Genomic DNA, 1,153,433 nt, shown 5'->3' with positions numbered 1-1,153,433 from the left:
GGGGGTGGAAGGGGTGGGTGTTTGGGGGGGGGGGTGGAAGGGGTGGGTGTTTGGGGGGGGGGGTGGAAGGGGTGGGTGTGTGGGGGGGGGGGGGGGTGGAAGGGGTGGGTGTTTGGGGGGGGGGGGGTGGAAGGGGTGGGTGTTTGGGGGGGGGGTGGAAGGGGTGGGTGTTTGGGGGGGGGGGGGTGGAAGGGGTGGGTGTGTGGGGGGGGGGGTGGAAGGGGTGGGTGTTTGGGGGGGGGGGGTGGAAGGGGTGGGTGTGTGGGGGGGGGGGTGGAAGGGGTGGGTGTTTGGGGGGGGGGGTGGAAGGGGTGGGTGTGTGGGGGGGGGGGGTGTGGAAGGGGTGGGTGTGTGGGGGGGGGGGTGGAAGGGGTGGGTGTTTGGGGGGGGGGGTGGAAGGGGTGGATGTTTGGGGGGGGGGGGTGGAAGGGGTGGGTGTTTGGGGGGGGGGTGGAAGGGGTGGGTGTGTGGGGGGGGGGGGTGGAAGGGGTGGGTGTTTGGGGGGGGGGGGTGGAAGGGGTGGGTGTTTGGGGGGGGGGGGTGGAAGGGGTGGGTGTTTGGGGGGGGGGGGGGGTGGAAGGGGTGGGTGTTTGGGGGGGGGGGGGTGGAAGGGGTGGGTGTTTGGGGGGGGGGGGTGGAAGGGGTGGGTGTTTGGGGGGGGGTGGAAGGGGTGGGTGTTTGGGGGGGGGGGGGTGGAAGGGGTGGGTGTTTGGGGGGGGGGTGGAAGGGGTGGGTGTTTGGGGGGGGGGGGGTGGAAGGGGTGGGTGTTTGGGGGGGGGGGGTGGAAGGGGTGGGTGTTTCTGCATGAAACACAGAAAGCTAGTGCACAGGGGCAACGGGTAATCAAGAAGGTTCATGGAACGTTGGCCCTTATTTCGATGGGGTTGGAATGTAAGAGCAGGGAAGTCTTAATGCTGTACAAGAACAAGGTGCTGCTGAGACCCTATCTGGTGTGCCATGAGCAGTTTTGGTTCCCTTATTTTAAAAAAAGTATATCATTTGATTGGAGACATATCTGAGAAGGTTCACTAGGATGACACCTCAAATGGAGGGATTGTCTTATGAGCAAAGGCTAAACATGTTGGCACCTTACTAACTGGAGTTTACAAGAACGAGAGGTGATCTTATTATCAGATTCTTAAGGGGCTTGACAGGGTAAATGCCGAGAGAATGTTTCCTCTCATAGGAGAATCTAGGACGAGAGGGTATAGTGTCAGAATAAAGGGGAACCAAGTTAAGATGGAGATGAGGAGAAATTTCTTCTTTCAAAGGGTTGTGAGTCTTTGGAACTCTTTGCCACAGAGAGCTGTAGGGGCAGAGCCCTTGTCTATACTTAAGACTGAGATAGAGAGATTCTTGATCAGCGGTGGAAGCATGGGTTATGGGGACTGGACAGGAAAGTGAATGTGGGGAATTTTAAATCAGCCATTATCCTATTGAATGGTGGAGCAGGCTCTAAGGGTGGAAAGGTCTCTCCCTGTTCCTATTTCTGATGGTCTTATTGTCATAGTTTGTACCCCTTGCTTAGGGATAGATAAACCTGCTTTGGAGGCAGTTCAGAGAAGGTTCACAAGGTTGGTTCTTGGATTGACAAGGTTGTACTAAGAGGAAAGTTTGACCAGTTTGAGGCTATGTTCATTGAACTTAATAAGAATGAAGGGTAAACTTATGAAAAATAAATGTAACATAATGAAAGGATCCATCATGCATGAAAGAAAACAACACTGGGGTCACAGTATCAGAGGAAAAAACATCTCTGATTTTGGATAAAGATGGACCAATCTCTTCACTTGGAGGGATGTTCATTATTGCAGTCTTCTATCCCAGTGAATAATGAAGTATGGATCAGTGAATATATTTAAGACTGAATTCAATAGATTTTTGATCAATAAGGGTTGAGATGGAAAGTGAACTTGGGGTCATGATCAGGTCAGCAATGGTCATTGGAGGATTGGAACAGTCTTCTCCTGGTCTTAATTGTTTTTATGTTTTTATGTTCAACCCACTGATATCTCTCGCAGAGATGTAAGGCAGATTTGGTGCTTTACAAGACAAAAATACACTGATTAACATAAATACAGCAGAAGATAATTTATGCTGGAGTGCTTCTTAATTTTTGTTTATACAAATTAAGCTCATTCCTGGCCTTTCAGAATGTGTCAATTCACAAAGTCTCAACTTTGAAAAGAAGTATAATTATTTATCAACAAAAACATATCCTGCTGTTCTTGGCTTATTTCAAGAATAATTTTCGAAAGTATAAAGTTTTTCTTTAAGGCAAAGGCTCTTATCTCGCTTTCACAATTCTGATCACTATATTGACCAAAAACTGTGGGCATTATGTTAAGTTTGAGTCAATTTCTTCAGAGAACAGCTGTTTTGTAAATTGCAAAGAAAGCACAAGCAAACTTTACGTGAGAATTGTAATGATATTGTTTATGTTGTGATGGTAGTAATCATATTCCTATTGGGATTCTGCCCTATTAGAGAGAGAAGGATACGACTGATGATGGTTCTAACCTGAGGTCACTGTGCCTCAGGCAAGGAGTGAGATTGAGAACACAAGGCTTTCATGAATACTGTAGCTGGAGTGGGAATTGAATCTGCACTGTTTGCATCATGGACCAGCTGTCCATTCATCTGAGCTAACCAAATTCAGAATAGCTACAAGTATAGATTAACATTATTCATGTTCTATCATCTGATTGCCAAACTTGAATCATTTGAAGCGCTGAAACTGGTTTTAAAAATTACAGTCTGACCTAAAATGGCTGCTGTCATCACTTGACTACAGATGAAAGCAAGGTAAAAACAATGACTGCAGATGCTGGAAACCAGATTCTGGCTTAGTGGTGCTGGAAGAGCACAGCAGTTCAGGCAGCATCCGAGGAGCAGCAAAAATCGACGTTTTGGGTAAAAGCCATCCTGATGAAGCTATCCAGAATACAGATGAAAGCAAGTCCAGGGAGTACGTGTGTTCCAATCAAAACTAGCAGCCTTGAGATTCCTATGTTATTTTAAAACTGAAATCAGCCAACCAATCAATCTGCACCTCCTATTTAATACAGCCTTGCGTGGTCAATTTGCATGTTGGGTGGTGGAACTTTCTGGAAGGAACATGCAGCAAACTGAGAAATGTACAAATAGACCTGCATCAACAGTTACTCTGAGCAGCAAAGCAGAGATAAAAGCAGGTATGAACTTACAACAACCAAGTCACTGCATGTCTCTCTCACCTCCTATCTCTTTTAACCTCAAAGACAGTGCCCTACGAAAAAGCAACTTGAGGTAACAGCTATTCACTGAGAAGTCCTGGTCTATACATTTCACCAATTCTGCAGAATACAAAACAACAATAAACAACTTGTCTCAAGTTTAAAATTGAAGACCTCAAAGACTCTAACAATTACTTATTTAAAAATTGCATAATCTATTCTTCCTGTCTGTAATACTTGTGCTTGAATGAGCCTGAAGCTGTGTTTTTACTACTTTGCTTGGGGTCAATAGGCGACAAAATTCCTCTTACTTTCACTCAAGAAAATAATTGACGCAATCAGTTTTGAGCAAATTACATTTTAAATGAAGTATGATAGCTATGTGTTATTAAAAGAAATGAAAACATTTGTTGTGAGAGGTTAGAGAGAAGCGAGGTAATTCCCTCTCTTCACCCGGTCGAAACAATAACAAAAGAACAATTGGATGCTTGTTCAAAATTAACGTCCTTGAGGTACACAATGGTTAACAGAAAAAATGTTTGTACCCTCATGAGAAAGACACAGCTTTAAATGAAAGAAAATAAAATGTATGTGAGCAATTTTATAGCTAGAAGGGCTTTGCCTTTGTTGAATTTGAAAAGCTATTGAATAAATTTCCAAGGGCTTGGAAGAGACTGTGCTGCTTTCAGGTAGAATAAAGTGAGGAATTTCATTAGAAGCTCTTAAATATAAAGTTTACTTTCGGATATCAATTATTAACGAGACTAAAAAGATTTTTTTTGTTAAATGTTGTTTGTACATTTCCCAAGAACACACAGAGCAGTATGTTGAGATGTTAAGGATCATATGAAAAAGTACTAAATATTTGGAATAAATCCTCATCTTCATCTTCAATGCTGCTGTAGAGGATCTCTGTATGCCACACAATGAACCAGGGATTTCATTCACTCTGCATTCAAACAAATGGAACTAAAATTAACATTATTCATTATTATAAGAGGTGCGTTTAGTCCTGTCTTTTGTTTATGAAGAAAGTTTGACACAAAGATACTGAGGATTCCTGCTTAAAACAAATCAAGTAAATGGCTTGTGAGGCCTTGGGTTTTGTTTTCAAAGTTGGAACAATAGACGCAGCCTGAATGGTTGGGGTCAAGCTCCCACTGAACCAGGATTTTTTGTTTTAGCTTTCAGGCAGTTTCAGGCAGCAAGATGTGGAAGCTCTTATTCCTCTCCCTGTAACAGCTAAAAGCTGGAGTTCCCTTCCTGCTGCCAGAATTACTTGTGAGACAATCTATTTTATCAAATTTACCTTTGCCAAGGCTGGGATATATATATATGTTATTTTGTTAAGCATTTCAGTAGAGTTACAGCCAATTCTTTTCTTGTTTTCTTTTGTTTTGTCTATATTTAAACTATGCTGTAAAAACAAAGTGTGTTTTGCTTGAAGTCGAGTAGTTTGACCAATGAAATTGCATCTGAAACACAATCTTTAAAATAGGAGAACATTAGGATCTAGGCGATCTTCTTAATTTATTTTGAGGGGGGCTTGGTTTGCTCCATCACATCAAGGTGTTGGAGATGGTTCAGTGGATAGCACTCCTGAGCTTGTTAAAGAAGGTGATGTTTTTATGTACTACCTGTGGATACCAACCCTGACTGGTATTCCTGGCACCGAAGGCGTTCTGCAATCTTGGATGTACAGCCTTTCAGATGAGACAGTAACCCAACGCTATGCCTGCCATCTCTGATGACACTACTTCAAATCCGAACAGGGGACTCTAGCTGTGGTCTCCTGATCAGTGGGGGTCAGTTGGCTAGCTGGCCAGAGGGTGGTACCAACAGTATAAAGTCCACCCCAGTCCCTGCTGTGACAGTCTGTGGTGACCAGTCTCCTTGTCTTTCCCATTGCTTGATGTGTCATGATTTCCCTCACTGCCCCCCCTCCCCCCACCACCCCACTCCCCAATCATGGAAGCAAGGGAAGGTGCCTCCTGTCCTTCACAAACTGTGGTTAATTATTTTAAAAATTCTGTCCTGGATCCGCTGTGGTACAGTTGTAGTTTCCCTTCCTCTGAACCAAGGGGCCTGGTTCAAGTCCCACCTGCCTCAAAGGTGTGCAATAACATGTCTGAACTGGTTGATTAGAAAATATCAAGGAAAGTTTTTGTCCCTACCTCTCCCTCACCTTTCACAGTCTGCATTGTCTTTAACGAGCTTTGCATGTAAGTTAATCAATTAGAAAACGCAGGTGATTTCCTGGTATCAGTTAAGAGGTGGAAAATACCAGGGTGGTTTTGGTGATGGTGAAAAGCCATTCGGTTGTAGATGTTAGCATGTCCAGATAGAAAAGTGAGCTCTAACCAATTGGTTCTTGTGATGCAATGGTAGTATCCCTACATCTGAGCAAGGAGGCAAGTTCAGTTTCCCCCAGACCTGAACAAGTTGATTAAAAATAGCCATTGGGTTTTGGCATTTAATCTGCATCCTCTCTCCCTACCTCTCCTTTACATCGTGTGTCGTTGCAAAGTTCTCATGGAGTCTGCAGGGGTATTGATAATTAACCAGAAACATGGACAAGTTACTAGTGATACAGAATAAGATGAAACGTTACACAAAACATTTGGTGATGGGGGGGAGAAACAACAGCTTTGCATGAAAGATCTGCTGGATATATAAACAAATTTTGACCTATATGCTCTTGGCCTTTGTGGTAGTGTCCAACATCTGAGCTAGATTGTCTGAATTCAAGTCCGGCCTGAACTGGAGGTGTCAAAACATGTTTGATCAGGTTGATTAAATAGAACTATGAACTTACACTATACTTGAATAAGTCAAAATTTTCCCATCCACATCCATTTTAGTTTATGATGTGGAGGTGCCGGTGTTGGACTGTGGTGGGCAAAGTTAGAAGTGACATGACACCAGGTTATAGTCCAACAAGTTTATTTGAAATCATAAGCTTTCGGAGTGTTGACCCTTCATTACCCAAAGGAGCAGTTCTTCAAACGCTTGTGATTTCAAATAAATTTGTTGGACTATAATCTGGTGTCATGTGACTTCCCATTTTAATTTACCCTCCCCTCTCACCCTTCCTTATGTCTATTGTCACTGCCATACCCCTGTGGGCAACACTGGTGCATCTTTCATTTGATTAGAAACCCAGGGAATTTGGTGGTGACAGAGAAAAGGGATCTCTGGATAGAAAAGGGATTTCAACAAAAAAATGATATTTTCACCGTGGTGCGGTGGCCTCTGAACCAGGAGGCCTGGGTTCATAATGTCACCTGCTCCTGAGGTGGGTAATAACATCTCTGAACAGGTTGACTCCAAGATATAAAGGCAGCCTTGACCTGAACCTTGTCCCCCATGGTAAACAGATCACCTGGGCTTGTTTCCAGGCAGAATTCAGAGGAACATAGAACATGGAACATAGAAAAGTACAGCACAGAACAGGCCCTTTGGCCCACGATGTTGTGCCGAGATTTAATCCTAATGTAAAATATAGTAACTTAACCTAAGCACCCCTCAATTCACTGCTTTCCATGTGCATGTCCAGCAGTTGCTTAAATGTCCCTGCTGCAGGTCACAGATCTCTCTCAAACATATTCCAATTTCACTTGAATAAAACAGAAGAGTTTGCAATGTAACCATCTTGACAAGGCCCATATGTGTACAGACAAAATTCAACATTTCAGAAATATTTAATTGACTATAAGGCACTTTGGGGGTATCAGAGGTTGCAAAAGGCACTACATCAATGTAATCCCCTTTCCTTTTTCCCTTTCTGATCAGAAAAACTCTGCTCACTGACAGCAAAAAATGAGGGCCCACCCTGTGATTAAACAGACTTCAGTAATGGCACTGACACAACGGGTCGTCCAGTGAAGTGGAAGAAATATTCCAAGCAATCAGTTTTGAGCTGTAATTAAGAGCATTGGATCGAGCTGAATTAGCTGCAGGGAGGCCAGGGCAAATGCTAACTGAGTAATATTGTTAAAAACAATGTAAGAGAAGTCTGACAGAACTGAGCACAAACCTTGGCCCACTTCCCTGCAGGAGTCAGAGAGAACAGTGTGGGAAGGGGGAGCTGCATGGGTCAATGGTCTAGTATTAAAAATCCTTACAGAGTGGCAGTGTCCAAATCTGTAGCTGTACATGTGAGGCTGAGCCTCATCTACTCCAAACCTGTCAACTCTCAATCAGAGATTGGCAAGAGAAACAGAAATTGCTGGAAAAGCTCAGCATGTCTGGCAGCATCTGTGGAGAGAAATCTGAGTTAACTTTTCAGGTCGTCACCGTTCCTCAGAAATATTCATCCTCAGAAACCCGTTCAGTTTAGGATGAGACCAATCAGCCGATCAAGTCAGCTGCATGATTCAATTAGATCATAGCTGATTATCTCCCTCAATAATATTTCCCTGCTCTATATCCACATCCCTTGATAGAGGTCGTTCTACTATAATGTATGCTTCATCAACACGATTGACGAATTGAGGACACTGTTTCTAAAGCGCAAACTTTTCAAACGTCTCTTGGCTATAACATGATTACATCACTAACACTTTAAGCGTTGTTTTGAAAGTGTGATCTTTCGATAACATGGGGTTGCACAAGAATGCAGCCATCCTGTTATAGAAGAACTGATTGTATCTGCAGGACTGTGGAGATCAGGAGGGTTTGGGTGGGGGTGGTGGTTGTTAGCAATACGGTCATATGGAGAATATGGATGTGAGGATGGAGGGATACTTGTCCATGCCAGACCCTGCCTGCTAGAGTGCTGTGGACCCAGGAGAAACCCTCTTGCTGTGACTAACTCTAGGTTATGCTGGAAAAGTGCTTTACCTTGTCCTGCGAAACAATATTGTCACGGCTGCAGTGGACTAGACAAAAAAGCAATTCTGCCAAACTGAGATGCAAAAGGAAATTTGAGTATTTTTATGACGCACCTCACAATGTCAATGTGTTCTGACAAACGTGAAGTGCAAGAGCAGCTGAAGAACTGAGACACAAATGGGCAGTGCTGGAAGATGATAGCATCAAGGAAATTGAGGAGCAGGGTTGACATCCAATGAGACTTTCTGGGAACAGTTTACCCATCCTTTGACACCGAGGCGGCCCAGGAGCAAGTGGGGTAGGTGCTGATCACCAAAGCTCTCACTCTTGGGGGCCTGGGCTCATGGGTCAAGTGCTCTGTCAGTTTACACCTTCAGTATTCAGCAGACAAGTCCATTTGTCAGGCCAATGGCAGCGTTCTGACCTATAAGGTGGATTGGTTACATTCTGCAGGTGGTCCCGTTTGTTTTATCTTGTGTAGGGATTCGGGACTGTTCTGTCAGACCTGAATGCAGCTTGCAGCTGGGTAAGATGCAGTAAAACAAAAGTACCCAGCGTCTCACCTCTACCCTGGAAGGTCCTTGTTGGATTCAGTGGTATGTATGGCCCACCTCTGGGCCATTCTGATCTAACATTTCAATCTCCAAGCTTATCTGGTGCTACCTTACTCCCCCTGCTCCATCTTGATGGTGATATTAGTCGACTAATTATTCATTTCACTTCCGTGGGCTCTGCTTCTCAACACGAGCAAACATATGCAAACAAATGGAAAAGGAACAAGTGTACGCCATTCAGTCCCGAAGCCTGCTACATCGTTCAACTATTTTTCTAATTAATCTGTTCAGAGATTTTATTACACATCTCTGGAGCAGGTGGGACTGAAACCAGGGTCTCCTGGCCCAGGGATAGAGTTCATGGCTGATCTGATTTTAACCTAAGCTTGATATTCCTGCATATTATCTGATAATCTTCCACCTCCCCACCCTGGTTATCAGAAATCTATCTAACTCTGTCTTTTGAAGAAGGGAATTCCAAAGGCTCACAACCTTCTGAGAGAGAAAAAAATGTTTCCTCATCTCCATTTTAAAAGGGTGACCATAATTTTTAAACTATGATGTCTCGTTCTAGATTTTCCCACAAGGGAAAGTGTATTTTCCACATCCACCAGATCAAGTCCTCTCACAATCTTCCATATTTTAATTAAGTCACCTCTGACTCTCCTAAACTCCAGAGGATCGGCCCAAACACAACACTTCCTCCAGCTCTGACATTCATCCTTTGATGGTGTTTTAAAGCAGATAGCTCCTTCATCATCCCACTCCTGCAATTCTCCTCCCCCATAATAATCTGACCTCTCAATGATATCACATTACAGCAATGACACTCATTTCCCTTGTACACCACTAGGCCTCAATTCCTAACTCGACATCTCCTCTTCCTCTCCTCTCAATAATGCCTAAGATGAAGATCAGGTTAAGGCTACTTGGCAAAAATCTGAGTCAAATGAAATGGTCTCCCTGCTAATAGTATAATCCTTTCAGACATTAACATGAACAGGGTTGAAGATTAATCTCAATTTACTCCATCTGTCCTAAACCCAGAGCAATCAAACCTTTGTTTAATTGGAGACTTCATCCAAACTGATCTCTTTGAAGAGACATTGTTTTGCAGGCTATGTACCTGAGTGTTAGACTGCTTTGTGTTATGGGTCATCACTGATTTAGCTGCTCTTAATGTCTCTCCTGCTGAGCCAGTAAAATGGCCTTTATTTAATGACAATTGACATGAATTAGAGCTGCCCTACAGCTATTTAATCCATTGACTTCTTCTAAATAGGCTTCTATAGGCCATATCAGAATTGGGAGGGTGGAGCTTGGTGAAGCTGAGACTTTCTTCTTTGCTCAAACCCTTTACGTCCATCTTTATGTCAGATTACATTGTCCACCTGAGTGGATGCAGCCGCGGGCAATGTCAGACCCAGTTTCATATTATTGAATGTAACGCTGGAACTTAATTCTATTTAGGCAGTGGGGTCAGCTTTAACATTTGGTCAGAAACCTAAAAGTGTATAAAATAGAAACAGGACTTTCCATTCAGACCTTTGAGGCAGCTCTAACATTTGTTTAACACAATAATTATTCCACTGCCTAATGTCATTGGGGTTTACAGACTCAGAAAAAGGGTCTTCACCTCATCAAGTCCATTTTGGTCAAAAGTAGCCTGCAAACTATTCTAAGCCAATTTTCCAGCACTTCACCCATGGTCTTGACATTGCAAATGCACATCTCACTCCTTTTTAAAATGTTATGGAGATTTTCTTTCATCCACCACCCTTACAGGCAGTGAGTTCCTAATTCCCACCACACTCTGGGTGAAAACATGTTTCCTCACATCTGTTCGAAACCTCCTCCCCTTACCTTAAATCTTTTTCCCCAGTCATTGGTCCCAAAGATCCTTCTTTTGTATCCCATCTTAGTCTCATTGCTTTTATACATCTCAATCATCTCCCCTCTCAATCTTCTTTGTTCTAAGGAGAAAACACTCAGACTGTCCAATCCCACTTCATAACTGAAACTCTCCAGCCCAGTCAACCTCCTGGTAAATCTCCTCTGCACTCTCTCCAGTATTAACACAACCCTCCTATAATGTGGATTTGAGAATTGCACACAACTCAATTCCATTTTCCCTTCCTATCTCGACAATCCTTGATCCTCCTAGTGTCCACATGACTATTCACCCTAGTTCTGAATGACTGAACATCCATAGCATAATGAGATAATTCCCAAAATTGCAATTGAGTGAGTGAAGAAAATATTCCTTGTCTAATGACTGCTCCATCCTACAGCCAGTGAACTAAGTCTAGCAAACCCTGAAAAACCTTTGCACAATTTTATATGATTCAATGAATCACTCCCCTCTGTTCTACACTCCTGTCAATATCAGCCTCTCATTGAAACGTCTACTCACTTTCTCTTCGAGACAGTTGCTCATCCCAGAATTTAGTCAAACAAACTATTGTTACACAACCTTGTGTGCCCTTCCTTAGGGGCAGAGATAATAACTGAAACAACAGCCTGTCCGAGAGAGTTATCAACAAAACTCAGAATGATTTCAAAGGGCTGGAATTTGTTATCACTTCAGTTGACAACTTGCCAACTTCAAATGGAAAAGAGCAGCAAAAACCAGAAGGTCAAAGGTCAATGCCAAAAATGATCAGTGGGAGTGTTCATTGGAATAAGCTTCATGTGTCAATGTGGGATTCATGAAAGGAAATTATAAGTGGAGGGGAATGGGAGACGACATAAAAATCCAAGTCTCCTATTAGGACCAAGGGATATCCTAAACCTTCAATTCTGAGGAAGAGCCATTGGATCCAAAATGCTAGCTTTACTTTCTTTCTCTATGAATGCTGCCAGACCTGCTGAGTTTCTTCAGCAATTTTTGTTTTGGGTTCAGATTTTCAGCATCCACAGCTCTTTGTTTATTATTCCTAACATTTCTGCCGCAGTCAGAATCCTTCAAAAAACAAAATAAGTCAAGAATCTTCCAACCCTAGGGCATGGAGAGACAGCCATTATAATTAGTGAAGGACCCCACGAGCTGTAGGCAATTCTAAATTGGAATTAGTTTGAGAAAGTGCAATTGTTCCATTTGTCATGTGTTTTTAACTGACCACCATGCACAGTTTTCATCATCTTGTTATCCTAAGTTTTCCATTTATTTTGACCCAATTATATCCCTGGATATTGATTTTCCATCCAGGCTGCCCCTATATTATGTTTCTTCTGAAGATAACCAGAATTATTCAGCCACATTAAATAGCTGTTCCCAAAATGTTTCCTTGAAAAAAGACAAGGGGGCTCTGATTTTCTCCTTTTGAAATCTAAGCAGCTGCAATTCCTACTGAAGCTAGTCTTTGTGTTGCTGCAGGTCATCCTTTGTGTGAGAAGCATATATCGGTAAATACTTAGAGTGTCCATTTTAATATCAACCCCAGATTATACCAGAATGAATAGACCATGGGTTTCATAGCCATGCTGCTCTCTGTCGCCCTCATTCAATTAGTTAGAACCTCATGACCCTCTCCCAATTTGTTAAATATCTAAATTGCCAATCCAACTCTGGAGAACCATTTCATCTATCACTTTCCTCATTTCAATCAATACAGAAATCCACACATTCAAGATAATTTGGGGCTGAATTTAAAAAAGAGATCTATCCTGATCCATTTGTCAAGGACAATGGGCAAAATCTGCCCAAGAAATGGCTTTGTTTCTGTTTCAGGAGGTTTCATGGAGGGTATCTCACTGCGAGCTCCAGTGAATTCCCTTACCAATTCTCCGCTGCTTTCTGCATTATGTATGTACCAACAACCCCATTCCCACACTATTATGTGCTTATCAGTGGCTAAAATAATCAAATCTTCTGGGACTACGTTTAAATCCCATCTCTGCAGCAGGATGATGATGAGAATGGGATGACTGTAAATGGATCTTTGAGTGAAGGACCTTACTCTGATGTAGACAGCACAAAGAATGACTATGTACACATCCTGTTGGAGATTGTAAGGTGCATTGAAAGCATGACCACCACCCTGCCTGATCACCCAATAACAGCAAGTACTTACAGTTCAAGCTTTAGGGTAATCAGCTCTGCACTGGGGAGGCAATGGGACCTTGGATTGCCTTTCTGAATGGTGACCTATAGGTAACATTTTTAAGGTCCCCTGTAATTAGTTTTGCTTCACATCGGCAATGACCAATGACATGTTCAAACTTACGTGTGGCCAGGATTTGTATTCAGCGTAGTTGTTGACTGTGTGCATTTCCCATGCAGAATTCAGGTGATTACAATAGTCTTAAACCTGTTAAGACCCTGATGAATTCAATGGCCCCTTTCATACCCTCCCATCTCTCACAAATCAACCCCATATTCTCAAATAGATAAAATGACCTATCTTTCCTGCTCTGGGTGTGGTCATGTTTTTGAACACTCTTGTGGTACAGGTGAGAGTGGAAGATAACAAAGGGCCACATTGTACAGTGAGCCACAGGCTCAGCTTAGTAATATCAGTGAGTCCCCAACCCACTCTCTTCCTTACACTTCCTAACAATAAGTTAATTCTGAAATTCCCACATTCCCATCCCACTTTTGTTTCAGGTTTCATCTCCCTATGTTATGCTCTAAACCCCAGGACCTATAGCTCAGTGATGCTAACCATCATACTGCAGCACCCCTCATCAAAGTCAGATTGGCAGTGAGCATGATGACCACACTGTCCTGTCATAACCCATGCCCTCCAACACTCCACCATGGGTTTGATCCTAACGAGCAATTGCACCAACATCAACAACAGTTCATACCATAACAGCAAGATGTACAAAACCAGTGAATATGAAGCAAATACGAAGACAAGTAGATGGCAGTGCCTGGGATTTGATTACAAGGGGGCTCCAGGGGTTAGAATTTATGGAGCAATTATTTAAGAGATTGCGTAAAAGATTCAGTGTAGGTTGCACTTTATTTAAGCATCTATTATTACCAGAATTAGTGAGAGAGAGTCCATGAGGAAGGATGTCTTCTGTCTTCAATAACTACACAAGTTAAACTTCCATAGAGAAACAAGATTAGTTCACACTTTGAGTACTGCGGTACTTCAGGTTTCAAGATTACAAAAAGATATGAGTGCGCCGGAAGAGGTACAAGCCAAATGTCTAACATTGTAAGATGTACAAAAACCATATGAACATTAGGTTATATTATTAAAAGATTGAACAGGGTGGCGTGCTTTTCTCGAGACAAAAGAGGACTATCTCCCACCGTTATATGCTCAGTTGCTCCTTGTTTACATCACAGTATGCTACCTCCGTTCCCCACAGATGATTTCCACAACTTGTCCACCAAAGCAGCGGCCTGTGATATCCCCCTGGACGTTCATTGTGTTGACACGCAGAACTGACTATGATCCAGACCCTTTACTGACTCAAATAGATGGTCCTGATCAATGAGTGACCAGACACCTGACTGAAATGTTTGCAGCTCCCTGACTGACTTCCTGTTAACTCCCAGGCTGGTGGTATTGGCCCTGCAGAACATGGTACAATCACTGGACTGTAATGGTGTTGGACAACCCTGATCCTGACTTGGCCCATACAGAAGCCCGACAATGTCCAAGGTCCAGGCTGAGATCAGACAATGTCCTTAACTGATTGTGGTGGAGGACCCCTCACTGGTAATAGTTCCCCCTGACTGCTCCCCTTCGACTTTGAAGCATGAGCATTTGGTTGAAGACATGGGGTAGGTGTGATGTTTACAGAGCATGGCCCCAAACCGGAACATCTCCACTTTCTCAACTGATCATTGCTGGAAAACATGATTAGGGCAGCATGGTGGTACAGTAGTTAGCACTGCTGCCTCGCATCACCTCAGGCAACTGTCTGTGTGGAGTTTGCACATGCTCCCTGTGTCTGCGTGGGTTTCCTCCGGGTGCCCTGGTTTCCTCCCACAATCCAAAAATGTGCAGGTTAGGCCATGCTAAATTGCCCGTAGTGTTAGGTGAAGGGGTAAATGTAGGGGAATGGGTCTGGGTGAGTTGTTCTTCGGAGGGTCGGTGTGGACTAGTTGGGCCAAAGGGAATGTTTCCACACTGTAAGTAATCTAATCTAATCTGCTTGGCTTTGTGTCTATATCATAAGGCAAAGTCAGACAGAAGTACAGTAAGGTTGTAAGGTTATAACAATGCAGCAAAGTGCAAATAGGCAGGACAGAGACGTGTTGAACATCCATGTAAGCATAAAGTGAAGATGCACTAAGAAAGTAGAAATAGAATGTTTTCAAGAGGAGGCTAGATATAGCACTTGGGGTGAATGGAATCAAAGGTTATGGGGAAAAAGCAGGATTAGGTTATTGAGTTGGACAATCAGCCATGATAGTGATGAATGGTGGAGCAGCTTCAAAGGGCTACTGCTCTCCTCCTGCTCCTACCTTCTGTGTTTCTGTATTAATGAGGATCCCTGAGATGTATCACATATGCTATATGAGATGGGGCATGTCTCTGTTTAAGGTGAGCTCTCAAGTACAGGATTGAAATGGCAAACTTTATTAAGGTAGTTTCAGGTGGAGGCCATGATGATATGATGAGGTTGGTCCATGTCCAATACCAAACTCTGTGGATGAAAGTTCAGGTGGTCACTGCCCATGAAGAGGACCCTGAGATGGTGGAGACTCTGGGTCAAGCGGGAGGCATGGAGGAGCAAGCAGTGGATAGGAGCTCTCAACGGACCCGCACTTACCTTCATTTCTTTATATTCACTCATTGCATTTTCAGCTGGACTAGCATTTATTGCCCATCCCTAGTTGACCTTGAGAAGGTGGTAGTGAGCTGCCATCTTGAACTGCTGCAGTCCTTGTGCTGCAGACCGAGCTATAATGCCCTCAGAGAGTGAATTCCAGGATTTTGACAAAACGACAGTGAAGGAACGGCAATAGATTTCCATGTCAGGATGGTGGGTTGGAGGGGAATGTACAGGCAGTGGTGTTCCCACACATCTGCTGCCCTAGTCCTTCGAGATGGAAGTGGTCATGGATTTGAAAGGTGCTGTCTGAAAGGTACTGTCTGAAAGGTGCTATCTTAACGTTACTGTCTGAAAGGTGCTGTCTGAAAGATACTGTCTAAAAGATACTGTCTGAAAGGTGCTGTCTGAAAGGTGCTGCCTGAAAGGTACTGTCTGAAAAATGCTGTCTGAAAGGTACTGTCTGAAAGATACTGACTGAAAGGTACTGCCTAAAACATACTGCCTGAAAGGGGCTGTCTGAAAGGTACTGTTTGAAAGTTAATGTATGAACGGTACTGCCTGAAAGGTACTATCTGAAAGGTACTTCTTGAAAGGTGCTGCCTGAAAGGTACTAACTGAAAGTTACTGTCAGAAAGACGCTGTCTGAAAGGTACTGTCTGAAAGATACTGACTGAAAGGTACTGCCTAAAACGTAGTGCCTGAAAGGGGCTGTCTGAAAGGTATTATCTGAAAGAGGTTGTCTGAAAGGTAATGTGTGAACGGTACTGTCTGAAAGGTACTGTCTGAAAGGTGCTGTGTGAAAGGTGCTGTGTGAAAGGTGTTCTCTGTAAGGTACTGTCAGAAACGTGCTACCTGAAAGGTACTGTCAGAAAAGTGCTGTCAGACAGGTACTGTCTGAAAGGTACTGACTGAAAGGTGCTATCTGAAAGGTAATGTATGAAAGGTACGGTCAGAAAGGTGCTATCTGAAAAGTACTGCTCAACTTTCCTGCCTGAAATGTGCTGTCTGAAAGGTACTGTCTGAAAGGTACTGTCCAAAAGGTGCTGTCAGAAAGGTGCTGTCTGAAAGGTGCTGTCTGAAAGGTACTGTCCAAAAGGTGCTGTCAGAAAGGTACTGTCTGAAAGTTACCGTCTGAAAGTTACCATCTGAAAGGTACTGCCTAAAATGTACTGTCTGAAATGTACCATCTGAAAGGTGCTGCCTGAAAGGTACTGTCTGCAAGGTTCTGTCTGAAAGGTGCTGCCTGAAAGTTACTGCCTCAAAGTTACTGCCTGAAAGGTGCTGTCTGAAAGGTACTGTCTGAAAGTTACTGCCTCAAAGTTACTGCCTGAAAGGTGCTGTCTGAAAGGTACTGTCTGAAAGGTGCTGTCTGAAAGGTACTGTCTGAAAGGTGCTGTCAGAAAGGTGCTGCCTGAAAGGTACTGTCTGAAAGGTACTGTCTGAAAGGTACTGTCTGAAAGGTGCTGTCAGAAAGGTGCTGCCTGAAAGGTGCTGTCTGAAAGGTACTGTCTGAAAGGTGCTGTGTGAAAGGTGCTGTGTGAAAGGTACTGTCTGAAAAGTACTGTCTGAAAGATGCTGCTGAAAGGTACTACCTGAAAGGTACTGCCTGAAAGGTGCTGACTGAAAGGTACTGTCTGAAAGGTACTGTCTGAAAGGTACTGTCTGAAAGGTGCTGTCTGAAAGGTACTGCCTGAAAGGTACTGTCTGAAAGGTACTGCCTGAAAGGTGCTGTCTGAAAGGTACTGTCTGCAAGGTTCTGTCTGAAAGGTGCTGCCTGAAAGGTGCTGTCTGAAAGGTACTGTCTGAAAGTTACTGCCTCAAAGTTACTGCCTGAAAGGTGCTGTCTGAAAGGTACTGTCTGAAAGGTGCTGTTAGAAAGGTGCTGCCTGAAAGTTACTGCCTGAGAGGTGCTGTCAGAAAGGTGCTGCCTGAAAGTACTGTCTGAAAGATGCTGTCTGAAAGTTACTGCCTCAAAGTTACTGCCTGAAAGGTACTGCCTGAAAGGTACTGTCTGAAAGGTGCTGCTAGAAAGGTACTGTCTGAAAGGTACTGTCTGAAAAGTACTGTCTGAAAGATGCTGCTGAAAGGTACTGTCTGAAAGGTATTGCCTGAAAGGTGCTGTCTGAAAGGTGCTGCCTGAAAGTTACTGCCTCAAAGTTACTGCCTGAAAGGTGCTGTCTGAAAGTTACTGCCTGAAAGGTGCTGTTTGAAAGGTGCTGCCTGAAAGGTACTGTCTGAAAGGTGCTGCTAGAAAGGTACTGCCTCAAAGTTACTGCCTGAAAGGTACTGCCTGAAAGGTACTGTCTGAAAGGTGCTGCTAGAAAGGTACTGTCTGAAAGGTACTGTCTGAAAAGTACTGTCTGAAAGATGCTGCTGAAAGGTACTGTCTGAAAGGTATTGCCTGAAAGGTGCTGTCTGAAAGGTGCTGCCTGAAAGTTACTGCCTCAAAGTTACTGCCTGAAAGGTGCTGTCTGAAAGTTACTGCCTGAAAGGTGCTGTTTGAAAGGTGCTGCCTGAAAGGTACTGTCTGAAAGGTGCTGCTAGAAAGGTATTGCCTGAAAGGTGCTGTCTGAAAGGTGCTGCCTGAAAGTTACTGCCTCAAAGTTACTGCCTGAAAGGTGCTGTCTGAAAGTTACTGCCTGAAAGGTGCTGTTTGAAAGGTGCTGCCTGAAAGGTACTGTCTGAAAGATGCTGTCTGAAAGTTACTGCCTCAAAGTTACTGCCTGAAAGGTACTGCCTGAAAGGTACTGTCTGAAAGGTGCTGCTAGAAAGGTACTGTCTGAAAGGTACTGTCTGAAAAGTACTGTCTGAAAGATGCTGCTGAAAGGTACTGTCTGAAAGGTATTGCCTGAAAGGTGCTGTCTGAAAGGTGCTGCCTGAAAGTTACTGCCTCAAAGTTACTGCCTGAAAGGTGCTGTCTGAAAGTTACTGCCTGAAAGGTGCTGTTTGAAAGGTGCTGCCTGAAAGGTACTGTCTGAAAGGTGCTGCTAGAAAGGTACTGTCTGAAAGGTACTGTCTGAAAAGTACTGTCTGAAAAGTACTGTCTGAAAAGTACTGTCTGAAAGGTACTGTCTGAAAGGTACTGTCTGCAAGGCACTGTCTGAAAGGTACTGTCTGAAAGGTGCTGTCTGAATGGTACTGTCTGAAAGGTGCTGTCTGAAAGGTGCTGCCTGAAAGGTACTGTCTGAAAGGTGCTGCTAGAAAGGTACTGTCTGAAAGGTGCTGCTAGAAAGGTACTGTCTGAAAGGTACTGTCTGAAAAGTACTGTCTGAAAGGTACTGTCTGAAAGGTACTGTCTGCAAGGCACTGTCTGAAAGGTACTGTCTGAAAGGTGCTGTCTGAAAGGTGCTGTCTGAAAGGTACTGTCTGAAAGGTACTGTCTGAAAGGTACTGTCTGCAAGGCACTGTCTGAAAGGTGCTGCCTGAAAGGTGCTGCCTGAAAGGTACTGTCTGAAAGGTACTGTCTGAAAGGTACTGTCTGAAAGGTGCTGCCTGCAATATTTCAATGCAAGGGGCCTAACAGGGAAGGCAGATGAACTCAGGGTATGGTTAGGAACATGGGACTGGGATATCATTGCAATTACAGAGACATGGCTCAGGGATGGGCAGGACCAGCAGCTTAATGTTCCAGGATACAAATGCTACAGGAAGGATAGAAAGGGAGGCAGGAGAGGAGGGGGAGTGGCATTTTCGATAAGGGATAGCATTACAGCTGTACTTAGGGAGGATATTCCCAGAAATACATCTAGGGAAGTTATTTGCATGGAACTGAGAAATAAGAAAGGGATGATCACCTTATTGGGATTGTATTATAGACCCCCGAATAGTCAGCGGGAAATTGTTATCAGTTATCAGTCAGAATAATAAGATGGTTATGGTAGGGGTTTTTAACTTTCCAAACATAGACTGGGACTGCCATAGTATTAAGGGTTTAGATGGAGAGAAATTTGTTAAGTGATTCAGTATGTGGATGTACCTACTGGAGAAGGTGCAAAACTTAATCTACTCTTGGGAGATAAGGCAGCGCAGGTGACTGAGGTGTCAGTGGGGAAGCATTTTAGCGCCAGCGACCGTAATTTTATTAGTTGTAAAATAGTGATGGAAAAGGATAGACCCGATCTAAAAATTGAAGTTCTAAATCGGAGAAAGGCCAATTTTGATGGTATTAGGCAAGAACTTTCAAAAGCTGATTAGGGGCAGATGTTCGCAGGTAAAGGGACGGCTAGAAAATAGGAAGCCTTCAGAAATGAGATAACGAGAATCCAGAGAAAGTATATTCCTGTTAGGGTGAAAGAAAAGGCTTGTAGGTATGGGGAAGGCTGGATGACTAGAGAAATTGAGGGTTTGGTTAAGAAAAATAAGGAAGCATATGTCAGGTATAGATCGAGTGAATCCTTAGAAGAGTATAATGGCAGGATGAGTATACTTAAGAGGGAAATCAGGAGGGCAAAAAGGGAATATGAGATAGCTTTGGCAAATAGAGTTAAAGAGAATTGAAAGGGTTTTTACAAATACATTAAGGACAAAAGGGTAACTAGGGAGAGAATAGGGCCCCTCAAAGGTCAGCAAGGCGGCCTTTGTGTGGAGCCTCATGGATGAGTTGGACTCAAGGGTCTGTTTTCGTGCCGTACATCTCTATGACTATGACTCTATGAGGCTTGGATGAGAATGTAAGGATGTTAAATGGTCACTCAGGTTCAAAGAGTTCCATCCCTGCTCCTATTTCTTATGTTCTTCTGTACACTCAGAACAAAACACATCACCATAGCAACCGCCAGAACCTTGCTCCAGATTGGAGAATTTTTTTTAAATTGGCAGTAACAAATGCACTGAAATGAAAGAAATAGAGTGCCGATCCATGAGCATTGAAAAGGTCTATTCTTCAGTGATTGTCCCAGAGGAGTGCTTCAATTTTAAGATGACTACAAATTAGTGACCACGTAAAAGCTGCTTGCTTCTTCTCTGCAATATCTGAAAGTGCTTCTGTCATTCATTGATGCATACAGTTTTTGTGAATAGAAAGATAAGTCCACTAAATGGTTTTACAGTGGGAGAGGGTCAACCACAAGTGAGTCTTAGCAAGAAGAGGCTTTGTATTGCCGAAATGTAGTTTAAATCTTTACACATGTCTGGTAGATTTTGCCATTTTTTTTTCCTTTATTCATTGAATGAGGGCATCACTTGCCAGGAACAATTATCACCCAAGATGCTGCTAAGAGCCAACCACATTGCTGTGGGTATGGAGTCACATTTATGCCAGGCCAGGTAAGCATAACAGTCTTTCCATCTATTGACATTGGATTCATGATTATCACGAGACCCATAATTGCAGTATTTTTTAAATAATTAAATTCAAATTCCATCATCTGCCATGGGGGGATTTGAACCTGAGTCCAGTGATAACACCACTAAGCCATCATCTTCCCCTGTGAGTGAAGGAGAACCCTAAATGTAAGTCTGCATTGCACTATGAGCTCTTCATAGACTCTGGCTTATCCCTACCAAAACCAATATGACATAATCAAATTGGGAGGAGCTTAACACAGCCTACAACAGTAACTCTTACAGAAACATTGTATTGTACGACAACATCCAAAGAAAAATCGCTGCTGGCATGAAAGTTTGTATTCAAGGGATTGCAAGGACTCTGACAGGGATGAGCCAGCTCATATAAACTTGTGTTAAAATATCAGCTTTGCATCTAGCATTGGGGGAAGAGATGAGTACTTGTTCCTAGTTCTTTGAACAAATCTAAACCGTGCATGAGCTCAAGATGCTGTTTAAATTCAATATCAGTTTTCTAACACCTACTAAATGATTGTTTCTTCACAAATGCACAGCTTATATTTTGAGTTCATCTGGGCAAGATATCTGGTAAATATGGTAAGTTATGTGTGAATTGAAGGATGTTTCACCCAATTAGAGAAACCACATCACATTGTGACATTAGACCCTACTCTGTATTGAACAGTGATAAACCATATGACTGCCTCTGCTCAGCAGGAGCTGGTGAAATTCACTGCTTTTCTTCTAATTAAGAAATCTGAAGTTAGACTGACAATGGTCTGAAAATCAATATATTTTGCTTAATGTACTTAGAAGGAGAAATTTGATATAAAGTGAAATTTTATGATCAATCAATTAATCTCATTACTAAAACTGGCTCTTTGTAAGTTTTCTCCCAGAGCAGTGATGAACAAATCAGAACAGACTAATGTCTTAGGACATGTTGCAATTAAAATGATCACTCACACAAAGACAAAGGCCATTTGGTCCATTGCAGTATTTCCAGCATTAGGAAAAGTCCTTCTAATTTGACCCAATTTTATGTGCATTCACTGCAGCCTTGGAAATACTTATATTTTGAAGACTTATTTGATTTCCTAATTGATTCTTCTTCCACTGTCCTTTCAGTTGATTACATCTGAGATCATAAGATCCCACTGACTGTAAGAAATTCTGCTCATCTTGACTCAGGATTCCTTTGTCAATTATCAAAAGTGTCTCCTTTGGTTACTGACCACCCCTGCCAGAATATTTTATCCCTTTTAATTGTTGTTAAATCCATTGATATTTTGAAACTCTCTGTGAAACCTCCCCGTAGCCACCTCCAGGTCTGAAGAAATAAATCTAGTTTTTTTAATCTCTCCATTTAAAGACATTTTGTGGCTGTGTAGCCATTCCAGTAAATCTTCTTTGCAATCCCATCAAGGCATTGATATCCTTCTTGAAGTGTTTTGGCCAGAACTGGACATCAGATACCAGCTAAACCTCGGATACATAAAGATTTAGCGCAACATCCCTGTCTTATGAGGAGAGAATTAACTGTTCCGGCCTTTACTGACTAGAGGTTTAGGACAACGAGAAGTGATCTAATATTGAGCAATATAAGATGCTAAAGGGGACTGACAAAGTAAATGTAGAGAGGATGATTCCCCTTGTGGGACAGCCGACATCACAGTTTTCAAGTAAGCGGTGACAGGGATGAGGAGAAATTACATCTCTCAAAGTGTTGTGAATTTGTGGAATTCACTCACTCAGAGGACAGTGGATGCCAGGACATTGAAGACATGCAAGGAAAAGATAGGCAGATGTTTAATTAATAATGGGGTCGAAGGATTATGGAGAGTGAGCAGGAAAGTAGAATTGAGACTGAAGTGAGATCAGCCATGATCGTATCCAATAACAGAGCAGGCTCAATGGGCTGAATGGCCTAGTTCTGATGGTCTGATGTTTTGCCTTACTTGTACATGATAGATCTATTTAGAAAGCCAGGGATTCAATATGCCTTTAGACCAGATTTTTTATCTTGTCCTGTTAACTTCAATGTGTTCAATACACTTTGTTTAACCAGTAGCTTTGTGTGCATCATTTTTCATGTTTATAGTTTATTTATACAGAGCACTCAGCTGTAGAAATGAAGTTCAAATCTTTCCAATAAACTGATCTGATGAGCTTTAAAACTATCATCATATCAGTGACATTTGACTTCAGCAGATGTGAATGTCCGATAAAATTTGAATCAACTTTAATAAGACTAACTCACACTTAACAAATTACAAAATGAATTTCAGTCTTCGACTAGCGTTCATGGTTGACAAACCAATGCACATAGATAAGCATGTAGCCAGGCTCCATGACTATAATGTCAACAAGATCAGTGAATAATGTTCAATTTGTTTTTATCAAATTTGCTAATCATTTGTAAATCAGAACTGAATGGTGCGAGTTTGCCACACTATTAAGGACAAATGCCAAACTCAAATCAAATTGCAAGGTAACTCTAATACTGGAGGCTCTGTCAACAGAGTTTAGATTAGATTAGATTACCTACAGTATGGAAACAGGCCCTTCGACCCAACAGGTCCACACTGACCCTCCAAGGAGTAACCCATCCAGACCCATTCCCCTACATTTACCCATGACTATGGGCAATTTAGCATGGCCAAATCACCTAACCTGCACACCTTTGGACTGTGGGAGGAAACTGGAGCACCCAGAGGAAACCCACACAGACACAGGGAGAATGTACAAACACCACACGGACAGTCACCTGAGCTTGTGTTCAAACTTCTGCCTTTTCACTTTATGATGTGATTATTATGTCAAGACATGGTCTGAATAAAAATTAAGCCAAAAAAAAGTAAAATCCATACAGAACATCATTTTTCCACTGTGAAATATCAAAGAAAACTTCACATCAAGCATTTGTTGATAAAATGCAATTGACAAATTTTGGTGCCCTTTCTGTCTGAAGGTAGTTTCCATGCATTAACTGGAAGCTGACAATGCTGTTTGATATCACATATATTTTATTGGTATTTCCATTTCTCCCTCCACTTATCAGCCTCATCTTGAACTTTGAACCATTTTGCTTGTGCAGGAAAGATGTTTGGAACAAACAGAGGGAATGCTGGAGAAACTCAACCGGTCTGGCAGTATCTGTGGAAACAGAAACAGAGTGAATGTTTTGAGTATTGTATGACTCTTCTTCAGAACTGGTAATTGTGAGTTCTAGCCCATTGCTATCTCTATGAAATATTTTTTCTGTGCTTTCCATCGACAATGGACATTGAATTGTGTCAGTCCTTGAAGTGTCCAATGATAACTAACTCCAACTCTGCCTCATGTGGATGGAAAATCATTTGCTGTAGCAAGCCTGGATATCTTGATAAAGTTCCTATCACCCTGTTTCTTGTAACAGTCTCAATCAGAATGTAGCTATCACATGCCCCAGCACATCTTGTCTAAATGCTAAACTGGAAGTAACAAAGAACTATTTTCTCATCTACAATGTCAAATGCAATGGTTTAAAACAACCCACTGATAATTTTGGGGAAGTGATTGGATTCAGTTTTGTCATTTATTGGCTGAGAAATGAGCAGTGATGGCATGGATTTTAAGCACAGTGACCCACACCCTAATTTCCTCTCAAACTATGCTAACAACCAAACTAGCAGACAGGTCCTCTTCAAAACTACCAAAAATCTAAGTTGGGTGTGGAGTGTAGGTGATTACAAAAATGAAATATTGTTCCTTCTCTTTCCTTTATTGTCCACTCTCATGCTATATCCCCACACCTGTCTGCCAACTCTGCCCAGCAATCCTGCCCTTCAACATACATACCCTCACTCCAATCCAAAAAATGGCCATGTGATTGGCTGGGAACAACATGAAATCCAATATCAAAAAGAGAAATGTGCTCTGGAAAATTCCTCTCAGTCACACTGGTGAAGTACTATGTGTAAAACTACTTAACTTCTAGCTGAAGTGATTGATACCACAGTCAAGAACCAGTCCAGTTCCCTTTTGAAGTTATGAGTCAGCACCAGCCAGCCATAATTTCTTTCAATGTATATTCAGAGAATGATAATTCTTTGAGAAATTGAAAGTTATCTCACACCCAGTCTCTTCCTTGTCTTCCCTAGTTGAAACTCAGGTCTCCAGTCGTCTCTTGTCTGTTAAATTATAACAGTGCATGAACAGGGGCATCTTTCAATTCTCTAATGATTTTATACACTTCTGGAAAACATGGCTTTGGAATCTGCACTGCTGGAAATTAAACAGACCATAACCTTTGTACAAATAGAAGTAATTCTAGTGCGTTAAGCTAGGAGCCATTCTTCAAGCGTTTCTGTCAACCTTTTTGATGGCCATAGTATTACCCTCTTCATTACAGTGTACCAGGTACTGCCTGACTGGCAGCCTGTACAGTGAGAAATGGAGCCTTTTTAAATATTGAATCATTCATTCTATTCGTAAAACTACAACAAACATCAGTAATCTGTGTAGAAGACATTAATATCTCTTTTCTCTCTTCACCTCATTTGTTCTTGTTCCAGCTGTACATGCTCCAGCGATCTAGCCTATTGTCTTGACAGGCACTTCTGTGCCTGAGTGAGGGACAGCTGCACTGCCAGAGGTGCCAACTTTTGAATGAAGCATTAAGCAGATGTACTGCCTGATCCCCTATCTGATCAGGGGTGTGTCAAAGTCCCATGGCACAACTGAAATAAAAACACAAGGATTCTTTATGCACCAGAATCACTCATCAAAATAATTAAAACTGTTTAATTGAAAATTTCTGTGAGCAACCTTGCTGTTTGCAATAATTAATTGTCACTCTTCAGGTTGTGAAAGGGAGTTAGCACTGTGGATCAACCTTGTGATGAAGTCACAGAGCAGCTCCTCATTAGACACAAACAGGACATTGTGGGTGGAGTTAATTAAATTGATGGAGGTGTATCTGAGATTGATAGAGAGAAGGACATGTAGAAAATAGTCTTTCAATAATGTCACGGTAAAGTTAGTATTTCTGATTATCATGTATATTAATAATTAGTATTAATATACAATATTAAATTCCAATGCAAAGTTCTAAAGAAGCCTAAGATGATAAGGTGGTTCTTTACCTTCAGCCAGTCTGCCTGGAACTCAAACTCTTAGATACAGTACAATCCTGACTGCACTTGTAAACAAGTTTCATTAGCTGTGAGCTGTCTTCAAATGACCTAACACAACAAAAAACACAACATTAAATGCAAGGTTTTTCTGTTGCAGCGGTTATTTAAAGAGGTGCAGCTGGAATTTAAACATAAGTTCACAGAAACTGCATTGACAGGTAGCACTGGTTCAAACTGAATGTCAAGGGATGACTTCACATTACTTTTGCAATAAACTCAGGAATTATGCTTCACCTACACATTCTGTACCAACAGAAGGAGGCCAGAATTGCATGCAATATTCCAAAAGTGGCCTAACCAATGTCCTGTACAGCCGCAACATGACCTCCCAACTCCTGTACTCAACACTGTGACCACTTGTTGGGTGTTTTATTGCATTTCCCAGTTGGCTGCTCGCTTTGCTATGTGCTTTCAGTCAAGCTTGTGGGTGTGGTTAGAGGAACTGAAAGCAAGCTTGAAATCATGATTCGACAAAAGTTTTAAACATATTATAAGATGCTCCTGCCCACATACAGGACTGGCAGACTTATCTCTGACTTTGTCCAAGATATAAATCTGAATACCTGGCTCACTCATAGCAGTATTAATTGGGATGTAGAGCAAGACATTTGTCTGGGTGCTACTGGATAGCACACTTGTGTTGTACTCATTCAGGTGCATTTTCAAAACAAAATAGTTAACCTATTTATAATAAACAGATTAATTGGTGCATTAAAAAAAAGCAAAGGAATTTCAACCCTTGGGCAGCAGAAGTGACTTGATAAGTTCAATAATGGCTTATGTTTAACCACAATAACCTACATTAACTGGAACAGTCACTGTTGTTATGTCAAACAAACCACAGACAATGCTGCAAAAACTCAGCAGGTCTGACAGTGTTGGTGGAGAGATATAATGGCTTCAAAACCATTTTCTGTTGCTCCTGGCCCTCATTATCAACTATTTAGGCCGACACGGTCGCTCAGTGGGTGGCACGGTGGCTCAGTGGGTGGCACGGTGGCTCAGTGGGTGGCACGGTGGCTCAGTGGGTGGCACAGTAGCACAGTGGGTGGATCATGGGCGACACGGTGGCTCAGTGGGCAGCACAATGGCTCAGTGGGTGGCACAATGGCTCAGTGGGCCGCAAGGTGACTCAGTGGGTGGCACAGTGGCTCAGTGGGCCGCAAGGTGACTCAGTGGGCCGCACGGTGACTCAGTGGGTGGCACAATGGCTCAGTGGGCAGCACGGTGACTCAGTGGGTGGCACAGTGGCTCAGTGGGCCGCAAGGTGACTCAGTGGGCAGCACGGTGACTCAGTGGGCCGCACGGTGACTCAGTGGGTGGCACAGGAGCTCAGTGGGCAGCACGGTGACTCAGTGGGTGGCACAATGGCTCAGTGGGCAGCACGGTGACTCAGTGGGTGGCACAGTGGCTCAGTGGGTGGCACAGGAGCTCAGTGGGCAGCACGGTCGCTCAGTGGGCAGCACGGTCGCTCAGTGGGCAGCACGGTCGCTCAGTGGGTGGCACAGGAGCTCAGTGGGCCGCACGGTGACTCAGTGGCTCAGTGAGGCAGCACGGTGACTCAGTGGGCAGCACGGTGACTCAGTGGGCAGCACGGTCGCTCAGTGGTTAGCACAGTGGCTCGGTGGGCTGCACGGTCGCTCAGTAGTTAACACTGCTGCCTCACAGCACCAAGGACCTGCATTTAATTCCAGCCTTGGGTAACTATCTTTGTGGAGTTCACACATTCTCCCCATATCTGCATGGGTTTCCTCTGAGTGTTCTGGTTTCCTCTGACAGTCCAAAGATGTGCACATTAGGTGGATTAGCCATGGGGAATGTGGAATTATTGGGAGAGAGTGACAGGGCTGGGTCTAATGCAGAAACTATTTGAAGGGTTGGTGCAGTCTCAATGGGATGAATGGTCTCCCTCTAAATTGTAGGAATCTTATCAAACTTCTTTTCTTCCCTTGTTTATGAACAACAATCCTTTTGTCTACCCAGTGTTTTTGTTCTTCCTGGGCCCCATCTCCACCTATCCACTCACTCCTTCCCCAACCCAATGCACCAATCCCTATCATCAGCAGAAATACCACCTTTCCCTACCTTCTCTCAATTCTGAGGAAGAGTCACTGAACTCAAAACGTTAACTCTGTCTTTCTCTACACGGATGCTGCCAGATCTGCTGAGTTTCTCCAGCAATTTCTGTTTGTTTTAGATCTCCGATAACAGCAGCTCTTTTATTTAATGACGGGAATAGAGTTCGAATTTTGAGTCTGGCATGACTCTTCTCCAGACCTTGGTAGATTTTTTTTAATTCTTGAGAATTATCCCTGCACTTTTTAAAAATGTATTTGTTCATGTGATGAGAGATTTGACCATCCTTAATGCTCTCCCTGGCTGCCCAGGAGAGGGTGTTGCTAAGCAGCATCTTGGTGCCCTGGTAGTATTATTGCTAAGCGTTAATCCAGAGACCCCAGGTTACGTCCTGGGGAGCTGGGTCTGAATCCCACCATGGGGGCAGATGGCAGAGTTTGAATTCAGTGAAAATGTAGAACTAATCTGTGAATTATTATTTATTAATTCCATTGTCAGAGAAAAACCCGTTTGGTTCACTCAGGCAGTTTAGGGAAGGAAACTGTCATTCAGACCTGGCCTACACGTGCCTCAGCACCACAGCAATGTAACCAACTCTGAATAGCCCTTTGAGCAACGAATGCTGCCCTGGCCAGTGATGCCTCCATCCCAATGAATGAATTTGTTGATAAATCAATGCAGTGCTTGTGTGTAGGCACACCCCCCACGCTGTTAATGCTCCGCTATTGACATTGCAGACATCATCTGAGCCGCGAACGTTGACACTTTGTTCCTGTGGGGACAGTGTCCTTTGAATACAATATGTAGGTGAAGCATAATTCCTGAGTTTATTGCAAAAGTAATGTGAAGTCATTCCTTGACATTCAATTTGAACCAGTGCTACCTTTCAATGCAGTTTCTGTATACTTATGTTTAAATTCCAGCTGCACCTCTTTAAATAACCGCTGCAACTGAAAAACCTTGCATTTAATGTTGTGTTAGAAGACAGCTCACAGCTAATGAAACTTGTTTACGAGTGCAGTCAGGATTGTACTGTATCTAAGAGTTTTAGTTCCAGGCAGACTGGCTGAAGGTAAAGAACCACCTTATCATCTTAGGCTTCTTTAGAACTTTGCATTGGAATTTAATATTGTACATTAATACTAATTATTAATATACATGATAAACTGAAGTGCTAACTTTACCGTGACATTATTGAAAGACTATTTTCTACATTTCCTTCTCTCTGTCAATGTTCTTGTCTCCTTCCTGTCGGAAAGATGTTGTGAAACCTGAAAGGGTTCAGAAAAGATTTACAAGGATGTTGCCAGGATTGGAGGATTTGAGCTATAGGGAGAGGCTGAACAGGCTGGGGCTGTTTTCCCTGGAGCGTCAGAAACTGAGGGGTGACCTTATAGAGGTTTATAAAATCATGAGGGGCATGGATTGAGTAAATAGACAAAGTCTTTTCCCTGGCGTGGGAGAGTCCAGAACTAGAGGGCATAGGTTTAGGGTGAGAGGGGAAAGATGTAAAAGAGACCTAAGGGGCAACGTTTTCATGCAGAGGGTGGTACGTGTATGGAATGAGCTGCCAGAGGAAGTGGTGGAGACTGGTACAATTGCAACATTTGAAAGGTATCTGGATGGTTTTATGAATAGGAAGAGTTTGGAGGGATATGGGCTGGATGCTGGCAAGTGGGACTAGATTGGGTTGGGATATCTGGTTAGCATGGACAGGTTGGACCGAAGGGCCTGTTTATGTGCTGTACATCTCTTTGACTCTCAGGCTCTAAGTGCGCACAGTCCTGCGGAAAAATAAAATTCTTCACGGAAGATCATTGGGTTTCTGTCCTTCGCTGACCCTTTCACTGAAAATCTGCAACTCTGTATTTAATCTCATTTCCTTCTCTATTTTCATTCCGCAGCATTCGCTTTTCTGTCAAATTCAAATTCATACCTCGCTTTCTGCTGCTGTTCTTGACTTATCCAGCGTGTGTAAGAGTGTTTCATTGCTGTTAATTATTTCTTCCACCTTCTGTGCCTTCCCCTGAAGCCAGCAGGATGCTCTTCATGGCTCATTCATCAAGTAAACGATGGTTGGTTGTTTCATTTTCTCTGCTCTGATTCATTTTTTTTTACTTAGGTTTCTTAGGAAATGGAACACTGAGCAGAAATGACCAACATGGAAATAGGAACAAGGGTAATTTAAGATCTTGGAAAATGAAAAGGAGATTTTCTCCCAGCTTTATGAAATCTGTTTGTGATTGATGGGTGTTGGTCAGTGGAAATTGGGTATTAAGCTCACCCTGCATTGTTATTTGCCTGATTTTCAAGGTTTGGAGAAAGGCTGAGAGAATTCCTGAAGGCTAAGAGATGTTCACACTTGTAATTGTTTGATGTGTATTACTGCATCCTAGTTCTATAACTGCCAAAGTAAAAGGTAAAATCACCGTACTCCTATTGGACTACACTCTTGATAAAGAGAGGTGATTCCTGGAGGTTTAACCCGAGGGTCACCACACCTCAGGCAAGGAGAGAGGTTGAGGAGAGTCCTGCATAGTAATCTCAGTCAGTGTAGGAATCACCATCACTCTGCAGTACAAACAGGTGCCCATCCATCTGAGCTAATTAAACCCAATTTTTGAGAGTAATATATCCTTAAAACAAATAAACATTGTTTAATGAACAATGTAGTTTCTAAGTGAAAGAGATATTGGGAGTGAAGTTGTATCTTTGGGAGAATACCAGGAAAAGACAGGATTGATAAAGGTAAACTATTTTCACCAGTTGGGAATTCTTGAACTAGTGACATAGTCTGAGAATTAGGGCCAGACTGTTCAGGATGACTGTTAGGAAGCACTTCTACACAATGGGTGCGAGGTGTTTGGAACTGTCTTCAGCAGATGCTGGATCAGTTTTTTTTAATTTTTGAATCGAGATCGCTGAATATTTGTTAAACAAAGGTTTATGGGCCAAATGCAGGCATATGGATTTAGGCCATGATCTCATTGAACAGCAGAACAGGCATGAGGGACTGAATGGCCTACTCCTGTTCCTATAAATTATTTAAGAATACAATCTGAGGAGAAGGGAGAACAGAGAAAGTAAACAGAATTGCAATTGCTTAGATAGGAAATAAAAGGACATCTCCTTCAGAACATAATTCTCCTCTATTCACAGCTTATAGGTCATAGAAAATATACCTGCACTTGTCTGACAAATGATGTGAAAGGAAAGTTCATTTCTCCAGGGAGGGAATGATGGAATTATCTCACATTCTTGATGAGGACCTGCAGCCAAATTCCAATAGCTCAGGATAACCAAGGACAATACAGCCTTGAATTTCCTTGCTTTCTGCTTCTGTCAGGCTATGGGCCAGCATCATTAACCAATCAGCTATTTGATTGGACTAATCAAGTGACAGAGTGTTGGTTTGTAAAGTAAATAGATTAATCTCTATTCCTCCTTGACCATTCACAGCAAAGTGTTCCTCACTGTTATCATGCAATTGCTATTGTCATTATTATTATATCACTCTCTGAACACTATCTTGGCAGTAATCATTATTTTAACATATTGCATCAGGAAAATCTTCCTCCAAGCTTTGACCTTGCATAGGAACCTAAGTGCTGGCTACTGGGAGATAGGGTACATATTTTCTATGACACTGGCAAGAAACTCCATGCTCTCCAGGAAAACACTTCTCCACTTGGATTCATGATGCAAGGAGAGCCCTCAATGAGGAGGCAATTGCAGAGCAGTCATAATGTCTCAGATACCTGGCTTTTTGTTCATTCATGGGATGAGGGTGTCGTTGATGAGACCAATATTTGCTTTCCATCCCTAATTGCCCAGAGGGTGGTTAAGAGTTCACCACATTACTGTGGAGTCTGGAGTCACACGCAGGCCAGACCAGGTAAGAATGATAGTTTCCTTCCCGAAAGGACATTTGTGGACCAGGTGAATTCTTTTTCTAACAAACAACAATGCAATCATGATCATCAGTAGACTCTTAATTCCAGACATTTATTGAATTCAATTTCGACCCTCTGCCCTTGGTCGAACCCTGGTCCTTAGAACATTAGCTGGGTCTCTGAATTACCAATCCAGTGATAATACCATTGGGCCATCTTTCACTATGGACCCAGAGGGTGGCTTTAATGATTTATCAAGGCTGGGCTGAAGGAGTCCGAAACCTTCCTTGTGAAGCCTTGAGGCAGGCAGCCCCACATCTGCTCACCTACCAGGAATGGTGTAAAAGTTGCAGAAAACAGTCAGCTCTCGCTGCGCTATGTGACCTCTAAAACTTAACTGTACCTGAGTTTGGATCACTTTGTTCATAGAATTTATTGCTTCTGCTTAACTACGTTTTCTTTTCAGGACATTGCCCCAAGTGGAAAACAAGTGGGCAGAGTCTGCTTCATCAGAGTTGGCCTGAGCATTTGCTGTGAGAAAGCCAAGGCGGTGATGACTGGATGGCAACAGAGTCCTCCATTACATTAAGCACATTGCCCAGTTCCCCATTAGCAACACAGCATTGTCATCCATCAACTATACATGGTCACAGCATCTCACACCATCACCATAACAATGAAGCTGTTACTCTATATGGCCAGAGTACATCCACTTCATGCTGGAGAGACATGGGAGAGAACATCATGTCTTCCTCAAACATTGATCCGCTTCCTCACTTAGCGATACATTGTCACCAATGAGGAAAAGCTACACAAGACAGGTGATAGGCAGTTGCAGGACATTGTGACGGAGAGATGACCAAAGGGTCTAGGGATGTGGGTTCCTCCTCATTGATGTTTGCAGCAGGAGAGTAGAATAGGAATCACCAGTTTGGAAAGTCAGATGGGGCTGGGACAAAGAAGACCTGGTAACACAAGGAGAGTCATCAAGAGTGTGCTCGGGTGAAAAAGATTGCAATGGCAGAACCTTGTTGTCCATTGCCCCCATATGGGATTAGATGTAATAAGTATATAGAAGGGAGGCAGTTCTACTGAAACCAGAGCCAGCACTGTAAATGGTTACAGAAAGTTAAGCCCAAACTTTATTCAGTATGCCTCAAGTTTCTGCAAACTTTGCATTAATTTAGAAAAGACGCAGAGGTAGAGCAGGCCATGTAATTAATGTATTTTTAGCTGCATGAATCAAACGGTACCAACTTACCTCTTCAATAAATCAGGGGGTGTTTTTGAAAGCAATTTAAAGATGATTATGTTTTAAGCCATTGCAGTGGTTCATGGTGGATGTTGTTCTCACTGCTTTGCAAATTTCTTTGAATGAAATTGTGGGGAGAAGCAGAAACAGAAGGATATATTTTTTAAAGCAGGTGCAGTTTGGGTGGAGTTTTCAACAGAATCTTCAATTACGCGCAAAGTGGAAATGGTGACGCTTTGAGAGCTGGGCCCTGTTCGGTTGGGAGCACAACTTGGGAATTATATCTCAGAGTTCCTTGGTGGACATTTCAGCCTCAGAATTCATGATCTCCAGGAAAGTCGGCTCAGCGTGCCATTTGGGCCCAGACTTCCCATGTTTGGAAGTTCTGCTTTACCCTTTATGAGGGGAAAGTGAGGACTGCAGATGCTGGAGATCAGAATCGAGAGTGTGGTGCTAGAAAAGTATAGCAGGTGAGGCAGCATCCAAGGAGCAGGACAATCGATATTTTGGGCATAAGCCCTTCATCAGGAATGATTCCTGATGAAGGGCTTATGCCCAAAAAATCGATTCTCCTGCTCCTCAAATGCTGCCTCACCTGTTGTGCTTTTCCAGCAACACACTCTCGACCCTTTACCATTTATGATTTGACACAACAGAGTCAGCAACGGTACAATTTGTTGATTATACAATGGTTGGGTCTCAATAAAATATATAAATTTGTAAAATTTCCAAAGTAAGTTTTTACTATGAGATGAGATATGACCCTGCAACCAAATGTTGGAAAGTCCAATTTGTTGTAAACTGCACTTCAGGTATATCTCTCTATTTTAAAGATGGAAAATTAAAAACATTAATGAGATTTATTAAGCAATAGTTACTTTTGCAAATGATGCACAATTCTTCAGAATAATAAAAACTGTGGAAGTGGCTTCATTTCTGAGGATGCAGATTTCTAAGAGGGAATGATTAATTAATTTGTAGCTATGTCATAAATGTAACATTCACGAAGGAGCTACGAGGGATGTAATGAGACTATTCATCAGCTCAGAGGAAATTGCAAGGTAGAGAAATTCAAATTTTCATCAGTTATTAAGTTGTTTTAAAGGGATATTGTGAGTATTGACTGCAAGTAATTCTAGCTATGGAGATGTTGTGATAGGTGTTGTCAATGTTAAAAATAATACGCAGTCAACTGGTATTTTACATAGCAAGTAGGGGATCAGTTAGTTCAGTTGGCTGGATGGCTGGTTTGCAATGCAAAATAACTCCAACAGCTTGGGTTCAATTCCTGTACCAACTGAGGTTACCATTTAAGGACTCTCCTTCACAACTTCATCCCTCACCTGAGGTGTGGTGACCCTCAGGTTCAATTGTCACCTGTGGTCTGTTTAAAGAGAGAGCAGCCTCTGTCAAGTGACTTTACTGTGCATGTCACTGATGCTTACAATCTATTGAGATTTTTTTTCCATTATTTTTCTGCAACTGAAAATTCTAAAACACAGCGTTAATATGTCAGAAAAAAGAACGTTTTACAGTGAATGACTTTGGTGGGGGGGCGGAAATCACCTTTCAATACACTTTTATTTTTAACCTAGAAGCTTAATGATTTCTATAAACCTAGTTTTAGACAAGATAGAGGGAATATTTCTGCAGATATTTCACCTTCGCTCTCAGGTGAACCATTAAAGATTCAGCAAAAGTTTGAAATTGTCCTAATGTCCTGTGAAATATTTACCCCTCAAACAACATTGGAAATACTAATCAATCTGTCTTTTATTATAATGCTGTTTCTGAATTTGGTGTACTGAAATTAACAAATATGCATCCTTTTAATACAATAATGTTGACCATTCTGCAGTGTTCTAATAATTGGAAAGTGATTTCGATACCTTAAGGTCATGCAAGTGATATATATGTAGGGATCATTCTTTCTTGCACTAAAGCAAAATTACACTGCAGGGACTTAGCTGCTGAAAATAATGATATCTTTTGCTGCGTTGGATTCTCAGAATAAGGAGTTGGTCATTCGAGGCAGGGTAAAGGGAAATTTCTTAACTAAATAAGAAATCTTAAAAATCTTTGAAATTCTCTACTTCGGAGAGGTGCTCATTAATTGGCTATAGTCAAGACAGAGCTTGGTAAATTTAAGGGGATGAATGAACTAAGGGACTTGGGGATAGTGGGTGATCAACCTTGAAAGGCATGTTGAAATACAGGCTCACTCTGAATCCAATTGCCTATTCTTTATGTTCTTATGAACCTCTGAAAAGAATCACAAAATCTGAGAGACACTTGGCAAGTCAAGGAATCTGTATTGAGGGAACTCATGGGTAATGTGAAACTGGTGAGGCAGGCCCACATGGTAGGCAGTGATTTGGTTGTCACAGATGCTGGGGTTTTTTAACCTATTGATGATTCCACTCATGCACCATTATTCAGACTAGTCTTGAGAAAATGTTCAATCAGAGTAATATTGATTAATGTACACTTGACAAATGGTTCTTCACCTTCAGGGTATTTCCAGCATTTTCTCTTTCTGTTTTTACTTTATTTCTTCAATGACTGACTCTCATTCCAGCAACTCCCTGTGTGACTACAGTATCTTATCTACAGCACACATGGTAGCAGTTTACCCAGCTTCTCAGCTTTAATACCTCTGTTATCAAAAAACAAAGAGCAATGTGATAGTTATTGAGGTCAAAATCTGGGTCACGTCCTCATTCCCAAATCCTATCCACTATCTAACTATCTAGAAGGTAGAAGTTGGAAGTGTGATGGAATGCTCCTTACTTGCATGGATGGGTATAGCTCCAGCAACACTCAAGAAGGTTGACACCATTCAGGACAAAGCAGCTCACTTCATTAACATTCTATCTAATACTTCATTTGTTTTCTCAACCACTAGTACGCCAGGTTTTTAGTGTGTACCATTGATAATGTATACTGCAACAACTCACCAAAGTTCCATTGACAGCACCTTCCAAAACTATGACCTTTCCCACGTTGAAGACAAGGGAAGAAGCTACATAGGGACACCACGATCACCTTAAATTCCCCTCTAAGCCTGTCACCACTCTGACTTGGAAATATATCCACTGCTTGTTCATAATCACAGAGTCAAAATCCTGGAATACCCTGCTATGGTCAGCTGTCTCATGATCCCCAAAATTATTACAGTAGTATTGATTTTTTTCCATGATATTGGATAAAAACTAAAAATGTGGAAGGCAAGTTTAAACCTGTGCCAGACTCAGCAATTTGCACGACATGAAGCAGTTTGAGAAGTCAGCTCACCACCATCTGTACAAGCGGAATTCAGAACGGGTACAAAACTGAAAATGTCCCTAACCCATGACTGAATAGAAACGCAGTTCCAAGAGGGAAAATCCCAAAACAATCAGGATGAAACCTGAACTAAACCAGATCAAGAAACACTGGTGTATGCTAGTTTTGATCTGGTCAGGTATGGTTTTGTACTGGAGGTGACTACGAGACTGACTATTTTGTTAGTTGGAAATCATGAATTTTAAATGTCAAATTGTCTCTCATTCTATTATACCTGCTTATGCATTAACAATTGGAAAGTGAGATTAGAATAGTTAGCTGGTTGTTTTTCACTGGCACAGACTCAATGGGCCAAAGAGCCTTTTGCTACACTGTTGATCTCTTTGATTCTATAAAATCAGTTTGAGCATTTGCCTTAAAAATCCCTAAAAGCTGACACTCCATCCTGGTTTTGTCTTTTGCTGAGTCCAGAGAAAGAAAATTGTTTGAAAATTAGAATGGAGATGAGAAGAGGGGTTTTTTTTCTCTCTGAGGTAAAATGACTTTGAAACTCTGTGCCTCAGGAGACAGTGGAGGCAGGAGCATTAAATATTTTCAAGATGGAGGTTTAGATTAGATTACTTACAGTGTGGAAGCAGGCCCTTCGGCCTAACAAGTCCACACCGACCCTCCGAAGAGCAACCCACCCAGACACATTTCCCTACATTTACCCCTTCACCTAACACTACGGGCAATTTAGAATGGCCAATTCACCTAACCTGCACATTTTTTGGACTGTGGGAGGAAACCAGAGCACCCGGAGGAAATCCACGCAGACACAGGAAGAATGTGCAAACTCCACACAGACAGTTGCCTGAGGCGGGAATTGAATCTGGGTCTCTGGCGCTGTGAGGCAGCAGTGCTAACCACTGTGCCACCGTGCTGCCCCGGTGCAGGTGTATAGATTCCCAATAGGTAAGAGGGCATAGCGGTTACTGGGGATTAGAGAGAAAAATAGAATTGGAAAACCAAAGCAGATCAGCCATGATCTGATAGAATGGTTGAGTCAGCTGAAAGGGTTGAGTGGCCTACACTAGCTCATTTGATTGAGATATAACCACCATTAAATCCTAGATGGTGGCAGAGTAGGACTCTACAACCAGAGCAGGACTCTACAACCAGAGCTTGTCCGTTCAACCTGATTCTTTTATTTTTTCTCTTTTATGTTTCTTTTCCTTTTTTTTCTGTTTACATCCAATCCTTGGGCCTTGTGTTGAATCCAGACTAGATTCCTGGCATCAAGACCCTCAATGCAAAGACATCGCGGACTCGCGGCTGCAGTGCAAGAATCTCAGCCCCAGTGCAGCATCTCAGTCCCAGTGCAGACACTCAGTCCCAGTGCAGACACTCAGTCCCAGTGCAGTCACTCAGTCCCAGTGCAGTCACTCAGTCCCAGTGCAGACTCTCAGCCCCAGTACAGACTCTCAGCCCCAGTACAGACATTCAGCCCCAGTATAGACTCTCAACCCCAGTGCAGACTCTCAACCCCAGTGCAGACTCTCAGTCCCAGTGAAGACTCTCAGTCCCAGTGCAGACTCTCAGTCCCAGTGCAGACACTCAGTCCCAGTGCAGACACTCAGTCCCAGTGCAGACACTCAGCCCCAGTGCAGACTCTCAGCCCCAGTGCAGACTCTCAGTCCCAGTACAGACACTCAGTCCCAGTGCAGACTGTCAGCCCCAGTGCAGACACTCAGCCCCAGTGCAGACACTCAGCCCCAGTACAGACTCTCAGCCCCAGTACAGACACTCATCCCCAGTGCAGACGTTCGGTCTCAGTGCAGACTCTCAGCCCTCATGCAGCATCTGAACCCCAGTGCAGACGCTCAGTCCCAATGCAGTATCCTGGCCCCAGTACAGACCCTCAGTCCCAGTGCAGACATTCGGTCTCAGTGCAGACTCTCAGCCCCCATGCAGCATCTCAACCCCAGTGCAGACGTTCAGTACCAATGCAGTCTCCTGGCCCCAGTACAGACTCTCAGCCCCAGTGCAAATGCTCAGTCCCAGTGCAGTCTCCTGGCTCCAGTGCAGACACTCAGCCCAGTGCAGACTCTCAGCCCCAGTGCAGACTTTCAGTCCCAATACAGACTCTCAGCCCCAGTGCAGACTCTCAGCCCCAGTGCAGACTTTCAGTCCCAATACAGACTCTCAGCCCCAGTGCAGACTCTCAGCCCCAGTGCAGACTCTCAGCCCCAGTGCAGGCTCTCAGCCCCAGTGCAGGCTCTCAGCCCCAGTGCAGGCTCTCAGCCCCAGTGCAGGCTCTCAACCCCAGTGCAGACTCTCAGCCCCAGTGCAGACTCTCAACCCCAGCGAATCCCACAGGTTCACCACTCCCTGGGTGAAGAAATTCCTCCTGGTTTCAGTTCTAAATGGTCTAACCTGCATCATTTGACCAAGATCTGAGCTCCCTAGTCATCAGGAACATTCTTGCTGAGCTTACCCTGTCTAGTCCTGTCAGAGATTTTTGAGGTTTTATGAGATCTCCCTGATTCCTTTAAACTCCAGTGAATATAGTCCTGACCTACCAATCTCTCTTCATACATCAGTCCCGCCATCCCAGGACTCAGCCCAGTAAATCATTGTCACGCTCTCTCCACGGCTAGAACATCCTTTCTCAGGTAAGGAGACCAAAGCTATGCACAATATTTCATACATAGTCTTCTTCTGCCAAGCTGCCACCCTCAATCTGTGTTTGTTCTCCCCAGTGTAGAGAGCACATTGAAAGCTGTGCATACGGTAGACTGCAATGAAAGAAGTACATATGAATTATTAAAATATTTTGTGTCTTACAAGGAATCTCTGTCACAGCAACTTGCTGTATGTGGTTTTATATTTTTCCTCGGGAAGACAGTGATGTGAGCAACCCTCATTTATTGATGCTTCCTGAATGGCCTTGACATTTCCAGTGAGGCTGCTCCTTGAACTAGAATAGACTTTTGGGGATATGATGTACCCACATTTGTTCAGTATCCAATGTCAAAATTCCAATGAGCTGAAAATGAAGGAACAGCAAGGGTTGTCCGAGGTAACATACTGCATCACTTGGAGGGACAGTTAAGGGTGGAAATGTTCTATAACCTTGTTTTTCTTAATCGCCACTGTCACAGAGTGTACCAACGTTTTGAAATACCTCCCTGCTGAGTCACAACCATTACTTTTACCCCCTAGCTCTGCCAATTTTTGCTGTTCAGGAATCTATCCAATCCCCTTTTGAAAGTCATCATTGGCTCAGTTTCTACATCTCCTTAATCCAGAGCACTCCAAATCACAGCAACTCACTACACATAAAAAATAAATCTCCTTCTCTTCCTCTTTGCTCTTTCCAAGATAGCTATCCCCTCTGCCAAGGAATCAATCTCATCTAATTTACTTTCTCTTTCAAAACTTCACAACATTTATTCAATACCCTCTTCACTTTCTTTGACCCAAGGATAATCCAAACTTTATCAGTATCTTCTCATTTACTCATCCCAGGTGTAGGACTGGTCAGTCTGCTCCATGCCTTGTTAAAACATGGCATCAAGAATAGCCACAAAATTAGTGGATTTGGGTGGAGAATGGAAAGGTATGAAATGGTTAGTGACAAAGCAAATAGATAAATAGAGTATAAATATGTTGAAGAAGCTATGAAGCATTGAACTAGCCCTAGAACATTACAAGAAACTCTGAAAAACATCCTGGTTTGGGCTACACTTGATAAGCAACACACATGGGTAAAAACTGTCAGGAAATCTCAAACAGGAGTTGAGTGCTCATGGGCATTATCTCTATCTACCATCATTCTAGGTCAGAAATGGAACTAGAATAAACCATCTATATTGTGGCTACAAAAACAGCTTCTGAGGCTCTCAATTCCTCGGCAAGTAACTCACTTCTTTTCTCCCTATCATTTGTCTACAATCTAAAAGGCACTCATCAGGAGAGCGATGGAACCCTCCTTATTTGCCTGGACAGTGCAGCTCCAACAACACTCGGGAAGGTCAACATCAACCACAACAAAGCAGCCACTTGATTGGAATCCCCCATCAACTTCCTTCATCATTCACTCCCTCCACCACTGATACTCTGTAGCAGCAGTGTGTGCTATCTACAAGCTGCACTGCAGAAATTCACCAAAGCTTCTTAGACAGCACCTTCCACACCCTTGGCCCATCTAGAAGGATAAGGACATCGGGTACACAGGAACACCAACCCCTTACAAGTTTCTCTGCAAGCCAGCCATCATGTTAATCATAAGACCATAAGACATAGGAGTAGAAATTAGGCCATTCAGCCCATCGAGTCTGCTCCACCACTCTATCATCTCCATTCTCCTGTTTTCTCTCTGTAACCCTTGATCCCCTTGATACTCAAGAACCTATCTGTCTCAGTCTTAAATATACTCAACATCCAGGACTCTACAGGCTGCTGTGACAGGGAAGAAGCTTCTCCTTATCTGCATTCTAAAATTTCTTCCTTTTCTTCTAAGGCTGTGGTCTCGGGTCCTAGACTCTCCTACCAATGGAAACATCTTCCCAACATCCACTCTGTCCAGGCCATTCAGTATTCTATACATTTCAATTAGATCCACTCCTCATCCTGTTAACTCCATTGAGTATATACCCAGAGTCCTCAAACATTCCTCATATGTTAAACTTTTCATTCCTGGGACCATTCTCATGAACCTCCTCTGAACACACTCCAGGGCCAGTGTATTCTTGCTGAAATATGGGGCCCAGAACTTCACACAGTACTCCAAATATGGTATGACCAGAGCCTTATAGAGCCTCAGAAGTACATCCTTGCTTTTATATTCAATTCCTCTCAAAATAAATGCCATCATTTCATTTGTATTCCTAACTACTGACTCAACCTGAAAGTTTACCTGAAGAGAATCCTGGACTAACACTCCCAAGTCTCTTTGCACTTCAGCCTTCTGAATTTTCTCCCCATTCAGAAATTAGTTCCTTTCCCTATTGTTCCTGCCAAAGTGTGTGACCTCACACTTTCCCATGTTGTATTCCATTTGACACTTCTCTGCCCACTTTCCTAACCTGTCCAAATCCTTCTGCAGTCTCCCCACCTCCTCAATGCTACCTGTCCCTCTACCTATCTTTGTATCATCTGCAAACCGTAGACAGAATGCCCTCAGTACCTTCATCTAGATCCTGAGTGTATTAAGTGAAAATTGTGGGCCATCCTGAATTAGAAATAAATCACTGTTTCTTCAATGTGCTTCCTGAACCACTTCCCACTGTGACTCTATTTTCAGCTTCAAAACCCCTTAGTAAATATTGTCGGGGAAAGCAAAGCAGAAAGGAGAACCATGAGAGAAAAGGGTGTTGAGCCAGCAACTGCTGCTCTGGAGCTCACAACTGCAGAATTGAAGATCATGATTACTCTTGGGGTTCTGACCTGTGCTGGGACACAATCCTGGAACTCCCACTCTAACAGCACAGTGAGTGTCCCAACACCCCAAGGACTGCAGCACTTCAACAAGGCAGCTCACCACCATCTTCTCACTCTCCTTTAGTGGTGGGCAATAAGTGCTGACATAGCGGCACCCACATTCAAACAGTGATTTTTTTTTGTATTTTCTGGTGGAATGCCTGAACTTCAGAAATATTTTAAAGCATTCCTGGACTTTCATCTGTTTATAATTTCAGTTGTAATATAAAGTAATGTAAAACTAAAGCATTAAAAAAAAATGCAATTGACTGTTCACTAATGTTACAACTATTCTTCTTGGGATTCAGCAAACAAATTAAATCCTTCCCAAGGATTCTCAAGAAATTTGAAATGTATTTATGTCTCATCTGCAGGAACAAATCTGCTGCGGTAAAATATTTGTTTTCTGTCAGCCTCCATTAGATCTTGAAATTTAAACATACACAAAGCACTTTCAGTTTGAGTGTAAAAAGGTAGCAACATAAATGAAGGAACTTGGGCAGCAGCTTGATTGTGGACTGAGTAATTTAGATTTAATCAATAGGTTATAGGCTGATGCAGACAAGATAAAGGAATGGTCCCGCATGTGCCAAGTAACTGTTAATATGGATAAATGCAGGCCTCTGCTGAGAAACTATAGGCATCTTTACAACATTGGGATTGTCAACTTGGTTGTCAGTTAGGGATTTATAGATCCAGAGAGGCCTGGCGTGGGTGGTGGTGAGAAAAGAGTGATCGTTAACAAATAATGCATGCAAAAGTCTGTATCAACTGCAGGCAAAATCAAACAGGTTAGGTTTGTTATACGGACTGAAATTGTAATTGGGGTCTATGGCTTGAATCTTGTAGATTGTCTGGTGATGAATGAACCCTGGTCAATGCTAATTACTGACAACAGGGGGAGGTGATGACTGAGTGGTAGCATCACTGTTGTAGGTCACCTGGTCATATTCTGAGGTCACGGGCTTGAATCACATTGGTGCAGGTGGTGGGAATTGAATTCAGATTGAAAAATAAAATTCCAAAATCAAAAGTCTATTGATGACCACAAAGCTGTTGTTAGTTGCTGTGAAAGCTCAGCTGGTTCACTAATGCCTGTTCGAGAAGAAAATCTGCCATTTTTACCTGGCCTGGTCTACACAACTCCCTAACATGGATGACTCTCAACTGTGTTCTGAATTAGCCTGACAATATATCTGAAGGCAACTAGAGGTGGGCAATGAACACTGACCAGCTAATGGAGCCCAAAATTTGTGAGTGAGAAAAAAGTTAAGGCTGACACTTATCCCCTGGTCACTGAACGTTTTCAAGGTGTTAAAGTGCTTACAGCTAAAGAGATTAAAGGCTATGGGGAGAAATTGGGAATGGGATTGAATTGGTTAACTATCCCTGACCATGCTGAATAGCCAAACACACTGCTAGGGTTAATGGCCTACTCCTATTGCTGGTTTCCTTGCCTATATAGACCTTAATTGACTGAACTCAGTTTTAACAGCATTCCTGAGGTTAATCGAATTTGGGGTGGTATCACAGGAATTGAGGGCCTTTGTTACCAAAATCAGCTAAGTGGCAGTTTCAGGGCATTTCAGAGATTGCTTCGCTCTGCGAAGATTTCTCATGAAGTTCTCCCCTGCTTGCTTCTTTATGTACACATTCTGGATTAGTGGTGCTGGAAGAGCACAGCAGTTCAGGCAGCATCCAAGGAGCTTTGAAATCAACGTTTCAGGCAAAAGCCCTTCATCAGGATTTCCTGATGAAGGGCTTTTGCCCAAAACGTCGATTTCAAAGCTCCTTGGATGCTGCCTGAACTGCTGTGCTCTTCCAGCACCACTAATCCAGAATCTGGTTTCCAGCATCTGCAATCATTGTTTTTACCTCTTTATGTTCACACCCCACCTCTGAGGTATTTACTCATATTTCCTCCCATACAGCAATGGAGGAGTACTTACCATTGCCACGATGTCTTGCAAATCTTGATACTAGTGCCATCTTTAATATGCCCTGTACTGCATCACCAAGCCTGGCCAGCTGGCAGTTGGCCTTCACCTTACACATAGTGGGCTGGGATCCAAAAAGGAACCTTTCTGAGGGCACATTGATGGCACAGGCAATACTTCCTTGAAAATACAAACTGTCATTCATAAATGTATTGCTATTTTACAACAGCACCTGTCTGACTGTTATTATTACTGGAACTATGAGAGACAGAGCTACACAGGTTGCTCATTCTTAGTGTCCTCCCATCTAAGAGCCTTGTCTGAGGGAGTGCTATTCCATTCCCTTGCTTAAGGGAGTGCTAATCCATTCATAATGCCCAGTATAAGACAGCATCTTCTCAAGATTCAGTCTCGGAATATCACATGTCGGAAAGTCATCAAATGGATTGAAACATTTAGTTCTATTCAGAAATGGTAGAGTAACATGTAAAAAAGTCAACTCCAAGGGTTTCTCAGCTGGAGCGACACAGCTTTTGTAACAAAATAAAGAAGTTAATTGTACAAATAAAAATAAGTGACTATGACTTGATACCTATTATGGAGATGTGCTTGCAGGATGACCAAGACTGGAAGTTCATTCTTCAAGGACATTTGATGCTCAAGAAGAATAGACAGAAATGAAAAGGAAGTGGGACAAGATGTGCTAGACCAGCTGCATTTCTCCAGCACTCCCCCCCGCATCCCCCCCCCCCCCCCCCCCAATAGAAGGCATTCATGAGACCATATCTGGAGTACAATGTACGGTTTTGTTCCCCGTACTTGAGGAAAGGTGTCATTGCATTGAAGGCAGTTTAGAAAAGATTCATTACATTAATCCCAGGAATGAAAGTCTGGACTTATAAAGAGAGATTGAGCAGTTTAGGCCAAAAGACAATAGACAATACGTGCAGGAGTAGGCCATTCTGCCCTTCGAGCCTTCACCACCATTCAATGTGATCATGGCTGATCATCCTTAATCAGTATCCTGTTCCTGCCTTATCTCCATAACCCTTGATTGCACAATCCTTGAGAGCCCTATCCAACTCTTTCTTAAATGAATCCAGAGACTGGGCCTCCAATGCCCTCTGGGGCAGAGCATTCCACACAGCCACCACTCTCTGGGTGAAGAAGTTTCTCCTTATCTCTGTCCTAAATGGTCTACCCCATATTTTTAAGCTGTGTCCTCTGGTTTGACACTCACCCATCAGCGGAAACGTGTTTCCTGCCTCCAGAGTGTCCAATCCTCTAATAATCTTATATGTCTCAATCATATCCCCTCTCAGTCTTCTAAACTCAAGGGTATACAAGCCCAGTCGCTTCAGTCTTTCAATGTAAGGTAATCCCGCCATTCCAGGACGTGAGTTTAGAAGAATGAGAGATGATCTCATTGAGGTGTATAAGGGCGAAGGGGTATTGACAAAATAACTGTTGAAAGGTTGTTTCTCCTTGTGAGCAGAGTAGAATAAGAGGTCTTCATTTTAGGCTAGGGAGTGTCAGATTGAAAACAGATGGGGAAGATTACTTCTCTTAAAAGGTTCATGAATCTGCAAAATTCACTGCCACAAAATGAGATGGATGCTGGGACTTTGAATACATTTAATGAGATTTTTAATTAATAAAGGGTTGAAGAGTTATGGAGAGTGGGCAGGAAGTGGAGTTGAGGCCGAGATGAGATCAGACATGATCATATGAAATGGTGGAACAGGCTCAAGGGGCTGAATGGCTTATTCCTGTTCCTAGTTCTTCTGTTCTGATTTTTAGGTTGAGAATTATCACCATCTAGTTTCTGTCCCAAGCATGGGAAAATAGGAAACTACGTGTCAATGAGGCAAAGTCAGCCAATATTGACATATGAGTGCAAATTAGCCTCTTGCCGCTCACTGGAAAGTGTGTCCTTACTGTTCAAAGCTGAAAATGTGTTGCTGGAAAAGTGCAGCAGGTCAGGCAGCATCCAAGGAGCAGGAGAATCGACGTTTCGGGCATGAGCCCTTCTTCAGCCCAAAACGTCGATTTTCCTGTTCCTTGGATGCTGCCTGACCTGCTGCGCTTTTCCAGCAACACATTTTCAGCTCTGATCTCCAGCATCTGCAGTCCTCACTTCCTTTCTGTTCAAAAGTTGGTTGCAGTTTTGAAAATTTTTCTTTCAACATCGAGAAACTTATTAGCAATGATTTTATCGTGTTTTTCCAGCTCGCTATTTCCCAAACTGTCCAGGGGCTGGGAGGCTTCCACCTGAGAGAGCTGTGCAGCTCCTCCAGAAGCACCTTTACCAGGTTACCCTGACCACATAGATGGCTTCATCGCTGGGACATGCGAAGAGACTTGTTTGTTTGTGGCAGACAGAAGTTAACATTTCACTACTGTTGTGTCATTAGGGGTGGATCCATTGATATTGCAGCCACCTGGAATATAAGAGAAATCGGTTTATAATGCCATCAATCATTGGTACAGTGACTTTTTTGATCCCTAACATGGGGCTAGAAATTGATGATCCGGGGAATGTGTTGTTAGCGCGGATGAAATGATATCAGTCTGAGCCCAGAGTGCGGTTCAACAATCGGTAACGTGCATTGACAGAGTAACACCGGCGGAGACCAACTGAGGTCCGAATCTCGGCTGTTCTGCTGTCCCCGCGCGCTGCTACACATTATATACCTTTCTTTGTCAGGATGTGAGGATTTTGAGTATGAATGGGATGATAGTTCCCCATCATCGCTGGAGTAGGTGCAAATGGTGGGTTTCCTGCCGTCCCAGGAGAGTTGCAGTGTACACACAATAGGGTGATAATTGGATTATGTAAACGGGTCCGGGTACTATCTGCTTGTCTCTCTCTGTGAGGGCTGGAGGCGAGCACCCCCCTTTGTCCCCTTGGGGTGCTGGTGTGTATTAGTCTGTTCGTTCCTGTCTGGTGGATGCCTGTCCTTTGTGTCAGGATGGTTCTGTATTGATGAATATGGGTGTGTTTCAGTCAGTCTCTTGATTTGATTAGGAGATGGGTTTCCATATTAATTAGCCCCGGAGTTTCGGTCTATGAGTCATGGTTAGTGTCTGGCCTCGTGTGGATTTGATCTGTCGTCTGGCTCCCATCTCCCGGTCACGTGGGCGGACCGGCAGCTGGTGAGTTCTGTGGGTTTAAGCTGCGGCTGCCGTTTAAAACACAAAATGAATTCCTATAGTTTTACCGATATAGACACAGTCCCGTGGCAAATGCGGGGCGGCTCTGATGCCCACTTGCAGTGTGAAGGAGGAAACTTCGTATTAAACTCAATTTCTTATGAATTCAGATCTATTTTCTATCAAGAAATGAAGGCTTGGAGTGTGATGTAAGAGCATTCTATAATTATGAATAGATCAAATTCAATGAGGATGGACAGGTTATTTGAGATAGATAATTCAGGATGAGAAGACTTGTATTGGGATGTATTTAAATGTGCAGATATAAAATATTGATTACTGTGAAACTTATATTAATTCTGAGGGCAATTATTTCCTGCAATGGGTCAACTGGACATGAGCTTCAAATGGATTTACTACCTAACATTTCCTGAATGAGAAGTCAAGTTTCGGAGAAGTTGGAATGGTTTCCCTATCAGTTGCCATTCCCCAGCCTAAAAAAATTCCAGTGGTCAAGAGGCCAGAATGAGAGTAGACTTTGGACAACTTGTCAAAAATCAATTTCTACTTCTTGAGTTGCTAATAGTTTCAAGCAGCTGTCATTGTTTTTGGGATCTGTGATCTCTGGAGATTAGCTTCATTGCCATTGAAAATGAGAGAAAGATTTCCCTGAGAATTTCCTGGATTAATTTTAACTTCCTTTTCTTCTTTTACTTATATTGTCTCTACAGAATGATTTGTAATAATGAATGCAATATTGTTGGGCATGACTGCGGCACTATGTGACAATGGACTCAGCCTAAGAAACCTAGGGCCTTTGTCCTTAATTGTTCCTTTAATCTTCCACTCTATCTGTAATCCTTGGATTTAGAAAAGTGTGAAACAAGATTGATTTTTGAATGAACTTTCTCCAGTCCTTACCATCTAACTCGATTGCCTCAGTGAATTATGTCAATAGCTGGTTGGCACTGACTAGTTATTTGCACACTGAACCATGGGTGAGGTAACTCAATGTTCAGAATTAGCCAGAAGCAATCTTGAACAATTACTTTTGCCAACAGCAACAGGGCCAGAAGATAATACTTTTCTTCATTGAATACATTTTAAATAAGCTACATAAAATGGTGATTCTGGAATCCAAGAATATGAGAAATCCTGGCAAACATAAAATTTCACCTCAAGCCATTGCTCTGCAATGTTAATAAGGAGAAGAACAAGCATGCAGCTTGAGAATGGGAACTGTAATTCTGACAGAAAATAAATCACTGGGGACTCCTTTGCTTGCTAAGAACAGACTTAATTATAAAGAAGAAGTAAGCATTTGATAGGTTAATATTCCTGACAAATTTTAATTAAGCTGAAAGTTTATATGTGGCCATTTTGTTAACTATTGCTTTTTGTCGTGTTTGTTGAGAGCAAGCCTGTGCTACTTTTCTTTATTGAGAAAACACTAAATGTCTCCAATAAGGCTAAAGCCAAAGGCATAATTATAGAGCAAATAAGCCTCAAGTGATGCATGACTGACAACAATGTTTATTTATTTTCTAATGGTTAAGATGATATCTGCTTGAGTATTTTGTGCAGCAGTTAATGGAAGGAAGTTAGTGAGGAAGTCACAGAGGTGCAAATTATTATTGTTTCAAAATTCAATAAAGTTGGATTTGTGCCAAATGATTAGAGTGGGGACAAATCTTGCTCAACAGTCGGGAAATACTTACTAACTATTCTTAATGATGAGGATGTCCGGTGTTGGACTGGGGTGGACAAAGTAAAAAATCAACCTTAGCCTTACTTTGATAGTGAGGAATTTACTGGCAATCATAATTATTAGAGATTGTAATTAATGGATATCACAGGGGCTTCTGAGACAGTTAACCTGGTTATATGTTTAAGGTAGATCATGCGTAATTAATCCACAGAATTGTATGTGTGAATAATGGAGAAGACTGACATGGGAGGAAGACAGAGAAATGTCGGTGTTGCAGAAATTGACATAGATATGGGTGGTTGGTGCAGGTTGGTTAGTGGGACCTGGTATTTTCCCTGGAAGTTTTTAATTGGGAAAGATGATCCGGAAATTCTTAGCAATGGGTGCTCACACCATTCCTTTGAATGACAGAAGATTTGTCTGTCCCTGATCTTACACACTTTGACGGGGGTCCTGCCTATGCACATTTCAGCACTTACACTACAACAGTCCCTACCCACATCCAATGGGTATTTAACTGTTGTCAATGCTCATCAAAGCACAAGGCCATGTTGTCCAATTTACACTGAACTCATCAAGAAAGATATCAAAAATTGAAAGATTTTCATTTGAGACATGGACTGTTGACCCCAAGTAATGATCAATGAAAAACCAAAAGTAAAATTCAAGATGGAAGGGGATAATTCTTTAAATTTCAATTTAAAAATAGTTGAGGTAGAAAGGATTAATCTGAGGAAGAATCAGGAAAATAGAAGCATGCAACTTTCTCTGTAAGAGAGATTAAATTTACAAAAATTCAAGGAGCTTCCAATGGGTTGCTTTCTGTGCTCAGTTCTGTGATTTGAAAATTTCTCGGTTTGATTTACATGACTGTTCCATCATTTTAAAAATCTGTCACACTTGTCATGAAGATATATATGTATATTGGATTCCTGTTCTGGTCTACTTGGTTACCTACTGTACAAGTATTGGTTCTAATATTGTCAAACATCAAAAGCTTAAAAATGTGATGCTGGAAAAGCGCAGCAAGTCAGGCAGCATCAAAGGAACAGGAGAATCAACATTTCGGGCATAAACCCTTCTTCAGGAATGCCCGAAATGTCGATTTCTGGCTTATGCCCGAAATGCCGATTCTCCTGTTCCTTTGATCCTGCCTGACCTGCTGCGCTTTTCCAGCAACACATTTTTAAGATCTGATCTCCAGCATCTGCGGTCCTCACTTTCTCCTAAACATCAAAAGCTTGCCTCTCAAAGTCTCATCACTGTTTATTTTAGCAATGGACCGAATTACAATCAATCAAACACCACCTATAGTCTGAAGACTGCATGGCATAATGCCAATGCACAAAAGGTAACAGAGACTAACCATTAATGCTGTTTGCATGGAGATGTCACAGTCCTTAAACAGCCTTACACTCTGACCCCTATCCTATACAGGAACATGCTAACAAGAGAATTCAATTTTCATTCCTCAGTTTAGATCAGTCCCTTTTCTTTCCTGATCACCCTGAATATCAACTCGATCTTCACTTTCGTTCGATAAAATCCTATAGTCATTACCTGCAAACCTTATCCTTATTCAACATTATAAGAAAACTTAACCCATGACATTCCTTACAACTTACATGAAGTTCCTCACTTTTTGAAATGAAGCATCTTGTCAGCGGTTACTCAGGTTTTGGAGAAGTGGATGGTGAGTTCAACAATATCCAGAATATGAGACTGAATCTTTGCTCTCCAGTCCAGAGCTGTGAACTGGGAGCTATGAGTTGAAAATGACCTTTGGACTTTGAATAAAATCTTGTGTTGGGCCAAAAAGAACAAGCAAATTGATATTTGTTTATGAGGCCAAGCCTGGAAGTGAATTGCAGGTTGGCTCTTGATCAAAGTGTTTCATAGACGTTTTAACAGTGGGGAAAGATAGTATGTTTAACCAGATAGTAGATATTTGAACATTAATGAGGCCAATATCCCTTAACTGTGTTAATTTGTCTATCTGTCTTTTGTGTGAGTGGGGCTGAAAACAAAGGTTATTGGGTTTAAATCATAGACATCAATTAGGTTAGTATGTTGTTAATTCTCTTCTGCTAAAGTTACTGTATTACTCGTAAATAGAAAATCGGTCTAGAATTAATTATTCATAGAATAAGGGATTGGTTGTTCAGGAAATATAGTTAGGAACCATTGGAGTCCATTTTGAGGGCCTTTGAAGGCTGTTATTTTGTTTTGTGCTGCAAAGTGGAGGTTGAAATGATTTGACTGTCAGTCTCTGTGTCTTAGCAACCCAAGCATGACCTTGCATCACACCTCAAATATCACATGCAGTTTTAGTCTCCTTATTTAAGGAAGAATTTAACTGTATTGAAGGTGATTGAGAGAACGCTTGCTGGATTGATGCCTGGATTGAGAGAGCTGTCCCATGAGGAAATGTTGGACAGAGCTGGGCTTTTCCCCACTGGAGTTTGGAAGAGTTGAAGGGGGACTTGATAGATGTATATAAGATCCTGAATATGTTTGGCAAAGTTGAGCATGGATATTTCTTCTCGGAAGTGAGCTCAGAACTAGAAGACAGTCTCTTAGTATTAGGCATTGCTCTTTTAAAACAGAGCTGAGAAAATAAAAGTTCTTTCAGAGGTTTATACAACTTTGGAACTCTCTGCTTCAGAAAGGTGGTGGAGACAGGACACTAAATACTTTTGAAACAGCATTAGATTGATTTTTGAGAGGCAGAAGAATGATGGGTGACCACTGACAGATAGGAATGTAGAATTGAAAACACAAGCAGGAGAAACTACTTCACACAGAGAGTGGTGGCTGTGTGGAATGCTCTGCCCCAGAGGGCAGTGGAGGCCCAGTCTCTGGATTCTTTTAAGAAAGAATTGGATAGAGCTCTTAAAGATAGTGGAGTCAAGGGGTATGGAGATAAGGCTGGAACAGGATACTAATTAGGAATGATCAGCCATGATCATATTGTATGGCGGTGCAGGCTCGAAGGGCAGAATGGCCTACTCCTGCATCTATTGTCTATTGTCTATTGTCTATTGAGTCATGATCTTATTGAATGGCAGCAATCTTGATGGGCTGATAGACAAAAGACAATACATCTGCTCCTATTTTGTGCACTTGTACTCTTGCACCCTCTTTACTTTCCAAACACACCCCATGCCCCATCCATACAAAAACATGTCATCACATGCCTTTTCCTAACCCCCATGAGCTCTCAGATCCTTCATACCAGCCCATTCCCATGTATCCGTCATGGGCTTTTACTTATACCAACTTTGTGCCAATTTCTGTCAACCCATATCTCTAATCCATACCATTTGTCCATCCATCCACTATACAGTGCCAACACAACCAGTATCTACCATGGGCAAATATCAGGACCCAGGCTGAAATGAAATAAAACAAATGTTTTAAGTCTCTGTTGAAGGTTTTACTATGTTCAAAAATAACTTCAAGATCTCTTATTATGTAATTTTAGTGTCACTTCCTTTTGGACCAGAAATGCTGATTTCAATTCCCAGCTGACCTGGAGGTTTAATCTAACATGTCGAAATTTTAACATGTCTAAATGGGACTGATTTTTAAAAGATTCTTATTGGTTAACAAGCTATTGATTACTTTAAGCTTCCTTTAACATTTAAGAAGCATTAGAATTCCTAATCTTCCTTTAAAAAGGTTACAACCTCTTGAACTATCAAACTGTGAACTAACAGACACCCCACTGTGATAATGAAAGGTTGTGAAATTGGTTATGCAGCACTAATCCTGTAATTATAACACTCAGGTTTGTGTAAACACAGAGTGACAGGGCAAGGACCACTATTTCTTAGCACCACAGGAAGATGTCTCAAGTGTAAAAAACTTATAGTTTTAAATGCTTTGGCAACTTTATGGGCGGCATGGTGACACAGTGGTTAGCACTGCTGCCTCACAGCGCCAGAGACCTGGGTTCAATTCCTGCCTCAGGCGACTGTCTGCACATTCTCCTCGTGTCTGCGTGGGTTTCCTCTGGGTGCTGCGGTTTCCTCTCACAGTCCAAAAATATGCAGGTTAGATGAATTGGCCATGCTAAATTGCCTGTAGTGTTAGGAGAAGGGGTAAATGTAAGGGGGTGGGTTGCGGGTCAGTGTGGACTTGTTGGGCTGAAGGGCCTGTTTCCACACTGTAAGTAATCTAATTTACAGCTCTGTTTGATGGCTCCTGTTTACAAATCCTTTTCACAATTCTAACTATAGTCCCTTTTGATGGCTATTGACAGCTCTGCTGACAAACCCTTTAGGTAGTTCCAATGCATTTACATACATTTTATGCCCATTAATGTCTAATTTTAACAATTCCGAAAAGTACCTTAACTCCTCCAAGGACAGCTTACATTTCCTAAAGGGGCCTTGACTTCCAAAGGTACCATATTCAAAATGTCCTCTCACTCCCTAAATACCCCTTACAACGTAAGACATCCCTGCTTAAGTTTCAAGTATCTGAGTCATATTTTGGATACACCACTGGTCCATCCTGAAGCATATACCTGAATCACAAAGTGCAGTTTTGAACCTTCTCCTATTGCCTTTCCAAACCCACCCTCACCTCTATCATACTTGGGCTGCTAAAGCCATTTTTGTAATGACTGAAAGACTATTAATCTTTTTAAAATGTTATGCCACAGTGATCAATTGTTCTGTGATTGATTATGTGATAACTAATTGACACTCACTGTACTTGACTGATTAAACCTGCCTGCTGACTCTGTTAAATAAATATACCTTATTCTAGTACCATTACTGTTTGATGACCTATAAACTAGCCCCACAGTTGATTTCTTTCCTTTGCTCTTCAATACCACAACCAAGTTAATTCTACTTATTGATCGTTAGAGCAAAGGGTGTACCTCAAGATTGTACTAATGTCATTCTTTATTAACAGAGCAACCCAGTTCCCTTTCCTGGCCTCCGGTCCTTCTATAATGTCATTGCAAAATGGAATATTCCAGGTATAGCATTGGTCACCTGTCTCTATGTTGACAATCATGTCAAAGACATTATTTCTATTTGAGCTGTCAATTCATCCAGTTTGTGATTAATGTTGAACATTTCGACTCAGAGAATGTGTTGCTATATTTTAAATTATTTTTTGCAGTTTCTAACCTTATCTTATATCATTCTAAGCTTGTTTTAGCTCTTCTGTTCCTGCCACTTTCTGATTGTCATCAACCTTATAGCCACATTGTTCTTTTGATTTTTCCTCTTCCTTTAATTTACCTAATCTTTGCTCACATGATCTCACACTCTAATATTTAATTTAAAGCTCTTTCTGCCACTGTACTTGTACCACGTGCTAGAACAGTGTTCTCGACATGGTTCAGATGAAAACCATCCCAATGGTACAGCTCCTGCTGACCTCAGTGGCCTGTGGATTGTAACACATTTCTCCCATTAAGTCTTTGAGCCACACAGTGGACTCCCTAAACTCAATCAACATGCAACAATATGCTCATGGATCAGGTATCAGATAATAATCCAGCGTTTATCATCTTTGATGGTCTTCCTTTAAATTTAGTGGAGAAAGTGAAGACTGCAGAAGTTGGAGATCAGATCCCTGATGAAGGGCTTTTGCCTGAAACGTCGACTCTCCTGCTCCTCGGCTGCTGCCTGACCTGCTGTGCTTTTCCAGCACCACACTGTCCAACTTTAAATTTAGCTCTTTGTCACTCATGCTTGCTATGCAGAACTTGGTTTCTAATCATGTCTAAGGCCTTGATCATGTCTATATTGTTGGCACCAATAACATGATAAACATTGAACCCTGCCCCTTCCACTCCAAGTTCCACTCCAGACCTGAGCAAATGTCTGGAGTGGCATTGAGCAAGCAACACAGCCTACTTCTCGCAACGGAGTTTATCATTCTGGCTTTACAGCTCTCCTTTAACAGTATATTCCCATCCACTCTACCACATGATTGACTTTCCTGTACCACAGTGTCATGGTCAGTTCATTTACTCCCACCACCCCACCTCGCCCCCCCCAACCCCTCCCCCCACCCGCCCCTGCAGACCCCAGCCTTGCCCATGCAAGCTGCAAGGGCTTTGAATATACTGGATGATTGCAAGGTCTGACTCTCCCCTATTTCTACCTGCTGGCTTCACATATCTGTCCAACTAATATTCACATTCTCCTGTCCCTGAACATGGACCAATCAGTTGATCCTTTCTGAAATAAACTGTCCCAGTAGTTTACCCCTCCTTGATATGTCATAGTGTCTGCATCTCAGTCTCCATCTCAATGACTCTGAGCTACAGTCCTCTAAACCACAAATTCTTACTATAGACATGGTTACCTTGCAGCACTCTGACATGCATGAAAGCACACATAGTCTAGCTACCACAAATCACCCTCACTGCCATCTTTATTGAATTTTAATTAACTAATTGTTTGCTTGCTTGGGTTATATTTTTAAACAATGTATTTAGATTTTTTATCCTTATTTTCTTAACATCCCAAAAAATGTTCTATTGCAGTTGGTTGGATTTCACATGTTTAGATGAGATGAATGGGGAAAAAACCTCACCAAACAATCATCTACCTGCTTCCCTATGATTTCACATTTCACATTTCTTCAGGTTATTGTCCCACCCCCAGCACTTTGACCTTTACCCCCATGACACTTGACCCATTAAACCCACTTCCCGTTGATCCCTTGCTCCACTTCATCTGAACCCTGACCCTGTTTCACCCTGAGCCCTTACCCTGTTTCACTCTGAATCCTAATCTTGTTTAACCCTGAAATTTACTCTGTTTCACTCTGAACCCTAATCCTGTTGAACCCAGAACCCCAACCCTATTTCATTCTGAATGCTAATCCAGTTTAACCCTGAACCCTAACCCTGTTTAACTCTGAACAGACCCCACTTCTGGATAATCCTGAACTCTATCTTTCTCTGCAACCTAATCCCATTTCACTCTGAATCTTAATTCTGTTTTCTTTCAAAACCCAAACACTTCTTCACTCTGAGCTAAAATAACAGCCTCATTCAACCCTGCTCTCAACTCTCCCCAAGCCCGTAGTCCACAGGAAGCAGGAATGGCTCAGGGAGTCACACAATATGAAAGCCTATAATTCTGCTTGCAGTTGCATCTCCAAACTCATCTCCAGGAATATTTTTCCCTTCCTAAAGACTTTCATTGCATCTGTGGCGTAAATAAACTAGCTTTCCACCAGTGAAAGCATTTTGAGACGCTGGGGTAAGGTTTTGGGAAATCTAACAGCAGAACAAACTATTTTCCGCAGTAACATTTGGATTTTCACATTTAATTACACATCTGTTCCTCACCTGATGTTACCGCAGCATTTGTGCATTAATAATCACGAATGCCATTAGCTTCGCTGTTATTTTGACAGGACATTATGGTCCAATATATCATTCTAAGAGATGTATTTTTCGCATCGTTTTGTTAAATTTCAAAGGATATAAATGTCAGAGAATATTTTCCCAGTTTTTCTGAGGACATGGAGAAAAAATGGAAAATGATTGATAAAAGTCTATACTAAACAGAGTGCATGAGTGAGCAACGCATTTTGTTCATCTTAGCAACATAGAATTATAATATTTATTTTAATAAATTCCTAAATATTTCTGGTAAGCTACAGTAATTCAATGGACTAGCCCTTTTTCTAACTTGTGTTGCTGATCGACCTTGTTTTGTAGTCTATATTTTAAATTTTGGCTTGATAGAGTTTATATTCCACCATTTTCTAAAATTTTGATACTCATCAGAGAGCAGCGATTTTCAAAGCAGTGAACTTCTGCTTGTGCCCTCAGTTCATTATAATGCCAAGTTACGCTCTGCTGCATAGTGAACAATTACTTTCCTGTGAGGCTGGTCTTTGGCGAATGCAAGGAAATATCTGAGTTAAAAGATGCACAAACACAGCAGCACTGAAATTATCTTGAAGGCAGCTGCTCTAAAATGTAACACAAGAAAAAAAGTGAGTGCGGTGCCCAGGAGAGGGCACTAATTGTATAAGCAAGAATGTGAGAACTAGGCTGGAATATTTCATTCTAATCCCACTTACTGTATGTTTACTGAATTCAGGGATTTGTGAGATATGTTCACTTAGAATCCATAGAGTCCCTGCAGAGTGGAAGCAGGCCATTCGGCCCATCTAGTCCATATCGACCACCTAAAGAGCAACCCATCCAGACCAATCTCTCTACCATATTCCTATAACCCAGCATTTCCCATGGCTAACCCACAAATCCCTAGACACTATGGGCAATTGAGTTTGGTGAATCTATCTAACCTGCACATCTTTGAACTGTGGGAGGAAAACGGAGGAAACTTAAATAATGCTAACTGTCTTCGATAATATCTTGGTTTGTTCATTCTTTCATTTCTTCTTTGGTGTGTTAAATTTATGTTTTCTTGTTAAAGACAATCTGCAATCTCCTTTGAATCCGTCTCAGTGATTAACAAATGCATTAACTAACCAAGGAAAACAAAGTAACCTCATGGTTTATCATATCAGCTTTATTCTAGGATTTGACTTATGCAGTAGTATCATTAGCTGGATTGTAATGGGGGGAAATGAGTTTAACATTAATTTATCAAATTAAGGCAAAAATTGTATGTAAAAACTTAAAATACTGCAGAAACTCAGCTGGTCTGGCAACATCTACAGCTACCAGACCTGCTGAGCTTTTCCAGCAATTTCTGTTTTTTATTGTTACCATTGAAGATCTTGGTTGCAGTTTTGAATGGTGAGGCCACCCTTGTTCCACATGACAGGATAAGATGGGCCAAAAAAAATGAGATTGATACATAAGTGTTACAATAGGCCCACTAGGCACTGAAGGCCAAAGACTTCAACTGAGAAGAGAGGTCAGGTTTGCATAGATAAAAATTAGTCATAGAAAGATACAGGCCAGGAAACCATATACAGCATAATCTAGATAATTTTCAGACTTGGGCTCATAGATGTCAAGTTACATTCACAAATTGCCAAGCAGTGACTTGTTCTAAGAAAAAAATTGTTGCAAACATTGCCCTTAGTCATTCAGTAGAATCATGCTCACTGCCCACAATCAAGATCCTGGGCTATTACCATTAACTGATCTGCATTAGCCATATCAATACATTGGTTACAAGAACTGATTATAGGATAGGAATTCTTTGGTAAGTCACTCATCTCTTGTCTCTTCAAAAGGTACAAGTCAGGAGTGTGATGGACTACTCCCCACTTGCCTGAATGGGGGCAGCCCCAACAACATTCAAGAAGCTCAACACCATCTCATGCTTAAGCAACCTGCTTGATTGGCATTCCATGCACCACTTTACCATTCATTCCCTCCACTAATGGCACACAGTACCATCACAGTATCATCAGTGTACACCATTCACAAGATGTACTGTAACAACTTACTGAGGTTTCTTAGGCAACATTTTCCAAACCTGAAAGCACCAAGAAAGTCAAAGACAGAGTAATGCATGGGATGACCAACTGGAAGTTGCCCCACAAGCCTCACACACAAAAACACAATCCTGTCTTGGAACTCTATCACTGTTCTTTCAGTGCCACCCGATCAATCTCCTGGAGCTACCTCCCTAACAGCACTGTGATATGTACCTGCTATGGACTGCAGCAGGTCAAGACAAAATAGCTCATACTTCCTTCTCCAGGACACGATGTGGAGGTGCCAGTGTTGGACTGTGGTGGACAAAGTTAAATCATACGACACCAGGTTATAGCCAAGCAGATTTATTTGGAAGTGCTAGCTTTCAGAGTGCTGCTCCTTCATCAGGTAGCTGTGGAGTAAGATCATAGGACACCACCTACTCCTTATGATCCTGTCCCACTAGCTACCTGATGAAGGAGCAAAAGCTAGTGCTTTGAAATAAACCTGTTGGACTATAACCTAGTGTTGCGTGATTTTTAACTTTCTCCAGGACAGTTCAAGAAGAGTCTCACTAGCTCGAAAGTTCCAAACCCAGTTTTGAAGAAGTTATATTGCATTTGAATTATTACTCGGTTTCTCGCTCAATACATACAGTCAGACCTGCTGAGTTTCTCTAATACTTTTTGTATTTAAAGGATTGTTGCTCACCACATCACTTCCCAGAATTAAAATGCACGTTGCCTGAGGAAGTGCAGTATGTGCACAGCAACTAGTGGCTCTAACTTAAATGAAGCCTGGATGTTAAAATACTTGTTGCATTTAAAATCCTTTGTGTATTCTTCCTTTTTAGAGTTATGTTAATTATTGTGTCTACAACTATCTGGTCATTTATGGAGATTATGTGAGTTTGATTAACTGGGAAGTTGTCAGTTAATGTTTACTCTCGCACGTGGTACATAGCAAGGATACAGAATATGTTCTAGCAAAGGAACCAAAGAGGATTAAATTGTAAATCATCTTCATGTCAATTTATTCAGTCTTACATTTCTTTATCTGAGAAATGTTAGGCTGGATGTTCAACTTGTCATAATGTTACTGTTTACAAGGTGAGAACAGCTTCATTCAGCAGTGAAGTAAATGTCAATTGATATTTTGCAAATATACACATTAAAGTAGTTTGGCAGTTAATTTGACAGCTCCTTGACACCTTAATGAAGAGATTTCAAAATATGCATCCATGGAACTTGCCTTCACTAATTACAATGTCAAGAGAATGTAGACTTACACATATTACCATGCACTGTAAAGTTAGCTGTAGTTGATGCAAAACTAGGCAATGGGCAGCAACATAAGAAGAAAAACGATAAATCCAAGAGGAGCAGGAGTTAATTTAGTTCGAACTGAAATATATTGGACAACACATATTTCCTCGTTCCACAGCAACGCTGTCTCTTAATCACAATTTGCAATTAGAATAGACTTGCCAGTGACAGCAGCTAACAACTTATACAGCTGTAGCCTCTTTCAGGCTATATCTAGTGATTCCATTGCCATCAATCGGGCCAACATGTGTATGTATTACCAGGTAGCAGATGCACTGATGCAGAGGACACTTACATTGCTCAAGAACTTTGTAAACACAATCATTTTACACCATGTCTGGCCACTCAATAACCCTGGTTGTTATTTACTGTATACATATGAGACGTGCCTTGAATGTAGGTGAAATGACTATGACGAACAAAATAATTTGAAAACGTGGGGGCAAGTCAAAGATTTTTGACTTGCTTTTGCTTGTCTCATCTTCACAATGTACTTGTGTCTTCCACTTTGGGAGCTAAAGGCTTGAGGCAGTTGGGAAGCTGACAATGCAATGGGTTTGAGGCTCAACTCCAAATGCTCTCCACCCAGCTAAGGTAAGTGCAATGATGTGAAACCTTCTTGAGCAGGTATTTTAACTGAGTTAGCTCTGTCAGTGTTGTAATATATCAATTATTGTAGTGACACATATTCCTGTCTGTACAGCTGTGAAGCATCTGCACTATGCACAGTAACACAGGGAGGATGATATCATTAAAATCTCAATGATGGTCTCCTGGAGTGTACAGACATGGACAACTGGAGATATTTCAGATGTACAGTGGTACTCTATTCTTCACATCATATTATTATTCAGTCTGACATAACAAGAGCTGTTTCCAGGCAGAGCTTGTGTAACTTAAATGTTCAGATCATTGACATAGGTGGCATGGTGGGTCAGTGCCTCATAACACCAGGGACCCCAGTTCAATTCTTATCTTGGGGGACTGTCTGTGTGGAGTTTGTGAATTCTACCCCTGTCCTTGTGGGTTTTCTCCAGGTGTACCAGTTTCCTCCCACAATCCAGTGATGTGCAGGTTAGGTAGGTTAGCCATGGAAAATGCAAGGTTATACGGACAGGGCAAGGTGGTGGGTCTAGGTGGAATGGATCAGTGGTGGGTCTGGGTGGAATGGGTCAGTGTGGAATTGATGGGATGAGTGATCTGCTTCTGCACTGTGGAAGCTCTATGATGTATCTTTCACATGCAAATACATATGAAGCTGGTTATGTGTTCCAAACATCATGAACTTATGAAGCAAAAAGATAACTGAGGTGCACAAAATGTACAAGTAGAGGCCAATGAAGAGAAATGTTTCAGTTTGGAATTGAGCACATGGCTACCTGGTTACTGGATCCTGTGAATACTCGACCAACCAGCGTGCCAAGTTGCTTTATAGAGTTGGTAGCATTTCAATTCAATAAATAAATGGGGTGGTAGGGTGGCTCAGTGGTTAGCACTGCAGCCTCACAGCACCAGGGTCCCAAGTTCAATTCCAGACTTTGGCACCTGTCTGTGTGGAGTTTGCACCTTCTCCCCGTGTTTGCGTGGGGTTCCTCCAGGTGCTCTGGTTTCCTCCCACATTCCAAAGATGAGCAAGTCAGGTGAATTGGCCATGTTGAATAGTGTTAGGTACCATAGTGTCAGGTATATTAGTCAGAGGGAGTGGGTGGGTTACTCTTCGGTGGGTCAGTGTGGACTTGATGGGCCAAAGGGCCTGTTTACACACTGTAGGGTATCTAATCTAAATCTGGAATTGAAAAATAGTCTCAGTAATGGTGCCATTAAATTCTCATAAAGTGTTTCAAAACCCATCTAATTCACTGATATCCTTTCGGGAAGGAAATATGCAGTCCTTACCCAGTCTGGCTTGCAGCCAACCATTACAGCAATAGGCTTGACTCTTAACTGACTTCTGAAATGGTCCAATGAGCCATTCAGTTCAAGGGCAAATAGGTATGGGCAACAAATGCAGGCCTTTCCAACAATGAACCTCTTGTTGCTGCGGTGTTGGAGTCAGACACAGATCAGACCAGTTAAGAATGGTAGATTTCCTTTATCAAATGCAATAGGTTTTGCCGCAATTTATCAGAACTTCTTAGGAACCATTACTAAGAATAGCTTTCAATTTCTAATTTATCAATTGCCCTTAAATTCCACCAGTTGCCATGAGGGAATTTGAACCCATGCTTCGAGATTTAGAGACTGAGCTGCTGTAGGTTTTAAGTTAATTGACATTTCCGTTGCAGCACTGTCATGTTCCCCAAGTTCCATCTTGCCAGGAGGGAGTTCTATCAAAAACATTGTCCCCCATGAGTTTCCATCCAATTGTTAGAATTACTCAACATTGGCAAAGTGTGCTCCTAGCAACAGGATTATTATGTCTATCATTTCTAATGTGACACACACAGCAAGTGAAATTTCCAATTTGCAAAATAATAAAACCGACAGCCTATTTGCAATAAGAGGGGGTTTATAGATTTGTCATCAAATGAACACAAGAGAAATCTCACGCAGCTGTCAATACACGCAGTTGTAGTTTCTACTGATAGCAAGGAACAAATCATGGAAACACAAAAGCAATTGCAATGATTTCAGCTTCGACGATTGTGGGATAAATTAATGGTGAAATTTACTTCCTTCATTCATTTTATCGAAATCACAGGAATATTTTGTCACGGTATATTTTCTCGGAGCCTCTTCGGCTTCGTAATGTCATTGGGAGGTTGGGCTGAAACCTCACCGACACATGAACTGGAAGTTCCACCACAGGCACTAAGCACCGCTTCAGTCCGCCTTATTAATGAGGCATTGATTTGAAAGATGGAAATCGTCAGAGACAGATTGAAAAACAATGCTTAAAAAGGGAAGCTTGAGAAGTGGTTGCTCAGAATTTAACAGGGTCAAAGCTCCTTCTCTTCTCAAGCGTGAAAGCCTGTAAAATGTGAAATCTCTTGAGAGGTTATCTTTGGTCTTCTGAGAGGCCTGGGAAATTAAGAAATTATTTCATTGAGGTCTTTTATTAGGATTTAGAAAGCAGTTAATGGAGAGTGTTATGCACAGAACAGAACCCCTCAAAATCTTTTAAGGAGGTAGCTACAATCCTAACTTTTTCTTATTTTAAAAGTAGTGTTGTGTTCCAGATGTACTTCAACCAGTCAAACTACTTGTATTAGATTAGCTACAGTGTGGAAACAGGCCCTTCGGCCCAACAAGTCCACACCGGACCTCTGAAGAACAACCCACCCAGACCCATTCCCCTACATTTACCCCTGCACCTAACACTACGGGCAATTTAGCATGACTAATTCACCTCACCTGCACATCCTTGGACTGTGGGAGGAAACCGCAGCACTTGGAAGAAACCCACACAGACACGGAGAGATTGTGCAAACTCCACACAGACAGTTGCCCGAGGTGGGAATTGAACCCAGGTCCCTGGCGCTGTGAGGCCACAGTGCTAATCACTGAGCCACCATGCCGCCCTTAAGCAAAATGTAATTTATTCAAACATTATAGTTAAAAATACCACAAATGAATGAAGAACTTAGAATATTTTAACTATTGGAAAACTGTATTGAATAACAGAATAACTATTATTAATTAACTGTTCCAATGTAATAACATCCCATAAACACGCTCCTTGGCAAAAAGGCAAATTCAGAAATCAGATTTTCTCACATGCAAAGCCCACAGTAGGAAGAGAAACCCCAGCTTCTAGCTCTAACCGAGAGACGAGAAGAAATCACTTCTACTTCTTCAAAACTCCAGCAGCTTCTGCCAAATCTTAAAGTCAAAAAATAAACTAGAGATCCTGGTCTGTGAGAGTTGGTCTCACTCAGCCAGGCTGTTTCTATTGTTCCAACATTGAAAAAATTCCCAAGTTGTCACAAGCTGTTTATGATACCACAGACTGCTCAATACTTCTTTTAAAAGAAACCAGGACAAAATGCTCCTCTTAAAGCCACAGCGTCATCACAGGAAATTAGAGAGAAACACAGTCCACTCTTGGTAGAATCCCCAATAAAATCAGAGCCATTTCAGAGAGATCAGAATCAGAATCAGAGTAGCCTTTCTTGGGCTGTAGTTAAAAATGTTTATTTCACATAAGAATGTGGAATTGTCTTGCACAACTTGATATGATTTCAATTAATAACAGAGTCTAGATTAGAGTGGTGCTGGAAAAGCACAGCAGGTCAGGCAGCATCCGAGGAGCAGGAAAATCAATGTTTCAGGCAATAAATCCTCTATTCCTTATATAGGGCGTTTGCCCAAAACATCAATTTTCCTGCTCCTCGGATGCTGCCTGACCTGCTGTGCTTTTCCAGCACCACTCTGATCTGGACTCTGGTTTCCAGCATCTGCAGTCCTTGTTTTTACCTTTCAATTAATAACAGCCAGTCTGAGGCTAATGGATTAGCCTGAACTACGGAACTATACCTGGATACCATGATACCTGGATGAAATTAGAATACAGATAAATGATGACTTTATAAAGAAAGAGGGACAGGATTAAGGGGCTGATTGACCTCCCACAATTTTAATTCCCTCTTCATTGCTCAAAAATTACAAAGAGTTAAATTTTTATTTATTGTCTATAACAATTGTTATTGAATGTTTCTTGTCTACACTAGCCAAGAAATACTGTTGAAAACTATTATCGTGAGGAATAACTTTGAACAGACATTCCCTGATTGCAAATTCAACAGATTTATTGTAATGAAGGTAAATAGCTCTCAGGAAAATTCTGAGCTTATTCTGATTTTTCTTTTATTGAACCTTATTTAAAAAAAAGTTTGTTTTTGCCCTCTAGATTTTTGTTTTAACTGAGGCTGGATTCATTTGTTATTCACTTCTAGAGATGTGTCTCCCTGACTGATCAGGAGAGCAGTAACTAGTGTCTGGTTGCAGGGAGCTCAATTCTTCTATTTTATGGTTTTCCCTATGGGAGCTTCAGACAAAGAGTTAGATCTGCCAATAAAGAAGCCAGAAATTAGCAATGGATAGCAATCAGAAGATTGAAGCAGAAAACAATATGATAATTCAATCACTGTTCATGGAAATAATACCGACAAAGGGAAATAAATTTATTAATTGTCTCATGTTTCATGTTTTTGGCAACCATTATTTGAACATTCAGGCATTAAGAAAGGGGGTGTTTATTCACTAGTCTAAACTGTAATGGAGAGCATATCAAAGATTTGAAACAGAAACAGATTTTGGAACAGAAACTTAGTAGCTGTGAAGAAGAGTCATTGAACCTGAAATGTTGACCCTGTTTTTGTCTCACCACTGATGCTGCCAGACTTGTTGAGTATCTCCAGTGCTCTCTATTTCTGTTTCAGATCTCCAACATCTGCAGTTCTTTTGGTTTTCAATATCAAAGGTTTGCTCTGGTTTTAAGAGTAAAGGAGTATTTTGTCCATAACACTCCACATTAACTGCTTTCAAAATCCTAATCAAAAACCTCAACGAAATTCCAGGTTAATGAGGGAATCAAACAGGAAGAAAATTAATGGTGAGGGGAAGATTTAACTCTTGCCAGGAAAGGATCCTGCTAAAACTATACAAAACGCTAGTCACATCACAGCTGGACTATTGTGAATATCTTTGGGTCCCTTGTCTAAGGAAACATATTTTGGGAGTGGAGGTAGTCCAGAGAAGATTCACTAAGTTGATTCCAGGTGTGGTACAAGGCCATTATTATTTTATTGAAGTATACCTGATTCTTAGGAGGCTTGACAGGGCAGATGCAGAGAGGTTGTTACCCTTACGAGTGAGTGTAGGACCAGACAGAATAATTTCAAAATAGTGAGTCATACATTTAAGGCAGAGATAAGGAGAAAATTCTTTTCTTTTTTTGTCACAGAGGGCTGTTGAGGCTGGGACCTTAAGAATACTCAAAATTGAAATAGACAGATTTTAATCAGTAAGGGAATCAAGGAGAATGGGGAAGAAAGGCAAGAATGTGGAATTGAGGATGATCAGATCAACCATGATCTTATTGAATGGCAGAGCAGATTGAATGGGTTGAATGATCCACTTATCCAATTGTATCTGACGGTCAGTGGATTCCTTACTTGGGCGCCATCTGCTGTTTTAACAGCTGGATCTAACCATCAACATCTCACCAAGCAGCTGTGTAACTGAAGCAGGCACCTAGGAGGGAGCTGGTGAACTTCAGGCTAGTGAGTTTCCAATGATGATACAGGTAAATGGATGGAGAGAATAAGATGGAGGTCCCACAGTGAGAGCAACAACCTAACCTTTCTGAATAAGAGTGCATGCACAAGGATTTCCTGAGCTGGCTGTGAAAACAGTCACGGGAGCTATCTCAGAAATATTGTGTGTATTGATGAGTCAGGTGCCCTCGCAACCTGCCAGGAAATAAAGTAAACTATAAAAAAGGAAGAAGACTGGAACAAAATACTTAATGCACTGAGACTTTTACAGTTTTAAGGATTCTTACTTCTCTTCTGCTGATTCTGACTGGGCAGGATAGTTTTCAAACATAAACTTAATGATAAATTCAATTTGAGTGCTCTTCTTTCCATTGAAGTGTTTGGGATAAGTTTCCATTTTTTTAACACAGAAATTAAAATTATTTCTTCAGGAACAGAATAAGAGCAAAGCATTTGTGATCGTTCCTCATCTGCACTGCACCAATTTTTCTGCTGCTATCTGGGAGCTGGACAGAAGAAAAATGCTCCAACAATTTCCTTATCATTTGTGAAGATCAAAGTAGTTGATGCTTTTCAAACTGTCTTCAGACTATAACTCCATCGGCCTTGGCTTAATGAGAACACACTCATCTCTTAGATATGATTTGGAGATGCCGGTATTGGACTGGGGTGTACAAAGTTAAAAATCACACAACACCAGGTTATAGTCCAACAGGTTTAATTGGAAACACACTAGCTTTCGGAGTGTCGTTTTTTTTATTTTTGTGATTTTGTGTGATTTTTAACCTCTTAGATAGTCAGCATCAGTTACAACAATGTGCAGCTCAAAAACAATTTGTTCATGCCCTACATCAACTTTCGCTGCTGTGTTTTCCTTTTTGGATGATGGGTCAGAAAAACGTCCAATCATTGCAGTGATAGCATGATTGTGAGGTTGACATTTTGATATTCTAAGATCAGGTGAGATTTTAGGAGCTGTCTTCCCTGAATTCAGTAATGTCCTGTTGTGAACTCTCTTTGTCAGATTGTCAAATTACTGTAATGTGTGACCTATTGTGTCAGTACGTTGTTGAATTAGATAACATTGAGTGGAATCTGTGGGCTTGGAGCCAAGCGAATTCATATCTTCTCAGCAGGATATTCAAAATATTTCATTTATTTGCAAAAAGAGCTTACATTTCTGATGGCTTTGCAAATTAAGTTCCTTGCATTATGCTGTCAATATTGATTTCTTGGCATGGTTGGGCAATATGGAAGGTGATATGATCAAGTTCATTTTTGCTTTTATATTAATCACAGGCTTTGACAGTTTATGAATAGAGTCTTTATGGGAAGAAAGTTTAAAAGAAGATTTCACCTTTCCAAAAGCGGGAAGCTGCTGTATAGCAGAACACACATGGGATCAAAGAATGTCTGTCCTGGAATTTGTTCTTTCAGAAGATAAACCCGATCTTCTGTACCTTTTTACTTTTCAATTATTCATGCGATTTTCTTCAAAATGAAATTAATAAATACGACAAGCTTATCTGAGACACACTTTGCAGTTGGAGATGACATTTTCATTGTATCTTAACAGCTACATCATTGAGAACTGACGTGCAGTGCTTGAACCAGATAGACTCCAGAAACCTTTGACAGCTCCCCTTTAATACCCATCAGTTTACATTGATCAGCTTTCAGTCTCTAAGAGATGTTGCAGTAAGCATGGCATTCTGTTCCACTGCAAGAGAAAGAATACATTAGAACAAAGGCTTTGTGAATGCTCCATAAAACAGGTGATTTTCTTCATGAATTTCCACCGAGTTTCCAAAATTTCTGCTCCACCTTCCATTTCACCCAAAATGTTCCTTGCTGCAGGAACTTGGATTTCAGGGAAAAAAAGTAATCGAATCCTTATAAAGGGAATTAAGTAGAAACATGAGGGATGTGCTAACAGCTATGTTAGCCAGCCATAATTCCCGGTGCAGTGTTTCTTGTCCTGGGACAGGGGGCTGTATAATTCCAGCAGACTGGATCCTCTCTCTCTGGTGTCACCTCTGCTGGCATTATTAACCTTGCTCATTCAAAGTGAAACAATCTTTCATAGTCTGTACAGTGCCATTCTAGTGCACGATGCGTCCTGTATGTGCTAGGTCAGCCATGGATGGGTTCGTAGCGTTCACATTCCTGAAATGGACAGCTGTGGGTTCATGTGCCCCCTCAAAGGATCAAGCCTGAAAGTCAGGACAGACTCTCCAGTGTTGAGGGAGTACCACCTTGCCAGAGAGGCCACCTGTAAAAGTGAAGCACTGTCTGCCCTCTCAGGAAGAGGCAAAAGGTCCATGGCACTGTTTCAAAAGGAAATAGGAATGTCATCCATGGTGAACTCAGCCCAATGCTTATCCTTTTATCAACATCACAAAAGCACAGGGAGCTTATTGCTGCCAGTTGGCAGCTATGTTCCCCATATCACAACAGTAGCTGTGCTTCAAAAGTACATCGTTGCCTGTAAAACACAGTGTGATCTCCCACAGTTGTGTAATCAACATATCCCAACATCTGTCACTTCACACACACCCTTATCGTTCGCTGTCTTCTGTAGTGAGCCACATTTCTTCTTCCAAAGGATAACCTTTATAATATATTTTCATTGCCATGCAATTGCTGATTGATCATTATAAATGAATTTTAAATGGCCTTGAGGATAATTTGATGGCTGACTCTAACGAGGCCTGGACTAGCATCAACCACCTGATGAAGGAGCGACACTCCGAAAGCTAGTGCTTCCAATTAAACCTGTTGGACTATAACTTGGTGTTATGTGATTTTTAACTCTGTACACCCCAGTCCAACACCGGCATCTCCAAATCTTGATATAATGAGATATATATAAATGATGATGGTTTAACTGATACAAAATTGGCAACAAGCAAGGTGTTCTTCAGAATGATGCCAAGAATAGATTCTGACAGTTACCCTTTGGTTATCAAGATGAGGTAACCAATGATATGACTCTGCAATCTATATGTGACATCAGATAGGAAGAAGCAACTGATTAGAGAGATATTAGACATTACACAAGAGAACTGTGTAAAACCACCTCCAACACACTACTCTAAGTAAAGGAATATTACAGTGTATCACATATGGAAGAGCCTCATTTAGAGATAAGGAAGTCAGAAGCCAGATGACACCAAGGTCAACGCTCCAAAAGCTTGTGATTTCAAATACACCTGTTGCAATATAACCTGGTATCATCTGATTTCTAACTTTGTCCACCCTAATCCAACACTGGCACATCCAACAACACAGAGATAAGGAGGAACCAGACTTAGGGGCAGAGTGCGAAGGCATAACAACAGACAAAAATATATTCAGGCCAGTATTTCAATGTTCAAGTAGCGGTATCGATTTATGCCACAAGAATCATGTGTCCTGTTGGAGTCATAGAGGGGTACAGCACGGAAACAGGCTCTTTGGTCTAGTTTGTTCACGTTGACCAGATATCCGAAACTAATCTAGTTCCATTTCCTGCAATTGGCCATATACCTCTAAATCCTTCCTATTCAAGTACCCATCAATTGTACCAGCCCCCACCACTTCCTCTGGCAGCTCATTCCACACACACACCACTCTCTGCGTAAATAAGTTGCCTCTTAGGATCCTTTTAAATCTTTCCCCTGATAACTTAAATCTATGTCCTCTAGTTTTGGACACCTCTACCCAGGGGAGAATACCTTGTCTGTTAACCCTATCTATGCCACTCATGATTTTGTGAACCTCTATAAGATCATCCTTAGCCTCTGATGCTCCAGGGAAAACAGCCCCAGCCTGTTCAGCTCCCCCTTACGAGGAGCGGTTGAGTAGGATGGATCCATAAACATTAGAATATGGAACAACGAGAGGTGAGCTTATTGAAATGTTCATGATCTTTAGAGGATTTGACAGGGTAGATGCAGAGAGGTTGTGTCCACTTGTTGGAAGGTCTACTACCTGATGGCATGATGTCAGAATGAGAGGTCGCACATTTAAATCAGAGATGAAGAAGAATTTCTGCTCTCAGAGGGCAGTGAATGTGTGGAATGCTTGAATGCACATCGGAATTGAGGCTGGGTTTTTCAAAATACCCAAGGCTGAGAAAGATAGATTTTTATTCAGGAAAAGAACCAAGGGCTTCAGGGAAAAGACAGGAGATTGGAGTTGAGGATTATCAGATCAGCTATGATCTCATTGAATGGAGGGATTTACTTGATCAGCCAAATAGTATATTTCTGTTCCTATGCATGCTGGTCTTATAATTATGTCTATTTTGAGAAGTATTTGATCCAATTGCCTCGAAAGCATTTGTTCTGGTTGCACAGGGACTTGACAGAGTAGGTGCTGAGAGAATGCTTCTGCTCAAAGTGAAGACTGGAGATAAGTTTCACATTTTCAAACAAAACATCAGGGGCTTCCTACTTAAAGTCAAGATGCAGAGGAATTCCTATCTCTCAACAAGTCTTGGGAATTCTCTTCCCCAGAGACCAGGCGGATGTCATCTGACTCCTGCTCCTAACCCTGACTTGGTTCTAATATTAGGAAAATGGTTCCAACTGTAACAATTTGAATGGGCAGAAACCCTTAGACCTGATGTGCATTCTACCTGGGAATGCCCTAATGGTTTTTGAAGATCAAAGCAAGGCTTCAACTCTCTTCTCTTGTTGCTTTAAACTAATAAAGTTCTTCAGTGACAGCATATTTCAAGCTGTGTACACTGAGAATAGGCTTGGGTGATCCACATGTACATCACAATAATTATTGTACAGTTCACAATGCACTGCAGGCCATGGACTCTGAATGCAAAGACTCCCAATTTAACCATTATTACATATCAGTCTCACGCCTTGGAAGGTGGTGGCAATTAGTACAATATTTGATGCTCAGAATATTGGCAAGTCTATAGTATTGCTTTCTGGAGGAGTTTATGAACCATGTCATGATATAATTGTTTGCTGTGTAACTGTAGCATTCCATCAATAGTTGCACATCTGTAGCTGCTGCTATGACAGGCATTAGTGGTGATGCCAACAAAACTCTATGAAGCCTGGATGTAACAATTGCCGGGTAAAAATGTTTAGCTAATATTTCTGCTATATTCAGCAACTCCAGTATTCTGTCAAAACCACAAATCACTAAAGAAAGACAGGAAGAGAAGAGATAATTCACCCACTCCTCCACATTTAGATGTTCCAAAGCTCCCACATAAAGGATTGAAGAGATTCAGTGTGGTAGATTTCAAGTGAAATATGCACTTGCAAAACAAAAGTCCCGCATTTATTTGGTTCTTTTCAAAGCTACCCAGGTAACTCAAAACATTTAAATTAATTTCTTTCAAATTATAGTGTCAGCTGTAATGTAGGAAATGCAGCAACCTATTTGAATACACAAAGCTCCCACAACAGCAACCTGGTCACATGAGGTGGAGGTTACAGTGTTGGACCGGCATGGACAACATTAAATATCACACGACACCAGGTTATAGTCCAACAGGTTTATTTGAAAGTATAAGCTTTCAGAGTGCTGCTCCTTCATCAGGTAGCTAGTGGGACAGGATCATAGGACACAGAATTTATAGTGAATGATCAAAGTGTCATACAACTGATACTGTACAGTATTGAAGAAACCGAGATTGCTGTTAAATCTTTAATCACTCAATGATTGAGAGATAAATAAACAGAGACACATAGGCAGAATGCCTTGGACCTTATGGAGCAGGTGCAGTTAGAGCTGCTGCCTTGGAAATTTCAAGTACACCTCCTTACCGTCACCCACGCATTTGTGTGACACCAGAAGAATGACAGGAGCCATTGTAACAGAACATTAAAGCCTTCAAAAGCATCACCTTTACAATCCTATCAAGCTGCACACACCACATTCACTGATGGTTAGTTTTTGTTCTGCCAGTGCCATACAACCCCTCATCTCATGACAATGTCACTGCAAAGTGGGCAGAAAGGCTGACATCCAGAGGTAACCTGAGAATGAAGTGAGAGTAATGTGAAAGTGAGGTGAGGTGGGAGTGAGTGTAAGAGTGAGAGTGAGAGTTAGAGTTGGAGTGAGAGTGAGATGAAAGTGAGAGTGAGAGTGAGAGTGAAGTGAGAGTGGGGTGAGAGTGAGAGTGAGAGTTAGAGTGAGAGTGAGAGTTTGAGTTGGAGTGAGAGTGAAGCGAGAGTGGGGTGAGAGTGAGATGAAAATGAGAACATAGAACACTACAGCGCAGCACAGGCTGCCAATCTGAAGCCCATCTAACCTACACTGTTCCAATTTCATCCATATGTTTATCCAATGACCATTAAATGCCCTTAAAATTGGTGAATCTACTACTGCTGCAGGCATGGCATTCCACGGCCCGACTACTCTCTGAGTAAATAAACTATCTCTGACATCTATCACTCCTCAATTTGAAGCTATGATCCCTCATGCTATCCATCACCATCCAAAGAGAAAGCCTCTCACTGTCCACCCTATCTAACCCTCTGATTATCCTATAGGTCTCAATTAGGTCACTCCTCAACCTTATTCTCTCCAACGAACACAGCCTCAAGTTCGTCAGCCTTTTCTCATAAGACCTTCCCTCTGTACCAGGCAACATCCGAGCAAATCTCCTCTGAACCCTTTCCAAAACTTCCACATCCTTCCTATAATGTGGTGACCAGAAGTGTAGCCACACCAGAGTTTTGTACAGCTGTAACATGACCTTGTGGCTCCAAAACTCAATCCTTCTATCAATAAAAGCTAACCCAGTGTATGCCTTCTTAACAGCCCTATCAACCTGGGTGGCAACTTTCAGGGATGTATGTACATGGACACAGAAATCTCTCTGCTCATCTACACTACCAAGAATCTTACCATGAGCCCAGTACTCTGTATTCCTGTTTCTCCATCCAAAGTGAATCACCTCACACTTTTCCACATTAAACTCCAGTTGCCACGTCTCAACCCAGCTCTGCAGCTTATCTATTCGTGCAATGTCCTTCAGCACTATTCACAACTCCACTGACCTTAGTGTCATCCACAAATTTACTAACCCATCCTTCTACGCCCTCATGCAGGTCATTTATAAAAATGACAAACAGCAATGGATTCAAAACAGATCCTTGTGATACACTGCGAGTAACTGAGCTACCGGATGAACATTTTGCAACAACCACCATCCTCTGTCTTCTTTCATCTGGCCAATTTCTGATCCAAATCGCTAAATCACCCTCAATCCCATGCCTTTGTACTTTATACAATAGCCTACCGTAGGGAATCTTTCAGCCTTACTGAAATCCATATACACCGCATCAACCGCTTTACCCTTATCCACCTGTTTGGTCACCTTCTCAAAGAACTCAGTAAGGTTTGTGAGGCATGACATACCCTTCATAAAACTGTGTTGACTATCCATAATCAACTTATTCCTTTCTAGCTGATTATAAATCCTATCTGTTATAACCTTTTCCAACACTTTACCCACAACCTAATTAAGTTGCATTGATCTATAGTTATCAGGGTTATTTCTCCTCCCCTTCTTGAACAGGGGGACAACATTTGCTATCTTCCAGTGTTCCTGTCGACAATAATGACATAAAATCAAAGCCAAAGGCTCTGCAATCTCATTCCTGGCTTCCCAGAGAATCCTAGGCTAATTCCCTTCCAGCGAACCTATCTATTTTCACACTTCCCAGAATTGCTAACACCTCCTCCTTCTGAACCTCAATCCCATCTAGTCTAGCAGCCTGTATCTCAGTATTCTCCTTACCAACATTGTCTTTTTCTAGTGTGAATACTGACGAAAAATATTCATTTAGCGCTTCTCCTAACTCCTCAGACTCTATGCACAACTTCCCACTACTGTCCTTGATTGGACCTAATCTTACTCTTGTCATTCTTTTATTCCTGATATACCTATAGAAAGCTTTAGGGTTTTCCTTGATCCTATCTGCCAATGACTTTTCATGTCCCCTCCTGGCTCTTCTTAGCTCTCTTTTTCGGTCTTTCCTGGCTAGCTTGTAACTCGCAAGTGCCCTAACTGAGCCTTCACATCTCTTCGGAACATAAGCTTCTTCTTCCTATTGACAAGAAATTAAACTTCTGCAGTAAACCACGGCTCCCTTGCCCAACCACTTCCTCCCTGCCTGACAGGTATGTACTTATCAAGGAACCGCAGTAGCTGGGTTCTTGAACAAGCTCCACATATCAATTGTGTCCTTCCTCTGCAGTTTCCTTCCCCATCCTACACATCCTAAATCTTATCTAATCACATCATAATTGCCTTTCCCCCAGCCATAACTCTTGCCCTGCAGTATATACCTATCCCTTTCCATCGTTAAAGTGAACATAATCGAATTGTGGTCACAATCACCAAAGTGCTCACCTACCTCCAAATCTAGCATGTGGCTAAATTCATTACACAGTACAAATCCAAGGTGGCCTCACCCCTTGTTGGCCTATCTACATACTGTGTCAGGAAACCCTCCTGCACACATTGGACAAAAACTGATCTATCTAATGTACTCGAACTGTAGTATTTCCAGTCAATGTTGGGAAGTTAAACCCCCTCATAACAACTACCTGTCACTCTCGCTCTTATCCAGAATCATCTTTGCTATCCTTTCCTCTACATCTCTGGAACTATTCAGAGGCCTTGAGAAAACTCTGAACAGGATGACCTCTCCTTTCCTGTTTCTAACCCCAGCCCATTCTACCTCAGTAAATGAGTCCTCAAATGTCCTTTCTGCCACCGTAATACTGTCCTTGACTAACAATGCCACACCTCTCCCTCTTTTACCATCTTCTCTGTTCTGACTGAAACATCTAAATCCCGGAACCTGCAACAGCCATTGCTGTCCCTGAAGTGAGAGTGAGTGTGAGGATGAGAGTGAGGTGAGAGCAAGAGTGAAGTGAGAGTGAGGGTGAGAATGAGAGTGAGGTGAGAGTGATTTCCCCTGAAGTTGTGAGCAGCTCCTTTGACAGCACCTTCCAAATTCTACCTGTGAAATCTGCCTCCCAAAATGACTGGGTTGGCAGATACATTGGAACACCACCAACTGCAAATACCCCTCCAGACCATTGACGTAGGAGATGGCACAGGGCAGGGTGACACGAGGCACACGGACACACAAGATGGCTGCTGAGCATAAGTTGGCCACTTGACAAACAAGATGGCTGCCGGACCACAATATGGAGAGAGACAGCAGAGCAAACACAGATGCTGTCTGGGGCCATTTGGATGCCAGCACAATGCTAGCACTCAAAACCTTGTTGATTAGTTTAAGGTGAGTAGAGCAGAGAATACACAAGAGTAGTGTACAATGCCCACCAAAGTGTCTGGGTCCAGCCAATACCTTTGATAGAAATGCTGACAGTTTGATATAAACTCAATACAAAGTGCTAATAGCCAGGGCTGCAGTAATTGCATTTCTCAGGAAGAGCGATGAGCGCCCATTACTACAGCAATGGACATGCGTGCAAATGTTGAAATTGACAATGACCATGCTGAAATTAACAAAGGCTGCGCTGGAATTGACAATGACTGTACTGAAACTATCAACAATTCTGCAATTTTTACAATAAACAAACTATGTTACAGAGACACTAACCTCATCACTGACCTATTATATTACAAAATTTATAAAAGTAGCTTGGCATGTGCTCCCGGTTCAGGGAAGGACTCGCAGCTGCCCACTGTGCTGTTGGTGTCTCTCTCTCTCTTTCTCTCCCCAGAGCTCCGGTATTTCCTTGTACAATAAATTCTGTCATTGAACCCCGGCTCTGACTCCAAGGCTAGTGATTTTCCCCACAATGCCATTCACCATCCTGAATAGGAAATATCTCAGCATTTCTCTGGTGTTATTGGGGTGGCATGGTGACTCAGTGGTTAGCACTGCTGCCTCACAGCACTAGGGTCCCAGATTCGATTCCAGCCTTGGGTGACTGTCTGTGTGGAGTTTACACATTCTCCCTGTGTCTGCGTGGGTTTCCTCCGGGTGCTCCGGTTTCCTCCCACAGTCCAAAGATGTGTAGATTAGGTGAATTAGCCATGCTCAATTGCCCATAGTGTTAGGTGCATTCGGCAGAGGGAAATGGGTTTGGGTGGGTTACTCTTCAGAAGGTCAGTGTGGACTTGTTGGGTCAAAGGACCCTGTTTCCACACCGTAGGGAAGCTAATCAAAAAATCCTGCAACTCCCCTCCAAAGGGCAGTGTAAAGACTGCAGAGATTCAACAAGGCAGTTCATCATTAGCTGCTCAAGAGTGATCAGGATGAGAAATTAATACTGGCTCTGACAGCTATATCCAAATACTATCAAAGATTTGAAAGATCAATGGCACCGCAGACAGTGCCACACTCCCTCAGTACTGCTCAATGTCAGCCTTGTCGGCCAGACCTAGAATGAGACAAAAACAAACTGCAGATGCTGGAATCCAAAGTAAACAGGCAGGAGGCTTGAAGAACACGGTAAGTCATGCAGCATCAGGAGGTGGAGAAGTCAATACTTCAGGTGTAAGCCCCCCTCAGTCCTGACAAAGGGTTACACCCAAAACTTTGACTTCTCCAATTCCTGATGTTGCCTGGCTTGCTGTGATCTTTCAGCTTCCTGCCTGTTTACTTTACAGTCCAAGAATGAGGTTTGAACCTAATATTTTCTGGCTCAGAAAATAGCACTGCTACCTCACAGCACCAGGGACCTAGTTCAATTATAGCCTCAGGTGACTGTCTGATTAGATTAGATTCCCTACAGTGTGGAAACAGGCCCTTTGGCCCAACCAGTCCACACTGACCCTCCGAAGAGTAGCCCACCCAGACCAGTTCCCTCTGACAAATGCACCTAACACTAGGGGCAATTTAGCATGGCCAATTCACCTAACCTGCACATCTTTGGACTGTGGGAGGAAACCAGAGCACCCAGAGGAAACCCACACAGACACAGGGAGAACGTGTAAACTCCACACAGACAGTCACCCAAGGCTGGAATCTTTGGACTGTGGGAGGAAATTCATACAGACATGGGAGAATGTGCAAGCTCCACACAGAGGGTCGTCTGAGGCTGGAATCAAACCTGGGACCCTAGTGCTGTGAGGCAGCAGTGCTAACCACCGTGCCACCCCAATAAGTAATGCACGTAACCTACACATTCCTGGGCACGATGGGGCAATTTAACATGACCAATTCACCTATCCTGCACATCTTTAGACTGTGGGAGGAAACCCACACAGACATGGGGAAAATGTGCAAACTCCACAGTCACCCAAGGGTGGAATTGAACCCAGGTCCCTGACACTGTAAGGCAGCAGTGCTAACCACTGAGCCATCAAGCCACTCATGTCTGTGTAGCGTTTGTACATTCTCCCTATGTCTGTGTGGGTTTCCTCCCAAAGATGTGATTGCCAGTGGGAAATTCAAGGTTAAGGAGATAAGTCTGGGTGGGATGCTCTTTGGAGAAGTTATGTGGACTTGTTGCGCTGAATAGCTTGTTTCTACACTGCAGGGATTCTATGATGAGTGTTACCAATATTATAGACTATAGTTCTGAACTCAAACATATTAGCTAAAATCCATTCTTATAACATTTTTAATAGTCTCAAACTGAAGTTCACTGGAGGAGCAATTGCTTTACCTTTAGCAATGGCATAGCATGCAAAATAGCCTGCTCCTAATAAAATACAACAATGCTGTCTCTGAGAGGAATTTGATTAATACTTGATTCACCACAGAGGTGTTTCATTTTGAGACAAATAAAATACATGAAGCCAGTCAAGATTATGAAAAAAGATCTCTACTTGAGAGATAAGTTAGTGGCCTTTGTCAGTTCTAATGTTATTATGTATGTGGATCAGATCAGCACAATCGTATGCACATTGAATATATCCATGCCTAGAGCTGCCCTGTCACTGTCTCTCTCTCTCACTCTCTCTGCCAAATCCTTCATTGTCAGACTATTTGCCTGCATTGAGTTATAAATTAATATAAAATTAAATATTGGGGAGACCGAAATCACCACCTTTGGTCTTTGCAATTCACAGTTTGTGAGCCTTCAATTCCAACCTTCCCTCTGCTCCTATTTTATCCTATCTCTCTGTCCTTCAAATTGGAGAGCTGCTTCCACGTTTTACCTTTGCTGGGTTCTGTTCTACATCAGATGACTTGCCTCTGAAACCATCTTTCATAGTTCTGATTACATAGGGACAGGAGGAGGCCATTTAGCCCCCCCGGAGCCTGTTTCCCCATTCATTCCTGTGGAATGTGACAGATGGCAATGTCAGTTGAGTGAAGATCCATAATCCAGATTAATACATCGGGTGCATGTTTTAAATCCTGCCCTCAGCAACTGGTGGATTTTAAATTCACTTCATAAGTCCCTAACATCAACTTGTCCCAATGATGGTGGCAAGGTTCAGTTGTTATTGAAGAAAAACATCTGGCTCACTGATCTTTTTCTGAGAAGGAAATCTGCTGTTCTGGATGCAGGATTGCTCGCTGAGCTGGAAGGTTCATTTCCAGATGTTTCGTCACCCTACTAGGTAACCTCTTCAGTGGGCCTCAGGTGAAGCAGTGTACACGATTCCTGCTTTCTATTTATATGTTTGGGTTTCTTTGGGTTGGTGATGTTTTTTCCTGAGGCCTGAGGCCCACTGAAGATGTTACCTAGTAGGGTGACGAAACGTCTGGAAATGAACCTCCCAGCTCAGCGAGCAAACCTACATCCAGAACCTCAACCTGAACTACAAATCTTCTCAAAACTCACTGAAATCTGCTGTCCTTGTCCAGAAAAACCTTTCTGGGAGTCCAAGCAGACAGCAATATACATGATTCTTAAAGGACTTCACAAGCTACTCAGTTCAAGGGCAATTAAAGAGAGGGAAGCAAATGCTAGCGCTAATAAAAATACCATATCCCATGAAATAATTGAAAAATGAACACATTGCATATTAGTGACGTAACTCCACATGGAGACCATCATCCCTTGTGGATTCATATTTTCAACAAACACAAATCCAGTGCTATGTTCAGGGATGGAGTAGAATAGTACTCCTCTTTGTCCATTCCCCACTTGATCACAGCTTTTTTTTCCATATAAACAGGTATGTATCTGTCAATTCAGTGAATATTTAACAGGTAGGAAAAGCAGAGGAGGGGAATAATATTTAAGTGGAGAAACATCATATAAAGCTACAGTACAGAAAGATTTGGAGTCCTTAAACATAAATGACAAAAAGCTCACCTATCGGTTCAGCAGGTGACAGGGAAAGTGAATGGAATATTGTCCTTTATTCCAAAGGGAATGGAATATTTAAAGAAAGGGAAGTCTTGCTAAAACTATGCAAGGCCCTGGTGAGACTACGGCTTGAATAATGTGAACAGTGTTGGTCTCCTTATGTAAGGAAAGATGTATTGGGCTGAGAAGGTACTCGAGATAAAGGTCACTACATATGGAGGGACTTTCTGATGAGAAGAGATTGAGTGGGGTGGGCATGCACTCATTTGCATGTAGAAGAACAAAAAGAGATGTTAATGAAGCATGAAATATTCTTAGGGGACTTGAAAACGTAGGTGCAGATGGATTTTTGTTTTGATTTGTGGTTGAATGTAGGACCAGGAGGCATAATCTCAGCTTAGTGAAAGAATTATCTTTCTCTCAGAGGGTCATGAACAGTGGAATTCTTTGCTGCAGAGAGCTGTTGAGGCTGGGTTGTTAAGAATATTCAAGGCTGGGATAAATAGATTTTAAAATATTAAGGAAATGAGAGGTTATAGGTAAAATCTAGGAAAAGGGGGAGTTGACGATTATCAGGTCAGTTGTGGTCTCAGTGAATGGCGGTCTTAACTTGAGGGACTGAGTGACCTAATTCTGCTGTCATGTCTGTGGTCTAGTGGGTAGTTCTTAATAAGTTATTGTACTTGCTTTGCAGTCAGTGGGGAATTCAACAGCATTGCCTCTGTGTTTCAATAAAACCACTGGAAGCACTTCCCGTGTTTAACTGCATTTGGTCAAATTCCTGAAGGTGTTGTCAGTTTTACAGGAGTAATGATAGGTAAGCGTTAGTGCTTTCATAATTGCTACCTCAGCAAATCTGAATGAACAGTTCGGATTGAATACTGCACAACCCGTCATTTATCATACATTGGGAACCACAATGTTTTTCAATACAAATCCCACAGCACATTTCATGTGCTCCGTCAAACTAGAAAACCACTGCTTCTGTTGCTTTTATGAGCAAAATAATTGTGTTTAAAAATAATGATTATTGATCATGCCTTCCTGCATGTGTTTATATCCCCAGAAATGCAAGGATCATTCTGATTTATATATTAGATCCCACACTGGAATGAAATATGAACTCTGAAAAGCTGTTAAGTTGCACACATGGAAATTATATAGGCGTTAGAAATTTCCTTCTTATATATGAGGGATCATTGTTGAACTGTCTGATGAAAATTGCTAGCATTTTATTTCAAACTAATAATCAAATACAGTAGAGGCCATAGCAAATATACAAAATAAGTAATATTCACATCAGCCTGCATCAAGTTGGGTGAGGGGGTGTAAATATTCTCTCTTTGCGGACAATATGTGATCAGACCCAACCTCAGCCTACACTACAGACTGTTAAACCGACAGGCACAGATAGCATTGAGATCAATTGCATTCGAAATCAGAACAAACTAGCAATCCATCAATCCAGCCAAGCAAATCTGTATGCACCAGTGATAACAAAGCTCAACTATTTGTTAAGCAGCTAACGAGGCACTTAATGAGCTGAAATCTCCAAAACATCAGAAACGTAGCTCTGCAGGTGCTCACATATTTTGTATAAATATCTTAGTTGAATGAGCAAGAATATGAGTGGACCCTAATGAAAACCTCCCGCTTTATATAAGATTGTCTGAATGCTCCGTGATGATTGTTTGACAAAACCTGTTGCCTCACCACCCCCCCCATGATAGACACTCAACCCCCCCACCCCACCCACAAACCCCCCCTCCCACACACACCCCCAGAGCTCTGATCACTGTCAGCTGCTAAAATGAAATTAAGTCAACCGGTGCAGGGTATAATTAAAGGCAGATTTTGTACATGATTTCAGAGAATTGGTGACTCACCTCAAAATGTTGCATGTAATGAAGGGAGATGGGTGGTAATAGACCAAGTATAGGGATGGTGGGCCAAATGGCCTTCTTCTGCAGTGCCACAATTCTAACATGGGCCTGAGATTGAGAAGGTAAGAAAAGGTTTAAGGATCTCACCAAGCTAGGCAAAGTATTACTGTATGAATCATATGTGTTATATGAGCACATTATTCTGCAGATGAAGCAATATCCATGGAGAGAGAGGGAGAGAGCAGTTAATGGCCTGGTGCTTGGTTCTTGAGGTGGGTGGTTCGGCTCGGATAATTTCCTGACACTGCCTGTCCACCTCAGAGTAAGGTACTGAAAAGCTGTGACCTTTGTTCCATTATCTGTGGAATTTTCTGCCCAGTGAAGGAGATGACAGTGAATGTTTTTAAAGCTAAGATATATTTTTGTTTGAACAATGAAGGTATTAAGGGTTACAGTGAGAGGGTGGGTAAGTGGAGCTGAGACCATGAAACGATCAGCCATGATCTTATTGAACGGTGAAGCAGGCTCAAAGGGCTAGATGGACTACTCCTGCTCCTAGCAGTAAGTGAGGTCTGCAGCTGGAGATCAGAGTTGAGAGTGTGTTGCTGAAAAAGCACAACAGGTCAGGCAGTATCTGGGGAGCAGGAAAATTGACGTTTCTGGTCTGAGCCCTTCATCAGGCTCCTGCTCCTAGTTCTTATCTTCTTATGTTCCCATGGGTTGCTGGAGTTAACATCCTTTGGGCTCAGTAAAGAGTTTGGAGCCAAACACAGGGGCTGCTGCTGACAGAGAGAGCCTGTTTCAAAGTGTCCTGGGACTTTATTCCACTTACAGTGAAATAATTAAAACATAAAGCAGTCCTCTAGCTCTGAGTTCTCAGCCCTGGCACCACCATTCACCACCCTCTCTGTGTGAATTTCAAAATCTCTCTTCATCAAGTTCTCTCCAGTCTCCCTGCTTACCATCACACTGCACCCACTCCTTACTGACACCTCTAAGGGAGAACATTTCTCCCTGTCTATACCTCTCTCATATTTTTATACACCTCAATCAGATCTGTGCTCAGCCTTCTCTGTTTTCAATAAATCAACAGCAGCTATCTCATCTCTCTTTGGGAGAGTTCAGGAGGCTTATCCAGTTCCTTTTTAAAGGTCACTATGAATCTGCCTCCACTCCTGACCATTTTCTCTTTAAATAGATTTGGCCTCTTGTTGCCTTTAGCTCTTTTCACCACTCACGTGAATCTTTGTCCTCTGATTCTTAACCCCTCTCGCAACAGAGGATACATTGGAGTGCAGCATGTATCATACTTTTGAGAGCAGGATCTCATGCTCTCAGGACAGTATCTGAATCTATTTGTCTGACATTGTGAGTACGAGTAAATGGTGATCTGGCCACTCAGGGAACCACAGCTGTGGATCATGGTGAAGAGTGTGGGATAGGGCCAAGAAGGTTCACATTCCAGAGATGTAACCAGCAGGCACTGTGAAGGGTGGGAGTCAGGCACCAGTGTCATAGCACAGAAATCTGGCCTCACATGGCAACAAGATCATGGATTGGTTGATTTATTGTCATGTGTACTGGAGTACAGTGAAAAACTTTGTTTACGAGCAGTACAGGCAGATCATAGTAAGCAAGGACCTACAGATCAGAGGTTGTAAAAAGACTTAGATGGAGGCAGACAGCTTATATTTTACCAGGCGTGCGGCTAGGCAAGATCAATGTTAGTGAGGTCAGCATTATTTGAGGCTAGGGAGTCCACTCAGCAGCCTAACAATGGCCAGGAAGTGTGTTCAAGTTTCTGTATCTTCTGCCTGACAGTGGATTAGATTACTTACAGAGTGGAAACAGGCCTTTCGGCCTAACAAGTCCACACCGACCCTTCGAAAAGCAACCCACTCAGTCCCATTCCCCTACATTTACCCCTTAACCTAACACTACGGGCAATTTAGCATAACCAATTCACCTAACCTGCACTTTTTTTTTGGACTGTGGGAGGAAACCGGAGCACCCAGAAGAAACCCACACAGACACGGGGAGAACGTGCAAACTCCACACAGACAGTTGCCTGAGGCGGGAATTGAATCCAGGTCTCTGGCGCTGTGAGGCAGCTGTAAGAGAGCATTGCCGGACTGGGGCGGATTTTTGATGGTGTTGGTAGCCTTTCTGCACCAACGAGCCATGTAAATGGAGTCCATGGATGGCAAGTTGGCTTCCATGATGGTCTGGGCTGTGCACACAGCCTTCTGTAGTTTCTTATGGCCCTGGGTGGAGCAGTTGCCATACTAGGCTGTTATGCACCTGGACAGTAAGCTTTCAATAGTGCATACATAGACGTTGGTGAGGGTCCTTACAGACATGCTGAATTTCCTGAGCTGCCTGAAGAAGAAGAAGCATTGTTGTGCCTTCTTGACCGTCACATCTTCGTGGGAATTCCAGAACAGGTTGTTGGTTATTGTCATTCCGAGGAACTTGATGCTCTCCACCCTCTCAACCTCTTCTCCATTGATGTAGATGCAAGTGTGTTCTCCTCCTTCTTTTCTGGAGTCAATGATCAGGTCTTTAGTTTTGCTGACATTGAGAGGGAAGTTGTTCTCATTGCACCATGTCACGAGGCCCTCTATCTCCCTTCTGTATTTTGACTCATCATTGTTAGATATTTCTCCTATTATGGTGGTGTCATCAGCAGACCTGTAGCTGGTGTTCACTTGGAATTTGGGTTAACAAAGCATGCAGGTACTCAGGGTAAGTGCAGGGTAGAGGCTGAGAAACAGCATTGTTGTCTAATTGTGTACATTTGAGGATTCGTTATAACAGAAAAGAATATTTAGTCGTACAATGCAGTTATTGATGATGATAAGGCTGTGTGTATGTGTTAGTGACACCTTCAGTGAGCTGAGGAGAATTTTCCTGGTTCTATGCAGGAAATGAGGCTTGGCATTGTAGTGATTGTAATGAGGTCAGTGAACTGGACTTCATAAAATATGCATTTCTTGATTGGGGCTGTTAATCTGGTCCAGTCTGGTCCAGTCAGTGTCAGAGATACTGATGCTCTGGTGTCTGATTCTGTATGAGTTAGTACCATAGTCAAGAACTGTTCATGTGTAAAGAAAGGGACTTGGTGATTGGATACCAGCCTTTGTGAAGTTATTTCAGATACTTCAGAGTTGTGAGGAAAAGTCATACCAGGCTTCAAATATCAACTCTGTTTCCTACTCCACTGATGTTGCCAGACCTACTGAGTTTCTCCAATAATTTTTGCTTTTGCTTCCAAAAGACATTCTGGCTTAACTCATCTTATAAACTTCAACATGGGGGTCTGGTCAGACCAGTGCATTTCTTTCCAATTTTTCAGGTTTTTTTAATCCTCCTGCATGATACTCCCACTTTCGTATTGCCCATCTCTCAAATCCAACACCTCACCACCTTCTTACCACCTCTCTATCTCACTAGGGTCTTGAATCAGTCCCTATGAAAATTAGTTACACATCTCGACTCCCTCATGTAGTTCCAGTGGCAGACTCTATTGCATCTTCGTACTGCTGGGACTAAGCAGTGGTTGACCAATCAAATTGGCCAGCAGTTCTTGAGGGTGGAAATTCCTTTCAAGGTAGTGGATGGGGTCTGGAAAAGGAGAGGCAGATTTTCCACCCCTGCATTGTTAAGTACCAGGTCCCCCAGCCCCACTCTCGCGACATTATTGATTCGGAACAAGCCTCTTGAATGTTACCAAACTGCAGACCAACTTTTGCTCTGTGACGGGGGAGCAAGCAGTCTGCAAGAGAATTCACCCTTCAGCATTTGATGCACACAATTCATGAAATATAACATAAGGGTGGATATTATTCAATACATAGATGTTGGTACTGCTTCAGAATTCTGTCAGCAATAAGTGCTTAGCTTTGCAAACCTGAATGATAGTTTATCGCATCGGCTGAATGTAAGTTATTGTGCTGCATCCAACTTAAAGAATAAATTTTAACCTAACAATTTTAAATTAATTTGTTATCCAAAGATATTTTTTCTCTCTTCTGTTGACTTTTTTTGTGGAAAGTGAAAAGGAAGACTTTGTGTATGTGTAGCATCATCCACAACGTCAGGTTGTTTGGAAAACCCATAAAGCAAATGCAATACCTTGTGACTCATTGTTGATGTTGCAATGTAAGGAATGTACCAGCTGATGTGCACATCATAAGACCCCATAAGTATTCATATGATAACAAGCAAATTATCTGTTTTTATGATGTTAGTTGTACAACAAATATTATTCAGGACACGAGAGAAGAATTTGTTTTGTTTTCTTTCCTTAAAAGGCAGATCAGGCCTCAGATTACAATCTCATTTGAAGGGTTGCACCTCCAATAGTACAGTAAAATCATGACCACTTCCATCTGGAAGGACAAGGGCTATAGATACATGGGAGCACCATCCCCTGCAAGTTCCCCTCTAAGCCACTCACCATCCTGACTTGGAAATATATCTCTGTTCCTTCACTGTCACTGGATCACAATCCTGAAACTCCCTCCATAATGGCATTGTAAGTCTACCTTCAGCATGTGGATTGCAATGGTTCACGAAAGCAGCTCACCACCACCTCCTGAAGGACAACTGGGCATAGGCAATAAATGTTGGCTTAGCCAGCATTTCCCAGGTTCCACAAGAGAATAAACAAAATAGAAATTCAAAAAACCCATACCTAAGATCTTTGAACATCCTTTCGGTTCAATTGCAAAAATCCCCTAGAAACCTATAATCTCTTAAAATAGATAAACTCCTCAAACAACCGAAGAAAATAAAATGTTGGACAAAATTTCATTTTTCAAGACTCTTACTGCAACAAATAAATCAAAATCAACTTAGTCCAAACACTAACAGGCAAATACAATAATCGTATAAGAAAAATATAAGTTTTGCATCCACTAAATAACAAAGCCAAAATATACTTTACAAAACAATTTAAAAAAAAGGATTCAAAGAACAATCTCACAAATACCCCCAGACCACCAGCAGAGATGTAAATCTCCCTGTCACATAGGGTAAAAATCTCAGTATCCTTTGACAATTGTTACACTCATCGTAATGTTTATCAGATAAAATTGCCACCAGAGAGGCACACATCAACAAGTTTTCATTCTTTAAATCTACAGTTGCAAAAAACTCAAGACATTATTGTTTTATTTAGGAAATACTGAGGTTCACTTTGAGGCAACAAGAAGGTCTAGCAATTGAACAGAGCCTTGTTATACTTTCACAGCAAGATCTGAGACGGTGGTCTCTCTCTGCTCTGTGCTTTAGTGTGTTCCTCAGCACCTAGCCCTGCACCTTGGAATGTCCCAGTCTGCAACAGTCGAGTGAAGGTCAACTCTTTATGCAAGTCCCGAGAAACATCAAGATTCTAATGTTGTATTTGTTTTCTTTCTCTCTGCAAAAACTATACAGATGTGAGTTAGAATCTTTGTATTTTCTTACAGATGTTTTTTTATATATCTGTAAAGTATATTTTTGGAATTATAAAGAATGACTCTCCATTCCTTAAACCTTCATGAGCTTTTCATTTGAACAGAAATCACGCTCTCTTTGAAAACCTACTTGGTTGTTCACAAAAATTATTTTCCTTTGTTTACACAGCTTAAGCAGCAGCCATCCTTCCTCGGTGAGATACTGTGATAAGGTGTTAAAACTGCCACTCCTCTTCAATGGGTTTCAATGGGCATGTCTCTGAACTGAGGAGTTTATCCAGAATCCATTGTTTTAATTTGAATTAATGGTACATTTGAAAATGCAATCATCGTGTAAAGTTCAGAGTTCATGACCAAATGCCAAATTTCTGCACACAATTATTCACCATGCATTAATGAAATCCCCATTGTTTGCCGCAGAAATGTTTGTGGCGATGTGATTTTCTGTCTATCTATAATAGCTGCTTTAAAGCAGTAGCCAGTTTTTTTTACAACCATCGTATGTCTCAAATTCTTTTCAGCTCCACTCTGACCTATAACTTCATTTTAAATTGTAATCAGTTTTTAGAACAAACTGTTCGACATCATTAAGAGGGGATTAGATGCACTTAAGTACACAAACATAATTGAATATTAATAAGCTGTTATTTAAATTGGTATTCTTGTATTCAGTTTGACTCAACAAGGTGCAGACTCATGTGTTAGCACAAATCTCTCTGTTGAAAACTAATGAAGCAATTAAGAAGTTGTAACTAGAAACTTGGAGATTTATTTAAGTGAAAATGGTAAATGGTTATAGTTTTCTTCTTGACTGTTGTTCATTTTAAGCACAAATATTTTAAGTGGTGGCCGTTTTAAATATTGCTTTTCAATTCTACCTCATTGTGTTATGTATGCACCAGTTGTGAAGGCAAGTTAACCTGCTTTCAACCTGTGTCTGCCACTTTCAAGGTCTCCACGACAACAGTGCCCCCAAAATCAGGGTCAGCCTTTTGGTGCGAAGCATGAATTTTCTCTGTGTAAATGGACCATGTTTTTTGCAAGTGATGTCTCATATGCTGCACTTAGCAAGTGATAATAAATTCTCAATGCCAATCTGCAGTCTTGCTTCTGTCCAAGAAAGCAACTTGAGATGAAGATTCTGATGCTCCCTTAAGGTACTGGCTTGGCATAGTGTCTGTGCTAATGGTCGCAGATTGTTCTAAACTGTGTTGCTCCTTTCGCCAAGTGGAGGACAGTGATGGGGGATCATAGAAATGCAGCATATGGTTGGGCTTTGCGAAGGGCTCAAAGACAGATGGCAGGGAAAGCAATGCTTGTCACTCACTGACATTCTCACCCTCTGCTGATTCCAATAGTTCCCTCACTATGCGCAAGGTGTCTCATTACATAAATAGACAGCATCCAAGAACAATTCATGCATTCAAAGTGTATCAGAAACCGATTCCGGAAGGACGCTATGAAATATTTGCAGCATCTGGGGTGTGGACAAGATCGATTCAAGGACACCAAAATAGAGGAGGACAAGATTATGCTCTTCTTTGATGTGACTGCACTATTTACCTCCATAGATATCTCCCAAGCAAAGGAAACACTAACCTTGCTACTAAACAGAGCAGTGGTGCAGACACCCTCCAACACTAACACCAGCAACACCATCAACCATCAAGCTACTCTATCTGTGTCTGATGATTTACTTCATCTTCAATGACTAGGGAGAGAGACAAATCAATGGAACACCCATGGGATCACTGATATCAGGATTAATAGCAGAAGCTGCAATGTGAAGTCTAGAATGGACAGCCCTTCCCACAATCCAGCCTAAACTTTGGATCCACTATGTGGATGACACCTTTGTCATTACCAAACATGCTAAACTGGAAGAAACGCATCACTCATAAACAGCTTCCTTGCTGGCATAAAGTTCACCAAGGAAGAGGAGAACAACAACTGACTCCCCTTCCTGGACATAATGGTTGAACTCAAGGCGAATGGGAAGCTCCACACCAGCATATACGGGAAGGCCTCCCATACAAACCAAGTACCCAGCTACAACAGCAACCATCCCAACACCCTCGAACAGAGAAACATCAGAATATTGTTCAAGTGAACCGCAACATACTGCAGCATCGCGAGGCTGTGCAAAGCTGAAGAACATCTATACAGTGTCCTCAAAAACAATGGGTCCTCAACAAGCATAGTCTGTCAGTACCTACATGACAGACCACAACAAGAAGACGCAATGGATCCAGATACACTGGGTACCATGCCATACATCAAGGACATGTTGGAAATTACCACCAGACTACTCTGACCTCAAGCTATCATGATAGCCAAAACATTGACAACTACACTAACAACCGACAAGTATAAAGGATCCGATACCCACAACTAACAGAACCAATGGTCTGTACAAAATACCATGTAAAGACTGCCACAAACATTACATAGGGCAAACAGAAAGAAAACTAGCCATCAGAGTACAGGAACAGCAACTAGCCACCAAGAGAGAAGATCAATTATCACTTGTACCCATACACACAGACAATGGAGAACACCAATTCAACTGGGACAATGTATCCATCCCAGGACAGACCAAACAAACTCATACATGGAAATTTCTGGAAGCCTGGCACTCAAGCTGAAATTCCAGTAACAAACATGGAGACTTAGACCCCAACACCAGCCACGAAAAAACAAAAATGGAAGTAATACCATCCACTTCAGCAAACAGGGACACCTAAATAACAAGTGGGTCAGACCACCAACACGTCACCAGAGGCACACTGATGATGGTACCTAGCATGGTGATGAAGTATCCACAAACAAACTTACCCGCTCAGTGAACAAACTGACAACCTAATCCATAACCCAAGCCATAAATCTTCTCAAGAACTTCAATGTTGATATAAGTAATAAATGCAAATTACTATGGATGTTGCAATTTTTGAACAAAAGTGAAAAGGAGAAACTCATTGATAGGGTCAGCGATAGGCCTGGCAGCATCTGTCGAGAGCAAAACAGAGTTAACATTTTGTGTCCAATGACTCTTCATAAAGAATGAAAGGCCATTTTGATCTCAAAATGTTAACTCTGTTTCTCAACTTCAATGTAAGTAATAGTTGGGAATATACCTTCTTACATTGTTAATGAAGCAGTGTGCAGGAAAGGTTTGAAGAATGTGTTTTGTTTGCAAAAATCCTGAGAGATGTACACAATATGGCACTTGTATTCTGAAGATGCTAATACTGAGAATTTTGGTGATTCCATTGTTTTTTTCTAAAACTTCAATGGGGCAGTGGTTGCAGAGAAAATGGTAAAAATGGTCATTATTAATGGCTTGAGGCATCTCTCCAACCCAGAGGGATCAAAGAGCCTTCTCCTGTTCCTATTTCTGATTGTCTTACTTCAACTAAAATTTAATTTATTAGAAAATGGAGGAGATAGCTACCAAGGCTGAATTGAGTGAAATGAAAAGTTTATTGTCTGATGAGCTTGAAAAAAATTCAGTAAAATTGTGACATCAAATACATGCAAATACAGAAATTACGTACACAGAGAATAACAGCAATGTTTAAAAATCCTCACAGTTTTTGAAGTTTTAGACTTTAACAGAAACTGCAGTTGTTTAGTGGTTTATGAGTATCCTCAGAAGATTGGACAATTATTAAGTCATAGAGTCATACAGCACAGAAACAGACCCTTCGGTCCAAATAATCCACATTAACCACAATCACAAGCTAAACTAGTCCCTCTTGCCTGCGCTTGGTCCATGTCCCTCCAAACATTTCATAATCATGTACATATTTCAACATGTTTTAAATGTTGTAACTGTACCCACATCCACCACTACCTCAGGAAGTTCATTCAACACAAAAACCACTCTCTGTATAAAAACGTTGTTGCTTGTTTCTTTAAATTTTTTTTCTCCTCAACATAAAAATAGGTCCCCTTGTCTTGAAATCCCCCACCCTGGGGAAAGACACCTATCTACAGTTGGAACCCCAAAGCCAAATCCCCCTCATTCCTTGTTTAGGTTGCCATATTTCCCATTTGGAAGACCAACCACTTTTTTTGCCCACTGGGGAGGTAGTTGATCGAGTTGATGAACCATTAATTGACAAGCTAAGGTCCTTAGCTGTTGGTCAGTTAAGAAAGTTGCCCATTGACATTCTGACCCAGTACATAGCTGCAGAGATGACAAGAAGGGATTCAGGAGTTGCTCCTCAAGGCAAACTTGTCCCATTATTTCCCCTTCTCACCAACTCTGGGGTTGGGGGAGGAAACCATACCTCATATTTTTTCAGGAGCAAACATTTTTTAAAAGAATTTACAAAACCTTCAGAACATTCAAAGCAAAAGGCCTTTATACCTGACAGCTTCAATTGAGAACTTTGTTTTTTTTTCACAAGGTTATGACATGCTTTGTTTAACAGCCCTCTTAGCTCATAACTACCACTTAAGATCTCCTTGTAAATTTTCCCAAATGTACTGCCTTTAATCTGCACTGATACAATTAGTAAAGTAGAGACCAGCAAATTTATTGTAATGTAATTTACCTTAAAACAAATGCCCTTGAAATGTACTCAAGTGTTTCATTAAATTGTTGACAGACATTTTCCATTGATTTAAATCTTGCTGCATTATGTCACCTTCTCACAGTAAGGTCTAACTCTTTAATACTGTAATTGTATAAAGTTCATACTTTAACATGTCTATATACTCAGCAATAACTTACAGAATTCTACAGCTATGTAACTGTTTCGGGAGACGTCTGTTGTAAAGGCTAGAGGGAGATGTTCTGAAGTTGTCACCTGAAGATTTTCCAATATGAATAAAACTCGTTCTGATTGTGCAGAAATAGGTGGCTCTGAGTTCTGCCACCATCCCTGCACCAACCTGAGCTTCTTCATAAAATAATTGAGTTGCTTACAGATGGCTTCGATGTTCTGTAGACAATTGTCATGGTGAGTCATAGTTTGGGAGATCATGAGCTGAATGCTCAATGGACAGCACCAAACTCATATGCTGTGTGATCCATTTTCTCCAATCCCTCATTCTCCTTTCCCTTGGGAACTATCCTAAGCCAACAGTGTAATGAGTCCAGATGTATTACCCAACGTGAACCAACTTTGGATAAGCTTCTCCATTTAGTCAAAGTCTTCCACATACAGGCACAAGTTAACACTTTCATTTTCTGAATGCTGAGACAAAATCCCAGAATTTCTTTCTGAATAGCGTTGTGAATCTACCTCTGCAGCAGGCCAAGGAGCTAGCTCTCCACCACCTTCTCAAGGATATCTAGTGACAGACACTGTCAATAATGCCCACACTTCATAACGAATAAAATAAATCCTACAACCTGAGGTGTGTAAAACATTGAACATTGGTTAGCTCTGGGCACCACAACAACTGTGGCTGATCGTGTGAAGGTAAAACATACAGAAATGAAATGATGAGGATTTTCTTTTCATACAATGAGTTGCTGTGATCTAGAATATGCTGAATGAAAGGGCGGGGGAGAAAAATCATTGATTACTTTCAAAAGGAAATTGAAAATATACATAGAAATGATAAAATTCAGTGCCATGGGAAAGGAGCAGCAGATGTGGCAGTAAGTGGTGACTCCTTCACAGAACCAGCAGAGAAACAATGGTCAAATAGTCCTCCTCCATGTTGTCTCAGTCCCTGGCTCCCTTCAATCTGCTCACGCATTTGGCAGTGGCACTGCAGGGTGTTTCGGAGCTTCCAATCACCTTCCTGCCACATCAGCTCTACATTGTATTCACCGTGTTTCTTTTTAACCTTGAATGCTCTTCCATCCTGTTCCCTGTTCCCAATTTTAATTTGAATCATATTCATGTCACTCACTGAAGTGTTTCATATTCTCCTCTTCCAGGTTTCTTTTTAATTCAGATCTCAAAACATATGTGCATTGGGACTGTCATGAGAGGGACAGCAGCACTTATGATGATAGAACTATTATAACCACTGTCTGAAAAAAACAAATTGTTCTCTTCTGTACCTTCTCCATGAACTCGACAGCCAAGATGAAGTCAATGCCCAATGGGAGACAGTATTCAAAGAGCAGCTTCTCCAATATTTGGTTCCTCTTTCCTTCAAAGTTTCTTTCCCCCTTGCTCATAATTCTTTGGAAACTTGAAATAAAATTCCTTTTGGCAACAAGTCCTCCCACTACAAAAAATGATGTGCTCTGCAACCCCTCTGTATTTCTGCTCTTAGAGTTGGCATTTGGTAAGCGGTTTGTCACCTAACCCTCTTTGTAAAATGCACCACCTCCCATTTATGTGCATTTTTTTTTGTTCTGGCACCATAGCTGTGCCATCAATGCTTGGCATCACTTACAATTTTCATAGATTAAAACACTGCCAAAAAAACAATCCTCAGATAATTCAAATACTGAGGGGAGTAATGGATCTAATGTTGATCCTTGGGGACTGTTTAGTCCAAAACGCATCCATTAACCAACGTATCTTATTTTCTGTCCTTATCCAAGCTGGCACATTTCTGTTAGCACAATGCTGCTCCACTTTATCTACAGGCTCCCTATGCAGTGCCCTATCGAACATTCTTTGAAAACCCATCTACACATTTACTGCATTTCCTTTATCAAAAAACTCCATTATTTTCTCAAAGAACTCGATTAAATTTGTTAGACTTGACTTGCCTTTTACAATTCATGCAGGCTGCTCTTAATTAATCCTATGGCTTTTTAAACTTAGTGTTAATTATCTCCTCTGCTCTGGCCTTTTGAAGCTTGCTTGTTAATGAAATGGGATAAACCACATAAGGGATGAAATAAAATTGGATAACACTTACATTCTGCATTCATCTGTTTACCCTAGTTTACATTAGAGTTTTCACTTTGGACACAGTCAGCCATTCCGGTGTAAATTGTGGCAAAATCCACACTGTTTTTAAATGTGTTTTTATCCCTGAATTTTGACTCAAGCTTAGTTACATACTGACAGATGCAAAATTTGGCTTTTAGTAGCATAACTACACAGTGTCATTGACTGTAAAATTTGCTTTAAAAATGTTTTTGATGTATTTACATGTGGTATCTTGAAAAAGTTTGATTAATACCATAAACATGGGTTTGACACATCTCTTTTTTTGAAATCACAGTGCCTATCCATGGTTCAAAGTGTTGGGAGTGACTTGTTTAAAATGTGAAACCAAATTGTGCTTAGATTGGGATACAGTATTAGAAATAACTCAAATTAAAAATAAAACTTTTTAAAAAATTCATGAAGCAAGCGAAAAACTGAAGCTTAATTGTTGAACATCTTGAGTGCAATTAAAAGGAGCTCCCAGTTGTGATTAATTTACCCTGCTGACTTTGTCAGTTTTGTGACTGGACCTGCCCCCAGCACATTGCTTTGAGACACAAGAGATCATGGACATTTGAGTTGTTGTGAATGTGTTTAAGATGTGTGATATGTATCAAGGGATTTGCACTGAAAAACCAACGGAATTGAGCTGAAACTCTTTCAGAGTTGGGTATGCCTAAAGCTGACCTTTGTGGATATGTCTGCAGGTACAGGGTTTGACATTTAACTTAATTAGAAAATGATTCCTTGGAGGGCTCAACTTTCTTATGAATTGCTGCAATCTGAAGCCTAGCTCATTCTGCAGACCTACTTTGAATAATTCACTAACAGTAATTCTGGCATTGATCATAGGCAATAGGACTGAAGACTTGTGCTCCAGAACTTGACACACTCATAGCCAAGCTGTTCCAGAACAGCTACACCACTGGTATCTACCCAGCAATGTGAAAAATTGCCCAGGTATGTCCTATACAAAAAAATGTAGGACAAATCCACCCTAGCCAATTACCACCCCATCAGGCTACTCTCCATCTTCAGTAAAGCCATGGAAGGTGTCATCAACAGTGCTATCAAGCAGCACTTGCTCAACAATAATGTGCTCAGTGATGATCTCCAAGTATCCAACAACAGTGATGTCAGCAAATAGCCAAGCAACTAATCACATTAAAGTATTTCCAGGCAACAAGGAAGTCAAAAGCAATGAAAGGACTTTACGTTTAATTTAAATTTTCAGAGATTAAATAATTATGATTGCCTGAACTTGTATCTTAATCCAAAGATATGTAAGTTGGATTTGCTGTGGAAAAGTTTGATGTTTCATGGATACAAAATTAATTTGTCAGGGGTGGTGAAAGTGTCCACTGGTATGTATGAAGCTAGTACACATTGAAAACGCAATCACACTTCATTATAAAAAAAAATAATGTTTTAAAAGATTTGTAACAGTGAAGTCAACAATGGAAGAGTGAATATTCTCAACAATTCAAAGATTTTTCTTTGATTGTATTCTTATGGGACCTCAACAGTCCAGACTCTGGAGAAGTGTAGGATTACAAACAGCATCTTGGTGAATTCTGCATTATTCTGCATGTGTGCAGTCTGGGGAATTATCGTCAATTTCAGTGGAATTGTTGTCATGGATATCAATAAATATCAGTATCAGTGCTACTGCAAAGTCTATGGGAAAGGACATAGATTGATGCTGCAGTGTAGAGAGTTGTTAGCAATTCAATTGACATTTCAAAACTATCATCTGGGAGAAATCATTTAGTGTTATTGATAATATCTTTTTTATTAAAACTTCCATTTTGAAGATCACAATTCTGTAACTCATTAGAGTAAACCCTTTGAACCATTCCTTCCTAATGCATCAACTCTATGTACGCTTGGCCACAAAGTAGACTACAACCTTGCAATGTGTTTCACTGGGTTATTGCTAAGCAAAGACAATGAGATGGAATGCTATATCAGATGTAAGGGAATCTGATGCCACAGTTTGGCTTCTGTTCTGATCTGTCAGAGGCAAAAGCAGAATATTAATTGTTATATTTGTTTCAATTACATTAGGGCGGCATGGTGACTACTTTGAGCGCCACAGACCCAGCTTTGATTCAAATCTTGAGTGATTGTCCATGTTGAGTTTGCACATTCTCCTCATGCCTGCATTTCCTCCCACAGTTCAAAGATGTGTAAATTAGATGGATTAGCCATGCTAAGTTGGCCATAGTATCTAGGGATGTATAGGCTAAGGGGATTCGCCATGGGAAATGCAGGGGAACAAGGAGAGGGTAGGAAGGTAGGCCTGGAAGGCATGTCTTTTGGTGGGTCAGTACAGACTAAGGGGCCAAATGGCCTGCCTCTTCACTGTATGAATTCTTTGCAATCAGTATGTAAAAGCCAAGAAACCTTCATCTAAGTGCTGATCCTGCCAATGGAAGCCACCTTCAACGGTCAGTAATGCTTGCCTTCTGTCATTTGTTCCACAAACATTAAATGAATGCAAGGTGAATTTCTGCAACAATTATGCACCAGCTACAGGTATGCCTCTTCATTCAACTCCTGACTTTGAATTTGAAACTGAACTCCTTTAACATCAAGAGACATGGTTGTATCACTTCTGCTCCTGAGCTTTCCCTATTTATTGCTTACATATTTTTCCTGCAACACATATTCATCCTGTCATTGTCATGTGCAAAGTTAGACCTAATAACCAGGGTTGGAAATTCCTCAGCTCCCCACTGCCATGAGGGGGCACAGAGAAATTGACGTGAGACATTGTAACTCTCATGAACCACCAGCAGCTCTGACTATTAGCAGTGATAGATTTCATGCTGCCTGCCTTATTTCTCCAGTTGTAGGCTCATACAGCTATACAGCATGGAAACAGACCCTTCGGACCAAGTCATCCATGTTGACCAGATATCCTAACCTAATCTAGCCCCATTTTCCAGCATTTACTCTATGTCGCTCTGAGCCCTTCCTATTCATGTAGCCTTCCAGATGCCTTTTAACTTTTGTAATTGTACCAGCCACCACCATTCCATCTAGCAGCTTATTCCATACATGCACCACCCTCGTCTTTAAAAGTTGCCTCTTACGTCCCTTTTAATTCTTTCCCCTCTCACATTAAACCCATGCCTGCTAGATTGGGACTCTCCTAACCCAGGGATAATACCTTGTCTATTCACTACATCCATGCCCCTCATGATTTTATAAACCTCTATAAGATCATTCCTCAGCCTCCGAAGCTCCAGGGAAAACAGCCCCAATCTATTCAGCCTCTCCCTATAGCTCAAATCCTCCAACCCTGGCAACATCCTTGTAAATCTTTTCTGAACCCTCTCAAGTTTCACAACATATTTCCTCCAGCACAGAGACGAGACTTGAATGCAATATTCCAAAAGTGGCTAAGACACTGTCCTGTGCAGCTGCAACATGACATCCCAACTCTTAAACTCTGACCAATAAAGACCAAGCATACTAAACACCTTCTTCAATATCTTATCTACGTATGACTCCACTTTCAAGGAACTATGTACCTGAACTCAAAAGTCTCTTTGTTCAGCAATACTCCCCAGGACCTTTCCATTAAATGTGTAAGTCCTGCTCTGATTTGCTTAGCCAAAATGCAGCATTTCACATTTATCTAAATTAAACTGCATCTGCCACTCCTCAGCTCATCAGCCCATCTGATCACAGTCCTGTTATACTCTGAGGTAACTTTCTTCGTTGTCCATTATATCTCCAATTTTGGTGTCATTTGCAAACCCACAAACTGTGCATCCATGTGTACATAACAGTTTGCAATGAAAAATTGGACAAAATTACATGCCTTTGAAGCCTGATTTCCAGCCCTAGGTGTCTAGTGCCCTGTCTTGCTATTTCTTGATAGAATCAGTTAGTTAGTGAGTTTTGAGAAGATTTGTAGCTCAGGCTGAGGTTCTAGACCATACGAACCAAATATTGAACTACAGAAGCAAATCATCCCAACACCCACAAACGAAGCCACATCAGAACATTATTTCAATGAGCCAACACACACTGCAGCACAGAGAAACTATGCAGAGCAGAGGAAAATCACCTATACTGTGTATTCAAAAAGGACGAGTACCCAATGAACACAGTCCACTAATTTCTCTGCAACAAACCCAAACAAGCAGACAAAACACGTCCAGAAACCCTAGCACTCTCCCCTACATCAAAGACATCTTGAAAATGATTGCCAGACTACTCAGACCCCTTGGCACCATGGTAGCCCACAAACCCACCAAAACACTAAAACAGGAGTTAATGAACTTGAAAGACCCTATACAGGCAACAAACAAAACTAAAGTCATTTACAAAGTACCTTGCAAGAACTGTAACAAACACTACATTGGACAAACAGGCAGAAGACTAGCCACCAGGATACGTGAAAATCAAGTAGCCACAAAACGACATGACCCTCTCTCACTGGTATCCTCACATACAGATAAGGAAGGACACCACTCCGACTGGGACAACACATCCATCCCACAACAAGCCAAACAGAGGCATGCATGAGAATTCCTAGAAGCCTGACAGTCCCAATGGGAATCTATCAACAAACACATTGACTTAGATTCAATTTACCACCCCCTGAGATAAAGAACAGGAAATGACATCACCATAGGAAATGATATCACCACAAGCAATGACATCACCAACCCAACAAACCTCAAGCATATAACTAAGAAGTGGGCTACACCACTTTCATTCGGAGGCTCGCTGAAGATGTTACCTAGTATGGTGACAAAACGTCTGAAAATGAACCTTACAGCTTAGCGGGCAAACCTATATTCAGAGTCAGTTTGTATGTAGCTACCAGCCCATACCTGAATCTTAAGGGGTTTGCAGTAATGTTGAGTTCAGTGAGACATTGAAACAAAAGGCTATAACATGCCGATGGAGAGATAAGAAAGAACAGTTATATATGTTTTTTTTATTCATTCATGGTGTGTGGGTGTTTCTTTCCATTTAATGTCCATATGTAATTGCCCAGAGAGCAGTTAAGAGTAAACCACATTGCTGTGGTTCTGGGGTCACAGGAAGGTTGGCTGATTTCCTTCCCTAAAGGGCATCCAAATGAATTTTTAGACATGCGACAGGGATTACACTGGTCATTAGTATTCCAGGTTGTTATTACATGCAAATCTTCCCCTCTGTCATGATTAAATTTTAACCCATTTCCCTAGAATGGTCGCCTGCAGTTTGGGATTAACAATCCAGTGAGTAGTTTGTGGTGCGATACTAGATGAGGATGCATCAGCATGTGTGCCACCTTTGCTAATGCCGAAGAATTTACTAAATTCAGTTTCTCAACACAATACTCTTGGTATTATTGTGCTCATCAGTTGATCCACTGTTTTCCCCGACCTTCCTTCAGTCTGCTGAGGAGAGTAATTGCTTTCTTTTATTAGGAAATGTCAAATTATTAGTTCTGCTGTCTGCTGTCCAGACCTGGGGCTAGTTCCACGGCTGTCGCTCCACCACAGTTAAACGAGGACATCAGGCCCTTGAAACGTTACAGACGTGGGGGGGGGGAGGAAGGGAAGTGTAATGCACTGGGGTTATGATCCACTTTGCAGAGCCCTGGTGCTGATCCTGCAGATAAATTTGGAAGAGTCAGGTGAAGGAGCATTTTGAAACAGAGAAAGGTTTATGGCTCCTGACATCTCATTCAATGCTGATGTGTGTGATGTGCCTGCACATGAAGAAATCTCTTCGCAGTAGGAAGTACCCAGCCTGCGATTGAAAGATGAGACTGAGATTGCAGTGCTACTTTCTACTGCTAAAGTCACTCAATGCCTGCAGCATCTTGAATCTGGAGCGAGGATGTGCTGAGCTGTTAATTGACTGTGCAGTTGCTCATTACCTTCTGAATGCCACTTCTTTGTACCTTGTTATGCAGTCATTTTGCAAACCGTGTAGGAGAGAACAGTTAATGTACCGATACATTTTGAGGATTAACAAAAGGCTATTGAGGTTGGTGCTCAAACTGTGGTCCAGAAGCATCCTCCAGATGTCCTGCAATCCGTTGGTGTACAGCCATCATGGCCGAGGCATGTGAGAGGCCAGAGAGAACTGGCATCCCCAGCGCCTGAGTATCATCACCCCACCAGACCAGCTCCCAGGTGTGCCATCCTAGTTGTGTGTACAGGCAACAGGGCTGTCATTTTGCAAACAAGATTTACAGCAAAAGGTGAAGATGTCAGTCTTTCAGACAATAGGGTTGTTCTGTCATTAGACAGTGATGACTGCTGGTGGCTTCACCTGAGGATCACCATGCTTCAGGTGAGGGGAGAGGTTGAGAAGGTGGGCCCTTCATTGTAACCTCAGCTAGAGTGGGAGGTGAACCATGCTGTCAGCATTATTGTGTATGACAAGCCAGTCCATCCAACTGAGCTAACCAAGAGAGCAGAGGCTATGATTTAGCTGCCTGATCGATTTAAATTACCAAAGCAATGGCCAGGCTTCTGTTCTTAATAAGAATTACCCTTTATTCCAAAATAAATTGTAACCACGAGTAAACATTTAAGAACCACCAATGTATGGCTCTAACAGTTAAAACTCTGACCCCTTTTTTGAAATCCTTGCACATATAGTTTTGTTTAATCATAAGTGAACAAATATGAACTGGCTTCATGGATGGAAGGAAGGAATACCTGGGAAACACAGTTCGATGGGACCAATTCACAGGATCCTTTAAGATATTCATTTTACTTTCCAGAACATTTAGTTTTTAGATTTCCTTTCTCCAGGTTTTTTTCAATTCCTCACAGGAAGCATTATTTGACTGATTACACTCAGAACAAAGTCTCTCAGTTACTGGTTAACTAACTTCCAGGTGGAGAATTAATAACTGGCTTTCTCAGGCTTCAGGTATTTTTTACTGCAGAGAGAAAGAGGAAGAGAAAGACACACAAACATAATCTGCCCTTGCGGCAGTCTGAAGGCTGCTCACTATATGTATTCATACCCACCAGCTATTCAGCTGCCCTGGAGCCAGTCAGAGAGCTGTTGTCAAACTGATAACCTTTGCATTCCATGACCAGTCACAATCGCACAAACCAATCAGCTGTTCATTGTGTGTCATGCTTTTGACAAACAGCTTCCCCAACCACTTTGCCAAAGCAGCAATGTAAGCACAACATGCACTGAATTTCAGCAATTTCTTCCATAATGTTTGTATTAAAACAGTCTTCTTTTTCTATTTCCATCCATATATACAAATTTTAAGATAAAATAACATTTTTCTTATGTTCATTAAAAATAACTCTTGCTTGATCATCTAATACCTTCTCTAAGACTTTGCAAAGCACATATTAGTGTAAGCATTCCATGTTCTACATCTGTTCAATGAGTTAACATTTTTCTAGATACATTGCTGAAGAGATAATTCAGAATTATGAAATTTTATCAATAAAATGTCACATTCACAAAAGACTTAATTGGAAGCTAAATCAAAGTCTTGATGTCACAGAATACAATGTGAAAGCTAACCATCTGGCCCATCAATTCCACACCGACCACCCCACCCGCCACCCCCATCCCTGTATTTCCCATGACTAACCCATCTAGTTTGCACATCCTTGGAAACAATGGGAAATTTAGAATGGCCATTCCACCTAACCTACACATCATTGGACTGTGGGAGGAAACTGAGGCATACGGAAGAAATCCACTCAGACACAGGGAGAATACACATACTCCACATTGATTATTGCCCAAGGGTGGGATTGAACCTGGGTCCCTGACACTGTGAGGTAGTAGTACTGACCAGTCAGCTACTATGCCACCCTCGCTCATGATATTCCTGACCCCATGAGCATTTCCTCTACATTTCAAAATGGCATCAATCTGGAAATACCCCACAACCCTTTGATTTTGGGACAATTCATACAGTCTCAAGATGCAATTATCAGAATGACAGATACTAAAATAACATCATAAATTTATGTGCAGGTTGTTCCCAAATTCTTGATGCGCAAATGTGTTGAGTGAGGATAACCCTGGCCATTTGAAAACCTACCCGTCCCTCTATTTTGCCAGCGTGGCTCTATTGGCAGAACTGCAGCTTCGTAATCAGCTCCCACTATGATGGCTCCCTTATCTAGCTGCCTATCCATTCTCACAAGCAGAAAATTCATTCGTAATGAAGGATATACACTTATTGTTATCTCTGACAGTGAATAGCTCTCACCGTCTTGTTGCAGGTGAGAACTAAAACCAGCATTGACTCGGAGGGGTTTCTGCAAGTCTTATCCTCATGTTCCTCATTTCCTCCATGTTTTAAAATAGTATGAATGGAAGGGGCATTTGACCACCTTATATCTTTTTGATCACTGCGTAAAAATGAGTCCTGCATGTCACACTGCTTGCCAACAAATCTGACTCACTGCCCAACAGGGAAGACCTACTCTCTCAGTTTACAGAGCAGCAACAGCCATCACTCAAATCCAAGCATGCTCCATTTGACACTAATTGGTGAGAGGTGGAAATTAATGCAGCAATAAATTTATCTTTACAGCCAATGTTGACAGCTCCCTTCTTACGTTATATAACTATAGCCTGCTCCCACATGAAAAATGGATACATACTTTGATAAAGTCTTCTTTGTCAAGTGGAAATATTTTCTGCAGAAATTCACCCTCACGAACTGAGATTGAAATATTTGATGTATCATCTAATCAAACAGTGGAGACAAATTGCTCTGATCCCAGTTGATATTATTACTGGATAAGATTGAAATCTGGCTTGATAGATCATATTTTGTGGGGTTCTTTTTTTTGTTATTTAATGACATGGTACTCACTGAAGTATAAACATTCGATACTGCACATTTCGTCTTAACAATAAAACAGAAGCTTGGTGATTGAAATGAAAGGATAAGAAAATAATTAAATGGAATAAACCAAACAGTTTATATGTCACACAATTTGAAAGATTTTGAAAAATATACAAGCCCTTCTACTTCAGAGTGCATGGAGAATATAAAATGGAGGCAGAGCTGTTAGAAGGATTGGTTTGCGTCTTCATAACTTCAATCTCCCCCCCCCCATACCACACAGTTCACCTCCTTCACAGCACACACATCATGGCAGCCTTCACCACCTCAGATCACATATGCACCCACTGCCTCCTCGATCTCCACACATATCCTTGTGGGCGGCACGGTGGCACAGTGGTTAGTACTGCTGCCTCACAGCGCCGGAGACCCGGATTCAATTCCCGCCTCAGGTGACTGACTGTGTGGAGTTTGCACGTTCTCCCCGTGTCTGCGTGGGTTTCCTCCGGGTGCTCCGGTTTCCTCCCACAGTCACAAAGATGTGCAGGTTAGGTGAATTGGCCATGCTAAATTGCCTGTAGTGTTAGGTAAGGGGTAAATGTATGGGTGGGTTGCGCTTTGGCGGGTCGGTGTGGACTTGTTGGGCCGAAGGGCCTGTTTCCACACTGTAATGTAATGTAATCTAATCTAATCCTTCATGACCTCTCCAGGTTATCCACGCCACTTCACGAATCCTTGTAGCCACACACCATTCCTGACTTGGAAATAAATTGCATTTCTTTCATTGTCACTGGGTCAATATCCTAGAATTCCTTCTCTAAGTGTACTATGAGGCAATCTGCAGCACACGGACTGCAATAGTCCAGGAAGACAGCTCACCATCACCACGGTGAAGGGCAACTAGACACAGGGAATAAATGTTGAACCAGCCAGTGACACCCCCATCCATCACGTGAATAAAAAATAATTGCATTGTGTAAATGCCTCAGAAATAATACAATCAGAATAATACAATTTTAGAATCATTGGAAAAAAATATTAAATTCAAACTATTCAAGAAAGCTCTAATTTGTAAACAAACTATCATGCACAAAAATCTGACATAAAGGCTTGTAATTTTATAAGTGCCCATTAGAATTATTAGCACGTAAGAAGCCACAAGTATGGAAATACTCAATACTTCTGAGACCGCATGCTGAGGTGTAGCTTTTTAAACCCCAGTCAGGATTCATAATCGAGCAACGATCATAATAAAAGCTTGCAGCTTTGATGAAAGGATTAAAAAATGTAATTTCCATTTCAAACCAGAGTGCCGATCAACCAAAAGAGGGGAACAGCTGCCGAACCATTTCCATGATTCCAATTACAATGCTTTTTCTTTTCAAAACAGCCAGAACTTGTAGTCAAATAACTAAGAATAAAATTATGACAATGCAGGGTATATGTTTTTATATTTCCATTGCTTTATGTTTACATTTTTCTCTCCTGGGAAAAGTACTGCAATGCATGTGGACAATTGCTACTATTCTGGCAATGTAAGAATTAATTTTGAGGACTAATTTCTACGATGAATCACTGCATTAAAAAAGTTTCCATTGCGACACGATGCCTCATCATGATGCTAGTAGAGACAAAAAGCAGTTTACACTGATTCATCAGAATACCAGAATGTCAGCAGCTTTCTACTTTCTTCAAGATGTTTCATATTTTAATAGATTTCCAAATTCCCATTCCATCAGGTAGAAATGACAAGTGCAGAGGGGAAAAAAGAATCTGATTTTATTTCCTCCAATCTAAAGTGGTCAAGCTGGCTTCAGGACAGACTAGACATTCCCAAACCATAAGAATGTCAGAACAGAATAACATGGGCTAAGGAATCAAGAGGAAAAATGCAGTTTCTTAAACAAATCAAGTGTAGCCATTCAAACACTGAAACAAACCTTCACCCCCAAATGAAAACTTGGCACCTCGTAAAGCACCAAAAAAACTGGATGACAAAAATGGCTCCTGTCTTAAATGGATCAAAAGTGTCTGAAATGAAGGAATTCCACAACCATTGGGTTCCAGCGTAACAAGTGCGTCGAACAAACTACCACATATTATAAGCTAACTATCCTCTATCCTATACACACCTCTTATTAAGCAGATATGACTAAGACTCAGAAAATTCATGGGGCTTTTGATCAAGTGGATGTAGAGAGGATGTTTCCCCTTGCTGGAGAATTTAAAACGAGGAATGGTTGTTTAAAAATAAGGGGCCAGCCATTAAATCAGAGATGAAGAGAATTAATTCACAGAGGCTCGTGAGTTATTGGAATGTTTTCTCAAAAGGACATGGAGATGAAGTAGTAGATGTTAATCAGTGAGAAGGTGAAAGTACATTGGGATTGGCAGGAATGTGGAAAAATCAGATCCGTCAAAATCCTATGGAACAGCAGAGCAGGGGTGAGGGGCCGAGCCTGCTGGTAAGTCTTATGCTCATGTGGAAGCTGTTTGATATTCCCTGACTGCAATGAGAAGCATTATGGATCAAGCCAGGAAAATGAAAGTAAAGAAAAGTGACAAGCAGAACAAAGCCACTTTTTGATGTCATTTCTGGCGCAAAATTTCCCGAAGCTGATGTTATTTTAATAGTCCATCAAACTACATGAACTTCACTGTAAATTTGTGAGCAGGTTTATTTAAAGTGGTGACAATATTCTTCCTTGGTTGGCATTATACTATGTTACATAGAATTAGCTTGGGAGCTTATCACAATTGACTTCAAAAGAATTCCTGGGGAGATTTCTTGTCAACCTGGAAGCATTTCAGCTGATTTATTTCCTTACCGTGCTGTTTTACAAGGTACAACTCACTCAAGTAGCCTTAATTCCAGCTGACAGATCTCAACAGGAGCTTAACATGGTGTAAAATCTTATGCACTGGCGGACTCCAAACATCATTTCACCCACTTTGTTGGGATTATATCCCATTTGTGTTGGGCAAGTTGTTTTCATGTGGGTTCATTTGGTCGGACTTGAAGGTGCTCCTTCAAGCAGTATTTATTAACCATATATACACAGTGCTTTCACAGCAGCTGGGCTGACAAGAGCTGCTCAAATTCTAAACTCCTAGATGAGTCCCTCTCTCAGTGCATTATTGATGTCACAACTGCATCGTGACATGCCTCAGATGCTCATCTGTATGTTCATCAAAACAGGCACCTACACATATTTCATGCTGCATACCAGAAATACAATCAACATGCAAGGTGGTGTCCGTTATGGAACCAGAGGTGGCAGCAGAAGAGAAATATGGATAGAAATCCAAGGTTGGGGGGAGGTGGGGTGCACAGTCTAAGGATACAGAGTAGGCCATTTAGGATTTAGGACAGAGACGAGGAGAAATGGCTTCACCTAGAGAGTGGGGAGCTGTTGGAATTCTCTGCCACAGAAAGCAGATGAGGCCAAAACATGAGTGTTTACAAGAAGGAATTTCTTAGGATGAAATGGATCAAAGAGTATGGGGTGAAAGCTGGAAAAGGGAACTGAATTGCCTGACCAGCCATGATCATATGGAATAGTGGAACTGGCTGGAAGGACCAAAAGGCCTACCAAACATTTTCTATGTTTCCATGAAATGCCACTGCTGCAATGCTGAAACAATATGCGTCACATTAAATCTCTGAGATGCATACGTTGCTCTCCCTCCTCTGTTCAATCACCGAATGATACAACAAAGCCTGAATTTTAACGTTCTCATCCTTGGGTTCCACTGCCCTTCCCACCGCTATCTTCTCTTCCCTCCACATAGGACTTCTGTGTTCTTCCAGTTCAGAGTTCTTGATTTCCTCTATTCGCCTACAGCAATTTAGGATCGGAGCTCCATATTTTGTTCCCTAAATGCAGAGGGGATACCTGACAAAGGTCTTTGATGGAATGAACACCTACAAGCCCTGTCCAAACCACCCACCAGCCTGACTTCGAAATATCTTGATGTCACTTCACCGTCGCTAGGTCAAAATCCTGGAACACTCTCCTAATAACATTGTGGGTCAACCTGCAGCACAAGAACTGCAATGGTTCAAGAAGGCAGCTCACCCCCACCTTCTCAAGGGCATCTAGGGACAGGCAATAAATGTTGTCCCAGCCAACGACGCCCATGAATCTCATGAATTATTTATTTCAATATTTCTCGCGGTTATGTTAAGATTTATTCATGCAACATTGCGATGGTGGACAGAGAGGTCCATGCGCAGCAAGAAATTAAAATACAAAGTAACTCTACGCTCTCAGGATCACACAGATCAAACTAAGCATTAGACAGTGTGCACTCGGTTTGAGTTTGATTTGTAGGGGAAACTTCATCTTGAGCAAAGAATGCAGGAACTAAATTGAAGGAACTTCAATGATGCAGTTTTTGAGAGTAGGGTCACCTTAGTTACTGGTGCAGGCTGAGAAAATTAGAAGCTAAGCACTCTAATGACTCAAGAGAGCCTTCAATTGCAGTGTGAGTAGTTTATTAGTGGAGGGATATGTGAGAGTTGTGGGTCTAGCAGAATGGCTCAGACATGAAACATGATTTCAAATGTCAACCCATGTGTGAACTCATGTTCTCACACTAGATAGGATTGCAAAGGAGACAGTAGTCACGGCGAAAGGTGTGAAGGGATCTTCATAAACTGAAATTCTTCATTTTAAAATAAGAAGTAAATCATCTTCATATAGTACACCAAGTGAAATTCAAACATTTTATTTCTACTTTTCAGCAGAATAAATCAAGAGGATCCAAGTTCAGTTTTTGCAAAGAGTCAGATTTATGAAGATATGAAAGGACAATGTTTAACAGCTAACATAGGTTGCTAGCTATGAGGGTTTAAGCAAGAAACATGCGTTAAACACCTAATATTGTAATGGGAAATAATGGAATTTGTTCAAAAAGGAGATACAATGAAGATTCTTTCGCAGCTTGATCAGTTTTGTAACATAGTCATAAAGTCATACAGCACAGAAACAGACCCTTCAGTCCAACTTTCCATGCCTAATATAATCCCAAACTAAACTAGTTCCACCTGCCTACTACTGGCTCATATCCCACCAAACCTTTCCTATTCATCTACTTATCCAAATGACTTTTAAACATTGTAACTGTGCCCTCATCTACCACTTCCTCAGAAAGTTCATTCCACACATGAACCACTTCGTAAATTTCTTGGAATAACACTGCCGAGTTTGACTGATAGAGAAAATGGTTCTCTGATCTGTGCCCAGAGTCAACAATGCATTTACTGAAATAATTCAAATGGTGGCTCACAAACTGTCCACTGTGGTAGCTACTCTGTTCCTCCAACAACAAAATGAAGAGCATCTGGAGAAGACCAAGTCCTGGTAAACAAAAGGATCATCTCAGAGAATCCTGCAAACGGGACCATTGAACTGCTTTAGATTAGAGTAGTCCTGGAAAAGCACAGCAGGTCAGGCAGCATCCGAGGAGCAGGAAAATCGATGTTTCGGGCAAAAACCCTTCATCAGGAATGAGGCAGGGAGCTTCCAGGGTGAAAAGATAAATGAGAGTTGGGGGGGGGGAGGGATGCTGTGGGGAAGGTAGCTAAGAGTACAATAGGTGGATGGAGGTGGGGTTAAAGGTGATAGGTCAGAGAGGAGGGTGGAGCAGATAGGTGGGAATGAAGATTGGCAGGTAGGACAGGTCATGAGGATGGTGCTGAGCTAGAAGGTTGGAACTGGGGTAAGGTGGAGGCAGGGGAAATGAGGAAACTGATGAAGTCCACATTGATGCCCTGGGGTTGAAGTGTTCTGAGACAGAAGATGAGGCGTTCTTCCTCCTGGTGTCGGGCGGTGAGTGAGTGGTGGTGGAGGAGGCCCAGGACCTGCATGTCCTTGGCAGAGTGGGAGGGGGAGTTGAAATGTTGGGCCACGTGGTGGTGGTGGGGTTGATTGGTGCGGGTCTCCCAGAGATGTTCTCTAAAGAGCACTGTGAGAAAGTGTCCAATCTCCCCAGTGTAAAGGAAATCACATTGGGAGCAACGGATACAATAAATGACATGTGTGGAAGTGCAGGTGAAACTTTGGTGGATGTGGAAGGCTCCTTTGAGGCCTCATCTGCCAACTCGGAACTCTTCAACCCCAAGGCATCAATGTGGACTTCACCAGTTTCCTCATTTCCCCTTCCCCCACTTCACCCCAGTTCCAAACTTCCAGGTCAGCACTGTCCCCATGACCTGTCCTACCTGCCTATCTTCCTTTACACCTATCCACTCCACCCACCTCTCTGACCTATCACCTTCACCCCCACTCCCATTCACCCATTGTATTCTTTGCTACCTTCCCTCACCCTCCTCTCTAACCTATCACTTCCATCCCCACCCCCACTCACCTATTGTACTCTATGCTACTTTCTACCCACCCCCACCCTCCTCTCATTTATCTCTCCACCCTTCAGGCACTCTGCCTCTATTCCTGATGATGGGCTTTTGCCTGAAACGTTGATTTTCTGCTCCTCAGATGCTGCCTGAATTGCTGTGCTTTTCCAGCACCACTCTAATCTAGAATCTGGGTTCCAGCATCTGCAGTCCTTGTTTTTACCTCCTTTGAGGCCTTGGATGGAGGTGAGGTGGGGAGGTGTGGACACAGGTTTTACAATTTAGGGTATAGGTTTGCTCGCTGAGCTGTAGGTTTGATATCCAGATGTTTCATTACCTGGCTAGGTAACATCATCAGTGGCGACCTCCAAGTGAAGCGAAGCTGTTGTCTCCTGCTTTCTATTTATAGGTTTGTCCTGGATGGGGTCCTGGGGTTTGTGGTGATGTCATTTCCTGTTCATTTTCTGAGGGGTTGATAGATGGTATCTAGATCTATGCAAACCTACACCCTAAACCTCAACCTGAGCTACAAACCTTCACAAACCTTGCAAAAACCTATGGACACAACACGCTACAACTTGCCTGAAGATGGGAACGGAATGCCATCCTAGAAAGTTCCACCCCCGAGCAACTGTACTTCCTGCATGAATGTTTGAGAAAACAGGTACTGCCAAAATGTCTCCAATACAAACCACCAATAAAAACACCTCAAACCAGAAGTTTAACCGAACAAAATGGCCGCAGAATGCTCCAAGAACTAATCAATGACTCCTACCACAGACTCCAAAAATACAACCGGGAAATTGCGTGCCAAAAACCGTTATTCAAACAAGCAACAAATCAAGATTGGACAGAGGTGGTAGAACGAGCCATAAACACCAAACAACGACAAACACAGATAAAGAAAAATCGGGACCTGAAGAAAAAAACTTGACAAACTCACAAACAAAGACAAAACCGATAACACAGGGTCATGGATCAGACCAGACCCTATCAGACACAGAAAAAGCGGGACTAGTAAAAGGACTACATTTGAATTATCGAGACGCTGACAAGAAGGATTTCCTAGCGGCATTAGAAACACATTGAAGGACAACAAACTCACGGAAGAAACACAACAAACAACCAGACAGATAGTTGCACCTACTCTAAGCCGAAAGAGGGAAGGAAACAAACTGAACACACAAGAAAAGAAAGCCCTAGAAAACCTCAAAAAAGACAAAAACATCGTTATATTACCTGCAGACAAAGGTCGGCTCACAGTTATCCTGAACAGAAGGGACGACATAGAGAAAGCCAATGCACTACTCGCAGACACCAACACCTACCAACAGGTGGCACTAGACCCGACCCCACAACGAGGAAACAAAATTACATATCTCCTAAAAAAATTACACAATTCCGGACAATTAAACAAGACGGAATTCCAGAAAATGAAACCAGACGGGACCAACGCCCCACGATTCTACGGACTACCAAAAATCTATAAACCAGGAGCCCGCCTCAGACCCATAGTCTCACTACCTAGAACACCAACTTACAGACTGGCCAAAGAACTACACGCAAGACTGAAATACCTAGTAGAAAAGTCACAGCACTCCATCCACTCCCCCAAGGAATTCCTAAAAATCATCAAAAAAACCAAAATAAAGGTAGACGAAACAATGATCTCATTCGACGTAACAGAACTGTTCACCTCCAACATCGACCTGGCAAAGGAAACACTTACCACACTTTTAGAAGAGACCATCACACACACCCCAACCACCATCAATCACATCACCAACGAGGACATCATGAAGCTAGTGGACCTGTGCCTCACCACCCACTTCACCTTCAACAACATAATCTACAAACAAACCAGCAGCACACCCATGGGATCTCCGCTATCAGGATTCATAGCAGAAGCAGTAATGCAATGACTAGAACAAACAGCCCTACCAACCATCAAACCAAAAATCTGGGTTCGCTATGTAGATGACACCTTTGTCATCACAAAACAAAAACAAGATAGAAGAGACATTTAACATCATCAACAACACCCTCACAGGCATAAAGTTCACCAAGGAGGAAGGAACCGACAACAAACTCGCATTCCTGGACTTCACAGTCGAAAGAAAGGACAACGGAGAACTACAAACCTGCGTATACAGAAAACCGACAAACACTGACCAAATACTTAACTACACCAGCAACCATCCCAACACACACAAACGAAGCTGTATCCGAACACTATTCCAATGAGCCACCTCACACTACAGCACAGACGAACTTCGGAAAACAGAGTAGAACCACCTATACAATGTATTCAAGAAGAACGGACACTCAAAAAATACAGTCCGCAGATTCCTCAGGAACAAACCACGACAAGCAGACCAAACACAGACAGAAACCCTAACCACCTTACCATACATCAAAGAAGTTTCAGAAATGACAGCCAGACTACTAAGACCCATCAGAATCCTAGTAGCACACAAACCCACCAACACTCTCAAACAAAAACTAACAAACTTAAAAGACCCAGTACAACCCATGGACAAAACCAACGTCATCTACAAAATTCCATGCAAGTACTGCCACAAACACTACGTAGGACAAACAGGAAGAAAGTTAGTCACCAGGATACACAAACAGCAGCTAGCCACAAAAAGACACGACCCTCTCTCCCTCGTAGCCCTACACACGGATGAAAAAAAAAACCCACCATTTCGACTGGGCCAACACATCTATCCTGGGACAGGCTAAGCAAAGACATGCCAGAGAATTCCTAGAGGCCTGGCACTCCAACCACAACGGCATAAACAAACACATAGATCTAGATACCATCTTTCAACCCCTCAAGAAACAAACAGGAAATGACATCACCACAAAGCCCAGGAACCCCATCCAGGACAAACATGTAAATAGAAAGCAGGAGACAACAACTTCGCTTCACTTGGAGGTCGCCACTGATGATGTTACCTAGCCAGGTAATGAAACGTCTGGATATCAAACCTACAACTCAGCGAGCAAACCTACACCCTAAACCTCAACCTGAGCTACAAACCTTCACAAACCTTGCACATTTTACAATTCCTGCAGTTTCAGGGGAAGGTGCCAGGAGGGGAGGATGGGTTGTAGGGGGGCGTGGACCTGACCAGGTAGTCACGGAGGGAACGGTCTTTGCAGAAAGTGGATAGGGTAGGGAGAGAAATATATCCCTGATGGTGGGGTCTCCTAGTTTCTCCCTCCACACATAATACTTTCTTTTTTGTCTGTGTGTAAGTGTCTGTGTGTGCATGTGTTTATGGGGATAATTTAAAAGGTTTAGAGTTTTCACTGGTAAAGTTACATGTCGACAGTTCATTGCTATGTTGCTGTAATCAGAATCTATATATTTGTAGCAAATAGAATAATACTTGTTAAGTACAGAAACTGTCCCATACTTTCTTTTAACCTGATTCTAAAAAAGATGGGGAAACTAGGGAATTTTGTGAACTTTGATAAAATCTTTGAATTTTGTGATGACATGGAGCATACAGGAGCATTATTTCCAGTGTGCTTCCCAAGTGAGACATGACAACATGCAAAAGAGAAAATGTCAGTGTTTTGGCTTTTGGTTCAGAATTGAAAACCGATAGAGATCTCTTCGAGACGGCAAAGTAGAGGGCAGCAGAAAGAAGGTTTGACAAAGATTTATTTGGATGATGGCTGTCACACAACATTGACAGACAATCTGCAACGATGACTGTGGTTAGTGCAAAGCAAACAGTTATGGCCCTCAATCCCCTGGCAGTGTACTCTCAATGCTAACTTAGGAAACCTGGCAGCCAATGTGCAAGCAGCAAGGCCCCTTACCTTGATGCAATAATGACCCAGACAGGTTGTTTTCAGTGATATGTTTTGAGCAATAAATATTAGTCAGGAATCTGCGTCAAACTCACCGGATCATTGCTAGATCATTGCTGGATCATGACTGGGTCATTGCTAGATCATGACTGGACCATTGCTAGATCATGACTGGACCATTGCTAGATCATTACTGGGTCATTGCTAGATCATTACTGGGTAATTGCTGGATCATGATTGGATCATTGCTGGATCATTAGTGGATCAGTGTTGGATTATCACAAGGCAGACAGGACTGGATTCAAAATTGAAATGGCATTACAGAGAGAAATGTTTTGGGTGGAATGAAATTGTTCCAGTAGGACTACATAGTACATTTCACTTTGCTGCAAACTCATGTCTGGACCTTTACCTAATCTTCCCTGAGGAATCATTCCCCACAACTCTCATCTAGTTTTCCTCTGATTTCACAAAAGACCCTCATTCCAGAGTCAAACTGCACTTAGCACGGTGATATAAGTTTTCGGAATCCTTACCCATTTTAATGCTCTGTGATTTGCATACGACAACCTTCCTGTGGGAAAGGACCTGGGAAGTTAGTGAGCGTGACAGCAACATCAGAGCGAAGCAAGGCCATCTGCACTGAACCCACGGTGCAATGTGAACACAGCCAGCGTTGTTTCAGAATCACGACAGACATGTTCTGAAAAGCACACACCTGATCCAAATGTCACGTCATATTCCAAGGAAAGCTGTCATTTCTCCCAGAACACACAGTACAAAACAGAAAATCATCCTTTAGGGCCTGTAAATATGCTTCAGCACCTTAAAAGGAAATGTTTGACAGAATCATTGAAAGTCTTAAAGGCAGTAGTGATTACTTTAAATATTGATTTGTTCTGTTACCATGGAGGTGATAGGGATTCACAAGCCAGTTGACAGACACCCATTGCTATTTCTTGAGGTCCTGCTGAAACAATTGATAATCCAGAGACAGCAATGGGGCCTTCCATAGAGTCCAGGACCCCAGAGCTGTAAATCCCACCCTCTGAGAGCAACAGACAATAGCACAGTAGCAGGTGATGAAGGGCTTTTGCCTGAAATGTCAATTCTTCTGCTCCTCGGATGCTGCCTGACCGACTGTGCTTTTCCAGCACTACACTCACAACAGTAGCAGTTCTGTTGACTAACAGTCCCAATGAGGAATTGTTGGACGCTGCTGGTACCACACTCAATGTGAGGCTGGGGTTCATGACTGGATCATTGCTGGAACATCACAAGATGATTACTGGGTCATTGCTGGATCATTGCAGGCTCATTACATTTTGTCCTGTGTCTAGGTGACATCTTCAGTGCTTTGGAGCATCCTGTGAGGCGCTGCTGTACTGTGTTTTATTTAATTTATTTGGTTCCGTTCCTGCTGCTTCTGGCTCCTGGTTCCAGTAGTTCATTGTTGTGGCTGGTATATTGGGTCTAGATCGATGTGTTTGTTGGTGGATGAGTGCCATTCTTCTCGAAATTCTCTGGCTGTTCTCTGTTTGGCTTGTCCTATATTGTTGTGTTGTCCCAGTTGAATTTGTAGTCCTTGTCATCTGTGTGTGTGGCTACTAGGGATGGCTGGTCATGGCGTTTAGTGGTTAGTTGGTGTTTATGGATGTAGATTGCTAGTTGTCTGCTTGTTTGTCTTATATAGTGTTTCATTCAGTCTTCACATGGAATCCTGTAAATTACGTTAGACTAGCACAAGATGGGTATTGGATCTTTTGTTCTGGTGAGTTGTTGTCTGAGCATGGCTGTCGGTTTATGGAGAAGGTGAGGACTGCAGATGCTGGAGATCAGAGCTGAAAATGTGTTGCTGGAAAAGCGCAGCAGGTCAGGCAGCATCCAAAGAGCAGGAGAATTGACGTTTCGGGCATGAGCCCTTCTTCAGGAATGTCGGTTTATGGGCTGTCATGAATCTGAGTGGTCGGAAAAGTCTGGCTGTTGGTTCTAAATGTTTTTTATGTAAGGTAGCATGGCTAGTGAGTTAGGTCATGGCATGTCCTTGTTGTGTTGTTTGTCCATTAGGTATGTGCAGATGAAGTTGCGGAGATATCCGTTCTTAGCAAAGACTCTGTAGAGGTGTTCTTCCCTTCATAGGTTGGGAGTGCTACATTTTTTGTAGCCCTTTAGAACAGGGTCCTAATGCAGCTTCTCTTGTGCCTGTTCAGGTGGTTGCAGTAGATCCAGACCTGGTTGGTATGTGTGGCTTTCCTGTACACTTTTGTGGTTCATTCACCGTTCTGTGTTCTTTCTGCCATTACATCCAGGAATGGAACTTAATTGTTGGTTTCCTCCTCTCTCGTGATCCCTGTGAGCATGGTGTTGATGACCCAGTGTGTGTTCTCAATCTCTGTTCTTTAAGGATAACAAAAGTGGTGTCCATGTATCTGATCCAGAGTTTGGGTTGGATTTGTAGAAGGGCTGTTTGTTCCAGTCTTTGCATCACTACTTCTGCCATGAGCCAGGAGATGGGGGAGCCCATAATGTCCCAAAGATCTGTTCACATATTTTGTTGTTGAATGTGAAGTGTGTAAGCACTGGTCTATTAGTTTGAGTATGCAAACCTTGTTGATAAATGCCCTGTCATGTCATCTGTTCTGTTTCTGCATGAAGCACTATATAGGCAAACAACTAGCAATCCGCATCCATGAACACCAACTAACCACTAAACACAGTGACCAGCTGCCCCTAGTAGCCACACACACACAGATGGCAAGGTCCACAAATTCAACTGGGACAACACATCGATCGTAGGACAATGTAAACAGAGGACAGCCAGAGAATTTCTAGAAGAATGGCACTCATCCACAGACTTCATCAACAAATACACACACCTAGACCTGATATACAACCACGGCAATGAACTACCAGAACCAGCAACTGGAAGCAGCAAGAACAGAACCAAATAAATTCCAGAAGACACAGCACAGCAGCGCTTCACAGGAGACGCCAAAGCTCTGACAATGTCACCTAGACAGGGGATGAAATGTCTGTAAATCAACTTGCCAGCTCGGCGACCATACCCACGATTACAACAACCAGCACCCAATCTACAACTCTTTCCACAAACCTTGATCATTGCTGAATAACTGGATCATCACAGATTCATGACTGGATCCATGCTGGATCATTACAGAATCATTACTAAATCATTGCTGGATCATCGCATGGTCAATGCTGAATTATTGGATCATCACAGATTTATTACGGGATCATTTTTGGGTCATCATTGGATCTATACTGGATTATTGTTGAATGATCACTGGATCATTTGCTGGATCATCACAGGATCATTAATGGACCATCACAGGATCATTTCTGACTCATTACTAGACTCCAGTGGCAGCAAACAGTTGCAGGGTAGGGTCTGTAGGAAGACAGGTGAGGAGAGAGGTTGACAGCAAGTGGACTAGATACCTCTGTGCCTGCCCTCTCCCGCCTATTCCATTTGCATCATCCCCCCTTTCCTGATGTGTTTTTCTTTATTTGCTAATGGCACTTGGGCATCACTGGCTGGACCAACATATTTTCCCCCCAAAATTTTTGCCCTTGAGAAGGTGGTGGAGTGCTGCCATTCTGAATCACTGCAATCCATGTGCTGCAGGTAGACCCACAATGCCACTGGGGAAGGAATTCCAGGATTTTGACCCAGCAACACTGAAGGAAGAGTGATATATTTCCAAGTCAGGATAGTGAGTGGCTTGGAGGAGATCTTGCAGGTGTTGGTGTTCCCATGTACCTGCTGCCCTTGGCCTTTTAGATGGAAGTGTTCATGCATTTGGAAGGTGTTGTCTGGGAATCTTTGGTGAATTTCTGCTGTGCAACTTATAGACAGTACTCACTGTTGCTACTGAGTGGCGGTGATGTAGGGAGTGGATGTTTGTGGATATAGTGCCAATCAAATGGGCTGCTTTGTCTCGGATGGTACCAAGCTTCTTGAGTGTTGTTGGGGCTGCACTCATCCAGGCAAGTGGAGAGTATTCCTTCACACTCATAACTTGTGCCTTGTCAATATGATCGGGTCCTATAATCAGGCATAGACGAGATTCGAATGAGGTAGTCTCTCGAAACCTGCAATCAAAAATTTTTTCTTAGGACTCCTGCAAAGTTAGCCTCCCATCCATGAGCGGGTGTTCCTTAAGTGGTCATTGAGGTCCTCAGTTGGAGGTGTGACCTGGTTTATTATCCATAAGCTTTTCTGCATGGACTTAGTCAGGGCAGTGGTGCAAGGCCAGAACACTCTCACTCGATTAAATAGCCAGCCACCATCAAACGTAATTTCTGTCTCTTGGAGTCATGAAAATTGGCATATATTCCAACCATTAAGAACACAAAGGAAGTGAGGAAATGTATTAAACACAAATGAAATAGTTAATCTTCCATTTATTATGCATTGGACTCATGCATTATCAATTTATAGTATCAAATTATAGGATTCTTCGAATTCTTGCAGTTAATACTCTGACGACATTGTGGTCAGAAAACGAAAAGAATATCTGTCAGCAAGCTGGCATAAACGAAAACCTGCTACAGAATCCAAAACTGTGAAGAAAGAGGTATAAAAATATTTATCATACATTTAAGAATCAAAGAGTTGGTAAAGCTCTGGGATCTCTGAGAGAATCCATGATTGACAGATAAAAGACCATCACTTTCCTGCTCACAATGGAGGAAGATGTTTGTATGCTGCTGGAGCTCCGGGAGAAAGCACATCAATAGTCTTCAGTGATTAGGTTTGAAAAGAAAAACAAAAATAGCATGACATGAAACTTGTTGTTCCATTAAATGGTGCTGAGTATTTATGGCAAGTAATATTCACGACCAAAGCTTATACTCAAAATTGCATCCCAAATGGTTTTACCAAGTGACAATATATTCGGTTTTTAATTTAGAATTGTACAGGTTTATTACCATGTTTTCATAACTGCAAAACATTTCAACCTAGGTTACTGATTTATCTGGTGAATGTGATTGAAAATAATGAGATCAATTTCTGTCAAGTTTATGTGAAAGTCAACTCCAGCTTTGGTTCAATGATTGCACTGTTGTTACCAAATCAGAAACCTATGGATTGAAACCCATACCACAGGTTTAACCAGATAATCGAGGCTACATTTTGTTGCATAGCTTCCTTTTCCAAGATGCTACTTTGTGAATATGATATTGAATGAGAGGGAACCCTGATGGTGCAGTGGGTAGTGTCACAGTCTCTGAGCCAGTTGGTACAGTTGGTACAAAATTGTCAGAACTTCTGCTATCACTATCCATAGCTCCAGTCTACGGTGTGAACATAGAAGTGTTTGTTGCCACAGCTAAATATCAGGAAAACACAGCAAGGAAACCAGAGTGGATTCTACATGCTGCTTGCTCCAAGTGACCTCTCCATTGTCTACAATCAAACTGCAGCCCAGGCCATGATCCACAGGCAGATTTTGAGTGGGAGCAGCGGCTGAGTAAAAACGAACCCGGAAGACTACGGCTTAGAAAGAGCGGGAGCAGCAGGGGAAGTGACGTCTACCAGAGGGGCCGCCGGGAAGGAAAGCAGTGAGTATAAATACTCACCCTTCGACACCAACGGCCATTTGAGTGGGAGCAGCAGTGAGTATATAAATCAGGAAGGCGGCTAAACCCGAGAGTCTACACCTGTAGTTTCTCCCACCCAGCCTCCTCCTCTAACCTCGAACCTCCTTAACTACACTGGTTTTTTTTTAAGGTAAGGATTTTCTATTTCTTTACCAGTGACTGGTTAAAAAATTACTTTGTTTTTGTGTGTGTATATATATTAATTCTTCAGGGAAAGACTATAGCAGAGAGGTATCAGAAAGTATTCTAACTCAAACTTGTATAAAGTAACTAAGTAATTAATTAACTAAGCAGAGATGGCTGGGCAGGTGATGTACTGTAGCTGTATGATGTGGGAGCTGGCTGATCCCATTGTGAATGGCAGTGACCACATCTGCAGCAAGTGTTGGTTGCTGGAAGAACTCCGGATCAGAGTTGATGATCTGGAATCTGAGCTTCAAACACTGCGGCACATCCGGGAGGGGGAGAGTTACCTGGACGCTTTGTTTCAGGAGGCAGTCACACCTGGGAGACTAAGTAATTCACATTCAGTGATCAGGCTCATCAGAGTGTGAGTGTAAGTCAGGCAGGGAGGAGGAACCTGAGTTCAGGAGTGGAGGACCCTCAGCCCTTGACCTTGTCCAACAGGTATGAGATTCTTGCTCCCTGTTCAGATGAGGAAAAGTGCTCTGGACAGGATGAGCCAACTGACCAAGGCACCATGGTGCAGAAGGCCATTCAAGAGGGGGGAGTTATTAGACAAGTAGTGGTTATAGGGGATTCTATAATTAGGGGGACAGATAGTATCCTTTGCAAGCCGGATCAGGAGTCTCGCATGGTGTGTTGCCTGCCCGGTGCCAGGCTTGAAAGGATATTGGAGCGGGAGGGGGAGGATCCAGTTGCTGTGGTCCACATTGGTACTAACAACATAGGCAAGACTAGGGTGGAGGACCTGTTTGGGGACTACGAGGCACTAGGCAGGAAATTGAAGCACAGGTCCTCAAGGGTCATAATCTCCGGATTACTGCCCGAGCCACGTGCCAATTGGCATAGGGACAAGAAAATTAGGCAAGTAAACATGTGGCTAAGGGATTGGTGTGGGAAAGAGGGATTCCACTTCATGGGGCATTGGCATCAGTTTTGGAACAGGGGGGATCTGTACCGTTGGGACGGTCTCCACCTGAACCGATCAGGTACCAATGTTCTAGTGAAGAGGATAAATAGGGTGGTCAGTAGGACTTTAAACTTCTGAGTTGGGGGGAAGGGAAAGTGAAAGCAACAGGGAGTATGGCGTTAAATGGAAAGACAAGGAGCAGGATAACATGTGTCCAGGTGGATTTAAAATTGAGGCAGACTGGGAATGCAGAAAAAAGCAAGGATAACTTAGGACATCATATGACTTCCAATATCTTTAATGATAAGAAAGTTAGCATTAAGGCACTTTACCTGAATGCTCGTAGCATTCATAACAAAGCAGATGAACTAATGGCACAGATCATAGTGAATGATTATGATGTGGTAGGCATCACAGAGACTTGGTTACAGGGGGGTCAGGACTGGCAGTTAAACCTCAAGGATTTTCAACTTATCGAAAAGACAGAGAGGTCAGTAGAGAGGGTGGGGTTGCCTTGTTAGTTAAGAACAATATTAAGTCTATGGCACTGAATGACATAGAGTCAGATGATGTGGAGTCTGTGTGGGTGGAATTGAGGAACCACAAAGGCAAAAAAACCATAATTGGAGTTGGGTACAGACCTCCTAACAGTGGTCAGGACCAGGGACGCAACATATACCGGGAAATAGAGAAGGCATGTCAGAAAGGCAAGGTCACGGTGATCATGGGAGACTTCAATATGCAGGTGGACTGGGTAAATAATGTTGCCAGTGGATCCAAAGAAAGGGAATTCATGGAATGCTTACAGGATGGCTTTTTGGAACAGCTTGTCATGGAGCCCACAAGGGAGCAGGCTATTCTGGACCTAGTGCTTTGCAATGAACCAGACTTTGCAAAAGATCTTAAAGTAAGGGAACCCTTAGGAAGCAGCGATCATAATATGGTAGAGTTCAGTCTGGAGTTTGAAAGAGAGAAGGCAAAATCGGATGTAATGGTGTTACAGTTAAATAAAGGTAATTATGAGGGCATGAGAGAGGAACTGACAAAAATAGACTGGAAGCAGAGGCTTGCGGGGAAGACAGTAGAGCAAAAATGGCAGGAGTTTGTGGATATAATTGAGGACACTGTACAGAGGTTCATCCCCAAGAAAAGAAAGATTATCCAGGGAGGGATTAGACAGCCATGGCTGACAAAGGAAGTCAGGAAATGTATTAAAGAAAAAGAGAGATCCTATAAAGTGGCCAAGAGCAGTGGGAAATCGGAAGATTGGGAAGGCTACAAAAACAAACAGAGGATAACAAAGAGAGTAATAAGAAAGGAGAGGATCAAATATGAAGGTAGGCTAGCCAGTAATATTGGAAATGATAGTAAAAGTTTCTTTCAATACATAAGAAACAAACGACAGACAAAAGTAGACATTGGGCCACTTCAAACTGATGCTGGAAGCCTAGTGATGGGAGATAAGGAAATAGCAGGAGAACTTAACAAGTACTTTGCGTCAGTTTTCACAGTGGAAGACAGGAGTAATATCCCAACAATTAAAGGGAGTCAGGAGGCTGAGTTGATATGGTTGTCATTACAAAAGAGAGAGTGCTAGAAAAGCTAAAAAGTCTTAAAATTGATAAATCTCCTGGCCCCGATGGGATACATCCTAGAGTTCTGAGAGAGGTGGCTGAGGAAATAGCGGAGGCATTGGTTGAGATCTTTCAAGAGTCACTGGAGTCACGGAAAGTCCCAGATGATTAGACGATCGCGGTTGTAACCCCATTGTTCAAGAAAGGATCAAGACAAAAGATGGAAAATTATAGGCCAATTAGCCTAACCTTGGTTGTTGGTAAAATTCTAGAATCCATCATTAAGGATGAGGTTTCTAAATTCTTGGAAGAGCAGAGTCTGATTAGAACAAGTCAACATGGATTTAGTAAGGGGAGGTCATGCCTGACAAACCTGTTGGTATTCTTTGAAGAAGTGACAAGCAGGTTAGACCAGGGAAACCCAGTGGATGTGGTCTATCTAGACTTCCAAAAGGCCTTTGATAAGGTGCCACACGGGAGGCTGCTGAGCAAGGTGAGGGCCCATGGTGTTCGAGGTGAGCTACTGGGATGGATTGAGGATTGGCTGTCTGACAGAAGGCAGAGAGTTGGGATAAAAGGTTCTTTTTCAGAATGGCAGCCGGTGACGAGCGGTGTCCCGCAGGGTTCAGTGTTGGGGCCACAGCTGTTCGCATTATATATTAATGATCTGGAAGAAGGGACTGGGGAAATTCTAGCAAAGTTTGCAGATGATACGAAGTTAGGTGGACAGACAGGTAGTACTGAGGAAGTGGGGAGGCTGCAGAAGGATCGAGACAGTTTGGGAGAGTGGTCCAGGAAATGGCTGATGGAATTCAACATGAATAAATGCGAGGTCTTGCACTTTGACAAAAAGAATAAAAGCATGGACTACTTTCTAAACGGTGAGAAAATTCATAAAGCCAAAGTACAAAGGGATCTGGGAGTGCTAGTCAAGGATTCTCTAAAGGTCATCATGCAGGTTGAGTCTGTGATTAAGAAAGCGAATGCAATGTTGTCACTTATCTCAAGAGGGTTGGAATATAAAAACACCATTGTGCTACTGAGACTTTATAAAGCTCTGGTTAGGCCTCATTTGGTGTACTGTGTCCAGTTTTGGACCCCACACCTCAGGAAGGACATACTGGCACTGGAGCGTGTCCAGCGGAGATTCACACGGATGATCCCTGGAATGGTAGGTCTAACATATGAGGAACGGCTGAGGATCTTGGGATTGTATTCATTGGAGTTTAGAAGATTAAGGGGAGACTTAATAGAGACGTACAAGATAATACATGGCTTGGAAAGGGTGGATGCTAGGAAATTGTTTCCGTTAGGTGAGGAGACTAGGACCCGTGGACACAGCCTTAGAATTAGAGGGGGTAAATTCAGAACAGAAATGCGGAGACATTTCTTCAGCCAGAGAGTGGTGAGCCTGTGGAATTCATTGCCGCAGAGTGCAGTGGAGGCCGGGACGCTTAATGTCTTCAAGGCAGAGATTGATAGATTCTTGTTGTCTTGGGGAATTAAGGGCTACGGGGAGAATGCGGGTAAGTGGAGTTGAAGTGCCCAGCAGCCATCATTGAATGGCGGAGTGGACTCGATGGGCCGAATGGCCTTACTTCCACTCCTATGTCTTATGGTCTTATGGTCTTATGGTCTTATAGTCACATGGATTCCTCCTCCATAATTGTTGCCAGACCAATACGACCAATCCTGACAGTTCTCCAAGTGGAAACACAAATGTGTATTGCAGGACACACCAACAAAGCATAGGTAGGCTGCAGCTGGGATACTTTGTGCTCTGCAACATCACCCAACCTGCAGACTGGAGCAGGACCACAGCTCCACGATGCTAACTTGTTTTTGTAGCTCTTGCTCACTTAATGCCTACCTGCATGACTTATAAGCTAGGATTTTCAGGGCATCAATGTGTGCCAGCTACCTGAGAGGGTGATGTGTAAACAAGACTTGGCGCAAATTTGCATGTGAGCAGCAGAGATTTAGGTGAAGCTAGGAGTGTGACTAAAAGAAGATTGGAAAAGTCAAGATTGGAGGCACTACATGGGGTGGAAGCCGTTTTATGCTTAACTACTGTAAAGGTATCAAATGATTTGTTTTTACTGATGCATGGGATGGGGGCATCACTGGTTAGCCAGTATTTGTTGCCTAATCCTAATTGCCCTTGTCAAATGAAGCCTTGCTAAATTAGACCATAGTAACGTACAATCTGGGAATCATAGAATCATTCAAGCATAGAAACAGTGAATCATGCAATCATAGAATCATGCAATCATTCATTCAGAGAATCATAGAATCATACAATCATGGAATTATAGAATCATAGAATCATACAATCATACAGTCATAAAATCATAGAATCATACAATCATACACCCATTCACTCATACAATCCCTACAGTGCAGATAGAGATCATTCTAACCATCAAGTCTTCAGCAACCTTCTGAAGAGCATCACACACAGATCGACCACACCTAATCCATTCATTTTACACAAGGTCCTGGCAAGTGTTGCTGAACAAAGAGACCTTAGAGTGCAATTGCACAATTCCTTGAAAGTAGAGTTGCAGGTAGACAAGATAGTGAAGAAAGTGTTTGGTATACTTGCCTTTATTGATCAGTGCATTGAGTATAGGTGTTGGGAGGCCACGTTGTGGCTGTACATTGGTTAGGCCATTTTTAGAATAACGTGTACAGCTCTGGTCTCCCTCCTATAGGGAGAATGCTGTGAAACTTCAAAAGGTTCATAAAAGATTTACAACGAAGTTGCTAGGGTTGGAAGTTGTGAGCTGTAGGGAGAAGCTAAATAGGCATATTAATTTAATAGGGTGACCACTTCACTGAAAACTTATGCTCCATCCACAAAAATGACCCTAAGATTCCAGTTGCTTGCCAGTTCAACACATACCAACATGCCAATACAGTTGGTTCTGATATAACGCAATAGTTCTGTTCTCATGCGATCTCACGTGATAAGATAATCATACAATAGCCGCATCATTTAAACTAACGGGGCTGAAATCATGTTATAGCCAGTACAGGTAAGGAAAGCTTGTGTTCTGCAAATAACGATCTAAATTCCTCATCGTGTTAAAGCCAATTCATGTTGAAAAAACGTGTTATGGAAGAACTAATATATCTCTGTCTCAGGCTTGCTGCAGTGCTCTTATGATTCATTTTCCAGTTGGGGACCCTGCAACCTTCTGAACTCAATATTGAGTTCAATAACTTTCGGACTTGAACTCTCCCATGTCCTAACCCTTACACACTAGGCCTTGTGATCACAATCTGCTATTACACACTACCTATTGTTAGCCACCAACAGTCTCCATTAACAGCTAATCATCCACCTAGCCAGATTATTATCCACTCTTTTGTCTGCCCACCTGCTCTTCTCTCTCTTTAGGCTCTATCGCAACCCATCATTTAATCCTTAACCCTTCCCCCACCCAATTTTCTGTTTAATAACCAACATTTTCCTGGCTACCATCAGTTCTGAGGAAGGCTAATAGGACCCAAAATGTTAACTCTGATTTCTCTCCACAGATACTGCTCGACCTGCTGAGCTTTTCCAGTGATTTCTGTTTTTGTTTCTGAACAGGCTGGAGTGGTTTTCCCTCGGGCATTGGAGGCTGAGGGGTGACCTTATAGAAGTTTATAAAATCAGGAGGGGGATGAATAGAGTGAATAGTCAAGGTATATTCCCCAAAGTAGAATTAGAGGGCATAGGTTTAAGGTGAGAGGGGGAAGATATGAAAGGAACCTAAGAGATATGAAAGGAACCTAAGAACCTAAGAGACAACTTTTTCACAGAGGGTGGTGCGTGCATGGACTGAGCCGCCAGAAGGAGTGGTAGTGGATGGCACAATTACAACATTTAAAAGGCATCTGGGTGGGTTTACGAATAGGAAGGGTTTAGATGGCTATGGGTCAAATGCTGATTAATTTAATAAGACTAGATTAATTTAAGATATCTGGTGGGCCATGCTGAGATGAATGAGTTTCTGTGCTGTACAGCTCTATGACTCAATCCCTGGATGCAACAGGGCAATTTCCCACAGCCAATCCACCTAATCTGCACATCTTTGGACTGAGTCTGTGTGGATCTGGAGTCACGTTTACCAGTCCAGAGAGGTCACTGAGGTACCAGGCATAGAGGGACTGTCTTATGAGGGAAGGTTGAGTAGTTTGGGCCTGTACTCTTTGGAATAAAAAAGAATGAGAAACATACAGGATTCTTTGGAAGCTTGGCAGGATAAATGTGAAAAGGTTGTTACCCCGTGTCAGAAAGGCTAGGACCTGAAGATACTATGCCAGAGTAAGGGGTTGCACATTTAAGACAGAGATGAGGAGAAATTTCTTCTCTCAGAGGAATGTGAATGTGTGGAATTATCTAACACAAAGGGTTGTCAAATCTGGGTCATATTCAAAACTGAGAAAGACAAAATTTTAATTAGGAATGGAACCAAGGGTTCTGAGAAAAAGGCAGGAAAGTGGAATTGAAGATTTTCAGACCAGCCATGGTCTCATTGAACAGTGGAGCAGACTGGATGGGCTGAATGGCCTGACCCTACTCCTCAGCTTTATAGTGAACAGATTTCCAGATGGGGGTTTTGACAACAATCAATGGTAACTTCATTGTCACTGTTACCAATTATTTTTCAATTCTGTATTTATTACTTGAATTTTACTAGCAGTTATTGTGGGATTTGACCCCATATTGCCTTTTTCTTTGATATCTACCTGGACCTCTGAACCAATGTTGTTATCACCATTGTCTCCCCATACCCTTAAGTAGGAGTAGAGCATTGAATACTGCTCCAACATTCAATAAATCATGACTGATATGACTGAAATGTTATCTCCATATTCTCACCTTGGCTCAATATCCTTTAAGGTCCCCTTGCTTATCAAGTATTGATCCACTTCTGACATATAAATATTCAATGTTCTGTTATTTTCACCACCCTTTGAGAAAGAGTGTTCTTGAGCCTTCATCAAGATCCTGGGGTTAAAATCAAGTTGTTCCAAGATAAAAAATGTGGACAGCTGCTTTTGAAAACCTCATTGAAGAGACCATAAAAGTTCACATTTTGCGACAGTTATTGGAGAATAATGGAGGGAAAAGTTACCTTTTAACCTTTAACATATTCAAAGATTCAATCAGGAAAATGGAACACTTCTGATTTAACTGAGTGAATAACAGCACATGATCTTTGTTTCTGATTTGTAGTTGCCTTTGAGAAATAAAATGTGCAAATTTGGAGGGGATAATTCAGTGATAAATTGGAATATAATTGAACAGCTTCTAATGTACAGCTGCTATGTTGACAGCCGGGAGCAAGAAGCTGGGTGGGGTGGGGAGGTGACAGAGTGTGGGAAACTATTTTTGAATCAGTCATAATGCTCTTGTAGGTTTATTGTTGAGTGGAAAATAATCACTTTGATCTCAGTGGCAAATTTATGTTATCATCAACTGATTGCATTTCCTAGTAAGCAGTTGACATAAAGGCATTGGCAAAGAAAGCAGAAATACTTATTAAGACAGTAAGGAGGGTTTGGATCCCATTAAAATAATAAAATCTTCTGTTTTTTGATTTTCAAAATCAGTTGCTGCATAAACATAAAATTCCAATTTGAAGTGTTTACAAATATCCAGGAAAGCATACCGTCATTGTTTTGTTTCTATCAAATACCAGTCAAACCTCTCAAAACCACCGCTCACATCTGAGTAACTTAGCTTGTCTCCAGATGACTCATGGTACATGCCCAGAAAGTTATACATTGCACACACTGAACAAATGTCACCATGCTATCCAGCAATAACATGGGGAATGTAAAACCGAATAAAGCCCAATGATTGTCATGTGTACAGGACTTTCCATAAGGTTCCTCCACATGGGACTGAGCATGTTCTCAGCAATTATATTACAACGTCAAGGTAACCTGACTGATCCTTGACTGAAATTTCGAAATAAAACCAATTTGTTATTATCTCTGTCCCATCCCCAACCTGCTTATTTTTAATATCTTATGTCTTGTTTCAAATTATTACAGTTTCTTACCTCTTCCTAGCAGAGTAATGGAGGGGTGGAGATTGGGGAATGTGGGTCTGTTAGCTTAGTTGGCTCACCAGCTTGTTAATAATGTAGAGCGATGCCAACAACACAGGTTCAATCCCTGGACCAGCTGAGGTTAACACCTTAGTCCCACCTTACCAACCTTGCCCCTCATCTGAGGTATAGTGACCCTCAGGTTAAATCACTGGCAGTCATCTCTGTCTCTCTCTCATGAGAGACCAGGTCCTCTGTGGCAATAACTTTAATTTTAATATCTCCCACATTTTCCTTGGAAAGATAAACTACCTTTACCTGTACTCCACAACCTCTTACCTCTTTGACAAAGGTTTGCCTTTTGCCCTAACACTTTCTAATATGAATCAGTGTTAATTTTTGTTTGATAATGCTGCTGTGAAGCTATTTTTTACATTTTGCTCCATTAAAGGGGCTGTATTATTGTTGGGTTGTTCCTCAGTGGCATTTTTTTTAGATTAGATTCCCTACAGTGTGGAAACAGGCCATTCAGCCCAACAAGTCCACACCGACCCTCTGAAGAGTAACCCACCCAGACCCATTCCCTTCTGACTAACGCACCTAACACTATGGGCAATTTAGCATAGCCAATTCACCTAATCTGCACATCTTTGGACTGTGGGAGGAAACCGGAGCACCCAGAGAAAACCCACGCAGACACGGGGAGAATGTGCAAACTCCACACGGACAATTGCCCAAGGCTGCAATCGAACTTGGGACCCTGGTGCTGTGAGGCAGCAGTGCTAACCACTGAGTATTCGTTCAGAGGCTGTGCGCATCACTGGTAGGGCCAAAATTTACTGCCCACCCCTAATTGCCCAGAGGACGTTTCAGAGTCAGCCACATAGCTGTGGGTCTGGAGTCACATGTAGACCAGATGAGGAAAGGACATCAGACTTCCTTCCCTATGGGGCATTAGTGGACCAGATGGGCTTATATAAGAATTGACAGCAGTTACATGGTTGCCAATATGATAGCCATTGTTTTATTCCAGATTTCTGTTGAATTCAACTTATTCTACCTCTGTGGTGGTCCCAGTTAAGAGCATCAGTGAACCAGATGGATTTTTCCAACAATCAGTAATGGTTCCATGGCCATCTTAATTCCAGATTTCTTTTTTATTGAACTCAATTTCCACTATCCACCTTGGTGGGATTTGAACCTTGATCCCCAGAATATTATCCAAGTCTCTGAATTAATAGTCAAAAAGTGTGGTGCTGGAAAAGCACAGCTGGCCAGGCAGCATCCGAGGAGCAAGAGAGTTGACATTTGGAGCATAAGCTCTTCATCAGGAATGCACCCCGAAACGTCGACTCTCCTGCTCCTCGGATGCTGCCTGACCTGTTGTGTTTTTCCAGCACCACACTTTTCATCTCTGACTCTCCAACATCTGCAAGCCTCACTTTCTCCTCCTCTCTGAATTAATAGGTTAGCGATAACACCACTACTGTTTAATAGGCCATTGCCTCCCTCTCACATATTCCCATAACCCACTTCTTACACTTGGAAACAGCCTTCAATGGCTGATTGTAAATTCCACAAATCCAATACCGGGCAACCAGTCTCAGAAATCACTTTCATCCTCCCTCCCATCTTCTTTGGCCATACCTTCTATTTCACCTAGCTTACATTGACTGGCAGTCTTGCTTACCTTCTTACATTGCCATGCCAATAACACAGAACTTCTGATGTAAAATAATCTTCCTGCTCTATGTGTCACATCAATGAGTTTCTTAACTTCGAAAGTTCTGAGCCAGAGTGTAAGCAATGTGACAAGAACTGACGTCGGCGAATCTATCCTGCATTGATCAGCACTGCAGGTTTAGTAGACCTTACCTGACCGTCACTAAAGTTCATGTCTTCTCATTGCAACTCACGGTCTTTGTCATTTTGTCATAATTATGCCTAAAATTGATCAGATTTTATCCTTTACATTTTGCAAAAATAAATACAAGGAGGTTTTAAGTCATGTGCAAATCACAGCTAGGGTGTTGTGAGTAAAAACTTTTTCACTCAGCGATCAGTTAGTGTCTGGAATGTGCTGTCTGGAAATCTGATGGAGGCAGGTCCAACTGAGACATTAAGAGGGTATTGGATGGTTATTTTGATAGGAATAATGTGCAAGGATATAATGAAAAGACAGGAGGTTGGCACAAGGCAGTGAAGCTTGGTACCATGGGCCTAATGCCCTCTTTCTGTGCTATAATAATTCTGTGATTTTATGTACTTGGCCTTTGACAAATTTGGTGACTGGGAGAAGTGATGACCCAGTGATGTTATCATTGACTATTAATTCAGAGACCCATAAAATGCTGTGCTCACCTGGATTCAAATCCTGCTCCAGCAGATTGTGGAATTTAAATTCAATAAAATAAATCTGAAATTATGCGTCTAGTGATGATCATGGAAATATTGTCAAATGTTGGGGAAAAAATACCCTCAGGTTCATTAATGCCCTTTCAGGAAGGAATCAATTGTCCTTCCTTGGTCTGTCCTACATGTGACTCCAGTCCCACAGAAACATGGTTGGCTCTTATCTGCTCCCTGGACAATTTCTCAGCAGTAAGAAACACTGGTCTCGTTAATGATGCCCAATCACATTAATTAATAATTTTTAAATCTGAACTGTTGCCACCTGAACTGCTGTTGCATGCCAGGAAAAGAAAACACTCATTCTGACTATGATGGTGGGTTCATACCCATGACCCCAAACAGTTGGTGTGGGATTCTGGGTTGCCAGTTTAGTGACATTACCTTGAGGCCATCTTCCTAGGAGCTCTGTCAGTTTTAAACTACTGCAATCTTCTCCAGGGTAATTAGGGAACGGACAGTAAATGCTGGCCCAGCCAGTGGCACCCAGGTCCTACAGATGAATACAAGTAACGACTTTGTCTCAATTTCTTTCTCCCTGTTAATCATAGCCAGGTTTTTTTTTAAATTCAGCACCAGGGTTTAATATATCTCCTTCTACTCATGCAGTCCACTGCTTAATATGGTTAAGTGACACTTAAAAATAATGAGCCCTGGCACTTTTGTTGCTGAAGTTTCAGATTCTCCTCCCGGAGTTTAGACCTGTTGTATTTTTATTAATTCTTGTCAGATTGCAGCTTCTTACATATTCTTCCATGATGTTGCTGCCTCTTATCAATAGTGCTGGCTTGTGTCTACACATGAAAGGGATGTAAACAAATCACAGATGCATTTCCATGGTGATCTGTCCTCGAGAGCAGAACAAAATCTGTTCGATTTGGAATAAATCATGGCCTGACACTACAGCTGTGACGATTGCAACCTGAGGGCACCATCCCACAAAACACAGCTTATATCATGTACCATGTTTGTGGCCTTTGTTGTGAGTAATACAAACAGACTGTTTCAGGATTTCACTCCCTTTCTGCTTCCTGTCCTGATCTCTCTGCCAATTGTAAGTGATATGCAAACAGAATTGAGTACGGGTTATAAATTGTTTCACTCCAGTGCACTTTGCAAGACAAAGGGATATGGGTGGCTTCTCATAAACAATGTTCATAGACTGCTCAGTGGAAACAAAATCAATGTTTAAATCAGTTTTCCTCACAGCTAGAATATATTATCCAAAAAAAATACAGAGATGAATGGTTTCTCTGAGGACAGCTGACAAATCTTCTCTTTCAGTCTTAAGGCTTTGCTAATTCATTGCTGTTTCACTTGTGAAAACTCAACATTCTTTATTAAAGTGAAATGCATCCAGGAATTTTTCCTTCTTTTGACGGAGGTGGGGGGGGGGATTTTTCATTTTGTGTTCAATATCTTTCAACAACTGCATTGAGTAAATTATGACCCTTATGATTTATTCCATCAGGGAACTACGGAATGTGCCAATGGAAAATTGACACTTGGAAACACAATGTCAATGAAAATGGTTAAAAACCCACACAGCACCAGGTTATAGTCCAAGGAAGTGTTTGGAGGGACATGGGCCGGATGCTGCAGGTGGGACTAGATTGGGTTGGGATATCTGGTCGGAATGGACAGGTTGGACCGAAGAGTCTGTTTCCATGCTGTACATCTCTATGACTCTATAAATGCCACTCTCCCTTCTTGAGCTTGCTTGTCTGCACTCAGTTGTTGAAGGTACTGCCTTTGGATGAGGCATTAAACACTGATGAATGTAAGTGATCCTGCAGCAATACCTAAAAGTGAGCATGAGTCTTATTCCTTATATCCAGGGCAATATTTATTCTTCAATCAATTGCATCAAAATGAAATGATCTGGTCTTTATCCTAATGCTGTTTGTGTGAACTTGCTGTGAGCAATTTGGCTACAGTGTTAGTGCAACAGTGACTGTGTTTGAAAAAGCACGTTGGCTGTAGACCGCTTTGGAATATCCTGAGGTTGTGGAAGTTCTGATTGAAATACATGAAATTCTTACTTTTTAAAAATCTCTCTTTGTGAATATCTTATCTTCAATGGTTCATTTAAGATTTGTTCAATGGCTTACTATGTGATGACAACACAGATGTAGTTTGGAAAAATAATTGAAACAAAAAAACGTAAACAACAGGAGCAGAAGTAGGCCATTCGGCCCTTCGAACCTGCTCCACTATTCAATACGATCATGGCTCTAACTCAGTCCTCTGTTCCCACTTTCTCCCCAAACCCTTTGATTCTTTTCGCCCCGAGATCTATAACTACCTCCTTCTTGAAAACATTCATTGTTTTGGTGTCAACTGTTTTTGTTGGTAGAGAATTCCACAGGCTTCCCACTCTCTGACTGAAGATATTTCTCATCATCTCAGTCCTAAAGGGCTTACCCCATATCCTTAGACTGTGACCCCTGGTCTGGACTGCCCTGCCATTGGGAACATTCTTCCTGCATTTACCCTGTCTAATCCTGTTAAGAGTTTTTTTTTGAGATTTATACAAGGTTCCCTCTAGTACAGAAGATTAATGATTAAGATTAAGATGCCTGTTCTTTAGTGAAGCATCTGCATCTCCTTAAATCTGTTAACAGATGTAAAAGCAAACTTGCTAAGTTTTCTTATGAACTTTTCTGAAGATTTGTTAGAAGTCTTGATGAATATGAACAGATTTATTTGAATATGTTTTCCACTGGCAACCAAGATTAGAACTGGGGATGGAGGTGAACGTTGAATAGGGTGGGGAATGTGTGGTAAGTTTGGTGATCGTGGAGGTGTTAGTAATTGAGGAATTCAGGAGGTGGCTGAGGAGAGTAATATTGATGTGCTTAAGAAGGAGGTAGATAAACACATACGTGAGAAATGGATATGGGGGCATGCTGATGGAGATTAGTAAAAAATGTAGGAGAGAATTCGAGTTAAGCATCAGTCATTGTAATTGAGCAGCTGAATGATCTGACACTGTGCAGTGAACACTTATGCATTTATGCAAAAGGACATTGTGTGGTGCTCTATAAAAATTAAGGTTATTCAAAAGATGTAAAATTCCATACTTAAAGCCATTTTAACTTTTGAATACTTCTAGCTTGCACTAAAGGAAAGTTTTCTGAGTCCAGACCCATAAACTAAAGTGATATAAGTAACTAGAATTCTTGTTCCTGGTGTGGACCAAATGCAGAAATTATTCATTAAATGATCACATTTGCCTTGGAGAAAAATGCCTGTAGTACAACTGATGGAGGAAGAAGACAGATATCTAAACTAAATACTGATTCAATTCGATGGTAGTTATATAGAAATAGATTCCTGGGCTCAGTATATTCATGCTGGAAATAGCATCAAAGAGTCATAGAGCTGTACAACATGGAAACAGACCTCTTAGTCCAACTCGTCCATGCCGACCAGACATCCTAAATTAATCCAGTCTTATTGCCAGTACTTGGCCCATAATCCTCTAAGCCCTTCCTATTCATATACCCCATCCAGATGCCTTTTAAATGTTGCAATTGTACCAGCCTCCACCACTTCCTCTGGCAGCCCATTCCATACACTCACCACCCTCTGTGTGAAAAAGGTATCCGTTTGGTCCCTTTTAAATCTTTCCCCTCTCACCCTAAACCTGTGACATCTAGTTCTGGACACTCCCAATCCAGGGAAAAGACCTAATGCATGTTGAAGTTCATCAGGAATTGCTCAAATTCAATGCAGGATGTGACATATATTCAAATCTTACCCCTTGGTCATTCTAGTAACAGTGTATAAGGGTATGGAGACTGACAACCTAATCAATGAAAGATACACCTCTAGCAACAGATTCTGAAAGGATAAGGATCATTTTTCTGAATAAACATTAAGTGAAATAATGTCATAAAACTGAGCAGATTTGGGACAAATGTGTATCTGGCATTGCTAAGAAGTAATTTGCCATTGAACTGCAACTGAAGTATCAATAAACCATATGGTGCTTGACTGAAGCAGAGGGTCACCCACTACAACCAGGTCAGCAAGGGGAATTGCTTTCACTCTTATTAACACCCCCATCACCCTCCCCCCCCCCCCCCCCCCCCCCCAACTGTTTGCAAAAAATAATTGTATTATTTCTTCAGGGTAAGTAGCTATTACACTTCAATTAAAATGTAGCTCATCCGAAAATGACTAAGGTCTTCTTGAGTTGAACAAAGAGGAGTTTCATTTTCTGCTAATGCTGAGAAAAATAAAATAACAAAAGTGCAACATCAAGTGCAGGCAATGAGTTTAAAACAAAAATGGTACAAATCATGAGAAATAAGGCTTAGCGGTTCTTAAATCTTTAACCAAGCACAGTTGGTTAACAGTCAACTGTATCTGCAGCCATATAGAATGCATAGATTTCTTTGAGTTCTCAGTGAATGATCATTTTCCAAGTTGTTTTTCCCTCATAGAGAGTCCAAGAGAGAGTTTGAGGTTTAGTTAGCATTCATTTATTTTTCCTTATTTTTGCTCTACTGTTCATGAGCTTTTACTAAATCCAGTTCATCATGTTTTCTTAAGCCTAGCTCCAATGTCTTTTTCAAAGGCTAACTGTAAGGAGAGTAGGAGAAAGTGAGGGCTGCACATGCTGGAGACCAGAGTTGAAAAGTGTGGTGCTGGAAAAGCGCAGCAGGCCAGGCAGCATCCGAGGAGCAGGAGAATCGACTTATGCCCGAAATGTCGATTCTCCTGCTCCTCGGATGCTGCCTGGCCTGCTGCGCTTTTCCAGCACCACACTAACTGTAAGGAGAACCTTTTATCTCCCAACTTAAGGAATTATCAAAGCCTGTGAATTAAGACAAGAAATGCAAACTTCTTGTAATTAGTTCAGTAGCCTCATTTTAATGTATTTTGATAAAATGGTAATTTTAGTGTAGACAGTTTGGATTATTCTATTTGGATCTCATAAAGTTTGCCCCATTGTCGTCAAGTTTGATCCATGTCTTTTTCTTTTCAGTCCTTGAAAGATGTAATGACCAGATTAAAACTCAAGAGTTATCATTTACCATGATTGTATCAGGTCAACTGAGCTGTTCACTGTCCATGCACTTAATTAATATATCAACCAGCAAAAGGAAGAGCAGTTGCATGTTCCTCTCCAATCCACACACAATCTTAAATTGCAATTACATCATTGTTCCTTCACTGTCTCAGTTTTGCCAATATGATCAGGGCTGATCTTTTACCTTAATCTTCACTTTCTCTGACTCATTATTCTGTGATACTCTTAGTGCCCTCAAACACCTATCAAACTCTTTACTCAATGTCTGAACACCCACAAATTCACAAAATAATGATGCACAACCTACTGAGTAAAGAAGTTTCTCATCTAAGTTGGAAATTGTTCACCCTTTATCCTGAGAGATTGGTCCTGAGTACTAAACCCTCCAACTATCAGAATGAACAGCCTCTCAGCATCTACCTAGTCAACCTCTCAGAACTTTGCTCATTTATTTTGATCATCTATCGTTCTGTAAACTCAACAGCATACAGGCTTATCCCTATTCACGACCAAATACCCAAGGGTACTCGAATGAACATTTGTTACATTTTGTCAAAGACAGTTTTAGCTAGTGAATGAGAGTCTTACACAAGCTGAAGACAATAATATTACTACTTGAAATATTTTCTTCAGCCTGTAATAGAGACTGTCAACACCTTTCCCTCCAAGTTACATGTTCCTCTCCAATCGATACAACATCCTGATTTATAACTATACTATCGTTCCTTCACTCTTGCTGGGTCACCATATTGGAACTCCTTTCCGAACAGCACTGTGGGTGTGCCAACTCCATGAGGGCTTAAGCAGTTCAAGATGACAGCTCAACACCACCTCCTCTAGCTCAATTACAGATGGGTAATAAATATTAGCCTAGTCAGTGCCCCCACATTCCAGAAATGAATTTTTAAAACATTGAGACAGGGTGCCAAGCTAGGCTGCTTGCACTTAATTTTGAATCATCATAGGATCACAGAATTGTTACAGCCCATTGTGCCTATACTGTCTCCTTAAACAAGTTGAATGATCCAATGGAAATCTCCTGCTTTCTCTCCAAACCCTTTTATACTGTTACTCTCCAAATAATCAACCAATGCACTCTTTAATGTCTCAACTGAACCTGCCTGCACCACATTTCCAGGCCACATACTCCAGATCCTACCTCTGTGTTTTCTCACGTCACCATCGCTACTTTTGTACATCACTTTAAATCTATGCCCTCTTGATCTTTTCCAAGCAGGAACAACATCTTCCCATCTACTCTATCTAGCCTAAGTATGTTTCAAAAACCGTCCTTTAAATTTCCTCTCAGCCATCTTCCCCATGAGCAGGATCATGAAGGTAGAAGATATGTATGTTGCCAAGGATATTTTTCATGATATAGAGGACGGTGGGCTGAATGGCCTTTTGCTCTATCATTCTATGGCAAGTGGAAACCATAACACTATCAGATTTGTAAACCAATCCCAAAAGCAAGAGAAAAGGCTTGAAGTTTACCTAAATATTGATCATAGATATTGTAGAGATACACATCACAACGAGAAATTGTGTTATTTTATTTTGGTCATTACTTAGTTTCTGAATGTCAATAAACCTGCTTGTTAGTGCAATTGTCAGTACAATTATTTTCCTGTTGTTTTGAAAGATATTCAAACTGACAATGTATTTTCCTTTTCTCCTGATGTATTGATTTGCAGAGTCACTCTGGGCACCGTAACTTTAGCAGTTTGGAAGATGTGACAGGCAGCAGATGGTTTATGAGAACTGTATCACCAAGCCAGTTCTTCAGTCCCTGTAAGGTAATGCCTGCAACACCATGAAACCCAAAACTATACCCAGCACGGGATGGAACAGACAGCTCATAGCACCATCTGGTCACCAGGCTCACTTTAAATACTTTCTAATCCACCTGCTCAGAGATGTTATTCCACACTTCAGGAGCAGGCAAGATCAGAACTGGGGCCTCCTGGATGAGAGGTATGGACACTGCCACTGCACCATAAGAGTCCTCCTAGCCTCACTCTACTTTTAATCTGTTACATGGACTCATTTGAGGTCCCAATCATGTGTGGGCCATGCACCAAGAATTGGTGCAACAGTAAATCCATTCACGACAATTGTTTTGAATAAGTTACAAAGGACAGGGTCTGCCCAGCCATGAAGCAGCATTGATCCCTGAATCACGTTCTTCAGGAGACTAATGCATGTTTTGGAGGATGGAGATATTTAATTGTTGATTGTCCATTTGGAACCTGAGTCAGTGCTGCATCGAATGACCTTGCAGTTGTGGTTCAATGTAACAGGGCACAGTGTCCAACTGAAAAGATCAGACACCCATTGTCTGGTGGGTGGAGGTTAGATACATTCTGTTGGTGCTTTACCAGACTAAGCTGGAGCAATGCTCTTGGATGAGTTAATCTAAGAAATTTGTGATTGGTGGAACAATTGGTTTCATTTAACCATTACCTTAGACAAAGTTCACCCCAAGTGTTGTTAATGTTATTGTTATGTTCTTGTTCAATGGGGGAAGACTGGTTCAGGTGGCTGTGCTTCTAAATTTTCTAGACTCATAGAATCCTTACAATGTGGAAACAGGCCATTTGGCCCAACAAGTCCACACCGACCCTCGATCCTCTGAAGAGTAACCCACCCAGATCCATTGCCTGTCCCAATTACTCTACATTTACCCCAAACTAATGTGCCTAATCTACATATCCCTGAAAGCTATGGGCAACTTAACATGGCTAATTCAGCTAACATGCACATCTCTGGACTGTGAGAGGAAACTGGAACACCCGGACGAAACCAATGCAGACACAGGGAGAATATGCAAACTCCACACAGACAGTCACCCAAGAGTAGAATTGAACCTGGGTCCCAGGTGCTGTGAGGCAGCAGTGCTAACCACTGAGCCACCGTGCCACCCTTTTATCACAGGCACTGTAGAGGAATAGTGACTGGTCATCAAAGGAGTCATTTTATTTCTAGTTCACAAAACTGAAGGCATCACAAGTTTCACTGATTCACTTCCAAGCAGTCAACCACTAGGAGACAAATGGATTTGACAGTGTGATTGAAACTGCTGATTATTTGCCTTAATGTCTATATTCATTCATGTTAAAGTTGTTCTGGTCCAGTCCTATCCTTGCTCCTTGTGATGTAGAGACTCCAGGTCAGATTAATGGATTGGGAAAAAGTCAGAGATCAGCAAAGCAGAAAAGCTGCTTTGATCTCAATGATCAGTATAGATCTGTGGGCCAGGTACCTGCTGAGTCACTCCAATCATTTAAATATTAGACTCCCCATTGATATGTGCAAAAAGATGGGAGTTGTGTTTTTAGCTGCAGGCTACTGAGTCATTGTTAATGCTAGCCAGACAGGACCCTAACCCCAGTACTATCAGAATGCTGCATCACATCAACAAGATATGTCTTCAAATAAGGCCTGTCCACCATCTATAAGGGATAAGCTAACAGTCTGATGGAATATTCTGCACGTGCCTGGATGGCAGCAGCTTTCCAGAACAAAGCTTGTATGGGACCTGTTCCATCATCTTGAATGTTCACTCCATTCAACAGCAATGTACAGTAGCAGCAGTATGCACCAGCTACAACCCACCAAGACTCCTCCAGCAGCATCTTCCAAACCAGTGACCATTATCTTGAAAGGATAAGGGCACCAGAAAGGGCATGGAAAACCACCATTTGCAGGTTCTTCTGGAAGCCACTCACCATCCTGACCTGGACAACATCACTGTTCTTTCAGTGTAGCTGCATCAAAATTCTGCAGTGGTTCAAGAAGGTACTCACCACTGCCTTCTCCAGGGCAACTAAGGATAAGCAACAAATGCTATCTGTCCAAGATTGCCTCCAGCCTGTGAACACATTTTTTAAAAAGGTTTCTTATGGATAGTTGTAATTGGGTTATGCCATAGCTATAAACAAATGACACGTTGGTATGGTTTTCCTTCATGACGAACAAAGACTTACAACAAACAAATCATCAACCCATGGCCTTAATCCTGGATTTGCAGTCAATGAGTTCATCCATGGCAGGGCAATGGTTAAACTCAAAAAGTAAGGGAAAATCAAAATGTTCAGGCCAGTTTGTGTTCCAGCAAACTGCTCTTTAATCCACTGTGTCTGCTGCTCATGATCAATCATCCATTACAGCTTTGGATGATTCACAGAGTTATCTCTTGAGAAGCTGACAATAATAACTCAGCAGGTATGTAAGACATAAAAGATGAACTATCTAAGGACTGTACTGAGCTTACAGACAACATATATCACCCATGTTGTAAGCAAATAGTTTGACCCAAAGCATTATTGGAAAGAAGTATGAATGGAAATGTGACTTTTTCTGAAGCTCTGTTTCCCCCAGACTGTCCTCATGATGCTGTCAATGAATGTTTGAAGATAGCAAACAGCCACAAAAGATTCTAATTAACACTGTCAATGAAAATTGTAACTCCACTTCGCATTATAAAAGAACAGAAACTGCTTGAGAAAATTTAAAATATTTAAAATAAAAGCGCAATCTGAAAGAGGTGCATAGCAAATTGATTAGAATTTGAAAGAATATATTAACAATGAAAAGAAAGCCATTCTTCTGAATTTCTGCAGCATCTGATGCTCACTTATCTTCCTTTTACAGAGGTTAAGATTTCTGTTGTGCATCTCCAGAATTTCACCTCTCATTTCAGAGTTCTGCTTTTATACATAGAAGTGTCAATATTTGGAGAACTATCCCTTTGACTTAACAATGTCTCATTATTTTCAGACATTCACAAAACCATAGCTATCAGCATTATTGTGGACTCCTCATCTTGATTGCTGGTTCCTTTTAATCTCTAGGAATGACCCACTAGAAGTGAAGTGACAAAGGTCAAGGAAGCTAATGGCCCTGGGAGATCTCAAAATTGATTCTAGATCCAATTAAATCTCATGGCATCACATGAAACATAGGCAAAGGTGGCCTCCTGTTGATTGCTACCTATCTAGAACTAAGGGCATTGTCTGAGAATTATGGTCAGACCATTCAGGAGAGATGTTTGGAAGCACTTCTCCACACACAGGATGGAAGAGGTTTGGAACTGTCTTCCACAAATCGCAGTTGGTGCAGGATAAGTTGTCAATTTTAAGTTTGCGTTACATAAATTTCTGTTAAGTCCAGGTATTAAGGGAGATGAACTAAAGACAGGTATTCTGAGTCAGACCACAGATCAGCCATGATCTCACTGAATGATAGAACAGCTTGAAGGGCTGAATGGTCTATTCCTGTTCCTATGTTCATGTGTTTCTCTGTTCCAATCCATCTGGAACTGGAATGAATTTGAATCTCAGTGAGGAACTGATTGTAACAATCAACATCTGGATTAGTGGTGCTGGAAGAGCACAGCAGTTCAGGCAGCATCCAACGAGCAGCGAAATCGATGTTTCAGGCAAAAGCCCTTCATCTGGAATAAAGGCAGTGAGCCTGAAGCGTGGAGAGATAAGCTAGAGGAGGGTGGGGGTGGGGAGAGAGTAGCATAGAATACAATGGGTGAGTGGAGGAGGAGATGAAGGTGATAGGTCTGGGAGGGGAGGGTGGAGTGGATAGATGGAAAAGGAGATAGGCAGGTCAGACAAGACCGGACAAATCAAGGGGACAGTGCTGAACTGGAAGTTTGAAGCTAGGATGAGGTGGGGGAAGGGGAAATGAGGAAGCTGTTGAAGTCCACATTGATGTCCTGGGGTTGAAGTGTTCCGAGGCGGAAGATGAGGCGTTCTTCCTCCAGGCGTCTGGTGGTGAGGGAGCGGCGGTGAAGGAGGCCCAGGACCTCCATGTCCTCGGCAGAGTGGGAGGGGGAGTTGAAATGTTGGGCCACGGGGCGGTTTGGTTGATTGGTGCGGGTGTCTCGGAGATGTTCCCTAAAGCGCTTTGCGAGGAGGCGCCCAGTCTCCCCAATGTAGAAGAGGAGACCGCATCGGGAGCAACGGATACAATAAATGATATTAGTGGATGTGCAAGTAAAACTTTGATAGATGTGGAAGGCTCCTTTACAGCCGTGGATAGAGGTGAGGGAGGAGGTGAGGGCACAGGAACAATCAACAGTTAATCCAATATTTTTCCAAACTTCCACTCTCACCAATAATGGCTCATGCTTGGATAAAATGAATGCTTTATTTATGATTATTATAGAATTGTCATTGCTGGATTAAGTAATTTATTTGTCTCTTCTTCTTTGAAAAAATAACTTGTAGTAGCCAGAGACTGAGCATAGATAAAAATAAGGAGAACAAAGGGAATCTCATATTGAAATCTCTGATTGTACGGCTTCCATGTTGGCTTTCCTGAGTTGATTTAATCTTATCCTTTTTTACTGAGATGTGTATCTGGCAGGAGTTAACAATTGGCCTTCAGTATAAGAGAAGCTGCAGGATGACTGCAAAGATAAGTGATGACAGGGGAGAGATAATATTTTGTGTCACTGTCATTGATCATTGGTAACATGGTTAAAAATCACACAACACCAGGTTGTAGTCCAACAGGTTTATTTGGAAGCATTAGCCTTCAGAACACTGCTCCTTCATCAGGTAGCTGTGGAGCAGGATCATAAGATACAGAATTTATAACAAAAGATGCAACTGAAATGATATATTGATCAATTCTAGATTGCTGTTAAGTTTTTCATTTTTAGAATGATTTGCATGTTTCAGTTCATTAATATGTAAATCCCAGAACTTATTTTAAATCACATTCTCGAGATAACTTAAGGTTTTATAAAAAAAGGTGACATCTCAGCTCAGATCCTGCTCCACAACCACCTGATGAAGGAGCGGCACTCCGAAAGCTAGTGCTTCCAAAGAGTCCTGTTGGACTACAACCTGGTGTTGTGTGATTTTTAACCATGTTACCAATGATCAATGACAGCGACACAAAATATTATCTCTCCCCTGTCATCACTTATCTTTGCAGTCATCCTGCAGCTTCTTTTATACTGAAGGCCAATTGTTAACTCCTGCCAGATACACGTCTCAGTAAAAAAGGATAGATTTCATCAACTCACCCCAGTCCAACATCGGTTCCTCCACATCATCGGTAACATGGAATGAACAATTGAGAAGAACAATTAATACTATCTATTTTGCTCATGCATTATATTTAAACTATAGCTACATATTAAACTATGTTCAAATCACTAATGTTTTGGCAGTGATCTGTAACTCCTGCACTCAAAGCTGTCAGAGCTCATCTACCAGATGCACTGCATTACCAAGACTGCTGCGACAGTGACTTCCAAACCCATGGCCTCTACCATTTAGAAGGACAAAAGCTAAAGGTGCATGAGGGCACCATCTCCAAACCAGTCACTGTCCTGGCTTGGAAAGATATTCCTTTATAGACACAGAGGCAAGGTCTTGGAACACTGCTTTGAAGACAACCTCTGTTCTTCAAGAAGATGGTCGTTGTCAGTTTTTTGTTTCATGAGATGATATTTTACATTACAATGATTGAATCTGTTTCTAAAGTATCACCTAGTGTAACTCAAGAGTCTCAGAGTGACACGACAGTCTCTACCACGTCTCTACCACTGGCAGAGAATGTGTGGGATTTGCTGGCCTCAATATTAGATTACTTACATTAGATTAGATTACTTACAGTGTAGAAACAGACCCTTTGGCCCAACAAGTCCACACCAACCCGCCGAAGCGCAACCCACCCAGATCCATTCACCTACATTTACCCCTTCACCTAACACTATGGGCAATTTAGCATGGCCAATTCACCTAACCTGTACTGTGGGAGGAAACCGGAGCAACTGGAGGAAATCCACGCAGACACGGGGAGAATGTGCAAATTGTTCCAACTGTTCTCTGTTCCAATTCACTGATTTGCTCAGTTGCGGCCTTGCAGCAGCGGACGTGTACTGCCTGCAGGATTTCCCTGGGGCAGGCTACTTCGATGTGACCTTCAGAAGCGTGAAGCGTGAAGCGTGAAGCATGAAGCAGTGCGAACAGCTCCTGAAGGTCTTCAAGGAGAAGGAAGGGGAGTCGCTGTTTTCCATCTTGTCGGCGACCCCATTGTGTGTGCTTCCGGCACAGAGGAATCGGGTTGTTACAATCCATATGTACAACCCTTACGTTCCAGCAGCTGATGTCCTGACCTTCCTGGGAAGGTACGTCCAAGTTGAGGGAGAAGCCACTGATGTGATCGACCCCTTTGGGATCTGGACCGGTAAGCGGCAGGTCAGGGTAACTCTGAGGGCCGATGATAGTGGGAACATCCTCCACCCACCCTCGAGCTTCGCAATCGGAGGGAGCAGAGGCTACCTGACATATGCAGGGCAGCCGAAAGTGTGCCGAACCTGCGGGAAGTCGGGACACGTGGCGGCGGATTGCAAAGTGACCATCTGCAGGAACTGCAAACAGGAGGGTCACTTGACTAAGGACTGTCAGGAAGAAAAGAGCTGCAACCTGTGCGGAGAGGCTGGCCACATGTATAAGACCTGCCCAAGACGAGGAGCCGCCACCTACGCACAGATGGCTGGAGGTGGCAACACGAGCCGCGGACCGACAAAGTCCAGCGAGGCACCGCGAATCAGCACAGGAACGGTGTCTGGAGGCACCCAGAAGGAAGGGCAGGCTGTAGTGGAGCAGGCAGCAGACAGCGGGGAGATGCAGCAGCCGACCCAAGCTCCTGCAAGACAGACGGAGGAAATGGAAGAGGAGGGATCAAAGGGGGCAGAGCAGTGGATTATCGTCAAAAACAGGAAGAGGAAACCTCTCGAGGGCCCCAAAGCCACCAAGCGAAGGGGGAAGAGACACCTACAAGATGAGGATATAGGCAGCTCCTCCGATGGTGAGGATGGGCGCAAGAAGGGTCGCCTCCGGAGGAAGAGGCAGAGCGCCGTGGGGAGAAAGGAGGACAGCACCGCCCAAGAAGGAAAAGACGATCCCTCTGAGGGGATGGGTGAAGGCCTCCCCCTACCCGGTGAGAACCAAGGGGTACCCACCGGCCCACAGCTCCAGGGAACTGGGAGCAGCGTCCCAGTGACAGCCCTGCTGTCAGATGGAGAACGGGGCGATGCGGACCCTGGGTCTGACACGATGACACCAGAGCGGGGAAATGACTCCAGTGTGGAGCTGGACAACTACCTCAGCCCTGGGAAGGTCCAGCAGTTTGCCGTCACCACGGGGATGCACGCAGCTACCCCACTGGAGCAAGACCAGAAGAAAATGGACACTGGTAACCCCATAAACTGGTAAAATGGTGTTTAAAATTGCCAGCATAAATGTGCGTAGCATTAAATCGGCTACGCGATGTGTCTCAACGCTGGCCTTCCTGGCCAACGTCAAAGCCGATGTCCTGTTTCTGCAGGAGTGTGGGATACCGCACCTCAGCAGTTACAGGAGATGGTCGAGCTTGTGGGCCCACGGGCCGTCAGTGTGGTCGGGGGGCAACGATAGCCGCGCCTCCGGCCTGGGTATCCTGTTGCGGGGAGGCAACTTCACCATCTCCGAGGTTAAGGAGGTGGTGGGCGGGCGCCTCCTCGTCGCGGATGTTAAATACAGAAACGCTCCCGTGAGACTAATCAACGTGTACGCCCCAGTGGGTAAGAGTGAACGGTTGGCCGTCCTGCAACAGCTTCCACTGTTGCTGGCTACGTCCAGGCCAGTCATTCTGGCTGGAGACTTCAACTGTATTATTGATGCAGATGGACGATCCGGCGGGGGGGACACTAAACCGGACGCTACGTCCAGGGCCCTGATGGAAACGGTCAAAGATGCCAAGCTGCACGACGTTTTCAGCGCCCCTGCAGATGGAGCACAGCGTAGGTGCACCTGGTCATGGGTAGACGGGTCTATCCACTCAAGGATAGATTACCTGTTTGTGTCCCGAACGCTCTCGGTCAGATCCACCGACGTCAAGCCGGTGTTCTTCTCTGACCACTGCCTCCTGCTGGCCGACTGTCACCTACAGGACGAACAGCGGGCGGGCAAGGTAAAGTGGAAACTGAACACTAAGCTGTTGACCCCGGGAAACATCAAAGAGCTCAAGAGGGATTACGCAGGTTGGAGAACCGTGAAGCCCCTCTTTGAGTCTCCAGCAGACTGGTGGGAAACGGTAAAAGGGAACATCAAGAGGTTCTTTATCCTCAAAGGTGTCCAGGAGGCGAGAGAGAGGCGGGGAAAACTGTCCCAGCTCCAGGAAAGTATGCAGAACCTGCTCCTGCTGCAGACGATGGGGGTCGATGTCACGGAGGACCTCAAGGAGGTGAAGGGCCAGCAAGCCTCGCTTTTTGCCTCGGAGGCCTCCAGGATAATCTTCCGGTCCAGGGTCTGCTCGGTGGAGCAGGACGAGACGTGCTCACGTTTCTTCTTCCAGAAGGTGCACAAAGAGAGCTCCGTGCTCAGCAGCCTGAAGAAAGAAGATGGCTCGGTAACGTCATCTCAGGCTGACGTCATGAGGATCAGTAAATCCTTCTACGCCAGCCTGTATGACTCGAAGCCAACCGACAGCGCGGCCTCCCAGTCGTTCCTGTCCTCTATCACGGAGGTCTTAGACGACAGAACACGGGAGTTATGGACCAGCCGCTATCTCTGGACGAGCTGTCCAAGGCCCTCGAGTCCTTTGAAAAGAATAAAACTCCCGGAAGCGACGGCTTACCGGTCGAGATTTATTCCGCTCTTTGGGACTTGATCGGCCAGGACCTGCTGGAGGTATATGTCAGTATGCTTCGGGCAGGTACCATGAGTGAATCCATGAGGAAAGGCATCATCACCCTCGTCTACAAGCGGAAGGGGGAGAGGGAGGAAATTAGAAATTGGAGACCGATCTCACTGTTAAATGCAGACTACAAAATCTTGTCAAAGGTCATCGCCAACCGGGTCAGGTCTGCTCTGGGATCGGTGATCCACCCGGACCAAACCTGTGCTGTACCGGGCAGGAAAATCTCTGAGAGTCTTGCACTCCTCAGGGATACGATCGCCTACGTGCAGGACAGGGGGGTGGACACCTGCCTCATCAGCCTGGACCAGGAGAAAGCCTTTGACAGGATATCGCATACATATATGAGGGATGTCCTCTCCAAAATGGGCTTTGGGGAGGGAATTGGAAATTGGATCAGACTGCTCTACACCAACATTGTCAGTGCAGTCTCAATCAATGGGTGGGAATCAGATAGCTTCCCTGTAAGATCTGGAGTCAGGCAGGGATGCCCCCTCTCACCCGCCTTATTTGTGTGTTGCATAGAGCCATTTGCCGTATCCATCAGGAAGGATGCGAGCCTGAGAGGGGTGACTATTCCTGGCGGCGGGGGCCTGCAGGTTAAGGCCTCTCTGTACATGGATGACGTCGCTGTTTTCTGCTCGGATCCGCTGTCCGTGCACAGACTCGTGTGCATCTGTGACCAGTTCGAACGGGCCTCGGGGGCCAAGGTAAACCAAGGCAAGAGCGAGGCCATGCTCTTCGGGAACTGGGCCGACCAATCCTCTATCCTCTTCACTGTCAGGACTGACCACCTGAAGGTGCTGGGTATTTGGTTCGGGGGGGCTGGGGCGTGCGCCAAGACCTGGGAGGAGCGGATCAGGAAGATGAGACAGAAACTAGGCAGATGGGGGCAACGGTCGCTCTCCATCGCGGGAAAAAACCTGGTCATCAGGTGTGAGGTACTCTCAGTATTGCTATATGTGGCACAGGTCTGGCCTATCCCCAGGACCTGTGCCGCCGCAGTCACCCGGGCCATCTTCCAATTCATTTGGAGATCAAAGATGGACCGGGTCCGAAGAGACTCAATGTACAAAGACCGGTGCAATGGGGGGAAAAAACACGCCCAATGCCACCCTCACCCTGATGGCCACCTTTGTGTGTGGCTGCATCAAGCTGTGCGTGGATCCCCAGTACGCAAACACCAAGTGTCACTACGTACTGAGGTTCTACCTGTCCCCGGTGTTGCGAAGGATGGGCCTGGCCTCGCTGCCGCGGAACGCTCCGAGTAGTTGGACCGTTCCGTATCACCTGTCCTTCATGGAGAAATTTATGAGGAAAAACACCTTTGACCACAAGTCCATCAGGAAGTGGTCAGCACGTAGTGTCCTTGAGACCCTTCGGGAAAAGGAGAGGGCGGATCCTGTTGAGCGGTTCCCCGAGCAGACTGTCAAAGCCATTTGGCAGAATGCCTCATCGCCAGAACTTTCCAACAAGCACCAAGACGTGGCTTGGCTGGTGGTGAGAAGGGCTCTGCCTGTGAGATCCTTCATGCACGCCCGGACTCTCTGCCGCACCGCACGCTGCCCTCGAAGTGGCTGCGGGGGGGACGAGACTGTCACACACCTCCTTCTGGAATGTGCCTATGCAGAGGAAGTCTGGAGAGGAATGCAGTGGTGCTTGTCGAGGTTCGTCCCGAGCAGCGCCATGACGCGGGACTCCGTGCTCTACGGCCTGTTCCCCGGGACTCACACCGAGACGAACATTAACTGCGCCTGAAGGATCATCAACTTGGTGAAGGACGCTCTCTGGGCGGTCCGAAACCTGTTGATCTTCCAGCTGAAGGAGTTGACCCCGACCGAGTGTTGCAGACTGGCACATTCCAAGGTCCAGGACTACGTGTTGAGGGACGCGCTGAAGCTTGGGTCAGCTGCCGCCAAGGCGCGGTGGGGAAAGACCACCGTGTAAGATCGACCTGCCTAAAGAAGAACAGGGGGCCCATGCGGACGTTTTTTTGGGCTCTGCTGATGCCTCAGCCAAATATATGTACAAGACTGAAAAATGCACAGACCTGTATATGACAAGGATAAATTCGAATCTGTGTTTGTAAATGTGGACATATGTATGGCATGATCAAATGTACAGACCATCAAATCATTTTATGAATAAAGTATATTTTGAAATAAAAAAAAGATTTGCTCAGTTTGGGCCAAGCTCATGCTCAACTGCTAAACTCAGCAAACATAGAAGCTGGGGACTCCTGCAAAAACACCTCAGTGTCTGCTCAAGGGAAGGTTCAGAGTTATAGAAACACAAAAACATTGAAAATAGGAGCAGGAGCAGGCCACTCAGCCTCTCGAGCCTGTCCTGCCACTCAATATAATCATGTCTGATCATCCAACTCTGTGCATTATCCTCACTTTCTCCCCAAACCCTTTGATCCCTTTAGTGCTAAGATCCAACAATATGGCAATCCAAGATTGTAACCCGGTACAGGAATAAGACAATAATTGCCAAAACATCCTGATGCTGGCCTGGTCAAACTATAGGTCCTGGCTGAACATGTCTGCTCTGATTATCAGCATGTTTTCATCCCTGGAAGGTTCACAATCAACTGAATCTGGTAACTGCGAGACAAAGTCCATGAGTAGAAAAGGCCCATGATGCATTGCCTTCATTGATTTCGCCCAGGCATCTGACCATCTGAGCAGAGGCAGTCTATCTTAGCTGTTGAAGAAGGCAGCTGCCTGCCAGAACTGTTAATATGATTTCCGCTCTCCATGACAACGTGATGGGTCAGGTCAGCCATCAGAGGGCAACAGCAGAACACTTGGAGATTCACAGGGAGGTCAAACAGGCCTGTGTTCTGACAGCAATATTCTTTGCAATGACTTTACCTTTGTTCCTGCCACATGACTTCATTTCATCAAGAAAGGGTGTCCCCATGCAAGCCAAGAAGAAAAAGCCAGTCATCACATCATTAAGCAGCATTTTTGGAAACAATTTTGTTTTGAAAATGTTGTGTTTCTTACTCCTATTGTACAGCTTTCTTATTCATTTTTTTTAACCTGGTATTGACAGAACCAATCACACAGGACTTAAATAATGACCCTAAGCTTTTCCTCAGTTTACGTTAGGAACCACATTCAGTCACTTGAATTGCTGAATTGAATTTGTCACTGTTCGTGACAAGGGCTTTTTTCAGTGGTTGATGAAACAAGAAAACTAATCAATGAAGCAGTTTTAATAACTAGATCATCTTAAATTAGAAAAAAAATCTAATTTGTTAGATTTCATTGCTAATGTACTCATACATTAAATACTGGAAAAGGAAACAATTAGTTAGTGAAGGAGAACAAACTTAAAACTTAGGAGCATGAGTAGGCCATTCAGCCCCTCTAACCTGCTCTGTCATTTAATACAATCATGGCTGATCTCATCTTGGCCTCAACTCGAATTTACCACCCCTCTCCATAACCCATCAACCCATTACTCGTTAAAAATCTACCTTCTCTGTAAATTTACTCACTGTCCCAGAAACCACTACACTGCAGGGTAGTGAATTCTACAGGTCCATGACCCTTTGAGAGGGTCTCTCTGATTTAAATCTGCTACTCCTTGCCTTGAAACTATGACCTCTGGATATAGGTTGCCCAACAGGGTCAACATCCTCTCAATGATTATTTTTTAATCCCCTTTAGCATATTATACTCCCTCAATTAGATCTCCTCTCATTCTTCAAAAGTCCAGAGAGTATCAGTCTAAACAGGTCAATCTCTCTTCATAAGACCCTTACCTCTGTAAGCAATCTAGTGAACCTTCTCTGAAATGCCTCCAATGTAATTACATCCTTCCTCAAGTAAAGGGGCCAAACTATACACGGTGCTCTAAATGCACCAATGCCTTGTACAATTACAACACTTTCCCAATGGTTTATGCTCCATTCATTTCGCAAAAGGCTAGGAGATGGGGATTGAATGTTGAATTGGGAAGGTTGAAGGACCGAGTCATCACAGTTTGTGCTGTCTGATTCTGGGATAAGTAAATTGCAAACGGCTGGAAATTGCAAATGGAAACTCCTTAAAAACTCAATTTTGGCAAAGATCAGCACATCCTATTGAGGTGTAAGTACAAGGTAAGCACTTATTACATTACAAACAAAAAGTCCTCGCACTGAATAAATTATCAGAAACTTTGTGTCTTGCTCCTATGGAATGACCAACAGTTACCATGAATAGAATGTGGCTATTTTTATTCAGCCTGCAAGTGGAAAGTACTATAGCTCTTGTGATGAAATGAAATTGTCTCTATCTCTGAGTCAGGAAGCATTGGTTCAAGTCCCACCTGCTTGAGAAGTAATTAATGATATCTCTGAACAGACTGGTTTCAAAAAGTGTATAAATGGTGGGAATTAGATTACTTACAGTGTGGAAACAGGCCCTTCGGCCCAACAAGTCCACACCGCCCCGCCGAAGCGTAACCCACCCATACATCTACATTTACCCCTTACCTAACACTATGGGCAATTTAGCATGGCCAATTCACCTGACGTGCACATCTTTGTGACTGTGGGAGGAAACCAGAGCACCCGGAGGAAACCCACGCAGACACAGGGAGAACGTGCAAACTCCACACAGTCAGTCGCCTGAGGCGGGAATTGAACCCGGGTCTCAGGCGCTGTGAGGCAGCAGTGCTAACCACTGTGCCACCGTGCTGCCCAATGATATGGGGAATTCAGTCAGAAGGGTTGGCAAACCCACCAGCAATTAGGAGAAGCTCTAACGTATCTTGCTGAGCTCTGATACAACACAGATAGAGAACATGCAGCCTATCCTGCCTTGTTAACTCACCAAAACAGCCAGACAATTAGCTCCCATCCCTTACCCATCCATACCCACCTGCCACTTGCATTTAAAGTATGCAGAGCATGGCGATGAAAAGCTGAATAATATGTTTGCTGGAAGTATTTCTAACCAGAAATTATGGTGTCATAGAGTCATAGAGCATTGAAACAGACCCTTCAATCCAGCTCACCCATGCCGACCAGACATCCTAATCTGACCTAGTCCCATTTGCCAGCACTTGGCCCATATCCTTCTACACCCTTCCTGTTCATATACCCGTCCAGATGCCTTTTAAATGTTGTAATTGTATCAGCCCCCACCACTTCCTCTGGCAGCTTGTTCCATACATGCAGCACCCTCTGCGTGAAAAATTAGCCCTCAGGTCCCTTTTAAAATGTTTTCTTCTCACCTAAATGTGTGCCCTCTAGTTTTGGAGTCCCTCACTCTAGAAAAATAACTTGTCTCTCTACATAGCACCATGTTATAGTCCAACAGGTTTATTTGGAAGCACTAACTTTCGGGGCACTGCTCCTTCATCAGGTGGTTCTGGAGCTCCCCAAAAGCTGGTGCTTCCAAATAAACCTGTTGGACTATAACCTGGTGTTGTGTGACTTTTAACTTTGTACACCCTAGTCCAACACCAGCATCTCCAAATCTTGTCTATTTACCCTATCCATGCCCCCCATGATTTTATAAACCTCAATAAGGTCACCCGTCTGCCTTCAATACTCAGGGAAAAAAAATGCCCGATTCAATTCAGTCTTTCAGTGCAATCCCAGCAACACCCTTGTAAATCTTTTCAGCACCCTGTCAAGTTTATCAACATCTTTCCCATAGAAGGGTGACCAAAATTGTACACAGTCTTCTTAAAGTAGCTTCCCCAATGTCCTGTGCAGCTGCAACATGACTCCCAACTTCTATGCTCAATGCACTGACCAATAAAGGCAAGCGTGCCAAATACCTTGTTCACTTTTCTGTCTAAATGTGACTCCACTTTCAAGAAACTACACACCTGCACCCCTCGGGCTCTTTGTTAGGCAACACTCCCCAGGACCCTAATGTATACTGTATAACCTGCCCTGGTTTGCTTTAACAAAATGCAACAACTCACATTTATCTAAATAAAAGTCCATCTGCCTCTGATGGTTACTAGCTTTATGGTTTTAGATTCCACTGTCCAAAATTGTGATAAACAATAGGGACTATGTGCACTCAGCATGGAGAATTCAATTCCAGGGGTGCAAATTTGCTCTCTGCTAATGTTAACATCCCCAGGGAGAACATAAATTGACAAAACCTACCCTATCGGTAGGATGCAAAGATTTGATTTGCTTCAAATCGTACTGCAGAAATCTCATTCTATATCATCTAAAACAAAGTTTCTGTGTGAAACAGACATTCATAAATAACTGAGCACGCGTGCTGCTAACAGTCAATACATTGTGTTTTTTCAGTGAATAAAATGACTATTTCCCTGTGCTAGTCTACATTGAACTGATATTCATACCCTTTCATTGTCACACCTACATTGTAACCAACTCCCACAAAAATAAAATTGCAAGTAATAAGATGGATTGAAAAGTGGGTCTGTGTTCCAGCTGTTCATTGAAGTCCCAAAGGGAAATCTATGATTGATTCTCCAGAATATTTGCTCAATCTACCATCGCCTTCTCCTGATTGTCAGAAGTAACTTCAGTCAGGTTGATCCTCTCTGTGTATTTTGATGCATGAGATTGCCAAGTAACAAATGCAACAGATTGCAAGCAAAGGACCTTCATTCTGAACATTTGCTTGATATTTTCTGTTCTCCTGTCAAAAGTGTGGGGGTGTGTATGGGGGTTAGAGAAGGTGGAGTGGGAGGTTCGAAGATTGGTCAGCCGTAATGTTTCGTACATTGTTATTGTGTTGAAAACAAACATCGAATTCCATTTTTCAGAAATTCATTCATATGAGGTGGGTGTCTCTGCCAGCGTTCATTATCTTGGAGAAGATGATGGTGAATTGTTCTTGAACTGCAGCAGTCTCTCTGCTGTAGGTATACCCATGGTACTATCACAAAGTGAGTCCTGTGGTGTTGACCCAGAAATACTGAAGTAACAGTTGCGATATGTTCCAAGTCAGGATGGCATGTGGTAAGTACTGATGTACCTTTGCCTCTGTTTCCCTTGTCCTTTAACAGTTTTTGGAAGGTGCTCTTGCAGGAGTTTGGGTGAGTTACTGCAGTTCATCTTGCAGTAACTCACCCATATGGTACACACAGCAGATTAGTGTGTGTGAAGGGAGTTATGGTGAAGTTGATGGGAACAGTACCAATCAAGCAGGCTGTTCAGTTCTGGATTGTGTTGAGTTTCTTACACATAGATAGAACTGCCAGAGGGTCATGTTACATTGCACTCTTGTGTCTTGTTAATGGCGGATAGACTTTTGGAGTCAGGGTGAAATTTGTATGAGGAGAGATAGGATAGTCAGTTAGAATCAAAATGACTGAAGTTCAGAAGAATGATGGTGGAATCTTATGGGAACCTATAAATTTCTAATAGGACCAGATAGGTTTGATGCAGGAAGGATGTTCCAGATAGTGGGGGAGTCCAGAACCAGGGGGTCATAGTTTAAGATTAAGAGATAAACTTCTTAGGACTGAAATGAGAGAAATTTCTTCACCCAGAGAGTAGTGAGCCTGTGCAATTCATTGACACAGAAAGTGGTTTAAGTCAAAATATTGTTTCCATATTGTTATGAACCAGAGAAAACCCCTCAAAATATATTGAGAAGACAGCCTGGACCCTAAATTTTTCTAATTTTAAAAGCACTTGTAAAGCATTACTTTCCAGGTGAATTTGATATGTCAAATTACTGAATGTTAAGCAAAACACACTTGAATTTTATGATACATAAATATAGACAACATTAAAACAACAGCAAAGAACTGATTTAACTGTAACTCAATCAAAATGCTTAACAGAATTATTTATACTAACTACTACTAATTAACTGTTCCAATATAGTAACATCCCTAAACACATCCTTGGCAAAGACAATTTCAGTAAAACAGATTGTCTCATAACCCATTCTAACAGCAGGAAGAGAACCCCAGGTTTAGCTGTAACAGGGAGAGGAATAAGAGCTTACGCATCCAGCTTCAAAACCCCAGCAACTGCTTAAAGCTAAAACAAAAAATCTTGGAACTGTGGGAGCCTGACCCCACCTATCCAGGCTGCTTCTATTGTTCTAACTTTTTAAAAAAGGCCTCACAAGCAGTTTATTGGTTTTGAGCAGACTGTCTGGCACCTCAGTCTCAGCCTTTCTTCATAAAAATTCCAAGACAGAATATACCTCTGAAAGAATTGTCACAATATGTTATATGTAGATATAGCTCTTGTGGCTAAAGGTAGGGAGGAGGGACTTGGGGGAGGAGCGTTGAGAATGCAAGAGGTGGAAGGAGGTTAAGGTGAGGGTGATAGGCCGGAGAGGGGGTGGGGGCGGAGAGGTCGTTAAGAAGATTGCAGGTCAAGAAGGCGATGCTGAGTCTGAGGGTTGGGACTGAGAAAGGGTGGGGGGAGGGGAAATGAGGAAGCTGGAGAAATCTGTATTCATCCCTTGTGGTTGGAGGGTTCCTAGGCCGAAGATGAGTCGCTCTTGCTCCAGGTGTCGTGTTGCCATGGTCTGGCAATGGAAGAGGCCAAAGACCTGCATGTCGTTGGTGGAGTGGGAAGGGGAATTAAAGTGTTCAGCCATGGGGTGGTTGGGTTGGTTGGTGCGGGTGTCCCAGAGGTGTTCTCTGAAACGTTCCGCAAGTGGGCGGCCTGTCTCCCCAATGTTTCGGAGGCTACATCGGGTGCAGCGGATGCAGTAAATGATGTGTGTGGAGGTGCAGGTGAGCTTCTGATGGATATTGAAGGATCCCTTGGGGCCTTGGAAGGAAGTGAGGGGGGACGTATAGGCGCAAGTTTTGCATTTTTTGCAGTTGCAGGGGAAGGTGCCGGGAGTGGCGGTTGGATTGGTGGAGGGTGTGGATCTGACAAGAGAGTCGCGGAGGGAGTGGTCTTTCTGGAATGCTGATAGGGGAGGGGATGGAAATATATCCTTGGTGGTGGGGTCCGTTTGGAGGTGGCGGAAATGACGAAGGATGATCCGGTGTATCTGGAGGTTGGTGGGGTGGTAGGTGAGGACCAATGGGGTTCTGTCCTGGTGGCGATTGGAGGGGTGGGGTTCAAGGGCGGAGGAGCGGGAAGTGGAGGAGATGCGGTGGAGAGCATCGTCAACCACGTCTGGGGGGGAAATTGCGGTCTTTGAAGAAGGAGGCCATCTGGGTTGTTCGGTATTGGAATTGGTCCTCCTGGGAGCAGATGCAGTGAAGGCGAAGGAATTGGGAATATGGGATGGCGTTTTTACAGGTGGCAGGGTGGGAAGAGGTGTAATCTAGGTAGTTGTGGGAGTCAGTCTGTTTATAGTATACGTCCGTGTTGAGTCGGTCGTCCGAGATAGAGATGGAGAGGTCTAGGAAGGGGAGGGAGGAGTCTGAGACGGTCCAGGTAAATTTGAGGTCGGGGTGGAAGGTGTTGGTAAAGTGAATGAACTATTCAACCTCCTCGTGGGAGCACGAGGCAGCGCCGATACAGTCATCAATGTAGCGGAGGAAAAGGTGGGGGGTGGTGCCAGTGTAGCTGTGGAAGATGGACTGTTCCACATATCCGATGAAGAGGCAGGCATAGCTGGGGCCCATGCATGTGCCCATGGCTACTCCTTTGGTTTGGAGGAAGTGGAAGGATTGGAAGGAGAAGTTGTTAAGAGTGAGGACCAGTTCAGTTAGTCGAAGGAGAGTGTCAGTGGAAGGGAACTGGTTGGTTCGGCGGGAAAGGAAGTAGCAGAGGGCTCTGAGGCCTTCATGATGGGGGAATGGAGGTGTTATAGGGGCTGGATGTCCATGGTGAAGATAAGGCGTTGGGGGCCAGGGAAGCAAAAATCATGGAGGAGGTGGAGGGCGTGGGTGGTGTCCTGAAAGTAGGTGGGGAGTTCTTGGACTAAGGGGGACAGGACTGTGTCAAGGTATGTAGAGATGAGTTCGGTGGGGCAGGAGCAGGCTGCGACAATGGGTCGGCCAGGGCAGTCAGGTTTGTGGATTTTGGGCAGGAGGTAGAAACGGGCGGTACGGGGTTGTGGGACTATGAGGTTAGAGGCGGTTAATCGGAAATCTCCTGAGGTGATGAGGTTCTGGATGGTCTGGGAGATGATGGTTTGGTGGTGGGAGGTGAGGTCATGGTCAAGGGGGCAGTAGGAGGAGGTGTCCGCGAGCTGGCATTTAGCATCAGCAATATAAAGATCGGTGCGCCAAACTTCCACCACGCCTCCTTTGTCTGCCGGTTTGATGGTGAGGTTGGGGTTGGAGCGGAGGGAGTGGAGGGCTGCACGTTCCGAGGGTGAGAGGTTGGAGTGGGTGAGAGGGGTGGAGAGGTTGAGGCGGTCAATGTCACAGTGGCAGTTGGCTATGAAGAGATTGAGGGCGGGTAAGAGGCCAGCACGGGGTGTCCAGGTGGATGGGGTGTGTTGGAGGCAGGAGAAGGGGTCGCCAGAGGGTGGGCGGGAGTCCTGGTTGAAGAAGTACGCGCGGAGGCGAAGGCGGCGGAAGAATTGTTCAACATCTCACCGTGCGTTGAATTCGTTAATCCGGAACCATAGGGGGATGAAGATGATCAGCTCCTGGAGATGTTTCCACCTATAACTGTTTCAAGACATCCCGTACTTCCTCCTCTGTAATCTGGACATTTTGCAAGATGTCACCATCCATTTCCCTACAGTCTATATCTTCCATATCTTTTTTCACAGGAAATACTGATGCAAAATACTCATTTAGTATCTCCCCCATTTTCTGCGGCTCCACACAAAGACCGCCTTGCTGATCTTTGAGGGGTCCTATTCTCTCCCTAGTTACCCTTTTGTCCTTAACGTATTTGTAAAATCTCTTTGGATTCTCCCTAATTCTATTTGCCAAAGCTATTTCATGTCCCCGTTTTGCCCTCCTGATTTCCCTCTTAAGTATATTCCTACTTCCTTTATAATCTTCTAAGGATTCACTCGATCTATCCTGTCTATACCTTACATATGCTTCCTTCTTTTCGTTAACCAAACCCTCAATTTCTTTCGTCATCCAGCATTCCCTATACCTACCAGCCTTCCCTTTCACCCTAACAGGAATATATTTTCACTGGATTCTCGTTATTTCATTTCTGAACGCTTCCCATTTTCCAGCCGTCCCTTTACCTGTGAACATCTGCACCCGATCAACTTTCGAAAGTTCTTGCCTAATACCGTCAAAATTGGCCTTTCTCCAATTTAGAACTTCAACTTTTAGATCTGGTCTATTCTGTTCCATCATTATTTTAAATCTAATAGAATTATGGTCGCTGGCCCCCCAATTGTTCCCCATTGACCCCTCGGTCAACTGCCCTGCCTTATTTCCCAAGAGTAGGTCAAGTTTTGCACCTTCTCTAGTAGGTACATCCACATACTGAATCAGAAAACTTTCTTGTACACACTTAACAAATTCCTCTCCATCTAGACCCTTAACACTATGGCAGTCCCAGTCTATGTTTGGAAAGTTAAAATCCCCTACCATAACCACCCTATTATTCTTACAGATAGCTGAGACCTCCTTACAAGTTTGTTTCTCAATTTCCATCTGACTATTAGGGGGTCTATAATACAATCCCAATAAGGTTATCATCCATTTGTTATTTCTCAGTTACACCCAAATAACTTCCCTGGATGTATTTCCGGGGATATCCTCCGTCAGCACAGCTGTAATGCTATCCCTTATCAAAAACGTCACCCCCCTCCCCTCCACCCCCCCACCCCCCTCTCTTGCCTCCCTTTCTATCCTTCCTGTAGCATTTGTATCCTGGAACATTAAGCTGCCAGTCCTGTCCATCCCTGAGCCATGTTTCTGTAATCGCTATGATATCCCAGTCCCATGTTCCTAATCATGTCCTGAGTTCACCTACCTTCCCTCTTAGGCCTCTTGCATTGAAATAAATGCAGTTTAATTTATTAGTCCTACCTTGTCCCTGTCTGCCCTGACTCTTTGACTTGCTTCTGTTCTCAACTGTACCAGTCTCAGATTGATCTATTTCTTCACTATCTCACTGGGTCCCACCCCCCACCTTACTAGTTTAAATCCTCCCGAGCAGCTCTGGCAAATTTCCCTGCCAGTATATCAGTCCCCTTCCAATTTAGGTGCAATCCGTCCTTCTTGTACAGGTCACTTCTACCCCAACAGAGATTCCAATGATCCAATAGTGTGAATCCTTCTCCCATACACCAGCTCCTCAGCCATGCATTCATCTGCTCTATCCTCCTATTCCTGCCCTCACTAGCTTGTAACAACGGAAGTAATCCAGATATTACTACTCTCAAGGACCTCCTTTTTAAATTTCTGCCTAACTCCCTGTAATCTCCCTTCAGAATCTCAACCTTTTCCCTTCCTATATCATTGGTTCCAATGTGGACAATTACCTCCTGCTGGCCCCTCTCCCCTGTGAGAACATTCTGCATCCTCTCTGAGACATCCTTGATCCTGGCACCAGGGAAACAACACACCATTCTGATTTTTCTCTGCTGGCCACTGAAACGTCTGTCTGTACCTCGGACTAGAGAGTCCCCTAACACTATTTATCTCTTGGAACCCAACATACCCCTCATTGCATTAGAGCCAGTCTCAATACCAGAAACTTGGCTGTTCGTGCTACGTTCCATGAAGAATCCAACCCCCCCTACATTTTCCAAAACAACAAGCCTGTTTGAAATGTTTATATCCACAAAAGACTCCTGCACTAGCTGCTTACCTCTCTTACCTTTCCTAGAGTTAACCCATCTATGTGACTGTATTTGAGACTTTCCCCCTTCCTATAACTGTCATCCTAACATATGGTTGCTGTTGCAAATTCCTCATTGCTTCTAACTGTCTCTCCAACCGATCCATTCGATCTGATAAGATTGACAGAGTTAGTATCTGAGAAATTATGAATGGTGCTGAACAATATGCAATGTTTATAATAGAGAGAAGGTCATTGATGAAGCAGTTGAAAATAGTTGGACCTGAGTTGGTCTCCTGAGGAATCCTGCAGAGATGACTGTGGATGCTGTAAGTCAGAAGCATAAACAGAAATTGCTTGAAAAGCTCAGCAGACCTGGCAGCATCTGAGGAGAGAAATCACAGTTAAAATTTCAGGTCAAGTGACCCTCAGTTTTGAGGAAGGGTCACTTGACCCCAAAACATTAACTATCTTCCTTCATATTTTGTATAAATCTGACTATCAGAGACTTTGCCCTGATGCCATTGACCCCAGTTTTATGAATGCCACACTTGATGCCACACTTGGTCAAGTGCTGCCTTGATGTAGCACTCCCTTGATGCTGTTCTGAAACATCAGCCCAAAATACATGCTGAGGTTTTCTGTTGGATTCAAACTCGTCATATTATAATGTTGTTTGATTCACTTTGAAAATGTCAGGCTCGGGAATGTAATTAGGATGCAAACAAACTCGAATGCAAATTAGACAAATAAGTACTTAAAGACCAAATTTAATCTTGAGCATGTTGTTGAAATCACCAGCTGAGAGCCACTCCTTTCTTCTGTCTGAAGCTGCAGTGTCTGATGGAAACACTTCACTAAATACAGTCCCAATTATGTTATTGGAATCCAACTTTTATTTGACAGGAGATCGCAGCTTGGAAGCTGTAGTTGTTCACTACTATCGCCATCCAGGTGAGCCCAGCACAGATAAGAGAGAGAGAGCAAAAAGCCCAAACAGGTAGGTTTTTAACACTCCTATTCAGCTTTCTTTTATGGGAGCAAAGAGAAGGGGGATAGCCCGTCAAGGCCATTTTTATTTTAATTAATTCACAGAGTCCAAAACCTCACTGGCCATGCCAGCATTTATTGCCCATCCCAGGGGGCAGATAAGGGTCAATCATATTGCTGTGGGTTTGGAGTCTCATGTTGGCCAGACCAGATAATCATGTCGGCAGTTTCCTTTCCTGAAGGACATTAGTGAACCAGAGGGAAATGGGTCTGGATGAGTTACTCTTTGAAGGGTTGGTGTGGACTGGTTGGGCCAAATGGCTAGTTTCCACACTGTAGGGAATCTAATCTAATATTGATCTCCCTCGATTCTTGTCTCTCACTAAATCTTGCATTCTCCAACATTTCTGGTATCTGATTTGTGTCCTCTTTTGTGAAGACAGAGCCAAAGTATGTATGTGTTCTTGGCAATGGTTTCATGGTCATCATTAGACTCACAACTCTAGATTTTACATGAATTCAAATACCACCACCTGCTGTGACAGGATTCGAACCACAGTCCCCAGAACATTTCCTAGGCTTCTAGATTAACAGTCCAGCAATAATACCACTAAGCCATTTCTTTCCCTGAAGCTTCTCTCCTTCATAGATTTGGGGAGAGTTACTTATAGTTTTGACAGTGGATAGGCAATGACAAACATTCAAAGAATGCACGGGAAACTTCAACAACTGTTTTTTTCCTGACTGGCACAAAAGCAAAATAGGTAAGAGGGCCCATTATTGGGCTACAAAGGAAATTAGAGATTGTATCCAAGCGAAGGAAGAAGCATACAGATTGACCAAGAAAAACAACAGGTGTGAGGATTGGGAGCATTTTAAAATTCAGAGAAGAAGTACATGAGATTGATTAAAAGTAAGCTTGCAGGGAACATGAAGACTGACGTGAAGAGTTTCTATAGGTACCTGAAGAGAAAGAGATTAGTGAAGACGAATGTAGGTCCCCTACAGACAGAAACGGAGGAATATATAATAGAAGACAAAGAAATGGATGAGCAACTGAATACATACTTTGGCCCTGTCTTCACAAATCAGATACCAAAAATGTTGGAGAATGCAAGGTTTAATGAAGGACAAGAATTGAAGGAGATTAACTTTAGATTAGATTTCCTACAGTGTGGAAACAGACCATTTGGCCCAACTAGTCTACACCAACCCTACGAAGAATAGCCCACCCAGACCCATTTTCTCTCTGACTAATATACCTAACACTATGGGCAATTTAGCATGGTCAATTCACCTGACCTGCACATCTTTGTGACTGTGGGAGGAAACCCACACTGACACAGGGAGAATGTGCAAACTTCACGCATTCACCCAAGATGGGAATTGAACTGTGCCCTGGAGCTGTGAGGTAGTACTGCTAATCACTGAGCCACGACACCATCTTAGTAGTAGAATGGTTTTTGGGAAAATTGAGAGGATTGAAGGCAAATAAATCCCCCTGACCTGATAATTTACATCCCAGACTACTTAAGGAAGTGGCTCAAGGAATAGTAGATGCAATGCTGGTCATCTTCCAAGAATCTATAGACTCTGGAAAGGCCCCTGTAGATTAGATGGTAGCTAATGTTACTCCGATATTGAAAAGGGAGGTAGAGAGAAACCAGGGAATTATTGACCAGCAAGCTGAACAACAAAAATGGGGAAAATTCTTGAACGCTTTTTCAATGTCTTTATAGGGAGCATTTAAAAAACAGTGGCAGTATCAGACAGAGTCAGTATGGATTTATGATGGGGAAATCAGGCTTGACAAATCTGCTGGAATTCTATGAAGATGTGACTAGTAGAGTTGACAAGGGGGAGCCAGTCATTGTGATATATTTGGACTATCAGAAAGTATTTGACAAAGTCCTGCATCATTGTGCAAGATGTAAGTGCATGGAACTGGGTGAACTTGTATTGAGATGTATAGAAAACTGGTTGGCAGAGATGAAATAAAAAAGTAGGAATTAATTGGTCATTTTTCAAACTGGCAGGCAGTAACTAGTGGGGTGCCACAGGGATCAGCGCTGGGATCCCCATTCTTCACAATATATATTAATGATTTGGATGAGGGAACAAAATGTAATATCTCAAAGTTTGCAGATGATACTAAGTTGGGTGGGAGGGTGAACTATGACGAGGATGCAGAGATCCTTCAGCCTGATCGGGACAGGTTGGGTGAGTGGGCAAATCAATGGCAGATGCAGTTTCATTTGAATAAATGTGAGTTTATTCACTTTGGAAGCAAAAACAAGAAGGCAGGTTCCTACCTGAATGGCTGTAAATTGGGAGAGGGGAGTGTGCAGTGGGACCTGGGTGTCCTTGTGCATCACTCGCTGAGGGTAAGCATGCAGGGGCAGCAGGTGGGAAAGAAGGCAAATGGGATGTTGGCCTTCATTGTGAAAGGGTATGAGTACAGGAGCCAGGATGTGTTGTTACAGTTATACAGGGCCTTGATGAGGCCACACCTAGAATATTGGGTGCGGTTTGTTCTCATTTTCTGAGGGAGGATGCTCTTGCTCTCGGGAGAGTGCAATGAAGGTTTCCCAGGCTGATTCCAGGGATGGCCAGACTGAAGTATATGGAGAGATTGATGAAGTTAGGATTGTTCCTGATGGTGGGGGTGTCCAGAACCAGGGGTCACAGTCTGAGGATTCAGGGTGAACCATTTAGGATGGAGGTGAGGAGACATTTCTTCACCCAAAGAGTGGTGAGCCTGTGGAATTCATTACCACAGGAAGTAGCTGATGTCAAAATATTGAATGTATTCAAGAGGCAGCTAGGTACAGCACTTGGGATCAGAGGTTATGGGGAGAAAACCAGATGAGGCTTTTGAATTGCACCATCAGCCATGATTGTGATGAATGGCAGAGCAGGCTTGAAGGGCCAAATGGCCTCCTCTGTTCCTATAGACCATAGACCATAGAACGTTACAGCACAGTACATGCCCTTCCGCCCTCAATGTTGCACTGACCTGCGAAATTAATCTGATGCCCATCTAACCTACACCATTCCATTATTATCTATATGTATGCTCAATGCCCGTTTAAATGGTCTTAATGTCAGCAAGTCTACTACTGTTGCAAGCAGGTCATTCCATGCCCTACTTTTCTCTGAACAAAGAAAGTACCCCTAATATCTTTCCTATAACTATCACCCCTCAATTTAAAGCTATGTCCCCTCATGTTAACCTTCACCATCCGAGGAAAAAGGCTCTCACTGCACACCCTGTCTAACCCTCTGATTATCTTATAAGTTTCGATTAGGTCACCTCTCAACCTTCTTCTCTCTAATGAAAACAGCCTCAGTTCCCTCAACCTTTCCTTGTAAGTCCTTCATTTCATACCAGGCAACATCCCAGCAAATCTCCTCTGAACTTTTCCAAAGCTTCCACATCCTTCCTATAATGCGGTGACCAGAACTGCACACAATATTCCAAGTGTGGTCTTACCAGTATCTTGTACAGCTGAAGCACAACCTCATGGCTCCAAAACTCAATCCCCCTACCAATAAAGACCTACACACCATATGCCTTCTTAACAACCCTATCAACTTGGCTGGCAACGTTCAGGAATTAATGCACCTAGATACCGAGTTCTCTCTGTTCATCTACACTGCCAAGAATTTTACCATTAGCCCAGTACTCTGCATTCTTGTTACTTCTTCCTAAGTGACCTACTTCACACTTTTCTGCATTAAACTCCATTTGCCACTTTTCAGCCCAGCTCCGCATCTTATCAATGTCCCTCTGTAACCCACAACATCCTTAGGCACTATCCACAACTCTGCCAACCTTAGTGTCAGCTGCAAATTTACTAATCTATCCTTCTATGCCTCCTGATAATTTATAAAAATGACAAACAGCAGTGGCCCCAAGACAGATCCTTGTGGCACACCCTGGTAACTGAGTTCCAGGATGAAGGTGCCCCATCAACCATCACCTTCTGTCTTCTTTCAGCTGGCCAATTTCTGATCTGAGCCGCTAAATCACCTGAAACTCTGTATGTTGTGCAATAGCTTACCATATGGAATCTTATCAACTGCCTTACTGAAGTCCATATACACATCAACCGCTTTACCCTCATCCACCTGTTTCATCACCTTCTCAAATTACTCAAAAAAGGTTTGTGAATCATGACCTACCCTTCACAAAACCATGTTGACTATGCCTAATCAAATTATTCCTTTCCAGATGATTATAAATCCTACGAGTTATAACCTTTTCCAACACCTTACCCACAACCGGAGTAAGGCTCACTGGTCTATAATTACCAGGGTTGTCCCAACTCCCCTTCTTAAATAAGGGAACAACATTTAATGTCCTCCTGACTTCTAGCACTACTCTTGTCGGCAATGATGATGCAAAGTTTGAAACCAAAGGCTCTGCAATCTCCTCCCTGGCTTCTCAGAGAATCTGAGGATAAATCCCATCTGGCCCAGGGGTCTTATCTATTTTCAGATCTTCCAAAATTGCTATAACCTGCTCTTTGGCAACCTCAATCCCATCTAATCTTGTAATCAGTGTCCACATATTCTCACTAAAATTGCCCTGTGAATTCTGACGAAAAGTATTCATTAAGCGCTTCCCCTCTGTCCTCAGATTCCACACACAAGTTTCCACTACTACCTTTGATTGGCCTTAATCCTAATGTAGTCATTCTTTTATTCCTGATATACCTATAGCAGGCCTTAGAATTTTCCTTGATCCTATCCACCAACAATGTCTCATGCCCCCTCCTGGCTCTTCTTAGCCATCTCTTAAGATTATTTCTGGCTAACTTATAACTCTCAAGCCCCCTAACTGAGCCTTCACGCCTCATCCTCACATAAGCCTTGTTCTTCCTCTTGACAGGAGCTTCAACTTCTTTACTAAAACATGGCTCCCTCTCTCGATAACTACCTCCCTACCTGATAGGTATATACTTATCAAGGACCCACAATAGCTGTTCCTTGAATAAGTTCCGCATTTCAAGTGTGTCCATCTCCTGCTGTTTCCATCCCCATTCTATGCATCATAAATCTTGCCTAATCGCATCATAATTTCCTTTCCCCCAATTATACCTTTTTCCCTATAGTATATACCTATTCCTGCCCATTGCTATTGTAAACATAACTGAATTATGGTCACTATCGCCAAAGTGCTCACCTACCTCCAAATCTAACACCTAGCCCAGTTCATTCCACAATACCAAATCCAATATGGAATGGGCCTTATTGACCTGTCTACATACTGAGTCAGAAAACCTTCCTGTGCACATTGAACAAAAACTGAACCATATTATTTAAAGAAAATATCAATTTATTCTTTAACTGTAAACTGTTGTAAGGGAGTTAGTAAAGCATTTAGGTGTGTCAGAGAAACTAACAAGTGCAGTACAGTTAGAAAAACATAAATTACAATTGAGGAAAATTGAGTTAGAAGATAAAGAAAGGGAGAGAGAAAGAGAAAGAGAAAGAGAAAGAGAGAAGGAAGAAAGAGAGAGAGAGAGAGGAAAAAGAAAGGGAGAAAAGGTTCTCAGCTGAGCAAAGAGAGAGAAGAAAAAGAGAGAGCCAGAGAGACAGATAAGAAAGGGAGAGAGTAACTGCCATCGAGAGACTGCCATTCGAGACACTCTCTATTAAAGGTACCTTTCTCATATGAAATATCTTTGTTGCAAAAGACCGATGATGACGCAGGGAAATTTTCAGCCAGAGGAAGACAGACGCTGATGACAACAGATCAAGGCCAAAGTCTCTGCCATCTCCTCCATAGCTTCCCAGAGAATCCTCGGATAAATCCCATCCGGCCCAGGGGACTTATCTACTTTCACACCTTCTAGAATTGATAACATCTCCTCCTTACGAACCTCAATCCTTTCTAGTCTGATCGCCCATATCTCAGTCTTCTCCTCTACAATATTCTCCTTTTCCTAAGTGAAAACTGAAGTGAAATATTCATTCAGCACCTCTCTGATCTCCACAAGGTCCACACACAGCTTCCCACTTCTGTCTTTGACTGGCCCTATTCCTACCCTAATCATCCTTTTATTCCTCACATACCTATAGAAAGCTTTAGGGTTCTCCTTTATTTGATCTGCTTAAGACTGCTCATGTCCCCTCCTTGCTCTTCTTAACTCTCTCTTTAAATCCCTCCTAGCTGATCTGTAACTCTTCACCCCCTCATCGGAACAATCTCGTCTCAATGTCACATAAGCCTCCCTCTTCCTCTTAACAAGAGACACAATTTTTTTGGTAAACAACAGTTCCCTTACCTTATCACTTCCTCCCTGCCCAGCAGGGACATGCAATATCTGTTCCTTAAACCAGTTTCACATTTCAATTGTCCCTATCCCCTGCATTTTGTTACCCCATTCTATGCCTCCTAAGTCTTGCCTAATTGTATTATAATTGCCCTCCCCCTGGAGACCTGGAAATCACTGGCCTAAGACCATCTAAAGTGGAAGAGGAGCATCTGGGAAGGCATCGAGCGCCTTGAGAATTGCTGTCGGCGAATGGAGTGAGCTGCTACATTGATGCCCCATCCACCCCTTCCCACAATACCTCCTGCCCCCAGTGTAACAGAGCCTGCAGTAGATATATCAATCTGTACAGCCACCAATTGACTCACTCGTAGAGTGGAGGACTCATCCTCATCTGTGAGGAACTGTCGATGATCATGACAATGAATGGTTTTCCCTGGACTTCAGACCTGGATCCTGACCCACAAGTAGGGAACTGCTTCATTCAAATAACTCTGAAATTAATGGATTCCATGTTAGAAAACAGTGAAGGTTACAAGCTCAAAGGAATAAACGTATAAACTTAGTTGTGTTGCAGCTAGCAAGAAGTGATTAATTAACCTGTAACACATTTTTGAAAAACAAATGCATGTCCATTATTTACAGCACATTAGGAAAAGAGGGGAGAATCACTTCCGGGTGATAAATATACATTTCAAAGTGAATTTACAAATAATACAAACATTTCACATTAATATGCATAGGATGGTAAATTTTATTCATGTATGTGTGCTCCTAACTCATCGACTGAAAATTGCAACAAATACACCAGGGGTTTTGCAGCACACACTATCAGTATGCAAGGACCCTCACTGGGATTATACATCCATAAAACATTATTTTTTTTGCTGGAATTTTCATCAAAATTTGAAGAATATATTGGCCTTTATGGTGAAAAGAATGTGCATTTATATGGCCCCTTTCTAAGCTCTGGATGTCCCAAATTGCTCCCCAAACAATGACAACCTTTGCAAACTGGAGTCAGTGTTGCTATAAAGAGAATGTGCAATCAAACTGGAAAAAAAACTCTTTTAATGATATAATTTGATCATAACAAAATAAATGTGTCATCAGTAACATTGTATTATACTTTTTTCTCTTTAATGTTCTCTTTTTCCTGCATAAACAGAAACTCATTGTCTATCAGTACAAAACCTCTCAATTATCTACAACAATCTTCCTGCTGTTTCAGAGTCTGCTGTTGTGGAAAGATCAAAGAGCTGGCGCTGAGTGGGATAGAGTGGGATGCATCTGGGAGAAAGATCAGAGAATCTAGGGCTGAGATGAGTTAGAAATCAGAGGCTTTGAGTCAAGATCAGAGAGTTGAGACAGACTGTGAAATGGTAAATATTGAAGTACAGAGCCGCAAGAAATACAACAAGGACTGAGATCAGATGGGCAGGGGAAATATAAAGAGGAACTGGGAAAAACAGCAGCATAATTGTGAAGCAGGAAGGTATATCGGAGTTAAGTGAACCATTGACACTCAAGAGAGTAAGATTGAATCAGTGGAAAAGATTTAAATCAGAGCTTGTTCATTCTTTAATTTCTGACTTCACAAATTTGTGACAGCCTTTTTCATTCTTCCAATCATTTTCTCAGAATTATATACTTCCTCTAAATTCTCGAAAAAAATAAGTTGGCATCTTTCAGAAACCAAAATATTTGATGTAGAAAATTGCTTGTACTCAGTGCAGGAGGCAATATTTGTTTCTCAGGCTGAATGTGAAGGCTTTGATGAGTTTGCAAAATATTTATTTCTGAAACGCTTCCCTGCGGTGAAAAAATTCAAAGAATAAAACACTGAAATTTCCAAAGAGAACAGTTTAAAGGCACAGGTTGAGGAAAGCAGTTTGCTCTAAGTTCGCAATCTTTAATCTTCTGTATCATCCCAATGAGATTTTTTAAATTCTTTGTGCTACACCTGCGTATGCTTTCCTTGTACCATTGATTCTGCTGCTACTTGGATGCTGCCTGAACTGCTGTGCTCTTCCAGCACCACTAATCCAGAATCTGGTTTCCAGCATCTGCAGTCATTGTTTTTACCTTCCTTGTAGGAAGCAATTTGCGACATCCATAGTTTGAGAAAAGGCTATATAAATGCACATTCTTTTTTCCTTTCCACTATTTTGACCAAAATATGTTTCAAATCTGGATGAAAATTCCATTGCAACATTGACTGTGAAGTCTAGATAGAAAGAATGCTAAAGCTGTGTTGAGTAACTTAGTCATTAATGGGAGTGGTCTTGCCAAACCCCAGAACTGACCTGGACTGTAAGAATTGAAGGTTAATCTCCTGGAGATTGCTGTGTGCAAACCTGTAGAAAAAAAAATCACAGGAACATTTAAAAAAAACTTGAATTGCAGGAAAAGCTCAGCAGGTCTGGCAGCAACTGTGGAGAGAAATCACAGTTAACATTTCAGATTGAGTGACCCTTCCTCAGAACCTTTGTTTCTGTTTCTGATTTACAGCATCTTTCACTTTTAAAAAAATTCCAATTTGTAATTTCCTTTCAACATTTCTCTTCAGCAGTTACAAAACGTTACTGAAATAGGGGAAATAAAAGAATTAGATGCTCAACAGTCAACCATCACATGAACAGGTAATGAGTTGCTTTCGAATTATCATAAGAAGTTAGTATATCACAAGGATGGCTATGCTGACCAAGAGATTATGGGGAAAGTTGGCTGATGAAATGTCCAGGAATTTATCTACTCAGAGAGGTGGTATAATATCCTACCTGTTATACCTGATGTCTGCGCTGGATAAAGACTGTGTACCTAAAGTTATTGACTAATTGCCAGGTCCACAGGCCTTTTGATCCTGTCTAACACAACCCTGATTTGATTTGATTTGATTTATTATGATCACATGCACCTAAATAGATGGAAAGTTTTGTTTTGTGAACAGAACAGGCAGATCATAACATACAAAGACGTACAGATCATAAGGTGATTGAACAGAGTGAGGAATACAATGTTACAGCTGCAGAGAAGGTGTAAAAAGAGAATTTAATTAAATTGAATTGAATTGAATTAAATTTATTGTCATGTGTACCAAGGCACAGTGAAAAGTTTTGTCTTGCAAGTAATACAGGCAGATCACATAGTTAAGTAACATAGATAAGTAAATAACAGGTAAACAGCAGCAAAAACAAAAACACAGGTACAGGCAAATGTTAAGAGTTTGTGAGTCCATTCAGTATTCTAACAACAGTAGGGTAGAAATTGTTACAAAACCGGCTGGTGTGTGTGTTTAGGCTTCTGTACCTTCTCTCCGGTAGTAGAGGTTGTAGAAAAACATTGCCAGGGCGGGATGGATCTTTGAGAATGCTGGCGGCCTTTCCTTGACAGCGGGCCTGGTACATGGATTCTATAGATGGGAGGTTGGCCTTTGTGATTGTCCGGGCCGAGTTCACCACTCTCTGTAACCATCTCCGATCTTGAATGGTACAGTTTCCATACCAGGTAGTGATACATCCAGACAGAATGCTCTCAATGGCGCACCTATAAAAGTTGGCAAGGGTATTTACCGTCATGCCAAACTTCCTCAGCTGCCTTTGTAACAAGTGCTTCTACATGAAGAGTCCAAGAAAGCTTGTTGTGCATGACCACTCCCAGGAGCTTGACATTCTCCACTCATTCCACCTCTGTGCTATTAATGTGTTGGGGGGATGGGCATGAGGAACACGCTGCCAAAAGTCAATGATGAGTTCCTTGGTTTTGCTGGCATCAAGAGCTAGGTTGTTCTCAGTGCACCAATTTTCCAGGTCTTCCACCTCCCGTCTGTAGACTGTTTCTTCGCCATCTGAGATTCAACCAACTATGGTGGTGTCATCAGCGAACTTGTAAATGGCATTAGTCTGGTATTTGACGATGCAGTCATGGGTATACAATGAGTACAGTAGGGGGCTGAGTACACACCCCTAGGGGGCTTCAGTGTTGAGGGTTAGCGACGATGAAATATTGTCCTCAATCTTCACTGATTGTGGTCTGTGGGTCAGGAAACCGAGGATCCCACTGCAGAGAGTGGGGCTTAGTCCGAGATCACTAAGTTTAGTAATCAGTCTCGAGGGGATAATAGTGTTGAAGGGTGAACTATAGACAATAAGTCAGATTCTTATTTAGCTATTCTTGGTTTCTGTTCTAGGGAGGAATGAAGGGCAAGTGATATGGCATCTGACGTGGATCTGTTGGTCCATTGGGAAATTGGAATGGGTGAAGAGTAGTGAGGAGGCTGGAGTTGATTAATGCCATGACCAGCCTTTCAAAGCTCCTCATGACCACTGAAGTTAGGGCCATTGGGCGGTAGTCATTGAGACATGCTGCATGAGCCTTCTTAGGCACAGGGATGATGTTGGCCCTCTTGAAACAGGCAGGGACAGTGGCCTGCTGCAGGGAGAGGTTGAAGATGTCTGAGAAGAACTCTGCCAGTTGATCTGCGCATGGTCTCTGTGCACGGCCTGGTACTCTGTCAGGTTCCATTGCTTTTCTTGGATCAACATTAAATTTAAAATTTGAAAGGTTCTTTCAGAAGTCTGATAACAGCAGGACTATGCTGTTTTTGAACGTGTTGGTACGTGTGTTTAAGCTTTTATATCTTCTACCTGTTGGAAGAGGATGCAAGAAATGATAACTGGGCTGGTATGGGTCTTCGATGATGTTGGCTGCCTTTCTGAGGCATCGGGAAGTATAGATTGAGTCAATGGTTGGAAGGTTGGTTTACAGGATGCACTGGGTAGTGTTCATGACTTTCTGTCCTTTCTTAGGGTCTTTAGCTAAGCAGTTGTCATATCAAGCCATGATAGAATGCTTTCTAGGGTGCATCTATAAAAATTCAGCGTCTTTATGGACATGCTGAATTTCCTCACTCTCCTGAGGAAGTAGAGGCATTGCTGCACTTTCTTGGCAGTCGCATCAATCTGGGTGGACCAGGAGCATCAGGATAACAAAGACTTACTGCTTCAGGAGACAGATGAGAAAGTGAGCTGTAGCTGCAAATCTTGTTGCCATCTCCTGGGTCTCTGAGACCACAGAACCTCCGGAGAAATTACACTTGAGGGTCCAGTCAGACAATTTTTATCATACCACACCCAACACAGAAATTGCTGGAGAAACTCAGCAAGTCTGGCAGCATTTGTGGAGAGAGAAAAACAGAGTTAATATTTCAAATCTGACGTGATTTTTCTTCAGAACAGTTGATCACTCTACGATTGGTGTCCTTTAGTTCATCGGGGTGCCAAGCTCCAGAATTGATTCCTTAAACCTCTCCCTCTCATTGTGTTCCTTTAAAACACACTTCGACAAATGATTTGGTCATATATATCTAATATCCCATTACAAGGATTGGCACAAATTTTATTTGATTGGACTCTTGTGAAGTTTCATGAATGGTTTTAATAGGTTAAGGGCACTTTACAATTGCAAGTTGTTGCTGCTTGTGGTACAGCAATAATTCATTTTTACAATTCGTACTTTTAAATTTCTTGTTCACTAAGAGAATGGAGAAACAGATATTTTCCATTTCTAAGCTGTGGAGGTCTCTGACTCCTCTGTCTACAGCAAGTCTACAGCTGAATCAATCTGGGGCTGTTGTCAGGCAGATTTTCCTCAACTCACTGATTTCTGGTGCCACTCTATCTCAAAGTATCGTCCCACTGCTTTGAAAGGTAACGTTGTCTGGAAATAGTGAAAAATGTACACATTTTGGTTTATATAAGTTGCAGGATTATAGGGTTTGGACTATAGGGAGAGGCTAAATAGCCGGGGCTATTTTCTGTGGAGTATCGGAAACTGAGGAGTGACTTGAGGGGTGGGTGGCCTGACCAGAGTAAATGTTGGGAAGATGTTTCCATTGGTAGGAGAAAGTAAGACCTGAAGGCATAACCTAAAGAGAAGACCTTTTTGAATGACGACAAAAAGAAATCTCTTTAACCAGAGAGTGGTGAATCTATGGAATTCACTGTCATAGCAGGCTGTGGAGGTCAGGTCATTGAGTATAGCTAAGAATGAGATATATAGGTCCTTGAGTACCAAGGGGATCAAGGGTTACAGGGAGAAAGGGGAGAATGATGTTGATGAACTTATCAGCCATGATTGAATGGTGGAACAGACTCGATTGACTGAATGGCCTAACAAGGTCTTTTTCCCAGAGTAGGGAAGTCCAAAACTATAAGGCAGAGGTTGACAGTGAGAGGGGAAAGATTTAAAAGGGACCTGAAGGACAACTTTTTCACACAGACGGTGGTGTGGGTATGGAATAAACTGGCAGAGGAAGTGGTGGAGGCTGGTACAATTGCAATATTTAAAAGGCATCTGGATGGGTATATGAATAGGAAGGGTTTTGAGGGATATGGGCCAAATGCTGGCAAATGGGACTGGATTAGGTTAGGATATCTGCTCGGCATATACAGGTTGAACCGAAGGGTCTGTTTCTGTGCTGTACATCTCTATGACTCAAAGATCTCTTGATATTTCAGCCAAAGAGTAATGTCCAACATCAGACTTTGTCCATGAAGGTGAAATATGTTCCTCACAGAAGTTTATTTTTGGATGGTGCATGAGATTGTACTGTTAGTCTCCATGGAGAGATGTGTGCAACATGTATTAAAATAGTCAAGAACATTGTTATAATTCACACGGTGGATGAAATGTCAGTTCCAAAATCTTCACAGTCACAAAGTATATGTTTGCACAATGAATTGCAACATTTCTTCCACCAATCAGTGCCTCAGTTGTTGCTTTTGCTAAAAGGTTTTATTAGGTCAGAAGTCAGCGGTGCTCTGAAAGCTTGTGATTTCAAACAAACCTGCTGGACTATCAGCTGGTGCGGTGTCACGTCTGACTTTGCCCACCCCAGTCCAACACCAGCACCTCCATATCATGGCTTTATCAGGTAACTGAACCCTTTTGACAGTTCTCCGAACAACATTTCTAAATTCTGTGAAGAAGCAATAGAACTCAAAACCAATAAAAAGCCATTTTGGTACCTCATAATTAAGAAATGTTTGAAGCTTTTAGCATTTCTGTAAATTGTTAATTTCTCAGAGTTTATTTACAGAATGGAGACCCTAACTGGACACATGAGGCAGGCCAGATACAGGGGATTGACGAAATATAACAAAGAGACATATACCAAAGAATATAAGGCAGGTTTAAAGAATGCAGAAAAGGGAGTACAGTAAATTCTCGACTGTACTGACCAGATATCACTGATGAAATGCAAATGGACTGCAGGCTCAAAACCATTAGCTATCCTTCTTGTTATGATAGATATTATTTTAAAAAGCCTAACCAAATCCATTTTCCCATGTCATAGCTCACATCGAGCTATTGACTTTGGGCTTGTCTACCGAAAGTAGTTACTAGAAGATTAATCTCTCGATAGGATAGTGATGGGATGATGGTAATATCGGTAATCTAGTGCCTCAAGTGGAAGTTCTACAAATTAGGGTTCAAATCCTGTCACAGCAAATGCTGGGCTCTATTTTCTGAAAAGAATATGCAATTAAACCAGTCTAATGGTGATTAGGCTGTGCATGTAGACATAAGGGTTAGCTCACTGGCTATACAATACCAGGAACAGAATCTTAGCCACTGCCGTCATCAAACTAAAACTTGTGTGATCTGAGTGAATGTCTGCTATGAACAGATGCTAAGTAAGGTTTTTCAGCACCATTTTTATTCCCTTAGCTTATCAAGTCAGCACAGTAATTCCCTTTCTAAACAATAAACTCTTTTCAGAAGTTTTTTTAGGGAGTGACAGTCTTGGCTCAGTTGGGAGAATCTCTTACAGTTAGGCTTATGTGCTTCAGCCCCACTCCGGGAATCTTAAGTACAACATTCCTGGTTGACAATCCAAGGTGGTAACATCTTTCAGACAGACCGTTAGCTGAAACCCACTTGTACAATGTGTTGGTTTTTGAATATCCAGTGGCAATGTTTTGAAGATCTCTTTGGTGCCCTGGACTATTTTTAACCACATAATTGATATTACAAATGTAGGCTATCTAGTCATTATCAAATTATTGTCTGCAGGAACTTAATGTGTACAAATTGGTAAAGACTGTGTGTTTTTAATTTGCTGTATTTTTTATTGTAATCTGTTAATTTTAAAAGAATAATTTTAAAAAACACGGATTGCTGAAGAATTGCTGTAGTTTCTGAAGGCAGATGACCTGACACTCACTGTCAGTGCTGTTTACGCAGCTTCTGGCTCAATAAGTACTGGATGGTTTGCAGATGAGCCATAGCCAAAAGCTGTCTTCAAATGGACATTCAGCTAGCCACAAAGAACTGACTGGTCTGTGGACTAATGACCAATTATCAATGACACAGGCCTTCAACAACTAGCTGCTTCATTGTTAGGGAGATGAACAGCTTGGGCTGTGACCAAGGGACGTTGAAGATTTTTCTGTTCTTTGTATTAAAACCCACTTTAATCCTTAAAATAACACAGTTTATTTCTCCTTCAGCAGTTGCTGGAATCCGTAACATTTAAGTTATAAGCCTGAGAATTTTTCCAAATGAAACAGTTACCTGTGCCTCCTGAGAATATGTGATAGCAACCAGAGAAGAAAGATTGGGAAGCAGCAGGCTAATCAACTCAAGAGGTACGGTGAGGAGGGACCAATACACTGCTTCTTTGTTGTCCCCTCTGCTGTAACACAGATTTTATTTGTGTGTGTGTAATGGGATGGGTGGAGGGCTTATGGTGGTGTTAGAGTTTTAATTAACAGTTACATGCTGATGGTTTATAATTGTTTAACTGAAATAGGATCCTCCTTATTTGTCATACATTATTATTTCAATAAATACAGAAACCACTCAATGCTTTCTTTCACCCTGGTTTTGAAAGACAGCTAAATTGTGAAATTCTGAACAATTTGGTAAAATTCTTACCTCATTTGATAATTCTGTAATTAATGGAGATTGGCTTTCAGTGCTCTGTCCCAGTGATATTCAACACAATGTCCCAGTGACATTCAGTGCTCTGTCCCAGTGACATTCAGTGCTCTATCCCAGTGACATTCAGGGCGCTATCCCAGTAACATTCAGTGTACTATCTCAGTGATATTCAATGTTCTATCCGAATGACATTTAGTGCTCTATCCCAGTGACATTCAGTGTACTATCCCAGAGACATTCAATGTAATATCCCAGTAACATGCAGTGCTTGATCCTCATCACATTGATTGCTCTATCCCAGTGATATTCAGTGCTCTATCCCAGTGACATTCAGTGCTCTATCCCAGTGACATGCAGTGTACTATCCCAGTAACATTCAGTGTACTATCCCAGTGACATTCATTGCTCTATCCTTGTGAAATGCAGTGCTCTATCCCAGTGACATTCAATGCTCTATCCCAGTGACATACAGTGTACTATCCCAGTGACATGCAGTGCTCTATCCCTGTGACGTTCAGTGCTCTATCCCAGTGACATTCAGTGCTCTATCCCAGTCACATTCACTGCTCTATCCTAGTGATATGCAGTGTACTATCCCAGTGACATTCAGTGTACTATCCCAGTGACATTCAGTGTACTATCCCAGTGACATTCAGTGTACTATCCTAATGACATCCAGTGCTCTATCTTAGTGACATGCCGTGTACTATCTCAGTGACATGCCGTGTACTATCTCAGTGACATGCCGTGTACTATCCCAGTGACATTCAGTGCTCTAATCTAGTGACATTCAGTGTACTATCAAAGTGACATTCTGTGTTCTATCCCAGTAATATTCAGTGCTTTATCCCAGTGACATTCAGTGTACTATCCCAGTGACATTCCGTGTACTATCCCAGTGACATGCAGTGCTCTATCCTCGTAACATTCAGTGCTCTATCCCAGTGTCATTCAGTGAACTGTCCTAGTGTCATTCAGTGTACTGTCCTAGTGACATTCAGTGTACTATCCCAGTGATATTCTGTGCTCAATCCTCGTGACATTCAGTGTACTACCCCAGTAACATGCAGTGCTCTATCCCAGTGATATTCAGTGCTCTATCCCAGTGACATTCAGTGTAATATCCCAGTAACATGCAGTGCTCGATCCTCATCACACTGATTGCTCTATCCCAGTGACTTTCAGTGCTCTATCCTTGTGACATTCAGTGCTCTATGCCAGTGACATTCATGATACTATCCCAGTGACATTCAGTGCTGTATCCCAGTGACATTCAGTGTACTATCCCAGTTACATGCAGTGCTCTATCCCAGTGACATTCAGTGCTCTATCCCAGTGACATTCAGTGCTCTATCCCAGTGATATTCTGTGCTCGATCCTAGTGACATTCAGTGTACTACCCCAGTGTCATTCAGTGCTCTATCCCAGTGACATTCAGTGTACTACACCAGTGTCATTCAGTGCTCTATCCCAGTGACATTCATGTAATATCCCAGTAACATGCAGTGCTCGATCCTCATCACATTGATTGCTCTATCCCAGTGACTTTCAGTGCTCTATCCTTGTGACATTCAGTGCTCTATGCCAGTGACATTCATTATACTATCCCAGTGACATTCAGTGCTGTATCCCAGTGACATTCAGTGTACTATCCCAGTTACATGCAGTGCTCTATCCCAGTGACATTCACTGCTCTATCCCAGTTACATGCAGTGTACTATCCCAGTAACATTCAGTGTACTATCCCAGTGACATTCATTGCTCTATCCTTGTGAAATGCAGTCCTCTATCCAAGTGACATTCAATGCTCTATCCCAGTGACATTCAGTGCTCTATCCCAGTGACATGCATTGCTCTATCCCTGTGACGTTCAGTGCTCTATCCCAGTGATATTCAGTGTACTATCCCAGTTACATGCAGTGCTCTATCCCAGTGACATTCAGTGCTCTATCCCAGTCACATTCATTGCTCTATCCTAATGATATGCAGTGTACTATCCCAGTGACATTCATTGCTCTATCCTTGTGAAATGCAGTGAACTATCCTAGTGACATTCAGTGTACCATCCCAGTAACATTCAGTGTAGTATCCCTGAGACATTCAGTGTACTATCCCAGTGACATTCTGTGCTCTATGCCAGTGACGTTCAGTGCATTGTCCCAGTGACATTCAGTGCTCTATCCCAGTGACATACCGTGTACTATCCCAGTGATATTCAGTGCTCTATCCCAGTGACATTTAGTGCTCTATCCCTGTGACATTCAATGCTCTATCCCAGTGACATTCAGTGCACTGTCCCAGTGACATTCAGTGCTCTATCCCAGTGACATACAGTGCTCTATCCCAGTGACATTCAGTGCTCTATCCCAGTGACATTCAGTGTAATATCCAGGAACATGCAGTGCTCTATCCCAGTGACATTCAGTGCTCTATCCCAGTGACATTCAGTGTAATATCCAGGAACATGCAGTGCTCTATCCCAGTGACATTTAGTGCTCTATCCCTGTGACATTCAATGCTCTATCCTCGTGACATGCAGTGTACTATCCCAGTGACATTCAGTGTACTATCCCAGTGACATTCAGTGCACTATCCCAGTTACATGCAGTGCTCTATCCCAGTGACATTCAGTGCTCTATCCCAGTGACATTCAGTGCACTATCCCAGTTACATGCAGTGCTCTATCCCAGTGACATTTAGTGCTCTATCCCTGTGACATTCAATGCTCTATCCTCGTGACATACAGTGTACTATCCCAGTGACATTCAGTGTAATATCCAGGAACATGCAGTGCTCTATCCCAGTGACATTCAGTGCTCTATCCCAGTGACATTCAGTGCTCTATCCCAGTGACATTCAGTGCTCTATCCCAGTGACATTCAGTGTAATATCCAGGAACATGCAGTGCTCTATCCCAGTGACATTCAGTGCTCTATCCTCGTGACATGCAGTGTACTATCCCAGTGACATTCAGTGCTCTACCCCAGTGACATTCCGTGTGCAATCCCAGTGACATTCCGTGCACTATCCCAGTGACATTCAGTGTTCTATCCTAGTGATATTCAGTATACTATCCCAAAGACATTCTGTGTTCTATCCCAGTGACATACAGTGCTCTATCGCAGTGATATTCAATGCTCTATCCTCGTGACATGCAGTGTACTATCCCAGTGACATTCAGTGCTCTACCCCAGTGACATTCCGTGTGCAATCCCAGTGACATTCCGTGCACTATCCCAGTGACATTCAGTGTTCTATCCTAGTGATATTCAGTATACTATCCCAAAGACATTCTGTGTTCTATCCCAGTGACATACAGTGCTCTATCGCAGTGATATTCAGTGTATTATCCCAGAAACATGCAGTGCTCTATCCCAGTGAATTTCAGTCTACCATCCTAGTGACATTCGGTGTCCTATCCTAGTGACATTCAGTGCTCTATCCCCGTGACATTCAGTGCGCTATCCCATTGACATTCAGTACTCTATCCCAGTGACATTCAGTGCACTATCCCAGTGACATTCAGTGCTCTATCCTAGTGACATTCAGTGCTCTAACCCAGTGACATGCAGTGTACTATTCCAGTGACATTCAGTGTACTATCCCAGTGACATTCAGTGCTCTGTCCTAATGACATTCAGTGTCCTGTCCAAATGAGACATTAAAGTTTACCAGTTGCTTTTTTCTATAGAAGCTCTTCTTTGCTGTGTTTGTAATGTTTTTGAAATTGCCCAAGAATGTAAAATTTCTTCCATGATGCAATTTCTTCTGTTGTTCTTTCTGTTATTTTTTTCTGTCGATTGTCCCCATTTGCATCTGATTCACTAATATCCCTGAAGGAATGAAATCTACCAACCTTTCCTGATATCGTCTATATGTGACTCCAGACCCACAGCGATATGGGAAACTCGACTGGATTCTGAAATGGCCAAACTGGTGGGTCAGTTTCAATGGCAGTTAGAGGCAGAATAACAAATACTAACCTTGCCAGTGAGGTCCATACTCCCTACAGGAATGAAAGGCAAATAAATTCTCTGTAACCTTGCCCAGTTCTGGAACCATCAAACTTTAAATCCTTTGACACTGGTCTTTTATTTATCCTTCATCCCGTGATTTCCAGAGTTCAACTCTCAACGGTGGAAGCAATTAAGTTCCTTTTTCACCTCTCTTACCTTTATAAGACTTTCTTAATGCCATCTTTTTGACCAACGCAGTAATCCCCCCTTCTAATAACTTCACCTTTGTCTCTGTGTCAATATCTGTCTGACGACAATAAAACAATTGGTGATATTTCCCTGCATATCCGACATCCTTTCAGTTTGTTCATGCTGTTGTATCACAGTTTCCATATCTTCGAAAGATGGTGACACTTTGCTCGTTCCACTGAAAATTGGAATACCCAGTCAATATCATTTGTAGCACTGGTCAAGCAGTATCTCAGTGATTGTTAGCTATAAAACTTTATAGTCTTTAACTGAGAAACCCTCCCCCACAACAGACACAAGAATTTGGCACAAAACATTACCTCATTAAAATTCGGGAAAATCCATTAAGCTTGCAGTGTCAGCAGGGTACTATGTTCAAAGGCAGCATGTGAAATAGAATTATCATCATAGCATTCCTATCCTCTGATCTCTGCCTTCTCTGATGTAGAGCTCTGCAGAGGATGGTCACATCATTATACAGCAGTTTTAACTCTTTGGCTCAGAGTAAAGTTGATAGATAACCAGGTAATGAGAAAAGGTTTCACCTGTAAGAGCATACTCACACTCAACAGCAACAAGCACACAAATCTGCAATTAGATAGCACTTTAAATATAGTAAAATGCACTAAGGTGTTTTCGCCTGATGACGTTAACTGGTGGGATGCAACCTTTACTCAATGGCCTGGCATGTACTGTCCATTGCTATTTGCCCTGGAGAAGGTGGGGAGCTGCCTTCTTGAATTGCTGCAGGCCTTGGAGTTTAGGTAGGTTAACATTCATAGCAGCTTCCTCATTTCCCCTTCCCCCACCTCATCCTAGTTTCAAACCTTCAACCCCAGGGCATCAATGTGGACTTCAACAGCTTCCTCATTTCCCCTTCCCCCACCTCATCCTAGTTTCAAACACACTGCTGAAATCAAACGCCAACTCGAGGACCCCACCTCGACCATGACCCCACCCCCCCATCACCAAATCATCATCTCCCAGACCATACAGAACCTCATCACCTCAGGAGATCTCCCACCCACAGCTTCCAACCTCATAGTCCGGGAACCCTGCACGGCCCGGTTCTACCTCCTTCCCAAGATCCACAAGCCTGACCACCATGGCCGACCCATTGTCTCAGCATGCTCCTGCCCAACTGAACTCATCTCTACCTACCTCGACACTGTCCTATCCCCCCTAGTCCAGGACCTCCCCACATACGTTCGAGACACCACCCACGCCCTCCACCTCCTCCAAGACTTCCGTTTTCCCGGTCCCCAACGCCTCATTGTCACCATGGATATCCAATCCCTCTACACCTCCATTCGCCATGACCAAGGCCTCTAAGCCCTCCGTTTTTCCCTCTCCAGACGTCCCCAACAGTACCCTTCCACTGACACTCTCATTCGTTTGGCCGAACTGGTCCTCACCCTTAACAATTTCTCCTTTGAATCCTCCCACTTCCTCCAGACCAAAGGCGTAGCCATGGGCACACATATGGGCCCCAGCTATGCCTGTCTCTTTGTCGGCTATGTAGAACAGTTGATCTTCCGTAATTACACTGGCACCACTCCCCACCTCTTCCTCCGCTACATTGATGACTGCATTGGCGCCACCTCGTGCTCCCACGAGGAGGTTGAGCAATTCATCAACTTCACCAACACATTCCACCCTGACCTTAAATTTACCTGGACCATCTCTATAACCTCGCTCCCCTTCCTGGACCTCTCCATCTCCATTAGTGACAACCAACTTGACACTGACATTTTTTACAAATCCACCGACTCCCATAGCTACCTGGATTACACCTCTTCCCACCCTATCTCTTGCAAAAATGCCATCCCGTATTCCCAATTTCTCCGCCTCCGCCGTATCTGCTCCCAGGAGGACCAGTTCCACCATAGAACACACCAGATGGCCTCCTTCTTTAGAGACTGCTATTTCGCTTCCCACGTGGTTAAAGATGCCCTCCAACGCATCTCGTCCACATCCCGCACCTCCGCCCTCAGACCCACCACTCCAACCGTAACAAGGACAGAACGCCCCTGGTGCTCACCTTCCACCCTACAAACCTTTGCATCAACCAAATCATCCACCGACATTTCCGCCACCTCCAAAAAGACCCCACCACCAGGGATATATTACCCTCCCCACCCCTTTCCGCTTTCCGCAAAGACCGTTCCCTCTGTGACTACCTGGTCAGGTCCACACACCCCTACAACCCACCCTCCCATTCTGGCACTTTCCCCTGCCACCACAGGAACTGTAAAACCTGTGCCCACACCTCCTCCCTCACCTCTATCCAAGGCCCTAAAGGAGCCTTCCACATCCATCAAAGTATTACTTGCACATCCACTAATATCATTTATTGTATCCGTTGCTCCCGATGCGGTCGCCTCTACATTGGGGAGACTGGGCGTCTCCTAGCAGGGCGCTTTAGGGAACATCTCCGAGACACCCACACCAATCAACCAAACCGCCCCGTGGCCCAACATTTCAACTCCCCCTCCCACTCTGCCGAGGACATGGAGGTCCTGGGCCTCCTTCACCGCCGCTCCCTCACCACCAGATGCCTGGAGGAAGAATGCCTCATCTTCCGCCTCGGAACACTTCAACCCAGGGCATCAATGTGGACTTCAACAGCTTCCTCATTTCCCCTTCCCCCACCTCATCCTAGTTTCAAACTTCCAGCTCAGCACTGTCTCCTTGACTTGTCCGGACTTGTCCGACCTGCCTATCTCCTTTTCCACCTATCCACTCCACCCTCTCCTCCTTGACCTATCACCTTCATCCCCTCCCCCATTCACCCATTGTACTCTATGCTACTCTCTCCCCACCCCCACCCTCCTCTAGCTTATCTCTCCACGCTTCAGGCTCACTGCCTTTATTCCTGATGAAGAGCTTTTGCCCAAAACGTCGATTTCGCTGCTCGTTGGATGCTGCCTGAACTGCTGTGCTCTTCCAGCACCACTAATCCAGTATTCATAGCACAAATGCCAGACCATAAATATCTCAACAACAGAGAGTCTAACTGTCATGTTATGTTTCACAGCCAGTTTGGGGTCTTCCAGGACATTTGTCAAGCAACTGCAAAGAAACAGTGGCTTAGTTCCAAGTTAGGATGATGCATGACTTGGAGGGAACATTACAAGTGATGGGATTCCTATACAGTAATTCTCCCCCATCGCCCGGTACCCACGGGGGATACGTTCCAAGGTCTCCCGTAGAAGCCTGAAACCACAGGTAGGAGTGAACCCATTCCTTTCAATGGGAATTTACCTTCCTGCCAGCCCCCGGGCCCTGTTCCTAGAAGGTTCCCTCTAATATGTTTGGGCCGTGGTAAACTGCAGGTAACTGAGTGGAAAATGATTCAGTGGATACGGGGTCACCTGTATATCTAGCCCTTGTTCTTCTCGTTGGTTGATATTAGATTTTGAAAGGTGATGTTGAAAGAGCAGGTGATGTTACTGCAGTGCGTTTTGTAGCTGGTACACACTGCTGCTACTGAGTGTCATTGGTGAAGGCACTGAATGTTGAAGGTGGTGTTGAAGTGTCTCAATTGAGAGCTTTGTCCTGGATAATGTTGAGCATGTTGAGTATTGTGGGATATGCCCTCCTCCAGATAAGTAGCGAGTTATCCATTACACTAATGTCTTGTGCCTTGGAAATGATGGACAGGCATTGGGGAGTCAGAATATGACTGACTGGTCACAAAATTCTCAACCTCTGACCTGCTTTTGTAACCACAGTATTTATACAGCTTATCCAGTCCCATTTCTTGTCAATGATAATCCTCAGGATATTGACAGTGGAGAATTCAGTGATAATGATGACATTGAATGTTAAGTGAGATGGTTAGTGATGTGGTACCTTGGAATTATTTCTTTATTAACTGCCACCGCTGTTTTTCCAGATCCATTTGCTCCCCAATTTCCCATATATACACTGGTGGATATTTGACCTCCAGCATGGTAATTGTGCCATAACATGAAAATGAGACCTGGGTAATGTAGTACTGAAGGATTCAATCAATTTTCATTACATCTCCTTGTGTCTATACATATATTGCACGGACAACGTTGGTCCGGGCTCAAGCCGAACACATTGGATATAACTCCCAGCACATTTCCCTCAGTGTGTCATGCTGCAAGAGGATTCAGCAAGATGGAAGCTGAGGAATTTAGCCCATCAGTGTCAATGTGCCATTGTACAGTGGTGACATTATGAATATCTCCCTTAGAGGTATATTGTGAACTGACTGTAGGACATAACACAACAGTTAGACTCTCTGTTGTTGAGATAAATATTGTCTGGCAGTTGTGCTAAGAATGTTAAATACCACTTAGCAGCTCAAACCAGAATATTATCCAAATCTTGCTGCATTTGGACCCGGACTGCTTCAATGTCAGAGTGTGACCAGTGGGCAACAGCCTAAGAGGTTAGGCCCAGCAGAAAATTGGTGAAACAGTTTCTACATGCAAGGCCTGATGAAATTCACAGAGGTAAAGGTTACAACAGGTCAAAAGCCAACAAAAACCATATCGGATCTGTTGTGCATTCTGAACAGATGTGCTCAACCTCAATAGTGAGAATCTCTTTACGACCTGAGACTCATTAAGAGGTTCTCAGCCAGAACAGCAGGGAGAGACTTTCTGTTTTTGTATTCCTCAGTTTTGGCCAAAGTCTTTAAAAAAGCACCACAGAGTATTCATACCATGGAAACAGGCCTAACCTCTGTGACATCCTGCCCTTGACTCCATTGGCTGAAGGCAGAGAACATTCCAGAAGGGCTCAGAAAGGGGTAGGGATGGGAAGGGACACCCGGTGGCCATTCGGTCAGCCAAAACTCAGCTGGTTGATGATTCTGTGCAAGACCTACCTTCGTAGTGTAAGACTGAGTGCCCCGTCGATGGGGAATGGTGATTTAGATCCAGCAGCCCAATTAGGTACACCAGAGTGTGTGGTATCTGTGTTTTTAGACCGTCTGCCTCATTTGGGAAAAGTTAATTTAATTTGTGTAAGAGTTGTGTTTTTTTTAACTTGCAAGGGTTTTAATAAAACTAAGTTTAAGACTCAGTCCATTGTTTGTCTCTACAGTAAGGGCACCTGGGTAAATGCTCCTTGTGAGTAATAAACCATTTGAAGTGTCTGTATAGAAGATTTCACAGGCAACAAGAGGAGTCACAAATGATGCTGAACATGGTGTGATCATCGGCAAACATCTCCACTTCTACTGTAGCGATTGAGGGAAGGTCATGGAAGCAGCTTAAGATGGTTGGGCCTAGGGACTACCCTGAGGAACTCCTGCAGTGATGTCCAGGAGCTGAGATGACTGATCTCTAACAATCACAACCATCTTCGCATATACCAGGTCTGATGCTCCAACCCCCCCCCCCCCCCTCCCCCAGAGTCTCATTGAGTCAGTCAGATGCAGACTCAAGGCCAAAGGCAGCTAATCCACTCCACCTGTGGGACCTACACCCTACCCAGAGCATTAACAACAGAATTCGACATCAAACTACAGGAGTGTATGAAGGGACAGGCAACCAAAGGTAGCCAAAAGGGTTAGCTGTAAAAAGCATCTGCAAAGATGAGAGTGATATCAGAGTGGGGGCAAGGGAGGGTGGTGGTGAGGGTGGGGGGGGTAGGGCAGAGGAGGATTAAAGCAGAGAATTCTAGAGTTTAGTCTGTCAGCAAATGATGGCAGTGTCACTACCTGATGGAGTGATTTAAATCATTGATGGGTCATCATGTCAAATGGTGTTTAATAATCGTGAAGAACCTCGAGATGTTTTACTTTGTACATTAACAGTGCTATATAAATGCAAGTTGTGCATATTTCCATTAAATATGTTGCAACAGATTGAAACAGCAGAGCAGCATAGAGGAGGCAAGTGACAGGGAAGAATATTCGCTGCTGTTAATTCATAGCACACAAATGTTGTGCATATGGGTACGAGGGTTAGTTAGCTGGTAAACAGAACAGAGAAGAACTCACCCAGTGCAACTATCTACCAAGACATTGTAATTGAGCTGAGGTGAGTGTCTATTGTGCAAAAGCAATAAGTGGTGTTATCCACTGCCAACTATTATTGCCCTGGACCAGACATATCATATTGATTTAGTACAAAAAACATCCCATTTTACAGGTTTATTGATGAAGTAATCAGTCATGGTTCAGTTGATACAATCTCTCAAACAGATGCCCAATTCCAGACCCTTGACTCAAATTCCAAAGTTGATTGTCCATGTTGGTGTCACCTTTCTGACAGACACTAAATTGTAACCCATTTTACCCACTTGTTTTGTTTGAAAATATCCCATGGTAATACGTTGAAGATTTCCCTGGCATCCAGACATTACATATTCTTTGATCAATATCACAGAAATAGATTATACTTTAAAAGGTTGATTATCTGGTTATTTTCATATTGCTGTCTGGGAACTGATGTTTCCAAATTAGCTGCCAGCAGGTTCTTTCTTATTATTGGGCAGCACGGTGGTTCATTGGTTAGCAATGCTGCCTCACAGTGCCAGGGGTCCAGGTTTAATCTTAGCCTCAGGCGACAGTGTGGAGTTTACACATTCTCCCCGTGTCTGCATGGGTTTCCTCTGGGTATTCCAATTTCCAACCACAGTTCAAAGATGTGCAGGTTAGGTGGATTGACTATGAGAAATACAAGTTTCCAGGGATAGGGTAGGGGATGGGTGTGGGTGGGATGCTCTTCAAACTGTATGGACTCAATGGGCTAATTGGCCTGCTTCCACACTGGAGGGATCGATGTAACTTGTTAACACCAAGTGCTTCGGGGAAACCTGAGGTTGTGAAAAACATGATAAACATATAATTCCTGCTTACACCTTTGTTTCTGTTCTTCATTCTTGCTTGTTTTATTTCTGCTGTTAATGAAACATTTGTCATTTTTTTATTACTAGAGACATTGTTTTAGCGTAGAAGTTTGAAAGGAGTAGGTACTTAGCAAATTTGCAGAAGAAAATATTGAAATTAGTTCAAAGTATCAGACTACAAGATCATAGAACCAGAAACAGGAGAAGGCCATTCAGCCCCCCGACTCAGCTCCACCATTCAATAGGATTATACCCGATCCAACAATCCTTATATTCACTTTCCCATGATTTCCCATAACCCTTGATTCTGTTACTGATCAAGAATCTATCTATCTTGGCTTTAGTTTCCAGCACCACATTTTTCAACTTTAGTATACAAGACCATGATAAAGAAAGTGAGGTGTTATATCCCTATATTGAACCACATAATTATTCAAAGCCCCATTTGTCTGTTCCATTAGATATCAGGGTTTCCGTGGCTGTGCTTAGAGATGAACAAAGGGGTTTGTCCAATTCCCTGGCCAGTAGGTGCTCTCCTACCAAAGAGTTAATCTGGCCATTCAATCACTTACAGTTTGTTAGCCTTGCTGTGTGCAGTTTGACTTTTGAAATTGGTCACATAATGACAGTGGCTGAATTTCAGAAGCAAAGTATTGCTTGTAACCTGTTTTGGGAACGTGCTGAGGATGTCAAAGAGACCATATATGAATACAAGCTCTTTCTTCTGAATTTAGGACACAGCAGGGAAGCTGCAGCAAGAGTAATTTAACAACAGGATGAAACAGGTCCCTCTGAATGAATGAATTTGGATGAGATAAATAGCCTTTTTGATATATATCTGATGTGATCGTACAACTCCAGAGAGTTGTAGAGTTAGAAAAGGCAATATTTACACTTGATAAACAATGCAGATGTACGCTTTAAGCATTCTCCTGCAAGAATAATCAATGATTGACTAAAATGATTGCTTCATTGTTCGAACAAGCTTTTACCCCTATAGCTGTGTTATAATGAGTTTATTTGAATATTGTCTCAACAAATCTATTCAGGCAGTGAGGTTGGATTGGTCTATTTAACTGATAGAATTTCACTGTAATCTGCTAAAAGTGATCTTCTAAAACTGTCTATAGAGTCACGGAGGAGGTGTCATCATCTCCTACTCACATCAGTGCTTTTCCCAACTATCTCTCATAGGATTGGTTTCCTTTATCCTAAATGACATTTTTTTTAGTAAATCCCAGCCTAATCCTGTTCATTTTTGAGTGTCATAGAGGTGTAAAGCACAGTGAAAGGCTCTTGAGCCCATCAAGTCTGCTCCAGTTAAAAACAATGACCTAACTATTCTAATCCCATTTTCCAGCACTTCCAACCCTGTCGCCTATGCCTTGGCATTGCAAATGCACATCTAAATACTTCTTTAGTGTTAGTCAGTTTCTGCATTGAGTATCTACAAATCACAGCAAGGAAGCCCTGTTGTGCAGCACAGTGGCTCTATTGGTAGCATGGATACTTTATAGCACTGGGGACCTGGGTTCAATTTCATCCTAGAGTGACTGTCTATGTGCTGCTTGCACATTCTCCCTGTGTCTGCATGGGTTTGCTCCCACAATCCAAAGAGGTGTAGGTTAGATGGATTGGCCATGTTAAATTGTCCAGAGTGTGCAGGCTAAATGGATTAGTTATGGGAAATGCAGGGGAATGACCTAGGTGGGGCACCCATTGGTGGGTCAAATGGCCTACTCCATACTGTTGGGATTCTATGATAATACCGGTCTCACAATTAATCTGAATAATCAATATCTCTTGTTAGATTTTCATGGGATGTGCACATCATTGACAAGACCAGAATTTGTTGCCCATCGCTAATAGATGTAGGTGTAAGTGACGGAGGTAGACAGCAATATAGAGTAAACTGGTCAGTAATGATTTTGTTGAATGGCGGAACAGACTTGAGGAGCACTGTTTGAGTTTTGTTTCAGATTTCACAAGTGTTTGCCTTTATTCAAGAACAATGTCAGTACAGACGGAATGAAGGGGGTTGCTCGATAGGCTTCAGGACCTTGATTTAAAGTGATGGTACTCAAGGTCCAATGCTGCAACAGACAACTGTTCCACTATAAGAAAGGTGATAACTTTGGCTGCCCACTGATTCCATGTTTAAACAGTGCTCATGAAGTGCTTAACGTTTTCTATTTCAATGTATGACATGGCCAGCAGTCCCCTGAGAGGGGAGCACAGGCTGCTTTCATTCCAATCTCGCTCGCTGAATGCTGTTTAAGCAAACACTTTCATAATACAGCTGCACTTCACAAAGAATTGATTTTTATCGGATTGTGGAAAAAAACACTATTGTATGTACAGAAGATCAATCATCTGATCATTCCTGTCAAAATTGGATTGGTTCCCAAACATGGCAATTGTCACATGGTTCATTCCATATGATATGCTTATCTGACAATAAAAGGCAGCAACACTTCAGCCCAAGCAGACAGTAATATGTGGCATCGTTTAATCATTGACTGTAGACAAATACGTTCTTCAGATTTGCTTTGAATTATAACAGAAAGCTCGCTGTTTCATGTTGTGAATCAGAAAGGTATCAGCCATAGTGGCAAAACTCTGGACAGAGTCCCCTCCATTGAGTTTGCCTACCATTTCTCCTTTGCTTTCTGATACCAAGGTGTGCCACTCCCTCTCTTCATTATTCCCCTCTCTCCAAATTTGGCCTTTGAAGCTCAAGGATCCATTCTCCATCAAATTGGTCCAGTTCTCTGGACTGAGGCACGTATAACTCTGTGATAGAGTATGCTTGCCATGGCAGGCCAGATGTGACAGTCACAAGATTCAACTGAAATGCCAATCAATGTTAAAAATACCTGGTTAAAATCTGAATCTGGGGCACATGCCAGTGGTCAAGAAAACTGGAGATTACTAAATCGACAACTGGCCTGAGATGTTCCAAACTCCATTTGAGACCCATTGGAAGATACTCAATTTCCAGACCTCTGTCATTCCTGTGATGTCACGGAGATTGCTCCTTTCATGGGCATGTCAACAAAATGATGGCAAAATAGCCACCACAGGAGCAGATCAGAGTGTCTTTAAGACAGGGGTAGTTAGGTTCTTGATGGGTAAGGGAATCAAGGGTTACCAGGTGGAAAGCATGAGAAAGAGGTTGAGAAATACATCAGCCATTTTTGAATAACAGAGCAGGTGCGATGGGCCAAATGGCCTATTTCTGCTCCTTATTCTTTTAGTGTTATGTTTAACCTCTCAGGCCTGATACTGTGTTCTGGTAAAACCTTGACACAGCTGGTCATGAGGGGAGATTTGTTGCTCCCATGAACCATTCCAAGTGCTGGTCAGTTTTCTAGGTTTGGCTGTTTTGCAGATTTCAGTTCCATTGTCTGACCTCCACTAAGGGAGTCTCCTGAGAACTGTTGAAATGGTCTTGAAATGATGTTCCAGCATTTTCCTTTGAAATGACACTGGGAGTCTGGCCCAGCTACAGTGAAGCTCATGATCCTGTTCCCAACAACGAGACCATTCATATAGAGGAGCAGCAAACGTACACCAATTAAACAGGTTTCATCTTTGATCTTTGTGTTACAACATCACACAGGGAAGGAAATCATTTGACTTCCAGCTTCTGCTTTGCCTTTCAAGAAGATTATCAATGCTTTTCTGTACTTCTTTTAATATTCACTCATGGGACGTGGGTATCACTGACTGGGCCAGAAATGATTGTCCGTTCCTAGCTGTCCTTGGGTGAGCTCCCTTCTTGAACTTGTCACAAAGCTGGTCCTTTTTCTAAAAGCTATCCCTTTTCTAAAGGATACTGTGTCCTTGATCTTTTTCAGAGGGGTCATGAATAGTCCGGGCTCCGAAGCGGTTGGCCTTGGTACAGCAATAAAAGGGTATGTGAGGCCTTTCTGTACGTAAACAGATGAGACTTTAGGCCAAAGCTTTTATGTTTTCAGAAGTAACCACTAGCTGAGCAGTTCAGTCCGAGAAACTGAAGTTAAGAATTCAGTAGTGGAGCTGTGTGGAAACAGGCTGCCAGACTCTCTCTCCTTCTGCCTTTCTGACTTCGACCTGTAAACCTCTGTTTCAGTTTTACTCTGGGTTTAAGGGGTTTGTTTATTGAGACAGTTAGGTATTTTCAGAAAAGCATAATTAAGTCTAGTTTGGATAGACTGAGTTCTGTAGGTATTCCTTATTCTGTACTTTGTGTTTCATTCTGTAGTTTTGTGAATAAATTTTTGTTTGTTTTAAAACCTGGTAGTCAATCTAACTAACTTCTTCCGGGTAATTTTCACTGTACACTTACCAAAACAAATAGCAAAGTTATGGTCTGGGCCGCCTGCTTAAGAATGTTTTCAGTGGTCTGGCCTCATTCATAACAAATGAGTTTCCTTGTTGTAGTTACACCCACAATACCATTCAGAAGTGTATTACAGGATTTTGATCCAGTGGCACTGAAGAAACGGTGATATATTTCCAAGTCAGGGTGGTGTGTGGTTTGGAGGAGAACTTGCAGGGGGTGGTGTTCCCATGTGTCTGCTGGCCTTGTCCTTCTAGGTGGAAGTGACCACGAGTTTGCAAGGTGCTGTAGGTGGAGGCTTGATGAAATTTGCAGTGCATCTTGTTGATAGTATGTACTGCTGCTACTGAACGTCAATGATAGATGGACTGAATGAGAATTTGGTACCAGTCAATTGAAATACTTTGCTCTGCATGGTGTTAAGCTTCTTGAGTGTTATAAAAATTACGCTCATCCAGGCAAGTGGGGAGTGTCAATCACCACATGAAAAGAGTAATTGTGTCGACAGAGCTCACTAAGCTAGAGTTGACCAGTGAGCTACTTCCAAGAAAACCATGAATCAAACAAAATTTAAAATAAGGTTCAAGCACCACTTAGTTCCTGCTTCTTCTGACATAAGGACTCTTGGTGTTTCTGTCGACAACATTGCTTTTCTCACATCAGACCAGCAATGGTGGTATGCAATAACATGTACCACTGATAACTAAGGCATGAGATCTTGGTCAATAAAATAACATTGATCAGTTCTGCTAATTTGGGATTGAATTTTGCTCATTGATTCCTTTATAATCCAGTGACTAATTTAATATTGTATCCATGTCAATTTGCCTTCAGACATCTGATCAAAACAAGCATAATACCTAATGCAGTTAATGTCAGTACCCATATTAGCTGTAAGAACTACTGCTGGAGCTTGTTTCAGTGTAAGACCTGATTTTCAGAATTAATTATATCCAACAGTTAAGCATACCTCAGAGCTCTTTGTATTAAATAGGCTTTATGGATGACCCGGACACATCCGTCCAATAATTCTCTCAACAGTGTCTATTGATGGGCATCTTGAATTGTGTAGAGCATCTCTGAAATAATATTGATTGTAGAGGTAGGAAAACAACAGTTAGCACCTGAACATAAATTAATATGGCCCTGAAGGTATTTTGTTAAAGCGTGTATAAGTGTTTTCTAATTCAGAGATTAATATGATCATCAAAGTCAACACATTTAGTGATATTCTCTGAACTGAGTTTAAAATCTGTGAGTGCATTAGGATTTTAAAAAAGAATCAGCTTTAAAGGATTCAAATGTAAATGCACATTAAATCGGTCTAAGCCAAAAAAAGAACGTTTTCCAAATATGGAGCCATCCCTGTTTAGTCTTATTGAGGCTGAAATCATCCAGGACTTGAATTTTTAGTAGAAGCTTCTGGAAAAAAAATCTCAAAATGAGAACAAGTAACTTAATTGTTGTACAAGTGTTGAGTAAATTGTAGATGGACCTTTCTTTTGCAATTTATTCAGTAGAAAACTGATTTGAGTATGTTGAAAACAGGATTTCTTCATATCAATTTTATCTGAAGGAGTATTGCTCATGCATTAATAATTGTAGCTATGCAGTCAGAACTGTCACATACAGACTGAAATGTTCAAGTCACAATGGGTTCTGTGTCGTGTTATCTGACCTTACTCAATCTGGCATGGATTTTATCACAATTGGATGCAGCATCTACGGAAAAAGTTGATTTTTATCCATTGAAACCACATTGGATTCATTTGGGGATGATTAGTGAGGCTGGATTGATCTTGACAGACACATTGTCTGCATTCAAGTGCTTTGTCAACACTCACTGTCAACACTTCTTCAGTGAAATTTAGTCACAGGAGGAGTATCAGGAAACAAGAAATAGTTTCTAGTAAGTGTTGACATCTTCTGGGAAAGAAGAGGTGGAAGCTGGCATCAGAATATTGTGAAAGGGCCTGAAATTCCACGGCCACAAATATTTGGAACAAAATTTGTGCCCATATCAGATGCTCTCGGTTCCATTCCAATGCCCGCAACTTGGGCCAGTCTGGGAAGGTCACTATTATCTACAAGGCAACTTTAGTGATGTGAACCAAACCCAACAATATGGTCAAAGAGGCATCATTATCTTTTGATGGCACAGAAAGGACAATAGCAACACTGCAACTCAACCTCACAGCTGGGAAAGGAATTGTTCCCATCCTTAGAAAATAAACTGACCCCAACTGGGATTGATATGTCCTCTTTCCTGAACCTGGAGCTTGTATTAGATCCATTGATAGGGCTGACACCTGCTCTCAGAGAGACAGATTGGGTTGAATGTTATTTCGAAATCAGAGAAGGTTCACAGTCCATGACCTAGACATTGGGAGATATGAAAAGAGGTATCCCAATGCAACTGACCCCAACCCATGACCCTGCTCCACCAAGCAAAATGTTGGCATAATGCATACTAGGGCTACTCTAAATTGCTAACAGTTAACAATTTGGGCTCCTACATTTCAATGCTGCTTGACTGAGCTGAGCTACTGCTGAAGAGACCTCTCCACTGGGACTGCAAGGCTGGTGCTTTCAGTTGATTGACAATAGGTCAGTGTGCTTTGCTACATTGCCGTAGAGTCCGTTGTGGAAATGATGCCATACCCGTCAGTGCTTACTATCACGACTGTGCTGAAGGTGACAGCAGCTTCAGAGGCACTGTACATACACAGAATAATGCAGGAAGCCAGACGCTGTCACCAGTAATTCTGTGCTTCACAAAAGCATGCTCTGTTGAGCAATGGCAGACTGCAATTAATAGAGATGAAAACACCTTCCACTCTTAAATTGTGAGCCTTGCTTTCAAAGCCCTTGAGAGAGTTAAAAGCTTTTGATTAAGGCAATACTGGGTTTTAACAGGATGCTACTTCCATAATTATTGATAAACACCCTCACCAGCCATTTAATTTGTATTCACAGGCTGCTGAATTTCTCTCTTATAATACAAAATTCACGCATACTGAAAAATATAAAATTTTAAATTTTACTTTATCTTCTATCTTAATACAATCACAATTACTTGTTAGCTGTCAAATAAAAGTCAAAGGGAATGATAAAGTACCACAGAGTCACAGATGTTACGGTGCAGAAGGAGGCCATTTGGCCCATCGCGCCTGCACTGGATCTTCAAATAAGCAACATTACCCAGTGCCAATCTCTTGCTTTTTCACCAGACCCTTGAACACCATTTCTATAGAATTAACCATCCAATGCTATCTCACACGCCTCAGCTAGACCTGTTTCCAATACTTTCCAGGTAGTGTATTAACAGAACCTAACTACTCACTGCATGGAAATATTTTTCTCACTTCCTGTTTTCCTCTTTTGTACCTCACTTCAAATCTACGCCCCATCGTTCTTGTTCCTTTTTTGATCAGCAAAAGCTTCTTCTGGTCTAATTCATCTAACCCGCTCATGATTTTGAAAACCTTGAACAAATCTCCTCCCAATTCTTCCTTCGAAGGAGGATCGCCCCATCCTCTTCAATATCTCCTCTATGAAATGTGATGTCAGGATTGCTGCCTATGTGAATACTTCAGCATGATTGGCTGATTAGTTTGTTTGCTACATCACTGCTACTGGATGTCTGCAGTTCCCTTTAAATTGGAAACAGATTAAAACTGCCATCAGGAAAGGGGAAAAAAACATATTACAGAGATCACTAGCTCTTTATGGGTAATTTCTTCTAAGGTCAGCGGTGAGCATTGTTGGCAAAAGCCAAAATCATGCCAATATTTTGAAATGATTGAAATATATATTTACATTATCAGAGTCCATTCCAAACTCCCAGCAAGAAATGCTATTCATATTATTGTCCTTGGTAGCATTCCAATTGCAATCCTGAAGACTTGTCCACCAGAATTGCGTGTGTCTCTGGTTAAGCAATTCCATTGTCATTTCAACATTCACCTACAAATGCCCAACTATGGAAAATTGTAAGCTCCTTTCCAGCACACATGTTCACCCTGACTTGGAATTATATTGTCATTCCTTCAGTGCTGCAGGGTCACAATCCTGGAACTCCATTGGTGAAAGTTAACTGTAACACAAAGGAAGGTGCTAATGGGTTTGATGGTCAATCATCTCTGACCCAGGAGACCACTGCTAGAGTTCCTCAGGGTAGCTGTTTGTGAATCAACCTGTTCAGAAGATGTTATTACCTCTTGGAATGTGTGGGATGTGAGGTAAGAATATTGAGACTGCATTACAAGAACTTCCTTTGTAAAGTGATAACATTTTTAACCAACCTGTTTAGATATATTATGAACTTGAGCCTACTGGCTCAGAGGAAAGGACACCACCACAGTGACACAGAGCCCTCATGGAATTCTTTAGGGTAGTGCTTAGTCTCAACCATTTTCAGCTGTGTCATTAACCTTTACTATAAAGTCAGCAGTAGGAATGTTTGCTGATAACTACACAGTGTTCAGTATCATTTGTGACTTCTCACATAGTGAAACAGATTGTGTGTGTGTATGTGTGTGTGTATGCAGCAGGAACAGAATAATATCTCGGATTGCTTGGGGAAGTGACAAGTAACATTTGTGCCACACAAGTGAGAATTTAAACATCACTCCTTAGCATTCAATGAAATTAACATTGCTAAATAGCCCCTACCAACATCCTCCAAGAAACCTTTGACCAGAACCTGAACTGGGCCTGCCATATACTGTGGCTAAAAGAGAAAATCGAAGTCTAGATACTCTACCATGAGTAGGGTCACCTCCTGATTTGCCAAAGTCTGTCTACCATTCACAAGGCACAGGTAATGGAATAGTTGCCTGGACGGATACAGTTCCAGCATCCATTCAAAAATCTCAACACCATCCAGGTCAAAGCAACCCCACACCTTCAAACACCATCCAGGTCAAAGCAACCCCACACCTTCAAACACCATCCAGGTCAAAGCAACCCCACACCTTCAAAATTCACACCCTTCACCACTAACATGGAGTGTCAGCGTAGGTCCCATTTAGGATGCACAGCAGCAACTGACTGACGTCCTCAGACAGAATCCATCAAACCCATGATCACTGCCATCCAGAAGGACAAGAGCAGCAGACACATGGGAACACCACCCCCTGCAAGTTGCCCTCCAAGCCACTCACCATCCTGACTTGGAAATATATCACTACTCCTTCATTGTCATTGGGTCAACATCCTGTCACTCATTTCCTAACAACATGGTGGATGTCGCTGTCGTTCAAGAAGGCTGCCGTTCACCATCCTAAAGGGCAATTAACGATGAGCAATAAACACTTGTCCACCCAGCAGCATCCAAATCCCATGAAACAAATGAACATGTTTTATTGCAACTTACTGTGAAATTCTGGTGAAAGTATGAGGCAGTTAATGTGAACTTCAGTCTTCAAATGATGAAGAAAGCAAATGAGCTGTTTGGATATGCAGAGGAACACAAAAGATAAATTTGCAAGTTAATGCAGGACAAGAAACTGCTCGAAGAGTGTTAGCTTGTCAGGTGGAAAGCTTTGTCCTTCAATCCTAGTGTTCCTAAATGATTAAGGGCCATTAAGGATGGGCATAAATTCTGGTCTTGCCAACAGTGCCATGCTCCATGAATAAAGAAACAAAACAAAGTGATAAGAGCCACTGGAGTGGGAGAATCTGTCCAGGGATCTTTTTTGTTGTTCAGCTGTTTCATCAAGATCTACCTGTTGTAGCCAATTATTATGTCAAAACTGAAAAGTAACACAAATGAAATGGAGAACATTTTTGATCCATAATCATGGAATTGAAACATATAAAATTGTTCCTCCTTATTTTAACGATACTTTTTTTTGATGACGTATAATTTTAAACATGTTATACACAATTGTTAAGGTAATGTGGAGCTGAAACAATGGCACAGGCCTGTTGAGCTGATCGTTTCTGTGCTGTTGGCTTGTATTTACAGTTCATTTACTGTTTGATGGTGAGAGGAAAAATCATTTGAAGAATATACAGCAATACAGCTTTTCTTATAAACACTCCTTATGTACAAGGAAATTTGAATATATTCTGGAAAGAAGAGAGAGGTAGGTTGTTGAAGATCTTGCATTGCACTCCTATGTTTTTACACTTGCTCGAAGTGACATGCAGACAATTACAGGGACCCACTCTCTGCAAACTGAAGGAATATCCAGGAGACTTAATTGCAATATCCAGGATGTGGAGGTGCTGGTGTTGGACTGGGGTAGAAAACATCAGAAGTCGTACAACACCAACAGGTTTATTTAGTTAAAAATCACACAACATCAGGTTATAGTCCAACAGGTTTAATTGAAAGCACACTAGCTTTTGGAGCGACGCTCCTTCATCAGGTGATAGTGGAGGGCTCGATCGTAACACAGAATTTATAGCAAAAATTTACAGTGTGATGTAACTGAAATTATACACTGAAAAATTGATTGTCTGTTAAGCCTTTCATCTGTTAGAATACAGTGATAGTTTCACTTCTTTCTTGTGTAAATCACAAAACCCTTTTTTTTAAAAGTTGCATTCTCAGGTTAGCTGTTAACAATGGTGATAGCTAGACAATATGTTGAAGGTGTTAGCCCCCTGTGTTCTCTGTCTATGCCATGATGTTTAGATTGATTCTAATCTAAAAAGTGAGATAACAAAGTTTTACATAAATTCATGCGGTTTTTGAGCTCAGAGTTCTACATGAATGTATGCAGTTTTTGAGCAAAGTGCAATGTAACTCTGCAAGTACAAATTCACCCCACAAAATATATGTGTGCATGTGGGTCTTTGTCTGTCTGTCTGTGTTGTGTCTATCTGGGGTGGGGGTTGTGAGTGTGAGAAAGTGTGTGTGTGTGTGTGTGTGTAGTGAGTGCAGAGTGTCTTAAGTCTGTGAGGGGGTGCATGTGTGAGTGTGGGATTGTGTGTGTGTCTATAAGGATGTGTGTGGGTGTCTGTGTGTGCGTCTGTGTGTATGTGTGTCCATGTGTATGTGTGTATAGGAGTGCCTGTGTGTGTGTGAGAGTGTGTGTGTGTAGGAATATCTTTGTGTGTGTGTGTAGTGCAATGGTGATCACCTGTAATGTGACATGAACCCAAGGTCCCGGTTGAGGCCCTCCCTATGGGTACCGAACCTAGCTATCAGCCTCTGTTCGGCCACTTTCCTCTGCTGCCTGTCCCGAAGTCCACCTTGGTTACCTGAAGGTCCGAGGCTGAATGTCCTGGACCACTGAAGTGTTCCCCAACTGGGAGGGAACCCTCCTGTTTGTTGATTGTTTGCGGTGCCTATTCATCCCTTGTCATAGCCTGTGATCGGTTTCCCTCAGGAGACAGACACATGCTGTAACCGACAGGGGACACTTCGTTGTTCAGTACTTTCCAGGGGATGAAAAATTATGCCATGTTCTTCATGACCTGCAACACATTATCAATGAGGATGAGCACCTCACCAAGACCTTCCCCACACCTCCACGACTTATCTTTAAACAACCGCCAAACCTCAAACAGATCATTGTCCGTAGCAAACTGCCCGGCTCTCAGGACAACTCCATACAATCCTGTCATAGTTGTCACTGCAAGACGTGTCAGATTGTGGACATGGATATTACGTGTGGGAACACCTCCCAACTTGTACATGGCAGGTACTCATGTGACTCAGCCAATGTTGTCTACCTTATACGTTGCAGGCAAGGATGCCCTGAGGCATGGTACATTGGGGAAACCGAGCAAAGGCTACGACAACAGATGAATGGGCACTGCACAACAATCGTGGCCTGGATTAGTGGTGCTGGAAGAGCACAGCAGTTCAGGAAGCATCCAAGGAGTTTCGAAATCGACGTTTCAGGCAAAAGCCCTTCATCAGCCCTTCATCGGGCTTTTACCTGAAACGTCGATTTCGAAACTCCTTGGATGCTTCCTGAACTGCTGTGCTCTTCCAGCACCACTAATCCAGAATCTGGCTTCCAGCATCTGCAGTCATTGTTTTTACCTGCACAACAATCAACAGACAGTGGGGTTCCCTCCCAGTTGGGGAACACTTCAGTGGTCCAGGACATTCAGCCTCGGACCTTCGGGTGACCATCGTCCAAGGTGGACTTCGAGACAGGCAGCAGAGAAAAGTGGCCGAGCAGAGGCTGATAGCTAAGTTCAGCACCCATAGGGAGGGCCTCAACCGGGACCTTGGGTTCATGTCACATTACAGGTGATCACCATTGCACTACACACACACACACACACAGATATTCCTACACACACACACTCTCACTACACATGGACACAGATACACACAGATGCACACACAGACACCCACACACACCCTTATAGACACACACACACTCCCACACTCACACATGCACCCCCTCACAGACTTAAGACACTCTGCACTCACTACACACACACACACACACACACACACACACACTTTCTCACACTCACAACCCCCACCCCAGACAGACACACACACACACACACACACACACACAGACAAAGACCCACATGCACACATATATTTTGTGGGGGGAATTTGTACTTTCAGGGTTACATTGTACTTTGCTCAAAAATTGCATGCATTCATGTAGAACTCTGAGCCCAAAAACTGCATGAATTTATGTAAAACTCCATTATCTTGTTTTTTAGATTAGAATCAATCTAAACATCATGGCATAGACAGAGAACACAGGGGGCCAACACCTTCAACATATTGTCTAGTTATCACCATTGTTAACAGCTAACCCGAGAATGCAACTTTAAATAAAAGGGTTTTGTGATTTACACATGAAAGAAGTGAAACTATCACTGTATTCGAACATATGAAAGGCTTAACAGACAATCAATTTTTCAGTGTATAATTTCAGTTACATCACACTGTATATTTTTACTATAAATTCTGTGTTACGATCGAGCCCTCCACAATCACCTGATGAAGGAGCGTCGCTCCGAAAGCTAGTGTGCTTCCAATTAAACCTGTTGGACTATAACCTGGTGTTGTGTGATTTTTAACTTTGTACACCCCAATCCAACACCAGCATCTCCAAATCAGGTTTATTTAAAATCACAAACTTTCAGAGCGCTGCCCCTCGTCAGGTAGAGACTGGCTTCACTTGACAAATGGGCAGTGTTCCAAAAACTTGTGGTTTAAAATAAATCTGTTAGACTACAACCTGGTATCATGTGCCTTTTGACTTTGAAATATCCAGTGTACAGTTCCTCATTTCTTTCTCTATTGCATGCCTCTGCCAATCAAAGTCATCTCGCTAACCAGTACTCTCTTCCCCTGTAGTTAAGTTATGCTGACTGTTTAAAATTTGGTATTCCTGGTTTGTCCTGAAAAATACAAGATGGAAAAACTCAACATGTTCTTCTTTTCAGCAATATTCAAATATTGACATTCACACCACATACCTCCTGACTGATATTTATAATGAGAACTATAAGCTGCAGAACTAAATGATTGATGGAATCAATTTACATCTTCCTTCTTTACTCACTACCTCTGAAACATTTTACTGATAGAAAGATGTGCAAGGGCTTACCATTCCAGAATGTATGTCATTGGAAGATCGAGACAGGGATAAAGAAACATAATTAATAATGGGGAGAAGTGATTATTTTAATTACCTGGACTGGGAATCGATAAGCAGCAATAGAAATGGACTAGTGGTAACTTTATTTAAACCAAAAGGAATGGGTTAATTTGGTTCTTGGAGCTCTCATTTACTATACTCAGACATGTGGTTTACCTATCTACTTTAATTATTGCCTCCATAGCTTCAAAATGGATTTATTTTTCATTCAGTGCACCACTTTGTTGCTTGCAGGAAACTATAATGTAAGCAAATGGTGGAGGAGACTAGAGGGGCTGAATGGTCGACTCGTAATTCCTAATTTCTTCTGTTAGGGCTGAACTTTTCCAGGGGTTTCAGGGCCATATGTAGATCACAAATATATAGATGGCTAGAATAGCCTAACAGAACAACTCATCGAGAAGTGGTTTCCATATTGTCTGTCTCTACATATTCCATCCAGTGAAGGATGTTGGGTGGAACCTCCACACAAAAGCCCAATGAGAGGCTATGTATAATAGTAACACCATTGGAAGGTGTTGGCACTGCTCAGGAAGGTAGAGGAGACTGGAGATGTTTTGGATATCTGCTGGACATAGTTAACCAAGCAAGATGCAGAGGTGTCAAGGCTATCTGGTTAGAGGGGAGGCCATGGCCACAGAAATGGATGTGGTCGCAGTTGTTTCTGCCTTGTTTACCAGCACGAGGGGGCTGAGAGCAGCTCTGATAGAACTTGGAGCTGCTACTGCTGCCCCATGCAATAATATGGACTCCAGACTCCCGACTCCAGACTACCGACTCTCGACTCCAGGCTACAGGCTCCCGACTCCAGGCTCCCGGCTCCCGACTCCAGACTCCAGGCTCCAGACTCCAGGCTCCAGACTCCAGGCTCCCGACTCCAGGCAACCGACTCTCGACTCCAGGCTCCAGGCTCCCGACTCCAGGCAACTGACTCTCGACTCCAGGCTCCAGGCTCCAGGCTCCCGACTCCAGGCTACCGACTCTCGACTCCAGGCTACCGGCTCCCGACTCCCGACTCCAGGCTACAGGCTCCTGACTCCAGGCTCCCGACTCCCGACTCCAGACTCCAGGCTCCAGACTCCAAGCTCCAGACTCAAGGCTCCCGACTCCAGGCTACCGGCTACCAACTCCAGGCTCCCAGCTCCAGGCTTCAGACTCCTGGGTCCAGACTCCTGGCTCCAGACTCCTGGCTCCAGGCTCCCGACTCCAGGCTCCCAACATCCGACTCCAGGCTCCTGACTCCCGACTCCAGGCTTCAGACTCCCGACTCCAGACTCCCGGCTCGCGACTCTCCACTCCCGGCTCCAGGCTCCAGGCTTCTGACTCCCGATTCCCAGCTCCAGGCTCCCGACTCTCGACTCCAGGCTCCCGGCTCCAGGCTCCCGACTCCAGACTCCCGACTCCCGGCTCCAGGCTCCAGACTCCAGACTTCAGGCTCCTGACTCCAGGTTCCTGACTCCCGACTCCAAGGTCCAAACTCCAGGCTCCAGGCTCCAGGCTCCCGACTCCAGACTCCCGACTCCCGACTTCCGACTCCCGACTCCAGACTCCAGGCTCCTGACTCCAGACTCCAGGCTCTCGACTCCCGACTCCCGACTCCCAACTCCCGACTCCTGACTCAAGACTCCAGGCTCCAGATCCCAGGTTTCAGGCTCCAGATTCCAGGCTTCAGGCTCCAGAATCCAGACTCCAGACTCCAGGCTCCTGGCTCTAGGCTCCAAACTCCATTCTGCAGACTCCAGATTCAGCAGGAAATTCACATCAGGAAAGTGGTCATTTTTATGGGGAATTGGTCTCTGATTGAAGCATTGCTTGCAGAAACCTGCAGTATATTGTCAATTCCCATTGGAGCATCCCATGAGAAAATCACTCAGAGCTATGACATCATACCAACGAGGATTTCTATTCCATTCCTGCATCTTCAACCAATATCTCCAAACCAGGCACCATGTGACAGGGAAGATTAGCCTTTTGACATTCTCCAATCAATAAAAATCCATGATCCGAATCCTAACCCGAACTTCAAAAAATAGGGGCTATATTTTAACAATAAGGGGTCACCCATTTTAAACAGGGATGAGGAAACCTTTTTTTCCCTCTGGGAGAATTTTGAGTCTTTGAAATTTCTTTTCTAAAAAGGCATTGGATGTAGATGCTTTCAATATTTTTAAGGTAGAGGTAGAGAGATTCTTGATGACCAAGGAGTTAAAGGATTATCGAGGAGGTGCAGGGATGTAGGATTGAGGGTAAAATCAGATCAGCCATAATCTTATTGAATGGTGAATGAGGGTGAAAGGTCCAAGTGGCCGACTGCTGTTCCTCGATCGTTTGTTTTAACTCGAAATCCTATATCAAATCTGTTCCTCTGTTGTACTCAGTTTTGTTCCTCTCTTCTCTTGAAGCTGTTGAATAGAAATTGATCTGGATGGTCTGCTTGTAGCTCTCAGCTCATTTCATCAGACATGTCAGAGTGTGACTGAAGTGTCTAGCCATCATAGCCTATTCGCCATATTCTGTGAGGATGGTGACAAAACGGTGAGACAGGTAGGATGACAAGGTGCACTGTAAGTGAAGAAGTGATACTGGTTGAATGATTACATTCACTCCACAGTTAAACTGGAGAAAGAGGTTCTCTTACAGCGATCTCTCACCTTGTTATAGGGCAAAGTGCTGAACCTTTAAACGGAAGTGGTCACCTCCAGCTCCATTGTCCTGTAACAAGAGCCTGGATTTTTCTAGCTCTCTTTTCTCTACTGGGCATCCTCTTGGCGTAGTGGTGGCAGATAAAATATGTTATGTGACCAGTCTCCTGCCTCCTCACGGCCCCTTCACCCCTATTTCCAACCCACTGCTATAACATGGAGCCTCTTTGGCCTGCTGAGGATCTTAACTAAGAGGTAATGAAGAGCCTCAGTCTCCCTCTGCTGCCAAAAGGCTTTTGGCAAAGACAGTGAGTTAGAGATCAAAGGCCATTTTTAAAATTTCTTATCAAAAAAGGGACAAAGAAATGTGTGAGCCTACCCAGTCATCTGGGAGGATGGAGACTTTACAAAGAACAATACAGCACAGAAACAGGCCCTTCAGCCCTCCAAGCCTCTGCTGACACATCCATACTAAAACTGTCTTCACTTACAGGATCCATATCCCTCTGTTCCCTTCCCAGTTGTGAATTCGTTCAGGTGTTTCTTGAATACTGCTATTGTATCTGCTTCCACCACCTCCTCTAGCAATGTGTTCCAGGTGTTTACTACTCTACTACTCGTTGTGTAAAAATTAGCACACTAAGTCACCCCCACTGACCACTTCATTCTCCTCCCTGCTCGCTCCCCCCCCCATTATTCCTGACTCTCCAACAATTGAGCACCAGAAGCTTGTCATGACAATTACGTCTGGCAGTTTCTGGGCATTAAGATTTGAAAAGTGTGTCTGACTTGAAAAGTCTTTTTCCTGACAGTCCTTCACCAATCTGTTTGAGTTCAGAGCTGAAGTGAACAAACAAAATTAAAAATGAAATGAAGCAAACTTATTGTCAGCATTTAAATTTTACACACCTTAACTTTGCTGATGATCACCCTTCTCCTCCTCTCTGATTACCTTGGCTCGCAATGTTTCCTTTCGCGAGTAAATTATCATTTCAATTTCTCTCTGTCAATTTTTATGTGTCAGACGCTGTTGCAGAATTTTCAAAAAAAGCTTTTCTTATTTCCAGGGTCCACCTCTACTGATGATAGTCAATTCTGCCATTTTCCCTTGAACACAATCCCCACAAAAACGCAAATAATAGCACATGTCATCACCGATGCTCTGCACGAGCTCTAACCTGCTGTTTTATAAGACCAGCAATGGGGTAAGTAAAAGGACTGAGAAGCAAAATCAATAAAGAAAGAAACACTGCATTATATTCTGCTTTTAGGTAACAAAATCAAATACTTGAATAGAGAACTGGAAGGCAAGTATTTAACTGTGGTTTGGCATGCCCTTAGCATTCTGTCAGAAATTAAGTTGTGAAAGCAAGTGTAGTGATGACAACAAGGTCAGCCAGGTGGATCTCGGAGAATATGAGTTCTCTGATTGGGGCTATTATTCTGGTCCAATTCGGGAGCCCAGTCTGGCAGATACAAACAGGAATTCCAGAGGTTCTGTTCACTCTGAGAGCTGGTTCTGAGGGAGCGGGATCAGTGTCAGGGACACTCCGCGTGGAAATAAAAGGAGACTTGGTGACAGGATACCGGCCTTTGGGGAGTTATTGCAGCAAGAATGAATCTTAATTTGATGGATCAACAAATAACAAAAAATGATGCGGAGACAAATCTCCTTCTTGTTTTGTTTACCGAACAGTTCAGAACTGGTTTGAATTCTGAGGAAAGGTCATTTTGCTCGAAATGTTAACTCAAATTTGTCTGCTAGACCTGCTGAGCTTTTCTAGCAATTTCTGATTTAGTTCAGAACTGGTCACTGCCTCTCTGGCTTCCAAATCCTTCCAAAAGCCATTTTTTTGACAAATATACCATTGATACACAGCTACATGGAGGACACAAGTTGAAAGATTTTGTAGCAGGCCAGCAGCTTGAGAAAATGTTTGCCCTGGACCATCCTTCCATGAGAAATTATCCATGTCTATCCACAATGACAGACAGCATGCTGCAGAATGAATTGTGATACTGCATAAAGACTGTATCTGGTCATATTGTCTATTCACCAAAGTGTTATCAGTGTGTTTAAAGACAATGTATCTCCTTACCTTCTTTTGCATGTTAATATGAAAAGCGTTCCCCTTGGTTAAAAGGAAAAGGGAGGATGTTATATTCTGTGGAGGTGTCATAGTAGACAAGTCTGTGCACTAAATACAGTTGCATGACACTAGAGTATGTGACATTTTGGTACAATATACCCATTTCACTTATAGTCACTCTCTCCAGGTAATGGAGTCAGTCAGATATATGTGTGCAATGTATGGTAACATCAGTGTATAACACACCAGACTATGTATAGCTTTACAAACACTTAGTGTTGTAAATAAACTTGAAAATATCTGATTCAACAGAACCTAACGATTTGTGGCATGCTTTATGTATGCTAAGATATTATAAAGCACGAATGGGATCAGTTTCTGCTGCACAGACACAAATTCAGCTGTGTGAGAAAAAGTTGTCTCATGTGCTGTCTCTCTAAATACTTGAAAACTATATGGCATTGACCAAACACTGGAAGGACATATACCTCCAGTAATTGGGCTAAATAATTAAAGACGTTCTTGATGTGACACAGAAGGCTTCGAGTTTTTAATAATATGTAATAAACAGATGGAAAATGACACTTAACTGAAACATAGATGACCTTAGTCTGGGAAATGTTGCTACAGTAATTGCTTTAACCTTAAGAATTACTATGTTAATTTCATTAGCATCTGGAAACCAACCAACCCTTAATGCCACATTGCCCTTTTTGCTTTAATTATTTCGCTCCTGTTGTTTTCCATTGTGATCTAATGACACTAACAGCCTGGGCCGATTGGTTGTTGCTTTTAATGCTTGTCTCCTTTCAATCCCTTGCGCTTGCTGCACAATCTTGAAATGTTTCCCTTTATTCCTGTTTGTTCATCAGTGCTCAGTAATTAGTGCATTTCTATTGACATTCTGCAATTCCACATTTCAAAGTGCACAGTGCTGAATGCTGCAAAACAAAACAATGTCAAGGAACATGAGAGATTACAACAGCAGGGACAACCTTTAAGGAGCGTACTTCCAGATATGTTGGAGTTCAAATGTAATCTGATTGCTGCCAGAACATGAGTTTGAATTGGACATAATAATATCCATTAGGCTGCTATCTGTTCACAATCTGCAAGAGTTTTCCAGCAGTTAAAAACTCCTGTTAAATTGATGAAACTTTCAGGTTAGTTTATTTATATCACAGAATAAGGACATTCGGCACTTGAGTCTCTGATAGCCCTCTATAAAGTAATCCAGTGAGTCGCTCTCTGCTGCTCAATGTCCATATCAATATAAGTTTCTTCCCTTCAAACTCCTCTCTCATGTTCATGTGAAAATTATTCATTGTCTGTGCTTCCATCACATTCATGGGAAGTGCGTTAAAGGTCAGTACCACTTGTTGCATATATTTCTTTCTTCATCACATAAACTCTGCTACACCTTTTACAGTAAAAACCTTAAAACTCTGTTCTCAGTCATTGCACCATTAGCAAAAGGAAACAGGTTTTTTTATCTAGCTTGGTGTCACTATATTAGACTTGATATTGAAAAGAGTCATTTGTCCTCATTTCAAAGTCAATCACTAGACTAGACTAGATTGTCTGCATTCATAGATTCGCAACACAATCTCAGTACTGACTCTGACAATACAGCACTCCCTCAATACTGACCCTCTAACAATGCAGCACTCCCTCAGTGCTGACCCTCCGACAGCACAGCACTCCCTCAATACTGACCCTTCATCAGTGCAGCACTCCCTCAATACTGACCCTACAACAGTGCAGCACTCCCTCAGTGCTGACCCTCCAACAATGTGGCATTCTCTCAGCACTTACCTTCCAACAGAGTACACTCCCTCAGTACTGACCCTCTGACAGTGCAGCACTCCCTCAGCACTAGCCCTCCGACTGTGTAGTACTCCCTCAACACTGACCCTCCAACAGTGCATCACTCCCTCAGTACCAAACCTGTGACAGTGCAGCACTCCACAACACTGACCCTCCAACATTGCAGCACTCCCTCAGTACTGACCCTCCAACAGTGCAGCATGCCCTCAGTACTGGCCCTCAGGCAGTGCAACATTCCCTCAGCACTGACTCTCTGACAGTGCGGCAATCCGTCAGTACTGACTTTCAGACAGTGCTGCATTTCCTCTGTACTGAGTCTCCGACAGAGCAGCACTCCCTCAGTACTGACCCTGTGATAGTGCAGCACTCCATCAGTATTGATCCTCCGACAATGCAGCACTCCCTCTGCACTGACTCTCTGACAGTGTGGCACTCTCTCGGCACATCCCCCTGACAATGCAGCACCCCCTCAGCACTGACTCTCCGACAGTGCAGCACTCCCTCAGTGCTGACCCGCCGACAATGCAGCACTCTCTAAGCACTGACCCTCCAACAGTGCAGCACCTCCTCGTTACAAACCCTGTGACAGTGCAGCACTCCCTCAGCACTGACCCACCAACAGTGCAGCACTCCCTCAGTATTGTCCCTCTGACAGTGTGGCACTCCATCAGCACTGACCCTCCAACAGTGCAGCACTCCCTAAGCACTGACCCAATGACAGTGCAGTAATCCCTCGGTACTGACCCTCTGAGAGTGCAGCTCCCTCATTTTGTCCCATTGTCCCATTTTCCTGCCCTATAAACATCGAAGATTGGTGCAGGGGTAGGCCTTTCAGCCTCTGAAACCTGCTACACCTTTGAACATGATCATGGCTGAGCATCAAGCTCAATACCACAATGCTCCCATCCCCCCGAATATCCCTCAATCACTTTAGCCACAAGAGTAGACAGTTCGTTCATCAAACATGGGGTGGACAATAGAAAAACAGTGTTCCCATTTACAACACACAGACTCCAGGATGTGTTGGTCACAGATAACGTCCATTGTTTACCAGCAGGAAGTTTGAGTAATTCTTCAAGTTGAATGGCATTCATCATGTAAGGACTGTGCCAAACCATCCATCATCCAATGGTCTGGCAGAAAGAGCATTTCAAACTTTGAAGGCAGATTTAAAAAAAATCTTACAGCTTCATCAAATACCGAACAGTCCTGGTTCCTATTCGAGTGTAGGACTGCCCTTCACGCAACTCCAGGGGTAACTCTGACAGACATGCTAATGAGGAGAAGACTCTGTTCCAGGTTAAATCTGATCTCCCCAGACCTAGGGCGGTGGGGGTTGGTGGGGAGGGATTTGCGGTTTAGGGGAAGCAGGATGGTGAAACAACATCAGGAACACCAATGCCAGACACAAGACTCCATTAAGTGAGAGAGACAGTTTACTTCAGGTGATGAAATTTGGTGCCAGAATGGGCCTGCATGGCGAAGAGGCAAGGTCAATGCGAGGTCAGGTTCAGTGGTGTATGAAGTTTGGGTCGGTGTGACGGCGCTGAACAAGCACGAGGACCATGTGAAAGCTGCAGACTCATAAATGGTGCAGGAAAAAAACATGGAGGAAGTGAGGACTGCAGATGCTGGAGACCAGAGTTGAAAAATGGGGTGCTGGAAAAACACAACAGGCCAGGCAGCATCCGAGGAGCAGGAGAATATACGTTTCGGGCATAAGCCCTTCTTTAGGAATGAACTCCTGAAGAAGGGCTTATGCCCGTAACATCGATTCTCCTGCTCCTCGGATGCTGCCTGGCCTCCTGGAGAAAAACGTGCCCAGCTCCTCCACAACCTTTCAAACTGTTCCTGAACCCATGGGCTCTCCCTCTCCAGAAAGCATTGAAGATACCTCGGAATCTGAGATAGATATAGCTGCCTCAATGCCTTTGCCGTCTAAAGAGGTGAATGAATTTCTTCGGAGAAGCAAGAGGCACAAGAGATGAGCTACTGTGTGTTGCACACCGCCCATATCAGAAACAGTGTAAGAGGAACCTGACCCGATGCTAAAACACCACAGGAGCAGCTACAGAAAAAAAGAACCAGCCTCTGTCCTCGGACTCAGAGGGGAGGGATGGAGTGATTGTAACACAATCAGCCAGCTGGATCTCATAGAATATGAGTTCCCTGATTGGAGCTGGTCCAATCAGGGAACCCTGGTTGATAGATATAAACAGGAGTGTCAGAGCTTCTGTTCACTCTGAGAGCTGGCTCAGAGGGAGCTGGAGCAGTGTCAAGGATTCTCCATGTGTAAATAAAGGGGGACTTGGTGACAGGATACTGACCTCGTGCAGTTGTTTCAATAGGTGACAAAATAAAGCAGGTGAAACAAAATGACAGTCAAGACTAAGGCAATGCATGTTGTGTGCCTTTCATATCAACTATCACATTTTATTTCAAAAGCAATATTAAAAATGGGACCGCCTGGGTTATTCCCTGCAGGAAAGGGATTTACCAAGCTCATCAAAAATTGAAGTCAGTCTAACGTTATTTCACGATAGAGAATTGAATTAAAATTCTTTTTTCTCACTCTGCAAGCGACCTTTAATATTACGTACTTCATTAGTTCTGAAACTAAAGCTGAAATTAAGACATAATTGCTGGCACTGGACGTTAATTCAAGACAACAATAACACATTCACTTACCATCGCCCTGTGCACTGGTAATCAATGCAACTGTTGAGGCAGGGAGCTCAAACATCTTGCTGCAATATCAGGTAATGAACGCAAACCTGAACAGATCACTTTAGACCATTTCTACTCTTCAAAGACTATCCTCAATGGATTCTGAAAAGCTTACAGTTTGCAAGCCTGCTGTCAATTCCTTAACTTAGATGCTGAAAAGTAAACGTGGACCAATTAAGCAGCCCATTTGTGATAGCCTTTCCCCCTTTGTTATCTGGAGAACCTTCAGTACTGTAATCACTGCCTTTAAGGCTTCCCTAATTATTTTCAGCCATTTTCTGAGAAACATCCCCGGCAACAAGACCTTAGGAGAGCCTGAGACAAGATCTAGCAGCTCCTGTAAAATGACAAGAAGCAGTGAAATATTTGGTAGAAATCTTTCGCTTAGTTTTAACCTTCAAGTCGAAGCGTGACCTGAGGTCTGACATGTGGAACGATGTGTTCAAATTGTTTTCTTTCACAGTGTCACTTCATGTGTCACGTTATAACTGGAGGCCGAAATAATAAAGGGAACTTTTACCCAGGTTAACTCATTACTGAAGTTTCCTGAAATTAAAGGGGAATGGGACCTGAATATTTTGTTCAGTGAAATTGCATTAGTAGTGAAGAAAATGCTTTATGCATTTGTGATGGCAGATATATTAGATCTAGGGGGTATGCGTGTTATATTAGTTGTCCTCATCCATTCAGAATATGCCATGCAATCAGTCAATATTTGAAATATGTATACAGCAATACTAGACTGATGAAATTACACTTCTACTCAATTTTTTATGGACTGCAGGCAGAGTGGGGGGATTCAAAGAAAATTTTCATCATCCTTTATCATCTTCTACTTGTGAGTTTTGTTTTTGCCTTAGGAATTAAATAAATCAGCAGCAGCAACAAATGCATTTATGAAAAGTCATTAACACAGCAAAACACCCAGAGACACTCAACAGGAGCAATCGCAGACAGAATTTGATACTAAGCTATGTAAAACAATCTTCAGAATGGTCATCAAGGTTTTAACTTAGATTCTCTACAGTGCAGAAGCAGGCCATTCACCCCATTGAGAATGCATCAACCCTCCAAAGAGCATCCCATTCAGACTTACATCACTCCCCCACACCCCACACTTCCCATAGTTAACCTGCATATCCCTGTGCAATCGGCCTGCACATCTATAGGGGGCATGTGTAAACTCCATACCTGAGGCTGGAATCGAACCCAGACCCCTGGTGCTGTGAGGCAGCAGTGCTAACCACTGACCAATGTGTTACCTTTTGGTCACACTGATAGGTTTTAAAAAATGTGCAACAAAAAGAGAAAAGAGGATTTGGGGAGAAAGGTTTAGAAAGAATTAAAATCTTTTGCAGAGACCAACAAGGTTTGAAACAAATTTTAGACTTTGCGTTAATAAATGAAGAATGACACATCATGATTTCACATTTTAAAATCTTTCCAGTAACAAAAGACCAAAGACATAATTGACTAAATACACTTTTCTTGTGGAAGGTACATTTTGAAGTGCAGAAATACAGTCCCTTTTGGTACTATCACATATTACACTCTTCACACAACTGCAGACCTTGGAGTAAATGCTCCATAATTGCTTCAAGCTTACAAAGGTTTTCACCACCCCTACCTCATAACTATGTATTGACATCACATAACCATCTCAAAGGAATTTTCTCAATTTTCAAGGTATCTTAGAACCACCACCAGCAAGGCGTCTTCTAATTCTGCTCCCTTGGACATGCCAGACTTGGTCAACATGACTCCATGGAAGTTTGCATGATGCACCTCTTTAACTAAAGACTGTTGCTCTCTCCTGCATCTGGCCAGTAGTTCAAAACTTATGTAAGTTTTTCACTCAGCTGATGACACAGAACATTTCATTTCTGGAACTCTAGCGAATATGGGCCCAGTTTGCCTGATCTCTCCTCATAGAACAGTCCCACCCTATTGGCAGCATCCTTATTATAGTTCCTTTATGACAATAATATCTCTCTTGAGATAAGGAGACCAAAACATCACAGCACCACAGTTGTAGTCTAATCAAACTCCTGTACAATTGGAGCAACACTTTGTCACCTTACTCAAGTAATTTTGCAATAAAGTCTAACATTCCATTAGCCTTCCAAATAGTTTGCAGCAACAAAATAATAGCTTTCAGTTAAGGACACCTGTGTCCCTTTGAATACCTCCATTTTCCAATCTCTTACTTATTAAGGAATAGTCTGCACATCTATTCCAACCTACCAAACAAGATAACCTCACATTGTTTCACATTATTTTCCATTTGCTATGCTTTTGCACATTCATTTATCTTGTATAAATGTTTACAAACCCACTTTTGCATCTTCCTCACAACACACTTATTTTTGCATCAACTGTAAATATTGCATTTAGTCCCCCTTTGAAAAACATTAACATATCTTATGAATAGCTAAGGTTCCAAGTACAGATCCTTGAGGTACTCTACAAGTCACATTCACGAACAGAAGAATGACCCATTTATTCCCACTCTGTCTTTGCCATCTATCAGATAATCTGCACCAACACATTAATTCTTTTTCCATGTGCTTCAATTTATCTTACTTGCCTTCCGTGGTGGACATTATCAAAAGACTTCTTAAAATCTATGTATATTTTGTACAAATAGAGCGGCCCTGTGGCACAGTGGTTAGCATTGCTGCCTCACAACAGCAGGGTCCCAGGTTCAATTCCAGCCTCAGGCAACTATCTGTGTGTAGTTTGCATGTCTCCCCATGTCTGCGTGGGTTCCCTCCAGGTGCTCCCACAGTCCAAAGATGTGCAGGTCAGGTGAATTGGTCATGCTAAATTGCCCATAGTGTTAGGTGCATTAGTCAGGGGGAAATGGGTCTGGGTGGGTTACTCTTCGGGGGTTGGTGTGGACTTGTTGGGCCGAAGGGCCTATTTCCACACCGTAGGTAATCTAATCTATATCTTCTGCTCTCCTTTACCAATTTTGTTAGTAAGTATACTAGTGACAACAGAGAGATTAACAGATATTGTGCAATACTTCAGGTAGCTAGAGATCAGAAAAAAAATACATAAAAAGCTGGAGAAACTCAGCAGGTCTGGCAGCATTGGTGGAGAGAGAAACAGGATTAATATTTCGAGTCTAATATGACTCATCTTTGAAAACCTTAGATTAGGTGAATGAGGATGGAAATATACCAGAGCTGGTTTGATGATTTAGAAATATTATAGGATAAAAACCCAGCTACAAACCCAGAAATAGTGATGGCTAGAAAGCTGCTCTGATTTACAGAACACATTCAAATGAATGAGACAAGAAATAAGACAGTTGTGCAAGTGGGGTTTTGTGAAAAATTTGGATTAGCCGAACAATTTAGAAAAGATCTGGAGGGTGAGTATTAAATGAAATTTTATAATGGCAACAAGCGTTGCTGCACTTTGTGGTGTTTTAGTGTGGAGGGATTGTGCGGTGTGGAAATTGATTGGTTAATAATTGAATCTGATTATGAATAAAGATAGTGTCTGAATTGTCTGGCAGAGAGTTTCACTCAGAGTCGGAATCAATTGTTCTTTGGCAGAAGAGCTTTTGTGTTATAGGTGAATCACCAGCAGTGTAGAAGTAAATTAAGCATTTGAATGAAAATAAACAAAAAGTAACCTTTCTGTGAATGTGTTTGAAATATTGAATACACCATTTGATGCATTTAAAGTTATCACACATAAACACTTTTTTTAGCCATCAGCTCTGATTGTTGTCAGAATGAAAATCATTCAATGTTGATGTACATTTCGTTCATTATTACTTAGTGTTTATCAATATTTTCTCAGTTTAAATGAAAGAATATCTTTCTATACGTGTTTTCTTCTGAAAATTGCAGACATTAAGTTTGTGAAAATTGACCAGATGTTTCGAAATACTCAAAAAATTTACTGATCTTCTTGGCATTGAGCCATGTTGTTCTTTTACAAAAAGCAAATTCATCTGTATATTAAATTCTAGTATTGAGCTGGTTAGTTTAAGTCAATGAAAAATTGGAATAAAATTAGTTCTATCTGGGATATTAATACTCAACAAATATTTTGGTGGATTATGGTTTTACATGCTTAATTATTTGACGCAACGGCAGTGGAAAATTTGGTTTCAAACACAATCAGTCCACACTGTTGAGTCTTTGACAAATTGTTTGATGTCTGCATTATTTTGTTTAAAGATGGCTGACATCGAAAGGTGTTAATAAAATATCAGTCAACAAGAATTGATATTAACTTAAGAGACTTCATCAGATGCCAGCTGTGTCACAATAGGTAGCACTTTCACTTCTTAAATCAGAAAATTGGAGGTTCATGTCCCAACCCAAGATTAAAGCATCACATCTCAGTTGATGGTGCCCACGGTGTATCAGAGGTAGAATCTTTTTGATGAACATTCAGGTGGACATATGTGTAAACAGGAAAAACCTATTCCCCTTGGTGGAGGGCTCAATGATCAGGATCTTAGATTTAAGATAAGAGGCAGGAGGCTTCGAGGAGAAGTGAGGGAACATTCATTTTTCATCCAAGGGCTGTGGGAATCTGACACTCACTGTCTGTAAAGGTAGTAGAGGTAATAACCCTCATAATATTCAAGAAATATTTAGACATGTCAATGCCAAACTATACAAGGCTATGGGTCAATTGTTGGAAAATAGGATGAGAGCAGTTAGCTGGCTGCTTTTGACCAGCACAGACTTGATGGGCCAAAGTGTCTTTTCCTCTGCTGTGGACCACAATGACTCAATGCTATCCCATCAGTGCATTGCTGGAAAAAAAATGAGTGACCTCACATGAGCAGTCTAGGTCAGTGAATATATATTTAAACAGTATCTCCCAGCGACATACACAGCTCAAAGCACCACATTTCCATCAGTCACCCATTGACAAACTCTAGCAAGCAAGAATCATGTCAAACATACAGAAGCTCCAGCTCATTTGTGCACACTCACATATCTCAAGATCTCTTGCTGAATAATCTGGCACATAGCAGGAGGCAGCAGCACAGTAATGAATGGAGAACCACACTTATATGACAGATGATAGGTAACAGTTTCTGACATAATTGACCTGGACATCAGTTGCCTGTTACGATTGCTGTGACAGAAGTCACCCAGGGTTATGGCAGCTTCCTGCCTCATGTACCTTCTCAAATTCAAATTCACCCTCGTCCAGCTGTTTGGAATTTAAGCTGCTGTACAGCATGAATCATTCAAACTGCTCATTGCTGAATCTAATCCCTGGAGTGTAGAAGATTGAGAGGTGGTCTCATTGAACATATCAGATTCTTAAGGAGCTTGACAGGGTCAATGCTGAGAGGATGCTTCCCCTCAGAGGAAAGTCTAGGACCAGAGGGCACAGTCTCAGGATCAAAGGGAGCCAGGTTAAGACTGAGATGAGAAAGAGTTTATTCTCTCAGAGAATTGGAACTCCTTGCCACTGAGAGCTGAGGGGGGTAAACTCTTTGTGTATTTAAAGTTGAGATAGACAGATTCTTGATCAGTCTGGGAATCAAAGGTTACAGGGAAAGGGCAGGAAAGTGGATATGAAGAACGTTGCAACAGCCAAGATCCTTTTGAATGGTGGAGCAGACTTGAGGGGTCGAATGGTCTACTGCTACTCGTATTTCTTATGGTTTGACTGTCTTATGAAATCATGGATTGCCTGTATTCAATTTCTCCTTCCTTACCCTAATCCTATCCTTGTGTATTTATGCTTTCAGAGGCCCAGCACCTACGGCCTTGGGGGATCAGTTAACTCAGTTGGCTGGATGGTTGGTATATGATGTAGAGTGATGCCAACAGTGTAGGTTCAATTCCCACAGCGGCTGAGGTTATCATGAAGGACTTTCCTTCTCAACCTCTCCCCTTTTCATGAAGTATGATGACAGTCAAACTGAATAGCTAACAGTCATCTCTCTAGTGAGAGAGCAGCCTTATGGTTCGGTAGGACTGTGGTGATATTATGCTGCTTGGCAAACCAATGGTAACCACTAATGAAGATCCACTACCTGCCACCAACTCACATCTCTTCCAACATCGTACTTCCACTAACTCAGCAGCAGGAAAAGGAAATTGGTCACCTCCCCCCATTGAAACGAGAACAGTGCTGTCTTTACATTACACACGTATTGGTGCATGTTTCAAAATTGCAAGGCCCATTGAGTGTGAGATGCTGGCTGACATTAGTGCAATTGGCTTGTTTTGTGTGGAAACAAGAAGCTCATGTTTATGCTCATATGGTCACAGGCACTGCCAGGAATCCTCAGGATCAAATTCCACCCTTCCCCCATCTCCTCATTACTTACATCTTGGGGGTCCAATAGCTTGGAACCTGCAGTTCATAGAATCGAATTTCATGTGTTATTGTAATAATGAAGATGAATTTCTTCCTTCAAAGGGCTGTTAATCGGGGAAATTCTTTACTGCAGTGCATTGTTGAGGATGGATCAGGAAGCATTTTCAAGGCTGAGGCAGACAAATATTAATCAGTGTGGGAATCAAGAGTTTCTGTTCCACAGATGCTGCCAGACCTGATGAGTTATCCCAGCAGTTTCTGTTTTTGTTTCTGATTTCCAGCATCTGGAGTCCTTTTGGTTTTGTGGTCAGAGTTCAAGGGTTATGGGGAAAAGGCAAATAAGTGGAGTTAAGTTTTATCAGAACAGTCGTGATCTCATTGAATGGTGAGCAGATTCGATGGGCTGAATGGTCTATTTCAGCTCCTACATCTTATGACCTTGTCTTATTACTGTTGTGGCCCCAATCTGGCCATTGCTTTCTGGGATCTTCAGTGCAGAAATTGGTGACTATGGGGCCTATGCAAAAACAATGACTATACTTCCATTACCTTTCAAAAACTATAAAATGTTTTGGGTCACTCTGATTCCTGAAAAGTACGATGCAAATATTTTCTTTAATATCGTCTATTTATGTTCTGAGATCATTTTAAAATGTTAATATATATTTTATATTATGGTCTATAAAGTGCATATAAGGAAATTTAATTAATTTCATTAGAAGCATATTTCATTAACCTGAAATGCTTCAGAGTCTACAGTGTGTTGATTAATCATTATCTCCTCCTCATGTGCCCAACATAAAATTCAAGACTGTTGACTGATAATGTCATTGGCATGCACTGTTTAAGCCAAAGTATTAAAAAAATAAATCAAAAGAAAAGCAGAAACAAGTTAAAGAATGTTAAACCTAATGCATTTTGTTAGTCATTGATTTTTAATATAAGATGGCAGTCAATGGTTAAGGTAATTGATGTAGCACTCTAAGAGTTTCAAGTGATATCACCTGCACAGATAATAAGAAGATAGCCTGCATTGACTGAGCTGTTCATTGGCAATGGCTCAAAGAATCTACAAAGTACAGTAATTAACTACATTTCGCGGGACTGCAGTGGTGTCATTTTAATACTGCATTGTTTTATTTTATATTCAACCATGAAATGTGGCCATTGCTGGCTGGGCCAGAATTTATTATCCATTCCCAAATGCTCAGAGTCAAATCCGTCGCTGTGAGTCTGGAGTCACAAGCACACCAGTCCTGATAAGGACGAGTGATTTCTGTCTCGGAAGGACATCAGTAAATTAGTTATGTTTTTGTGATAATCAACACAGCGCCATTAGGCTAGGCTTTTATTCAAAATTTTGTTTTCAAATTGAATTTTTTTTTTTAGATTACTTACAGTGTGGAAACAAGCCCTTCAGCCCAACAAGTCCACACTGACCCGCCACCCACCCAGACCCATTCCCCTATATTTACCCCTGCCCCTAACACTACGGGCAATTTAGCATGGCCAATTCACCTAACCTGTACATTTTTGGACTGTGGGAGGAAACCCGCACAGACACGGGGAGAATGTGCAAACTCCACACAGTCAGTCACCTGAGGCGGGAATTGAACCTGGGTCGCTGGCACTGTAAGGCAGCAGTGCTAACCACTGTGCCACCGTGCCACCCTAATTGGTCATAAGAAATAGGAGGAGAAAGTGAGGACTGGAAAAGCGCAGCAGGTCAGGCAGCATCCAAGGAACAGGAGAATCGACGTTTCGGGCATCAGCCCTTCTTCAGGAAATAGGGTCAGGAGTATGTTATTCAGTCCCTCAAGCCTTCTCCATCCAATTCAGCAGAATCACGGCTGATCTAACATTCCTCACGTCCACTTTCCTGCCCACTCCCTGTAGCTCTCAATTCCACGACTGATCAAGAATCTCTCGATCTCAGCCTTATATAGACACAAGGACTCTGTCCTCACAGCTCTCTGTGGGATCGGGTTCCAAAGACTCACAACCCTCTGAGAGAAGAAATTCACCTAAAACTTTCACAAGAATGTTATGTAGTAAATGCTGAGTGTATCTCAGGAACAGGGTAAGCTCAGGGACAGGGTATACCTCAGGAACAGAGTATACCTCAGGGAAAGGGTGTACCTCAGGGACAGGGTATACGTCAGGAACAGGATGTGCCTCAGGGACAGGGTATACCTCAGGAACAGGATGTGCCTCAGGGACAGGGTATACCTCAGGAATAGGGTAAGCTCAGGGACAGGGTACACCTCAGGAACAGGGTATATGTCAGGGAAAGGGTATACCTCAGGAACAGGGTATACCTCAGGGAAAGGGTGTACCTCAGGGACAGGGTATACCTCAGGAACAGGAGGTGCCTCAGGAAAAGGGTGTACCTCAGTGTCATGGTGCACATCAGGGACAGTGTATACCTCAGGGTCATGGTGTACATCAGGGACAATGTATAACTCAGGGACAGGGTATAGCTCAGGGACAGCGTATACCTCAGGGTCATGGTGTACATCAGGGACAGTGTATAACTCAGGGACAGGGTGTACCTCAGGGACAGGGCGTACCTCAAGGACAAGGTGTATCTCAGGGATAGGGTGTATCTCAGGGATAGAGTATAAATCAGGAACAGGGTGTACCTCAGGAACGGGGTGTATCTCAGAGACAGGGTATACCTCAGGAACAGGGTATACCTCAGGGACAGGGTATACCTCAGGGACAGGGTGTACCTCAGGGACAGGGTGTACATCAGGGACAGGGTGTATCTCAGGCATCGGGTGTACTTCGAGGACAGGGTATGCCTCATGAACAGAGTATATCTCAGGAACAGGTTGAATCTCAGGAACCGGGTAACCTCGGGGACAGGGTATACTTCAGGAACAGGGTATACCTCAGGAACAGGGTGTATGTCAGGAACAGGGTGAATCTCAGGAACCGGGAAATCTCGGGGATAGGGTGCACCTCAGGAACAGGGTGTATCTCAGGGACAGGGTGTACCTCAGGAACAGGCTATATTTCAGGGACAGGGTATACCTCAGGGACAAGGTGTATCTCAGAGACCGGGTATACCTCAGGAACAGGGTATACCTCGGGGACAGGGTGTACCTCAGGGACAGGGTGTTCCTCAAGGACAGGTTATACCTCAGGGGCAGGGTGTACCTGAGGGACAGAGTATACCTCAGGAACAGGCTATACTCACGAACAGGATGTGCCTCACGAACAGGGTATACCTCAGGAAGAGGGTGTATTTCTGATACAGGGTATACCTCAGGTACAGGGTATACCTCAGGGACTAGGTATACCTCAGGGACAGAGTGTATCTCTGGAATAGGATGTATCTCAGTGTTTGGTTCCTTAGCTCACACTCAGTCTGCACTAACAGGGATGTTCACAACCTCTCTGCCTTGCCTTTTATGCATTTCTACATTCAGAACATACAGACTCACAATCGTCCTGTCTTGCCTTCCCTTTTAGCACAGACAGAAAGTCAGGCATATTGTCATGTTTGTCAGCAGTGATCTGTCAAGTGAATGAACATGGTGCTGCACAGCATAGTGCTACATCAGAGTCACATCTGAACATGTGCCAACAGTTCACACAACAAACACTCTGTTCTTCAACCAAATGACCCTCTCTTACAGTCTGAGAGGAAGAATTCTTTATCCAGTCAACAGAGAGCTAAGGTCAGTCACGGTCTACCACCACAATCAGTCAAGAATATCATCCAATCTCTGTTCAGGGGGTTGCTCAAGGTCAAGGTCAGTTGGTGCTTGTTGTGATCAGAGTTCAGGGGTCAAAATCCTCACAGTTCATTGATTGGGTCACGGTCAATGTCAACGGTTAAACACAATTGGTCCAGGGAGCTGCGCAATGTTCAGTCAGGGCTCTCAGCCATCATCAGTTGGTGCTGTCTTTCTAATCCAGCCCAGGGGAGGGTGTGGATCACAATCAGACCTGGGGGTTTGAGCTCTAAATGTTGAGGTAGGATTGGGGATTGCAGGGAGAGCAGTTATCAGGGTTAGTGTTGGTGAAGTTGGGAAAATCAACGATGGAAAAGTATGGTGTCAATCTGCCTTTCACAGACATCGCAAAGTTAGCGACACCCTATGAAGGGCAGCATTTGAATTGCTATGCAGCTGAGGTTTAAACATGATGACAGGATTCCGTGAACATTATTAATGAGGTGAGCCTCGTGTGGGGACTATGTGAGAAAAGTCTCGAAATTGACTCATCCCAAATATGGGAAAATTCAGCCAGCCTATAACTGACTTGAGATGGTCACTGCACTGGCAGGAAAAAGACTTTTCTCTAACTACTTGTCCTCTTCCTTTCAAAAGCCGAATGATTCCAAGTAAATTGCTCCTCGTCTCCGACATTCCAGGGAATACATGCCTCATTTTTATCCATAGTTTGCCAGAAGACAGACACTTGCTCTGTGTTTGCTCTAACAGGTGCTGTCTGGAATTGAAAGTAGGTTTCTATTTCCCTCTTTTTTTTTGCTGATTATCTGTTTTGCAAAGTTTCTGAATCAAACAAACACATGCCACTTTTATCTGAAGCTGACCTCTTCCACCCAGTGGATTGTTTTATTTGTACTTGCTTCTGACTAAATCCTGTTTACTCCCATGCTAACTCCCATGCAATATTCTAATCCTTCAGACTTATGCATTAAAAATCAAAGAATTAAGGGCAATTAGTCTCAATTAGGGCATTTTTTTCTGTCTATACTAATGTTGTGCAAAACAAAGAAGAACTCATCATGTTTGGGCTTCCTGAGAATTTGCAGCAACCTTCTGAATAATTTCTGTTGTTATTTCAACAAGCCAAAAACATTAGTTGGGTAAAGTATTTTAAGCTACCAGTCCAGCTTTCTGTCAAATGCAGAAGTAATACTGCACAAAGCTTTGCAATAATCTCCCCCTCAGCTGTAGATGCACCAGATGGCATTGTGCTATCTTCTGCAAAATAATTATGTGGAAAAAAATATGAAACACCACATTGTATTGCCCTCTAGGGAAACGAAAGAAAGATGTATAAACTTTCCAAGTTTGAAATGCCACTTTTGTTATTTTAGTTGCAATATAAAATTAAAGTTAGTGATAAATGGGTGTGTGTGACTTGTGTAGGTTGTTTGTTAGTTTGGATACAGAGTACACCAACAACATGAGTTCAATTTCCTCACTGGCTGAGGCAATCATGAAGGATTCTCTTCTTTGCCTGGTTAATGTCTACCCTCAGGTTAGAAGCATCACCAGTTTTCTCTTTTGAATGACAAATCAGCTCCATAGTCCATTAGGAGCATAGTGACATTACATTTACACCGCCAGGAGTCTACAATAAGCAGGACACGACAACAATTAAAAGTTAATGTTTAAACAATCACAGGATTTGTTTGGATGCTACAGTGTGGTAGATCCTTGGACTTTGAATAAAGGAAGTGGTACAGTTATGCATGAGTGATCAAATACCGACAAGTAAAATAATAATGATGATTTCAGCACATTCAACTGTCCACATTTAAAATTTATGTGAAGCCTAATCTTACATCTTGAATAGTAATGCATTGCAGTAAAAGCAAATTCACTCGGGAGAGTAATTACAAATTATCCTCTGCTTATACCCTTAGGGAAAATTAAAATAAATTGTGCAGCATTATAAGTGATAAATTATTTCAAAATGCCTGGGGTTCTGCAAACATATGTTTGAGGTTTAATTTATTTGTTAGTTTCATATTAGTATGCACAATACAGAAACTAAGAATGTGGCATTTTTACAATTAAGCAACACAGAAATAGTTCTTTTCTAAATTTCATAAAAACTGTAGAGGATATACAACACATTATTTTTGAAATAAATCACTGATGATACTTAGCTGTTATTCAGGACTGAAGACATTTGATAGTTATGTATAAATGCCACTACACAAAGACAGACTATAAAACCCAACCAGCCTGTATCAATGCTTACCCTCCACATGAGTAAATAGTTAAAGCCACATTTACCTTTCATTTCCATAATGTTTACAAATAAACAAGCTTCTCACAGTTTGGATCTGAAATTTAAACCACATTAAATTTGGCCTCTAATATATTTTTAACACACCAAATATATTTTAAGATCTTTACCAGAAAACCAAATCATTACTGATGTTTTTTTTCTCAATCTATTCATTGGATATAGGTGTTCCTCAGAAGAGCAGCATTCATTGTCCAATATTAATCACCCTCTCAGAGGTGAGCAGTAATCATTGTGTTGTCAGGACACCACCAGGGCTGTTAGAGCGGGTGTTGCAGGACATTGACCCAGCGACCATGAAGGAACAATAATATATTTCCAAACCAGTATGAAACAGAGCTTAGGGAGGAACTTGCAAGTGGTGATGGTGTTCATATTCATCTGTGTTCTTCTCAGTAAATGAGGGTGTGGATTTGAAAGGTACATCAATGGAGACTTGGTGAGTTTCTACCAGTCATCTTATAGATTTTACACATAACAGTCATGGAGCTGTCAACATTTACATTCCTGGATGTGCCAAACTAGTGGGCAGCTTTGTCTTGGATCATGTTCTGTTTCTTGAGTGCTATAAGAACTGCATTTTGAGAGGAAGCTGGAGAGCATTCTATCACATCCCTTACTGTGCCTTGTACAGAGTGGACAGGTTTTATGTAATTGTATTGAAAGCAGTTCAGAGACGGTTCACTAGGCTAATTCCAGAGTTGAAAGGCTTGTCTTATGAAGAAAAATTGAGCAGTTTAGGCCTATATATCCCAAGAGGTTAGAAGAATGAGAGGAAATCTAATTGAGGTATATAAGGTGCTAAAAGGGATTGACAAAGTAGACATAGAAAGAATGTTTCCTCATGTGCGGCAATCTCGAATGAGAGGTCATAGTTTAGGATAAGGGGCAGCAGACTTAAAATGGAAATGAGGAGAAATGACTTCTGTCAAAAGGTTGTGAACCTGTGGAATTTATTATTTGTAGAGTGTGGTGGATGTTGGGACATTGAGTCAATTGAAGGAGGAGACAGACAGATTTTTAATTAGTAATGGGTTGAAGGGCTATGCGGAACAGACAGGAAAGTGGAGTCGAGTCTGAGATGAGATGTACAGACCCCCCAGCAGTGGTCAGGACCAGAGCACAAGATGTACCAGGAAATAGGTAGGGCATGTCAGAAAGGCAAGGTCACGGTGATCATGGGGGACTTCAATATGGAAATGGACTGGGTGAATAATGTTGCAGGTGGATCCAAAGAAAGGGAATTCATGGAATGCTTACAGGATGGCTTTTTGGAACAGCTTGTGCTGAAGCCCACAAGGGAGCAGGCTATTCTGGACTTAGTGCTATGAAATGAATCAGACTTTATAAAATATCTTAAAGTAAGGGAACATTTCGGAGGCGGTGCTCATAATATTGTAGAGTTCAGTCTGCAGTTTGAAAGAGAGAAGGCAAAATCGGATGTAATGATGTTACAGTTAAATAAAGGTAATTACAGGGACATGAGAGAAGAACTGACAAAAATCGACTGGAAGCAGAGTCTAGTGGGGAAGACAGTAGAGCAACAATGGCAGGAGTTTCTGGATGTAATTGAGGACACAGTGCAAAGGTTTATCCCAAAGTAAAGAAAGATTATCCGGGGAGTGGGGTTGGGGGTGGGATAACACAGCCATGGCTGACAAAGGAAGTCAGGAAATATATCATAGAAAAAGAGAGAGCCTGTAAAGTGGCCAAGAGCATTGGGAAATCAGAAGATTGGGAAGACTACAAAAACAAACGGAGGATAACAAAGAGAGAAATAAGGAAGGAGAGGATCAAAATGAAGGTAAGCTAGCTAGTAATATTAGAAATGATTGTAAAAGTTTCTTTCAATACATAAGAAACAAGTGAGAGGGAAAAGTAAAAATTGGGCTGCTCCAAATTGATGCAGAAAGGCTATGCTGGGAGTTAAGGAAATAACTGAAGAACTTAATATGTACTTTGTGTCAATCTTCACAGTGGAAGATATGAGTAATATCTCAACAATTAAGGAGAGTGAGGGGGCAGAGTTGAGTATGGTAGCCACTACAAAAGACTCAGTACTCGAAAAGCTAAAAGGTCGAGAAATTGATAAATCTCCTGGCCCCAGTGGCCTACATCCAAGACTTCTGAGGCAGGTGGCTTAGGAAATAACGGAGATGCTGACTGTGATCTTTCAAAAATCACTGGAGCCAAGGAAAGTCCCAGATGATTGGAAAATTGCTGTTCAAGAAAGGATCAAGACAAACAATGGAAGACGATACGCGAATTAGCCTAACCTCAGTTGTAGATAAAATTCTAGAATGCATCATCAAGGATGAGATTTCTAAATTCTTGGAAGTGCAGGGTCAGATTAGAACAAGTCAGCATGGATTTAGTAAAAGGAGGTCGTATCTGATAAACCTGTTAGAATTCTTTGAAGAGGTAACAAGTAGGTTAGAGCAGGGAAACCCAGTGGATGTAATTTTATCTAGACTTCCAAAAGGCCTTTGATAAGGTGTCTCATACGAGGCTGCTGTGTAAGGTGAGGGCCCATAGTGTTCGAGGTGAGCTACTGACATGGATTGAGGATTGGCTGTCTGACAGAAGGCAGAGAGTTGGGATAAAAGGTACTTTTTTGGAATGACAGTTGGTGACAAGTGATGGATTCTGGGTAATCCAAGATGGAGGATGGGAAAATTTTCTGCTGTAACAGCTGCTCATTTATTGAGGTATTTTAAGTGCTGGAGGTGATTTCCTCAAATTTCAGGAGCAGCATTTCCTGTTTTATATGCTGTTGCGTTGTTATGGAACTTTCGAAAAAAAAAGTTAAAACAATAGCAGTTTTAAAAGGGAGAAGAACAAACAAAGGAAGCACAAGGTGAGGTCAGGGCAGGATAGAGAGAGAAAGAAACTGACACGGCAGTGAACCTGCATAGTTACTGCCTTTGCTGTTTGAATTCATGTATTGCTGGACATGGGAGTGCATTGGGGAAAATTAACAGTGAAATTCACAACTGATCTTGAGGAAACTCTTTAGGTGAAGTTCACAGCACCGAAGCAAATAACTGTATTGTTTTTAAGTGTGACCTACAGAAAGTCTGCAGTAGTGAGTAGAGTGGGTTCTTTCTTGATTATATGTTTTTTGAGATATGTCTCTTGATTAAACTAAAAATATAAGCCATAAGTATTAATTTAACCTGGGGCAGTGTTTTGTAGAGGAATAAGATGATGTTATTTTCTAGGTCTGTAGATTATGAAGGAGCAAAAATGGCCTTTTGTAGAATGATATGTGCTTCCTGTCAGATGTGGGAGTTTAAAGAGAGTTTAAGGGTTACTGTGGATTATATCTGCAATAAATGCTGTTGGTTGTGAATCTTATGAAATCGAATGGATCAGTTGGAGACACAGTTAGAAGCAATGAGAAATTTGCAACAGCAACAGTATGTGATGGATGGCAGTTATAGAAAGGGGGGGAAAGTCTTAATTACCATCACATAGATGGGTTAACTCCAGGAAAGTTAAGAGAGGTAGGCAGCTAGTGCAGGAGCCATTTGTGGCAATACGCATTTCAAACAGGTAAGCTGTTTTGAAAAATGTAGGGGGTGTTGGATTCTCAGGGGAACGTAACATGAACGGTCAAGTTTCTGGTATTGAGACTGGCTCTAATGCAACCAGGGGTACATCGTCTTCCAAGAGATCAATTGTGTTAGGGGATTCTGTAGTCAGAGGTACAGACAGATGTTTCTGTGGCCAGCAGCAAAAAATCAGAACGGTGTGTTGTTTCCCTGGTGCCAGGATCAAGGATGTCTCAGAGAGGGTGCAAAATGTTCTCAAGGGGGTGTCAGGCCAGCTAGAGGTCATTGTCCACATTGGAACCAACGATATAGGAAGGGAAAAGGTTGGGATTCTGAAGGGAGATAACAGACAGTTAGACAGGAATTTAAAAAGGAGGTCCTTGAGAGTAGTAATATCTGGAATCCTCTTGGTGCTACGAGCTAGTGAGGGCAGGAATAGGGGGAGAGAGCAGATGAATGCATGGCTGAGGAGCTGGTGTTGGGGAGAAGGATTCACATTTTTGGCCCATTGGAATCACTTTTGGAGTAGAAGTGACCTGTATAAGTAGGAAGGTTTGCACATAAATTGGAAGAGGACTAATATACTGGCAGGGAGATTTGCTCGAACTGCTCGGGAATATTTAACTTGGTAAGGTGGGGGGGGGGGGGAGATAGCGGTGGGACCCAGGAAGGTAGTGAGGAAAGAGATCTATCTGAGACGGGTACAGTTGAGAACAAAAGCAAGTCAAACCATCAGGGCAGGCAGGGACAAGGTAAGACTAATAACTAAAACTGCATTTATTTCAATGCAAGGGGCCTAACAGGGAAGGCAGATGAACTCAGGGCATGGTGAGGAACATGGGACTGGGATATCATAGCAATTACAGAAACATGGCTCAGGGATGGGCAGGACTGGCAGCTTAATGTTCCAGGATACAAATGCTACAGTAAAGATAGAAAGGGAGGCAAGAGAGGAGGGGGAGTGATGTTTTGATAAGGGATGGCATTACAGCTGTGCTGAGGGAGGATATTCCCGGAAATACATCCAGGAAAGTTATTTGGGTGGAACTGAGAAATAAGAAAGGGATGATCATCTTATTGGGATTGTATTTTAGACCCCCTAATAGTCAGAGGGAAATTGAAAAGCAAACTTGTAAGGAGATCTCAGCTATCCGTAAGAATAATAGGGTGGTTATGGTAGGGGATTTTAACTTTCCAAACATAGGCTGGGACTGCCATAGTGTTAAGGGTTTAGATGAAGAGGAATTTGTTAAGTGTGTACAAGACAATTTTCTGATTCAGTATGTGGATGTACCTACTAGAAAAGGTGCAAAACTTGACCTACTCTCGTGAAATAAGGCAGCGCAGGTGACTGAGGTGCCAGTGGGGAGCACTTTGGGGCCAGTGAGCATAATTCTATTAGATTTAAAATAATGATGGAAAAGGATAGACAAGATCTAAAAGTTGAAGTTTAAATTGGAGAAGGGCCAATTTTGACAGTATTAGGCAAGAACTTTCAAAAGCTGATTGGGGCAGATGTTCACAGGTAAAGGGACGGCTGGAAAATGGGAAGCCTTCAGAAATGAGATAACGAGAATCCAGAGAAAGTATATTCCTGTTAGGGTGAAAGGAAAGGCTGGTAGGTATAGGGAATGCTGGATGACTAAAGAAATTGAGGGTTTGGTTAAGAAAAAGAAGGAAGGATATGTCAGGTATAGACAGGATAGATTGAGTGAATCCTAAGAAGAGTATAAAGAAAGTAGGAGTATACTTAAGAGGGAAATCAGGAGGGCAAAATGGGGACATGAGATAGCTTTGGCAAATAGAATTAGGGAGAATTCAAAGGGTTTTTACAAATATATTAAGGACAAAAGGGCAACTAGGGAGAGAATAGGGCCCCTCAAAGATCAGCACGGTGGCCTTTGTGTGGAGCCACAGAAAATGGGGGAGATACTAAACAAGTATTTTGAATCAGTATTTACTGTGGAAAAGAATATGGAAGATATAGAAAGTAGGGAAATAGATGGTGACACCTTGCTAAATGTCCATATTACAGGGGAGGAAGTGCTGGATGTCTTGAAACGCATAAAAGTGGATAAATCCCCAGGACCTGATCAGGTGTACTCCAGAACTCTGTGGGAAGCTGGGAAAGTGATTACTGGGCCTCTTGCTGAGATATTTGTATCATCGATAGTCACAGGTGAGGTGCTGGAAGACTGGAGATTGGCTAAAGTGGTGGCGCTCTTTAAGAAGGGTGGTAAGGACAAGCCAGGGAACTATAGACCAGTGAGCCTGACGTCGGTGGTGGGCAAGTTGTTGGAGGGAATCCTGAGGGACAGGATGTACATGTATTTGGAAAGGCAAGGACTGATTAGGGATAGTCAACATGGCTTTGTGAGTAGGAAATCATGTCTCACAAACTTGATTGAGTTCTTTGAAGAAGTAACAAAGAGGATTGATGAGGGCAGAGCAGTAGATGCGATCTATATGGACTTCAGTAAGGCATTCGACAAGGTTCCCCATGGGAGATTGGTAGACAAGGTTAGATCTCACAGAATAAAGGGAGAACTCATCATTTGGATACAGAACTGGCTCAAAGATAGAAGACAGAGGATGGTGGTGGAGGGTTGTTTTTCAGACTGGAGGCCTGTGACCAGTGGAGTGCCACTAGGATTGGTGCTGGGTCCTCTACTTTTTGTCATTTACATAAATGATTTGGATGCGAGAATAAGAGATATAGTTAGCAAGTATGCAGATGACACCAAAATTGGAGGTGTAGTGGACAGCGAAGAGGGTTACCTCAGATTACAACAGGATCTTGATCAGATGGGCCAATGGACCGAGAAGTGGCAGATGGAGTTTAATTCAGATAAATACGAGGTGCTGCATTTTGGGAAACCAATATGAGCAGGACTTGTACACTTAATGATAAGGTCCTAGAGAATGTTGTTGAACAAAGAGACCTTGGAGTGCAGGTTCATAGCACCTTGAAAGTGGAGTCGCAGGTAGACAGGATAGTGAAGAAGGGGTTTGGTATGCTTTCTTTTATTCATCAAAGTATTGAGTACAGGAGTTGAGAGGTCATGTTGCGGCTGTACAGGACATTGATTAGGCCACTGTTGGAATATTACATGCAATTCTGGTCTCCTTCCTATCGGAAAGATGTTGTGAAACTTGAAAGTGTTCAGAAAAGATTTACAAGGATGTTGCCAGGGTTGGAGGATTTGTGCTATGGGAAAAGGCTGAACAAGCTGGGGCTGTTTTCCCTGGAACATTGGAGGCTGAGGGGTGACCTTATAGAGGTTTACAAAATCATGAGGGGCATGGATAGGATAAATAGACAAAGTCTTTTCCCTGAGGTCGGTGTGGGCAGAACTAGATCAGATTAGATTAGATTTGATAACTTACAATGTGGAAACAAGCCCTTTGGCTCAACAAGTCCACACTGACCCTCTGAAGAGCAACCCACCCAGACCCATTCCCCTACTTTTACCCCTTCACCTAACACTACGCCAATTTAGTATGGCCAATTCACCTAACCTGCACAGTTTTGGACTGTGGGAGGAAACCGGAGCACCCAGAGTAAACCCACGTAGACACGGGGAGAGTGGGCAAACGCCACACAGACAGTTGCCTGAGGTGGGAATCGAAGCCAGGTCTCTGGCGCTGTGAGGCAGCAGTGCTACTAGAGGGTATATGTTTAGGGTGAGAGGGGAAAGATATAAAAGAGACATAAGGGGCAACTTTTTCACGCAGAGGGTGGTATGTGTATGGAATGAGCTGCCAGAGGAAGTGGTGGAGGCTGGTACAATTGCAACATTTAAAAGGCATTTGGATGGGTATATGAATAGGAAGAGTTTGGAGGGATATGGGCCAGGTGCTGGCAGGTGGGACTAGATATCTGGTCAGCATGATCAGGTTGGACTGAAGAGTCTGTTTCCATGCTGTACATCTCTATGACTCTATGACTCCATGTCCTGCAGGGTTCAGTATCTGGGTTACAGCTGTTAACTTTATGTATTAATGATCTGGATGAAGGGACTGGGGGCATTCAGGCGAAGTTCACTGATGATACAAAATTTGGCAGACAGGCAGGTAGTACTGAGGACGTGCGGAGGCTACAGAAAGATTAGACAGTTGAGGAGAGTGGTCGAGGAAATGGCTGACGAAATTCAATGTGAGCAAATGCGAGGTCTTTCACTTTGGAAAAAATAATATAGACATGGACTATTTTCTAAACAGTGAGAAAATTCATAAAGCCCAAGTACAAAAGGATCTGGGAGTGCTAGTCCAGGATTCTCTTAAGGTTGACTTGCAGGTTGAGTCCATGGGTAAGAAAGCGAATGTAATGTTGTGATTTATCTCCAGAGGGTTGGAACATAAAAGCAGTGATCTGCTTCTGAGACTTTATAAAGCTCTAGTTAGGCCACATTTCGAATACTGTGTCCAATTTTGGGCCTTACACCTCAGGAAGAACATATTGACACAGGAGCGTGTCCAGCGGAGATTCACACATACGATCCCTGGAATGATAGGCCTAATATATGATGAATGGCTGAGGACCCTGGGATTGTATTCATTAGAGTTTAGAATGTTGAGGGGAGATCTAATAGAAACTTGGCGTAGAAAGGGTGGATGCTGGGAATTTGTTTCCAAATGGCGGGGAGATGAGGACTTGTGGGTACTGCCTTAGAATTAGAGGGCGTCAATTTAGAATGGAAATGAGGAGACATTTCTTTAGCCAGAGAGTGGTGGGCCTGTGGAACTCGTTGCAATGGAGCACAGTGGTGGCCGAGACATTATATGTCTTCAAGGCAGAGATTGATAAATTCTTGACCTCACAAGGAATTAAGGGATACAGGGAGAATGCGATTCAGTGGTGTTGAAACACCCATCAGACATGATTAAATGATGGAGTGGACTTGCTGGGCTGAATGGCCTTACTTCCACTCCTATTTCTTATGGTCTCATAGTCTTATGGAGATTAGTCATGATCCTATTGAATGGCTCAAGGGGTTGAATGGCCTACTCTTGCTCCTAGTTCTTATATTCTTATATGTTCAGCAAGTGAGTTACTCGCCATGGAATTCATAGTCTCTGACTTGCCTTTTTCACCACAGTATTTATGTTTCTAGTGAATGATAGCCCCCAAGACTTTGATGTTGGCAGAGTCAGTGATGTTCATGTTGTTGATTGTTTAGATTTTCCCTTCTTAAAGGTGGAATGATCTTCCTGAGGAAATGATGCACGTACAATTGCAGTATTTAAAAGACATTTGAATAAGTACATGAATAGAAAGGATTTGGAGGGATTTAGACTAGCAGCACAGGTGGGCACTAGTTTAATTTGGGGTTATGTTTGGCATGGACTGTCTGGACCAAAGGGTCTGTTTCTGTGCTGTATGACTATGCCTGTAATGTCATTGTTTGACAGCTGTATGGCCCAATGGTACTGCAATTTTCAATGATGGTGTTCCTTCTGCATTCCCAACCATGGGTTAGCTAGCCCTGCAAGCTGGTTAGCTCAGTCTACAGCTAGTTTACAATGTAAAGTAGCACCAAGCATGTGGATTCAATTCCTGCACGAGTTGAAGACTCTCCTTGTCAATCTCTCCCTCTTGCCTGAGGTGTGATGAACCTCAGATTAAACCACCATCAGTTGTTTCTTTCTAATGACAATCCACCCCTATGGTGACTTTACGAACAGCCCATGATTTATGTTCATTTTTAATCAAGGAAACAAGCAAACACTCTTTCAAATTTTATTTTAGCCTCAAATGCTTTTTAATTTGAGAGTCTGTTCCTTGAAGACATGTTTGTCATTTCTGATGCAAATAAGTTTGTACCAACTGCTTCAATGTTCCACCTGATGATCATGGAATATCAGAATGTCCAAAGGTGATGGATGGTGGGACTGCAGTGAGAACATGATTTTTTTTTGATGCTCATGTCTTTCCTTAGGAAGTCTTTTTGAAATAATCGTGTGGAGTGTGCAATATAGATGGCTAGATGGTGGTGGATGGAGTAAAGTTTGAAATGTGGAACATTGAAACTGGAATCAGGAGTAGGCCATTCAGTCCTCTGAGCCTCCTCCATCATTAAATACGATCATGACTGATCATTTAACTCATTGCCATCTTGTCACGTTCTCTTCATAACCCTAATGTCTTTAATATCTAAAAATCTATCTGTCACTTCCATGAAGACTGCACAGCCTTTGGAGACTACACGAGCTATGTGTTTGCCCAAATGCTGTTGTGATCGTGACTGCAGCCACCTTAATTCGAGTGATTAGTGCTCTATCTCTTCCAGTCTTGACTTGAGCCTTGCAAATGGTGAAGAGGCTTTGAGTGGATCAGGTAATGAACCACTCTTTGTGAAGTACTTAGTCTCTGTTTGTTCTTGTAGCGACAGAGAAGCTTCATCCAAACTCGAATCAAAGCCCGTGATATTGATGGTGGGAGGCTCATTGATGGTAGTATCATTGACAGTCAAGTTAGATAATTGAATTATCTTTCGTTTGAAGTTTTAGCTGAAGACAGGAAACCAGTCAAGAATATTCCCTCGGCAAATTTTCTAATATTACCTGCATGAAACGGACAAATTATACCTGATGAATTTAGATAGGGAAATATTACAAATATATACTTTGAAATTTTGTGAATTTATGAAAAACATTAATTTGAATTTATATTGTAGCTTAATTAAATTAAACGTATTGTTCTCATGCACAACCAGAGAAGCAGAAGTTTCTGGAATTAAAGGTTGGGAAATATAGAACATAGAATAATACAGCACAGAACAGACTCTTCGGCCATCAATGTTGCACCAAACTGTGAATTAATCTAAGCTCATCCCCCTACACTATCCCATCATCATCCATGTGCTTACCCAAGGATTGTTTAAGTCTCCCTAATGTGGCTGAGTAAACTACATTGGCAGGCAGGGCATTCCATGCCCTTAAACAGAATTTGCTTTCAGCCTTGTTCTGAACTGTCTTCCCTGGCATTGTCCAAAAGTAAACCAGACAGCTTTTCAAACTGAGGGAAGCCTCCAACCACAAATTTGCATCAACGTTCAGGTAGACTATCTCAGCTGTGTAACGTAGTGTCACAGGGGTCTACAACATGGATAAAGGCCCTTTGGCCCATCGTGTCTGTGCAGGTCAAAGACAAACCTAGGGCGATACTGTGGCTCAGTCGTTAGCATAGCTGCCTCACAGCACCAGGGACCCGGGTTCGATTCCAGCCTCGGGCGACTGTCTGTGTGGAGTTTGCACATTCTCCCCGTGTCTATGTGGGATTCCTGAGTGCTCTGGTTTCCTTTCACAAAAGATGTGCAGGTTAGATGAATTGGCCATGCTAAATCATCCATAGTGTTTAAGGATGTGTAGGTTAGGTTCATTAGTCAGGGGTAAATATAGGGTTGGAGAACAGGTCTGATTGGGTTACCCTTCGGAGGGCAGGTGTGGACTTGTTGGGTCAAATGGTCTGCTTCCACACTGTAGGGATTCTATTCTAAGCCCCGAACTATTCTCATCCCATTTTCCAGCAGCTGACCCAATGCCAACAGATGCTACCAGACCTGTTGAGCTTCTCTAGCACTTTCTATTTTTATTAACTCCACTGCTTGGGCCCAAGCTGTTAAAGGCATGACTGCTACTATCATGGGTTAATTAAAACCAGGAATGTTAAAGACCAGAAATAGATAATCTTGGAGGGCTGTAAGATTAAAGGGAGTTACAGAGAGGGACGGGAAAGATTATAGGATTAGAAGACATGGGTGAGACTCAAAATCAATAGTTTCTTGATTCAGTTATAACTTGCTGTAGGATAGTGAGCAAAGAGGAGGTTGCTGAATGAAGCCTGGCACTAAAGTGGGATTGAATGAATAGTTGAGGCACAAAGATGTGCAAATCAGGTGAACTGGCCATGCTAAATTGCCCGTAGTGTTAGGTAAGGGGTAGATGTAGGGGTATGGGTGGGTTGCGCTTCGGCGGGGCGGTGTGGACTTGTTGGGCCGAAGGGCCTGTTTCCACACTGTAAGTAATCTAATCTAATCTAATATAAATCAAGGATCGAGCCCTCCACAATCACCTGATGAAGGAGCGTCGCTCCGAAAGCTAGTGTGCTTCTAATTAAACCTGTTGGACTATAACCTGGTGTTGTGTGATTTTTAACTTTGTACACCCCAGTCCAACACCGGCATCTCCGAATCATAAATCAAGAATGCCAAGTTCAATCCCTGCTCTATGCTGTGGTACGAGTAGCAGCATTACTGGATTGGGAATTAATAGAAAATAACAAAAGTATCTTTTCCCTGACCACAAAATAGTGACCTCTGCCAGAATTAGAAGCTGACATAGGACAGAACTACATTTGGTGATGAGTTCCAATTATTCCAGCTCCGTTTCAGATTCTTGTATGATTAACAAGGTGGCTTATGGAACAATAACAAAAATGGAAGAAGAATAATGAAGCCATTGAGGAAAAAAAATGAATAGAGAAGGAAAAATATGCTGGAGGAAATCAAATATCAATAATTGCAGAACAAAAACATAATTAGATCTACTAAGTAATGTTGTTTTAAATATTCATGCAGTGTGAGTCTCTGGTCATTGAGAATTAATTGGATCAACAAATCTAACAGTAGGTAATAATGCAGGATATACCAACTATTTATTGATATCTAACTCATCATTGAGATCATACTGAGAAGTTTGTATCTAGTGAAGACAACTTAACCTTTGGAGGTAAATCATTGGGCTGAAGTTAATAAATTTTCTAACAGCATTCACTCAGCTCCATGACTCAAGGATTGTTTATGTATGTAAAGGAAAAGAACATTTAAACGTACAGCAAGAGCAAAAAGAGTGGCCCTTCCTGCGAGAAAATGAGTTAATATTGTTGAGCAACCAATCAGAGATAAGAAAAAAACACATTGATTCGAAAGAAGAAATTAACCTTTTCCTGGTGTGAAGGATGAACTTGTCTTCAAATTCTTCAATCCATCCCAGATGGGCAATTTATTGGACGAATCTAACTGATAATCCGTGTTCCTCACAGGCCAATAACATAGTTAATATGCCTTTGTTTACAGCACTTAGCTCCCACAACAATTCACCTCATTAACCTTTATGGTGCCTTCAAAAATCAGTTGTACCCAATTTAATTGGTGGAGTCATCCATAACATTCTTCCTATTCATTGTCAATCTTTTCACCTTTATGAATTATTCAGAAACTGTTTTACATGAGGACTTCATATTCATACAAAATGGTGGATAGTGAGTGTTTTATTATCACCATAGAATCACGACAGTGTGGAAGAAGGCCATTCAGCCCATTGAGTCTACACCCACCCTCTAAAGGATATCCTACCCAAATCCATTCCCTTACCCAATCGCTGTCACCCGGCTTTTCACTAGGTAACCCACCAGCCTACACATCCCTGGTGCTGTGAGGCAGCAATGCTAACCATTGAGCCACTGTGCCGCCCACACAGACCTGTACCTTGAAGGAGTTATATCAGTGACAACATGACATGTGCCATTCTTGTATAAAGTCATCCACCTCACCTTCACCCACTGTCTCAGTAATTTACAATTACATCAGTAAGCACAAAACCTAGACTATGCAGCTGTGATATTGTGGCCTTGCTAATAGTTAGTATTGTAAATAAATTTGAAGATCTTTGACTCAACAGAACCTGACTTCCTGTGATATATCAACGAGGTAAAAACAATGACTGCAGATGCTGGAAACCAGATTCTAGATTAGTGGTGCTGGAAGAGCACAGCAGTTCAGGCAGCATATACCTGTGATATATGTTATGTGAATTAACATATTGAAAACTACAAACAGCACGATGGTGAAAGAAAATAGTACTAAAAGTGAAATGTGACAATAGGTAGATGCTAATGGATGGAAAAGTAGTAGACTGATGGATGACTGCTTGGAATAAGATGTTTCACAGCATCCATACTGTTACATCTTCATCCTTTAGCAACCACTTATGAGCTGTCAGGTCTAGATTTTAGTCCCTACTTTCTTTCACCGCAATGCTGTTTGTGGTTTTTATATGTTAACCTGCATGACTTCATCCGCTGCAAGAGCTTAATCTCAATTTCTCAGATACCAACTATTTTTCTAAGTTCAATGCGAGGAGTGTATATTTATCCATACATCTTTCTCCAAAGCTACATGAACTGACAACTTTTAGGATGTCAATCCCATTTGCATCATCCATTAGCTGAGGTATATTTCAACAGCCAGGGGATTGTATGACCAAAGGTCTAATAGATTGTCTCTGGTTGGCTGATAATATCGCAGTTGTCAGAATAACTAAACATGACCACAAAGCAAACTTACATCTGTTCACAACGCCAACAAGGAAACATTGTCTTATTTTTAACAGCATCTAATATCAAATCAATATGAGGCAATTAACCTCTTCAGTCAATTTAGTTTTGCCTGCACTATTAAGCCTGATCCTACCAAAATAGAAAAAGTACAGGAGATGCCAACATTGCAATACAAAAGTGATTTACAAAGATGTTTTGCTTTCTATATTTTCTATTTATTCCCGTACATTCCAAACTTTGCAATCTCCTCTTTGAATGCTTCTTCAGGATACAGTACTAGGCTATCAATTCCAGACCAAACAGGTCTTTCAAATAAAGATGGACATTGCAGGAGAAACCCAGCAGGTCTGACAGTATCTGTGGAGAGAGAAACAGAGTTAATTTTTGAGTCCAATCACTCTTCCTCCATACTGTTTCACTCTATTAGTCACCCTACAGTGTTGGCACAGAAGTGTTTGGGAATGGATCAGAGAAAAGGCTATCATGACATGGAAGGGAGACTCTTGAAGAGGAAAATTGAAACTGCGTTGGAAGGTTTGTTTATTCTGCTTTATATCATAATCTACAGCATTATATAGCATATAGATTTCAGTCTCCAATCATCATTCAAGTTCTATTGGTGAGTTTCTAGATAATTCAGAAACTAGTTTTTGTTTTTCTTGAGTTTTATCTTGTGTGGCTGGAAGTCTTTCAAAGTGTGTGTGTGTGTGTCAGAGTCTATCTGTCTCAGTGTTGGGACTTGGGGATGGGAGACTCTCTGGGGTCTGTCTGCAACCTGTTGTACACATTGGTGGGAGAGGTGATGGTGCAGTGAGGACATGAACTGAAAGCTGGGCTTTCCACCAGAAAAGCTGAATGCTGCCGGTATCTCTACTATTGTCTGGCACTGATGTTTTTTTCCATGAGGGTTTATTAAATTTGTGACTGATCCTTCCTCTGTTGCATCCACACAGCAAGTTTAACAGAGTGTCTGAGCAGCTAGGGGCTAAATGGAGAGGAGGTAGTAAAAAAGCTGACGAAGATGAATATCTGAACAGTGCAGGATCTAAATATGAAGGCACACAGCTCAGGCTCTTAAAAGTGTATTATTACTTTATCTGTACTTTGACTTACTGAACGTTTACTTTAGATTTTTGTTTCTCTTACTTTGGTTGTTTCTTCAAGATTAAATAACCTTTGTGTTTTCAAACAAATCACTGGTTTCAATTTGGTTTGTTTTTTTTTTCTGGAATTTCTACAACATAGAATTATTTGGTTTAATAAGATCCAAGTTCAATTTTTTTTGTCCTGTTTTGATATGTTCTCATATTTTTAGATGTCTTGAGATTTAAATGATTTTTGTTTAATGAATGTTTATTTGTGTGTTTGTTAATAAAAGTTAAAATTGAGCTACATGAATAGCCCCTTTGCTTTGCTTCAGTTAATGCTCACATCCTAGATCCTTCTTCATTAAGCTTATTTCCCCAATAAGATTCAAAATCCACATCAACATCCTAAAGGCACATAAAGCTGAAAATCATGCAGAGGAAACAATTAAATTTCGATCATAAAGGTGCATGGTGCTACCTTCAGAGCAGAAACCTGCAGTCGAGCTAACTACTTCAGTTCAGAACACGAGTCTACTGGATGCTATTAGTTTCTGCTAGATCTGTGCTACTTTTTAAAACTGCTTAGTAATGAACAGTATATAAAATTCAAGGTATCTGACTCTATGACTTGATTATCTCTGGTGTACGTTATATGGGATAATATGTGATGCTTGATTCCCTTCCTGATTAAACATCTATCTCAGCTTTGAATATATTTAATGACGCAGCCTCGACAGCCCTTTATAGTAAAGAACTCCCCAGGTTCACTAAACTCTGAGAGAAGAAATTCCTCCTTATCTTTGTATTAAATGTGTGACCCCTTATTCTGAGATTATGCTCTCTGGTCTGAGACTCTCACACAAGGAGAAACAACTTTTCAAAATCTACCATAACAATTTTATATGTTTAAATAAGGCTTCCTTTCATTCTTCTAAACTCCACTGAGGACAAACCCAATCTACTCAATCTCTCCTTGAGAAATAGTCATTTCCTCTCAGGATCAGTTTAGTGAACTTTCTCTGCACAGTCTTCTTCTTTAAATACTTTGAGTGATCTAACCTGTGGAGAAAGATCTGCTACCCTGCTCACCCACAGCATGACTGCATAAAAAACACAGAAGCAGGCCTGTGAAGCACAGAGATCAAGCCTGCCAACACACACACACACACACACACACAGAACACACCCACAATGCCCTAGTCTTGGTAAACAGGGTAATATAGAAACCAGACATGGTCAGGCTACTCCCAGGCCAGAGAACACACTTCCCAAACAGCCTTCACAGTTAGCTCCCAGCCCCGAGTAGCACCGAAATCCCAATACCCTAAGGGCAGGCTCATTTCCCATTGAAACCAAACAAAGAGGCAGACTGAGAGGCCCCGGAAGACTTCGCTTGTAGAAGGAACACAATGGGACAGACCTGGATGCCAGGAGAAGGGACATTTGCACAAATTCACGCGGCTGGAAAATACAATGAAGAATCCTCTAGAAGACATTCTCACCTACTCACAGAGATGGCTGGAATCTCCTGTGTCAATTACAAATGAATTGCTACTACCAGACACTTGATTAATTTCCATTCTGTTCATGCTTGTTTTAATTGCTTTACAATTTTCCCCATTGTACTGTACCTGCTTTACAATACATCCCAGTCCAACACCGGCATCTCCAAATCATGCTTTACAATGCTCACCTTTGGGTTATACCCCTATAAAGCCTGCCTGCACCTTCTGTTCGGGGAAGCGCATTCTGGTCATCTATGCAGAGAATCGGTTCTGTCTCAGCCTGGTCAATTTCTCTTCAGCCATACTGCTTTGTTTAATAAACTACTTGTCAATTTCATCATGATCCTCATTTGTGGTCTCTGATTTATTGGGCTGAATTTCTCCGACATAACCCCACAACTGTCTGGGTTGGAGAATTACAGAGGTTTGCTCAGGAAGAAAATAATTCTTTTGCATCTCAGTATTAAGTCAAAGTCCCCTTATTCAATATTCTTCCACAAATAGAAACCTTTTGTCAATGTTGATGTTTCAAATACCCTCAGACTCTTGTATGTTTCAATAAAGATCACCCCTCATTCTTGTAACTTCTGTTTAGTTATTCCCATCGAGTCAACTTCTTTACCACAGAGTGAATCCCTTTTGAACAGCTTCCAATACCAGAACATAATTTCCATAAACTGTACACCTTACTCCAGATATGGCCTAACAATTATCATGTGAACTTGTGTCAAGACTTCCTTTTTGATAAACTCCAAATTTCTGCAATAGAGGCCAAAATTCCATTTGACTTTCCAATTACTTGCTGCACCTACATGTTAATGTATGGGGGGCAAATCCCTAAAAGGTGCTCTACTATTTACGAGTCCCTCTCTCTGTAATTGATGACTTTTCCCTCATTAAACTCCATCCACAAAGTTTTGCACACTTACTTAACCTATCTATTGTCCCTTGTATACTTCTTATGTCCTCCCATCTATTTTGCTATTGCTAGAAAACTCTGTCTCCTCCTCCATGATTTGGACAGTAAGTAATTGAGGGCTGAGTATTGATTCCTGTGGCGATCCACTTTACAGTTTTATGATCTGAAAACAACCCATTAATCCTGAAACGCTGTCTCTTCATGTGTTAACCAATCTTCAATCCAGGCTAATTTATTGCCCCATTACAATGAGTTCCTATGTTGTGCAATATCTTTTCATATGGCACCCTATCAAATACCTTCTGCAAATCCAAAGGCACTATGTCTACTGGTTCACCTTTATCAAATCTTCAAGGAATTTTATATAATTTGTCATATATAATATTCCTTTCACATAACTATGTTGACTCAGATTGATTGCATTAAGTTTATTTCCTAATTGTCCTGCTATTTCTTCCTTAATGATAAACTCCAGCTTTTTTGCGATGACAGATGTTGAGGCTAACTCAGTTTCATGTTTCCGGCTTTCTGTCTCCCTCCCTTCTTGAGCAGGGACACCATATTAGCAGTTTTCCAATTGGCAGGAAACCTTTGGAATCCACTGAGTTCTGGAATGTTGTGACAAAGATCTCCACTATTGCTGCAGTCAGGTGACATGCCTGCCTTTTGCCCCATTAATTTGTAAGATATTTTGTTCCTCATGGTGCAAGATCTTTCCTCCTGCTGGTGCCTTGCTTATTTGTACTCATTAGGATGCTTACCATGAAGACCAATGCAAAAAACTGGTTGAAGTGATCTGCCAGTTTGCTGCTCCACATTAATTCCCCACTTGTACTCTCCATGCTGTTGCATTTTGTTCTGATGTTTTAAACTTCCCTTCAATTCAGAAACGCCTGACTGCTTTGTTGCAGAAGGATCAGGGTATCCTTGTGTATGAATTGCAGAAAACTCCTATGCATGTTCAGCAGATAATAATGAAGGTAAATGGAATTTTGTAATTTATTGTTAAGGGAATACAATTCATAAGTAACGATTTCTACAAGGCATTAGTGAGACCACACCTGGTGTATTGCACACAATTTTGGTCTCCTGACTTGAGGAGGGATGTGGTTGTATTGGAGGTAGTTTAAATCCAGAGATGAGGGATTTGTTTTCTGGAGAAAGACTGAAGATTTTAACCATATAGTCTCTGGAGTTCAGAAGAATGAGAGGAGATCTAATTGAAGTACATAAAATAATAAAAGGGATTGACAAAGCAGGCATGTCGGGCAATCTAAAATGAGAGATCATAATTTTTGGATGGAGGGGGGTAACAGATTCAAAACAGAGATGAAGAGAAATTACTCATTCCAAAGTGTTGTTAATCTGTGGAATTCACTGCCCCAGAATATGGTGGCTACCAGACCATTAAGTATATTTAAGGAGGAGATAGGCAGATTTTGTGAGCAATGGGCTGACGGGTTATAAGGAAAGCTAAGAGTGGAAGCTGAGATGAAATCAGCTACCATCATATTAAATGGCACATTGGCTCAAGAAGCTGAATTGCTTATTCTTACTTAAAGCCGTTCAAGTGCAGTCTATTTCAACGGAACAGCTCTATCTTTGCTGATACTGGTGTCAGTTCCCCATGAATTGGAACTCATTTCTCTCACACCAATCTTTCAGCACACATTTGCCTTGTTGAACTAATTCACGCCAATATACACATGACTCAGGTTGTAACCTGGAGATTATTACAATTGTGCGTCAGATCTTTGAACGTAGTCCTGAGCTGCTGACAATCTCTCAGCAAAACCTCGTTTCTAATATTACCTACGACTTTAGGAGCTTCATGGACCATGACAACTGAATCCTTCCCCTCCCACGCCAAGTTTTTCTTAAGTCCAGAAGCACCATCCTGACCCTTGGTACCAAGTAGGTAACACAGATTCCAGAACATTCAACACTTTGTTCAGTGTTATTTCCCTAACTATACTCCCTTGTTATTGATACATTTCTCTTTCCTACCCTTACTGAAAAGGTGCACTGTATCAGGGCGCTGTGGTCAGTTCACTTTCCTCTTTGCATTCAGTGACCTTGACCACTGGGAGCAAGAACCTCCTACCTGTGGATTAGGGCACTTGCTGGGGCTCTTCCAAACCTAGATTCTGTACCCCATTTGTATGTCATTCATAGTCACCTCCTCCTGTCAATGAATGTGAGCCAAGTTTAATGAAATTAATCTAAAGGATGTAACTGATGTGTTGGAGTGTACACTACCCAGAAACCAGCTCATCAATTCTGAGCTGAAGATCCTCAAACAGCTAAACATTGGTGCACAACTGGTCATCGTGGATCATACAGTAATCTACTAGCTCCCACATTCTACATCTGCAACACATCACCTACACAGCCATCTCTACCTACTTAATCTATTAATTTAAATGTGATTCTGGGTAATCCAAGATGGAGGACGGGAAAAAATTCTGTCTGAAACAGCTGCTCCTTTTTTGAGATATTTTAGGTGCTGGAGGTGATTTCCTCGAATTCCAGGAGCAGCAATTCCTGTTTTATACGCTGTTGCATTGTTTTGGAACTTTGGAAAAAAAATCAAAACAACAGCAGTTTTAAAAGGGAGAAGAACAGACAAAGGAAGCACATGGTGAGGTCATTACAGGAGAGAGAGAGAAACAAATTGACACTGCCTTTGCTGTTTGAATTACATGTATGGAATGAACTGCCAGAGGATGTGGTGGAGGCTGGTACAATTGCAACATTTCAGAGGCATTTGGATGTGTATATGTATAGGAAGGGTTTGGAGGGATATGGGCCGGGTGCTGGCAGGTGGGACTAGATTGGGTTGGGATATCTGGTCGGCATGGACGGGTTGGACCAAAGGGTCTGTTTCCATGCTGTACATTTCTCCGACTCTATGACTCTATTAAAGTGAATTCATACAGCTGCATTCTTCAGCTGTAATACCATCACCTGATTTAAGCAACTTCACTTATCAAAAGGGACATGGAACATAAACCCAGCCATCACCAACCTGCTTTCCTTTGATGTTACCTTTTGGCTCTGTCAGTAGAAACAGGCTGAAGGGAGGCTCTGTTATTGATTTTTATCTTCCACAGTTACAACCCTTCTCACACAGGCAGGCTTTTCTCTTTACGATGTTGCTGTCCCGAAATCTCATGTTGTTGGAGAAGCTGCTGATCCAGATCTATAACTCACTCCTTATGAAGTTACTGTCTCCCCTCCCTCTTATATTGCTTTAACAAAGAACAAAGAAAATTTACAGTCCAGGAACAGGCCCTTCGGCCCTCCAAGCCTGAACCGATCCAAATTCGCTGTCTAACCTTTTGACCAGTTCCTAAGGATCTGTATCCCTCTGCTCCCCACCAACTCATGCATCTGTCCGGACACACCTTAAAAGAATCTTCTGTGCCTCCCTCTACTACCTCTGCTGGCAATGCGTTCCAGGCACCTACCACCTTTTGTGTAAAGTTTAAAAGCACAGAGTCCTCCTCCTTCTGCCTCTCTCTTGTTGTTTTGGGATGTAAAGATGTTTCATGGAGATTTGGACAAATTAAGTAAATGGGTGGGGACCATGGAAGGTGAAATATAATGTACATTGGAGGGAAGTCACTCACTTTTAGTGTGAAGTTACTAACGTCTTTTAGGGAAGGAAAATCCATCCTTACCTGGCCTGACATACAGAAAACCCCAGTCCCATAGAAATGTGGTTGACTCTCAAATACCCTCTGGGCAATTAGGGATGGGCAATAAATACTGAGCAGTGATGCCCTCACCCCATAAATGAATTTTAAAAAACTTTTGATAGCAAATAGAAAGAAGGGCAGAGAATGGTGAGAGGTTCAGAATTGCTGGTGTCCATGGAGACCTAGGTGTGAATGAATGATTGAATGAGTTGGGCATATATATTTTATAGTGAGTCAATCAATAAAATACAGTGAAAGGCTTTTTTCACTGTCACCAGGATGAATAGAATATAGAATATCCTTTATTGTCACATGAACTCAAGTATAGGAGTACAGTGAAAATCTTTCCAATGTTGCCTCTTATAGTATCATCTGAAGTACAAAGCACCTCAGTATAAATCTTAGATACAAAACAGGAATAAATCAGAAAACTAGATTCATAGGACAAGTCAGTTAAGAGGATAGACATCACAGCTAGATAAACAAATTACAGATAAACATTACATTGTAGTAGCTCAGCGCAGGGGTTTCCACACATGGTCTGACCGCCCATGCCAGACCCCAGTCCAACAACTGTCCCTGCACTGCTCCAATTCTCCGGTCTGCTCCACACTGGCTCTCAGACACTCTGAGGTAAACTTTCTCAGGGATTTGTTCCCTGTGCCGACCTCCGCTCCGGGATTCACCTCTGGGGCTCTCAGCCTCCTCCATTCCCCTCCAGGCAGGTCCAAGTCATCAGTTGAAAACAAATGCAGAAAGGAGGGGTAAAAACGAGGAGGAAACAATGTAAAAGAAAGAAAAAGAATGGGCAGAGCAGATGAGCTGTGGCTGGAACTTTTTACTCTGCCACCATCTTGTCAATCTATGTATTGATACAGTGCCATTTTGAATATTATTAATAATAAGTTAAAAAAATAGTAAGATGAAGCTCAAAGAGAGTCCATTAGTCCTGAGCCAACTCATCATCAATGGTGCTTTTGCCGCCATCCTTCCTGCACCACCTCATTGACATCTATATTGGACCCAAGCAATATTGAAGTCGCCATTCTTCAGGTGCCATTTTTTGCCACCAGGCTTATTCTTGCCACCGGAGCCTCACCACTGCCAGTGCCGGACCCACCCGAAAACCCTTGGACCCGAGTCATGAAAAGTTAGTGTGCACTTACAATGAGCATTTCGAAAGGTACATTGGCATTTATGAGAGAGGGATTTTAATGCAGGAGTAATGGTGTCTTGTTGCAAATAAACAGAACCTTTGTGAGACCATCCCTGGATTATAGTCTGTAATTTAGTTTTTTATGTCTAAACACTTCCTATAGAGGGTATACAATGGGGCTTCACGGGATTAATCCCTGGGACAACAGAATTCTTTTATGAAGATGGATTGAGGAAACTGGGCCTGTAATCTCCAGACTTTCAAAGAAGGAGAAGCATTTTCACTGAAATTTCCAAAGTTCAATCTGGGCATGACAAAGGAGAGGTGATGGAACCTTATCCCTGGTTGGTGAGTCCAGTATCAGTAGACACAGTCTCATGAGAAGGGGACAAACTACTGAAGACTAGCAATGATAGGATTTCTATCACTCAGTGGGGTTTGAAGCTTTGGAATTCTCTATCAGAGAGGGCTATGGAAACTCAGACATGAAATATCTTCAAGACAGAGACTGATAGATTTCTGGAGACCAAGACCACAAGAAGTAGGAACAGCAATGGCCCATTTGGCTCCTTGAGCCTGCTCTGCCTTTCAATGGGATCATGGCTGACCAACATTCCTCATGCCCACTTTCCTGCCCTTTCCCCATAACCCCCTGGTTCCCTGACTGATCAAGAATTTATCTATCTATCCTAATCTTAAATATACACAATGACTCTGCCCTGCCAGCTCTCTGTAGCAAGGAGGCCTAAAGACTCACAACCCTTTGAGAGAGGAAATTTGTCCTCATCTCAGTCTTAAATAGATACCCCATAATTCAGGGACAATTCCTTCTGGTCCTAGACTCTCCCATGAGGGGAAGCATTCTCTCAGCACTTGCCCTGTCAAGCTCCTTAAGAATCTTATATTTTTCAATGAGTTCACCTCTCATTCTTCTAAACTCCAGAGAGTAGAATCCCAACCTGTTTGGTCTTTGCTCATAGGACAATCCTTCCTTTCCAATAGATCATTTGCATAAACGTGGGTTCGAAGATGGTTTTGAAGAAAGGCTGCTGGACCTGAAATGTTAATCTGCTTTCTCTCCATAGATGTTGCCAGACCTGTTGAGTTTTACCAGCAATTTCTGATTTTGTATCATCCTCGTGAACTGCTTCCAATGAAACAATATCTTTCCTTAACTCAGAAGAGCAAAACGGCTCACTGTATGTGGAAAAAGTGACATTGAAATAGATCAACATCCATGAATGGCAGCAGACATGATGGGCTGAATGGCCTCCTCCTGCTCCTATTTCTGGGCTTCTTATCTTCCTATCTACTTGGGATGGAGGCAATTGGCTTCTTTCCAGTGTGTACAATATCATATCTTACCCAATTACTTCAAATTGTGTGGAAGGAATGATAACATTCACAATGTAAAGCCATCCTGAACATTGTTTAATCCAACATCTGTCTCAACCTTTGTGCAATTTATTTCAATTTAATTTTGTTTTCAGACCCATAACCTGGAAACAATCATCCCATTAGATTTACTTACTGTGCTGGAGGGAACCAAGCCCCCTCATACACCACAACCCCAGCAAACGATTAAAGCTTTGCATAAGTTCGAGAGCACATAAAACCATCATAAAAACCTCATTAATATCTTTGGCATCAATTCTCCAGTACCATCCAAAAAGTTTTTGTGCATCAAACTGATGGTCAACTAATTTAAGAAAATTACTTTCTTGTTATAGATTTCAGCTTTTCTGCTAAAACCAAATAGCTCGCACTTCCCTGCACATTTGTAATTGTTCAACTGATTTTTCTCATTTGATGATTTTAGATGGAATTGACCAAGAAGAGGCAACAGTTTGAGGTGAGGGTCTGACCTTGTTTAAGGGAAATAATAGTTTTATATATCATTCAGACCTTGGCATGTTTTTGCCAGCAGGGAAGGAAATGTGTTGCCCTGCTCTAGGTGGTAATGATTTGCCATCTGTAAAGACATTACATTTGAGACTGAGAGGTCTAAATCATTGCTTCTGACCTTTGCAAATGGAAGTTCAACTACAGCCCAGAGATAGCTGATAATAGCTAGTTCTCACGAACAAAAAAATTAAACTTGTTTGATCATTTCAATGTATATGAATCCCAGCCAGCAGTGACAGGACAACTTTGGGGATTCCACTGCCTATTTTTTAAAATCACTTCCTTCACATAACAAGATGTGGGGCTACTTGAAGCCTCCTGGCATTTCAAAGCAATAACGGTGCCTGATCTGATCACATCAGGAGCTGTCACAACAAGTACAGTGCAGTTGTGTGGCCAGTTCTTTTCTACTGATGGGATCCCGGGAAAGCATAATAGCTCTGTCAATTTTGCAATTGCAACATATATATATATATATATATATATATATAGATAATATGTGTGTGAGAGAGAGAGAAAGAGAGAGAGAGAGAGAGAGAGAGAGAACTATCTATATAATAATGCTGCACTGAGTCTGATCTCTCAACGTATCCTCAATCCTTTCACTACTCAGGAAGACAGAGCAAGAGACAATAGACAATATGTCCAGGAGTAGGCCATTCTGCCCTTCAAGCCTGCACCACCATTCAATATGATCATGGCCGATCATCCTTAATCAGTATCCTGTTCCTGCCTTATCTCCATAACCCTTGATTCCACTATCCTTGGGAGATCTATCCAACTCTTTCTTAAATGAATCCAGAGACTGGGCCTCCACTGCCCTCTGGGGCAGAGCATTCCACACAGCCACCTCATTTCTGTCCTAAATGGTCTACCCCGTATTTTTAAGCTGTGTCCTCTGGTTTGGCGTTCAGAACATGTTTCCTGCCTCCAGAGTGTCCAATCCTTTAATAATCTTATATGTCTCAATCAGATCCCTTCTCAGTCTTCTAAACTCAAGGGTATACAAGCCCAGTCGCTCCAGTCTTTCAGCGTAAGGTAGTCCCGCCATTCCAGGAATTGACCTCGTGAACCTACGCTGCACTCCCTCAATAGCCAGAATGTCTTTCCTCAAATTTGGAGACCAGAACTGCATACAATACTCCAGGTGTGGTGTCACCAGGGCCCTGTACAGCTGCAGAAGAACCTCTTTGCTTCTATACTCAATCCCTCTTGTTATGAAGGCCAGCATGCTATTAGCCTTCTTCACTACCTGCTGTACCTGCATGCTTACCTTCATTGACTGGTGTACAAGAACACCCAGATCTCTTTGTACTGCCCCTTTACCTAACTTGATTCCATTTAGGTAGTAATCTGCCTTCCTGTTCTTGCCACTAAAGTAGATAACCATACATTTATCTACATTAAACTGCATCTGCCATGCATCTGACCACTCACCTAATCTGTCCACGTCACCCTGTAATCTCCTAATATCCTCCTCGCACTTCACCCTGTCACCCAGCTTAGTATTATCAGCAAATTTGCTAATGTTATTACTAATACCATCTTCTATATCATTAACATATATTGTCAAAAGTTTAAACTGTTGTATAATGAAATACTTTGCTGCTGGTTCAAGTGTTGTGATGCTGGGGGATAATCACCCCGATAGCAAGCCCTGCGAATAACGTAGGGCATAGATAATGATGCACAGAGCAGGGCCAGGCTTTCAGGGTCTTCATGCAGCATGCCAGCTGCTTCAACGACTCACGGTGAAGATATATCTGAGCACCTTAAAGAGAACCATAACAGCGTGAGATATAGCTGAAGTCTCTCACTGGAACTGTACTAATCAGTATAGATAAGATGTTGAAAAAGACATAAAATAGCCAATAACTAGCTGGAAACCAAGTCAATAGTGAATTTGAGAACTTTCCTTTGGGGAAATCCCAGAACAACTTCTTTTTTCTGTGTTCTGTATCACCCAAAACACATTTTCTACCTGCTTCCAAAGAGCTGAAATTTCCTCTTTTGTGAAAGAGTGTTTGGACCCCATTTGACTTGAAATAAACTGCATCATTGCACCACCAAGTATCCTTTGTTCAAAGCTGGCTATGCCTCGTTTCCATTGTTGTCTACTTTCTTTTCATGTAGAAAGTAATTAAATGGACATTAATTGTGAAGAACAATAAAACAAATGTACTTAACTTTTCTTTTGGAGCCTTGTATTCACTTAATTTGCATAATTAAATTGTTTTGCTTTAAAAAAAAAGCACCTTTATTGTCACATCTTTATACAAGTGCAGGGCAATTTTATGGAATTACATTTGTGATGACCAAAGCTCCAATTTGAGAAAGCAATTTTATAAAATTGTTCCTTCTGTCTAATTCAGTACATGGATTCTCGTGAAACGTTTGCAATTACTGAAACGGTCAGGTTTAAATATGGGCATATAGATAATGCTACAAGGTTTATATTCCTCACTCCCACCCCCAATTCTGTAACCGCATCACAGTCTCAAAGGTTCTGATGCTTTTCCCTAGAATTTTTGATGAATTGTTTATTTTCTGAGTGAAGACTTTCTTGCTTGCTGGTTTATATCCAGGTAAGGCTGATCATATCCATCATCAGCGGACCACATCATGTAGCTTTGAAAACGATATTTGTTATCTGATACATTCCATTGAGAAAACATAGGAACATAGGATACAAAAGCAGGAGAGAGAAATCATAGGTTCCAGTGATTCTCGGCCACTTATTTCCTCACCTTTACCCTTCAGAGAGTTTGGGTGATCAGAATTGGCAAACATAGTCACACTGAGGTTGAACTGTTTTTGTGTATGTTCAGCAAAACATCTTAGCTTTTCTGGTCTTTGTTTCTATTTAAAAAATACGCAAGAGCTAGGAAGACATTCAGCTCCTCAAGTCTGCTCTGTTATTTAATACAATCATGGCTGACCTCTCTCAGCCTCTACTCCACTTTCCTGCTCTCTCCCCACAACCCATCAACCCCTTGCTAGTTAAAAATCTCTGTCTCCTTCTTAAATTTACTCAATGTCCCAGAATCCACCACAATCTGGGGAGTGAATTCCACAGGTTCATGATCCTTTAAGAGAAATGATTTCTCCTCATCTATTTAAACCTACCAACCATGATCTTAAAACTATAACCTCCTGTTTAAGATTGCCACACAAAGGGAAACATTGTTTGTATGTTGACTTTGTCAGTCATTTTAACATCTTATAAATCTCAATTAGATAGAGTCAGAGTCATGGAGATGTACAGCACGGAAACTGACCCTGTGGTCCAACTCGTCCAAGCTGACCAGATATCCTGACCTAATCTAGTCTCATTTGTCAGCACTTGGACCGTATCCTCTAAATCCTTCCTATTCATATACCATCCAGATGCCTTTTCAATGTTGTAATTGCACCAACCTCCACCACTTCCTCTGGCAGCTCAGTCCATATATGCACTACCTTCTGCATGAAAAAGTTGCCCCTTATGTCCCTTTTACATCTTTCTCTTCTCACCCTGAGCCAATGCCCTCTGGTTCTGGACTCCCCTACCCCTGGGAAAAGGCCTTGTATTTTTATTCTATCCATGCTCCTCATGATTTTATAAACCTCTATAAGGTCACCTCTAAATCTCCGACGCTGCAGAGAAAACTGTTCCAGCCTATTCAGCCTCTCCCTGTAGCTCAAACCCTCCAACCCTGGCAGCAATCTTGTAAATCTTTTCGGAACCCTTTCAAGCTTCACAATATCCTTCCTACAGGAAGCAGACCAGAACTGCACGCAATATTCCAAAAGTGGCCAAACCAATGTCCTATACAGCCGTAACATGACCTCTCAACTCCTGTACACAATGTTCTGTCCAATAAAGATCATCTCTCATTCTAAACACCAGACATCATAGGGCTAAAGTGCTCAACCTCTCTTCAAAGACAAACTCCTCATCGCTGGAATTAATCTGGTGAATCTGCTCTGAACTGTCCCTAATAGACTACATCCCTCTTTAAGTAAACGAACCAAAATTACATACAGTACTCCAGGTGCAGTCTCACTGTTGCCTTGTACAGTTGCAACAACACTTCCCTAATTTTATACTCTATTCGTTAACAATTAATGCCAAAATTCTATTTGTCTTTCTTATTGTCTGCTGAACCTGGCACCTATATTCCTGTGATTCATGCACGAGGATGTCCAGATTCTTCTGCATGAGAAAGGTGCTGACCATTTGGATAATTGATTGTCTTTCTATTCCTCCAATCAAAATGGATCATCTCATACATATAAGTCTAATTGAAAAAAAATAACAGGAGTGAAAAACAAAAATAAGTCTAATTGATACCTACCCTTCACGATGGTACACTTTACAGCCATTGCTTTGTCAGACGATCACACATAAAATGGTTGTTCATGTTTTTCAACCAGGTCTACTTCACTGCAAGCAGCAATTCCACATACAAATGAGAGTCATAGAACATAGAACATTACAGTGCAGAACAGGCCCTTCGGCCCTCGATGTTGCACTAAACTGTGAGTTAATCTAAGTCCATCCCCCTACACTATCCCATCATCATCATCCATGTGCTTATCCAAGGATTGTTTAAATCTCCCTAATGTGGCTGAGTTAACTACATTGACAGACAGGGCATTCCACGCCCTTACCATGCTCTGAGTAAAGAACCGGCCTCTGACATCTGTCTTAAATGTATCACCCCTCAATTTGTAGCTATGCCCCCCTCGTACAAGCAGACATCATCATCCTAGGAAAAAGACTTTCACTGTGTTACCCTATCTAAACCTCCACTCATCTTGTATGTCTCTATCAAATCCCCTCTTAGCCTTCTTCTCTCCAATGAGAACAGACCCAAGTCTCTCAGCCTTTCCTCATGAGACCTTCATTCCAGACCAGGCAACATCCTGGTAAATTTCCTCTCCATCTTTTCCAGTGTATCCACATTCTTCCTGTAATGGGTCAACAGAACTGTACACAATATTCCAAGTGCGGCCACACGAGAATTTTCCATAGCTGCAGCATAACATTACGGCTCCGAAACTCAATCCCTCTACCAATAAAACCTAACACACCGTAAGCCTTCTTAACGGCACTATCCACCTGGGTGGCAACTTTCAGGGATCTATGTACATGGACTCCAAGATCCCTCTGCACATCCACACTACCAAGAATTTTTCCATTGACCCAGTGTTCTGCCTTCCTGTTATTCTTCCCAAAGTGAATCACCTCGAATTTATCTGCATTGAACTCCATTTGTCACCTCTCAGCCCAATTCTGCAGTTTATCCAAGTCCCTCTGCAACCTGCAACATTCTTCCACATTGTCCATTACTCCACGGAATTTAGTGTCATCTGCAAACTTACTAATCCATCCACTTATGCCTGCGTCTAAGTAATTTATACAAATGAAAAACAGCAATGGTCCCAAAACAGATCCTTATGGCAACTGGACTCCAAGCTGAATATTTTCTGTCAACCACCATTCACTGCCTTCTTAGAGAAACCCAGTTTCTAATCCAAACTGCTAAATCACCCTCAATCCCATGCCTCTGTATTTTCTCCAATGGTCTTGTTTTTATTTCAAAAATATACTTCATTCATAAAATAATTTGATGGTCAGTACAGTTAGTCATGCCAAACATACATGAACATTTACATGCAGAGATCAGAATTTATCATTTTTACATACAGGTCTGTACGTTTATCAATCATATATCCATATAATTAGCTGAGGCATCAGCAGAGCCCAAATGACTGCATGGGCCCCCTGTTCTTCTCAGACAGGCAGATGTTACACGGTGGTCTTTCCCCACCGCGCCTTGGCGGCAGCTGCCCCAAGCTTCAGCGCGTCCCTCAACACGTAGTCCTGGACCTTGGAATGTGCCAGTCTGCAACACTCAGTCGGGGTCAACCCCTTCAGCTGGAAGGTGAACAGGTTTCGGACCGCCCAGAGAGCGTCCTTCACTGAGTTAATGATCCTCCAGGCACAGTTGATGTTTGTCTCGGTGTGCATCCTGGGGAACAGACCGTAGAGCACGGAGTCCCACGTCACGGCGCTACTCGGGACGAACCTCGACAAACACCACTGCATTCCTCTCCAGACTTCTTCTGCATAGGCACATTCCAGAAGGAGGTGTGTGACAGTCTCATCCTCCCGGCAACTGCTTTGAGGGCAGCGTGCGGTGCGGCTGAGAGTCCAGGTGTGCATAAAGGATCTCACAGGCAGAGCCCTTCTCACCACCAGCCAATCCATGTCTTGGTGCTTGTTGGAAAGTTCTGGCAATGAGGCATTCTGCCAAATGGCTTTGACAGTCTCTTCAGGGAACCGCTCAATAGGATCCGCCCTCTCCTTTTCCCGAAGGGTCTCAAGGACACTACGTGCTGTCCACTTCCTGATGGACTTGTGGTTAAAGGTGTTTTTCTTCATAAACTTCTCCACGAAGGATAGGTGATACGGAACGGTCCAACTACTCAGAGTGTTCCGTGGCAGCGAGGATAGGCCCATCCTTCGCAACACCGGGGACAGGTAGAACCTCAGTAGGTAGTGACACTTGTTGTTTGTGTACCGGGGATCCACGTACAGCTTGATGCAGCCACACACAAAGGTGGCCATCAGGGTGAGGGTGGCATTAGGTGTATTTTTCCCCCTGTTGACCAGATCTTTGTACAGCGAGTCCCTTCAGACCCGGTCCATCTCTGACCTCCATATAAATTGGAAGATGGTCCGGAAGACTGCAGCAGCACAGGTTCTGGGAATAGGCCAGACCTGTGCCACATATAACAGCAATGACAGTGCCTCACACCTGATGACCAGGTTTTTTCCCATGATGGAGAGCGACTGTAGCTTTCATCTGCCCAGTTTCTGCCTCACTTTGCTGAAACGCTCCTCCCAAGACTTGGCGCACACCCCACCCCCCCCAAACCAAATACCCAGCACCTTCAGGTGGTCGGTCCTGACGGTGAAGGGGATCAAGGATTGGTCGGCCCAGTTCCCGAAGAGCATGGCCTCGCTCTTGCCTCAGTTTACTTTGGCCCCCGAGGCTCGTTCGAATTGGTCACATATGCACATGAGTCTGCACACGGTTTGGTCAGGGTGAATCACTGACCCCAGAGCAGACCTGACCCGGTTGGCGATGACCTTTGACAGAATTTTGTAATCCGCATTCAATAGTGAGATTGGTCTCCAATTTTTGAGTTCCTCCCTCTCCCCCTTCCGCTTGTAGATGAGGGTGATGATGCCTTTCCTGATGGATTCACTCATGGTACCTGCCAGAAGCATACTGACATACTCCTCCAGCAGGTCCTGGCCAATCAAGTCCCACAGAGTGGAATAGAGCTCGACCGGTAAGCCGTCGCTTCCGGGAGTTTTATTCTTTTCGAAGGACTCGAGGGCCTTCGACAGCTCGTCCAGAGATAGCGGCTGGTCCAGCCTCTCCCGTGTTCTGTCGTCTAAGACCTCCGTGATGGAGGATAGGTACGACTGGGAGGCCGTGCTGTCGGTCGGCTTCGCATCATACAGACTGGCATAGAAGGATTTACTGATCCTCATGACGTCAGTCTGAGATGACATTATCGAGCCATCTTCTTCCTTCAGGCTGCTGAGCACGGAGCTCTCTTTGTGCACCTTCTGGAAGAAGAAACGTGAGCACATCTCGTCCTGCTCCACCGAGCGGACCCTGGACCGGAAGATTATCCTAGAGGCCTCCGAGGCAAAGTGCGAGGCTTGCTGGCCCTTCACCTCCTTGAGGTCCTCCGTGACATCGACCCCCATCGTCTGCAACAGGAGCAGGTTCTGCATACTTTCCTGGAGCTGGGACAGTTTACCCCGCCTCTCTCTTGCCTCATGAACACCTTTGAGGATGAAGAACCTCTTGATGTTCCCTTTTACTGTTTCCCACCAGTCCACTGGGGACTCAAAGAGGGGCTTCATGGTTCTCCAATCTGCGTCGTCCCTCTTGAGCTCCTCAATGTTTCCCGGGGTCAACAGCTTTGTGTTCAGCTTCCACGTTCCCTTACCAGCCCGCTGCTCGTCCTGTAGGTGACAGTCGGCCAGGAGGCAGTGGGCAGAGACGTCATGTACAGGAATGCTCCCCTGAGACTGATTAATGTGTACGCCCCAGTGGGTAAGAGTGAACGGTTGGCCGTCCTGCAGCAGCTTCCACTGTTGCTGGCTACGTCCAGACCAGTCATTCTGGCCGGAGACTTCAACTGTATTATTGATGCAGATGGACGATCCGGCGGGGGGGACAGTAAACTGGACGCCACGTCCAGACCCCTGATGGACACGGTAAAAGATGCCAAGCTGCACGACGTCTTCAGCACCCTTGCAGACGGAGCGCAGTGTAGATACACCTGGTCACGGGCAGACGGGTCTATCTGCTCAAGGATAGATTACCTGCTTGTGTCCCAAATGCTGCTGACGTGTGGTATCTCACACTCCTGCAGAAAGAGGACATCGGCTTTAAAGTTGGCTAGGAAGGCCATCGTAGAAACACATTACGTAGCCGATTTGATGCTACGCACATTGATGCTGGCAATTCGTATCCCTATTTTAACAGTTTACGAGGTTACCAGTGTCCATTTGCTGCTGGTCTTGCCTCTCTGTGGTAGCTGTGTACATCCCCGTGCTGATGGCAAACTGCTGGACCCTCCCAGGGCTGAGGTAGCTGTCCGGCTCCACGCTGGGGCCATTTCCCCGCTCTGGTGTCTTCGGGTCGGGCCCAAGGTCCACACCGTCCAGTTCTCCATCTGACAGTGGGGCTGTCACAGGACCGCTGCTCCCAGCTACCAGGGGAAAGACCACCGTGTAAGATCGGCCTGCCTAAAGAAGAACAGGGGGCCCATGCGGACGTTTTTTGGGCTCTGCTGATGCCTCAGCCAAGTATATGCATAAGATTGAGAAATGCACAGACCTGTATATGACATTGATAAACTCGAATCTGTGTTTGTAAATGTGGACATATGTATGGCATGACCAAATGTACAGACCATCAAATCATTTTATGAATAAAGTATATTTTTGTAATAAAAAAAAGAAGCCAGCATAAAGATCCACCAATAGCAGGTCAGCACAACCAAACAATCCTCCAATGTCCAATCATGATCCAGCGATGGTCTCCAACAGCTCCGACGAGTCGCAACACGATCCCCGTGGTTTCTCCCCCGCCAGCACACGTCCGCTGCATCGAACCTGCAGCACACAAGCAAAATCTTCTCAGGCTGGAAGAAGCAAGTCTTCTTCAGACTAAGTTCACTGAATGTGTGGCCACAGCTTTTATGAAAAAAACAATCAGATACATTCACCAGTTGAGTTAACTTTTGACACTCAGAAGAGGAAGAAATAAACTCTTATTATTTATAAAGGCAACGAAAAAGGAGGAATATTTCAAATGTGAAGATATTCATAATATGCTAACAAATCACAAATCGGTGCGCATAGAAAAAAAACAATGAACTTAAAAAAAAGGAACCACTTAAACAACCAATGAGATGAGATATAATGAAAATTGCAATTTGTGTAAGCTTTAAATAGAAATGGAAAATACTGTTCATGAGGTAATTATTAACTGCTTTGGAGTAACAAATGGTTCACATCTCTGTTTGTTAGAGCTCTGTACCACTGGAGGTTTTCTCATCTCCTGCCTGTGAGTATTGCAGACTAATTGATAGAGATTGATTGCTGTAATTAGTCAAAGTTCCATTACCATTGTGATGACCAGGATGGTAAAAGGCGAACAGAATGGACCCTTTTGTCATCAAGTAATTCTTATGGTCCTGTAAATAAGAAGATAAATTACCTGCTTGTGGGCTCACTGAATAGCCCTCTGCTTGCTGTGGGTCCAAACTCAGATTGTTTTCATTGCAAAGACGGAGGCCGACGGCAACCTGAGAAGATAGGCATAGATAAGGGGATAGTCAGAGGCTTCTTCTCAGGTGTAAAGGTCACCTTACAAAAGGGCACAGCTTCAAACTGAGAGGGGAAAGTTTAGGGGATTAGTGCAGGGAAGATTTTCTACCCCGGCGGTGGTGGGTGCAATAGGGTTAGGGTTAAGTTTAGGGTTATTGCTAGGGTTAGGGTTAGGGCTAGATTTAGGGTTAGGGTTTGGGTTAGGGTTAGGGCTGGGTCTAGGTCTAGTGTTAGGCTAGTGCTAGGTTTAGGGCCAGGATTAGGGTGAGGGCCAAGGGTAATGTTAGGACCAGGATAAGCTTTCAGATTTGGTTTAGGTTTAGGCTTAGGGTTAAGATTAGGTTAAGGATCAGGCTTCAGGTTAGGATCTTAGTGGTGGGTGCCTGGAACTCATTGCCATTGGAGGTAGTGGAAGCAGACACATTTAGCAAAAACACATCTTGATAGACACATGAACATGAGGCAAACAGAGATATAGAAACCTGCTATCCATTTTGGGTTAGGGTTAGGGTTCAGGTTATGGTTAGGGTTAGGGCTTGGTTGGTAAGGGTTAGGTCTAGGTTTAGGGTTAGGACTAGGCTGACGGTTAGAGCTAGGGTTAGGTTTGGGTTATGGTTAAGGTTAGGGTTAGAGCTAGGTTTAGGTTTAAGAGCTACGGCTAGGTTGGTTAGGGTTAGGGTTAGAGTTAGGGTTAAGGCTAGGACTAGGCTGTTGGGTGCATGGAACTCATTGCCATTGGAGGTGGTGGAAGCAGGCACGTTTAGCAAAAACACATCTTGATAGACACATGAACGTGAGGCAAATAGAGATATGGAAACCACGCATGGGCAATAATTAGCGGGTCCAAATCAGGATTAGGAATCAGTGCAGGTTTGGTGGGCCAAAGTTCATATTCTTGTTTTGTTTTAGGAAATTGTTTTAGGAAATTGCACTCTGTCCATTAATGATGACAGATCGGATGGCATGCAGCTACAAGACCACAAGAAACGTGTTCTTTTGATTTGTCCTCCCAATGGATGAAGGTCCACATTACAAGTGTGTAAATAGAAGATCGAATTGGAAGTGATCATTCAGCAGCAGACAGAAGACAAAGTGACACATTTCCTGATTCCAGCAAAGCTCAGTGCCATGGCAGTTCATTGTGTGGTTAAATAATTATTTTACAGTACACTTCTCACAGTATGAGAGTTTTGTTTGGATACTGTAAAATAAACAAAGTGAATAATAAAGAACTTGTGTGAAATCTCTGCAGTGGCTCCCACAGAATAACATTGCATTTAGAGGCATGGAAGGTGTATGGACTAGAGGGTCTTTGAGCTTAAACAGAATAAAGGAAGCAATCAGGTTTGAATTTCCGTATGATTTCTCCAGATCGTAAGCAGTAAATTCCACCAAAAAAAAGAGAAAATGACAGAAACAGGACTTCTGGAGGAAGATCCTGAAAGTCAAAAGAAAGGGCATAACATTGGCTAAGCAACAGGAACACCAGACAAACTGTCAGAATTCCAAGAGAAACAACAGAAAAACTGGAGCAGCATGAAAAATTCTGGAAAATCCAGGAAGGTCAGCAGGAATTCTGGAGGGCTGGAGATGTGATGGAATGCCGTTTTGCTGGTGTTTGCCTGGTTATGTGTGCCTCTAACACTCAAGAAACTTGGCACCATCCAGGAGATAGGCAAGCAGGAGTCTGGAAGAACACAGCAAGCCAGGCAGCATCAGGAGTTGGAGAAGTCAATGTTTCAGGTGTAATCCTTCATCAGGACCATGTCCAGCCTCCTGTCTCCAGCATTCACAGTTTTTTTTTTGTCTGTAACTATCCAGGAGATAGCAGCCTGCTTCATTGACAACACATCCAAAAACATGTACTCTCTCTACCAGCAATGTTCATTTGCAGTATTATGTACCATCTACAGAGTTAAAAAATCACACAACACTAGGTTATAATCCAACAGGTTTATTTGGAAGCACTAGCTTTCAGAGCGCTGCTCCTTCATCAGGTGGTTGTGGAGCATAAGACCATAAGACACAGAATTTAAAGCAAAAGATTACAGTGCCATGCAACTAAAACAACAATCTTTCCTCTTTTAGATTTGGGTTGCAGGTTTTGGTCCATTAATATGTAAATCCCAGAACTTCCTTTAAGCCACATTCTCAAAATAACATAAGGTTTTATAACAAAAGATGATCTTTCAGCTCAGACAATGCATTAAAGGTGTAAGGTTAAAGTCTGTCTTGAGTCAGAGTGGTTCTATTTTCAAAGTAGAATTTATAAAATATTACATGGATTGACTGTCTGCAGATTGTCCATTTTTTGAGCAAAATAGAATGTATCTGCAAGTATAATTCTGCAAATACAAATTCACCCCATAGACTTATATGTGTGTGCGTTATACTCCATCACACTCACACACACACTCTCTCTGATGTTCACTCACACTCACACACACACACACTGTCTCTCTCTCTCTCTCAGGCATGCACACACACATATAAGTCAATGGGGTGAATTTGTATTTGCAGAATTATATTTGCAGATACTTCCAAATAAACCTGTTGGACTATAACCTGGTGTTGTGTGATTTTTAACTTTGTCCACCCCAGTCCAACACCAGCATCTCCACACCATGGGTACCATCTACAGAACTCACTGCAGAAATTCATCAAAGCTCTTGAGACAGTGCCTTCCAAACTTGACCACTTTAATTGATGGGAATATGAGTTATCAGGAGGATTCAATGAGGCTACAAAACCATTTCGACAGGCTTCCAGAGTAGGTAAAAATTTGCAGATCTAATGTGAATGAATGTGAAGTTATCCACTTTGGTTAGAACACGGAATTGAACAGTTGTTGTTAAATGGGAAGAGGTTTGGAATTGTTGATATCCAAATGAACCCAAGTGTTCTTTCTCATGAGCTGTTTTTAACCCCTGATTCTTTTTACAGGTGCTGTCTGATTTGCTGAGAACTTTTTTAGCATGTTTTGTTCATGCTTCATCCTAACATTACCACTAGCATCTTAAAGGACAAAAGTAATAAGATCATGGGAACACCACCACCTACTCCTCCAAGTGACACACCAGCCTGACCTGGAAATGTATCACTGCTCCTTCATTGTTACTGAGTCAAAATGCTGGAAATCCCTGCTTAATAATATTGTGGGTCTACCTACAGCACAAGGACTGCAGCGGTTCAAGAAGGCAGCTCACCCCCACCTTCTCAAGGGCAACTAGGGATGGGCAATAAATGCTGGTCCAGCCATCTCATGAATGAATAAAAGCAAGATCCATCATCATAATAGCCATGGGTTGGACAAACAGAAATCCGACTGCATGCAGATCTGCATATGAAATAAGTGCCTGTGGGATACACAATGCATAACTAATGGAACTCTCTCATGATCTTACTCTCAGTGATGTCAGAAAATTACAATGTAACCAAGATCTTCTTTTGCTACAACTATACTGTGTTAGCGGTAGAGGGTCAGTGAAGCTGGTTAATGTATTATTTTATACAAAAATAAATGATTGAAAGCAGTCTGCAAGTAGTAAAAGTGTTGGTAGATAGAAGGCATGGTAAATGGATGTAGTTTGATCAAGCAGAATGTCACTGGAAAGGTTTCCTGAATTGCTTTCTGTTTAAAAATAGCAAATGCACACAGTACTGAATACTATCAGCATCGTTATGGTGAATGATGGAATTATGCAGTAATAATTAAAGGGAATCTTATCCTTCGTAGTGGGAAGAGAAGCATATGGATTTCTGTAACTCCACCCTCTTGTCCTTGGGACTTCACACACTCAAGACAACTTCATATTTCAATGGGAATATTCCATAATACTCTGGCTGTCAGCCATCACCAGCAAGTCTGCTGATGTATGACAGATAAAGTGTCTATAAAACCCATCACATTCTCTTCATTACTTAAATCACATATCAAATTATAAAGTATTACTCAGTGCCAACACATTCATTCTGTACTCTTCATCATCATGTTCACTTTCCTTAAGTATTAATTTCTGTGCTAAATGCCACGGAGGCAGCTTTTTAAAATATACTTCTCATTCATATCTGAGTTTAAAGAGCCAAAAACATATCTCAAACAACAATGGAAATTCCAGGTCATGGTAGATCTGTTGAAAGATCAGTGACGTGAGATTTGAAGTCACATTTTCTACTGTAAGCTATATGTTTGGAGCACTGTGAAGGAAGGATAAGGTTTCAGATGTGTTTATCTTGGAACAGATCGAATGGTGCTGGCCTTTCTTTCCAGTTTTGAGTTGTTTTTATCAACAAAACAAATAAATAATCTAGTGTAGTTGGCTAGGGTTGAAAAAATACTCGAATAAACACAAGTAAGATGGTCATATTTCCTCTCTCTCAAACAACTAAGACTCTGAACATTACTTGGGTATCAAAAGTACTGACAATTATGACATTGTTTCAGTCTCACACTACCCTGGTAAAGGTCCACTCTATATAGAATAAAGAGAATCGCAAAATGGTGAGAGAACAGGAGACTATTGTTCGAGATAGAAGTGGGTACTGCAGATGCTGGAGATTAGAGTCAAGATTAGAGTGGTGCTGGAAAAGCACAGCAGGTCAGGCAGCATCCGAGGAGCAGGAAAATCAATGTTTCAGGCAAAAGCCTTTCATCAGGAACTAATCAGTCTATCAGACCAGCACCTTCTCTCTAAATGAATGGTTTGCTAAGTCCCATTCCCCCATTTTCTCCTTGTAACTCTGCACTTTCTTCCTTTTCAGATAACAATCTAGTTCCCTCTTGAAAGCCTTGATCTAAGCTTTCAGGCAGTATATTCCATTTTAATTTAGATGTTTTTCTTCAAATCAATTTTGCTCCCTTTGGGTAAATTATCTTAAATTTGTACCCTCTGGTTCTTGAACCTTCCACCAATGGGAGCATGAAGTTGCTCAATGCTCGCTGTTAACATGAATCATTTCTGCATTCTAATGTATTTTTTCCATTTCTAACTTGCAGCACCCAGAAGCAGGAGATAGTGAGGACTGCAGATGCTGGAGATCCTAGTCGAGAGTGTGGTGTTGGAAAAGCACAGTGGGTCAGCCATCATCCTAGGAGCAGGAGAATCGACATTTCAGGCATAAGCACTTCCTGATGAAGGGCTTGAGCCCGAAACATCAATTCTCCTGCTCCTAGGATGCTGCCTGACCCTCTATGCTTTTCCAGCACCACACTCTCAATACCCAGAAACAGGAAGCAACAATCCAGCTGACGCTGAGATAGTATCTTTACAAATTTGATATAACCTCTGTCCTCTTGTTCTCCTTGTCAGTATCATACAGCCAAGAATACTGTCTGCATTATTAACTGTTCTTTCACCCTGTCCTACCACATTTCATGACTTATGCAATACAATATACAACACAATAGAGCACAGAAACAGTCCCTTCAGCCCACTGACCTTGCACTGTGTTTGGGTGGGGCAACCATGCTGAATTGGATGGTGGTGTTGGGGATGTGCACTTTGAGTGGATTGGCCATGATGGGTGCAGGGCTGTAGGGATTGGGTGGGGGCGTGGTTCTCGGTTCTCAGTGGATTCTCTTTGGAGGGCTGGTGCAACCTCGATGGGCCATGTGACCACTTTCTGCACTGTAGGGTATCTATGGTCCCATTCTATGGTATTAGCCTACAGTACACAAAAAAAAAGAAATAAAGAAGATAGGGATTTTACACACCTGCACCCTTAGAAAAAATGAAATGCCATTTCAAAAATACTTTCCATCACATGATATGTGACACACAGATACCAAGAAATGAGACTTGGTGACATTCTTTATACAAGTCTTACATAATCTTTTAACATCTCTTAAAACTTTAATGTATTTCATAATTTAATATACAGGTAAAGGCAACTGCAATAATATTATCTTTACTAGTAATATGAACAATCTTTACATTGGATGGTTGAGTCAATAGACTTGAGTATCTCCTCTAATACTGGTTTAGAAAATATGGAAAAATAGAAACAGGAACCTGCTCCACCAGTCAATATAATAATCGTTGATCATCCAACGCAATACTGCTCCTGCTTTTTCTCCCCACATCCTTTGATCCCTTTAGCCTGAGGAGTGACATCTAACTCCTTGAAAACATTCAATATTTTGACCTTAGCTGCTTTCTCTGGCAAATCACTCCATCTTGTTGCTCACTGGGTGAAGAAATTTATCTTCATTTCAGTCCAAAATGTTACACCCTTTCAAGTATGACCCCTAGTTCTGGCTTCTCCAGGCATTGGGAACGTCCGGTGTTTCCCTGTCCTGTCCTGTGAGAATGTTATTGTTCTCTATGAAATCCATCCACCACACCCATCATTTGTCTGAACTCCAGTGAATATAGAACTAACTGATGATTACTTGGGAAAGTATCACATTGGCTTCTGAACTCCTGACTCATTGTCTTGCAACAAGACTGCACCTAACCTGAAGTCTCTAAAATCAATGGTTATTTTCAAACATTTGGCAACATCTGGAATGGCCAAACCTGGTTAAGCATTCCCTTCAGCTTCTAAAAGGCATTCTGCTGGTCAGACCACTTCTGTCTGTTTCCATAACAACTTCATAAAAGTTACGGCTGAAATTAGGCACAAATTTCTAATCAAACACAAACATCCCTTTGAATCTCATCATATAAGTATTAAGCGTGTGGAATTCTATCTTTGAAATGTAATGGTGACATTTCTAAACCAAACGGCCTGACCTCATCTGTCATAATCCATTTGGTATGGCAAAGACAAATATCTCCTCAGCCATTAAAGGATGTTTCCAGGAGAACCCCCACCCGCCCCCCAGCCCCAGTCCCCAACCCCCAGCCCCCAGACCCCAACCCCCAGCCCCCAACCCCCAGCCCCCAGTCCCCAGCCCCCAGACCCCAATCCCCAGACCCCAATCCCCAGACCCCAGATCCCAACCCCTATCCCCCAACCCCCAACACCAGACCCCAACCCCCAACCCCCAGACCCCAGCCCCCAACCCCCAACCCCAACCCCAACCCCCAACCCCCAACCCCCAGCCCCCAATCCCCAGACCCCAGTCCCCAGCCCCCTTCAATTGATCCATTTTGGGAGGAAAGCACTGTCAACATAATCTTCAAACTGAGGACGTGGACAAGGATGTGTTTTTGTGTCTGTTCTTACCTTTCAGTAGTCTATGTAAAATCTAGTTATTCTATCCAGCTTAGAAACTCACAGCACCTCTCAACTCCAACTGCTTCCACAAGCTTCAGTCAAGGGATTGCCCAGTAATTGTTGAATCTCAGTTTCACCTAAATTTCTTTGTCTACATCAAGGCTGTGTTTGCATCAAGTGTAGTATTATTGTACATCCATGTTTATCACTACAGATTTCCTTAGACCTCCTAAGTAACCAGAACAAATCTTCCCATTCCTCTAAATATAAAAGTACAGTTTAATTGTTTTAGTGTTCCTATTGAGTAATAAAGTTGCAGCAGGTTCATTTGTGAGCAGCCTATTTTTCTTCTACCTCACTCTTTGTGTCTGTCATCCTGCATTACTCTTACCACTGACACATCCGTTCCCCATATCCTCCTCCCTGCAATGGTATCGCTTCTGAATGTTTATGTGACATAACTGAATCTTCTGCCAACTTTACTAATGAACATCCTAACCAATTTGTGTGGACTGCAAATTCTGCTTTTACAGCTTTCTCTTATAATAATAATAATAATAATAATAATAATAATAATACCAGTAATTCATCTCCACCTCAAAATTTTCGAGTCAAATCATGTCTGACCATCCTTTTATTTTTGCACTGCTCTTGTTTTTAATGCTAACTATTGGATTGTAAGATGGTGTGAGAGAGTGGTGACTCTGTACACATTTCCTGTACTCATGTATTTGGGTACACATGACAATAAAATCTAATCAAATCCAGTCTAATCATTTCTGCCTACAGATGCTGCCTGACCTGATGAGTATTTCCAGCATTTTCTGCTTTTATTCTAAAATGATATGGTTGGTTTTCGCCATAAGATATAATTCAGCTTGAGTTTGGTTAAAGTTGCCTCAAAATTTCCCTGAGCTGTAAGTGAAAATGACACACAAAGATTTATTTTATTTCCAAAGTGAGAACAGCTGTGAGAAATCTGCCAATTTACTGCTAGTCACGATATCATTGGACAGTCATTTTCTAACCCCATTTGACATCAGAATGTTTAAAGAGTTATTCGTATCCCCAGGTGGAAATCTAATAAATATCAGAATATCATCACAGGTGTGCTATAAGTGGATCAGAGATGTGTCATAAGGGTTCCTTGAGCCTGGCTCTGCCTGACCTGAGCACGGTGACACAACAGACTTATCTACCCATCGAAGGTATTTTAGCAGGAAAGTGCCCTCATCTTCAACTTCCTGTCTTCTATACAGCAACCACCTATATCAGCCTTCCTGATGAAGGCCTTTTGCCCAAAATGTCAATTCTCCTGCTCCTCAGATGCTGCCTGACCTGCTGTGATTTTCCAGCACCACACTCTTGACTCTGATCTCCAGCATCTGCAGTCTGCACTTTCACCTAGCAATCACCTATATCACAGGCATTGCTGAGGCTGCTCAGCTCCGAATAGACACCCAGCTAAATTCCCAGCTGAGGTCCTGGTACTGCTCCTGATCCTGGCCTACTTCCCATTCTAACACCCAGCCTGATCCCGGCCTAGCTCCCATTCTAGCCCCTGGCCCTGACCCTGGCATAGCTTCCATTCTAACTCCCAGCCCTAATTCAGCCCTAGTTCCCATTCCAACACAAGGCCCTAATCTTGGCCTAGCTTCCATTCTAACTCCCAGCCCTGATCCTGGCCTAGCCTCCTGATCTTTCTACCAAATGTCCTCAGGCTGTCTGATCTCAAAAGGATAATTTAAAACCTAAATATGATTGGTTTAATTTCCTTCCAAGTAATTTTTCATTCTTAAACTCTTCACCATCACCCTCTACTCATCAAGCAAATGTCAATTTTCATTAATTAACTGCCAATGCTACCAGCTCATCCCAGAATTCTGCATAGATGCTCTTCCCAAAGGTTATTTAGAAAGTTACCATTGTAGTAATGGGGTCTTTCCCTGCATCCTTCCTCTTGTAAGTGATTACCTTTCATAGCTGAAGGGATTTTGCCCGAAACATTAATTTTCCTGCTCCTCGGTTGCCGCCTGACCTGCTGTGCTTTTCCAGCACCACTTTAATCTAGATACAAACTAGATCCTAACAGGAGGAGGCCACTCAGCCCTTTGAGACTGCTCTGCCATTCAATAAGATCATGGCTGATCTGATTTTAATCCCAGCTCAAAAACCCTTCTCTTTCGGCCATTGTTGTGTGTACACATTTTAAACTCTCTCCCCAGACAGCTGTGGCATATTCATTTACTAAATATTTTCAAGATTTAACATTGAAAGCCTTTTTGGATGTTCTTGGAGAATGAGGAAATACAAGGATTATACAGGATGGTCAGGTTTAATGTAGAAAATCAGCCGTGAATAGTTGAAGCAAGAACTGAATGGTCAACACTTGTCCCTATTTTGCATATTCTTGTGTGACACGTGACATCAATCTGAAATCATTAAAATGTTGCATCACTAAATTACGCTCAACAGGTTGATATTTTGGTGACACCAGAAAAATTCCCAGTTCTAGGTAGACACAGGGATCAGCTCACTTTTCAATAATTCCAAACTAAAAGCTAGAATAAGTCAGGTGGGTAATTATCATTTTAACATCTGCAGTCTTTGAAATAACTGCATAGAGGCTGGTATCTCGTCACCAAGTTACCCTGATGAAGGATCCCAACCCCAAGCAATGATTATCCTGTTCCTCCAATCTGAGCTGAGCTGAGCTGCTGTGCTTTTTATTATATTATTTCCCCTTTCTCTACATAGGCTCTGACTAGCCAGCTCAAAGCCAGTGCCTGGAGTGAGGAGAATCCTGTTTATATCTGGGCTCCTTGATTGGCCTAGGTTAACAGCCCCCATCAGGGATCACATAGTCAATGAGATCTACCTAACCCTGGTTCCAGTCACTTCAACCCTTTAACTACTATTTGAGGTGAGGATAAGCTCAGCCAATACTTCAGAGCTCCAATTCACTGCTGCATCATTCTGTTTGCAGCTTCAAGCTCAAAATCTGAATGTATAACCAACAATTTTCTTTTCGTATTATAGTTGAATAAATTTTCCCAAAAGGAGGCAAACAATAGGTTTGGTGCAAAAGCACAATACATCATCTTCAACACTTCATCCTTTAAAGTATGAAGGTTCCTCCCTCACCCAGCTCCATGTCGTCTCATCAAAACATTGTACACCACAAGAGAAGTTTGAATCTCACTCTGAATATGACACAAACCCTTCAGTCAGTGGGCTGATCAAAGATTGTAGGCTTGTTGTTGGAAGTAATCCCTCCCTCATTTAAAGCCGTTGATCTCACAAAGAAAGTCATTTCTGATCCTAAAATCCTTCAAGGCTCCTGCTGATCATTGACAGGAGAAAAGTGATGAGATTGATTTATGTCACATCTGTGTCTTTTCATGAAATGTCTTTGTTTTCCTTGATCTCTTTAAAGTACATGATGGCTCAGTAGCGGAGACAACTTTATCGACAGTTCCCATTTCCAAACCTTTGATGAAGCCTAATTCACGAATAATGAGCGGTGCATCTTATAAGGTGAGGTGTACCAACCATTACAAGGATCTATATTGACCCTTCAAGTGAGGCCCTCACTCAACAAGTGGCCTTGATGTGAGAAACAGGAGGAGGCCACTCGGCTCTTCGAGCCTTCTCCCCTATTTAGGAAGATCCTGATCTGACTTTAATCTCAACTCTACACTCCTGTATATCCCCAATAATCTTCCATCCCCTTAGTCAGCAAGAATTTCTTCACCTCTGCTTAAAAAAAATTGAAAAATTCTGCATCCACTGCCTTTTGAGGAAGGGAATTCCAAAGCCCTACAGCTATCTGAGACAAAAATATTTTTCTCTTCTCTGTTTTAAATGGGTGACCATTATTTTTAAATTATATTCCTGGTTCTAGATTCTCCCACAAGAAGAAATATCTTTTCAACATCCTCCTGGTCAGGTGCCCTCAGCATCTTAAATGTTTCAATTAAGTTACATCTAATTCTTCTGGACTCCAGAGGACACAGGCCCAACCTGTCTCGTCTTTCCTCATAAGACACTCTGCTCATCCTAGGTATTATGCTCGTAAACCTTCTCAGAACTGCTTCCGACACATTAACATCCTTCAGTAAGTACAGTGACTAGTGCTGTACACTGTGGTCTCAACAATGCCTATATAACTAAAGTATAACCTCCCTATTCTTGCACTCAAATAAATCATAATATTCTGTCAGCTTTCCTGATCACTTGCTGTACCTTCATTTGAGCCTTCTATGACTCATGCACTCAGACACCCAGGTTCCTCTGTATCTCAGAGCTCTGCAATCTCTCAACATTTCTGTTGAAGCAAGCAAGAAAAAAGCCTAAACCATGAGCCACCTCATGTGTGGAGCTGGGCTTTGAGGGTTACCTGCAGAAACCTATCCACAGTAATGCATCTTCCACTGTGATAGGCTGAGAGCAATGCTTTTTCTCGCTGAGTATTTCAACTATCTAGCTGAATCTTAGGAATGGGAACACTCCTTAGTATTGATCATAGATTCTATAGGACCAGAGGGAATTTGGAATCTCACCAGGAAACTGCCGGCAACCAGAGTAATTGTATTCTATATAACTATCATGGTTTTCACTGACCTTAAACCCTAAGAACTTGACATTAATCCAATGAGGTATCCGAGAACTCCGTGGGAAGCTAGGGAAGTGATTGCTGGGCCTTTTGCTGAGATATTTGTATCATTGATAGTCACAGGTGAGGTTCCAGAAGACTGGAGGTTGGCAAATGTGGTGCCACTGTTTAAGAAGGGCGGTAAGGACAAACTAGGGAACTATAGACCGGGGAGCCTGACCTCAGTGGTGGGCAAGTTGTTGGAGGGAATCCTGAGGGACAAGATGTAAATGTATTTGGAAAAGCAAGGACTGATTAGGGATAGTCAACATGGCTTTGTGTGCGGGAAGTCATGTCTCACAAACTTGATTGAGTTTTTTGAAGAAGTAACAAAGAAGATTGATGAGGGCAGAGCAGTAGATGTGATCTATATGGATTTCAGTAAGGTGTTCAACAAGATTCCCTATGGGAGACTGATTAGTAAGGTTAGAGTTCATGGAATACAGGGAGGACTGGCCATTTGGATACAGTACTGGTTCAAAGATAGAAGACAGAGGGTGGTGGTGGAGGGTTGTTTTTCAGACTGGAGGCCTGTGACCAGTGGAGTGCCACAAGGATTGGTGCTGGGCCCTCTACTTTTTGTCATTTACGTAAATGATTTGGATTCGAGCATAAGAGGTACAGTTAGTAAGTTTGCAGATGACACCAAAATTGGAGGTGTAGTGGACAGCGAAGAGGGTTACCTCAGATTACAACAGGATCTGGACCAGATGGGCCAATGTTCTGAGACGTGGCAGATGGAGTTTAATTCAGATAAATGCAAGGTGCTGCATTTTGGGAAAGCAAATCTTAGCAGTACTTATACACTTAATGGTAAGGTCCTAGGGAGTGTTGCTGAACAAAGAGACCTCGGAGTGCAGGTTCATAGCTCCTTGAAAGTGGAGTCGCAGGGAGATAGGATAGTGAAGAAGGTGTTTGGTATGCTTTCCTCTATTGGTCAGAGTATTGAGTACAGGAGTTGGGAGGTCATGTTGCAGCTGTACAGGACATTCGTTAGGCCACTGTTCGATTATTGTGTGCAATTCTGGTCTCCTTCCTATCAGAAAGATGTTGTGAAACTTGAAAGGGTTTAGAAGAGATTTACAAGAATGTTGCCAGGGTTGGAGTAATTGAACTATGGGGAGAGGCCTAAGAGGCTGGAGCTGTTTTCCCTGGAGTGTCAGAGGCTGAGGGGTGACCTTATAATGGTTTACAAAATTATGAGGGGCATGGATAGGATAAATAGACAAAGTCTTTTCCCTGGGATCGGGGAGTCGAGAACTAAAGGGCATAGGTTTAGGGTAAGAGGGGAAAAATATAAAAGAAACCTAAGGGGCAACTTTTTCATGCAGAGGATGGTATGTGTATGAAATGAGCTGCCAGAGGATGTGGTGGAGGCTGGTACAATTGCAACATTTAAGAGGCATTTGGTTGGGTATATGAATAGGAAGGGTTTGGAGAGGTATGGGCCGGGTGCTGGCAGGTGGGACTAGACTGGGTTGGGATATCTGGTCAGCATGGGCAGGTTGGACCGAAGGGTCTGTTTCCATGCTGTACATCTCTATGACTCTATGACTCTATCTAGGCCCAATGGACATGGCAGATAGGGCCTTGATAATTTGGAAATAATGTTTTAGGTCAGAAGAGAAAGATAGCAATGATGATGATGAATAGGGCAATTTTCTACATTATCACTCAGTGTTCCCAGTAACAAATAATTCAGGCCAAGAGCAGCACTGTCTGATGCAGACAAATTCCTGCTTTCCTCTGATTCTTCCTTAGCAATATGCTAACTTGAGCCAAATTATAGTAATGTTTATGTTTTGAACATACACATCTAAGAAACTGTGCTGGAATTTCTCCAAATACTTTTTACTTAAGTCCTTTTCAGGCAAAATGCACAAGGCACTTTACTTCATTAGATAAAGCTTAACTCAGCGTCCCAGAGGCAACAACCCAGCATTGTATTCTGAGGACATTCGATTTGTCACGCACTATTTCTCATCATTGCTGATGATTGCTATAAAGCTCACATTTGGCCAACATTCATTTCCATCCCCCAGTTTGCTTTGTATTTCTCTTTCCCAAACTCAGCTGAAATTTCAGAGCCCGTAGAATTTGTAAGCAATGACCTTGCTCGCATATTAGTAAGGAACTGGTGGTCACTGCCCAACACTTTTGTCCAAAGGTAGATGCACCAATGCAGACGGAAGTGCAACAAGTAGATATTCTTTTGCCGATGAAACTGAAGGTGAGACCATAGGTGATTTGTCCTGAAAAGGTGTCCTGCATCTGTAGCTGTCAAGTTACTCAACGTGATAACTGGAGGAATGGAAAAGGCAAGCGATCATATAGTCAATGATAAACACCTGAAGACCAATTATAAACTTTCACCGGTATGTCCCTTGTGGGAAAAAATACATTAAAAATTAATAAAAGGTCTGTGGCTCTCCCCAGAGCTTTTAACAAGGGTGAGATTCTGCAGTGCTGTGATGATCGCCCATTACATTGAAGAATTTATACCAGATATGAAACATTCACCCTGTTTCTCTCTCCACAGATGCTGCCAGACTTGTTGAGTTTCTCCACTATTCTGTTTTTGTTTCAGATTTCCAACATCTGCAGTTTTCTGCTTTTATTACATGGAAGAAAGATCTCAGAACCATCAGTGAATGCTTATTTCTTTATGTATTTATTCCTTTTCTTGGGGATTCATTGAATGATGCATCAAAGTTAGAGAAGGTGGTGAAAACATTCAATCTTGGCATTTCAACGACATCATTTGACAATTGGTAGTGAGATCGCTATATGTTTGAGGTTGGGAGAGTTGAAAAACAAGAAATGTAGTAGTGCTTGGTGTACTGTGTCCAATTCTATTCACCACACTCGAGGAAGGAGATGAAATCCACTGAGAGAGTGCAGAGAATATTTAATTCCAGGGCATGAAAATTTTTGCTTTTGTTCATTGAATGGAGAAATTAAAGTTTGTTTTTCATTAGAGAAGAGGAAGTCAAGCTGAGCTTCAATGAGGTATTCAAAATCATAAAGATTCTGTAAGAGTAGAAAACACTTGTTTAGTGAGAGACAGTGTAACAAAAAAAGCTACAAATTTAAACTAACACTCAAAACAATTGGAAGATGTGACTGGGGAATTAATAACAGGGAACTGGGAACAGGAAAATGTCAATTAATTTAAAGCAATATTCAACATCTGTCTTCACAGCGGAGGGCATTATAAACATCACACTGACACCAAGTAAGCAAGATGCTAATAGAAAGAAAGATCTTCCAATAATATCTATCAGAAGGGGTGAAGTATTTGAAAAGCTAAAAGGACTAAAGGGAGATAAGTCTCCAGACCTAATGGTCTTTACCTCAGAGTTTTAAAGGAAGTGGTTGCATAGGGAAATGGTAAATTCTTTTGTGGAAATATTCCAGAACTGACTCGATTCCAGGTTTCCAGCGGATTGGAAAACTGCTAATATGATGCCCCTTTTCAAGAAAGTAGAGAGGTAGAAAGGAAACTATAGGCCAGTTAGCCTGGTGTCTGTCATTCAGAAAATGCTGGAATCCAATATTCAGAAAGAAATAAAAGAATATTTAGAAAAACTTTAACACAATCTAATAACATCAACAAGCCTTTTTGAAGGGAAAATCATGTTTGCAAAATTTGAAATCTTTGGTGATATAATAAGCTGAGACGATAGAGGAGATGGAGTGCATTTGGATTCCCAGAAGGCATTAAATAAGGGGCCACATAAAAGGATATTTCACAACATAGGAACTCACGGTCTTGGGGCTTGGTTAATACACGGAAGACAGACAGTTGGGATTAATGTATTTATTTTTCAGGTTGGAAAGATGTAACTTATGGAATGCCACAAGGATCAGTTCTAGGTCCACAATTGCTTATTGTTGAAAGTAAGACTTTAGAAAGAGTAGAGTGTAATGTATTCAAATTTGCTGATCAGACAGCAATAGTTGGGATATTGTACTGTGATGAGGATAGAAGGAATCTACAAGAGGATACAGATAGATTGAGTGAGGGAGGGGCAAAAACTTGGCAGGACGAGTTTAATTTAAGAACGTTTGAAGGTTATATACTTTGGCATAAAGAATCAAAATGCAAACTTTTTAATGGAGAGAGACACTCCAAAAAAAAGCAGAACAGAGAGATGTGGATGTTTCTAGGTAAATAGAACACGCAAAGTTAATATAAAGGTACAGCAAACAATTAGAATGGTAAAATAAAATTTTGTCCTTTGGCAAGGGGTTTGGAGTTTAAAAAAAAGGAAGTTTTGTTAGAAATGTACAGGATATTGGTGCAGCTGCACTTGGAGTGTTGTGTACATTTTTCACCTTATTTAAGAAAGGATAGCAACTGTTAAATAATCTAGAATTTGCTAAGAATTATGCTGACAATCAATTAAAGATTGTCAGTCTGGGCCACAGTGAGGTATGCGTGCACGTACTGGAAGCAACATTTATTAATACACAGGGTCTTGTCTACTTTTAGCAAAACATGCGATACTTACACTATAGAAGGGAACAAACCCTAACCCCCTCCCATTTATCTCTCAGCCCCCTGAGGTCAGTCTCCCCACCCCACCCCCATTCCTGATGGAGAGTTTATGCCCGAAACATTGACTCTCCTGCTTCTCGGATGCTGCCTGACCGGCTGTGCTTTTTCAGTGCCACACTCTTCGGCTCTGCCTCTCCATAAGGCAATATAAGTGGTCCCACTCCCCTGCAAATGCAGAATCTTGTCTAGCACTATTTTGAGGTTTGCATGAATGTGTTGGCTGGGATAGGTGAGTACCTCGCTTGCTGGGATCAAATGGAGCGAGAGGTTGTTTGACATGATTCACCAGTCAGCATACATACCTGCACTGACTTTCAGATACAATGCTGCTCACCTATATAATAGGCAGAACATAATCTTAGCTTAATGGTACCACCTATTTTTGGCACACATCACTCACATTGCTACTACACAAGTGAGTCATGTGGTGAATGAGTTTTCCAAAGACTGACAAATCATGGCAAGCATAATTTCTTTGCCTGCATCAGGCACCATACTGAGTGTTTGCCAGTCAGGGTCACAATGTGTGGTACGTTTGTTTTCTGAAAACTGCATATATTAATACATGGGGTTCTGGTCTCCACAGACTGAAAGAGTGTGGACGGATACTGCCCTGTATCAACTCAACAACAGACATGATGGTCATTCTCTAGTTCAATCCTTCGGGGAAAGTCTTGGTAAATCTGAGTAAGCCACCTTGTTAACATTTTAACAAAGTCTGACAGTTAACTGTCAGTTATCATCTAACAGGTGCATTTCAATGGTGATGCCACCATCAATCAGAGTTCACTAATCAATCAATCAGTTTGCTCTTTCCATGAGGTATAAAATGTTGACCCCACTCCAAATTTTACATTGATATAAGTTGTAATGAGTGCAAGCTAAACAGTTTCAACAAAATCTGTTTTTTGTTTGCAATGCACAACATAATCCAAAAATAGTGGGAGGTCATTCAGTCCATTGAATAAGTTCCACTGAACAATGAGATTGTGGATGATTTGAGTTTTAACTCCACCATTTCACCTTTACTTCATTTCAGTGGAGACCCCCTACCCAAGGAACATCGATCAGCCTTTGATGTTTTTTAACTTCATCACTTGCCACCAGAAGAGGTGTTTCCTGACATCACCCTGAACGGACAAGCTCTAATTTTAAGGTCATTCCATCTTATTCTACATTTCTTCTCCCAGAAGAAATAGTGTTTTTTCTCTCTCAATTGCCTCATCAACTCCTTCAATTATCTAAAGGGCCTCAGTTAGTTCAATCCTCAATCTTTGAAACGTAAGGGAATATGAGACAGTTTTCTACAACCTTGACTAACACGGGACTTAAAGGCTCTGGAGTACAGGCAAGAAAATGGAGATGAAACCACATCGGTGATGGGATAGAATGATTGAGCAGGCTGAATGACCTACTTCTGCTCCTGTCTTAATAATCAGACACCAGTATCACTCACGTGATCTACACTATGCCCCATTCAAGACTAGTACATCCTTCTTGAGGTTTACTTTTGTTGAAAGTAAAATAAAAATTATCCGATTTATTTGTTTCAGAATTCCTACTGCAGTGGCAGTTCACAAACTGAACTTATGTTATTTCTGATATGCACTTCTCGTTTCTGTTCATTATCCTTCCAAACATCGTTGTGATTGAGCTTTTGATGTTTTGCTTTCTTCTTGGCTTTTTCAAATAAAGAACAGTGGCATCTCTAAATTGCTGTCATGAAATGCTCCTTTGAAAATGTTGCTTGGCCATTGTGCTTACTGCATGCAAATATATCTTAGGGAGCTTGCTATCAAGTGACTCCAGATTGGTAGACAGTGATGTATGAAGACTCTGCAAAGCACAATAAATAAGTGCTCAATGTATACCATTTTCATGTAAAATAAAGGCTTTCAGAGGATGAGATGTGCACAGTAATTTCTTGCATTTCTTTATAGATGTATATATATCAATATGAAAATACAACAATGTCATACCACAGTTAATATAGATGCCAACCTGTAAGTTTAATGCGTTAAGTTTCACTCCAGGGAGTAGATTGCGACTTTGAAGTCAACTTTGAAGTACAAATAGGGAGCAATGTAAAATGGGCTGGTGTCTTGCAATCATTCATTTTAGACTACAACACAAAGTCAAAGGTCTACCCCCCGCAGTTGTAATAACTAATTAAAACTCATGGCTGTGCTTGTTCATCATGTAATTGGCAGCAATTCAAAAGCTTTGCCAACATGTCACTGCTCTCCACGCTTCCACTGCGAATGTATGTGGAGCTTTAGGTTAGAATGAAAATGTAAATGCATCTGAGCACTGAAATTGTAATGTCCAAAATAGATATTTCCTGAGTTTGCTGTCCTTTGTAATTAGGATATGAAGCAGTGCAGAGATTTAGCTGGACCACCTGATACTGCATTCAGTATCACAAGGCAATCAGGAATCCAGATATTTCAAGTTACTCAACAACAAGGGATTTGAGTCTCCAGGGAGTTTGACAGAATGCAGACATATACTTACCACTTTCTATCCAGACTGTCAGGATCATATGCACTGCTCCTGTATCTTAGGCATAGAGACTTGATACATATTCCTGTTCCTACTTGATTGCTAGATGATGAAAAATCAAAATAATATCAACAAAACAGGTGCATTGTGAACAACTATTGAACATTAAAATACTTCATTGTGATGAAAGGATGAAGGAAACTATTCTACCTTGACAAGCCTTTGAGGATCTCCTTCCAATGCTTTTCCCCCATTTTCCCACATTAGCTCCCTAAAGTATTTATCCAGTTCTACTTTGTGATTTACTGTTGAATCATTTTCCACCACCCTTTCAGGCAATGAATTTCAGATCACAACACTTCATTGTGTAAAATAAATGTTTCCTCCTGTTGATTCTGGTCCTTTTACTAATTGCTGTTGAGTGATTACTGTAGTGATTGGAACAAGGTCGGTCAACTGGACCTCATTGGAAATGAGTTCCCTGATTTGGGCAGTTAATCTGATCCAATCAGGGACCCTTGGCTGACAGGTGAGCAGAGGAGTGTCAGGCATCCTTAACACTCTGAGAGTTGACTGTGAAGAGGTTTTACCAGAGTCCTATAAATGAAGGATGATGTGGTGACGGGATTCTTGCTTCTGTGGAGTTTTTTCAATTACTATACACTTTGTCTGCTTATTACCATTTTTCATTGAGCCCATCATCAATAATAGTTGCTGTGATTAGTAGAAAATTGATGACACCAAGAAGATCGATTATGAAGTTAAGAGCTTTCGTGTTAGTGTACAGAACTATTTCTGTGAGTGCACCAAGTAAGATTGAAGGAGAACAGGTCAGTCTGTTTATTTGGCTTTAAACCCAATATGAATAAATTTGAATTTAGATTTTCATGCTTTAAACCTAGTTGTTATAATAGTTGTGACAGTTACTAGCATACAACTTGCAATTTGCAAAATACAAAAGCATGGAGGTTGAATATGCAAACTTTGTGTCAAAAGAGCTATGCTCTGCTCCAAACCTTGAATGCATTGTTTGAACTGAGATGTCACCTTTTGTTATAAAACCTTATGTTATTCTAAGTATCATTTGGAGATGCCGGTGTTGGACTGGGATGTACAAAGCTAAAAATCACACAACACCAGGTTATAGTCTAACAGGTTTAATTGGAAGCACACTAGCTTTTGGAGCGACGCTCCTTCATCAGGTGATAGTGGAGGGCTCAATTGTAATACAGAATTTATAGCAAAAATTTACAGTGTGATGTAAGGCATTTACAAATGAAAGGCTTAACAGACAATCAATTTTTCAATGTATAATTTCAGTTATATCACACTGTAAATTTTTGCTATAAATTCTGTGTTAGGATTGAGCCCTCCACTATCACCTGATGAATGAGTGTCGCTCTGAAAGCTAGTGCTTCCAATTAAACCTGTTGGACTATAACCTGGTGTTGTGTGATTTTTAACTTTGTACAACCCAGTCCAACACTGGCATCTCCAAATGATACTTAGAATAAAATAAGGTTTTATAATTAAACCTGTTGGACTATAACCTGGTGTTGTGTGATTTTTAACGTTATTCTAAGTAGGTGACTTTAAAGATGTTCTGGGATTTACGTATTAATGAACCCATTCTAAAAGGTGAAAGATTTAACAATCAAGGTTTATTCAGTATATCATTTCAGTTGCATGACACTGTAATCTTTTGCTATAAATTCTGTGTCTTATGATCTTAAACATCACAATCACCTGATGAAGGAGCAGTTCTCCGAAGGCTAATGTTTCTAAATAAACCTGTTGGACTATAACCTGGTGATGTGTGATTTTTAACTTGTTCCATAACTATCACCCTGTCAACCTGTCGCCTTTGAGTTGAATGGGACTTTTAAAGCTAAGAACAGCAGTGTTGGACACAATGTGATGACAGATGGAACAATATTATTTTAAGATTGTCTTGGAAACAGCTCTCAGTCTGATTCCTTGTCCAAAATGTGAAAAAGAGAGGAAATTGTTCCCCGCATGGCTTGTATGCTATTCTCACATATTTTGGTATCTAAGAGAGACACATTTCTCTTATACCCGTTAGTTTGTGAATCTCGAAATTTTAAGCAATGTGAAAATGATAGTTCTGGCTTGTTTTAGCTCATTGCAAAGAGAAAGTTTGGATTCATTGTATCAACTGACTTGCAAAATTATAAGATTTTTCATAGTGAGTGAGAGCTCAAGAGTGAAGGAGTTTAATAAATCTATTACCTCCCTCAAAAGGAACAATGGCTGTTACAGGCTGAGAAAATGTTTATGATATCTGGTCAGCATGGACAGGTTGGACCAAAGGATATGTTTCCATGCAGTACATTTCTATGACTCTAAGCACACAAATGAGATTTTCCAGTTCTTTTGGTGACCAGACATCTGTGTTTGCAGAGCACTGCAAAGCTGGGCTCTCAGTACAACCAACACTATACTGTGTGTGTTTTAATTTACAAATACATCTGATTTGAAAGCAATAATTCACAGACATTCTGTCTTGTCCGTATTGTCATATTTCTGTTCGAGTAGAGAACATAATTTGAGTGTGTCTAATAAGATCCTTAAGCTCGTTAACATTCTGGACTATATGAAAAACTGAAGGAAAGGTCTGGCCATGTAATTAACCTGACTGTAAGTAATTCAAATGCTTTTTTTTCTGTTTGTTTTATACCGAATCTACAACAAAAAGGAACTAAAAATCTACAGCAAAAAGAAAAGAATTCAGCTCAGCTAGTCTATGTCAATATCTCACCTCCCATCTTTCCTCAACTCACTCTCTCCGATCACTCCCCTGCTCCATTCTCTCTCATTTACTTGTATGGTTGTTGCTTAAGTTCATCGTTGCTGCGCACTTTATACACTGCTTGTGGTGTCAACTTCCATGTTTTAACCAATCTTAAGAGTTGAATTTCTTACAGCATTTATTCATGACCATGAGCCATGTCTCAGTTGGTGGCGTTCTCATCTCTGAGGCAGAACATTCCAGTTTCAAATCCCATTCCTGAACTTGAGCACAAATATCAAGACTGCCTCTCCAGTGTGGTAACAATGGGCAGCTGCACTGTCAACAGTGTCATCATTCAGATGAAAGGTTAAACTGAGGCTCCATCTGTCTTCTCAGGTGGACATAATGGATCCCACAAAAGTATTCACAAGAAGAGCAGGCCAGTTATTTCTAACTAAAAACCGAAAGAACTGTAAATCAGAAACAAAAACAGAAAGTTCTGGAAAAGCTTAGCAGGTCTGGCAGCATCTGTGGAGAGAAATCAGAGTTAACGAGTGACCCTTCCTCAGAACTGAACTAACTCTAACCCTAACCCCAAACCACCAGTTCAGAGGAAGGGTCACTGGAACGGCAAAATTAGCCCTGATTTCTCTTCACAGATGCTGCCAGACCTGCTGAGCTTTTCCAGCAGTTTCAGTTTATGTTTCAGTTATGTCTAATGCCTGGACTAACACTAATCTCTCAATCAACATTATTAGGTTACATTATTTGGACATTGCAGTTTATTGGAGTTTACAGTGTGTGAGTTAGCTGTTGCATTTCCTGCCTCACGATTGTGAGGAGACTATAAAGAAAGGTCTTACAGTGCTGTGAAACATGTACTGGTGTGGACAAATGCTAATTGAATGTAAGTCCTTATTTATTTGGGTTTTTGATTAGCTTACATTTATGATCTTTAGTCTGGGACATCTATGCAATAATAGTTTATAGAAAACAGATTGAAAGGTTAAAAGAGAATACCCCAGTGCCATCACCCATTTATCTTTAATACTTGGGTAAATAACTGCACATATGCCCCTACATAACTCTGCCAGAACCAAAATTGAGACAAGAGATACTTAATTCAACAAAGTAATTTTAATATTCCAAAAAAAAATGTTTCAAATGGAAGCCTTGTAGTAAAATGTGAGCCAGAGTTTCGAGGTTCCAAAACAATGCCAGGAAGTGTTGGCCACAGAAAGTGTGCGCATAGTGTGAGCAGACAGGTTGTTCATCAGCCTCTAAGCTCTTTGATTCTGTCTAATGGCGGGTCACAAGAATGGGTGATTTTCTTGGTCAGTTAGACTGCAGAAGACAATGGGAAATGATGACAAAACTCTACCCACAAAAGTATGGACAGATCTGATTGAAGTCCATGGTTTCTAATATCTTATTAGAACATGGTACCTCAAGGGAGAGAGGCACACATTGTATTATTCTTTTGAGTTGTGATACAAATCAATCATTAAAACTGCAAATCCATTGGTGAATAATGAATATGAAATGTGAATGGATGATTTGTACTTTATTTGGATTGAAGGAGGCATTTCCTTTGAGGTTGCTAAGATAGCATAGCTAACTAATTCCTCATATCCTGGAAGACATATTCAAGCCTAGAATTGATGTGTGCTGTGGCAATTCCCCTCAGATGAGGACCTTGAAAATGCTAGACCATGGAGAGGTTGGGTTCTGAGCTTCACCAGCACACAGGTCTGTTCCACCCTCCTCCCAAAATGTTACACTGTTCATGATTCAGTATATTGGGGACTCTTTTGAATGGTCTCTGAGCCAACATGTCCCATTTTGGAACAGAATCAACTCAGGAGGCAGGTGTGGAGGCCCCAGTATTTCAGCACATTGTCGATGATTATCCAGCCCATAAGATTCATTTATGGGATCTTTCACGCTAGGTTTAACATGAATTTCTGAGGGGGGTAGTGGGCCATTGAATGGATTGAGATGTTGTTGGGAAGGCTATTTAAAGGCAGAGGGAATGGACTTGATCAGCAAATAACCCTGAAAGCAATTATTTGGAAAGGTAGAGTGGATCCCTGGTGATCCTTCATCATCTGGATTGACTAAGCCCAGCAATACTCCTGACACTATTAGTTACACTCATTGGGAGAGATTCTGAGGCTTCCTGTCTGAGGGAAATGTGGACTCCCCTTTAAAATAAGAGGGAATCACTTCTTTTTCTGTTCCTACCTATCACCCTGATCACCCTAATCCTCTCCCAGACTGAACAATGACAGCACCCAGCTGGGTGACTGTGGCAAAGAGACCTGCCACCCTGCTCACCCACATAAAAAACACAATTGCTCTTCACACACAGCTCCCAGCCCCGAGTAGCACTGCGGTCCCAAAACCCTAAGGGCAGGTTCATTTCCCATCGAATCTGATACCCCATAAGCAAACAAGCAGACTGAGTGGTGCTGAAAGACTTCGCTCACAGAGGGAACACAATGGGACAGATCTCTTTACAATTTTCACCATTGTACTGGAACTGCTTTACAATTATTACCTTTGTGTTGTACCCCTATAAAAATATGTGTATACTTTCTGTTCAGAGAACAACATTTGGCAATCTGTGCAGAGAATCAGTTCTGGGTCAGCCTGGTCAATTTCTCTTCCGCGATATCACTTTGCGTAATAAACCGCTTGTCAATTTCACTACAATCCTCGTTTGTGGTCTCTGATCCATTGGACTCAATTCTCTGACAGTGATCTGACAGGCTCTATAAAAAATGCACTTTAGGACCCTCGGAGATACTTATGACGTTCAATGACCTTATTGGGCAGTATCACAGCAGGTTTTCCAGACAAATAGCAGTCCACAAGTTAGTGTTGCTCCACGCTTTGCTAGACCATGGAGGGTTGGGTTCTGAGCTTCGCCAACTCACAGCTCTGTTCCACCTTTCCGCCGAAATTACATCCCAAAGACAGGGAGTTCACAGTGCCACCTGAAATCACAGCAACTCAAAACCTTAATGGACGGCACGGTGGCTCAGTGGTTAGCACTGTTATCTCACCGCGCCAGGGTACTGGGTTTGATTCCCACCTCAGGCAACTGTCTATATGGAGTTTGCACATTCTCCCCGTGTCTGCGTGGGTTTCCTCCGGGTGCTCTGGTTTCCTCCCACAGTCCAAAGATGTGCACATCAGGTGAATTGGCCACGCTGAATTGCCCATAGTGTTAGGTGCATTAGTTAGGGGTAAATACATGCTAGGAGTTGGGTCTGTGTGAGTTACCTTCAGAGGGTTGGTGTGGACGTGTTGGGCTGAAGGAGCCTGGTTCTATACTGTAGGGAATCTAATCTTCTGTTCCACCTTCACACCCGATCGACCAGAATAAGTAATGCAGTCAGCACTGATCAGTCAGCTGCCTTAAGATCCACTTCCTGATGGACTTGTGGTGAAAGGTGTTTTTCTTCATAAATTTTTCCATGAAGCACAGGCGATATGGAATGGTCCAACTACTCAGAGCGTTCTGTGGCGATGAGGCCAGGCCCATCGTTCGCAATGCTGGGTAACAGGTAAAACCTCAGTATGTAGTGACACTTGGTGTTCGCGTACTGGGGATCTACGCACAGCTTGATGCAGCCACACACAAAGGTGGCCATAAGGGTGAGGGTAACATTTGGTGTGTGCTTTCCCCCATTGCCCAGATCTCTGTACATTGTGTCCCTTCAGACCCAGTCCACCTTTGATATCCACATGAAGTGGAAGAAGGCTCAGGTGACTGCAGCGGAACAGGTTCTGGGAATAGGCCAGACCTGTGCCACGTATAACAACACTGACAGTACCTCACACTTGATGACCAGGTTTTTACCTATGATGGAGAGCGACTGCTGCTCCCATCTGCCCAGTTTCTGCCTCACTTTACTGATACGCTCCTCTCAAGACTTGGTGCACGCCCCAGCCTTTCAGAACCAAATACCCAGCACCTTCAGGTGGTCAGTCCTGACGGTGAAGGGGTTAGAGGATTGGTTGGCCCAGTTACCAAAGAGCATGGCCTTGCTTTTGCCTCGGTTTACCTTGGCTCCTGAGGCCTGTTTGAATTGGTTACAGATGCATGAGTCTGTGCACGGACAGCGGATCCAAGCAGAAGACAACAAAGTCATCCATGTACAGGGAGGCCTTAACCTGTAGGCCCCCACTGCCAGGGATAGTCACCCCTCTCAGGCTCGCATCCTTCCCGATGGACTCGGAAAATGGCTCTATGCAACACACAAACGAGGCAGGAGAGAGAGGGCAGCCCTGCCTGACTCCAGATCTGATCGGGAAGCTATCTGATTCCCACCCATTGATTGAGACTGCACAGAGGGTACCAACATTTTTTTTATTTCAAAAATATACTTTATTCATAAATGATTTGATGGTCTGTACATTGGATCATGCCATACATATGTCCATATTTACAAACACAGATTCGACTTTATCCTTGTCCTTTACAATCCTGTGCATTTTTTCAATCTTGTATATATACATATATTTGGCTGAGGCATCAGCAGAGCCCAAAAAAACGTCTGTATGGGCCCCCTGTTCTTCTTTCGGCAGGCCGATCTTACACGGTGGTCTTTCCCCACCGCGCCTTGGCGGCAGCTGCCCCAAGCTTCAGCGCGTCCCTCAGCACGTAGTCTTGGACCTTGGAATGTGCCAGTCTGCAACACTCGGTCGGGGTCAACTCCTTCAGCTGGAAGATCAACAGGTTTCGGACCGCCCAGAGAGCGTCCTTCACCGAGTTGATGATCCTCCAGGCGCAGTTAATGTTCGTCTCGGTGTGAGTCCCGGGGAACAGGCCGTAGAGCACGGAGTCCCGCGTCACGGCGCTGCTCGGGACGAACCTCGACAAGCACCACTGCATTCCTCTCCAGACTTCCTCTGCATAGGCACATTCCAGAAGGAGGTGTGTGACAGTCTCGTCCCCCCCGCAGCCACTTCGAGGGCAGCGTGCGGTGCGGCAGAGAGTCCGGGCGTGCATAAAGGATCTCACAGGCAGAGCCCTTCTCACCACCAGCCAAGCCACGTCTTGGTGCTTGTTGGAAAGTTCTGGCGATGAGGCATTCTGCCAAATGGCTTTGACAGTCTGCTCAGGGAACCGCTCGACAGGATCCGCCCTCTCCTTTTCCCGAAGGGTCTCAAGGACGCTACGTGCTGACCACTTCCTGATGGACTTGTGGTCAAAGGTGTTTTTCCTCATAAATTTCTCCACGAAGGACAGGTGATACGGAACGGTCCAACTACTCGGAGCGTTCCGCGGCAGCGAGGCCAGGCCCATCCTTCGCAACACCGGGGACAGGTAGAACCTCAGTACGTAGTGACACTTGGTGTTTGCGTACTGGGGATCCACGCACAGCGGTACCAACATTGCCTCAGGTACAGTGCATTCTTACTTACAGCACATATGTAAAAAACAGACAAGTTATCTGTCATAGCAGTGAGATAGAGAAACTGTACAGCAGATGTGACTGGACTATAGCTGCTGGAATCCTCCTCGAGTGTGAAAATGAATGCAGATTTTTCTCTCACCAATAACATTCATTATGATCCAGAATATTAGCTTTCATTCTTCCCCACACTATCATGTTTAAACAGATGGTCAGACTGAGCTGGAATTGAAATATTCTTGCTGAAAGGATCCGATTGGATTTTAGTCATATTTAAATGTCATTCTGAGTTCAGAAAGGACTACTGCAGTGAGCAATGGCTGATGCGTTACTTATCAGCTTGAAAATTGACTGGAAGGATTGAAACGCAGAAGGCTTACTTCATTTAATTTTAAACAGGGATTTTATCGTACCAGTAAAACAACTTTGGAAATAAGGTGATATTTAAATTTAAATATTTTTTCGTGAGGATCCAAATGTTCTGAAACCACTAACTTCTTGTCAAAATGGCAGCGAAAGGATACACAGAGACATTTACAAACTCTGAATGTCCATTTGTTCTGTTTGATCATGAAATATCAGTAAGCTCCTAGATTTCTGAACATTACAGCTCTCCTCCTAACCATTGTGAAACTTGTACCCTGAAGATGTGACAGGCGATTTTGGTTCTTAGAAAATCTTCAGTTTGAGTTTATTTTTGGCAGGTTGTAGTTAATATGATTTGACTGGACATTTTTCAAGAACTCTAGTTTTCTGTGTAAAGTCCCCAATCTCAAAGCCTTGAGCTCTCCGCCCTATTAAATGCCTTCCAATAAGATATGACAGATTGTACGCAAAAGGAACACATTTATGCAATTCTGTTTTCCTGACTGGTCAATGAGATGCAGGACAGGAGAAGCAAATTGATAAGTGGATTAACAAAGCTCTTTTCTGGGTCATGTGACATTCAAATTGATATCATTAGAGCCTTCAGTGAGATTTCCAATAACAGCCTATTGATTGTTGGAGCTGTAGGAATGCAGAGTACATGAGTAGCCTTCTCAGACAGACAACTTAATGTATTTTTACAACCTGAAGGGGTTTGTAAATGAGGTAACTTTTGAAATGTGATTATGTTTGTAAGTAGGAAACATAACAGCCAATTTGCACACAGCATGTTCCCCCAGACAGTAATATTACATGATCAGATAGTGTGATGCCAGTCGAAGGTTAAGTTTTGACATGCTGAAATTAATACTGAACTAGCACTAAAAATAATTTCAGATGTTATATTAAAGTTGTCAGGTTCTGAAAGGGTGAATGTTGAGGAGTGCCTTCAGCATTTCTTGCTGTGTAAAGGTTTGAGGATTCAGAGACAAACTTTTCTGGAAGATCTATAGCAGAGAAACAAAATTAACATTTCGAAGAAGAGATGTATCAAACATGAAAAATTAACTCTGTTCGTCTCAACAGGGATGCTGTCAGACCTGCTGAGTCTTCCCAGTGCTGCACTACTTTTTATTTCACATTTCCAGCATCTTTGGTATTTTATAATTCAAGGGCTTAATTCCCTTTTCTCTGGAATTTGTCCTCTTTCATGACCAGAAAACAAACTTTACAAGGTGAGTATCCAACCACACCATCCCCATAATCTGTCCACCAGCCTATCTTCCTTTCCACCGATCCACTCCACCCTCCTCTCTGACCTATCACCTTTTTCTCACCCCCATCCACCCATTGTCCTCTTTGCTACCTTCCCCCACCCTCCCCCCGACCTATCACCTTCATCCCGTCCCCCATTCACCTATTATACTCTATGCTACTTTCTCCCCACCCCCATCCTCCTCTCACTTATCTCTCCACACTTCAGGCTCTCTGCCTGTATTCCTGATGAAGGCCTTTTGTCCAAAACGCCAGATTTTCCTGCTCCTCGGATGCTGCCTGAACTGCTGTGCTTTTCCAGCACCACTCTAATCCAGAATCTGGTTTCCAGCATCTGCAGTCATTGTTTTTACCTTGTTGATTTTAACCCTACTGCGAATCCTCTTGCAAGGATGCCTGCCTTGAAGAAGTTTTCCTCCTCTCTCTCTACAAGAATCTCAGGAAGTCCCTCTCCCACTGCAACTCCCAGGTCATTTCCTCTGCCCTGAAGCTCTTCAACCATGTCCTGAAACAGACTCGCTACCACAGCCACATTTGCTTCCTCAGTGCCTGCCTCCGTAACCAACTCATCCCACACGGACTCCGGACCACCTTTAAACCAGCAGAGTTCGGATCCAATCAGGACAAACAGTACAGACTACAGATTCAAAAACACCAGCAATGGTTCTCCTTCAAGATCCTCCACTCCACGCTTGCAGCAATGCGCCAGCACCTAACCTCTCTACAGTCAGCAATGCCTCAACTGAGGGCCACCCTCTCTCAGAATTGTAAAGGACCCCTTCTGTACTATATTCTCAGGAGAAGTCATACTCTCAACAAACAGTATTTCAACACCATTTCAAACATCAAAAACTGTAAGTACAACAAACTTTTATCTACCCACCTCCATAACCAGCGCTCCTCAAACATTCCAGTAGATTCCCCTGGCCTCTAAACTGCTCTGATGCCATTAGCCATACGGCTGGTGCAGCCACCATCCCCACGCGGATTGATAACATCACTTTCGTCCCCATCATGGCCGCTTCCACAGCCACTTCCGCCCCTCACAATTCCTCATGCACCACACGTGACATCACTTCCGCCCCTCACATCATCACTGCTGTCACACGCTCAGTGACTTCCGCAGCCCCCCCCCACTGCCATGTTTGCCACCACTTCCGTTCCCACCAACGCCACTCACCTGCACTCTGTTGACACGCCCCCCCACAGATCGCACTGTCACCATCCCCGCCCCCAGAACCCTGAGAGGAACACCACCCCTGCTCATGACTCCACTCCCATTACCACCACCACCACACCCACTCCAGTTACAGGCTCCGCCCCCCACTCCCAGCACCACACCCACACCCGGCCCTAGCCCCCAGCCCTGCCGAGTGTTTACCATTCCACCGACCTCCCCCTCACTGAGGACGAACGATTAGTCCTCAGCAAAGGACTCACCTTCATCCCCCTCCATCCACGCATCAATGAATTTAATACACACCGTGACGTCGAACACTTCTTCCGCTGCCGCCGCCTCCGTGCTTACTTTTACAATCAGGACTCCCGCCCACCTTCCGAGGACCCCTTCGCCCACCTCCAACATACTCCATCCACCTGGACACCCCGTGCTGGCCTATTTCCTGCCCTCAACCTCTTCATTTCCAACTGCCGCTGGGACATTAACTGCCTCAGCCTGTCTATCCCCTCCTCCACTCCAACCTCTCACCCTCACAACACGCAGTCCTCCACTCCCTCTGCTCCAATCCCAACCTGGATTAGTGGTGCTGGAAGAGCACAGCAGTTCAGGCAGCATCCAACGAGCAGCGAAATCGACGTTTCGGGCAAAAGCCCTTCATCAGGAATAAAGGCAGTGAGCCTGAAGCGTGGAGAGATAAGCAAGAGGAGGGTGGGGGTGGGGAGAGAGTAGCATAGAGTTTGAAGAGCTTCAGAGCAGAGGAGTTGCAGTGGGAGAGGGACTCCCTGAGATTCTTGTAGAGAGAGGAGGAAAACTTCCATGCTTCAGGCTCACTGCCTTTATTCCTGATGAAGGGCTTTTGCCCGAAACATCGATTTCGCTGCTCGTTGGATGCTGCCTGAACTGCTGTGCTCTTTTTAGATTAGATTAGATTAGATTACTTACAGTGTGGAAACAGGCCCTTCAGCCCAACAAGTCCACACCGCCCTGCCGAAGCGTAACCCACCCATACCCCTACATCTACATTTACCCCTTACCTAACACTATGGGCAATTTAGCATGGCTAATTCACCTGGCCTGCACATCTTTGGACTGTGGGAGGAAACCGGAGCACCCGGAGGAAACCCACGCAGACACGGGGAGAACGTGCAAACTCCACACAGTCAGTCGCCTGAGGCGGGAATTGAACCCAGGTCTCAGGCGCTGTGAGGCAGCAGTGCTAACCACTGTGCCACCGTGCCGCCCACTCTTCCAGCAACACTAATCCAGTATTTAGCTTTCAGCATCTGCAGTTACTGTTTTTACCTCCAATCCCAACCTCACCATCAAACCAGCAGATAAAGGGGGCGCAGTGGTAGTCTGGCGCACTGACCTCTACACCGCTGAAGCCAAACGCCAACTTGAGGACACCTCCTCCTACCGCCCCCTCAACCATGATCCCACCTCCCATCACCAAACCATCATCTCCCAGACCATACAGAACCTCATCACCTCAGGAGATTTCCCACCCACAGCTTCCAACCTCATAGTCTGGGAATCCCGCACTGCCTGGTTCTACCTCCTTCCCAAGATCCACAAGCCTGACCACCCTGGCCGACCCATTGTCTCAGCATGCTCCTGCCCCACTGATCTCACCTCTACCTACCTCGACACTGCCCTATCCCCCCTGGTCCAGGAACTCCCCACATACGTTCGAGACACCACCCACACCCTCCACCTCCTCCAAGACTTCCGTTTTCCCAGCCCCCAACACCTCATCTTCACCTTGGATATCCAATCCCTCTACACCTCCATCCATGACCAGGGCCTCCAAGCCCTCCGTTTCTTCCTCTCCTGACATCCTCAACCATTCCCTTCCACCGACACTCTCATTCGTTTGGCCGAACTGGTCCTCACCCTTAACAATTTCTCCTTTGAATCCTCCCACTTCCTCCAGACCAAAGGGGTAGCCATCGGCCCCCATATGGGCCCCAGCTATGCCTGTCTCTTTGTCGGCTATGTAGAACAGTCCATCTTCCATAATTACACCGGCACCACTCCCCACCTCTTCCTCCGCTACATTGATGACTGCATTGGTGCCACCTTGTGCTCCCATGAGGGGGTTGAGCAGTTCATCAACTTCACCAACACATTCCACCCTGACCTTAAATTTACCTGGACCATCTCCGACACATCCCTCCCCTTCTTGGACCTCTCCATCTCCATTAATGATGACCGACTTGACACCGACGCTTTTTACAAACCCACCGACTCCCACAGCTACCTGGATTACACCTCTTCCCACCCTACCTCCTGCAACAATGCCATCCCATATTCCCAATTCCTCCGCCTCCGCCGTATCTGCTCCCAGGAGGACCAGTTCCACCATGGAATACACCAGATGGCCTCCTTCTTTAGAGACCGCAATTTCCCACATCCATCAAGGTTTTACCTGCGCATCCACCAATGTCATTTATTGTTTTTGTTGCTCCCAATGCACTCTCCTCTACACCGGGGAGACTGGATGCTTCCTAGCAGAGCGCTTTAGGGAACATCTCCGGGACACCCGCACCAATCAACCACACCGTCCTGTGGCCCAACATTTCAACTCCCCCTCCCACTCTGTCGAGGACATGCAGGTCCTGGGCCTCCTTCACCGCCGTTCCCTCACCACCCGAAGCCTGGAGGAAGAACACCTCATCTTCCGCCTTGGGACACTTCAACTCCAAGACATCAATGTGGACTTCAACAATTTCCTCATTTCCCCTTCCTCTACCTCACCCCAGTTCCAAACTTCCAGCTCAGCACGGTCCCCATGACCTGTTCTACCTGCCTATCTTCTTTTCCACCTATCCACTCCACCCTCCTCTCTGACCTATCATCTTCATCCCCACCCCTACTCACCTATTGTACTCTATGCTAATTTCTCTCCACCCCCACCCTCCCCTCATTTATCTCTCCACCCTACAGGCACTCTGTCTGAATTCCTGATGAAAGGCTTTTGCCTGAAACATCGATTTCGCTGCTCCTTGGATGCTGCCTGAACTGCTGTGCTCTTCCAGCACCACTATTCAGGTATTTTCCAGAATTCTCTTTCATGTCTCTAGTCACAACTGATTAGCTGCATTCCCTTTCAACTGGGATTCTAACTCCCATTTCTAGCTCACAGGCAATTGGACATACCCAATGTTTTTAATTATGCCACATTATCGACATTTTCTTCAGACATTTGCGCGTAAGTTTTTTTTCCCTTACTTTTTTAGCTGCAAGTGATCTCTGCTTTCTCTGCACACAGAGGGTTCTGTTCTCATTCATTTGACATTCGTGTGATCTTTGCAGCAAATGCTGATACTATTTACATAACCAATCTTCTTTTTATTTACAGAATCGTTGATCCAGTAAAACAAATGAATTTCCATTTATGGCACATTTAGAAACAGGAAGGAAAATAAAATGAGCAAGGTACAAATACAGTGCGCAAACGGAGGCTGATATTAAAAAGGAATGTAATTATGAAAATTCCATTTGCATTAATGATCATTATAGTTGCAACAATTATATAATCAATGCCTAAAATGTGTGCGTCTGTGTGTGTGTGAGTGTGTGAGCATGTTTGCATGTCTGTGTTTGTATATTCCTGTGTCTGTGTATATGTGAGCATGCTTGTGTATGTGTTATGTTTCCGTGAGACTTGTGTGTGTGTCTGTGTGTGTGTGTGTGGGTGTCTCTGTGTGGGTGTGACGTAGGGGAGTGGGGGGAAATAAATTTATTATGCTCAGTGGAAGGTTTGACTGAATTTATGTACTTGAAAGGCAGGGTAATTGAGGCAGTGAAGTGCAACAAAGGAATTTTATGGAACAGGCTGCAGTGATATGCTTGTACTGAAAGTTAAAATTTGACTCCACTATTGAAGGAATTTAGACATGAAAAGATGAAGAACAGTGTTGCACAACTGAGCAGGATAGAAAATCTCAGGAATAATGGGGTGAATTCCAGAGCATTGTTAACCCAAACATCTGATGGATTACCCCAGATAGAAACACGACTACATTGCGAAGAGATTATTGATTTTTTTTGCATTAATAGTGTTGCTAAAATGGGTGCAATGCCCACCACAAAATTAACGTTTATACTTTTATCAGTTTGTCTTCAAAATACAATAACTCAGACTACTCAGTTAACACAAGTGATGTGTTCATTGCATTAAAGTTGTAATAAAGCAAACTGATGAAAAATATTCTTCTCTGAAACACAAAATATTATTAAATCAATGTTTAATAAAGTGATGATGATAACGGAAATATAATAAATAAAATGCTATTATAATATATATGGTAAAATTCACACGTAGCTTGATGTATGAAATAAAGATGAAGATTTTTGTCAATTTTCTCAGCCATCTCAAACTGAGGACAGAAGAAGACCAATTGCAGGATAGATCAATGCAGCACAGTATTCCTGCTTCAGCCATGATGTGGTGTGCATTAATAAAGCAGCAAGGTCTTCAATTGAAACCTGATGGCACTTGTCCATGACAATTCACTTCTCAAGACTGGATCTTGGAATTTGTTCAAGGCTGAGTCGGGTGAAGTTCTGATGGTCACAGGAGTGAAGCGCTATGGAGTACAGACAAGAAATTGGTGCTTAATTGGTCCCATATCACAAATGTCCACACCCTCCAACATAAACATAACAATAAGATGGTTTGCAGAAGTTCACCAAGGCTCCTTAAACGACGCCTTCCAAACCCACAAATGCTTCTATCCAGAAGGACAAGGGCAGCATACAAGAAATTGGTGCTAGATTGGCATTATATCCACAATCATCCTTTCACACCACCACCAGCATTGCTCAGTAGCAACAGTGTATAGTATCCACAAGATGCACTGCAGAAATTCACCAAAATTCCTTAGAACCTTTCAAACCCACAACTCCTTCCATTTTGAGGGACAAGGACAGTAGATACTTGGGAACACCACCAGGGATATATTTCCCTCCCCACCCCTTTCTGCCTTCCGCAAAGGCCATTCCCTCCATGACTACCTGGTCAGGTCCACACCCCCTTATGACCCACCCTCCCATTCTGGCACTTTCCCCTGCCACCGCAGAAACTGTAAAACCTGTGCCCTCATCTCCTCCCTCACCTCTATCCAAGGCCCTAAAGGAGCCTTCCACATCCATTAAAGTTTCACCTGCACATCCACTAATATCATTTATTGTATCCGTTGCTCCCGATGCGGTCTCCTCTATACTGGGGAGACTGGGCACCTCCTAGCAGAGCGCTTTAGGGAACATCTCCGAGACACCTGCACCAATCAACCAAACCGCACCGTGGCCCAACATTTCAACTCCCCCTCCCACTCTGCCAAGGACATGGAGGTCCTGGGCCTCCTTCACCGCTGCTCCCTCACCACCAGACGCCTGGAGGAAGAATGCCTCATCTTCCGCCTCGGAACACTTCAACCCCAGGGCATCAATGTGGACTTCAACAGCTTCCTCATTTCCCCTTCCCCCACCTCATCCTAGTTTCAAACTTCCAGCTCAGCACTGTCTCCTTGACTTGTCCGGACTTGTCCTACCTGCCTATCTTCTTTTCCACCTATCCACTCCACCCTCTCCTCCTTGACCTATCACTTTCATCTCCTCCCCCACTCATGCATTGTACTCTATATTACTCTCTCCCCACCCCCACCCTCCTCTAGCTTATCTCTCCACGCTTCAGGCTCACTGCCTTTATTCCTGATGAAGGGCTTTTGCCTGAAACGTTCATTTCGCTGCTCGTTGGATGCTGCCTGAACTGCTGTGCTCTTCCAGCACCACAAATCCAGTACTTGGTTTCCAGCATCGGCAGTCATTGTTTTTACCTACTTGGGAACACCACCCACTGCAAGATCCCCTTCAAGCCACTCAACATCTTGACTTGGAAAAACAATCACCAGTGTTGCTAGGCTAAAATCCTGGAATTCCCACCCAAACAGCATTCTGGGTCTACCTACAGCGTATGGACTGAAGCAGTTCAAGAAGGCAGCTCACACCTCCCTTCTCAAGGACAACTAAGGCAATAAAAGATCTCTCCCCACCCCAGAGGTTCCTAGCCTCATTCCTGATGAAGGGCTTTTGCCCGAAACATTGATTTTCCTGTTCCTCGGATGCTGCCTGACCTGCTGTGCTTTTCCAGCACCACTCTGATCTAGATTCTGATCCTCCAGCATCTGCAGTTCACTTTTGCCCAATAAAAATTGGCCAAGCCAGCAACACCTATATCCCAGGAATGAATTAAATAAAACTTGGAGTTGAGATGACAGTCAGATCATCCACAATCTTACCAAATATTAAAATGGGCTTAAAAAGCCTAATAGCCTGCTCCTGTTCCTATGTCCCTGTGTTCTTAAAAATAAAGATCCTCCCACTGAATGCACTGGATTCTTTGTCCATTCTTCACCTAAGAAAAGTGCTCATGAAAATGAAACTCTCCAGAGGGACTTTTTAATGATTTTTGTTTCGTTTTTCAGATGATTTTCATGATGTAGCTGGATGAAGTAAATATTGTAGATAGGAACACACGACACCAAGTAATCACTGAGATTAATTGGTATCATGAGGGAAGGATACAGCTATACATTGTCTTGATGCCAACCCAGACAGTATGTAAAGGATAAGGTATACAGGGCTATGTGCCCAGCGCTGGGACATGTGCTTAGAATAATTAGGTAGTAGTTTTTGACAGACATAGATTAGATGGGCCAAAGGGCCTTTTACTGTTCTGTAGACCTCAATGACTCCATGTCAAGAGAAATCATCACTCATCACAGCATCGCTATTGAAATTGCTGCAGCCTGTTTCATCCTGGATTATTTCCAAGCCTTTAGTGGTTGATCCACAATCTTTAATTTCCCCTGGTTTATTGATAGTTGGGTGTTGACTCTCCACAGTATCTGGCTCTGAGTTTTGATGGATAGTCTACAGTGTCATATTCTTGATCCCCAGCCAACAAAGTGACAATGACGATTGGAGCCAGTTTACTATTGAGTGCTGGCCTCATTAATTCTCAGAATGAAATGCTAATGAAGGTTACAGACAATTCCCAACCTTTTCCAGGCAGGTCAATGATCAGCACACACTGCAATTTCAACTTGCTCTTTGAACATTTAATGTTGATGGTGTTTCACTGACACTGGGAACAACGACACTTTTTAGAGAATGTAAGAAAAGCCAAAAGTGTTAGAGAAACTCAACAGGTCTGGCAGCATTTCTGGAGAAAGAAGCAAAGTTAATGTTTTGATTAAATTCCCTACAGTATGCAAACAGGCCCTTCGGCCCAATAAGTCCACACCCACCCTTTGAACAGTAACCCACCCTGACCCATTTTGAGTCTGATATCACCCCTCTTCAGAACACTGAAGAGAAAAAGAGTTGATGAGTTTTATACTAAAAGAAAGGAGAAAGTGGAAAAAACAGAGAGGGTTAGAGGGGAGAGAGATTAGAAATCACAGGTAAGCACAGGAGAGCAAAGGGATTGGTGATCGTTGTAAAGATTGGACAGAGCAAAGGTCCAGAGTCAATGCTCCTAGTATCCATAGCTCAACAAAGGTCAGCTTTGGCACAAAACATAGACACCAGAAAGCCACAGGCACTGGAACAGAAAGAAATATCAAAGTGGAGGAGACAGTTCATGGTCTGCACTTGTTGAACCCCATGTTGAGTCTGGAATGCTGTCAAGTGTTTAAGCGAAAATACGATACTGTTTTTTTTGCTTGCATTAAACTTCACCAGAACATTGCAGAAGACTCAGGACAGAAATGTCTGAGTGAGGGAAGGAAGGTGCTTAAAATGGCCAACAACTGCGGGGTTTGGGTCCATCTTGCAGACTGACATAAGTGAGCTGAGGTATCATGAAGCAAGTGCACTCCCAGAGTTAAAAAATGCTATGCTAGAAAAACACAGCAGGCCAGGCAGCATCCGAGGAGCAGGAGAATCGACGTTTCGGGCATAAACCCTTCTTCAGGAATGAGGCTGGTGTGCCAAGCGGGCTGAGATAAAGGGTAAAGGGGAGGGAATTTGGGGGAGGGGTGCTGGTGGAAGGAGGTGAGGGTGAGGGTGATAGGCCGGAGAGGGGGTGGGGGAACGGAGAGGTCGGGAAGAAGATTGCAGGTCAAGAGGGCGCTGCTGAATCCGGGGGTTGGGAATGACATAAGGTGGGGGGAGGGGAAATGAGGAAGCTGGAGAAAACTACATTCATCCCGTGTGGTTGGATGCTCTTCCAGCATTGCAAGTGGATCAGAAACACCAGGAGGTTACCTCTAACAGCAACAGGTTCCCCACTAAATCCTTGTGCAGTCTGTTTAGAACCAGTTTAATTTCCTCCACCATCCCCCCTCCAACAAACCACCTCCCAACACACCCCAACCAACCCCCTCCACCCACCCAATCATTATCACAATCCAACAATGACAGTCTCACCCAGATCACTCTGGGGTCCCTGCCTTGTGATACAAATCCCACTCATGGTCTCTGATGTGCCTCCAATCCTTAAGGAAACATTTGTGGTCTTCACCACAACCACCACCAGGGATGTCCTCAGAATGGTCCATATAACCTCACAGGTAGCCCACACTTAGTTTCCCCTCAGTTTAAACTGGATAAAAGGTTAAATTACTGCACAAAGGTTGATACAAATTAATTAAGTCCAAAGTGATAAGGATATTGGCTAAACTGAAGATACGAAAGTTTAAAGTTAGTATGGATCGCATTTATATGTAAAACTAGAAATGAGATCAATCTCTACTCGTGTTGCTGGCACAGCATGCTTGAAAATTCTCTTTTTGAAGTCAGAAAGTTGTAAGCTGATGTCAGGTTCAGCATCTGTGACACCTCCTGCAGTCAAATAGCTGGAGAGTGGTCCCGCTGAGCAGAACAGGTCCCAGAGAGAGTGGAGGCTTCTAAGTTTCATTTCTCAGTTAGTACATGTCGTGGTTGTTGACAGCTTTGTTCGATGCAACCAATACAGACATGTCCCTTTATTGAGAAGCAGTAACAGAGTCCAAGATATCTCTGTCATGGCATTCAGACAACTCTCCTGAATCTCTTCAATTTTAAACTTAAAATTAACTGCTGCACTAAATTGTTGAATCATGCTTCTATATTGGATATTGGTAGAGCCCAGGTCTGAAGTACAGACCCAACCATTCTCCTTCAGTTCAGGGAATTAACTTCTTTTCAACAGTTTCAGCCATTGGCCTGTTAAAAACAGCAAGTGCTGGAGAAACTCAGCAGGTTTGGCAGCATGTGCAGAGAGAGAAACTGACTTATGTCTTCAAGTCTGGTGACTGTTCAGAACAACTGAAGAAATTCTGAAGCAGGGTCACGGGAACTCGAAAAGTTAACTCTGTTTCTATCTCTGCAGATGCTGCCAGACGTGTTGAGTTTCTCCAGCACTTTCTGTGGTTTTGTTTCCAATCTTCAGCTACTGTAGTTCTTTGTTTTATTTAAACTTTGGAAGACTCTCATTCTGTCAGTGTTGGTTTCTTTCTGTAAGATAGAGTCGCTATTCAACGTCCAGAGAAGCCTTTGTCCATGACTTTCTGTCTAGCTTAGAAATTTTAAACCCAATTTCAAAAGTTCGCTGAAAGTGTCCCCTTGAGATTCCGACAGCTTGGTGTCAAGAGCAGCTGAATCCGTAAAGCTAGTCATGTCACTTCCCAGAGCCACTTTGTGTGATTGTTTAAAGACAGAGACAATTTCCTTGTGAAACGTATCTTGCCGATGTCATTGTGATACCTATGAAACAGGCATTCTGCTTCAGACACCTCCCGTCAATTAGGTAACCTGTGGCTCCTAAACTGTCTTAAAACATCTCCTTTTGTGAAATTCAACATGACATTCAGGAAGTTTGATCACGAGCACCCACCCTGTACAAACCTCACCTCCAGGCTGAAATCCAGGTCAGGGATTTGTAACATGCATGGCCTTCAGTTTTTCAGAAACGTTATAAGCCGAATGGGGTAAATAATTGATTCCCTTTACATCCCAGAGGTTGGTTGCAGCAGTTTGAATTTTTAAATGGACAGCCTTTTTCAATTCAGAATGTATTCGACAAAGTGCAAAGTTATATGAAGAAATAATCAAAATAGATCACCTGAGTTGCCAAAAATAAGCAGTTACTTTGGTTATAAACTCACCCAAATAAAGTATAATTTTATTTTTAATGGTGTAACCTAAGGCATACATGAGAGCCATGCAGAGTAGAGCAAGTAGGGATTGAGGAGTTGGCTGCAATCTCATCCCCATGAACACTGAATTCTACATTCTAAGATTCTTCTGGTCATCTGGAAGATTCACTAGTGCCTGGGTCAATGATGTCTCCGTGTGGCTGCAGGGCATTCTGAAGGGGGGGAAAGGGAACAGCGGGCAGCCACTTATGTGAGTACCAACAACACTCCTTAGAAAATAAAGTTAAAAATCACACAACACCAGGTTATAGTCCAACAGGTTTAGTTAGAAGCACTAGCTTTCGGAGCCCCACTCCTTCATCAGGCATCTCTAAATCATAGAAAATAAATGAGGTCCTACAGCAGATGTCCAGAGGGCTACTTTGAAAAGAAAGAATGCCAAGGTTGTAATCTCTGGATTACATCCAGTGCCACAGTGTGCTGAAAATAGCAATAGACAGGTCAGATATACACATGGCTAAAGGGATAGAGTAGGAGAGAGAACTTTAGGTCTTTGGATCATTGGAATGATTTTTGGGGTGGTGGGATCTGTTCAAGCGAGACGGACTGCACCTGTATGGGGGTGGGTCCAATATCCTTGATGCAAGCTTTCCTCTTACTGGCTGTAAACTGGTTTGGCAGGGAGTCGATGTAAAATCAAGAACAAAGTCCAATCAGGTCCAAGCAGGACAATCCAATAAGTGGAGGATACATGGGCATGATAAGGCACATGGGAGATCCAGAAAACTAACTCGTATCAATTTTAACTCAGGTTGCCTGAATGGTGAGGCAAATGAATTTACAGCAACACGTGGGAATATGATACAGTTACAATGAGACATGGCTGAAGGAAGGACAGGACTGCAGCTCCACATTCCAGGCAGTTACAGGACAAAAGGTGGGGAATGTAAGAGAGTTGGGACATTGCGTTATTGATAAAGGAAACCATTACGGCATTGATGAGGGAGGATATTCCAGAAGGTTCTATAAATAATGTAGATATGCTGGTGTTGGACTGGGTGGACAAGGTCAGAAGTCGCACAACACCAGGTTATAGTCCAACAGGTTTATTTGAAATCTCAAGCTTTCAGAGCGCTGCTCCTTTGTCAGGCTCACCTCCAATAGGTTGTGATTTCACAGAAACCTGTTGGACCACAACCTGGTGTTGTGTGACTTCTGACCTCACTCTTCAAATGAGCCATCTGGGTCGATCTTACAAATCCAAAAGGGATGATTGCTTTGCTGGGATTATACTACAGCCCTCTTGCTAGTCAGAGGGAGAGGGAGAAGTAAACGTGTAAGCAAATTACAGAGAGGTGTGAGAGGAACAGGGTAATAGTTGTAGGGGACTTCAACTTTCCTAACATTAACTGGGATCGTCTTGTGTGATAGGATCAGACAAGGTAGAATTTTTAAAGAGAGATTTTTGTGCCAAGACGTAGATAGTCCAACTAGAGATGGGGCAGTACTGAATCTAATCCGAGGGAATGAAGCTGGTCATTCAGTGGTCCAGAGGGCAAGCATTCTGTAAATAGTGACCACAACTCTGTAAGTTTCAAAATAATTATTGAAATGTATAAGGGTAGTACAAACATTTAGTGTCTAAAGTGGGTGAAGGATAATTTCAATATCATTAGACAGGATCTGGCAAATATGGAGTGGGAACAGTTACTTGCAGGTCGGTCTACAATATAAAAAGAGAATTCAGGGTGAACGTGGTCCTGTAAGAGTAAAGGGCAAGGGCAGTAAGTCCAGGGAACCCTGAATACCAAGGTATTGAGAGTTTTGTAAACAAAATGAAGGAAATAAATGTCCGGTACAGTACATTAAAAAACAGGAGAGGCCCTTCAAAAGTATAAAGAATGTAGGGAGTTGCTTAAAAAGGGAATTAGCAGGACAAAGAGGGGCTGTGAAATATCTTTGGTAGATGGGATTGAGAAAAACCCCAAGGCTTTATATAAGAATATTACGCATAAGAGGATTATCAGGTAAAGTGTGGGACCTATTAGAGTCTGAAGGAGCAACCCATGGGTGGAGCCAGTGACGTGGGTGAGGTCTTAGATGGATATTTTTCACCCATATTCATAGTGGAGAAAGACATTGTTACTGGGATTTCAGTTGGGATGGTGAGGTTCTAAAATTAACATTGATAAGGTAAGGTATGAAATGTCTTAATGGGCATATAGATGCACAAATCACCACATCCTGATGAGATGTATCCCAGGATGCTTTGGGAGGCAAGGAAAGAGATTTCTGGGGCCCTCGCTGGACACAGGTGAAGAGCCAGCTGACTGGAGGATACCGAATGTTGTTCCTTTGTTCAAGAAGGGCAGCACAGATAGGCCAGGTAATTACAGAGCAGTTAGTCTGATGTTAAGGAGGGAAATTATTGGAAAATATTCAGAGGGATAGGACTAGGATCAATACTTAGAAAGACGGGGATGAATTAGGGATAGTCATTCCAGATTTGTTGGAGGGAGATCCTGTCTGATGAATTTAGTTGAGTTTTTCTTTGAAAAGGTGACTAGATATATTAATACAGTTTTACATGGACTTCAAAGTTAGACCTTTGTTGACGTCTCACATGGAAGGTAAGAACTCATAGAATCCAAGGCAAATTGTCAAACTAGATCCAAAATGGACTTGCAAATAGGAAGCAGAGAGTGATGGCAGAGGGTTAGTTTTGTAATTGGAAGCCTGTGATCAGTGATGTACCATAGGTCTCAGTGCTGGAACACTTGTTGTTTGTTATACACATTAATAACTTGAATGTATTTGTTGAAGTTAGAATTAGTAAGTTAGAGTAGATCATGAGAATCTCTTCTCCATAGCAGACATGACTAAAACCAGGTGACATAAGTTTAGGGTGAGGAGTAAGTGGTTTTGAAGCGATGTGAGTAAAAATGTTTTTCACCCAGAGGATGGTAGCAATATGGAACATACTGCCTAAGATAGTGATAGAGGTAATTAGGTGCACCACATTTCAGAAACATCTGGATGAGTACATAAAATGCCAGGGCAGAGTAGGCTATGGGCCAAGTGCAGGCAAATACGATTACAGTCGTTTGATGTTTGTTCCTTGTCGTAGACATGGTGGGCTAAAGGGTCCCTTTCTATGCTGCATGGCTCAAATAATTTTATTGTAACTGTAAGCCGGTTCTTCTGAAGACAATCTCTTATAAACTATAATCATTCCGATTGCAAAGATGTCTCAGGCACCAAACTTTCTTCTACTTTAATTCTTCTACCTTTGTGAGGTATTCCAATATACCTTGAATACAAGCTTGACTTAATAATAAAGAACTATTGAGAGAGAGCAATTGTTTTTATTCCACCTGTCACATCTTCTTGATATTACATGCTCTCTGAAAACAGGCAAGTTTATAATCATAGCTTTTCATAACATGGGGTTCTGTTCATGTGATAGCTGGTGATCAGGATACAATAAGGACAAGTAATGGATGTAGGTTTGCTTGCTGAGTTGGAAGGTTCATTTCCAGACGTTTCGTCACCCTACTAGGTAACACCTTCAGTGGGCCTCAGGCAAAGTACAGTGTATGATTCCTGCTTTCTATTTATATGTTTGTGTTTCTTTGGGTAAGTGATGTAATTTCCTGTGGTGATATCATTTCTGGTGGTGATGTCACTTCTGGTTCTTTTTCTCAGGAGGTGGTAGATGGCGCCTCACTCAATGTGTTTGTTGATAGAGTTCCGGTTAGAATGCCATGCTTCTAGGAATTCTCATACATGTCTCTGTTTGGCTTGTCCTAAGATCAACTAGTCACAAAATGACATGACTCTCTCTCACTAGTACCCTTCCATACAGATAAGGAAGGACACTACTTCGACTGAAATAACACATCCATCCTGGGACAAGCCAATCAAAGACATGAACGAGAATTCCCAGAAGCATGGCATTCCAACAGGAACTCTATCAACAAACACATTGAGTTCAACCCCCATCTACCACCCCCTGAGAAAAAGAATGGGAAATGACATCACCACAGGAAATGACCACCCAAAGAAACCCAAACATATAAATAGACAACAGGAATTATCAGCAGTGCTTTGCCTGGAGGACCACTGAAGATGTTACCTCGTAAGGGGAAAGAAATGTCTGGAAATGAACCTTCTAACTTAGTGAGTAAACCTGTATCTCCACAAGATCAACGGTAGATTTGAAATTTGAAAGGACCATTCAGAAGTGTAATAATAGCAAGAAAGAAACTGTTCTTCAACCTGTTGGTGCATGCACTTAAGCTTTTGTATCTTTTGCCAAATGGAAGATGTCAGTAGAGATGGTAACTGGGGTGGGGGGGGGATCTTTGATGTTAACTGCCTTTCCACAGCATCGCGAGGTGTAGATGCAGTCAATGGATGGAAGGCTGGGTTGCATGATGGTCAGGGCTGTGTTCACAACTCTCTGTAGTTTCTTATGGTGCTGGACAGACCAGTTGCCATACTAAGCTGTGATGCATCCAGATAGAATGCTGTCTATGGTACATCTGTAAAAGTTGAAGGTTGTTCTGAGGAAGAAGAGACAGTATTCTTATAAGTCAGTAAACTTGCGCTGCCATTTGAAAATACAGTGACTTCTTTAAAGCTGTTTTCCTTCAAGTTGAAGTCTCAGCTATTAAATCAAATGATGGAATTAAAGATTAATAGTCCATATATTACAATGTTGTGTCAGTAAATATATTCCATATAACAATACAAATGATTGTTATTTCAGCAAATGCTATAGTATATGACAGCTACAGAACAATGTCATCTTCATCACTGTTCAATTCAAAGATATCTTGCTTGTAAACAGGAATAATAGAATTATAGGGCTTGTTTGTAAAGCCTTAAAGAGGAGGCTGATGTGTGAGAGATTGTAAGGGAAGTCAATTGCAGGCTTGATGTCTGAGGCATTCTATTTGAGATTGAGAAAATTGCATAAATGATCACGTGATGAACTTGGCCCATAAAGAGAGAGCTGCAGGGTTTCTGAATGTGAAGTTCACTCTTACAGCAAGGGTTCATTATTGAAAAATTGATACTGAAGTGGAAGAAAATTACATGGCTAGGAATGTGAAGGATTGAGGGTGTGTGAGGAAAGAGTTAGTGCAACAAAACAAGTAAATCGGCAATAAAGATTTGTTGGCCTTTTCTGTAAGCTCCCACACTGCAGACCTTGAGACTTTTAGAATATAAGTAGCAGGCAGAAAAAGGAGATTATTCAGCCCCTTTATTCTTCTCTGTTATTCATGGCTGATATTGTATCACAACTCTACCTCCCTGCATTATCCACATATCAATTAATTCTGTGATGGTTCAAATCTTTTTCCACAAAGATTAATGTTCAAGCAATGGAGACTTTTTTTATTTCTGTCATCTCATGAATACACACATGAGTAAAGTCCAAAATTATAAATCATGAACTGTGATTAATTTTTAAAATATGAAATATGCATCGGTTCATATGTAGAATAAGGCTGCTCTCTCATTTGACGGAGAGGTGACTGGTAGTGAGTTTAACCTAAGGGTCACCACACCTCAGGTGAGGGTTAATGGTTGAGAAGGAGAGTCCTTCATGGTAACCTCATCTAGTGCAGGAATTGAACCCACACTACTTGCATCACTGTGCATCATAGAGTATATCATTGAAATTAATCATGCTAAGTAAAAACAATGCTGTTCTCCTATTCAGATGGAACTATTAAATTATCCTTTGTGACCTGGCCAATATTTATCATGCAACTGACATAAGTAAAAATCAATTATATGCTAATCATTAAATTTCTGTTTGTGGGAGCTTGCTTTGCATAAATTGGAGATCATGTTTTCTACACTACAATGGCCACTATGTGTCAAAAGGACTGCTGTCAACACAAAGTGCTATTCTGTGGACATGTACTGTGTGATATAAAATCATGGTGTTATTTTCTTTCTCATAATGAATAGAGGCTTATATGCTAGTTTTCTTTTGTCTCTCTGTCCCTGTGTGTTAGCTCAAGAGCATCAAACCTGTTTTAAGTACAAGCTGGGCAACATGATACATTAGTCACTGATAAACCCCATGCCAGCAGGAAAAGAACTGCACAAACAACTACTTTAAGATTGAAGTGTAGATCTTGAAAACGTCGGCAGAAATAGATGCCCCCGAGTAAGTAATGCGTTGTTTATATAAACTGAAAGAAAATGAAGGGGAGAAATTTATATCTCTGTTGAAGGAGTTGAGACTATGTAATAATTTGTAATTACCTTCATTAATCTTCAGGGAAAAGTGACAATACACTATTTAACTCCCAGAGAATGAAATTAACTCCTGAGATATTGAGTGTCTGTTCCTGTTATCAGTACTGCTAATTTAACAAAAATTACATTCAGCACCTTTTATCGTGCAATTGTTTTTGTGAGGGCCATGTGTAGCTGTGTGTCAGATCTTGTTGCAAAAATAAGTCTGCATTAAATGTGCAAGACAGGAGCCCAGGAAAGGATTTAAATTGAGGCCCAATAACCAGGAGAAAGTGAAGACTGCAGATGCTGAAGATCAGAGCTGAAAATATTTTGCTGGAAAAGCGCAGCAGGTCAGGCAGCATCCAACGAACAGGAGAATCGACATTTCGGGCATAAGCCCTTCTTCAGGATAAACAGGAGCCAGGACTTGGGAAATTTGATGTGTATGGATCTGGGGTGGAGCAGATGGCACAAGCAAGGAGCAGCACAAGGTCTCATGATTTCTATCCCTAACTCCTTCATTACCGTGACAACAATGCTCCCAATAGGAGTAGTGTTACAACACAGGGTAAACGCTCCTGCTTAATTTAAAACCAGCAACACAGAAAAGATTTGTCATGTGCAGTAATCCTTGAAAATTCAAGAGGTCAAGAACTATTTAAAATGACAATTAACAACTTTATTTCTTAAAGTATAATTGAGAATAATTAACTAATAACTATTTACAACTCCTTCCTCTAACCTATCTTTTTAACTTCCCTTCTATAATACTAATCTGATAAAACCCCGATTAAGACTTGCCAAAAATTCAAGTTTTCAAAACCAGCCAGCCATTGAATCTTCTATTTGGATCTTTCGGTGTCTTATTTTCTTCTTCTTATGGATTATATTTCACAGGTCATGGATCGATAAAGGTACCTTTAAAAGAGCTACTTTTCGGGCAGTCTCCACATGCTGGTAGCGTGGCATTTCTCCTTCGAACTGTTTACTTTCTCTGGTCTTACACCCACAAAACATTGGACTGTGTCAATGGCTTTTAAGATTGGCAATATATTAAATTCAAACTTGATTGGAGTTCAGTATTTTTCTGAATATAATTTAAATGGATTGGCCTAATTCAAATCTGTTTTGTTATTTCCAGGCAATCCAGCTAATCCAGCTTTTAACCAAATGTTAGATTGTTACCTTATTCAGAACACTTGGTACTGTCAGGTAGTTCTGCGAGCTTTTAACTCTCTTAAAGGTACAGTACACCCACATCTTCATAACAGCAGTTACAAACAGCAGAAATGACACATACCTTTATTCTTGTTCAGATTGACTGTAAATTCAGAAGGGATTAAGGGATGCACTTAGTGTTGCTTTTCACTGAACCTAACTCACTGGGTTAAGAACACATTGGATTGTCCAGTAAGTTTGGTAATTATTGCAATGCAAAAAGCCCTCTAACTTAATGGAGATTCATGTGAAAGCACAAATCTATTTCTGCATATCATCGACTGTTGTTGAAGATTTTAAAATACCATTTTGAAATCTTTTTTGGGGGGGAAGAACTTTTACACCCAAAGAGTTTTGAATCTGTGGAATTCCCTGCCCAGTGAAGCAATTGAGGCTACTTCCTTGAATGTTTTCAAGGAAAAGATAAACAGATTTTTGAACAGAAAACCACTTCAGGATTATGGTGAAAGGGCGAGTAAGTGGAGCTGAGGCCACAAATAGATCAGCTGTAATTTTATTGAGTGACGGAGCAGGGTCAAAGGTCAGATGGCCTACTCCCGCCCCTAATTCTTATGTTCTTCTGTAAATGTTAATTTACTATCACTTATTGTCCCTTTTTGTTTCTTTCTCCCTTATTTAATTGTGGATACATGTGAAGTTATCCACTTTGACAGGAGGAACCAATATGCAGAGTATTTCTTAAATGCTGATGGAGATAGGCAAATGTTAATGTTCATAGGGAACTGGGTCTTCTTGTTCATAAGCACTGAAGCCTATCATTCAGTTGCAACAGGCAATTCAAAAGGCAAACAATATGTTAAGCCTTAATCACAAGAGGATCTGAATACAGGAATAGAGACTTCTTGCTTCAGTTGTACAGAATCTTGATAAAGGGGTAAATATAGGGGAATGGGTCTGGGTGAGGGTTGCGCTTCGGCGGGTCGGTGTGGACTTGTTGGGCCGAAGGGCCTGTTTCACACTGTAGGGAATCTAATCTAATAACTACATTTAGAGTTTTGTGCACAGTTACAGGCCTCTGACTTGAAGAAGGATGTAAAATTGCATCTCTCCCTATATTTCTTGTTGATTCTTTAATGTGTTCTTTGAAGTCCAGCTCTTGATAAAGGTTTGCATCAATTTCCCTTGGATGTCTTGATGTGACTTTGTGTGAAATTCCATTTGATAATGATTCCACAACACGTTGTTAAAGCCACAATAATAACAAGGCGTATTTACATTGCTTCAGACATGAGAACCTCATCATAAGGATGAGCTACAGAGTTCTCAGTGACATAGTATCTCAGTTTGATGCTGATTCACATGGAGTCAACAATGAAACAATGGCTGTCCACGCTACTCCTGCAAAAATACCATTCACCACTGAAAAAATCAATTTGGATCTCAAAAGGATGGAGTCTTTTATTCTGTATATCATTTCAAAGCACCAATTCATAATAGAATTTCTTGTTACAAGAAACAATAAAAAAAATCCATAAAACAAAATTTATTATTGATGAAAAAACTTTTTTTTTGCATTCCAGGAGTTGCGTGACTCGTGCTAACCCCAGGTAGGTGGACAACAGGAGCAAGGTCAATATTTCATTTATTATCATTTCCCAGGTTACAAATAAATGCAAGTGCCAAATCAAACAGCAAGTGGAAAATAACAAAGAACTAATCTTCTTCTCTTATAGATTATAGTCTCCCACAGATGAAAAACATTGAAAAAGGAAATTTAGGTCAGAAATTCTGAATTATTTCACTTGAGCTCTGTCAAAAGCAAATGAATAAATAATACTCGAAATTAAAATTGAAAGAAATTGCCTTGGTTGTAGTGATTATTACATCCATCACTAAAGATATAAAGATTGATATTTCCTTCATCTGTTATTCTGTCTATTTTCCCATAAACAATCTATCTCAAAATCTAGCTGACAGGTTTTCATGTAACATGGCCCTCAGCTTCCTTGTCCTAATGAACCATAGAGCTGCTCTCCCTTTAGACACCTTGGGGTAGCACATGACCTCAGATGAGAAGAGAGGTAGAGTGTCCTTTAGAGTAATCTCTGCCAGTGCAGGAATTGAACTCACACTGTTAGTATCAATGATTACTGTTCAGCCAACTGAGCTAACCATTTCCTTACAAATGCCTTTTCTTCATCAAAAGAAGAGCTGATTGGATTATGGTAAAGATGTGTTCCAGGAACTGAACTTTGGAATTTTTTGACAAATCCACTAATATTGGAAAAAGAGAGTACATTGAATTTTTTTTAATGCTGTATAGTTGCAGTCATAGAGTCATAAAGTCATACAGCATGGAAACAGATTCTTGGCCCAACTAGTCCATGCCGACCATGTTCCCAAATTAAACTAGTCTGACACGCCTGCGTTTGGCTATATCCCTCCAAACCTTTCCTATTCTTGTACTTAAGTAAATATCTTTTAAACATTGTAACTGTGCTCATGTTCATCACTTCCTCTGGCAGTTCGTTCCATATATTAACCATTCTCTGTAAAAAAAAAGTTGTCCCTCGTGTCCTTTTTAAACCTTTCTCCTCTTACGGGTAATTTTATTTCAAATTGATTATTACAGAATATTATGGATTGTCTCCATTATTGGTGTTGAATTTAGCATAGTTGTTGAAATGTGTGCAGAGTTTTCAGAGCAGGGTTTTAAATACGGATTAGCCTGAAACCTCCTCGATGTTGTGAAAATCCTGAAAAGATTTTAATTTTTAAGCTTCATAATTACAAGACATCAACAAGCAGGAAACAGGAAGGACAGTGTAATTGAAATAACATTGAGTTAACACAGCATGATGGAGCTTGATTGGCTGACCTTTGTCACTTCATATCGAACAATACATTATTGCTCTTGTGTTGAAAAGTAACAATTCTTGATTATTTGGAGGAGAAGTCCAATTGCTTAATTTTCACATAAATTGAAACCATCAATTATTTGCTTTTCGAAGTGAAAAGTGGGATATCTTCTTTTTTATTTTAAGCCAACTGAGATTTCCAAATGAGATTGCAACAAAACCCCGGAGTACTATTAGAAAACATGAATTAATGTCATAATGCAACTGGATTATCCAATACTATTTCATATAATTTCACTTATCCTTTCAAGTCTTAATTACTTGGCATTAATAATGTAACAAAACACTGTGATAAACAGCAAAAAAGAGAAGGAACTGCTTTAGGAAATACATCATTAAACTTGAAAGGGGTGGAAAAGTACTTACAAGGATTTTGCTAAGGTTGGATGGTTTGAGCTATAGGGAGACACTGAATAGGCTGGGGCTGTGTCAGAGGCTGAGGGGTGACCTTATAGAGGTTTATAAAATCATGAGGGGCATGGATAGGGTTAATAGCCAAGGTCTATTCTCTGGATAGGGGAGTCGAACACTAGTGGGCATAGGTTTAAGATGAGAGGAGAAAGATATTAAAGGGACTTAAAGGGCAACTTTTTCACTTTTTGCGTGTATGGAATGAGCTGCCAGAGGAAGTGGTAGAGGCTGGTACAAATACAACATTTAAAAGGCATCTGGATAGGTATAAGAATATGAAGGGTAGGGGCCAAGTGCTGGCAAATGGGATTAGATTAGGTTAGGATATTTGGTCGGCAAGGATGAGTTAGATTGAAGGGACTATTTCTGTGCTGTACATCTTTATGACTCTATGAGATAGAGACAGTCACAGACGCTTTTCATAACCCTGACAATCCATGGACAGGAAGTGTGTCTGGTTTCACATGTTGAAGCGCCAAGTTTTGGAACTCAAGCACCAGCTACAATCACTGATAATCATTTATTATACAGAGAACTAGATGAATAAAACATCCAGCGAGATGTACACTCTGCAGGTTAGGACCAGGCAAGCCAATAGGGAATAGATGGCCACCAGGAAGTCCAAGAGAAACAGGCAGGTAGTGATTGGATCACCAGACATTCCTCTCGTCAACCAGTTTTCTTTCTGGGTATCAGTGAGGGTGAAAAAGGTTCCCGAAGAAGTGCAGAAAGAGACAAGTTCATGGTACCACAGGTGCCTGGCTGCACAGAGTGAGAGCAAGAAGAATGGAAGATCAGTGCTGATTCGGGATCAGGCAAGATTTTGTGTATCCATTAATGGTTCTCTAGGATGGTTTGTTGCCTCCATCTTGCTAAGGCCAATGATTTCACAGAACAGCTGTGTTACAGACATCAAGTGAAAAAAAATCTCTGGCAGCTAATTTATGGGGAAATCCTGAAGTCTAATGGAAACACATCAATAGTAAAAGGGTAGTAAAAGATGGAGTAGGGCTGATTAGGGACCAAAAAGTAGATGCTTGCAAGAGGCATGACTGAGGCATAAATAAAGAACTTGCATTTGTCTTTCTCAAGGGAGTAGATACTAATCAGGGCATTGCAACCGAGGAAGAAGTTTCCAAATGATACCACGCAGAACAACTTTACAGGAATGATTTCAGGATGAGACATGTTAGTTATGAAGAAAGGTTTTACAAGTTGGGACTGTTTCCTTGGAGAGAAGAAGGTTCGGAGGAGATTGATCAAAAATTTTAAAATCATGGGGCATCTGTTCAGGGTGGATAAAGAGAAGCTGTTCCTACCCATAAAATTTTCATGAACCAGCAAACACAACTTGAAAGTGTTTTTCCAAAGAAGCAAATACAAGAAAAACAAATCACCCAACATGTAGTTATGGTCTGGAATATACTGCCTGGAAATAGGTTCAATTGCTATACTCAGGAGGGATTTAAATGGTTATTTGGAAAGATACAAGGTGCAGATTTATGAGGGAAAGAGTGGAGGTTATGGAAATATGGTGAATCGAATGGACTCCCTCTGCACCGCAGCACCTCAGTAATTCTGGGAAAACATTGAAGATGCTTATTACCTTATTTGTTAGCTACATTAAATGGATTTCTATAATCAGAAAATTGACAAAACAAAGGGAAGGAATCACTATCACACAAAAAAACATCTTGCTATCATGCTGCAGCTACCAGCTGTAAAAGTGAGAGAGTGCATGCCATATTTTCTGCTCATCTTAATCAATAAAGGTCATAGGTGACAGAGGATCAATCAATTCTGCTGGTGTAGGGTTTCAGCTTGTAGTTGATAGCTGACACAGCTGTGCCAATGGCACAAATGTGATACACCAATCCTTTAGATTGGCATCAGTCTGGTTATGGTGTCAAATCCATTACAACCACTTCTGTAACAAATATATATCATCAATTTTACTATGTCAAAATCCATCAACATAAAATTCACAATAAACAGATTCTATTCTCGGGATCCTGGTATTGACTGTTAGTTTTGTGATGAATTTTATTCTGGTACCTTGGCAAAGAGCATTTAAGGAGCAGGAGAATCGACGTTTCAGGCATGAGCCTTTCTTCAGGAATCATCAGGCAGCATCCAAAGAGCAGGAGAATCAAAGTTTCGGGCATGAGTCCTTCTTCAGGAATGCAGGAGAATCGATGTTTCGGGCATGAGCCCTTCTTCAGGACCTCGACTGTTCTTCATCCACAGAAGAATCCATACACTAAACAAACAGTTCTTCCTAGCCATATCGGAAACTGCTGCGCTCTTCCAGCAACACATTTTCAGCTCTGATCTCCAGCATCTGCAGTCCTCACTTTCTCCTTGGTAAAAAGACCTCTCTGACGGTCAGTATATTTGGCAAATGGGCAATTAGAAGTTCTCTCACTGGTGCAGAACATGGATTTATTTATCAGGGAAAGCTTGGCCAGGAAGGGATTATATTATTTTGCACCTCTCTACACATTTCACCTCTTCCTAATGCTGTCCATGTTCAGTGCCAACTCTGTCGTTCTCTCTGATATATTGCACTACAAAAAGAGATAATGCTGGTGTATTCATAGCTGTTGGTAAGTGAATTGCACAGAATCCTTGAAATCAGAATAAAGTCCTTTACCACTCTACAGACTATGATAGACATTCATAATATATGTAAGTATTATTTGGAAATATGGATTCTACAGTAGAGGCGAATGGAGTTTTGATTTTGAATTCTGTGAAGGTGATTTGAAGGATATTAGACTGGAGAGAGTTCAGAAAAGATTTGCCAGATATTACTGGGTTTGAGGTATAAAAATAGATTGAAAAGAGGGAATTTTTTTCATTGGAGGGTAGGAGGTTGAGGGTGACGTTAACAAGGTTTATAAAATCATGAAGGGCATAGATAAGGTGAAAGACAATGTTCTTTCCTGAGGGTGAGGGAGTTCAAAACTAGAGGGCATATTTTTAAGGTGAGAGGAGAAAGATTTAAAAAGGACTTGAGAGCTCTCTTTTTTATGCAGAGAATGGTTCACATGTGGAATAAATTTCCAGAGAAAGTGATGGACCGAAGGGTCTGTAAGTACTTCTGTAACAGAAAATACTGTTACAACATTTAAAAGATATTTGAATAAGTTTATGAATAGGGGAGGTTTAGAGGGATATGGACCAAATGCAAGCAGGTGGCACAGTGGTTAGCACTGCTGCCTCACAGCGCCAGAGACCCAGGTTCAATTCCCGCCTCAGGCAAGTGACTGTGTGGAGTTTGCACGTTCTCCCCGTGTCTGCATGGGTTTCCTCCGGGTGCTCCGGTTTCCTCCCACAGTCCAAAGATGTGCAGGTCAGGTGAATTGGCCATGCTAAATTGCCCATAGTGTTAGGTAAGGGGTAGATGTAGGGGTATGGGTGGGTCGCGCTTCGGCGGGGCGGTGTGGACTTGTTGGGCCAAAGGGCCTGTTTCCACACTGTAAGTAATCTAATCTAATCTAAAGGTGGCAAGAGTTTAGTTTGGGGACAGAGTCGGCATGGACTAATGGACTGAAGGGTCTGTTTCCATGCTGTATGAACCTAACTTCTTTCTCGCAGCCGGTTAAAACAACCTTTTTTTCCCGAAGAAATCATGTGACATAGATAACCAAACAGATCGGAGAGATGCTAAATGAATATTTCTCATAAGTTTGCACTCAGGAAAAGGAGAATATTGTGGAGGAGAAGAATGAGATACAAGATATTAGACTACAAAGGATCGAGGTTAGTAAGGAAAATTCTAGAAGGAGTGAAAGTGGACAAGTCCCCTGGGCAGGATGAGATTTATCCGAGGATTTTCTGGGAAGCTAGGGAGGAGATGGCAGAGCTTTTGGCATTGATATTTGAGTCATCATTGTCTACAGGTTTAGTACTAGAGGACTGGAAGATTACAAATGTTCAAGAAGGGAAGTAGAGATGACCCTGGTAATTATAGACCAGTGAGCAGGTTTTGGAAAGGATGATAAGAGATTGGATTTATAATCATCTGGCAAGCAACAATTTGATTTCAGATAGTCAACATGGTTTCGTCAAGGGCAGGTCATGTCCCACAAACCTCATTGAGTATTTTGAGGTGACTAAGCATGTGGATGAGGGTAGGGCAGTTGACGTGGTATACATGGACTTCAGTAAAGCCTTTGATAAGGTTCCACATGGTAGGCTGTTGGAGAAAATGCACAGGCATGGGATTGAGGGTGGTTTAGCAGTTTGGATTAAAAACTGGCTTTCTGAAAGAAGGCAGGGAGTGGTGGTTGATGGAAAATATTCAGCCTGGAGTCCGGTTACTAATGATGTGGTAACAAAGGATCTGTTTTGGGAGCACTGCTGTTTGTCATTTTTATAAATGACTTGGATGCAGGCATAGGTGGATGGGTTAATAGGTTTGCGGATGACACTAAGGTTGGTGGAGTGGTGGACAGCGTGGATGAATGTTGCAGGTTGCAGGGAGACTTGGATAAACTGCAGAATTGGGCTGAGAGGTGGCAAATGGAGTTCAATGCAGATAAATGTGAGGTGTTTCATAGCCTCAGAGAGTCAGAGATGTACAGCATGGAAACAGACGCTTCGGTCCAACTCGTCCATGCCGACCAGATATCCCAACCCAATCTAGTCACATCTGCCAGCACAAGGCCCATATCCCTCCAAATACTTCCTATTCATATATCCATTCAGATGCCTTTTAAATGTTGCAATTGTATTAGCCTCCATTACTTCCCTTGGCAGCTTATTCCACCCTCTGTGTGAAAAAGTTGCCTCTTAGGTCTCTTTTATATCTTTGCCCTCTCACCCAAAACCTATGCCCTCTAGTTCCGAACTCCCAGGGAAAATACTTTGTCTATTTATCCTATCCATGCACCTCATGATTTTATAAACCTCTATACGGTCACTCCTCAGCCTCCGACACTCTAGGGAAAACAGCCCTAGCTTATTCAACCTCTCCTTATAGCTCAAATACTCCAACTCTGGCAACATCCTTGTAAATCTTTTCTGAGCCCTTTCAAGTTTCACAACATCTTTCTGAGAGGAAAGAGACTAGAATTGTACACAATATTCCAACAGTCCAATAATTCCAATAATCAACGTCCTGTACAGCCGCAACATGACTTCACAACTCCTGTACTCAATTCTCTGACCAACAAAAGAAAGCATACCTAATGCCTTCTTCACTATCCTATCTACCTGCGACTCCACTTTCAAGGACCTGCACTCCAAGTCCTCTTTGTTCAGCAGCACTCCTGAGAACCTTACCATTAAGAGTATAAGTCCTGCTAAGATTTGCTTTGCCAAAATGCAGCACTTCGCATTTATCAGAATTAAACTCCATCTGCCACTTCTCAGCCCATTGGCTCATCTGATCAAGATCCCATTGTAATCTGAGGTAACCCTCTTCGCTGTCCACTACACCTCCAATTTTGGTTAAAAATCACACAACACCAGGTTATAGTCCAACAGGTTTAATTGGAGGCACTAGCTTTCAGAGTGCTGCTTCTTTCATCAGGTGGTAGTGGAGGACACAATTGTAAGACACAAAACACAAAATTTATAGCAAAAGTTTACAGTGTGATGTAACTGAAATTATACATTGAAAAATACCTTGATTGTCTGTTGCGTCTCTCATCTGTTAGATTGACCATGATAGTTTCACTTCTTTCATGTATAAATCACAAAACATTTTTTTAGAAGTTGCATTCTCTGGTTAACTGTAACAATTGGTGTCAGCTAGACAATATATTGAAGCAAGACATTGTCTAGCTAACACCAATTGTTACAGTTAACTTGAGAATGCAACTTTAAAAAAAAGTTTTGTGATTTACACATGAAAGAAGTGAAACTATCATGGTATTCGATCAGATGAAAGACTCACCAGATAATCAAGGTATTTTTCAATGTATAATTTCAATTATATCACACTGTAAACTTTTGCTATAAATTCTGTGCCTTACAATTGTGTCCTCCGTTACCACCTGATGAAGGAGCAACGCTCCGAAAGCTAGTGTGCTTCCAATTAAACCTGTTGGACTATAACCTGGTGTGGTGTGATTTTTAACTTTGTACACCCCAGTCCAAATCACGGCATCTCCAAATCATGACTACTATCAACTCCAGTTTTGGCGTCATCTGCAAACTTACTAACTGTACCTCTTATGCTCACATCCAAATCATTTATGTAAATGACAAAAAGTAGAGGGCCCAACACCAATCCTAGTGGCACTCCACTGGTCACAGGCCTCCAGTCTGAAAAACAACCCTCCACCACCACCTTTGAGCCAATTCTGTATCCAAATGGTAAATTCTCCCTGTATTCCATGAGATCTAACTTTGGTCAGCAGTCTCTCATGGGGAACCTTGTCGAATGCCTTACTGAAGTCCACATAAATTACATCTATCACTCTGCCTTGATTCTTGGTAGTGTGGATGTGCAGAGGGATCTTGGAGTCCATGGACATAGATCCCTGAAAGTTGCCACCCAGATTGATACTGCTGTTAAGAAGGCATACGGTGTGTTAGGTTTTATTGTTTGAGGAATTGAAAATTCCAGATCCGTAATGTCATGTTGCAACTATACAAAATGCTAGTGTGGCCGCACTTGGAATATTGTGTACAGTTCTGGTCGCCCCATTACAGAAAGGATGTGGAAGCATTGGAAAAGGTGCAATGGAGATTTACCAGGATGTTGCCTGGTCTGGAGGGAAGGTCTTATGAGTAAAAGCTGAGAGACTTGAGTCTGTTCTCATTGGAAAGAAGAAATTTAAGAAGGAATTTGATAGAGACATACAAGATGATCAGAGGATTAGATGGGATAGACAGTGAAAGTCTTTTTCCTAGGATGATGATGTCAGCTTGTTTGAGGGGGCATAACTACAAATTGAGGGGTGATAGATTTAAGACAAATGTCAGAGGCAGGTTCTTTACACAGAGTGGTAAGGGCGTGGAATGCCCTGCCTGCTAATGTAGTTAACTCAGACTGATGGGCAGAGGGGGTAGGGTGGCCATGTTGGTAAGGGATGATATTCAGTCCCTTGCACGGGGGGGACCTAGAATCAGGGGATGTAGAGTCAGTGTGGATAGAGCTGAGAAATTCTAAGGGTAAAAAGACCCTCTTGGGAATTATCTACAGGCCCCCAAACAGTAGTCTGGATGTCGGATGTAAGTTGAATCAGGAGCTGAAATTGGCCTGTCGCAAAGATGATACTACAGTTGTTATGGGGGATTTCAACATGCAGGTAGACTGGGAGAATCAGGATGATATTGGACCTCAAGAAAGAGACTTTGTGGAGTGCCTCTGAGATGGATTCTTAGAACAGCTGGTGCTGGAGCCTACCAGGGAGAAGGCAATTCTGGATCTGGTATTGCGCAACGAACCAGAATTGATCAGGGACCTCAAAGTGAAGGAGCCATTGGGAAGTAGTGACCATAATACAATAAGCTTCAATCTGCAATTTGAGAGGGAGAGGGTACAATCGGAAGTGACAATATCTCTGTTGAATAAAGGGAACTATGGAGCTATGATGGAGGAACTGGCCAAAGTTCAATGGTGCAATACCTTAGCAGGGATGACAGTGGAGGAACAATGGTGGATATTTTTGTGTATAATGCAGAAGATGCAGGATCAGTTCATTCCAAAAAGGACGAAAGATCCTAGGAGGAGGCATGGGTGGCCATGGCTGACGAGGGAAGTTAAGAAACATATAAAGTTAAAAGAGAAAAAGTATAACATAGCAAAGATAAATGGGAAAACAGAGGACTGGGAAGCTTTTAAAGAACAACAGAGGATTACTAAGAAGGAAATACGCAGAGAAAAAATGAGGTACCAAGGTAAACTGGCCAAAAATATAAAGGAGGATAGTAAAAGCTTTTTTAGGTCTGTGAAAGGCAAACAAATGGTTAAGACTAAAATTGGGTCCTTGAAGACAGAACCAGGGGAATATATTACGGGGAACAAAGAAATGGCAGAAGAATTGAATTGGTACTTCAGATCTGTGTTCACTGGGGAAGACACCAACAATCTCCCTGAGGGAACAGTGGCTGAAGGACCTGAACTTAAGCGAATTTATATTTGCCAGGAATTGGTGTTGGAGTGACTGTTAGGTCTGAAGGTTGATAAGTCCCCAGGGCCTGATGGTCTACATCCCAGGGTACCGAAGGAGGTGGCTCGAGAAATCGTGGATGCATTGGTGATTATTTTCCAGAGTTCAATAGATTCGGGATCAGTTCCTGCGGATTGGACGGTGGCTAATGTTGTACCACTTTAAGAAAGGTGGGAGAGAGAAAGCAGGAAATTATAGACCAGTTAGTCTGACCTCAGTGGTGGGAAAGATGCTGGAGTCTATTATAAAGGATGAAATTATGACACATCTGGATATTAGTAGCAGGATAGGTCAGAGTCAGCATGGATTTATGAAGGGGAAATCATGCTTGACTAATCTTCTTGAATTTTTTGAGGATGTAACTCTGATGATGGACGAGGGAGATCTAGTAAATGAAGTGTACCTGGACTTTCAGTAAGTTTTTGCTAAAGTCCCACATAGGAGGTTAGTGAGCAAAATTAGGACGCATGATATTGGTGGCAAAATACTAACTTGGATTGAAGGTTGGTTGGCTGACAGGAAACAAAGACTAGTGATAAACGGCTCCATTTCGGAATGGGGTGGGGTACCAGAGGGGTCAGTGCTGGGACCGCAGCTTTTTACAATATATATTAATGATATAGAAGATGGTATTAGTAATAACATTAGCAAATTTGCTGATGATACTAAGCTGGGTGGCAGGGTGAAATGTGAGGAGGATGTTAGGAGATTACAGGGTGACCTGGACAGGTTAGGTGAGTGGTCAGATGCATGGCAGGTGCAGTTTAATGTAGATAAATGTATGGTTATCCACTTTGGTGGCAAGAACAGGAAGGCAGATTACTACCTAAATGGAATCAATTTCGGTAAAGGGGCAGTACAAAGAGATCTGGGTGTTCTTGTACACCAGTCAATGAAGGTAAGCATGCAGGTACAGCAGGTAGTGAAGAAGGCTAATAGCATGCTGGCCTTCATAACAAGAGGGATGGAGTATAGAAGCAAAGAGGTTCTTCTGCAGCTGTACAGGGCCCTGGTGAGTCCACACCTGGAGTACTGTGTGCAGTTCAGGTCTCCAAATTTGAGGAAAGACATTCTGGCTATTGAGGGAGTGCAACGTAGGTTCACAAGGTCAATTCCTTGACTGGCAGGACTACCTTACGCTGAGAGACTGGAGTGACTGGGCTTGTATTCCCTTGAGTTTAGAAGACTGAGAAGGGATCTGATTGAGACGTATTAAAGGATTATTAAAGGATTGGAAACTCTGGAGGCAGGAAACATATTTCCGCTGATAGGTAAGTGCCGAACCAGAGGACACAGCTTAAAAATACAGGATAGACCGTTTAGGACAGAGATGAGGAGGAACTTCTTCACCCAGAGAGTGGTGGCTGTGTGGAATGCTCTGCCCCAGAGGGCAGTGGAGGCCCAGTTTCAGAAAGAGTTGGATAGAGCTCTCAAGGATAGTGGAATCAAGGGTTATGGAGATAAGACAGGAACAGGATACTAATTAAGGATGAACAGCCATGACCATATTGAATGGTGGTGCAGGCTCGAAGGGCAGAATGGCCTACTCCTGCATCTATTGTCTATTAGGGAGATTTAAACACTCCTTGGATAAGCACATGGATGATGAAGGGATAGTGTCGGGGCATGAGCTTAGATTAGTTCACATTTCGGTGCAATGTTGAGAGCCGAAGAGCCTGTTCTGCGCTGTTTTGTTCTATGTTCTGTGTTCTAGAAGTGAATTGGTAAGACAGCTGTTGATGTGTTGGCTGAGTTGAGCTTTTCTCCACCAGAGAAAGGGAAACCATGGAGATGTGGAAACAGGAGTCCATATCAAGATCCTGTTGTAATCTGAGGTAACCTTCTTCGCTGTCCACTACACCTCCAATTTTGGTGTCATCAGCAAACTTACTAACTATACCTATTTCAGCAGATATGCCAATTAGCGGCCTAGAAGTAGTCACTGTAACTGGAAAAAAACTGGTATCATTTTCTTAGAGTCGGTGAGAAAAGTCAGTGAGATAGCTACTGCTGTGTGCACAGAGGGAGACTGTTACACAGGGAATCATCTCTGTTGAATGTGAAGAATTTCAAGAAAAAAAAAATTGCTCATGACCTCATCAGTTGAGTAAGAAATTAAATAGTAATGAGATCAATGATTCTTCAATGGGGTTGAGTATCACTAAAGGACATTGTTGGGAAACAGAACTGAATCTTTCATTTTGCTATTTATAATAAGATCTTTCCAAATTGTCTTAAGTTGATTTGTTTATTGATATTTTTCCCTTCTTCATCTATACTAATGTTTGATCTTTTCTTGTTTCAAAAGTTCCATTGGTAGGTTCTTTCGAATATGTTTACTGACCGATCACAATAGTGTAATGAAATGTACCTGATATATAAATGTGAAAGGTGGTATTTGAATTCAAAATAGGATAAATAGATTTTGGTTTGTTCTTTGAAGGTAAGTTTTGTGTTGAACTAGTCAGAAAGTTGTTAGCACAATGACCCAAGTTCGTCAGTTCCAAGAAAATGTGCGATTTCAGACTAGTGCATGGAATAATTCTATTAGTGCTATTTGATATGTTTATATTGTTCAGTTCATGTCTGGAAAAGGAAAACCATTAAGGTCATTACTTTAGGTTTGATTACATTGCAGAAGTTTCAAAAGTTCTGTTCCAAAGAATGTGGAGTTTAGTTCAGAAAGTGGAACCGCTTCTTCTAGTGGGACAGAAAATAAATGCCAGCAGGCAGTAACACCACATCCCACAATGGAAGAAAACAAAAACAACACTTGTGCCCAGCACCAAGAGTGTATACCTGCTGTTGGTGCCATTTTAGTGACAAAGTGAAGTCTAGGCCACAATCAAGTGAACTGGGATCATATTGAATGGCAGAACAATATTGAGGGCTGAATGGCCTTCTCCTGCTCCTACTTTGTACATTCATACAGTCTTAGGAAGGGTGTGATCACAAATTCTCAATTGTTATTTCAGCACCAGCCATTACACCAACATAACTTTGACCACATTATGAGACTTGGTTATTGAAAATGTTACACTTAATTATGTTTACCTACTTTGATTAAAATAGTATCAAGAATAATATTAGCACCATTAGGTATTTTTAGTATTGCCTTACAAACATGGTTAATCATTGCAACAAATCTGACATCTGGTGTCTGTTAATGGCACACAATACAACCTCACAGTGATTCTTAAAAAAAATACATTGCTTGCTCTGATGCTTTGAGTTGAACAGAGGGGACAGGTTTTAGATGGTAGGTTCAAGGGATTTTACAGTAGCTGAATTCCCTGTGTAATATTTCAGTTTAAGTTGTTGATACACTAACAGGAGGAGGTTATGAGGGAAAAGGAAAAGCAAATTGGTATCTGCACTGTATTAAATTCTCCCCAAATGTTTCAATACCTGACATATAAACTGTAACATCAACATGGACAGCGTTCCTTACCTTTAAATTCATATCGAATTGTGGAATTTTACCAGATAGAAGGAAGTCATTTGAGCCATCGTGTCAGTATTGCCTCCTGCAAGAGTTGCCCAGCTAGTCCCATTCTCCAGCCCTGTCTCCAAAGCCCTCTAACTCCATCACTTTCAAATCTATATCCAGCTCTCTTTTGAAACCTCCTATGGAATCCATCCCAACCATTCTTCCAGGCAGTGCATTCCAAATCCTAACAACTCTGAATTAAGAAGTTTCTCTTCATCTCACTCCTAGCTCTCTTGCTAACAACTTTGAAATTGTGACCCCTAGTTACTGACATACCGACTGGTAGAAACAAAATATTCTTCTTTGCCCTGTCAAAATTGTTCATAATTATGAACACCTCAATAAGGTCACCTCTTAGTCTTCTCTGTTCCAAGAAGAATAAGGCCAATCTTTCTAATCTTTCCTTGTATCTAAAATCCCTCATTCCTGGTAACATTCTGGTGAATTTCCTTTGAATTCTCTGCAGGGCTTTAGCATCCTTCCTTTAATAAGCTGCCCATAACCGAACACAACATTCAAAGTGTGGTCAGATCAATGATTTGTGGAGGTGTAGCAATATTCCTTTGCTTTTATACTCTACGCCTCTAAGTATAGATCCAAGGATCCCGTAAGCCTTTTTAACAACATCTTTAATAAAGACACAGGAAATGGCAGTTTTGGGAAGTACGACTGTACAGTTTGCTGAAATACAATGGGGAGAAAGCGAGGACTGCAGATGCAGGATTTCAGAGTCGGGAGTGTGGTGTGCTGGAAAAGCACAGCTGGTCAGGCGACATCCGAGTAACAGGAGAATTGACGTTTCAGGCATAAGCCCTTCATCCACCCTTCCTGATGAAGGGCTTTTACCCGAAATATCGATGCTCCTGCTCCTTGGATGCTGCCTGACCTGCTGTGCTTTTCCAGCACACCACACTCTCGACTTTGAAATACAGCAAGCTTGTTTCTGAATTCAGTCAGTCAAAGAGGAAACCAGGGATAATCAGACACAAAGATCAATGCAGGAATTATACTTCAAAATAAAGGGTGGGTTTGGGTTGAGTAGGAGGTTAAACTGTCTGTAAATGTGAATCCAAAACGAAGTACAGAGGAACCTCGATTATCCGATGACACAGGCAGGGAGTATTTTGTTTGAATAATCGAATATTTGGATAATCTAATGCTGGATAACATAGTTCAGCCAAGCACTGGGACCTTGCAATCTTATTTGGTTAATCTGAAATTCGGATAATCGAATGCTGGATAATCGAGGTTCCTCTATATACTCTTAACCCTATTATCATCACATATAAACTGAGAGAATGCCTGAATTCCAATGGAATGAGGGATCAGGTTATGGAAATATTAATTAAGAATTAATTAGCTGTAAATTGAATGTATAAATATGAGGAGCTGGTAATCAGTGGTTTATAAGTTTTATGGAGGGTGTTTAACTGAAACAAAACTCTCACATAGAAGTGTAAATTGAACTCTGTTTAATTACAGATATCCTCTCGACTCTAACTCAATCCATCCACTTCTTATTTAAAAAGGGAAGTCAGGAGATAGTGGGAAGGATTGACCTGATCTAAGGAGATGGCTCAGCATTTTCAATGCTTTAACAAGACTTTGACCCTTGCCATTACTAAACATTTTGGATTTAACTTGTGGGTTATCCTGAATCTTGCACAGAGATAAATAAGAACAGAGAACTTCAAATGCTGGAAATGTGAAACCAAAACTGAAAGTGCGGTGAACACAAAGTGTGAGAGAAGCTCAGCAGGTCTCACATCCTTAGACAGAGAAACAGAATTAATGTTCAGAGTCTCGTTTGACTCTTTCTGAGAACAGACAAAGAATCACTGGACTTAAAATATTAACTTTGTCTCTCTCTTTCCATAGATGCTGCCGGATTAGCTTAGCTTCTCCAGCACATTTTGTTTTTGTTAAAAACAGTTAATACATGCATAATGAAACTTAATGGCCTGATTGATCTGTATCTGGCACTCCATTTTGAAGTACATGAGACCAGTCTGTGTGGAGAGACCCAGCATAAAGCCACAGGAGAGGGACAGTCCAGGAGGTAATGGCTGCCTGATCATACCACCCAGGACACAGGCTGCTGGCTCAGGTAGTCATTGCTGGGCTGGGCTGCTTCAGCTGAGAACTGGCCCTAACTCTTGATGGGGGCAACTCACCTTATTAGTGAATGCAAAGATGCATCACGCAACACCAAACCCAGCCCAGATCATGCATACATGACTTCTGCTGCTTCCTCGTCTATTCAGTTGAAATAAGTCATCTCCAGAAGCATCATCTAGCCCATTCATCAAACTTGTGCTAAATTCCCTTTGTCTGCATTGATCCAAACAACAGAGCCGGTTTATTGAGCGTACCAGTACATCCAGATATTTTAAAATATTAAATATATTTTAGCATGCAAAGAAAGAAAAGCTGATATATCAACCTGGGGAAGTTCCTAAAATCAGGATATCCAAAAGTCATCTGCAGCTAATGAAGTCCTTTGAAATGTACTTCAGAGTACAGTAGAGGGTTAACTGTTCCTTTATTGTAAGAATAGATACTAAGCATGTGCACAACAGCCACAAAGAGGCAAAATGTTAAAGTGAAAGGATGGAATTTTAGGTGGGACCACCCAGATGGTAGTGAGTGTATGGGAGGGTAGTTAAGGCAAGAAACCTCACAACCTTTAAAAGGTACTGAGATGAGTACTTGAAATGTCACAACATTGAAGGCTATGGACACGGTGTAGGAAAGTGGGGACTTGTATGCTTGGTGGTACAGACTTAATGGGCTGAAGGATCTTTTCTCTTCTACATGATCCTATGAATGATGTTATTGTGGTATTAAGTGAATGGAACCGAATACTGAATCTGTTGGGTTCCAGGAAGATACCTTCTCTTCCCAGTCTTTGTATAGTTAAATTCGATAAACCCTCTTCATGTCTACTAAGATCTGAGTCAGAAGTCACACAACACCAGGTTAGTGTCCAACCGGTTTATTGGAGATCACAAGCTTTTAGATCGCTGCTCCTTCATCAGGTGAAATGAGAGAAAGGAACGCACAGACATAGAATTGGTAGGCAGAGAGATCAAGGAAGGAGCAGTGCTCTGAAAGCTTGTGATTTCAAATAAACTTGTTGGACTGTAACCTGGGATTGTGTGATTTCTGATTTAGTCCATCCCAGTCTAACACTGGCACCTCCACATCATGGCTACCACAAAGATCTGATCTTAGTACAAGGCAGGAAACAACAATAAATAGCAAGCTTCCACAAAGAGCAGTGTGATAATATCTAAATAACGCAACATAAATCAGGGTTAATATGAAACGCTGGACTGGCTTATGGGGGTCAGCAAAAAAAAATGTCATTTTATTGTCTCTTCGTCTTCGAAACGACAGGGCTGTGGGCGATGTGATGAGGGGTAATGATGCACAAGACATCAAAACCTTGCAAGAGAGACTGAATGTAGCAGCAGGCCATTCCCATTCTCACATTTTCATAAGTTTGTAATATTTGGTTCTCACGGGATGTTAGACTGTATATAGATTTGTTCTTCTTGTGAGTTGCTTATCATTCTCTAACATATTGCATGCTTTCTTCTCTTTCTCTTAAATTACAATAGCTCTCAAATCAATCCTTACTATTACATTCCAACTGGGAAAACAATTGATTCTTGTTTCACAGAGAAAAAAAAACAATTTCAAACACCTTTCCTCAGAAGGCTTTTTTATTGTGTAGGTATGGCCTCAGTTCCAGCTCCCTGTGCTACATTGCAAAGTGAAGTGCAAGTGCTATTTTAAAATGTATTCCACAGTAGATTTGAATGTGCATTTAAAGCTTGTTAATTGGTGGTGGGGATCACAGACCTTAAAATTAATGCTGGCTTCATGACTTGCCGTCACGTCAGAGAGAGCCTTGGGAGCAGCCTGTCTGTGATAGTGTGTGCGAGCTGGAAAAGAGGTTGAAGCTGCAGCCATTAGGAACTGAGGCACTAACTTTGCCAGCAACTGAATAATTGTGGATGAATATCTGAAGTTTGCTTTTGAAAGCAATTTAAGTGGTCCAAAGTCAAATGCTAATATAAACCTCACATTTTTCTCAATTGGTTCAGCTTGAAGGAGCTGAAATTTTAATCAACCATCTGTAGCAAAAGTCCCCAAACTCATCTCTAATCAGTGATGTACAGACAAGACAGATCCTCACAGCTCTCAGGCATGTACGTAGTATAAATTTTGTAAAGCTCTGAGCTTTGGTTTCTGCTGATGAAAAAATATATAGATTGAGACAAAATTAATCAGACATTTGTTCTGATTGCAAAACAGATTCATAATTAAAGACATGGCTTCTGTTGCATAACCTCTAGCAACTGCAGCTTCCTACGGTATAGAGAAATAGGGAGTGATTTTCTAGGCCCTCTCCGTCATTTTGATTGCAGCCTTCTCTCGTGTAAAAAATACACAATGATCTGTAAAATCACTTGGGGAGGCAGTGATGTTCATTTTCATTTTACAACACAGATTTGCAAAACTGGTAATTCTACTGAAAACAGAAAAGAAGGCCATTATCGGCTTTATTACCATGTTGCATTTGCCAAATAATTAATTTGCATTCTATAGTACGGTGTACATATAGATTTGAAGGGATATATTCATTTTAACTAAATGTGATAAATTAAAATTCAAGCTCAGCAGCACAAGGGGGAGATAGGGGTAGAGATGTGACTGAATTAATAATCCAAAGGTTGGAGCTAATACTCCAGGGGCATGAGTTCTATTCAATTAACAACAAAATCAGAAAGCTATTAAACTATTATTGATTAAATACATAAATTGCTGGAAAAACTCAGCAAGTCTGGCAATATCTGTGGAAACAGAAACTGTGTGAATGTTTTGAGTATCGTATTTTCTCTTCATCTGAATTACTTGTCTTCAAAATATTAACTCTATTTCTCTGCCCAGGCTTCTCCAACATTCTCTGTTTGTTTCAAATTCCCAGCTTCATGAATATTTTGTCTTTATTGATTTAAAAAACAAGCATCATCTGGTTCACGCCTGCTACTGTCTTTACTAATCTGGGTTACACATGACTCACAGCAATGTGGTTGACTCTGAACTGCCCCTGAATGGCCCTAACAAACCTTTCAGTTCAAGGGCAATTACAGACAGGCATCCAAAGCTGAACGTATTGATGACATCCACATCCCAGGAGAGAATAAATGTAAATGCACTATTATCTTATCGAACTAATATTTCTTTCAGAGGAGAATCCAGGCCGAATGGAAGGTCAGTCCCAAATTGAATCCATCCTACTAGGCAGCTGGCCTGAGGCTGTATTTTACTGTTCATAGCCTCATGTCTTCCGAAGCAAGTTTCTGATGAGATTCCTGCCCTAGCGCTAAGATTACTATTCCTACCTATAGCTGCACATAAATCCATTGCTGTGGCTAAAACACACCACTCCTTCATCTATTATGATTAGATTACAGACAGTGTGGAAACAGGCCCTTCAGCCCAACAAGTCCACACGGACCCTCTGAAGAGCAACCCTCCCAGACCCATTCCCCAATACTTACCCCTTCACCTAACACTACGGGCAATTTAGCATGGCCAATTCACCTAACCTGTACGTTTTTGGACAGTGAGAGGAAACCAGAGCACCCAGAGGAAAGCCAGGCAGACACGGGGAGAATGTGCAAACTCCACACAGACAGTTGCCTGAGGCGGGAATTGAACCCAGGTCTCTGGCGCTGTGAGGCAGCAGTGTGAAGCACTGTGCCACCCCAAATTAATATGCATGAGTTTCCCTGGGGGGCTTGAACGACCAACCTTACAGTTAAACTAACCGATTGTACCACAGAGACTCCGACTCCTGAAACCTGATTGTTGTAGTATGTTCCTAGCTGACCTCCCACACTCAACTCCATAAACGTGAGGTCGTCTAAAGCTCTGTATTCTGTGTCCTAGCTCTCACTCAAGTCCCTTTTCCCCATTACCTTTGTCTGCACTGATCTACAATAGCTCCTGGCTAAGCAATAATTAAGGTCTTGCCCCCACCACCCCATCTCTGGAATGTCTTTCCTCTCTGAGAGCTCCTGAGATATCCCAGACCCTATCATCCTGGCCTCTTGAGCATCCCCTTCCACCTTTGACAACGTCAAATTTCAATGACCTAAACACAGGGATCCCCTTCCAAAGTATTACTGTCTCTGTTCATCTCACATACTTTCACTAAAACTCTCCTTAAATCCTACCTCTTTGATCATTAAGCTTTTTGATTAACAGAGCTTACACCTCTATGCGGGGCTCAGGATACTGTTGATAAACATAGAAACCTAGTAAATAAAAGCAGGAGTAAGCCATTCAGCCCTTCAAGCCTGCCCCATCAGTCAAGATGATCACAGCTGATCTGTCAGCTCAGTTCCCTTGGTGCTGCTTTCTCCCTTTACTGTCTTTAGTCATAAGAACTATATCTAAATCCTACTGAAATACATTAAATGTTTTGGCCTTGTACTTATTCTGTGCCAGAGAATTTCACTCTCTGGGTAAAGACATTTTTCTTCATCTCAGTCCTAAATGCCCTCCACTATACCCTTAGACTGTGACCCACTGGTTCTGGACTCATTAGAACATCCTTCCTGCCTTTCCCTTGTCCATTCCTGTTTCAGTTTTATAGGTTTCTATGAGATCCCCCTGTTTCTCCAAAACTCTGGAGAAAATAATTCTAACAATCCAATTTCTCTTCTTGTGTCTGTCTTATCCCAGGAATTGACTGAATGATAACCCTCATGAGAAGCATTTTGAGGATAGTTCATCTTGTTAAATGTGCTATAGAGAGAAGAACTGTTGTTCATTTTCTGTTGTAGGAGTAGCCTTTTGGTTAACTGCCCTAGTTAAGACAATCTTCAATACCAACGTCACCGAAATGGATAACCAGGGTAATGCTATACTCCCTGTCAGGATCAGCCTTCATAAGGGTTTTTCATTGCAGATTGAGAGTTTGTGATTTTTCATTTGTTAACTCTCAGTGGTGGAGGTTAACACAAAGACTGAGAACTTTTTCAGAGTCTTAGCTCTTGGCTCTCGCATGTCTAACGTGTTCCCTCTGAACAGTGTTCTCCACTGAGAGCACAATTGGACCTCTTACAGTAACATCGCTCCATCTGGACAGATGACAAACATCAGCAATGGTTACAAGATGAAAGGAGTCAGAGGTGAAAGAATTATTTGATTTTCTCAGCTTGTGCTGGGCATTTACTCAAAGAAAAGAATGATCTGTATTTCAGTAGTGTCCTCAGAGTATCACAACATTTTTTGCAGTCAATGAAGTACTTTGAAGTGGACAAGGTAATTTTGGAGTCAAATGACCTATTTATTCACAGATCTTGGGGGGGCTGCTCGTGTTTGAATGGGCATCCTCCAGTATTATTGGGTAAGCAGAAAGATGGTGAGCTGTCCATCCACTTTATTCACATGAACTCACAGCTGGCAGAGTATGGGTGGTGATGGTGAACCGCCAGAGAGGTTACCTCCTGGGGTACACCAACTAAAGTCTACACCTGATATTTATTTCAATGAGGATAAAATTGAGTTAGATATAAAATCAGCATCACATCACATCCAATTTTTTAGTAGACAATGTGGATTGCAGATGCTAGAAGCTAGAATCAATAGATATGAGGCTGGAAAAGCACAGCATCCGAGGAGGCAAGAAAGGCAATGTTTCCAGCCAAAACCCTTCATCAGGATTTGGGATGGAGGGGGGACCCCAGAAGGATAAAGGTGGGGCAAGGGGAAGGGTAGGTGGGATGGTGATTGATGGATGCAGTTAGGGGGCTATTGGGATTAGTCAATGGGAAGGGTGGAGTGGATTGTTGATTAGGAAGATGGACAAGTTAGGCTAGGTTAGGGAAATGAGGGGGAGGCGTGGGGCTGTATGTAGACAATAGACAAAAGACAATAGGTGCAGGATTCGAGCCAGCACCACCATTCATTATGATCATGGCTGATCATCCATAACTAGTATCCTGTTCCTGCCTTTTCCACATAATCCTTGATTCCACTATCTATATGACCTCTGTCCATCTCTTTCTTAAACGTATCAAGAGACTTGGCCTCCACTGCCTTCTGGGGCAGAGTATTCCACACACCCACCACTCTCTGGGTGAAGAAAGTTCTCCTCAACTCTGTTCGAAAAGGCCTACCCCTTATTTTTAAACTGTGTCCTCTGGTTCGGGACTCACCTATAAGCGGAAACATGCTTCCAGAGTATCCAATCCTTTAATAATCTTATGCATCTCAAGCATACCAATCTTAGACCTCTCATCCTTCTAAACTCAAGTGTTTACAAGCTCAGTCGCTCCAACCTTTCAACATATGATAGTCCTGCCATTCCGGGAATTGACCTTGTGAACCTATGCTGCACTCCCTCAATAGCCAGAATGTCCTTCATCAAATTGAGACCAAAACTACACACAATACTCCAGATGGAGTCTCACTATGGCCCTGTACAGCTGCAGAAGGACCTCTTTGCTCCTATACTCAATTCCTCTTGTCATGAAAGCCAGCATGCTATTAGTTTTCTTCACTGCCTGCTCTACCTGCATGCTTGCTTTCTTTGACTGATGTACAAGAACACCTGGATCTCATTGTACTGCCCCTTTACCTAACTTGACTCCATCTAGGTCATAATCTGCCTTCCTGTTTTTGCCACCAAAGTGGATAACCACACATTTATCCAAATTAAACTGCATCTGCCATGCATTCGTCCACTCACCTAGCCTGTCCAAGTCTCCTTGTATTCTCATAACATCCTCCTCACATTTTATCCTGCCACCTGACTTTGAGTCAACAGCAAATTTACTAATGTTACTTCTAATGCCTTCATCTATATCATTAATGTATATTATGAACAGCTGCGGTCCCAGCACCGAACTTTGCGGTACCCACTGGTCACCGCCTGCCATTTCGAAAGGGACCCATTTATCATTACACTTTGCTTCCTGTCAGCCAGCCAATTTTCAATCCAAGTCAGTATTTTGCCCCCAATACCATGTGCCCTAATTTTGCTCACAAATCTCCTATGTAGGACTTTATCAAAGGCTTTCTGAAAGTCCAGGTATGCTACATCCACTGGCTCTCCCTTGTCCATTTTCATAGTTACATCCTCAAAAAATTCCAGAAGGTTAGTCAAGAACAATTTCCCCTTCATTAATCCATGCTGACTCTGACCTACCCTGTTACTGCTATCCAAATGAGTCATAGCTCATCTATATAATTGACTCCAGCATCTTTCCCACCATTGATGTCAGGCTAACCGGTCTATAATTACCTGTTTTATCTCTCCTTCCCTTTTTGAAAAGTGGGACAACATTAGCCACCCTCCAATCCACAGAAACCGATCCTGAATTGATAGAGCATTGGAAAATAATTACCAATGCATCCACTATTTCTAGAGCCACCTCCTTACGTACCCTGGGATGCAGTCCATCTGATCCCAGGGACTTATCAGCCTTCAGACCTAACAGTTTATCCAACAGCACTTCCTGACTAATATAAATTCCCTTCAGTTCATCCATTAACCTAGGTCCTTGCTTGTGTCTTCCTCAGTGAAGACAGCTCCAAAGTACCTATTCAACTCTTCTGCCATTTCCTTGTTCCCCATAATAAATTCACCCGTTTCTGTCTTCAAGGACTCAATTTTAGTCTTAACCTTTTTTTGTTCTTTTCACATACCTAAAAAAGTTTTTACTATCCTCCTTTATATTTTTGGCCAGTTTGCCTTTGTACCTCATTATTTCCTCTGCATATTGCCTTTTTAGCTATCCTCTGTTGCTCTTTAAAAGTGAGATAAGGCTGCATTGTCCGTCTCACCTACTGGCTTCACTCTTCCCACTGACCAATCCCAATAACCCCCTACTTGCATCCATTAATCACCGTCCCACCCCACTCCCTCTATATCCTTTTGGGCTCCCTTCCCACTCCCAGTCCCGATGAAGAGTTTTGGCTGGAAACAATGTCTTTTCTGCACCTCGGATGCAGTCTGACCTGCTGTTTTCCTTTCCAGCCTCACACCTATTGACATCCTATTTGTTCCTTGACTGACAGGCTCATGTAAAACTGCTCTCATACTTAAAGTGAAGGCATTTGGAGGGAATGTTTATTCACTGTTATTCCATCCTGGGCCACCATGTTAATTGACATCACCTCCATAGTCGACAATGGTACAACCATTTTATATTCTGGTATATTTTTCATCTCAGAGTCATTTATTTGCGAGATAAATATCTCTGTCCTTTCTATTGCCAGCTCCATCTATCAGCCTGTACACAATGCTCACAGCAGGGCACTAAAGTACAGATATGGTCATGTAGCGATTACAACACTGGTCCAGTCAACCAGCCAACCACCTTTAACAGCAGAAAGATGCAAACTCAAGTTGTTTTTTTTTAAATCTGGCACAGATTTAAGTTTCACAGGAGTTCCTGTCCCTCTCTGCAAACAGCAACATTTGACAGAAAAACTGCCTCTGGATTAGCAAGCTGTCTCACAGCTGGGCTAGGAGGTGGGGTCAATTTGCTGGATCCCACACCATCCCCCACACATCCACCCTGGAGAAAAAAATCCCAACACCAGGAGCTGCTTCCCATTTAAATGGCTGGGTATTTTCTCAGAGGAGAAAGTGAGGACTGCAGATGCTGGAGATCAGAGCTGAAAATGTGTTGCTTGAAAAGTGCAGCAGGTCAGGCAGCATCCAAGGAGCAAAAGAATTGATGTTTCGGGCATCACCCGAAGAAGGGCTGATGCCCGAAACGTCGATTCTCCTGTTCCTTGGCTGCTGCCTGACCTGCTGCGCTTTTCCAGCAACACATTTTCAGCTGGGTATTTTCTCATTCCAGCTAAAGGCAGTGTCACTTCTGGGGAGGAGATACAATGAGGTTTCTCCTTAACTGGAGCATTAGACCTAACCTGCTCTGTCCCACCTCCCACTTGCCATCAACCCACCCCACCATAGCCCTGTCTCAGACCCAATAATCAATGTTGGGAGAGAGTCCAGTCCCCAGTGAAGGTCATCGTTGGTTAAGATGGAAAGGTAAGTTAGATGGAGGGTGGGTTTTTCCAGGGTCAGTATGGCAGGCATTGGCGAGGGAGTGAGATGAAGGAGTGTTCCATTAGAGTACACAGGATAAGGGGTGGGAGGGCAAATTTAGAGTTAAGAAGCAGATTTCAGATGGCAGCTGGGGAGGGGAGAGCTCTCTGGGAAGAGTACATGAGGAAGGAGGGGTTGGTGAACTTGCACAAGATACTTGTTAGAACCCAGCTGCAGTATTGTGCACAGTTGTGGGCTCAATATTATCGAAAAGGTGCAAATGTATTGGGGAAAGAGAGTGCAGAGTGCTTTATGAGAATAGTTTCAGGAATAAATTCAATTGAATTGAATTCAGTTTTATTGTCAGATATAATGAAATGAGTATAGTCATAAGTTTATACATCACCAGCTACAGTGCCATCTTAGGTATAAAGGTATGGAGATACAACTTCTTTAGTTACAAGATCTTGGAATATAGAGAAATAAAAGTCCAGATTAGTGGTCTTCCAAACCAGATCACACTAGCGTCTGGCCTCTGACCACATCAGGCTGCACCTTAAGGATCATGAGGTGAGGAGATCACACTAGTATTGCCTCAAAACCAACTGACCACTCTGAGGCCATGCCAGGCTGAGAGACCGCCATGCCAGGAGACCGCTTTGGGGGCCCACCATGCCAGCTATGAGGATAGATTGAAGAAGTTGGGGCTGTTCTCACAAGAAAGGAAAAACTGAGAGGTGATTTGATTAAGGCTTTCAAAATCATGAGTGGGCTGGAAAGAGTAGTTAGGGCGAGGCTATTTCCACTTGTAAAAGAAATAAGACAAAGAAGGCATAGATGTAAAGTGATGTGCAAATGAAGCAATGGTGATGTGAGTCAACACTCCTTTCCCCCAGTGAGCGGTTCGAGTCTGGAAAGTGGTGCATAGTAACATGGCGGAAGCAGCTTCAGTTGAGGAATACAAGAGGAACTTTGGACATTGGAGCTGTACTAGTTCTATTAGTTAGAGTCAATGGGCTGAATGGCTTCTTTCTACACTTGGTAATTCTGGGAAGAAGAACATCCTCTCCTGATCGTAGCCTCAGGAGTGAGAGCTAGAGGATTTCAACCTTTCTCCATCCTTCACTCACCGAGTCAAAAACTGTGAAGGGGTCAGGGCGGATCGGTAGAGGTCACAAAAGGTGAGTATTAACAACCTCCTCATCTCAGTCCTTCATGCACCTTCCAATCTATCTTCAGGGAATATAAACCTTTTGTCCAAGAACCAAAATCTAGGAATCTAGAATGTTATTTTCTCCAGTGACGGCATTCACCTTTTGGGGCATGGTTTGTATTGCTGCTCATTATATTAAAAGCTGCCCGAGGATATTGTGACAATGAACAAATTCCACAGCAGTATATTGCAACTATCTGTTACACATAAGCATTCGATTACAATTGAACAGCATGTGATGCTTCATGTGGCCCTTGTTTTGATAAGAGTATGAGACAAGTCATAGTGTCATAGGGTCATAGAGTCATAGAGATGGAAATAGACCCTTCGGTCCAACTTGTCCACACTGACCATATCTCGGAAATAAATACCAATCAAGTCCACCATGCTTTGAATGCCTATTAATGTCATGGCTGTAACAGAACTTTCATAATGCAGAGAGTGATCAATATTGTTTGCAAACACTCTGACCCCAATGGATTTACAACTCCAGTCAGAGTCATAGGGTCATAGAGATGTACAGCATGGAAACAGACCCTTCTGTCCAACTTGTCCACGCCAACCATATTTCCCAACCTAATCTAATCCCAACTGCCAGCACCCGGCCCATATCCCTCCAAACTCTTCCTATTCATATACCTATCCAGATTTTTAAAAATGTTACAATTGTACCAGCCTCCACCACTTCCTCTGGCAGCTCATTCCATACTCGTACCACCCTCTGCATGAAAACGTTGCCCCTTAGGTCTCTTTTATATCTTTCCCCTCCCTCTCAACCTAAACCTATGTCCTCTAGTTCTGGACTCCCCAACCCCAGGGAAAAGACTTTGTCTATTTATACTATCCATGCCCCTCATGATTTTATAAACCTCTATAAGGTCACCCCTCAGCTACCAACGCTCCAGGGAAAACAGCCCCAGCCTGTTCAGCCTCTCCCTATAGCTCAAATTCTCCAACCCTGGCACCATCCTTGGAAAGCTTTTCTGAACCCTTTCAAGTTTCACAACATCTCATATAACTGTAGGACTATTGTAAAAATGGTTCACAAATGGTCAGAAAATTTGTGTTTCTTACATAGTCTAGGTCAATAAGTCAGTCGAGTCTCATGTCAGGGTAGCTAACAGTTAACTATCCTCTGAAGCAACCACTTAACGGTTACAGATGATGGGTTATTTTCACAACCACTTCAGAATGGTAATAAATACCCAAATTCTTAAAATGATAGCAAGGAAATTATTAGAAATGTGGTGCTCCAACATTTTCAAACACTATAAAATGCAAAGGTCTCAATGTCTGCACGACATTGCTTGGATCTGAAGTTGAACATGTTCCAAGCTTCACTTTGGCCTTTCCAATGTACCTTCAAGTAATAAAAATACCGTACCTTTCATGCTGAGTGCTGGTTCAACAAATTGAGAGAGTTTAACTGTGTTTTGGATGTACGTTTGCTCGCTGAGCTGCAAGGTTCATTTCCAGATGTTTTGTTACCTTGCTAGGTAACATCTTCAGTAGGCCTCACGCGAAGCAATGCTGAAAATTCCTGCTTTCTATTTATATATTTGGGTTTCTTTGGGTTGGTGATGTCATTTCCTGTGGTGATGTTATTTCTGGTGGTGAAGTCACTTCTTGTTCCTTTTCTCAAGGGGTGGTAGATGAGGTCTAACTCGATGTGTTTGTTGATAGAGTTCCAGTTGGAATGCCTTGCTTCTAGGAATTCTCATGCATGTCTTTGTTTGGCTTGTCCTAGGATGGATGTATTGTCCCAGTCAAAGTGGTGTCCTTCCTCATCTGTATGTGAGGGTACTCGTGAGAGAGGTTCATGTCTTTTTGTGGCTAGTTGGTGTTCATGTATCCTGATGGCTGGTTTTCTACCTGTTTGTCCAATGTAGTGTCTGTTACAGTCCTTGCACGGTATTTTGTAGATGACGTTAGTTTTGCTTGTTGTCTGTATAGGGTCTTTCAAGTTCATGAGCTGCCATCTTAGTGTGTTGGTGGGTTTGTGGGCTACCATGATGGCAAGAGGTCTGGAGTAGTCTGGCAGTCATTTTTGAGATGTCTTTGATGTAGGGGAGAGTGGCTAGGGTTTCTGGACGTGTTCTGTCTTCTTTTTGGGTTTGTTGCTGAGAAATCGGCAGACTGTGTTCATTGAGTACCCATGCTTTTTGAATACACTGTACAGATGATTTTCCTCTGCTCTGTGTAGTTCCTCTGTGCTGCAGTGTGTGTTGGCTCGTTGAAATAATGTTCTGATGCAGCTTTGTTTGTGGGTGTTGAGATGACTGCTTCTGTAGTTCAATATTTGGTCTCTATGTGTTGTTTTTCTGTCGACGCTGGTTTGAAGTTCCCCATTGGCTGTTTGCTCTATTGTATGTTTATTTTGTCAGCATCTGATACAGCTTAGGTGCCAATTGTGCCAAATCTGTCCTGGGCATTTCAAATGGTGCAAGTTACTTTATAAGGAGAAACATTTCCATCAGTCAATTGGGTTCTGCAGAGAATTCATTTCACAGTCAGCAATGTTGCTCATGCATAGAGATAGAGGAGTGTGTTAGTGCAGTGTCTAAAGCAGAATTATATTTTGTAACTAATCTTCCAGGAAAAACTTCATGTTTGTTAAATACACAAGGTAGAATTACATGAATGGCATTAAGGTAATTATTGAATGAATCAGAAAAAAGTGTTAAGTCAAATTCATTGCTCCCCCACCCTCTCAAAGCCAAATGGTTAGACTCTAAAATCTTGTTAGCACTTTTAATTACTGCACCCTGAGAACATGGCTTCCTGGCCTGATTGATGAAATACTCAGTGTCAAAAAGTAACTCAAGGCTACAGGAAGCAGCTACATGGGTGATATATAGCTTATCATTTGAAGGTTTATCATTTAGGTTTTAAATTAGTTAGATCAATAGTACAAAGGTCCAGAGACGAATGACCTTACAGTAATTGAGTTGAAGGGCAATCTAAGGTTTAGTTTAAAGGGGTAAGTCATGGAGGGAGAGTTCAGGACTAGGTGTATTCCTCCTAACCCATGCAGCATGGAAGTGAGACCCCATTACAGTGCCCAGGACCAATGGGCAGCACGGTGGCACAGTGGTTAGCACTGCTGCCTCACAGCGCCAGAGGCCTGGGTTCAATTCCCGACTCAGGCAACTGACTGTGTGGAGTTTACACATTCTCCCCGTGTCTGCGTGGGTTTCCTCCGGGTGCTCCGGTTTCCAGAAGACCATAAGACATAGGAGTGGAAGTAAGGCCATTTGGCCCATGGAGTCCACTCTGCCATTCAATCATGGCTGATGGGCTTTTCATCTCCACTTACCCGCATTCTCCCCGTAGTCCTTAATTTCTCGAGCCAACAAGAATCTATCAATCTCTGCCTTGAAGACATTTAGCATCGCGGCCTCCATTGCACTCTGTGGTAATGAATTCCACAGGCCCACCACTCTCTGGCTGAAGAAATGTCTCCGCATTTGACTCTGAATTGACCCCCTCTAATTCTAAGGCTGTGTCCATGGGTCCTAGTCTCTTCACCTAATGGAAACAATTTCCTAGCGTCCACCCTTTCCAAGCATGTATTATCTTGTACATCTCTATTAAGTCTCCCCTTAATCTTCTAAACTCCAATGAATACAATCCCAGGATCCTCAGCCGTTCCTCATATGTTAGACCAACCATTCCAGGGATCATCCGTGTGAATCTCCGCTGGACATGCTCCAGTGCCAGTATGTCCTTCCTGAGGCGTGGGGACCAAAACTGGACACAGTACTCCAAATGGGGCCTAACCAGAGCTTTATAAAGTCTCAGTAGCACAATGGTGCTTTTATATTCCAACCCTCTTGAGATAAGTGACAACATTGCAATCGTTTTCTTAATCACGGACTCAACCTGCATGTTGACCTTTAGAAAATCCTCAACTAGCACTCCCAGATCCCATTGTACTTTGGCTTTACGAATTTTCTCACCGTTTAGAAAGTAGTCTGTGCTTTTATTCTTTTTGCCAAAGTGCAAGACCTCGCATTTGTTCACGTTGAATTCCATCAGCCATTTTCTGGACCACTCTCCCAAACTGTCTAGATCCTTCTGCAGCCTCCCCACTTCCTCAGTACTACCTGCCTGTCCATCTAACTTCATATCATCGGCAAACTTCGCTAGAATGCCCTCAGTCCCTTCATCCAGATCATTAATATATAATGCGAACAGCTGTGGCCCCAACACTGAACCCTGCGGGACACCACTCATCACCAGCTGCCATTCCGAAAAAGAACCTTTTATGCCAACTCTTGCCTTCTGTCAGACAGCCAATCCTCAATCCATCCCAGTAGCTCACCTTGAACACCATGGGCCCTCACCTTGTTCAGCAGCCTCCAGTGTGACACCTTATCAAAGGCCTTTTGGAAGTGTAGATAGACCACATCCACTGGGTTTCCCTGGTCTAACCTACTTGTCACCTCTTCAAAGAATTCCAACAAGTTTGTCAGGCATGACCTCCCCTTACTAAATCCATGTTGAGTTGTTCTAATCAGACTCTGCTCTTCTAAGAATTTAAAAACCTCTTACTTAATGATGGATTCTAGAATTTTACCAAGAATGTTTCCTCCCACAGTCAAGATTTGCAGGTCAGGTGAATTAGCCATGCTAAATTGCCCGTAGTGTTAGGTTTAGGGGTATGGGTGGGTCGTGCTTCGAAGGGTCGGTGTGGACTTGTTGGGCCGAAGGGCCTGTTTCCACACTGTGTAAGTAATCTAATTTTTAAGATAATTGCTTTATGTTGTCAGTCATGTTTCAGATTTCAAACTCAGTTAAAACACAACTTCTGACTCTTCTGCCTCATTTCAGAACACCAGATTTCCTGAAAATAACCAAAAATATGGCTTATTACTGACTAGAGTAACAGGGCATGCAGTTCCTTCAATGTAGGCCTGTATGTACATACTCTCACACCAGACATACACACTTATGGATAATCACGCACTCAGACACTCATTCACACTTACACATGCGGAAATGTACACATGCACTTAGATGCACAAGTGAAAATAAACATTTATGCAGATACACACACTTACAGAATGCCCATGAACACACACAAAATTCCACAGATGAACACATCCATCCACACACCTACACTAATACACAAATGCACACATACACAATTAAATACTTGAAATGTGCTAAACTCACTTACACTTACTTGGATATACACAAATAGATGTGCACACTTAGGCACATACATTACACAAATGTGCAGCACAAATGTAAACTCATTGGCCCACGTTTACACCAACGTACACACAGATACTTGCAAGTACATTCGCACATCCGAAGCATTCACACAATTATCCAAACACAGAGTTTCTAATTTCTAATTACCTAGTGCCTTTTTTGAATTCTTATGTTAGATGAAAATAAATCATCATGAACAGTTCCACCTATTAAGGAGACTTCATTATTGTTTTGCAATTTAATTGACTATTACGCATTTAATTCAGAGTTTAATTATATCAATTACTGTGCATAATATGAAAGAAACAGTAAAAAATAACAGCAGTTTGTGCATAGAAAATGTGAAAGTATAATGGGCAGGATCTTGCTGAAGTAGGGTTACTTGCAGTATGGGTAGTAAATGGTTCTCTTGCACTCTCCAATCAATTTATTTTTACAAATTGCATGCGAGAAGTAGGAGCTGATAATCACTAGAAGAGAGCAGTGGAGCACTCAGTGAGAAACAGTGACAACAACCCAACATGGATACTCCATCCATGAGATCTTGAGATTGTCAAACGGAAAGAAATTAAAGGAATCAGGGAGAGAAGGAGAATTTTTTGTGATTATTCGTGGGATGTAAGCATTGCTGGCAAGATAAGCATTTACAGCCCATCTTGATTTGCCTTTGCAAATGTAATTGTAAATGGTCTTCTTGAACTGTTAAATGCCTTGGAATGTACAGATACCTGAAACGTTATGAAAGAGAGATCCAAGTTTTTGATCCCGTACAGTGAAGGAATGGCAACGCATGTCCAAGTCTGGAAAGTCAGTGGTTTGCAGGGGAACTTGCAAGGAGTGGTGTTCCCATGTATCTGCTACCCTTGTCCTTCTAGATGAAAGTGGTTGTGGGTTTGGAAGGTGCTGTCTAAGGAACCTTGTTGGTGAGTTGCTGTTGTGCATCTTTTTGATGGCCCACACATAGCCAATAAAGAAAGGATCTGAAAATTTGGATAAAGACTAATAAAGAAAGCAAAAATAGGATAAGTGAAAACATTTACTATTTTTCAAATGACCAACAATTCATTGTGTGCAGAACTTAGGTTGAGCAGTGTAAACTGTTGTCTTTCAGAGACAAATTGATTGGCATTATGGATGTAAATTTGCTTGCTGAGCTAGAAGGTTTGTTTTCGGATGTTTCATCGCCATACTAGGTATCATCAGAGAGTCCCTGGTGAAGAATTGATAGTATGGCCGACTTTTCATTTATGTGTTTAGGTTTCCTTGGATTGGTGATATCAGTTCCAGTGGTGATGTCATTTCCTGTTCTTTTTCTCTGGAGGTAGTAAATGTGATCCAGGTCAATGTGTTCATTGACAGAGTTACAGTTGGAGTGCCATGCTTCTAGGAATTCTTGTGCATGTCTCTGTTTGGCTTGTCCTAGGATGGGTGTGTTGTCCCAGTCGAAATGGTATACTTCCTTATCTGTATGTAAAGGTACTGATGAGAGTGGGTCATGTCTTCTTGTGGCTCGTTGATGTTCATATATCCTGGTGGCTAGTGTTCTGCCTGTTTGTCCAATGTAGTGTTTGTTACAGTTCTTGCAACATATTTTGTAAATGACATTAGTTTTGTTTGTTGTCTGTATAGAGTCTTTCAAGTTCATTAGCTGCTATTTTCGTGTAATGGTGGGTTTGTGGGCTGCCATGGTGCCAAGAGATCTGAATAGTCTGGCAGTCATTTCCGAGATGACTTTGATGTAGGGGAGAGTGGCTAGGGTTTCTGGACATGTTTTGACTGCTTGTTTGGGTTTGTTGCTGAGACATCGGTAGACTGTGTTCATTGGGTAGCTGTTATTTTGAATACACTGTATAGGTGATTTTCCTCTGCTCTGCATAGTTTGTCTGTGCTGCAGTGAGTGGTGGCTCATTGAAATAATGTTCGGATGTGTCTTCATTTGTGGGTGGTTGGGGTGATTGCTTCTGTAGTTCATTAATTGGTCCATATGTGTTGTTTTCCTGTAGATGCTGGTTTGAAGTTTCCCATTGACTGTTTGCTCCATTGTGACATCGAGGAATAGCAGTTTGATGTTGCTTTCCTCCTCTTTAGTGAATTTCATGCCAGTAAGGGTATTATTCAGGGTCTTGAAGGTTGCCTCTAATTTGTTTTGTTCCGTGTTGACAAAGATGTCATCCACATAGCAGTCCCAAAGTTTGGGTTGGATAATTGGTAGATCTGTTTGTTCGAGTCTCTACATTACTGCCCCTGCTAAGAACCCTGATATTGGAGATCCCATGGGTGTTCCATTGATTTGTCCGTAGGTTTTGTTGTTGAAGCTGAAGTGGGTGATAAGACATAGGTCCACTAACTTGATAATATTGTCCTTTCTGATGAAGTTGGTGGTGTTTGGTGTATGTGCCTTTGGTTCTTCTAATAGCGTAGTCAATGTTTTTTAGCCAGGTTGATGTTGATGGATGTGAACAGAGCTGTTACATCAAAGGAGACCATTATTTCATCCTCTTCTATCTTAGTGTCTTTGGTCTTCAAGAATTCTTGGGTGGAGTGGTATGAGTCTACTACAAAGTGTTTCAATCTTTGGTGTAGCTCCTTTACAAATCTGTAAGTTGGTGTTCCAGGTAGCGAGACTATGGGTCTGAGGGGGACTCCTGGTTTGTGACTTTTGGGGAACCTGTAGAAGCGTGGTGTATTGGATCCGCCTGGTTTCATTTTTTGGAAGTCAGTCTTATTTATTTCTCAAGATTTCTGAAGTTTTTTTGAGCAGACACAAACCAGAAGCACCTCTCGCAGAGACACACGTGAGAATTCCTAGAAGCACGACACTCCAACTAGAACTCTATCAACAAATTTTGAGTGGGAGCAGCGGCCGAGGAAAAACGAACCCGGGAGACTACAGCTAAGGTAAGACAGTTTGTTTCAAAATTACTTACCTGTAGCGGGCAGCGGTTTTTTTTTCTCTCTTCACAAAAAGAGCGGGAGCAGCAGAGGAAGTGACGGTAAACAGAGGGGCAGCCGGGAAGGAGAACGGTGAGTATAAATACTCCCCCTTTAATCACCAACGGTCATTTGAGTGGGAGCAGCGGCCGAGGAAAAACGAACCCGGGAGACTACAGCTAAGGTAAGACAGTTTGTTTCAAAATTACTTACCTGTAGCGGGCAGCGGAAGTGAGGTTGGAGCGCATAGCTGGGCGGGAAGGCAAGTGATTAGTATTTGAGTGGGTGTGTTCTAGACCCCAGGTCCTACTTCCGTAGGGCCTCCCTCCCACCCTCCTCCTCTAACCTAACTTTAAAGTCCACAGGTTATTGACTCAGTGTTCTTGTTTTTGGAGACAGTGTACAGTCATGGCAGCGCAGGCGGTGGAATGTTCCTCCTGCAGGATGTTTGAGGTAGGGGTGACCACCGATACTCCTGCCGACTTCGTGTGCAGGAAATGCAGTCAGATCCTGATCCTCACCGAACGAGTTAGGGAACTGGAACTGGAGCTGGATGAGCTGAGGATTATTCGAGAGGCTGAGAGGGTGATCGATAGAAGCTACAGGGACATAGTTACGCCAGAGAACAGAGGTAGCTGGGTAACAGTTAGAGGTGGGAAGGGGAAGAAACAGGCAGTGCAGGGTTCCCCTGTGGTCGTTCCCCTAAAAAATAAGTATGCAGCTTTGGAAACTGTTGGGGGGGACAGCCTTGCAGGTGTAAGCTGCAGTGAAGGGGTCTGTGCTCTGAGATTCAGAAGGGAAAGGGGGAGAAGAGGAGAGCGCTAGTTATAGGGGACTCTCTAGTTAGAGGGACGGACAGGCGGTTCTGTGGACATGGGCGAGACTCTCGGATGGTTTGTTGCCTCCCAGGTGCTAGGGTCCGAGACGTCTCGGACCGTGTCTTCAGAATCCTTAAGGGGGAGGGTGTGCAGCCAGAAGTCGTGGTACACATTGGCACCAACGACATAGGTAGGAAGAGGGGTGGGGAGGTCATTCAAGAGCTCAAGGAGTTAGGCTGGAAGCTAAAAGCTAGGACAGACAGAGTCGTCATCTCTGGGTTGTTGCCGGTGCCACGTGACAGAGAGGCAAAGAATAGGGAGAGAGTGCAGTTGAACACGTGGCTGCAAGGATGGTGTAGGAGGGAGGGCTTCAGATATTTGGACAATTGGACTGCATTCTGGGGAAGGTGGGACCTGTATAAACAGGACGGGTTGCACCTGAACCAGAAGGGCACCAATATCCTGGGGGGTAGGTTTGCTAGCACTCTTCGGGGGGGTTTAAACTAATTTGGCAGGGGGATGGGATCCGGACTTGTAGTCCAGCAAGTAAGCTAGCTGTGTGTCAGGATGTCCAAGACTGTAGGGAGGCTGTGGAGAAGGTAGCACTGACAGGGACTACTTGCGGACACAGAGATGGTCTCAAGTGCGTATACTTCAATGCAAGGAGTATCAGAAATAAGGTGGGTGAACTTAAGGCGTGGATCGGTACCTGGGACTACGATGTTGTGGCCATCACGGAAACATGGATAGATGAGGGACAGGAATGGCTGTTGGAGGTTCCTGGTTACAGATGTTTCAGTAAGATTAGGGAGGGTGGTAAAAAAGGAGGGGGGGGTGGCATTGCTAATTAGAAATGGTATAACGGCTGCAGAAAGGAAGTTTGAGGGGGATCTGCCTCTGGAGGTAGTATGGGCTGAAGTCAGAAATAGGAAAGGTGCAGTCACCTTGTTGGGTGTTTATTATAGGCCCCCCAATAGCAGCAGAGATGTGGAGAAACAGATTGGGAAACAGATTTTGGAAAGGTGCAGAAGCCACAGGGTCGTAGTCATGGGCGACTTCAACTTCCCAAATATTGATTGGAAGCTCTTTAGATCAAGTAGATTGGATGGGGCGGTGTTTGTGCAGTGTGTCCAGGAAGCTTTTCTAACGCAGTATGTAGATTGTCCAACCAGAGGGGAGGCCATATTGGATTTGGTACTCGGTAACGAACCGGGACAAGTGGTGGGCTTGTTAGTGGGTGAACATTTTGGTGATGGCGACCACAATTCTGTGACTTTCACCTTGGTTATGGAGAGAGATAGGTGCGCACAACAAGGAAGTTTTTACAATTGGGGGAAGGGAAATTACGATGCTGTAAGACAGGATCTGAGGAGCATACGTTGGGAGCATAGGCTGTCAGGGAAGGATGTGGTGGAAATGTGGGACTTTTTCAAGGAGCAGATACGACGTGTCCTTGATATGTATGTACCGATCAGGCAGGAAAGAAATGGTCATGTGAGGGAGCCTTGGTTGACGAGGGAGGTTGAATGTCGAGTAAAGAGGAAGAAGGAGGCTTACATAAGGTTGAGGAAACAAGGTTCAGACAGAGCAGTGGAGGGATACAGGATAGCCAGAAGGGACCTGAAGAAAGGGATTAGGAGAGCTAAGAGAGGGCATGAAAAATCCCTGGCGGATAGGATCAAGGATAACCCCAAGGCATTCTATGCGTATGTGAGAAACCTGAGAATGACGAGAACGAGGGTAGGTCCGATCAAGGACACTGGTGGGAGACTGTGTATTGAGTCGGAAGAGATAGGAGAGGTCTTGAACAAGTACTTCTCTTCAGTATTTACGAACGAGAGGGACCGTATTGTTGAAGAGGAGAGTGTGAAACGGACTGATAAGCTAGAAGAGATACCTGTTAGGAAGGAAGATGTGTTGGACATTTTGAACAACTTGAGGATAGACAAGTCCCCCGGGCCTGACGGGATATATCCTAGGATTATGTGGGAAGCAAGAGAGGAAATTGCAGTACCATTGGCAATGATCTTCTCGTCTTCACTGGCAACTGGGGTGGTACCAGGGGACTGGAGAGTAGCGAATGTTGTGCCCCTGTTCAAAAAAGGGAATAGGGATAACCCCGGGAATTACAGGCCAGTTAGTCTTACTTCTGTGGTAGGCAAAGTAATGGAAAGGGTACTGAGGGATAGGATTTACGAGTATCTGGAAAGACACTGCTTGATTAGGGACAGCCAGCACGGATTTGTGAAGGGTAGGTCTTGCCTTACAAGTCTTATTGAATTCTTCGAGGAGGTGACCAAGCATGTGGATGAGGGTAGAGCAGTGGATGTAGTGTACATGGATTTTAGTCAGGCATTTGATAAGGTTCCCCATGGTAGGCTTATGCGGAAAGTCAGGAGGCAAGGGATAGAGGGAAATTTGGCCAATTGGATAGAAAACTGGCTAACCGGTCGAAGTCAGAGAGTGGTGGTAGATGGTAAATATTCAGCATGGAGTCCAGTTACAAGTGGAGTTCCGCAGGGATCAGTTCTGGGTCCTCTGCTGTTTGTAATTTTTATTAATGACTTAGATGAGGGAGTCGAAGGGTGGGTCAGTAAATTTGCAGATGATACAAAGATAGGTGGAGTTGTGGACAGTGAGGAGGGCTGTTGTCGGCTGCAGAGGGACTTAGATATGATGCAGAGCTGGGCTGAGGAGTGGCAGATGGAGTTCAACCCTGCCAAGTGTGAGGTTGTCCATTTTGGAAGAACAAATAAGAATGCGGAATACAGGGTTAATGGTAGGGTTCTTGGTCAGGTGGAGGAACAGAGGCATCTTGGGGTCTATGTACATAGATCTTTGAAGGTTGCCACTCAGGTGGATAGAGTTTGTAAGAAGGCCTATGGAGTATTATCGTTCATTAGCAGAGGGATTGAATTCAAGAGTCGTGAGGTGATGTTGCAGCTGTACAGGACTTTGGTTAGGCCACATTTGGAGTACTGTGTGCAGTTCTGGTCGCCTCACTTTAGGAAAGATGTGGAAGCTTTGGAGAGGGTGCAGAGAAGATTTACCAGGATGTTGCCTGGAATGGAGAGTAGGTCGTATGAGGATAGGTTGAGAGTTCTCGGCCTTTTCTCGTTGGAACGGCGAAGGATGAGGGGTGACTTGATAGAGGTTTATAAGATGATCAGAGGAATAGATAGAGTAGACAGTCAGAAACTTTTTCTCCGGGTACAACAGAGTGTTACAAGGGGACATAAATTTAAGGTGAAGGGTGGAAGGTATAGGGGAGATGTCAGGGGTGGGTTCTTTACCCAGAGAGTGGTGGGGGCATGGAATGCGCTGCCTGAGGGAGTGGTAGAGTCAGATTCATTGGCGACCTTTAAGCGGCATTTGGATAGGTACATGGATGGGTGCTTAATCTAGGATAGAAGTTCGGCACAACATCGTGGGCCGAAGGGCCTGTTCTGTGCTGTATTGTTCTATGTTCTATGTTCTAAATACATTGACTTGGATCTCCTGAGAAAAATAATAGGAAATGACATCACCACAGAAACTGGCATCACCAACCCACGGAAACCTAAACACACAAATAAAAAACAGGCCATACCACCAGTCCTTCACTGGACGCTCACTGATGATGTTACCTAGTATGGTGATGAAACGTCTGAAATCTAACCTTCCAGCTCAGTGAGCAAACTTACAGCCAGAACCTCAACCTGTGCTACAAATCTTCTCAAAACTCACTGATTGGCATTATATTAACTGTTACCATTTTGCTAAAAAAACAGCTTACACTTTTCATTTCTAACCTTGTCATTCTGCAATGAGGTTAATGAATAATTAGTATCTACCTTCAGAAAGCTATTTAAAAGATGTGGAGGGTTGGTGCTAGATGCTATTTGTGTGAACCAAACATTGGATACTGTAAGTCAGCCAGAAATTTATGGAACTCCATTACTTCCGGCATACCCCAGTCTCCTGAATTTGCTGATCAATTTCCATATTCATAATTGTGTACATTATTTTTCCAGGAAGATCCAAACCTGATTCACAGAAATTTATAAGTAAAACAGAAAGTCACAAAAAATATCAAATGTCATTCATTTTTATATTTCTCTGAGATGCAAGGATCTTGAACAATGCCAGTATTTCTTGCCTTTCCTATTTGCCTTTAAGAAGCTGCTTTCTTGTACCATTATGTGGTCCAGGTACACCTTCAGTGCTGATATGAAGACGTTTTCAAGGTTTTGACCCAGCAATGGTGAAGGACTGGGAACATAGTTCTGAGTCAGGCTAGTGTGTGGCTTGGAAGGGAACGTGCAGTATGCTGTTCCTGTGTGGCTGCTGCCCTTCTCTTTCAGACAGTAGACATAAAGTTGGAAAGTGCTATGAAAGAAGTCAGAGTGAATTACTGTATTTCAGGCATGCCACTGTCATTGGAGGAAGTGAATGCTTAAGATGGGGCAAGGGGCTGATGATCAAGCAAGACGATTTGTACTTGCTGGTGCCTTATGGGTAGCTGGTAGGTTTTGAGCAATTAGGAGGTGAAAAGTTCAGCACAGACTGATTAGTTTCTGACTTGCTCTTGGAAGCACAGAATTAATATGGATATTCCAGATAAGATTCTGGGCAATATTAACTCCCTGGGTATTGATACTCAGTGACTCAACAATGTTAAATCATTAAAGGGGAAGCACGTCCATTGGATCTTCTTGTTAATAGTCTATGCTTGGCATTCCTGTGTCATGAATGTTACTTATGATTTATCAACACAAGTCGAAATGTTGTTACGTTCTAGCTGCATGTGGGCCTGTCCTTTTTCCATATCTAAGTTCTCTGATGTTAGTACATAATAAAACAACAATTGTCTATCTGTTAGGAGAAAGTGAGGACTGCAGATGCTGGAGATCAGAGCTGAAAAATGTGTTGCTGGAAAAGCGCAGCAGGTCAGGCATAAGGCATAAGCCTGAAGAAGGGCTTATGCCCGAAACGTCGATTCTCCTGCTCCTTGGATGCTGCCTGACCTGCTGCGCTTTTCGAGCAACACATTTTTCAGCAATTGTCTATCTGTATCTGTAATTGGTCAAGAAAGGGAACATCCTACTTACATCGATGAATTTAATAAAATTTTGTGATGAACAAAAGGGAAGGGTAAAATCGAATTCCTAGTTAAGTAATTAGTATGGCACACAGTGACAAACTTGAAGTGAGTTTCTGACAGGCTTCTCTTTGTATTATCTTTCTTAATCCCTTTTCTTGCACATCATTGTTTCTTTTCCTTCTTTTATGTGTTCCTGTTATTGATCTCTGCCATTTCTCAAACCTCATCTTCTCAGCAGTGACCTTGGATTAGTTTGAGATTCACCTGAGAAAAGGGAATCAGCATTTTGCCATTGGCACACCATTATACTTGGGTGAATATTGTTTCCAGTTGTTATCCCTGAAGCTTATAAAACAGAGCTCTGTAATCTGAAGAAAAGGCACTCAGGGTTGAATTGAGTATAGCTTGTTAATTCTGTTGCTTTTCGTATGAACCTGGGGTGTAAAAGTGAATGATTACACTCCCCCTGAAGCTTGCAAGATATCTTCCTTCTCTGTTTGACATCAGTAATGATGCACTTCCTTTGCATACTTGCCAGAAGTCAGTGGTTCATGCTGACAATCAGTACTTTGTTGGACTGGCCAGCCTGTTAAAGGTTAAGGGGCAGAATGGTGGCTCAGTGGTTAACACTGCTGCCTCATGATACCAGGGACCCAGATTTGAATACCCCCTTGGGTGATTATCTGTGTGGAGCTTGTACATTCTCCCTGTGTCAACATGGGTGTCCTCCGGGTGCTCTGGTTTCATCACATAGTCAAAGGATTTGCAGGTTAGGATGGATTGGCCATGGGAAATTGCCCCTAGTGCCTAACAATGTGCAGGCCAGGTGGGCTATCCATGTGAAATGTCGGGTTATAGAGTAGTATGTTCTTCAGAGAGTTGGTGTGGACTCCCTGAACTGAATGGTCTGCTGTAGCGATTAAATGTTGGACACATAGTTCCTCATCTTTAGTCTTACCTCTTGATGATTCTAAAAGCTGAAAGGCTTCTATCTCTCTTTGAAAGCTCTCCTAGAATTATTGATAGTGGTCAATGTTTCTGTATACAATGGGACTAACTGTCAAACTGCTTGGTTGGGAGAATTCTTTATCCCGAGATCTCCAACTTTTTGATTCATTCTTCTTTCCTCCTGAACAGAAAACCAACATTCATGTGCATCCTGCTTCTCCATTGCTGTATTTTCTCCGTTCCTCCACACAACAGAATTATCTTTGCCCCTCTCTCTGTCTCAAGAAACAGTTGTTCCCTTTGTTTGAGTTATTGTGTTGCATTGTCAATTGATCTCAGTAAGCTTCTGTCTGAGTTTCTCTTGCATGGCAACAAGACCACACGGCCGCATCTCCAAGCTGTGGTACTTTCAGAATTCCCAATTTTACCTTAAGTATTGCTAAAACAAATCACTTCTTAAACTTGAAAGATGTGTTGATGTTCTGTCTGCCTTCAAAGAGCTGTGTCTTGTGCGTTAACAAATGGAGTTTCGAGGACAGTCAGGTGCACAGCAATGAGAACCTGACTGACATTCCGAAATTGGGCGTTGGCATCATTCTTCACACTTTCAAGGAATATTCAGCAAACCATTGACCAATTGCAGCAGGAAAGCAAATGGTGTACACTGCAATGGGAGTTATGGGCTGGCTGGGTAAAGTTAATGCCTCGTGTATTGTGAGGAGGCATGTTGTTTGAGATGATCTGACAGTCTTTGGGATGTATGGGCTACAAATTCGGGCAGCACACTGGCATTGAAATTCATTTGCCTCATTATTCAATGTGATAAATAGTGAACTCTGTCACAAAGCCATCTCCCACCATCATGTTTGCACCTTTTAACAATTAAATATTCCCTTATAGGTTTCCATGATTTCTTCCCCAGGGTACGCCTCCAGTAACTTCGTTTGTTAAGTTTTCAAAACTCATGAGATTTTTTATTTGTAGATCTATTTCTTTTTGAAGTGAAATCCAGCTCTTTGAGAATTTTTGTGAAGAATTTAAAAATCGTTGGTCAGCTTTTTCTGCTTGTCAAAGTCAGTTTTTGTATAATTCAGCTCTGAGTTCACATGACTAAGGAGAATACAGACTGCGATCATCTCTGCCCAGACACCCCCACTTCAATCACAAAATCAGTCATATTCCCCCTGCCCCCAGTCATGTTTCTTCTTTGTGATTTCATGCAAATGGAAAACATTGAGATATAAAATGTATTGAAACTCACCAGAGAGTCTCTCGCATTCAATATCATTGCAATGGAACTGACATTCAGTTTTTCTATGCTTTTTGTCCTTCCTAATATTAAAGAAAAATTCTCCTGATAATTTATTTATTTATGAAGGCAAGATACTTTTAAGTTTCCATTTCTACAAAATATTTGAAGCAACATCATTTCATCAGGGAGTGTAAGTAAGAGAATTCTGTCTAGGTAGCTGGTCAATTGATCTTTATCAGATTTAGTCCAATACCATACTGTGGCTTTGCTAATCCCTGCCCAAGAGAAAATGCTGCACAGATGTGCCAGCTCAAGTTGAAGAACCATTCCAATTTGCCCTGACAAGTACATCAGCTCAGCACAGAATCCTGTATCATTGTTGTATTGTCAGTCTGATTCTGAAGAATGGGAATAGACTTGTGTGTTGTTAGTCATCTCAAGTACTTTGATGTTTTTCAGCTTTACACCAATCCTATATGTCTCATAATGCCTCGGTGTGAAGTCAATGGATATTAGGAAGATGAGGGGGGAAACCTGATTGAAACTTCCAGAATACTAAGAGGCCTGGATAGAGTGGACAAGGAGAAGATGTTTCCATAAGTGGGAAAGACTAGGACCCAAAGGCACAAATGCAGAGTGAAGAGATGACCTTTTAGAACTGAGATGAGGAAGAATTTCTTCAGCCAAAGGGTGATGACTAAGTGGGACTCATTGCTGCAAAAGGCTTAATGCCAAAGGATTGAGTCTATTTAAGACCGAGATAGATAGGTTCTTGATTAGTAAGGGGATCAAGGACTATGGGGAGAAGGTGGATTGAGAAACATATCAGCCATGATCAAATGGTGAAGCAGATTGAATGGGTTGAATGACCTAATTCTGCTCCTATATCTTGTCATCTTATGTCTATAATATTTCAGCTTTCTAGCATAATGAAAGATTTGCTATCTCAAAAGCAAATGACAAAGTTTTTGTTCATTTGATACTGGTGGGAACTTGCTTTGAGCAATATGTTGACAGAAGAATGACAATATTGAAATTGTTCAGTTCCACAGCAAGGATTAAAAAAAAAGCACATCCTATGAATGGGGAGAGATTGTAGAAAGGTCTGGGTGTCCAAGTGCATGAATCACACGATATTAGTATGCACGTGCAGCAATAACTTCGGAAAGCTAATAGAATTATTATCGTTTATCGTAAAAAGAATTGAAGACAAAAGTAGGGAGGCTATGCCTCCATTACACAATGAGTGAGGCAACCTCTGGAGTATTGCTAACAGCATTGTTCATCTGATTTAAGTCAATGAAGCCATTCAACAAAGGCTGATTGGAATGGGAGGATTGTCTTTTGATGAAAGGTTAGTAGGCTAAATGTTTCTAATCAAACTTTTCAGAGTTTATTGCTTGCACATTGTGCAGCAGGTAGGACTTGAACTCAGACCTCCTGGCCCAGGCAAAAGAAGAGTAGGATAGTACTGGGGACTGAATCATAGAAAACCCTGAAGAGTCTTGACTATATGAGAGAATTTTGCATAAGCGGAACCCATTTAGAAGTAAGGGACCATCTACTAATATAGAGTTACAGAGAAAATGTTTCTTTCAGAAGACAGTGTGTCATTGGAATTCTATTCCTGAAAGACTGTGGAAGTGGGATATCTGGTTATTTTTAAGACAGCGGTTGATTCTTAATTAGGAAGCGGATTCTCGGGTGTAAATGGGAATGTAGAAGAATCAGATCGACCAAGATCTTGTTAAGTGATGCAGTAGGCTTTGGGGTGAGGGGCTGAGCAGTCCACTCATGTTCTGCATGCTCCTATGTCACATTTCAAAGTGGAACCAGATTTGGTGAAAAATATATTTTGTTAGGAAGCATTGTGGGATCAGGGCAGCATCTCTGCCTCTGAGATAGAAGATCCAGATTTTTGTCCCACTCCGGGACTTGATGGCCACTGAAGCTGTGTTCACAGGTTAACTTTCAAACCCTTTTGTGATGCCTTTGAGTGGGAGACTCTGCTGGTCAGCCATACATGACGTGGAATGAAACCCACCAAGGTAGCAACCTTTTTGGGTAAAAAAGCCATGGAAGTGGAAGGATAATGCTCCTCTAGAAAGTAGCAGACAAAATGAAATTATAAAATCACTTTGTAAACACATGAAAAGTGAAAATAATGGTTAAAATCCAGGTTGCAATGTCACGGCTTATAAAATTATGGATGAGCAATGTATAACCATCCTGACCTAGAATTATATTGCCTGCGATGGGGTCACTGTGTCAAAGACCTGAAACTCCAATCATAATGACATTGTGGGTCTACCTACTGCACATGGACTGCAGTGTTTGAAGAAGGCAGCTCATCCCCACCTTCTCAAGGGGCAAGACAGGAAAATATAGGGATTGGAAAATAGGCTTAATGGAAAGGCAATAAATGATGTATTTGAACAGATATACTTAACAGGTTTAAAATGATAAGTTATGAGCATACAGGTGTTACTAGGTAGATCAATATTATAGAAAAATTGCAAATTTTAGGCACTTAGGATATACAAATGAAAGGACGCTTGTGGTATAAGCAGTAATGTCTCTATCTCCAAGCTGGGACAATAAATGCTGGCCCAGCCGGTGATACCCACATCCCATGAATTAAATAAGAGAGAGAAATATCCAATGTATTCTTTCATTATTTATTATATATGATGGGAATGAAAGCATAGAATTGTTGGAGCCCAGATAGACCAATTATTATGAGAATTGTGGGAAGTAGTCTTTTCCATTGGTTAAGCCACCTAGATCTGAATGGCAGTTTCCTGAAGTAATTGAGGTCATTGAGGTGATGTCAAAGACGAGATTTTGCCCATAATGTCACAATCCTCAAAAATGCCATGCATGCTGTTGACCTTCACAATAGCTAATGCAAACCCTTATTCATGAAGGAGGCAAGGATCAATGGGGGAACAGATGATCAATTTACTAAATACAAATTGTACTTTAACCCCTAAAATACAAGAAAATCATTTTTGTACTGTTAGAAATATATTGGATTCATCAAGGACAGCACACATGGATTTCTTTTAAATACTTGCCATATTTGACAAATCCAATAGAATTTCTTGAAAAAGTGACTGATTGGAGAGAGGAAAGAAAAGAAGTAAATGCTATTTTTATTGATTTTCAGCAGGAATGTAATAAGGAATCACACAAGAGACTTGTTATAAAAGTTGAACAAAACATGGAGCAAAGGTATAATATTGGTTGACAGATAGCAAAAGAAATTGTATTTCAGAATGGGGAGAACTGTGAAAGGATGTGTCCCATAATTGCTCAGGGTAACCACATATGATTCAAAAATTAGTAAATGAAGCACACTCTCAAAACTTGCTGAGGAAACAATGGTTAGAATTTTCAAACAGTGAGGGAAAACATACAGACCTTCGGAAGGCACGACAAGATTACAGAGTGGCAGGTGTTTGTAGATATAGATTAATGTGAAGAGATGCAAAGTAAGAAATGTTGAGAATGGGAATATGGACTTTAATGGCAATATATCAAAACAGAGAAACTGTAGAGTTTCAAAAAGATAGGTTGTGAAAGTGCAACTGTTATTAGGCATATTAGTATCATAGGAACACAACGTATTGGGCACCTAGAATATAAAAATAAAAGGATGCTTGTGGGACATGGTAGAGTGATTGCATCCCTAACTTGAACCCAACAGACCCCATGTTCAAGTCTCACCTGTGCTAGAAGTGTATATATAAGTGAAGTAGTTGTGATAAGTTTATGCTCCGTGTTGGCCAACACAGAATTAGGCACTATATGTAGATTTTGTGTACAACATTTTGGAAAGAACATTGGGATAGATTTGACATTTTAAAACGAGGTGGTAATGTTGACATGGTGACTGGAACAGCTTTTTCTGTTCTCCACTCACATTTTGTTTTCAGTATTAGGAAGTGTTAGGGCAGCGGAGATCAAATTGAAATTAAAGCTGGAAAGGTTGGAAACACTCAACAGGCCGGGCAGCCTCTTCCAATTCCTAGCCACCCGACACTTGGAGGAAGACATCTCATCTTCTGCCTTGGGACCCTCCAACCACACGGCATCAACATTGACTTCACCAGTTTCCTCATCTCCCCTCCCCCCCCCACCTCTTCCCAGATCCAATCCCCCAACTCAACACCACGCTCTTGTACTGTCCTACCTGTCCATCTTCCTCCCACCTATTACACTCCACCCTCCACTCTGAACTATCACCATCATCCCTTACCTCCATCTACTTATTGTCTTCTAAACTACCTTCCCTTCATACACCCCCCCACCCCATTTATGTCTCAGCCCTCTTCCCCCCCAACATTCCTGATGAAGGACTTACACTGGAAGCGTCGATTCTCCTGTTCCTCGGAAGCTGCGTGACCTGCTGTGCTTTTCCAGCACCGCACTTTTCAATAGCATCTGTGGAGTGGAAACCAAATGCAATGGGCAAAATTTCCAATATCCTGTGAAAGTAGGACTGGAGGTAGGGGAATCAGAAAAAATGCAGGAAAATCTCATCAAGTTGGATTAACAACACGCTCTCACCTCAATAGGATTCTGCAGGAGACACATCAGTGGCAGATTTGTTTATCTACTCACGACTGTAGATAGCTAATGAAGCTCTAGACAGCTACTCAACAGGTCAGGAACCTAATAGTGGTTGCCTCCCAAAGACAAGTCAAGTAGCCATTGGAGCTTGGTACTTCAATCATTGGGAAGGACACCAGACTAATAACTGACACCAACCTCTATGCTGCACATAACTCTAGCCTTCTCTTTGCCAATGACCCTAACCCTTAAATTTCTCTGCACCTTGCTTTATTCTTTCATGGGATGTGGGTGTTATTGGCAAGACTCGGATTTATTGCCTATCCCTAATTGCCTTTGTACTGAGGGGCTGGCTTTGCCATTTCAGAGGCCAGTTAAGACTTACCCACATAGATGTGGGTCTGAAGTCACCTCTAGGCCAGACTAGGTAAAGACAACAGATTTCCTTCTCTAAAAGACATTTTTTTTCACAAACACAGATCATAGTTCTGATGTGATACAAAGCTCAATGGGAATGTGAGGAAGATGTGAAGCACCTTCAGGAACATTTGGACATGTTTAGTGAATGGGAAAGAACATGGTAGATGGAGTATGATGTGGAAAGATGAAATTCGCTATCGCTGAGAGCTATGGTATCTCCCTTTGAGTGTGTTGAAGGTAGAGATTGATAGATTTCTGATTGTAGCAATAGTGTACAGGGTTATGGGGATGTGTGGGTAAATGGCAATGAAGTGTTTAATTATCCACAATCACATAGAATAGCAGGACAGGCTGGCTGGGCTGAATGGCCTGCTGTTGCTGGAACAATCACTTTCATCAAGCTATTCAGAGATGCTATGACACTGTTCTGGAGCAGGTGGGACTTGAATCCAGCTCTCCTGGTTCAGAGATAGGGGCACTACTATCAGACAAAACAGCCTCACACCTGTTCAAATGTTGTTATGGCACCTTACCCATACAGTTAGTTCTTCTATAATGTGATGATTGCACCCATGTACAACTCTGCATTATAGAAACGTCCCGCTTTAGAAACAGTGCTTAAAGTGTTGGCAATGTAAGTGCACTACAGCAAACATATGTTTTAAATGTTTGTGCTTTAGAAACAGTTTCCCTGGTTCATCAATCGTCTTACAATGAATTTTATATGCGTGTTATAGCAGAACGACCTGTACTAGCTTTCATCTCCAGAATTATTATCCATAGACCATTAGCCTGGGTCTCTGAATGGGGAGCCCAGTGACACTGTCACTGCACCACTGCTTCATGTGAAAACCGAAAGAACTGCAGATGCTGTCAATCAGAAACAAAAACAGAAGTTGCTGGAAAAGCTCAGCAGGTCTGGCAGCATCTGTGGAAAGAAATCAGACTTCTGAGAAAGGGTCACTCAATCCGAAACAATAACACTATCTCGTGACCTGTTTATGAGTGATATTTCTTACATCGCCTCCCAACCCAAAATCCCATCAATATATGACTCCCATTGTTCTCAGGCAGGGGTGAATACATAAATACTTAGGTAAGATTTTGGAAACTGGGCCTTGCAGGTTTATGTGATTTAAGTTGCCATCAACTCCTCATCCACCCACCTTGACCAACATTCAGCCCCCCTCTGTTCACTCCAGGGATTTTGGTGTAAAACAGATTCATCACCCTAAAAATTCCATGACATTGCACCTGAATTGCAGCCATTTGGTGAGTGCCAAAGCACCCAATGTGATGGGATAATGTATCTATTCAGAGCCACCACATTGCTCCAGATGTGAAAAGAGACATTCACAGTGTGCCTGGTACAGGCATGGCCTGCTGTTGGCCTGTTCACCTCCTTGCTGCTGCCTTTTACAAATGTTTCTCCACTTTGTACAAAGCCCTGAACCCATAGGAATAGAAGGTCCATTTGTGGTCCATCCAATTGTAAAAGGGTAACTAGGGAGAGAATAGGGCCCCTCAAAGGTCAGCAGGCGGCCTTTGTGTGGAAAAGGATATGGAAGGTATAGAATGTAATGAAATAGATGGTGACATCTTGAAAAATGTCCATATTACAGAGGAGGAAGTGCTGGATGCCTTGAAATACATAAAAGTAGATAAATCCCCAGGACCTGATCAGGTGTACCCTAGAATCCTTTGGGAAGCTGGGGAAGTGATTGCTGGGCCTCTTGCAGAGATATTTGTATCATCGATAGTCACAGGTGAGGTGCCGGAAGACTGGAGGTTGGCTAACGTGGTGCCACTGTTTATGAAATGTGGTAAGGATTGGCCAGGGAACCATAGACTGGTGAGCCTGACATGGGTGGGGGGCAAGTTGTTGGAGGGAATCCTGAGAGATAGGATGTACATACATTTGGAAAGGCAAGGACTGATTTGGGATAGTCAACATGGCTTTGTGCATGGGAAACCATGTCTCACAAACTTGATTGAACCTTTTAAAGAAGTAACAAACAAGATTGAGGGTAGAGCAGTAGATGTGATCCAAATGGACTTCAGTGAGGCATTTGACAAGATCCCCATGGGACACTGGTTAGCAAGGTTAGATCTCATGGAATACAGGGAGAACTCACCATTTGGATACAGAACTGGCTCAAAGGTAGAAGACAGAGGGTGGTGGTGAAGGGCTGTTTTTCAGGCTGGGGACCTGTGCTGGGTCCACCAGTTTTCAACATTTATATACATTTGATTAGATTCCTACAGCATGGAAACAGGCCCTTAGGCCCAACAAGTCCACACCTACCCTCCAAAGAATAACCCACCCCCCTCTGACTAATGCACCTAACAACTCTGGACAATTTAGCATGGCCAATTCACCTGACCGTACATCTTTGGACTGTGGGAAGAAACCAGAGTACCCGGAGGAAACCCACACAGACACAGGGAGAATGTGCAAACTCCACTTCGCCTGAGGCTGAAATTGAACCTGGTGATTTGGATGTGAGCATAAGAGGTATAGTTAGTAAGTTTGCAGATGACACCAAAATTGGAGGGTACTTCAGATTACAACAGGCTCTTGATCAGATGGGCCAATGGACTGAGAAGTGGCAGATGGAATTTAATTTAGATAAATGTCAGTTGCTGCATTTTGGGAAAGCAAATCTTAGCAGGACTTATACACTTAATGGTAAGGTCCTCAGGAGTGTTGCTGAACAAAGAGACTTTGGAGTTCAGATTCATAGCTCCTTGATAATGGAGTTGCAGGGAGATAGGATAGTGATGAAGGCGTTTGGTATGCTTTCCTTTATTGGTCAGAGTATTGAGTACATTAGCTTGGAGGTCATGTTGCAGCTGTACAGGACATTGGTTAGGCCACTGTTGGAGTATGGCATGCAATTCTGGTCTCCTTCCTATCGGAAAGACGTTGTGAAACTTTAAAGGGTTCAGAGAAGATTCACAAGCATGTTGCCAGGGTTGGAGGATCTGAGCTACAGGGAGAGGCTGAACAGGCTGGATCTGTTTTCCCTGGAGTATCGAAGGCTGAGGGGTGACCTTATGGAGGTTTATAAAATCTTAAGGGGCATGGATAGGATAAACAGACAAAGTCTTTTCCCTGGGGTGGGGGAGTCCAGAACTAGAGGCATAGGTTGAGGATGAGAGGGGAAAGATATAAAAGAGAGCTAAGGGGCAACTTTTTCATGAAGACGGTGGTACGTGTATGGAATGAGCTGCCAGAGGAATTGGTGGAGGCTGGTACAATTGCAACATTTAAAAGGCTTCTGGATGGGTATATGAATAGGAAGGGTTTGGAGGGATATGGGCCAGGTGCTGGCAGGTGGGACTAGATTGGGTTGGGATATCTGGTCAGCATGGACGGGTTGGACTGAAGGGTCTGTTTCCATGCTGTACATCTCTATGACTCTATAAAAGGACACAGCCTGAGGCATATTCTTGAAAGAAAAGCAAAATACAGTAGATGCCATAAATCTGAAACAAAAACAGATAATGCTTGAAAAATTCAGCAGGTCTGACAGCATCTGTAGAGAGACACAGAGAGAGAGAGAGAGAGAGAAACAGGGTTAACATTTCAAATACAATAGGTTATTTAAATGTACTCGCCTCAATGTAATGCAGTGTTCCATGAGATATCTTGAGAGTAACAGTAAGTGAATCATTGCAAATTTCACTGAAATGTGAAAAAATGCAAAGGCTTAATTGGAATGTTATCAAACACAAGACAACTGTGTCATTAGTCTGATCTTAATAAAATGAGCGGAATGATTAAGATTCTCCTCCGTATCTCCTTTTACAGCAGGTGAGCAGGAATCTTTCTTTGTGTTAATGTTTTTCTTATGAAAGTAAACATAGCGACACAGAACTATACATCCTCTGATAAAAGCTTCTCTCAATCTCGAAATGCAGCTGCTGAAATCCCCCTGGGTGTTATTGTCTTTCAATTAATAAGTTAATTCAGCTTTTAATATTGACACAAATGGCTTCGCCTCTATGCACAAGTCTTTCAATCTCCATCTTAGCTTTTTCCAATTTGTTCAGTTAAAAATCTGAGGAAAATCAAATTTTGCAGTTTAAGAGACATATTATATTCTGTTTGTCACCTCTGTGTATGTCAATGTTGGAGAGAGATCTTAGTCTGCTTTTCCTTACTAAACTCGGTGAAAAGGGAGTAAAGAGAATTCAGAGCTGGGCTGTCCTGTCAATCCTGTCCTGTCCTGAACTACAGGTAGAGATCAAGAATTTCTATCTCTCAGTGAGGAAACTGCTGGTATTTGAGGATGAAATCACAAGAAAATGTTTCAAATACTCACCAGCTCAGGCATAATATGTGGAAAGAGAAACAGAATGATTGTGCTGAAGTTCCTACTGGGTGTTGGGACCCTGTGTTGGGACTGTATGGGGTATCCGAGCTGACATGTTTTATCCTGGACCCTCCATACAAGCTCCAAAGTAATAGCTTCCTAACTAGCTAACTCCATGTTCACTAAGCTGAGTAGGGTGGTCCATTTCCCAAGGTGGGAATGCCCAAGCAGAAGCCCCTGGTAGTGATGGCTGGTCAGTAGCAGTGTACTGGGGTGGGGGATTTTGAAAGGCAGGTTCACCTGGACACGATGGAGGTGTTCTTGCTTTTCTTGGAGGATAAAGAATCCACAGTTTCTGGGATAAGTATTGGCCAGGAGCTGAATCATTCCTCTTCTCTTCATCTGAAACATGCCATAGGATCTGAGAGGGCAGACTGGGTCTTGTTTAAATGTCATAACTGAGAACCTACATCTCCACAGCGCGCTGTCAATGTCACACCGGACTATCTGACGTGGGCTTTACTTCCAGCAGGGTGCCTCAACCAATGTGGCAATACTTATTTTATCCCTTGAAACATGACACACTAGATATGGATAATGAAATTATGAACAGTATTAAACAGTTAGTTATTATATACAGACATTGCATTTGGGATAGGCACCTTAGTGTCTTGGATATATTTAAGACAAGAGATTACACAGAGCAGCATGCTTTCAATAGCCTGCCATGCTTCAGGTCTTCCCAAGTAAAATGGAGCCTGTGATCTTTATACCAACTCACCAATCTCTGAACTCAGAGATGAGCATTCTCCCTACTGGGAGTGGTCAATTACTACACAAGAGGCACCATTAGATTTGAGCATCCTTCATTGACAACTTGGCCAGGACTATGATATTTAACCAACTGTCCAGCTAACTGGGCTAACCAACCCCCTAAGGTGTCCAGAAACAGGAGAAGCACGAGTGCCCATAGTTTCTTCCAGCCATGTTGAGTTTAACCAAACCAGCAGCCCACCGAATTAAATCCCTTTCCATCTCCAAGCTTCCCACCAGACCGAAGAAAACAATGCACCTGCAGAATTTCTTTGGGAAAGAGGTGCGGAGGATCCAGGAAAACTATTGTCAGACTCCCAAGAAATAACAACCAATAACTTTCCTATAATTACATATGTGGACTCAAAACATACTATGCCACCTGGCAGGAATGTCTTGACTTTATATTTCATTATTTTTGACTCCTTTGTCGTATGAAACAACAGAAACACTCTCACAGTAACATCAGTGCGCTCAGTCAGCATAAGCCACATGATCCAGCTGACAAATTCCCGTGTTATTCATTACCCCAAATCAGATAAAACTATTTTGACTTCTTATTACAGGGGCTCTCCCCTCATATAAGATTTTCCTCCTAATTTCTTACTTCTAAGTGATGCTTCCTATGTGACAGATGGATCAGAGGGATTGAGGAAACTGAGATTAATTCCAGGGGAGCCTCTGATGCCTGAGCTGACATTTCTCTCCCTGAAGCTGCTGTCCCTGTAGGACCCAGCCCCCAGCTGCACTTTCTTTACACAGGCAACTATGCCAAGCCCTGGCATGAATCTCCCTTGTGTGCTGGCACCAGATGGGACCAAGAAGAGAAGGTACATCAGTGTGTCATCTTCCTGAAAGAGAGCGGCATTCTGTTACGTTTCCTTGCCGCCCACTGGTACTCAGCATGGTGCCTTTTGAACTGATGACTGGTGAGCAAACAGCTTGAATATTTTCAGTCAGGTTCTAACACCCCAAGTGATGAAACATTGTCTCATAAACAACCTGTAGGAACAGCCAAAGCTGCCATTTAGTGTAATTGCTTTTATTCACTAGTGGAATGTGAGTGTCACCAGCCGGGCCAGGATTTATTGCCCATCCCTAGTTACCCTTGAGAAGATGGTGGTGATTTATTCTCTTGAACCACTGCTGTCTATGTGCTGAAGGTAAATCCACAATGGCTGAAAGGAGGACATTTTAGGATTTTAACCGCGCGACACTGAAGAAACGGGTGATATATTCCCAAGTCAGGATGGTGAGTAGCTTGGTGGGGAACTTGAAAGTGGTTGTGTTCCCATTTATCTGCTGCCCTTGTCCTTCCAGATGGAAATCGTCATGCGTTTGGAAGGTGCTGTCAAAGGATCTTTGGTGAATTACTGCAGTGTATCTTGTAGATGATATATACTGCTGCTACTGAGTAGCGATGGTGGAGGGAGGAGATATTTGTGGATGTGGTCCCAATCAAGCAGGCTGCTTTGTCCTGAATGGTGTCAAGTTTCTTGAGTATTGGGGCTGTACCCATCCAGACAAGTGGGGAGTATTCCACCACACTCCTGATTTGTGCTTTGTAGATGGTGGACAGGTTTTGGGGGAGGGGGTCAGGGAATAAGTTAGCTGCTGCAGTTTTCCTAGCCTCTGGCCTGATCTTGTAGCCACTGTGTTTATGTGACAAGTCCGGTTGAGTTTCTAGTTAATGGTAACCCCCAGGAAGTCGATAGGTACTCAGTGGTGAGAACACCATTGAATGTCAAAGGTGTTGGTTACATTCTCTCTTATTGGTGATGGTCATTGCCTGGCATTTGTGTGTTACTTGCCATCATCTGCATCTGTGAAAGACCTGGGCATTTTTCTTCATTCTGAAGGGATGATATAAAATCCTGTAATTGTTGCTGATCACGTTTTCAAATTTTCTGATCCAACAGCAGTCCAAATTAAACCAGGTTTAAAGTTGAACACTATCAAAGTCTTTTTGAAACTTTCATTCTCCACCATTTTGTTTGAAGATATAATGGATATATTTTTTACTATATCTGTGACATCAATTATTTGTTGAGTAAATATATTATATCATTGTATTTTCTTTATTAACTCAGAAAGACAGCTTATTTTTCACTTGTTAGTTGTTCAAAGTTTAGGAGAAGATTTGTAGCTCGGGTGCTCGTTGTTGTGGTTCTGTTCGCCGAGCTGGGAATTTGTGTTGCAGACATTTCGTCCCCTGTCTAGGTGACATCCTCAGTGCTTGGGAGCCTCCTGTGAAGCGCTTCTGTGATCTTTCCTCTGGCATTTGTAGTGGTTTGAATCTGTTGCTTCCGGTTGTCAGTTCCAGCTGTCCGTTGCATTGGCCGGTATATTGGGTCCAGATCGATGTGTTTATTGATTGAATCTGTGGATGAGTGCCATGTCTCTAGGAATTCCCTGGCTGTTCTCTGTTTGGCTTGTCCTATAATAGTAGTGTTGTCCCAGTCAAATTCATGTTGCTTGTCATCTGCGTGTGTGGCTACTAAGGATAGCTGGTCGTGTTGTTTCGTGGCTAATTGGTGTTCATGGATACGGATCATTAGCTGTCTTTCTGTTTGTCCTATGTAGTGTTTTGTGCAGTCCTTGCATGGGATTTTGTACACTACATTGGTTTTGCTCATGCTGGATAACGGGTCCTTCGTTCTGGTGAGTTGTTGGCTGAGAGTGGCTGTTGGTTTGTGTGCTGTTATGAGTCCTAGTGGTCGCAGTAGTCTGGCTGTCAGTTCGGAAATGCTCCTGATGTATGGTAGTGTGGCTAGTCCTTTGGGTTGCAGCATGTCCTCGTTCCGTTGTCTTTCCCTTAGGCATCTGTTGATGAAATTGCACGGGTATACGTTTTTGGCGAATACATTGTATAAGTGTTCTTCTTCCTCTTTTTGTAGTTCTGGTGTACTGCAGTGTGTTGTGGCCCTTTTGAATAGTGTCTTGTTGCAACTTCTTTTGTGTGTGTTGGGGTGGTTGCTTTCGTGGTTCAGGATTTGGTCTGTGTGTGTGGCTTTCCTGTATACCTTTGTGGTGAATTCTCCGTTCGGTGTTCTCTGTCCCATCACGTCTAGGAATGGGAGTTGGTTGTCCTTTTCTTCCTCTCTAGTGAATTGGATACCCACGCAATTTCATCAACAGATGCCTAAGGGAAAGACAACGGAACGAGGACATGCCACAACCCAAAGGACTAGCCACACTACCATACATCAAGAGCATTTCCGAACTGACAGCCAGACTACTGCGACCACTAGGACTCATAACAGCACACAAACCAACAGCCACTCTCAGACAACAACTCACCAGAACGAAGGACCCAATACCCAGCATGATCAAAACCAATGTAGTGTACAAAATCCCATGCAAGGACTGCACAAAACACTGCATAGGACAAACAGGAAGACAGCTAACGATCCGCATCTGTGAACACCAGCTAGCCACGAAACAACACGACCAGCTATCCTTAGTAGCCACACACGCAGATGACAAGCAACATGAATTTGACTGGGACAACACTACTATTATAGGACAAGCCAAACAGAGAACAGCCAGGGAATTCCTAGAGGCATGGCACTCATCCACAGATTCAATCAATAAGCACATCGACCTGGACCCAGTATACCGACCACTGCAACGGACAGCTGGAACTGACAACCGGAAGCAACAGATTCAAACCACTACAAATGCCGGAGGAAACATCACAGAAGCGCTTCACAGGAGGCACCCAAGCACTGAGGATGTCACCTAGACAGGGGACGAAACGTCTGCAACACAAATTCCCAGCTCGGTGAACAGAACCACAACTTGTTAATTGTAGCGGTTCAGATATTTTTAGAAATATTTTATTTTATCACAAAGAAAACTCCACTTTTTCTTTCATCTATAGTTTTGCTGGAGTGTGTAATACAGTCAGTCAGTCAGTCAGGGAGACAGCAAGAAACCCTCCCTCTCGATAGAATGTTCGGTCACCTGTGGGGTGAGGGAGGGGTGCTGGGTGGGTGGTGCAGTTGGGGGGGGGGCTATAGATTTAAGGTTTGGAGGAAATGTGAGGAAAACCTTTTACCCAGAGGGTGGTGGGAATCTGAAACTCACTGCCGAGAAAGGTGATAGAGGCAGAAGCTTCATAACATTGAAGAAGCATCCAGGTGTATAGTTGCAATTCCAAAGCATATCAGGTTATGGACCATGGGATGGACTAGTTAGGTGGCTGTTTTTGATTGGCCATGGATGCGATGGGTGAAAGGGCCTTTCTCTGTGCTGTCTATCTCTGACTATTTTGTCTCAATCATCAGTTTTCAATTTTAACTCAAAATCTTTCCTCAGTTATATACAAGGTATTGCTCATTTCCATTTAGGAAATTTTTAAGTTGGTAACTATAATTAATTTAATTTGAATATCAATTAATTTCTGAAATATGATGTTGAATTGAGCAGTAACTCAATGCCCAGATAGCATTTAACAATATTTTAGAACTCAGGAAGAATAAACAGACAGGGTAAATGGAGGATGACTGCGGAATTCTGGGGTACAGGAAAATGGTTCATGTTTTGCTGCATAAGTCACAACAAATTCTGCAGGTGCAGCATGTCATTTATTTTCTCGTTCATGGGACGTGGGTGTCAGTGGCTGGACACCATTTATTGTCCATCCCTTGGGAAGGTGGTGGTGAGCTGCCTTCTTGAATCACTTTACCTTTCTACAATTTGACATAATTGTATCCACAATGCCGTTAGGGAAGGAGTTCCAGGATTTTGACCCAGCGACAGTGAAGGAACGGTGATATATTTCCAAGTCAGGATGGTGTGTGGCTTGGATGGGAAGATGTAGGTGATGATGCTCTCATGTAAGTGCGACCATTATCCTTCTAGATGGAAGTGGTCACAGGTCTAGAAGGTGCTGTCTAAGGAGACTTGGTGAATTTCTGCAGTATAAATATAGAAAGGTTTTGCTGAAACTATACAAGACAACAGCTGGAGTACTGTGAGCAGTGTTGGGCCCCTTAACTGAGCCCAGATATACTGCCATTGGAGACAATTTAGATAAGGTCCAGTAGGCTGGATGCCATGTCTAGTGGGATTGTTTTATAAGGAGAGGTTGAGTAGGATGAGCCTGTATTCATATGGAAAACGCAGGAAAGTGGAATCAGAGTTGAGGTTTACTAAATCGACCATGATCTCATTGACGTGTAGAGGAGACGCAAAGGGCTGAATGGCCTACTTCTGTTCCGATGATTATGATCTTAGTTTGGACAGTATTGGTGCTATCAAGCAACTCTTGGTAATGAACATTGATTTCTCACGCTCAATGTTTCTATAAGCACTGTTCAGATTCACCAATTGTGTGTGTGCGTGTGAAAGAGAGAGAGTGAGACTGTGTATGACTGTGCATGTGGCAGGGATGGGGTGACTGTGGGTGGTGGTGTGGTACATGGTAATCACCAGGAGTTTTTCTTGCCCATGTATAACTGATTGTCATGAGACTTCACGATGTCCAGAGTCAACATTGAGAGTTCCCAGTGAACTCCCACCCAACTGTATTCCACAGTGCAACCTCTGCTTGGTCTGTCCTGATGGTGGGACAGGACATATCCAAGGAAGATGATGGTAGTATAATAAAACAAAGAACTGTAGATGGTGGCAAACTGATACAACAGAAAATGCTGGAGAAACTTAGCAGGTCTGGCAGTAGCTGTGGAAAGAGAACAGAGACAATATTTCAAGTCCAATGACACCTCACCATCCTTTGCTCACCATGATCTATCTGAAATAACGCCCCAGAGGCTGGTATCCCATCACCAAGTCCCCCTTTAGTTACACATGGAGAGTCCTAGACACTGATCCAGCTCCCTCTGAGCCAGCTCTCAGAGTGAACAGAATCTCTGACACTCCTGTATATTTCTGTCACCCTGGACTCCCTTTTTGGACCAGATTTACAGCCCCAATCAGGGAACTCATATTCAATGAGGTCCACCGGGCTGACTTCATTACAATCACTACATTATTCACCCCCAACTTAAAAATATTCAATGACTCCATCTCCAGTGCATTCTGAAGCAGGGAGTTTCAAAGTCACGCAATCCCCTGTGAGAAAATATTTTTCTTTATCTGCTCTGTCTGTTTTTGTCTGTTGTAATCCTTGTTAGCAAATGGATTCAAGGGGTTATTAGGGGTAGATGGGAAAGTAGGATTCAAACCACAAACAGATCATCCATTGAATGGTGAAACAGGTTCTCGGGGCCAAATGGCCTACTCCTGCTCCTAATTCACATGCTCATAACTCTGGAAGTAAGATCCAGGAACAGTGAGGTCCAGCTCAAATACACGCCTACTTTGGAATCAGGTGCTTCATTCAGGTGGGTACTATTGATGAAATGAATGTTTGAAGAGTATTATAAACATAGGAATTAGCATTAGGTATGAAGACGAACAGATGATCTTTCAATAAGTCAAGAATGATAAACTCACGGAAAATCTTCTCAACTATCTCTAACCTTGGATTTGGACCAAGATTACTAAACACAGGTTCACAATGAACAAATCTTCCGTTTGAATAGAGATTAGAACTGTTTTTCCCCAGAAGTCTATGGAATAGACTGCCAGCAAAAACAATTAATGCCATATTGATTGTTTCCTTTAAATAGAGCTGGGTCAATATTGAGTTAAGATAGGATTGATGGCTAGAAAGATATGTTGAGACAGCGATGATAAAATATCTTGTGAAACATGATGGCTCTTGTTTTATAGCAACACAGAAATGTCACCTCTGAACTGTGAATTGTCAAAGTTTAATAATGCAAGTTGTAATATCAGATCCTGGAGCTTCTGTTGATGACCTAAAGGGTCGGGGAGTTTTATATTCACTCAGTTGTTAGCTGTTAGTCATTTCCTTTAGCTAAGGAGGCGATGGAAAAGCTAAACTGTAAATGATCTGAGAAATTAATGTTTCTGATGAATGGCCTTTTCTTCTTTTATCCTGTTGTCAATTTAACCTTTTCTTATCCTCTTAACTATTAGTCTGACTGCCATCGCAGGGAAACTTCTATCTCTGAGGGTCAGACACATTTGCACTGTTGGAGCTCACAAAACCATGACACCAAGTTTCTTTCTATGTATTCACAGGAAATGTAAAGCCATCTTTTATTGCCCATCCTTCAGTACTAACACTAAAATTAGAAAATTATGTTTTCATTTTCAATCAATTCATAGGATGTAAGTGTCATTGGCTCGTCCAGTATTTCTCACTTATCCTTACTTACCCAGAGCCAACCACATCACTGTGGGTCTGGAGTTACATGTAGGCCAGATCAGCTGGAGATGGCAATTTCCTACCCTACCTGACATTTATGAACAAAATACCATTTTGTTTTCCCTGACAGTCAATTCATGGTCATCATTAGACTCTTAACTCCAATTATTTTATGTACTGAATGTAAAATCTGCCATGGTGGAATTTGAACCCAGATCCTCAGAACATGATATGGGTCTCTGAATTACCAGCCTACTGATAATACCACGAGGCCATCATTTCAAATATATTATGTATAATAATAATTGCTTTTTGCTTTAATATGTAGCTCTATAAAAGCTGATCTCATTCAGATGTGGTTGAAGGTTATGGATGTAAGTCAGTCGATCCTGCATACATTAAGGTGTTGACTATCAACAGGTCTCAACCACTGAACCCAAGCTGTTAGCTGAAATTTACTTTTTAATACCTTGAAACTGATGAGAAGTTGGAGGCCAGTTGACAGGAGGTTGGAGTCTATGGAGGAAGACACCATGACCCAATGTATCAGCAGCAGATGTAGGAAAGCAGAGTGAGAGAGCAAGAGAGGTAAATGATGGGACACTTTTGAGATTCAGAGTTCGGCTTAAGTTCAAATGAGGTGTGACAAACAGTATTTCTGAGCCTCTCACAGTGGTCTTGGTGGAAATGATAGTGAATGGTGAAATTGTGATGGGGCCCACAAACAGCATCAAAATAGTTAATAAGGTGAAGATATGGAAAGTAAAAGTTGGATGTCAGAATACTGCCTGCATAGTAAAGACTTACAATTGTGTCATGTCGTTCATGGACTTCAGCACGTTTCAAATGGCTTCATAGCCAGTGATCTATTTGTGGTATCTAATTGCTCATACAATGTAAGTAATGCAGCAGTCAGTTTGCTCATGGCAAGCTTCCTCAAAGGGTAAGATATTAATGACCAGATAACCTGTGTTAGGGAGGTTAATTTAAATCCTTTTTAACAGCATATTCCAACCCTGTGTTGTTTACCATCTAGAAAGTCAAGCTCAGTAAATATATGGGAACATCCCCACCTGAAAGTTCTCCTCCAACACAGCACCCTGAATTAGAACTGTATCTCTTTTCCTTCATTGTTGGTGAGTGAAAATCCTGGAACTCTGTCTCTTTCAGCTCTGTGGGTCTACCTACACCCCATGAGCTACAGCAGTTCAAGAAGCAACTCATTACCACCTCCCCAAAGGCAACTAAGAAACATCATTCAGACCAGAAGTAGCATGATATGTTCTTATTGTTCAGAGTCTAGGATTGATTAACAACATAGGTGATGCCTGTTTTTCTTCTGTCTTTCAAATATTGTTACATTGAGATGTGACTCAGAGGAATGATGTCACATGGTCACACTGAGCAATAAAAGTTGAGTTTCTGAGGTTCCAAGTCTTATTCTTAATTTAGGAGGTGACTAATTTCATCTTAGAAAAGTGGTTTGAATTAACTTTTAGGATTGTCTTAAAGTAAAAGTCGTCAGTCAGGTGCCACCTCTGTAACTCGATTCCTGATGATGATACAAATGCCCATCTTTATTCCTCAATCCTAGAGTTTACCATTTTGTTGTGTGCACATCCTTTTAGATTCTGAGAAGTTAGATAACCAATGTTGCATCCTTTTTTCAATAACGATTTTGATTTTATTGACACATGGATTTTATAGTAAGAATTCAATAAAATACAGTGAAAAGCTTTCATTTGTCACTATGAAATGAATTCAATAAAATACAGTGAAAAGCTTTCATTTGTCACTATTTTGAATTATTTAAGAATAAGGAAAAAAAAGATATAGGTTGAAGAGAGTCCATCAGCTAGTTGATGCCAGCTCATCACCGTCAATGATGCCTGAGCTGCCAGCCCTCTACCACCACTTCATCGCTGTCTACACTGGACACAACCAATATTGATGATGCCAATCTTTTAGTGCTGAGTTGATACACCTCTGTCACCACCTTGCTCCACCTCTGCCAAACCAATGAATGTCAGAGTCACCTCTCTTGTCCTGGGGCCACCTCATCGATGTTACCGTGATGCCCTTCTGGGCAACCAGTGCCAACTATTGTAAAACCATTCACTTGATATTCCAAAGATTACCAAGCATTTATACTCAATCCAATATCTAGCAAAATATCTGGCTATCCTTTTGGAATTATAAATGTTTCGTTAGTGAGTTTTGAGAAGTTTTGTAGCTCGGGTTGAGCTTCTGGATGTAGATTTGCACATTGAGCGGGGAGGTTCGTTTTCAGACGTTCTGTCACCATTTTAGGTAACATCTTCAATGAGTCTCCAGATGAAGTAAGATGTTTCGTCTTACAATGTTAGTTGATTGACCAAGTCAGGTAGCAATCCAAAACAGTCTTAAAATGCAAGATTCTTGTATTACAATAAGCATCCCCATATTTAGCACAAGCTGCTAAGTTTAAGTTTTTGATTTATTTCTTTAAAGCTGATTAGATCCCATTGAATATAATTAAAACAGACATAATTGCATATTCCAACAATGCTACCTCTTTGAATGATTTAAGTCCAGTCGTACACATAGCTGCCCAAAGTAATTGTCTCACAGGCAGACATTCACACAAACTGTGTAAAAAGATATCGAAGGGAAAATCAGAATGTTTTACTTCTATCCAGTGTAGTAGTATATTAACAGTGCTATCAAAATCTTGCAAAGTATGGACAATAAGTTTTGGCCTAACCAATTGTCCCACATTCTACGGCAAGATAAGAATTAAACAATGGTCAGATTAGCAGGAATCCCATCCTTTTTTGGAGAAATTTTACTTCCACATGAGACAATAGATGGGTCCCTGCTTTATCAACTCATTCAAGGGAACCATGCACCATTTCCTCAGTAATACATCAGCTTAGAGTTTTGTGTGCAACTCTCGAGAATAAAGCGTGAGTCCACGCCCTCTGAATTTGAGGTAGGTGTGCTCTTCGGTGAACCCTGGCTGACAGTACAGCAGCACAGAGGCACTGGAGAGACTGAAAGAGTGAGAGTTGAGTTGCAATATTTAATTAAGGTTTATTATAATGAGGAACAATACACAGAATCAAGGAGGAATTAGCACATTAAAAAATACATACAATATTTAAGATAACCTGTTCCAAAACAGTAAATACTTTTTAAAGGCTCTTTTTTAATAAGGTTGAGTCATAAATCATTATGGAAAACAAACACAGGATAATTTAACCTCACGGAGACCCAATTAGCCCACAGTTTGAACAGCTGCCCAGAAAAATAAAACAAAAACAGTGATCATTTTTAGGCATTATTCCATTTTGTCTTGACATTTGTTCCCAGAATATGGCACAAAAAATGAATTTAATGATCATTATTCCTAAAACATGTTAAACATCTTCTTGTTGTGAGGGGAATCGAATGTAAGAGTAGGGAGTTTGTGCATCAGTTATACAGGGCATTGGTGAGATCACATCTGGAGTACTGTGTACAGCGTTGGTCATTGTGTTTACAGTAAGATGTTAATGCTTTGGAAGCTATTCAGAGAAGGTTTATTAGACTAATACCTGGAATGATAGGGTTGTCTTATGAGGAAAGACCGGATCGGCTGGGCTTGTATCCTCTGGAGGTTAGAAGAGTCAGATATGACTTAAGAGAAGCGATAAGATCCTGAGGGGACTTGACCAGGTGAATATTGAAAGGGATGTTTCCTCTTGTGGGAGAATCTCGAACAGGGGCCATTGTTTAAAATTTAGGGATCACCCACTTAAGACATAAATAAGAAAACTTTTTTTTTCTCTCATTGCGTTTTGAATCTTTGGAATTTCTTCCTCAAAAGGCTGTGGATCCAGAATCTTTCAATATTTTAAAAGCGGAGGAAGATAGATTTTTGATGACTGAGGGAATGAAAGATAATTGGGGATATGTAGGAATGTGGGGTTGGAGGTAAAATCATGATCTTAATGAATGGCAGAGGAGGCTCAAAAGGCTGGTTGGCCTACTCCTGTTCCTTATTCATTTGTTTAGGAACGTTTCTCCCATATTGAACCTGGAATTAAAATCCCTAGGTTTTGAATGAATTCTGATGCAAAGAGAGGTTATTCCTTTCCACAGTTAAAACTGGCTGATTCAGAAATGAATCTGATCATGTCAGAACTGAGACTTGACTCTGAGTGGAGGCAATAGTCCAGTGGTGTTATCACTGGACTATTGATGCAGAAAATCACCCAATGTTCTGGGGACTCGGGTTTGAATCCTGCCATGGCAGATGGTGAAAATTGAATTCAATTAAAACACAAAAACAACTGGAATTATGAGTGTAATGATGACTATGAATTGATTGTTGGGAAAAACCCATCTGGTTCAGTTATGTCCTTTAGGGTAGGAAACTGCCATTCTTACCTGGTCTGGCCTACACATGACTCCAGATCCATAGCAATGAGATTGAATCTTAAATGCCCTCTGGGCAATGAGGGATGGCCAGTAAGTGTTGCTTAGCCAGAGATGCCCTCATCACATGAATGAATAAAGGCAAAGAAAAATATGTCAACAACTTTGATGTCAACAACAAATAAGCCTACTCAGAGCAAAACCTAACTAGATATGGGTCAATCAATTATGTGCTGAAATGAAGTGGCTGTTTAACAATGTTCCCCAGCCAACTCTATATTATGGTCTGCCTGTCAGGCTCCAAGGTAAAGTAAATGGGACAATAATAACATCGAAACTCTCTAACGGCCAGCTATAAATTTTAAGTAAAACAATGAAAAATAAAACGACTTGTGGATAAATATTAGTTGGGGCTGAAGATCCATTAACATTCCATTTTCATCTGGGTGAAATATGTAACTTCGAATTTAGTACTGAAACCACAGTTTTGCTGATGGATCAATCCCCTTTGAGCCCCACTATCATTCTTTTCATCCCTACAGATGAAGTGTAACAGTGAGACTGCGATGTTACCTTTTACTGGTCGAGATTCAGATTGATCTGTAGTTTATTTTCTGTATTTGTACTTTGAACACTCATTTTTTTTACCTTGAGAACAAAGTGAGGAGGCAGAGCCTGTCATGAATGCGGGATGTTGTGACATTGGGATTTGATTGAAGTGTCTTTTTGCATGAGTTGTTTTACATAAAGCATAAGCAGCAATAAATCTGTACCTATGCATGAAAAATATAAATCTTGTCCCATCTTAACTCCATCTTTTCTGATCAAACAATGATCTCACAGGCCAATTGTATCATATTCAGGATTCTTGCAAAACAGTGTTCTCCACTGGGATTAGCTTTTTATAAAACAGGACTCAAGTCAGTCTCATCCTGTTGTAAGATTAATTGAATGAGACTTCCTTCTCTCCTCAGTTTATTCAAAGCTTTTTTTTTCATACCAACCATTTATTTTCTTTGTTATAGTGAAAGGCAAAGTGATGGATAATAATAGTCAAAAAGATGGAAGCACCGAGTGAATGAAAGCAGTACAGCCTGCAGCGTCATCACTCATGCAAGACTGAAAAAAATCCTTTATTAAAAATACATTGCCTATGACCTGTGCCAGATTTGACGTACAATTGCTTCAAGCTGCCAAAATGTTATGAACTGGAATCAGAATTCCATTAGTTAGCATTTAAATCCCCTTCTTCAACATCAATAAGAAAAAAGAAATAAAAAACAATCTGTTATTTACTTCCTTTAAAACCCATCATGTTTCCTTACAATTTAATAAACTACTTATCTCTGTCACTAATGATCATTTCTGACACAGTCAGGTGTCTGCAGCAAGACAGATTAGCATTAAAATGAGCTTCAACTATGTTTCCTCAGAATCTTGATTGAGAATTGAGGAGTGATTTACAATGTGGACTCCTTTAGGGGCTGAATGTATAATCAGAGACATCGGTGGTGCTGGTGGAGGGAGTTGAGATCTCATGACTAACAAGAATGAGCTATTATTGACCTAGAAGCAGTGGGTAGGGGATAATTTATCATCGATCTCCTCTCTCATTGATGTGAAGCTGAGATATTACCAGCCATACCTGACGAAGGTGATAGAAATTGTTAATATGCAAGTTAGTGACCTCTGCCATACATTGGCATTTTTTGGGTTTGAACTGAGTGGAATGTGGGTTTACTTCATGCATTAACACATGGAGTCTCACTGACATTCATCTGGGGAACTGATAGCAGCAACATCCAATGAGCATTGACCTTTGTGATTTACAGTTTGCTAATGACTACAGCATCGTTGTCCATTCTCAATCTCGTCAATTCTTTATACAAAGTGCTTGGCCTGTTCTTGATTCCTGCTGAAACAAAACACATCAATTAACCCAGCACCTGATTAACCATTCCACCTCCCGGCTAGGTTGAAGGAGGGACGCTGGAATATGCTGAGCACTTTCCCAACTTGGAAGTCACCCTTCCCAAAATACCACGATTGATGAGGAGATCCAACACTGTTTCAGCTGCTCCAGCTCAGCCTTCTACATGACATGCCTGTTTGTGTTTGCCAAACAGGAATCTCTGCAATTCAACACAACGTACAAAGTGCATAAAGCTAGCACACAGGAGGTAGTCAGGACAGCTAAAGGAATGTTGGCCCTTAATTCAAGAGGTTGGAGTATCAGAGTAGGGAAGCTTTACTACAAATATACAAGGTGCTAGTGAGACTACATGTGGAATATCGTGAGCAGTTTTGTTCTGCTTATTTAAGGAACAATATTATTTCATTGGATAAGCTCAGCTGGTATCTGTGGAGAGAAATCAGCATAAATGCATTGGGTTCTGTTCTGGTAAATGCTGACTGGACCCGAAACATTAACTCTGACTTCTCTCTGCAGATGTTGCCAAACCTACTGAGCTTTTCCAGCAATTTCTGTTTTTGTTTTTGATTTCCAGCATCCACAGTTCTTTCAGTATTTATCATTTCATTGGAGGCAGTTCAGAGAAAGCTCACTAGGATGACTTCCAGTATGGAAGTCTTATAAGTGAAGACTGAACTGATTAGGACTCTACTCATTGGAGTGTAGAAGAATGAGAGGTGATCTCCCTGTTGCACAGAAGGGAAGGAGGGAAAGAGGGAGAGTGTTAGTTATTGGGGACTCGATAGTTAGAGGCTCAGGTTTGTAGGGAACGAATGAGACTCACGGTTGGTGTGTTGCCTCCCAAGTGCCAGGGTCAGTGATGTCTTGGATCATATCTTTAGGGTCCTGAAGGGGGAGGGTGACCAGCCTCAAGTCATTGTCCATGTAGGTACCAATGACATAGGTAGAAAGAGGGATAGAGATGTAAGGCAGGATTTCAGGGAGCTAGGGTGGAAGCTGAGAGCTAGAACATACAGAGTTGTTACATCTGGTTTGTTGCCCGTGCCATGTGATAGCGAGGCAAGGAATAGGGAGAGATATCAGCTGAACACGTGGCTGCCAAGGATGGTGCAGAAAGGAGGGTTTCAGGTACTTGGATAATTGGGGCTCATTCTGGGGATGGTGGGACTTGTACAAAGAGGACGGTCTTCACTTGAACCAGAAGAGTACTAATATTCTGGTTAGGAAATTTGCTGGTGCTATTCGGATGGATTTAAACTAGCTCAGCAGGGGGATGGGAACCTCAGGTGTAGTTGCAGTGCACAGGAGGATGAGAGTAGGAAGGACAGGGACAGGATTTCAGGGTCACAGGAATGTGATGGCAGATGGTGAAGTGGTTTGAAGTGTGTCTACTTCAATGCCAGAAGTATCTGAAATAAGTTAGGTGAGCTTGCAGCATGGATAGGTACCTGGGACTTCGATGTTATAGCCATTTCGGAGACATGGATAGAGCAGGGTGAGGAATAGATGTTGCAGGTTCCAGGGTTTAGATCTTTCATTAAGAACAGGCAAGGCGTTAAAAGAGGGGGAGGCGTGGCCTTGTTAGTCAATGACAGTATAACGATGGCTGAGAGGACTCGTCTACTGAGGTAGTATGGGCTGGGGTTAAAAACAGGAGATGAGAGGTCACACTGCTTGGAGTCTTTTACAGGCCTCCGCAGAGTTCCAGGGAGGTGAAAGAGAGGATTAGCAAAGTTTTTCTGGGTAGGAGTGAAAGGAACAGGGTGGTCATTATGGGGGACTTTAACTTCCCCAACATTGACTGGAAATGCTATAACTCTAGTACGTTGGATGGATCAGTTTTTGTCCAAGGGTTTCCAGGAGGGTTTCCTGACACACTATGTCAAAGGGCAGACAAGAGGGGAGGCCATACTGGATCTGGTGCTTCGTAATGAACCAGGCCAGGTGTTTGATTTAGTTGTAGGTGAGCACTTTGGAGAGAGTGAGCATAATTCAGTTACGTTTAGTTTAGCGATGGAAAGGGATAGGTACATGCTACAGGTCAAGAGTTATCGATGGGGCAAGAGCAATTATAATGCAATTAGGCAAGAATTAGGATGCATAGAATGGGGCAGCAAAATGCAGGGGATGGAGACAATGGGAATGTGGAGCTGGTTTAAGGGACAGATATTGCATGTCCTTGTTAGGTATGTCCCTGTCAGGCAGGGAGGAAGTGATAAGGCAAGGGAGCCGGATGTTTACAACAGAAATTACATCTCTTGTTAAGAAGAAGAAGGAGGTTTATGTGATGATGAGAGAAGATGGTTCAGATGAGGCAATGGAGAGTTACAGATTAGTTAGGAAGGATTTAAGGAGAGAGTTAAGAAGAGCAGAGAGGACACAAGCAGTCTTTAGCAAATAGAATAAAAGAGAACCCTAAAGCTTTCTAAAGGTATGTGAGGAATAAAAGGATGATTAGGGTAGGAATAGGGCCAGTCAAAGACAGAAGTGGGAAGTTGAGTGTAGACCCTGTGGAGATTGGAGAGGTGCTAAACAAACATCTCTATGACTATTACTGGAATTGTAAATCCACTGGGGTCAGAGTGTTTGCAAGCAATATTGGTCAGTGTCTGCATTATGAAAGTCCTGTTACAGCCATGATGTTAATAGGCATCCAAAGCATGGTGGACTTGATTGGTATTTATCTCCGAGATGAACCTTACCATTGTTTTCAGCTGCTCATCTGTCATTGACACATCTTTGTAAGTTCCTCCAATTGCCTCACTTTGAAGGTGAATTGAGAGATCTCAATACATTATTAAACCCTAATAAGTGATCCTGTATCTTAGATTCCTCTGCTCTCTCCCTTCTTCTGAGGACAGAAAAATTCTGAGTCACTGCATTTTGTCGACACAGGAACTTGGACATTTTTCTGGAGGTTGGATACAGTTGTGATGCCTGAGTAATTAGATTCTAGAATAGTCTGTGACCCAGTTATAGTGAACTACTTCTGGGTGACACAGGGTAGACATTCTGCTTGTGCGTAATATTTCAAAACAGATAATGATGTATTAAAACACAAGATGAAAACATGTATTGAAATTCTTATTACAGGTCAGGTTTTCTCCTTTCTAAACTGCACAAACATTATAAATTACAAATTTACTCAGATTTAGTTCTGAATCAATCAATCTCTCTAATTGACTCCAAGCGAACAGCTTTAACCTGACATCTTGGAAAAATAAGAACACAAGGACAAAATGATGAGGAGCAAGGGTATGATATTCAGGAATTCAAACATTTTCCACTATTTGATCTGTTAATGGCTGATCTTTTCTCTCAATCTCACCTACCCATATTATCCCAATAATCACAAAGTCTATTGGCCGCAAACTTAAAGATATCAATCACTGTCTTCTGAACTCTACCATGGAGGGATTTGAACCTACATCCCCAGTATATTGGCCTGGAGCGTCTGCGATTACGAGCCACATGACTTTACCATTACACTACTAACTTCCTTATTGAATTGTGGACATGAAACCAGGTGCAGCAAATGAAAACAGACCATCAGCACAGAAGCAGTCAGTTCCATGTCTCCAGTAATAATTATGTAAAAGTCTGTGTAATTTCTTTCTGTCAGTCTGTTTTACATTTCAGAGATTTTGATGATTTGAGCTCAGGGAGTTTTCAGGTAATTTATATTAATGTAAGGTTATTTCAGCCTGCAAGGGGATACATGTTACACTCAATCAGTCGAAGGATTTTGCTGCTTCTCCTGTGTCACATTAGACTGAGAGATTGAGATTCATTAACGCAGTCCAGACAAGATCTGTGGTAGGTCATAAGGGATTGCATCCTGTATCTGAACTAACTGTGGGGGATGCTCAGAAAAATCTAGGACAGGGAAGTAGCTTGTTGAGTAGATCAATGAGCCAATCATTATTCACAGAGAGCTGCAAGACAATCAGTCAAATTAATGGTTTCTGGAGTGATCTGGAGCAATCTCTGCCATGGGGACATGGAAGAGAAACCAAGTAGAAAGCAGGGGCATAACAATCATCATATTTTTACCCAAATTTCCTCCTTTTTCACCAGGATATTTCCAGGGTTGTCAGGACATTGAAGAAGGTGAATTTTGATCTCCATCTTTGACTTCCAACCTTGATCACTGTTTCCAAGCTCATTCTGCACAATTACAGCTTCTCCAGCTGTATGCCTCCTTCAGATTATTGCTACTTCCCCACGGCCAGGAAATTCCAGATTAGTAACTGGGTAGAGATGTGCTAGGAAAACCCTAACACATCAGGCTTAAAGGGAGTGTCAAGGAGTGGACAAAACAGCCACTGACAATGACAACGACTTATTTTATTAAGCTTTAATCACAACCATGACCCACAAACATGTTTTTTGCTCAGTACCTTTTTTGTTCCATTTATCATATTAATGATACTGGTCTGATAATCAATTGCTCATCAGGGATTATTTACTCTATAGGTTAGTTTCTTCAAAACAGTAAAACACTTATTAAGTCACAAAGCACACAATATAGCAAACCAATTAATCTCTGTGTGAACAATAGCATGGCAGACTAATTGGCGAACAAGGGCAGCAGATGCATGGAACACCACCTAAAAATTCTATCCAAGCCCCTCACCACCTTGATTTGGAAATTTTTGCTGTTCTTTCAGCGTCACTGAGTCAAAAATCTGGAATTTGCTCCCTAACATATTGTGTGTACCGACACCAATACTGGACTGAACTGGACTTTATCGGTTCAAGATAACAGCTTACATTCTCATGGACAATTAGGGTTGGGTAATAATTGATGGCCCAGCCTGTCATGTCCGAGTTCTGTCCATAAATTTTTTAAAAATCCAATTTTCTTTATCAACCTGAAACACTCTTTGGTTACAGATCCCTTTATTTAATGACCCCACCTAGAAAATGGGCTGAGCTTGATGGAAGAGTTAGAATGGTGCTGAAGCTAATTTCTGACTGACAACATTCAGTGATAGAAAGATGCAGAGATGCTGAATCCGAGAGAATATCTGGTTTGCATCAAACCTTTGTGATGTCTGATGCTGGTATGGTTGGTTTGTTTGACCCTCAGTCCTCTAGTCTAATGTAGTAACTTTACGTTGCTATAAATATTTCATATAAAATCTACAGCAATCAGTTTTCTTTCCAATCTCCAATTCATTATCTTACTTATTTGGAAAGAAATTCTGTAATTGATCAAAGCTCCATGTCCAGGGTCTTAGTGACATTGTCAGCAAGATAGATTTGCAACTAATGCATTTGCAAGGCACTTCAATGATTGGAAAGTGTAACCTTTGCTTGTTCTTTATTTAATTCCACTTTCTTTTTGTCTGCAATTTCTTGTAATGACATTGACATAATTCACAGCAATTGCAAATTTCATCATAAGTACAGATAGCAACAAAGTAAAATAAGTGACACTATTTTTGCTAAATGGTGTTCATTTTATTCAAATGCATTTATATTTTGAGCTCAGAAATCCAGCTATTTTCTTACCACTCTTCCTTGTTCTTTTAGGTGATATTTCCTGAAATTGTAAAAGTAGAAAGATCATCTACTCCTTCAGTGGAGGTGATAGCTTAATGGTATTATCACTAGATTATTAATCCAGGTAAAGTTCTGGGGGCTAGGGTTTGAACCCTGGCTTGGCAGATAGAATCTGAATTCAATTTTAAAAAAAGTCTGGAGTTAAGAGTCAACTGACGAAAATTGTTGACGAGAAACAATCCAGCTCCCTGGAGTTGCAAGAAGGAAATCAGCCATCCTTACCTGGTCTGGCCTACATGTAACTCAAGGTCTATAGCAATGTGGTTGATCTAAATGATTAAGGATGGGAAATAAATACTGACTGTGCCAGCAAAACCCACATCCCACAAATGAATCAATTTTTAGAAACTCCTGTCGAGAGTGAAGATCAGTATTATTTGATCCTAACAATCATATAAACTTCCAATACTTTTGAATGCTAATCTGCCATCATGAAGAGAGATTTACATCAAGTTACCTTGAATCTACTGTACAAAAGGACATAATTGGTTCAAGTTGATGTTCATTTCACACAAACCTTTCCTGTCCCTCCTGAGCTAATCCTGACATTCCGATCCGTGAGATCCTTCTATCTTTTTCTCCCTCAGTCCCCTTAAAGGCATCCATACTTCTGCATCTCAACCATTCCCTAAAGGAGTGTGATCCATGTTCTAACAACTCTCTGGGTACGGGACTTTCTCCAGAGCTCCCCATTGGATTTATTTGATATGATCAAGTGACATTAAGTGAAATTATAATTAAGTGATATTCGTATTTCTAAACTTTAATTTTTGATGCTGCCAGGATTCCAAACAATTTCTGTAAATAATCCTTTCAAGGATTCAATGAGTTCAACTCTACAGCCTTTTCCTTTCTAGAGAAAACAGTCCCTTTTCATTCAATCTCTCTCTAATTTTGCATGGGGGGAATGGTATGTGTATGTTCACCTTTAGCGCCCGCCCTCCTTCATATAAAGGTAAGAGAGTCCTGCGGTAATCTTACTTATTTCTCTGACCACAGACAGCTTCATTCAAAACAAAATTGTTGAAGTTATTACCTGGATCAAGCTCTTTGGTAGGTAATTTAGCCTGAAATAATTGCCTTTTATTCGTTCACAGGACAGTGACAGCATTTATTGGCCATCCCTAATTGTCGCTGCGGAAAATGTGTTGCTGGAAAAGCGCAGCAGGTCAGGCAGCATCCGAGGATCAGGAGAATCGACGTTTCGGGCATGAGCCCTTCTTCAGGAAGGGCTCATGCCCGAAACGCCGATTCTCCTGCTCCTTGGATGCTGCCTGACCTGCTGCGCTTTTCCAGCAACACATTTTCAGATCTGATCTCCAGCATCTGCAGTCCTCACTTTCCCCATCCCTAATTGTCCCAGAGGGCTGTTAAGAATCAACCACATTGCTGTGGGTCTGGAGTCATATGTAAGCCAGACCAGATAAGATTTCACCATGACAGATTTCCTACCCGAAAGAACATTAATGGATCAGATGGGATTCCACAACAATTGACATTCATGGTTACAATTAGGCCAGATGTTTTTTTTATTGAATTTAGGTATCATTATCTGTTCTGGTAGAGTTTGTCCATGCCCCCCCACCCTCCCCCAACCCCCCCCCCCCCCCCCCCCCACCCCCAAAGCATTGCAGGGAATCCCTGATTTATGATCCAGTGACATTAAATGGTCTTATGATGAGGGCACAGCCAATCTCGTGTCCCTATTATCCAACAATGGGCTGAACAGATGCAAGAAAGTTGAGGCTGTGGTATCTTCAGAATCACAAGATCCCCACTTCTGTCCCAGCACCCAAACAAAATTTCCTTTTCAAAGAGATGGCAAAGAAGTTCCAGGAACAAGAGACTCCCAGGTTGACCATCTTCCATTATGCGCTGAGCTCTGGATCATCAGATGTGTTGAGGCCAATGTTTGAGTTATGGTCAGCAATGGATGTTAATTTGAGGTTAGCATCATTTTACTTTCCCATTGGAGGACACTGTGAACTTTGTGACTGAAAGTTTACTTCATACAATCCTTTAGCCTTTCTTATCCCTAATATCCTTTTCCTATGATGGGGGTCATGTTAGAAAGTGTGGCCTATAACTGAAAACAGAATATCATATTCAGTTTGCAGAGGTCATGTCAGGGTGGCTCAGGGTTAACTGTCCACTGCTTTCATCAGCACTGTGAAAAAATTGGAGATGTTGCCCTCATTGCACGAAGACATAAGGAATCACCTGATCTGAATGCAAAGTGTGAACTTAGCTGGGGAGAACCCCACATCCTTATGACAATACCCAGCCTTTCTCATTGGACATTGTTTACATGGCATGTGAGCCTTTCTCCTTTGTGTTGTGTCTTGCTCTTGGTCAGCTTCCAATACTCCAAATGCAACTGCTCAATTTGGGAGTTCACTGGAGAGAAGCCAGAAGGCCTTAATACTGGCTGGCAGTTTGGACTGATTTAAGCTGCTCCATTATGTTTGGCCACTCATCATTTTGCTGAGGACATTTGGAGCTTTGAGTTTACAGCTGCTGATTTCTCCACTATGAATATGGCAAATAATGCAAAAGAGAGAATGAGGAAATTATTTTGCTGAGACTGAGCACCGAGAGGTTGCACCTGCCAGTTCCAAAGAGAATGCTGATGGTTCATGTTGCATTGTTTCAAAGACATAGTTACACTGTCAGTTTAATTGTCTAGTTGGATGGTATTGCAATGTAGAACATTGAGATAAATAATAAATTGGGAAATTGATTTGAAATATCTCACTGAGGAGATCTTTACAAGTACTCATGTTATCTTTATAAACACAGCAATAGAAAGCAGGTTGTTGTGTATAATTGATATCTCAAAAGAGGCTTGAAATTCTTTGCAGAATTGAGAGGCTTTGTCTTTGGTGGTGATGATAACATAAGAGTGGATTCAGTTTTCTGTAAACAACATGTACATTGCATTAAGTAAAAGAAACAATGTATGTTTAACATGCACATACTTTATTTAGGTATGTCCTTATTTCAAACAAATGGATGGTTGGTGTTTGGAGTGTCAGAGCAAACCTTAACCCCTGTGTGGATACAAGTAGACAGAAGATCAGCTGATGTTTGTATTATGAATGCATATCAAAATAAAAGCCACTCAAGTGGCGAGAAAACACATGCAATAGTAACAACAATGCCTTGCATTGGCATAACACCTTACAGCTAGCAAAATTTCACAGGGCAATTTGCAGAAGTGTCATCAAATAAAATTTCCAAGACACTACATTTTTTAAAAAATAAAGCTTCAGGGATTATTATGAATAGTTCATTTGAGGATTACTGATTAGCTCCTTTGAAAAAAAAGCATAGGGATCAAGAAACGTCAGCGCTAAGACTTCAGCACAAGCGTTAGATTGCGTCCATGAATGACCTTTAGTTTAGTTTGAAGAGCATCTCAATCAACTGATGAGAGACCAACGTTTAAAGAGTTTGCTCAGCTGCTTCGGTCAGGAGTTCAGATCTCACTATTCCTGTCTACAAAGTCTGTTCAACAACACATTATGAAATCATTTAAGAGTTGACATAAAGAAACCTGTGCAGCCAGGATAACCCCCAGTTGTGGAGCGATGCATGTCTGTTTAAGTTAGCGGTAGATGATCAGAAAGAGCCCAATGCACAAGACATGCCACTAGATAAAGCTTGATTCTCAGGTACATCACTCTACAGGATATTGTGAACTTGGGCTTTAATATCCAATAGCCTCTGTTATCCAGAATTACTAAGTTGAAAGAGATAGATCCTGTTGGGCTCTGAGAATCTCAATGTCAAGACTCACCAATCTCAGAATCGTACAGAATGGATGAGACTCTTCTTGTATGTGGGTCTAAAAGGAGTCCCCTATGTACACTTTCAAAAAACCTCAGATTCGGTAAATTTCCCACAAACCAGAATAGGTTATAACTGCACCCACTTTGCAAAACATTTTGTAGAGTTTATATGGAATTGTTATAAGATCATAAGTTAAGGAGTCATAGGAGTAAAACATGCAGTTTTTCAAGCCTGGTCCATCATTCGATGAGATCATAGCTGACTTTCATCTTCAATACCATTTTCCCACAGCATCCTCATAGCCCTTGATGTTTCTTTTCATCTGTAGAAATGCTTCAAGATCAGTCTTGAAAGTATCTGAATACTTAGTTTCTACAGCCATCCAGGTAAGGGGATTGACTACTGTCCACAGTGAGAAAATCTTGGATCATTTCATTCCTAAATGGGTGACCTCTTATTCTGAGTATGTGTTCCCTGGTTCAAAATGACATTATCTCCTCGCATTTGGGAAAACATCCTTCCCAAACCCACCTTGTTGTTCCCTGTCAAAATTTTGGATATTCATATGAGATCAACTCTCATTTTTCTGAACCCCAGGGAATATAGGCCCAGTCTAATGAGCCTTACCTCATCAAACAATGATTCTACTCAAATAATTAATTTGGTGAGTCTTCATTGGAATTCTTTAATGACAAGCATGGACTGGATCTTAACTTTATTTCAGCTAAATCTCAGTTACATTGAGATTTTGAAGGGTTTTTTTTGCTGTGGGGCTTTCTCACCATGTCTTACCCAACTCATCTCAGTAATTACCTCCTGCCCTGATGGAGTCCCTTTTGTTCAATTTCTGCCCACTCTTCCTAGAGCAATTGTCACTACTGAGATATTCTGGAATTCACAAGCATTCCTTGTACCTGCACCATCATGAAAAGTGTATTGTGCCCCTAGACAGGCTCTATCAGCTGCCCTGCATGGTAAGTGCCACTATCTTCTTTCTGATACCTCCCCCTCCCTCTGTCTCTGATACTGTACCCACTGTGTCCACTTCCCACCAAGGCTCATGCTCTCCCACTCTCACTGTTACCTACAACATCCTCATCTCCCCCCACACTCACCATCCCCACAACCCTGCATGCTCTTGTGCTGCCTACTCACTCACTCAGGACACCTCTCCCTCACCACCCCCCCGCCCCCCCCCCCCAGCACCGACATTAACAGCTGAGCCACCCACTTCCATCTCCAGGAGGGAAACAGCCCCCAGTGGGGCAGGAAGAGCCCAGAAGTATGGTTGCCCCCTGAGTGATGGCTATTCCCCTTAATTTCACTGATAATCACTGACAACAGGACAGGTTTTCGGGCTTTGTGTCTGTGCTCACTGACAAGGCAAGACAGAAGTGATGCAGAAACATAGAAGATAGAAGCAGCAGGAGGCCATTCGGCCCTTCGAGCCTGCTCCGCCACTTGTCACAATCATGGCTGATTGTCCAACTCAATAGCCTAATCCTGCTTTCTCCCCATAACCTTCGATTCCATTCACCCCAGGTGCTATATCTAGCCACCTCTTGAATACATTCAATGTTTCGGCATCGACTCCTTCTTGTGGTAATGGATTCCACAGGCTCACCACTCTCTGGGTAAAGAAATGTCTCCTCATCTCCTTCCTAAATGGTTCACCCTGAATCCTTCAACTGTGGCCTCTGGTTCTGGATACACCCATCATCAGGAACATCCTCCCTGCATCTGCCCTGTCTAGTCTTGTTAGAATTTTATAAGCCTGTCTAAGATACCTCACTCATTTGTCTGAACTCCAGTGAAAACAATCCTAACCTTATCAACCTCTTCACATACATCAGTCTCACCAGCCCCAGAATCAGCCTGGGAAACCTTCACTGCACTCCCTCGAGAGCAAGAAAATCCTTCTTCAGAAAAGGAGAACAAACTGCACCCAATATTCTACATATGGTCTCACCAAGGACCTGTATAACTGTAACAACAGATGCCTGCACAATGAAGGCCAACATCCCATTTGCCTTCGTTACCACCTGCTGCCCCTGCATGCTTACCTTCAGCAACTGGTGCACAAGGACACCCAGGTCCCACTGCACACTCCCCTCTCCCAATTTATAGCCATTCAGGTAGTAATCTGCCTTCTTGTTTTTGCTTCCAAAGTGAATAACCTCACATTTATTCACATTATAATTCATCTGCCATTGATTTTCCAATCTATCCAGATCATGCTACTCAATGTTGCCATTCTTTAATAGGGGTCTTCTTGCTACATCCTTGTACCATTTTCTGCAGAGATGATGTTAGGCTCAGAGGTCTGCAGTTCCCCATTTTCTTTCTCTGCTTTCTTACATAGTGATGTTTTCTAATTTGCAAGGACCAATTCAGAGCTCAGAATTTGAAGAGATGACCTCCAATACATATATTATCAATGCAGTCACCTCCTTCAGCACTCTGGGATGTTATTGATCCGATCCAGGGGTTTATCTACTTATATTCCCTTAATTTCTCAAGTACCTACTTCCTTCACAAATATTTCTAGCATGCAGATCCTCCAAGTTTACTCTTATTTTTTGATAGTCATTACTTTCAGGAGGTTTTTACACTGACTTCCATGAAGAGACAAAAAGCATAAGATTTTTATTCCTGCCATTTTTAAATTACTCGTTTTTAAGTTCTCCTGACTCTGTTGGTAATGGACCTTAATTTGTCTTTGTGAATATTTCCCCTTTTATGTACCTATGGAAACTTTTACAATCTTGAGAAACTGTTTTAACCCAATTCTAAAAAATAAATGAATCTCCAACCTTTCACTTAATCAAACTGAAATTCAAAAATCCATTTGTCTCTACTTTAGAAGCCAAGTTCCTAAATTAAGGTAATCATGCCTTTCAGCCTTTTTCACGGTTTCTTAATCTTTCCTTCAGGCCTCTTTTGCAGAATTGTAAAAACCTCCTAATTCTCTGACTTACCATTTTTGGGTGGCAGCTTTATTTACCTTTTCCTCAGACCCAACACATCTGCATATAGAAGGGAAAGTTTTGATTGTTGGGCACAATAATGCCAGCCAATGCTGACAACTTCACAGTCTTGCAAATGTTTATTTCCACTGTGAAACTGATCATAGTCAAAGTAAGATTGATGTGTAAGATGATGAAATGAAAACTGAATTCTACAATTGAAAAGATATTGCATTGTGAGACGCTCGAGCACAATTTTCCCAATGATTGGAATACTGAGCCAAAAAAATTGAAAAATCTGTTGGCATCTTGATATTTGGCTGGTATTAGATTCAAGATTTGATACTGTTACACCTTTTAAAGGACCTCCACTGTACACCTGTGAGGATTTGTTGTTGAGAAACATAAGGCTTTGAAAATAATCCTTTGGATTCCCTGCAGATAGCTATACAATTTATACATGTGTCTGTTAGAGACAGCAATAAATAATGGCTCCCTATTTCCATGGGGATCTTGTCATGATCTTGCATTGTCCTGTTGACAGGACAGCCAGAGGAACAGCATCACTGGCAGTTTAGCTGATATTTCATCAATATTATTCCAGGAGATTGGAACAGCTCCCGATGGAATCTCAATGCCTTTGAGCAATAGAGAACAACACAGCATTACAACTCAGCAGAAATAACTTGCATTTATATAGGAACAGTAATGTAGTGAAACATCCCAAGGCATTCGGCAGCAGCAATAGGAAGCAACATTTGACTCACATGATGCAATTGGAGTGAGTGAGGACAATCATGTCAGTCTTAACATCAGAGAGGTGAACAGTTGGAGAGATTTAGCAAGGAAATTCCAGAATGTACCTGTGTAAGAGTCCTGAGGTATGTTACAAGAATGTTATAATTAGAAAGTCCCTCATTGTTGGAGGCACTGTGTGTAGCTGTTTTGCAGATTTCATAGATAACTGTGAATATGCCTGAGTGGGGAACAAAGTCTGCAGACTGTAATGCTGGCTGTGAAACCAACCCACAGAATCCCAGAAGGATTGTAGTCCAGTCCATTATGGCTGCATTGGATCTTAATTACTCCTGTAGTTTTTTTTAATTTCCCTTCACACTATTTGTGTCCAAGTAATTACCTAATGCCCCTCTTGAATGCTTCAATCGAACTGCCTCCCCTTGCAGGCAGTACATTCTGTGCTGTAACTTTTTGCTGAGTGAAAATGCTTTTCCTCATATCAACTTTACATTGATGCCCTTTTATTCTTGTTCCTTTAACAAACAGGAACAACTTCTCCTTGTCTACTCTATTCAGCACGCTCATTATTTGAACAAATCTCCTCTCAGCCTTCTTCTCTCTAAGTTTGGTCCCACACTTCTGCAGTACCCGTCCCTGTCTGATTCATTAGAGTTTTTTTTTAGGAAATCTCAACCAGAGTGGGTAGCGGGTCACCAGTAGAAGTGTGATATTTGGACTTCCAAAAGGCATTCAACAAGGTACCTCACATAAGGTTAAGGCATAAGACCTTGCAGTGTTGGACATGGAGGGGGATGTGTCTAGTTGAGTTTGTGGTTAATATTAACCCCCAAAGTTGCTGTTAGTAGAGATTCAGTGATGATAACACCATCGAATGTTAAGGAGCACTGATTAGATTGACTCTTATTGGAGACGGTCATTGTCTGGCATTTGTGTGGCATGAATGTCACTTACCATTCTTAGAATCCCTACAGTGTGGAAGCAGGCTATTCAGCTCATCATAGTTTCATAGTAATACAAGCAGGAAGAGGCCATTTGGCCTGCTGACTCTGCTCCGTAATTCATTAAGATCATGGTTGATCTACCCATCATCTCTGCTCCTCCTACCTGCATTATCCCCATAACCCTTAATTTCCCTACCATTGCAAAAACCCATCCAATTGCGTCTTGAATATATTGAATGAAGCTGACTCTTCTGCTTCCGTGGGCAGAGAATTCCATAGATTCATTACTCTCTGGGAAAGCAGTTTCTCCTCATCGCTGTCTTAAATCTACTCCCCCTAATCTTGAGCCATATCTCCTAGTCCTAGTCTCACCCACCAGCAGATACACCTTCCTGCCTTCGCTTATCTATCCCTTTCATAATTTCATGTTTCTATAAGATCCCCCTCTCAGTCTCCTAAATTCTAGTAACTATAGTCCTAGGCAGCTCAACCTCTCTTCATAGGGTAACCCCCTCATCTCCAGAATCAATCCGGTGAACCTCCAAAGGCACCGCCTCCAAAGCCAGTATATCCTACCTCAAGTAAGGAGACCAGAACTGCACACAATACTCTGGGTGCGGCCTCACCAACACCTTATACAATTGCAGCACAACCTCCGTGCTCTTAAATTCAATCCCCCATCAATGAAATCCAATATTCCATATGACTTCCTGATTACCTGTTGCACCTGCAAATCAACTTTTAGCGATTCATCTATGAACATTCCTAAGTCGCTCTGCGCAACAGCATGCTGCAATCTTTCAACATTTAAATAACACTCTGACCTACTATTCTTACCTCCAAAGTGGATAACCTCACATTTACCAACAATATACTCTGTCTGTCAGACCCTTGCCCACTCACTTAACCTGTCTAAATCTCTCTGCAGACCCTCCACATCCTCTTCACAGTTTGCTTTTCCACTCAATTTAGTGTCATCAGCAAACGTGGGTACATTATACTTGGTCTCCTGTTCCAAATCATGTATACATCATGAATAGATACGGACCCAACACTGACTCCTGTGAGACCCTGCTCACCACTGACCTCCAACCAGAGAAACATCCATTTATCTCAACTTTCTGCTTTCTATTGGTTAACCAGTCCTCTATTCATGCTGGTACATTCCCTGCAACTCCGTGCATTCTCATCTTATGGATGAGTCTTTTATGTGGCATTTTATTGAACACCTTCTGAAATCCAACTATACAATATTCACCTGTTCCGCTCCATCCACCACGCTTATTACATTCTCAAAGAACTCCAGTAAGCTTGTCAAACACAAACTTCCCTTCCAGAATCCATGCTGCATCTGCCTGATGGAACCCTTTCCTTCCAGATGTCTCACTATTTCTTCTTTAATGGAAGCCTCCAGCATTTTCCCGACAATGGACGTTAAGCTAACTGGCCTGTAGTTACTGGCCTTTTGCCTACACGCTTTTTTAAACAGCAGTGTGACATTTGCTGTCTTCCAGTCCACCAGGACCTGCCTGGTGTCCAGTGAATTTTGGCAAACTACCATTAAGGTATCTACTTTAACTGATGCCATTTCTTTCAGCACCCTGGGATGCATTTCATCAGGACCAGTGATTTATCTACCTTTAAATCCTCAAGTTTGCTCAACATTACCCCTTTAGTGTTAATAATTGAATTGAGGTCCTCAGTTCCCACCATATCCTTAACATCATTCTTTGGCATTTTAGACACATCTTCCACTATGAAGATTGACACAAAATTGTTATTCAAGGCCTTGGTTGGTTCAGCATTACCCAATATTAATTCCCCTTTCTCATCCTGCATGGGACCTATGTCCATTTTAGCCATCCTTTTCCATTTTATATATTTATAAAATCTTTTCCTAACTGTTTTTATAATCTGTACTATTTTGCATTAATAATCTATCTTTCTTTTCTTTATTGCTTGCTTTGTGGTTCTTTGTTGCTTTTAAAAGTTTTCCTAATCTTTCTGTTTCCCACTCCTCTTGGTTACTTTGTAAGACTGACCTTTTAATTGGATGCCTTCCTTTATTTTCTTGGTTATCCAAGGCTGACTGTTCCTACCCTTGCTATCCTTGTTTTTGACTGGAATATACTTTCCTTGAACATTGTGAAGAATCTCTTTAAAAGTCCTCCAGCGTTCCTCAACTGTTCAACAATATAACTTGTGTTCCCAGTCTAATGTAGCCAACTCCTTCCTCATCCCATTATAGTCTCCGTTGTTTAAGGATAATACCCTGGTTTTAGATGATATTATTTCACCCTCCATTTGTATCTGACATCTGATCGTACTGTGTTCACTCTTTCCAAGAGGATCCTTAACTACACTAATTTTACTGTCTCATTACACAGGACCAGATCTACAATTGCACCATCTTGTCTTCCTGACTGAACCACAGGGTAGGTTTGGGGCTGTATCTGTCAAAACCATCCCTGCCATAATCAGCAGAAACCCCAGAACATGCCAGCTCCAGCCAAACTAATGAAAATAAAATGATGGCTGTCCATTGGTCCTGGTGAAGGAAGGGTGTACAGGGGGAGTGCAGGGCAGCTTCAAATTAAAGTGACTCATCATCAAGCCTTGAGGGAGTTAGGTCGCAGCCCAGCTGAATGATCACAAGCAGACTAAGGACAATCTTGAGTTGTTTCTTTCTTACAACTCTGCACTTTTGAGGTTGTGAGGAATACAATTCATACGTTCCATCTCTTTTTCCAACCCCGCCCTCTCCCTGTGAAATCCTGCCACAATTTCTGCCATTTGCTTGTTACTGTTTGTGACCGACTGACTTACACCGCCTCTGCCTAGATTTATAATTCTCATCCTCATTTCTAATTCTCGCTTACCCGCCCCTATTTCTGTCGTTATCTCTAGTCTATGCTTTTCCAATGCTAGCGTATTGCCTGTTGCATTTGCTGTTGGTGGACTTGACCACTTAGTTGGTTAAGTTTTATGATATTCCCTCCTTACAACTCCAAATATCTCCAACCCCTCTTCAAGATGCTTCTTAAAAGATACATTTTTGACCAAACCCTTTAGTCAGATGCTTTTTTGAAAATTCATTGATGAGATGTAGGTGTTATTGCTCAGGCCAACATTCATTGACCATCCTTAATTTTTTTCCTGAATTGAATAACTTGCGCAGTTGCTTCAGAATTATTCACATTGCTGTGGGTTTGGATTTACATGTCAGTTGGGCCAGGCAAAGATTGTAAAATTTACTCCCTAAAGAACATGAGGGAACCAGATGACCTAATGCGGTCACTATTACTGAGTATCGACTCCAACCACATTCAAAGTTCACCAGCAGCCATGCTGGGATGATCTGCAGCAGTTCAAGAAGGCAACTCACTGGCCCTTCTCAGGGGCAGTGAGGGATGGACAATAAATACTAGCTTAGTCAGTGGAGCTAACATCTCAGAAGTGAATTAAAAAGAACCACATACACCCATCAGAGCATTAACCTGGCCACTGAATTACTAATTTCAGTAGCATTATGACAATACCATCTCCCCATGTGTGGCATAGGGTCAAATATTATCTCAAAATGCTTTTGTGAAATGCCTTCAAATGTTTTCTTAAAATCCCAGCAGTCTGGAAAGAGGCCATTTGGCCCAATAAGTTCACACCAACCCTCTGAAAAGTAACCCACCCAGACCCATTCCCCTACCCTACATTTCCCTTAACTAATGCACCTAGCCTACAAATTGCTGGACACTACAGGGTAATTTAGCAAGGCCAATTCACTGAACCTGTTTGGACTTTGGGAGGAAAAAGCACCCAGAAGAAGCCCACATAGCCACAGGGAGAATGTACAAACTCCACACAGTCACCTGAAGCTGGAATCAAACCTGGGTCCCCGGCTCTGTGAGGCAGCAGTGCTAACCACTGAGCCACCGTTCCATTTTCCTTCAGTATAACTGCCATGAATGTGCTAATCTTGTAAATAGGAGATTAAAAATGAAAAAAAAAACACTTTGCTAATTCACCAATTAATGGGATATAAATTGCCTTAAAGTCTGCTTTGAAAAAGGTCTGAACTTGATCCAAGCATGTGAAATATTGATAGGACAATATTTCACAACATGATTTCTAACCTGAGTACATTATCTCTAAGTCCCCATTGCAGGAAAGGAAGCTGCCACCTCACAATGACACTGGAAATGTGAAATCAAGCTGTTCATAATTATTCAACTGAGTAGTCAAGCAATGATGGATTCAGCATCATCAGGAGCACCGCATAGATCCACAATTTACCTTCTGAGACAGAGAAGAACCTGTATTAATTAGGTGACTTGGAGGAGCACAGACCTGATCTCCTGAAAGCTCACATATTAGGAAGAGAAAATAGATGGGGAGAAAATCTAAACTTGGCATCCATATTTTCCAAATAATGATAAGATGTACCAGCTGATGTACATTCAGCCCTTCAAGTCTGCTCTACCATTCAATAAGATGATGGCTGATCTGATAATCCTCAATTCCATTTTCTTGTCATTCCCTGCAATGACCCAGGATTCCCTTACTGATTAATAAAACTGGCTGAGCCTTGAATACACTGAATGACTCAACCACCCTCTTCGGTAAGGAATTCTGAACATTCATTGCCAACTGGAAGAAGAAATTGCTCCTCATCCCTGTGTTAAATGAGCAACTCCTTATTCCAAGATTATGTCCTTTGGTCCTTGACTCGCCCATGAGGGGAAAACACCCTCTGCACAGGTTTGCAATGCTGAGTGATGTCAACAGAATGTCATCAATTCCTGTACCAGCTGAGGTCACCATGAAGGAGTCTCCTTCTCAACCTTTCCCCTTCCCCAAGGTGTGGTGACCCTCAGGTTAAACCACCACCAGTCATCTCTCTCTGATGAGAGAGCATCCCTACGGTGTAGTTGGGCTGTGGCCATTTTATTTTTCTACCCTGTCAAACATTCTAAGAATGTTATATTTGAAATTTGTATGTGATTAACCAGGCAAAGAAAACTTGGGAAATATTTCCCAGTTTTTCATATTCCATTTTAAGAAATGATATGTATATCCCTCGAAGATCCATTTCTTACCATACTTGCACATTTTCATGTTGTGGTGTTCTGTATTTGGTAACTCCAAGAATGGCACAATGTGATTTGTGTTGGATCATATTAATTCATAAAATCCAAAAGAACTGCAGATGCTGGAAACCAGAAACAAAAACAGAAATTGCTGGAAAAGCTCAGCAGGTCTGGCAACATCTGTGGAGAGAAATCAGAGTTAACGTTTCGAGTCCAATTCTGAGGGAGGGTCAGTGGACCTGAAGCATTAACTTTGACTGAAGAAACCTACTGCCAGAAGACCCGCTCAGCTTTTCCAGCAATTTCTGTTTTTGTTTCATTTTAATTCAGGCCTGTTTCAGTAGGAAATTCAGGTTCAGGTTTGACTCCCCATTGAGGATTCCTCCTGATAATAAGTACGGCTCATTGATTCATCATCTAAGAACGACGTGACCACGCAGTATTCAGCTTTTTGGAATACTAATACACTTTGCTGCAGCAATCACCCTCTAAGCTCATGACCGTATGTTGTAACTTCAATAATGAAACCTGACATTCAGTGAAGATATGGTTACTGCTATGTATTTTCAAGAGCAACAGGGTATGAACATTCACAAACCATTGCAGCCACTGTAATCACCAATGTGTAATTTAATAAATATGTTTGTCAGCAGTCTAACATTTTATGAACTCTTCATAAATTTCTTTGTTGCATTTTTCCACAATGCAAAGAAAACAGATTCAAATTTGCCTTTATTGCTCTGAAATGTCTTTTTTTTTCTGAGTTAATCAGAAGTAATTTCAGTGGTTAGCACCCTCAGAGAAGTGAAGATACCATGCCATTTCAACCCGTTAAATATCTTAACACCATTCAAGGTCATTTATCATTTTATGCTTTATAACTTATTGAACAACAAAATGGCATGATGGAAATGCAGAGATGTCTGGGGTATTGATAAGGCTTAAAGCAGTGAAAATTATATTTCCATCATAATGTAAACCTAATTTCCATGGTATCTGAGTAAATGCTAATCTGAAATGATTAAGAAAATATTAAATACAGCAGTTTTAACATTTGATTTATTTCTTCCTAATCCACAAAAGCTGACATTGTTTCTCAAGTATCCTGAAAGAGGTTTGAAATGAATTTGAAAACAGGGTATTATTACAAAAAAAAATGTGGCTTTAGTTCTATAATTCAAATACCTTTTCCAACAGTAACTCTGAGGAGGATTTTACGTTTCATTTAACAGCCAGTTAAAAATAACTGCTTCAGGACGTGGAAGTGGGGGTGGGAGATGTTGTAGGTAATAGTGAGAGTGGGAGAGCATGAGCCTTGGTGGGAGGTGGGTACAGTGTCAGAGACAGAGGGAGGGGGAGGTATCAGAGAGAAGATGGTGGCACTCACCCTGGGGGAGTGGAGAAGGTCATTGACCTTCAGCCTACAGCACTGGGCATTCTGCCCGATGTGGAGACTGCTTTAATCTCGGGTGCTGTCCTTATAGCAGACTTGCATGGGACTGGTGACATGGAACTGTGGGAAACCGACTTCATTCTCAGGATCACTCCATCCGTCAACATCCCTGACTACAAAAATAGGGGAACAGACTAGAACTGGCACCAGAGCTGCCTGTTAATTTCAGGACATCCTGCTGCTAGAGCATTGCTGTGGCACATAGGAAGATAGAGATGGAACCAGATGAGGCAAGTGCCAGGTGTCAGTATCTGAACTAGGGGGGAGCACTGAGATGAGATGTAGGAGGCAGTCTTGCAGTAATGTACTCCTTCTGAGAGATGTTGGAGGGTCATTCACATGGGAAATCTGTTTGACCATCAAGACAGTGGATTGTCCAATTATACCTGCAAGGTGCCAAAGAGAAGGTGGTATTGTAGCCAAGGGTTGTAAGTTGGAAGATACTGACAGTGTGGTTACTGGGAGGGTTCTTGCAGAGTGAAGTCAGGGCCTTTCTCTGGTGATGGGACATGGATATGTCAGCATTCTGGCAGGAGTGTTCCAATTCTTCTCCTGCAACGGCCAGGAGTGAGATTACTTACAGTGTGGAAACAGGCCCTTCGGCCCAACAAGTCCACACCGACCAGCAGAAGCGTAACTCACCACAGACCCATTCCCCTACATTTATCCCTTCATCTAACACTACGGGCAATTTAGCATGGCCAATTCACTTAACCTGCACATTTTTGGACTGTGGGAGGAAACCGGAGCACCCGGAGGAAACCCACGCAGACATGGGGAGAATGTGCAAACTCCACACAGAGTCGCCTGAGGCGGGAATTGAACCCAGGTCTCTGGCTCTGTGAGGCAGCAATGCTAACCACTGTGCCACCGTGCCGCCCACATAGAGTCTGTCTCTATGGAAACTGAGGAGTCCTCCCTCTGCCCATACAAGGCTTTTCTACCCTTCTGTGGACTGTCTTCTCCAGGAAAGAGAGAAAGGAAAGCACTGAGTGAAATGAAAGTAGCTGTTAGTGTTGGTGCAGGTGAGAGAAAGGTATGAGCTGCTCTGAACGAGGTGAAGAAACAACACAGAGGGCATGCAAAGTTAGAAGAAGGGAGCGCGAGCAGCAAGTAAGGGAAAGTTTTTCAAGAAGCAGAGAGAGTAAAAGAGCAGTAATGTTGATGGGAGGCATGGGAATCACCAAGACAGATTGAACTAGAGATAGCAGGAGATGGAGGAGTGCAGAAGTTCATTGACCTTCTCATAAATTGATGGACATTCTGCTGGACAGGTGAGATTGAACCTGAGGAAGGGGGCAATCTAGGACCAGACTGGCAGCACCTCGTTCATTTCCGTATTGTCAAAACTCCATTATGCAAGGAAGCTCCTTCAGTGCTGCTGGAGATTTCTTGTTCACTACCTGGAAATGTGTTGCATCTTTATTCACTGGCTGTTTGCAGTGTTGTACTTGTTGAATAAATCATTACCCATCACTTATGGGAATTTGCTTGCAAGTATCTTTATTTGAAAGTTTTGAGGAAGGGTGAGGATCACAGATGGTGTGAACATAAGTCAGATTTTATTGAAGGTACTCAACTTAGACTGGTCCTTCTGCTGACACTGATATCTCATGTCCAAAGAAATCTTTCAATTCATACTCAGATCCCTAGGTGGGCAATTCTATATGCTCCTACTGACAGACAAGGAGTCTACATTTAGCAAAAGAGATAACTCTATTTGTGTTTACTGTTCACTGGGCTTCTTTCAGGCATATTTGAACAAAGCAAGGGTTGAATACACTATAATTTAATTTTAAGACTAAAGCAAGCACAACTGTTCAATTGTCACCCTAGTCCTGCTTTCCCCTTCCCCTCACTTCACCTTGCCTGTTGGCAACATTTTTGCTAATTCAGGGAAAGTAGCTCAGCCAACATTTCTTGTTCATCCTTAATTGCCCTGAAAAGGGGCCACGAAGCCCATTTTGGATCCAATTTGGCAAATTGTACTGCATTCCAAGAGCTCTTGCATTCTTAATGAGTCTCCCATTTGATACCTTGTCGAACCCCTAAAGTCCATGTAGACTGCATCAGATAATCATCTGGTCACTTTGAAAACCTCAATCACACCTGTCAGGCATGATCTCTCTGATAAAGTTACATTGATCATTCTTGATTAATCCTCTCCTCTTCAAGTGATCAATTCTGTCTGTTGTTTTTCTTTCCAACAGTTTCCCAATTATTGATATTAGAATCAATGGTTTATAGTTCATTGATTTATACCCTTGATTAATGGTACCACGTTGGTTATCCTCCAACTCTCACATCTCTCTTGTGCCCAGTGAGGGTTTGAAAATTAATTTCAGAGACCCTGCAAACTCTTTCAGTAGTGGTCACACTAGCCTCGGATACACTACATCTCAACCTGGAGGTTTATCCGACTTCAGATGATTGCTCTCTTCTCCCTCTCAGTACTAATTTGTTCAAGTATATCAAAATCCCCCTCCAATATTATCCATCTCTGTGGTGAATACAGCTACATATTCATTTAAAATTACACCGATGCCTTCCAGCTCTACACAGATTGTCATTTTGGTCTTTCATATGGTCTACCCTGCCCTATCCCTGCTTATTTTCGTGCCCCTAATATACTTTAAAAAAACTTTGAATTTTCCTATGTTTATTTTAGCTGGCAGAGACTGTCACACCCTTTCTCCATCCTTTGTTATCTTAATTTATTTTTTTAAGTGATCCTTTGCACTTTCTATACTCCTCTAGGGCTTCTGCTGCTTAGCCCCTCATACTGACAAACGTGTTCCATTTTTCTTGATTTAATCCTGTAAAATTCTCAATTTCCAGTGTTCTCTATATCTGTTGGCCCACCCTTTCACCCTTAAGGGAACATATTAGCCCTGTACTTGCACTGTTACCCGTTGGAATGTCTTTTGCTGCTGTGATGTAGAATTTCCTACAAGTAATGGTTTCGAGTCCACTTTGGCCAGATCCTGTCTTAACATCTTACAGTTGGCCTTCCCAAATTTATGACACTTATTTCCAGTCTATTTTTGACATTTTGCATCGCTATCTTAAATGCTACTGAATTATGGTCATTGTCACCACAATGCTCCCCTGTTGATATTAAAATCACTCATCTATTTTTTTTTCATGAGTTTGAGTCAAGTACCAAACCACCCTTTTGTACAATTTCTATGTACTAGCTTAAAAAGCCTTCCTGAATTCCACCCTCCCTAAATGTTTCATATTTTGTCGGTTCTAGTTAATACTGAGAAAGTTGAAGTCCCCTCCTATTATTACCTCATTATTTTTACACCTGAGATTTGCCCATGTTTTTGCCCTTCCATTGAAGAGATCTATAGTACACTCTCAACAATATGATTGCCCTTTTTGAGTTTAAGTTCTATCCATATGGCCTCAACTGGAGAATCAATTCAGATCTCATCACTCCTTATTATAATAATTGACTCTTTGATCAATATTGTGATTCCACCTTCTCTTTTACATTCCCCTCCATCTCACCTGATGATTCCACATGTTGCTCTGCCAGGCCTATCCCTCCTTCAACCATGTCTTTGTAAAAAATATATTTCATCTTTACATATGAATCAACACCCTCAAGTCATCTGCCTCACTTACAACACTCTTTGCATTGAAATCAATGTCATCCAGCCCTTGCCATGCTGCCTAGAGTCTCACCTTAACTGTACACATGGTCTACCTAGCAGACTGATGTGGTTTTTATTCTATATTTGCCTGTGCATCACTCTTCCTTTGCTCTGCATCTCATTCCCTTGCCAAATTAAGTTGAACCTGCTCCAAAACGACCAGCAGATGCCTCCCATGAGGATGTTGATCCCGTTTCAGTTCAGGTGCAACCTTCTGGATTTGTACAGGTCCCACCTTCCTCAGAAGCTGACTGAGTGATCCAGGAATCTGAAGCCCTTCTTCTGCACAACTCTTCTGCTCTATCAATTGGTCCCTACACTCACTAGCACGTGGCACTGGGAGAAATCCAAGATTGCAGATTTTGCGGTCCTGCTTTTCTGTCATCAATCTCCCTAATTTTTTGTTTCAAGACTTCATCCTTCTTTCTACCAATGATGTTAGTACTAATGTGACCCATGACCTTGGACTCTTCGCCATTCCAATTGAGCAAGCCCTTAACATTTCCTCTCTATATCTTTGAAAGACTGTCTAATTGCCCCAATATCCAGATAATCTTTCTAAATTGCTATAGTGACCATATTAGCTACCATGCACTTTGAGACAGCCCAGGGGAGTAAAAAGCTTAAAGAATTGTCTGTATTTTTCTTTCTTTAAATTTGATAAAACACCCACAATGATGAATAGAGAACATTAGCTTGAATGAACAGTCCAACTGTTGGTATCTGCTTTGGGTCAGTGATAAACTCTTGGAAGATTTCCAGTGTTGATTCAGTGAAAGTTAAAACTCACGCAGAATTTGATCCATATACAAAAATGATCTTGGTCTATTATAACTTCACAAAATAAAAATAATAACTGTTCATAATCCTTATGTTGAGGAAATGAGAAAGAATGCAGGAGTGTAAGTCAATAAATTAAGATCTATCCCTTCAGTTTCAAAGTAGCATCAGTACTTTCTGAAGGACAAACTGATTTAGATTTAGTCAGCTTAATTATATTGCAACAAAATTACAATTTCAATGCTGAGTTGCCCAAGGCAAATACGTCTGTATTCTGAAAACTAAGCTACAGCCCTATATTAACCCATAGTTCAGTTCTAAGTCACATCTCCAACATCAACAGGACACAATTCAATGATCCATAGTCAAAGTCAAAATATATTAAGATACAGGAGCATCTGTAGGTCATTTAGCCCATTAAGTATGTTCTGCCATTCAATAAAATCACAGCTGATCTGATAAACTTGAACTCCACTTTCCTGCCTTTTCCTTATAAATCTCAATCCCCTTACTGATTAAAAATGTATCTCAACCTTGAATATAATTAACAAACCAGCCGCAATAGCCCTATGTGGTCAAGCACTCCAAAGATTCATAACCCTCCGAGGAAGAAATTCCTCTTCACCTCTGTTTTTAATGGGCTAGCCTTTATGCTGAGATTATCATCATAGAATCCCAAAAGTGTGGAAACAGGCCATTTGACCCAACATGTCCACACCAAGCCTCCGAAGAGTGACCCACCCAGACCCATTTCCCTACCCTATTACTCTACATTTCCCTCTGACTAATGTACCTAATGTACACATCCCTTAACACAATGGGCAAGTTAGCATGGCCAATTCACCTAACCTGGGCATCTTTGATTGTGGGAGGAATTTTGAGCACTACAAGGAAATCCATGCAGACACGGGGAGAATGTGCAAACTCCACTCAGACAGTTGCCCGAGGCTGGAATCAAACTTGGATCCCTAGTACTGTGAGGCAGCAGTGCTAACCACTGAGCCACCACGCTGTCCTGTTATGCCCTGTTGTCCTCAACTTTCCACCTCCGCTCAGTCAATTGTACTGAGAAACCAGAAACCAAAAGAACTGCGGCTGCTGGAAATCAGAAACAAAAATGGAAATTGCTGGAAAAGCTCAGCAGATCTGGCAATCAGTGGAGAGAAATCAGAATTAATGTTTCAGATCTAATTCTGAGTAAGGGTCACTGGTCTCAAAGCATTATCCATTTCTCTCCACAGATGTTGCCAGACCTGCTGAGCTTTTCCAGCAATTTCTGTCCCCTGAGAAACATACATTTCAGAAAGATTTCCTTTCATTCTTCTGAACTCCAATGAGTAATGGTCCAAACTCTCCCAATAAGACAGTCTCTCCATACTCGGGATCAACCTACTCTGGACTGCTTCCAAGCCAGTCTCTCTCTTTTGAAATAAAGGAATACAAACTGGTCCAGAGTATTTCAGCTGGGATCTGAATAGAACCTTGTATAGTTTTACCAATGATGTGGAGGTGTCAGTGTTGGACTGGGGTGGACAAATTTAAAAATCACAATGACATGTTATAGTCCAACAGGTATATTTGAAAGTACAAGCTTTCAGAGCACTGCTCTTTCATCTAGTGGACTAGCCAGTGGACTAGCTACCTGACAAAGGAGCAGTGATCCAAAAGCTAAGGCTTCCAAATAAACCTGTTGGACGATAACCTGGTGTTGTGTGATTTTTAACTTCGTTTTAGCAAAACTTTCCCAGTTTATGCTCTGTACTGAAAGCCAGAGAAAGAGTACACTTCCCATCAGCTGATTATAAATGAAGATCAGAGCCGGTGCTGATTGTCCTGATGAGTTGGTTTGGGACAAGCCCTCAATGCTGCTGATCTTTCCCTGTGCTATTTCTTCTACAGCCTTAGCACTTCCCTGGTGGAAAGTGAAGGAAAATCAATCCATTATTTCTGTGAGGTTTATATCTTTCACTGTCAGTGAGATGTGTAATATTTTTGCCTTGTGTCAGTTTGGAAATATATTGGTCAGTAAATCAGCGATATTCTGCCAATGGGTGAACTACTATTTCAACTATGTTGCAGTAAACATCAAAACTTTACCCTAAGCTGAAGGTTATCAATAAGCGATGTCACTATATATCCACAAATGCTTTTGAAAAATTGCACCAACATGAAGGACAGTTCCATTTGTCTAAGTTACACTTGCATCTCGGTATCTAAACAAGAACGTCTTTTTTTCCTGGAGAGAGTAAAACAAAGTTCAGGGAAGTGGTGACAGGACAGAGGGGTCTGCCATTTCAGTAGAGATTGAGTAGAGTGAGTTTCAATTCTCTGGGATTTGGGAGAATGAGCAATCCTCTAATCATAAAATGTAATATTTGTAAAGGGTTTGACTGGAATCATATCAGAGTGTCTGACAGCTTTCTATTCACAGACTGGCTGCTGCGTTTCCTACATTACTGCAATGATTACACATACTCATTGCCTTCACAGCTTTTGTGATATCCTGAGGTCAGGAAAAGTTGGAAAAGTTTTTCTTTCTGAGACTGTTGTGCTGGAACATTCTCTGTGGGGTCAGGCCTGCTGCTGTTGCTCTCCAATGACACAATAATGCAGCACAGAGGAGGATGTGATTACACTAGAGAGGGTACAGCGGGGATTCACCAAGGTGTTACCCAGGATGGAACACCTCAGCGATGAAGAGAGGCTGGATAAACTCCGTCTGTTTTCTTTCGAGCAGAGAAGTTTGAGAGGGGACCTGGTAGAGAATTTTAGAATTGGTTTTATTGTCACCTGTACTCAAGTACAACAGTTTACAACATTGCCCCTTATGGTGCAGTCCCAGGTACCAAGTACCCAGGTACAGGCCTTAAATACAAAATAGAGAAATAAAAAAACGTTACATTGCATTATAGTGATTCATAGTATTAGTTAGAAAATAAGAAATAAAGTTAAGAGGATGAACATTACAGTCAGATAAACGATGATGGATACACATTACGTTAGATCACATGTGGCCTGACCAGACTCCCAAGCCCCTGACTGCCCACACCAGACCCCAGTCGAACAACAGTCCCTGCTCCACTCCCGCACTTAGCTCCAGGCCTCCAGCTTACTCCACTCTAGTACAGCTAGTCTTGGGTTTGCAGAGGAGGAAGGATGGATTCGGGAGGTGGATTGGGAGGTTTTATAAACTTTGAGTTTAGAGCCTGAATGTGAAGTTACTTTTATGACATTCGCACTGGGCACAGCTGCCTGGCGATTCTTGGTGGTGAGTTCTGGGTCAGTGGGCAGATCATTACAGGAGCACATCAGCAACAGAGCTGACAGAGGGGTGTAAGATCATGAGGAGCATGGACATAGTGAATTGTTGAAAGGGGGTATTATTTTAAAGTGAACAGTAAGAGGTTAAGAGGGGATTTCAGGAAGAAAAATGTTTTCACCCAGAGGGTAGCAGGACTCTGAAATGCATAGTTGAGGCAGGTAACCTGACTGCTTTTAAAAAGTTTTTGATGAATGCTTGAAGTACCATAACAGTCAAGGCTATGAGTCTAGTGGGGGATAGTGGGACACGTGTAGATAATGGCATATTTTGTAGGTACAGACTTGATTGGCCAAAGAGTTCCTTCTGCACTGTATGATTCTATTTGCAGTATCTCAAACCTTTACTGTATCATCACGAATGAGCTATGTTCAGTCTTAAACGGCAAGCCTTTGGAATTCCATTTACATTATGCAATTACATGATCTCCCATCACTGGTAAAATGCTGATCCAGCGTTGTTCAGATCCTAATAAGGATTATGGATTTCCTGCCACAAGATGTTTGCTTTAACAGAGGTACTAACCCATTTCATGTAATCGCATTAACCACTCTATTAAAGTCATGGGCTGATTATGTCACGTAAACACATTGAGCTCTTCCACGATTACCCTTCATTGAGATCCTCATTCTGTATTGGTTCTGTGATCTTTTCCAAATTAATCTTCCAATGGCAATGGAAGTAAAAATCAGACTAATGGCTGAAAAAAAACAGCAGGTTAACTGACAAAGCCTGGTGTGCACAAATAGGTACTGGAAGCGAAATTTTCTACGCATTGAATTGACTGCTGAGTATTGGTACTGGCTACATCTCAACCCAGCATGGCATCAGCATGGACCTCTGGTCTCAAGGTGATTCCTCAAAGTGCGGTCCCACTATGACTGGATGCTTAAGAAAGACTGTGATGTTTGAACTTTCAGCTTTATTTCTTTATTTTCTACTTAAAACTAAGAAGGTCTGCAATGTGTAACTTTAACCTCATTTCGCAAGTTTATGTTTTAATTTAATCCCTGTAACATTTAACTTTGTTCTTTCTTTCTACCTTGCCTTTAAGATTCTGTACCTAGATATGTGTACCTAAGTTGGTGCCTTGTGTGGCAACATGACACACTTTTCACTGTACTCCTGTACGTGAATATACATGTCACTAAAATTAAATAAATTGTGGGTGCTGAATACATGTGTGGGCAGTATCAACCATCTCAGTGATTGTGCAGAAAACAAAACTGTTAGTGACTTCTAACATGTAATTGATTGCTATAACTTACCCACAAATTTCCTAATGATCTGAAACAGTATTATTTTTGATTTTAAAATCTCAAGTTTGGTGAAGGCACCATGTGTGTCCTTATAGACATCTTATTCAAAATTTACATGTTTAAGAATGTTAACTTTAGAAAATGGTGGAAGCTGGTACAACTACAATATTTAAAAGACAGCTTGACAGGTATATGAATAGAAAGGATTTAGAGGGATATGGGATAAATGCTGGCAAATGAGACTAGATTAATTTAGGATATCTGATCAGCATCATTGAGTTGAACTGAAGGGTTTGTTTCTATGCTGTACAGCTCTATGACTCCAAATAACCCTTAGGTTCAAAGTTAGACCTACAGCAATATGATTGACTCCTAACTGCCCTCTGGGAGATTAGGGTTGGCAATTGTGACAATGCTGCTCCTTTAACAAGGATATGTTGTCATTGTTTGTTTTCAAGAGGGGCTGTAAAAGGCAGAGGTTCCGATTTGTCTTTTAAGTTTTCTTTAAAAACACTTGTCTAATTAAATGGAGTGGAGGGCTTTTGCCCGAAACGTCGATTTCGAAGCTACTTGGATGCTGCCTGAACTGCTGTGCTCTTCCAGCACCACTAATCCAGAATCTGGTTTCCAGCATCTGCAGTCATTGTTTTTACCTAATTAAATGGAGTGGCCAGTTTTCCCTGTTCAGGGGTTATTTTTATTGCAGGTTTGGTTTGTTGTTTTAGCAAGCAGTCTGTTGGAAGCTGCTGCTCAGAGAAAGCTGCTGGGAGAAAAAGGTTCCCTGATTCAGCAAATATTTCTGACTGACTCTCTCTCTCTAACATTGCTCCTGTAAGAACCTTACATTTTTTGCCAAGGGGTGTGCTTATGGGAATGTTGCAAGAAAGTGGAACAACGCTTTTGTTCAACTGTGGTGATACAATGTCGGTTGGGTTTACAAATAGGTGTTATTCTAAATTCTATTTTCTTTTGCTTGCTTTCATTCATGGTGTGTAAATTAATTCTATTTTATTTGAAGCCAAGTGGTGTGACCAGCTGCATCACTCCTGGAATATCCACCTCACATCTACCTAATACAAGTGAGAAGGTTCGGGTCGAGGCTAACTTCTTGAAGGGGTCCGGCCTAGTCCATAACACTATAAATACTGGCCAACCAGTCATTAGCACATCTCTTCAAGGAATTTTAAGAAAATGGTTTATTGTTCAGAAATGGGAGTATCTGATGAAGAAACAGACAATAGACCTGAAGTTAATCCAATGCTAACAATGTTAAAAATCACACACCAGGTTATAGTCCAACAGGTTTATTTGGAAGCACTAGCTTTTGGAGCGCTGCTTCTTCATCAGGTGGTTGTGTGCTACAACCTGCTGGACTATGACCTGGTGTTGTGTAATTTTTAACTTTGACCACCCCAGTCCAATACCAGCTCCTCCACGTTAATTACAGTATGATAAAATTTATTAAACATGAAAGGTTTGTACAATTTTGAGTTAGAACATAGAATACAGTGCAGAACAGGGCCTTCAGCCCTCGATGTTGTGCCGACCTGTGAGCTATTCTCAGTTCGTCCCCCTACACTATCCCATCATCATCCATGTGTTTATCCAAGGATTATTTAAATCTCCCTAATGTGGCTGAGTTAACTACATTGGCAGGTAGGGCATTCCACGCCCTTACCACTCCGTGAGTAAAGAACCTGCCTCTGACATCTGTCTTAAATCTATCACCCCTCAATTTGTAGTTATGCGCCCTCGTACAAGGTGACGTCGTCATCCTCGGGAAAAGATTTTCACTGTCTACCCTTCCTGATCCTCTGAATTAAGGGGTTAAAGTTAACAAAATAAAAGTGGTCATTAAGATTAATTTGTTTAAGGACTGGAGATATGATATCGACAACCAGTTAAATAAAAGGACAACTCATTCCTTAGTTTGCCAAAAGGTTCGCAATTAAAAAGTGGTTAATTCTGATTTCTCTCTCTGAACAGCCATGTGTTTTATAAGGAAACAAGAAATAGGAGCAGGCATGGATCCTTCAAGCTAGCTCCCACATTTAACAAGGTCACAGCTCATCTGCCCAAGGCCACAACTCCTTGTGTGCGTCAGCATCTGACAGCCCTTAATTCTGATATCTATTATCACCCTCTCAAATACTTTCAATAATCTCACTTTCACAAGCATCCGAGTTAAGAATCCCTAGCTGAACCACTACCGTTTGAGAGAAGAAATGTCTTTGCTTCTCAGTTTTAAATGCGTTCCCAATCCTCTAAGTGTGAGACTCCCGTATTGGTGGGAGCATCTTCTCAATATCCACCATCTCAACATCCACCATCTCAACTCCCTCAGAACCTTGTCTGTTTCAGTAAAGACCATCCTGAATCTTCTAAACTCTAATAGATGAAGGCCTAACATGTTGAGCTGTTCACAGGGAGTTAATCCTTTCATTCCAAGAACCAATTTGGTGAAAGTATTTTGGCCAGCCTCCAATTCCAGTATATCTTTTCCTTAAACATGAGGACCAAAACTGTACACAACAGTTCAAATGCAGCCTCACCAACACCAAGTACAGCTGTAACACAATTTCCCTATTTTTTAAACATAAACTCCATAGCAATTAAGGCCAAAAATTCAATTTGACTTCATTACTTGCTGCTAACATTTTGTCTTCCTGCACAAGAATACTCAGATCCCTTTGTGCTGCACTTTTTTTTTGAAGCATCTCTCTATTTAAATAAGACTCTGGCATTTGATTCTTCTGACCAAAGTGCATGACTTCACATTTTCTAACATTAAATTCCATCTAACAAGCTTTTTGCCCACACACTCAAACTACCTTTATACCGTGATACCGTTACACCTTTCAATATCCCTTATGTCCTCATCACAATATGCATCCACACTTATTTTTGTATCATTAGCAAATTTGGATACATTAAACACTGTCCTCTTCTCTAATTTATTAACATTGACAGTAAATAATTGAGATCCATGTGGAACTCCTCTCGTTGTACCTTTTCACCCTTAAAAAGAGAATCATTAATATCATTATAAGCATTAATATCATTCTAATATCATTGTAAACATGTGTAGAATTGAGGGAGATTCTCTGGTTTCAGTTTACTGGAGTGTTTGTTGATAATTTATTTGCAACTTGGAACTCATGTACAATTTGCAGCTCACTAAGAAAGGTCAGCCAATGTCAGTTTGTCAGGTTTTCATCACATCCAGATTAAAAGTTAAATTTATCATTCACTTCATGATATAAAGATGAGGCTTTGTCTTGGTTTAGATGAACACACAAAACTTGGAAGTCATGTTCCTGATTAATTTCTGCAAATCAAAATCTACAGAGGTCCTCACAGAACCTTGCGGTAAAACAAAGCAACCAACAAATTAGCTTGGACATATTGAGAAAGTTCCAAAGAAAAGAGACTGGGGTACTTACTATAATGAGATATTAAATGAAAACTTCAATTAACATCTGGATTACTCCCAGTGCTATGAGCTAGTGAGGGCAGGAGTAGGAGGATAGAGCAGATGAATACATGGCTGAGGAGCTGGTGTATGGGAGAAGGATTCACATTTTTGGATCATTGGAATCCCTTTTGGCATAGAAGTGACCTGTCCAAGAAGGACGGATTGCACCTAAATTGGAAGGGGACTAATATACTGGCAGGGAAATTTGCTAGAACTGCTTGGGAGGATTTAAACTAGTAAGGTGAGGGGGTGGGACCCAGGGAGATAGTGAGGAAAGAGATTGATCAGAGATGGGTACAGCTGAGAACAGAAGTGAGTCAAACAGTCAGGGCAGGCAGGGACAAGGTAGGATTAATAAATTAAACTGTATTTATTTCAATGCAAGGGCCTAACAGGGAAGGCAGATGAACTCAGGGTATGGTGAGGAACATGGGACTGGGATATCATAGCAATTACAGAAACATGGCTCAGGGATGGGCAGAACTGGCAGCTTAATGTTCCTGGATACAAATGCTACAGGAAAGATAGAAAGGGAGGCAAGAGAGGAGGGGGAGTGGCATTTTTGATATGGGATAGCATTACAGCTGTGCTGAGGGAGGATATTCCTGGAAATACGTCCAGGGAAGTTATTTGGGTGTAACTGAGAAATAAGAAAGGGATGATCACTTTATTGAAATTGTATTATAGACCCCCTAATAGTCAGAGGGAAATTGAGAAACAAACTTGTAAGGAGATCTCAGCTCTCTGTAAGAATAATAGGGTAGTTATGGTAGGGGATTTTAACTTTCCAAACATCGACTGGGACTGCCATAGTGTTAAAGGTTTAGATGGAGAGGAATTTCTTAAGTGTGTACAAGACAATTTTCTGATTCAGTATGTGGATGTATCTACTAGAGAAAGTGCCAAACTTGACCTTCTCTTGGGAAATAAGGTAGGGCAGGTGACTGAGTGTCAGTGGGGGAGCACTTTGGGGCCAGCGACCATAATTCTATTCATTTTAAACTAATGATGGAAAAGGATAGACCAGAGCTAAAAGTTGAAGTTCTAAATTGGAGTAAGGCCAATTTTGACGGTATTAGGCAAGAACTTTCGAAAGCTGATCGGAGATAGATGTTCGCAGGTAAAGGGACGGCTGGAAAATGGGAAGCCTTCAGAAATGAGATAACAAGAATCCAGAGAAAGTTCCTGTCAGGGTGAAAGGAAAGGCTGGTAGGTATAGGGAATGATGGATAACTAAAGAAATTGAGGGTTTGGTTAAGAAAAAGAAGGAAGCATATGTCAGGTATAAACAGAATAGATCAAGTGAATCTTAGAAGAGTATAAAGAAAGTAGGAGTATACTTAAGAGGGAAATCAGGAGGGCAAAACGGGACATAAGATAGCTTTGGCAAATAGAATTAAGGAGAATCCAAAGGGCTTTTATAAATATATTAAGGACAAAAGGATAACTAGGGAGAGAATAGAGCCCCTCAACGATCAGCAAAGTGGCCTTTATGTGGAGCCACAGAAAATGGGGGAGATACTAAATGAATATTTTGCATCAGTATTTACTGTGGAAAAACATATGGAAGATATAGACTGTAGGGAAATAGATGGTCACATCTTGCAAAATGTTCAGATTACAGATGACGAAGTGCTGGATGTCTTGAAACGGTGAAAGGTAGATTAATCCCCAGGACGTGATCAGGTATACCCGAGAACTCTGTGGGAAGCTAGAGAAGTGATTGCTGGGCCTCTTCCTGAGATATTTGTGTCATCGATAGTCACAGGTGAGGTGCAGGAAGACTGGAGGTTGGCAAACGTGGCGCCACTGTTTAAGAAGGGCAGTTAAGACAAGCCAGGGAACTATAGACCAGTGAGCCTGACCTTGGTGGTGGACAATTTATTGGAGGAAATCCTGAGGGACAGGATGTACATGTATTTGGAAAGGCAAGGACTGATTAGGGATAGTCAATATAGCTTTGTCCGTGGGAAATCATATCTCACAAACTTGATTGAGTTTTTTGAGGAAGCAACAAAGAGGATTGATGAGGGCAGAGCAGTAGATGTGATCTATATGGACTTCAGTAAGGCGTTCGACAAGGTTCCCCATGGGAGACTGGTCAGCAAGGTTAGATCTCATGGAATACAGGGAGAACTAGCCATTTGGATACAGAACTGGCTCAAAGGTAGAAGACAGAGGGTGGTGGTGGAGAATTGTTTTTCAGACTGGAGGCCTGTGACCAGTGGAGTGCCACAAGGATTGGTGCTGGGCCCTCTACTTTTTGTCATTTACAAATGGAGTGGCAAATGGAGTTTAATTCAAATAAATGTGATGTGCTGCATTTTGGGAAAGCAAATCTTAGCAGGACTTATACATTTAATGGTAAGGTTCTAAGGAGTGTTGCTGAACAAATGGCATGTTCATAGCTCCTTGAAAGTGGAGTCGCAGGTAGATAGGAAAGTGAAGAAGGCATTTGATATGCTTTCCTTTATTGGTCAGAGTATTGAGTACAGGAGTTGGAAGGTCATGTTGCGGCTATACAGGACATTGGTTAGGCCACTGTTGGAATATTGCATGCAATTCTGGTCTCCTTCCTATCGGAAAGATGTTGTGAAACTTGAAAGGGTTCAAAAAAGATTTACTCGGATGTTGCCAGGGTTGGAGGATTTGAGCTACAGGGAGAGGTTGAACAGGCTGGGGCTGTTTTCCCTGGAGCGTTGGAGGCTGAAGGGTGACCTTATAGAGGTTTACAAAATAATGAGAGGCATGGATAGGATAAATAGACAAAGTCTTTTCCCTGGGGTCGGGGAGTCCAGAACTAGAGGGCATAGGTTTAGGGTGAGAGGGGAAAGATATAAAGAGACATAAGGGGCAAGTTTTTCACGCAGAGGTTTGGTATGTGTATGGAATAAGCTGCCAGAGGATGTGGTGGAGGCTGGTACAATTGCAATATTTAAGAGGCATTTGGATGGGTATATGAATAGGAAGGGTTTGGAGGGATATGGGCCAGGTGCTGGCAGGTGGAACTAGATTGGGTTGGGATATCTGGTTGGCATGGACGGGTTGGACCGAAGTGTCTGTTTCCATGTTGTTCATCTCTGACTCTATAACTCTTTGACCTGTGACATGATAACCCTCAGGTTAAACCATCACGAGTCATCTCTCTCTAATGAGAATGTAGCCATATTGTTCAATAGGACCATTGTAACCTTACCTTACAAGGTAAGTAACTTTAAGAAATCTTAACATGAAAGAGAATTCTTGAGGGAAATAAAAAGTAAATCTAAATGCTTATATTTTTCGGTACAAAGTACAATTTCAAGTTAATTTTATTTGCTTTCTTTATTTTATGCCACATATAATACATTTGCATTTTTATTTAAGAATGCAAACTCTTGCAGCATAGATTTTTAGTTAGATCACTAAGTATTCATATTTTTCTTTCAATGTTAACATTCTCTCACCATATTTTATTCCTCTCCATGGGATGTGGACATTGCTGGCTGGGTCAGTGCTTATTTTCTATCCCTAATACTGTCAAGAAGATCCTGTTGAGCCTTCTTGAACTCTACAGTTTTTGGAATGTAGCCATTGTGCTGTAACACAAGGAGTTTGAGGATTTCAACTCAGAGACATTGAAGAAATGGTGCTATATCTCCAGGTCAGGATGGTGATTGACTTAGAGGAGAATTTGCAGGGTTTTGTGCCCCCACACATCTGCTATGCTTTTCCTTCCAAGTGATAGAATTGTGCATTTGGAAGGTGCTGTTAAAGGATACTCAATGAATTCCAGCAGCTCATGCTGTAGATGGTACACATGCTGCCACTGAGCATTGGTGATGCAAGAGTGAATGTTGAAGGTAGTGGATGGTGTAACCATTAAGCTGCTGATTTGTTCTGAATGGTGTCAAGCTTCTTGAGTGTTGTAGAAGCTGCACCCATCCAAGCAAGTGAGGAGTATTCCAACACACTCCTGACATGTGCCTTGTAGATGACAGAATTTAGTGACTCAGGTAGTATGTTACTTGCCTCGGTATCTTCCTTGCTGTTGTAGCTGTGGTACTTATACAACTAGTTCAGTCAAGTTTCTGCTAAAGGTAACCCCTGGGATGTTGATAGTTGGGAATTCAGTGATGATAATGCTGTTAAACATCATGGATGATAACTAGACTTTCTCTTATTGGAGATGGTCATTACCTGGTACTGTGTGCTATGAGTGTTCCTTACAACCTATCCGACCAAGTCTGGATGTTATCTGGTAAAACACAAACTTCTTCAGTATCTGAGGAGTCGTGAATACTGAAAATTTTGCAACCAGCAAACATCCCCATTTCTGACCTTATGATGGAGGGAAGGTCATTGATGAAGCAATCAAAAAGCTAGTTAGATCTAGGATACTCCCCTGATGAACACCTGCAGAGATATCCTGACTTACCTCTAACCACAACCACCTTCCCATTTGCATGGGCTCCCATTCACTTCAGTTTTGCTCGAACCTTTTGAGGTTCACTTGGAGGTTACCACTGATGATGTTACCTAGCCAGGTAATGAAATGTCTGGATATCAAACCTACAGCTCAGCGAGCAAACCTACACCCTAAACCTCAACCTAAGCTACAAACCTTCACAAACCTTGCAGAAACTTTTGATGCTACATTCAGTCAAATGCAGCATTGTCATCAAAATCAGCCACATTATCTTCATAACTGTTCTCTTTTTAATTACAATGCAAATTGGATACTGCTCCAAATCTACTTCCTACCTTTTCTGCTGAATATTGACAACTGGACAATTTTGCTGCTGTGAAATCCAAATAATGTAAATTAATGTGCTCATAGCTGACCTGATCTAGTTCTTTATCATTCTTGACGGAAATAGGACAGTCATCACATCAATCAGGAATATCCCCAATGTAATCCAAATAGAGAAATCAAAAGTTTTCAAGTCTGAACATGTATAACTTATTTATTTCATGTGAACATGATTTTTGCCGATATTGCCAATGAAAGATGTTTAGAACAGCAACAATGGTGCCTTGTGTTCAGTTATCTTTTTAGGAATTTGTGAAGTACCTCTCTATTTCAAAGGCACAATATAAACACAAGCTTTTGTTGTTGATCTGACATAAAATCAACAAGGAAATCTTAATGGTTAATTGATTAATTATTATGGATTTATTTAATTATAACCAGATTTGGTGATGAACTACTTACCATGCTTCAAAAAAATAGACTCATTAATTGGCACACGAGTTAAATGTTTCATTACAAATATTATTTAATAGCTTTGATTAGAAAAGAATGCACTAAACAATAACTAACACTTACCCCTGGTTGCTAGTTTTCAGAGGGTAGCAACAGGTAGCAACATCACCAAGCCCTTTTTATTGACACATGGACAGCCCTTGACTTTAGTACTGCCTCGCTCAGAGTCAGCTACCAGCGTTGAAGTATCACTGACACTCGCCTTTTTATCTGTCAGCCAGGGATCCCTGATTGGAACACATTAACAGTCCAATCAGGGAACTCATGTTCTATGAGATCCAGCTGGCTGACCTCATTACAATCACAAAACAGTTCATGGAAAAAGATTGACTCCTACAATTATGAAAGGGCCCACCATCAGGAGGAGATGTTGGCACAGGTGGGGATATAGACCTAAGGCTGAAGGGGCAGTCAGAACAGATTGCTGGACAGCGAAAGCAGACCAAGTCCTTGCAGTGGGGTTGGGCACTCAACAACCACAGCCAATACTACCTTCAGGTACAGAGACCGTATCCAGTGCAATGCCTTCCCTTCTCAATAGACATTAAACTAGTCTCCCAGTGAGAGCCCGACAAGGGTAAGGATCTTTCAGGAAGAGATTCAGTCTTATGTAGAATGGTAGAGACCTGCGTTGCAATACTATGGCTTTAAAAGATGCATTTTGTCCTGATGTTTTTATGAAGAAAGACTGAGACACAGGAGATGAGCAGTCTGCTCAAAGCCAATAAAGTATACAGCTTGTGAAGCCTTGAGTTTCTTTTTGGAAAGTTGGAACAATCGAAGAAGTGTGAGTTCAGGCTCTCATTGTCCAGGTTTTTCATTTCAGTTTTCAGGTATTTGCTGAGATTTTGAAGCTGGATGTGGAAGCTCTTATTACAGCTAAAAGCGGGGGTTCTCTTTGTGCTGCTAGAATTGCTTATGAGACAATCCGTTTTACTGAATTTGCCTTTGCCAAGGGTGGGTTTGGAGGATATTAATATAGTGGAAGAATTAATTAGTAATAATTAATATATATATATATATATATATATATATATATGCATTTTGATAGTGTTACGGCTATGTTAGTTCTTTTCTTTATTTTGTCCGTATTTTAATTGCAGTATAAAAATAAATTGTGTTTTGCTTAAAGTCAAATACAGAGGAACCTTGATTATCCGAACGTGATGAGCAGGCATTATTTTGTTCAGATAATTGATTATTTGGTTAATTGGTTCAATGTCTCTCCTCTGGGGCTCGGAGTTCTCTGAAGTTTCCTTCTTCCTCACCCTGCCTGCCTTGCTCCCTCTCTCTGTCCCCAGGTTTGTTTCTGAGCAGACACACACACTGCGTGTAAGGGACCTGCAGCATTGCTGAAGCCCCCACCCCACTTCATCAGCTCAATGAGGTTGACACAGCGGGCACTTGCTCAGTCCACTCCCCAGCAGCAGCACACTGTGTGTGAACCCCTGATTCCCCCCCCACCCACCCCCCATCTGACACCACCCCCAACCCCGCGTCAATCCAACCCTCCCAACCTCATTCAATCCCAACACCGACCCCCCAACACTGTCTAACCCCACCACCGTTCAACCCATCAACCCCACCCCCATCTGACCTCCCAACCCTGTCCCCGTCCGACCCTCCACTCCTGGCCCCATCTGGCCCCTCCCAACCCCGCCCCCATTTGAGCCCCTCCAGCACTGTCCAACTCCATAGAACATAGAACATAGAAGAATAAAGCGTAGTACAGGCCCTTTGGCCCTCGATGTTACGCCGATCCAAGCCCACCTAACCTACACTAACCCACTATCCTCCATATGCCTATCCAATGCCCGTTTAAATGCCCATAGAGAGGGAGAGTCCACCACTGCTACTGGCAGGGCATTCCATGAACTCACGACTCGCTGAGTAAAGAATCTATCCCTAACATCTGTCCTATACCTACCACCCCTTAATTTAAAGCTATGCCCCCTCGTAATAGCTGACTCCATATGTGGAAAAAGGTTCTCATGGTCAACCTTATCTAAACCCCTTATCATCTTGTACACCTCTATCTAGTCACCCCTAAACCTTCTTTTCTCCAATGAAAACAGCCCCAAGTGCCTCAGTCTTTCCTCATACGATCTTCCTATCATCCCAGGCAACATCCTGGTAAACCTCTTCTGCACCCGTTGCAGTGCCTCCACATCCTTCCTATAGTATGGCGACCAAAACTGCACACAATACTCCAGATGCGGCCGCACCAGAGTCTTATACAACTGCAACATGACCTCAGGACTCCGGATCTCAATTCCTCTACCAATAAAAGCCAGTACGCCATATGCCTTCTTCAGCACACTATTTACCTGGGTGGCAACTTTCAAAGATCTGTGTACATGGACACCAAGATCTCTCTGCTCATCCACACTACCAAGTATCCGATCATTAGCCCAGTACCTCACCTTTTTGTTACTCTTACCAAAGTGAATCACCTCTCACTTAGCTACATTGAACTCCATTTGCCACCTTTCTGCCCAGCTCTGCAGCTTATCTATATCCCGTTGTAACCTGACACATCCTTCCTCACTGTCAACAACTCCACCGACTTTAGTATCATCTGCAAACTTGCTCACCCAACCTTCTAGCCCCTCCTCCAGGTCATTTATAAAAATGACAAACAGCAATGGTCCCAAAACAGATCCTTTTGGAAACACAACTAGTAACTGCACTCCAAGATGAACCTTTATCATCAACGTCTTCTTCCAGCCAGCTAATTCCTAATCCAAACCTCCAACTCACCCACAATGCCATACCTCTGTATTTTTTGCAGTAGCCTACCATGGGGAACCTTATCAAACGCCTTACTAAAATCCATATACACCACATTTACTGCTTTCCCCTCGTCCACCTCCTTAGTCACCTTCTCAAAGAATTCAATAAGGTTTGTGAGGCACGACCTGCCCTTCACAAAACCATGCTGACTATCCATTACAATTCTCTCTAAGACTTTTCCCACAACAGAAGTGAGACTCACCGGCCTATAGTTACTAGGGTTATCCCTACTCCCCTTCTTGAACAAGGGAACCACATTTGCTAGCCTCCAGTCTTCTGGCACTATTCCTGTAGACAACGAGGACATAAAAATCAAGGCCAATGGCTCTGCAATCTCCTCCCTTGCTTCCCAGAGAATCCTAGGATAAATGCCATCAGGCCCAGGGGACTTATCTATTTTCACCCTTTCCAGAATTTCCAACACCTCTTCCCTACATACCTCAAAGCCGTCCATTCTAATTAATTGTGACTCAGTATTCACATTGGCAACAATGTCCTGTTCCTGAGTGAATACTGACGAAAAGTATTCATTCAGTATCTCCCCAATCTCTTCAGCCTCCACACGCAACTTCCCACTACTATCCTTGACTGGACCTATTCCTACCCTAGTCATTCTTTTATTCCTGACATACGTATAGAAAGCCTTTGGGTTTTCCCTAATCCTACCAACTAAGGACTTTTCATGTCCCCTCCTTGCTGCTCTTCGCTCTCTCTTCAGAACCTTCCTGGCTACCTTATAACACTCAATCACCCCAATTGAACCTTCACGCCTCATCTTTACATAGGCTGCCCTCTTCCATTTAACAAGGGATTCCAATTCCTTATTAAACCACGGCTCCCTCACACAACCCTTTCCTCCCTGCCTGACAGGTACATACTTATTTAGGACACTCAATAGTTGCTCCTTGAACAAGCTCCACATATCAATTGTGCCCTTCCCTTGAAGCCTACTTTTCCAAGCCACGCATCCTAAGTCATGCCTCACCGCATCATAATTTCCCTGCCCCCAGCTATAACTCTTGGCCTGCAGTGCACACTTATCCCTCTCCATCACTAGAGTAAAAGTCACCGAATTGTGGTCACTGTCCCCAAAGTGCTCACCTACCTCTAATTCTAACACCTGGCCTGGTTCGTTACCCAGAACCAAATCCAGTATGGCCTCACGTCTTGTTGGCCTGTCTACATATTGTGTCAGGAAACCCTCCTGCATACATTGGACAAACACCGACCCATCGAACGAACTTGAGCTATAGCTTTCCCAATCAATATCAGGAAAGTTAAAGTCCCCCATAACAACCACCCTATTACTTTCACTCTTCTCCTGAATCATCCTCGCAATCCTTTCTTCTACGTTTCTAGGACTATTAGGAGGCCTGTAAAAGACTCCTAACAGGGTGAACTCACCTTTCCTATTCCTAACCTCAGCCCAAACTACCTCAGATGGCGAGTCTTCATCCATCGTCCTTTCCACCGCTGTAATACTATCTTTGACAAGCAATGCCACACCTCCCCCTCTTTTATCCCCACCTCTGACCCTACTAAAGCATTTAAACCCTGGAACCTGCAACAGCCAATCCTGTCCCTGTTCTACCCATGTCTCCGTAATAGCTACAACATTGAAATCCCAGGTACCAACCCACGCTGCAAGTTCACCTACCTTATTTCGTATACTTCTTGCATTGAAGTATACACATTTCAAGCCATTTTCCTGTTCACAGGCACCCTCCTTTGAGATTGATGCCATGTTCCTAACCTCCCTACACTCCAGGTCCTGCACCCTAAAGCTACAGTCTAGGTTCCCATGCCCCTGCAGAGTTAGTTTAAACCCTCCCAAAGAGCACTAGCAAACCTCCCCCCAAGGATACTGGTGCCCCTCAGGTTCAGGTGTAGACCATCCTGTTTATAGAGGTCCCATCTTCCCCAGAAAAAAACCCCAGTTATCCAGATACCGGAATCCCTTCTTCCTGCACCATCCCTGTAGCCACACATTTAACTGTTCTCTCTCCCTATTCCTCGACTCTCTATCATGTGGCATGGGTAACAAACCAGAGACAACAACTCTGTTTGTTCTAACTCTGAGCTTCCAACCTAGCTCCCTGAAAGCCTACCTAACATTCTCAGCCCTCCTCCTACCTATGTCATTGGTGCCAATGTGGACCACGACTTCGGGCTGCTTCCCCTCCACCATAAGGACCTGGAAAACACGATCAGAGACATCACGTACCCTTGCACCTGGGAGGCAACATACCAAATGTGAGGTTCTCTCGCCCCCACAAAACCGCCTATCTGTGCCCCGAACTATCGAGTCCCCAATTACTATTGCTCTGCTCTTCTCCACCCTTCCCTTCTGAGTAGCGGGGACAGGCTCCGTGCCAGAGGCCTGAGCCCCGTCACTTACCCCTGGTAAGTCGATCCCCCCACAAGTATCCAAAATGGTATACTTGTTCTTGAGGGGAACAGCCTCAGGGGGTCCCTGCACTGGCTGCTTCCTCCCAGTCCCCCTCACTGTCACCCATCTGTCTGCAATCTTTGGAGTTACTACTTCCCTAAAGGTCCGATCTATGACCCCCTCTGCCTCCCGAATGATCCTAAGTTCATCCAACTCCAGCTCCAGTTCCCTAACACGGTCTTGGAGGAGCTGGAGATGGGTGCACTTCCTGCAAGTGTAATCAGCAGGGACGTCCATGGCATCCCTCACCTCAAACATGTTGCAAGAGGAACTTTGCATTGCCTTCACTGCCATCCCTCTAAAAGCAACCTTTAAAAAAAAAACTGGGTCTAAACAATAGAACAAGCAAAATGCAGCACTTACCTACTTACCACAACGGGTCTTATTATTAGGTTAGAGGAGGAGGGCGGGTGGGAGGCTCTACCCCTGTAGTGCCTCGGGTTCCTCTCCTGTGTGCTTTTATAGGAAAAAAGAACCTACCCAGGTAAGCTTACACTACACCTGCTTCCTGTTCCCGGCTGCCCCTCTGGTCTTCGTCACTTCCCCCTTCTGCTCCCGCTCTTTCTGTGAAGAGAAATAAAAACACCGCTGCCCGCTACCGGTAAGTAATTTTAAAACAAACTGTCTTACCTTAGCTGCTGCTCACACTCAACGCCCCGTCTAACGCCCCAACACTGCCCCCGTCCCAATATCCCCAACCCTGCTCCCCTGTCTGACCCCCAACACTGCCCCCGTCCGACCCACCAACCCTGTCGCCCCACCCAATACCCCCAACCCTGCTCCCCTGTCTGACCCCCAACTCTGCCCTCCCCCCCTGCCATCTGACCCCCCTTTCTGTTAAGAAAATTAGTTTACCAGATTACTTCCTTTCATGACAATCCAATGTTTTATGGTCACTGTTTCTGATATCAGTTTTTATTGCAAATTTAGTTAATAGAAGTAAAATTCCCTCATTGCTGCGCTTGGATTTGAACGGATACCTCTTCATCATTATTTTAGGTCTTGGGATTACTAAATCCAACAGCATAGCCACAGTGCTACCATACTCAATTGTCTACTTCGTTCATCCAACTAACTCCTCAATCTATTGTTCCATGTACCCCTTATTTCCCAGAAGTAAGAACTAGTAAATCTTGAGAATGGCACATACTGGTCCAACTTATGCATTTCAGAATGGGGAACCAGTCCAACTAATACATTCATTTCAAACATTACTGTGTTTTATTACCAGTTCCTGAAATTACGTTGTCATTTTTCAGTTTATAATCTCCCTCAAAACTCAAGCAAGTTCAGGCTCAATACTGAAGGGTTAGACATTTGTAGAGGGTAAGTATAGATGGGCATTTCTCAGACTGGAGATGAATTGAAAGTGGTGTTCTCCAGGGATCAGTATTTGGACATTTGCTTTTTCTGATTTATATAAATGATCTGGAGGGAGATGTTGAGGACAAAGTTTCTAAAATTGTAGATGATTCTAAGCAAGGGAGAATAGTGAGTTTTGAGGATGATACTGAGTTACTTCAGAGGGACATTGACAATTTGGCCAAATGGGCAGACGCCTGGTGGATGAATTTCAATGCAGAGAAATGTGAGATAATGCATTTTGGTCGAAGAAACATGGAGAGCCAATACAGACTCAATGCTCCAACCTTGAGGACAGTACAGGAGCAGACAGACCTCAGGGATGAGGTACACGATTCTGTGAAGGAGGCCAGGCAATTGTTAAGACGCATCCACAAATATTTAGACCAAGAATCATTATGATTTGTCCTATGTGAGTGATCTTGTATACTCTGTTACCTTGCAACGGTTACAATGAGCTGAAAATAAAAGCCATGGGTGTTCAAGGCTACATCAACTCAAAATGGATCTGGCAATTGTGTGAGGTTGCTTTGTTACTTTCAAACAACTCACGGCAAGCTTTCTAATGTCTGTTGATAACAATATTACAAAAGGTATATTGCTTCAAACTTGCTAACCTTCAAAAATTGACACCAAGCATAGTTTCTGCCTTTTCAGTTCATCTTTTCTCTGTAATTCCTAAACTTTAATATTTCATTGGAGAGATTTTGTTCTTCTGAAGTTAATACAACATTGTCAGGACTATTGTATTGTCTTTTCTATTCACCATGAAAAAATGGCCAAGGATTAAAATCGAATGTTCTGTACTTTAAATAAAATGGTAGTAGCATCATAAAAGCTACTCTGAACACAAATAAAATAATGGTGCAACAATATACAAGGACATAAGGTCATGCTTTTCCTCTTCATTAAAGGTTCACAAAATAACTTTGCAAAACTAATTCTTTAAAACATAAAAGAAAACTAAAGGCTTGCATTTCCATAACTATTTTCACTATCCTCATATATGCCAAAACGTTTTAAACAAATCTTGAAGTTGTTCTGAAAAGTTCAAATTACCAATTTCAGATCAGCGATGCGGCCTTTGTGTGGACACGCAGAAAATGGGAAGATACTAAATGAGTATTTTGCATCAGCATTTACTGTGGAAAAGGATATGGAAGATATAGACTGTAGGGAAATAGATGATGACATCTTGCAAAATGTCCAGATTACAGACGAGGAAGTGCTGGATATCTTGAAACGTATAAAAGTGGATAAATCCCCAGGACCTGATTAGGTGTACCCTAGTACTCTGTGGGAAGCTAGAGAAGTGATTGCTGGGCCTCTTGCTGAGATATTTGAATCATTGATAGTCACAGGTGAGGTGCAGGAAGACTGGAGGTTGGCAAATGTGGTGCCACTGTTTAAGAAGGGCGGTAAAGACAAGTCAGGGAACTATAGACCAGTGAACCTGACCTTGGTGGTGGGCAAGTTGTTGGAGGGAATCCTGAGGGACAGGATGTACATGTATTTGGAGAGGCAATGACTGTTTAGTGATAGTCAACATGGCTTTGTGCGTGGGAAATCATGTCTCACAAACTTGATTGAGTTTTTTGAGGAAGCAACAAAGAGGATTGATGAGGGCAGAGCAGTAGATGTGATCTATATGGACTTCAGTAAGGCATTCGACAAGGTTCCCCATGGGAGAATGATTAGCAAGGTTAGATCTCATGGAATACAGGGAGAACTAGCCATTTGGATACAGAACTAGCTCAAAGGTAGAAGACAGAGGGCGGTGGTGGAGGGTGGTGGTTTTTCAGACTGGAGGCCTGTGACCAGTGGAGTGTCACAAGGATTGGTGCTGGGCCCTCTACTTTTTATCATTTACATAAATGATTTGGATACGAGCATAAGAGGTACAGTTAGTAAGTTTGCAGATGATACCAAAATTGGAGATGTAGTGGACAGTGAAGAGGGTTACCTAAAATTACAACAGGGTCTTGACCAGATGGGACAATGCACTGGGAAGTGGCAGGTGGAGTTTAATTCAGATAAATGCGAGGTGCTGCATTTTGGGAAAGCAAATCTTAGCAGGACTTATACACTTAATGGTAAGGTCCTTAGGAGTGTCGCTGAACAAAGAGACCTTGGAGTGCAGGTTCATAGCTCCTTGAAAGTGGAGTCGCAGGTAGATAGGATAGTGAAGAAGGCATTTGATATGCTTTCCTTTACTGGTCAGAGTATTGAGTACAGGAGTTGGGAGGTCATGTTGCGGCTGTACAGGACATTGGTTAGGCCACTGTTGGAATATTGCATGTAATTCTGGTCTCCGTCCTATCGGAAATATGTTGTGAAACTTGAAAGGGTTCAGAAAAGATTTACAAGGATGTTGCCAGGGTTGGAGGATTTGAGCTATAGGGAGAGGCTGAACAGGCTGGGGCTGTTTTCCTTGGAGTGTCAGAGGCTGAGAGGTGACCTTATAGAGGTTTACAAAATTATGAGGGGCATGGATCGGGTAAATAGGCAAAGTCTTTTCCCTGGGGTCGGGGAGTCCAGAACTAGAGGGCATAGGTTAGGGTGAGAGGGAAAAGATATAAAAGAGACCTAAGGGGCAACTTTTTCACGCAGAGAGTGATACGTGTATGGAATGAGCTGCCAGAGGATGTGGTGGAGGCTGGTACAATTGCAACATTTAAGAGGCATTTGGATGGGTATATGAATAGGAAGGGTTTGGAGGGATATGGGCCGGGTGCTGGCAGGTGAGACTAGATTGAGTTGGGATATCTGGTCAGCATGGACGGGTTGGACCAAAGGGTCTGTTTCCATGCTGTACATCTCTATGGCTCTAACATAGAAAGTATGGTGATCAATTTGTTTACAGCAAACCTACTACACAGGAAAGTGTTATTGACAAGATCATCTTTCTAGTGACAGAGAAAACATTTTTATTTCTGATTTTTGATGGTCGAAAATCTCATATTCAGACTTTCCAGTGAAGAATTAGCTGTGTTAATGTCTGCTATCACTAGTTGTCAGGATCTGGCAACTAGTATTATCACCTCAGGCAAGATTTGGCCTAATACTAAAAATAGCTTTCAATGTGAAGGAATAAACCTCAGAAAGTCAACTGGGATAAACAAATATACCACAATCGAGTAAAATAGTGTATGAAGCCAATCTTGAGCCATTGTATGTGAGCTCAGAAAGGGCTGAACTAGAATGCAACAGGAAAGGATATATTTGCTAAGTAGGATGTTAGGAGATATTGGCTCACATATTCTGACTAGGGTCAGAAACCCTATTCTGATCAATGATAATTAACTAATTTTGGCAATAATAACTTTAAAGCCTTTCTAACAAGAAAATAAGAGCGAGGAACAGGAGTAGATCATTTAACTTATTGAGCCTGCGTCACTATTTAAGACCATTATGACTGATTTGGTTGTTATTTCAGCTTTGTGTCCCTGCCTGCAATTGAGAAGAACAACCTTACTCCATTCAAGGGGGATCTCCTTTACTTAAACTGTGCCGTCTGGTTTGAATTTCCCCTGAATGAGAAAGCCCCTCAGTTACCTCAAAATATAAAACCATCCATCATCCTTCTATACTCTAACGAATATGCGTTCAGTCTGTCCAAACCTTTCCTTATCCGATAACCCCTTCATCCCAGGAACTTTGATTGTTTGAGACTAGAGAAACAAAATGTTTTTACACACGTTTGCGAAGTTCCCACTTTATCATTTCAACACCAAAAAGTTAACTAAAAATATCATTTACCATGATCTTAATGTGCCGAGAGCTCTTACGGCTTCAGTGGCAGATACTCCACTCTATCTGATAAATATCCTGCTCCTTTACTATTCTTATTAAAGTTAAGAGTGTTACAATAAATAAGGGTTTTTTTTATTGTTATTGAAGGAATTTGGTCTGGTTTGCTTTTACCCCAGGCAGCAGTCATTAAAAGGCAAATTTGGAGTTTTAATTTGTGTATTTTAAATGTTATCCTTACTTATTTGGTGTTGGCTGAGTGGTATATTGGTTAGACAATGATTCCAGAGACCCGAGTATTGTTCTGGGAATGTGGATTTGAATCTCACTATGGCTGCTGCTGCAATTTGAATGCAATAAAAAACACTCCACCTCAGATTCTAATGATGACCATGAATCAATTGTCGATTATCAGAAAAACACATCCAGGTGTCTAATGTCATTTAGGAAAGGAAATCTGCCGTCCTTACTGGGCCTGGTCTCCGAAATAGCCACACACGCATTTGCATCAACATTTTGGAAGGAAAACAGTAACATAACCGTGGGCCAACCCAGAACACATAGACTGCAACAACTCACAACCACCTTCTCAAGGACAGCTAGCAACATGCACTAAATGCTGATCCAGCCAGTGACACCCATGTGTCAGGATTGAATAAAAATAAATTCTTTGAGCACACGCATACAAACACATAAAGAAAGAGAAAACATACAAAGACTGAAATATCATGAGTGGAGTTGAAACATAGCCAGGAAAATACAGGTCTGTATTATCAGTCTGTAATCACTGGAGCAAAGTCAGCCAGGTGGGCCTCATAGAACATGAGTTCCCTGATTGGGGCTGTTAATCGGATCCAATCCGAGAGCCCTGGCTGATAGATATAAACAGGAGTGTAGGGGGTTCTGCCCACTGGCAGAGCTGGCTCCATGCTAGCTGGGTCAGTGTCATGTACTATGCACATGTAAATAAAGGGTGACTTGGTGATAGAATACTAACCTTTGTAGAGTTATTTCAGGGTCCAAATCGTAAAACCAAATGGGTTCGGATTATTATTGCAAATCACCTGTCCGTCCTTTACTGGCTTCTTTGTTGGCTGCGAAGGCTTCCTTATTGTCTTTGGGTTTGAGAATTATTTCTTCTGAAGATTTCAAACGTGGATTTCTTGATCTTTCAGCAGTGAATTGCAAATAGCTGCATAGAGAAAGTGGGGAGATAATAACTGATGCAGCTAGCTTCTGGATGTTTCAGTATTTCCCTCTGTTTCAATCCTCGCACAAGGTTTCTGGTAAACTGTAACTTGACCAGAGGGCTATTGCTATGCAGAGCCCTCCTGAACTCAGAGAAATTGGTGCCAATTTGTCTGGACTCAATGTCTCCAAAAAGCTAGCATTGTTTCATTTTCATCAGTTAGCATCACTCCAAGCTGCAAACAACTTGTTGTGCATTCTTCCCTTTTGAAGTAATCTCTTTTATTCAAATTTTCAGATTATAGATCGGAATTCTCAAAGCTCTTGTCTCTTATACCATTTAGTGGCATATATAACATATAGACATATGCTATTTATGTCACAAAATATATATGCTATATATATTATACAAATGCAATATTTTCCTTTTACATTCAATAATGAACCTGTAATCAAAGACTTCACCAATGGTTTGGGTGCACATAAATGTTACGAAAGTGGTGAAAGTAAATTTTGAAGACCATTTACAAATAATTATCAAGGTAACTTCTGTCCCTTTAATTTTGCTAACATATTTGCAAAGAAAGACTTTTATGAAAAGAAATCTCTTCACTGTTATCGAGTCAGAGTCATACAGCATGGAAATAGATCCTTTGGCATAATCCCAAATTAAACTAGTCTCACCTGCCTCTTCTTGGCCCATACCCTCCAAACCTTTCCTATTCATGTACTTATCCAAATGTCTTTTAAATGTTTTAATTGTACATGCATCCATCACTTCCTCAGGAAGTTCATTCCACACGTAAACCACCCTCTGCGTAAAAAACTTGTCCCTTGTGCCTTTTTTAAATCACTCCCCTCTCACTTTAAAAATATACCCCCTGGTTTTGAAATCCCAATCCTAGGGAAAAGACAACTCCCATTAACTCTATCTATAACCTCATTATTTTATAAACTTCTATCTCAACCTCCTACACTCCAGTGAAAAAATGTCCCAGCCGATCCAGCCTTTCTTTATAACTCAATCCTTCCACACCTGGCAATATCCTGGTAGATCTCTTCTGACTTGATAAAATCCTTCCTATAACTTGCTGACAAGAACTGGTCACAGTATTCCAGAAGAGGCCTCACCAATGTCCTGTACAACCCCAATATGACGTTCCAACTCCTATACTCAAAGGACTGAACAATGAAGGCAGGCGTGCCAAGTGCCTTTTCAACCACCCTGTCGATATGAGATGCAAACTTCAAAGAATTATGTACCTGCACCTCTAGGTCCCTCTATTTTACAACACTGCCCAAGGCCCTACCATTAATTTTGAAAGCTGTACCCTTGTATGTTGTACCAAAATGCAATACCTTGCATTCATCCAGATTTCTCAAGCAACATTTTAGTTATTAAGCCCAGCAAGACTGTGAACCACTAATGAGCTGACAAGGGATAAACTTCTAAAAGTACTGGAGGCCATTGTTGGGAATTAAAGCAAATAAAATCATCTTGTCATTATCAACATCAGTTCCCTGCAAAATTACTATTTCATGAAGCTCTAAATGTTTGTCATTCCTCTGTGACTGTGGACTGAATAAGAAGCTGTGAAACTAAACAATATCAAGATACTGAATGTAACATAACGGCACTGTTAAAGCACCAATTTGCTGTATTTGTAATACACAAATTGCTTCACTCCAGTGCTATGAGCTGATTTATGATATATGCATCTTACTATAATGATGCCTCATAAATTGTCATTTACCCCTGTTACAGCCTTCTTTGTCATAGCTTCTGTAGTGTTTCATCATCTGATTTAAAATAACCGTTCTGGTCTGGGGGACTTTGCATTTTCTCAGGTGTTTCTGATTTTGTGAGGGTCATTGTTAGTCACAACTGAACTTACTACTGATGGTGATCTTATATTAACCACACTGAAGGACAATAAACAATACAATCGACACAGATTTCAGACCTTGAGTAATAAGCAAATGTTTAACACATACAGTGAATAGTAAAGTGTCATGGCCGATGCTGATTGCTCTTATGATTTATTACAAAACTCACCAAACTTACCTAAGGTCTGGTCAAATGATGTGAGTCAACTCTCCACGCAGTGTTGGGTTGAGAGTTCTCCAGGATCCAGCTGAAATGTCCCCTGTCGTGTCTCCTGTGGTCAGTGTCTTCATAGTCAAACCCGTTCCTGGGGGGATGTGACTCACTTCAGTCCTGGTTGTGGAGAGACAGGGAGAGATTGGGAGCTATTCCAACATCCCCACCTTGTAGCTGTCTGTCTCTGTGTTTCCTCCTTTCTGCCACCATTTGACCCCTTTCTTTTCTGAGTCTGCCACAGTTATACTTTGACTGTTCTACTCAGGCTGAGAAGACAAAAAAAAGCCTCAATTTGTCCTCTGGGCAGAAGGTTTTGTTTGAATGCAAACCGTTTCCCCACCCATCAGCTAGCCAGCATTGTGGGACAATGGGAACTCCTGATCTTGAATACTGTCAATGTGTGAACTTCCTTGTGACGGACTCTATTATCTCCTTGATTAGATCACATCTTTTTTTTCCCATGAGACCATAAGAAATAGGAACAGGAGTCACCCTGCACTGTCATTCAATAGGATCATGGCTGATCTGACAATCCTCACATCTATTTTCCTTTATTTTACTCCTAAATCTTGATTCCCCTACTGAACACGAATCTATTTATTTCAGTCTTAAATATACACAAGGACTTTGGCCCCACAGCTCTCTGTGACTGGGAGTTCCAAACACTGACAACCTGCTGAGAGAAGAAATTCCTCCTCATCTCCATCTTAAATGGGTGCCCCTTTATTCTGAGACTGTGCTCTCTTGTCCTCGACTCCCCCACGAGGGGGAACATCCTCTCAGCATTTACACTGGCAAGCCCCTAAAGAATCCAATACATTTTCATGAAATCACCTGTCATTGTTCTACACTCCAGTGAATAGAGTCCCATCCTGTTTAGCCTTTGCTCATAAGACAATCCCTCCATCCCAGGGACATCATGGTGAGCCTTCTCTGAACTACCTCCAATGAAATGAGACCTTTCCTTAACAAAAAGGGGACCAAAGCTGCTCACAGTACCTCAGAATCCCTAGCCAATTTGGAGAACCGATAATGTGATCAATGTCTCTTATGGGTAGGGTTGGGTTTGGTTTAGTATTTGAAAAGTTTGCTTCTTTCTGATTGACGGACCAAAAACCTGTCATTTAAATAACATCTCTCTTCTCAAAACTTGGGTATTCCTGAGCGAGAAGCCATGGAATAAACTGGTAACCCTTCAATATTTTAAATTGATAATCAGATATAAAGTCCAGAAGCTCCTCAGCAACAGCATACTTGTATGCTTCAACACTCTCCTGTGAGGAACATTTTCTTTGATGATGAGTCACGTTTTCATCATCATATGCTTTCATTTTTTGAACCCACTTCATCCATCTACTCCTGGGATTTAGATTCTCATATTTGTAACTTCTATCTGTCACTTTGTGAATCGATAGAGAGACAAAGCATTTTGACAGCAAGAGGTTTGCAAAGGAACTCTCAATAGGAATGTGTTTTACCTGCACATACCAATTTCCCCCAATCTCACACATGAGATAACAGCTTAAAGGAGAACAGCATAAATTGATAGCCAAGGTAGAGATTCAAATAACTGATATGCAACGATGTTTGAAAATCAATCAGTTACAAATGATATGTGTTGTTGTTTATTTCTGTCTTGTTTTAATGTTGTAGCTCACGGCCTTAACATAAGATCAAGGAACAGCCTTGAAGGATTTACTGTGATGGGTACTGTAGCTTTAAAATGATGAATATTCTTCTGCTGATTAAATTCTCTAACAATGAACATGAGCTTTGGTCTGTATCTTTTTTTCTCATAATGCCATAGTTTGAACAATAATATTCAAAGGATGAGGTTGTAAGTTTGCTTGCTGAGCTGGGAGATTTGTTCTCATGCATTTTATCATCATACTAGGCTACACCATCAGTGAGCCTCCGATAAAGCGCTGGTGTACTGTCCCACTTGCTATTTGTGTGTCTTGATCTGTTGTGGTGCGTGATATCACTTACGGTTCTGTTTCTGAGAGGTTGGTAAATGGGGTCCAAATCAATGTGTTTGTTAATGAGGAATTCCCATGTGTGTCTTTGGTTAGCCTGTCCCAGAATGGATGTATTGTCCCACAACTCACAAACACATAGATAACAATACTGGCATAAAGTTCACCAAAGACAAAGAGAACAACAACAGATTCCCCTTCCAAGACATCACAGTAGAATGAAAAGCCAATGGAAAGCTGCAGACCAGCATTTACAGGAAAAGTCATACATACTGACCACATACTCAGCTACAGGAACAATCATCCCAAAACCCACAAATGGAGCTGCATCAGGACATTATTTTAAAAAGCCACAACAAACTGCAGCACCAGGAACTAAGAGAAACCAAGGAAAAACAACTATACAATGTATTCAGGAACAATAGGTACCCGAAAAGCGCAGTCTGCCAATTCCTACGCACCACGCCCAGAGACTCTAGCCCCACTACCACACATTAAAGACATCTTAGAGATAACAACCAGACCCCTTGGCATCATGGTAGCCCACAAACCTACCACCGCACTGAAACATCTCCTGATAAATTTAAAGGATCCCGTACCAACAACCAGCAGAACAAACATCATATACAAAATACCCAGCAAGGACTGCAATAACCATTACAGATTAAATTCCTCACAGTATGGAAACAGGCCCTTTAGCCCAACGAGTCCACACAAATCCTCTGAAGAGTTACCCACCCAGACCCTATGTTTACCCCGATTAATGCCCCTAACACTATGAGCAATTTAGCATGGCCAATTCACCTGACCTGAACGTCTTTGGATTGTGGGAGGAAACCCGAGCACCCGGAGAAAACCCACGCAGACACGGGGAGAATGTGCAAACTCCACACAGACAGTCACCCGAGGGTGGAATCAAACCCAGGTCCCTGGCGCTGTGAGGCAGCTGTGCTAACCACTGAGCCACCGTACTGCCCAAATTGGAAAAACTGGCAGGAAACTAGCTACCAGGATACATGAGCATCAACTAACCACAAAAAGGCATGGCCAACTATCACTAGTATCCATATACACAGACAAGGAAGGACACCAGTTTGACTGGAACAATACATCCATCCTGGGGCAGGCTAAACAAAGACAAGCACGGGAATTCTTAGAGGTCTGACATTCAAACCATAACTCCATCAACAATAACATTGATTTGGACTTCATTTAACAACCTCTCAGAAAAAAGAACAGGAAATGATATCACCCACCACAACAGACCAAGACACATAAATAGCGAACGAGACAGAACACCAGCGCTTCATCAGAAAGCTCACTGATGATGTTACATAACATGGTGATGAAACATCTGAGAACAAATCTCCCAGCTCAGTGAACAAACTTACAAACTGATCCACTACCTGAGCTACAAATCCTCTCCAAAATCACAATATTCAAAGCAAGAATAAAAAAGAAGCAAAAATAAAAACAAATTTATAGCATAATGATTTCTTTTTAACTGCTCTGTTATTGGATTGCATGAATAATGAGTCTCAATGATGAACCAATATGATGCAGTTTACAGGTTAATGCTCATGTTCGTTTAAAAAGATGAACTCCTTTCAAATTAGAATTACTTTCATTTATTCAATATAAATGAATAATATTTTCAGTGCCCCCATGAGTTCCTTACAAAAGAACAAGAACCAAGATTGTAGCTCACCTGAGCAAATCGCCAGTAAAGCTGACCAGATTTTTTCAGTCTTTTACTGGGTAAAATAAAATCAGTTTTTAAAATATTTGGTGTACTTACAGCAAACTGTGCATTTTACTCTCTTGTTAGCAATTTCTGATTCTCAAATTTCTTCCTTTTGCTACCGTTACTGTATGCCAAGAAATTGAATTGACAATGAGAAAGTAAATTGAAATGGAAATTAAAATGAATTAAAATTAAAGGACAAGCCATGCATACATCACACTTTTTTTTTTGCTTTAACAATGTTATACTCTTTGATTATGAGTGCTCTGTGGTTAGCAAGTTGAGTGCTATCAGAGATGAAAATTAAATATATTTCTCTCCTGGCCTATTGTTAAACCTAACAACCATAAGAATGTAAGGATTAGAAATAAGCCATCTATCTCATTGAACTGACTCTGCTATTCAATGAGTTAAGGTGATCTTGTCATGGCTGATCTCCACTTTACTGTCTTTTCCTCACATCCCACCACCACAGCCTCCCAGTGCACCCCCATTAATCCTTTACTTCCAAAAAGTAATGGCTTCTGAGAGAAGTTCATCTCTATCAGAAATGGAACACCTCTTCTTCTCAAACTGTGCTCCCCAGTTCAAGATTCTTCCATGAAGGGCTTGCCAGCATAAAAAGGCTTCATGTCATCATCATGGATTAGAATCTATACAGTGAGGAAGCAGACCATTCAGCCCATCAAGTCCACACCAAGCCTCTGAAGAGCATCCCACCAGACCCACTGCTCTATCCTATCCCTGGGACCCTGCATTTCCCATGGCTGTTCCACCTAACCTATACATTCCTGGACACTATGGTCAATCCATCTAGTCTGTGCACCTTTGGACTCTGGGAGGAAACCAGAGCACCTAAAGGAAACCCATGCAGACATGGGGAGAATATGCAAACTCCATATAGACATTTCCCCGAGGCTGGAATCAAACCTGGGTCCCAGGTACTGTGAGGCAGCAGTGCTAACCATTGAGCCACTGTGCGACCCTAAAAGTCTTTGGTTGGATATGTAGAAGAGTTGCATCATACCAATGGCTCACATAGTAAAGCTTCATCTCTATTACCAAGAATGTACCAGTCAGAAACTCTGTAGGTTTTATCAGTTTCTCTCACATTTCTCAAGTTAACTGGTTGACAAAGTGGACCCCAGGAAATTGGTCTGGCCTAGATACCAGAATGTGTTGAAGAAGTGCTAGTGCAGTGTTCTCAAGACATGATATATCAACTTTAAGATGGACAAGCATGTGTCACAACAGAATTTATGTGTTCCATTCATTTTGCCTAGAATCAATATGTTTGCATGTGAGGGGGTGTATTTTCCTACCCTCATTACAACTGTCCGAATTAAGTAATTTCCAGCAGCAAACATTTTGTGAGTTTTAAAATAAAGAAGTTTATTTCTTATCACACACTTACCCCAAAAGTTTCAAAGGCAATGTCTTACTCACTCATTTCGTACACAGGATCACACACACAAAGATTAAATACAGATGTAGTCCAAATGATATAATTACAATTTAAGAATGTTCCAATCTCTTATGTGGCAGGATTGCAGTTTCCTGGAGAAGTTGATACTTTAATTGAAATGGAAGTCTTGAAAAGCAGGGAACTTTCATTGAGCTCCAAGGCTTCTTGCAGTCAAATGTCCAAGAGATATCTTCTCATGTGAAGTTGAAACCTAATGGGAAGAATCCTTAATCCACTTTCGATATCTTTTTATTCCTTACTTTGGCTACTCAGCTAATTGATGAATCCCTGCCTACAGACCAGCTTCTGTTGTTCTGTAAAAGCAAGCATGGCTATCTGAACGCATGGCCTTTTATAAGCCCCAAGTCTTTTACCAAATAAGTTGTGTGTAGGTTGTTTGCACTTCCTGTGTTGTGACTTTGACATTGAGAATTTGACATAAACAGGGAATGTGAATGACACTGTAATTAGCAATTTTTTGAATTAGTTTCAGGAGGGACCATTCATTCTGTATCAGTCAGAAAGGTTCTTTTTGACCCTTTCAGGGACTATAAAATGGTTTGTATCTGGGGGATAAAAAATCAACTGATTCTCGATCAAGTCAGGTGCAAATTTATGGTTCTCTGAAATAAATGGACTAAGTTCTTGAAACTAAACTGAGTAAATGAAGTTCTTTACAGAGATCTCCACCAGACATTTTATGAGACTATGAACTTTCTTTATCTATAAGAGATAATGTGACTATTTTAAAATGAATAATGAAATGCAATAATGAGTACCCACCTTTTCCAGGATGTCAGACTGATGATATACTGATATTTAACAGCTCAGCTTAATCTAAGAATTAGTTTGAAACTGTCCAAGGAATCTGTCCTTTACTTGACCTATAAGCTTCTTAATTTTCTTCTTACTGTTCTTCCATGTTTTAAATAGCTTTAAAATCTGCAGAATACTAACTGTTTTAATCAAATTTAATGGTTCACATTCCTCATCCAAAGCAAATTCTTGCTGTTGTCCTTCATCTAGTTTGGGAACAGGAGAAGACCAGTTAGCCAGTTTAGCCTGTGCTACTGATCAAGGCTGATTTCGAGTGCATCTGAATCCGATCTAACTTCCCTGGTTTCATACCATTGCCAAAGAAAAATGATTTGATCTCAGATTTAAGGTGGCGGACTGTTGATCAGTCAACACTTCCCAGATCTTCAGTTTTGTAAAGATTGGCCTTTTATAAATCTGACAGTAGAATTAAATTACGGTGCAGCCATTCAATTGACAAGTTAGGTTAAGCTTAGTGATACTAGGATAAGGCCTGGCCAGATATATCTTCACAAGAAAGCATATTACAGAGCTATCATTACTGCCAGGAATCCAAATCCAGAACACACTTACCCTGGCTCCCATACCAACATGTTGTGGAAGGGTACAGCTGTTGATGTTGACCCCGATTTTTTTTTTAACAGGATTCCAACAGAGTGGAAGCAGATGATTCGGCCCATCAAGAATGCACTGCCCCTCCAAAGATCAGCCCACACAGACCCACACCCCCCTGCCCTATCCCTGTAACCCTGAATATCCCATAGCTAAGTTTTGGAAGTTGCGGGCCAATTTAGCATGGCCAATCCACCCAACCCAATCCAAATGTCTGGATTTTTGGATGGACAGCAAGTCATTGGAGTAGCATTAATCTTGAGTTCCTGCAGAATCCACAATGCAGCTGACTCTGTGGGTTCTGTCCGGGAAATAGAACTTTTAGATGGACAATTCCCTTGCTTCAGGAACCTTTCTAAATATTCAGTTACAGTTGGAACACTTAATAGAATCATAGAATCCACACAGTGTGGAGAGAGGCCATTCGGCCCATCGGCTCTACACCAACCATCCAAAGAGCATCCCACCCTAACCCCGTAACCTTATATTTTACATAATTAACCCACTTAGCCTGCACACTACAAGGCAATTTAGCATGGCCAATCCATCTAACCCCTTTATCTTTGGACTGTGGGAGGAAACTGGAGCAGCTGGAGGAAACCCATGCAGTCACGGTGAGAATGTGCAAACAGATAGCCATCTGAGGATTCAATTGAACCTGGGTCCCTGGAGCTGTGAGGCAGCAGTGCTAACCACTGAGCTACTGTGTTGCCCAAGTGGTAGACTCTGACTCATGTAAGCTTTGTGGCTTCCCAGTAAAGGTTAGCAGATTAAATGCATACTGTAACTCTTGGGTAGCTGTTAAACTGACTCCGCAAATAATCACCACTGAGCTCCCATTCCAAAGTGTTGCAAAATCTCTAATATTCCCACTCCCTATTTGTTGGGCCCAGTACACATCCCTAACCCAACACATATCCCCATCTGACTGACCCTGGCAGTACCAACACCATTTATCTGGCCCCTACAGGTCTGGCCCTATCCAATCCAATACTGCTGCACTCAACTGCTGGATGGGCAACCTACCTGCCCTGTTCTCCCACCCTGAGGTTGTCAATCCTTGGTCTGACCGGACTCTGCTGGACACAATGCCCTCCAAAGCTGGTCTCACTCCACAGTCCTCCCAACCTGAACCCCTGACCTATCCAAGTAACTCATCCACTATCCAGCACAGACTCCTGGCACACTATCCCTTTCACCCTTCTGGTACACTACCTATCTAATTCACTGGCACACCACCCACGTTATCCCCCTGAGAGCCAAACAACCTTACACACTTGCACACTTACTCTTTCATAATGGCTGGCAGCTCTGTGGATATTTCAATCATAGAATGCAGCAAAAGCTGTGAAAGAGAACTGGTTTCTTTAGTGGGAATTCCATTTTCTCTACTAGATTTGTGCTTCATGTCAAAAGGCCCCATTCTGGAATCTCAACTGTTCTACATTTCTAAAAACAAGTGGGTATATCTTAATCTTATCAGGATAGGACAGCCGGTTTCTGACATCAACAAGAATATCTGTGTCTGCGCTAGTCTCCCCACTACAGGATCATTCACTCCTTATCTATTCGAGAAGCTGTTACAAATTACCCTTACAGCTTTATCTATTAACTTTCCTTATCTTGGAAATGTATTCCAGTACCATGAATCAAGGCTTGTGGGTTGGACTAATTGAAGATTGAGTTACATTTCCACTTAATGTTTTTATATAGTTATGGGGCTCACTCATTTAATTTGTGAATCCTTTATATTCTTGCGCACAGAGGTGCAAATGTGATCATTTAAAGGAAATAACTTCGGTTGAGCCTGTGTGGGATTATTGAGTTGAATCCCAAACCATGCAGTTTACAAGGAACTTGGCAACTGATGTGCTCCCTCAGACAGATTATATCTGGAAAAATATGCGACACATCTGTTCCTTGCATCGATCATTTCTTAAACCATTCTACCATGATATGTGACATTTAGCATCCACTAAAACTTTAAACATTCATCATTTAAATCTAGTCATGACTTGTTGGTATCTTTAATATCAGTTTTGCTAACATTGCAAAAGTTTGGAGTTTCAGCACTTTATTTATGATCTCTTTACAATGGCAAAGATCTATAAAGTAATTGGCACTGGGGGGCAATTCCTTCTCTGTATCTTTCCTTTCACATACCTGGGTGGTATATTAGCATCAACTAACTCAATAACACTCTTGCTTAGTTCAACAACCCTGGCCCAATCAATTTTAATGGTCCCAAAGACTTCCTCAAGATATGCTGTCAATATCCATACACCCAGATAGTTAAGACAAAAGCCAATCCTCCTAAAATCTATCAAATAAAGATAAAATACTGTGGAATCTGAAACAAGCACAGAGAATGCTGAAGAAACTCTGTTCTGAAGAATTGCAATAGCAGACTCAAAATGTTAACTCTGTTTCTCTCTCCACAGGTGCTGTCAGACCTGCTGAGTTTCTCCAGCATTCTCTGTGTTTGTTTTGATAATATTTACCTCGTCTTTGAAGCGTTCTCCAGTTAATATCAACAAAAGTTCCATCTTCTTAACGTCTTCGACATTGGGTTGACTTTGACTGTTCTTTTCTGGAGAATCACTTGGAATTTGAAGAAAGCTGGAGATGACGACCATTTATGTCTTGTCCTTCAGTGCATAAACTAACCTGCTGTAGTCAAACTGCAAGACAAAGGGGTTCTTTGGAACAAGAGGAGGCCTGTTACAGCACAAGTGAAGAGAGATAGAATATCCCCCCTCCTTTCCCACATTATGTTTGACCACAACAGCACTTTTTTTTAAGATTGCATATTTGTCAAATCAGTGAGTGTTTAATGTTTAACTGCTGTGGTTTTAAATGATGTAACACAAACAGGTTTTCTTATAAGTTTTTGAAAGAAAAGAGAATATTATTTCCTGTACGTAACATTGAATCTAAATGGCAATACTAAGAAAACTCTGGCCCTCATATACAGGTGCATACACGAGTTCAGGAATATTAGTAACAGCAAAGTGGGAGAATAGATTGAGTAGGTTTAAAATCCAATAGAAGTCAATGATATATGGATCCAGCAGATTGACAACTTGGATGATTTCAGACTAAGCTCAATGATCTTTCTAGATTTTGCACTGAGACAATTTAAAAAGGTTCCCACATGATTTACACTTTTGTAAGGGTCCTGGAGCTGCTGGGCTGATTGTGAAAACACTGCCTGAGGTGTGTGACTGGTCAAATAACAGACAGGGCTCAAGTCTGCAAGAATGGATGGAAAGTGAATGCATATTCACTCAGAATCCTATCTGTTTTGCTTTATTCTTCATCTACGGCCTGAAGAGTGGTAGTTTCTTAAAATCCAAAAGAAGGTTAATTGAGTTAACACATAATACCATCTCACCTCCTGACCAGTTACCCAAAGACGGTCGTAGTAGGTGCATCCCAAGTTGATACATGCTGTAAACATGAATAGATTAGGCTAGGGGAATTACTCTCTCTGCTAGGGTTCAGGTGCCAAAGTAATTACATCTAATGGCTTGTTCCACACCCAGTACTCAGGATTTATGGACATTGTGCGAATGATTTGGGAGATTTATGTTCCTCAAAGTTACATGTGTGTGATTGGTACTTATGGAGTCTAATGCTATTGTTACTGGCTTCAGACTGTGTCAAGTATAAATGAACTACCATCTTAAAAGCTGCATTCTCAAATGTTATGTACAGTCTTATAAAACTCAAATAGTGGTTTTAGCCCAACAAACAAAGATTACAAAGTTGTAAAATTTGAAAGAAATCATGTTTTTACAGTGTGATGAATCACTGTCAAGGCTGACATTCAACTTAATGATAATTTGATAACAAGCAGTTACTGATATAATTCCTCATTCATGCTTGCTACTTGCTTTTCTGCTGCTTTTTGCATTAAAGCAAAACATGCTACACTTTATTATTTAGTAACCACGGGGTTGTAACCACAGGATTAATTATGAGCACAGTTTTAAATCTAACACCAATTATGGATTGTTTCTTACTCACAAAAGATTTAATGGATTTGATTATAATTAGTCAGTGAGCCAACCATTGTGAGTCCATACAGCAGAGAAAAGTCCTTTTTTAAATTTAACAAGAATATTTGCAACATTCGCTGTATGTGACCTTGTTGAAGCTACAATGATTATTTTAAAGAAATTCCAAATGTCACATTATCATTTATGATGAATGAGACACCTGCCTTCCTTCCATATTTTGAAAATTATTGTTCCTACCTTCCGGTCAATGACGATATGAGTACAATTTCCTGAACAAGACAGAGACCAAGTGATTAATTTTATTGTTGGTCAGGGGACCAGAGAATAGGAATTCCTCTGGTGAGCAACTATAGAGACATTTTAATTGCATCCATGAAGACTTCCTCCGGTATTTTAATAAAATCGTAAACACATTCTATACATAGCAATTAATGGGACTTTTACCTTCTCTGGGATATATCACAGCATTGCAATTAACTCAGAAGCTGCTTATTCTGTTCACGGGAAAGACCCAAAGGATGTTATCATTTAAAAGGCTGTTTATTTTTCATTTTCAGGGGTGCTACTAGTCTTGCTTTTCTTTTTTTCAATTTATCATCTCTGATGTCCCGATAATTTGGCTGTCATTCAGAATTTTCCACGCTCACTACCACAGGGGGTGTTCCCAGGCCATGTCTGAGAAACAGAGCCAAGCTACAAACAGGGAGGGATACAATTCACCGAAATGTGCTGCAAATTACCCTGAATAGCCTTTCAGTCTCAAAATGACTGGCAAGTTATACCAAGAGAAGGTCTCTTCAGCAGTCTGATGGCTAACATCTATCACATGGCTGATAACAAAACCGGATACTTGTTCTACAGATTCTGAAAGGATATTTCTGGAGAACAGTTAAAGAGAATCATACAATCCCTATAATGCAGAGAGAAGCCATTCAGCCCATTGAACCCGCACTGACTCTCCAAAGAGCTTTTATGGCCTCCACGTTATCTTCAAAACCCACATTTCCCATGGCTAACCCATATGGCCTGCATATCCCTGAACACCATGGGCAATTTAGTATGGCCAATCCACCCTAAGCTGCACACCTTTGGACTGTGGGAGGAAACTGGAGCACCCTCAGGAGACACACACAGACATGGGGAGAATGTGCAAACTTCATACAGGGAGCCACCCAGTACTAGAATTGAACCTGGGTCCCTGGTGCTGGGCTACCCAGTATTGTGAAATGGAGTAGTTACATGGACAACATGTCATGACTGGAAGGATGGAGGCAATGCCTTTGCCCATTCACTGCTGGGTTGTTCTGCTTACTGTGCGGTTTGTGAAAAATACTTAGTATAGAGAAAGGCCTGAAACCAGACATTAGATTAGATTCTCTCCAGTGTGGAAACAGGCCCTTTGGTCCAACAAGTCCACACCGACCCTCCGAAGAGTAACCCGCCCACATCCATTTCCCTCTGATTAGTGCACCTAACAGTATGGGCAATTAAGCGTGGCCAATTCACCCTAACCTGCACATCTTTGGATTGTGGGAGGAAACCGGAGCACCCGGAGGAAACCCATGCAGACACTGGGAGAATGTGCAATCTCCACACAGACAGTTGCCCAAAGCTGGAATCGACTCTGGCACTGTGAGGCAGCAGTGCTAACCACTGAGCCGCCATGTTCAGTGGATTAATGCCAAACTAGTAACCAGGCAAATGGGGTCTCTTGAATCGATAGCTCACACAATACTTACCATTGGGTCAATGTTTGGAATGTTGTAGATGAAGTAATCTCGAACCTGATTCAAGCAGGGTGGGGGCACCTTTCCTTCACTGGCTCACCATGAAAATCTAAAAATCAATCCCCTCTCTGGGAGTGAAGATCTTCACACTGAATCTTCACACTGAAACATCGATTTCGCTGCTCGTTGGATGCTGCCTGAACTGCTGTGCTCTTCCAGCACCACTAATCCAGTATTTAGTTTTCAGCATCTGCAGTCATTGTTTTTACCTACTTAAATAGATTAAATAATCTGAATTGGATAAACCATAAAAGTCTTGCAAGGACTCAACTCTGGTTTGGTAAACATAGAAACACAGAAGCGAGGAGCAAGAGGAAGCCATTTGGCCCTTTGGGACTGCGCTGCTATCTATGTTGATCATTGCTGATCATTTATATCAAAATAATATCAACAGTGCTTTCTCTCCATAGCCCTTCAATGCCTGTAGAATCTAAAAAAAAATCAATTGCTTTCTTGATTATATTTAGTGAGCTGTACACTAAAGACCTTCTGTGGTCAAGAATTCCACAAGTTAACCACCTTCTGAGTGAAGAAATATTTCCTCATCTCAGTCCTAAAGGGTCTATCCCATATTTTGAGAATCTGGTTCTAGACTCCTTGACCAGAGGAAGAGGTCTCCGTCCTCCCTACATTTAGTCTGTCCAGCCCTGTTGGAATGTTAATCAGATTTTGCTTTTGCTGGTGCCACGTTAAGTTGGTTTAATTCAAACTGTAGCTTTCTATACACTTGAGAGCCCCTATTCACCTTCACTTACATTTTCTGGTCTTACTTTGAATCTTTTTCGAAGAGGAGAAAATGTATTCTCCACAAGAGTAGTTTTATTTGCAACATCTTAAACACGGTGAGGGATTTTTATGTGCAATAGGTAGAAGTCTAGACAAAAGAATAATTTCCGAATCAGCATGTATTCATACCTGTAGAAATTTTGCTGTGAAGAAGTGATTCATTTTGGCAGAGGGCCCTATGCAATTATATTCAACAAGAATCTTACTTTTCATTGTCACCTTCTAATTCTATTCATAGACTCAAAGGAGCGGCCAATCCATGTTGGTTCACTTCCAGTCACTATTGCAATATACCACACTGGTGTCATGGGTACAAAATATGAAGAATATGAGAAAGGTTATACTCCAGGGATAAACATTTCACTGTTGATCTTCACAAGGTTGTAAACATTAGGAGCTGGAGTAGACAATTTGGTTCATTGACCATTCAAACAAGGAACAAGAGTAGGTGACAGGGAGACAGTTCCACCATTCAGTAAGATCCTGATGTGGAGGAGCTGGTGTTGAAGTGGGGTGGACAAAGTTAAAAATCACACCACACCAGGTTATACTCCCGCAAGTTTATTTGGAAGCACAAATAAACTTGTTGAAATATAACCTGGTGCTGTGTGATTTTTAACGCAGTAAGATCATGGCTGATTTGACACTGCCTCATCAGTCAACAAGAGAATGACTGAAAGTAACAAATGCTGGAGATCACAGTGGGTCAGGCAGCATCCAGGGAGAGAGAGCAAGTTAACATCGAGACTTGAAACATTGACTTGCTCTCTATCCCTGGATGCTGCCTGACCTGCTGTGATCTCCAGCATTTGTTACTTTCAGTTCAGATTCCAGCATCTGCAGGAATTTGCTCTGACAAAGAGCATTGTTGATAGGAATCCTGCCAGATGACTGGAGGATAGTAAATGTTGCTCCCTTGTTCAAGGAGGGCAGTCGAGACAGCCCTGGAAATTATAGACCAGTGAGCCTTACATCAGTTGTGGGAAAAGTGTTGGAAAGGATTATAAGAGATAGGATTTATAATCATCTAGAGAGGAATAAGTTGATTAGGGACAGTCAACAAGGTTTTGTGAAGGATAGGTTGTGCCTCATAAACCTTATTGAGTTCTTTGAGAAGATGACCAAACAGGTGGATGAGAGTGAAGTGGTTGATGTGGTGTATATGGATTTCAGTAAGGCCTTTGATAAGGTTTCCCACTGTAGGCTACTACACAAAATACGGAGGCATGGGATTGAAGGTGATTTGACGGTTTGGATCAGAAATTGGCTAGCTGAAAGAAGACAGAGGATGCTGGTTGATGGGAAATGCTCATCCTGGAGTTCAGTTACTAGTGGTGTACCACAAGGATCTGTTTTGGGGCCACTGCAGTTTGTCATTTTTATAAACGACCTGAATGAGGGCGTAGAAGGATGGGTGAATAAATTTGCGGATGACACTTAGGTCGGTGGAGTTGTGGACAGTGATGAAGGATGCTGTATGTTAGAGAGGGGCATAGATAAGCTGCAGAGCTGGGCTGAGAAGTGGAAAATGGAGTTTAATGTGGGAAAGTATGAGGTGATTCACTTTGGAAGAAGTAACAGAAATGCAGAGTACTGGGCTAATGCTAAGATTCTTGGTAGTGTAGATGAGCAGAAATCTCAGTGTCCATGTACATAGATCTCTGAAAGTTGCCACCCAGGTTGATGGAGTTGTTAAGAAGGCATACAGTGTGTTAGCTTTTATTGGTAGAGGGATTGAGTTTTGCAACCACGAGGCCATGCTGCAGCTGTACAAAATTCTAGTGTTGCCATACTTGGAGTATTGCATACCGTTCTGGTTACTGCATTATAGGAAAGATGTGGAAGCTTTGGAAAGGGTTCAGAGGACATTTACGAGGAGGTTGCCTGGTATGGAGGGAAAGTCTTATGAGGAAAGGCTGAGGGACTGGGGTTTGTTTTCATTAGAGAGAAGAAGGTTGAGAGGTGGCTTAATTGAGACATGTAAGATAATCAGAGGGTTAGATAGTTTGGACAATGATGGTGATGGCTAGCATGAGGGAACATTGCTTTAAATTCAGGGGTGATAGATATAGAACCGATGTCAGAGATTGTTTCTTTACTTGGAGAGTAGTAAGGGGGTGGAACACACTGCCTGCAACTGTAGTAGACTCGCCAACTTTAAGGGCATTTAAGTGGTCATTGGAGAGGTATATAGACAAGAATGGAATGGTATAGGTTAGATGGTCTTCAGATTGACTTCATATGTCGGCACAACATTGAGGGCCGAAGGACGTGTGCTGACTGTAATGTTCTAGGATCTATGTTCTATGTTCTAAAGAGAAATGCTGACCTGACTGTGGCTTTAGGTCCACTTTCCTGTCTGTCCCTCATGACCCTTGACTCTATTAGCCACAGGACCACAGCCTTTTATAAAGGTGCAGAAGGAGACAATTTGGCCCATTGTGGCGACACCAGCTTATTAAATGTGTGCCACTATCCAGTGTTAACCTCTTGCTTTATACCAATATCCTTGCACATTATCTTTAAACAAATAATCCTTTCTCAAATGCCTCAATTGAACCCTCTTCCTCACATTGCCAGATAGCACATTCCACACCTGAACTACTCTCTGAGTGGAAAGATTTTTCCTTCATCACCCTTACTTCTTTTGCAGGTCAATTATGTATCAAAACATTGTCTCAGCTATCCATGGATATATTCAATGGCCTCTAATGTTCACTGTCAAAAACAATCTCCAAAACCCAACCATTCTCTGCAAGAGGAACTTTCTCTTCACCTCAATTTTTATTTTGCAGATCTTTCATTTTTAAACTGCATCCCTGCATCCCCCCCCCCCCTCCCCCAAGCGAATTCCAGTGTTCATCTCTGGGGGAAACGTTCTTTGAACATCTACCCTTCCAAGGCTCCTCAGAATGTCGCAGTGTTTCCATTTAACCATTTCCCATTCTTTTAAACTACATTTAGTTTCGGCCCAAAGTGTTCCAATATTTCTTCATAAGAGGAGTCTATGACTCTGATCCATCATCCCAAGAGCGAGCTTAGTGAACCTTTGCAGAAATGTTTCCAATACAGAAATATCCTACCGCATTAAACAGTCCAAAACAGGATATTATGATCAGGCTTAGATTTTTAGGATTTTATATTGTCATATGTACTTGATGCCACTATTTAAGAAAAGTGGTGATAACAAGTCATGGGAACCATAGACCGGTGAGCCTGATGTCAGTAGTGGACAAGTTGTTGGATGGAATGCTGAGGAAGAGGATTTACATTTATTTAGAAAGGCAAGGACTTATTATGGATAGTCAACTTGGCTTTATGCATGGGAAATCATGTCTCAATACCTTGATTGAGTTTTTTTGAAGGAGTAACAAAAAAGGGTTGATGAGGGCAGAGCAGTAGACGTGATCTGGACACTGGTTAGAAAGATTTGATCTCATGGAACACTGGGAGAACTAGCCATTTAGATACAGAACTGGCTCGAAGGTAGAAGACAGAGGGTGGTGGTGGACGGTTGCTTTTCAGACTGGAGGCCTGTGACCAGTGGAGTGCTGGGTCTACTACTTTTCATCATTTATATAAATGATTTGGATGTGTTCATGGGAGGTACAGTTAGTAAGTTTGCAGATTACTGCAAAATTGGTGGCATAGTGGACAGTGATGAAGGTTATCTCAGAGTACAACAGGATCTTGATCAGATGGGTCAATGGGCTGAGAAGTGGCAGATGGAGTCTAATTTAGGTAAATGTGAGGTGCTGCATTTTGGAAAAGCATATCAGAGCAGGAGTTATACACTTAATGGTAAGGTCCTGAGGAGTGTTGCTGAACAAAGAGACCTTGGAGTGCAGGTTCATAGCTCCTTGAAAGTAGAGTCACAGGTAGATAAGATAGTGAAGAAGGCGTTTGGTATACTTTCCTTTATTGAGTACAGGAGTTGGGAGGTCATATTGCAGCTATACAGGACATTGGTTAGGCCACTGTTGGAATATTGTGTGCAATTCTGGTCTCCTTTCTATTAGAAAGATGTTGTGAAACTTGAAAGTGTTCAGAAAAGATTTACAAGGATGTTGCTAGGGTTGGAGGATTTGAGCTACGGGGAGAGGCTGAACAGGCTGGGGCTGTTTTCCCTGGTGTGTCGGAGGCTGAGGGGTGACCTTATAGAGGTTTATAAAATCATGAGAGGTATGGATAGGGTAAATTTACACTTTATTTTTCTCTGGGGTAGCAGAGTCCATAACTAGAGGACATAGGTTTTTGCTAAGAAGGGAAAGATATAAAAGGGACGTAAGGGGCAACTTTTTCACACAGATAGTGGTACGTGTATGGAATGAGCTGCCAGAGGAAGTCGTAGATGCTGGTACAATTGCAACATTTAAAAGGCACCTGGATAGGTATATGAATAGGAAGGATTTAGAGGGATATGGATCAAGTGCTGGCAAATGAGGCTAGATTAGGTTGAGATATTTGGTCAACATGGGAGAGTTGGACCAAAGGGTCTGTTTCCATGCTGTACATCCCCATGACTCAATGACTCTACAGAAATAAAGGTGTACATTAAAAATTGTACAAAGTTAGCACTCTGTGGTGCCATCTTAGTATATCAAAAAACAAGATTGGAACCAGAAGCAGAAATAAAAGATGCAGACAAAAGAAAAAGAAACATGCAGATCACTCCCTGCGTTGGCCATGAGTCATTACCGCCAGGAAAACAAAGCCACGGGGTCTGTTCCACAGTCAGGAAAAGCTCAGGGCCATGGAGTCCTTGCACGCTGCCCCAGTCAGAGGGCTACGGCCTACACCATCAGGTACCAAGGGCTAGCCACAGCCTCGAACCATACAGCAACTGGAACCGTATCACTATTGATTGGCATCACCTGACCATCGCTGTGAGTACAGGCTGGGCCAATCTCAGCAATGCAGCCATTGCTGAAGCTGTTGCTTCTCAACCTGTGCTCAAACCTGACACTGGGATCACCACTGCTGACACTTTGGAATGGAGATCACTGCCACACTGCAGATACTCTGGGGTGGAGATAACTCCCACAATTCAGATACTCTGGGGTGGAGATAACTCCCACAATGCAGATACTCTGGGATGGAAATCATTCCCACACTGCAGATACTCTGGGATGGAGATCACTGCCACACTGCAGATACTCTGGGAAGGAGATAACTCCCACAATGCAGATACTCTGGGATGGAGATCACTCCCACACTGCAGATACTCTGGGATGGAGATAACTCCCACACTGCAGATACTCTGGGATGGATATCACTGTCACACTGCAGATACTCTGGGATGGATATCACTCCCACACTGCAGATACTCTGGGATGGAGATCACTCCCACACTGCAGATACTCTGGGATGGTTATCACTCCCACACTGCAGATACTCTGGGATGGTTATCACTCCCACACTGCAGATACTCTGGGATGGAGATAACTCCCACACTGCAGATACTCTGGGATGGATATCACTGTCACACTGCAGATACTCTGGGATGGTTATCACTCCCACATTGCAGATACTCTGGGATGGAGATCACTCCCACACTGCAGATACTCTGGGATGGAGATCACTCCCACACTGCAGATACTCTAGGATGGGGATAACTCCCACACTGCAGATACTCTGGGATGGAGATCACTCCCACACTGCAGATACTCTGGGATGGAGATCACTCCCACACTGCAGATACTCTGTGATGGAAATCACTCCCACACTGCAGATACTCTGGGATGGAGATCACTGCCACACTGCAGATACTCTGGGATGGATATCACTCCCACATGGCAGATACTCTGGGATGGAGATCACTCCCACACTGCAGATACTCTGGGATGGAGATCACTCCCACACTGCAGATACTCTGGGATGGATATCACTCCCACACTGCAGATACTCTGGGATGGAGATCACTCCCACATTCTGACACTTACCGATGGCTTTTATAATTATAGCAGAGCCCTTAATATTTTTATAATTTATCTCACAATCCGACAATCTTTTCTGTGGCCCTTCTATCTAATCTATCCCTATAACTTTGCTGTCTCTTTCTAACCTCCTCAGCACCTGCGTTCACACTAATACCAAAAAGATGAAATGCTGGAGAAACTCAGCAGGTCTCGCTGCATCTGCAAAAGAAAGCAGAGTTCATGTTTTGAGTCCAGTGACCTGACTTCAGAACTAGACTTGATACATTAACTCTGCTTTCCCTCCACAGATGCTGCCAGACTCTGCGAGTTTCTCCAAGACTATCTGATTTTGTTTCAGAAATCCAGCATTTATAGTTCTTTGTTTTATTCTATTTTCCTATCTATTATCCTATTGTCAGCAAATTTAGCTACAATACAGTAATTCCATCATCTGAGTCATTAACATTGACCATAGACAGTTGAGCCTCCAGCAATGATCCTTCTTGCACTTTTAGTTCCAGTTTGACAACTTGTAAATAAGCCATTCATTCCCATTCTCTGCTTTCTGTAAGTTGGCCTTTTTTTATCCACACTAATGTATCACCCTCAACAAAATGAACTCTTATTTTACACAGTAACCTCTTAAGCTGCTTTTTGTCGAATATCTATTTTCTATCCAAAAACATTACATCAACTGGTTCCCCTTTATTTCTCCTGCTTCCTACATCATCAAAGAATTTTAACAAATTTGTCAAACACAATTTCCCTTTCACAAATTCATGTTGCTTGACTTGGTAATATGATGATTTTCTAAAGACCTGAGACCGCCTCCTTAATGCCTGAATTTTCCCAATTATAGATTGAGACTAACTTACCTGTAGCTTCTGACTTTCTGTCTCTGTCTTTCTCGAATGGAATCACAGAGGTCTATAGGACAGGAAGAGATCTTTCTGTCCATCCCACCTGCACCTGTCATACAGTCATAGAGTCATAGAGATGTACAGCATGGAAACAGACACTTCGGTCCAACCCGTCCATGCTGACCAGATATCCCAACCCAATCTAGTCCAACCTGCCAGCACCCAGCCCATATCCTGCCAAACCCTTCCTATTGATATACCCATCCAAATGCCTCTTAAATGTTGCAATTGTACCAGCCTCCACCCCATTCTCTGGCAGCTCATTCCATACACATACCACCCACTGCGTGAAAAAGTTGCCCCTTAGGTCTCTTTTATATCTTTCCCCTCTCACCTTAAACTTATGCCCTCTAGTTCTGGACTCCCCAACCCCAGGAAAAAGACTTTGTCTATTTATCCTATCCACGCTCCTCATAATTTTGTAAACCTCTATAAGGTCACCCATCAGCCTTCGACGCTCCAGGGAAAACAGCCCCAGCCTGTTCGGCCTCTCCCTGTAGCTCAGATCCTCCAACCCTGGCAACATCCTTGTAAATCTTTTCTGAATCCTTTCAAGTTTCACAACATCTTTCCGATAGGAAGGAGACCAGAATTGCACACTATATTCCAACAGTGGCCTAACTAATGTCCTGTACAACCGCAACATGACCTCCCAACTCCTGTACTCAATACTCTGACCAATAAAGGAAAGCATACCAAATGCCTTCTTCACTATCCTGTCTACTTGTGACTCCACTTTCAAGGAGCTATGAACCTGCACTCCAAGGTCTCTTTGTTCAGCAACACTCCCTAGGACCTTACCATTAAGTGTACAAGTCCTGCTAAGATTTGCTTTCTCAAAATGCAGCCCCAGCCTGTTCAGCCTCTCCCTGTAGCTCAGATCCTCCAACCCTGGCAACATCCTTGTCTCCTATTATTAATTCTCTGGTGTCAGCCTTTAAGAGAACAAGTAATACTCACCTTAGGTATTCATTTCCTTTTTATGCACATGTTGAAGCTTTTAATGCCTTTCCATCTTTCTTGCTAGTTTTATTTAATGCTTTGATTTCTCTCTTTTTTTTGCCATCCTTTGCTGGTATTCCTGTTTTTTTCTCTGACCTTCCATTAATGTGAGCAGCATTGTGCATCTTTTTGTTCAAAATGATGTGATCCTTAACTTCTTTAGTTAGCTATGGATAGTTCATTTTTATTGTAGAGTCTTTCTTTCTGCATGGAATATATCTTTGTTGAGATTTATGAATCATCTCATTAAATGTCTGCCACTGCCTGCCTCCTGTCATTAAAGTTCAGCAAAGGCAACTCTGTCCTCAAACCCTTACAATTGCCCTTATTTTAGTTTAAGACACAAGTTTCCGATTCACATTTCACATCCTTAAAACTGAATTTGAAATTGTTACCTGATACCCAAGGGATTTTTTCTTTTGAGGTCATTTTCACTTCATTTATTCATGAGATGTGGGCATTGCTGGCTGGGCTAGCATTTATCGTCCATCCATAATAACCTTGAGAATGTGACAGTGAGACACCTTCTTGAACTGCTACATTCCTTAGAGTGTAGGCACACCCACATTGTTGTAAATTAATTCTGTCTCTTGCACTTTGGAGTTACTAAGACTTTACTTATTTAGGATTATCCATGTCCATTGACACATGAGGCAGTCAAAGAATGTGCCTGTATCCATTTCAATAGGTAGTGTTTCCTGGAACAGATCTTTAGTCTGTTGCCAGGACCTTTAATATAAACCTACCAAGAGCAGCTGGCCAGGTGATTGACATGCTCGCTGTGTTCTGTTGCGATGATCTTCTAAGTTAATGGTCAACTTGTTTACTAGGTGCTATGAATGTCAGTGTCAGAGGAAGTGGATGTTTGACCTTATTTGCTGATATACTTTTATTTTTGTGAGCTCGGTCCATTCCTGTCATGTCCTTATAGAGGTCCATGTGGGTAAGTAATAACCTGATTTAAATTACTCAAACTAATCAATAATGTCACCTATCTAATTCTCAGCAAGACAGGTACACAATCCTTTATCCAAAATTCCGAAATTAGTAAAGCTCCAAAATCAAATTTTTTTCGTGGAGTGTGAAGCGTCATTTTGGAGTGCGAACAGGTGACCTACTCGAACCATGTCACTCAGATGTGATGTGGTGGCGTGGCCCAGCACTAACAGGCATCAATTGTGTCTCAACGCTCGTACTATTCACAGGTGCATCTGTCGTAAGGTAATTTTTAAAAAAAATTTCATTATGAAAATGTCATTTATTCCAAAATCTGAAAAGATCAGAATTTCAAAACACAACTGGCCCAAAGGATTTCGGATAAAGGATTGTGTATCTGTACTAATTTAAACCCAATAATGAGACTGGCAACTGAAAAAAAAACACCTTCTACAGGTTGTTCTGCTATAATGAATGCTTCATTGTAACGTGATTGACAAATTGGGGACACTGGTTCTAAAGCACAAACTTTTAAAACGTGTGTTGGCTGTAACACAATTACATCACCAATACTTTAAGTGTTGTTTCTAAACTGTGATTTTTCTATAACACAAGAACACAAACATAGAAGAACTACCTGTATTTATAAAGAACGGTCAAGACAAAATGTCATTAGAAATTTCATAGGAACATTTATAAAGCAAACTTTGGGGGTGGGGGAAAGTTGATTAGCTCGGTTGGCTGGGGAGATTACTTTAAGATGCACAGCAACACCAACAGTGTTCGGTTCAATTCCTATACCATCCGAGGTTATCAGGAATGATTATCCTGCTCAACCTCTCCCCTCTCTTGAGGTTTGGTGACGCTCGGGTCAAACCACCACCAGCTATAGGAACAGGAGTAGGCCATTCAGCCCCTTAAGCCGCTTTCATTATTCAGTCAAATCATGGCTATTTGTGGCCTAACACTATGTACCTGCCTTTGACTCATATCCCTTCATAGCTTTGTTTCACAAAGCAAAATTTTACATGAAACACATGTGGGGATATTAGGGCAGGTGCCAAATGCTTGATTAAGGACTCAAATTTAAAGCAATGTCTGAAAGGAAAGGGCTTAGAGACGTCAGTGCCTGAAGGTTTCAGCCCACAAAGCTAATAAAACCACGGATGCTCAAGAGAACAGAATTAGCTGAACACAGTTATCTCAGAGGATTGTGGGTTTGGAGCAGATGAACAAAGATAGCGAGTGGCAAGTTCATGGATGGAACTGTAAAGAAGGATGAGAATATGAAGATTAAGAAGACGATATACATCAGCAAGTCCTGCTGTGATGGACAGGAATCAGAGCTGGAGGTTTTGGGAAGCCAACAAAATATATGGGATTACATTTGGAAGACATTTTAGAACACTTCATGTGGTATTTACATAATGTATGTAGTTTCTGTTGCTACAAGTCAAGTAACCATTTTTATGCACTAGATATCACAGTCCACAGATAGAAGACTGGACATTTATGATTAATTTATTTTTTGCGTTGTATGTCCACCTTCAAGTTTATTTCCAAGCCATTCATCATCCTGACTTGAAAACATACCACTGTTCCTTCAGTGTTGCTAAGTCAACAGCCTGGAACTCCATCCCTAATGACATTGTGGGCCGACCAACAGCACATGGATTGCAGGTAACTCAAGAAGTCAACTTGCCCCATCTTCTTAAGGGGCAACTAGAGATGGGCAGGGGCCAGCAATCAGTGGATTATGAAATTCAGGAAATAGTCAATTCCAAAGTGTTTCGACATTTGATTTATAGATTGTTAACTTCAATTCTGTCTGACAGTAAGAGTGGGGACATTCTAATGTTTTCAGTTGGTCACTCAGAACAGTTTGAGGGGACTGAACAGTCAATTTTAGAAATTAGAACAAGGCAGTTAGGGGAGAAGGTTGCTACCTTTGGGCTGTTAGTCTGTCAGGTATTTAGGAACAGGGAGAAGAAAAGTGAAGCTGCAGCAGACTCCAAGCCATAACACTCTGAAGAAGCCAGAAAACTAGAGGGTGCAGTCCGGTGTACAAGATAAGGGCTAAGAATTTGGCAGTTGATTGGGCTTGGAAAAAGCAATAAGCCATCAATAGTGACATGGAACTGAGACCAAGGGTGAAGGAAGTCCACAAGCATATTTGTTTAATGCATTGAGCAAGCCTTGTGCTCAGAGAAACAGAGGAGCAGTACCAAGTTGATGAAACGAGCTACCTTTGAAAAGCAGAAACTGTATTATGAATAGATACCGGGATATAGTTTTAACATTCCAGGGCATTGTGGACCCAGGAAAGAAGGATGAAAATCAAAATCTGAGCGGTCCGTGAGGTACGCTGTGGTGGAGTGGATTTGGAGGAATTTCCAAAGCTAGATCTTCAAATAGAAGAAGGAAAAATACTTTGTAAAGTTTAATGAAGTTTGATAACCTACAATATCACTAACATTTAGGGGTTTGCACAGCAACCTGTGAGATCTGGGTTGGCCACATTTGCTATTTGATGGTTCTTTGGTATTTGACCAATCACCCATATTTTCTTCATGTTAATTTTAAAAATTCATTCACAGGAGAAGGCTATCGCTGGCCAGGACAGCATTTATTGCTCGTTCCAACTTGCCCAATTAGCTATTGAGAGTCAACCACATTGTTGGCCTAGAACTCCCTCCTGGGGCCTAGGGTCACATGTAGCTAGATCAGGTAAGGATGGCAATTTCCTTCCCTAAAGGACAGTAGTGAACAAGATGGATTTATCCAACAATCGATATTGGTTTCGTAGTCACCATTAGACTCTTAATTCCAGATTTTTATTGAATTCCAAACTTCACCATCTGCTGCGGTGGGATTTAAACTTGGGTATCCAGGACTATTCTGGATATCTGAATGTAAGTAGATCAGTGAGTTGTTTTTAACTTTTATATTTGGCCAGAGAATATTTTGTAGTTGTTTGTTCAGAACAGCAGAATCTTGTAGATTTCTTCCTCTTGTAATTACCTGAAATCTCACATTTCGCTTAAAGAAGTGACAGGTACCAAACCAGATTGCAGTGGTCTGATCTTGGGTCATAACACATTTGATCTTCTGTAATACTGTCGTAGTTGGTCAGGAAAGTGATGTTAGAGGAGAAAGTGAGGACTGCAGATGCTGGAGATCAGAGCTGAAAATGTGTTGCTGGAAAAGTGCAGCAGGTCAGGCAGCATCCAAGGAGCAGGAGAATCGACGTTTCGGGCATCAGCCCTTCTTCATTCCTGAAACGTTGATGCCCGAAACGTTGATTCTCCTGTTCCTTGGATGCTGCCTGACCTGCTGCGCTTTTCCAGCAACACATTTTCAGCAGGAAAGTGATGTTAGCCAGGTTAGCAGGAATATTAGGAATAGGAATAAGTCATTCATATCCCTGACTCAATTCCATCATTCAATTAGATCACAGACCTTCTGCACCTTATGTGCATTGCATTCCATTTGCAGCAACACAGTGATCTTTCTACCTCAGTCTTATAAGTTACAATTCTATAGTGATTCATAGACCTCTGGGAGACAAGTTTCTAAATTTCTTTTCTCCTTCACGTGGAGAAGTGATTATTGATTTTGCTTCTGAATGCTGGGGTTTTAAATTTACAACGTTACCTGTTTATTCCAGACGCCCCCTCACAAGCCTGTGGTTTTTCTGTCTCCACTCTAATGTTAAGAGTATTTTGTGATTGGCAAGTAGGATGACAACTCATGATGAGAGATTGCTCCCTGGGTCAATAGAGTTTCACAAAGAGTCTTCGATTGTAAGAGCAACAGTAACCTAAAACGTTTACATGGACCCATGATCAGCAATACCGTCAAAACATCAAGGCCTATTTGCCGATGGATGTCTAATGCAGATGGGAGTGAGCTTGTTTCCAATGTTTTTTCATAGAAAAAGACTTTGCTGGATTTGCATTGATAAATGAGAAATCAATCTAGACAGAGAGCTACCCAAGAAATCTGAACTTTGCTCCACAATAATCAGTACATTCAACAGAAAAGCAATGGATAAAGCAGGGAAAAATGATCTCTGGCCCATGATACAGAAGCAGCTCTATTCAAGGTCAGGATATTGATTCGTACTGACATCAAAACTCCACAAAGCATCATAAAATGTATTTGTGTCCATGCTCTACAACCAGAGAACCAGGATATCTAATTGTACAGACTTATTTTTCAGGTACAAAGCCACTAGATTACAAGCTTCCAGATATCAAACATTCCTGAAGAGCTGGCTAACTTGTCAAATTTACAGCAGTGATAAATAGAAGTTAGATTGAACCGAATTTCACTGAGCTTATGCCTACTGGAAAAATAAGTGGGTTTGGGTGGGGATAATACAGAGAATAGTCTGTGAGCCTGACACAACTTGGCAAAGCAGAAGTGAGTAGAGAGAGGACTATGAAGGGAATGTATAAAACCAATTTAAGAATGGAATTAAACTGACTAGATTCACGATTGATAGCCATAAATCCATCAATTTTTACAACATGTACAATCCCAACTTTGACACCTGGGTTGTAACAAAAACAGAAATTGTTGGTCAAATTCAGCATGTCTGGCAGCATGAGTGGAGAGAGAAACAGAGTTAAAGTTTCAGGCCTAGTGACCACAACCTGTTGGCTTTCACTATCATTTCTGTTTTTATCCAACATGTTTATTTGGAAGTACAAGCTTTCGGAGTGCTGTTCCTTCATCAGGTCGACAAGTGAGGAAGCAGCAGTGCTCTGGAAACTTCTACTTCCAAATAAACCTGTCGGACTATAACCTGGTGTTGTGTGATTTTTAACTTTGGCACCACTACATTGTATCGGTTTTTAATTCAGATTTCCTGCATCCATAGATCTTTGTTTTATTAACTTGATGAATGGATTGTACCTCTCTTCCAATAACCCAATTTCCAAACACTCAGTTTTATTCTGCCATGTTACTACTGATAATGCCTGTGACTGTTATTGTTGAAGCAATTCAAAACCATCTCAATGCCTGCTCTCTTCTCCGTAATCTTGTCCCAACTTCTGTGCTAAATGTTTGTTATCCCTCTGCAATACGCAATGATCTCTATCAATAAATCTGAGTGGCAAAACATACTTTGCTTAAAGAGCTTTCTTGCTCACGACTTCATGCCTCACTCTCTAACTAGTAGGTTTTCATTTACTGTATAAAAACATGCAATGGTAAAACTTCATAAAAACACAGTTGTCAAATTCCTAAAACATGAGACCTCATTGTAACCGAGTTGTGGATAAAAGATCCCATCAGAAGTGGGCAAAATGGGGGAGAAGTGAGATGAGAGGTATATGGAGACTTAGGGAGATGTGGTTGGGTTCTTGGCTGGGAAGAAGCTCAGAGCAGAGCTCTGGAAGACAGGGTCAAAGAAGGACTGCACAAAAATTACAGGAAAAGCTCAGCAAGTCTGTCAGTATCTCTGGAGAGAAATCAGAGTTAAAGTTTCAGATCGAATGACCCTTCCTCAAACCTCAGAGAAGAACCTGGGTCCAGGGAGGCCAGGAATGAGGCCAAGGTGGGGATTGGATCAGGTAATAAGGATATTACTCATTTGGGAGCCATGAGAACCCTACACTCTAAGTCATGTCACTGCATATTATACCCTGTCCCAATGGATTCAACATTCATGTTGACAAATCTCTCCACCTCTGTTCCAAAAGAAACAATCTTTGTGAACCAATGAATGTGTTAAATGTTTTTATATCTTTCATCATCTCATTTTCTCTTTGCCTCATCTAGAATGGAACAGAAGAATGCATTGATAGAGTGAGATGAAGTGGGTGGAAAAATGTGCAAGCACTGATCCATTGGACTGAATGGCCCCATTCTGTACTGTTGGCTCGATGGAACTGTATGGAATATTCCAAGTCTAGCCTGGGGCTTGTAATGTTCTGTCCCTGCTAATACCTTATTGAATCCACATCATTAGACTGTTGTGGATTTATTTTTTTCTGCAGAATGGCAGATCCAAAACTGTGCAGAGAACCTAAGATTGCATTTGCCTCTTTGTACTAGGATGGCAGTCTGCCCTGATGATAAACCTGACTTTTAGTTTCGTCTGATAGCTGATGCTGCTACTGGTCCTTCAAGGTGGCACTGTGGTTCAGTGGTTAGTACTGCTGCCTCATAGCACCAGGGGCCTGTGTTTGATTCCAGCCTCGGGTGACTGTCTGTGTGGAGTTTGCACATTCGCCCTGTGTCTGTGTGGGTTTTCTCCACGTGATCCAGTTTCCTCCCACAGTCCAAAGATGTGCAGATTAGACTGGTTTGGCCATGCCCATCGGGTCCAGGGATGTGCAGGCTAGGTGGATTACCCATGGCAAATGTGGAGTTATGGGGATGGGTCTAGATGGGATGCTCCTCAGAGGGTCAGTGTGGACTCGATAGGCCGAATGACCTGCCTCTACATTGTAGAGATTCCATGATTCTAGACTTGGCGTGTCCATTTACATTCATCTCGACAAGTCTCCCGATTCTTTACTTTTCCCATGACCAACCTGTTTCGCCTCCCTTGCTTTAATAACTTTTTTGTCCTTTGATGCCCTCTGTCTTCCATCTTAAGGTTAATGCATTTCAAGCATGTCATGTGGGTTTGTACAAGCCATAATTTAAACTTCTAAATTTCTTCTAATCTTGTGTACTTGCCTGGCTTAATTGAAAGATTGTTTTTAAAAATCTGCTCACATCTCATCTACTGAATTCTTTTTATATATCTAATTGGCCACCTCTTCAAAAATCTCTGTTAACTTTGTCAAACATGATTAGCTTTGAACAAATCAATGCTGGCTACCCATGATTAATCTATGCATTTCTAAATGCTCGTTAATTTTCCTTGACTTATGGATTCTAAGCATTTGAGTGCAAGTGATGTTTGACTAACTGGTTTATTGCACTTTATCCTTTTTTACATTTTTGAATAAAACTGATCCATTGGACATTTTGATTTCTTTCGTCTTCCAGCACAATTTGTATATCTGAGCCAGATTCAAGAGTGTTTGTTACCTTACCTTGTGTTTTTTTTGTCAATAGAGCAGATACTGTCAAGAGTTAGTCATTAGGTTCAGCTTGAGATCTGTGCTCATATGTTTCCAAACATATTCCTTTTCAATAATTCTCTTTGATGATTCTTCTGCATCTTTTTTCTGGTCTCCCTTCTGCCATTATTAGTAAAACTGATGCAAAATATTTATTGAATATTTTAGCCATTCCTTGTTCCTACCTAAATCCCTTTCAACTTTTAGTGATGTTACTCAATTTTAATATTGTTACCGCTTATATGCTCACAAAATTTCTCACTATTTGTCTTTCAAACATCAGCCATCATTTCCCTTTCAGCCTGTTGTTGTGATTGCTGCATTGAGGGAAAATGGTTAAAAATAAATTTGAACTTCCAGTTAACAGCTGAAATGACGTGACAAGCTTGCACTTGTAACTGTAACAAAAGCCAAAAACAGTTGCTTGGCAGTGTAGGACCAGATTGCTTTGAAAAGAGAACTGAGTTGCTGAAGCTGTTTGTCTTGCACTCATCAGGACAAATCCAACAACACCAAATTTCAAACAATTACAACAAAGTGTACAACAGGAGAAAAGGAAACTGTTTGTTTGGAAAAAAGTGCAGCGACAAGCATCCATTCCCTCCACTACCAATGCTCAGTAGCAGCAGTGTGTACTATCCAGAAGATGCACAGCAGAAATTCACCAACGATCCTTAGACAGCATCTTCCAAATCCACCACCACGTTCATCTTAAAGGTCAGGGGCAGAAGATACATCATCACCTGCAGATTCCCCTCCAAGCCACTCACATCCTAAGTTGGAAGTATATCGCTGTTCCTTCATTGTTGCTGGGTCAAGAAGCTGAAACACCCTCCCTAAGGGCATTATGAGTCAAGGTGAAGCAGTGGTTCAGGAAGACAGTTCACTACTTCATTTTGAAGGACAACGAGGATGGGCAATAAATGGGCCCAACAAACCAGACCGACAATGCCAATGTCCAGCCAATCAATAAAAAGATAAATTGGCTGAGGCAGAGGAACAGCAGTAGGCCATTCAGCCCTTCAAGCCTGTTACATCATTTATGTAGATCATGATGATCATCTGTATCAGTGCCACTTTCCTACACTGTCTCCATATACCTTGATATCAGCAGTCTCCAGAGGACGGTCAATTTCTGAGTTAAACTTGTTCAATGTCTGAGCTCCAGCAGCTCTCAGGGGTTGAGAATTCCAAAGGTCCACCATTCATTGAATGTAGAAATTTCATCTCATTTTAGTGTTACATGACCTTAACCTTGTCATGAGATTTTGTCCTTCAGCTTGTCTTATTATCATATTCATTAATTTTTTTTATTATTGTAGCTATTAGCACAGACTCAGGATTATTGAGAAAGTGTTGTCCAACTGGAGAATCTTATTGAAACTGTTCTGAGCTTTTGCAAGGGCATGTTTACATTCTGTGCTCCACCTATTACAAACAACTGAAGGAGTCTGTTTCCTTTTCTCCACAGATACTGGCAGACCTGCTGAGTTTGGCTGGTGTTTTCTGTATTTGTTTCAGATTTGCAGCATTTTGCCTTTATTGAAGGATTTTATTAGAAAATCAGTGAAACGTAGGTACAGACCAGACATTGCACCAGCACTGAATTTCAAATCTAACTTGTTTGATTTCGTGGTAGGCCAAATGTTGCTGCTCGTTGGATGCTGCCTGAACTGCTGTGCTCTTCCAGCACCACTATCGCAGTCATTGTTTTTACCAAATGTCTTTTTGAACTGATCGCAGTGGCCGGTAGGTAGCCTGGAAAAAAAAGTATCTCAAAAGTCTGAGCAACGTGCAAAGATGTCTATTGCACACTGCTCTGATCCCATGGCAGTGGAGCAGCATTATCTAACAAGTCAGGTTGATCAGAATAGACCTGTAGTGTTAATTGCTCTTCTCTCCGCAAATAATTCTAGACTTGATGAGAATTTCCAGCATCTTTTGTTTGCATTTTTAACTTTATAGGGTTTCCATTGCAACATTGTGTGACAGAACCTGAATGTGACAAATGCATTGATATAGCAACAGAGAATACATTCTTAATGCGGAGATGCAACGATATTTCCAGACCTTTTTTAAAGCTGGTTGAACATCAATATAGTCAGCAGGCAAGCAAATTCTTCATGCAGTATAAATTTATTGCTCAGAATATATAGTATATGTCTATCATTAGGAAAGAACAGCATTACATCTTGGGTAGAGAGAAAATGCACTTTATAGCGTGTCAACTTTGTATGCATTAACTCAAAATAAAGCAAAGAATAATTTAGTTTAATTTGTTATGCTGTCTCAGGGGAGTTACAGGGAGCAGTAGGTGGATCACATTTCACTGCATCAGTTTTGTCAGCATTCGTGGTGTGAAGCAGCAATGAGTACGTGTGTGTAAAGTAAGCTTCGGTGCTGGGCAAACCACTTTCACAGATCTTATTTCACCAATGTCCCCCGGGGAACACATCTGGGGAATCCTTGACACCAATTGGCTGCTTGAGTAGACTCCATAAGATGTTGTTAAGCAGCTCCCAAAGAGGAGTATTGATCTGAAGGTAATTGTGGGATATTCACAGTGAGGAATGCTATCATTTCTGAGAATAGCTCTCCTCTTGCAGTAAGCCAGTGGTTTGTACCTGTCTGTATCTGATATGTTTCTGTGAATGAAGGGAAATGTTTGCTGCATTGTCCAGAGATTAATAGGGAGGTGTGCTCTAACATAGCAGGTATGTTTCATTCAGTCAATGCATGCCTTTGATATGATGGTGTTAATTGTTGTGCTGATCAAGCCAGAGCTTTTAAACTCAAATAGAAAACTGTTCAAGGTTATCCAACAGCTATTCGTCTGATGTTGATTTTAAATAAGACTTTCACAGTGAATATATGCTCCTCTCACTATACTGACAGTGTAATGTGATTCAGGTTGAGGGCACATTATTTTGTCTCTGTCTGGCCTCCGATTTTCTGCTGCTCTGTGTACTTGGGGATAGCAAATACTGTACCAGTTCCTTCGCTGCATTACTCCTGTGCTTCTCCGACAGTCACTGGAAGCTTGTCCAATTCACAGACGGGAGCAGCTTGTATAACCTTACATTGAGTGATAGTTTCAGGCTGCAGCGCTCTTGAAAAGAATTTAAGATCTGGAGCAATATATTTGTACCAGTAATGGGAAGCAGGAATAATGTAGCTTTATCCAGATCTCACTATCTAGTTGAGCATTAGAGGTGAAATGTAATTTACCTTTCTGAAGGCATCTTACAGCTTTATGTAAAGACTGCTGAAAAGTCAACACATCTTCATTTGTTCATCACATCTGTCATTCTCATGTTCTTATGTGAAAGCTCTATTATTTTGTTACAAAGTTCTGCATGTTGCAGGATCTTAGAAAATGAATCTATTATTGTCCAAACAATACTGTATCTTTTTTCAGAGAAATATTGGATTATGCCAGGCTCAAATATACAATATGCATCAAGTAATGTGCAGAACCTTCCCAGGCAATGAAACAAATGCAGAAAGGAAGTATTGCTGAGTCTTTCCCCTTTGCCAAGATTCATTGCTTTAAAACTTGAATGTGCGGCCAAGTCCCTGTGTTTAATATTAGAGCTGCTGGAGGAACAATGTTTTAATGCACAAACTGAGTGCATCACTAGATGACAAGACAGGTGTCCATTGCTCGTACATTGAGTTCCTGTTTTTACCAAGGTTCAGAGATAATGATCAGAGAGCAGGTCTTTCAAGACTGTCTTACAGACCTCACAGTGGCTGACATTTGAACTGAATTGTTAAAAAGAGAGGTCACATCTCAATAATGATTCAGGGCTCACCTCTGCAGGAAGGGTGTAGTGTGTCATTGGGAAAAGGACACACTATAAGCCGGGGACAAATGCAAACAGAGGAATTTCACATGGGTCAATTCAGTTGTTCTGCAGAACATGCTGTATTCATGCTGCTGAAAGAGTTAAACGATCTTTTTCCTTTTTTAAATATTTCCTTGATATTTTGATAAATAAATTGCTGGAAAACGGTTTTCTTGCGCTAATGAAGAATAGATCTCTCATTCCTTTACTTCAATTTTAATAAGTTAAATACTGTTGTTAACAAAAGAAAGTGACTTTTGCAGAGGGGAAGTAATGGAAAGTGCAGGAATTATCAGCAAGCATCAGATTATAGGATACGTTCTTGAAACAGGCTAAGATCAAATTGCAGACAGATTCAACTGGTTCTCCAGCAATACCTGAGAGGGACATTGATGAGCTCTGTCTCATACAGATCAAGACACAGTGTGAGTGTTTTGCACCATTTGCTCATTTACACTCATCAAGCCATTGAAACAGAAAGCCCTGATCTGTGACTGGGACATTCAGTGCACTTGCATCCTCATACCTTATTCAGTCAGGGCATAAATAGGTCATGACCTCTCCCATAGGTTAATGGCCAAAACTCACAGGCCCCAGTCTCCTTTGCTTTTATGAGAATCGACGTGCTCTTTTGCGCAGTAAGTTTATACTGCTGAGCTGCAAGATGCTTTATTCCCGGACCATGATCTACTTCTTAGGGAGCAGACAACACAGGCTGTTCGATTATCACCAGCTTCTTGGCAATTTTTGAGATTCCAGGAAAACAGAACTCCCTGAAAAGTCTGCTCTTTCAAGTGAAGATCCATAGTTATTTGGCAACATCTCGTTTTTAAAAAATCAGCCTTGTTTTTGTGGACTCTCCCTAAATCTGTTAACTCTTCCAACCCTACAGGGTGCCAAGATTTCCAGGCTTCTCAATTCTGATCGCTTGTGCATTTCTAATTAGTCAGTTCTTCCATAACGTGATAGTCGCCTTCTTGTGCAACCCTGCATTATAGATAAATTGTGCTGTGGCAATGATGCTTAAAGTATTGGCACTCCAATTGCATTACAGCTAACACACATTTTAAAAGTTCACGCTGTACAAACAGTGACCCCAATTCATTAATCGTGTTACAGTGAACTTGTGTTGAAGAATCGCGCGTTATGACAGAATAACCTCTATAATGATTCCTGTTGCATTCCTGTCGAAAACTCCTTCACCTTTCCATGTCTCTCTCTCCTCTTTTGGAACTACCAATCTGACAAACGTTTGGTGATGAGTTTTACTATATCATTAAGTAACTTTGTGTCAAAGTTTGCTAGCTAGCCTTCAATTGAAGCAATTGAGATATTTCACCATTTGAAAGGTGCTATATAAAAGCAAGTTATTGTTTTATTAGCTGAGGCTGATGACACCGATATTCCAGATGGCAGGTTCGATCTCTCCCTCTCTGCCATGTGAGATTATTGGATTACAAATGAATTTACCAAATGTTCGAATCCAATTTTGTTTGAAACTAACACTTGACTTTACGAGATCAAAGCAAATAACTGCAAATAAAAACAGAAAACATGAAGAAAAAAAAATCAACAGGTCTAGCATCTGTGAGAGGGGAGCGGAGTTAATGTTTTAGTTTGATTGTGTCTCTCCTCTGGAACCCTAAAGGTTTATTAGATGCCCTTCTAACAGTCAATGGGAAAATTGAGAAATAGGGCACAGTGTAGAAAAGATTCCAAGGTTGTGGAAAAATTCTGTCAAGTTATAAAAACAATAGCTCACTTACAGAAAAAGGTTGAGACCTTGAGGTTAACAGTGGGAAGTGCATGTGAATCGCAGAATTGTACTGTTTGGGCATCTCCAGGAGATAAGAGCCTTGGAGCCTGAAGATAAAAGATATTTGAACAAAGATCTTTGAGAAGAACATTGTGTAACGCAGTGATGCTCAGATACCAAAGTACCTGATTGAATAAAGAATGTCTGTGCCAAATTCAGGGCTGAAGTTAACGGGCACGTGGCAAATGTTACAACCAGATGAGACATGGGTAACTTTTTTCTTCAAAGTTTGTGAGAGGATTTGTAGCTCGGGTGCTCGTTGTTGTGGTTCTGTTCGCCAAGCTGGGAATTTGTGTTGCAGACGTTTTGTCCCCTGTCCAGGTGACATCCTCAGTGCTTGGGAGCCTCCTGTGAAGCGCTTCTGTGATGTTTCCTCTGGCATTTATAGTGGTTTGTATCTGCCGCTTCTGGTTGTCAGTTCCAGCTGTCCGTTGCAGTGGTCGGTATATTGGGTCCAGGGCGATGTGCTAATTGATTGAATCTGTGGATGAGTGCCATGCCTCTAGGAATTCCCTGACTGTTCTCTGTTTGGCTTGTCCTATAATAGTAGCGTTGTCCCAGTCGAATTCATGTTGCTTGTCATCTGCGTGTGTGGCTACTAAGGATAGCTGGTCGTGTCGTTTCGTGGCTAGTTGGTGTTCATGGATACGGATCATTAGCTGTCTTCCTGTTTGTCCTATGTAGTGTTTTGTGCAGTCCTTGCATGGAATTTTGTACATGACATTGGTTTTGCTCATGCTGGGTATCAGGTCCTTCATTCTGGTGAGTTGTTGTCTGAGAGTGGCTGTTGGTTTGTGAGCTGTTATGAGTCCTAGTGGTCGCAGTAGTCTGGCTGTCAGTTTGGAAATGCTCTTGATGTATGGTAGTGTGGCTAGTCCTTTGGGTTGTGGCATGTCCTCATTCTGTTGTCTTTCCCTTAGGCATCTGTTGATGAAATTGCGTGGGAATCCATTTTTGGCAAATACATTGTATAGATGTTCTTCTTCCTCTTTTTGCAGTTCTGGTGTGCTGCAGTGTGTTGTGGCCCTTTTGAATAGTGTCTTGATGCAACTTATTTTGTGTGTGTTGGGGTGGTTGCTTTCGTAGTTTAGGACTTGGTCTGTGTGTGTGGCTTTCCTGTAAACCTTTGTGGTGAATTCTCCGTTCGGTGTTCTCTGTACCATCACGTCTAGGAATGGGAGTTGGTTGTCCTTTTCTTCCTCTCTAGTGAATCGGATTCCTGTGAGTGTGGCGTTGATGATCCGGTGTGTGTGCTCTATTTCTGTGTTTTTAATGATTACAAAGGTGTCATCCACATATCTGACCCAGAGTTTGGGTTGAATTTGCGGTTAGACTGTTTGTTCTGATCTTTGCAAAGAACTGCAGCAGAAACTGAAACACCTGATTAGCGGATCCTGACACTCTATACAATCGACACAGGAATTCTTGGACATCATCAGAAATATACACATAAACAAGGAAGAAACCATAGTCTCATTCGATGGAATGGCACTGTTCACCTCTATTGTCAAAACCCTAGCCAGAGAAACAATAGTCAACCTGCTGGACATACAGAACAGACAACAGGACGGTGAACCTATCAACAAAGACTGCATACTCAAACTACTGGACCTGTGCCTCACAACACACTGCACATTCAACAACAAAATGTATGAACAAATCAGCGGCACACCCATGGGCTCACCCATCTCTGGACTCATAGCAGAAGCAGTAATGCAAAGATTAGAACAAACAGTCTTACCGCAAAGTCAACCCAAACTCTGGGTCAGATATGTGGATGACACCCTTGTAATCATTAAAAACACAGAAATAGAGCACACACATCGGATCATCAACGCCACACTCACAGGAATCCGATTCACTAGAGAGGAAGAAAAGGACAACCAACTCCCATTCCTAGACGTGATGGTACAGAGAACACCGAACGGAGAATTCACCACAAAGGGACACAGGAAAGCCACACACACAGACCAAGTCCTGAACTATGAAAGCAACAACCCCAACACACACAAAATAAGTTGCATCAAGACACTAATCAAAAGGACCACATCACACTGCAGTACACCAGAACTGCAAAAAAAGGAAGCAGAACACCTATACAATGTATTCGCCATAACGGATACCCCCCCCCCCCCCCCAATTTCATCAACAGATGCCTAAGGGAAAGACAACGGAACGAGGACATGCCACAACCCAAAGGACTAGCCACACTACCATACATCAGGAGCATTTCTGAACTGACAGCCAGACTACTGCGACCACTGGGACTCATAACAGCACACAAACCAATAGCCCTCTCAGACAACAACTCACCTGAATGAAGGACCCCATACCCAGCATGAGCAAAACCAATGTAGTGTACAAAATCCCATGCAAGGACTGCACAAAACACTACATAGGACAAACAGGAAGACAGCTAATGATCCGTATCCATGAACACCAACTAACCACGAAACGACACGACCAGCTATCCTTAGTAGCCACTTACGCAGATGACAAGCAACATGAATTCGACTGGGACAACACTACTATAGGACAAGCCAAACAGAGAACAGTCAGGGAATTCCTAGAGGCATGGCACTCATCCACAGATTCAATCAATAAGCACATCGACCTGGACCCAATACAGCAACCACTGCAACAGACAGCTGGAACTGACAACCGGAAGCAGCAGATTCAAACCACTATAAATGCTGGAGGAAACATCACAGAAGCACTTCACAGGAGGCTCCCAAGCACTGAGGATGTCACCTAGACAGGGGACGAAACATCTGCAACACAAATTCCCAGCTCAGCGAACAGAACCACAATAACTTTTTTTCTATTTTCCTCCTCCCCATTTGACAACAACAGGTAGTTGAAATTAAAAAAATGATATTGGATCATCAGCTCAGCAAAGACTTGTCTGTGTGCCCTGTAATTAAATAAATTAAACAACCAGGTTTCTTAAGCACGTAAGAAGCTGGTTTAATTTCTGAAATGCAAATGTTACATATAAATATGACTTGCTTCCCACGAACATGCTCATGTGATAAACTTTGATAAATCAGTGGTTTGACCTCACCTGGAGTATTGTGGGCAATCCTGGGTGTCATGCTATCAAAAGAATGGGAATGTGTTGGAGTGAGAGCAGAAGAGGTTTATGAGGATGAATTCAGAGATGAACAGTTTTGGTTGTGAGGATAGATTGGAGAAATTGAGACTGTTTGCTTGGAGACAAGGTGATGAAGGGGTAACTTGATGAAAGTTTTCACATTCATGAGGGGTCTGAACAGAGTAGAAAGGGAGGAGAGGATTGGCTGACTGGCAGAAAGCAGAGAGTAGAGATTAAGGGGTCTTTTTCAGGATGGCAACCAGTGACTAGTGGAGTTCTGCAGGGTCAGTGTTGGGACCATAACTATTTAGTTTATATATTAATGATTTAGACAAAGCAACTGAGGGCATTGTTGCTAAGTTTTCAGATGACACAAAGATAAGTGAAGGGACAAGTACTGTTGAGGTAACATGGAGATGCAGAGGATTTGGACAGGTTAGGGGATTGGGCAAATAAGTGGCAGATGGAATACAATGTGGGAACATTGGTGTTTATGCATTTTGTCAGGAAGTGTAGAGGCATAGATTATTTTCTAAACAGGAAAGGTTCAGAAATCCGAAGCACAAAGTTTAGGATTCTCTTAAGCTTAACATGCAGCTTCAGTTGGCGGTTAGGAAGTCAAAGTCATTTCAGGAGGGCTAGAATAGAAGAGCAGAGATGTACTGCTGAGGCTGTGTAAGGCTCTGGTCAGACCACATCTGGAATATTGTCAGCAGTTTTGGGCCTCATATTTAAGGAAAAATGTGCCAGTGTTGGGGAATAGAGGAGGTTTACAGGAATGATACTGGAGATGAAGGGCTTGTTATACAGTAGAAGACAACTCTGGAGGTGTAACCTGATGGAGTTTAAAAGGATGAGAGGGGATCTAATTGAAACTTACAGGATACTGAGAGGCCTGGATAGAGTGGAAGTGGAGAAGATGTTTCCACTGGTAGGAGAGACTAGGACCCAGGGGCCCAGCCTCAGAGTGAAGAGATGACTGTTTAGATTATATTAGATTAGATTTCCTACAGTGTGGAAGGACGCCCTTTGGCCCAATAAGTCCACACCGACCTCCGAAGAGTAACCCACCCAGACCCATTTCCCTCTGACTAATGCACCTAACACTATGGGCAATTTAGCATGGCCAATTCACCTGACCCGCACATCTTCGAAAAGAACTGGGAAATATCTTCAGCCAGAGGGTGGCGAATCTGTGAAACTTATTATCACACAAGGCTCTGGAGGTCAAGTCATTGAGTGTATTTAATACAGGGATAGATAGAGAGATAGATAGATTTTTGATTAGAAGGGGCATCAAGGGTTAGGGGGAGAAGGCAGGAGAATGGGATTAAGAAACATTTTAACTATGATCGACTGAATGACTTAATTCAGCTCCTATATCATATGGTCCAACAGTGTCACCAGCAAAGAGATCGAGATTAAGAGGACACAGCTTTGTAGCATTTTGCGAAGGAAGTAAACGCGAGATGAGAAAAAAGCTTTTTCACTTGGCATGTGGTAAGGGTCTGGAATGGACTGCCAGGGAGGGTGGTGGAGGCAGGTGCCACTGAGGCATTTACAAAGGCATGACTTAAATAGAAACAACTTGCAGGGTTCCACAGAGATGGCAGGAGATTGGCACTAAATGGAAATACTTGACGTGCTGGTGCTGACATGATAAACTGAATGCTCTCCTCCTGCATCATAACAATTTTGTGATTCTGAGAGCGATACATGTGTATTCAGATCACAAACATGCAGAAAAAGGTAGAAATTTACAAAGTATCAGAGACTATTTGGCCAAGTTAAAAATGCAGGTGAAATAAAGGAAAGTCAATTTAAAAACAGACATTAGTTATTTGGATGATTGGTTCCAGGTTGAAGGAGTTGCTTTGTAAAGGTGACTGGTACGTCCCCTTCCCCTTCAGTTGCTCTTCCGGACTTGAAATCTTTCTTAAAATGATATGTTTGGAGCAAGGAAGTTTTTCATTCAGAAACAGGTCTCACAGGTCTTACAAAAAAAATTAAAACCTGAAGGGATTAACTAATATCATGTGAAAAACTCCTCTCAGGTGAGCCCAATTGGGACATAACGTTAGTGTCCCTACCCATGGACTGGGAGGCCATGTGTAATAACATCTCTGAACAGGATGATTAGGAAAAATAGGTTAAATAAAACATAAATAAAGGCCCCGCCCATCAGATCTGTTCCTGTGAGGAGCTAACCAGCGTTCTCTGTCTATCTTCTGAATTCTAACTAGAGGGGGTATAGTGCTGCAGTGATTGTTCTTACTATTAACAACATGAAGCCAAAGCAGTATTATGTTCCTAATCACAAGTTGAGCTTGGTGTGCCTATCTTTTCATTCACTCAGGAGAAATGGGCATCACTGGCTGAGCTGTCATTTATTGCAGGTCCCTAGTTGCCCTGGAGAAGGTGGTGGGGGCTGCTTCTCGAAACACAGCAATCCGTCCATGTGCTGAAGGTAGACCCACAATGCCCTTGGGAAGGGAATTCCAGAATTTTGATTCAATGACAGTGAAAGAATGATGATATATTTCCAGGTCAGGACGGAGAGTGACTTGGAGGGAACCTGCAGGTGCTGGTGTTCTATGTATTTGCTGACCTTATCCTCTCAAACGGAGTTGCTGTCTGAGGATCTTTGGTGAATTTCTGATTGATATGACTCAGAAAAATTGGTGACAATGCAAGTATCTAAGGAATTCCAGATGGTTCCAGCAAAAGCCAAAATATACTGACTGCTGGCAGTGTTGGTATTCAACATTACAATAATGAAATGGCAGAGTGGACTCAATGGAACAAATGGCCTAATACTGATTCTATGTCTTATGGATTTATTAAGATGTTTCAGAGAAAGGTCTCACTGTAATCATATGTTTGCCTCTGCTCAAACTGAAATTCCTGCAAAAGGTTTTATCACATGACCTTTTGCTCTTTTGGTCATTCATTCCAAAGAATATAGAGACACTTCCCACGTTCCCTTTCACCATTGCTTCATAGACCAAGGTGGTTATTTCTAATGCTCTAGCCATTATACCTGAATGATCCATCCTCCATTTCAATGTACTTAGAAGAAGTTATTTACATGCTCAGGGTATCATTGTCTCTGCAGGGATCTCTGTAGACATTGAATATGACCTCAGCATGCACAAATGTGCAGTTACTTTCAGGCTGTGTTCTTTGTTTAGCCAAAGCATCTTTTCGAAAAATTCCGTAAATATGAACAATTTAATATTCTTTATACTGGATCATCATAATATTAGTTAATTGAATAAAAGCAAGTACAAATGACAGCTTCCCACTGCCATCCATTTATTGAGGATGTCTGAAATATAGAAACAAATTCCAAGACACAAGACAAGGAGGGAAGGAAGGAGAGAGAGAGAAGGAGAAAGCTTTGAGAATGAAAAGACCAAAGTTGTGAGAAAAACCATGTTCGCAGATAAAGGGACGGCTGGAAAATGGGAAGCCTTCAGAAATGAGATAACAAGAATCCAGAGAAAGTATATTCCTCTCAGGGTGAAAGAGAAGGCTGGTAAGTATAGGAAATGCTGGATGACTGAAAAAATTGAGGGTTTGGTTAAGAAAAAGAAGAAAGCATATGTTAGGTATAGACAGGATGGATCGAGTGAATCCTTAGAAGAGTATAAAGGCAGTAGGAGTATACTGAAGAGGGAAATCAGGAGGGCAAAACGGGGACATGAGATAGCTTTGGCAAATAGAATTAAGGAGAATCCAAAGGGTTTTTACAAATAAATTAAGGACAAAAGGGTAACTAGGGAGAGAATAGGTCCCCTCAAAGATCAGCAAGGCGGCCTTTGTGTGGAGCCACAGAAAATGGAGGAGATACTAAATGAATATTTTGCATCAGTATTTACTGTGGAAAAGGATATGGAAGATATAGACTGTAGGGAAATAGATGATGACATCTTGCAAAATGTCCAGATTACAGAGGAGGAAGTGCTGGATGTCTTGACACCGTTAAAGGAGGATAAATCCCCAGGACCTGATCAGGTGTACCCGAGAACTCTGTGGGAAGCCAGAGAAGTGATTGCTGGGTCTCTTGCTGAGGTATTTGTATCATCAGTAGTCACAGGTGAGGTGCTGGAAGACTGGAGGTTGGCAAACGTGGTGCCACTGTTTAAGAAGGGCGGTAAAGACAAGCCAGGGAACTACAGACCAGTGAGCCTGACCTCAGTGGGGGGCAAGTTGTTGGAGGGAACCCTGAGGGACAGGATGTACATGTATTTGGAAAGGCAAGGACTGATTCGGGATAGTCAACATGGCTTTGTGCGTGGGAAATCATGTCTCACAAACTAGATTGAGTTTTTTGAAGAAGTAACAAAGAAGATTGATGAGGGCAGAGCAGTAGATGTGATCTATTTGGACTTCAGTAAGGCGTTCAACAAGGTTCCCCATGGGAGATTGGTTAGCAAGGTTAGATCTCATAGAATACAGGGAGAACTAACCATTTGGATACAGAACTGGCTCAAAGGTAGAAGACAGAGGGTGGTGGTGAGGGTTGTTTTTCAGACTGGAGGCCTGTGACCAGTGGAGTGCCACAAGGATCGGTGCTGGGTCCTCTACTTTTTGTCATTTACATAAATGATTTGGATGCGAGCATAAGAGGTGCAGTTAGTAAGTTTGCAGATGACACCAAAATTGGAGGTGTAGTGGACAACGAAGAGGGTTACCTCAGATTACAACAGGATCTTGACCAGATGGGCCAATGGGCTGAGAAGTGGCAGATGGAGTTTAATTCAGATAAATGCGAGGTGCTGCATTTTGGGAAAACAAATCTTAGCAGGACTTATACACTTAATAGTAAGGTCCTAGGGAGTGTTGCTGAACAAAGAGACCTTGGAGTGCAGGTTCATAGCTCCTTGAAAGTGGAATCACAGGTAGATAGGATAGTGAAGAAGGCATTTAGTATGCTTTTCTTTATTGGTCAGAGTATTGAGTACAGGAGTTGGAAGGTCATGTTGCAGCTATACAGGATGTTGTGAAACTTGAAAGGGTTCAGAAAACAAATACAAGGATGTTGCCAGGGTTGGAGGATCTGAGCTACTGAGAGAGGCTGAACAGGCTGGGGCTGTTTTCCCTGGAGCATCGGAGGCTGATGGGTGACCTTATAGAGGTTTACAAAATTATGAGGGGCATGGATATGATAAATAGACAAAGTCCTTTCCCTGGGGTTGGGGAGTCCAGAACTAGAGGCGATAGGTTTAGGGTGAGAGGGGAAAGATATAAAAGAGACCTAAGGGGCAACATTTTCACGCAGAGGGTGGTACGTGTATGGAATGAGCTGCCAGAGGATGTGGTGGAGGCTGGTACAATTGCAACATTTAAGAGGCATTTGGATGGGTATATGAATAGGAAGGGTTTGGAGGAATATGGGCCGGGTGATGGGAGGTGGGACTTGATTAGGGTGGGATATCTGATCGGCATGGACGGGTTGGACCGAAGGGTCTGTTTCCATGTTGTACATCTCTATGATTCTATCTGCTCTACTGTCTATTTTTCGGGTAGTATAAACTATGTTAAACTAAAAACCACTGCCTGAACTCATTCTGATAGTTTATCTGAAATAAAATTGGGCTGACTTTGTCTCAATAAAGGTGATTCACAGTGAAACTGCTGCCAATTCTGTTCCTGCTCTAATGACAGAGTAAACCTCCCCTAAAATCTGACACCTGATCACGGAAAAACATCAGACCTAGGAGCAGGAATAGACCATCTCGCCCTTTGAGCCTGCTCCGCCATTCAATAAGGTCATGGCTGTTCTTTTCACGGCCTCAGCTCCACTTCCCCATCCTCTCACTGTAACCATTAATTCCTTCACATTTCAAAAAATTATCTCTCTTAGCTTTAAAAGCATTTACTGAGGAAACCTAAACGACTTCCCTGGGCAGGGAATTCCACAGATTCACAACCCTTGGGGTGAAGAAGTTCCTTCTTAATTCAGCCCTAAATCTGCTCCCCCTAATTTTGAGGCTATGGCCTTTTGCCTAGCTTCACCTGCCAGTGGAAATATACTCTCTACTTCTATCTTATCTATTCCTTTCATAATTTTATATGTTGCTATAAGATCCCCTGCCCCATTCTTTTAAATTCCTATGACTATAGTCCTAGTCTAATTCTGAGCATTCATCAGTCAGATATTTGTAAATCAGGGATGTCTTGTATGAGAAATCAAGCTAGAAATTTAGAAACAGACAGATTAAGTGTTCCTACAGAAATATAAAAAGGAAAAGAGGAAAACATTAACCCTATAGAAAGTTAATCTGGGAATTGTCAATGAAAAATACTGAGATGACACATAATTAAACGAGTCTTTTTTTCATTGGCCCTCACAATTGAGGATATAAGTAGCATCCCAGGAACATTCCCAGAAACCAGGAAACTGAAACTCAGAAAAATTATCATCACTAGGGGAACAGGACTGAACAAGACATTGGACCTGTAGGCTTCATTCTGGATTTAAAAAGAAGTGGACAGCAAAATATTGATGTGTTGGTTCTAATTCTAAGCTTTGTGCTATAACACATGCACAAGGTGGCTGAGATAGAGTAGGCTCGGGGGCGGGGAGTTTGGCAGTTGGTGGTATCATGGCTCAGTGTGGTCCAGAGCATGGCAGCAGTTGGAGGGGCCTGGATCAGAACTCTGATGGTCAGAGGTTGAACCCAACACAGTGATGGGGGAGGTCCTTCAGCACATGAGGTGGCAGCGAGAGCAGCCTAATGTCTCCTGGAGAGTGGGCCAAAGGGTGGGGAAGGGGAGATCAAACTCTTGTAGGTCGTGCACACCCAGCGTGACTAAGCTGTTGAAATTTTAACCTTATTTATTAATGTTTCTACTTAATACTAACAAGGACTGTAATATTTCACTTTTAATTTGTTTCTTTATTTTTCTACTTTGTCCTAAGACTTTGTACCTTGGTACTTGTTGCACCTCAGATTTTGTACCTTGGTACCTATTGCACCTCAGATGACGCTAGAAATAGTGACATTGTCTGCTTATCACTATTCTACTGTATCCTTGTACCTGACAGTAAAACCTAATTCTAATTCTAATTTTCTAAAATTTCCTAAATTTGGAGAAATTTCTGTCCGATTGAAAGATAGCAAATGTAACTCCTTAATTCAAAGTGGAAGAGAGACAGAAAGCAAGAAACCACAGGTCAGTTAATTAAAGATCTGTCATAGGAAACATATTGGAAACTACTCTTAAAGATATTTATAGCAGGAAACTTAGAAAAGTTTCAGGGAACCAGACAATCAACTTGGTTTTGTGAAATAAAAATCATATTTAGCCAATTTATTCAAGTTATTTAAGGAAGCAACATGTGCTGTGGATGAAGGCTAACTAGTGTACGTAGGTACTAAGATTTCAGAAGGCATTTGATAAGGTGTCGCATTAATGGTTACTGCAGAATATGGTGTAGGAGGTAATATTTTAATGTGGGTAGAAGATTGGCTGGATAACACAAAGCAGAAAGTAGGCATAGATGAGTCATTTTCCTGGCTGGCAAGATACAAGAAGTTGTGTGCCACAGGTATCACGGCTGGCTCTCAACTTTTGACAATTTATATAAATGACTCAGATGAATGGACTGAATTATGGTTGCTGGATTTACAGATGACACAAAGATAAGTGGGAAAGTAAGTTGTAAAGTGGACATATGTAGGCTGCAGAGAGATACATCTACATGTCGTTTAAGTGAGTGGGCAATGATCTGGCAAAAGGAATATTATGTGGGAAAATGTAAAATTTGTCACTTTGGCAGGATGAATAAAAAGAGAAGCATATTATCTAAATGATGAGAGATCGCACAGCTCTGAGAAACAGAGGGACTTGGGTTTGCGAATTGGAAAGTAGGCAGCTACAGCAGCAATTAGGGAAGCTATTGGAATGTTGCTGTTTATTGTGAGATTTATATAACATAGTGAATACAAGTATGAACAGCTTCAAAAACAGCTTCTTCCCCACAGTTATCAGTCATTTGATTTGACCTCTTTAACATTAATGTTGATCTAATTGAAACTTACAGGATACTGAAAGGCCTGGATAGAATGGACATCAGGAAGATGTTTCCATGAGCAGGAGAGACTAAAATCAGGAGGTATAGCCTTAGAGTAAAGGGAAGACCCTTTAGAACTGAAAACCTTCTTCAGCCAGAGAGTGGTGAATCTATGGAATTCATTGCCTCAGAAGGCTGTGGAGACTAGGTCACTGAGTGTACTTAAGATGGAGATTGATAGGTACTTGATTGTTAAGGGGATCAAAGGTTAAGGGGAGAAGGCGGGTAAATGGGGTGGAGAAACTTATCCTCCATGATTGAATGGTCGAGCAGAGTCGATGGGCCAAATGACCTAATTTCTGCTCCATTGCCTTATGTTTTTATATGGACTCTCTCTGCACCTTCTCTGTGGCTGTAACATTGTATCCTGCACTCTGTTCTGTTACCCTGATGCACTTGTACAGTACAACCTGCCTGTAAAGCATGTAAGACAACACTTTACACTGTGCCTTGGTACACATGACAGTAATAAAATCAAAGCAAATCAAATCAATTGGATATAAAAGTCAGGAAGTTATTGTTCAATTATAAAGGTCATATTTGAGACCACATCTGGAGTCCTAAGCATGGTACTGTTCTCTTTGTTAAACAAAGGATGTAAAAGCACTAGAAACAATTTAGACATGGTTTACTTGGCACACATCTGGAATGGGCAAGTTATTTTATCAGGAAAGGTTGGTCAATCTCAGCTTTAATACACTGGATTTAAAGAGTAAGAGGTGACTTGATTGAAACATGTAAGATGCTGTGGGCTCTCAACAAGATGGATGTGAAAAGTTTATTTTCTCTTGTGAGAGGAACTAAAACTAAGGGTCACTGTTTAAGAATCATGGCTCATCCATTTAAAACAGATGAAGAGAAATCTCTCCAGGAATCTTTTGAATGCTCTTCCTTTAAAGGTGTTGAAAGCAGAGACTTTGCATGTCATTAAGGCAAAGGTAGTTTTATTCTTGATGGGAGCGGTGAAAAAATTAAGAAAGCAGACTGAAATATGAAATAATTAGACCAGACTTGGCTTGGAGGGTTGGGTTGAAGTTATCTTGCAGGTTGGGTTGGGGATGTGATTGGAGGGTTGGGTTGGAGGAGTGGTTGGGGTTTGGGTTGGAGGTGTGTTTGGGAGTTTGGTTGGAGATGTGATTGAGGGGTTGGGTTTGTGCTGTGATTGGGGGTTGGGTTGGAGGTTTGGGTTGGAGGGTTGGGTTGGAGCTTTTGACTGGAGATGTGGCTGGGAATGCTGCTGCTGAAGGAGGGCTTTCAAATGATGAAAGTTTTGTTTGGGTAAGCATAACAAAAACCTTTTTGGTTTAATACTTCTCCATCATGAATCTAAATGCTTTACTGCTGCCATTGACTGACTCATCTCTCTCCTTCTCACTGGGTGTGAGATGTCTACATGTACACGCTCTGAGGCTGTTTCTGCTTCGCCTGCCTCACCCCTTAGGGTAACCATTCTCCCTGGTCTCGTACGTCGCTGCTTCCTTCTTATTCCACTATAAGACTCCATCACATGACCATATGAACTAGTACAGGTACTTCTTCTAGAACGTGATAGTTGCGTTCTTAAATAACCCCGCATTATGGAAAAATCACGCTTTAGAAACAGTGCTTAAAATGTTGCCAATGTAATCACTGTGACCATCAACACCCGTTTTTAAAGTTCGTGCTTTAGAAACATTGACGAACTAGGGACAATCACGTTGCAGCGAATTCACATTAATGAAACACACGTCTAGCAGAACGACCTATATGTATAAAATAGTAACAGAAGTAGGCCATTGGCTTCTCAAGCTTGCTTTGGCAGTTCACAAGATTGGGTCTGATCAGCTCTACATTTCTGCCAACCCTCAATAACCTTTCACCTCCTTTATAACTGAGAATGTATCCAACTCAGCCTTAAATATAATCATACATTTTGCTTTCACCACCTTCTAAGGCAGAGTTGTAAAATCGCATGAACCTTGGGAGAAAAAAGTTAATCTTGTTATCTCTGTCGTAAATAGGTGATCCTTTAACTCTGAACAGTGAGCCCTGGTTGTAGATTCTCCCCAGGTGGATACATCCTGTCTACATCTATGCTGTCATAACTCCTCAGGATCTGATATCATTCCTTCAGTGCTGTAACACTCTTAACTCTGCTCTCTCTCCACAGAGGTGAAAGTGAGGACTGCAGATGCTAGAGATTAGAGTCGAGAGTGTGGTGCTGGAAAAGCACAGCAGGTCAGGCAGCATCTGAGGAGCAGGAGAATCGACGTTTTGGGCAAAAGCCCTTCATCAGGAATCATTCTGAAGAAGGGTTTTTGCCCTAAACATTGATTCTTCTGCTCCTCGGATGCCCTCTCTCCACAGCTGCTGCCAGACCCGCTGCATTTTTTCGTGCAATTTCTGATTTTGTAATATTCATTGTTTACACTTAAATACTACAGGTAACTGAATATAATATCAAGTCTATCAATGTAAGCCCTGCTTTTTATCTGTTTCTTGGGAGGAAGAATTTTGCACCCAGGTTAGGGGAGAAGAGGATGCTAGATCAACAGGAAGACAGAATAATACATCAGGACAGAAGCCTGTGAAGAAAGATGTCTTCCTGCCACCTTGGAGGTTTCTGATATGTGACTGAATGTGAAAACCACGCTGCTTGACAACAGCATGGTAACAGAGCCAGTGAAGGAGCAAATCATTGGTTATTTTTACAGAGGCTTTCAGATAGGTCCAGGAGTTGAAACTAGGGAACAGAGATTCCCAGTCATGTTACTGAAAAGGGAACAGGAGCTGAGAAATATTGACGGGAGTGGTCAGCCGCTGTGTACAGCAATGTTGTTGAAGTGGGTGGAGCAGAGAGAGTAAATAAAGTTCAGCAGGAATGAGCTGAACGTTGAACAAACCGGACAGATACCTCAAAGGCATAACAATGAGTGGGTTTCTCCCAGGTGTAGTTTATGCAGAATACAAGGGATAAGAGGTGTTAAAAATGTTCACTATAAGGTACAAGGGGTCTCCTGCCCGCTAGCAGCTGCCATTGTAGGTCTCTGTTTTAGACTGTTTTTTTATTTATTCACTTATTGCATGTCCCTGGTTATCATGGGGAAAGTGGTGAGGAACTACCTTTCTGCACTGCTGCAGTTCATGGTGCTGGAGGGGTCACTAGCCCCCAGATGTTAGTGAGCAGAATTTGTCGAGTCATTAGGGCTGTTTTTGCTGCTGAAGTTTCCAGTGCCTAGGTTGATATCAAATGGTCCACCCAGGTTCATTTCTTTGTTGAGGCTTCACAGCGATTGATACAACTGAGTGGCTTGTCAGGCCATTTCTGAGGGCAGGTGAGTGCCAGCTATATATTGGTGACGGTCTGAAGACCCAGGTAAGGATGGTAGCTTCCTTCCCTCAGACAGTGTTAGTAAACCAGATGGAATTTTTCAACAATCCACAGTGATGACCATTAGACTCTTAATTCCAGACATTTACTGAATTCAATCTCTTCCAACTGCCATGAAATTGTGCTCCCAAAACCTTACCCAAGTTTCTGGATTAACTGTCTCATGATAATACCGCAGGGTCCTGCCTCTGTTTGAGTAGACCATTACCTCACTTCAAATATCACTCATAACTTTTCCAGTGTCAGATGTGTTCTTTGCCAGTTGTCAGCCCGCATACCATTGGCTGTTATCCTGACTCCCTCAGTAAGTCTCCCTTTCATCTTCCACTGCCGGCCCCCACAATAATATCCCCTGCTTTGCACCTTGATATCATCATTTCCTCTTTGCTGACAATACTTCACCCTTACACCTCAATGTAAAAGTATCTGGTTTATCTGTACTTAGAATAAGAACAATGAATGCTCACCATGATCCTACACCAGGTTGCCTTTTCCTTAACCTCTGTTTTTATTAATCATGGTTGTTCACGGCACTTGAAAGCCATTTATTCAAACTGAGGACTTAAAGTAAATCCTGAGATTCAAGAAAAGTGCTGTTGAGTATTGTGCACATCTTTTAGAATAATTGCCAGGAAGGAACAAGGTGGAGATTGCAGATAAATAGCCTGTCTATTTCAATACAATGTACTTTCCACAGCTATCACATCACGCAATGCCTAACTGTCTTCAATCTACTTACATACACTCTGAAAGGTAATTGAAATAAAGCGTAACACTGCAAAGGTTACCCCAGTATAAATGGTCTGGATCATTTGCAATACAAAGTTAAATTCTGCCCGTTTCACTGCAAACTACAACAGAGGAGCAAAATTTCACGTCATAATGTCCTACAATATGAATATATTGAGCTACAATTCTCTCCACTTAAATCTGACTTCAATTCAAAGAGCAGATTAAATTCATTACAAACAAATGAAAAAAAATACTCTTGAGGTAATTGCTTACTGGGGGGACAATTGCACATTTGCTACAGCAATTTCAGGTTTTTGCTGAGCTCACACACTTCTTTCCCACTGAGAACAGTAGCACGCTCTGGAAATTGTGAGCAGTTCAAGTGACTCCAGTGAAAATAGATAGCTCCTGTTGTGTGCCTGAGTCCCACACACTGCAGGTGAAGAAGGTGCCAAGCTGTCCTGCTGAGCAGCATCTGCCTAGTCCTCCTTCATACCACAGCTTGCTCCTCTATACCTCTGTCCTTTGACTCACCCAAAGTGCTAATTAAATCGGATAGGTGTATAGTTAGTGAGCAGTTGACAGGGGATCACTGGGACATACTATCTACAGAATGCAATGCAGCAATTCACCAAGGCGTTTTAATGGGAAAAATTCATGGAGGACAAGGGGCAGTGCGCACTTGAAACAATGTCAGCTATCATCGCCCCTCAAGGCCACACTCACTTTGATTTAGACATATTTCACTGCTTGTTAATTATCACTGGCTTAGACTCTCTCCATACAGTGCAGTGAGAGAAGTTGCACCACATCGACTACAGTGGTTTAAGAAGGCAGCTCTCCACCACCAACAACTTTTCAAGGACAGATAATGTGAGAACTTTTCCAATGACCTCCATCACCTGAAAAAAATGGAAAGAAAATTAGTCAGGTCTACTGCTCATGTGTTGGGGGGAAGGGTAGGTGGGAACTGTGGGAAGAGGGGCTGGGTCAGGCTTTCCTGTTCTTGTCACTGTGTCAATTGATTCACTGAGCTACTGTCGATGGAGGGACCATGGCCATTTGCGATGGAAGTAAAGGGCCCAGCAGTGACTGGACAATCTAACAAAGGCTCCACAGACCCATTTGAAATGAACCAGAGACATTGTGGTTCAAGGCAGAGATTGTTTTTCTCAGAGATGGAGAAAACTTTGGATTTCTGTTGCAAGGAGACAGCACCATTTTAACCCTATTGCCCCTCTCAGCAACAAAGAAGTGGCCAAATAACATGATCAAGGTTTGTGCATCTCCTGTTTAGGTAAATAGGGAGCTTGCTCTGTCCTTGAATGATGTACCATTTCAGGAATCTGCTATCAGCCTCCTATTCTCCCAGACTAAGAAGGACTCCTCAATTGGTGAAACATTGGCTGAGTGGTTAGCACTGCTGCCTGACAACACCAAGGACTTGTGTTCAGTTCCAGCTTCAGGTGATTGTCTGTGTGGAGATTCACATTCTCTCCGTGTCTGTGTGTGTTTCCTCTGGGTGCTCTGGTTTCCTCCCACAATCCAAAGGTGTGCAGGTTAGATGGATTGCCCATGCTAAATCACCCCAAAATGTTCAGGGATGTGTAGGTTAGGTGCATGAGTCAGGGGTAAATATGGGGGAATAGGTCTGGGTACTCTTTGGAGGGTCAGTATGGACTTGTTGGGCCCAAGGGCCTGTTTCTACATTATAGGGATTCTGTGAACAGGAATCGCCTCTCTTCTGCTAAGGGAGCTGTTTTGAGACAACTCCAACAATCCCCACCATCCGATCCCTTGAAGGGAGCAGCTGTGGATCTGGTAAGTGAACTCAAATCAAGATTACATTCTGGATTTAGATAACTGCATAGTTCTGGCAAGAAAAGATTTTGCTTTTAAGCAAGTTGGATCTTTAGTCTGCATCTTTGGACTGTGACTCCACAATAATGAATAAGCCATTGAAGGAGAGGAGACCTAGAAACCATATGCTCATTCCTGTCAGTTTTACATTTCAATTAAAGTTCAAGATTCACAACAAGATGAATCTGCAGCAAGAACAGATGATCATGATTTAACATGGTTCATTCCTTTTTCGCTACCCCCTGCTTTTTTTTTACCATAGTTGTTAACAGCACTTGAAGGCGATTTATTAAATGTTCAAACAGCTCAACATGGAAATAGTGTGCTGGGGTACTGAACACATATCTAGTACTGACAGTTTGCTAATATTACATTTGACCATTCCAATCCCTGACATTTCAACAGCTCCTCGTGAGTGTGTGTAACACCCCAGCAGCTCGTTCACTCTGTCTTTCAGCCTGTGAGCCTGTGTGTTGGTACATTGATGGGTATCATCCTATTAACTTTTGTTGGAGGTATTTATCATGAGAAATACTTTAAGAAATCAGTGGACAAGTATTCTAAGTATACAGTTTCAGTTGGTGATTATGCCAAATTAAAACTAAAATGTAAACATCAGTGTTCAATAAGAAGCCAGCTGTTGAAAATGCTTTGTGTGGTTGTACAGGGAGGAAGTAGTGTCATATTTACTTCAGAGAGTTTGGAGACAAGAGCAGACCCCTTCACAACCGTGGAGGCGTACCACCAGCTGTGCCTTAGCAAGACACTCCAAATATGGTATTAAGAAACAAAAACAGAAATTGCTGGAACAGCTCAGCAAGTCTGGCCGGATCTGTGGAGAGAAATTACAGTTAATGTTTCAGGTCGAGTGACCCTTCCTCAGAACTGAGGAAGTTCATATGGGAGTTCTGAGGAAGGGTCACTTGACCTGAAACATTGACTCTGATTTCTCTCCACAGATCCTGCCAGACTTGCTGAGCTTTGCCAGCAATTTCTGATTTTGTTTCTGATTTCTAGTGTCTACAGTTCTTTGGTTTTTGTATGGTGTTAAGAAACCTGGTTAAACAGCAAAATTGCCTCTCTGGCCAACATGGCCAGTATTGAGATGCTAGTCATTCAAATTAGCTCTGCTAGACAGGATGTGTTGTTTGTGTACTAACAGCAAATTCTCACATTCTTGGACCATGACCTTGCAGGCTTTGGCAATGTAAATGAGTACCTAAAAACTATTTAAAGATTACTAGATCTACTGAATCAATGCCCTTTCAGGCACTGATTCTATAATCCTGTCACCCATTTGGTGAAAAGAGTTCACCTCAATGCTCCTCTTAACCTATGACTTCTCACCATATTGCAATATATCTGGTTATTGAGCCCTTCACTTTTGGAAATAAAACAGTACCTTCCAGCCTATCATGCACTTCATAATCTTGTACATCTCAATCAGGTCTCCTCTTAAACTCTTTAGAGTCTTGTAAGTACAGATTTCTCAAGAAATGTAATATTGAGATGTTCTTTCTAACACATTCAAAAGTAAAAATTGGTTTCTCTCTGAACTGATGTAGTGAGTTTTCTTTTCAGAAATGGGAGAGATCAGCTGAGAAGCTTGTTTATGTCTATCTATCTTCCCACTCAGCTTGTTCTTAGCAGACTTTCCTCCATCTGAACCAAATCAAACAAGAGCCTCTCCAAACCAGTCACCCCCAGTATGATCTACAGCCAAGCAAACAGTCATCAGCAAACAGTTGACTTCTAGGAAGAAATGTTAAAGAAGAACAGCGTGCATAGTGAACTTTCAGTGATCTCTTCTAAAGAAATCATCCCAGCTTTGTCCACAAAATTTGAATCAAATTGCTTTCCAAGAAGGCATTGGTAAGTTTTCATGTTTTCATCAGTGCATTGAGTTTAGGGTTGAGAGGTCATGTCATGGTTGTACAGAATATTGGTTAGGCCACTTTTGGAATGCTGCATTCAGTTCTGATTTCCCTGTGACAGAAAATATGTTGTTAAACTTAAAAGGGTTCAGAAAAGATTCACAAGGATGTTGGAGGATTTGAGCTACAGGGAGAGGCTATTTTCCCTGGAGCATCGGAGGTTAAGGGCGATCTTATAGAAGTTTATAAAATCATGAGGGGCGTGGATATGGTGAATAATCAAGGCCTTTTCTCTAGAGTAGGAGAGTTCCAAACTAGAGGGCTTGGGGGAAGGTGAGAGGGGAAAGATTTAAAATGGAACTTAGTGGCAACTTTTTCATGCAGTGAGTGGTACGTGTGGAATGAGCTGCTGGAGAAGGTTGTGGAGGCGGTACAATTACAACATTTAAAAGATCATCTGGATGGGTACATGAATAGGAAGGGTTTGGAGGGATTTAGGCCAAATATTGGCTAATAGGACTAGATTAATTTAGAATATCTGGTTGGCATGGAAAAGTTGGACCGAAAATTTTGTTTCTGTGTTGTACATCTCTATGACTCTATAATCCTTCAAAACATAAGTCCTCCAGGAATATTAAATACAATGCTTCTTTCTAATAATATCTAGGTAGACCAAGCAGACATCCCTTTACCTTGCTTTTGTTTGCTTTTATTTGATTAAGAATACGCTGTAAGATTCAATCTGCTGCTCTTTGCCCAGTTTACAAACCATAACCTTTTTGTTCCAAGTGCACTGTTTGCTGATGCTCCACATACAATATCAACACACAGTAAAATGCCTTCCCACCTGAGGATACAAAGCTTAAAAACTGGGGACCATGTGCAGATGTTGTGCAATGCAGGACATGTGTTCTATGCTGATTGGTCAGATTTTATTTTCTTTTTATCTCTGTACTTGCTCCTATAGTGTCTCCTTTGTTCATTACCAATGCAAATTGAAGTATTACATCAAAGCAATCAGATGTATGCTTTGTACTTCCCAATAGATTAGTCTCTGGGTTATACAAGTTTTGAAAGAAGCACTGATGAAGGAAAATCTCTTTGATACTGTGCCAACAATAAACATGCCCCTGAAAGATCATCTGAGCAAATTTGCTGCAGATTTCAGTACACTTCAACAGACTGGCATTAGATCATGTATCCAACTGTTAATGTTTTTTAAGGTAACAGATTAGGGTGGAGGTGATGAGCCAGTGGTATAATCTAAAGACCCAGTTAATATTTTGGGGACTCAGGTTCGAATCCCACCATGACAGATGGTGGAATTTGAATTAGTTAATAATCCGGAATTAAGTGTCTAACGATGACCATGAATTCATTGTTGAATGTTGGAAAAACTCAACTGGTTCACTAATGCCCTTTAGGGAAGGAAACTGCCATCCTTACCTGGTCTGGCCGACATGAGACTCCAGACCCACAGCAATGTGGTTGGCTCTTAACTGCCCTCTGGGATGGGCAATATAAACTGGCCCAGTGTGCAATGCCCTCACCCTGTGAATGAATAAAGAAACAGAGCCACATCTGGCACAAAAAAAGATGGTTGTAGTTGTTGTGTATCAGACATCTCAACTCCAAGTAATTTCCGCAGGGGTTGCTCAGATATATGTTCTAATTTAGAAGTGCCATGGCAAATCTTTGTTCTTGGCCCAACCACATTCTGCTGCTCCCATCTCTGACCTGAAGTGGGGATGTTCACTGATGATTGCATAGTGTTCAGCAACTATTTGCAACTCCTCAGATACTGAAGCATTCCATGTTCAAATGCAGCAAGACCTTGATAATATGCAGATTTTGGCTGACAAGTAACATTGAGCCATACAAGTACTTGACAATGGCCATCAAGTGCTTGACAAGAGAGAATTGTACCATATTTGTTTGACATTCAATGGCATTGACACATTAACATTCTGAAATGTAACTGACCACTACAGAGTACGAACCTGAAAAAAATTAACAGTGGGGCTAATCTCTGTTTGGTTTTCCACTCAGTAAATGAGGCAAGTTCTAATTTCTCCACTGAGAGACAACATTCGTGCAATGTATCTCCATTTTCACAAAGTCTTCCGGGAAAAAAAACATGATAGACTAACAAAGGATTTCAGAAAATACTGATGGGGACAGATTGTATTGTTGGCCGACTCTAATCCAGAAGGCAAAGAGTGCAAGCAAAGAGAATTCTTGAAAGTGTGAGAAGTGGGAAGGATGTTCCACAAGGATCAGTGCTGGGATCATTGCTGTTTACTCTTTACATTAACCTTTTAGTCTTTAAAATAAAAAAAACACAATGTTTAATTTGATGCATAACTGTAAATTTTGGGATATATTTAAAACTGAAGAGAACTGTAATAAATCACAGAAGGACATTAATAAACATAAGCCAAGATTATTCATTGTAACATTTGCTCGAGACAACAGCCAGGTAATAACAGCCACAGAAAGAAAACTATCTAAACATTCCCCCTTGGTAGTCAATGGTGTTACCATCACTGAATCCTAGTCATTGGCTACCATTGACCAGAAACTGAACTGGACCAGCCACAAACAAGAACAGGCCAGTGGCTAGAAATCCTGCAGTGAATATCTCATCTTCTGACTTTCCAAGTCCTGTGCACCATCGACAAGGCACACATCAGGAATATTATCTAATACTCCCCATTTGCCTGGATGGGTGCAGCTTCAACAACATATAAGAAGCTTGATCCCTTTCCAGTACAAAGCAGTGCTTGAATGGAACCACATTCACAAACGTTCACCTTCCCTACCACTGGTGTTCAGTAGCAGCAGTAAGTACTATCTATGATATGCATTGTAGAAATTCACCAAAGCTCCTTAAACAGCATCTTCCAAACCCACAACCTGTACCAGCTAAAGGTACATGGGCAGCAGATGTATGAGAACCCCTCCACCAAGTCACCCACCATCCTGACTTGGAAATATAACACCATCCCTTCAGTGTTATTGGATCATAATCCTTTGACTCACTTGATAACACCTTAAGGACTACAGTGGTTCAAGAAGGCAGCTCACCACTACATTCTCCAGGGCAAATAGGGATGAGTAATCCAATGCCCACATTTCTTGAAGAATTAAATAAAAGCTGGTACCTGGCTCAAAGGTAGAAGGCAGAGGGTGGTGGTGGAGGGTTGTTTTTCAAACTGGAGGCCTGTGATCAGTGGAGCACCACAAGAATTGGTGCTGGGTCCTCTACTTTTTGTCATTTACAGAAATGATTTGGATGGGAGCATAAAAGGTACAGTTAGCAAGTTTGCAGATGATACCAAAATTGAGGTGTAGTGGACAGCGAAGAGGGTTACCTCAGATTACAACAGAATCTTGACCAGATGGACCAATGGGCTGAGAAGTGGAAGATGGAGTTTAATTCAGCTAAATGTGAGGTGCTGCATTTTGGGAAAACAACTCTTAGCAGGACGTATACACTTAATAGTAAGGTCCTAGGGAGTGTTGCTGAACAAAGAGACCTTGGAATGCAGATTCATAGCTCCTTGAAAGTGGAGTCAAAGGTAGATAGGGTAGTGAAGATGATGTTCGGTATGCTTTCCTTTATTGATCAGAGTATTGAGTACAGGAGTTGGGAGGTCATATTGTGGCTGTACAGGACATTGGTTAGGCTACTATTGGAATATTGCATGCAATTCTGGTCTCCTTCCTGTTGGAAAGATGTTGTGAAACTTTGAAAGAGTTCAGAAAAGATTTACAAGGATGTTGCCAGGTTTGGAGGATTTGAGCTATTTGAGGAGAGGCTGAATAGGCTGGGGCTGTTTTCCCTGGAGTGTCAGAGGCTGAGAGGTGACCTTATAGAGGTTTAAAAAATTATGAGGGGCATGGGTAGGGTAAATAGGCAAAGTCTTTTCCCTGGGGTGGGGGAGTCCAGAACTAGAGGGGATAGGTTTAGGGTGAGAGGGGAAAGATATAAAACAAACCTATGGAGCAACTTTTTCACACATGGGGTGGTACATGTATGGAATGAGCTGCCAGAAGAAGTGGTGGAGGCTGGTACAATTGCAACGTTTAAGAGGCATTTGGATGGGTATATGAATAGGAAGGGTTTGGAGGAATATGAGCCTCGTGCTGGCAGTTGGGACTAGATTGGGTTGGAATATCTGGTCGGCACGGACAGGTTGTACTGAAGGATCTGTTTCCATGCTGTACATCTCTGTGACTCTATGACTCTATGGTGGAGATTTGATTAGGGTAATGCCCTTGATTTGATATACATGAATTGCAAAAAACATTTAAGAAGCTACCAAGCAACAGATATATGAAAAGAAATCACATGAAATGACATGAACAACAGGGACACAATATAAAATTGGCTGACCAACAGGAACTGATCTCCAGGATTCTCTGCATTTGAGGCTATGTGCGGATGTGGGCCTGTTCAGTGATGACTGACTCATTGTTTATATCATTGAGACATCTCACCAGCTTGGCAGCCAATCAGCTTTGTGCGAGATGTCCTACAGTTTCTGAATGATTCTGGGTCTGAAAAACCATCAATTAAGGCCCCACCTTCAGGCAATCAATGGTGAGGTGATTTTCCCCGGGATTGTGGGTAGGGCAGGTCTGGTAGGTCAGAGGCAAGGCCAGGGCTTGGCTTTCGGAGGCTATCCTCTTACATCACATCCATGCCTCTGTTTGCCCCAGAAAGGGGTAAATAGGGTTTTCTCCACCAACTCGGTAGACAGTAGCCCTAGTTCCCAGTCTTGTCTGGTTTACTGTGAAAGTAGGTAATGAGGAATGTAGTGAGTTGAGGCCCTTCAGTAGTAATCCTGAGATACATCTCACCCTGTCCTGATAATTTATCAATATTAAGGATGGTGGAGAACTTAAAGATGACACAGCTATGTTTGTAGCATGGACAGACTGTGTCAAATGAAACTTATTGCAGAGAAATGTGGAGTGATATATTTTGATATGAAGAACATAGGACACATATAAAAGAAAGGGTATTATTCTAAAGGCAGTAAGGAGCATAGGGACCTGGCAAAATGAGTCCATAATTTATTGAACAGGGAATGCCAAAGACATAGGGATTAGTAACCTTCATATCATCTTGGACTTTATCAATCGGGACATAAAAAGTGAAAAAACAAATGAGTTATGTTTTTTTCATCAACCTGTTCAGAGGTGTTATGACACATGTCTGGAGGTAGTGGGACTTGAACCTGGGTCTCCTCTCTGAGAGATAGGGATACACCTTACTACATCACAAGAGCCCAAGGAGTCACGTTAAACTCGTACAAAACACTGGTTCATCATAATCTAGAGTATCATGTCCAGTTCGACTCTCTTGGACAGATGTGAAGGAGTTAGAGAAAGTGTGGGGAAAAATAAATCCTTCCAGGAATGAGGAATGCCAGTAACATGGATAGACTGGGAAAGTTGGGACTACTTTTCCTTGTATGACAAAAGGTCCAGAGGAGATTTGATAGAGATGCTCAAAATGACAAGGACACCACGCAGAGGAGATGGGGGAGGTGATTGTTCCTGTGGGTATAAGGGTCAAGAATCAGGGGCACAGATATACAGCAATTTGTTTGATATTTGTAACTCTTTTTTTAAAATATATGTATGAGATATCCCCTGCTCATGCACATAGTTCCATCTGCTGACATTGAGAAGCAAGTAGAACTGTGTGGGTTTACATATCAGAAAAAGATTGACAGGATGGGTCACTCATTCCCGAAATAAAAGGCTGAGGGTGAACCCAACAGAGGTCTTTCAAATGACAAAGTGTTTTAATTTAATGGATACAGGGAGAATATTTTCTGTTGTGGTGAAGGGCAAAACCAGAGGCCATTAGTACAAAATCATGACCCAGAAATCCAATTTGGAAATCAGAAGTAGCTGTCTCAGCCAGAGAGTGATGAGAATCTGGAACGTGATACCACAAAGCTGTGGGTCAAGATAATGCATAGAGGCATTTAAGGGGAAGCTGGATAAATGGAAGAGGGAGAAGGGAATACATCTTGTACTTAACATGGGCGGTTTAAGAAGTAGGAACAGGAATAAGCAATTCAGCCTCTTAAACCTGCTACATCATTTAATACCAACATGGCTGAGCTTACCTTGGCTTTAACTTCACTTTTCTGCCCATTCCCCTTAAAACTTTCCTAATTAAAGATCCACTCATCTCCTCCTTAAAATTACAGTTTGGGGCAGTCAATTTGACAGACTGACAGAAGTAATTCCTCCATATTTCTGGTTTAAATCAGACACCATTAGGATTAGATGGAGCAGGTTAGAATGGAGCAGCAGAGGAGAGTTGGCTGAATTGCCTGTTTTTGAACCATGTACCCCATGTATTCATTGTAAAAGATTTTTGTCAGGTCTTTCTCTAAATCCTTCACATCTGTCCAATAGAGTCGAACTGGACACGATACTCTAGATTATGATGAACCAGTGTTTTGTACAAGTTTAACGTGACTCCTTGGGCTCTTGTGATGTAGTAAGATGTATCCCTATCTCTCAGAGAGGAGGCCCAGGTTCAAGTCCCACTACCTCCAGACACGTGTCATAACATCTCTGAACAGGTTGATGAAAAAAAACACAACTCATTTGTTTTTCCACTTTTTATGTCCCTATTGATAAAGTCCAAGATGATATGAAGGTTACTAATCTCTATGTCTTAGGCATTCCCTGTTCAATAATGTGTGATTATGCACACATGCTGAAAGACTCTGAAGTTAAAGTTTCTCTTTGTGCTTTTTTTTAATACTGCTCCATGCTTTACCATCAGAATTCATAGATAGCGATTCTAGCAAAACTATGAAACTGTTGAAAATAACTTGACTGAAACAAATATGTTAACATTGCTGGATCGTGGGATTTGCGGCCTACGCCTATGAATCACTGGGTTCAGGTCTGTGACACAGAAGCAAGGTGTAAGTCATCATTTCTCCATATCCAGTGAACTTCATCTAAGAAAAGATACACTGGCATTGGAGACAGACCAGGAAGGTTCTCTACACTAATACCAGGTAAAGAGGGATTGGCTGATGAGGAGACTTGGAGTAGATTGCGTCTGCACTCATTGAAGTTTAGAAGAATGAGTGGTGACCTTATTCAATCATGCAAAATTCTTAGGGAACTCGACAGAGTAAATGAGGAGGGTTTACTCCTCTGTGTGTGTGTAGGACCAGAGGGAATAATCTCTGAGTAAGAGATTAACAAAAAACAAAGGTGAGCAGATTGCTTAAGAGACATCTTGACAGATATATGAATACACACTGAATAGAGGAATACAGACCATATAAAGGCAACTGATTTTTAGTTTAGAAAGGATTCATGCGTCAGCACAGTCTTGATGGGCTGAAGGGCCTGTTCCTGTGCTGTATTATTCTTTGTTCTTTGGATGCTGGAAATCTAAAATGAGAACACAAATTATTGGAGAAACTCAACAGATCTATCAGCATCTGTGGAGAGAAAGCAGATGAAAAATTTTGGGTCCACTGATCCTTTTTCAGAAGAGATTGTCCAGTTAGGTCAGAGATAAGTAGGAATTTCTTCTCTCAGATGACAGTGAATCTGTGGAATTCTTTACTGCCTAGTGGTGGGGGCTGGTTTGTTAAGTATATTCAAGGTTGAGCCGGACAGATTTTTAAAAGGGTTATGGGGAAAAGACAGGAAAGGGGGTTAAGGATTATCAGATCAGCCATGATCTCATTTCAGGATGGAGCAATGGATTGAATGGCCAACTTAAAAGTTTGTATATCTGAATGTCTATCCTGGGCTTCCTGTGAATGCAATTCACCACTCAAACCACAGAATCACCATCTCATATCAACACACCTCCACAGCAAGTTGTAAACTTGTAAGCTCATTTTGAACCATCAGTTGGCCTTTCATTCAAGATTAGGAAACAGACACTTGCAAATATTTCATGATGAAGCTGGAAGTGAGGGTATCTAAATTAAAGGTGCTGTAGAAATTCAAGTTGGTGTCACTATATGTCCAAGGCAGCCCCAACAGAGGGTCAAATTCTGACTTTGGAAATTCTGCTATGATTTGATTTGGTGACTTTGATATGGTTTCCACATTGTCTGAGTCCTGATGAAATGTATTTGGACTTGAAGTCTGTTTTTTTTCTCTCTGGGTGCTGTCAGTCCTGTAGAGTTTCTCTAGCACTCTCAGCTTTTATTGCTTTGATTGATGTGGCAGTGTTTACGATCGCAAAAGCTAATTTCCACGACTTTCAGATCTCATCCAGTGAGTATCAATCAGGCAGTGTTTCTTTCTCTCATCTTTCCTAAACTCATCAGTCCCTGTTTCAAGTTCATATGGGCATTGTCATACAGATTGTCATTAGGCAGAATAGTTAGATTAACGATTGTGTTCATATATAATACCCAAAACAGTTACGTGAATACGGCAAGCAATCTGATAGAAATAGCATAGACAAAGTGTTCAAATCCACATCGGTCCTCCATTTGAATCAGCAGTTCCTAAGATAAAAAATAATCAAGATAAAAACAGACACATGCCACATTTCTCCCCATCCCAGCTGCCACTAATACAATGCTGCAAAATCAGAGGGTTCCTTATTCCATACCGGCAGCTATTGACATTAAAATAAATTAAGTTTACAACACAGAAGCCTGCTATTCAGCCTAATTCCACCATAGGTTAAAAATCAGTTCCAAACACATTCAATCACCTAGTTCCCACACCCAGTCCAATTCTCTCATCAATTTATCCAATCTCATATTGAGCCTTGTCAAAGATTCCACTTCCTCTCATAGCCCAGATTATAAGGGGTTCCTGTGGCGCAGTGGTGGTGCTGAGATAGCAAAACCCAAGCTTAAACCCCACCTGCACCAGAGGTATGTCATAACATCTCTGAACAAGTTCAATATGAAATAGTTACAGCTCTGCACAGAAGATAATCTTTCCCCGCATTTCATTTAATCTTGCGATGAGAGTAGATCATTTTTAACCATACAAATTATAACAACCAATCTGCTTCTTATCTACATTCGGTTCATATTATTAACATTTTTTTATCATATTGGCCCATAATCTAATGAAAAGTGGCATGAATTTCAAGTTTTAATTTGCACATTTATGTTTCCTTTCAGCAGCCAGAATTTGAATCTTTCCAGAGCTTAAATACTTTGCTGAAATGTGGAGCCAAATACATCAGTCTCTAACTAAGGACTTACTAAAGTTATATAAATGCTTGTTTTTACCTCTTGATTTTTACATTCAATATTTCTTGTGGTAAATCCTGAAATTCTTTTATATTTATTAAACCTTCTCAACCGTACATGTTGTCTTTCACATTCACAAAATCCTATCCTGATAAATCACTCTCCTTTCCCACAACACTTGGTTCAGTCCTGTGTAAGATATAATTTCAGCCACATCTTTTTGAACAAAATGTATCATCACCTAGCTACTGGCGTTCAATTCCATCTATCTCTTCTTGACATTTTTTTCTCTATCTTTTCATTATTCTTTTGTAGCTTCCTTTGACTTTCTAAGAAATTGATAGCATTTGTAATTCTTCAATCCTCTCTAGTCCTAATCAAATGATGTTGTATACATAGGCTGGTAACTGATTGAGGTAGAACATCCTAACTTAATTCCAGGCAGCCTCTCTATATTCCAACTATCAGCTCAACCTTCTCAGTAATTAGTATTCTGGTTTGCTTTCCTTTCCCTAATGATATTTCTCTTAATCTTTATAACTAACATCCAGTGTGGCACCTGGTTAAAGACGTTTTTAAAGTACATTGGGTGGAACTTTAAAGGCCCTGAATGATACGGCTATGTCAAGATTTGTGGCAGATATTGGCAGCAACTCTCTGCCTTCTTTATGCATCTGACAAACAGTAAGACATGTTTCTTACAAGGTAGCAGTGAGTTGCCAGTTCAATGGCATTCTAGCTTGTTGAGCACCTTATGAACACCATAGCTGACCTTATTAATGTTCAGCTTTCAATCTTACCAAAAACATTGAAAAAGCAAGAAGACAAGAATTCTCCAGATGGAATGCGCTGGATTCTGTTTGCTGCTTTCACCAACAGACCTCGATATTGGATACTAGAAACCAACATCTCAGGGCAGGTTCTATGGGCAAAGGTCACATGTACCCCTCTATCCACAGATATTCGCATCTGACATCTACCAGCCTCTAAGAGCCCTTATATCATATCTCCAATCCACCTACAGGACACTCTGCCCCTCAATGCTGCCCCCGGTAACTCTCACTGTAACGCTGCAGCAAGGACACTGTGTGCTCAGGGACACACGCCTGCTCATTCATTCCTGAGTAAGTGGGCAGCACAGAGGGTATGCAGGGTTAGTGGTGTCGGGTGTTGGGGGAGGGTGAGAGTGAGGGGAGGGGAGGATGTTGTAGATAATAGTGAGAGTGGGAGAGCATGAGCCTTGGTGGGAGGTGGGTACAGTATCAGAGACAGAGGGAGGGGGAGGTAGCAGAGAGAAGATGGTGGCACTCACCCTGGGGGAGTGGAGAAGGTCATTGACCTCCAGCTTACAGCGTTGGGCATTCCCCCAGATGCTGAAACAGCACTGACTCAGGGGAGGGGGGTAACTCCAGAGCAGGTTGGGCAGGGTCTGGTGTCGGTGCCTCCCCCCTGTTGGGCAGGGTCTGGTGTTGGTGCCCCTCCCGTGCTGGTCCAGGGAGAAGAGAAAGTCCCACTTCAGCACCACCCCAACCAGCAGGAGCTCCAGGTCCTTGACCTCACAGTGGGATGGTGACTCCCCTCGTCTGAAATGTCCATGGGCAAAGGTCAGGGACCATGCAGGGCAGCTCCAGACCCACAACAACCTGTCCAGGGGGTATAACCAGACCTACACAATCTGTCCCGGGGTGGGTATAACACACTTTTAAAGATGGCACCAATGCCAGGGCTGTCTGTCAGTTCTGAGATATGCCGGGGTAAGTTGTTAATGTGGTGGGGGGTTTGTTAAAAGATGAGAAAATCCACTGTCTCTTGCAGTGAAAAGCCATTTTGACACAGTTATAAAAACATAAGATTCAGCCTGTTATATCACTGCTTTTCACTCACCTGCCTGCAAGTTACCCGCTCAAAGAATTTAATGGGTTTCTTGAAGTACGATTGTTCTTTCTAGACTTCACACTAGCTACTACATATATTTTCTCTTCCCTTAGATGTCCAATAAATTAATCCTTTATTAAACACACTAAAATGTTTCCTAATTCAACAAACTGAACTGTAATTTGAACGGTATTGTTGTGTCACTGTTGTGTTTAAATGATTCTTCTCACCAATCCTCTGACTTACATTCAAATTCAAAAGAGCTGTAAGAAAACATAACTGTGACCTTTGCGTAAGGAGCAGTTCAGTGCGATTCCAATTATTTTGTGTAGTTTGCCCATGCCTAATTGTCACCCCATCCCTATTATCACCAACTTATTTTATTCAGCTGTTTTGAAACTCAAACCGACATTAACAGTTTTGTAAGAAACTCGATTTCACATTTCTATGATGCTTGGGGGTGGGGGTGAAATGAGACCTTTCTCATCTCAAGTTTTGCTTGAAGCCTATTAACTCAATACTAGTGTCCTCCAATTCTGAGTTCACATTCCAAGTTAAGTGGTCTGTCAGAGCACGGGTATGATTAATAGCTTCCACAGAAAAGAACACAAACTAAATGGCTTTGGCTCCCTCAATGACATAGTTGGCAACTGCACTGTCTGGTATGGAATAAGTTGCACTGACCAACACGAATTCAAATCTGATGTGACTGGTCAATCACACCAGCGTTTGTACTTAGGATTCTGAAATTGCCTTCTGTCATTTTCTTTGGGATGTTGACAGTGGCATAAACAAGATGAATCAAATATCCCCAAGTGATAACCCAGTGTTTCTTAGTTAGGCAAAAGACAGTGTTGAAGAAATACAGTGCTGAATATGGGTGCAATGCCCTAACCATCAAACAACCAGCAGTCACAAAAACGCCAACAACTTGTACTGATATGGTGCTAAATTGTCTATTCGTCATGAATGTACAAACCATATCGCAAGAATTGGTGCAGCTATAATGTGGGCTCTTTCTCAGCAGGTACGTACCTAAAGTATTAATAGGAAGACTGAATGGGCTGCTCTTATGTCCCAGGTATAGAATCATGGGACTTCTACATCACATCCTGTCCAAGGCTAAGTAACAATGGTCAGCAGGTTAAAATACTCCTCCTTAAAGGTACATGCACATCTTAACATAGTATTACACTTTTAACATTGTCAGATGTCCCAAAGGCCTTGATGGGACCACTGATGAAGCAAACATTGACCCTGAAGCAGGTGTACGGGTACTGGGGCAGGTGAGCAAGTGTTTGGTCCGATCGATAGATTTTAAGGAGACCACAGAGAATAGAGAGAGAGAGAGAGAGAGAGGGCTGAACAGGCCAAAAATTTAAAGAGGGAATCCCAGAGTTTAGGCTGAAAACATGGCCACCAATTGTGGAATGATTAAAACTGGGTAAAGTCTGAGAGGCCAGAAATGGGAAGGTACTGAGATTGCAGAGGATTGGTGGACTGGAGGCATTTGTAGAGATAGGGAATGTCATGGAGAGATTTGAAACAAGGATGAGGCTTTTAAAGTTGAGTTAAATGGAGTCAATGGACCTAATATTGCTCCTGGATGTTCTTGGGCATTGTCTAGACTCTGTATCAGAAGCCTAATCTCCTCATTGTTAATTTCAAATAATGAAAAATAAAACTGATTCATTGCTCTTGTGTAATCCTTCCTGCTCAATTACCCTAAATGTACAGTTGTCAATATGTCTGGGATAACAATAGAGAATTGTACACTGAATGTCCAGGTGAAAAGCAAAGACTTAACGAAGCAAAAGCGATCAGAAAATTCAAATCATTAAAAATATTTTAAAGGACATTCTTATTTAGCTGTTGCTTATCCAGCTGGTCTTGTTATAGAAAAAGGCAAAGGAACATGTTCTGTCAGAAGCTTCAAATTTTTGAAAGGGAATCATCTATTTGTGGAAAGAAATATTTAAACTACCTAATTTAAACAGATGTAATTTGTGGTTACACTCATGTATTTACAAGGTAATTGCTAAGAATAATGAAAATTGAATTCCATGTCACAAATCAATCGTGCACATGCACACACAAAGGTGCACAAACTTGAAAACACTTCCAACAACGGAGGTAAAACCCTTCACTTCACGGCTTTACTTTTGATTTACAGCATAATGCTGCAATAACTAAGTTTCTCCTGTGAATCTATGCATGCCTCTTGAGATAAAGATACTTTTTTTTCTGAAAATTGTGTCATGTAAGTTAGATTATATTAAATCAGAAGAGGATGAGACCATTCGGCCCCTCAAACCTGCTCTGCCATTCAATAGGATCATGGCTGATTCGCCAATCCTCAGGTTCACTTTCCAGCCCTTTCCCCGTAACCATTGACTATCCCACTAATCAAAAATTGTTTGGAAACTACCTTGGACTGACTTTCGAACACCCTCCATGAGTATGAAAGGTTTTAAATTTTCCAGGAATATTGCTGTAATTTTTGAAGGCTTTGTTTTTGCCTTGCTGCATCTGCTTGTTTATAAAGTCCGCACTCTGTATGTCTGCTGGGCTAAATTGCCTGAGTTTCATTCATCTTGATTATATGGGAAGTCAAAGTCCCTAGCTACCTGCGTGGGCAGCTGCAAAATTGTGCAGTGTCAGGAAGTGTTTTGTTTTATCAATTATTTGTTTATCATTTGTTTCCCCTGGCAGTCAAATGGCTGGTCATTAAATTCACTGGCAGTTTACTGGCTATCTGTCCAGGAGATTATCTAGTCTTCGCCATTCGAACGGTGAGCTGTTTATTGTGTGAGACTTGCTTTCCATTCAAGAGTGAAGTATTGCAATATTTGTTTTCTGGATGCTGCTTGTCTGCCTGTCCTCATGTTGGACAAATCTGCCACTGTATTGGTTAGTTCAGATTTTCCTGGTGATATTATGCTTGACAGTTCAGGATACTTGATTTATTTCTTTTTAGTACAATTGCAACATTTTCAAGCTGTTTTTGATTTTTTTTATGGCAACGCTATCTGTTCTTGACATTTGATTTTCCTGCCAGCTCTGTGACATTCTGACCATGATGATTGATTTCCCTAGCAGCGTAGAAGCTATTCATTCCTGATATTTAAATTTCTTTCTGACACAGTGACTATTTATTCATGGTATCATGTCCCTCTGCGTGTCTTGCTGACGCTGGTCCAGTGACTGTGCATCGATGGTGTCAGGCTGTTTGACAAGCAAGCTGATGTACTAGGTGGAAGAAAGTGAGGACTGCAGATGCCGGAGCTCAGAGTTGAGAGTGTGTTGCTGGAAAAGCACAGCCGGTCAGGGAGCAACCGAGGAGCAGGGGAATCAACATTTTGAGCGTAAGTTCTTCATCAGAAGCTCTTCACTAGGTGTACTGGTAGGGAAAAACCCCATGGTTGTGGTATCTCTGGCAATACAATTGGACCTTTGATCAAAATTTATCATTTGCCTATAGATGGTCTGCTTCAGTTTTTGCAACGAAAGGTTACTGTTTTCTACAGTGCTTTCCACCTTATGTCAGATTCTCTCATCAATTTACAGCTGGTTGAAGACATATGAATGGAGATGTTGAGGAATTTCTTCAGCCAGAGGGTTGTGACTTTGTGAAAGTCATTGCCACAGAAAACTATGGAAACCAAGTCACTGAGTGCATTTAAGACAGAGATAGATAGGTTATTGGGTCAAGGATTACAGGATGAAGGCAGGACAATGGGGTTGAGAAACATATCAGCTGTGATCGAATGACGGAGCAGACTCGATGGATTGAATGGCTTAATCCTGAGCTCGTATCTTGTGGTTATGGCTCATGACATAGGAACAGGACATAAACCATTCAACCCCATGTTTACTATTCAAGAATATCATGGCTGATATATCAAATTCCATATACCCAAGTACCCTCAAAATCAGCCTAATTCCCCATCAAACAAGAATCTACATCCACATGAAAAATATCCGATGAATTTGCTTCCTCTGCCTTCTGAGGCTGAGAGTTCCAATGTTGCACAACCCATTGATGAAAACAAAAACTCTCCTCACTTCTGTCCTGAAAGGTAATCTATCATTTTCAAACACTGTCTCCTCATTCCGGACTGACTCAGAAGAGGAAACATCATTCCCACATCCACCTTGTCAAGACTATTCAGGATCTGATACATGTCAATCAAATCCTCCTTCTCTTTCCTAAACTGTAATGGAAACAAGCCACGCCTGTCCAAGCCATCCTTTTCAAACAACTCACTATGTGTTGGTAGTAATCCAGTAAACCTCCTCTTGATTGTCTTCAAAGCATTTACATCTGTCATTATACAGGGAGACCAAACTTCATATAGAATTTGAGTTGTGATCTCACCAATAATCGATACAACTGAGGGATAAATCCCTTACTTTGATGTTCAATTCCTATTATAATGAAGGACAGCATCCCATTAGCCTTCTTGATTACATGCTGAACCTGCAGACCAACTTTTTGTGACTCACATACTACAACAATCAGATCCCTGTACATCTTAGAATTCCACAGTTGTTCTCCATTTTTGTGTTTTTATTCTTCCTGTCAAAGTCAACAACTTCACACTTTCCCACCTCATTCTCTATCTGCAGTCAATTGACCTATTTATGTCTGTATGCAAGATCCCTATGTCTTCTCCACAACAAATGCTCCTATCTATATGACATCTGCAAATGTAGATACCGTGCCTTTGCTCACTCACTTAAGTCACTGATATAAATCGCAAAAAGCTGACAGCCCAGCACTGACTCCTGTAAGCCTGCAATTGTCACATCCTGTCAATCAGATCCATTTATGCATACACACAGTTTCCTGCCAGATGGCCATGCTAATGTGTCACCTTGAAACTGTGAGTTCCAATTACTTTTAATGGTTTTTGATTTGGTACCTGATCAAATTCCTTCTGGAAATCCAAGTGCAGTACATCAAGTGTTTGGCCTTTATTCCAAGACAATGTGCTCCTTTAATCAACTCTAATAAGAAGAACAAAAACTAATAAGTTGATTTCTTTTTCACCAAACCATGCTGACCCCTCCTGATTATTTTGGTTTTGTTTTGGTGCTCATTTCTAATCTCATGAATGATGGATTCAAATATTGGCGCCAACACAGTGAGTGAACTGACTAACAGCTTCCTATTTTCTGTCTCGTTCCCTCTTGAATGATACGATATTTGCTACTTTTCAGACTGATGGAATCTTCCTGAAACTAAAACATTTGGAAAGTTAGTAGCAATGCTCCTATGACTACTTTAACCACCTCTTTTAAGACTCCAGGATGAAGTCTATCTGATCTAGGAGATTTGTCGTCCTGCAACTCCATCAGTTTGCTTAATACCACCTCTAGACTTAATGCCACACTTTTGAATTATAAGCCAATTATTGTAATGCAAGAAAAGCTTTAATCAACCTACACACAGCAATCTTCCCAAACAGCAATGATCTAGTGATCAGATAATCTCTTTCTCTGAAACTGATAAGTAATGACCAGGATAGCAGAACTCTCTCCAATGAAATGTTTATTTTTATCAGACACTAATTGAAGTAATTACAATGTGTTGGTTTTCTAGTATCCATGAAAGTATGTTTTATTTCAATAGTGACATTGTCAATAAACTGGTATCTTCATTTTCTGTTAGTATGCCTCTTAAGTATACCTTGTGAATAGAAGTGAATTGGCATCGAGGGTGAAGGACAAAGGATAGTGACTGCAGAGTATCAGTTGGTGCTATATTGGCATTGGGGTGTTCTAAAGAGTCATGGGGTCATTTGGGTGCATATGTGATAAAAGAAGCCATTGGAGACAGGATGTTTTGATTGGGATGTTTTAGTGACTGGAATGGGAATTGGTACACACAGTTTCCTGCCAGTGTATGGTGGTGTATGGATTGGCAAAGCATTTTTGAGGGATGACAGTGGTACTGTGGTACAATGACGTGGATTGACACAGTTTGACATGGATGGAGCATGGAGATGAAGGGGCAGTGATGAACTGAGAACAGGAGGTATGCTTTATAGTTTAATACAAAGAAAATTACAGAATAGGAACAGGCCCTCGGCCCTCCAAGCCTGTGCCGATCCAGATTGTCTATCTAAACCTGCTGCCTATTTTCTAAGGGTCTATATCCCTCTGCTCCCCACCCATTCTTGTATCTGTCTAGATCCATCTTAGATGACGCTATCATGCCTACCTCTACCACCTCCACTGACAACATGTTCCAGGTACCCACTACCCTCTGTGTAAAGAACTTTCCATGCATATCTCCCTTAAACTTTTTCCCTCTCACTTTAAACTCATGACTCCTAGTAACTGAGACCCCACTCTGGGAAAAAGCTTCTTTTTACCCACCCTATCTATACCTCTCATGATTTTGTCTCAATCAGGTTGCCCTCTACCTCTGAGTTTCTAATGAAAATAATCCTCTCTTCATAGCTAGCACCCTCCATACCAGGCAACCTCCTGGTGAACCTCCTCTGCACCCTTTCCAAAGCATCTACATGCTTTTGGTAATGTGACGACCAGAACTGTATGCAGTACTCCAAATGTGTCCGAACCTCCTCTGCACCCTTTCCAAAGCATCTACATGCTTTTGGTAATGTGACGACCAGAACTGTATGCAGTACTCCAAATGTGTCCGAACCAACTAACTTACATGACACAACTGTAGCATGACCTGTCAACTGTTGTACTCAATGCCCTGCTGCCCTGTCCAATGAAGGAAAGCATGCCATATGCCTTTTTGACCACTCTATCGACCACCTTCAGGGTACAATGGATCTTAACAGCCAGATCCCTCTGTACATCAGGGCTTTTCCATTTACCATATAGTTCGCTCTAGAATTGGATCTTCCAAACTGCATCACCTCGCATTTGCCCGGATTGAACTCATCTGCCATTTCTCCAGCCAACACTCCAATCTATCTATCTATACTCTGCTGCATTCTCTGGCAATTCCCTTCCCTGTCTGCAGTGTGAAAGGAAGCACTTTCACTCAAGGTGTGATAGATATTTGGAACTCTCTTCCACAAATGGCACTGGATGTTGGATCAGTTGTTACTTTTAAACCTAAGGTTTTCTTTGTTGAGCAAAGGTATTCAGAGATCAAGGTCAGAGGCAGGAATACAGAGTTAGGCCACAGATCAGCCATGATCTCGTTGAATGGTAGGATAGGCTAGTGGGGCTGAATGGCCGACTCCTGTTCCTGTGTAAAATGTAATAACAGTTTTCATTTACATATGTGCAATTGTTCAGGAAGCAAAAGATATGACCAAAAAAATTTGCTCAATTTATTATCATTTCTGGAATTCCATTTAATACTATCTCTTTTTGGAAATTTACAGAAATGTATTTGTGTATCTGTTGTAAATGATTAAATGCTGTTAAATTTTAAAATTGCTGATTGTGGAAATGTACCTACTTGATCTACATCTCTTTATAATTCTTTCTGAAACAAATATGGGAAATGCTTGAGACACAGAAATCACTGAAGTGTTACATTGTAAGAGGCCATTCAGCTCTTTGTGTCTGCCCCAGCTCTCCGAGTGAATATCATACCTTGGTTCTGTTCCGCTGTCTTTTGGCCAATTCTTGCACATTGTTTAAATAGTAACAATCATCCACTGCCCTGTCAAAAACCTCAGTTGAACATACCTCAATCATATTTTGACAGTGTGTTTTCAAGATGTGACCCACTCATGTGAAAAAAGTTATATTTCACATCTTATTTGCATCATTTGCAAATCAATTTTTACCAGTGCCTCTCATTCTTTAAAATTTTGTGAGCAGGAACACTTTCTCTCTATCTGCACCAACTAACCAACCAACCCCTCCTGATTTTGAAAGCTTCTTTTAGAGAGTTGAAAAATTATCCCAGAAGTGCTGAACATGTAATACTCGTCTCTGAATCTGAAACCTAATGCCCTATATCTCTGATTAGTGATAATCACCCTTGAATTGGTAGTCCATGCCCACCAACCTCCAGATTTCTGGCTATGACCTCTGATCCCAGTTGCTTTAAAAATAAGTAACATAGTTAAGTTAAAGCCCTTCCTTGTTGAAGGAAGAAAAGCCATGCTCTTTTTTAGTAGCAGCAGCTGCTAGGTTTTGGTAAGTTTTCATTCACTAACACACTAGAAAGCTTGAGTACATTTAAAAGGCGTTTGATTGTGTGTGAGTGTGTGCAGGAATTGTGGAAAGGAGTAGGTGGTTGAGGGATGTGTGTGGGGTGGCTCAATGACTCAGACATTTTGGGAGCATCAGTTCGGAAGTTTAAACTTGGCATGCAATGTCAGCAATATCTCTGCTTTCGGACTTCCAAGGTGCTGCAGGAAGTCTGTCCCAGAATCAGCTCTTGTCGTTGAATACAACTCACAAGTGTGTCCCAGTCACACATCCAAGAATTGCTGAAAACCTGCCTTCCTCTGTGACAACATCCCCCAGGCTGGTGCAGACCACTACAGGACTTTGTACCTGAACGCTGTCCCCTTTGACCTTGTTTTCCAGGCAGACCCAGAAAACATCAACCAGATAGAATGTGGTAAATAATTTTACATTTGCAATCGAGATTGCATTGTTGGTTGTTCCACCGGGATTAGAAGCAGCATGTAAGAATAAATAGAAAGTGGTGCGGTATTGAATGCCTAGATTGGAATGATATTTGGATAAGCCATGTGGAATTGATTGCTGTAGGAAAAGAGTGTGTATTCTGACAGCCTTAGGGAAAATACAAGGGAAATAATTTGTCTTATGAAAAAATATTAAACTAGAATAAAGTTAATACATTTGATGGGTTGTTCCTATGTGTAGTGAGAATGTGTAATCCTGTGAGATCCACATTGGTATTTCTGCATTTCCATTAATTTCATAGCGAATGAAATATTTGATGAGGCTTACTGTTTCCCTGATGCTGCCCTTTATTCATGGTGATGGCAATATTACTTTTACACAGTGATGGCTCTTGAAACTGTTGATGGTAATACAGGATTATGCAATAAGCAATATTCAAAGTGATAACTAATCTAGCAGTAGCATTCATGTATTTATGGCTAACTCAGTTGGCTGGGTGACTGATTTGTAATACAGGTCTGTGTCAACAGTGAGGGTTCAATACCTACACCAGCTGACATTACCATGAACGACTCTCCCCTTACCTAAAGCATGTTGGCCTTCAGGTTAAAGCATCATTAGTGGTGCCTCTCTAACAAGAGACGTACCTCACCATAAATTAAATTTGCGACATTGGTGGGAAACTCTGGCACTTTGGATTGTTCCTTTTCCTCAAAATTCTCTGGAAAATGTTTTTAAAATATTTAAAAATCTTGGACTAAAGGACACAGTGGATTTGAGATATATTATTTTAACCTCTCAGACCTGTGCATGCTCAGAAAATGAAAGACTCTCTCTCTCTCAATCTCTTTCTCTCTGTGTCTCTTTCTCTTTCTCTCTCTCTCTCTCTCTCTCTCTGTCTCTCAGCCACAAAGTTCTGACTGAAGCCATTCTGACTCAGTCCCATTGAGCATATCACTAACTTGCTGATTGCTGAACAGTGGTTGTCAATGATTGGACAATTTCTCCTGGAAAAGCCATTAAATAAACACATTTTATTTGAGAATGAGGTAAGTATGTTGAGGCCAATGATCATCACTTAGTATCTGATTCCATAGTTAGATATTGTTATGGATCAGGTCAGACCCCTTCAAAACATTTCACGAAGCAAGCTCAGCCCCTAACTTTTCTTATTGTTTTCAGCAGATGTATAATGGATATTCCAGGAGTGATGCAGTTAATCAAAATCCCTCAGTTTCAAATAAAACAGAATTTATTTACAGAGTACCAAATTATAAACACAAACAAAAAAACAACAGAATACAGAATAACTTAATCTATTCGAAAACCCACAGACTATCCCAACTTAATGATGCTGTTCCAAATGCCTGCAACAGTCCCCCTAAATATCCACTTGGCAAAAAGTAAAAATCAGACACAGGTTCTTACAGGAGAGAAAGATGGCAGAGAGATTAAACATGGAATCTCCTTCCACTGTCACTGTTTCTTTGGGTTCCCCAGCAGTCTCTCTGAGTTTCTAGCTAAGACCTGACCAACATCAGCAGAACAGCCAGACTGCTAAAACTAAAACAAACCAGAGAAAAGCTGAACTGGGAGAACAGTCACTCCCCTTTCATTGTATCAGTGATTTTGTTCTTGAACAAAACTTAAAAGCTTCTTCAACTGGATAAACCCAGACATATTGGAACCTCTGCCTTTACAACCCCTCAAAAAAAACACGAGGACAGTATAACCTTATTAAAGGAACTTCACTGTGATGTTGGATTGATGAAAGTCTCTTTCTCACCTTCTCCTGACATCCTTTATCTTGGTCAGTATAAAAAAAATAATACACTCCCAAAAACTCAATGAGATTTTTGTAATACAGGTTGGTCTGCTATAATACATGTTGCGTTAATACAAATTCACTGTAGTGTGGTTGACATATTGGGCACTGTTTCTATAGCGCAAACATTGGTTGCAATGTGAGTCCAGACGCATTAGTTTAAACAGTGCTGCTATTACACAATTTTCTTTTAACACATGATTGCACAAGAATGGAGCTACTGCATTATAGCAGAACTGACTGCATATATAAACACATATATATTAAAAACTGACTGTATGTATAAATATTCAAATCTCCAGACAGATACTATTCTCAGAGTTGTGTGAAATGGTCAGGTAGCTAGAATTTCAATGTTAAATTATTGGAACATAATTAGTTTGCAATCTGTGTCTTTCACGTAACGGTTCAAAGCTGATTGTTCGTCCTGTATAAGGACACATGTGAAAGAAGGCTGAGTGTGAGAACTTACATATGCAACAAGACAAGGCTGAGAGTCCAATAAGTAAAATTGCCAGGGTGTTCAGTCTCCTGTGTGGGAGTAGGTGATCAATTGGTTTTTTTTTAAGTTGTCTATGGAGCAGGTGAGAGGGGCTTTAAAAATGACAGCAACCTATTTGTATCTGCAACAGAAATTGGAAGATTGACTTCCACTTGCTCGAAGTTTTCACGAAAGTTTTGATATTCCTTTGTGCTTCTTCTGATCCACTTTGTCAGCAAATGATGTCATGTGGAGGAGTGCTATTTGGCTAATTTGTTATCCGTCCCATGGACTAATCCAGCTATTTGGCTAATTTGTTATCCGTCCCATGGACTAATCCAGCTATTTGGCTAATTTGTTATCCGTCCCATGGATTAATCCAGCTATTTGGCTAATTTGTTATCCGTCCCATGGATTAATCCAGCTATTTGGCTAATTTGTTATCCGTCCCATGGATTAATCCAGCTATTTGGCTAATTTGTTATCCGTCCCATGGATTAATCCAGCTATTTGGCTAATTTGTTATCCGTCCCATGGATTAATCCAGCTATTTGGCTAATTTGTTATCCGTCCCATGGACTAATCCAGCTATTTGGCTAATTTGTTATCCGTCCCATGGACTAATCCAGCTATTTGGCTAATTTGTTATCCGTCCCATGGATTAATCCAGCTATTTGGCTAATTTGTTATCCGTCCCATGGATTAATCCAGCTATTTGGCTAATTTGTTATCCGTCCCATGGATTAATCCAGCTATTTGGCTAATTTGTTATCCGTCCCATGGACTAATCCAGCTATTTGGCTAATTTGTTATCCGTCCCATGGACTAATCCAGCTATTTGGCTAATTTGTTATCCGTCCCATGGATTAATCCAGCTATTTGGCTAATTTGTTATCCGTCCCATGGATTAATCCAGCTATTTGGCTAATTTGTTATCCGTCCCATGGATTAATCCAGCTATTTGGCTAATTTGTTATCCGTCCCATGGATTAATCCAGCTATTTGAAGTTGATTTTTCACAAAAAACAATTTCAAGTTAAGGCACTTGATTAATGTGTCAATTTCCCTTGTTTGCCAAAAAAAACATTGCATCAACGCAGATGCAGTAAAGGTCAGAGCTCCCTAATTTCAAACATTGATTAAAGACCTGAAAAATTATGTAACAACAAAGTTATCACTGGCTGAGCTGAGACAGTTTGGTGCCATCAAGTCTTACCCCCGATTCTCCATTTAATCTTTTATTGAACCTTGCTCCACTACTCCTGTGAAATGCATTTTTTTTTGTGATAAAGGAACTCTACAAGGATGGAGCTCGATTATAGAGGTTTTTTTTATTGTCTTGTTTTTTGAAGTTCCATTTATCGAGAATAAATGATGTTCAGCATGACTTCAATTTCAAAAATGCCAAAAAGATTATGGGGGCTATTTTCAAATGATTAGATGTGAAGATGCTTCAGGTAATTTCCCAGTGTTAACCCTGTTTCCGCTCCTGTGAAATACTTGAAAACATTTCCAGCTTTCCTTCAGTTTTTCACATTGCTCATGGGTGATATTGAGTCCGCCATCATTAGAAACTGTGTATAGTCATGGGGCATCAGTTTATTTACATCTTTGTTAAAGTATTAAACTGCACCTACCTGCTGTGTCAGGGCTGGCAGTGATATCCCAGAGCTGAACGTCACTGAGTATAGATAACACTGTGGGTGAAGTTAGAACATGCTGGAATACATGGACATGAATGCATAAAGAAGAAAGTTTTGTCATTAGTAATGTTAACTGTCAGATCAAATACTTAGTTCTAGTACTGTATGGTTTATCCATAATTACCTTGTATAGTAGCATCTAAGTTCAATGTGTAATAAACAGTGAGGTTGAGAAGTCTAAGCCCGAAGACAATCGTTGACCACACCTTAACTGATCTGTGAAGATCCCAAATTCATTGTGTGAGGCTATCAAACCATAGAATAGACTATCCATGTGGAGTTCCTATTTAAATTCTTTCATGCAAGGTCAGAGTTACTAGCAAGGCCAGAAGGTGGGGGTGAGCTGCCTTCTTGAATCACCACAGTCCATGTGGTGTAGGTCGACCCACAATGCCCTTAGGGAGGGCGTTCCAGGATTTTCATCCAGGGACACTAAAGGAATGGCGATATATTTCAAGTCAGGATGGTGAGTGGCTTGAAGGGGAATGTGCAAGGGGTGGTGTTCCCATGTATCTGCTGTCCTTGTCCTTGTTATGCCTGTTGAAAGGTGATGGCTGTGAACGTTCTCAAACTGCTGAAGTCCATGTAATGCAAATGTGCCCACTGTGCTATGAAGGATTTTGACCCAGTGGCAATGAAAGAGCAATGATCTATTTCCAACTCAGAATTGTACGTGGCTTGGAGCTGAATTTGGATGTGGTGGTGCCCCCAAGTGGCTGCCGCCCTTGTCCTTGTAAATGACCTCATGGGTGCAGAAGGTGCCACAGTGAATCTTGTCGATGGTACTTAGAGTAATCACTGTGTGTTGGAAGTGAAGGTGATCAATACTCACAGTGCTGAAAATGATGCCAATCCAGCAGGCTGTTTTGTATTGGCTATTGTCAAGCTTTTTATGTGTCGTTGGAGCTGAACTCATCCAGACGACTGGAGAGCATTCCACCACACAGTTCTGAGGAAAGGTTACCAGACCCAAACATTAACTCTGATTTCTCTTCACAGATGCTGCCAGACCAACTGAGCTTTTCCAGCCAATTCTGCTTTTGATTCAATCACACTCCTGACTTGTTACTTGGCGGACAGCCTGCTGGGAATCAGGAAGTGAACAACTTTCTGAGGAATTCCCAGCCCCTGCCAAGTTTTCTCATCCACTGTATTTTCTTGCTTCACTCAATTCATTTTCTGGTTCATGTTAACTCCCAGGATGTTAATTCTGGGGATTCACTGATGATAATGCTATTAAATGTCGAAGGATGGTGGCTAGATTCTCTCTTTTTCAAGATTCTTATTGCCTGACACTTGCATGTTGTCCAGAATTTGTTGCACTTGGATATGGACTGCTTCAGTTTGTGAGGTGTAATGGAATGACGCTGCACATTCTGCATTGTCTTCTGATCTAATGACAAAGGAAGATCATTGATGAAGCAGCTGAAGATGGTTGCACCTGGGACACCATCTTGCAGAACTTTGCAGAGATGTCCTGGAGCTGAGATTACTGACCTCTAACAATCACAACCATTTTTCTATTTGACAGATATGACCCCAAGTGGAGAAATTTCCCCCGATTCCCATTATCTCTACTTTTGTCCAGCTTTACAAAGTGGTGCGCCTGGTTAAATGCAAGGGTTGACCACATTATGAAAGATGTGAAGCATGGAGTTGGTTTATGCTAGCCGCGTCAGGAACAATGATCACTGTTTGAAAGTTAGAAGTCATCTATTTAGCAGAGAGATGAGAGATTGTTTTTCTCTTAGAGGGTCTTGAGTATTTGGAACTCTCTTCCTCGAAAGCTGGTGAAAGCACGTTGCTTGAAAACCTTTGATGTGGAGGTCGATAGATTCTTGATGATCAAAGGGTGAAAGGTTATCAACAGCGGGTGGAGATGTGAAGCAATCAGATCAGTCGTGATCTTATTGAACAGGATGTGGGACAAACATTATTTGCTCACAGTTAGTGAAGCTGATAGCAGAGATTGAATAATTTTATGTCCATATTATGTTCAAAACAAATCACACTCCCACAAGTTTTTGCAGGAGTTTGAAAACCATCAAGTTGCAAACCTCAGAAGGTACTGGTCTCGGTATGTTAACTTTGTTTTTCACTCTCTACAATTGCAGCCAGACCTGCTGAGTTCACCCAGCACTTTATGTTTTTGTTTCAGATCTGCAGTGTCTGGAGTTCTTGTTGTATTTAAGTTGCAAACTGTCCCTGTTTACAAAACTGGTCAAAGCCATGGGCTGAATTCATCACCATGGTGACTGTACCTAGTTATGGCACTGCACAGAGGCTCTGTAAATTAAACTGCATGTTGTTGCTAGGCACCAGAACACGATATGGCGCTTTTTAAATGTTCTTGAACACTAAATTCACTAAGAAACTGATGACTGCGTCCCAATGTAATTCAGAAATGGTTCAGTATAGTTTCCTTAAAAGTTACTTTCAAGTATTTCGTATTGGATTTCTCATAGCCAGTGATTCGGAAAGACTAACGATAAAATGAAACATTTGGTGAGGAACTATTTTCAGCAAAAATTGCAATAAGTTTCCATTTTTAAAATACATCAAGCAACATATAGGTAATGTCAGATTAAAACAACAAGAATTATACTTCCATATTTTTTTCCATTACAAGGAGAGACTGAATAGGCTAAGTGCAGCTAAATGGGATTAACATAGATTGGTGTTTGTTGGTCAGTATAGATATGGTGGGCTGATGGACTTGTTTCTATGCTCTATGACACTAAAACTTTGCCCAGTTATTTGAAATGTAACTTGAGCCGAAATATTAATTTCATGAAACTCACAATTTTGGTCTCAATTTGCACCCAGGTTTCTAATTACACCCCTTGTACTTGATAATTATGGTAATTATAATTATCTTGGGTCTAATAACTAGAACTCAAACTAAATATTCTGAGGTTATGGGTTTGAATCCACAATGGAAGGAAACCTGCCATCCTTGCCTGGTCTGGCCTCAATGTGATTCCAGACCCGAGCAATGTCATTGACTTTAATTGCAATCTGAGCCACTGAGCTCCTGATCTCATGGCAGCATTGGTTCAAAAAGAAGTGAGGTGAGAGTGACAGCCCCTGGCCATGCCATCCAGACCACATTTGACCAAGTATGGCATCAAGGAGTCTCAGCAAGACTGGAGTTATAGAGTCATAGAGATGTACAGCATGGAAACAGACTCTTCGGTCCAACCGGTCCAGGCTGACCAGATATCCCAACCCAATCTAGTCCCACCTGCCAGCAGCCGGCCCATATCCCTCCAAACCCTTCCTATTCATTTACCCATCCAAATGCCTTTTGAATGTTGCAATTTTACTGGCCTCCACCACATCCTCTTGCAGCTCATTCCATACACATACCACCCTCTGCATGAAAATATTGCCCCTTAGGTCTCTTTTATATCCTTCCCCTCTCACCCTAAACATATACCCTCTAGTTCAGGACTCCCTGACCACAGGAAAAAGACTTTGTCTACTTATCCTGTCCATGCCCCTCATAATTTTGTAAACCTCTATAAGGTCACCCCTCAGCCTCTAACACTCCAGGGAAAACAGCCCCAGCCTGTTCAGCCTCTACCTGTAGCTCAGATCCTCCAACCCTGGCAACAAACTTGTAATTCTTTTCTGAAAACTTTCAAGTTTCACAACATCCTGTACACCCGCAGCATGACCTTCCAACTCCTGTACTCAATACTCTGACCAATAAAGAAAAGCATACCAAATGCCTTCTTCACTATCCTATCTACCTGTGATTCCACTTTCAAGGAGCTATGAACCTGCACTCCAAGGTCTCTTTGTTCAGCAACACTCCCTAGGACCTTACCATTAAGTATATAAGTCCTGCTAAGATTTGCTTTCCCAAAATGCAGCACCTCACATTTATCTGAATTAAACTCCATCTGCCACTTCTCAGCCCATTGGCCCAACTTGTCCAGATCCTGTTGTAATCTGAGGCTACCCTCTTCACTGTCCACTACACCTCCAATTTTGGTGTCATCTGCAAACTTACTAACTGTACCTCTTATGCTCGCATCCAAATCATTTATGTAAATGACAAAAAGTAGAGGACCCAGCACCGATCCTTGTGGCACTCCACTGGTCATAGGCCTCCAGTCTGAAAAACAACCCTCCACCACCACCCTCTGTCTTCTATTTTTGAGCCAGTTCTGTATCCAAATGGCTAGTTCTCCCTGTATTCCATGAGATCTAACCTTGCTAACCAGTCGCCCATGGGGAACCTTGTCGAACGCCTTACTGAAGTCCATATAGATCGCATCTACTGCTCTGCCCTCATCAATCTTCTTTGTTACTTCTTCAAAAAATTCAATCAAGTTTGTGAGACATGATTTCCCACGCACAAAGCCATGTTGACTATCCCGAATCAGTCCTTGCCTTTCCAAATACATGTACATCCTGTCCCTCAGGATTCCCTCCAACAACTTGCCCCCACTGAGGTCAGGCTCACTGGTCTATAGTTCTCTGGCTTAGGTCAGGCTCACTGGTCTATAGTTCTCTGGCTTGTCTTTACCGCCCATCTTAAACAGTGGCACCACGTTTGCCAACCTCCAGTCTTCTGGCACCTCACCTGTGACTATCGATGACACAAATACCTCAGCAAGAGGCCCAGCAATCACTTCTCTCGCTTCCCACAGAGTTCTCGGGTGCACCTGATCAGGTCCTGGGGATTAATCTACCTTTCACTGTTTCAAGACATCCAGCACTTCCTCCTCTGTAATCTGGACATTTTGCAAGATGTCATCATCTATTTCCCTACAGTCTATATCTTCCATATCCTTTTCCACAGTAAATACTGAAGCAAAATATTCATTTAGTATCTCCCCCATTTGCTGTGGCTCTACAAAGGCTGCCTTGCTGATCTTTGAGGGGCCCTATTCTCTCCCTAGTTACCTTTTTGTCCTTAATATATTTGTAAAAACCCTTTGGATTCTCCTTAATTCTATTTACCAAAGCTATCTTATGTCCCCATTTTGCCATCCTGATTTTCCTCTTAAGTATACTCCTACTTTTTTTATACTCTAAGGATTCACTCGATCTATCCTGTCTATACCTGACATATGCTTCCTTCTTTTTCTTAACCAAACCCTCAATTTCTTTAGTCATCCAGCATTCCCTATATCTACCAGCCTTCCCTTTCACCCTGACAGGAATCAATGGCATTTGTGGGAAATCTCATCACTGGCTAGAGTCATCAGGGCAATAGGAAGATGGTTGTGGTTGTCGGACATTAATCTGCTCAACTCCAGGAGATCACTGGAAGAACGATGATATATTTCCAAGTCAGGACAGTGAGTGGCTTTGAGATAAACGTGTCGACCATGGAGTTCTCGTGCATCTGCTGGCTTTCATCATCTTGGTGGTACAGAATGTGGGATGAGTCTTGATATAGATGGTACACACAGCTGCCCTTGTATAGAAATTGTTGGCAGGAGTTCATGTGGCTCAGTCCCCGGGTACAGAACCCTTGGCTCTGACTCCTCCAAGTGTTGGCCTGTCTCCAAGCCCATGGACTGAGGTTCGTCAGTTGCCCCTAACTCATAGATCAGAGCAGGACACATCTCAGGGCGCTTGCTGTGTTAGAGCTCACTCACTTGGCAGTGCCTGGATGCTGACTGCAACTCTGCTTTACCTTGACGTTTTGTGGCTTTCAGCCTCATTCAGAATTTACAGACCCACAGTTCTCCTGTGTAGCCTTGCCTTTTAGTGCAGACACAAAGGTAGACTGCCTGTCCAGTTTTCCTGCAGTGATCAACGAAGAGGTTAAACATTTGCTGGCTTTGTGCTACATCGATGTAACATATTCAGTATGTGCCAGCTGCTTATGTGGCAAATGCACTGAAACTGCTTCAACCAAATGGCCATCTCTCAAAATCTAATGGGACCATTTCTTTGTCAGGTTAAGGTGGACTATTATCGGTGTGGGATCCGAGAATCAAAGAATCCCTACAGTGCAGAAAGAGGTCATTCTGCCCATCACGTCTGCACTGAACCTCCAAAGAGCATCCCATCCAGAACTAGTCCCCTACCCTATCTGTAACCCCACATTTACCAAGGCTAACCTGCACATTCCTGGACACCACAGAGGAATTTAGCATGGCCATTCCATCTAACCTGAACATAGAGTCATAGATTTATACAGAGCACTGAAACAGACTCTTCGGTCCAACTCATCCATGCTGACCAGGTTTCCCAAACTAAGCTACAACTTTGGAGTAGAATCAATGATTCTAAATCACTTGCATCAGGGCCTGCCACAGTCAGTTAAGGGCATCATCTGATCTCAGTCCATGGGCTTGGAGACAATCAGGCCGACACTTGGGACAGTCAGGGCCAAGGCTCTGTACCATTACAGTCCAGTGCCTGGGTCACATGAACTCCTGCCATCAGTGTCACATGGTGGCAGTATCACCTCAAAAGTACAGCATTAAGCAGCAAATTTGTATTCTAAGTGAGTCAAAGATGTGCCATAATGATGTGACGAGGCTGGTGACCATGGAGCATACCCTGAGATCTGGGTCAAGCAGGAGGTTGGAAGAGTAAGCAGTAGGTAGAAGTTGTCAGGGTGCCTGCACTACCATGAATTGTCATAGCTTAGTTTCTCTCTACTACTTGAGAAAATACCAAACTACACGTAAGTGAGGTGAGATTAGATTATAATGAATGTTAGTGCATGCAAGTAGGTCATTCGCTGCTCACAAGCAAGATTCTCACCTTGCTGGCAAAATCTATGGGGGATGGTCTTTTTCTTCTTAATTTTGAGAATTGGGATCTCCGCTGTCAGGATTCATAGCAGAAGCGATAATGCAAAGACTAGAACAGACAGCCCTACCAACCATCAAACCAAAAATCTGGGTCCGCTATGTAGATGACACCTTTGTCATCACAAAACAAAACAAGATAGAAGAGACATTTAATATCATCAACAGCACCCTCACAGGCATAAGGTTCACCAAGGAGGAAGAAACCTTCAACAAACTTGCATTCCTGGATGTGACAGTCAAAAGAACGGTCAATGGAGAACTACAAATCTGTGTGTACAGAAAACCGACAAACACTGACCAAATACTTAACTACACCAGCAACCATCCCAACACACACAAACGAAGCTGTATCTGAACACTATTCCAATGAGCCACTTCACACTGCAGCACAGACAAACTTCGGAAAACAGAGGAGAACCACCTATACAACATATTCAAGATGAACGGATATGCAAAAAATACAGTCCGCAGATTCCTCAAGAACAAACCACGACAAGCAGACCAAACACAGACAGAAACCCTAACCACCTTACCATACATCAAAGAAGTTTTAGAAATGACAGCCAGACTACTAACACCCCTCAGAATCCTAGTAGCACACAAACCCACCAACACTCTCAAACCAAAACTAACAAACTTAAAAGACCCAGTACAACCCATGGACAAAACCAACATCATCTACAAAATTCCATGCAAGGACTGTCACAAACACTACGTAGGACAAACAGGAAGCAAGTTAGTCACCAGGATACATGCACACCAACTAGCCACAAAAAGACACGACCCTCTCTCCCTCAGAGCCCTACACACGGTAGAAAAAACCCCACCATTTCGAATGGGACAACACATCTATCCTGGGACAGGCTAAGCAAAGACATGCCAGAGAATTCCTAGAGGCCTGGCACTCCAACCACAACGCCATAAACAGACACATAGATCTAGATACCATCTATCAACCTCTCAGAAAATGAACAGGAAATGACATCACCACAAACCCCAGGAACCTCATCCAGGAGAAAGGTATAAATAGAAAGCAGGAGACAACAGCTTCGCTTTACTTGGAGGTCACCACTAATGATGTTACCTAGCCAGGTAATGAAACATCTGGATATCAAACCTACAGCTCAGTGAGCAAACCTACACCCTAAATTTTGAGAATCTGATTTTCCAATTTTGCCATATTGTCCCAGTAGGCTGTCATGACTTTCAGAGGGTGGGAGGGTTTTACCCATTGGATCAAAAGCACAGATACAGGCCAAACTGGAAATTAAGTTAAACCATTGTTGAGACTTCACACAAGCCATGTCCCACTTCACAAACATCTCCCTTTACTCTGTCCACATGATTCCTCATGCATACAACAGTCTTTACTAAATGCTTCAACACTAACCGCAACAATCACTCCATCAAGCAGGGAATTCCAGATTCTCACTATTCTTTATGTAAAAACATCATTCCTAAATTACTTAGTGAATTTATTCATAACTATCTGCTATTTACAGCTCCTTGTTATTGGGTGTTCACAAGGAAAGCAGTTTCTCTACACTCACTCTTGGCTCCTTCCGCAAAATGCATTTTCTCCTTCTCACCTTGCTGGGGTGATGGGATTAAGTGCCTCTTGCTCCTTTCATAACTTATTGCATTTTCAAATTATGTAGTTTTATTTAGTGAGAGAACAGGAGGGTTGTTACTTTTAGACTGTTCTATTACTTCTCTATTGGACTTCACAAAGAACAGATTACCTCTTCAAAGGAATTACTTTATTGCAGCATTTTCCAGTGATACTATAGAAATGTTGTGTGAGAAAGTGTCACTTCAGTTCATTTAACTCACGTTTACACCTCTGGTTGGTTAGTTTACTTTTAGAGACTGTTTTAATTGTGACATTTTAAAATTACAGACACCTGCTGATATTATATTTATCTTTAACAACCTTGTAGGTCATTGTACTTTCTACATTGGAAAGTTATCATAGAGGTTGAGACATTGTCATTTGTTGTCAAGTCTGATCCCTGGCAACTTCATTCACAGCTCCTTTGTAACTCAGTCCCATTTTGGATTGATTAATGTGCAAAGGTTAAACAGGTCAGGACCCTACCACGAGAATTCAGGAGAATGAGAGCTGATCTCTTTGAAGCATATTGAATTCTTAAGCGGCTTGACAGAGTCAATGCTGAGAGGATGTTTCCCCTCACAGGAGAGTCTAGGACCAGAGGGCACAGATACATATTAAAGGCAGTGGGGGTGGGGGGGAAGTCTCCAAATTAAGACTGAGATGAGGACGAAATTCTTCTCTTAGGGGGTTGCAAGTCTTTGCAGTTCCTTGATACAGAGAGGTGTGGAGCAGGGTCCTTGGTATAGTGAAGGCTGAGATTGATAGATTCTTGATCTGTCAGGGAATCAAGGGTTATGGGAAAAGGGCAAGGGGATGGGTGTAGGTTTGTCGGATCAGCCATGATCCTTTTGAGTGACAGAGCCAGTTCAAGGAGCTGAATTGCCCCATCCAGCTCCTATTACATATGGTCTTATGATTCCAGATTCAGTCTGATCAATTTAACTTCCCAAGATTTGATATCCGAAAATTCTTGGGAAAGGCTTTCTCTGTGTTGGTCGCTGTTGGCGCCATGCCTTGAATTGACCCTTTACACTAGGAAAACTTCCCAACCTTCCCCGCCATTGTATTCCTGGCATAAGTACCCAATTGCTAACCTTGCCTGCATCTTTGTCCCGCCCTACATTTTAAATGTGGCAGACAGCGAGGATTGCTTTTGGAATTATTGTGATTATCTTGTCCTGTTGCACAGCAGTGGATCATGAGGCATATAATTTTAGATCCATCCTGTGTTTCTTCAGTTGCAGATCACATGATCAAATGCACGATTACAATATTTAACCAAATGTGATCGAGTGACATTTTCATTAGCTTCATCTTCAATGTTTTCCCATTAGCTTTGTTACACAGATAGGTTCATGTTCATTTCTGGTTAACCATTCTTCAGGAGATTCAGGTGCATGAATTACTTTTTACTTTCACACAAACCATTAGTTCTGGTTATTTTTCTTTAAGATATGTCAGATAGTAAAGATTGTTCTGAGACTCTGTGCTGGTGAATAAACAATCTACAAATGAGAAAAACAATGTTGCTGGCATCTCATGCTGATTAAATCAGAACAATCGATTGGAATATGTGCGTTCCACTTGCTCTGATTAATACCTACTCCTTGTTCCTATCTTGGTCTGCAAATCCTTGGCATTCAGCTAATATAATCTCTCATACATTAACTAGTTAGAGGCAAGTGATTAACTCTCCCTTATTTCAAAGTTTTGTTTTCCCTTTGTCTTATTATTTACAGAGAAAAGCTCTGTGATACTCAACTGTGTTTCTGCTATAAATATTTAAACATAAACATCAAGGAGTTGTTGAATGCCAAATAAAATACTGACAACTGGATATTGTAACTGAATTACATCAGGTAACATTATCACTGTAAGATAACATTTGGCAACTTGTGACAGAAGAACTATAGAATCTCTTTCTATTTAAAGGCAATTTTAACCTTTCCCACCAGTCAGTTAACTGACAACATTGGAGCCAATGTCAAGTTTACACTCATTTGATTTTCCTTTTCATTAAAGTCAATCAGTAACATTGGCTGGAAGCAAAATCAGCGCTCCAGCCTATCCCATTTGGGTCCCACCTCCAGAGTTAGGAAGGAATTATCCTCAAAATTTCAAGAGTTCACACTGGGTTATACAAATAACCTGATTAAAATGGAATAAAGTTAAAATGAGTTAATATGGTAAGAACAGTCACCGGACTCAAGACATAAACTCTCAACAGGAATAGTCGGTAGGTAGTGTTCAGGCACTTTAGTTTGGCTGCTTCTGATCACCAGACCTGCCACACCCTTCTTTTGAAAATCTATTTATTTATTAACATCACAATTCACCTTCTATTCTTTTAAAATTTCTGGTGGGAGGAAGGATATTTTTGGAAGCATGTGCAGTGGAGAAGGTGGCTGTGGTCTGTTCCTCGTGATGATTGTGACAATTCCTGGTGGGCCCTGGGAATGGTGGTCTGCTTTGACATATGAGCGGTGTGGTGAGTGCAGCTTGGGATTCCAATCGCCCAGAATTCCTTCAGACAGCTTCGGCAGTGTCTTTCGACCCGCGATTACAAAGGTCTGGCACCTCGGCAGCTTCGAAGCCATCTGTCGGTGTCAGAATGGAGAATGAGATACCTGTCTCTTACACAGCCTTGGGAACCCATGAGCCATGAATTAAACAAAGACAAACTCTGTCTTAATTTTTTTTAATGTATGATTTCTGTTATTAATATAGGCACTTGAGTATGACGACTTAAACATTTTTCACTGTATTTTCTGTAAAAATACATGTGATAATAAATTACTATTCTATTCTCTTCACAGGTGCTCCAAGACCTGCTGAGTTTCTTCAGTGCATTCTGTTTTTGGTTTCTTTCAGATCTCTAGCATCTACAGTTTTTTGTTTATATTAACATCGAAAGGATTTGGGGACATAGATGGTGATCTGCAATTATATTTGTGTTCCAGGTCTCTAATTGTCTCTGTTCTGTTAACGTTTCTAGAATCACTCCTGTGATTTTTGGCTGACTGAGTCTAACATGGATTTCAATCAGTCCTTAGAACTAAGTCCACTTGCTTCCATTACCTCAAGTTGGAGCTGGTTGGATGCTAAGTAATCAATTGATTTGACAGCGAACCAAGAATGTAATGTGACACCGTTAGATGGAAAAGAAATCAAAAGTGGACTTGCTAAAGATACAATTGTTGGACAAACTTAGATTGTTTTTTGTTGGAGCATTGGAGGCTCTGGGACAACTTGATAGAAGTTTCTAAAATTCTGAGAGTCATGGATATGGTGGATGATTGGAGTCTTTCTCCCAGGGTAGAAATGCCTAATACTAAGATGCATAAGTTAAGGCGAGAGGGGTTAATGTTTAAAGAAGCTGTGCAAGGAACATGTTTTACAGTGTGGTAGCTGCCTGGAACATGCAGCCTGCAGAGGTGGTAGAAATGATAACCATGTTTAAGAGGCATTTAACCAGAGACATGAACCAACAGAGAATAGAGGGATGTGGACCATGTGCAGGCTTGAGGGGATTAGTTTAGAATGGCATCATGGTCAGTAAAGGAATGGTGGCTGAAAAGCCTTTTCCTGTACTGTTCTATGTTCAATTTCCTAATGTCCAAAATACAACATATTAAAAATTGCTGTGCACTTGTGGTGCAGTGGTAAATTCCCTATCTCTGACCCAAGAGGCCTGGTTTCAAGTCCTACCTTATCCAGTGAGGTATCATAAAATCTCTCAATGAGTTAATTGGAAAATAAATATTAAATATTAATATCCTCCGTCAAGCAACAAGGTTGCATGTAAAAAAAAAATCAATCGACCTGATTGAAAATGCTAGATCTTAATGAATAGGCCACACAGGAAATGTTTGATGTTGTGTAAACTGCTGAACTCTGAGGTGTATGCTCATTTTCACTGACCAGCCTTACTTAAACGTTCTGTAAGAACCTTAGCTGATGCTTAGAAATGAATTCTCTGGATGTGGACATCTTGACAAAACTGGCACGTCCTGTCCTTGGAACATTTTAAGTGAGCTTCTTATAGGAGAGCAATTTATTGCCACATACATTTCTACAAAACCATGCAGGTGAGAAGCCATAAATTAATGACAGAAATCATAAATAATAATAAGAAAAGGTAAAAGATTATCTCAGTTCAATTATGGGTCCTGGGTTTGGGATACATCCAGCCACACCAAGGTGAGACCTCCACGCCGAGCCACTGGAATACCCGGAAGCCATGAAGAAGACCACCAGATTAGGCCAAGAAGCTCTCCTCCTCTCTCCACAAGAATCTCAGTGAGTCTCTCTCTCACTGCAACCCCCAGGTCATCTCCTCTGTCCTGAAGCTCCATTCCTGATGAAGGGCTTTTGCCCGAAACATCGATTTTCCTGCTCCACGGATGCTGCCTGACCTGCTGTGCTTTTCCAGCACCACTCTGATCTAGACTCTGGTTCCCAGCATCTGCAGTCCTCACTTTTGCTCAGACCACCCCTGCTGGACAGAGCCAGCACACTGGTAGACCACAACACTGATAGACTGCCAGACCAGGAGACCGGCGCACCGAGAGACCGGCGCACCGAGAGACCGGCACACCGAGAGACTGGCAGAGACTGGCACACAGAGAGACTGGCACACAGAGAGATCAGCACACCGAGACACTGACACACCGAGAGACCGATAAACCAAGAGACCAGCACACTGAGCAACCGGAACACAGAGAGACCGGCACACAGAGAGACCGGCACACAGAGAGACCGGCACACAGAGAGACCGGCACACAGAGAGACCGGCACACAGAGAGAGCAGAACACGAGAGACTGGCTCGTCTTGTGCTAGGCCTCTCACACCATTCCAGGCCACTGGAAGCCAGTCACTGCCAGGAGAAGACGCCTTCTGCCAAAGTCATTAAAAGAAGGTAAAATACCAGAATAAGTGAATACAAAAAAAAAGCACAGGAAGAAGAAAAAGGTTGATGGAGTGGCCGGACTCAGGCTCCTGGGCTGAGGAGCCTATACACTGCACTGCATCTTGAGCCATTTGTTGACGAATGTCAAATTCTTCTGTAACATGCTTCTATTTTCTTCATACTGGACAAAACAAACAATTAAGGTGGCATGGTGGCTCGGTGGTTAGCACTGCTGCCTCACAGTGCCAGGGACCCGATTTAATTCCAGTCGCAGGCAATTGACTGTGTGGAGTTTGCATGTTCTCCCCGTGACTGCATGGTTTTCCTCTGGGTGCTCCGGTTTCCTCCCACAGTCCAAAGTTGTGCAGATTAGGTGGATTGGCTGTGTTAAATTGTCCATAGTGTTAAGTGCATTAGTCAGAGGGAGTTGGGTCTGGGTGGATGACTCTTCAGTGGGTCAGTGTGGACTTGTTGGGCTGAAGGGCCTGTTTCCATACTGTAGGGAATCTAACTTAATTATCAGGAAAACAAAGAACTGCCAAAGCTGAAGATCGGAAGAAAAAGGGAAATTGATGGAAAAATTCAGCAGGTCTGGCAGCATCAGTGGAGAGAAAAACAGAGTGAATGTTTCGAGTTGAGTGCGACTCTTCATAAGACTTATAGCTTCCACATTTAGTGAATTCTGGGAGGCTGACTATCACGATTGTGGAAAATAATGGCCCAAAAGCCATGAGGCTGTTGATGGCTAAACATAGCTGAGCAATAGAAACAGAATTTTCTGGAAAACCTCAGCAGGTCTGGCTGCATCGGTGAAGAGAAATCAGAGTTAACGCTTCAGTTCATAGAACATCGAACATTACAGTGCAGTACATCCCTTCGGACCTCAATATTGTGCCAACCTGTGGAACCAATCTGAAGCCAGCTATCTTACATTTTAGCATTACCATCCAGATGTCTATCCAATGACCATTTAAATACTCCTAAAGTTGGCGAGTCTACTACAGTTGCAGGCAGTGCTTTCCACACCCTTACCATTCTCTGAGTAAAGAAACTACCTCTTACATCAGTTCTATATCTATCACTCCTCAGTTTAAAGCTATGTCCCCTCATGCTAGCCATCACCATCTGAGGAAAAAGGCTCTCATCACCACCTTATCTAACCCTCTGATTAGATGTCTCAATTGAGTCACCTCTCAATCTTCTTCTCTCTAAAAATACCAGCCAGTAGTTATCAATTGCCCACTACCATCAATGGCCCACTATGATCAATTATCCACTACAGTCAATTACTGACTACCATCAATTGCCCACTACCATCAATTTCTCACTACCATCAATTACTCACTACCATCAATTACCCACTACCACCAATGACAATAGACAATAGACAATAGGTGCAGGAGTAGGCCATTCTGCCCTTTGAGCCTGCACCATCATTCAATATGATCATGGTTGATCATCTTTCATCAATATCCTGTTCCTGCCTTATCTCCATAACCCTTGATTCCACTATCCTTGAGAGCTCTTTTCCAACTCTTTCTTATATGAATCCAGAGACTGGGCCTCCACTGCCCTCTGGGGCAGAGCATTCCACACAGTCACCACTCTCTGGGTGAAGAAGTTTCTCCTCATCTCTGTCCTAAATGGTCTACCCCATATTTTTAAGCTGTGTCCTCTGGTTCGGCACTCACCCATCAGCGGAAACATGTTTCCTGCCTCCAGAGTGTCTAATCCTTTAATAATCTTATATGTCTCAATCATATCCCCTCTCAGTCTTCTAAACTCAAGGGTATACAAGCCCAGTCGCTCCAGCCTTTCAGCGTAAGGTAGTTCCGCCTTTCCAGGAATTGACCTTGTGAACCTACGCTGCACTCCCTCAATAGCAAGAATGTCTTTCCTCAAATTTGGAGACCAGAACTACACACAGTTCTCGAGGTGTGGTTTCACCAGGGTCCTGTACAGCTGCAGAAGAACCTCTTTGCTTCTATACTCAATCCCTCTTGTTATGAAGGCCAGCATACTATTAGCCTTCTTCACTACCTGCTGTACCTGCATGCTTACCTTCATTGACTGGTGTACAAGAACACCCAGATCTCTCTGTACTGCCTCTTTACCTAAATTGATTCCATTTAGGTAGTGATCCGCCTTCCTGTTCTTGCCACCAAAGTGGATAACCATACATTTATCCACATTAAACTGCATCTGACCATTCACCTAACCTGTCCAGGTCACCCTGTAATCTCCTAACATCCTCCTCACACTTCACCCTGCCACCCAGCTTCGTATCATCAGCAAAATTACCCACTACCATCAATTACCCACTACCGTCAGTTGCCCACTACCGTCAGTTGCCCACTACCGACAATTACCTACTACCATCAATTACCCACTACCATCAATTACCCACTATCATCAGTTCTGAGGAAGATTCACTTGACCCAAAACGCTCACTCTGATTTCTCGTCACAGATGCAGTCAGACCTTCTGAGCTTTTCCGGCAACTTCTGTTTCTAATTTACAGCATCTGCAGTTTTTGGTTTCTACAAAGCTAAGCAATGTTGTGCTACGCGGTACAACAACCTGACTTCTGGAGTCAATGATCAGTCTAACCCTGCAATTAGTTTCACAGCCTTCACCTACCATGGAATGTCCCAATGGAGGGCCAGTGAGGGGTCGGAAAAGGGATAGGGATCAAAGAGGCTGAGAGATGGAATTGCAAGCCTGTTTGGGAAAAGAAATTTGGCAAACATTTTGGCAGGAGTTCTTCAGAACTTTATACAAGGTCAGATGAGGTACGTAGGAGTTGTTTGATCATGTTTATGGGCAATCTGTTGATACTCTGAGCTATGCAACTTCCAACTGTCACATTATCACATGACCAGCGAGGATACAACACAGCTGACATTAAAAGCATACCTGAATATTCATTAAAACTTACTTCAGCAGCAAACAACTATGTAGAATACTTCCAAAAGCAGCAAACAGCTGTTAGTATGGGGAGGAAGGGTTCGAAAGAGATTTGTCTTCCAAAAAATAACATACTTGCATACAATGACATTAATAACTGATATGCATTAAGTGTAGGTTCCGGAAAGGGAAAAGCTTTCATCAATTTGAATTTTTAAGTCTCATGACAGGATCTGATTTTGATTACTTAACCATAACACCATAAGAAACAGAAGCAGGAGTAAGCCTTTCGGCCCCTCGAGCCTGCTCCAACATTCAGTGCGATCATGGCTGATCCACAATTTCTCACACTCTTTTTCCTGTCTTTGTCCCCATAACCCTTGATTCCCCAACTGATCAAGAATCTCTCTATATCAGTCTTAACTATGCACGAGTTCTGCCCCTACAGCTCTCTGTGACAAGGAGTTCCAAAGACTCACAACCCTCAGAGAAGAAGTTCCTCCTCATCTCTGTCTTAAATTAGCGCCCCTTTATTCTGAGACTATACCCTCTGGTTCAAGACTCTCCCATGAGAGTCTCAACATTTACCCTGTCAAGGCCCCTAAGAATCCAATGCTGGAATCTGATAGATTATATTCTCATGTTCTGTGCTTGAAGATAGCTCCAACCTGCAGCATGGCAATCTCCAATGCAGGTAGAACAAGGATACAAATCCATAACCATATAAACCAGAATGCACCTCTCTCTCTCTCTCTCTTACAGCCTGCCACTGGCAGGTGTTCGAAAGATTTTTGATTGGATACTCAACCTGTTTGGCCACGCTAACGAACACATCTTCCTTGGCCATCGAGTCCTGACATGAGATTTGAACCTGAAACTTCTGGCTCAGAAGCAGAGACACTAGTCATTGCGTCATTAGACCTTCCCATTGATTGATATAACCTTGTTAGTGTTGTATCAAGTGACTGCAACAAGTGCAGTCAAGATGCCAAGAAGACAAAAGACCATGGTCTTTTATTCCCCTCATCTTCCCTCGTCTCTCATTGATTTGTGCAATAAATAGTGTTAGCGGCATTGAATGGAGACAATTAAGCTAAGGTACAGAGAGACACTGAAATAGTCTGTAAACATGAATGAGAATTCTGTTATCAACATGCTGCAGCATCAAGAGCCAAGGGACGAAACAAAGACAATATCATTGTGAGACTGAATGTGGGTTCACACCTTCTGGCAGGGAGAAGAACTGTCACCCATTTATCATTGTTACTCCACCAACTGCTGTCCTGACTTGTAGAGCTCCACATTACAATCGTACGGCGTATTTATCAATTGGATAATAATGTTTCTGCTCTACATCTTCATTGTAGCCTGTCACCCACATCATTCCAATGTTCGAAGTTTTGTTTTTTAGAAAAAAGTTAGCAACTTATAGCATCCTCACAATCAATAAACACTTTCAAGTTATTTATTAGTTTAAAACAGCAACATTACAGGATTTTCTTGTTTCATTTAAAATAGCTGTTTATTCAGAGAAAGGTTTACTTTATAAATGAAACCCTAACCACAGAAACGGAAACTTAATAAACCGTGCCTTTAGAGATGTAAAAATAATTTCAGATAGTAATTTAACAAGATTTAATTCTGTTAGAAGCAAACTAACAATCTGAAATAGTTTTTCTTTGTGCATGAAAAATAAAAGTCGAGTACCTTTGAAACATTTGAAAGGCAGTGACAAGGCTTTCAATCTTGAGAAAGAACTATTACAGATCCTCTTTCCTTATTCAACCCTCACTGCTGTACTCCATCAAAGCTGAAGTGTAATTTTCACTTGCCTCTTGCTCTAATTTAACTGTTTATTGTCAATACCAGCATCCTCAATCAGCAGAGATACCAGCATTGCTCACATCTCAGATACATTGAAAGCGATGGGAGTGATTGTGGCAATATTCTGCTCAGGATATTAAGATACCATCATTCATCACAAAGACAACTATCGGTCTTTTCAAACTGGCTCAACACTGGAAGAATTGGAACGAAAGGTGTGAAGCGCTGAAGGGAAACTTTATAGCCCGATACAGAAAGGAATGTTTAGTATTCCCACGATGTTCTTCATGACCTCAGGATGTTCCAAAGAATTTTACACCGAATGAATTATCTTTATGCAATAGTCACCGTGGTGATATGAAAATGCAGCGCTCAAATTACACACAGCAAGCTCAGACAAAACAACACAGTGATAGCAAGCATTTTCTGTTTACAATTATGTTAATTGAGGAATAAACATTGGCAAGGGCACTCAGGAGAAGTGTGTGTGTGTGTGTGTGTGTACGCACTCATAGATAGAATTGTAGAATTTCCACAGTGCAGAAAGAGGCCATTTAACCCATCGAGTAACATCAACATTCCAAAGACCACCCCATCTCAGGCCAGCCCCTCATCCTATCCCCATAGTCGTGAATTTACCAAGGCTGACCTACTTACCAATACATCCCTGAACACAATGGGCATTTTAGCATGGCCAACCCACATAACTTGCACACCTTTAGACTGTGGGATGAAACCAGAGCACCCCAAGTAGATGCGGGAAGAACATGTGACATCCACACATACAGTCACCCGAGACTGGAATTGAACCTGGGTCCCTGGTGCTGTGAGATAGCAGTGCTAAAGACTGAACCATCTTGTCAACATTAGCTCTGTCAATTGTCCAAAATTATATTTGTTTATTGGTTTTCAATGAGTCAATTCCAAATTTCTCTTATTAAATACTTAACTAATAGTTCCTGTGTTCCAACTGTATTCTAATTGCCTGTACTGTAATCTCCTTGCAACCAAAGTTGAGTTAGAATTCTTTCTCCCTTTCTACAGTTTTTAATCCTCTTTTGGGATTTTACTGAACAGGATTCTCTGCCTATTTACCATACCTAGTCTCGACTTTCAGTCTGAAGATCGATTTTTACTTACGTGTGTTAGCTATTTTATTCTTTCTGCTTTCATGGGATATAGACAAGTGGATTCAGGAAACATTTATGGCTCACCCCAAATGGTCCTTCAACTGAATGGCTGATGAGGCATTAACGGGGGCATTTAAGAGGCATTCCCATTGCTGTGGATCTGGAGTCGTTTATCAGGTAGGAATGGGGATTTCCTGAATGAACCAGACAGGTGTTTACAAGTACCAATGGTAGTTTAGTGGTCACCATTAGTCAGTCTGACTTTACAGTTACAGGTTTATGAATTGCATTCAAATTCCACCAGACATCATCTTAGAATGAAGCACCTGTCTCCAGGTCATTCACATGGATCTCTACATTACTGGGAGAAAGTGAAGATTGCAGATGCTGGAGTAATGCCTCTTCATTACTGGTCCAGTGACTTCACAGATGCATCATCATCTCCTCCAATACTGACACAGTTATATTGAAATATTGAGTTACAGCTCCATATTTATTTGCAGAGACAGTGGGAAGTCATTTAACATCTTGAGTCCTCCAGAATACATTTAAAAATGGGAAAGAAGTACCCACGATCACATCTTATTTTCCATGACAGTACATTACAGTATCTCCCAATAGTTATGGTCCCAGCTGACGTTATTACTGGACAAGTCAACTCCAGACTGAAATCTGGCTTGATAGATCAAATCATGCTTTCTCTTAAAAAAAAACAAGATGGTCTCTCACTGAAACATGGACACAATACTACAGATCTGTTAAACAATAAAAAAAAAAGAGAAATATTCTATAAAATAAAATACAATAAACCAAGCTATTTGCACATAACACAATTTGACATGTTCTGAAAAATCTCAGTAAATATAAGAATATTCTATCTATCCCATCAACATCCCTTTACAGTACTCACACATAAAAGAGAATTCCTTTCTCTGTGATATCTACAGATTTGCTGAACTGTTGCTTTGAATTCCTGGTTTTGAGAATCAAATAACTTCTTCTTTAAATATCTGTACATTGAGTTTAGACTTTTTCAGCTTATGACTTCAAGGTTTTAACCAAACAATGTTAGTCTTGAACTTTCAAACTAAAACATTGAGATAACCCTATAATAACTTCTCGGAAGTAGGTCTTTATTCCAAGAAAATAGTTTAATACATTTAACCTCCACTAGCACATATAAAAAAAGCTTTCAGGTTAAAAGTATGTCTTCCAGGCATTAAAAAAACTTAACCTCTGATCCTTCAAACCAAAAGAATGTTTATGCTCGTCAATGTTTAACCTGTCTGTGCCTAAAACTCTCCCACTGCAAACTAATTCCATCAGCATTCTAGGAAACATTTCTGTCATATTGGTTTTAAAGAAGGAAAAGGTACCAAAAATATTACCAAATTCATCATTAAACCACCTCAGACACACAGACCAAAACACATATGCCACTAGTTCAAACTTCGAATGCTAAAATAAATAATAGTAAAATATACTTGTATTTATATATTTTAATATTATCACACAATTTTAATGCAAGAATGCAAGCCTAAATTATAAACTCTACTTTTTTTTTGTCCACAGATATTGCTGGATCTGCTGAGTATTTCTAACTTTTTTTACACATGGAACAAAAAAAAACAAAGAACTGAGGATGCTGGAAATTGGAAACAAAATCAGAAATGACTGAAAATACTCAGCAGGTCTGGCAGCAATTGTGGAGAGAAAGCAGAGTTAACATTTTAGGTCCAGTGACCCTTCCTCAGAACTCTGATTTCTCGCCACATTTTCAGACTTTATTGGTTCAAAAATTCTATCATGATCCTTGTACCCTATTCAAAGAAAAGTTGTGAATGGGCACTGAATACAGGATGCAAAGGCAACAAATATTTTTCATTGGGTAATACCTTGTCCCTTCCTATCTTGGTAACCTCCCCTTTCAACCTCCTGAGCTAACAAATAATAAACAGTATAACAAATAATCAAAAAATAAAGGCTGTCCTGTTTGAAGTAGAAGTAAACAAATGTTTTCTTTCAGGAAATCCTGAGTTGATAGAAATGTCTTCCCCAGAGAATGGTGGAGGCAGGAACATAAGAATATTTTTTAAGTCAGGGATAAATAGCTTCTTGACTAATAAGTGATTTGAAGGGTATTGGGATAGGCAGCAATGTGATTCTTGTCACTGTCAGATCAGGCATAATAATATTGAATGATGGAACAGCATTGAGTGACCTAGATGTGCTCCTAATATTTCTGATTTTGTTTGGAGGCCATGCCTTCAGTAGTTTAGGCATAAACTTTATACTCTCTTCTTTGAACCTATCTGTCTCTCTTCCTTTCTATCTCATCCATTTTAATGTGGAACTTTAATTTATAACCATCCTGATTTGTCCTGATACCTCCTGAGGTGACTCGGTGATGCATTCTGCTTAATTAAATTCCTCTCATATGTCTTGGGAATGTTTTGCTACCTTAGAAGTGTTTGTAAACAGGACATGGTCTTGTTATTCAGGTTAAAGAAAATGTTTTCTTCTATAATTTATGTTTTTCCCTCTCATGCTGATTTCTGTCCTAACCCTTCATGCTCGCAAGGAGGTGATTTCTGATTGGACACACACAGCAGGACATTTCCATTCACCTGACCTTTTGGTCACTCTTCAGATTCACCCATTAACAGTCAGTGGGCATGAAATGTTGTCACTGGTCGACTGAGAGTTGGCACATTCACTGTTCAGTTTGATCCCACTTTGGACGTTCCACAAACACCATACCAACAAGGTCAGCTGGGTAAGGTTCAAATCAGTTAGGAACTTGGCTCAGACAGATGAAAGATGTTGCTGCCATTTTTGATGGATTGTGTTCATTGTGGACAGAACTGCATGGAATAAAGCTCTCCGAATTTTGAAACATTTCTACTGCTCCACTGCAGGGTAATTCCACTGTTTAATCAGTAGTATACCTTCCATTCATTCAGCAGATCTGTTTTTTTTTGCTGAAATATTGGAGGTACAGCAGTGATTCTGAAAGATTATTAAAACTGATTATTTCTCCCCAGCGTCATCAGTATTCACATCGAATTCCTTATCACATAAGCACATAAAAACGTAAGAACCAGGAGCAGGAGTAGACCATCTGGCCCTTCGAGCCTGCTCCACCATGCAAGAAGATCATGGCTGATCTTTTCATGGCCTCAGCTCCACTTACCCACCCTCTCACTACAACCCTTCATGACAATAGACAATAGACAATAGACAATAGATGCAGGAGTAGGCCATTCAGCCCTTCGAGCCTGCACCGCCATTCAATATGATCATGGCTGATCATTCCCAATCAGTATCCTGTTCCAGCCTTATCTCCATACCCCTTGACTCCACTATCTTTAAGAGCTCTATCCAATTCTTTCTTAAATGAATCCAGAGACTGGGCCTCCACTGCCCTCTGGGGCAGAGCATTCCACACAGGCCTTTAATGTTCAAAAAAATTATCTATCTTAGCTTTAAAAAGTTACTGAATCAGAGTCATAGAGTCTTAGAGATGTACAGCACAGAAACAGACCCTTTGGTCCAACTCGTCCATACTGGACTGATATCCTAACCCAATCTAGTCCCATTTGCCAGCACTTGGTTCATATCCCTCTAAACCCTTCCTTGTCATATACTCATCCAGATGCCTTTTTTAAAATGCTGTCATTGTACCAACCTCCACCACTTCCTCTGGCTATTCATTCCATACACACACCACCCTCTGTGTGAAACAGTTGCCCCTTACGTCCCATTTATATCTTTCCTCTCTCACCTTAAACCAAACCCTCTAGTTCTGGACTCCCCTGTACTGGACTATCTATGCCCCTCATGATTTTATAAACCTCCATAAGGTCACCCCTCAGCCTCCAATGCTCATGGGGAAACAACCGGAGCCTCTTCAATCTATCCCTATAGCTCAAACCCTCAAAACCTGGCAATGTCCTTGTAAATCTTTTTTGAACCCATTTCAGGTTTCACAAAATCCTTCCTATTGGAAGGACATCAGAATTGCTCACAATACTCCAAAAGTGACCTAACCGATGTTTTGTACAGCCACAACATGACTTCCAAACTCCTATATTTGATGCTCTGACCAATAAAGGAAAGCATACCATATCTCTGTGTTAACTACTTCACTGGGCAGGGGACTCCACAGATTCACAACCCTCTGGGTGAAGAAGTACCTTCTCAATTCAGTCCTAAATCTGCTCTCCCTAACTTTGAAGCCGTGCCCTCCTGTCCTAGTTTCACCACCAGTGGGAAACATCCTCTCTACTCCTATCCAGTCGATTTCCTTCATAATTTTATATGCTTCTCTAAGATCCTCCCCCCACATTCTTCTAAATTCCAATGAGTATAAACCCAGTCTGCTCAGTTTCCCCTCATAAACCAACCCCCTCAACTCCAGAATCAATCTAGTAAACTTCCTCTATTGCATGACAATGTAATAGAATTGCTTAAGTCTGTAAAATATTAATTTATTAGCTGACCTCAGGTTATGTTTGTTTTGGAAGGTTGCTACTCAACCTGTGTGAGTGTGCCTGTTCACAGGTAGTGTACCTGGGGTGAAACTGAGCTTAGTGTTGCCTGGTTATAGAGTTCTAACATTCCTTCACCTTCCAAAAAGTTATCTACACACTCATCTGATAGACAGCACACATGGGCCCCTAACGTGCAGCAGATCCATACAGAGCAGGTATTCATCTGTAAGAAAGACTGATTTTATAACTTTGTTGCCATGTGGATATCCAATCATATCCTTTACTGAAACTCGCATTCTTGAATATACATTATACACCATGAAAGAGCTTCTGCTATTAAAGTTGATCTGACTCTACCTGAATCTCTGTCACATGCCTATGCTGGTGGGTAAGTTTTGAATCACATCTCTGTTCTGGAATCAGCTAAAAGGAGAAACACATGATGCCCTTGTAGTTTTCTTTACCCTCGTCCACATAAAAGAGTTAGGTTCCTGTTAAAACAGATACCTTCAAGTTTATTAACAACATTAACTGTTTTGTATTATATCACCATAGCCTTATCAGACCATAGAGGCTGCTCTCTCATTAGAGAAAAGTGACTGGTGGTGATTTAACCTGAGGGCTACCAGATCTCAGGCGTGGGAAGAGTTAGAGCACGAGAGTTCTTCAATGGTAACCACAAACTGGTAATGGGAATTACACAGATCTGTAAACCAACAATCCAGACAACTGAGCCAAATCTTTTGCATTAACCTTTTGCAGTTTAGCTCTTCACTTACTGATATTATTACACAGTCCATCTATCGAGCTGACTGACTACACGGTGACACAGTGGTTAGCACTGCTGCTTCACAGCGCTAGAGACTCGGGTTCAATTCCCGCCTCAGGAACTGTCTGTGTGGAGTTTGCACATTCTCACCGTGTCTGCGTGGGTTTCCTCCAGGTGGTCTGGTTTCCTCCCCCAGTCCAAAAATGTGCAGGTTAGGTGAATTGGCCCAAGTGTTAGGTGAAGGGGTAAATGTAGGGGAATAGGTCTGGGTGGGTTGCTCTTCGGAGGGTCGGTGTGGACTTGTTGGGCCGAAGGGCCTGTTTCCACACTGTAAGTAATCTAAAAAAAATCTAGTCTGCACTGACTCTATGACACAGACATGACTAAAGGTGAGGTGACTACACTCATATTGGTACATCACAAGTCATAATATCATGTAACAGCCTCAAAGTTATAACGAGAGGTGTTCAAAACTAATAGAATGCTGCCATCCAGTCAAAAAGATCTTCAGCCTGTCAGTCTAATGAGTATTGTGGGATATGAACTTCACTGTCAGTGTAATGTCAGGTGTGTACAACATATGACCTAATCAGTGAATCATTATCAAACATTGTATCCCTCTGGCTGATCACAAAAAGCTAGGCACTGGTGGAACCAAAAAACAAACACTTATAAAAACGTACATCTCATTGTCCAACATTAAAGAAGATACTGCAATTGGACAACATTAAATGGAGAATACTGTGTGTGCAAATAACTTTGTTGACTACTAATTCAGAATTGAAAGTCAGGATCACTCGCACATACATGGGGCCAGTTCTTCATGGACAGAAAATAACGTGTGCATGTGCTGCTCCTGTTTCAACTCAACGTAATAGGGGCTTCATTTTTCAGGGCAATGCCTTAACCAATCAGAGTCAATCTGCCTGATTTAAAATTTAAACAAACCCTGATAGTTCATGTTCAATCATCATTAATTGGTGCACTCTTCCTGTCAATCAGCCAACCACCTGCCCTCTCTTCTCATGCAGTGTCAATGTTAGCATCTCTTCCTGATGATTGCAAGACAAAAAACTTCAGCAAGATGTCTTTTTGCAGCAACATTTAAGACTTCTTTCTTTCTCACTGTTGTTTCATTTGCATTTCTTCTTTGTGCTTTGATTCTCCACTCTTCATCTCCCTCATTGTATCTGGCCTCCTTGGCACTTTATTTTTGCTGATCTCAAGCTGAGTGTGCATTTTCTCCCTCTGTTTCACTCTGCAGATCTCAGATTATGGATTAGTGGTGCTGGAAAACCACAGCAGTTCAGGCAGCATCCGAGGAGCAGTAAAATCGACGTTTCGGGCAAAAGCCCTTCAAAGATCTCAGATTAATTGAAATGATATAAAAACAAAAGGAACAGGAACAGGAATAGGTCATTTGTCCTGTTAAGATGGCTTTACCACTTAAAGGACCAATGGTGGAACCTTTTCTTCAACTCTCCTTTCCCACCAAACCCCCATATGCCTCATTTAATTTGTGTCCAAAAATCTACCAATGTCTTCATTCGAGTACATATTAACCAAGCATCCACAGTTCTCTGGGGTAGAGAATTCTAAAGGCTTGTATTCCCCTCTTCTCGTCTCAGTCTGAAATTATTGAGCTTTTACCTTGAGTTCTGGATTCTCCACTACCTAGGGAAAACAACATCTTCACCTCTACTATACCAATTTCACCAAGAAGGTGATAGATTTTACCTGGATCACCTCTGATTTATCTAATCTCTAGCGAATGTAGGCCCATTCTACCCAATCTCACCTCCTGGGATAACCTGTTAATTTTAGGAATCAAATCAGTGGAAGTGGTAAGAGTTGGTAGAAGTGTTTTCTCTCAGTATTTTACATTGACCACAAGCTAAATTGTTTATTGTAACTATGCTTGAATACTGCGTTAACTGCCAAAATCAGAGTAAAATTTAATTATGTTCTCCCACACTCAATTTTGCTTCTAGCTAGTTCCTCCCGTAATATGTCATCTGAAACTAATGCAATGATAGTGATTTGTTGACAGTTCAGTAATGAACCCTTTTAGGCCATTGTAACAAAAATAGTATTTCACTCAAATTGTATTGAATGGACCAAGTACAACATAGCTGATATTTCACCTCAACATAATGAATATATGTGGTTACAAATGCCAAGTTTGTACTTGATTCCACTGATAGGTAACACATCAATTAAGTTCAAGTGTGAAACAAAAATGAGCACCCATGGGACACATAATCCAAGTTGTTGCTGACCTCAGGAAATCACCATGTTATAGATGTGAATGGGAAATTTTTCATTTCACTGCAAGCTCTCAAGTGTTGAATTTCCATCATATGTTCACATGGTAAATGGCAGTTCTTATCAAATGTTTAAATTAATGCTGAGCACTTTCTCATTCACAGTATCACTGGCTGCGCCAGCATTTATTGTTCAGCCTGGTTTGGCCTCAGAAATGTGGTGCTGAGCTGCCTTGCTTGGAGTGTAGTGATTCCTACTGTGTGGTTAGGAAGGCAGTTCAGGATTTTGATCCACCAAAATGGCAATATATTTCCATGTCAGGGTGAGTGATTTGGAGGGAACTTGCAGGTGGTGATGTTCATTGTATCTGCGACCCATTGTCCTTCTAGATGGTAGTGGCCACAAAATCGAAAGGTGCTGTGTAACAATCTTTTGTGAAGTTCTGTTGTACATCTTATAGATGGCACACCACAGCTGCTGCTGACCATCAATGTAGAAAGAACCTTTTTTGTAAGTCACTAGGGGATGAGGGCATCTCTGGTTAGGCCAGCATTTAGTGCCAATTTCATTTAAATACCAACCACATTGCTGTGGGTCTGGAGTCACATGAAGGCCAGCCCAGGTAATGATGGCTGTTTCCTTCCCTCAATAACATCAATGAACCAGATGGGTTTTTTCACAATGGTTCCACAATCAACAATGGTTTCAAGGTCATCATTAGACTCTTAATTCAAGATATTTATTGAATTCAAATTCCACCATCTGCTGTGGCAAGATCCAACCCTAGGTCCCCAGGACATTACCAGGATTTCTGGATTAACAGTACAGGATAATACCATAAGGCTATCACCTTCCTTTAATGTGAATGTTTGTGGGATGTTTTTTCTTGGAAGGTGTTGAGTGTGTGTTGCTGGAAAAGCACAGCAGGTCAGGCAGCATCCAAGGAGCAGGAAAATCGATGTTTCGGGCCGAAGCACTTCATCAGGAATTTGATGATTTTTTTTTAAAGGTGTCAAGTGTATTGAGTATTATTGAAGCTGCACCCATCCAGGCAAGTGGGAGTATTCTGTCACACTTCTGACTTGTGCTTTGTGATTTTTACATAGTGGACAGGCTTTAAGGAATCAGGAAGTGAGGGACACATCATAGAAATCCCAACTTCTGACCTATCCTTGCAGACACAGTATTTATCTGGTTGGCCCAGTTCAGTTTCTGTCTCCCTGCAGCGTGTCTTAATCTATTTTATTAGTGCTCATTATGAGGCACTTCACATCATGAAAAATTCATAATTAGACAACAGAACTACAGACAAATAAATCAAGATTAGTCATTGGTGCTACAAACCACACATTTACAAGTACTTGCCCTCAAGGTGCAGACCATCACGAAGATTTGAATTGTTTAAGAATTAGTGTAATTTCTTACAAATAAATGGCTATCAACTTAGGTTTCAATTAGACCACTGACTATTCCATTAGAAAGAATATACAGAAAGCAACTCATTTGGGCATAGAACCGAACAATTTAATTTATTAGTTAGGGATGATTGTAATTGCTGGCTAGACCAGCATTTATTTCTCATTTCTCATTCCCGTTGCGAAGGTGAGGTGTGTTGCCTTCTATATTCCTTGGGATGAGGAGTATTCTCAATGCTGTGAGAGAAGGAGTTCCAGGGTTTTGACCCAGTGACTGTGAAAGAACAATGATGTATTTCCAAATCAGGATGGTGTATGGCTTGGAAAGGAAATTGCAATTGATAAGGTTCACGTGTATCTGCTGCCCTGGTCCTTCTAGTTGGGAGAGTTCACAGATTTGGAAGGTATTGTTGAACTACTCTTGACGAGGGACTGCAGTGCTTCTTGTAGATGGTGCATTCCACTGCCAATGTGCATCAGTGATGTTGGGAGTGAATGTTGAAGGTGGTAAAGAGTGGATATGTCATAATTGCCCTCAAAATGCTCCCAGTCTCTTTCTGAAGAAGGAGAGAACTGGGAGTTCCATTCTCTTCAGCCATCTTCTCATAACTCAGGGCCACTGGAAACATTGACAGGAAGTGATCTCAGCTATTCCAAGTGAAGGGCACACCTCCTCACTTTCACCCTTTGCCTGTGGTGAAATGACTGGCAGGTTAAACTCACCGTCAGCTCTCTCTCTGCCTGTCTTTCTTTCTTCCTCTTGCTAATGTAACAGGGCCACCAGCAGAGATCCTCAGTAAGAGTGATGCAGGCCTAATGTGTATACCTAAATGTGTATAAAGTAAGAAAACACTTTCATCAGAGTTCAATAAATAATAAATAAATAGACTATGTATTTTTTGACACTTTAAAGCCTGTGCAGCTAGCCTGCAGTGATTCTAAACTAGGGTTCTTTCATAGTCATGAAGGAATGCTTTCAAATAGTCTTTGCATAAATCTGTTGCACTTTTGCTTCAGGCAATTGATTGTAATTTTATCTCATACATCTTTAAAGCCTTGTAGAACATTTAAAGGATGAATTATCTGTAAATTTTGAACTAGAAGAAACAAGAGTATAATGATATGTATTTCACAAGTCATTGTCAGATAACCAACAGGTCTTAAGTGATCCCTTCCTTTCATTGTTATTCTATTGCTTCATCCATTTTTCTCTTTAACACCGCAGTACTGTGAATAATTTCTCTTCATTTCTTCCTGGCAGTCATCTTTCCTCTTCCAATCACATTGTGTTTAAGTCTCCCACCAGCTCACCTACCTACCTGGTCTGAGACCTTTCTCTTCTTTTTCTTCTTCTTTGTAGTCCCATCTCAATGAGGACATCATGCCTCCTCTCTCTCTGACTCTCTCCATGATGGATGACAGGAAGATTTCAATCCCTTCTCAGCTGCTTTCTTTTTTGCCCCCACCATCTTCTTCAATCCTTTGAGATGCCCATTCCCAATTTTGAGGAACCACTTCTGAGAAAGGGTCACTGGATCTGAAACATTAACTCTGAATTCTCCTGATAGATGCTGTCAGACCTGCTGAGCTTTTCCAGTAATTTCAGTCTTTGATCCCAATTTTGTCCTTTCTCATGCTCTACATATCTACTTTCATATCTGCAATTTATTAGTATCCAAGTTTCTGAAAGATATAACCAGACCCACAATTGTTACAGTGGCTCAGTGGTTAGCACTGCTGCCTCACAGCACCTGGGGCCCTGATTCAATTCTGGCCTTTGGGTGAATGTGTGTGTGGAGTTTGCTCATTCTCCCTGTCTGTGTCAGTTTTCTCTCACACTCAAAATATGTGCAGTGTTAGGTGGTTTGGTCATGCTAAATTGCCCAGAGTGAGTGGGGATATGTAAGCTAGGTGAATTAGCCATGACAAAATGCAGCATGATAGTCTAGGGGGTTGAGTCTGGATGGAATTCTCTTCAGAGAGTCAGTGTGGACTTCTTGGGTTGAATGGCCTGTTTCCACATTGTAGGAATTTTTCATTTTAGTTTTGATGATAGTTTCTGTTACATAATGCTTTATTCCATTTCTTCCAATTGCCCCCACCAGAGCAAATTCATTGCTTAGGTCCCATTTCCATAATTTGATCTTCTATCACATTTGTCCCCATACACTTACTTCAAGTCTTCACTCAATCTTTATACCTTTACTCTGAACCTCTTCCTTAGGCTTAGATTGAACTGTCTGTTCTTTGTGTCCTTGGTCTCCTGATCTTCATTTACCTCACAGTTTTTCTTTTCTCAAAGTCTCCAGGTAGCCAGCCATGTGTTCATCATTCCCACCACACAGTTCAATGCCATCTGCAAACATCAGTGACTATGGAACCTCTTGTTTCACTTGCTCAATTAGAACATTCAATTCAATCAGGAAGAGGAAGGGACTCAATGTTGATCTTTGGTACAATCCAATAGTGAAAGTCTCACTCTCCTCCACATTGTTCCTTACTCTTGTCTGGTGCTCCTTGTAAATGAGCTGTAATCATTGCATATGTTTCTATGGGAAACCACAAACTTTGGCACATCTCCAGGTTTCCTCCCTTGATACCTGGTTAGGGAATTTCTTGAGATCAACTAATGCAATCTTCTTGTGCCTTCCTGACATTTCTCTGTTACTTGTCTCTAAACAAAAGTAGCATTAATGATGCTTCTTCCCACAATGAACCTGACCTGACCTTTATGGATTCCACATCCTCTCAATCTCTCTTGTATTTGAAACAATATAGTTGGAGTTTAATTTCAGTTCTTGCAATCTTGAATGTCACCATTTTCTTTGAATATTGGCATCAAAATATTTCACCTCCAGCTCCTAGGGAATTTCTCTCTTATAATATATTAAAGCTGTTTGTTTGGGAACTGAAACCCATATTCACCAAAACAGATACACACTTCCACTGGTGTCTTATCCAGTCCCACAATTCTGCTGCTTTCTATACCTTCACGGCTAAAAACCCGGAGGAACAGAAGCCTCTCAAACTCGTTCTGCCGATGAGTTTACAGATAGAATTGCATCATAAGTTCGATGAAAAGTTTGAAAAGGCGGAACTGTGAGCTGAGGCACCCTGTCTAAAAGGCCTGCCTCAGTCCTATAGAACTTAGACATAGCTTGGTATGATAGGTTAGCGCAACATCGAGGGCCGAAGGGCCTGTACTGCGCTGTAATGTTCTATAATTAAGTCAGCAAGGCTCTCTTGTCAGCTCTCACACCCTCTCACCCCGACGCACTCCCCATTTCTTATCCACATCACCTCCTTCCCCAACATCCTCCAACATGACCTCTCACTCCATGCATGACCCATCATAATATCATAGTCAAAAAGTGTGATGTTGGAAAAGCACAACAGGTCAGGCAGTATCCGAGGGGCAGGAAAGTCGACATTTCGGGCACAAGCCCTTCATCAGGAATGTTCAGATTAAGGGCTTATGCCCAAAATATCGATTCCCCTGATCCTCGGATGCTGCCTGACCTGCTGTGCTTTTCCAGCATCATACATTTTGACTCTGACTTTCCAGTATCTGCAGTCCTCACTTTCTCCATCGTAACATCATGCCAACTCATGCCTGAACACCCACACTCCAGGGGTGCATCATACCATCCATGCAAATCTATGGCCTTCTACCACACATTCATTCAATGTTAAACTATGTGATTCATTCCATACCCCATGGCCTCTCATGAGTGTGTGACGAATGTGTGAACTCTCCACCAAGAATACACTATGAGACTTGGCTCAGACTTCAGTCTTCTATTAGAGTGTTGGAACAGCTGTGTCCCAGGGAGAATGTTGTTGGATTTACAGCTCTGGCTCTCAGATTTCTCCGTCAATTGTATCGTATTCACCTGCACAAGATGAAACGTTTCAAATGCTTGAAATTATTGTTTCTGGTCCTTTAAAGTGTGTGGATGATTAACATTTTTCTATAGTAAAAGGATGTATTTTTGAAGAAAATAGGAAATTATAAATAAATGACTTTTTAAAAATAACTTTCTTTCATACATGTTATTGTCACTGCAGGTTTCAGTAGTTTTCTGGAGATTGAATCATTGTTGATCTAGCACTGGACTTTAGGACAGCTTGCAGGCACAGACAGCAAAAGGGTGATGCTTTGAACTTATCTTCCAATAGGTTCCCTCATACCCTTTATTGTTCATAAATCCTCTGATGTTCTGTGAATCATGATTTGTTGAAGAGTTAGCATCTGGAGCAGTTGGGTCCTGAAACCAAGTCTCTTAGTCTAGGGGTAGGGACATGACCACCATATTACAAGAGGGTGCTCAATCTTTGCCTTCTTCCATGGTGGGATTTGAACACATGACCTCAAAATATTAGCTTGGGGTGACGAGACAAGTGACTTTTACCATTATGCTACCATCTCCATTTTTTTTAAAAAGAAAGGATTTTTAAAATCTTGCTTGTTATGTAGTTATCACGTGGTTGAGATTATCATTAGTTTTTAGGGAGTGCAGGTCCCAGACCAAAGCAGATGCCTCCTCATTTTCTGAGTGAAAGGTGATTAGTTTTTTGCCCGTTAGTCTATAGAGGTGACGATTATTGGAAATGTATTCATTGTTTCTCTCTCTCTGAAGGGGTTTAAAATGTATCCCCAGAAATGGATATTGTACAAGGGCCTTGGTTGGTCCTGAGACTGCTTAGTCAAGACTAATCTCACTATGTTGGTTCAGAGCCTGCAATCTGACAGATCAGATTGTCACAAGGAGTTTATTAATCATCTTTCCTAACCCTTGCTTCAAAGATTGTTTTATTGGGAGGTCTTGTTCAGGAAGTTTGTCTGTATGGGGCATTGAGATGGCAGGCAAGCAGGACATGAGTGGAACAGCTCATTGTGAAGTGGGTAAGTAAGCACTAGCATGGATGGTTCCAGCCCAGCTTGTAATTTTTCATCAGTCTGTGAATGTGGGTGTGTGGGGGAGTAATATTCGCAAGGACAGGAAGCTGGTGTTGAACGGAGAGTTCCTGTTATGATACATATTATCACTTACAGTTGAGTGATGCAGATCATGGTCAGGCTTGTTTGGGAAGTATTTCATTATTAAAGAGCTCCATGGGTGACCCAGATTCAGAACCAAATAACAGCCAATGGCATGAATTAGAAAATAAGTGACATGTTTGAAATTTTCCAGATATTAAAGGTTGTCAATGGAACGGAGTGAGATAATTGTTTCTAGGATTTGGGGAGTCTAAGAATTGAGGACAGCATCTAAAAATTAGAATCAGAATTTCTGGAGTGAAATTAAGGAAGTTTCTTCATGCAAAGGATAATAGAAATTTGGAGCTTTCTTTGACAAAATGATAACTGATGTTTTAATTGTCAATTTTGAAGCAAAATTGATTATTTTTGCTCAGCAAAGATATTAATGAAGGGTTAGGGAGGTATATGGAGTCAGTAGAGTCATTAAGCAGCAGTGGAACTGACCCAAGGGGATAAGTGATTGACTCCTGCTTCCATGTTCATATTTTTGTTTCCAGCCTGTGACAGCAGCTTCAGGTGAGCTGCAGGGAATGATTGAGGATGATGGAATGGATTGAACACAACAATTTCATTTTAAGCTGAAGTATGTAAGTATGGCCATGGTTCAATCAGACAAACCTTTGCTTCTCAGTCACGAGGATTTGTGGTTCAAGTCCAACTCCACAACATGAGCACCAACTCAAGCTTGGTAATGCAAAGGAGCATCAAGGGAGTGCTGCACTGTCAGAGATATAATCCGTTGGAAGCGATGTTTAACAGAAGCCATTCTGCCCTCTCCTGTGGCCATACTTCAGGACTTCAAAAGAAAAGTAGAGAAGTTCTCAACAGGTGTCTTGATCAATATTTATCTATAAACCAATAACATGAAAATGGGTTACCTGATTATTATCATAATACTGCTCATGGGAGTTTGCTGTGCACAACTGGGCTACCACATTTTGCACATTTCAATATATCAAACATTAAATGCATTGAAGTTGCTACTGGCCATGACTTTTCATGTTGTATAAATGTCAGTCCTCCTTGCTGTTTTTGATATTTTAGTGTTACCGTGTGGTTACGTCATTGGAATAATAATCCAGATCCATGAGTAGAAGTTTATATCTCAGCCTGACAGCTGTGGAATTTGAAATCAATTAGATAAATAAATCTGGAGTTAAAAATTTAGTCACCTCAATGGTGACCATGGAGAAAGTGAGGACTGCAGATGCTGGAAATCAGAGTCAAAAAGTTAAAAAAGCACAGGCAGTCAGGCAGCTTCCTGATGAAGAACTCCTGCTCGAAACGTCGATTCTCCTGCTCCTCGGACGCTGCCTGACCAGCTGTGCTTTTCCAGCAGCACAGTTTTTGAATCAATGATGATCATGATAACTAACCTTGGTCAGGAAATCCCATCTGGGATATTGAGGGAAGGAAATCTGCTGTCCTTATCTGGTCTGGCCGACATGTGACATTAAAGCCCACAGCAATGGATCGGATTCTTAGCTGTGTTTTGAAATGTCCCGTTAAGACATTTTAAAAGTTGGTTCATCACCCACTCCTCAAGAGCAATAGTGATGAACAATAAGTGGTGTCCTTTTTTGTGACATCCACATTTCATGAATGAATACAATAAATGGTTTTAGTGTGTGTTAATTGCTTATAATCAACTTTACACTGTGACAACATTGTTGTTCATTTTCAGTGTTAACAGCAATAATTTCTGTAACTAACAAATGCACTGGGCAGATGTATTAATGAATCACTAGACAGTTTTATGTGCTTCCTGTTGCGCTCTTTAATCATTAGGATGTAATATTCAAGCAAAGAAACAAAGTAAACATCTCTCCCAATGTTACCGTCATTTAGGAATGGATTAGCACAATGGATTTGATTTTATACTGAAGTCAACAGACAGGGCCTTAGTGTGAAGTAATTTCCGACCGAAGTTGCACTTTGCATCAAAAGTGCGCACTCAGGAATTTTTTTCAGAATTCACTCAATGGAAATGTTCATCATTGGCTCGGCCAACATTTCTTGGCCATATCCAGTTGCCCCTTGAGAAGGTGGGGGTGACCCACAACACCCTTAGGGAGGAAATCCCAGGATTTTGACCCAGTGACACAGAAGGAATGGTGATATATTTCCAGGTCAGGGTGGTGTATGGCTTTGAGGGGAATTTGCAGGTGGTGGTCTTCCCACGATGACTTAGAAGTGATGCACTGGGAGAGATGGCAGTATAGTTGTCATGTCACAGAATAATAATCAGAACTATGAGACCCTTGGGACCTGGGTGAAATCACACCATGACAGCTAGTCAAATTTAAGTTCAATGAATACATCTGGAATTGATAGCTAGAATCAATGATGGAAATAATGAAAAACTATCTGATTCATTAATGTCCTTCAGAAAAGGAAATCTACTTACCTAACCTGGCTTGTTGTGGTTCTGTTCACCGAGCTGGGAATTTGTGTTGCAGACATTTCGTCCCCTGTCTAGGTGACATCCTCAGTGCTTGGGAGCCTCCTGTGAAGTGCTTCTGTATCGTTTCCTCCGGCATTTATAGTGATTTGTATCTGCCGCTTCCGGTTGTCAGTTCCAGTTCAACAGCTGGAACTGACAACCGGAAGCGGCAGAGACAAACCACTATAAATGCCGGAGGAAGCATCACAGAAGCGCTTCACAGGAAGCTCCCAAGCACTGAGGATGTCACCTAGACAGGGGACGAAATGTCTGCAACACAAATTCCCAGCTCGGTGAACAGAACCACAACAACGAGCACCTGAGCTATAAATCTTCTCACAAACTTTGAATATCTAACCTGGCCTTCATATAAATCCACACCCCATTGTCAGAGGGGCACTTAACTCTGACTGCAGTATATTACAATGCGGTAATAAACACATTGAAGTATCTGGTGAAACACAATGTGTACTGGAGATATTTATCATTGAGGAAGCATTTAGACAGGCACTTGTAATGCCAAAGCATGCAAGGCTATGGATCAAGTGCTGGAAAATGGAAATAGAAAAGATAAGTGGTTGCTTTTGACTGACATCAACATGATGGGCTGAAGGATCTTTCTCTATGCTGTCGGTATCTATGATTCTATAATGACAACATTCCTATTTTGGAAAAAACACCATTCAGCTCACCTGCCATCACAGCATAGTCATCTCGTATCTGACAGAGGCACAGGTTGACACATATACATCACGGAGTGAATGTTTGACTCAATGTCAATGTTGGAGTTTACAAAAAGGGCTGAGCAAGAACGTGTGAGGACTGGGACATTCACATCATTGTCACTGCAGCCTCGGAACAAGTGTGGAGTTGAAATGAAAGAACAACTATGATGTTAATTTTAAAATAATGGGGTAATTATATTGGTTCCCAAGCCAAGATTTCTCCCAGGGGAAAAAATACAGATTATTTGGCAATTCACCCCATTACTGTATGATAAATAATGCTGAATTCAAAATAATAACCAGGGTCTTATCCAGAGGCAACTGTCACAACATTTGAAAATGAAGCGTATGTGAATCACCCTCAAACATTAGTAAGTCCTGATGGAGTGATATGTCATTCTAAGCATTTTTTAGTTGAGAAATTAATTGTCACTGCTAGAAGTTAAATTGGCTCTTATTCACGAAGAGGGAAGGCAAATTAGTAATGCAACATGATAATATTTATTTTCTTCATGAAATATGAATTGATTTTGTCTCCCTTTCCTCTCTTCCTCTTCCTTGGGCTGGCTGTCCACATCCAGAAACAATATAAACACGATTTCCTCAAAACACCTCACACTCCTGCTCCCACAGGTGGGCCATTGTCAGATCGAAATGACTTTGCCTCCACCTTAAAGCAAGCAGTTAGGTTGCTCACTGACGATTACACAATGTTCAGCACCATTCACAATTTCTTGAGTACTGAAGCAGTCTGTGCCTAAATGCAGAAAAGTTGGTATAACACTTAGGCTTGAGCTGATAATTGGTGTAACAAAGAGATTATTTAGCAATGCAGGGCAATGACCATCTCCAACAAGAGTCAAAACCAGAGGAAGGCCATTAGTACAAAGCAGTAACTTGTATTGGAATCCTCCCAATCCGTGAACAATATGAACAGTGACACACCTTTTGGGAAAATAGGGAAGGATTGGCAAAAATGATATTTTTTACTTTGTCATTTAAATTGTGTGGTTTATACATTTTGCAATAATTTTCATTGTGAGCTTAGGACATTGGTTTTTCAGTTAGTAATACATGGTGTTTCTGCGTCTTAAGTTCATTGTTAAGTTTGAATGCTGTAGCCATGGTGATTTCTTCTAAAACAGTTTTTGAGGCTGAGGTTCAGAATTAGTGAGGTATTTTATGCATCACTAATTGATTTTTGATTAGCTTAGATTGTTTTGAAACCAAGCAAGGTAAATTTCAAGCCCTCGCAGCTTGTCGGAGATTGTTCTTTTTTAATCTAACATGTGCCAGAAGAGTACAGGGCAAACACACTGCATGGACTTTAGCCAAATGGCTGTGTTGTGAAGTCTCCAGAGAGGCAGCTCTCAGTCATGGGTGTCACCATAATAAGTGAACAGCATTGTCCAATATCAGTGCAGAGGGTTAGATAGTGTAATTGGCCACTTGAGGGGGTCAGGGTGTCCAAGCCTCTGCTGTCTGGGGAGTGTGCCATAGTAGGTACCACAAGCCCAGCACAATCAGACCGGTTAATTGTGGTATGTTACTTGGAGAGCTGTACAGAAATCAGCCAATGGGAAGAGTAGACCTCCCTGAGACATGGTCCTAAGATGAATGATTGTTTTTTTTTATTGTTTTGTGCATTTTACAGTGAGGAAAACAGTAAATTACAGTGAGAACCTTTTCTATTGTCACCACAATGTGGCACCATTTTGAATAGTTGTAAGAATAAGAAAAAAGGTAGCTCTGTTTAAAGACCGTCCATCAGTTCTGAGTCAGCTCAGCATCAATGATGCCTTCAGTGTCATTTCTCCTCCACCGCCTCACTGCCATCTACACTGGAACCAACCAACATCGAAGTCACCATTCTTCAGGCGCCATCTTTAGTTGCCAGGCCGATTCTCCCTGTCACCACCTCGCCACCGGAACCACCAACATCAGAGCCACCTCCTCCATGTCACTGTGATGACCCTTCCACCACGCCTTCACCACCGCCAGCATCAGACTGAGCCAATGACAAAGTCACCGATCCTTAAATGTCAGCTGGACCCTCTCACTAAAGTTGCCTCCGCTGATGTAGCAGCCGTCGGTTCCCATGCCAGGTCCCCTCCCCCACTCCAGAAATGTGGGGAGGGGCTCAATTGCTAAAAGGTCAGTGCTGGGCCCACTCAAATCCGTGCTGGGATTCCGGTCCACTGCGGATACCGTCTGAGCTCAGGGCAAGAGACAAGTAAAGGAAAGAAGCAAAAGAAAAGAGAAAAAAAAGAAAAGAAAAGCGACCTGAGCAGGTGACCCCTGGTTCAGGAGCCCTGCTCTGCCATCATGCTGTCACTCTGATGGGATGTCACTAAGAACAGGAGCATGTCGCTTGTTTCTCAAGTAATAATACATCTACAAATGTTCACACAGTGATGTCACCCATATACCCTGGAATTCATTTCTTTTGGATGCCTCTCCCACCATGGCCATAGTATAGAGCACCCTGTGCTTGGGTGTGTGGGTACAGGGTAAATTTGACTGGCTTTTAAAAAGGCTGCGGGAGCCAGGAATCCTAAGAGCTCCCAGCACTGGGAAACACTTCCTGCTGTGGTGAGACACTGCTGTGGTGAGGCACTGGATACAACAAATAGAATGTAATACAACTCTGGCTCATAGCTACTGAGGTGAGAACATTATGAAAATCTCATTTGGGCTTAAGAGAGAAACTCTGTATGAAACGCACCCAAATTTGCACCGAGCTGATTTCAACCCTCTGTTTTTTCCTTGCTTGGTTGCTGCCTGAGCTGTTCAGTATTTTAATATTGATCTGATTCAAAATGACCAGTCCATATGAATCCCTGGTCTATGTTCTATGAATCTGTGCTGCTACAATTCTGCAGGGAGGCTGTGTAAATAGTCAGGACTAGACAGTCTCTCAAAGGTGGAGAACATGCAAAATAAAAAGGTTATATTTAATTATTTTTGTGATAAACTTATAATCATCCTTGTCAGTAAAACTGTACTATGTAATTAAATGTTCCCTTCATTATTTTGTAATGCAAACTTTGTTGATAATAGCTTCCTCAATGTTGCCCAGTTGTGCTGCACATTGAAGACTTCATTTGAGGTATGTGACTAAGGAACATGAAAACTGGGAAATCATCATGGAATATAATTGCCCAGATCCCCTCATGATTGGAGACTGGATGAATGCCTGACTCAATTACCATGTTAGTATCTGCAAAGGAAATGTCACCGAAAGAGATTTGACTATCCAGTGGGAATTTGCCCTGCTCCCTATGACCCATGGAATAGGTAATGAGACTTGGAGACTTCAGACGGTTCCCATGTACTTTCTGGAATTATTATTCAGGAAATGTCAGACAGGTTAAAACCTCCTCTAACTCCTGGGTCCAGTGTCACATGAAGGCTAGACAACATAAAGCTGTCAGATTTCTTTCCCAACATTAAAGAAGTAGGTTAAGTTTTCACAACAATTAGTAGTGTCTGCCTTTGAAGTTACCTCAGGTTCCAGATTTCCATAAAATTCAAATTTGACCATTTGCTACAGTTGGAATTGAACCCCGACCTCCAGACATTTATTTGTGAGCCAATGACACCATGACCATCTGATTTAAAGGGAAGCAGATATCTAAGGCAAATGATAGTCTACCTGAATGTCCAGTGACTGTGGAGGTAGGATATAGACATGGAGCATGGACCAATTGGCAATAATTTCAGCTTTGAGATTTCACCACCAAAGGAGGCTGAAAGTATTGTGGAATAAATCAAATGATTTAGCTACATGCAATGTTTGTGTTCTTTGAGAAATTCAAGATCCGTTTTCAAAGGAGTCAAAAGAAGTCAGTTTTGGAGTTAAAGGCTGTTGAATTTTATAAAGGGCTGTGTGAGCATTCAGAGTGAGGTTGCTGTGGTAGAGCAGTGAGACAGAAAAATGGTGCATTTGCCTTAGACAAATTGTCCTTGTCTTCCCTTCGGTTTAGATGGTCAAAGGATGGTCTGATCCAAACACTTCAGGTGAATTGAGAGGATGCGTAGAGAGAAACCATTTCCTCAAGGAGCTGAATGGACTTCTCCATTTCCCATGATCCTCTGTCTATGTGCAACAATTTTGTTGCAAAATAATTGTCATTGTCACCAGAATTTCTTAGAAGTTCCACACAACATCTATCGCTTGTAGCAGCCTAAATAATTTCCCAGTTCCTTAAAAAGACATTAAAATCCACAATGAGGAACCAACTCACTAAAGGTCCTCATCTCCTACAGAAACAAAGCAGTCTGGCACAGAGTTCCCAGATCGAGCACTTTCAGATATGAAATGCTGGGGAGCAATTTGTTCAATGGCTTTATCCTCCTGCTTATGTTAATCTTTGAAAGTGTCTTTTTTTACTGGCTGTTGGTGTTATCAGCAGCCTGCAGTGTCTTTGTTAACTGCTTAAGCATGATATCTTACCACAGATAACGATTTTTTACAACATAAAAAGGAGATATAAGGAGTTAAGATGAATTACGATTGATTTCAGCAATGTGTCTCGTTGTGGATTGCTAACAAGACAGTATGTTGGACTTTATGAAAAATACGATGGATCAATAATGGTGGAGATATTGATTTGGATTTCCCATAGAGTCGCGATTACTGTTAGATTGCAATTTCCCTTGTGTTTTTCTTTCCCTGCACATTGCTCCTTTCCCCACACCCTCTCCATTTCCTGCTGGCTTTTAAAGTCTGACTTCTCCAGAAATGGAGAGTGTCCACCCACAAACTACACAGCGTGGTGCCATAGCAGGTGAGTCAGGTACCGATATGTCATGTGGCATGCTTGTAAACTAGTAGGTGAGGAGTGTGGGTGAGGTGGTACCTGAACAGATTGACAGGTGGTTAGGGTGGCAGGTGGACGAGTGAGAGATCAGGTCAAGACGGGTCGTCTGGTAAAACCCAGGACTAGTCTGATTCATCTGGCATTTTGGTCAGGAGGGTACTTGACTGGTTGCTGTTTATCATGAGGAGGAGATGATTCCAGTTTGAGGATGGCTGGCTTTATGAGGGAGTATTTGTGCCATGTCGTGGCACACTCAGCGATTCAGGGTGGGAATCAGGGGGTTTGGGGGGGGGGGGGGAGAAGAGTGAGTCAGCATAATAATTGGGGGCCAGTTGTGTAAAAACTTAGTCTAAACGGTCAAGTAACTAATGTGTCTAATGATTCTTGGGTAACTACCTCAATTAAGCACATCAGAATTGTCTGAAGTCCCCACCTCAGACCTAACTTTGATCAGAGCTTGGGAATTACTCCTGGAAAGTTCAAGCCTTCCAGGAAATTCCTGCAGAGATCCAAACAATTATCATGAGTCATCCTTCCAGTCTCTGGTGATGGGAATACAGGGTTATCTGGGCAAGCACACAGAGGTAGCAGGTAATCAGGAAGGCTCATGGAGTTTGGCCCTTATTTCAAGGGGGTTAGACTCAAAAGTCTTACTGCAACTGTACAAGGTTCTGGGGAGACCACAGCTGGAATACCGTGAGCAGGTATGTTTTCCTTATTTCAGGAAAGATATCATTTCATTGGAGGCAGTTCAGAGAAGGTTCACCAGGATGATCCCTGATATAGAGGGATGTCCTATGAGCAAAGGCTATACAGGTTTGGACTATATTCACTGGAGTTTAGAAGAATGAGAGGTGACCTCAGTGAAACCTGTAGGATTCTTAAGGGGCTTGACAGGGTAAATGCTGAGAGAATGTTTCCTCTCGTGGGAGAGTCTAAGACCAGGGGGTATAGTCTCAGAATAAAGGGGCACCAATTTACGGGATGAGCAGGAATTTCTTCTCTGAGAGTCTTTCAAACTCCTTGCCACAGAGAGCGGTGGGACAGAGGCCCTTTGAATATTTAAGGCTGAGATAGATTATTTCTTGATCAGTCAGGGAATCAAAGGTTATGGGCAAAAGACAGGAAAGTGGACGTGAGGAATGTCGAATCAGCCGTGATCCTATTGAATGGTGTAGCAGACTTGTGGGGCCGAATAGCCTATCCCTGTTCCTATTTCTTCTGGTCTAAATAGTTATTGTACTTTACTTTGAGTCTCAGTTACCACAAACCTCATTCACATAAAAACACAACTACACACAGGCATGTACCAACCCAACTGGGCACAGTTTAGTGCATTGTGAAAAGAATGTTGTGTTCAAAAATTGTTCCTTAGAATATTTAATCCCTGGTGCGGTGTTATTAATAAATTTGAAAATGAGTAAGAAAGCTTTTACCTGCCAGTTTCATCTAAGAGTTGTTCATCTCCTAGTGAAATGAAAAATAACTTTCAAAATATACTTATTACTGCCCTTGTACTGAAAACAAAAGACTAATTCTCTTGGAAGATCAACAAGAGGGCAATTAGCCAAAACTTGTCGTTATGATTTATTCATCCTGCATGCATGCAATATTTCTAAACCAGTATGAAAGTTTGTAGAACATAAGGTTGCATTGAATATAATCTGCTTGAGAAATTTGTTAAATATTTAAGCTGTTTTTTTTTGATTTTGCAAGAAATACTCTAAAGAGAAACAATTCATTATTTTCATGCTGATCATTCTTCTCACACTCAATTATTTTGGAAAAACACAAATGTATGTTTGTTCCTCCCACCACTTGAACAAAAGAGCGTGGAAAAGAAGTCAGAATCAACTGGAGAGTAGAACGTTCTGCCTACTATTTCTCTCATTGCTTTTTCACTCTTCTGTTTTTGTTTACTGCTCCTTGATCAGCTGGTTGCCTTTCCGTTACTCCTCCTTCCTTACTTCATTCATTCAGGGACGTTGCTTTGGAAGATATTCAGAGCACCACCAAAGATCATTGAGTTTGAGATTCACTAAGAATCCTAGCCAGATTACATCAATGACCCAGAGAGACAAATGACCAAGTGCATAATAATTGAGCCACAGTGTAGGAAATAAAATGACAAAGATATGAAAGTCAAGAGTGACAAGTGTGAAAGAGCGTTAGGAAGGAAACTCAACAAAAACAAGAATGGTCTAACCCTGACACCTGAAAAGCGACAATGAGAATGGTAGCTTTGGTCTGACGAATAATTGAATTATACAAATAAAAACTGATTGAGTTAACAACAATTTATTCAATGCCATATTCCCACGAGTGGCAGTGCTCAGTACTGTATCAATGAAAGATTCTCTGTCAATTAGGCTCAAGTTATATCAGATAAAAAAAGTTCTTTATTCAGCACCAAATCACTCTCAATTTGGTGCCACTTTCATTTAATGGTCCCAAAGCACATTATTAATCAGATGTTAATTAATTAAAGATTCCGTTCTCTGCACAGTATACATTAATGGAACTGAAAGCCAGTTGGAGAAACAAAAGCCCTTCTTTTTTAAAAGTACTCCAGTGGAAATTGTTTCAACAACTTAAAGGACTTGCATAGTGATTAATCTCATTCGCTGGGTGTTTGGTCATCGTTCTGTGTAATAAATATTGATTTTAGAATCATGTTGATGTAAATTGTCTATAAATATGACATGGGAGCTTTTGCACTTTCAAATCCGATGATTCTGTTGCTGTATTCAATTTATTCAAATATTATGGCCCTTACTTTCTTTCCTGGATCAGATAAGTCAAGGTGGGAGAAATCCCAGCTCCATGAATCCTGACTTGTGGAGATAGCAACCCTCCCCCATCCCATCCCCCTCCCCTTCCCCTTCCAGATTCCCAGTTTTTCACTCTGGGAGACTCTGGATTGGGATTTAGGCTGGACAGTGCTGGCATAGTAAAGGATGCTGCCAATTGCGAAGGGAGGTCCTTGTGCGTGGGAGAGCTGTCTCGGAACTCCTGCACTGTAGCCGAAAATCAAAACAACAAAATAAAACAAGAAACACTTCACTAGTCTTTATCTGTTTCACCACTACACATTCCCCATGCTCCATTCATGTCACCCAATCCAGGACAAAGCAGCTCCACTTCACTGGTACCACATGCAGAAGCATCCACTCCCCCCATCACCAAAACTCAGTAGCAGCAGCGTATGCTATCTACAAGATGCACTGCAGCAATTCACCAAAGATTCTCTTCCAAACCCATGGTCATTTCCATGTAGAAGGACAAGGGCTGCAGATACCTGGTCACACCACCACCTGCAAGTTCTCCTCCAAACCACTCACCATCCTGGCTTTGAAATATATCACTGTTCCATCACTGCCGCTGGATCAATATCCTGGAATTCCCTCCCTGATGGTGTTGTGGGTGCACCTATAGCACATGGACTGCAGTGGTTTAAGAAGGCAGCTCATTCCCACTTTCTCAAGGGGCAACTAGGGATGGTCAATAAATGCTGACCCTGGCAGTGACGCCCACATTCCACAACGGAAAAAAAGGTTTCTCTCTCCCTACCCATCCTCCAAACTGCTTGATTGATAAGAGATACAGTGGACCTGACTCTGAAAGGTCAGCCTGGCTACCTTGCCACCTTTTCAAGTGAACGAGACCCCCAAAGGAAATTGAGGATTCTGTTCCTTCCTCTCCCTGCTCTTCAGATTAAAATAAAATGCAAGCAGCTCAACAAGGAAGCTTGAAATACACTAAATGACTGTCAACATTAAGATGGGAGCATCCCCCATTTTCTGTAGTGAAATCACACAAAGCACAGTTACTCTGTGTAACAGTTCGTAACACAGCATTTTCTCTTCACCTCCTTACAACAGCTTCTGCTAGCTTTGCTTCTGCAGGTGGAGCAGAGATGGTGGGGGAAAGAGGATAGTGCGAGGGTCGAGGGGTCGGGGGAGTTGACCATAATGCAAAGTGCACTTTCTATATATTTAGTACCAGCAGCAGCTGCCATTTCATTTGACATGAGACAAGCCTGAGCTGTGAGTTGACACCGCCCTTTCGTATGTTCACAAGCATGGTTTCATATCACTCTTCCCCCTCCCCCCACCAACCCCAGTTCTGTTCGTTAACAGTCTAATGCTTACGACCTTTCCAGAATGCAAAGCATGGATAATTGGCAAAGTCCTCAGCCAGGTCCCTGTAGATCAATTAACTGATGGGAATCACACAGAGCCTTGCAGTTTTGCTTCAATTAAATGTCAGTGCCAGGTGGGACCACTTTGAGACACAATATTTATGTGTCTTTTATTTAGCAGCTACAGCTGAGACCTAAAAGGCTAAGTAGAAATAAGATGGCCAATGCTGTAGCAGATGGACATGGAAACTTCTTCTCATCCAAATTAATAACTGTTATTTGCAATAGATGTTTGGCATTGATTCTGCATCTCACTGAGGTGTATAAGATGATAAAGGGATTGACTAAGTAAATGTAGAAAGGATGTTTCCCCTTGTGGAGTAATCTCAAATGAAAAGTCATAGTTTTACATTAAGAATTTAAAACAGAGATGAAGAGAAATTGTTTCTCTCAAAGGGTCGTGAATCTGTGGAATTCACTCCCCCATAAGCAAACAAAGCTAAAAGTTACACAACATCAGGTTATAGATTAGATTAGATTACTTACAGTGTGGAAACAGGCCCTTCGGCCCAACAAGTCCACACCGCCCCGCCGAAGCGTAACCCACCCATACCCCTACATCTACATCTACATCTACCCCTTACCTAACACTACGGGCAATTTAGCATGGCCAATTCACCTAACCTGCACATCTTTGGACTGTGGGAGGAAACCGGAGCACCCGGAGGAAACCCACGCAGACACGGGGAGAACGTGCAAACTCCACACAGTCAGTCGCCTGAGGCGGGAATTGAACCCGGGTCTCTGGCGCTGTGAGGCAGCAGTGCTAACCACTGTGCCACCGTGCCGCCCATATAGTCCAAGCTCGGGCTTTTAAATAAGCCTGTTGGACTATAACCAGATGTTGTGTGCTTTTTAAACTTTGTCCATCCCAGTCCTACACCGACACCTCTACATCATGGCTATCCCAGAGTGATGTGGATGCTGGGACACAGTATGTTTAAGGAGGGGATAGACAGATTTTTAATGAGGAACAGGTTGAAGGGGTATGGAGGGTGGGCAGGAAAGTGGAGTTCAGGTCGAGATGAGATCAGCCATGATCATAATGAATGACGAAGCAGGCTGGAGGGGCTGAATGGCATCTTCTGGCTCCTTTTCTTATGGTTTCATATTCTAGCTGGAGGCTGGCAGCATATCACTTAACATGAAGGTTCAGTGACAACACAACAATTTAGATTTCCAAATAATTGTTTGTTGCGCCTTGGGAATACAAGACACATTGCACAGGATGTAAACCTGCGAGCCCTGGAAATGAATATCCTGATCATGGGGAAGCTTCACTTTGAGGTGCACAGACGAGTCAGACCAGTAAATGTCATTCAGAAGAAGCACCATTGGAAGTGTTACCCTACTCTCCTGGAATGTGTGAGGTGGTTCAGAAACAGAAGGATCTGAAAGCCTGCATTCTTAGAAGGGCCTTTTTCAGCACAACCCTGTAGAGTGTTCCTTCACAAAACTAATACATCAGACCTGGAGAAGCGATGTTGATCAGGATCATGAATCTTACAGCACAGAAGGAGATTGTTTGGCTCATCATGTTGGCATGAGACTTTGACAAAACTATCCAATAATTCACACCCACTCACCCATCTTCACTCTGCTGTTTCCTTTTCACCTCGTATGTCTCTCACGTTTCCAGATTGTTCATTTCCTTTGAATAACTACAGGTCAAAGAGTTTCCACCAAATCATCAGGAAGTATATATCAAGAGGAAGGGGACTGAGTGACATCGCTACCTCAGCAATCGACAACCCAGGCTAAAGAGGATTTGCGTTCAAATTCCAGTTCAATTCAACTAACAACATCTGGATTTAAATGTTACTATCAGTGATAACCACCATGAAACTGTCAGACAATGCAATCAAAGACCCAACCTATTCATTGGAAATGAAATCTCTCATCCTTATTTGCTCTTTATTGAATAAAGTATGACACTAAAACAGATAAGCTATTAGAATAGATGTCCATAGACAAAGAGATAGGTTTTAAACAGTATCTTAAAGGGTGAAACAAGGTGGAGAGTTAGAGTGGTTAAGGGCAGTGCTTCGAGCAAATGCAACAAAATGCCTGGTCACCGATGGCAAAGCAGTTAGAATTGGGGATGCACAAGGGGTAAAAGTAAATGCTGTTCAAATGAAAAAGTCTGAAATAGCTCCACAGAGGCTGGTATCCATGACCAAGTCACTCTTTATTAACACAATCAGTCCTTGACTTTAGTATACCGTCATTCAGAATCAGCCAGCAGAATGTCAGTAACTCTGACCTTTTTTAAATCTGTCAGCCAGGGTTCCTTGATTGGACCAGGTTAACAGCCCCAGTCAGGGAACTCATATTCTATTATGTCCAGCTGGCTGACCTTGTTACAATCACTACAAAAGCAGATTTTATAATATAGCTCATAAGCACCTATTGTAATTTTGTCAAAAGAAGGGTTTTCTTTCTAATGAAGGAAGGTGCTCTGAGGAAGGGTCACTGGACTTGAAACATTGACTCTGATTTCTCTGTACAGGTGCTGCCAGACCTGCTGAGCTTTTCCAGCAATTTCTGTATTTTTTTTTTCTAAAAGACTCTTGAAACCCAACTTGACTCCTCTCCCCAGGTAAAAATGATTTTGTACAGACATTAACAAAAATCTTTAATTATTTCTCTTTCCCAATGATTCCCCATCTTTGTTGGGGAGGAGTTGGATGCCCATCTTTTTGCATTTGGCATTTCATGCAGGATCATTTGCAGTTCTAGATTAGAGTCGGTAGACATAAACATTTTTTGCATACCCATGAGCCTCTAATCAAGTGAGGTCATACCCACGAGTCTCTGGTCAAGTGAGGTCATCTTTCTGCAACATAAGGTTGCTTCTTCTAGCAAAACACCTCAAAAAGAAAACATTTTATTAATGGCAGTTTAAGGCAAATTGATTATCGATCTTTTCCCACTTTAGTCATTTACCAGTCAGAAACAGTCGAGTCATGCTTACTGCATCTGATGCAGTAATGGAGAAAACAGACATAAAAACATCCAGTTTCCCTTCCACCTACCTCAAATGCACATTTTAATGTAGCATACAATGTAACAACTTAACTCAGTAGATAGTTTCAGTGCAGCCAACTGGATGAGTAATCCCAGAGCATTTTTGAAGCAACGTTACTCCAATTCTCAAGATTTCACTTTTTAATTTCCCAGGTGACAGACAGACTTGAAGAACCTTACTTTTGGGGCTTGATTATTTGCACTAAGTTCTGAGAGATAATGGGGTAGCTCACTGACCAATTTTCCACCTTTATTCTTCTGGGAATCTCATCTCCATGTCATGCATTGTCAAGAAATTACCAAGGTTAGTGTTTGTAAAATGAATAATCTTTGGGACAGTATGTATAACGCAACCATTCCTGATGTATCTCTCCCACTTTTTGTTTCTATTATTGTGAGTCAACAAGTGGCTGGATCTGCCTGACTGTTCTACATGATCAAAGCCATTGGCAAAATTTTATTTTCCATCTCAGTGGGAGAATCATGAGCCAAATTCAACTCATTCTCCTTTTTGTCATTCAAAAGACTGGGCTTTTAAGGAGAAAATGAAGACTGCAGATGCTGGAGATCAGAGTTGAAGAGTATGGTGCTGGGAAAAGCACAGCGTGCCAGGCAGCATCCGAGGAGCAGGAAAAAAAAAAATTGACATTTTGAGCGTAACCCCTTCGTCAGCCTTTCCTGATGAAGGGCTTATGCTCGAAACATCAATTCTACTGCTTCTCGGATGCTGCCAAACAGGTTGTGCTTTTCCAGTACCACACTCTTCTATTTTTAATTAGTATGAGGGTCAAAGGTTACAGGGAGAAGGCAGGACAGTTTGTTAAAATATCAGCCATGATCAAATGGTGGAGCAGACTCAATGGGCTGAATGGCCTACTTCTTCATACTGCTTATTCATCATATGGCCTTATGAGCTTCACTGGCAGTACCACCATTTATTGCCAAGCTCCAGTTGCCCCTTGAGAAGGGAGAAGTGAGCTGTATTCTTGAATTACTGCAGTCCATGTGCAGTAGGTTGACTCACAATGCCATTAGGGAGGGAATTCCAGGATCTTAACCCAGTGGCACTGAAAGAACGATGACATATTTCAAAGTCAAAATGGTGAGTGCAAGTCACCGCACAACACGCTGAAGACCACTTTATGTTGCTATAAATAACAGATGACTGGGGCAGTGATTTGTCCTTCACTCTTCAAAAATATTGCTGATTACCTGTTCATCAATCACATATAATGGATTTGTCTTTCAGACATAATTAGAAGGTGATCAAACATTGTTCAGCTGGAACACAGGAAGCTATGAAAAGTGCCCGTGTTTCTACATGTTTGGACTCATTTTGAATGTCTGTTCAGACCATGATGATTCTGCTGGATGATGGAATGAATATGTTACACGTACAAGGTTCTGAGCGAGGAACTGTGAGATGATAAATCCTCTGAGTACAAACCAACAATGATTGCAGCGACAATAGGGAATTTCTGAAATGTTCTCACAATGGAACACTAATTAACTTAGACTGTAAAGGTTTATTAAATAATGGGAATGGTGCTTCTTCTGTATTCCAGCTGATGCTTTATGGACTGTGTAATGTGCTGTTTCCTCTATTAAATTAAACACAAATACCTAACAGCAAAGCTGAGCCAGCCTTGGTCAGTAAATGCTGAGTGCTGTGATTGATGAGTTTTGGCCAGGCATCAGTGGTCACTGATTTCCTGGAATGGAGCCAACTCCATTTACGATGATACCTGACAATGAATACTTCTATTAACAGACGAGAAAGGAGAATGGTAGACAACAGATTCCTTGCCAGTCTCTGGGCACAGACAGGACTTTATTTTTGGTTGAGGTTTTGTTGAGGTATGAGCTTGGAGTATTGACCTAAACATAAGAAAATTGCACAGTAAAATTCCATAAAATTGTATAATTTCCGGTCAAGACTGAAAGAACACAGTAAGTTGTGAGACGGAGACAGACTGGTCAAACTCATCGAGCCTACTTCAAAAAAAGGGCTCCAGTACGATGTCATTTTCAAATGTGACTTTTCCTTTTTCCACTGGACATTAATCTAAAATTTAAAAGAAGGCAAACGATATGAAGAAAGAAGCTGTCTAGTCAGAGAAAGTTTCCAATGGACAAATTGCTTTTTCTGTGCTGCATTACTGCCAGTTAATGCAGCATCCCAAAGCAGTGTTTCAAAACTGATAGGTTGGTCTGATTTTCGTGATGTTTGATCAGTCACACTCAAGCTTAACTCAATCTTGTCAAGTACTTGCAGGTTGTTCATATGAAGAAACAGTAGAATCAGAGAATCAGAGGAAAACATTCAGCCTATCAAGTCTGTAAACAGTATTACCTACACTGGTCGCACTATTCTGCACTCAGCCCATAGCCTTGAACATGATGATGTTTCAAGTCATCCAAGTATTTCTAAAGGTTGTGAGGGTTGCTGCCTCAATGAACCTCAGTGCATTCCATACTCCCATCACATTTTGGATGAAAAGGATTTCCTGAAATCCCCTTCAAACCATCTGAATTTCACCTTTAAAACTCTCCCCCCAGACTTTTATTTTTAATATTCATTTATAGAATGTGGGTATCTATACCAGCATATATTGTCTATCCCTAATTGTTTAGTGGGCAGATGAGTCATCCATGTTGCCATGGGTCTGGAGTCACTTGTAAGCCAGACCATGTTAGGAAATTAGTAAATCAGACGGGTTTACCTCTGACATTCAGCTTTGGTATTGTGGTCTTCATTAAACTTTTAATTCCAGGATTTTATTGATTCATATTTCACTATCTGCTATGACACAATTCAAACCTGGCTCTCAGAACATCATCTGGTTTAATAGTGTAGCAATGATCCCATTAGGCTGTCAACTCCCTGGTTTTCAATAGTTTTTGTTGCAAATGACAACTTTATCAGGTTGTCGTGATGGGAACCAGGTTACATCGTTAACTATGAGGTCATTGATTGGGGTTGTTAACCTGGGCTAATCGGGGTGGGGGCAGTGGCTGAGCAAAATAATCAAGAGAATACAATCCCTCCCAAAAAAAATGTAACAAGGAGATAAGCATTGCTCGCTGTGGGATTTGTTTGTCACTGGTTCGTTGGCTGCATGGGTATTTTTCCTGGTGGTGGAATGTTAATAAAGTTATTTCCACTTGGTGCTTTCACTGTACCTTGCACTTATGCACACACTACATGAGTGCTGTGGAATACAAACTCTACTGCGGTCTAAAGAAAGAAAAAAAAGTATATAACCAGGAAATAAGAATCTCCTTTGTGTCAATCACCTGATCTGAGGAGATTCTAATGTCCTGGCTTTATATATGTATACTATTTTATTAAACAGTACAAATTACAAACAAACAGTTAACATTAATAGCCACATACAAGAAATGACAATTTACAGGGGAAAGAGTCAGCAAAGCCAGACCCCAAACCCTACTGTCCAACCAATTCCCAGGGAAACAAGCTAACCTTGAATCCCACTTTGCATTATCGAGAAGGCAACAGTGAATACAATAACATCTCGACAGTTTGTTAAACTGAACAATAAAACAGCGCATATAACACAGATACCCCAGACAATCTCCTGGTTATTTTTTTTGTGGAGGGGAGGGTAGGGATTAAATCAAAATAGAGTTAGAGGGGGAAATAAAGCACTCCACTCCTGTGGTGCCCACCTCTTCCTGAAGAGCCTGAGGGAGTTGATAGATACCATGTGCTCCTTCTCCAGGGACACCCGGGCACTGATGTTCCTCCTGGTTATATATTTTTTAAAGTGATGAGTCCTTCATACACCGAAGCAGCTTCCTGAGCTGGCTCTCAGAGTGGCAGGAGCTATGACATTCGTATTTACTTTTGTTTCTTTTTCTTTGTTTTGCTCTTGCCCCCCCCCCCCCCCCAATTACTGCCTGACAGTGGCTGTGCTTATTTTTCCCCAGCACCCATGTCGTGTGTGTGTGTGTGTGCGCGCGCAGGTGTCAGACACAGTGGAAAAACAACAAGTGCATAAATTTTTATTTATATTCCACCACTAGGAAGACAGGAAACACCTGACAAGCAGAGGCCTTCTCAGAGGGCAATACTGTGATCAAACAGTGAGGGGGAGGGCAGGGATTAAATCAAAATAGATTTGGAGGAGGAAATAAAACACTCTACTCCCTGCAGTGCCCACCTTCCCCCAAACAGCTCAGGTGTGTTGGAAGACCTAGCACCTTCCTTCTCTAGGGACACCTGGGCACAGATGTCTGTCCTGGTTACATTTTCTTTCCTGAATCTCCTGGCTTTATAGATACACAATTTCATTTTACCCCCACCCTACTACCTACCTGCAGTAGGGCTTATATTTTCCCAAGAAAATATGTGTGCACAGGTGTGAGACAGTGAAAGAGACAAGGTGCACAAATCTTTATTCAGTTTCCACCAGCAGGAAGGAAGGAAACAGTGGGGTGGCCTGTGACAAGCAGTACTTAAGATGTTGGTGGAAAAGTGCAGCAGGTCAGGCACCAAAGGAACAGGAGAATTGACATTTTGGGCATAGCCCTTTCAGGAATTACTTTTTTTATTTCTTATTTTTTTCCCCAGCACCTGTGGGTACAGGTGTGAGAAACAGTGAAAGAGAGGAGGTGCAGAAATCTTCCAGTTTCCACTACCAGGAAAAAAGGAAACACCTGAGTGGCCAGTGATAAGCAATGCCCTTCACAGCAAAGGGCAATGCTATGTGATCAATGCTAAGGGGAGGACAGGGATTAAATCAAATCAGCATTGAGGTGGGTGCTGCAGGGAGTGGAGTGCATTATTTCCCCCTCCAAACAACTCCAGGGTGTTGATGGAGACCACATACTACTCCTCCAGGGCACAGTCTCTTTTGGTTAGATTTTAAAACAAATTAAAAACCAGTTTACAGAAAAACAGGTAACATTTGCAGCTGTAAACAGCAATTTTACAAGTGAGAGGAGCAGCAAAGCTAGGCCCCAAACACTACTGTTCAACCAGTTTACAGGAAGATGAGGACAAACCACAAATCCAGTTCCACAAACAAGAGACAATGACATTTGTACATAAAATAGACAATCCAGTTACATAAAATGCATACAATACAGACCTAGCAAGCCCCCATCCCTCCCACCTTCCAGCCACTCTAAGGCAGCCTGCCCCTACATACCTTCTGGCTCAGTCCACCCCATGCCCCTTTGAGTTCAGTCTGCCCTGACACCTTTCAACCACCTCTAGGACAGCCTGCCCACCCTGATACCCACCCAGGGTAACAGCACTGAGGACAGCTACCCACCTTCTGGCAGAGTCTGCCCCTGCATACCATTGGGCTCACCCTGATGAGCTGTCCAGCCAGTGGGCTCTTCCAACCACCTCTAGGACAGCCTGTCCCCTTCCCTGGGATGACAGCATACAGGCTGGCCTACAAACCTTCTGGTTCTCAGCTGCTCTGAGACCTTTCCAACCACCTCTCAGACAGTCCATCTTGATTACCCCTTCTCAGGAAGGCAGCATTCAGAACAGCCTACCCACCCTCTGGCTTTCAGGACAGCCTACCAACCTTCAGGTTCACAGGATGGCCTACCCACCCTCCGGCTCTTGGGGCAACAGCTTTCAGGATGAAGCACGAACCTTCCAGCTCACAGTAAGGCCTGCCAGACCCAGGCATAAAAGACAGTGCAGGTAAAAGACCCAAACACCACAATACAGTTAATTACCAAAAAAGTCCTTTCTGATACAGATTCCAAATATATAGAGAAGAAAGTGAGGACTGCAGATGCTAGAGATCAGAGCTGAAAGTGTTGCTGGAAAAGCACAACAGGTCAGACAGCATCCAAGGAGCAGGAGAATCGACTATTTGGGCATGAACCCTTCAGGAAGGGTTCATGCCCAAATAGTTGATTCTCCTGCCTCTTGGATGCTGCCTGACCTGCTGTGCTTTTCCAGCAACACACTTTTAGCTCTTAAAATATAGAGCCCATTCCCAGGAATGGAGTCCACTCCAGTTTAAGGTGCATTGTCCAAAATAGAGTCCACTCCCAAAGGCAGCAAATGCACACCCCACAACACACAGCTGTTCAGTCTCCATGAGTCCTGGCCCAGCCTTGGAAAACCAGGCCCACTCTCTGGAACATAGTATATAGTACAGGTGCAGTTAACTCAGGGGTTTGGTCCACTCCCGAAGGAAAGGTCTTCACCCAAATGCCAGGATACAGCAAGTGCTCACCTCCCAGCACACACACAGGTGTTCAATCTTCAGAGGCCCAGGCCCAAGGCTAGGCCTCCCCACAGAAACAGCTCCTCTGGTAAGATGTATGTCTTCCACAAGGGCTCAGTCCAAACACCCAAAACAGTGAAGATATACACAAAAAAAACCAAAGGAAACTAGAGTCCAAGGGCAAAGCCCTACCACAAAACTAACTTTTGAAAAAAGGACAGGTAACAGGCTGTAACCAACCAGTGAAACAACACTCCCCTAATGAGAACTGAGTCACACCTGAAACACATTATGTGCATCAAGAGTTTAAAAGGAATATCAGTTAACAAACTCGCAAAATAATTCAGGAATCAGGTTTCTACCCCCCGGGTTCAAGTTGCACCTACCCTGGAGATGTGTCATGATATGTCTGAACATGTTTAAAATAAATAATTATGAAAGCAAACACATGGCTAACCAACCAGCCTTCACTGGTGTGAAATTCGGAATTGACATACTCTAAGACCACAGCTGTCATTTCTTCATTCTTATCAAAAGTGTAGATATGAACTTGTAATGAGATGTTCTAACAGACCTCAGGAGCAGATGGGGTTTGAGCCCAGCTTTCCTAGCCCAGGGGAAAGATGCAACTACTGCACCACAGAAGCTGTGTGCACTTTGGTGGAAACTAAAATGTTTCTACTGGAATTTTACTGTTTCATTTCTCACCTTTGGTTCACTCTTGCGAGTGCATACCTAAATAAAGCCACAAGAGTTCTATTCTTCTTAAAAGACTGATCCAATTTTTAAAAAAGCTGCTGCTGTGGTTTGAGGGGATTGGAGGTGTTGTTTGAAAACAATGTTAAGCTCCTTCTCTCCATTGGATCACTTTCCAACTGCTCACAGGAGAACCAGCTACCATTTAAGGGAAGAGAATGGGGAGATTTAGTTTACATCTTTCTAGTAACAAGTTGGACATGTCAGCACCAGGTCTAAACACTGATTCATTGTCATGTCATGTATTGATATGTTCAGTTTTTAGATCTTTTCTGTAATTTCTATTTACTTTTCCTTTACGTGCAACATTGGTGTCAGTAAATCACCACTTTCCTAATTTATCTTATGTTTGATTTTGTTGATGAAATCACACACCATGGACCTCTGTGCCATTTATCCAAGGTTCTGAACAATTGCTAAAATCAGTGACAGCCCACACTGTGCATATGGCACATCCCTGGCAGTTTAAAGTAATTATGGAGAGAATACATTTACGTTTTAGGAACTCTACCTTTATAATTAAGGAATGAAGAAAAAAATATCTTGTACCTATTTCATGCCTCTCATGACCTCATCTTGTCTCAAAGCAAATTAAGTATTTTTGAAATACATTGTTAGACTGCAGCAAGCTGTAAATGTAATCATTGGGAAGAATCTGGTTATCCTTTTTGAGTTCTTGATATCTTAATACAGACTTGATAACTTAATTGCAATGGAGTGCATTTGTACTTCAAGTGAAACCCAAATTATTTATATCCCCAGATTATCTACAATCATTGCAAACACCTCAGCCTCTCGACTGCGTGTAATATTACAGCCGGAACAGGGAAGATGCATGTTGTAAATTGAATGAAGCAGAATGGATGCATATCTGTGCTGAATGCTGGTCCGTGTAGATAATTATTGTACAAAACTGAAGGTCAAATACTTCAGTCTTCCAGCCTGTGCTGAATTTAAAAGTTCATGGTCAGCTACTAGCATTTGATCACATCTTGAAGATTTTGTTTTTCTGTATTTCATGCTGGAGAGCTATTTACAGAAAAACCTGGTATTTGTACAACCCGTTACCATAATTATCTCCGAATGCCTCAAATATAATCTGATCATGAAGGTGTGGTTCAAGTGAGCAGACCATACTGTGCCAATATTTGATGAGGAGATCGCAAGTAACATCTTTAATGCTGTATAATTGCCGACCAGACAGTCATTTTGAGCTGGATATTAAATGAGATGTATAAAACCAGGAAGGTGAAACATAGTACAGTGTCAGTAAGCTCACACAAAATAAGAAAGACATTCAGAACTGCAACCAATATGATATAGTCTGAGTTCCATCCTAATGTATCATATGTAACAAAAATAATTTTTTTATATTGGAACAAATATCTTGATGTTTATTAATAACATTATTTACATTGTTATAATATCACAGTTTGGTATGCAGGTTTGGATATTGCTTCACCTTACGTGCCTTTAACTGACTGATTAAACAGACTAGGCAAAAGTGAGGACTGCAGATGCTGGAAATCAAAGTCTAGATTAGAGTGGTGCTGGAAAAGCACAGCAGGTCAGACAGCATCCGAGGAGCAGGAAAATCAAAGATTCGGGCAAAAGCCCTTCATCATTCCTGATTAAACAGACTAGCTGACTCACTCAGAGACACTGACTAACGGTGAGACAGACACCTTTATACAGGATTGCCATGTGTCATTATGTCATGTGACTGTCTTAAAGGTACCCTGTCCGTCTGGTCTACACCAGAATATAACACTATCTGCTATTAGGCTCCTTGCATCACTGAGACTGAACATAAACAACATGCATGAGATGGTTCACCCCAGAAATGAAGATTTCCACGTTTGTGCATTCTAGATTCTCAGTTCTATTTGGGGATACTCATTCAGGGACATTTATTCCAAGAAAATACAGTTGTCATCAGCACTCATTCTAGACAAGGAGAAAATATCCTGGTACTATAGAAAGACAAATGTCAAATGAATTGAGAATATGTTGCCGAATCTAAGAGACAACAATGTTCCCACAAAGCAATGACACATCAGGAGTGAACTGTTTTGTTTTAGAGTATCAAAGTGTGAAGGCCTAAGCACTCCATGTGATTGTTCCTTAGTACAAAACTATAAGCATAATCTGGGAAAATGTGAAATTGTTCATTTTTGGAAGGGAGAATAAAAGGACGAAATAGTATTTAAATTTGATTTGATTTGGTTTATTATTGTCATATGTACCTAAGTACAGTGAAAAGTTTTGTTTTACGAACAGTACAGGCAGATCATAACATATAAAACATACAAATCATAGGGTGCTTAGATAAAGTGAGGCATACAATTTTACAGCTGCACAACAGCAGATCAACATTTGATCTGAAGTCAGAGTGATCAATTCAGCTGTCTAATAACAATGGTGAAGAAGCTGTTCTTGAACCTGTCGGTGCTTGTGTTCAAGCTTCTGTACCTTATGACTGACAGGAGAGGTTGTAGGAGAGCATTACCGGGGGTGAGAGGGGTCTTTGATGACGTTGTCTGCCTTTCTATGGCAACAAGGAATATAAACAGAGTCCATTGATGGGAGGTAGGCTTCCATGGTGGTCTGGGCTGTGTGCACAACCTTATGTCGAGAAAAAACTACAGATAGGTGCAAGACAAAGGGAATTAGGGTTACTTTTGTATGAAACACAGGAAATTAGCACACAGGTGCAGCAGGTAATCAAGAAGACTAATGGATTGTTGAATCTTAATTGAAGAAGGTTGGAGTATGGAGTATTGTGGACAGTTTTGATCTCCTTATTTAAGGAAAGGTGTTGTTTCATTGAAGAAAGTTTGGAGAAGCTTCATTAGGATGATACCTGACGTGGAGGGATTTTTTATGAGCAAAGAATAAACAGGTTGGGACACTACTCACTGGGGTTTGGAAGAATGAGAGATGATCTCATTTAAATATATAGGATCCTTCAGGGTAAATGCTGAGAGAACGCTTCCCCTCATGGAAGAGTCTAGAACCAGAGGGTATCATCTCAGATTAAAGGGGCACCAATTTCAGACTGAGATGAGAGGAATTTCTTCTCTCAGAGGGTTGTGAAGCTTTGGAACTCCTTGTCAGAGAGAGTTGTGGGGGTACACTCCATGTATATATTGAAGGCAGAGATAGCTGCTTGATCAGCTGGGGATGCAGAAATGGGGGTCATGCAGAAATGTAGGAAAATGGATGTCAGGAATGTTGATCAGTCATCATCATCCTATTGAAGGGTAGGACCAAACAGCCTACTCCTGTTGAGTCATTACTCCTGATGAAGGGCTTTTGCCCAAAACATCAATTTTCCTGCTCCTCGGATGCTGCCTGACCTGCTGTGCTTTTCCAGCACCACTCTAATCTTGACTCTGATCTCTAGCATCTGCTGTCCTCGCTTTCACCTAGCCTACTCCTGTTGCTAGGTCTCATGTTCCTATGTTCTTAAAACTGAGGAATTGCTGAAAAAAGACATTTTGCTGGAGCTTTTCAAGTTGCTGTCTGCAGCATAATTCTCAAGATTACCAATGAGAAGAGAAAAGAACATTTTTTACAGTTTAAGTGGAGAGCAAAGCATGGCTGACAAATGAACTGAATGGCACATAGAATGCCAATGACAATGCACCAGTTAATGAGGACTGACAGTTAACTGTCAAGTCTTGTTGAAATTTTAATCACCATAGCTACATTGTGATTGGTCAAGGCATTGTTACGCAAGATGAAATGGAGAATAGCTTTCACCTGTTTTATTCAGATTAAACAGGCGCAGTGATTGTATGTGTGTTTTGTTTGTCATCATTCATAGGGTGCATTCTCCATGGCAACACCTCAACCAATCATACAGCCATAGAGAAGTACAGCACGGAAAGAGACCCTTTCAGTCCAACTCATCCATGCCGACCAGATATCCTAAACTAATCTTGTCCCATTTGCTAGCACCTTGCCCATTTCCATGTAAACCTTTCCTATTCATGTCCCCATACAGACATATTTTAAATGTGGTAATTGTAATAGCCTCCACCACTCCGTCTGGCAGCTTTTTCCATGTATGCACTACCCTCTGTGTGGAAATGTTGCCCCTTAGGTCCCTTTTAATTCTTTCCCCTCTCACCCTAAACCTATGCCCTCTTGTTTTGGACTCTGCTAGCTTCGGGTAAAACCTTGGCTATTCATCCTATCCACGCCCCTGATGATTTTATAAACTTCTGTAAGGTCTCCCTTTAGAGCCTCAGAGGCTGAAGGGTGACCTTATATAAAATTATGAAATCACAGTTCACTTGACAACCAATGAGCACTGTCCAATCATGCAGCCTAAAAAATTTTTCTTTTATCTTTTGTTTTAGCAAACTGCCCTGATGAGTATAAGACAAAATGTTTTGACAAAATGTATCATTTTTCAGAAAAAAACACTCTTATTTCATATAACTATCTCTCAAGTATGAATCCAGGTAAAGAAACAATCTCAATTCAATTCAAGCAGTTCAAAAGAAGCAAATCCTTTTGCTCTGCTTTGACATTTCAAAGCTGGATATGAAAAAAAGTAAAGTTCCCAGTGCAAAAGGTGAATACTCTCAACTGTCTAGTGGATTTTTTTTTTATCTGCAGTTCTGGTGAAATTTTGATTTATACGAATAGTTCAAGATATTAACTGGAAAAGCAAATGAACAGAAAAAAAAAGAATTATTTCCACTGGTTGGGAATTTTTCTTTTGTGTATTCACAAGATGAGGCTATTGCTGGCTGAGCCGGCATTCATTGCCCATCCCTAATTGCCCAGAGGGCAGTTAAGAGTCAGCCACAATGCTGTGGGTCTGGAGTCACATGTAGGCCAGACCAAGTGAAGACAGCAGTTTCCTCCCTAAAGGTATTAGTAAAATTATTAGTTTTACCCAAACAATCAGCAATGGATTCATCATTTCTAGCTATAATTAGATTCTTAATTCTAAAATTAACCTCACGTTGCACCACCTGCTCAACAGGAATTGAACCTGGATCACCCAGAACATTACATGTAGCTACTTAAGTAATAGGCAAGTGATAAGACCACTATGCCATCATCTTTCATTGTACTACAATGCTGTAACAAGGGAATATAGTCTGAGAATTTGGGCCAGACCATTTCTGGAGAAATAAGAAGCACTTCTACACATAATGGATGGTAGATGTTTGGAACTCTCTTCCAGACATGGCAGCAGATGCTGGATTAGTTGCTAACTTTAATTCAGAGATAGATACATTTTTGCTAAGCAAAGGTATTAAGGGATATCAGCTAAAGGCAGGTATGGAGTTAGGCCACAGATCAGCCATAATCTCATTGAATGTAAGGACAGTCTTGAGGGGCCGATGTAAACAGTCGATTGTTTTGTTTTTCGGCACCATTTGCACCTGTTTATTTCAAAGGGTGAAAACTGTGCTTTCAGTCCAATTAGGATGTGTCCATTTTCCAGTAACCAACCCATTTGCTGTGCACACTACTCTAGACAGATCCCTGTGGAAACAGGAAAGTGTGGCCCTACATGTTTCAGTTAGACAATCAGTGATGCAGGCCACAATTGTGCATCTGTACCAAGGCAGAAACATAATATTTGATGATCATTATTCGTGATTGTTGGCATGTCTCCCACTCATGAAAATTTAATGCAGCTGGAATTTAAAATTTCACACACACATTACAAGCGTGTCCAATTCTTTTTAATAAAAAAGCAAGATGAAAAAATATTAATTTCACAGAAGTAAGAGGAAATGTCACTGGATTTAGTAATCAAGGGGACAGGGGTTCATACCTCATTCCACTAGCCAGTGAAATTTAAATTCAGTAGCTAAATCCCGGAATTGAAAGCTAATCTCAGTAATGATGATTATGAAACTATCATAGAGCGCTGTTAAATCCCATCTAGTTCATTAATGTTCTTTAAAAGAAGGAAGCCTGAGGTATTGTGAGTCCAGACCTACAGCAATGTGGTTGCATTTAAAACTGCCTTTGAAATGGCCTCACAAATTATTCAGTTCAAGGACAATTCAAGATGAACAACAAAGGCTGGACTTGACTGCTGCATCCACATATTTACAGTTATTGAGTCAGACAGCATGGAAACAGACACTTCAGTCCAATCAGTCCATAAACCCAAACTAAAACTAGTCCCGCTTGCCTGCTCCTGGTCCATATCCCTCCAAACCTTACCTCTTCATGCACTTATGCAAATATTGCAACAGAGGGTGCCCACATCCACCACTTTCTCAGGAAGTTCATTCCAAACATAAACCACCCTCTGTGTAAAAAAAAGTCTCTCATGTCTTTTTTAAATCTCTTTCCTCTCACCTTAAAAATGTGCCCCCTAGTGTTGAAATCCCCCATCCTTGGGGAAAAGACAACTGCCATTAACTTTAGCCATACCTCTCATTATTTTATATATGTCTATCAGGTTGTCTCTGAACCCCCTATGCTCCAGTGAAAAAAGTCCCAGCCTATCCAGCCTTTCTTTATAACTCAAACCTTCCATACCAGGCAACATCATGGTCAATCTCTTCTGAACCTTTTCCAGCTTAATAAGTTCTTCCTATAACTGGGCAACTAGAACTGGACACAGTATTCCAGAAAAGGTCTCACCAATGTCCTATACAACCTCAACATGATTTCCCAACTCCTATACTCAAACAACTGTGCAATGAAGGCAAGTATGCTAAATTCTTGAAAGAAACGAGTCTAAAATAAGTGAAATTTCAATGGTCTTTTGCTGAATTTGGTACTGAAGTTTTCCCACTTGATGTTTTTTGCAAACTGTAAACTGTTAGAATACCATATTTAACTCTTTAAAGTACTCACCTGTGTAAGCTATGGACCAGTAAATTTTAGATTTAATTACATGCTTCCCCTGAACAATCTAAAGGCTAGGTCAATCACACAACACTCACTTAGGGAGGATATAATGAAAGCATAGGCAGAACTTCACATTATCAAACTGACAAAATAGTAAACTCTTCACATTTCTTTCACTCTATTGGTCATTATGGTCAAACAGAGATGAACTTGGTATATGATGATGATGAGTCATTTTTTGAAGACAAGCCAATGCTAAAAAGCCGAGTTAATACCAATACTATCACCCCAGGTTATCAACCATGTTGCAGCAGCGATACATGTGTTTTGAGTGTACAGCATGTCTAGTTTGTGAATCTGTGCATGGGCCAGGGATATTCAATGACCTGTGAATGCATATGAGGGATGCCAAATGTATCAACCTCAGCACAGATGCTCCAACCACTCCTTAAGTGAAGATGACAAAGTGAGCTTGTGACATAAGAACGAGATGATAGGTACATGGTATTGAAGAGTCCAACTGAAAACTGATTACAGCTCATTGATATAGACAAACATGACATTCACAATCAATTAACTGCCTGGATTGCTTTCAGCTGTTTGGTTACAAACAGCATAATGCTTTCACCAGCATCTCATAGTTTAACTGGTCCCATTGAGGATGAACTCTGAGATATTTGTGCTCTGTGGTCACATTCTAGCATACACTACTGACATTGTAAGCATATCTGTTAAAGATACATTCACCATCATACCATAGAGCTATTCTCTCATTGGAGAGAGACAACGGCGATGGTTTAATCTCCACCAGTATAAAAGATAAACCCACGCTGTTGGTATCACTTTAAATTGTAAACTAGCTGTCCAGCCAACTGAGCTAACCGTCCCCTACCTTAACTGTATCTTGATATACTGATTGTGAGGTATAACACCAGGAGGACAGTCTTGCTCATTTAGTTCCAGTCAAACATTTCAATAAAAGTGCTTGTGTGTTTTGAAGTTGTAAAGATCACTCGATGGTTTTGATACTCACCGTGATAGTTAGTCAGTGTCTGTTTTAAAAAGGACATGCTTTAAAATGTGTACCATCTTGCCTGTACAAGCAAAATGAGGTAATTTGGAGAAGATTCATGAAACTGACACCTAACTATGAGTAAAGGTGAGATAAACTGCACCTCTGTAGAATCAGGGGATTACCAGGAAGATAGACGGAGGTTTGAACATTCATTAATCACATCGAAAATAATTACACAAAGATTATTGATTCAGCCATGACATCGGCTCAGGCTGACTGTATCGAAATGTTGGAAATGTATCAGGAAAAGGTATGGGCTTCTTGATAAATGTGTGGAAGCACCATTTCCAGAAATGGTTCAAGGTATTGCTTAATATTGTGCTTGAGAAAGCCAGGATATGTTCTCAGTGGATAGGTTACAAGAAGTCAAATTGACCTTCTCATTTGGAAAAGAAGGAAGGAAGGTAGAAATGCATTTCTATAGCACCTGGCCACATTATCTCGGCCTCTTGCGGTATTGGACAGACAATGAAGGACTTTACAAAGTTTATCATTGTGTGAATAAATGAATAAGCCCCTAATCATCCCCGCTGATGGTGATTGAGTATTAAATATTAGCCACAACACAAAGCTTTGCAATAGTGCCACAAGATCATCTTATTTTGTCCAGAGGGGCAGGATGTGGATTGATTTACCATTTCATCCAAAACAAAGTACCTCTAATAGGACTATTAGCCCCATTCTTTAGTGCTTCAGTCTCTAAAGTGAGATTATACACATTGGATCTCCTGCTTTTGAGGTGAAAATGTTACCCATTGGATATACAACAGTCATACCTCAGGGTTTTGGATGTTAGTTGAACTGTGAAGATTCCCTTATGCAATCTGATGATAGCAGGGGTTTCCATGTTGCTACATAGTTAGTGTAAGTGGTGTGTAAAATACGATCCATTACATAACTACAGTAAACATTAATACCTTTGGGACTTTGCTGAAAATGACACTGAGAATTGATTTAAAACCAATTGGACCAATTAATCAACATAACCAATTTAAGTGTGATGTGTGTGCATGTGCTATAGCCTACACAAGGAATCCTATTTTGTGTAGGCAAAGGAATATATGCACTTTTTTTTATCATTGTTATCATTAAAAAGAAAAATATGGTCATGAAGACTGCCAACCTGCATGTCCAAGGCAATACCCCTGAGAAATCGAAGCTCAACTGCCTGCTCTGAGAATGAAGATTGACAGTTAACTGTTCCTGTGGTGGGGTGGGGGGCTTCCGGTCAAAATGTTATCACAGTATTAAATTTTACCTTCATGACATGGCACTGAGGGAAAAAAAAAGACTAATTTCATTAAGGTCATGAGAGAATATCAGAGAGAGAGAAAGAGAGACAAAGGGCGATCTTATCTGTTATGGCGAGATGTCATTTTTATAAACTTTGCAAACCACATCAATTCAAGCATGTATCCTTTTGAGGTATCACATATAAAGCTATTAACACCAAAACATATTCAGAAAAATGTTAAATGTGACACTATTTATGAAGAAAGGTGTTTCCTTCCTAATATGAGCAAACTGTGTAGAATATATATTAACTGCTTACATTATTTGAATTGTGAAGACAGATTACAGTTGGATTAAGCTTTAACTCCAGGCTAAATCAGCAGAACTGAATAATTGAATACCATGGGAATCAAGCGACATATGTTGTTTGGAATTTAGGCCTTACACATGTATACTAAAAACAATAGCACATATATTCTAATAAATAAATATACCTGAATTAATACAGAACTTGGTCTGTAAGCAAGCCCTCAAAACTCAAATATAACAAATCATTTTATTCCTGTTTTTTGGAATGATTGTTGCAACATTGTATGAGACAAGACAGTTCCAATTCAATTACATTTTTCATACCATGATAAATTATTAATGTTGCAAATACCAGATTCTGGCTGAGAAATCAAACATTCCCCTAAGTATGGGCATAGGGATCAAGGCTTAAATGTGAATGAGATGAACGTCATTGTTATGTGAACGAGTAATGAGCTACAGGCTGACATTAAGAAAAAAACTGTCAGATCTTGTTGCTAATGCCTTGTGGGGCCCATCAAGTTACTGTTGTGCTTATCAGAAGTTCACCTTATTGAGGTCTGAGACCTTGTGCAACTTGGTTTCTAGTTGAAACCAAAGAAAAGCTTTACACTTAAATAGAAGAGGATTAGTGATAATAAATAGCTGTAACAGGATTTAACTGTGTGATACTGCATAATATACTTACCATAAACCTTGTGGCTCAATCCAAGAGAAAGTTTAAATCATATTAACACACATCTCAAAGCTTTACCCACTTATCCTTCTCAATTCATACTCATTCACTTGACAGCCGGTGTCATAATCATTTATTCTTTGGTAATTAGGTGGGATGTGAAGTCCATTGGGAAGTTTATTGCTCCTTCAGAAGTTGGTGGTGAGCTGGTATCCGGTGAACCAGTGAGAGAGTTTCAGGATTTTGACCCAGCGACAGTGAAGGAGCAATGATTTTAAAGTCAGGATGCTATTGGGTTGAAGGGCTACAGGGAGCAGACAGGAAAGTAGAAAGAGGCAAGATAAGATCTGCCATGATCGTATTAAAAGGCAGATCATATTATTGCAGATGTGGGAGTCTGTACTGAAAGCAAAGAAAATGTGCTTAGAATCACAGTGGATTGAGACTCAAAATGTAGGCATACTCTGTCTCCATGGACACTGTGTGATCCACTGTGATTGCCAACATTCTTTTTTGTTTTCAATATTAAATGACGTAGCACGGTCAAGGATTGAATGGCCTACTCCTATTATAAGTTGTTACCTTCTATGATGTTGAGTTGAACTTGTTGGAGGTTGTAGTTCCCATGCAACTGCTACCTTACACCATTTGTGTGTCAACAAAGGTCACAGGTTTAGGAGATGATGTTGAAGGAATGATTGTAGTTGGGACAAACAGCATTCATAGAAGGAGCGAATGTTTGTGCTGATGAGGAGGGTACTAATCAACACATTGCCCGAGATGGTGTCGATCTTTTTGATTGTTGTTAGATCACTTTCTGCAAGACAAGTGGACAAAAGTCAAACATGCTCCTGGATCAGACTGCCAAATTTATCTTACAATCTGTTGAGAGATCAGCAAATACTATTTTTTTTAAAGTTGACAATGTTTGAATTCTCAGGAGCTAATGTAAATAAAATCACAAGATTCCATGGTTTGGACAAACAAAAGAAACTTTAACAAAAATAGAAATTGTTGGAAATGCTCAGCTGGTCAGGCAGCATCTGTGGAGAGAACTCAGAGTTAGCATTTTGGTTCGAGAAACCCTTCCTCAGAATTGAACAAAATAAACTTTAATATTGCTGGAAAAAATACTACATTTTGTCAAAATCTTGGGCTTGCTCTTGATTGGACAGTTCACAAGATTACCGATCCAAGGTGAAAGTCAACATGTATACTGTGGTGTGGATAGTTCTGATTGGGTGTCAAGTAGGCTCTGATTGGCAGAGGTGTTTCCAGGACAAATGTAACAGTCAATTGATGATTGACAGTTAACTGCCATAAATTTTTAAAATGTAAACATTTGATTCTGATTGGTCAATGCATTGCCCAGAGAAGCAGACCAGACAATGGCTGCAAAACTATTCTGTTGAGTTCAAACTGATGCATTGTGTGCACATGTTTCTTGTAAAGATTATATATTTTTATTGTACTTTGTTTGTGATCGTGGGCTTAAATGGGAGAAAGCTTATGTTATGGACTAGGCCAGACCACTCAAAACATTCTTAAGCAGGCAGCCCCAGACCACAACTTTGCTATTTGTTTTCAGTAAGCGTACAGTGAAAGTTACCCGGAATAAGTTAGCTAACTACCAGGTTTTAAAATGGACAAAAATATATTGACAAAATTATGGAATGAAACACAATGAACAGAATATAGAATACCCACAGAATTCAGTCTATCCAAACTAGACTTAATTAAGTTGTTCCGAAAAATACATGCAACAGTCCCAATAAACAAACCCCTTAAACAGAGCAAAAATGAAACAAAGGCTTACAGGTTGAAAGGGAGAGAAAATCTAGCAGCCTGTTTCCACACAGCCCACTGCTGAACTGAACTGACTAACAACAAGAATTCAGCTTCCAGGCTTGACCACTTCCCTTTCATTATACAGGTCATGTCTAAAACATGAAAGCTGTGGCCTAAAGTCTCATCTGTTTACATATAAACAAAAAGGCCTCTCAGTAAACCCTTTCACCTCTGTATGAACCCAGCCAAATCAGAGCCTGGACTGTTTACAACCCATCTGAAAAAAAAATCAAGGACACATTATCCTTGAGAAAAGGAACAGCTTTTAGAAAAAGGACCAGCCTTGCGACAATTACTATAAAACCAAGGACTTGCTGTGCTTTTCTTCAGAAAGCAAGTTGCTAGGACATGTTGTGGATTACGTTTATACAGAACTGTCTCAAGGTAGAAGACAGACGGTGGTGGTGGAGGGTTGTTTTTCAGACTGGACGCCTGTGACCAGTGGAGTGCCACAAGGATCAGTGCTGAGTCCACTACTTTTTGTCATTTATATAAATGATTTGGATGTGAGCATAAGAGGTATAGTTGGTAGGTTTATAGATGACATCAAAATTGGAGGTGTAGTGGACAGTGAAGAAGATTACAAGGGGATTAGATCTGATTGGCCAATGGGCTGAGAAGTGGCAGATGGAGTTTAATTCAGATAAATGCAAGGTGCTGCATTTTGGGAAAGCAAATCTTAGCTGGACTTATACACGTAATGGTAAGATCCTAGGGAATGTTGCTGAACAAAGAGATCTTGGAATGCAGGTTCATAGCTCCTTGAAAGTGGAGTCGCAAGTAGATAGGATAGTGAAAAAGGAGTTCGGTTTGCTTTCCTTTATTGGTTAGAGTATTGAGTACAGGAGTTGGGAGGTCATGTTACAGCTATACAGGACATTGGTTAGACCACTGTTGGAATATTGCATGCAATTCTGGTCTCCTTCCTATCGGAAAGATGTTGTGAAACGTGAAAGGGTTCAGAAAAGATTTACAAGGATGTTGCCAGGGTTGGAGGATTTGAGCTTTAGGGAGAGGCTGAACAGGCTGGGGCTGTTTTCCCCGGAGCATCGGAGGCTGAGGGGTGACCTTGTAGAGGTTTATAAGATCATGAGGGGCATGAAAAGGATAAATAGACAAATCTTTTCCCTGGGGTGGGGGAGTCCAGAACTAGAGGGCATAGGTTTAGGGTGAGAGGGGAAAGATATAAAAGAGACCTAAGGGGCAACATTTTCACACCGAGGGTGGCATGTGTATGGAATGAGCTGCTAGAGGAAGTGGTGGAGGCTGGTACAATTGCAACATTTAAAAGGCATTTGGATGGGTATATGAATAGGAAGGATTTGGAGGGATATGGGCCGGGTGCTGACAGGTGGGCCTAGATTAGGTTGGGATATCTGGTCGACATGGTTGGACCGAAGGGTCTTTTTCCATGCTGTACATCTCTATGACTCTCTGACTCTATATGACTCTGTCTCTACAACACTATGACACTCTATGACTCTCTATGACTCTCTTTGACTCTCTTTGACTCTATGCTGCTTTGCCAACTGTGGGGGAGGAGAGACAGAACAGTATGGCATCAGGCTGTGTTTATGAAGTAAGATTCAACTAATACATGATCGGTGCAGTTGTGAATGCCAAAGATTGTCAGCTTGGTAACAACCCTTTGACTGACTGCCTTCTGGCAGCTGGTGTGGATGACAGATACTGAGGCAATGGTCTCGAGAGTGAAAGAAGCTGGCTGTGTTTTCATCCTGCTGCAGTAAAAATAATCATGCCCTGAAGACATCTATTCCTTCCCACCATTTCCTGAAATTCAGTGCCTTTTACCAGAGACTCAAATACTTTACAATTATTATACTAATCATTCTGTGTTTCCTGTGACAAGCTGGAAGAGCATAAGAAGATCAGAGAAAAAGAAGGTTTTGGAAACAGAAGGAACATCTCACTCAAACTTGTGGACTTGAGTTCTTGAAATGTGATTCCCTCGTATTTTTTCTCCATCTATAAACTTTTTTTTTGTGTGTGTGTAGAGTTTTTCTTAAAGAGTTTCAAGTTGACCAGGTTACAGGTTGATAGTTTATGTTCACCAGTGGCCAGGGCACACGAACAGTAATTCTTGTTAACTATAGGAACTTGGTAGCATTCTCTCCAAACCTGATTCTTTTAGATGGGAAATGGGGTGGGAGGGGGCTTTGCATGCCTTGATTATTCATTCATTTTTGTGGTTATCCTGGGAGTCATGAGGCTCAAGAATCAGCACTTTTTCCACACGTTGGTTGTAACATTACTCGCCCAACTAATAATCCAAAATTAGTTTCAGTGCAATTGTTCACATAAGATTAAAAATTACACAACACCCGGTTGTAAGCATCACATAAGATTAGCCCAGTTAAATTGCAGGTCAAGGGTAATTGTCCCAGATTGTGGAAGTTGGGGGTTTCAGTGATGCTAAATCCATTGACTGTCAGGGGGATATGGGGATATTAGATTCTCCTTGTTGGGAATCTCCATTGCCTGGCACTTTCCTGATATGAATGTTACTTCCTAGTTATCAGTCCAGTTCTATTTCTCCATGGTGACATTAAATCATGGTTGTCAGCAAACACATAAGAACTAAAGTGATTTGATTATAGGTATATGAAAATGACTATTTTGACATTTGTAGGGGAAATATATTTCTGTACAGTATAATCTGTAGAGTTTTTTTTTCCCAAATGTACAAGTGCATAAAGTATTGTGGAAAATTATACACATTCTAGAAAGTACTATCTTCATCAGAATGTGGCCTCCCTTTCACATGGTTTGTACCAGAAGATTAATGAAAGTAGGATCCAAATACCATAAGTATTTGTGCATGACTGGGATTTTCCACAGAATGGATTTGTTTTGTTTGTCAGGAAAGTAATCAATAAGACATACAGAACACAGTAAATTTGTAAAATCCAAAGTGAAATATCTCAGATTGTTGACAGTTTGACATGTAATTGGGAAACCCAAGGCATTTGAGTTGCTGTTATTGTAGACATTGGTTTCTTTTCTTCTTATTAAGTTATTCCAGAGCTTTCTGCTGTTGTGTGTGACCATGGATCATTAATGGGTGATAAATGGGAAAAGCTCCAAGGCAAAGTTGTACAAGATCATCATAGATCATTCAGATAAGTTTGAGCTGAGGAAATTGTTTATGAGTCTACAATTTCCACTGGAGAAATCTAGTGAGGGAAATGAATGGTAAAAAAAACATTGAATATGTCGTTTATTATAACTTGTAATTGAACTGAAAAAGAAAGTGATACAAATATATTGAGTTTATTGATGACAAACATCAGATTTGTTACATCAATATTATGAATAACACTTCAAGATAATTAACATAAAAATGAAAAAGAATAATGTGTGCTGTTCCTTTTGATGTTTTTTTAGCATTTTAATTGGCATCAGAATTTTATTGATCGCCCAGATATTCTGGATCAAAGGAACGAATGCAGTTTAGTCATGGAGTCATACAGTATGGAAACAGACCCTTCAGCCCAACCAGTCCATACTGATCATAATCCCAAACTAAACCAGTCCCACCTGCTACTCTTGGCCCATATCCCTCCAAACCTTTCCTATCCATGTATCTCTCCAAATCTCTTTTAAATGATTTTTAAATTTCTCTTTAGCACATTTTTCAAATATATATTTAATATGTAAAGAAATATTGTGGATGCTGAGTATCTGAAATAAAAACAGAAAATGCTGGAGATACACAACAGGTCAAGCTGCAATAAGAAAAAGAGTTAACTTTTCAGGTTGGTAACCTTTCATTACGGCAATAGTAAATCCAGAAATTGAATTGAAAACAATCATTCACACACTGCGTTCTTACTTAGTGCCTAAGTACATTAGGAAAGCAATGTGGTTTCTAGATGTGTAGTTCATGATGAATTATGAATTTGAGTGTTACGAACTAGTTTCCTCATGACCACAAAGGATCTATTCATTAAAGTTCACTATAACCTTCATTTTTACTTTATGTATGTACTCTATTCAAGTAAACATTGAACCAAAGGTGGGTTTCTGAATGGATCTCAGATTGTAGGCAGGTCTATATTACCAATGAACTTTGCTTTCTTCTCACAGAGGCTGCCAGACCTGCTGGGTTTCACCAACGTTTTCTGTTTTCGTCTCAGATCTCTAATTCTATTGTTTTTATACATATACCAAAATCTTGGTGTCTTGAAGACGATAAGAGTCAATGGCATACTGAAAAGCTTGAATCACAGTATGTGTTTGTTAGGATTACTTCCCTGAAGGATGTATGGGAACAAGTGGCACAATGGTTTAGTGGTTAGCACAGCAGTTCAGTGGTTAGCACAGCTGCCTTACGGTACCAGGGGCCTAGACTGGATTCCATCCTTTGGCAACTCTCTATGTGGACTTTGCACATTCTTCCTGTGACTGTATGTGTTTCCTTTGGATGCTCCAGTTTCCTCCCCATAGTCCTAAGATGTGTGGTTTAGGTGGATTGACCATGGGAAATGCAGGGTTACAAGGACAGGGTGGGATGCTCTTCAGAGGTCAGTGTAGACTCAATGGACTGAATAGCTTGCTTCCACACTGTATAGATTGTATAATTCAAAGAATGCTATAACAAGGTAACAGCTTTCATAGTAGAAAGCTGGTGCTAGCCTCAGAATTGTCCAACAAACCTTTTACAATTAATATATTAGAAGATAATCATTATCTCAAAGAAGAACTTTCTTTTGGTGGGAGATCCCTCTCAAGAACATTGATTTAAACTTGAATCAAATTCTCTTTCAGCCTCAGCTGGACTGTGATACCTAGTGCCGTGCACTTCACTTTGGGAAGAATGTGAAGATATTCGAGAAGGTGAATAAAAAAATTACAAGAAAGATTCTAATGGTGAGGAACTTCAGATATTTAGGGACATTGAAGATGCTGGGTCTACTCTGCTTGGAGGAAAGAGTGGCTACTGTTCCATTGGTGGAATGTTCAAGAACCAAAGAGAACAGATTTAAAGTGATTGGAAAATTGAAGCAATGAAAACAGAATGAGACACCTTTTTTTCTGTGCAGTAAACATGAGAATCTAGAACACACTGTTTGAAAATGTAATGGAGGCAGATTCCATTGAGTTATTCAAAAGGACATTGGAGTTAATCTGTTTTTTTTAAAAAATATGGGCTGTAGGGAAAATGAGATTAGGTGAAATGCTTTTTTCAGAGAACTAGTACAGACATGATAGGCCAAATGGCCACTTTTCATGCTTTTAATAATTTTACGATTCTATAGTAAGGATGCTGACACCTCTTTAAGATGCCTTATTAATGACAGACAAATTGATTGGAAGTTGATCTCATCTGTTTTTAGAAAGTTTCAGGAAACATGCAGAGGACATACAGAAGATTTTGAGGTTAGCACCAGAGTGTTTGTTTCAACTCAGAGAGGACTGTAGAGAAACTGAAGCTTTTTGCACCAGATCATTAGATCACAGAAGGGCATTGGGAGGTGTTTAGAAAAAAGTATTGCAAATTATTTGATGAGGATGCTCAAATAGTGCTGGTTGAGGGAAGGGGCAAGATTTTGATTCTGAAGGAATAAGGACACAGTGAATGGCTTTTGCCTAAAATGGCAATTCTCCTGCTCCTCGGATACTGCCTGACCTGCTGTGTTTTTTCAGCACCACACTTTCAACTCTGATCTCCAGCATCTGCAGTCCTCACTTTCTCCCAATAAGGATACAATGCCAAGAAGGGTGGGTGGTTTGTAGGGTACTTTGTGGGTTGTGGTATTGTCCTATGCATGTGCTATGCACGTCCTTCAAGTTGATAGAGAGCTTGAGTTTGGAAGGTGTTGTCAAAGGAACCCCCTCATCTTGCCTCAATGTATCTTATAGTCAATGATAAAGGGAGTAAGTGTTTGTTGTGGTGAGTGGAATTCCAGTTGAATGATTGCACAGTACTGAATGATGTCAAGCTGTAAAGATGAAACTGCACACATCCAGATAAGTGGAGAGTATTCCATCATATTGCTGACTTGTGCCTTGTAGACGATGAACTGGTTTTGGGGATTCTGGAGGTGTGCTACTTACCACAGAATGTACAGCCTGTTTTCTAAGACAAAATTTCCAAGGTAAATTAGAAAACTATTTCCAATATTTAGCAATTCAGTAATTAAATAATAAATGATCACCAGATACAGAGAGATAATTTCATTTCCCAGAAGTTTGTTAGGATATGGAATGCCTTAAAAGGAAGAAGCAACAATCATTTGAGGCTTTAAAAGAGAAATGTATCACTGTTTGTCCTTGTTGGCAATCTAAACCTCATCTTCACAATGGCCCTCCTCGATAAAGGACCTTAATCTTTCATATTAAAATGTGGTATCTTCCACAATTCTCCATTTTCATTAAGCTCGATGACTGATATTGGAACCCCCACAACTTGCTGCAATGTATCTTGCAGTAAGCAATAAAGAGAGTGAATGTTTATTGTGGTTAGTGGGATTCCAATCAAATGGTTGCATTGTACTGAGGAAAATCCACTTCAGTCAATTCATATCCATCTATCTGCTCTCAATCATCTGCTATGGGCTAAGTCATCAGCAGTGCTCTCAAGTGCACCCATTCACAAATAACCCACTCCTGACACCACAGGCAAGTGTCTGAAGCCAAATTAACTTCAGATGTTCCATCAAATAGATTTTCTTTATTCTAACAGCAGAGGTGAAAGCAAACATGATGGAATGGAGGAAAATATAGGTCCAGCATTTCCTCAGAGCCAGTCTGTCCACAATGATCTAACCTCGAGTGAGTCATCTTCAGCTTCTTCATCAATGTACTTTACCACTTCATAAGAACAGAAGTGGGACTATTTGATGATCGTACAGAATTCTATTCCATTCACAAAACCTCTGATAACAGACAAAATACTGGACGACATCCAAACTTATACTGATAACTTTAAGTAAGATTGTGGCTCACAAGTCCCAGGCAGTCATCTCTTTCAATAGCAGAGAGTGAAACCTCTCCTAGTGCCTTTAACAGCATTGCCATCATTCAATATCCACTATCATTGAGATGGCTTTCTTCTGTATTTACCAATCCAGAAAAATGCTATGACCATTAGAACATGCTGTACATTCTGTGGTAAGTAGCACACCTCCAGAATCCCCAAAACCAGTTCATCGTCTACAAGGCACAAGTCAGCAATGTGATGGAATACTCTCCACTTATCTGGATGTGTGCAGTTTCATCTTTACAGCTTGACATCATTCAGTACTGTGCAATCATTCAACTGGAATTCCACTCACCACAACAAACACTTACTCTCTTTATCATTGATTATAAGATACATTGAGGCAAGATGAGGGGGTTCCTTTGCTAACACCTTCCAAACTCAAGCACTCTATCAACTTGAAGGACATGCATAGCAGATACATAGGACAATACCACAACCTACAAAGTACCCTACAAACCACCCACCCTTCTTGGCATTGTATCCTTATTGGGAGAAAGTGAGGACTGCAGATGCTGGAGATCAGAGTTGAAAGTGTGGTGCTGAAAAAGCACAGCAGTATCCGAGGAGCAGGAGAATTGCCATTTCAGGCAAAAGCTATTCACTATGTCCTTATTCCTTCAGGATCAAAATCCTGCCCCTTCCCTCAACTAGCACTAGCATCCTCATCAAATGACTTGCAATACTTTTATTCATTCACAGGATAAGAGCATTGCTGGCGAGGCCAGTATTCATTGCCTGTCCCTGATTGAGAATCAACCCAATTGCTGTGGGTCTGGAGTCTCATGTAGGCCCGACCAGGTAAGTACATTCATGAACCAGATGAGTATTTCCAACAATGAACAATGAACATAGTTATCACTGGATACCTAATTCCAGATTTTTATTGAATTCAAACTCCACATGAAGCCATGGCGGGATTCATGACATGACCTGGATCTCTGGATTAATACTCCAGTGATAATATCATGAGACCATCACCTCCCAAACACAGATAGTCAATAAATCCTGTTTCTTCTATTAAAGATTTCACATGGGTGGTGGGTTTCACTGGTAAGATGAGTAGTTGCTACCCTTCCCAAGTTGTTCTTGGACTGATTGACACTCTAGACCATTTTAGAGGCAGATAAGAGTCAAGCAGGTTGCTGTAGACTTGGAGTCACATGGGTCAGCTGATACTGGCAGATTTCCTTCTCTCATGGAAGTGAGACATGCAGAGCAGCACAGTACAGGAACAGGTCCTTCAGCCCACCGTGTCTGTGCTGACCATGATGCCATTTTAAACTAATTCCATCTGCCTGCACATGCTCTGTATCCCTCTACTCCCTGCCCATTCCTGTCTCTGTCTTTGCCTAAGTACCTCCTAAATGTTGTTAATACATCTGCTTCTACCACCTCCCCATGACAGCATGTTTCAGGCACAATACACCTTGTGTCAAAAAATATTTTGCACATCTCCTTTAAAGTTTTCCCCTCTCACCTTAAACCTATTACCCCTCCAGTATTTAACATTTCCATCCTGGGAAACAGATTCTGATTATCTACTTTATCCATACCTTTCATAATTTTATATACTTCTCAGCCGTCCCCCAGCCTCAGATGCTTCAGCAAAAATAATCCAAGTTTGTCCAACCTCTCCATGTAGCCAATACACTCCAATCCAGGCACTGTCCTCTTTTGCGCCCTCTGTAAAGCTTCCACATCCCTCCTATAGTGTTTCAACCAGAACAAGACACAATACTCCAACTATGTCTTACTAAGTTTTATAGCACATGATTACATTTTTAACATAATGTTTACATGCTCAACATTACATTAGTTTTGTTTTGTTGAAATGACAGATCTGTTTTTAAAATTCAAATTACACCATTTGTCATTTGGGATTTGAATCTATGTGCCCAGAACATTAACCAGCTTGCCTGGATTACCAGTCTTGTGACATTACCATATAGCATTGCTTCCATTCATGTGATCATCTGGAACTTTATTTTTTTAATCAAAATCAACAACTTCAAAGGAGCTTGGAGAAAGGGTAGATAACACAATAAGTGGCAAACTCTTCCAAAGTGCTGGTGTGGTTGTGATGGGCTGATTAATTGTTTTCATTTCAGTGAAATGTCAGAGTTCAATTGTTCTGACCCTGCAAATAGATTACTGTCATTACATTTCATGTACGATTTGCACCACCTAGTTTTCCCTGATTCAAGAAATGAACTACTATTCAACAATTAACCATTTTTTTCTGAAACGCTGGAGAGCAGAACTGAGGGACACTAAGTTCTTTTTGGAGTATTCAGATTTCCCATGTGGAGCTTTGAATTGTTTTCATTGTAAACCTGAACAGCTGGGACATTAGCCTATAATTTCCAGCAACAAATTCCTGAGTGAGTCCAAGGGATTCATCTCAGATTGAGAAGCAGTTGCTTTCCTTGAATCATTAAAACATGAAGTCTCACATGGCACATCCATCACCATGACTGGAGTCAGTCAAAATCACTCTGTCTGACCGTTAGGCCAACCAATCTGTTGTTAGATAATATCATTCTTATCAAACCACTAAGCATGACCTCAGTGACCTCAGTCACATAACCAAGATACTCTACCTGAAACCCCGAGAGAAAGCAGCATCACCAAATTTCGTCAACCTTGACCTGGTAGATTTCTGAAACCTAATTCTATCTTCCATTATTGTCTCGGGAGCCTGCACTTGGATTCTGGTCGTGTGATAGGAAAGCAATGCAGCATACCAATCACCTTGACTCATGCTACTCAGCTGCCATTTGGCAAGAGGCATGGATTCGTGAAATCTCTGGTGACTCCTTCCTTCTGTCGATTGGCACGCTGCCCCTGCTTGATGCAATACCTTTCAGAGCTGGCTTGTGATCAGCAGTTGTTGAGCAGCAGGAGGTTAAGTGGTGACTCTGATGGCAATCTGCACCTAAAACTGGGACTGACACCCTGCCTCATGGTCCCAACCTGCCATACACAATGTCTCTTATCATTATTTCCATAAAAATCAATTGTACTCACCACAATGGAACTGTTCTTAAAACAAGTGCAATTGACTGATTGATCGTTTTAAAGTGATAGTTTACTGAATTGAATTTAGAGTTATGATGTTCACATTATGCTCTGACAATTATGAGCTTTTGCATTTTGGAAGCAAAGCAAACACTGTATTCATTAAAATCAAGTACAACAGCTTCCATTTCCCTTTTCCTGTCTGATATTGGTATTCAGGGGCTATTGAAGGACATTACATTTATAGGAAAGTAAATGCTAATAAATACTTTAGATTATGTATTTTGTTTTCCAAAGGTGGTGATTGAACTACAAACAGCTTTTTAATGCTTCATAAGTTTCACTGTGAGGTGATAAAATGAGAAACTCTTTTGTCAAATCACTCAAGGGTGCTTTAATCTCCAATAAATGTTATCATCAGAAAGTTTTTATGGTGAATCTGACAGATTGAATCAAACAAGAACTAATATTTCACTGACTCTCAAAAGAGGCAAGAATCACGATATCAAAGCAAACAGCAAAATATTCACTTGATTCCAACCACACTGTAACTGAGATGTAATTGCATAGATTAGGCATGGAGTAATAAAAGCATAAAACATTGGAATGCGCTGATTTGGTAATGAACAAGAATCCCGAGTAAAACAATTATCTTGGGCAGTTTACAGGGATTCTGCACATAAGTGTCACAATTTTCAATCTGATTTCCATGGTGATAAACCATTGTATGATGTGAAAACATATGATTTCATTATTCCTTTTATATCCACTATTGCTGGATGTTTGTGTCAGTTTGTGTGATTTAGATTGTGGAAGATGCAGGCTTTAGGATGATTTGGAGATACCAGTGTTGGACTGGGCTAGACAAAGTTAAAAATCAGAAACAGCAGGTTATAGTCCAACGGGTTTATTTGGAGGCACTAGCTTTCAGAGCGCTGCTTCTTCATCAGGTAGTTGCGCAGCAGAATCATACAACACAGACTATATAGCAACAGGATTGCAGTGTCATGGAATGTAATATTAAACAAATTTAACTTGAGTCTTTCATCTTTTAGAATGATCATGTTATTTTTGGTTCCTTCGTATATTAATCTTAGAATGTTTTTAAAGTTACATTCTCAAGATAGCTTTTAACAATAGGTGCCATCTCAGCTCAGAAAATGCATTGAAAGCGTAAAGTTAACGTCTGTCTGGGTCCCAATGTTAGGTCAAGCTGATTCTCCTTCTAAAGTGGGATTTACAGAATTTTATATGGATTTATGCAGTTTTTGAGCAAAATAAAATGTAATTCTGCAAGTACAAATTCATCTCACAAACATATATGTATGTGTGTGCTGGGGAGACCAAGTGAGTGTGTGCATGTGTGTGAGTGTAGGTCTGTATGTGTGAATGTATGAGAGAGCTTGTGTATGAGAGAGGGTCGACCTGGGTGTGTGGGTCTGTAAGAGTGTGTGTGTGCGTGTGTGACAGTATAGCTAAGTTTGATACCTGATAGCCAAGTTTGGACCCATGGGGGTGTCCTCAACTGGGACCTTGGGTTCATGTCACACTACAGATGACCCCACTGCACTATACACTCTATCACACATGCACACACAAGTGCACGTGCGCACGCACACACACGCACAGACCCTCTCTCATACACAAGCTCTCTCTCATATGCTCACCCATACACCCTCCACACTCACATGCAGACACACACACCCTAAAACACTTATATCGCATTTCACTCACATAAATACTTACACTCTCTCACAGACACACATCCCCAACAGACACACCCTCATGCACACAGTCACTCGGTCTCCCTAGCACACACATTCATATTAGTTTGTGGGGTGAATTTGTACTTGCAGAATTACATTTTATTTTGCTCAAAAACTGCATAAATCCATATAAAATTCTGTGAATCCCACTTTAGAAATAGAATCAGTCTGACGGAACACTGGGACCCAGACAGACTTTAACTTCACACCTTCAATGCATTATCTGAGCTGAGATGGCACCTATTGTTAAAAGCTATCTTGAAAATGTAACTTTAAGAAAGTTCTGGGATTTACATAGAGTCATAGAGATGTACAGCACAGAAACAGACCCTTCAGTTCAACCTGTCCAGGCTGACCAGATATCCCAACCTAATCTAGTCCCACCTGCCAGCAGCCGGCCCATATCCTTCCAAACCCTTCCTATTCATGTACCCATCCAAATGCCTTTTAAATGTTGCAATTGTACTAGCCTGAACCATTTCCTCTGGCAGTTTATTTCATACTCGTACCACCCTCTCTGTGAAAAAATTGCCCCTTCGGTCTCTTTTATATCTTTCCCCTCTCACCCTAAACCTATGCCCTCTAGTTCTGGACTCCCACAACCCAGGTAAAAGACTTTGTCTATGTATCCTATCCATGCCCCTCATGATTTTATAAATCTCTATAAGGTCACCCCTCAGCCTCCGATGCTCCAGGGAAAACAGCCCCAGCCTGTTCAGCTCCTCGTTATAGCTCAAATCCTTCAACCCTGGCGACATTCTTGTAAATCTTTTCTGAACCCTTTCAAATTTCACAACATCTTTCCAATAGGAAGGAGACCAGAATTGCATGCAATATTCCAACAGTAGCCTAACCAATGTCCTGTACAGCCACAACATGACCTCCCAACTCCTGTACTCAATACTCTGACCAATAAAGGAACGCATACCAACGCCTTCTTCACTATCCTATCTACCTGTGACTCTGCTTTCAAGGCGCATGAACCTGCACTCCAAGATCTCTTTGTTCAGCAACACTCCCTAGGACCTTACTATTAAGTGTATAAATCAGGCTAAGGTTTACATTCCCAAAATGCAGCATCTCACATTCATCTGAATTAAACTCCATCTGCCACTTCTCAGCCTATTGGTCCATCTGGTCCAGATCCTGTTCTAATCTGAGGTAACCATTCTTTGCTGTCCGCTGCACTTCCAATTTTGGTGTCATCTGCAAACTTACTAACTGTACTGCTTCTGTTCACATCCAAATCATTTATGAAAATGGCAAAAAGCAGTGGACCCAGCACCGATCCTTGTGGCATTCCACTGGTCACAGGCTTCAGTCTGAGAAACAATAACTCCACCACCACCCTCTGTCTTTTACCTTTTGAGCCAGTTCTGTATCCAAATGGCTAGTTCTCCCTGTATTCCATGAGATCTAACCTTACTAACCAGTCTCCCATGGGGAACCTTGTCAAATGTCTTACTGAAGTCCATATAGATCACATCTACTGCTCTGCCCTCATCAATCTTCTTTGTTACTTCAATCAAGTTTGTGAGACATGATTTCCCCTGCACAAAGCCATGTTGTCTATCCCTAATCAGTCCTTGCCTTTCCAAAGCACAAAGCCATGTTGTCTATCCCTAATCAGTCCTTGCCTTTCCAAATACATGTAAACCTGTCCCTCAGGATTCCCTCCAACAACTTGCCCACCACTGACCTCAGGCTCACTGGTCTATTGTTCCCTGGCTTGTCCTTACCCCCTTTCTTAAACAGTGGCACTATATTGGCCAACCTCCAATCTTCCAGCACCTCACCTATCAATGATACAAATATTTCAGTCACATATGAAGGAACCAAAACAAACATGATCATTCTAAAAGATGACAGACTCAAGATAAATTTATTTAATATTACATTCCATGACACTGCAATGCTGTTGCTAAAGTCTGTGTTGTATGATTTTGTTCCACAACCACCTGATGAAGGAGCAGCCCCCCCGGAAAGCTCCTGCCTTCAAATAAGCCCGTTGAACTATAACCTGGTGTTGTGCGCTTTTTAACTTTCTGACTTTAGGATGGTGATAGATCATGGCATGATATAAGATTGCCCTTCCATCTCCCACATTGTTGAGCATCTGACTTCAACTGGGAGGACAGGAAATCTATTTTGGAAAATAGTTGTGTATTTTGAAGTGGTATTAGTAGATGACCATATTTGACCGTATTCAGTCAATTACTCTTTAAAGTAATGTGCAATGGGCCTTGAGGGGTGTCGAGGGGTTTGATTTAGGTGTGTAGCCATGACGTGTTGACCGTGGGAAACAGGGGTGAATTAGGGAAGATGTGGAGGTGTGAATGTTGAGCGCTAGAGGACTTTTTGTTTGTTTGTTTTTAATGGCTTTTTGTTTTTAGATTAGATTAGATTACTTACAGTGTGGAAACAGGCCCTTCGGCCCAACAAGTCCACACCGCCCCGCTGAAGCGTAACCCACCCATACCCCTACATGTACATCTACATCTACCCCTTACCTAACACTACGGGCAATTTAGCATGGCCAATTCACCTGACCTGCACATCTTTGGACTGTGGGAGGAAACCGGAGCACCCAGAGGAAACCCACGCAGACACAGGGAGAACGTGTAAACTCCACACAGAGAGTCGCCTGAGGCAGGAATTGAACCCGTGTCTCCGGCACTGTGAGGCAGCAGTGCTAACCACTGTGGCACCATACTTTACTTTGTGAGAAGTTAAAGTAAAGCACAGAGATGGGCCTTTCCCAGTGCCTGCCCCCTTACTCACTAGCTTCTGACGATACTTTCAAACTCTTCTATAATTGCCTGTTTGCTCACCCGTCCCACAGCAAGAACAAAACTCTCTGACTGTCCAGGGCATGCATTCCAGCATAGTTTTCAAGGAGCTGGAACTTTCCAGACTGTGTCCTTGTCTCAGGAACAAATCCTCATGCCATAGTTTACATAGCAGAGATTTAACAGAGGGAGGCTGAAACACTGCTGATGCCCTGTCTGTATACTATTCCTATGTTCTTTCAACACTGGAGCCATTGTGTTGGTCACACCATTATTGCCAAAAGCAAATGTAGATCATTGCATTGCAACTGAAATGTTGAAATTTTAATCTCGAGGACTAGAATTCAAGAGGGTGCAATGCACACTTGATCTTGCAGCAAGTGCAATGTAGACCTACTGGAATGATTCCTGGATAAATTACATGGAAAGATTACACAAACTACTTTTGCAAACTCTAGATTTCAGAGTGATTTGATTAAAGTTTTGAAGATGTTGAGGGGACCTTACTGGATAGATGGAGAGAAACTAGTTCTGCTAACTGGGGAGTCTAGGGCCAGGCGATGTCACCACAAATCATTGAGGATTGAAATTAGAGAAGCATTAGACAAATACTGAATGGGAGAACTTCCACACTTGCTTCTGCAAATAACAATTGCTGGTGCGTCAATTGTTAATTTTAAATTTGTGTTGTTGTTATCCAACCCTATTTAGGGATATGGGCTAAAGGTTATTATCTAGAATGCAGTCACAGATCAACAATGACCTTACTGAATGGTGGACCATGCTTGATGGGCTGAATGGCCTACTCCTAATACTATTTTCCTATTAATATTTTTGGGGTCCTTTTTCTTCTGGAGTGTAGATCTGTTCATTAGATATAAGCAATTGTTTTGAACACATTCACCACCTTCTTCACACAGAGAACTTGATCTGTACCCAATGGTACAGAACAGATTACAGCAGGAATAACCATTCACTCTTCAATTACACTCACTTATCTCACTCATGACTTTAATGGGGGCAATTCTGCTGGGCTGCTCTCACTCTTAGCTGCGGATTCCCTTGTTCTATACTTGAGTGTTCATTCTAAATGAATTTTCCTTGCTTTAATTTTTACTTGTGTTTTTTTAATTGGATTTACGAGTTTGCTTGCTCCTGCAATTGAAGAAAATGCCATTAGCTTCAGTGCTTATATCATCTTGGCACTTAAAGGAAATCCAGATGTTTTTGCCAGCCATGTGTAGGCAAGTGGCTTTTTTGAAATATCTTACTCACCAACTCCTTCACTGTCCTCTCAGTGAGTGGATTAAACATTGTCAAGTTCTTTGTTAAACTCAGCAGTTTGAGAGAGTTTTAAACAATAATAGCTGTGAAATACTGGTTGATACTTGGGTCTAGTCTTTCATGCTTGTGTTTGTGTGTACTCAGTAAGATAATCCAGCAAATTATTCCATTACACGGGTAGATTTGGGAGTGCGTTTGCTCTGGACTTGCAGTGATGTTCCCAATACTTTTATACTCCACGTCAATGAAAGTTTGGCCCTGATTCTGTATTCTGGATTAGTGGTGCTGGAAGAGCACAGCAGTTCAGGCAGCATCCAAATAGCTTCGAAATCGACGTTTTGGGCAAAAGCCCTTCATCAGGAATAAAGGCAGTGAGCCTGAAGCGTGGAGAGATAAGCTAGAGGAGGGTGGGGGTGGGGAGAAAGCAGCATAGAGTACAATGGGTGAGTGGGGGAGGGGATGAAGGTGATAGGTCAAAGAGGAGAGGGTGGAGTGGATAAGTGGAAAAGAAGATAGGCAGGTAGGACAAGTCCAGGCAAGTCAAGGGGACAGTTACTGAGCTGGAAGTTTAGAACTAGGGTGAGGTGGGGGAAGGGGAAATGAGGAAACTGTTGAAGTCCACATTGATGCCCTGGGGTTGAAGTGTTCCGAGGCGGAAGATGAGGCGTTCTTCCTCCAGGCGTCTGGTGGTGAGAGAGCGGCGGTGAAGGAGGCCCAGGACCTCCATGTCCTCGGCAGAGTGGGAGGGGGAGTTGAAATGTTGGGCCACGGGGCGGTTTGGTTGATTGGTGTGGGTGTCCTGGAGATGTTCCCTAAAGTGCTCTGCTAGGAGGCGTCCAGTCTCCCCAATGTAGAGGAGACCGCATCGGGAGCAACGGATACAATAAATGATATTAGTGGATGTGCAAGTAAAACTTTGATGGATGTGGAAGGCTCCTTTAGGGCCTTGGATAGAGGTGAGGGAGGAGGTGTGGGCGCAGGTTTTACAGTTCCTGCGGTGGCAGGGGAAAGTGCCAGGATTGGAGGGTGGGTTGTTTGGGGGCGTGGACCTGACCAGGTAGTCACGGAGGGAACATTCTTTGCGGAAGGCGGAAAGGGGTGGGGAGTGAAATATATCCCTGGGTTCCCTCCGTGACTACCTGGTCAGGTCCACGCCCCCAAACAACCCACCCTCCAATCCTGATTCTGTATGCTTTGCTGATTTAGTAGTTTGAGAATTAGACTTGTTCAGAAATCCTTCACAGGTGTTTTATTTGTTTTACTGGTTTACATTGATCATATGGAGTGTAGGTACAGAGGAAGAATATTTGGCCCATTACCTTTCACTCTCTTGATCTTCTCCAATTCCATGTCCCTGCTCTATTTGCTGATTATTCAATTTTTTCTTGGGCTTTAATCAGAAATTCGCATCTAATGCTCATGGTTTACTTGAAGTTTGAGCTACCTGCCATCACTTATTCTCTGTAGAAGTATTCTCAATCACTGTGGTGATGAGGCACTGCTGGAATCCTGTGGGGCTGATAGGGAGGGTCTCCGTGATCGGCTGTAAATCAGTGAGACCCCAAAGCCACCACTCTTCGGGAAGACCCACCGCATCGTGTGACACTCAGACATTGAAAAGGCCAGTGTCAGGGTTCATGTATCCCAGTGAGGGTGAAGCCCTGGCTAATGAGGACTGCCAATCTGTCAAGAGTAGAGTTGTGTCAAGGACAGGAGATGCCTTCTGCTGGATCAACACCCAAAAGGTACCCACCCAGGCACAGATGATCAATGGCTGTTGATCATAGGGGAGGGGAGGGGAGGTAGGAGGGTGGTTTGAGGAGTGGTCAGCAGTAAGGAAAGGATGGAGACTTTTATTGGCCCCTGGAAGTTCCCAGACAAACATGCCAGGGTTTGCTTGTCATGCTGGGTTAATCCCAGTGGTGCTTTTTCACTGGGCCTTAGTTGTCCATTTAAGGGACTCAGCGGGTAGTGGCACAGGAAGGTTGCCTTCTATCGTCTGGGAAACATCAGAGAAAATGTTGAGGATACCACTTGCCTCCCTCCTACCTGATGAAATGCATCCAACTGCCAGTGAACTTGTCATGGAGGACCTCCAATTCTGTCTGCGTTACACAGAATTCTCTAATTGTGTGTGGACGCTGGTTGTTCACTGTAGACTCATTCTTCTTCCTCCTCTCCTCTTCTACTTTCCTTCCTTCCTGTCCCAAAACAGTGATTGATGACCAGACACTGACACAGTTTGACATCAGCTTAATGCTTGATCAGTCTGTAACCTTACCTCAGGAAAATCTAAAAGAACTGCAGATGTGGTAAATCAGAAACAAAAACAGAAATTGCTGGAAAAGCTCAGCAGGTCTGGCAGCATCTGTGGAGAGAAAGCAGAGCTACCATTTCGGGTCCAGTGACCGTTCCTCAGAATTGTTCTGAACAAGTTGCTGGCAGACCGGCTGAGCTTTTCCAGCATTTTCTGTTTTTGCTTCTGGAGACTTTCCTGAACCTGTACTTCAGGCTGGCTGGTGCAAAGGTGAAAAGGGCCTATCAGAATTTCCTCAACAGACCTCACCCAGTACAGCCAACAGAATCACCTGTGCTAATCAGTGTTATGCCCTATCTTCTCCTCACCTGGAATCTCTGGAGCACTAACTGAAGGGTCAGCTGCCAAGAGTTGGACTGTCCATCAATTTCCTTCATCCTGTTCAGCCATGACTCAGTTGTTAATGCTCTGGCCTGTGGGTCCAAAGGTGAATATGGTGGCTCAGTGGTTGGCACTGCTGTCTCACAAAGCAAGGGACACAGGTTTGATTCCACCCTCGGTCAGCCATTTATGTGAAGTTTGGACGTTCTCCCTGTGTCTACATAGGTTTCCTCCGGGTGCTCCGATTCCCTCCCACAATCCAAACATGTGCAGGTTTGGTGGAATAGCCATGGGAAATGGATGATTTCAGGGATGGGATGGGGATGGGACTGAGTCGGATGCTATTTGGAGGGTCAGTGTGGATTTGATGGGCCACACTGAAGGGATTCTATAATTATGTTGATGCTATATCATGGACTTGAAGATAAAATTCTTGGCTGACGTTGTAGTGAGGAAGTCAGATGAGGAACAGTGTGGTCATGAGGGAATGTGGGAGTAAGAGAGAGGCTGAGATCTCAGATGTCTGTAAGGAACAAATGTATTATTTTGGAGAAGAGCAAGGGATTTGACCCCATGTGTCCTCGGGGATAATTATCCCTCAATTAATATCAGTTTTTTTGTGGAAAACTTATGATTTAGTCAGAATTTCATTGTTTGTGGGAGCTTACTGTGCATAAATCAGATTCCAGCATTTCCTAACTTGAAGCGGTTTTGCAATCCAAACGGACTGAACCTGTAACAAAAAAATAGCATATGTCAGAGATGGGAAATAAAAACTGCAGGAACTCAGCAGGTCTGTCAATATCTGTGAAGAGAGAAACAGTTAGCATTCAGAGTCCCATGTGGCTCCTCTTTAAAATCTGGTTCGTTGATTGTAAGTTCCTTTGGAACATTCTGAAATAGGAAAGATGATGGATGTTTGCCAGTCTGTTACTGTTATAATTTTTGAGTTCCCTGTGGTTATTATAACATCCCCATTTCCCATCACTGTGAGGTCAGATAACAGTACGCAGACGAGTGATAGGGCCAGGATCTGTGTAGTTCTTTACCACAACAGATACATGCTGACTCACTGAGCTGTTTCGGGGGTCTTGTGTCCCTTTTTCCAAGTGTAAAGGTTAAATATCAGAATGTTCAGTTGGAGTGATAGTGGATTGGTACAGGTCTTTAACAGACGTGTTTATGGACTGTTAAAAATCGAAACAGATTTACGTATCAACTGCATTTTGAAGCTGTGTCAAGTGCAACACTGATAATGTTTATAGTTCAGTACCTTGATGGCAGCAATCCAAATATAGACAAATGCTAATCCTTGGCATTTCTAAAGAATGTCAAGATGTATTGAATTAGACATTGCACTTTATAATTATTGATATATATCTGTAGAAATTTTTGCATTTTCACTTTTTTGTTTGTTGTGAGATACAATGATAATAATGAATAATATCCATCTGGTGCTTAAACCAAAATTACTTGTTTGTGGTTTGAATAGGTGAAATATAACTAATACAAAATACATGAATACTTTTTAACCTTTTCTTTAATTTCTGCGCTCTGCAAAAACAGTTTTAATTTTGCCTTTCATTATCAGTGACAGGCTCACATTGCACATCTGCACTTCCACACAGTCTGTCTGGCCTGCAGCTCTTTCCTCTTTAATAGCACTCCTTCAACCATTTGAAGAGTTCTATGCAAATTAGATTTCAAATTAAGAGAACCACTACACAGTAATTCATTCACAACTGGATAACAATTCGTAATCATTCCTTCATTGAGTTATGGAAAGAGACAACACAGAAAGAGGTCATTTGGCAAACTATGATTGTATCATGAAAAGGCTGGCAGTTAGCCCCAATCTCAACTTTCTCTCCCAAAGCCCTATAACTGTGTTTCCTTTTGAAAAGGAGCCCATCCTACTTCTGGCTTAACCTAAGATCACCTCTGGTGAAATATGTCGGTGTGGCAAAAACGTATGAGAGCCAATGTGATTTCCTGGGCTATTTATGATCTCCTCTGTAGTTGGAGGGGATTTTTTTTAACTTTACCCCCAAACTAACCTGGGTTCTTTCCTGTTCTATACTTTTCTCAGAGAGTCACACAGTTAAGTGTGAGGTGAGGAACATTATATCTGATATTGCACAATGTATGAAAGTGCAGATGGAGCTATCATTGTCCATGTGCTTGCAGTTTACATCATTGCTGTGTAGAAACACTTTCTCATTTAACACAGACTATTGATTACATTTTGGTCAAATTTTGTTTTATTTTGTCCTCGAGATTCGAACTTGAATTTTTACAGGATGCTACTGGTGGGAATAAGTTATCTTGCGGTTGCTTCACAATTCAGGCGCACATAGTTGAGGTTTTAATACATTTTGCAAAACTCGGAAAGTGTAATATTGAATTTCAAATTGAATCTGGTCACTAAGATCGGGAAACAAAATAGCAGGGCTCTTGAAAAAGACAGTAAGGAGAGTAGATGTTCTGAAAGACTCAAGGATGAAGACAGGAAACTAAATGAAGACCATGGGGAGCAAAAAGAAATCTAACTTGTGGAAAACAAAGATGAAAGAGTTGCTCACAAAATCAAATAGAGGTCAGAGATTTTGATGATTTCTGCTCTCTCATCATGCCCTCAATAGAAATGGTACAACTGATTTGTAATTCCTGTTTGCAGATAAACAACACACATCACACAATTCCTTACAGCCTCTAGATTAACTGTTCAAAACTTAAACAAACCTGCGTCAAATTTCAAGCAACTGAATCCATTTATCTTTGCACAATGGAATATCCAGGGTGAGTATCGTAATTATTTTCACAGGCAGGCTCTCTTTGTTTTATGCTTTTCAATAACTTTAATAAATAAAGGAACGTTAATGTTATGACTGAGACAGCACCACCTCTCTCTAGTCCCATTGCTCTGGAGGTCACAACATAAATCTGATTGTTTTATTAGGTTCCTGATATGGCCAATTGTCTGTCTCTCCTGTATTAATCTTAAAATGGCCCATCAACCAGGTTTCTTTAATAAAGGAGAAAGTGAGGACTGCAGATGCTGGAGATCAGAGCTGAAAATGTGTTGCTGGAAAAGCGCAGCAGGTCAGGCAGCATCCAAGGAGCAGGAGAATCGACGTTTCGGGCATGAGCCCTTCTTCATGAGCCCTTCTTAATAAAGCCCAACAGTAATGATTTATTATAAATCAAAACCAGGCCCATGAAGATGTAAAACTGGTTAAAATAATATAAATATTTTAAAAGTAAAATAATAAAATAGTAAATGTTTATTCCTCTTGATATTATAACATTTTCACACACACACACATCAAAAATTCTCCTTGCAGAGATTCATGCTAAAGAAAATAACTTTTGGCCAAGATGTCATAGTTTTGAAGGGAGAAATGCTAAGTCTTGAAATATTTGGATAGCTATCAGTCTGAAATTCTGGTCCACAAAAATGAAGACTGAAGATCTGATGTGATCGTCGTAGGGAATCTAAGCAGTTATAGTTATTCAAGAAGTATCACCAAACTTTTTCTGAGGTTTCTCATGCTAAAGCAGTTACAACATGTCTGCAGATATGACACTGGATAGGTTTGTCACCAGATATTACAATATTTTAAAATCAATTTTACAATTAAATAATTCATATTTATCCTCATGTTACAGGTGCAGAAAGCCAGGGAAAAAAATTGAAACAAAATCATAAACTATTGGAAAAGCTGAGCAGGTCTGGCAGTTTCAACCCAAAATGTTAACTTTGACTTCTGTCCAATAGATGCTGCCAGACCTGCTGAGCTTTTCCAGCAATTTCTGTTTTATTGTTTCCGATTTACATCATCTGCAGCTCTTTCAGGTTTTAGGAGGTTTGAGTTTGTTTATACTTCACACATTCCATTAGTTATTGACATTGTTGGGTGGTAACATCTTAAAACCATTTTGATGAATTGTAACTGTCATCGTATCATAACCCAAGAATGGGAAAGTGGGTCATAAATAACTTACTAGAATTCAGGAACTTCATAAAATAACAATTGTGTGATTTGTGAAATAAATCTAAATGCTGTTAAATCATTTTTCCGCAGTGGTAGATTTATATTTGCATAATATATCAAAAGCTCATTGTATTAGCAATAAGAACAGTAACAGTAAAATATTGTTGATGTGAAAACGTGCTGACAACTTCTGTTATTTTTTATGACTGAACACATCAAAGATTACCATTTTTGTGTTTTAAAGATTGTTATAGTGATCCCTATTTCTCTACCAAGATCTGGTTGCAAGAACAGTGAGAGTTCTGGTTGTTCCCCCGTAATGGGGAGGGTACTATTAAACTGGAGAGGGTTCAGAGAAGAGTTCCCAGGCTGTTGCTGGGATTGGAAGGTTTGAGATATAGACTGGAAAGAGTGGGACTTTTCTCACTGGAGTGTGGTGGTGGAGGGGGAGGGTGACCTGATTGAGGTTTACACAAATCATGAAGGGCATAGAGAAGGTGAAGAACAAGAGTCTTTTCCTTAGCATAGGTAAGTTCAAACTCGAGGGCATATTTTTAAGGTGAGAGGAAAAAGATTTTAAAGGGCATGAGGGGCAACCTTTTAATGCAGAGTGTGGTTCGTCTGTGGAATAAGCTGCCAGAGTATGTGGTGGATGCAGGTACAGTTACAACATTTAAAAAACAATTGGTTAAGTTCATAAGGTTTGGAGGGATATGGGCCAAGTGCAAGCAGGTGGGACTATTTTACATTGGTCTGCGTGGACCATTGGATCAAAGGGCTAGTGTCCATGCTGTATCAGTATGACTCCATGATTCAAGATAATTGAATTGGGAAGCTGCTTTCGCTGAGAAAGATTCTCCTTAACTACATTAAACAATATCCAATATGTGGAACCTGATTGTCATAAAGCCAGGCAGTTGACATCTAGAAAATAAATAGTTATTGCAAGAAATATGACGACTTAGAAATATCTTGTTTAAAAATAACACTGTCCTTTCATTGAACTCCTTAAACAAAAGATGTCCAGGTATCTCCATAACCCTTCAAACGCACAATTAAAACAAAGAACTGCAGGTTCTGGAGATCGAAACAAAAAAACAGAAATTGCTGGTGAAACTCTGCAGGTCTGTCACCATCTGTGAGGAGTCCAGTGACTCTTCTTCAGAATTGAAAATAGCTAGGGAAAGGTGATACTTATGCTGGAAATGAGGTTGGTGGTGGAGGGAAGTGTGAGTGGGTGGGTGAAGACAGCCCAGAGATACAAAGATATGAAAGGGGTCAGAAGACAATGTGATTTTTGGTAATAGGCCAGGACAGAAGAGAAACGGAATCAGTGATAATGAGAGCTGAGAGTGCGAGAGAATGGGCAGGCTATGCTGCAGTGCTGTCATGACATAGATTGCTTTCAGCTTTAACTCAGAGAGTCATTGAGTCTTACAGCACAGGCACAACCCTTTAGTCCAACCAGCCCATGTTAAACAATCTCAAACTGAGCTAGTGCTACTGCCTGCTCCTGGCCCATATCCCTCCACACCTTTCCTCTTCATGTATCTACCTAAATACCTTTTAAATATTGTAATTGTATCCACATCTACCCTTCCATATCTTTTCCGCTCTGGGCTCTGTCTCTATCTATCTATTCACGTCTCTTTCCCCCATCTCCCAAACCCTGCCTTCAGCATTAATAGCACCTGTGCCCAGCTATAATCAACTTTGGTGAAGAGTCACTTGACTCCAAATGTTGACACTGCTTTCTCTCCATAGATGCTACCAGACCAGCTGAGTTTCCCAGCAATTTCTGTTTTTGTTTTCATACAAACTCAAGTTAAATGACACCTTCATAGCACTTAGCAATACCAGATATTAACAAACATAATTGTTTATCTTTTTATTTGCTTACATTATTTTGCCACAAGCTCTGTTTTATAGATGGCACATTCAGCAGGCTAAGTAGTAGATGGAGGAAAGCAGGGTTAATGTTTCAGATAAATGATATTTTGGCTTAATCTGTCTTGACCTGAAATGTCAGATTATTTTGTGTCAACATGTTAACCTTACCCTTCTCTCTACAAAGATGCTTTCTTATCTCTTGAGTGACTTAAGGAATCTTTGAGTTAATTTCAGATCTCAAGCATAAGTGGCTTCTTTCCCATTTTGCTTTATAATCATGTCAAACCTGGTGCCCTTACTAAACTCACTTTTAGCTGTGGGAACTGTGTGGTTTATTGCAAACAACTAGTGAGGCAATCATTTCTGAGGGGCTTAATTTCCTTCTGATAGTACACACAAAATCCATTATCTCCTGTTTTGATGTATTTATTAAACTAATCATTTTGCAGAAATTACATGGGAATGTGTTAAGTGGCATCCTGGCAATTGAATGAAATACAGTCAAGTTCTGTAATGAGTGGTATTAATTATATATTTGAATGGAAGATAAACTTCACTCTCTCTGAAATTTGAAAAGCTTTAGTTCATAATTTCCACATCAACTCTTCCACTGAACACTGAGGACCACCTTAGGAATATCCTTTACCCAGTCAGTGCTCAGACCATCAATCTGAGGGTGCAGAATATCCTGCTGTCTGTTTCTAAGGAGCCTGGAATGGTGAAAGCAGAAATTCCCAGGCTTAGAGTGATAGAATCTTCCAATAACAAGAAGGCTTTTCACTTCTTCATGTCTTTGAAAGCCTGGCCCAAATTAATGCCACAACTCAGTGTTATCCACAAAGCAATGTTTGACAAAGTTTCCATTGCAATTTTCTGTGAAATTTGATTTCACCACACTCTCAGGGTATGCCATCTAGATTTTAACAATCCTTTCTGCAAAGGGACAAAAATGCTCTCCACATTTCCCCTATAGTTCCTTTTGCCAATCATTTACAGCTGTGATTCTTGGACCTGAGTGTCCGCAATGATTGAGAGCTCGCTATCATTTGAGAAAATGGCTCTGGATGCCTGAACCCAGAAGTGCCATCTCTCATTGGAATGTTGTAGAATGAGGCATATCCATGTTTCACGGAGCCACATGTCCCTATAAAACAGCAGCTGCCACCATTCCCATCTGGTTTTCAATAGGTAGGAGTGGGAACCACAACATGTGCAGATAAGACCTGGGAGGTAAAGGCACCATTGTTCGACTGGATCAGAGGGCTGCTCTCCCATTAGAGAGAGACAGAGAGACCACTGATGGTGTTTGAACCTGAGGATCACCTCCGGTGAGGGGAAAGGCTGAGAAGGAGATTCCTTCATGGTAACATCAGCCAGTGGGAGTACGTCTAAACTTTATGGAGTTGCATGGATAGGTAAGACATGCTTTAAAGAGACAATGGACCCTTTTAATATTATCTTGAGACAAATTTTTCCAAACGTTAGGTGCCCTTTTAAGAAGTTAACCACATTTTGGGGAAGGTAGGTGTCCTTTGGCATTGTTAAAAGTAGAATAAATGAGTGTAAAATTGCATAAACTCTTCAATTGTCAAGCTCATTGGAAATGTGAAAATAAATATCAAACACATTGAATGTAGATCTATACTTTTGACAGTTGCAGCTACTAAAGTAACTGTCAAAAGTAGCTGCTAAGCTATTGACATTCAAATGTCTGCCATGTAAATATTCAAAAAAAGTTTCAAGTTTAGAAAATGCTTGTTACTTTAGTCTGCCTGTTGACATAAGCCTGAGGGCTTTTCTTATTGAATTAGTGCCACTTGACTGATTTAACAAGCTTAATTAAAACAGTGGAGTCCTGTTATTTCACATACCAATTGACAGCTCTAAGCGATTGCCAACCTCTTGAAATGAGGCTATAAATTTAAATACATATTTTTTAATCAGGATTGAAAAGTATTTAAAGATGGTGAATCAGTCTTTCATCAATGAGAGTGTATCTTTATCAAAATAGTCAAATCTTTGACAAACATTTTAAAAAATTATTTTGTCAAATCTTAGATGGATGACAAGGTGTGTAGGTTCTGGATACTGAGTGACTTGATATGATAATTGTAAAGTGAAAGTGTGGATGGGGACAGATTTGGATAGGAATGAATGGGCACTAAATTGGTATAGGAGCAATAAGGGTGCATGGGGTTGGTGAACGGGGAAAATGTTGGTAATGGTAGAACTTAAGAGTTTGTGCAGGGCTAAAAGAGGGCAAGAGTTGAGTTCTGGAAAGAACTTCATATTTAATTATTCCCATTAAAATTTTCAACACAATGCTGGAACGCTGATGCAGGTTTTCCAACCAGTCTGACACCAGCAGCAGTTCCATCCTTTCTGGGATCATCAGTGTCGACTTCCAGAATACTCCCTCTCACCACTCTCTACCCCTGAATAAAAACTAAATTTCAAAGATAATTTCTGCTGGGTTTGAATTGTTCTGACCCTTTTTTCTATGGCCCAGAGGAAAGTTGAGGTCATGCTTGCTGACCCACTTGGTATTGCCTTCCTGCTTCTTTTGTCAAAAAACACCTTCTGCAAAAACGAAAGTTTGCAAACAGCATTGAGATGCAGCCTGGTCCAATCCATTAACTGGTGCTAGCTCCTGGTGACAGCCTCTCTATAACATTTACTGGTGTGCACTGTAATGCAAGTCTATACTTCTTAAGCATTTAGAATACAGTTAGCAGTTTTGTGCCCTGTATCCAAGGAAGGATGTACTGACCTTGGAAGGGGTCCAGCAGAGGTTCACAAGAATGATTCTGGGGATGAAGGTCTTGTCAAATGAGGAGCAGTTGAAGACTCTGGGTCTGTATTCAATGGAGTTCAGAAGGATGAGGGGGATCTCATTGAAACTTACAGAGTACTGAGAGGCCTGGGGAGAGTGGAAGCTGAGAAGATATCTCCAAAGTAACAGAGGCTAGGACTGAAAGGCACTGCTGGTGATAGTGAGGATTGTAGATGCTGGAGATTAGAGTAAAGATTAGAGTGGTGGTGGAAAAGCACAGCAGGTCAGGCAGCATCCGAGGAGCAGGAAAATCGACATTTCGGGCAGAAGCCCTTATCAGAAATGCCTCTAAACTAGACTCTGATTTGCAGTATCTGCAGTCTTCACCTTTGCCTATTCTATAATACTAGTCAGACAAAACTCCCAATTAAGCTTTACTAAACAATACTTCTTACCTCAAAGCCAGGCAGGTTTTGTGCTTCTATTTGGATCTTCTTGTGTCTTCTTTTCTTCTTCTTAGGAATTTCTGCAGCACAGGTTACTCATCAAAAAGGTACTTTTTAGAGAGCTGTTTTCAGGCAGTGTGTTTACACACTGGGTTTGTCAGTTCTCCTCTTAACTGTTCAATTTTCCCCGGTCTTATACTCTCAAAATATCAAATTGTGTCATTGGCAAATAAGATTGTCAACATACTCAATTCAAACTGGATTGGAGTTTGATATTTTTCAGGATATAACTTAAATTGATTGGCCAAATTCGAATTAGTTTTTTGTCTCCAGACAATGAGCTAATCAAGTTGTTCGACCAAGTGTTACATCGTTACCTTATTGAGAACACTTGGTGCTTGATTCCAGTGGTTCTGCTGCTTTTAACTCTCTTAAAGGACACCCACACCTTCATAACATCTCCCCCCTTAAGAAAAAATGAACCATCATAATGAAAGATGGTTTAACTTTTTTCTCTACTTTTTAAACACATTACTCTAACATACAGATAACGTTAATATATGTTCACCTTAACTTCTTCCCACATACCTGTATATTCATATAACATTAAATAAAGACAAATCTCATCTCAACTCTATCAGTTAAATCCGCGATAGCGCATCTGCAATTACTTTCTTCCAAACTGCAACATGTGTGATTCTTAAATTAAAAGTCCTTAAATAAGACTCTAACAAAATAGTCTCATATGATTATATTTAAAATGTTCTAAGAATGTAAGAGAATTATGATCCATGTGCACAACTGTCTCTGACACATTGTTCTGACAAACACATTAAAATGGTGTAAGACTAGTACCTAACTCAATAATTCTTCTTCAATCATGGAGTATTTCCTTTTAGTAGATGTTGATCTTCTTCGAAAAGCAATGAATTGGCAGTTCAATCCCATCTTCATATTCCTGTGGGAGTACAGTTTCAACTCCAATGTCAGTAGCATTGATGGTGACTTTAAAAGGTTTTGAAAAGTTTGGTGTAGATAAAACTGGTGCGGTGGTTAATATCACTTTCAAATGGTCAAATGCCTCCTGGGATGATTCTGTCACTGAAACTTTGTGTTGTTCTTCAGCAAATTGGTTAATGGTGCCACGACACTGCTGATGTTTTGAACAAACTTCTGATAGAATCTACTCATTCCTAAGAATCGAAGCAACTCATTCTTCGAGGTTGGTCGTGCCTTCATCTTTGCATTCCATGGGGTCAACTTTCCATGATTGATGTTATGACTCAAGAACAGCACCTTTGCTTTCGCGAATTCTGTTTTATTTAAGTTTATCACCAGTTTTGCTTCTCGTAGTCATTCAAAGAGCTCTGCCAACTGTACCATGTGATCTTTCCAGGACTTACTAAAGATCACCACATCGTCCAAATTAGATTAGATTAGATTAGATTAGATTACTTACAGTGTGGAAACAGGCCCTTTGGCCCAACAAGTCCACACCGCCCCGCTGAAGCGTAACCCACCCATACCTCTACATGTACATCTACATCTACCCCTTACCTAACACTACGGGCAATTTAGCATGGCCAATTCACCTGACCCACACATCTTTGGAGTGTGGGAGGAAACCGGAGTACCCGGAGGAAACCCACGCAGACACGGGGAGAACGTGCAAACTCCACACAGTCAGTCGCCTGAGGTGGGAAATGAACCCGGGTCTCCAGCGCTGTGAGGCAGCAGTGCTAACCACTGTGCCACCGTGCCGCCCAATAGACTGCACTGTTTGTTAACCCAGCCACAACTCTGTTCATGAGTCTTTGAAATGTGGTGGATGCATTCTTCATTCCAAACGGCATCACTTTAAACTGATATAGCCCATTTGGGGTGACAAACACAGAAATTTCTTTCACCCTCTCTAATGTGCGGTTACTCGTCAGTAACCGCACATTAAGTCCAATTTGGTGATGTACCTGGCTTGTCTGACTTTCCTGATAAAGTCCTCCAATGTAAAAATTGGATATGAGTCTGATTTTGTAATGGCATTGACCTTCTGATAATCCACGAAGAATCATCAAGTCCTGTCCAGTTTGGGAACTAACACCATTAGCAAACTCTACTTGCTCTGGCTTTGTCCAATGATGCCCTCATTGAGCATGGCCTCCACCTCCATATGGACCTGTCTGGCTTTGAAAGGGTTAAGCCGATAGGGATGTTGTTTTATGGGAGCAGTATTCCCTATGTCTACTTCATGTATAATAGCTTTACTCCTCCCCATTTGATTCTTACATATGTCCTTGTGAAGTAGTAACAAATTTTTCAACTCTGTTCTATGCTTCTGAGACAGATAGCTTACTAATTTATCTCACTCCTCAAGGACTTCTTCATTTTTTAAACTATTTTGAGGCACTTCAAAATCCATATCATCTGGATTTGATTCCTCAATCCACGGGATAGTAACTAATACCTGTTTCTCCAGTTCTTTCTCTCTAGTGTAATACGTTTTCAGCATGTTCACATGACAGACCCGATACCTCTTTTTTCTATCTGGCATCTTTACTAAATAATTCACCTGACTCAACATTTTCTCAATTTGATAGGGACTACTAAACCTGGCTTTGAAGGGATCTCCTATAATTTGTGACAGTACTAGCACATTATCGCCTCTGGAAAATGTCCGAGTCTCAGAGCTTTTACCCGCCACCTGCTTCATTCTACACTGTGCCCTCTTTAGGTGCTATTTAGCTAAATCACCGACTCTATTTACTCTCTCCCTTACCTCTGACACTTTATTTTGAGGGTGATATCTCCAACTTTAGTCCTGTCAATTTTTCTTTAATTAATTTCAAAGGGCCTCTCATATCATGACAGAATATTAATTTGAAGGGAGTGAACTGAGTAGATTTACTTGGGGCATCTCTAATGGCAAACAATATAAATGGGATACCTTTATCCCATTCATTCGGGTAATCCTGACAGTACGCTCTCAACATGGTCTTCAAGGTCTGATACCACTATTCTAAAGCTCCCTGGGATTCAGGATGATACGCACTGGATTTAAAGTGCTTTATACCTAAAGTATCCATAGCGTCCTTAAACAGCCGAGCAGTAAAGTTTTACCCTTGGTCCGACTGAGTTTCTCTGGGTAGCCCATACCGTGTGAAGAAAGCTACTAACTCCTCTACTACTTTTTTCGCCTGGATATTCCGCAATGGATTTGCCTCTGGAAATCTGGTAGACGCCTCCATTGTGGTTAACAAGTATTGGTTCCCACTTTTAGTTCTTGGGAGGGGACCTACACAATCCGTGTGAAAGGTTCTTCAAATGTGGGAATTGGCAACAAATGGGCTGGTTTTATTAACGCCTGTGGCTTACCTACCATTTGGCTTGTATGACACGTACAGCAAAATTAACAACATCCTTATGCATTCCAGGACAATAAAATTGTTTTTGTACCTTAACCTGAGTCTTTCATACCCCTAGGTGACCTCCTACAGTTAGTTCATGTGCTCCCCGTAACACCTCCTGTCTGTATGCTACCGGCAACACAATATGGTACACTTGGGCCCATTTCTCCTCTGCACTAACCTGCCATCGTCTCCATTTCTGCCTTAGGATTCCATCTTTTAGGTAATAACCCTCTGGAATATTCTCTGCCTCCTTTTCAGAGTTCATGTCTGCATGTCTCTTTTGTTGTCTTGTCTTGCAGTTACAAGTCCCTGAGCCTTTCAGGAGTAAACACTTCTGTCTGACCCTCTGCCTGTTCATGTTTTTCCTGCACCATTACATCAAACAGGGTATCCATGAACTGAACCTCAACTCTATCATCTTTTTCTTTACTTTTCGTTTTGTGCTGTGACTTATGATAGTGGGATCTGGTTACCACACAGTCTGGGAAAATACCAGGATATTTCTGTTTTAACTCCTCAGTTTCTTGGTCTTCCTTGGGCTTCTCCACAACAAGGGGTGTCACTCCCACCTTGGATCCTGCAAATCATTCCCAAGAGCAAACTGAATTCCTAGAACTGACACTCTGTCAATCACTCCCACTGTAACTTCCCCAGTCTTGAGTTGGCATTCCAACCTGATCTTACATAGGGGAATTGTACATTTCTGTCCATCTATCCCACAAATTACCACACTCTCGGGTAACAGATCAGAAAGAGTGCATATTTGCTCATCTCTTACTATCAGCGACTGGTTAGATCCTGTACCTCTCAAAATTATAATTTCTTGTCCTTCTCCCCCTGTTCTTTCTGAGTAAACATTACCCATTGAGGTGAATACTTTATAGGGATAAAGTACTAACTTCATACCAAGCCCCTGCCGAGGCTGTGCACTCCTTTCTCCCAATTTCTCTCCCTCACAGGACAAAATTCTGTCCGGAAGCTTGTCTGATGCACCAACATGTACTCATCGGCTAATTCTGCTGCCCTTCTCTCTTCTTGAACCTTCTGTTCCTCCACGTGAATTCTTACCATCTCTGGAAGTGAGTTTTTAAACTCCTCCAGCAGAATAATCTCTCTTAGAGCCTCAAATATTCTATCTATTTTCAAAGCACACACCCATCGATCAAAGTGACGATGTTTAATTCTTTCGAACTCAACATAAGTCTGACCTGGTTCCTTCTTTGTATGTCAGAACCGCTGTCTATATGCTTCTGGTACTAATTCATAAGCACTTAAAATAGCCTGTTTAACTTCTTCATAATCACGTGACTCCTCATCTGTCAATGTGGCAAATACCTCACTAGCTCTGCCTACCATGTTAGTCTGAGCAAGCATTACCCATAAATCCTCAAAAAACTCCTTCTGCCAAGCCAATTGTTTGAATGAAATAAAGAAGACCATTTCCCATTAAATGTGGCAGACTTATGACATATTTACATATATATCACTACCTTCTCTTTTAATCTCCAACCTGTTAACTTGACTTTGCTGATTAAGTCGCAACTTGTGAAGTTCAAATTTTCTCTCTCTTCTCTCTTTGTCCCTTTGCTCAGTCAAAATCCTTCTCTCTCTCTGTTTTTTCTCTCCCTTTCTTCTCTCTCTCTTTCTCTCTCCCTTTGTTTATCTTCTAACTCCATTTTCCTAAATTGTAATTTAAGTTTTTATTTTACCTCTACTGCACTTGCCTGCTTCTCTAACACACCTAAGTGTTTGAGAAACCCCTTTACAATTTCGGCTTTACTTTTGTCCATGGTTAAACCCAAATCGAACTTATTTGCTAATTCTAAAAGTATGACCTTTTTCTTTCCTTCTAAACTTTCTTGGCAAATTTGAGACTCATCTTCAAATCCCAGAACCTCTTTTGCAATTTTAAGAGCCATTTCTCTCACTTTTAATTTAATCAACACAAGTCACAACAAATTGTCTCACCTGCATTTTACTTAAAGATTAGATTACTTACAGTGTGGAAACAGGTCCTTCGGCCCAACAAGTCCCCACCGACCCGCCACTCACCCATTCCCCTACATTTACCCCCTTACCTAATACTACGGGCAATTTAGCATGGCCAATTCACCTAACCTGCACATCTTTGGACTGTGGGAGGAAACCGGAGCACCCGGAGGAAACCTACGCAGACACGGGGAGAATGTGCAAACTCCACACAATCAGTCGCCTGAGTCAGGAATTGAACCCGGGTCCCTGGCGCTGTGAGGCAGCAGTGCTAACCACTGTGCAACCGTGCCGCCCTCTAGGGCACAAACCTGCAAGTGTTTAAATCTGCTGGGGTTCGTCATACCCCAAAATATTCAAATCTGTTTAAACCAGTTCAAATCAGGGACCTGAGCCCCCAAACTGTTACAACATTGGGTAAACCCTCCTGCTTAACTTAAAACCAGCAACACAGAAAAGACTTATCCTATGCAGTAATCTGTAAAAAGTCAGAGTGGCCAATAACTATTTAAAGTAAAAATTAACAACTTTACTTCTTAAATTATAACAGAGAATAATTAACTCATCACTATTTACAATTTCTTCCTCTAACCTATCTCTTACCTTCCATTCTAGAATACTAGTCCGATAAAACTACCAATTAAAATTTACAAAACTACACCTCTTTTTCTCAAAACCAGGCAGCCTTTATGCTTTTATTAGGATCTTCCTGGGTCTTCTTTACTTCTTCCTAGGAATTTCTTTGGCACAGGTTACTGATCAGAAAGGTATTTTTAAGAGAGTTATATTTAGGCAGTCTGTTTTCATGCTGAGCTTGTCAGTTCTCCTCTCAACTATTCAATTTTCCCTGGTCTTATACACACAGTGTCAGATTGTGTCATTGGCTTTTAAGATTGTCAATATACTCAATTCAAACTTCTTTGGAATTTGATATTTTTCTGGGTATAATTTAAACTGATTGGCCGAATTTGAATCTGTTTTTGTCTCCAGGCAACTAGCTAATCGAGTTGTTCGACTGAGAAAACTTAGTGCTGTGTCCGGTAGGTCTGCTGCTTTTAACTCTCTCAAAGTACACCCACACCTTTGTAACAATAGGGCTTGGGCCTTGATTAGTAAGTGGATCAAGGGTTATGGAGAGAAAGCAGAAGAATGGGGTTGAGAAACATATCAGCCATGATTGAATGGTGAAGCAGTATAGATGGGCTGAATGGCCTAGATCTGCTCCTATGTCTTATGGTCATCCTGCAAGTGGATTTGAGGAGTGTCACCAAAATCATGAGGGATTGGCCAGTATCAGATGCCAATGTGTGTGGATGAGGGTTGAGTACAGTTGGTACCTGTGGACCATGCCCTGAGATTATGTAATGCTGTGATCAACATAGAGACTTTGGGCAGCCAGCAGAGAGCTGAAGTTGCTCAGTACCCACTCTGATTTCTGATTTCAAGAATTCTCAGCATCCCATCTGCTCATGGCAATATTAGGTTAGGAAGCTGCGTAGAAATGAGGGAATATCTGCAGTTAATAAGGTCATTGACAGACAAGAATCCCCATTAATAAACACCTCAGTGCTTCCTAGTGAGAATCTTCCATGGACAGCCAGATCCTTCAAATAAGATGCAATGAGTTGTTTCTGAATTCGAGGTAAACCTTCGTGGAATTCTCACATGATTCTGCCACATATTGTGCTCATCATTCAGACCTCTGTAAGATTTAACCTTTTGTGTCTCTCCATCGACAATGTGTAGCCAGTGATGGGTAAAGACAGAAAGCTGCTGTCTCCTTAATTCTGTAGAAATTAATGGGAAGTGGCAGTAATCAGGATTGCTACTTAGTTTCATGTTAAAATTAAATTATAAATAATGTTACTGATGAACATTTGGTGTTTGCATGATAAACCAATGGTTTTGTCATCAGTAGTGTTCTTCATTTAAAACCACAAAACCCTTTCACTGAAATATAATGCAAGAAGCTATATCCAACAGTATTCACAGGTGAAAGTTTAGTATCTTTATGTAATGTTCTTTCGTATATTATTTCAGCTGAGGCATTAATTGAAAACTCACGCATTTGAATCAATATGCTTGGCAGAGGAAGGCTGTGCAAATGTTGTTAAGAGTTCATCTGGAAACATTGGGAACTGCAATTTCCAGGTTACTATTTTCTGAAGTGCTCCAAAGTGAATTATTTATATCGACAGTAATGCATTTGGGACTAACCCTTCTATTACATTAGACTGCAAGCAAATGCAACTGGATTGGTTTCATGCTGCTAACTATAGCTAAAGGAGAAAAGAAATGGTGAACAGTTTAACATTGACACAGGCATGGCACGATAAATGGCTTCCTTCTGCACTGCAGCATCAGTGAGAGAGCTATCTTTGCAATCAGTGTGAAAAATGATTGTAATGGCTGTCGCCGCTTAATGTGTGACGGCTTTGTGTAGGTGTGAACTATGGCTCACTTGATAGCTCTTGCCTCTGAGTCAGAAGTGTGTAGGTTCAGATCTCCTTCCAGAACCTGAGCCCTAGTATCTGGACAAACGCTCCTGTGTTTGGAAGTGCTGCCAACTGAATGACACGTTAAACTGAGCCTGCTCTTTCAAGTGGACACAAAAAGGTCCCCCGACATTATTCTGAAGAAAAGGCCAATTATCTTAATTGTTCTGGTCAATATTTTTCCCTCAATCAACATCATGAGAAACAGACGATCTGTTCATTATCACATCGCTGACTCATTGCTGTGCATAATTAGCTGCCACTTTTCCTATCTTACAACAGACAACATGTTCAACAATGCTGTGCAATGTTTTGCTGTGTGCACACGGACTGAATAGAAATGGAAACCTTACAATCAAACAAAGGACTACGGATAAAAACCCAAAGAACTGCGGGTGCTGTAAATCAGAAACAAAAACAGAAATTGCTGGAAAAGCTCAGCAGCTCTGGCAGTATCTGTGGAGAGAAACCAAAGTTAACATTTCATGTTTGGTGACCCTTCCTCAGAATTGTGGATGTTGGAGATCTGAAAACAAGAAAAACTGAGAATGCTGGAGAAACTCATCAATTCTGCCAGCATCTTGGAGAGGGAAAAACAGTGCTAACATTTCGAATCTCAAGTCCCTTCTTCATAATTCAAATTGTAAACCTTATGTTTTAAATCACGGCCATTTATTTATTAATAATTGTTTCAGTTCTTACCTGGAGCTGTGAAACAACCTTTGATTGGAGTAGTAAACAGTAATGACTGAAAAAAGATATATTTCATTCCTGTGCACCACAAACGAATGACATGTGACCTTAGCTGATATGAACTGAACTGAGGGCAGCACATGAATTCAGAAGTCCAAGTCCTGCCTATTCCGGAGAGATGTGTACCAACACCCCTGAACAAGTAGGCTAGAAAACATCTACAACTGCAGAATACTCTGTGCCAGGATTGTCCCTCAAGTTAAAAATTGATATGATCTCCTGGTCATTATACAGCCACTGTACGCAGGGTCCATTGAGAATGAGGAGGGAAGATGTTGGATTTGTTGGAACCAGCAAGGACTGGAAAGGTATCATGGAATTCAGCAGGTTCTGAAATTTTAATTTCCCTACAGCAGATTGGAATGTAATGACCAGTCAGTGATGTCTCAGCAGAGTCTTTGCGATCGAGCTGTACTCTGCTGAGTTCATACTTCATTTGCAAGCCACGAATATGCATTGGTATGAAACTGTTTTTTTTTTAAAATATTGTCTCACTTTCAAGATGAAGTCAGTGGTAGGTGATAATCTCAGTGTACACTGGTCTGGTGATTTGAAGATCGCATTAACAATCTGTAGAAGGGAGGCCCAGCTGAGCTTGGAAGTTCAGCCATGCCCCACAGACACTGAGTATAACACTGGGCACTAATACAAACATTCCATCAAAGATGGACAATGAAACCCAACATTACTCCTTCTGCAAAGAAGATGTCCTGAAGTACCCCATAACTCCATCCCCAGTGAAACTTGCAAATATATTTCGTTCTCATCTAAATAAATAGCAATGATGCACAGATGATTAGTGTGATGACAATGAAATCTGAACAATTTGTAAGTATATTATAGACCAGACCAAACTCTCTCAAGCTATTCAAAAAAATAGTTTAGACCCCAGCTTTTTTTTATTGTAATGTTTAGGTAAATGTGAGACATTGCATTCTAGATAGAATTCGATTGGTTAACCTACCAGATTTAAAGCAAAACACACTTTATTCATTCACTATAGTTAAAATACAGCAAACGAAAGAAGGAATTTGAATAACTTAATTATATTGGGAAATTTAACAGGACAATAGAAACAGTAACTATTACTAATTAACAGTTCCAATATTATAATATCTCATAAACACATCTGGACAAAAAGCAAATTCAGAAAATAGATTGTCTTACATACAATTCCAGCAGCCCAGGAGGAACAACATCCAAAGAAAACTCAGACAGAGAGAGAGTGTAGCAGCTGGTAGAGATTTACTGCCTTCCAACCTGCTGAGGCCCATCAACAACTGCTGAAAGCAAACTAAAAATCCTTGATCTGCAAGAGTTTGATCCCACCCATTCAGGCTGCTTCTATTGTTTCAACTTTTTTTTTAAAAGAAGCCTCACAAGCTGTTTTCTTTAGTGGATTTCCAATTAGACACCTTCTCACCTCAGTCTTAAAATCTTTCTTTAAAACAAGGACAAAATAACCTTAAAGCCAAATCAAATGTGAAATTTAAATTTGATTTTAAAAAAGGCCACCTTTCTGATCCCTAATGTTTATGGCAAGGACATTGGAACAGAAATATTGTGGTTATCCCCCTGTTTGACCTGGATCCTCATTCCCAGTCACCCAAAGCTACCTGATGGAGGTTCCACCAAGAAAAACCCTCCCCTCAATCAATCAGTATTTTCCTTGTAATCACATGAGAAATGGAGAGAAAGTGAGAGTGTGAGAGAGATGCACATTTGTGTTTCCCTCATTGGGAGTAGTGTTCCACTGAACAAATTCCATCACATTGCATACTGCAAACCGACTGAACCTGAGGAAGCAAAAGTAGGAGAAGGAATGATGACACCAACTAGAAGAGTTCTGGTAGACATGAAGCCTAAGAGTACATACAGTATTTTTTTTTTTCATTATTGTTTATCCCTGCAGCAAAATGGCTAAGGAATTGACAGTCAATTGAACCTCTTCAGTATTTCTGTCTCTCTCTGATTCATGATGAAGGGCTAAACATTTCCAGTTTCATGCATCTGGCTATAATCACATGTCAGAGATTTTCACACAGCCACTGAGAGAACATCCTGTCGGATGTACTGATTTCTTCACACACGTTCCCCATGTGAACATCCAGTGCAGAAATCTCTGAGTGGACTGAAAATCCTATTCTACTCTCATCTTGCATTGGTTTGTCAATGTTCCTCATCTTCAGAGCCATCTTAAACATGAAGAAGAACAGGCTGTGAATTATTGACCTGATTTCCTGCCTCTTCCTTCAATGCATTTTATGCCAGTTATGAAACCAATGAGAAGTGACACAATTGAACTTCTAAAACACAAAGAGGGAGACATTCCTGCGTTTGTGAAAAACCAAGCAGCTTGGAACACACTGGAAAAGGAATCCGGGAGAAAGTGAGGGCAGTAAATGCTGGAGATCAGAGTCAAAACATGTGGCACTGGAAATGCACAGCAGGTCAGGCAGCATCCGAAGAGCAGGAGAGTCAACAGTTCAGGCATAAGCCCTTCTGATGCTGCCTGACCTGCTGTGCTTTTCCAGTGCCACACTTTTCAACACTGGGAAAGGAATCCGTCTAACCTTCCTCCATTTCTATCAGTACAGAAAGTTGTTGAGTTATAGTCCACCCAGTAGATATTACAATGTGTTCAGAAATAAAGCGATCAATTGGTCATGTTGGAAAGATGGCAAAAATTGGATGTTTCTCACTTTGCTGTAGATTAGGTTCCCTACAGTATGGAAACAGGCTCTTCGGCCCAACAAATCCACACTGACCCTCTGAAGAGTAACCCACCCAGACTCATTCCCTACCCCCTATATTTACCCTTGACTAATGCACCTATCACTACAGGCAATTCAGCATGGCCAATTCACCTAACCTACACATCTTTAGATAGTGGGAGGAAATCCATGCTGTAATGGAATACTTGGAGAGTATTCCTATTATGATATGACATTTTTCAACTTAGAATGTTGTTGTTTCATTTTAATGGAAATTATAAACAGATGTCATCTTTTATGGTGTCCATGCTGCAGCAATTACTTTATACAGTCAACAGGATCTACATAATCTCATTGGACAGGAGATGGTGGTTCAGTGGTGTTGTAACTTGAGAAATGGTTCATGTCAATCTGTGGGATTGGATTCAAATTCCAGCATAGTAGCTGGTGGCAGTGTTGTCAAGATGATACAAATCTGCCATGCAATCCTAGTTTCAGTCACCTCAACCATTACCATTAGAACATAGAACATACAGCACACTGCAGACCCTTCAGCCCTCGATGTTGAGCCGACCTGTGAAACCAATCTGAAGCCCATCTATCCTACACCCTTCCATTTTCATCAATATGTTTATCCAATGACCGTTTAAATACCCTTAAAGTTGGCGAGTCTACTACTGTTGCAGGCAGTGCGTTCCATGCCCCCACTAATCTCTGAGTAAAGAACCTCCAACATCTGTCCTATATCTATCACCCCTCAATTTAAAACTATGTCCCCTCATGCTAGCCATCACCATTCGAGGAAAAAGGCTCTCACTGTCCACTCTATCTAATCCTCTGATTATCTTGTATGTCTCAATTAAGTCACCTCTCAACTTTTTTCTCCCCAATGAAAACAGTCTCAAGACCCTCAGCCAATCTTCAAAAGACTTTTCCTCCATACCAGGAAACATCCCAGTAACTCTCCTCTGAACCGTCTCCAAAGCTTCCATATCCTTCCTACATTGAGTATTGCAAACAGTTCTGGCCACTGCAAAGTGCAGTCTCACCAGAGTTTTGTATTGCTGCAGCATGACCTCATGGCTCCGAAACTCAGTCCCTCTACCAATAAAAGCTAACATATGTCTTCTCTCCAGTCCAATTAACTTGGATGGCAACTTTCAGGGAGAGTGTGATAAATACAGACCTGGTTCACCAATGTTCTTTAGAGGAAACACCCCTGCCATCTTTACCTGTGTCTTACCAAGATCCAACTCCAGTCCTACATTGACTCTTACCTAGCCTCTAAAGTATCTAGCAAGTCACATTGTTTTATCTAATTGTCTTTGAACTAAGATCTGAAACAGAAACAGAAATTGTTGGAGGAACAACAGACCTGCTAAGGTTTTACCATCAACTTCTATTTTTGTTTCTAGGATAATTAGGTCTGGGCAGCAATCACATGAAAAACTATCCAAGTATTGTGACCAATCTGTGATAAAGGTGCTACTTTTAGCCCATAAACAGATCATTTTGCCCATGTTTCTGCTCTGCATGGATGTAATCTCAGCTTAATCTGTTCCTTTCCCTTATACATATTTATCTTAGAAATACATCTAAGCTACGTACCCTCAACTAATTCAAACCACTTTCTGTCTGAGTGAAGATGTTTATTCTAATTTCCCCATTGTGACCAGCTTGTATTTATTTCCCCGAGTACTGAACTCACACTCAAGTGGAAACATCTTCACTGTGTCTATCCCATTAAATCCCTTTCATGACATTTAAATCTCTAATAGAATACCATGTAGCCTTCTCTTTTATTTTAAGGGTCAGCTTGTCAAATCACTCCTGATACTTTCATCCAAAAATTTCTGATCAAATTTTGCAATTCACACCTGCAGGCATTTAATATCCTCCTTTTGTAACATGGACAGCAGACCTCTGCATTGAGTGTTGCTGACTACTGTGATGTTACAGCTTTCTGTGTTCAACAGAACCTGTTGATAAGCTGATCTAACTAGAATAACATACATGATCCATTTAATCCTAGCATGCCTGCTTTGTTTGCAGCAAATATGTTCCCTCACAGTCAGATATGATCAAAGTTTCTAGATTGTTCTACAGCCCCTGCAGGTGGTGTTTAAGAACCAGAACTATCTGCATTTTTTGTCAAATGATTGGACTGAAATGCTTTCTTCAGTTCATTTTCTGGTTGGGAATTGGGATTTTAGATGCTGTTGCAAGACATAATTCATCCAAGTGCAATTTCAATGCAAACTAGACATACCAACACTGGATACACGTTGAATGCTCATCATGAATGCTTCACACTATTTGACTGGTTTCATCCCTAAACTCAGTACTCAAGAGTCCTGAGCTGTTTGTGAGCTCGAGGTACGTCAATCTCCTTTCCTGTGTCATTTTTCCAATTTCTTCATTGGTATAGTCTTATTAGTTATGGCGATAGTTTATTGCAGTGGAGAAGCAAGTTTACTGAGCTGATCTATACGCATGGCTTTGAACAACACAATCTCATTAAAACCAGATTCATTTTAATGCTCCTTGTGTATCCAGAATCAATCAACTTTTCCATTTATTTCTTCATTAAATGCAAAGTCACCTTTCCACTTTCCTTGTTTAACAATTACCTCTTCACTTCCGAACTTATTTGGCTTTGATATTTTTATGGTTTGATGGATTCGCTTCTTCATGGTTTCATTTCAATTCTTTTGCTAAAATAAAGAGGCACGTTGTCAAAGTTTTCCTTTTTGCATTTATCAGGACAACTTTCAAAAATAACAATTTAAGGAGAAAAGCAACATTGGTATCTCATGACAGGGGAGTGCTGATTGACAGTTGGACATTGATGGAGGTGTTACAGAATGCACTTGTTAGTGATGATTGATAGTTAACTGCCAGACACTAAATAAAATTTAAAACAGACAGGTTAACTTGGATTGATTGAAGCATTATCCTGAGAAATTTACCACAAATGGCTGTCATGTTTTGTTTTGGCTGAGCTATTCTTTTAGAAAACAATATTGCTGCTCTCTTTATTATTGCAAATTTACCTTCTTTCACTATAGTAATCATCTTTTCATTGACACCTTAAAAGTGCCTTGCACTAGTGTTTAAGGTTCAAGCTGATGTATTTAAAATGGCATCCGTAGTGAGTGAGGAACCACCAGCAAACTGTAATTAGGAATAATGAACTGATGGACATTCGACAATGTCCAATGAATGATTGAGCATGATTAAGGAACATGGATAAGATTGCAATTATTTTATAGGGCACCCTGCCAGTTTTAAAAGAAGCTTGGAGAGTGAATGGTGCAGGCCTCAACCCGCAGCCTTAAGCCTTTTACATCATGAAATATTCCGAGATGATACATAAATGCAAGATGTTGTCCACTCAAATAGACCTATATTAAGGATGTTCTCAAAAGAAAGAAGAGTGGTAAAGTGGAGGAGAGGTTAAAGGAGGGAATTCTGGAGCCTGGGACCTATGTTGTAAATGACCATCAAGGAAAAAGCTATTAAAATTGAAGGTGTATAAGAGACCAGAATTTGAGGTGGGGCTGTTGCCTGATGGTGATACTTTCTAGGTGCTATATTAATACAAGTTGGAGTTCTTGTTGCAGTGTCAAGCATACCCAATAGTACTCCACTTGCTTGTTTGTATAAGGATTCCACATGCAACCACATTCCAGCCCAAAGGCCAACTTCAATGTCATTGTATTTGTTTTTCCAAGTATCAAATATAATCAATAATAGGAAAAAGGTACAGATGCTGGAGATCTGAAACAATCAATAAAGAAATTTCTGGAGAAACAGGTCCAGCAGCATCCATGAAGAAAGAAACAGAGTTAACTATGTATCTTTTTCCAAATGGTTTTGTGTGGGGGAAATCATATCTCATAAATTTGATTGAGTGTTTTGAGGGAATAACCAAAAAGATTATTGATGGCAGACCTTGACTGGTAACCTTAGAGGTTCATAAAATTATGAGGGGCAAGGATAAAGTGAACAGCCAACATCTTTTCCCCGGGTAGGGGAGTTCAAAACTAGGGGGCATATTTTTTTAAGTGGGACCAGCAAGATTTAAAAAGGACTTGAGGGGCAACCTTTTTACAGAGAAATGTATTTGTGTGAGGAATGAACTACCAGAGGAATTGATGGATGCAGGTACAGCTACAACATTTAAAATACATCTGGGTAAGTACATGAATATGAATGGTTTGGAGGGATACTTGGCAGGCAAGTTGGACGAGTTTAGTGTGGGACCATGGTCAGCACAGAGTAGTTTCCATGCTCTAAGGCTATATGAATCTAAAACGGTAAGGATTTGGTAAATTGAGATTTTTTTTTTACAGCTGTGGACAAAAGAAAGGGTGACAAGCAAATAGAATAGTGCATCAAAAATTTTGTGAACTCCCTCCTGGTCAGTCATTGATAACCTGATGTTAACTGGCTCAGTGTATAGTCCTATTTCTCCCCTGAGATAAGAGACAATGGTTTGAATTCCATTCTGCAGACTTGAGAATCAAATCAGGCCAATATTCCGATTCGAAAGATCTTCAGAGGAAAACCTTCATAGTTTAAACAATCACAAAGAATTTTCACCAAAATTTGAAAGCCATGAAACATTCCCAAGGCCCTTCACAGGAATGTTACTGAACAAAATGTGACCCCAAGCCACATAAAGGAGCTGTCATGACAAGTGACCAAAGAAGAATCGCTTAAAGAAAAACAGAGGCTTTGGTGAGGGAGTGTCGCCGATGGGAAAAGCATCAATAAATTGTGTATATGATAAAGGACAGAATTGGAGGAGCTCAGAATTCTCACAGGATCATAGGACTGGAGGAGGTTGTAGTGACTGGCAGTGATGAGGGATTTGAAAACAAACATGAGGGCCTTAAAATTGATGTGTTGTTTGATTAGTAGCCCCTGGAGATCAGAGAGCACTGTGGGAATGGGACTTTACATAACTCAGGAGACAGGCTAGAATTGGCTCAAGATTATGAAGAGGGAAGATTGCAGATCACTGGGACAAATTGTGGATAGAAGTTCCAGTAGCAGATAGGCTGACACACGAGCATATTATAGTGATGCCAGAAAAGTGGAATTAAATGGTCTAGATGATTGTATAAATATGTTAGATACTGCACAAAAACACAGACAGTCACATATAATAAACTGTGTGAAACAGAGGATACCTCAGACTCATTCAGTGCTCTGAGACTTATTGTCTCAAGGAAATATAAATTTAATACACAACAACAGATATGGCACTGCTTATTCTGTTCCATTTTATTATCATTCCAACTGGCAGAGTTGGACACCAGTACACACTGGTAGCTGTTTATGTTAAGACTCAGAACTGATGTTCTTTGTAGACAGGAAGATCACTTACACAAAGGCGATAGACATTCTCTGGTTCTTTCCTCACGGCAATGTCTTGATTAATCAGAGTCATAGTGTCTGGTACAAATGGAAACAAATATTGTCAGTCAGCATTCAGTCATCTCACTCGTGCATTCTCTATGGCAATTCCTCTATTTACCAACCAATTTGTATGCTCTGCTCATACAACATAAAAATGTTCACTCCCTTTTCAAAGTTTGTGAGAAGGTTTGTAGCTTGGGTGCTCGTTGTTGTGGTTATGTTCGTCGAGCTGGGAATTTGTGTTGCAGACGTTTCGTCCCCTGTCTAGGTGACATCCTCAGTGCTTGGGAGCCTCCTGTGAAGCGCTTCTGTGATGTTTCCTCTGGCATTTGTAATGGTTTGAATCTGCCGCTTCCGGTTGTCAGTTCCAGCTGTCCATTGCAGTGGTCGGTGTATTGGGTCCAGGTCGATGTGCTTGTTGATTGAATCTGTGGATGAGTGCCATGCCTCTAGGAATTCCCTGGCTGTTCTCTGTTTGGCTTGTCCTGTAATAGTAGTGTTGTCCCAGTCGAATTCATGTTGCTTGTCATCTGCGTGTGTAGCTACTAAGGATAACTGGTCGTGTCGTTTTGTGGCTAGTTGGTGTGGCCACGAAACGACATGACCAGCTATCCTTAGTAGCCACACACGCAGATGACAAGCAACATGAATTCGACTGGGACAACACTACTATTATAGGACAAGCCAAACAGAGAACAGTCAGGGAATTCCTAGAGGCATGGCACTCATCCACAGATTCAATCAACAAGCACATCGACCTGGACCCAATATACCGACCACTGCAATGGACAGCTGGAACTGACAACCAGAAGCGGCAGAGACAAATCACTATAAATGCCGGAGGAAACATCACAGAAGCGCTTCACTGGAGGCTCCCAAGCACTGAGGATGTCACCTAGACAGGGGACGAAACATCTGCAAAACAAATTCCTAGCTTGGCTAACAGTTCTCTCCCTTTACTTTGATATTCTTGCAAATTGTCCTGATGAGGTCAAGCTGAACAGCTTTAACAAGTTTTGTCTATTTTCCAGCAATAGTAAATAGATCGGATTTACTAAACTTGAATAAATCAGAGCACTTAACAGTTTTCTTAATTGTTCTGTTAATTTAATGGCTTTACGATGTTTTAAATAAGTTGCAGTCTGTTTTCTTTGAAATTCTTTCCTGTTTCTGTGAGGTATTTTCACAAACAGAGATTTCAAATTTACAGGTTAATATATTTCAGTGAAGATAACCATCAAGCCTGGCAGCCTTGCTTTGACCTTTTAGTTTCTTCAGAAGAATACTATACAATGATTATCAGAGGCAATCTATAAATATCTATTCATCCCGCAGGTAGGTGGTCAGTAGTTCATCTTGCTAACCTGAGGCTGCATATGCCCTCTTAGATGAATTAAAATGCAATCCCATTATTTTGCTTTAAGGAAGGGATGGAGTGTCCTGGCCAAAACATATTCCTTAGCCAATACAAGAAATTAGATTTTCACATTGGTCATTATCTCCATGCACTTTATGAGAGTTTGCTGTGTATCAACTGGCTACTTGTTTTTTAACACTACCCTGGGGGCTTTAACTATATTGAGGACCACGTTTTCAACTATACAACATTGGCTTCACTTGAAAAGTATTTCAGAAGGTCAGGAGTGTTTTGAGACGTTTTGAGGTCCTGAAAGACATTGGAAATCAAACTTATACATGTTCTAATTCAATCTAAGGCATGCCTTACTGCAACACTGAAAGGCTGTCTTCCTTTGGTATAAAAACAGAAGTTGCTGGAAAATCTCAGCAGGTTTGGCAGCACCACAGAAAGAGAAATCAAAGTTTATGTTTCGGATCCGATGATCCTTCAAGGGGTTAACTCTGATTTCTCTCCATAGATGTTGTCAGACCTGCTGAGTTTTTCCAGCAATCACTGTTTTTGTTTCTGATTTATAGCATCTGCAGTTCTGTTGGTTTTTGTCTTTCTTTGATGCTGCTTTAATGTGAATAGACCATATGAGCAAAAAGAAACTGTGCCTGTGGTGTAGACTGGATGTTATTTTATGTTTATTTTCATGGAGGTTCAGCAATCTTAAAGCAAATCATTGCTCCTACTTTCTTTCGTAGTCTTATGAAGTGACATGTAACAATGGAATGCTAAAATATGTATCAAATGCAGGCCAAAGAGATATTGCCAAGGTTCTATTGATTTAGGGATCATATTTATTCAACCCTTTTCTCTCAAGTAGATTTTTCTTTTCCTCATCAGCTGTAGTAGCTTTGATGATTGTTTGTTACTGAGGTTGGAAGTGTGGAAATCCCATCTGAATGAATCCAGGACGATGTGATACTGGGCTCAGTGAAATCATTTCTTCGACAAATTCAGTGTTGTCTCCATTTTTCTTCAGTAGCCATGTTAATTAATTAGATTACTTTAATTAGATTACTTACAGTGTGGAAACAGGCCCTTTGGCCCAACAAGTCCATACCGACCCACCGAAGCGCAACCCACCTTTACCCCTTACCTAACACTACGGGCAATTTAGCATGGCCAATTCACCTGACCTGCACATCTTTGGACAGTGGGAGGAAACCGGAGCACCCGGAGGAAACCCACGCAGACACGGGGAGAACGTGCAAACTCCACACAGAGAGTCGCCTGAGGCTGGAATTGAACCCGGGTCTCTGGCACTGTGAGGCAGCAGTGCTAACCACCGTGCCACCGTGCCGCCCATGTTATTGCTTGTTGAACCATAAGGTTGGTCTCGTTCTCTTGAATGCATGCAATCTTACAGTTGACACACTTCAGTTTCCTGCACTCTGCTCAGTGGGAAAAGAGTCAGAGACATGCCTAAAACTGCACTGATCCAACCACCCTCACCTTTGGTCCTTCAGATGAGATGTTAAACTGTGATACCTTTTGAATAATTCAAATAGTTGCTTTCTTGACTGGCACAGATTTGATGGGCAGAAGGACCTTTCCCTGTGCTGTAGACTCTATGACTTTGTGATGCTCTCAGGTGGAAGCTAAGTAATCCATGACCCTATTTCTAAGAAGAGGAGGGAGTTAGTCTGATGTCCAGGCAAATATTTATCCTTCAATCACACAAGACAGTGGATAATCTGGTCATTATTACACGACTGTTTGTGAGATCCTGCTGTTCAAATGTTGGCTGGCATGTTTCCCATATTAACACAATGACCATGCTTCCACAAAGCCTTTGCTCCTCTGATGAGCTTTTGGAGTATCCTGAGGTGGCGAAAGGTGCTACATAAATGTATATTCATTCTTTTTTGTTCTGCTATCCCTTCTTGCCACTTTTATAGGGACCTTCATTCAGACCATCCTCAGATTGGTTGCACTGAGCAGTCTGAAAGGATCTACAATGTAAACCCCAGTTAGTTCTCTGGCATTTGTAAGTAGTGGATTTTGAAATCAGTCATTGAATTCCTGCAATGTGGAAGTAGTCAGTCAGCCCATCGAGTCAACACCAACCCTCCAAAGAAAATCCCACCTTAACCCACACAACCACCCTCACCTGTATCCATGCATGGTTAACCCATCTAGCCTACACATTACTGAACACGAAAGACGATTTAACATAACCAATCCATCCAACCTGCACGTCATTGGATTGTGGGAGGAAACCAGAGCACCTGGAGAAAATTCACACAGTCTTGTGGGAGAATGTGCAAACTCCACATGAATAGTTGCCCACGGGTGGAATTGAACCCAGATCCTTAGCGCTGTGAGGCAGCAGTGCTAAACAACTGAGCCGCACTGCCACCTATTGGATAGGTTAGGATTAGGCCCCTTAGTTGCTGCCAGATAATCAGATCAGCTGCATGCTGAACACAATCATGCATCTAATTAATAGCAAAAAACAATGCTGCACAGGAGTTAGGCAACAACCCAAGCGTTTACAGTAACCAATGTGGATGGACTGAAAATGTGTTGCTGGAAAAGCGCAGCAGGTCAGACAGCATCCAAGGAGCAGGAGAATCGACGTTTCGGGCATGAGCCCTTCTTCAGGAATGTTCTTCCTCCCTCCAGTGTAGATGGACTGCCTGTATTACACCCTCCTGCCTTGGGACTTTACCGGCTGTGCTGAGCTGAGATGCTTTGCCACGTTTGTTCCATTGATTTTTGTTTTGAGAGCAAGAATGTCATTCGCCTTAGCAGAACATTTGTTCATTTATTTTAAGCATTTGCTGAATAAATACTGTTTCCCATTTGTCACACTTTGGTAATCTTTGAAACATGTTGGTGGCACAATAAACACTGCAACCTGCTTGTGTCCCTCATTAACACCAAAGGCTGCAGCAAATAAAATTACGTATTTTTATACACGGAAATATCCTTTGAGGATACCTTGAAGTTGTAGCCTACAACTACTTCAGTCTGTCGGCATGTTATGACACTAATGTTTCAAATTAGTCTGTTTTAACAATAATTTTACTAATTCAAAGGATATGAATATTGCTGATTCAGTGTTTATTGCCCACCTTTAATTTTTAATATGGAATAAAGTATGGACCAACCTTCTGTATGTCTGGTGTAGGTAGATCTACAATGAAGGTGTAGGTAGATCTACAATGATGGTGTAGGTAGATCTACAATGATGTTAGAATTTTGACTTAACAACTCTGATAGAAAAGTGATATATTTCCCAGTCAGGATTGTGAGTAGGTTGGTGAGGAACTTGATGGTATTCTCATATATTTGCTGTCCTTGTTCTTCTAAATGGAAGTAGTCTTGAATTTGGAAGGTGCTGTCAAAGAAACCGTGGGGAGTTGCTGGTAAACACCGCTGCACCATTGATTAGATTAGATTCCCGGCAGTTTGGAAACAGGTCCTTCGACCCAACAAGTCCACACCGACCCTCAGAAGAGTAACCCACCCAGACCCATTTCCCTCTGACTAATGCACCTAGCACTATGCGCAATTTAGCATGGCCAATTCACCTGACCTGCACTTCTTTGGACTGTGGGAGGAAACCAGAGCACCCGGAGGAAGCCCATGCAGACTCAGGGAAAATGTGCAAACTCCACACAGACAGTTGCCCAAGGCTAGAATTGAACCTGGGACCCTGGGCTGTGCGACAGTAGTGCCAACCACTGAGCCACCATGCTGCCCCATTGGTTGAAGAGTAAGTTGTTAATTTGGATAGAGTGGCAATTCTGCAGGCTGCTTTGTCCTAGATGGTGTCAAATTCTTGAATATTGCTGGACCCATCCTGGCATCTGGGGAGTTTTCCATCATACTTCTGATCTGTGCTATGCAGATAGTGGACACTCTTTTGGGAGTCAAGATGTGAATTATTTGCTGCACAATTCTCTTTCTCTGACCTAGTCTTGCAGTTACATTAGGTATATGGTTAGGCAATTGCACCTTTTGGTTAATGATAATCCCTAGGATGTTAATAGGGTTCAGTGGAATTCAGTGTTGGTAATGCCATTGAAACCAGGGGACAAATGGTCAAACTCTCCCTGATTGATAATGCTCTTTGACTGGCACTCGAATAGCATGAATGTTACCTGTCACCTCTTAACCTGACTCTGAATTTGCCTTGATTTGTTGTTTGCATGCACAACTGCATGAAAATTTGCAAAGGGACTGAACATAGTCCACATTACTGTCCAAGATACAGACCATCGATTTTGGAAGTATGTCCTTTATTGTCACTGGATCAAAGTTCTGGAAATCCCAATCAACAGTGGGAAGGAAAAACCAATTGTAAGACTTGCAAATAACACTTGACTGTATATGTGTATACAGTCTGACTTGTATACTTCAGAAGAGAGCTCTAGCTTGTGTTGTATTTGCTCTCTGAGAGAGGCAGCTGAAGAAAGTAACTCCTCATGGCCTCAGAATTAAACATACTTCCAACTCTGGGAATAATCGTTTTTGTTTAACTTTTACTAAAACACCTCACCTCACATTTTCTCACCTCGAATTTCACGAGTAATCATTCTATAGAAGGATTTCCGCCATGACCAGGGCCTCCAAGCCCTCCGTTTCTTCCTCTCCCGACGTCCCCAACCGTTCCCTTCCACCGACACTCTCATTCCTTTGGCTGGACTGGTCCTCACTCTTAACAATTTCTCCTTCAAATCCTCCCACTTCCTCCAGACCAAAGGGGTAGCCATGGGCACCTGTATGGGCCCCAGCTATGCCTGTCTCTTTGTCGGCTATGTAAAACAGTCCATCTTTCGTAGTTACATCAGCACCACTTCCACCTCTTTCTCCGCTACATTGACGACTGCATTGGTGCCACCTCGTGTTCCCGCGAGGAGGTTGAGCAATTCATCAATTTCACCAACACATTCCATCCTGACCTTAAATTTACCTGGACCATCTCTGACACCTCCCTCCCCTTACTGGACCTCTCCATCTCCATTAATGATGACCGACTTGACACCGACATTTTTTTATAAACCCATCGACTCCCACAGCTACCTGGATTACACCTCTTCCCATCCTACCTCCTGCAAAAATGCCATCCCGTATTCCCAATTCCTCCGCCTCCGCCGTATCTGCTCCCAGGAGGACCAGTTCCACCACAGAACACACCAGATGGCATCCTTCTTTAGAGACTGCAATTTCCCTTCCCACATGGTTAAAAATGCCCTCCAATACATCTCGTCCACATCCCACACCTCTGCCCTCAGACCCCACCCCTCCAACCGTAACAAGGACAGAACGCCTGTGGTCCTCACCTTCCACCCTACAAACCTTTGCATAAACCAAATCATCTGCCGACATTTCTGCCACCTCCAAACAGACCCCACCACCAGGGATATATTTCCCTCCCCACCCCTTTCCACCTCCGCCCTCCGTGACTACCTGGTCAGGTCCACGCCTCCCTACAACCCACCCTCCCGTCCTGAGACCTTCCCCTGCCACCACAGGAATTGCAAAACCTGCGCCCACACCTCCTCTCTCACCTCAATCCAAGACCCCAAAGGAGCCTTCCACATCCATCAAAGTTTAACCTGCACATCCACCAATATCATTTATTGTATCCGTTGCTCCTGATGCGTTCTCCTCTACATTGGGGAGACTGGACGCCTCCTAGCAGAGTGCTTTAGGGAACATCTTTGGGACACCCGCACCAAACAACCACACCGCCCCGTGGCCCAGCATTTCAACTCCCCCTCCCACTCTGCCGAGGACATGGAGGTCCTGGGCCTCCTTCACCGCCTCTCCCTCACCACCCGACGCCTGGAGGAAGAACGCCTCATCTTCCGCCTCAGAACACTTCAACCCCAGGGCATCAATGTGGACTTCAACAGTTTCCTCATTTCCCCTCCCCCCACTTCACCCCAGTTCCAAATTTCCAGCTCAGCACCGTCTCCATGACTTGTCCTACCTGCCTATCTTCCTTTCCACCTATCCACTCCACCCTCCTCTCTGACCTATCACCTTCATCCCACCCCCATCCACCCATTTTACCCTTTGCTACCTTCCTCCACCCTCCTCCCTGACCTATCACCTTCATCCCCTCCTCCATTCACCCATTGTACTCTATGCTACTTTCTCCCCACCCCCACCCTCCTCTAGCTTATCTCTCCACCCTTCAGGCTCTCTGCCTGTATTCCTGATGAAGGGCTTTTGCCCGAAACGTCGATTTTCATGCTCCTTGGATGCTGCCTGAACTGCTGTGCTCTTCCAGCACCACTAATCCAGAATCTGGGTACCAGCATCTGCAGTCATTGTTTTTACCTAGAAGCCCTGAATAGATTGGGCAGATGTAAGAGGGAAAACAATCTCTTACTGCCAATCTAAGACTGAGCAAGTAGGAAAACAGAAAAATAAACCTGGATTAAAAGAAGCTCATCACAATAATGTTAACAATGTAACAACTAGATTCTTTACAAACAAACTTATTCACCCATGTCCTTTACGGAAGGGAATCTATGTCCTTGTGTGGTCTGCCCTCCATGTGACTCCAGATCCAACAACAACATGATTAGTCTTAACTGCCCTCTGTAATGGGTTAGTACCTTCACCAGGGAAGATAAGGAATGCACAATGACCATTTGCTTTACTAGGGATGCTTGTGTCTGTTGGGAATACTCAGCAAGTGAGCCATCATCTGTGGATAGAGAATCAGCTCCTTCCAGGACAATGACCTGTCATCAGAAGAGTTGATTAAACGGAAAGAACTAATCCTGTTCCTATTTTCAGCTGCTACTTGACTTGTTAAGTATTTCTAGGAAATACCATATTCCTTTCCACTTTGGCATTTGTTGCATTTATAGCCATCTTTTATTAATAAAATCCTGAATATCCTCTTGCATATATTCAGCTAAAAGCCAGGAATTAAGTCTTCTAGTTGGAGAAATCCAATCTTTGAATGGAACTTGTAAAAGATAAATTATTGATACCATTTGATTAATAAACCTAAATTCATTTGATAATCCCATAGTCAATTCCAAACTTTTTAAGATTCCATGCACTGTTAGAAACACATGTAACAAAACATGTAATGAGTTACCAAAGGAGATGATTACTTTCACAGGGGCGAAGGCGTTAAATGAGTGAATAATGTAGAGAATCTGTTTGCATCTGGCTAATTGTCTTCAGTACATTACCCCTTTCTGGTGGTTCCTAATGACCAGAGTTAATATGCATTCTTCCCGTAGGCCCAGAACAGAGTCTTTGGATGAAACAACTTTTCTGAAATACAATAAACCAATAATTCACAAGAAAGGATTGTACCTGGGGGGCAGTTATGGAACTGTGAAGATGGAGGCAACCTGATCTCTATTATTTCAATAAAAAGAGTATGTTATGCAAATATTTCATGAATAATTAAAGGATAATAACTCGTTGCAGTGATATTCTTGAACTCAGCAAGTGGGCATTTGTTACTTGTAAAATTAACAGTTTAATCTAAATGTGATACCTCTCATTTCTGTAACATTACTAGTGCTGTATAAAACTCAATCTCCTGCACAATTTTTGCATTTTGTTTCTCGGTGATCCTTGGTCAAACTGGACTGGACAAGAACATTATACGACAGTGTGTATTATACAACAGGGCTTGTGTAAGACACTGTCTGCTGTATTGCCAATTTGTTGCTATGTAGAAACACTAAGTGTTTCATTTTGCACGCATCAGGATTAAAACTCAGGAAAAGTAATTTCATAAGGGGGTTACAATTTATGCAGCATGAGAAAAAGATGCTTGTTGGCTGGACTATGATTAGCATACAGACGCAGCAGGAACTTTAAACTATCTTAGTTAATTGGTTTACACTTTTAGACTTAAGAGATTCTCCTAGAGTACCCAGGTGATGGCCTAGTGATATTACCACAAGCCTATTAATCGAGCGGGAATGTTCTGGGTAATTCGGGTTTGCAGGATACAATTTTTTTTCATTCGTGGGATGACAGCATCACTGGCCAAGTCAACACTTGTTGCCCATCAGGCAATTAAGAGTGAACTACATTGCTATGGATTCACATGTACACCAGACCAGGTAAGGCCAGCAGTTTTTTTCTCTAAAGAATATTAGTGAACCAGATGGGTTTTTCCCTGATAATGGATACATGACTATCATTAGATTCTTAATTCCAGATTTTTGAAATTGGATTCAAATTCAACCACAGGATTTGAACCCAGGTCTCCAGAACATTACCTGGGTTGCTGGATTAATAGTTCAGCAACAATGACCCCAGGCCACCACCTCTCCTAATTGACTATGAGCTAAATGGTGACCATGTCATTATTGCTGATTATCAGAAAATACACTCTGGTTCATTAATGCCCTTTGGGGAAGGAAACTGCCATCTTTACCTCGGCTGGCCTAAAATGTGACCCCAGACCCGTAGCAACATGTTTGACTCTTAACTGCCCTCTGGGCAATTAGGAATGGTCAATAAATGATGGCCCAGCTAGCAGAGCATGCATCCTGTGAATTAATTTTTAAAACGTACAGGTAAAACTAGTTGCCTCACATTATAAACATAAGAGAGGTACTTCCCAATGACAGGATGCTGCTGTCAAACTAAAATGATGTTCTGTCTGTCACAGAATTCAGCCATGTGATATATGAATTTCACTATCAGTGTGATGCCAGGTATACAGGCTATCAGATCAACGATTGATGGACCTCATTATGCAATACCTCCCTTTAACTGTCCTTGGTGAGCAAATTGCCCATCATGCCCAATTTTTTGTAATACTGAGGACATATACTGATTAACCCTGAGTGTATTAAGAATTAGACTGAAAATCAATACATTATCAATTGAAATGTAATTCAATTGCATGTGCCTGAAGTTGCATTAATTCACACAAAGGGCCTGGCAGGTACTTTGTAGGCAATAGGAATATATCTACACATTGTAGTTTCTCACTGAGGGCTATGGAGACAGTCAATTTCAGATGTATTATCATGGCATCACATTTACCCATCAGCATCAACACGGCTGGTTTGAATGTAAGTAATGAAGTAAGACAGCTCTGTGGTGTCTCAATGCCAGCCATAGTCCAAACAATCTTCTCTTTTTCTCCTGCTGTATAAATTGTTGTTCCCCTTCCAAAGTTTTTCTTTCTTCCATTTCAGTACTAATGTGCATATAGTTTAAGACTTTGACTTCATGTCTCTTTTAACAAAGTTTCAGTTCTGCTGTGCCAAGCAGGTATTATTTTTTCCTTACATCCTTTGATGTGGTACTATATTGGTCTTTGAACATATGATATTAGTTTGTGTGTCAGACATCTGGATTCACATGCCATGTTAATTTGTGTTATTGGAAACATTTTGTCTCTGAAGCCCATCAGCTGGTGTTAAAGTTTGAGGATGGTGGAGGGAATGCAGACTGGAATTTAGATACAAGAGTCTGTATGTCAGAATCATGGTGCTTGTGAAACACTATCAATTATTGTTAACTACTGACAAATCATCAGATTCATAAATTAATCTGACTGACCTCCCAGCCCCTTGGCAAGTGAACAAAGTTCTATCTGAAGAAGTAATTTTTCATGTCATTTGTCTCAGGAGGAACCTTTCAATTGAAGATTTACAAGTGTCTATGCAGAGCTTATTCAGTATTTGGCAGAGAGTAGGTTCCTTTTTGATGTTGGTTCACAGTTTTCAACAGCCACGTCACGCCTTTTCCTGGAATCAGATTATGTGAATCAGAAAGTTCATAAATACACAACACTGCAGACCTAACCTTTCTTGTACCAACAGATGGATTTGCTTTGCATCAGTGCACAGCGAGTGTTTGGTCATGTGACACTAGGTTGTATCACTTGCGTTCGCAATTCTAGTTAGCTCAGGAAGGGAAGGAGATGGATAACCAATTCAACCCATCTCTACATGTATTGTGTTGGACTCCTGCTAGTTTCTAAGATGTTGATTACATTAGAATAACAGAATCGTACAACACAGTTATTCATTCCATACAGTTACACTCAGTCTCTGAAATAGCTGTTATTGATTTTGTTTCCATCACGGTTACTGGTTGAACATTCCAGATACTCAAAGCTGTCTGCATAACAATGCTTCTCCTGACTTTTCCCCTCTGCTCCCTTGGTGCTGATTTTCAATTTAAAGATTGAATATTCTGTAGCACTTTATTTTATCACAGACCGGTTACAGTACAAGAAGGAGGCTGCTCTTTTTATCATGTCAGCACTCTGTCATGGGACAAAAAAAACTGCAGATGCTGGAATACAAAATAGACAAGCAGGAGGCTGGAAGGACACAGCAAGCCAGGCAGCATCAGAAGGTGGAGAAGTCTATGTTTCAGGTATACTGATTCATTCCTCCTATTGACCAACCAGGTTGTACCCTCTACCTCTCTTCACCTATCTACTATTTCCCCGTCATCCCCTTTATCTGCAGCCACCCCCAGTCCTGAAGAAGAGTTACACCTGAAATGTCGACTTCCCCACCTCCTGATGCTGCCTGGCTTGCTGTACTGTTCCAGCCTCCTGCCTGCCTACTTTTCACTCTGTCAGGAAGCAATTTACTCCCGAGTATCCCTCACCCACCTCCTCCCTGTAACCCAGAATGTTCTTCCTTTCTCCAGATAACAATCCAATTTCTCATTGAAAGCTTTGTGTTGAACCTGTCCCCCTACACACCACACCCTGGGGCAGCGCATTCAAGATTCTAACCATGTGGAGTAAAGGGTTAACCATGCTTTTTGCCCAAATAATAGATATTAAGCATGTGTATTAAATGCTACATCATACTGACATCAGATCACATGGAACTGGAGCCTATGCCTGTAGGATTTCTGACGATGTCATTTCTTACTATCCCTTGTATATCAATCTGTTTTGAAAGGCAGTTCCTGTCCACTCACCGGAATGGAGACCTGACTTGAACACAAGTGATTCACTGTTGGACTGGTCTTTCCTCACGTCACTGTTCTTTTGTGAATCACCTGAAATCTGGGTCATTTACTTCTCAATCTTTCCACCAATGGGAACAGTTTAGTTTTCTCTATATCTTTAAGATAGATCTAGGAGAAGGTAATGGTTTCGTAGCATTATTGCTGGACTGTTAATTCAGAGACCTAAGTAATAAGACCATATAAAACCATAAGACATAGGAGCAGAAATTAGGTCCATTGAGTCTGCTCCACCACCCAATCATGGCTGAATCAACCCCATTCTCCCGCTTTCTACTTGTAACCCTTGATCCCCTTGATACTCAAGAACCTATCTATCTCATTCATAAATATACTCAATGACCTGACATCCACAGCCCTCTGTGACAGTGAATTCCATACTTCACTACTCACTGGCTGAAGAAATTTCTCCTTATCTCCATTCTAAAAGGTCTTCCCTTTACTCTAAGGCTATACTCTCGGGTACCTATCTTTCCTACCTATGGAAACATTTTCCCAACATCTACTCTATCCAGGCCATTCAGTATTGTATATGTTTCTATTAGATCAGTCCTCATCCTTCTAAACTCTATCAAGTATAAACACAGGGTCCTCAAACATTCCTCATATGTTAAGCTTTTCATTCCTGGCTCCATTCTTGTGAATCTCCTCTGAACATGCTCCAGGGCCTGTACATCTTTCCTGCGATATGGGGCCTAAAACTGTGCACAACACACCAAATGTGGTCTGACCAGAGCCTTATAGACCCTCAGAATTACATCCCTGCTTTTGTCTGCGTTGGTTTCCTCTGGGTAATCCTGTTTCCTCCCACAGTCCAAAAATGTGCAGGTTAGGTGAATTGGCCATTACTAAATTGCCCGTAGTGTTAGATGTAGGGGAATGGTTGGTCTTCGGAGGGTCGGTGTTGACTTGTTGGGTCAAACGGCCTGTTTCCACGCTGTAAGTAATCTAATCTAATCTAATCTAAATGCCATCATTGCCTTTCCCTTCCTAACTGCAAAGTTACCTAGAGAGAACCCTGGACTAGAACTATCAAGTCTCTTTGAACTTCAGACTTCTGAATTTTGTCCCCATTCAGAAAATAGTCCATGCCTCTATTCTTCCTACCAAAGTGCATGACCTCACACTTTCCCATGTTGTACTCCATCTGCCAGTTCTTTGTCCACCCTCCTGACCTGTCCAAATCCTTCTGCAGCCTCCCCGCCTCCTCATTACTACCCATCCCTCTATCTACCTTTGTATCATTTGCAAACTTAGCCAGAGTGCCCTCAGTTCCTTTGTCTAGATCATTAATATAAATAGTGAAAAGTTGAAGTCCCAACTCTGAGCCTTGCGGAACACCACTTGTCACCGGCTGCCTTCCTGAGGAGAACCCTTTTATCCCCACTTGCTGCTTTCTGCCAGACAGCCAAGCTTCTATCCATGCTTGCACCTTGCCTCTAACACCATGGACCCTTATCTTACTCATCCGTGTGGCACCTTGTCAAAGGCCTTCTTGAAGTCCAGGTAGATAACCTTTGGTTCTCCTTGGTCTATCTGTTCATTACTTGCTCAAAGGATTCTAGCAGATTTGTCAGGAATGACCTCCCCTTGATGAAACAATGTTGTCTTTGCCCTAGATTAATGTACACTTCCAAATATTTCACAATGCATTCCAGAATCTGACACATGACCGAGGTTAGGCTAAACAGTCTGTGATTTTCTGTGTTTTGCCTGCTTTGCTTTTTAAACAGGGGTGACACGTTAGCAATTTTCCTGTCCTCTGGGACCCTCCCTAATTCTAGCAATTCCTGAAAGATCACCACTAACATCTCCACTATCTCTTCAGCCATTCAGTTTTTCTAGAACCTTCTTCATGGTGATGGCTACTATACTCAGCTCTGCCCCAGCACCTTCTTGAATTTTTGGGATATTACTTGTGTCTACCACCATGAAAACTGACACAAAGTAATTATTCAGTTGCTCAGTCATTTCTTTGTTCCCCACTACTATCAATTCTGTGCCTTTTACCAGTGGTCCAATGTCCATTTTCACCTCTCTTTTGCCCTTTATATATCTAAAGAAACTCTTACAGTCTTCCTTTATATTACTGGCTAGCTTACCCTCATAGTTAATTTTCTCCCTCCTTATTTTTTTTTGTTGCCCTCTGTTGGTCTTGAGAAAGTGAGGACTGCAGATGCTGGAGATCAGAATCACAAAGTGTGTTGCTGGAAAAGGACTGTTGGTCAGGCAACATCTGAGGAACAGGAGAATCAACGTTTTGAGCATAAGCTTTTCATCAGGACTTTGTGGATGACACCAAAATTGTCAATATAGTGGACAGTGAAGAAGATTATCTAAGATTACAAAGAGATCTTAACTAATTGGCATAATGAGCTGAGGACCAACAGATGGATGTTGGTTTGCTTGCTGAGCTGGAAGGTTTGGGTTCAGACGTTACTTCACCATGCTCGGTAACATCATCAGTGAGCCTCCGGATGAAGCACTGGTGGTAAGACCCACTTTTTTATTTATGTGCTTAGGTTTCCTTGGGTTTGTGATATCATTTCCTGTGGTGATGGCATTTCCATTCTTTTTTCAGGGGGTGGTAAATCAGATCCAAGTCAATGTGTTTGTTGATACAGTTCCGGTTGGAACGCTATGCTTCTAGGAATTCCCGCGCGTGTCTCTGTTTGGCTTGTCCTAGGACATCACCACAGGAAAGGATGTCACCAACCCAAGGAAACCTAAATACATCAATAGAAAGTGGGCCATATCACCAGTGCTTCATCCGGAGGCTCACTGATGATGTTATCTCATATGGTGACGAAACGTCTAAAAATGAACCTTCCAGCTCAGCGAGCAAACCTATATCCAGAACCTCAACCTGAGCTACAAATCTTCTCAAAGGTCATTAGTAACAGATGGAGTTTAATTTGGATAAATGTGAGGTAATGTATTTTGGTAGAACTAACAATGGCAGGACTTGTACAGTAAATGGTAGGACCATGGGTAGTGTTAAAAAGTGTGGCGCTGGAAAAGCATAGCAGGTCAGGCAGCTTCCGAGGAGCAGCAGAGTTGATGATTTGGGCAACAGAATGAAGTGCTTATGCCTGCAATGTCAACTCTCCTGCTCCTTCGACACCGCCTGACCTACTGTGCTTTTCCAGCCCCATACTTTTTGACTTAGTTGGTCTTTGTAAGCTTGCCAATCCTCTGGTTTCCCACAGCTCTTTGCCACATAAGATGCTTTATCCTTTGCTTTTATGCTATCCCTGACTTCCCTGGTCAGCCATGGTTGCCTCATCCTTCCTGTACCATGCTTCTTTTTCCTTGGGATGAATCTGTGCTGTGTCTCCTGACTCACTCCCAGAAACTCCTTCCTTTGCTGTTCCGGTGTCTTTCCTGTTAGGCGTCTTTCCCTATCAATTCTACCCAGCTTCTCTCTCTTCCCTCTGTAGTTGCCTTTATTCAGCGCTAATACTGTTACCTCTGATTTTATCTTGTCCCTTTGAAAATACAGAATAAATTCAATCATATTATGACCACTGCCTCTGAAAGGTTCCTTCACGTTAAGCTCTCTTATCAAGTCTACCTCATTTCACAACATGAAATCCAGTATTGCCTGTTCCCTCATGGGCACCACCACTAACTGCTCCAAAAGGTCATCTCATACATATTCCACAAATTATTTTTTCTTGCAATACACTACCAATCTGATTTTCCCAGCCCATCTGCGTACTGAAATACCTCATGATCATGTAACTTTGCCTTTCCTACACACCTTTTCTATCTCCTGGAGTATCTTGCATCTTGGGGATCCAGGTTCAAATTCTGCCATGGTGGATAGTGGAATTTGAATTTAATAGAAAATAATCTGGAATTAAGAGTCTAATGATTCTGGGTAATCCAAGATGGAGGACAGGAAAAGTTGTGGCTGTAAGAGCTGCTCCTTTTTTGTGACATTTTTGGTGTTGGAGCTGATTTACTCGAATTTCAGGAACTGAAATTACTGTTTTATATGCTGTTATGTTGGTTTGGAACCATGGGAGAAAGAAATCATAACAATGGCACTTTGAAAAGGAGGAAGATAGTCAAAAGGCAGTGACCACATGGTTAGTGAGGGAGAGAGAGAAAGAATCCTGCACTGCTAACTGACACAGCAGTGAATCTGCACAGTTACTGCATTTGCTGTTTGAGTTCGTGAATCTCTGGACATCGGAGTGCGTCTAGGAAAAAATGAACAAACAGGGAAATTCACAGCTAATCATGAAGGAACATGTGTGGGAGAGCTCATAGCACAGGAACAGATAAGTGCATAGTTTTTAACATGTAATCTTGCTGTAAGTCGAAAGCAGTGAGTAGAGTGAGTTCTTTCTTGATTGTACGTTTTATCGAGATCTGTCTCTTGATTAAATTTTAAAAATATAAAACATAAGTTTGAAGTTAGCCTGGAGTATTGTTTTTTAGAGCAAAAAGACGGTGTTAATTTCTGTGTCTGTTGATTGTGAAGGAGCAAAGATGGCCTTTAGTAGAGTGGTGTGCTCTTTCTGTCGGATGTGGGAGTTTAGGAAGAGTTTCCACGTTACTGAGGATTGTGTCTGCAGGAAGGGACTTGGTTGCGAATCCTATCAGATTGCATGGATTGTTTGGAGCGGCAGTTAGACAATGTGGAATTTACATGAACTAGGGGTGTGATGGATGGCAGTTACAGGAAGGGAGAAAAGCCGCAGATGCAGTCAGGTAGATGGGTTACCTCAGGAAAGGTAGGAGAGGGAGGCAGGTAGTACAGGAGTCTTATTTGGCTATCCCCATCTCAAACAAGTATGTTGTTTTGGAAAATGTAGAGCATGATGGACTCGCAGGTGAATGTAGCAAGAACAGCCAAGTTTCTGGTATCCAGACAGGCTTGAGTGCAATGAGGGGTACATTGGGGTCCAAGTGATTGGTTGTAATAGGGGACACTCTCGTCTAGAGGCATAGACAGATGTTTCTGTGGCCAGCAGCGAAAAATTGCAATGGTCTGTTGCTTCCCTGGTGCCAGGATCAAGCATATCTCAGAAAGGGTGCAGAAAGTTCTCAAACAGAAGAGGGATCAGCAGCAGGTCATTGGACACATTGGAGCCAAAGACACAGGAAGGGAGAAAGATGTGATTCTGAAGGGAGAATATCGAAAGCTAGGCAGGAATTTAAAAAGGAGGTCCTCGAGGGTAATAATATCTGGAATACTCCCGGTGTTACAAGATAGTAAGGGTAGGAATAGGAGTACAGAGCAGATGAATGTGTGGCTGAGGAGCTGGTGTATGGGAGAAGGGATCACATTTTTGGATCATTGGAAACTCTTCTAGTGTAGAAGTGACCTGTATAAGAAGGACGGATTGCACCTGAATTGGAAGGGGACTAATATCTTGGCAGGGAGATTTGCGAGAGCTGCTCAGGAGGATTTAAACTAGTAAGGCAGGAAGAGATACAGGCAAGGGATCAATCTGAGACTGGTACAGTTGGGAAAAGGAGCGAGTCAGTCAGGGCAGGCCGGGACAAAACAGAGAACAAAGTAGGACTGATAAATTAAACTGCATTTATTTCAATGCAAGAGGCCTAACAGGGAAGGCAGATGAACTCAGGGCATGGTTAGGAACATGGGACTGGGATATCATAGCAATTACAGAAACATGGCTCAGGGATGGGCAGGACTGGCAGCTTAATGTTCCAGGATACAAATGCTACAGGAAGGATAGAAAGGGAGGCAAGAGAGGAGGGGGAGTGGCGTTTTTGATAAGGGATAGCATTACAGCTGTGCTGAGGGAGGATATTGACTGAAATACATCCAGGGAAGTTATTTGGGTGGAACTGAGAAATAAGAAAGGGATGATCATCTTATTGGGATTGTATTATAGACCCCATAATAGTCAGAGGGAAATTGAAAAACAAACTTGTAAGGAGATCTCAGCTCTCTGTAAGAATAATAGGGTAGTTATGGTAGGGGATTTTAACTTTCCAAACATCGACGGGACTGCCATAGTGTTAAAGGTTTAGATGGAGAGGAATTTCTTAAGTGTGTGAAAGACAATGTTCTGATTCAGTATGTGGATGTACCTACTGGGAAGGTGCAAAACTTGACCTACTCTTGGGAAATAAGGCAGGGCAGGTGACTGAGGTTTCAGTGGGGGAGCACTTTGGGGCCAGCGACCATAATTCTATTCGTTTTAAAATAGTGATGGAAAAGGATAGATCAGATCTAAAAGTTGAAGCTCTAAATTGGAGAAAACCCAATTTTGATGGTATTAGACAAGAATTTTCAAAAGTTAATTGGGGGCAGATGTTCACAGGTAAAGGGACGGCTGGAAAATGGGAAGCCTTCAGAAATGAGATAACGAGATTCCAGAGAAAGTATATTCCTGTTAGGATGAAAGGAAAGGCTGGTAGGTATAGGGAATGCTGGGTGACTAGAGAACTTGAGGTTTTGGTTACGAAAAAGAAAGAAACATTTATCGGGTATATGGCGATATTGAGTGAATCCTTAGAAGAGGATAAAAGCAGTAGGAGTATACTTAAGAGGGAAATCAGGAGGGCAAAATTAGTTCATGAGATAACTTTGGTAAGTTGGGTTAAGTAGAATCCAAAAGGTTTTTACAAATATGTTCAGGACTAAAGGATAACTAAGGAAAGAATAGGGCCTCTCAAAGATCTGCAAGGCAGCCTTTGTGTGGAACCACAAGAGATGGGACAGATACTAAATGAGTATGTTGCATCAGTATTTACTGCGGAAATGGATATGGAAGATATAGACTGAAGGGAAATAGATAGTGACATCTTGAAAAATGCCCATATTACAGAGGAGGAAGTGCTGGATATTTAGAAACATATAAAAGTAGATAAATTCCCTCGACATGATCAGGTGCACCCTGGAACTCTGTGGGAAGCTGGGAAGTGATTGCTGGGCTCCTTCCTGAGATATTTGTATTATCGGTAGTCACAGGTGAGGTACCAGAAAACTTGAGGTCAGCTAACGTGGTGCCACTGTTTAAGAAGAGTGGTAAGGACAAGCCAGAGAACTATAGACTAGTGAGCCTAAAATCGATGGTGGACAAGTTGTTGGAGGGAATACTGAGGGACAGGGTGTACATGTATTTGGAAAGGCAAGGACTGATTCGGGATTGTCAGAATGACTTTGTGCGTAGGAAATCTTGTCTCACTAACTTCATTGAGTTTTTTGAAGAAGTAACAAAAAAGATTGATAAGGGCAGAGCAATAGATGTGATTTATATGGACTTCAGTAAAGTGTTCAACAAGTTTCCTCACGGGAGACTGGTTAGCAAGAGTAACTCACATGGAATACAGGGAGAACTAGCCATTTGGATACAGAACTGGCTTGAAGGTAGAAGACAGAGGATAGTGGTGGAAGGTTGCTTTTCAGACCAGAGGCCTGTGATCGGTGGTGTGCCACAAGGATCGGTGCAGGGTCCACTGTGTTTCATCATTTATATAAGTGATTTGGATGTGAACATTGGAGGTATAGTTAGTAAGTTTGCAGATAACACCAAAATTGGAGGTGTAATGGACAGCAAAGAAGGTTTCCTCAGAGTACAACGGGATTTTGATCAGATGGACCAATGGGCTGTGGAGTGGCAGATGGAGTTTAATTTTGATAAATGTGAAGTGCTGGATTTTGGAAAAGCATATCAGAGCAGGACATATACACTGAGGAGTGTTGCTGAACAAAGAGACCTTGGGGTGCAGGTTCATAGCTCTTAGAAAGTGGAGTTGTAGGTAGATGTGATAGTGAAGAGTGTGTTTGGTATGCTGTTCTTTATTGGTGACAGCACTGAGTATAGCAGTTGGGAGGTTATGTTGCAGTTGTACAGGACATTGGTTAGACCATGTTTAGGATATTATATGCAATTCTGGTCTCCTTCCTGTTGGAAGGGTTTTGTGAAACTTGAAAGGGTTTTGAAAAGATTTACAAGGACGTTGCCAGGGTTAGAGGATTTGAGCTATAGGGAGAGGCTGAACAGGCTGGGGCTGTTTTTTCCTGGAGCGTCGGAGGCTGAGGGGTGACCTTATCAAGGTTTATAAAATCATGACGGGCATGGGTAGGATACATGATTTGGAGATGCCGGTGTTGGACTAGGGTGTACAAAGTTAAAAATCACTCAACACCAGGTTATAGTCCAACAGGTTTAATTGGAAGCACACTAGCTTTCGGAGCGACGCTCAATCACCTGATGAAGGAAGCATTGCTCCGAAAGCTAGTGTGCTTCCAATTAAACCTGTTGGACTATAACCTGGTGTTGTGTGATTTTTAACTGGATAGGATAAATAGACAAGGTATTTTCCCTGGGGTGGGGGAGTCCAGAACTAGAAGTCATAGGTTTAGGGTGATGGAGAAAGATATAAAAGGGATGCAAGGGGCAATGTTTTCACCCAGATGGTGGTGTGTGTATGGAATGAGCTGCCAGAGGAAGTGGTGGAGGCTGGTACATTTAAAGCATTTAAAAGACATCTGAATGGGTTTATGAATAGGAAGGGCTTAGAGGGTTCTGGGCCAAGTGCTGGCAAATGAGACTAGATTAGGTTTGAATATCTGGTCAGTATGGATGAATGGACCAAAGGGTCTGTTTCTGTGCTGTACATCTTTATTACTCTATGAATCGATTGGTTCACTAATGTCTTTCAGGGAAGGAAACTGCCATCCTTACCTGATCTTGCTTACATGTCACTCCAGATCCCCAACAATGTAGGTGACTCTTAACTGCTGGATGGCCTATCCAGTGACACTCAGATCCCATGAATGAATTTTTAAAAAAAATCTGCATATCTCCCTTATGCTTCCTGAACTTGAATATCCCTCTCCAATCTTCTCACACTCTTCCCTCCTCAAGGAAACCAGTGCAAGTGTTTCCAATCTCCAATTCCCTCATTGTTACCCCAAGCATTCCACATCCAACAAAACAACTAATGTTGTATTTTATATTCTCCAGTTACTGACTCCCTACTCAACAAACAAGATTCCTCTTAATCTGGAACACCTCCATCCCATTTGGTGTCTCTGACCGAGTATAAATCTACTTCCACTTCTCCTCTGAGCAACTAACGATGACTTTAACTAAATGGGAATGGAAGGTGTGGCTGGAGATTCATCCCCAGTGACAGCAGGTTTTAATTCCAATCAGCACAGTACAAAGCTAACTCCCATTTGTACACTTTCAGAATGTCAGCACAGCTACAGGCAGGGCAGTGGGGGTGGGGAGTGGCAGAGGCATAACAAGATTTGGTGAGGCAACCTATGCCTATCCAGGAAAACCATTTCAGCAAAGTTCACAATATCCCCGCAATGTGGAAAAAGGCCATTTGGCCCATCAAGTTTTCATCGGTCCTTCAAAGAGGATTCCACCCAGACACTCACTGTATTCCCATAACCCTGCATTTACCATAAACAATCCACCTAACCCACACATCTCTGAACACTGCACGGCAAAATAACACTGCCAATCCACCCAACCTGTACAATTTTGGATTGTGGGAGGAAATGTACACAGACACATGGGGAGAATATGTAAACTCCACACAGACAGTGACCTGAAGGTGGAATTGATCCCAAGTCCTTGGCGCTGTAAGGCAGCAGTACTAACCACTGAACACCATGTTCATTGAAGAATGGAGGAGTGAGCATAAATGTTCCAGGTTCCAGGTTCAGGCTATTAAAGGAGAGATTGTGTTTCTCACACCTGACCTGGGCTTCCATTGGGTCTTCAGGAAAATGACGTTTTATCAACTTGCCCCTCAAGCTTCAAAAATTTGAAGTGTTTATGAACTGAGGAGAGTGCTTTTGTGCTTTCATCACTTTTTTTTATTTTGGATAGAATTGTGATTTATCTACATTTTAGTTCCATTTAGTTTAGAGTTTAAATTTGAAGTGGTATTATGTGGGTTTTAATCTGCATGTCTGAAACGTTTATGTATCACTTTTCTGTATTTCTAGCACCATGGTAATTTCCCTTTAAAGCTCAGACTGGGGTAAATAGTTCTTGGAGGCAAATAGGAACTTATTACATTGGGAGAGTTTTTGAAACTTGGGTGGATAGGCCATTCTGAGATTTGTGTGCTCCCTGTCCTTCCTTTCCCTTTGTCTCTGAATCCTTCTGGGGACATCCCTTATGAGCTTGTTTCTGCAGTTCCCAAATGAACCTCTTCCCCATTTGAGGAGGCTTTGAGGACAACCCCAAAATGTTTCCACTCTCCTCCTTGGGTTGCCCTATTATGACCAACTTCTTCGGATCATTGCTTTCGGAGTCTAATGTCAGGAAGATGACAATCTGATTCTTACCTGTCTTTGAGTGATTGGCTCCTCAATGCTGGGAAAGTTGGCATAGGAGAACACTTGTCTCATGGCCTGCTTTTTGGCCACTGAAGTTGGAGGATCTTTCAAAGGTGCCACTTGCAAGTTATTCTCCAACACTTTGAGGATCTTGCTATAGGCTGTCCAGGTTTCAGGAGCATAAATGAGGATCAAATAGTTGTTTAGCCTTGTTTCCTGACACCAAATAGGTGAAGATGTAACAAAGACTGGAACTTTGTTAACAATTTTTTTCCCCTTATCTAAGGAGATATCAATGGCATTGGAGTCCAAAGACGGTTCACTTAGTTGATCCTACACACTCAATGTTTAAGAATAAAAAGTGGGCGGCACGGTGGCACAGTGGTTAGCACTGCTGCCTCACAGCGCCAGAGATCCGGGTTCAGTTCCCGCCTCAGGCGACTGACTGTGTGGAGTTTGCACGTTCTCCCCGTGTCTGCGTGGGTTTCCTCCGGGTGCTCCGGTTTCCTCCCACAGTCCAAAGATGTGCAGGCCAGGTGAATTGGCCATGCTAAATTGCCTGTAGTATTAGGAAAGGGGTAAATGTAGGGGTATGGGTGGGTTGCGCTTCAGCGGGGCGGTGTGGACTTGTTGGGCCAAAGGGCCTGTTTCCACACTGTAAGTAATCTACTCTAATCCTGGGCAAGTAAGGCTTTTCATGTCAGGAAAGGTTGAGTAGATTGGGTTTATGTTCATTGGCATATAAGAATGAGAGGTAATCTTACTGAAACATACAGAAAAGATGTACTGGCCCTGGAGCATGGTCCCAGGAGGAGCACGTTAACATACGAGAAGCATTTGAGTACTCTGGATCTATACTCGATGGAGTTTAGAAGGATGAGGAGGGATCTAATTGAAACTTACAGAATACTGAGAGGCCTGGACAGAGTAGATGTTGGGGAGATGTTTCCATTGATAGGAGAGACTAGGACCCAAGGGCACAGAGTAAAAGACATTTTAGAACAGAGATAAGGAGAAATATTTTCAGCCAGAGAGTGGGGAATCTATGGAACTGACTGCCACCGAAGGCTGTGGAGGCCAGGTCATTGAGGGTATTTAAGCCAGAGATAGATAAGTTCTTGATTGTCAAGGGGGATGAAGGGTTATGGACAGAAATCAGGAGATCGGGGTTGAGAAACTCATCAGACATGATTCAATGGCATAGCAGGCTCGATGGGCTGAATTGCCTAATTTCTGCTCCAATGTCTTATGGTCATATGATTCTTTGAGGGTTTGATGGTAGATGTAGAGAGATTGTTTCTTCCTGTGGCACAGTCTAGGACCAGAAGGCATAATTTTACAGTAAGGAGTCACCCATTCAAGACAGAGATGAGGACAAATTTATTTTCTCAAGGGGTAGTGAATCTATAGAATTTTTACCCAAGATTGGATAGCGATTGGTTAGGGTTGGATCATTGTGTAGATTGAATGCTGAGACAGATTTTAATCAGTAAAGAAATCCAAAGTTATGGGCAAAAGGCAGGGAATTCGAATTGAAGATGATCAGATCAGACATTATCTCACTGAATGGTGGAACAAACTAAGTGGGCTGAATGGCCTGATCTGATTTTTTTTTTGGTTTTACGATCTTCAGGGTTGCACAACATTGATTCACAGGATAATCATACTGACTTGTAGGCATAGGTCACATTTCCATGGGCACATCACCTGAGCAAAGAAATAAATTGTCTCTGGGAGGCATAGTCTTTCTCCTCCTCCTCCTGGCTTCTCAGATGACAGATGACAGAGTTAGCTTAGTTTTGGAAGCTGGTTTCTCACTGGGCTGCTTCCAGATATTGTAACTCCCTGCAGAGATGACCCAAAGTCTGTGTTCATTCAGGGGGTCCCAGTCTCTCTGAAGGTAATTCAGAAACTAGGAGCCCTCCTCCCCAATACCTGCCTGGGGGTGTCTCATGCTCACTTTATGCAGCTGGATTAGAAATCTGAAAAAGTTCAGGGTCTGATGTCTGTTATTGGGGTCTTGGATGTTGATCCTTATTTTGGGACCTATAGCATCCAACCAAGAAATGCTGCATCACCCAGTTTCTATCCTGTGTTAGTCATAGTTGGTGATGGGCTTTCTGGCTTTCAGCCTGCCTGGAGCATTGAATAAAATTTAAGGCTTGTTCCTATTAGTGGGAAACTATCCATCGGGCTGTGAGTGATGGATTGACCTTTGAACCCTGTGACTTGTTAAGAATGAATAATGCCTTTTCTCTGTGAACTACAAGGTACAGCTCATCATTTTCCTTGCCTTAATTTTCTCTCCTTGTCAGTACAATGGACACAATTATTAATTATGAATACAATTATTTTTAGACTGACAAAGGCAATTTTAACCCAGTTCGGCACAATAGAAACTTGGCAGGGGGTGTTTCAAATTGGTCAGAAGTTTCACACACTTTTACACCACCGCCTTCAACAGAGTCTGGGTTTAACTTTCCTGTCACTGTAACTACCCCAAAATACATCCATCTAGTCACCTCATGCATGCCTCCTGATAGCGAGGTTCGCAATCTAATCAAACACTGGGCAAAGGTGCTGAACTCCCTGTTTGGATTTATTAGTCAATGTCTTATCTTTGAGTTCCTTAGTTCTGGTCTCAATCTCCAATAAAATGGAGCTAACGTGGGCCGATGACATGTTGCTGCTAGGAGCTGTAGTTTATGACAGAGTTTTGGAGGTTAGGGAGAGGATGTTCAGTGGTGGGCAGTTGTCCTATTAGAAAGAAATCAGTGGTGATGAATTGGTCCTAAGAAGTTTTGAAACTAAACAACATGAATCACCCATCTGTCGAAAACCTTGGGATCTTGAAAAATGACGAAATGAAGAAAACAGGAGACATTGGTTCTCATGAATCAGTTTTAATTGTCCCAACATTGGTACCTCTAAATGCTAGAGAATCGACACATTATCAGAGAGGACAGATATATTTTAATTGTGGAGGAAGGCAGATCTCTCGTGGAATTGTGTAGAGGACATTGCAATGGGCAAAGTTTCCAGCATTTCAATGTCGAGTTTTGTTTCAAAAAAATACACATGGAATAAGTTTAGTTTAACTTACAATGGAAAACAACAAGACTGGAAACTGGAAATCAAATCAAGAGACATATTAAAAGTAGGTTGTCTGTTAAATCCAAGTAAAAGGGCTCAGACAGGTGCAAGTCTCCAAAGATTTGTCCTAGATTTTGGATAAATATAGATTAGAGCCATATTTAGCAAACTCTAGTGATTTTCCTGTCGTGTTCTTCACTTTGATCCAAAGGATATTCAGAGGATATCCAGCCTTATCATGATAGGAGCTTTATTTTCTCTGACTACAAAACACACAAGGTAAATCTTACAAGTCAGGGTGCATCTACCAGCACTTCTGACTTTTCAAGGATTCACAAATTCTTCAGTCAGAAACAGACCGTTTTTCTCAGAGCTGGGAATTCAAGTCAATGTTGGTTAGTTAGAATCCAGCTGATGAAAGGCTATTGATCGGAGTTGTCAGGCAGGCTCTCCTGTGCTGAGTCTGATGGTGGGGGAGGACAGTTAAATTGGGCAACATGGTGTCAGAAGGGAAGTTGACACTTCAGTCCAATTAAGTCCAGTGCAGAAAAGATCCAGGAGGACTTTCCCATGTCCCTGTCAGTTAAGGGTCTTAACTGGACATTTAACGATCATGAAGATCCTCATCACACTGCCTCTAGAATTAACCCAAAGGTGGAAAGTGGGCTTGCTATGCAGAGGGCACATTGCACACAAAATGTATAGTGGTGTGTATGCTCCAAACTGGGGAGTCCATTGTTCAAACATAGCTGGTGCTTGTTGGAGGGACACAGCATGATGAAGGTGACCTGCTATGACCCAGCCCCTTCCCAACTCTTCCACACACACACCCCCCACACCAAACCACACCCCCCCCCCCCCCCCCCCCCAACTGTCATAATTCACCTGTGGCCTGTGATCCTGTGTGAACATACATATTGGGAGACTATCATACCAGCAGAAGCCATCACTTTCCATAAGGCTGTAGGATGTAGGAGCAGGATTATGTCATTCGGGCCATTGAGTCTGTTCCATCATCTGACCATGGCTGATATGTTTCTCAATCCCTTTCTACTGCTTTCTCCCAATAATCCTTGATCCCCTTACCATTTAAAAACCTATCTGTCTCTGTCTTAAACACACTTAATGAATTGGCCGCTATAGCTTTCTGTGGCAATGCCTTTCACAGATTAAGCACCTTTTGGCTGAAGAAAATCCTGCTCATCCCAGTTCTATAGGGTTGTCCCTTTACCCTGAGGCTGGGGCTCAGGTCCTAGTTTATTGTGCTAGCGGAAACATCTTCTCCACGTGCACTCTACCCAGGCCTCTCTGTATTCTGTCAGTTTCAGTACAGCTGCGGAATTCTGATAGCTGAAATGAAAGCTATTGGCTGACAAGACTTCCAACCACTCCCCCACCATCCCATGATTCTGGCCAGGGATCTCTGGGTAAGTCTCTGAATGGCACTGCTTTTGGTGTGCCTTCTCAAAGAGAAGTGACAGGTGGCTCTCAACTGCTGGTCCAACCATATGAGACCGATTCCTGCCTTCTCCATTCAATTCCACACATTAACAATGTCATCTCCTCCACCAGCCCTTCCAGCACTTTCTATTCTTATTACAGATTGTCTGCAGTATTTTGTCTTTGCATCACATTTCATGCACGGTCACATCAGGACCTTGTGTGGAATTTCTATGACTTTTAAGGAATTCCACACTTCTTCCTTTTCATACATTCAGATTCATCTTTCCTTCATCTTTCCCCTCCTTATGTCTAATTATTTTGCTCCAGCTCAACTTTTCATTGTATGGTTCCCTTCCTCAGTTTCAATTATTTTCTATCCTTTTCGGGTGTCCTTTACCTCTCTGCTTTATTCTATCTTTAATTCCCTCTGTGTGATTACGCATACGTTTTTACAGAGTTAGCTGATAAAATGTAATGGGTTGAGTGGAGAGGTTATGTTTATCTTTAAACTGTTGAAAGAGACAAAGGCAATTTTTAAAAAATGCTATTTTCTAATCAGCCTGTTCAAAGCTGTTATTACACAGCTCAGGAATAGGTTTCTAATCAAACTGATCAAAGATACCTCTGGAACAGGTTAAAATTAAACTTGGGCTGTTCCCATCTCCCACCACCACTCCCCCCCTCCCCCCCTCCCCCCCCAACTCTTCCCACCTGGTCTCCTTCAATTCAAATGTGGACAATCCAAGACTATATTATTTGAGCCTCATCATGTTTCAGTCTCATACAACAGTACATTCCTGCAATTGTTTAATTCTACATGTGCAATGTCACCTGACTTCTTCCTTTATCATGTGTACATTTATTAAATTGAGACTCAAGGATGTTTTGGAGGGTAAACTTCCTTCATGTAGAGAACCATTTGAGGTTTGAATCAAAATATTGCTCCTCCTTTTAGCTCTGACTCACCAGGTTCTACAGTCACAGAGGTCTACTCTGGACAGTGTCCAAGGCGATGGTGTGGGACAGGAGATGATCTGAGGTTATGGTTACAGCCTGCTCTGAAAGTACAAGATGCTGCCTGACCTGTTTCTGAAGCTGCTTTAGATTGATGCCCTGCCCACTATGATTTGTGACCATACATTTGGCCAAAATGTTCCGCTCTGCTGCCAAGAATATCTGAAAGTGAGTTGTCAGCCAAACCTCTGGAAAAGTTGTAAACTCAGATTAGGAGCTGCTCCATGGAAACTACAGACCATTACCAACAGGCATCTCAATGATAATCAATAACCATTGCAGATTTTTAATGATCTTCTTTACAATGTTGAGAGTCAGATATAGATTGCCCTCAATGGATTTGATTGTAAAAGGCATCTATTTACTGATGGTGTCTCAGAATTTTTAGCAACCATTTGACTGTTATGTACTTTAAAACTAACTATGGTCCTAACAAGAATGATTCACTCTGTGCCTCAGCTTTTGATTACACCATGTTCATATTAGGGCTGTTCCTGCTGTCTATGGTTCTCTAAACTGTGTCAAGATATCAAAGGGAGATTTTCCTGGGTCAGTGCTCAGGTCCACAGGATTGCACGACTACATGAAGTATCAAAGTACTCAGCAAGTTGGAGCTCAGCAAGGAAAACAACCTGATTTTCCTTCTTTTCCAGGCTTTAACTGAACTAACAGCTTCAGCTTGGATTATGATCAGCCTGCCGAGATGCAGATGCAGGAAGTTCTTCCTAAGATGTATATTTAGAATTTATCTCCTGTGAATTTATTTCCAGTCACCATTCTGTAGTTAACAGCAGTTGTTTTGTTGAAATTGAATTTATATTTAAAGATTTTGGAAAACATTCATGTCTTAGTTTATTGAAACAATCCAATGTTAAGTGTGTTTTGTTTGGTACCATGCATTTGTTTTGTAATTTTTTTTTAAACAATTGAGTATATTGATGACCAGATTTGAGATAACAAGAATCCAGAGAAAGTATATTCCTGTCAGGGTGAAAGGGAAGGCTGGTATAGGGAATGCTGGATGACTAAAGAAATTGAGGGTTTGGTTAAGAAAAAGAAGGAAGCATATGTCAGGTATAGACAGGATAGATCGAGTGAATCCTTAGAAGAGAATAAAGAAATTAGCTATATACTTAAGAGGGAAATCAGGAGGGCAAAACGGGGACATGAGATAGCGTTGTCAAATACAATTAAGGGGAATCCAAAGGGTTTTTACAAATATATTAAGGACAAAATGGTAACTAGGGAGAGAATAGGTCCCCTCAAAGATCAGCAAGGCGGCCTTTGTGTGGAGCCACAGCAAATGGGGGAGATGTTAAATGAATATTTTGCATCAGTATTTACTGTGGAAAAGGATATGGAAGATATAGACTGTAGGGAAATAGATGATGACATCTTGCAAAATGTCCAGATTACAGAGGAGGAAGTGTTGGATGCCTTGAAACGATTAAAGGTGGATAAATCCCCAGGACCTGATCAGGTGTACCCGAGAACTCTGTGGGAAGCTAGAGAAGTGATTGCTGGGCTTCTCGCTGAGATATTTGTATCATCGATAGTCACAGGTGAGGTGCCGGAAGACTGGAGGTTGGCAAACGTGGTGCCACTGTTTAAGAAGGGCGGTAAAGACAAGCCAGGGAACTATAGACCGGTGAGCCTGAAGTTGGTGGTGGGCAAGTTGTTGGAGGGAATCCTGAGGGACAGGATGTACATGTATTTGGAGAGGCAAGGACTGATTCGGGATAGTCAACATGGCTTTGTGTGTGGGAAATCATGTCTCACAAACTTGATTGAGTTTTTTGAAGAAGTAACAAAGAAGATTGATGAGGGCAGAGCAGTAGATGTGATCTATATGGACTTCAGTAAGGCGTTTGACAAGGTTCCTCATGGGAGACTGGTCAGCAAGGTTAGATCTCATGGAATACAGGGAGAACTAACCACTTGGATACAGAACTGGCTCAAAGGTAGAAGACAGAGAGTGGTGATGGAGGGTTGTTTTTCAGACTGGAGGCCTGTGACCAGTGGAGTGCCACAAGGATCGGTGCTGGGCCCTCTACGTTTTGTCATTTACATAAATGATTTGGATGCGAGCATAAGAGGTACAGTTAGTAAGTTTGCAGATGACACCAAAATTGGAGGTGTAGTGGACAGCGAAGAGGGTTACCTCAGATTACAATAGGATCTGGACCAGATGGGCCAATGTACTGAGAAGTGGCAGATGGAGTTTAATTCAGATAAATGCGAGGTGCTACATTTTGGGAAAGCAAATCTTAGCAGGACTTATACACTTAATGTTGCTGAACAAAGAGACCTTGGAGTGCTCCTTGAAAGTGAAGTCATAGTTAGATAGGATAGTGAAGGCGGCGTCTGGTATGCTTTCCTTTATTGGTCAGAGTATTGAGTACAGGAGTTGGGAGGTCATGTTGCAGCTGTACAGGACATTGGTTAGGCCACTGTTGGAATATTGCGTGCAATTCTGGTCTCCTTCCTAACAGATGTTGTGAAACTTGAAAGGGTTCAGAAAAGATTTACAAGGATGTTGCCAGTGTTGGACGATCTGAGCTACAGGGAGAGGCTGAACAGGCTGGGGCTGTTTTCCCTGGAGTGTTGGAGGCTGAGGGATGATCTTATAGAGGTTTACAAAATTATGAGGGGCATGGATAGGATAAATAGACAAAGTCTTTTCCCTGGGGTTGGGGAGTCCAGAACCAGAGGGGATAGGTTTAGGATGAGAGGGGAAAGATATAAAAGAGACCTAAGGGGCAACTTTTTCACGCAGTGGATGGTATGTGTACAGAATGAGCTGCCAGAGGATGTGGTGGAGGCTGGTACAATTGCAACATTTAAGAGGCATTTGGATGGGTATATGTATAGGAATGGTTTGGAGGGATATGGGCCGGGTGCTGGCAGGTGGGACTAGATTTAGTTGGGATATCTGCTCGGCATGGACGGGTAGGACCGAAGGGTCTGTTTCGATGCTGTACATCTCTATGACTCTATGACTTGCAGATGATACCTCATTAAATTATTTTAGATCACAATTCAACATTTTTTGTGTCATTCCAAAGCAACAAAATACTCTCTTTCAAATTCTATATGATTTCTGCTAATTCATGATTTTAGATTTTCATACCAAATTTATTTTAGCGTTAAAAGCCTTCAGTCACCCCCAGTTAATCTGAATTTATGATGCATAAATCACAACCTCTTTACATCTGGGTCTGAGCTGAAACTGCCCACTCATTAAGGCCTGATGATTTATTAGCTTGTCATTATCCTGGACAACTGATTTAATCCTTCAAACCCCGTGTAATTGCTTCCCACCTTTTCATTTTAATTCCTTTGATTTTTTGCTGACAGGACAATTGTCTTTTCCTTCTTTTGTTTTAAAATTGATTCGTTCAGTACTCTTTTAATGTCCTTCCTATTTCTCCTGGCACACAGGACGTGCGAAATGACTGAACCCACTTCAATATCTTACCCTTTAGTTCTCTTTGCTCACACAGTGCAAGTGGCAATTAGCATGCAGACCACTCTTGACAGTTTCCACCCTTGGAACGAGAGAGGACTGATATTTCGTCAGCCCCATCCCTGCTGGAATCTGCCTGCAAATGATATAGAAGTGTCCGATCAAATCTTCCTCCTTCAAAGCAAGCAGAGCAAAAGATTTGGGCAAGAAAAAGCAGATTGCCCATAGAATTTAAAGGGATAAGAAGTGATCTTATTAAACGAGGTATAATTCTTGAAAAGCTTGACAAGGTAGAGCTGAGAGGATACTTGGCCTGGTTGGGGAGACATTTTTTTTATTCATTCATGACACATGCACATTGCTGGCTAGATGAGTATTTCATAGGTCATAGATGGTCACAGAAGATCATAGAAACCCTACAGCATGTAAGCAGGCTATTTGGTCTATTGAGTCCACACCAACGCTCTGAAGAGCATCCCACCAGACCCACCCCCTTACCCTATTCCTGTATCTCTGCGTTTCCCATGGCTAACCCACCTCACCTGCACATCTTTAGACTGTGGGAGGAAACCACAGCACTTGGAGGAAACCCACACAGACACAGGTGCGCCATGAGTCGTCAAGAGCCAAACACATTGCTATGGGTCTAGGGGGCACATGTAGGCCAGACCAGGTAAAAGTAGCAAATTTTCTCCCTGGAAGAACATTAAGAAACCTGATGAGTTTTTATGACAATTAACAATGATCACATGATCACCATTCGACTAGTTTTTTAAAAAATTGCAGCTTGTAATTGAACTCAAGTTTTACCACCTGCCATGGTGGAATTCGAACCCAAGTCTCCAAAGCATCCATCTGGGATTCTAGACTGGCTTTAAAACAGAGATAGATGGGTTCTAGATTAGGAAGGGGTCAAGGGTTATGGGGAGAAAGCAGGAGAATGGGCTTAGAAACATATCAGTCACGATCAAACTCGATGGGCCAAACGACCTAATTCTGCTCCTATAACGAATGGTCTTACGGATTGCTACTCTAGTTCCATTAACATTACACCACTCATTCTCAAATGTTGCAGTGGTGCCAAAGCAATTTCTAAACTCATAAAATAAAGAGAGAACCTGCTGGAGAAACTCATCAACTCACACAGCCTCTGGAGAGACAGACAGACAGACAGAGAGTACAGTGCAACTGCTTCTGAAGTATTTTGATTTTATTTGATCATCTCATATGTTTTTAGTAATGAAAGTGCCAACATTGCCCATTGGAATATTGGAACCAGTGTTCAACATTAAGAATTAAGGATTTGTTTTTGACTATTCATCAGCTGTATTGAGCTATCTTCTTAAAGCCGCTCATATAATCAGATAGGAACATTTTGAAATCTTTTGACAATTGGATCATTTGATGGACTATCTTCCCTCGGAAGAAGTGGCCTTCCCTCCCTCCAGGCACTACACTGATCCATTCCTATTCTCGAAATCCTTCTACACTGACATATTGCCCAAATAGGTTTCCAATCGATCAAGTGGACTACATTGTTAAAAATAAACAGATTGCACTTGAAAGAACGGTCACATTTTTACATCCACACCATACAGTTTTCAGTTGTCCCTGTATTTGAGACAAAGAATTAATGAGGAATTATTAGATTGGGCTAAGGAAGATTAGTTAGATACAATCTGTACATTTTTAAGATTCTGCTCTATAGCTCTACATTGAATGATGTCACAATGTCCCAATGGACCAAATCCATTTCAAATCAATTATATTGGAGTGTCTGTGGTAGGACACTGATAGTACAAATAGAGTCACAGAATTATACAGTACGAAAGCAGATCCTTCGATCCCACTGATCCATGCTGACCAGATGTCCCAATCTGACCTAGTCCCATTTGTCAACAGTTGGCCTATATCCCTCTAAACCCTTCCTATTCATATTCGAAAAGTATGACGCAGGGAAAGCACAGCAGGTCAGGCAACATCCGAGGAGTAGGAGAGTCGATGTTTTGACCCATCCAGATGCCTTTTCAATGATGCAATTGTACCAGTTTCCACAACTTCCTCTACCAACTCATTCTATACATGCACCACCTTCTGTGTGAAAAAGTAACCCTTCAGGTCCTTTCTAACCCTTTCTATTCTCACCTTAAACCTATGCCCTCTAGTTTTGGGCTCCCCCACCCTAAATATGCCCCTCATGATTTTATATACCTCAAAAGGTCACCCCTCAGACTCCAACGTTCCAGGAAAAAAAAGCCCCAGCCTATTAATCTTCTCCCTATAGCTCAAACACTCCAAAACCTGCAACATCCTTACAAATCTTTTCTGTACCCTCTCAAGTTCAACAGCATGCTTCCTTTTGAAGAGTGACCAAAATTCAATGCAGTATTCAAAAACTGGTCCCACCAATGTCCTGTACAGCTGCAACATGACATCCCAACTTCGATACTCAATATTCAAACCAATGAAGGCAAGTGTGCCAAATGCCTTCATCACCACCCTGTCCACCCGTGATTCCACTTTCAAGGAACTATGCTAAGTCTAAAGGTTATTGGTTCAAGCCCCATTCCAGCGCTTTTCTTTATTCACTTGTTGGATGTGGGTATCGCCTGTTAGGCTGACATTTATTGCCCGTCCCTCGTTGCCCCTCGCAAAGATGTTAGTGAGCTGTCTTCTTGAACTGCTGCAGGCCACATGCTGTGGGCTGACTCACAATGCTATTAGGGAGGGAATTCCAGGATCTTGAACCAGTGACAGTGAAGGAATGGCAATATATTTCCAAGTCAGGATTGTGAGTGGCTTGGAGGAGAACTTGAAGGTGGTGGTGTTCCCATGTATCTGCTGCCCTTGCCTTTCTCAATGGAAGTGGTCATGGTTTAGAAGGTGCTGTCTGACGATCTTGGGTCAGTTTCTGCAGCACAGCTTGTAGATGTTACACAGTGCGCCTACTGAGCGTCAGTGGTGGAGGGAATGGATGCTTGTGGATGTGGTGTCAATCAAGCAGGCTGATTACTCCAGGATGATGCCATTTTTGAATGTTGTTGGAACTCCACACATCCAGGCAAGTGGGGAATATTCTATCACACTCCTGACTTATGCCTTATAGATGGTGGACAGGTTTTGGGGAGTCATGAGGTGAGTTACTCACGACAGGTTTCCTAGCTTCTGACCTGCTCTTGTAGCCACTATGTTTTTTTTGTGGTGAGTCCAGTTGAATTTCTGGTCAATGGAAACTCCCAGGATGTTGATAGTGGAGGATTCCATGATCGAAACACCATTGAATATCAATGGGTGGTGGTTAGATTGTCTCTCATTGGTGACGGTCATAATTTGGCATTTGTATGGTGCGAATTATGTCAACCCAAGCCTGGATGTTGCCCAAATCTTATTGCATTTGGATATGGACTGCTCAGTATCTGAGGAGTCACAAACTGTGCTGCACATTGTGTAATCACCTCTGACCGTATGATGGAGGGCAGGTCATTGATGAAGCAGCTGAAGATGGTTGGGCCTAGGACACTACCCTGAGAAACTCCTGCAGAGAAGGTGACTAACCTTCAATAACCACAATCACCTATCTGTGCGTCAGGCATGACTCCAACCACCTGAGAGTTTGCCCCCTGATACCCATTAATTCCGGTTTTGCTATGGGCACCTTGATGCCACACTCAGTCGAATGCAGCCTTGATGATAAAGGCTATCACTCTCACCTCACATTTGGAATTCAGCTCTTCTGTCCATATTTAAAACAAGGCATATTTAATGAGGCCAGGAGCTGAGTGACCCCCTGGTGGAACCCAAACTTGGCCTCATTGAGCAGGTTATTACAGAGCAGGTTATTACAGAGCAAGTGCTGCTTGATAGCACTGCTGATGAAACCTTCCATCACTTTACTGATGATTGAGAGTAGACTGATGGGGCAGAAATTGGCTGGGTTGGATTTGTCCTGATTTTTATGTACAGGACACAAAGGAACAATTTTCCACATTATTGGGTACATGCTGTGTTGTAACTGTACTGGAGAAGGGCTCATGCCCGAAATGTCGATTCTCCTGCTCCTTGGATGCTGCCTGACCTACTGCGCTTTTCTAGCAACACATTTTCAGCTCTGATCTCCAGCATCTGCAGTCCTCACTTTCCCTGTAACTGTACTGGAACAGCTTGGCGAGGGGAGTGGCAGTTCTGGACCACAAGTCTTCAGCACTATTGCTAGAAATTTGTCAGGGCCAATCGCCTTTGCAATATCCCGTGTCTCCAATAGTTTCTTGATATCACAAAGAGCAAATCGGATTGGCTGGAGAATGATATCTCTAATGCTAGGGACCACTGGAGGTGACTGAGATGGATCATCCACTCGGCACTTCTGGCTGAAGATTGTTGTGAGTGCTTCAGTCTATCTTTTACACTAATGTGCTCCATCATTGAGGATAGGGATATTGGTGGACCTTCCTCTACCAGTGAGCTATTTAATTGTCCACTACCATTCACAATTGGAGGACTGCAGAGCTTGGATTTGATCAATTGGTTGTGGGATTGCTTAGCTCTGTCTATCATTTGCTGTTTATGCTGTTCGGCAAGTAGTCCTGTTTGGTGGCTTTACCACATTAACACCTCATCTTCCAGTACACCTGGTGCTGCTCCTGGCATGACCTCCTGTACTCTCCATTGAACCAGGGTTGATCCCCTGGCTTGATGGGAATGGTTAAGTGGGGGATATGCAAGACCATGAGGTTACAGATTGTGCTGGAGTACAGTTCTGCTGCGGTTGATGGTCCACAGTGCCTCATGGATGCCCCGTCCTGAGCTGTGAGATCTGTTCAAAGTCTGTCCCATTTAGCACGGTGATAGTGCTACACAACATGATGAAGGGTATTCTCAGTGTGAAGGCAGGACTTTGTCTCTACAAGGACTGTGCAGTAGTTTCTCTTACAGTACTCTCATGGACAGAGGCATCTGCAGCTAGCAGATTGGTAAGAATGAAGTCAAGTATGTTCCTCCCACTTGTTGGTTCCCTCACCACCTGCCACACACCCAGAGGAGCAGCTATATCCTTTAGGACCCAACTAGTTCCATCAGTAGTATTGCTGCCGGGCCACTTTTGGTGGTTGGACATTGAAATCCCCCATCCAGAGTACATTTTGAGCATGAGAAGCTAGTCTGACACTTCAGAGACTGGCAACCGGGACAGGGGAGCATGCAGTGTTGTATGGGGCATGTTCACTTCATGGTATTTTCACTGGACAAGTAATCCAGAAATCCAGGTAATGTTCTGGGCACTTGGCAATGTGGTTAACTTTCAACTAGCAAGCCACTCAGTTGTAGCCAGCACCGAAACATCTCAAAAAAAGAGAAACTGGATGTACCATTTGCCACTAGCTTAGGCACTGGAAACAATAGATATAAATATAGCCCATCAGCAGGAATACAGGCAGAGAGCCTGACGGGTGGAGAGATAAGTGCTTATCTCATTTATCTCTCCACCCTTCAGGCTCTCTGCCTGTATTCCTGATGAAGGGCTTTTGCCCGAAACGTCGATTTTACTGCTCCTCAGATGCTGCCTGAACTGCTGTGCTCTTCCAGCACCACTAATCCAGAATCTGGTTTCCATCATTTGCAGTCATTGTTTTTACAAATATAGCCCAGTCCACCCTGCACACTCCTCCTTCCTGCATGTCGGATCTTGATCTAAAACTGGGAGAGACTGGTTAAGCAACACCCTGAAATGGTCATATTCCACACAATATTCCAGGCACCACCATCACCATCCCTGGGTCAGTCTGATCCCACTGATAGGAGAGAACCAGTAGAGGTGGAGCACAGTGGTATAAGGTCAGAAGGGTTTGATCTTGAGAGTCCTCAACACTGACTTTAGATTCCATGAAGTCTCATGGCATCAGGTCAAACATGGGCAGAGGTGGCAGGGGCACCTGTGTGGGTGGCTTCAATGTCCATGACCAAGAGTGGTTCAACAGTAGCACGACTGATAGAGCTGATAAGGTCCGAAAGGGCATGGCTGCCAGGGTGTGCCTACCACAGATGGTGCAGGAATTCATCATAAAGGAAAAATGTATTTGACCTCATCCTCATCAAACGACCTACCACAGAAACATCTGTCCATGACAGAATTGGTGAGAATGACCGTCACACAGGCCTGGAGAAGAAGTCCTGTTTCCACATTAAGGATGCTCCATTGTGTGTGTGACTCTACCACTGTGTTAAAAAGGATAGACCTCAAACAGGGCAACTCAAAACCAGCCTCTGGTTTCTTGTGTTCTGTCCTGTTCCTTGTTGAATGAAGGAGTTATATTCACTATTTTCTAATGAGTGCAATCTTCCCCAAAACAAGGGAGTTGGGGAAATTAAAACCAATTAAAACCATCTCCCTCACCACTTCTTTAATGATCCTTGAATAAAATTATACAAGACCCAGCACTTGGCAGTCCCTTAATTCAAGGTACTGTTTCACTGGTGATTGCGATTTCCCGAATTCCTTCTTCCCTTCCATTTCCTTGTATCGTCTTTATTGAAGACTGAGACAAAATACCTGTTCAATTTACTTTCCGTTTCCTTACTTTCCGTTTTTATTCTGTAGTTCAGTGCTTTAAAAAAATTCCAACAGCCAAATATTATTACAACAAGCAGGCATGACCAGCAACTTTCCTTTCGGAAAACTGGACCAAAATAAATATTCTGGAGTGTCATCACCCTTTAAACACAGAACAGGTCAAATGTGATGTGTATGTAGCCTTCCTGAAAGAACCAAAGTGAAGGCGAAATGCTAAAGAAGTGTTAGTAACAATGATGGGAATGTGAAGTCCCAGAATGAGTCACTAACTTCAATTATTCCATTAAATATTTAAGGCACTCTCTGTAATAAAACACAAATAAGCAGAATTTTATTTGCTCTGTCTGACATTTTCTGTTATTATCGTTCAGCTTCAACTTACTCAGGTGATGGGCCATGTCTGCCTTTCTCAGGAATAAACTTGCGATTGGGAAGGTCCACTGGGAATTCTTTGTCACTGTGTAAACTCAGCTAAAAGCATTTTTACTCAAAACAATGGCATTTGAGGAGCATGGATGGTTTTATGTCACGTATATCAGAATAGTAGAAATGCTGCTATGATAAATGTAACATTTCAGCCCCACCAGCTCAGAAAAGATGTTGCCTACGTAAGCACATCAATATTCATTATGTGTTTTTACTGTTCAGTGCAAGGGAAGAAAGTGAGGAAAAATGACCAGTCATACAGTATCAGGGGAAGGCAATGGCCGAGTGACATTATTGCTAGATTGTTAATCTCGAGACACAGGTAATGTTCTGGGGACCTGGGTTCGAATCCAGTCATGGCAAATGGTGGAATTTAAGTTCAACAACAAAAAAATCTAAAGTTAAGGGACTGATGATGACCATGGAATCACTGTTGGGAAAAAACTCTGCTTCATTGATATCCTTGAGGGAAGAAATCTGCTACCTTCCCTGCTCTGGCCTATGTGTGACTCCAGACCCAATGTGGTTGATTCTTAACTGTTCTCCAGGGATGGATAATAAATACTGCCCCAGCCAATGACTCCCACATCATGTGAGTGATTTTTTTTTAAAAGTGCAGCACACAGGTGCCTGGGCTCTCATTGTGGGAAATGCCATCGGTGATCCCCATTTCGGACAGTCCTAGAATTGGAAAGGTTCCTGCTTGACAAGGAGGCTGTGAAAGGTCGCTTTTTGGAAGCAGCTCCACACAGTGTCAGTGCACCTGCAAATCTTTGTTTGAGGTGCCCGGTGGGAGGGGGCAGGAGCAAACAAAGAAAATGGCCATGATTCAGGAATGGACCCCCATCTCGGCCCAATCTCTGTTAGATCGTTATCTGGACATATTGGTGGCCATGTTACTGCAAGGTGAATACCAAGCAAATGTCAGAATGGAGTGTCTCTGGCCCTTGACCACAGCTCTCTGATCTGATGGCTTTCTTGTCAACAGCACTACACAGCAATGACCTGCTCACTGATGGTGTGTTTGGGTTCTTCCACCTTATTGTAGCTTACGTCTAAACATGAAACAAAGACCAGAGCATGAGAATGGAGAAGGGAATGACTGCCATCACATCAAGGTTGCATTGGGTCAAATGTCACTTCAAGGAGCTCCAGGAACATTGAAGTTAATGCGAATCACAGAGAAACTTTCTCTGCTGGTTGAGGTTAGACTTAACATAAGAAAAGTTGGTTCTGATTGTTGAAAGCCAAACATCACAGGACCAAGGCACCTCTGCAGGAGTTCTTTAGAGTCATCTCTGAAGCCCAACTATGTTCAGCTGTTTCATCAATAACTGCTTCTTGATCATATCGACAGAAGTGTAGATGTTCACTAATGATTGTGCAATATCACCTCAGATAACAAGCCAGTCCATGCGTGTATGCAACGGGAGAACTGGTGAACATTCAGGGTTAGCAATAAGCAACAAGCATCATTTGTGCTACAAAAGTGCTAGGCAAGGACCATCTCCAACAACTGATTATCTACCACCCTTTGACATTCAGTAGCTCTGCCAACACTGAATTGCTCTCTATCAGGGGTTACAACTGACCAGAAACTGAACTGGGCTAGTATATAAATACAAGAGCCAGGTCAGAGGCTGGGAATTCTGCGGTGAGTAACTCATCTCTTGACCCTCCGAAGCCTGTCCACTATCTATAAGACACATATCAAGAGTGTGATGGAATACTCCCCTATTGCCTGGACGGATGCAGCTCCAATAACACTCAAGAAACTTAATCCCATCCAGGACAAAGCAGCCCACTTGATCAGTGCCATGAAAATGAATCATCAGTTCAAATTACTTGAATAGTGAATGTTTTAAGTACAACATATGCTCACGAACATAAAAGACCATAAGGCAGGAGCAGAAATTAGGCCATTCAGCCCATTGAGTCTGCTCTGCCATTCAATCATGCCTGATATGTTTCTCAACCCCATTTTCCCACTTTCTCCCGTCACCCATGATCCCCTTGATACTCAAGAACCTATCTCATTCATAAATATACTTAATGACTTGACTTCCAGAGTCTTCCGTGGCAATGAATTCCACAGATTCACCACTCTCTGGCTGAACAAATTTCTCCTTATCTCTATTCTAAAAAGATCTTCCTTTTACTCTAAGGCAGTGGCCTCCGGTCTTAGTCTCTCCCAACATCCACTCTGTCTCGCCCATTCAGTATTTCGTAACTTATATCCTTCTAAACTCTATCAAGTATAAACCCAGAGTCCTCAACCATTCTTCATATGTTAAGCTTTTCATTCCTGGGACCATTCTTGTGAACCTCCTCTGAACACTCTCCAGGGCCAGTACATCCTTCCTGAGATATGGGGTGCAGACCTGTGCACAATACTCCAAATGTGGTCTGACCAGAGCCTTATAGAGCCTCAGAAGTACATCCTTGCTTTTATATTCTAGTCCTCCCAAAATAAATGCCATCATTGCATTTCCCTTCCTAACTACTGACTACAACCTACAAGTTTACCTTGAGAGAATTCTGGACTAGCACTCTAAGTCTCTTTGCATTTCAGACTTCTGAATCTTCTCCCCATTTAGAAAATAGCCCATGCCTTTATTCTTCCTCCCAAAGTGCATGACCTCACACTTTCCCACGTTGTACTCCATCTGCCACTTCCTTGCCCACTCTCCTAACCTGTCCAACTCCTTAGGCAGCCTCCCCGCCTCCTCAATGTTACCTGTCCCTCTATCTATCTTTGTATCATCTGCAAACTTAGCCAAAATTTTGTGAGAAGAAAGACATACATGCCAAAAGTTGGCTGGGGATGTAACTTCAACAGCTGTCTCAAATTCCTATGTAGAATGCATTGAGTTCTTTGAGTCATTGAATGTCACACCAGCAAACTGTCAAAGGACTTCAGGTAGACACATTCCAAGGTTGAAAAAGGCAGATCATCACCACCTTCTCAAAGTTAAAAATCACACAACATCAGGTTATAGTCCAACAGATTTATTTGGAAGCGTTAGTTCTCGGAGCACTGCTCCTTCATCTGGTGGTTGTGGAGTATAACTTTGTAAGGCACAGAGTTTATAGCAACCTGCTAGTGTGATGCAACTGAAATTATATATTGAAAATGACCTGGAAATTTTAAGTTATTCTCAAAGTCAGTTCATGATGCACAACACATATCCTACAAAATTATGTGAAACAATAATTGAGGAGTAATCTCAGTTATTACGTTGCACAAACTAACAATGAAGGTCTGCCTTTTGGCAATTTTGTCAACATGGTGTTGCACTTCTACCCAACTTACAAATAAGTGTGCCACAAGTTTGACAAGGCCCTTATAGTTGGCACCAGATTTATGTGAAGCCTAAATCCAAATATAACATGGGCCAATGATAATTAAGAATCTTTCTCACTTCGTCTTTCCCAGTATTGCACGTAGATGATAGTACAAACCGGAATGACCTGTTTATTGACAAACCTCTCAAGAGAAATTGATCTGAGAAAATGTGCAATTAATATTGCTCACTAAGTGCAACTCAGCTGCAAATTAAAATATATTGTGTTCATTCAGGCATGTTTACATGCAAAATGTAATCATAATTCGAAAACTGTGGGAATGTGAGGGCAATTATTGTAGAGTTAAGTCCGAGAATCATAAATTATATAACAGAGCTCCATATGATATTCTGCACTATTCCAGAGCAGACATTAACCAGAGCATTAAGTATGCTGAAAAATTCAATGTGATGTTAGATTATGTTATGGTTTTCTGCAGGAATGCGACATTTTCCAGACAGTGATACAGTCATTGAGTACCTTGGGTCCAACCAGTCCGTGCCAAACATAATCCCAAATTAAACTAGTCCCACCTACCTGCTCCTGGCCCATATCCCTCCAAATCTTTTTTATTCATGTACTTATCCAAATGTCTTTTAAACGGTATAATAGCACCCACGACCACTACTTCCTCAGGAAGTCCATTCCACATATGAACCACCCCCTGTGTAAAAAAAATTAAATCTCTCTCCTCTCATCTTAAAAATGTGCCCCCAAGTCTTGAAATGTCCCATCTGAAGGAAAAGAAATCACTATTAACTCTATCTATACCCGTCATCATTTTATGAACTTCTGATCAGTGATATTTTCACCTCTTGGTTCATAGTGAGAGATGAATAAAAGTAATGCATAACTATCCAATCATTATCATATCGTTGTTTACTGTAGCTTGCTTGGTGGAATTTGGATGGCATATATTCTACTACTGACCGGTGACTATAAATCATGAGATTGTTTCACATGAGAAGAGGCAATTCTGGGGCATCCTGAGGATGAGAAAAATAAGAAAAGTGCAAGATTCCCTTTTCTCATTTTGTAATCTTGATCTTGGCTTCAGCATTGAGATTTTATTTGAGATTTCCAAACAATCTTACATGAGAATTTTCAAAGCTATTTCCATTTTTTGCAGATACTTTTCCGTGAAGCTGAGAAGCTTATTTTGCATGGACCGTATGTCCTCACTTGCCTGGTGTGTACTGCAAGGTTCCAGCCATCAATGAGACCTTGTAAAATTAGCTACTAACATGGTGGTGAGAGAAGTTTGAGAGTTCATCAGTAAAATATTCTGTGGCTCTCAGACATCTTAGTGCCGACGATGATCAAATTTGATCTTACTTTGTTTCCTTTAATTATCTGCATGTCAAAGTGATTTAGCATAAACGGTCATCTTAGACAGAACACTGACATGGAGCCAATTCAGGGACAAAGGAAAAAATGACCATTATATAGATCATATTAATCCAAGTGACATTGGACAGTGCCCTCAATAACTTTGCCATAACATTGGATGATTTGATTTCACAATGTTACTAATGTATCCCAGGATTTGATTTTGTTTTTATTAGATTCACCAGTCCTTATTGTGGTGAGTCTATTATAACAACCCAATCCCAGTCAGATTTAATCTGTGCTAATTGTGTTCAATTCATCTTGTACTTTCAGAGGAGATGTTAAATCATGTTTAATAGTACTTCCAGAAAATTTAGCATGTAGTTGCAGCAACTGATTTGGAAGACAAATAGACTGTTGGTGTTTATTGCAAGGAAACTGAAGTTTACAGTCGGGATGTTTTACTGCAACTATATAGAGTCTCTAGTGAAGACACACCTGAAGTACTGTGTTTTATTTGAAATGGATATAAATGCATGCCAAGGAGCTCAGTTAACTTTGACTTGACTCATTTCTGTGATGAAGGAGTTATGATGTAAGGAAATGTTCAGTAGGTTGTGCCTACCCTCATTGGAGTTTAGAAGAATGAGAGGTGATTTTATTGAAACATATAAAATCATGATAGAGCATTATTGGGCATGTGCCATGAAAATACAAGATAAGAAATAGGATCTTAAGTGTGCCAAATGGCCTGTTGAGCTTACTCCACCATTCATCATGATCATAGCTGATGTTTAGCTTGAATGCCAATCTCCAGCCTTTTCCACACACCCTTGATTCCCTGCAGTACATCATACAAGGCCTTAATGATATACAATCGTGGTACAGTCAGGACCCTCATGTAGAGAATTCCAATTGTTCTCCCAAACCTCCAAAATAAAGGAATTTCTCATCAATTCCATCCCAGGCGATCAGCCTCTTCATCCTATACTTGTGCCCCTCATCCCATGCTTTAAATTTTCTGACCAGTATTTACTCTGTCAAGCCCATCAGAATATTAAATGCTTGAATGTGGTCACCTCTCATTCTTCCAAACTTCAGACTATACAAACCCAGTTTAGACAGTCTCTCATCATCGGACAATCCTTCATCTCAACAACTAATTTTGGGAATCTGCAATGCAATTATATCATCCCTTAAATACAGCAAACATGATTTCACTCCCCTGTCCAATTTCAGCAAAATATCTTCACTCCTGTATTTGTAATAAAGGCCAAAATGTTAATGGCAGGGGAGGTGCTGGCATCATGGCAGCATCAATAGTGGGGTTATCTAGATCTGAAAATGTGTTGCTGGAAAAGCGCAGCAGGTCAGGCAGCAACCAAGGAGCAGGAGAATCAACGTTTCGGGTATGAGCCCTTCTTCAGGAATGGCTTATCTAGATCGCGGGGGCTAATGATCTGGGGACATGGGCTCAAATTCTGCTGTGGCTGATAGTTAAAATTTGAATAAGATAAGAGCATTCTGGAATTACAAGCTGAGGAATAGTGACTGTGTAACTGTTATTGTTTGTTGTAAAAACATAACTGGTTCACGAACGTCTTTTCGGGGAAGGAAATCTGCCATCCTTACCTGGTCTGGCCATCATGTGAACTCCAGACCCACAACAATGTGGGTGACTCTCAGTTACCTTCTGTAAAGCTACAACAAGAGATGAACAACAAACACTGAGTTTACCACTATGACCCACCTCCCAGAATAATGAACAAAAATTATTGCTGCACCAATATACTGGCATTCTGAATTCCAGCACGGTGACTCAGTGGTTAGCATCTGTTGTCTCATAGCACCAGGGACCTCTGATCGATTCCATCCTCTGATGACTGTCTGTGTGGAGTTTGCACAATCGCCCCATGTATGGGGGTTTCCTCTGAATGCCCTACTTTCCTCCCATAATCCAAAGATGTGCAGGTTAGGGTGGATTGGCCATGCTAAGTTGCCCATAGGGTCCAGGGATGTGTAGGCAAGGTGGGTTAGGCATTGGAAAAGCAGGGTGGGTCTGGGTAGGATGCTTTTTGGAGGAGTGTCAATGTGGGCTGAGTGGCCTGCTGCTGCACTGTAGACAATAGACAATAGACAATAGGTGCAGGAGTAGGCCATTCTGCCTTTCGAGCCTGCACCACCATTCAATATGATCATGGCTGATCATCCTTAATCAGTATCCTGTCCCTGCCTTATCTCCATAACCCTTGATTCCACGATCCTTGAGAGCTCTATCCAACTCTTTGTTAAATGAATCCAGAAACTGGGCCTCCACTGCCCACTGGGGCAGAGCATTCCACACAGCCACCACTCTCTGGGTGAAGAAGTTTCTCCTCAACTCTGTCCTAAATGGTCTACCCTGTATTTTTAAGCTGTGCCCTCTGGTTCGGCACTCACCCATCAACGGAAAAGTGTAGGGATTTCTATGATTGTGCCAAAGTAGATTTGTTCTTTGTGGGATATTGCCGTGTGCAATTTGGTTGTTACTTTTGACCCTAAGTGTTGTAAAGCATCTCGAGGATGTGAAAGATCCTGCAGGAAAATAAGTTCCTCCTTCCCTTTCCTGATTCACGTGGTAGCTATTGGGATTTGAAAGTTTCAAATGTTATCGCTCACCTGTCTGGAATTTTCCTCAGTAAAGCAAAGGACTGCACATGCTGGAAATCTTAAACAAAAACAGAAATTGATGGAAAAACTCAACAGGTCTGTCAGCATTTGTGGAAAGAAAGCAGAGGTAATGTTTCAAGGCTAGTCCTGAAGAAGTCAGCTTTAAAAACTAACTCTGTTTTCTCTCTGTCAGACTTAGTGAGTTTCTCCAGCACTTTCTGTTTTTTTTCATGGATTCTAAAATTTTTTTTAAACCCTCTGCATTAAAATAAAATACTGCAGCTATAGGAAATCTGACATCAGAACAAAAATGTTTGGATTTCTTAATGGGTCAGGTAGCAACCGTGGAGAGAGAAAACGAGTTTATTGATTATATTTCTGAGTGGGTGCAAGTTTCTAACACTGGGATGATATCCATGTTCCAAATGTATAAGAGTCCATGTGCTGCCTGTATGGTTCCCCAGAGGCAGCTTGTTAACAGCCTACCTTCGTGCAGTTGGGCTGACAGGTGACGGGTGGGATGTGTGAGCTTGGCACACCAGTTGGAGCAACCGAGGCAATAGGAGGCTAACATGGGGACAGAATGCTTGTAGTCTTTCGTGTGAGTTTACCTTCAACAAGCTGTTTTACCTGATATGATAGTGTTTATATTACCTTCTTCACCTCCTAGTGTGAGTAGCTCTAGGCTCCATATCCAAAGAAGGATGTGCTGGCATTGGAGGGTATCCTGGGAAGGTTTAAAAAAATGATCCCAGGGATGAAGGGCTTGTCATTTGTGGAGCAGTAAGGATTTTGGGTCTGTAGTTGATGGAGTTTAGAGCGATGAAGGGAGACCTGATTGAAGCTTATAGAATACTGAGAGGCCTGGATACGGTGGAAGTGGAGAAGGAGTTTGCAGTGGTAGGAAAGATTAGGACATCAGGCCACAGCTTCGGAGTGAAAGGGTGACCCTTTAGAACTGAGATGAGGAGGAATTTCTTCAGCAAGAAGACGGGGAATCTGTGGGACTCATTGCTTCAAAAGGCTTTGAATGACAAGTCATTGTGTATTTAAGACAGAGATAGATAGGTCTTTTATTAGTATGGGAATCAAGGCTTGTTGGGAGAAGGCAGGAGAGTGGAGTTGAGAATCCTATCAGCCATGATCAAATGCAGGGGCAGATCTGATGGGCCAAATGGCCTAATTTATCTCCTATATCTTACTGTCTTATGGTGATGTAATAAACTGGGTGTGGGCATCACAATATTGAAAAATTTAACAAAGATTTATTGCAATCAACTATTATTTATAACCATTACATCCTTGTGCACATATGCCCCTCAGCTGATATTAAGGTATTGTGTTACAACAGAGAAGCATCCTCCCAGTAGCATGTCACACTTCTAGTGCTCTGAAGTAAGATGGAATCTGAGATCTTTATCTCCTCTGTTCATTTATTCTGATGTGGTAATGATGCAGTGAGCAAGTTACTTGAAGGTACAGTAATGTATGACAATACAGAACAGACTTCATCCACAATGTGGAGGTGTGGTGTTGGACTGGGATGGACAAAGTTAAAAATCACACAACACCAGATTATAGTCCAACAGGTTTATTTAGAAGCACTAGCTTTCAGAGCACTACTCCTTCATTAGGTAGCTGTGGAGCAGGATCATAAGACACAGAGCTTATAGCAAAAGATCACAGTGTAATCCAACTGAAACAATATATTGTTGTATGATTTTTATCTTCATCCATGATGCAGAGTCACTCCAACAGCAAAACGATCTCATTTACATTAAAAAATAATTGGGCTCTGATTACCTGCCTGTCTCATTGGAAAGGATTGCCAATACTTTATTGAACCCAGTTTCAGGAGGTTGTCAGGAGACAGATGGGAGTGTACCACCACCACCCTCAATCCCACACTCCTCTGCACTTATGCCCTACACTCTGGTCCCCAGCTGCTTTCAATCTGATCTCCACAGGGACCATAATGATTCTTCACTTCCTCAAACTGTTGTCTGACCATGTTGACTATGTTTCCAGCCTTCTCTGCTTTCATGTTAATCCACACTGTGGCATTAGTGGCATTTTGAGCTGACTTTTGCTTTCTAATGTACTATCGTCTGTTTGGTAGTGTCTCCCTTTGTTTCTGAAGTCAAACTATTGAGTGAAATGTAAAAGAACAATGTTACAGTACCAATCCTCTCACTAAACCTAGTAAGAAATCAATCTACAGGACTCTCAGTTCCTATTCTTTAAATAACTTTGCATCTAGTCACATACTCTACTCGGGAGTCTCTAAGCCTCACAGCTTAATTACAAGTCTTGTGTGTTGATCCTTATCAAAATTCTTCTGATAGCATGAGTAAGCTATATTACATGGAACTCCACAGAACACTATTCTGTAGCATAGTTAAAGAGATCAAAGGCACCTGTCAGATGTGATCTTCCCATCTAAGCCATGCTGTCTATTACTGAAAAGTTCATTCCTGGACAGACACAAATTCAGTCAAATGTTCAGTACGGTTTCTGTGATTTACCTGACAACTGAAAGTTGTTGGCTAAGCCCATAGCTGCAAGAAGCATGATTTGTCAGCCTAGATAAATACTTTAAAAACTCACCAGCAGCAAGAACATATTCATTATAATAAATTCTTGCCACGAAAACCTTTGCTGGTTTCCCTCAATGAGTACAATATATGCCGTCTGACTGAGTGTTTCTTGTGCATTTGAACCACTGTAACACATCCAGAATCCCAGTCCTCAAATCCCCATGTGATGTTTCAGGTTCTAGTTACAATCAAACATTCCTATAACTTCCTTGACAAACACTTACAGAAATGAGGAGTCTGGTGTTTCCATTGTTTTCTTCTTCTTCATCAGCCTCATCACTTACATTCCTTAAAATTTACTACAGAGGAGGTCTCAGGCTCTAACTTTCTGAGAGGATTGATATTTGTGCTTATAGTTGGTGCATTCATTGAAATGGATGGAAGATCAAAGGCCCAAACCCCATGATTTCCAATTACTATAAGACCATAAGAAATTGCAACAGGAGTAGGCCATTCAGCCCCTCAAGCCTGCTCCACCATCAATAGAATCATGGCTGAGCTAAAAATGTGTTGCTGGAAAAGCGCAGCAGGTCAGGCAGCATCCAAGGAACAGGAGAATCAACGTTTCGGGCATAAGCCCTTCTTCAGGAATGAGGAAAGTGTATCCAGCAGGCTAAGATAAAAGGTAGGGAGGAGGGACTTGGGGGAGGGGCGTTGGAAATGCGATAGGTGGAAGGAGGTCAAGGTGAGGGTGATAGGCCGGAGTGGGGTGGGGGTGGAGAGGTCAGGAAGAAGATTGCAGGTTAGGAAGGCGGTGCTGAGTTCGAGGGATTTGACTGAGACAAGGTGGGGGGAGGGGAAATGAGGAAACTGGAGAAATCTGAGTTCATCCCTTGTGGTTGGAGGGTTCCTAGGCAGAAGATGAGGTGCACTTCCTCCAACCGTCGTGTTGCTATGGTCTGGTGATGGAGGAGTCCAAGGACCTGCATGTCCTTGGGGGAGTGGGAGGGGGAGTTGAAGTGTTGAGCTATGGGGTGGTTGGGTTGGTTGGTCCGAGTGTTCCAGAGGTGTTCTCTGAAACATTTCCCCTCCCCCCCACCTTGTCTCAGTCAAATCCCTCAAACTCAGCACCGCCTTCCTAACCTGCAATCTTCTTCCTGACCTCTCCGCCCCCACCCCACTCCGGCCTATCACCCTCACCTTAACCTCCTTCCACCTATCGCATTTCCAACCCCCCTCCCCCAAGTCCCTCCTCCCTACCTTTTATCTTAGCCTGCTGGACACACTTTCCTCATTCCTGAAAAAGGGCTTATGCCCGAAACGTTGATTCTCCTGTTCCTTGGATGCTGCCTGACCTGCTGCGCTTTTCCAGCAACACATTTTCAGCTCTGATCTCCAGCATCTGCAGTCCTCACTTTCTCCTAGAATCATGGCTGAGCCAAGATTTCTCATGTTTACTTTCCTGCCTTTTCCAAATAACCCTTGATTCCCTACTCATCAATAATCTACCTATTTTGGCTCTAAATACACACAAGGACTCTGCCCCCATAGCTCTCTGTGAATAAGACTCCAAACCCTCTGAGAGAAGAAATTCTTCCTCATCTCAGTCATAAATTGGTGCACCTTTATTCTGAGACCGTGCCCTCTGATTCAAGACACTCCCACGAGGGGAAACATCCTCCGAGCATTGACCCTATCTAGCCCCTTAAGAATCTAGTATTTTTCAATCAGATTGTCAGTGAGTAAATCATGTGGGTGCTGCTTTTCACTGAAGGGCTTGTCAGAAAATCCGCCTGAAGGTAGGCTCCTGGCTGTCAAAGCACCGTGTATCGCCAGCCAATTTACAATACCATTACAATTTAAATTCCTCTATAACCAATGTTTGGCTGTGCTAATGTTGGACCTAAGTGAAGCAACGCCTTAATTTTTAAATCCTCATCCTTGCTTTCAAATCTCAATGACCGCTTTTCTCTCCATCTCCAATCTCCAGTATCTATAAATCTCTCCAAACTCACTGTGTTTCTTTAATTTTGGCCTCTTGCTTCTTTGTTTTGAATTGCTGTGTAATTGATGACCATGCTTTCCCTGGGATTTAATCTTTGGAATTTCCTCCCTAAACATCACCCCTTTGTAGAGTCTTTCATTTCTCTTTTAAAAAGCTCTGTAGCACTCTCTTCTTTGATTCTAATCTCCAAGTTTATCATGGGTTTAAATTTTGCTCGAAACTGAATTTGTTCAATCTCTCTTCATTGGACCGTCCCACCATCAAAGAGCATAGAACCGTACAGTTCAGGAACGGGCCCTTCAACCCACAACATTGTGTTGAACATGACATTGAATTAAACTATTCCCTTCAGTCTACCCTTGGTCCATATCCCTACATGCCTTGCATATTGATGTGCTTATCTAAAAATCCCCTAAATGCCCCTATCATATCACCACCACCCCTGGCAGCACATTCCAGACTCCTACCACTTTTTATGTTAAAAAAATTGCCTCTCAAATCTCCTTTGAACTTTCCCCCTCTCACCTTAAATATTTGCCCCTAGCACCAGACATTTCAACACTGAGAAAAAGATTCTGATCCTGGAAACACGTCTGGTTAATCTTTGCTGTGTGCTCTCTATAGCAGTTATATATCTTTCCTGAGATAAAGAGACCAAAACTGCACCCAATCTTTCAGCTGTGGTCTAATCAAGTTCCTATATAATTGAAACGACACTTCACTAACCCAAACGCAAATCCTTTTATTTGGTAGATGTGGAAACGCTTTGAATTATCCCGTGGAAGTGAAAATATAAATGCTATATAAATTGTTCCTTAAAAGTGGAATCCCAGGTAGATAGGATAGTGAAGAAGGTGTTGGTATGCTTTCCTTTTTTGATCAGAGCACTGAGTGTAGGAGTTGCAGGTGATACTGCAACAGTACAGAACATTGGTTAGATCACTTTTGGAACATTGTGTTCAGTTCTGGTGAATCGACAAAGAAGCCATGACTTGGCTCAGCTGGAACCTTGGGTTCATGTCACCACACACACACACACACACACACACACACACACACACACACACACACACACACTTAATCAAGCTTACATACACTATCACATGCACACACTCACATACACACTCACTCTGCTACTCCTGCACACACGCACACATACGTTTATAGGGTGAGTTTGGTTTTGCAGAACTACATTGTATTTTGCTCAAAAACTGCATGAATCCATGTAAAACTCTGTAAAACTATATAGAGGGCTTGTCAGTCTGACTCACCATTGGGATACAGACAGACTTCACACCTATTGTTAGAAAATCTGAACTATCTTGAGAATGTTAAAAAGCACAACACCAGGTTAGAGTCCAACAAGTTTAATTGGAAGCACTAGTTTTTGGAGCGGTGCTTCCAAAAACTAGTGCTTCCATTTAAAACTGCTAGACTATAACCTGGTGTTGTGTAATTTTTAACTTTGTCCACCCCAGTCCAATACCGGCATCTCCAAATCATATCTTGAGAATGTAATTTAAATGACGTTCTGGGATTTACATAGCAAAGAACAGAAACCAACATATCCCATTCTAAAAGTTGAAAACTTTGATCTAAAATGGTTTAATGTGTTACATGTCCATGACACTGGACTCCTTTGGCTATAAATACTGTGATCATGATCTTATACTCCACAACCAACTGATGAAGGAGCAGCGCTCCGAAAGCTAGTGCTTCCAAATAAATCTGTTGGACTATAACCTAGTGTTGTTTGATTTTTTTTAAACTTTGATGTAGGAAGGATGTTGTGAAAGAGTTCAGAAAAGATTTACAAGGATGTTGCCAGGGTTGGAGGGTTTGAGCTTTTGGGGGAGGCTGAATAGGCTGGGGCAGTTTTCCCTGGAGTGTCGGAGGCTGAGGGGTGACCTTATTGAGGTTTATAAAATCACAAGGGGCATGGATAGGGTGAATAGCCAAGGTCCTTTCCCTGGGGTGGAGGAATCAAAACCTAGAGGGCACAGGTTTAAGGTGAGAGGGAAAGATTTAAAAGGGAGCTAAGAGGCAATTTTTTTCCACTCAGGGGTGGTGCGTTTTGGAATGAGCTGCCAGATGAGGTGGTGGAAGCTGGTACAATTACATTTAAAAGACATCTACATGATTTGGAAGGGTTTCGAGGGATATGGGCTAAATGCTTGCAAATGGGAATGGATTAATTTAGGATATATTGTCAGCATGAACGAGTTGGATCATAGGGTCTGTTTTTGTCCTGCATAGCTCTATGACTCTATGATTGTATAACAGTGCTGGAGTATTAGCCTTGAATGCTGTGGTTAAATACCGAGAAGTTAATGAAGGGTGATTTGGTAACTGATTCATTTTGATTCTCCATTCCACTTTGAATTTTTTAAAAATTCATTCATAGGAAGTGGGCAAAGCTGGCTGGGTCAGCACATTGCTCCGAGGGCAGTTAAGGGTCAATCACATCACTATGGATCTGGTGTCACATGTAGGCCAGACCAGGTAAGGGTGGCAGTTTCCTTCATGAGAGGACATTAGTGAACCAGGCTTACTTGCGGTTGATTGAAGCCATCCATTGTCAAAACATTATTGCTACAGTCTAACCTTCTCATTTTCTCTCAAACTTATTGTCATCTTTATCTTGCAACAAATCCCAATCGCTATCTTTATTAAAGATATGGTTGTGAATCCATGTCAGATAGTTTTATTGCATATTCCTGCTGAAACATCAATATAGCATCCTTCACCTCTTGACCATTCTTAGACACCTCTTCAATTCCTTGTCATTCATTTTTACACATCATAGCACTGATTTACTGTCTCCTGACATTTCACTGCATTCTTATATCTTTGGATTTCTGTTATGCCTGTTTCAATACAAACAAAGAACAAAGAACAATGCAGCATAAGAACAGGCCCTTCGGCCCACCAAGCCTGCACCAATTCCTAATCCTTATTTACACCCGCTATGCATTGCCCATGTACAGTTTATATCCCTCTGTTTGCCTTCCGTTCATTTATCTATCAAGATACACCTTAAATGTTGCTAATGTGTCTGCTTCCACCAAAGATGGGGTACTGGGCTAATGGTCGGATACTTGGTAGTGTGGAAGATCAGAGGGATCTTGGTGTCCATGTACACAGATCTCTGAAAGTTGCCACCCAGGTAAATAGTGCAGTGAAGAAGGCATATGGCGTACTGGCTTTTATTGGTAGAGGAATTGAGTTCCGGAGTCCTGAGGTCATGCTGCAGTTGTATAAGACTCTGGTGCGGCCGCATCTGGAATATTGTGTGCAGCTTTGGTCGCCATACTATAGGAAGGATGTGGAGGCACTGGAACGGGTGCAGAGGAAGTTTACCAGGATGTTGCCTGGTATGGTAGGAAGATCCTATGAGGAAAGGCTGAGGCACTTGGGGTTGTTTTCATTGGAGAAAAGAAGGTTATGGGGTGACTTGATAGAGGTGTACAAGATGTTTAGGGGGTTAGATAGGGTTGACAGTGAGAACCTTTTTCCACGTATGGAGTCAGCTATTACAAGGGGGCATAGCTTTAAATTAAGGGGGGTAGATATAGGACTGATGTTAGGGGTAGGTTCTTCACTCAGCGAGTCGTAAGTTCATGGAATGCCCTGCCAGTAGCAGTGGTGGACTCTCCCTCTTTATGGGTATTTAAGCGGGCATTGGATAGGTATATGGAGGATAGTGGGTTAGTGTAGGTTAGGTGGGCTTGGATTGGCGCAACATCGAGGGCCGAAGGGCCTGTACTGCGCTGTATTCTTCTATGTTCTATGTTCTATCTCCACTGGCAGTGTGTGTATTCCAGGTACTCACTACCCTCTGTGTGAAACACTTTCCCCACACTTCTCCTCGAAACTTTCCCCCTCTCACCTTGAAACTGTGCCCTTCCTGTTGCTGACCTTCCCACCCTGGGAAAAAAAACCTCTGACTACCCACCCAATCGATGCCTTTCATAGTTTTGTAGACCTCTATCAAGTTACCCTGCACCCCATCCTCTGTCTTTCAGTGAAAACAATCTAGGTTTATCCAACCCCTCCTCAAAACAAAAACTCTCCAAAACAGGCAACATCCTGGTAAACCTTTTCTGCACACTCTCCAAACGATTGATGTCCTCCTGGTAGTGTGGTGATCAGAACTATATGCAAAACTGATTGGAAATGCTTTATGTCGGATGGATCAGTTTTTGCCCAATGTGTGCAGGAGGGTTTTCTGACACAGTATGTCGAAGGGTCGACAAGAGGGAGGCCACACTGGATCTGGTGCTTGGTCATAAATGCTCAACCTCTGTCTTTCCAGTTAAAACAATCTAAGTTTATCCAACCCGTGGATAACTGGAGGATTGCAATGTTGTGCCCTTGTTCAAGAAGGGCAGTAGAGATGACCCAGGTAATTATACACCAGTGAGCTTTAGGTTTGTTGTAGGAAAAGTTTAGGGAAGTATTATAAGAGATAGGATTTATAACCATCAAACAAACAACGATTTGATTTCAGATAGTCAATATGGTTTCATCAAGGCAGGTCATGTCACACAAATTGAGTTTTTTGAGAAGGTGACTAAGCATGTGAATGAGGGTAGGGCAGTTGATGTGGTATACATGGACTTCAGTAAGGCCTTTGATAAGGTTCCACATGGTAGGATGTTGGAGAAAATGAGGAAGCATGGGATTGAGGGTGATTCAGCAGTTTGGATTAGAAACTGGCTCTCTGAAAGAATGCAGCGAGTGGTGATTGATGGAAAATATTCAGCCTGGAGTCCGGTTACTAGTGGATCTGTTTTGGGACCACTGCTACTTGTCATTTCTATAAATAACTTAGACACAGGCATAGGTGGATGGACGAGTAAATTTACAGACGACACTAACGTCGGTGGAGTAGTGGACAGTTTGGAAGAATGTTGCAGGTTACGGGGGACTTGGATAAACTGCAGAATTGGGCTGAGAGGTGGCAAATGGAGTTCAATGCATCTAAATGTGAGGTGATCCACTTTGGGAAGAGTAACAGGAAGGCAGAGTACTGGGTCAATGGAAAGATTCATGGGAATGTGGATGTGCAGAGAGATCTTGATGTCCACGTACATAAATCCCTGAAAGTTTCCACCCAGATTGATAGTGCTGTTAAGAAGGCTAACGGCGTGTTAGATTTTATTGGTAGAGGGATTGAGTTCCAAGGCCATGATGTCATGCTGCAACTATACAAAACGCTCGTGCAGACTTCTTGGAATATTATGTGCAGTTCTGGTCGGCCCATTAAAGGAAGGATGTGGAAGCACTGGAAAAGGTGCAGAGGAGATTCACCAGGATGTTGCCTGGTCTGGAGGGAAGGTCTTATGAGGAAAGGCTGAGAGACTTGGCTCTGTTCTGTCTGGAAGCAGTTTCACCTTATAGTGTTCATTGGACCTTCATGATTTTGAACACCTTAATTGCTTCATCTATTAACCTATTGTAGTCTAAATACAACAGACCCAATCTTATCACATAACATAAGTCTCTGGTCCCTGATAACATTCCAACCTGTGAACTCATCTAAGCTTATCCCCCTACACTATCCCATCATCATCATCCATGTGCTTATCCAAGGATTGTTTAAATCTCCCTAATGTGGCTGAGTTAACTACATTGACAGACAGGGCATTCCATGCCCTTACCACTCTGAGTAAAGAACCTGCCTCTGACATCTGTCTTAAATCTATCACCCCTCAACTTGTAGCTATGCCCCCTCTGACAACCTGATGTCATCATCCTAGGAAAAGGGCTTTCACTGTCTATCCTATCTAATCCTCTGATCATCTTGTATGTCTCTATCAAATCCCCTCTTAGCCTTCTTATTTCCAGTAAGGACAGACCCAAGTCTCTCAGCCTTTCCTCATAAGACCTTCCCTCCAGACCAGGCAACATCCTGGTAAATCTCCTCTGCACGTTTTCCAATGCACGTAGTGCAGCACGATGTCTTAGTACTGAGATGAGGAGCACTTCCCTCAGACAGAGGGGGCGGATCTTTGGAACTGATTATTGTAGAAAACTGTGGAGGCCAAGTCATTGACTGTCTTCAAGACAGAGATAAATGGGTTCTTAATTAGTAAGGAGATCAAGGGTTACAGGGAGGAGGCAGGAGATTGGGATTGAAAAACAAATCAGCCATGATCAAATAGAGGAGAATATCCAATGGGCTGAATGGCCTAATTCTGTTCCTGAAGCTTATGATCAATTCTGGGCACCACACTTTAAAAAGGATGTATTGGCATCAGAGAAGGTGCAGAACAGACCTACAAAAATAATTCCAAGTATGAGAAATTTTACTTAAAGTGATAGATTGGAGCAGTGAGCCAGTTCCATTGAAAAAGGGAAGGTTAAGAGGCAGTTTAGTGAAGACATTCAATATCATGAAGGGTTTGAATGGGGAAGATAGGAAGGAATGGTTCCAATTGGAGACAGAGTTGAGAACCAGAAGACAGAGGCAATTGTTTCTGGAATCACCTTCCTCCATGAGCGAAGCTGATGCTCCTGAAGTTCTTACTGCCTCTTCTGTCTTCTATTCTTGGAATCTACAACAGATGGGAAATCCATCCAACCAGCCAAATTGAGAGAAATGCAAGAATATTTCACATCCATGTTTCCACATCCGTCAACCATTCCCTCTGCCACTGGCCTTAACATGACCTTTCCTTGAAGAACATTCTTCATGGAGGAGTTTTTATGGTGTGCACCAGAGACTGTTGCAGCAGAAAAGGAGGCCTTTCTGATCATGTCTCTGTGCTAGATCTTTAAAAAATCTATTTGTGGCCTCATGGTATGATTGCACCACAAAACAAGGCCATTTTCAGCTGTGCTGGCTCTCTGCAAAGAGCAGCTCAGCTCGTCTCACTCCCCTGCCTCTCCCCATAGCCCAGCTCCTCAGATAATTATCCAACTCTTTTTGGGAGTCAGTGATTGCAAAAGACTCTGTTGGATTCTGACACAGTGCACTTCAGGCCCTTACCATTCACTGTGGGAAAAGTTCTGAATCTTGTTTTTATTTCTTCTATCATGAACTTGTCCCTTAAAAGGATATCGCATACTCACTGTGAACCAAAGTACCACAAGACCTACCTCCCGAATTCTCTCACGTGTCATCACACTTTCATGCACAAACTTACATTCTCTCTCTCTCTCTCTCTTCTCTCTCTCTCATGCAAGCACACACACATACAAGTCAACAGGGTGAATTTGTATTTGCAGTATTATATTGGCGAATACATTCTATTTTGCTCAAAAAATGCACAATCTGCAGACAATCGATGCAGGCAGTCAATACACATAATATTTTGTAAATTCAATTTTGGAAATAGAACCAGTCTGACTCACGACCGGGATACAGACAGACTCTGACCTCACACCTTTAATACATTGCCTGAGTTAAGATGTCACCTTTTGTTATAAAACCTTAAGTTATCTCAAGAGCATGTCTTAAACAAAGTTCTGGGATTTATATATTAATGAACCCATTCTAAAAGATGAAAGAGTTAACAATTCAGGTTTGTTCAATGTATCATTTCAGTTCCTAAATTTGCAATTTTTTGCTATAAATCAGTGTTTTATAATCTTATTCTCCACAACAACCCGATGAAGGAGCAGCGCTTCGAAAGCTTGTGCTTCCAAATAAATCTGTTGGACTATAAACTGATGTTGTGTGATTTTTAACTCTATCCACCCCAGTCCAAAACTGGCTCCTCCTAATCATCCTTAATTATTTGCATCATGGAATAATGAACAGTGACAATCTAACCTGCACAAATTGCATTCTCACAAAATATAATGCTATATTTCATTATCTCACTCTAAACAATTTCAGAACAAATAAATGGTATCTAAGGAAATGAGAACAATCATTGCTCTTTTGTTAAAGATTAAACACGTGCTGAATGGTCAATTGTAATTGGCAGATCTGATATTGCAAGCTGTCAGAACTCTACTCCGTCCTCAGGCGTGGTACGATAGAGAGGTAATGAGACACAGTGTTTATAAGCAAAAAGTTAACAACTTTAAGCAGCCCTAGTTGAATCCTTGAATCATGTAGGAGGTAGACTGCTGATTAAAATGCAAAATCCAGATTCCTTTCAAGTCTTTATCCCTAGATAATTTATCAATGTACAAGTGGTGAAATCTCAGGTTAGAAAATGCACTGTAGGTGTAAGATCCCATTTAGAATCTGTTTACGTTTTAAGCTGAGGTCAGGTTTCATTTTTTAAATCACAGAAAAAGAATCTTGAATGAAATAAATTGTGTTTGTGTGAGGTAATTTTTGACCTTGTCCATCCCTGTCCAACTCCAGCTTCCCCACATTGTAATTAGCATAGGCTGATAGTGGAGTGAAAACAGTGTGAGTTCCTTAATGTCCCATGTACACCGTGCGTGTGGTATTTACTCTGAACATTGCTCCTGGGAAGCCCAAGTGCCCTTCAACCACTCTACTCTCTGCAAATTGGGATCTCAAAGCATATGAACGACCATGCTCCAAAATGGGGTGAGGTGGAGTGGGCGGGGGGGAGGTGGTTAACAATATCTGGGCATCAACACTCACTTGGAGAAGCCCTGGAATGTTACATGAAAATGTTTAGGGTTAAGTAAGAATAAAGGAGGACTTCCACTTACAGATTGTGTTTCATGCCCATAGGATTTGCCAAACACTGCAGGTTATTGCAGGGCAAGATGGAAGCCAATTGCTGCACAGGAAGCTCCAAACAACAGCAATGTAATGATAACTAGAAAATCCGGTCGGTTTAGTGTTGTTGGTGGAAATTGAATAATTGGATGGGTTATCCAAAGAGCTGTGCAATGGGCAATAGTCCCACTTTATGCTGCACCATGCACTGTTTCCATGACAAACCAAACCCCACCAGAGGTTTAACACCACATTCACCTTCCGTAATCAGATATCCCCCTTCCCCAGTCTCACAACAGCCAGCACAATCTCCCAGCACTGCTTTCGAGTCATCCCACTCACCTTCAGCAAGCCAAAGGGCTGTAGCAATTTTCTGATGGCAGATTGCCTGTAGGATAAACCAACCCCTGTAGTTCTTGTCTTTACGGCTCATTGTTGATGTCAAACAGTAACAATGCATTGCCTTTATTTTTTTCTGATTTAATTTGCAAATCCTCTTTTCTTCCAATATATACATTTCAAAGGAATATGCTGCAAAGTTCCTCAGGGCAATGTATGTGATTGTGTAACTGAATGTGGTCACCTGATAAAGTTGAATTAACAACAGTTGAGAAACTGTTTCACCCACAGCACTGTTGTAATCTAATGCTTTACATCTTGTATATGTGTTCAACCCAAATGGGCTGTGAGCCTTAGTAATTCCACCCGGTCACTATGTGACTCATTACTTTAACAAGTTACCCTCATATATTTGATCACCATTAAACAAAATGAAAGAAAACAATCTTGCTGCTTCATGTTGGAATTCAAAGTCCATGGCAGTGTTAATATATTCAATTGGCTGCAGTTATAATATTGTTTAATATAACTTTGCATTGTAACACAAGATACAATCACAAATAATGAACACTGGCTGGATGGAATTGTTGTGATTGAACAGAACTATAGTTCATCCAATTATTTTAGACCATTTGTTCGTTGAAAATTAAATACCAGCTCGTATATATCCCTTGTGGCATCATTCCAAGTCATCAGGGACATGGGAATGAAAGTGTCTCTATATTGAGCAGATGTCACTGCTCTGCATCTCATTGAAGTCTCTCAGCGCTGTCTCTGTTTATTCATTTGAGATGGGTTGAAGCCTGTGAACTCTGAAAGGTTGATTTTCAGCTCAATGAGACTGAGGTTAGATTGCATTCACTGCTGATGTTTTATGGAATGCATTTATCTTTCTAGAGTTGAACAGAGCAGGAGCAAAGTCCCTAAGGCTTTTCTGTTCATCTTAAGGAGCTTGTATGTAGAGATTCTGGGCTCCTGAAAGAGCTGCTTTAAGGTTTTCGTTATCTCTGTGTTACGTGTCCTATTCTTTCTATATCTTAATTGTCTCTCTTCTATGTGTCATTTCACTTCTCTCCGGAGCAGTACTTGTCCTGATGAGTATATATATCAGGACTTCAGACACAGAGTACAAAATGTGATCTTCAATGACAATTTTAATATTATAATACAATCATTCAGTTCTGGCCTCTTGTGCATTTCCAGTTTTAGACATTGCCATTCAGAGTTATCAATTTATTTGCCAAAGCTCTGGACTTCCTCCTTGAACCTGGTGACTCTCCATCTCTCTCTCCTCTTTCAAGATGCTTCTCAAAATCTACTTCATTACTCAAGCATTGGGTTATTTTCCCCACTCTCTCCTCATCATGCTTAATGTCAAACTTGTTTTATAACATGGCTAATTTAGGAGCGCCATATAAGTGCAAGATGTTGCTGTTATTCAGTATGGAACATACTGCAAGTTCTGAACAATGTTGTTGATCTCCTGAAGTGGAATTTTGTCAAACTGTACAAACTTGCAAAGTCTACCCAAATATAACTTGATCGGTGTATCTTTCTTTCACCATTTTTATTTTCAAGAGTCAATGCTGATCATCAAGAGTACAGCAAGTTGAGGGAGAGTTACAGTTACCAGGATGAAGTTTTCAAAATTCATGCACAGACCATTTTGTCGGTTTTATTCGAACATTTGATTCATATGCAACTTTATCCAAACTTTATGAGAGATGAATTCAAAATTCTCCAGTCAAGGATTTACTGGCCTGTGGCCATTGTAAGGAGCTGGATATTTCTGAGAGTCTCTGTAGGTGATTGCGCTGGGATGTCTCCACTTGCCTGGATGTGTTCAGCATCACCACTCAAGAAGCTTGTCAAGCTTGAGACTAAGAAGTCCGCTTGATTGTCACTGCAACTACTGCCTTTAACACTCATCTCCTCACTACTGATAGACAGTGGCAACAGAATGTGTGATCTACAAGAGGCAATGTAGCAGCCCACCAAAGTAGGTCCTAAACCTGTGACCTCTACCATGTAGTAGAACAAGGGCAGTAAATGTAACTTAGAATTATATGAGTGGTCCTTCACTGTCACTGGGTGAAAATTCTGGATCTGAGTCTCTGGTGCGATTGTCGGTGTTCCTACACCCCAAAGACTGCACCAATTTAAGAAAGCAGCTCACTACCAGGGCAATTAGGGATGGCAACAAATGCTGGCCTGACCAACGATAACCAAATCCTATGAACAGATTTAAAAGAATTCCCAATACATCATAAATTTCCAAACTCCTTCATACAAATTTCAAACAGCCAAAAATTGATACTGAGCCAAAAATAGAGACTTTAGGATCAGTGACCAATTGGTAGGTTTTAGATGACAAGGGAAAGGTACAAAGAGAGAGAGGATAGAAGATGGATGATTGATGACACTTACTTCCTGTGAGTGACAGAAGTGAGTTTGCAATAGAGGACAAAACTGGAGGATCTGAAATAACTCAGAGAATTGTATCATGATGTGCAATGGAGGGATTTGTACAAAAGGATGAAGATTTTAACAACAAATTATTGTTGAATCAAGAACCAGTTCCACCTCAAGAAACAGGAAGGGGATGGTGATTAGGACTTTGTGAGAGCAGAGGTTGGAGTGAGTTCATGTCTAAGGCTGGCACAGGTTTAAGAAGATGGGGAGGAGCATGAGGAAACACTTTTCCAGCCAGAGACTGGGGTGCGTCTGGGGTTCGCTGCTCAGTATGACGGTTGAACTTTAAATTTATGCTAAAAATTTATGCCCTGGTCAGCATGTGAAGTCCAAGAACCTGCAAGGCTAGGGGCTAGGTTCTGGATTAGAATGGGTGGATAGCCTACTCGAAGCAGCAGAGGCACATTGAGCTGAATGCGCTCTCCCTGTGTTTAATCTATGGTACAGTGATGCTGTGTGAGGCACCTGATATGGAATAAGTGAGGCTGAATGTAGCTAAAGTTTAAAAAAAAAGTAATGTAAATGAGGGTGGTACATTTGCACAATATTCCTGACATCTGTACCTTAGCAACCAAGGCATCCAGTGTTGTTGATGGCTCAGTAGTGGCAGGAATTTTGATTTAAAAGGCCAATTTCTCCGCGCTAATCAATCTGTTCAGAAACTGGCCTTTGTAACAAGTATTAATTTTAAATTCATCAGGTCGAATGCAGCAGGTCACTTACACCGTGGTAGAACACAACAGGGATTTTCCACAACACCAATTGATACTGACACCTCTCAGCTGTCTGAAATGCAAATCCATCTGAACCCAAAACATGTGTCAGTATCGGGGTGTGAGTAACAAACCACACATCTTCTGCTTTAGCCCATGTAGACTGAAAGGAACGCATGCCCTTTTTTTTGCCTACGGCGTTATTCACAGCAGCCATTAAACCAGTCATGTCAATATGCATATATATGTGCTCTGAATTAGAATTAGAATTAGCTTCATTGTCACCACTTACAGCACCATCTTAAGTGCAAAGGTATCTAGGTACAGATTCTGAAGTGAAAAAAAAATTGAAAAACAAGGCAATAAAAAGAAACAAAAAGGAAATCTAAGCCCTTTATTTGAAAGCTTCTTCAATTAGAATAAGTATTTGACTTTCAGATCCACATACATTTATTTATATTGTCCCATTCAAATTTACAATGCAAATATCTCAAACTTTTTCTGTTTAATTGGGTAGCTCATTCGAAAGGCAGGTGACGTAGATCAGGCAGACTCTGTGGAGAGTCAACAGTGAGGCACTAGCTGATATTAATATTCAAGGTTCCTATCTCAGGGGCTGCTGGTTCAGCAGACACAATGGCATTTTATTTGCAAACTGACATGGAGTGATTGTTAAATCTGTAACTATTGTAAATCTATAGCACGTCCTTGTCATTGTTGCCTCTTCTAATTTACTATTTTGTAATTTTGGCAGTTTACAACCTAAGTTGCCTATTAATAAAATGCTCGTCCTATTTCCTTCCAAAGATGAGGAAGATCACATAAAATCACATTCTGGTTCATGGGAGAAAACGATGAGTTAAAGGGTCAACCCAGAAAATATATGAAGTGGAACTCCACAAGTTTATTGGTGGAAGGTAAGAGGATCAGAAGATAAGTCAGCTGTGCTAGTGAATTGCTTGTTCATCGATAAGGCCATGTTTACAGACCAGTAGGTCAGGAGGCTTTTGTGGTGCAGTGTTAATGTCCAAACCTCTGACTGAGAAGACCCAAGTTCAAGTACCACCCATTCCAGAGCAATGAAATAATATCTCTGAACAGGTTGATGAGAAAATATCGAGCTCAGTAAATTAGAATGGAGTTTATATGAAGAGATTAACCTGCACCTGAGGTTAACATAAGTGATGTAGTGACAGGAAGACAACAATTGAAACCACAGAATTTTGTGATTTTCTTATGCCATTGAATATTTTCTGTGGTAATTATCTGTCAAAGTTTAAATTTAGAACCATGCATATAAAGATTTTCCTTCCAAACTGCCTTTTAGGTGTCTGTTGGGGAAGGATGTCCAGGAGGAGCCTTGAGCTCCATGTTTAGCAGCACAATTGATCTTTACCCAGAGGTCTTTCACCATGCACCATGGGAGGGGTTCCTGGAACAGTGTCCACCAAACACTCTTCTCCTCCCAGTCAAGTACGGTATTTTTATACATTTTGTGTTATGATAATTACAAGTAACATTGGTGTCATTGACCTCCCAATCTATATATCCAATCCTGTAAATATACAGTCAATGATGGACATCTTCAAGGACAGCCCTATGTTCCCCATAATCTCATGATGGTACCAGACACCTTTATTACTAGTTCTTGGGATCTTACAATGCTTCTCATTAATTTACTTTTCAATTCTGGCAGTTATACAGTCTCTCAGACGCTTGTCAGCTGCATCATATTAATTACTAATAAATTAGATACTGTCTTATCTCTAAGGACACTTCAAATTCTGTTATTGACTGTATTCCCAACTACCCTAATTACAGGGGATACAGAAGATGCTAATTTCTACTAACTGCTTTAAAATTCATAACATCAGTTCTAATAGCAAATTTAACTATATCCGATATTATATGGTTACTCCTAATGTTAGAATTCTTTTGCCAATGTGTTGTGAGCAGCTTCTGTCTCACTTGACATTGGAAGGTCAGACAAACACTGCCCCTTTATCTTGTAGCTGCAAGCGTGACTCCTTCTGTTCACATGCCATCTGTAAATGTGTTTTAAACAGGACATTGCTTCTGAGATGAAATTTACTGTCACTACTCTGAATATTTCTACACTAAGTCTTTTTACTTGATAAGACAACATCCATTCAAATTCCATTAATATAACTGAAACTCAAACAATTTCACAGCTCAATAAGTTTGTTTGAACTCTTTAGATTTTATAAAATACATTCTCATTCCCCTTTAACATTACCATTTGTCTGTATCCTTCCTCCCTTGATCCTTGAATGTACGAATTCAATCGAGTGGTCTCCATCATTATCTAGGTTCGCTTATTTTGGTTGTGAAGCTGCCTTTGTATATTTTCTTGAAGTCAAGCTAGTGCTCTTCCGAAAGTACCTGGTTTCCCCATTTATCATTAAGTCCCTCTCGCTGATGGGATGGTGTCTCCTCTCCACTATTCCTTCGTTTAAAGGAATTCAGCCAAATTTCTTAACATTAGGTGTAGATTGCATTTCTTAATTTCCCAATACACTGTAGTCCGTTACCGAAACGGTCTTTATTATTGTGCAATCATATTTTGATTTTAATTCTTGCCAAACTACAAACTTCAGACTGTTCCCAGACATGTTCTTATCAGATTGTCTGGTATGAACATCTGAAACTGTGCATTTCTACAAAACTCCTTGTATTTTAATTTGAAAGATTGGTTGCTCCACCCAGACCTTGTTACCTTGAATTTATCTTATTCTCAAAGTTGCCACTGTCCTAACTTATGATCTTGCTTTAATACTGAACTAAACAAGCTATTTCTATCTCTATCACTAAACGTGTTCTCTGCCATTTCCATGCCAATTCTATGGGCAACCATTTTGTGCTGCCTCTGGCCCGGCCAGCCCCAACAGTGTCCCCCACACTTCATGGGCTGCTCACCTTCTTATCAACTTCTCCAGGGCAATTAGGGATGGGCAACAAATACTGCCCCAGTGGGCAACCACCCACACCCCAAAACAAATTTTTAAAAAATAAAATTTTCAGGGAAATGGAATTGTATTAACATCATGTTTTAATAACTCTGCTTGGTCTGTGATGTTGTAGGCTAAAGTTTGATTCTGCAGAAAGTTTCAGTGAATGCAGGAGATGATTCATTCTTTTCAGTACAGAATGTGGTATATCACAGAAGAATTACAGAATTATTAAAGGTGCAGAATGTGGCATTCAGTCCTTTGTACCTGCACTAGCTCATCAAATAAACATAATTATCGAGTGCCCATCTGTTGCATGTCCCTCATATCTTTGCCCATATTTTAGTTTTATTCAAATTACCATCCAATGACCCCTTAAATGCCTCAATTGAACCTACCTCCACCACTTCTCAAGACAGTGTTTCCTCGACCTTAAAAACTCGCTAAGTGGAAAAGAATTTTCTCACTACATCTTTGTTTCTTTTGTAGAACACTTTACATCTATGCCCTCTCGTTCTTGTTCCTTTTATGAGTGGGGACAGTTTCTCTCTGTCTACTCTGTCCAGCCCACTCATGGTTTTGAAGACCTCTTTCAAATCTCCCCTCCTCCTTCTTCTCTTCAAGGAGAATGGTTCCAATTTAGAATCATAGAATCCCTCCTGTGTGAAAACAGGCCATTTGGCCCACAATTCCACATTGACCCTCTGAAGAGTTTCCCAACCAGACCCATTCCCCTACCCTCTAACTCTACATATATCCCTGAATAATGCACCTAACCTACACATCCTTAGGCACTATGGGCAAATTAGCTTGACAAATTCACGTAACCTGCACATCTTTGGATTGTGCGAGGAAACCAGAGCACCTGGAGGAAACCTACGCAGACACAGGGAGAATAGGCAAACTCCACACAGACAGTCACCTGAGGCTGGAATCGAAGCCAGGGCCCTGGTGCTGTGTATCACTGTGCTGTCAATTTCTTCAATCTATTCCCATAATTGAAGTTTCTCACTTCTGGAGCCATTCTTATGAACCACATTTACATCTCACCTATAATGTGGTACCCAGTATTGTACACATTACTCTAGTTAAGGCCAAGTGTCTTCTACAATTCAAAACCACCTCCTTGCTTTTGATTGCATTGTTAATAAAGCCAGAAGTACTGAATAATATATTAACTGCTCTCTCCAGTTGCCCTGCCACCTTTAATGATTTGTGCACATATATATCCAAATGCCTCTGCTCCTGCTCCTTCTTTAGAATTGTAAGCTCAAGATTGTCTTTCAACATTCTTCCTACCAAAGTGCATCACCTCACATTTCTCAGCATTGAAACTCATCTGCCACCTACCTGCCCATTCCACCAAACTGTGTTTGTCCTTTAGGAGCTCCACATCATCCTCCTCACAGTTCGCAATTCTTCCAAGCTTTGTGGCATCTACAAACTTTGAAATGCCCCATGCACATCAAGATCCAGATAATTAATATGTATCAGCTGAAATATTAGTATATTTCATTTTATGATAAGGATCAGTGAGGATCATATCAGCACAAACAATCTGCTGCAGTGTTGAAATCATTAAATAGTCAGTGGAAGAGACTTTCAACTCTTCAAATCTTGACATGTATATATGAAAATAATAGAATCTCATTTTTATTTGGTGTTCAGTTCACGTTGATCAGAAGATCTGCCTGCTGAGCATGCTGTGTTCCGTCAGTATTGCACTGTTTTCAAACAATCTCGTTTTTCGGAAATTAACTAATGACGGAAATCATTTAATTGACAAGAGAACCAGCTTTTCATCTGGAAAATTAAAATAATTGACATCATTACCTGAAAGTACATGTTGGAACATGAAAACTCACCTTACTTAACTGAAATCTCTCTCTCTCACTCGCTCTCTCTCTCTCTGCTACATGAGCAAACGTTTTAACTCAGAGTTACCTTCTCCATCATGAGATCAGACAAACCTGTGCATTCTACACGTGATGCTGCCCCATAATGTCATCCTGGGCTGCAGAATTCTTGGCATCATTGTTCTGGATAAAAATGGAGATCAACTGAGGCGAATCCTCTAATCTTTTAATGAATATCTTAAAATGATTGCAAATGTGAAAAATAATGCACAAGTGAAGAATGGTTGCTGTGTCCACTTTGTCTTGCACAGATTTGTTGCCTTACATATCACAATAGATCACAATCCATAACCAGCTGGAAATGTACAGTCCTCAAGGACAGGTGATTAATAGACCAATCTTACAATCTGCTTCATTCATTAAAGTGAAGCATTTTTATTGGTAGCTGCAACAGGAATGGAGGAATTTCCACAGAATAGGGAATTATCCATTGAGCTGAAGGCAATTACTTGGCATTAACAGAACAAAAACAGAGGCTACATGCTGAAGTTTCAATATGTACATATCAGTCTGAAACACAACCTTTTGATTTCCTGTACCTGTCAAAGCTCAGGCTTAGGCTTCCATTTTGTGGCAAAAATGGCAGAAGTAGCTGAACGTAGCTGAAACCCCAACATGTCAGTGATGGTTTATGCAGAGAGAGGGAATGAGGCAGCTTGCATTTTGTGGAGGCAGCTGACCTAGAAATTAACAGGTGCCTCCGCTCCTGTACAACTTTGGTAACTGGGAGTCTGAAACACACTGGGTGCAAATTAGGCCTGTTTAAACAGTTCGAAACTTTGTGGATTCATTTAGATAACTAGAATACCCTTTCAGAAATATAAAGTACCCCTTTGGGTATGGTCTCATGAAACCTTAGGATGCAATTATGTTGCACATTGTGGTAGTAAGGTGATGTTTGTGATTGATAAATGTAGATATTCATGTTCCTTAAAAAATACATAAATTTGTGGCTGTGGAGCTCATATTTGAATTGTACAAGTACATGTCAAACAGATAGGTCAAACTGTAAAGGTAGTTAAAAGTCCTGCCCTTTAAATCCCTTCAGAACAAAGAAATGTCTGGACTATTTAAAAACAAAATCATTGTTTGTTATTTAACATTGTTGACTTAAGCCTAAGAGTCTCTATTAGTGGATCTCATTTGTTTTCACTCAAGAAAAGGAGAATATTGTAGAGGAGAAGACTGAGATACGGGTTATTAGACTAGAAAGGATTGAGGTTAATAAGGAGGGGTTGTTATCAATCCTGGAAGGTGTGAAAGTAGATAGGTCCCCTGGGCTGGATGGGATTTATCCTAGGATTCTCTGGGAAGTTAGGGAGGAGATGGCGGAGCCTTTGGCCTTGATCTTTGAGTCGTCACTGTCTACAGGTTTAGTACCAGAGGACTGGAGGATTGCAAATATTGTGCCCTTGTTCAAGAAGGGCAGTAGAGATGATCCAGGTAATTACAGATCAGTGAGCCTAACATCTGTTGTGGGAAAAGGGTATAAAAGATAGGAGTTATAATCAACTAGGAAGCAACAACTTGATTGGAGATAGTCAACATGATTTCATCAAGGGCACGTCGTGTCTCACAAACCTCACTAAGTTTTTTGAGAAGGTGACCAAGCGTGTGGATGAGGATAGGGCATTTGACGTGGTGTTCATTGACTTCAGTAAAGCCTTTGATAAGGTTCCACATGGTAGGCTTTTGGAGGACATGTGGAGGCATGGGATTGAGGGTGATTTAGCAGTTTAGATTAGAAACTGGCTTTCTGAAAGAAGGCAGTGAGTAGTGGTTGATGGAAAATATTCAGCCTGGAGTCCAGTTACTAATGGTGTGCCACAAGGATCTGTTTTGGGACCATTATGAATGACTTAGGTGCAGGGATAGGTGGATGAGTTAGTAAGTTTGCAGATGATACCAAAGTCAGTGGAGTAATGGACAGTTTGGAAGAATTTTGTAGGCTGCAGGGGGACTTGAATAAACTGTAGAATTGGGTTGAGAGGTGGCAAATGGAGTTCAATGCAGCTAAATGTGAGGTGATTCACTTTGGGAAGAATAACAGGAAGGCAAAATACGGGGTCAATGGAAAGATTCATGGGAATGTGGGTGTGCAGAGGGATCTTGATGTCCATGAAAATAGATCCCTGAAAGTTTCCACAGATTGATAGTGCTGTTAAGAAGGCATATGATATGTTAGATTTTATTAGTAGAGGGATTGAGTTCCAAGGCTATGATGTCATGCTGCAACTATTCAAAATACTAGTGTGGCCTCACTTGGTATATTGTGTACAGTTCTGGTCGCCCATTGAACAGAAAGGATGTGGAAGCATTGGAAAAGGTGCAGAGGAGATTTACCAGGATGTTGCCTGGTCTGGAGTGAAGATTTTATGAGGAAAGGCTGAGGGACTTGGGTCTATCCTCTTTGGAGAGAAGAAGGCTAAGTGAGGATCTAATAGAGACATACAAGATGATCAGAGGATTAGATAGAGTGGACAGTGAGAGTCTTTTTTTCTAGGATGATGACGTCAGTTCATACGAGGGGCATAGTAGCAAATTGTAGGGTGATAGATTTAAGAGAGATGTCAAAGGCAGGTTCTTTACTCTGAGCGTGGTAAGGGTGTGGGATTGCCCTACCTGCCAATGTAGTTAACTCAGCCACATTAGGGGCACTTGAACAAACCTTGGATAAGCATATGGGTGATGATGGGATAGTGTAGGGAGATGTCTTAGATTAGTCCACAGGTCGGCGCAACATTGAGGGCATTGTATTGTTCTATGTACTATGGATGGCTGCTGGATGACTGTTTCATGGCCCTCCATTTTCACAGCCAGGTGCTTGCCATTTCAATTTGTTTGGGGCTTCTAGTCTACTTGAAGTGGGACTGTGAATTCCAATGCTTCCAATAATGTAAGGAATTGTACACTTGAATAAAACGTTTGCTGTTTTCAGGTTTTATTTCATTTTGTTTATATTTTCCATGGGATATGAGTGTTAATGATGAAGTTATGACTGATTGTCCTTTCGAGGCAGTTAAAGCAACACAATTTCGGAGGGAAGTTAAGAATCAACTATATTACATTGAGTTTGGAGTCACATGGAGGCCTTTCTCGATAAGGGCAGTTGGTTTCCTTCATTGAAGGATATTGGTGAACCAGGTGAGTGTTTTCTTTTACAAGAATCAAAAGCACTAATCTGGGGTATCTATCACTGAATTATATTTTAAGTTTCTGATTTTAATGAAGTGACTAAGTTCTATCCCCAGAACATTCTCCTGGCCCTCTCAATAATAGAATCCCTACAGTGTGGGAACAGGCCATTTGGCCCAACAAGTCCATACTGGCCCTCTGAAGAGTAATCCACCTAGATCCATTCCCTTACATTTACCCCTGACTACTGCACCTAACCCATACATCCCTAGCATGGCCAATTCACCCTGACCTGCACATCTTTGGATTGTGGAAGGAAACCAGAGCACCCAGAAGAAACTCACACAGACACAGGGAGAATTTGCAAACTCCACACAGACAGTCATCCAAGGCTGGAATCAAACCCAGATCCCTGGTGCTGTGAGGCAGCAGTGTTAACCACTGAGCCACCATGCCCGCCCACTAACATTACAATTTTATGAAAGGACAAGCTAATCTACTGGAGCTTTGTGAGGGTATAATTCATGAATAGATAAGGCAAAACCAGTGGATGTGGTGCATTTGGATTTTCAGAAAGCTTTCAATAAGGTCCCTCAGAGGAAGGCAAAATTAAAACTCACTCGATAGAAAGTAATATATAAACGCACATCGAGAATTGATTGACAGACAAGAAGTAATTGTGAGAATAAATGAGCCAGTGACTAGTGGGGTACCATGAGAATCGGTGCTTGGGTCCTTGCCAATCACCGTATATATCAATGATCTGGATGTAGGAACCAAATGCAACATTAAGACTGAACAGGATTGTGAGTTGTGAGAAGGATGCAAAGAGGCTTCAAGATGATTTAGACCAGTTGAGTGAGTGAACAAACACATACCAGATACAGGACATCATGGATAAAAGTAAAGTTTGAAACAGAAAGACAGTATTATTTAAATGGTAGAAGTGTGGATGTACAAAGAAATGAACAGGCAGTTACAGCAAGCAATTAGGAATGCAAATTGATGATACATTGCAAGAAGACATGAATTCAGAAGTAAAGATGTCTTCCTGCATTTTTATGGGGCCTTGCTGAGATAACATTTTTTTTTCATTAGATTCTCTACAGTGTGGAAACAGACCCTTCAGCCTAACAAGTTCACACCGACCATCCAAAGAAACAGACCCATTTCCCTCTCACTAATGCACCCAACACTATGGGCAATTTAGCATGGCCAATTCACCTGACCTGCACATCTTTGGACTGGAGTAGTGTGTGCAGTTTTGGTCTCTCCACCTAACAAAGGATATCCTTGCCATAAAGGGAGTGCAGTGGAGGTTCACTAGGATGTTACTGAGGATGGAAGGACTGTCATGTGAGGAGAGTTGGGTTTGATTGGGCGTGTAGTTACTAAAGTTTAGGAGGATGATTGAAAATTCTGACAATTGTGGACAGAGGAGATGCAGGGAGGATGTTTCCCTTAATTGGGCAGGTTAGAGGCAGGAGACATAGTCTCAAGGTACTGAGTGGAGAACTTAGGACTGAGATAGGGAAACATTTCTTCGTTCAGAGGGGAGTGAACCTGTGGAATTCTCTCCCAGAGACTGCTGTGGAGTCCAGGTCATTGAATATACTCAAGAAAGACAGATGCTTTTTTAGATATTAAAGGCATCATGAGGGATGATGAGAAAGTGGAAATATGGCTTTGAGATAGAGGATCATATTGGAAGACAGAGCAGGTTCAAAAGACCAAGTGACCTAATCCCACATCTAGTTTTGTTGTTTCTGTGTTTACACCACCATCCTCCATTGTGCTATGTAAATACAGACAATGATTTTTTATGAATAAGAAGTTTTTATTCCCCCTGAATATAGCAAGTTCTACAAAAGACACTTAAAACTTCATCTTACTGAATCTCTCCCTGACTCTTTAGGTCTGCCCATAGTGGATATTGGATGAGTTGGAATTCTAAGTGTAAATGCAAAGGCTGTTGGTTAGGTGGGGCATGGGTTGGCATGAATTGCAATCAAGCATGAAGGGTTGGGAGCTAGGGCAGAGAGATAGACATGAGTATGAAGAGTACAAGAATACATTACGCAAGGGGTGAGTTGGATTGGGTACAAGGATTGAGTGGGGAGAAATGAAGGGGCGTGACTGTTAGAAGGATGTTTTGCTTGTTTTCTTTTTCAAAACCTCAACACGGAGTTCGTTCCTCAAAGACAGACCTTTTGCTCAGTCTGTCTCTCATCATTCTAGGGTCTCCCATCCTCAATTCCAATGAAACTGTCCATCCACATTGAAGGTTCTGAATTCTGAGCGATCTTTTACAAGGTCGGGATTACAGAGCTAGGAAATGTCCTGAAACTGATATCCCAGCCCTGGAACACAAACCCAGGCCTGTTTTTCTTCATTCCGAGCTCATTACACATTTCACAACTTTAGAAGCATTGCTCAAGCCACGAGGTCATAGACTCCTGGAATGTTATGACATGGTGTCTCTGTGGTTAGCACTGTGGCCTCACAGCGCCAGGGTCTGGGTTTGATTCTAGTCTTGCGGGACTGTCTGTGTGTAGTTTGCACATTCACCCTGTGTCCACATCAGTTTCCTTTGGGTGCTTCAGTTTCCTCCCACAATCCAAGGGTATGCAGGTTAGGTGAATTGGCCATGCTAAATTGCCCATAGTGTTCAGGGATGTGTAGGTTAGGGGTAGTCAGTGGTAAATCTAGACCAGGAGAGGAAAGGGTATGGGTGGGTTACTCTTTGGAGGGTCAGTGTGAACTTGTTGGGCTGACTAGCCTGTTTCCACACTGTAGGGATTCTGTGACATAGGAGGCACTTTGGCCCATCATAGCCATCCTGCCTCTTTGATCAAGCTAAAATTTCAGAAAAGGAAGTGCGGATACTGGAAATCTGAAACAAAAGCAGACATTTCTGAAAAAAACCCAGCAGGTCTCACAGCATCTGTGGAGAGGGAAAGCCAAGTTAACATTTCTAGTCCAGTGACTCTTCTGCAGAACTATTCTGGAGAAATGTTAACTCTGTGTCTCTCAACAGATGCTGCCAGACCTGCTGAGTTTCTCTAGTTATGTCTACTTTTGTATTTCACAGATTTATTGTGCTGTGTCCTATGCATCCTTTCCTTTTAACCTGTAGCCCTAACTTTTAAAGTTTTTTCAAGGAATTAGCTTCTACCATGTTTTCGAGTAGAGTTTCATATTTCCAAATTTGGACAGTCTGCTAGGTATGAGGAATGCCTGTGTTCCTGGTGAGATCTTGAAAACCAAGAGGCAGCAGGTATTCCCCACAGTTTTCCTGTGACATGTCTAATTGTTTCAATCGTGTGGTTTGCAATGGTATTGGTCTGGAGCTTGCATCATGTGCACTCTGACGTGGCAAGTGGTTATTGGTGGAGCTGGACTGGCTTTGTTTGCTTTCCTGTGACCTCTTCACTGAAATTCTGGGTTAGAGTCATAGAGTTTTACAGTAATACAGCATGGAAACAGGCCGTTCAGCCCAAACTGGTCCATGCTGACCATGGTACCCTGCAGCTAGTTCCAATTTCCTATATTTGGTCCATATCCCTCCAAATCCTTCCCATCATGCACCTATCCAAATGTTTTTTTTAATGTTCCCATTGTACCTGCTTCAATCATTTTCTCTGGCAGCCCATTCCATAAACACACCACTCTCTGCATGAAGAAATTGCACCTCAGGTCCTTCTTAAATCTATATGCATTCATCTTATCTATGTTCCTCATGATTTTATATACCTCAATAAGGTCACCCCACATTCTCCTACATTCTAGCGAATAAAGTCCTATCCTGGCCAACCTCTCCATATGACTCAGGCCTAGTGGTCTTGGCAGCATCCTTGTAAATCTTCTTTGCACTCTTTCTAGTTTGACTATGCCTTTCCTATAACAAGGTGACCAAACTATACACAATTTCCAAGTATGTTCTCACCAACGACTTATACAACTGTTACATAATGCCCAAACTCCTGTAATCAATGCCTCGACCGATGAAGGCCAACATTGGATTAGATTCCCTACAGTGTGGAAACAGGCCCTTCAGCCCGACAAGTCCACACTGACCTTCTGAAGAGTAACCCACCCAGACCCATTTCCCTCTGACTCATGCACCTAACACGATGGGCAATTTAGCATGGTCAATTCACCTCACCTACACACCTTTGGATTGTGGGGGGAAACCGGAGGAAACTTGCACAGACGTGGGGCCAATGTGCAAACTCCACACAGACATCGCCAAAGGCTGGAATCAAATCTGGGTGTCTGGTGCTAAGGCAGCAGTGCCAACCACTGAGCCACCGTGCCACCCCCAACTACTGTGCCACCCCTAAGGCATGCTGAATGCCTTGTTCACCACCCTGTCTACCTGTGCTGCTGCTTTCAAAGAACTAAGTATTTGTACTTCTCGGTCCCTCTGTCCCACAACACTCTTCAGGACCTTACCATTTACTATATAAGTCCTACCTTGGTTTGACTTTCCAAAGTGCAACACCTCACACTTATCTGTATTGAATTGCAATTGCCAATCCTCAGCCCACTTCCCCATCTGATCAAGATCAGATTGTTTAATTTAGTCAGGGGTTGTTTAATCAGGCTGTCTCCAGTGATGGACAATCAGGATAATTTTTTTTTAAAAAGTAAGAGAGTGAGGAAACCATAAGAGATAGAAGGGAGGAACCAATACTGTATCCTCAACTCAAGCTCCCATTGCAAAGTATGAGCAGTAGTATCTGTAGTTCTCAAGGTTACCACCATCCTTATACAACAGGCATCTGAGCACAATGGAACCAGAATATGCACAGAGGAGAATGTATCAGTGTCCAGACAGTGATACAGGAACTCAACCCAATGCTGGCTTTGCTCTGACCCCAACCTTTCTGACAGTGAGTGCCTTTGGACACTAAGTACACAAAGACAAGTGCCATGATGTACAGTGATTCCATCCCTTTCTGATAGTTTTAAGGTCAGTTTTGACCACATTGCCATGAAGTATGCTGTTCAGTTTGAGCATATTACATCAAGATCATTCCTTGTAAGTCAAACAAGCAGTGAAGTTCTCAAAACCTCGCATGGTGCTCAACTCTCCTGGAAACTTGCTGGAGCAGACTGACAAAGTCATAGAGTCACAGAGTCATAGAGATGAACAGCACGGAAACAGACCTTTTGGTCCAACTCATCCATGCTGACAAGATATACTAAATCAATCTAGTCCCATTTACCATAATTTGGCCCATATCCCTCTAAATCCTTCCTATTCATAAACCCATGCAGATGCCTGTTAAATGCTGTAACTGTACCAACCTCCACCACTTCCTCTGGCAGCTCATTCTATACACACACCACATTCTGTGTGATAAAGTTGTCCCTTAGGTCCCTGTTAAATCTTTCCCTCTCACCTGAAACCTAAACCCTCTAGGTCTGAACTCCCCCACCCCATGGATAGGACCTTCTGGTTTACCTTATCCATGCCCCTCATGATTTTACAAACTTCTATAAGGTCACCCCTCAGCCTCTGGCACTCCAGAGAGAACAGCCCCAGCCTATTCAGCCTCTCTACATCTGGTCATACATGGTCAGAACTTCCCAACAAGCCACAATCCATAGTGTAGCTGGTATTTGGAGGGATCCTTCCTGTCAATCTTGTGTGGGTGCCTGGAGTCTCATCACTGTGGCCAAAGTTGCTACAGTAGCAACAAATCCACATGAACATAATAAATCAAAGCAATGTGGATGTTGAAGATCTGAAACAAAAACAGAAATTGCAGAAGAACCTCAGCAGAACCTGGCAGCATGTGGAGAGAAAGCCAAATAAATGTTTTGAGTCCAGTGACCATTCTTTAGAATGGCCAAATGTATTTCTCATTCTGGAATGTCTATTTGAAGGTCTGAGAATGGTGATGTACTGGGCGTAGGAGGGCGGTTCAGTGGTATTGGGTTCGCAGTTCATCCTCAGCAGTTCCATGATGCAAGACCTTTCTGGTCTTTGCACTTTATGGTACACCATGCGAATAAGAAGTGGTGTCAGTGATGGTCACTCTCTGGCTTGCTTGATATCTACTTCTCTTTTAGAGGACAGGCCATTCTGAGGACAAAGACAAAGACCTCACACTCAGTGATGGACAGGCAGAAAACTTGTTTGATCCATTGTTGAGATTCAGTTAAGAGCAGCCATCCTTCAAGGTCTTCCCCTTTTCTCGCTGAAGAGACAGAATCAATTTTTCTTTAATATTCCCTCATGGGACTTGCATATCACCAGCTACACCAACATTTATTGCCTGTCCCTATCTGTCCTTGAAACACTGAGCTGCCTTCTTGAATCACTGAAGTCCATGTGCTGTAGGTACACCCATGATGTCAGGAGGAAGGCAATTCCAGGATTTAGTTTCCTCTCGGGCTGAATATTTTCAAACAGCTAAATGCACAGAATAGAAAAACAACACCTGACCAAATATTTGCCTCAACAATATTCCTTGTTGAAATCAGATGAAATGCGTTGAGTAAAAATGCAATGTATCAATCTCAGATACAGGGAACATCTTGTGATTGAATCTGTTGATGGCGTAACGATTTAGTTCAGATCCAGATCTGGACACCACTTAGGATCATTACCACAGGGAACTCTGAACTGTCAGTTGACTGCATAGAATATCCAATCTTTTCAGCTGTAGTTGTATTTTTTCCATCATTAATGAGCAAAAAGTATATATTTTTGAATATAATTCTTAAAATGTATCATGTGGTTTAAGTTTATTTTTGGTGCGAATTTTATGTTGTGCAGCCAGATTTCAAACCCAACTTCAAAAATTGAAGAAGGATTGGGAGATAAAAGGCTGTCCACACAGTGATAACTGTTGGAATTTTCACAAGCAATATGGAAATCACAGGGTAGATCAAAACCAGCAGTATAATGGGAACTGACAGGGATCCAGTGTCCTACCAAATATTTATAGCAGGATTTTTTTTTAAGTAACCTGCTGTCAATCATTGACTTCCTGCATTAAACAATGGCTGCACTTCAAATATATTTAGTTGACTGAAAGTGTTTTGGGACATCTTGGAGTTGTGAAAGACATCAGTGCAATAGCAAATTCTTTCTTCTTTGCATGAGTTTGAACAGTTCCCAGAAATTACATATGGAACATAATTTTGCAAAGTTTTGCTTGAATTTGAATTGGAAGCAATAAGCAAACTCTTGCCAAAAAAAGTCCAGTGATGCTGAGAGGACCCTTAAAGGGGGGAGGAAAAGGTGAAATTGTTCACTTTGACAGGAAGAATGAAAAATAAGCATATTATTTTAATGAAGAGAGACTGCAGAACGCTGAGATGCAGAGTATCTGAGAGTCCTAGTGCATGAATTATTGAAGATTAGTATGCAGTGACAACATTTAATGAGGAAATCTAATAGAATGTTATCATTTACTGTGGAGGGGGGGATTGAATACAAAAGTAGGGAGGTAATGCTTCAATTATACAGAGCATTGGTGAGACCACATCTGGAGTACTGCACATACTATTGGTCACACTATTTAAGGAGGGATGCAAATACTTTTGAAGCATTTGAAAGAAGGTTAACAAGACTAATAGCCGGAATGGACTGGTTCTCTGGTGAGGAATGATAGAAGCCTAGTCAGACCAATCTGCTGAAGGAAGAGTAAGAGATGAGTTGATTAAAATAGATGTGATTCTAAGAGGACTTGACAGGTAGATGTGAAGAAATTGTTTCCTGTTATAGAAAAATCTAGAACTGTTCAAAAACAAGGAGTTACACATCCTTAATGGCCCACAGGGCAGTTAAGAGTCAACAGCATTGATGTGGGTCTGGAGTCATAAGTAGGGCCAGACCAGGTAAGGTCAGCAGTTTCCTTCCCTAAAGGATATTAGTGAACCAGATGGGTTTTTCCAACAATGGATTCATGGTCATCATTAGATTCTTAATTCCAGATACTTATTGAATTCAAATTTCACCCTCTGCCATGGTGGGATTTGAACCTGGGTCCCCAGAACTTTACCTGGATCTCTGGATTAACAATCTAGCAAGAACACCACTTGGCCATCACCTCCTGATCTTAGTACAATTTAATGTGTTTGTTGTAGGACACTTATCAATAGATATTACAGAAAGAGAGAAACAGAGGCCTGTAAAATTATGAAATGTATTAGGAAAGTAGACATAGAATGTTCTCACTGGGGGTAGAATGTGCGGTAGACCAAGAGCAGAGACCTTGCAGAATTTGTTGATCCCAGCTGATGACGATGAAGTCTATTTAAGTACTTTTTATTCTTTTTGTACCTCAAAATGATGCTGGATTGTGGTGACAGAATGCTTTTCACTGATATTTGTGACAATAAATCATTCATTCATCACACTGTCGAGTTCTTGATGGTTGCGTTCTTGTGCAACCCCTCATTATAGAAAAACTGCACTTTAGAAACAGCACTTAAGGCATTGGTGATGTAATTGCATTACCACCAACACACATTTTAAAAGTTTGTGCTTTAGAAACAGTGTCCTCAATTTGTCAATCGTGTGACAGCGAACTCGTGTTAACGAAATGCATATTATAACAGAACAACCTGTACTTTATTCCAATTTGTGCCCAATCTCAGTCAATGATTCCCAAGGAGATCACAACAATAATAATCTCAGGGAAAGCTCTGAAGTGAGAATGGAACTGTCTAAATTGGACAATTGAGAGGATGATTTGAGTTTCATTTTCTTTATGGGGACCTCCGGGTTTCACATGATGACAGAGCTTATTAAGTTACTGCTGTGTGTTGCACCAGTGAACACGCACGTTATCTGACAAACAGAATTCATAACCGCAAAGAGATTGCTTTGGAACAGCCAATGGTATCTATTACATTATGAGGAAAGTAATTACTCTGATCTAAATAATTTGATCTGTATATAGGTCAGACTTGGAACTGTCAGGATGTTAATCACCGATGCACAGCTTATGCAAGTATAATACTCCTTGAGGAGCTGCTTCTTTTGTTACTGAAACCTGACATCTAACAGTGGAAAGGTTAAACTGGTGTAAACTAAACGTCAAGGTGCTTGTGCCTGAGTACTGACACAACTTCTACATTTTCAGCCGTGGATCAGAGAAACATCCAGAAGCAGTCTTTAACATTTATGGACTTGACCTTGACACGTGGATACAAACCTTTAACTTATGCAGGGAGGTAATCACACAAATGTGATTGCCAACCAGTCATAAAATCTGATGAATATTTAATCAGTTGTCTTCAAAGTAAAGGTGAAAATTCCTCCCCTTGAAAAATCAAACAACAGCTGGATTCCGCTGGGAGTAGTTATATCAGATAATGCCTATATATATCCTTACTGTCCCCAACAGGAAACACTAGGACCATTATGGCACTTTCCACAGAAGTTTTAGACTTCCCATTGGTGCGATGGTGATGTAATGGTTCTTTCATTGGCCTAGTAATGTAAAGGATCTGATTTCAAATCCCTGTTTGGCAGCTGATGGAATTTATATTCAACCAATTCAAACATAATGTGGAATGAAAAATTAATCTCAGTAATAATGCCTATTAAACTGCTTTACATCAGGTTCACTAATGCTCTTTAGGGAAGGGAATGTGCTGTCATTACCTGGTCTGGCCTGTGTGTGACTCTAGATCCACAAAAAAGTAGTAGATTCAAACTACTGTCTGAAGTAGCCTCACAAGTTAATTAGTTTAAAGATCAATTTGAGACTGGCAAAAAGTTGTTGCCCACATCTCATCAATCTTGCTTAGAAAGAAGATGGAAGTGGAATTTGTTATGGTTTTTAAAAGCAAAGATGGGAAAACAAAGCATGGAAATCCAGATAGGTCAGAGGTGCATAGACAATAGGGCAATGCCATGAAACATAAACAATTCTCAGGACAGGCCTTGCTGGTATTATGGACCAGGCCAGACCTCCTGAAACCGTTAAGGAAATAGCTCAGACCCTAACTTTGCTGGCTGTTTTGAGCAGGTGGAGAGTGGATATTCCAGGAGTGATGCAGCTGACCCACCGTATATTTGTAATATTACCAAATGAAACACAAACAAAGTAGAACAGAATATCATAACTTAACCTACCTGAAAACCCAACAGATTATCGCAATTTAGGGATGCTGTTCCAAATTCCTACAACAATCCTCATAAGCACCCCCTTGGCAAACAAGGGAAAATCAAATATTGGGTCTTACAGGAGAGAGAGATCTAGCAGAGGGATTCAGCATGGAACACCTTCTTCCATGGAGCTGTTTCTTGGATCAGCAGCCTCAAACTGACTGACTATTTTCAGTGAACAGCCAGACCGCTAAAAAGAAACAACCCAGAAAAAAAGCTGAGCTGGAGAACTGGCCACACCCCTTTCATTGGACAAATGATGCTTTTAAATTTGAAGGCCTTTTGTCTGTGGCAGTATCTGTTAACTATAATCAAATTGGCCCTAAAACCCTTCAAACCAAGATCTTTCAGAATTGTGATTTTTATGACCTTGCTAAAAAAAAGCCAAAGACAGCACAACCTTGTTAAAGGAGCAGCATAATCACACTGGGGGAGATGCAGAAAAGTTGTATTCCTGTGTGGGACAGTCTGGAACCAGGTATATAATTAATCTCAAAATAAGGAATCGTATCAGTTACGGCAGAGATGATGAGGATTTCTTTTTCTCTCTCAGAGAGTAGTGAATCTGTGGAATTCTTTACCACAGAGATTATTGAGTTTGGGGTGTTAAGAATATTCAAGGCTGAGATAGACAGATGCTTAACCAGTCAGCACAGGAAAAGGCCAGAAAGTGGAGTTGAGGCTAATCAGATCAGCCCTGATCTCATTGAATGATTGAGTGGACTTGATAGGCTGAATGGCTTACAACTGCTTCTCTGTCTTATGATCTAATGACAATGGAGTTCGACAGATCACTGGTATAAACATCAAAAAAATCAAATGTTTCCATTTTTTCAACCTTAACATTATGACTCGAGGTTAAATATATTCAAGTTCCTCTCAGACAAAAGCATGAATGTCATTATTCTGAAATAAAAAAAGGAAAGATTCAGCAGAGCTTGCAATCAATGTAGAGAGAAATAGAAAGAGAGAGAAGAAGAAGAGTTAATGCCTTGGTTCTTGCTAGAGGCAATGGTCATCTTTGGAATATCATAGTGTTGGGAAATTCCACTAATGTTCTGCATTTTTACCCGATTACTGAAATTGGTGATCTCAGAAGAGCAGAGGACAGTGTGCTAACTCTGAAGTTCAACCAGCCATCTCTCTCAAAGCTCTCTAAATCTTTCTACACATCTGACACTCGTCTAATGTGCCTTGCTGGGGAAGTAGGAAGTATGTGAATTGTCTAGTTCCTGCTGAGTTTACTCAGGGCGACTTGGACTCCAGAAAAACTGAAAGAACTGCAGATGCTGTAAATCAGAGATACAAACAAAAATTGTTGGAAAAACTCAGGTCTGGCAAAACTCATATTCTGAGGAAGGGTCACTTGACCTGAAATGTGAAATCCGATTTCCCTCCACAGATGCTGCCTAAGCTTTTCCAGAAATTTCTGTTCTTGTGACTTGGACTCAGAGTGTATTTGGAATAGCCTGCATCATTGATACAAACTTATGTAAAAATATTTCCTTTTGATCACTCATTAATAACATTAATAACATTGGGATGTTTTTGAAAGTTGACATAAAAGAGAATTTTCACTTTTCCTGAGTAGAATTTCTGGAAATCAGGGAGTGAAATAGAATATCGGGCATCTTCATGTGTGCAACACTTCACCTGAAAAAATGATAGAACATTCTGAAAAATGTGTCTGATGTAGTAATGGTGCCCTATGACTCAGGCTGAAAATTCCTCCACGTCAGAGGCCAGTTTAAAAAGTTGATAATTTACTCATTAATCATCTAAACTGTTGTAACTATCGACCGTTAAATCAGTGAAATAGGTTGGCTTACTGCAACACGCTAACTGCACATTCCTCAGAATGCTGGTGGGCAGACATCAACTACATAATTAGTAGTTGCCTTCCAGGCAATTAAAATAACTAATTGGCCATTAACTGTACATGCTGCATCCTGCAACGCAATTTACATCTCCAATGGATTAATTAAGGTGGTGGGGTTGGGGGTGGCGGGGGAAGAGAGTTAGTGTAATGAGTACAGTTAAAGTTTTATTCAATTCTGTGGATTACCTGACATCAGTGAGATTATAAATTTAGCATTACCTATGGCACAATAATCTACAATTCATGTCATTCTTTATTCTATTAGTTACGCTCTGACTGCCCTTCACAGTTTGCCCTAATATTTGATTACCTGCAAAGCCAGAGAACCTCTTTAATGTTCATAATTAATAAATGTTGGGGTCACGTGAGAGGAGTAGACTGCTTTGTTGTGCGCAAATTTAAATTCACACTCAAGATTCTTCTTTTTGTTTTAATTAATTGTCTTGTTCAGAGATGTTAGTAGAGCAATTGGGATTTGGACTCAGACCTCCCAGCCTAGAGTAAGGGACACTACTACAGTGTCATAAGAGCCACCCCTGCCTTTGCATGAGTCTTCTTTACTAAAAGAAAGGATAGCTTCATAAAGTCTCACACCATGTGAAGATTCCGCAACGAACATATTTTATGTCGCTTTAATGTGCATTCTGTATATCTCAAAGCACGGCCAACAACTGCACATTCCTTGTCACCAGTTGGAGGCAGATGAAGCGCAGGATTGCAGAATTGTTACAGTGTAGAAAGCAGCCATTCAGCCCAAGATATCTGTGACAGCTCGCGGAAAGAGCAAGTCTCTTAATCCAATACCCCATGTTTTCTCTGGCACCCTGCACATTCCTCCTTTTCAGATGGCACTGATGAGATGAGAAGTATTGATTATACACACGTTCCACTGACTTGGGTACTAATTCAAACTAAAATGAATTGCAGAAGATCAGAACACAGGTACCACAGGTAATAAAGAAAGCAAATTGAATTTAGCCCTTTGTTGCTAAAAGAATAGATTATAAAAGTATGGAGGTGTTGCTGTAACTATACAAGGCATTAGTGAGACTGCACCTGGAGTATTGTGCACAATTATTCTCCCCCATGTGTGAGGACAGATTTGTTGTTTCGTAGGCAGTTCAACAGAGAGACACTAGATTGATTTCAGGGATAAGGGGTTTGTGTGCTGAAGAGAGTTGACCAGTTTAGGCCTATACCCTCTGAATCTTAGAAGAACGAAAGGAGATCAAATTGAGGTATATTAAATGCTAAATGAATTGACAAAATAGACATAGAAAGGTTGTTTCACCTTGCGGGGCAATCTGGACTGAGATGTAATAGTTTTAGGATAAGGGATGGCAGATTTAAAACAGAGATGAGGAGGAATTAATTCCCTGAAAGAGTCGTGAATCTGTGAAATTATGTGGTAGATGTTGAGACATTGAGTAAATTGAAAGTTGAGAGAGACAGATTTTTAAATCAGTAATGTGTTAAAGGGGTATGGAGAGCAGGTAGGAAAGTGGAGTTGAGGCTGAGATGAGATCAGCCATGATCCTATTAAATGGTGGAGCAATCTTAAAAGGGCCAAATGGCCTATTCCTGCCCTTAGTTCTTAAGAATGATCCAAAAAGTTGCAGCTTCCTGAATCCCATGTGTATTTTTACTGCAGACATTTACTCCACTAAAACAAAGAAAAGGTTGGAGGAAATCAGAAGCTTGGAGAGAAACCAGAGTTAATGTTTTGTATTGACTATGATATGTTATTGTCCAGTCATATTGCCAACTGCCAGCTATCTGTCCCCCATGAGGCTAATAGATTTCCTTTTCAGAGACTACTTTTCTCTACATACAGGTATTGATCCACATCTGAAGAAGAGTCATATGAGACTTAGAACATTAACCCTGCTTCTCTCCACAGATGCTGGGGGTTCTCCAACATTTTCTGTAACAAACACGGAAATTGTTGGAGAAATTCAGCAGATCCAGCAGTATCCATGGAGAGAGATATAGAGTTAATGTCTTGAGTCCAATGAACCTTCTTCAGAACTAAATTGCTGGGGAATGGTAGTACTTATGTTGATGACAGGGTGGGGGGCTGGTGGCATAGTGAATAGCGTATGTAGAGACAGGGTAAGAGAGAGAAAGGGATAGGCAAACATAGAGATTATTGTTGATTATCTGAGAGAGAGTTGAAAGTTAGATACAGTGCTAATGAGAAGTCTAAATGGTTGAAATTAAGTTACAAAAACAGAAATTGCTGGTGAAATGCAGAAGCTCTGGTAACATCTGCAGAGAGAAGGCAACATTAAAATTTTGGGTTCATGAACATTCTTCAGAACAAAAAGAGGTTGGCTATACTGGGAACAACCCACATAATACAATATCCAGTGTACAGATACAGAGGAGAGAATTTGTGTTCTGAACTTGCTGAATTCCATGTTAAGTCCTGAAGGTTATTCGATATCCAGGCAGAAGATGAGATTTGTTTCTCTGGTGTCAAGCATCTTGCCTGTTTCAGCTTTTCAAGTGAGCATCATTACCCAGTTTCAAGCTCTGGCCAGTTCCCCATCTTCCTGGACAATATTTCCATCCAAAAACCCATCCAATGCCCTCTTGTATGCCTCAGTTGAATATCCCTTCACTGCATATCCACATAATGCATTCCATAATTCAGCTTTTTGCTAAGTGAAAATATTTTTGCACATATCTTTTAATCCCTCTTCTCATTCTTTTTAGAAGTGGGAACAGCTCTTCTCTATCTATTTTGTCAAGTTCGCACATGAAGTTAAAATTATTCAATTTCCTCTCAGCCTTCTTCTTTCTGATGTGAGCGGTCCCAACTCCTTCAACATGTTCTGTTCTCATTCCTGAAACCATTTGTGTGAAGCATGTCTGCACTTTCTCTAATGCATTCACATCTTGCCTATGTGGTGTCTACAACTGCACAAAATACTAAACATAAAAACTGCCATAGTCTCAGAGGAGTGTTCTCTGATTAAAAGGAGGTGACTAGTGTTGCTTTAACCTGAGAGTCACTATGCCTGAGGTTAGGGGCAAAGTTGAAAAGGTGACAACCTCAGCTAGTGCAGGAGTTGAAGCTGCGGTGTCGGTAACACTCAACTGAGTTAACTGATGGCTATCTGGGTCTGTCTACTAAAGAACAAAGAAAATTTACAGCATAATAACAGGCCCTTCGGCCCTCCAAGCCTGAGATGATCCAAATCTACTGTCGCCCAATTCCTAAGCATCTGTATCCCTCTGCTCCCCACCTACTCATTCATCTGTCCAAATGCATCTTAAATTAATCTACCGTGCCCACCTCTACTACCTCTGCTGGCAAAGCATTCCAGAAACACACCATCCTCTGTGTAAAATACTTGTACCGTGTATCCCCCTTAAACTTTTCACCTCTCACCTTGAAAGCATGACCGCTCACTATTGAATCCTTCACCCTGGGAAAAAGCTTATCTCGATCTACCAGGTCTATATCCTTTATGATTTTGTAGACCTCAATCAGGTCCCCCCTCAATCTCCTTTTTCCTAATGAAAACAAACCTACCTACTCAACCTTTCTTCATAGTTAGCACCTTCCATACCAGGCAACATCCTCAAAAACCTTCTCTGCACCATCTCCAAAGCTTCCACATCCTGGCGACCAGAATTGTACACAGTATTCTAAATGCGGCCAAACCAATGTCTTGTACAATTTTAACATGACTTACCAGCTCTTATACTCAATACCCCATCCGATGAAGGCAAGCATACCATATGCCTTCTTGACCACTCTGTCCACCTGTGCAGCAACCTTCAGGGTACAATGGACCTGAACTCCCAGATCTCTCTGCTCATCAACTTTTCGCAAGGCTCTTCCATTTACTGTATAATTTGCTCTCGAATTAGACTTGCCAAAATGCATCACCTCACATTTGCCTGGATTGAACTCCATCTGCCACTTCTCGGCCCAACTCTCCAGTCTATCTGTAGACTCATATATTCTTTGACAGTCCCTTATGCTTTCTGCTACTCCACCAATCTTTGCGTCATCTGCAAACTTGCTGATCAGACCAACAGTGCCCTCTTGGTATGATCAACAAGTTTGCAGATGACATGAAGATTGGTGGAATAGCAGAAAGCAAAGGGGACTCTTGTAAACCCATACAAGGGAAGGGCAAAGTGAAGAGCTAGGGACCTCGTGGACTATCACAGGCAGTATGGGGATTGAAACCTTGTTGTTGGCTTTATTCCTCACAACACTCCAGCCATTTAGCTAACAGAGCTAACCAACCTGAATGGGGCTGATAGCCTTCCCTTTGAAGTAAGCAGAAAGTGCTGAAAAACTCAGCATATCAGTCAGCATCATTTTCATTCATTCTCTCATGGGATATGGATGCCACTGGCTGGGCAAGCATTTATTGCCTGTCCCTAGTTGCCCTTGAGAGGGTGGTGCTGAGCTGCCTTTTTGAACCGCTGCATTTCATGTGCTTAGGTTGACCCACAATGCCATTAGGGAGGGAATTCCAGGGGTTTAACCCACTGACACTGAAGGAACTGTGATATATTTCCAAGTCTGGTGGGTGGCTTGGAGGGGAACTTGCAAGCAGTAGTGTTCCCATGTATCTGCTGCCATTATTCTTCTGGGTGGAAGCAGTGTTGGGTTTGGAAGTTGCAGTATAAGGATCTTTGTGAAATTCTGCAGTGCGTCTCTTAGATTGTACACACTGCTACTGCTAAGGGTCGATGGTGGGGAGAGTAGATATTTGTGGGTGTGGTGCTAATCAAACAGGTTGCTTTGTCTTGGATGGTGCCAAGTTCTTGAGCGGATAGAAACAGAGTTAATGTTTTGAGTCCAGTATGATTCTTCCTCAGAACTCGAATGTATTGTATGCTGTCCTTACAGCAATTAGGAGAAAGTGAGGACTGCAGATGCTGGAGATCAGTCACAAAGTGTGGCACTGGAAAAGCACAGCAGATCAGGCTGCATCCAAGAAGCAAGAGGATCAACGTTTCAGGCATAAGCCCTGTATCAGGAATGTCCTTACAGTGAGATTGAGAGAGTATGGCTCTGTTTCTGTCTTCTGACAGAGAATAGTAAATATCTGGAATTCTGTACTGAGTGAGTTGTGGCAGCTCAAGCACTAAAAGTATTTAAAGAAAAGACAAGTCAATTTTTGATCTGAGCTTTTTAAATTCAGATAATTATTAAATCTAGAACTTCAAGATACTATCAATTTTAGGGACCATGAACATTCTGCATTCCCAACAACAGCTCACCTGGCTTATTAATATCCTTTAGGGAATGATATCTGCCATCCTTATCTGCTTTAGCCTACATGTGACTCCAAACCCAGTATGGTGTTGCTCACTCTTAACTGCTCTCTCAAATGGCCTGGAGGGACAATCAGTTGTTAAGAGATGTCAACTGCTGTCAACCATTTTTTTCAAGAATAGTTAGGAATGACCAATAAATGCTTCTCTTTTCAACAATATCCCTGTCCAATGAATGAATAATAAATGAGAGATGTCTATTGCATGGTTTGTTTGGAATGGATCATTGAATCTTGAATCTTGTAAAGTTAAATTAATATGTACCCTTACTTTTGCAAACATTAAATACTGACTTATTTCAAATATATATCAGTAACTATTTAAGATACAATTCCAGTTACTATTTAAATAAAAAAATCATATTAACAAAAGTGTAAGTGCCAATGGTCCTATTGCTGACAAGCAGGAGTTACTGAGTGTGACAGTGAGAAGAGATTTAAGAGATAATAGATTTTTTTAGTCATTAATCTGTAAAGCTAAATTATTACCATCTACGATAAGGTCATTAACAGAAGGTGCCTCAGTTAGTGTGTCATTTCAGCTGCGCTAACTAATTTATTTCTCTCACAGCATCAGTGACTCCTCCAACCCAATTCCACCAGGATTTCATCACCATTCACAATTTGAAAATAAAGTATTCAAACTTTTTTTTACAAATAACCAGAAATGAAAACAAAACAGGATGTTATTGTTAATCAAAAGTCTCAAAAGTTGTATCATCAAAGGAGTTTGATCGTGAAATTCCCTTAAGATCCGCAATGTGCATTTTGAATCAGAAATGAAAGGCTTGCACTAGATTGTTTTTTTTTGTATGTGCATAATTTTGTATGAACTGATATTGATTATAATTCAAAGAATAGAGTACCAACCCCAAGCAAACTGTTCTGGGGCTCTGTAAAATAATGATTGCAGCAAAAGAAGTCAAGATAATCACAAAGGAGCATATCTGAACATTTGGTCAAAAAGGCAGATTGGAAGGATGTGGAGTTGAAGGTGGAGAATCAAGCAGGTTTGGCAATGGAATTCCTGTGATTGGAATCTACATGGCTGAAAGAAAGGCCACCAAATGTGTAGCTTGGGGAGCGAAGGATGAACAGGAGGCTTTTCTTGCAGGCAATACTTTGTCTCAGGGTTTAAAGCTGTCAATAGCTTTATTGTTAGAATGTTCAGATAGACAGGTGAGGGTCAATGTTTAATCAAGCACTTAGAGCATTTAGAAAGAGAGACTGCTAGGACATTGGGTTCACAGGTAGATATGTATATTCACTTGTGCAAACCAACTACCGAGAAAAGAAACAAAAACAGAACTGCTGAAAAAGCCCAGTGGGTCTGGCAGCATCTGTGAAGCGAAATCATAGTTAATGTTTTAAGTCTGTTGACCCATCCTCAGAGGGTCATCTGAGGAAGGGTCATCAGACCTGAAACATTAACTCTGATTTCTCTTCACAGATGCTGCCAGACCCACTGAGCTTTTTAAGCATTTTAGATTAGATTACCTATAGTGTGGAAACAGGCCCTTAAGCCCAACAAGTCCACATCTATTCTCCGAAGAGCAACCCACCCAGACTCATTCCCCTACATTTACCCCTGACTAATCCACCTAACACTATGGGCAATTTAGCATGGCCAATTCACCTGACCTGCACATCTTTGGACTGTGGGAGGAAACCGGAGCACCCGGAGGAAACCCACGCAGACACAGGGAGAACATGTAAACTCCACACAGACAGTCACCCAAGGCTGGAATCTTTGGACTGTGGGAGGAAACCAGAGCACCGGTTTTTGTTTCTGATTTACAGCATCTGCAGTTCTTTTGGTTTTTACAAGAAAAGGATTTGCATCAACTTTCATACTTCATAGTCTGTTGAGATCTATTTGTCAGGAGAGTTATAGAAATGTTGGAAAGGCAAAACCATAGAATTCTTTTAAGATGGTCTATAGACTGATGTTGATCAGTAGTTAAGATGCCCACATCCCACAAGTGAATTTTTTAAAAAAATAATGTGCACATTGCTGGCTGGCCCAACATTTATTGCCTGTCTCTAGTTGCCCTTGAGAAGGTGGGTGTGAGCCTACCTTCTTGAACACTGCAGTCATGTGCTGTAGGTTTACCCACAATGCTGTTATGGAGAAAATTCCAGGATTTTAACCCAGTGACAGTGAAGGAACAATGATATATTTCCAAGTCAGGATGACGAATGGCTTGGAGGGGAATTTGCAGGGGTTGGTGTTTCCATGCATCTGCTGGACTGGTCTGTCTAGATGGTAGAGACAGTTGGTTTGGAAGGTGCTGTCGAAGGATCTTTGTTAGGTTTCGACAGAGTATCTTGTAGATCGTACACACTGCTGCTACTGAGCTTCAGTGGTGAAGGGAGTGAATGTAGTAGATGTGGTGCCAATCAAGTGGGCTGCTTTGTTCTGAAGAAGGGTCACTGGTCCCAAAACATTAATTCTGCTTTCTCTTCACATTTTCTGCCAGACTGAGCTTTTCCAGCAACATCACAAAATGGTGTCCAACTATTTGAAAGCTTTTGGTGTGGAAGTCACCCAAACAGGAGTGGAGCATTCCGTCACGTTCCTGATTCCTGCCGTGTAGATGGTGGACAGACTCTGGGGAGTCAGGATGTGAATGACTAGTTGCCATATTCCTAGTCTCTGACCTGCTCTTGTAGCCACAGTATGTGTGACGAATCCAGTTCAGTTTCTGATCAAGGTGACCCTGAGTGCTGATAGTTGGGGAGTCAGTGGTGGCAACACCAATGAATGTCAGAGGCAGAGGTTACATTGTCATTTTTCAGGGATAGTTATTACTTGTTTGTGTGCTGCAAATGCAACTTGCCACTTTTTTATCCTAAGCCTGGATATTGCATTCGAGCGTAGACAGTTTCAGTATCTGAGGAGCTGTGAATGGTACAGTCATTGGCAAACATCCCCTCCTCTGGCCATATGATATTATAAATTTGTGCTTGTGGCTGACAGAATGCCAGGATTTGAGCATAAATTCATTAAAAATGTATCTCAAAGCAGAGTTTTGCATTTATTTAAATTTCTGGATCCCATTGCAGAACTAAACTTCATCTTCATTTATATACATACCCTATTTACTTGACATAAATGTTTCTCCCCCTTCATAAACTAAATGATTACTAATGCAGGCTGATTAAAAATTCACTTTAGCTATTAAAGATATAATTATAGATGGATTGTGCTGGAAAATTTGATTTATTCCCACCTATTGCTCAAACGTGGCATCTGATTAATGATCTCTTCGTCCTTGCCCAATGCAGCCCTCATTGGGATGCAAACCTTTCATTATTTAAGAGGTTTTTTTCTTCAGATGGAGCCTCAAAGTATTGCACCAAGAATTCATTGATCCACTTAAAAATTTGATCAAACTCCTCTTGACTTTGTTTCATCTTACTGTGCTACTGAACATTATAACGAAATATTGAAACTATGTTGCCAAGGGTTGAACAGAGAAATTAAGGTGGCATAAATTCAAGAGCCATGTCATTGCATTTCTTGTTCAATAAAGGAATAAGAAATAAGGAAGGAAGTGAATATTTGTCAGTTTCTGATTTAGTGGTATTTTGTTTTATATTTAGGGAATGCGGGTGTAGTCAGGACTTGTAAAAATTCAGGCTGCAATTCAGAGTTTGTTCATATCCTTCATTTGAGATTATTAAATATTTTATAACTAACAAAAGCAGATGTTAAAAATTGCTACAGTATTTTCATCCTAGCTTTGACAAATGGTCTGAATATTGGGATAACGGGTTTAATGGTTATAAATTCAGATCAGTAAAAGAAGCGAAATAAAACAAAATTGTAAAAGGACTGAAGAGTAGTGGCTGAAAATAAATTATTTAACGTGCAGAAATAGCTCAGGGTAAAGTTGAAAAATACCTCGGGGTGTTATTAGATTTGCACTTATGTGTCCAATCAGTGTAGAACAATAACAAAGAAAATAGAATGCTGAATTATATAAATCATTCAACCAAGTATAAATCAAATTGTGTAGAGCTCCATTTAGACCATACCCTGAGTGCTCTGATGAGTATTGGCCACTGAACCACAAGGGAAATTGCAGAGAAGAATCATAAAGAAAGAAGACCTTGTATTTATATTGAAACTTTCATAGATTCACTGCATCTCAAGGCACTCCACAGCCAATAAAGTACCTCCTGAAGTGTAGTCACTGTAGTAATATGAAAAAAAATGCATCAGTCAATTTGATCACAAGAGATTTCTACTAAATAACAATGAATAGACATTTAAAGTCACAGATTCATACAACACAGACACAGGCCCTTTGGTCTAACTCACCCATGCCGACCAAATTTCCCAAACTAAATTAGTCCCACATAGGGTCATAGAGATGTACAGCACGGAAATAAACTGTTCAGTCCAACTCATCCATGCCAACCGGATAGCCTACATTAATCTAGTCACATTTGCCAGCATTTGACCTATTCGTGATGAAGGACTTATACCTGAAATGTCGACTCTCCTGCTCCTCAGATACTGCCTGAACTGCTGTATTTTCCAGTGCCACCCTTTTCGACTCAGACTCTCCAGCATCTGCAGTCCTCACTTTCTCCATATCCCTTTAAACCCTTCCTATTCATGTACTCATCCAGATGCCTTTTAAATGTTGTAATTATACCAGCTTCCACCACTTCCTCTGGCAGTTCATTCCACACACTGAAAAAATTACTCCTCAGGTGCCTTTTAAATCTTTCTCCTCTTAACTTAAAAATATGCCCCCTAGTTTAGAATTCACCCACCCTGATTAAAAGACCCTTGCTATTCACCTCTCCATGCTCTTCATGATTTTATGAACCTCTATTAAGGTTAGCCATCCATTTCCTACGCTCCGGTGAAAAAAGTCCCAGCCGATCCAGCCTATCCTTATAACTCAAACTTTCTATTTCCAGCAACATTCGTTTTCTGAACCCTTTCTAATTCAATAATATTCTTCCTATAGCAGAGCAATAAGAACTGTACACGGTACTCTAAAAGTGCTCTCATTATTATTCTACAATCTCAACATGAAGTTCCAATTTGTTTATTCAACAATCTGATCAATGAAAGCAAGTGTGATAAATGTTTCCTTAAAAATCCTGTAACCTGTGATGCAAATTTCAGAGAACTATATGCCTGAACCCCTAGGTCTCCTTGTCCAACAACACTACCCATGGTCCTACCATTAACTACACAAGTCCTGCCATTGTTAGTTTTACCAAAATACATTACCTCAGATTTATCCAAATTAAACTGCATCTGTTACTCCTCAGCTCATTAAGCCAATTAATCAAACTGTTTGTAATCTTAGATAACTTTTTTCACTGTCGACGATCCCACCAATTTTGGTGTCATCCAAAAACTTACTAACCATGTCCCCTAAAATCTCAGGCAAATCATTTATATAAATGTCAAATACAGGTAGACCCAGCACCAACCTATGCTGAACATCACTCATCTCAGGCCTCAAGCACAAAAAAAACAACATTCCACCACCACCCTGTCTCCTACCATTAAGTTAAATTTCCATCCAATTGGCAAGCTCTCCCTGAATCCCATGTAATCTAACTTTATTAGTTAGTCTCCCATACAGAACCTTATCAAGACCTTAATAAAGTCCACGTAGACAACTTTGCCTTCATCAATCTTTTCGGTTACATCCTTGAAAAACCGAATCAAGTTTGTGAGACACAATTTCCCTCACACAAATCCATACTGACTATGCTAATCACGCTTTGCCTGTCCAACTGCACGTAAATCTTATCCCTCAGAATCCCCTCCAACAAATTACCCACCGCTAGTAGGTAAACTCACAGGTTTATAGTTCCCAGGCTTCTCCTTACCGTCTTCCTTAAATAAAGGCACATTAACCGTCTTCCAGTCCTCCAGCACCTCAACCGTTGTTGTGGATGATTAAAATATCTCTGCTGGGAGCCCCACAATTTCTTCTTTAACTTCCCATAATGTCATGGGATACACTTGATCAAGTCCTGGGGATTTATCCACCTTTGTTTTGTAGGACCTCCAGCACTTTATCTTTGTAATGTGGGCTGTTTTCAAAACATCAATATTTATTTCCCCAAGTTCCTATGCCTCCATTTCTTTCTCCACGATTTGGTATCACAAAACCTGAATATTTTTGAAAAGAGACACATTTTGGTAAACAATTTGGTATCACAAAACCTGAATATTGTTGAAAAGAGACACATTTTGTCAAGGTTTTGGTCTTGCACGGATAGGACAATCCACAAGAATACCAATTTTAACTGTATCCTTGCAAATTGCCACAATGAGAGCAAAATGAAAAGTTCCAACAAAATGTGTCTTTTTTCACAATCACTCAAAATAGCAAAGAGATAATACATTGTTCATTGTTGATTTTAGGGACATTAGTCAAATCATAAATGCTACCCAGAATACTGGAGCAAACTCCCTTGCTGTTCTTCAGTCAGTTTTCTTTCATTTGTGCATGGCACAATATTCATTGTCCACTCTTAATTTCACAGAATTGAATAGCTTGCTCAGCTACTTCAGAGGGCAGTTAAGAGTTACCACATTGTTGTGGTTTGGAGTGACATGTAAGCCAGACCAGGTAAAAAAAGCAGATTTCCTTCCCTAAAAGACATTAGTGAACCAGGTTCAGTTTTGTAATAATCAACACTGGTTAACACGTTCACTATTAGATTAGATTATTTTTATGATATTCATATTTCACTTTTTGCCATGGCAGGATTCAAACCCAGGTCCCTGGAACATTAGCCTAGGGTTCTGAATGAATAATCCAGTGACATTACACTCCCCACCCACTTCTTTTGCAACCGTCCTGAAGAGAAAGAATGCTCTGGTTTAACATCTCAGCTGAATGACAGCGACCCTCATTCAGCATACCCTGAAGTGTCAGCTTGGATTTTATGTTTAAATTTCAGGATGCAACTTTTAAACTTAGAGATAGACAAGAGAGAGCTATCCACTGAGTAAGCATGGGCACATTGATGTTTTGTGACTAATGCTCGGTGCCAGTGAATTGAATTGGGTTGAAGGATCAGAGAAAACTATGATTCTTCAGCTTCAATCTTTATCGATGTATTAAATGGTTCAATAAAAATCAGTCCAGTGTATAACCTTAGTTAGGACAATAAGACAAGGGAATAAAGAACTGAACAGAAGCAGTGATGTGGAGGTGCTGGTTTTGGACTGGGGTGGACAAAGTCAAAAAAACACAGGAACCAGGTTATAGTCCAACAGGTTTATTTGAAATCACAAGCAGGTGCAGAGAGAGAGGGCACACCAACACAGAGTTTATAGGCAGAGAGGTCAAAGGATCATACAGTTGGCGTAAGTGGAGTGAACAAACTTAAAATGGCTGATGGAAAACTCTGAAGGAGAAAGTGAGGATTGCAGATGCTGGAGATCAGAGTCAAAGAGTGTGGCACTGGAAAAGCACAGCAGGTCAGGCAGCATCCAAGGAGCAGGAGAATCAACATTTCAGGCATAAGCCCTTCATCAGGTTTATGCCTGAAACATCGATTCTCCTGCTCCTTGGATGCTGCCTGACCTGCCGTGCTTTTCCAGCATCACACTCTTCGACTCTGATGGAAAACCCTGTTAGAATGGAGATGCAAGTTTCCATTGATTAAGATTACAAATTCAGAATCTGTTTCAAGTCGCTGCCCCAAGATAATAAAAGGCTTTATCAGTGTCTGCCTTACTTTCTAAGGTTAAAAATCACACAACACAACAGGTTTCTGTGGAGGCACTAGCTTTCTGAGCGCTGCTCCTTTACTCTGAAAGCTAGTACTTCCAAATAAACCTGTTGGACTATAACCTGGTGTTGTGTGATTTTTAACTTTGTCCACCCCAGTCCAACACCAGCATCTCCACATCATAACTTTCTAAGCTTTAATCAGGCAGAGATACAAAAGATGACATCTCAGGTAGAAGGCAAATCAGAGGAGTTTCTTCCTTGTGTAAAATACCATTTATATTTGGAATGAATTACAAGATAGACAATTGGAGATAACATCTTCCATTTACTTAAGAGAGAAATAGTCCTGTGAGAAGGTAGGTGTATCATAGCCTTGGAGTGGAGGATAGAGAACTTCTGAATTTATCTTGTGGGGAAGACATAGTTATTGCAACAGTTCAGACTTTTCCTGGATATTATCCTAGTAAACAGAGATGGCAGGTACTGAGCTTTCTCTTCATATACATCTAATATGGATCAACATGTTCAGTTTCAACCCCAACTCTTTAATCATGAGCTAAGACTTATTTGAGAATATAAGGGGTCCCCATCACTTTCTTCTGTTTATTTTGTTTATTCATGAAATGTGAGTGGTGTAGTAAGGCCAGAATTTACTGTCCATCCTTCATTTTTTTTGAGAAGGTTATGGTCAACCATTCTCTTGAATCACCTTAATCCAAATGGTTCATATGAAGAGGTATAATACAGGCATGATGGGCCAAAAGGCCTCCTTTTGTGCTTGTATCAACTCCGTGATTCTGTGGATCATCATCTGGGAGTTTTGATATGACTCCATGGCTTGTGGGTACGTATTGTATACGTAAAGTCATCATCATCCTACCTGACCAGGGGGCTGCTCTCTCATTAGAGAGAGTAATGGCTGGTGATGGTTTAATCTGAAGATCACTACACTTCAGGCAAGGGGAAAGGCTGAGAAGAATAATCTTTCATGGTAACCTCAGTGGGTATTGAACCCACACTGTCAGTATCCCTCTCTATTGCAAATCAGCTGTCCAACTAACGGAGCTAAACCAGCCTCCCATAGTAGTTTCTTCAAGTTAGCACTTCATATTTGAGTATCCCTGGTCTGTTTTCTTACACTAATTGTTACACTGTTATTAGACTTTGGAATGGATCTCTTAAATTGTTTCCTCACTGTAAGTAATCTAATCTAATCTAATCTAATTTCAAATCTGATGTTTATCTTGTTTTTTGTACACCTTCTATGCATCCATTACATTGTATTCCTTGCTCTGCTCAATCAGCCTACGATCTTTTTAATGTTATGACCTACCTGTACTGCATGCAAAACAAAACTTTGCACTGTACTTAGATACATGTAATAATTATAAATCAAATCAAATCAAACTAAAGTTGATCCCTGGGCAATAAGATTTACGATCGCAACTGAATGCAATTCCATCTCTGGAATTCAGAAGGATGAGAGGTGTTATCATTAAGAGATCTAGATTCTGAAGAGGTTTGGCAGTGTAGATGCTGAGGGATTGTTACTGTGCATCAGGGAACCTAAAACACAGGGGTACAGTCTCAGAATAAAAAGCTGACCATTTATGAAGAAGAGGAATTTCTTCACTCAGAGTTGGTTGTATGGAACTTCTCTGACCTCAGATTGTTGTGGAGCCTCTGGCATTGAATATATTTGAGGCTGAAATAGAAAGATAGAACATAGAACATAGAACAGTACAGCACAGGACCAGGACCTTCGGCCCACCATGTCTGTGCCGAACATGATGTCATTCTAAACTAATCCCATTTACCTGCACATGGTCCACATTCCTTTATTTCCAGCCAGTCTACATGCCTCTTAGACTTTGCTAAGTTGTCTGCTTCTATCACCTCCCTGGGCAACACATTCCAGGCACCCACTACCCTCTGTGTTAAAAAAAAATCCCCAACCATCTCCTATAAACTATCGCCTCTCACCTTAAACCTATGCCCCCTAATGGTTGACCTGGGAAAAAGACTCCAGCTATCCATCTCATCCATGCCTCTCATAATGTTATATCCTTCTATCAGATCACCCCTCAGCCTTCAATGCTCCAGCAAAAACAATCCAAGTATGTCTAACCTCTCCTTTAGTCTTTTAAGGAACCAAGGGATATGAAGAGTGGACTGGGCAAGTGAAGTTGAAGCCTGAATTCATGTGTGACTATATTGAATGATGGCACAGATGCAATGGGAAGAATAGTCCACTAGTCCTGTTTATTATGTCCTACTTGAGCAGATTAACAAACAACTGGATCAGAGGTGGGAAGAGTAAGTTCTTGGATTCCTAGATTCACAAGAAATTAAAGATTCAAAATTTGGGCACTGTTACAAACAGGAAATTAAAGCACAACGGACTTTAATTTAAAAAAAACCCTAGTTTGACACATCAGTGATATTAATGTTGGAGTTCAGAAAGAAAGTTTGGGTTGACCGACTGTCAAGAGCCATCCGACCAGGCAATGAAGAGTCTATTTTTTCTTTATGATTGATCATGTTGTTATGATCTGAGCAGATATTATTACTGGACAAGTCAGATCCCAAACTGAAAGTTGGCTCAATAGATCATATTTGGTGTTTTTATTTGGTATAACTGAGATGGTGTTTACTAAAACACAAATACACAATGGTGCAAATTTGGCTTTAACAATAAAGTAGAAGTTTCTTTATCAAAGGAAAGAAAAGGGGGTGGCATGGTGGCTCAGTGGTTAGTACTGCTACCTCACAACACCAGGGTCCCAGGTTCAATTCCCGCCTCGGGTGACTGTCTGTGTGGAGTTTGCACATTCTCCCAGTGTCTGCTTGGGTTTCCTCCAGGTGCTCCAGTTTCCTCCCACTGTCCAAAGATGTGCAGGTCAGGTGAATTGGCCATGCTAAATTACCCATAGTGTTAGGTGCATTAGTCAGAGGGAAATGGGTCTGGGTGGGTTACTCTTCGGAGGGTCAGTATGGACTGGTTGGGCCAAAGGGCCTGTTTCCATATTGTGGGATTTCTAATCTAGAAATAATATGCCAAACTATTTATGCATGACATGAGCTTAAAGATTTCAAAATGATAAAATACAATTCCATTATTTCTAACAACACACATCATATAGAATTCCCTGTTCTAGCACATATCTTACATAATTTAACTGTGGCTTCAATTCCCAGTCTCAAGAATCTGAAAGTTTCTTTTTGGAGCATTCATGCAACTGAGCTAAGACTTTCTTAGTGTCAAATAACTTCTTCAGGGTATTAACCAAGCATTTTGGGTCTGGATTTTTAAAATTAAACTCCAAATGCTGATGTAACCTCTTTATTGAAAGTGCTAAACCATTTTCCTTCTTTATCAATGCCTGTTTTGCACTCCAGCTTCAGCAAAGAGTTTGGAAAACTGCAAAATTTAAAGTGTTTTTTTCAAGCTATGGATATTTCCCTTTGTCCAAAAAAGAAGAAAAAAAACAATTCTAACCTTCTATAATGAAAGCCCAAAGCAACTGTTTAATTTTCTCACTCATAACAACTTGTTCAATGTAAACAACTTCCCACTGAACTCAAGAACTCTCTCTCTCTCAGACTATGTTTTAAATGAAATCACCATAGCTGCATATCCAGCCAAAGTTGGCAACAATAAATGGGAGAGGAAATCATTCTTAGAAACCTGCAGCTGGAGAAAACATCTTTGTTGTGAAAGTCTGTGGGTGTTACTCAAAGAGAAACACAAGCAGGAAAACAGACCTGGAAGGAACTGATACCTGTACCTGTGCAGTCCTCTGGTCACAAAGGTATAGAGACCTACTTTTTTAAAGGTCGATTATTTCGGACGCCACTTTGAAAAAGATGTTGTGGGAGCAGGAAGAGAAAGTGTGCATGTAACTGGAGGGTGAGGGATGGTGGTTGCTGGTTGCTGGACCTCTTAAATAGTCTGAAAATGTGTTGCTGGAAAAGCGCAGCAGGTCAGGCAGCATCCAAGGAGCAGGAGAATCGACGTTTCGGGCATGAGCCCTTCTTCCTGAAGAAATGCTTATGCCCGAAACGTCGATTCTCCTGCTCCTTGGATGCTGCCTGACCTGCTGCGCTTTTCCAGCAACACATTTTCAGCTCTGATCTCCAGCAACTGCAGTCCTCACTTTCTCCTCTTAAATAGTCTCTCTAATTAGTGTAGACCTTAGTCTTGGTCACACTGCCAGGAGACAATCCAATCTGGGGCAATACTGTTCTAAAACATTAGAGCAGGAAACTGTTCAGAGAAAATATAGGCTGGACAGGCTGGGACCTTTCCCCATGGAGCATAGGAGGTTGAGGGCTGACCTTATAGAAATTTGTAAAATCATGAAGTGCAGAGATAAAGTGAACAACAACATTTTTCCCCCTTCGGGTAGGGGAGTCCAAATTAGAGAACCTATTTTTTAAGGTAAGAGGAGAAAGCTTCAAAAAGGACATGAGGTGCAACCTTTTTTATACAACAAGTGATTTGTGTGTATAACAAGTTGTCAGAGGAAGTGGTGGATGCAGGTACATTTACAACCTTTAAAAGACATTTGGACAGGTACATGAATAGGAAAGATTTAGAGGAATATGGGCAATTAGGCACGTGAGACTAGTTTGGTTTTGAAACACAGTCGGCCTGAATTAGTTGAACCATAGGGTATGATTCCATGCTGTCTAGTTCTATGACTTTAAAACTGGCTCCATTGCTTAAGTAAAATGATGGTTTAATAGATGTTTCCAAATTCTTGTCTTGCTCATTAACTGTGCAGAATCAACAAATTAGATTGTCTGAAAGAATGTTTTTGGATTACAAATTGCAATCAGAGTTGGACATCTGTACTTGAAGGCCCCCGTCCCTGCAGTGTGACTGAGAGTGACTTCACCTTACACAATGCTGTCACGTTCCCCTACAAAGCATTCGTATTAACCCATACTTGTAGCAAATGTTCAGGCTTTATATTGCCTGTGCATGAGATGTCTATGCCTAATCTCTCTCTCTCTATCTCTCTCTCTCTCTCTCTCTTCTCTCTCTAACCATGTGACTTACAGAATCCCATTCGTTTTGTGTAAATTCAAAATTTTTGCCCCAGTTGGGAAAGCATTTGACCAAGCAATTGACACCGTAATTGGACATATATTGTAAGCCTTTCAAGTAGATGGATGTTTTGTAGAAGTTGTCATTGTTGTGGGTACGTTTGGCGAGCTGGGAAGTTGATTTGCAGACGTTTTGTCCCCTGTATGGTTGACATCTTCAATGCTTTAGAGCCTCCTGTGAAGTGCTTTTGTGATGTGTTTTCTGGAATTTATTTGGTTCTGTTCCTGCTGTTTCCAGTTGCCAGTTCCGGTTGTTCGTTGTATGGCTGGTATACTGGGTCAAGGGCTGTGCTTGTTGATGGACTCCGTGGATGAGTGTCATGCTTCTAGAAATTCTCTGGCTATCCTCTGTTTGGCTTGTCCAATGATCATTGTATTGTCCTAGCGGAATTTGTGGTCCATGTCATCTGTGCTTATGACTACTGGTCGTGGCATTTAATGACTGGTTGATACTTGTGGATGCGGATTGCTAGTTGTCTGCCAATTGGTCCTATCTTGACAAACAGGGGATGAAACATCTGCAAATCAACTTCCCAGCTCAATGAACATACCCAGAACTACAACAACTGGCACCCAAGCTAGAAATATTTACACAAACTGTGTAGAAGTTGGCTGCATGAGATAAAAGTGGTAACTGTACTGAAATGTCCTCCCTCGATGTCTTCTCTCAAGCTGAGGACATGAGCTCCCCATGCTTTCCACTCATTAAAGAGCTGGAAAATGACATGTTGTGTGCGCCCAGGTTTTCTTTGTGTGAGACAGCGTGGTGCACAATTTCAGATAATAACCCTTACCTAACCTGAGCTTGGGAGATTCTAATTGATCTGTGGAATGAGGAGGATCATTGGCTTGAATGAAGCTCTCCTGATTCCATGCTGTTTTTAATTTTCCAGCATAATAATCTGAAGGTTGATTTCAAATGTAATGTGTTCCTGATGAGCAGAGATCACTGTCTGCTGTACGCATTCATAAAATTGAAATTCTCAGCTAGAAAGACGATTAGACTAAAAACTTGTTCGCACCTTCTGAACACTAGACCTTTGATAACTAGAAGGACAAGGGCACCAGTTGAATGGAGCACCACCACCTACACTCTCTCTTCCAACCACACCCAAAATATATCATTGTTCCTCCCTTCAAAGTCCAAGCCATCTCTTCCTAACAGCACTGTAGGTGTACCTACACCCACAAGTACTTCACAGATTCAGGAAGGAAGCTCACCACCACGTTCTCCAGGGCAATTAGGGATGGGAAGAAATGCCGGTCCAGCTAATGATGCCCATATCCAATGAAAAAATAAAAGGAAAAGTAACAGCAGAGTCAACTATGAACAATCTGTTGTTTAGCAAAATATTCAGAGAGAATGTCTTTTTTTGCAATGCCTATTGAAGGTGCCAGAAACTCCCACATTGTTACAGAGTGAGATTTCTGCCAAATGTACAGTGGGCAAACTGGAAATTGCCACGGACTGTTCACACTCACTTGGACGGCACAAAATTGATGTTGGAAGAAATCTATTGCGAATATAATTGTTTTCAGCTGTGACGATTAGAGATGAGAGGATACTTTATTTTATATCCTGTACCATCATCCATAGCCACATTAAATAGCCTTAGAATATGTTGCTCAATGAAGGTGCCAAAGAGATGATGGGTGATATTAGCTCTATGACATAGATTGTATTCCAAATGAGCCATCTGCAAATCTATCTGGTAGTTGTTCTTAATATTATGTGTCTGCTTTCCTTTATTACATTATGACATGAGTAAGTGCCACAAGATTCAATGTTAGAAAACTATCACTTTAGGAAGAGAACATTTAATGAATGCTGAGCTGTTCCTTTGCTGAAGTAATTTGGAATGGTCTTTCAACTATTTGCTAAATACAGTACCAAGGTCTCCGCTCTGTCTGTCTGTAGCCATTTGAAACACGTGCTTTATGGCCCTATTAACATTACCTTAACCTTTTTATGGCAATCGAAGTAACAAAAACCTGTCGTGGACAAAATATCAACAATACAGTTTTGTTGCTAACTGAATGCCGGAATTTAATCTGCATGCTTCACGAAATAACTGTTAGCTCTGAGTTCTCCTACTCAAATTAGGCCTAGTGGAAGTGTTTTGCTGTCTCAAGTCCGCAGACAGGCAGCAACTACAGTGGCTTGCTAGTCCGGATCCTAAAGAAACGTTTACTGTTTGGCCGAGACTTGGCTTTGTTTTGGAGTGTTTGTGTGGGCTGATCTAGAGTCCCTCTGTTCAGGATATGTCCTGAGTGAGGCTGTGCAATTGTCTTCACTCAAGTGGTGTTCCCCAAACTCAGTTGGACTGGTGAGGGTGTCCACTTCCTTCAGAACACCATGCAACTCACACGTTGCACTTGCTGCATTTTCCAGTGATAAAGCCAGTTGTAGTGCTTGTTAAAGTCCAGTTGGGCTTCAGCTAAAAAGCACTTTTGCATGGTTAAGTCATTAATCCCACATACCAAACAAACAAACAAACAGTCTCTCAGCATTTTATTAAGGTTTAAACCAGGGTCACATGCCTCTGACAGTTGTCTTAACCTAGTCAAAATCTGAATAGGATTTCCCGGTTTTCAAATCGCTGTGCAAAGCCAATAGCACCTCAGAACTAAAGGAGGCTTGGAGTCATAATATTCCTTTAGTAAATCCGTCAACTCTTAAAAAGATTTTTATATCCAGTGCCTCAGTGAAAGTTAGACTCCCAATGACTGAAAAGGTGGGTCCAAAATTTGTCAGAATTACTCATCACTTTTTATCTACCCCAATGCTATTTGAAAATATCACATTCTTTCCACAAAGTGGGCTCAGTCTTCGATGGCAGGATCAAAAGAGTCAAGCTTCCCAAATAGTGGAATGGTGTCAGAAATGCTTACCCCAACTCGAAGACAACTATTGCAATCAAATTTCTTCAATAGTGTGCTTTTTTTTCCCACCATCAACATCGAATTAATTCGACAGAGGCCAGTATCCCACCACCAAGTCGCCCTTTATTTACACATGGAGAGTTCTTGACACTGATCATTCTCCGTCAGAGCCAGCTCTCAGGGCGAACAGAACTACTGACATTATTGTTTATATCTGTCAGCTCAGGCTCCTCGATTGGACCAAATTAGCAGCCCCAATCAGAGAATATTTATTCTATGAGGCCCACCTGGCTGACCTTGCTACAATCACGACACTTAGACTTCTCAATAGCTTTTCTCATAAAAGATGCACCTAACCTGCAAGGAAAATAATGCCAGTGTTTTCCCCAGTTTATGATAAGAGATTTTCAAAATGATGTTAAAAGTTCTATTTTAATAAGAATTTCATGTTAGGGAACTGTTTTCCTGTTCCAGCTAGAATTAAATGACTCAAATTCAGGTGGTTCCAGCATTAAATTACCAAGTGACTGTGAGACCATAAGGTTTGGGGGCAGAATGAGGCCATTCAGCCCATCCGATCTGCTCTGCCATTTGATCATGGCCGATAAGTTTCTCAAGCCCTTTCTCCTGCTTTTTTCCTGTAAAGGTTGATCTCCTGACTGTCTGTCTATCTGAAATACATTCAGTGACTTGGCCTTCATAGCTCTCTATGGCAATGAGTTCGACAGACTCGCCACCCTCTGGCTGAAGAAATTTCTTGGCATATCGTTTTTAAATGGTTGTCCCTTCTTTCTGAGGTTCTGTCCCCATGCCCTAGTCTCTCCTGCTGACAGGAGCATCTCTCCACGCCCACTCAATCTGGAGTGTTTTATGATAGTCCCGCCATTCTGGGATTATCATATATTGAAAGATTGGAGTGACTGGGGTTGTATACACTTGAGTTTAGAAGGATGAGAGGCGATCTGATTGAGAAATATAAGATTATTAAAGGATTGGACACTCTGGAAGCAGGAAGCATGTTTCTACAGATAGGTGAGTCCAGAACCAGAGGACACAGTTTAAAAAATAAGGGGTAGGCCGTTTAGAACAGAGTTGAGGAGAAACTTCTTCACCCAGAGAGTGGTGAGTGTATGGAATGCTGTGCCCCAGAAGGCTGTGGAGGCCAAGTCTCTGATTCTTTCAAGAAAGAGATGAGTAGAGCTCTTAAAGATAGTGGAATCAAGGGTTATGGGGATAAGGCAGGAACAGGTTACTGATTGAGGATGATCAGCCATGATCATAATGAATGCTGGTGCTGGCTCAAAGGGCTGAATGGCCTACTCCTGCGCCTATTATCTATTGTCCATTATCTATTGTCAATCTCAGTATTCTAAAAGTTTCAATCAGATTCCCCCCTCACTCTTTTAAAGTAAGAGTCAGACTCAGAGACCTCAACCACTCCTCATATGGCAAGCTCTTCACCTCCAAGATCATTTTTGTAGATCTTCTCTGTAACCCCTCCAATGCCAGCACATCCTTCGTTAGATACAGAGCTGAAAACTGCTCGTGATATTCATAATGTGGTGTGACTAGAGCCTCATACAGCCTCAGCAGTACATTTCTGCTCTTGTATTCTTGCCCTCTTGAAGTGAATGCTAACATTGTATTTTGACTTCCTAATCACCAGCTATACTGGCATGGTAATCTTGAAAGAGCACTCCCAAGTCACTTTGTTCTTCACATTTCTGAAGCCTTTCCCCATTTAGAAATAGTCCACATCTCTATTCTTCCTTCTAAAGTACGTACCTTTACGCTTTTCCACAATGATTCCATCTGTCACTTCTTTGCCCACTCTCCCAGCCTGTCCAAGTCCCTTTGCAGCCTCCATGGTTCTGAAACTCTACTTGTCCCTCCACCTATCTTTTTGTCATCTGCAAACTTTAAAACAAGTTCCTTCATTCAGATCATGAATGTATGACGTGAATAATTGTGGTACCAATATTGACTCCTATGGCAATGGGTTCTACAGACTCGTCACCCTCTGGCTGAAGAAATCCCTTGGCATATCATTTTTAAAGGGTTGTTCTTTCATTCTGAGGTTCTAGTCTCTCCTATTGTTAAGAACATCTCTTCATACCCAATAGCTCTCATATTGAAAAAGACCCCTTTATACTTAATCTTTGCTTTTTGCCAGTCATCCAATCCTCTATCCATGCCAGGGCTCTTGCCTTGTTTTGTGTTTTATCTGTTCGTACTGAAAGACAAAAGTTTTCAGATTATGTGATAAATTGATGTTGCATTAAAAGAAATTCAGCCATTCACTTAAATACTAAGTGAGGCACTTCAAGTTCAAAGTCACCTCCTGTGCACATTATTTCATTTCTGTATTAAGTGCCCATTCGTTTCTTGAAATTCAGAGCATGTAAAAGTTCAGCATAAGTTCAGCAACATTACCTTGGAGTGAGGTGCAAGTCAATTTTCTGCATTGCATGGGGTCTGTAATTGGTCATACAAATCTTAGTGATTCCCCTTTCAAAGCCTGATCAAATATAGAGCCAAAAGCAACATTTGGAGTTTTATCTTCAGCATCTGTGGTGGGGGGTCTTTTATTGTGTGTCATTCCTAATTAAGTGGTGTTTATTTTAGGCAGGTTGAAGTTTCATCTGTTAAATTTTAAAGTGTAGTAAAAATTAACTATACAGCAGAGACATCAGGCAAGGCTTGTGGAAAGGCAACATCAAAGGTTTGTTTAAGCGTATGCAATTCTGAAGCACTGAATTCCAAGATATAAAGTGAAACTCTGTCGATGCCAGGTATTAAAATATTAGTTGAACTTGTGTTTTCAGTTTCTTATCATTTAATTATCCAACACAATTCATCTCTGAATACTCTGTCCTTGACCTCCTCTATGTTATTGTAATTAATAATAAAGAACAATACCTCATCTTATTTATTCGGTCTTTTCTAGTCTCAAAATTGAGTTCAGCAATTCCAGTTTGGAGTCATTTAAATTCAAACATCAGGTTCTGCTGATGATTCTTCACTTCATTTAATTTCTCCTGCCTTCAGTGCTGTCATAGATTTCTCCTTTCCTTCCTTCAGCACATCTCTGCAGGAATTCCTCAGGGTAGTGTCCTCAGCCCAAACATCTTCAGCTGCTTCACCTATGACACTCCCTCCATCATAAGGTCAGAAGTGGGGATATTCGCCAATGATTAGATAATGTTCAACATCATTCTCAGCTCCTCAGACACTGAAGCAGTCCATGTCCAAATACAACAAAATCTCGACAATATCCAGGCTTGGACTGACAAGCGCCTAGTAGCATTCATGCCATACAATTGCCAGGCTATGTCCATCTCTATAAGAGAAAATCTAATCATCACCCTTTGACATTTAATGGTGTTACCATCACTGAATCTTCCACTATTAACATTCTGGGTATTACCATTGATTAGAAGCTCAATGGACTCATCACATAAGCACGGTGGCTACAATAGCAGGTTAGAGATTAGGAATACTGCAGTGAGTAACTCACCTCCTGACTCCCCAAAGTCTGTCCACCATCTACAAGGCACAAGTCAGGAATATGTTGGAATACTCCCCACTTGTGTGATTATTGCAGAAACAACAACATTCAAGAAGCTTGACATCATCCAGGCCAAAGCATCATCCAGCCCACTTGACTGGCACTGCATCTACAGGCATCCATACCCAACGCTCAGTAACTGCAGCATGTACTATCTACAAGGTGCCCCAAAGAAATTCACTAAAGATCCTCAGACAGCACCCTTCAAACATTGACCACTTCCATCTAGATGGACAAGGGCAGCAGATAGCTGAGAATGTCATTACCTAAACGTTTCCCTCCAAGCCACTCACTATCAGTTACTGCTCAGCAATTTTATGTTTTTGTGTATCTTGAAGGCTGCCTTGGAGAACACAGAAACTGATCACCAAGTTCTGTACCCATGAAGATAACCTCAACCATGATCTTGGGTTTATGTCATGCAACATGTGAGCCTACCACACTGTTCTGTATCTGTAAAATCACGCTTACTGTCCTGTTTGACAATATCACCTTGATAACTTGTTATGATCTCTCTGCCTTAATTAGTTTGTACAGTTTTCGATAACTTATTACTTTGGTTAGGCCATTGGCATATGACTTGTATAGCTATCATGTCATTCCAGCCATTTGTTTTGTCTCCAGCATCACCTTATTTCTAATTTCTTGTAATTATTTCTCTGCTTCAACTAATCAGATTACAAGTCGTTCCTTGGCTTGTTATTCAGCTGTTGACAGAATACCCTCACCATCTGACATATTTGATCACCTGCAGAGAATCATTATTTGGCCTGTTGATACTCTGCCCACACCACTTGTATGAATCTTTTGATCTTGCTGCCCATTGATCTTGCTGCGTACAAATTCTGTGCCTGTGTACTTCTCTCTTACTTCGCCTGATGAAGGGGTAGTGATCCAAAAGCTTGTGATTTCAAATAAACCTGGACTATAGCCTGGTGTTGTCTGACTTCCGACCACATCCATTGAGTTGTAAAAAAAGAACTTCAACCCCTTGTCTTTCTCCCCACCCTATCCTTATTTGCAAATTGTTTCATTTCTAACTTTTTCCAATTTGGCTGAAAGATATTTGTCCAAGAATGTTAACATTGTAACAGAAATGAGAAACAATCAGAGCTGAGGGGTGGTTCCCTAATTTATTACAGTTCCAGACTGGATACTCGAATTGATCAAATGAACGAGCCTCAAGTGAAGAGACATGAACGGCCCTATGCCCCCTGCCATCACCCGACCCCCCTGTACTCTGGGTATTACCATTGATTAGAAGCTCAATGGACTCATCACATAAGCACGGTGGCTACAATAGCAGGTTAGAGATTAGGAATACTGCAGTGAGTAACTCACCTCCTGACTCCCCAAAGTCTGTCCACCATCTACAAGGCACAAGTCTGTTCTTGAGTATTTTCTTAAGGGGAGCACAGAAAGTATTTCTCTCATCCAGATTAAAGTACTTTCTGCCATGCGTTTACAGTCTGAGTTACCTTCAGGAAATTACAGCTCAATTTGTAATGTATTTTTCTCCCATTAAATTCACTAGCTTGAAGTTTTCATAACACTTTTCAGGTATGATGTTCCAGGGGCTCTCTCTCTCTCTCTCTCTCTCTCTCTCTGAATTTACATCTGCATTCTCCTATTGGCTGCATGCTCTTTAAAAATAAAAGTTTTAATTAAAAGTTCACTAAACCTTTAAATGTTACAGGGCTATGATCCATTGACATGATGCTGGCAGATTTGCTGAGATTTCCCAACATTTTCTGTTGATGCATCAAGGATTTGAGATGTTGCATTAGTTGACTTCACTCTACCACAGCAGCCAAGACTTGAATGGAAAAGCTTAGACACTGTCTTTCTATGAATGACTCTTGACCAGTAGCCAAAACTGAATATGTCCGTGGTGTGACTATTGAGGGAGAAACAACAAACCTCTGGAGTATGATAGATTCCCCCAACTCATGACTTAACCTATAGATGAATTCTGATTAATCCAATGCCATAATTGGTTTTTGTAACAGATGAAACAGATTTCCAACTTCAGCTGACCCTTTCAGGAAGAAATGACTAGATTTTGTTTGAAGGGGTTCAATTGAATGAAAGATATTTCAATTCTGAGCATAATCCCTCACCAATCTCTCAAAGCTTTCACTTCTGGATTAGGTCTAATTTTACATTAATTAAGAACAGTTTCATCTAAGATCAAGAGTCATTGACGTATATTTAACTCATGAGGCAAGTAAGTAACTTTATCCTAGTTTCCAATATGAAGCAACATGAATCAGAGGTTGAAACTGCGCTTCTGACATTCTTTGATGAAAAATTCTTTTGATCTTCTACCTTGAAAGGACTGAATAATGTGTGGCTCTGGAGACCAGGACAAAATATTGAGAAATTATCTAGCAAAATATCTATTCACTAGGTATTCCTGTGGAGAGAAACATGAAGCAGCTCGAGCTCTACCCACCAACCCCAGTTTTCAGTTACATTACTGGATCATACATTTTTTAAATGGTGGGTTTGAAACACTTTCTCGTATTGACAGTTCTTCAGGAAACTAGCATTACAATCAGTCCAGCAAGAAACATCTTGGGGTAAAACTTCTATGTGGATCTCCCCAGCCTCTCTCAGTGGAAGTCCAGCAGATACACAGAAAATAGTCACTTACAAAGTCTGTCAGAATGTTGTGAGTTTTCTGTTGTGATCACAGCACGAATTGTGGAGAAACTCTGGCAGACACCAACTGTTTCCAAGAGTAGAAAAGAAATTAAAACTATTTCAACCAGTGACATGTCTAATGTAAGCTCCATGATTTGCATTGTGCTGCAAGAGATGTTAACTTGTACATAGTTATTGAATCCACATTATACAGGGAAAATGTGATTGCACTGGGGAGGGTGCAAAGGAGATTTACCAGGATGTGGTCAGGACTGAAGAATTTCAATTATTAACAGAGATTGGACAATCTGGTGTCATCTTGTTTAGAGCAGAGAGAACTGAGTGGGGACATGATTGAGATGTATAAAATTGAGGGACATAGATAGAGTAGACAGGAAGAAACCTTTCCCCTTGATGTAACGATCAATGTCTAGGAGGTACAGATTTAAGGTAAAAAGTAAAAGGTTTCGTGGAGATGTGGAGAAAAACTGTTTCATCAAGAGGGTAGTGGGAATCTGGAACTCACTGTCTGTGAGTATGTAGAGGCAAAAACCCACAGAATATTGAATAAATACATTGATGTGCACTTATGATCCCAAGGCACACAATGCAACAAGCCAATTGCTGGGAAATAGGCTGAGAATAATTAGGTAGTTGTTTTTGATCGGTGTGGACACAATGGGGCAAAGGGCCTTTTCCTGTGCTGTATGATTTCAACCTTAGTCAATGAGAATCGAGAAGGTCTTACAGTTGGCAGATAGTCTGGGACTGAAGTGGAAAAATGATCAGATAGTCAGATGGGAGTCACAAACACTTTGCTCCTTCAAAAGAATGTTCATATCCTCTGAAAACATGAGCATTTATATTTATTGTTAACCACCCATTCCCTTCAGCAGTTGTGTAGCTCAGTGTTAATACGTCCAACACTAGAAAAAAAAACACAAATTTGCTGAAGTGCTTTTGGCGATCTTCAGTAACCAATGATAATGGAAGGCTGGGTTCTTTAAAGAGATCCTTTCATTTCCATAGTGCCTTATGATGACTGTGGGACATGAAAAAGCCCTTTGTGACCCAATGAAGGGTATTTTTAATTGTTATCACTGTTGTCATACAGATGAAATAGAAGCTAATTTGTACTCAGCTGGCTACACTAGCATGAATAGTGAGGTGAGGGAGATGGTGGCTCACTGTAGCACTGTACCCTGTTGCTTTTCAAAATGTGCCCAGCTGAGAACAGATGGGATTTCTGACAGTGCAGTTCTCCATCAGTTTGGACTGCAGTGCCAACTGAGATGGTCTGTTCAGATTTCTGGAGGAGAAGTTGAACCTACAACCTTCAATCTTAAATTGTGAATAGACCATAAGACCATAAGACCATAAGACATAGGAGTGGAAGTAAGGCCATTCGGCCCATCGAGTCCACTCCGCCATTCAATCATGGCTGATGCGCATTTCAGCTCCACTTGCCAGCGTTCTCCCCGTAGCCCTTAATTCCTCTAGACAACAAGAACCTATCAATCTCGGCCTTGAAGACATTTAGCGTCCCGGCTTCCACTGCACTCCGTGGCAATGAATTCCACAGGCCCACCACTCTCTGGCTGAAGAAATGTCTCCGCATTTCCGTTCTGAAATGACCCCCTCTAATTCTAAGGCTGTGTCCACGGGTCCTAGTCTCCTCACCTAACAGAAACAATTTTCTAGCATCCACCTTTTCAAAGCCATGTATTATTTTGTACGTCTCTATTAGATCTCCCCTTAATCTTCTAAACTCATGGTAGCTAAGGAGCCATTGCTGATTGGATTACTATACAGAATCACAAATAACAATCAAAATTTGGATAATTATTTCTGCAATGGACACCCTTAAGTGGAAATCACTCTCAATATGATGCTCATTTTGAGAATCCTACATCCTCAAGTTTCTGCTCAACTCCTTTCACCTCTTGTTCTATCTAAGTAAAAGTATTTTTGGTCTTTTATAATGTAATTTAAAATAATTGTTTTGCTTTAAAACTATTCCTGAGGGTATTGCAGAATGACAATCTGGTACTGCTTTATTAACTCTACAAAAAACAAATCTTTAAAAAAATAAACATTTAAAACCGGATTATCTGGTTCACCCCCAAGAGTCATTGAAATTAAATGTCAAAAAATTACATCAAAAAATTACGCAGTGTTGTTTATGAGTTACATCATTATATCATCGTGTGTCTTCGTAAATTAAAAAATAATGAGAGCTTTTATACAGTACTTTTTTACCTAAAATATCTGATTTTTTTATAGTCTCTTTGAAAGTCTGCAAATGTGCAAAGTTAGCTGATCTTTACTGTGATGTTTTTTGTTTGATCAGGGCATGTCAATTTTCATAATACAGGTCTGCAGCCCAGAATAAGGCCCTTTGGCCCATTTGGTTTGCACCAGTCAAAATCAATCATCTAATTATTCACACCTCATGGTACAGCCCTTGGCCGGTAACCTTGTGTATGTTTGTATTGGTGAGGCATTAGCCAGTGTATTTTAATCTTGTGCTAAGGATTGTGGAAATTGTTCTTCCAGAAAGTAATCTGCATTTAAAATTCCTCAGTTCTGGGAAAAGCTGTGTTGGATTTTGAGCAATTTGTGCTGGAAAGAGTGATGAAACTGAGTAGAACGCTCATTCCACATGTTACTATCCAACATTGTTGACGCTTTATACCCTCTCCCTTTGATTCTGTAGCATCATCTGTCACCCACCTCCAACACTCTCCCCCTTCCTGGACCCCTCCCTCCGACCTTTTACCGGCACTCGGCCTGTTCATCAAGAACTGGCGATGTGACTTTGGTGGAATTAATTTCTCTGCCCCTCTGTTACCAATTCCAATCAATCTCCCTCTGAAGTGACTGCACTCCACACTCTCAGATCTAACCCTGAGTTTGTTGTTCAGCCTACTGACAACGCTGGTGTTGTCGTCTGGTGGACCGACCTCTGCATTACAAAGGGTCAGCATCAGCTTTCAGAAACCACCTCCTAGCTCCACCAGACAATGACCCTGACCATGACCTGGGGAACCCTGGCATTGGAGATCCCTCAGAGGTGGAGATCCCTTGGCGGTGGGGATCCCTCAGAGGTGGGGAACACTCGCTGGTGGGGATCCATCGGTGGTGGGGATCTCTCGCAGGTGGGGAATCGTGGACATTTTGAAGACCCCATTGTTGAAGGCGGTATCAGCAGAACAGATGTGATGGAATCATCATCCATATCTACAGGACTATCAGCTGCCATTTTTGTTACCACCAGACACATACTCCCCTCCCTTCCCTTGTCAGCCTTCAACAGGGACCATTTTCTCTAGGTCACCCCTCCACCCCAAGAGTCCTAATACAAAATCTAATGAGTACCTGCTATCAATCAACTCTGAAGTTGTTCTGGTTTATGGCCAAGTAATAGACAAAGGAAAAATGTCAGAGTGAGTTGGTGATGATAAAAAAAATGGCATTCTGCTTCATGGAGACAGAGCTTTTGTGATGCAGCAGTAGTGTCCTTACCTCTGGGCCAGAAGATTTGGGTTTACTCCCATCTGCTCTCAATGTGTCACAGTGTGTCTGAACAGTTTGTTTAAAAATATCACAAAAGAAGCTTGGTTCTTAGAGGTATGAACCAAAGGTACTGACAGGTATTATCTCCCTCAGTGACACCATTCTGATTTAGTTGCGCCAGTGGTTTGAGTTTTGCATTTGTCACTGTACTCCTGTTGATCACCATTTATAGCTTATTTTACTGGTTGTTTTTTCTAATTGGTGGACAGCTACAAAACAAGCCATTGGGTTCTTTCCCAGCTGTTTCTCTCATTTGTTCATTTTTGGTGAACATTACTGTGCATCAGTGGATGGTTTTTGTGTCCGGGGAGATTGGGTGTATTTAATAAAAAGAAAACAAGGTTCTTCCCTTGCTGTGGGGGTGGGGGGGGCGGTGGGAAGCTGCTGATTTTGGACAAGGCAAGGATTCCGAAACGAAAGCTGGAGAGTGACATTTGTGCCGAACAATGACTTTACAAAGCAATTCCGGTGACTCTCTGAAAGCGTTCCGCTGCCTCATTCACCACATGGAGATTGGTCTATGAAATACCATCTGGGCCTTCCTGAAACCAATGCTCTTTGCTTGGGACTTGACAGACATTTCTGCATGTATTTCTGACCCAGGCACTTCATATATCAACCTTGTATGGAGGAAATGATAATGCCCCAAAAGCTAAATGTTGATTCACTAGGAAGGGCAAAGCTGTTAATTAAATTATTTATAACGTAAATTATTCACCAGATACGAGGAAGTCTGACACTGCAGCTAAAAGCATAAGAACATCAAAAAGAGATTCTTATCGAATTACATTCTGTCATGAACAGAAGGTTGCCATCTGCTGTGTATCACACCAGATCGTTCGGTTTTTGAACAGACTGGGATTTTTTTTCCATATGAACTAATTGCAAATGTCCATGTTTTAAGCATCTTTATCTGTTTCCCAGCTACTTATTGGTAAATTGCTTTTGGGACTCTATCAGAAGTAGATGAACAATGATATTTGCCGGGACTTCGCAGTGGAGCTCCGGTCTGTGAGCAGGCGTAGTGAAATGTGCAGCCTCTATCCTGCAAGGAGCTAATTGAAGGCAAGAGCTAATAAATCCTGCAAGGTCGAGAAAGGAAGACACTGACTTGCATGCAGAAGGGAAGGAAGTGCAAAAATCAATTTATCCCTCCAGCTGTTGAATGCTGCAGACGCTTTAGTTAAAATAATTTGCTGGAAGTCAGTCTAAAGTTTCTCTCGAAACCATACCATCTGTCCAGATTTGGATGACAACATGTGATATCTGGACCCCATAAGCGGAGTTGAAGCAATACTGGGAGATTGTTGATAAGTTACTGATTGAATTTGATGGGCCTGTGTTGGACGTCTCTTCAATAATACCAGAAATGAACAACACCCACAAGACCCACCCCCTCCTCTTCCTCCCCCCCTCCCCCACCCACAATGAGACCATAAATGCTGCCCCCTCCACACTTCACTTTAGCTCTGACAAAGAGTCATCTAGACTTGAAACGCTAGATTGTTCTGTCTCCCTGGATGCTGCCAGACCCGCTGTGATCTTCAGCATTTGTTTTTTTTTCAGTGCAGATCCCAGCACCTGCAGTAACTTAGTTCTGCATTGGCATAGTACCTTGAACGTGCTTCATGGGAGCAATTACACCATAAAGACCACAAGAGATAGAAGCAGAAGTATGCCTTTTGGCCCATCAAATCTGCTCTACTGTTCAAAGAGATTATGGCTGATCTGATAATCCTGAACCCCACTTGCCTGCCTTCTCACCACAAGACTTAATTGGCTTAATGATTCAAAATTTGTCTACCTCAACCTGGGCTATGCTTACTGACCCAGCCTTAATAGCCCTCTTTGGTAAAGAATTCCAAGTTCTTCTCCGAGAGAAGAACTTCCTCCTCTGCTCTGTTCCAAATATGCGACCCTATATTATGAAATGATGCCCTCTGGTTCTAGATTCTTCCAAGAGGAAACAACCTTTTAGATTAGGGACACCATTGTATATGAATGGATAAGTGAGTGACAAAAAAAAAGTAACCATTGAGAAGCTTTGTCAAGTTGAGGTAGGCTTGGAGGTGCGTTTTGAGGGAGAGAGAGAAGCAGAGCAGTGCTGGTCTAAGGAGCGATTTCCACAATTTAGAATCCAGGGAGTTGAAAGCGTAGCCACGAAAAGTGGATGACCCAAAATTGGAGATGCACAAAAGCCCAGGACTGGAAGGATGCAGAGGCTGTGGTTGGTTGCAGAACTAAGATAGAAGAAGAGGGGAAGGCCGAGACAATAGAGATTCTTTTTTTGTTTTAAAACTGAAGTTTTAAAATTAAGGTATTGCCAGATGACCAGCCACTGCCAGTCAGTGAGACCAGAGGTAATGGACAGTTAGAACTTGGTGTGTGTTACAATATGAATTAGTAAGTTCTGGTTGCTGGTGAAATTTATGGAGTTGAAGTGAATATGGAGATCCATTTGCATTGATGGGGTTAACACAAGGGCTCCATCAAATAACTGCCTGGGTTCTTCCTATCAATTCCAGTTGTTATGAAGATAGTTCTAGTACTGGTAATTGTTGGGGACCCATGTCAAAATGATAATGAAGATTGGTTCATTTGGAATATGTGGAGAAAGCTGAAACTTTTTTTCTCATAAGGTTACTGAAAGGATACCATGGGGCACTTTCTTTTAGAAAAGACACAATGGAAATCACATAACATGAGCTAACAGCTTGAATGTGTTTATTAGAAGTCTCATGTCTTTAAGTAACTGCTTAGACTTACTGGAAGTCACATGTCTGAGTGTATGGCTGTGAGTGCTCAGACTGTTTAGTGTTCAGTCAGGGAGTAGCCTGTGAAGAGATAAGAGGCCAACTCAGTATTTGACACATTTCTGAGAAACTCTCTTCAGGCAGTTTTGATTATGGAACTATCAGCAAGATGTGATTACATGGAGGGGGTGCAGAGGAGCTTGACTAGGATGTTGCTTGGGATGGAGTATTTCAGTGATGAAGAGAGTCTAGATAGGCTTGTGCGGTTTTCCTTTGAGCAGAAAGGGCTGTGAGGGGATCTAATTGAGATGTATAAGATTATGAGAGGAATATTCAGGCTAGATAGAAAGCAGCTATTCCCCTCAGTTAAATGGTTGACAACAAGGGGGCATAATATTGAGGCAAATGGCAGAAGGGGCTTAGCAGGGGTTTGAGGATAGAAACTACACCCAGAAAGTGGTGGGTGTATATGAGTTTTTCAGGTTAGTGTCATAGGCCTAACCATCTTCAATTGCTTCATCATTGACCTGCTCTTCATCATACAGTCAGATGTGGGGATTTCTCTAATGATTTGTGACTCCTCAGATACAGAAACAATCCATAACCAAACCTGATTTAAGCTGACAAGGGATCCGTGATATTCATGTCACAGAAGTGTCAGGAAATGGCCATGTCCAACAAGAGACAACGTAACCATCGCCCCTTGATATTCAAAGGAAGCAACATAACTGAATCCTTCACCATTAACATTCTGGGGCTTACTTTTGACCACAGACTGAACTGGCCTAGCCAAATAAATACTGCGGCTCCAGGAGTAGTTCGGAGGTTAGGAATACTACAACCTCACATTCTGTCTCTTCAAAACCTGCCTGTCTGCCATCTACAAGGCATAAGGCAGGAGAGTGATGGAATACTCCCCACGTGTCTGGATGGGTGCAGCTCCAACAACACTCAAGAAGCTCACTATCATCTAGGATGAAGCAACCCATTTTAGTGGCACCCCATTCAAAACCATCCACTCACTCCACCACCAAGACTCAGTAGCAGCAATGTGTACCATCTGCAGATACTCACAAAGGTTCATTAGTCAGCACCTTCCAAATCCCCCATTACTTACCTCCATCTAGAAGGACTGGGGCAGCAGAAACACGGGAACACCACCATTTGCAATTGTGCCCCATTACTTCCAATCACTCACCATCCTGATTTGGAAATATTTTCACTGGGATCAAATTCCTGGAACTCCTCCTCTATCAGTATCGTGGGGCTACTTACACCAAATGGACTGCAGAAATCAAGGAAAGCAGCACATTCGTAAGGGCAACTAACAATAGGGAATTAATGTTGGCCCAGCTAGCAATAAATGAAGAGAGAAACCTGCCTCCATTGTATTTTAAATCTTTCCTTAAATTAGGAATCCAAACCTATGGACACTATTAAAGATTCATATTTCAAACTGTGAGGTTTATCTTGGTGAAATAATTCTTGTTATAATGGAGCAATAATGATGAATCTTTGTTGATGGATTCTTTCATTCTGAATCTAATGAAAATAGACAGGCAGGTGCAGCAAGCAATTAGGAAAGCAAATGATATATTCACCCTCATAGCAAGAGGATTTTAGTTCAAAAGCTGGTTGTTTTACTGTTGTTTTATAGAGCCTTGATGAGACCAAACATGCCCTTTTGTTCTCACTAACTTGCCATAGAGGGTGTACAGCAGCAGCTTATTGGGTCATTACTGGGAATAACAGGACTTCTCTATCAGAGAAGTTGGTTTGACTGGATTTTTATTCACTAAAGTTTAGAAGAATGAAAGAGGATCCAATTGAATTGGATAAAATTCCAGCAGGGCTGGACAGACTTGATACAGGGAGGATGTCTTTCCTGATTGTGGAGTCTAGAACTAAGGGTCACAGACTCAGGATATGGGATTGATTATTTAGGACTGAGATGAGGGAATATTTCTTCACTCAGAACACGGTAAGCCTGCGGAAATGTGTGCCGCAAAAGGCTATGGATCACTGAATAGTCATAGAAATATACAGCCTGGACACAAACCCTTCGGTCCAACTCAAGAAAGAAATATATTCAAGAAAGAGACAGATACATTTCTAGATCTCAAAGATATCAAGTGATATAGGAAGAAAGCATGAACAGGGCATTGAGATAAAGGATCAGCTATGATCATATTGAATGGTGGAGCAGCCTTGAGCAGATGAATGGCTGACCTTTACTCCTAGTTTCTCTGTTTCTAATAGAGATAAAGTGTATTGTGTGCCACACTGGTAACTGGGTGAGTCTTATGCTGCAATTACTAGAACAACAGGACTAGAAAAAGACAGGGCACTGCTCCAAGTAGCATCACTACACAGTAATGGCAATCATTGTGAATTCTACCTACATGATGTGGTGGTCTTTGATAGGAGGTAAAAACAATGACTACAGATGCTGGAAACCCGATTCTGGATTAGTGGTGCTGGAAGAGCACAGCAGTTCAGGCAGCATCCAAGGAGCAGCGAAATCGATGTTTCGGGCAAAAAGCCCTTCATCAGGAATAAAGGCAGTGAGCCTGAAGCGTGGAGAGATAAGCTAGAGGAGGGTGGGGGTGGGGGTGGGGAGAGAGTAGCATAGAGTACAATGGGTGAGTGGGGGAGGGGATGAAGGTGATAGGTCAGGGAGGAGAGGGTGGAGTGGATAGGTGGAAAAGGAGATAGGCAGGTAGGACAAGTCCGGACAAGTCATGGGGACAGCGCTGAGCTGGAAGTTTAGAACTAGGGTGAGGTGGGGGAAGTGGAAATGAGGAAACTGTTGAAGTCCACATTGATGCCCTGGGGTTGAAGTGTTCCGAGGCGGAAGATGAGGCTTTCTTCCTCCAGGCGTCTGGTGGTGAGGGAGCGGCGGTGAAGGAGGCCCAGGACCTCCATGTCCTCGGCAGAGTGGGAGGGGGAGTTGAAATGTTGGGCCACGGGGCGGTGTGGTTGATTGGTGCGGGTGTCCCGGAGATGTTCCCTAAAGCGCTCTGCTAGGAGGCGCCCAGTCTCCCCAAAGTAGAGGAGACCGCATCGGGAGCAATGGATACAATAAATGATATTAGTGGTTGTGCAAGTAAAACTTTGATGGATGTGGAAGGCTCCTTTAGGGCCATGGATAGAGGTGAGGGAGGAGGTGTGGGCACAGGTTTTACAGTTCCTGCGGTGGCAGGGGAAAGTGCCAGGATGGGAGGGTGGGTTGTAGGGGGGGCGTGGACCTGACCAGGTAGTCACGGAGGGAACGGTCTTTGCGGAAGGTGGAAAGGGGTGGGGAGGGAAATATATCCCTGGTAGTGGGGTCCGTTTGGAGGTGGTGGAAATGTCGGCGGATGATTTGGTTTATGCGAAGGTTGGTAGGGTGGAAGGTGAGCACCAGGGGCGTTCTGTCCTTGTTACGGTTGGAGGGCACCTACCTCGACACTGTCCTATCCCACCTAGTCCAGGAACTCCCCACATACGTTCAAGACACCACCCACGCCCTCCACCTCCTCCAAGACTTCCGTTTCCCTGACCCCCAATGCCTCATCTTCACCATGGATATCCAATCCCTCTATACCTCCATCCGCCATGACCAGGGCCTCCAATGACCGATTATCCCAATGTAATGCTAGAGGGAATGTTGGCGGTGAAACAGATGAAGATTGGCTGAGGATGTCCTACCATGATGATGTGGGCTAGATTCTAGCAACAGTTGTATTCTTCCTTAACGTCAGGTACAGGTCCACTTTGCCATGCTCCCAGAGCTCTTAGTGATAGGAAGGGAAGATGGGAGTATGAGGATTAGACAAGGAAGTGATGTTCAGATCAAAAATCAGTTACGATCCAATTGAGTGATGGAACAGGCTGGAAAGGCCATATGGCATAACCTTGTTTGTTTATATTGCTCTGATGTTAAGTTTATGCATTGTGACCAGTAGGAGTAGCATGGGTGACATTCCATGCATATTCATTGGCTTGTAACGCAAAGGCTGAATGCCCAGAGAACAGACCGACACTCAATCATTCCTTGTATTTTCTTGGCCACAGCCTTGTTCATTGTCTTCAGTCCTCACACTGCTCCCCACTACCCTGCAGACCCTCATCCCCACCCACCCCACAGAATGTTGAAACTCAGAGGTTTCTGACATCCACTATCCTCAGAGCAGCTGTGTGTGCAGATGCTTTGTGAGCAAAAGCTGCAACTGGAGATTTGGAATGAAATCTGCACTCTGCCACTATGGATCTCAGAGAAGTCCCAAACTTATGACTGTGGCCAGTAAACAATTACCATTCAAAAAAAAATGAACAGGCAATTAAATTATTGTTCAACAGTATTCTCTGCACACTCGCAGCAACTGAGGGGTAGGTTACAGTGCCCTGTATGCATCTGTTCTTCCAAGTCCAATTTATTTGTTAAGATTATGAGAAAAACCAGACACTTGCAGAGCAAGCCGGGACTTGTTTGTGTGTCCCATGCCTCCAGTGCCTGAAAAATGGCTGGAACGAGAATGACTGAAGCAATCATCTCTCTGAATAGTGAAAAATAAGAGGGGTGTACTCATTTATTTTCAGTCTTGTAAAGAAGAGTCAAACATTAGGTAAAGAATGATCTCCAGGTAAATTTGAAACAGAAAGCTATTCATATTACAGATGAGCTGATTTTATACAGCAATGGAGAGAACGAAAGACAAGTACAACAGAATACTGACAAGTGGGAAATGATGTGGAACAAGACTTGACTCTGTAATGTATTTCAAGTACTTACATCAGGTGCGTTCATTTTCTGTTCATCTCAGAATTTAAAATCTAGCAGAAAAGTGAAATGATAAGTGATGGCACCTTCCGGGAAGATTCTCAGATTATTCATGTTTATAGCAAGGTTCTGAATACAATTAAACCGGTTCAAACAAAAGCATTTTGCCAATGTTCCGAGCTGTTGCAGAGATGTTTGGCAATGAACGATAGCTGCAAATTAGTGTTATATTTCTTCACATCCATTTTAATAACTTATAACTAAACAAAAGGACAATAAAATGCTGTTCTCATTATTGCATTGAGAGATCTGTTTATTTGAGCATGTCGGAAACACATTTTCAGCATTCCATTAATGGGTTTGGCATGAAAAATCTGCCCATGGAAATTTCACAGCACAGGTCAAAAGAACAAAAGAAATGGGAGCAGGAGTAGACCATTCAGTCCCTCAAATCTGTTCCTTCAGTCAATGAGATCCAGGGTAATCTGCTGTTTTAATTCTATCTTCCTCTACCTAATTCCCATCACTTGAGTGTTGTTGAAAAAAAATGGTAATGCCCCCACCAAGCAGAGTCCACTTCCCAACCAATTCACACCGTGCTCTCACAAAGCATTAAATGTTGGCTTCTGCCTTAAACTGGCATTTTCGCAAATTGTCATGACAAGTGCAAAATGAAAACTTTCAACAAAATGTGTTTACTTTTCAGCAATACTCGAACAGTACGATGAAGTGACTATTTGCACCCCATTAACCCTCAATTCCCACAGTGTCCAAAAATCTGTCAATCTCAAATTTTCAATATTTCCAAAAACTGAGAAACCACAGTTCTGTGGAGTTGGAGAATTCCAACAGCTCTACAATCTCTATTTGATTCACAGCCCTCTGAGTCAGTAAATGTCCAGCTTCTCAAACCCTAATTACTATCCCTTTATCCTGAAACTATGATGCCCAATTTCTACACTCCTCAGTAAGGGGAATCAATATCATTTTAGCAGCTCTGTCAAACCTGCTGAGAATGTTACATGCTTCGGTAATATCACAACTCGCCCTTCTCAATTCCAGAAAATGTAGCCCCAATCTACACTATATCCTTTCATTTCACGAACCAGTCTAGTAAAGTTGTCAAAATTAATGTGTGTTTAAATTGTGATTTAGTTTACAGTCACTGTTTTAAGTTTCGTGCCTCCACACTAATTTATCATATGTAAACAAACATTAGTTCAAAACTGTTTGGCATATCCATGGAAATGAATTTATCATAATTAGTTAAATTATATTTATGTTGCTAAGATAAAATAAAAATGTTTCTTGATTAATTTGTTTTTTTTTTCATGGGTCACGGTTTTCCCCAAAAAGGTCAGGCATTGCTGACCATCTCCACGTGCTCTTGAAATAATGGGCTGGGCACTTCAGTTGGCATTTATGAATCAACCACATTGTTGTGCGTCAGGAGTCACATGTAGTCCAGACCACAGAAGGATGGCAGATGACCTTCCCTGAAAGGCATTAGTCAAACAGATATACCTTTACAACAATCAATGGCCATTATCAGTCTGTATAACATAAATATTCACTCTAAAGGTTATCTTTATATTCCTGATTTCATTAACGAATTTAATATCCACAAGCTGCTTTGGTGGTCATTGAACCCATGTCCCCCAGATCATGAGACTGAGTGTCCAGATAACAAGTTCAGTCATATTGCACTGATACCACCATCTCCTCAAATATAAACATTCACCTAAAAGGTTGCTTGCCTTGTGGGTGGTTACAAACGAGAAGTGTTTATCCCAGCTCCACAACACTCCTGCAGTTGTAATCTCACACGTTCACCTCATCTCTCCAGAGCCTTACCTGATGGTCCTCTGTTGGGAAAGGCACTCAGCCAAATCTTCAGCACAGCCAGCAAGAGGGTGCACTCTGAAGGCATGACAGGAGTCTGGCCCTTAAAGGCTCATGTTCAAACATAAACATGGAATGCGCTGCCTAGAAATATGGTGTAAGCATGTTCCATTGGGGCATTCAAGGAAAATTTGGATAGCAAGGACATGGGGAGGAGGAAGGAAATTGGCATGGGGTAATAGAACCAGACTAAACAATAGAGCTGGTACAAGCAAGATGGGTCGAATGGCCTCCTTCTGCCCTTTAATAATTCTGTGATTCTCTGACAATTAAAACCTGGTGGAGAGGGCTTTCGGTTTCTGTCTGATAGTTTTTGGCATGAAATGAACCATGTGAGATTTTCATGGCCTAAAGGAGTTTGTAGGAATGACTAATTAATTCACAATTTAAAAACCCATCTTTTTATATTTGCACCTTTGAGCGAATTACATCACCTTCCGTATTTGCATTAAACAATGGATATTCCGTTAGCTAAGTACGCTGAGTGCACATTTATTCATTGACCACTCTGAGTTTATTTGTCTTCCCCCATTTCATTTTGTTTTTTATGTGAAGAAACAGCAGGCCCTTGGCCCCATGCCATGACATCCCAGTAGAGTCCTAATCCCAGTCGATGCTCTTCCTCCAATCATTTCCTTTCCTTCCTGTTTGAGACAGAATCATCAGGACCATGGTGCCAATGGTATCCTGTTGATATTTGGCAATCCTGAAATAACTGGGAGGTGTGGAGGGAGTGAGGGATTTCTTTCTGGGGGTCTGGGAGATGCAGCAGTTTATGGGATAGTGCCGTTCAGTGGTCTACAACTGTACCCTGATGTTCTGTCTCTCTGCATTGATCCATTTTCACTATAAATCTGCTACTTTGCGCAGTTCCATTATTGAACACAACTACTTTGAGATATGTAGAGAAGAGGTGTTGGAAATTCTGGCAAGGGTGAAAATAGATAAGTCCCCTGGGCCTGATGGCATTTATCCTAGGATTCTCTGGGAAGCAAGGGAGGAGATTGCAGAGCCATTGGCTTTGATTTTTGTGTCCTCTTTGTCGACAGGAGTAGTGCCAGAGGACTGGAGGCTAGCAAACGTGGTTCCCTTGTTCAAGAAGGGGAGTAGGGATAATCCTAGTAACTATAGGCCAGTGAGTCTCACTTCTGTTGTGGGCAAAGTCTTAGAGAGAATTGTAAGGGATAGGATTTATGCACATCTGGATAAGAATGATGTGATCAAGGATAGTCAGCATGGTTTTGTGAAGGGCAGGTCGTGCCTCACAAACCTTATTGAATTCTTTGAGAAGGTGACTAAGGAGGTGGATGAGGGGAAAGCGGTAGATGTGGTATATATGGATTTTAGTAAGGCGTTTGATAAGGTCCCCCATGGTAGGCTACTGCAGAAAATACAGAGATATGGCATTGAGGGTGAGTTGGAGGTTTGGATTAGGAATTGGCTCTCTGGAAGAAGACAGAGGGTAGTAGTTGATGGCAAAGGTTCATCTTGGAGTGCCGTCACTAGCGGTGTTCCACAAGGATCTGTTTTGGGACCATTGCTGTTTGTCATTTTTATAAATGACCTGGAGGAAGGGTTAGAAGGTTGGGTGAGCAAGTTTGCAGATGATACGAAAGTCGGAGGAGTTGTAGACAGTGAGGAAGGATATGGCAGGTTACAGCGGGATATAGAGAAGCTGCAGAGCTGGGCAGAAAGGTGGCAAATGGAGTTCAATGTAGCTAAGTGTGAAGTGATTCACTTTGGTAAGAGTAATAAAAAGATGGATTACTGGGCTAATGGTAGACTACTTGGTAGTGTGGAAGAGCAGAGGGATCTTGGTGTCCATGTACACAGATCTCTGAAAGTTGCCACCCAGGTAAATAGTGCAGTGAAGAAGGTATATGGCGTACTGGCTTTGATTGGTAGAGGAATTGAGTTCCGGAGTCCTGAGGTCATGCTGCAGTTGTATAAGACTCTGGTGCGGCCGCATCTGGAATATTGTGTGCAGTTTTGGTCGCCATACTATAGGAAGGATGTGGAGGCACTGGAACGGGTGCAGAGGAAGTTTACCAGGATGTTGCCTGGTATGGTAGGAAAATCCTATGAGGAAAGGCTGAGGCACTTGGGGTTGTTTTCATTGGAGAAAAGAAGGTTTAGGGGTGATTTGATAGAGGTGTACAAGATGATTAGGGGGTTAGATAGGGTTGACAGTGAGAACCTTTTTCCACGTATGGAGTCAGCTATTACAAGGGGGCATAGCTTTAAATTAAGGGGGGGTAGATATAGGACTGATGTTAGGGGTAGGTTCTTCACTCAGCGAGTCGTAAGTTCATGGAATGCCCTGCCAGTAGCAGTAGTGGACTCTCCCTCTTTATGGGTATTTAAGCGGGCATTGGCTAGGTATATGGAGGATAGTGGGTTAGTGTAGGTTAGGTGGGCTTTGATCGGCGCAACATCGAGGGCTGAAGGGCCTGTACTGCGCTGTATTCTTCTATGTTCTATGTTCTATGTACTTTTATTTCAAGGGTGTGAGATCTCTGAAGTGGATGTCAAACAACCTGCCATGCTTTCAGCCAACGTTTGTCTTCCACAGAAAGTTGCACAGAAATCTGCTTTTGCAGCCAGTTAGAAGTCTGATCCACAGCAGGATAGTGCCAGGGGCATAGTATTTATATCATTAAAAATAGCACAGAGTGTCACAGAGTTTCAAAGTGGAGAACCTAGCCCCTGGGGTCAAAGTCTTTAATGAAATCTCACTGTTCTCCTCCACATTGGATTCTGCTCCACGGTGAAAACTCACTGAAGGTTAAATATCTCAGGACAGAAATAAAAATATTTCTATCACAACCTCAGGATGTCCCTATACACCCCACCTACAATCAATGTGTTCTCTCAATTATAATGCAGGAAACTATCTGGTAGAGAACCAGCTCCCCATAACAGTTACCTGATGTGGCCAGATACCGTCTTCTGAGATGTTGGTTAAATGATATATTTTAATCATTATGATGTGTTGAGCCCCTCTGATCTTCTTTGAAATAGTGTCTGGGATCTTTTACATCACTTGAGAGGGTAGATGGAGCATCACATTGGTTCGTTAGTAAAAGCATAACATCTCTGACTGTGCAGATCTCCATCAATACTGATCTTCTGATTGTGTAGTATTCCCTCAGCACTGATCCTCTGATAGTGTAGCCCTCCCTCTGTACTGACCCAATGACTGTGCAGCACTCCCTTTATACCGACTCTCCAACAAGGCAGAACTCCCTCAATACTGACTGTCTGACAGTACAATACTCCCTCAGTATTCTCTCTCCAACAGTGCAGTATTCCCTTAGTACTGACCCTCCAACAATTCAGTACACCTTTGGTCTTGCACTGGACTGCCTACTTAGATTCCTTTGTTTAAGTATCCAATTTTGAACACAAAGCTATTACCTTTGATTAAAGAGATATGAATAAAACCCACTGAGCTCTGGACAGAAGATAAAGCATTGTGATAAGAAATCCTGTACTGCCCAGTGATTGAGTTGTTACCATTCAGTAAATATGTGCAAATGCTTACTTACAGATTCAACAATGCACAGAGCAAAGTATCAGGAATGACATGTGAGATTTTACCCAAATATCAGCTGATGTTTGGATAATAAAACTGATCAACCTGGGTCATTTCTTTCTGTTGTATCCAAGACTCAGTCTCTGGCCAAAAGCAGTTCCTTTGTGCACTTATTTGTTGGCTTGACCTGAGCCGAGGCAGGGACCGAACCTTGTACTGTTGGCATTATTCTGATCCGCACACTGATATCAGACTAACTCAGTTGGACAATAATCCCTCTTCATTCGTCAGTATAACATGCTCATAACATTGGATAATGTATTTGAACTAGTGTTAATTTACATATTGGCATTTGCAAATAGTTACATAGGGCACACCGCATATGCTTCATATCAAATGATGGAGAGATGGGTGGACCAGTAGAATGCCTGGAAGCAACACTGGGTCACCTCCTTATTGCAAACACTGAGCTGGTACCATTTCCCAGTGGGGGCTCTGTGTAGGAATGGCTTATCAGACAAACTTTGAGAGAAAATTTGAATAATTGATGGTCCAATTAAGGGCTATTATTTTTTATTCATTCATAGAATGTGGGCTTCATTGGCTATGCCAACATTTATTATCCAGAAAGTAGATCAGAGCCCATCTCAGCTAGATTGGGTAAAAATGGCAGATACCCTTCCCTAAAGGATATGACTGATGCATCTGACTGAGTATGGCATCAAGGAGGCCCTGTAAAACTGAAATTAATGGCTATCACGGGGCAAACTCTCCAGTGATTAGAGTCAATCCCAGCACTGAGGAAGATGGTTGTGGTTGATGGAGGTCAGTTATCTCAGCTCCAGGACATCTCTGCAGGAGTTCCTCGGGGTAGTGTTCGAGGACCAACCATCTTCAGCTACTTCATCAATTACCTTCCCATTATCATAAGGTCAGTATTGGGAATGTTCACCAATGATGGCACAATGTTCACCACCATTTGCGGCTTCTCAGATGCTGATGCAGTCCATGTTCAAATGAAACAAGACCTAGGCAATATCCAGGCTTGGCTGACATGTTACAAGTAACATTCAAACCACACAAATGCTAGGCAATGATCATCTCTATAAGACACATTCGACCCACTACCTCTTAACATTCAATGATGTTACTATCAACTCTCTACAAGAATCTCAGGGAGTCCCTCTCCCACTGCATCTATGCTACTTTCTCCCCACCCCCACCCTCCTCTAGCTTATCTCTCCACGCTTCAGGCTCACTGCCTTTATTCCTGATGAAGGGCTTTTGCCCGAAACGTCGATTTCGAAGCTACTTGGATGCTGCCTGAACTGCTGTGCTCTTCCAGCACCACTAATCCAGAATCTGGTTTCCAACATCTGCAGTCATTTTATTTTTACCTTGTTGATTTTAACCCTACTGCGAATCCTCTTGCAAGGATGCCTGCCTTGAAGAAATTTTCCTCCTCTCTCTACAAGAATCTAAGGGAGTCCCTCTCCCACTGCAACTATGCTACTTTCTCCCCACCCCCACCCTCCTCTAGCTTATCTCTCCATGCTTCAGGCTCACTGCCTTTATTCCTGATGAAGGGCTTTTGCCAAAAACGTCGATTTCGAAGCTACTTGGATGCTGCCTGAACTGCTGTGCTCTTCCAGCACCACTAATCCAGAATCTTTGGATTTATCATTGACCAGATACTCAGCTGGACTCACCATATAAGCACAGTGGCTACAAGAGCAAATCAGAGGCTAGGAACCCTCAAGGAACTCAACTCCTGACTCTCCAAAGTCTGTACATAATCCACAAGGCACAAGTCAGGAGTGTGATGGAATACTCCCCACTTGCCCTGGATGGGTGTAGCTCCAACATGACTCGAGAAGCTTAACACCTTCCAGGACAAAGCAGCCCGCTTGGACTGGAGGGTAGCTAAGGTTGTGTCTTTACTTAAGAAAGGCTGTAAGGAGAAGCCTGGGAATTATAGACCTGTGAGTCTGACATCAGTGGTGGGTGAGGCATTGGAGTTGATTCTGAAAGATGAGATTTATATGCATTTGAAGAGGCAAGGTCTGATTTGGGATACTTAGTATGGCTTTGTGCAAAGGAAATCATGTCTCAGAAACTTGATTGAGTTTTTTGAGAAGTGATCATAAGGATTGATGAGGCAGAGCGGTACATAGATTACAGTGAGGCCTTTAGTAAAGTTCCATATGATAGACTAATTGGTAAATATGTGAGTTGATAATGTGTGGAGCTGGAAAAAGCACAGCAGGTCAAACTGCATCAGAGCAGCAGGGGAATTGATGTTTCAGGTCGGAACCTTTCATCAGGATTTGGGATGGGGGGGGGGAGGGGTGAAGGGGGCTGTGAAATAAACAGGGGGAGGTAGGTGAGGTTAGGGGAATGGTAGGTGTTGGATAGATGGAGGTAGGATTGATTGTGATTGATTAGTGGGAAGGGTGGAGCGGTTGATGGGAAAGATGAAAGACAGGTAGGGTCAGGTCAAGAGAGAAGGGTCGTGAGGGACGTCTGGACCTGGGATGAGTTAGGAGGGTTGAGGAGATTTGGAGACTGGTGAATTCTATTTTAACATCCGTTGCCCACCTAATTAAAAAAAAACATCACATGGGATTCATGGAGAGCTTACCAATTGGATAAAAAATTGGCTTACCAGTAGGGGGCAGACTGTGATGGTGGAGTATGGTTTATCAGACTAGAGACTATAAACAGCAGTGTTCCAAGGGATTAGTACTGGGTCCACTTTTGTTTGTCATTTTTATAAATGAATTGGATGAGAATTTTGAAAATATGGTTAGTAAGTTTGTGGATGACACCAAAATTGGTGGTATAGTGGACAATGAAGATTATCTAATAGTACAAAGAGATATTAATCAATTGGACCAAGATGCTGAGGAGTGGCAGATAGAATTTAATTAAAATAAATGTGAAGTATTGCATTTTACAAATACAAACAAGGACAGGATTTATATAATTAATGCTAGCGCCCTAGGTAGTGTTGTAGAAAAGAGATCTAGGGGTTCACTTACATAATTCTTTGAATTTTGTGTTACAAGGAGACAGGGTGGTTATAAAGGCATTTAACCAACTTGTCTTCATAGCTCAGGTTGCTGAGGATAGGAGTTGGGACGTCATGTTGTGGTTGTACAAGACATTGGTGAGTTCCATGTACAGCTTTGGTCACCCTGTTATAGGAAGGATATTATTAAATTGGAGAGGACTCAGAAATGATTTACCAGGATTTTGCCAGGAAAGGAACGTTTGAGTTATAAACCGAGGCTGGATAGGCTGGGTCTTTTTGTACTGGAGTGTAAGAGGTCCAGGGGTGACCTTAAAGACGTTTATAAAACAATAAGGGACATAGATAAGGTGAACAGCAAAGTTTCTTTTCCCCAGGGTGGTGGAGTTCAAAGTAAAGGGCATATTTTTTAAAGTGAGAGGATAAATATTTAAAAAGGAAATGAGGGGCAACTTTTTCCAGAGATATGTGGACAGAACTGCAAGCGGAAATGGTTAATGTGTTAACAGTTACAACATTTAGAAGACATTTAGATAAGTACATGAACAGGAAAGATTTGGAGGGATATGAGTCAAATGCAAGCAGGTGGGACAGGTTTGGTTTAGGAACATGGTCAAAATATCTATTACTAGGTTGAATGACTCTCTTAGCAAGCATCTTCCAAACCAACGTCCATTTCCATCTAGGACGACAGCAGATACATGGGAGCACCACCCCCTGCAAGTTCTCCTCCAAGCCATTCCCCACTCTGACTTGGAAATATATTGCCATTCCTTCAGTGTCACTGCATCAAAATCCAGGAATTATGTCCTGAATGGCATTGTGGGTCAACCTACAGCACACAGACTGCAATGATTCAAGAAGGCAGCTCAGTGGGGGGCGGGGGTGGGGGCTGGGGAGAAGGTATCAAAGAGTACAATAGGTGAATGGGGTGGGGATGAAGCTGATAGGTCAGAGGGGAGGGTGGGGGAAGGTAGCAAAGAGTATTCTTGTGGAAAGAGGAGGAGAACTTCTTCAAGTAGGTTTCCTGCTCCTCAGATGCTGCTTGACCTGCTGTACTTTTCCAGCACCACTCTAATCTAAACTCTGGTTTCCAGCATCTGTAGTCCTCACATTTGCCTAGTTGATTTTAACCTTACTGCAAGTCCTCTTGCAAGGTTGCCTACCTTGAAGAAGTTCTCCTCTCTTTACAAGAATACTCTTTGCTACCTTCCCCCACCCTCCTCTCTGACCTATCACCTCCATCCCCACCCCCATTCATCTATTGTACTCTTTGCTACCTCCTCCCCAGCCCCACCCTCCCTCCCATTTGTCTCTCCACCCTGGAGGCTCCCTGCCTCCATTCCTGATGAAGGGCTTTTGCCTGAAATGCCGATTTTCCTGCTCCTCGGATGCTGCCTGACCTGCTGTGCTTTTCCAGCACCACTCTGATCTAGAGTCTGGTTTCCAGCATCTGCAGTCCTCACTTTTGCCTACTCATAATTGATTGTTAAACACCTTGGTTTTTATTCCCTTGCAGGATGTGGGCATTGCTGGTTGGGCCAGCATTTATTGCCTGTCCTTAGTTGCCTTTGAGAAAGTGACAGTGAGGTGTCTTTTTGAGCCACTGTGAAGGTTTTCATTGTTCTGTTGAGACGTTGTAGAAATTGATACAACTAGTCTCAGTCTGAGTCATTTCAGAGTACAGTTCAGAGTCACATTTGGCCAGACCAGGTAGGGATTGCAGATGAGCCAGTTGACTTATCCCCCATCAACCACACTGCCCTGTGGCCCAACATTTCAACTCCCCCTCCCACTCTGCCGAGGACATGGAGGTCCTGGGCCTCCTTCACCGCCGCTCCCTCACCACCCGACGCCTGGAGGAAGAAAGCCTCATCTTCCGCCTCGGAACACTTCAACCCCAGGGCATCAATGTGGACTTCAACAGTTTCCTCATTTCCCCTTCCCCCACCTCACCCTAGTTCCAAACTTCCAGCTCAGCACTGTCCCTATGACTTGTCCTACCTGCCTATCTTCTTTTCCACCTATCCACTCCACCCTCCCCCTGACCTATCACCTCCATCCCCTCCCCCACTCACCTATTGTACTCTATGCTACTTTCTCCCCACCCCCACCCTCCTCTCACTTATCTCTCCACCCTTCAGGCTCTCTGCCTGTATTCATGATGAAGGGCTTTTGCCCAAAACATCGATTTTACTACTCCTCAGGTGCTGCCTGATCTGCTGTGCTCTTCCAGCACCACTAATCCAGACTTATCCCCCAATCAATCAAAAAAAAATATTATCATCATCAGATTCTTAATGCTCTTATTGAATTCAAATTCCATCATGTGCTACATTGGGACCCAGATCCCCTGGGTCATTAGCTGAGTTTCTAGGATGGATAGATAAGGAAAAACCCCACTAGATCATGGCTTCCTAGGCTGGAAGCTTTTCCTTATCCCAGTCTTATGTGGCTGATCTCTTGTTAACGACTTGTAAGGAGGGTAAGCTGGCACTCAAGATTGAAGAAGTTTATGTATTTTAATGGGATCACGCCTTGTTCACAGTGAAGGCATCTGGATGAATCTATGAATGATCTATGATCTATGAATAGGAAGGGTTTAGAGGGATAAGAACCAAATGCTAGCAAATGGGACTAGATTAATTTAGGATCTCTGGTCAGCACGGATGATGGGTCCGTTTCTGTACATCTCTATGACTCTACCAATCTGTGTTCATTCTTTGCAATTCCTACAGTAATACTTGTGAATGTTTTTTTCACGTGGGATCCACAGTGAGAAACAGGGTGGATTTTCAGTAGCTGGAGAATTGTACCACAGAAAAAACCTACCAAGAGATAGGGAGATATACCGGGAAATAATAATGGAAAATTACTCATTAGAGAGAGTTCACTTGCAAGTGGATATAAAATTCATATATATTTCTCAAAAAAGAATTAAAATGTGGCAAACAATCAGGATGGTGTCACAGTGGCAAAGCTATTAATTCTGTTGACAGCAGTGGTTGGATGTAAGTGCCGATCATGGATTGTATTTGCCATTGAATTAAATGAACCGCCCCAGGCTGGAGAGCAATTAAGATTGTATGTTTTTTTCTCCTTTGCCGCTGTGCCTTTGGAACCTGTGTGGTTCTGAGCCTGATTCCCGAGAACCAGTACAATGCCTCTTCCAAGACTATGTTCAGATTGGACTGTAAAACTCCAGAGAAAAGCTGCAATGTTCTTGTGCAAAAATTCACAGCCATGGTGAGAACTTAGTGCAGTCGATTGTTTGAGCAAGTGTCAGCTCATTCTTAGATTGTTACTTACATTTTGATCTGCAGTTGCAGTACAGATTATTTTATTATGTGGCAATGTGCTCCTGTGTGACTTCACATTCTCTGAGTATGCATGTCTCAAAACTTGAGAACCATTACAGAAGTTTTGTATCATTCCTGGCGCTGGTCACAAAAGTCACCATCAATTGATTCAAGATTATATTCTGTGAGAGACCATGTACTTCAAGGCAGGTACCAAGATGAATACATTCCAGGTTTCATAGAATCCAAGATGCAGGGAACAGGAATTCAAACAAAAACACAAATTTGTAATCAACCTATTGAGATGCATTATGATATATTTTATAATGCTGTCACTTTAACCGGCTATTTTGTCCTTTTTTTTAGAAAAGAGGTTGTATGGCAGAGGTACTGGGCTGTCTCTGAGAAAGTAAAGAATTTATAAGGTGTTGGGTTTCTTTAAGTTGGAACAAACTGAAGCAGCCTGTGTGTGGCCTGCTTTCATAAACCAGGCGTTTCTGTTTTTAATTTTCAGTTTTCAGATTTAGTTTAAGCAGAAATCTTTGAGGTCTCAAAAAAGTTGGAAGCTTTAGTGAATACCTCCTGGTTGCTACCCTCTCCGAATTTTCTCTTGATGTTTTTTCCTCCTTGGATTGGAGAACTGCATGTGAGAATGTGTGTCTAAATTAAGTTTTTTGCCAATGGGTGTGTTTATGGGATGTTACAATGTTGAAACAGTTAATTAGTAATAGTTATTGTATTGATTAAGTTTTCCAACAGTTAGGTTATTCTAAATTCCTCTTGTCTTTTAACTATGCTGTTTAAATGAATTGTGTTTTGCTTAATGTCAAGTAGTTTGACCAGTTGCATTGCATCTGAAACACAGCATTGCACATCCAACTTTAAAATAAGAAAAGGTAAGGGTTGAGGCTATCTTCTTAAAATACTTTGAGGGGGATTGGTCTGGTTGATAACACGTATCACTGGGTCAGGTCTGACCTAGAGTTAGGGAATGCTATGATAGCACAAGAGGCTTCATTGTGTATTAGGTCTTTTCATAAGACTGACAATTGAATTGAGCAACTTATAATTATTAGAAGTCATAAGTGCATAGTGCATGGGTTTAAAGAGAAATCAAAGAATAAGACTGCATTTTATCTCATTGTATTAAATTTAAGTGTTGTAAATACTATTAGACTCTCAAAAAAAGTGCATTCATTTTAATAAATCTAACTGAAGCAGGAATCCAATAGAGAAGACAAACTTGTGAGAAATGAGAAACTGATCCATCATGCAGGAGATGTGAGTCAGTCCTTTCCAATGATTTAACTTGGCTTTTGAATGAGTGATATTTTCTGTAATGACCCTCAGTGAGGAATAAAGGTCCATGAGAGTGTTCTTCTGCAGGGCTCCCACAAAGCAATTGGAGGCTGGGAGATGAAAATGAATTGGATGATCTTGTTTGGAAGGAATAGGTCCACATGAACTCCTGTGCCTGTGGGTACCAGGCATTGGCTTGTAAGAGGGTGGGAGTGAACTAAGTTAAAATTAAAAGCAGCTGGTTCAACAGGTGACCAGCAGGTCACAATGTTCATCTAAGTGGTCTGGTATAACCTCGAGGGACCTGGTGTGGCCCCAGTATGGGGCCCTGTGTGGACAGGGACAGTATTGCCTTGCTTCAGTTTAGAGTACAGGAGTGGCGAAGTTTTAGCTCACTTGTATAAGAGCTTGTACCTGGACTACTGTGTGCAGTTGTGGTCTCCTTATGTTGAGAAAGATATTATTGTCTACAAGGAGAGCAACAAAGCTTCACCAGATTTCTGGAATGGTGGGGCTTTCCTATGAAGAGAGATTGGCCTATATCCTCCAGTTTTTAAAACATACAAAATGCTTCAAGGAATTATAGAGTCCCGACAGTGTGGAAACAGGCCATTTGGTCCATCAAGTGCACACTGACCTTCCAAACAGCATCCCACCTAGTCCCACCTCCCTATCCTATCCTTGCATTTTCATTGGCTAACCTACCTATTCTGCACATCTTTGGACCTTGGGAGGAAACCAGATCACCCAGAGGAAGCTCACACAGACATGGGGAGAATGAGCAAACTCCACACAGACAGCCATCTGATGTGGAACTTACACTCGGGTGCTTGGCTCGGAGGTAGCAGTCCTGATCGCTGAGCTCCTGTACCAGATACACATAGTAGATGCAGATATGGTGTTTTCCCCAGTTGGGGAGTCTAAAATCAGGGTGATAAAGTAAAAATAATGGGCATGCTACTTAGGGCTGACATGAGGAGAATTTTTTTAACTCAGAGGGTGGTGACGTGGGTTTCTCTACTAGGCTGTGGAACTCAGACTTTGAATATGTTTAAAATAGAGACTAATAGAATTTTGGATGCCAGTGGAGTACAGGGTTATGGGGATGGGGTGAGTAAAATATATTGAAGTGTTCAGTTAGCCATGACTCCTCTATATAGTGGGGCAGGCTCAATAAGCTGAATGGCCTCCTGCTGTTCTGATGTTCCTCATTCCACTGCTTGACACTTTGGAATGGTCATGTTAATCAATTTTGCATTTAAATGAGTGATTTATTGTTGTGGATATGTTTTCTCACTGAAATATAAGTTTGTCATTGTGGCAAAACCAATCTTTCTGAATGTTGCTCACTAGTCCATTAGTGAGAGTAGAGTCAAGAGTGGAGTGCTGAAAAAGCACAGCAGGTGAGGCAGCGTCCAAGGAGCAGGAGCAGGACAGTCGACACTTCAGGCAAAAGCAGTTTATCAGGAATGCCCGAAACATCGACTCTCCTGCTTCTCGCATGCTGCCTGACCTGCTGTACTTTTCGAGCACCACACTCTTGGTTCTAATCTCCAGCATCTGCAATCCTCACTTTCTCTTCAGTAAGAGTACACTAGGCATGGAATAAATCAGGTCTTGCCCCACATTTCCTCAAAATCATCTGTCCCTTACCTTAAATCTATGCCCCTTTTGTCATTGATTCCTCCATCCAGGGGAAAGGTTTCTTGCTGTCTACCCTATCTATGCCCCTCATTATTGTATACACCTCAATCATGTCACTTCCCAATCTCCACTGAACTGAGGTAATCAACATCAGTTTGTCCAAGCTCTCCTCATAAGTAAACTCTCCAGTCCAAGCAACATCCTGGTAAATCTTTTCCACACCGTCTCCAGCACAATCACATCCCTCTTGTAATTTGGATTCCAGAACTGTACACAATATTCTTGTTGTGGGCTAAATAACATTTTAAACAGTTCCAGCATAACCTACCTCCTCTTAACCTCAGTGCCTTAGCTAATAAAGGCAAGTATCCCAAATACCTTTTTTAACTACATTTTCCACCTCCCTGACAAAGAGACCAATGGACATGCACACCAATATCCCTCTGATCCTCAGTGCTTCCCAAGGTCTCTACATTCATCATGTATTCCCTCACCTTGTTTGTCCTGCCTGAGTGCATTACCTCACATTTATCTGATTGAATTGGCCGCTGATCAGCCCATTTATAACTGCTTGTAGTTTTAGGCTATTCTCCTCACTATTTACCAACCCACTATTTCTTATCTTATCCATGAACTTATTGATACACCCTTGTACATTCAAGTCTAAATCATTTACATAAACCAAAAACAGCAAGGGCTGTATCATCGACCCTGCGGAATTGCATTGGGCACAGACTTTCCTTTATTTTACCTGCTATTGATCTCTCATGCTCCCTTTTTGCTCTCCAGATTTCCTGTTTTCTTGTTCCACAATTTTCTTTATTGGAAGATGCTGGCCCTGTCCTTTCTTTATTTCCTTCTTGAATTCATCCCCTATCCTGAGACAGACTTGCAAATCTTTTAGGGTGGTTCGTATGTGGAATGAACTTCCTGAGAAAATGGTGGATATGGATACAATTACAATGTTTGAAAAACATTTGGATGGATACCCAAGTGGGAAAGGTTTGGAGGGTTATGAGCCAAGAGCAGGCAGGTGGCACTGGTTTAGTTTGGAATTATGTTCAACATGACTGGTGGATCGAACGGTCTGTTTCCGTGCTGTATGACTCTTTGACTCTAAAGTAGCTGATCCTAGTCAACTCAAGATAAATCATATCTGATCTTATTAAAATCAGCCTCCCCTGACTTTAGAATGGTCAGGCCCATCCTTGTCCTTTGCTATAACCGTCTTGAATCTGATTGCATCCTGAGTGCAAGGTGTGACATGATTCCAAACTATATTCCATTCTGCTTGACAGTTACAGAAAGCAATGGATACATGTACATATTGGGAAAAAATATCCAAAAGGCAGCTCTTGCAACAATGCAGCACTAAAGGTTGAGCCCAGACTTTTGCGTTTTAGCCTTGGACTGGGATTTGAGTCCTTAAACATTTGCTTCAGAGATGGTCACAGTTGACATTGGTAACAGTTCATACACATTGTCCTTCATTAGATGGGCAACTTGTACAATTGCATCTGGATATCAGGAGTCAATGTTGAAATAACCATTTAAATTGTGACAGCTCTATATTTGACATTTGACTCCCAGGTCTAATTTTCCAAACCACTTACCTCATCTCTAAGCTTTGCATGTTAATCAGTAAAAATTGTTCCACGTGCCCTGAACATGCCAAGGTACTGTGTTATTTCTTGCAAAGAACTTCTTTCAGACTTAGTTCTGTGCAAAGTTTGAAGCAGTTGCACAAGTTGGTAAAGTTCAGGTCTCAAACCAATGTTTTCCCAATCATTGAGAAATGGGTAAAGCATAAGCCTTACGAATTGGGTGCGAGTTTGTCCTTTGCTCTGACTGTCAACTGGGGACATACATTCAAAGTTTAACATTGATTGCTTTCTTCATTATTTCGTACAGTAGTGGGCACCTGGTACATTTACTGTTTCCTCAGATTATTACTTTGATTGCTGTGTGTCTTTCCAAACAGACTGCACTCCCCATTCAGTGGAAGAACCATTAAACTGAGCAATTGGGTCAACAGTTCAGTTACATGATGCATACTCCTGTTTTTCAGTTTTATTATTTTGTTTTGGAGAGTATCACAATTGATTTGTTTTTGACTGGTACAATGGAACTGAGAGAAATGTATTTTTAACACTTCACTGCCTGTCAGTGCACATTCAAGAAGTCCAAGGTTATTGCAATGGAAGCCATTCCCTGGTGAATTAAAGTCTCTTGTCATCATATTATACATAGTGTTGAAGATGTTTTGTGTTTTTTGTTCCTATTGGCTGCAGAAAAGCTTAGAATGGTCATATTAATAGTACCCCACTACAACAACAACAAAAACTTGCATTTGTATAATGCCTTTAACACAGTAAAGGTGGAAAAGTAGAAAAAGAGCAAGAATAGGCCATTCAGTCCTTTCAGCCTGCTGCACCATCCATGGCTGATCATCCACTTCAGCTCCTTCTTCCTGCCTTCTTCCCATACCCTTTCATCTTTTTAGTCTTAAACTTCTTTTTGAAAACATTCAATGTTTCAGCTTCATTCATAACATCCAAAGCAACTACAGGGGAAAAATTATCAAACCTGATTAAAGACATTGTAACTTTGAGTCAAGGATGATGTGAGAATAAATCTATTCACACAAGTCATTAGGGCATGGAATTCTCTGCCTGGAAAAGTGTAGTGGCAGCTTCAATTGAGGCATTAGATGTTAAGTTGGCTAGTAACGGTGTGCAGGGCTGGGGGGATATGACAGGAGATTGGCATCAGATAACCAAGCTGGTGCAGACACAATGGACTAAGTATGCTTCTCTATACCATAACAATCCAATGATTCTCAGAGGTGGAGAGGAACAGGATGGCAAAGATTGAATGAATCACCACCATGTCTGACAAATTTAAACTTGACCAATATTCCATCTCTACTGCAGACTCAGACAACCTGTCAGATTCCCTTATTCTCTGCCTTTGCCTCCAACCACACATCAGCAGTGAAGGAGTGATGAGCTTCCTCTCTACCCCATTTCCATTATGCTCTGCTCACACCTCAATCTCCATTAAACATCTTGACCTCACTTCTCTCATAACAATCACACCTTGAGCAAAGGTTATATTAGGAGAAAGTGACGACTGTAGATGTAGGAGATCAGAGTCGATTGTGAAATGCTAGAAACGCACTGCAGGTCAGACAGCATCCGAGGAGCAAGAGAATCAGCATTTTGGACATAAGCCCTTCATCAGGAAAGTTCAAATTAGTCCTCCCAGTCTCTATTTGCAAAACATTATGTCCAATTCCAGCCTGGTAAATTTTGCCACAGGTCCTTTATAATAAGTCGTCAATTTGTCCTGTCCAGGCACACGGAGACCACAATGACAAAGGAAAGTAACAAGCCATTCAGCTCCTCAATCTGGCTCTGCCATTCATGGGAACATCATGACTGACCTGATTTATAGTCCCAACTCCATTTCTCAGTCTGATGTGCATAACTCTTAAATCTCTTGATCAAAAATCAATATCACAAAAATCAGTTGGTTTCAGAGATAACTCAATCAATATCACTCAGAATGAGATTAAAAAACATTCTGGTCTCCACCAATAAGAAACCATTCCCTCTATTTCCCAGAGATGTTCTTTGTCAATTCAACACTGAGTAGAAACTTAGCTCTGGTCTAGTGTTACACAAATCCCTCTATTGTCCCACAATTCTGAGACTTCTTTTCCTGTTCCTCTCCTTCTCTCAAAATCACAGAATTGGTACATGATTACAACTCCCTTTTTCAAATATTGCACTTTAATTGAAGAAATAACCTCCATCCATTAATAAAGGACAGCGTATTCGATAAATGCCAAGACTGTAGACTAAAGAGTTTAATCAGAGCAAGGCAGCAATTTATTGTCATAGATGAATCAAATGTAGTATTACAGATAGCATTTTACTTTAGTAGATATTTTCAACAATAGTGAATCAGCATTGTCAGGCCGTGTGTTATCTTTTATCATTGAATATCCCCTCAGGAAGCTTTGTGTCAATTTCAAGCCAATTAAAAATATGGAAATAGTTTCAGACTTAACCCCTTTCTCTTAGATCTTTCAAATATGAAATGAGATTTTGTTATGGATTATTCCAGAAAGTATCTCTGCTTGGTGTGCCTCAGAACCAGACTGAGAGAAAAGGTTTTGAGTTTGATCCTGTCTCAGCTGCTACAGTCTGAATAAATCAAAGTACCGTGTGGTAAAGATCAGAAAATCAGCAGTCAGCGTTATCCAGCAACTCTTAATCACACATGAAAAAGGAAGAAGAAAGACCAGTTTTTATAGAGCAGCATTTATGACTTCAGGGCAGCCCACAGCATTTTACAACCAATTTTGCACACAGTAAGCTCCCACAAAGATGTGCTAGCGATTAGATCATTGTTTCTTCTATAAAGTGATATTGTTTGAGTGCTAAATGTTGGTCTGGACACTGGGGAAGACTACTCTGTTGTTCATTCAGATGGGGCCATGAGACCTTGTACATCCACATGATAGGCTCGATAGGACCTTGCTTAATGTTATTCCAACCGAGATGGAAGGAGTGCATGGTCTTCCTCTCAATACTCCAATCAACTCTCAATACTCCATTGGTCAAAACATGAATGCAATTGTTTTTCCCAGTTCCTAATATATCCAAGTATTCATTTTATTCTGCATTGAACTTAAAAATAAAATCAGTCAATCAGATTTTTTAATGAAAAAAAAATTTAACATAAAAGAGGCTAATAAGTAGGCCAAATGGATTTTTGACATTTATTGCTAAAGTAATGGAATATAAAAATAGGTATGTGTTGCTGAAAATGTACAAACCATGAGTGAGATCACACCTGGAGTACTAAAGACTTGGTCCTCTCACTTAGAGTCATAGAGATGTACAGCACGAAACTGACCCTTCAGTCCAACCCGTCCAGGCTGACCAGATTTCCCAATTCAATCTAGTTTCACCTGCCAGCACCCATCCCATATCCCTCCAAACCCTTCCTATTCATTTACCCATCCAGATACCTTTTAAATGCTGCAATTGTACCAGCCTCCACCACATCCTCTGGCAGCTTATTCCATACATGTACCACCCTCTGAGTGAAAAAGTTGCCCATTAGGTCTCTTTTATATCTTTCCCCTCTCACCCTAAACCTATGCCCTCTAGTTCTGGAATCCCCCACCTCAGAGAAAAGACTTTGCCTAATTACCCTATTCATGCCCCTCATTATTTTATAAACCTCTTTAAGGTCACCCCTCAGCCTCCGACGCTCCAGGGAAAACAGCCCCAGCCTGTTCAGCCTCTCACTATAGCTCAAATCCTCCAACTCTGGCAACATCTTTGTAAATGTTTTCTGAACCCTTTCGAGTTTCACAACATCTTTTCGATAGGAAGGAGACCAAAATTGCATGCAGTATTCCAACAGCAGTCTAACCAATGTCCTGTACTGCTGCAACATGACCTCCCATGCCTGTACTCAATACTCTGTTCAATAAAGGAAAGCATACCAGACGCCTTCTTCACTATCCTATCTACCTGCGACTCCACTTTCAAGGAGCTATGAGCCTGCACTCCAAGGTCTCTTTGTTCAGCAACACTCCCTGGGACCTTACCATTAAGTGTATAAGTCCTGCTAAGATTTGCTTTCCCAAAATGCCGCACCTCCCATTTATCTAAATTAAACTCCATCTGCCACTTCTCAGCCCATTGGCCCAACTGGTCAAGATCCCATTGTAATTGGAGGTAACCTTCTTCACTGTCCACTACACCTCCAATTTTGGTGTCATCTGCAAACTTACTAAGTATACCTCTTATGTTCACATTAAAATCATTTACATAAACGATAAAAAGTAGTGGAGCCAGCACTGGTCTATAGACCCCTGGCTTGTCCTTACCACCTTTCTTAAACAGGGGCACCACGTTAACCAACCTCCAGTCTTCTGGCACCTCCCCTGTGACTATCAATGATACAAATATCTCAGTAAGAGGCTCAGCAATCACTTCCCTAGCATCCCAGAGAGTTCTAGGTACACCTGATCAGGTCTTGGGGATTTATCCACTTTTATGTGTTTCAAGACATCTAGCACTTCCTCCTTGGTAATATGGACACTTATCAAGATGTCACCATCTATTTCCCTACATTCTATATCTTCCATGTCCTATTCCATAGTAAGTACTGATGCAAAATACTCATTTAGTATCTGCCCTATCTCCTACGATTCCACACAAAGGCCACCTTTTGTCCTTAATGTATTTTGTAAAAACCCTTTGGATTGTTCTTAACTCTATTTGCCAAAGCCATCTCATGTCCCCTTTTTGCCCTCCTGATTTCCCTCTTAAGTATACTCCTACTACCTTTATACTTGTCTAGGCATTCACTCGATCTATCCTGTCTATACCTGACATATGCTTCCTTCTTTTTCTTAACCAAACCCTCAACTTTTTTCCCTGTACGTACCAGCGTTTCCTTTCACCCTAACAGGAATATACTTTCCTCTGGACTCTTGTTATCTCATTTCTGAAGGCTTCCCATTTTCTAGCCATCCCTTTACTTGCAAATAACTGTGCCCAATCAGCTTTTGAAAGTTCTTGCCTAATACCGTCAAAATTGGTCTTCCTCCAGTTTAGAACTTCAACTTTTAGATCTGGTCTATCCCTTTCCATCACTATTTTAAAACTAATAGAATTATGGTCGCTGGCCCCAAAGTGCCCCCCCCACTGACACCTCAGTCACCTGCCCTGCCTTATTTCCCAAGAGTAGGTCAAGTTTTGCATCTTCTCTCACTTGAGTAAGGATTGAATTGAAGGCAGTTCAGAGAGGGTTCACAAGATTGACTCCAAAGATAAAAGGCTTGTCCTATAGGAGAGGTTGAGCAGTTTAAGCCAGACTTGCTCGAATTCAGAAGAATGTGAGGAAGTTTGATTAAGATATATAAGGTGATAAAGGAAATTAACAAAGAAAATGCTGAGAGGATGTTTCCCTTTGTGGGGCAATCTGGAATGAGAGGTCACAGGTTTAGCAGAAAGGGTGGCAGATTTAAAATAGAGATGTGGAACTGTTACTTCCCTTCAAAGGTCATGAATTTGTGGAATTCACTATGGCAGAGTGCTGGGACAGTTTGGAGAGTTAGCAGGAATGGGCAGGAAAGTGGAGTGGAGGCCAAGAGGAGATCAGCCAGGGTTGTATCAAATTGTGGAGCGGGCTTGAGGGGTTGAATGGCCTCCACCTTCTACTCGTTCTCATGTTCTCATTCCATGAATATGGGAGACAGGTTAATGCACATAGTTGGGTAATGTGAAAATATAAATGTTTGTCTCTCTAAATAACACAAAGGAATCCCGGCAAAGGAAAAGAGGAAAAACAGATTCCTCTGCACAGTTTCTCTTTGTGAAAAGCCACTAATAGTTAGTTCTTGAAGGCGAAAAGCATTAATTCTGTGATAGTCGGCTTTCTTTCAACATCCTGGTGAATGAATTTGGAGCTCAGTGATCACAAGCAGATGTCTCTGTTTTGCAAATCTGGAGAACTCCCTCAGAAGGTCTTCTTAATAGCAGCTGAGATAGTGCTCCGTACCAAGATGATCAAGAATGCAACACTGCCCAAACTGATCAGTCATAAAGCGCAGAAAGATTGTGTGAAGTCAGGTTATTTCCCAGAAGAGCCTTTCTTTCAAAAAACGTTGCAAAGGCCTCTTGCTGTCCCTTTCTTAAAGAAAAGCAATCCAGGTGTCTCCACAGAACTTAGTTCAAGTTTTCCTAAATCTTTCAAAACTTAAATCTTCAAACAGTAAAAAAAAATGAAACCAAAAGATAGTAAATCTTTAACATTGAACTGGAGCTGTCAGACTGGATGTTACGCTTTAGTCACTTGATTGGGATGTAAATTCGCAACCTGCTGTCTCACACAATCAAAGTGGCTGGAATAAAATATCTTAGATATGGCTACCCACTGATCCCACTACCCAATTGGAGAACTGTGTGAAAGAAAGCAGAGCAGGTCAGAAAACCATGAAGTGACTGTACTTCTGGACCATTATTCAAACCCTCAGTCATTGGGATAAATGGATTAACTTTTCAAAATCCTACTGTTCAGCTTCCAAGATTCTGCTCTGTATAGACTTGAGGTCATCCAAAAGCCTACTGACTCCACTCTTGCACATGTCAAGTTCTATTCAGCCATCATTCTAGTCCAGGGCTCCTGTGGTTCAGTGGTAATGTGCCTACTTCTGAACAAGGTATGCCTCAGTTCAAGACCCATTTTCTCCAGAGGTCAGTCACTATATCCAGGGACAGATTGCTTTTTAGGCTTGATTGGCTCATTTGACTGGATGGTTGATTAGTAATGTCGATCAGCATATGTTCAATTCCCACATCAAATGAGGGTACCAGGAAAGACTTTACTTCTCAACCTCTGTCTTTTGGCTGAGGCATGGTGACCATCAGATTAACCTCCTACCCATTGGCTCTCTCTCTCATGCTAATGAGAGAGCAGCCCTATGATCCTTTGGGACGATGGCGACTTAACATCACTTTTAGTGAGTTTTGAGAAGATTTGTAGCTCAGGTTGAGTTTTTGGATGTAGGTTCGCTCGCTGAGCTGAAAGGTTAATTTCCAGATGTTTTGACACCCTACTAGGTAACATCTTCAGTAGATCTCAGGCGAAGCAATGCTGAAAGGTTTCTGCATTGCTTTGCCTGAGGCCCACTGACGATGTTACCTAGTAGGGTAACGAAACGTCTAGAAATGAACCTTTCAACTCAACAAGCAAACCTACATCCATAACATCACTTTTCTTTGTTTGCTGACTTAGATTGACTCCTCGTGAAACAAGGCCTCAACTTTAACAATTTCATTCTTCTTTTCAAATCCTTCCAGGATCCCTCCTTATTTATGTAATCTCTTCCTGACCCTTTGAAATATCTGTTTTATTCTAGAGATTGCAAATTGAAATTGGTGTCTGTACCTTCTGCTGTCCAGGTCTGATGTTCAGAATTCTCAAGTTAAATCTTTCTGGTTCTTTTCCCTGTTTTAAGCTATCCTTGAAAACCTTCCCTTTTTCTAACCAGATTCTTGGTTATCTGTCCTGACAACCACATATGAGGCTCAGTGTCTGTTAAATTTGATAGTACTGCGATGAAGAACTCAGTGGTAATTTACTACATGAAGGCAGTAAGTAAATATAGATTGTGGCATTGTTTTAAACCTCAACTCTGATTCAGACTCACTCAGTAGAAGCATGGTACTGGGGTGCTGATCCTGTAACAAAAATAATGCCATTAGTTGTGATGGAAATATGCTTCAGAATGAACCAATGTCTCAATACACCGAAGCAACACATCCCTGAACACTACAGGCAACTTTAACAGGGCCAATTCACCTAACCTGCACCTCTTTAGTTTGCAGGAGGAAACCCGTGCAGACACAACGAGAATGTGTCTCCACACAGACAGTTACCCAAGGCTGGAATTGAACCCGGGTCCCTGGCATTGTGAGGCAACAGTGCTAACCACTGTGCTGCCCCCTTCCAAGGGGGAAGGCAAATATCTTGATGAATAAAGAAATATTTTGACACTCTTTCTGTATCTGGGTAAATCGGTTCACCTTGTAGTCTGTGATTTTTATATATACACCTAGATAGCTTATGATTATTAATTACTAAATCTAATAATTAAGTATGACATGTTTGCTGACATGTCAAAGAATAATCAGTATTTGCATCCAGCAGTTGCATCAACGCATTATAATTTTATTCAAAATTTTCATGCAGAACCTAAAACTGTCATATATATTAAAGTTGATGACATGGTGGGAAAAAAAATGAACAGAAAGTTTAATCGTTGTGGTGAATAGGATTCTCCTGAATGTCTACCAGCTATTAATAAAAAATACAGCACTGTCACGTCAATCGATAACAAGCAGAAGAAATGTTAAACAATATTAGTTGAAATCACGGTTAAGGGGATTGCTATTTACTTAAGCAAGACTACAAAGGCCTTGCATAATCTGTGTTGATTTAATGTGTTGGGGGATCAATATTACCTTTCCTAAATTGTTTGGGTTAATAGGAGTTGGTTAAATAGAACTAGACACCAATGGGGATCTGAAATGTCTTGCAAACAAATTAGCCCAAAATGCAAATAAGTACTTCAGGAAGACTTCCCTTACCTTAATAAATTCAATTAATTTCCTTAAAAAGCCAATTGCAATCTACCAGCTGAGTGATTCATTTTCTTCCCACAGGTTTGCATTTAAATTTGCATTTGGACCCGCAGGTGAAAGTTCTTATATGGCTCACCAGTAAGCTTTCAGGTTTTTAACATTCATGCTTTTGTACTCTGAATCCAAACCCAACTCGCTGCTGATCTCCTCCCTTCCCCTCCCCTCCACTGTTTGGTCAGGTGCCAAGAGCCATTCCTTGTTGGGTTCCAAATGAAAACCCCAACCTGGTTTCCCATCCTGCCCATCATCTAGTTGGAAGCTCCTGTTGAATTTGAGCCGGAGAAGTGGGTAAAAACTTCCAGTCTTCGTGCTGATAAATGCCAGAGAGTTCTTCTCCACCTTGGTCTTTTCATTTGCATAACTTCCAAATGGAATTAAATCCAGCGATGACTGTAATATTTAACACCTCGGGGCATTTTTACAAATTTGGTCTACAGCAAAATATTCTGAAATCTCAGTTGACCAAGGACAGCAGGTTCCTCTGTTCCTTTAGCAATGCTCTTCCTATCCTTTCTGCCAAAATACATCACCTCACACTGTTCTGTATTAAATCCCATCTGTCACTTCTCTGCCCATACTGCTAAATCGATCGATCTTTTCGTGCAGGCCGATCATATTTTTTTCACTTCTTAGCACATTTCCAAACTTATCATCTGCAAAATTTGAAATTTTATTCTGTATTCCAAAATTTCAGCCATTTATAGGTGACTGAAAAGGTAGTGGCTTTTGCACTGACCCCTGGGAAATATCTGTGTCTAACAACCTCCAGTCTGAGAAACAACCAACTACACAACTCATGGCTTCCATCTTCTTTTTATCCATTTGGACATGGTTTCTATTTCATAAGAATTCATTTAACTTACAATATCATCAGATGATACTCAATTGCTTCCTTTAGAATCTACATCCACTGCATTCCCTTTAACATCCATCTCTGTTATTTCCTCAAAAAATTCAATTCAATTAGCAATCTACCTTTTGAAAATTTGGTGGAACTTCCTAATTAAGTCAAGCAATCCAAGTGATTTGTGATTTTTATTTTCTCTCTGGTGAAGGTTTCTAAAACCACTGCTGTTAAATCAAGGTTTCGATGTTACCCTTACAGCTGTTCTTAAACAAGGGTATCATGTATATCACTTAATTTCTTGGCATCTCTGGTTTAAATAGAAGAGATTGAAAGATTTAGACAGCCCAATCCATTATCTCCATCCCTCATTCCCTCAGTAATTTTGGATGCAAGCTGACCAGACCTGGGACTTATCCAACTCAGCATTAGCCTTCCTTGTATTTCTTTCCTTTCAATATTCTCTCTATCCTTTGCCTCCACAGTCTCCTAGAAACATTGGAACAGGAGTAGGCCATTCAGCCCCTCAAACTTGTTACATCACTCGATGAGGTCATAACTGATCTGTGGCCTAACTCCATATATCTTCCATTGGCTCGGATCCCTTAATACCTTGGCTTAACAAAGATTTATCTGTCTCAGACTTAAGATTAACAACTGATCCAGGACCCACTGCTATTTGTGGAAAAGAGTTCTCAACCTGTCCTACCCTTTGTGAGTGGAAGTGCTTCCTAAGGTCTGGCCCTAGTTCTTTGGTTCCACTGATGTTTCACCAGGTTCTCTCCCTTAACACACAGCAATGCAAGTAACTCATTAAGTACTCTCGCCCTGGTCTGTGTCTCAAAGCATGTATTACAATTTTTCACCCTAATATGACCCATTCTAACTCTTATGTAGGATTTACATGCCAGTAGAGAATTTTTCCTTTCCTTCTTATATTGATTGTGATTCAATTCTCATACTTCCTCTTTGCCGTTCTTATTTTCCTCTTCATTCCTACTCTTGACCTAATCTATCTGACCTGGTTCTCACTTTATAAAGAATTCACCTGAAATGCATCATGCATCCTGATAGCTTTATAGAAATGCAGAAAGCAGGAGGTGAGCATTGGGAGCAGGAAGGAGTTGGCCAATCTGTCCTTTGAACTTACTCCACTATTCAATATAATTATGCTTGGTCTGCCTCCTATTGGTGGCTAGGGAATGTGTGGTAATTTTATCCAGTATAGGATTGCTTTCATACAGCCATGTTTCCTCCCACTGTTTACACAGTGCTAAATCCTTCAGGGACACCCAATGACCCACAATTCAGCAATGACACTGACTAAAGGTTGTGTGTTTAAGTCATGTGACTCCACTTCCTGATTTTCAGCATACCGGTCTTTGGAGACATATGGGCAGTGTACATTGAGGTATAGGATCCGGAATGCAGGGTACAGGATTCGGAGTGTAGGGTTTGGGAGCTGAAGTGTAGGGTTTGGGATTTAGAGTTTGTGACCAAACTGCAGAGTTTTGTATCTTTTCACTCTTTCTCTGCTTTGACTCAACCTCAATATTAGTGCATTGGAAATGAGAGAATGAAGCAGCTTGATGAATGAGCTGTGGACCTGCTGGGTGATTGGTGGCCAGTCCTGACCAGTCATTAAAAACTCTTAGTCTTCAAAGAGATCTTCAGAGAGGCTTTGAAATAGACTCAGTTAAAACTCTGATACCATTAACTCCAAATTAGTTTAATCTTTACCCATAACACTGCAATCTTACTTTGAGCTCACTACAGTGTCTAGTTTTCCAATGTCCTGTCTTTTAAAGTTTTGATTATCCAAATAAGCTCAACACCCTTCGCTAAAGCAAGTAGCACAGGTCTATTTCACTGGGACTCAATCAACTCACAAGGGTGGAATGGGGTGGTTACTGCTGGGGTTAGATGATGAGGGCTGGGAGGTTGGTTATACAGATCCTACAGATCTTCACGATGGCAATAGCATCAATATATTTAAGGGAAACCTCTATCAGTAAATGGGATAAAAGCAGCAGAAGGATATGTTTCTTTGCAGCATCAGCACTGGCTCAGACATTACAGACAAAATGGTCTGTTTCTCAGCAGTAAAATTGTACGTAATTTTATTCTAAGTGAGGATACTACTTTATACGGTGGTGAAGAATCATTAACTAGCATGTCTTTCAGTAACAGGCATTCGGAAGTATACTTTAACATAAAGAGGCCAATCTGTCCCTCCGATAATTTCTGAGCTCCCACTGTCCCAATTTCACTAATTTAAGGGTCTTGCTAGAGCTCCAGAAAAATGTGTTCCTTCTTCCTTTGGCAGCTGAATGTAAAACAGCAGTTTCATGATGTACATGGAAAATGCTCAGAACTCAAGGGAGTTCACCTGAGTGCTGTTCAACATCAGCAGTAACAGAGCCGATTAAAAACAAGTAGTGAAGTCGTAGACTCTTTATACTCAGTTGATAGCAGTATCAGCAGGAACACTTCATCCTGCCAGTGATGGATTTCCAAAGAGTAGGCCTGAGCCAAGGCTTGGCACAGACATCCTCTGGAAAACTCTCAATTCACTGAGAACCAGGATGGGACAGCTAACAGGATAGTGACTCAGGGCAGGTCAGGACCAATCAGGAAGCTTCAGATTTGGATGAAAAGAGAACATGCCAGTTGCCTGCTTTTGAAAGACCAAAAAACATAAGAGCAGTCGCAGGCATTTCAGCCCATCGAGTCTGCTGTCCTATTCAAGGGGTCATGGCTTTTATGATTAACCTCAATTCCACTTTCATACCTTTACCCTATAATCTTTGATTCCCTCATTGATTAAAAATCTGTCTCAAAAGGACTCAATCCCAGGAAAGAATATTAGAACATCAGAAATTGGAGTATGTCACTTTGAACATTCATGTAGGACATGACTATTCTCCCAAACCAGGCACCACACCTTTTTGTTTCCTTCCTGTCCAGTAATCACTTGCCCTTTGACTGGTCCTTTCTATTCTCTTCAAAATGGAGAAATGCCATAGATACACAATTGTCAGAGTGAGGAAACCTCTCCACCCAGGATGATAGAATCCCTACAGTGCAGGATTATGGTGGGTGGAGGTCCATCAAGTTTGCACTGGCCCTCCAAAAAGCATCCCACCCAGACACTCCCACTCACCCCTCCACCTGTAACCCTTCAACCACCATGGCCAACCCACACATCCCTGGACAATTTCCCATGTTCAATCCACCCAACCTGCGCATCTTTGAATGGCGGGAGAAAACCCACACTGACACAGGGAAAATGTCTGTGTGGAGTTTGCACAGTCACCCAAGGCTGGAATTGAACCTGGGTCCCTGGTGCTGTGCAGCAGCAGTGCTAACCACTGAGCTATTATGCTACCCCTTAACCCTAACTTGCTGATCCCTAACCCTGACAGTGTCAGGCCAATAGTCATGATTTCCCCAAGCAGGAGTAACAGCCGAAAAAAACCAAAGAACTAGAGATGCTGGAAATCTGAAACTAAAACAGAAATTGCTGGAGAAACTGTGCAGGTCTGGCAGCATCGAGAGTCATAGAGTCATAGAGATGTACAACATGGAAACAGACCCTTCGGTCCAACCTGTCCAGGCCAACCAGATATCCCAACCTTTGAGTCCAAATCTTTCCTGACTCAAATTTGACTGGCCCCTGCCCTTTAGAAGAGCTTCCATCCAATTCTAAGGCTGTGTCCACGGGTCCTAGTCTCCTCACCTAACGGAAACAATTTCCTAGCATCCACCCTTTCCAAGCCATGTATTTTCTTGTACGTCTCTATTAAGTCTCCCCTTAATCTTCTAAACTCCAATGAATACAATACCAAGATCCTCAGCCGTTCCTCATATGTTAGGCCTACCATTCCAGGGATCATCCGTGTGAATCTCCGTTGGATACATTCCAGTGCCAGTATGTCCTTCCTGAGGTGTGGGGACCAAAACTGGACACAGTACTCCAAATGGGGCCTAACCAGAGCTTTATAAAGTCTCAGTAGCACAACGGTGCTTTTATATTCCAACCCTCTTGAGATAAGTGACAACATTGCATTCGCTTTCTTAATCACGGACTCAACCTGCATGTTGACCTTTAGAGAATCCTCGACTAGCACTCCCAGATCCCTTTGTACTTTGGCTTTACAAATTTTCTCACCGTTTAGAAAGTAGTCCATGCTTTTATTCTTTTTGCCAAAGTGCAAGACCTCACATTTGTTCATGATGAATTCCATCAGCCATTTCCTGGACCACTCTCCCAAACTGTCTAGATCCTTCTGCAGCTTCCCCACTTCCTCAGTACTACCTGCCTGTCCACCTAACTTCGTATCATCTGCAAACTTCGCTAGAATGCCCCCAGTCTCTTCATCCAGGTCATTAATATATAATGCGAACAGCTGTGGCTCCAACACTGAACCCTGCGGGACACCGCTCGTCACCGGCTGCCATTCCGAAAAAGAACCTTTTATCCCAACTCTCTGCCTTCTGTCAGACAGCCAATCCTCAATCCATCCCAGTAGCTCACCTCGAACACCATGGGCCCTTACCTTGCTCAGCAGCCTCCCGTGTGGCACCTTATCAAAAGCCTTTTGGAAGTCTATATAGACCACATCCACTGGGTTTCCCTGGTCTAACCTACTTGTCACCTCTTCAAAGAATACCGACAGGTTTGTCAGGCATGACCTCCCCTTACTAAATCCATGTTGACTTGTTCTAGTCAGACTCTGCTCTTCTAAGAATTTAGAAACCTCATCCTTAATGATGGATTCTAGAATTTTACCAACAACCGAGGTTAGGCTAATTGGCCTAACTTCCAGCACCACTAATCCAGAATCTGGTTTCCAGCGTCTGCAGTCATTGTTTTTACCTGGTTAAATGGCTATCCCAACTGGATTAAAGTCTGCTAGGGCTTCTTGTACTCACACTTTGCACCATTACCTACCAATCCCCATGCCCCCTCATACTCCTATTGCGCTTCCATAGCTCCACAAGACATCCAATCTCCTTCATCTCCTTATTTCAGTTCCATGTGCCCTCCATCGCCATCACCCAGTATCCATTATAGGGCAGACCTTAGAAGCCATTTGGCTACTAATTTAGTTTACAGCACTCTAACGAACCTCTCAGTCAGATACAGCTGACACTGAAATAAAAACAGAAATTGCTGGAAATAGCTCAGCAAGCCTGGCAGCATCTATAGAGAGAAATCAGAGTTAATGTTTTGGGTCCGGTGAGGAAGGGTCACATTAAATCTGAGCTTTTCCAGCAACTTTTGATTTTGTTTCTGATTGACAGCATCCACTGTACAGAAATAAATCACTCATTCACACAAAAAAAAGTTCTGAAAAACTTAAATCCCCAGCTGTGGTCAATCTGTTGCAAAACAGATACACCTTTATTCACTAACCACTTCAAAGCCAGCTAATCTGTTTAATAACCTTTTTAAACTGTTAATTGACTTATGAACACAACCTCCTGGGTGAGATTAGTAGCTTTGGAGCTTTTGCAATCAATGGAACATTGACAATGGGCTTATGACAGGTGCCTATGTCCACAGGGCGTCTATGGAACTTTGATGAGCAGATGACGAACATTTCCTCCCTAAACTACACCAGGTGGTCTGTCAAACTAACAGCCAGTGTTGTTTTTATTTTTATTTCGCTAAAAGCCATTGTGCTATTTTCATTTCTAAAATTCTGGGGATTCAGGTCATTTACAATCATGGCATTGAACAGACATTATCAAACATTCATGATCATTTGGAAAAAGAAACCTCAGAAATTGCTTGAAAAGTACAGCAGGCTTCCTCCATCTGTGGAGAAAAATCTGTACTGTCTCCATGCAGCTGCTGCCAGACCTGTTGTGTTTTTGCAGCAATTTACATTCCTGTTTCTGATTTCCAGCATCTGCAGTTCTTTCGCATTTTTTTTTGTTTCAGGATTATTTATGCCTCCTTCACAGACTAGTCATTTTAATCTGTAAGTTACCATCCTTGGAACAGGAAAAATAGGTTCTGCTTGAATTTTGTGATAATCTGAAATGACTTTATTGAAGATGGATTTCCCAGTTGTGCTGTTCATCACAAAAGGCACCCTCCTATCAGCAAAAGTAGGACCCACTAGTGACAGGACTTGAATACCCGAGTCTTGTCTGTATTTTTTCAAGGGCTCTGGAGTCAGCAGAACTCTGCATATGGTACGCTTATTATCATTACTGTTTCCGAGAACACTTAAGCTGATAGTTATGGTACAATGTGGTATGGTGTCTCAGTGGTTTGCACAGCTGCCTCATTGTGCCAGGGACTTGGGTTCAATTCCACCCTCAGGTGACTGTCTGTGTGGAGTTTGCATGTTCTCCCTGTGTCTGTGAAAGTTTCCTCCGGGTGCTTCAGTTTCCTCCCACAGTCCAAAGATGTGCAGGTTAGGTGAATTGGCTATGCTAAATTGCCCATAGTATTCAGAGATGTGTAGGTTAGGTGCATTAGTCAGAGAAAATGTAGAGTGAAAGGGTATGGCAATGTGTCTGTGTGGGATACTTTTTGGAGGGTTGGTGTGAACTTGTTGGGCCATATGGCCGGTTTCCACACCGTAGGGTTTCTATTCTATTCTAATACTGCAGTGACAGAGAAGCAACACTGTGATTCTGACTAGTGTCTCAGATAGCTGTCAAAGATCTCATGAATAATCTTGACAGAAGAACAGAAGAGTCATGATGCATATCCTGACCAATATTTGTCCTTTAAGCAGTATCACAAAAACAGATTATCTCCCATTATCAGTTTGCTACTTGTGAGAGTTTGCTGTCTGTGAAATGGTTGCTGCCTTTCCAAATGACAACAGTGACTATACTTCATAGACATTTCATTGGCTGTAAAGTGCTTTGAGACATCCTGAGGTCTTGAAAATGCTTTGTAATTGGGAATCGTTCTCTCATCTTTACGTGTTTTGCATTTTGATTGTTCAAGTATGGAATTTGAACACATTTCTTCAAATTTTACAGACTTTGTGTTTGTGTGTAATTGAATTTCATTTTTTTTAAAGAAAGTCATTAAACCTGCAAGACATGTTTATAAAAATTGTAAAATCTCATTGAATTTCCACATGATCACAGATTAGTGCAAGCAAATTTTATCCCATAAAAATCTACATTATTTAACTCCACAGCACCTTCAGAGACAGAGTATATTAGCAAAGTTATTTTTTCATGAATGTAGAATATTCACAGGAGCAATTAACATATCCCCATCGCAATCATGAAGGATTGAATATTGCGTTGGCTAAGATTGTAATTAGTGGAATAGCTGCTCCTCAGCAGTTGCCAGGGCTGAATTGTCTGTTTGATGATTTAAATTTTTGGCTCTAGCTGCCAAGATTGGAGTGAATGAGATGGATGTGGATGGTTGGTTATGGGTAAGTTTGGATTGGTAAGGTTTTTTGTAAAAAGTATGAACATCAGAAGAGCTTTTCATTGTTACTTTGAAAGATGACACATGAATTCATCAATAAAATATGGGCTGTTTGGCTTCACAGTTCTGGCTCTTATTCTGTCTGTTTGACTTTACAACAGTAACTACACCAACAATGTAATCAGACAGTGCTGGGAAACGCAGCAGGTCTGGCTGCATCTGTGAAGAGAAAGCACGTTTCAGGTCCAGTGACCTTTCTTCAGAACATTTCAAAAAGTACTTCTGAAATAACTCCATATAGCTTGGTATCCGGTGACCAAACCACCCTTTATTTACATGAGCATAGTACATGGACTTTGCCCCAGCCAGCTCAGAGCCAATCCCTGGAGGGAGGAGACTCTCTGATATTCCAGTTTATATCTATCTGTCAGGCAGAATTCCCTAATTGGCCCAGGTTAACAACCCTAATCAGGGATCTCACACTCAATAACATTCACCTGGCTCTCGTTTCAATCACTACGTTTGCTGTAAATTATTTGCAACACCCAGTGGTTGTGAAAACTGTTTTACAATCATCACTACTCTTTCTTACTGTCTGTTTCACCAACATTCCTGAGATGGAGGGAGATGGAGGATAGATTTTTTCCAATCTCTGCCCCTACATCTGAACCCTGGGGGCAGGTTTAGCAGCACAATGCTTAATCTCCATTTGGGAGAAACAGATCATATATCTCTAACATAATTAGAGGCAACAGATGAATCTTCAATAAGTTGCTGCATAAACACACAATCACATGGTACTAAAAATAAAGCTTAACGCTCCCACATAATTGATTTGTTTCACAAAATCACTCTTTCCCAAATGAAGTGAGTTCTCCTTCTTTAAAATTTAGTGTCTGAAGTTGTTTTGGGCAGTGGTTTAACCCGTGCTATTCAACGTGTTGGTCAATTCCTCACATAAATATAGATAAGCAGCAACAGCAGCAGAAATGATGCTAAAGAAGGTTGTAATTCTGAATATGACTCATCGCTTAGTGCCTGTAGAAGGTTTACTTGTTTTGTGGTTCAATTTAAATGAGCTACTGACTGGAATGTTAAACTGCACGAAAGATACACAGAGAGTGCAAGATTACAACTGTGTGTCACAGTCAGGAGGGAGAGGAGAACTGAATTATTTGCACGCTCCTCCTTTTCTGTTTTCCAACAGGGTTGGATTTTACATTTTTAAAGTTTCCTTTTGTTCCTTTTCCCTCAAAAAATAAGTGAAGGTGCATTCCCTTCTTTGTGAAGCCCGGTTAAAAATGACCCACAACAATTTTTTTTATTTTAACCTTAAAGTAAGGTTTATTACTACATTCAAAACCAGACTTAATGGCACATCCTCACACACATACATCCAAGAAAGAGGAAAATGCAAAACGGAAGAAGACAATTACAAACAGCAAAATACTTGAAATGAAAGTTATCAGAATTAGTCCATGTGAAGACCATGCTGTAAATGAATGTTCAGTGGAGGTTCTTTCAGTTGACTGTGTACAGATATCCCTTTTGCAGGAACTCAGATATAGTTGAATTGCTGGTGAAGATGTAGTAGTGGCAAATGTGGAATAGATTCATTTTGGATAAAAGACAAGTATACTTCTAGAAATCAGAATTTTGAGAGATATTAAGATAAAAGGTAGGCACTACATAGTTCCAGGTGTAGGTAATATCAGGTTTCACAAGCTGACTGATAAGGTATCGAAATCTTATCATTGAAGATGGTTCAAAAAAACCCATGGAGGAAGTGATGGCCTAATGATTTTATCACTAGACTATTAGTCCAGAAGCTCTGCTAATGTTCTGGTTACCTAGGTTCAGATCCCATCATGGCAGACAGTGGAATTTGAATTCAATTTTAAAAAATATGGAATTAATAATCTACCGATTGAATCTATTCACAATTGTCAGAAAAAAGCCCATCTGGCTCTCTTTTGTCATTTAGGGAAGGAAATCTGCTGTCCTCACCTGGTCTGGCCTATATGTGACTCCAGACCAACAGCAATGTGGGTTCTCTCAAATGCCTTCTGTCCAATTAGGAATGTGTAATAAATGCTGGCCCTCTTCCTAGGTATGAATAAAAAAAATCATCAGTGAGGTGATTGGAGGTGAACATTCAATTTAACAAGGTGGGTTTAATTTTCCCTTATCAGAAATGATTATATTTTCTACTGGATAATGGTGGAGTCATTAACAAAGTTTCAATGACCTCCTTTGTGCAGAACTGGCTGAGGTAGACATCTCCACTGACACACTCATTCGTTTGGCTGCACTGGTCCTCACCTTCAACAATTTCTCCTTCGAGTCCTCCCACTTCCTCCACATGAAAGGGGTAGCCATGGACATGTGCATGGCCCCCAGCTCTCCCTGCTCTTTGTTGGCTACGTAGAACAGTATATCCTCCGGAGTTACACTGGCACCACTCCCCACCTCTTCCTCCGCTACATTGATGACTGCATTGGTGCCACCTCGTGCTCCCACGAGGAGGTCAAACAGTTCATTAACTTCACCAACACATTCCACCCCGACCTTAAATTCTCTTGGACCATCTCTGACACCCCCTCCCCTTCCTGGATCTCTCCATCTCAAATCAACGGTGACCGACACAACACTGACATTTATTACAAACCCATTGACTCACTCAGCTGCCTGGATTACACCTCCTCCCACCTTGCCTCCTGAAAAAATGTTATCCCATATTCCAAATTCCTTCTCCTCCGTTGTATCTGCTCCAAGGAGGACCAGTTCCACCACAGAACACACCAAATGGCCTCCTTCTTTAAAGGAGGCAATTTCCCCACCCACGTGGTTGATGATGCCCTCCAGTGCATTTCATCCACGTCCCACAGCTTGAACCCACCCCTTCAACTGCAACAACAGAACCCCCCGTCCTCACCTTTCACCCCACCAACCACTGCATACATCACATCATCTGCCACCATTTCTACCACCTCCAAACGGACCTCACCACCAGGGATATGTTTCCCTCCCCATCCCTACCCGCTTTCCGTAAAGATCATTCCCTCCATGACTACCTAGTCAGGTCCGTGCCCACCAACAACCTACCCTCCCCTCCCAGCACCTTCCCTTGCCACTGCAGGAATTGCAAAACCTGCACCCACACCACCCCACTCACCTCCGTCCAAGGCCCCAAAGGAGCCTTCCACATCCAAAGTTTCACCCACACCTCCATACATCATTTACTGTATCCGTTGCTCCCGATGCAGTCTTCTCTACGCTGGGAAGACAGGATGCCTACTCGCAGAGTTCTTCAGAGAATATCTCCGGACACCTGCACCAACCAACTCCACTGTCCCGTGGCCGAACATTTCCACTCCTTCTCCCACTCTGCCAAGGGCATGCAGGTCCTGGCCCTCCTCCATCACCACTCCCTTACCACCCAATGCCTGGAGGAAGAACGCCTCATCTTCTGCCTCGGGAACCCTCCAACCCCATGGCATCAATATAGACTTCACCAGTTTCCTAATTTCTTCTCCCCCCACCTTACCCCAGTTCCAACCTTCCAGCTCAGCACCACCCTCACGACCTGTCCCATCTGTCAATCTTCCTCTCTGACCTATAACCTTAACCCCCACCTCCATCCATCTATTGCACTGTCAGCTACCATCCCCCCACCCCCAGCCCCCACCCATTCCTCAATGCTCCCATCCTCATTCCTGATGAAGGGCTTTTGCCCAAGACGTCAATTTACCTGCTCCTTGGATGGTGCTTGACCTGCTGTGCTTTTCCAACAGCACTCTAATATTGAGGTAGACATCTTGTCTGCTCGTCCTTTTTGGTTGGTTTGGCTGCAGTTTTGTACACTGCAAGGAATATTACACTCTGGGAGGTGATGATTATTATTGCTGAAAATGTCTGGAGGCAGTCAACTTTCTCATTCTGTGTTCAATAGCAACCTATTTGAATATTTGGCAAGAGTCCATTAAAAAAATCTAAACAAAATAATACTGCTTTCCAAACACAAAACAGTATTTATCTCTTTCTGCCTTCATTATATTACACAAAATGAATGCATTGAGTGAGTTAAAAGCCAACTCAAATATTTCCCTTATTTTCACTTTTGTGAGGCAAAATGCATATTCATGACAGACATTCCAATATTTATTCCAGAGTTTAACAATCATTAGTTATTAACATTATTGTAAAATTCAGTAGTCAAATAACTCCAACCCATTTCAGGATCACACTGCAGCTAGAATCAAGACATGCCCAGTGCCTTCAATTTCCCTGGTTTTCTTCTGCTGTGTATGCTTTCACCTTCCCTTCCTGATGCTGCCACTGGGGAGTAACAAAGATTTCTTATGATCCCAGGTGACGGTAACACTGGAAAAGTCAGATCCCAGAATGAAACTTGATTTGATAAAGCATATGTTCATTTTTTTTCAGTGATTTAACTGGTGAGTAGTCATTAAAATATGTTCACATGAGGCTGCAGATGTCCTTTAGCAATGGAACATAAGATTATTGCATCAGAATAAATCAAAATAAATGAAGCTACCTTTTGTGCAAATATATGACAGAAATCTCTCCGTACAAATGATAATACACAGGTTCAACCTGCTTCCCTTGTGAATTTAACTCATGTTTTCTTTTAAACTGAAATTGGAACAAAACCAACAGCTTTATTCTGTTCACCCAAAATTGAAGCACTTGATTCATTTAACCGAAGTTTCTCAGGTGCTTGATTACAGTTGTACGTAGTCTTGGAACGGAGATACTCAGGGTAGCTTTCCAGAATTATTTTCTGATCTTTAACTGTATTCACAACACAAAGCCACAGCCACTGGCCTTTCTTCTTAAAAGAATCCACATTCCAAAAATGATAATCAAAGAAAGCAGCTGACACTGCTATTTCTGTAAATAGGTTAGCCAGCTTTTTTTTTCCTGAAGAAGTGTACAAAGTCAGGCATCTCAATGCAACAAAGTACAGAGGGTGCCTTTAAACAGAGTGCTGTGAATTGGTGATTAGGGGAGTTAGGTTTGGAGGAGGAGGTGCTTATTTGCTTCTGCTATTTTGAACTTTTTCACGTTCTGGAAATTGGTTCTTCCTCCATCACACAGAGATTTTCAATGTTTGATAAGCGCCTGGTAAGAGGTTAAGGTCTGTTGTATTACTAGGCTTGAAATTCATATGGTTCCAGTGGTAAGGTTAATAAATTATGTCAAAATGAAAAATAAATTATTGAATGGAGTGTTACGTTTTTAATTAAAATAGATCAAGTATGGCAGGACAAGGGATGTGTTGGAGCAGTGTGGGAACTCCTTGATGCAAGTAAGATCCAGGCAAAAATGTCTGCAATAAACGTTTGCAGTTTGACGAATTTGGGTTAATTATACAAATGAAAACATAGAAAATAGGAGTAGGCCATTCTGCCTTTAGGCCTGCTCCATCATTCATTATGATCATGGTTGATCATCCAACTCAGTTCCTACTTTCTCCCTTTACCCTTTAGCAATAAGAACGCACTCCTTGAATGCACAGAATGCTTTGTATGACAGAGAATTCCACAGGCTCACCATTCTCTGGTTGAAGAAATTTCTCCTAAATGGCTAGCCTCTTATTCTTTAGCTTGTAACCTCCTGCTTTTGGACTCCATGCTCATCAGGATCATACTTTGTTTACTTTGTGTTTACTGTGTCTAGTCCTGTTAGAGTTTTATAGGTTGCCATGAGATCACCACTCCCCCACCCCCCAACCCGTACTCTTTGAACTCCAGTGAATATAGTTTTAACTAACCCAGATTCCCTTCATGAATCAATCCCACCATCCAGCCATCACTCTGGTAAAGCTTGCTTCACTCCCTCCACAGCCAGAACATTCTTCCTTTGATAAGGAGTCCAAAACTGCACATGATACTCCAGTTGGGGTCTCACCACGGCCCTATATAATTGCAGCAAGACATCTCTACTCCTATATTTGAGTCCTCTCACTATGAAGACCAACATACCATTTTACCATCTTCACTGCCTGCTGCACCTGCATATTTACCTTCAGCGACTGACTTACACGGACACCTAGGTCTTGTTGCACCTCTCTCTTTCCTAATCTATCAACAAGTAGATAATAACCTTCCTTCCTGTTTTTGCTCCAAAATGAAGAACCTCCCATTTATCAACAGTATACTGGATCTGCCATGTATCTGCCCATTCACTTAGCCTGTCCAAATCACACTGAGGTATTTCTGTATCGTCCTCATAGCTCACTTTCCCACCCAGCTTTATGTCACCGGCAAACCTGGAGATATTTTACGTATTGGTCCCTTGTCTATATCATTATTACATGCTGTGAGTAGCTGGGGTCCAAACACTGATCCCATCTGGCACTCCATTAGTTACTGTCTGTCAGTCAAATGTTTGTTTTTAGGGGAGCATCAAGGCAAGCCATATTTCAGGATTGCGTTCAGTGCTTGTTCCAGTTGCAATATTGGGATCTTGCCCATGGTCGAGATCAGATTAAGGTGGGTGGATACAGGAAAGAAGTATGAATTGAAATTTTAAAAATAAATAAAGCTTTCTATTTGACCATAGCATGTTTAAAATTTTAATAAGACCCACTTTGATCTAGGATTTACCATTTTAAACTGACAATACAATAAACATACTATTGGTGGCAGAATGTACAATACTGTTGCCATCAACAAATCTTTTGTACAAAGGGTTTGAGAAACCCATAGCCAATTGAAACAAGAACGTTTTTGGTTGAATAAATTAAACAAGTTAAGCTTCATTTACTTATGTAAATTAACATCAATTGAAATAGTACGTTCCTTCACTGATTGGTTATGATATTGTTAGCAACATATGATGTAATTTTGTACGGGAATACAAGCATCCATAGCTGAGTTGACCCCTGAGACGATTGAAACGTGAACTTCACATTCATCAGGAGCACCAGATAACTGTTCCGAATATTAGTTAATTACCAGGTGGCACATTGAAACATTCACTTAGTATCAGAGGTTCTGTTCACTCTGCAAAAAAAATTAAACATTCATTTAGAAAGAATTACACGTTCAGCTCATCAAATAATTATGCTCAGAATTTTACACTTCGACATAATTGACATTGAATGCTAAACAATGCCCTTCCTGAGTGAGTGCAGTCCTCTCACATCACTCAATACAATCCAAGCTCAGCATTTTGGCTCCATGCTACATTGTACCGCATAGAATCTATAGCACAGAAAAAAAGTCATTCGACTGAGAATTCCAAGTGTTGTTCTCCTTCTATCCTTCTTCATTGAATTTATCAGTACAATCATCTCTTCCTTTATTCCTCATGTCCAGAGTAACATCACCTTGAATGAATCCAATGAATGCATCTCATTGCAAGTCCTATATCGATGTCAAGATGAACGTGGAGTGACAGTGCAGTATGCAGGCTCCTGCCCAGAGCTCATTTACTCCATCTGCTTGGACATATTTCCTTCTTTCACTGCTCTTCTTTCTTACTTTAATCTGTTTACCTTCTGTGGAGAGTGGGTTTGTGTAGCGTGGGGGTGATTGAGCCAATGTGGTGGCAAGAGAGGTTTCTGGCTACCTGAGATAGGATGGAGAACAGGCAGCCTGGGGTGGGGAGGTGGGGGGTGGGGGGGGTGGGGGGGGTGGAGATTAAAGAGAACAGGCAGCCCGGGGAGGGGGGAGGTAGGGGTTAGAAAGGGAACAGGCAGCCCAGGGGGATTAGAGAGTGAACAGGCAGCCCAGAGAGTTAGAGAAAGAACAGGCAGCCTGGGGGTGGGCGGGGAGGGGGGTGGGTAAAGAGTGAACAGGCAACCTTGGGCAGTGGGTAGAACAGGCAGTGCAGGGATGTAGAGAAAATAGGCAGCCCAGGGTTGGGGATATGCTGGGGGGGCTGCAGTTAGAGAGAACAAGCAGCCCGGGCTGCCTGTTCACTCTCTAACCAACCCCCTCCCCGGGCTGCCCGTCCACTCTCTAACCACACCCCCTCCCCATGCTGCCCGTCCACTCTCTAACCACACCCCCTCCCCATGCTGCCTGTTCACTGTCTAACCACACCCCCTCCCCATGCTGCCTGTTCACTCTCTAACCACACCCCCTCCCCATGCTGCCTGTTCACTCTCTAACCACACCCCCTCCCCATGCTGCGTCCACTCTCTAACCACACCCCCTCCCCATGCTGCCCGTCCACTCTCTAACCACACCCCCTCCCCATGCTGCCTGTTCACTGTCTAACCACACCCCCTCCCCATGCTGCCCGTCCACTCTCTAACCACACCCCCTCCCCATGCTGCCTGTTCACTCTCTAACCACACCCCCTCCCCATGCTGCCTGTCCACTCTCTAACCACACCCCCTCCCCATGCTGCCTGTTCACTGTCTAACATGCCCACGAGAGAAGATTGAGTCAACACGGGGAGAGGGATTCGATTGCGGTTGGGAGGCCCAACACAGAGGAGTCCGAGCCTTTGTGAAGATTGTGAAGGCAGGATGGCTAAGCACTTAAGAAGGAACAGAGTGTTGAACTTTTAATGTTATTTCTTTTTTTTTTAATTTGTTGCTAAGATTTTGTGCCTAGTACCTTTGTATCCAAGATGGTGCCAGGGTTGGTGACTATGTGCACTGAACTGGAGTACATGTGACAATTAAACCTAATGTTTAATGTTCCTTATAATCACCACCTTTGGGAAAGGAGTGTCTTCTGAATTCCTATTTGATTTCTTTTTTTCATTGTCAGTCTCCAGTTTTGCTCTTCTCTGTTCTGTATCCACTCTGTCAAAGGCTTTCATCATTTTAAAGACCTCCAGTATGTCAGTCCTCAGCCTTTGTTTACTTTTGAGAGAAAAGAGCACCCAGCCTATTAATCCTTTCCTGGTAAGTATTATTTCACAGCTCTGCTAGCATGCTTGCAAGATTTCACTCTCCCATACCTTTACATCATTGTTATCACCTGGTGACCACAACTGAAAAATGTGTTGCTGGCAAAGCGCAGCAGGTCAGGCAGCATCCAAGGAACAGGAGAATCGACGTTTCGGGCATAAGCCCTTCTTCAGGAATCGACCACAACTGCAGAGTTATGGGCAGAGACTCGCTCTATCTACCTTACTTAACTGAAGAAGCCTAGTCCTGTCAACTCATCTACAAATTACTAGTGAAGCTTAGCCGCAAGCAGCATGAGCTCCTAATGAGAGATGAAAGGTTTAACGTGGAGCTACTGCAAAATGTGGAATTGAAACAAAAACGAGAAATTAAGGAGGACAATGCTTCATTTGATTTCGTAAATAAATTTCCTAGAGCTGTATGTACTGAGAGGGCTCCTTAGTTTTAGATTCAGGAACAGAATCATAGAGTCATATATAGCATTGAAATAGACTCTTCACTCCAACTAGTCCACATCGACCATGTTCCCAAACTAAACTAGTCCCACGTACATGCTCCTGGCCCATATCCCTCTAAGCCTTCCATACTCATGTACTTTCCCAAATGTTTTTTTGTGTGTTGTAACTGTTCCCACATCTGCCAATTCTTCTGGCAGCTCATTCCACACACAAACTACTCTCTGTGTAAAAAACATGCGTTATTGTGTCACAATGACCCACTTCTATCATTCAGGGAAGCTGAATTATTTCTTCTTCATTATTGCAACATTTTCTCCATGCTTAGCCATGGTAGAAGTAAAGTGCAATGCTTATTAACACAAGTGTTTTGATCAGTTATAACAAGTTAATGATGGAGAGGTGGTGTCATAAAAAACATAATTAGGGAGTGTTGCATATCAGGTGATCCATTTAGCATCTCTGTTGATTATTTAGTGGGATTTTGTACTTAACTAGCAATACCACAAGTTTCCTTTTAATTCTAGACCCCAACCATATCATTTACACCTCAAACAGTGTACCTACTTGTTGAAATAATTTGGGTTACAGTATTACCCTTTTTTTGAATTAAGAATTGAAAAACAATTAAGAATGGACAACAAATACTGACTGAACCAGAAAGGGCTGCAGCCTGTGAAAGAAAAGTGTACAACGGAATGGTTTTAAGGAACTCTACAGTAAGATTTGCAAGATTATTTTAAAATAAAGGGGATTTGTTGTTTTGACTCCTTGATATATATCATAATTTTCTCCATTTTCTTTCTCTAATCCTGTACATTCCTTGATTTCCAGATTTGTCTGGACATGTTGGTCCCATCCTTCACCTTTGAGAATATATTGACCTTCCACTCACATATTACTCTTTTGAACCATTCTCACTGCTCTGATATAGACTTTTCCGCAACGAGATTTTCCCAGTCACTTTGGCCCAATCCTGTCCTAGAGTATTAAAGTGGGCCTTCTGTCCCTGTGAAAGCTTTACTTCTGATCAGTCTTTATCCTTTTTCACACTACCTAAAATCTAACTGACTTATGGTTAATGTCACTGAAAAGTTCACTTACCTACCTCAGCTTGCTTCCCTCAAGTTAAGCCCAGCAATTGTGCTCTCTCTCTCGAAGGACTTCCTACACATTGTCCTAAAAGTTTTCCTGAATTCCACCCAGTCTAAATGTTCCACATTTTGTCTATCTCAGTTAATATTGAGGAAGTTGCAGTCCCCTACAATAATTACATGATTGTATTTACACTTCTCTGCTATTTGCCTATGTCTCTGTTCTTCTGCCCCTCGACTGTTTGGGGGTCTAAGGGACGGCCAGCAAACTGATTGCCCCTTTTTGTTTTTAGGTTCTCCCCTTATGGCTTCAGTTGGAGAATTTTCTGAAATATCATATCTCCTAATATAGAATTGACTCCTTGATCAGTATTGCAACAGCACCTCCTCTCCTAAACATTCCCAAATTGCCTGATGGTTGTATATTGACTCTTCTGCTCCTCAGATGCTGCCTGACCTGCTGTGCTTTTCCAGCACTACACCTTTCTACTCTGATTGCCAGCATCTGCAGTCCTCACTTTTTCCTGATGATTGTTTGTATTGAGCTACCAGTTCTGTCCCTCCCTCCCTCCCTCAACCATGTTTTGTGATAGCAATGAGGTGTAATGAACATACTCATCTTCAAGACTCTTTCTATTCAAATCAGTGCCATCGAGCCTCTGGATATTACCTTCTGCCTTAACTTGAATATTTATGCTCAGCCCACTGGACTGACTTGATTTTTCCTCCATACTCATCTGTGCATCACACCTACTGTATCTTTAGTCTGTATCCCATCTTTCTGCCAAATTAGATTATGTTGGTCCCATGACATAGATATGGCACAAAACCTCCTTGCAGAGATTCCAATTTCCTCAGAAACAAACCCAGTGATCTAAGAATCTAACGTGCTCCCTCCAAAACCAATTCTTCAGCCACACATTCGTCTGCTGTATCTTCCTTTCTCTCTACACTCTGTGTCAAGGCAGCAGTACTAATCTAGAAGTTACTGAGGTTTTGCTTTTCAATCTGCTCCCCAGATTCTTGTTGCAGGACCTCATTCCTCGCTTTACCTTTGTCATTGTTACTGATATAAACCACAACCTCTGACTGCTCACCCTCCCACATCAGAATGCCTTGTAGCTATCAATAATATCCTTCTCTTCCTCAAACAAATCAGTCCTGACTTTATTCAATCTGTCTTCATAACTGCACTTCCTCATCCCTGAAGTAAAGCTCATGAATCTTTTCTCCGCTCATAATACCATCACATCCTTCCTAACTTCTGGTACTCAGAGCTGTGCTCAATACTCCAGTGGAGGTCAGCATAGTGTCTTACACAAGTTTAGCATAACCTCTTTACTCTTCTAAACTGTGCTCCTCTGAATAAAGTAAAGATTACCATATGTTTTATGAACCGCTTACTGAACCTGTCCTGCACACAGGCAAACAACACTCACACTCATTTTAGAATTGTACCCTTTATTTTGTATATCCTGTTCAATTTCTTCCTCTCAAACTGAAATTGCTTCACTTTCTCCACATTGACCTTCATCCACCACCTGTCCAGCCATCCCACCAGATTGTCTCTGTCCTTTGGAAGTTTTCTTTGAAGTTTACCTCCTTACAGTTTGCATAGCTCCACACTTTTTGTATCATACACCAAATCTGAAACTGTTTCCTTTGTATCAAGTTGCAGATAATTAGTGTGTGTGTGTCTGTGTGTCTGTGTGTGTGTGTGTGTGTGTGTGTGTGTGTGTGTGTGTGTGTGTGTATCCAGTCAAATTTGTCCTGGATGGTGTCAAATGTCTTAAGGGTTTTAGAGTGGGGAGTATTCCATTACTATTCCATCCCTGTAGATGGCAAACAGACACTAAAGAAACAGAAGCTAAATCACTCGCTATAGAATTCCTTGCCTCTGACCTATTCTTACAGACAATGAATTTATGTGGCTGGCCCAGTACAGTTTCTGGTCAATGGTCAAACCCTCCACCGAGGATGTTGATAGTGGTGGTTTCAGAGATGGTAATGCCTAAGAGTTGATAATTAGGTTATGTTTCATTGAAGATATGTTTTGCCTGGCACTTGAGTGGCATGAATGTTACTTGCCACCTTTCAACTCAAGCATAGATATTGTTCAGATCTTGTTACATTTGAACATAGACTGTTTTCGTACCTGAGGGGTCATGAATGGTACTAAACATTGTGCAGTGATCAGCAAACATCCCCACTTCTGACCTTAATGTAAAGGGAAGGTCATTGATAAAGCAGCCGAAGATGGTTGGGACGAGGACACTATCCTGAGGAACTCTTGCAGAGATTTCCCCAACAACCACACCCATCTTCCTTTGTGTTGGTTAGGACTTCAACCAATGAGTGGAGAGTTCAATTTGAAATCCACTGACTCCAGTTTTACTAGGGCTTCTTGATTGTCCTTCACATCAAGACAGGATTTGACTGAGCAGACTGTCACTTTAACCTCACCTCAGAAGTTCAGCTCCTTTGCTCATATTTGGCCCAAGGCTGTAACGAGGTCAGGAGCTGAGTTCCCTGGAAGAACCCAAGCTGAGTGTCAATGAACAGGTGCAAGTGCCACTTGAGAAGATGTTGGTGACCCTGTACATCCTTTCAGTCAACATTTCCCATTCCCTGATATTTACTTAATTTCAGGTACATGGTGTTGCTGTTCTTTTTATGACATGTGTTATAAGGCTGTTGTGTGACATTTTATCAATGCCTTCAGGCAGTCCATGTACAATCCTTGTAGAGTACAGGTAGTCTATTCAATATCTCCTCTTTATCAATTATAAACCATTCTAGTGTCTTAAATGCTTTCTCTTTTACCATAGCTTTCAAAGCTTTTTTTTTGATTTGTAAAGACAGAACCAAGTTATGAAATGAATATCTCAGTAATGTGCTCTACGTGTAACTGCTTTTCTCATTCCCTTTTCAGCCTTACTCCTTATTTTAACACACTTGTTCTATTTAAATGATGGAAGACTCTGAGATTCCTTTCTATGCTAACTGCCAGTCTCTTTCCGTAATCTATCTTTGTTTCTGTTATTTGTTTTTTCACATCCCTTCTAAATCTTTTCTATTCGAGTTGGTTGTGAAAGGCTTACGCATGAAATGCCAATTCTTCTGCTCCTCGGATGCTGCCTGAAACATTGTGCTTTTCGTGCACCACTCAACTGATCTCCAGCATCTGCAGTTCTCACTTTCTCCCTGCATTTGTTACCTGTTGGTTATCATATGTACATTCTATGATTCTATGATAATTTCTTCTTCATCTTTATACCTGGCTCCTTTGCCAACCATAGAGGAATTTGTTTGCCCTATCTTTTTTTTTCAGTGGATATACCCTGAATATTCCTGAACTGTCTCTACTTTGAAGTTAGCCCACTACTCAGCTGTTTGTCTCTATTTACAACCTGTGACTGTAACTTATTTCTTCCCATTCCATTCTTTCCCCTTTGAACTGTTTTTCTTCCAGTTAATTATTCTCAATCTAAATTATTCCTTCTCGATTTCCATAGTCATCCTAAATCACACTGACATTAATAAATTGTATTAAATGGCAGAGCAGGCTCAAGGGGATGAATTGCTTATTCTTGGTCCCAGTTGTTCTGTTCATGATCCACTCAGCAACCCTCACCCATGAAACATAAGACCTTAAGATCATAAGGTACAGGAACAGAATTAAGTCATTTGGCCAATCAAAGTAGGGACCGTTCAGGAATAGTCAAGATATGTGACCTGAAAAATCAAGGTAGAGCAAACAAATTGCACGCCAGGTGTCAAAGGAGATAAAGATGAAGAAGAAACTACATTATTTACATTGAATATGCATTTCTTTGTCATTCAGCGTTTTTTAAAAAGTCACAGATTAACAATTAGCATTAAATCCCTTAAAAGGAAAGATAGGGGAAACAAGTTCCTCTATGGGTGGCAAAGGAGATAGAGCTAAAGATGAAGAAGAAATTATCATAGAATCATAGAATGTACTTATGATAACCAACAGGTAACAAATACAGGGAGAAAGTGAGGACTGCAGATGCTGGAGATCAGTCGAGAATGTGGTGCTGCAATTGTTTTACAGAAACAATAACTATTTATTTCTAGAACCCTGCATTGAACTTTATCCCCACCACTTCCCACAAGGGACCTAGTTATGCCACACAATGTCCCAGGAGTTTGAAACAATAGTAGTTGGATCTTTAGGGCACAACACTTGCTAAAACTATTTTTGTGGCAAAAACAAAAATCAAGTTGAATGTTATTTTTTAGGCTGTATTTTATTTCCATTGGATTTTGAATTCCTTTTTAGAAAAAAATAAGGTTGGGAATTGTCTGGTGGGTCTTTAAATATGGTTAAATGCAGTAACTGAGTCACATGTTTGTCTTGGCTTCTCCAGGTTCCTCATTAGATGTTAGTTGTTAAAATTATGTTATTATTTGCAAATGAAAGAACTCTTTTTTGTTACAAAATTGCTTGGAGTCTTGGTTAACAGCATAAAACTATGATTGCAATTAACAAGGCATTCTCAACTGGTTGAGTACAAAATAACTTTAAGTCGACTGTACAATTTCAATCTGCAGGTAGAATCTGTTCCTCTACTTGTATCGACCCAACCTCATGCCTTGTTTGTAAATGCTCAAGTGGTTCAAGCCAAAGAGTACATTTGAAATAAGGTACCTACAGGCACAAATACATACAATTATAATATTTTGATAGTTGTTTATATTTGAATAATTATGTGGTGTGGTGACAGCATTTAGGTATTTTACATACATTATTTTAAATCAGTGCATCCCAATTAACAGCACTTTCTGAAAATTTTTCCTGCATCTCCCCTTGCAACATTTTATTTCATTCTACAGTAGACCATATTGAGGAAGCTGGTGAAATATTTTGATTTTTTTGTGCAATGGACTCCATTCGGAAACCTATTCTTGTCCATTTCTCTTTTCATGTCATTGAGTTTATCTGGAATGTGATTGGGAAGTACAAGCAGTACAACAAAATCAGGAAATATAAATTGTTAACTTTCATTCACTTCAATGCCACAATGCATAATTTCAAAAATTACAGTAACGCCATTTGCTATTGCATAAGGTTATAGTAAAATGCAGTTACCAACACTGCAATTACTTAAAACTGATTTTAACTCATGCAGGATAATTTCACAATGATTAAATTTGCACCAATAAACCATCCAAATTGATTTCTTATTGATGATTAAAAAATAAATATTAAAAAGTTACAGGTATTTGGTTTGCTTTTAGTTAACATATGAAACCATTTGGAACATTCTGTCATTGAGGGAGGTGCATGGTGGAACGACTTATAAAACTTTTCACTGTATTTTTCATGGAAAAGCATACATGACATTAAAGGTTTATTCTATTCTATGCACTTATGATAACTATTAGTAGGAAATACAGTTGAGAACCTCTGGATCACCTCCAATGCCAGCACATCTTTCTTCATTTATCGGCCCAAAACTGTTCGCAATCTTCCAAATTCACTCTGACTAGGTCTGACAGAGCTACAACTTGTCTCTGATGTGAAGTCATTTATGAAAGACCAGAATAGAAATTTTGAAGAGATTATAAGTCTTTCTCAATGTTTGAAGTCTGTTCAAATCTGTCAAGGTTGGGCTAATTGTTTGCATATCACCGTTTAGTCTGCCATCTACCATAATTAGGTTTCCTTGCCAAATTTGAATTTCATTCCTATAGCATTAATGTCAAGCATGCTTGTAAGTGAAAAAGATAGCAAATATATAATAGGCCTTTTCTCTAATATTTTAATCTAGTAACATATACTATTATTAAATTCACAAACAATGCTTCCTATGATTATGCATTCAACTGACAATATGTTCGTAAAATATGCTGAGCATAGCTTATCTGGTCAAATAGTTGTGATTCTGTTAATAGTAAAATTTCACTAGAGGGAAACTAGAAATGTTACCGATAGATTAGCTTCTTAGTCAAGTAGCTGGTATTTTTTAAAATAGTTCAAAAACACGGGGCTATCTAACCATTCATTTTCAGGTAAACGTCATGCATTGCCCCAAGGGACAATATTCACTCTTAACATTCGCAGTTTTAGATACTGCCTTAAATCAACCATTAGGGTCAGTGAATATTGCATTAACTTGATTTATCCAGCTGACTTTATTGTGAGAGAGAGCTTCATCAAGCAAACAAGAAGCTAGCTAAAGTGCAAGTTTAAATAAGTTAATGCTGATTTGGATGAAATTGAAAGGGGTACGAGATCAAATCATATTTTATGCCATCTGAGAACAGTTCAATAAAATAGTGGTGTCTTATTGCCACATGAGCTGATGTGAAGTCAAACAATCAGAGCCACAATTGTTTGGAAGGGAGCTTGTTAGTACTTGCCTTTCCGCAGTACACCCTCTGAAAGAGCCCAGCTGTAAATATAATATTGAAAGGGTGCCTATGTTATAGCTGGATTATCAGAGAGTACAGTTAATTAATAAAAGTCAGTGGTTGCACCTTTGGGCAACCTTTTAAAGAGTACAATTGACAGAACTCTTTCCAACTGTTCTGTACAACTCTAATGAACTGAATTGAATGAATAGAAATCCAACAGTGAGTAACACTCCATCAGTGCTTTTCATTTCTACTGTCTGTTGAATCAGTGAATTGGCAAAATTGGCAGAAAAGCTGAGAGAAGCCGAACACACTATATCTCCTCAAGGGTTTGGTGGCAATTTGTATGAAATCAGTTATCTTTTTTCCCTTCTGTGATATTTACAATGCGGATGATTTTTAAGCCCCAAAGAGCTTCTCAGCAGCTAGCTGCCTGTTACATTAGAGGTCCTATAGGTACAACATTTCAAAACAAGAGTTCAAAAATAGCACCATTTCTTGTAGCAGGGTCAATTATGCATTGTCTGCTCAGCATTAATGCAAAAGCAATGTTCAAATAATAACAAGCACTTTAGAAACAGAACAAGCTAGGAAGTGCATAATAGTAAACCGATGAATGGAGACATCTTTTTGATGCTTCAAAATTAAACTCTGAAATGGAACAGATAACTGCATTGATAAATTACATTATAAGTGACTAACTTATTTTGGTTCATGCTAAATAATTCTGGTATTAAGATGTTCAAAGATTGATTTCTACTCATTTATCTATTCCCCAAATATCAGGCATTGTGTGAAGTGTTATGTCTTAACATTCACAATTGCAGTTCAGACTGACAAGAAAATTATTGTAGTCAGTCTTATCAAACATCACTAAAACTAATATTAAATCATTCTCAATAATGTAGAATTATTCTGTTGGTTAAACATAGTTGAACAGAAAGACAATTAATAGGAACTGTGATATTTTTACCAATATGTGCTGTAAATCAGATACATGAAGGCACAGAATAAACATGGAATAAGAAAAGACTTTTAATGTCTAATCAACCCAGTAACAACATACTGTCAATCTTTTGAGTTTAAGCTCTAGTTGCAAGGTTTGAGTATGTAATCTTGGTTGACATGCCAGTCCAGCACTGAAAAAGTGCTGCATTTCTGGGGAAACCTTCTTTCATTAATTCAAAACTAAGGTTACATCTAGCTTGTGATTTGGAGGTTGTGAAGGAGTAAAGCTGAAGAAGCTATTTATGTTCCAAATGTGGACCATTGACTTGAAGGAATGAAGGTGGGAACTTTTATTGGGAGAACGACCAGCATGGGACAGAACAAAAGTTCTGCCAGTGACAAATATGTCAGAAGTTAAGGTGGAGCAGAGAGTTGGGAAATTAATAGTTGAAGAAATATTGTGGTGAATGAAAGGCTAAAGTTTAATTTATTGGGAGTTTGAATGGTCCTTTGTTACTAACTGAATACTTGACAAGGATTGAAACAGTAGCATAGGAGGTTGGAAAGGGGCAATGTGAATTCGATGACGAGGGATACAAGGGAATAGTTGAAGAATTGCTTTACAGAAGAACATAGGAAGTGGAAGCAGGAATAAACCATGTGACTGCTTGAACCTGCTGCATCATTCAAGAAATTATGGCTGATCTAGCTGTTGTCTCACATTCAATTTCCTGTTTGCACCTGATATTCCTTGATTTCCTGGTCAATCAGAAATCAAACATAGCCTTGAATAAATTTAAAGGCTAAACCCCTCCATTAATTTCCAGTGAGGTGAATTCCACATTTTGACAGCAAATAAAATCTTCTCATCACTTTCTAAAAAGGGACACCACTTGTTTATAAATTATGTCCCGAGTTCAAGCTTCCTGTGAAAGAAAATACAAATACCGTACAAACAGCCCCTGAATATCTACCTTGTCAATATATATTGATGAAATTGGATTTAGTTTTATTTACTCAATCATCTCTCTTGGAACCATATTTGTATTCTAATCTTCATGAAACTCACTCTAAGGCAAATCTATAATATTTTGATATGGAGACAGAAATTGTACACAATACTCCAAATGTCACCAGAATCCCATATAATGACAGCCAGATTTATTATTGCTATACCCATCCCCCTTTGGATTGAAGATTAATTATATAAAGATTGGATGAGCATCGAGGCTGGGAAGATGACAAGGTTGGATCATCAATGTGGGTGGCTAGATTTATACAATGAAGAGGAAGGCAACAGATTTTCTAGGGAAGAGATGGACAATGAGCTGAGATGGAGCTTGAAATCACTGAGAATGAGTGAGGAAGAAAGGTTGGAGTGAAAGGGATTACTTTATGGTACAGTGCAAAGTTATGAATGAATGAATGAATGACTGAATGAATGACTGAATGAATGAATGACTGACTGAATGAATATTTTTCTAAAGATTTTTAAAAACCCTTACCAGGAATAAATGGCTAATTTTTAAGTTGACAGGTTATGATCAGTGGGGAAGGCAAGGATCAATGCTTTGGCCCCAACAGATTACAATCTAGATTAGTGATTCAGTCGACGAAACCAATTACGTTATTAACAATTTTGAGGATGACACAAAACTAGATGGAAATAATCCTCGCTGTGAGGATGATGCGAAAATGCTTCAAGGCAATTGGGACATGCTGAATAGGCAAGACCATGGAATGTGATGGGATATAATGTGGATAATTATGAATGATGCATTTTGCTTGGAGAAACAATGGTGTAGAGCATTTCTTAAATAGTGATGGGCTGGGAAGTGTTGACCTCCAAGAGGACTTTAATCACTAAAAGCTAACATTCACCTGCAGCAACCAATCAGGAAAGCAGATTGTCAGAAGTTACATGACATCAGGTTATAACTCAAGAGGTTTATTTAGAATCACAAACTTTTAGAGTGATGGTTCTTCATCACCTGATGAAGGACAGCACTCGAAAAGCCTGTGATTTTAAAGAAACCTATTGGACTATAACCTGGTGTCATGTGACTTCTAACTTTGCCCAGCCCAGTCCAACACCTGCACTTTCACATGAAGGCAAATAATATGCTGGCCTTAACATAAGAGGAATTTTGTATCTGTCTTGCTTTAGTTGAATAATGTTGAATAATAGAATAGAATAGCAACTTATTGAGACAGTTCTTGACCCCTTGCAGAGGGGAAGGAGATACTTGCTTTAACAGCAAAAACAGAAATTGCTGGAAACGCTGTACAGGTCTATCAGCATCGATGGAGGGAAATCAGAGTTAATGTTTCAGGTCCAGTATGCCCTTCTTTTTTTGCTAATGAGGCAGTGCAGTGGAGGGTCGCCAGATTCCTTGGATGGTGAGACTGTGGACGAGATTGAAAAGACTAAACACGTTGTCGAGAGTTAAGGAGAGAGAGAGAGATCAATTGATGGAAACTTTTCAAATTCCTAATATAGAAGGCAGGAGAGAAGCACATAGGATGTTTCTGGAGACTGTAGGGTCTAAAATTGGGGAGACAGTGTCCGAGTAAGAGACAGGCCAATGAAGATTGAAATGAGGAGCAACAATTTCTCTCAGAGAATGGTGGGAGAAATCTTTGTTATTTCTTACCCCCAGAGGGTCTGGGAACTTAATGTTTGAGTATGTTAAAGACAAGAAACAATAGATTCCTACTTACTGATCACATTGAGCGATAAGGGGATTGTATAGAAAAAGGGTATTAATTTGAAAATCTAGAATAGTGGAATAGACGTGAGGGGCTGAATAGCTATTCATGTCCAAGTGAGGAAACGCAGGTGGGCAGGATGCATATGTGGCATGGGAACAGAGTCATGAATGGACATGGGACAGGTGGAAGGATACATTTTGATAAGCGGGCATGATTAGCCATAAAGTGGGTGAGTGCAAGGTTATAGACAAGGCATAATACATGTGTTGGGCTGATGGCTACAGGGCTTTACTGTTTTTTTTATAGCTGGGATGGAGCAGTCCCAGCAATTCATTTAAGAGTATATAAATCAGAAAATGCTGAGAAAATCAGCAGATTAGATTCCCTGCAGTGTGGAAACAGGCCCTTTGGCCCAACAAGGCCACACCGACTCTCCGAAGAGTCATCCACCCGTATCCATTCACCTAAAACAATGTGCAATTTAGCATGGTCAATTCACCTGACGTACACATCTCTGGACTGTGAGAGGAAACTGGAGCACCCAGAGGAAACCCACACAGACACAGGGAGAATATTCAAACTCCACACAGACCGTCGCCTGGGTTTGGAATTGAACCCAGGTCCCTGGTACTGTGGTGAAGCAGTGCTCACCACTGAAGCTACCAAGCCACCTTGATCTGGCAACATCTGAAGATTCTCCTGGTTAGAAATATAAGGTCTTGTTTATTGCTCTATATGCCATTTCCCAGGCAATTCAAAACTCAGACATAATTTTTCAGGAACAATATGCAGGCACTGATTTGGCAGGGCCCAACTGGCTCCAGCCAGCACTGAAGGTGTGCGAGGGAGAGGGGAGAGGGTAAGTGTACACTATCAACACCCCTCAGGTGAGATTCTCCAGTGTTTCTCAACTCCACATACAAAAGAATCTTCAATTTCTGAAACATTTTGGGGCTTTAGTCTGTTAAAAGGTTTATGGACAGAAAGAACAATTAATTAGCCAGCTCCAACCCTGCAAATGATGACCATTCCTCATCCTTTGTGGTATTTGATGCCTCTATCAGGATGCAATATTGGGAAAGAGGTGTTTGAGATAGGAGGAATGAGGACAGGAAACTCTGTATTTGCTTTATCTTGGGCCTATCTAGTGATTACTGATTAAGTATATATCACCATGGAATATCTGCAGAGGAGTCACTGTTATTAGATAACAAGAAAGTTTATTACATGGTAGCAATAGGAACAACTACAGCTGGTCAGGCCGAATGATCAAGACCTTATGTAGCTGGTACAGACACACTTGTTCCTCTGAAAGTTAAAGTACAATTCTTATCCTCTCCCTATAAACTGTGTAAAATGGCTGGAACCAACTGAACCATAGAACAACAGAATACTTACAGCTAGAATGTGGCCACTCAGCCCATCATGTCTGCATTGGATTCAAACAACCCTGGCCTAAATGCACAGATCTTTGACTTGTTACATTCATTATGGTGTCATTTGTCTTATATATATAAGATGAGGAAAAAAAAAAAGAGTTTGATTTAGCCACTTAGTACCTTTAATGTAACAAGATAAACAATAGCACCAAGGGTTCGTGATTCATCCCTCATGCCTGCTTTACTAGTTAATAAGATTGTGGGTAGTTTTCCACCTTAACATCACTTGCCCCACTCTCCCCATGTTCCTTGGCTCCCCGATATTAATTTACAGGAAAATATTGCCATAATGTAAACGTTCAATGCTTAAAATTAAAACCTTGGCAAACAGAAAAAAATAAATTCTACAGTTGAACTGTGGGATTCAAGGTGGCATTAGACAATTAGTTAAATAGACAAGATGTCTGAGGGTCATGGGGAAAAAGACAGAAGAATGGCACTAAATTATGATGCTCTGTCGAAGAGCCATTGCCAATACAATGGCCCTGAATGGCTGACTTGTGAACTGTAACAATTCTGTGATACATAAACCTTAACGGTTTGATTAGCCTGAATATCAAGCTCAGGATGGTTGTGTTTCCCAACATTAAAAACTGATTGTTAAGTAACATATTTGAAGTGTCCAACCACTATGTTCATTAAATTAGTGAGCATGTCTTTTAAGATTAGATTCCCTACAGTATGGAAACAGGCCCTTCAGTCCAACCTGACCCTTCAAAGAGTAACCCACTCCCCTACCCTATTTTTAACCCTGACTAACAGTGTGGGCAATTTAGCATGGCCAATTCACCTGACCTGTACATCTTTGGATTGAGAGGGGAAACCCACACAGACCCGGGGAGAATGTACCAACTCCACACAGACAGTCATCCATGGTGGGACTTGAACCCAGGCCCCTGGCACTGTGAGGCAGCAGTGTTAACCACCAAGCCACCATGACTTGACAGTTTCAAAAACATTCTTCATTTTGAGCAACAGGTTGTTATACTCTCTAATAATCAAATTGTCTAATTATTGGCCCAGGAGTGCAAAATGCCAATAACTCAGCAACCTCAGGCAAAGCAAGAAAACACATCATTCAAACTTAGCAAATTCACCACAGATTCACAAATTGAGCAAGTCTCCCCCTTGAGGTTTTATCCATAGTTGCAGTAATCCTGGTCCATATTGACTCCTCTGGTTGTTGACTACTGAAAGGCAATGATTCCTGCTCTGTGCTGTCTACAAAGGCTTAATGAGAAAAGGTACAAATCTATGAAATATGTTGAGCCTCACTCAAGAGCATTGACAAATGTTCTCACAATGCTTTTCTTCTTGAAATCTCTCTCAGGCAGTGTTGTTTTAAGGAACTCAATCCTTCTTTCTGTAGCATGTTGACTGTCACTTTGGAACAGAGTAAAAAATCACAACACCAGGTTATCGTCCAACAGGTTTAACTGGAAGCACTATCTTTCAGAGTGACGCTCCTTCATCAGGTGGTTGTGGAGGACACAATTGTAAGGCACAGAATTTATCGCAAAAGTTTACAGTGTGATGTAACTGAAATTATACATTGAAAAGTACCTTGATTGTCTGTTAAGCTTTTCATCTGTTCGAATACCATGATAGTTTCACTTCTATCATGTGTAAATCACAAAACTTTTTTTTTAAAACATTTTTTGTGATTTACACATGAAAGAAGTGAAACTATCATGGTATTCTAACACATGAAAAGCTTAACAGACAATCAATTTTTCAATGTATAATTTCAGTTACATCACACTGCAAATTTTTGCTATAAATTCTGTGTTAGGATTGAGCCCTCCACAATCACCTGATGAAGGAGTGTCGCTCCGAAAGCTAGTGTGCTTCCAATTAAACCTGTTGGACTATAACCTGGTGTTGTGTGATTTTTAACTTTGTACACCCCAGTCCAAAACTGGCATTTCCAAATCATGACTCTGGAACAGTGTTAATTGTCAATACCAAACCAAAGTTAAGTTCACCAGTAGCTGATCTCAAAGTAGCTGTCCCCGACTAATATATTGTTAAGTCAATTCTCAGCCTCCAAGATTGCCTGGCACCTTTGTGCTGGTTGCATGTTGTGTGTACATACTCAGGATGCAACCACATCCTGACTTTTGAAAGGTCACTCCACAATCTGTGGGCTTCATTCACTTTAGTCATGAATGTGCGTGGGAGTGAGGCTGCTAGAGAATCTCCTTCTGAGTGGCACTGGTCTCTGAACAGGGAAACATTAAGCGGTCCAGGTAGAGACAGAATGCTGGTCACCTGCTTCTCGTCTGCGTCTGTGTGCAGCCAGGAGTTCCTGAAGAGGAAACATGGTGTTCACCCATGCATTTGAAAGCTTCTACAGCTCCTAGAGCACATAGTGAGTTTGGGTTTGAGACAAACAGGTGGAGGAGAAAGCAAAGTCAAGAACGGTCTTCAGGCTTAAAATTTAAAGTAACACTATTTATGAAACATTAACACTAAATACTGTTATACGTAGTAGTCAGATGTATCAGGGTCTGATTTACTGCTATAGTGGTTAAGGGCTAATCTACCTTCTTTCCTGTTCACACGTTCAGTCTTCCAGAATGTTAAAAATCACAACTCCAGATTATAGTCCAACAGGTTTATTTGGAAGCACTAGCTTTCAGAGCCCTGCTCCTTCATCAGGATCATAAGACACAGAAGTTATAGTAAAAGATCATAATGTCATACAACTGAAACAATATACCATTTTAGTTACATGACACTAATTTGTTGCTTTAAATTCTGTATCTTATGATCCTGCTCCACAGCTACCTAATGAAGGAGTCGCACTCTGAAAGCTAGTGCTTCCAAATAAACTTGTTGAACAATAATCTGGAGTTGTGTGATTTTTAAACTTTGTCCACCCCAGTTCAACACTGGCTCCTCCACATCATGACTTCCAGAATGAGTGTTCTACTTCAGCCCACATTATGCTGCTGGTGAGGAATCTGCAGGGGTTTTTTTAAAGGATGAAGGGCTTTTGCCCAAAACGTTGATTTCGCTGCTCGTTGGATGCTGCCTGAACTGCTGTGCTCTTCCAGCACCACTAATCCAGTATTTGATTTGCAGCATCTGCAGTCATTGTTTTTAACTTTTTTTTAAAGATTGAGTCACTCAGATTTGTGAAAAGTTCATGTTGATAGGTTTGGAAAAAACTTTATGAATTGGCTTTAGAGTCCACAGCAAAGAAACTGTCGGGAGTTTAAGTTGAATTTAAGTAGAAAAGTAGATCATTGCAATGAGACAGGGGTAATTTCTCTGGACTTGAGTTTCTGAAACAGATAGTGTCATGAAACAGGTTGAACATCAGTTTTCCTTGTGTTTTGGACCTTGCTAATCATCTTCTATATTTACATAGCTTGATTTGATTACTCCTTCCTTTCTTATGTTGTGCAATAATCTTCTGTTCTGTTGTCAAAGAAAATCTAAAGATTGGTGAGAACCATGTTAATTAACTCACTGAAAAATTGGGGTCCATCAAGCTCGTTTCAATCTGGGATCGGACTTATCCAGTAGGACCATTCTCCATTTCTTTCCTTTCCTCTGACAGTGTTTTTAAGAACTGCTTGCAACTATCAAATGTCTCCTGACAGCATTGCATGATTTATTTTCTTTGGTCATCTTTCTTTATTCATGGTACTGTCTTAATACAATTTGAAGACCTGTCAGTAAAAGAATTTCTGTGATGCCTTATCACACCTTCAATCAGTGGGACTGTGTAGGTTCAGGAAGACAACTCACCTTCTCAAGGACAATTAGGGATGGGAAATAAATATTGCTCTTGCCAGCGATGTTGGCACCTTTTTAATGACTGAAAACACACTTGCACCCAATGAATTGCTTTTGAAATGGAGTTGTTGTTGACACGCTTGTAAATGAGCCAGTGAATTTGCAACTTCGCAGATTTTTTTTCCCGTATTGCATTTGCCACTGTAATCTGTTCCAGTTGTTGAGTTTGACAACTTAAATTAAATCTTCGAAGAATAACACTGAGGAGAAAAGAAAATAACTAAGGTCAGGTTGTCAGGTAGTGACTGCAGCAACTTATTTGTGCTGACATTGGTTACTTCTATTTCGGAGTCTGATGTTTGAAAATAAGATAAAACAAATGCCATAATTACAAATAGGAACATTGACTACTTGAAATGTTCAGCAGGTCAGGCAGCATCTGTAGGGAGGAAAAGAGAGTTAACATTTCAGATCAATTACTTTTCAGCAGAATATTTCTGATTCAAAGGTTTATTTTTCCCATTGGCCTTTCGTTCTCTCCAAGCCGATCATGAATTCAGCCATCCATTATGAGAACATGAAAACATTTAACATTACCAATTAGAAGTTCTCTTTCACGGTAGAATCACTGCTCTCTCATTTTACAACTGCTTCTAGAGCTTCCACGATCTTAATGAAATGAGAAATGACTGCTGTGAGATGTAATAATTACTGCGTTAACAGCTTATCTCTTCAGGAGCCTTCATTCACCTCCTCATCTCTTTGTTCACCAACTCAGTGACAGGGAATTCAGATGTTAATTAAACCTTACAGTGGTTGCTGCTGTAACTTGGTGAGGATCATTTGAAACCTCTACTCCATTCATTCTTAAGAGCTCCCTCATTAACCACGCTGTGGACCTGTAGATCAGCTTGAGATTTAAATGAAGGGAATGAATTTAAAAGGATTGTTAACTGCATGTTTCCTAAGCATTTTTTTTCCATAAGGTCAATTTTTAAGTGTGTTAACATTCCAGTTTTCAACCTTATAGTTTTTTTTAATATCAAGTGATGCATTCCTGGAGTAAGGTTCTCCTGGGATCTGACTTGGGCCTTTTCCTCTGTGGGCTATATTTCAGAGAATTCAATTACTTATGCAGGCTTTGTAATTACTGCTATAATTCATGGAAATCCTAAGTGCAGCTTCTGTCACTTGTATCCATGGTTAGAAAGTAACAAATATTGATCTCTTCCAAAACAGAAAACCAATGATCTTAATGTGTACAGTTTATTTTATTTAAGTCATATATATCAATGGATCTATTAAAATTCTTTGAATAATTTTAGCAGAAGACATATTCAGCATTGTATGCATTTGCTGTATTGGATGGGATTGTATTGAGGTTATTGATTATGCTGCTGTAATTTTGGATGTCCCCAAGACTTGAACACTGCTGTCCAGTGCAGTACCGCAGGAGTGCTGCACTGTTGAAGGTGGTGCCTTTTAGATTACACGTTAAGCAGAAGCCCCATTTGCTCAGGTAAATTTAAAAGATCACATGAACTTGAAAGAAACAGTGAAATCAAAATGTGCAGATTTGGTCTGTGATATCAGCTATCAACACATGTATCTGTGCATGAAGAAGTAGCCATTTACTTTGAGGAACAGCTGAGACATTTTCCTGATTTCCTGGAAAATATTTATCCCTCAATCAGCATCAGAAGAAAAAAAAACAAAACAAGTTCTCAATTCCAAATTAAAAGGGAAGATAGATTTCTTGTGACTAAAATCATCAAAGGATACGATGAGAGAGCACCGAGTATGGTTATTAGGTAAAGGTTGGGCATGAACAACAAGGCAAACCTATTAACAACCTCACTGATAAGAGTGGCAGAGTAGGGTTGATGGGCTGAAAGGCCTACCCCGGTCTTATTTTCAACATTTCTATCATCACATGGCTGATTGTGGGTGCATGCTGTGTACAAATAGCAGCCAGGTTCCCTACACTGTAACAATGAATACATTTCAATGAGAATTTATCTGACTCTAGAAGTTTTGGTATACCTAGGTATCATGAAAATATTATACAAGTGCAAGGCGTTCTTTCCTCGTCTCCCATCTCTCTCTCTGTTACTCCTTCTTTCCCTCCTTACAAATGGTTTCCTTCCCTTTAATATTTGCTGCAGAAGGATTTCGACAGTAACAAAACTGAAATTGCTAGAAAAACTCAGCAGGTCTGGCAGTATCTGTGGAGAGAAACCAGAGTTAATGTTTTGGGCTCCAGTGACCCTTCCTCAGAACTGATGGTAGCTAAGATAAGTTTGGTTTAGATGCAGAAGATAGGACATCAAACACTGTCAGCCATTAGAAGTCTAATGTCAGTTAGATGCTTTTAATAAATTGCTGCCAATTTGCTGACTGGTAATGGGGCAGGGAGAATTGGATAGCACAAGAACGTAAACATGATTTTTTTCTCTTAAAGCTCTCAGATTGAGAATTTGTTAAACTAGCAAAATTAAGGGATTTGGAACCCAGATGAAAAGATCAATGTTTGTGTACAGATTAGCTACTACCATGATGGAGTTATGACATTACCATTGAAAAGAAAACTTAGCTGACAAATGGGTTTTGGGTCTACTTGTCAACCTTTAGGATATGAGTGGATTAGTTTTGGTAAAGTCCTTGTCACAAGAAAGTGAAAGAAAGTTTGAATTATAATTGAAAGAGAATAACACTAGTAAAGTAAAAGTTTGCAATATTTGAATTTTCAACATCAGTGCCAGAGAGGGTGACTAATTAATTAACAATTTTCACATCATTTGAATGGTACTTAGATTGAAATAGTTAAATCTAAATTTCCATGGTGAAATTCATTTTTTATTTACTGTGGGAATACAATCATTTCACATTCGATGCACTTCAGTGGTGAGCACGGCACTAGGATGTTGTTCTTGTAAAATTAATGGTGGAGTATATTGCAAATCTGACAGCAACTATGAGATTTCCAAGTTAAATAAAATATCTGTTCCACACACAAGGTTACTGTAGCATTTATGTATAAATAATGTTGAGTTCTCTTAACATCTTCATTAGTTTAACAACAAATTATGGGCCAGTGAGATTATGTAGCTGCAATTCAGTTCATTGTAAAATTGAGACAAATTAAATTTGGTTATTTTTAATAAGTTGATTAGTTGTATTACTGATTGGACATTTGCAATAAATGTGTACCTTTGTTAATTCAAAATTACATTATTGTATCCTTCTACATTTATTTCTTTGTTGTAAAAGGCCAAAAGCAAAACATTTTATAAAGATAAAATTAATTTACTACCTTTCATAAACTCAACACTTATCAATGCTATTCTTTTTACATCAACTGAATTCCAAGCAGGTCTTTTTTGGCAAATGCAATTAATTGTCAGAAGTTTTCACAATTGTCTGACATTCTAACTGTTGAGAAATTGTTTTAAGATTATCTCTTTACCAGTGCAAGTAGATTTGAGATAAGTTAAAATGGAAGATGTAAAGATAAAGGTTGGCAGGTGGGAGGAGTCATGTGTTTGTATAAGTTGGTAATAAGTTGACACAGGATGGTGTGGAAGAGTAGGGGAATATGTTTGTATGGAGGCTATCAAAGGCTATGGGGAGCTGGTTGGATGTCTGGGTTGACATGGATGGAGCATGGTGAGTGGACGGTGAGATAAAAGAGTGCGAGAGATGAGGGCTAGAGGGCCTGATATTAAACACAGCCACAAGGAAGATATTCTAGAACACCAGGGCAAAGCTATTAACCACCTCACTAAGACATGCAGCAACCCGCTGGTAGCTTCTTATGGATGGATGGACAATAGACCAATAGACCAATAGACCAGTTCCTGTTAGTATGTGCTCCCCAAGCCCAAACAAAAATCTTGTTATTCCTTCAAGTGGGGGAGTTTCAGTGACTTGGGACATTTTTCAACTTTTCACACATACTTCAGGACTGAAAATCCATACCTGAGAATCTCCAAACTCCCAGAAAAATATGGAGATTGTTGGGTTGTACAGTGACGTGCCATAAAATGTCTATTGACCTCTAAGATGAAAGAGTTGGGATCCAGATAGCTAAAAAGAGTATTTCTGGATGACTGCAAAGAGAATGTACTTCTTGGTGCTTAAGGAAAAGTGCAGAGGAAGCTATTTTTGTGATCAGGTTACAAGCTTCCATTCAAATACAAAGAGAGGGATAGTTCACATGTCAAAATGACATGCAATGTTGCTTTTGACTTCAATAAGAGCTGTGTTGGGATTATATCAGAGGCGGAAACTAAATTGGAGAATAGTCATCAGTACATGTCGGAACACGGGAATAAATATAAATCAATCATAATCTCCTACTTGTTACCAATCAATTAAATCACAGCTAATGCGGACCTTAATACTGATCTTTTCATCTGGGTTCCAAACCCCTTCATACTCTTTGTTGAACAGTGTCAAAAATGTCAGGGCTGAAATAAATAAATCCTTAAGTATGTGGGGAATCTGGGATTACAGGGAAAATACAGGAAAGTGGATATGAGGAACATCAGTCAGCCATTACCTTATTTCATGGTACAGCAGATTGAGGAGCTGAATGGCCTACGCCTGTTCATATTTCTAAATGGTCTAAAAATAGTTACAACTAGTTTACAATTAAAACATAAGCATACTATGGAGTGAAAATTAGAGTTAACATTTAAGGTGTGTTTTCTCTCTTAGCAGCTGATCCCTAATATATTGAGTGTTTCTAGTTTTTTCTTTGCTTTTATTTCAGTATTCCAGCATCTGCAGTATTTAAAATTTCATTTGACCATAAAGATATAATTTTAATTCACAGGATTAGTGCTGAATGACAACACATACTGGTATCGCTTTACCCAGTGACTGTATCAATCGTATTTTCATGTCTAGTTGGCAATTCTGGTGGTATTGTGGAAATATCAAAAACTCATTCATTTTTATTGAAACAAGTAACTGCTGAAATTTTTTTTAAAAACACCTTCAGTTGGAAATGTAATATATGAACATATACTTTTTAAATTCTGGGTGGTTTTTAAGTTCAATATTTGTTCAATGATTCCTGAAGTAACTACACATTACAGTGTTACAACATTATTTGTTAACTGACCCTTTCTGAAAATAATAGTAGATTTCATCAAATTCGCTGAGATTTCTGGAGGGTGCCCTTATATTTAGTAATTAAAATGAAGCAACATTGCCACTGAACACCTTTTGAATTCATCAGTTAAACCGATGTTTCAGGAAAGTGATATTTAATCAAATAATATCCCACTAAACATTCAAAGCCCAATCTTATCAAAGAGCTACGAGTCTTTTGTACATTGGAGAAAGACAAATTGATGCATTGCAAGCTGGAACAGATGAAAAAATTGAAAGGTTCAATAAACCACTTAAGCATTAGCCATGGCAGTGTCATTCAGGGGGAAGGGGAATGAACACTAACTTAAATTCAGTATCACTGCTTTATTTAGCAAGTGCCCACTGTCAAATGTGTTACATTACTCTCTATCCACGAACTTGCTTTCCATTTGGGAGAAAAAATCTGTTGCATTATCAAATTGATGTAGCTAGTACTATTGGTAATTCAGCAGGATATACTTAGACACTGATAAAGATTTGAGGTCTAGCCTCAACAGTGCATTGGAGTATAGTAATAAACCACAATTAAAGAAGAAAATGTATTCTGATATAAAATGTGCTTTCAGATATATAAAGTTGACTCTCTATTGATGGGGCACGAAATCAATATAATGTATGCTTGCTCATTGACTCATAGGTTGCTTCGAGCTGAACATGATTATACCCGTTTATGAATCACATACGCACATAACTTCACAGCTAAAATATTACCAAAGGTAATTAGACCATTTTAATGATATCTATTGGCATTACTTTTATCTATAATGATGTCAGTCAATGAGTTGATACGGACATAAAATCTACAGCTGTCGACAATAAAGTAAGTCAATATTGTACGGAGTCGATGGTAAATCTTACTTCAGTGCCTATTGTCAAGACAACATAGCACAGAAGGGCTGTTGTAATCGAGTCGTGATTCTGCTGATATTGCTCATGATTTGCCAGGAGGACACTTGGAATGAATTTCAAACTATTCCATGTGAAATATTTTGCCAGTGTGTCTTGAAAGTAGAGGTCAGTCAAGTATAACATACTTTGCAATGGATCCAACTTACCTCTTAGCTCATACAAATGTCATCCACTACTCAGGGAATGACATATTATTAAAGATTATTAATTTCAGTTTCTAAAGAAAAGCAGAAAAAAATGCAGTGTTTAATGCAGTAAAATACAATTAATTTGATTATCTGTTGTTTATGAGGTACTGCATTCTACATTCTGATATGTAAACTAAATGCATCACTTTGGACTAAACCCCGAATCATTAACTCTGATTTATTTCCACAGTTGATGCCAGACCTGCTGAGCTTTTCCAGAAATTCCTGTTTTGGTTTGTGATTTCCAGCATCTTCAGTTATTCCAGTTTTATTTTGCATCATATTAATGTTTTACTTAAATATTCTGATCTCTCAGGTACATTTACAAAACCAGCTGAAATAGGTTCACATGATTCCTGAAGAAGGGCTCATGCCCAAAACGTCAATTCTCCTGCTCCTTGGATGCTGCCTGACCTGCTGCACTTTTCCAGCAACACATTTTCAGCTCTGATCTCCAGCATCTGCAGTCCTCACTTTCTCCTCACATGAGCCCTATATACTGAAATTAATGTTAGTTGTGTAATCCATAGGAATCTGAAGGTTTTGAGTCTAATATCTAGCCTGTTGCACCAACAAGATACTCATTTAAGATATGGAGTAGCATGAATGTATGATTAACTAATGAGTCAGAGGCCAAATCATATCCCTCTCTTTAAGATGTTCTCTTCTGGTTTCAGTTATAACTTAAAGACGCAATAATGCAACCATATCATGGTGATTTAAAATAACTGATATTGAATTTTAACTGTGAGAAATTCAAATTAGTTCACATTTGCTATTGGAAAGAAAACTGTCTTGAAGATGAGTCAGTACTGTACCAATATGCAGCAACCAGATAAATAAGAAGTTCAGAGATTCAAGTGACTGAGAAAGTTCAGAATTTAAATAGGGCAGGAATACACAGAAAAACCATCAATGAAATTAATAAAATTATTGGACTTTTATATATTCTTACAACTCCTGATAGTTTATGCAAGTAAAGCACTTTCTTATTTTGATTTGTAGTTTTGAAGTCAAAATAGGACAGCCTCTACACAATCCTCCACAATATAGTGGAAACCATCATCGGCTTAGAAACTTGAAAATTACTGCCCATCACCTCAGCTGATAAATACTTAATGCTTTTCCCTACTATTCTTCTGGCTGTTATTTCAGCAAGGGCAATCACAATTCTAAAACAATGATTGTACAGTTCAATACAGTGAGGACACTTCTGTTGTGCATCAGAGTTCTGAGGAAGGGTCACTGGACCTGAAAGGTTAACTCTGATTTCTCTCCTTCTGGATTAGTGATGCTGGAAGAGCACAGCAGTTCAGGCAGCATCCAAGGAGCTTCGAAATCGACGTTTTGGGCAAAAGCCCTTCGTCAGGAATAAAAAGCTGATGAAGGGCTTTTGCCCGAAACGTCGATTGCGCTGCTCCTTCAATGCTGCCTGAACTGCTGTGCTCTTCCAACACCACTAATCCAGAATCTGGTTTCCAGCATCTGCAGTCATTGTTTTTACCCCTCTGATTTCTCTCCACAGATGCTGTCAAACCTGCTGAGCTTTTCCAGCGATTTCTGTTTTTGTTTCTGATTTCTAGCATCCACAGTTATTTCGGTTTTTATTCAGATATGCACCTCCTGGATCTCCAATTTATAGATTAGTGTCAGTGATATTAAGTAAATGGGCAACAACAAACATTGTTATTACTGCCCGAAGTTAAAGAATACACATTTTGCTTCTCCGAATCGGAAAACTCAGGTCTCATTTCTCTAGTCATCCACTGCCAGCAGTAATTGCAGCTGCTGATAAAACATCACCAATTGTATCTTAAGAGTAATGAAACACTATTAATTCATCTGTACTTCCCTTAACAACTGAAGGTGATATTTTTATGACATTTTCCTATGTGCCCTGCTATAATAATCTAAAAGGATCAGAAACAGTCTTTTGAAAGCTGTTTTGGATGGCTCTGTTTTTCAATCTCCTCATCCACTTTGCCATGTCCTCGTGGAGAGGATCAATGATTAATCCTAATGATGGCTACCTGCTAGGATTCAGGTTCAGTCCATTAATGTATTATTAAGAAAGGGATGTGAGGATTAGTCAAGAATAAACAACCCACTGATGTCAGAACATAAGATGTCCGTGTGTTTAAAGAACAGTGAATTATTTCCATTCCATTTAGCTCATTTTCAGTGCCCACAGCTAATTATTATTCTGATCTATGGACATAACCCCTCAGAGCAAACTCAATTTTACGACAAGGCAGCAACCTGTTGCTTCAATGCCTCTGTCACTGAATGGCCTATATTGTTTGATACTGAATTGCTGACCTGAAGTAGCCATTGGTTTAACTTCTGGTCCGCACCAAGTTGGCTACAATACTGCTGCCATGAAACCCCTCAAGTTTGGGTGAGAATAGCCTAGTGGCCAGTATCCCTGTCCCTGTTTGTTTGTAGAACTCTTTCCTCCAACCACACATTGCCTGAGACATCAGTAAAATGTATGCAGCCCAAATAAGCTGAATGCTAACCCCTTCGGAACCATTACATTTTATTGATTACTATTCAATGACTCAATATGGAAAGTTACCACCTAGAAATGAGAGCTGACCATTGCATTTGACTTGATTGCATTGGAATCCACCTTCAATGATTGTGCGATTTTTATATGTGGTCGAACCACAGAATGATCCATTCTTAAGTAACAGTAACAAAGTCTCCAAATTGTTAGTGCCCATGAAACAGTTGGTGTTTATAGAACTGTGGGTGCTTAGAAAGCTGGCTGTGAATCTGTTGGTACTTAGAAAATGATGGGTATGCATGGACCTGTTGGTGTCTATAGACTGTGGAAACCAAACAAATGGTGGGTGCCTCTCTAACTGTTAGTGCCTCTCGAATTATTGCGACATATAAATCAGTTGGTACAAAGAGAGCAGTGAGTGCTTATAAATCTATGGTGCCTGGAGAGCTGTTGGTATCTATTAAGTTGTGGAAACCTCTGGAAAGTTTAATGCTTGGAGGTTTATTTGGTGCCTCCAGAAATGTCAATGCCTCTAAAAATGTGTTAGCTATAGATTTGTTGGTGCACCATAAAACTGTTGGTGTATATAGAACTGATACTGCACTGAGAAATGTTGCTGCTTATGGATAGATTGGTGACTAAAAATTCTGTAGGTTTGTAATAAACTCTGATCCCAGTAAACCCGAAACTCTTGATGCTGGATTATTTCATGAAACCCTGATCTTCAAAAAAAAGGGAGACCGATGCTTCTGAACCTAAGGACTGTGTAATCACAGAACAAAATAAAAATCAGCAGGAAATGGGCATTTGTACAGAATACGCTAATTACTGCTCATGGTAAAACAGTATTTTAATGATTTTGTTGTGCGGACAGTGAGTTTTGATTTTTGCACTGATGCTCAAAATCACTTCATGATTGATTGGGCCATTCTGTTAACAAAGGTCCTTCATGGCACTGGCTCAGAGCCAGAAAGCAGCTGCCACAGTTTTGAGGGGATATCAGTGGACTCACATTATCAGTCTCTGTAACTGAAGAACTAGAAATGCCACATTGACAAGCAAGATCTTTCCATTATCCATTGTTCCCATGGAGAATAGCTTTCAAACAAATATTTGGACATATTGACAGTCATATTGAGGAGCACAGCTGTGCTATTAGTAATGTAGACATATAGAATAACCACCAGAGATTGGTGGGAGACAGGAAGGTGGGTCCACAGAGTGATCTCAACAAAACACAACCTCCTTGGCTTGTTGCCTGTTTCTCAGCATTACAAGTTGGAGTATGCTCCTGTATTCCCCTCTTCTTGAATGAGTTATTCCACTAGTTTATTTATGGTACAGATTTGTATGGCTCGTTTACAGCAAAAATAATTATTTTGGTCAGAGATAGATGTTTTGTGTCCACATGTTTAGAAGTAAACACTTAAAATAAAACTGACATTGCCAACTACATCTGGTACCTGCAGCTTGTGTCTCATTATCAGTGCTAGTCTGAAGTGTTAAAATAAGCATTACAATGAGCCTTGGCAGAGAAGGCTGCCAGAAATGATTTAAGACCCTCAGACAGGGGCACTAATATTGTAATAATAAATTGACGGAGCATAATGGTGGTTGGCTTTGCCTCCATCAATAAATATAGCTTACGTTTAGTCATCATCAGCCACAGCTGTTTAATAAACCCCAATACTGTGGTTACAATTCTGCTGATAGCCTCTCATATCCCAGGACCTGAAGTGAGACTGCAAAATTTTACAGCTTCGATTAATTTGACTTTAACTATAAACACTAATACAAAAGTCAGAACCAGAAAAAATATTATAAGTTGTATCTGATTAATATTGCAATAAGAACCCCGATTTCATCTCAGCTGCATTTCCAGTGATATTATGGCAGTTGAGTGAGTGAGTGAGCTCTGAGAATTTTTTGGGTCCTGAACACTTTCTTGGAGGATTGGAATTCACCATGTTATTTTCCAGCTGCATTAGCTAGTTTGAGATTCTGGTCTGTAACCCATTACTGGGAGTATTTTTGAGAATTGGTCCACTGTTTGAATTGATCATCCAACCAGTAAAGCGAGTTGGCTATAGTCACCAGTGACAGTATGTGTGTTTTCTACACAGTACGTTACCTCTGCTCATCCACCTTAGCCGATTTGTGTCCATTAACAATTTATTTTCCTCCATTGTCTCTGTTCAGTGGTCTGTCTCCATGGTAATGCCCTTTCAGAGTTCCGTTCCTGACTGCAGAAACCAGCAGATCCCTGCAATGGCCTTATTTTCAAATGGTGACACTTGGTTCATCTTAAAACGTTGACATTCTTTCTGCTTCTGGCATCAAGCAAATGAATCAGATTCTTCCATCTGTCATCTGCGTTACCAGAACTCTCCTGCTAAGTTCCTGGAAAAAGAATGTGCACCTTCATCATTGTTCTATTTCCATCCTCAGAGGAAGACTGAACTGAGCACAGTCTTTATGCTCCATGTAGATATGAGATCAACTCATTTGCAAGTCTCACATCCAGCCCATTGTTCTGAATTCTGACATGCCTGAACACAGCTTACTTCTGTCAACTGTCTCAGTACTATCATTGCCCAAACCCAGAGTTTGTATCTTTACATCACTTTCCCAACTTCCTTTCCACTGGACCCACCCCCTCCCCCATTTATTTCACAGCCTTCTTCCCACTCCCCAGTCCAAAACACCAACTCTTCTGCTCCTCGAATGCTGCCTGACCTGCTGTGCCTCTCCAGTATCTGCAGTCCTCAGTATCTCCTATTGCTTTTCATCAATCACATTATTTCTGTGATTAATACAAACATAGATCATTTGACATTCCCACAGAATTACAGAATTGTGATGGTGCTGTTGGAGGCCATTCAGCCCATCACGTTTGCACCAGCTCTCCAAATGAGGATCATGCCTTAGTGTCATCTTCCAACCTTTTCTGCATACCTTTGCACATTAACAAAATAACCAGATAATGCCTTCTTGAATGTCTCAGTTGGATCTGATATTATCACCGATCTTAAACTTCTTTTTCCATAGACTCCCCATTTTGAGGCTTGGAAATTGTTGCAATCTCTGAGTGGGAACCGAGGTGGGGTATGAGTTAGTGAAGTTTTGAGACGATTTGTAGCTCAGGTTGAGACTCTGGATGTAGGTTTGCTCGCTGAGCTGCAAGGTTCATTTCCAGACATTTTGTCACCTTACTAGGTAACATCTTCAGTGGGCCTCCAGGTGAAGCACTGCTGATAATTCCTGCTTTCTATTTATAGGTTTGGGTTTCTTTGGGTTGGTGATGTCATTTCCTGTTCTTTTTCTCAGGGTGTGGTAGATGGGGTCTAACTGGATGTGTTTGTTGATAGAGTTCTGGTTAGAATGCCATGCTTCTAGGAATTCTCATGCGTGTCTCTGTTTGGCTTGTCCTAGGATGGATATGTTGTCTTAGTCAAAATGGTGTCCTTCCTCATCCGTATGTAAGGATACTAGTGAGAGGGGGTCATATCATTTTGTGGCTAGTTGGTGTTCATGTATCCTGGTGACTAGTTTTCTGCCTGTTTGTCCAATGTGTTGTTTGTTACAATTCTTGCACGGTATTTTGTAAATGACATTAGTTTTGCTTGTTGCCTGTATAGGGTCTCAGCGAGCAAACCTACATCCAGTGGGGTATGAATGCAGATGCAGGCTTACCAGTGGGAGGGATGTCCTGTATTAATCCACGTTTTATAACTCAGTCAGAGCTCCATCACCACCCTTGCTGCCCTGAGGTTTGTAAACCTACAGTTTCAGCTGACATCCCCACTCATGGTCTTGAACTTACTTTGGGATGTGCTGTCCTTACCATACATTTCGTTATGTTCAGCCTCACCCTACTCATTTATCTGTCAGCTTTCTGCAATCTACACTGAACCCAAAGACCATATCAATATTTAACTTCATTGGAAAGACAGTTCCTGAACAGGACCTGAACAAAGATGTTGTTATGACCAACCAAAACTGATCACTTTGATTTCAATTTTCTATAACTTTTCTGACCCACTGGTATAGATTTTAACTCTATCTTCCCACAGTCAGTGGATATTATAAGGGATGGGGGAAGGATCTAGTATCAGCTGTCACTTAATCCCTTGATTCCAGGTGATTTATTGTCCAAATGATAACTCATCTCCTAAACAGGTAACTCACTGAGACACAATATTTTTAAAAATTTGCTCATGGGGTATAGACATCTCTGGGTAGGTTTACAATTATTGCTTTTCTCTAATTGCACAGAGGGCAATTCAGAGTCACATGTGGACCACACCAGATAAAGACAACACATTTTCTTCCTTGAAGGACATTAGTGAATCAGATTTTTTTAGAACAATCAGTATGAGTTAACATTAGGCTAACTTTTCATTCCAAATTTTTATTGCCTTCAAATTGCTTTATTTGCCATGGTAGGTTTTGAACTCAAGTCCCACAATATTAGCTACAGGTTCACAATGACAAGTCTGGTGACATTATCACTGTGCCAGTCCTACTATTACCGGTATCGCTCTGAAGGGTGGTGGTGGTGGTGGTGGTACAGGTGGTGGTGGTGGTGGTGGTACAAGTAGGAAGCCAGGCCAGCTGATAATCCAAATCTGTCTGGAGCTGCATGATGAGAGAGTGGAGACCCAGTAGGTAAATTATGAAAAGTGTAAAATGTCTTCCATGGGTGCATCCATTCATTCAGTGGCTTCTTTCACCCTGGGTTGCCTCTCCCTCATAGTAAACAGAGGGTCATTGATCATTTTCACACCTAACAGCCTCCATCAATGAATAACCCTAGTCGATATCCATGAGAATATCCACTGGAACTCACCGCTGATGAACACAAGTTTTCCCTCCCACATCTCCATCCTCTGGGAACATGAACTGAAACCCTCCTGTTCAGATTAGCAGAGGCCGGAAAGCATGGATTCCTCACTATTTGTTATTGGAATCACCCATCCGCTTTCTATTCCCAAATGGACATCGGGGCTAAGTTCTGATCCAACATTGTTTGAGGCCCTCTCAATCATTGATGCATTAAAATTGTTCTGTAAATTTAATGATAAAAATACAATGGAAACAATGACTAGATTCTATCACCATGTCAAATCCTATAATTCAGGTTCTGTTATACTATAAACGGTGTGGAGTTTGCACATTCTCTCCATATCTGCCTGGATTTCCTCTGGGTACTCCGGTTTCTTCCCACTGACCAGAGATGTGTATGTCAGGTGGATTGGCTGTGCTAAAAATTCCCTGCAGTGTGCAGTGGGCATAAGGTGGTGGGGTGGATCTGGGTGGGATGTTCTTCAGAGGGTCGGTGAAAACTCAATGGGCTGAATGGCCTATATTTGCACTGTAGACAATCTATGATTCTAAATTTATCTCAACATTGAGGATGAGGTTATTGGCTTGGGAAATGAAAGTGAAACAATTGAAGGAATATAGGATCAGTGGATGGGCAAATCTGATTGGAAATAATTATTCGCTTAGATGGTGAATAGTGATAGACAGATTTGATAACACACAAATGTAAGCCGTTTTATAACTTTGACATATATCTATAATCCAATTAAAAGTAAATGTTACCTTTCACCATATGTTAATTAAGTTAAATCTGCACTTGGGCATTGGGAACTAAAAGATGCAACTTCTTTTACAGAAACTGTGTCACCTTAAAACTTAGGTCCAGGAAAATAATTAGATATTAGCTGAATCCTTTACCCTGACATCATTTTCCTGGAAAACAGTGCAATTGATATAAGCAGCTGCATGTCCAATGGCTTCATGTAATATTCCTCTCTCCACTGTTTTAGTGGAGATCATAAACTTTACAAAATAATAAACAGGAAACATACCTGTGGACTAAAAGAATGTCATTCAAATGTGAAGTAACCTCTCCATGGTTAATACTACCAACAGTTCACTCTTTCCCTTGTGAAAATCATGGTTTCATATGATACAAACAGTTATCGTTCATTGCTAAATCACCCGGTGTAATGATTTGTTCTTCCCATACACTCTTATTTCACTATCATCTATTCCCAATATAAATTGTAAAACAATCTTAAAAATTCTAAGAGCATAAATACAATTCCATAAGTTATATAAATGCATAAGGCAATCTGTGGCAAACCAGACTGTAGGAAGTTTAAACATTTGCAAGGTACATTAATTCACAGATTGCTTTTTCAAAGAGCCAACAGTGTTGTGATGGACCAAATGGCCTCCTTCTGCGTGGGAAGATGTAATGATCCATCACAGTTAAATCATGGACTGTGGGGAGTAATTCTGGGTTTGTAATCTAATGGAAAGGGGCTCCAATAATATAGCTCCCAGGCTGAACTCAAAAAATTAAACCCATCATGTAAAACCAAGATTAGATTAGAGTTTTGGAGCACTCCCTGCTAACCAATAATAATCTTAATGATTTACAGAATGGTTTACTGTGCCTGAAAGCTGTCGACATGTCTCCTAGTGTCAGCTGCTTCTCTGCAGCACGTTAATAGCTGAAGTAACTTTCTCTTCATTGAACTACTGCTGATAAAAGGAGGATTGACAGAAGCAAAGTATAGATTGAGCTGCTCTGGTCCTTGATAAACTGGCAGCTGGTAGTACTGAAGTGTGATGTTCACAGGAGGGTGCGAAAGTTGTCTGTGATGTCATTCCAGCACGTTATCTAAATTGACTCCTGGAAAACAGTGTCCAGAATGTGTTAAAGCAAAATAAGAAAATGCTGCTAAACTCTCTTAAATGGCAGTTGTGGAGCCAGCGGCCGATGGTGCTGAGTATATTCAGCTTGACTTATCTTTGAAATTATCACTGTTGAAGAACAGTGTGTGTAGCATAACACCACTGGTTCAGAAGAATGGATTCTCTGGGCTTGTCCAGTCTGTAAGTATATGTGCTTGAATATTTATCTACTTAGTTATTATGACAACAGGAAGGCAGATATATTTTGTTAATTCTCTTTGGCTATATGTCTATTTTCAGTCCTTTCGTTTCAATTTTGTTTTAAGAACTCGAATTGTATTCTAAGTCCGTTTGCAGCTGCACTAAAGGTTTTATTAATACATGAATTGTTCAGTGTGTCTTTGGACCAGAGCGATGCGGGCTATTATCGAACACAGTCATAATCACAGCTAGTGGTTCCAAAAAATCTTTCTGGTTATATCACAGTATATCAGGAGCGTCCAATGCATGAGGACAAATTCTTCATGATTAGTGCTCACTTTAACTAACCATCTCCTCTGCACACCCGCTGCAAAGCCAGCAGTGTGAGACAGACAGACAGAATTCCCAAATGAACCAGCCTTCCCATAGAAATATCTACAGTGACCAAGAAACTCTGCTCCAGAGATGTTATGTTTTAAAATGCATTAATCAGGTCAATGAGCATCCCACCACCCCCCTCCCCCATGCTTAGGAGAACAGGCAGCTCCGAGTCGGAGCAGGCTGGCTGTCTTGCTTCATGTACAAACATCTAAATGAAACATGGTGCGTTCAATCGGCCCTGGATTCTCAAAGGAATTTGGTTCCGTCTTTCTACTTTAAACACAGTGAAGTTCATGTGAAGACTAGTCTCGATATTGAGGGACTCGACTCAAAATAAACACTGGTGATTGTATTCGAATACACAGCTCCATCAACAGAGGGCTTCAATTAAGGTAAGTGCCTCTCATCTGGATGCCTGCATTTCAGAGGTTTCGTGCAGAAGTACTGTTAGACTAGAAGGCTGGAGTTGACGTTTTGCTTTGTTGTATTGCATCGTGGTGTTTTGCGTTTGTTCTGCAATGGTCCAACAGCATTTTGTCTTTGCAGTTCAGATTCTATAGATAGATGAACATGCTCTACCTTCACAAACAGGCTATTGTTTGATATTCTGTTGAAAACAGAATATTTTCTTTCTGTTGACCAATCAAGCAATTTATTCTCTTCTGTACAGCTGCTGTTTTTTTTTTGATGTTCTTTGAATGCATTAAGCCATTGTTTCTTGTTGAATTAGGGTTAGCACTTTGGAAAATGTTACTGAAATATTTTGACACAGTCTTAGGTGTGGCTATCTGCCTAGTTAGGACTGAACTGCAAAGACTGTGCACTCACTCCATAACAGATAGAACTCTCTACCAACGGGCATGAGAAGAAGATGGTACATGCCAATGATATGGATGGTTCACAACTTATTGATAAACTCCCCTTTTTTAAAAATGACATTTTGAAAACAAAACTCTTGAAAAATTTCCCAGAAAAAGAACCTATAAAACTTGTGAATGACACATCCTGGTTCGACATGTCTTGTATACTTCAAAATGGAGGTCCAGCACAACCAGCAATTGTACTTCCAAGTCTTTGTTGTTGGGTTTTAGTTCATCTCTATTATTAATATTTACAGAATCTTAGTCTTAAACAGGAGGTAGCACCTTAGTGATGGTCAGTTCAACCTATCTCAGGTTAGGTGTGTGATTACTCATATCTCTCTCTGGTGAATTCTTTTGCCTATTTCTCAGCTTTCTTATATCTACTGAGAAAATAATCTTAAGATGTAACTTAGGAGGCAGTTACAAATCTGTTAATCATTTGAGGAGTTTAGAAGACAGCTTATAAAAGCTTCTCAACTTGGAGATGCTGGTGTTGGACTGGGGTGTACAAAGTTAAAAATCACACAACACCAGGTTATAGTCCAACAGGTTTAATTGGAAGCACTAGCTTTCGGAGAGCTGTTCTTCCATTAGGTGGAATCACCTGATGGAAAAGTGGTGCTCTGAAAGTGCTTCCAGATAAACCTGTTGGACTATAACCTGGTGTTGTGTGATTTTTTTAACTCTCAATAGGCAGATTGGGTTATACCGTTTCGTAAACGTACTCAATTTTGTTTCAGCTTTCTGACTTGCTTGATGTTGTTTTATCTGATGCAACATTGATCACCTCCCATAATTTTTATTGATGTTAATCAAGGCAGAATGGGAAACATTCAACAAGCCTGAGGAATAACCTTAAAATAAAGCTGTTTTTCTTTGATATATTAAGTACAGTAAATGTCTAATAAAGAGTTGTAAAACATGAATTTGATCCACAAAGGGTTAAATGACATGCCCAATCAAAAGACCTTTCATTGCTAAAGAGCAGAATTTGATCCTTACCTGCAGCCCTTCCATTTGCCGGTCTTGGAGCTGACAGAAAGAATTATTATAACGTGGACCTACCGTTGAAATAAACTATTGCCACGAGCCTGTTTGGTCACCCGGATGCAATGTTGTATGTGCCAATGAATCTACTGAATGCATCCATTTATGGCATGTTGCCAGTTGAGTGGGATAATGTTGTGTCGGAAGATAATAAAGCCAGTTTACTTTGGAGATGATGCACTGGCTTGCAGTTGGTAGCATTTCACTGCTTTTTGAGATTTGCCCTCTCAAGCTAAACTTACGTTGTATAAAAAAAGATGTAGAAGTCATTACTGACAGATGAATTGCTAATATAGAAAGTCAATTGGTAACAACTCAATCTTGACAGGACAGTTCCTTTGACTCTCTCACAAGTACCTTTTATTATTTATAATAGAGTAAACTCTCACTTTAACAATGCCTGGGAAAGAGCCAAGTACTGCATTATGACGAAGGAACCATTGTAAGTGATTTATCATTAAATTTCTTCCCTTTACAATACAAATCACTATTCCCACTTAGTCAAAAGACAAAGTTTATCTTGTATGATCTGATAAATTTTCTCCTATCAAAGTAATGAACTTGTCAAAAAAAACAGATGTCTCTTTTCCACAATGAAGGCTGTTCTTGGTTTTCATTTTTTTAAAAATGAAGCCTTTGGTCAGATCTGAGACATAAAGAGACAGAACAGTGCATGTTTTGCTGTAATTTAACCTTTACTGCCCTGCATCTCTCGCTGCTAAACAAAACAATAAAAGGTTAAAAGAAAAATCACTGCCCGAATCTTGAATTTATTTTGTGGTTAGTCTTCCCTCAGGACAGTTTCCCACAAGCAATACAAAGTCAAATATTAAAACAGGCCCACCTGCCATTTTGCCAGCCAAACATCAGCCAATGAAGATGGATACAATCTACAAAGCAAGACTCTTAAACTCAGTATTCCATAAGATGGTAACATGAAAATGATATAGTCAGTCAATCTACTATCTATAGAAGAAAATAGTTGGAGAAATTTATATGGCTCTGGTAGTGTAGTAAATGGTTAGTAATGCAAAAACGGGGGCAAATGCTCTGTGGACAAGGGTTCAAATCTCATCACACAAGAAGATGGAATTTAAATTCAATCAATAAATCTAGAATTGAAAGCAAGCTTCAGTAATAATGACTATGAAAGCCAGCAACTGTTGTTAAAACCCATCTGATTCACAAAGGAATTTGCCATCCTTACCTGGTCAGTGGGCTTTGAGGGCTAAAGACAATCAATGCATGTACAAGTCAAGAGTGTGATGAAATATTCCCCTACTGCCTGGATGGTGCAGTTCCAAAAATGCTCATGAAGCTTGACACCATCCAAGACTTTTGATTTGATTTATTGTTGTCACATTTACCTGAAAAGTTTTGTTTTGTGAGCAGTACTGGCAGATCATAACATATAAAACATATACATCAGAGGGCGCTTAGCCAGAGCAAGGCATACTAGGTTATGGCTGCAAAGGAGCTGCACAAAACAAGGTCAACATTATTTGAAATTAGAGAGGTCCATTCAACAGTCTAATAACAGCAAGGAAGAAGCTGTTCTTGAACCTGCTGGTGCATGTCTTCAAGCTTGTGTATTTTCTGTCTGAGGTTGGAAGAGAGTTGGATGAGAGGGGTCTTTGATGATGTTGACACCATTACCATGGCAACAAGAAGTGTAAATGGAGTCCATGGAGGAGGGGTTGGCTTCTGTGATGGTCTGGGCTGTGCACATAACCTTCTGTAGTTTCTTACAATCCTGGGCAGAGCAGTTGCCATGCCAGGCCGTTATGCACCCTTTTAGAAGACTTTTAATGGTGCATCTGTAAAAGTTGGTGAGGGTCCTTATAGGCAAGCTGAATTTCCTAAGCCGCCTGAAGAAGAGATATTGTCATGCCTGCTTGACCATTGTGTCTATGTGGGAAGTCCAAGACAAAACAGTCCACTTGAACGGCCACAACCACTCACTCCACCAATGAAACAAGTGACAGCTGACAGACTGAATGACTGGTTTGATATAAAGTAAGAGGCAAGTTTATTAAAAGTTAGTTTAAATGTCTGTCATAAAACAAGGAACAGAAATCAAACATTTATTGAGAGAAATGAGATTTAGTGAGGATTATTGAGATATTTCTACAGAAAAAAAAGACAGGATTGCATATTATATATTATAGACTACAATATACTTAGAACAGATAAAGAGCAAAATGGGGATCAAGTGACTTTACTTACTCTGGATAACATAATGGCAGTAGAGGAAAAAGCAACACAGCTGTCAACAAACCAGAATAGAATCCATTTGGAGACATGTGAAACATAACAAAGGATCCATCACACTAATAGGTTCAGGCTATGCATAACCTAATAGTGAAAGTGGAAATCTGCAGTGATTAGACACTGGGACAAGAAGCTAATACTCTGAGGAGGGAGGCAAAACAGACAAAGGAATGCAGCCCCAACAATTTGTATGGATTTCTTTCTAACCCAATGTGAAAGAAATTATAAAAATAATATCTGTTGTAGGAATGACTAATGGAGAATGTAGCAAAGTAAAATGATGTAAAGGCACTGAAACATGAAGGAAGAATGATCACAATATAATATAGTCACTTTAGACAAGGACATGCCTGTGACAGAATCTTAGTGGATTGGAAAGAAGCTGATTTTGAGGGGAGGAGAATAATACCTGGGGACAAAAGAAAAGAGTGACAATACTAGAAAACCGAGGGTGGAATTTTATAGGGATCTGACCAATGTGGTTACATCAGACATTGTGACTAAATCAGTGAAAAACTTGATGAGGCTTTTCTCAATATCAGGATCATCATGCTTCATCATTTATGGTTTTCACAAGCGGCACTGTAAGGCTCTCAGTAGGAATGGTGATTGTGAATTAAAGAGGATTATTGCTTCTTTAAATGCCTTCGTTATGGTCTAGCTTGTCTCGTTAATATTCAGCTTTCTGTTTCATTTGGTAAGTTTGGTAAAACATCAAGATAATTTGATGTGGAAACCAAAGGGGTATTTAGTAAACTCAAGCTCGCCAGTCGCACCAAAAAACCTTTACGTTGGATACTTGATGTCAAGATCCCAGGACTCACTCCATGGCCACTGGTCATGTGCATCCCTATATCCTCAGACATTGCATCCAACACATGCCCAACCTCAAATATCCCTCCAATCCACTCATCAGACACTTCTGCACCTCAAATGTTGCTCCTCAGGTTACCCTGGTAACTCTGCATCAAAGACCTTGTGTGCTCAGGGACACCCCCTCACCTGGGTCAGGGAGTGCCCCAGGCTGTATCTCTGGGATCTCCCTCACTGTCAGAGCGCTTCTTCACTCTGAGCTGGTCCCGACGCTCACAGTATCCCTGCCTGGCCTTGCCTTTTTGTGCTTTTGCCCCTCAGCCAGAGATACCAGGCCCACAGTGCTGCTGCCTTGCCCTGCCCTTTAGCACAGACACAAAGCCAGGAAGCCTGTCCTGGCTGTCAGCAGGTCCCAGCCAAGTCAACAGGAATAGCCATCACTCAGGGAGTCCCTGCACTGTAAGGGAGGGGCAGCCTCCGATCCCCGTCCAGGAGCTTGGACACAGTTAGCCAGCTGCTCGGGGTGGTCAGAGTCAGGATGCTCTCCTCGTAAGGAGTGAGGAGCTCAATGTCAGGCAGCTCCCCCCTCCTAACCCTGTCTGGGCTCTTCCTGCCCCATTGGGGGCTGTTCCCCTCCTGGAATGAGAGAGAGGCGGGTATGAATTGAGATGAAAGTGGGGGCACAGCTGTTATTGTCGGTACAGAGTGGGAGTGGGGGGTGAGGGGGTGTCCTGAGTGAGTGGGCAGCACAGAGGGCATGCAGGGTTAGTGGTGTCGGGTGTTGGGGGAGGGTGAGAGTGAGGGGAGGGGAGGATGTTGTAGGTACTAGTGAGAGTGGGAGAGCATGGGCCTTAGTGGGAAGTGGGTACAGTATCAGAGACAGAGGGAGGGGGAGGTATCAGAGAGAAGATGGTGGCACTCACCCTGGGAGAATGGAGAAGGTCATTGACCTTCAGCTTACAGCACTGGGCATATCCCCAGATGCTGAAACAGCACTGACTCAGGGGAGGGGGGTAACATCAGAGCAGGTTGGGCAGGGTCTGGTGTCAGGGTGCCCCCTCCTGGACAGGGTCTGGTGTCGGGGAGCCCCCTCCTGGACAGGGTCTGGTGTCAGGGAGCCCCTTCCTGGACAGGGTCTGGTGTCGGGGAGCCCCTTCCTGGACAGGGTCTGGTGCCATGTTGCCCCCTCCTGGGCAGGGTCTGGTGCCATGTTGCCCCCTCCTGGGCAGGGTCTGGAATCAGGGTTCCCCCCTGCTGGGCAGAGTCTGGTATCATGGTTCCCCCCTGCTGGGCAGGGTCTGGTATCAGGGTCCCCCCCAGCTGGGCAGGGTCTGGTATCAGGGTCCCCCCAGCTGGGCAGGGTGTGGTATCAGGGTCCCCCCAGCTGGGCAGGGTGTGGTATCAGGGTGCCCCCTGCTGGGCAGGGTGTGGTATCAGGGTGCCCCCTGCTGGGCAGGGTGTGGTATCAGGGTGCCCCCTGCTGGGCAGGGTCGTGTCAGGCGCCCACTCCTGGGCAGGGTCTGGTATCAGGGTCTCCCCTGCTGGGTAGGGTCTGGTGCCATGGTGTCCCCTCCTGGGCAGGATCTGGTGTTGGGGTGACCCCTGCTGGGCAGGGTCTGCTTTCAGGGTCCCTCCTGTTGGGCAGGGTCTGGTGTTGGAGGTCCTCCCTTGTTGGTCAGGGTCTGGTGTTGGGTGCCCTCTCCTGGGCAGTGTCTGGCATCGGGGATCCCCCTCCTGGGCAGGGTCTGGTGTCAGGGTCCCCCCTACTGGGCAGGGTGTGGTGCCACAGTGCCCCCTCCTGGGGCAGGGTACGGTGCCCCCTTCTGGGCAGGGTGTAGTGTCAGGATACCGCCTCCTGGGCAGGGTCTGGTGCCGGGGCAGTGACGATTTGCCCCTGATGATTAGCCACTGTCGGTTCTCCACCAACGTTTCTCCACTGGGGTCGTTTGACCTCTGGAGACTATTCACCACCGGAAATATATATATGTACTGATGATTGTTTTCCCTCCCACCTGTTCTTTCATACTTCTCAGTCCCCTTTATTAATACAACTACATACTACATATTGATAAGAAAAAAAAAGAGAGGTAAACTGAATATCATTTTATTGGTTTATATATAAAAATGAGTTACAAACTTTAACCAGAGAAAGGAAATAGATTTTAAAAATCTTCATAATGGCAGTAAAATTTCACGTTAATATTAAACAATGAATTGTTTTAGTTCATTTGATAGTTATGTGCTATTCTTTTAAGATATTCTAAACAATCTCTTTCACCGTATTCAAGAACAATTTTTTTTATTCTATTGTCTGTGTCTCGATTTTTTTTTTAAGCTTTATTCGTAGTGGGTAACCCGCTTATCAGCTATTCCATATATAAATCTCACCCCTTTTGCACTTTCATTTACATTCCAATAAATTTCCATACGGTTGGGTGGTGAGCTCAGAGTTCAAAAGCAATTCTCCGGTGAGCGACTTCAGTGTGATTATTTATGTGATCTTCATCTTTTATTGTTGTCTCATAGACCGACCATATATCATGGGGAAACAAAGGTTTAGATACGCTCGGTGGTCAAAGGGTTAAAGGCTAATCATCATCAGCGAATCTGCTTATTTGCAGAATCGGCTTCAGTGGCCAATGGGTGGTGGCTAAGTGTCCTTGGTGGTCAGAGGGCAGTGGCTAATCGGTGGCGGCGAATCTGCTATAGCGAATGGTCCCATCCTGCTGGTTTCGGGGCGCCCCCTCCTGGGCAGGGTCAGGTGTCTGGGTCCCCTCTGCTGGTCCAGGGGGATGAGCAAGCCCCACCTCAGCACCACCCCATCCAGCAGGAGCTCCATGTCCCTGCTCTCACAGTGGGACGGTGACACCCTCCCCCCGTCTGCGATGTCAGGGCAAAGGTCAAGGACCGTGCAGGGCAGCTCCAGACCACACAACCTGTCTCGGGGGGGTATAACTAGACCCATACAACCTGTCCTGGGAGCACAACACATTTTTAAAGATGGCACAGGTACAAGGGTTACCTGTCTTTTGATGGATAGCCACTGAGTGGCAAGTTGTTTTGAGAATGTTGTGCATTAAGATGAGGCCTGGCGGAATATGATGAAAGCGAGGAATTGGGTAGGTAGTTAATGAGGCAAGTTTAATCCAATACAGCAAGGAAACTTGCTCAGCCTTACAGTGTAAAACCCTTGAAGCAATTTGGACTTGGCCAAAGAAATGTAAGATTCAACTAAATGATGTGGAAAGTGTTTGCCAGAGTGTGGGGAAAATACAATGCTCTGAAAGAAAAGAGCAAACTGAACCTGTGTAGGAGTTCACAGGTGAATAAAGATATTAAAGTGTTCACTTACACTCCTGATGAGCATTGGGAAGAAACGGGTGTTAAATACATAGACAGCAACAAAGTGACAAGAGAAAATACAGAGACAAGTTAAAAATGCAATTAGGAAGCCAAGATGGAATTATGCAATGAAATTATCAAGCAACAAAAGAATAAAACTTTTTTTTGATATATCAATTAAAAAGATGGCTGCGTATGAATAAGACCAATCGGGGATAGACAAGCTAATGCTACAGGTTATGAGAGAGGAAGTTCAGAAATTTAAAATCATTATGTCAGTATTTACCAAGGAGCTAGAACAAGGAGACATTATTGAATGATGGGATGAACAATGTAATCAGTTTATTTAAAATGATGGAAATGAGATATGTTGAATAAACTTAATGTCATAGACTTGTGGATGTCTACAGTGTAGAACAAGGGTCTTCAGCTCATTGAATTCCCTGTTCTCATCCCATTTTCCAACAACAAACTTAAACAGGATAAAGATCCTGATCCTGATGGATTGCTTCTGTGTATAAGTGTCCCAGGATTAGTTGGCAGAAGCATTATAGCATATTTTTAAAAATTCATTGGAAAACATATTTTTCCATAAGATTGGCAGACAATTCATGTAATCCTTAATTTAATAAACAGCATTCAACATGATAGAAAGTTGTAAACCAGTTTAATGTTAGTGGGATGAACAATAAAATAGACAACAGATAGAGAATAGATATCTCACATGAGAAATATGAAAGTAAGTAGTCAGCCTGGATTTTAAAAGGAAAAAGTTTGCTTCAGTAACCTTCATGAAATTTTTGAAGAGGTAACCAAGCGAGACCAGATATTGGTAACACAGTCATTTATCTACATTCTCTAAAGGCCTCTGAGAAAGTGCACCAGAGACTAATGAATAAGGTCAGAGGCTGTGGAATTAGTGGCAGAATGGATTGTGAACTGCTTCAAGACAGTATTCAGTGAATGGGAAGGAAGAGTAGTTATTAAGAGTGACATAAAGGATCAGTTCTGGGGTCAGTGCTATTCACCATTTTACATTAAACATTTTGACTTCAGAATCAAACCACAAGTTCTAAATTGGTGGATGACACTAAATTGAGGAGATAGTCAATACTGAGGAGGCGGCAAAAAAAAAATTGCACAAGTACATTAATTAAAGTGTCGAAATTACCTAAAACAAGGAAATCATGCCCAGGGGAATCGCTGGGAGCTTGCCCACAAATTCATATTAAGCCGAGTTTTGAAATAGCTGAAGAAATCCCAATGTGACTTAAATTGCCTACAAGCACACACTGTCAAATAAGAACTGAAGGAACTGAGGATGCTGTAAATCAGAAAAAACAAATTGCTGGAAAGATCACTCGACCAGAGTTAGTGATTTCTTTCCACAGATGCTGCCAGACCAACTGAGCTTTTCCAGTGACTTTTGTTTTTATTGCACACTATGTCAAGGCAAGTCCAAACAAAAACAGTGACACAGGAAAGATGTGAAAAAAATGTTGTGCAGTGAAGGTATTGATAAGGGTTGCAAGTTCACTTCAAAAATGTTTAGTAACTTTATTTTTCTGCTGAGCGTGTTGTCTTCACATAAATTAGTCATGTAGTCAAGGTCGTCAACGTCAAACATCTTGGCTTGTTGTAACTTGCTTCAAGGCCCACCATGACACATTTCATCTTCAAACATTAAAGAGTGCCCTGATAATAAGATAACAAAGCTGGCCTGTTTCATCTGTACCAGAAATATCATCTCATGCACACTCATCCAGGAAATGGATGAAACTATTTTGCAGCTTTCATGTTGCCTCATCCAACATTTTGTGATTCTGCATGGCCTAACTTCACTCCAGTTAGTTAAAGTGGTCACATGATAAGCATTCTTGCATTATGCTAACCAGGAGCTCACAGCCAGGAACATTAGCTATCACGGCCATCCTACTGTTGGACTTCCCATCCTGTGGGCAGGAATGACTGACAACTTCACCACATCTGAAGTTATCCAATTCATCTGATTCATTGCAATTTCACTGCAAATGGTAACTAAAGTTCACCACAGACAAATGTGAGGTTCTGCACTTTGACAGGAAGACTGGGTAAGTAATTTGTTACTGGGAGTGTGCAAGACTAGGTAAGAAGAAGTACAAAGGGAGTATTGAGTGCAAATGCATTAATCACTCAAAGTTGCACCACATTTCATCAAGGCAGTAAAGTAATTGCTTCATGTTGGTAATTTTAGAAGGATAGAATTGAAGTGTGGGAAAATTATACTGCAGCTTCATCAAACCTTAGCTGGATCACTTTTAGGAACTCTGCAGTTCTGGTCACCATGCTATCAACAAGATGTTGAAAGGAATGTATCAATTTAGGGGAATATTCAGCAAAACCTGGCTGTCCTCATGCACTAATCACTGCAATGGAGACAGACAGGTACAGCAGGCAGAAAAGAAGGCAAATCACATATTGGCCTTCATAGTGAGAAAACTCAACTACGGGAACAAAGATGTCTTTTTTTAAATTAGATTCCCTACAGTGTGGAAACAGGCACTTCAGCCCAACCAGTCCACACCAACCCTCTGAAGAGGGACCCCACCCAGACCCAATTCCTTCTGACTAATGCACCTAGCACTACAGGCAATGTAGCATGGCCAATTCACCCTGACCTGCACATCATTGGACTGTGGGAGGAAACCCATGCAGACACAGGGAGAATGTACAAGCTCCACACAAACAGTTACCCAAGGCTGGAATCGAACCTAGGACCCTGGTACTGTGAGGTAACAGTGCTAACCACCGAGCCACTGTGCCACCCCAATGCTATCTTGCAGCATTGATGAGGCCACACCTGGAGTAATATGTGCAGTTTTGATCTCCATATTGGACGAAGGATGCTGTTGCTACAGAAGGCACACAGGGAAGATTTTCCAAGTTAATTCCTGAGATGGCAGGATTGGTGCATGAAAAGAGATTGAGTCACTTACGATTATATTCCCTGGAGTTTAGAAGAATGGGGGGGGGGGGGGGGGGAAAGGGGGAAGGTGGCAGGCGGGAATCTCATGGAAATCGTTAAAATTCTAACAGGACTAGACAGGTTAGGTACAGGAATGATGTATCCGATGGTGGGGGAGGCGAGAACTAAGATCATGGATTAAAGATGATGGGTAAACCTTTTCAGACTGAGATGTGGAGAAATGTCTTCAACCAAAGAGTGGTGAGCCTGTTGAATTCACTGTCACAGAAAATGGTTGAGTCCAAACATTGAGTATTTTAAAGAAGAAGGTAGATATCACTCTTGTGGCTAAAGAGATCAAGGGAGGGTGGGATGAGAGCATTGAGCTCAATGATCAGCTGTGATCATATTGAATGGCAGAGCAGACTTGAGGGGCCGAATGGCCTACTCCTGCTCTTTTCTTCTTTTGCTCTATGGGAATGTATGATGGTAGAGGGGTATTGCCTCAGCACTAGAAATCCTGAAACACTCAGGGGATACAGGGATGGTTCAAATCTCACCAACAGCAACTGTGGACATTTTATTTGACTGAATGGTGAAGCAGGCTAGAAAGGCTGAATGGCCTACTGTTGCTCCTAGTTTATAGGTTATCATGATGACAGCAGGAAAGTGTTGATGTCGGGAAAGGAGCATCAAGGCTGAATCTCTTGTTGAAAAAGAAAGTAGCTCAGAGGTAATCTAGTGGTGGCCTTTCAATTTATGAATGGCCTTGGTGGAGGATAAGAATATTTTCTTTTCTTGGGGAAAGCATAACTGGAGACCATGAAAGATAGTCACCAAGAAATCAAATAGGGAATTCAGGAGAAACAAACGTGGAACTTGCAATCACAGGGAGATCTCAAAGCGGATAGTGCGCTACTTTGGAAATAGGAGAGAGAAAGCAATAACTGTTATAATGGTACATTAGGATAAGGGAAAATGGGACAGAGTTCAAGTGGAGAATCAACAGCAGCATGGACTATTTAGGCAGAATGACCTGTCTCTGTGGTGTATATCTTGTGTAATTCTATGAGGTCTGTCTTGGAACATTGCTTTTCACTTTATTTGGGAATAGCTCAGTGACAAGTGTTTTAAATTATTGATAGCACAGAGTTGTACAGCCAGGTGTTGTTTATAAAGGAGATTGTTAGAATTTTACAGGGTTCTGAACTAATTAAGTGTGTAGGATGAGGAATAACAGGTGGATTTGAATATTGGTAGTGTATGATAATGCGAGACGGAAGAGCAGACATCAATGTTCAGTTCTTGCCAAGAGCATCTCCATTAGTAATGGCAGAAAATGAAAGGAATTGAGTGTGATTATTGATCAATCACAGGATGTTTTTGTGGGTTACTAAGAAAGCTAATCAAGTTCGAGGATGGCGCCCTTAAGATTTGATTGCAAATCAAAACACATTATTTTAACCTCCAACAGATGTTTGTGCAGGTTTCATATGAAATAAGTTGGGTTGCTTTCAGTACCTTATGAACCAGAAGGCGGCTGGTGTGTTGGAAGGAAGGAGTTGACAGCAAAACGAACAGAGAAAGTTAAGTGTTTTGTGGTCCACGTTATGAGGACAAACTTACAGAACTAAATCTGATTGATCAGAGAGCAATGGTTCAGAATTCAGATCCTTAAAGGGGCGAGAGCTACAGACAGTGCTGAATTTATCACTTAACCCTCAGTAGAAAATGCTATTCAATTCATAACATGCCAAACTTCTTCAAGAGTAGGGGAGAAAGAGCATGTAGAGGAGCAGAGTAAATGGGACAATGGGGTTAATTGGGAGTGCAGAGAGAAGGAGGGGACACAAGGCAGGAGATGTGGGGAGAGAGGAAGGGGAGGAACACAGGTAAGAACTGTTTTCTGGGGAACAGGTTGGGTTAGTAGTGGTAGCAGATGAGAACTGGTGCAGGGTGAAGGAGTGGCAAGCTGAGGAAGAGGCAAGAGGGAGAATGGAGGAGTGAGTTGTGGGACGAATAGAGGGTTAAGTAGTGGGGGGTGGGGAAGGGAAAAGAAACATTGGTGAGAAAGAGGAAATAGAAGTTTTTGTTAATCAGCTACTGGAGGATGACTGGGGGCAAGGTTCTACTAACCAATGTTTGGGAGAAGATTTCCCTTAGGCATCTGTTGATGAAAGTCAACAGAACGAGGACATGCCACAACCCAAAGGACTAGCCACACTACCATACATCAGGAGCATTTCCGAACTGACAGCCAGACTACTGCGACCACTAGGACTCATAACAGCACACAAACCAACAGCCACACTCAGACAACAACTCACCAGAACGAAGGACCCGATACCCAGCATGAGCAAAACCAATGTAATGTACAAAATCCCATGCAAGAACTGCTCAAAACACTACATAGGACAAACAGGAAGACAGCTAATGATCCGCATCCATGAACACCAACTAGCCATGAAACGACACGACCAGCTATCCTTAGTATCCACACACGCAGATGACAAGCGACATGAATTCGACTGGGACAACGCTACTATTATAGGACAAGCCAAACAGAGAACAGCCAGGGAATTCCTAGAGGCATGGCACTCATCCACAGATTCTATCAACAAACACATCGACCTGGACCCAATATACCGGCCACTGCAGCGGACAGCTGGAACTGACAACTGGAAGCGGCAGAGACAAATCACTATAAAAGCCGGAGGAAACATCACAGAAGCGCTTCACAGGAGGCTCCCAAGCACTGAAGATGTCACCTAGACAGGGGACGAAACGTTTGCAACACAAATTCCCAGCTTGGCGAACAGAACCACATCTACTAACCAATGTCTATGTTAATAGTTTATGTAGTTGTTTAGTAAATTGGAAGGTAATGCACAGGACCTTCCCAGATTGTTACCCTTAAGGCATCAAAAGTTCAGGGCAATGAGAAAGGATTTTAAGGCATTGTGCATTCAAATTAACAGGTCTTATGGTTAATAGGCTAAAAATACATAGTCAATTCGATAATCTTGACCAGACCTCAAACTTACTTATTTCTTGCCGTGGATTATTTTTGCAACTCCGAAACTTTTCTACCATGTTGACATTGAACCTATTACACAGCTCCATTCAAACATTCACTGGTAGATTATCGTCTCAATACACCTGTAAAAATGATCAAATGCTAAGAAAATTAGGGAATAAATAAATCTCACCAATCATGCTTGTGGACAAAAAGAAGCTGTATTTAATTCAACCACAAAAAAATCTGCTACCTTTAAATGTAATTACAGCCATGCAACAGCCATATCTACAGGCCTTCAGCTTGTGAACACTGCAGCAAGCACCATGTACTGCAGTGTGCTTTCAGCTTGAATATTACAGTCAACTTTATTACATGATCATCTGTGTTGAACCATCTCCACCTCCAAGAACCAGGCTTGCTGCAGTATAATAAAGAGATGATAAAATTCAGTCTACTTCCAGTAAAAGTAAGTTACCACTGACAAATTCTCTAACTCAGAATTAGATCTTCTGCTGTTTAAAAATCACTTCATCTTCATGTTTCCTATTTCACAATGTAATCTTAATTCTCTAATTGAACTGATGATTTATTTCTTACAGCTCCATACAGTATGATTTCTTGTATGGGTGAGAGTTGAAACCAGAGTTTCATGTGTGTTGGCTTTCCTTCTTCTAACTGCATCAACGTTGCCTTGACATTTCCAACAAAAATCAAAAGAACTGTTGATGCTGTAAATCAGAAACGAAGACAGAAATTGCTAGAAAATCTCAGCAGGTCCAGCAGCATCTGTGGAGAGAAATCAGAGTGAACATTTCAGGTCCAGTGACCCTTCCTCAGAACATAGCCATTTTCAACTTGATTTCAATTTTTCTCTCTTTTGGACCCACAATCGTCCAGGATTTCTACAATCCTCCAGTTCTGGCCTCTCCCTGATTTTATTTGCTTCACCATCGGTAGCCATTTGTTCAGCTGCCAGGCCCCTCAGCTCCGCAATTTCCTTCATATCACTCTGACATTTTCTCCTCATAACTATTACGGTAAATGGAAACCATCAATATTCAACTTCCATCATCCAATTTTAAAATCTGTATCATTCATGGATTAAAGTGATCTTTAAAAGAAGACAAGTATGAATGGAGAATGAATGCAATAATTACCCAACCATAGATGGATGCAATTCCAGGGAACCTAAACAAGGTATATTGAACCAGCTCCATGACAATTATTATTTCATCCAAGTACAGTGAAACCAAATAAACATGTCAGTGCTATGAAATTTATATCCTGTTTATTTAAAACTTGCATGATAATTTTGCCTATCGAGATGTGAAATGTTACCTGTGAATTCTTCATTTTGCAAAGACAATGGATCTTGATCCAGCAATGCACACCTGAACCATATTTCAGAAGCTTTCTTGGCAGAGCAGAGATAGAGGAAAGTGGGTTGCTACCAGCAGAACCTGGAAGACTTACGTTCTTTCTCTACATTTTTATTTTCCAGTGCTTTGCCATCTCTTGGAAGTAGTATGTGGTTAAGCAACAACTTGGGAAAATAACCATCCATTGAGAATTTCAGGATGCTTTAAATGTCATGGCTGCCAAGGAAAAAGCAGGCAAAATCTAATCAATCAAAATGTCAATTTTTACACTCAACTCCAAGAACCCGAGAGACTCAAATTGCATTTGCTTTTATCTATTCATAATTATCAGACACACGGTTTTATTTTTACACTTATCGAGGAGAAAGTGAGGACTGCAGATGCTGGAGATCAGAGCTGAAAATGTGTTGCTGGAAAAGCGCAGCAGGTCAGGCAGCATCCAAGGAGCAGGAGAATCGACGTTTCAGGCATCAGCCTGAAGAAGGGCTGATGCCCGAAATGTCGATTCTCCTGCTCCTTGGATGCTGCCTGACCTGCTGCGCTTTTCCAACAACACATTTTCAGCTTTTTACACTTATCACCTGTATTTGTGTAGGTGTTTGATGTTACAGTTTAATTGGTTTTGTTTGAGTAGGAGCTGACTAAGTTCTTCTTCCTTTCATTAAGGATAGGTTTAGATTTGCCCCCGCTTAATCCAATCCACTCAATGAAGTTGCAACTAGTGTGATAGCTGCATGCAAAAAGAAATTGCAACTAACCTGATCAATAAAAGAGGGGAAATTAAATAATTTCCCCCAGGCCATAACATCCTTCAACATGGTCAAAGGTAAGCTTGTTAAAAAAAAATTGGTCATTTGCGCCATGAACACCTTACATGGCTTGGAAACTTCGAGACTAATACAAGTTCAACGTAATTAGGGAGAGTCAACATGGTTTAATGAAAGGGGAAGCATGTTTAGCTAATTAATTGAAGGCATTTGAGGAAGTAACATAGGCATGAATGAATGAATGAATGAATGATTTTTTATTGTCACGTTTATGTTAGTGAGAAAAATCAGTAAAAAAAAGTGAAAAGCTTTTCCACTGTCACCACAATGCAGTGTCATTTTGAATAGTTTCAAAAATAATAAAAATGGTAGAAAGACATAGCTTAAAGGGAGTCTATCAGTCCTGAGCTGTCTCATCATCAACGAACACCTTCAGTGCCATTTCTCCTCCACCGCCTCACTGCCATCTACACTGGAAACAACCAACATTGAAGTCACCATTCTTCAGGCGCCATCTTTTACCGCCAGGCTGATTCTCCCTGCCACCACCTCACCACCAGAACCACCAACATAAGAGTCATGTCTCTCACCCTGGGCCCACCTCCTCCATGTCACTGTGATGGCCCTTCCACCACGCCCTCACCACCACCACCACCACCACCAGATCTAACCAAAGACACAGTCATTGATCCTCAGGCACCACCTTTCACCGCTAGTCCCTCTCACTAAAGTCTCTTCCGCTGATGTAGCAGCCGCCAGTTCCCATGCCAGGTCCTCTGCCCATTCCAGAAACGTGAGCAGGGGCTCGCTCATCAAGAAATCGGTGCTGGGCCCACTTGAATCCACGCTGGGATTCCTGACTCTGCAGATACTGACTGAGCTCAGGGCAAGAGGCAAGTAAAAGGAGAGAAGGAAAGGAAAACAGGAAAAAGAGAAAAAGAAAGAAAAGTAACCTGAACAGGTGAACCTGTGGATAAAGGGGAACCAGTAAAAGGTACAAGTCTTTGATTTCTAGAACATACTTGATAAGGAATTGCATCAAACATTACAGAAAAAAATCTATTAGCATGAAGAGAAGACTAGCTAACGAGAAAAGGAAAGACTTAAGTTAGTTTTCTTCATTGCATCTTATCAATGTGTGTCATGTGACACAGGTTCAACATTTACATGAAGAATTGAAAGTACTATTACTTAATTTATTGACAACACAAAGATATGTCCAAAAATAAGTTGGAGGAGGACATAAGGGAGAGAGATACACAAGTTAAATACATGGCCAAAGATTTGGCAAATGCACTGAAATGTGGAAGAAAGTGTGAAATTGTCTAGTTTCACAGGAAGAATATAAAGGAATCAGAATGTCTTGATGCTGAGAACTACACAGTGCTCTGAGACATGAGGGAGGAGCTGGTCAGGGGTGATTGGAAGGGAAGAGTCAAAAAGTGTGGCACTGGGAAAGCACAGCAGGTCAGGCAGCATCTGAGGAGCAGGAGAGTCGATGTTTTGGGCATAAACCCATCATCTAGTGATTGGAAGGGGAGCCTAGCAGGGAAGGCAATGGAGCAGCAATGGCAGGAATTTCTGGGGATAACTCGGGTGGCACAGAAATTCATCCCAAGGATGAAGAAATACACCAAGTGGAGGATATGGTAACCATGGCTGAAGTCAAGGACAGCATGAAAGCAAAATTAGAATCAGAATGTGATGAAGATAAGAAGCCAGAGGATTGGGAAGCCTCATTGAGGATTGGGGGAAGAGAATGAAATATTAGGATAAGGTAGCTAGTAATCTTGAAGAAGGCTGCAAGAGTATTTTTTAGATATCTCGCACACATACACACAGATACCTGCATACGCACACAATGAGACATGCACGCACAGAAACACACACGCGCACATGTACGTAGCGAAGGAAGTAATAGAATACCAGGGGAAAAATAAACTTTATTCAATGGATATTCTTGAAGCCTGTAGAATAAAGTATAAAATGGTGCAAAGTCCCAATGCTGTGATGTTTTGGAATGTGTGGTCAAGTCACTAATTACATTTGCTTATCTTTGGAGTCACAGCTTACATTGGAAATATTGTGTTGGGTCATCCATTTAAGACAGAGATCTCAAAGAAAAACAAAAAAGGTGGTGAGTGTTTGGATCTCTCTGCGGAGAAGTGGTGGAAACAGAATCTTTACATGATTTTAAGACAGAGGTAGATAGGTTCCTGAGAAGCAGGAGGTGATTGATGATTGGGGATAGGCAGAACGTAGTTCTGTCAGTGATAGAACTTTGGAATCACTGAGTTGGTATGGTGCAGATTGAGCCCATTCAGCCAATCCTGCCTTCACTAGTTCTTTAACCAAGCATCACCACCTAGTCCATACTTTATTCCTCAAATAATTGCACACTATTTCTATCCAAATAACTATCCAATGTGACATGGTGGCTCAGTGGTTAGCACTGCTACCTCACAGCACCAGGGTCCCAGGTTCAATTCCAACCTGGGGCAACTGTCTGTATGGAGTTTGCGCATTCTCCCAGTGTCTGTGTGGGTTTCCTCCCACAGTCCAAAGATGTGCCGGTCAGGTGAATTAGCCATGCTAACTTGCCCAAAGGTTAGGTGCGTTAGTCAGAGGGAAGTGGGTCTGGGTGGGTTACTCTTCGGAGGGTCAGTGTGGACTTGTTGGGCCAAAGGGCCTGTTTCCACGCTGTAGGTAATTTAATCTAAAAACTATCCAGCATCCTGTTTGAACTGCTTCCGTCGTATTCCAGACCCTAACTACTTACGCTATGAAAAGCTTTTTCTTGCTTCATTTTTTCTTCTTATTGAATGACCAAGCTGACTCAAGGGATTCAGCTGCCTATGCCTGCTAGTTAATTTCTTTGTTTGAATTGTTATTGTTAGACAATGGGATGCTGCCTTTGTAACCCACCTTTCAGAGCTGTCAGCTCAGTCCAATTTTAATTTGCTTATGTCTCAAACTCTTGCAGTTCAGTCACAGTGCAAGTCATCTTTACTTCAGACCTAGATATGTCTCAGGGTGAGGTGGAGATAGGCTGAATTGAGGTTTAAATGGCTGTTAATTGAAGAGGAACAATGTGCTTGGTTGCATGGAAAAAGCAATGACAGTGAGTGAGGTGGTCATTTGGAAAGCCCGTGTGAACACAATGAGCCAAATCACTTCTTCATTACAACAATTCTGGGGTTTGGAGAGAAATACGAACCTCCTTTTAGAAGCAGACGAACAATGCAATGCACAAAAAAAGATCATTACATTGTTTTCATACAGACAATATTCTCCTGTGTTGTCGTCACTGCTATCTGAACATGCTAGTGATTAATAGCTCTGGCTGAGATCATTGTACTGAAGATAAATGTATCTTTATTTCACTCTGGAAAGTAACTGAGTAGGCCTGCATGGCTGCTCGTGCTGGAGTTAGTTAAATCCTGGCTATCGTTTTGAGTTGCAGTGTTCACCAACTCTGGGGACCTGTGATGTTGCGAGCCAACAGACAGAATTAGATGAGTGAGCAGGTGCATGTCTGTTTGCCAAGGGTACAATGAGAGACACAAACAGGAGCTCAACATGCCACAAACCAGTCAATCATCAGTGTATGGAGGTTTCTGATTTCTGACATCTACGCAAAATGTCAGCCAGGAGTTGCAATTCTTCGGGGAGTGCAGCAATCAAGGCTATTAAGTGGCGAATGGCTCTGATTAAACTCAGCGAGCTAGATTTTCCTTTTTTTTTTGTTCTCCCGGGTTGCTCTCTTTCTCTGGCACTCAGTCTTCCATGTGGAATGTGACATTATCTGGAGTCAGAGCAATGCCAGTGTCTAGTTATCTAGTTATTGCATTGAGGTGGAAGCGGATAGCAGGACACAAACGGTAGCGTTATAAGTTTGTTGCCTGAATTTCTCTAGCAATGGTTATTGAACAACGAAGTATACAATTTCCCATACGCTGCAGCTGTTATTGTTTCATGACTCTGAATCCCACTGGCTTTTATTGATCATCCACTCATTGTTTGTGGGTATCTTTGGCCAGGCCAATTCTCTGGGAACTAAATGACCTTCTTGACTATTTCAAAAGGCTTTGAGCCTGGGCTTGGACTGAGATGTGATTTTGTTGAAACATACAAGATTCTTAGGTGACTTGGCAGGGTAGATGTGGAGAGATTGTTTCCCTTTCTGAGAAAGTCTTGGACCAGAGGGCATTATCTCAGAATAAAAGGGTCACACATTTCGGACAGAGAAGAGGAGGAATTTCTTCTCTCTGAGGATAATGAATCTGTGGCATTCTTTGCTGCAGAGGGCTATCAAGGCGGGGTCATTGAATATATTCCTGGCTGAGACAGATTTTTAAATCAGTAAGGAAATGGAGGGTGTGGGGATAAGGCAGGAAAGTGGAGTTGAGGATTATCAGATCAGCCACAATCTCATGAAATGGCACATCAGACTTGATAGGGTGGATGGTGTACTTCTGTGCCGTATGGTCTTTTGGGCATTGTTGTGGGTCGAGTGTGACATGTATGCCAGGCTGGGTAAAAGCAGCAGATTTCCTTCTCTGCAGGACATTAGTGAACCACATGGGTTTTTACAAAAATCAAGAAAGGTTACACATCACTAATAGACAAGTTTATTTTGCTTCCAAGTTTTTGCTCAATTCAGATTTCATTACCTACCGGGCAAGGGGAGAGGTTGAAAAGGAGCGTCCTTCACGGTAACCTCAGCTAGTGCAGAAATCAAACCCACACTTGTTGGCATCACTCTATATCATAAACAAGTCATCCAGCCAACTGAGCTAACCATTATGTGTGCTTTGTAAAATTGCTCCTATGGAATTTTTACAACATAGTGGGGTGTCAGGCAGGAAAATATCTGCAGCCTATCTGACTGTATAGACCGACTCTGTGTGGCTGTTGCTGAAGTATTTGCTTATTGCGTCTGCTTGTTGCGTCAGAAGGACTGGGGAAGGGAGGGATTGCTTGTAACTGCTGTTTCCTAGCAGGCCAAATTCCTGCAGCTAACTTTCTTCAAGCCTGCTGCGAGACCAAAGACTCAGATTGTTGCCATTTTAATGATAACAAAGCTGCCTTGATAATAGGATCAAAAAGCCAAGGGGCTACGGTGGAATGCCATCAAGCAAGAATCATTATTGGGCTGGGAGAGGTTGTCGACAGGGTAACAATATTGCAAGGTCAAAGGGATGGATTGTATGATGACTTAAAGAAGATGAGGAAGTAAAGAGACAAACTGAAAGATATGCTGATGCTGTAAATCAGAAACAAAACAGAAACTTTTGGAAGAGTTCAGCAGGTCTGGCAGCATCTGTGGAGAGAAATCAGGGTTAACGTTTCGGGTTCAGTGACCCTTCCTCAGAGGAAGTAAAGCGGTTTGGAGAAGTAGCCCCATCAAATTTCTAAGCCTGTTAGTGATTGGGTGGAGTGAGTGGTAGGTGTAGGTGTAGGAGAGATGAGAATTTGATGGAGACGGTGTTTTGAGAAATTTGTGAAGATGAAGAAGTTACAGAAACAGAGGGGAGTGACACTGTAGAGAGATTACAACAGGAGGATGAGCATTTGAAGTTTGAAAGGTTGAGGGACAGAAACCAGAAAGTCAGGACAGGCGTGAAAGTGAGAATGAATTGGTACAGGGCAGGGAATTGCCAGCAGACTGCAGAATAAACTGAACAACATGGAAACTGCTGGATGGGATTTCAATCAAAATATTTGTAATAATATGGGAGTAGAAAATGGGCAAATGTTTGAACAGCAAATGATCACAGGTAGGTAAAGTTATGTGGGTGCACAATAAGCAGTGATGGAGATAGAATGAAATCACTTCCACAGCTGATTACCTTAAGTCATGCTGCTAGTTGTTACTAATGGGCCAATTCCTACAGCATACTCAGCAGAAAAGAATTTCTTTGGCAATTATTCCGACATAACTTCAATCATCCTTAACACAGAGAGAAGGAAAAAGACACACAACTAATGATAGAAGACTCACAGGATAAATGTTCCTTTCTGTAAATGTAAACAGAATGAGACCAAGGCCTTGGACATTTCAGTCTTCCCCATTCTGGACCCTCCATCGTTATTTGGCATGTACAGGTTGCTGCTACATACAACATCCTCCAGCACATTCCAGGCACTCCATCTCCTAAACATAGAAACATAAAAAATATAGAAGCAGGAGTAGGCCACTCAGCCCTTCAACTTGATAATGTCTGATCATCCAACTTAGTTCATTATTCCTGCTTTCTCCACATATTCTTTGATCCCTTTAGCCCCAAGAACGATACCTAACTCTTTCTTGAAAGCAGTCAATGTTTCTGCCTTGACTACTTTCTGTGGCAGATTGTTAAATGCTCATCACTCTCTGGCTAAAGAGATTTCTCCTCATCTCATTCCTACCCTGAATCCTTACACAGTGACCCCCTAGTTCTGGACACCTCTCTCATCAGGAACATCCTCCCTGCATTCATCTGGTCTAGTCAGATTTGAATGTTACAGGTTTCTATAAGAGTCACAACTCATTATTCTAAACTTCAGAGAATATAGTCCTAATGATCCAGATGGACCACTCAAAATAATGAACTTAACGTGGAGTTGCAAAAGATGGAGGAGAATGATTAAAGCATGCTGGGAAATGGGAACTGGTCTTGACTAAAGTGATTGCGGTAATCAAGATGCTGCAGAATCCAGACAGGTTGCAGTTACCAGCAGACAGTTTACAAAAGCCCAAAGGGCTTTTGCCCATAACGTCAATTTTCCTGCTCCTCAGATGCTGCCTGACCTGCTGTGCTTTTCCAGCACCACACTCTTGAATCTAATCTCCAGCATCTGCAGTCCTCACTTTTGTCTGCAAACAAACCTGGTAACTGTAAACCCTACAATACTCGACTGAATCTGGGTTTGAATGGAGTCAACGGAATGTTGACTGGATGATCGGAAATATTGAGGTGTGCATCAGATAGGGAGGTGCCTTACACTCTTATTTGGAGAAGGCTACATGCACCCAGCACCTCCAGTAATGGACACTTAAGGACCACCTTGCCATCATCGTGCCAACACCTGGTTGGATCCGATCAGTCAGGGTGATTGAAACTTAATTGATCCATTGGAAGATACTCCAGACCCTCCCAAAAAAGACACAAAGACTTGAGTATAAGAATCCCTGCAGCACCACCCATAGGAGCGGTAACTCAAGAGCGGTCACTCGAGAATAACTACTGAAAGAGAAGACACCTCTGAAACCATCAAAAGACCAGACAACATCACTATGTGGAGCTTGGCCAAGTTCTAGTGTGGGGAAATATGATCAAAGTTAAGTTAATGCGCAAGATAGATTTGTAGTGTTTATCATTAGTTCATAGTGTATTTGTTCTTTTAATATTAAATGATATGATGCAGAGCTGGGCTGAGGAGTGGCAGATGGAGTTCAACCCTGCCAAGTGTGAGGTTGTCCATTTTGGAAGAACAAATAAGAATGCGGAATACAGGGTTAATGGTAGGGTTCTTGGTCAGGTGGAGGAACAGAGGGATCTTGGGGTCTATGTACATAGATCTTTGAAGGTTGCCACTCAGGTGGATAGAGTTTGTAAGAAGGCCTATGGAGTATTATCGTTCATTAGCAGAGGGATTGAATTCAAGAGTCGTGAGGTGATGTTGCAGCTGTACAGGACTTTGGTTAGGCCACATTTGGAGTATTGTGTGCAGTTCTGGTCGCCTCACTTTAGGAAAGATGTGGAAGCTTTGGAGAGGGTGCAGAGAAGATTTACCAGGATGTTGCCTGGAATGGAGAGTAGGTCGTACGAGGATAGGTTGAGAGTTCTCGGCCTTTTCTCGTTGGAACGGCGAAGGATGAGGGGTGACTTGATAGAGGTTTATAAGATGATCAGAGGAATAGATAGAGTAGACAGTCAGAAACTTTTTCCCCGGGTACAACAGAGTGTGACAAGGGGACATAAATTTAAGGTGAAGGGTGGAAGGTATAGGGGAGATGTCAGGGGTGGGTTCTTTACCCAGAGAGTGGTGGGGGCATGGAATGCGCTGCCCGAGGGAGTGGTAGAGTCAGATTCATTGGCGACCTTTAAGCGGCATTTGGATAGGTACATGGATGGGTGCTTAATCTAGGATAGAAGTGCGGCACAACATCGTGGGCCGAAGGGCCTGTTCTGTGCTGTATTGTTCTATGTTCTATGTTCTATGTTCTATGATGTCAAATAATTGAGTATTACCATTTTCCTATTATGAAGAGCAGATTCACAGTTCTTCCGCTGGATATAAAAGATCAAACACACTGTGTGGCAGGCACAAGTCTCTCTTCGTATATCAGTCTTGCCTGTTTGGGTGGGAGTGAGTCAGTTGTCATTGATTGATGGACAATTGCTACTTTCCTAAGTTTAATTTAATACATTACTTGTCTATAAATTATTGTCATATAGATACATATATCAGAGAGACAATGTTTATACTTTTGGGCTTTGCACCTGAAACAAAGATGTTGCTGTCACTCTCCAGGGAAGCTATTATTGAAATATTTCAAATAGCTACAAATGCCTTGAAAATGTCTTTTCTGACTAGAGCTTTGTTTTCCCTGAAGGTCACTGGAACCTTGGCATTTATTTTATTTTATTAATAGAGCATACCAATCTTAAAAATGGGGAATTTCTTGGTCATCAAGATAATTCCATCTATCTACAGTTGAGATATGTCCACTATAGTGTACCAGAATCATTTCAGGCTCATTTTTGCACTCCTGTAGATCACAAATGAAGATATTGGTGATAACCTCAAGGATCTGGGTATGATTGACTACATTCAGAGTGCAGTGATGGTCACTAACAGTTGCTTTATGCCAGATACAAGATTTCTATTCAAATATTGTCCCCCAGTATCTGTGGAACTCAATTAAACATTGTGCATGTGAATATATAACAACTAGGGTGGGTAGACATGTATAGCCTTCAGCTTCAGTGAGTCATTATTGACAGCGGTTGTCAAATGTACTGATGAACTACAATGTTTTTTTTATCAAAGATTAAAAATGTGACTCATAATCCATCACATAAACCCAGATGTCAACAGGATGTGGAAACATTGAGCTACACAGAACAATATTGCTTTTACAGGAAATATTCAATTTCTTCAAACAGAAGTGGTGGGGATTTAATTTCTTGAGGTCCTTCGTCCTGTAGTGTACAAATAGTGTCCAGAGACAACTCCATTTCATTCATAACAAGTGCTCCCAGTCATCCATCTAAAAGAGATGACAAGATATTAGTTTTCTAATGGAAGGTACTGAAAAGAGTGGCACAGAAGATTGGCAGTTTGGCTAATGAGTGGAAACCTGAGCATCGAGGGAAGAAACTTAATATCCTGATCCCAAATAACCTGTTCATTCCGACAGAGTGCAACACCCTTTATAGAACTCAAATGGTCTGCGATTGACCTTTTCCATGTTGTATAAACAAACATTCAGTCGAACAGATATTTATGCTGCACCCAAGCTTTCCTACTCTCCCTCATCTCAACCCATCAGCACGTCCTTCCATTCCTTTCTCTCTCACCTTTATTGGTCATTAATTTGATAATTTTAGACATTAGTCTCTCAATGATATCTTTGTAATCCCATTTCTTTTTCTATTTTCTTACTGCATGTTGTTTTGTTCACCAATGGAATATTAAGTCTCTCTATATTAAGGTATATTTTCCTCTCTTGCCATTTTGCATTGATTATTTCCTACATAATATGTAGAGGTAAGAAAACATCCAACTGGCTTGTGTCACAGAGACCACCCAGATTTCTATTGTTTTATTCAATCAGATAGAAGAGATTCAGTTCAGTTTTGCGAATCCAAAACTCTGCCTCTTTTAAAAAAGAAAATACTGTAAATGCTAGAAATCTGAAACAAGTGTGGTGAATGCCGGAGAAACTCAACAGGTCTGGCTGCATCTGTGGAGAGAGAAGAACAAAGTAAACGTTTTGAATCTGGTATGACTATACATAAAAATGATTCAGAACGGTTCTCAAGAAGATTCATATAACATTAACTCTGCCCCTTTTTGCTCTTATTTTGAAAGAGGTGCTTTTGTCAGTCTTTTGCCAGCCTGCCATTTTCATTACAGCAACGTGATTAATTCTATTAGTGATCTTGATGCTATATCTACATCTGGGCTCGAAGTTCTAATCAGAACATTGAAAATAACAGATGGTATATTTCCTGCAGGGTTCATGAGGTTGATGGGCTGTTTAGTAAGATGCTGAAATATGATTATTACAGCTGAGTTGCGGATGAACAGTTTAGGTTGCTTAATGCTTGGTATCACAGCATTTCCAAGACAGAACGGCTGTGTTCTTATATGTCTGTAAATCAGGCAGTTTACACAAACAGTTCATCTGTTAAAAGACCTAATGGATGACACCTGAGAACCTGCTCCTGTGGAGAACAGAATCGACTTAAGTGCTTAGACATTATTAGGGTATGGCTCTATCTGATTTCTATCAGCCTGATAGTGAATGTATTTCAGATCTACAATGATTGAAGTAATTCTAATTACAGTTTGTTGAATAATGCACACTTCTTCAAATATGTTCAAAGACCAATAACTGGAGCTGAATTATGAAATAAGAACAGAAAATGCTGGAAATAATCAATGGATCAGCCAGATCTGTGGAGCAAGAAAGAGAGTTACTGTCTCTGATCAATAACCTTCACAACTGGATATCATTGACTGAGCTGAACGAGCCATAACAATACAGTGGCTACAAACAGAACTTACTCTGTTTCCTTCCAGCTGCAGGGGTCTCTGGAGGTCTGTGTATGACAGTGACTTCTTGAACTGGGCGTCAGTGCCACAATCAATGTTAGCAGAACATTGAAGCGCTACATGTCTGCTGCTTTGAGGGAACGTTAGTACCAAGAGTAGGTTAGAGGCTGGGAATACTGCACTGAGTAACTCACTTCTTGTCTCCACAAACACTCCTTCAGCTGCAAGGCACAAGTCTGGGGTGTGATGGAATACTGCCCCATTTCTCCTGGATGGGTGCAGCCTCAACAAGACTCTAGAATCTTGACACCATCCAGGACAAAGCTGTGCACTTAATTGGCACCACATCCACAAGCATTACCCTCCACTACCGACACACAGTAGCGGCAGTGCGTACAAAGTGCACTGCAGAAATTTACCAAAGGTTCTCAGACAGCACCTTCCAAACCCATGTATCTGCTGCCCTTGTCCATCCAGAACGACAAGGGCAGCAGATACACAGAAACACAGCCCACTTGCACATTCTCCTCCAAGCCACTCCCCATCTTGACTTGGAAATACATCAGGGAGGAGAAAGTGAGGACTGCTGGAGATCAGATCTGAAAAATGTGTTGCTGGAAAAGCACAGCAGGTCAGGCAGCATCCAAGGAGCAGGAGAATCGACGTTTTGGACATAAGCCCTTCTTCAGGCTTATGCCCAAAACGTCGATTCTCCTGCTCCTTGGATGCTGCCTGACCTACTGCACTTTTCCAGCAACACATTTTTCAGCTTGGAAATACATCACCATTCCTTTACTGCTACTGAGTCAAAATCCTGGAATTCCCTCGTTACCAGCATTGTGGGTCTACCTGCAATGGTTCAAGAAGGCAGCTCACCTCCACCTACTCAAGGGCAACTAGGGATGAGCAATAAATGCTGGCCCAGCCAGCATTGCCCACATGCTGTGAATAAATAAAAACTCTAACAGGCTGTAATCAAAAGCATTGACAGAGTGTGGTGCGGAGGAAATGAAAGCAGAGACAGAAAGGGTGGGAGACAATCAAGATTAAATGACAAAAGAGGTGATGGTGTAAGATAAAAGGCCTGGGCAATCAATTAAGTAAACTACAGATGGTTCTGTGGAATCATCATTACAATCTGTCATCTGAAAAGCAGGAAAGCGTATCTGCAGAAGATAACTTCAGAATTTGAGGAGTATGAAGTCCCTCAAGTATCTAATGGAAAGATGGGATGCTCTTCCTCGAACTCCTGCTGTTCTCCATCGGAACAGTGTGGGAGGCTGTGAGCGGAAAGGTCAGAGTGCACGGGGATAAAGGATTACAAAGGAGCTGAACAGATACCCGGGGCAACGCTCACAGGCTGAATGGTGAGATTCTGCAAAGCGATGAATGAATCCAAGTTTGGTTTTCCCAACATAAACGAGAGCAAGTAGTGAGTACAGCAGATTTTAAATTGAACCAAGCTCACGTAAAATGCTGTCTCAGCTGGAAGGAGACCTCACCAGCAGGTAAGGAAAAAAAAAGGAGGACAGCATTTGCACTTGCATAGGAAGGTATCACAGCAAAAAGCAGGCGGAACCACTGGAAGGGTATCTTCTGAAATGCTGACCATGCAGGGCAGGAGTGGATCTGTTTGGCTATGGCCTTATGTTGGAGGTGAAACAGATGGTAGATAATGATCAGTTGAATATGGAGCGTACTGGGTGGAAAGTGTGGAACAGGCAAAGCCTGTTTTGGTTCTGGGAGGGTCAGGAAGGGGGATGAGCGCAAAAATGTAATGTCTTCTTACTCCAAGAGGTTTAAAATAATCAGCCAGAACTTCATTGACTGTGGATGTTCTAGCTCTCCACATGGTTGCTGAACTGAGATACCTGACTATGAGGCAGCAATAAACATGACTGTCCATGTACACATTCATACACAGACCCTCTTCCTTTACAACCAACATAACCAGATAGGGTTCTCAACAGAGTCTGTCAGTCATGACTAGGGTTGGGGAAGCAGCCTCAGTTGGCAGGAAAGCACATTGAAAACATAAGTAAACATTTCGTCTTCTGGTTGGAGTGATGGGTCCTGATTACCTTTTATCTGATTCTACTACAGTCTGTATTCATTATAACAAGAACCTTTTTATTTCCAAACATTGTACATGTAGAGCTGTACACTAATTCAGATTGTTTCTTTTATTGGATTGATCCCCTTACTATGACCATGATCCCTCAGACTCACATTGTTAACTATAGATTAGGAAGTCTTACATTGGAAATTCTGAGGGTCAGGATTTACATGCACAGAGGCAGGACTGAATTGGCATAGTCAACATGGCTTTGTCTGTTGGAAATTGTGTCTCCCTAACTTGATTGAGTTATTTAAAGCAGTGACAAAGAAAATTGATGAAGGCAGAGTGAAAGACATTGCCCACATAACCTTCAGCAAGATGTTCAACAAGGTTCCGCATGGTAGACTGGTTAACACAATTAGATTATATGGAATTCAGGGGCAGCTAGCCAACTATATGAAAATTTGGCTTAAAGGTAGGAAACAGAGGGTTGCTTTTCAGACTTGGAGGCCTGTGACCAACAATGTGCCACAAGGATTGGCACTGAAACAACTGCTTTTTGTCATTTATACAAGTGATTTCATTGTGAATGTAGGAGGCATCATTAGTAAGTTTATAGATGACACCAAAAGAGGAGATGCAATGGACAGTCAAGAAGATTATCTGAGGGTACAATGAGACCTTGATCAGATGGGCTGATGGGCCAATGGACTGAGGAGTGGCAGTAAAAGGTGTCATACGAGGTGTTGCTTTTCAGTAAGACAAACAAGGGCAGGACTTGTCCAGTTAATGGTAGGGCTCTGGGGAGGTTGATTAGAGTGGTGCTGGAAAAAGCACAGCAGGTCAGGCAGCATCTGAGGAACAGGAAAATCGATGTTTCAGGCAGGAACCCTTCATCAGGAATGTTGCCAAACAAAGAGACCAAGGAATGTAGATGCATAGTTCCTTGAAAGTAAGTCACAGATAGACAGTTTGGTGAAGAAAGCACTTGACATGCTTGCCTTCATTGGTCAGAACATTGAGTATAGGAGTTGTGATGTTGTGTTGCAGCTGTACAGGACATTGGTGAGCCGCCACTTTTAGAATACTGTGTACAAACCTTGTCATCCTTCTCTGGGAAGGATGTTGTTAGATTAGATTAGATTAGATTACTTATAGTGTGGAAACAGGCCCTTCGGCCCAACAAGTCCACACCGCCCCGCCGAAGCGCAACCCACCCATACCCCTACATCTACCCCTTACCTAACACTAGGGGCAATTTAGCATGGCCAATTCACCTGACCTGCACATCTTTGGACTGTGGGAGGAAACCGGAGCACCCGGAGGAAACCCACGCAGACACGGGGAGAATGTGCAAACTCCACACAGTCAGTCGCCTGAGGCGGGAATTGAGCCCAGGTCTCTGGCGCTGTGCAGCAGCAGTGCTAACCACTGTGCCACCGTGCCGCCCCATGTTGTTAAACGTGAGGGTGCAGAAAAGTTTTACAAGGATATTGCCGAGATTGGAGGGTTTGAATTTTAGGAAGTGGCTGAATAGGCTGAAGCTTTTTTTCCCTAAAACAGTGGAGACTGAGGGGGGAAATTATAGAGGTTACTAAAACCATGAGGGGCATATATAGACTGAATAGTCAAGACCTTTACCCTCAGGTAGGGAGGTCCAAAATTCGAGGGCATAGTTTTGACATAAGAGGGGAAAGATTTAAACAAGACCTGAGGAAATACTTTTTCACACTGTGTGTGCATGGAATGAGCTGCCAGAGGAAGTAGAGGAGGTGGGTATAATTGCAAAATTTAACAAAAAAAAAGACATCTTGGTGAGTATATGAATAGAAAGGGCTTAGACTGATATGGACCAAATGCTGACAAATGGGACTAGTTTCGATTGGGATGTCTGGTTGGTGCAGATAAGTTGGATTGAAGGGTCTGTTTCTGTGCTATCTAACTCTAATACTCTATTACTACTCATCTTTGTATAACCTTTCTCCCATAACTGACCCATTTATTCTCTTAACAATTTTCCCCCATCACCCTCGAAAATGTCAAACATTACAGGGCTAGTTTATGAAGCAATTTCATGACTCTCCTTCTGCTCTCATTACCATTTGTCTCCGAGGTCGATGGTCTGTTATTCTCTGCCAGCGTGGGTGAATATCTCCTGTGCGTCCATGAAGCTATTGGTGTCTTCTTCTTTCCCCACGGGGTCAGTGCATTATTACCATGTTTATATTAGTTTTATTTTCAAGGATACTAAGATTCTTCTTTTTCTTTTTAATATCCTGTGGCATTTCTACCAAATCTCTCTTTGGCTGTAATTTTCTTCTCAACAGCAGTTCCTTCCTTTTGTCAATCTTACATCTCTACTCTTTGTCTGGCTGAAGAATTGACAAATCTTTTGTTTAACATTCTTAATTTGTTTTTTCTCTTTGGACCTCCTCACCCTGACAGAGTTGTCCTTTGTAAGTCAAGGTGGTAATTTTACAGACCACAATAGAAGCTGGACTCACAATCTTCTCAACAACTCTTTTGGGAACTAATGAATTTGCAATGGTGATGACCTATAAACTCTATTGAGTTAAAGTTAGTCTCTCTACTTTTCTTCAGATGTTTTATTCTAGTTCTGACTCATTTGATTTATCCGTTGCTTGCAGTGATGGTGTGAACTCATTGTATGAATGAACCCAAATGCTTTGGCTAATTCTATAAATTAGTCATTTGCAAATTACGTTCCATGATCACATACAACAATGTCACAAATATTGTCAGTTGTACAGATTAATTTTCATGACTTTACCACCATATCTATCATAATGTTGCCCATTGAAACCAATCCACCTTCAGTAGTACTAAAACAATTTTTGACATTTAACCTCATACAATCATTTTCAGGGTTTTAAACGAAAGAATAATGGTGGTGGTAAAAGTTCTTTCTGTTCCTGATTGTTGATAGCACAACTACCATTTCCTTAGTTAAATGAGTGACCTCTCACCACCAAACTGACTGACTGATATGTGGCTGATATTTTCATATCCTGGGATAATCCAGTTGGAGTTTTCAGTACATATCATCTGAGTGTTATAGATATTATCACACTAACAAATCATTGATAATTGTCAGAGGTTTCCATTGCTCAGTGTATGTATTAAGATGGAATTGTTGTGGATGTTTGGTGGCTATCGATTCTGGCACTAAACAGCAAACATGAAGTCTTTTTGTCATAGCTGCTTTGAGCTTCTTTAATGTTTTGCAATTTTATCTCTGATGCTGTTTAGGGTTTTGTTACCAATAATATATTTGCTTCCATTTCTGATGTAACCTCCAGAACTTTTCATTCAGCCTCTTCAGCTGGTATTCTTGATAAAGTATTTGCTGTTTTTTGACACATGCCTGTACATATTCCACGATTTAGTCATCTCCCATCAAACACAGTCTGAAATGCTGAATGAGCAGTGGCATGTTCACAATTTTGTTTGTATTCAGAAGAGAAACCAGTGACTTGTGATCTGTTCTAATCTTAAACAGTATCCCTAGAACAGTCAGAGATGTCAAATTGATGCCAAAGCTACTTTATAATTGTGGGACACCTTGCCAGTTTCTCTGTTAGAGTACATGAAGCATAATTTATCATTCCATCTTCTGGTCCTGCAGCAATATTTGCACCTATCGATGACACATTCGCCAGATTAACGTTGTGAACTGTGGGTTTTCAACTCATGCTTTGGAAGAGATTCATAATTTTTTTATCCTTATAAAATTGATCAAAATTCCAGCACCGATATTGACCTTGTCTCAATGTGTCTCTCTCTCTCAATGATTTGTTAGTGTCAGATAGATGACGTGTGATTTTCCCCACTTGGTTAACCATCTTCAGGAGTCTTTGTAGCTTGATGTTCCTTTGTTGTGAATTTTTTCTGATCAGATTTGTTTTTTAATTATTGTTGAGTTGTGTGACCTAAGAATTTGATTTCAGGGTTTGCAATTCAGACTTATTTTTGTGCTTAAAAATGTGTTGCTGAAAAAGCGCAGGAGGTCAGGCAGCATCCGAGGAGCAGGAGGATCGACGTTTTGGGCATAAGCCCTTCTTCAGGAATGAGGAGGGTGTGCCAAGCAGGCCAAGATAAAAAGGTAGGGAAGAGGGACTTGGGGGAGGGGCATTGGGAATGCGATAGGTGGAAGGAGGTTAAGGTGAGGGTGATAGGGCGGAGAGGGGGTGGGGGCAGAGAGGTCGGGAAGAAGATTGCAGGTCAAGAAGGCAGTGCTGAGTCTGAGGGTTGGGACTGAGATAAGGTGGGGGGGGGGGGGGGCAGGGGAAATGAGGAAGCTGGAGAAAATCTGCATTCATCCCTTGTGGTTGGAGGGTTCCTAGGCGGAAGATGAGGCGCTCTTCCTCCAGGTGTCGTGTTGCCATGGTCTGGCGACGGAGGCAGCCAAGGACCTGCATGTCCTTGGCGGAGTGGGAGGGGGAGTTAAAGTGTTCAGCCACGGGGCGGTTAGGTTGGTTAGTGCGGCTGTCCCAGAGGTGTTCTCTGAAATGTTCCGCAAGTAGGCGGCCTGTCTCCCCAATGTATAGGAAGCCACATCGGGTGCAGCGGATGCAGTAAATGATGTGTGTGGAGGTGCAGGTGAATTTGTGGCTGATATTGAAGGATCCCTTGGGGCCTGGGAGGGAAGTGTGGGCGCAAGTTTTGCATTTTTTGCGGTTGCAGGGGAAGGTGCCGGGAGTGGAGGTTGGGTTGGTGGGGGGGTGTGGATCTGACAAGGGAGTCGTGGAGGGAGTGGTCTTTCCGGAACGCTGCTAGGGGAGGGGAGGGAAATATATCCCTGGCAGTGGGGTCCGTTTGGAGGTGGCGGAAATGACGAAGGATGATCCGATGTATCTGGAGGTTGGTGGGGTGGTAGGTGAGGCCAGCTGACATCCTGCATTGTTTTCACAACCTCCTTAACTCAATGATCATATCCTCTCCTTTCTTGAATCATGTATTCTAATAATCATTCATTTGGCATATCTTATCCTACTTTTCATGGAGTCTGTTCGTCATTGTGTTTTGGAAAATTTTATGCGCAGATACTATTGTAGAGGGTGCAATGTTGAAGTAAAAATGGCCAAAAGCAAAATCCATTGTTTGTATCTAATTTTAGAAAGGGCGTAGACTTCACCAATATATTATCAACTGGCAGTTACTCATTTTTTAACAGCTCGTCTTGTGAATAATTTCATAGAACAAAGAACAGTACAGCACAGGAATGGGTCCTTTGGCCCACAATGTTATGCTGAACATGACTCCAAAAACTTACACCTTTGGGGTGGCATAGTGGCTCAGTGGTTAGCACTGCTGCCTCACAGCACTAGGGACCTGTGTTCAATCCCAGCCTCAGGCGACTGGCTGTGTTGTTTTCCTCCCACAGTCCAAAGATGTGCAGGCTAGGTGAAGTGGCCATGCTAAATGGCCCATAGTGCAATTTAGACTAGGATTTGTAGACTAGGTGCATTGGTCAGGGGTAAAATGTAGAGTGATAGGGTAGGGAATGGGTCTGGGTGGGTTACTGCTTAGAGAGTTTTTGTGGACTTGTTGGCCAATGGCCTGTTTCCGCACTGTAGGGATTCTGAGTCTTCTTGTTCCATATCCCTTCATACCTTGCACATCCATGTGCTTATTTAAAAGTCCTTTAAATGCCCTCTATTGTAGTTGCCTCCATCACCACCCCTGGCAGTGCGATCCAGACTCCTACCACTCTCGATAAAAAAGCTTTCCCCCTCTCACCTTAAATACTTGGTCCTCTTGTATGAGACATTTCAACTCTCGGGAAAAGATTCTGACCATCAACCCTATCTGTGCATCTCATTATTTTATAGATTTCTATCAAGTCTCCCCTCAGCCTCTGCTGCTCAAGAGAAAAGAGTTTTTCTTGCCTCTCCTTGTGGTTCATACCCTCTAATCCACGCAGGATCTTGGTAAACCTCTTCTGTACCCTCTCCAAAACTTCCACATCCTTCCTGTAACGTGATGACCAGAATTGAATGCAATACTCTAAGTGTGGCCTAACCAAAGTCATATAATGCTGCAACATGGCATCCTGACTCTTGCAGTCCATTCCCCTATCAATAAAGACAAGCATGCATTAGCCCTTCTTTACCACCCTATCTACTTGTGTGGTCACTTTCAGGGAGCTATGGACTTGAACCCCAGGATCCCTCTGCACATCAGTGTTGTTCAAGCTCCTGTCATTCACTGTATACTTTTTCTTAATATTTGATTTCCCAAAATGCAGCACACATATCCGGATTAAACTCCATCTGCCAATTCCCCGCCCAAATCTGCAACTGATCTGTATCCTGCAGTATCCTTTAAACAACCTTCTCCACTATACACAACTCTACCAGTCTTAGTATCATCTACAACCTTACTAACCAAACTATCCACACTTTCATCAAAGTCATTTATATCGCAAACAGCAGAAGTCCCGATACAGATCCTTGTGGAACACCACTAGTCATAGACCCCCTTTCAGATAAATAACCCCCTGCCATTACTCTCAGCCTTCCATGGATAAGCCAATTCTGAGCCCACGTGGTCAAGTCACTATGGATCACGTGCATCTTAACCTTTTGGATGAAACTACCATAAGGAACCTTTTGGAAATTCTTTTCTAGATTCTGTACTTTATTTTCCTCAGCAACTTAATTTACGGTGTACATCAATGTATACTTTCCTGCTGAAACTCACCAATTTCTGAACTGATCAAGTTGTTCACTTATTTCTCGATTTTTATATTTTAGTCTCACTGCTCTTCCAAATTTAATCCTCTTGGACCATGCAATTACATTGAAGAAAGTCTTAATTTGTTAACTTGTCAGGCCATATACCAACCATAGCTCTGCTGTCTAGTATAAACCCAGCAGAATGTCACTCTACATTGAGATTAACCAATCCAGTATTTACTCTGTGTGTGTGTCATTGAATACTCAGAGGATGGCTGTGGTTGTGATTCATGATTGTGTTAAAGCAGTATTGCCTTTCACTTGCACTGATTGCAGTTTTGGAACAAGAACATTTTTAAAATGTGCCATTCAACTCCAATGTCTGGGCATTCTTCATTGTTATATGATGTGTTCCACCACATTTGAAATTATCAGAAATGGAAAATGGCACACCTGACTATTTTTTGCAGTTTTTTTTGCTTTGGTGCACTCTCTGTTTTAGGAATACAAATTGCACAAGTTCATTTTGTTTCTTCTTTTGATTGGACTCTAAATCAAAATCACCCAATTTTACTTCTGGGTGTCTCTGTCTATCTTTCAGGTCTGTCAAACCCTCCTGTGATTGCAATAGGTGTATGAAGTTGCCTTATCTATCATTCAGAGGACTATTTGGTCTCATATTAGTTCATTCTTTAAGGTCCCTTTTCCATGTTAGCCTGATGACCTCGAAAGGTCATTGAGCAAAGAATCAACGGACTTGGCTTCCATTTCCTGTATTTAGCCCAAAGATTAGTTTCTTATGGATACAAACATTATGCTTCCAAGAAGTTGGCTGAAAGGCTGGTTTGTGATGCATAATCACATCAACAGTGCCAGAAGCTGAAATCTCAGCCACTTCTTACCTGGTAAGCATATTGTCCTCGAACGTTTGATTGCACAGAATGGGATATAGGCCTGATCTCACTGGTACGTTCTGTACAAACCCAAGTCTGTTTGATTTAAAAATAAAGAGAGTCTGAGTCTGTTTGATATTCGGCAAAAACATTCCCACATTCACCTCACCTGTGGCCCTTCTCCATTCTGGAATAGCTCTGGAAGTAGTCGTGAAGTTTCTAGGGTACTCTGAAGCCTCAGAATGCTACCTGTTCAATGCTTCACTGATCCCCTTTTTTTTTCTGTTTCAGGTTTCTGACTCCAATCCACTGGCTGCTCCCTGGTGAGATTTCTTCCACTTTCTTCTGTGAGTTGCTACCTCTGCTGCCTTCCTTAGTGGCTAGCCACAGTCTTTCTTTATTGCTTTCGGCTTGCTGCTCCAAGTTTCACCTTCATGTTGAAACAATTGCCTTTTAAAAGACTCTGCAGTCTGTAACTGTGTTACTGTTTCTTCACTGTCACCGAGTCAAAGTCCACAACAGCATTACTGATTTCGGTTTGCTCACTTGGCTGGATGGCTGGTTTGTGGTGCAAAATGACGACATCAACAGCGTGTTTTAATTCCCACATCGGCAATGGTTGCATGAAAAACTCTCTTTCTCAATCTCTCCCCTTTATCTGAGGCATAACAAGCCTTAGTTTAAAGCACCATTAGTTGTCTCTCTCAAATGAGAGAGCAGCCCTATAGTCTTCTGGGTCTATAGAGACTTTCGCTTTCCACCACTTGGACTGCAGCAGTTCAAGGCAGCTCACCATGACTTTCTCCAATGGACAGGCAATAAATGCTGGCCCAGCCAGTGATGCCTACATCCTGTGATCAAAGAAATTATACAAGATGGCATTGCTGTTCTGCTGGTGTTTTCCATTCCAGGATTCTAACTCCACCCCTCAGATCTCACTGGTTGCTCTCGAGTAAAATTGATTTTTTTTCTCTTCTGTGAATTGCCGTCTTTGTCACTTTGTGAGGACAGATGCAGGAATGACGAAAAGAGCTCAGAATAGAATTGCGTACTGACAGAAAACAAAGTGGGCAAAACTGTAATCAAAATAGATGTGGGAGTCTCTGCACTCATAGTGAAAGTAAAATCTATGTAATGCCAGAGTAATTGTTAAGTCAGGCTTGAATGAAACAAAAACGATTAGCGTGCAACGTGAAGAACTCTCCCATGTTTCAGAAATAAAATTTGTATGTAGTTGTTTTCTGTCAATAATCCTGTATTGAGAAAAAAAATGTTTTGTGGAAAAGGACCCAACCAGTATGCACTTCTGCAGTCATCCGCTGTAGCATCATACTTGTGGTGCAATTTGTTGTGAAAACAATTTTTTCGTTCAGAAGGCAGAATCGAGTGGAGAACGGAAGGTTTTCCTTTACATCTATTGATGGCAGCAAGCAGTTGAAATTCAGACCCGAATGCAAATGTACTGAGCGTGATTGATTCCACATACCCCCATTGGAGACAGACCAATTTGAGTTGTATTAGGGTTAGGGAGTTGTGCTAACTTGGGCATAGATGCTAAATATGTTTAATATAACATTGATATGACAGAACTAACTATGGCCTGATAAAATGACAGCTGGAACATATCTACAGATTGAGCAGGATCATTCTACAGTCAATCTCAAATGGTGCACAGTGCTCTCCAGGAACAAGCATGGACTCTCTTTTTGTTCATTCAAGGGATGTCGACATTGCTTGTTGGATCAGCACTTATTACCCATCCCTAATCACCCAAGAGAGCTGTTAAGAGTCAATCACATTGGTGTGGGTCTGGAGCCACATGTAGGCCAGACCAGAAAAGGATGACCATTTCCTTCCCTACAGGACATTAGTGAACCAGATGGGTTTTGCTGACAAATGACAATGGTTTCATGGTCATCATTAGACTCCATATTTTTATTGAATTCAAATTCCACCATCTGCCATGGTAGCATTGAACCTGAGCTCCCAGAATATTATCTGGGTGACTGGATTAACAGTCCAGTAATAATACCACTAAGCCATCACCTCCCCTCTAATCAACCAGTTCAGAGATGTTATTACATATGTCTGGAGCAGGCTGGGTTTGAACCTAGGCCAGAGGTAGCACTGGTAACATTACCACTGCACCATAAGAGCCTAACCCAATATTTATTGATGCACTCCAGTACATACAAACATACATAAGTCCTCACTTAATACTTGCATAGCCCAAATACAGTGCACACAATTAATACAGGATTAATGTAAACAATGACTGATTGAACATCCTGGACTCGAAAATCTTTCCATCCATGAAGAAAAAGCTGATGTTCTCTTCTGGTTTCATTTATCAAGTGGGGAAGTAACTGAGTTGTTTACTGAGGTAACCGAAGCATCAGTTTAGTCGCATTCCAGCTGCCTGAACTGCAGATTGGCTGTTGTTATTAATGTCCTTTCTGACAGTCAGGAAGGAGCCCCCAAGGCAAAAGTATTTAGAACTGCAGTGACCTTTACATCACCAGGCACTGCTAGACTCGCCTTGGAGTCTGGCTGAAGTTTGTCTTGCAGCATCTGACACAATACTGCCACTTTCAGTGGATCAAAGTGTAGCTCCCCTGCACACTATTATTCTGACAAGATGTAAAATGTGTGCATTTATTTATCGACCGAATTGAAGAGGACACTTGCACAGCCAGAGAATCTTGTACATGATGTTCCTTCTAACCAGCTATCTAATGTACGTTCTCTTCTAAATGAAGAGAAATAATGAGAAATTCCTGGAGACACAAAAATATCCTATAGAGGCAACCTATTGAACCAAAAAACACCCCCTTCAGACTTCAGAGCAAAACAGTAAATTCAGATACACTTAATATATTTTAAATGCTTGAAAGTTTACACACTTTAATGTTTGCAATGTATTATTGGTTATCTTTTCTTTCAATGGACATGAGTGTCACTGGCTGAGCCAAACTTTAGAGTCAGAGTCATAGAGATATACAACACAGAAACAGACCCTTGAGTCCAATTTGTCCATGCCGACCAGATATCCTAACCTAATATTGTCCCATTTGCCAGCACTTGGTCCATATCCCTCTAAACCCTTCCTACTCATATACCCATCCAGATGCCATTTCAATGTTGCAAATGTACCAGCCTCCACCACTTCTTCTGGCAGCTCATTCCAAGCACTCACCATCTTCTGCATGAAAAAGTTGCCCCTTAGGTCCCTCTTAAGTTTTTCCCCTCTCACCCTAAACTTATGCCCTCTGGACTCCCCCACCACAGGGAAAAGACCTTGTCTATTGATCCTATCCATGCCCCTCATGATTTTATAAACCTCTAAGATCACCCCTCAGCCTCCGACTCTCCAGGGAAAATCATCCCAGCCAATTCAGCCTCTCCCTGTAGCTCAAACTCTCCAACCCTGGCAACATCCTCGTAAATCTTTTCTGAACCCTTTCAAATTTCACAACATCCTTCCTATACCAGGGAGACCAGATCTGCACACAATATTCAAAATGTGGCCTAACCAATATCTTGTACAGCCACAACATGGCCTCCTAACTCCTATACTCAATGCTCTGACAAATAAAGGAAGCATACCAAACACCTGTCTACCTGTGACTCCACTTTCAGGGAACTGTGAACCTACACTCAAAGCTCTCTTTGTTCAGCAACACTCCCCAGGACCTTACCAATAAATACCATAAGCCCTGCTCTGAATTGCCTTTCCAAAATGCAGCACCTCACATTTATCTAAATTAAACTCCATCTGTCACTCCTCAGCCCATTAGCCCATCTGCACAAGATCCTGTTGTAATCGGATGTAACCTTCTTCACCATTCACTACACCTCCAATTTTGGTGTCATCTGCAAACTTACTAACAATACCTCCTATGTTCACATCCAAATCATTTATATAAATGATGCTCCAAATGGCCTGGAGAAGGTTTGGTGAGTTGTCTTCTGGATTGTCTATCTTTTAACTTCATTTCTTTATATTCCTAATTTATACTATGAAGAACTATAGAAATTCTAGCTTTTTTCATTATGTCTCTATTTTTGTACCTAAGATTTGTAGCTCGCCACCTTGCGCCCAAGTGGTGCCATTGCACATTTGCAGTGTACCCCTGTACTTTTGTACTGGAGCAGATGCAACAATAAAACTTAATTCTAGCTCTTATTCTCCATGAACTGCTTCAGGCCAAGTTGTATAGATAGAGCCAAAGTGCTGTTAAGAATAGAGTTCATGGCGTTGACACTGGAACAGTAAAGAAACAGTATATAACTCCAGCTTTGATGGAGACTTATACCAGACTTGAAACTTTATCTCTATTCTTTTCATCATAGAAGCGATAGCCTAGTGGTATTATCACTAGAATATTAATCCAAGTGACCCAGGTACTGTTTTGGGGATCCAGGTTTGAATCTTGCCATGGTAGATAATGGAATTTGTGTTCAATAAAAGCCTGGAATCAAGAGTTGAATAATAACCATGAAACTATTGTCAATTATTGGGAAAAACCCACCTGGTTCACTAACGTCCTTTAAGGGAAGAAAAATGCCATCCTTATCTAGTCTGGCCTATGTGTGACTCCAGACCCACAGAAATATGGTTTACATTTAACTGCCCTCTGGGCAATCAGGGATGGGCAATAAATCCTGGCCTAGCCAGCAATTCCCATGTCCCATGGTTTAAAAAAAAAGGAGACATAACTGGATCTGCTGAGTTTCTCCAGCACCTATTAGAAGCAGCGACTGGAAATGTTAGTACAGGTGGCTGCCTGACCCACACTGTAGGGATTCTATGAATGGTGAACATGAGAACACAATTTCTTACTTACAATTGAATTTAATTTTGTTTGATGTTCCTGGTTCAAAATTTTACACAAATGTCCATCAGGTAGATGACAGGGAGAAGGTCAAGGGGAGAAGTGGGAAAGTGATAGCGTAATAACAGATTATTCTTCCAGGGGTCCAGACAGGGGTGATTGCTTCAAATAATAATATAAGTCAAGTTTCTGAAATGGTGACCATGATAACCAACACCAATCACTAACACAAATGATCTTTAGGGAAGTAAATTTGCCAATCTGATCCAGTCTGGTCTATATGTGACTCCAGACTCACAGCAAACAGCTAATTCACAACTGCTCTCTGAATTAGTCTAGCAAGATATTGAGTTCAGGAACAATTAGGGATGGGCAATAAATACTGACTCACATCCTATGAACAAAAAGAGAAAATCATTTCTTGTCAACAAGGTTAGATTAAGAACTGCAATTTGAGACCAAAAAGGCTTTTTAAATAAAGCATACAGAATTAAAGACATTCAATTTTCCAATTGTTAAGTGTTGGTGATGGAAAAATTAATTTTGTCTTTCTTTTGAGAATAGAAAAAAAAAGTAGGGAGTTGAATCCCATTCAGTAAATTAAAGCTCCTTCCTTGGAGAAGCTCCATTATATTTCAAATAAAATTGGGAGCACAGGTGTACATGTGGGTTGGGTGGGAATATTGGGGAACTCTGCTCTGGGAAGAATGGCATCCAAGCTGTATTGGAGTTTGTTTCAATCACAATTTTATTGCCAACTAACATTTCATAATCACAAATGGGAGAGCCTTCCATGAGCCAATGCAATTGGACAGTAGACTAGAATAGAATTGGTTTCTTTATCCATTAAAAAAATATTCCTTGCTGTATTTAAGTGTGCTAACCTGATGTCATTTTGTTGATACAACTGAAAAATGGGGTTCTCTGCAAATGGAGCATTTTTAATACTAGTGTCCAAGCCACCAGCTGTGAGAGACCAGAGATAAAGTCATTAGAAATATATTTCTAAAGATCTATACTGAATCATTTATAACTTTTATTGGTGTCGACTAGTCAGTTCCTAAGTAAATTACATCATTGCTGAAATGAATAACCTTAAAAACATGCTGACTAGTGGCTAAAGCTCCAAGAGAACAAACGTAATTTGAAATGCTTTCCTGAACCAAAGTAATCATTCTCATCTCCCAATTTTCACCTGGGAGAACAGCCAATTTAACAAGCAAAGCTTGATCTTAGACCAGCACAAAAGTTTAGAACAAAGTACTAGGAGAAGGGGGGGGTGGGGGGTGGGGGGTGGGGGGAGGCAATTCCACCCCTCAAACCTGCTCCATCATTTAATACAACTAGCCATGATTGTATTGCAGCCTCAACTCCACTTTCCTGCCCACTCTCCAGAAATATTTGACCCAGTGAAGGAAATCTGCCTACATTCTTAAGTTTATTCAGTCACACACCACATACACATGTCCAAAAACACAATCTTTTGGAGGGAAGTAATTTCTACTCAGCTCCATTTTAAATCTGCTACCTTTTATCCCAAAATGATGACCTCTCATTCTAGATTATCCCCATCCTCTCTACATCCATTTTGTCAATCCCCAAACATCTTATATACCTCAATTAGCTCACTTCACATTCTTCCAAGTTTCAGAGCATTTAGACAGAAACTGCTCAGTCTCTCTTCAGAAGAGAAATCCCTCATCTCTGGAATCAATCTTGTGAACCTTCCCTGAACTATAAAAGTAGCCAAGACATTACCCTGGCAAATAAATCAGCAAATGGCTGCCACTCATTCTATTGGTTTGAACCAGATACAAAACATGTACAAATTATTTCTGTTTGCTGAAATAACTAGAGACTGTTATTGCATCACCCTTTATTTACTTGCACACAACACACTGGCTGTGACCAACCAGCTCAGAGTCAGCCTCTTTTAAGTCCTCTAGTAATATTGGTCAGCTAGGACTTTCCTGATTGGCCCAGATTAACAACTTCAATCAAGGACCTTGTCATCAACAACACCCACCTGCTTCCAATCACTATGCTGCAAAGAACTGATGATGTTTGGAGGAAACAAACAAAAGTGACTTCAAGTATTTAACTTCCTTGCATTTACCATTCCCTGATATGGTTCTGTGAATCCCACTGTAACAGGTTGATATTGTTGCAGTGTATGAATATTGCTGAAAAAAAGTCAAATCTTGTCAGAAAGTCATAGACAGCAGAATGTACAGCACAGAAACAGACAATTTGCTCTAACTTGATCACACCAACCTAGCCCTATTTGCCACATTTTAGCCCATATTATACTTGACCCTTCCTATTCATATCCCCATCCAGATGCTTTTTAAATGTTGGAATTGTACCTGCCCCCACCACTTCCTCTGACAGCTCATTCCACACACTCACCATACTCTGTGTGAAAAGGTTGCCCCTTAGGTCCCTTGTAAATCTTTTTCCTTTCACCTTCAACCTATGTTCTCTAATTTTGGACTCTCCTGCCCTGGGAAAAATGAACTTGGCTGTTTACCCTATCCATGCCCCTCACAATTTTATAAAACTCTGTGAGGTCACCCCTCAGCCTCTGACACACCTTGGAAATATCCCCAACCTATTCAGCCTCTCACTACAACTTAAACTATCTCATTCCAGCAACATCCTTGTAAATAATTTCTGAATCCTTCCTATGCACAAAGCCATGTTGACTATCCTTAATCTGTCCTTGTCTTTTGAAATACATGTAAATCCTGTCCTCTAACAACTTACCCATCACTGACTTTGGGCTCACTAGTCTGTACTCCCCAGCTTTTCCTTACCACCTTTCTTAAATAGTGGCATCACGTTAGCCAACCTCCAGCCTTCTAATATCTCATCCATGGCTAATGATGATACACATATCTCAGCAAAGGGCCCAGCAATCACTTCCCTAGCTTCCCACAGAGCTCTAGGATACACTTGATCAGGTCCCAGGGATTTATCCAACTTCGTGCGTTTTAAGGTATCCAGCACCTCCTTTTCTGTAATATGGACACTTTTCTAGATATCACTTTTAATTTGCCCAAGTTCTCTATCTTTCATATCCTTCTCCACAGTAAACACTGACACAAAATCCTCCTCTTGGTCTGCTAAAAGTCAGTGTTATTGACCACAACCCAATCAACTCCACTTCCTCCAGAGACTCGTGTTCATGCTGATTTAAGCTGGCACTTCTGCCACATCATGACTCAATTTTATGCGCCCATAGTATTGCCCTGGTTGGTCCTTGTAAGATCCCTGCACTCTCTCTCTCTCTGTCACACACACACACATATACACACTCCATTATGAAGAAAGTCAGGATCATTTTCCTTGGGGAGGAGAAGACTCAAAGGAGATTTTATGGAAGTTTCCAAAATCACTGAAGGGTCTGGACAGAATGGATAAGGAGAACTGTTCTTGTTTGTTAAGCTCCAGAGGGCACAGTTTTAAAGTCATTTTCAGGACAAGTGATTGCAAGGTGATGGAAAACTTTTTCACACAGCTTGTAGTTAGGGTCTGGAATGGACTGCTTGGAAATGTGAGAAGATAGGTTCAACTGAGGCATCCGAGAGGGTATTGGATGATTATTTGATGAGAAAAGCTGTACATAGTTATGGAGAAAAGGAAGGAGAATTATATTGAGTTATAATACACAACGAATTTGCAGCGAGATAATGGACTGAACAATCTCCTTCAGTATTGTAGCTATCCTGTGACTCTGTGAACACATTACAGTTTGGAAAAGGGGAAAGTAGAAACCCCAAGCTCACAATAGCCCAAAGCAATGAGCATTCACCCTTTTAACATACATGTTGGAAATCTCACGAACGTCAACACAAGGAATCTGAAGTTCTCTGCCTGGGAAGGTTGTCCATGCTCCATCATTGATCAAAGTGATGCAGACAAATTAGGAGCTGGGGTACACCATTCATCCCCTGCAAGCTGCTTCACCATTCAATATGATCATGACTATTCTGATAGTAACCCCAGCTACACATTCCAGCCTAACCCCTGATGACATTTCACCTCCTTCTTTCCTGAGGATCTCTCCACATCTGCTTTCAAAATACTCAAAGACTCTGCATTTTCAGGGAGAGAGTCCCAAAGACTCTTGACCCACTGAGAGAAAATAATTCCCCTTTAAATGAGGTCAGTTAGCTCAGTTGGCTAGAAAGTTAGTTTGTGATGCAGAGTAATGCCAAAAAAAAGGTTCAACTGCTGAAGTTACCATCAAGGTCCAGCCTTCTCAATGTTGCCCCTCACCTGAGCCATGGCAACCATCTTTTCCACAAGTAGCCGTAGATGCTGGATCATTGTCAGTTTTAAATCTGAGATAGTTGTTTTTTTGTTAAGTGGAGGTATTAAAGGATATGGGCCAAAGGTGGGTCTAAGGATCCAGTTCTGAGCAACGGTCACCAGACCCGAAACATTGACAAAGGGTCAGTTAGACTCGAAACGTCAGCTCTTTTCTCTGCTTACAGATGCTGCCAGACCTGCTGAGATTTTACAGCATTTTCTCTCTTTGGGTTCCGAAACATTGACTCTGATTTCTCTCTGCAGGTGCTACCAGACCTGTTGAGCTTTTCCAGCAATTTCCGGTTTTGTTTCTGATTTACAGCATCTACATTTCTTTTAGTTGTTATTTAACAGGTATATGGAGTTAGGCCACAGAGCAGCCATCATCTAGTTTACTGGTAGAACAGGCTCAAGAGGCTGAATGGTCTATTCCTGTTCCTATGACTCTGTGATTAAAGTCAGCACCAGCCATCTCTCTTTGTCTAATGAGAGAGCAGCTGTTAGGTGACTCTACTTTAGTTTGACTAGCCTTTCCTAATCAACCAACCCATTCATTCCAGGTATTCCTACTGGTGTGGTCTACCTGGCTCTTATGTGTTTATGCTCTTGTAATGAGCAGATGAGTTGCTTATTAATAGTGTTAGAGTCTAGATTAGAGTGGTGCTGGAAAAGCACAGCAGGTCAGGTGGCATCCGAGGAGCAGGAAAATCGATGTTTCAGGCAAAAGCCCTTCATCAGGAATAGATGATGAAGGGCTATTGCCCGAAACGTTGATTTTCCTGCTCCTCGGATGCCGCCTGACCTACTGTGCTTTTCCAGCACCACTCTAATCTAGACTCTGGTTTCCAACATCTGCAGTCCTTGTTTTTACCTATTAATAGTGTTACTTAAAGGATAAATGGTGGTTCTAGGAAAACTCCTAATTTTTTCAGTATCATGTCATGGGATCTCTAATGTCATCTGAAAATGCCCTCAGTTTAACTCCCATGTAAATTAGAGTTTCTGACAGTGCCCAGGCTCTTCAATGCTCAGGAATGCCAGCCAACATTCCCCTCTTGTACATTTTTACATGTCTACAGAAAGTTAGAAACCATTTGGTCTCTATGCGACATTTTGAAAACTAGACCAGGGCTGACAGATACTTTTCTATTGTTAGACCAGTTAAAGTTGGATGCACAAGCTGTCTTAAGTCCTTTTTGAACATTGTGCTCTTTTGTATTGAATAAAGCAGTGCTGCAGTTGCAGCAGATGTATTACAGCTCAAATGCAAATCTCCTGCACATCCATCACTCACAATTCCCAAACAAATTGTATGATTTGCAAAGATTTTTTATTGCCTGTGGTTCTCATAGGAAAGATAAAATGAAGCTCCCACATATTAAAATTTCCCACATGAATTGAAAATATTAAAAATCTTCTGAAAATTCTGGAGATTCTTGTTGGCAGTCTCAAATTAGCTTTGCCCATCGCATTAGTCAAGCCCAATGTGCCAGACTTTGAGGAACTGCACATAATTCGATTCCTCAACATCTCTTAGAGTTTATTGAGCTAAATAGCTGCACCCAGCAGATATGGGGAGCTTCAGGTTTGACTTTGTTTCCAGATGAGCTTTTGGAAAGGCAATAAGCTTGCAGTAATCCACTGGACCAATAACCCAGAACCCTGGATTAATGGCAGATGGTGCAATATGAGTTCATTGAAAATCTGAAACTAAGACTTCTCTGACTGGTGATCATGTAACCATTGCTGATTGTCGTAAGAACCCAACTGGTGCGCTAATGTCCGTTAGGAAAGGAAATCTGCTGTCCTGTCCTGGTCTGACCTAGAAATGACTCCAGATCCACAGTAATGTGGTTCACACTTAATTGCCCTCTGAAATGGGCCAGGAAGCCACTCTGTTGTACAGCAATCAGGAATGGGCAAAAAATGTTGGTCTTGAGGGTGAGTTCTTTACCACAGTAAACTCTGGGTCAAGGTTGAGATAGACAGATTTTTAACCAGTAAGGGAAACTAGGTTTATGCAGAAAAGACAGGAAAGTGGAGCTAAGGATGATCAAATCAGCCACGATCTCATTGAATGGCAGAGCAAACTCAATGCTGACGTTCTACTTCTAGTCTGACATCTTTTGGTTTTATGGCTTTTGGAATTTCATAGAATATAACAACATAAGAAAAAGGAGCAGGAGTCAACCATCTGGCCCATCGAGCATGCTCTGCCATTCAATAAGATTGTGGTTGACCTTTTGGTGGACTCAATTCCACTTATCTCCTGCTCACCATAACCCTTAATTCCTTTAATATTCAAAAATCTTATCTATTTTTGCCTTAAAAACATTCAACAGTTTCACTGAGTGTGGAATTCCAAGACTCACAACCCCTTGGGTGAAGAAGTTCCTCCTCAATTCAGTCCCAAATCTGCTTCCCTTTATTTTGCAGCTATGTCCCAAAGCATTGACTCAGAGGTAGAAAGATGGATAATCGTAGTGACTTTTGGACAAAGGTCACACTTCTTCAAGTGGATGAGCCAAGCAAAATGAATTGTGAGCATCTGGTCTCTAACCAGTGACCCTCTGAAAGATAGTGAAGGGTTGATGGGAAGATGGAGAGGGGTAAATGACATCTGGGAGGAGCCCCATTCACAAACAGCAGCGAGAAAAAAACTGTGTGTATTCAAAGCTGAGGCAGGCAGATTTTAAATCAAGAAGGGAATTAAGGGTTATAGGGTAAAGGCAGGAAAGTGGCGTTGAGGATTATCAGACCAGCCATGATTCAATTGAAGTCAAGATTAGAGTGGTGCTGGAAATGCACAGCAGGTCAGGCAGCATCTGAGGAGCAGGTAAATTGCTGTTTCGGGCAGGAGCCCTTCATCAGAAAGCCCTTCATCAGATCCCATTGAATGTTGGCACAGACTCGCTGGGCTGAATGGCCTATCTCTGTTCCTACACCTGATAGTTTTATGGATGGCTGCATTCTGTGAACGAAATAATTTTTACAAAATTCATCTGCTGTTTGGAAAAGTTGTAGTTTGTTTCGATAAAGCTGGTGATAGGGTGGAGCAAATGAACTTCTCCATCCTTTTCAACAGCCTCTCTTTCCAGTTCCATTGATGAGTTACTAATGCAAAAATGGTGTGAGAGAAGAGGAGGATCTTTCTTCCCCTTTGAAAAATGAGGTGAGCTTTTAAAGTTCATCGGCCATCGTTGATGAACTGTTCCCCTGATACTGCCGAGGGTTGACTGATGGGGAAAGGTGAAAAATACTGTAAGGTTTGCAATGCTGATGCTGACCAGTACATTATGAGGGTTTTAGCAGCAAGGGAGAAAATAATAGGCGATAGAAACAAAGAAATAACTGGATTTCCAATTGAGATTGCTGATTGCAGGAAAATTAAGTTGGACTCAAAAGCATCAGAATTAGCTTTTGACAAAGCATCAATTGAAATCAAAAGCTACAAGAATTTTAATAATCAGTTTTGTTAATACTTTAGTGAAAATCTAGCGCTAATATCTATTCACATAACTCCTATCACTGAATAAAACTCCCCTTGGCACTTTCAAGGAAAATACAACTTTGAACCACATCAGGAAATATTACTGTAAACCCCTAAATATTGGGCACAGAGGCAGGTTATAGCAAGTGTCTTCAAAGAGGATTTTAACATCTTACTTCCAGTCACTACGAGTGGAAACAGTCTGATCCTATTCACTCTGCGAAAACATTTCATCATTTTGAAACTACTCAAATAAATTTCTTCAGTTTCCAATTCTTCAGCAGAAACAGTTTCAGTGAGGTTGGAGGGCGATGGGAGTGGATGTGTACACATGAAAGAAGTGAAACTATCACTGTATTCTAACAGATGAAAGGCTTAACAGACAATCAATTTTTCAATGTATAATTTCAGTTACATCACACTGCAAATTTTTGCTATAAATTCTGTTACGATCGAGCCCTCCACAATCACCTGATGAAGGAGTGTCGCTCCGAAAGCTAGTGTGCTTCCAACTAAACCTGTTGGACTATAACCTGGTGTTGTGTGATTTTTAACTTTGTACACCGCAGTTCAACACCGGCATCTCCAAATCATATCTTTTTACAGCAATGCTCAAGTTCTGAACTACAGCTAACTATGGAACCAAGTCATCTTGAGTAAAATGTAGATGATCCTCATTATAAATGATTGGGCATACATATATCCAGGAGGTTATAGAGGGGTCCATTCAGTTATTGGACCCTTTTAATGCCTCAAACGCATGTACATGTAGTCCATTTCTGTATGTATATTGAATTAAATTGAATTGAATTTATTGTCACGGGTACCGAGACACAGTGAAAAGCTTTGTCTTGCGAGCAATACAGGCAGATCACAGAGTTAAGTAGCATAGATAAATAAATAATAGGTAAATAGCGGCAAAAACCAAAAACACAGATACAGGCCAATGTTAAGAGTTTGTGAGTCCATTCAGTATTCTAACAGAAGGGTAGAAATTGTTTTGAAACTGGCTGGTGCGTGTGTTCAGGCTTCTGTACTTTGTCCCCGATGGTAGAGGTTGTAGGAAAACATTGCCAGGGTGTGATGGGTCTTTGAGAATGCTGGCGGCCTTTCCTTGACAGTGGGCCTAGTAGATGGATTCTATAGATGGGAGGTTGGCCTTTGTGATTGTCCAGGCTGAGATGCATTTGGTTTGTTTGGATAGAGTCAAACTTCAATGTTTGTTTGTTTCCTTGATATGCTACTGTATAGAACCAAACTGTGTTTGTGACTATGTGAACACATAAATTTTTTTTATGAATAAAGCATATTTTGGAAATGAAAAATATATAATAGCAGGATGACTCGGAATCAAGTAGCACTGACTGCTAAATATATGGCTGGAGATACAAATGATAAACTATCTTGTAGTCTTAGTGAAATAGGACAAGAAATCATTCTGACAGAGTCTCGGACTTGGTTTGGTGACTGAGCAGCTGTTCTCAAGGTTATTGAACCTGGAAGATGTGTGTTCTTTATATGAGTGTTGTAAAGCAGAGTCTGGACTGGGTTAATGAATTCCACTCTGTGGTCTGATATAAAGATTAACGCAAAATGTCTGTATTCTCTTCGGTGAATTAAACATCCAATTGTGTCAGCTTCCGTCAGCTCAGCATGACACATCAAGGCAGTTCTTTTCTCTGAGGGAATGCTTAATGAATTGGCGATTTTGACTCATGTGGGAAATTTCCACTCAGATGAGTTAATTCCATTATCCCTTAGTCTCATTTAAAGACAAGTGACAGATAATAACTCATTGGTTACTCTTCACCAATTTGCCAGCCCACTCCTCCCTCAGTAAGGAGTTACATATAATGTCATTTGAACTGATGATCTGCAGATATTCATCAGTGAAGGAGACCCTGTGTTAGTGGAACAATTGCTGTGTTCAGGGTTTGTCAAGTGGCTGCTTGCTTATCCGTGAGCGAGAAACATATATATTAAAGCTGATTTCTTAATACTAAACACTGTTGCTGAAGCAGATCACATTGCACTATCACCGTGATCCATACTTTGATCTTCTTTTAGGCCTGCAATCCATCTCTTATTAATGGTGTTTCTCTTAAGAACTAAATTACTATTCACTTTTGGAATGCAGAAATTGCTTTGCACAAGTGATTGAAAGTGCTGCTGCATGATTCTCTTAAGATCACACTTTAATTTGTGTTAGCGCCTACACAATCAAAGCATGCAAGTTAAATTATATAACTTTGACAATGGGCGTGGGGATGGGATATGCAATTAATTAATCTGCTTAATGTGTGTTGACAGTAATGTGGACAACACACTGACTTTGTAGCGTCTGCTGATTTTGAAATGATTTCACCTTTTGATCAGCACTGACTGTGATTTTGGTTGGTCGCAAATCCAAATAAGTTGTCAATATCACAAGTGCCAGCATCAGTGAATGCAAGTCAGTAAGCCCTTCACAGGAACCTGAGCCCATTGTACATTGTTGAGAATGTGGTGCTGGAAAAGAATAGCAGGTCAGGAAGCATCCAAGGAACAGAAGAATTGGACATAAACCCTTCATCAGGAATGATGTACATTGTGGCTGGATGTGACTTGTTGTATGGGAAGTCAGGCTAAAGTATGGAAGAAAGAAAACAACTGCAGACACAGGAGATATGAAACAAAAACAGAAATTGCTGGAGAAATTCAGCAGGTCTGGCAGTATCTGTGGGAAGAAAGCAGAGTTAATGTTTTGCATTCAATGACTCTTTATCAGAACCTGTGGAACATAGATACTGACACAATATAGGAGAGGGGGCACCCTTTGAAGCTTTCAGATGCTCCACTGGGGGCAACTGTTATGCACGCTGACCATCTTGACTTCTGCACATATTTTTACAGGCCTCCTGGCATAGTATGGATAACAGATGTCTGACATATGTCACTGAGGTAGAGAATTAGTCATGATCATCTTAGTAGAGGGCTTTCAATGGATCAAATGGGCTACTTCTGCTCCTAAATTTCTATGTTGTTCTAGTTCACCTTGTGTATTTTTGAACCAATGCCTAGTGCTTTCCATATGATATCATTCTATAATGTCATGATTTGGAGATGCCGGTGTTGGACTGGGCTGTACAAAGTTAAAAATCACACAACACCAGGTTATAGTCCAACAGATTTATTTGGAAGCACTAGCTTTCAGAGAAGCACAACCACCTGATGAAGGAGTATCGCTCCAAAAGCTAGTGCTGCCAATTAAACCCGTTGGGCCATAACCTAGTGTTGTGTGATTTTTTTAACATTCTATAATGTAGTACGGACAGAACAATGAGAAAATGTCCTGAGTAAGTCTGTGAGAATGTACTAAGTGCACCGTGTTACAATCTAATAGCACATTTCAAACAAATGCTGATGTTTTCTGATGGTATGTCAATTTTATTTACATAATAAAGTCAGCAAGCTCCTGGTCTAAACTGGCACTGCAATTGCAGATATTTCAGAATGGGTCAGAAAACCAAACTTGAGCTGAAAGGTCTTGCTTAATATGTAAAGTTTGCTAAGGCCACATTTGGAATACTGCCTGCAGTCCTGGTCACCCTGCTAGAAAAAAAGATATTATTAAACTAGAAAGAGTGCAGAAAGGATTTACTAGGATATGACTTGGACTGGAAGGTTTGAGTTATAAGGAGAGGTTGGATAGGCTGGGGCTGTCTTCCCTGGAGTGGAGAAGACTGAGGGATGACCTTACAGAGGGCTCAAACATCATGAGAGGCATAGATCAGATAGATAGCCAACTGGTTTTCCCCATAGTAGGGGAGTCTAAAACTATAGGGTATTAGTTTAAGGTGAGGGGGAGAGATACGAAAGGGTCCAGAGGAGCTATTTTCTTCACACAGAGTTTGATACGTGTCTGGAACGGGCTGCCAAAAGTAGTGGTGGAAACAAGTACAATTTTGTAATTTGAAAAACATTTGGATAAGTACATGGATGGAATAGGTATGGAGGGATATGCAGGCAAATGGGACTAGATTAATTGTGAAAACTGGATGACATAGATAAGTTGGGGTGAAAGTCCTGCTTCCATGCTGTAGAGCTGTATGACTCTCGATAAGGGAACATAGAGGTATAGCCACATAATCATTAATGGCTGTGCATAAACACAAAAATCTGGTCAACAGCTACAATAGCTCAAGATATATGATTGTTGGCAACACTGAGATCGCTGTGTTAATTGGTCGTGGTCTTAGATTGCATGCTCTTCTTAAGAGAGCACTTCAAGCTGTTTGAAAGGAAATGGAATAATGACTGCCTGAGTACACAGCAGATCATTATAGTCACTCAGATTGTGCTACCCATTTGGAAAATGACAGCTGTGGGTCACTTGCCCTATATAACAGATCATTCACAGCTGGCTATTTTTCTTGGCTGTGTTAGTGTGATGTGGCATCGTCAGGAGTAATGGGTGAGTTGTTAATGAACATTGGGCAGAGCTGCCCTTCCAATTGTGCATCCCAGTTTGTCCATCCAGAACAGGCATATAGCAAGAAGGAGTCTCCCTGGGAAAACTGCCTTCCTTATTCTTAAAAAAACCCTGCATTTATTTAACACTTTCTAAAACCTTTGGTTGTCTCAAAGTGTTTTGCAGGCAACAAAGTGTAGTCACACTTGTAATGTTAGAAATGCAGCAGAAATTTTGGGTATAAGCAGCAATGTGATGATGAGCAGGTAATTTCACAGAATCACAGAATTGTTAGAGTTCAGAAGCAGCCCATTCAGCCCATCATGCCTGTACTGGTTCTGTTCTACAGTGCCAATCTCCTGCCTCTTCTCATACTCCTGCACATCATTTCTATCCAAACAATCATCTAATCCCCTCTTGAATGACTCAATTGAGCCTGTCCCTACCACATTTCCAGGCAGTACATTCCAGACCATATTCCACACCAGTTCCTTTTCTGACATTGTTACAGGGATAAATAGTGTGGACAGAAAAAATGTTCAGTGCCAGGACATTTAGTACAGAGATCTCTGGCAAATAAAGTAGATGCAAGAATGAAATGGGCAATTAAACAGAAAGGGAAAAGCAGCTCACCTGTGTTAAAATTCCTCCTGCTCGCTCTGTAATAACCCCAAAGTGCCACTGTGAATATTGGACTTTTTTAAACAGGTATTTACTGCAGTCAATTATGCATGCAGAGGAAGTGGATTTTTGACAGGAAACATGGAAGTCTGTGTTTTCCCACAAGCTGAGAATTTTGAATTCTACAGTGTGTTATATTGGCTCTGAGATATTCCTGTCACAACCTCCACCTGATTGACAAGCTTAGTTTCTAGACATGAGAGGGCAGTTGAGGAACACAGGTCAGTTCCTGACCTCAGTGGGTCATGCAATCTAAGACCACGACCAATTAACACAGCGATCTCAGTGTTGCCAACAATCATACATCTCAAGCTATTGTGGCTGTTCACCAGATTTTTGTGTTTATGCACAGCCATTAATGATTATATGATGATACCTGTATGTTCCCTTATCAAGAGTCAGTGGGGATAAGGAGGGCCAGCAGACGTCACATCTGTTTCTCTTAACCCACCAGCTGCACTGTGAGTAGACTTAACTTTGGCCCTAAGCTGGCTTCGGCACAATTCAGCTGCTGAGCTTCTTGAAACCTGGGAAATTAGATCAATGTTTTCTTATTCCTTTCATGGGATTTGTGCTTGGCTAGCTAGGGCAGTATTTATTACCTGCCCCTAAGTGCCCTTGAGAAGGTGGTAGTAAGCTGCCTTCTTGAACTACTGCAGACCCACAACGACCGTAGGGAAAGAGTTCCAGGATTTTGACACAATGGGAGGCAATGGTCTAGAGGTATTATCACTAGCCTATTAATCCATAAACTCAGCCAATGTTCTGGGGACAAAGGTTTGAATCCTGCCACAGCAGATGGTGAAATTTGAATGCAATTTAAAAAGTCTGGAAATAAGAGTCTACAGATGACAATTGTTGATTATTGGGGAAAAACCCACCTGCTTTACTAATTTCTGGCCATCCTCATCTGGTCTGGCTTACCTGTGACTCCAGACCCACAGCAATGTGGTTGACTCTCAATTGTCCGCTGAAGTGGCTTAGCAAGCTACTCTGTTGAGTCAATTGCCATGACTACTGATGTGGCAGCAGACACAATCAGCACCCGCTCCAGGTGGCAGCGTGTGGGGAAGCAGCCCTGGAGCATCACACAGGCAGCAAGTCCTGGGTGGAAACTGGCACGGGGAGGCAGTCCTGGCACTTACCTTGGAGCAACTGAGTGCCAGTACAGAACAGTAGGGAGCAGTCTGGGACTTGGAGCGGAGCGGGAACAGCTATTGGACTGGGGTCTGGCACAGGCAGTCAGACCACGTGCGGAGGTCTTGCACTGAGCTGCGACACTGTAATATCTATTTGAAATTTTCTACCTTACTGTAATATCAACCCTTTAATGATGTCCTATTTTGAACTTATTTTTCAACTCTGGAAAGTAATGCAACTACTTCTATTCCTCTGCTATATCCATGAATTGTAGCTAGTTGATTGTATCTAAGGTTAGAAGGCAACATTATAAAACCTTTCTCTGTATTCCTACAATGAAGTACACATGACAATAAAAATAAATTGTATTGTCTCAACTACAATTAACAAACCTGATTTAAAATAGATGTAGAAAACCTCACTAATGTCCTTAAAATGTGAACCAGCGCCCTGCGACTGGATTGATTTACTGCATCTTACCTTGCCTTCAATAAACTCCGAAGTTGGCAGTTTGGAGAAAGTTTCCTGAAATGCTAGGAATGTTTCCAACATAATCCTTTACCAGAATCCAGCTGCACCTGGTCACTCGTTTAAAATTCTCCAATGGCATAGTGACTCAGTGGTTAGCACTGCTGCCTCACAGTGCCAGGGACCTGGGTTCGATTCCACCCTCGGATATGTGTCTGTGTGGAGTTTGCACATTCTCCCTTTGTCCATGTGGGTTTCCTCCTACAATCCAACGATGTGCAGGTTAGGTGGGTTGGCAATGTTGAATTGTCCAAGGCTGTGCCGATTCAATGGATTAGCTATGGGAAATGTAGGATTACAGGGATTGGGAGAGCAGACCAGGGTCTGGGTGGAATGTTCTTTGGAACTTTGGTGCAGATTTGATGGGCCGAAAGGCCTCCTTCTGCTCTGTGAGGATTCTGTGATTCCATGAAACAATCCCAAAATACCACTGTGAATATTGGCCTTTTTAAACATATTTCCAAACAAAACATGGGACACCATTGTATCTGAATGGGTAAGTGAGTGACAAAAAAACAAATGTAACCATTGAGCAGCTTTGTGACCGTGGGACTAAGGTCAGTTTCCCGAATCGTAAAAGTGTGTTTGATGCCAATTTGTCGATTTTTTAAAAATTCTCTCTCAAAGATTCAGAGTATTTACTTCACAGGAAGAATGGTTGTTTGGAATGGACTATCAAGGGAGCAATTAGAGTTAAATATGTCAGAAAACAAAAGAGTTAGCTGACTGTCTACCTGACCAAAAGGTAAAAGGGTTTGACAGGAATTGCAGGCTTCTATATTTCCTCAATAGTTTAAACAGCTGACTAGTTATCCTCCTGCATTCTAATGACCATTTCTGAGTAAATGCCGAACCTGCCTGAAAAGAAAATAAGTGGAAATCTGATTTCCAACCAATTTTTCCGACTGATTACACTGGCTTTATCCATGACCAGGTACAATCTATTGCAAAATAATGTAGCCACAATAATTGTCACTCGCTTTGGAAGCAATTTAACATTGGGGTGTGAGGAGAACTGGAATTCAAGTTTTCTTGGTTTACTTTCATAAAGTTGGAGGTCTCAAAAAACAGCAGACCATTTCACTGCAATTGATGTAAACAAATTTAGCTTGAAGCAATTTTACTCCCCAGATGGAATCTTTCCTATCTGAGTAAACTATTTCTTTTATAAGGCAGTTGTCAAGTCTTTGGGCACAGTGTGTCAATGCATTAATGTGTTCCTGCATTTTTAATGTCCTCCGTGTCAAGGCAATATCGTCTAATGAAGTTTGGTTTCTGTTTAACTATGGCTTACACTGAATGTAAATGACTAAAGAGAGTGGATTTTTCTTTTGCCTCTCACTATGCTTTGGATCACAGTTAATGGGAATGACTATTAAGAAAAAGAGTTTTGTAGTAATATATGAATTGCTCTCCAGACCAGTCAGCTGCTATGACAGTAATATATACTTATAATCCACACAAGGGTGCAGACGAACTGCAGCGCTGACTCCCTTTTAGTGTTGGAATCATGACCAAACTAATCAATTTGATTTTGAGGCATTCAGCCGTGGCATGACTGTTGAATGGCCTATCCAATTTTGAGCTGTTTTCTACTGTAGACTGGGAGCTGTACTGAAACTGCCAGAACAGCGAGACAGACTAACAGACAGACTAATTACGTATCTTTCTAGGACTGCACACCAGAAGAGGTAGCAACACACACTGCTGAATGTTTTCTTTTGTATATCTTACCACACACTCCTCGGGGCAATAATGAAAGTTCTATTAATTCTTGATCTTAAAATACTGCAAGCAACAAATTCAGTTCTTATCATTTAGTTTAAAGCAGTATCCTTTGTCAATATGTAACTGTAATTTTTTTCTTAACAGGACCAGAAGTGGAATTTAATGTATTCACATCAGCATATTGATAAAACACAGAGGATCATTTGAGGTGTAAAGACAGCAGCCTTGCAGAGATCCTGTTGTCTCCATGCATCCAGGAACATCCATCTAGACTGGAGTTCTGTTTTCTTGTATATTCTGAGCTATATTCTGCTGGACACAAATGCTGACTGTGAACTGTTTGTCGCTGTTTCTTTGGATTCTGTTAGATGAGGGTCTTTTAACACCTCTTGAATCACTGTCACCAAGGAGTTCAGCACACACAGGCAGTGACAACATAATTGAGCTGTCTGGAGATGGAATTCCTAAACTCCAACGTGTTAGACGGGGCTGGATCTGGAACCAGTTCTTTGTACTGGAAGAATACATGGGGTCAGAACCTCAGTATGTGGGAAAGGTAAAATATTTTCCTGCTGTTAAACGTACTTTGTAACTCTATAAACTCCCAAAATTTTCCTTATTAGACAGAATAATGCTTGTGACAAATAGCTTTTAAGTTCTTACTTAAATAATATTTGATAAAATATTTCTCCATATTTGTTAAAGATGAGTTTCAGTTTAAATTTTTAATTGATAGCTATTGCACACAATCTTATTTGCATTAAATGATAGATATATATTATGTGAGAAAGTGATTTTCAGATTTATTCATGTGTTAATTGTTTTATTTAGATATTAATTTGTATTTGATGTGTTAATATTTCTTGGCCATCTGTTACTTCAGAATTTTAAACACAGATATTTGATGTTTAAACCAAGTCTTTGTTGCACATATCCCCACCGTCAGCAAATGTCACAATACATTAACATCGAGAGCAAATCTGAGGAAGTCAATCTTAAATGCCACATTTTGCTTTCATTTATTTACTTTCATTTCTGCTGCTTAATCGACAGCACAAAATAAGAAACTTGACTTTGAAGAAAACATTTATTCAGAATCAGAGCCATAATGTGACCCCGAAGCAGAAATGTGTAAATTCCACAGTGCTGTCATAAATAATCGTGAGCTGAGCAATGTCCTGCTTGTTATTATAACATTACATCTGGCTGATTTCCTTCAACTTATCTTTTTATCCAGTTGGACTGGTGCACTGACATAAGGGCAGAAACTGCTGCTTCTGCAGAGCAGCACAGTCAGTGTCTGAGAGAGAATGAAAGGTATAACTAATGGTACCTCCCATCACATTAACCTGCCTTCCTCTCTTGAGATATGGGATTGCAGGGCTAGATTTTTCTTTTCTTGCCAAATTTCCAGCCAGCTGTGAAACATTGGCAGACTCTTGGTAAAACATATATACCGGATGTTTAAGTTTTGGAGGCAGGTAGGTGCTGACAGAATAGTTACAGCTGAGAAGGGGGCCATTTGGTCCATGATGTATGTTCTGCTTCCCCAAATGAACAATTCAGTAGTTTCCACTAGTCTTCCTTTTCTCTGTAGCCAGACACATCCTTCTTTATCATATAATAATTGAATTTTCTCTTGAAAGCCCTGGTTGACCCTACCTTTACCACACTGTCAGATTCTAACCATCAGAGGAGTAAAAATAGCTTTTGCTCATATCTGCATTGCTTCTTTTGCCAATTACATTGAATGTGTGCCCTCTCATTCTTGATCCATCCGCCAACAGGAATAGTTTCTCCCTGTCTATCCTGTTCAAACTCCTTATAATATTAAACACCTCGATCAAATCTCTTGTTAACTTTCTCATCTCAAAAAATCATCTCAACTTCTTTAATCTGTCCACTTAATGCAAGTTCCTCATTGCTGGAAAAAATCCTGTGCAGCTTTGTTGTACCATGTCTAATGTATTCACATTTTCCCAAAGAGTAGTGTCCAGAACTGGACATTAGCTTCCAGCGGCTGTAACATGCAGCAGGAGACAATGGTTTTGTGGTCATGATACCAGATGACTGGACTAATGCTCTGACCCCATTATCAGTTTCACCAGTTCCCGTTAAGAAAGGAAACCTGCCAACCTTACTGGTCTGGCCTACATGTATATCCAAACTGACTGTAATGTGGTTGGCTCTTAAATGGTCAAGCAAGCCACTTATTCCAAGGGCAATGAGGGATAGATGACTAATACCTGCCATGTCCCATGTAAGAATAATAATCATACAGGGTCAGGCCACGCCAGTGCCTTGTACAAGCTCTCCATAGCTTCCTTGCTCTTGTACTCAATGCCCCTATTTATAAAGCCTAGGATCCGGTATGATTTATTAACTGCTCTCTTGACCTGTGCTGCCACCTTCATAACGTATCATATATACACGCAGGTCCCTATGCTCCCACACCCTCATTAAAGCTGTTCTGTTTAATTATATAATGTCTCCTTATGTTCTTCTGAACAAAATTGAATTCCTGGGCACTGCCACGGTGGGATTCAAACCCAGGTCCCCAGAACATTGCCTGCATAATGCCACTAAGCCATTGACTCCCCAAGCTTTGAACAATCAGAGTGAAGGAGGTAGCGGAGTATTGTAGAAACTTATAAATTTCTAAGAAGTCAAGACAGGGGTAAATACAGAGAGTATCATCTCGATGACCAGAGTCCAGAACAGGTAGGCACAGTATAAGGATAGAGGGTAAACCATTTAAAACTAAGATGAGGAGAAATTTCTTCTCCCAAAGAGTGGTGAGCCTGTGGAATTCTCTGTCAATGAAAGTAGTTGAGGTGAAATGCTTTCAAGGGGTTAGATATACCTCTTCGGGGTAAATGGATCAAAGGTATGGGGCAAAAGTGGGCTTAGGATACTGAGCTGGATGATCAGCACAGTGGCTCAGTGGTTAGCACTGTTACCTCACAGCACCAGGGACCAGGTCCCATTCTACCCTGTGTGGAGTTTGCACATTCTCTCTGTGTCTGTGTGGGTTCCTCTGGGTGCTCTGGTTTCCCTCCACATTTCAAAAATGTGTAGGTTAGGATGGATTGGCCATGCTAAATTGTCCATAGTATCCAGGGACGTGCAGACTAGTTGGATTAGCCATGGGAAATGTAAAGTTACAGGAATAGGGTGAGTCTGGGTGGGATGCTCTTCAGAGGGTCAGTGTGGACTCGATGGGCCAAACGGCCTGCTTCCATACTGTAGGGATTCTATTCTATACAAGGTGGCAGAGTAGGCTCGAAGCACCGAATGGCCTGCCCCTGCTCCTATTTTCTAGTTTTCTATGTTAATATGTTACCCTTCCTTTTACCAAACTTATACTATTCAGATGCTGATAGATGACACTGGGTTTCCCTTTTCTGTTTGCTGACAGTTTATTCTCATACATTTTCTTTATTTCTCTTAGTTGTTTTTTCACTCACCTTCTTGAACCCTGTATGTTCAGCTGGGGACCTGATTGTATTGTAGACTTAACATCTGGCTTAAGGTTATATTTCCTTTATTTTTTTTTATTTGAATCCCTGCCTCTTTCATTTGGATTTGCTTTTCTTCCCTTTGCCCTTTGAGGGAATGTAGCTTGATTCTCCCTGACCTTTCACCTTGTTCACTTTTGGCAGTAGATCATGGGGATTATGCTGAGGTATAATAGAGCCTGCTCACCTTTCATTCAGAGGTGGGAAAGGAAGATGATTATATAGCCCTTATCAACATTGCTTCCACATACTTATTCAAACGGGAGGTAATTTTTTTTTTGAGTATATATTACCAGCAGAGAAACCTTGACCATGATCAGTGTATGACTTGGGAAAATTATTCCCTCTCGGTTTAATCCATCTTTTGAAGAGTTATCTATAAAAGAAAGCCTCAAGTAATGACACAGTGAAGAAAAGAATTAACGACAAAACCATGCTGCTGAAGGGCTCATTTTATTCTTCAAAACTTAATTTCCATGGAAATAGAACTGGAATGGTTTCTCTGACAGGCACGACTACCACCCAGGTTCAGCTGATCCTGGCACAAGAAACACAAGGTGGCACCCGGTCAAGTGTATTCTGATGAAAATTGGCATGTTCTCCGGCAGTTGTTAATGAGGAGCCTTTCCCTTCTTGTGCTTGGCAAGTACGTTAACACAGCCATGAAAGGCAGGGAAGGAGCTCACCAGCACTCAGATGTTCACAGCTTGTCCATTAACTCCAGGGGCTTGACCTTCCTCTGTTATCGTTGGTCAGTATCAGGACTCATCCTTATAATTTTCATTGTATTGGCTCACCACAAGGAAAAGAAACTGTGAGGGAGTTCTTCCCCTCACAAGAGACAAGAAAGGTGGAGGTAACACAAAAAAGCATTGGCATCAAGAAAGCAATAGGTGATTTTCCATTCAAGCCTTAAATATTGATTTCAGAATCTAACCAATGAGTGGTGACTGCCTTTTTAACATGTATTTGTTTCTCATTAAAACCCCAACTTGGATTATTTCTACACCCCTTCCAAATCCCCTCTCCTCACCAAGAAATTAGACAGTGTCAGTTCCCAGCAGGTCAATTGGACAAGGTTCCTATTTGCTGCAGATCAATGATCGCATATCGTAGCCAACATCCAGTTGCTTAGAATAGAATCCCTACAGTGCGGAAACAGGCTCTTTGGCCCAACCCTCTGAAGAGCATCCCACCTAAACCCCACTTCCTACTCTGCATTACCCATGGCTAATGCACCTAACCTACACATCCCTGGACATTATGGGTAACTTGGCATGGCCAATCCACCTTGGCTGCATGTCCTTGGACTGCGGGAGGAAACCGAAAACCAACGTAGTATACAAAATCCCATGCAAGGACTGCACAAAACACTACATAGGACAAACAGGAAGACAGCTAACAATCCGCATCCATGAACACCAACTAGCCACGAAATAACATGACCAGCTATCCTTAGTAGCCACACACTCAGATGTCAAGCAACATGAGTTTGACTGGGACAACACTACTATTATCGAACAAGCCAAGCAGAGAACAGCCAGGGAATTCCTAAAGGCATGACACTCATCCACAGATTCAATCAACAAGCACATTGACTTGGACCCAATATACCGGCCACTGCAGCAGACAACTGGAACTAACAACCGGAAGTGGCAGATACAAATCACTATAAATGCCGGAGGAAAGACCACAGAAGCGCTTCACAGGAGGCTCCCAAGCACTGAGGATGTCACCTAGACAGGGGACGAAACGTCTGCAACACAAATTCCCAGCTCGGCGAACAGAACCATGTAGAATAAGTTAAAGTGGCAGTGTGAGTTAAGTTGGTGGAGTTAGAGTGAGTGGTGGCTCTGTGAGTGTGAGATAGCACAGAGAACATGATGACATGTACGCCTGTGGATATAGAAGACCATTGCTGCACCACTGGACATCCTCTTTCAGCAGTGACTCGGCACTGACCCAGGGGACTGTAATCAGGTCCAGACTGGGTGGTCTGGAGGCATGGCCCCCCCGGTGGTGGTCAACTGGTGAACAGATTTCCCTCCTTTCCACTGTCCCATCCTCCTGGTCCCTGTCCATGAAGCAGGGAGTGGGCTTCCTCTTCCTCTGGGCCAAAGCTTGTGTGAGAGGCTGACTCATAATTCCCAGTGTCAGAGGAGCTGTGCTGCTGGATTATACACATGGCATCAGCAGTGAGAACACTGGATGGTTCCCACAATAGTGAAGTCTTCACCTGTCTGCTGTCCCATTCCCTGAGTAACATGCCCAATAACCAAGGTAAAGAATGGGAGACTGAAAAAACTCACTCAGAGCCATGATCGACCAAGCACCAGAAATCTCACTCGACTAATTCTTTGGACTGAATCTGGGCAAATTCCTACTTACCTCTTGTTGTTTTATAGTTAAAGTCCCAATGATGTTAATGTAGGAGAGTAAAACACCTGGCCACAATTTTTCAATCCATTTTCTGACCCTTGCAACCTGTGGGTGTGATTTTCATCATCGCTTTACCATGGGTTTGAGGCATCAGTCAGAAATCCGACTGTGTCAGCTGATCTCGGTGCCTGAATTTCTGGGAGGTGCAACTGAGCTGTGGGAGCACAGGGCCACTGAAATCCTTCCTGGATGTCTTCTTACATACAACAACAACTTGCATTTCCATAGCATTTTTAACATAATAAAACATCCCAAGATACTTCTAAGGAGAGCGACAGGAAATATGAAGGTAAGATGCTAAAAGCTGGATTGGAGAAGTAGATTTAATGAGCATCATGAAGGGGAGGTACGGGGTAGAGAATGTTAGAGAGGGAATCCTAGAGGATGGAGGCACTGGCTCCAGTCAAAACTAGGTTGACACGGGAAACTGAATAAGGTCAGCCCACAGTACATGGTTAGGCCTTTGACCACACCCAGCCAAAACCCGATTTCACCATCCAATGTGCTGTGTTTAGAACAATAATGACTTACATTTATCCAGCCCACTTAACAAAATAAAATAGAACAAATTTTACGGATATTATACATCGAAACATTGAACAGATGGCCAATAGACAGTCAAAGAGGTAGGTTTTAATCAGAAACAAAAACAGAAATTGCTGGAAAAGTTCAGCAGGTCTGGCAGCATCTGTGGAGAGAAATCAGAGTTAATGTTTCAGGTCAAGTGAGCCTTCCTTTTTTTAAAATGAGAGACTTATCAAAACAATTCCAAACTTTAGGGTCCAGACAGCAGAAAGCACAGCCACAAGTGACAATTAACTTCAGGGATCCGGACTCTGAGATCAGAGCGTGGCAGGACAGGTGGAGATTGCAAATTTAAGGTGGGAGCAAGCTGTATAAAAGGAGTTGATGAGAATTTTAGAATCAAATTATTTACTTCGCTGTTTTTTCGTTCAGACAGCACAGAATATTCTGTCTGCTGTTGTGTCTATTCCATTCTGCACAGTGCCAGCACTAAACTTGCTTTACTGCCAAGACTTTTTTTTTTACTTTCAACTCATTAGTGAAGAAAATTCTTTAATATTCACTGGGGGGTAATTTCCATATGAACAATATTGATCAGCCATCCATTGTAAACATCGTCCAAGTTTATTTTCCATTAACAACAATTGATTGAAAATTGTAGACAGTTCTTAGAATGGGTTGTTAATTTAGCATTGACTGCATTATGCTGCCACTGAAAGTTAACGTTGCCCCCAGTGAGAGGACCCTGTATACTTTGATGATCTTCCAATACCAACATTTAAAACGGGTTACCTGAGGCAGAGTGCGCAATTCATTGTGTTGCAAAATTGTTTATGATGAAGATTCATGCTATTTACAGGTGAATATTAAAGATTGTGATTTCAAGGTTTTTGATTCAGGAAGTGAAGAATCTTGTTTTTTAAAAAAAGTGGAAGAGATTGTACAATCTTTCTGTTGACAGATGACTCCAGTTGTTCAGAAATTGGAAACCTTGGCAGATGTGATCCATCAAACCCTACTGTTATAGGGAGGGGCTGAATAGGCTGGGGCTGTTTTCCCTGGAACATCAGCGATTGCGGGGTGACTTTATAGAGGTTTGTAAGATCATGAGTGGCATGGATAGGGTAAATAGCCAAGGTCCTTTCCCTTGGGTGGGGGAGTCCAGAACTAGAGGACATAGGTTTAGGGCGAGAGGGGGGATTATTTAAAAGAGAGCTAAGGAGCAACTTTTTCATGCAGAGGGTGATGCATGTATGGAATGAGCTGCCAGAGGAAGTGGTGGAGGCTGCTACAATTACATCATTTAAAAGATATTGATGGGTATAGGAAGAGTTTAGAGAGATATTGGCCAAATGCTGGCAAATGGGATGAGATTTATCTAGGATATTTGGCAGACATTGACAAATTTGACCGAAGGGTCTGTTTTCATGCTGAACATCTCTCTGACTGTATGACTCTATGACTATGTATCAGATAATAATTTGGTCAGATAATTGGTGCCTGGAAAGAGCTCTTGTTAAATGTAAGATATCTTTCTTTGATTATACCACTAGTGGGATCTGAAGTTTATTCAGAATAAAAGCTGTTTATGAATTTATTAGAAACAGCTGAAGATAGAACGAAATTTGCCCATATATGACCATGCATGCCAACAAGAGAAAACCACACAGTTAGAGCATTGGAGGTGTCAAACATTTATCACAGTCTGCTTTGGGAAAGTTGGGCACAGGTAATTCCTCCAAATTTGCCACCGTGCCCAGAGATTTGAGGAGATCAAGCAATGGATCCCTGATCATCTGAGCAGTATTGCTGTAAGTTTGAGTTCCCTGCAGCCTGTTATTTATCAAGTCATAGAGTCATACAGCACAGAAACAGACCCTTTGTTCCAACCAGTTCATGCCGACCATAATCCCAAACTAACCTAGTCCTAGTTGCCTGTACTTTGGCCCATATTCCTCTAAACATTTCTTATTCATTTAAGTATCTAAATGTCTTTTAAACATTGTAATTATAACTGCATCCACCACTTCCTCTGGAAATTCATTCCACATATGAACCACACTCTGTGTAAAAAATTGCCCCCCATGTCTCTTTAAAATCTTTCTCCTCTCTCCTTAAAAATATGCTCCCTAGTCTTGAAATCCATCTGGTTATTTAACTGTTTAAATTCAACTTAATGGATGAATAGAGGACAGTTGCTTGTGCAGTCACTCTGTAGACTATTAGAGACAGAAAGGGAGGAATTGGTTTTAATCTGCTAACTTGGGCATTAGAAGAGTAACCCACCCAGACCCATTTCCCTTTGATTAATGCACCTAACATTGTGGGCAATTTAGCATGACCAATTCACTTAACCTGTACATCTTTGGACTGTGGGAGGAAACCGGAGGAAACCGTTCTGGTAGTACCTTGATAACAAAATGCTCACCTTTTGATTCCATCAGTAGCCTTACTCTCTCTACCTCTGAACCTTCATCCAGACCATTGCACCTTAAGGTCCTTTTCCAAATTTCACTTGTTCCTCCTGCCATGATATGATATCCCCAGTGGATCAGCTGGATCTCTGGATTACTGAACCACTGAGTGTATCAGCTTATGGCACCAGGTAGAGGCTGAAAGTGGAAAGGACCTTGTGGTACAGTGGTGGTGTCCCTCCCTTTAGGCCAGAAGGATTGATTTCAGTTCCCACTGGAGGATGTGATGGCAATAGAGCTGTGTCCGAACATATCCAAACAGGTTGAGCGTTCTTTTCTCACCGACCCCAAGACTTGCATCTCCTAATCCTCCCATGAGGCTCCTGCCAGCTGCAAAAACCAGCCAGCATTCCTGGGCCCCTGAAATGATGAGTTGCCTTTGGGAATACTGTCACATTGGCCTCTTCAGAGCTGAATAGCCTGTCAGCACCCACTGAAAACAAGCCAAACTTTGCAATGGCAATAATTTGAGAAAACCCTCACTGTGATTCCAAATCAAGGGGTTGTCTTGTTGCTTTCTCTTTCCCTCACTAATATTCACTGTTAATATACAATACCAACGCTGCAAACTTCAAACCCCGCTAAAATATTAAAAATGCAACATATTATTCATATAATATAAAACTTGCAAAAAATATGTTTTCAGCTTTCTTGGATTTTACATCTGCTTTCTGGTACTACAATCCTCTAAATATGCAATCAATTTTAGAGACTGCAGTTTTAGCAATATAATAATGTGCACCTATTCAAAAGCAATTACTCTAGCAGCCAATGTGACATCAACTGTTCTCAGCCCTCACCCTAAAGTCTTGCTAAATAATTCAAAGCTCATGGTACGTGTGGTGGATATATATCTTGAGTACTATATTCTAGAAAAGCATTAATGTGCACATTAAAGATAAGAGCAAAATTTATCAAATGCAGTGCCAAGATCAAACGGTACATCAACGACAGAATGCATTTCCACAAAGTTAATGTTCCCAGTGCCGTTGTATTGTTGCTTTTTAGGATGTTGGTATTTGAATTCATTTCATATTCTGCTGATATAAGATTACAATTAATTATATATTAATGAAATATAATTCAACAGAACCTTTGGTTATAATCTCATCACAATAATCAGAAAAGCAGAAGAAATTAATATCTCCGCCCCTTCAGAAAAACAAAACAGAATAGAGCAAATCCAAAACACAAATGTGAAAATGTATCATCCTCTTTCTGCTGTAAAGCAAGATGCTTTCCTTCATAGCAGCATCATAAATTAAGTGACTGCCAGAGTTATCTGGTCAGATTTTGGCAACAAGGTTTGGAAGTGTGTTGGACAGGAATTAGTGAATATTCCTCTAAGGCAGAGAACAAGCAAACTCTGAGGACCATCTCCTTCCATTTTTCAGATATCTCTTTTAAGCTTCAACAGAGCGGTTATGACAAATCATTTATCTCAGGTCTTGAGACTATTTCTTTTTCCTTAATGTTGCTGTGCCCTGCAGAAATCTTTCAGGGTGTGTGATACAATAAGTTTGAGGCAGTATGGTTTCGTATGGCAAAAATGAGAGGACGCATACTTCTTGGGAAATAACTGGTGAAATGAGGAGGGGTAATGGAGCGACTTGGTGGACAAATCCCTTTTTGCAGTTGTCAATAGGCTACAATAAAGCAAAGAGAACACAGGGCTTCATTTCAAAATGATTGGGTTTGAAAATTCGAGGAGCTATGTTAAACTTATACAAATTCCTGCTGAGACAGCACTTGGAGGCTTGTGTGCAGTTTTGATTTCCATTTTATAACAGAGACACCAAGGAAGGCAAGAAAAGGAATTAATGGAATGATATCAGATCTGAGAATTTATCTTTTTCAGGAGAGATTGAAAAGCTCCCTCAAGCTCCCTGAACATTGAACTGTTGGTTGTGTTCAGGATTGTGAACGGGGTTAGGATGAAACAATGAATAGAATCTTATGAGTGACACGGGCATTGATGAGAAATGAGGTGGAATAGGTATAAGAAGTCCAGTGAGGTCTATAGTACATCTTTGGGCATTGGCATACAAGTGCTAAGCTGTAGTTAGTTGTGATTAAGTGGAATTGTTGCTGGTTAATGGCCTTATTAACTGCATAACTTGCCTCATTAATATACAGCTGTCAATCCTATCACACACACCATGGGAAAACCGGATGCCAAGAAGTTTTGATGTGGAAGTCAGAAGGTGCCTGGTGACATCAGCTTGCTGCTTGCTCCAAATAATCTTGTATGTTGGGCACCAACATCTTAGGTCACACTCCATGGGCATCAACCACGCATCTCACATCCACAGACATTGGCATCTAACTAATGCCAGCCCCTAAGAACCCTGATGGTACACTAAACTGGAAGAGTGCAGAAGAAATTGACAAAGATGTTGCCAGGATTCTTGAGACTGAGTTATAAGGAGAGGCTGGACAAGCTAGGATTTTATTCTTTAGAATGTACGAGACTGGGGGAGGGGGGATCTTATAGAAATTTATAAGATCTTGCGAGGCCTTGAGAGGGTGAAGGTACTCAGTCTTTTTCCCAGTGTAGGGGAGTTGAGAATGAGAAGACATCAGTTTAAAGTTTGAGGGCAAAGAATAGAAGGGAACCTGAGGGGCAATCTTTTTATACCGAGGGTGGTTATGTATATGGAATGAGCTGCCAGCAGAAGTGGTTGAGGTGGGTACATTAACAACATTTAAAAGACATTTGGACAAATACATGGATAGGTTTAGAAGGATATGGACCAAGTGCAGGGAAATGGGGTTAGCGTGGATGAACATTTTAGTCAGCATGGACCAGTTTGGGCCACAGAGCTTGTTTCTATGCTGTAGGACTCTGTAACTCTGTGATTCTATCTCCAAACCACTAAGAGGACACTCTGCCCTTCAGTGCTGCCCCTCAGGTTTCCCCAGTAACTCTCATTGTACCACTACAGGCTGGGCAGGGTCTGGTATCGGGGTCCCTTCCTGCTGGGCAGGGTCTGGTGTTGGGGTCCCCCCTGCTGGGCAGGGTCTGGTGTTGGGGCTCCCCCTGCTGGGCAGGGTCTGTGTCGGGGCCCCCTCTGCTGGGCAGGGTCTGGTGTCGGGGCTCCCCCCATGCTGGGCAGGGTCTGGTGTCGGGGCCCCTCCCTGCTGGGCAGGGTCTGTGTCGGGGCCCCCTCTGCTGGGCAGGGTCTGGTGTCGGGGCTTCCCCCATGCTGGGCAGGGTCTGGTGTTGGGGCCCCTCCCTGCTGGGCAGGGTCTGGTGTCAGGGCACCCTCTGCTGGGCAGGGTCTGGTGTCGGGGCCCCTCCCTGCTGGGCAGGGTCTGGTGTCGGGGTCCCCCCTGCTAGTCCAGGGTCTGGGGTCGGTGTTCCCCCCCTGCTGGTCCGGGGGAAGAGGAAGTCCCACCTCAGCACCAATCCGTCCAGCAGGAGCTCCAGGTTCCTGCCCTCACAGTGGGACGGTGACTCCCCCCCCCCGCCATCTGCAATGTCCAGGGGCAAAGGTCAAGGACTATGCAGGGCAGCTCCAGACCCACACAACCTGTCCCCGGGGGGTGGGGGCGGGTGTTTAAACCAGACCCACACAACCTTTCCAGTGCAAGTATAACCAGACTGACACAACCTGTCTGGAGGTATACCACACTTTTAACAATGGTACTGGCAGGAGGGATACTGGACATTCTGGGGTATCCTGGGACTGGCAAGTTGTCTCCGTATTGGTGAAGATTAGGATTGGGATAGAATTGGATGAAAGCTGTGCCATAGGATGGTGGTGGGGCATTAATGAGGTAGCTGTTGTAAGCTAGAACAAGAAAACTCACTAGACTGCCCAGAGAGAAATCTCCATGAAACTCAACCAAGGTGACACAGCCAAACAAACAAGGTAAGATTCAGGCCGATATCTCCACTGTATCTGAGACTGGAATCAAGGACCATAAATATGGGATCATCATTCACTTTAAACAAGCAAATAAAAGTCCAATCAGATACTTGGAAGAAACATTTTTAGCGAGAATGTGATTTCACAGCAATGGCTGAGGTGAAAAGCCAACTACAGTTTGGAGTAAGACACACATCAAGGAAAGAGGAGTGGAAGGAGATATTATTGATGTGAGATAAAGAAAGATGATGCTAATACCAGCAGAGACATTTTGGTTTGAGTGTATGGGCTGTAAATACTTTGAAGTCCAAAAAGAAAATCAAAAAAATGATGAAAGTATTCTCGTCAAAGACACTGCTGAAAGCATTACAAATATATTAATTATCTATGCTACAGATGAACAATTTAGCTGTTTGCTTCAGTGTTGAAGCTCATTATGCCTCCAATTGTTCTGCAGAGTTTCAGTGTAAAATTGGTATGAGGTTGAATTTGTGCCTTTCCTTTTGAATGAATCTCCAGGTAGCTGATTGATGCGAGGTTGAAACTAAAACATTGCTCTGTGTAAATTTCCTGAACTACTTGCATGGCTTCTCACACAACCGCTAAATTCTTCAGCTGCTCACTCAGGTCAGTCAAAGCCACATGCATGAATTCCTGGATGGTTCGCAAATTTACAAACAATGGGCAAAAATCCTCTGATACAGAATAGTGATCTCTGGCACTTGATTGTTGCTTTCTTGATGAATTAAAAAAACATCTCACTGCTGAAACAGTTAGGAAATACTTACATTAAAAAAATACAAATACAACTATGTGACAAGATTTTGTGTTTTTTCTTAAAAAGCAATTACAAAACCTAAAATACTAATTGAAAAAAAAACATTCCAAACTTTATAATTTATTAATCGGTATGTTGTGTGCTCAGGTTTATTTCTTACTTTTTCACAGAATTCTCTTCTGTGACATGTTAATTGCCAAGATATTTATTTCTGTAGGGATCATGTCTAAATATGCCACAAATCTTAAGGGAATTATCTTCAGCTCCGTTTATTCTCAAGGTGAAACTTTCATTTTCCTTCTCTTGACCGTGGATGCCCCAATATCTTGTTCTGTTTACTTCTTGAAACTTCCAATATAATTTGCTGATGATTTCCTTTTGCAACAAGACACTCTGAGGCCCATTGTAGATTCTCCCACTGGCTATGAACAGTCAATCTTTCAGTTTCTGTTCCTTACAAGATTTGTACTGAGACTTTGCCTCATCTGACTTCCATGCAATAATGATGAAGGCAGGGTTTTATGCCTCTCAAACAGCTCTGTTTGTCATTTATCTGAATTAATTTCTCTCAATGAGCACCAAACCACATGGGGTTGAAACTAAAACTAACTTTCTCAGCAAACTTTTTGGTAAACTGAAATTAGAAAACTTCCCTAAGCTCTATCATTCATTCACAGGATGTGAGCATCTCTGGCTAGACCAGCAATTATTATATACCCCTAACTGTCTGGACAATTAAGGATCAACCACACTAAGTTGGTCTGGAGTCACATGTAGGCCAGATCAGGTACGGATGACAGTTTCCTTCCACATTAGTGAACCAAATGGGTTTTTCCTGACAATCAACTGATTCATTGTCATCATTAGTCACTTAATGCCAAATATGCATTGAATTCAAATTCTACCATTTGTCATGGCAGAGTTTGAGCCCAAGTCCCCAAAACTTTACCAGAATCTCTAGATTAATAGGAGAAAGTGAGGACTGCGGAGTCGGACGTGTGGTAGTGAAAAAGCACAGCAGGTCAGGCAGCATCTAAGGAACAGGAGAATCAATGTTTCAGGCATAAGCCCTCCATCAGGACTGTAGTCCTCTCTGGATTAATTGTCTATCAGTAAAACCACTAGGCCATCACCATCTATCTCCATGACAATATAGGCTGCTCTAAAATTAATCTTGAGAATAATTAATCCTTGAACTGATGTAATAAATGAGTAAATGAGCTTTTCAAAAATCACTGGACGCTTGTTGATTAATTTCATTCAAACTACCAAAATGAAAACAACTCTCTCTCTCTCTCTCTCTCTCAATTGCAGTTTCTACAAGAATTGTGGGGATCATATCTCCAGTTCTTCAGCTCAGTAGGTCCAGCTGACATTTTATAATCTTGCCTTTCAAGCAGTTAACATTTTCTGTCAACATGGCCACAATCCTTTGAGTGTAATAAACATCACATGATGTGATAATATTTTCGCATCGATTTTTACAGTCCACTGTAAATGCATCACTGCTCAGGAATTGTTGTTCATTCATGAGATATGGTTATTGCTGGCTGGGCCAATGTTTATTATCAATCCCTAATTGCCCAAGGGGCAATTAAAGAGTCAACCACAGTGCTGTGAGTCTGGAGTCACATATAGGCCAGACCAAGTAAGGATGGCAGTTTCCTTCCATAAAGGACATTAGTGAATCACATGGGATTTTATGACAATTTACTGTCATCATACAATCACCACTAGGCCAGAGTTTTAACTCCAGATTGTTGTTAGTCTGTTGATGCAGAAAGCAGCTAAAATGGAACATTTCTTTGCATTGATGCAATCCATGCAATTTGGGGTTTTTCTCAAAGTCTAGATGTGGAGAGGAACAATGTAAACATCTCAACACCAGTCATTCTGAAGGTCTGATGACAACTTTTGAATCCTGTTCATAATATACTCTATCATAATGTTAGGGGACTTCTAATCAAAAATCCATGTAGAACATGGAGATCTGCTTTATTAACTTACTGTGCTAATCTTCATACATGAATATCTGTTACTGTTATTTGCAGAGCTGACAAGAACACAGTCTGGTTAATGTTATTGAAATCCCAGAATTAATTTCTTGCATTATTTTCTTTTGACCAGGATCTCATTAATAATCTTAACTGCACATTTTGTTTATCAAATACCCTGAGCATTGTGCATTCAATTAGAATTTTGTTGCACAGACCTTCTTGTTGTTGTGATATATGAAGTCAGCTTCACGGTGTTTCAAGGTTTGATTTAAAGTAATTACCAAACTGAATTTTTAACCTTCACAAAATAAATGTTCCTGCTCCAAGTTGAGTACAAATGGAAGATAATTTGAGGATATTGTTATCCTTGCTAAAACAAGAAACAAATAATTTATCATAAGACCATAAGAAATTAGAACAGGAGCAGGCTGTTTGGCCCCTCGAGTCTGGTCTGCCATTCAAAAGGATTGGGACTGACCAGAAATGCCTCATGTCCATGTTCCTGCCCTTTCCCCATAACACTTGCTTTCCTGACTGATCAAGATTCTATTTAGCTTAGCCTGAAGTATACAGAAGGTCACTGTCCCACAGCCCTCTCAGACAAGAAGTTCCCCTCACCTCAGTTCTAAATTGACACCCCTTTATGCCAAGATGACGCCCTCTGGTCCTCGACTCATCTCATAGAGTCATAGAGTCATAGAGATGTACAGCACGGAAACAGACCCTTCTGTCCAACCCGCCCGTGCAGACCAGATATCCCTAACCAATCTAGTCCCACCTGCCAGCACCTGGCCCATATCCCTCCAAACCCTTCTTATTCATATACCCATCCAAATGCCTCTTAAATGTTACATTTGTACCAGCCTCCACCACTTCCTCTGGCAGCTCATTCCATACATGTACCACCCTCTGCGTGAAAAAGTTGTTCCTTAGGTCTCTTTTATATCTTTCCCCTCACACCCTAAACCCTCTAGTTCTGGACTCCCCACCCCAGGGAAAAGACTTTGTCTATTTATCCTATCCATGCCCCTCATAATTTTGTAAACCTCAATAAGGTCACTCCTCAATCTCCAACGCTCCAGGGAAAACAGCCCCAGCCAGTTCAGCCTCTCCTTATAGCTCAAACTCTCCAACCCTGGCAACATCCTTGTAAATCTTTTCTGAACCCTTTCAAGTTTCACAGTATCTTTCTGATAGGAAGGAGACCAGAATTGCACACAATATTCCAACAATGGTCCAATCAATGTCGTGTACAGCCGCATGAGGGGAAGCATCCTCTCAGCATTTACTCTGTCAGGCCCCTTAAGAATCTGAAGTGTTCAATGAGATCACCTCCCATTCTTCTAAACCCTACTGAGTAGGGTTCCAACCTTTGCTCAGAAGACAATTGCTCCATTCTGGGGATCACCTCAGTGGTAGAATGTTGCAGGAGGTTGGAACATTTTGCTTTTGCCCTTGGGACAGGTGTTTATGTCACTTTAAAGTGATATCATAGAACTTCCTCATGTCTAATGTTCAGGCAGATTTGAGATTCATAAATATGGATGGTTTTGATCAAACTTCTGGTACAATCTCCATTACACGCCACACCCCAATACAAAGATTATATATGAAAACTTTGCAATTTTAAGAGTGAGTTTCAGGCTGCGGTGGACCTTGTAATAAAAACAAATTGGAAAACTGAACTTTGGCCGCATTGATGTTTGTGTAAAGTCAACCATGGAAGCATTGATGCTCACCTGAGTTTGAAAGAGAAGCTTTCTCGATTTCATGAATTCTACCGAGTGTGATTGCAGCGGGGGGAGGTGGGAGGGAGTGGGTGGGGAATGAGAATCTGGCTTTGATTAGCATGCATAGCTCGAGCTATATGTTATTTTTTTATGTCCATTTTGCCATGGCTGCTCTTAGAAGCCTGGAGTGATTGGGCCCTGTATGATGTCGAAATTTATGAGAGCTATCAATGTCTCCAGTTAAATCGACTTGAGTGCTAAAACCCTGAGCTTAGGAAACGCTTGGCAATAATCTGCATGGGGTGGGGGAGGGGGGGGGGGGGAGGAGGTGTGGCAGGGTTTTGCAGGTTGCACTGAGAAGAGGTGAACCTATAATTGAAGAGCAATGGATCCAATTCTTCAGGGGGCTAAAGGGACTCTGGATTTGGACAGTGCAAGACAGTCAGCAATAAGTTCTAAGGTTTGGACTTCCTTACCATGAAGCCAGAGGCTTGATCAAGGTATAGACATTCTGGGCAGATTGGAATTCCTCTTTTGGCTGGTAATAGGATAACTCGCTTCCTAAAGGAAGTAGGGAGGGTGGAGAATGAGAGCATCAATCCCTTGCCTATCCTGAGAAAAATTTCCTGGGCATCTCCTTTGCATGAAACACAGAGAAACAGGAAGTCACTGAGAATTTCCTTGTGTCAAATCCCAGCTGTAAAGTAAGAGACTTTGAATTCTGTCTGTGTAGGTGGGTCTCACTAAACAAGTTGAGGACAAACCAAGGCTCCTATGCAGCAATCTGTACCATTGGGAATGCATTACAAACCCCATGTGCACTTGTGAAGGGACACAGACATCACTGCATTTTACCAAGGAATGTCTCCTCTACCAATCAGATCAATCATCTTTAACTTATCATTTGGACCTCGGGATTTGCTTTCACTGAATAAAATAATGAACGATACCCTTGGACATCTGAAATTGTCAAATACAAAAACAATGAAAAATAAATGTAATAATTTCCCTTGTGGAATGTTTGGTAGTAGGAGCACTTACCCAAACAGAAAAGCAGTAATTTGATAGCCTACAATTGCCCTAAGTTCAAAACATTCAGGCTGGAATTATTCATGGACAACTCTGTTACCCATCTGCCAACCAAGACCCTAAAATGGACAATTAATGAGCAAATTTAGGAGGCAGTGACATCATGATAATGTTGCTGGACTGTTCAACTAAAGACCTGCACTGATGTTCTGGATGTTGGCTTAGGTCCCACTATGGTGAAATATAATCCAACAACCTTTAGAGTTAAATGCTAGCCTAAAGACACTGTGTAACCATTGTTTTAAGAATTTCTCTGGTGCATTAATACCTTTTAATCAAATAAATATGCTGTCCATTACTTGTCTGGCTTATTTGTGACTACACCCTCAGAGCAATTTGGTTGACTTCTTATTGTCCTCTGAACTGGCTGACAAAGTTGCTAAGTTTCAATTAGGGATGGCCAACAAACACTGGCATTGCCAAACACTCTATTGTCCTATATACAAACAAAGGGCGATGGGAGTGCAGATGTGCTCTTGTGCTACAATGACAACATCCATTACTCTGAGCCAGGAGAACCGGGTTCAAAACCTACCTGCTTGAGAGGTGTGTAATAACATCACTGAACAGATTAATTGAAGGATTAAAAGAAAATGCAAGAACAAAAAAAAGGAAGGACCATATCCAAACCACAGTGGTAATAACCCACTGGACTCAATGGAGTTCAGAGGACTAGAGGGGATCTGACTGAAATTTACCTGGTGCTGAGAGGTCCGGAGAGAGTGGATGTAGAGAAAATGTTTCCAGTAGTAGGAGAGACTAGGATCCAAAGGCACAGCTTCAGAATGAAGGGATGACCCTCGAGAACTGAGTTGAAGAGGCATTTCTTCATCCAAAGGTTAGTGAATCTGTGGAACTCATTGCCGTAGATGTCCATGGAAGCCAAGTCACTGAGTGTATTTAAGACAGAGATAAATAGGTTTTTGCTTAGTAAGAGGATTTAGGGTTATTGGGAGAAAGCAGGAGAATGGGTTTGAGAGACATATCAGCCATGATTAAGTAACGGAGCAGACAGAATGTTTGTACAGGACATTAGTGAGGCTTCTTCTGGAGTGCTTTGTCCGGTTCTGGTCACCCTTTATAGGAAAGATATTGTTAAACTAGAGAACATTCAGAAGAGATTTACCAGAATGCTGCCAGATATGAGGTGTGAAGAAAGACTGGCTAGACTTGGACATTTTTTCACTAGAGCAGAGGAGGGGAAACATGGAGATGTTTGCATGAACTTTTTGTTGAAGTGGTGGATGTGGGCACAGTTACAAAGTTTCAAACACACTTAGATAAGTACATGAATAGGAAAAGTTTGAAGGGATATGGACCAGGAGCAGGCAGGTGGGACTAGTTGACTTTGGGATTATCTTTGGCATGGAGTAGTTCGACTGAAGGGTCTATTTCCATGCTGCGCGACTATGACTCTATGAATGGCCTACTTCTGTTCCTACATCTTATAGGCTAATGATCTTGTCCAGCAATGAAGAGAGGATTCACCCTGCAGAAGCACAAATAATAAACTCTGTTGGGGATGGTTTGTGGTCTCCAGAGACTAATGTGGATTTTCCTCATTCTAAAGTAATCAGTGCCTGATGAATGGACTGACATTAGGACCAACATGCGCAGGGGAGGGAGTGAAGAAGGAGAGGAACAATGGTTGACATTGATTGTGACTTATACAATTTTTACAATATGACAATTACACACCACAAGAACCAATCATCTTAAAATATAAAGAATTGTGCTGGCACATTAAATTGTTCACTAATATATTGTTCCAATAGAACATGAAGAATGGAAAATGCATCTGTCATCTCATATTGATGGTCTAATTCTGTGAATCTCTTTGCTTCAGGAATACTGGAGCTAATTGTATATCTTAATCACTCTTCCAGATTGTGAGAGTTGGTTAATCGTACAAATTTGCTTTAGAACCTGTTAATCTCAGATAGAACAAGCAGAGATACCTGTCAGTTTCCACAAATTTATAGTCTTCAGGCATAAAATCTAACACACGTCTGAATTTAAGATAGTTTGACCTTTTCTTTTAAACAGTTTCATTTCTTAGAAGTTTTTAACCAGTTCTCTTTGGTAATCTGTGATTTCTATATATTGCTCTAGCTACATTCAGACTTGGACAACGGTGATGGTTCTGTGACCTATACTCTGTTAGGTCAAGGAGCTGGCTCAATCTTCACCATCGATGAGATTACAGGAGATATTCATGCAATAAAGAGCCTGGATCGTGAAGAAAAGTCTTATTACGTTCTGCGTGCACAGGCTGTAGATACAGAAACCGGAAGACCTGTGGAACCTGAATCGGAGTTTATCATTAAGGTTCAGGATATCAATGACAATGAGCCAAAGTTTCTGGATGGACCTTACGTTGCTGATGTCCCAGAAATGTCTCCTGCTGGTAAGTGAAATGTGATTTTGGGTGTGGGGTTTTGCTACTGTCTCAACTTAATGTTGCTTTCTGTCTCCACTTTCATGTCATTGCCTTCAATTATCCATCACTTAACTTCAAGGAAAACTGAAAAAGTAAGAATGAATATTTTTGTGGCTTAACAACAGGTACCAGACTTTCAAAAAAGCTAATGTAATCCAGCCATTCACCTGCTGAGTTGATTTTCTGGTCAAGATGTCCAGAGCATGGGAGGGGCTCAAAATTATGAGAACAACATTTTCGATGTATTATTCCATGATGGACGGTCATACTGAGAGTGACTGCAGCCGTAGAGGCAATTGTGACCCAGATTGTTCCATGTTCTATATCAAGGAGTTCAAAGAATGGGGCAGATTCAGCAAGTAAACAACAGGAGATAAATACAGAACACACCTTTGTTGTTTTCCTGAGTTACTTGCCTCTTCAAGTGATGAACTGTGTTGGGTTGACTGAGCAAGTTGGGGTGCAGTTTGAGAAGTCACCCCATCGTATAATCTTTTCAAATTTCTCACTTTCATAACAAGATCATGAGTCAGCCAGAGATCCTCAGAATGACTCCTTGATTGTTCTAATTTTAATTTTTGATTGTACTCTGAATGGGAAAGGTTGGTAAAAGTACAATCGTGGGGTGAGGTGGGGTGGGTGGGGTCAGATTTGGCCTTTGTACTGCACATGGAGAACAAGCAACATCTTCTAAACTTTGTTCCATTTATTTTTCTACCAACTGTATCAAGCACATGTTGTGTATTATTGGCAAAGTTCAATTTCATCTTCAATCGTTTTAGCCAAGCTTTTTCTTTCATTGAGGTGAAAGGTGAAACAATTTGTCGAAGTTGGATGTTCTTCTGGAGTCAGGGAGAGGATCGGTTTGCACTTTTTCAATCATCGCCCCTGTTTTATTGCTTGTGGATTATTTTCTACCAATGACAGTGCTTTGACAGCTCGTGATTTTCCAGGAAAGCCAACTGCTGACACCGAGACTGAGCAACAGTTCATCAGATATCTTGTGACTATTATCTGATAACAGCATTATTAATACTTAATGAAGTACAATATTATACAGTGAATGGACTTCAGAGCAATTGAGAGACACCAGAATGTTTGGTGGTCTAAAGCATTGATAACATCTTTGACCTCTGATACCCAAGTTGAAATTTATTCCGTATTGATAAAGATCTCCTTTTTTTCTGCTGGCTCGATTTGGCCCCAGCAAGATTGGATTTTGGCAATCTCAATCTAATTCTAGTTATTGTAAACACAGACCATAAAAACTATTTCAGCTGTAAACTGGAGCCAAAGAACAGGATGTGCTTTTCTGTTACCCAGTAAATATTGCACAGCAGGAGAGCAGCCCTTGTGATAAATTTAAAGCATATTCCTCAACAAGAGGTAGTTTCTCTTTTGATCTAATTTATGTCAAAGCTCACCTGGGCCTGAAAAGCAAAAACATTCTTTATTTCCGAATTCAGCGACCCATAAATTCCAAGTTACAACAGTCAACCTAAAAAACTAATCTAAACATCTTGTGCAGAGATTAATCTCCCGTATTCTGAGACTATCTAATTTTCTGAGTTTTCTGTAAATGATTGTACATATTTTGGCTTCTCCATTCCAAGAGTCTTAAGGGTCAAGTTATTACTGAGGCACATCCATTGCACACTCAGTGGGATTCATCACCATGTCTTGCAAAGGCTGATACTGCGTAATATTATGCTCCATCAGGTAAAGCATTCTGGTCTTCAGTGAGATGAAGGTGGGCCACATTGAAAGAGGACAGATGGGTCAAGAGGAGGTACATCCATTGATATGCCAAACCTCCACCCCCACCCATCGCCCCCTCCCCCAAACCTGAGAAGGCAATGTTTGGGACCAGTGACAATGTGTAGAGAGTGAACACTTGAAAGGTGGCTGTATTGAACGGCCCAGTTAACCAAGCAGCCCACACTCAAGTAATCAAGTACCCTCTCATTGGTCTTCTCTTGGAGAGCATTGGTGTAACTGATCAGAAAACAGCCCATACATTGCTGAGAGGGCTAATGTGGCACAATGGTAATGTCCCTACTTCATTGCAAGAATGTACCGGTTCATGTCGTACCTGGTATAGGTGTATGTTGTAACATATTCTAACAGGTTGAGTTGAAAACACTTTTTCTGGAGCTCTTGTGGTGCAGTGATAGTGTCCCTATCTCTGAGCAAGGAGGCCCGGATTCAAGTCTCATCTGTTCCAGAAGTGTGGCTTAACATCTCTGAACAGGTTGATTACAAATATCTTAAACATCTCTTATGGTGTAGTGGAAGTGCCCCTAACTTTGAGCCTGGAGGCCTGGGTTCAAATCTCTATCACCCTCCCCGTCTCTTTCCCTCTCTCCAGAAATATCTCATAGTATTTTTGACAGGCTGATGAGAAATTATTGACGCATTGCTGAACATTCACAAGTCTAAGTGACTGAAGCATATTCCAATGATTCATTTGCGGTAGATCATAGCCTATGAGTCAACCTAATGTTGAAGTCAACCCCAGTATTCTGGTTTTGAAAGTCATACTTTTGCATATATTTGATGTTAAAGTAAATGAAAAATTCTTGAATTTGCAACAAAACCATGAAGTTGAAATGTTCAAGAATAGTTCCAGTGAAAACCACAAAACCTGAGACAACAAAGTTCATAGTGGTACTGGATGCCAAGGCCAATGGAAATTACAGACAAAACACACACACATGCAAACATGCGCGTGCACACACACACATGCCATTATCAAAGTGACACAATTCATTTAGTGAATTCATTGAATTGGATAGACAATATTTTTTATTATAAACTGTGATTGCGCTTAACGATATCTTTATTACAATTACTTTATACAATGAACTAAGCCTCATTAATTTAATACGAACTACGAATGGTATGCTTTTTTTTTCTACATTTACACTGGCAATCCATATATTACACTTGGTGTATACGTTGATCACTGCATTTTGGAATAAATTCTGGAGGCTTCTAGGGCTGACTTTTATATCAACAATCATTAAGAATTATTAACTAACAGCCACATAATGGAGTTGCTGAGGTTGCTACAGGTAGAGAGTTCACAAAAAGCGCTGAATCATTATGTACAAGACCAATATATTGTCATACACCTCCAATGCCGCAGCATTAATTGTCTCTCAATATTATGTAAGCTCTCATTTTCAAGTCTAGGAAAGGAATTTAAACTCACAATCCTCCACTACACAGGCAAAAGTGCTGTCAACTGTGCAACAGCTGATACCCTACCTGGGATTGGTGTCAACTGAGTTCCAATCAGGCAAGTCTAAATTGTGATTTACATTGAACATCATCAAATTACAAATTTAATGAAGGTTATATAATTATGGATTTTAAATAGCTAAGTTCCAGTGAAAGTATATCCATAACACCAAAAGATATGGAAGCACAATTAGGCCATTCAGCCCATCAGGTGTGCTCCATCATTTTGTCATGGCTGATATATTTCTCAACCCCATTCTCCTGCCTTCTCCCTGTAACCTTTGATCACCTCACTACTTCAGAGCCTAATGATCTCTGCCATGATAGCCATGGATAATCCAATATTATGTTTCATTCCAATCAGAGTAATTGTAATATTTTGATTTTGCCAATAGTAAAGGAACAAGGAATAACATTTTTCAAAAATTACTGCAGTTTACGGAGCTTAGCTCTTTATATAACCTGATGATGTTTGAAACAGCTGTTTATCAACACCATAGAACACTGATCTGCTTAGTAAATATTAGCAGAGTTGTCACCACAGTTTTATATAATTGATATTTATTCTGCATTTTAGGGAGTCCCTTGGCTTCATTAAAGCCAAGTTTCTGTCAAAAATTATATCTGGTGATATATATTCGAAGAGGTAATGGGTTGAAAAATATTACTGCAATTAGATATTTCAAGTCATACGTTCCATCTGCTCCTGTTTTTATTACAAACCCAGTCAGGCTGAAAGGAAGAGGAATCACACAAAGTCAAACATCACTTTTCATATATACCATTATCATTTTGTGCAATCTCATCCCCTCTGCACTTGGTGAAACTGGATAGAGGTTGAATGTTCTAACTGGTGGATGGTAAATTATATTTCAAATCACTTGGTTTTAATTTCCACAATAAACTGTGCTTCCAGTTCATTCCTGTCCAAAGAGTAAAGCTGAACGTTCTCCCTCTTATGTCTAGAAGATTTACAATTTTATAACACATTCCAAAGTGCTTTGCAGTCACGGGAATATTTCTCATGTCGTTTTGTAATTTTGGCAAATAACCTATGCACAGCAAGCTCTTACAAACAGGAATTTCATTGGATAATTCCATCAAGATTAATCAAAATGGACCAGGCAAGATTACCACATGAGGGATCTTCTTGATGACTGGAGACTCCAGAAGGAGGGGTCCCATTCTAAGAGTAAAGGATAAACCATTTCGGATTGAGATGAGAAGAAATGTCTTCACCCAGAGAGTGGGGAGCCTGTGGAATTCTCTGTTACAGAAAGTGGTTGAGACCAAAACATTGAATGTTTTCAAAGAGATAGATATAGTTTTAGAGTCATAGAGTCATGCAATATGGAAACAGAACACTAAAGGGATCAAAGTGGATGGGGAGAAACCAGGAACAGGGGAGGGACTTGGATGATCAGCCACAAATGTTGATTAATCTCAAAAACTGAACAGTCTATTCTGGTCCTTTTTTTATTCTGTGTTCCGGTATTAGTGACATTTAGTGATGTTAAAGGGTAAATGTTGACCCTGACCCCAGCGGTAACTCCCCCGCCCTTTGTTAGAAACAGTGTTGTGGAATGTTCAATGTCCATCTGAGGGAACAGCATGAGCTTCATATAGTGTCTCAGCTCCAACCTTGCAGCACTCTTTTAGTACTCCACTGGAGTGTCAGCCAAGGTTTCTGTTTTCAGTCAGGGCATGGGGGTGAGAATGAAGCTAAGCCAGTAAGCGGTGTCCAAGCATGGGTCCCACAGCAGGCAGATTGTTAAAGTGATTGAAAGGCCAATGGAGGTCATTGATCAGAGGTTGCCTGGAATGTTCTGATTGACCTGTAGGCCCAAGGTAAGCCTGGATCCCAGCAATATTCTGAGGCAGCCATCAGGTGGGGGAATCGAGAGTCCCCCTCCCCACCTGCTACAAATTCACAACATCACCTACAAACTGCTTTGACGTCTGATTGATCACTTTCCATCTCAAACGGCTCAGAAGTACTGAGTGGACAACTGAAGAAGGGTACACCCTCTCTGTCTATGTCTGTCTCTGTCTCCCTCTCTCTGTCTCTTTCTTTTTATCTGGCTATCTGTCTGTCCATCTGTCTGCTTTTTTTTTGCCATTCTTGCCTTCTTTCTCTCGTCTCCTCTCTATCTCTGTTTCCCTTTCTCTTTCTCTGTATTTCTGTCTCTCTGTCTCTAGCAAGTGCTCAACTACCAACCACTGACAAATTCACTGCAGACAATGACTGAGAGATTGCATCCCTGGGATCTATTACACTTCATTACAACAATTCACCCTTGGTGAGTTTATACTGCGGACACTGCCAGGTCAGTGATGGGAGGCTGATGAACAAACAGAGCTCTGTTCTTGATCACCATCCATGGCACTGTCAAAACAGTTACATCGATTTTTAGGAGCACCACTGGAAACCCTGTGCTCTATCTGGGATAAGACCATCTAACTTTACAATGCAGGTCATCAGCCAATAGCCTATAGCAGTCTATTTTAATTCCATAGGCATGGTATAGAAGTGCTAGTGTCAGAATGGGGTAGACAAAGTCAGAAGTCACATGTGTTATGGACCAGGCCAGAACCCCCTCAAACATTCCAAGAAAGTAGCCCAGACCCTAACTTTGCTAGCTGTTCTTAGCAGGTTTAATGTGGATATTCCAAGGGGGATGCAACTGGTCAAATCACTTCGTTTTAACTAAAACAGAATTTATTTACAAGATTGCAGAATGAAAAACAAAAGAGAATCGAATACAGAATAACATAACTGATCTGAAAATCCAGCAGATTATCCCAACTTAATGATGCTGCTCCAAATACTTGCAACAATAACCCTTGGCACAGAAGGTGAAATGAAACACAGGGTCTTACAGGAGAGAGAGAGACAGAGAGAGAGAAAGATGGCAGAATGAAACACCCTCTTCCATGTTGCTGTTTCTTGCACCAGGAGCCTCAAAATTCCTGGCATTCAGTGAATGTCCAGACTACCAAAACTAAATCAAACCAGAGAAAAGCTGAGCTGGGAGAATTGGCCACTCCCCTTTCATTGTACAATTTTTTTAGAAACTTGAGAGCCTTTTTCCTGAGGCAGTATCTGTTAGCTATAATCAAATCGGACCTAACACCCTTCAAGCCCAGACTTTTAAGAACCTGTGTTTTTTTGATCTCCTGAGAAAAAGACTAAGGACAACATAACTTTGTTAAAGAAGCAGCATTATCGCACATGACCAGGTTATAGTCTGACAGGTTTATTTGAAATCACAAGCTTTCAGAGTGCTGCTCCTTCACCTAACAAAAGAGCAGTGCTTTGAAAGGCTGTGATTTCAAATGAATCTGTTGGACTATGATCTGATATTGCGTGACTTCTGTCTGAATTCTATATGTGTACAGATTCCAATTGTGCACACTGCACCTCACTTCACCTCACCATTGTCGAAGTATTACCAAGACAAGTGCAAATGATCGTCTCCAATCATGACTTGCTGATGCTCAACAGGTTTGAGATACACAGCTTACAAAAACAAGAAAATAAAAAAGATGACCACAACTAGTATTTGACGGGTGAACCACCCAATCCAAATGTCAGACGAAAGGTTTGAGTCCAATACCCAATAAATGTCACCTGGAATCCAGCAGAAATTGTCAGCATTTGCTCAGAACCAAAATTATATCAAGTACAAACAGCAAATGACAAGAGTGTGCTGAATCAGGTGCCAAATAAGGAGAAACACTGAATGATGTCTAATCACATAATGACCTGAATGATGTCTAAGACACAACATAAAGACAGGTCTCTGAACAGCATTCTAGAATCATACAGCAGCCTCCAGCAAAGATTACCATAACTAAACCTGAATAGATAAGTAAACCACAGATATATTTCAAAGGCTTGTAATTTTATTGCACTCTGCTAAATTACCTACAGACATAATGTTATTTTATTCAGTCTTCATGCCAATAATCTGTAGCAGTAGTGGTAGAAGTCTGATGTATTTTACATTGGTGCCAGTGAACTTTGTCTGTGTATCATCGTGTCTGCAAATAAAGGAACCGTATTACTGTTTCACTAATCCTGGTGTGTGATGGTATGTCTGTGTCTAAAAGGAGAATGTAACAAAGGGATAGGGTGCAAGAACCAGTACATAGATCAGCAATGATCTCATTAAGTGGAAAAATAGCCTCAAGGGACTTTCCCTTTGTTCCTACCGGCTCCTGTTCCTCCTTCGTTCACTTCAATGCCTTCCCCAGTTTATCACAGCTTAGGTGTTTTACTTTCTCTGTCATCTATTCCATCTTCTGCAATTGTGCTTCACAGATCTGTGAGCATCCCATTCTGCTTGAATGGATGAACAATCTTCAAGCATTGCTCACATTTTTCATTTACCCAAACCATATCTCATTATCTCAATTTTATTCTCATTTAACTTCAGTCCAATAATCCTGCCAGTTAAATTATAGATATTAGTAGTTTAGAGATAAATCTGATTATAAATGATACTACATCATACTTTGCATGATCTGTTCCACTGTGTTTGTTAAAGCTAAATGCTCAAAAGCAAATTGTAGCAATGTAGCATTGATTAGAATGGCATTCTTTCCATTATGTTAAATTAATAGAGGTGGGTGAATTCTATTATAACATTGGAATCCATTTTTTATTTATTATCCATGTTTACAGCCATTTCTTTTTTCAGTTGCACCTAATCAGGATTTCAATGCTAACTTCATTGCTAATTTCCTTTTCTTCATTCATACAGATTGGGAATCAATTCATGACCACCATTATCAGATCCGTGACTAGAAATCTTCTTCTGCAGCTCTTTTTAGCTCAGGTCATAATATGTCCCGAAACCCAAGATGCGCTGCTGTAATTTGCCAATTTTCCTGAGACAGCACCTTCTAAATTCACAACCACTTCCAACTAGAAGAACAAGAGCAGCAGATACATGAGAATACCATCACCTGCCAGTTTCCCTCCTGACTTGCGAAATAAATCACCATTCCTTCAGCATTGCTGGATTAAAATTCTGGAATTCCCCCCCTCGCAACATTGTGGGTCAAACTATAGCAGGTGGACTGCAGCGGTTCAAGAAGACAGCTCACCATCACCTTCTCAAGGGCAACTAAGATTGGGCAATAAATGTTGGGCCCAGCCAGCGATGCCCAAATCCCCTGAATGAATAACAAAAAAAATTCTAACCTGATGCCTGAGAGAAAATCTTGGGACATTTCCTGGAGCACACTATTTCCCATCACATGGGTTGAGCATGGAATGGTATTCAATTGAGATATAAAATAAAGAGTTATGTTCCCCTTCACCTCAGAAGTATTATCGCAGCTGGGTAGAGTAATATTAGCTGGACCTCATACTGCATCATGAAAAAACTGTAAACAAATCTTTGCCTCATGTTATAAATGGAGTCTAACCAAGTTTCTAACTCAATTTCTTTGTCATTATGAATTGATAGGATGTGGGTATGGTTGACTAGGTCAGCATTTGTCATCCATCCTGAATTTTCTTCATTTGTGAACTACTGTCATGAACTACAGTGATTGAAGAGGCAGCTCCCCACTACCCTGATTCATAGGCAATCAGGGATGGGTATTGAATACTGAGTTAATCAACATCATTGACATCCCATGAACGAATGTACAGGAACTTGGCTAGGAATGGATGGGAACAGAAAAAAAACTAAGATGTTTTCTTACAAACAAACTATTTGATTTGAAAAACAAAACTCACATATTAATAAATTTCAGTTCGAGTCAAATTCTGAAGCAGCGAATTTTATTGATACATACTTGCAAGAATGGGTGCCTAACAGGTAAGCACCCCGATCTGAGGGTTACACTCTGATTTATGCTTTTCAGCTGCGTCTCTCGGTCCTCCCCTTTCACCCCATTGGTTACTTTTGCTGTAGCACGTTGCCTATGACAAGCTTGAGCTTCACTCCACCTTTGTCTAGCTTTTCTCCACCTCTGTTTACTTCTCCCATGACTCTAAGCCTGTCGCCTCTTACTCTTATTCATCTCATTCCTTATATGTGACTATCCTGGCATAGTTTGCTGTCTTCGTGTGATCATCCTGCCAAACTAATTTCCATCCGTTGGCCACATCCCTCCTGAGATTGGCACAATATTCTCCTGTTACTGGTACATCCCGCTACACGGTCATTCTGCCCTATTAGTCATAGATAATTCTACCTGTTTTTGCTTCTTCTGTTTTCCTATGCCTGGTACGTCCCGCTACACGGCCACTCTGCCCTATTAGTCAAAAATAATTCTACCTGTTTTCGCTTCTCACTGTTTAGTATTTGCATGCGCAGCCTAATTTTATAATGTAAGCTTTTGCAGAAGCATCACCTGTTCCCTTATTCTGCACAATTTTAACCCTATACCTTATATGATCAATTAGTACTTTGATATGTTTGGCTGTGTTCTTTTACAAACATATTAAAAATACCCAGCTGATAAATGACCATCTGTTTTTTTTATAGGTTGTAGGTGTTGCTGGCTGGCCAGCAATCATTGCCCGTCCCGATTGCCTGTCAGGATTCATCTCCATCCATTTTGTTTTCATTTTACCTGTATCAAATATAGCCTTACTCATAGTGATTGAAATTGTTTCAATGTTATGCGAAGAGAGGTTTAATTTTTCCACTGAATACTACCACAGACATACAAAGCCCTGATTAGATCCCATCTGTGTTGCCCTTGGCACAATACCTCAGATCGGATATTTTGGCTGTGGAAGGAGAGTGGCAAAGATTTCATCAGAATATTACCAGATTTTCACTGGTTGGATTACAACAAGGAATTACATTAACCTGTCTATAGGCCCTAGGAGATGAAAGATGCGGCTGTGATTTGCTGGAAGTTTTAATGATTTTGAAAGGAACTGATTGGGTAGAGAGAAACTTGTCTCTGCTGAAACAAGTGTCTAAATCAAGGTGATTTGATTTGATTTCATTTATTGTAGAGAAAGTGAGGACTGCAGATGCCGGAGATCAGAGTCGAGAGTGTGGTGTGCTGGAAAAGCACAGAAGGTCAGGCAGCATCTGAGGAGCAGGAGAATTGATGTTTTGGCCCCTTCATCAGGAAACGTCATGGTTCCTGATGAAGGACTTATGCCCAAAATGTTGATTCTCCTGTTCCTCGGATGCTGCCCAACCTGCTGTACTTTTCCAGCACCACACTCTCAACTTTGATTTATTGTACTCATGTGTACCTAAATACAGTGAAAAGTTTTGTTTGTGAGTACTACAAGCAGATCATAGTAAGCAATGACATACAGCTCATAGGGTGCTTAGACAGAGTGGGACATACAGGTTATACTGCACCAGAGATGTTCAAAGTAAGATCAACATTTACAAGATCAACATTATTTGAAATTAGAGAGCCCATTCATCAGTCATAACAAAGGGGAGGAAGCTTTTCTTGAACCTGTTTGTGCATGTGTTCAAGCCTCTGTATCTTCTACTTGACAAGAAAAGGTTGCAGGAGAGCATTACCAGGATGGGAGGGGTATTTGATGATGTTGGCAGCCTTTCTGCGGCAATGAGTCATATAACTGGAGTCCATGGATGGGAGGTTGGGATCTGTGATGGTCTGAGCTGTGTACACAACTTTCTGTAGTTTCTTAGAGTCTTGGGCAGAGCAGTTGCCGTACCAGGCCATTATGTGTCTGGATACTATGCCCGGATAAAACCAAGCAAGCTTGATTGACTTTTTATAAAAATAAAATACTGCTAAATAAAATATTCCTTATCCTTGCACACTACTGAAATAACCATTCAATGCCTTCTTCACTACCTCAATTGGACCTTCCTCTCCCACACTTCCAGGCCGTATAATCAAGCTCTAAATACTCACTGAGTAAAAAAAGTGTTTCCTCACATCACTCTATCTTCGTTTACACATCGCTTTAAGTCTGTGCCTTCTTGTTATTGCTCCTTTAATGAGTTGATACAGCTTCGCCCTAACTACACTATCCAGGAAGATAGGGGGCATCAGCTCATATTCTCTGCGTAGGTTGTCAATAATCACTAACAAGACCTGAGCTTCTACTGCAGAGAATACCTTCTGATAGTCCTTCCCATTCCTTATGAGTGTGTCTGATTTCTGCATTGTTGAATCGAACTTGCTGTATAACCAATTCGTGAAATGGTGCTTCAGTGAACAACAGTTACTTCAAGAGGTTTCAGAGCTTGTGAGTTGTATTCACCGGTCTCTGAATTGTGCTTCATGCTTTACCAGGAACAGCTACATCCTTGTCATATTCTTCATGAAAAAGAACCATTAAGCTTAAATTGAGAATTTGTGTGAAACTGTTCCTATTGTTTTTATATTTATTCTGTTTACAAGTAATGAAGGATTGTTTTGCATTCTCCTAATATTGTAAAATGGTTGCAAGAATGCCAGTGATTAAAATGTTGAAATATTTATTGTTTTCTTAGGTTCCTTTGTTGTTCAAATAACAGCGACAGACGCTGATGATCCAACATATGGAAACAGTGCCAGGGTGGTGTACAGTATCCTGCAGGGACAGCCATACTTTTCTGTGGATCCCAAAACAGGTAACTACTTCTAGTTAACCTACACTACGTAGTTTTAATAATCAAACAGTGATCTGGAAGAACTGTGGCTCATTGGGTAAGACTCCCTTGCCTCTGAGTCCGAAGCTTGTGAGTTCAACTCTCTTCCAGAGACCTTTCAGCACAAAATCTATTTGAAGCTCCGGTGAGAGATGGTCTGAAGTGCCTTTTTTTGGAAGCATTGCTAAACCAAGGCACCTCCTCCGCTCTTGGGTGTAGAATAGTGGCACTATTTTGAAAACGAGCAGGTGAGGTCTCCTGGCTAATACTTATACCTTGATCATTGCCACGAAAACAGATGATCTGATTGTCATCAAATTACTTATTCATGGAAGTTTCCTGTGTGCAACTGATGCTGTTTTTCTTACATTTATGTAATAAATTATCAAAGCACAGTCCAAATTGTGTGTAGAGGTTGAACAGAAAAATATTGAAGTATTGCAAATGTAAATGAGTAGGCTGTGTGGCACAACAGCAACAATGAAATGGGCCCATCAGTGACTATACTTTACAAAGTACTTCAGAGCAGCATAGGAACAGGAGTAGGTCATTCAAACTCTTGAGCTGTTCCACCATTCAGTCAGATCCTGGCAGGTCTGTTGCCTAACTCCACAGAGCTGCCTGTGACCCATATCTCTTTATATCTTCACTTAACACAAAAAATCTATCTCATTTAAAAATAACGCTGAGCCAGCACCCACTGCTGTCTGTGGAAGAGAATTCCAAATCTCTATTATCCTTTGTGTGTAGAAATGCTTCCTAATTCAGTGTCAGTAAAGAATTTTGGAATACCTTAAGGTCATGAAGAAATGTCAGCTATTTTATTCTTTTACATTTGCAAGGCATTTTGCTGATGGAAATGTTAAAGCAGTAAATATGCAGCATAAGGGGGAGGCAATAGAAATGGATGGTATGCATTAGAGTTGAAAAGTGTGACGCTGGAAAAGCACAGCTGTTCAGGCAACATCCGAGGAGCAGGAACGAGCTCATTCCTGATGAAGAGCTTATGCTCGAAACGTCAACTCTTCTGCTCCTCGGATACTGCCTGACCGTCTGTGCTTTTCCAGCACCACACTTTTCGACTCTGATCTCCAGCATCTGCAGTCCTAACTTTCGCCTGGTATGTATTAAATCCCAGCACAGTTTATGGGGAGTCCTACATTCTTGATCTCAATGATACTGGCCACATGAGAGGGTGCAAGGACCTTCCAGCAACAGCATACCTCCAAAGATTACATGTATGCTTTTCGTTTGTAACTGTGGCCTCTCCAAAACTATAGTTGCCATAACGATAGCAAAGTAAAATGCTGTGGAGGAAGGAAATCTAAAACTGAACCAGGAAATTCTGGGAATACTCAACTGATCAGGCAGTGCCTAGAGAGAGAGGAACAGCTTCACATTTCAGAATCCACCAAAAGCAGACATTGCTGGAGAAACTCAGGAGGTCTGGCACCATTTAGTTTTTAAAAATAAGTTCATGTTTCAAGTCCTTGAATTAGCTGACAGTGGACTCAAACGTTAACTCTATTTTCTCTTATCAGAAATTGTCAGACCTGCTGAACTTCTCCAGCAATTTCTGTTTTTTATTCAGATCTTCAGCATCTGCATTTCTCTGATGTAGAAGCGAGAACATAGAACATTACAGCACAGCACAGGCCCTTCGTCCCTCGATGTTGCGCCAACCTGTGAAACCAAACTTAAGCCTGTCTATCCTACACTATTCATTTTGCATCCACATGTTTATCCAATGACCATTTAAATTCCCTTAAATTTGGCGAATCTACTACTGCTGCAGGCAATGCATTCTATGCCCCAATGACTCTGAGTAAAGCAACTACCTCTGACATCTGTCCTACATCTATCACACCTCAATTTAAAGCTATGTTCCCTCATGCTAACCACCACCATCCGAGGAAAAAGATTCTCATTGTCCAACCAATCTAACCTTCTGATTATCTTATATGTCTCAACTGAGTCACTTCTCAACCTTCTTCTCTCGAATGAATACATCCTCAAGTCCCTCAGCCTTTCTTCATAAGACTTTTCCTCCATAGCAGGCAACATCCTCGTAAATCTCCTCTGAACCCTTTCTAAAGCTTCCACATTATTCCTATAATGCGGTGACCAGAACTGTATGCAATACTCCAAGTGTGGTCGCACCAGAGCTTTGTACAGCTGCAGCGTGACCTCGTGCCTCTAAAATGCAATCCGTCTACCAACAAAAGCTAATGCTAACACACTGTAAGCCTTCTTAACAACCCTGTCAACCTGGTGGCGACTTTCAGGGATCTATGTACATGGGCAACGAGATCTCTCTACTCATCTACACTACCAAGAATCTTACCATTAGCTCGGTACTCGTTATTCCTGTTTCTCCTTCCAAAGTGAATCACCTCACACTTTTCCACATTAAACCCCATTTGCCAACTCTTAGCCCAGCTCTCAGCTTATCTATGTCCTTCTATAACCTGCAACATCCTTCGTCACTATCCACAACACCACCGACCTTAGTGTCATCCACAAATTTACTAACCCATCCTTCTACACCCTCATCTAGGTCATTTATAAAAATGACAAACAGCAGTGACCCCAAAACAGATCCTTGTGGTACATCACTAGTGACTGAATTCCAGGATGAACATTTCTCATCAACCACCACCCTCTGTTCTCTTTCAGCTAGCCAATTTCTGATCCAAACTGCTAAATCATCCTCAATCCCATGCCTCTGTACTTTGTGCAATAGTCTACCATGGGGAACCTTATCAAATACCTTACTGAACTCCATATACACCACATCAACTGCTTTACCCTCATCCACCTGTTTGGTCACCATCTCAAGAACTCAGTAAGGTTTATGTGGCAAGTTCTACACTTCACTAAAGTGTGTTGACTATCCCTAATCAACTAATCCTCTCTAGATGATTATAAATCCTATCTCTTATAACCCTTTCCAACAGTGTACCCATGACCAAAGTAAGTCTCACTGGTCTTTAATTGTCAGGGTTGTCTCTATTCCCCTTCTTGAACAAAGGGATGACATTTGCTATTGTCCAATCTTCTGGCACTGTTTCTGAAGACAATAATGACAAAAAAGGTCAAATCCAAAGGCTCAGCAATCTCCTTCCTGGCTTCCCATAGAATCCTAGGTTAAATCCTATCCGGCACAAGGCACTTATCTATTTCTACACTTCCCAGAATTGCTAACACCACCTCCTTCTGAACCTCAATCCCATCTAGTCTAGTAGCCTGTATCTCAGTATTCTCCTCGACAACATTGTCTTTTTCCAGTCTGAATACTGACGAAAAATATGCATTTACCGCTTCCCCTATCTCTTTGGACTCTACACAAAACTTCCCATACTGTCCGTGACAGGCCCGAATCTTACTCTAGTCATTCTTTTATTCCTGGTATACTCATAGAAAGCTTTACGGTTTTCCTTGATCCTATCTGCCAACGATTTCTCATGTCCCCTCCTGGCTCTTCTTAGCTCTGTTTCAATCTTTTCTGGCTAACTTGTAACTCTCAAGGCCCCTAACTAAGCCTTCATGTCTCATCCTAACATAAGCCTCCTTCTTCCTCTTGACAAGAGATTCAACTTCTTTAGTAAACCATGGCTCCCAAGGTGGACAACTTCCTCCCTGGCTGACAGGTACATAATTATCAAGGACACTCTGTGGCTGTTTATTGAATGAGTTCCACATTTGAATTGTGCGCATCCCCTGCAGTTTCCTTTCCAATCCTGTGCATCCTAAATCTTGCCTAATTGCATCATAATTGCCTTTTCCCCAGCTAGAACTCTTGCCGTGCATTATATTCCTATCCCTATCCATCTCAAAAGTAAACATAACTGAATTGTGGTCACAGTCACCAAGGTGCTCACTTGCCTCCAAATCTAATACCTGGCTGGGTTCATTCCCCAGTACCAAATCCAATGTGGCCCCGCCCCTTGTTGGCCTGTTTACATACTGTGTCAGGAAACCATCCTGCACACAAAGGACAAAAAGCTGACCCATTGAAAGTACTCGAACTGTGGTATTTGCAGTCAATATTTGGAAAATTAAAGTCCCCATAACATCTACCCTGTTACTCTCACTCTTATCCAGAATCATCTTTGCTATCCTTTCCCTCTACACCTCTGGAACTATTCGGAGGCCTATAGAAAACTCCCGATAGGGTGACCACTCCTTTCCTGTTTCTAACCTCAGCCCATACTACCTCAATAGACAAGTCCTCAAACATCCTTTCTGCCACCGTAATACTGCCCTTGACTAACAGTGCCACACTACCCACTCTTTTACCATTTTCTCTGTTCTTACTGAAACAACTAAATCCTGGAACCTGCAACAACCATTCCTGTCCCTGCTCTATCCGTGTCTCTGAAATGGCAACAACATCGACATCCCAGGTACCAACCCATGCTGCAAGTTCATCCACCTTATTCTGGATGCTCCTGGCATTGAAGTAGACACATTCAAACCATATTTTACATTTTGCAATGGTGGCCTGGTATCCAAAACAAGACAAAGGCGACATAGGGATTGATTATGGTGTTAACAGTGAAAAAGTGAATGTATTTTATTGAATGTTTCAGTGATTAATACACAGACACTTGATTGCTGTCAGCATAGCTGGCTAAATAGTTCCTCAAGGCAGCTCAGTGTGATTCAGAAAGGCTCCTGAAGGGGTCAGTGATACAGGCGGGTCATGTGAATGTCTGGATCATGGAGACTAGAGTGAATCCAATGAACCCAATAGTGGGCTAAGCATCTGCACAGCTGGGCACAGACCCTTCCTATTGTATAACTGCACAGGCTTGCACCCATTTTACATCCTCAATATAATGCTAACTCAATTTCGTCTTTTAATTTCAACACCATGATGTTTAATGAGGACAAATAGTATACTTAGATCATTTATAACCGTCAGTCCACTCCCTTCTTAAACTGCAACTTATTAACTTCATGTTTTCTGATGTGCTTTAAATATTTATTTGCTCAGATTATTTGACTCTTCCAAACTGTAAGTACTTCTTGGACATATGTACTTATTAATAACCAATGACACTCTCAAGGTGAATCCATGACCATATTCTAAATGTTATTGTCTGAGGATTGATCATTTTTGGTGATATTTGCCATACAGTGAACTATGAAATAAATACTCTACTTCCTGATCCAGGGGTTAGTTAGTTTAGTTTGCTGGATGGCTGCTTTGCAATATAAGGGGATATCAACAACACAGGTTCAGTTCCTGCTTGAGTTGCGGTGACCCTCAGGTTAAACCACCACCAAGTCTCTCTCTCTTTGTCTCTCTCTCTCTTTCTCTCTCTCCCTCTCTCCTTAATGAGAGAGTAGCCCATGGTCCAGTAAGATGGTGGCGATTTTAGCTTCCCTTCATTTTATTTTTATTTACTTTTTTAAATTAAAAAAAAATTCCACAAGTTTACAAAAGAAAACTAAAAAAAAGACCAAGTATAAACATTGATATACAGTTAAATCTTAAATAAATGATAACCAAAATCTGTCAAACAAGAAAACAGAAATACCAAGAGGAAAAAAAAGACAAAATTCAACTAACTACTCATCTAACTTACAACTAACCAGAGTGTATCATTAAAATTCTTACATTATTCAAGAGAAAAAAAATCCAAAGGATAACATATAAATTGAGCAGTGATATACATTGTTGTGGTTCTGTTCGCCGAGCTGGGAATTTGTGTTGCAGACGTTTCGTCCCCTGTCAGACCCATAGTATCACTACCAGGGACACCATCACACAAACTGGCTAAACAACTACAGCAGAAACTGAAACACCTGAACAGCAGATCCAGACACTCTATACAATCAACACAGGAATTCTTGGACATCATCAAAAATATACACATAGACAAGGAAGAAACCATGGTCTCATTCGATGTAACTGCACTGTTCACCTCTATCGACAAAACCCTAGCCAGAGAAACAATCGCCAACCTGCTGGATATACGGAACAGACAACAGGAAGTTGAACCTATCAACAAAGATGGCATACTCAAACTACTGGACTTGTGCCTCACAACACACTGCACATTCAACAACCAAATATATGAACAAATCAGCGGCACACCCATGGGCTCACCCATCTCTGGACTCATAGCAGAAGCGGTAATGCAAAGATTAGAACAAACAGTCTTACCGCAAATTCAACCCAAACTCTGGGTCAGATATGTGGATGACACCTTTGTAATCATTAAAAATACAGAAATAGAGCACACACACCGGATCATCAACGCCACACTCAGAGGAATCCGATTCACTAGAGAGGAAGAAAAGGACAACCAACTCCCATTCCTAGACGTGATGGTACAGAGAACACCGAATGGAGAATTCACCACAAAGGTTTACAGGAAAGCCACACACACAGACCAAATCCTGAACTACGAAAGCAACCACCCCAACACACATAAAAGAAGTTGCATCAAGACACTATTCAAAAGGGCCACAACACACTGCAGTACACCAGAACTGCAAAAAGAGGAAGAAGAACACCTATACAATGTATTCGCCAAAAACGGATAACCCTGCAATTTCATCAACAGATGCTTAAGGGAAAGACAATGGAACGAGGACATGCCACAACCCAAAGAACTAGCCACACTACCATACATCAGGAGCATTTCTGAACTGACAGCCAGACTACTGCGACCACTAGGACTCATAACAGCACACAAACCAACAGCCACTCTCAGACAACAACTCACCAGAACGAAGGACCCGATACCCAGCATGAGCAAAACCAATGTAGTGTACAAAATCCCATGCAAGGACTGCACAAAACACTACACAGGACAAACAGGAAGACAGTTAACGATCCGTATACACGAACACCAACTAGCCACGAAACGACACGACCAGCTATCCTTAGTAGCCACACACACAGATGACAAGCAACATGAATTTGACTGGGACAACACTACTATTATAGGACAAGCCAAACAGAGAACAGCCAGGGAATTCCTAGAGGCATGGCACTCATCCACAGATTCAATCAATAAGCACATCGACCTGGATCCAATATACCTACCACTGCAACGGACAGCTGGAACTGACAACCGGAAGCGGCAGATTCAAACCACTACAAATACAGGAGGAAAGATCACAGAAGCGCTTCACAGGAGGCTCCCAAGCACTCAGGATGTTACCTAGACAAGGGACGAAACGTCTGCAACACAAATTCCCAGCTCGGCGAACAGAACCACAGCAACGAGCATCGGAGCTACAAATCTTCTCACAAACTTTGAAGTGATATACATGCTCGGAATGTGTTAACATCAGATCACAACACAAACCAGTATTTATCCAAAACATCCCGAGCATAGCGCATATAAAATTCACAAAAATAAAAGCTCTTTAGTACATTCAGATCAATATAATAGAAAAAACCCATTTCTAAATAGTAAAAAAAAGTATAAAATGTATTTAAATGGAGATCTTCCCCCTTATTCCCAGGGGGCATCACTTCCTTTCCAAAAAACCCATCATAACCTCTCCCAACTAGTGCCCCACCCTTGACCCAGGCACCACACGATATGATAAAGAAAATTCAAGTATACTACTGAACTAGAACTAACAGTGAGTACCCTATCCCCCACCCACACCAACACCTGGATATATTTGGTAATGTTAATACCATATATGAACATATATGACTATAAAATTACAGTCTCAGCAAATAATAATTAAATATATTAATACAAAATAACAGGGGAAAACAACCCCGCTCCCAAGGACAAAGATAAAATAAGATAAGGTAGCCACCTTCCCCCCATCTACATTAACTAGCCCCCCTGGCCTATATATATATATATATATATATATAAAAAGGGGAAAGGAAATCGCTAAGTAAAGGATGAATAAATAAGTCCTTCTTCCCACCCCCCCGTAGATAATATTAAGCAGTAAGATAATGAAAGGAAAAAAATGGGGTGGGGGGGGTTGACAGAGGTGGGGGTAGGGCAAAACAACATCAATTAACTCTTATAATTTGTCTAAGAGAGTCCAAAAGTTCCTTGGCCTTCTCCGGTGATCCGAAGTTAAACACTGACCCTTCATGGCTATAGCGTAATATAGCTGGGTTGAGCAAGGAGTATTGAATGTTTAAATCCCTTAAACACTTCTTTGCTTCATCAAATGCCTTCCTCTTTTGAACCAAAGCTGGGGAAAAGACCTGAAATAACATAATCTTGGATCCGTTATGAGTCATGGCTTGTGGATCTTTCCCAAGATTTTTGGAGGCTTCCAAAAGCATCTGCCTCACCTTATAGCTCTGCAGCCAGAACAGGACCATGCGCGGGCGCTGGTTCGAGCCGGGCCCACATATTGCAACTCAGTAGGCCCATTCTACCCTTACCTGGCCTGATCCAGCCTCCAGATTCAATAACTGTGGAAGCCACTGTTCAAGGAACCTTGTAAGCTGGCCTTCTTCTTCCCGTTTGGGATGACCCAGCAAACGAATATTTTTTCGACGACCTCGATTCTCAAGGTCGTCAATATGGTTCTCTAAGGTCCGGACTTGCTGCTTGAGAGTCCGGACCCGATCCATGGCTGATTCTGCAATGGCCTCGGAGGTGGCGGCCTTTAGCTCCGCCCCTCCGACTCGGCATTCAATTTCTTCGATGTTTCGGTCGTGCTTTTGTAGCGCGGCCGAGAATGAATTCCACCGACTTGTGGACTCTTCGATGAAGGCGTCGATCTTCGCATTGAGTTTGGAGATTATTTCCGCGAGGCTCGCCACCGTAGGTAAGTCCCCCGGGCGGCTGTGGACACCTCTGCTGCAGCTGGGGAGGGTGGGGGAGGGGCTCCTGCCTGCTGAGAACTGCAGGCTCCTTTCCCCCTAGTCATTTTTACAGGAGACTGAACTATATAAATTTAGTATTAAACCACTAATTACATTAAATAAAAACTATTTTTAGTTGATTTGGTGAGTGAGGTGGGGGAGGGTGGCCCACTTTGCCTAGGTCTTAGGAGGAGCACTATAGACTCAGACTTGCTGAGTTGCCGCCATCTTGGATCGCCCCCCCTTCATGTTTATAAGTAGATTACTGGTCTGAGGTTCAGCAGTCGTTTATTGACCTCTGTCAGCTGAAGCAATTACTAATTTCCACTTGTTTCAGAAATGATTTGGATATTTACTTCTCAACAGTAAAGTCACAATTGGTAATTTGGAAGCAAACAAAGTTCACAAAATAAATAAATGAACCAGGTGACTTAGCGGACAGCATTTTACAGACTTTTTTTAAAAAACTCTTTAACAGTCTGAACAGGAAGTCATTAAAATACTTTCCTCTTTTGTGGTAATCATAGAAAGAGCATCAATACCTCTTCACTTAAACAAAGAACTGTGGATGCTGGGAATGAAACAAAAACAGAAATTACTGGAGAAATTCAGCAGATCTGGCGGTATCTGTGGAGAGAGAAACAGAGTTACTGTTTTGAGTCAAATGACTCTTTATCAGAACTGAACTCAAAATGTGAACTCTGTTTCTCTAGCCACAGATGCTCCCAGACCTGTTGAGTTTCTCCAGTAATTTCTGTTTTTGTTTAATAACTCTTTACTATTGCCTCAGCATCCTTATCACTTGCACTTAAACAAGAACTTGGGATATTACAGGGTGGACTCAGTGGCAGCTCTTTCTTGAATTAAAAAGGTTGTGGATTCCGGTTCATGCCCTTTTTTACAGACTTGTTCACTCATTGCTATTTTCACCTGGTTTATCTTTAAAAATCTCCGAACACATCCCAAAGCAGACCTGCAGAACTCCAGAGCAAATGCTGGAAAGCGGGATTAGGGCAGGATGACTCATCATTCAGCCAAGACAAATACAGTGAGCTAAGTGGCCTCTCTGTGTGCTGTAAACTTTTCATGGTTTCCAAGATAATAAGAAAATATCAGTGTACAGAGTAAACAGACAATTCACAACAAGCCAGGTTCAAACTTGTCTAGACTACTTTCATAGAAACATAGAAAATTGGAAGAGAAGTAGGCCATTCGGCCCTTCAAGCCTGCTCTGCCATTGTGTATGATCATGGCAAATCACCCAACCCAGTCCCCTGTTCCCACTTTCTCCCCCATACCGTTTGATTCATTTATACCTAAAGATTATGAGTAACTCCTACTTGAAGACGTTCAATGTTTTGGCCTCAAACAGTTTCTGTAGCAGAGAATCCCACAGGCTCCCCACTGATTGGGTGAAGACTTTTGTCATTTCAGTTGGAAATGGTTTACCCGTTTCCTTGGACTGTGACCCCCGGTTCTGGACTCCCTGGTCATTAGGAACACCCTTCCTGCATTTAACCTGTCCTGTCCTGTTATAACTTGATAGGCTTCTATGAGATTCCCCATCCCTCATTCTCCTGAACTCCAGTGAATATAATCCTGTGTAGGAGCAAGTTACTACAGATGCTGAAATCCATACTGAAAACAAATGCTGGAGATCACAGGTGGGTCAGGCAGAGAGAGCAAGCGAAGAATCATCGAGATTCGAAACGTTTGCTTGCTCTTTCTCGACGGACGCTGCCTGACCCACCTGTGATCTCCAGCATTCGTTGTTTTCGGTGTAGTCCTAACTGATCCAATCGCTCTTCATATGTTTGTCCTGTCATCCCATTTCGCCATTAGGAATCAGTAAATGGAGTCAAGAAAATACTTCTCATATTCCAGCCTTCTCGTCTTTCCCTTCCCGTGATAAATCATAGATCCCCTCTGGCCAATCAGCTCATGATTTTGTCAGGTGGGAAAACCGAGCAATCTAAATGTAGCGATTCGTTCCTTTAAAGAATGTTTAAAAAAAGTAAATATTGTATTTGCAATAATTACAATGCCAATGAGTCATTGATCAAGAAATTTAACTGGGCTTGCAGCTTATTGATATAATTATATGCTTTTAGCTTTATGCTTGAGGAATTTATTGGAAAGAATTATAAAATTAGTAAGCTTGCAGCAAAATACATTATGAAAAAACAGGAATCTCAAAAACAGGACAGATGCTTTTATTACATTCTTTTCAATCACATGCGGTCTATTCTGTATTTAGCAGCTGTGTTTGAGAAGTCTTTACTTCAGACTGGGAATTGCATTAAAGTTTCTGGCAGGTATCTCTCATTCTTTGAGGTTCGATTCTAATGCCAGTGAACAATTCTGTGGGACTGGGTTGAATCATTGTGGCACAGGACCTTTGGTATATGTCATCATGAAATATGATCCATCTATTCTGGACCATTTACTAATGAGCTGAAAAATGTGTTGCTGGAAAAGCGCAGCAGGTCAGGCAGCATCAAAGGAGCAGGAGAATAGATGCATAGGCCCTTCTTCAGGAATGAGGAAGGTGTGCCAAGCAGGCTAAGATAAAAGGTAGGGAGGAGGGACTTGGGGGAGGGGCGTTGGGAATGCGATAGGTGGAAGGAGGTTAAGGTGAGGGTGATAGGCCGGAGAGGGTGTGGGGGCGGAGAGGTCAGGAAGAAGATTGCAGGTCAAGAGGGCGGTGCTGAATCCAGGAGCTGGGACTGAGATAAGGTGGGGGGTGGGGAAATGAGGAAGCTGGAGAAATCTGCATTCATCCCTCGTTGTTGGAGGGTTCCTAGGTGGAAGGTGAGTCGCTCTTCCTCCAGGCGTCGTGTTGCCATGGTCTGGTGATGGAGGAGGCCAAGGACCTGCATGTCCTTGGTGGAGTGGGAGGGGGAGTTAAAGTGTTCAGCCACAGGGTGGTTGGGTTGGTTGGTGCGGGTGTCCCAGAGGTGTTCTCTGAAACGTTCTGCAAGTAGGCGGCCTGTCTCCCTAATGTAGAGGATGCCACATTGGGTTCAGCGGATGCAGTAAATGATGTATGTGGAGGTGCAGGTTAATTTGTGACGGATATGGAAGGATCCCTTGTAGCCTTGGAGGGAAGTGAGGGGGGAGGTGCGGGCGCAAGCTTTGCATTTCTTGTGGTTGCAGGGGAAGGTGCCAGGAGTGGAGGTTGGGTTGGTGGGAAGTGTGGACCTGATGAGGGAGTCGCGGAGAGAGTGGTCTTTCCGGAATGCTGATAGGGGAGGTGAGGGTGTGTTGGAGACGGGAGAAGGGAGACCGACTCCACAGCTACCTAGATTACACCTCCTCCTACCCTGCCCCCTGTAAAAACGCCATCCCATATTCCCAATTCCTTCGCCTTCGCCGCATCTGCTCCCAGGAGGACTAATTCCAATACCGAACAACCCAGATGGCCTCCTTCTTCTAAGACCGCAATTTCCCCTCAGACGTGGTTGGCGATGCTCTCCACTGCACCTCCTCCACTTCCCGCTCCTCCGCCCTTGAACCCCGCCCCTCCAATCGCCACCAGGACAGAACCCCACTGGTCCTCACCTACCACCCCACCAACCTCCAGATACATCATATCATCCTTTGTAATTTCCGCCACCTCCAAACAGATCCCACCACCAAGGATATATTTCCCTCCCCTCCCCTATCAGTGTTCCAGAAAGACCACTCCCTCCATGACTCCCTCATCAGGTCCACACTTCCCACCAACCCAACCTCCACTCCCGGCACCTTCCCCTGCAACCACAAGAAATGCAAAACTTGCGCCCACACCTCCCCCCTCACTTCCCTCCAAGGCCCCAAGGGATCCTTCCATATCCATCACAGATTCACCTGCACCTCCACACACATCATTTACTGCATCCGCTGCACTCGATGTGGCCTTCCTTACATTGGGGAGACAGGCCGCCTACTTGCAGAACGTTTCAGAGAACACCTCTGGGACACCCGGACCAACCAACCCAACCACCCCGTGGCTGAACACTTTAACTCCCCCTCCCACTCCACCAAAGGACATGCAGGTCCTTGGCCTCCTCCATCGCCAGACCATGGCAACATGACGCCTGGAGGAAGAGCGACTCATCTTCCACCTAGGAACCCTCCAACCACAAGGGATGAATGCAGATTTCTCCAGCTTCCTCATTTCCCCTCCCCTCACCTTATCTCAGTCTCAACCCTTGGATTCTGCACCGCCCTCTTGACCTGCAATCTTCTTCCTGACCTCTCTGCCCCCACCCCTTCTCCGGCCTATCACCCTCACCTTAACCTCCTTCCACCTATCGCATTCCCAACAATTTTCCTGCTTCTCGGATGCTACCTGACCTGCTGCGCTTTTCCAGCACGACTCTAATCTAGACTCTGTTTTCCAGCATCTGCAGTCCTTGTTTTTACCTTGAAACCAGTGAGAGCCAATCCTGCCTTTGCACCCAACATCTCTACCTGCTCTTTCCACATGATCCCCAAACCCAAGAGAGCCACACCCCTCCACCTCTTGGGAATGTCCTCTGCAATCTTGGGACACCAGGGGCTGCTCTTCCACCACCAGGCCCAAGGCCTACTTCCTGGTACTACAGAGTGAGGTACTCTCATTTGCCAATACTCTAAGTGGGTGGGATCTCCACCTGCTGGGGACTTCAATCAAACAAAGGCCTGTACTGCCTGATTGGCATATGCTTTGGTGGAGCTTCCCAGAGGAGGCAGGGTCAGAATTGACCTAGCTCTGTTGGCAAGACCCCCAACAACTCAGCATGATTGTGATCCAAGACTCTGGAATTCTCTCCCTAATCCTTTACATCCATCCACCTCTATTTCCTTCTTCAAGAGACTACTTAAAGCTGAACTCTTTGACTGACCTTTTGATTCTTATATGATGTGATCATAGAAGAGGCCCTTTGGCCCATCATGTCAGTACCACCAAAAATACACTCCTGCCTACGCTTGTCCAACTTGCACACATTAGGCTCATTGCCTTGAATGTTATGACGTTTCGAGTCATTATCCAAGTATTTTTTCAAGGTTGTGAGGTTTCCCGCCTCAACTACCCTCCCAGGAAATGCATTTCAGACCCTCACTACCTTTTAGGTGAAACAAAATTACCTCAAACCCCCTCTAAACCTCCAGCCTTTCACTTTAAAAGTGTGCCCCCTTGATTTTGACCCTTTGACCAAGGGAAACAGCTGTCCATGCCCCTCACAATCTTATCCTCCTCCAACAGGTCCTCACTCAACTTTCTCTACTCCAAAGAAAACAACCTGAGCTTATCCAGGCTCTCTTTATCACTAAAGTGCCCCATCCCAGACAATGACAAATTCTGTTTGATAACTTTATTTATGAAGTGCTGTGGGGCTTGTTATGCTGTTAAAGGTGCTGTATGAATGCAGATGTTGGTGCTTTAAAGGCAGTCAAACAAAACAAAGTTGAACGACAAAAGCAGCATTGAAACCACAACCTCTTCCAAATTTCGGAATGATGACCAATTGGTCCATCCCATCACTCACCTGAACATCAATGTGGAGGTGCCAGTTTTGGACAGGGGTGGTCAAAGTCAGAAGTCATAAGCCAATAGGTTATAGTCCAATAGGTTTATTTGCAATCACAAGCTTTCGGAGTGCTGCTCCTTCGTCAGGTGCACAGAAAGAGGGCACACTGACACAGAGTTTATAGGCAGAGAGATCAAAGGATCATACAGTTAGTGTAAGTGGAGTGAACAAACCTAAGATAACTGATAGAGAATTTTGTAAGAAAGGAGATGCAAGTTTCAATTGATTAATATACAAATTCAGAATCTGTTTCAAGTCACTGTCCCAAGATAATTAAAGGTTTTATCATTGTCTGCCTAACTTTCCAAAATCAATCAGGAAGAGATACAAAAGGTGACATCTCAGGTCAGACACTGAATTGTAGGCGTGAGGCCTCGTTCAGAATCTGTCTCTGAGTTTGATGTCAGGCTGGTCTTGTTCCGAAAGCAGGAATTTTAAAAATGCCACACTGACTGTGACTATAAATTGTGTAAGAAAATAAAATGTATCTGCAAATAAGCAAACATCTTGGATGAAATTATTCATCCTAGTGTGTGTGCGTGCATGCGTGTGTCCTTGAGAGAGTGTGTATGAGTGTGAGAGAGTATATGCATTGGAATAGCTTCCAATTGAATATCTATAAAGTGGGATAAGTGCCAACTTGCAATGAAAGGCAAATGTGAGAGTCTGCCACATGTGCGTATTAATTGTAGTATTAATTACATAAGCAAATTCATGATAAATATTTGATTTTGTCTCTGTATTCCACGTTTAGGTGTCATAAGAACCGCTTTAGCAAACATGGACCGAGAAGTGAAAGAAGAATACCAAGTTATCATTCAGGCCAAAGACATGGGTGGTCAAATGGGAGGCTTAGCAGGGACAACAATGGTCAATATCACTCTCACTGATGTTAATGACAATCCACCAAGATTCGCAAAAAGTAAGTATTCCTTCTGATTTCTTCCATCATTTCACAAAGCACACAAAACCCTTTGACCCGTAATCTACACTTCAGTGATGTAGAAAATTGAATGAAATAATCAAACCTTTGGCTGCGGTGAATCTTTTCCAAGTCTGTGTTAGTCTTGGGTTAATGTGTGAGCAGCTTGTTCACCCATAAAGCTGGTTATCAGGTTTTGCTTTCTGTGCCGTTGTCTGTTCATTTCTGACGAATCCCCCCACTGACGAACTGCTCCCCCAGCTGAAGATAAATGGGTTGGAAACGTGTTCCGGGAGTTCACACTGCAGCAAGAAAACTGAGAGAAGATGCTTGAGTGCAATGACAATGTGAAGGCAACACATTCAGTCGTGAAGGGTTACTCAGCTGACTCCCAGCAATTTGCATTGGCTTTTACTGCACAGGTTCAGGCATTTGTAAAATGCAAACAAATAGAAAAATTGACATTTCTCATACACTTATTGCATCACTGTGTTTTTTTTGATATACAGTGTGTTTGTAGGAAAATTGGGTTAGCTAAGGGCCTCCTAAGGCACCTCACATCTCTGTTTACATACATTTGTGGGTGAGACCCTGTAGTATGAATTATTGTGGTTTAACGCCATTGATCAAACACTGATTTAAAGTGTGGTGTTGCCATTTTGAGGCTCCATGTTGCAGCAATTATTGTCTAAATCTTTCACAGCTTCACACTTGGTTAATGCCATTTGAAAGGATCATCACATACTGGGTGAATCTCTCTGATGGCTGTTCCTAACATCAGTCATGCTTTGGAAATTTACTCTCATACCTTTTGGAAGTTTCAAGATGTTCAGCGAGTGATCTGTCCAGTGTCGAAGTACTGTTTTGTTTGCTTCAAGTTTTCTGCCCTAGTTATGTCCAGGGACAGGGAAGGATATGGAACACATATCCTGTAGTGGAATTTAAATGCAATTAATAAACTCAGAATTAGCATCTAGTCTCATTGATGGAGACTGTGAAAGCAATTGATTGTTCTGAAAGAACCTATCAGGTTCAGTAAACCTTTAAGGAAGGAAATCAGCCATTCTTACCTTGTCTGGCCGATTCATAACTGTACACCCACAGAAATGTGATTAACTCTCAACAGCTCATTGAAATGGCCAAGAGAGGCAATTAATTCAAGAAAAATAGCAATAGTGCATATGATGAAAGGTGTGTATTTATAATGTATATGCATTTATATATTTTTTAGTTTTCTATTTTAAACCACTGGCATATGGGGTTGGAGATGGGTGAAGGGATTTAATAATTAACTAGGTCAGCTTTTTGGAACCTTTATTTTAAGTCAGCTTGTGTCAAAGAGAAAACTGTTTATATTGTGGAGTTTTATGGCAGGAAGAGTGGACATTAAAATGTATTAGTTTGCTTTAATGTTCAGAATAATCAATGATGGATTTTTGGTTTAAAAAATCAGAGATGGAAAGCCTTTTGAGTTCAGTTGACTGAGCTCAAACATAGTTTCTCCCAGAAAAAGGAGATGGTTCTCAGTGTAGTTAAGTTTTGAGTTATCTCAGCCTAAGGGTTATGGTTTGTAAAAAACCGTTAGGCCAAGAGCGTTTGGTCAGAACTCTGCAGATTATTAAAGGACTGAAGAATTCTAAGCTTTCAGATGTGTGAGTGTTCAAGAAGAAAAAAAAATCACATCTCCCAGGAACAGAACTAAGAAGAAACAGTTCAGTCAATCTACAACAACCAGCACAGAGAATGCTGGAGAAACTCAGCAGGTCTGACAGCATCTGTGGAGAGAGAAACAGAGTTAACAATTCCAGTCCAATTCTTCAGAAGAGTCAGCATTTATATACTCTGTCTAGTTGCCCTTGAGAAAGTGATGGTGAACTGCCTTCTTGACCTGCTGTAGGGAGACTCATGATGCCAATAGTGAGGGAGTTCTATTTGATAGTTTAGAATGTACGGAGATATCTTGGTTTCTTTATCCTTTGTTAGAGTGATAAATTTCTTTTGTTTTATTTGCAATACCAAATCTATAGTCTGACATGCTTATGTTTCAGTGAAAGGTCACTGTACTAAATGAAAAATAAAACAGAATGTAGATATCATTGTGGTATTTGATGTATCCAGCAGTAACATCAAGTGGAATTATACCAGGCAACAACTGCTGGTCTTAGCAGTGATATTCACAGTCCACTGAAGAATAAAAAGTAAAGTGATTGTAAGAATGCTGCATTACCCTACAATCCCCTTTGGAACTGGTCTCCCTGAGCATCATTGAGCTGAGGTTGCATAACAGAGTTAGTGTTTCTGCTGTTGGACTCAGATGTCAGCTATTAGTGCATTCACTAACCTTAATCACTCACTTCAATCCCATGAATGTCTTCCAGCACTGGGCATTGGTCAGTTAGTTGCACTCTTGACAGTTAACCCCACATTACTTATTTTACTGCCAACTCAATGTGTATTTGGATAACCTCCTACTCAACTAACGATACTCCATGTAGAGTCACAGAGATCTACAACATAGACAAAGGCCCTTTTGCCCATCATATCTATGCTGGTTAGAAATATCTATCTCTGTTCATTTCCATCATCTCCTTCAGCAAGACCTTTAATACATATCCAAAAATTCAGGAAGTCTTCCCTTTCCCTTAATGGGTGACTGACCTTTCCTTCCCAGGTCAGATTCTGTTCCACAGTACTCTCATCACCTGCCACAGTCTTTAAGAGATGGACACCAGCTTCACAAAGAACGAGTTACTGACAACACTCCCCCCTTCCCTTACCAATGTGCGTCGCCAATGAAGACAGCAGGGAAGCCTGGCAGAAGAGACAGAGCAATATAATTTGCAAACAACAGGAAGTTGGTATGCAGCCTGGTTACCACTCAATAGAAACTGAGTAATTGTACATCACAAACTCTGTGCCCATTTCAGAGATGAACCAACATAAGCTTTGTGGAGATTTTGGCTTTGTCCATGCTCCATCAATGGGAAGCTGCTAGTAAGTTGGAAGAGATGGCTGCAAATATTTGTGGATTCATGCTTTTCCTAATGTCCTAAGTTAAATTGGGATAAATCCTAAACCCCAGTTGCAATCTTCCTGATCCCTAAAGATCAACGACGCACTCAAAAAAGCTATATGTGTAGGCTCTGATAATAGCTAGTGTCTAAATTCTCCATTCTTTGTCGACATAAAGACTCCTCGGGTGATAATTTTGTCTGCATTATTTATTCTAATAACTTACCTTGAATCTTTGAAAGGTTTTGTTGTTTAATGCCTGACCTGCTCTTCACATCTACAATAAGAAACTGGACTTTAATAAATGTGGAATCAGAGGCAGATTACCCACCATGCACTTTTAGGGCTGCTAGTGAGGTAGTGCCCTTGGATCGATGTGTCACTTCTCACCTCTGAGTGCCTGGGGCCATTACCCAAGTCTCAACTCTCATTTCCATACAAATAAGGCGCTCCATGATTAATAAAAATCCTTTTAAGCAATCAAGAGTGAATCATTAGAATAAATAATGCAAAGTTATCTTTCAAGGATCCTTTGCATTACCAGATGATAGCAAATTTGCGCATTGGTTATAAGCAGCTTTTGCTCATGGCTTATCTATCATTTACACTGATACTTACAGATCAAGATTTTTCCAAGTGTGGTCTATTATTTAAGTTGGTGTAACTGAGGAAATCAGGGAGAGCAGTGGATACGCTACACTTACAAGGTAGTGAAGGCAACAAGTATCAACAAAGGTACTAGCTCCCAATCTGCACTTTGCATTTGTGCATCTATTACGTTATTCATGTACTTATTGTTGACATCACTGGCAAGCCTGACATTTGTTGCCTTTGGTTGTAAACTTTTTGAGATCACTTTGCAGGGCAGTTGGAGTCAGCCATTACTCCGGGCCCAGAGAACATAAGTGAAATGAATACAGGGTCAAGGTGGCAGATGTGGGCGGCACGGTGGCACAGTGGTTAGCACTGTTGCCTCACAGCGCCTGAGACCCGGGTTCAGTTCCCGCCTCAGGCGACTGTCTGTGTGGAGTTTGCACGTTCTCCCCGTGTCTGCGTGGGTTTCCTCCGGGTGCTCTGGTTTCCTCCCACAGTCCAAAGATGTGCAGATCAGGTGAATTGGCCATGCTAAATTGCCCAGAGTGTTACGTAAGGGGTAAATGTAGATGTAGCTGTAGGGGTATGGGTGGGTTATGCTTCGGCGGGGCGGTGTGGACTTGTTGGCCCGAAGGGCCTGTTTCCACACTGTAAGTAATCTAATCTAATCTAATAAAATTCCTAAATGAGGACAATGAATGGAATGAGTTTTTAATGACAATCCAATAGTATTGATGGTCACCATGACTGACACTCACATTTTACTGCAATTTTATTAAATTGCAATCATGTTATGATGGTATCTGAATGTATGTCTGCTGATCTTGGTGAGGTCTCCATGTTCCTTGTCCTGCAAGTTACTCAGGGAATGGTGATTTCAGGGCAAGGCAAGATATAATTAGGACAGTGGGGTCAAAAACTTAACCCTAGTGAAAGTAAGATGTTGAAGTTGTAATTGTTCCGTTTTGTTTGTTCGAGTGGGTGGATTGGATGTCAGTGGTGAGTGTAAATTGTGGTGGGCAAAGTTGAAAGCTATACCAATCAAGTGTGGGCCCTGACCCAGAGAACACCACATCAGACAGGGGCAGAAGCTCGAGTCATGGGTAGTAGTCATGTCACTGGACTGGTAATCCAGAAGCAAAGACCAATGTTCACAGGACATAGGTGCAAATCTCACTGCACTGTTGAAATTTGAAATGGATAAAAGAGAAATCTGAAGTTAAAATAGCTGGCCTGGTGGCAGTTTATGCAGTCATGAAAACCCATCTGAACTCTTCTTCTGGTGCTGTGGCAGTGTCCCTATATCTGGGCCAGGAGACCTGGATTCAAATCCCACCTGCTCCAGGTGTGTATCTCTGAACAGGTTGATTCAGAAAATCTAAAAAATAATCTGTTCACTGAAGTTCTCTCAGGAAGGAAACTTTCTATCCTTACCTGATCTGACATACATCTAACTCCAGATCTATAGCAATATCATTTGCTTTGTTTTATTCATGCACAGGATCTGGGCATCACTAACTAGGTCAGCATTTTTTGCACATTCCTTATTGCTCAAACAGCAGTTAAGAGTCAACCACAATGTTGTGGGTCTAGGGTCACATGTATGCCAGATCAACCACAATGTTGTGGGTCTAGGGTCACATGTATGCCAGATCAAGTAAGATGACAGTTTCCTTCTTGCCCAAAGGGCATCGATGACCAGATGGGTCTTTCCTCGAATAATGGACAACAATTTCATGGTCATCGTTAAACTCTTAATTCCCGATACTTTTTATTGATTTGAAATTCCACCACCTGATCTGGTGTGATTTGAACCCAGGTCCCCAGGTAATAATGGAGGTCTCTGGATTAATAGTCTGATATTAAATCACTAATACCCTATCACTTCCCCTGTGATCACTCTTAACTGCCTTCTGAAATGGCCTTAGAAAATCACTCTGTTCAAGGCAAAAAGGATGGGCCACAGCAAAGATGTTGACATCCCACTAGTGAAGCAAAGAAAACACATTCCTACGTCGAAGCACAAAGAGAAATGGTTGAATAGCCAATCCTGGTTGCATAGCCAATGCTTGTATAGGATAGCTATCATACCTGAATTACATGAATGGATCCTTTAAGGAAAGGGACAAGTGAAAATAAAGAAAACTAGGGGAGAAATATGAGAAAGAATTTACTCCCAGTGAGCTCACCAATAAACATGGGAATTGACCAGGCTCAGAAACTTGCATTGAAATGTTTAAAAATTGAGCAAATAACTACAAATGAAAAGTTAATAATGGCAATGAATTTGAGAAAATCTCCTGTTAAGTGAATGTGAAAAATTGCATTGGAGAATATTCTCCATAATATTTCAAGATGGGATTCCTCATTTGTAATTTATGCACCAGCCATGTAAATAGCCCATGAAGAGAGGAAATGTTTTAACTAACTGGAGGGGACATTATACAGAAGTTATAGTTAATGTGGAAACTTTTATCTACCTATTGATTGGATGATTGATTTATTTTCCGTAATTGGACTGGATTGTAGTTACCTTTAGCCTCTGGTGAACAGAACAAGATTTTTTAAAAGTCTTGATTTTTACTCAAGAATTACAAAAAAAAAATGCAGTAGTGATTTCCCATGTGGACTGAGTTAGAATAATGTTCAGCTTGAACTATTTTATCCTTATCATAAATATATTTCACTTCAAGGAAAAAGTACAAGAGCAAGTGAATAAGTTCAATAAGAGATAAGACATTATAGAGTCATAGAGTCATACACCATTGAAACAGACTCTTCAGTCCAATCAGTCCATGCCAACCATAACCATTGATTATTTGAGGAATTATAGATCAAAAAGTGCTGCCAATTACTGATAATGACAATAGCATTTATTATTTAAGCATGAATGGTACAGCAACTATTGACCTACCTGTGGACCCATGACATATAACTAGTTGTCACAGTTCCATTTTCTGTCAGTGATGATCTCCAAGATATTGAAAATGGCTGGACTCAGAATTTATCTTGAGAAATTCTTGCGGTGAGATAAGGAGTTGAATGGCTTTCCTTGTGCTAGCTTTAGCTCGAATCAGTGAGGAACTTTCGTCTATCCTTCTTCATTATCATGTTGTTGGGACCACTTTGTGCCAAACTTGGTCACATGCTGATGTGAGGTCAATGTCAATTGCTCACCTGGAAGCCATTGCTTGTTATCATGCTTTGACCAAGTTGAAAATGTGGTCAGGAGTTGGCTAAAACCCAACTGAGCATCAGGAAGTTATGAGGGAACAAGTGAAATTTGATAGCATCTTTGATGACACCATCTATCACTTTCTTATATTTGGGAGTAGGAGGATTGATCCACAATTAGCTGGAGTGAATTTGTGCTGCTTGGTGTAGGCAGTTGCAAAAATGTTATATTAAAAAGAGGAGACCTTATTTAATAACACATAATTCATATTTTATTATTGGCATGAAAACCAAGTTCAGTTTCAATTATATTATAAATAATGAATGTATCAGCAGAGGAAATCCATTATTTGCTTCCCCAAAACGTCTTGGTTTAATGCACGCCGACATTTTTAAACTTTATTTAGTACATATCCTACTACAACATATTAGGGGTGGCACGGTAGCTACTTCACAGTGCTAGGGAGCTGGGTTCAATTCCCCATTGGGTGACTGTCTGTGTGGAATTTGCATGTTGTCTGCGTGGGTTTCCTCCCATAATCCAAAGATGTGTAGGTTAGGTGAATTGGCTATGCTAAATAGTGTTAGGTGCATTAATTAGGGGGAATGGGTCTGCGTAGGTTACTCTTCAAAGGGTTGGCGTGGACTTGTTGGGCCAAAGAGCCTGTTTCCATAACGTAGGTAATCTAATCTAATATTCTATCTCCCCTAACAAAACCAATCACTAAAATTACTTTGAATATTGAACCTTTTAAATGTCATGTTGATTAATTCATGGCAGTGCTCCTCTTCACATGCAGTTTGATTGTGATGATTGCAGTTTGATACAGAACAGCAGGTTTGTTAGAAATCTCCAGCTGCGTAATATATACTTTATCTTGCTGCTGTACCTGTTACAATATAGCTCTTAGGCTAATACCAGTCAACTGATTTCCAAAGAAAAAATACAGTTCTTTTGTAACTACCTGTAATGGGTCACTTCATTAACAGATGTACTGTTGGATAGAATGGAAGATTTGCCGAATAGTTAGTGCTTGACACAGGCAAAATGCATTTAACTCAATTTGATGTTTGAAACTTCAAGCTTATATCAATTCTAAATTAAACAATTGATATTTAACTAATTTGGGTACAGATGTCTGACTAGATGGATTTATTTTGATCACCTGATCATGATATTGCTATTAATGATCTGTACTTTAGAGGTAGGGGTCATGTAGGGCAGTAGTACTGTCCCTACTTCTGAACTAGGAGGCCTGCGTTCAAATCCCAACAGTGGGTATTAATGTCTCGGAACAGTTTGATTAGAAAATATCAGTGGACAGGCTGACCAATTGCTGGATCATTTATATTTTACACAGAGCATTTGGATTTAATGCATTTTCCTCCATAATGATTATTCAGTCCATTTGGCATTTGTGATTTGTAATACTGTACATTCTTTCACTGCATGAATAATGCTCTGGTGTTTTATACCTATACATCCTTTTTAATGTCTCTAACTTGACTTGTAATAATTACTTGAGGAGACAAATTTTTAACATTTTCAATGGGTTTCTGACTTTTAAAGATATCTGTCAAAGTAATTTTGGACTTCTGGTTTGGGATTTCACTGCGGCTAATTCATAATATGAAGGTACAAATTCAGATCAGAAGTATAGAGGGTACAGTCAGTTCTGATATAATGCAATAATTCTGTTCAAGTCCAATCTTGTATTATAAGAAAATAGTGTAATAACTGTACCATTTAAACCAATGGAGTCGGAATCATGTTAAAGCCAAATCAGGTAAGGAAAGTTCACGTTCTACAAATAACGGTCAAAATTCTTCAATCAAATTAAAGCGAAGTTGTATTGAAGAAACACACGTTATAGCAGAACCGATTATGTTTACTGGTTGTGGTGAAATTTAGTTTGTAATGTTTTGGTAAATCTATCCTGAGTAAAGTAAGTTCTCCCCCTTCCATTTCTCTGGACATGACTCATTTAAATACTTAATCATAACTCCCTGTGCAATTTAATTCAATATTGCAGAGAGGAAATAAAGAATATTTTACTGCAGGTGAAATTTGAAGGGAGACATACTCTTAATGGTAAGTAGAAGGTAAAAACCTTCAGAGTCATATTGGTAAGTTTTATTGAGACTAACAGGGCAAAGAGGGAAAAGAGGTGACAGGGAAGCCCATTATGGAACCATGGATGGAATCTGTCAGTAGGTAATGGATAGGATGTGAGCCTAATGTTACTCAGTTTGAAGGAATGCTTGGGTAGTCGATGGAGATGATGGTTGGACGATAAGTTAGTGGCTGGCAATTAAAGACATTGATTTCAACTTTCACTGCATTGGCATAAACTCGATTTGGAGATGCCGGTGTTGGACTGGGGTGTAAAAAGTTAAAAGCCACACAACACCAGGTGATAGTCCAACAGGTTTAATTTGGAAGCACTAGCTTTCGGAGCGACGCTCCTTCATGTGGTGGTTGTCACAACCACCTGATGAAGGATCGTCGCTCCGAAAGCTAATGCTTCCAGTTAAACCTGTTGGACTATAACCTGGTGTTGTGTAATTTTTAACTTGGCATAAACTGTGGCTCTTATGCTGTCCGTCCCAATCTAGTACAGTAACTGCAGAGAAAAATACGGGCAGATTCTGAACACAACAAATAATGGTGTTACTGGAAATAAAAGTGGAATACTGCAGTTGCTGAAAATCTGAAACAAAACAAAACAGCAGATCTGGCAATGTCTGTGGCGAAAGAAACAGAGTTAACACTTGGAATCTGAAATGGATATAGTCATACTGAACTTGAAATGTTAACACTGTTTCTTTCTTTAACGATGCTGCCTGCCAGACCTGCTGAGTTTCTCCAGCATTCTCTGCTTTTATACCATTCTTTCATTTTCCTTGAAAGTTATAATGAGGGATTGGGAAAAATCAAAGGAAATCTTACACCATTATTCCGAAAGATTAGAGTTAACTAGAATTGCACAAAATGTCCCCTTTACAAAGATATGTGGACGGACCTTGAATAATCCACATATCTCAGTGTATGTTCACTAATATTTAATCATGAATAAAATTTATTTAATTTATTTAAACCTTAAGCAATTTTCCCGCTGGTTTATGATTACTTGGATTGCTGTTTTCTTATTTTTGAGATATAATATTTTCCACCCATCAATCTCTTTGTTCATTCTTTTTTTTATAAACCAGCTTCTTAGTTTTGAACCAAAATTTCTATTCTTGAAATAATTGCTCACTTTTTGTGACTGAGTGCTCTTTTTATCCTTTTGAAATTTGCTGATGCTGGAATTGTATTGATTAGTAAAGAGGAAATAGCTGAGGTAACACAGAAGGTTTTAAAACCCATTCCCTATTCCTCAACATCTCTGTCATTAATTAACAGTCTTTAAGACAGCATGGGGACCTCACTGACTTTTGGCTTTGCCATTTCAATCCTGTCATTAATTCTCACCTAGACTCTCAAGTCCCTGACGATACAAGGTGATAGAGCTGAGTCAGGGAGCTCGGGATGCTTCATGTACTTTCTGATATTATCTTTGGGATGATGTTATGAATAGCTGCTCATGCTGTGTTTTTCTCTCCCAGATCATCTGACAAAAACTCACTCCTGAATCCCATTCCAACAGTCAGGGAGAAGGAACTCAATGTGCTGCTTCATTTATTTATTTATCTTTGTTTGTTCATCTAATTTGGGCATAGCTGGCTGACGTAGTGTTTATTGTCCATTCTCTGGAGAAGGTGATGGTGAGTTGCCGTCCTAGAGTCATGGAGATCCATACCATAGTCAAAAGGCCCTTCAGTCCATTACATCTGCATGGATCAGAATCAAGATCTTCTAATCCCATATTTCCTGGTCTTGGCCCATAGCCCTGTATGCCTTTGGAATTCAAATGCACATCTAAATATTGTACTACTTAGTGTGATGAGGGCTTCTACCTCAACCACCCATATTCCCGCCATCTTCTGAGTGAAAAGGTTTTTCCTCACATCCTCTTGAAACCTTATATTCAATCTATACACTTGGTCATTGATACCTCCATCTTCTACTTCCCAATGCATGCCCCTCATCATTTAATACAACTCAGTGATGTCTCCTCTCAACCTCCTCTGCTCTAAAGGTCCTCTTGAACAGCTGCAATCATAGAATCATACAGCACAGAAACAGGCCATTTGGTCCAACCAGTCTGTGCTGAACATAATCCCATTCAAGTCCCACCTGCCTGCTCCTGGCCCATATCCCTCCAGAGATCCCATATGATAGTATTCGCATAATACTACATTGCAATGGAATTACAGATTGCTGTGTTTATGTGTAATGATAGTTTAAAGCTGAAATTAAATCTACTTTGATTAACTTAAGGTTATCTATACTTTTCCTTCTTGTGAGGTCACTATGAAAATTTCATTGAGCCCATTCTGAGGCTTTGGATGAAGAGTTCTTGTTGATGTGTGGGCAGCACATTTTTGGTCTCAGATGTTATAACTTCTTCTCAGGAACAAAATCTGTATTTCAAAACTTATCTTTTTGGAAACGGATTTTATTAACATCTATATATCAAATGTTGTAGATATGCATCTCCACTAAATTAGTGCAGACACTTTTGGGCAGCATGGTGACACAGTGGTTAGCACTGCTGCCTTACAGCGCCAGAGACCTGGGTTCAATTCCCACCTCAGGCAATTGTCTGTGTGGAGTTTGCACATTCTCCCTATGTCTGTGTGGGTTTCCTCCAGGTGCTTTGGTTTCCTCCCACAGTCCAAAGATGTGCAGGTTAGGAGAATTGGTCATGCTAAATTGCCTGTAGTGTTAGGTGTAGAGGAATGGGTTGGTGTGGACTTGTTGGGCTGAAGGGCCTGTTTCCACACTGTCAGTAATCTGATCTAATCATAACTATGATGTTTCTAAAGAATGTTTTATTCAGTCTGTGAGAATTCTAGCCTAGTATCAATAACTTGATATGACTGTAAAATGCGATTCATCATATTGGAGATTACTCCTACAATTATAGATTCAGAGTCATAGAGATCTACAACATGGAAACAGACCCTTCGGTCCAACTCGTCAATGCCGACCAGATATCCTAATCTAATCTAATCCCATTTGCCAGTACTTGGTCCAAATCTCTCTAAACCCTTCCCATTCATATACTCATCCAAATGCCTTTTGAATGTTGTAATTGTACCAACCTCCACTACTTCCTCTGGCAGCCCATTCCACACACGCACCACCCTCTGCATGAAAAGGTTGCCCCTGAGGTCCTTTGATATTTTTCCCCTCTTACCCTATACCTATGACCAATTGTTCTGATTTCCCCCACCACAGTGAAAAGACCTTGCCTATTTATCCTATCCGTGACCTTCATGAAATTTGTAAACCTCTATAAGGTCACCCTTCAGCCTCTGGCACTCCAGGGAAAACAGCCCCAGCCAGTTTAGCCTTTCCATCTTGCTCAAATCCTCCTATCCTGGTGACATTCTTGTAAATTTTTTCTGAACTCTTTCAAGTTTCACAACATCCTCCCAACTCCTGTACTCAATACTCTGACCAATAAAGGAAAGCATACCAAATGCCTTCTTCACTATCCTATCTATTTGTGACTCTACTTTCAAGGAACAATGAACATGCACTCCAAGGTCTCTTTGTTCAGCCATACTCCCTAGGACCTTACCATTAAGTGTATAAGTCCTGCTCTGATTTGCTTTCCCAAATGAAGCACCTCACATTTATCGAAAGTAAACTCCATCTGCCACTTCACAGCCCATTGGTCCATCTGATCAAGATCCCATTGCACTCTGTAGTAACCTTCTTCGCTGTCCATTACACCTGCAATTTGGTGTCATCTGCAAACTTACTAATTATACCTCCAATGTTCACTTCCAAATCATTTTCATAAATGATGAAAAGCAGTGGAGCCAGCACCGATTCTTGTGGCACTCCACTGGTCACAGGCCTCCAGTTTGAAAAACAACCCTCCACCACCACTCTCTGTCTTCTACCTTCGAGCCAGTTCTGTATCCAAATGGCTAGTTCTCCCTATATTCCATCAGATCTAACCTTGCTAACCAGTCTCCCATGGGGAACCTTGTCGAATGCCTTACTGAAACCCATATAGATCACATCTACCACTCTGCCCTCATCAATCCACTTTGTTGTTTCTTCAAAAAACTCAATCAAGTTCGTGAGACATGATTTCCCACCCAAAAAAAACCATGTCCCTAATCAGTCCTTGCCTTTCCAAGTCCTGTCCCTCAGGATTCCCTGCAACAACGTGCCCACCACTGATATCAGGTTCACCAGTCTATAGTTCCCTGCTCCTCGGATGCTGCCTGAACTGCTGTGCTTTTCCAGTACCACTAATCCAGAATATAGTTCCCTGGCTTTTCCTTACCACCTTTCTTAAACAGTGGCACCATGTTAGTCAACCTCCAGTCTTCCGGTACCTTACCTGTGACTATCAATCATCAAATACAGAGGAATCTTGATTATCCGGCATTTGGTTATCCTACTATCGGATGATAGAACATAGAACAATACAGCACAGAATAGGCCCTTTGGCCCTCGATGTTGCACTGACCTGTGAACTATTCTCAGCTCGCCTCCCCCTACACTATCCCAAAATCATCCATGTGCTTCTCTAAGACAAGATCGCAAGGTCCCAATGCTTGGCTAACCTATGTTATCTGGCGTTCGATTATCTGGAATTCAATTAACCAAATGAAATACTCCCCACCGTGTCCTTCAGATAATCAAGGTTCCTCTGTATCTCAGCAAGGGGCCTAGCAATCATTTCCCACAGAGTTCTTGGGTACACCTGATCAGGTGTGGGCAGCACGGTGGCACAGTGGTTAGCACTGCTGCCTCACAGCGCCAGAGATCCGGGTTCAATTCCCGCCTCAGGCGACTAACTGTGTGGAGTTTGCACGTTCTCCCCGTGTCTGCGTGGGTTTCCTCCGGGTGCTCCGGTTTCCTCCCACAGTCCAAAGATGTGCAGGTCAGGTGAATTGGCCATGCTAAATTGCCTGTAGTGTTACGTAAGGGGTAAATGTAGGGGTATGGGTGGGTTACGCTTCGGCGGGTTGGTGTGGACTTGTTGGCCGAAGAGCCTGTTTCCACACTGTAAGTAATCTAATCATAAAGGTCCTGGGGATTTATCCACTTCTACGCATTTCAAGACATCCAGCATTTCCTCCTCTGTAATATGGACATTTTTCAAGATGTCACCAACTACTTCCTCACATTCTATATCTTCCATGTCCTTCATATCAAAAAAGCTCCAGATTTGAAATTTGAATGAATATTGCTTTTTTTAACTCCAAAATCCCCAGAATTTTGAACACCTAAAAATATAAAATATTCTTCTCATTATAATTTATTTTATTTAGTCTAAAATGTAGTTTTACACAAAAGAATACAATAATAATAAATTCCACAGGAAATATTAGATGCCTGATTTTCTTTGTTATCAAACGTGCCATTGACAGCACAATGGCAGCTGTGATTCCTCATTTCTGAGCAAACATGACCACAGTTTCACAGAAAGATTCAAAGGACAATATAAGGTCAAATAATTCTCCACAGAGCAAGACAGTCAGATTGATTTTCTATGTATCTGTCTGGAGCCAATGCCAACAGTGTCAGCCTTGAAACTTGGAACACAGAGGTAGATCATTTAGTCCATCATGCAAGTGCTAGCCCTTTGGAAGTTCAGTACTGTTTAATCCTGCACCCCAAATTTTGTCTCTAATTTGCTCACCATCAACTATCTTTCCAATCTCCTTTCAGAATTATTGACAGAATCAAATCCCATAATTTTTTGTTCATGTTCTAAATCCTAATTTCTCTCTGAATGAAAATAAAAAGTCTCTCCCATTTTCTCTCTTGATTTTTTCCTAAATATTTTATATCTCTGACTTGCTACTCACCCAGTCACCAGAGTCATAGAGTCATACATCACAGCAACAGACCTTTCATTCCAATCAGTTCATGTCATCTATCATCTCAGACTAAACTAGTCCCATCTGCCTGTGCCTGGCCCATATCCCTTCAAACGTTTCTTCTTCATGAACTTACCCAAATGTCTTTTAAACTTTGCAACTGTACGCACATCCACCACTGCCTCAGGAAGTTCATTCAACATGCAAACCAATCAGTTTTTTTAAAAAATTACGCCTTATGTCTTTTTAAAATATTTCCCCTTTCACCTTAAAAATATGGCCCCTAGTCTTGAAATCCCCCAGCCGAGAGAAAAGACACATGCCATTCACTCCTCATGGTTTTATAAACCTCTATAATGTCACATCTGAACCTCTGACACTGCAATAAAAATGGTCTCCCGACAACTCAAACCCTTCGTTGCTGGCAACATCCTGGTAAATGATGGGACAGTTTGTTTCAAACTGTTCTATTAAAACCTCTTATCGTTCTGAAAACATTGATTGGACCTCATCTTGAATCTCTCTGTCCCAATGTGAATTGTCTGGCAATTTCCAACCTCTCCTCAAACTGTCATTCCTCATTGCTGGCAATATGTGGGTAAATCACCTCAAAAAAACTTTTGTTATGAACGGAGGCATTTTAACTTTTGACTTCTGTATTTATTTTGTTTTTTTTTGTTTTCTATCATCTTCTTTCTGTTCCTGTTAAAGCAATTTGTGGCATTTGTTTTCCCCTCTCTGTTGTGAAGACAATTTTGGAAGTGACCCTCAACAATCCCATTGGGGATAAAACAGAAATATAGTTTATTCATGCCTTGAACAGGGGAAGTTTGGAACAATAGACACACTCACAAAGGCATACAAGGATGAATGAGAAAAAAAACAGGAAAAGAAAGCAGCTATAATTAAGGATAAGATATGAATATTAATTCCAGTGATTTTTATCTGACTTCAGAAAGTTGGTCTCCAGTGGAGGTTCTTGCCTGTAGGAATATAAATGCAGGCAGGTGCTGTTTACTGATGGCAGAAAAAAATGCTCAGTAGACCCAGGGATCAGATTCTGGCAACAATGTGGATCGATAATCATGTCGAACAGACCGGGGTGTCTGGAGGAGCTGCCTGTGTTCCCCAAGAGAAGCAGGAGATTTATGAAGGAAAGAAGATAGATGAGATGGCACTCAAGAAAAGAGTTTTAAAAAAACTTTGTTTTGGCTCTAGGAGCAGGGAGAGAACAAAGAACAGGAATTCTTTGTGTTGAAGGCAATCTGAAGAAAACCAGTAAGTCAGAAATAAGTATCTTTGGGTTGAGATGTTAAACAGAGGAGGGTCTGCACACTCTCTCAGGGTGATGTAGAAATTGCCATGTTATTATTTTGAATATGGAATGGAATCTGTCTCTACAATAAGCACAATACCCATGCACTCAGCTGGAACCCTTGCTGTGCTTTCAGCTGGTTAGCAGGACTTCCAGAGCTGGGCTGCACATTGACATCATTTTGTTAAGAAGGTATCATGAGGTTTACCTGTAGATCTGCAGGAGCAGAACTGAGATTAAGATAATTACCCAGTGTTATCCCTGGCCAAGAACCTTAATTCATCATATCCCCTTCAAGTAGTAATAATAGAGACCAGGGATTAGGCTTCAAACACTTTGTTAAGTGGTTTTAGATTCAATGCTCCACGCTGGTATATTGATTCATTACATTCTTGAAGAGATTCAATCAACTGAGACATTTTCATAAGAAATTGAGTTCAAGAGGCTTGTTAATGTTCTCTGTGATGTTGTGTTTCTATGGAGGGAGTTTCCAGGTGAGTGATTGTGGAGTTGGGAGTTTGGATCCAGCCTGAAAAATGTAGAGTGTCTTCAAAATACCTTATCCTTCCGAGAGTGTATTTTGTGCCATTATAGCTTATTGTAGGAGCTTTGATAAATCATCTATCGTCAAACCATTCCTGTGAATTTTCATCACAAATTAACATATGTTGACTGACTGATATCAGCCATCGGTGCAGATCCATTTGTCTCCATTTGAACCTGAGAAATGTCAGGGTTCTAAAAATCAGATTTTGCCCAATTACTATATCTCTGTTTTGATGAACAGCAGCAATGATATACCAGCATCCTGATACTCTCTGTCATTTGGATCATCTGACAGGCTTTAACATTTATATTTTCACTCTAGGAAAATAAAGCATTGATTGTAGCAGCAGTGTTTGGTCGAAATGTCATATTCTTGTTGTTTATGAGCACACAGGCAGATCATCTGATGTCTCACTGGGACTTTACATGGAATGTCATAAACTTTTCAGCTGCTGCTAAGTTCATAGAAATGTAGAACAAAGAAAATGAGAGCAGGAGTAGGCCATTCAACCCTTTGCGCCTTTTCTGCCATTCAATATGATCACGGCTGATCATCCAACTCAGTCACTTTCTCCCCATACACTTTGATCCCTTTATGTCTAAGAACTATAATTATCTTCTTCTTAAAAATAATGTTTTGGCAGCTTTCTGTAGTAGAGAATTCCAAAGGCTCATCACTCTCTGGTTGAACAGATTTCTCCTCATTTCAGTTCTAAGTGGTTTATTCTGTATCCTTAGAAGTGGCCCTTTGTTTCAGTGTTCCCAATCACCAGGAACATCTTTCTTATTTTTATCCCATCTAATTTTGCTGGTTTCTATGAGATTCCCTAACAATAATCTAAACTCCAGTGAATATAGAACTATCTAATCCAGTCTGTCTTCATAGTCAGTCCTGTCATCCCAAGAATCAGTCTGGTAAACCATCGCTGCACTCCCTCCATATTATATTGCAACTGCCATGCAACTCACTCACTTGTAATTTATAGTTTACAAATTTACTGAGGTTGCTGAAAGTTGAACATTTCTCTGAGAAAATGTTCTTTTCTGTACATTTATTACGCTTCTATTTTGAGCAAAACAACTCACGTTCTTTCTGCTATGATGTTTGAACTGCTTAAATTCTATTTCATGGTCCTCTAATCTCGGGGAAATTTTACTGAGAGTCAGGTGTGTTCGAAGTATGTAGTCTGTGAGGCTTCTATCAACATATTCTCTATTAATGGATTTTACAAGAGCCTTGGGAAAAGTTGATGAACAGAGAGATCTGGGAGTTCAGTTCCATTGTACCCTGAAGGTTGCAGCACAGGTGGATAGAGTGGTCAAGAAGGCAGATGATATGCTTACTTTCATCGGACGGGGTATTGAGTATAAGATGTCATATTAAAATTATACAGGACATTGGTTCAGCTGCATTTAGAATACTGAGTACAGTTCTGGTTGCTACATTACCAAAAGGATGTGGAAGCTATGGAGAGGGTGCAGAGAAGGTTTACGAGGATGTTGCCTGGTATGGAAGGTGCCAGCTATGAAGAGAGGTTGAGTAGGTTAGGATTGTTTCATAAGAAAAAAGGAGATTGAGGGGGGACCTGATTGAGGTCTACAAAATCATGGAGGGTATAGACAGGGTAGATAGAGATAAGTTTTTTTTTATCAGGGTGAAGGATTCAGTAGTGAGAGGTCATGCTTTCAAAGTGAGAGGTGAAAATTTTAAAGAGGATACACACTGCAAGTACTTTATACAGAGGGTGGTAGGTGCCTGGAACACGTTGCCAACAGAGGTAGTAGAGGCAGGCACGGTAGATTCATTAAAGATGCATCTGGACAGATGCATGAGTAGGTGGGGAGCAGAGGGATACAGATGCTTAGGAATTGGGCGACAAGTTTTGACCATAGATTTGGATCGGCTCAGGCTTGGAAGGCTGAAGGGCCTGTAGCTGGCTGTAAATTTTCTTTGTCCTTTGTTCTTCATCAACTGACATGAAGGATTTGGTGAGGGTGTCAGAGTGGAGGATAGGTATAAACTTTCTGACAGTTATTAACAAATCCCCCCCATCCAACTTTGCAAATGTCCTGAATTTGTGTTCATTCTAAATGGGCTGCAAATATACCCCTAAAACCTTGAACACAACAGAACCCAAAGCCAGAATGTGGGAAGGGAATGTGGGAAATTTCCCAGGATTGTACTGGGATAAAGGATCTCAGTTACAAGGAGAAGGCAGAAACTTTTGGATTGTTCTCCTTAACAGGGAGGTTAATTGGTGATTCCATGAAGACTTTTGAAATGGTAGGACACTTCAACAGGACAGAGAGAAAAGGATTTCTCTCATGGACAATAAATATGGGTGATAGATTCAAACGATTTTCACTCAGGAAATTGCAGGATATGAAACACTCTCCATGAAACATGACAGAAGCTGATATGAAAATTACAGCTGCTTAGGAATATGGAATTAACAGGGTTCAAGTCAAACTATGGTGGACTGTAACTCAACAGGACTATTCTTTCAAAGATGTGGCCTCCTCTATATTGGGGAGACAAGCCGCCTACTTGCGGAATGTTTCAGAGAACACCTCTGGGACACCCAGACCAACCAACCCAACCACCCCGTGGCTCAACACTTCAACTCCCCCTCCCACTCCACCAAGAACATGTAGGTCCTTGGACTCCTCCATCGCCAGACCATAGCAACACGACGGCTGGAGGAAGAGCGCCTCATCTTCTACCTGGGAACCCTCCAACCACAAGGGATGAACTCAGAATTCTCCAGTTTCCTCATTTCCCCTCCCCCCACCTTGTCTCAGTCCTAACCCTCGAACTCAGCACCACCTTCCTAACCTGCAATCTTCTTCCTGACCTCTCCGCCCCCACCCCCACTTCGGCCTATCACCCTCACCTTATCACCCTCACCTTAACCTCCTTCCACCTATCGCATTTCCAACACCCCTCCCCCAAGTCCCTCCTCCCTACCTTTTATCTTAGCTTGCTTGGCACACTTTCCTCATTCCTGAAGAAGGGCTCATGCCCAAAACGTCGATTCTCCTGCTCCTTGGATGCTGCCTGACCTGCTGCACTTTTCCAGCAACACATTTTTCAGCTCTGATCTCCAGCATCTGCAGTCCTCACTTTCTCCTATTCTTTCAAAGGACCAACACAGGTCTGATCAGCCTCTGTGATGTAGGTTTCAATGATTTTATGTGGCAATTGCTAAAAGTGATTTGAGAGAGGTATCATCGCAATGTCTTTCTTACCGCAGGTACTAACAGAGAGTGCTAATCTCATCCCAGTCCTCATACAGCTCCTGCAGGATAGGTCAATGCCTCCTCATTGGAGGCACAGACACCTTCTCTTGATTGCGGACAGCTATGAGCCTGTTATCCTGCTTCAGCTCCTTGGGGAAATGTTACAAGATGCCCTCTCGAGGGGCATTCAGTATCTTGCTAGAACCATTAGATCACTGCCTTTCCCAATCATTGATCACTGGATTCTGGCTCTTATGGAAGGAAGATATCATGGATATGAAACTTTTCACTTTCAGGTAGGAGTTTGACTGCTGCCTGGAGGAGTCAGAGAAAACATGCCCAGACAGACGTACTTCACAATATCAACAACATTTGCATTTATATATCTTTGTTAAATTATCTCAAGCCCTTTCACTAAAGCATTGTGGGACAGAATCTACCACTGAGCCACACAAAGTGATCTTAGCCAGAGTGACCGATACCTGACCAAAATCTAAAAGGGTGAGAGAGAGTTTGAGCTGTAGACTGTTCAAGCAGTACCTGCCAACACGAAACAAAGCCACCAATCCCATGAAGTTCATGGTCTAACTGAGAAACCCATCAGAGAGAACAGAGAGGATATCAGTTCATTCAAATTGAGACCACTGCTTCAAAGCAGCACTCTCTCTCTGTATTTCACTGAGGTGTTAAATTTAGTGTTCAATTGTCTGGTGTGGGAATTGAAGTCACTTTTGTCAATTTATTCACAGGATATAAATATAGCTGTCTAGACTAGAACTTAATGCTCATCCCACCCCTGACAACAGACAGACCAGAGTCTAAACTAATGTTTAGTGTTTTATCATTCAGATTATCAATGTACCATTAAGAGACTGCTTGTGATATCATCATTGCAATGTAGCATCTGACCTGAGGATACAAAGATCTCAGACTCCATCTTCTTTGGGATTGCTTCAAAGCATGGCATGCCAATGTTTACGCACTACTCTTTATAACCGAAGTATCTTAATGTCAACCCAGACACCAATGTATCTGTGGTTGAAATATATGTCTACAGTAGTGAGCTGTAATAAATATCTGTTGGATTTTTCAGCACGATGCCAACCACATTTTGTTCCTATGTTACAGTCTAACATCATCACTGCATCAGGTATAAATACCCTCCTGGAAGCAAAACACATGACACAATGAGCCCCCAAAAAGCATATTTGCCTCACCTCAATATGATGTGGAGGTGCTAGTAGTGGAATAGGGTGGACAAAGTCAGAAGTCACCTGACACCAGGTTATAGTCCAATAGGTTTGTTTGAAATCACCAGCTTTTGGAGCACTGCTCCTTCGTCATCTGACGTTGTATGACTCCTAACCTCATTTCATTATGATAGAGTGATCTACTCCAACATTATGTTAGATATCAACAATCACAGAGCAAAAATAAACAGGGCTATTCAGTCATAATAGTTTCATATGTTGACATCAAACACATTCTAGGTCAAAGGAAATTTCATGCTGGTATAAAATGACAATTAATATCAACACAATCTCTCACAGTATCTTTAGTTGTTCCTTGCGGAGTGTTTCTCTGATCTGAAATCCACAGGGGTCTGTAGTGATACAATAAACACATCTCCAAAGGGCCTGGACACAGTCATGATTTGCTGCTCATTAAAGTTAATGGGTGAAAAATGACAGACTGTGTTTTGTGATCACCTGCAGTTCGCTCCTAGAGATACAAGGCCCTGCTGGTAATATCTTATACCTATTCGCTCACCTCTATGCACTGCGAAATGCAAACTTCAATTTTCTTACTTTTCTTTTTCACAGACTTTGGTCTCTCTCGGTTTTATCTTATTCCACCTGCTCTTGATTTCTTCTCTGTCTTTCCTCTTAGCGCACATTCTCACCTCTGCCTGATACTTTATGTTCAGAATTGCTTTCTTTCTTTTTAAAAAAGAATGACTTCCATGACCTCACAATGTGTTGTAGTGCTTTACAGTTACTTTTAAAATGCACTCTCTTTTGTAATGCAGGAAACATGGCGATCAATTTGCATGTAGCAAGTTCCTGCACACTGTACTGTGATATAATCAGATGGTTTGATTTTGGAATTGTGATTAAGGAATAAATAAGGAACCAAAAAGAAATTCCAAATAAAAAGCACAATCTGCAGATGCTGAGAATCTGAACCAAACACAGAGAATGCCAGAGAAACTCAGCAGGTCTGGCAGCATCTATGAAGAGACAAACAGAGTTGACATTTCAAGTCTTTTCAGAACAGAGGAATAGCAATACCAGACTTGAAATAGTTTGCATGGAAGCATTACAGTCAGGCTGCCCCTCTTATAAGTGGGCTGCACCTATGGTACAGAGGTTGCCCGGGCTAACATTAAGCTATTCAGATACTTACAGTCCATCAGCATGCCATGCTCCAAGTAACCCTAGTTAAGATGGAGTGTGGGACTTTTGTACCCTCTGGTTATATTATGCTACAGTGGTGAGATCATTGGCAAGTCTCTTAATGTTGTAAAGAGGTGAGGTGGGTATGGCTGTCTTTGATATCAGGGCTACATTTCACCAATTGTGGCATCAAGGAACTTTAGCAAAACTAAAGTGAATGGGACTCATGGGAAACTCCCGGACTGGAGTCAGATCTAGCACAAGAATGTAATGGTTGTTAAGTTTAATCATTTCAGTACCAATAGCACCATAGGATAAAGCAGCCTACTTGACACAATATCCGCAAACAACCACTCCCTCCACCATCAATGTTCAGTAGCAGCAGTGTGCAGTATCTACAAGATGCATTGTAGAAATTCACCAAGGCTCCTTAGACAGCAACTTCTAAACCCATAGTCACTGCCATTTTAAAGGACAAGGACAATAGATACATGGGCACACCACCCCCTGCAAGTTCCCCTCCAAGTCACTCACCATCCTGACTTGAAAATATTGTTGCTGGGCCAGAATCCTGGAACTCCCTCCCAAAGGCATTGTGGATCTACCTTCTTCCATCATGTTGTTTGATGGGTATGAGTTTGGATTCAAGACAACCTGGTCAAGAAGGCAAAAATCAAGAAGTGGCCTTAGACTTAGACTACAAGCTAACAACTTATTCTAAGTTAAAAATAAATGCTGCTATAAAGCTAGTCGTCGATATCTCAGACTCTTACTTATAGTTTAATTACAGAAAGGACGAATTTATTTTCTTTGCATGTCAACAACCATGTTGCCAAGCCCCTAAAGTATGTCAAAGGTTTCAATTGAATAACCTCTAATTCTCAAAACTTGAGAAAACAAATTCTAGACTACTTAACCTCACTTCACAGGACAATTCCCTCATCCCAGGAACCAGTCCAGTGAGTCTGTCATTACACTCTCAGTCGGGTAGCTTTATTTGCCCCAAAAATAAAGCAAATAAACTGTACACAATATTTCAGGTGCAGCCTCTCTCATGCAGTGTAAGCTTCACAAAAATGGTCTGACCTTCATTCCTTCGGATGTTATCATACAAAGACTTTAATGTCATTTTTGCAATTACAACTAATTCTCATCTCCTTCACTATATCTTGAATTAAATAGGATTAGGTGTATTCTGATGGTGCAATGTCATTTTAAACTTAACCCTCGAAAATTATGTTGACCACTTTGCCTGTAAAACAAATCAAGGGGAAATTAATTCCTATTTCTTCTTTCTAATAATGTGTCCTATAAAAAGAAATTCTTTCATGCTTCTGCACTTACCTATCTCAAAGGCTTTCAGTGGCACTCTATAAAAATTTACAGGACTTAAAATGATTGTAGCTCTGTACCAATTAATGAATTATACTTGGATTATGTAGCTGCCAGTGACTAGAATGAACTACACTATTGGAACATGATGAAATTGGTTTGGCATTCAATCTTGCAACCCAGATAAATGAACTGTTCAGCTCACAACAAAATAGAAACTTTAATTCCAAGGATGATACCAGGCATGAGAAATTACTGTTTTCAGAAGGATGAGATGCTGGAATTATTTCTCCTGGGACAGAGAAGACTGCCTCGTTTAACTTTGTCAGATGATGATGTGAAAGCAGAAAACTGTTTTCTCTGGTTAGGATATTCTTGAGGACCCTGAGAATGATGACTTAAAGAAGGAGCAAATTGGTCAAGATAATAAAGACAAAATATTTTGATGCTGGAAATCTGAAACAAACACAGAGAATGCTGGTGAAACTCAGCAGCTCTGGCAACATCTAAGGAGGAGAAACAGAGTTAATGTTTCAAGTCTGGTATGGCTTCTTCAGAACTGTTGGTCAGGAGGGTTTTTTTGAAGTTGTTTGAGGATTAAAACATCTTGCTAAAGTGAATTGTAGTGGTTTATTCCATTTTGAAACAAAAAGGTAGAAATCTATTTTGAATAGAGAACAAATCAAGGCCAAATATTTAACAGGTATAAAGGGTGGCTGGTGGGATTGCTTCAACATTGATCACTCAAATTGCAGACTTAAATTCAAGAGGATAAATTGACTCACCCCATGCTTTGACTGTCCACAGTCCTATGTTAATTGAATTTTTAATAGGGTCACACAAAAGAATAAAAATTTTGAGAAATAAGGACGTTAATCTCTCCTTTCTTTTTAAATTATGTGGAGGTGCCCGTGTTGGACTGGGGTAGACAAAGTCAGAAGTCACACGACATCAGGTTACAGTCTGACAGGTTTGTTTGAAATTACAAGCTTTCAGAGTGCTGTCCCTTCATCAGATGAAATCTTTACCTGATGGACTATAACCTGGTGTTGTGTGACTTCTGACTTCTTTTTAAAAGACAATAAATCAGAATGTTATTTTCCTCCATTTCTGTTGCACAACTTTATTTAATAATATGTTGACAATGAGTTATTTAATCAGGGCATTGAAGAAGGTTTAACTGAAATAAAACTTTTAAAAAGCTTGTTTTCATTGCCAGTGATGACACAGGTACCTCAATAGTCAAAGAATAGTAAAAAAGAAAATGACAGTAAGATGTTAACCTAAGAGCATAGTGAGTTTTGAGAAAATTTGTAGCTCAGGTTGAGGTTCTGGAAGTAGGTTTGCTCGCTACGAAACTTCCATCTCAGCAAGGTAACCTACATCCAAAACTAAGAGTAAGAATAGGCCATTCAGCCCTTCAAGCCTGCTCCACCATTCAATGTGACCATGGGTGATCAAACTCATCTGTCTGAAAATCTACTGATCTCATCCTTGAGTATTGTCAGTATAAGAGATTGGGAAGTGAAGGAGTTGAGTATAGCCATCCGCCTCTGAAGATTATTTCCCACACAGGGTGACAGATATTCCTGTTTGTTTTGCCTTTACATAAAAGAGAAGTGCATGAATCATGCTTGGTGTCATTTTCCTCCTCTCTCTACAAGAATCTCATTTAGAATACTGTCTACTCTTGGCGAGAGCCCATGACTTTGCTTCTGTGGTTTACCGAGGAAAAAGAATAAAAGGAATAGTGCAGTCACTTTTGTCCATTTTAAAGAGTTTATTAAAGAGTTTATTACAGAACATATAACATCCAAGATAATTCAATTGATTAAACAAATGATGGCATAAGTTTCCAACCAGAGAAACCATCTTGATCATGATTGAAACAGTCAGTCCAACATGCATTTGAGTCTTCTCAAAATCTTCTCAAAATCTTCTCAAAACTCACTATGCTCTTAGGTTAACATCTTACTGTCATTTTCTTTTTTACTATTCTTTGACTATTGAGGTACCTGTGTCATCACTGGCAATGAAAACAAGCTTTTTAAAAGTTTTATTTTTGAGGAGTTGGTCATGTGAGACAAAATAGCTGAATTGGCTTAGAAACAGGTAGGCAATTAATTCTCACTGCCTGTGGTTCTTAACAAAAAGAAACATTCACATCACAGAAGTACTGCCTGTTAAGAACAGAAGCTTGCATTATAGAGCTCTGCCAATATGTCAAATGGCATTTCATTAAAGTGGAGCAGGAAACACCAAGAGTAAGTGGGAAACAATATCAACAAGTGTTAACTGAAGACAGACTTTAACAATCAAATTTTTTGCGATTCACTCACAGGACATGGATGTTGCTGGCTGGACCAGTATTTATGGCCTGGCCCTAGTTACCCTTGAGAAGGTGGTGGTGAGCTGCCTTCTTAAACCACTGAGGTCCATGTGCTGTTGGTAGACCCACAAAGCATTATGAAGGGAGTTCCATGATTTTTACCCAGTGACACTGAAGGAACAGTGATATATTCCCTAGTCAGGATGAATTTACAATAAATTTGATTAAACAATAAACAAATTTAATTAGGGAGTACCAGAATGCAGACACTTCTCAGTATTTTATCAAACATGTTGGTGAAAGGATAGGCACTTGCTGTTTTTCTATTTGAATGATATCCTCCTTCTCTTATTTATTCCAGTTGCTTTTCAAATTTATGACTTATTTTTCTTTAGGCCTGCAGGAGATGTGGGAGCCAACATTTGTTACCCTTTCCTGATTGACCTAGAACTGAGGTCAGTCAAAAGACAGTTGCATTGCTTGGGGTCAATGCAAGAAAGGGCCAGACCAGATGGTGTTTACATAAAGATAACATATGGCCACCATTGCTGAGATCAGTTTTCAATTTCAGAGATGTTAGTGACTTGTACTCAAGTACGACAATTAGCTTTGATAGGTTTTCAGCCCATGTCCTACGAACACAATGGATTATTAACTTGAGTGGCATTATCATTACACCATCATTTGTCTCAAAAGGACATCAGAGCTAAGAACAGGAGGAGATCATTCAGGCCTATGAACCTGCTCCATCATTCAAAATGAGCAAGGTTAATCTTCCGATGACCTTTCCTCCCAATTACCCTATCCCTTGAATTCCCCAGCAACATTTTGACCTCAGCCTTGAACATTCTCAATGACTCAACAGATGTAGCCCTGTGAGTTAGTGAACCCTGATACCACACTCTGGAGGGCTAGACAGTTTCCATAGTTTGATGGGTAATTTTTGACATTGATCCCATTGGAAGCAGGCATTCCAAAGTGGACAGCAGTTGTGATGGTGAGTCATTGTTTAAATGTTTCCATCATTTGACCTGTGAAACATTGAAACAGGTAATTGGCCCAGACATATAAATCGCACCCCAGCTCGCCAAACTGAAAACCTTCCTCACTATCCGATAAAGCATCTACCCCATCACTGTCCCTGAGCTTAATCAATCATTAAAGATGTGATAGGTAAATTAATGAACTTATAAATATTCCAACCTTGAGGAAATTAAGCCTGCAAGAGGCAGCAGATCCCTTCCACCTGGGGTCCAGACTCCACGAGGGGCATTTAGCTGCTGCCCTTCCTCCACCTCCAGACCCAAAGCCACCACCCAGGCCAGGATCCATCTCTGGTAGTGCCACTGGAAACAGTGACTACAGTCAGTAATTCATTTGAGTTCACAGGTGAATAATCTCTGCAGAAAAGTGAGTGTTAGTGAGTGAGATCATGAGGTATGAGATGTGTGGGCAGGTGCGGCATTGTACAGCGTCATAGTAAAGGGCAGGGATTGACTCTTGGTGTGAACCCCAATCTGGGGGACTCACAAACAAAGATTGGGTGCCTTTGAATTGAGTCTTCACCCAACCCAGGAGGTCACAAATAACCTGACAGATTTGGATATGTGGTCTCCCTTCATAGAGACATAGAGTCATAGAGATGTACAGCACGGAAATAAATCCTTCAGTCCAACTCGTCCATGCCGACCAGATATCCCAAACAAATCTAGTCCCACCTGCCAGCACTCAGCCCATATCCCTCCAAAATTTTCCTATTCATATACCCATCCAGATGCCTTTTAAATGTTGCAATTGTACCAGCCTCCACCACTTCCTCTGGCAGCTCATTTCAGATGCGTACCACCCTCTGCATGAAAAAGTTGCCCCTTAGGTCCCTTTTAAATCTTTCCCCACTTATCCTAAACCTATGCCCTCTAGTTCTGGACTCCCCCACCCCAGGGAAGAAACTTTGTCTATTTATCCTATCCTCATAATGTTATAAACCTCTATAAAGTCACCCCTCAGCTTCTGATGCCCCAGGAAAAACAGCCCCAACCTATTTAACCTCTCCCAATAGCTCAAATCCTCCAATCCTGGCAACATCCTTGTAGATATTTTCTGAACCATTTCAAGTTTCACAACATCCTTCCAATAAACAATACCATACCAAATACCTTCTTCGCTATCCTATCTACCTGTGACTCTACTTTCAAGGAACAATGAACCTGCACTCCAAGGTCTCTTTGTTCAGCAACACTCCCTAGGACCTTACCATTAAGTGTATATGTCCTGGTAAGGTTTGCTTTCCCAAAATGCAGCACCTCGCATTTATCTGAATTAAACTCCATCTGCCACTTCTCAACTCATCGGCCTGTCTGATCAAGATCCCGTTGTAATCTGAGGTAACCTTCTTCACTATCCATTACACCACCAATTTTGTTGTCATCTGCAAACTTACTTACTATACCTCACATCTAAATCCTTTGTATAGATGACGAAAAGAAGTTGTTGTGGTTCTGTTCGCCGAGCTGGGAATTTGTGTTGCAAACGTCTCGTCCCCTGTATAGGCGACATCCTCAGTGTTTGGGAGCCTCCTGTGAAGCGCTTCTGTGATGTTTCCTCCGGCATTTATAGTGATTTGTCTCTGCCACTTCTGGTTGTCTGTTCCAGCTGTCTGCTGTAGTGGCCGGTATATTGGGTCCAGGTCGATGTGTTTATTGATTGAGTCTGTGGATGAGTGCCATGCCTCTAGGAATTCCCTGGCTGTTCTCTGTTTGGCTTGCCCTACAACAGTAGTGTTGTCCCAGTCGAATTCATGTTGCTTGTCATCTGCGTGTGTGGCTACTAAGGATAGCTGGTCATGTCGTTTCGTGGCTCGTTGGTGTTCATGGATGCGGATCGTTAGCTGTCTTCCTGTTTGTCCTATGTAGTGTTTTGTGCAGTCCTTGCATGGGGTTTTGTACACTACATTGGTTTTGCTCATGCTGGGTATCGGGTCTTTCGTTCTGGTGAGTTGTTGTCTGAGTGTGGTTGTTGGTTTGTGTGCTGTTATGAGTCCTAGTGGTCGCAGTAGTCTGGCTGTCAGTTCGGAAATGCTCCTGATGTATGGTAGTGTGGCTAGTCCTTTGGGTTGCGGCATGTCCTCGTTCCGTTGTCTTTCCATTAGGCATCTGTTGATGAAATTGCGCGGGTATCCGTTTTTGGCGAATACATTATATAGGTGTTCTTCTTCCTCTTTTTGCAGTTCTGGTGTGCTGCAGTGTGTTGTGGCCCTTTTGAATAGTGTCTTGATGCAACTTTGTTTGTGTGTGTGTACAATGTAGTGTACAAAATCCCATGCAACACAAATTCCCAGCTCGAAGAACAGAACCACAACAACGAGCACCCGAGCTACTGATCTTCGCACAGACTTTGAAAGAAAAGAAGTCGAGCCAGCACCGATCCTTGTGGCACTCCACTGGTCACAGGCCTCCAGTCTGAAAAACAACCCTCCACCACCACCCTCTGCCTTCTACCTTTGAGCCAGTTCTGCATCCAAATGGCTAGTTCTCCCTGTATTCCATGATGTTTACCTTGCTAACCAGTCTCCCATGGGGAACCTTGTTGAACGCCTTACTGAAGTCCATATGATGAGCTCCTGACCTTCTGCTGGCTAATGTCAGTCAAAAAGGGAAGTCGCGGATGTGTGCATGAATTGCTCATTTAAGGGCCTCCATTGACCTCTGGCTGAGCAAGTAACTCGACGTTTTACTGTGTTGAATTTAGAGGAAGATGGTTGTTATTGTGTTTGGGCTGGTACTTCAGAAGGTAATGCTTTGGGAAATGGGTTAATTTCTTACCATGATTACTGGAGGAAAATTTAAATTCAATGACCAAACTCTGTAAGTGAGTTGTAAGTGGTATCGTGTTCCACTGTAATTTCATGATGAGCAGTATACCTCAACATAAATGAAGACTTCAATAATTGAACCTTTTGTTTTTGAATGAAGGTGAACTATTTCTGACCTACCCACCAAGGATAAAGGTCTGGCCTTTAACAATTCATGCTCTCCCTGCCCCCCTCCTCCGCCATGTCAATCTTGTAGTTTTTGTAACATAGGTCCATATCTGTGAGTAATGTTGTTAAATGGCAGTGACAATGGCAGGTAGGAAATGTCCAGGTTTCTGAGCCTATCCACTCCCATTCACTAGGCCGGCTGCATCTTCCTTTCTTTTCTTTTTATTTCTTCATTTATCTTTCGTGTCAAACTTCATCTTTTCTTCCTTTGGTGGCTGTGGTGGATGAAGACTGTTGCGAGGGGCTCTAGCAAGGGTGATGGATTGGCGTGTCGGAACTGTTGCTTATGGCAATGGTGGCAATATGATGGCTAGAGCAGAGGCTACAGGTGCTGGGTCCGGTCTGTTCCTTCTGGTTATGGTGGTGATGTAGCAGCATCATGGTGGGTCTGGCATGGAAATCCTTGCGACAGTGACGAGGGGGCTGCGGCACTGGCAGAGGTGTTGTGGGTCCAGTCTGTTCTGCCTTGCTATGGCAGCCTCAGCAGTGGCTGCGGGGACGTATTCTGGAGCCCCTTCAGAAACCTAGGCAAGGAAAAGTGAACTTGGTCTTGGTTATTGCTTCTTTGTATCTTCTGTAATTAAAATGGCTGGAGTATGGCGACTTAAATACTTTTCACTGTATATTTCTGAATACAAGTGACAATAAATTACAATACTATTCTATAAATGCTGTTTAGAGTTTGTTTGTGATTTAAAATGGAAGCAGATGGTGATAGATGCTGACTCATCTCTGATTTACATAGAATATGCAGAAGAACATTAAACCCTCTGGGTACATTGAGAGAATTGGCACACTTCTGGCAGTTAGTTACTGATTGCTTCTGATTAAAGTTGTAAACCTACCATTCTCGTAAAAGAATAGCTCCCTTAAATTGAATTGATAATTATGAAGAGATTTTTATATTATGTCTGCAACATAAAATATTTTTGTCAACATTGCATAATCATCAATCTTCATTGTTTCACTTCACCTTCTCTCAACATTGATTCTATTCCATTAACTCCATTAAGTGAGGGGGTTTGCATGTCACTTTTAATAGTTCTCACAAACCCCTTTCTTTCCCCATTCACTGACCAACAAATAGTGACACAGCCTCTTGTTTTCGACATTATTAATTAACCTGTTCAAAGATGTTATGATACACACCTGGAGCAGGTGGGATTTGAATCTGGGCCTCCTGACTCAGAAGTAGGAACACCACCAGAACAGCCCTTATCCTGTTTTCTATATCCTGCTGTACATTGCATCGAGGGTTGATTAGTTCATCTGGCTGGTTTGTAGTGCAGACTGATGCCAACAGAGTGAGGTCCGATCTCACACTGGCGAAGGTTACTGTGAAGAACTCTCTTTCTCAACTTCTCCCCTCACTGAGAAATGGTGAATCTCAGGTTAAGCTCACCTCCAGTCATATCTCTCTAATGAGAGAGCAGCTCCAAGGTGCAGTCAGACAGTGGTGATTTGTCTGTTACATTGTGCTACAGGGGTGATTTTTCTTTTCCGGCTAGTACTTCCTGGTCTTCCCATTTTTATCCCTCCTCCATCCCATCCTCTTCATTGTTACACCTTGTGACCTAACCATCAGCAGAATTAATGGAAGCTTGATGGAATCTGCTCAACTTTGCTCCATATCTTCCTTCCATCAAGATAGATCTTTGATGCTGAGATAAGAATGCATATTTTGGGACTGATACCCTCTATCCCATATATGATGTGCAAATGCTGGTGTTGGACTGGGGTGGACAAAGTCAGCAGTCACACCACGCCAGCTTATACTTTAACAGATTTATATGAAATCTCAAGCTTTCAGCGCACTACTCCTTTGTCAAATCCTGCAAGTACTTGTTCTATTGTAGTAATTCTTGCATAGAAATTCAAATACCCTGCACATCTTTGGACTGTGGGAGGAAACCAGAGCACAGCTTGAAGAAATTGTGGAGCTTAATAGTCTTTAACTATGAACAACTGTCAGCTGCAAGATAAAGGCAAATGGTTGAGGGAGTGACTGAGCTAAAAACAAGTCTTGTTCCTTACTACAAGAACAGACACACCAAGTCTAAATAAGGCTCAATTGTTTAAAGATCTGATGTGTCTTCCTGAGTTATTATTCTAAGCTCAGGTAAGCTATGAACGCTCAGACTGGGTTCTCACTGAAAACAAATATCAGAAGATTTATTCACAGAGCAACTAAATACATGACAAATAAATACAAAATAAATTGCAACACTATCACAGACAATGGGCTCAAGCAGCTTGATGAATTGACTTTCCTGATGGATTGCAAAATACAACAGCAGCTATTCAAGATGGATCTGATACCTTTACACAGGAATATCATGTGCAATAATGTCACACTGATGTTATGAATCAACTCTCTCAAAGATGCTTGTTTGCCTGATCAGCGATGTACACAATATCAAAACACGATGTGGTACCCATCAACTTCTTACACTATTTTCTTCAAGCGGCCTCCCAACCTCTTAGATTCCCTATGGTAAAGAAACAGGCCATTTGGCCCAACAAGTTCACACCAACCGTCCAAACAGTATCCTACCCAGATCCATTCCCCTGCATTTCCCCTAATTAATGCACCTAACCTACATATGCCTGGACTCTATGGGCAATTTAGTACGGCCAATTCACCCATCTTGCACATCTTTGGACTGTGGAAGGAAACCAGAGCACCCGGAGGAAGCACAGACAAGGGGAGAATGTACAAACTCCACACAGACAGTAGCCCAAGACTGGGATCGAACACGGGTCGCTGGCGCTGTGAGGCAGGAGTGCTAACCACAGAGCCACTTTTTTATGTTGGTCAAATTATTTGTTTTGCTTTTCAAGTTATATTTAGCTGTGTATTTGAATTTCTATGCAAGAATTATTACACTAGAATAAGTATTTGCAGGATTTGACAAAGGAGTAGTGCGCTGAAAGTTTGAGGTTTCAAATAAACCTGTTAAGAGTATGAGCTGACGTGGTGTGACTGCTGACTTTGTCCAACCCAGTCTAACACCAGCATTTGCATATCATATACAGGATAGAGGGTGGTTTCCACCACCATTTTCCTCACTGCCTCTGTAATGCCTAGAACGTGCCTGACTTGCCAAGCTATTTGGCTTTGGAAAATTTACCTAGAATGAATGGTTGTTTGTTTCTTTGTCACCTGTTCCATATTTCTTCCTAAGCATTTTGATTTGAGGTGATACTGAATAGTTTTAACATTATACTTTTGTAGCCACTATGTGAACTTGGGCAACTTCAAATGTAATTAAGATCCCAAGTTGCAACACAGAAACATTAACAATCTGTACAAGATCATGGGATTTGTGAAAGAGATTATCCTTAGGCCAGTGATCTGAAAATGTTTGCTTACACACATGGGTTATCAGTTGATCTTGATATTCAGTGCTTTTCTTTGATTATAGATGTTTTCTAAAAGCAAAAGTGTTTGGGAGAGTCCATTTCCAGTGTCAGATCAGTGACAGGAAGTCCATTTTGTCACATAGCCAAGCATCGCCCCATGTACAGCAACTCGTACTGATGATTACAAGACAATTGGAAAGCTGCTGTTAATATGGAACTATAAAACTACTTGGTAAGCAAGTGCAGTTGAGAAAATTGACTGCATGAGTTTGAGGACTTCAAGGAAGAAGTAAGGAGCTGTTTTACTTTTCTACCACTCTCCCCGTAAGAACTGGTTATGGTCTTTCCTGTTTTAAGTCTTACTTAATTTGGAAAGGTGAACATTACCCACAATGTGAAATGAGGGTCAGAGAATGACAAGAGATGGGGGAAACAGGAGCTCTGAATATTCAGGAGTATATTGCATTCAGCGACTGTAGGAATGTAAGAAGGTTGAGAGCGAATGACAAGTCTTCAATGTCGTCTCATTTCAGTGGAATCAGGATGTGAAGTTGCTCGTGGTAATTGTCCCCCTATCAGTAGCAGCTAATAGTGCTTTGTATTTTAGCTATTTGGACATTAAAGCTGGGCATTGCAGGATAAATATATTTCTCTTGTGATAATGTCTAAAAACACTAACCCATGGGTAACTAAGTGGGCAAAGCATTAAATTCGCAAAAAGCACGAGACTGTGATAACATATAGTAGTGTAGCTTATTGTGCTGTGCTGTTCTCTTGAATTTTTCAATTAACTATTGAAGAACCTTGTGGATAAGGGTCTTAGTTATTAGTGTGAATTAAATTGAATTAGCCTTTATTGTTACATACACTCTGAGTATAGTGAAAAACTTATACATCGCCACAAGTGTGGCTGGCTGTGCATAACTTTTAATATCGCACAGTGTGCAGAATGTCAAGGAATTGCAGTTGTCTTGTAGCTCTCTTTCTCTATCACAGGTCAAGACTTACATCTGTTTTATGAAGAGCTTTAGTTAAATGCACTAACTTACAATTGCAAGTTGTTGTCCATTTCCCTTAAATGCTGTATTCATAATCATAACCCTTTCACAGACAAGGCCAAAATCTGACGTTTATTATTCCTTAATTGGTTGATTCATGATGGCATCAAAAGTGAATTTAACTCCTCTGTAACTCCATGATTGGCTCCATTATTTATTCCAAGTTCAAAATAAAGTTGTCAGTAGTTAATCCAGTTGTGTGAAGGTTGTATGTGATTGGTGACCATGCAAAGTCCTGAAGTAGTAAAAGGCTCCACTGATCCTGGTTCATACTTCTGTCATTTGTGGGTTATAAAGATTATTCAGGCAATTGGAGTTGAGATAGGTCTGTGTCATTTCCTGCCGTAGTGATTTTTATCCTGCAGTTTGATAACACTGAACCTGATGCCCTTCGGTTGCTTCATGCTGTCATGTGTTATATTCAGGGGCTTTCCTGTCAAAGAGTTCTGTGCAGTTTATGGCACAAGATTGAAGAAACAAGACCTAAACTTCCCCTCAGACAGCAGCTCCTACACGGTTAAGAGGAAATGGTGGATGTGGGTACAAACAATGTTTAAAAGACATTTGGATAAGTATATGAATAGGAAAGGTTTGGAGGGATATGTGCCAGGAGCAGGCAGGTTGGACTGGTTAGTTTGTGATGATTTTCAGGATGGATTGGTTGGAGCGAAGGGTCTGTTTCTGTGGTGTATGATTCTATGACACAATGGTATAAATTATGGGGAAAAAAACAGTTGTGTTTTAATAGCACCTTTCATGATTTCAGACCATCCCAAAGCACATAGAAGATAGAACAGGCCCTTCGGCCCACCATGTTGTGCTGAACATGACACTAAATTAAACTAATCTCTTCAACCTGCCCTTCCTTGCCTATTCATGTGCTTATCTAAAAGTCCCTTAAATGCCCCCATTGTATAATTTGCATCCAATGACCAGCCACTTTCTCTTTTAAAGCTCAGGCATTAGTTTAATGTAGAAGGCATGGAAGCCAATGTGTGCTGTGTGTGTGTGTGTGTGTGTGTGTGTGCGATCTTAATTGAGCAATATACACTTGGCACTGGGGATGACTGGAGAATCTAATGTTACTGTGATAGATGGGGATGTGGAATTCGGAAAGTGCACAGATCAACCTGGATCTTGTTGAATGGCAGAGCAGACTTGAAGGGCTGAATGGCCTACTCCCAATTCATACATGTTCTGCTGATCTTCAAGGATTGTATCAGGAGTAGCCATGATTTTATTTAATGCTCAGTTCATGGTGTGAAATTTGCAACCTTGCAGCAAGCATTCTACCAACTGAGCTGCAGCAGCAGCACGTTACTACTCTTGATTCATGGTTCATGCCATGAAGTAGTGTCTGAACTGATACCCATAGTTAGTTTTATGTTAATGCTACATTATAACAGCAAATTGACAATAAAACAAATGATGTGTGTGACTCCAACTGCACCTCAGCTGATTTCCCTCCTGGCAGCTGCTGTAAAAAGATTCTTTTTGGTATCTTGTGGACCAGACACTGCTCTGCCAGATCACTATGTGTACAACGTCTAATGGATTATGATATCAGGTCCTGTGTATCTGATGTAGAGCAGCAATGGAAGGCGGGTAGAAAACCATTCTCCTCAAACCCAGATTTGCAATTGTCTGCAATTGGAAAATCATCTTCACACTTCCATTCTGCCTCAAGGATTCTGAAGATAAAACTGATATCGTTTTGAAAATTCCCCAAGTAGTTTATCTCATTTTACAGTGTGCATTGAGAATGGCAAAAATTAACTGCAGGTTTGAATGCCTCTTTGGCACAGCAGAAGTTTTCGGCTTTTCTCAGTGTGAATTGGAGTGTTTGAAAAAGAAATTGTGCTGTATAAGGTCACAGAGCCTTTTTGATTATGCAAAAAAAATACATGGGTAAGAACTTTGCAATTGTAGTTTTGGTCCTCTGCAAATTTCCCAACTACGCTGTGGAAATTGAATAAGCATTGGCTATGTATATCCTCAATATTGCATATATCATCTAAAAGCACTCAGAGTGAAAGTGACAAGTTGGGATCTTTCCTGTCAAAGGGTTCCATAACCATCTCATCTTGACAGCAATGACATGTATTTATGAAGTGCCTTTAAACTGTAAAATCTCTCCAGGAACTTCCTGGACAGGAGCATCAACAACTAAGAATGTACAAAAGGAGGTACTGAGGTAAGTGACAAAAAGCCTGATCAGAGAGGTTGGTGTTAAAGTGTGTTTTAAAGGAGGAGAGAGGCGGAGAGGTCGAGGGAAGAGCTTTGTCTACAGTTAGTTGAGCGCCAAACTGATCAAGTAATCTTATTATAATCAGAGATGCGTAAGAAACCAGAGTTGGAGCAGAGGAATTTCTGGCGACTGTAATTCTGGCAAATGTTGGTTTACATTGGAATGGCCAAGACCTTGGAAGGAAATTTCAAAAAAAGGAAGAGAGTTATAAAATTGAGACACTGCTGGACTGAAGAGAATGTATGTGAGCAAATTCTGACAGAAGTGGCGTATAGGCGAGACCTGATACTATCATAAATTGGACTTGTGTTTCAATAGAAGTTGGTCTCCATTGCCTTTTCTCTATTCTGCTAAGGTGCTTTAAGAATTTATTCTTTTCTCTTTATGTGATGATCATTATCAAAACATAACTTTTTATTTTCATGTTGTTATGGAAATAGACTTGCTAAATCCTTCACTGAAATTCCAAATCATTCAAACTGAAAACATTGAACCAAACAGAAAATGTGAGAAGAGGATTTGGTTAGTGCAGAGAGAATAATGAAGAAATGGTGTGTACACCTTAATTCATTGTTGAAGAGGAAAGCTAATAACTTACCCTTGGTGAACTCAGTCTTCTCCTTAATGCATTCTGTTTCCACAATTAGAATCAAGATGTTTTTGTTCAGAACGACATTATTCCATTAATTTGTTATGTGGAATGAATAAGGATTATTACACATGTTGACAGATTATTGAAATTATTTCATGAAATATTAATTGTTTGTTGTATTCAATTCAAATAAATTAATGATGTGCTTGTGAAGCTATATGCCTTCTGGATAATAAGGTGAAAAGTGGCTTGACTCCAAGTTGCTTAGCTCAGAAGATGTAAATATGATTGAAAAAAGCCTGATTTTCTTTTCAAATCTCTTTACTGGAGAATAGTCAGAAGAGACACATCCTTGGTTTAATGGGTGATAAAAGTTTTAGCCACTAAATTTCACAACAGATGATCAAAAGCTTCATTTGTTTCAGGCTTTAAAAATAGAAGATAACTTATTTACAAAGCAGCCATGACTTACTCAGTTGGTCAAGCTTTATGCAGCATCTCGATTGCCATTATACTTGCATTCTGCAGCCTTTGGCATTCCAGCATTTTGCAAGGAAGAAACCATACTTTTGCCTTGAATGTTGCTGAAAAAAGACAGTGTGTCCCAATATTTTTTGTTATGTACTCATCAGGCCAATTTACAAGAACTACCAAATTAAAGTGAAAACAACATTTATACTATTTGGGAGGAACGTGAACATAGAACATGGAACATAGAACATTACAGCACAGTACAGGCCCTTCGGTTCTCGATGTTACACCGACCTGTGAAACCAATCTGAAGCCCCTCTAACCTACACAATTCCATTGTCGTCCATACACCATTTAAATGCCCTTAAAGTTGGCGAGGCTACTACTGTTGCAGGCAGTGCATTCCACATCCCTACTACTCTCTGAGTAAAGAAACGACCTCTGACATCGGTCCTATATCTATCACCCCTCAATTTAAAGCTATGTTCCCCTCGTGCTAGCCATCGCCATCTGAGGAAAAAGACTCTTACTGTCCAACCTTTCTAACTCTCTGATTATCTTATATATCTGAATTAAGTCACCTCTCAAATTTCTTAGAACATAGAACATTACAGCGCAGCACAGGCCCTTCAGCCCTCGATGTTGCGCCGACTTGTGAAACCAATCGAAAGTCCATCTAACTGACACTATTCCATTATCATCCTGATGTCTATCCAATGACCATTTATATGCCCTTAATGTTGGCGAGTCTACTACTATTGCAGGTAGTGCATTTCATGCCCCTACTACTTTCAGTAAAGAAACCACTTCTGACATCTGTCCTATATCTATCACCTCTCAAATTAAAGCTATGTCCCCTCATGGTAACCATCACAATCCGAGGATAAAGGCTCTCACTGTCTACCCAAAATAACTCTCTGATCATATAATGTCTCAATTAAGTCACCTCTCAACCTTCTTCTCAAAAACAGCCTCACGTCCTTCAGCCTTTCCTTATAAGACCTTGCCTCCATACCAGGTAACATCCTAGTAAATCTCCTCTGTACCCTTTCCAAAGCTTCCACATCTGTCTGAAAATGCGGCGACCAGAACTGTATGCAATACTCCAAGTGTGGCCATTTCAGAGTTTTTTACAACTGCAGTGTGACCTCATGGCTCCAAAACTCAATCCCTCTACCAATAAATGCTAACACACCGTATGCCTTCTTAACAAACCAACAACCTGAGTGGCAACTTTCAAGGACTAATGCACCTGGACACAGATCTCTCTGCTGACCTAAGCTACCAAGAATCTTACCATTAGCCCAGTACTCTGCATTCCTGTTACTCTTTCCAAATTGAATCATCTCACACTTTTCCACATTAAACTCCATTTGCCACCTCTTAGCCCAGCTCTGCAGCTTATCTCTGTCCCTCAGTAACTGAACTCCAGGATAAATATTTCCCATCAACCAACACACTCTGTCTTCTTACAGCTAGCCAGTTTATGATCCGAACCGTTAAATCACACTTAATCCCATGCCTCTGTATTTTGTGCAACAGCCTACAATAGGGAACCTTATCAAATGCCTTACTGAAATCCATATACACCACATCAACAGCTTTATCCTCATCCACATGTTTGGTGAACTTCTCAAAGAACACAATAAGGTTTGTGAGGCATGATCTACACTTCACAAAACTGTGTTGACTATCCCTAATCAACTTATTCCTCTCTATATGATTATATATCCTATGTCTTATAATCTTTTCTAACACGTCGCCCACATCCGAAGTAAGGCTCACTGGTCTACAGTTTCCAGGGTTGTCTCTACTCCCCTTCTTGAACAAGGGAAAACATTTGCTATTCTCAAGTCTTCTAGCACTATTCCTGTAGACAATGACAACATAAAGATCAAAACAAAGGCTCTGCAGTCTCTTCCTTGGCTTCCCAGAGAATCCGAGGAGAAATCCAATCCGGCCCAGGGGTCATAACTATTTTCACAATTTCCAGAATTGCTGACACCCCTTCCTCATGCACTTCAATCCCATCTCGACTCGTAGCCTGTATCTCAGTATTCTCCTCGACAACATTGTCTTTTTCAAGTGTGAATCCTGACTAAAAGTATTCATTTACTGCTTCCCCCGTCTCCTCAGACCCCATGCACACATTCCCACTACTATCCTTGATTGGCCCTAAACTTAAACTAGTCATTCTTTTGTTCCTGATATACCTATAGAAAGCTTTAGGGTTCTCTTTATCCTATCTGCCAAGGACTTCTCATGTCCCCTCCTGGCTTTTCTTAGCTCTCTCTTTCAGTCTTTCCTAGCTGATGTGTAACTCTCAAGCACCCTAACTGAGCCTTCACGTCTCATCCTAACATAAGACCTCTTCTTCCTCTTGACAAGAGATTCAACTTCCTTAGTAAATCAAGGCTTCTGTGCTTGACAACTTCCTCCCTGCCTGACAGGTACATACTTATCAAGGACACACAGTCACTGTTCCTTGAATAAGCTCCACATTTCAATTGTGCCCATCCCCTCCAGTTTCATTTCCCATCCTATGCATCCTAAATCTTGCCTAATCACACTGTAATTGCCTTTCCCCCAGCCATAACTCTTGCCCTGCACTATATACCTATTCCTTTCCATCACAAAAGTAAACATAACCGAATTGTGGTCACTATCACCAAAGTGCTCACCTACCTCCAAATCTAACACTGGTCGGATTCATTACCCAGTACCAAATCGAATGTGGCCTCACCCCTTGTTGGCCTGTCTACGTACTGTGTCAGAAAACTCTCCTGCACATATTGGACAAAAACAAACCCATCTAATGTACTTAAACTAAAGTATTCCCAGTTAAAATTTGGAAAGGCAAAGCTCCCCATAAAAACCACCCTGTCACTGTCGCTTCTATTAAGGATCATCTTTGCTATTCTATCCTCTACATTTCTGGAACTATTTGGATGCCTGTAGAAAACTCCCAGCAGAGTAAGCTCCCCTTTCTTGTTTCTAATCTCAGCCCATACTACCTCAGTAGATGAGTCCTCAGTTGTCCTTTCTGCAACTGTAATACTGTCCTTGACTAACAGTGCCACACCACTCCTTCTTTTACCATTATCTCTGTTTTTACCACAACATCTAAATCCCAGAACCTGCAACAACATTCCTGTCCCTGTTCTACCCATGTCTCTGAAATGGCCACATTAGTGCTGATTAGTTGGCAAATGCATTCTGATGTAATTGGACAAAGCATGCTGTATATGCCAAGGATATAAAGAACTACACTGACAATCAAATTAGTATCATCTTTTAAGCTTTTGATGTGGTGCACTTCCTTGTGCAGAAATCTGCAGGTATTTGCAGACAGAATGAACAGATGGACCCATTGAACCTGTTTCAACTCCACAAGATTCTGTAGTACAGAACCATTCTGTAGTTCATTTCTCATCTCTTGACTAATCCGAGCCAATTGGCTTATTTAAAATTTAAATGAAGCATTGCAGTTAACTATCAGTCATCATTAACTAGGTTACACGACACCAGATTATAGTCCAACAGGTTTATTTAGAAGTACTAATGTGCAGAGTGCTGCTCCTTCATCAGGACCTGAAAGCTAGAGATTCCAAATAAACCAGTTGGACTATAACTTGGAGTTGTGTGATTTTTAATTTTGCCCACCCAACCTCAGCACCTCCACATCATCACTAAGTAACGCAGTCTCCATGAGAATGTTTCTACCAATTTGTTTCCACTTGCCAATTAATCAGTGTTCATCTATCATTTGGGGTAAGTGTTGTTTTCCTTTTTCTTTGGAAGTTCTTGTGAACGGTCTCAGTCAATGCAGGCTAAAAATCTTTGACAAAATGTATAACTTTTCAGCACAACTCAAATTCAGTGCTGCCAAATGATAAAGTGCACTCTTTATTTTTTTGAACGTATGTTGATTAAATTTTATGTGGGTTTGAATCCTTTTTTCAGATGTCTTTCATCTGAAAGTTCCCGAGTCAACCACAGTTGCTTCTGAAATTGGTAGAATAAAGGCCAATGATGCTGATATTGGGAAGAATGCAGACATCGACTACAGCATCGTGCCTGGAGATGGACTAAATGTGTTTGGGATTATCTCTAATAAAACCACACAAGAAGGAATTATAAGCCTGAAAAAGGTCAGGATTGTAATTATGTTTGACACATTGTTAAGCAATGATGAAGCAAATTGGCATCACTCATGTTGCCTGAGTTATACTGTATACCACAATAATGGTTCCTTTTTTGATGAAAATTCCTTTCAGAAATGGTGAAAAATTATGGTTAACATACTCTATGGTTTAGTATCTGTATCTCCCATGAAGCAAATCAGGATTTTACATGGATTTAAAGTTGAAAGAAGAGACTTATCAAGGGAAGGATGAGATGAGGAGGAATTTCTTCAGCTAGAGGGTGGTGAGTCTGTGGAACTCATTGCTGCAGAGGGCTATGGCGAGTCATTCAGTATATTTAAGCAAAGATAGTTCAATTTTTGATTAGTAAAAGGATCAAGGGTTATGGGGAAAAGACAAGACAATGAGGTTGAGAAACATATCAGCCTTGATTTTATGGTGGAGCAGACTAGATGGGTCGAATAATCTAATTCTGCTCCTATATCTTATGGTTTTAAGGATTCTCAACCTTACAGGCAGCAGTGTGCTAAGTAGTTAGCTATCTCACAGTGCTAAGGACCTGGGTTCAGTTCCAGCCTAAGGTGACTGTCTGTGTAGAGTTTGCACATTCTCTTGTGCCTGTGTGGGTTTCCAGGTGGACTGGCCATGCTAAATTACCCATAATGTTCAGAGATGTGTATATTAGGTGCATTAGTCAGGGGTAAATTCAGAGTAATAGGCTAGGAGAATGGGTCTGGATTGATTTCTCTTTGGAGGGTCGGTGTGCACTTGTTGGTCCTAATGGCCTGTTTCCACACTATAGGATTTGATGATTCAAACTATGGGATTCCTTATTGTTAAAGTTCTCAGAGGTTGGTCCTTGTCTTTGTTAAAGTCTCCAAGGTATTGCTGTTAATTATTTTGGTTATGTGTCTTGCGATTAAGTCAGAGGCTGTCAGATGGAATTTTGTCTCCAAGTAGCTTCCAGCTGATTTTAAAAACAGACAGAAAAATGGTAATCTCATTTTGTGATCTTCTACAAGTTGAGAGTCATTTCCTAAATAACTGGTGGTTATGTTGATTACACATATTGTGCTGTTGTTGTTTAACACCTCAAGAGTTTCACATAGTCATTTAATTGTGTTTGATGCCCACAATCCTGGTTTCCGGAAATGGCTTTGATTCACATCAATCTGGAATGTTCCTTTTATTCCATTTTAAGACGGGGAATGGTTTCAATCACCAAAATAAGTTGGTGACTCTTTCATCACCATGTCTGCTAGACTTTTGTCTCCAGTTTTAAGACATAAAACTTGACTGAAAGTTTATAATACAATATTGACAATTCAAGTGGTTTCAGGAGCTGTTTTTTTTCCCATTCCTATTTCTTATAATATAGTTTAATTCAGTATTTTATATAAGTTGGAAATATAAAACTTTAAATGGCCTTTAAATTACTCTAGAATATTCCAAAACATTGCAATGTCATTTCCTTTGATCTGATTGTCATTATTGATTGCCTCTCTAAGTCAGTTTTAATTCTGGAACATTTAATACCTGTTCTCTGGTTAAAATGACTTTATGTCTTTTTTTTCCAAAGCCATTGGATTACGAAAATAAAAAATCCTACATCTTCAAAGTAGATGCAGTAGACCCCCATCCAGATGAACAGTTCCAATCAATGGGCCCTTTCAAAGACACAGCGACAGTGAAGATTACAGTCTTGGATGTAGATGAGCCTCCCATCTTCAGTCGACCCTTTTACATAATGGATGTTTATGAAGATACCAATGTGGGCAGTATCATCGGTGCAGTGACAGCACAGGATTCTGATGTTAGCAACAGTCCTGTCAGGTACGCCAAACACATCCCAATAAATTGTGAAAGATTTGCCATTAAATACGTTTGAAGTATAGTTACTGCAGTAGTGTCAGAAAATGTCAGGGAGGAGAAAACAACGTGTTTCTCATTTCTACAGTACACAGATTGAGAAATCGGCAGACATGTTGAACTGCCAGCTGAGTCATGAATGATATTTTGGAGTGACGGAGTAAATTATTATTAATTGTCTGTCGTGAGATGGTTTCAGGGCTCTTTATCTATTTTCTAAATGTTGAACATGTGACTATGGTGAGCTAGGTGTTTAACCAACTTTGTAGGCAGCTCTGTGAGAACTTTACTGAATTTAAAAAAAGATCTGAGTTTTGCCTTTGGGATCAGCTGTGGTTTCAGTAGTGTAGTCACAGAATGCCCTCAACAGTCTTAATCTCAAAGTGCTAAGCCTCCGTCTTTCTGAAAGAATGTGATCTACTTCAACTGAAGAGGATGGCTCTAAACTGCAAGGAGTTCCAATTTAAGTAGAAGGCGTTCCCTTCAATTTTAGCAAAATGTAAAGACAGTTCAGGACATATTTGAGCAAATCTTGTGGCAGATTCAAACTGTGTAAGAATTGGTTGTGAACGTGACTTCAGTTGTGCAAGTGCATGTTTTTGTTTGTCATTGCCCTCAAAGGGAAACTGGAAAAGTGAACAATTAACAAAGTCCAAAAACAAAATACTGCAGAAGCTGTAAGTCTTAAAAAGAAGCAAAAAATTCAGCATATATTCTGCTGATCAGGCAACACGTACAGAGTAAGGACAGAGTTAATGTTGAATACATTGATCTTTCACCAGAATGTGAGTGAACTAATTTATTGGAATTGACACAAGTTAGAATCTTGTTCAATTCTGCATTCTATTTATTTCTTTAAAACAAATCTCTCATGTACTAAATTACTGGCACATGTTGTGGCTCATAAAGAAGTGAAGTATTACACTAAGAATGGACAGAAGTGACATTATTATATGCAATATTCCAAAAATCATGCTTATCATTATATACAGATTACATATGAATGCATAAATTAGGAACAGCAGTAGGCCATTCAGCCCTTTAAATCTACTCTAGTGTTCAATGAGTCCATGACTGATCTATTTATGTTCCAAATTCAACTTTAAAAGCCTTAATTCCCTTTCCCAATGCGAATCTATTTATCTCTATTTTAAAATTACTAGATAACCTGACCTCCATTGTCTTCTGATGCAGGCAGTTCCAAAGGTACATAGCCATCACCCCCTCCCCCCACCCTCAAGACAAAAAGGAACCCTCATTTCTGTCCCAAAAGGAAGACCATTAATTTTAAGACAGTGCCACTTAGCTCCAGACTTAACCACAACAGCAATTGTCCTTTCCACTTCCACCTTGTCAAGACCATTCAAGATTTTGTAACCTTTAAGTAAATCACCTCTCACTCTTCTGGACTGCAATAAAAACAAGCCCAGCTGTGAAATCTTTTCTCCTCTAGCACTTTGCTTATTCCAGATATCAATGTGGTTCACTTCATAGAATCATAGAATCCCTACATTGTGGAAGCAGGCCATTCAACTCATTGAGCCTACACTGAGCCTCTGAAGAGCATCCCACCCACATACCCTCCTCACCCTATCCCCGTAAGCCTGCAATTCCCATGGTGAATGGACCAAGCCTGCACATCCCTGAACACTATAGGAAATTTAACATGGCCAATCCACCCTAAAGTGTACATCTTCCTCTGCGTCCTCTCCGGTGCATTTATATTCTTCCTTAAATAAGGAGACAACACTTGCCCACACTATTTGAAACGTGTGGTGCCAATGTCCATTAGATGGATTCATTTAGAAATACCAGGCTTTCAGGAACATGATAAACCAAGGTCCAATCAACTTTTGTGAGGCATAAATAATCTCATGGTAACGTTGGGAGTGAGGATTTCTCATGCAGTCATGGTCAATCTTGCTCCCAAATCACCATTAATAATTATGGAATTAGTTAGTTATTTGATTTGCAGTTTTTTGGACATTGATGAAGATATTCTTTAGGTGGATTGGCCATCCTGAATTGCCCCATACTATAAGTTAGGTGGATATTTGCTGTGGCTTTTATTAGCCTAGTAATAGTGACCACACTTTAGAAGTTGTCCATTCAGTCTTAATTACTTTGGAATATTAAAGGTTCCAAGATGTTCTTAATACAATCAGCACACAGAAGTAATCTTCAGGAAGAGTACTAAACCGGGGGAAGGCCAAATACAGCAAAATTTGGCAGGAGCTGTGGAATGTGTATTGGGAACAGCTCTTTCAAGGTAAATCCTTCCTGTGGGAGGCTTTGAAAGAGAGGTTGATTAGAGTGCAGGACAGATATGTCCCTGTGAAAATGAGGGATAGAAATGGCAAGATTAGGGAACCGTGGATGACAGATGATATTGTGAGACTGGCTAAGAGGAAAAAGGAAGCATATGTAAAGCCTCAGCAACTGAAGACAGATGAAGCTTTGGAAGAATATTGGGAAAGTAGGACCAATCTGAAAGGAATTAAAAAGCTAAAAGAGTTCATGATATATATTTAGCGAGCAGGGTTAAGGAAATCCCCTAAGCTTTTTATTCGTATATAAGGAGCAAGAGAGTAACTAGAGAAAGGGTTGGCCCACTCAAGGACAAAGGAAGAAAGTTATGCGTGGAGTCAGGGAAAATAGGTGAGAGTCTTCATGAGTACTTTGTGTCGGTATTGACCGAGGAAAGGGACATGGCGGATGTTGAGATAGGGATAGAGGTTTGATTAATCTAGGTCAAGTCAGCATAAAGAAGGAGGAAGTGTTGGGTATTCTAACAGGCATTAAGGTGTCTGGATGGGATCTATCCCAGACTGCGGAGGGAAGTGAGAGAGGAAATAACAGGGGCCTTAACAGGTATCTTTGTATCATCCTTGAATATGGGCAAGGTCCTGGAGGACTGGAGAATTGCTAATGTTGTTGGCTTGTTTAAGAAGGGTAGCAAGGATAATCCAGGTAATTATATGTCAGTGAGCCAGATATCAGTGATAGGAAGCTGCTGGAGAAGATACTGAGGGAGAGGATCTATTTACATTTGGAAGAAAATGGACTTATCGGTGATAGGCAGCATGGTTTTGTGCGGGGAAGGTCATGTCTTACCAACATAATAAAATTCTTTGAGGAAGTGATGAAGTTGATTGATGAGAGAAGGGCTGTAGATGTCATATACATGGACTTTGGTAAGGTGTTTGAAAAGGTTCCCCATGGTAGGCCGATGGAGAAAGTGAAGTTGGGTGGGGTCCAGGGTGTACTAGCTAGATGGATAGAGAACTGGAAGGGAGTTTCTCAAAATGGAGAACTGTGACCGGTGGTGTTCCCCAGGGATCCGTGGTGGGACCACTGTTGTTTGTGATATACATAAATGATTTGGAGGAAGGTGTAGGTTCCCTCTTTAGCAAGTTTGCAGATGATACTAAGATTGGAGGAGTAGCAGATAGTGAAGAGGACTGTCAGAGAATGCAGCAGAATATAGATAGATTGGAGAGTTAGGCAGAGAAATGGCAGTTGGAGTTCAATCCGGGCAAATGCAAGGTGATGTATTTTGGAAGATCCAGTTCAAGAGTGAATTATACAGTAAGTGGAAACGCCCTGGGGAAGATTGATGCAGAGAGATCTGGATGCTCAGGTCCATTGTACCCTGAAGGTGGCAATGTAGGTCAATAGAATGGTCAAGAAGCAAATAGCATGCTTTTCTTCATCGGACAGGGTATTAATTACAAGAGTTGGCAACATCAGATACCATATCACTAGCCTTTCACTCCTCCCTAGAACATCTTGACACCAAAGCCAGCTGCATAAGAATCCTACTGATTGACTACAGTTCATCCTTCCCTCGAGACTGTTTACTAAACTTAGTGATCTTGGACTAAGCCCCACTCTCTGCAACTGGATCCTCAGTTTCCTGACCCACATGCCACAATCAGTGAAGACTGGGGACAATATTTCATCCTCACTAACACTCAACACTGGAGACCCCAGGGGTGCATACTCAGCCCCCTACTGTATTCACTGTATTACCATGACTTCGTCACCAAACACCAGACTAATGCCATTTACAAGTTCACTGATCACACCACCATAGTCAGTCGAATCTTAGATGGCGACGAAACAGACTACAGACAGGATGTGAAAGACCTGGAAAAATGGTTCACTGAGAACAACCTAGCTCTTAGTGCCAGCAAAACCAAGCAACTCACTATTGACTTTTGGCGGGATGTTCCTCATGCCCCCCCCCCTACACATTAACAGCACAGGGGTGCAATGAGTCGAGAGTGTCAAGCTCCTGGGAGTGGTCATCCACAACAAGCTTTCTTGGATTCTTCATGTGGACGCACTGGTTACAAAAACCTGACAATGCCTTTCCTTCCTCAGGTAGCTGAGGAAATTTAGCATGATGGCAAATACCCTTGCCAACTTTTATAGGTGCACCATTGAGAGCATTCTGTCTGGATGTGTCACTACCTGGTATGGCAACTGTACCATTCAAGATCGAAGATGGTTACAGAGAGTGGTGAACTCGGCCTGGACAATCACAAAGGCCAACCTCCCATCTATAGAATCCATCTACCAGGCCCACTGTCAAGGAAAGGCCGCCAGCATTCTCAAAGACCCATCCCACCCTGGCAATATTTTTCTACAACCTCTACCATCGGGGAGAAGGTACAGAAGCCTGAACACACACACACCAGTTGGTTTTGTAACAATTTCTACCCTACTGTTGTTAGAATACTGAATGGACTCACAAACTCTTAACATTCGCCTGGACCTGTGTTTTATTTTTGCCGCTACTTACCTATTACTTACTATCTATGTTACCTAACTCTGTGATCTGCCTATATTACTCGCAAGACAAAGCTTTTCACTGTGCCTCAGTACACGTGACAATAAATTTAATTCAATTCAGTTCAATTCAATTGTACAGGACTTTGGTTCAGCCACATTTGGAATACTATGTACAGTTCTAGTCACCACATTACCAAAAGGATGTGGATGCTTTGGAGAAGGTGCGGAGGAGGTTCACCAGGATGTTGCCTGGTATGGAGGGTGCTAGCTATGAGGAGAGGTTGTGTAGAGTAGGATTATTTTCATTGGAAAGATAAAGGTTGAGGGGGAACCTGATTGAGGTCGACAAAATCATGAGAGATATAGACAGAGTGGATAACAAGGAGCTTTTTCCCAGAGTGGGGTCTCAATTACTAGGGGTCACGAGGTCAAAGTGAGAGGGGAAAGGTTTGAGGGAGATATGCATGGAAAGTTCTTCACGCAGAGGGTGGTGAGTGCCCGGAATGCATTGCCAGCAGAGGTGGTAAAGGCAGGCAGCGTCATTTAAGATGTATCTGGACAGATTAATGATTGGGCAGAGGCCAGAGGGATACAGGTCCTTGGGAAATAGGCAACGGGTTTAAATAGACGATCTGGATTGGCACAGGCTTGGAGGGCTGAAGGGCCTGTTCCTGTGCTGGAATTTTCTTGGTTCTTTGTTCAACCATATTAGGTGCAATACAAAATACTGGGCAAAGTTTTATTTTAAGAATTCCAAACCATCTCAGGCTATTTGACTGGATATTTCTTCAGCAATCATACAATGTATTTCCTTGCTCAATGGTGACCATTTGAGTGAGATGGCAAAAGCTCTTGGTGTCATTGGAACTATACCCCAGCAATAAACTACTGCCTTCAGAGGTGAAACAGGAAAATAAGAAATGGAAAATATTTGACAAAACATTTTGCCTCCACGAAAAAACTTGAGGTGAAATGTAGCTGTTCTTCTGAAATACTCTGAATGTTTGATTTGGCAGTAATGAGCTGCTGATCATCACTGGATGAAGATGCACTGATTGTGTTTTGATTGTTAATTCTTTGACAGTGGCGAATATTTTTATGAGTTTGCAGTGCCGGTGGGGGGCCTTGTGGATAATACAGACAGACAATATTGCTCCTTAGTGGTCAATTTCTTCCAGTTATATTTTTTGGTTAAAGGTGTCCATCACCCCGACATCTTCTGAAAGGAACTAATTTAAATTTATCTATTACATTAGCAAGTTTTCACAACATCCTGGAGTGCTTCACATGGAAGAAATTATTTTTAAAAGTTTGGTCATGATTGTTATGTAGTGCTGGTGTGCTGCAGGGATTCTGTTGCTATGGTAACACGAGTGTCTACATTCTTATTTTTGACTAGAGCAATGGACAGGGATGGTAAAGGCACTGATGTTTCTTTCCAGTATGTAGCAGACCAGCTTTACCCACTAGCCTTTGCAGACAGCACATGAGTAAAGGCACAGGTAGGCCATTCAGCCCATCAGGTCAGCCTGTTCCACCATTCATTGTGATCATGGCTGACCTGATTGTGGCCTTAATTCCACTTTCTCACCTACTCCCTGATAACAAGTGACCCTCACATTAATAAAACATCCACCTCAGCTTTAAAAATACTCAATGAATCCCAACCTCACTGCTCTCCAGGGAAGTGAGTTCCAAAGATTTATGACCCCCCCCCAAGACAAAAAAAAAGCATCCTTATCTACATCTTAAATGGGAGATGTGTTATTTATAAATTGTGTCCCCTTGTTCTAATCTCTCCCTCAATTGGAAATGTCCTTTCATTGTGCATACTGTATGGTCTTCTCAGGATTTGGTAAGTTGCAATGAAATCAGCTCTCATCTTGTAATCTGGAAAGGAGACAGGTCCAGCTTATCACAAAGTAACCAACCCCCGAATTTGTCAAGTGAGCCCACTCTGAATTGCACATACATCCTTTGTTAATTAAGGAAATCAAACCAGAGGTCTGTTCCACTGTAGCTATACATCTTGACTTTGATGTTCCATTCTCCTAACAATAAACAACAATAGTTTGTTAGAGAGGTTTGCAAGCTGATACATATTTCAGTATATTATAAATGTACATTCCTTGGCTTTCCGTCTTGCAGTGGCGTTGAAACCCAATCGTTTTGACTCAGAGGGAGAGACATTAATCACTGTACCACAGGACCTTTATCGGATAAATTCGAATCTGGATCTCAAATTATGCAGAGCCCCTAAATGTGAATTTAATTCAAACTGCCAAGTTTTGATTCAAAATAGAATAAACCTCAGCAAATGTGTACCTATGACTAATGTAGTAACTTTGAGGAGTCACAGCATTTATTAAAACCAATAATGTATATATTTGGTATTTCAAAGTCTGTTGTTATTTTGGAATTAGACCAAGGCTGTAATCTAAGATGAAATTAATCAAACTGAAATTTTGGAATAAGAGCATCATAAAGGATCAAGTGGATTCATTATTTAACCATCTCTTCTGCTCCTTCAGTCGATCACACATACAACCTCCTCTACCGTACCAATTGAATCCCCTGAAGGACATTTTTTGCATAAATTGCTACTGATTCCCAAGAATAGTGAAACAGAATTCTGGAATGTTTATGTAAACATCTGTAACACCACTGTTTGTCTCTGTTCTCATACTTTCCATTATTAACGATCTCTTTCTCTGTGGCGCATTCCAAACTGTTCAGATGCTGCTGAATTAATGTATTATGATCATTTTGGGATTATAGCAATAGACTAATCACAGTGATCTAGTATTTTGTGTTACATTTTAATGGGACCCTAATCATAGTTTAATATGTGAAATGTTCCCTACTGATTTTGAATCTCTTAAGGGAAAAACATATTTCACACAGCTCTCATATTCTACTCCACATTTCCAAAAGGTGTGTGTGTGTGTGTGTGTGTCTGTGTGTTGGGGTGGGCCTAGTTGCAGTTAGACCCAACATGGACATCGCTATTGGTTGCTACAGCAATCAAACTGAATAGTCAACCCAATCTATTAAATGTACATTATGAAATAATCTTCAAAGACCACAATCATTTAGAAACAAGTTGGGAGGTCTCTCATTTTCAGCATAACCAACAAGAAGCTGAGAGGAATTTTGGAGTACTTATCCATACAGACCTGAAGGTGGCAGGTTAATAGGGTAATTAAGAAAACATTTGTGATGCTTACCAGTATCAGTAGTGGCATAAATTATAGGAGCAGGGAGGTTGTGTTGGAGTTCGACAGAACTTTGATGAACCACAGCTGGAGTACTGTGTGCAGTTCTGGTCACACACTATAGGAAGAATGTGAAAGCAGTGGAGGGAGTTCAGAGGAGATTCCGCACGCTGTCGTTTAGGATGGAGCATCTCAACGATGAAGAGAAGCTGGATGAGCTTGGGTTGTTTTCTTTGGAGCAGGGAAGGTTGAGGGGGCACTTGATAGAGGTATATAAGATTATAATGGATGTGGTGGATAGAAAACAACTATTCTGCTTGGTTGAAGGGTCAATACTAAGGCGAGGCATAACTTTAAATGTGAAAGGTATGGAGCTTTGGAAGGGAGTTTAGAAACCTTTTTTCACTCAGAGGGTGATGGGGAACTGGAATGTGCTGCCTAGAAGGGGTGTTGAGGTGAGAAACAACTTTTAACATGTACTTGGATGAGCACTTGAAATAACATTGAAGATTATGGACCTAGTGCAGGAAAGTAGGACAACTGCAGCTTTACCGTAGTTTTGACAGTCCAGACACAATGGGCCAAAGGGTCTCTTCTGTACTGTATGAACCAATGATCCTATCAATGGCTCTGGCAGGGGATTGGTGACATGTATGAGCAGGGAAAGTAAAAGTGTTGCTATTGTTGCACTGAGGAGCCATAATTGAGGAGCAATTTTAACTTTCCTCACCAGGAACTCACTTTATCTTGTTAATTTTAATCCACTTAGGTTGGCATAATGCTGAAATGAATGAGTGACACTCGAAGGTGTGTAAAATTGATCTTTTTTTTGACACCAAGTGTTTCCTGGCCAAAGCATTAGGGCAAAATTACCCCGAATATCTAAACAAAGGAGTATGATCGATGAATGTTAAATTAGATTAGTAAGTGAAACAGAGTACAGTAGGAGAAATAAAAATTGGGAAAGAAAAGAGAAATCTCCAAAAATAATGTAGTTCTGGAAAGTGTTAAATTATTATTTTAGGGACACAGAGTTTGTTTCACTATAATTATAACTAATTTCACTGTTAAATGTTCAATTTCAACTGAATGCACTGAATTATGTTTCTCTGTCATGTTCAGTTGATCATGTTGTGGAGGTGCCAGTGGTGAACTGGGGTGGACAAAGTCAGAAGTCACAGGACACCAGGTTATAGTCCTAAAGGTTTACTTGAAATCACAAGCTTTTGAGCGCTGTCCCTTCATCAGGTGAAGTGACTTCAGGTGAATGGGCAGCACTGTGTCGCGTGACTTCTAACTGTGTTCAGTTGGTGAGTAAGGAGTGCACACTTTCACATGGCTTCAGTTGACCAGTGGAGTGCTGCTGGAAAGCAGTTGATGTTAAAGGAGGAACTGGAACCACACAATCCAAACTTCTGGGTTTAAATTGTGGGTAACTTCTTGTAGGTACTGTTGATTTATTCCATAATACTGCCAATTGCTGATAATCTTACTGTAAACTCAATTCAGCTTTGAAATGATTTATAACTTGCATTGTAAAAGACAGACTTGAAGCCAGTATCACCTCATATGAATGAATTATATATCATCAATGTCCACTGATCATCAAAGTGTTGCAATATTTCAACTACATCAATAACTTATATAATACACAATATTTATGGTTATATATAAAGTTAGTGTTTTTAAAAATATTTTCATTATTGAATGTGGACAAGCCTAGCACTCATTGCCTATCTTTAATGAGCATTGTGAATTCACAGTAAGCTGCCTTCTTGAACTGGCACACTCCATCCTGTGTAAATGCGCCCAGAGAAGCTAGGGCAGGAATTCCAGGAATATGATCCAGTGATGATGAACAAATAGTCAACATACTTCCAGTTTCTCCAGAACTTGCAGTTTTAGTTTCAGATCTCCAGCACTGACAGTATTTTACTTTTATTTTTGTGTTTAATTCATTGCTTAATTCCCATACCAGCTGAGGTTACTACAAAGATCCTGTTTTCTCAACATCCTCCCTCACCTGAGGCATGGTGACCCTCAAATCAAACTACCAACAATTGTCTCTCTCCAAAGAGAGAGCAGCCCTAGGAGACTACAAAACCTTTTTTTTAAATTCATTCCAGGTGTGCCCATCTTCAGAAGTGCTGCTTTTCTCTCCAATGAGATTTCTACTTGAATCTTGCTCATGTTTATTGCTCTCTATTTCCCTCCTAATGTTTTTATCCACATCTCTTCCATACTATTAGAGCTCCATAAGCCCAAAAGACACAAGTGCTGAAATTAGGCCAGTCATGCCTGATAAGTATTTCACCTCCATTTTCCTGCCTTCTCACCATTACCTTTGATCCTCAAGGCAACCAAGAACCTATCTATCCTGTTTTTAATATAGTCAATGACTTGGCCTCCACAGCCTTCTGTGGCAATGAATTCCACAGATTCACCATCCTCTGGCTAAAAGAGTTCTCTTTATCTCTGATCTAAAGGCTTTTCCCTTTACTCTGAGGCTGTCCCCTTGGGTCCTCTTCTCTCCTGCTAATGGAAACATCTTCCCAATGTCAACTCTGTCCAGGCTATTCGGCATTCTATAAGTTGCAATTAGATTTCCCCGCATCCTTCTAAACTCCATTGATGATAGACTGAGAGACCTCAAACTTTCCTCATATTTTAAGCCTTTCATTCCTGGGATCATTCTCTTGAAACTCCTCTGGACCCGCTCCAGGGCCAGTACATCTTTCCTGAGGTATGAGGCCCAAAATTGCTCATGATACTCTCAATATGATCCATCCAGACCTTTATAAAGCCTCAGAAGTTCATCCCTGCTTTTATATTCAAGTCCCCTTGAAAGAAATACCAACATAGTATTTGCCTTCCCAACTACAAACTCAACCTGCAAGTTTACCTTAAGAGAATCCTAGACTAGAAGTCCCAAGTCCCTTTGCACTTCAGATTTTTGAATTTTCTCCCCATTTAGAAAGTATACCATGCCTTTATTCTTCCTACCAAAGTGCATGACCTAACAATTTCTCACGTTGTATTTCATCTGCCACTTATTAGCCCACTTTCCTAAACTCTCTAAATTTTTCTGCAGCCACCTTTTGCAACTCCTTTTGCCTCTGGTTATCTTTACCATCGGTTCCACTTTGCCCTTTATCAACAGCATAAAAAAAAACAAATTTTTTCCAGTTCCCTTCAGTTCTGAGGAAGAGTTGTATTGGCCTCACAGTGCCAACATTGTTCCCCTTGCACAAATCTTGGAAGACCTTCTGTGTTTTTCCAGCACTTGCTGCTATTTTTTAAGATCTCCAGCATCCACAGTAGTTTGATTTTATTTCAATCTATGCTCAAGTTTGTTTAGTGTGTGACTTGGAGCTGAATTTCAATGTCATAGTGTTCAAATGTGTTCACTGTCCTTGTTCTTAACGCTGATGGAGTATAATGGCTTGAATGTTGCCATGCATCTTGTTGATGGCATGCACTGCTAACACTGGTCACCAGAACTAGGGGGAGTGAAGATTTAAAGTCTGCTTATGAAAAAAATGACAAGCAGTTAGAAAATAATTTATTAAGTCCCCTGTGTCACCATGAAACTTTAAAATGCCTGAAAGTTTGTTCAGCGACATGGTGTATTGAATTGTTTGTGAATTTGCTTAATCATTCCATCAAATCACTGCTTAAATGATGTTAACTAATTCTTATGTTCATTGCACTCAAGGAGGGAATTAGCAACTCTCTTTTGAATCCTGCCAATCAAAGCTGATACATTTAGTAATGATTCTACAATGATCTATCACATCTCCAATGCCTAAAGCTCCTTCATTACCATAGACTCCCATCCCCATCTTGGTCTTAAGAGAATGACAATCAGTCATTCTATACACTTTAAACAGGAGAATTTTGCTCCATACTCCCTTATTTGGTGGCTCAGGGACCTTGGTTCAAATCCACCCTTAGGTGGAGTTTGCACACTGTCCCAGTGTCTTCATGGGTTTCTTCCCATAATCCAAAGATGTGCAGGCTAAGTGGATTGGCTATGCCAAATTATCCATGGTTATAAAGACTACATGGGTTAGCCATGGGAAAGTAAGGGTGACAGAGATGGGGTGGATCTATGTGGGATGCTCTTCAGAGGGTTGTGTGGACTTGATGGGCTGAATGATCTGCTTCCACACTGTAGGGACTCTGCAATTGCCTTCTTGTATTACAAATCAGAAATTCAAACTTTTCACAATTTCCCGGTAAATCATGTTAATGTTTGGAAAACCATAGGCACTTTAGATTTGAATTTACCACTCACACTATTGTTGACCAGGATCACTAACAGTCCAATTTCTACAGTAATCCCATAAACTGATTACCAGTGTTCTTGTGGTACAGTGAGAGAGGTCTGAGTTCAAGTCATACCTGTGTATTAACATCTCTGAACAGATTGATTAGAAAATAAATTTTTAAGAACACCTGATTGTCATTCCCTTAAGACCAAGATGGGGATGGGAGTCAATGGTAATGAAGGAGCTTTAGGCATTGGCGATGTGATAGATCATTGCAGAATCATCACTAAATTTATCAGCTTTGATTGGCAGGATTCAAAAGAGAGTTGCTAATTCCCTCCTTGAGTGCAATGAACATAACATAAGAATTAGTTAACGTCATTTAAGCAGTGATTTGATGGAATGATTAAGCAAATCATTTAATTAGATGGCCAAAGCTAATCTAGTCAACAGCTTTGCCAATTAGCACTTATTTGTGTCGACTGAGTGAATGTGCATTGTTTCCTGACTCACTTATTGATGGATTTGAACTTACTGTGGAAATCTTAATTTGGATGTCTGTGGTATTTTTGTAAATTGGATACTGAACTCCTCCTGGTTTTGGATCGGGGTGGCCAGACGCTTCATTTGAGATCTGCCCCAGGGTCTAGCAGAATTCCAGATGTGCGGACATCCCTGCGAAGGTTAACCTTCCAGTGGAAACTTCTCCTGCTCCTCCAGTCTGTGGATGTCTCATAGTCTGGGTGAGAACTGGAGACTGTGGACAGTTCCAGAACAGTAACCCAGCAAAAGTAAGACAGAGAAAATAGAGTCATAGAGAAATACAGCATGGAAACAGACTCTTCGGTCCAACCTGTCCATGCCAACCAGATATCCCAACCCAATCCAGTTCCACCAGCCAGCACCCAGCCCATATCCCTCCAAACCCTTCCTATTCATATACCCATCCAAATGCCTCTTAACTGTTGCAATTGTACCAGCCTCCACCACATCTTCTGGCAGCTCATTCCATACACGTACCACCCTCTGTGTGAAAATGTTGCCCGTTAGGTCTCTTTTATATCTTTCCACTCTCACCCTAAACCTATGCCTTCTAGTTCTGGTCTCCCCAACCCCAGGGAAAAGACTTTGTCTGTTTATCCTATCCATGTCCCTCATAATTTTGTAAACCTCTATAAGGTCACCCCTCAGCCTCCGATGCTCCAGGGAAAACAGCCCCAGCCTGTTCAACCTTTCCCTGTAGCTCAAATCCTCCAACCCCGGCAACATCCTTGTAAATCTTTTCTGAACCCCTTTCAAGTTTCACAACATATATTGCATGCAATATTCCAACAGTGGCCTAACTAATGTCTTGTACAGCCACAACATGACCTCCCAACTCCTGTACTCAATACGCTGACCAATAAAGGAAAGCATACCAAATGCCTTCTTCACTATCCTATCTACCTGCGACTCTACTTTCAAGGAGTTATGAACATGCACTCCAAGGTCTCTTTGTTCAGCAACACTCCCTAGGACCTTACCATTAGTGTATAAGTCCTGCTAAGATTTACTTTCCCAAAATGCAGCACCTCGCATTTATTTGAATTAAACTCCATCTGCCACTTCTCAGCCCATTGGCCCATCTGGTCCAGATCCTGTTGTAATCTGAGGTAACCCTCTTCACTGTCCACTACACCTCCAATTTTGGTGTCATCTGCAAACTTACTAACTGTACCTCTTATGCTCGCATCCAAATCATTTATGTAAATGGCAAAAAGTAGAGGACCCAGCACCAATCCTTGTGGCACTCCACTGGTCACAGGCCTCCAGTCTGAAAAACAACCCTCCACCACCACCCTCTGTCTTCTACCTTTGAGCCAGTTCTGAATCCAAATGGCTAGTTCTCCCTGTATTCTATGAGATCTAACCTTGCTAATCAGTCTCCCATGGGGAACCTTGTCGAACACCTTACTGAAGTCCATATAGATCACATCTACTGCTCTGCCCTCATCTATCTTCTTTGTTACTTATTCAAAAAGCTCAATCAAGTTTGTGAGGCATGATTTCCCACGCACAAAGCCATGTTGACTATCCTGAATCAGTCCTTGCCTTTCCAAATAAATGTACATCCTGTCCCTCAGGATTCCCTCCAACAAATTGCTCACCACCAAAGTCAGGCTCACCTGTAGTTCCCTGGCTTGTCTTTACCGCCCTTCTTAAACAGTGGCACTATGTTTGCCAATCTCCAGTCTTGTCCAATTCTTGGGTAACTACACACCTGACCTTCCAGTGAATTTCCCTGAAGCCCCAACTCACTACCTGACCCTCCTTGCCTCAACTACATCTCCCTGACTACCTCATCTGATGGGGGTGGTAGCAATATTCCCCTGATCCTCTTGACAAGTTGCTGATCTGATCTGACCATCTATCTATGTTTCTAAACCACCACTTAACCCCCAACGAGCCAATAAAATCCAACTTGTGCCCCCCAAAACTATTTGCCTCCTCACCTGAATCTTGACTTGCCCCCAGGACAACGACTGCCTGATCACTCAATGATCCCCCGATCTTATCCCCCCTCTGACCGCATCACCCATCTCAACCAACAACACCCCAATTGACCACTGTCTCTGAACTGACCTGCCTATCCTCTAACATTGTCACCTACCTACCCATCCTCTAAACCTACAGGCCCATCCACCTCAGCTCCTGCCACTCAATGTATCCGCCTCCCTTCCAATTACTAACTCACCCAGAATACCCACGTCCCCACTTGCGTCATGCATCCTAAGCACTTACCCATTTATTCATGAACATAACCAACCAACCATTTGAACTGTTCATTCTGTTATCCATTTAATAACATTCACAGAGGCCCATTACATTTATCCCACAGAGACTAGTACTAGAAAGCATAGTGTGTTTTATCTTCTCCCAGTGCTACAGTGCTGTGACAGAATGTCCCAAGGGATTGTGTTCTTCAACTTTCTCAGCAAGCTGGGTTCGAGAACCCAGTGAGAAATGCAAAACAGGTTGGAGGTAGAGAAAGGTTCTAGTGGAGTAGCAATTTAACATCAAGTACTGCTTCAGAGAAGGTCCAGTCCATTAACATCAAACTTTCATAGAATCACAGAAACATAGAGGTCTACGGCAGAGAAGATCTACTTCAGCCCATCGTATCTGCACTGGTCAAAAACAGTCACCCAAATAAACTATTGTATTCCCATTTCCAGCACTGGGCATTGTATGATCTGGCATTGTAAGTGCATCTCTAAATCCTTCTTCAATGTGATGAGGGTTTTTGTGTCTACCACCCTGACAGGCAATAATTTCCAGATTCTCACCAGCCTCTGGGTGAATGAAGTTTTTCTCACATCCCTCTAAACCTTCTGGCCCTTACTTTTGATATATACTATAAAAGGGAAATGTTTCTTCCTGTCTACTCTTTATCTGTGGCTGTCAATTTTAGACGTTTCAATCCTGTTCCTTCTCAAACTTCTCTGCTCCAAGGAAATCAACCCCAACCTGCACAATTTCTCTTCACTACTGAAACTCTCCAGCCCAGCAATAACCTGCTAAATCTCCACTGCATCCTCTCCAGTGTTGTTACCTCCCTCCTATGATATGGATTCCAGAACTGCACACTGGTACTTTGGCTGAGCATGACATCCCTGATTTTAAACTCTATGCCTTGACTAAGAAAGGCAAGAATACCATAAAGTTTCTCAACCACTTTATCCACTTGTCTTGATACCTGAAGAGACCAGTGTATGTGCACCCAAAGTTCCTGTGATTCTCAGTACTTCCCATGGTCCTACCACCCATCATGTATTACCCTGTCTTGTTAATTTTTCTTATTTTAGTTTCTTTTAATCATAAAGCATTTAATCATGTGAAACTATATGATAGAATACCACCTTAAAACATTTCCCTTTTCCACTGGATTTTTCTTAAAATTACTTCCTTCAATAATCTCTGAATACCTGCTTCAAATCTTTTGTAAAATTCACCAATGTTCTTTTCTCAACTGTCACTTTTCCTGTTTCCAATCTAATTGCCATACTCTTACTAATAATTGTCACCTTTTGACCGTGATTGTTCTGTTGTTCTTTTGATCCGTGCTGCATCGAGAAGTGAATAATTCGGAGCTAGATGCTCAGAAAGCCCCTGGATTTTTGAAGATCTTCAGCATTGTCCTTTTCTTCAGGGAAATAAAGAGCCAGCAGAATTATCTATCTCTTCATTCCTAATTAACACAACCATAGGGAACAGTCATGAGCATTTGTGGGATGCTGATAAGTCTGAAGAATCAATATTAATCCCAGGATCCTGACCACTTTATTTGATAAAATCAGAATCACCACAGCTCATGAATTATCTTCATTCCCTCTGCATTACACATTCAATAATCTGTTGAAACCCAATGTTTGCTGTTGGCTTGAAAGTAAACAGCTTAAACTCCAGCATTCACAGTCAGACACAGGGTTTATATGACAGTATCAAATAGGACCACCTGAGTATCGGTTAATCATTTCTGTAAGTTCCACTTTTAAAAGAAATACGCTGAGGCTAAATAAGTGATGACAGCATATCAAAGTCAGGATCAGTGTCAGACAAAGAGATCATCATCCTTTAAAGGAAGGAATCCTCTAAGGGTCAACACAGATAAAATTGTAAATTGAAAAAATGAAACAAAAGATCCATGCATATCTTGTAACACAGCAGCCAAAGGGAGCAATTAACCCAGCAATGCCAAAACGATGACATCACAGTAGCTCAGTGATTGGCACTGCTACCTCACAGTTGCAGGTACCCAGGTTCAATTCCCACCTTCGGTGACTGTCTGTGTGGAGTTTGCACATTCTCCCCGTGTCTGTGTGGGTTTCCTCCGGGTGCTCTGGTTTCCTCCCATGGTCCAAAGATGTTTAGGTGGGTTGACTCATGCCAACTTGTGCAGGTTAGGTGGATTAACCATAGGAAATGCAGAGTTACACCATTAGGGAGAGGGGGATGGGTCTCGGTGGGATGGTATTCAGAGGGCTGGTGTAGACTTGATGGGCTGAATGGCCTGTTTCAGCACTGTACAGATTCTATATATGCTTGTGAATGTTTGGCATTATAAAGTCAATCGCATATAGAAAGATGTGAACACATTCATCTTCTGGAATGGCTTGTCTTCACTCTCCTGCACTGCTACTTCAATTGCGCAAAAGAATCAGAGGCTCTCAGGGTTGAAGGGAGTGTGGAATTTCCAACACAAACAGAGCAGCCATGATCATGTTGATTGACAAACCAAACTTGAACAGCCAAATGGGCTACTAAATTACAGAACTGTTTATCTGACTGTTTATCTGTATCAACAGAAATTTCCACCAATTAAGTATTGTGGAGAGTTAGTCCGTTGTCTTCAGTGCCCACCATATCCTCTGTTCCTGAGCCACCAACTTTGTCTCTCTTCCTAACAACTCTCTAAGACTAGGCGGACTGCAAGATGCCTTACTTGACTCCAAGATGAGCTTCCAACTATTTATCACTAACATCAGTAATATTCAACTCAGTAACAGTGCTTGATACTGCTTCTTCCTGAGCTGAAACCCTCATTTGTTGTACTTCTGTGCTTCTAAATGCTAAATTGGTGCTTGGTTAGCTCAGTTGGCTGGATGGCTGGTGAGTGATGCCAATAATGTGGTTCAATTCTCGCAGCGGCTGCGGTTCCCATGAAAGACTCTCCTTCTCACACTTTACCTTTGCCTGAGATGTGGTGACCCTCTCATGAGAGAGTTGCCTTTTGGTTTGGTAAGACTATGGTGACTTGACCTTTTATTCCTTAGTCACTGAAAGAGGAAAGGCAAGTACAATAAGCAGTTAATAAAACAAAAAAAGCACCCTACATGTTATTAATAGTGGCAGAGGTTAAAAGAGCAGGGAGGTTTTGCTGAGCCTGTTTGAGAAACTATTTAGACCCTAGCTAGAGAATTGTGTATAGTACTGGGCCTTACCCTTTAGGGAGAGTCTGAATGTATTAGAAAGAATGCAGAAAACATTAATGAGAGTGGTTTCAGGAAGTTAAAAAGTTGGATTGCGTTTCTTGGAAGGCGAGGAAGAGATTTGATTGAAGTTTTCAAAATGTTGAGAGATCTAGACAGAGGAGACAGGGAGAAACTGTTCTTGCCCATAAGCAAATCAAAAATAGGAAGCTGAAAATGTGTTGCTGGAAAAGCGCAGCAGGTCAGGCAGCATCCAAGGAGCATGCCCAAAATGTCGATTCTCCTGCTCCTTGGATGCTGCTTGACCTGCTGCACTTTTCCAGCAACACATTTTCAGCTCTGATCTCCAGCATCTGCAGTTCTCACTTTCTCCCAAAAATAGGAAGGCCCAGTGATTTGCAAAAGAAGCAAATGAGATGTGAATAAACTGGTTTGGAATGCACTGCCTGGAAGTGTATTGAAAAATGAGTCAATTGAGGCATAAGGTTGTCACTTAAGTAGAAATAAAACAAGGAAAAGGCAGGAGATACAAAAACATGACACTCATTTGGAGACCTGTGACAGACATGATAGACTGAATGGCCTCGTTCACTGTAACTATTCCCTGATTCTATGATTGCAACAACACTCCTGACTGGCCTCACAAATTGTATATTTTGGTAAACGAGACATCAATAAAACCTCTGCTGTGTATGTCCTTATTCACAGTGAGTTCCAATCTCATTTTCATTCATCTGCATTAAACAACATCTCACTTTTAAAATTTCCATTGCTGTCTTTCAATTTGTGCACAGCCTCTGCCCTTATTATTTTTGTAATCTCTCCAATCTTATAAACCTCATATATACTCCTCAAATTCTAGTCTCTTAAACACCCTTGATTTTAATGGCTTCACCATGGAGTCTGTACCTTCAGCTACCCATCAGTATTAACCTCTGAACCCTCGTCCCGAACTTTTAGCTCATTTTCTTCCTTTCAGTCAACCACTTTGGTCAAGTTTTATGACCATCTTCCCTAAAATCTCTTTATAATGACAAGGTGTCACATTTTGTTTTATAATCTCTTGAGAAACAGCCTGTGACATTTTAATATGTTAAGGACACTATATAAGTATAAATTATTGTTGCTGTAACTGCAGTCTTCTGCAGATCATCTCATCATCCCAACTTGTCCAATGAAAGCCATCTTTAAGATGAGATAAGGATATTAGTTAGAATTCTGTCGCAGATGACTTCTATTGTACAGGTCATTTGTCAAGTGAGTAAGGATTTCACTTGACCACATGATAAGTTTGAAAGGCGACAACAATTCAGTGTCCTCCTGTTGTTCATGTATTAGGTATTTTGGTCACATACAAGGCATCACATTATCCTGTCCTTTTTGGAAGATGGACTGCACACCATTTCACTTAGAGAAGATGGAATTGTAAAGCAGCTGCTCAGCTTCACACAGACTTACATGAATAAATGCAATGCAGGCATCCAGTCAGATATATCTATCTTTTATCATTCATGTTAATATAAGTGCAGGGTGTTTTCCATATGATAAGTAAAATGCACTATTTAGCTGTCCTTAAGCTAATTGGCCACATGTATCTCTTGTTTGTTTTTAATTAATTGATAAGATGTTGGCATTGTTGGTTGGTTCAGCATTTTATTGCCCTGTCCCCAATTGCCCCCAAGAATCATAGAATCCCTACAGTGTGGAAACAGGCCATTCAGCCTATTGAATCCACACTGACTCTCCAAACAGCATCACATCCAGACCCTAACCCTGAATTTCCCATGGCTAACCCAGTTAGCCTGCACATCCCTGGACACTATGGACAATTTAGCATGACCAATCCACTCGAACCTGCACATCTTTAGACAGTGGGAAAAAACTGGAGCACCTGGAGGAAACCCACACAGACACTGGGAGAAGGTACAAACTCCACAGAGAGAGTCACCTGGTCCCTGGCTCTGTGAGGCAGCAGTGCTAACCACTGAGCCAGAATGCCACCCTAAAAGTGGTGGTGAGCTGCCTTCTTGAACCAATTCAGTCCACATGCTGTATGATAGACCCTTAATGCTATGAGGGAGGGAATTCCAGGAATTTTGACCCAGTGACACTGAAGGAACAGTGATATCTTTCCAAGTCAGGGTGGTGAGTAGCTTAGAGGGGAACTTGAAGGTGTCGGTGTTCCCATATATCTGCTGCTCTTGTCCTTCTAGATGAAAGTGACAGTGGATTTGGGAGAATTATTTGCATCTTGTGCTAGACTCTGCAGCAACATACCTAGGTTTAGCAGATAGGACAACAATTAAAAGGAACCACAAGGTACCATGTTGTTGCCATGTTGATCTAATGACATACAGAATAGGGAATTGTAAACTAAACTGCCAGTCTATCTTAAAGATATTGGGAATCGATACACATTATATATTATACATTAAATGTTTTTGCACATCAGCTTTTTTAATGTGTGGAATGTATGTTGGTGAGTGTTACATTCACAGAAATAGGTTCTTCAGCTGACTCAGTCCATGTTAGAAAATGTTCTCCACCCCAGCACCATCCTCCTCCCATTACATACCTTCCATCCTGATTACCCTTCAGTCTCTGACCTTAAATCAGTATGTCACTCCACCTTCATTTCAATCATTAATTCCAATAATGCATTCCAAAAGTTTCACAATCCATCTGTGTAAACTGAAGGTCTGCTATCAGTCCGAAATCTCTCCACTTGGTTTTATGTGTATGATCTTGTGCTCACTGTTCCCGAATCACTAAAAATATTCTGTTTCCAGTTAATTTTATCCATCAATTAATCACTTAAACACATCTCCATCCTGTTTTTATTCAATAAAAACCTTCCCCAATTATTCGAGTCTTTCTTGATACTTTTTTTTAACATGCCGGGCAATACCTTACGGAATCTAAACTGTACATTTACAGTTGTCATCTATCATTCCATCATTGTTTTACATTCTTATAGCCTTAAAAAAATGTGGGTACTCCATTTGTTTTCTTTTGGCCCATTCAGTTGATTTAGTCTATTCTGACTCTTTTCTGAAGCTGAACTCCAGTCCCTTGCTTTTTGCACATCACCCAGCCTTCCTCCATTCCAAGAATAATTATTACTTTCATTAACAAAAAACATATTAGCCATTCCACCTTCTTATCAAGAAACTTCGTTGCATCCTTTGGTCCTCAGCACTATTTTGGAATGATGTACATATTTACACATCATTTCTTCTTGCATTATATTAAAATTCTTGATTTGTGTGAGTGAAACAGAAGGAATATTGGATCAAACTATCCACTTTAGCTAAATTGAGAAGTTATCCTTGACTCATATGTCTCATTCCACCAAACCAATTTTGCATCCAGTGTTTAATATTGCTCAATCTCTTATTCAATATTTCTTATAATTTTCCCTGATAGTCACCAATTGGTATTAGTCAAAGATTTTATAAAAGTCCATGTACACTATATCCACTGCATATCATCCAAATACCCATCTGTCACCTCCTCAAAGAATACTGATTACCTTTTCAGGAAGGTTCTTGCTTTCTGAGATCCATAAAGGTCATCTCTAAATATTTTTCCAGGTCCAATTATTTAGCAATTTCATGTTTTCTTTGAAAGATTCGAATATTTCTCTGACCTAGCCATTAAACAAACCATTTTGTACTCTCCTTGGTTAGCACTGTTACTTCTTGTTAATGGATGACGTCAGATATTAGCTCAATATGTTGGCAGTTATGCCCACTACTAGAATGCAACACTGTCCAGGTAAGGGCTTGTGGAATTAGTTTGTTCAGCAAGTTCTCTAAGCTTGTTCAGCTAAGCAATTGTACTATCATGGCAAATAATACACTGGGACATTCAGCAAACACCTGCTGGCTGCACTATCATGTATTCTACTCAAAGAAGTTGTTTTTTGTACTTTGCTTTCCAATAAATCTTTCCACACTATAACTTGGTGTTGTGTGATTTTTAACTTTGTTATGAAGAGCAATTTCACAGAGTAATTCCTCACTGTTTCTGAACCAGTGTCCAATGTAGTTCCAAATGTTAAGAAAAATATTGTTCCTTTGATAGTTAATCCTTTTTAACTGGAATCTAATTTCTGTCATCATATAAGAATTTAATGGGAACAAATCTTTTCCAAGCCAAATCAGTTTTAAAAAAAACAAAATGTTTCAGCTACTGTGTGCACTTTTCAATTTCTTTCTTGAAGTTTTATGGACACATACAAAGAAAAATGCATTATTATTGCAATCTGATATCCCATCTGTTTCCTTCAAGTTAGTTATGTACAAATCCTTCTTTTCAACTTTGTAATTTCTGTGATATTGATGAAGGATTTGTGTTTTAGTCAGAAATTCACTGCATTCGGGTTTCCGGTTAATATTTCATAGAACCCCTACAGTGTTGGAGCAGGCCATTCAGCACCTCAAACTCCAGATTAACACTCTGAAGAACATCCCACCCAGATGCACTGTGTCCCTGCATTTCCCATGGCCAATCCAACTAAATTGCTCATCATCAGACTGTGGGCAGAAACTGGAGTACTTTGAGGAAACCCACACAGACACAGGGAAAATGTACAAATGCCACACAGAGAGGTGGAATCAAACCCAGGTGCCTGGTGCTGTGAGGGAGTAGTGTTAACCACTGAACCACCATGCCATCTCAAGTTAATAGCTGCCCTGAATGACAACAGAAAAAGGCAACAATGTATCATTGGTCTGTCCTTTATACTACCAGTTAACTTGCCTCCTTCAGAGAATCTCACCCCAGCTCCTGAAGAATCTGTTCTTCCTTTGGCTTTACTCAGTCATGTCATCATCCCCGCTGCCTTTAAAGAAATTAACGCTTACACGCCCAGTAAATGAACTTTTCCAAGCATTAAATACTTTATGAAACTGGCATGTTTGTCACTGATTTTATTAACTCTGTTTCACTGTCACACTTTATTTCAGAACTCATTCAGTTTTGAAATTTCTTAAAAATCATTACAACTAATCAATGTAATGTTTGAATATTAAATTGTTTTGGAAGCAAAGCCCAGTCTCTTCATACAGGAGCTGTCAGTTATCCCTCTCAAGATTTCAATTTCCTCCTTCAGGAGTTTGTTGCCAGTATTTTTGTGTTTTAGTTCATTTTCAAGAATCGTAGGTTTATAATGAGTAATTGTCATGAGTTTTCTTTAAAGTTGTTACTCATTTGTTGCTAGTTTTCTGGTTTGGAGCTGATCTAAATGGCAATGTATTTGCACTTGACAAATTAGTACAGCAGGCATTTTTACTGCTGTCATTCAATGCATCAAATTAAAAGCTGTTCACTTTGGAATGATAATTTTCTGACAAGTGTTGAAGCTATTAGGTTGATGAATGTTGTTGAGTTCTTTTTTTCATCTTTAGTTTTGCTAGTAGTACACAGGTGTTTGAGTACAGATCTAAAATGACAGCAAAACATTCTGTGATTTTTTAAAAAATCATTGGGCAGCATGGTGGCTCAGTGATTGGCACTGCTGCCTCACATAACCAGGGACCCAGATTGAATCCCCCCCTTGGGTGACTGTCTGTGTGGAGTTTGCACATTCTCCCTGTGTCTGCGTGGGTTTCTTCCAGGTGCTCTGGTTTCCTCCCACAATCCAAAGATGTGCAGGTCAGGTGAATTAACCGTGTTAAATTGCCCATAGTGTTAGGTGTATTAGTCAGGGGTAAATAGAGGATAGAAGATTAGGTCTGGGGGATTAACTCTTAGGAGGGTCGGTGTGAGGAAGAAGGGCCTGTTTCCATACTGCAGGGAATCTAATCTAACAGATAAGAAGGATATATGAGAAACACAGACAGGAGTAAAGTGGAAGTTATGTGACACCAGGTTATAGTCCAGCAAATTTATTTAAAATCACAAGCTTTCAGAACACTGCTCCTTTGTCATGAAGACACTGTATGTGGTACATACTGACTTTCCTGGTTTGTGACTTCACCTGACGAAGGAGAAAAACTCTGAAAGCTTGTGATTTCAGATAAATCTGCTAGACTGTAACTTGGTGTGATGTGACTTCTGACTTTGTCCATCCCAGTCCAACACTAGGCTATTGGGCCCATCAAATGTGCTCTGCTATTCCTGAAGAGCATGGCTAATCTTCTTTTTCATCTCGACCTTCTTGTACCATCCCCAAATCCCCGTGGTTTCTTTGTGGTCCAAAAGTCTATCCAGCACAGTCTTGAAATTACTCACCCAGAGTAGTTTGGTTAGCTCACTTGGTTGGATGGCTGGTTTACCATACAGAGTTAATACCAACAGCATGGGTTCAATTGTTGCATTGGCTGAGGTGAACATAAAGGTATGTCCTTCTCTCCCTGATCTGAGACATGGTGACACTCAGGTTGAACCACCTTCAGTCATTTCTTGCAAATGAGAGAGCAGCCATATAGCCTATTAGAACAATGGTGACTTTACCTCTACAGCCAAGTTGAAATATTTTCTCTTGTCCATTCATTTGAATAAAATAATTGGGCACAAGATCATATACAAATATGTTACCTAAATTATATTTAATGTCACAGTATATGGAAAAAGATTATGCAATTACTCTTATCTTTTTGGCAATTCAGGTACTCAATTGATGAGAATACTGACCAGGAGAGATATTTCACGATTGATGAGATTGATGGAACAATTGCGACCAATGATGCCCTGGACAGAGAAGATATTTCTCAGTACAACATCTCTGTTGTAGCCAGAAAAGTCAGTAAGTACCACATACAGTCAGACGCAAGTGAGTAAACAACATAAAAACACACTGCATGGAAAATGTGGACAATACAGCATGATATGGACGTGCTGGTGTTGGACTGGGGTGGATAAGGTCAGAGTGGCACAAAACCATGTTATAGTCCAACAAAGTTATTTTGTAGCCGCACATCATACTGTATGGATCCACCCTTCAAATAAAGCAATTTTTTTTTACAATGATTACTTGTTTTATATTAATGTTGGATAAGAAAACATTAGCTAATTTTTCCACATGGGCAGTGGGACACAAATTACACTAAAAATCGTGTCAGTTTTTTGTTATGGAATTTTTTGCTCATGATATTCCTCAAACCTATTTGTATATTAGCAAACATAAAATGTTTCTTGAACTCTTGCAATCAGGATTTATTTTTTTTTAAAATGCGGTTAACTTTCCTTACGGTAAGAACATATTGACTACTGGGAGTTTGTACACAATTCAAGGTGATGAACAGTGATGTCAGGGACAGGTAAGAATGTTATCAGTTGCTGATTGATGCTTTTGTCTGTATGTTTATAATAAATTGAGCTAGGTCTTTAATTGTAACATTATTTTAAATGACATTCACAACAAATAGGTTGATCACATCTCCAGCAGCTAGGTCTTGTGTAGGTTATGATTAACGTTGTCAGAAAGCAGCAGCTGTTTCTTTTGATATTTCCACGAAAAGCCATGATGTGGAGGTGCCGGTGTTGCACTGGGGAACGACAAAGTCAGAAGTCACATGACACCAGATTATAGTCCAACAGGTTTATTTGAAATCACAAGCTTTCGGAGCACTGGTCCTTCATTAGGAGTACCTGACAAAGGAGCAGTGCTCCGAAAGCTTGTGATTTCAAATAGACCTGTTGCACTATAACCTAGTGTCATGTGACTTCTGACTTTTTTCAATAAAGGACGTTGCAGAATCTATTTTGAAGGGATGAGGTGGACATGGAATATAAAGAGCTACGGAAGTAACTGGCACAGAGAGTGTTTTGGAAGCTTTGGTCTCCTTATTTAAGGAAGGATGTATGTGCGTTGGAGATAGTTCAGAATATGTTTATTAACTTGATACTTGGAATGAGTGGGTTGTCTTGTGAAGAAAGGTGGACACACTAGGCTTGTTTCCATGGAGATAGATGATCAAGGCATAATTTGATTGGAGTACATAAGATCCTGATTGGTCTTGCCAATGTGGATATGGAAATAATATGAACAGAGGAGCTGAATCTTTCCAGAATTAGGAGAAAAGGTTTAAAAGTTAGAGATCACCATCTCAGGGCAGTAATCGTCCAGTGCAGCCAAATTTCACAGCACTGTCATCTAAGAGATTATTGGTTTCTCATTAATATGAGCTGTCCCCAAGTTACAAATGCATTCCATTCTTGAGTACGTTTGTAAGTCAATTTGAACGCAGATCAGAAATCAATACTTAGAACTAAGTTTATTGTCGCACGTACTCAAGTAAAAGTACATGGCGCCATCTTAGCTACAAGTATCTAAGTACAAATCTTAGATACTAAAATAGCATTGATACAAATCGAGAAATAAAGAGAAAAGCTAAAAGTTCTACCTGACAGTTCTTCATAGTACAAATTAGGAAAATAAAGAAATAGGGTGAAAAGATAACCAATACAGTAAATATAAGATAACTAATCATAAGTGTGAGCAAATACTTACATGTCAGATCTTTAAATAAATATTTATACACCCATCTCATGGATTGTAATGGCGTTCATAAGTCAGATGTTAGCAAGGGGCAAAAGCTTGTTTGTGGGAATTACTTCCCCAACATGGCACTGGTGTTCAGCTTCGACTTGTGAAGTTGGTGCTTTTCTGATACTTGTTTGCCTACAAAAAGGACACAATGGGATTGAATCTCATCACCCCCATCCACCGCGCCCCCCCCACCACCGCCATCCTAATTTATATCTTTACAAATTGGATAACACGGGCTGCTCAATAGTATCTGTTAATGCTATTTAATTAGCTTGGATTTGAGTCTTGCACATATCCTGTATGTTCCATTTGTAAATAGATTTAAAGAAGGTTGCTTTAAGAATTGATATATTACTGCTTTAATATTTAAATGAGGATCTTGGAATATGAGACTCCGCCAGACATTTGGGTCACTTAATTTTGATTAATTATATCCTTGAAGCATTAGTCACAGCATTTGTTGTGCTAACTGAATAGCATTCTCATTTAATTAGAGCACCAGGCAATAAAAGGAATCATATAACTCAGCTAAATTAAATAAAATTGCTAATTCCATCAAAAGAAAATAATTTATGCAAATTGTGCTGAAAGTATATATATTTTTAACTAACCACTTATGAGAAATTGTGAGAAGTATACCATGTGTGTTTCCTGGGGGGTGGGGGAGGGAATGAATGACAAAAGAACAAGCTGATCCAAGGAAATCATCTCTGACTTCCTTTCATGTTCATAATTAGTCAAAGCGGCTCCTGTTGAGGTAGCCAAAATCACTTCACAAAGTGTGTGTGTGTGTGTGTGTGTGTGTGTGTGTGTGTGTTTGGGGGTGGGGGGGAGGTGGGTGGAGGGGGGGTGTTGGAGGGGGGAGGAGGTGGCTGTGCGAGTATGTGTGTTTTTAAGGAAATATATACCCAGCTGTATCTCCTCAGCCCCCTGTGTTTCTTCAATGGCTACTCAAAAGGCTTGTGTTGCCTGAGCACAGTGACTCTGTCCCATTACCTTGAATAGTTTAAAGTGCCCTTTTATATCTCCTTTCCTAAAAGCTTTCAATATTTTTCTTACGGCAGATGTTATGCTAACTGATGTATAGTTTCCAGCTTTTGGTCTCCTTTCATTGTCGAATACAGGAATTACATTTGTTATTTTCCAAAATAAGAACGCTGTCGGGTAACACAGCAGCTTGGTGGTTAGCACCATTGCCTCACCGCACCAGTGATCAGGTTCAATTCCACCTTCAAGAGACTGTCTGAGTTTGCACGTTTTCACTGTGTCTGCATGGGTTTCCTCCCACAGTCCAAAGATGAGCAGGTTAGGTGGATTGGCCATGGGAAATGCAGGATTACAGGGATAGAGTGGAGGCTGGGTGGAATGTTCTTCTGATGGACTGAATGGCCTCTTTCCATGGTGCAGTGGTTCTATGATTCCCCGAATCACGGGAACTTTAGGAAATTAAAATCAACTACTTCATCAGCCATTTCTTTTACTGTACTGGGATAAAGTCCATCAAGGCCTAAGAACTTGTCAGCCAAAGTTCCAACATCATGCTTCTCTGGTGATTGTAATTTTCTCAGCATCTTCCTTCCCTTCCATTTCTGATTTTATAGCTACTTTTGGGATATGATCTTTAATGAAGATAATGAAAAATGCATGTTCAATTCATCTATTATCTCAGATTCACTTTACATGAGATCAACACTCACCTCTTTTAACTTTTATTTTTAAAACATACACGTAAAAAATCTTGCCATCTGTTTTTATACTTTTAAATAGCTTTCTAATTTTTTTTTCATTATCAATATTTTTATTTATTTTAAATGAATGCTTAGGCGGAGATGCCCACTTCAAATTTCACATTAAATATAGAGTCATGGAGATACACAGTATAGAAAAAGGCCTTTCGGCCCACCATGCCCATGCAAACCAACAAACAGCAACTACTGTAATCTCGTTTACTTGTACTTGGTTTGTGGCCTACTCAGCCTTGGCATTGTAAGTGCTCATGATAGTAGATGTACAAAAAGTCCAGTCACAACTCGGAGAGCTGTCAAGGGGTGATAGGAGAAAGTGAGGACTGCAGATGGTGGAGAGTCAGAGTCAAAAAGTGTGGTGCTGGAAAAGCACAGCAGGTCAGGCAATGTCAGAGGAGCAGAAGAGTCAATGTTTTGGGCATAACTCCTTCATCAGGAATGGAGGAAAGGGAAGGGAGCTAAGAAATAACTTAAAAAGTGAGTGATAGGCGTCAATATCCAGGGAATGTGGTTTTCCTTGGGACCAAAGCTAATGCCTTTGATCTTTTTAATATTCAATTGGAATTCCAATATTTCATCGTAGTTATTAAAAGAAGTGGCTAGTGAAGTAGTTGATAAGTTGGTTTAAATTGTGTAAAGTTCCATCAATTCGAGGAAGGTTCTGTTATGTTAGAAAATCACAAATGTAATTTCTGTGTTCCAAAAGTGAAAAAAGACAGCTAGCTGGAAACTATATGTCAGTTCCCAATCTGTCTGTAAGTCATAATGAAAGGAGGTATAATAAGACATTTAAAAATGTTCAAGGTAATGCGACAGAGTTACCATATCACAAAACATTTCAAGGTTTAGCAAAAGAGAAATCATGTTCTCCAATGATGGAGTTCTTTGAGAAGCCTGGATGTTGTCCAGGTCTTGCTACACATGCGCATGGACTACTTCAATATTTGAGGATTGGCGAGTCTCACTGTTTATGGTCGAGGGAAGATCATTGATGGAGCAGCTGAAGATGATGAGCTCTAGACACTACACTGAGGAACTTCTGCAATGCTCTCTGGGGACTGAGATAAAGAACAAAGAAAATTTACAGCACAGGAACAGGCCCTTCGGCCCACCAAGCCTGAGCCGATCCAAATCTACGGTCTAAACCTGCCAACCAATTCCGAAACATCTGTATCCCTCTGCTCCCCACCTACTCATGCATCTGTCCAGATGCATCTTAAGGGAATCTACCATGCCTGCCTCGACCACCTCTGCTGGTAACGCATTCCAGGCACCCACCATGTACTTGCCATGTGTATTCCCCTTAAACTTTTCACCTCTCACCTTGAAAGCGTGACATCTCACTATTGAATCCTTCACCCTGGGAAAAAGCTTATCTCTATCTACCCTGACCAAACCCTTTATGATTTTGTAAATCTCAATCAGCTCCCCCGTCAATCTCTTTTTTTCTAATGAAAACAATCCTAACCTACTCAACCTCTCTTCATAGCTAGCACCTTCCATACCAGGCAACATCCTTGTAAACCTTCTCTGCACCCCATCAAAAGCGTCCACATCCTTTTGGTAATATGGAGACCAGAACTGTACACAGTATTCCAAATGTGGCCGAACAAATGTCTTATACAATTTTAACATGACTTGCCAGCTCTTATACTCAATACCCCGTCCGATGAAGGCAAGCATACCATATGCCTTCTTGACCACTCTATCCACCTATGCAGCAACCCTCAGGGTACAATGGACCTGCACTCCCAGATCTCTCTGCCCATCAACTTTTCCCAAGGCTCTTCTGTTCATTGTATAATTCGCTCTAGAATTAGACTTTCCTAAATCACCTCACATTTGTCTGAATTGAACTCCATCTGTCACCTATCTGCCCAACTCTCCAGTCTATCTATATCCTCCTGTATTCTCTGACAGTCCCTTATGCTTTCTGCTACTCCACCAATCTTTGTGTCATCTGCAAACTTGATCATACCAACTGTGCCATCTTCCAGATCATTTATATATTTCACAAACAACAGTGGCCCCAACACTGACCCCTGTGGAACACCACTGGTCACCTTTCTCCATTTCAAGAAACTCCCTTCAACTACTACCCTCTGTGTCCTGTTGCTCAACCAGTTCTTTATCCACCTAGCTAGAACACCCTGTACACCATGTGATGGATGACGGGTGATGGATACTCAGGGGAACGTAGCACGAACAGCCAAGTTTCTGGTATTGAGACTGGCTCTAATGCAACAAGGGGTACATCAGGTTCCATGAGATCAATTGTGTTAGGGGATTCTGTAGTCCGAGGTACAGACAGACGTTTCTGTGGCCAGCAGAGAAAAAGCAGAATGGTGTGTTGCTTCCCTGGTGGCAGGATTAAGGATGTCTCAGAAAGAGTGCAGAATGTTCTCACGGGGGAGAAGGGCCAGCAAGAGGTCATTGTCCACATTGGAACCAATGACGTAGGAAAGGAAAAGGTTGAGATTCTGAAGGGAGATTACAGAGAGTTAGGCAGGAACTTAAAAAGGAGGTCCTCAAGGGTAGTAATATCTGGATTACTCCCAGTGCTACAAGCTAATGAGGGCTGGAATAGGAGGATGTAACAGATGAATGCATGGCTGAGGAGCTGGTGTATGGGAGAAGGATTCACATTTTTGGATCATTGGAATTTCTTTTGGGGTAGAAGTGATCTGTACAAGAAGGACGGATTGCACCTAAAGTGGACCTAATATACTGGCAGAGAAATTTGCTAGAGCTGCTCGGGAGGATTTAAACTAGTAAAGTGGGGGGGGGGGCACAGGAAATAGTGAGGAAAACGGTCAATCTGAGACGGGTACAGTTGAGAACAGAAGCGAGTCAAACAGTCAGGGCAGGCAGGGACAAGGTAGGACTAAAATTAAACTGCATTTATTTCAAGGCAAGGTGCCTAACAGGGAAGGCAGATGAACTCAGGGCATAGTTAGGAACATGGGACTGAGCTATCATAGCAATCACAGAAACAGGGCTCAGGGATGGGCAGGACTGGCAGCTTAATGTTCCAGGATATAAATGCTATAGGAAGGATAGAAAGGGAGGCAAGAGAGGAGGGAAATGGTGTTTTTGATAAGGAATAGCATTACAGCTGTGCTGAGGGAGGATATTTCTGGAAATACACCCAGGGAAGTTATTTGGTTGGAACTGAGAAATAAGAAAGGGATGATCACCTTATTGGGATTGTATTATGGACCTCCAAATAGTCAGATGGAAATTGAGAAGCAAACTTGTAAGGAGATCTCAGCTATCTGCAATAATAGGGTAGTTATGGTAGGGGAATTTGACTTTCCCAACATAGACTGGACTACCAGTGTTAAAGGTCTAGATGGAGAGGAATTTGTTAATTGTGTACAAGAAAACTTTCTGATTCAGTATGAGGATGTACCTAATAGAGAAAGTACAAAATTTGACCTACTCTTGGGAAATGAGGCAGGGCAGATGACGGAGGTGTCAGTGGGGGAGCACTTTGGGACAAGCGACCACAATTCTATTAGTTTTAAAATAATGATGGAAAAGGATAGACCAGATCTAAAAGTTGAAGTTCTAAATTGGAGCAAGGCCAATTATGATGGTATTAGGCAAGAACTTTCGAAAGCTGATTGTGGGCAAATGTTCGCAGGTAAAGGGACGGCTGGAAAATGAGAAGCCTTCAGAAATGAGATAACAAGAATCCAGAGAAAGTATATTCCTGTCAGGGTGAAAGGGAAGGCTGGTAGGTATAGGGAATGCTGGATGATTAAAGAAATTTAGGGTTTGGTTAAGAAAAAGAAGGAAGCATATGTAAGGTATCAACAGGATAGATCGAGTGACTCCTTAGAGTATAAAGGCAGTAGGGTTATACTTAAGAGAAAACTCAGGAGAGCAAAAAGGGCACATGAGATAGCTTTGGAAAATAGAATTAAGGGGAATCCAAAAGGGTTTTTACAAATATATTCAGGACAAAAGGGTAACTAGGGAGAGAATAGGGCCCCTCAACGATCAGCAAGGCAGCCTTTATGTGGATCCGCAGAAAATATGGGAGATACTGAACGAGTATTTTGCATCAGTATTTACTGTGGAAAAGGATATGGAAGATATAGAAGGGAAATAGACAGTGACACTTTGCAAAATTTCCATTTTACAGAAGAGCAAGTGCTGGATGTCTTGAAATGCAAAACGGTGGATAAATCCCCAGGATCTGATCAGGTGTACCCTAGAACTCTGTGGGAAGCTAGGGAAGTGATTGGGCTTCTTGTTGAGATATTTGTATCATCAATAGTCACAGGTAAGGTGCCGGAAGACTGGAGGTTGTCTAACGTGGTGCCACTGTTTAAGAAGGGTGGGAAGAACAAACAAGGGCACAATAGACCGGTGAGCCTGACCTCAGTAGTGGGCATGTTGTTGGAAGGAATCCCGAGGGACAGGATGTACATGTATTTGGAAAGGCAAGGACTGATTCGGGATAGTCAACATGGCTTTGTGCATGGGAAATCATGTCTTAGTGCGTGGGAAATCATGTCTTACAAACTTGATTGAGTTTTTTGAAGAAGTAACAAAGAGGATTGATGAGGGCCGAACGGTAGATGTGATCTATATGGACTTCAGTAAGACGTTCGACAAGGTTCCCCATGGGAGACTGATCGGCAAGGTTAGATCTCACAGAATGCAGGGAGAACTAGACATTTTACAGAACTGGCTCAAAGGTAGAAGACAGAGGGTGGTGGTGGAAGGTTGTTTTTCAGACAGGAGGCAAGTGTGGAAAAGGGTATGGAAGATATAGAAGGGAAATGGACGGTGACACTTTGCAAAATTTCCATTTTACAGAAGAGCAAGTGCTGGATGTCTTGAAATGCAAAACGGTGGATAAATCCCCAGGATCTGATCAGGTGTACCTTAGAACTCTGTGGGAAGCTAGGGAAGTTATTGGGCTTCTTGTTGAGATATTTGTATCATCAATAGTCACAGGTAAGGTGCTGGAAGACTGGAGGTTGTCTAACATGGTGCCACTGTTTAAGGGTGGTAAGGACAAGCAAGGGCACAATAGACCGGTGAGCCTGACATCGGTGAGCCTGACAATTGCAACATTTAAGAGGCATTTGGATGGATATATGAATAGGAAGGGTTTGGAAGGATATGGGCCGGGTGCTGGCAGGTGGGACTAGATTGGGTTGGGGTCAGCATGGATGGGTTGGACCGAAGGGTCTGTTTCCATGCTGTCCATCTCTATGACTCTGTGGCTCTTCGATATCCGTCAGGGCCCCAGCTATTTCCTCTCTAGTGCCCCTTAGCAACCTGGGATAGATCCCATCTGGTCCTGTGGATTTGTCCACCTTAATAACCTCTAGCCTACCCAACACATCTTCCATACTTATGTCAACATGATCCAGACTAACCAAACTTCCATCTCTAACCTCAACATTCATGTTCCTCTCCTCAGTGAACACTGATGCAAAGTAATCATTCAGAATCTCACCCATTCTCTTAGGTTCGGTACACAGCCTTCCTTCATTATCCTTTCGTGGACCAATCCTTTCTCTAGTTACCTGCTTGCTTCTTACATAAAAATAAAATGCTTTGGGATTCTCCTTAATTCTAATTGCTAAAGCTGTTTCATGACCCCTTTTAGTCCGCTTGATTCCTCATTTAAGGCTGGTCCTACTCTTCCGATATTCCTCCAGGGCCCATTCTGTTCTTAGTTGCCTGAACCTTATGTATGGTTCCCTTTTCCTCTTGGCTCATTGTACGATTTCTCCTGTCATCCACAGTTCATGAATCTTGCTTTTCCTATCCTTTGCCTTCACCGGGACATGCCTATCCTGTACTATCTTTAACCTATCTTTGAAAGCTTCCCACATATCAAATGTAGACTTCCTTCAAATAGCTGTGTCTAATCCACATTTCCCAGCTCCTGCCTGATTTTGATAAAATTGGCCTTGGCCCAGTTTAGTACTCTTCCCTTGGGACCACTCTCATCTTTGTCTATGTGTATTCTAAAACTTACAGAATTGTGGTCACTGTTCCCAAAGAAATCCCCCATCGCAACTTCTACCACCTGTCCCTGGCTCATTCCCCAATACCAGGTCCAATATGGCTCCTTCCCTCATCCGACTATTGACAAACAGATGATTGACATCCAGCAGCCTGGACCATCTTCTTTTGTACCAATCAATGGAGAGTTCTCCTCTGATTTCCATTTACCAAAACTCTGTGGTAATACATTTGGTCAGTGTCTCCTTGATGTCATGGCAATTTACTCTCATTTCATATCTGGAATACAGCTCTTTTTGTCCATGTTTTGACAAAAACTTTAATAAAGCCAAGAGTTGAAAGGCTCTGGCAGAAACCAAACTGAGTATCAGTGAGTGGGTGATGGCTGAGCAGGTGTTGTTGATTGTGCTGTTGATGACACCCTCCATCACACTGCTGATGTACGAGAGTGAAACCACTAACTAGCTGGGTTGGATTTGTTCTGTGATTTGTGGATAGGACATCCCTTGGCAACCTTTGACATTGTCAGGTAGATGCTAGTACAGACGCTACACTGACCTCTCACTCACTGACCCTCACTCTCAGACCGTTTCACTCAATTACCCTCACTCAATATCCCTCTCACTCACTGACCCTATCACACAGTGACCCTCACTCACTGACCCTCACACTCATCTTCTCACAGATCCTCTCACTCACTGACCCTCACATAGACCGTCTCACTCACTGACCTCTCACTCTTGGACCCTCTCACTCAATGTGACACTCATTCACTGATTCTCTCACTCACTGACTGTCTCATTCAGTGACCCCCCACATAGACCCTCTCACTCACTGACCCTCTCATTGACTGACCCTTACACTCACCTTCTAACAGATCCTCTTACTCACTGACCCTCACTTAGTGACCCTCACCCAGTGACCCTCATTCACTGACTTTCACACTGACCCTCACCAGTGACCCTAACACTAAAGAAGGTATAAGAAAAAAAACCCTTCCTGAAAAAGGGCTTATGCCCGAAACGTCGATTCTTCTGTTCTTTTGATGCTGCTTGACCTGCTGCGCTTTTCCAGCAACACATTTTTAAGCACTAAAGCAGATATGTCATTGTTTATTCATGGCTTTTGATTTTGAATACTAATTTTTAGGATACATTTGGGTGAAGGCTAAAAGAGGGTAGCTGTAAAGGCCTTTTTATTTGACTCCATCCTGAAGAGTACATGGCTGATGCTGAGAAGATGGGAGAATAGGTCAATGTTTTAACAGTCATTGTCTAGAAGTTGGATGTAGATGACACTGGCTGGGCAGTATTTATTGGCCATCCCTAATTTCCCAGGAGGCAGTAAGAGTTAAGCACATGACTGAGGGTCTGGAGTCACACGCTGTTGAGGTAAAGATAGCAGATTTCCTTCCTGAAAGGACATTCTTGAACCGGATGGGTTTTTATGGCAATTGATAATGCTAACATGATCACCATTAGGCTAGCTTTTTATTCGGAGTATAATTTCACTATGGGTTCAAATCCAACCATCGAATAACCACAGAAGAGTTTCCTTGCATTTTCCACATGATTTTTAACCTCCACCTTAGTAACAGTGAGTTGTACAATAGGAATATTGCCTCAATGTTTCACCTGGACATCAGTGCCAGCAACAATTCAGCTAGCTCTCCAAACTGCATTGAAGAGTCCGTCTGGTTAATGGATATAAATGACTGGAGTAGGTAGAAGCTTCGGACTTTCTGATTCATGAGCTAAGAATTTGGGCCGACGCAGCAGCACATTTGTGAACTTGCCCCGGGGCAGGAGAGATCGAATGGTCATGAATCAACAGCCAATTTCAAGGCCAGTTTTCATCCTGTTCCCAAGACAGGAATTGGAGAGCCCAAGGGTCAGCCAATCCTGCCTCATTTGTTCCCAGTTGGCAAAGCTGAGCCATAATTTATTGGACAGCCTTTATGGTTGGTCAATGTTTTTAACAAGAAGCAATCGTTTGAACCTGATGGAAATTGGAGACCAAAAGGGACGTGCTTTATCGCTGCTGTCAGAGAAATTGATGAAGAAATCGTTGAGGTTGCTCTGGAGCTGGTCATGTTGAAGTCTCCCTCCGAACATTCATCTCGTTAATGTGCTTCCCACCATAATCCACACATTAGCAGCTTCAATCCTGTATTAAAGGAATTCACCATTCACCTCTTCCTTTAGCAACTTGTTGGTTTTCGAGCATTCTGAACAGACATAATGTAGTTCATTTAACACGGTTTTAATTTAATAACTTGGTTAGACATAAGCACATAAGGAGGAAAGCAGTGGAGAGTGATTCTGGTTCTGTGAGTTGACAAAGGGTAGAAGGAGGTTCCCATTAAGTTGACATATCAGACAAGTTCACTGGAGCTGAATAGTGTAGCCTCTGTACTGTAAGCACAAAGATGATAACTGTCTCATGGTACAGGGTATTGTGGAATACAATGAAGCAACACTTCCTCATTTTGGTGTGGGACCATTTCTTACTCCTAACCCTGGAGAGGGAATCATTTGAAAACACAAGTGGGTGGAAAATGTCACTGTGGTTCCAATGTGGGTCCCATAAAACACAGATCTGCAGCAGCAGCAGCAGCACAATGCATGTCTGATGTGGCGATAATGAAGAAGAGCTCCCAGAAATGATTAATCACTCAAATGAAAGTTAATTTGTAGCTCCTTTTAAAATGCGACAAAATTAAATCACAATATCATTAAATCCTTGACTTGCCAGGACTTCAAAAGGTTCCTGATTAACAGATGACAGCCATGTAACATTCATCTGTATGTCTGCCACTATCACTGTCAAACCATTCGATAAGTCAAGGTTATTTCAGCACCATTTCCTGGCTATTCCAGCTCTGTTAAAAGAAGGAGAAAAGCTGAAATTGTAAATGTGCTGTACCATCTAAGAAGTTGAGTTCCTATTCCTTCCAAGTTATGTCCTGTCAATGTTTGAGCTGTAATTGTAATTTCTTCATGATCACAGGATCAAAACCCAGAAATTCCTCACTCCACACCATTCTGAGATCACCCACATTGTATTTAAAGGAATAAGTCTCTTGATGTCATTTCTGAAAAGTTAGGGACAGACTATAAATGCAGCATCACCTCCATCCTGGGATAAATTACAAGTGGCAATAATGATCCATGGTTTTCTTTCAGGAGCACGACTGAGAGCAATCAAACAAAATTCCAGAATAATAATTGAGACCTACTCACAAATAATCAACCTACTCCAACTTCCAGTCAAGTGATCAGGAGGGACTCTGTAAATACTTTCACAAAGTATTACTCATTCAAGGGATGTGGGTGTCCCTGGGTAGGCCAGCATTTGTTGCCCAGAGGATAATTACCAGTTGACCACATTGCCAAAAGACACACTGAACTTGATGGATTTTTATTACGAGGATTCCATCAATACCATCAAATTTAATCCAGATATTTCCTGAATTTCAGTTTTGCGATCTGCCATGATAGAATTCGAACCCCTGCCCTCACAGCTTTGACAAAGGGTCAGTTAGACTCGAAACATCAGCTCTTTACAGATGCTGGCAGACCTGCTGAGATTTTCCAGCATTTTCTCTTTTGGTTTCAGATTCCAGCATCCGCAGTAATTTGCTTTTATCCCTCAGAGAATTAACCTGGGGTGTTGGACTATTGCCCAAGACCATAAGCACTGTGTCACTATACGCCCCAAAAAGAATGTTTGTTTATCTAATGCTTTCGCATACCTGTTTGACACCTGAGCACCTTGCAGAGCTGGTTTTGGATACTCCAATGTAGCCCTGGTGGAGTTTTACATTGGCAGAGATCCACCTTTAGGATGGTAAATTAATGGTTCATTCATTTTGAAGGGGCACAAAGTTGAAGCTTTTCATCCTGCACTCATCAGAATTCAGATGCAGGAAAGCTAACTTTGAAAGGGGTCACTAATTTCCTGAACTGGATAACTTGGTGTTCCCTTTCTTCGATGCAATTGCTTTCACTTTTCTTCAGGTCTCCAATCCACCACGAAGGATCTTGCACGGACATAGGCAGCATTGACTCGTGACTCACCTCTCCTTTATGTCCTCGGTTGAATGCAATGATTGACTGCAAGATGGCTGTTGAAGAATTGGACCTAATTATTTGACTCTGAGAAACTTTGAAGTAGGGGCAGGAGGAGGCCCTTCAAACCTGCTCTGATGTTCGGTATGAGCTCAGCTTATTGTCCAACTCAGTACTTGTTCCGACTTTCTCCCCATTCTATAGAATCCTGACAGTGTGGTAAGAGGCCATTTGGCCATCAAGTCTGCACCAACTCTCTGAAGAGCATCCCACGCTATCCCTGTATGTACCATTTAGAAGACTATTCCCCATGACCAATCCACCTGTGCTGGACTGCAGGAGGAAACAAGAGCACCTGAAGGAAACCCACACAGACACGGGGGAATGTGCAAACTCCGCACAGACAGTCGCCTGAAGGTGGAATCGAGCCTGAATCCCTCTGAAGGAGAGTGCTAACCACTGAGCTACTATGCCACACTTTGTTTCCTTTAACACTAAGAACTATATCTAACTCCTTTTTGAAAACATTCAATGTTTTGGTCTCAACCACTTTCTGTGACAGAGAATTCCACAGGCTCACCACCCTCTGAAAGGGCTTTTGCCCGAAACCTCGATTTTCCTGCTCCTCGGATGCTGCCTGAACTGCTGTGCTTTTCCAGCACCACTCTAATCCACTCTCTGGGTGAAGACATTTCTCCACATCTCAGTCCTAAATGGCCCACCCCATAACCATAGACTATGACCCCCTGGTTCTGGACTCCTTGCACATCTGGAACAGCCTTCCCGCTTTTACCCTGTCTAGTTCTGTTAGAAGTATATAGGCTTTGATGAGATCCTCCCTCATCCTTCTAAATTCCAGTGAATATAATAATCCTAATCAATCCAGTCCCTCTTCATATGTCAGTACTGCCATCCCAGTAATCAGGTTGGTAAACCTCATGCCCTAATAGTCAATCCACAAATCTCAGTATGGGCACAATTAAACTCAGCAATTATACAACTTGTTCATGTATGGACTTCAGTAAGGCATTCGAAAAAATTCCCCATGGGCGACTGGTTAGCAAGGTTAGATCTCATGGAATACAGGGAGAACTAGCCATTTGGATACAGAACTGGCTCAAAGGTAGAAGACAGAGTTTGGTGGTGGAGGGTTGTTTTTCAAACTGGAGGCCTGTGACCAGTGGAGTGCCACAAGGATCAGTGCTGGGCCCTCTACTTTTTGTCATTTACATAAATTATTTGGATGTGAGCATAAGAGGTACAGTTAGTAAGTTTACAGTGGAGAGCGAAGAAGGTTACCTCCGATTACAACAGATCTTGACCAGATGGGCCATGGGCTGGGAAGTGGCAGATGGAGTTTAATTGAGATAAATGAGGGGCTGCATTATTGGAAAGCAAATCTTAGCAGGACTTATACATTTAAAGGTAAGGTCCGAGGGAGTGCTGCTGAACAAAGAGAACTTGGAGGCTCCTTGAAAGTGGAGTTGAAGTTAGATAGGATAGTAAAGAAGGCGTATCGTATGCTTTCCTTTATTGGTCAGAGTGTTGAGTATAGGAGTTGGGAGGCCATGTTGCGGCTGTACAGGACATTGGTTAGGCCACTGTTGGAATATTGCATGCAATTCTGGTCTCCTTCCTATTGGAAAGATGTTGTGAAACTTGAAAGGGCTCAGAAAAGATTTACAAGGATGTTGCCAGGGTTGGAAAATTTGAGCTATAGGGAGATGCTGAAGGCTGGGGTTATTTTCTCTGGAGCATCGGAAGTTGAGGTTTACAAAATCATGAGGGGTATGCCTAGGGTAAATAGACAAAGACTTTTCCCTAAGATCAGGGAGTCCAGAACTAGAGGGCATAGGTTTAGGGTGAGAGGGGAAAGATATAAAAGAGACCTAAAGGGCAACTTTCTCACGCAGAGGGTGGTACATGTATGGAATGAGCTGCCAGAGGAAGTGGTGGAGGCTGGTACAATTGTAACATTTAAAAGGCATTTGGTGTATGAATAAGAAGGTTTTGGAGGGATATGGGCTGGGTGCTGGCAGGTGGGACTAGATTGAGTTGTGATATCTGGTTGGCATGGACAGGTTGGACTGAAGGGTCTGTTTCCGTGCTGTACATCTCTATGACTCTATGATGCTATGACTCATAATTCCAGAGGTTCTGGTCCTCAGTAATTTTGCTGCCTTGAGTATTTATTGTTTTGGAATCACATCTGCATTCAATATCGTACATACCTTTATGTAGTCATTTAAGGTGAATAAATCAGCTGTAACAAGACAGGTTGCTTTGCAATTACGATGGAATTAAACCAGAATTACACCAGTAATTAGAGTCATAGAGATGTTCAGCACGGAAACAGACCCTTCGGCCCAACCTGTCCATGCTGACCAGATATCCCAACCCAATCTAGGCCCACATGCCAGTACCCGGCCCATATCCCTCCAAACCCTTCCTATTCATATGCCCATCCAGATACCTTTTAAAATGTTGCAATTGTACCAGTCTCCACCACATCCTCTGGCAGCTCATTCCATATATGTACCACCCTCTGCATGAAATGGTTGCCCCTTAGGTCTCTTTTATATCTTTCACCTCTCACCTTAAACCTATCCCCTCTAGTTCTGGACTCCCCAATACCAGGGAAAAGACTTTGTCTGTTTATCATATCCATGTCCCTCAATTTTGTAAACCTCTATAAGGTCACCTCTCAGCCTCCGACCCTCCAGGGAAAACAGCCCCAGCCTGTTCAGCCTCTCCCTGTAGATCAGATCCTCCAACCCTGGCAACATCCTTGTAAATCTTTTCTGAACCCTTTCAAGTTTCACAACATCTTCCCGATATGAAGGAGACCAGAATTGCATGCAATATTCCAACAGTGGCCTAACCAATGTCCTGTACAGCCGCAACATGACCTCCCAACTCCTGTACTCAATACTCTGACCAATAAAGGAAAGCATACCAAATGCCTTATTCACTATCCTATCTACCTGCGACTCCACTTTCAAGGAGCTATGAACCTGCACTCCGAGGTCTCTTTGTTCAGCAACACTCCTCAGGACCTTACTATTAAGTGTATATGTCCTGCTAAGGTTTGCTTTCCCAAAATGCAGCATTTATCTGAATTATACTCCATCTGCCACTTATCAGCCCATTGGCCCATCTGGTCCAGATCCTGTTGTAATCTGAGGTAACCCTCTTCGCTGTCCACTACACCTCCAATTTTGGTGTTATCTGCGAACTTGCTAACTATACCTCTTATGCTCGCATCCCAATCATTTATGTAAATGACAAAAAGTAGAGGACCCAGCACCGATCCTTGTGGCACTCCACTGGTCACAGGCCTCCAGTCTGAAAAACAACCCTCCACCACCACCCTCTGTCTTCTACCTTTGAGCCAGTTCTGTATCCAAATGGCTAGTTCTCCCTGTATTCCATGAAATCTAACCTTGCTAATCAGTCTCCCATGGGGAACCTTGTCGAATGCCTTACTGAAGTCCATATAGGTCACATCTACTGCTCTGCCATCATCAATTTTCTTTGTTACTTCTTCGAAAAACTCAAACAAGTTTGTGAGACATGATTTCCCATGCACAAAGCCATGTTGACTACCCCGAATCAGTCCTTGCCTTTCCAAACACATGTACAACCTGTCCCTCAGGATTCCCTCCAACAACTTGCCCACCACTGTGGTCAGGCTCACCGGTCTATAGTTCCCTGGCTTGTCCTTACCGCCCTTCTTAAACAGTGGCACCACGTTTGCCAACCTCCAGTCTTCCGGCACCTCATCTGTGACTATCGATGATACAAATATCTCAGCAAGAGGCCCAGCAATCACTTCTTTAGCTTCCCACAGAGTTCTCAGATACACCTGATAGATAAAAGTGGATAAATCCCCAGGACCTGTTTCAAGACATCCAGCACTTCCTCCTCTGAAATCTGGACATTTTGCACCATCTATTTCCCTACAGTCTATATCTTCCATATCCTTTTTCCACAGTAATTACTGATGCAAAATATTCATTTAGTATCTCCTCCATTTTCTGTGGCTCCACACAAAGGCCGCCTTGCTGATCTTTGAGGGGCCCTATTCTCTCCCTAGTTACCTTTTTGTCCTTAATATATTTGTTAAAACCCTTTGGATTCTCCTTAATTCTGTTTGCCAAAGCTATCTCATGTCCCCGTTTTGCCCTCCTGATTTTCCTCTTAAATATACTCCTACTTTCTTTATACTCTTCTAAGGATTCACTCGATCTATCCTGTTTATACCTAACATATGCTTCCTTCATTTTCTTAACCAAACCCCCAATTTCTTTAGTCATCCAGCATTCCCTATACCTACCAGCCTTTCCTTTCACCCTGACAGGAATATATTTTTTCTGGATTCTCATTATCTCATTTCTGAAGGCTTCCCATTTTCCAGCCGTCCCTTTACCTGCGAACATCTGCCTCCAATCAGCTTTCAAAAGTTCTTACCTAATACCGTCAAAATTGGCCTTTCTCCAATTTAGAATTTCAACTTTTAGCTCTGGTCTATCCTTTTCCATCATTATTTTAAAATGAATAGAATTATGGTCGCTGGCCCCAAAGTGCTCCCCCACTGAAACCTCAGTCACCTGCCCTGCCTTATTTCCCGAGAGTAGGTCAAGTTTTGCACCTTCTCTAGTAGGTACATCCACATACTGAATCAGAAAATTGTCTTGTACACACTTAACAAATTCGTCTCCATCTAAACCCATCTAAACACTATGGCAGTCCCAGTCGATGTATGGAAAGTTAAAATCCCCTACCATAACTACCCTATTATTGTTACAAATAGCTGAAATCTCCTTAAAAGTTTATTTTTCAATTTCCATCTGACTACTGGGGGGGTCTATAATACAATCCCAATAGGGTGATCATCCCTTTCTTACTTCTCAGTTCCACTCAAATAACCTCCCTCGATGTATTTCCGGGAATATTCTCCCTCAGCACAGCTGTAATGCTATCCCTTATCAAAAATGCCACTCCCCCTCCTCTCTTGCCTCCCTTTCTATCTTTCCTGTTGCATTTATATCCTGGAACATTAAGCTGCCAGTCCTGCCCATCCCTGAGCCATGTTTCTGTAATTGCTATGATATCCCAGTCCCATGTTCCTAACCATGTCCTGAGTTCATCTGCCTTCCCTGTTAGGCCCCTTGCATTGAAATAAATGCAGTTTAATTTATTAATCCTACCTTGTCCCTGCCTGCCCTGACTGTTTGACTCAGTGCTGTTCTCAGCTGTACCCGTCTCAGATCAGTCTCTTTCCTCACTATCTCCCTGGGTCCCACACCCCCCCACCCATCTTACCAGTTTAAATCCTCCCAAGCAGTTCTAGCAAATTTCTCTGCCAGTATATTAGTCCCCTTCCAATTTAGGTGCAATCCGTCCTTCTTGGACAGGTCACTTCTACCCCAAAAGAGATTCCAATGATCCAAAAGTGTGAATCTTTCTCCCATACACCAGCTCCTCAGCCATGCATTCATCTGCTCTATCCTCCTATTCCTGCCCTCACTAGCTCATAGGACTGGGAGTAATCCAGATATTAGTACCCTTGAGGACCTCCTTTTTAAATTTCTGCCTAACTCTCTGTAATCTCACTTCAGAATCTCAACCTTTTCCCTTCCTATATCATTGGTTCCAAAGTGGACAATGACCTCCTGCTGGCCCCTCTCCCCTGTGAGAACATTCTGCACCCTCTCGGAGACATCCTTGATCCTGGCACCAGGGAAACAACACACCATTCAGCTTTTTTTTTGCTGGCCACAAAAACGTCTGTCTGTACCTCTGACTACAGAATCCCCTAACACAATTGATCTCTTGGAAGCCGACGTACCCCTCGTTGCATTAGAGCCAGTCTCAAGACCAGAAACTTAGCTGTTCGTGCTACGTTCCCCTGAGAATCCATCACCCCCTACATTTTCCAAAACAGCATATCTGTTTGAAATGGGTATATCCACAAAAGACTCCTGCCCTAGGTGCCTTCTTCTCTTATTCTGGATTAGTGGTGCTGGAAGAGCACAGCAGTTCAGGCAGCATCCAAGTAGCTTCGAAATCGACGTTTCGGGCAAAAGCCCTTCATCAGGAATATTCCTGATGAAGGGCTTTTGCCCAAAACGTTGATTTCGAAGCTACTTGGATGCTGTCTGAACTGCTGTGCTCTTCCAGCACCACCATTCCAGAATCTGGTTTCCAGCATCTGCAGTCATTGTTTTTACCTCGCCTTCCTCTCTTATCCTTCCTGGAGTTAACCCATCTATGTGACTGTATCTGAGACTACCCCCTTTCTGTAACTGCCATCCATCACATACAGTTGCTGTTGCAAATTCCTGATTGCTTCTATCTGTCTCTCCAACCGATCCACTCGATCTGATAAGATTCGCATCCAACAGCATTTATGGCAGATATAATCCACAGTAACCCTTAAACTCTCTTTAAACTCCCACATCTGACAAGAAGTACATATCACTGCAAAGGCCATTTTTGCTCCTTCACAATCTACAGACCCAGAAAATAACATTGCCTTATTCCTCTACAAAACTGCCCCAGGTTAAGTTAATAGCTATGGCTTATATTTTAAGTTTAATCAAGAGACTTAACTCCAAAATCATATCATCAAGAAAGAATCCACTATACTCACTACTGCAGCCTTTCTCTTGGACAGACATAAAACAACAATTAACTTATCTGATTCTGTGCTGTGAACTTCACTCAATAGTTCCTCCAAGATTAGTTGTGAATTTCACTGTTTGTTAATTTTCCCAGATGCCACTCCGATGTCCAGCGATACATGAATTCAAACATCAAAGGTGGTAAATGTGCAGATTCTCTCTCTCTCTCCCTCTCTGCTGCACTGTCCTCACCATGTGCTTCCCTTGTCTGCACTTCTCCCTTTTTAAACTTGTGCCAGAAAAATATAAAAAACACTCCCATTGTCTGTTCGCTGTTGTTTCAGTATCTGCTCAGAAGTGTTTGTGTCAGAACAAACTGGGACTATAATGGTCTATTGCTATCTTTCCACGTCCTCTATAAACATGTGCTTTTTACTATCCAACCTTAAATTCTGGAAGTTCATTCTTTAAATGCTGTCTCCTAGTCTCTCTCTCTCACTCCTTCATGGAGGTGTTCATTAAAAACTATCTATTTGGTCAAGCTTTTAAGATCAAATGAATAAGGTGCTGCAATAGGTAATTTGATCCTGCTCGGTGTATGATAAAATCTGATTGTGGCCTCAATTTACCTTCCTTTCCATCTGAATATCCTTTGTATCCCTCTCAATAAAGAATCTATTGATCTGGCTAAAATAAAATTCAATGACTCAAAACCAGCACTGTCCAGGAAAAGAATTCATTAAACTAATAAGAGTGCAGGAGAAAATCATTTTCTTCACCTCTCTTAAATGGGAGATCCCTGATTTTCAAATTCGAATCCATTTCAGAATGTAACGCTTCCTCCCTGTAACTATGCTGTCAAACCACTACAGAGTCTCAAAAGTTTCAATAATATATCACTTCTCATTCTCCCCAAGCAATACAGGTCCAAACGATCCAATTTTTCTATCCAGTCTGGAGAGTTTCAGTCCTGAAGTGAAATTGGACAGTCTGAGGTTGTTTTCCATAGAGCAGAGGAGAGTAAGAGGGGGAATGATTGAGATGTCCAGATTTATGAAGGGCATGAGATAGGGTAAACAGGAAGAAATGCTTTTACTTCATGAAGGTGTCAGTGACCAGGGGCTTTGGAATAAAGGAGGTTTAGAGCGACATGTGGCTCAGTGGTCAGCACTACTACCTCACAGCACCAGGGACTTGGGTTCAGTTCCACCCTCAGGCAACAGTCTTTGTGGGGTTTGTACGTTTTCCTATGTATGTGTGGGTTTCTGCTGGTGCTTTGGTTTCCTCCCGTAGTCCAAAGATGTGCAGGTTAGTTGGATCAGCCATGCTAAATTGCCCAGGGATGTGTAAGTTAGGTGTGTTAGCCATAGGAATTATAGGGTTTGGGTGGGATGCTGTTTGGAGGGTTGGCATAGACTTGTTGGGCCAGAATGGCCTGTTTCCATGTTATATGGATTCTATGTTTTGAGGGAAAGTGTTTTCAACCAAAGTGTGATGGAAATCTGGAGCTGGAAATTTATTTGCCTTAACGAGGAGGGTTTGAATTATAAGGAGAGGCTAAATAGGTTGGGATGCTTTTCTCCCTGGAACGTAAGAGGTTGAGAGGTGATCCAAATAAGTTTATAAAATCACAAGGACCATAGATAAGGTGAATAGCAAAGGATTTTCTTGAGGGTCCAGGAGTTCAAACTAGGGGGTATATCTTTAAAGTGAGAGGGGAAATATTTAAAAAGGAGACAAGGGGCAGCTTTTTTTACACAAAAGATGGTTCATTTGTGGAATGAAATGCCAAAGAAAGTGGCAGTTTCAGGTACAGTTACAATATTTAAAATTCATTTAGCCAAGGATGTGAACAGGAAACATATGTAGGCAAGGGGGAGTAGTTTAGTTTGGGGAAATTTGGACAAATTTCACAGAAGGTTCTATTTCCATGACTCTAACTATTTAGAGGTGCATTTGGGATGCCAAGGTATACAAGATTATGGGCCAAGAGCTGGTAACTGGGATTACAAGAGGTCAGTATTGTTTTTTGGCTGGCACAGATGTAATGGGCAGAAGGGCCTTTTTCTATGCTGTGTGCCTCTATGACTCCATGACTCTACCAAAGTAGACACATTCATCTTTGTCTACATGATAATCCATTTACAAGTTTCTGTCCACTACTATTTTAACCATTTGCCTTTGTAAGCTCCATCTCCTCTTGCCAATTTACTTTCTCCTCTAACTCACCATGTATGACATCACAGCACATCAGTTGGTGGTTAATTACCTAGGAAGAACATTATGCTGCTGAAAGTGATGCCAGAGACACATTATTTATTGTGTTTTGTTGGGAGTGTAAGTTTTTCAAGTTAAATTGTTAACTGCCCTCAATCCTTGGCACAAAAGCCATATTGACTCTCATATGATTCACAAATAAAGCTGCCAGAAATCAGCTTGTATTCAGAGAGGAAAATTTAGCATCCACTTTGTTCCCAGATGTGCTGTGCGCCATTATTGGATGTAATTAGGAGCAACTGGAAGAGGCCACTTAAGACATACTGCAGAACTTTGCAATCTCTGAAGCGCCATCCCAATATTATGATTGTGTGTCTAGAAGCTTCCTTTATTATGGGATTTCCTGACAGACATTCTATTTCCAATCCTGGTGGCTGTACACAGCCATCAAATTGGTCCCCCTCTACCCTAGCCTGGTTTCTGTGATTGAGTCTAATTTTACAACTGGGAACATTTGCAATTATTGTTGGACGATTTACTCTCCCTGTGCTCAGTTTGTGTGTTTGCTCGATAGCCATGGTTTACAATGTCACTTACTCCTCAGTTATGCAGCAGATGGTGAGACACTACATTTGTTTTCCTAAATTCAAAACATTTTATCTATGTATTCTGTCAATCAAAGAACCATGCACTGTCGAAGACAACAGATGGCATATTAATCAACCTTTCTTCTAACCAGTTAATCATGTGGCTTTTTGTGTGGTTAATCAATTCACAATGTGCCTGGAGACATTTCTTAATAAGGTGGTCAATGTAATAACTCTGTGATAAACCTACCTCAAAATACTTCATTGAAGATGACATTTACAACAAGGTCAAGTTGTTTAGGGTGCGTGTTTGAAAAGACAGCTTCAAGACAATATTAGTCACAATTTTACTGAGTAATAAGTTTCAAATAATTACTGTTGTTTTGAGTGCTTATCTTATTTTTAAGAGAGAGAATGCTTCTTTCCAAAAATTCTTGTCCATATGAAACCAATTTCCATTCTCATGCTTGTTGAGTTTAGTTTTGCAATCAGGCACAAAGTAATGACACTTGCTGCTGGCCAGAAGGAAAGCTGCTCACAACAATCCAGGAATCACTGCAGAGTGGAATTCCACTTTTGTATTGGAATTTGAATTCAACACCAAACCAATCGGATCCCCATTAGCCATTAGCAGTGGCCGTTTGCAGTGTTCTGCCATATGTCTTATGTGGCCTCTTCCAGTTGCTTGTAAAGCCAGCAGCAGTGATGTGATGCGGCAGGGTAAATGGTCACATTGATGTTTATATCCAAGTTGTACAAAAAATTACAAACACTGAAACTGTTTTAGCTTTAATTTCAAATTGTCAGATCGTAAAATAAGTGCATATGATTGAATTAAGTCCAAATTAAAATATTATAAATAATCCCCATTTTTAATATATGGAGGAACTTTTATATTCCACACTATAAAATTCTGTTTCAGTGCCAGTAAGGATTCTTGATAGTAATTCTGTACTTAATATGCTTTTAAAAGCCCAGTTAGAGTTCAAGGGTTATCACAGTGAGATGGTGGTGGTGTATTTTAAGCCAATATTCAACACTGGATCTTTCATTCAAATGTCAAACAGTTTGTCCAACAGATCAGTTTTGGGCAGTTTATATGCTACTCTATAATCACAGTACCACCTACAATATGAACTGGAACAAAAACAGAAATTGCTGGAAAAGCTCAGCAGGTCTGGCAGCATCTGTGGAGAGAAATCAAAGTTACCGTTACAGGTCCCGGGACCCTTCCTCAGAACTATGAACTGATAGGATTACGAAAGTCTGGAATTTAGAACATCACAACAATGATACAGGATAATCACCATCCTGTAATCCAATTTAAAGATGAAGGAAGTGATTGTCTAAACTAAATCACCCTGATACTATCCATTCACTCCTGTCACATGGGAGCTAAAATACTTTACATAAAGATCAGGGTGGGAGGCAGGGATACCTCAATAGAATGCCTTATTTTCTGTTGGAGTAATAGCATCAGCCCTGATTGGCTCAGCAGAACTAACTGACAGGATCACAGTGGGTGCTGATCATTAACCACTAATCATTCAGTAGGATGCCCTCAGGAGATGTGTTTGTAGTATTTACTGGAACAAACCATGTGACTCACAAATCAGCAATAAAGTTGGTTTTACTATTTGTGAGCTGAAAATGTGTTGCTGGAAAAGCGCAGCAGGTCAGGCAGCATCCAAGGAACAGGAGAATCGACGTTTCGGGCATAAACCCTTCTTCAGGCTTATGCCCGAAACGTCGATTCTCCTGTTCCTTGGATGCTGCCTGACCTGCTGCACTTTTCCAGCAACACATTTTCAGCTCTGATCTCCAGCATCTGCAGTCCTCACTTTCTCCTTTACAATTTGTGAATTTATCAACTGAGAATCATTTTAATCCCATAATTGCTGTCCAGCTCATTTCAGGATGAATAGAACTAAATTGGAGGTTCTTGTCAATCCTATGATATTCCATTCTGGAGGATGACTCAATGGCACACCGATTAGAGACATGTAGAATCACTGACAGCAGAAGCTGGGTTTCCATGTTATTCTGCACACACACACACACACACACACTCCAGAACGTGCTGCCAGTTTCTGTGGAGTGATGACAGTGCACAATGTCAGTTTCATAACCATGACTGTCAGAAAGCTCGTGCCAACTATTTTCAAAATCTTTTGATAATATGCAATCATTTACTTCAGAGTAGAAAGAGGCTATTCAGCCCATCAAGTCGACACTGACCCTCTGAACAGTTTCCCACCCAGAGCCCCACCCCATCCCTGTAACCCTGCATTCCCCATGACTAATCCACTTAGCCTGCACATTATGGGCTATTTAGCATGGCTACTCCACCTAATCTGCACATCTTTGAACTGTGGGAGAAACTGGTGCACCTGGAGGAGACCAGCAAAACACAGGAAGAATGTGCGTACACCACGCAGACAGTCATACAAGATTGGAATTGAGCCTGGGTCCCTGAGGTCGCAGTGATAACCATTGAGCCACTGTAACACCTTCAATCTTCGGTCAGGTGCATCAGTGCAGATTCTGCAGTGAAGTCAAGAAACAGAATAAGTAAAGAGAAAAAGAACTGTAGAGGAAAGAACCAGCATCATGTTGATTCAGAAAACTATTTTCATTTTAAATATGATTATTTGCAGTTATTTCTTGCAGCTATGTAAAGTTTTCGTCAAATATTTATTTTATAAACAGAACAGATTCCTCTGTGGGATATTTTTTCCTGATTGCCAGGGGTAGAAGCCTAACCAAAGAATCCAGAAGTGCATGCACAAATTATAAGGGTTTTTTATAACAGTCTGACCAGTGTACCAATCAGTAGTTACAGCATTATTTTATCTGCTGATAGGGGATTGTGTCTGTGTGGTCTATTTTGGGGAATATGCAAAGGCTACAGGAATGTGTTTTGTTGTCATACAGTCTGCTTACAATCACAGACATTCAATTGAATGTTTGGCAGTAATTAACAGGTAAGGGAGTTTTGATCATAGGTTATATGAAAGGTGATTGAGTCTGGATTGAGTTTTATGTTGAAGTTCTGAAAACAGAAATAAAAACTGATTGATGTTTTATGATGAAGTTCTGAAAACAGAAATGTAATAAAAACAGAATTTCACACATTCAAACACCATGAATCAACAGACCCTGATTGTGGCCCTTTCAGTAATGTGTGATTACTGCCATTGATCTTTTCACTAGAGCATGACATAACTCAGTGCTGAAATGTATATACGTGGAAGGTCTGATTTGTAATTTTTTTATTGTGTGGAATCTCAGCGAGAGTTTGAAACTTCTGTTCATTGTGCAAGCCTTACTATAATCTAAGTTTACAGAGAACTTCAGGAAGGCAGAAAATATGAGGACTGTCTGGAAGATAGAACAGTAGGGCCCTCTGCTGTTAGCTCAGCAGCTCTGCAACCAACTTCAGTTCAGAAACTCCCAAAACATTCAATAACAACAACATTAACATTTTTTATAGAATCACATTTATAACTTGGGTAGATTCATATTTTGAATTTGACTGCAGTGTGTTGGGTGAGTTTTATTTTAATGCTAACATTGAGCTTTTGATTGAGCTTTTTTTTAGTTCTGTTAAATGTCTGGTTGTGAGTCTCTATGACTATATAGAATAGAGCAAATGAACAGATCATTCAGCCCATCTTCCTGCCTTACTCAAAGGGATTTCAGTCACTCTGCCTCCCCACTCCCTCTCTTTCCTCAGAGGCCTGCAAGTACTTACCATTCAAGTGTTCCATCAATTCTCTCTCTGGATTTATCTTTGAATATCCTTGGAGTGGTTTCCTGAAACACTGATTCATGATTATCCCAGATAATTAGCTAGAATGGCTCAGTGGCTCAGTGGTTCAGTGGTTAGCATTGCTGCCTCATGGCATCATGGATACATGTTCAGTTCTACCCTTGGGTGACTGTCTGTGTGGAGTTTACATGTTCTCTCTGTGCGCGCGCTCTGGTTTCCTCCCACTGTCCAAACCTGTACAGGTTAGGTGAATTAGCCAGGGGAAATACTGAGATGGTCTGGGTGGGATGCTTTATTGAGGGTTTGTGTAGCCTGTTTTCACACTGTAGGGATTGTGTGAACTTGTGTCGACTGCTGGCTGGGAGCCCTGCAGCTCCTGAAGCATAGATTACACAAATGTTGGGATAATTCAAACAGAAGATGTATCTCTTCCAGAGTAAAAGGAAATGAACCCCCATTAAATAGTGATCCAACATGCTACCTGTGCAAAGAGTGAGTGAAAAAGATGGCAGATGTCGTTACTCCAGCTATTTAAACTTCTGGAGTTGGTAATTTATTTTATAAAATCCAAATGCTGTTAATGCAAATGTTTATAATCCTGAGTTTGTTAATCCAAGTATGTATAATCCAGGAGTTGTTAATCCAAATGTGGTCTAGAAGGTATTTATAATCCAGATGTTGTTTATGTTTTAAACATGAACATTTAGTATGCAGATTCCATTTATCCAGTTACTGTTCATGAGCTGTTTATAATCCAGTTGTTGTTAGTCTAGGTTCTATTGATCTGGAAATTTGTAATTAGAGTCATAGAGTAATAGAGATGTACAGCATGGAAACACACCCTTCAGTCCAACCCATCCATGCCAATCAGATATCCCAAACCAATCTAGTCCCACCTGCCAGCACCCGGCCCATATCCCTTCAAATTATTCCATTCATATATCCATCCAAACGCCTCTTAAATGTTGCAATTGTACCAGCCTCCACTACTTCCTCTGGCAGCTCATTCCATACATGTACCACCCTCTGTGTGAAAGTTTCTCCATAGATCTCTTTTATATCTTTCCCCTCTTACCTTAAACCTATGCCCTCTAGTTCTGGACTCCCCCACTCCAGGGAAAAGACTTTGCGTATTTACCTTATCCATGCCCCTCATGATTTTATAAACCTCTATAAGGTCACCCCTCAACTTCCAACGCTCCAGGGAAAACAGCTCCAGCCTGTTTAGCCTCTCCCAATAGCTCAAATCCTCCAACCCTGGCAACATCCTTGTGAATCTTTTCTGAACCCTTTCACGTTTCACAACATCTTTCCGATAGGAAGGAGACCAGAATTGCCCACAATATTCCAACAGTGGCCTAACCAATGTCCTGTACAGCTGCAACATGACCTCCCAACTCCTGTACTCAATACTCTGACCAATAAAGGAAAGCATACCAAACGCCTTCTTCACTATCCTATCTACCTGTGACTCCACTTTCAAGGAGCTATGAACCTGCACTCCGAGGTCTCTTTGTTCAGCAACAGTCCCTAGGACCTTACCATTAAGTGTATAAGTCCTGCTAAGATTTGCTTTCCCAAAATGCAGCACCTCGCATTTATCTGAATTAAACTCCATCTGCCACTTCTCAGCCCAGTGGCCCATCTGGTCCAGATCCTGTTGTAATCTGAGGTATTGTAAAGCAATTATTGGATTTCAAGCACTAAATCTAATTAGATTAAGAATTTGAAAATACAGTGTCCAGTAAGGAAGGTGGACATTCCCAAATTCAGCAAAATCTACAAATACCTTTTGCACAAGTGACAATTCACAGATTTGCTTATATTACTTCTCTTCAACTGGAGAAACAGTTTTGGGTTGCTTAATGAATATTGTACAAATGTAAGCTCATGTTATTATGGAACCATAAACAAAAGTGGAAAGCCTTCAAATAAGTGGCATAGGCAGCTGGGATCGAGTGATTCCTTAGAAGAGTATAAAGCCAGTAGGAATATAATTAAGGGGGAAATCAGGAGGGCATAAAGGGGACATGAGATAGCTTTGGCAAAGGGGGTTAAGAATAATCAAAAGGGGATTTATAAATACATTAAGGACAAAAGAGTAATTAGGGAGAGAATAGGACCTCTTAAAGATCAGGCTGCCTATATGTGTAACTGCAGGAGATGGGTGAGTTACTAAACAAGTATTTTGCATCAGTGTTGACATTGGAGAAGGATATGGAAGCTAGAGAATGTGGGGAAATAAGTAGCAATACATTGAAAAGTGCCCATATTACAAGAGGAGTGGGTGCTGAACATTTCAAACGCACAAAGGTGGATAAATCCCCAAGACCTGATCAAGTGTACCCTAAAGCTCTGTGGGGAGCTTGGGAAGTGATTGCTGGGCTCATTGATAAAAATATCTCAGCATTGATAGTCACAGGTGAGGTGTCAGAAGACTAAAGGTTGGCTATCATGGTGCAGGTATTTAAGAAAGAAGGTAAGGAGAAACCAGGGAACTATAGACTGGTGAGCCTGACATAGGTAGTGGGTATCGAAAACAACAAAGGCTGGAGATCAAAGTGGGTCAGACAGCATCTATGGAGAGACAAAGAGGGCAAGCTAACATTTCAAGTTGAGATGACTCTTTGTCAGAGCTGAATTGAAGTCTGGAAGGAACAGCACTTATGCGAAGGTTGGGGGGAGGGTGGAATGTTGGGGAAGAAAAGGCGTTGACAGTTTAGATTAAGTGATCAGAATGTGAGAATGGCAGAAGAATACCAGACTGGAAAGGGCAGGCAGTCCCACTGTGCTGGGGGGAGGGGAGTGAGGACATGGTGACAGAGAATGTTACAAGTAAAGCAAAAAGAAAGGGAAGAAATGGGAGTGGGCTCACAATTTTATTAAGTCCAGAAGTTTGTAAAGTGCCTAGTCTGAAGACAAGATAGTATTCCTCCAGTTTGTGCTGTGATTCACTGGAACACTGCAGCATGCCGAGGACAGACATGTGGGACATGTGAACAGGACGCTGTGTCAAAGTGACCAGCTATAGGAAGGTTGGGTTATGCTTGCGTACAGACTGGAAGGGTTGCACAAAGAGGTCACTCAGCCTGTGTTTGGTTTCCCCAATGTAGAATAGGGGTGTAGTGAATACAATGCACAAGATTGGAGAAGGTGCAGGTGAAAAGCTGCTTCGCTGGAAAGACCGTTTTAGGCCCTTGGATGGGGAGCACGGAGGAGGGGGAAGTAGCAGATATTGCACCCTCTGCAGTTACATGGCAAGGTGTCATGGGAAGAGGGCTGTTGGAAGGCGGCTGTGGTGTTAGTGGTTGATGAATGGACTGAGGTGTCCCAGAGGGACAGATCCCTGTGAAATGCAGACAGGGGAGTGAGGGGAAGATGTGTTTGGTGATAGCGTTCTGCTGGAGTTGTCTGGCATATAAAAAGATTATGGGATAATTGCCTTTATTAGCTGAGTTAAAAATCACACACCAGGTTATAGTCAAACAGGTTTATTTGGAACACTAGCTTTTGCTATAAATTTTCTGTCTTATGATTCTGCTCCATAGCTACCTAATGAAGGAGCAACACTCTGAAAGCTAGTGCTTCCAAATAAACCTGTTGGACTCTAATCTGGTGTTGTGTGATTTTTAACTTTGTCCCCTCTGTCCAACACTGGCACCTCCACATCATTTATTAGCTGAGGCTTAGAATAGAAGAGTGAGGAGCTTATGTTGGAACTGTATAAAACATTTTTTTTTATTCACTTGTGGGATACCAGTGTCAGTGGCTGGGTCAGCTTTTATTGCCCATCCTTAGTTGCCCCTTGAGAAGGCAGTCATAAGCTGCCTCCTTAAACTACTGCAGTCTATGTGCTGTAGGTAGACCCACAATGCCCTTAGGGAGGGAATTCCAGGATTTTGACCCAGTGACAGTGAAGGGATGGTGATATATTTCCAAGTCAGAGTGGTGAGTGGTTTGACGGAGAGCTTGCAGAGGGTGGTGTTCCCATATATCTGCTGCCCTTATCCTTCCAGATGGAAGTGGTTATGGGTTTGGAAAGTGCTGTGTGAGGATCTTGTAGATGGTACACGCTGCTGCTACTGACTGTTGGTGGTGGAGGGAGTGAATGCTCGTGGATGAGATGCAAATCAAGTGGGCTACTTTATCCTGGATAGGATCGAGCTTCTTGAGTGTTGTTGGAGCTGCACCCATCCAGATAAGTGGGGAGTATTCCATCACACTCCTGATTTATGCCTTTAGATGGTGGACAGGCATTGGGGAGTTAAGAGGCGAGTAACCTCTGACCTGTTCTTATAGCCACTGTATTTATGTGAGGAGTCCAGTTGAATTTCTAGTCAATGGTAACCTATTGTTGATAGTGGAGGATTCAGTGCCATTGAATGTCTAGGGGCAGTGATTAAATTGCCTCTTACTGGTGATGGTCATAGCCTGGCATCTATGTGGTGCAAATGTTATTTTCTACTTATCAGCCTGGATGTTGTCCAGATTTTGATGTATTTTAATGTGGACTGCTTCAGTATCTGAGGAGTCGTGAATGGTGCTGAATATTTTGGCCACAGAATTGAATGTAAGCTTGGTCACATTCCATGGCGACCAACATGCACGGGTGAACGAAGAAACAATTTCTTTAGCCAGAGGGTGGTGACCCTGTGGAACTCATTACCACAGAGGTCTGTAGAAGTTAAGTCAGTGAGTGTTTTTAAAGCAGAAACAGATAGATTCTTGATTGGGAAGGGGATCAAAAGTTACAAAGAGAAGGCAGTAGAATGGTGTTGAGAAACGTATCCACCATGATTGAATGGCAGAGCAGTCTCGATAGGCTGAATGGCTAGTTCTGCTGCTATATCTTATGGTGTTACAACTGGAGTCCTGTCTGCATTTCTGCTCACCACATTATGGGAAGGATGTGATTGCACAAGACAGGGTGCAGAGGAGATTTATCAGGATGCTGCCTGGGCTAATGGATTTGAGCTATCAGGAAAGATTAGATGGACTGGGATTATTTTCCTTGGAGAAGCAAAGGTTGAGATGAGACCTGGTAGAGGTGTGTCAGAACAGGAGGGACGTGGTTGTGGTGGATAGGAAGGCATTTTTTCTAATAGTCAAGATGTCAATAACCAGGGGACATAATTTTAAGGTAAGAGGAAGGAAGCTAAGAAGTGAGTTGAGAATTCTTCTAATTCAGAAGGTAGTGGGAGTTTGAAACTCTTGCCTGGGCGGGTGATTGAGGCAAGAAACCTTTAAAAACGTATTTGGATGAGCCACTTGACATGTCACAGCATTCAAGGTTATAGGCCAATTGCAGGAAGTGTGTCCAGTGAAGATTTTGAATAGTTGTGTCGGTGCAGACTTGATGGGCCGATGGATGTCCTCAGCACTATATGGTTCTCTGAGGACTTTATGTCATATCCATTTTTCAGATGAGACATTAAATTAACACCCCCATCTGCCTTTGTGGTGCATGTGAACAATCCTCTGACATTATTCAGGAAAAGTCTCGGTTTATACTTATTACTAAATCCACATCACTGCAACTTTTAATCTAGTTCTGTATCATTCTGCTGTGTATGGGAGCTTCCTGTGCACAGAGTGGTTGCTGTGTTACAGTGCTTAAATGTTTATAATTGCTTCATTTCAAAAATACTGCACTGGCTGTAAGTACATTGTTACATCCTGACTGAACTCATGACTGGTGCTATAGAATTGAAAGTCATACTTTTCCCTTTCTGGTTATGTGTAAGGCAATTTAAATAAGAAGAGGTTGCATGAATTGATCAATAGAGGATGATTTTGAGAGAATGCAAAATTATTCTTTCCAGCATGATATACTTTGAGGATAACATTTTCTCAAACTTATTATGTTCAGACCCTTAGCATAATGATGACTATGAAATGTGATACAAATGTTGGCTGTCGAATTTATTTTATCTAGGCAGCCACATTTCTCCTTGAGCATGAGAAGGAGTGGATGAACAAGACTGTTTATCAATTCCTCGAGAGTTTAAAGCCTGTTGGTTTATCCTTCTGTTGCTTATAACAATATCGAATATTCTCAATTCATCAGCTAGGGGTAATGTTCTGGGAATCATAAAGCTTCTAATTTCACCAGAGATAATCTGCTCATATAAACTTTATTGTCCCTGAGCTGTTGTGCTGCTGCCAGTGTGGAGCTGAATTTACTATTATGGATTAGGCCCGTGAGAAGCAGTGAGACAGAAGTGTCTCATGCAGTTGTTTAGTCACAGAAATATGAAGTTAATATGCAGTTGTGCAGAAGCATTGCAGTGTGATGTACGTCACTTGCAATGCCTCCAAGCTCCAACCTCAAACTTCCCAATAGGAAACAACAGTCCATCAACTTTCTTAAATAACTCAAAGTTAGCTCCTGTACTGGCCTCTCTGTGGGAATTTAAATCATTGGAAGGATGTCCCAACGGTGAGTGAAGGTGTTCTCTCCTACCCAAGATGGAGAGCACACTTAACTTGAGGAGTTAGTGAATTTAGGCCAGTGGTTAGCACTTCTGCCTTAGTCCCAGGTTCGATTTTTCCCTTGGACAATTGTCTGTGTCGAGTTTGCACGTTCTCCCTGTGTCTGCAAGGGTTTCCTACTGGTGCTTTGGTTTCTTCTTACAGTCCAAGATGTACAGGTTAGATGGATTGGCCATGGGAAATTGCCCAAAGTTCCAAGTTAGCCATGGGAAATACAGGATTATGTGGATAAGGTGGGTTTGGGTGGGAAGCTCTTTGGATGGTTGATATAGACTTGATGGGCTGAATGTTCTGCTTCCATAATGTAGGGATTCTATGATTTCCCAATAGTATGCAACAGAAAATCAAGGGGAAGGGCTATCTCAGAGAAAATTTCTATTCTCAGCTGAAGTATTGGAGTACAGCAGGAGGTGTCTCATTTTAAGAAGGATATGAAAACATCCAACAAGAGTATGGAGGAGTACATTAAAATGGTTCCAGGGATGAGATACCTCAGTTATAAAATTTTGGCTATCTCAGTTATGAGGAAAAATTGGAGAGTTTGGGACTGTTCACATGGGAGGGAAGGAAGCTGAGAGGAGATCGAATAGACATTTTCAAGATCATAAAAGGACTTCATAAAGTGGTTAGGGAGAAACTGTCTTGGCTCAAAACAGGATCAAAAAGCAGAGGGCACTGGTTTAAAGTGAGCTGCAAAAGAAGCAAAAGCAAGGTGAGAAAAAGAAGGACTTCCTCACACAGCAAGTAGTTGGGGTCTGGAATGCACTGCCTGGAAATGTGCTGGAGGCAGGATCAATTGAGGCATTCAGGAGGGTATTGGCTGGTTATTTAAATGGAAACAATGTGCAAGGTGTGGAGAAGCGATAGGGGATTGGCTGTAGATAATGATGCTCATTTGAAGAGCTCGTGCAGACACAATGGGCTGAATGGCTTCCTACTGCTCTGTAACAATTCTGTGATTCCCTGTCCTTTTTTTATTCACTCACAGTAAGTGGGGGTCACTCATTTATTGCCCTTCTCTAATTGCCCTTAAGGGGGTGGTGTTGTGCTTCCTTCTTGAACTGCTGCAGTCCATGTGCTCTGGGTAGACTCACAATGTTCCTTAAAGAGGAATTCCAGGATTTTGACCCAATAACAGTGAATGAATGGTGATAGATTTCCAAGTCGTGGTGGTGAGTGTATTGGAGTGGTGTTCACATGTATCTGCTGTCTCTGTCCTCCTGTGATTTGAGAGAATTATTGATATTTCATGCAGGAGTTGCCAGAATCTGTTTACCTTGGTTTAGTAGATAGGAAGAGTATTGCATGAAATCACAAGGGGAAATATTGCCCCTTTCCCTCAAGTCTCCATGAGCAGATAAAGATCCAAAAGTTTTAGTGGTCATTCTTTCAAACTTGAGGTCAAAGGTCAACAGACTTAATGTCAGAGGTTTTGGCAAAGTGTGGATGGTCATTCACTAAGTACAGGTATCATTGACTGAGTGCGAGGAGGATCAATGACAAAATGGAGAGGGGCATGAATGAATGAAGAGGGCCATTGATATAATGCAAAGAACCTCATTGTGAAGATCAGTGCAAAGAGTATGTGCACATTAACATGTGACAGTCCAATATTCACAAATACCTGACCCAGTCTCAAAAGCACAGAAACAGGCTCTTCAGCCCAACTCATTCGCGCCAACCAAGTTTCCGAAACTGAACTGGTCCCATTTGCCTGCATTTGGCTATATCCCTCTAAACATTTCTTTTTAGATTTTGTAATTATACCCACCTCTACTACATCCTCTGGCAGCTCATTCCATTATGTGCTACCCTCTATATGAAAAAGTTACCCCTCAGGTCCCTTTAAATCTTTCCCCTCTCACCTTTAAACCTATACCCTCTCGTTTTGGTCTCCCCACCAGGGAAAACATCTTGGCTATTCACCTTCTCTACATCCCTCATGATGTTACAAACCTCTTTAAGATCACCCCTCAGCCTCCTACACTTCAGGGAAAATGTCCCAACCTATCCAGTCTCTTTTTATGAATTGAATTTTCCTGTCGCAGTAACACAATTTTCTGTGATACACTTCATCAGGTCCTGGGGATGTAACTACCTTTATGCATTTTATGACCTCCAGAACTCCTCCTCTGTAATGTGGACTGTTTTGAAGACATCACTACTCATTTCCCCCGAGTTAAATTGCATGTCTTTCTTCACAGTAAATACTGACATAAAATATTTGTTTAGTATCTCACCCATCTCCTGTGATTTTACACAGATATAGACACGTAGATCTTTAAGGGGCCTTATTCTCTCCCTCATTACTCTTTTGACCTTAATGTATTTGTAGAATCTCTTTGGATTGTCCTTTACTCTATCTGCCAAAGCTACCTCAAGTCCCCTTTTCCCTGATTTCCCTATTAAGTTCCAATAATCCTCAAAGGACTAATTTGTTCCCAGCTGTCTCTACTTGACATAGTCCTCTTTCTTTTTGACCAGAGCCTCAATGTCTCTAGTCATCTGGTGTTCCTTAATCAAAATTGACCAGTTTAGAACTTTAACTTGTGGACCAAGTTTATCCTTTTCCATAACTATTTTTAAACTAGTAGAATTATGGCTCAAAGTGCTCATCCAAGTTGCTCTGCCTTACTTTCCAAGGGGAGGTCAAGTTTTGCAGTTCATGCTGGATTCTGAGATAGATGATTTTTTTGTTAAGCAAAGGTCTCTAAAGGATATGGGCCAAAGGTAGGTATGTGGAATTAGGCCACAGATAAGCTATGGCCTCATTGAATGGTGGATGGGCTCAAGGGGCTGAATGGCCTCTGCCTGTTCCTATTCCATCAGAACAGTGCAGGTTGGAACAAAGTGAAGGCTCCACCAGGATTACAGAACACAGCAGCTTGTTGCTCAAACTGAGTTTAGGTACTTCCCACACTACACCCATCAGGAAATCTGCTGCTGTCTAGTACAATACTGCAGTGTGATACTTACTGTGAGAGTGCAGTTGGAGCAAACATTCAGGAACATTGCTGTCTGTATCAGAAAGTGGTAAAGGGGAGAAGCTTCAGGAGGAAGATCTAGTCAGCAAGGTGGGTGGATGAGGAGTGGTCGGGGGGTGGGGGGGGGAGCGGTTCCAATTGCTCATTGGTTCTGCTAAGCCACTCACATGCCTGTACTGAGAACTCTGCTTAGTAGCCCTTAACACAGCCTTCCCCACCCCCTCCATACTGCATTGAAGAACACTGACAACATTCAGCTGACTTCAATGTCAATGAGTCAGAAGCTATTATAAAAACACCCTAGTCACCAAAGTGACAAATGCCTCATGGAAAGATGCTGTTCCGTTAATTTCTCACCCAAGTAATCAGCTTAAGTGCTTTTCTGAAAACTTGTTTCCCATCCCCACAATTCTGACAAGGTATGTTTCTCATAGTCATGGCTGGGCACCTGAAAGAGGCCAGACAAGGTGGGGAACTGTATTTATACTACTGTCTGGCTGCAAGGTCTAGAACACTGGGTATAGTCTCAGGATAAAGTACCAATCATTTAGGATTGAGACAATGAATCACTTCATAGGGTTGAGAATCTTTGGAATCTTTTACCCACTGGGCTGCGGATGGTCGGTTTCTGAGTTTTTGCAGGACAAGGTTTAATTGATATTTAGGACACTGAAAGCCAACAAATTCTCTGGGATTTAAGCAGAAAGATTAATTTGCCATGATTTTATAAAATGGCAGTAGAATGTTGAGGGTCCAAATGGATTCCTTGAGCTTCCATTTCTTGTGTCCTTTGTGTTTGAGTCTGGATCAAGGATGGCAATTGGGTGGGTTTCTGGGAATCTACTCATCTGTGGGTGAGCAAGTTTGTGATGATGGCCACCCTGTTCCATGTCCCACCCTCCATGTGATCCAGCCATCTCTTCCATTGAGTCTTTGGGATCTACCAAGGAGGCATTCAGATCCACCCAAGTTGCAAAACATGGATGAGGGCTTGGCTGAGTAGCTGTGGAGGTGACTGCACTCTCTGTGATGGATGGAGCTATGCTCATGACACATGAGAAAACACACAGGCCAAAAGGGTATCCTTTCATATTTTCAGCCAAAGAGCTGATGCTCTGTGGAATACCCTTCAATGTCTTGGAAAACTGTGTGACTGTAAGTTGCCCTTCATGGCTTAGCTTCCTCAACTCCATTGCTCAACAGAGCTGGCTGCGGGATCTTGCTCTGCAGTGAGGTCATTCATGGCCTATCCAAGCCAGCTGGACATGCTGTTTCTCACTGTCATTGGACATGGTCAAACACCTTTCTCACATGACACGAACCGATGCCAAATTGGGATGGAGTGATGAGTGGAGGAAGTTAGCAGGGAGGGTTAGTGAGTATGACCTGATATGCATGCTCAAGAAAATTACTTTCCTCCAAGGCCTCTACCTGTGCACAAAACTAGTGAAGGCAAATGGAGGGTTGGCCTTGAATTGAGTGTAAAATTCCATTGATTTTTGGAACAACTATAGAAGGTTGTACTCAGTCCACAGTTTGACACCGTGAACAGTCTTGGGACATTTTAATGCCTCAAAACTTATTATTATCAATGCAGCACATGAACATTTAGTCTGTTTAAAACAGTTTTATATCCAGTCTTGGACATTATCAAAATAAAGATATACTGATGTTGGATGCAGGCCGGAAAAGGTTCAATATGCTGATGCCAGGTATAAAAGGACTGATTTAAGAGGAGAGATTGAAAAAGTTTGGCCAGGACTCTTTGGAATTTAGAAGATCGAGCCGTGACCCTATTTAAGTATAAAAACTTATTAGGGGACTTCTTCAGGACAGATGCAGAAGGTTGCTTTCCCTTGCTGGTGAGTCTAGGACCAGAGGGCATCATCTCAGAGTAAGGAGTCACACATTTAAGACAGAGATGAGATAGAATTTCTTCATTCAGAGGACAGTGAATCTGTGGAATTCTTTACCACAGAGGACTGTCGAGGCTGGGTCATTGAGTAAATTGAAGGTTGAGGCAGACAGATTTTTAATCCGTGGATTATCAGGGAAAGGCAGGAAAGTGGAATTAAAGATTATCAGATTAGCCACAATCTCAGTGAATGGTGGAACAGCCTGGATAGGCCAAATGGCCAATTTTTTTTTTGATTCCTTACAGTGTGAAAACAGGCCCTTCGGCCCAACAAGTCCACACAGACCCTCCGAAGACTAACCCATTTCCCTCTGACTAGTGCACCGAACACTCCGGGCAATTTAGGATGGCCAATCCACCTGACCTACACATCTTTGGATTATGGGAGGAAACCGGAGCACCCAGATGAAACCCATGCAGACAGCAGGGAGAATGTGCAAACTCCACACAGACAGTCGCCCAAGGCTGGAATTGAACCCGGGTCCCTGACACTCTGAGGCTGCTGTGACCGTGCTGCCCATAGATTTCTGCTCCTACAAATTGTGGCATTACAGTCTTAGTTCTCTTGCCAAGAAGGGTCTAGAAAAAAAGAAAAAGATGAAAAGTGAGGGTCAGAAATTAACATTTTAATAAATCAGCTTCAGGTTGGTAAGGTTGTTTTTCTTCTTCTTTGAAGCAGGCCTGTATAATCGAGCTGAACAGTTTGGGTGAGTTATGAATGGATTATGCACTCATCAGCTGTTCTGTAGTTCAGCATTTGGTTAGGTGAGGCTGGTAAGTGCTCTCTGTGTACTGTGCTTGTTTGGTTAGGCCTGGATGTGAACTCAGAGATAAAACAAACAAACTCCACAGAGGCAGCTAAACGCTGAGTTGGTACATATATTTAATTATTTCAGAGATATTGTAAAGCTCCTATAAAGAAACCTGTTGCACATTTAGAAAATAAAAACTGAAAGAACTGTGGATGTTGTAAATCAGAAGTGTCACTGGACCCGAAATGTTACCTTTGATTTCTTTCCACAAATACTGCCAGACTTGCTGTGTTTTTCCAGCAATTTCTATTTTTGGTACATATTTAGAAAGTTGTGTCATCTCTCCATTGTTTTAAGGCAGATTAAAATGCAACATGTTGCTTGATTTGTGATGTGATCAGGACAGCAGCTCATCAATCAGGTTAAAATGACACCCAGGAATTAGAATGGTCTTCGACCTTATCACAAAGACATCATGTGTTGTTCACCACATCAGTCCCATTCTCCACCATCTCATCTACATTTCAGTTTAAATCAATACTGCAGACATGTATGCTTTAGAGTGGATTTTTGTCTTGACAAGAGCTGAGCTTTGCAGCTATTTCCTGTGTTTCGCTGCTGTTATCACAGTTGGGGACACGAGCTTTACACGGACACAAGAGACCATCTGAGATAATGATAAGTGTTGACTCGGCACACATTTGGAACAGAGATGAAGCTGTGATATTCATATTCTGGCTGCATTTAATGAGTTGACAAGTTACATGTGAGATCTAGGGATTAGGATTAGAAACGAATTGAATATAATTAGCCTTGGCAGGTTATTGGGTATTTGTGGGAAAAAAAAAGCAAAAATAAGAAATATTTTCCATTGTTTAAAATCTGAACTATTAAGCACAAAGTTGTAAGATCCGTTTATTCTACTACAACAACATTCTGATAATTGCAGCACAACAAAATTGATATTTGAATGTGTTCATTTATTCAGCATGCAAATTTTATGATGAATGGGTAAATGTTTTATTGAGAATAATGCATTCTCTAACCTGTATCAGTTGTGCTGTTTTATTTTAAAATTGATATGTTACAAGCTGTTATAATTCCTGATGTGATTCTCTCTGGAATGAAATGTATTTTAAAGTTGGCAACATCTGCTTAACGACCTTTCAGTGCATATTATAAAAGGGGGAAAACAATATGCAAAGTTGAGATGAATTATGTTTGAAGAAGTTAATATTTCCAACTCTCATTGGTAGCTCAATCTACAAAGATAACGATGAATTATTTCTTTCTCATGCATGGGCAGCCTAGTGATATTTTTGTGAGACTATTAATCCAGAGACCTGGGCAATGTTCTGGGTTCCTGGGCTCAAACCCTGCCATGGCAGATAATGGAATTTAAATCCAATAGAAACCTGAAATTAAATGTCTAATGTGACCATGAGATCATTGTCAATTGTCAGGAAAAAAAAACATCCAATTTACTAATGTCCTTTGTCAAAAGAAACTACTATCCTTAGCTGGTCTTGTCTATATGTGACTCGAGACCCAATTAGGGACTGACAATACATTTTGGCCTAGCCCTAATTCCTGTGAATGACTGAAAAACAGAACATAACTGTACTCTGGGCCTGGCTAAAAACAATTTGAGCACTGTATTCCTTTCAAAACTTTAAACCGGACCGTGTTACAGAATGACGAGAGAGATCAGACAATGGGTTCAGGAACGAGAGAAATCGCACAATTCAGAGGACTGGAAACGGTCTAATGTAACACCCTATTCAAGAAGGGATGGAGGCAGAAGACAGGAAATTATAGCAGGGCCAGGGCTAAGCCAGGACAACTTCGTCAAGAGGTGGTTGTGCCTGACAAGTCTGTTATAATTCTTTTGAGGAGGTAAGGAGCACATTAGACTAAACAGAGAAAGTGGATATGATCTATTTAGATTTTCAGAAGGCCTTTGACAAGATAAGATAAGATAAATTAGATACAATCCTCTGTTAGGGGCAGGGTATTGGCTTGGATGGAGATTGGCTGACTGGCGGCAGGCAGAGATTAGGGATAAAGGGGTCTTTTTCAAGATGGCAGCCGGTAACTATTTCGAGACAGTACATTCCAGATTGAGTGAAAAAGTTTTTTTCTCACATCACCTTCACTTTGTTTACATATCTGTTTAAATCTAGGCCCTCACATTCTTGTTCCTTTTATGAGTGAGAACAATGTCCTCCCAGTCTACTCCGCCCAATTCGTTCATGATTTTGAAAACCACAAAATCTTTTCTCTAAGGGGAACCGTCCTAAGTTCTTCACTCTATTCGTATAGCTGAACTTACCAAACTGAATACCCAAGAATATAACGTGAACTGAAGCAAAGAAGGAAGGGTGGGGAGAGACAGCCAATGGGTGTGCCTTGCACGAGCCTCTGAAGCAAAGAAAAATGGCAAAAACAAACTTATTCAGAATTTGACAAATGTTCTTAAACTTGAAGTGTCAAGGCAAAAAGACAGTGATTATGAAGTGGAGAAACATCAAATTGTTTCCAAAGGACATTATTGAGATTCCCCATAAAAGCAGAAACTGCTGGAGAAACCCAACAGGTCTCGCACTATCTGTGGATAGAGAACACAGACAACCTTTTGAGTCCTGTCTGATTCTACTTCAGAACTCTTATAGTTTTGAAGACCAGTCAGGACCAGACTTGAAATGGTAACTCTGCTTCTCTCTCCCAATAATGGCAAAATAAAAGAACTGATCATTGACTTCAGGAAGAAAGGAGGATAACACACCCCTATCTCCATCAACGGAGCCGAAGTGGAGAGGGTCAAAAGCGTCAAGTTCCTAAGAATAATAATAATCAACACTGTGTCCTGGACCTCCCACGTAGATGCGACAGTCAAGAAGGCATAACGCCTCTTCTTCCTCAGGCAGCTTAGGAAATTCAGTATGTCCACAAGGACCCTCATCAACATTCACAGATCCACCAAAGAAAGCATTCTATTTAGGTGTAACAGCCTGGAATGGCAACTGCTCAGCCCAGGACTGTAAGAAACTACAGAAAGTTGTGTGCACAACCCAGACGATCATGGAAGCCTATCTCCCATCTATGAACTCCATTTATACTTCTCATTGCCATGGAAATGGTGCCAACATCATCAAAGACCCCTCCCAGCTTGGTAATACTCTCTTCCAACATCTTCCATCAGGCAGAAGATCCAGAAGCTTGAACACATGTACCAGCAGGTTCAAGAACTGTTTCTTCCCTGCTGCTATTAGACTGCTGAATAGATCTCTATAACTTCAAATAATGTTGACCTTACTAATGTTGATGTTGCTTTGTGCACCTCCTGTGCAGCCATACCCGTGTATACCTTGTGTTGTCTGAGCACCCTATGATCTGTATCTCCTTGTTTGCTGAGGTCTGTGTGTTACTCACAAAACAAAACTAAATCAAATCAAATCAAAATTAAACATGCTGAGTTTCTCCAGAATATCTGCTTTTATTTCAAATGGCTAGCATTTGCAAAATTTTGTTCTTAATTTGTCTTCTCAATTTGTCCACTGACATAATGAAGGTGAAGTTGGTGGCAGTTCAGAGTTCTCAAAGCCATTTTATGCTCATGGAATTTGCATCTTGTAGACATTTTCATGGATACTGTCAGATCCTGCATGAGTAGAAGATCCTCCTCCTGAACCTATATACCTTGGGTCACGTCTATATTTGTAAGACATTGTTGGACATATTGCCAAGGCCACATTTTATAGAGTTTATCCTGCTCAGAATCTTTTGGATCTTTGCCTCAATACCATAAGCCCTGGTTCGGATGCAGTGGGCCCTTAGACCATTCTTTTTCTTTCACTGCAGCACGTGATGTGTTTGGAAACTTGTCTCTTATTCCACGCTGATTCTTTTCCTAATGTGGGTGCTTATTATTCTCTCCTCCTAACTGAACCAAGCTGCCTGTTATCCGTACATTAGAAAATATGTACATGAAGACTTCCCTTCCTTTACCACCCGTTCTGGACATTAAAATTGCGAAGAAAGAGGATGCTGAGTTGCTTGACAATTTAAGACATCTTAAAATATTCTATCACCATTATATAACTGCATATATAATTATAATTATATGATTCCTCAGCAGAAAGTTATGAGTTAACATTTCTGTCTTGAGTTTATGGTTGGAAGAGTTACATGTACATGAAACATTCCAAAGGGTTTAATTGCTCTGAAGTATCATTTCTGAAGTTGGAATCAAGAACAATGTCACATGGAAATATGAAATCCAAATATCAAATATTGACTGAGATCTTGCAATTGGTTAATTGATATAGTCTAATAAGTTAGGAGAAAGTGAGGACTGCAGATGCTGGAGATCAGAGCTGAAAAATGTGTTGCTGGAAAAGTGCAGCAGGTCAGGCAGCATCCAAGGAGCAGGAGAATCGACATTTTGAGCTTATGCCTTTATAGTCTAATAAGTCCCCAGTAGGTTTAATCAAGCGATGGGTTCACTGTCATCACTTAGTTTGCATCTGAGATGATGTTAACCCCAGCGATATACTGTCTGCACAGTCAAGAAATGTGTGCTCCAAAAAAAATAATTAAAATGGACTGAATTTTTTTTTATTGGAGTATTTCATCAGCACTGGAGGTGGAGGAGAAATTTTGATATGGTTGAAAGTGTGGAAATTTGTTTGGGAGGAAAGTTATTCAATGGATGAATAGAAGCAGATAAGATGTTGAATCCTGATGATGTGACATTGCTGTCATGCCTGTCAATGTATATTTTGGAGGGTGGTCCAAGCAAAGAAATATAGTTGAGAAGTGTGCCTTACTTTTCAGGGGGAGGTGTAGTGTGTATACAATGTTGTGACTCTGTCTACAATTAATCTGGGAAGGGCTGCAGGCTGCACACACAGGAATCAGTTGCTTTGCTCTAATGGGTTTAACTGTTTTAAATAAATTGACTGACAGAGTTTGTCAAACCCTGGAGAGTGATTGATTATTAGACTATGATCACTAATATGTCAATAAGATGCATGGGCACAAATGTGGGGGATGTGACCGGAGATATATACATGCCCGGAGACAATGAGTGCAGGACTAGCCACAAATTAGGCACAATGTTAGTGAATGGGGGCCCAACATGCTCCACGTCTTCGAAAATAAGTCGCTTGTGCAATTTGTGAAATACAATGGTGAGCAATGTCTCTCTGTGACAGTGAGTATTGGGAATGTATCCATGCCTGCTGTGGCTCCTTCATATGGCAAAAACTGGTCTCAAGTTTTAGTCAAGTACATGTGCAGAACATCAAGGCAGAATCTCCAATACAGTAATCTGAGAATGCTGAACTTTCGGCATTTATTTTTGCCATTGCAGCTGACTATCAAAGCCCCCCTCCCCCCCCCGGTTTTATTTTGAAGGGATTTTGGGGTTCTGCCTACTGCCCTGGCCAATATTTATCCTTCAGTGAACATCACTGAAAAAAATAGATAATGTGGCCTCAGATGATGGAGGGATGGGGTGTAGGGTTGGAGGGGGTTGCAGTGCTGTGGGTAAGCATGAGGATCCCACGTAAATTGCTTATTTCTCAAAGTTAAACTTTTCAATTAATATTTGTAGAAGATTTGATATCAGTGAACAAAGAAACCCTTGTTGTAAGCTTTGTAAAGTCTGTCTGCTTAAATCTCACTGTGTACAGAGTTGACACTACATTGCAGTTTCTTAGAGTTTGCTGTGTGCAGATTAGCTGCATCACTTCCTATATTATGATAATGGTTAAACTTGAAAAATACTTCACTAGCTACAAAACACATTGGGACATCGGGTGGTTTGTGCTGTGCAAGTTTTTCTTTTACTTTTAAAAGCTATGAGTAATGTGCCAGACTTTTCAGATCACACCATTTTGTTTTTAATCTACATCCAGTGGATGTGTTTATCAAAGCCTCCCATTTTGCAAGAAACACCAAAGTAGAGAGAAAACTGATACTGCCTAAGAAGAGAGGCTGATTGGTTGGAAAATGGACTGTAATTAATTGATATGTTGCCATGAAGGAAATTGCCAGTTAATGATGATTGACAGTTAACTGTCATGGTTGTTTCAATTTTAAACTAGGTACGTTGACTATTACTATTTGACTATTTCACAAGGCGTGAAAGATGAACTAGAGAATGGCTGGTACCTGTTTTGTGGAATCAAAACAGTTTCTTTAATTCCAAAAATGTACTTTATTCATAAAGCTATTATATATATATAATATATATATATATAGTCACCAAAGCAGCTCAGTTCTGTACAATAGCATATGAAAAAATAAACAAACACTGGAGTTTGACTCTGTCCAGCAAACAAACCAAAGGCATTTCCTATCTGTACAAGGTTATATTTACATGCATGTAAAGCATTGGGAGGGTCCCACAACTGAAAAGACCCTTATTTAAGTTCAGCAGAAAGACCTTAGATAATGGGTTTTCCCCACTGCACTTTGGCGGCAGCTGCCCCAAGCTTTAGTCCCTCCCTCAGCACATAATCCAGGACCTTGGAATGAATTAAACAGGTACAATGCATACACGTGTTCTATCTGTCTACAAAGCACAGCACCCTGTGCATTATAATTGTAGATTCCAGTACACACAAGTGCACCATACTGTGTGCTCAACTAACAATTCTAAATTGGTTGCCAGCATTGATCTATTTTTCTTTCTGCATGATAGTGAAGCTGATGCATGTTGTGAATATTTTTATGCTGTTTCTTGGGAGACAACTTTAGTTGCTCAATAAACTTACCTTCATAACGAATTCAGAAGTAATTTAAACATTGAAACCAAAGAAGTTGCTAATGATTTTAGTTTGACTCCAATCAAGTGCAGGCACTCTGCCAGAAAGGAGTATTGTAGTTCTTGGGTTATCTCCAGTACGTTAATGTTGTTGTTTGAAAAGTAAGCTGATGATCCTGTCGTTTAATGGTACAATGTGCCAATGTTACACTTTCTTAGCAAACTGGCATTTTTTTTATCTTGCAGTCATTAATCTCCAAGTCTGAATTCATGGGTAAATGCCGCACAATGCGCTGACAGTCAGTGCACAATGCTTCCTATTAATAAAACCGATTGCAGAAAGTGCGAGGAAGATGGTGATCACGTGACAATGTCACTCGATTGGTAATTCAAAGGGCAAGGCTATTGGTCCAGGGCAGGGGTGCAAATCCCACCATGTCAGCTGAAGGAGTTTAAATTCAATTAATTAACTTTAGAATCAAAACAAATATCAGCATCAGTGACTAATGCATGCAACATCGAGTGTTGTAAAAATCCATCTCATTCACCAATGTCATGGTGAAGTATATCCTCCATGTGACCTACATATGACTCCTGTCTCACATCAATATGGTTGCCTCCTAATTGCCCTTTTGAAGTGAACTTGTGAGCCACTCAGTTTGGGAATAGAAAGGGATTGGTGACAAATGCTGGCCTTGCCAGAAATACCCAGATCCCATCAAAGGATACAACAATGGGTGCTATGTGCTCCTGAAGAGTTGGAGCTTTTCTGATGTGGGAATTGAACACCAAGTAAAGATGGATGCGGAGTGTACCAATGGAAATTGAAATGCCAGGTTGGGGATTCACCAGTCAGCACAGACAGGAACCATCCTCCAAGTATTAAAAGCCAAACAGCACTTATTAATGCTGCCAACTTCAGCTTTTCCACTCCCAAAGTGTCATCACAAACCTTTATCTGAAACAAAGTCTTCATTTAACATTTCATTAAAATCAGTCAGCACTATTATTAAGAGTGAAATTAAGTGAGTATAAAACCAACAAAGTCTTCAACTCTGAAGAAGAATCACTGCCTCAAAATATTAACTCTGCTTTCTCTCTCTATGGATGCTGCCAGACTTGCTGAGTTTCTCCAGCAATTTCTGCTTTTGTTTCAGATTTCCAGCATCTGCACTTACTAGTTTTACTACATTCTTGCAGTATCTAATTCTGTTAGCTTTCTAATTGTTGGTAAGGTTTGAAAATGCCCTGATTGAATGTAGTGTAAAATCAGTGTTCCACCTGATCCCAGGTGTTCTCTACCTGGTTTATTTGGTTAAAATTGCTCCCAGTATGTCACCTCCAGATGAAGTCAGATTGGAATTTTGTTTAAAGTTTGCAGCTTGTTCCCTTGCATTGAAAGTCAAATCATTAAATGATGTTTAATAATTCAAAAAGAAAGTCATGCCTACAATCCCAGTATTCTGGCTTATTTATATTCCCTGTTACACCTTCTGGGATAATATTGGACAGAACAATTTGTCAGTAGTTTCTGTCAACATATATCCCATTAACATAGAATATTATATTGCATATCTGCTGCTTGTTACGTCAGTCAGGAATTCATCACACACAGTGTCAAAGTGACACTTATTTATTATAGTTTTTCAAGTGTAATCATAGAATACCAGAATGCAATTCGTGTAATGTACTGATTGTAATGACGTCAGCCAGGGGGATCTCATAGAATATGAGTTCCCTGATTGAGGCTGTTAATCTGGTCCAATCAGGGAGCTCTGGCTGACAGATATAAACAAGAGGGTCAGAGGTTCTCTTCACTCTGGGAGTTAGCTCTGAGGACCAGTGTCAAGTACTGCCCATGTGTAAATAAATGGTGACTTTGACAGGATACCAGTCTTTGTGGAATTACTTCATAAATAAGAATAAGTTCTTTCTTTCAACGTCCTCCCTTCATCTGTAATTTTGTGGAGACATGATCTCAGTTAAGTGACATTAATGATATTTAAAATTGTACTGAAATTACATAAAATGAAGATTGAAAGGTTGTTACAGAGCCAAAACCGCAGAATATTAGAACATAATAATAATTGAATGATGGGGGAGTTTATTAAAGCTTTGACTCTATTTCTAAAAAGGAATTACAAAGGTTAAAAGAGTGGAATGTGTTATGGGGGAGAGATTATGAGAGAGTGATTGTCAATGTTCCTAATTTGGAACACATTTAAATGGGTTTACTGAATTTCCATGAAATGTGAAATGGTGATAAATTTGTGTAACACTAGCCTCAAAGTCTGTTTACAGAATCAGTACAGCACAAAAGGAGGCCACTCATGCCTTCATTTCCTAACTGCCCCTTGAACCAGCATTATGACTTTAAATAGCAACACAAAAGTCCCTGGGAGGGCATTAGACCAGGATTGTTCCCACTAGTGACCTCTATGATGGATCATACAGTCATCAATCAAGTATGCATAATAAACACTTTTCTCAAGACAATTACAGCATTGTACTCCCATCTCAGTCAAAGACAAAGCCCTGAGTGAACTCCTTCCACATTCAACAAGGAAATAATTAATCAATCAGGAATATAAGGGTCAACGTCAGAATTTCTGTCACCTGCCCAGTACTGTGCCACACAAAAGGATAATACTCGAAGTAAGGACACACTGAGTTAAGGGTAATATATTAACGTGGATGGAGGATTGGCTAACCAACAGAAAGCAGAGAGTTGGATAAATTGGTATTTTTCTGTTTGACAGGCTGTAACCATTAGTGTGCTAAAGGGTTCAGACTTTCAGCCCAACTATTTATGATCTATATTAATGATCTAGATGCAGAGATAGATGTACGAGAGCCTAATTTGTAGATGAAGTAGATGGGAAAGTAAGTTGCAATAAATAAGTAAGAAATTTAGAGATTTAACTTGATAGGTTAGGTGATTGCGCCAAAATTTGGCACATGGAGTTTAACGTGGAAAAGTGTGAGGAGAATAGAAAGGCAATGTACTATCTAAATAGTGAAAAAACTTTTAAAATGTTTTAGTGCAGAGAGATCTGTTTTCCAGCATGAATTGCAAAAAGCTAGTATACAGGTACAGGAGAATGGAATAGAATAAGGTTTATTCTACTGGGTACTCGGTTACGAAAGGGTCATCCGTGCAGTGTCACAATGTCACTGACACACGGCTCTATCTAAGGTACAAAGTACCTGATAGGTAAAAAGGAGGGCAAATAGAATTTTGGCATTTATTACTAAAGGAATAGAGTAGGGAAGTAGAGATGTCTTGTTGCAATTGAACATGGCATTAGTCAGATCGCATTTGGAGTATTGTATAATTTTGGTCCCCTTATTTGAGAAGAGATTTAATTACATCAGAGGAAGTTCTGAGGAGTTCACTGGATTAATTCCAGAGATGAAAGATTTGTATTATTAAGAGAGTGATTGAGCAGTTTAGGCCTATATACCTGCAAGAGTTTAGAAGGAATTGACAACATTGACATAGAGAGAATGTGAGAAGACCCTTGTGGGTCAAACTAGAATGAGAGATCATAGCTTTGGGATAAGGTGTGGCAGAATTAAAACAGAGATGAGTCAAAAATACTTCTCTCAAAGGGTCGTAAATCTGTAGAATTCACTACCCAAGAGTGCAGTGGATGCTGAGACACTGAATGCATTGAAGAAAGAGATAAACAGGTTATTATTGAGGGGAATAGGTTGAAGGGCTATGGGGAGTGGGCAGGACAATGGAGTTGAGGCCCAGATGAGATCAGCCAGGGTTGTATTAAATGACAGAGCAGGCTCGAGGGGCTGAACTGCCTCCTCCTGCTCCTAGTTGTTAAGTTTTTAGGTGGGCTATAAATGAACCTTTGGAAAGTAAAGGTTTTATCTTTCTTCTTGGTTTACAAATTCAGGGAACCCATCTGTTCTGAACAAATCCAATTTGGAGGAATTCCAGCCCTTACCCTATATTTTTTCCATGTAACACCATACAAGGGACAATAACATATTGCTGATTGTGTTGGACCAATAATTTATGGACCAAATGTATTCAAATCCTGACTAGAAGCTAGGAAATTCATAATTCAATTCCTTAAGTTAGCCTGCAAATAAAACACGTGTATCAGTAAATAGTGACAATGAAACCAATGGACTCATACATAAAGAATGCAGCTTGTTCACTAATGCTCTTTATGGAAGTGAATTAGCCATCTTTAGCTAGTCTGGCTACATGTGACTCCAAACTCACATGTGTCTGACTGAAATGGATTAGCAAACTGCTCAGTTGGATTCAAGAGAGCAACTCACCACCTATCCTCTCGAAATTAGTCATTTGGTAATGAACATTGTCCTTGCCAGTGACACCTACAATCTGTAAATAAATTTTAATCAAGGCAGAGCAGCAAGTTCCAGCCCAGGCTGACGATTGATGTGTTTCTAACTAATTTGCGAACTTTCAATTGGTCTCTTGGTGAAGGTAGGCTGGGTATTTTAATTTCTGACTTTGTGTTGTCTGATTTCAGTGTAAGAGCATAAAGCCATCAGCTGGTACGCTCAAATGTCATGTCTCACATTATGGTGTTCAATGGGAGTGACACAGTGACATTTTCATGAGTGCCTTTAGCTCTTGATTTGCTATCAAACTGACCGTGAGATGAACAATGTTCTGTGCTACTTGAATGCAAACAGTAGAGCGATTTCAGTAAGGGGCAGGTGTGGGAAACATGCAGATACCAGACATTTCCCTCTGAGTGAGGATAATGCACTATTATCATCACAAAAAAAGAGTAGCCTCATCATCAAACGATATGCAGATGCTGAACTCGCACTATTGATGTGACTGACATCCACCTTTCAAATTAAGCCTTGTCCTTTTCAATCTAAATACCTTCTCCGTAATAGTTATCAATACAGTTATTCCATCCCTCTCTCATTGAAAATTATGTATTATAAGTGTGGAGTTCCATTCCATCAAGACCTAATCTCTTTATTAACCCAATGAAACAATGCTAAAATTATTTCTGTAGCTGATTTGATGTTGAATTCTTTCACTTGTGTCCACAATCCCATCTCAAAGCTGGCACTGTGCATTTACCAATCCTTCAATCTAATGAGGTAAGTGATATCCCATCACTTGAATAGTTTAATCAGTTCCCAAAAGCTGTGTAGCGACCTCGTCTGTTACCCATAATCTCCACTGGACAAAGGATAAGTCTCACTTACGACAGGGGCTGTTTGTTCATTGGTTCCAATAAATTCTTGAGCGCATGCAGCATTGCCCTCTGAGATGGACACTACTTGTCACTGGCCAATTGGGTGTTTCCTTTCTTCCTGATGGTGGAAATTGAATAAAAATTGACACACCTGTACAAAAGAAAAAAAAACAACAAAAAAAATTCTTGAGGGTACCATGAAGGACGGTCCTTCTCAACCTCTTGTCCCACACCTCACCTGAGGCAGAGTGACCCTCAGGTTAAACCACGACCAGCATCTATCTATCTCTCTCTCTCTCCCATGAAAGAGCAGCCCCTTGGTCCTCTGGAACTTTTGCATTTTATTTGCTGGTCTCCTCCCTACTCTCCCTTCTGTCCCTTCTCTCAGCCTCAGACAGCCTTGCCCCAGACTCTGAAGCAGGGAGATTGGTGACCAGTGGCCCAGAGTAGGGTGCGGCAGTATTGCCCCAGAGTAGGGTGTGGCAGTAAGGCCCCAGTGCGGAGCGTTGCCGCAGCCAGTGGTCAGACCATGGGGGTGACCCCCTGTGCTGGTTTCTGTGGAGAGCCTTTGTAGAGAGACTGTGATGTTTGTTTTATTAACTTTGCTCTTTGTTTTTTTTCTGCCCTATGGTCATACTGCGTATAGCTGGAATGTAACTTTTTATTCCTCATTTCTCTTTTCTGTAACTAAGGATTGTACCTAGGTTCTCTGCATCTGGGATGGAGTTGTACGTGGTGACATAAACTTTTTACTGTCGTCTTTGTGTACATGTGACCACTAAGCTATTGAATTCAATTCAATTCAAACTCTACCTACAATTGCAGTAAATTCTAGGCCATGGCATTTTGACATGGAGAGCTTCATTGAGTACATACATAACAGATTGATCAAGTATTTTCCAACAAAACTAGTGCCTCTAACGCCAATCCTCTGTGATTCCTGGCCATCACGTGGACAGGATATGAAGGAATTGGCAATCAAACCTGACATCAGCAAAATTAGCCCAGCTTTTAAGGTGCACGTTGACTATTACTGGGGAGGAAGCCTTTGCAAGATCATAAGGAAAGCAAAATTAATGATATTATTGCTTTTGTGTTAAGTGATTATTCAGTAAGTTAGAGCATTGTCCATTTACCCAGAAAATGTGTGTGTTGTTCCCTCTATAAATGGCATTTGATTCTGCAGACTGCTGCATTTTCTGGTTGAGTTTTGTGAACATCTTTTCACACCAATATATACATTGTCTTCCATCTAGTGGTAGTTGATTGAACTTAAATCTAATATTAGCAGTATGTCTGAATATATGTGAGACAGAGTTACAGTCTGCTCTTTTTCCATCCGTGAAATAATGTGTGATACTGACATTTTCAAAATATACCATGTGTTTATATTGTTTTATTTTTATCGGGTATCTTTAAAATAGCACAAACTTGCTGTGCGTCATTTGAAGTGTTCTTTTTGTCCATAAAGCTGAATCTTGCTCCATGTTGTTTCTCCTTTCCCCACAATGGAAATACAATGCAACTGCCCACACACCCATTAAGGCAACCTCATTATCAGGGTCCGAACATGGTTTGGTGAATGAAGTTGATTTCCCTCATTTTAGACAACAGACCAAACAAGTACATTTTGTCCTACAGGGAATGCATGTGAAGATTTGCAGTGTTTCTGATTATATAACTGGCCATTGTAGTTCTCTGGCCTTCTCAATTAATCAGCTTTCTTTAAACAAAAACTCATAAATTTTGCTGCAATTTCACACAACCGTGAGCCTGAATGGAAAGCATGCTCCTCTCTCGCTCAATTTACCAGAACCTTCTGTTTTCTTTTTTTTGTTGTAGCTCCCTCTCTTGTTGGTCTCACATTGTATGCTGCTGCATGTATTGAAAGTCTTTGAGTTGAGCGTGAAAGCTTGTTCATCACTGAGGGGGTGGGGGTGGGGTTGTTTCTGAGGGTGGTAAAGCAAACAAGAGCAAGAGCTAAAGAAGCCATGTAGATCATCGGGGCATAGTCATTAACAACTATGAATCCTCATCTCAATGCTGTTCCATTGTGTCTGTAATAGTTTCTGCAAGGTTGCTGCTGCTGTTTCAGACTTTTAAAAATAAATTTCATAAGCTCGATGCTGGTACACATCTGCACAGAGAAAGTCATAGAAAACTGTCAATAATTGGAGAAAAGCTCTGTGTTTCTTTTTAAATAGTTAAAAATCACACAACACCAGGTTATAGTCCAACAGGTTTATTTGGAAGCACTAGCTTTCGGAGCTTCGCTCCTTCATCAGATGGTTATTCTGAGGCAGCACATCGAAAGCTAGTGCTTCCAATTAAACCTGTTGGACTATAACCTGGTGTTGTGTGATTTTCAACTTTGTCCACCCCAATCCAACACCGGCCCCTCCAAATCTTTTTAACTAATAACTCATAGACAAATAATGCTCAGTATTGCCTCTGAGTTTCCATGCAGCAACAATATGGAGTGGCAGTGACTTAATGTACACTAATCCAGAACTCACGCAAATATTCTCAGCACATGGGTCTAAACCTCACTGTGGTGGATGATGAAATTTGACTTTAATAAAACTCTGGAATCAAAAGCTCGTCCCACGGTGATCATTTACATGCTGTTGATTATTGCCAAAACTCACCTATAGGAAGGATGTTGTGAAAGGGTTCAGAAAAGATTTACAAGCATGTTGCCATGGTTAAAAGGTTTGAGCTATAGGGTGAAACTGAATAGGCTGGTGCTGTTTTCCCTGGAGTGTCGGAAGCTGAGGGGTGACCTTAGAGAGGTTTATAAAATCATGAGGGACAAGGATAGGATAAATAGACAAAGTATTTTTCCCTGGGGTTGGGGGAGTCCATAACTAGAGGGCACAGGTTTAATGTGAGAGGAGAAAGATTTAAAATGGATCTGAGGGACAACATTTTCACACAGAGAGTGGTGTGAACTGACAGAGGAAGTGATGGAGGCTGGTATAATTAAAGCATTTAAAAGACATCTGGATGGGTATACAAAAAGGAAGGGTTTAGAGGTATATGGGCCAAAATCTGGCAAATGGAATAAGAATTTTTTAGGATATCTGTTCAGCATGGATGAGTTGGACTGATGTAAATCTCTATGATGCTATGACTCGATCTGCTTCACTAATCACATTTAGGGAATTTGCCACTTTTACCCAGTCTGACTGACATGTGACTTTAGACCCAGAGCACTGTGGTTGACTCTTAAACTGCCCTCTGGACAATTAGGGATGGAAGATGAATGCTGGCTCAGCCAGTGACACCCACATCTCATGTGTGGGCAAAACAAAAACTTATTCAGCAACGCTTTTATTGGAAAGAAATAATTCAAGTAGAAGGTATACTGGTGGAATAAAATCTATCCTATTCACATCATGAGACATCTGTGACAAAGGCCCAATAATTTTCTTTGCCTGGCTGTTGAGAAATTATGAATTATATGGGCTTATTAGAAACTTTGCTCAATACCACAGTGAAACATGCATAAGACCACATTCTTTCAGGAATGGACACCCACGAGCTACAGATGAAAAGAGACAATTAAAATTTAAGTAAATCAGGTAATTTGGACAGATGAATGTTGTTATGGAAACCTTGAAATTTCCACAAGCAAAGTTGAGGGAGGTAAGGTGCTTTTTGCTTTTATAAAGGAATAGGACAGTAAGACTGACTGAGTTTAATTTAGATAAATGCAAGGTGCTGCATTTTGGGAAAGCAAATCTTAGCAGGACTTATACACTTAAAGGTAAGGTCCTGGGGAGTGTTGCTGAACAAAGAGACTTTGGAGCGCAGGTTCATAGCTCCTTGAATGTGGAGTCACAGGTAGATAGGATAGTGAAGAAGGTGTTTGGTATGCTTTCCTTTATTGGTCAGAGTATTGAGTACAGGAGTTGGGAGGTCATGTTGCAGCTGTACACAACATTGATTAGGCCATTGTTGGAATATTCTGTGCAATTCTGGTCTCCTTCCTATCGGAAAGATGTTGTGAAACTTGAAAGGGTTCAGAAAAGGTTTACAAGGATGTTGCCAAGGTTGGAGGATTTGAGCTACAGGGAGAGGCTGAACAGGTTGGGGCTGTTTTCCCTGGAGCGTCGGAGGCTGAGGGGTGACCTTATAGAAGTTTACAAAATTATGAGGGGCATAGATAGGATAAATAGACAAAGTCTTTTCCCTGGAGTGGGGGAGTCCAGAACTAGAGGGGATAGGTTTAGAGTGAGAGAGGAAAGATATAAAAGAGACCAAAGGGGCAACCTTTTCACACAGAGGATGGTACATGTAGGAATGAGCTGAAAGAGGAAGTGGTGGTGGCTGGTACAATTGCAACATTTAAAAGGCATTTGGATGGGTATATGAATAGGAAGGGTTTGGAAGGAGATGGGCAGAGTGCTGGCAGGTGGGACTAGGTTTGGGTTGTGATATCTGGTCAGCATGGATGGGTTGGACCAAAGGATCTGTTTCCGTGCTGTACATCTCTATGACTCTATGACTGTATGGCACTATTTAGGTAACAGTGAAAGTGCAGAATTCAATAGAGGATTCAAAAATTCAAAGAACAAGAGAAACCATTTCACAGGTGGATTCATCTTAGTAGATTATCAATAAATTAGAAACAATACAGTGAACAGTTATGACAGAGGAGGTGGAGGCCAGTGGTGTCTATCAAGTAGTTGCATTATTTTCAGAAACCTGAGAGCATTCCCAGAAATAGAAATAATTCTAGTCTTGTATAATGCCTCTATTAAAGTGTTAAGAGTTAATAATAGAACATTACAGAAATAGAGGAAGCTCAAATTCTCAAAAACAGCTTCAGTAATGTAGATTTGGGAATTCCAATTGAGGTCAAAGCAGATGGTGAGCTTCAACATGTGACTGTGTGAAACTCAGTTGAACATATCTGAAGCCACATTGATTCAAACTCATTTATCATCTCTCCACTTAATGACCTACTTGGGCATCCTATGATGCAATGCTACAAAATTTTGATGCTTGTATCAAAATGCTTTCCTATCTCCAAGACTTCCTGCAGCTCAACGACATACAGGACTTCGAAATCTAAAGTGGAGTTGTGGCTTAATAAATCAGCCATGATTTCATTGAATGATGGAGCAGATTTAATGGACAGAATGGCCAAATGTTATGGTCTTCATTGTAACATACACCTCATACCCCTCTACTGATCTACTTTTCTCCAGAGTTGTGGAGGGCTGTAATTTCAGGGATCTAGGATCCAAATTCTGACATTTCTTCCTGAAACTTTTGTGTCCCTCCATTTCTCGCTTCCTCTTTTCAGACTCTTTCAAAAATATAACTTGGAGCAAGCTTATAGTCACCCTTTTTATATAATGTTCTTTGGCTTGATTTTCATTTTGACAACATTTTAACCTAACAGTGCCTTGATGATACAGCTGAATAAACCATCATTCTTACCTTTGGGGTGGCACGGTGGCTCAGTTGTTAGCACTGCTGCCTCACAGCTCCAGGAATCCAGGTTTGATTCCAAGGTCTGTGTGGAGTTTGCTTATTCTCCTTGTGTCTGTGTGGGTTTCCTTTGGGTGCTCCGGTTCTCTCCTACAGTCCAAAGATGTGCAGATTAGGTGAATTGGCCATGCTAAATTGCCCATAGTGTTCAGGGGTGTGTAGGTTAGGTGCATTAGTCAGAGATCAATTTAGAGCAGGAGAATGAGTCTGGGTGGGTTGCTGTTCGGAGGGTCAGTGTGGACTTGTTGGACTGAAGGGCTTGTTTCCACACTGTAAGGATTCTTATCAATCTTATCATAGCCAGATAATTACCTGCAATGACTTCTTGTCCTGTTCCTGAACCATCTGGTGTCCTCCAAAGATTTATTATTGGTTCTTTCCCATTTCTTATCTACACACTGTCTCCTGGTAACATCATCTGGGTGAACAATGCCAAATTTCCAATGTATACTGACGATGTCCGGCTCTACCTCACCATCACTTCCCTCACTACCCTCACCATCTCTACATTGTCACTTTGCTTATCTGACGTCAAGGATGGCTGGGCATTTCCTCTAGCAGGTAGGCTGACGTGATTGTCTTTAGTTGCTACCACCAGTCCCCCTTCCCCACCCCACTCTTCATCCACCAGCTCCTTCTGTCCTGCTGGCAATTGCCTTAGCCTGAATCAGGCTGTGTGTAACGTTGGTGTCATAATTGATTCCACACTGGCCGTTTGAGCTCATCTTAGTGCTATCCCCAAGACTGTGTACGTCCAACTACTTAACACCTCCCTGTTCATTTGCAGTTAACCTTTCAGTCTTCTATTTATTGTCCATAAACTCGGATATTCCCATCCTCTTGTGGCAGGATTCACATGTCCCAACATCTGAAAAAGAGCCCATCAGAAACTCTGTTTCTCTCTGCACAGGTCCCATCTGGGCCTGCTGAGCTTCTCTGACATTTTGTTTTTCTACAGTTGGTTCCGCTATAACACGTATTTCTTCAACACAAATTGGCTTTAACAAGACTGAAAAATTTAGACCATTATTTGTAGAACACAAACTTTCTTCACCTGTATTGGCTATAACGCGATTCCAGCCCATTTAGTTTAAAGGTGCAGCTATTGCGTAATTTTCTTATAATGCAAGATTGTCCAAGAATGGGACTATTGCATTATATCAGAACTGACTATATTTCTAAAACTCTGCTGCCCACATCCTAACTGGCACTAAGTTCCATCTAATTATCAACCGGTACTCATTCACCAATGTTTAATCTTGGTTTGGTGAAAATTGAAGATTCATATCCTCACTTGAAATGTCTCCATGGCTGTGCTTTTCTGTATTTCTGTAACTTGCTGCAAATCCTACAGTCGTCCAAGGACCCTACAGTCGTCCAAGGACCCTACAGTCGTCCAAGGACCCTACAGTCCTCCAAGGTCCTGGCTCACTTCCTATTCTGGGCTCTCAACCATCATTCATTTTAATTGTTGCACAATACTTTTTTTTAAAAAGTAAACTTCATTCTTAAAACTTATATATGTACATTGCATGACAAGTCAAATTTGACCAGACACATGTATGTTTACAATATTTATTTTATGATTAATGTACGGACAAGAGGTTTTTGATTGCTGTTCTGAGGAAGGGTCACTCAACCTGAAGCATTAATTCTGATTTCTCTCCATACATGCTGCCAGACCTGCTGAGCTTTTCCAGTAATTTCTGTTTTTGTTTATAATTGATCAGCAGTTTTTGAATCTGCTTGCTTGTACCTGGACCCTAAGTTCTGGGATTCCTTCCTTAAGTTTGTCAACTTCTCTTCTCTCCTCATTCTCTCTTTTAAACTTGTCCTTAAAATCTCCCTGTCTGGCCCAATTTTTGATCAGCTACTTTGATATCCCTTCATGTGGTGCTGTGTCTTATTTGACAGTTCAATTTGTTTTGATAAATTATTTGATAGATTACTACATTAAAGGCAGAATAGAACTGCAAGTTGTTGTGACATTTTTCAACATTATGGGTAGTATATAAATGCAAATTTGTGATATTGTTGTTGAACTATCAATACCAGGTGGCAGGTGTTGCTTGTGCTTTTGTGACAACATGAATAGATTATGTAGTTCAAGATATCAATGAAAGTAAGAAGATGGTCAGTGAAATTGCAAAATATGAGGTGTGAAAGTGCCAAGTGTGAAGTCTGAGGAAGTTCATGAGTACTGATTCTGCTCCTAGACAAGCAGAAAAGTAGTATTTCTGTTCTTTAGAGGAATTGGCTCAGCAGACCATTCATAACTCATGTGGGAACTAAAGTCCTTAAACATATGTTCAGTCACAATGGGAATTTCCTGACAGTGCCATGGTCAAATGCCATCTGGTGTGATTGCACTTCGTATTGGAACTTGTATTTTAAGACAAAAGGTATCAGCCTCAGAGCATTGTGCAATGCAGATTCAACAGAATTCTGCTGGGCTGCAATGTTCATATTATAAATTGTGGTTAGCAGTCATTATAGTGTTCTGGTAATCCAAACCCTTGGGCTAAACTTCTGGGGCACGGGTGCCAATCTCACCAGGGAGGACAGTGAAATTTGAATTCAATAAAGATCTGGAATTAACAACTACTTTAAGGGCAATGATGTAACCATTGCCTATTGTTGTAAAAATTGACCTATCCTTTAGGGAAGGAAAGGTATTGTTCTTACCAGATCCAGTCTGAATGTAATTCCAGACTCCCAGCGATGTGACTCACTCTTATCTGTCCGTGGGTAACAAATATTGGCCGTGAATCAATAAAATATTAGACTGTGTTCTCTTCAGTGTAGAAAGTTGAAGTGCAGTTTGAGGTGTGATGAAAGTTTATGGCCATCCAGTGAAACTGCAACATAGTGAAAAGTGAGAACCTTAAACAAAGGAAGGAATGGGAGAAAATTAATGCAACAGGTAACCTTTGGGATATGCAGAATATTTATTATAAAATGCCCAGCTGTACACAATGTATCCTTTTTATCTTGTCATTTTATGAGTTATCCTAGACAAGGTAAATATAGTAAAGGTTTTCCTGATAACCAGGGTGTCCTGAACCAGTTGTTACAATTAGAGATAAGTAAGGATACAGGGTAGGCCATTTTGGACTGAGACAAAGAGAAAGTCTTCACCCAGACACTGGGGAGTCTGTGGAGTTCACTACCACAGAATGTGGCGAAGGTCAAAACATTCAATGTTTGTAAGAAGGAGTTAGATATTGTTCTTAGTGCTAAGGGTATGAGGAGAAAGCAGGAACAGGGAACTGATCTGGATGATCAGCCATGATTATATTGAATGAGGATAAGTCTCAAAGCAATGAATGGCCTATTCCTTCTCCTATTTTCTATGTTTCTGTGTTTTGTTGAAAAGTTCTGATATTGATCTAAACAAACCTCTTCCTCATCCTGTCAATATTGGGCACTGTTTGAAATTATTTGTTTCAGATCAGTCTTACTCTTCAATAGGGTTGTGCTCTTAGAGTTGTGGTTAGATTGTAAAGATGGGTTAATGCATTGAGTATGGTTCTTTAATCTACATCTTTATCACTTGAAGGCCAATGTTCCTAGTATTTGTGGATGAGTCCCAAATGTAGAAAGGGGCTTGAATTTCTAGTGTGCAATCTAACTCAAAACAAGAAATTAACCATTAATCTAAGTTAGAGAATAGAAATGAATAAAGTTACCTGTGATCATCCACAAATACAATTCTTATGCAGCAAATTTTAGCCTTAGCATCTAAGCACTTTAGTCAGGAACTTGCTTAAGTTCAAGAACTTTGTCATCTCATGTTCTAGTTTTCTTAGATAACTTCTGCAGATATGTGAAGGTAAATTACCCAAAGCACTGTGATACAAGAACAGGAAAATATATCTTTTGTGCAACACCTGGTTGTGAAGCCAAATAGCATTTGGAATTAGAAATTCTAGTCCAAAATCCTGACTGACAACAAATTTAAGTCATTAGTGGATTCAGTAATCTCAGAATTTTCTCTACCTCTCATTATAAATGTGCATTCATTCATTGTGACTGATGTCACTGTCTTTCTAAGAAAATATATTTCCTTGTTTTCTTTTCTTACAGGCAACCCTGATCTGGTTAGCAAAGTCCCTGTGACCATTCAAGTTTTAGATGTTAATGAATATGCACCAGAATTCTCAGTGCCTTACGAGACCATGATGTGTGAAAATGCAAAGACTGGCCAGGTATAGTATTGAATGAATTTTAAAACAAATGTAAAAAGAGACAATGGGCACTGTTTTATTATTTTGCTTTTTCATATTAATTGTAAGTAAGGCAAGGCCAGGAATTTCCTGCAAGTTGATGTCACTCAATCACTGTAACTTCACCACATTTTTAGTGGTAACCCTGTGTATTTATGTAAATGTGATTTCAATCTCATTGACGTTGATATTTCAATGGCTGATTATTTAACTGCTCTAAGGAAATTCCTACAGGTAACATTAACGGAAAACTGAATCAGTTCTGACTAGTTCTGTTGCTGTTGCTTTCATAAGGACAAGGGTCTAACATATCATGTCAGTCTGCCATGTGCAGTGACATAGTGAGAGTGCAGGGGGCTCGGAGAAAAAGGTGAATAATTAACAACAGGAAGGGAATTTAGGACTTATTAATGGTCACATTTTATAGCAATTCTTGCCTCTTTATATTTGCGGCTCTCAGCTGCTTGTACCTACTCTTGCCCTGACAACCAACTACAGCTTTCAACCAAATGGAAAGAATAAGTAGGAGTGGAAAAGAGAGGAGTTAATATATTGGACAGTCAAAAAGTCATAGAGTTGTACAGTGTGGAAACAGAGCCTTCGGTCCAACTCGTTCATGCTGAGCAGATATCCTAAATTAATCTAACACTATTTGCCAGAATTTGGCCCATATCCCTCCAAACCCTTCCTATTTATATACACGTCCAAATGGTTTCTAAATGTTGTAATTGTACCAGTTTCCACCATTTTCTCTGGCAGCTCATTCCATACATACAGCACAGAAATAGACCCTTTGGTGCAACCAGTCCATGCCGAACTAATCCCAAACTAATCCCTCCTCAGATCTCTGATTAACCATATGGATAAACAATTGAAATTGGCTACTTAGAATATTTATCGATAGAGCAAATCTGGGGCCTTTTCTTCAATATGCCGGAGTATTTTAAGAAGTTTTCATCTTTCTGTGACTTTTCTACCACCTCTTTGAATGTGGACACAATTGCAATTTCCCAAAACAATCAATCGATTGAAGTTCGATGTGCTGCATGAAAATACCAGGTAAATGACATTCTGAGTAAATGTGAAATTCCTTGACCTTGTATTTGAAAAATAAGCCATTCTATTTAAAAATCGGTGAACATCTTTACTAAAACATGATATTTCATAGAATTGTGATGTTGCATTTGTCTTCAATAATATATTATAATAATTATACATAATCTGCAATGTCTTAGAGCTCAATTTCACTTCATAATTCTTCAATGTAATCTTCAAATATTTAACATTAACACGTGGTAACATATATGATATATATGTCCCGATACTGGTTGCAACATGACTAGATCACATTAGATTCCACCTCCAATACTTGCATTCCTACAATTAATACAGGCACCCGCTGTAATTATTTTGTGTTTTGACTACTTGATTTAAATCTCTGATATTGTGAGATGCATTACACAATGAATGAAAAAAGTGGATAAATTCCAAGTATCACTGACAATAAACATAGAATATATGCTACAGGGGTAATTTCATTCATTTCTGAGTGGAGAAAATCTACTAGATCAAATTAATCTTGATTTTATGCTCCATCTTTTTTGTCACCTGAAAAGCAAGGTCCAATTTGCTCTCTATCTAATGTTCAATATCCTAATTGCCTTTTCTGACTTGTGGACCAATTAATAAAAATATAATTTGAAATAATAAATACATTTTTGGAAAAACTGACAGTCCAAAGCTGTATAACATGTGAAAGCCAAACAAAGGATTTATAAACAGATTGTAAACCCTGACACTAGATGGTGCTCCAGGTTGTTAAAATTTTGTTTTTGAGGGGAATTACAGTTCGGCCTTGCAACAGAATATTGTTCTCTTAAGGTGAGAAACAATGCAGCAACTGTAATGTCTGAGGCTGGAGATAATCAGTCATCGCCTGAACGTAAGTCCGGTATCTGGCGAAACTCTTATCGATTGGACAGTCATTCCAAATTGCAATTTTTATTATGCAGTCTACTCCTAGCTAGGTTTGCAGATGGTTTCAAAGTAAGCACTTTATCTATACATCAGTGTACTGTATGGTAACTATAGTTCATTTCATTTTTTATCATCTTCACTACTTAGCCATCATATTTCCTTGAAATCGGAAAGTTTCACCTTACCAGTGGTGAAACTTTCCCCAATACTCATTAAAGGCCTTATTCACAGAATCCCTGCAAGTGTAGAAAGATGCCACTCAGCCTATCAAGTCTGTGCTGACCCTCTGAAGAACATCCCACCCAGACCCAGACCCCCATCCTGCCCCTTGGATGCTGCATTTCCTGTAGCTAATCCAACAGCCTGCATATCCCTGCATTCTACAGGCAACTTTGCATGGCCAAATCACCAACCTGCACATCCCTGCATTCTATGGGCAATTTTACATGGCCAAACCACCTAACATGCACATCTTTGGACTGTGGGATGAAACTGGAACAGCTGATGGAAACTCATTTGGGGAGAATATTCAAACACCAGCCAGCCAGTCACCTGAGGCTGTTATTGAATCTGGGTCCCTGGCACTATGAGGCAGCAGTGCTAACCACTGATCCACACTGCTACGCACAGTTAGAGGAGTTTAATATTTAAACTCTGCTTTAGTTTGCAGACAGTGGATAAAATTAGGGATATCAAAAAATCCATGATAAAGAGTAGGCATGCTTGAACATTTAGAGCATGCAAAGCAATAACTAAGCAAATAAGACATCTTGAATGGCTCTGGTCACTGGTCACTTTAATTGTTAATAAGTCACACTGTCCCATTCAGAGTTAAAGATCGCCACAGAAACAAACGATTACATTGAGTGTCTGCCCAGTGTCAACAGTGAATTTTCTCTTGCCTGTAATTCTCCAGAGAAAGTTGCTATGGATATAATGCATGCATTGCAATTATCAACTCAGCTCATCTTTTCAGTAAAGATCTCCACAAGACGAATTTCACCTACATAGCTCCTCAGTGTACATTTTGTAAGTCAACTTCAAATGATAAACAATGGCTAGTTTTGAAGAGGTTCATCATCTACTCATTTGCAATACTTCAGTACTACTTACTTTTGCAAAGTCTTTGTTTCAGGATAAGCTTTTGAATTACAGATACATACATTTGACATTCTATTTGGGAAAGGCAGGTTGACCTGTGAAGATGCAAAACAAATTATGATAATAGAAGTACTTCAGTATTTATACTGAAGTCAACGTCAAGAACTGTGTTCAATGTTTTTTTAAGCTTTGAGTGCTCTGTCAGAGGTATTAATACTGAATAATGGACATCTGAGAAAAGGTTGAAAACTGTGGCACAGGTCCAGATAAAGTTTATTAAGGTTCAGAATATTTCCTAATAATTACAATAGACAGAATTTGTCACTACAAGAAATTCTATCAGATTGAGGTTTCATCAAAAGTTTGGGCCTTTCCTGATCCTGAACTGCAACCACAATAGTAGATAAGCAGCAACCCTGGAGAGAGTGATATTTATGCTAAAGGAGAAGCCAGCAGGAGAATAGGTAATTAATTGTTTTCAGGTACCTGACATGTGGAGAGTAAGCTTGGACTACCTGCACAGCAAATAACCAAGGGTTCCTCAAAAACGCCATGCTAAGCAACACAGCCAGGGCGAGGTGTACCCGTAATTTTCTACTTCATTATTTTATTGATGCACACCATACCACTTTGAGCACTTGGAAGTGAGGTGCTTCACAAACAGTTGTTTATTCCTATAACTTGTTGAACTAGGACTGATGCTCCTATATCTGGCATCCAGGGACTGCCAGAGACCAATGGGTAACACTGTTTCATTGATGTTTACTTCCGTCATTATGAATAGGGCTACATTTAGTGTTGCCAGTGCCCAAGGTCAGTGCTACATGCCAACTTTGCTCTTCCATTTAGTAAGATGTTTGGTGTTTTACCTCCAGCCCATGTTCCTGTTCTATTCCGATATCCTTCATAATATTAACGCCCAAAAATCTAGTGATCTCAGTCCTGATGCACATTGATTGAACATCCACAATGCTCCAGGTTAGAGATTTCCAAAGTTACATTCTGCACTGTTAGGAAATGTTTTTCTCAGCTCATTTCACAATATCTTACCTACTTAACCTAAGTCTCCAAGTTCTGTGCTCTCCAGTCATTGGGCACCATCTCTCACCATCTATCCCACCAAAGATTTCGAAGTCTGTTACATATTTCAATGAAACCACCATTCACTCTCTAATTGAGTTGATGAGGGGGTGTCTGCCATGAAGCTGATTAACCAGTGCTCTAGGGCACTCCGTGACTGATCATGGTAGACCCTTTGTCTTACATATCTTAAAGATATCCATTTTTCTTGGCCCTGACCGATGACTGTTCCTGAACCTGTCTGTCAGCGAGAAACAGCCCTTCTGTTAATTGTCTAAGAATTTAAAGCCATGAGGAGGAATTGTTTTACAAGCTCCAAGTTTAATGCATTTTGTGATACAAACAGAGAAACTGCTGGAGAAACCGTCCAGATCTAGAAGCATCTGTAAACTGAAGAAGAGTCACTTGACTTGAAATGTTAACACTGTTTCTCTCTCCACATATGCTGCCAGACCTGCTGAGTTTGTCCAAACAAAACTAAAGTTTGTTGGACAAGAAAGTTAAGAAAAAAATGAAGAAAGATTTAAGTGCTTCCCCAATCTTAGAAGAAATTGCAGAATATTTAGTTTGTGTTTGTTACTTGCTGGAGAAACACTTATGAGACAGGAGTCAGTCAACAGCACATTGAAAAGGAAAATATGAGCAGGAGTAGGCCATTCAGCCCTTTAAGCCTGCTGTACCTTTCAATGTGATCATGGTAAACAAGCAGGAAGCTGGAAGAACACAGCAAGCCAGGCAGCATCAGGAGGTGGAGAAGTCAACATTTCAGGTGTAACCCTTCTTCAGGACTGGGGGTGTAAGGGGAGTTGCAGGTGTGGGGGGACAGGGTGGTGACGTGGGGATGAATGAATGTTGTACCCTCTAACTGTCTTCACTTAAACCCTCAGTCCTGAAGAAGGGTTATACCCGAAACGTTGACTTCCCCACCCCCTGATGCTGCCTGGCTTGCTGTGCTCTTCCAGCCTCCTGCTTGTCTGTCTTGAATTCCAGCATCTGCAGTTTTTTTGTGTCTCTATTCAATAAGATCAAGGCTGATCATCCAATGCAATCCCCTGTTCCTGCTTTCTATACACCCTTTGATCCCTGTAGCCCTAAGAACTGTATCTAACTCTTCTAATAACATTGAGGTAAACGCAGTCCGAAATCTTTCTCATGCTGCAATGCAACAGCCAAGTAGCTCAAGGTGCACATATATCTGATTGCATTTATATCTTGATACGTTTCTGGATGTTTATACACAGACTGGCTTTTAAATCCTCAGTGTGAATTTTTTTCTGTTTCAAGTTCCCCCGGGCACATGACCCTCCTAAACATTGACAATGTTCCTAGCCATTATGACCCACCTGCTTTTGTCTGCATGGAAACAGGAGAGGATACAGTTTCTGTTTTATTGTGTGGGATTGAAAGACATCTAATTTTTCTGTTACACTTGGATTCAGGATCAGCATAACGCATGATTAGTTATTTCCCTCTGCTGTGGTCTTTTCAGATCATTATGACGATCAGCGCAGAGGATAAAGACATGCCACCTACTACACCACAATTTCATTTCAGATTGTCACCTGAGGCTGCTACCAATCCTAACTTCACAATCCACGACAACGGAAGTAAGAACTGTTGCTTTTTTAAAAATTTTCTCTATTCTAAAATGACAGGCTATTTCCTACAGATTTCTTCAAACTAATTATCTTATTTTAATACATGCCCTGTCTTTGTTGCAATTTTTTAAAGCCATTGTGTGTCATTCGGCTGACTGCTGGAAGCTACACAAATAACTATGCTTTCAAAATGATGACAATCTTTATCTGAGTAATCAGCAAAACATCCACTCGGTTCCCTGTATTCTTTTGTAATTTCAGATCCTTGCAAAGATTTTCAGTTTATCAGTTTACTTCTTTATTTTTGGCTGACATTTCCATTGAAATTATTGTTTTCCTGTCATTTTTGTATCACTCACAGCATTATTTTGACATCTATGAAGCAATTTGGGTCTCTTTCTCCCCGTGTTTGTGTCATACACATTTCGCAATTTGTTTATTATCCTGAAATACAGATAATTGAGAGTTGTATTTTGAAACTGGAGATTAGTTTTCTGTTGCAGGGCAGAGATGAATAGATCCTTGGTTAGGTAGATGGGAATGCAGACTTGAAGTTACAATCAGATCAGCTGTGATCTTTATTGAATTACAGTACAGGCTGGAGGGGATGAATGGCTTCCTTCTGTTCCTTGTTTGTATGGTAGAGGGTAGCATCTTTAAAAAGGTGTATTGTGGGTGGTCAAACACATCATGGTGTGAAGCAGAGGCCATTGTTTAAAAAGCTTGTTTCACTACAGCTCTCCTGGTGCAGTTATAAGTGTCAGACCGGCAATGGTAGGCAGGGCAAAGAATAGCCTCACCACCGCTAAAACAAATTCTTCAGCCAGATCCCACTCCAGTCAGAGTTTTGTAATATTGCCGACTGTACCCACCTCATGATGAAAGTACAGCTACCTCCTGTGACTGCAGTCTTTGGGGCTATGGGGATGTGGGAGAAACAGCTGGTGCAGGTGGAAGACCGCTTAAGGACAGGTATGAGATAGTGTTGGCCCAGGGAAATTGAAAACTTTAGTTGCTTTGTAAAGTTCTTTCATTTACAATAATGTGCTAAGTCATTCGAAGATTTGTGAGATAGAAAGGGAGCCCTGTTGGTGATTGGGTTGATTGAAGTTTTCAGATTATTGGTAGCTTTGGGAATGTTTTTTCTATTCATTGGTGGGATGAGGGCATTACTGGCTAGGCCAGCATTTATTGTCCATTTCCAATTGCTCAGTTGGCTGTTCCGAGTTAACCACATTGCTGTAGGTCTGGAGTCACATGTAGGCCAGACCAGGTAAGGATGGGAGTTTCCTTCCCTGAAGCACATTAGTGAACCAGATAGATTTTTCCAACAATTGATGGTGAATTCATGGTCATCATTTTGACTCTTAATTCCAGATTTTCTTTGGAATCAATGGTGAATAAAGGGTGGTGGTTCAAAAAGAATAGATTATCACAGCCTGGATAACTAAGATTGATCAAATTCTCACATGTAAAGCTTTGAGAAATTCAAAACTAAGGCAAGTTGATTTGAAATAAAAACATTTCCTATTCGAAGAACATGGGAACAGAACCAGATCCCCTTGATATTATTCCAGGTTTGAACTTTTTCATAGTGGTTTGCTAATACCCTGTCAGAAATCCTCTGTAGGTTTAGCCACAAATTTCTTTTTAAATTTGTGCGAAGATTTGTAGCTCGGGTGCTCGTTGTGGTGGTTCTGTTCGCCTAGCTGGGAATTTGTGTTGCAGACATTTCGTCCCCTGTCTAGGTGACATCCTCAGTGCTTGGGAGCCTCCTGTGAAGCGCTTCTGTGATGTTTCCTCCGGCATTTATAGTGATTTGTCTCTGCCGCTTCTGGTTGTCAGTTCCAGCTGTCCGCTGCAGTGGCCGGTATATTGGGTCCAGGTCGATGTGCTTGTTGATTGAACCTGTGGATGAGTGCCATGCCTCTAGGAATTCCCTGGCTGTTCTCTCCTATACTACATTGGACAAACAGAAAGACAGCTAATGATCTGCATCCATGAACACCAACTAGCCACGAAACGACACGACCAGCTATCCTTAGTAGCCACACACTCAGATGACAAGCAAAATGAATTCGACTGGGACAACACTACTATTATAGGACAAGCCAAACAGAGAACAGCCAGGGAATTCCTAGAGGCATGGTACTCATCCACAGATTCTATCAACAAACACATCGACCTGGACCCAATATACCGACCACTGCAACAGACAGCTCGAACTGACAACCGGAAGTGGCAGATACAAATCACTATAAATGCCGGAGGAAACATCACAGAAGCGCTTCACAGGAGGCTCCCAAACACTGAAGATGTCACCTAGACAGGGGACGAAACGTCTGCAACACAAATTCCCAGCTCGGCGAACAGAACCACAACATTTCTTTTTAAATAGTTAAAGTGAGTTCTGACACTGAGAGTCTCCACAAACTGAAACAAACACACAACAGCTGAAATAAATTAGCCTGCAATTTACCTGAAAACATCTGGTGATTTCTTTAAATATCACAAAGTAATGTCATCTTCACACACCCTCAGGCTGCTTCACTCCTGACATTTGTGAGATTCACAAATAGAGAAAATACAGTTAATTATATTCTTTCATGATGCTAGCTGATGGTAGTCTTGGCTGAATCACATCCCAGAGTGAAACCAGCCTTAATAAGTCATGTGTTTAGATTTTAGGTTTAGTTAGTTAGAGTAGTGGTTATCCACTGAGGCATATTCACATGACATAGCAGATATTCTTTAAGAATAGAACAGATGTTATTCCACAGAACAGCCAATTCAAGAGCAAACAATAGCTATATAAATACAAAACTCAGTTGGCAAAATCTGGAACACACAGCAAAACAATGCTCAATCATTTGTTTTCCAGCAAGATTCATTTAGAGACTCAAGTCTAGAGAAATCACACCCTAAGCTCACTGAACATACTGTTTCTTCTTCATGTACTGTGGAGACAGTTTAGTTTGTTATTTCCAGATCTACTGACATGAATTTCCCACAAATGTGATAGCCTAAACTTTCTCAGTTCTGATAAGCTCCAGATTTCTAACCAAATTCTCAAGATTTGGAAGTTCTACCAACTAAACCCTTCTACTAAGGTAAATTGTTCCCTGAAATACCCTAACGTTCTTTTAGAAGGGGAGCTAACTTTGTTTTTCTACTCAACTCTGATGCTTTTTGAATTGAATGAATAAAACTTGCGCAACCCATTTTCTTCTCAACTGAAAACCAAACAAATAGCCTTCTATATTGACCTTACCTTATATATTTACCTTACCTGTTACAGATTTAATAGTATAAATATCTTTCTATTCACATCACAAGTGTCCACAGTCAACTGCTTTCTGACAAAATGCTAGAAATTATCCCCATTCCAGAAGGGCTATCTGACCTTGTCTTTTTTTAAAGGAAAACCCTTCATGGAAGTAACCATCGCCTGTCACTATTCTAAAGTTCCGATTCCAAAAATAATATATTTATGTATCACAATTTTCATCATGATGCAAGCATGAGAATTGTATTGAGCCCTTTGAGCCCTTCTCTGCTATAAAGGGGACTATTCTTTTCACATTCATCTTGTCAAGTCCTCTTAGAATCATGTATGTTTCAACAAAATCATCTCTCATTCTTCAAATCTCCAATGGTATAGGCCCAATCTTTCCTGGTCAGGGAACATCCTCATCCAAAGAATGAAGTCAACCTTCTCTGAACTGCTTCTTATATCCCTTAGGTACGGGGACCAAAACTGGATTTGGACTCCAGATATGATCTTATGATTGCCTTGTACAAGTGTAGCTAGATGCCCTACGTTTATGTTCCACTTTCCTTGCAAAACAAAAACTATAATGTTCTGTTGCCCTCCTAATTACTTCCTGTACCTGTGCACTAAATCTTGTTTTAGCAGAAAACCAGGCTCCCTGAACCTCAAGGTTTGGCAATCACTGTACATTTAAAAAATAGTCTACTTCTCTATTCTTCTGGCCAAAGATAATAATTATACTCTAGTTTCACATTTTTGCCTATGTTTTAAACTGCCTATATTCTCTTGCAGTCTCTTTATATCTTCTTCACAACTTGCTTTCCTACCTATCATTATGCCTTCAGCTAATTTAGCAATCAAACATTGCAATCATCTATTCATCTAAGTCATTGATGTAGATTGTAAATAGTTGAGATCCCAAGACTAAAATTACACTCCATTAGTTACAGCTTTCTCATCTAAAAGTAATTCATTTATACTTATTGTTGCTTTCTCGTTAAACAAACCAATCCTACCCCAATCTAATATGTGGCCATTGCACCATAACCTCAAAGTTTTTGCAGTAACATTTGATTTGTACATTTTGTAAATCTAACTACCATGTATCTACATGTTTCTCTTTGCCTACTTTGCTCCCTATTTTCTCAAGAAGTATTTTGACTATAACATTGGTTCTCTTTCACAAAATCAAATTGCTTCTTCAGGATTGTGCTCAGGTTTTTCAAGTACTGACATACAATCTATTTAGTAATAGATTCAAACATTTTCTCAATGATAGATGTTAGGATAATCAGCCTACAGTTCCCTCCTTTTTTTTTGTACTCGTCCTCTCTTGAATATGAGAGATGCATTTGCTGTTTCCCAATCTGATAGAACATTTCCAGATCCACAATTGAGGAAGTTTTGAAAAATTGTGTCTTTGAATATTGTAAAACCAGAAGTCAATAGATTCTTGTTAAGCAAGTGGTACAGGCTATTGGGAGTAAGCAAGAATGTTGAGTTGATACTGCAATCGGAAGATCTACTCTTTAAAATATCTTAATGGAATATTGCTGTTGAAGGCTGGGCCAGTTTTTATCTCCCATCCTGAATTACTCTGGAGAAGGTGGTAGTGAGCTGCATTCTTGAACTCCTGCAAGCTACAATCCATAACAGTGTTGTTATAGTCATAGTCATACAAGTACACAGCACAGAAACAAGCTTTTCAGCCCATCTTGGCCCGTATCCCTCTAAGCCTTTCCTATTCTTGTTGCTGTCCAAATGTCTGTTAAATGTAGTAATTGTTTCCACTACTACCACAGCCTCCATACACACACCACCCTCTGTGTGAAAAGGTTGCCTCTCGGGTCGTTTTAAAATCTTTCCGCTGTCACCTTAAACCTATGAGAAGGAGTTTGAGGATTTCACCAGAACCACTCAAAATGAACATTGGTAAATTAACTTGGGGTGTAAGGATATCCACAGTGGTGTTCATAGAGTAGGCTCATGGAGCTAAGAGACTTACTCATGCTGTTCACTCATTTATTTCCTTGTAACTAACACATGATTGAGTCACGAAATATAAGCATGCGAAATTGCATGGAAACCTAAGGGAAATAAATTTGTAGGAGCTACAGCAATCAAGCCAGTGAATGGGACAGACTGAATTGCCTTAGGGTGATGGAAATGTAGCCATGGATCTCTTGCTTAAAGAGGTGCCTGCTGATCCTCTAGGAACCTAACAATGACATTTTTCAAAGTGGAATGTTGGCCAGCTGGTGAATCACAACACACTTTTCAGTTCCACTATGCTTCACCTTTTGGGCTAATTGCATATTCCTGTCTCTATTCTGTCAATGATAAAAGCCACCGATCATTGTGCCATAATCCTCTTCCTGCTCATTTTGTAAAACAGAAACTTTATGGTAAAGATTCAGGTTATCATACTGTGCTTGTTATAAAGTTCTTTTCACACATTTCAAGGAATTAAGTTGCTAATTTACTTGATAAATTGATGACAATTTTGATAATCCAAATGTAATGTGTAAGGAAATTGCAAGTGATGCCTTCACAAATATTCTTTCCTGGAAACAAAGTCCAATTTCTAAAATCGGGTTATGGTATTCCATTTTGAAGGCTGTTGCTCCACATATCAAGAGGTGCTTACTTGCCAAATACAGAAAGCTCAGGAGAATTGAGAATGAAACTGGCTAGATTGTTTAATGATTTCAAATCAACAGCATTATTCATATGTTGTTTATCTGTGGTTAGCCCTGACTCAGTGGACAGCATCTTGCCACATGAGTCTGAAGGTTGGGGGATCAAGACCACATTTGAGCCCATAGTCTTTATGTCTCACTGTAAGGCAGAACTGAGGTTATGCTACACTCTTGATGATGCCATTTTTTTGGATGAAAAGTTAAACTGATGCCCCATCCAACTCCACAACTGAATTGCAGAAACTAGTACGGCACTTTGTGAAAGAGGAAGGTGTTTGGGCCAACATGTATCCTTCAGTAATCATGAATAAAACAACTTAGTTCCTCTTTTTTTTCTCTCATTACCATTTGTTTATCTAACATTGGTAAATTGGTTATCCTGTTGTCTGGTCTTGACATTGACAGCATTGAGTAACATTACTTCCTTGGTTGTGAAACAGGGAGAGTCTAGTAAAGCCATTAAAATAAACCACAGCTTTTTTTTAGATTAGATTACAGTGTGGAAATAGGCCCTTCGGCCCAACTAGTCCACACCGACCCACCGAAGCGCAACCCACCCAGACCCATTCCCCTACATTTAGCCCTTCACCTAACACTAGGGGCAATTTAGCATGGCCAATTCACCTGACCTGCACATTTTTGGATTGTGGGAGGAAACTGGAGCACCCAGAGGAAACCCACGCAGACACGGGGAGAATGTGCAAACTCCACACAGACAGTCGCCTAAGGCAGGAATTGAACCCAGGTCTCTGGCGCTATGAGGCAGCAGTGCTAACCACTGTGACACCATGCCACCCATTTTTTTTTCCATATTCCAAATACTTTCCAACTCACCTTCTCATTCCAGCCAGAGTTCAAATCAGAGCCAACATCACTCTTGAGTGGAAAGTGAACAAAAATAATTCACAAAAAATTGACTTTCTTTCATTGGAATTAACACCTTAACAATGAGCAGTCACTTTGGATGGTGATGGGAAACCTTTCTTGTATGGTACTCACTCAACTACAACAGAATCTTGTATTCATATAGCAGGTTTAAAATATCCCAAGATCTTTTACAGGAACAATTATCCAGAAACATTTGACACCAGGCCACTTAATGAGATAGGGAGAGGTGACCAGAAGCTCGGTGGAGGCAAAGGAGATTTGAAATCGCATTGTAAAGAAGAGGAGAGGGATGCAGACATTTGGGGAGGGCATTCAGGTGTCCAGCAGTTGAAGAGGCAGGTACCATTTGGAGGTCATAATTCAAAGAACACAGAGCTCTCAGAGCATTGTGGTGATGGAGGAGATTACAGAACTAGGGAGTTGCAAAGCCATAAAGGGATTTGAAAACCAGGGTGGTACCTTTGATAGAAGCCAGAGGAGATCCCATGAAGCCCAATGAGCACAATTGGTGATGGGTGAATGGAACTTGATATGAGTTACAATAATGCTTGGATGAGCACAAATTTATGAAGTGTAGAAAGATGAGATATTTGGAACTGGAACACTTTTTTTTTAATACACACATGTTGTTAGCTGGATAAGCATTTATTGTTTGTTCCTAATTGCCTTTGAGAAGGTGGTGGTGAGCTGTCTTCTTGAACCACTGCAGTCTATGTGCTGTGGGTTGACTCACAATGCCCTTACAGAGGGTATTCTGGGATTTTGACCCAGCGACCCTAAAGGAACAGTGATGTATTTCCAAGTCAGGATCGTGTGTGGCTTGGAGGGAAACTTGGAATTGGTGGTGTTTCCATGTATTTGCTGCCTTTATCCTTCTAGAGCCACCGAGTCATAGGGTCTTACAGCACGGAAACAGACTCTTTGGTCCAATTCATCAATGCCGACCAAGTTTCTCAAATTGAACTAGTTTCACTTGCCTGCTTTTGGTCCATATCCTTCTAAACCTTTTCCTATTCATGTCCCATTCCAAATGTCTTTTAAATGTTGTAACAGTACCAGCCTCCACCCTTCCACATACAAATCACACTCTCTGTGAAAATGTTGCCTCTCAGGTCCTTTTAAATCTTTTTCCTCTCACCTAGTTTTTAACTCACTCACCCTAGGGAAAAGACCTTTGCTTTTCACTCTATCTATGTCCCTCATGATTTTATAAACCTCTATAACATTACCCCTCAATCTCCTACACGTCAGTGAAAATAGTAGCAGACTATCCAGCTTCTTCTATAACTCAAACCCTCCAGTCTCAGCAACATCCTGGTAAATCTTTTCTGAATCCACTCCAATTTAATATCCTCATTCCTATAGCAAGATGACCAGAACTGTACGCAGTAGTCCAAATGTGGCCTCACCAATGTCTTTTACAACCTCCACATGACGTGCTAACTCCTATATTCAATGATCTGAACAATGAAGGCAAGTGTACTAAGTGCCTTCTTAACCATCCTATCTATCTGTGATGCAACTTTTAAAGAACTATGTATCTGAACTCCTAGATCTCTCTGTTTGACAACACTGCCCTGGACCCTATCATTAACCATAGAAGTCCCGTCCTTCTTTGTTTTCCTAAAATACAATATCTCACATTCACCTAAATTTATCCTCAGCTGACTGGCCCAATTGATCAAAATCCCTTTGTAATCTTAGATGACCATCTTCACTGTTGACTCTACTACCAATTTCAGCATCATCTGTAAACATCTTAACAATGTTTCCTAAATTCTCATCCAAATTGTTTATATAAATGACAAGCAAAAGTGGATCCAGCCACCAAACCCTGCTGAATACCATTGGATACAAGGCCCAGCCTGAAAAACAGCCCTCTACCACCACCCTCTATCTCCTACCGTGAAGCCATTTCTATATCCCATTAGCAAGCTCATGGGTATGAATGGTGCTGCAGTAAGAGCCTTGGTGAATTTCTATAGTACATCTTGTAGCTGGTACACACTACTGCTACTGAGAATCAATGGTCAAGGGAATTAATATCTGTAGATGTGGTGCCAATCAAGCAGGCTGTTTTGTCCTGGATAGTGTCAGGCTTCTTGAGTGTCGTTGGAGCTGCACCATCCAGACAAGTGGGGAGTATACCATTACACTCTTGACTTGTGCCTTGGAGATGGTGGACAGGCTTTGGGAGTCAGGAGGTGAATTACTGACTACAGGATTCTTAGCATCTGACCTGCTCTTGAAACTACAGTATTTATACGGCAAGTCCAGTTAGTTTCTATCCAATGGTAACCCCGAGCTGTGATGGAATAGTCTCAAATAGACAAGAGTCACGGTAACAAACCTTGTGACTCGAGATTCCTCAGCTTCTTTGAAGGGACAGTGATGATCCAAAATGATCAATTATTTCTGAGGAGCCTGTAAGTTCCTTCAAAAAAAAATCTATTAACACTTAGCTCCTGAATGGGAGTCTCAGGTTGTGGAATAGATCTTACATTCATTATCTTTACTGTTTCGGAAATCATGGACTATGAGCTGCTAAATATTTGCTCTATTACTTGTTGCTTGTATGGGCCACATGTTGAAAGATATTGTTCCATTCAGTCAATTTCAGATGATATTTATTGATCATTCCTCTTTCATTGCTAGCTAAGTGTTCCAGTTAGCAATTGTCTGATAAAATGCTTGTACTTTGAAACTGTTTTTGCAACATTAATGATTTCAGAAGGGCCATTAACCTCATAAAATAACTGAGAGTAGATTTTTGCAATTGTATCAGAACTAATTACATGAATTACATCAAAGAGTATGATAAGAACATTTACATTGAGGGGTAGATTGCAGTTCTGCATGAGTTCTGAAGGAGCCTTTCATGACCTCATACAGTACAGTAGACGAAACATGAGCCAAATTATGCACAGCAAGATCCAACAGACAGCAGCATCTGATAATGGCTGAGAAATCAGAATGGCAGATGATGCAGGTACAAAAGGAGTGTCCTGTCACAAGACATTAACCCAGGCCTTGCAGCTCTGAAGTTAAACTAATGTCTAGTCTGCCAGCATTAAGCATTGGCCTTGTTTGCTGAAACTATTACATTTCAGATATGAAGCAGTCACTCAAGCTGATTACCTTATAGGATCTGAGGTAGAGAACACCTGCATGATAGTCTGGGAGAGAATAGAGAATCCCTATAGTGTGGAAAAAGGTCCTTCAGCTCAACAAGTCTACACCGACCCTCCGAAGAGTAACCCATCCAGTTCCGTTCCCTTCCCTTATTACTCTACATTTACTCCTGACTAATGCATCTATCCTACACATCCCTGAACACTATGGGTAACTTAGCATGGCCAATCCACCTAACCTGCACATCTTTGGACTGTGGGAGGAAACCAGAGCAGCCGGAGGAAACCCACGCAGACACGGGGAGAATGTACAAACTCCACACAGACAGTCGCCCGAGGTTGGAATCGAACCCAGGACCCTGGTACTATGAGGTAGCAGTACTAACCACTGAGCTACCGTGTCTAGTAATTGTAACATGGTCAATCAGGTGGGCTATTAATCTGGTCCAATCAGGGAGCCCTGGCTGATATATAAGAACAGGAGAGTTTGCCACCAGGCAGTGGGGATCCCCAGTGGAGGGCTCTTTACGTGGGAGTCCTCCCCCTTTCTCTCGGGGATCTGGGGTGGAGGGCGCTGCACGCAGCAGTCCCCTGCAACCGCAGATTGCGGTGGTTCACGGACTCCCAGCCCAACTGCTTGTTCTGTGGCGCTGTGGAGTCCGTGGACCATGTCTATATTGGGTGTGGGCGTTTGCACTCCCTTTTTGATTTTCTCAAAAACCTTCTCCTCTGTTTCTGGCTGCACTTCAGTCCCACGCTCCTGATCTTCGGGCACCCGGTACAGAGGAGGGAGGGCAGGTCTGAAGACCTCCTCGTGGGTCTGCTCCTGGGCCTGGCCAAACTGGCCATCAACAGGTCCAGGCAGCGGGCCGTGGAGGGGGGTCGTCAGGGCCGACTGCCTGCCCCTCTTCCGCGGTTACGTTAGAGCCCGGGTGTCCTTGGAGAAGGAGCACGCGGTGTCCACCAACACCCTGGAGTTGTTCAGGGAGAGGTGGGCGCCGCAGGGAGTGGAGTGCATTATTTCCCCGTCCAACTCTATTTTGATTTAATCCCTGCCCTCCCCTTCACTGTTTGATCACACAGCATTGCCCTTTGATGTGAAAGGCGGTGCTTGTCACTGGCCACTTGGGTGTTTTCTATCTTCCTGGTGGTGGAAATTGAATGAATATTCGTGCACTTTGTGTCTCACTGTGTCTCACACCTGCACACACATACCATGGGTGCTGGGGAAGAAAATAAGCACTACCGCAGTTAGGGGGTAGTGTGGGAGAAAGAAAAAAATAAATAAATAAACAGGAAATTCTGGCCACTCAAGGGTTTTCCCTTTTGAGAGCTAAAAAAGAAAAAAAGAAGAAAAAAAGAACAGGAGAGTTTGCCACCGGGTGGTGGGGATCCCCAGTGGAGGGCTCTCTACGCGGGAGTCCTCCCCCTTTCTCTCGGGGATCTGGGGTGGAGGGTGCTGCATGCAGTGGTCCCCTGCAACTGCAGATTGCGGTGGTTCACAGACTCCCAGCCCAACTGCTTGATCTGTGGAGTCCGTGGACCATGTATATATTGGGTGTGGGCATTTGCACTCCCTTTTTGATTTTCTCAAAAACCTCCTCCTCTGCTTTTGGCTGCACTTCAGTCCCACGCTCCTGATCTTCGGGCACCCGGTACGGAGGAGGGAGGGCAGGTCCGAAGACCTCCTCGTGGGTCTGCTCCTGAGCCTGGCCAAACTGGCCATCAACAGGTCCAGGCAGCGGGCCGTGGAGGGGGTCGTTAGGGCCGACTGCCTGCCCCTCTTCTGCGGTTACGTTAGAGCCCGGGTGTCCTTGGCAAAGGAGTACGTGGTGTCCACCAACACCCTGGAGTCGTTCAGGGAGAGGTGGGCGCCGCAGGGAGTGGAGTGCATTATTTCCCCCTCCAACTCTATTTTGATTTAACCCCTGCCCTCCCCTTCACTGTTTGATCACACAGCATTGCCCTTTGATGTGAAGGGCACTGCTTGTCACTGGCCACTTGGGTGTTTGTTTTTTTTTCCTGAAAAAAAAGAACAGGAGTGTCAGACATCCTATTCACTCGGAGAGCTGGCTCTGAGTTAGCAAGATCAGTGTCAAAGATTCTCCATATGTAAATGAAGGGAGACTTGGTGACAGGATACTGACCCTTGTGGAGTTCTTTCAGAGTGGATGGGGAGAGGTGAACTGGATGGGTGGGGGACACTATGCATATTGTAGATGCAGTGCTGGGAGCAGGAGAGGACTGGTCTGGACTGGTAACAGCTGCCACAGGGCTGTTGTGGATCTAGGATGACCATACCTACTTTTGGTAACTTCATCATTATGGAGAACTGCGGATGCTGGAAAACCACAGCATCAAAGGACAACAGAATCAGAAATTGCTGGAAAATCTCAACAGTTATGGCAGCATCCTTGGAGAGAAATCAGGATGTTGTTGGAAATGGAGGCGGGTGAAATTAGTTTGGGAATAGGGTCAGCATGGACTAGTTGGACTGAATGATCTGTTTCTGTGCTGAAAGGCTTTCTATGACTCTCTGCTGCCAGAAGGAATGAAAATGAATAGTTGGTTTCATTTTCAGTCTATGACTGTCCCTTTAAATATTGCTGATGTGTCTGCCAGTCACATTTGGTGAGAGGATCAAAAACAGCCCTCAATTCACCAATTAACATGTTCAGAAGGGACTCAGGCTCATTTAAAGCAGTTGTCATTCTGGGGCAGATGGAGCTGGAGAGATAGTACTCTGAAGTTGGCTGCTCAGATCCAATTAATTTTTATTCCCAACACTGTAATGACGGTGATCATTATATGTCTGAATATAATCCCAGTGATGTTGATTAAGAATACGTGATGATACCATATGTGGAGTACTGTGCACAGTGTTAGTCTCATTATTTAATAAAGAATGCAAATATATTGGAATCAGTTCAAGGAAAGCTGACTAAACTAATATTGGAATGGGTGGGTTTTGTGCTGAGGAAAGGCTAGCCCAGGTAGACTTGTATCTTCCACAGTTTAGATTAGGTGACAGGATTGAAACATAAGATCCTGAAGAGACAAAAGCAAAAATTGTTGGAAAAAGCTCAGCAGGTCTGGCAACATCCATGGAGAGAAATCAGAGTTAATGTTTCAGGTCCAGTGACCCTTCATCAGAACTGATCCAATTGAGATGGAAAGCATGGTTCGTTTTATGTGATATTCTAGAAGAAGGGGTAGAGAAACAGAAATTGCTGGAAAAACTCAGCAGGTCCTGCAGCAGCTGCAGAGAGAAAGCAGAGTGAATGTTTTGGGTCTTCTCTGGATCCTCCTGAGGTTTTCCAGCAATTTCTGCTTGTGTTTCCAATTCCCAGCATCTGCAATTCTTTGTTTTTCTCTGTTTAGTCTAGAACTGGATAGGGGTGGGGGGTCACTGTTTTAAAAAGGTCTCGCCATTGGAGACAGTATTATGGACCAGACCAGAACCCTCCTCAAATTATTGTAAGAACCCTTTTCAATCCTAACTTTGTCTCATTTTAAAGGCAGATGTGAAGTGTGTATTCCAGATGTGATGAAGTTGGTCAAACTACTCAATTTTAAGCAAAACACAATTTATTTAAACTGAGTAGTTAAAATACAAACAAAAGAAAAAGGAATTAGGATATCTTTGTTGGAAAACTTATCCAAATAATAGATAAAGTATCAATTATTCCAGTACAATAACATCCCATAAACACAGTCCTTGGCAAAAAGGCAATTTCAGACACAGATTCTCACATGCAGTTCTCCAGTCCAGGAGGAAGAAACATCCAGAGAAAATTTAGAGACTGTAGCAACCAAGAGACATTCACTGAAGCTGAAAACTCTTTTGTGATCCCAAACAGCTTCCGATGTTACTGTCAAAAAAGCCAAACCCAGAAAATTGATCTGTGAGAGCGGGACACACCCATTCAGGCTGCTTCCATTGTTCTAACTTTTTTTTAAAAAACTCAAGGCGTTACTTAAGCTGGCTTCAAAGTAGCCAGTTTGGCACCTCTGCCTTGACAACCTTTCTTCAAAACATAAAGGACAAAATAACCTTTTAAAGTCACAACTATGTCACAACAGAGAAGAAGAGAACTTTTTCTCCCTGAGAGGGTTAGGCCTTTAGACTTCTCTTCCTCTCAAAAGGCTGTGGAAACATGGTCTTTGAGTAGTTTCTTTTAATAGCAGAGACAGTCTGGTAAGCAAAGGGATGAAGGTTTATCAAAGCTAAACAGGAGTGTGGATTAATCAGATTAGCTGTGACCTTCTCGAACAGCAGAACAGGCTTAGAGACCACTCCTAGTCTGAATTCATGTGTCCGTATGTGGACTTCATTACTGGACATCACTATTCTCCTAAAAATGATTCACAGGTATTATAGAGTCATAGAGATGTACAGCACAGAAACAGACCCTTTGGTTCAACTTGTCTATGTCAACCAGATATCCTAACGTAATCGAGTCCTATTTGCCAGCATTTGGCCCATATCCAACTGAACCCTTCCTGTTCACATACCCATCCAGATGCCTTTTAAATGTTGTAATTGTACTAGCCTCCACCACTTCCCCTGGTAGCTCACTCCACACACGCATTACCCTCTGCATGAAGAGGTTGCCCCTTATATCTCTTTTTTGCATCTTTCCCCTCTCACCCTAAACCTATGTCTTCTAGTTCTTGACTGCTAGCCTGGGAAAAGACCTTGTCTATTTACCCTACCCATGCCCCTCATGTTCACTAGAAAGGGTAGAAAAGTCATTGGGTTAACTTATCACATGAACGTTGGCTGTACAGCCAAAGCTCAGTAGTGCACTTAACAGTCAACTTGTATTCAGTGTTGGCAAATTCTTTTGTCTAAAGAGCCTTATTAAATAAAATTGCCTTAAAATTATTTAAACACTATTGGGACTCAAAAGGTTAAAAACAATCAGCGGTTCTAAACCAAAACTGAACTATTGCCAAGTCACAGGTAGAATGCTTAACATGCACGTGTAATTTTCTTACACATACAACATAAATCGAATTACATTTATGCTATAAAAAAGTCAAAGTTTTCATAGATCTAACTGAATTATCACATGCTTTAAAAAAAACTATAATTTTGCCACTTTTAAAACAAACCTTAATTTATGAGGCACAGATATAAACATTTTATTTCACAATTCACTGTTACTATTAAAATAGCTTTAATAGTTGCTTTCAGAGTAATTTTCATCTCAGATATATCAGAAATATTAATGATTGCAAATATGAGATTTATTTCTCAGACCAGTGGCATTATCTATGACCACAGCATGGCTATGCAATTCAAGCAGGTTTTTCTTCAGATTTGATGTTTTTCATTATTTACTCATGGGACATGGGCATCACTAAATGGGCCAGCAGTTAATTGACCATTCCGAGTTACCCTTGAGAAGTGGTGGTGAGCTGCCCATTTGAACTGGTGTTGTCCATCTGCCATAGGCTCTATTCCTGATGAAGGGGTTTTGCCCGAAACATCGATTTTCCTGCTCCTCGAAGGCTGCCTGAACTGCTGTGCTTTTCCAGCACCACTCTAATCTAGACTTATGCCATAGGTTGACCTGTAATGCCATTAGGGAGGGGAGGGAGTTCCAGGATTTTGACTCAACAATAGTGAAGGAATGGCGATATATTTCCAGATCAGGAAGGCGATCGGCTTAGAGAGGAACTTGAAGGTGGGGGTGTTCCCATTTTTTTGCTGCCTTTGTTCTTCGAGATGGAGATGGTCATGAGTTTGGAAAGTGCTGTCAAAAGGAGCCTTGGTGAACTTCCGCAGTGCATTTTGTAGATAGTACAGCTGCTGCTATGGAGTGTCGGTGGTGGAGGGATTGCATGATTGTGGATAGGATGCAAATCCAGTGGGCTGCTTTATCCTGGATGGTGTCAAATTTTTGAGTGTTGTTGGAACCACCCCATCCAGGCAAGTGAAGAGTATTCTATCACATCCTAACTTGTGCTTTGTAAATGGTTTAGGGATTTTATTTTGTAATTAAAGCAACCATTTGAGGTGTAACATAATGATATTTTTTTACTTTCCTTGAATTTATTTTAAGAGCCTTTTTCATGTTGAGGGGATCCAATTGGAAAGGTTGGGAGCTAACATGTGATGTTAAAGAGCTCCCACGTGGTTCAGGAAACTAAGCCATCACCTTTTGCTGGCTGCAAAGTAGTCTTAATACACAAGACTTCCTGAGTGAGAGGTGAGAATACTACCACTAAATCACATTGCACATTGATAAACACAGTTAGACAATTATTTAGTTAGACAATTATTTAGTTAAGTTGATCTTTGAGTGATTTTTTTAATTGTCATTTAACCATTTCATTTCCAATTCAGTATCATTTCTCAGTTGAATCTTTAAGCTCCCTCTCCACAGGCAATTCTGTAGCCCAGGGTAATGAAGCTTGATCAGATATTAACAAAGTTTGATAGTCTTCAAAAGACAAAATGGTGCACCTTTATTAAATCATGTCTTTAAGAACTGTTCAAAACAGATCATAATTTGTTGCTACATTTGACTGACTTTCAACCACTCCTTTACCTTCTCACACTAACTTTATTCAATTCACAGCAAAGGTGAAAACTTTCCCATTCATGACTTCCAGCTTATAAATCAACAACACTACTGCAGAAAATACAGAGATATGGCATTGAGGGTGAGTTGGAGGTTTGGATTAGGAATTGGCTGGCTGGAAGAAGACAGAGGGTAGTAGTTGATGGCAAAGGTTCATCTTGGAGTGCCGTCACTAGCGGTGTTCCGCAAGGATCTGTTTTGGGACCATTGCTGTTTGTCATTTTTATAAATGACCTGGAGGAAGGGTTAGAAGGTTGGGTGAGCAAGTTTGCGGATAATATGAAAGTCGGAGGAGTTGTAGACAGTGAGGAAGGATGTGGCAGGTTACAGTGGGATATAGAGAAGCTGCAGAGCTGGGCAGAAAGGTGGCAAATGGAGTTCAATGTAGCTAAGTGTGAGGTGATTCACTTTGGTAAGAGTAACAAAAAGATGGGGTACTGGGCTAATGGTCGGATACTTGGTAGTGTGGAAGAGCAGAGGGATCTTGGTGTCCATGTACACAGATCTCTGAAAGTTGCCACCCAGGTAAATAGTGCAGTGAAGAAGGCATATGGCGTACTGGCTTTTATTGGTAGAGGAATTGAGTTCCGGAGTCCTGAGGTCATGCAGCAGTTGTATAGGACTCTGGTGCGGCCGCTTCTGGAATATTGTGTGCAGTTTTGGTCGCCATACTATAGGAAGGATGTGGAGGCACTGGAACGGGTGCAGAGGAAGTTTACCAGAATGTTGCCTGGTATGGTAGGAAGATCCTATGAGGAAAGGCTGAGGCACTTGGGGTTGTTTTCATTGGAGAAAAGAAGGTTTAGGGGTGACTTGATAGAGGTGTACAAGATGATTAGGGGGTTAGATAGGGTTGACAGTGAGAACCTTTTTCCACGTATGGAGTCAGCTATTACAAGGGGGAATAGCTTTAAATTAAGGGGGGGTAGATATAGGACTGATGTTAGGGGTAGGTTCTTCACTCAGCGAGTCGTAAGTTCATGGAATGCCCTACCAGTAGCAGTGGTGGACTCTCCCTCTTTATGGGTATTTAAGCGGGCATTGGATAGGTATATGGAGGATAGTGGGTTAGTGTAGGTTAGGTGGGCATTGATCGGCGCAACATCGAGGGCCGAAGGGCCTGTACTGCGCTGTATTCTTCTATGTTCTATGTTCTATGTTCTAACAGCAAATATTTATTATTCACATTATTATTCTTGAGAGGAACTGAGATAAGTTCCCTATGCCAGATGGGATTTGTCCTCGGATTCTCTAGGAAACCAGGGAGGAGATTGCCGAGTCTTTGCCTTTGATCTTTACATCATCATTGTCTACATGAATAGTCCCAGAAGTCTGAATGATAGCAAATATTGTCCCCTTGTTCAAGAAAGGGAGTAAAGACACCCTGATAATTGTAGACCTGTGAGCCTTACTTCGGGTTGTGGATAAAGTGTTGGAAAAGATTATAAGAGATAGGATTTATAAACATCTAGAAAGGAATAAGTAGATTAGTGACAGTCTACACAGTTTTGTGAAGGGTAGGTCATGTCTCACAAACCTTACTGAGTTTTTGAGAAGGTGATCAAGCAGGTGGATGAGGGTAAAGCAGTTGATGTGATGTATATGGATTTAAGTAAGGCGTTTGATAAGGTTCCCCATGGTAGGCTATTTCACAAAATGTGGAGGCATAGAACTGAGAATGATTTAGCGGTTTGGATCAGAAATTGGCTAGCTGAAAGAAGGCAGAGGGTGGTGATTGATGGGAAATGGTCATCCTCGAGTTTAGTTACTAGTGGTGTACTGCAAGGATCTGTTTGGGGCCACTGCTGTTTGTCATTTTTATAAATGACCTGGATGAGAACATAGAATAAATTTGTTAATAAATTTGTGGATAATACTAAGGTTGGTAGAGTTGTAGGTTACAGAGGGATATCAATAAGCTGCAGAGCTGGGCTGAGAGGTGGCAAATGCAGTTTAAGGCAGAAACATGTGAGGTGATTCTCTTTGGAAGGAGTAACATGAATGCAGAGTACTGGGCTAATGGTAAGATTCTTGGTAGTATAGGTGAACAAAGAGATCTCAGTGTCCATGCACGTAGATCCTTGACAGTTGCCACCCAGGGTGATAGGGTTGTTAAGAAAGCAAACGGTTGGTTAACTTTTATTGGTAGAGGGATTGAGGTCATGTTTCAGCTGTACAAAACTCTGCTGCAGCCACACTTCGAGTATTGCATGCAGTTCTGGTCACCACATTACTGGAATGTGGTGGAAACTTTGGAAAGGTTTCAGTGGAGATTTAATAGGATGTTGCATTGTTTAGTGGGAAGGTCTTACAAGGAAAGGCTGAGAGACTTGAGGCTGTTTTTGTTCGAGAGAAGAAGGTTGAGAGGTGACTTAATTGAGACATACAAGATAATCATGGGGATAGAAAGGAGTGAGAGCCTTTTTTTTTCAAATGGTGATGGCTAGCATGAGGGGCATAGCTTTAAATTGAGGGGTGATAGAGATAGGACATGTCAGAGGTAGTTTCTTTACTCAGAGAGTAGTAGGGGCATGGAATGCACTGACTTCAACAGTAGTAGAAGCACCAACTTTAAGGCATTTAAATGGTCATTGGATGGTCATATGGACGAAAATGGAATAGTGTAGGTTAGATGGGCTTCAGATTGGTTTCACAGGTCGGTGTAACATCGAGGGCCGAAGAGCCTGTACTGCGCTGTAATGTTCTTTCTTCTTGGAGCAAGATAAGAAGCATAATGTAGCTGCAAATCAGACGAATTTCTCACCAAAAACTAATCAAGATTGAATAAGTAATTACTTCTATGTTGCCTGATGTTTCCACTGCAGAATCTCGTCACTCAAATAAACTTGTGAGAGAAATGTGTGACAGTAAATGTATTCAAAGTTAAAATCACATCAGAAAAAATATTCAGCACTGCAAAAGTATCTCTTTTACAATTGTTATGCAAATACACATTTCTACAATTGAAATAATATTGTATTCTGGATCAATTTGTTCTGGCAGTTTTCTCTTTTCTCTTGCAATGTGTTCTCAAGGGGGAAAGGGCAAATGTTGCCTGTGCAGTGCCTGCATATGAGCCATGACCAACAATTTTATGATACACCTTCTTAACTTTTACAGCTCCTCGAGTCGCCACGTTACTCATTACTTATTTGCCACACAGATAAGATTAAAACATTTATTTTAACCTGGAAAGAAATGGTTTCCTTTTATGGCATATTTTATGAGATTTTTCTCAACCCTTCCTGTAAAATTTGGAAATCAAACTAAGCATTAAAATTTATTGAACAATGCGAATTAATACTTTTTTTCTCATGAAAATAAATGACATAAGTTGTTGCAGGCAAAAACTTCACTGGAGTAAAAATGTACTGTGATAAATGTAAATGCTACCCTGCTTCTCCCAGAACTGGTTTGCACTCATAAAAGGATTAATGTATTAAAAGAATCCTTTACTATCGTTGTCTTACAGTAATCATCAGAAATAAGCAGTCACATTTAACTGCATTCAGGCTTCGCTAATCTTTTGCTGCTTTATGAATGAATGTTTGAAACCATTACTTTTAAAGCACTGAGTGATAGATAATAAAGGAAGATTCCTTGTGAAGGACTGGAATGTAATAGTGGACTTAAAAACCTTGTAATGCCTTATCTGTGTCTTCACACCATTTGTCATTTTACTGCTCAGCAGTTATCTTGAGCTTGTATAAAAATACCTTGCTCAGACTTATTGCAGACTCCTAATACTCAGCGATTACTAGAAGAACACAATAGTACAATAGACCTGCCTTCCATCATCTGAGGAAGCATAAAAACGTTGCATTATTGTGGTAACTTAAATGGTTCAGGAGAGCATCTCACCACCATGTGCTCAAGAACAACAAAGAGCAAGCATTACATGTTGGCTTTGTCATTGACGCCAATGTTCCATGAATGACTCTTGAAAGAAAAACCATGTTACAAAGCAGTAAGGGTCTTGTCATAACATTTCAATATTTACACTTTATTTTTCATTTGTTTCCTGTTTGTAACATTACAGACAATACAGCTGGAATCTTACCCAAGAGAAATGGTTACAGTCGCAGACAGCTAGAGCTCTATTTCCTTCCAGTGGTGGTCTCAGACAGTGGTTACCCTGTACAAAGCAGCACAAACACACTGACTATTCGAGTCTGCGGATGTGATGTGGATGGTACTATCTTATCCTGCAATGTAGAAGCTATCTTCCTCCCAGTGGGCTTGAGCACGGAAGCACTGATAGCAATCTTGCTCTGCATCATTATACTCCTTGGTGAGTCAACCTCTGTGTCATGCTATTATATTGAACGCTTAATTTTTTATCATGTGGATGTGGTGTTGGACTGGGGTGGACAAAGTTAAAAATCATATGACACCAGGTTATAGTCCAACACATTTATTTGGAAGCACTAGCTTTCAGAGCGCTGCTCCTTCATCAGGTTGCTCTGGAACAGGGTCATAAAACTCAGAATTTATAGCAAAACATTACAGTGCCATGCGACTAAAACAATGTATCGAACAAACTTAGATTGTTGTTAAGTCTTTCATCTTTTCAAATGGGTTGCAGGCTTCAGCTCATTAATGTGTAACTCCCAGAACTTCTCTTAAGTCACATTCTCAAGATAACTTACAGTTTTATGAAAAAAACGTGGCATCTCAGTTCAGACAATGCATTAAACAGCTGAGGTGAGAGTCTGTCTGCGTTGTTGCATAGCCCTCTTCATGGGTTCTGAACTTGGCTATTTCACAGTCAGGAGCATTCAGCCTCGGATCTTTAGGTGACCATCCTCCAAGGCGGACTTTGGGAGACACAACTACACAGAGTGGCCAAGCAGAGGCTGATAGCCGAGTTTGGAATCCATGAGGATGGCCTCAACCGGGACCTTGGGTTCATGTCACACTACAGGTGACCCCACTGCACTATACACTTTCACACACACTTTCACACTCACACACACTTTCACACTCACACTCACACTCACACATACACACACTCTTACATACTCACACACTCATGCAGACCCTCTCTAATACACACATACACTCCCCACACTCTCACGTACACACACACCCTCTCACAGGTTTATACTCCGTCACCCTCACACACACACTTTACCAAGCATGCACACACTCTAACACACACTCTCTCACACGAACTCACACTTACACGCACACACTCACATGCACACACTCACGCTCTCTCTCATTCTCTCATGTGCACACACACACACATAGAAGTCTATGAGGTGAATTTGCATTTGCAGAATTAAAACTTGCAGATACAATCTATTTTGCTCAAAAAGCGCCCAATCTGCAGGTAGTCTTTCCATGTAATATTTTAAAAATAGAACCAGTCTGACTCAAGATTGGGATACAGACAGACTCAATCCTCATACTTTAAATGAATTGTCTGAGCTGTGATGTCACCTTTTGTTATAAAACATTAAGTTATCTCGAGAAGGTGACTTAAAAGAAGTTCTGGGATTTTCATATTAATGAACCAAAACCTGTAACCCATTCTCAAAGATGAAAGACTTAGCAGCAATCTAGATTTGTTGACGATATCATTTTAGTTGCATGATACTATAATCTTTTCCTACAAATTCTGTGTCTTATGATCCTGCTCCACAGCTACCTGATGAAGAAGCAGTGCTCGGAAGCTAGTACTTCCAAATAAACCTGTTAGACTATAACTTGGTGTTAATTGATAATTATTTACTATTATACTTTGTCAAAATTTGAAAAGGATTCTCCATTACCTGTAACATTCAGTAAGTTACAATTAAAATACCATTGGACATTAGGATTCTTAGGTCAGTCAATTGTATTTTGATATGGATCCTATCTAAAGTTCAGAGTTGCCATGGAAACTAAAGGTGGAATGCGGAATTGTCTGCCAAAACAGGCCAAAACATTATGTGTTTCCAAGATGGAGTTAAATGTAGTTTTTAGGGCTAAAGGGATCAAAGAATCTGGGGAGAAAATGAGAACAGGCGACTGAGCTGACTGATCATCCATGATCATATTGAATGGTGGAGCAGGCTTAAAGGGCCGAATGGCCGAGTCACATTTCTATTTTCAATATTTCAATGAATGGGAACAAATTGTACAGTTGACAGAGATACATAATAACTAAAGATAGGGCCTCAACAATCTGAGATCTTAATATCTGCCTTCTGGGAAATTAGAAATGGGTAATAAATGTGAGCTTAGTCAGTGACACCCTCATCCCGTTAAAGAATGTTAAAAAAGCCTTGTCATCTGAAACCTAAGGTGAGCCCATTTACATCATAACAATCCTCTCAGTCTCTGCAATTTCCTCAAGTCTCTAATCTTTCAAGATTTTTGCATTCTTCTTCTCAGTTTAGCATCTTCAGCATCCTCGATTTTAATCACTGCACTAATATTGTACATTTAGTTGCCTTGAATTCCCTCCCTCAACCTCCCTGCCTCTCCATCCTTTTTCCCCATTTCAGGCACTTCTTAAAATGTACCTCTTTGATCAGATTTTGCTGTGCGTGTACCAGTTGTTTCCTGTCGGACTTTATTTTCTAACCCTTCATTGAAGCATCTTGGAATGTGTTTCTTTATTCACTCATGGGGCATGGACATGGTTAGCTGGCCAGCATCTTTTTTAAGTGCCTATTGCTGGTTGGCCGTTAAGAAGGGGTGGTAAACTGTCTTCTTGAACCACTGCAGTCCACACTCTTAAAATAGACTCATAATGTTCTTAGGGAGGGAGTTCTAGGACTTTAAACCAGCTACAGTGAAGGCATCGTAGTTTATTTCCAGGATGATGAATGGTTTGGAGGTTAACTTGCAGGTAGTGGTTTTCCCATGTATGTGCTGCCTTTGGCCTTCTCGATGGAAGTGGTTGTGGTTTGGAAGGTGTTGCCTAAGGATTGCTGGTGAATTTCTGCAGTGCATCTTGTAGATAGTACACACTGCCTGCTACTGAGCATCGGTGGTGAAGGGAGTGGATGCCTGTGGATGCAGTGCCTGTCAAGCGGGCTGCTTTGTCCTGAGTGGTATCAAGCTAGAGTGTTGTTGGAGCTGCACTCATCCAGGCAAGTGGGGAATACTCAATCGCACTCCATCCTCATGCCCTGTATATGTAAGACAGGCTTTGGGGATTCAGGATGTGATTTCCTGGCCTCTAACCTATTCTTGCAGTCAATGTGTTTATGTGGTGAGTTCATTTGAGTTTATGGACAATGGGCATCCCGAGGATGTTGATTATTGGGCTTTCAGCAATGGTAGCACCATTTGATACCAAGGGACGATGATTAGACTGTTTCTTATCAGAGCTGGTCAGAGCTTGGCATTTATGTGGTGTGAATGTTATTCGCTGATTCTCAGCCCAAGCCTGGATATTGTCCAGATCTTGTTGCATTTGAACATTGAGTGCATCAGTGTCTGAGGAGTTGCAAGTGGTGCTGAACATTGTGTAATCATCGCTGAACATCCCCACCTCTGACCTTAATGAAGTAACTGAAGATGATTGGGCCTAGGACATGACCCTGAGGAACTCTTGTAGAGATATCCAGGAGCTGAGCTGACCAACCTCCAAAAAGTCACAACCACCTCCTAAAATACCAGTTATTACTCCTGGAGTGTTATGTTAATGGAGTTGTATAAACAGAAGTTATTGCTGCTATCTCATTAGTATGTTCTGAGTACCAGGAAACAGATCTAGTTTTAATTCCATTTAAACACCCAGTGAAAGCTTTTTGGGTAGAATGCCAGTTAAAATACGAGAAAAACGGAAAGATATTAGCTAGAAATTGATGGCTATTATAGAGTGACACAGCATAGAAACAGACCCTTCCGTCCAACTTCTCCCTGCCAACCAGGTTTCCCAAATGAAGCTAATCTTATTTGCCTGAGTTTGGCCTATATTCCTCTAAACCTTTCTTATACATGTACCTGTCCAAATATCTTTTAAACGTTATAACTGTACCTCCCTCCACCACTTCTTCTAGCAATTCATTCCACATATGAAAAAGTTGCCAGTCAGGCCCTTAAACCCTCTAGTTTTGAAATCCCATACCCGAAGAAGAAGACCTTTGTTGTTCACCCTAACGATGTCCCTCATGATTTTATAAACCTCTATAAGGTCACCTCTCAGCTTCCTATGCTCCAGGGATAAAATGTCCTAACCTATCCAGCCTCTCCTTATAACTCAAACTCTCTTGTCCCAGTAACATCCTTCTAAATCTTTCCTGCACCAATTTAATATCATCCTAACGAGTTTTGAGAAGATTTGTAGCTCAGGTTGAGGTTCTGTATGTAGGTTCACTCGCTGAGCTGGAAGGTTCATTTTCAGATGTTTCGTCACCATACTAGGTAACATCATCAGTGAGCCTCTGGATGAAGCACTGGCAGCATGGCCCACTTTCTATTTATAGTTTTAGGTTTCCTTGGGTTGGTGATGTCATTTCCTGTTATTTTTCTCGGGGATGGTAAATGAGATCCAAGTCAATGTATTTGTTGATAGAGTTTTGGTTGGAATGCCATGCTTCTAGCAACTCTCGTGCATGTCTCTGTTTGGCTTATCCCAGGATGGATGTGCTTTCCCAGTTGAAGTGGTGTCCTTCCTCATCTGTATGTTACATATGTATGCCACCAGTGCCTCATCTGGAGTCTCATTGATGATGTTACCTAGTATGGTGATGAAACATCTGAAAACAAACCTTCCAGCTCAGTGAGCAAACCTACATCCCTAATAACATCCTTCTTATAGAAAAGCAACCAGAACTGTATTTACTACTCCAAAAGTACCCCATCAGTGTCCTGTACAGCCACAAGATGACATCCCAACTCCAGTACTCAATGTTCTAACTAATGAAGGCAAGTATGCCGAATGTTTTCTTCAGATTAGATTAGATTAGATTACTTACAGCATGGAAACAGGCCCTTCCGCCCAACAAGTCCACACCGATCCGCCACCCACCCAGACCCATTCCCCTACATTTACCTTTTCACCTAACACTACGGGCAATTTTAGCATGGCCAATTCATCTAAACTGCACATTTTTGGATTGTGGGAGGAAATCGGAGCACCCGGTGGAAACCCACGCAGACACAGGGAGAATGTGCAAACTCCACACAGAGAGTCACCAGAGGCAGGAATTGAACCCGGGTCTCTGGCGCTGTGAGGCAGTAGTGCTAACCACCGTGCCACCCACTCACTGCCCTGTCTACCTGTGATGCCACTTTTAAGGAACTATGTACCTGAACCCCCGAGGTCTCTCTGTTTCACAACACTCTCAAGGGCCTACCATTAACTGTGCAAGTCCTGCTCGGATTTGTTTTATCAAAATGCAAACCCTCTTGTTTATCTAAATTAAACTCCATCTGCCAGTCCTCAGTCCACTGGCCCAATTGATCAAGATCCCATTGTACTCCAGGATTACCTTCTTCATTGTCCACTATGCCCCCAATTTTGGTGTCATCCACCATTTTATGAGCCATGCTTGCTTATTCTCATCCAAATCATTTGTATAAATGACAAGCAACAGTTGACCCAGCACTGACCCAGTGGAACACCATTGGTCACAAGCCCCCAATTCAAACAAACAATACTGTACCATCACCCACTGTCTCCTATATCAAACCAATTTTGTATCCAGTTGACTGGGTCTCCCTCGATCCAATGTGATCTAACTTAACTAATTAGGAGACAGTGATGTCTACAGATGCTGGAGATCAGAATTGAGAGTGTATTGCTGGAAAAGGGTGTTCCTGATGAAGGTCTCTGGCCCAAAACATCGATTTTCCTACTCATTGGATGCTGCCTGACCTGCTGTGCTTTTTGAGTGACACACTCGTAACTTTACTAATTAGTCTACCATGCAGAACCTTGTGAAAGACCTTGCTAAAGCCCATGTATTAAGTGCAGCAGTTGTGTCCCAGGCAAAAGGCTGAAAGATTCTTTAAGTGTCTGATTGGCAGCCATCTAAATCAACTCTTAGACAGTTTCTGGACATCTCCACTGCCTGTTTTATGCCATCTCTGTTTATTTCAATTCTACACCTTCTCAGCTCAATAACTTTCAGCAGTCTCCCAGAACAGCATCAAAACACTTGCAGTTTTTTTTTTGAAAAAGTCTTGATTAGCCAGCTTTCGGGAACTTCTGTAAGTCCATGATCATATTTACCACTTACGCCACCAAAGCCCCAACCTCAATATCAATTCCAACCCATCAGTGAAAATTCTTTTTTTCTAATTCATTCAGGGGATGAGGGCATTAATGGCCAGGCCAGCAGTTATTACCCATCGCTAATTGGCCAGAGGGTAGTTAAGTTTCAACCACATTGCTGTGGATCTGCAGTCACACGTAGGCCTGACGAAGTGAGGATGGCATTTCCTTCCCTAAAGGACATGAGTGAACCAGATGGGTGAAAGATAGTGAAACTCTCAAAACCTGTTTTTTACTTATTGTACTGCTGTGACTGTATATTCACTAAGTGACTTGAGGCTATGCGGCATTCACAGTTTTCATTTAGTGAATAGTTTGTTCTGAAATAAAAGTAAAATTTGTTTTATTTCAACAAGCACGACTTATGATTTAGAATTACAACAGATACAAGCTCTGGCATCAATGTGTTATCTTTATAAGTAAGTGGAGTTGCAGGGTAGTGAAGAAGGTAATTGGTATGCTTACCTTTATTGTTTAGTGGATGGAGTATAGGAGTTAGGAAGTCATGTTGTAGGTGTACAGGACATTGGTTCAGCCACTTTTAGAATATTGCATTCCATTCTGCTCTCTCTGCTTTAGGAAAGATTAGATTAGGTTCCCTACAGTGTGGAAACAGGCCCTTCAGCCCAACCAATCCACACCGACCCTCCGAAGAGTAACACTCCCAGACCCATTTCCCTCTGACTAATGCACCTAGCACTATGGGCAACTTAGCATGGCTAATTCACCTGACCTGCACATCTTTGCGACTATGGGAGGAAACCCATGCAGACACAGGGAGAATGTGTAAACTCCACACAGACAGTCGCATGAGGCTGGAATTGAACCTGGGACCCTGCTGCTGTGAGACAGCAGTGCTAACCACTGAGCTACCATGCCGCCCTATGTTGTGAAAGTTGAAAGGGTTCAGAAAAGATTTACAAGGTTGTTGCCAGGTTTGGAGGATTTGAGCTACAGGGAGAAGCTGAATAAGCTAGGGCTATTTTCCCTGGAGTGCTGGAGACTGAGAAATGACTTTATAGAGGTTTATGAAATCATGAGGGGCATGGATAGGATAAATAAAGTCTATTCCCAGGGTATAGGAGTCCAAAACTAGAGGACATGGGTTTAAGGTGAGGGGGGAAAGACTTAAAAGGGACCAAAGGGGCATTTTTTTCACACAGAGAGTGCTGGGTGTATGGAATAAGCCACCAGAGGAAGTGGTGGAGGCTGGTACAATTACAACATTTGAAAGGCATCTGGTACATGAAAAGGAAGGGATTAAAGGGATATGGGCCAAGTGCTGGCAAATAGGACTAGATCAGTTTGAGGTATCTGGTCAGCTTGGACGAGTTAGACCAAAGGGTCTGTTTTTGTACTTAACATCTCTATGACTCTATGTATCCTAACTAAGATGAGAAATCGGAATGCCAACACATTCTCTTACAGGAAGCTTCTGAACTTTGCTCAAGAACATCATGAGTGCTCACCATGGGGACCTTTACAACCTTTGTTTCCTCACTGTTCCTCCTGAAAAGTGGTTCCTTAGAAATAAGTACTCAAACACTTACGCTAAAATATTGACCATTTCAGGGAATTTACCAATAGAACAATGCTCCAACTTTTATCATACAAACCTTTCAGATTGATGCAAAGCTGTCAATTTTTAGTAATGACCTTTGTGGAAATTCAAATGAACAATTAATATTTCTATTATTAAAACAACAACAGGGAAATTTGCCACATCTTTTGATACTCTGAAATGAATTTATATTTAATATATTTATATATAATATATATACATATAAAAAATATATATTTGTATTCAGTAAACTGTTTTTTAAGAAAGATGATTGTCATGAGAATTTAAAACTTCTGCCACTCTGTCTCCACAAGTTCAGTGGATGGAAGAAACAGAATGCAGAAATGACTGATGTGTTACCATCTGTTCTCTGTTCCTGGCTAATTTCAGTTATGCCCAGGTCTTCTGATGAACATGTGGTGTCGGAATGGGACATGCTTTGAAGTTACACTCAAATCTTATTAAGAACATAAACTGGAGCTAAAGGTCTCAGAGCAACAACTTGCACTGTATTGAAATGTTCTTTACTCAGCCACAATGGGAATATCAGACATTGGTGGTAAAGCAATGAGAAAAATGAGAACAATAGTGTGATTCAACCAGTGAGATCATCACAAGCAAATGGCCAAGATGAATTATGAGGGCTGATGTTTCTGACAAAGAAAACAGAAATCTCCTCTGCAGCAGGTCAGCTGAGACTTACATGGAAAATATTCCTAGGAGTGTAGTCAGACATATTGGGTTAACTTGGGACAGCACAGAGCGTTGGTTCAGAATGATTAGAGAGTGACCAATTTTCTGTCCAATTCAATGAAGGACAGGAGGTTGTTCAATCTCAGTTTTGGTTCTACATTCGCACACAGAATCTCCTCTGTGTACTGGTGATAGTTGAAAAGGGGAATGGAAAAGCACAGCAGGTTAAGCAGCGTCCAAGATGCAGGAGAGTCGACATTTCGGGCATAAGCTCCTTGTCAGGAATTATTCCCGATGAAGGGTTTATGCCTGAAATGTCGGCTCTCCTGTTCCTCAAATGCTGCCTGACCTACTGTGCTTTTCTAGCACCACCCTTTTTGAATCTGATCTCCTGCATTTTTAGCCCTCACTTTCTCCCTGGACTGGTGATATAATATGACTAATGAATGTCTGCCAAGTACTTAAGCATTCAGACACAATTTAATCACTTCAATGTTTCTATGTGTTTCAATCCTGATGAAATCCCATTTAATTTTAACCCCAGCTCTTACATTTGAAAACCACATGAAGCAATTGAAATTGTACCCTATAAAATGCTAACAACTTCTGGATTGTATTTGTATCCAGTTGATGGGAACTTGGGAGCAAGAGTAGGCTATTCAGCATCTCAAACCTGTTCTGCCATTCAATGACATTATGGGTGATCTGTGGCCTAACACCATAAATCTAGTTAGAGACAAACAAAACGGCAGAATGCTGGAATCCAAAGTAGACAAGCAGGACGCTGGAAGAATGCAGCAAGCCAGGCAGCATCAGGATGTAGAGAAGTCAAAATTTTGGGTATAATCCTTCTTCAACACTGGTCTTATACCCAAAATGTTGACTTCTCCACATTCTGATGCTGCCTGGCTTATTGTGTTCTTCCAGCCTCCTGTTTGTCTAACTCCATATATCTGTTTTTGGCCCATATCCCTTAATACCTATGCTTAACAAGAAATTTATTGATCTCAGATTTAAAATTTAAAATCAGTAACAAAATTTAGCTTTTCTGATTAGAATATTTGATGTTTAAAACAAAACTAAAATGACTTTTTAAATTTGCTCTAATTTTCACAGTGATTGTGGTGCTGTTTGTGGCATTGAGAAGGCAAAGGAAAAAGGAGATCTGTATGACATCGAAAGAAGATATCAGAGACAATGTAATCAGTTATGATGATGAAGGAGGTGGGGAGGAGGACACCCAGGCCTTTGACATCAGCACCCTGAGGAAACCTGACTTGATAGAGGATGTGCAGTTGCGCAGAGACGTCAAGCCAGAAAGCCACCATCCGCAGCGGCAGACCATCATAATACAAAACCACACGGACATTAGAGACTTCATCGATCAGAGAGTGCAGGAGAATGATGCAGATCCCAGTGCACCTCCTTATGATTCCCTGGTGACATACGCTTATGAAGGAAACTGCTCGATAGCTGAATCACTCAGCTCCTTGGATTCAGTTCCCACAGACACAGATCAGGATTACGATTACCTCACTAACTGGGGGCCTCGCTTTAAAAAACTTGCAGATCTTTATTCTCCAGAGAAAACTAACAGTCAACAAAGTAATACTGAACGACAGTAAATTTGAGGTTTGGCAAATTTAAGGACAAGTTGACTTTTGTCTTTTTTTTAAAAGAAAGAATGGCTGCCATTGTTACTCGCTCTGTCAACTTATTGTTTTACTGTGAGATAGTTTTATTAGGTACCACAAAGATTGGATCATTGTGAAATTGGAGAGAGGCTGGCTGGTGCAGTGTCTTTGAAATGTTTTGGCCATGCAATTGTAAGTGAAAAGGAAAACAAAAAAGCTGCAGGTTTTTCTGTAACCTTAACTGAAGTGCCTCAAAGAACTCTGAACACTGCAGATGTCTATGCTCTCCAGTAAGAGTGTCAGTTTTTATTATACAACTAAAAGGTGTTCTTAACTTGAATTAAATCACATTTACTTCAATAAAAGAAGCGATGGAGTAGATTTAGGTGTTTGTGTTAATAATATTGATTTTTGTTTTGGACATGACCTCTACAACTAAGAAAAACATTGATGCCTAATGAGCACATGTTACCCTCCTCAACATTTTCCTCTCTGGGGCCTCTGTGTATCTCTCCCTGTCAAACACATTCATGCTGTTGGAAGTCCATGACAGGTACCATAACGGATTTCACCATGAGTCTTGTCAATCTGCTATGTGATGAACTGACAAGAAATTTATTATAAAGGAATGGAATTGGATCTGACAGTATTTTCCCCTGTCAAGTTTTATATCTGAGAGTGAACTAACGTTACAATTGAGAGTAATGTCAGTCACAACATTATGAAAGATCTCAAAACCCTTTGATGTGTAGCCCAAAATGCTATTGCTAAAATTACTTTGCAGCCAGTGAAAAATTAAAGCATTGTGTATTAATCCTGAATTATTTTGTATCTTTGTAAAAGACTTTTTTTCACCTCCTGCAGAGATACAGATGGAAGTAATGCCAGGGGCTCAGAGCTCAGAGCATGGAGCTCATTCCTGCAGCCAGATTCTCTGAGCTGTGAGAAAACAAAAAAAATTACACATTTACACTTGGGGACTTGGAGCCAATCCTAGGGCTGTCCCACTGAAGTCTCCAAACAACACGACTGCCTCGAAGGATGAGGAATCCAATTCCCAACTACTTGTCATGTCATGATCCATAATTTGAACTTCTGACCTGGAGGGTCAGTTCATTACACTAAAGTATAAAACACAGGACAGGATACTGATAGATGGGGCCCCTGAAAGACAAATGTAAGCTGTATGTAGCCTGTAGCCAGGGAGAATAATAGTTTCATAGAATTTATGAAAGAGGCCCTCCGGCATTCAATTTTGCACTGACAAAATAACTAATCCAGATTTACACTAGACTCACTTTCCAGCACTTGGTACACAGCATTGAATATTGTGACATTGCAAATGCTTATCCAAGCTCTGTGATGAACAATACAGATAAAGAATATCAATGATGTAGTCAGTCAGGTCCTGACAGGTGTCTGTGAACTTAACCCACAACTGAGCAATGAAACCGTTTGAAGATAATTTGATATAATGATGTTCATGATGAATATTGACCACAGACCACAATGGAGGGAACTCTCCTGCTTTTCCTCTGACAGTACAGTTGGACCCAAAAGTATTGGCATAACCTTGGTTGAACATCTCATTCAGATATCAGCACCTTGGACAGCGGAGTGCCCCCACTGCCATCTGACTGGAGCTGAGTGAGAACTTTCCGAATTCATGAGATTCACATGAAGGACATGACCAACAGGTTACCTGATCGGAACTTGCTGTGAATATAGTACCTCAGGTGCTTGCTGCAAATTTCAAAAAGGAAGATTCAACCACAGAATCACACAATTGTTTCAGTGCCGAAGAAGGCCAGTCAACCCATTGTCTCTGTATGTCTCTTAGTATGAGCATCTTCACTGAGTGCCATCCTCTTGTAACCCTGCACATTGTTTCTCAATAAACATTTAACTAATGCTGTTGAGAATATTTTACTTTAACCTGCCTCCACCACACTTACAGGCAGTGCACTCTAACTTAGAAATATTTTTTCTTGGTTTTTGCATTTGCTCCTTTGCAGAGCACTTTAAACATGTGCCCTACTGTTCCTGAAGCTTTATAAGTGGAAAGTTTCTCCCTATTTACTCTATCTAGCACCTTATGATTATGAATGCTTCTGTCTGATTCCCTCTTTGCCTTCTGTTTTCCAAGAATAGATGCACCCTCTCTAAATAATCCTCCAAATGAATTGCTTCATCTTTGGAAACATTTTAACAAATCTGTTCTGTGCTATCTCTTTCTTCTTATTCTTCCTAAAGTGTGGCACCATGAACTACACACACTACTGCAGCTGAGGTCTAACACCTGCCTTATACAGGTTCACCATTACCTCCCTGCTCTTGTACTCTATGTCCCTATTACTAAAGCTTATGGTGCTGAACGTTTTAATAATTGCTTTCTCAACCTGTCCTGCTACCTTCAATATTATTTATGTATAAACCCCGGTCTCCCTGTCCCTGCATCCCTTTTAGAATGTTACCTTTTGATTTAGGTTGTCCCTCCTGTTCCTTCCATCAAAATGTAATACTTCTTTGCGTTGAACTCTGTCTGTCACCTGCCTGCCCTCTCCAGCAACTTGTCTGTGTATCTTTGGATTTCTACAATGTCCTCTGCACAGTTGACAGGACCTCCAAGGTTTGTATTATCTACAAAGTTTGAAATTGTTCCCTGCATACGTTGATCTAGATTATTAATGTAAATCAGGAAAAGCACGGATCCCAGTACTAACCTCTGGGAACTTCGCTTCAAACCCACTGTCAGCCCAAAAAGTATTCATCAGCAATTTATACTCTGTTCATGGATTTTGTTAATGCAGGAGGAAGACTGTGAAACACCTGGAATGGAGCCACAGAGAATCCTGCTCCATTGAATGCCTAGGATATCGGTGCAGTAGCTGGAGTGTTCAACCGGGGAGGGTGCGATAATTCAAACAGTGGATGGTGGTTCATGGTGCACTATATTAGATGAACACTGATCAAAACCCAACCCGACCCCCCCCCACCCCCCCACTCCTTCCTCCTCTCCATTAAATGACTCTTCCACAAGTCTCCCATTGGAACTGGGAGTTGGGTTGGGGGGAAGGTGGAGTTTAACTGGTGGTTGTACCGATAAGGGAATATCTTACTCAGCTATGTTAATAATGCCTTCTTTGCTGCTCCTTTGGATATAGATTCCCTACAGTATTGAAACAGGCCCTTCTGCCCAACAAGTCCACACCGACCCTCCAAAGAGTAAACCAGCCAGACCCACTCCCCTGCCCTATATTTACTAATTGACTAATGCACCTGACACTATGAGCAATTTGCATGGCCAATTCACTTAACCTGCACATCTTTGGATTGTGGGAGGAAACCAGAGCAAATCCATGCAGACAGGGAGAGACTGTTAAAACTCCACACAGACAGTCACCCAATGTGGGAATTGAACCCAGGTACCTGGTGCAGTGAGGCAGCAGTGCTAACCACTGAGCCACCATGCCGCCCCACATTTGCTGTTGTGATGTGTGAATGATTGTGTACGATTGGATCAACAACCTGGTCCTGATGCGAAACTGACTGAGGTAGGGATAACATCTTTCCCTCAAATAGACCTCTCCCCTGGCTATGCCATTCACCTCTGTTCTCACACCCAGAATCTTATTACCAAATCTTATCTTGGTCTGTCTGTCACAACGGGGAGAAAGTGAGGACTGCAGATGCTGGAGATCAGAGCTGAAAATGTGTTGCTGGAAAAGTGCAGCAGGTCAGGCAGCATCCAAGGAGCAGGAGAATCGACGTTTCGGGCATAAGCCATTCATTCCTGAAGACGGTCTTATGCCCTAAACGTCGATTCTCCTGTTCCTTGGATGCTGCCCGACCTGCTGCACTTTTCCAGCAACACATTTTCTGTCTGTCACAACCCTCATTTACCCTCCTTTCTCCCACTGCCAAGCTATGTACTGTGCCAACGTTCATACAGTGATAACTACTTTGCTCTCAGCCTAATGTTGACTGACTTCTCATCCTTTGATGATTTCAAACTCCAACTCAATTTATTATATTCATTCCTCTGAGTTCATCATCTCCCAATCAGCATTCTTTTCCTGCATGTAAACTGGTCCATCTTTATGCATGACCATCCTATAGGCCTTGCCATCGGAATTGGCCTTGTAACTCTCACCATGATGAGGAAGGTAAACGGTACTCTCTCGGATCATTCTCTATCCATGACCTTCTCCTCACCAACCTGACTTCTTTTAGTGTCTGCCCCAGAAAAATCTCTCTCCCAAATCACTTACAACTACATGTTCATAATCCCAACTATTTAGCTGCTAACTCCATTCACCACATGTTTCTCCAGCTCCTGATCTGTTCCACTACACTCTGCATTCACATCAATCTTTGCACTAGTCCACATTTAAACCACCCTGACCAATCCCCATGATATGCCCTCATCTCCACTCCTTTATGTTTCATGGATGCAAAATTAAACCCAACTAATTGAATCATTCACTGTCAGATCTGGCTCTTGCTCTCAACTGCAGACTTCCTCACTATTTTCAGGATCCTCTGGAATGCAAAGATAATTCCTTGTTTCTTGTTTTTACTGCACAAGGTCATCTTAAACTGATCTCCTCATCCTTCTCATTCTCATCTCTGACACCTTAAAATATCTATTCAGCTGCTCCTGCCAATTCCATCCCTTTCCTTGACCCACTGACAAAACCCTCCTTTAATGCTTCTCCTGAGCTAGTTTTCTCTAGTTCTGTTCCAGTTTTATCCAAACTCATCTTCTGAACACAGTTCACATCTGCTGTCTCAACACACCCTACTGAGCTGCTCACCACTCAACAGTCAATCCTGGATTCCATGCTAGCTTGCCTATTAAATCTGGTGTGTATTCAACATCCTGCTCTCCCACATGCCCCACTGAAATAAATCTGCAACCCTTTGGTCATTGCAATCTTCCACTCCACCTCCAAACTCGCTAAGCTCTGTAAAATACCTAAACGTGTTGCCATCTCCTGAATTGAAACTCCACATTTGAATTTCTCCAGTCAGGTTATTTCTCCTTTCATAGAACCAACATGGTTCTGATCAATGTCACAAATCACTCAATGATTATGATAAATTCTCTACGTTCATCTTCCTTGGTCTCTTACCAATCTTTCCAATGGTTTATATCACCTCGTCCATCTCCAGCACCTACCCTCTATTTTACTGTGGTCTAATCTGCTCTCACCTGGCTGCATTTTTATCTATTCCAGCAGAACCAGAGATTCTCCCATTCCCACACCATTTCTTCTGGTTTTTCTAAGGATCTAATCTTGGGTCCCTATTTTACAATTATGTGTTACCCCATAACAACCTCATCTAAATGCACCTACACTGTCCCACTCTTGGGGGAAGAAAAACCTACTTACATGCTATGGCCTCATTATGATTCCATAAGACCATAAGACATAGGAGCTAAAATTAGGCCATTCAACCCATTGAGTCTGCTCCGCAATTCAATCATGGCTGATATGTTTCTGAACCAAATTCTCCCGCTTTCTCCCCATAAACTTTGATCCCCTTGACAATCAAGAACCTACCTATCTCCAACCCATGACCAATGTCATTGACTCTGAACTATCCTTTGACATTATCTGAAAATCCAGCCAGTTGTACAGAGCAACCAGTGTACATCATACGCATGCTGGTGTTCGCCAACAGTGCCTCACCACTGGCTTTCTCACCCCCTTCAATGATGCTCCATGGTCAGACAATTTACCTGAGTTCTAGGATGATTATAGCTGCTATTGTCTTTGAATGCTGCCATTGACTTCATTTATCTGCCACCATCTCTATCCCCCTCAATGGCAATTGTTCTGAGGCTGACACAGACCTTTGTATTTCTTCAGCACTGAGATGAGCTTCCAACTTCATTTCCATGTCATCAGTAAGAATGGACATTTCCATCTCCATAACATCACACGACTGCATTTATCACAGCTCATCTGCCAACAAGATTGGCAATGATTGGCTAACACTAGTGCATCCACTAAGCCACTTAGTCTTCACCTTAAATATAAGGTGTTCTCTGAAGGGAAGGTGCTGATGTTGAACTGGGTTGATATCAATGTTGAAATTGACCTTCTCCCAATTCGAACAGTTACTAGCTGTTCCATATCATATTCCATCATGAATTTGAACCTTATCGAATCATGGGCACTATTGCCAAACTGCTTGTCCACTGATCAGTTTCATTTCACAAGATCAGGTCTAGCACTGCCCCATCCCTAGTAGGACTATCTATGTACTGACACAAAAGGCTGTCCTGGATAAGGTTCTGATCAGAACCCTGTTTGGAATATTGTGAGCAGTTTTGGGCTCCATATCTAAGGAAGGCTGTGCTAGCCTTGGAGAGGGTCCAGAGGAGGAGGATCTCAAGAACGATCCCAGGAATCAACGTCTTTTCATATGATGTGTGGTTGAGGACTCTAAATCTACACTCTATGGAGTTTGGAAGAATGAGGAGGAATCTCATTGAAAACTACAAAACACTGAGAGGTCTAGATAGAATAGAGATGTTTCCACTAGTAAGAGAAACTAGTACCCAAGGGCACAGCATCAGAGTAAAGAGAAGACCCTTTCAAAGTGAGATCAGGAGGAATTTCTTCCGCTGGAGTGTGGGAATCTATGAAACCCATTGCAGCAGAAGCCTGTGGAAACCAGGTCATTGAGTGTATTTAATACTGAGATAGGTAGGTTCATGTTTGGTCAAGGCAGCAAGGGTTACAAGGAAAAGGAAGGTGCATGTGGTTGAGAAAGATGATCAAATAATGGAACACTCAATGAGCCAAATGGCCAAACTCTGCTCCTGTACCTTATGTCTTATGGTCATTTGTCATTTATCATATGTGTGAGGTGGTTAAATCACTTGTAAAATGACTGTCATTAAGTTTCAAAATAGCTTTATGATGATAGGCACTTGGGGGCACCCTTAACATGTGACAGGGCTTATACAAACACAGTTTTCTTTTTGCTTTCATCTTTCAGCATTTAATAGCTTCATTTACAACGTCGTTGTCATTTTGTGCACATATCAGTGTTTCTTTTTGGATGCCACTCCTGTTTTTACCAGACTGGCTTTCTCCTGCTTATCCCATTGCCTCTTTCCCAGTTCTCTGAAGGTTTTGCCTCAGTGCTGGGATTAGCTTTGTGACTGTCAGTTGTTTTCCACAGAACCTCATTTTCAGTAACCCTTGAATGTGAGAGGCAGTGGGCTGACAGTCTTGGCATTCACAACCTGTCCGCTCCACAGACTGCATGTACACTTGTAGCATCAGAATGAGGACTTTGCTTGATTTGCCCCCCTAGGGGAATACTGTTGCACAGATAAACGTGGTTAGTTCATGGGCACTTCAATTTAAACCTGTGCAGCATCTGTTTGAACCAACTTAAACACTGGGCAATCTATACAACACGGTTATCATCACAATTAATTGTTTACTTTGAAGAAAAACTGCACATTTTGAGAAGTAATTGTTCCATATTTTCAATTTATGGCTGTTGAACTGCATTGCTGTATTACTATTGAGCTCCATATTACTTACTAAAGCAAACAATGATAATTGTAGGAAAAGGAAAGATACCAAAATAAAACAAAAAACTGCAGATGCTGGAAATCAGAAATTAAAACAGAAATTTCTGGAGAACGTCTGGAAGCATCTGTGGAGTGGAAGCAGAGTTAATGCTTTAAGTCCAGTAACCCTTCTTCAGAACTGAACCCATGAAGATGGATCACTGGACTTGAATCATTAATTCCACTTTCTCACCGCAGATGATGCCAGGCCTGCTGAGTTTCCAGAAGTTTCTATTTCACCACTGAGATTCCAGTTAGTTTTGGGCTTGACATTCTCTCCAGCTGAACCTGCAAATAATCTCACCTTGGGAGGACCAAACCTCCGAGGTTCAACGTGGAAGTTCAAGTTTATATGCAAGCTGTACTTTTCTATTTTCTTCGATGGATGCTTCACTTTTAATAGTATAGCTGCTGATTATTTATGAGAAAATTAGCATTGGAGAAGAGCATGTTTTGAAAGCAGAGGACTAGCCAAACCGGAAACTGAATTGGTTCCAAGTATTTCTCATGCTGTACTTCTTTCCAAACAAGAGAGTGGACATTTTTTTAAATAATGGATGTTGAGATGATTGCACCATCAAATTCCATCTGCAAAACACTGATCTTCCAGTGTGTGGCATTGTAACCTAGTCATACTGCAACAGAAATATTCCACTCAATTATGCAAAAGTAAACCCTGCTGTGAGTATATTGTAAAGTATCTTCATAGTCAATATTTTTAACATGACTGGGCACTGCAGAATTCTCCATTGACTGAATTCCGCCCCTGAGGAATTCTTTTCCAGTAGTAAATTTGTGATTTCAGCATGTGCCATTAATGACAAACCAATGTACAACGATGATTCCTTATAAGGCAGGAGGTAAATAAATAATCAGTGAGCACACCACCAGGGTAGGCGAGGGAGTAGGTGCTATTTATATAGAAGGATGTAGAAAACAAATGAATGGGTGTACTGGAGCATTGCTCTTGTACGGAATGGAGCAAATGAATCAAGATTGGCATACAGACGGGAGCAGAATACCTTTCGTTCTGTCACCAGGAAAGCCTATATTTTGTGGCATTAAAATTAAAAAATGTACAATAGCAGCCCGGAGTTGGCTGATGAATCACAGCCAGAAATAGAGGGGACAAAACAGCTCAAAGGCACAATTGTTTATGCAAGTTAATTCCCCACAGTCATGGAGGCACTGAATACCAATCCCTCCATTTCACAAATGAAGATAAAACTTCCTCTGCACAAGATCAAATCCAGTAAGTAACTCTATTCTTCTTCCTTTTTCACATTTATTAAAGGGATTTCTCTGGTTCTTAATTGATCAAAAACTGCAACAAATCTTTCTTTCCATTCATAGTTAAGATCTTGATATAAACGGCAAAGACTGGAAATATTTACCCAATGAAATTATCTCCCTTGGAAGTTATCTACTTTTCCATAACAATTAGAAGAATGTTCTACTGTACTTTTTGCTAATGCCACAAAATCATGGCAGCTCAAGTAGTGAAGGGGGTGGAGGGGGACAGATCTATAATTTGGGGAAACACAAGTGTCCAACTGTAGCTGGGATTGGGCCTGGGTCTGGAAATTTGTTAGAACTGGTTCCAAATCTTTAACATTGAATGTATGAAGCTGCATGTAAGTAAACCCCTCAGTAGAAGTGCATTTGCAATTCCAGTAAGTTATTCACTGAATTACAGTGGTACGAACATAGCCTTTGCAATTTAATACTGAGTGTGGTTCTCCCAGACTGCTGAGACCTTGCCAGTGAAAGCAAAGGGAGAATACAGCAGCAATTGATGGTTCTTAAGAAATAGGCCAGTCTGTTCTGAAATCCTGCCTTTAGCTTTCATGTCTGATTGTTTGAAAAGCTTAGTTAGCAGAGCTTGTACTGATAGGTTAGTTTTCAACATTAGATCACCTATATTTTGGGTTGTGCACATCCCACATGCACTTTGGCTCAGTGTGGAGACCACTCATGGCTGCGATATTTCGGCCCTCAGACAAGGATAAGGAAGATTATCATCAGCAGTGGCATCAGGGAGAGGCACTAGCCAGCTACACATACACCTCCTTGTCCACCAGAGAGAGGCCCAGCAGGATTACATAGCTCAGAGGAGGCTATCGACTGAACACTGGGAGCACAAGCAGAGGTAAGAGCATGTCAGAACACTCATGCCTCACGATGTGGCAGATTTGGGGAAAGCTGGAACACAATCTGGGCCATGAGCAGCAGCATGCAAAGACACTATCATCTTTAACTTTGTCGCCTTTGGATCCTCTCAGGGCTCTGCTGGAGATATTTGCAGGATTTGGCTGGCTCACAAAAACGTAAGATGGATGACTGATGGCATGCACACCAGGGATGCCAAAGATGTCAATCTTCACTGTGAAGGTGCCAGGCTGAATGAACAGGTGTTCAGATCCATGGCTGTTACTGTCTGTGGCAAATTTCAGGATGTTAGTGACTTTTGTGCTTCACACTTAAAGCATCGGGGGAGGTTAGCTTAGTTGGCTGGATAGCTGGTTTGTGATGCACAGTCACACCATTAGCATAGGTTTGAATACCACATCGGCTCAAGTTACAAGGAAGACACACCCACCTCAACATCATCCTTCGGCTGAGTCATGGTATCCCCCAGGTTAAACCCACCACCAGTCATTTCTCTCTAATGACAGTGTAGCTTTATACTCCTCTCAGATAATGCTGACCTTACCTTGCTTTATTTAAAGCATTGTCAGATCATGGAGGATTTCCACTCCATCCGTGCACAGTGATAATGCAACGACTGAAAATTTTTGAATTTTAGTGAATTTTAGCAAGATTTCTAGCGTGTTGACACAATCAGAGCTTTGATATCCATCCAGCTTCACTCATCACTTTGTACCTCCCGGCAGCGAACTTTGGACATATCGGAGGGAGAAGGTGCATCTAAAACAGAGAGTCTAAAACAGAGAGTCTACAGATAGGTCCAAGGAGGAGAAGGAATTCAACCAGATCACCTCCAATGAATCATGTCAATGCATCAGGAGGTGTCATTACTGAGAGATTCACTGAGCCCCCACTCATTTAGTTAATTAACGATTACATGCAAACATCACTCCAACTCCCTCCTTCTAAGAGCCACCAATAAAGTGAACCGGAGGCAGACATATAAAAGAACAAAGCTCTCCCCCAGGTATTTGCTGTTCTGAGTGATCAGTCCTCAGCAGAGGCCTCACCTTCATTCCCCTACGGTCTCGGATTAACGAGTTCAACACGCTGCGTGACATCGAACAATTCTTCCGCCGCCTTCGCCTCCGCGCCTACTTCTTCAACCAGGATTCTCGCCCACCCTCTGACGACCCTTTCTCCCGCCTCCAACACACCTCATCCACTGGAAACCCCGTGCTGGCACCTTACCCGACCTCGACCTCTTCATCGCCAACTGCCGCCGCGACATTAACTGCCTCAACTTCTCCACCCCTCTCACCCACTCTAACCTCTCACCCTCGGAACGTGCAGCCCTCCACTCCCTCCGTTCCAACCCCAATCTCACTATCAAACCAGCAGACAAGGGAGGCGCGGTAGTAGTTTGGTACACCGACCTTTACACCACTGAGGCTATACGCCAGCTCGCGGATACCTCCTCCTACTGCCACCTTGATCATGACCCCACCTCCCACCACCAAACCATCATCTCCCAGACCATCCATAACCTCATCACCTCAGGGGATCACTCATCCACCGCCTCCAACCTCATAGTCCCACAACCCCACACCGCCCGTTTCTACCTCCTGCCCAAAATCCACAAACCTGACTGTCCCGGCCGACCCATTGTCTCAGCCTGCTCCTGCCCCACCGAACTCATCTCTGCATACCTCGACACGGTCCTGTCCCCCTTAGTCCAAGAACTCCCCAGCTACGTTTGGGACACCACCCAGGCCCTCCACCTCCTCCATGATTTTCGCTTCTCCGGCCCCCAACGCCTTACCTTCACCATGGACATCCAGTCCCTATTCACCTCCATCCCCCATCATGAAGGACTCAAAGCCCTCCGCTTCTTCCTTTCCCGCCAAACCACTGACACCCTCCTTCGACTGACTGAACTGGTCCTCACCCTGAACAACTTCTCTTTCCAATCCTCCCACTTCCTCCAAACCAAAGGAGTAGCCATGGGCCCCCGCATGGGCCCTAGCTATGCCTGCCTCTTCGTAGGATATGTGGAACAGTCCATTTTCGCAGCTACACTGGCACCACCCCCCACCTTTTCCTCCGCTACATCGATGACTGTATTGGCGCTGCCTCGTGCTCCCACGAGGAGGTTGAACAGTTCATCCACTTTACCAACACCTTCCACCCCGACCTCAAATTCACCTGGACCATCTCAGACTCCTCCCTCCCCTTCCTAGACCTTTCCATTTCTATCTCGGGCGACCGAATCAACACCGACATTTACAATAAACCAACCGACCCCCACAGCTACCTAGACTAGTTCATCCCTTGTGGTTGGACGGTTCCTAGGTGGAAGATGAGGCGCTCTTCCTCCAACCGTTGTGTTGCTATGGTCTGGCGATGGAGGAGTCCAAGGACCTGCATGTCCTTGGTGGAGTGGGAGTGGGAGTTGAAGTGTTGAGCTACGGGGTGGTTGGGTTGGTTGGTCCGGGTGTCTCAGGGATGTTCTCTGAAATGTTCCGCAAGTAGGCGGCCTGTCTCCCCAATATAGAGGAGGTCACATCGGGTGCAGCGGATGCTGCACCCTGCCCCCTGTAAAAACGCCATCCCATATTCCCAATTCCTTCGTCTCCGCCGCATCTGCTCCCAGGAGGACCAGTTCCAAAACCGTACAACCCAGATGGCCTCCTTCTTCAAGGACCGCAATATCCCCCCAGCCGTGGTCGACGATGCCCTCCACCGCATCTCTTCCACTTCCCGCTCCTCCGCCTTTGAGCCCCGCCCCTCCAACCGCCACCAGGACAGAACCCCACTGGTCCTCACCTACCACCCCACCAACCTCCATGTACAGCGTATCATCCACCGTCATTTCCGCCACCTCCAAACAGACCCCACCACCAGGGATATATTTCCCTTCCCTCCCCTATCAGCATTCCGAAAAGACCACTCCCTCCATGACTTCCTCATCAGGTCCACATCCCCCACCAACCCAACCTCCACTCCAGGCACCTTCCCCTGCAACCGCAAGAAATGCAAAACTTGCGGCCACATCTCCCCCCTTACTTCCCTCCAAGGCCCCAAGGGATACTTCCATATCTGCCACAAATTCACCTGCACCTCCACACACATCATCTATTGCATCCGCTGCACCCGATGTGGCCTCCTCTATATTGGGGAGACAGGCCGCCTACTTGCGGAACGTTTCAGAGAACATCTCTGAGACACCCAGACCAACCAGCCCAACCACCCCGTAGCTCAACACTTCAACTCCCCCTCCCACTCCACCAAGGACATGCAGGTCCTTGGACTCCTCCATCGCCAGACCATAGCAACACAACGGTTGGAGGAAGAGCGCCTCATCTTCCACCTAGGAACCCTCCAACCACAAGGGATGAACTAAGATTTCTCCAGTTTCCTCAGTTCCCCTCCCCCCACTTTGTCTCAGTCAAATCCCTCGAACTCAGCACCACCTTCCTAACCTGCAATCTTCTTCCTGACCTCTCCGCCCCCACCCCACTCCGGTCTATCACCCTCACCTTGACCTCCTTCCACCTATCACATTCCCAACGCCCCTCCCCCAACTCCCTCCTCCCTACCTTTTATCTTAGCCTGCTGGACACACTTTCCTCATTCCTGAAGAAGGGCTGATGCCCGAAACGTCGATTCTCCTGCTCCTTGGATGCTGCCTGACCTGCTGCGCTTTTCCAGCAACACATTTTCAGTTCTGAGTTAATTCCAACCCTACCATTCAGCACAATGGAAAAGGTCACTTGCTGAGCAGAAGTAAATAAAATCAGAGAAATCAAAAGTGGTGGAAATACATAATATTTATGTCGTCCAAAAAAAATAACAGGGACTTAAAATTTAACACACTTTCCTGTGCCACAAATCTTTCCCCTTCATTAAAGTGGAGCAGACTGCTCAGTCCCTGGAGTAAAAGCAAAATCCTGCAGATGGTGGAAATCTGAAAGGAACATAGAGGATACTGGAGAAACTCAGCAGCTCTGGCTGCATCTGTGGAGAGAGGAACAGAGTTAATGTTTTGAGTCTCGTATGGCTCTTCTTTACAACTCTGTAGTTTGAAATGGGTCAACCCAATGTCTCCCCCACCTTCACCTGTACAGGGGCAATGACAGCTTTAAGGACACTGAGCAGCAATGGTGGGGGTAGCAGGTGGGTTCTGTGACAGGGTGTGAAAAGGGATGTGGGGGGGATGCAAGGGTTTGACATGGAAACAATTGTGCAATTCCATATCCCAATTCATCACCACGCTTTCATGAGTTACTTCCACTTCCCAACCAGTTTTGACCCAGAGAGTGTCAAGATGACAGTATCATGAATCCTATTTAAGTTGTAATGCAGACTATACAAGCCTCTTCTCAAGGTCACAGTGCACGCGTTCTTATGTTTGATTCGCTTTATTCATCGATAAAGATATTGTGCCACTTATCCCAGAAACAACACTCTCTGATATCCCAGCAAATGTCCCAGTTTTGCTGGAACACCGGCATTCTTTAGAAGTGCTTCAGAAGAATCCTATTCATCAATGGTCCCTGATGTTCAACATCCATGCCCAAGTGAGGTGAACTTGGAGTGTATTCGACAGTCTGGGACAGGGATGTACTCGAGCTGCTATCTTTGCACACACCACCCACTCTTACACACGTGTGATGTGGGAGGCACAGTGTGAAGGTTAATGGCTCTCTATATTTGCATTCTCACCCTGCCACCTCCCAACAAGGTAAACCTGACCAATCAGAGAAATTGCAGAACATTAAAGGAACTTTGTCAGGTTTACCACATATCTTCTGGGTCCTGCTATAAAATGTCCTTTCCTACAGGATTACTCAAATCAGCTAAACTATCTCCTGGTAAAATATATTAACAGGCATATCAGAGCAGAAACAACCTTTTTTTAAGAAAAGTTGCCATCATTTAGAATCCTAATGTAAGAATTCTATGATATTGGTATTGAGATGTGGGTTCGTGAGGTTATAGGCAAAAGACTACAACTTGATATACTTGCTGTTGAATATTTATTGTAAGAATCATTCCTAAGTTGCTCTATAATAATTATTACTGTATCAGAGAATATCAAACATAATAATAGTGTGACTGTTCTCCCTTAAACGTTGTTTACTTTAAAAAATTGGAAATTAGTCAAATAGGTTTAAAGAAATCTATGCATGCAAGACAGCATGGTATCCTTACATTGTCTTGTCTCAACATTGAAGAGGCATTTCAGTGGTTAAACTAGACCTTGTACTAAAATGGCTGACTCTTGCAAATGTTCTTTTTTAATATATCTCTGGAATACTTATCATTTGTTTCTGTGGCAGACTGTCTTTGTTCATTGTACATCCAAAAAAAAAGTATTATCATTTTTGCCTATTCTGTTTTCTTACATGAATTACTTTAGTTAAAAATAGTTCTCTTGTCTCATTTCTGTCATGGAAGTTTGGCAACTCTCCATGGTCCTACAAAGTTCCATGTTTTTGTCTGTATATTGGTTTATGGCACCTATTCAAATGCTGGGAACAGTACATTTTATTTAAAGTTATCACTATTAACTTAATTAGCTTAGAATCAAAAAGAGCTATAGTGTTGCACAGCATGGAACCAGACCTTTGTTCCAACTCGTCCTTGCCGACCAGATATCCCAATGTAATCTAGTCCCACTTGCCTGCATTTTGCTCATATCCCTCTAAACCCTTCCTATTCTTATACCATCCAGATGCCTTTTAAATGTTATAATTGTATTTGCCTCCATCACTTCCTCTGGCAGCTCATTCATGTTAATGGTTGCATTAATTTGGGCAATCTCTTGATGCGAAAACACAATTATTTTCCCTGCTGGTCTTACCAAGGTATTTCGAAATATTCTCATTCTGAAATGATGCAAGATCTGTACAAATTCTACAATGGTGCAATGCAGGTTGAATTGAGATGGTGATGGTGGTGAAGTGGTCTTTTTGAGGTAATCTTTTGTTCAGGATCTAGTGGAGTCACCTTTGTTGTCCTGAGTTGATCATGGAAATACTTTTGGTACTGAATCCATGGGAATAATACTTTCACATTGCTGGTCTCACATTGGTCTACAGCTAGAACAGCTTGTTCTAACCTGAAACCATCTTCCTCCCGTCAACAGGGACATTTATCCATGTGGGGACCCTTACAGTCCCCAACATCACGTCTAAAATCTGGAGTATTGTATGCAGTTTGGTCTCCTTCTCTGAAGAAGGATGTTCTGGCAATGGAGGGAGTGCTATGAACGTTTACCAGACTGATTTCTGGCATAGCAGGACTGATGTGTGAACATAGACAGGATCAATTAGGAGTATATTTACTGGATTTTAGTAGAATGAAAGGGATTTCATAGAAACCTGGGACAAGACAGAGTAAACATGGGAAGAATGTTCCTGATGATGATGGAGTCCAGGATCAAAAAGTCAGAATTTAAGAATACAAGGTAGGCATTTGGGACTGAGATGAGGAAAAACTTTTTTTCACTCACAGAGTGGGGAACCTGTGGAATTCTCCACCACAGGAAGTGGTTGACTCCAAAACAGCTAAGTACGGTTTCTGTGGCTAAAGGGATCAAAGAATATGGGAGAAAGCAGGAACAGGGCACTGAACTCAATGATTAGCCATGATCATATTGATTGGTGAAGCAAGCTCAAAGGGTTGGATGGCCTACTTCCTTTTTCTACGTTTCAAACAGAAATCACTAAAACCAGAAATAAAATTTAATGGTTTTGTCTATCAATTCCATTTATCTCACTTCCAATGTCAAAGCCATCAAATTATTTTTTGGGGGCATCCCTTTCAATCCTGCAGCTCATTTTGCCTCATGTGGGTTATCATCGCACCCTGTTCACATTGGTGAGTGGGGAAGCTCAGACTGAGATGGACACAGAGTGCCTAAGTTAAACAGGCATGGGTAGGTTCACAGTACCTACTCCAGAGATTCCCATGTGCCAGTGAATGTCCTTCACCCTACCTGATAAAACCAGCACAACGCAAACATCAAATTGAGACAACTTGCCTCAGCACATTGAATCCAAAACTGGACTGTAATGGCGGGAAGTTAATTCCGAACGTAAGCAAGTTTTGTTTGTAGTAAATTGAACTTGTCACTTTAATAACTAGGGAGTGGGACCGTTTGGAAACAGATTACTTCAATATTGACAAACAGCATCTAAAAGTGTTTTGTGGAAATAATTTAAAATGTTTCTTACACTTTTCTCATCAGTTTTAACTTAAGCCTGTTAAAGACCTATAAAAGGAGACCAATATTGCACTTTTAAGGGCAATTACTTTAGCTACAATTGTTATACAAGAAACAAAATAAATTCCTGTCAATCATGATAAATTGAATTGGTGCCGAGTATAAATTACAACAAGTAACTCAGAACAGTATTAATTCCTGTGGAGTTCATACAGAAATTGGTTGTTCAATTCAAATGTAGCCCACCAGCAAGTCACAAGCAAGGTCCTGCAGGCACAAGTGAAACATTATTCTTTCTCCTATCTCAATGGTACTTTTGCAATGGAAGGAAAGTAATCTCCGTGTCACTACTACAACTGGTATTAAAAGAAAGTTGAGACAGAGTTTTCTGCCAAATAAAGTGACATTTGTATTGCTTTGCAGTTAGCCTTGTATAAATACAAATATACAAACAAAGAACAGGATTAGGCCATTCAACCCTTCGAGTCTGCTCTGCCATTCAACAAGATCATGACTGGTCAGATTTTAACCTCAATTCTACCTTCCTGCATTTCCCTAGTAACCTTCCATCTTCTTGGCCAGCAAAAATCTACCTACTTCTGCTATAAAATTATTGAAAGATTCTGCATCCACTGCCTTATGAGGAAGGGAATTCCAAAGACTCACTCTGAGAGAAAAAGATGCTTCATCATCTCTGTTTTAAATGGGCATCCCCTTATTTTCCAAAAGCAACCTGTGTTCTAGATCCTTGCACAAAAAGAAACATCCTCTCCACACCCACCAGACCGCTGCAGGGTCTGATATATTTCAACTCAGTCACCTCTCCTTTTCTACACTCCAGAGGATACAGGTCCAGCCTGTCTGGCCTTTCCTCATAAGGCAATCTGCTCATTCCAGATATAATATCAGAAAACTATCTCTGAATAGCGTCCAATGATTAACTTCCAGTAATGTGCACCAGTACTGTGCACAGTACTCCAGGTGCAGTCACACAAATGCCCTATATAAGTGAAGCATAACCTCACACCTCCCACATTCTCCCTTGAAATAGACCATGACATTTTATTAGTTTTCCTGATTACTTGCTGTACCTACATATGAATGTCCTGTAACTCGTGCATTGGGGCACCCAGATCTCTCTGCACTTTAGAGCTCATATCATTTCATTATCATGCTTTTTTTTATTTTGCTTAACCATTTTGGTACAGATTTCACAATTTCCTAAATTATACTCCATTTGCCAGATCTTCCGCCAGTCACTAAAACTAGCTACGTCCCTTTGTAGGCTCCTTATGTCCTCGTCACAACTCACTTTCCTACTAACATTGTGTCATCAGCAAATTTACCTTTCATACCTTTTGTCTGTTCATTCAAGACATTTATAGAATGTGTTTCTGGATTAGTAGTGCTGGAAGAGCACAGCAGTTCAGGCAGCATCCAAGGGAGTCTCGCATGGTGTGTTGCCTGCCCAGTGCCAGGGTGCAGGACATCTCCGACCGGCTTGAAAGGATATTGGAGCGGGAGGGGGAGGATCCAGTTGTTGTGGTCCGAGTTGGTACTCACAACATAGGCAAAGCTAGGGTGGAGCCCCTGTTTGGGGATTACGAAGCACTAGGCAGGAAATTGAAGCACAGGTCCTCAAGGGTCATAATCTCCGGATTACTGCCCGAGCCATGTGCCAATTGGCATAGGAACAAGAAAATTAGGCAAGTAAACACGTGGCTAAGGGATTGGTGTGGGAAAGAGGGATTCCACTTCATGGGGCATTGGCATCAGTTTTGGAACCGGGGGACTCTGTACCGTTGGGACGTCTCCACCTGAACCGATCTGGTCCCAATGTTCTAGTGAAGAGGATAAATAGGGTGGTCAGTAGGACTTTAAACTTCTGAGTTGGGGGGAAGGGAAAGTGAAAGCGACAGGGAGTATGGCGTTAAATGGAAAGACAAGCAGCAGGATAGCATGTGTCCAGGTGGATTTACAATTGAGGCAGACTGGGAATGCAGAAAAAAGCAAGGATAACTTAGGACATCATATGGCTTCCAATATCTCTAATGATAAGAAAGTTAGCATTAAGGCACTTTACCTGAATGCTCGTAGTATTCACAACAAAGCAGATGAACTAATGGCACAGATCAGAGTGAATGATTATGATGTGGTAGGCATCACAGAGACTTGGTTACAGGGGGGTCAGGACTGGCAGTTAAACCTCCAAGGATTTTCAATTTATCGAAAAGACAGGGAGGTCGGCAGAGGGGGTGGGGCTGCCTTGTTAGTTAAGAACAAAATTAAATCTATGACACTGAATGACATAGTGTCAGACGATGTGGAGTCTGTGTGGGTGGAATTGAGGAACCACAAAGGCAAAAAAACCATAATTGGAGTTGTGTACAGACCTCCTAACAGTGGTCAGGAGCAGGGACGCAACATGTATCGGGAAATAGAGAAGGCATGTCAGAAAGGCAAGGTCACGGTGATCATGGGAGACTTCAATATGCAGGTGGACTGGGTAAATAATGCTGCCAGTGGATCCAAAGAAAGGGAATTCATGGAATGCTTACAGGATGGCTTTTTGGAACAGCTTGTCATGGAGCCCACAAGGGAGCAGGCTATTCTGGACCTAGTGCTTTGCAATGAACCAGACTTTATAAAAAATCTTAAAGTAAGGGAACCCTTAGGAAGCAGCAATCATAATATGGTAGAGTTCAGTCTGGAGTTTGAAAGATAGAAGGCAAAATTGGATGTAATGGTGTTACAGTTAAATAAAGGTAATTATGAAGGCATGAGAGAGGAACTGACAAAAATAGACTGGAAGCAGAGGCTTGCGGGGAAGACAGTAGAGCAAAAATGGCAGGAGTTTGTGGGTATAATTGAGGACACTGTGCAGAGGTTCATCCCCAAAAGAAAGATTATCCAGGGAGGGATTTGACAGCCATGGCTGACAAAGGAAGTCAGGAAATGTATTAAAGAAAAAGAGAGATCCTATAAAGTGGCCAAGAGCAGTGGGAAATCAGAAGATTGCGAAGGCTACAAAAACAAACAGGATAACAAAGAGAGTAATAAGAAAGGAGAGGATCAAATATGAAGGTAGGCTAGCCAGTAATAATAGAAACGATAGTAAAAGTTTCTTTCAATACATAAGAAACAAACGACAGACAAAAGTAGACATTGGGCCACTTCAAACTGATGCTGGAAGCCTAGTGATGGGAGATAAGGAAATAGCAGGAGAACTTAACAAGTACTTTGCATCAGTTTTCACAGTGGAAGACAGGAGTAATATCCCAACAATTAAAGGAGTCAGGGGGCTGAGTTGAGTATGGTTGTCATTACAAAAGAGGTAGTGCTAGAAAAGCTAAAAAGTCTTAAAATTGATAAATCTCCTGGCCCCGATTGGATACATCCTAGAGTTCTGAGAGAGGTGGCTGAGGAAATAGTGGAGGCATTGGTTGAGATCTTTCAAGAGTCACTGGAGTCACGGAAAGTCCCGGATGATTGGAAGATCGCTGTTGTAACCCCATTGTTCAAGAAAGGATCAAGACAAAAGATGGAAAATTATAGGCCAATTAGCCTAACCTCAGTTGTTGGTAAAATTCTAGAATCCATCATTAAGGATGAGGTTTCTAAATTCATAGAAGAGCAGAGTCTGATTAGAACAAGTCAACATGGATTTAGTAAGGGGAGGTCATGCCTGACAAACCTGTTGGTATTCTTTGAAGAGGTGACAAGTAGGTTAGACCAGGGAAACCCAGTGGATGTGGTCTATATAGACTTCCAAAAGGCCTTTGATAAGGTGCCACACGGGAGGCTGCTGAGCAAGGTGAGGGCCCATGGTGTTCGAGGTGAGCTGCTGGGATGGATTGAGGATTGGCTGTCTGACAGAAGGCAGAGAGTTGGGATAAAAGGTTCTTTTTCAGAATGGCAGCCGGTGACGAGCAGTGTCCCGCAGGGTTCAGTGTTGGGGCCACAGCTGTTCGCATTATATATTAATGATCTGGATGAAGGGACTGGGGAAATTCTAGCAAAGTTTGCAGATGATACAAAGTTAGGTGGACAGGCAGGTAGTACTGAGGAAGTGGGGAGGCTGCAGAAGGATCTCGACAGTTTGGGAGAGTGGTCTAGGAAAAGGCTGATGGAATTCAATGTGAACAAATGCGAGGTCTTGCACTTTGGCAAAAAGAATAAAAGCATAGACTATTTTATAAACGGTGAGAAAATTCGTAAAGCCAAAATACAAAAGGATCTGGGAGTGCTAGTTGAGGATTCTTTAAAGGTCAACATGCAGGTTGAGTCTGTGATTAAGAAAGCGAATGCAATGTTGTCACTTATCTCAAGAGGGTTGGAATATAAAAACACCTTTGTGCTACTGAGACTTTATAAAGCTCTGGTTAGGCCCCATTTGGAGTACTGTGTCCAGTTTTGGTCACCACACCTCAGGAAGGACATACTGGCACTGGAACGTGTCCAGCGGAGATTCACACGGATGATCCCTGGAATGGTAGGTCTAACATATGAGGAACGGCTGAGGATCCTGGGATTATATTCATTGGAGTTTAGAAGATTAAGGGGAGACTTAATAGAGACGTACAAGAAAATACATGGCTTGGAAAGGGTGGATGCTAGGAAATTGTTTCCGTTAGGTGAGGAGACTAGGACCCGTGGACACAGCCTGAGAATTGGAGGGGGTCAATTCAGAACAGAAATGTGGAGACATTTCTTCAGCCAGAGAGTGGTGGGCCTGTGGAATTCATTGCCGCAGAGTGCAGTGGAGGCCGGGACGCTAAATGTCTTCAAGGCAGAGATTGATAGATTCTTGTTGTCTTGCGGAATTAAGGGCTACGGGGAGAATGCGGGTAAGTGGAGTTGAAGTGCCCATCAGCCATGATTGAATGGCAGAGTGGACTCGATGGATCGAATGGCCTTACTCCCACTCCTATGTCTTATGGTCTTATGGTCTTAAGGAGCAGCAAAATCAACGTTTCGGGCAAAAGCCCTTCATCAGGAGTAAAGGCGCACTGACCGTGTGCTACGCCAATCGTGGCATCCTGAATAAGATTAGTTTATTCAAACCCTCTGCTTTCTGTTCGCAAACGAATGTTCTATTTCTGACAATATGTTGCCCTATATCACGAGCTTTTATCTCCTGCAATAACATTTCATGTGGCAACTTATCAAATGCTTTCTGGAAATCAAAATGTAATATATCCACTGGTTCCCCCTTTATCAACGGCTCAAAATACTTCTTCAAACATCTCCAAAACATTAATCGGAAACGACTTTCCTTTGACAAAACTATATTGGCTGTTCCTTATTACCTTGAATTTATTCAAATGCCCTTTTATAGTGTCTATAATAATAACTTCTAACACTTCCCTATGATAGATGTTAAGTTATAATTTGCCATCACAACCTCCAATGAAGTTCCTGAATTTGTTTCATTTCTGCATCAATTACCCATTAGTTCTATAACAGAAAATTGTGTTTGGTATTTAACAGCATGAGGACACTTTTCATGACCTGATTTGTGTTTCAGAAAAGCTGTTTGCTTAAGGGGCTTGAGAGGGTAAATACAGAGAGGATCTTGGAAGAGTCCCCATATTGGAAGACTCTGAATCAGACAGCAAAGTCTCAGAATAAAGAAGCACTGATTTAAGACTGAGATGAGGATGAATTACTTCTCCTTGAGGATTGAGAGTCTTTGGAACTCCTTACAGCAAAGAGCTGGCGGGGAAAATGCCTTGTGTCTTTCTAAAAGGTGCGGCGCTGGAAAAGCTCAGCTGGTCAGGCAGCATCCGAGGAGCAGGAAATTCGATGTTTCAAACATGAGCTCTTCATCAGGAAAGGGGGTAAGAGTGCCAAGGGGACACAGAAATAAATGGGGTGGAGGTTTGGAGTTCAGGGGAAGGCAGTTGGGAATGCAATAGGTAGATGCTGGTGGGGGGTGATGGTGATAGGTCAGAGAGAAGGGTGGAGCAGAGATGTGGGAATGAAGATGGACAGGTGGGACAGTTTAAGAGGGTGGTGCTGAGTTGGAGGGTTGGATCTGGGATAAGGTGGGGGAGGGGAGATGAGGAAACCGGTGAAATTGACATTGATTTTGTGTGGTTGGAGGGTCCCAAGGCGGATGATGAGGTGTTCTTCCTCCACGCATCAGGTGGCTGGGATTTAGGGTGTAGGTTTGCTCGCTGAGCTGTAGGTTTGATATCCAGACGTTTCATTACCTGGCTAGGTAACATCATCAGTGGCGACCTCCAAGTGAAGCGAAGCTGTTGTCTCCTGCTTTCTATTTATATCTTTCTCCTGGATGGGGTTCCTGGGGTTTGTGGTGATGTCATTTCCTGTTCATTTTCTGAGGGGTTGATAGATGGTATCTAGATCTATGTGTTTGTTTATGCCGTTGTGGTTGGAGTGCCAGGCCTCTAGGAATTCTCTGGCATGTCTTTGCTTAGCCTGTCCCAGGATAGATGTGTTGTCCCAGTCGAAATGGTAGTTTATTTTATCCATGTGTAGGGCTACGAGGGAGAGAGGGTCATGTCTTTTTGTGGCTAGCTGGTGTTCGTGTATCCTGGTGACCAACTTTCTTCCTGTTTGTCCTACGTAATGTTTGTGGCAGTACTTGCATGGAATTTTGTAGATGACGTTGGTTTTGTCCATGGGTTGCACTGGGTCTTTTAAGTTTGTTAGTTTTTGTTTGAGAGTGTTGGTGGGTTTATGTGCTACTAGGATTCTGAGGGGTCTTAGTAGTCTGGCTGTCATTTCTGAAACTTCTTTGATGTATAGTAAGGTGGTTAGGGTTTCTGGCTGTGTTTGGTCTGCTTATAGTGGTTTGTTCTTGAGGAATCTGCGGACTGTATTTTTTGAGTATCCGTTCTTCTTGAATATGTTGAATAAGCCTTCTTTAGGATTATGCCCAAAACGTCGATTCTCCTGTTCCTTTGATGCTGCCTGAACTGCTGCGCTTTTCCAGCAATACCTTTTCAGCTCTGATCCCCAGCATCTGCAGTCCTCACTTTCTCCCTGCCCTCTTAAACTGTCCTAACTGTCCATCTTCCTTTCCACCTATCCACTCTACCCTCCTCTCTGACCTATCAGTATCACCCCCCACCTTCATCTACCTTTCGCATTCCAAGCTACCTTCCCCCCAGCCCCAACACCCATTTATCTCTCAGCCCCCTTGGGTCCTCCCCCCACCTCCTTCAACATTGTTGATGATGGGCTTATGCTTGTAACGTCTCTTCTCCTGCTCCTCGGATTCCTGCTATCTGACCTGCTGTGTTTTTCCAGCATCACACTTCTTGACTGTGACTCTCCACCTTTCTTCTTGTGTCTTTTTAAGGCTGTGATAGACAGATTCTTGAACAGTTGGGGACTCGGGGGATCCAGGAATAGGGCAGGTAAGTGTCAGGTCACCCATAATCCCATTGAATGGTAGAACAGAGTTGAGAGGCCAAATGGCTGAGGAGAAAGTGAGGACTGCAGATGCTGGACGACCAGAGTTGATAAATGTGGTGCTGGAAAAACACAGCAGGCCAGGCAGCATCCAAGGAGCAGGAGAATCGACGTTTCGGGCATAAGCCCTTCTTCAGGAAACAGCCAAATGACTGACCCCTGTTTCTATTTTGTATGATCTTTATGATCTTAAGGCAGTTCAGCAGCACCTCCTCAAGGGCAACTGGGAATGGGTAATAATAGCTGCCCTGGCCAGTGACACCCATATCCCGTGAGTTTATGCAAAAGATGTGAAGACCCAACTGGAATATATAAGCATGCTCCAAGGCAGTCCATTCAGCACTTTGAATCGATTTTGCCAAAAAATAAGATCATGGGTAACTTTCGATTACATTACAGTGTTGGAACAGGCCCGTTGGCCCAACAAGTCCACACCGACCCGCCAAAGTGTAATCCACCCATACCCCTCACCTAACACTACGGGCAATTTAGCATGGCCAATTCACCTGACCTGCACATCTTTTGGACTGTGGGAGGAAACCGGAACACCCGGAGGAAACCCACGTAGACACAGGGAGAACGTGCAAACTCCACACAGTCAGTCGCCTGAGGCAGGAATTGAACCCAGGTCTCTGGTGCTGTGAGGTAGCAGTGCTAACCACTGTGCCACCATGCCACCCTCATTTACCTTAACTCCATCCTCCCACCTTGGTTACATTTTGTTCTATCTATTGCTTGTAAAAATATCTTCTAATCTTAGGTTTAAAATTATCTTTTACTTTCTTGTGGACCAGTGATCCAGATTCCTTCCACTCTTTGTGTGAAGACACGCTCCTTCACTACTTTCCTGAATAATCCAGCTCTGAGTTCAAGGGTTTATTCCAACACTGGAACACCATTATTGTTGAAGTTATTGAAGTAATTTAAATCATCACAAATTCTGTAATTACATGAATAAAATCAGAAACATAAGAATAATACAACGAAGAAGTACATGATAGTCTTATAGCTAGAGCATAAAACTTGTATTACATAATGTATGAAAGAATAATGGTACAGCACATCAAGATTTAATAAATTTAACGTAATGTTGATTAGTTCCAGGAAAAACAAATGACCAGAAACATGTCCATCTTCTTGTAATGACCCACTTGTACATGAATATCCTTTGGAGAATTGAAGCTCGTAATACACAGCTAAAACTACATGTGACTCTTATCCCCGCACTATGTGGTTAACTCCTGTTTTTGTCAAAGCAACTCAGAATGGTGAATTAATGCTGCCTTACTTGTGCAGCCTGCATTGCCTGCATTAAAAATAGATAGAGTCTTGAATATTTTATGCCGACACTCAAAATACAATAATCGATTTGTTCAAGTCACACTAAATTTTGATTAGATTTCTGATAGTAAACTGAAATTTACATGCAAGCAATATTTAATGAGACTCTATTTACTATACATGTTATCAGTATTGTGTGTACTGCCTGAATAAAGAGCTCCTTTCGGGTTCTGTTTAGATTCTGCTGCAACTTGCAACTGACCTTACGAAGGCTTATCAAGCAGCATCAGGCTTCAGAGAGACATTACTAGCAAGCTTCAGCAAATTTAACACTGGGAGTTTATTTCCTTTGTGTTTTCAGATGCTATTGCAAACCACTATTAAATTTATGTAAGGACATTAATTTTATCTGCTTTCCTCCAATACAGCACATAAAGCAGCTCAAATACAAGGAATTATAGGTAGGCAATAGGATTAACTGAGTAAAGTAGTTGCTAAGGAGAAGATGAATGTATATGAAGCACTTGGAATAGCAAAACAGAACAGGCAGCAGAATATTGTTTTATCATGATTTATCCAATCAAGATGTTGTTTCTTAACATACCTTAACAGATAGATCACAGGACTGGTTGGGTGGGGGGGCTAACAGCATGCAGTAAGACCATTTGCTAGCTAAGGTAGTTCTCCAAGTCTGCTTTTTCCAATTTACCTGTTATGATATGGTGAAAAAACTGCAGGAAATAGAGTTGTGGAAAGAACCATGATTACTAACTTCTGCACAACTCTAGATGCTTCAAGACAAGACAGATTAGATACATCATTATTGTTTTCGTGAAACCATAACATGTTTTTGCAGTCAATAGCCCTCACCTCTCTATAATTCTGAATCTTGCAGGAACACATGAAAGAAGAATTGACCTTTTAGGAAAGGCCTGGCTTATTAAGGTCCTGCAAAGTAATAAGCGAGGGTTAATCACTGCACCAATTCTCAAATCAGTGAAGTTACCTCCTGTAATCTGCCTCAGTTTTAGTTGGCAGCTATTCAGTTTAAATGATAACAGTCAGAGATGAAGAGTAATGTATGGACACCCAGTTTCTTTGAAAGGCCTGGAGACACATGATGTTGGATTTTTCTATTCTTGATGGAAATCTATTTCATAAAACCTTTCTCTTTGAGAAACAAGAAGGAATGGGTAGGTGGTTTCAATTGGCATTATATCAGGGGTAATCTTATGAGGTAGACCTAGGTCCAGCTGAATTCTCACCTATTGACTGTGGGGAAAGTAAGGTCACATATTCTAGAAGAAGTTGCGATTGGCTCCATGTTACTACCGATATAATGGACAAAATCTATTCCCAAGAAGTTTACAATACTTGGTTTTAATTTATGCCTGTCAATTTTCTCATTTTAGATCTTGTATATTGCTGAAAAAAAGATATAAGTTCTCCAAAGTGAAGAGAAAAGACATTTATACTGTATGAGAAGACAGTGCTGATTAGTTGCCTGGTGGTACAGGCATTGTCATGGGGAATGCACCAGTTAGATAAAGATTGACAATTAAGTTTAAGTTGTCAACCATGCAGGTTAACTCTGCTTGGCAAGGTGCTGACTTGAGAAATGAACTAAAGAATGGCTGTCACCTATGTTGTTGAGTTGGAATAAGAGCAGCACATATACGTGTTCTTACCATCCAAAACGAACACTGTCCTGTTATTAATATATGTAACATCATCACCATCTGTCAGTCATCACCTAACTACTGCTTTCTCCACAGCAATGCCTCCACTGGTCTGAGGGCTCTCGCCAGCTAGTTGCTTCAGAACAGCTATGAAAAGGTTTACAAAATTACAAGGGGTAGAGATATTGTCAATAGGATTAACTTTCCCCCCCCCAGTAGAGGGCTTCAATAACCTGGAGGTGTAAATTAAAAGTAAAAGGCAGAATTTTTTGCGGGGTCTTGAGAAATTCATTCACCACAAGGGTGGTGGGTATCTGGGGCTCGCTGTCTGAAAGTTGGTGGAGATGGGAACTATTACAACATTTAAGAAGTATTTGAATCGACCCTTGAAACACCATAGCATGCACAGTTATGGTGCAAATGCTGGGAAATGGATGAGACTGGTTATGTGTTTGATGACCATTGTGGACATGATGGGCGTTTGTCCATGTTTTAATTCTTTGTGATTCTGAGTCTATCTGAGTATGACTTTCAAGTTGGACTTGAAATGTTAACTTTGCTTCTCTGTCCACTAGGGCTGCCAGACCTGGTGAGTTTCTCTGGCATTCTCTGTATTTGTTTAATATTTCTAGTATCTGCAATATTTTGCTTTTATTTACATTCAGAAGGATAGGGTGGCCATCCTATCCACTGGCAGTCAGAGTTACTGCTGCTGTATTTTTGTACACCATTAGCTTGTTTCAAAGAACAACTGAGGACCTTCATGATATCTCCTAATCTTCAAGACACAAATGCAGCCAAGGTGCAGCTGATGGCATTTTCTCTAGATCAGAGCTGTTCGTATCATAAGACCATAAGACTATAAGACATAGGAGCGGAAGTAAGGCCATTCGGCCCATCAAGTCCACTCCGCCATTCAATCATGGCTGATGGGCATTTCAACTCCACTTACCCGCATTCTCCCCGTAGCCCTTAATTCCTTGTGACATCAAGAATTTATCAATCTCTTCCTTGAAGACATTTAGCATCCCAGCCTCCACTGCACTCTATGGCAATGAATTCCACAGGCCGACCACTCTCTGGCTCAAGAAATGTCTCCGCATTTCTGTTCTGAATTAACCCCCTCTAATTCTAAGGCTGTGTCCACGGGTCCTAGTCTCCTCACCTAACGGAAACAATTTCCTAGCATCCGCCCTCTCCAAGCCATGTAGTATCTTGTAATACATTCCTGCATTCTTTACAATCACAAAAAAATCACAATCAGAACATACTTTTTTAAGTGACTTGATGGGTTAAATGGCCTAATTTTGTGGATATCTCTTATGATCTTTGCGAAGAACAGAAACTTTCCCACAGTCAATTGTAGTTATTAAGTTCTGAAAACTGAACCTGAACCTGAGCTCGGAACAAGATTACTGGGAGACTAGATTGCTCATCACAGTGCCTTGATATTTAAATTGCCTCCGAATGCCTCATTGAGTTTAGGAATATATAAGCCACGACAATCAAAGTTTGAGAAGCAATTAAGGAAAAAGAAAATGGTTGGGGAAATTGAGCACAAAGAATCATTTCCAAGTGTGTTGCCAAACAAGATAAATTGACCTGGTGTTTATTTATTTGCAGTCATATTTCACAAATAGTTTGGGATGAATCTTCACAGATTTCAAGAATGTTTGTCAAGTAATTGTAACTGACCTTTCCCACAAAAGAGTACACTGAAAGACCTTTAACAAATTTAGTTCCTACACCAGTGCTCTAATGAATTTGTCTAAGGAAGGCACCAAAATCTTCAGTGGAACCTCAATTAAGTAGCAAAATGGAAAGCACTTAACTGCCTTAGTCTTATCCAAAGGCTGCATGACATATTAAAATGGCAAGCACGTCAAGTTTCACTATAAGTTTGACAAGTGGCACGGTGGCTCAGTGGTTAATATTACTGCCTCAGAGTATTAAGGACTCAAGTTTGATACCTGCCTCAGGTGACTGTCTGTGTGGAGTTTGCACATTCTCCTCGTGTCTGCGTGGCTTTGCTCTGGTTTCCTCCCACAGTGCAAAGATGTGCAGGTCAGGTGAATTGGCCATGCTAAATTGCCCATAGTGTTGGGTGCATTAGTCAGGGGTAAATATAGGGTAGAGGAATGGGTCTGGGTGGGTTACTCGTTGGAGAGTCAGTGTGGACTTATTGGGCCAAATGGCCTGTTTCCATACTGTAGGTAATCTAACGATAATGAAGAACTTGTAATAATGTCTTGTTCTGGGGAATTTGAGAAGCCTCTTATAGGCCAACTGGGTCTCCAAGGATACATTCAGCAGTTGGGTGCAGTGGAGGAGAAAGATGGAGAGTAGGGATTGGAATTAATCTCTTGAAGCATAGTAAACTGTCTGGTTGTCAATGAGCTGCTGATGTCTCACCCTGTTGGATCATCTTTCAAAAGGAGCATTTTATATTGTTGTGGCTATGTCAACAAGAACCATCTGAGATCTCTTGGGAACATTTATTGCCACAATCATTCTTCTTGACATAACATACTGGGGGAGGAGACTTACTCTAACCCTTTCGCAAAGGAAAGATTCAATCCTATTCAGCAATAAATTTTACTTAAGTTGTCCTTAATAACGTCTTATATCCTGTCTGAGCTACATGATCATTGCTTCTGAGATTTGAGGCTTGACTTCAGAGGCTGTTCTTGTCATCAACACAGAACATAGCACTGGAACAACAAATGGTAACAGAGCCCAGTTAGCTTCTCCCAGGAACAATCCTTTATATTCTGATGGGCATAGCTTATCTTTTAATGTCAGCTAATCCTTTCAGGTACCAAATGCCTTATTCAACACAGCACACAAATCAATTGTTGCAGATTCGTTTCCTGGGATCACTGTTCCTTTCAATTGGTTTGAGATTGAAACAAAAAGCTTTGAGAATAAAGCCAGTACAATGTATTACAAGCCATCAATTCATTACAAGCCCATTTTGTACTATTGACAAAAACCATTGTGTCAATGTATGTCGCGATCGATGAGGGGAGGCAATGGCTTGGTGGTATTATCACTGAACTGTTCATCCAAAGACTCGGGTAATGTTCTGGGGACCTGGGGTTTGAACCCTGTCACAGCAGGTGGTGGAATTTGAATTCAATTTTATTTAACAATCTGGAATTAAGAGTCTAATGAATTGATTGTCAGAGCAAAAACATCCAGTTCCCTAATCTCCTTTCGGGAAGCGTATTGTTGTCATTACTTGGTCTGACCTACATGTGACTCCAGACTCAGTGCAACATGGTTGAATCTTAACTGCCTTCTGGGCGATTACAGATGAGTGATAAGTACTGGCCTAGCCAGCATTACCCTCTTCAAGTGAAAGACTTTTTTTAAAAAAAGTTAACGAATTAAAGTTAGATCAGTCTCTAGTCCTTTTCACTTAGATTCATACAGATGTACAGCATGGAAACAGACCCTTCAGTCAACCCATCCATGCCGACCATTTATCCCAACCCAATCTAGTCCCACCTGCCAGCACTTGGCCCATATCCCTCCAAACCCTTCCTATTCATACACCCATCCAAATGCCTTTAAAATGTTACAATTGTACCAGCCTCCACCACTTCCTCTGGCAGCTCATTCCATACATGCACCACCCTCTGTGTGAAAAAGTTGCCCCTTAGGTCTCTTTTATATCTTTCCCCACTCACCCTAAACCTATCCCCTCTAGTTCTGGATTCCCCCATCCCAGGGAAAAGACCTTGTCTATTTATCCTATCCACGCCTCTCATAATTTTGTAAACCTCTATAAGGTCACCCCTCAGCCTCTGAAACTCCAAGGAAAACAGCCTCAGCCTGTTCAGCCTCTCCCTATTGCTCAAATCCTCCAACTCTGGCAACATCCTTGTAAATCTTTTCTGAACCCTTTCAACTTTTACAACATCTTTCCGATAGGATGGAGACCAGAACTGCAAGCAATATTCCAACAGTGGCCTAACCAATGTCCTGTACAGCCGCAACATGACCTCTCAACTCCTGTACTCAATATTCTGACCAAAAAAAGGAAAGCATACCAAATGTCTTCTTCACTATCCTATCTACCTGCAACTCCACTTTCAAGGAGTTATGAACCTCCACTCCAAGGTCACCATTAAGAGTGTAAGTCCTGCTAAGATTTGCTTTCCCAAAATGCTGCACCTCACATTTATCTACGTTAAACTCCATCTGCCACTCCTCATACCATTGGCCCATCTGATCAAGATCCCATTGTAATCTGAGGTAGCCTTCTTCGCTGTCCACTACACCTCCAATTTTGGTGTCATCTGCAAACTTACTAACTATACCTCTTATGCTCACATCCAAATCATTTATATAAATGATGAAAAGTAGTGAACCCAGCACTGACCCTTGTGTCACTCCACTGGTCACAGGCCTCCAGTTTGAAAAGGAACCCTCCACCATCACCCTCTGTCTTCTACCTTTGAGTCATTTCTTCACCATTCCACAACATTCCAAGATGCTGTTGTAAGTGTTCGCGAACAGGATGGTGTTTTGATATATGCTATGTTGGGTATCCCTACAACACTTCTACAAGCTCAGGACTTGCATTGGCTGCGTGGCAACAAGCCATTGCCATTCTCCCAGCAGCTGGTTGGACAGATGAGGACCATAATGGGCGAATAGAGGAAGATACCACCTCAGCCTCTGCTGTATCTGCTCCCAGGAGGAGCAATTCCACCCAGAACATCCCAGATAGCCTCCTATTTCAAGGACCACAATATCCCCTCTCATGTGATCAATGATGCCCTCCAGTGCATCTCCTCCACTTCCCCTACCTCTGCCGTTGAACACCACCCCTCCAACTGCAACAAGGATCGAACTCCCCTGGTCGTCTCATTCCACCCCATCAGCTTCTGGATACAGCGCATTATCCTCCACCATTTGTGCCACCAACAATCAGACTGCACCACCAGAGATATATTTCCCTCCTCAAGCATACCTGCATTCTGCAGAGACCATTCCCTCGGTGGCTCCCTCATTTGGTCCACGGCCCCCACCAACCCACCCTCCACTCCTGGTACCTTTGCTTGCCATCACAAGAGATGTAAAATCTGTGCCCACACCTCCCACCTCACCTCCATCCAAGACCCCAAGTGATCCTTCCACATCTGGCAGAGATATTCCTGTACATCCAGACACCTCATCTACTGTGTTTGTTGCTCACGATGTGGTCTCCTTTATATTGGGGAAACAGGTCGCCAACTCACGGAACATCTCTGAGACACATACACCAAATAACCCCATGCCTTTTGGCTGAACACTTTAACTCCCCCTCCCACTCCGCCAAGAACATGCAAGTCCTGGGCTTCCTCCACCGGTAAATCCAAACCACCCGATGCCTGGAGAAAGAATACTTCATCTTCTGCCTTGGTACCCTCCAACCACACAGAATCAATGTCAATTTCACCAGTTTCCTCATCTCCCCTCCGTCCACCCCTTCCCAGATCCAACCCTCCGGCTCAGCATTACCCTCTTGAACTGTCCTACCTGTCCATCTTCCTTCCCACCTATCTGCTCCACCTTCCCCTTTTACCTATCACTATCAACTCTCACCTCCATCTACCTACTGCCTTCCCAGCTACCTCACCTCAAGCCCCGCCCCTACCCTCCTATTTATATCTCAGCCCCCTTCCTCCACCCCCACATTCCTGATGAAAGGCTTATGCCCGAAATGTTAATTCTCCCGTTCCTCGGATGCTGCCTGACTTGCTGTGCTTTTCCAGCGCCATACTTTTCGACTGTGACCCTCCAGTATTTGCAGTCCTCACTTTCTCTGAGTAGAGGAAGATTGCTGTGTGAATTCAATAAGGAGTGAAAAAGAGAGTCAGCATCCAGCAAGAGACTGGGCTGGAGGGGAGTGAAAAGTATTGTAATGACCCGAGGATAGAAGAGTGACAGAGTGAATTGAAGAGAAAAAAAAACATGATAATGTGAGCTCGGGGCAATTGGAAATGAAAACCAATATGAACTGAAGGAAGATGAGGGTTTCCTAGCCATAATTTTGTGATTATACAGTTGAACAGACCAGTGTTGCAAAGACCAAAGATCAAACACCAAAATTCAAATCCCACTGTGGAGGTTGCGAATTAATTATCAACCTGGAATAAAAACCTAATCTCAAGCAATGGCAAACATGAAATGACACAGATGGTCTAGATACCCAGTTCTGAGTATCACTCAACCCGAAACGTTAACTCTGATTTCTTTTCAGAGATGCTGCCAGACCTGTTGAACTTTTCGAGCAATTTTTGGTTTTGTTTCTGACTTTAAGGATCTGCAGTTCTTTCTGTTTTTATTAATAATTTAACACCTTGGTGTACACAGGCCAGAACCCATATTCCACTATTTCAAAATGCAAAGTCTAAAACAAATAATAAACATATACCTTACATCACAGATCCCAAGTAAATATTATGCAATTCCAAAACTTCAAGTCTAAACCTCTAAATAAATTATCTAAAATTCTTGATGAATTTGAGGTCTTCACAAGTGAGAAGGATCTTTATATTTTAGTCATAATGATGAATAATTGTCATTTTAGTTTAACTGAGAAAGCTGGTTTGATTCCACTAATTCCCCTAGAGAGTTTTGTCTATCCCTCCACAGCTCTTTATACCACCTCAGGAAGGAGTGTATCACATACAATAAACTTCAGAAACGAAATAGTTAACTTTTGAGCGGAATAAATATGAACAAAGTGGAGAGTGACTGAACAATGCCATTTTCAAAACTGTTTTATTCACAGCGCACAATATTTATTTATCTGATAGGATGTCTATCAAGGTTATAATATTATCTGAGAGCATATGAATTGTTTGATACAGGTAAATATTGTGAAAATAAAATCAGCTGTTCTCAGGATTTTTGAGGGGGTTAATTATCTGTTTGGTTCCAGTTTTCTAATCCTTGATTATTGATCATCTCTGAATGTGGTTGATTGAATTTCTGAAACATGAAACTTTCCCTCTTATTGAATTAGTAATGCCCATGTGAAGGTCAGCTCGGTAATGGGATCAAGGCTAAGGACTAATACTTATGACCTTTAAGTATGAAGATTTGATGAGTTTCATTTGTTCTATACAATTCTTAACTTTCCTATTATTTGTCTCCTTATGTTCATTCACTGTCAGTGATAACTGGAATCTATATTCATTTCCCCATAACAGAAATAGTTAAGTCATTGAACACACAAAGAGCAAATTATCATCTTTAAGAAACGTAGATATAGGACTGTTGGATGGAAGATGAATAATGACTTTCTATAATTCAAAACTAGCTGGCAATATGATCCAAGGTGGGTTTTCCACTGTGTGTGGTTATGAAGTACCACAGAAACTATTCTTTGTTACTATGTGCTCAAATGGCTTGACAACTTATGTAGGCTAATTTGGTATTCTTTAAAATAACAAAAACAACAAAGTTCAAGTTCTGCGGTGATGACTAACTCAATGAGCATCTAACTGTCATGAGGAAACCCATCTATTGAATGGAAAGATTCTTGTACTGACCATAATGTTATAGTGTGACAGCATATTGCAGCAGTTTGTGTTTGTACAATCTGGAAATAATTCGGAAGGAAGTCTGAGGCCCCAAGACAAAAGGTTGAATTTGCTGCAGCTATTGAAATGAAACTAATCAGATCAATTTATAAATAAATGAGAGAGAGAGAGAGAGAGAGGGAAAGAGAGATGAATGAAGTCCCTGAATGAAGCAAACTGTCATATTGTCTCATTACCAAACACCTGGTGACTTATGTTTAGGTAGATTGCTGCCGCCAATTATCCTTTTGCTGGATTGACTGTGAAACAAACCTGATTCAAAACATTATTACATACCCCTGGAGGAGGTTGCACTTGAACCTGAGCCTCCTGGCTCAGAGCTAGGGTCACTTTGACTGCAGCACACCTTCTCACAATCTATATCTTTATTCACCTTGTTCAATGATGTTATTGTACACCACTGGCACAGGTGTAATTTGAATACAAACTCCTGCTGAGAGATAGGGACACTGCCACTACACCAGAAGACCCTTTATCAAGCATTACAAGGTATTGTTTATTGCATATTAGCAATAGATACACTTAATATTAACACTTCAGTTTAATTAGAACTGCCAGGAGCCAAGTCTGTCACATTTGTCTCCATTAGGGCCTCATGCAAAACCAACTGCCTCTCCACTTAAAGACATCATCAGATTAAATGGAGCTCTGTATAGTTCAACATTAACTCTTTCAGAATGATTACCTTACACAGCACGTGCTACAGTATTAGAATCTTGCCAGTACCATTCATTCCAATTATACACTATGAATAATAATGTTGCTGAACTTGTATGCATTGATATGGTTCCACAGCCTTCATGATTTCCAAGGAACTGTTTACTGGTATACTTTGCTACTGTGGTAATTTATAAAATTTGATTGGTCAGGATTGATTATGGTAAGTGCTGTAAAATTTGGAAGAAGGATTGGGAGTGATTCAGGTGATAAACTATTAAGTTATACAAACAAGACAGCTTCAGGTAATTGCTTCAGTAATGGCTTAAAATGACTAAAATAGAATATGCCACTATGTAAAATATGCAGGAAAATTTATGGAAAACTCCCTGGGATTTACTTCACTTTGTCATGAATTGTCTTATGCATTACAATAGGGCAAAATAGTCTGGGGATATATGTGAGAATATAGGGCTAACTGTAGAGCTAAGTTACCACGTCCTGAATAATATATGTTTGTTAAGTGGCTCTTGTGGTCTAATTCTTTTTAGCAATTCTTCAAAATAATTGAGTAGCAAAATAAATAACTTCTTGAACACATCATAATTATTCATGTACAGCAAATAAGAATGACAAATTTTACTGCTGAATGATGCTAAATACTGATAAGATCAAAGTGTAGTTTGTAATACACACAGTAGCTCAGCTTATTGCATTATGCTCTGGGGCAGAACCACATTAATGTGATCTGCGTCCAATCTGGATGAAGACCGATATTGCTTCTGTATTGATTAGACAGCTCGAATTTAATTTGCCTTTCCAATGAACTAAAATGAAGTGGGTCATCAAAAGCTGCTCTATTAATGTTTTGATCTGTCCACATGAAATTGAAATAAAAAATCTCACACAAAATTTGAGTGGTGTTTGACTGTCTATTAATGTGGATATACATGAGTAAATCATAGTTGTTAACATGGCAGAGCTAGTTACCACACACAATCTACCTTCAGAGTGAATTTTCATGGGGGACCTTTACATTAAGAGCATTCTATGAAGCTAAAGACCAAATTTTTCGGGAGTGATGATGACAACACTGTCAGTACACATTGTCAACTCTCCCCTGAAACTGACAGTCATTTCTGAAATTGACACGTGTACAGTTAAATAAAAATATCTGGAATTTGCTCTCAGTGACTTTCCACTGGCTTGGGGTGTACGCTGTTGATTTCCTCAGTGTTTAATCAAGTAGGAATCAAGTACGACAGAACCCCACTGGTCCTCACCTACCATCCCACCAACCTCTATGTCCAGCGTATCATCCGCCGTCATTTTCATCACCTCCAAATGGACCCCACCACCAGGGACATATTTGCCTCCCCTCCCCTATCAGCGTTCTGAAAAGACCACTCCCTCCGTGATTCCCTCATCAGGTCCACACCCCCCACCAACCCAACCTCCACTCCAGGCACCTTCCCCTGCAACCGCAAGAAATGCAAAACTTGCGCCCACACCTCCCCCCTTCCCTCCAAGGCCCCAAGGGATACTTCCATATCTGCCACAAATTCACCTGCACCTCCACACACATCATCTATTGCATCCGCTGCACCCGATGTGGCCTCCTCTATATTGGGGAGACAGGCCGCCTACTTGCAGAACGTTTCAGAGAACACCTCTAGGACACCCAGACCAACCAACCCAACCACTCCGTAGCCCAACATTTCAACTCCCCCTCCCACTCCACCAAGAACATGCAGGTCCTTGGACTCCTCCATCGCCAGACCATGGCAACACGACGGTTGGACGAAGAGCGCCTCATCTTCCGCCTGGGAACCCTCCAACCACAAGGGATGAACTCAGATTTCTCCAGTTTCCTCAGTTCCCCTCCCCCCACCTTGTCTCAGTCAAATCCCTCGAACTCAGCGACCGCCTTCCTAACCTGCAATCTTCTTCCTGACCTCTCCGCCCCCACCCCACTCTGGCCTATCACCCTCACCTTGACCTCCCTCCACTTATCGCATTCCCAACACCCCTCCCCCAAGTCCCTCCTCCCTACCTTTTATCTTAGCCTGCTGGACACACTTTCCTCATTCCTGAAGAAGGGCTGATGCCCGAAACATCGATTCTCCTGTTCCTTAGATGCTGCCTGACCTGCTGCGCTTTTCCAGCAACACATTTTCAGCTCAAGTAGGAATCATTCAATTAAGGAGAACTTTCACTCTTAAGCTGTTGGTGTTACTTTAAATAACTTATAAAATGCTACACCTTTAGGACTGAGATCCCCGCTTTTTAAAAAATTTATGATTACTGCTAAACATCACTGTGGTTAAAACACCAATATATTTTCAAAGTAATAATTCCTTACAGTTTCGTTAGTAATCTTTTTTTTAAATTTAGTTCTCAATCACGAACTTCACTATCTGCAAAATATTTTTAAAATTAAGCGAATTAGTTCACTGGGTTTCTACATCCTGATTTGCTGTCTGTGAGAATGCTACAGTCTGAGAATTGCTGGATAATGTCACGGTTACTCGGCAACTTGGAAACAGATTCAAACTGACATCACAAAAAGGGAAATTTCTGTCATTGAGATCCACTAAGTATCAGTGGGGAGCGGATTTTGAGAAGATTTGTAGCTCAGGTTGAAGTCTGGAGCTGTAAAAGTTACATCCAGATCAGTGGGTAGTTCTCTTCAAGGTGTAGCTAACAGCAAAATGTCATTTCCATTTTATTGTCCCATGTACTCATGCACAAAATGACAGGAGTACAGTGAAAAGTCCCACATAGCTCTTTCCTCAAAACATTAAGCCACATTATGATTGACCCAGGATTGTTTTGTATGCACGATAATAATTTAGGGCAACCCTCCAGGACTTATTATCATACCCAGAAACTAGGAGCAGTAGTAGTCCAGTTAGCCCTTCCAGCCTGCTCTACTATTCAATATGATCATCCTGATTCTCTATTTCAGCACCATATTCTCCCTTTCTGTCCATACTATTTGATGTCTTTAATATCGAATTCGTCATGTGAAGAAACGCTTTGAAATAGACATTTCCCAATTTATAGCTATTTTTCCTTGTAAACTGATTAATTTCTCTTTTCTAAGCATGTATCTTATAGACATCCATAATATTCTCTATGAGTTTCTTCAGTCAAAGTCCCAGTTTCTGAAACTTTCATTACAAGGATATCTTCTTATATAGCCCTGTTTTCCATCTAAAGCTTGCATGATCACCTTGTCCCTTAGAAACTTGAACCAAATTTAATCAGGTCAGAAATACACCAAAGCATTGCACAGTTTAACACTACAACTTTTTTCCTTTTGTTCACAGAGTGAGACAGTAAAGAGTATTTGGGCGAAATGGCCTTTTTCTAACTGTATATTTCACCCAATTCAATGTAATTTTTTCCCCATCAAGGCACAATCATAAAGGTGGCAGCAGCTTCACTTAGCAATTTTTACATTAGTCAAGCCAGTCACTCACTGCTGGATGTCAATTCAATCATCAAGAGTATCACAGTGACTTGAAGATTCCCAAATATGTGGATAACGGTGGGATCTTTGGGTAGATTTGGTAAGAATAAAAAAAGGGGTCTTGAGGTTGACTAAAAAAAGGTATGTTTTCTACTCAAGGTTTAAACAACTAAACAAGTCTCACTAGTTAGCTGCAAGAAGCTTATTCACATTCATTAACATCTCATTATTACCCAGTCTCACCTCATCAATATGCAGCTTGCTATTTTGCCTGGCAATGAAGAGAGGCTAGGCATCACAAATGCCGGACAGAAAATTCTGGGAGGGGAGCTGAAGGTTGTACATTGCTTCTTCAGGCTGTCATCCTGTCCAGTATTCCCCAACATCCAGGGCGTGCTCCAAAGATGGCAATATCGTGCACCCTTCAACCATAACAGTTGGCATCACTGATACACCAGCCTGACCATGTCATTAGAGCACATCTCAGATTGGCTTTCAGCACAACTCAGCAGTTCAATGAAAGCTTGCATTTCCAAATAAACCTGTTGGACTATAACCTGGTATTGTGTGATTTTTAACTCACTCTGTGAAGCGCTATGTTGTCTTTTGCCCTCATCCAAATCATAAGAGTGCATTGAAAATGATAAAATGGCTGACAAAAAGGTGCAGTTAGATTTTTTTTTCCGTCTAAGGAAGTGGGTGCAGTCACAGTCACGAGGTCAGCCAGGTGGACCTCATAGAATATGAGTTCCCAGTTGAGGCTGTTAATCTGGTCCAATCAGGGAGCCCAGGCAGACAGACACAAACAGGAGTGTCAGAGTTTCTGTCCACCCTGAGGGCTGGCTCTGAGGAAGCTGGATCAGTGTCAAGGACTTTGCATAAGTAAATAAAGGGGGACTTGCTGATAGGATACCAACCCCCCATGATGTTATTTCAGGGGACTCTGCTTGTGACTGAGATGAGGCCCTTCCAGGGGCAATTGAAAGAATCAAGCACTTATACAGTAGAGGTTCAACACACCTGCAAGTACAGAATTCTGCACGTGAAATGTATTCAGTGATCAACCATATCAATTGACCATCAGCAAATTTGATCATGTGGTTGGTCATTGCAGACCGATGAGCAGTACGAGTAGTTTTGGGCCTCGAATCTAAGGAAGGATGTGCTGGCAGGGGTCCACACAATGATTTCAGGGATGAAGGGCCTAACATATATGAGAAGTGCTTGAGGACTTTGGGTCTAATGGAGTTTAGAAGAATGAAGGAGGATCTGATTGAAACTTACAGAATACTGAGATGCCTGGATAACAGATATTTCCGCGGGTAGTGGAGATGAGGGTCTGGAGGCACAGCCTCAGAGTGAAAAGATAACCTTTTGGAACTGAGATCAGGAGGGATTACTTCAGCCAGAGAGTGGTGAATCTGTAAAATTCATTGCCACAGAAGGCTGTGGAGACTAAAGACTCTGAGTGTATTTAAGACAGAAATAAATAGGTTTTTAATTAGTAAGGGGTACAAGGATTATGAGGAGAAAGCAGAGGAATGGTTTTGAGAAACATATCAGCCATGACTGAATGGCAGAACAGACTCAATCGGTTGAATGATCTTTTTTTCTGCTCCTATATCTTATGGTCTTATTTCAATCACCTCTGTGAAACAGATGTAGATTCTCTACAGTGTGGAAACAGGCCATTCAGCCCATTGTATTCACACTGACCCTCCGCAGAGCATCCCGCCCAGACCTACCCCTTACCCTATCCTTTCATTTCCTGTGGCTAATCCACCTAGCCTGCACGTCTTTGGACTGTGGAAGGAAACTGGAGCACCTGGTGAAAACCCATGCAGTCACAGGGAGAATGTGAAAAACCCCACACAGACAATTGCCTGAGGCTGGAATAGAACCCGGATCCCTGGTGCTGTGAGGCAGCAGTGCTAACCACTGCACTGTAACCACAGACAACCTTAAAGGGTCTCATGCAGATCAGAAGACACAAAAAACATTTAAGATCTCATATGCTACATGGAGCTCCTTTCCTCTCATCCTGAGCTGTAACTGTTTGCCAAGAAGCTAATTATAGCTCCCTTGCCTACTTTTCATGCTGAGAAATGTTAACATAGCAGAGCCTTGCACCCTTGTCCCTCTGAATCTGACCAGGCATCTCTCACTCATTGAGGTGATGGTCCCGAAGCCCCATGTACCTCTTCCATGGTGTATCTTCCTTAAGAGAATGTGTAAGTTTAACTTACACTTATTAAACTCTTCCAAACCCACAAACACAAGCACTGGGAAGATCAAAATCTGCAGGCACTAATATATCGCAACTCCTTTGCTATCACTGGCACTCACTCTCAAACAGCACAATGATGTATAAACACTGTGCAGTTCCAGTGAAACAGCAGGAGAAACTCTGAGCAAATCCAGCTCCAATATTTGGTCATAATGAGCTTAGGGAAAAAGGCCTATGGATCTGAACTTTTACTGTATGTAGCTGTGAAGGAGTTGTGTGGAAGTTAAAATTTCAGCCTCACATTGTATTGATTCCAGCTCATGTGTGTGGTAATTGTAGAAGCAGCTTGTGGGAACATGCTCTGAAACACTGCTGAGTGTAACACATCAATCTGGAGAGCCAGGAATTAGACATCTTGGGTGAAAAATCAGTATTGACACAGGTTTTGCAGGAGAGATTGAGCTCAGTGTGGGAATGTGATGGGGAAAGCATTGATGTTTGAAGGATGCAGTAGTCAGGACACTGCAGTCAGATGGAAAAGTGTTGGGAACCAGAAAAAGAGAAAACATCTCTTCGGAAGGTCAGCAATGGGTTGATTGTTTAGTTTACTCATTATTGTACACAAAATAATAACATTTGTCATCAGTTCAGAAAATGGACAATCGTCAGTGTTCATTGGTAGCTGTGGCCCCTCACCCTGTGAGAGATGAAAATTAAAGCAACATTTCAGATTTGGCACATTAAATTGAAAACAGAAAGTTCAGTCAGTGATAGATCTTTCAGTCGGCATTTTCCATTTCATTGTGTGGCTCCTTGTATTGAAGGGTCAGTGAGCTGGTGTTTTGATCAAAATCATTTGTTATCGAGGTTCACTTTCAATGGTTTAAAACCTATTGTTCAGCAGCTGTATGTTCCTGAGGAGGAACTCAGAGTACCTGAGATTGAATCAGTCTGAATGGATTGCTGATAAAACCCACAATGGAGTAATCAACCTAATAACACAATAAACTTCACTACTTGCCTGCCATTATTTTGAAAGTAGCCCAAAATGGGACAAATGCTTAATATTCTCCTGAGGAAGGATATTATTCAGCTGGAGAGGGTTCAGAAGAGATTTATCAGAATGTTGCTGGGTTTTAACTTGAGCATAGGAGGTTGAGAGGAGATCAGATAAAAAGTTTAGAAAATAATGAAGGGTATAGATAGAGTTAATAGTTGTTGTCTTTTCCCTTGGATGGGGGTTTCATGACTGGGGGCACATTTTTAAGGTGAGAGGAGATAGATTTAAAAGGGACATGACTGTGCAATGAACTTCCTGAGGAAGTAGTGGATGTAGACCATGACAACGTTTAAATGACATTTGGATAAGTACATGAACAGGAAGGGTTTAGAGGGATAGGGCCAGGAGTAGGCAGGTGGGACTAGTTTAATTTGGGATTATATTCGGTATGGACTGGTTGGACCAAAGGATCTGTTTCTGTGCTGTATGACTCTATGACTCCATAACTGTATTCAGTGGTTTATCCATGTATTGGGACACTGCCCTCTATTCCCAGCTGATCATTTCACTCTTTGCCTCAGTCCGATCCCATCAACCAACAACTGACAGCTACCTCCTGCTTTGAGTGAACATGTCAATGTTATTTTAAAAAGTCATTTATGGGTTTTGGGTTTCGCTGGTTACACTTCAGCTGAGAAGGTGGGGGTGAGCTGCCTTCTTGAACTGCTACAGTCCATATGATAGAGGTTGACCTGTAATGCCCTGAGGGAAAGAATTTCAAGAATTTGACCTAGCGAAAATGAAGGACCAGCAATATATTTCCAAGTCAGGATGGTGAGTGGCTTGGAGGGGAATTTGCAAATGATGCGTTTCCATGTATCTGCTATCCTTGTCCTTCTGGTGGTAGAGATCTTTGGTATGTGGTGTTGAAGGAAGCTTGATGAGTTAATGCAGTGCATGTTATAGATAGTAAACATTATGCATAGGTCATGATGGGAGTGAATGTTGAAGGTGGTGAATGTGGTACCAAACAAGTAGGCTGCTTTGTCCTGTGTGGTGTTGAACGTCTTGAGTGTTGTTGGAGCTGCACCCATCCAGGCAAGTGGGGAGTATTCCACCACACTCCCTGACTTGTACATTGTAGATGGTGGCTAGGCTTTGGGGAGACAGTAAGAGAGACAGGAAGTGAGTTGCTCACTGCAGAAGTTTCATTAAAATAATAAGGTGAACAAATGGAAGTACAGCGCTGATGAAATCTTTGTGCTTGAACAGTCAGCCATCAAGTTAAAGGAGAGGTGAAACACATGATGGACAGTCTGAAATTGTGCAAAAGTGCATGGGACAATGTTCAATATCTTTGTACATTACAATATTGGAGAATGTATAAACCATAGTTTAGTAGTGATCAAACAAATTCCTATTGAGGGGCTGGTATCACTTATTGAGAAAGGCAAGTTATCAAGATGCATGGCAGATTGATAGCAAGCAAAGGAGGGTCAAAGACATGTTGTCAAAATGTTGACAAAATTCACTAGCTTAAGTTGGACACAACAGAACACAAAATTTCAACAGAACTCAGAGCTATGATTTCTGGATTTAGGTTTGTGCACAGAGAAAAGCCAGATATTAAAATATGCTTAACAGTTGGAAGCAAAGGCCTACACAAAGTCAACATTACAGAAATAAAGGCCAAGGAGCTAAATTATTCCCAAAGTATATGGATCAAATTTGAAGACCAATTCAGTGCCTGATTAAACAGTTCATATAAGACCATAAGACCATAAGACATAGGAGTGGAAGTAAGGCCATTCGGCCCATCGATTCCACTCCGCCATTCAATCATGGCTGATGCGCATTTCAGCTCCACTTACCAGCATTCTCCCCGTAGCCCTTAATTCCTCTAGACAACAAGAACCTATCAATCTCGGCCTTGAAGACATTTAGCGTCCCGGCTTCCACTGCACTCCGTGGCAATGAATTCCACAGGCCCACCACTCTCTGGCTGAAGAAATGTCTCCGCATTTCTGTTCTGAAATGACCCCCTCTAATTCTAAGGCTGTGTCCACGGGTCCTAGTCTCCTCGTCTAACAGAAACAATTTCCTAGCATCCACCTTTTCAAAGCCATGTATTATTTTGTACGTCTCTATTAGATCTCCCCTTAATCTTCTAAACTCCAACGAATACAATCCCAGTATCCTCAGCGGTTCCTCATATGCTAGACCTGTCATTCCAGGGATCATCCGTGTGAATCTCCGCTGGACACGTTCCAGTGCCAGTATGTCCTTCCTGAGGTGTGGGGACCAAAACTGGACACAGTACTCCAAATGGGGCCTAACCAGAGCTTTACAAAGTCTTAGTAGTACATCTCTGCTTTTATATTCCAACCCTCTTGAGATAAGAGACAACATTGCATTCGCTTTCTTAATCACAGACTCAACCTGCATGTTTACCTTTAGAGAATCCTCGACTAGCACTCCCAGATCCCTTTGTGCTTTGGCTTTATTAATTTTCTCACCATTTAGAAAGTAGTCCATGCTTTTATTCTTTTTGCCAAAGTGCAAGACCTCGCACTTGCTCACGTTAAATTCCATCAGCCATTTCCTGGACCACTCTCCCAACCTGTCTAGATCCTTCTGCAGCCTCCCCACTTCCTCAGTACTACCTGCCTGTCCACCTAACTTCGTATCATCGGCAAACTTCGCTAGAATGCCCCCGGTTCCCTCATCCAAATCATTAATATATAATGCGAACAGCTGTGGCCCCAGCACCGAACCCTGCGGGACACCGCTCGTCACCGGCTGCCATTCTGAGAAAGAACCTTTTATCCCAACTCTCTGCCTTCTGTTAGACAGCCAATCCTCAATCCATCCCAGCAGCTCACCTCGAACACCATGGGCCCTCACCTTGCTCAGCAGCCTCCCGTGTGGCACCTTATCAAAGGCCTTTTGAAAGTCTAGATAGACCACATCCACTGAGTTTCCCTGGTCTAACCTACTTGTTACCTCTTCAAAAAATTCCAACAGGTTTGTCAGGCATGACCTCCCCTTACTAAATCCATGTTGACTTGTTCTAATCTGACTCTGCTCTTCCAAGAATTTAGAAACCTCATCCTTAATGATGGATTCTAGAATTTTATCAACAATATAATTTAGACAGAAGCCCATGGGTTCCATATGACAATTCATGAGCAAATATGATGAAAGGTCTAATTATGTAATTTGTCAGATTGTGAGTGAGCAATCGGAATTCATGAGTTGATGATCCCATCCACTCCTATGGAAGACTTACCAGACAAGCCAAAGACATGTGTGTCAAAGAAAAAAGGACTGAGGAACAGATGTAAGTACAAAACAATTCCAATAAGTCAATGAAACCTACAGTACAACTCTAAGATGACACAATAATTAAAGCATCCATACAGGAGATAGGTATGGCACCAAGAAATTCCTCAGTTTTCAATTAATTTTGCACGATAGAAAAGGCCATTGATAAAAGCAATACATTGAAAGAAAGGCTGATGCAGTTAAAGAGAGCCATGTACTAACCATGCACCAGGATGACTTCAAACTACAATAAATACAGCTTGGTTAAACAGGAGATTCAGAACCTTCTCAGTTCAGGGACTGACTCTGATCTGGCTGACCACAGCCAGTGTACTGTGCAACTGTAAATAAAGGGTGAATTGGTGACAGGATAGCAGCCTTTGTCCAGTTATTTCAGAAGGCAAACATGACCAACGCCTTTATAACCACCCTGTCTATATGTGACACAAACTTCAAATAAATAAATAGATAAGTAGAAAAATAAATAGATTCAAAGAAAACAATTTGATATCCCACTAGAGGCATTTACATGAAGTGACAGATCAGAATCTGCAATTGTACATGACAACATAGAGCATAAGTAAAGTCATAGAGTCATATAGTCATGCAGCACAGAAACAGACTCTTCAGTTATATATCGTTATCTGTTATACGCTGTCCATACAGTTTAATAACTTCAAATTTTCTGTCCTCAGAAAACTGTTCATGATTTGTTATTGGCTAAGATAACACAGGGCCAATCGTCAACAACCACCCTTTGAAATATTAAAGCATGTATGTTTTCGGTTATGATTCACTTGGGGAAAGTGTGCTGATTCTCACAAGCCCCATTATTTCCTGGGTAGCCAGAAAACTCAATGCTATATTTAAACTACTCAAACTTTCTAATTTATTGTCTGACGGAATCAAGTTAACGAAGCACAGACCGGGCCCTTCGACTGAACAAAAATCGCTGTTTATTAAAATTAAGCAAATTCTAATCACAGGTAAACAACTATGAACTATCAATGTATGGTTGTATTATAGTCCCACTTTTCAATCCTCACGTACATTCTGACATGACTAAAGAAAAATGGTTTTATCGATGCAGCGATAAAAATACACGGAAACACAGTTCCAATAGCACCAGTCCACAAGATTCACGGAAATTATGCTTCCGGCTTGCCAAGACTTTTTTTTTCTTCAATCTCATTCTCCAGGTTATTTTACATTTTTGGAGGAGCCACAGTGTAATTGGTACACTAACTGCAAAGTCTTTTGGTTGCAGCAACTGGTAAGGGGGACAATAAGTGGCTTTCTTTAGACTTCCGACATTTTTATTACAGCGGGCGATAGACTGAATTAAACGCAATTAGCTTTATTGTCACATATGCTCAAATGTGTACAGTGAAAAGTTTACAGTCACCACACTACAGCACCATCTTACATATAAAGGTACCTAGGTACAGATACTTCAGATTAAATTCTTAGGAAACAAAAAACAATTATAAAAGTAAAGAAATAAATAGCCCAGCATTATAGGTCATAGGAATAAATTTAAAAAATAAAGAAGTAAAAAGTTCAGAATATCAGTCTTTCCAAACCAATCCATGCCAGGACCTAGCCTCAAGGGAGACCTTGCTGCCTGTGCCAGACCCATCAACATAGGAGTCACCCCACGTTAGATGCCATCTTTTCACCACTGGGCCCAATTCTCTGTTACTGCTGATCCCACAACGAGGAGTGATGTCCACCAATTTCACATAACCCCCCCTCCCCAGCTCCCGATTCCCTTCCCAGCTCCTCGCCATCTCTTCACTGTTCCCTGCCACCAACCGGATTTGTTCCTCCCACTGACCAACCAGGTTGTACCCTCTACTGTCTTCATCAATTCCCACTTCACCACCCTGCCCCTGTCACCCCCTTTATCTTCAGCTCCCCCTACACCCACCCCTAGTCCTGAAGAAGGGATACACTCGAAACATCAACTTCTCCACCTCCTGATGCTGCCTGGCTTGCTGTGTTCTTCCAGCCTCCTGCCTGTCTACTTTGGATTCCAGTGGCTGCAGTTTTTTTTGCCTCTTCCCGAAAACTTCAACAAAGCAGCAGTGTAAACACCACAAACAATTAGTTTCAGTGACTTGTTTTTAAGTGCAGCAATTCCTTCCACAATCCTTGCTTTCAAAACAAAAATCTTTTTCCCATTTCTGTCCACAAAAAAATTGACAGTAGTTAAAAGGGTATCATCTTTCCACTTCAGACATGGGAATCTAAGATGAATCCTATAAACATAAAGCGTGCAGCCTACAGCACTTCAACAATTCCATGTGCAAGATGAATTGTGGTGGGCTGCAAATGCCTGATGAAGGGCTTTTGCCCGAAACGTCAATTTCGAAGCTACTTGGATGCTGCCTGAACTGCTGTGCTCTTCCAGCACCACTAATCCTGCAATCAATCAGTCAGGATAGTGAAGATGTTCTACAGCATGGACATGGCTGAACCTGCAGCCATAGACATTATTTTTTCCTGGGATGGGGGATATCAGAACTAGAGGGCATAGGTTAAGGGTGAGAGGGGAATGATATGAAAGGGACCTAAGGGGCAACTTTTTCATGCAGAAGGTGGTGTGTATATGGAATGAGCTGCCAGAGGAAGTGGTGGAGGCTGGTACAGTTGCAACATTTAAAAAGCATATATGAATAGGAAGGGTTTAGAGGGATATGGGCCAAGTGCTGGCAAATGGGAGTAGATTAGATGGGATATCTGGTCGGCATCAATGAATTGGACCAAAGGGTCTGTTTCCGTGCTGTACATCTCTATGACTCCATATGAGCATGCCATGACATCACACTGGTCAGAATTCATTGAAATAGACATCATGGATACATCTGAAACTGCTCCACACTATTCAAGGAATACTTGCAGAACTGGATATGAAAAAGGAACAAAACATTTCCGTTTCTGCTAACTTAGTAGAGTTAACTGAAATTTCAAGAGAAAAAGCTTTAAGCGAGTAACTTGAAATAAATCAGGATTTGAGAATATCATGTGTAGGCCAATAACATCTTTACAGGGTACCTCTGCTCAGTGCACAAAGATGAATTAAGAGCTGGAAGAGAAAGGAAACCAGCTGAACTACAACTCAGCATCAATCCAATGTAAAAGATTGCTGCTTTATAGAAAGACCTGGAGAAACATACACATCACAGATCAGGTTCAGCAAGAGCAGCTACAGAATCATTGATGTCAGCTCACAGCAATATTGGAGGAAAGGACAGACCTACAGAAACAGCTAGAGATAGACACTGCACACAACAACGAACTACGAACCACTCATAAGATAGTCCTTTCTGAAACTAATGCCTGCAATGATGTTCCAGTCAAAGAACTTAAGCAGGGCATTCAGAAGGTTAAATAATTACTGCAGCAGTAATTAGAGGAAGTCCAGGCTTCAAAGAAGACAAAAGCAAAGTTTGAAGAGGCTCCACAGTTATTACAGCAGGTTATGAAGGAGATATTATACTGAACTAACAGAAGATTAAACCTTTAATGGAATTAATGAATATAGAATATGCAATTAGAAGCTTCAAAGCACGGTTGTAAGTTTGCTCGCTGAGCTAGTAGGTTTGTTTTCAGACAGTTCATCACCATGTTAGATAACATCATCAGTGAGCCTCCAGTGAACACTGGTGTTCTGTCCCACTTTCTATTTAAGTGTCTTGGTCTGTTAAGGTGGATGATATTTTTTCCAGTTCTTTTTCTCAGAGGTTGGTAAATGGAGTCCAAATCCATTTGCTTTTTGCTGGAATTTTGTTTTGAATACCAGGCCTTGAGGAATTCTCATACATGCCTCTGTTCAGCCTGTCCCAGGACAGATGTGTTGTCCCAGTTGAAGTGGTGTCCTCCTTCATTTGTATGCAAGGATACTAGTGATAATGGGTCATTTCTGTTGGTGGCTATTTGGTGCTTATGTATCCTGGTGGCTAGTTTCCTGCCCATCTGTCCGATGTAATGTTCATTTCAGTCCTTGCAGGGTATTTTGTAAATGGCTTCTGTTTTGCCTGTTGTTGGCACAGATCCCTTTAGGTTCATCAGTAGCTGTTTCAGTGCGGTGGTAGGTCTGTGGGCTACCATGATGCCAAGGGTTCAGAATAGTCCATCTCCAAGATGTCTTTAATGTGTGGTAACGTGGCTAGAGTCTCTAGGTGTGTTGTGTCTTCCTGTTTGCCATTGTTGTTTAAGAATCGGCAGACTGTGTTTATCGGGTACCCATTGTTCTTGAATATGCAGTACAGGTATTCTTCTGCTGCTGCTGGTAGTTCCTGGGTGCTGCAGCGTGTTGTGGCCTATGTAAATAAAGTACTGATGCAGCTCCATTTGTAGGTGTTGGGATGATTGCTCCTGTAGTTGAGTATCTGGCCAGTGTTTGCTGCTTTCCTGTGTCTAAGAAGGGGAGTCTGCTGTTGTTCTCTTCCTCTTTGATGAACTTTATACCAGTTAAGAGGTTAATAATGATATTGTAGCTTTCTTCTAATTTGTACCACTTTGTGATGACAAAGGTGTAATTCACATAGTGGACCCAAAGCTTGGGCTGAATTGTGGGGAGGGCTGTTCATTCTAGTCTGCATTACTGCTTATGCTAAGAATCTTGATATTGATGATCCATGGGTGTCCCATCTATTTGTTTGTAGGTCTTGTCGTTGAAGGTGAAGTGAATAGTGAGGCACAGGTCTACTAGCTTCAGGATGCTGTCCTTGTGATGGAATTGGTACTGTCTGGTGTTTGTATCCTCGGGTCATCTACTGGTGAGGTCAATGTTTCCTTGGCCAGGCTGATGTTAATTGATGTGAATAGGGATGTTACGTTGAAGGAGACCATGACTTCAATCCTCTTCTATCTTGGTCCTTGATGCTGTTCAGGAATTCTTGGGTGGAATAGATGGAGTGGCATGAGTCTTCTGCTAAGTATTTCAGTTTACGGTGAAGTCCCTTGGCTAGTCTGTATGTTGGTGTGGAGAAAATGAGGACTGCAGATGCTGGAGACGAGAGTTGAAAAATGTGATGCTGGAAAAACACAGCAGGCCAGACAGCATCCGAGGAGCAGGAGAATCGACATTTTGGGCATAAGGCCTTCTTCAGGAATGAGGCTGGTGTGCCAAGTGAGATAAAAAGTAGGGGGAGGGGCGCTGGGAATATGGTAGGTGGAAAGAGGTGAGGGTGAGAGTGATAGGCCAGAGAAGGGGGGTGGGGGCGGAGAGGTCAGGAAGAAGATTGCAGGTCAAGAGGGCGGTGCTGAATCCAGGCATTGGGACTGAGATAAGGTGGGGGGAGAGGAAATGAGGAAGCTGGAGAAGTCTACATTCATCTCGTGTGGTTGAAGGGTTCCGAGACAGAAGAAGCCTCCAACCACATGGGATGAATGCAGATTTCTCCAACTTCCTCATTTCTCCTCCCCCCCACCTTATCTCAGTCCCAACCCTCGGATTCAGCACCGCCTTCTTGACCTGCAATCTTCTTCCCAACCTCTCCGCCCCCACCCCCTCTCTGGCCTTTCAGCCTCACTCTCACCTCCTTCCACCTATCGTATTTCCAGCGCCCCTCCCCAAAGTTCCCTTCCCCCTACCTTTTATCTCAGCCCGCTTGGCACACCTGCCTCATTCCTGAAGAAGGGCTTTTGCCCAAAACGTCGATTTTCCTGCTCCTTGGATGCTGTCTGGCTTGCTGTGTTTTTCGAGCACCACTTTTTCAACTCTGTATATTGGTGTGACTGGAAATGAAATGATGGGTCTAAGGGGGTCTCCTGGTTTGTGTACCTTAGGTAATCTGTAGAAATGGAGTTTGTTGGATCCATCAGGTTTCATTCTTTGGAGACCTGTCTTGTAAATTTCACCTGATTTTTGGAGTTTCTTCAATGATACTGTGATTTGGTTTTCTAGCAGTGGAATCAGATCCATCGCCACCTGTTGGTTGGTGTCGGTATCTGTGAGTAATGAGTTCACCTTTTCAATTTACAGTGTTCTATTTAGGATGATGGTCATGCGCCCTTTGTCTGCTGGTAAGCTTCCAATGTTTCTGTCTTTTCTGAGTCCGTCCAGGGCTTTTGTTTCCTGTGTATTGAAGATGTTCCCTTCTTTCTTCCTGCTTATTGTTGGTGCAACTGTCTGTCTGATGGCCTGCTGGATTTCTTCCATAAGTCTGTTGTTATTCAGGGTTGATTCCAGTGCTGTTAGGAAGACCTTTTTGTTTGTGTCTCTCTGGTTGCAGTTCATCCCTCTTACTAAGACGGCTTTTCATGTGTCTGTCATTAGTCGGCCTAACAGGTTCTTTATCCAACTTTATGAATTGTCTGTGTTGTTCTTTTGTGCAAGCTTGTCCAGTTTTTCTTGTAGGGCTAGTGTTTTATTTGTCTTGGTTTGCTGTTGTTTGATGCTGATGGTTCATTCTAATGTAGTTGTCTATACCTGGTCAGTCACGTAGCTGTACAAAATGTTTTGGCATAAAATTTACCATTCTTAAATATAGAGTCAGTTGTAGACAACATTAATCATTTCTTGCAACATCCTGTGGCTGTTCTACTCTGCTGTTCTTCTGGCTTGTGGGGTATTGAGAGGTGGTTTGTACTTGAGACATCTTGGTAATACCTGTTTCTTGAGGCATTCATGGAGGAAATACAGTTGTTCGCAGGTGGCGCTCACTCGGATGGTGTTGGGTTCCCATCTTTGGGCTAGTTTGAGCTTATTGCACCCATAGATGTTTGCAATTTTTGAGAAGATTTGGAGTTCAGGTTGAAGCTCAGGTTGTAAGTTTGCTCGCTGAGCTGACAGGTGTGTTCTCAGATGTTTCGTCACCATGCTCGGTAACATCATCAGTGAGCCTCTGTTGAAGCACTGGTGTTCTGTCCAGCGAACACCAGTATTTCCTACATGGAATATACTGCCATACATCAAAGACATCTCAGAGATGACTACCAGACTACTCTGAACCCTTGGCATCATGGAAGTCCACAACCCAACCACCCCACACAAACAGCTACTGATAAACCTAAAGGAGCCTGTACCAACAACCAGCAAAACAAATGTCATATACGAATGTTATTATAAATGACCTGCATGAAGGTGTAGAAGGATGGGTTAGTACATTTGTAGATGACACTAAGATCAGTGGAGTTGTGGACAGTGTGGAAGGATGTTGCAGGTTACAGAGAGACATAGATAAGCTGCAGAGCTGGGCTGAGAGGTGGCAAATGGAAATTAATCAGAAACGTGTGAAGTGATTCAATTTGGAAGGAGTAACAGGAATAGAGTACCGGGCTAATGGTAAGATTCTTGGTAGCACGGATGAGCAGAGAGATCTCGGTGTCCATGGGCATAGGTCCCTGAAAGTTTCAACTCAGGTTGTTAGCTTTGTTAAGAAGATTTACATTGTGTTAAGTTTTATTAGTGGCAGGATTGAGTTTTGGAGCCATGAGGTCATGCTGCAGCTGTACAAAACTTTGGTGAGGGCGCTCTTGGAAAATTGCAGACAGTTCTGGTCACTGCATCATAGGAAGGATGTGGATGCTTTGGAAAGGGTTCAGAGGAGATTTACCAGGATGTTGCCTGGTATGAAGGGAAGGTCGTATGAGGAAAGGCTGAGGGATTTGAGGCTGTTTTTGTTAGAGAGAAGAAGATTGAGAGGTACTTTAATCGAGACATTCAAGATGACCAGAGGGTTAAATTGAGTGGACAGTTCCTCGGATGGTGAAGGCTAGCATGAGGGGACATGGCTTTAAATTGACGGGTGATAGATATAGATGTCATAGGTAGGTTCTTTACTCAGGGAATGGTAAGGGCGTGGAACGCACTGCCTGCAACAGTGGTAGACTCGCCAACTTTAAGGGCATTTAAATGGTCATTGGATAAACATATGGATGAGAAAGGAATAGTGTCGGATAGAACATAGAACATAGAACATAGAAGAATACAGCGCAGTACAGGCCCTTCAGCCCTCAATGTTGCGCCGATCAAAGCCCACCTAACCTACACTAACCCACTATCCTCCATATACCTATCCAATGCCCGCTTAAATACCCATAAAGAGGGAGAGTCCACTACTGCTACTGGCAGGGCATTCCATGAACTTACGACTCGCTGAGTGAAGAACCTACCCCTAACATCAGTCCTATATCTACCCCCCCTTAATTTAAAGCTATGCCCCCTTGATAGATAAGCTTCAGTTTGGTTTCACAGGTCGGTGCAACATCGAGGGCTGAAGGGCCTGTACTGGGCTGTAATGTTAGACCATAAGACATAGGAATGGAAGTAAGGCCATTCGGCCCACAGACTCCACTCCACCATTTAATCATGGCTGATGGGCATTTCAACTCCACTTACCCATACTTTCCTCTTAGCCCTTAATTCCTTGTAAGATCAAAAACTTATCAATCTCTGCTTTGAAGACAATTAACGTCCCAGCCTCCACTGCACTCCGTGGCAATGTATTCCACATGCCCACCACCCTCTGGCTGAAGAAATGCCTCCTTATTTCCATTCTAAATTGACCCCCTCTAATTCCAAGGCTGTGCCCACCGGTCCAGAATTTTAATGCAATGACATTGAAGGAGTGGCAATGCACAGTTAGTGTGTGATCATTTCCCATGAATCCACCAAGGGTGCGGGTTGTCTCATTGCCAAATGATTGCTTCTCCAAGTCACATTTTTGGATTTTCCTTTCACAAAGAAAAGTTCTCATGTATTAAGTAAAAAGCCTCAAACAGTCTTCATCTGGAAAGTTTCACTCTCAGTGCATGCCTTGGTATTCTTAAGGTGATGGATCTGCAACTCAATGAACAAAACTGATGGACCTCAACTTTGACACCTCAGACACAATACCATTCACCCCCACCTACATCACTCAGTCCAGAATTCCTCCTCAGACCATTCGTGTTAGTGTTTTTTTGCTCCAATGACAATACTTTACCGTGTTTCTGTTATTATGCAGTCATAGAGTCATAGAGAATTACAGCATGGAAACAGACCCTTCGGTCCAACCTGTCCATGCTGAACAGATATCCCAACCCAATCTAGTCCCACCTGCCAGCACCCGGCCCATATCCCTCTAAACCTTTCCTATTCATATACCCATCCAAATGCCTTTTGAAAGTTGCAATTGTACCAGCCTCCATCACTTCCTCTGGCAGCTCATTCCATACATGTACCACTCTCTGTGTGAAGAAGTTTCCCCTTAGGTCTCTTTTATATCTTTCTCCTCTCACCCTAAACCTATGCCCTCTAGTTCTGGACTCCCCGACCCCAGGGAAAAGACTTTGTCTATTTTTCTTATCCATGCCCCTCATGATTTTGTAAACCTCTATAAGGTCACCCCTCAACCTCCAACGCTCCAGGGAAAACAGCCCCAGCTTGTTCAGCCTCTCCCTATAGCTCAAATCCTCCCACCTTGACAACACTTTTGTAAATCTTTTCTAAATACTGTCAAGTTTCACAACTTCTTTTCGATAAGAAGGAGACTAGAATTGCACGCAATATTCCAACAGTGGCCGAACCAATGTCCTGGACAGCCGCAACATGACCTCCCAACTCCTGCACTCAATACTCTGACCAATAAAAGAAAGTATACGAAACACCTTCTTCACTATCCTATCTACCTGCGACTCCACTTTCAAGGAGCTGTGAACCTGCACTTCAAGGTCTCTTTGTTCAGCAAGACTCTTGAGGACATTACCATAAAGTGTGTAAGTCCTGCTCAGATTTGCTTACCCAAAATGCAACCCCTCACATTTATCTGAATTAAACTCCATCTGCCAGTTCTCAGCCCATCTTATCAAGATCCTGTTGTAATCTGAGGTAACCTTCTTAGCTGTCCATTACACCTCCGATTTTCGCATCATCTGCATACTTACTAACTCAACCTCATATGCTCACATCCAAATCATTTATATAAATGATGAAATGTAGTGGACTTAGCACCGATCCTTGTGACACTCCACTGATCACAGGCCTCCAGTCTGAAAAACAACCCTCCACCACTACCCTCTGTCTTCTACCTTTGAGCCAGTTCTGTATCCAAATGTTTAGTTCTCCCTTTATTCCATGAGATCTAGCCTTGCTAATCAGTCTCCCATGGGGAACCTTGTTGAACACCTTACTGAAGTCCATATATATCACATCTACTGCTCTGCCCTCATCAATCCTCTTTGTTACTTCTCCAAAAAACTCAATCAAGTTTGTGAGACATGATTTCCCATACACAAAGCCATGTTGACTATTGCTAATTAATCCTTGCCTTTCCAAAGTCATGTACATACTGTCCCTCAAGATTCCCTCTAACAACTTGCCCACCACCAACATCAGGCTCACTGGTCTATAGTTCCCTGGCTTGTCCTTACCACCCTTCTTAAACAGTGGCACCACGTTAGCCAACTTCCAGTCTTCCGGCACCTCATCTGTACCTATTGATGACAAATATCTCAGCAAGAGGCCTTGCAATCACTGATTTCTTGGATCCCCAGTGTCCTTGTTACAGTGCACTTTCATTGTAGTTTGAATGCAATATTCAGAAATAAAAGAACATGGCAAATAGTAAGAAAGGAAACTTGAAATTGTCAAAAACAACAGCTAAGAAATCATGTGAACAGCCAGCTGAGATGAAAACCACTAGCTCCTCTTATTTAGGAGCCAAAGGAAAGGTGTCAGATTAGATTCCCCACAGTATGGAAACAGGCCCTTCGGTCCAACCAGTCCATACCGACCCTCCGAAGAGTAACCCACCCAGACCCATTCCCCATATTCACCCCTGACTAAGGGCAATTTAGCATGACCAATTCACCTAACCTGTACATCTTTGTGGGAGGAAACCAGTGCATCCAGAGGAAAACCATACAGACACGGGGAGAATATGCAAACTCCACACAATCAATTAGTCACCCAAGGCAGGAATCAAACCTGTGTCCCTGGTGCTGTGAGGCAGCAGTGCTAGCCACTGTGACACTGTGTCATTATCCAAGGAACCACACTGAGAATATGTTTTAGAATTTTGTCACATGTTCTCCTTAATTTTAATTTACAGGCAATTCCTTTAAACATGCTCTTGCTATAACTGAATAATATTGTTCTTGTTGAAAACAACAACACCGCGGGTCAGGCAACATCCATGGAGAGAGAGAGCACAAGCTAACTTTTCGAGATTAGCTGACTCTTCATCAGAACTGAAGTGAAGTGTGGAGGGGGCAGCATTTATGCTGGGGTTCTGGGGGACAAAGGATGTTGGTAATTCAGATTAAGTGATCCAACTCCTCCACTGCCATTATTACCTCCAACCCACCATTTCCCCCTCCAAACTATTGTATAAATGCTGCCCCCTCCACTTCAGCTCTGATGAAAAGTCAGCTAGTCTCAAAATGTTACCTTGCTCTCTCTCTCTCTCTCTCTCTCTCTCTCTCTCTCTCTCTCTCTCTCTCCATGGATGCTGCCTGACCCCCTGCGATCTCCAGCATTTTTTGTTTTCAGTACCGATTCCAGCATCTGCAGGAATTTGCTCCCACGATGTTGGTCTTTGCTCCTGTGTAATCCACCTGATTTGACTCACATCAAACTCAAGCTACAATTTCCCACAAAGTAGAAAAATAATTATCTTCCTTCTGAAGTGAGGAGCTCATGGGCAATGGCATTGTCCCTACCTCGGGGCCAGAAGGTTTGCTTTTAAGCCCCACCTACCCTGGGATTATACACATCAAAGCGTGTTGATTAAAAATGACGACTCTCAACTGTAAATTGTGACTTGACATTAAAGCCACCGGAATGTCAAGCCTGCATCTTTTTCACATTACATCTAATCAGAGCTAACATTAGCAATGTTAAGAAAGGAGGATCCTTGATATGCAATCACTGATAACTTACTTAGACAGTGATTTGATTAACAAACTATTGAGCTATCGGGAGAAGGTCAGTCCATTTTTTTTCTGAAATGACACTGGAATAAATTGACTGTTTAATCTAAATTCTTAACCTTGTTAGAACTGTATATTTTGAAATACAATAAATGGAAATTACAGCCTTTGACCTTAATCTGGATTAGATATTATCAGTGCTGATTTTTCAGAACGATCTACAGTTGTGATGAAAGGTCTTAGGGAAATCAAGCTTTAATTTAATGGTTGCATGTGTCTGTATTGATCAAGAATGGAGCAGGACAAAAGGGAATACCAGTGGGCCTTGTATGACATTCAGAGTCAGGGCTCTCTACACCTTGGAATTGTGTTTGATTACAATTAAAAAGAACAATCACAGAGATAGTGAGAACTGCAGATGCTGGAAAGTCAGAACGGATAAAGAGTGGAGCTGGAAAAAGCACAACAGGTTAACAGCATCAGAGGAGAAGGGGAGTTGATGTTTCAGATCGATGAAAGGTTCCAACCTGAAACAACAACTCCCCTGCTCCTCTGACGTTGCTTGACCTGCTGTGCTTTTTCGAGCTCCACTCTTTATCCACCAAGACAGCAAATATACTAAGGCCACCAAGTCTTCTCATACAACAGCAACAATGACCACAGCAACTTGAATTTATCTAGAATCTTTTAAAGTAATGGGCAAGATGCAACACTGAGCCACAGAAGGACACACTAGAACGTGTAACACAAAACTTGGTTTGATAGTAAAATTTAAAAGAGCTTCCTAACAAAGGGTGGGGGAGGGGAAGGTTTCAACAAGGAATTCCAGAGTTTTGGGCATTTGCAAACAGGCATGATCTTTGACAGAGGAGCTTTGAAAAGCGGAAATGTGACAAACAGCAGTGTTTGTCGGAACACAGAGAACTTCTTGGAATGGAGAAAGCTACAAGGATTACAACAGAGGTGACAAAATTCCTCTCCGTGTTTGCACCTGAAATCAGGAAGGATTGGTGCAAGAATGATGGAAAATACAGTCATCTCAGCGTATCAACAGATAGTTCTCCCTTCACCTCTCTTGGGGTCAGCAATTGTCACTTGAGTATTGTACACGGTCTGATCCCCGTGCCTGAAGAGGGGTGTATGTGCCATAGACAGAATTTAGTGGAGTTACCAGACTGTCCATCAGAAAGTATACCATCGACAGGAAACATGACACAAGGATTTCGATGAACTTTAAAATCAAGATTCAGAAAACTAATTGTTTCACTATCAATGTTCCATTATTGAACAATCCAGAGACACAAACCATATATCTTTTCATTTTTACATTTTTATGAAAACATTTCTTATTGTTTGTCTGTGTGCATGTGTACATTTTATTATTTCCTTTCATGTTAAGCAACTAATAAACTAAGTCTTTTGTTAATTCAAGAAAGTCTAGTTAAATTATCACCTTATAAACTAAATTATTAGATTAGATTCCCCACAGTGTGGAAACAGGCCCTTTGGCCCAACAAGTCCACACCGACCCTCCAATGAGTTACCCACCCAGTCCCATTCCCCTCCAACTAATGCACCTAACACTATGGGCAATTTAGCATGGCCAATTCACCTGACCTGCACATCTTTGGACTGTGGGAGGAAACCGGAGCACCCGGAGGAAACCCACACAGACACGGGGAGAATGTGCAAACTCCACACAGACAGTAGCCCGAGGCTGGAACCAAACCTGGGACCCTGGTGCTATGAGGCAGCAGTGCTAACCATTGAGCCACCGTGGAAGAAAGCTGTCAGAAGGGATTGTTTCACTATCAATGTTCCATTATTGAACAACCCAGAGACACAAACCATATATCTTTTCATTTTTACATTTTTTTAAAAACATTTCTTATTGTTTGTCTGTGTGCATGTGTACATTTTCTTATTTCCTTTCATGTTTAGCAACTAATAAACTAAGTCTTTTGTTAATTCAAGAAAGTCTAGTTAAATTATCACCTTATAAACTAAATGATCTGGAAGAAAGCTGTCAGAAGGGATGTCTCCTCGTTAACTGACAGAAACAAGGGGGCAAGTTAATAAATAAAGGGGGCAATTTATCCTGCCTCACCAGTGAGTTTAACAATTTGGGGTATTCATCTAAAACTGTAGCATGGAGAGGCTTATCCATGATCTGATACAAAACACAGGCTAAATTCAAAAAGGACGTTTCTCTGCCCGTGGGGTCGAGAACCAGGTACATAGTCTCAGGATAAGGAAATGGTCCTTTAGGACTGAGATGAGGAGGAATTTCTTCACTGAAGGTGCTGAATCTTTGGAATTGTCTACCCCAGAGGGTTGTGGAAACTCAATCATTGCGTAAATTGGAGACGAAGATTGACAAAGTGCCAGTTACATTCAGGGATATGGGGGGAGATATGGGGATAGTACAGGACTCTAGACTTGAGGTGGATAACCAGGTATGACCTAGGAAAGCAGAGCAGGCCTCTGCTGGTCCCCATATTGAATGGGACCTGGTCACTCAGGATTCAGGACTTGGATCACCACCATATTTCATTACCATTCACCTAGCATCCTATTATTTCCCAATGTAGAGCCAGGTTCTCAAAGTGATGACAATGGCCCCTGTTCCCTCAAAGGAATGAAGATGGCTTTGCAACAGCCTCTTCCTCTTTCGCACCAGTTCTCATTCACCTCATCAGGCTCTGCCAGAGATCGCACAGGGCTAATCATCCTGTACTTGGAATGTTTCTGCCTCTTTAACCTGCTCCACTGCCTTTTCTGGCCTCACAGCAGCAGGAACTCTGCAGCATTCCTTGATCTTCATGAATCAGTCGAAGGAATCCCCTCGAGCTTGTCAAAAACAAGTGGTCTACTGGAGATCCACTGCAGATCCACTGGAGATCCACTGCAGATCCACTGCAAATCCACTGCAGATCAAGAATCCAGACTTCAGTTGGAGACATGAGTCAGCTTCTGCACTTTCAGATCACCGGTGTTGTGAACACAATTGTGCCAATTGCTGACGCAGTATAAAATGGCTGAGAAGTGATTCTCATTTGACATAAACTGGTTGGAGAAGATTTTTAGCTGAAACAGTAGCTGATACTTAAAGTTAAAAAAAAAGCTAAAGTAATTGTAACCTTCACAGGAGGAGCATATTGAATGTAACAAAGTTAAAATAACAGACAGAGGGTGTTGTGAAATTCATCAAAAGAGTGCCATTGAATAAAGAGCGAAAATGTACCTGTTGCTTGTATAGAGACAGTTTGAGAAGGAATGCTGGTTGAAGCCTCCATACCAGGCTCCAGAATCTGATATTGATGATGGGATAGGAGGGTAAGGTCTGATCCACAGCAGGTAAAGAAACTTTAAGTATATCGGCATTAAAGGATTTAAATGCATTCAGTCAAAGGCAGATAAGAGCCCCTTTGCTATTGGCAGTGCAATATAGAATAACTGGCATTGGAGCCAAGGGTTGATTTATTGTGGGGGACCTCATGTAAGTGATATGGATGTCCAGTAATCATTGTGAGATGACCACGCAGTGGCGTGATTAACTTCATTGGATGTGTATGCAAGCAATTAATAATATGATTGGTTAGTATTAGCTAAAGGTAAGCTAAAAGTAAGTGTGTAAGAAGTATAATTTCCTTTTGTTCAGTGGAGATATCCCTGGATTGCACAGAGACTTTCTCCTGTACAGTGCAAAACAATCAACTCTTTGATGCTGGAAATGTAACTGAGTGTTGAGTGATTCATTTATCCATTGTGCCCTAACAAGCACTTAAGATGCTTTTTAACTTCCAACCTTTTTTATTGAGGCATCATTGTTAAAAAAAAATTGGACTAATGGGAGCAGTTTTGACTTTGCAGGATATGTAAAGTGGAGGATAACAAATCAGCAGCTTGCTTCACAACTCTATTTTCATGTTCTGTTTGAACCGATTAGAAATAATAAAAATAAGTAAAGGTGTAACAAGTGGTACTGATTTGCTGTCAATTCTTTGACATTATAGAATAGAATAAAATAGAATAGAATTGAATAGAAATTTATTGTCACGTTTACATGAACAATACAGTGAAAAGTTCAAACAAAAGTCATATTGGCTGCAAAGTTTCTGCCTAAGTATGGGGAGAGCATGTTTTAGATGAGTTATGTTGGCGATCTCCATGTTATCATCACACTGCAATTTAAATTACTTGGTCCAAAGAGGAGTCTCTGGGACTCAAAATGTTAACTCTGTTTCTCTCTCCACAGAGAGAGGTGAGTAGCTGGCACATGTCCCATTTCTAATGTTACTGGTAAGGCCAAATATTTTTGTGTGTGGAACAAACTCAGTGTGTGTACATGTTGTTTCTGTTTGCAAAAAGAAAACTTCTGCATTAATGCACGCAGTTTTCAACACAAGCAAATACATCAGACTGTGACTTTCGTAAATTGGTTGTCAGCTCAATTCTTTGCACATTCAGGACTAAACAGAAAATATTGTCCAATTGCAGAATTATATCTCGTGTTAGACACCGTGTAGTGAACTTGGGTTGGTATGATTGGTATCTTCCTTGTTGAGAACAGGTGAAAGGATATATTGTTTGATGCAATTTTGAGATGGATTTATGTACTTGGGAATACTTTACATTTGCAGGCAATCACTGATAGACTGCCCAGTTTTCAGGACTAAACAATGACTATCTTAGGACCAGTCATAAGTTTGTGCAATAAACTGTGAGGAATGATCTGATCAGGGTAGCCAAAATCAGTAGTATAGCTTTGTTACACCTTACTTCAGCCTTATTTTTGCATGGTGAGTAGCTGGCACATGTCCCATTTCTAACGTTACTGGTAAGGCCAAATATTATTGTGTGTAGAACTGTAGAAATCTCACCGCATATGCTGGCTGGTGAGGTAGGTTTGCAGTAAACAGACCCCAGCTTTGATTCACATTTTCTTTCTAAAAAACAGAAAATGGCAAAATATTTTGATGTGTTAGATGTAAGTTTTAGAGCAGATGGAAGAAGTGATTTCAGTAGGTTTTCTGGAAACTTTCTCTGAGGTTTCCTTTCTGTTAATAAACTTGTTCTTGCTTTTCGGTGACCATCTTTAATGCAGTGATGATGGCTGGCTAATTAATCATTTGGAACTTGATCTGTCTCAGCCTTTGAAAATAAACCATGCTAAAAAATAAATTCTGATCTCTACCATTTTCTGCACCATTCAGCCAAGCTTCATAGACTGCTTATCAATGATAATGTCCACACTCTTAAATACTCTGTGGAAAACCCACAATGGGAGGCCAAAACCTTTGTTCATTAAATTTAATTGTGGCATCAACAAATGCAAAATTATCATGATGCATATTTTTCATATGATTTTATGTTGCCAAATGTCCACTCTTGTTGTTTACTGCTCAAAAAAATCTGCATGTAATGACACCTGAGATTGCTGTGAAGCTGCTCCAAGATATCTTGGCCACACCAGCGTTGCTAGGGGAGTGTGAATATTCACTCCCTCGGTTGGAATTTTAACATGGCAGGTATACTGGATGCAGGGGAATTGTGAGATGGGAATACTTGGAACTTGTATAAATGTAACTGAAAAGACACTAACAGCCAATGAGATTTTGTTAGGCACAGGCTGCGTGTTATACATGTTACCATCTGTCAGCATAGATGCAAGTGATGTGTCAAATTCCTAATACCCTACTTAGCTGCTCAGCAAAATCTATAAAACTCACAATCAGAATTATACATTAACATCAACTCGTCTTTCATTCTTGGTGCTTTTTTGTTGTTTTCCTCCTCACTCCTCACAGTGCTTTCCTACTTCTGTACACAGTAATACATTTTAAAACTTAGATTAATCAATAACCAGGGATGCATGATAATATCAATTGATCCAACTGTGTCCCTGGACTCTTTGATCATCATATTACACCAAGATTAAATGGTATTTTTCCTTTATGTTCCATTAGTTTATAGCAAAGTCAAAGTGTCATTAAGGTTTGGTATTATCAAAAATGGATTTTTAAATTTATTAAATTTCTGAGATATTAAACAGCGAGTGTGTTGTCTCAGCATTAAACCATCAGCTGCTAAAAAAGAAACAAATATTTTGCATGCCCTTATGAAATGTTTGTCGTCCTGAATGTTGATCATTGCTAAGGCATATCAAAAGAGATGAGAGGGAGATCCCAAGAAGTTGATCAAAACCTGTCCACTATCAGCACTGATTTTATTCAGTATTTAATCAATAACAAAAATGACTAACAATTCCTACAGTCATTAATAAAAGCAAAACACCACAGATGCTGGAAATCTGAAACACACAGAGAAAGTACTGTGGAAACTCAACAAGTTTGGCAGCAACTGTGGAGAGAGAAACAGAGTCAATGTTTAGAGTCCATTATGACTTTTCTTCAGAACCCTGAATTAGAATCCCATTAAACCCAAAACATTTAGTCTGTTTCTCTACCCACAGATGCTGCTAGACCTGCTGCATTTTCCCAGCACTTTCTCTGTTTGACCCGTTGCCACAAAAGCGGGCCTAACTTGGAGTGTGATTATGATATAAATATAAAGTGAGGGTTACCCTTGGCAGTGGTCCCAACAGTTCTATTATCTTTAATCCCCAGCAAGGTAACCATATCTAGTCAAAGCCTAAAATGTTGACTGAGGGAAATTCTGGATCAGTAAGGGAACTTAGTCAACTTTACTAGCTGGAGGCTGTGTCCTACAATTGAATATTATTTCTCTCGGAGTTTCCAAAGCTGCAAAATTATCTGAGGGTAGAACATATTTGCAGCTATAATAAAGCAGAAACAACTGAACCAATTAAGCCATAAAATCCCATCGTTTTTGAGGAGTTAAGTATACAATGAAAACATTTTTAATATTTGTTAATATTTGTTGTAAGAATTAATTCTGGAATACATTATAGAATGAAATCTACTCAATAGAGTATGTGGAAAACAACAATTCTACCTTAAATGTAAAAATTATTTTTAAAATTCACCTTGATAAACAATTGGATTTTCAAGAAATATATTTGAAAAGAATTATTCTCATAATCCAGTATTAATTCTTCACTGGAATTCTTTGTCACAATCAGTTGGCGAGAGTCCTCATTGTTAACTATTCCCTCATCTCTTTATTTTCTATTTATTCTCTGATGGTCATGCTTAACTTACTAACTTTGTTTCTTTTGCTACTGCGTACTTGGGTTTTTAGTACCGAGGTACATTTATCCCTAGGATGGTGCTGTGTGGGTGGTGACATTATACACTTTTCACTGTACCTCTGTACTTTTGGACTTGAGTATACATGACGTTAAAATCTAAATCTAATGCAAGGACCTCAACTCTCAACAGCCAGCAAATAGTATTAGCATCATTCAAACAAGGATCATTCCTTCACTTCAAAGCACGTTAGCACATCCCGAGTTTGTAAAAGGTGTTATATAAATGCAATTGTGTTTTTTTTTAAATACCTTGACCACCAGTAATAAAAATACTCGATGGTAAACCTACATAATTCCTCCCTGCAAACTGCTAATTAGCGAGCATGATTCTTCGATACACAAATAGAAAGCGGACAAATTCATTATCTCTAAATAAAACCTCCACTGCCTCAAATTGTTTTAGGCTTGTCAAAAAAGAAGTCTGTTTAAATATATGTTAATAAAGTGTTGAGATTGGAAAGAACATCGATGAATCTGGGCCTTAGCCCACAGCATAAATAAAGTTCAGCAGTTGTACAGCACAGGACAAGGAAGCTGAATGGAGAGCAAATGAGAGATGAAAAATTGAAGTTAAAGGTAGGACAACCTTCTCTGTCCACATTTACAATCACAAGTGATGCTACTGACAGTACGAGTTTAAGTAAAGTGGCTGATAGATAGCTAGTATGATGGAGTCAGGGTAAATGTGGCCATTGATGGATCTCTGGAGACAAGTGGTGTCATGGTTACTTCCAGCAGATTAATTACGTGGCCAAGTCATATCACTGAGCCACGTTTTCCACATGATAGAGAATTATGAAAATGTCTGTTCCCATTAGGTGCTATTAAAACCTTCAAACATTTATGGTAGAAAGAGATTAAAGATTTGACTGCAAAGATGATGAACAATTATAATCCATTGAACATTAAATGGACATTTGTTACAATTAGGGATCGTTTGATGTATAGTGCTGAATTCCTGCATGTCGCAAAATTTCTCAGGAAGAAAAAAGCTCAGCTGATGTCATCAAATGTCAAATCGATAAGAGCATTAACAGGAAGAGAATATTATTCATGGTAATATTAATAAATGTTTTTCTTTGCCTGTATTTTATGTGCTGCTTGTGTGATGCTTGATGGAAGGGTTGTTAGAATAACAAATCTACAATTGACGCATCTCCTAATTACAATTATATTGCTTATTTTTACATGCTAATTTCAAACAAAGTAATAATCCTGCAACCATTAATTTAAAAGTCAAATGGAGTGAACAGATTTGAATTGTCTATTTGTCATTTGAACCTATTTTCATAGTACAGTGACAAATTATCAGCTCACTGGTTTGTCTAACACTCCAATTATTCATAAGAAAGTAGCAACCACGTTAATTAAACATTTATTGGTAAATACAAAACAACAAGGATACTTTTTCTCATTCATTTCTGGGATATGGGCATCATTGGCTAGGTCTGTGTTTATAGCTTATCCCTCATTGTCCAGAGAGCAGTTAAAAGTCAACCACATTTCTGTGGGTCTGGAGTCACATGCAAGTCAGACCAGGTCAGGATGGTAGTCCACTTGCCAAAAGGTCATTAGAGAATCAGATGGGTTCTAATCAAGAATACTTTCATAGCCATCATTAGACTTTTGATTCCTTTTTTACTGAATTCATATTCCAGTATCTGCCGTGGCAGGATTCCAAATGAGGCCCCAGAACATTAAAGGACCAAATTACTGGAGGAGTGACATCTCATCTTCAGACAAGGCAGTTTAAAATGTCTGGACTCAATATTGAATTCAGCACCTACAGTTTGTGAACCCATTCCTTCTCTTTCTTGTAGCTTTGCTTGTTACATTCTCTGTCACCATGTCCACACTCCCATTCCCCTACTCATAGAGTCATTGAGTCATGGCGTTTTACAGCATGCAAACTTATCCATGCTAACCAGATATCCTAATTTAAACCAGTCCCATTTGCCAACATTTGACACTTACCCCCTGAGCACTCTCTATTTATATATCCATCCAGATGCTTTTCAAATGTTGCAATTGCACCAGCCTCCACCACTTCTCTGGCAGCTCATTCTGTACACGCATCACCCTCTGTATGAAAAGGTTGCCCCTTAGGTTCTTTGTAAATCTTTCCGATCTCACTCTAAACCTATGCCCTCTAGTTTCAGACTCCTACACCCCCAACGAAAAGACCTTGTCTGTGTCCTATCTGTGTCCCTCTATAAACCTCTAGGTTTATAAAAGTCACTGCCTGACCTTCAATGCTCCAGGGAAAACAGCCCCAGCCTATTCAGCCTCTCCCTATAGCTTAAACGTTCCAACTCTGGCAACATCCTTGTAAATCTTTTCTGAACCCTTTCAAGTTTCATAATATCATTCCTATAGTAATGATAAAAAATCACACAACACCAGGTTATAGTCCAACAGGTTTATTTGGAAGCACTAGCTTTCGGAGCATCTTTCCTTCATCAGGTCCTTCATCAGGACAACCACCCCAGTCCAACATTGGCACCTCCAATTCATGGCTTCCTATAGCAGGGAGACCAGAATTGCACATAGTATTCGAAATGTGGCTTAACCAATGTCCTGTACAGTCGCAACATGACCTCTCAACTCCTATGCTCAATGCACCGACTAACAAAGGCAAGCATACCAAAGGTCTTCTTCCCCACCCTGTCCAATTGCAAATCCGCTTTGAAAAAACTATGAACCTGCACCCCAAGATCTCTTTGCTCAGCAACACGCCTCAGGACCTTACATTAAGTGTATAAGTTCTGCCTGATTTGCCTTTCCAAAATGCAGCACCTCACATTTATCTGAATTAAACTCCATCTGCAACTCCTCGGCCCTTTGGGACTCCAGTCTGGCAGTCTGTTTTTTTCCAGTCTGGCAGTTAGACATACCATTATTCTGTCATTCTCACATTCTGATCACTTAATCTGAACTGTCAACATCCTTCCTCCCCAGCACTCCAAACCCACAGCCCCATCCACTGTTGCATAAACGCTGCTCGCTCCATACTTCATCCTTAGCTCCGATCAAGAGTCATCTAGACTTGAAACGTTAGCTTGCTTTCTCTCCATGGATACTGCCTGATCCACTGTGATCTCCAGCGCATTTTTGTCTCAAAAACATTACCTGAATTACTATCTAGTGATAATACCACTAGGCCAGAATTTGTTACTCGTCCCTAATTTTCCAGATGACAGTTATCAGTCAGTCACATTGCTCTCTGGAGTGAAATGTAGGCCAGAGCAGGTCAAGATAATTGATGCCTCTCCCTAAGGGACATTAAGTAATCATTCAGGAGATGGAATTTATGATAATCACTTAATGGTCACCATTCGGGCTAACTATTATCATTCTAGAATTTTATTGACATTCAAATTTCACCGTCTACCAAGGCAGGTTTCAAACCCATGTTCCAGAACATTAGTCCAAGTTTCTGGATTACTAATCAATGATATTACCATTACACCACACACATTCAATCCCTTCACTCCCGATGCTCTGTCACAGCAAAGTGAACACTGCAACAAAAAGCAAAAATTGCTCATCAGGTCTGGCAGCAATTGTGGAGAGAAAACAAAGTCAATGTTAACAGTTCTTTGTTTTATTGTACCATTTCCAAGTTGCACTGCAGAAATTCATCAAGTCCCTTTAGACAGCACCTTCTAAACCCATGACCATTCCCATCTAGAAGGACAAGGGCGGTAAATACACAGGAACACTACCACCTGCAAGTTTCCCTCTGAGCCACTCATCATCCTGACACAGAAATATATCAGCATTCCTTCAGTTTTGCTGCGTCACTAGATGTGTGATGTACCAACAAAATAAAGTTGTTGATCACATTATGCTGTGTAAATATCAAATGGCTGATTGGATGACAGAAAAGCTACAAGAAACAGTTTATATGAGCAGCTTGAATAAGCTGGCCTGAAATCATGGTTCATTAAAAACTGAGAGCGATAAGCCTCTTTCCATTAAAACCAAGCAGTTTCCTTAATGAGCAAAAGTTGAAACTGGACCATGGAAGATGTTAGTCAAACTCATCAATCACTGAAGACTGTGTCAAGGTTTGATCACACAGGCTGTTTGCATAGACAAGGAGTATAAAACAGTGTGCCTCAGAGCCATAGTCAGCTAGTTCGGGGCAGGACTCATCTGATCAGTGACTTGGGTTTGAGGTGGAGTAGGCTAATTGTCAGTTTCATTTTGACATTCAGACAAGTCCACATAAATCAGTTTGCTTGTGATCGAAAGCATTGTACAGGTAAGCTTGTGATTTGCTACAATTATTGCAGTTTTTTTGAGGCAGTTTGCTTCAATAGAGACTGATTGGGTGTGTCCCATTGTTCCGGTTGTGTTGGGTTGTTGACATCCAGAGTGAACCTGATGGATCAGGGAAAGTAGGAGTAAAAGCATCCACTGTACAAGTTGTTGGTACTGTGGATTTCATATCAGCAGAAAATTAGACTAGTTTCATCTCTGTGTTGATCATCAATGAACAGCATCACAATTAACAGCCAACTAGAGCAGTAGAGAAAATGTACGTTCTATATGCAGTCACTACTTCTCTTGAACAGTGGTCATTACAGGTCGTTCTGCTATAACGCGACAGTGTGTGTTCCCCTGCAACCGCACACTATGGAAAACCACGAGACCCATTCAGTAGAAAGTTTGCGTTATCCAAACATTGTCAATCACGTTGTAGTCAATTTATGCCAATGAAATGTGCCTAATAGCAGAACAACCTGTATGCAAAGCAAATTAAAATTAGTCCTAGCATAACAAAGAAGGCCACAGAACACAGTTCTTAGTCTGTTCTTCAAATAAAGCTTCTGCTGCCTTGATAAAAATAATTTCTGAAGCTCAAAACTCTTCACTCAGTAAGACACAATCACCTCCGAATGGAGCTTTTAGCCAAGATAAAATTATTTGGTTAGAACATGTTTGAGAAGTATTGGGCTCAACAATAAATTCTAATTACCTTTAACAGCAGGACACATAATCAGAATCTTAGTCTCACTTGTGATATGGTTTTTTGAAGCGTATATTTTGAAGTACATGCCAAAACAAGGGAAAGGCTTTTACTCCTCGATGGCTATTGCCAGCAGCATCATTTTCAGCCTCCTTTCATTTGCCACCTTAGAGCTGAATTGACTGTAGCAATAACTTTTACTATCAAAGACTCTTCACAATTAAGCCTAGATATTATTCCCAGTGCCTCCTGTCACAGGAATTAAGGCCATAGCATGTAGTAATATGGCATGGTGCATCCACAGGCTGTTTTTTTTCATCTGCATAATCTTTAATACAGAGATAGGATCATTCACCCTGAAGGATTCCAATTATTCCAATAATTACAAACAGGTATAGAAGAATTAAAACAGAAGTGGTTTTCATCTTATGTGAACCTTTCAATGACAGCAATTGCAATAACAGTTTCTTAAGACAGCACAAATTATCTATTCTGTGATGAAGAGTCTTTGTGTTTGTAATTGGTGAAGGCAGCAGTAAATTGTAAGCTTATATGATTAATTGCTGGAAATGTGAGACCAAGACACTTAGAGCCAGTGATAAAACCTCGAGGAACGTATCCAACCAGAATTGGCACCCTACATAGTGATGTCTTGCAGAGCTGAACAGAATTTCAGTTTAAACTTCCATAACCAATTGCATTCACTCTGCCAAATTGGGCAAATTACACTGAAAGAGGCTTAGAACAAGCAAATGGAAATTTTGGATGACTGATCACTTTCCTTTCCTGCCCTTGGCAATGGTCTGTCCACAAATCTGGGTACATGATAAAATATGTTTCAATTTTACTTGTACTCCCATGTGTTAAACTTTGCACATGTTCCAATTCTACCCCAGACCATATGACCTCAAGGGACAGATCTGAGAATTAACATAAAAGTACAGGCTAAACTTAGGGGAAAAAAGATGTGAGACGTTCTCTGTGACAATTAAAACTAGTCCCGGAAGTTACCAGTTAATTGCATTATAAGAACATTGTTTCTTGTGCATTTGAAAGCAGGGTCTTAGGACAGCTCTCCAAATGACTCCAATTAGTGATAGAATACAAAATGCTGAGACTGACTAGAAACCTGTCCATGGGTCATCCAAGTTCTACTTCTGTGTCACTCCGGCTAAGTTGAAAGTTGATGTTCATAGGTTATATTTGATCATAAATGGAAACAATTACATCCTTTGATTTACTGAGAGCTGATGCTATTCATTTTAGCTTTGGTAATAAATTAATGACTCAGCAGTCACTGGATAGAACATCTGCTGATAAACATTGATGTCCACATTGATTGTGAATATGATGATGCATTGGCAGAATTTGCTTGAAGAAACATCTTAAAATATGGTCATCTCCAATGTTGAAAAAATTGTTGATGTCCTAACTTGGAAACACACACCACCTGTTTTCCCATTCCTCCCTGGCTCCTCTGTTGTGTTAATCTTTAGCATGGTCCATAAAGTCAAAGCAAAACAAAAACAACACTCCCTAAAGGCCCAGGGGACAACCAGGTGAATGGAAAATTGAAAAATGAATGAAGAGCTTGAATCAATTTACAAAGGAGTCTTCCTATGGCTGAAGGGCCATCAATTATTTGGATTGTTGAGGATGGGAAGGGTGGAGGGTTTATGTTATGAGAATTAATACACAGGATAGGTGTGACAAAGTGTTAACTTGTGTATTAGGTCACAGCTACAGCCTAATTCTTCTCAATGGCCAGAAACTGCAGAGGTCAGTTCTTTTGATTCACATTTTTGCTTAGATTTCAGTGGGGACCATTCACTTATAACAATGGAGTGAAATGGGAAGCAATTGACCAAGAGGAAGCCCTGCCTTTGTAGAAGGGACTACTGTCATATTATCTATGCAGAGAAACATTGTCTTACTTCACACCAAGTCCAAAATAATGCCCTTTTATCCCATTCACACCTCATGCTTGTTCAATTTCAAGTAAATTCAACAATGTGCATTGCAGCTTGTCATGCAGCTCATTCACCCTCAATATATCTCGCATCCATGTATTGAGGCATCAACTGAGGAACCTAACGGCTGTTACACCAATACCTAGAGCACCGTGTTCACAAGAACATCACTTTGGGCCACGAGTAATTATTCAATGCCCTAAATGAAGACACTTCCAGGCTCCATATTTCAGGCTTGAAGTCACCCTGACATTTAAAAACAGTTGACTCACAGGATGTGGGTGTCACTAGCTAGGCCAGCGTTTATTGCCCATTCCCTAAATGGCCTCACAAATCAGTTTAGAGTCAATCACACAGCTATGGGTCTGGACTCACATGTAGGGGAGTTCAGGCAACGATGGCAGTTTCCTTCCCTAAAGGATATTAATGAGCTAGATGGGTTTTTATGACAATTGACAGTGGTTTCATGGTTATTATTTGACCCTTAATTTCAGACTTTATTTCCCTGGAGCATCAGAGGTTGAGGGGTGACCTCATAGAGGTTTATAAAATCATAAAGGGCATGGATAGGATGAATAGGCAAGGTCTTTTCCCTGGGGTTGGGGAGTCCAGAACTAGAGGGCATGGGTTAAGGATAAGAGGGGAAAGATATTTAGAACATCGAACATTACAGTGCAGTACAGGCCCTTTGTCCCTCGATATTGCACCATTCTGTGAAACCAATCTGAATCCCATCTAATCTGCTCTATTCCATTCTCATCCATATGTTTATCCAATGGCCATTTAAATGCCCGTAAAGTTGGCGAGTCTACTACTGTTGCAGGCAGGACGTTCCACACCCCTACTAATCTCTCAGCAAAGAAACTACCTCTGACATCTGTCCTATATCTATAAATCATCAGTCTGAAGCAATGTCCCTCATGTTAGCCATCACCATCGGAGGAAAAATGCTCTCACTGTCCAACCTATCTAACCCTCTGATTATCTTTCTGCATCTCGATTAAGTCACCTCTCAATCTTATTCTCTCTAATGAAAGCTGCCTCAATTCCCTCAGCCTTTTCTCCCAAGACCTTCCCTCCATACCAGGCAACATTCTGGTAAATCTCCTCTGAACCCTTTCCAAAGTGTCCATATCCTTCCTATGATGCAGTGGCCAGAACTGTACACAATTCTCCAAGTGTGGCCACACCAGAGTTTTGTACAGCTGCAGCATGACCTCATGGTTCTGAAACTCGATCCCTCTACTAATAAAAGCTAACACACCATATGACTTCTTAACAGCTCTATCAACCTGTGTGGCAACTTTGAGGGATCTATGTACGTGTAAAACAACATCTCTCTGCCCATCTGCATGACTAAGAATCTTACCATGAGTTCAGTACTCTGCGTTCCTGAGAGACCTTCCCAAGTGAATTACCTCACACTTTTCCACATGAAACTCCATTTGCCCCTTCTCAGCCCAGCTCTCCAGCTCTCCCTCTGTAACCTGCAACAACCTTCAGCACTATCCATGACTGTACCTATCTTAGTGTCATCCGCAAATTTACTAACCCATCCTTCTATGCCCTCATCCAGGTCGTTTATAAAAATGACAAACAGCAGTGGCCCCTGAACAGATCCTTGTGGTACACCACTAGTAACTGAACTCCAGGATGAGCATTTCCCATCAACCACCATCCTCTGTCTTCTTTCAGCTAGCCAATTTCTGATCCAAATCACTAAATCACCCTCAATCCCATACCTCTGCATTTTGTGTAGTAGTGTGCCCTGGGGAACCTTATCAAATGACTAACTGAAATCTATAGACAGCACATCAACTACTTTACCCTCATCCACCTGTTTGGTCACCATCTCAAAGATCTCAATAGTGTTAGTGAGACATGACCGACCCTTCACAAAAAAGTGTTGACTATCCCTAATCAACTTATTCTATGATGATTATAAATCCTATCTCTTATTACCTTTTCCAACACTTTACCCACAACCGAAGTAAGGCTCACTGCTCTATAATTTCCAGGGTTGTCTTGACTGCCCTTCTTGAACAAGGGAACAACATTTGCTGTCCTCCAGTTTTCTGGTAGTATTCCTGTAGACAATGACGACATAAAAATCAAAGCCAAACACTAGGCTATCTCCTCCCTGGCTTCCCAGAGAATTCTAGGAGAAATCACATCCAGGCCAGGGGATTTATCTATTTTCACACTTTCCAGAAATTCTAACACCTCCTCCTTGTGAACCTCAGTCCCATCTAGGTAAAAACAATGACTGCAGATGCTGGAAACCAGAGTCTAGATTAGACTGGTGCTGGAAAAGCACAACAGTTCAGGCAGCATACGAGGAGCATAAAATTGACGTTTTGGACAAATTCCTGATGAAGGGCTTTTGCCTGAAATGTCAATTTTACTGCTCCTCAGATGCTGCCTGAACTGCTCAGTCCCATCTAGTCTAGTAGCCTCTTTCTCAGTATTCTCGTCGACAACATTGTCTTCTTCCAGTGTGAATACTGATGAAAAATATTCATTTAGTGCTTCCGCATCTCCTCTGACTCCATGCACAACTTCCCACTACTGTCCTTGATTGGCCTTAATGTTACTCTAGTTATTCTTTTATACCTTATATACCTATAGAAAGCTATCCGCCAACATATTCTCATATCCTCTCCTTGCTTGTCTTAGCTCTCTCTTTAGGTCTTTACTGGCTAACTTGTAACTCTAAAACTCCTTAACCTAGCCTTCCCATCCCATCTTAACATAAGCCTTCTGATCAAGATCCTGTGGTAATCTGAGGTAACCTTCTTCGCTGTCCACTACACCTCAAATTTTGGTGTTATCTGCAAACTTACTAACTATACCTCTTTTGCTCACATCCAAGTCATTTATATACATCTCTTGACAAGAGATTCAATTTCTTTAGTAAACCACATCTCCTGCGCTCAACAACTTCTTCTCTGTCTGGCAAGTACATACTTGTCAAGGACGCACAGTAGCTGTTCCTTGAATAAGCTCCATATTTCTACTGTGTTCATCCCCTGCAGTTTCCTTTCCCATCCTAAGCATTCTAAATCTTATCTAATCATGTCATAATTGCATTTCTCCCAGTAATAGCTCTTGCCCTGTGATATATACCTATATACCTATCCCTTTCCATCACTAAAATAAACATAACCGAATTTTGGTCACTATCACCAAAGTGCTCACTTACCTCCAAATCTACACCTGGCCTGGTTCATTACCCAGTACCAAATCTAATGTGGCCTCTACCCTGGCTGGCTTGTCTACATACTGTGTCAGAAAACCCTCCTGCACACAATGGGCAAAAACAGACCAATTTAAGTACTTGAACTAAAGATTCCCTGTCAATATTTGGAAAGTTAAAGCCCCCATAACAGCTAACCTGTCATTCTCACTCCTATCGAGGATCATCTTTGCTATCCTTTCCTCTAAATTTCTAGAATTATTCAAAGGCCTACATCAAACTCCCAACAGGGTGACATCTCATTTCCTGTTTCTAATCTCAGCCTGTCCTACCTCAGTAGATGAGTCCTCAAATGTCTTTTCGACAACCGTAATACTGACCTTGACTAACAATGCCACACCCCCACTATCTTCTCTGTTATTACTGAAAAGGTACAGAGGAGGGTGGTACGTGAATGGAATGAGCTGCCAGAGGAAGTGGTGCAGGCTGGTACAATTTCAGCGTTTAAAAGGCATCTGGATGGGAAAATGAATAGAGAGGGATATGGGTCAAGTGCTGGCAAATGGGACTAGATTAGGTTAGGATATCTGGTCAGCATGGACGAGTTGGATTGAAGGGTCTGTTTCTGTGTTGTACATTTCTATGACTCTGTGACTGTGTGTTTGGACAATATATGACATTTTGAAATCTCTGGCTTTGCAGAGAATGTTTCAATGCGGGTTTTGTGAAAACCTGCAGCACACAGTGTTAACAAATTTTTCAGGAACAAAGATCAGTAAATGGTGCATTGGTAAATTGTAAGTTTTTGCCTTTTTTGGGTTTACAGCTTATTCAAACCTGAAAGATAGAAATGCAATGTCTAATGTCTAACTTCAGTCTCAAGATTCATTAAGTGAGTTTCGAAGCTGATTTAATTTATTGTGAGCTGCTTTTGGTTTAAGCCTCTCGACCTGAAATAAAAACCAAACAGCCTGGAAATGTACATGAGTTACAGAAGCCAGTGGAAATCGAAAAGATCAGTTAAT

General features: G+C 41.6%; 1 protein-coding gene across 15 annotated transcripts; it reads left to right on the top strand.

Annotated features, from left to right (window-relative positions):
- Nucleotides 1–452,055: 452,055 nt before the first annotated feature.
- Nucleotides 452,056–1,079,379, top strand: LOC140464827 (cadherin-12-like). Of its 15 annotated transcripts, none has more exons than XM_072560312.1 (13): nt 452,123–452,141; nt 730,692–730,811; nt 863,910–864,321; nt 884,300–884,594; nt 896,336–896,455; nt 911,598–911,765; nt 953,397–953,584; nt 955,158–955,411; nt 980,314–980,450; nt 1,040,921–1,041,042; nt 1,046,708–1,046,825; nt 1,067,438–1,067,689; nt 1,076,988–1,079,379. In XM_072560312.1, exons 3-13 carry the CDS (start codon nt 864,088–864,090, stop codon nt 1,077,494–1,077,496), a joined length of 2,397 nt encoding a protein of 798 aa, XP_072416413.1. In that variant the 5' UTR covers nt 452,123–452,141; nt 730,692–730,811; nt 863,910–864,087; the 3' UTR covers nt 1,077,497–1,079,379. The 15 variants fall into 15 exon arrangements, with proteins under 15 accessions (XP_072416419.1, XP_072416413.1, XP_072416417.1 ...); XM_072560313.1 differs by lacking the exon at nt 452,123–452,141 and adding an exon at nt 452,245–452,312; XM_072560308.1 differs by lacking the exons at nt 452,123–452,141; nt 730,692–730,811 and adding exons at nt 805,137–805,353; nt 806,020–806,126.
- Nucleotides 1,079,380–1,153,433: the final 74,054 nt, after the last annotated feature.

Source organism: Chiloscyllium punctatum, chromosome 41, assembly GCF_047496795.1.
Source record: "Chiloscyllium punctatum isolate Juve2018m chromosome 41, sChiPun1.3, whole genome shotgun sequence".
Taxonomy (NCBI): domain Eukaryota; kingdom Metazoa; phylum Chordata; class Chondrichthyes; order Orectolobiformes; family Hemiscylliidae; genus Chiloscyllium; species Chiloscyllium punctatum.
Note: the sequence above shows the minus strand (reverse complement) of the source record. Positions and strands in the feature narration are given on the sequence as shown.

Coding starts and splice junctions, on each gene's coding strand:
- LOC140464827 (XM_072560318.1), top strand. CDS start 864,088: ATGCTGACTGTGAACTGTTTGTCGCTGTTTCTTTGGATTCTGTTAGAT. Junction 953,585..955,157: donor GAATTATAAGCCTGAAAAAG/GTCAGGATTGTA, acceptor TTTTTTCCAAAG/CCATTGGATTACGAAAATAA. Junction 1,041,043..1,046,707: donor AAAATGCAAAGACTGGCCAG/GTATAGTATTGA, acceptor TGGTCTTTTCAG/ATCATTATGACGATCAGCGC.